Below are 1153433 nucleotides of genomic sequence, written 5' to 3' on the forward strand. Positions count from 1 at the left end.
AGTAGGCCTAAACATTTCCTCCCTACCTATTTTAGCATTGAAATCGCCTAATACTATTCTTGTGTCGTAAGACGCGAACTGGTCGATTACCTGCTCTAAAGTTTCGTAATAGAGATCCTTAGCTTCTTCTTCTTTGTCCTCCGTAGGACAGTGTACATTAATAAATACATATCTATACCATTCACCTTCGATAATGATGTACGAGAGCCTATCATTGACGGATTTGAAACTTTTAACCGAATGTATGATGCTTTTGCTTACGAGAAATCCGGTGCCTAGAGAGATCTCCCACTCCCGGCCCCATACAGGTACGTGAAGTTACCCGATGCTAGTACTCCGCCATCTGGCCACCGCGATTCCTGTATTGCTACCAAATCTAGATTGTACCTATCAGCTTACTTTACGAGTTCTTTAAACGCACCTGCTCTTTATAGACTGCGAACATTCCAAGTTCCGACCCTTAAGTCCCTTTTGGTTCGCATTTGATTTTTTTGAGCCATGATATTATGTTAAACCCGCGCGCTTCGGATCCTTTTCCGATCGCAGGTGAGTCCACCGTTCTAGAGGTGATAACCCCCATACCTCTCTAGAACTAAGTATGAGAGCTTTCCGACTTTGACGAGGACAGTGTCAACTCGTCGTCAGACACACTACGGTTTCATTCTCGCATCCTAACGCCCCCCTGCAAGGCAGCGCGCCTTCGCTGCCATCGTTACCACGTAAGACCAGGTGACGAATCATTCTACACATCCCCTTTCAGGGCAGTTGTCATCGCTCCCGCATCCTCCTCGGCAGCAGGATTTTTGCCCATTTTTGTAATGTGTGATGAAAGAGATAGATTGAGAGATAAGAGATAATGTGAAGTGTTTTTTTGTTGTGGTGCTTGCGTAGTGTTTCTAGATGAATGCGTTCGACAGTGTGGGCTCATCACACCCACGCCTGTTCCTATCGACTGTCCGCGGCTGCTTATTCAATTTATTCGCAGCTAACCTCTTTCTCAGGGGCTGTTCCTCTATCCGTAACCTAAGGACGCGCTGTGTAGTGGTGATAGGCACCCACCCTTCCGATCTGGACGAAAACGCCCAAGACCCGCTTAGGGTAGCGGCATTGTAACAGACTCAATTACTATTAGTGTGTTTTAATAAAATAAACTCATTATAATTAATTAATAATAAATAAATCACACAAGAAAGTGTTAGATAATATAATGACTATTTGATTCTACTGAAGTGATCGACATCAAAGATCACGATGGCTCGGTGGTAAAACAATTGCTTCATAATCTTGAGGTTCTGGGCTCAAATCTCCACAAATCCAGATTTTTTTCAATGTAATATTTATGTAAAAATAAATTCTCGAGGCAACTTACAAATCAGCAGTACAAAGAAAGATAATTAATAAATATCAAGTAAGGGTAATATGATTAATTATTTTTATGAGAATTTACGATATATCATATGACAATCATATGATTCTCATATGAGGATTCCGTCGAAAGTACCATATGATTATCATATGATTATTTTCAGCCGGGGTACTGATGCAGTTGATGCGATTACAAGTGTACTTGAGCGAACTACAAGTGTCCTTTATTCGAATACACCCATCCTGTATAAGCCTGACTACAGCACAGCAGCAGCGATTCAGCCCAAGCAGTTAAACGCAAGTAAGTAAGGATAAATAAATAAAAGATCGAATTTGCGACTTAACACATCAAAGGAAGGCGAGCTAAACGAGGAATAAATCTGAAACCTAAATATGTAAATCCAATTACCCCACAGTCCCCGAATAGAATAATTTATTTTATAAAGGAAGACGAGCGAAGCGAGGAATAAATCAAAACCCAAAACGCTTCAACCCAATTACCCCACGCTCTCGGAGTGTAATAATTTATTTTATAGCACAGTGTGGCTTAAATCTGTGTTTAAGTCACGCCTATCGTGACCTAAGTAGTCCATTATTGCACCGTTTATATCGCACTAGCTACGCTCGTGCGCTAATCTCACGGTACAATAATGGACTGCTTAGATTACGGATAGACGTGACTTGGCGGATTTAAGCAGCTGTGCTATAAAATTGTATACGATACTTGTGAACTAAGCAGCCCATTAGTGCACCGTGTTTTATCACCCTTGCTGCGCTCAGGCGTTAATACACGATGTGCAATAATCGGCTACTTAGGTCACATGTATCGTAATATCGGGGAGATCAGTACTTCGCACTGATTGTCGCGGCGGAGCTGTTTGCGTGATAATAAAACACCAAGGAAAATTAAATTATTAACGAGAACGACTTACTTGTGTCTGTTGACGGGGATGACCCAAAGGTTGACGATCAAAACTCTCAAATCAAGTAATCTCTTAGACTCAATTATTTCAGAAAATTCCTTTATTTGTTTCTGGAGAATTCAAATAATTTTCAAATGGAATAAGACACAATTTCGGTAAATGATGATCAAGACGGAATCACAATTAAGACTAAACTCCAAATTAAAGACTCAGAAATATAATTATAAAATTGAACTTTTGAATAGCGTCCTTACCCTTGGATCGCACACACAGGAATGAAAAATCGGGGGAGGCGAAGCTTGAAGAAAGCGTCATAGCTTTCTCCCACGCAGGGTCTTTACTTCTCCTTCGCACTTCAGTTTAGCCGCGCTCTCTTTCTTACTCATTAGGCCTTATGGGCCTAAGTACGGTCAACGGCTAAACTGCAGCGTCGACTGTGCACGCGCGCTTTCAGCCGAGGGAGGAGAAGTTTGTTTTGGTTTAGGGTTACTTCTTGCGCTCGTTAAGCGTCGAAGTTTCTGGATTTTTCCTGCTGTCTTTGTTTCATTTAATTTAATATTTCTGAATGTTCATCTAGAAACTTCGTCACTTAACAGTAGGTTTACTCATTCAGGTTTTAGATTTATTCCTCGCTTTGCTCGTCTTTTTTCGATGTGCCGAGGTGTAGCTTAAATAAATTATTAAACTCTGAGAGTATGGGGTAAGTGGGTTTACACATTCAGGTGTTAGATTTATTCCTCGCTTCGCTCGCCTTCCTTGGATGTGCCGACGTGTTTTTAAAACAAAAAAAATTATTGTACTCGGCGAGCGTGGGGTACTTTGGTTTCCCTGTTAAAAATAAATACATATTTTTTGTATGTATCTTTAGTGCGTACTAAAAACATGTAATTTGCCTGTTAATACGTATTAAAAATATGTACTGATTTAGGACTGACTATTTAGAATATATTAAATATAAATATAAGTATTTTGGGTTTAGATTTATTCCTCATTTTGCTTGCCTTCCACCGATGTGCCAACGTAGTCTTTTGGTGAATGTTTTTTTAAAAAAAGGACTTCTGGAGAACGTTAGTTGAACAATTTTGACCTTACATTTTATCCTCGCTCTTTCCGATGTGCCAATACAGTTTTAAAATAAAAAATTTATCAATATGAATCAATTAATATTTTTTTGCTACAAAAACGGAATTCCAATAACAGATTCGTGCTTAGCAACCCCAAAAACGGGTATATATTTGATCCTATTCGTGCATTTTGCAAATCTGATATCCGATTCGTGTTCAGCGACCCTAAAAACCATAGGACTGATGTGCTTTGTCGTTTATTTCTGCGTACTTTCCCATTAATAAAAATACGACAAGAAACTAATTTTTAGAGCCATATAGTACAAAAACGCATGCAGTGGTCGGCCATTCTATAACGGACATTTTGAATTTTTATTGTCAAATTTTGGTTTAGCGATGGCAAAAATACGACAAGAAACAAATTTTCAGACCCATATAGTACTGTGACATGTCTGCCTCCTGCTCGCGCGGAAATTACACGAATGAGCCCTGCCAAGCTTCGGGCTGGCTTTTCCGCTTTAGCTGAATGCGGAGAGTGGCGAGATCCTTTCTGCTTGGCTAGCTGAAATGTAAATTGGAAGCGGGGTTTACACGCAGAATAAAGATTTTCACTCGGTTTATTCGTGTTTATCCTCTCGGGCTAGTCACGCCCGGGGTACCTTTATTTTCCTAAATTAACAAATAGAATATCTTCCGGCCGTCGCCCAGTCCGGGTATTACATGCTCGCGTATGTCTTGCATATTCGAGGCGCTTGCCGAGATTATGCGCTTTCAGCCGCACCGGCTTGATGGATGTTGCTACCTAACATAGCTACAGCATCTATCGCGCTGTTTGCGCTACGCGCCTTGAGAGAGAGAGAGAGAGAGAGAGAGAGAGAGAGAGAGAGAGAAAGAGAGAGAGAGAGAGAAAGAGAGAGAGAGAGAGAGAAAGAGAGAGAGAGAGAGAGAGAGAGAGAGAGAGTAACAGGATATTCGATGCGCCGTCGGTTACTGTTGCGTCGCTCAAAGTCGGCCGCGCGCTGATCCGGGAATCCGTCGGGTTGGTCGTGCCCTGTTTCTTCTTGCCCTCACGCGCCCAGGAGATCTTGTCTGCGGCTACGCCTCTCTCTCCGATCGGGCTGATGCTTGCCCTCTGATCGGGATCGCCGTGCTGGGATCCCGCTCTGTCCGCTGCTCGCCTCGTCGAGAGCGCCGGGTACCTCTTGCTGCTATCGCAGCTATCGGTAGAGTGACCAGACTCGGTTTCGTTGTCTGGTGTGTCGACTTTCCTCTCTTCGCCCTTCGGGGTGAGCTGGTGTTTGTGTCTCGGAGACTAGGTGCCGTTTTGGGTATAGCGCTGGCTCTCGTGTCGCGCTATAGTTTCTCTCTCTGGTCTCTCTCTCGCACATACCTTGCTTGTCCTATGCCTATGCTTCGCGGGCGACTCCTGTCGCCTCGGCACGCGTCTCGTAGGCGCGTGTCGTGTAGTGTCTGTGTGTGTGTAAGCGCTGCTTACGCGCTTGTATGTGCCATGTGCACGCTGTTTTAGGTGTGTGCGTGTGCACTGTCACAACGCCCCCCTTGCTTAAATTCTCAACGCTGTTGAGAACGTGAAGCATTCTCGCGTGTGTCGTCTAGAGTTCCTGCGTGATTTGCTCTTGGTTTAGTGTGTAACGGTTTAACTTTCAATTATGCGTCTTGTTATAAATACTTCGCCTTTACAAATAGAATTGTTTAAACTAACGCGGTTGTCAATTTACAAGAATATATACGCGGTATTCGGTGTTCGCGGCTACGGTGTTTCGGTCCGGTGGCGGTATGACGGATCGGTGGTGGATTTTGAGTTTAGGAATTCATTCGGTACGGTGGAGTCGTGTGCACAGGGCTACGCCGATCCGAATGTGTCGCGTTACAACGATCTCGACCGCTCTGTGTGCGCACAGTAACGGCCGGGATAGTGCTACGGTGTTTTGAGGTTATCCCTCGGATTCGTGGAGTCGTGAGCGCACGGCTTCACAAATCTTCGTCGCTCGTCTCGTTCCTCTCTTTTATCCTGTGTGCGCACAGAGATAAAGCGAGTCGTGAGATGTCGCCGTAAGGCTGGCTTTGTTGGTTAGGAATTTACCTTTGTTTCACCATGCCGTGAGCGCACGACCGGGTGAATCGCCGGCGGAACTATTGTTACTCCCTTAACCCTGTGGGCTCACAGTGGCAGAGGGAGGCAGCAATGTGTCGGAATGTAGGTTAGGATTTTACGGTGGCACCGGGTGTCGCCCACGTGTGCTCACGATGGCAATTCGGAGTTTCGGGTTTCGGTTCACGTAGGCTCACAAGACGATTTCGTCGGCGTAGGTCTATCTCTCGCTGTTCCTTGTAGTAACGTATGCGCACGATACTACCCGGAGTGGAGCTCGAGTAGAACTGTTTGTTACTCGATCGGGATGGGGAGTTTGCGTGTTTACTGACGAATGTGTGGGTAGCTTTTATTTATTATTCTCGATTTGATTTTTGTGAACTTACAATTTTTGTTCGCACTTTGTTTTAGTGCTCGTTGGCGTTTTTATGCATTTTGTGCGATTTCGTACAAATGTGGAAAGAGAAAAGAAAATAATTGTGAGTCAATGCGTACTGTAATGAAAAAGGAAATAAAATCGATCGTTTTTTTTTTTTTTAACCGCGTGCAGTATTTTGGACTTAACATTTGTGTGTCGCACTCATCCGTCCATGCTCATACTGCGCGCGTTTTGGCACGTTTCCTCGTATCGGGAGGTCTGAACATTTAACTAACACTACAATATTCTTGTCTTCTTTCTTCTTTTACTGGTCATCTTCTTCTTCGGATTTCTGTGGATGTTTCTCCTTGAAGGTGACCCAGGCTTTCAGCTTTTCTTCTTCTGACATTTTTGACATGTCGTGGCCTCTTAACTCTTTGTGGCGGAGGAACTGTGCGTGGTTTTTATGCGTTCTTTCTTGTTGCTGACGTAATGTGCCATCGGGTCGGGGGAATGATTCGGCCAACGGGCTGTTGTTTTTGGGCGCGCTCCTGTCGGCTTTATGCCGCTGCTGCTGGTTACGCTGTCCGTCTCAGCTGATTCGATGTTCTGGGTAGTCGGAGTATTCGGGTTGGTAAGTTGATCGGTGCGTTCCCACTTGAAATCCTCGTCTTGGATTGGCGTGGCCTGACTGGCTTGTGTGCCTTTTCGGTGTAGATGGTTTTCTTGGCTTTCGGAGTGGTTTGATCTCCTTACGCCCCATTTTTTCGTCGAACTCGCGTTCAGCTTGCATTTTTTTCGATCAGCTGTCTTTCCTCCGCTTTTTCGCGCTCTCTTTCTATCTTTCGTTCTTCTTGGACCTGTCATTCGATTTCGGGTTTCATGGACTCGAGAGCGTCGAGTATTGCGGCTAGTCTTACGGCTTCTTCTTGTGCCTTTTCCTGTCGGATTAGCTGCTCTCTGTATTCTTGTTCGTATGCTTTCGCTCTGGCTCGTAATCGAGCTTCGTCTTCGTCGAGTTTACGCTTGTGCTCTTCGAGTCGCTGACAGGCTGCGGCGTCTGCGTATGCACGCCTGTGCCGTTCTCTTCTTTGTTCTAGTTGGATTCCGGCTTCTTCTCGGCTTTCTCGCCTTTCGGCTTCGCTTAGCTGGTTTTTATTTTCACTGCTTCGTTTGGCGCGTAGTTAAGTAAGATTTTTCGTCGCGCACTTTTTCGTTCGCACTCGATGAGGGCTTTGTTGGCACTTTGTCACTCGCGTTTACGCTACTTGCACTGCTGTCATTGCAGCCGGACTTTTTTTTCTGTCGGACTTTTTCTTGCTGGACTTGTCGATCAGCTTGTGCAGCAGCTTCTTCAGAACTTTAGGGTCGTTTTTGCCGTCGCTTGATGACTCACTCGAGCTAGAGTTGCTCATTTTTCTTGCGTGAGCACTCTCTTGTTTCGGCTGTCGAACTGTGCGGGCGCTTGACTGGTGTTCACACGTGCGGCTGTTATGACTGCTAAGTGGAGGGAGGAGGGGAAATTTCTGTGCCCTCTCGCTTTCTTTCTTTGTGCGCTGCGGGACTGTCGCCTCGTGTGACTGGCGTTCGCACGTGTTCCCGGGATGCGCCGGGTGATGAGGGCAGGCGACGAGCTGCGTGGCTCTCGTCACTCGGCGTGTTGTTTACTTGGTCTGCCGGGTCTGCGCTTGGGTTTTTCGGCGGGTGTGGCGTTGCCGGTTTTCTTGGCGTTCTCTTTGGGCCTTTCTATCGGTTTTTCTACGGGCTTTTCTTCGCTCGCGTACTCTTTGAGCTCCTTTGCGTGGCATGTGCTACTTAGTGTTTTTCCGTCGGTGTCTTGAAGTACGTAAACGTTTTCGCCTATTCTTTTATTAATTACGTATGGGCCGATGTACGGCTTTGCTAATTTCGCGCTGATATATTTTTGTGCGGACGACAAGATTCTATTCTTTTTCCAGACTAGCTGACCGATTTCGAAAATATGTTCGCGCTTATTTTTGTTGTAGTGGCTGTCTTACCTGCTTTTCTCTTTTTTGATTTGGACTTGCGCGTTATCGTGTACGTGTTTCAAGTTTTTCATTTTCTCAGACCATTTGCTTAATTTTTCTTTTATATTTTCAAATCTTATAGTGGTTTTTTCGGGTTCGCTGCTGGGTGACTTACTGCTTTTATGTGTCGTATCCTTGTTCGGATTGTTTTCTGTCGCGTTTAGCCGTTTTATCTCCGCTTTTACTAATTTTTTCTTTGCGCGATTTCTCGTGTTGTGCTTGCGCGCGGATCCGTCGAAATGTGAGCTCGAGTTATCGGAATCATCTGTATAATTGTCGTTGATTTCGATGTCGTCGCGAATTATTGGGCTCGCTTTTCTGGGATTTGATTCGGATTGCGCTTCTGCTAGCAGTCGCCATAGTTTTGATGGTTGAATTTCTCGGTCGAAGACGGTGTCATTCCCGTCGTACTGTGTACGTTAGTATTATGAGCAAATTGAAATTGCGGGATGAATTTGTCCCATTCTTTATGATTACTTGTTATATATGCTGAGATGCGTGTTTTTAAATCGCGGTTTACTCGTTCTACGGGGTTGCTTTGTGGATGATATGCCGGTGTTTTCTCGTGAAATATCGAGTTTTCTTCTAAAAAGTCTTTCATTGTTTCGTTAATGAATTCGCGGCCGTTATCTGATAAAAATATTTCTGGTGTTCCGAATTGTGCGCATACGATATTTTCTAGAGCGTTTTTGACGCTTGCTGCGGTTTTCTTTCGGATTGGCACGCAGATTATAAATCTAGAGAATAAGTGTTCAAATACTATAAAGTATTCGAAACCTGCTTTGCTTTTAGGGAAATCTCCCAGTAAGTCGGCTGCAATAATTTTCCATGGTCAGTCGACATTGCGTGAGCTCATCAGTCCTACTTGTGGCTGCTGTATGGTTTTTGTTTGTTGACAAACTGCAATTTTTGATGAAACGGACTGTATCTTTGTATGCTCCGGGCCAGTAATAAAATTGTGCTAATCGCGAATATGTTTTATCTTTGCCGGAGTGGCCTGCTGACGATTCGGGGTGTGACTCCTTGAGAATTTGCTCGCGTTTTTCTTTAGGGACAACGACTTTCCACGCGTCTAGATTTGTCAATATGTCGTTGATATCTGTGTTCGGTTTGTATTTATAAATTTTTCTGTCGACTACTTTCCAGTCTCTATATCTGCGCGGGAATTTTACTATTTGATAAAACCGTTTTTTATACCATTTGTCGGTCGTAGTCTCGTTGATCGCGATTGCATTTATTTCTACCGTTTCCTCGTTTTCGAACATTCGCGATAGCGCGTCTGGCACTACGTTATATTTACCTTTCCGGTGTACGATTTTGAAGTCGCAACTCATGAGTTCTTGTGCCCATTGGCCTAATCTTCCTACAGGATCTTTTTTCTTAAAAAGCCACTGTAGTGCGCTATGATCGGCTATCACGGTAAAATTACTTCCTTCTATATACGGTTGGAATTTTTTTATCGCGAATTTTATCGCTAGGCACTCGCGTTCGGTCGTGCTGTAATTTAATTCATTTTTGTGTAATGCTCTGCTTGCGTATGCGATTACTTTTTCTCCGTCGTTAATTATTTGTGTAATAACGCTTCCTAAACCTGTGTTCGATGCGTCGCAATGCAAAATAAATTCTGCGTCAGAATCCAGTCTGTGTAAAAGAGGTGCCTCGCTGAGAGCTTTCTTTATTATTTGAAACGCGTTTTCGTGCTCCTCTTTCCACACGAATTTGACGTCTTTTCATGTCAGTTTTGTTAGCGGATCTGCTATTGATGCGAAATCTTTAATGAATTTTCTGTACTACGAGGCCATTCCGAGGAATCTGCGCAGCTGTCGCAGAGTTCTTGGACTCGGATAATTTCTAACTGCTTCGGTTTTGTCGGGGTCTATCATAAGCCCTTTCTCATTGACTAGGAAACCTAGGAATTTCACTTCTTTACAACCGAATCAAGTGGCGCGGGAACGCCACGAAGGCGAGTTTGAGAAGCAGACGACGCCGCGGCGCCCGTGACACTATTTACTTCTATATTGGTCACTCGAATTTTCAATTTAGGAAATAAATTATTTATCATTCATGTACCCAGCTAATTTTGATAAATGTTTATACTGGTATGCAAAACTATGATTTTAAACCAAAATATCAGCAATAAATCAGCTTTAACATAATAAACAAGTATGCAGGTGAACAAAAATGCTGAAATCACTTGCTCAATTTTTCTTCAGCCCAAAAAGTGGTAAGACCGTTAAGTTAGCTGCGTGCAGTTTGACCGAGTGGTTAGACTGTGAAGTTGGCCGCACAAGCTATTGAGCCTACATTGTCTGCTACTCTGCTTGAATTATAAATGTGTGCTCCGTAGTATTCGGTGTTTTGGTGTAAAAATCTTTCAAGGAAGGTGTCTAGATAAATAGGGTGGCTGATGACGACGTCTAGGTGGTGTGCTCCGTGGTTTTTGGTGTTTAGGTAAATAAATCATACGAGGACGGCATCTAGGTGTACAGGGTAGCCGATGACGAGGTCTAGGTAGTTCGCTCCGTGGTTTTTGGTGTTGAAATAATTCGAGGGCGGTGTCTAGGTGTACAGGGTGGCCGATGACGAGGTCTAGGTAGTTCGCTCCGTGGTTTTTGGTGTCTAGGTATAAAAATCATTTGAACGCGGTGTCCAGGTGTACAGGGTGGCCGATGACGAGGTCTAGGTAGTTCGCTCCGTGGTTTTTGGTTTCAATCTGTAATTTTGTTGCGAAATATATCAAACTTGCCTTACTTTTTACTTTTTTAAAAGTTAATTTTTTTTAGAGATTTGCTTTTATCGCGATTTGTTGTTAATCCGGCACCATTTATGCAGTTTATTGATTTCCGTAGCATTCTCAGATGCTCTTCGAACGTTTCTGTCGCGAGTACAATGTCGTCAAGATAATTGTACGCGTATGGTTCGAGGTCACCGATCAACTGTTCTAGCAGCCTCTGGAATGTCGCTCCGCTCCCGCTCAGTCCCATGGGTAAACGTATATTGCCATAATCAACGGCCTGGTATCGTAAACGCCGTAATTTCTTTCGACGCTTCCGTCAGTCGTATTTGGTGATACGCATAGTCGATCGTAATTATGTACTTTTACGCGATTTGCGCGTTTTAATTTATTTAAAATGACATCCATATAGGGTAATGGATACGCGTCTTTCTTTGACAAACTATTCGCGACCTGCATATATTTACGCACATTCTAAATGAACCGTTGCTCTTTTTCACCATGACTATCGGGTTGTTCCATGCGCTGTGCGACTTTTCGACTATTCCTGTTTCTATTAGTTTATCTAACTGATCTGACATTATTTTTTGCATTTTATCCGAAACTGGGTGGTATCTTTGTTTAACTGGTTTCGCGTTAGGTAATAATTGTATTTCGTGTTCAACCAGGTCAGTTGCTTTTAGGATTTTGTCGTGTTGTCCGTCGTGCGGCAGTAACTCGTCTATCAGATTGTTGATCTGCTGTTGCTCGCTAGCCGATATTAGATATTTGGGATAATCCGCAACTAGCGACACATGTATCGATTGACCACACTTCGAAAGCAATTTCTTTCTTGTCTTTTCGGTCTGGGCGTTTGAATGGTACTGACAGTGGCTCCTACGAGTTAATGCTGGGCTGCCTGGTATTGCCGTTTTTTAATTTTTCCTTTCTTATTTTTGAGACCTTAGACTTGTTGGCTAACGTAGTGGTCTCACTTACGCTGCCCACTCCTCGTTTCCCATCTCTTCGGTTTCTATAGTGTTCGTATGTGTACCGCGGTTCTGATTTAGATTGGGGTTCGCGTTATTTCCGCTGTAGCCACCCTTTTCTCAGTTATTATTAAAACCGCCTCTGTTGCCGACGTTTTGATATCCACCATGATTGTTGGGACCCCCTCTATTATTTTGTGAGTTATTATCTGTCTGGTGATCTCGCCAGTTGCTGTCATTTTCGGGGTTATTTCTATCTCCATTGTTATTGTTGTTGTTATAGTATCCACGCTTGTTATTATTTTGTCCTCTATACCGGTTATTGTACCGTTTATTGTTTGGATTATTATCTTGGCTGCCGCCTTGTTGGTTCGGATTGTTGTTGTGTCCGTTCGAATTTTGAGACGATTTCGGATTTATGTGGTTCGTGACTGTCGCCTTGATTGATTCTCGAAATTTCGTTAATTCTCTGCTTAAAAATTTCGTTACTTCGTCCATCGTCGGTACCTCTACTGTGTTTATATTAGTTTCGGGCTTTTTCTGTGTGTTGGCCGTGATGCCATTGTGACACGTTTTATCTACATTCGATTTTGGCGATGTGGCGTTAGCTGATTTTTCATTTACGCGTTTTCCGGTTTCATAGGCTTGACCTATTGTTCTCGATTAACTCAAAAAAATGTCGAGGGTTTCGTTTTTGAAAGGACGTAACAACGTGAAAAATTCTCCGCGCATATTACTGTAAATACGATTTATTTTCTTTTATCGGTCCATTGTTCTGGTAATTTTTTGAACACCGCTAGCATTGCGTTTTAATAATTATTCATCGTTTCGTTCGGTTTTTGTTTTCTCTCGCGGATTTCGTTTTCGAATTCCTCGGGATAACCTTCCAATCTAAACTGGTTGCGCATTTCTACTTCGAAATCTGTCCATGTTAATCATTTTTCTTGATTTACGCGAAGTACGACAAGCGCTGGTTCTTTTAATAATAACGGTAAACTTCTCAGCAATTCTTCGTCGTTAAGAGCTGCTGTTATTCGGCATTCTTGCACTCGGCTTAGAAATTGATCGATCGATAATTCTTCGCCGTCTCCGCTAAATCTAAAATCCCAGGACGCGACCGATTTGGCTACATCTCTCGGTTTGTTTTTTCTTTTAATATTGAATGGTGTTCGGCGTGGTTGTGAACTGTTGGTTCCGTGGATCGATTCTTCTAACTGTACATTACGTGCGCTTAGTTGGTTATTTAAAGTTCGCAATTCTTCGTATTTTCGGATTAGATCCTGTTCTTGCGCTGCCAACTCGTGTATTCGATTTATTTATTCGTCTAGTTTACCGGGTTCTACTAGGCGCTGTTTATGCGGCGTGCTGTTACCTATCGGTATGCGCGTCGTTTGATTTTGGGTTAATTCTTGTATTAGTGGGTTTTCTTGTTCTTCCGGGTTCGAGGCTTTCCAGAATTTCGCGACTTCGCTCGGTATTTTGATTTGTTCTCCCGTATCTAAAGTTACTCGGATGAATTTACTCATGCCTCTTTTGGATATAGTACCCGTTTTTGTGTTCACGATTAATAACGAGTCGTCTTGATTTAATAGATTTTGGGTCGCTCGCTTTGTGACGTTTTGTTCGTTAAAATTCCACGCTGCTTCTGCGTCGTTCGGATTTTGATCCCTAATTTTGTCTATAAAATTTTCTAACGCTTTGTCGCGTATCGCTTTAGCTTCTTCCTCTTTTCCGAGTAATACCTGGAAATCTTTGAGGTGGTATTCGCCCTGTAATCGCCTACGGAGTCTCGCGAGTCTGTCTGATGTCGGTCCGTATGGATCGAGTTTTAATTCTTTTAGCGCGCGTTCTAATTTTTCGTTGTTAACTGACGAGAGGAAGTCGTCAGTTTTGTGCGGGAGTATCTCGTCGGTATTCGACATTTTGTTTCGAGTATTATTAATTCTTTTTTGTCCAAATTTGCCGCGTACGCCTTCACTTCATGCGTATTTCGCGATAGAGTTGGACTAGACGCTCAGCTTTTGTCTGTCCAGCAGCAAATCGAATTGATTTACCTAGCTTATGCTTAGGTGTGATAGAACAAAAATGTCAATCGTACTAAAAAAAAAAAATAAATTTTTATACGCGTGTCTGGAAATAAAACAAATAATTGTCCTCTGCACTAGACAAGTTTTACACACTCATACAACAGTCGTGCGTGCATACATGTTGAGTTATTTCACTTCGCAGTGTGAAATAGTAAAAATTCTCGCCGTGAATTTTCAAATAATATTTCTGCTTGTATGTACCGAGTGTTTCGAATTCGACGTCGCTATGTCGGAATTCCAGCGCACGCGTGTTTACGTTCGGCTTAAACCTCTCGGCGACGCTACGCAGTGTGTTTATGTTTCTTAGAGTTCACGAGTTCGACTCGGCTTATGCCTTTTGGAGGGAATTCTAGTCTCGCGTATTCCAAGAGGGAATATTTTTCCTGTCTATTTCTGTAGGAGTAGTGTGGCTTTCTTAGCGCACACACTCCTTTATATACATATGGACGTCTTTATTAAATATAAAACCTTTACAACACTCTGAAAGACTCGATGCGGTATATCACGCAAAAGCGGTCCGCTCTCGTCAACTGTCGGGGACAGACTTACTCGCCGCGCTCGGCGTCGCTCGCGCTAGAGAGGGGAACAGTCCCGTCGCTCGCAGCGCCACTTCGTCGTTGTGTGCGATCGACAAAGCTACTCTTACACTCCCTCCCTTTGTCAATTGCAATTCTACTTGAACAAACGTTATATGCATATAAAATATAAACTAATTTTAACACTAAGGAACAAAATTACATTAGCAAAGAAAAGCATTTAACTATTAAGTACAAAAGTAAATCTAGAATTTAGTTAAATAAGATGTCTATTTTGATTTTTCTTGGTTGATTGATTCGATCTTCTTTTCCTTGCATAGAGTCCGCTCATTAGTATTCTGTAAACATAAAATCATATAACTATTAGTTTCATGTAGAAATGTGTGTGAACCTCTGAATGATTTCAACTCATGACTTTCAGTCTCATATTACTGATTATATCTCTTAGACAAGTAAACTCTTTCTCGGCTAAGGGTTTTGTCATAATATCGGCTAGATTCTCTTTGGTGGGTATCCACAGGACTTTAACCTTTTTCTCATCAACGCACTGTTTTATGCGGGAGTCACCATGAGATTCTGCCATGGGTTTTCTAGTTCCCATTTCTTCTCTGAATGTTAGCTCCCTTTGAATATTTTCTAAACTTTGGTCAAACGTTTTAAGTTTGTGACTCCCGTACATTTCAGTGCAGTCTCTCGCAGACCTATTATCGCACCATATGGTTACAGGAAACATGGTTCGCCCTAGTATATACCTGATTGATTTGTCCAGCGATATCAACTCTTGACACGCATCGCTCATGGCAAAATACTCTGCCTGACAAGTAGATAGTGTTGTACAGGATTGCTTGTGGCTTCTCCAGGCGATGGTGTCACCAAATAGTCTTATGACGTATCCACCAGTGGATGTTGAGTTTTCGCAATCTCTGAAACTCGAGTCAGTCAATGCTTCTGGCTGCTCTGAATTAGATGTGAATTTTATACCCAGATCAGTTGATCTTCTTAGATATCTAAATATCCTTTTCACATCATTCCAATCGTCCTCAGTGGGTTCTAACTGTTTTCTTGCTAGATAATTGACTGCATACGCTATATCTGGACGTGTAGCATTTGCTAGGTACATCAGGCTTCCAATAGCTTCTCTATACGGTACTCTTTTAATTTCATCAATTGACTCTGAATGTTCTGTATGAAGTTTGACCTTATTGTTTCTATTTTTCACTTGTCGAGTTACCATAGGGGTACTCTGAGGCTTGCACTCTTTCATGTTAAATTTTTCTAGAATTTTCTCTGTATAAGCAGCCTGGTGTATTACAATGTTTCTCTCTTTTCTGTTCCTCTGAATTGTCATTCCAAGAAAGTTTCTTGGTTCTCCTAGATCTTTCATTTGAAAGACACTACTCAAATGACTTTTAATTTACTTGAGCTTCTCTGTATAATTACTAGCAATTAACATGTCATCTACATATAGTATGACCATTGCCAGTTTATCTTTTTGTCTACAAGTGAATAAGCACGGATCGTGTAGATCATTCTCAAGACCTAGTTTACGTGCTTCCTCTGAAAATTTCTTATTCCATTTCTTTGGACTAACTTTTAACCCATACAACGATTTCTTTAATTTGCAAACTTTAGTTAGTCTCATATCCTCTGAATTATTCACTCCATCTGGTATTTCCATAAACACTTCTTCTTCCAGTTCACCATTCAAGAATGCCGTCTTTACATCCATTTGACATATTTCTAAATCCTCTTTATTACTTATGAAAATGGTTGCTCTTATAAGCGACAGTCTTGAAACTGGTGCATATGTCTCTTTAAGATCATAAATATTTTTGTCTTTAAAAAGTCTTGTTACTAGTCGGGCTTTATATTTAATTGTGCCATCACTCTCTACTTTCTTTTTGAATACCCATTTTGAATCAACTATATTAGGCCTTTTACCGTTTAGTTGTACCTTGGGTCTGTCTACTAATTCCCATACTTCATTCTCTTTCATGGATTCTAACTCTTCCTTCATAGCTTGTATCCACAGATCTTCATCCTCTGAATTCACTGCCTCTTTATACGAAATAGGATCTTCTTGAATTTATGCTAGGAGTATATGTCCAAGCTCATCTTCATTTACCTCTTCAATCTCTGAAGTTTTTGTATAGCGAGCAAAACTGATATCATTACTTTTCTTAGATATGCTCCTTGTAATTGGACCAGTATTTTGATCAATTAAATCATCTGATTTCTTTTTATTTAACTCTGAATCTTGTTTATGCTCATTCGCACTTGTTTTCTTTGGTCTCCCTCTTTTTCTTTGTACAGTTTCTTTCAACTCTGAATTTTCTGACACAAGTTTTTGATTGTTTTCAGTCGCATCTTGCGAGTCTTTTGTTGCCTGATTCTCTTAAAATTCAATCTGCATATCGGATGTATTTTCATGCTCTTGTATCATTGCCTCTGTACTTTCAGTTTGACTCTTTTTATAAGTATCTTAATATTCTCTCTTTTCATGATCTCAGCAAATCTACCGCCGGTGTACTCAGTACCTCTATCTGACCTAACATAACATACTTTTGCATTTGTACCTAAAAGGTTTTGAGCAGTTGTCAGATAATTCTCAAACGCTTGGCCTGCTTCATCTTTTGACTTTAGACAATATATTCTGGCATACCGAGAATAATCGTCTACAAACGTCATAATGTACTTCTTTCCTCCTGGCCATGATGTAGGTTTGATCGGACCCATTAAATCTGAATGTATGATCTGTAATGGCCTTTCTGCTCTGCTTCTGTTTTGTTTGAATGGAAGTTTTTCCATTTTTGACAATATACATACTTCACAATCTCTTATGGACTCATCGAATTTTACATGCTTTAAACTCTTTTCTTTCTTTTGTAACATTTTTAAATAGTTCATAGATGCATGACCTAGTCTGATGTGCCATAGCATTGCTTCATTTTGTTTAACTTCAGAATTTAATATATCGGGTGGATTTTCCACGAGTAACCCTTCCAATTTCTCAATAGTACTTAAGTCATCCACTTTAATTGTTCTATGGGACATCAAGGTAGCATCACACTCTGTAGTTGTTGTTTCCTCTGAATTTACATTTTCTGCATTCGATTCAATGAATTCTTCAGACTTCTCCCTCCCAATCACAGACTCTTTTTCTTTTGATGCCTCTGTATTATACTTTGAATTGTCTCCCTCCGAGACTGACGGTAGTTTAACCTTAGAATCTGTCTGTGATTGCTTTGAAGACTCATTGTCTAACGCTAGACACGCTATGCAGCTATAGTTATCAGACTCATTTATCATAGTATCATTCTTGTTCGTCACTTTTTTAACTTCAAACCTAACTACCCAGTTGGGTTTTTCATAAATACCTTCAAATATAGTTTTATCGTTCTCTTTATTGTATACTCTGAATATCTTATCGTCTAGATTTATACTAAACCCTGCGTCTACTAATCTTCGCAATGATAATAGATTCTCTGAAATTTCTTTTGCCGCTATTACGTTCGTTAATTTAATAGGATTCTCATTGGAACTGTTATTTTTAAGCAAAAGATTACCTCTACCATCAATCACGATATCAGCAAAATCATTTTTATTGGCACTCTTAATAACTCCCTTTTCAGATATTTTTAAATCACTCAAAATAAAGCTTTCATTTACAATATGTTCGGTCGCTCCCGAATCTGCTATGAACTCTATGTGCGCTTCATTATTGGAATTATTATTAATATATTCAGTCTTACCTTGATTTTGCTCATTTTCGTCATACTCACCCCAGTAATCACCAATCATCTTCATACTCAGCTCGTCTGGCGGTTGCTCGGCCTCTGAAACCTCGACGATTGCCTTTGCCTCTGGACTGTCCTCTGCCTTGACCTCTGTTTCCTCTGAAGTTGGCTCGGCCTCTGCTAGTCTGTTGACTATTACGTTTGTTCATTTTGGCAGGAGGTCCGTACCCTTCACCGTCTCTGTTGGCGTATCTTTTATTTTGTCCTTGAAACCCTTGACTGAATTTGCTTGGACAATCATCTTCTTTGTGATCAGTTTCACAATTGCATAAGTAACAGAACCAGCGATTTGAATTTGTTAGTGGACAATCTTGACAAGTTGCCAATGTCCAGTTTTGTTACATCTGAAACATTTATTTTTATCTCCTCTGAATTTTTGAGAGCTTGCTCTGGATGCTGTTGGTTCTTTTGACACTGGCTTCTTTGACTCAGCATCGTTATCTTCTTGGATGCGAATCATAACCTTCCTTAGAGCATCCATATTCATTTCTTTGCCTGTAGTTGTAATGACAGCAGAGTCTGTGCATCGTATTTCAGGCATAACTGCAATGACTGCTTGGTAGAATGTAGAGCGCTTTTCTTTCCTCTGTTAACTTCTCTTGATCATCGCTCAGTTCATGCTCTCTTATTATTTGATCGAATCTATCACAAAAGGTGTGAACTCTTTCACCTTTGTTCATCCTGAGATTATACAGTTTTGTTCTTATTGAAGTTGGCGTGGAGCTAACTTCACCTTTTCTACTCTCTCTTAACTTCTGAAGAATTTCCATGGGCTCTGTCAAACCTTCAAATATCAAATCTTCTTGTGATAGTCCTCGTCGATATGACTGATGATTATATCTTTGACAGAGTTTTTCCTCAGAGTCGTCTCGCTTTCTGAAACTTCAGTCGGTTGTGGTATTTTCGGATCGATCAAATAGAGTAACATCCAGCTTGTCAACTCTGTTTTGAGACAGTCTAACCAAACTTCAAAACTCACTTTTGAGGTTAGTTTGTAATTCCTCTGAATTTTTGGTCTCATGTTGACGTTACTTAAGTATTAAAAGTTTTTATTAAATTCTCTCGATGAATTTAAACTTTTAAAACTCCCTCTGAATCACAGCACTCTGAATTCTCAGTCAAACTCAGATGACTAACAAGTTAAATTATACATTTATCGATCTGACCCGGATTGGTCTCCTTCAATTCGGCCCTCAACCTCATGTACTCTGCATACTCTTGACTCAGGTTGTCAGTCATCTGTTCCAGGATTGTGAAACATTATCAATTAGTATGAGTTTAACTCAATTTTTATTTTATTTTCTACTCTGAATTTTGTATTCAACTTTTGATTTCAATTTGATTTTCAAATTTTATTTTACTCGTAATTTTCTCTCTTTTAGTAACTCTCCCTCTTAAGTCAATACCAGGTACCTCTGAATTTTACTAAAAGATTAATGCTTCGTGCCTCTGAACCAACACAGCGCACTGCAACTATATTAATCCGAGGCGAGAAATCAGGTTCTCTAATCGTGCATGTTCACCACTCGCCGAAGTTTGACCCCGAGTGTTACCACGGAAGCCAGTCTGTTTTGGGTTGCGCTCGCACACGCATGAGTCACGACTTCGATACTGCCAATCTCCCTAGTCAATGAGTAAACTACTTACCGAACACAAGTTTTCATTTAAACATTGACCCCAGAATTTTATGAATCAGCTCAAAAAATGTATTTATTTATTTATTTATTATTACCAGAAGAAATTTACAAGGTATGTATTTCATACCTGGAAACCTGAAGAGGTAAATAAAATTACCTGTTCGCAGTCTGGATACAAAGGAAAAAGAAAAATATAAACAAAACTTAAAATTAAAACTTAAAACTAAGATATATACATTTGGCATTAGCTTTTAATAACAAATTTGTGTATTGCATACGGAAACAATTTTTTTCTTTTATTATTTTTTCTAACAGTTGTATCATATCCAGTCTTTTATGATTTTCTTTTGAGGGTATTTATTTATATTTAATACTTTTAGTCGATTAGGAAGCTCATTATATACATTAATTGCTTTCATATAGCTGTTCTTATTGTTGATTCTCTTATTTGTTTTTGGTATAATAATACTTCTATTCCTAGTAACACTATCTGATGGTAAGAATTTTTCTTTGAGATCATAGTAGTGTAGTTTAAGAGCTTCGAAAGCAAACAGTTGTCCTATATTTAATGGATTGTCTTGTAACAAAAAGTTATTTTTATTGATGATTTTTAAAATTTTGTTTTGTAATTTTTGAACTTGGTCCCGGCTATTCCTATATGCACCGCCCCAAGCAATGATGCCATAAGTTATAATACTATGAAAAAAAGCGTAGTAAATCATTCTGAGAGTCTCTATGGGCATTGATTTAGAGATTTTATAAAAAATATAGACTAGGTATTTAGTTTTTCCAACTATATATTGCATGTGGTTATCCCACTTTAGATTACTATCAAAGACAACTCCTAAATATTTAAAGTTCTCCACCCTAGTTATACTTTTATCAAGAATTTTAACATTTATCTGAGCTGGTACGCTTCCAATATTACTTCCAAAAGTCATGCACACTGTTTTACCTACATTTAAGGACAACTTGTTTACTGCCAGCCACTCGGCAATTACACTTAAGAAATTGTTCATGTTTACTTGAGCTTCTATCCAGTCTTCACCTGTAGCTATAATAGCAGTATCATCTGCATAAGAAATTATGGACTCGGGGGGAATCTCCTTTAAGACATCATTAATATACAGGATAAAAAGTAGCGGTCCTAATATCGTTCCTTGCGGGACTCCTCTGTTAACTAAAGTTCTATCACTTTCATTACCGTCTATTTTGACTACTTGATATCTGTCATTTAGATAGCTGGAAAGGAGATCCAATGCTTGACCCCTGATTCCAATACGATATAATTTGGCCAGTAGTATAAAATTTAATCAATTTTAATCTCTGCAGTAAATGAAAACATCCCAAGAGCCAGCAATCTATGTCTAACCGCAAGGCAACTCAGAGAGAGACACCAAACTTTGAGAAAAATTTCCAATTCACTTTTAGCAGCAGATATACTAAGTTTACTCAGAGCATTTTTCATATTAAATTTTGACCGAGTACTCCTCTCATTTCAATACCTCTGAATTTAAATTAACTCACGCTTCAATTTTTTTTTAAACAATTTAATATACTCTGAATTTTATTTTAAATAAACTCAAACCACTGAAAAAAATTTCCAGTATATACTCTAATGCTTAACCTCATAAGCTTGATCGTCACGAAATGAGAGAGTTTTATCAACCATAAATAAACACACTCTTAACTCTTTTACTCTGAATTTGAATTAAATTTATTAGCGCGGCAGTAAATGTCAACTCCTTTTTACATCTATGTGAGAGAGAACAACACAGCATGCAAGGGGCCAAGGACGTTCTACAGACTACGTACCGGCCCGGGAGATATCCGGAGAAATCGTCAAAACTCCCTCCGTTTTGTGCGACTTCAAGCCATCCGCTTGATCAACGAACGACAATCGTTGTGCTGCGCTACGTATCAACTCAAGGAGCCGATACGTGCGCAAGAGAGACTGCGAAGAATCCCTAACGCAAAGCGCATGAGCTCGTCACAAAGCCGCCCGTCACGCACACGCACACGCGAAAAGATATAGAGCCAAACAGCGTCGCACTTATGCTAACTCTTAATTTCGCGAATTTATGCCCTCGGGGTCGACCCAACCCGCGTTTCGCGAAAATTCCGTTGCTAGAAAAAATCTACACGCGAGCAGGTCCCGAACCTGCATGTAAACAGAAGCGCTCGTCTGTCGACTCAACGTCAAACACGCGCGCGACGCATGCGCCGGCGTGCTTCGCTCGGCCGCTCCCTGCACACGATCGTCGCCCGATTCTCGGAACTCCCGTTCTCTCTGGCTCGCGACAAAAACAAACACGTTTTGTTTCGTGTATCAAAGTTGATGCGATTTTATGTTTCTAGCACTCTTTTTCTCCCTCCGTTCGGTTTTTCACTTTCTCGAATTACGTCAGAATTTAATCTCTGAATTTTTGACATAATCAAGAGATGAACGAATTTTTACACTTAATTTTTCGCGCACTCGTTTTTCGTTCACTCTGAATTTTTATACCGTCGGAGGAGAATCACTCTTAAGACAACAATCACACCAACTTACGTTTTAAACCTCTGAAGAAAGATTTGCCGCTTTGCCGGTCGCTCTGGAGATGCAGGAAGAAAGCACGCCGCTCAGGCACGCTGCTCGGCAGGTTTGAACACGTTGTTCACGGCTTTCACGGCTCCCTCCGGATCACCTTCCTGGTCTCTGCACTCCTTGTAGTTGTTGCCTCTGAATCGAGCTCTCCGCTACCATGTAGGAGTAGTGTGGCTTTCTTAGCGCACACACTCCTTTATATACATATATATATAATTATATATGTCAGAGGGGTGGTTCAATAAACTTTGCACACACATACACACACACACACACACGATTCACTCTGAATACTCTGGACGTCTTTATTAAATATAAAATCTTTACAACACTCTGAAAGACTCGATGCGGTATATCACGCAAAAGCGGTCCGCTCTCGTCAATAATCCGCTCTGTCGGGGACAGACTTACTCGCCGCGCTCGGCGTCGCTCGCGCTAGAGAGGGGAACAGTCCCGTCGCTCGCAGCGCCACTTCGTCGTTGCGTGCGATCGACAAAGCTACTCTTTACAATTTCCTATACTATCGATTTTTCATATGCGCGGTAAATTATCGATTTTTGCAATCTGATTTTTTTTTTTTGATCCCTGCTTCCAATTGCTTTAGGATTATTTTACTAGAGTTATCGGAATGATGTGAATTTCTAGACTTATAGAAAAAAATTAATCAAACGTCTTTTCGACGGATTAGTTATTACTTCGTGCATTTAGCTGGTTTCTCAATAGTTCAACCACTAAGTTGGGCGCCATTGTGACATGTCTGCCTCCTGCTCGCGCGCAAATTACACGAATGAGCCCTGCCAAGCTTCGGGCTGGCGCGCAGGAAGCTAACGTGTCGCAAAAGTCGTCGATTTGACGACAAGGATCGGCCTCGGCTAACTCAGCGTCTCCGCTTTAGCGGACCGCGGAGAGTGGCGGGATCCTTTCTGCTTGGCCAGCTGAAATGTAAATTGGATGCGGGGTTTGCATGCAGAATAAAGATTTTCACTTGGTTTATTCGTGTTTATCCTCTCGGGCTAGTCACGCCCGGTATACCTTTATTTTTCTAAATTAACAAATAGAATATCTTCCGGCCGTCGCCCGGTCCGGGTATTACATGCTCGCGTATGTCTTGCGTACTCGAGGCGCTTGCCGAGATTATGCGCTTTTAGCCGCACCGGCTTGATGGATGTTGCTACCTAACTTAGCTACAGCGTCTATCGCGCTGTTTGTGCTACGCGCCTTTCGAGAGAGAGAGAGAGAGAGAGAGAGAGAGAGAGAGAGAGAGAGAGAGAGAGAGAGAGTAACAGGATATTCGATGCACCGTCGGTTACTGTTGCGTCGCTTGAAGTCGGCCGCGCGCTGCTCCGGGAATCCGTCGGGTTGGTCGTGCCCTGTTTCTTTTCGCCCTCACGCGTCCAGGAGATCTTGTCTGTGGCTACGCCTTTCTCTCTCTCCGATTGGGCTGATGCTCACCCACTGATCTGGATCGCCGTGCTGGGGTCCCGCTCTATCCGCTGCTCGCCTCGGCGATAGCGCCAGGTACCTCTTGCTGATATCGCAGCTATCGGAAGAGTGACCAGGCTCGGTTTCGTTGCCTGGTGTGTCGGCTTCCCTCTCTTCGCCCTTCGGGGTGAGCTGGTGTTTGTTTCTCGGCGACTAGGCGCCGTTTTGGGTATAGCGCTGGCTCTCGTGTCGCGCTATACTTTCTCTCTCTCTCTCGCACCTACCTTGCTTGTCCTATGCTTATGCTTCGCGGGCGACTCCTGTCGCCTCGGCATGCATCTCGTAGGCGCGTGTCGTGTAGTGCCTGTGTGTGCGTAAGCGCTGCTTACGCGCTTGTATGTGCTGTGTGCACGCTGTTTTAGGTGTCTACATTGTAAAAAGCTTCTTCGATATCCAGCATGAGGACAGCAAAGACTTGTTTTTTTTTATAGAGAGAGGTAAGCCTAGGAGTGTACATTGAGTTGATTTCTGTTTGCGGAAGCCAAATTGTGAAGGATCTTGCGTTTGCTCCCCTTCCTTCAACGGGCCGACATATTTAAAAATGTAATATTTTTAGGTAAATTGATTTAGATCAGGCTTAGAATTTTGTATTTATACGTTTTAAATTTGCAATTTGTTACGCATCATGTAGATGGGCTTATGTGCTTAGGATTCAGTATTTTTGTCTTATGTTAACAACTTGCTGTGCCTGGTGTAGATAGTTTTAAGAGATTTGGGTTTAGAATTTTTATTTTTTCATTTGCATGATATATTAGTATTCATGTATTATATTTAAGTCTTGGGTAACTAGATTTGGTGCATAGGGTTCTTGTTTTTCGAACATTTTTGAATGTATGCAGGGTCGCCCGATGGCTGAATTCAGGGGATAAAGTAGATTGCTTTTACCGTCGTGCCCCCTGAAGTTAACATTTGGGTGCCCCTCCGAATAATCGCGACCCTAGCACTGTTTTCTAATTCTAGAAACGTATGGTTCGATCACACGCCGCAAGTGGCGTCATGATCGAATTTGACACGCTTTTTTAATACGTCATCGGGATTGGTAACTCTCTACTAACCTCTGCCACTGGGCACTGGCACTGCACTGGCGCAAATTAAGAGTAGTTAGCAGACGAAAAATCCTATCCTGTTTTCTCTCCTGTACTCTTATCTCCATAGGATTTAGCAAATTTTATTCCACTTTTTATTTTTATTTTAAGTAAGTATTGTAAAATAAATTGAAATTATATCATCTATTATGAGTATATCTATTATTCTAGTGGCAATAACCTTAAGGAAGTTTGTTAACTGCACTAGTCAATATGTATGCCTTTTTTATTTGTTATTATCGTTGATTGGAATAATATACTTACACTAAAGAAGCTGTTCAAAATAATAATGTTATACATTTAATGATGCAATCTTTTATATCCTAATTATTTATATAAAATATTACATTCCAATGCTAATTTGATGAATTTTTTAATTTTGAGATGTAGAATTATTCTATATGATGAGCTTTGTATATTACCTGGTGAGAAAAACTTGTGACAAATCGTGCTGAATCGTGCCAAATTGTGTAAAACTATGCCAAACTGTGCTAAATTGTGTTAAATCATAGTACACTATGCTAGAGTTGTGCCATTTTGAACATTTCGTACCGTTTGGCTTAGTTTGGTACAGATTGACACAGATTTATGAATTAAAAAAAATTTTTTTACAGAAAAGTCAGCATTGTTTGGTACAAAATGTCACAGTTTGTCACAATGTGGCATAACATGGCATGTCTTGGCATAATCTGGCGTATCCTTCAATTGCACTTTACAATCTGGCGTAATGCATGTAGCCTGGCATAGCTTGGCATAGCTTAACACAATAAAGCATAGCTTAGCATTTTATGTCATAATATGATGTAATTTAGCACATTTGTGTATATTTTCTATTCAATTTCTCCCAATAAACAACAAGTTTTCTAAAAGTGCACTTAAAGATGACTTTCTCTGGATAAACAGACGTATTTAAGAAATTCTGATAGGAATCATTTAATATGGCTTATAGGTTGCAGAGTGTTCAGCCGAAAGGTATCTTCATGCATTTGCAAAGATTTCTTTTAGAAATTATAAATGTAATCTTGAAGCCATCGTAAAGATCACTTTAGAGCTTTGCGACTCCATAAAGTTATAAGCCATCTTAAACGATTCTTTTCAGAATTTCTTAAAAGCATCCGTTTACCTAGAGAAAGTTATCTTTAAGTGCACTTTTAGAATACTTGTTTGTTTATTGGGTTATTTATTTAATTTACATACATTTTATAATTATTTACGCATTTGCTCTGCTGAATCCTAAAACATGCATATGCCTACATTCATGCACACGTATTATTTTATAATATATAATTATAACTTGTACCATCTTATATACTAACTACCATAGATTCTTACTGCTTGCGAGTGAGAAAAACCAGACACCACCTGGTGGCAGCTCCACAATAGTCACTTTTTTCACCCGGAGATATTTATTTATTTAAAAGGCATATACATATGCCTTTGAAAGGCATCCTATAGAGGCAAACACAGTTGCCTGTGCATAGGGATGGCATACATAAACATTAATACTAATAAACTTAAAACTACAATATAGAGTCAAGATAACGCAATCAACGCCCTATCATGCCCTTATACTTTTCCATAAAAAAAGTTAACAATATTAAAATATATAACATCCAAAATAATTATTTCCTATAAACATCTTTAGTTTTCTTTTAATAGAGACTTTACTTATTGATAGGTCTTTGAGATCATTTGGTAGAGTGTTAAATACACTCACAGCCACATAATAGCTACTTTTTTTGCTTACTGTTTTATCAATTTTAGGCAATGGTAGATTCTTGTTTCTTGTCTTATTTGTACTTCTTACATATCTGTCTCTTAACTCGTTATAATGATATACTATACACTCTAGTTCGAACATTTGCCTTATAGGTAGAGGTTGGTTCTGGCCCCACCCCATGCAATTATACCATAGTTTGTAATACTTTGAAAGAAGGCATAATATAGTAACATTAGCGTTTTACTATCCATAACTTTCTTTAGCTTCGCAAAAATAAAGATTAAATATCTTGTTGATTTTATAATATAATTTATGTGCTTATTCCACTTCATGTTATAGTCTATTATTAATCCTAAATATCTATAATTAATCTTTCTGCACACTTTTTGTACACTTTTAGAAGCGATTTTGTATACAAATTTTAGCTATATTAGCAGACAGCTTTTTATGAGACTCTTACAGTCATCTTGCTTAGGCGCTCTTTAAGACATCATTTTTTAGAACAACTTTGATGACTCTAAGACAGGAAACATGGCGAAAAAAAAGACGTCAACTAGACAACTTTTAGAAAACTATGAATGTATTTCAAATTTTGTCATACGCAACTTATCTAAAAGATATCTAATATGATCACTTTAAAGCAATCTTTAAGCGCTCTCATATAAGATATTTCTAAAACTTTTTTCTAAAAAAAAGTCTTAAAGGAAATGTCAAAAAGATATCTGAAAGTGATCTTTAATGAATACTATTTTAGTTCATCAATACTTATCTCTGAAAAAGTCGTCGAGTCGACTACTTTAAGAAATTCTAAAAGAAGTCAAAAAAAGTAAAAAAGGTAATTCATAAGATATCTAAAAAGTTTGTTGACCCTTTTCCTGTATGACCTAAAAGCTATCAATTCGAAGACTTTTAGAAAATCTTAAAGTGGTCTTCCGAAACATAGGTAATAAGCTATTCCAAATTTCAGTGAGTTGTCTAAATTGTTGGCATCTTTTTGATGTCTTTTAGAAATTCTTAAAGAGCTCTCAAGAAAGATAAGTATTCAGATGTCTAAAAGTCCACCAGTATTTGTTGGGCTGGTATATAATCATTAAAAAAACGATGCTACTACAAATAGTTAGATATAAATTTTATTATACAAAAATTATATAATAGTTATAATATCATATACATGTAATACATGAATTTATTTAATTAGTGTGTCGCCCTAAAATACTTTTTATTAAAGTAACGATAGTAAATTGCTTGCATAATTTTAATAAAATTTATAGCCTGTGTAATTAAACGTTTTCTACAACTTAACTTTTCTGTGGCATTGACAATTTTCAAATGTTTAAAGAGGTTCTATCGTTCGGGCAAAGCATTAAGAAAGTTATGAAAAATATATATTATTGTTCTCCAAGTTACAAAGAATATCATAGTATTTTTTAAAACATTGATTGCCGATCAAATTTTAGAGAAAAAAGTTGTTGAATACCGTGTATTTAACACGGGCTCATATGGCACTAGCATGATTTCAAACAGTAATATTAAGATTACTTTTACAAAAAGTTCAGATCAGATTGAAAAATGAGGACATAAATGTTCTCATTCTGTACTTTAAGATACCTAAAAAAAAGTCCATGAAACCAAATGTTTTTAAAAGATATCCACTTGTCAAAAGTGTACACTATTCTAACCTCAAATCGTGACTTCCTAGTCATATGAGCAACTTGTTAGTAGAAAAAAGTTCTTTGAATGATAACCAAAAACATGACAACTATTTTCCTTTATCTAAAAATTCATAAATAAGCTCAATAGACACTGTTTACTCACAACTGATAACTTTTTTTATATAATCTATATTTTGCATTTGCTCCTTTATCTAAAAATTCATAAATAAGCTCAATAGACACTGTTTACTCACAACTGATAACTTTTTTTATATAATCTATATTTTGCATTTGCTCGCTTGATTAGGCAATATGGATAGAACCTCCTTAATATCAACATTATCAACAGAAAAGATACTACCAATTTTTAGATCAAGAAAAAATTACTAATTTGCAGTTATTATCATACTTAATTTTACAGATTTTTGAAATAATTCCAAATGTTCTAACAGTGGTTTGAATAACAAAGTTTTTTTGCTGACAATGGAGATATTTATTAGTAGCCCTATTAAAAATTTTATTCAATATAAGAACTTACGTAAGATCTTATATCAGATTTTGGCGAAGATCTTGCGGAAGATCGTACATAAGATCTTATCAGTGATTTTCAACCAAGAACTAACATTAAATCTTCCGTAAGATCTTATACAAGATCTTATGTTTATAATAAAAAAAAATATTTTCATCAAATATTCATTCAAGATCTTACGCAAGATCGTATACAAGATCTCGCATAAGTGATTACGTAATATCCTATGCAAGATCTTACCACCATGATCAATATAAATCTTTTAATTTATTCAAGATCTTATGTAAGTTCTTATAAAAGACCTTATGTAATACTTAAAGAGATATCTTTTTATTCATCATTTACTTGAGATCGTATGCAAGATTTTTTATAAGATCCTATATACAGGGTGACCCAATTTAAACGGGCACCGCTCATAACTCGTCAGGGACAGCCACAATCGAAAAAATGGTAGAGACCAAAGTTGTAGGATATCGAAGGGGCAACCCGATGGTGACCTTGGATTTGACTTTGAACGCGTTTTTCAAGGTCATTTGAAGGTCAACTTTGGTTTTTTAAATAGGAACCCCATTCTTTTATTGCGGGAATGGAAAGAGCGGTAAATTTTACGTTCAGAATGGTATGTTCGGTTGCGGCACTGAAGGTCATCGCAAGGTCATGCAGCCAGAATGAAACCCCGCCTACGTAATTCCTCTAGCGACGCCAAATTAAAAAAATTGGTAGAGATTAAAGTTGTAGGATATCGAGGGGACAACCCGATGGTGACCTTGGATTTGACCTTGAACGCGTTTTTCAAGGTCATTTGAAGGTCAACTTTGGATTTTTAAATAGGAACCCCATTCTTTTATTGCGGGAATGGAAAGAGCGGTAAATTTTACGTTCAGAATGGTATGTTCGGTTGCGGCACTGAAGGTCATCTCAATGTCCTGCAGCCAGAATGAAACCCCGCCTACGTAATTCCTCTAGCAACGCCAAATTAAAAAAAAGTGGTAGAGACCAAAGTTGTTGTATAGGGGGGGGGGGGGGGGGGAGAATTGTGACCTCGAATTTGAGCCAGTCCTACAAGGTCATTTCAAGGTCAAATTATTTTTTTTCAAACTTTACTTTTACTTTGTATCCGAGATGAAATCCCTTCTTAGATGTTCTCTGTCCAGCGGCCAAGACGCAAATGAGACCTCGCTAGCGTCCAAACATAAGTCTCGCTATTCCCCGAATGATCCCTTCCGACGGTTAACTTGCGAATGACTCCTCTAGGTGGTCGCCACCTACCTACCCGAACTCCTGATGTGCGAAAAATAAAAATGGCTCCCGAAATAAGCCTTTTAAAATAAGTCCCGCGCTCAGTCTTGCCACCGCGACTCCGTCGAACCTTCCCCTACGACGCTTAACTCACGAATGATTTTCAAGCAGGCGCCCCGGCCCCGCGCCGTACCTGCCGCCCGAACTTTCGATTTGCAAAAATAAAAATAGCCTCCGAAAATTGTCGAAAGAGTCTCACACTCGGCCTTCCGCCAAAAATATTAACGAAAATTTTTATTAAAAAGCCAATCATCGATACAGAAAAAGATTAAGTAAAACATCGAAGTATTGTAGAAAAACGTCAAAGTTTGATAAAAACGTAAAAAAAATATTAAATGTTTTATTTTTAAAAAATCATAAATTGATAAACCGTAATGCCAAAATATGAATAGAATTTTACAATAAAAAGCCATCGATACAGAAAAAGAAAAAGTAAAACATCGAAGTATAAAGTAAAAAAGTTTTTATATTTATTTTACACACATTTATTATTTGAATCAGAAATAAATTGCATTATGTTTTTTTAAATAACGTTGTTGTTTTTCCATTTAATTGATTCATAAATTATTATTGTTTTAAGTATACATAGATATACATACATACGTATGTTTGTATACATATGCTATATACACACATACATGTAAACACGCATGTTGAAAATACATATGTATAAGCAGAATTATAAAGTTTGTAATACATACCATGTCGTCACACAGATTATACATACAATTACTGGCAACAGTTAATATAATTATTTAGTGATAATTCCACTGTATAAATATTTTAATTCTATTAGAAATATTTTTGCAGCAGAAATTGGTAGGTACTTAAATTTTTTGCACTTTTCTATTAGATAAGTAATAATAAACAACCAACAACACTAAAAAATGTATGTTCATTATTTAAACTTGTACAATATGTAAGCTGTAAAATATTGTATTTAACACGATAATAATTAATTAATAACATACATATTAATATAAAATATTGCATCTAAAGTTATGTTAATGTAAAAAAATTTTTATCTAACGTAACAGAATATTTATTATTGTTAACAAATGAAGATTGTACTTTTTACATCATTTCATTTAATATTAAAAATAATACGAATATACATTTTCTATTAAAATTTTTGTATTAATGTCTTGTATAAAAAAAGTTCTGCAATACGTAATGAAGGTATTTCTTGAAGAATCAATTTACTTAAAATTAAAAAATGTTTGATATAATTTCAAGTCATAGCGATTATTCTAGAAAATATTGTTTAAGAGCTAAATATTCCGATTAATTACCCATATTTTAAATGTATGTATAAGTTTGATTTCACTTCATAAAATTTAATAAGTTAAAATAAATCTTTTACTAAAATACAATTTTAACTATTTTATAAGTTATCTATTAAAATTTACTTTTAACACTTTTGGAATTACAAAATATTTATTTATTATCTATTTCATAAAAGCTTCCTAATCAATAAATTATTTTATAATAAAAAATTAATAATTACTATTTGCAATTAAATAATTGTTTAAGTAGTTTTTTATTTATTATTTTTTGCAGAAAACAGTCTAAGTTCTAGTAATGCAGTAGAATTTTTAAATTTATTTAGATATTTATCGACTTCAAATACTAATTTAATAATTGAAAATATGTGATTTGTTTATAATCTAAGTAAATATGCCGGACTATAGTCGAAGCGAAATTCTTGATATTTTATTGATTTTGGGAGAGTGTCGAAGAAATTATAATGCAGCAGCACAATTATATCGGAGGCGTTTCCCAAACAGAAATCATCATCCATCTCGAAGTACGATCCAGAGAATTGAACAGCGAGAGAGGCGAGGACCTCAAAGATCATGGTACGCTAAATGATTAAAATCTTTTCTTCTATTTTAAATTTACTACTTCGTTTAAAGTGCAACATTTTACACGCTTTCAGGATCCGGAGTCGAAAAAGTGGGTGCTGTTTGAAAAAAAATAATTTGACCTTGAAATGACCTTGTAGGACTGGCTCAAATTTGAGGTCACAATTCTCTCCCCCCCCCCCCCCCTATACAACAACTTTGGTCTCTACCACTTTTTTTTAATTTGGCGTTGCTAGAGGAATTACGTAGGCGGGGTTTCATTCTGGCTGCAGGACATTGAGATGACCTTCAGTGCCGCAACCGAACATACCATTCTGAACGTAAAATTTACCGCTCTTTCCATTCCCGCAATAAAAGAATGGGGTTCCTATTTAAAAATCCAAAGTTGACCTTCAAATGACCTTGAAAAATGCGTTCAAGGTCAAATCCAAGGTCACCATCGGGTTGTTCCCTCGATATCCTACAACTTTAATCTCTACCAATTTTTTTAATTTGGCGTTGCTAGAGGAATTACGTAGGCGGGGTTTCATTCTGGCTGCATGACCTTGCGATGACCTTCAGTGCCGCAACCGAACATACCATTCTGAACGTAAAATTTACCGCTCTTTCCATTCCCGCAATAAAAGAATGGGGTTCCTATTTAAAAAACCAAAGTTGACCTTCAAATGACCTTGAAAAACGCGTTCAAAGTCAAATCCAAGGTCACCATCGGGTTGCCCCTTCGATATCCTACAACTTTGGTCTCTACCATTTTTTCGATTGTGGCTGTCCCTGACGAGTTATGAGCGGTGCCCGTTTAAATTGGGTCACCCTGTATATCTGGAGTATAAGTGATCAATAAAACGGTATCTCTTTAAGTGTTATATCAGATATTAGATAGGAACTTACATAAGATCTTGAATTAATTATTAATAAAAAGATTTCTTTTGATCATGGCGGTAAAAGATCTTGCATAAGATTTTATGTAAGAAATTGGGAAAGCTATTACGCAATGTCTTATGCAAGATCTTGTATACTATCTTGGGTAAGATCTCGAATGAATATTTGATGAACATAATTTTCTTTTGTATGAACATAAGATCTTATCTTCGTTCTTGGTCGAAAATCGCTGTTAAGATCTTATGTACAATCTTACACAAGATCTTTGACAAGATCTGATATATGATTTCATGTAAGTTCTTACATACGATCTTAAGTAAAATTTTTAATAGGGAGTATTACAATTTTCATTAAAAATCATTTTTGTAAATATTTTACATTTTATCACAGCAGTTGCGTCAACTAATTTCTGAAAAATGTTGTAATTCTGTTCTTGTTAATGTGTGCACCTTGCTGCATCCTATTAGAATACATTCTTCAATTTTACAAATATTTTTTAATTTTCGCAGTAATAATTTATTTTCATTTTCAAACCAAAAGGTACTTTCATTGTGCAGCGGCCCCCAATTTTTAACAATCTCAGTAAGATGATTTAAGGAGGTTCGATACCAAAATGAAAATGGTTGGAATGTTTTGAAAACAATTAAAATCTCTTACTAAACATGCGATATACTTGTTGGTAAAATATTAGATCGATTGTCAGTATAGTTTTTGCAATAATTGACTTCAAAGTTAGGCTCTTATACACAGGCTCTTATGGGATAACCTTAAAAGTGATCAAAACACTTAGAGTGCGATTGCTCAAAAATGGTAAGAGGAAAATAAAAAACTTTGTAAATCATTGGAAAATGATTTATAAACATGTGCACAAAATTGTAAAACGATTGACAAAACCCATTTTGTGTACAGAACGAAAACTTAAACAAAACCGCCAGCTTGTTGGCTGTGAACAGGGCTGCGCGGGGAGAGAGAGGGGAGTCTCTCTCTTCCCCGCAAGCCGTGAGCTATCGAACCTGCTTAATGAATACACATTGTAATGCATCTACTTCTTTCCGTACAAAAGTTGAAAATTCACAACAATGTGTATCAACAATTTTCTAGCATTTTCTAGCATTTCAAGTGTTATAGAGTCTTTTAACAAAATATTCATAGCACAAACAAGTGTAGTCAAGTTGTATTTTTTTGGAAACATTCCATACAGACATACCCTAGTGGAAATGGATTGTGTGCCAAAGTGTGCCAAAGTGTGCCATAGTGTGCCATAGTGTGCCATAATGTTCCAAAGTGTTTACCCGCCGCCCCGATAACATGATGTCGGCGGAATGACGGCACCGAGACTGCTCGGAATGGGCCACGCGTGACGTCCAGGTACCCCTGCTCCGGGACACGGAAATGACGGCATTGTGCTGAGCACAATGACGGCACGCGGTGCAAGCATCGTGCCGGCACTTAAATTAAGAAAAAAGAAAAAAATTATACCCGAGCGGGGATCGAACCTTGAACCTTTCGGTTAGCAGACTAGCACTTTACCACTCGACCACGAACACTTGTTACAAGTCATAGCTAATTGTGTCCTTATGTACTGAGAGCAGCTGTTGATGTTAATAAAGTTGCAAGTTATTGTAATAAACAATAACCAGAATTATTATCAACGCGATAACAACATCGATATTCGCCGCTTATTTCGTGTATAGGCGTGAAACCGGCAGGCTGCTATAAATTCGGTAGTTATAAAAGAGTAGTCATAATAATATGATTAGTAAAAATTGACAACGAACAAAGTCCGGTGGATAAATAATAGCCCAAATTAACAATATCAACAGCCTTAAAATATAATACATTAAAAAGCCTTATTTCGTGAATTGCGCGGCTGAAAATGTTCTAAGTTTTGCAGCTAACAAAGCCAGCATTCTGCGGGAATTTCGTTCCGACAGAATGCTGTCATGGCGAGCAGTACTCCCAGCAGGCATTCTGCTAGCACTCTGACAGCGCCAAATGTTAATAAATTTTGAACACGGGTCGAAGGCACAATGCCGTCATGTAGCTCCTCAAAATGTCATCATAATGCTGCCATGAGTGCCAACACGGCGTGGCTGCAAAATGCCGACATTCTGCCTTCGTTCGTGCCGGTGGCATACAGTCGGCACTCATGGCCGTCATTCTGACAAAGTTTCGTGCCGTCGCAATGTGAGCACGCGTGCTGGCACGCTGTGCCGCCAAAATGTCAACATTATGACTTCCCGAATGGCGGGAAAAAAAAATTTTGAAAATTCCAACGAAAGATGTCTTGGGGACGTCACAATGACGGCACGAGCGGACAGCACGCGTGACCTCAAATTGCCCGGCACGCAATGTTATCGGGGCGATAACATGATGTCGGCCGAATGACGGCACTGAGACTGCACGGAATGGGCAACGCGTGACGTCCAGGTGCCCCTGCTCCGGGACATGGAAATGACGGCATTGTGCTGAGCACAATGGCGGCACGCGGTGCAAGCATCGTGCCGGCACTTAAATTAAGCGAATAAACAAAAAAATTAAAACCCTAACGAGGATCGAACCCTGAACCTTTCAGTTAGCAGGCTGGCACTTTACCACTCGACCACGAACACTTGTTACCCCCGATAACATGATGTCGGCCGAATGACGGCACTGAGACTGCACGGAATGGGCCACGCGTGACGTCCAGGTACCCCTGCTCCAGGACACGGAAATGACGGCATTTTCCTGAGCACAATGACGGCATGCGGTGCAAGCATCGTGCCGGCACTTAAATTAAGAAAAAAGAAAAAAATTATACCCGAGCGGGGATCGAACCTTGAACCTTTCGGTTAGCAGACTAGCACTTTACCACTCGACCACGAACACTTGTTACAAGTCATAGCTAATTGTGTCCTTATGTACTGCGAGCAGCTGTTGATGTTAATAAAGTTGCAAGTAATCGTAATAAACAATAACCAGAATTATTATCAACGCGATAACAACATCGATATTCGCCGCTTATTTCGTTTAAGACACGAAACTGGCAGGCTGCTATAAATTCGGTAGTCATGAAAGAGTAGTCATAATAATATAATTAATAAAAATTGTCAAGGAACAAAGTCCGGTGGATAAATAATAGCCCAAATTAATAAAATCAACAGCCTTAAAATATAATACATTGAAAAGCTTTATTTCGTGAATTGTGCGGCTGAAAATGTTCTAAGTTTCGCAGCTAACAAAGCCAGCATTCTGCGGGAATTTCGTTCCGACAGAATGCTGTCATGGCGAGCAACACTCCCAGCAGGCATTCTGCTAGCACTCTGACAGCGCCAAATGTTAATAAATTTTTAATACGGGTCGAAGGCACAATGTCGTCATATAGCTTCTCAAAATGTCGTCATAATGCTGCCATGAGTGCCAACACAGCGTGACCGCAAAATGCCGACATTTTGCCTTCGTTCGTGCCGGTGTCATACAGCCGGCACTCATGGCCGTCATTCTGACAAAGTTTCGTGCCGTCGCAATGTGAGAACGCGTGCTGGCACGCTGTGCCGCCAAATGTCAACATTATGATTTCCCGAATGGCAGGAAAATAAAAATTGTTGAAAATTCCAACGAAAGATGTCTTGGGGACGTCACAATGACGGCATGAGCGGCCAGCATGCGTGACCCCAAAATGCCCGGCACGCGATGTTATCGGGGTACAACGTCATCATATCATGTTATCGGGGTTACACTTTGGCATACCTTGGTATACTTTGGCAGACTCTGGCACACTTTGGCATATTTTGACACACATGGGTTTTTCGGAAATTGAGGACTTAGAAAATTTTTGCACGAAATCTGGAAAACTTGTATTCCCGACGGATTCCTCTGTTGAGGCATGTTTTTCCAACATTTACGGCGGACAAGCAGCTTTAAGGCAATTACGGGCAATTGTTAATTAATATTGTAAAAATACTAAGTATCTAAAGCTGCTTGAAGTACATGAGTTTAAATTTTTGTATTAACTGTAACGAGTACTTGGGCTCAGTGGTAGACCTTCAGCTTACTAACCCAAAGGATCCGGGTTCAAGTCTTACCGACGCTAGAATTTTTTTTTTATTAAATTATTTATTGTTACGTTCTATAACTGGGACTTCAAGCTCCACGCGTGCCGTCGATATGACGGCATCGTGCGTGGCAATGTTTTGGCGCGCGGGCGGTGGGATATATCTCACTGTACCGAAGTGTGCCAAAGTGTGCCAAAGTGTGCCAAAATGTGCCAAAGTGTGCCAAAATGTGCCATAGTGTGCCAAAGTGTAATAAAGTGTGCCATGCTGTGCCATACCGCGCACAAATTGTGCTATACTGTGCCATACTTTGTCAAAAAAGAGATGTTTGTTTCCGAAAACCCATGTGTGTCAAAGTGTGCCAAAGTGTACTTTGGCACACTTTGGTACACTTTGGCACACTTTGACACACTTTAGCATACTTTGACACACTTTGGCACACCCAATTATTTCCACTAGGGTATTAAGGAATAAAATATTAACCATTTCAACTACACGCCTTTTTATTACAAAAAAAAATTATTACCGTGAACCACTTTTGAGATGTACAATTCTCATTTACAGAAATTAAAAAAAAAATTGAGTTCCTGTATAAATGATGCATTGTATAAACCTAAAACTTGGTGTGCAAGCCCTTGTTATGTATTTCAACATATTTGTACAGTTTAGTGACTTAAATGTAACCAGAAGATCCAGTTCGTTCTAAATATACGCTCTTGGCGCAAAATTTTTAAAACAAAGTACTCTAGCAAACAATGCTCGCTCCGCTCGCAGATCATACGTGTTGTTTATTATTTTTCATTGTGGAGCAGGTTTTACAAGATTAAAATATGTGAAAATTACTTTTTTTGTATAAAATATGTCAATATAATATATTATCATTTTAATATAGTTTGTGATGCGATAAGATAAGATACAAAAATACTTTTTTCAATATGTTCTTCAATATGTATTATCAAATATTTAAATTAATTTGTATAATGGTTCAGTAAATCTGTATATAATTCTGTTTGATTATTATTATAAATAACGATTGAAAACAATATAACAGATGATTAAAGTATACAAAAAGCAACAAAAATACATATTATTACAACAAAATAATAATCAAGTGGCGCGGTAGCGCCACGAATGCGAGTTTGAGAGGCCTACGGCGACCGCGACACTTTACTCCTATATTGGGTTTTCAAATTTTCAATTCAATAAATACAAATATTTACATTATTGTATCTAATTTTTTTTTGGCTTAAAATCATATTTGTATGCTTAACTATGATTTCCAATTGATATATTGCCAAGAAAGTAGCTTTTTTTTACAATAAACAAGCATTTCTCAACAAAAATGCTAAAATCTGTTTAGGATTCTTCAGTCCAAATGTTCATACCATGAAGTTGGCCTCACACGCCTAGTGTTAAGACCGTGAATTTAGCCGTACATATTGCTTTCCCACATACTTATACAGGCTAGTGGGATTACTGATGTGATCACACAGATACCGACCAGCGGGATTACGGATGTGATTTCATTATTATTTTTTTTTTACTCAATATCAAGTGGCGCGGTAGCGGTAGCCAGGGTGGCCGGTGACGACGTCTAGGTGGAGTGCACCGTGGTTTTTTTGTGTCTAGGTGTAAAAATCATTCGAGGAAGGTGTCTAGAGGTACAAGGTGGCCGATTACAACGCCTAGGTGGTGCGCTCCATGGTATTTGGTGTCTGGGTATAAAAATCATTCAAGAGCGGTGTCTAGGTGTATAGGGTGGCCGATGACGAGGTCTAGGTAGTTCGCCCCGTAGTTTTTGGTGTCTAGGTTAGTGGTGTGCGAGTACCCGAAAAAATCGAGTCGGGTCGAGTCGAGTTTTTTTTCGAGTTCGAGTAGAGTACTCGAAAAAATTGAGTACCCGAACTTATCGAACTACTCGAGTTTCACGAGCTAATCGCTATTTCGATCTACTCGAGTTTTCCGGGTTATTCGATAAACTCAAGTAGATCGAAATTTTCGAGTTACTCGAAATCATCGGGCCTTGAATAATTAAATATTTGGATATTGTATCTTATATTATCAAATATAGTAAAACTATAACTTTTTAATGTATTATGAGGTATATGATTCAATAAATGTGAATTTTGAGTAGCTTACAAAAATGTTCTATCACTCGGCAATTTGCTCAAAATTTGAACTTTGTTGTTAAAAGACATAAGTGAATAAAAAAAAAATGCTGGGACACGCTCTTGTCTGTTAGCCTGAAACACACATAAAATTGTTACGTTACATTGTATTGTAACATTGTGGCCTTGCTAGCGCGAAATCGGATAAGTGTGTCCTACCGAGCTTAGGGACCGATGCGCAAAGCTACCACGTTAACAAGAGGATCGTCGGGTGACGACCAAGAACTCGCCTCGGCTGCTCAGCATCTTCGTCTTGACGAACCGCGGAGAGTGGCGGAGTCCTTTTATGCTTGGCTTATTTATGAATGGAAGCAAGGGTTTTAGCATGCATAATAATGACACTCTAATAATTTATGCTAAGAGAACCTTCGGGCTTCATCTGCCCTCAGAACGTTTATTCACTTGAAATAACAATGTGCACTACGTGCAATCGGGTGTGCGTGTGTTGTGCGTCGATACGACCATTGAGTTCGGCTGGCGCACTATGCGCGACAATCGGGCTTTGCCCTTGGCCCTACGCTAAGCTATATACTCACTCATGCTTTTCTGCACGTGGTGTGCCATGCGCCAAATTAACCGAGAGAGAGAGAGAGAGAGAGAGAGAGAGAGATGGGCTATTCGCCGACACAGGACAGACTTACGGGTGTGCCGATGAACGTCGCGTTGACGCTGCTGGACGGGCTAGTTGCTCTGGGTTCCACCTCGTCAGCGCCGTTTGCCCCCCTCTCTCTCCTATTCTACTTCTATGCTTCGCGCGCGGCTCCTACCGCCTTGATAGTCATCGCAATGCGTGTGTGCGCGCTTCGCGTGCGTGTATGTGCTGGGCTTATGTCGAGCTGTTGTGAGGGCATATGCACTGTCACAGTATATAATACATTGAACACGGCTTGCCGGTTATATTGCCGGCCATAAAAACAGCGTATTTTAAAGCGTGAACGAAAATGTCAAACAAGTCTCCCTATAGTAACCTACACTGTAAAATAGTACATTACGATACTAGTGGCATAAGTCGTACTTCACGGCACGGCGTGTATAAGCGCCTGAGCGTAGCAAGTGCGCTTAACGCCATGCCATAAAGATCGACTTATGACGCGTGTATCGTACGATATTTTATAGCACTGACTAGCATAAATCCGCTGTCACGCCTATCCGTGACATTAGCAGTCCTTTTTCTGCACCGTGAGGTTAGCGATATGTACGGTGCAATAAAGGACTACTTATGCCATAGATAGGCGTGACATAAATGCGGATTATGTATAATATTATGTATAATAAAATTAATAACATACTTTGGTTAAAAGAAATGGATGCGAAAGAAGATTGATAAAAAAGACTATTAAAAGTTAACAGAGAAAGCAAACTAAGATTTACATCAGCTTGGGGTGTGTAGTTGCACGGGTTGTGAGATCTTATTAAAACATGTAAATTTAAATATACTAGTGGGGCTTCGCCCCTCATTTTTAGTATTTGTTAGAGTTAGAAATCAAACATATACATTAGAACTAACTAATAAGAAATTGATGAAAGGATAACTCTGTAAAAATGAAGTTATATATCGTATTTAAAGAAAAAGATTGTTAAATATCAGTTTATAAAACTGTTGTAAGAACTTTACTGAGTACATTGAATTTTCTTCGTATACAAAATAAATTAAATTTTTATTCAGTTTTGTCACTTTCAGGTTCTTTCTACTGTCGAAACATGCTACGCAGAGAATTGGCTTTGTTAGTCTCTATTATATAACTAAAATTACTGTTCATTAATCATTTTAAATGTTGTAATTAATTTTGATAGATACCAAAGGAAACCATTCCCCGCACAATGAACCGTGTTAACTCTATACCTTTATTTTGAAAGCTGAAATTCACCCATAATTATTCATTGTGGCGGTTATGGATAAATACTAAACGGTTTTTTTCTTAGATTATTGCATACAGATTCTAATTGATGAAAACGGATTAGTAATGATCATATTGTTTTTAAATGAATCAACTTAAGAAAAAAATTCATTTTTGTCAATAACCATAATTTTACCAATAGTTTCATATAATTTCATGACATCAAATTATATACAATATTTTTATGCAATAAAATAAAAAAAAAATCAACGCACCTGAAGTACATTGTATTATAACTCTAATATAATGTCCTTCTGACAGTACCTTTTGGGTGGTGTGGAAAACTGTCGACCAAAATTTTGAACTTAAAACATTTTCGAAATTTAAACAAAAAGTAGTTGTTATTATACTTTACTGTTCCGTATCTGTGGAAACTGTCATAATTTATCAGTACTGTTGTATAAATCGATAAAAGGTGTGAAGCTGTGGGGGGGGGGGGGGGCTTTTATAGTTTAAAAAATAACGTAATAATGAATGATTTTTACGTTATTTGGTGAGGGAGCACTGTGTGAGGGGGCTGCGGGGAGTGTGGGGGGAGTATCATCAAAATTAATATATAATATAGGTAGATATGTATTCATAAACAAGGAGATCACGACTTATGCTGACAAAATTGTAAACGAAAGAGGAATCATGCTGACTTTTGCGGAATTACACAGACATCAGCCTGCATCCAAATAATTTATCGTTGAAAAATGATAGTTTTTTAAGAAATTTGGATATCGATGGCGGCCTTTGTAATGGAACAATAATGATTATTAAGGATATAAAAAAACATATTTGTTAGACAAATCATTACTGGTAAATATTCTGGCAAGCACGATGAGGATTTATTAAAAGATAAAAAGAAACAAAGAAAACCGAACACTAATACAAAAATATATACAAAAAACATGGTATATTCGGAAATCTTTTTAAATTAATTTAATTTTTTACATGATAACTTATATTTGATTTATTAATACTCCGTAACCCTACTGAAAAAAAGCAGATGACAATCAGCTGATATCACCTGATAATCAGCTGATTGTCATCTGCTTTTTCAGTAGGGTAATACAATATGATGTTTCAGGGAATGAATTAATCGACACAGGCACATATAGTTGAACTTAATGCCTTTTATTCAAAGTAAGAGAGAGAGAGAGAGAGAGAGAGAGAGAGAGAGAGAGAGAGAGAGAGAGAGAGAGAGAGAGAGAGAGAGAGAGAGAGAGAGAGAGAGAGAGAGAGAGAGAGAGAGAGAGAGAGAGAGAGAGAGAGAGAGAGAGAGAGAGAGAGAGAGAGAGAGAGAGAGAGAGAGGGAGAGAGAGCGAGTATCTAACATAGTTGTAGTCCGGAGCAGAGCGGAAACGTTAGTGAACGAGATAAAGAGTTCCGCGTACCTGTACTAGCTTTTCGACGTGTATATCGATTATTACCTATCGATAGCTGATCAGTATGATCGATGTACATGCTATAGAAGTAGAGCGCGAATATTTGAAATACATAAATATTTAATTAAACATTCTTACAAAACAATTTTACAAACAACACAATAAATATAAAAATATATACTATAAATAATTTTTAAAATATTATAAAAATAAACACGATTAACTAGTCCAGTTATCGCCAATGTCTACAAATATTTCGATCAAAAATAATAAAAAAAAATAAATAAATAAATTCTTATACATACTAGTCATTTTTTAACTTAGTCATTGCCATAATCCGTTCTTAAGTATACACATAGATGGCCTAATTATAAATAATAATTGTTTGGCTGATTTATCGCATTATAAAATTTAAATATACAATATTGATTGTTGAGCTGAGTTATGTCCATTTTTTATTTCTACATATAACAATAACTGCTTGATTAAGATATATTTAAAAATGTATTACCTACGATAGTTATCATATTAGCTGTGTTATTATTTTTATTCACATTGATCCGCTATAACTATATAAAGCTTTAATCTAATCTGTCTGAGGTAAATACTGTATATTATACTGTAAATTTACTTAAGAAAATTTGTATCTTCCTGTAGACGATGGCTAGGTGCTAAGATGACCCCTGGTCGACGGGACATCGTCTACAAGAAAAAGCACAATATACATCGAATGTACTAAATAAACGTGTATCTTCTTGTAGTTGATGTCTAGGTGCCAGGATGACCCTCATGTCGACGCGACGTCTACAAGGGAGCCCACCATTTAAACATAAAATATGCTGAAAAATACTTTTGACTTCCTGTAGATGATGTCCTGGTGTCAGGATAACCCCCAATTTGACGCAACATCGTCTGCAAGGAAGAGCACCACTTAAACATAAAATATACGGAAAACAACTTCTAACTTTATGGAGGGCGTTCAGGTTGACGTGACATCATCAACAAATAAGAGCACTGCTGAAATATGAAATATACCGAAAAATACTCCTGACTTCCAGATGACCCCCGGGTCAACGCGACATCATCTAAAGAGAAGAGCGTCACTTAAACATGAAGTATACCAAAACATACTTTCGAATTCATGTAGACAACGTCCAGGTGTCAGGATGCCCCCCGGGTCGACACCATCATCTAAAAAGAAGAGCGTCACTTAAACATCAAGGGGCGCAGTAGCGTGTGGCGAGTGGCAAGTATAAGTTTTTATACACTGAATTTGCTAAATAACCTAAATGCGTTTTATTGTCTCTAATGATTTCTTGTCTGATATGTCTTAGATGCTTATGTTTGGGTAATGTATCTTAAAGATTCGAATGAGAACTTTCTAATGATCATAATATTTTGCTACAAAAATTTTTCTTTTAGCCAAATAATTACGATGAAAAATTAATTTGCGATGATTTCTTAAAATTTTGGTCATGCGCGATTCTTATCTTTTTAAGCACAACAATACAAGATATGTCATGATAATAGGTTATATTAAGGTTACCTTTCAGGAATCAGTGCAGTATAATATACTACGCCGCGAATGTCTCTAGAACATATTAATTATGTGCAACTCTAATAGTAAAAGAGTGAGAAAGGTGAGGTTTTACGAAACGAATCGCAGTTGCAGAGAGCCGGATGCACGGAGTAAACATCTATCTACACAAAGATTGTGAGGAAAGAGGACTAGATTTTTCAAACTAGAAGTTGTCTAGTTGTCTCTATCTAGTTTTTCTTGCATCGTTTACAAACGTGCATCAGTGTTTGAGAGAACAGTGGCACACGTCGCAGCAGAGTATGTTCGGCCATGTGTAAACATAAACATAGCCTAAAACAGTGGTGTTTCGGAGCTGCGTGGTGCGCACAAACTCTCGCGAATCTGTCTATTGTGTGCGATTGTGCGTGATTGTGCATGATCGTGCGTTTATCAAAAAAACCTTCGCGCTACCGCTAGTGTACCTCTCGACCAAATTAATGCGTCTAATATTTAGGCGCCGAACACCTGCCAAGACCCGACGCAAGCAATCGCATGAATCTCCACAAACACGACGTGTGAATCCAGAAAGTAAACAGCGTGTTCTACATCAGTGAACATCTTGTGATCCTTGGTTCATATCGGTGGACTGGAAACTGGGCACCAGCCAATCGCTTCAGGACATGCAGGACTGCCACAACAGAGAAGAGCGAGATCGACACCGCGATCCACGGAAAATCTATCAGCTTGTCTTCAACTTCACGAGCTTTTACCGCTCGAGCTCGACGACGACCCCTGCAATGCCGACTACCACATCTATAGCCTCCTCAACGGCAACTATATGCTCTCTCCAAGACCTTATACCCTTGTTTTTTTTAAATGAGTCGACAATGAACGACAAGGACAATGAAAGACTTCTTCTTCCGTTACAGCGGTTTCGGTTAGCCCTCACATATTAGTGCAGCAGGGTTTGCCACAATTGGCGAGCGCCGCAACAACGACTGCCGGAGCTGCTCCATGGACCGGCAAATGACACCTGGCGCTCAAGACCATCAAGCCGAACACGGCGCGTTAGACAACGAGAGCACGAGAACGAGTTTGCGACCGAACGTCTGATCAAGTTCGAGGACGAGGTGGAGGCGATAGACGTCAACGAGGAGTCGACGCGGCCCCCATAGATCGGAAGTTCGACTAACCTCAAGCTTAGCATATCCGTAACACCCGGCCACAAATCCAAGCCTACTGCTGCTGTCCGCTAGCATCATCAAGACCCTCACGCCCCAGATGATCTAGGTTTTGCTCAGTAGCAACAGCAGCAGGTCTTCAAAGACAAGATACGCAAGATAATAAGGCCCTCGAGAAGTCGTAGTAATTCTGAATTTTAATGAAACGCATTAAACGGGTATGAAATTGGTTTGAAAAAAACCTTTTACAAGGTAAATTTTGGCAACTATAAGTTTAATCTCCACCCTGGCAGAAAATAACCCAACAGTTGATTATAGTTGTCCAACGAACCTGCTAATATCTTTACTTTAGCCAACAGTTTACCGTTAGTAAGCATTTCTATCGGGGCATAAATATACGCTAATGAATGTAGTGAAATCAATTTTATATATGTCAAGCATCAAACATTAAAGTTCAGCAGGTGAGATATAATAACATAAGCAACGACTAGAAGAATAACCTTCTAATCGTTGCTATCCCGAATGAAAAAATTCATTAGCATCATAAAGCAACTAAACATAGAACTTTGTTGCATTTTAGTATATTTGCGTAGGTTCCCGTACGTTTATGTACTACGTAAAAAAAAAACAAACGTACGCGAATGTACTACCCTATTGACAGGATGACAGGACCCTATGATCCTTAGGTGAGATCTTACGCCAAAATATCATCAACTAATTTTTTGTTTTTTACGCGTTTTAAACCATTCTGTCAATTGGTGACTTTAAAAAAAAATTCAAACTTAGAAAATTTTTTAAAAATTGGACTTTATTTTTTTTAAGTAAAAATTTGTGATAAATTTTCTAAGATCGGATTACTTGCTCATGCATAATCTTTGAGTTACTGCTCTGCTTTACTCTGCATCTCCGGACCTCTGCGTCGACTTGTTCGTGAGCGGGAAGTTCAAATAAACCGAGTGACCCGTAATTGACGTAATTGACGTAATTGACGTAATTGACGTAATTGACGTAATTGACGTAATTGACGTAATTGACGTAATTGATAGTTTAAGCTAGATGATAGATTTATTCTCAATTGAGTTTACAGATATTCGTGTTCAATAGAATTATACAAATCTTAGTGTCAGAGGCGACTAAGAAACTTAGATACTCGCTACAGACTACGTTAGATTTGAATAAAATTCGAATGGCGATGGGACAGAGCTTCGCCCTGTCAGTTAGAACTCTGAATGCAGAAGGATCCTTATGATCATACATGGGCTTTTATAGGATGCTGGAAGTTTGAAAAAGGATAGGGTAAACGATGTGTCATTTCGGCATTTTTCTATTACGCAAAACCCTTTCATTCGTGTCCTGCGTATGGTGAGCTGGTCCCTTTTTCCAGGAGTTAATGTATGGTTTATTAAGTGGCTCCAGGTGTCAGTTTTTTGCTGGTCATTACGCCGAAAATGTTTATAACTTGCTCGCCCCTTCCTCTAGGTGAACTTCGAATCTAACAGCTGACATATTCCTATTTCGCGGAAGGTAAGCCCATTGTCCTTTGATTTTATGGATGACTTTTTGATTAGTCATGGTGTCATAACACGTATCTGATTTTTGAGGTGATGTTTGTAGGATATAGTTGTATGGTGTGATATACCGACTGATGTAACCTTATGTATCTCCTGCCCGGGTCCGTTCGCTACAATATCGACGGACGTGACATTATTGCACTTTAATCATTACCACGAGCAGCCGATCCACGAACTAGATAACGGCAAGTGAAGGCTGCTCGAAAACACACATAGGCGTTGTAGCAGCATTTTTTATTGTAAAACAAATACTATTACATCACTTCATTGTTGCCATTCTGTGATAATATCTCTGAAAAGTTGAACTGAGCAAGACATTGCGATGAGCGAAGGCAAGGAGGCCACCTCGAAACGTCAATACACACAGCAGGTAGCATCTTGAACGTGACGTCAGCTGGCCGCCATATTGATGCACGCAATGTATGTACAGTCGTCGAACTCGCTTCGACAAAGCTATGGACGGACTGAAAGCCGACGAGCAGCTGTTCGACGTTGCTTGGATGATAATAAAACTACTTTTTTGTGTAAATCATAAAAAAACCACGATATATTTGCCCTTCCTTAATTGGTTATCTTCCTCTGTGCAAAGTTTCATGTAATTATATTTATGCTTGTGAAAATGGCGTTTGAATAAAATTTTCAACATGCATCCGCTGCTGCTACTAATTTTCGTTCAAATTCTATTTAATTATGCGTTAATATTTTTATTTAAACCTTTGCATAGTGCTAGATGGTTTCAAGATGGAGGGCAACTATGTCGTGATTTTGCATAATTCATTTTATTTATTTCGTTTTTTAACCGTGTAACTGCACTATCGACTCAGTCGGTAAAATCTGAGTTTAAAAATAAAACTGTATTCGCCTTATCCTATTTAAGGGGGTCTCAAACTAATGCCACTGAATTAATACACGTGATAGTCACATGAAAATCGCGATATATAAAAACAGTATTGAAAAAAATGTATCGCGCGATGTACAAAAAAGAACATTAAAAAAAAGTCTCGCTCGACTATTACGCAATGATCGATAAATCGCATAATCATTAGATAATTCTGAGTAGTGGATAAATGGATGTGCTCTTCCAAATAATATTTTGGCGTGATATTGCTTGTTGGTACGTCACAGCTTCTAAAATTTCTGGTGACAAAGCGGTAGGATTCGGTTCCGTGAGAGGAAAACAATTTTTTTTTTCATTTAAAATTTTAGAACAAAAATATAAGTGTTTGAGATCATTTTTCTTATTAAAATTCAGTAAGTAAGAAGAAATGTGATTTCAAGCCGCAGGCCGATAAAAATAGTCGAGCCTATCTGTCTAGCCATAGTAGAATCGAGAATACTTATAATACGCGCGCGCTATTTAAACTTTTTCATTAACTATATTAAGACATAGAGAATCAACGTACATATTATTTTCAATAACTATACAATAAAAATAGAATTGTTGTAAAACAGCTAAATATAAAAATATACATAACTGTATGTTAGGCTGAGCACATCATAACCTTTCCCAATCCGTGCATGAATATTAAATATATATTTTGTGTTATATGTAGAAATTGAAAAACCTTATTTTATTACTACTAATAGAAATTCATACTATAACAGTAGACATACTTTTGTAGTACTACAAGTAGCATTGCCCCTTAGTACAAGCGCGATAAGAACGCAGCTATAATTTTTTCCTACTCAAGAGAAAACTTTTCGTTTCCTAAAAAAAATTAAAAACTACGACCCAAATTGGTTGTTTAGTTGAACAAGCATTTTGGTAGTAAATAAGCCTCAACAATAATAATAATTATAATTCAATTTTTACACACAAATACAAAAAAAAGTAGATTTAACTAACATATTTTACCAGCGCGCAGCAGTTGCACCAGAACCCAAACTCGAATTAAAGTAAAAGCTGTTGGGCATATTTTAACTAAATTACAGTTATACACCGAGACAACGTGCGTAAAAGCTGTTGATCTTTTTAGAATCATTTGTTAGAATTTTATAAACACTACTAAAAAATTACATTGAGGATTGTTGAAGTAACTAATAATATTTTTTTTAAGAATGCTTAAGAAGTCCTTCTAAATTTCCAATTACTAAATTCCTATCGATCTATTTATGTCACGACGTGCGTAAAAGCTGTCCGTACATCTCAGGCGTGCGTAAAAGCTGCCTAGCAAGTCGACTTGCGTAAAAGCTGCCCGACTGACGCTTATGAATTTTTGTTTGCTACGATCGAATGAAATAAGATATTAAGTAAATGCCAAACTCAAAGGACTTCAAAGGAAACAGATTTTTAAGACAGTTAGCACGTGATTTCAATATTCCTTACGGTAAAGGGAAACAGTTTCACATCGCCGTAAGTAAAATCGCCGAAGAGCTAGTCGGCGAAGAAGAGTTCCTGCATTTACCGGCGATCCTGCGGTGGATTGGTAGAGTCGAAATCGGGACGATAATCCGACTCGTGCGGAGGGTTGTAACGAGGAACAACGTCCCTCGCCACACCGGTAATCGAGGCAGGATAGAGAGTGACGAAATAGGGCGGCGTTGGCTCAAGTGGTAGCACGCGCGCCTAGAGATCTCGGGAGCGCCGGATCGATTCTCGGTCCTTCCGTCTCTTTTTGTGATTTTCTCCTTTCACGTCAAAGTCTCACCCCGTTACAAACTAAAATTTAATCATATATATTTTACACTGCACTTCATGTTTTTCTCTCGCAATCATATTAAAATTTCGCAATCATTTAATAACATCACGATTTCCAATTTTTAAAGCGATCTACGCAACACTATTAGTTTGAATACCTATTACAAGCGAAACGACTATAATATTACAAAATTGCAGACGCCAACGCGGACGCTAACGCTGTAAATATAGCAAACTTAACACATCATCAGAACATCATCGATGCCTAACTCTCAACCAAGGGAGAGTGTATGGCTGTAAAACAGTCATTGTTACATATTCTCATTTGCGATGGAAAGAATATGCCCTTAAAAACATGTTTGCAAGATGTTGAAAATGGATTCAACATTATCCAATAGGAAACAGACCCACGTTTTTCAGAGGAGTAATCGCCAAATTACGTGATACTGCCCGAGATAAAGTAGGCGACACAGAAATAACACAAACTTACCAATTAAAGGATATACTAAATAAATACTTTACACCTAAGAAAAAAATCCCACTCTAAAATGCACCGAACAAGTCACCGTCGCCTTGACGACGATCTAAACAATTTTACAAAAATACACATGTTTCACCGTGAAACAGTAGAACAATTTCATATTAGATTTATTAAGGAAAAACAAATATTAGAAGAACAGTTAACAACCTATTTCACTGAAAAATTTGTATTGAATAAATTTCTTGTATCCCTTAACGAAAATCTATTGCAAATTTTTATTAAGTTCTCTCTTTAGAGATGCGCTATTTATTACCTTTGATAAAATTCTGCGACTCAAAGGATTTAAGAGACCAGACTCTAGTCGTTGAAAACCTTCAACATTGATGACACACAAATTAGCCGGGGTATTATGTAATAGTTGGCGCCCACCAAACAAAAAAAAAATTTATATGAAAATTATTTGCTACAGCAAAGTCGTACTTATTTACAAAGAAAATATAAAGTTAGTGATCTATTAGTTTTCCGTTCTTGATAATTAAAAAATTTACAGCTACAATATGTCGATAAGGGCCGGACCCTATTTTATAAATAAATAGTCGTACTAATATATTGACGTTGATTAGGAGCTGAAAAGAATTTTAAAAGGCATAACGAAATAACTGTATTAATATTCAAATAGTTTAAGGAGTCCAGCCTGGGTTAAATCTTGCAAAAGAAAACAAAAAAAAAAAATGTTCTTTTTTCGTAAATTAAAAAACAAAAAATATCTACTGAAAATATTTACAATAAACACTATTTCTACTAAAAAATATCATATATATACCATACAAAATCACTGACCAAAATTCATGACATTTTACTATATAAATAAGTGTTTTTAGTCACTTGCCACGGCTTTGTGAAAGATCCGGACCGTCTTCTTTACTCTACCAAGGCTTAAAATGTACCTTTAACATGCCTCCTCAGACCTAATAAAAGACATTTCCAAAAAAAAAATTAATTAAATTTTGTTAGCAATAGGTACAGTGTGAAAAATTTTAATTAAATTTATTAGCTACGTATACAACGTATGGATAATAATACTTAATGAATATTTTTCGGAAATGTCTTTCGTTAGGTCTGAGAGGGCATGTTTGAGGTACATTTTAAGCCCGGGTAGAGTAAAGAAGACCGTCCGGATCTTTCACAAAGCCGTGGCAAGTGACTAAAAACACTTATGTATATAGTAAAATGTTTGAATTTTGGTCAGTGATTTTGTATGGTACATATATGATATTTTTTAGTAGAAATAGTGTATAGTGTAAATATTTACAGTAGATATTTTTTGTTTTTTTTTTTAATTTACGTAAAAAGAAAAATTTTTATCGGACGAATATTTTGTTGTTTTTTGCAGGATTTAACCCAGGCTGGACCCCTTAATATTGATACGCTATCGTTTAAAGTCACCTTTGATTCAAAATGCACTATGATCGATGGTAAAGTTTGCAACTTCCTTACTGATCAGAGGGCTTCAAATAGTTGTAACATTTGCAGGGTATGTCCAAAACATACAAATGATTTGGATAATGTTAGGAATAGACAGTGTAAAGAAGAACATTATAAATTTGGTTTGTCAACACTACACTGTTGGATTCGCATGATGGAGTACTTGCTACATATTGCATACAATATGGAGTTTAAAAATAGTGCAGTATATACAAAAGAACAAAAAGATAAAAAAAAACAAAGAATACAACGTATGCTTAAATTAGAACTATCGTTAACAATCGATAAAGTAAAACGCGGAGTTAGGACAACAAACACTGGAAATCTCGCTCGTAGTTTTTTCGCTTATCCTGCTGAAGTAGCTTCAGTTACTGGCTTGGATAAAGAACTTATTATAAGATTCCACAACATACTGCAAGCATTAACGTGTCGAAAAGACATAGATTGCAACACATGTAAAAATTATTGCTATGAAACAGCAGAAATATGCGTAACTCTGTACCATTGGTACAAAATGCCTCCTTCTGCACACAAATTATTAATCCACGGAAGCGATATAATTAAAACATTTAATGTTCCATTTGTTTGGTTATCTGAGGAACTTCAAGAAGCTCATAATAAAAGTTTTAGATAAGCACGATCAGAACATTGCAGAAAGTCCAACCAAAAATTTACAAATGAAGATCTTATGCATCATCTTCTAATTTCATCAGATCCTCTAATAAGTTCGAAGAGATCGACAGAAAAAAAAATAAACGAATTAACTAATGAAGCTAAAAGTTTATTGTTGAAAAATTAATAATTTATAACATTATTACTATGTAAGTCAAAATTTAAATTTAAAGAACGATTATTAAAAAAGAAATACAAATACTAACCCATGAAATTTGTTTCAGAAACTGACAATAAACCATTAATGTATAATTTCACAACAAAAAGGAATATAGTTCTGTATGATAAGATAATAGAATATGAATATTTTAATTAATTTATATGAAAAGATGATAGCATAATAAAAATGTAAATAAAAATATTTAATAACATAATCGAATATGAATATCAATGTATATAAAAAGAATAAAGGAGAATATAACGTATGTAAGTTATGACTTTATAGATTAAAAAAGAAAAATAGAGACTATTTCTGTTCAGTTCATTTTTACTCAGTTTAGTAGTGTAGATGCGGGTTTGGGTATTTGAATTTCGCGCCGCTGTGCGCTTTCCGTTGCGACGTTGAGTAGCGCGCGCATGCGTCGAGGCGCGCCGCCGGCCCCGCTCGCTCCTGTTAGAACCGCCAAACGACTCGTACGTTTATGGCGGTCCCCTCCTAACACCACATGCGGCCCGACGCGCGGCCTAGCGGAGCACGACGACGTGGAGAGCGCGAGGGGAGCTTAGAAGCTTTGTCACTTTCGTGAATCAGTTACGGCCTGGCCGCCGGGTAAAACAGACCTAGACATCTTGTACATTAATAATTACAATCTAGTCACAATCAGCTCTCAGCATTGTCTTTATTCTTTGTACCTGGTCCGTTCGCCTTTCCCTACCTTATCTCCTATTAGAGAGCGTAGAATATAGAGATTTAACCTAACCATCCTAACTCTCCAAACGTTTGGCTTCCTTGCGCTTTTTCTACGTTTGCTTTTGTAAAGTGAATTTGAGATCTGTCCTCCGAAGAGCAATCACTGTTCACTTCGTCGTGCTTTCTTGCGTTTTGCGGAAAATTCGCGATCGCATCGTTCGCGTGTGTGGGTGCCTCTAGGCGTTAGGCTAAGTGTACTTTGGGAAGGTGCCTACGTTGTGGACGAGGTTCCTTCTAGGGCGAGCAAGCTGCGGCAACACCTTGTTGCCCTCGTGCCAAGCGTCTGGCTCCCCGAGACGTCGGGGCGTGCTTGGTACACGGTTGCGGACCATCTTCTCGCTCCCCAGGCCCGGCTTCCAGACCTCAGGGCCAGGACGGAAGCAGCGGCGGACTACGGCGAGGCCAGCTCAGCGTCTTCTTCAGCTGCAGCTTATTTCTTTGCGATATTGCGGTAAGAGAGCTCTCTGCGCGTGTCAAAGGTACCTCGCGTCTTTGCATTTCTGCGTGCGTCTTTTTGGGTAAGTTTTTCTTCTCTAGACTCATTTTTCATTTCTTTCATTTGTATAATTTCCTTTTCTTATTTTCAATAAAGCTTACACTTGCTGAGGCTTTTCCCTCTGATCTGTGAGGGATTTTACGCCACAGCAAGTGCACTTTTCTTTTACCGCGAAATAGTGTGTTTTTAATTAAAGTACCCTTCACTCACTCAATCCCTTTTCTTGTCGGAACTTACTCTGAGTTCTTCCACTCACTTTTTAGATTATGATTCAATTTCTAATACTTTTATTTAAATTTTTTAAGTAGTCAGTTAAAAAAATTTAAAACTAGAAATATTTACAAAATTTATTTTCTTTTCACAAAGATTGGTTGGTTAAAGAATGTAGGAGTCCCTCTTTTTCCCAGTTTGACCTGGCAATCCCCTTGACCTTGACCTGCTAGCGTCAAACAGACCCCGGATTCGAATTTAGCAACTCCAAAAACATGTTGATATAACTTTTTCGGTCAATCAGACTTTTTTCCCAGTTTGACCTTAAAATGCCCTTGACTCTGACCTGCTAGGGTCAAACATACCATGGATTCGGATTCAGCTATCCCAAAAACATATAAATATTCTATTTTGGTCGCGAAATTAAAAATTTTTTTTTGTTTTTCCGCGATTTCTAGTCCCTGTATTGTGCTAATTGCTGCGAGGTTAGGTTAGCCCAATGGCTTCCATCTGCAGTTGTACGCCAAAGTACAGTTCTTAACAAGTATTTAAAAAAAAGTCATCTCATTTGGTTAAAAAATGCGGTTTAGGCAGAATTTTTTAAACTCACCTTCGTAGCAATATCGCGCCACTTGATTATAGATATATGCATGATAATACAGAATAAATCAAACTCGCCTAACCATGTAGATATGATATTTTCAGTTGAAAATTTTTTTTGCAGTTTGACCTGGAATGCCCTTGAACCTGACCTGTTAGAGTCAAACAGACCTCGGATTCAGATTCAGCGACCCCAAAAACATATAAATATGTGACGAGACACGAGTCTCGCACATATAAATACACATGAAGACGGCCGTAATAAACATAACGTGCGCAACGAGCGAATACACACGACGCGAAATGAGCGTGCGCGCGCAACATTCACAAGGCGAGTCCGCACGAAGCGAAGCGAGCGCGCGCGCGCAACAACCGCAAGGCGAGTCCGCACGAGCGCGGAGCGCGACAGTCGACGAACAGCTTAGCAACGACGCGCCAGGTGGCGCGAGCGGCGTACGCGCTCATACGTATCCGCACCGCGCGCCTTTATAAGGCGGACAGCGCAACACGGTAGAGAGTCATACTCGAGCTCCACTCCAGGTAGCATCGTGCGCACACGTTTCTACAGGGAACAGCGAGAGATAGATCTGCGCCGACGAAGTCGTCTCGTGAGCACGCGTGACGATTTGGTAGACGAACCGAAACCCGTATCTCCGAACCTCGAAACTCCAAATTGCCGTCGTAAGCACACGAGGCAACCCGGAACGCCCGAGCGACATCGAACCTCGTCTACGTGAGCAAACGTGACGATACCCGGTGCCACCGTAAAAATCCTAACCAACAAAGCCAGCCTTACGCCGACATCTCACGACTCGCTTTATCTCTGTGCGCACACAGGATAAAGAGAGGAACGAGACGAGCGACGAAGTTTCGTGAAGCCGTGCGCACACGACTTCATAAATCCGAGGGATAACCTCAAAATTCCGTTACACTATCCTGGCCGCTACTGTGCGCACACAGGGCGGTCGAGATTGTTGTTACGCAAGTCACCCGGATCGGTGTAGCCATGCGCACACGACTCCAGCGTACCGAATGAAATCCTAACCTTCAAACCCATCACCGATCCGCCATACCGTCACCGTACCGAAACACCGTAGCCGTAACCTCCGACTCATTGTTATAGCGAAGTCGCGTAGATATTTTCGTAAATTGTTAACAGCGCTAGTTTAAACAATTCCATTTGTAAAGGCGAAATATTCTTAACCAAGCACATAATTGATTTCTGTTTCAGACGGGATTTAACAACTGATTCCCAATTACTATTATCTACTTAAGGAAATATATTTTGTTAACATTAAAAACATAAGAACATACTCTTTTATTGCCCCTTTCCCCAATCCAGATCCTGGAACCGACTGACTGTCCAACATCCTGGGGAAAGTTGAACCGTTACAAATATTCTATTTTGGTCGCGATTTCTAGTCCCTGTATTGCTAATTGCTGCGAGGTTAGGTTAGCCCAATGGCTTCCATCTGCAGTTGTACGCCAAAGTACAGTTCTTAACAAGTATTTTAAAAAAAGTCATCTTATTTGCTTAAAAAATGCGGATTAGGCAGAATTTTTTAAACCCACCTACGTAGCTCTACCACGCCACTTGATTATAGATATATGCATGATTGTACAGAATACATCAAACTCGCCTAACCTTTTTACTTTAATTAAAAGTTTTTTTCAGAGCTTTCTCAATAAGAAGTATCTTAAAGATCGCGCTTATTTTTTAAATTATTTCTGTACATATTTTTAAAATATTGTATATCAACATTTTTAAACGATTTTAAAAATATTTCTTTCAGAGGTCAATTTTTCAACCAAATATTTTTGTAATCGATGAAAAATACTACAAAATATTTTAAAATATGTCAAAAACGTTTCACAAATGTTTCAAAATGATTTTAAAATATTTTTTTGCATATTGGTCGCGTGATTAATCGTGTGACTAAAATAAATTTTTTAATAAAATAAATTTGTTTAAAATGCAAAATCATTAAGCGGGGTGGCCATTTATCCGGATATCCATACCATCCGGATGGTAACGCCTATACTGATCAACCCGCTAACTAATTTAACATCATTCCCGCGATTAATCATGCGAATAAGCGCACGGCTAGTTGTGCGATTTTTTTCAATAGGGCCAGGCTCTACTACAGATGCACGTTCAGATCCTAGTGCTAGTACTCGTGCTGAGGCTGTTGTTGCTGCTACTTGTGTCACTGGAGCTGCTGATCCTGGGTACTTCTGCGCAGCTGGTCATTTTGGGTCTACTGCAGGTGCTTATCCGAAGTCTGCTGCCCCGCATGCAGCTGTTATCACTGCTACTCCTTAAGGCTACAGCTGTACATGTGGGGTTCTTTGCAGTCATACGCCCAAGTCGCTGACTCTCGTTTGTTTAGAACAAACTATGTCTTCCGGTTCTAGTAAAGATGCTAAACTACATAAATATCTAAAAAAAAACTTTTTTCACAAGTGAAAATCTTGGCAAGAAAAAGGCTAATAAACGTAGTGAAATCTATAAATATAAAAATGTCAAGTAAATGTTTTTTTGCTATACGCATTAAAATATTATTTTTTGGGAAAACATAATTTTAACTTTAATTTTATATCTTAATGCGTATAGCAAAAAAACATTTACTTGACATTTTTATATTTAGAGATTTCACTACGTTTATTAGCATTTTTCTTGCCAAGATTTTCACTTTTGAAAAAAGTTTTTTTTTGAGAGATTTCACATCTTTTATAAAGCATATTCTTCTTGCTATTGCACTTCATTAAATCTTGATCTATTCGATAGACAACAAACTACTATTGGTTCAGACATTGATCGCATCGCGCATATAATCGTATAGCAATATATGCATATATACGTATAGCATTACATGCATATTATAATCGCGTGTCGCCGAGTAGCAGATGAATGTCGGTAAAGTAGATTAACTACTGTAACCACTGGTGTATAATACCAAATATACTCACCGGAAGTCACGTGACCGGGGGAGACGAGAAATATCGGGTGAGGATGGAAACTCTGAACGAAATTAAATATACCGAGCAAATTTTCAATTTGCAATATTAAGTTAATAACTTAATATTCTTGAATGAACCTTTTATACATGAAAAATTAGGATTATATTTAAGTAGATACCAACAGATACCGCATACGCGCAATAATAATTATTTAAATGCAATCGAGATTTCTTTTAAGGTTAGAAACACCTAATTTCAAAGTATATAGGGTCGCGCCATCGACAAATCGTACTTTTTCTTACCAAAGCGGCGCTATCGCGCCCCTTGATGTTAAAATACATGGCATGGGCTTACCTATAATTTCTGAGTTTTACAATGCATTATGTATACATAGGCTCAATTTTTTTAAATTTCTGTGACTAAAAATTGATATCTTAAAAGTGGTGCATTGTAATTTTTACTTGTAATAAAAATAGAGTATAAGCGAAATACACATAATTATTTATGGTAGAATATGCCTGTAGTCGAAACATTTTTTGTAATTTTTACGTGTACAGTTAAACGCGCATTGTTTGCTTATAATTTATAATCAAGTTAAAGTTAACAGCAATTTTATACGACTAGCGCATCCTGGTTCTATGCGCATCTCTGGCGATTGACGCCAGAGGTTATAAGCACCACCTGCATTACTGGCGCATGGTCGATAAAATCGCAGAAATTGATTTGAAACCCCCTTCAAAATAATAAATGTTATTATTATAAATAAGTTATGCTATACTGTGCTACTCTATGCCAAACTATACCGTTTTGTACCGTAGAATATGACGATTCGTGCCAGGATATGCCAGTTTATTGCAAAAAAGTTAGTGAAATATTTTCCGACTAATTCTATTACGCCTAACCATGCTTAAATGTGTAAAAAAACAAATGCCCTATGGCAATTTGTACAGCACTGTGCTAATATGTGCCGGACTATGTTGATTTGTGCTAAGCCATGCCAATCCAGAAAAAGAACGACTGAGGAAGTATTTTCTCTTAAAATGTTTTACTATGCCACATAGTGCCACAATATGCCAGGCTTTGGTAATCGGAACTTCCTAACTTGTACTTGGCGCGCATAGAATGAGGAAGAACCAGGGATTGAAATGACTTTTTACGAGAATTATAAGAATCGAGAAAGACGACTTTATTGCAATAAATTAAGCTTAAGTTTTAAAAAGCGACTAGATTGTTTCGCGGTCGAGCCCAGAATGTCTAACGGGTGCGCGCTCCCTGTTTGCAATGGCGTGGCGTCGGCCTGGTGGCGCTCTCAGCTCGATGACGGCCAGACTTTTCACGAGAAGTCGGGCCTGGGCTGGAGTGTCTGCTTGCGCCGGCGCCGATGCTGCGCAGCGCTAACCGCCACAAGGCTATGCCAAAGTGTGACGCATTATGCCAAAGTGTACCGAATCATATTAAACTATGGCAAACTGTGCGAAAAATTCGAAATGAAATAGGTCTACCATAACTGGGCATAGTTTGGCACAGTTTCATACACTCGGGTGGCAACCTCTATTCAAAATTTAATGATCATATCTCAATATTAATTCATTTACTAATAGAACCTCTTTAAAAAAGAAAAAAATATGTATGTTATCAATTTTTTATGCTTCAATTTTGTTACTTTAATTTTTAATCATTTTTTTAGGTGATCTTGTGGATTTATTCAAAATATTTATGGAGTCCATGAATAGAAAGATGTTTTATTTGTCTCCAATACTACGTTTTTTGCTTATAAGAAATCAAAGTTTTTATAAGCCCTTGAATCATTTTAATTCTACCGGCGTCATTCCTATTTCGAGCAAAAAATTTTACAGTAATTTTACAAATATATCAAAGTGGTTTGAAAAACCTTCAAAGAAATATGTAAGCATTCATTTAAGTTCATCATTCTAAATTTGCTTGTAATATAACATTGTAACGGGGTGAGATTTGACGTGAGAGGAGAAAATCACAAAAGGAGACGCCGGGGCCGAGAATCGATCCGGCGCTCCCGAGATCTCTAGGCACGTGTGCTACCGCTTGAGCCAACGCCGCCCTATTTTGTCACTCTCTATCCTGTCTCGATTACAGGCGTGGCGAGGGACGTTGTTCCTCGTTACAACATATCAACAATGGTTGAATGGTCTTTTTCAATTTCATATATCGTATTATTATCTGATTCTTATTCTACCGTACATGCTACCTATATTCTATGAATTACCTTTTTTTAACTTAAGCTTAAGATGGCGGCCCCACCTGATAGGTAAGAGAGCAGCAACGGATAACTTGCCGATATCGGCAAGTTACCGACCATGTGTTGTTAGCGTCAACTATGTTACGGATACTAATGACGGAGTCATTCGCTCTCTGATACATGAATCTGGCCGATAGCATGAACTCTGGATCTCATCTACCGACTAATCGTCCGGATGCTTAGTATGCAATGAGCATAGCGCTCTTAAAAGGTTATCTGGGGGATACTCCCTCTCTCCTAATAGAATATCAGTTTGCGATCTTCTGAATATTAGGCACAAATAAATAAATATATATATATATATATATATATATATCATTCTATTTTCGAATTCAAGTCTCTTCAACCTTATTTCATCCACCTCCCACCCCTTCGTCTTACTTTTTCATGGACAGGACTGTTCATCCCTGCCTTGACTGAGTCGGTAACTTACAGATGTGGACATGAGATTGTGGTTCCTCTCGAGCATCTCTTAATTGCGCAGACCATTGATCATCACCCATAGAGTCGGATGATCCTTGGTCATTCATTACATTCGTCGGGTGTGCTTACATCTCCCTTAACTACTACTCGGGTCTAGAACGTATACGCGGTCTGCGACTAACATTAATCGGACCGTTTCAAGCTAAAACTTCCCAAATACGCCTCAAGGTATTTCGTATTTCAAATGTAAAAAATAAGTCCAATCAATTTTTTTTTCTTGTAAAATGATTCATTAAACTTCATAAAATAAAGCTGGGCCGTTAATATCAATAGACATCCAAATAATAAAAAATTTATTGGCAAAATTAAGGTACTACTCGCTAACATTTGTATTTCAAAACTTGATGAAAAACTAATAATTTCTTTTGGTAGAATGATTCTATGAATAAATCACTATTGCGCTCTGATCTTGGTTTTTCGTTACATGCTTTATTTGAAAAGTTTCATGGACTAGAAAAACAATGGTTTGAACTCCCATATCCCCTTAAACATACCATTTTTATTCAATAGTGTAAATGCGATGTAACAGTTAAAGGGTTTACACAATGTAGAAAAAGTACTAACAATTTTTGACAATTATTGTATAATAACTCTTCACAATTATTGTACAGTGGCTATTTATGGAAAAAGAGAAATTAAGGATTGAAATTTTTGTTTTCATCGCTTTTCTCTGCAAAAAAGAAGTATTTGGCAACCCTGATGAAAATGATCTGTTTATTGCATAGAAAAATTCTTTAAACATTAGCAGTGGACAAAATTAAACTGTGCTTAATAAATTTAATAAAAAAAAGATGATTTTTTTGCAGGCAAGGCGTTTTTGAAAAAAAAAGGTTATCGAACAAATGAATACATAGAAAAATATTACCAATTAATTGTAAACACTCACCACTAAAATAACACCGGCACACAAAATAAAAAAAGTTGTCTGCGCGAGAAATCAGACCTATCTATCGTTATGTTTTTCGGGTCGCTGAATTCGAATATAAGGTCAGTTAGGCCCCATCACGTCAGGGTCAAGGTCAGTTGGAGGTGAAATTAAGAAGAAAAGGTTTAAAAAAATTAAAATGCCATATATTTATGTTTTTTTGGTCGCTGAATCCAAATCCGGAATCAGTTTGGCCCCATCTCGTCAGGTTCAAGGTCAGTTCAAGGTCAAACTGAGAAGAAACAGTTTAAACCGATTAAAATGTCATATAAAAACTTTCCAAAAATGGAAAAAGATACCGAAAAATTGTAAAAAATCTTATTTAATCACATAATATCTTCCTTGTGTACAGAGAAAAGTTGCTTTCGTTTATATATTTTTCTTATTTTGCTTTTTTTCCACTAGCTTAGTAACTCTCGATGTCTTTCTTTACTACTTTTTTCTCTTGTAACGAACTCTTTTTACTTCAAATGACCTATGCAATGGGTTTCTTTTTCTCTTTTTGATATTTGTTTTAATGTCTCTCTTCAGTGTCCAGCAAAAATCTGCCATCATGTTGACTTTCCATCTTCCTTGGTATCGATTCTCCATTACACTTATATCTTGATGAAATCGTTCTCCCTGTTCTTCACTGACATCTCCTAGATTAAGTGGGAAGTAATCAAGATGGGAATGTAAGAAATGCATTTTATAACTCATCAAGCAACCCAAATTTTTGAAATTCTCCAACATTTGTTCAATTAGTTCCTGATAGTTCTCACTCTTTTTATTTCCTAAAATGTTCTCACGAACAGTTTTAAAACTTTGCCATGCAGCTTTTTCTGTGTCGTTCATTTTTGTGATAAATGTTTCGTCTTCAAATAGAGTACGAATTTGAGGACCATCAAAAATACCTTCTTTTAATTTAGCTTCACTTATTGCGGGAAACTTTTCTCCCAAATACTGGAAACAATCGCCATCTTTATCCAGAGCTTTGACGAACTGCTTCATGAGGCCAAGTTTGATATGAAGTGGTGGTAGCAGATAGTTTGATGGGTCAATCAATGGCGTACGTATAATGTTCCTCGATCCTGGTTCAAAATGTGTTCTAGTTGGCCATACTTTCTTAACGTAGTGATTTACCCTGTCTCTACTATCCCATAAACACAAGAAGCAGGGATTTTTAGTAAAACCTGATTGTTGTCCTAAGATCATGGTTGCAATTTTAAGATCACCACAAATTTTCCATTGATGTTCCAAGTACTTTATTTTTTCCAATACAATTTCTAAATTTTCATAAGTCTCTTTCAGCTTAGTCGAGTGAGCTATGGGAATGGATGCAAACCTGTTTCCGTTATGAAGCAGAACAGCTTTCAGACTTCGTTTTGACGAATCAATAAAAAGTCTCCATTCCTCGTCTTTATACGTATTCGGTTTTATTGCATCGACTAAACCTTTAACATCTATACAATATAACAACGAATTCTCTTCAGCGTTCGTAAAAAAATTCCTAAATTCTTTTTCTCTATCTCGATAAAAAGAGGCCGTTGTTCCTTTTGCTAACAGATTTTTCGTTTTAAGAAATGACGCTAGATATTCTCCTCCATCTTTAGGTAATCCTAAATTTCGAATAAGATCACTTAACTCTTATTGGTTAAAGGTTTCTGGAGCTTTTCTTGTACTAGCCGCCAGGTATTCTTCGTTTGAGGATTCTTCGTCAGATTCTTCTTCAACCTCAGAACCTTCTTCGTCACAGGACTCATCAACTTGCATTTCTTCTACTTCGCATGAGCGGTCCACATCCATGGGTTCGATACTAACAGTTTTATTCCTGACTTCTATTCTCACAGGTTTCACTACTGAAGAAACGTCTGCGTATACAATTTTAGATTTAGTAGCCGTGTTAAAACCTTTGGTATTAGTCATACAAAAATAGCAGTCATTTTGACACGTTGGAGAAGACCATATCATTGGTTTTGTAAATTTCAAGTTTCTTTCTGTTTTATCTCTTTCCCAGCGTGTTACCATCGTATAAGATCTACTGCAAACTTTTTGTGGCACCCAGTTTACATTTTGATTGGCTACTTCAATACCAAGTTTTGATATGATATTTTAATCGGTTTAAACTGTTTCTTCTCAGTTTGACCTTGAACTGTCCTTGACCCTGACGTGATGGGGCCAAACTGATTCCGGATTTGGATTCAGCGACCAAATAAACATAAATATATGGCATTTTAATTTTTTTAACCGTTACTTCCCAATTTGACCTCGAACTGACCTTGAACCTGACGTGATCGGTTAAAACTGACCCCGGATTCGGATTCAGCGACCAAAAAAACATAAATGTATGGCATTTTTATTTCTTTTAACCATTTTTTCTCAGTTTTACCTTGAACTGACCTTGAACCTGACGAGATGGGGCCAAACTGATCCCGGATTTGGATTCAGCGACCAAATAAACATAAATATATGGCATTTTAATCTTTTACCGTTACTTCCAATTTGACCTCGAACTGACCTTGAACCTGACGTGATCGGGTAAAACTGACCCCAGATTCAGATTCAGCGCCCAAAAAAACATAAATGAATGGCATTTTTATTTCTTTTAACCATTTCTTCTCAGTTTGACCTTGAACTGACCTTGAACCTGACGAGATGGGGCCAAACTGATTCCGGATTTGGATTCAGCGACTAAATAAACATAAATATATGGCATTTTAATTTTTTTAACCGTTACTTCCCAATTTGACCTCGAACTGACCTTGTACCTAACGTGATCGGTTAAAACTGACCCCGGATTCGGATTCAGCGATCAAAAACACATAAATGAATGGCATTTTTATTTGTTTTAACCATTTCTTCTCAGTTTTACCTTGAACTGACCTTGAACCTGACGAGATGGGGCCAAACTGATCCCGGATTTGGATTCAGCGACCAAATAAACATAAATATATGGCATTTTAATTTTTTAACCGTTACTTCCAATTTGACCTCGAACTGACCTTGAACCTGACGTGATCGGGTAAAACTGACCCCAGATTCAGATTCAGCGACCAAAAAAACATAAATGAATGGCATTTTTATTTCTTTTAACCATTTCTTCTCAGTTTGACCTTGAACTGTCCTTGAAACTGACGAGATGGGGCCAAACTGATTCCGGATTTGGATTCAGCGACCAAAAAAACATAATATATGGCATTTTAATTTTTTTCAACCTTTTCTTCTTAATGTGACCTCCAACTGCCCTTGACCCTGACGTGATGGGGCCTAACTGACCTTATATTCGAATTTAGCGACCCGAAAAACATAAAGATAGATAGGTCTGATTTCTCGCGCAGACAACTTTTTTTATTTTGTGTGCCGGTGTAATTATTTTGTAAAACATTGTTTAAATAATAAAAATTTGCCTTGTTGGTTATCTAAATTTATTAACTCTACTTCTATGTCAATTCCCAATATGGTACCATAGGGTGATTATCAACCCTAGTAGAAATGAATATATACGTTGATGGCAAAACAAACAAATTACCTAATCTTTCGTTATTTACAAAATTTTTATTATTGTTCAGCGCACTTTTTGTTACGTGATCAACAAGACCTCGATAACATTATACACGTAATTTTTTCTGATTATATCTTAAAAATTCAGTCTACAATATTCTAAAATGGCTTGAATATAATAATATATTATTAAGTTAATCTTCCACAATATAAAATAGGACTACATTTTGACATAAGCCTATAAGCTAATCGACACGAATAATATTGCAAAGGAGATACATTTTTATCATTGTTATGATTTTGTTTAAACATTGGATTTCATCCTATATCTCTGTAAGGAAAAATGATAGGGAAAATTATAGGATCTATGTGAAAAGTTCTATGTCAAAATAGAAGTTGGACCTATTTCTTTTAGGGGTTTTTTTCGGATACACACAATGATCATAATAATAAGGTTTATATGGGCGCAGGGGAGGGTAAAAGAGTTAAACACACTTGGACGCGCGTACTTAACTTTCAAAGCCGCTGGGGAAATTTAGGGGGAGAATTAAGGGGGAAAATTAGAGGGAAAAATTTCTGAACCGACGGCGGTGGCGAAACTTTTTTTATAATAAAGAGAGATTTGGAAGTAAATAAGGGTCTACTATAATGACCTTATTTAGTGCCCTGTAGTTAATCACTAACCTGTATCTCTTTTCTCCTGTTACGAGTTCTTTCTTTGGCACGACTAATGCAGGTGCGTTGAATAGTCTTTTTGTATTTTTAATTGCTTCATTTATGACTAATTTCTTTGTTTCACTGATGACAATCCCTTTCTTTTTGTGTACTAATGGAAACTGCTTTACATAAATAGGTTTATGTGCCGTTAAATTTATTTCATGTTGTTCTATGTTACACGTTCCCAATTCATCTTCTTCAATCTAGAATACATTTGGATATTTATTTTTGATTCGTTCGATTCTTTCTTGATTCTTTTTACTATCATTTTTCATCTGTAATTACTTTCGTAATACTTCCAGCCTGCTAGGTTTCTTAAGTTTTCCTTGTTGAGTTGTCTCTAATGCATCGATTGCTTCTATATGGAAAATGAAACTCTTATCTATGCCTAGTTCGTCCACTAACTGAGCCCCTTTAGAAACATAGTCAATATCGAATGCTATATCCTTAAAAACACATTCTTTTACTTCAGCATTGATTTTTTGTGAGTTTTGCTCCTCTTGCAATCCTACGTTAATGTTATATATGAAATTTTCTATATTCTTATTATAGGTTTCCAAAAATTCTCTACAAATTTTTAGCTTGTTTTTATTTTCACTATTTTTATTTATTATTCCCGCCTGAGTATCATTACTCACTTCATATTCTTTAGTTATTGTATTCAGGACTGTTTTCACATCATCATAAAAAGTATTTTCTATCACTATTTCATTTTCTTCCAGATCTTTTGTATCCCTAGTGGAAATAAAAAATGTAATAAAATATAAGAAAATGTAACAAATCGTACCATTTTGTACGTTTTTGTTGGATTTCGGACCTTTTTTACGTTTTATTATAGTTTGCTACATTTTATTACATTTTGTGACGTTTTATTACAATTTATTACAAATCCATTGATCCAGGATTTCATGGGGGTCTCTTCTTTGAAACAACAAATAAAACAATACATAAAAAAGTATTAAAAAATGTAAACAATTGTCTGTAAGCGTAATATTATATAAGAAAATGGCGACTTTTTTATTTTCTTACTTCTGCTTACATCCTTTTAGTTTTTCTTACATTTTCTTATGCATTGTTACATTTTATTATAAAATTAATAATTAAAAAAATATATTGACTATCTAAGGCGGTAAAATAACATATGTAATAAAATGTAAAAAAAAATTAACAAATCTGAAAATGTAAGAAAGTGTACAAAAACTTATGAGAAAAAAGGTCCGAAATCCAACAAAAGGTATAGTTTCTTACATTTTCTTACATTTTTTACGTTTTATTACAATTTATTAGAATTTATTACATTTTTTTTCCACTAGGGATTGTCGGAACTTTCTGCCTATCATTTATACTGCTTTGTTATTACCTTGATGAGTTATATTTTTTTTACATCTATTTTCATACTATTGCTACACTTATTTTCTTTTAAACCTTCATATATATGATTTTCATCAATGATTGCTTTTAAAATTTTATTGAGAAATTTCTTTTGATCGTTATTTACTGCCACTCTTATATACTGATTCTTGTTTTATATTTTCTTTGTATATCTTCTTAATTGGTTCACTTTGTAGTTTCAATTTTATGTCGTTTATCTCCAAATATCCTTCATCTAAACGTTACTTACCTTCTCTGAGTAATTTAATTCCTAAAATTCCATCGTACGATAGTAGTATATAGGGAGTTATGGCGAGACACAACAAATGACGTCATCACTGGCGCATCCTTATCTTATCATGTAAATAAACCATTAAGATAAGATAAGGTATCTTAATTGTTTATTTACGATATAAGGTATCTTGATTGTTTATTTATAAGATAAGATATCTTAATTGTTTACAATATAAGCTACCTTAATTGTTTATTTACAAGATAAGCTATACTATTTGTTCACAAGGTAAGGGTTGCATACCAATAATTATTAATACATATTTTGTTTATAGTAAACAAACCGTTAAGATACATGTTAACGTTTTGTATACTATAAACAAATACATGTATTATAATTATTGGTATGCGACCTTGACCTTTACTGTGTAAAAAATTAACGTAGCTTATCATGTAAATAAACAATTGAGATAGCTTATCTTGTAAATAAATAATTAAGCTATCTTGTAAACAATGTAAAAAATAAGGATGCGACAGCGACGACGTCATTTGTTGTGACTATTTATAACTGTCCAATAATTATAATAATACTTGCAAAAGAGAGATCGTAGCACAGCTGTGTGCTTGCTAGTGTTATGAATCTGTTTAAGAAGCTGAAACGGTGTCAGCTGATGTAGCGTACGTCACAGCAATACATAGTATACTCTCTCTCTCTCTCTCTCTCTCTCTCTCTCTCTCTCTCTCTCTCTCTCGTTCACTCTCTCCCTCTCTCTCTCTCTCTCTTTCTCTCTCTCTCTCTCCCCTCTCTCTCTCTCGCCCTCTCTTTGCGTGTATTTTTCTATGTATTTTATTTATTTGTGTATTCTGTGTAATCTATATATTATGAATCTGTCATGTATTTACTATTTTGTCGTGAAGGCGAATAAAGCCCTGTCTATCTATCTATCTTTCTTTCTCTCTGTCTTTCTAACTCTTAATCAGTCGTTTAATTTTAAATCTGACAATATAAATACAAAAATTATGGAATATAAATTGTAAATTTTAACCTTTTTTTATACTCCGAGTAAATTGGCTTATTACTAATATTTACCTTAATTTTTAATTGTCACTTAAAACTACACTTATATGCTTTTAAAAAACTAATACTTAAAAACTACACTGATTTTAGTAATTTTTTTAATTTGAAACGTCGACGTTTTTGTCCTTCGAGCAGTGTTCTATTTTTATAACGCTCTCAAATTCTATTTGGCAGTGAGCCTCATCATTCTCTTCCTCTGATGAGTATCTTAAATAAAAGTTTTCCAACTCTTCCTCCTGAGTTTCCAAAAACATTTCACGTTTTATTTTTGTCATTTCTACATCAGCTGAGCAGAAGAAGTCAGCCTCGCATGCAGCAGATGAATGAGGCAACGGCGACTGCTCCTTAGCTTACAAAGATGGTTCTTTTTTCACTATCAGCATTCTGATGCCAATCTCACGTGCATCAGATCAAGGTCGAAGGTTACTCCTAGCCAGTGTAACTACATCAATTATGTTATACGGTGCCCCAATATGGGCAAACGCTATGTTGGTAAAGTCTTATGCACGTAAGCTGTCAACAGTTTATAGGAGAAGTGCATTGCGGGTTGTTTCTGCCAACCGAACAGTATCAGAAGATGCAGTGTGCGTTATCTCAAGTATGACGCCTATTGACCTTCTAGCAACAGAACGAAAGAATATATACGAAGCCGGCGTGGTGACAATACTCAAAAGAAAGTTTGGAAATCCGCGAAGGAAGAAACTCCAGCTGATTGGCAAAGACGATGGGACTCCAGTGAAAAGGGAGGATGGACGTATATAATGCCTCATACCAAGAATTGTTTACTGGACCAAAAGACGAAACGGGGAAGTGAATTACTACTTTACGCAGTTTTTGAGCGAACATGGGTGCTTTCGAGCCTAGTTACACCGCTTCAAGATAGACAATGTTTGTCTTCTATTTTTATGAGATCTTAGGTTACCGATAGGGACCATCTTATCCACATAAAACGCAAAATGAAAAATAGATGATTTATTTTTTCAACAAATTTTGTTTGGCATTAATGAAATTATTTCGTATAAAAGTCGTTTAAAAAAAAAAATGTTGAGTATAACTAATCAGCTACGAAGCTGTGCACTCTCGTAGACTTCGTGACGGACTGAGACGATGTTGCAGCGCTCATCCCTAGGACTACGCTTATCGGCATACCGCAGGATCGGTTACCATACAAGCGTGACTGAGTCAGACACACACACACAAACAACACGTCCAAGTTATTAAGTAGCCGACACGTGTCTACGTTTTTTATCACTTTACTCCTAACGATATATAAAACGCTTATCACGTTGTCGCTCTATTTGACGTTTGTAATTTAAGGATAGAATGTACCCCTTTTTCTCTGTATAGTATACAATAACATGGGTTGGTTTATTCGATTTTCGGTCAACCACAGCTGTTCCCTGTGTTGACCGTAAAAATCAGTTTTCAGCCACATTTTGCAGGCAGAAGTAGTTTTTAGCTTCTTCAAAACTTGACCGCGTAAAGCTGTAGTAGTGGTAATGATCCTACCATAATAGCAATTCAATCACTACATTGGATAAATTTTTCGGAAGAATTATTGGATATCACAGTCTTTTCTAAAACGGGTACTTCTTGAGGTGTTGGCTCGCCAACGTTTTCGTCTGGTTGCTCATCTTTGAGACTGATGTCTCAAAGATGCCTCCCTGGTTATGGAAAGTACGTCCGCTATCACGTATCACATAACATCCAGATCACTTTTCTGCTTAAACGACATACCCTCGCATGAGTGTTGCGCTTTTTCTTTTTTATGAATTGAAATCTGTGTATAGTGTCAGATAACACAGATAAGCCAAGATTCGTCACTGGAAACATGTGATATTTTACGCTATCTGACAGAAAGACGATATTATGCGAGTGCTATTAAATATCATTTTCGAAAACCAAACTTTTTTGCAGAATTAGAAGGAATCCAAGATGTAGCTGCTACTGTATTACGTGAAAGAATTTTTTCCGTCACCCTCTAGGTTGCATGGGACAAGACTACTGTGAAATCATTGTTGATCAGATATTATCACTTTATTGAAATCTCCTAGCGATCAGGTCCTTGTGTGAGCTGCTCTCACAAGTTGTCGCCGAGAACTGACGCTCTACTCATTAAACGCCGCCGAACACTCGGGCCCACTAAAACAAAGACGCTTTCCTGAGGACTACCGAAGGGACTCGAAGCATTGTGCGCGTTCCTCTATATCTATAGCTATACACACGCAGTCCTGTGCCCGCGCGACCGCCGCTCGCCACTCGACTCTCTGGCCTGGCAGTCACAGATCGGCCCTTTAGCCTCTCCGCGAAAGTGACCTTCAAAATCCGTGGAGTAAACTCCCTACTGAGGTCGTGGCAGTCTAGGAATGATTATAAAACCACTCCTAACCGTATTGGCCTGAAGCCACGAATCGCCATGTCGATTCGCGCATATGAGAGACAAATGATGGAGAAACGTTCGCTAAAACTACTAATAGGTAGAATATATTATTGATAAAGAATAAATACGTCGCACTTGTTTTTATCCCTAGCACCCTCGGTTACGTCCGGAACAAGGTGAAACGTGAACTTTCACGCAATAAGCAAAGTATCTATAACCTTAGCGAGAATTAGTTTGAATTTTTTGCATAATTTAATAGAATTTAAAGATTTAGCTTCTATTACATGACACGAAAGAATTTTTTCGTATCACATAACGATGCTAGGGTGAAATTAAATATGTTGCCAAAACATTTTAAAGAAATTCTCCGTAGCTTTGATTTTGCTGAGGATTTACCCCCAACACTACAGCGAATAACAACACAGTCAGTATTTAAGGAGAGCTTTTACCAGCGATTCGCCAGTGTGTTTTAGACTTGACGGTCTAAATCAGTCTGTGCCATAATGTTTCGAGCTACACCGAGTCACTTAGTGAAAGTCTTGCGATCCGTTTTGCGTATTGAAAACGCTCGCGAAGCACACATTCGTACAATGTGTAGCTCTGTCTGTAGTAGTAAAAAATTGCATTTTTTACTACTACATTGTCGTATAGCAACAGTTCGGTAGATGTTTAATATAGGTCTCTTTCACAACAAGGATGTGCTCACCATTGTTGTACAGACTGTCAGACAACGAAACGATCATCAAGACCCTCTAGCTGCCGAGTTGATCAGACGCCATTGTAAGTACTCAAACATTATCAATTATAAAATTTATTTTCACATATAATTGATAAAATTTATTACTTATAGTAATAAATTATATGCTGGACGATCACGAAGGTGATGATTTTATTAATCGTTGTGAATACGCAAATGAAACGTTGCCTAACCCGTCGATACAGCAACAGAATACTCTAAGTATTGTATGTGTTATGAATATTTGTTTATTTTAAATTATTCTGACACATCCTAATAGTTTAATTGTAGAACCAGAGTCATCTTTAATTATCCCCGATATTGAACAAATGGATCAGTCACACCTCGACCAGAATACTCGTAAGTATTGCATGTGTTATGAGTATTTTTTTTTATGGCACATCCAAATCCTTTCGTTGTAGAACCAGAGTCATCTTGAATTATCCCCGATATTGAACAAATTAATCACCCTCAATCCGACTTATCTATACAGCATCAAAGTGATTGTAAGTATTTATCGATATTTTTTTCATATACGTTTTTTTAATACTATTTATTTTAGATGCAGAACCTGGGCCATCTTCAACTATCTTCGATGCTAATCATCAAAAAGATCAACAATCGCAAAGTAGGTATCGAATGAATTGTGTATACGTGATGGTTTCTTTATTTTGTATACAATCTCATCTCAATACTTAAGTTTATACGTAATTGTAAGTATTGAATGTGTTATAAAAAATAGCATAATGTGAATTTAAATGGTCCTAAATCAATACTTTAAGATTTAGGACCGCTCATGCCAAACAATGATGTAGCCCTAGAGGAAGAAATAAATGGGACCTAGTTTAGCGATACGGATGCATCTCTCGAAGATGGTTCCAACGGTAGGATCACAGTCATAAATTATATATTTACAAATATAATACTCGAGAAATCAAAAGCATGGTGAAGGATCGGAGCCCCGATTTATTATAGAAAGAGAATCAGTACGTCATTATCGTCGATTCGGATACGAAGTAAGGGAGATTCAAGGTACCATTTCACAACCACCAACAGACGCAAATGTTTATGATTGGCTGGAGAGATGTATGCGTAATTTTCATCGTCAGCTTTGCGACAGAGGTAGACCTTCTGATTTTATAGGTATAACGTTAAATTCTGAAAATTTCAAACATGGACCACTATGGCTTTCATTTAGACTGATCCAAAATTTTCACGCTGATGATCTTTGGGAAATGTTGTTCAATACTGTGCAAAGTGCAAACGATTTAAATATAATCCTCTGTATAAGAATTGATGACAATCTATGCCTACCACGTAGTTTTGTTGCAGCTTATGCTTATGCAGTAAGAGGTCAAATACGTACAGGTAACTTGCATGATTATTGGAACTTAATACGTCAAAATCGTGGAAGAGTTCAAAAAAGAGCTGCAGAAAAACTTTTAGAATCATCGAATGTACAGATATCACCTGAAGGAAGTGGGTTGTCTATAATTTTTCGACCTTTGGGCGAGGACATTCACCTCTTTACAACGGCAACCGATAACACGGTCGTATTGTACATACATTAAGAATAATGTATTATGAGCGATCCAAGCATTATCAACCAATCCTTAATTTGATTGGAGCTTGTGGGAGTAACGGATAGTGTATACCCTGTAGTAGAAGTTATTGGCTCGCTGAAGATCATAGATGTTCTAATAAATGTTACAAATGTACGACGATACCATCATGCGATATGACCAAAAATTTGAGGACATGCGCTGTTTGCATCTGACCATTTTTCGGCAATTCTTGTTTTGAAAATCATCTAAGAAAAGGATCATTTCACAAAAATAGCAGTGTCTGTGAGAAAATAAAATTTTGTCAATCTTGTTTTAAAACTGTACGTCTAAACAAAGGTAAAGAGCATGAATGTGGGGTATATTTTTGCTCAACATGTAAATTAAATCTGCTTGTGAATCATATGTGCTACGTACGTCCTTTAAAATCGAAGGAAACTCCAGAAAGAGTGTTATTTCTCTTCTATGATTTTGAGACTCAACAAACATCAGAGGTGCTTGGAGACAAGAATAAAATAATCCATGTACCAAATTTATGTGTTGTGCAACAATCGTGTACGTATTGTTTGGAGATTGACGATATATCTATCAGGTGTGATCAATGTAGTATTCGTGAACACGTGTTCAAAAATAATTCTGTTTAACAATTTATCGATCTTGCGATAGCACCAAGAGAGCAATTTTAAAAAGTCATTTGTATCGCTCACCAGAAGACGAATTCCACTACGTCTACGGACCGCAAAAGAAATACAAAGGTAGTCACTCATCTGATGTAGTACCAATAGTTTCTCTGTAATGGCTCCTCGTCATCAACAACCTTTTCGTCATAGAGAAGACATTGTTCTTCAGGCTCTTCATCACCTCAACAGTAAACAAAAGAAGGCTCTTTTACAAAAAGCAGATAATAAACTAGTCAGACATATCCGCGAGTGCGCTTTAAATATACTAGTTGGAAACGTACCTCTCGATAAGAGTCACAAATCGAAACTGCGCAAATACGTTAATAAAATACGCACATTGGCCGAACCTCGTGTAAGTTTATGCAAAAAGAAAAAACTTATCGTCCAACGTGGTGGTTTCTTACCTGCACTTCTCGCACCTATCATTGGTACAGTGTTGGCAAGTCTTATTAGCAAGTGAAAAATGGTGCACACCCAACAAATGGTTCTTCTATCACAAGAAAATTTGAAACGCCATCAATTTACGCTTGCCAGTGGCCAGCAACAAGAGTGTCAAATGTTAAATTCTGTGCAAACACCTGGTTCAGCACTAAGTAGGCTTGATGCCGAAATGAATGAAATACTGAATTCTTCTACGTGTAAAGATGAGAGCGAAAATGGTCGTTGTATCGTCAGGTCTTACAGCGGTATTTACATTTTAAAAACGTGACTGGTACAAGTGTAAGAGAACTTAATGATGATATGAATGGAGAATCAACACCTGCTGAAATAAGGGAAAAGCAACATCTATCTGATACCGCCATTACCGAATCTGTGGTTGATGTCTGTTGATGGTGTGCGAATTCGCAATGCCAACATTATCGACCTGGTGAATGATGCAATGCGCGAGAGGAAAACTGCGGCGACACTGCCTGGGCATTTACAGTTCGCCCGTGTGATTCGTGAGTCATGCGTTCCTCGGGAATAGATTAATAACCGACGTGTATTAAAAAATACTGCTCGAGTGTCATCCGAGACATCCAGCTCAGAGGGCGCTGAGGAGTATGCATCGCCTCAACAAAACGCAGGAAATATCGCTGGCATTAACAGTATCGAAGATCTCAGCGACGGGGAAGGATCGAGTACACCGCAACCGAGACAAACAAGGAGAAAAATTTTAGCAACTCCTGATCAGATTGTAAAATGGCAACGGTTGAGCGGGAGTGTCAAGAGAAAGATAACCGACAGAGAAAAGAAATAGTCGCGAATGCCCAAGACAAGAATAGCGCACTAGACGCCTTGATCGATTTACTACCGTTCGAGATACATGTACCTGGTTACAGATTTTGAGTCAAGATGCATACAATTTACACAAACCTGTCAGACACTATTTTATTAGACGCAATTACAATGTTCGAAACATAGATGATTTATGGGAAGCTGATTTAATGGATATTGTTCCGGACGTAACCGAGGGCTGCTAGGGATAAAAGCAAGTGCGACGTATTTATTCTTTATCAATAATATATTCTACCTATTAGTAGTTTTAGCGAACGTTTCTCCGTCAAAATTCTATCATGCATACAATCGCACACTGTAGGTGTATTTCCTGCGTACCAGATACCTCGTGTGTAGTCTAAACCGGCTGCGTTTGTTGTAAACACTGACGATCATACTAAACCGGTGATGCATTGGGTTGCTGTACACGTGAACAAGTCGGGTAATACAATGTATTTTGATAGTTTTAGTATGCCACCGTTTGTACTAGCTCACATCAATCGTTTGCGAAAAAATTGTATACATTTTCGTTGGAATGCGGTTCGCCTGCAGGATGCGTCATCTGATGTTCGCGGACAATATTGTATTATGTTTTTACATTATATGTGTAGTGGATTAGGTTTCAAAAAGTTTTTAGATAATTTCTCCGATATTTGAATAACAATGATAAAATAGTTAGAAAGTTTATGAAATACAATAAAAACGCTGACAGAGATTTCGTTGGAAACGGCGGTTGCATAGTCAGATGTTTACAAAGCTGTAGCTCTAAAATGTTATTGTTATAACACAAACCTACTAGTATTCTTTTTCTTACATTCCGAATAATTTGATACTTGTCATGTATTGGTAATGTTCACTTTGTTTATGAAACGTTTGTGCTTTCCACCTCCGCCTTACATTGACCAAGAGTATATTAAAGCTCGACTCCAGAGCGCTGCACAGCATTCATTCAAGAACAGTCAAGTAAATTAGTGAGATCGGAAGGTAAAAAGACAAAAAAATGAAGCATCCATTAACCAACAATCATGCCAGATGTTTTGCGCCTTCTACCCGCTCAACAAGTCTTATTCCAAAAAGACTATCGTCGGTATGGAATACGATTTCTTGGACGATCCATACTTCAAACCAGTGGTGCGATTATTAAATTCGGACTTCACTGGTATCGCTTTCTCATACGACGGGTGGCAAGAACTGAAGTCCAATTTCGCCGAAATCTCCAATTATTTTTCTGACGTCTCAGAGGATTCGGATAAGCAGAAAATTCGTGGTACCGGATGGTCGATAAAGCCATTATTATCAGAGAAGAGAGTACACCCAATCAGGCGAAAAGAGCAAGAAGAAGATTTCGGCGAAATATCGTGCTGAACAAGGTGGCATTTGAGTGCTTAAATGAATAAATTGATATACGTCTTGACTGTTTATTAGCTATATCGGGTAATGTAAGCTTTGCGATACAAAAAATTGTAGAATACATGGTAAATAAAAGTAGACTTGACATGGCCGAGGTGCAAGCCACACATTACACACCTTCTATTGTTAAACAATATGTAAATTTCTGTAACCCGTATCGTCTACAGTGTTGATTCGCGCTCTGAACAGTTTGAAAATCAAACCACGCTTATTAAAAATGAGATTCAATATATACTGTACGAAATTACTTCATTACATATTTACAATTTCATAGATTCTTCAAATAAAAAAAATTGAATTTATTATTATTTATCTACCATCAATACAAAAACCCATTCTCCTTTTTTTCAATTTCCATTTACTCGTTCATATAATATTTATTGTCATTAAAATTTTAATAATAATCTAAAGTTTTTTATATAAAAAAATGTGATACTACATTCAAAATCTTTAATTCTTATGTTGTCTCCCATCCTCTCCAGCGAAAACGGGTATGAATTACATATAAACATTCCTCGGGTATGACATCACCAAGACTCCGACGAGTCCGAGCACTATGGCGATGTTTAGGTTCGCCATAGTGCTAGGATAACTACTGACATGCACTGTAATATAAAATAAATCAAACTCTGCTAACAGTTGACTTTTGTTGAACGTTAATATTATTAAAACATTACATTTTTTTGTTGAGGTTTATCCTCGTATTTTTGCTATGTTGCGTGTATACGTGTGTATGTGCGTCGAGAGAGTCACCGCGGTAACAATACCTTCTATGTGTGTAAACACAGTTCTGAGAATTCGTTTCAATTCGCGAGCGCGTCGAGTCGAACGTTATTAGAAGCGAAAATCATCGCGCCCAGTTGGCACCGAGCCTGCTTAGCGACAACAGTTATTCGTAGCTCCTCGTAGTAGTGGTTCTGGTGATTGCTGTGAGACACGGGCTGCTAATAGGTTTCCGGAATGAGTGTGTGCTGACATCAATAAATTATTTTCTTTTACTTAAAGCGTTGTACCACTTTATTAAAACACCAAAATTTTTCAATCAAACTTAATAGAAGTATCTAAAATATGGTCTAGAAATAAAATGTATGTTTTATAAACAGTTTTAATTACAAACCAAACACAGTTAATGGACTCGACATTGACAATTTTTGAATCATAATTGATTTTATGTGCTCGAACTATGTAAAAAATGTAGTTTAATTAATGAAAAAAGAATAGTACATTGTGCAACAAGGGGAGAAAATAAGCTACGTTAAGCGTGGGTGAGGTGTTCAGCACGAGTCAGAGTCGAGGGCGCCGAAGGCCTCAATCAGTTACGTCAGTGACGTAAGCTCGCGACGCGTGATTAGATAATTACGCACTATTATATTATTTGCACGAAAAAGATACAAGAGGCTTTACATGTTGCTAATATATATATATATATATATATATATATATATATATCTAAAAAAACTAAACCATACATTGTGATTACAATTAATAAACGAAAGCATTTACCGATAATCTATTGTACTCATTTCATCGCCCCGATATTTTCGCGGCAATCGTGAACTTAACACCTCACGAAGAACGAAACCATCGACTCTCACATATAACATTTGTATGATAATATTCCTAGAAGTTTATGTGTAATATTTTTCTAATATAGTATTTGACGCAGAAAATCATAGTGTCAAAGCCGACTGAACTTTGTAAGGCAGTGTGTGTGTGTGTTATATATATATATATATATATATATAACTTACACTTTATTAACACTTAACACACACGCATGTGTGTGTGTGTGAGATATTCACAAATGCAATCTGCGCATTCCTACTAATATGTATACATAGCCGGGAAAGTGGTTTTGATTCCTCAGTCTGCCCTGAACTTTAGAAGTGTCCAGTTCAGAAAAATTATTATAATTTTGTACGATAATATTCATATACATATCTAATATTTATCAATGCAGTCTGCGCACGCGTACCAATATGTATAGATAGCCGAGGAAATTGTTTTGATTGCTCAGTCTGCTCTGGCCTTTGAAATTTGAAGATCTTTAATTTTTTGCTTCCTCCTAGAGGAAGCTTTGTAATAGTGAAATTTTGAGTTTTGTTCAAAACTTCTGAAAAATATTTTTTGGTATGTTAGAAGTTTAAATAAAGTGTTTTTAGAAAATGTCCGTATGGATGTGTGTGTGTTTTTTTTATGTGGCGTAGGCAGAGCAAGCTCTGCACAAGTGGCCCTCCGACACCGGATCCCTACAGGTACTACTGTTGAACAATACTTCCATAGGGCCCGTTAACTAGCCTTTTTTTGGCTTCTCCTTTGAAGTTTGACATTTCCGTACATCCCCCATTCAGAAAGGTGATTAGGGGTTCAGGATCAAACTCGTCTTCTTCATTCTGCTGTAATGCCCTATACACGATCCGGCGTGTAACTTCCTAGAACATATAAAAAAATCCTAAAAAACATCCGACTCTGCCTATACAGCGAGCGCACGGAATATTTCGGCCGTCCCCACTCTTCTCACCTCCTACGAAACCAGCAGCTACGCAGTAGTCAACGCAGCGACGGCATGCGTCCCCCTTCTCTCTCCAGCTACCAAGCCAGCACTAGCAGCAGCGCGTTGCGTAACAGTATTTATATGTATATGTGAGCGTAAGCGAGCGACGGCGAGTCGTGCGCATCCGAGTATGTTTGTATGAATGAATGATAGTATGATTGTGTGAATGTGCGAATATTTTCGGCGGCTCGATCAGCGCTCGCTTAGCGCCCTATAAAAGGCCATGCGAGGCCTGTGTTCAATGACGAGTAGCAGCACAATTAAGCGCTCTAGTCTACTCTGGCTGCACTTTTAAGCGCCTTAGTACATATACAGAAATCTACTGCAGAATTAAGCGTAGAATTTAATAATATTTAATAATCGCATAACAGAAGTCTTCATCAAAAAATAAACAAAATTGTAACTAAATCTGATTTAAAGAGAATAATAGCAATAATAGGCATTATTCTTATGTTAAATTATTTTTGTTAATATACACACTATTTTAAATATAAACAAGAGTTTATAATTATTGCGTTGCATACCCATTACCCACAATCCCGGACCTACTATTATTATTATTATTTAATTCATTTAAAGTCAATTTTTTTTTATATTATTCGTTAAATAATAATTTAAAGTAAATCGATTTATTCCAAATCTGAATTCGGATCCACGGTTCAGATTTGCAAATGTTTATTACTTTTTCTAATAAATATTAGACTTATTATTCCTTTTATTAAAATCTAATATTAAAAAAGTACCAAGGACCAGTAAGAAAAAGTGATGAGCGTTTCACTGCATCGTCCATGCCGTCTACTTCGAGCAGCATCGACCGGCCATCCTCTGGACAGACTTAACCCTAGCTCCTACGTTCCTCTGCATCGGGCAGGGGAGTGAAAGCTCAACTCTGTGACCTACGTTCCTTTGCATCAGTCCGAGGAGCGTTTTGTATCTATTACCTAGTGGCCTTCGACTAGCAACAGTTTTACTCAGCTGTTTCGCCACGTTCTTCCCTTCTATTCTCTTCGTCATTTCTAACCTTCTTGATAATAGTCCTTATTAGTTGGTTACTGCGCACAAGCCATCTTTCAACGCTAGCATAGCTGTCATCATTGACTCAGGGGTCACCCTAGCCGAAGGTGCCGCTCGAGTCCTTCTCGTTCCATTTCGTATCGCGAACAGTTGCAGAAGACATGTTCTGCATCTTCGTTTGTTTCCAAATATACTGGACAATTTGGATTATCCTCTATCTTGAAGCGGTGTAGGTAGGCTCGAAAGCACCCATGTCCGCTGAAAAACTGCGTAAGGTAGTAATTCACTTCCCCGTGTCGTCTATTGGTCCAGCCAACAATACATGGTATGAGGCGGTGCGTCCACCGCCCATTTCCACTGGAGTCCCATCGTCTTTGCCACTCAGCTACGGTTTGTTCCATTGCAGATTTCCAAACGTCCTCCTGAGTATTGTCACCACGCCGGTTTTCTTCGTATATATTTTTTCGTTCTGTTGCTAGAAGGTCAATAGGCGGCATAATTGAGATAACGCACACTGCATCTTCTGATACTGTTCGGTAGGCAGAAGCGACTTGCAATGCACTTCTCCTATAAACTGTTGACAGCTTACGTGCATAGGACTTTACCAACATAGCGTTGGAAGCCTTCCTTGGCATCATTACATCGCAGGCTCGGGTGATATTTCCCATTACCTGCTCGACCTTATCATTCGCAGATCCAGACAGCTGTATTTCTTCTAGAGCCAGCAGGAATGTCTCCTTATCATAATCCTTCGTTTTTCAGCCGACTCTTTTTGTCGTTGCCCTCCCGTTGGATCTACGTTTTGATATTTCCGTTTCCATTATTATCGCTTGGTGGTCACTGTTTGTGTAATGATCGCTCACCATCTACGATCTAACTGAGCCAATCAGGCAGATGCTGACAAACGTGAGATCTATGATAGACTCTGCGTCTCCTCTTTGAAATGTGTAAGAACATCCCTGGTTAACTAAGACCAAGTTAAGGAGGGGAATGTTTCCAATAGACCTTGTTCTCTTTCTTTCGTCCTTTGGCTGCCCCACTCTACTGCCTAGTCCAACAGTTGTCTGAATTGTTCTATTGACGTGTTGGGTAAAGCATAGCATCTGTAAGTGTGTAGTAGGTCCTGTGCAGTCGCACAGTGATTCATATTCAACTGCACTATTTTCATTTTCTTCGTCTGTCAGTGGCTTCTACTGCAGCTCGGTAAACTGGGCATGCATAGCTACCAGCTGCGTGGTCACTCTTCCCCCCTGTGCCTCCTTTGCAGAGTACACAGTTAGGTTGGTTCACATACTTCTTTGCTTTGTGCTCATCTTTTCCACATTTAAAGCAAAGCTTACTTCTGTCTTCAGTTACTGTGCACTTTCTACCGATATGGCCAAAATCTAGACATTTATAACATCTAAGCGGCTCGTTTTCGTGGTTAGCCACCCGGATTCTACAGATGACCCATCTTATTCTGATCTTCTGTAGCTTAGTGATCTTAGCCGCTATCTAAGCTGGTACCGGTATCACTGCAATTTGCGTGTCACCATACGTCTTTCGAAGAGATCTTATCGTAGAGACTTCTATGATGTTCTCTTCGCCAATTTCCTTCTGTAGTACTTCTAGTACCTCCTCTTTTGAGGTATGCATGTCCAGATCTCTGACTTCAATGATTTCTTCTTCCTGGAGTGCTTTTATTGTGGCGCCTTCTACTAGTACCGCTTTAACTGCTTCTTGGAAGTCCAAGGTTTTGACTTCTTCTGTGCGTTAAAGCTCTATCAGAAGATCGCCTGCAACTGTTTTGCGTATTTTATTTACGCTATTTCCCAGTGTGTTAAGTGACGGAGTCGCTTTCATTTTGGACAAAATGTCTGCATAGCTCTTTCCTTCTGCAGCCTTGATGATTAAAGCATCCGGTCTGAGAGGTCTTGCCCGCTTCTGTCCATTCTTGCTGGCCCTGTTCTGGTTTGCAACGCCCGGGACACTTTTATCCTCTTTGCTCGTCTTTTTCTCCTTTTTCTCTGACTTTCTTGTGACGACATTCTGTCACACTGTCTTTTCAGCTTGATTATCTGCTCCTTTGTTTCCTCTACTTCTAACCTGTGGAGTAGTTGGGACTTCCTCCGATGTACCCGCCTTCCGGGATCTGAGGCTTGGGGTTGTCTGGGTTTCCCTCCCCTGTGTACCCGAGCGCTGGGTGTATGTGTGTGTGTGTTTTTTTTTTCATTGGGCAGAGGGGTAAAAATGCCTTTACGCACGAAGTATGGGACAGGAATACCCACTAAAAACCCCCTGCCAGATCGCACCGGCAGGGTTCCTCCATACGACTGTTACTCCCCCCCGGAAGCTACCGTAAAGCTTTACTTCGGGGGGGGGGGGGGGGGGGCAGTCATGCCTCGTCTGGGTCGTCACACTTTATGTCTGGCTGGTGTTATTGCCGACGTTTCCTCTTCTTTCTTCTTCTCTTCTGATGAGATTCAGCCGCTCGATGATGTTAGTGGCGAGGGTAACCACGGCATCCCACCCACTCTGCGACTCGAGCAAGCACGCACCTAGGCCCTCGGGTGTTAAAGGGCCGTTTCAATACTCCTGGAATTGCTGTCGTTCTTCCAGGAATATTGGGCAATGGAATACGACGTGCTCCACGTCTTCGTCTACTCCAGGGCATATAGGACACTCCGCGCTCCTGTACACTTTAATACGATACAGGTAGCTGCGGAAGCATCCGTATCCGGTTAGCACTTGGGTGAGATGAAACGTGACGAAGCCGTGTTTCCTGCTCGACCACCTGCTGATGTCCGGGATGATGCGGTGGGTCCAGCGACCCTCGCTGGCTGAATCCCACCGTTGCTGCCACTGCCGATATGTGTTGACGGCTCATCTTGAGCCCAAGTTGTCCTGTTCTTCTCGTTCTGTACGCGACGCTTCACCATATTTTTCAGCTCTCTCGAATGCTAGGAGGTCGATGGGAGGTAGACCAGCGACTGCCGAGAGAGCGGCATCCGACACGGTGCGGTAGGCTCGGGCCACGCGTAGCGCGGCGAACCTGCAGGCCCGCCGACAGGGAGCTCCAAAGCTCGCATTCCTCATCAATGCATCAGCCCAGATTGGGGCTCCGTATAAAATGACGGAGCTTACCACCGATGCGAGGAGGGACCTTCGAGGCTGTTTTGGTCCCCCGATATTGGGCATGATGCAAGCGAGCGCACGAGCTACCTTTGTTGCCTTTAAGCCTGCGTTCTGAAGATGTTCTTTGAACTATAGTCGCGCGTCTGGCGTGACCCCAAGATATCGGATGGAGTCTACCGATCGGACTTCCTTGTTACTCCTCTTCTTCGTGTGAGAGATGAGCACCGCTTCCGTCTTTTCTGCCGCCAAACTTAATCCATGGTCGCTCAGCCAATCCGCTACTACCTCAATGGAGACGTCTCCGAGGTATTGCACCTTCTCAACGCTCTTCGCAATGACGACAAGAGCTAAGTCGTCGGCAAAAGCCACCATTGAAAACCCCCTGGGGGAGCCGCTGTCTTAACAGACCGTCGTACACGACGTTCCAGAACAGCGGCCCCAGGACCGAACCCTGTGGTGCGCCTCCAGTAATATTGTATGAGCGCACACTTGCATCGGTGTCGTAGAGCAGGATCCGGTCCCTCAGGTAGCTCGAAACGACTCTTCGTAAGTAGAGCGGCACCTTGAGATGTTCTAGGGACAGCATGATGCTGTCCCATCTAACCGAGCTGAAGGCGTTCCTGATGTCCAGGGCAATGACTGCGCACATGCGTCTGGCACTTCTACTGCCACCAATGGCGTTGGTGGCGAGCTTGACAACTCGGCTTATGGCGTCGATGGTTGAGCGACCCTTCCGAAAGCCGAACTGGTTTTCGGAAAGATCTCTTTCCGATAGGATGGCTGCCTCCAGCCTGGCTCTTATTATCCGCTCAAATAGCTTCCCGGATATATCCAGCATACAAAGTGGTCGGAAAGAGGATGGCTCCTCCGGGGGTTTACTTTCCTTCGGTAGGAGTACCAACCTTTGTACCTTCCACTGATCCGGGAAGCATCCTTCCTTTAAGCATGCGTTGAAGGTGTTTCTAAAAGGCTAGCAACCTCCAACGCTGCGGTCTTGACTGCCAGGCCAGGTATATCGTCCGGCCCTGGGGCTTTTCTGGGGATTATCTTCTGAGCAGCCATCCTCAACTCGGTTTCTGATACGTCTGGCGGCTCGGCTGCACCGTCCGCTACTATCAGGCCCGTATCTGGTGCCCTTTCCCGTTGTTGTGGGAAAAGGTGGCGAACGACCCTGTTGAGGAAGTCGGGGCAGGTTGGCGTTGCCGCACTCCTGGAGTTGATCTTGATCATGACCGTTTTGTACGGCCTGCCCCAGTGGTTGTTTTCTACTTCCTCACGGAAGTCGCGCAAGCACTTTCTCTTCGCAGCCTTGATGGCAGCTTTGAGCCTCTTCCGTTTAGCCTCATATTCCGCGGTCAGCTCCTCAAACCGCGGCCTATTCCTGGCTCTCTGGTGCAGCCTTCTGGCCCGCAGACACTCGCGGCGCAACTCTACGATTTCCTCTGACCACCAATAGACTGGTGGTCGGCCACGGGAGTTTGATTTTGTGGCCATGGACGCATTGCAGGCCGCTGTTATGGCCGTCGCGAGGTCTCGGGCTTTCTCGGAGGGTGTCCCTTCCACCACTGCTCCCTCCAGGGAGCAGATGAACACTTCTCGGTCAAAGGAAGCTGGTGACCACCTCTTCTTCACAGCTCGCAGCTTTGCCCCGGATCTTCTGTTGGTCAGCTGGAGTCGATACACGATAGCTTGGTGGTCGCTACCCGTGTATCGATGGGCGCTGTTCGCTTTGGCGATCGTTGAGACGGGTCTGAAATTGTTACTCTTGAGTCTATGTTGTTACACAGTTTATAGGACTTCAAAAAAATTCAAATGAGATAAGAATTATACTAATAGATACAAATATGTCAGTTATTGAGAAAAGATATGAAAGGCTTCACGGCACATGGGATCATTAAGCACTTTAATGTAATAGTAGATGTCGCTAGCGGTTCTACTATTTACAATTTCATCACTTATCCTATTACTAATATCTCTATTATTATTTATATCTGTAAGGCCGTTCATCCGCTCTTTCATTTGTAGAACCCGCTCAGCGATATCCGTGAACTTGTCATTTGTCGATGCTACTCTTAGGTCCGCCAGCTTAGCTTCTTAACTGGCAAATTTGACTGATGATATCGTAAGTGTTTTTCGAGCAGGAAGTATTCTTGAGCCCCTGCATTACAGATAGTACCTCCAGTAAGATGGCAGTCATTCCAGCGCATGCATTCGCAGTGTGCATGTTTGCAACAGTGGAGGTTTTTTTGCAGCTCAACTGAAAGAGATACAGCATTCTGCTGTGCTTCTTTCTTTCATGTTTCTGTGTTTCATCGCGCGTCTCCTCTTCGTTGTCTGCTCGCTACTTCGGAGCTAATTTTCTATCAACGTCAAGCCGCTGTTATTTCTTTTCCGAAGGTTAAAGCAGGAGGAACATTCCAAGAAGTTTTTATTGCTCGTTTTTTGAACGATAGTCATGCACTTAGGATGGCAATTGCGTGTACAAAAGCTGCATTTTGTCAAGTAATTGGCTGTTCTAAACCTTCGCGCGCTTTCAACGGTACATTACTACTAAGACTGAGGCTGTTTGGGAAGTGATTGTGCCACCCTGTGGTTGCAAAAAGAAAAAACGGGTGGCATGACAGAAAATAATGCGTATTACTTTTTTTCAGTAACATGTCACATAAACATCTTCTACATATTTTTCTGCAATTTACATAGATACTTTATGGTACCTATGTAAATTGCAGTATACGGTCCTACAATCAATTTTGAAGTTAAAGTGGGATTCCAGTTATTTTTGACGAACAAAAATTATCGCTGTAGAAGTTAGTTTGAACCTTACTTTACAATGTACAACTTGGTTTCTCCCAAAAAATTTTTTTTAAGTACGAACTGATTTGCACTTGTAGTTATATTGTGATAACATAGTATTTCTATTAAATGGCAGTTTTCGAATATATTTGTTTTCTAACCTTCAAATAGGTTTCTTGTGCAACAGACTTTAATTAATCATTTCAAAAATTCGTATGCATATCTTTATGAAAATTTTGAAGAATTAGTAATATTTATAGTGAAGGTTTTAAAAATAATTTTTAAAACTTATGTTGTAAAAATCAGGATTATTATTAAATCATATGGTTTTTAATGTTTTAAGTTCTTTTGATAGAAAATACCAACAACACTGGTACGGGTAAATAAGAATGCGAACATTTTTTGGATTTATTTAGTCGAAACTCTACGCGCAAGCATCTTTGAATTATAATGTTAATAAAACCTTTGAATTATAATGTTAATAATTGATTTGTATGCTATGTCTTGAATGTTCATTAATTCAAATAGCTAAAAATCGATATTTAACAACATAATCAAGTAATCAGAAAAGTTCGTCCGACTTAACATTGTGCAACTAGTGCTGTACGTGGCCACTGCGCATACCACTCCCCTAGTTGCATTGTGGGAAAGTCGCACGAGTTACACCTACAATTTTTTACAAGTGTTAGATGTAATGCTGTTTCGCGTACGCATTTAGATGTGCGCGCCAAATAGCATTTATCGGGCACATGTGATTAAAAAAATCTTAAATAGTATGAGTTATAGTATAGTATTATTTTTGTTCGCAGAAACTTGGATTCAGTGGTGCTGTTCTTTACGAAAACGTTGCAGATAAACTTGATTATAATTTTTTTTTTAATGGTACGTATAGCCTAACTATTTTATAGACGCTTTTATAATATCTTTTTGTCTCTGCCTTGTCATTCGTTGTAAGCACTTTTCCTAAAAACGGAATTCGCCTAGTGCACTTTCTTATAAATGACCTCTTCTTAGTTATCTTAGTCACCTACACACGCATCTTTGTAGGCAATAGCTTTGTAGACCCAAGAATCGTTTTGCTTACCTGGATGTTGTCCACATGAAGTCGCTAAAATTGTTAGACTCTCTCTTGCTTAGTTAAGTCTTCATTGAAAAATATTTAAACGTGAACGGAGTTAAGGGATGTGCTAGTTTTTCTCTATTTTAGTGTAGGTTTTTTATTTTAGACACTTAACAAAGAGATACCAATGTTTCAGGCTGACTAATCTTACACAAGAGTTTTGTACACGACTAGTTTGTCGAAATGAGTGAAAAAGCTGACTTGGAAAATAGGGTTAAAAATAACAGTTGAAACTCTATTGTTTAAGTAAAGACCGCAGCAACGTTTCTGCAACAACGATGTATTCTTCTTAAGGTGTGTTTGCTTATGCGTGTTAGAAACAAATCTATAAAAAGATGTCAGAACCTGACTCGAATTACAGAAAATTATTAGGTAAGTGGGTAATGTGTGTGTGTGTGAGAGAGAGAGAGAGAGAGAGAGAGAGAGAGAGAGAGAGAGAGAGAGAGAGAGAGAGAGAGAGAGAGAGAGAGAGATTAGATATGCTTTTATTTCTGTACATTATATCGTACAAATTCAAAAATATAGAATTCTTTAGATATATAGTAATTACAGACTCTAATGCTCGTTGTCATTTTAAACTGCAGGAATAGAGTAATCTCTACGAGCAGTTTTGAAAACTGCTCGTGGAAATCACTCTATTCCTACGGTTTAGTTCAGATATAATTTGTGCGAGTGTGTGAAAGATGAATTATATGGAGTGAAAAAATGTAGGTGTTTGTGTGATGATAATGTGTTATGGAGTTTGAAGAAGTATTGTTTAGCTGATTGTTTGTAGTGTGAGATGGATTTTGTGTTACGAAGACGTGATAGTAGCGAATTGCAGAGATATGAGGTGCTTATAAAAAATAAGTTCTTCAGCGCCTCCGTCTAGAAAGTCGGGATGTCAGGGAGGTCACCTTAGCGGCCGAAAAGTCAGCGGCTGATTAATCAGATTCTGTAATATCCCTAAAACTGAAATGTTCAGGGAAATCCAGACTCTCTAGGGTTCGCAGATAATCCGCAACTGCAGGAGCATGAGGATCGTTAGAAATGGAACCTTAATGATTGTTGAGATCAGCTGCGTGCGAGCATAAGCCCTGCATGGCTACATCGTGCGCGGAAGGGATTTGGATGAAGATATTTGGTCAGAATTGGAATCACCCATGATGATCTTCGTGAAGTAACTGTGCACATGTGTGTTTGTTGTTCAATAAAGTTAAAGCCTTGAATGAAGGGTGGATGCGGTGCGCGATACACAACCACCACGAAGATGGGTGATACTCCCTTGGCTGTTATCTCACAGAACTAATACTTTGGCTCACCTGGTTTGCCCGACCAATCGCTGTCAATTGATGAGATAACGCTGGCTGTCAATGAGTGATCGATGTAGAGGGCCACACCTCCTCCGTTTCTATTTCTGTCATGTCTGTATAGTATGTAATCATCTAGTGAAGGGATGGATGTTATCTTATCATTGAGCCAGGTCTCAGTTACAGCTATTACGTCAAATTGGAAACGAGTGGACAAGAAGAGCCTGATCATCTCAACATGACTCGTGAGAGAGTTTGCATTAAAATGTCACACTCTCAGACCTACAGAAAGAGTAATTTTTGAAGTAGATGCAAACGTGGTAGATGATTCAGATGGTGGTATAGGTAGGATGATAGGTGTGTGACTCAGATGATCTTGTTGTTGTTGCTTGTTGGCAGCGTCCGGGCCAAAAAAAAAAAAGCGTTCTGCTCAGCATCAGTTGAAATGATCGTAGCTCGTTCACTGTCCTTACCAGAGCCGTATATAGTCTCCCGTCACTTACAAAAGTGCGGCATCCTTGCATCTTTCTGGCCTCCAGCCTGGCCTCAACGCGCAGCTTGTGAGTGTCTATAGAAAGCAGCTCATTAACGTTAATAAGTCCTTGGTGGTCTGGTATGAGAGCTGTTGCTTCCTCCAGTAGTACCATGTCTAATTCATTGAAGTGAAGCTTACACCTTCTGGTCTTGGTCACGATGATTGTGCAACAACGCGGAGAAGCTAAAATTTTATAAACAGATAAAATTCAGTTATCAATAATAGAATGATACTTTATTCATTGTGAAATCACTATGAGTTTCTCACCTAAAATTTTTATGTCTAATATTTCAAAATAAAAATATTGTTCAGAATGCTTCAATGCATCTATTTTTCAATTATAACAAACTTTATAAAAGTATTTTAGAAGTAAACCTAATAGAGCAGTATACCAAATAGTAAAGATCTCATTTGAGATTTATCAATAGGGATGACGATAAATAATTAATTAAAATGTTTAAAATTCACATCAGCTTGGAGTGTGCAGTCGCACGGCTCGCGGGAATATATATAACTATAAATTTGTATAACATATATTTAAATATTATAGTAAACATATATAATACATTAATCAAAGTATATAATTTATTAAAATGTTTGTTTAAAACATCTATTTGATTATAAGTTACGGTTTATTTAAAAAAATTTGTATTTATATATTTTTATGTGATTTTTAGTATTAGATACTATTAAAATTGTACATAATTTCAAATATTTTGATATTTTAACACTAAAATATGCATATCTGTATATATTTATGTATGAGAAAGGCCGCAACATTATTTACAGTTTATGAATAATTATTTTCAAACTTTTTTAAATTTTAATTATTATTAATTGATTAATTTCTGATTTACCCCTTAGGAGTACTTCACCAAATATACATTATTCTGGTTAATCCCTATTCATTTTCGGTATATTTCCGGTTCATTGCCGGTTATTTTTGGTCACTTTGGGTTTGAGTTTTGATTTTTGTTGGAGTATGGCTACGGCACTTGCTACACTCTGACAGTTGCGTAGAGCGCTGTGCGCATGCGTGGCTCTCCCGCACACGGGCCTGTAAGCGCGTGTCCGCGCTCGGCTCCACTTCGTACCGGCAGCTCATAGAGATCACACCTAAGTATCTGTCTAGATCTTCTCTTAAATAAAGCTTTACTATTTAACTAGAATCATACAGTGTTTATAATTATTTATCCACCTCACCACATAACTCCCTCAGGTTATGGGCCCAGCACGCTTCCACTGCGCAAGAACATTAAAAACCGATACGGCGACGCGATTTTGCTTTCGTGTGCCGACATACAGTGCCTAGTGCGTTTTAAATGCGAGACAAAGGGCAGTAGAGAGACTCAAGGATTTGTGTTTATCACAAGTCCGCGCCCTTTGTCAAGCGGCCAGGAGCCATCAACAGGTGTCAACGAGATACCTAGGAAGCTGCTCAGGCAGGGTCCAGGAGACAAAGCGATCATGGAAAACGGCGATTTTTCCGGCTCGTCAGCGAGTAAGTAATTTGCACATAATACTACTTGATATAAAAGCAAAATTAGTGCTAGAGCGTTCTTATAGAAAAACAAAGTAAAATCAGTGCGAAATTTCATTCTAAAAAGCAAGAAAGGGATTGAATGCGATTAAACGTTAGCCTTTTTACTATATTAAAAGAAATCAAAAGTAAAATCAGTGATAGATTACTGCTAACTAAAAGTGCTTAGATAAAAGATCATGAATAAGTAAAATCAGTGCTAGAACGATATCCGAAAAACAAAAAGCTTTTGTCGAGCTTCGTGAAAGACGCGGGCCTTGTTCGGATTTTAAGAATCGTTATCAGAAAGCCGGTAAAAGGGGAGAGGTAGCCAAAGATGGCGGCCGCCTGAGCGTGCGGGAACAAAGCAGCAACCGGTCGCTGCTTGCACATCAGGCGCGCGCGGCGCTCGTGAGTGCGAGAGAGAAAGACTCGAGCCGTGGGGAGAGGGGCGCCTTCTAGCTCCTTCCTTCGCTCGGTGCATGGAGACGTGAGTCACGTCGTTCTTTCTCTCTTTCTCCCGATCTCTCTCCTTCGCCCGGCGAATGCACTGCGGCAAGCTCACGTGCGTTATCGGCGGACTGCTAATAGACAGCAGCGTGCGACTTTACCCACATAGAGTTAAATAAAATAGTTTCAGAGGCACATATGAACGCCATTTACTGCCTACAACGGCAATTGCATATATAAAAATGATTACAATCGTTAGTCACCTTGACTTGAGCAATAATTTGAATTAATAGATTGAAGACTTGAAATAAACATAGAACGTTTACTGAATTATAACAAACAACATATGAGTCTGTGTATAAATAAAACTAAACATTTTCGTTATAAATCAACTAAAAATTGTTATCATTACTAAAAATCTGTGTTGCATTAAAACTGCAGTCAATCATTTAAATTCGCATTTTGTGAGGGCCCCACATAATGCGTACCCAGCTTGGCTCATCATAGCAAGCTAAATGACACTTAAAAGGGGTACGTTAAATTTTCTAAAAATTAAACTCCTTGTCATTAATAAAATCATAAAGTCAACACAGTTACTGGATAGATACTAGATCTAGATATAGAATAGAATAGAGTAAGACCTACTGATCAGGGTATCTTACAAACTAGACTGGAATCTGCGACAAGAATCGCTCCTACTTGATCGGAAAACGAGAAAATGAGCCAGCCTCATGTTCCTAGACAGAACTCTAAAATGTAATGAAATTCAAACAATATACTTATTGCTAATCAAATCAACAGGTGCAGACACGGATGAATTCAGACAGATCATCCTGCGAGAGTGGAACATCTGAGAGTCCCAAGAGGAGCCAGGAGACTTATATGATCTAGCTTCTGTCAAACTTCTCAGGAGGTCTGACGGATCATTGTACTTCTGGAGGACAGAGCACCAGCTGAGACGCTTTGACGAGTCTCTGATCAGAGAAGAGAGAGCACTGGTAGACAGAGTCTGGCCAGCCAGTGAAAAGTATTATGACTTTGAACTGACATACCAGCAAGAATACGTCACAAGAAGGGTGGTGCAAGACATGATGGATGGGCACACCCGAACGATTCTTGACGGTGTAAAGGAACTGGTGAAGCAACTGGTGACACCCAATCAGCAAGCAAAAGCAGCCGTTGCTCCAAGGTCAGAGAATGGTCCCAAGATTGTTCGCCAGGAAACTCTCCGAAAATCAGCGCAAGTCAGGTTGACTTCGACTCCGCTGAATGCTCTTACTGCTGGGAAGACGAACAGAGAGGACCTTATGTCTATGAACATCAATCTCGGTTCGTCCGTCGATAAGCCCAGGCAGTGGGAGTATAGTAAGTGAGACTCGGAGGAAGATTCGGATACAGAGAGTAATCCGCTACACGATGCCAAAACATTGCCCAAGAAAAGACAATACGACGGCAATGTTCGATCTGACCTTGAGTATGCTGGAGGTACTGGCTTTGAATCCGATTCAGAGCGCTACAGAAACCAAGTGAGTAACAAAACTAAATCACATAATAAGACTAATAATGATAGCCTATCTGCGGCTTTGATTAATGAATTGATAGAAAATAAACTTAAGGTACTCCTTAATGAAAAAGAGAAAGAAAAAGAAAAGAGTTCAAAAGAGAACAGCTTGTTAAATTTATCTGAACAATTAAAAATAGAGTTTTCAGGGAGAGATAATCAAACTAATAGAAACTATAAATTGACCACGAATTACAAATTTGAGATGTTCGAGGATTTCTTAAAATCTGAACTCAGAATAAAGAAATTGTACATTTTGGAAATTACGTCAAATGAATTGCATAGTGAAGAAAAGGTCATAGATGACAAATTCAAAGTAAGAGATATAAATAGAATTGACACGATTTATTACAATAAAATTATAGATCTAACTGAACCTAAAGAAATCTTAACTAAATCTAAAAAAAATTAACTCTTAAAAAAGTAAAAGGTTAGGCTAGTTTGATATATTCCGGAACAAAATTACAGATAGAAAAGAACTGAGATCAATCAAACAAAGTCAAGTTTATTATATTTAATCTTAATGAAGCAAAGCACAACTCTCAAGATAATTACTACGTCACATGCCATGCCCGTTTCATTGTACTTATAGTGTGTGTATGACGTTCTATATATATAAAAAGAAAATTTAGTTGTTCACCAATAAACAAAATGAAACGGGCATGGCAAGTGACGTAGTAATTATCTTGAGAGTTGTGCTTTGCTTCATTAAGATTAAATATAATAAACTTGACTTTGTTTGATTGATCTCAGTTCTTTTATATCTGTAATTACGATATGAGTCACGTACGACCACTATCACAGCTAGAAACTATTTATCTGAGATGAGATATGTCCCTGGCAAAGAGTCAGCATCTGAATTCTTTGATAAGTTTCAAGAAAAAGTTAGAGCCTTTGAGGCTATTCCCGACGCTGAAGTACTCTCAGAGAAAGATAAACGAGATTACTTTATTCAGGCAGTGTCAGATGCAGTTCCCGAGATAGTAACTGCGAACTGTCTGTTTAAAGCATAAACATCTAAACCAATGTCATGCGGTCAACTTAAAGACTATATATTACAGGTTGAGGCTTCCAAACCGGGACGAGCCAAAGTACCTGCTGCTAAGGCATTCCATGCTAGTGGCAAGCAGGCTGGCCAAGCACGGCAGATCTGCAAATTATGCGGCATGGACGGACACTGCAAAGAAGCGTGTCCACATCTCGGAAAACGTATGTGCTACTACTGCAAAAAGTTAGGCAGTCACGTGGCACTCGACTGCAATAAAAGGAAGGCCGATCTTGAAAGTTCCGAGTACGGCTCTACTCAGTTACAGCAGTCCAAAAGAGGACGCTGGAATTTCCAAAGAGGAAACGGCTCCAATGCCTTCAGAGGGAGAGGATGTCAGTCTGGAAACAGCAACTCTGGACAGCCAAACACGACCAAGCCCTACCATCAGAACTCTTCGAGAGGAGCCAGAGGTGGCATGAGCAATCGAGGCCGTGGACGAGGACGTGGCAGAGGAGGATTTCAGCAACGCCCCGTAAGCAACAACAGCTCCAACCCCGTCTCGTCACTCCTTGGATGCCGGGTATTTCATGATAGGTTCGATTTTACTGGGGTCGGGGCGAAAACCATCACGATTGACAACGACTCGGTATTTAAATTTACTGCATCAGAATTTACTATTCTTTCTGTTGATCGTTAGACCAGCTTCTCTAATTCTCTTGAGTACTACATCAAGCCAATGCAGGTGCTCTTCGAAGCGTCGGTCGTGATAATAATATCATTCAGGTAGGAGAAGGCATGTGGCTCCAACTTCGGCCCTATGACTTTTTCCGCTAGCTGTTGGAAGTTTGCTGGTCCACCGACTACCCCATAAGGCATCCGAGTAAACTCAAACAGGCCTAATCCAGGCACTGTGAAAGCGGTTAAATGCATGTCTTCTTCCTTCATTGGAATCTGATGGTATACTGAGCTGAGGTCGATGGTCGAAATATAGCGAGCATACTGTAACTTATTCAAAATGGCATCCATGTATGGAAGCGGGTACGCACTTGCTTTAGAGACCGCATTGAGTTTCCGATAGACGATGCAGAATCTGTAGGTACCGTCAGATTTCCGCACCATGACTACTGGGCTCGATCAGTTAATATCGCTGTTTAATGGGCCTTGCGGACCCTACATCTATATCATATTAAATCAAAGTCGTGCAATCCAATACAGTTTCTCCTTCTGGAAGCCATCTATTCAGGGCGGCCTCTGAATCTCAAAGGGCGCGCAGTCGAAATCCACCAATTTCAACTTGAGCACCAGCGACTGCAGTCGGAAGGGGAATCTCCTTTCACTGACATAACTTCGTTACCTCCTGTCTGCTCTAAAGATGAGTTTGAGGTGCCTAGGTGTCCTCGGGAAACGGGAAACCCATTCTACTGTTTCCCTTGGACTTTTCCCGCCTTCAGCGAACATTCTGAACAGGACTTTTTATAATAGCCGGGCGTACCACAGCCATAACACTTGACTGGAGACTTGGCTGGACCATGGCTTGCTTGTCTCGCGTTGTGATTACTAGCAGGCTCTCGTCGTGGTTTTCTTTCATCCGGCACCTCCATAATGGTAACCGAGGATGTACTTTTAGGCTGATTTCTCTAGCCGTTCGGCCTGTTTTCTCCAGCTTTTATCGTCAGCTAGGACTGGAAGCCTTGCGAATTCGCATTTCCAGGACCGCTAAGTTGCGCTAACTCTTCCTTAAAAGCCGTAGCGAAGTTCGCGGCCACTGTGGGTATCTCTGTCACTTCTGCGACTGCTGAGGCGCCCTGAGGCGCTATCTTCTGACTCAGTGGGTCGATTTCTCCTTTGTGGGCCACTTGTGGCATCAGACGCACTTCTGGCGCCGGTGGAGCTTTATAGTGATCTCAATCGTGGATCAAATGTCGTCTCTGCTGCTTTAGCCGTAGCATTGCGTATGTGTGCCCAGAAAGTCAGTTTCGTATCTAAAGTCACCCCCAGATACTTTACTTCGTTTCTAGTAATCGTATGCTCCGTCCCCACATTCATAGGTATAATTATGTCTACGTTTCCTTGTTAGTAGCAATAGCTCAGTCTTTTTTAGCGCCAGTTGGAGTCCGTGATCCGTCATCCATGTGCTTACGCGTCTCATCACCTGATTCAGTTTTAGCTGCGCCAAGTGAGTGTTCCGTGCAGTAATTACATTCGATAAGGACTAATCTTGCCCTTTTCCATCTCGAGCTGAATACACCCTGTATCAAGTACAGATTGTACATTTCCAGTAGCAGCTCCGGCCGTTGGATTGCGACGACTTTCAGCATTATCGCCGGAATACCATCCAGTCCTGGTGCTCTGCCGCTTTTCAGGGATGAGGTTGCCGCGATAAGCTCGCCCTCGGTGAAAGGGGGTATCTCGTCTATCGGCACATTCGTTCTTTCTGCCTGAGGTCTGATGGGGTGTGTGGGAAACAGCACATCGATTACCTTTTCTATCACTTCTGCCTCCATGGGCTCCGTTTGTTTCATTTCGCCTATCTTTCGGGTAACGACCGCATATCCGTCGCCAAACGGATCTTTCTCCACTTTGTCGACGATCTTTACCCAACAGCGTCGCTTACTTTCCTTTATCGCGTCCCTCAGCCTTTTTCGCGCCCGGTCGTGTCTCTCGTACAAGTCCTGGGCTTCAGGCCTTTGTCTTTTCAGAGATTTTTGAGCCTCCCTCCTAGCGTGAAAGCAATCTTTTCTGAGTTTTGCAATTTTCTCCGTCCACCAGTATACCGGGTGTCTTATATGGCCGCAAGACACCCTTGGCATAGCTGCGTCGCACAACTCCGTGATGAGACATGTTGTACGTTCTACTAGTGCTTCGGCTTTTTCGCGTCCGCTCAGTTGCTGAGGGAGCCCAATTGATGGGAGCTCCGCCCTTTGCATCTCTTCAGCAAGTCTGTCCCGGTTCATGCTCCGGGTATTCCACCGTGGCGTCTGCTTTTTTCTTTCTCTGGTTCTGTTTCTGTGGTCGTCCTGGATGTCAAAAAGTATATACTGGTGGTCACTTGCAGTATATTCCTCCATGACATGCCAATCCCTGATTTTGCGGATTGTCGTTTCGCTTCCGAAAGTTACGTCCGGTATAGATTCCCCAAAACCTGGTCTGCGATAGGTAGTAGTGTTTCCCTTGTTTGCTACCACTAAGCTTAGTCGAGCTGCCATCTCGAGGATGGCCCTGCCTCTGCAATTCGTTGTCATCATACCCCACTCCGTGGCCCTCGCGTTGAAGTCGCCCCCAATGACGAGTTCCCCGGATACGTCTCTTATTGCGTCCTCTAGCACCCCTAGTCGTATCGCGAAATCCGCCGCAGTAAGGTTCGGTGAGAGATTACTCCAACTACTACGACCGACCCTTACCCGTACGTAGTCATCCCCCATCCCTAATTCTGCGATTCCGCGCCTGGGCACCCAGACTGTGGCGGTCCTTGCATCGTTGGACACCCAGCCGGGTGTGTCTCGATCCGTGTACTGTTCGCTTATCAGGAGGATGTCCGCTTTCTCCTCTGCGACAAATTGCGGTAGGAGATCGTGTGCGAGCCTACTACTGTGCAGGTTGCCTTGAAGTATCCGCGCCATTATCCTTGCGTTTTTCCCGCTTTTAAGGCCGCCCGGAAGACCGCGCACGTACCGGTGCCTGGTGCATGCACTGTCTTGTCCTCGGCCATCTTAGCGTCTTTGCATAAGAAACACCTCCTTTGTTGGGCGGGCAGTGCATAGTGCTGCCTTGTGCCCACTCGCGCCACACTTCCAGCAGTTGGCGCTTCTGTCGGGCCCTTTACATCTTGCCTCTACGTGTCCGTAACCGAGGCAGCGATAACATCGCCTGGGGTTCGCGCGAACCCTCACTCGGCAGTTTATCCAGCCGATACGGATCTTCCCTTTTTTGAGCAGAGCGGAGGCCTTAATCTGATCTATTTCGACCACTGCCACCCTCTGCTCCCTCGTGTTCGGCTCGAACAGATGGACTTTGGCATCTTCTTCTCCCGTCTCGGCTGTGATAGCACTGCGGACATCGTCCTGCGTCGTAAGACTGTCGATATCCCTAATTTCCAGTGTGATTCTGGAGATCTTTCCCCTGACTGTGCCTGCCTTTCCAATGGCGGTTTGGATGGCCGTTTTAAGTGATTCCATTTTATCATCACTCTTACCTACGCCAATCAGAACGCCGCCCTCTTTTGTCATGCTGAGATACTTAACCTCCGTATTCAGCTCCTCCGGCTTTACCCTTGCCTTGATCTGTCCCAACATCTCGGCGTAGGTTTTTCCCGGTTCCGGTCTTACGACGATTGCATCTCCTCTCCGCCGCGGGGTCCTGTCTGCCTTTTTCCTCAGTTGTTGAGGCTGGTCTTGCTCCTGATTTTTCTTCTCCTTCTTCTTTGTCTTTCTCCCTGCCGCTAGTTGCCAAGGCTCTTATGTCTCTGCAGTTTTGTTGCTCGTGGAGGGTGCTCTTCTGTCCTCTTTCTTGTCTTTTTTGGCGGGGGTACCATCTCCTCCGTCGGATGATGCCCGTTCCCTCTTCTTAGACTTTGTCGTCCTCTGAGGCTTTTGATTGTCCGCTCTAGCTTGTTGGGGGGACTGCCTCTTTGCAGCATCTTCCATCTTGTCGAGGGTCGTGAGAGCTTCGATTATGGTGGATCCTATAATAAGTAATCCATCCTTCATCGTAATATTCACGTTCTTCTGCTTCTCCAGAGTTTTCATCATTTCACTGGTCGTGCGCCTTATTTCCAGTAGCTTGTCTCGCAGGCTGGTATGATCTTTTAGCCATTCCTTTATGGTCTGGCTCTCTTCATCTACCGGTGCCTTCTTCTCGAACCGGTACTCTGCTGCGCTCATGGCGCTGGCTATGCTGGTACTGCTGCTTGCTTTGTGGATTGGATATCCACCATCTTGTGCTGTTGGTACCCTTAGGGTTTCCAATTCCAGGATTTCCTGTGTATTTTCTTGATGTTCGTTATTGGTCTCCATGATTAGTAATTTTCTTCATCCCGGCATGTGTCCGACCACCCGGATCCCCCTGTCTATAGGGGCAGCTGGCATGGCCTCAACACATGACTGAAGGCGGTACCAGACTGGGCACATCATACCGGGGTATAGCACGCGCTATCGAACTAGTCCACCTCGGCTCTCTCGAGCCTCCCACCACGAATGAAGGTGCTCGGCTCTCTGGAGAGTTTCCGGCAGATGTCATTCGATATCACGCACTCACCTAAGCCGATTGACCAGAATTGGCTAGATTCCGGCCTCCCGTCTCGCACGTCAGCGGAAGCCAAAGATGGGCCAGGTCACTTCCGCATGCAACTTCAGATCGCCTCGCCACCCAGGTTCTTCTTTTGGCGGCTCACGGGTCGCACCGCACGGCCAACACGGCGGTTCGCTTGATTAGTTAGAGAGCAGCGTTCCGCTCGTTTATGGGGAGTGCTGCTCTCATAAGCCCATCACCCGGTCAGCTGCTAAGGTGTTAAGGCAGCTGCCTTCGACAAGGAGCGAACATTTCGATGGGATTATTATTATTATTATTATTGAAGTCGGGCTTATTCAGACCACCAGACGCATGGGTAATACCTTGAAGTCCCTCAAGTTTGTTCAGTCGGTATTTCAAGCACTAATAGCCTCCTAGAATTATTAAGGCTTCATTAGGCTGCTCTTTGCACTTAACTTTGTCAGGTCATCTGCTATCATGTTTTCCTTGACATCGTAGTGCCCTGAAACCCATAATAGTGTGACCCTGGCCTTGAGTGCTAGTCTGTTTAAGATCTAAAAAGTCTCACACCAGTCTAGATTTGGTAGTGGAGTTGTCTAGTGCTTGGAGAGCACTCTTTCTGTCGGAGTAGATATAAATCCGAGGGCGCGTGCTCTCAGCTAGTGTCGCTTGCGCCGCCCACATGATCACTGTCAGCTCCGTTTATAGTACAGTGGCGTGTCGACCTAGCGGCAGGATTGTTCCTTTGCCGCTCTGTTGTTGATACGCCCCCGCTCCTGCAGCATCATTCCTTCTGGATCCATCTGTATACCACAGATCTCTATCATTCGAGATGTTTATTCTTTCATTATCTCATTTCCCTCTAGATGGGATGCTTACTTCATATTTCTTGTCAAACAGGAAGGCTTTGTTCATGGCGTTCGGGTTCATCCGCAGAGTCCTCTTTTTGTCCAATCCTTTTAGGAGCTGTGATAGCTCCTGCATAGCCTTTTCCAAGCGAGTTGGTGATCCTGTGCAGGGCTTGCGCAGCCGCTGCAGGCAGTGTCACTCTGAGTGGTTCTACATCAAGCAGAAGTCCCAGTGTCGCTGTTGGTGTTGACCTCATAGCATCTGAGATGCTCCTCATAATTTGGCTCCTCAGTCGTTCGAGGAGGATGTTTAATGTTGAGAGGGCCGCTCTCGTCTACCACTGTGCGGATCCAAACGTCAGTCTGGGTTTGAGTACAGCTTCATACATCCATCTCCAGGCTTCTGGTGACAGGCCCCAGTTCCTCCCAATGACTCTTCTTATTTCCCATAGGTTGTCCGTGACCTTCCCTATCACGTATTCCAGGTATTTCTTTCAAGGCAGCTTACTGTCTAGGATGAAGCCTAGTTATTTGACTTGACTCTTAAGAGGCAGTTTCTGCCCCCAAGGGTCAAGTTGCATTCCCTTTTCTATTTGTATCTTTTGGTGCAAACCAGGATCTCCGTCTTAGCCAGATTGACAGATAACCCGGATTTATTGCACCACTTGTTTACTAACGTTAGGGCTACTTGCATGACTCCCATCAGGGGGTCAAGAAAAGGGACGCGTACAATAATTAGGATGTCGTCCGCGGATCCTATCGCCGTGCAGCTTGTGTCGTTTAATTCGGTTAGCAGTTCATCCGCCACCAGGGACCATATTAGTAGTAAAAGGAAGCCGCCATTCACATTACGATCTTGCCTCACGACCGAATAACCCTTGATCCGTATGAGACTGTCGTCTACAATCGAGCCCAGCCATGTTTCCGCAAAACCAAATTTGTCATATGAGGGATGATCTGCCATGAAAAGACGAATACTGCCCTAAGGCAATTCGCAACCTGCCCCCCCAATTTTTCATATTTTTCAGTTCTAAATATTAATTGGTGCGTAATTATCAATAAAAAATAAAAATATTCATTTTTATTTTTTATAGATAATTGTTTTTAGGCACGACCGCAACATGGAAGTGCCTTATAGTTTTGTCAGCGAAAAATGTTTGAGCCCTACTAGAAAAGCTTCAGTGAAAATCAGATGATTTCCAGGTGATTTTTAAGGGAAAAGCGTGCCAATTTTGTATTTGATTAGTAGATGATTTTTAGGTGAAAAGCATGTGACCTCTTATTTTAAAAACCCAATTTTTTTCGCATTTGATTAGCAGATGATTTTTAGATGAAAATCATGTAACCTTTTATTACCTTAAAATATTATGTTTTGGATTTATATTTGCTATAATTTAATAAACTTTTTAAACATTATTATTATTATTATTATTTTTATTATAATGGTTATAATGCTAGATTGTTCGCGTTTGCTATTTCGAAATAATTATTCAAAAAGACTGTTGATATTTAATGATAAGTGAATATTATTTATATTATTATTTATACATTTTTTTAAAATGTAAATTGCTGATTTTAATAACTTTTAAATAAATATACAATAATAATACAAATTTTAATTGATAGAGAGAAAAACAGTATCAGGAAGTTTATTTGTGGTTAGGAGTACTAAATAAGTATTTGGTAAATTTGTATGTTTTTTATTACAAAATATATTTCATCTATATACAATGCTCTTTTGATATTAGTAATGTAACGTATTTGGTAATAGCAAGATGTACATATTTCGAAGAACTTTCATGAAAATACATATACTTTTAATATCCGTAGTATCTATAACGGTTGGACTCTCTTCTACAAGAACGCTCATATCCACATGTAATTGTTTTAGTCTGTTTTCTTTCTCTCTATCAATTAAAGTTTTTATTATTATTGTACACTTATTTAAAAGTTATTAAAATCAGCAATTTACAATTTTAAAAAAATATAAATAATAATACAAATAATATTCAAAAAGATTCTACTAATCTTTGCGAACGATAAAATTTATCACTAAATATCAACAGTCTTTTTGAATAATTATTTCGAAATATATAAATATTTTGAAATATTTCATTAAAGTATTGTATATCAATATGTTTAGAATGATTTATGCATAGTTCTTCGTTACTTAAAAAACTAAAAATAATTATACGATATTTGATAACTATTTCAAAATATTTTAATAGATTTTGTAAATATTTCGAAATGTTTCTCTGAGGTTTGGCAGCAATATATCAACGAAATACTTAGTAATATTCCAAAAATATTAAAAAATATTTCGAAATATGTTAAAAATGTTTTGAAAATGTTTTCAAACGATATTAAAATATTTGTTTGCAATATTTTTTAGAAATATATTTACCCTAGGACAAATAAGATTGTAACAATATTTTAGAATTATTCTTGGAATGATTGCAGAAACATTTCATTTGTGATGTAGAATATTTTAAAAGTATTTTTAAAATATTTTTGTGCTGTTAGGGTATTACTTTCACTTAAAATTACAAAAATAAGTCTGGAACATAAGTTTTCTCTTCCATAAGTAAATTAGACCGCACCAACATTAGATAATATTCATCGTCATGCAACCTTACAGTATCCATCGATAATTCGTATAAACGATAAAAAATGACTTCTTTCCTGTTGTTAATGCGTCTGTATTAAAACTAAGGGTACGAGTTATGGTTCTCAAATGTCTTTTTACGTTATACTAAGACTATACTAAGACTAAGTAAAATCGTCCTCGAAAATTTGTTGAGCTTTCGTATTAGACTTCTGGTGATAAGTAAAACTGTTCTCCCGATCATTCAAATTCTATTAATTTATAATAACAAAAGTATAACAAATAACTATCACAGTTTATGGGTGTGGAATGATACTGTTGGTTAGTGTTATATTTTTAAATTGTCAATCTGAGAAAGTACTTCGGATAAGAAAAATCTAGCATTATAACCATTATAATAAAAATAATAATAATAATAACAATAATAATAATGTTTGCAAAGTTTATTGAATTATAGCAAATATGAATCTAAAACATAATATTTTAAAGTAATAAAAGGTTACATGATTTTCATCTAAAAATCATCTGCTAATCAAATCTAATCAAATACGAAATTGACACGCTTATCCCTTGAAAATCACCTGGAAATCATCTGATTTTCACTGAAGCTTTTTCAGTAGGGAGATGCGATATCTCACGCAATTTTTGACCGATCGAGCCGTAATTCTGAGAGGAGCTTCCTCTCGCACAAACTAAACAACTATTTTTTTTATCCTAATCGTATACATTATTTTGAAATGCGGGCACAATTTGTTCGATTTTCGCATACATTTTTTAATAAAAATTTTGGTGTTACACGATTATCTCTGAGAGACTCGATCGGGCTAAAAATTTGTGTGCAAACTTCCCTTACCACCAGAACCAATGCGGCCCAGCAGAAACCCTGGGTCGATGCTATATGGGCAGATATAACCGTCGCGCCTGTAGCTGGTGACGGCACCAGGAGGCTTCGCGACGTCCTCGGGAATACGAGAGGATCTGCGCGCGATAGCCACGAGGCTGCGACTGTTAGAGGGACTGTGTCGGTTAGAGGGACGCCACCGCCATCTTGGACCACTAAAGTGTGAATATCGCGGAGAAGTGCTGAATCAAGTATTGAATCGGTTGTTCTTGGAATATCGAGAAGTCGCGTGTTATTAAAGGTCGTTCTCTGAATTTGGAAGTCGCGTTTTGAAGCACAGACGGATTGGCGTATTATTGAATGTAAATCGTGTCTTCGCGACTAATTGTGCCGTAAATTATGAAATAACATCGACCGCCATTTTCCGAGAACGCGAAAGCCTATAGTCATTCTCAATCGTGACAAATCTTTAACCCATGGGAAACATTGTAATCATATCGAATGCAACCGGGGGTTGAAGAATATATTATAACATTTTGTACAGCATAAACAATATTGAGTGACGATTTATTCAACCCTTAGCCACGCCAGGCATTCCTGTCCTAAATAACCTATACGCTTGTCCCCCTCTGAAGATGTAAGTGTCTGAAGGAGGTAGATCTAAGTAAAACTAGTGTAAACTGACGGTTTGTGTAGCAACAAGTTTCGTTATTAAAAGTGCAACGTTACAAGATAAGTTGTAGATCTTTAAAAAATACAACTTTTTCCCATTAACATCAAATCATGAAAATGCTTATACCTCGAGTTTACAGCCAAAAATCGATTTTTTACAGCTTAAAACCCAATTACTTGACATAAAACTTTGTGGATTTACGTTTTACATAAAAATGTTAAATGTAAAAGTTGTAGACATTTTCAAAATACAACTTTCTACCGTGGTAAATATTTTTTTCAAACACTTTTTGACAAACAATTCTAAAATCGATTTTTTAGAACCAAAAGCAGTACGGGGGGCATGGCGAGGGCACAGCGCGAGCGTCAGTGGTCGTGCCTTATACGCAAAACGCTTCGCACGCGCTATGCATCGCGAAGCGATGCAAGGCCGCAAGCCGCCGTGGCGGTAAGGCCGCGCGTGGCGCGCTAATTTAAAATTATTTTTTAAACGTAAAAAACTTTTTTATGTGTGCAACCATTTTTAATATACGAGAATGAAAATTTAGCTTTTTAATTTCTCTTTAACCCTTGTAATATGCGTTTTCCGACTTTTCCTCTAAATATTGTGTAAATTACGTTGAAAATGAACAGCTGTTGTTCATATTTCCAACGTTAATTTACCGTAAGAGAATTTAAACTGCTAGGCAAAAACATTAGTATTTCACTATCGTCAGAACGCAAGGTTTACCGTGGTTTGAATGGTCTGAGGAACCTAAAAAGTTTGTCTGATAGGTGTACCGCCGAATTAAAATTTGTTTACTTTAGACCTTAGATTTGCACATATAAAGGTATAAAATTCCAAATAATGTTCGTGTACGAATAGCGAACATAATGATTTGTGATTAGACCAATATTTCCGAGACAATATAATATTTTCAATTGCTAGTTTGTAGAAAATAACGTCATCGCGAAAGTACTACAAATTAGGTTTGACTATTACTACTCGAAAATACAATAAATCAGTATAAAATATGCAACTTAAAAAATGTCATTGGTGGATTATTCAGAAATAAATATAAGACACCATTTATAATGTCTTTTATAGAGTTCAAGATGGATGATACTCTTTTTTCATGGTTTCTTGTTACGGAATTACACGTATGGATATTAATGTTGCGGACAATGCAAGAAGGCGAAGATGGTCAAAGACTTAGAAATTATATAGTTGAAGCCATGTGGAATGATGTCAATGTCCGAGCAAAAAAACTAGCGGTAAGGCCGATTAAAAATTGTTCACAACATTGAATTGTCCTATTATAATACGGATTCTAGTTCGGATCATGCATGTAAACTGTTAATCTATCAAATAATTCTACAAAGAGAACACTAATTTTCGGGGAAAAAGCGTGCAAATTTCGTTTACCGTACTAGAACAGTGAAAGACCTGGAACAGAATAGCGGACTAATGTTTGCTACATTTAAATAATATGTTCTCAAGAGGGCAGATTATGATCGTGTTGTCAGAGAGTGCCGGTTACTATGGGGGCGGTCTGAGTCCCAGAACGGGTGTGTTGTCGCAAACTTAAGGAACCATTAGTCTGGGCCCTGGTTTTCAAAATCGGCTCTGTATGTATTTCGTCTGTCAATTCTTGCATTTTTTTCACGAATTTCTCGGATTTAGCTCACGTTCTCTCTCTCTCTCTCTCTCTCTCTCTCTCTCTCTCTCTCTCTCTCTCTCTCTCTCTCTTCTGAACTATTCACAAACTCCACAATACAGCTTGTTTCATATTGATATATCAAAATATAAGCAAAATATACTACGAGCCGAGTGCTCAGCTTTGGCGAAGGCGGTTCTGGGTTTCATATGGTAAAAGTGTTGCTTATGACAAGAGCTTTGAGTATGCCAAATTAGGTAATGGGATGGACTTTTTGGAGTAGAAGTTACATGGTTTTAAACAAAATAAGTTGAATTTCTGTATGTCATTTATGGGCTATAAGGTTATGTGCACAAGTTCTTTGCAGTACATACATGTTTATTACATAGCATGCTATAAGCGTACTGAATATCGTCGGTCCCTAGTAGATTTCGCGCCCTTGCCGCGAAGAGTAGCGCGTTTAAAAGGTTTCCGCGAAGACTAGCATTTTTTGGAACTGAAAAATGCAAATCTGTGAAAACAAGTGCATAAACCTTATTAAATCTACTTCTAAAGTACCTTTTTATACGCGTATGTTATCATATCCACGTGTATAAAAGTAAGACAAAACAAACAACTAAAAAGTATTAAGTAGAAAGTCATGTTTTGAAGTAAAATAATAAGGAAATAAGACACCGTACAAACTCTACACCAAAATAACCCTACTCCATACACAAAATAACTCTACACAGATATTTACTACACACAAAAACTCAATGGATAACAATAGCTTATACGATTGTGTAGAGTTTCACGGTGTAGTCATATAATCAAAAATGCGTGTAGAGTTTTTTCGTGTAGGAAATATGTGAGTTATTTTGTGTAGGGTGCAGGGTTATTTTTGTGTAGAGTTTGTACGGTGTCTAAAATTTATAAAAAAAAATAATTTATAATAATACTAGCATTTATTTTTACACTGCAATGATATCGTTATAAAATTAGTGGAATTCAGAAGGTATGAGCCTTCTAGTTACCATTGATGTAAGATCTTTTTTTTTGTCACATGAAGGTATATAGTAGTTATCATGGGAGAAACGTCGAAAATGCTAATCTTCGAGGCAAATAGTGAAATGATTTAATCTTTGCGGCAAACAACGAAACGTACTAGTTTTCGACGCAAGTTCTGAAATCTACTACTCTTCGTAGGGATCCACGATATATATACGCGCGCGCGCGTGTGTGTGTGTGTGTGTGTGTACTTAGGTCGACTGAGATTTGAGCACTTGACTCCAACTCGTGCTCAAATCCCACCCTCGTTCGAAATAGCCCGTTTCCTCCCCTAGTTGCACAATATACTATTTCATAAAACAATAAGATCAAGTAGTTTTCATAATAACGCAGAAGATTTTGTACTTAATGAAATAGCCAGAGAAACTAGTCACCAGTACATGAAAATCAACTTATCCGTTGCATAGTGTTGTTTTGACCTGCTTTTTACGTTCTTAAGCATTATTTAATACGTATTAATTGTTTTTCGATTTCGATTACTATACTAGTATTTCGACGGAATTCAGAAAAAGTAACTTATAGATTTCTGCAATATTCACGCGCACATTTTGTAAGAGCCATTGTGATCTTCCTTTTTTCATCTATAATATTAGTCTTAAAACACAAATAAATCTATATGTTTATAATAATTTAAATAAGCTTATTCTAAAAGTAGTAGTAATAGTTTTATTGTTTTATACATCTCGTATTTACAATAATATACAAAAATATTATCTCTGTACTTCTTTTTTTTCTTTTGTTTCTTTTTTTCTTCTTGTACACAGTACACTGCTGTTTCATCCTCCCTAGTCTTCCTTATTCCTTCTTGCCCTTCTCTCCTGATCCTCATCCCTCATCTCCGCTTCTTTCACCTTCTTTATTCTGCCCTCTTCTATCCATTCGTACATCTCTCATTCTACTCTCACCCTGATGTTCCCTCTTCTCATTAGTTACCCCTTCTCTTCGCCTCCTCCATTCTTCTTTCCCTTTTTAAAATTGCCTCTCTTTTTGCCCTTCTCTCTTCCCGGTTCGTCCACTGCTCCATTCCTTGCCGACGTTCTTAGTATCTTTCTCTCTACTCTCCTAGGGACTTTTCCTCGGAGTTCCCTAGGTGGTTCACGCGCGCTTTTTGGAACTACTCCCGGCACACTTTGTCTTCCTTCCCTTTACTTATTCTTCTTTCTCCTTTATTTTGTTACTTTTTCTCTGTTTTTCCATTTCCATATAATACTATTAAGGTTCCCTATTTGACTTCTTTTGCCTCCGCATATTTCTTTCCATTTTTTCCCTGATGTCTTCGTCCTTTCACAGTCTTCCATTACGTGACTCAGCGTCTCTTCTTCTCTCCCGCACATTCTGCATTTACTGTCTTCTTCCTTGCTCCAGTAGTGGTTGCCTCTCGTGTCGCTTCCTAGTCTAAATCTAATCTAAAAAATCTCTTTTTCTCCTGTCTCTCCGAGATATTCCGGTATTTCTCCTTGTTCCATCAGTAGTTCTCTTACCTCTTCTGCATATTTCGACCCTCTTATTTCCTCTCTCTACTTTTGCCATTGTGTGTCCTTGTTTATCCTTTCTATCTCCTCTTCTACCCCTTCTCCCTCTTCTACTCTCCTGTTGTATTCTTCCACCGAAATACCGCATTTTCCTAATTCGCTCTTTCTTACATCCTTGTCTCTCCCTCTCCATATCTCTTTTTCTCCCTCTTTTTTCAGTATGCTCCAGCATTCTCTCAGAAAGGAGTTTTTTTTAGCCTTACTTAATTTTCCCTCGTATCTAACTACCGTTTTTCTTGCTCTTGTTTTCAGTTTGAAACGTTTCGTCTCCCGATGTATAATGTGTGCTGGAGTTGTTCTCTCCAGCTTCAGTACCCATTTCATGTATCTTCTCTGTATTTTCTCCAATTCTTCCTGCCCTTTCCATCCCCAAATCTTTGCTCCGTACTCTATTACGCTCTGAACTAGTGCGTCGAAAAGTTTTATTTTCATCTTCCAGCTTTCTTTGAAGATTGCCTCCCCTATCCCCCATACTGTGCCTAACACGGCGATTGCCTTTCCTTTCACTTTCTTGATTTGTTCCTCTTCCTTTCCGTTCTCTTTCATAGTGTAGCCTAGGTATTCAAATTTCTTCACCACCGCTATCTCTTCTCCATTCCATTCGAACTTCTCCTCTCGCTTCCTTCTTCCTCCGTTTCTGAATATCATAATCTTTGTTTTCTCTGTTCAGTTCTAGACCCTTTCTTCTTATGAATCCCTTAAATCTTTTCAGCATTTGCTTTAGTCCACTCGCGTTCGTTGCTAAGAGCACCACATCATCCGCGTATGAAATCGAACATAATTTTTTTCTTCCTAGAATGATTTCGCCTTCCTGTATCTTCCCCATCTTAACTTCCAGGTCTGCCATTGACACATTAAAAAGTAGTGGACTAAGCGGGCATCCCTGTCTTACCCCTTTTTGCGTGACGAAGCTGCCTACTTTTATTTCTCCTATGTTCACTTCGCATTCCGTCTTTTCATAAATCTCTTTAACCCTTTCTCTAATCTTCCTGCTCACTCCCAGTCTCTTCATCATTCTCTATATTTTCTCCCTATTCATTTTGTCGAAAGCTGCTTTCATGTCTGCAAAGCATGCGTATACCTTCCCACCTTTCTTCCTCAGCTCTTGCTCTACTGCCTTACTCACCACGTATATTGCATCTATCGCCCCTCTCTCTTTTCTAAACGCCATCTGCGTGTCGCTCAGACTGTCCTCTTCTTCTAGCTTCTTCTCCATTCTCTCTCTTATCAGTTCTGCGTATATTTTATATCCTATATCCATTAGGGTGATCCCTCTGTAATTTTTACATTCTCCCTTATCTCCTTTTTTAAAGACTGGTTTCACCGTCCCATTTCTCCATTCTTCTGGTAGTCCCTCTCCTTTCCATATTTTTCCCAGTATCTCCGTCAGTTCCTCTACTACATTCTCTTCTCCATATTTCCATGCTTCGTTCTGTATTCCATCATCTCCTGGTGCCTTTTTCTCCTCCAACTTTCTGATTATTCCCCTCACTTTCTTTACTTCTATCCCACTTTCCTCCTCATCCACTCCCCTTCCTGCTGGTTCTTCTATTTCACTGATCCCCTCTCTCCCAGTTGCCCTTTAAAGTGTCCTAACCACTTCACGTCTTCTATCTCCCTAGATAGGGAGAACAGGTAGATACCTGTTCTCTTTTCCCTCTTCTCCTCCTTTTAACCATATTCCAGAATTTCTTGCCCGATCTGTCCTCTTTCGCTTCTTTTATCTCCTTCATTAGTCCCTCTTCCTTTTTCTTCCTGTACATGTTGTTTAATTCTCTCTTTACCTGTGAATACCTGTTGATCCCATCTCTTCTAATCCCACCATCTATTCTTTCCATTTTTCTTTCTCACCCCTCTTTTGGTTTGTATCGCGTTCCTTATTTTCACCTTCATTTCTCTCCATGATTTCGCTTCTTCTCCCTTTTCTAGCCAACTCCTGTATTCTCTAATGGCCTTCTTTGTCCATAACGCTCTACTAGTTTCCTCTTTTATCACCTCCACTTTTCTCTCTGCGGGGGTCTCAACCATGGGGGTCCGATTCTATTCTATCTTTTACCTTCATCCTTTTTATCTTTCTCCTCCCTTCCTCATTTACTATCCTATAATCTATTACTAAAACATCCCATTTCTCCCACGTATGTTATTTCCCCTTCTTCATCCCCTTCTATTTTAGTCTGTCTAGCAACTCTTCCCCTTCTTTATTTACTGTTCTACCCTTAGATTCTCTCGTTTCCTCATTCTCCTCCTCTTCCAGACTTCCATCCTCTGTTCCTGTCCTTGCATTTAGGTCTCCGCGCCAAAGTATCCTTCCTCCTCCACCTGCCCTTTCTGACATTTCCTCTATCTCTTTATAGTTCTTCTTTTTCTCATCCATCATATATGTCGAGCCTATCCACCATTCCTCTCCTTTTATCCTAATCTTCCTTCCTATAAATTCTCCTGATCTCTCTTCCATCCACTCTACTTTATCCTCTTTACTTCTTTTCCTGACTGCCATTATTATTCCTCCCTTTAGCCTACCTCTGCTGTCCCCCTTCTTTGCCTCACTTACCTCTACCTCGTATCCCTGTAGCATTTTCCTTATGCTTTCCTCTTCTCCGACTCCTGTCCACGTCTCCTGCAGGCAAATGACGTCGAATTCCCATAGAAATCCCCAACTTTCCTCGTCCACTCCTTTAAGTCCTGCCACGTTCCAGCTCAATACCTTCAGACTTTTTCTTTCTCTTTTCCTCGGCCTTTCTTCTTTCCCTTATTCTTGCCTTCTTCCTCTTTTTCGAAAAAGCTGGTCCTTTCTCTCGTTCTATATATACTCCTCGTCTCCCACCGTCAGTTTGTTCCTTCCTACTTTCATTGGTTTCCCTTCGCTTCTCGACTCTTTAGCCAGCTCGTTTAGCTTCTCTCTATTTCTCCTCTCTACCCAGGTTGTATCGTGATCTATGAACAAGTCCGTGCCCTTTAGTTGATTCTTAACCTCCATTATTTTTTCCTTCTCTTCTCTGTCTACGCATTCCACCCCAATACTGTTTGTGGCCTTGCCTCTAATCAGCCATGTTCTCTTCACCTTCGCCGTGATTTCTAGCTTTTCTTTAAACCAGCCTTCAATCTTCACCTTGTCCTACCTCTCCTCTTTTAGCCCTGTTAATACCACGTTGTTCTGTTTCCTTTCTCTTTCTCCTTCCTCGATCCTCCATTCTAGCTCCTTCAGTTGTTTATGATCCTTTTCCTTCTCCTCTTTCCCTTTACTTCCTGATTCCGCTTTTTCTATCTTATCTCCTTCTGCCTTATCCTCCAACACTTTTACGCTTTCTTCCATTTTTCTTTCGAGTTCTTTTCTTTTCCTTCTCTCCTCCTCCGCATCCCTCTTCATTCTCTCCTCCAGTTCCATTCTTTCCCTTTTCTCTTCTTCCATTAGCCGCCTTACCTCTTCCACCTTTTCATTCATCTTCTCCTCTGCCTCCTTCCACCTCTTCTCCCCCTTTTCTCTTTCCCTCCTTATCTCTTCCATCTCTTTAGAATCTCATCCAGTGACTTTTGCAGGTTTTCCATCTTTTTCTTTCCCTTTTCTACCGCTTTCTTCTCTGCCTTTGTTGGAGTCCTCGCAGTCTTGTTACTTCTCTCAAACGGGCTTTTCTCCCTTATCTCTTCTGTATTCTCATTTTTCTCCTTTTTCTCTTCCTCCGGTGTGCTTACTTTTCTTTTCTTTCTTTTTTCTTTTGAATTCCTGTTCCCATTTCTCTTTGTTCCACTTTGTTCCTACGATATCTTCTATCTGGTCACTACTGTAGTCCCGTCTGTCAGTACTACTGCAGTTCATGGTCTGCGGCTTTGCCGCTCTTCCCTCTATCTCTATCCTTTTCTACTTGCCCTAACCTCACTTAGTTTTTCTCCTTTTCTCTCTCGTCCCTCTTTTCTTCCTTTCTTTCCATTATTCCTTCTTATTATCTGATTCCTTCATCTCTCTCTCTCTCCTCTTTCTCCCTTTCTATTTTACTCTTCTTACTCTTCCAAAAACTACCAAAACACAGTGTACTGTGTATACCCAAGCACAACGCGTCCGATTCAGCCAAAAATCTCCAAAAAACCTTATTCTAAAAATAAATAGATACATTAATATTTTAGGAGTACATGAGTAATAATTTATCAACCGAAAAGTGATTTGACCTACTTTCTACGGCGTTCCGCATCATCTAATACGTTTTAGTTGATACTGAATTTCGGCAAGCAATATTTTTTTTGTGTAAGTTGGCATGCTAGTTCTTTTGGTTTTTTTAAGAATTCAAAGACAACTTTTCCCAAACCATTTTGACCTCATTTTTGCGACTTCAAAGACGATTATTTTTAGACAAAAAACTTTAGTTTTATCATATGATCTAACAGAAAATTTAAATTAACAGTACACGAATATTTTTGTAGCGACCTTTTTTGGTGACTTTATTATTACACAAGCTCTATCTCAATTATATTAATTACTGATTTTTTAATTAAATTAAGCAGATATAAAGGTATGTTTATAATGTATCAGATAAAAGACACAGCTTCCGCCTGCTGAATAACCGCAAATCAATGGCATGGTCGTGAAAGTTTCGTTGCAATTAATATGAATCACAGAATGCTTAAAGTTGTCCAAAATAAGTTCTAATACTTAGCTGCGATAAATTTTGTGTTGTCGAACTTACGGTTTTAAACAGTAATACTCCCATACAAACTTTAAGAAACAGCAAGATTCTATACTAATTTGATTAGAGAACTGAAGGTTGTGAAAAATGAGTCTTGATGACTTTTTTAAAATTGTTCTCAATGTTATAGATAAAAGTCACAACTTTGGTCTGTATGATTTATGTTATAATTTTTTGCAAGAGACATAATATATTTATAATTTCTCGACTTCGGTAGGAATATTTGTAACAATAAAATCAAGTTTTATGATTTTTTTTGGCGATGCTCCAAGCCTTCCAAGCCAAATAGCTTCGAATTTTTAGTCAATGATGGACATTAAGGAACAATTTTCTCCTACAGTGACATTCATTATTTTGATGTTTGCTACCTCTGTGATTTTTTTAGGAATGCTCGAAGCAATTCATAAGTTTTGCGCCGTGTTGCGAATGTTTTTTGCAAAATAACCCTCCGTGTTTAGCTGCCTAGCAACCTGATGAAAGTTAAATGGCGACGCATCTGGTTGGGGATAGTGGCGCAAACTGTGTTTATGGCATCTATGACGCGAGCAACAGATGACAGGTTTTCGGAGCCGCCGCATGTGGTGCGTTAGTAACTTGAAAATTTCGATTCAATCAAGCACTTACAGGACGAACAGCGCGTGTGTGTTCGAGACGTTCCGGGGAACATAAGCACACACAACGGCTCCGCGCAACCTAACATTGCAGGTTGCACTCTCAGCTCCGAAAGCGACATCATAGAACAGATGATAAAAACTCCGAGATCAATCGGCTTTATCATGAAAATAATACTACTCGCTGTTCGTGCTCCTTGTCTACTGCGACCGCATACAAAATCACGAAACGTCTCGCTTCAAAAATCTTGGAGAACTACACTGTACAAAAATTAGAGAAGTGTTGGCATAAGGATAAGACGATCACGAGTACGCGTTTTGACATCCATATAAATATACAAAATTATAAATAACGCCGAATAATTTCATTTCTCTGTGCTACACCCTGTACATATTCATTATTGGGCTCCTGATGTCTCCGACTCGCCGAGAGCGAGTCAGCGGCAATGATGTCGATCGTCACTTTTCTACTTTACAGAAAATAAGTGAAGTAGGAAAATAACATCGTCAAACATCATTCCTGTGCAAATCGTCATTCTGTGCGGTAGCTACAGGAGATACCTCTACGATTCAAAGAAGTCACCGGAGACTTAACCTACAAACTTTTGCTTGACACCTGAGTGTTCAAGATGAGCATCAATCCCAACAATCCTAATGATAAAGAGTAAGTACTCCAAGTTCAATTAGGTTAAATGACTAGATAGGGCGACTAATGTAGCGGTGAATGAGAGCTGCTAACCGTTTTACGCCTGTCTCCGAAAGCCGCTTTATAGGCGAGTGACTTGAGTTCTATAGCCCGGTGATCGCATTAAAAGTCAAGGAGTGTACCAGTGCCAATCGTAGCTCCCTCAAGGGCCGCTAATCCTGCAAATGAAAACGAAAATCGTGCTTCTGTATCTGCTACGTCTGCTACCAATATGATACATGACAGAAAGGTCGATGTCCTGATGGCAAAAATGAGCGAAAGAAGTTCGAAGTTCGCAAGCCCGCCTGATGCTAAAAAACCTCGTACCACCGATTACGATAGTGCCGATTCACTGTGATACACAAGAAAAATATCTAAATTTAAAGGAGATTTACAAAAAATGGAGAACGCCGGAAAAGAGAACCATAAAAGTAAACGACACGATTTTAATTTATCGATAGTACACACACACACACACACACACACATATATATATATATATATATATGTAGTGCTAAATTAGCAGTTAGCGCTGCTGAAGTCAATACGGAGGTTCTTCGATGCCTAATTAATGTGCTGCTATTTAATGTAGAAATAAAGGCCTAAGAACGGAAGAAAACGCGATTAGAGCTTCAGAAAATAAATACAAATTTAGAAGGAATTAAGAAGAAACTTACATCAGCGTGCTACGTTTTATGCAAGCATCAGGAATACGAGTACACGTCAGAAAGCGATAATGAAAACGCATATGCGTCAATTAACAAAGAAAACTAGCATCGATTCCGAGAGTTAACTAATTAATTACTTCGATACCATATGCGCAGAACGGAAGACTGCGCCTGTACGCGCAGTCAGTCAATATACAATTATTGGAAAAGATGGACTATTCAATATCAAGCGAAGGCTTGAGCAAATTCCGATTTTATAGGGCACAATAGAATGTAGAATCACCAGCAATAATATATACCTGCTTTTCATTGTTGTATGTACCGCATCACCTCTATGAGCTTGTATCCAAATATAGAGTGCACGCTCGTAAACGATTGCACGATTATCGCGCGCGAGCTAACCCGAGGCAAGGTCTTCTGATGCACATAATCGCGTTTTACGTATTTCTCTTTTGTCTCTCGGGAATTAACAAAGGAAGACATTTGTCATTCTTTCTCTCTCTTTTTTGATACCTCAACAACAAGATTTAGGCTCCAGCGTGAGTGAGTCAGTTCGTTGCGTTAGTCGTGACGGATTCAACGGCTGCAGTCGCAATTCACATACATAGCGAGTATAGCAAGCAACCGCACACAGAGCTCCGCCGAATCATTCACGGCGCAGAGATTTTTTGCGCAACTCGAATTTGTCGGTGATATGTTTGACCTTTATGCGAATGAATTCTGCAAGTAAATGCGCGTACGTATGTACGCGTGCTCGCGTTTTCCGCCAGCGTTATGAATTTCTTCTATATAAATAACGTGTGCGCGGATAGGCGTAACCTTCGCATTTTGCACGCCCGAGAGCGATATTATTGAATAGCGTTATTATTTGATGTTCAACGTTACACATTGTAATAGGCTTCAATTAATAAATATGTTTTTTGTTATTTCTGATTTTGTATGTTTATATGGATGTCAAAACGCGCACTCGTGATCGTCTTATCCTTATGCCAACACAAGATTTCTCTAATTTTGTACAGTGTAGTTTTCCAAGATTTTTAAAGCGAGACATTTCGCATTTTTGTGTAGTTAATGTTAAGTGGCGCGGAGCCGTTATGTGTGCTTATGTTCCCCGGAATGTCTCGAACACACACGCGCTGTTCGTCCTGTAAGTGCTTGATTGAATCGAAATTTTCAAGTTACAAACGCACCATATGCGGCGGCTCCGAAAACCTGTCATCTGTTGCTCGCGTCATAGATGCCATAAAAACAGTTTGCGCCACTATCCCCAACCAAATGCGTCGCCATTTAACTTTCATCAGGTTGCTAGACAGCTAAACTCGGAGGGTTATTTTGCAAAAAACATTCGCAACACGGCGTTTTATCGGGGGAAAAATGCCGGGCAAAATTTTGCCGATACCTTAATAGACCCCCAAGCTTTAAATATGCATTTTAATCATTTAAGCAAAAATTTATAGATATCTTCATTTTTAGCCAAAAATACAGGGTCTCTGCCATTCTCGGACCCATACAGAAACTTTTGCACTTCGATTATCCCACCAAGTCACATTTCCTTTGTTTTTACTAGAATATTGTGAAGAAAGTCCGTTTTTACAGTTTGTGTACGCGTTTTTTTATAGTGATTTTTTATTTTTGATATTTCCGTTTTTTATAATAAAGTTATTGAAAAAAAAAATAATAGTATATTGTGCAACTAGGGAGAAGAATTAGCTTTTTCTAGCAAGGGTGGTGTTTGGAGCAAGAGTGCTCGAAACATCACCCGAGTCTGAAAAAGACACTCCCCCCTTGTTGCACACCGTAGTTTTTATGATACGTGCACGAATAGGCTATTTATCATGCATATTGAGTAATAATCTAAAAAATGAGTGGAAGAAATTAGAGTGAGTTCTAACAAGGAAAGGGATTAGGTGAAGGGTTCTTTAATTAATAACACACTATTTTGCGGTAAAAGAAAGGTGCACTTGCTGTGGCGTAAAAACTCTCACGGATCAGAGGGAAAAGCCTCAGCAAGTGTAAGCTTTATTGAAAATAAGAAAAGGATATTATACAAATGAAAGAAAAGAAAAGTGACTCTAGAAAAGAAAAACTTATTCAAAAAGACGCACGCAGAAACGCAAAGACGCGAGGTACCTTTGACGCACGGAGAGAGCTCTCTTACCTCAATATCGCGGAGAAATAAACTGCAGCTGAAGAAGACGCTGAGCTGGCCTCGCCGTAGTCCGCCGCTGCTTCCGTCCTGATCCCTGAGGTCTGGAAGCCGGGCCTGGGGAGCGAGAAGATGGTCCACAACCGTGTACCATGGTCGTGTACCACGCTTGCAAGCGCGCCCTGACGTCTCGGGGAGCCAGACGCTTGGCACGAGGGCAACGAGGTGTTCCCGCAGCTCGTTCGCCCTGGAAGGAACCACGTCTACAACGTGGGCACCTTCTCAAAGCACACTTACCCTAACGCCTTGATGCACACACACGCGCGCACCAGACACACACGCGAACGACGTGATCGCGAAATTTCTGCAAAACGCAAGAACACTAAAACACGACGAAGTGAACAGTGATTTGACTCGTTTGGCGGTCCTAACAGGAGTGTGCGCGCGCGGGCCCTTTGCGCGCTCGCAAGCATGGCCAGCGGGGCGCGCCTTGACGCATGCGCGCGCGCTGCTTAACGCCGCAACGGAGAGCGCGCAGTGGCGCGAAATTCAAATACCCAAACCCGCATCTACACTACGTAACTGATAAAAAATGAACTGAACATCCCGTCCGCCTTCGTCTAACAGACAAACTAGCTACCTGGAACCTATTCAAGTCTTTTTACCCTTCCTCGATATGCAATGGACAAAGACGAGCAACGTGACGACAAAGAGAAGTAGTAGCAGTCTTCACTGTAACCACGCGGACGAGATCATCGGGACCTGGATGCACCTCCACGATTCGTCCTAACGGCCATTTGGATGGAGGATAACGATCATCCTTGATAAGAACAAGCCTACCTACGCAAAAATTCTCGGTGGGATTCCTCCATTTTTCTCGCTTCTGCAAATAGAGGAGGTATTCAGACGGTCAACGATTCCAAAATTGATTGCGTATCCATTGGAGCAGCTAAACATGATTTAAACTATTCTGCGGCACGTCCGGCGAATCAACATCTGGAATCAGCGCTGAGATACTCCCTCTCAAAAAGTGAAAAGGTGTCAACGCATGAAGGTCATCGATGCCGGAAGTTAATACCCCTAATGGACGAGAATCAAGACACGCTTCTATCTCAACGAGAACTGTCGAAAGCTCCTCGAACGTGAGAGTGTGTTCGCCTACGACCCGCTTCATGTGGTGCTTTAAGGACTTCACACCGGCTTCCCACAAACCTATGTCATGTGGAGCTCCAGGGGAAATGAACACCCACTCCGTTCCGTCATTCGCAAGAACCAAAGCAACCTTCTAATAAAAATTCGACGCCCGCTGGAACATCGCCTTCAGCTCGGTATCAGCCTTCAGCTCCATGGAAGTTGATGGCGTTATCGTTGTAGAGCTTCTGGTACACCCCTCGCCTACCAACGAATCGACGGTACGCACTGATAAAAGTGGCCGTCGTCAGATCGCACACCAGCTCCAAATAAATCGTTCGGGTGGAAAAGCAAACAAAGACAACGATGTACCCTTTGTACGACTTGTGTCCTCGACCCTTCGTTGTGCGAACCTGAATGGGACCAGCGTAATCCAAACCTGAAATAGAAAACGGCCTACTAGCATGCACTCGATCGGCGGGGAGATCTCTCATTAACTGCTGCGCTGATTGAGTTTTGAGCCACTGACACGTCACACGTGAGACAGTCAACCTCCTACTTTTAAAATATTATCCTTGTCAATAAAAGGATTTAATTTACTGAGCTCTCCCTCCAGCCTTCAACGCTTCGATCTCGACTACAAAACTGCTCGCCTGCGACTAACGAATGACAATGCTGCGAGCTTTCGCCAACTCCGATAGCGTGAGAAATTTAGGAAGCGGTTCTTAAGCCCCTTTTCGCCTACGAAAATTAAGAATAGGACGTCTAGCAAACGCAACGACCCGAATTAAGCGAGACAACAAAGAAAATCTGGTTAAAAGCTCTGGTTCTGACCTTCTTTGAATCAAGAGCTAGTCAAGCCTCTGCTATTTTTAAACCTGATATACACTTATATCATTTTTTTGAGTGAAAGCAATGTGTCCTGTGGTGATGTGGGGTCAAATAAATTTTTTTTACTAAGGTTCAGCTCCTAAATTATTGAAAAATTCAGAAAAACGTTGTTATTTTTTCTTTTTTTTTGAGAAAACGATGTGTTACAACTAATGGATGTTAAGTAACTTATACTGCCCAGAAGCAGAGATGAAAACCCTTAATTTTGTCGTATTTGTACGTCTCTAGGTGTTATCGACTCCGAGATATGCTCATTCGGTAAGAAATCGAAATTCTGCGAGTCCAAACGCTAACTTCAGAGCGCAAAAAGGTTTAGTGGATTCCCTTTCTCCTATTCCGGATTTCTTAATGATTTCTCTGCTCGTTGGAACGAATGACTTTAAATAACTTCTGAACGAGGAAACATATGCGAATATAAACAGTGTACCAAGGTTTTAAATTGAATGCGAAAAACTAAACTAATTCATTAATTATTGATTTTATTAGCAAGCTGTTATAATTTTGATATCGATTACCTTCTTTCAATATTCTTTAAAAAAAAAAATCAGCAGATCCCTGTATAGAGATGAAAAATGGCTTCTGATCAACAGAATTTGGATCTGTCTAATACAACTGACATATTGATTTCAGAATTTGATAAAAATTATCTGTCATCTAATTCAGATGCTATTAGAAGACTACTGTTCAAAACTCAGATTGATAAATCTAAACTTGATAAATCTAGTTGATGCTCTTGAGGTTGTGATCAAAGAAGTAAGAAATATATGGGAAAAATCGTTAATAAAATTGAGAAGAATAGATCATTGGGAGGCAAAGTTACGTAAATTGTATTACTCCTATACGGAAGTAAAAGAATTTGAAAATAAGAATAAGAAAGTCATTGAGTTTCTGAGGCAAATGTCTAATGTATTTGACGTATCCCAAGATGATTCAATGAAAACACTTAGGTCATTGAATGATAAAGTAAAAAATGAGTTTCTCTCTAAACCAGTTGTATACACAAAAAATAAATTAGCTATGCTAGACTGTATAGAAATGTCTGGTAAATGATGCTCTTATATTTGGCGATACTCAAACATTTTTTTCACTATTATATTAATTGCAAATAATGATATTTCAGATTAAGAAGACTTGGAATTATTGAATGAATCTCCAGAAGTAATTAAGTCTGAATGGGAACTAAGCCAAACATTTAGCCAAAATGCAATGATTAGTGAAGGTGCTAATATAACTTCACATCATAATCACATCCGTTAATGTTTCTGGTGGTAGTTAAGATGCAAATATTCACTCGGAGACTAAGACAGTGCCAAGTAAGAGTTTACTTCACATCAATGCAAAAGCTGTATGAATGCGTTAAAAAACTATTTCTCGCTTTGAGCCTAATCAAATCTAAAAACGTTTCTATTTGTTCTGGTTTTATCTATTATTATTTGAATGTGTCAAAAAATCTACTAAGGTGGTAAGACCTCTATAAAATTATTGTCCAATTTTTATCTGTACAAATATAAATTGGTTAGAAATTTATTTTAAGGTAGTACTATACAAACATCGCAAGTCAAAGCAAGTCCATATTTTATTTCTTATTTATTCGTGGGATATTCTTAATAACAGAAGTTACATATGTCAAGGTATAATAAATAATGATTATGTAGTCTCATTAAGCAATTCTGATTACCATAATTATTGTTCGAAAGATTAGATGGTTACGCCGAGAGAGAGAGAGCGAGAAGGTTCGAGAGGCGAGCTGTTATCGCTCGAATGCGAACTTATTAGCCTGCTCGCACGCGACCGAAAAGGGCGTTGTCATGGCAACGCGCGCTCGCTCGCTCCTACTCTCTCTCTCTCTCCGCCTGTTGCGCGAGCGGCCTTCTGCCGCTCTCGCTGATTGTATAGTCAGTACGTATTGCCGAAACACTGTGAGCGCACGTACTCGCCTCACAGTGTCGTCCGTAACAATATCGTTGTTCACGCATCGGTACTTTAATACTGTCGCCTTCATATCTTTTCCTTAGTTTAAACACTTGTAAATACACTATATTTTTCAATAAATATCAAAGCCTTTTCTTACGGCATATTAATTCAAATTAACGGTTGAAAGTGTTTTTGTTTATTGCCAACTAGTCCATCGAGATCCACAAGTCTCTAACATTAGTTCGAGAGACTATAAATAATTATCAATAAAAACTTTCACACCGAAGCTGACTTGATTCATTTCTTGATGTTAAGTATGCCAAGTGGTCAAGTATAATAAAGTTTCATTTTATTATTACTATGCTCACAGGCTCCAAATACTTCTTTACACGCTGTCAAATTATTCATTGGTATTTTAACAAAAATCCTGACAAATTTTAACAAATTCTGAACGGTCAGTCTTATACAATCAAGAGTGCAAGAAAAATATGCAGATTTAGGGAAATTAATATGTTTATAACTTTTGTATACGCTTTAAAATTTTTTTTAATGATAAAAATCTTTCTTTTTTATGAAATCTTAAAGCTTACGAAATTTCAAGTTAGGCCAAGGCTAATTTTTAAAAGTTATGTACACTTTAATATTTAATTATTTATTATTTTAAATCAATTCTACTAAAATATTCTTAATATTATGGTGTTACATGCAGTTTATTAAAGTTATATATATATAGATATATATATATATAATTTTTGGCACAGTAATTTGTAAAATTGTATAGAAACAGACTACGATGACAGCATTTAATTAACTGTTGTCGTTAAATCTCTCACATCACACCCTATGGCTCGAGCGTGCAATTTTGCATACGGGTGTCCGATATGAAAATCAAAATTATATGAGTTAAGATAAAAACAAGTTAATATATTGTTTGAACATATCAAAACAAATTTACATATAAAATTTTAGCTCTCTTGTTATGATACTTTTTAAATGAGAGCCAAAATAAGAGTTTTAGTGATTACTTGTTTTACGATTGCTTGTTTTACAATTTTCTTTTGATTTGATTTTCATATCGACATACAGACACCTGTATGCAAAATTGCACGCTCGAGCCATAGAGATATAACGACATTAGTTAAGTAACTAGAGCTAGAGAGATATAACGACATTAGTTAAGTAACAGCTGTCATCGTAGTCTGTTTCTATATAATTTTACAAGTTTCTGTACAAAAAATTAGATATATAACTTTAAACACTGCATGTAACACGATAATATTAAGAATATACAAGAAATTGTTTCAGGGACTAAAAGTACTTTTAATAAATTATATCATGCATGTTTTTAGGTTCAGATACCTCGCAGCAACTAACATCCAGTGAAGAGACATGCATAAGCTCGCAAAGTTCTGGTAATATTTATACTAGCATAGGAAGGAACTATAAGAAAAAAAAATGAAAGAGGGACTATTAACGTCATGACTCCAGAATTTGTTGCAGCTTTTGATAAGGCCAAAGTTTCTGACAGAGATGCTGTTTTTATAACCAGCCTTGTTGCCCATGCATTGAACATTATTGTCAACAGTTTGATCCTCAATCGAAAATCTATTAACATAGCAAGGGCTGAAATAAGAAAGACTGAATTCGAAAAAATGAAGCAGATTATTCTAGACACTTCTGTAAATTTTTTAGTTGTTCACTGGGGTGGCTAATTTATTTCGGATGAAATGGCTTGCAAGAAAATAGATCGATTGCCAATTTTGGTATCCAGTGATTAATTTATAAAAATTATAAATGTACCTGCATTGCAAGACCAGAAAGCGACTACAACAGCTTCAGTAATTTATGCATCTTTGAAAGATTGGGGATTATTAGGTTTAACAAATGCACTGTATGTGACACAGCGAATGTAAATTTAGGATTCAAAGGTGGTACAGCGGTAATCTTAGAGCAGTTAATGAAAAACGATCTGATTTATATAGCATGTCGCCGTCGTATTCTTGACCTTCTATTAAGAGCATTATTCGAAACAAAATTTCCTGGCACTAGTGGTCCTGGTAATGTTCAAATCCTGGTAATGTTCAATATTCAAAAGGTTACGAGATGAATGGCTTAATTTAGATCACGATTCTTACGAAAATGGATTAGCTGGACTAGAGACATCTTTGAAGAGTGAAATTCCTCGTTTAATTCAATATATAAATAATTTTTTCCAAGAACAACAGCCCCGATGTGATTATAAAGAACTATTAGAGTTCTGTTTAGTATTTTTAGGTGTTGGAGAAGGAATGACAATTAAGTAGTCAGGAGCGTTCCACCATGCCCGCTGGCTAAAGCCATCTATTCATTAAAAATTTATTTATTCAGAAAATTTTTCCAGGTGAATAAGAGAGATGAAGTAAAATTATATGCCATTTGTAAATTCATTGTGTGTGTGTGTATGTGTGTGTGTGTCTCTCTCTCTCTCTCTCTCTCTCTCTCTCTCTCTCTCTCTATATATATATATATATATATATATATATATATAACTTCATGGTACACTGCTTCTTCTGGTATTACCGTTCCAAACAATGATTCGAATTTGATAAAATTAATTAATTTCGATGATGTAGATAAAGACATATCTGATGCTACTTTACGTAAATTTCGAAACCACTTGTGGTATTTGTCACCAGAACTCGGTATTATTTCTCTCTTTGATAATAATGTTGAAATCACCGTTAAAAAGAAAATTGTAGAATCACTGCAAAGCCATCCGTCGGATGATGAAGATCAAAATGTAAAAAAATTTGACACGTCTGATCAGAGCATGAGGGCACTAAAAGACAAAACCCTCAATTATTTTACAAATAGTCAAAGTTTGAACTCTTTTATGAGGTTCAATTCGAATACAGAGTTTTTGAAATATGAATGTAGGTTATGAGAGAACAATCCTTCGTACATAGAGTGTCGCGAAAAAATAAAATACCTCATGGTAGTAAACGATTGTACCGAAAGGGCAGTTCATTTGGCTAAAGAGTATGTGAATTCCCGTTCTCAATATGAAGAACAAAAAAAGTATCTTCTTCAGTTTATTGACGAAAGCCGAAAAAACTTACTGGCTAGTTCTGATAAAAAGAAATTAATAAAAAAATTAAGAACTGAATAATAAAATGATAAAAATAAATAAAGTTTGTTGTACATTTGTAAATATATTTTTTGTTTTACTTAAAAATAAATAATAGTATTTTAAATACTCTTTTAATTTTATTTAGAACTAATAACCTCTAGAAAAATTAAATAATAGTATTTTATATGACAATAGACAAATCGTTGATTTGTGCGTGAATATTTTTCGGGGATGAGTTTCCGGGAATGAGACAAAAGAATAAAAGTTTTCTTTACAAATAAACTCTGCAGAATTTCCTGCAGTAAATCCTACAGGTAATCCTGCAGGATATCCTGTAGGATATCCAGCAGGAAATCATGCATGCATATTTCGCGGTTTTTCTAGCAGTATCCCCTGCAGGATTGTTTGAAAAAATTATTTTGCCAAGTAACCTGCAGAAATTCCTGTAGTGATTACCTGCAGGAACTTGTTGGATTGATTTTTCAAATATTGTGTTATAACCTACCCGCAGACTCTCTCGCACAAGCCCCTGGATACCCGCAACCCGCCTTACAGCGTTGCAACGCCGCAGCGCGCCCGCCGCACCACTAGTACCGCGCGCGGCCGCCAGGCGGTTGCCGTACTCCCCAAAGCGGGGTGGCGCCTCGGAGGGCATATAAGCGGACCGGTTTCTAGGCCGAGGCATCCCCCACCCCGCATCAGACTGCGTCGAAGTGGGAGCACGGAGCCAAGGCTTCTTGCACAACCCATTCGAGACACAATAAATCTGATTTTTGTTTGAGATATAATTACTTCGTGTAAATTATTTCTCGCCCCCCCCCCCCCGTCTTCCTCTATAAACACCTTTCAGCGCCTTTAGATAAGACTTCTGAGCGCTCTCGTCACTCACCGAGCAATCGACCAGGAGGAGCTGCGGAAGAACGTTGGCCAGCCGACGTCCCTACCGAGACGACTCCTCTCCAGGAAGCAACCGCTAGGACGACCCAACAATCAGCCCAACATCACTCTCCGGAGCAGCAGACACAGCATGGCCTCTTCTAAGCGGACTCTTCGGGTCCACCAACATCGTCTACGAGAAGAGCGACGAATCGCTCTCTCCTCGCTCTACACCGAGCGCTCTTCGCTCCACACGGAGCGCTCTCCGCTCTACACCGGGCACTCTCCGTTCCACGCCGAGTGTTCTCCGTTTCACACGGGACACCTTGGCTCTGCTCACGAAGCACTCTTTCCGAAGGTCCTTCGGGGTCTTCTTCCCCCCCCCCCTTCATCATAACTGGGTGGTGTAGCCTTCACCGAGTTGGGCGGCCCTCCCTCGTCCAGACTCGCTCCAAAAGTCGACTTAGACAGGTCCGAGCAGTGTCCGCTCTAAGCAACGAGGAAGCCACAGCGAGGAGCATCAGCAGGCCTCTCTTGTCTGCCTGCCTGCTTCACCCATCCGCTCTGACTACCTGGAGGTAGGCCTATCTCATCTGCTCTGCTCTGCAGAGAGCAAGCACACGCCATCGAGCTGGTGTATGCCACGACGGAGACGCGCACCACCTCTCTGCCCGACAACACCGCCCCCCGGACAGCGGCGTACACCAACCCCGAGCACAATCTCACGTGTACGACTCCCTTTCCCTGCCTTAAGCACGAAGGCTTACGCGGGTCTCACCCCGGCTCCCAGCACCAACTCCACCCCCAACAAGCTCCCTTATATCAATTGTTTTAGTAAAATACTTAAAAATAAAATATTCCTATAAACGACTTTAAAAATAAGTTTTTAAAACAATCCTCCAGTGGATCCTGCAGGAAAACCCCGTAATACATGCAGGATTTTCTGCAGGATATACAGCAAAGTATTTTTCGTAAGGATTCTGTACAGTCGGGACTTAAACTGCAGTTAAAAATAGAAATAAGCGTAAAAATTTGACTACCCTGTTCACAGATTTCATGTTTCCATTTTTTTACCGAATTCAAATGAGCATATCTCGGTGTCGATAACACCTAGAGACGTAAAAATACAACAAAATTGAAGGTTTTCATCTCTACTTTTCGGCAGTATAAGGGCATCTATTAGTTGTAACACATCAATATTCTCAAAAAAAAGGGAAAAATAAGAACGTTTTTCTGAATTTTTCAAGAATTTAGGAGCTGAATCTTAGTAAAAAAAATTTTTTTCAACCCAAATCACTACAGGGCAAATTGCTTTCACTCAAAGAGATGGTATAAGTGTATATCAGGTTTAAAAAAAAAATGTCTAGAGAAATGAAAACCTAAAGGTATGAAAATTGTGAAGAAATGCGCCAAACACCGTGTTTTTAAAAACTGGGTCGTGTTAAAAACTTTTTTAACCACATTTTATTGTTGCATTCATAGTTTTTGGGTATAAGGAAGTTATATATATATATATATATATATATATATATATATATATATATATATATATATATATATATATATATATATATATATATATATATATAGATTATAATAAATGTGACTTTTGTAAAGCAAAACATTTTAAAAGAGCAATATCCTATAATAAAAAATACAATCATTGTTGTCATAAAAATAAGGTTATTCTTGATGATAATACATCATATCCTCAGGAATTGAAGGACCTATTATTTTAAAATAATTCAAAAAGTATTAATTTTAAGAATAATTTAAGAGGTTACAATAATGCATTTGTATTTGCCAGTTTTGGGTTTAAATCGTATACTTTAACAATCCGGAGCCACAAGTATTAAAGATATGTGGACAGGTATATCATAATTCATATTCATTACATCTGAATGAAAACGAAGACCCGAAATATGGCCAATTGTATATTATTGGCAATGAAATTGCAAATAAATATAGAGCAAATAACTATAAAATTGATAAACCCGATTCAAACATATTAGAATTTTTATGTACTTTTTTGTCTTTAAACTATCCTTATGCAAAAGCATATAAAATGATGTATGAAATAGAAAATATTAATGCTCATAATAATAATATAACACCTCCTGAAATAGTAATGTCATTAACGCGTGATAATCATACAAAGAATTAATCATGTTTCGCAACATCTAATGAAGTTGCTGTTGTATATATAGGAAATTATGGCGAACCTCCATTTGACCGTGATACGTATTTATCCAGAAACTGAAAAATCACAACAAATAAATATTCTCAGTAAACATCTTGACCCAATGATGATTTGATATTCCCTTTTGGTTATCCAGGATGTCAACCTTATATAAAATGTACAAAAAAAGAATATAAAAATAATAATATATCTACACTACAGTTTTTTTCATATAGATTAAGATACGTGGTGATTTCAATACGTATTTGAAAATGTAAAATTTATCACAACAATTCATTGTTGTTGTTCGGACAAGGATCGAAGGATGTCGATTATATTACTTTCGTACTCACCAAGCACAATTAAGAACTAAAATGTATAAAGGATTAATGGATTACGTTTCCAATCGGGCAAATATTAATAATTCTCGAACTGGAAAAATGGTAATATGACCATCATCTTATATGGGTAGTCCAAAATCAATACAACAAAATTATTTAGATTTAATGACTTAACTACAAGTCGACGGAAAACCAGATATTTTTATAACAATGACATGTAATCCAAATTGGAATGCAATTCAAGAGAATTTATTACTGTATGAAAGCACAATAGATTGTCCTGATTTAATCTCAAGAGTCTTCCATGAAGAAGTTAAAATTTTAAAAACCGAACTACTAAAAAATAATATTTTTGGTAAAGTTAAAGGTTATGTTTACGTAATAGAATTTCAAAAAAGGGGATTACCACATATTCATATGATATTATGGTTGCATACCAATGATAAATTTCGAGATACTGATAAAATTGATTCTATCATAAGTGCTGAAATACAAAATGAAAATGAATATCCAATATAGTAAAAAATAATTTGATACACGGTCCCTGTGGATCACAAAATAAAAATTGTGGTTGTATAAATGAACATAAAACACGTTGTACTAAAAATTTTCCTAAACCTTATGTCAATCAAACCCACTATAATCCCTGATGATTACCCTTATTACCGACGATGAAAGAATAATAGAAAAATTACGTTTTCAAAACATAAGATTGCAGATAGTTTTGTCGTACCGTATAATCCATATTTATTATTACTTTTAGAATGTCATATTAATGTAGAAATATGTAGTACGATTAAAGCTATAAAATATTTGTTTAAATATTTATAAAGGTCCTGATACAGCTCTTGTAAAATTTGCAAATGAGCATAATACAGGTAATGAAGAAAATGTACGAAAATAACGATACATATAAATATGATGAAATATCACAACATCTCTCCACAAGTTATGTATGTGCACCTGAAGCTATATATCGCATATGGGAATTTTTACTACATGAGCAATCTTATGTAATTAAAAGATTAGCTGTTCATGAAGAAGATGAACAATATGTTTATTATCAAGAAGGATGTGAACACGAAATGATTGATAAAAATGTCCATTGACATCTTGGTTTAAATTAAATAAAGAAGATAAAAATGCAACGCAATATTTATATTACGAAATTCCGTATTATTATATTTTTGATAAAAAAATAAAAAAAAATTGAATAAAAGAAAAAAATGTATAAAACCTCTCATTAGTAGAATGTATTTTGTAAATCCAAATAAGCGTGAAGCATTTTTCCTACGACTTTTCTAATTCCTAATAATTCCCTAATTCTTTGTCTGCCGATTAAAAAAAAAAATGTATGATCATCATTAATGCTACAATTAACAGTATAGGAAATAAATATTATTTTATCGATGGTCTCGGTGGAAGTGGTAAAAGTTATTTACATTACGTGATGATTAAATATTTAATTTCAATGAATGTTCCGTTCACTACAATGGCCTGGACTAGTATTGCTGCTAATTTATTAATAAATAGAAAAACTGTCTATAGTATTCTCAAATTACCATTAAATATTAATGAACAAACAACGTGTAATTTTTGTTCCAATTCAAAATATGGTGAACATATTAAAAACGTGTAATTTTTGTTCCAATTCAAAATATGGTGAACATATTAAAAATGTAAAAATTATAATTTGGGATGAAATATCAATGGTTTCAAAACATGCTTTTGAAGCAATTGATAAATGTTTTCGTCAAACATGTAAAAATGACCTTCCTTTTGCAAGGAAAGTTATTGTAACATCTGGTGACTGTAGACAAACCCTGTCTATAGTACAGCATTGAAGCAGAACAATAATCCTTGAAACATGTGCAAAAAGGAGTTTTTTATGGTTAAAATTTTCAAGACTATCTTCAAGTGAGAATCTACGATTACAAAATCCAGATAATAAATTTGAAAATTGATTACTTGCCATAGGTGAAAACAAAAATATGACTGAATATGAACTACAAAATAATATAAGAGAAATACTAAAACAATTTATTTGTGAAAGTGATTAATGACAGAAATTTAATATTGATACATAAAATTAATCCTAATGATTCGACATTAAAAATAGCGATATTGTCACTGTTAAATTCTAATGTACTAAAAATAAATGAAAGTATAGTTGAAAGAATAGATGGAGACCACTATATATACTATAGTGATTATCGAATCCAAAGTGACGCAGATGACAAACACGATACCTATAATATTTTTTATTTATTTTTTTTAGTAGGATTATGTATTTATGTTTGTACCACATATCTATCATAAAATAATTATCATCTTGGAATGATTCACTAGTTCCGGTGAATTTTTACATAGTTGCTCATTTTAGTGTTTTAATAAAGTGTAGATAAAATAAAAGGTGCAACCTTATTTGAAGATTTAAAAACAAACGAAAACATAAATTACAGTACATATAAAGACATCGCTATTGCAATAGGATTATTAAAACATGATTCTTAAATTATGGATATTTTCGAAGAAGCAAGCACTGTTATATTATCAATTCAGTTAAGACAGTTTTATGCATGGTTTTTACTTTCAGAAAATACTTAAGGTAATGATACACGGAATAAATACAAAAATAGTTTTACAGAAGATTTTACTGAAAACAAAGAAAATCTTGCACTTTTACATATTAATAAAATATTTAAAACAGAGGATAAATCATGTGAATCATTTGGTTTGCCTATGTCAAACAAAATCGATTTTCATAACATTGATAATAGTGAAGAAATTGTATATAGCAAATTTATGTTTGAAAAAATGTATGTTCAATTAAATGATGATTAAAGAAATATTTTCAAAATTTTATGCGAACAAGCTTTTTATTCCCTCGTGTATTTTTTGTCCCTCATTTGCGGGAATAAAGTAACTTTATTTCCTCATTTGCGGGAGTAAAATTTAAAATTTTTTGAATAATTGAAAAATATTACATTGTGCAACAAGGGGAGAAAAAAAGATATGTCAAGCGTGGGTGAGGTGTTCAGCACAAGTCGAAGTAGAGGGCGCCGAAGGCGCCCAAGACGTAGATGAGTGCTGAAAACACCTCACCCTAGTCTGACATAGCTTTTATTCCCGTGTGCACACCGTGTTTTTCCAACAAGGGCATGAAAGAGACTTTTTTATGCGTGAAAGTTGGGTAGGAGATCGTGAATTTCAAGTCGTGCACAACAAATTTGAAAAATTTGAAAGAATTAAAAAAATTCAAGAGATTTGAAAAACAGGTATTAACAGAGATAACTTGGGTTAATTTAACCCGACCTTCGTTAACTTGGGTTATTGGGTTAATTTTTTTCTCCCCGCTTGCTCAAACTTTTTGTAACACGCTTGGAATTGATGATTTTCTACTCTACTTTTAGGCATGAAAAAAGGCCCATTTTATGCGCGTGTTGGAAAAAATGTTATTTTAGAAACTTTTAAAAATTTTTGAAAGTTTCATTTGCATTGACTTAAGTCCCACTTTTTAAGGGAATAAAATGGCTACACAGTTAAGTCATGAATAAAGTTCTATATGGAACACGGGACTAAAGTCGATTATTCCCTCGGGTGATTACTATTTGTTGAGTACTTATTTATTCTGAATATACGAACGAATTCTTCCATAACTCCGTTAATGAATTGTGCTCTCTGATCGGAGATGAGGGTTACGGGTGAGCCGAAATAGCAAATTAGTTTTTCTGTAAGTGCTCGCGTTACTTTCCTTGTCGTTGCGTGTTCGACTGGCTCTAATTTTGTAAAGTTATCTTGGATGGTTAATATCTATCGCTTTCCTCGTTCGGTTTGGGGCATTGGTTCGCAGAAATCAATTGATATTTTGTCAAATGGGTGAGATGGGGTATTCCTGATGAGCATTGGCAGTTTTGTTTTAACCTTCACTTGTTTCTTTTCTTGGCACCCTGCGCATCCTCGAACGAACTGCTTGACGTCTGCTTGCATGTTTCGCCAATAGTATTCGCTGGCTATTCTGTTGTATGTTTTGTTCGTTCCCTTATGACCCCCAATTGATGACTCGTGATATTCTTTGATAAGTCTATATCTGTCTTCGACCTTTGATACCGGTAAATTGTTTTTAATCAAAACGATTGATATTGCGTTCCCTTTAAAGGTCTTGTTACACTGCTCAATTACGTGTTCCCAGTCTGTGAGTGTAATTATTCCCAAATCTCTCGATAAAGCCAAATGTTGTTATTCTGTACTTCTCAGTTAGTAACTGTAGTGTTTTTGTACACCCAGCAATATCCGGTCTCAGGGGTTTGTCGTGTAGATGTTTCTTTAAAATTATGCTGAACATGTACGCCTCTCTGTATTTTGTTACGATTATTTCACCTATGAAACGTTGTGTTTCTAAGAGCTACTCTGCGTGTATGTAGCGTCTTTCTATTAAAGCGTTTAGTACTTCTGTGTCAAGGATCATGTCTTATGCCAAGATATAAACAAAGTTGCATTTGTGCACAAACGGGTGATCATTCAGGCTTTGTACCCCAGTGAATAGCTCTTTGTCATTAGGATCTCTTTCCCACTTTGGTGAATCTTGTTCTGATCGCACCTCAGCTATTAAATAGCGTGCCATGGCTTCCCTTACGTAAGGGTTTCTTTGGAAGTTTGCTGGTTGTTATTCCTGCTCTGATTCAGATTCCGATTCTTCGTCAGATTCGTCCTCTATTAAAATATACGGCGTGAAGTGATTGCCCGCTAGGTGTAAAAGTATAAACTTCTTACCCTCGTTTAGATTGAAGTGACAGTAATTATTTCAGTTATCGGTTTGGAAATGTACGCATACGTTGTATCCAAACTCCCTCGAGAATACGTATATGTGCAAATCCAGAAAAAACCGAACACTTCTGGGGGTCTGAGTGAACGAAATTGAAATTTAAGAGTACACCTTCCAGACCAACTTTTTTGGGTTCTTTAGGCTACCTAGAACCCGAAAAACCTTGGGTTCCCGCGATTACAAAATACTTATTTTTTGCCGGGCACTTTAAATTCTCTTATGGGAATTTAACATGGGAAAAATAAACGAAAATTAGCCAGAGTTCAACTTTACCCACACAGTGTCTGAAGGAGCAATCCAAAAACATATATTACTAGGATCGAAGTATTAGACGAGAGCTTCAATTTGAGGGCTGGTAAGTTAAAAATAATTTCCTAGGGAAAAAGTTGTCTAGGCTTGAAAATAGCGAAAAATCATGAAAACTTGGATTTTTTAACGAAAATCAGTAATTTTTCCCAGCTCTGAAATCCTTATAACTTTTGATCCCAGCCGTTAATTTCAACCATCCGGGGCTCAAATTAAAGCTTATACTTCTACTTTTGTTTTAGAAATTTAGATCAACCTTTTAGTTGTTTGATCAATTATATATATGCCCATCAATTATAGCTGTTTTTTTATTTTTTTTATAGCTGATCGTAAAATGAAAACGTTAATCTTCAAACCGAAAACGGAAGACAAGCGCTGCAATTTGAGTCCCTGATGGTCAAAATTGATTGTTTGGATCACAAGTTATAAGAATTAAAAAAATAATAAAAATCGCTGATTTTTGTAAAAAAATCGAAAATTGGTGATTTTTTGCCATTTCGTTTATTTATTAATTTTCGTTTATTTTTCCTATGTTAAATTCCCATAAGAGAATTTAAAGTGCCTGGCAAAAAATAAGTATTTCGTAATCGCGGGAACCCAAGGTTTTTCGGGTTCTGGGTGGCCTACGAAACCCAAAAAAGTTGGCCTGGGAGGTGTGCCCTTAAATTTTAATTTCGTTCACTCAGACCCCTAAAAGTTTCCGTTTTTTTCTGGATTTGCACATATGCAATCCGCGTCTCCGTACTTAACTTCTGCGGGCTGTACCAGAGTTGATATCTCAGTTGACTCGGTGTCGTTTGTAGATTTATAGTACATTATGCAACAAGGGATTAAAGTCGATGATTATTCCCTCGGGTGATTACTATGGAGAGTCTATACTTTGGTATGGTGTTTCTGCGCTTGGGTTTCTTTTATTGAGCTTCTTTTCGTCGGGTATCTCGTTGCTACTTTGCTTTCCCATATTTTAATGAGAACTCCTGATTTATCTCGTTTACTTATCTCTTCTACGTCTACGGTAAGACGAGTTCTAAATTTATTCTCCTTACCAATCAATGTTTGTCGGAGGTTTGTTATCGGTGATTTCGCGCTCATCGGTTTATTACCGGGGTCTACATTACTCGGCTTACTGTTAGTTTTCTGAGGGATTGGCCTGGATGTTTCATAACTGTTTTTTCTGCTTGGTGTCAGCCTCGGTGTTAGTGGTTGTGATAAGTCGTGGCGATTCAGTGAAGGTTCTTTCTCGATGAGTTTGCGTTATAATTCTACCTCTTGTTCCCGTTCTACTTAACCGGCTTTTAGGGGTTCATCTTCGGCGTCACTACCTAAGCTACTGTTGCTGTCTTCCCTGATTTCCATGTCGTTTCTGTGAAATTTCGGCGGACTTCTATTAAGGGTCTACATCCGTATGGGCCTCTTAGGGTCATCGTTGTAATTGGTTCCCCGAGTTTGCGGTGTACTTGCGGCTTGTACTCCAAGTCTCATATTTTCTTCCTTGCATAGTTTCCCCAAGACCCTGTTCGGGTCCGGCTGACTGAGAATCGGCTCGAATGTTTTCTGTGAGTCGGATAGTTTGTGGCATGTAGGGTATATTTTCCCGGTTTTCTCGCCGTGAACCTTCTTGTAAACTCTTTCTTTATCATTTCTCGTTCCCGCCTTGGGTTGCCATTCGTCATCTGAGGAGTTATCTGGACTATTGCTCTCGGTGTAAACTACAACCCGTCGTTTTCTCTCTCTTGGGTTTCGGAGTTTGTCGATATTCTTTCTTTGTCTGCGGTATCAGTTCATTCCGGAAGCTTTTTGGATTTGCCTCTTTTCCTTGTTGTTTTAAATCATAGTATCGTAGCGTCGTGCTCTTGCTTATCTGCCAACTCGTACAATTCTGCTTTTGGCCTCTATGGATTTTCTTCTCCTTTGTCGAGGATAGGATTTCTAGAGAGTGCATCTGTGTTTCCGTTGCAAGCTCCGGGTTTGTATACAATGTCGAATTCGTAACCTCTGAGCTCTGCCTTCAGTCTGTTGAACCTTAGATCGGGTTTTTTCGTGGTGAAGAAATGTTTTAATGGCTCGTGATCTGTTACTACTGTAAATTTGCGACCTGCGAGGTGGTGTCTAAATTGGTCTTTTGCGAATACTACAGCCAGCAGTTCTCTGTCGTAGGTGGAATATCTTAGCTCTGGTCCTTTAAGGACTCGCGATGCATAAGCGCAGGGTTGGTCGCTGCCTAACTGTCCTTAGCTCAAGATGGCTCCTATGGTGCCTTCATTACTGGTTCCTCACACAATGCCGTTTGTAATTTGTCGAAGGCTTGCTGATGCTCTTCTTTCCACAAAAAGGGCTTGTTCTTTCTCAACAGTCTAGATAGGATTGCCGCTGATTTCGCGAAGTCTTTGATAAAACGCCTGTAATATCCTAGGAATCGTTTGATTTTCTTAGCGTTTGTTGGTATTGGAAATGTATTTACTGCTTTTATTTTCTTAAGATCTGCTCGAATTTTTCCTCCTCTAGCGATATGTCCTAGAACGTCGGCCTCTCGCTGCAGGAATTGGCACTTCATAGGTTCGATTGTCAAGTTGGCGTCGTCTAGTCTCTTAATCAACTTCTTACTGTGCTCTTCAAGATAGCCTAGCGAAAACGATTATATCATCTAAATAGACATATAGTTCTGTCCCTTGTAAGCCTGTAAGTGCTAAGTCCATTAGGGACTGAAATGTCGAAGGAGCGCCTTTGAGTCCCATTTCTAAAAATTAATAACAGTAATGGCCGAACGATACAGTAAAGGCTGTTTAGTGGGCGTCTGCGGGGTCCATTAGTATCTGGTAGAACCCGGTCCTCAAATCTATGGCGGTTATGTACCTATCTGAGGCAACGCTGTCAATAACGTTCGCTGTATTGGGTATCGGGCAGCTATTTCCCACCGTTACTTCGTTCAGTTTCCTAAAGTCTGTTACTTATCGCCGTCTTTTCGTTCCGTCTGCTGCGGGCTTTTTAGGTATAACGTATGAAGGAGAGCTGTAGGGTGACTCTGTTCGTCTGATTATGTCGTCCTCTAGCATCTGCTTTATCTGGCGCCCTAACTCCTCTTTCTCTTCTTGACTTATCTTTTCGATCGTACTGAGACATTTGTAGTAGTAGGTATCTTGTGCGACACTAGTGTTGTTGCTTTAAGTTTCTCCCCGAGTAGCCCGAAGATAGGTGGTTTCTCTCGGATGATTTCTTTAACGTGTGTTATTTCTTCCTCCGTTAAATCCTTAAGTGTCTATGGATCAAGAAGTTGAAAAATTCTTTCGACCCTGTCCTTGCTTTCATTGGAAAATATCGTTAGTATATTTACAGTCTCTTTGGGTATGTCTTCTTTTAGATTAAATTCTGCTCCTTCCTCTTTTATGGCTTTGTAGGCTTCCAGTGTTACCTCTGGTGGATTTAACTCTACCTTATGTTCTGTAGTATTAACGCATAAGGCGTGTATTTTGCCTTCTTGGTTAATACCAATAAAATTTCCAAAATATAACCCTTCTTCTAAATTTTGTAAAGAGGCAAATCCTACTTGCTCTGATCTATCGCTTGCTCTTGCATAAATTACTTGTCTCGTACATGCAGGTATAATAAATCTTTTGTTTTGAATAAATGGTATAATAGTCTGTCCGAATTCTATACATCTATCCACTACGTTGACCTTTTCACAGTATTTTGAAAGCACATCATATCCTAAGATTCCATCTGTATCAATAGGAAATTCATCAGGAACCACGTGCACGTCGCACTGTAGTCCCTCTAAACTTATATTTGTCCTACCTAAACTTAAACATTCGCCCAGCGTAACTCAATTAATGGCAATTACGTATTGATTATCAATTATCGTCCTACTAGTGACATTACTCGCGTAAATCAACGTAACATCAGCTCCACTATCCGCATAGAAACGTGCTTTCCTCCCCTCACCTAACAGCGATCGGTTAAGACGTCTATCGCGGGTAGCGTTTCGGTAAATGTTAATCCCTAGTGTTCTGTATAAGGTGCGTCGTTGGAGTCGTGAATCGTGTCGATCAAGCTAACTCTGTCATTTCGAGCTAAGGCGAAGATTAGTTTTTTATTATAGATGTCAGTTACTGTGACTAGGGCATCGGAGTTTAGCCCGATACACACGTATTCGCGAATAGCTAGCTTTCGGTCTGTAACGTAGTCGTCTAATTTTTCTTCTTTGATATCGAGCGCAAATAGGTCATATTTGTTAAATATTTTTAAACACTTGGGGATCATTCCGTTATTATGTGTTACATGGATGTTAGATTGCTGCGACGTTTTGTCATTTGTTTTCGAAAATTCCATTTTTTTTTGGACTTGCAGTAGGTCTTCTTTCGCAACCTTTAACAACTGTATTTTATCTGTTGGGATCAACCCTTCTTGCTGTACTATTCCCTGTATATGACTTATGGCGGTGTCGATCATTCCCCTTGACGGACATGCCATGGCCACGTCCGCGATTTGCAATGCGATCGTTAATCGAGTGTGCAGAAGTAGCGCCCGTTCCGCTGACATCACGAATTCTTGCAAACCTCTTTAAAAAGTGTCGGGATCGTTAGCTTCGCGTGTGAATATGTTTTGTGTTTCGAGACCAATATTTTTATTAATGTTCGACATTGTATGAATATATGGATTTGATTCAGCCATATTTCGTATTTTATCACGGTATCTAAAATCACGGAATTTGATATTTTGGAGCGGTTCGAGTAAGTCGTTAGTTATCTGAACCGAGAAGTTCTTACTGGTATTAATCCCAGGGTATAATTGTTAGTATTTATTAAAATTTACTTAAGTTACCTTAAGGTGGCTGCAAAGACGAGTACACAGGCAAGGTTCATCCTTCCTTCCAGTCTATTGGATTAAAATGATAACCGAGTAATCTATCTCTGTCGCGGTATTGAAATACGCCCGTATATTTTGCGAATAAAACCCCACACTTAGCACCAGAAAATGTTGTGTGTGAGCGTCGATGGTTTTGTTCTCCGTGAGGTGTTAAAGCTGTTAAAGTTAGTTAAGTTAAAGCTAAAGGTGCTAAGCTGACGATTGCTGCGAAAATACCGGGGTAATGAATAAACGCGAGATATTATCGGTGAATGTGTCTGTTTATTAATCGTAATTCACAATGGACTGATTGTATGACAGAGAGAAACGCGTGTTAAAGTGACCTCGGGGAATGTGCGTTCTGAGTATACGATCCTATCTGTCGTCTCCGAGTCAAAGCTACCTGTCTAGTGCTGGATCGTGAGTTGCGGAATCGAGAGCGAGCGCCCGCATGCACTCCCTTTTATAGACTTCCTGGGTGATGTGATTCCTACCCGCGCGGTCGTCCGAAATCGTGGAAGGGAGGTTATGCTGAGTCGAAAGAAAAGGGCCTCGGGGTGAGTCCGAGCTGTTGCTATGCGCGTATTTGGCAACTCATGCATTGATTGCATTATAACTAGCAACGCTATATACGTTTGAGTATTGACACGTCACAGTATTCATGCATATCATAAGATGTAATCTGCAGATTTTGTTCAGATGAAAGGCATGCTGCAAATAATTATTTGTGCAGATATGTTTTTTTTTTTTTTTAATCTATTTGTTAGTGAATTTGAAATGTCGAATGCCGTATGTATTTTTGCATATCACAAGATGTAATCTGCGATTTGGTCTGGATGAATAGGATGCGGCAAATAGTTATTTGTTCAGGTATGCTTTTTTTTCAAATCTCTGTCTTTGTAAATAAGAAATGACGCACATGGGTCTCAGAAGATGAAATCTGCAGTTTTTGTCAAGATAAAAGCTTCAAACAATTATTTGTGCAGATATAATTTTTTTGAAATCTATGTGTATGTAAATATAAAATGACGAATGCAGTAGGGTTTCGCGTATATCACAAGATGTAATCTGCAGATTTTGTTCAAATGAAAGGGATGCTGCGAATAATTATAATTATATAAAGAGCACTGACATGAATTTATCAGTAGGGAAAGATAAATTAATATTAAACAATATAAATTTCATTAAATAAACCGTAACTTATAATCAAATAGATGTTTTAAACAAACATTACAATAAATTATATACTTTGATTAATGTATTATACATGTTTACTATAATTTTCAAATATATGTTATACAAATTTATAGTTATATATATTTTGGCGAGCCGTGCGACTGCAAACCCCAAGCTGATGTGAATTTTTAATATTTTATCGTTTTCATCAATTATCTATGGTCATCGCTATTGATAAATCTTTAATAAGGTCATTACTATTAAGTATACTGCTCTATTATAACTGAATTTTACCTATTTATAAAATTGTTGAAATCAACTTTTCGCATATGTATTGAGCGTTATTTTTCGCTACAGGGGGCGGAAAATGTGCTTGAACGTACGCAGAGCGTGCGTAATAGTGTCTTTATGTAAGCATATAAAATATAATTTTGTATATAATTACATAATTTTCTATACTTATATTGATCCTCTGTGGAACGAAAATTCTGCACATAACGGTTTCCATCTGAAGATTTCAGACTAAAACAGAAGATAACTGAACAAATTCATAATTTTTTTTCAGTTGTGTTCATTTTTTTCGCTAGGGATTTAATATATCTTTTATCATTTAATATAAAAGTAAATATCGTTTTATGTATTACATTTTATAATCCTACAATTTACATTATATTACAAATGTGAATAAAAAAAATGTTTAATTAATATTATTTTATTGTTAGATTTTGTTAATATAATTAATACTGTCATTAAATAATTACAAAGGGTTTGAAAACATTTTTTAATATTCAAAATTTATTTCTATTCTATTCTATAATTTTAAAACCGGTCCTGTGTACTAGTAGCTATAACTACTTTCTTAGAATATTAGCTGTATTAAATATATACTCATACTCGACCGTAATTAATTCTCGTGAAACGTTTTCAAAATCGTACTTTTGATTGCTTAAAATTTATCAATCTGGCTATCTGATGGGAGCATTTCAAAAACGTTCCACAAGAATTAACTACCATCGAGTGTACATCTAATATTTAACAGTATATTTAATAATAACACGTCAAATAATTAAATATCATTACAATTGATTTGTAAATCGCGAGCGAAGCGAGTGTTTTTTGCTAGTAGATAATTAACGTAAAAACACCTCCGTCACAATAAAGAATAAAATTTTTGGTGTGGCCATTATTGTCCAGCTGTTTTATACATGGATCAACATCTAATAAATGTTCTTGCAGTGCCCTCTTTAACCTTGAGTACGAGGGCAGATGACGAAGGGCGGGGGGAGGGGAGTTCCAAAGTCGTGCATCCTGAACTTGAAAAGTTCCAGCACCCGCTCTTGAAATGTTAAGTTCCTGTGGTATCCCCCTAGCATAGGACTTGTGTTCTACACTTAGTAAACGATTCAGCCAGGTAACTGGACTCTCGCATATTAACAATTTCATACATAAAAGGAGCTGTGGAGTACAGCCTGCGAGAGTACGTTTGTTGCATCTACGCACACTATTGAGCAATAGTCAGTATGCAGTTGAACTAAGGTCTTAGCTAGCCTTTTGCGAAGCGTCTCATTGGTGCAGGCCCGAATAAACCGCAGACTGTAAAGGGCACTATTTACCGTTTAGGTTATTTGATCAATCTGCAGCGTCCACGTTAGTTTACTGCCCAAAGTGATACCGAGACTCATAACTTCGCTACTGAATGGAACAAGGACACCTTTCATCAACTCAACTCCTGGAAGGCTCAATGAGATAAGATCGTTGACATTTTTCTTTGAGCCGAAAAAGATGGTTTTAGTCGTGGCTGCATTGCATATTATGTCCGTGCCCTCAGCCCACTCACAAGGAACCCTACCCCTCCCCCCTCCCCGCCAACCCGATCTCACCGATTTTAATAAGTTTTTGATATGTAGTTGTACTCAAAAAAAAGGGATACGTATTTTCTTATTTTTCTCAGTGCTACAGCATATCAAAAACTTATGAAAATCGGTGAGGTTGGGGGGAGGGGGTCGTGTTAGCCACTAGTCATGCCGCATTAGACAGCCGAGATACGCCTCCTGTAGTTTGTCTTTGGTGGTGTTTAGATAGATTTGCAGGTCATCCGATTTAAAAATGTGTTGAATGTCGTGTTCGTCAAGTTACTTCTGCTGGTCGTTCATGTTTTGAAGCCGTTTGAATGAAGTAAAGTGTGTTTTCTTTAAATTTCTTCTTAAATATTGAAAATGGCATGTTTTTCCCAAAAATGGTTACCACGATACATCTCGAACGCAATTGTATTTTTCGCTGAAACTTTACAGGTTCATCAAGTATAACTTAACAAAGAACTAATTAAATTTTAGAACGAATTTACTAAAATAAAGCTCGTTTAAAAGAAAAATCTTTCAACATTAAATAATTGAATGTTGGGAGGGATGTTAGGTCAAATCAACCTTGTCGCTTTACTTATGTGCAATTTAGTTTCCAAAAACCCCGTTGCAATATATACTTTGATGTTATTTGTTAACAAAATAGAACTTTTCATTAGCTGTCTAGAGCTGGTCAAAATTGTAAAAATATGAGGTTTTAAAAAAGGTTTTAAGAAATATTTTAAAAATTTTTAGACTCGGATAATGTTTTGTGCATTCTTAGTTTCGGTCACTTCACTATAAAGTGCCATTTTCTTGCCCCCTCCTCTAGTTGCGCAATGTATTATTTTTCGATACAGTATGCGTATCAGTCGATTTTACGCACGCTCCGCGAGCAATATATCGCATTTCATGCTTCTAGTATCGACAAATATAAATGTTTGATACACGTTCGAAAATGGATTCCACATTCGTGTGATTGTCACCCTGGCTTCACTTAAGTTAGAAAGCTCACACTCAAGTAGAATCAACTTTTTCGCATTTGTATCGAAATATAATATTATGCGTAAAGTTGTTTTTTACGCATTTTACAAATTTTATTTAACGATTCTATTAATCATCACATCTTTTGGAGAAAGCATTCTGTTAATAAAGTTGGCCGCGGTTTTTTATTCCCGTTAAGGGCGTCAGAAAGATGTTACAGGAGGTCCATTCGAAAGATGTTACACTGAGCCGAAGCAACTCTTTGAACAGCTGAACATTTTCCGTGCGCTCATAGCGTCTTTCCGTAGCTTTTTTCTTATCCAGTAGTTGCCTTAGCTCGGGACCAATCCAAAGAGCATATTTTCTATTAGGGCTAACCTTCTTTAGAGGTGCCAATTTATCAATTGCAAGCTTAAGATTACTATTTAAAATGGTCAAGTGGTCTTCAAGTCAGCCTTAATAGAACTCATGGCCGCCCAGTCGTAGCCAGAAAGCAGGTTATTTACTTCAGTCGGACAGATGCTGCTAAAATCTTTACATGTGAATGACTTACGAGGAGGTGTAACTGAAAAAATCATGCATGTGTAAGAAAATGTAGTGCGATGCGTTGGAACGTGCTGGATGATTTAGCAGATCCCTTTTTTCAAGTCTGCTTAATAGCGACTTTTCCCTAGATCTGTTAAAATAGCGGTCAATCTTCTTTATCCTAAAGATGCTGAAAAACGACTTATCCTGTGACCTGCTTGAATAGCGATTAATCTTTCCTCCCTTTGATTTTGAATTTTCGGGGGCCTGTAAATCACCTCAACGAGAATGAAAGGAGAGTTTTCCTGCAGTATACCACAAAACAAATACTCAAGAATGCTAGATTTATCAGGGCCTTGAGTATTAGAAGACGCAAGAATCGTTACATTATAATCATTACGCACAAAAAAACGCCTGGATTTCCGCAACCTGCTCATCAGCCAAGCCACTAAGTTGCTGCTAGCTTTCTGGCAGTGTTGGCTCTCGCTGCGAGCTGTTTTTTGCTCCAGCGCTGGGACGGTTCTTCGCGAGTGGGGTCGACACATCGCGCTTAGGCCGTAGGTGGAGGGTCGTGAGACGCACTGGCTTATGGTTGTGCTGCGACTTTACTGTCGGGCGGATGTCACTGGCGACTTGATGCAGCGTCGACGCTTATCGCAGGAAATGTGCTTGTTCAAGGTGTTAATGAATCTCCTCACAATGAGCAGACTGATTAGTCCAGTCAGATTAGACTTTTAAAGGCCTGTTTTGGGAACTAAATTAATGAAGGTAAAAGATTGTTGGAAGTTCTTCGGAGGGATGCCAGAATATTGGGACAATAGTTTAAGCGCGATTTTAGGCTGCGGAACATTAACAAGTATTAGAAATACCTACAAAATCAGACAAACTAAATTAAAATCCGTTCATTTGTTTGCACAAAAAACGAAAAAAACGCCGATTTTAGCGTTTTTTTAAATTTTATACAATTAACTTAGTTTTGCTTAAAAAAATTGTAGTATTACTTTTTTTGAAGGTCTTTGTACACTTTATAAGTGGTATAAATTTTGGCTTAAAATATTCATAACTTTTTGTTCAATCCTATTTGTTATGTAAAAAAGGCTCTTGCCAGATTCAAAGAAACTTTGTTTTGAGACGTCGGAGAGACTTCTCCGAGAGTCTATTTTACTCGTAAATAGTTATAATATAACGTAAAATAAAGGAAAAGTTGATTACTAAAGGGTAAATTGTTTAAACATTAAGTTGAAAATCATGAATTTTTACTGTTAAAAGTTAAAGGGTAAATTATTTTAAGATAAAATTTCGACATCGATTACTTCATTGCTATGATTTTAATGCAAATATTAAGCGGTTAATTATTTAGTTAGTTATTACTCTACGATGATCTGGAGCTGAGATAATGTTTATTTTCAAAAAATCATTGCGGCTTTGTTTATTAATATCAAGAGCTAAAATTTACGAGTGGTCTACAGTAAAAGTTAAACTATCATATCTGATATTTGAGCAACAATAAATGTGAATATTGAAGGTGAGTTAATGACAAAAGCGACAGCGCGTTTTTGTAGAGTGTGGGGCGCGCGTGCACCGCACGTGGAGCTGTCCCGCGGCTGAAATTTGACCAAGCGTCTTATATTTGAAATAGCAAGAAAATTTTGCTTTTTCTCGGAAACTAATGATCCGATTTTGATGATTCTTTTTTTAATTTGCGGTAGAATCAATAAAAAATAATCAGGGTGTTAGATTTTAGATTAAGAAATTATGTAATCGCTAATTTGTTTACAACTCTCTACGTTGATCCTTAAATCGTCGTAAATAATATTTGTGTTGTACTAAAAATTATTAACCCTCAGCTTGTTACACATATTTATAACGTTGGGAATTAACGTATAAAATATTATTTACACATTATATACGAATACTTGTACGAAAATGAAGTTCACTCGAAATTTGTAATATTTTCGTTAATAGTTATTTCTAAGAATACTTTGAACAGTTACTGCAGCTTATAAATTTATGGTACTTTTATTGTACGTGAACGATTGTCTGGTTTTTCTTTATATGCGGGCAATTATAATAATTGTAAAAATAAAAACAAAAATTGTAATTGTATGCGATTTATATATGTAATAAATATATATTATTATAATCTAAAATCTAACTAATCTAGATCGGTGCGCGTAGTAGGGAGTGCGCGCGTACACCACAAGCGTGCACCATTACCTCTTCTATACTAAGGCGCAAAGAAAGCGCGTTCACACGCGGCGCGCTAACAATGTCCCGTGCATCATAACTCTAAGATAACTTAAATAAGATTCGTATCTGGCGCCTTGGTCGCGAGGTTGACATCGTGAGTAATAGCGTTGCGGAAGTCAGCACTGCTCCTACGTATATTATAGTGTACACCTAGCGGTGTTGGTAAGTGTTGTTTTCCGATCACGTGAGACCGCGAGCGTTGAAAGTCGCTTCGCTTTGTCATTATTGCTACGAGTATTCCAGAAAATTGCATGGTCGTAGTAATACATAGAGTTTGCGAGGAGTATTTGGAGGTATTGCACATTTCGCGAGATATTTTTCCATTACATCGTTCAAGCGAAAAGTTCACGTCCCTCTAGCGATTTGCATGTAGATAATGCTCTTTCAGAAACACTATTGCTCCATTCATTTGATAAATCATATCATTTAAAAAAAAGCAAATATATTTTTTCAAAAACCGAAAAATGGTCATAAAATGGCCATATGATGGTCTATATCATAAAAAAAAGTCCAAATCCGTGATTAGAAAACATGTATGCATGTCAAATTTTATTACAATCGGTCGCGTAGTTTCAGAATTATGAGGTTATACATACACACACAAACACTTACAGCCATTCGCAGGGATATTTTCTAAAAACGTATGATTTAAACTTCAAGCACCTCCAATTACGTTTCTACAAAAATTTAGCGGAATTGAAAATTTTACTATTTTAAAGATTCCTCTAGGTGAATATAAAAAATTAATATGGAATTATTGTTCACATTTGTATAAATTATTATAAATAAACTGTAGTTTCCAAGACGATGAAAGTCCATACAAATTAAACGTTCAAATGCTGCATGATTTAAATCATTAGTATTGTTATAATCACAATTACTTTCATTAAACTTTTTTTCTTTATAAGTCGGATCACTTAAAGAAACACTAGATGTACTTGATTTGTGTCCAAACTCAGATATCATTTTTAACAAATAAAATAAAATAACAGTATTAGCAACAAGCAGCAAATAAAATGTTTAACAAAAATATAATAAAATAACTTTAAAACTATCAAATACGAAGCGTGCTCAGATTTTTCATAGTTAATTGCTCTAAAACACGAAGTAATGTGAGCTGGAAACGCAAGACGCAAGAACAAGAAATAATTCTTTCCCTGCTTTTTCAGACTTTCTTCTGCAAAAAATGTACATAGAAAAGCGGGTTTTCCATAAAAAAAACGTTTGGTTAATTTATGATGCCATCATAAATATAAATGGACGGTTTCCGGGCGCAACAGTAACGTACTCTGGTAGAAATGTTCCCGACTTTCCGGCCAGTTTTGAGCGAAAAATTACTATACTGGTAGGAAAATGCCGATCAAACTGCCCTGTAAAGAGTGTATTTTACAAGCAATAATCCCGCAACAAACTTCTTATTGACTTTTTTTTATGTATCGCGCAAAAATCGCGCGAAAATCACGCGTTTGTTTACGCGATTATCGTGCGATTATTCTCAGTAGGGTAAGTAAATGGAAATCATATCGTAGGTCCCTACGAAGAGTAGTAGATTTCAGAACATACGCAAAGACTAGTACATTTCGTTGTTTGCCGCGAAGACTAGCACATTATATGGCTCAAACTAATGCTCTTTGTAGTATGAGAAAAACTTATGATAATTTAATAATTTTTGTACTAGCTGACACTTTGCACGTAGATGTTACTATGTACCACTTTGGCGTTCATAAATATCATCAATTTTTTTAAGCATAAAGCCCCGAAGCCGCTAATGTTTTTGTAAAAAGTGCTAGTCTTCGCGGCAAAGAAGTGAAACAAGATAGTCTTCCGGCAACGTTGTGAAAAGTGCTAGTCTTCGAGGCAAAAGCTTGACCTGTGCTACTTTTCGCGGCGAAAAATGAAAAGTACCATTCTTCCAGAGTTGAAATATGCTAGTCTTCGTAGGGAGAGACGATATAATCTTATCAGCCGATGTTCAAATCTATTAATCTTATGCCATCTGCATTGTATTAAAGCCATATATCTAAATTTTTGTACAGATAATAACAAAATTGTAAATTTATTTAGAAATAAGTGACCGTAACAGTTTTTATTTAAGGGGATGTCGTCGCTAAAAATACTGTTTTTCTATTACATATAACTTTTTAAATAAAGTTTGTAATGAAAAACCAAGTCTGTAGCGCCGTAGTGTTAAGTTTAATGATTCGTTCTACCGAAAGAAAATTTCGTTCGGATAATGTTCCACGTTCATATATACTTTAGCATTTATGTATTTGTATAACGTCTGTACGACTGCATTCGTGTACTCGAACGACCTATACTAAACCGATTGCGACAGTACGAAACCGATCGCCGAACATCGGAGCGAGTGCTTTGACCTACGATTCAGCAATTCTTATACGCGCGTAAAGCCAGGAAACGATCTACGGAGAGCCTTTTGTACAAATAACCTGTTGTTATGTGGCTGTACCTGGTCAGCGAGTATGAGTGCTATTTATCAGTACGCATCGCTTATTGAGTGTGTGCGAACCACTCAAACTTTGCATGCGAGATATAGTAGACTCCTTGTTTTCTAGTTAAGAGTCTGCATAGTGCAATAAGCGAAGGGCCCGTCAATAAATCTGGCGTTAGTGGTAACACAGCTTAGATAAGATCGTAAAACTTGCCACGAGTAATCGTGTAGAGTAAGGCCAATCAGTATCTGACGTGCCATGAAGGACTATCCAGTTCCAGGGCATAAAAGAGAACGAATATATAAATATATTGTAAGTTAAGTTTAATCGTACAAACGTCAAAAGTAACTATAAATAAACCACCGCACTACGTAATAACATCAATACTATTATAACTGAATTATACAAAACATCTGCTGAGATCCGGGTTGTCTCCAATAAAACAAAAACCATAACAATTAATCATCAGTGTATAATTATTATTAATAATCTATAAAACCCGTAAAACAACCTAAAACCATCGAGACGAGAAAAGAAGGTGTAAACACGCTTGCTGACAACACCATAAGCCACACCAGGTAAGGGCAAGCGACATAATCATGCACAGATTCTAGTCCGCGATACTATAGCGTGACTATACTTCTGGGACACTAACAACGTCCGCTTGAAACCGACCTGTCCGCTTAGCAGGTACGGGACAGAATATCGGCCGGGCATAAACACGCGTCCGCGCAGACGAGAAGACGCGGGACATACTTAGATCTTTGTGTCCGCATGTGACTCTAGTAACATAAGGCTTTCGAGCCGAAGGCTAGTTCCTAATAATTTAAATAATTATTTGTAGACTCGCGCAGCCCGTCCTGATATCTAGTACGGTCTTTACATACGAACAGATGTTTACGCGTACTTCGTCGTACTCATGCGATTGCAGCGCCAACCTTAAAATTTAATTTTACATACAACTTTTTAAATAAAGCTTGCAAATGAAAAACCGAGCCTGTAGCGCCGTAGTGTTAAGTTTAATGAATCGTTCAACCAAAAGAAAAATTCGATCGGACTTTCTGTTTTTCTAGAAGTTTGGAAATACAAAACACCCCGTGGCGGATTTACGAAGCTTTTGTGCAGATATCCCCTTAACTGTCTTCGTTGGAACATGTTAGCGATAAACCCAAGTATTCAGATGGGTGTTCGAATGAAAATTAAAAGTATATTAGTTGAGATGAATTTAACTTTAAGTATTGTTTCATTATTGTATAGGAAATGCGCATGCAAGAGAGCAGATCTTTATGTATACTAGTTTCCGGATAAAAGCAGCCAGAAAATTTGAAAAACAGACATCAGAATGAAAATTTTTTATGACTTGAAGGGAAAATTCTTATTATTGCATTGGGAAAAGAGGCAAAGTTATTATAACTAGCTAAAAACTAATTGATAACGCTTGCTCGTTATATTTAAACATTGATTCAACATTAAAATATACATAATCCACTAATTTATAATAATAGAAATATGAAACAAAAACAATAATAAAATGATACACTATTATTAAAATATAATTTTATTTTAAAATCAGAAGTGATAACATTACAACATTAAAGCATAATACTTATTATTTAAATTTAAATTAAATTCAAAGAATGTATTGTTATTGAGTTATATTAAATAGTTATTGAAAAAATATATTTATTTTTTATTAAACATAATACCAAAGAAATTAGATTTTATTTACGACGAACAAAACATCCAAGAAAAAAGACTAAATTTGGCGTCAAGACACAACTACATCACTATAGACGATAAATAATAATTAACCTAAAAAAGGCGCGATATAATATGGATGGTGATGTCATGTTAATTGAACTACTTCGATTGGTTGTTAAAGTCATACAACAGATATATGACATTATGATTGTTTTTACTCAGTTTTCTAATATACTTAACACGTACTGGATCTGATGCCATATTATGGCGCGTTTATCAAAGTTACTATGTCAGTTCTGTCTATTTATTATTTAATACTATAAATTCAATTGTAAACTAATATAAAAATTTAAGTTGATAACATTGAAATCTTTAATTTAAGTTGAATATAATAATAAGATATAATAATAATTTAAAATTTATAAGTTTAAAAATATTTAATAAAAAAGTATATTAATGTAGTAATATAAGCCATATTTCGAAGGGCGCGTGGTAGCATGGCAGCCGGCACGGTGAATTGCGTACGTTATTATACTAATAATAATATTAATTATTTTAATTTAATGGTTAAGTATTAGTTGTTGAATAAATATAAGTGTATATGGGTGGTTTTCTGTGAAATCGAAGATGAAAATTTTAATTTTTGCTCAAACTGTGTTTATATGTTCTACATGTTGTACCTTATTTCCAAAAAAAAATTCCAGCGCGATTCCTTCACTTGGCTTCGAGTTATATTTGGTCAAAGTTGGGATTTCAAGCAATTTTTGCATTTTTTGCCTATTCTCAATAATTTGTAGCTCATAAGGGATGCACTTTTAACTAAAACTACCCAGATACTTTTTTTGCGAAATTTTCTGAATTTTTTATTAAAAATACTTTTAAAGCCATATATATATATATATATGTGGCTTTATATATATATATCTTATTTGCATTTTAAACCTTAAAATTTGAAAATCTGAATGTTTGATCCGGACTCCGACCACCTCAATACAGTAAAAAAGTAGCTGTAAAGTTTCAGGATGGGTCTGACCTACTACTAAAAGTTATGTAGTAAACAAACATGATATAATGGCTGATAAGTGGTTTTGTACGCAAATTTGACACATATAAGTCGGTAAATTGTAAGTCTATCGATACAAATAAATTTACACGACTAAGTTTGAGTAGTAAAAAAGCAGTAAGCAACAAGTAGTCTACAACTTCAAGAGCTAGGCTTAGCCCGTAGCAACATATCATAATACATAACATAATTAGTACAAACTTGAATATTTTTGTCTCCAATTGTTTTTTGAAGTATAAAATAATAATTTTTTGGGAATAAGGTACAACATGTAGAACATATAAACACAGTTTGGGCAAAAATTAAAATTTTCATCTTCGATTTCACAGAGAACCACCCATATATATTTAATTTTTAATATATTTCCTTTTTTTAAAATACCATTAATTGTTTTTCATTATTAAATATATGTAGTATCACTGGTAAAAATTTTACTTGTCCCGTTTTTTAGGTTGTTAAACAACTCTCTTCGTGAATTTTACACGATGAAAACTGGGTAAAATTGACCCTTAATTTAGATTACACATTTTTTACTGATTTACTAGTTTAAGAAACTGCTCTAAATATACATAAAATTTGTTACTGTAGTTTAATTTATTTTCTTATTTTTAACTAATAAACAATTATAATTAATTTTCAGAATATGAAATCATCATTATTTAAAAAACAAATAGAATTATTGTCGGAGCAGTTTAATGCATCTATTATTGGATATGATGAAGCGGTTCTATCTAGTGATTTACATCTTGCTGGGCATCTTTGGCGCCGATTTTTCAAATGTGAAAATATTGATCCTGAAAATTTAGAAAAGCTTGTTTACTACATTAGGCATCAGGTATTTTAAAAATATCGTTATTATATTCTAAATTACTGATGTAATACATAATCATTATTTTTTAATGCAGGTGAATAGTTTAGGTAGCACCAGCTCAACAGTAATATTTTCTGCTTCTCCGAACATTCAATGGAAATATGTGTAGTAGTATTAAAATTAAAAATTAAATTAAAATATTTTAATAAATCTGTAAAAAATTAAAATGTTTTATTATTTGAAAATCAAAATCTATACAATATTAAATATAACGTGGTTCAGCAAAGAGAAAAACAAACTTTGCTGCTCTTGCCTCCTTGAACTTCTGATTTCGATTCCGACACTAATGTGAATGCCGACTCATGTTGTAGTCGAACACAAAAGTATTTTAGTTAACGTTGATTCAACTTTAAATATCTTTCCACAATCACAAAAGAAATCTATATGCAAAATATGAGCTCTCTAGACCTGTTAGTTTTCGAATGGGAATAAATGCAATAGTGGAAAAACAGGTATTGGTCTCAAAATCTCTAATTAATGCTTTGATTAAAAAGCAGAAATACTTATCACTTTCTTCTGGTAAAAATACACTGGAAACCAGAAATACAATGTGATAGAGATGGTAGTTTCTGTGTAACTGTCTATAAGCAAAATTTGATACGCTGAATAAAAAAATGCATATGGGCCTGGATGTAAAAATATGAATGACAACAGTTAAATCATAATCATAAATCATAATTATGTGTGTGTGTGTATATATATATATAGCAAGACAGTGTGTGTGTGTCTATATATATATATATATATATATATATATATATATATATATATAAGACAGCTGTTCCGAAATTCGAGAGCTCTTGACAACGCGTAGAATTCTTCTCTTTGCGTGACTTTCAGCGACGATACTTTTGAAGCCGTATAATGGAGCGCGGATAAAACTTAAGATTTAAAGTTAGATTAAAGTTTTAAGACGCAGTTACGGCACTCGATACTACACAAAGTCGAATGTAGCGTGGCATGATGATCAGTGGAATTTTCCGCGTCGATTGATACCTCATGATAGCTCGTTTACACCTTGTACAGTAGAGCGTATCGCTATGATGCAGTCGATTAAGTGCACCAAAGGTCTCGTTGTGATTCTAGGTAGTTGTGATGTCGCAATTGCCCCTGACGTCTCCTGAAGGTCGCCGCGTCTGGCTCGAAGGACCAGTGTTGAAGAAGTAATGGGATGCGGTGAGGATTCAGGTTCAATAAACGATGAACACCACAGTTTTTAGCGCGAAATATGTTCTCCTTCAATTATCATCAAAACTTTATCAACTATACGATTACATAGTAGAAAAGTTATGAAATTGAGTATCGTTAGTGTACGTGTTATCGGACTTGTTGCTCGCGAGAGACTGCCTGAAATCAATAAGGCACTCGTAGGTATGAGTCGTGTATGTGTACAGTGTTGTATGTGATCGAGCTCGTTAGTGCGGTAGTAATTCTTCTATCCGGAACAACAATAATTCATCAACTTAAGGGTCATTCTACCTATTGGGTATTGTATACGAAGAGTTTTGCCTTGTTTCGATATATAATTGTAATAAAGCTTATTACTTTGGTATTTGATTTTCATTAATGTATATATTATATATATACATTAATGAATTATTATTGCAAAATATTATTTACTCTTTGCGTTTAACAGGGTTGAGACTGTCATCTTTACATTTTATATTGAGTAGTATTTTGTCAAACCTAATAAATATTTTTTTTTGTTTAAAGCACGAGGATAAAAGCTATATGTAAAAATTATAACTTTGATATTTTCAAAATTTATTGATTTAAAACATACAAAATTGCTATCTTTGATTAGACAAAGATTCTCCCATTTTCTTCCCAAAAAATTTATAAAGCGGGCTCTTTATATGGCTTCGAGTTATAGCTGGTCAAAGTTGGGGTTTCAAGAAATTTCTATATTTTTGCCTATTTTTACCTAATAATGGATGCATTTTTAACTAAAACTACCCTGATACTTTTTTTATAAAATTTCCTGAATATTTGAATAAAAATACTCTTTAAGTCCTATACATATGCTTAGGCTATGTTATTTGCAAAATTATAGAACTTGATTTTATTATTACAAATATTCCTACTGAAGTATAGAAATCGTAAATATAAAAATTAACTTAATTATCCACTGACTGAAAAAATATGATTATGTGTGTGATTTATGTTCTAATTTTTTGCGAAAAATGGGGGCTAATGTCCAACAAATTAATAATTTTCGATAATTTTAATAAACAACAAATAATTAAATAACAATATTTTCCAGACATAAGCCTCCATTTTCCGTGGTACCATCCAAATGGTAGCACCTGTAAAACCACTTATTTATTAATTTTGAAATATTTAGGACTTTTAGATACTACACAAATATGTAATTTTCATACAACCAAAATATTCAGAAAATGACGTCATAAAATAACGTTATTTTTTGTTCCAATTTATGACACGTCTAATCACGTAATTTAATGACGTCAGTTTATAACGTCATTTAATAACCTAATTTGATGACGTCATTTTTTTCAACAGGCAAATGTACAGGGTGGCCGATGACAAGGTCTAGATAATTCGTACCGTGGTTTTTAGTGTTTTGGTGTAAAAATAATTTAGAGTGATGTTTATATGTACGCAGTGACCAATGACAAGATCTGGGTGGTGCGCTCCGTAGTTTTTGATGTTTAGGTGTAGAAATCATTTGAGGGTGGTGACTTAATGAACAGATCTAGATAGTTAGCACCGTGGTTATAGGAACAAAATTATACGAGGACAGCGTCTAGGTGTACAGGGTGGCCGATGATAAAATCTAGATGGTGCGCAATATGAAACACAAAAAAAAAATTCACTAAAAAGATCTGAAATTTCTAAAAGAAATTAACTCAAAAAAGTAAAAGGTTAGGCGAGTTTGATGACAATTGATTGATTACAAAAATTTTTGTATTTGTCAAAATTAATTGTGACTTGTAGCAACTAAAATTACAGATAAAAAAGAACTGAGATTAATTAAACCAAGTCAAGTTTATTATATGTAATCATAATAGAGATGAAGCAAAAAATTCTTTTGTTCATCGTAGGGCTATTTTACTTAAAGTTTAAGTTATATAATGATTAATTACGGGAACAACTCTTAAGATACTTACTATGTAACTTGCCATGCTCGTTTATTTTATTTATTGGTGAACAACTAAAATTTTCTTTTTTTTATCTATTAAAATGTAATGTTTAATTTATCAATATTTTAACTTTGCACATACATTATATCGCCGCAAAGACTAGTACATTTCAGATCTTTCCCATTCAATAAATAAAATTGCAATATTTTCAAAGTTACCAAACAATTTTTTGAAAATTTTCGAAATTTAAAAATTTTTATTAAAAACTTTAATTAGAAGAAAAAACTTAATATTAAATCTCATAACAACTTTTTAAATTTAGAAATTTTTAAAAAATTGAAGAAAAGCTACTGAGTTCTATATATATGTTTAAACTAAAAATGGTGGAATGAGTGAGGGAAGGTTAGGTGAATAAATCAAACGCAAAAAAAAAACACAATGAATTGCGCGGGAAAAAGACGACTTGCCTCGGCGTAAAAACTCTCACGGAGAAGAGAGAAAAGCCGGGACAAGCGAATAGCTTTATTGAAGAAATAATGAAATTATACAATGCAAAGTGACTCTAGGATAGACCAAATAAAGAGAGAGAGAGAAAAACGCAATTATGACTAAACGCTAAATTTGCCGCGAGGTACCTTTCGCACGCTGGAGAGCTCCCCTACCCTGTTCGCAGAATGAAACGTGAACGGCGCGACGTAAAGCCCTGGCCGCACGTGGGTGGGATGCACCTTCCTCGGTCGCAGGACGCATCGACGTCTCGAGGGAACCTATCCTGGACCACGGGCAGACCTTTTCAGCCCTGCCGCGTAGGTAGCGATCGTAGGGTGGAGATCGGCACGCCGAGGAAACTCGAACGTGTCCGACGTCCCAACACACGAAGAAAGCACACACACAGCACACCGCTCGTAATTCGCACACAATGCGCGACGCACGGAATTAAAAGTAGAGTCGATCGTCCTGAAAAGGACGTGAGTGACGACTTTAATCGCACGCAAATAAAAGAGGTGTAGACGCAAGATGCAAAAGTCGACCGGTTCCTCGGGAGAAGCTGTCAGAACTGACTGTCACGTGCTCGCGAGCCCCAATCCCGCGCGAAAAAGATACGCCCCTGGCGGCGCGCGCATGCGCTCGCCCGCTCTCGCCGCAACGATCGACGCTCTACGGCGCGAAATTCAAATCTCGCTAAACGGCCATACATAACCCGAACAAAAATGTTTTGGCAACTTTAAAAATATTGCACTTCTATTAGTTTTAACCAAAATAACTATTTGTTTTTCTCCAAAACAATTAGTTTTTTTTATGAGGGAAAGATCTGAAATGTACTAGTCTTCGTGGCAAATCTGAACCGTACTACTCTTCGTAGAGACCGACGATATGGTACCTTTAAAGAGTTTTTAAGTATGCAAAAGTTGATATGAATTTTTTAAAAATTAATTGTTTCTACATATTTTTTATTTATAAATAAATAAAATTTTCATAACTTTTATGTAATTTCTATAATTTGTTTAGATACAAGGAAAAACTGTTACATCATATTACATGCTTTTTTAAAACTATATTTGCAATTCAATGTCGTGTTATCTACATTTATTATATATCATGATATCGGAATAAGTATTTTATAAAGTTTATGTACACAAATAAGTTACTAATCGACAACACCTTAAGTAAAATGAACGGACATGTCAACTTACGTAGTAAGTATCTTGAGAGTTGTTCCTAATTGATTATTAAATAATTAAACTTTAAGTTAAATAAGCCCCTTGATGATCGAAACAATTTTTTGGTTTATCTTCATTATGATTACATATGGTTACATATAATAAATGTGACTTTGTTTTATCGAACTTAGTTCTATTTTATCTGTAATATAGTTGCTAAAAGTCACAATTAATTTTGACAAATAGAAGAATTGTTGTTATCAATAAATTATCATCTCGCCTAACCTTTTACTTTTTCAGAAGTTCATTTTTTAGAGATATATAATGACATCGAATTACTCATTTTTCAATTAAAAAAGCAAACTTTTAATAAAGAAAATAAATGTTGTCCCGTGGTAAAATGGAATAAACACATTAAAAAAAGACAAAAAAAGACGTGAAAAACGATCAAAAACAGGTAGGACCAAAAATAATAAAAGAGTAAATCCCATTCCGTCCGCGACGAACCGAAGCGTTGTGTACGCATCCGCGACTAGGAATCTGGGGATGCTGGGGTTATAAAAAAACACATTATTACGGTAACTGTCGTTACTGGGCTTAATTTGGCCTTATGTAGCCGAACATCTGGGCACTTGTTGCTGCGCAACACGTTGGGGTGCCCACAGCTATAGGACGATTTCTGGGACGTCTTCTCCGACGCCCCAGAGGTTGGCGTGCGCGCCGTGCTCTTCGCGCACGGACGCCTCTCCGTCTCTGGCGTGCTGGTTCGCCCAGCGCCTGGAACCGGCGCGTGCGGGCCTTTGCTTCGGCGCGGGCCGCCTCCGCCCGAGCAACCTCTCGCTCAGCTTCAGCGTGCTAACGCCGCTCCTCAGCTAGCTGGCGCTCACGGTCCTCGCGCTTCCTACGCTCCGCAACTTTGCTCGCGCATCCTCTGCGGCGTAGAACGCCGCTCGCCCCTCCTCGAGTAGGCGCGCCGATTTGCCGGCGCACCAGCGGAAGGCGTCACCGTGCTTGCGCACCGACTGCGTATACAGCCTGTACGTCTCGCCTTCTAGCCGGCGCGTGTACAGCGACGCTTCCAGCGCCTTCATCAGCCTCGTGTGATCGAGCCAGCCGGCGGCGCTTGCGTCTCCTCGGTCTCCACTTCGCGGTGGATGGGCTCGCGCTCCAAGCGAGCCGAAATTGGTCGCCCAACTCTGGGTGACGCTGGTTGCGGCGCATGCGGGCGACGTAGGCCCGTCGCGGTCATTACGCCCTCTCTTCGTTGTCCTCTTCTTTGGGGGCGAGATACGCCTCCACCTCGTTGCCAAGAGGGAAGGCGCTCCAGGTGTCTTCCCCTTCGCCCACATCACGTATCACCACGTGAGGGCGCTCGTTCTCTCGGGCCAACGCGGCCATGACCCTCTCGAAGGCCGCCTGCAGCTCCTCGGGGTTCATACCTAAGCAGACAAAAACCTCTAGCTTAGGTCGGCAGCCCTTTGTGCGCGCGTTTTTTGCGGTGACGCCGACGGGTTAGTAGGTGTCATTGCATGCCCGCGGTTGCGCGAACCCTTCGGAGGACCAGGCCTCCTCTTCTCGGTGTTGATCTTCACTCTAGGAGTCTTTGGCGTAGGTTTCACACGCCTAGCCGTGTACACCTTTTTCCTTGGTCGACCTCTCTTCTTGGTCGCAGGGTTTATTAAGACTACGCGCGTCTTTTTCGCTCGCTTTGGACGGTCTGCGACTTCGTTCGCTTCGGACGCAATATCGCTCTGTTCACAGACAGAGTCTCGCCCGCTTCGTGACGGTGCTTCGTTAGCACCCGCGTCTATGCTTCCGTCCCTCGAAAGTTGAGCGTCGCCCTCTTCTTCGCTCTTCTACGACTCTTCGTCTGTCGCTGACGAATAGAAGGGCTTCAGCTGCGCAGCTGGTGCAAGATCTACTTGCTCGCCCATCTCATCGACAAGTTGATAAGTATTGGTGCCACGTATTTCTACTATTTTATACGGCCCAATATATGGTAGCGCTAACTTCGCGGAGCGTTGCTCCGCTCCAGAAGACATGGTATTGATAGAAGGTATTGATCAATGGCCTTATTTTTAAACTCGGTGCCATTGTCCGATAGAAATACCTCTGGCGCACCGTACCGCAAGAAGATCCGCTCTCTGAGATTCTGAGGATTGTCTTCGCGTTCGCCCGCTTAATCGGAATGCACTGTATCCAGCGGGTGAACAAGTCTTAGAATATGAGCCGTGTTCACTCGTTGGAGCATTTTCTCTGAGTACTCGAGATGCTCTTCGAACGTCTCTGTCACGATGATGATATCATCGAGATACGAGTACGCGTATGGCTGGAGTTCTGGGCTGATCACTTCGTCGATCATTCGCTGGAAGGTTGCTCCAGCGTAGACTAAACCAAACGGCATACGCGTGAATTGGAATAAACCTAGCCCAGGAACCGTAAAGGCAATTACATATTAAAAAACTCGTTCCTAACGTTGCTCGTTTATAATATATTCTGCAATAGTGATAAAATTCAAGTTTTGTTAAAATATTATTTCCTAATTTTTGATAATATTAACCAAAAATGTCTTGATGGTGATCATAACATTTTTATTAATAGGCTGTTTCCAAGTAAAGATAATTTACGCATATCTTTTAAACAAGAACAGTATCAAACTAATTCTTATGATTGCAGTGATTTTGCTGTAGCATTGACAGTCTGGAAATCTTAATTAATATTTAAGAAATTTAAGAAATCTAAGTGTAGCGGACAATGAAAGCTTAACCAATATATCTTGATAGGTATTTAAAAACTTTCTCAAGCATTCAGCAAGCTTTAATTCATATTACTGAATATTTAATAAAATATTTTAAAAAGATGGTAGTAGTAGTACTAGTAACTAGTACCCTCCTGATATACTAGTAATATTGACTGAAATATTTCTGAGGTTAAAGTGCCGCGGACATTTCTGCCTTCCAGGAAAGTTACACGAAAGCTTTTTGAAAGGATTTCAAGTTTCCGTGGAAGCTTCCCCTAACTTTCTATGCACTGTGGGATTTGCAGTCGCTATTGTATTTAATATTTGCTCACCATTTGATATTAGTAAAATTTGAGAACATTTTATTCAAATGTATGATACATTTACTTCATATCATTTTTTCCAATATCAAATTAATTTGGACATAATTGCTAAAATTCCAATCATAAGAAACGTTACTCACGCAATAAAATTTGCAGAATTTAAAACAAATTTTGATAAAATTAATATTGAAGAACTTGACGCGTGTAGCAACAAAGTATAGTCCACGCACGAGAGTGCGAGCGCTTGCGGCGCTACATAGAGGCAATTCTACGAGAACGCGACGGGCGCGAGGTATATAGTCACTTCCACGGGAAGACGCGGAACAGTATAAGCTCAGTTTTCAGCCAAGAAGACCTCAAGATTTGTCAAGAAGAGAACACAGTCGACTCGCAGATCGAGATATATGCGTGATTCCGCGAAAAATATTTTCGTCTTTTTTCGGATTTTTTTTCGCGTGTATGAGTGCGTATATGCCTGTAGCACAAACTGTGCGTTGCAAGTGAGAACACAATGGTACTACAGGTGCGCGCGCAGAAGCAATTCGTGCTTATCTGGCGTATTTAAAATTTTTTTTACGGATTCCGCTCTTATTATACGAATTCGATTTTTTGTTTGAAAAATTTTAATACATTTTCTTTATATTTACTATATTAAAAAAGTTTAGGATTGAAATACAACGAGCATTAGAGTCCTTGATTGTATATTAAAAAATATATTAATTGATCTACTTTTTGATATATCTCCTATAAATGTTAATATTTAGTTAGTTCTCTGTAATTAAGTTATAACTTACTAATATCAGTTTTGATATTTTGTTTTCCATTACCGGCGCAGCCTTTCCGCCCTAGCTACCGGGGGCTTTCCACCACCTCTGTGTGTGAAGTAGTGCCCCATCATATCTCTTTCCTACGTCACTATCTCCCATGCCTATATTTTTCCACCCTGAGAGATTTCTCCGATGAGAACCATATTTTCAGACACACACCATGCTGGTTAAGCCAGCACTCTCTGCCCCGTAGAGGGCATCGAGTCCGTCTCTCAGTGTAGCTTTCCTCGGAGAAGGTCGCGTATTAGACCAGCTCCACACCGGTAAGGCCGGCGAATCCGAACCCACCGGGAATCGAACCTACGACCCCTTGAGCGAACGTGTTTCGGACGGCTGAGGCGTGCGCCTTAACCAACTGAGCAACTGACGCTCCCTAAATTTTGATATTACCAGCGAGCGTGAGCGGGCGAGTTTTTTGGCTAGTCTTTGGAAATTCTGAATTTTGGCCTTTGAAGAAATGTCATACCATAATAATATGGCACATATAAATATTGTTTTATTTCTTTTACATTATACCTGAATATATTTAATTGTTTAATTCATTTCTTAAACAATTTAGAAAAAATATAAACAAAAAGTTGGATTTTTCATTTTTTGACAATTTAAGGTGTATCCGTCTCCCTTTTTTTATTTATTTATAAAGGCGTACCCAGACCTATAGAGGTCTACACGGCCGTATATGCGTCCCCTTAATGTTGAAGCGTGTCCAACTTTATACTGCGTTAAATATTAATTTAAATGTACATTTTTTAAAATGAGTTATATTGATCTTGAGTATTAGATACAATTAGAACATAATTTAGATATATAATTTTAAATATTTTGATATTTCAACACTCACATATATATATATATATATATATATATATATATATATATATATATATATGTGTAAGAAAAACTTCATCATTATTTACAGTTTATAAATAATACTTTTCAAAATTTTTATTAATTATTCATTGATTAATTTCCTATTTGCCCCTTAGGAGTACTTAAGCAAATATACATCATTCTGGTCACTTCCTTTTCATTTTCAGTATATTTTCGGTTCATCGCCGGTTATTTTCGGTCACTTCCGGGTCATTTTGTATTTTCTCAATTTCTTCTGGTTCACTTCCGGTCGACTTCCGGTCTACTTCCGGCCAACTTTCGGTTCACCCCAACTCTAAGATGGGGTAGTTTTGGGGATGAAGTGAACTTATAGCTGGCAACTACCAGACACATTTTAATATAATAGAGGATTATTCCTTTATTTTTTAGTTCAGCTCTAATACTCTGAATTAATGGATCAGATTGTGTATAAACTTGTTAGAATTAAACAAAATTAAATCTGAATACAATCAGCGAAAATCAAACTAGTCAAAATCTCAAAAAATCTTACTTAAGGAAATCTATAAGTCCACTGGCAAAAGTGCCCGATCACGAAGTGAGAGGAAAGCGTGGTTTGGGAATGCTCGCAAGCGTTCCAGACCTCCCGCGCTGCCCCAAACTTTACTTCCTCTTCGCTACGTCACAGCGTCGGTGCTTGTTGCACTCATTAGGCCTTACGGGACCCGGCAACAGTATAGCTACCGGAACTGCAACGTAGATTTGCACGCGCGCTCTTGGCCTATGGCGGGGAAATTGTTTTGCTTAGCGACATTTTTGTCCACCTGATAATTTTGTGGCCTTAGTCTCCCCAATGCCTTTTACGTGTGGAACTTTCTCGAAGTTATATGTAAAATAATTGTTTCAAATCTAACGGAGGGCAAATATTCACATAACATCCCCCCTCCCCCCTTGAGAACGTTTCTTGTTCTCGAGAAACTGCGCGGTTCCTATCGGTCCGGATGCGTAAGGGTTCAGTGAGGAAAACACTATATTACTGTGAAAAATGAAAATAAGCAATGCAAAACAAAAATTTTGTTAAGACGATAAGAAAGCTTACCCCCGTAGTTGAGTACTTCTGGAATTTAGTAACATTTGGAAAGTAACGTGTACTACAAGGTAATAATGTCTCATTTTTTTTAAGGTTAATCATTCTTCTTCTCTCTGAGTATATACAGGGTGAGTCATTTTAATCTTTAATCTCAATTATCTCGTTGGCAAAGCATGCCAGCGAAAAAAGTTTCGGGTAAAAGTTTTAGGATTTTTCCCTGGCTATCTGATGATGACCTTGACAATGTCATTGAGCATGACCTACAAGGTCATTTGAAGGTCAAGTCGATTTTTTCAAATAGAAACCCCTACTTTTGGCACCAGAAATGGAAAGAGCGGGAAATTTTACGTTCGAACATGTGATTTTGGAAACAAATCATCTTTTGTGCGGAAATTACCTTTGACATCAGCCGAACCCAGGATGCACCATCGAGGAGGTTGTCAAAAGGATTTAGCATCCCATTTTTTGTTTTATTTTTTTTTTGTATTTTTTTTATTTGTTTTTTTTTTGTTTTTTCCCTTTTTGTTATTTTTTTGGTATTTTTATGGAATGTTAACTGGAGTTAACCATTGATTAATTGTTCGAAATTACCGCCGTTTTGTTGGATGCAAAGATCAAGTCGAGCTCTGAATTGTCTTATGGTTCTAAGTAGAACATCTCGAGGGATTGCTGCACAAGCTGTACGAATGCGTTCGATCATATTATCTCGCGTTGTTGGCCGTTGAGCATAAACAACATTCTTAAGATATCCCCATAAGTAAAAATCGGGAGGGGTTAAATCAGGTGAACGAGGGGGCCAGGCAACTGGGCCACCTCGCCCAATCCACCTGCCATTGTAGCGGGTGTTTAAATAATCACGAACAATGCGTGCATAATGTGGTGGTGCTCTATCTAATTGGATCCACATTCTTAACCTTGTGGCTAGGTCTACATTTTCTAGTAATTCAGGTAAAATGTCTCGAAGTAATCTCAAAAAGTTTACCCCATTCACGTTCTCTTCAAAGAAATAAGGACCAATCAAATAGCCATTGATGATTCCACACCAGACCATAACACTCCAGCGGTGTTGATTGTCTATGGGCCTGAACCAATGAGGATTTTCATCTGACCAATAATGGCAATTATGTCTATTCAATTCTCCAGTGTTTCTGAATGTTGATTCATCTGAAAAAAGAACGTGCCTGAAAAAGTCTTGATCTTGTTGAATCATTCGTATTGCCCATCGACAAAAACGTACTCGCAAAATCATATCATTTGGAGTTAACTGTTGTGTTAATGTTATGTGATAAGGATGATATCTTCTCGCTCTCAATATTCGGGATGCTGTTGATTGATGTATACCTATTTCTCTTTCTATTTGTCGAGTACTAATGTGAGGATCAAGAAGAATAATCGCTAGAATGGTAATAACACGAAGATCGTTTTCGTCGTATTCATGATGACGGCGTTGACGAACAAAAGCTCCATTTCGAGCTCTCTGAGTTAAGGTTTGAATAGTAACATTACTTGGGTGTCTCCTATTGGGATAGCGTTCAGCATAAAGTCTGGCAGCTGCTGCATAATTATTTCGACTTTCTCCCAAAATCATGATCATATCAACGATTTCGTTGGGACCATAATCAGCCATGATCAAAATCAAAATAATTTGTTACAGACCAGTAAAGAGGGAAACAGATTTTTTTCTCGCCCGGGGAGCGAGAAGATGGTCCGCAACCGTGTACCAAGCACGCCCCGATGTCTCGGGGAGCCAGACGCTTGGCACGAGGGCAACAAGGTGTTGCCGCAGCTCGCTCGCCCTGGAAGAAAACACGTCCACAACGTGGGCACCTTCCCAAAGCACACTTAGCCTAACGCCTCGAGGCACACACACACACGCGCACCAGACACACACGCGAACGACGCGATCGCGAAATTTCCGCAAAACGCAAGAACACTAAAGCACGACGAAGTGAACAGTGATTGCTCTTAGAAGGGCAGATCTCAAATTAACTTTACGATGCAAACGTAGAAAAGTGCAAGGAAGACAAACGTACGAGTCGCTTGGTGGTCCTAACAGGAGTAAGCGCACGCGGGCCCTTCGTGCGCTCGCGAGCGGGGCCGGCGGCGCGCGCCTCGACGCATGCGCGCGCTGCTTAACATCGCAACGGAGAGCGCACAGCAGCGTGAAATTCAAATACCTAAACCCACATCTACACTACTTAACTGATTAAAAATGAACTGAACATCCCGCCCGTCATCGTCTAACAGACGAACTAACTACCTGGAACCTATTCAAGTCTTCTTACTCCATTCCTCGATATGCAATGGACAAAGACGAGAAACGTGACGACGAAAAGAAGTGATGTCAGTCTTCACTGTAACCATACGGACGAGATCATCGGGACCTGGATGCACCTACACGATTCGTCCTAACGGCCATTTGGATGGAGGATAACGATCATCCTTGATAAGAACAAGCCTATCTACGCAAAAATTCTCGGTGGGATTCCTCCACTTTTCTCGCTGCTGCAAATGGAGGAGGTATTCCGACGACCAACGATTCCAAAATTGATTGCGTATCTGCTGGAGCAGCTGAAAACAATTTAAACGATTCTGCGGCACGTCCGGCGAATCAGCATCTGGAATCAGCGCAGAAAAGGTGTCAACGCATGAATCATCGATGTCGGAAGTCAAAGCTCCTAATGGACGAGAGTTAAGACACGCTTTTATCTCAACGAGAACTGTCGAAAGCTCCTCGAACGTGAGACTGTGTTCGCCTACGGCTTGCTTCAAGTGGTGCTTCACGAACACACCGGCTTCCAACAAACCTTCGTAATGTGGAGCGCTAGGGGGAATGGAAGTTGGTGGCGTTATCGCTGTAGAGCTTCTGTGGGGGAAGCAGCTCTGGATGGTTAGCAGCCCATTTGTCGAGAGAAATGCCTGCTGAACCTAAGAGCTTTGTAAGCTCGAACCTCTTCTGAACCGCGGTGGAAACCTCGTCCGATCCAGCGAAAGTATCGTCTACATCTCGGTTTTAAGGTATTTAGCACCGAAAGGAAATCGAGCGCCCTCGTCCTCTACTAATTGCTGCAACGTGCGAATAGCTAAAAACGGAGCACAAGCCGTCCCATATGTGACTGTCGTCAAACGATAATCGACAGTAGGAGAATCAGCAGTAGGAGCCCAAACGATCCTCTAAAAGTCCTGATCCTCGCTCTGTACTTTGATCTGCCTAAACATCTTAACAATGTCTGCTGTAAACGCATATAAATATCTACGCTAGTTAAGCAAAATGAACGCAAGGTCACTTTGGAGAGAAGCACATGTAAACAAAAAATGGTTAAGAAACCAACCACTCCGAGTGCGCCTGGAGGCGTCAAAAACAACCCTAAACTTCATTTTTGACAATAAATACAGTACTACTGGGTGATCCGAGAACTCGAACCATGTGCCTTAAATCTTCGTACTCCTTCAGAAATTCTCGATATGCATGAGCGACCTTGGGATCTCGAGCAAAGCAACGACTGGAGCGATTCAAGAGCCATTTGCCTTGTCTCACCTGCAACCGAAGGTAACTGATATTTGAACGGAAGGCAAATCCATATCGACCCTGCGAATCACGAGTGTGAGTCTCCTTGAATAATTTCTCGCAGGCTTCGTTCTCTGGTTTCAACTTAGAAAACGCCGAAGGAAGCTCGTCGAAAGCCCAGAATCTCTGCAGCATTTGGTCCAGCTCCTGCATCAAAGCGCAATGTAATACCTGCAACGGTGTAGGAGAAGTATGCGACTTCGCCCGCCGTGAATCCTTCGCCTGTAAAACTCCGGAAACTATCGAACCAAAAGCTGTATCCTGAGCGACAAGCTGTAAAGAAGAAAAGCGTCTCAAGCCCGATCGGAGCAACTGCCCGTACACATCAGCACCGATAATCACATCGACCTTATTGAATAAGAAAAACTCCGGATCTGCAAGAGAAACCCCTGCAAACTGCTTGAGGTCCAGATCTTTAATGCTGTCAACTGGAAGCTGCGACGTTAAAAGAAGAAGTATGAGCGCCTCTGTCGTGATCTGGAAGCTTGTCTCGACCCTGGATTTTAGAACAAGCTGAGTCCTCGAACGCGCAGTGCCCGCTGAACTTGCGCCAAGCCCTGTCAATGGTACGCAAGTCTGCTCCTTTGGGAGTCCTAACAGCTGGACAATCGACTCCGAAACGAATGAAGCCGCTGACCCTTGATCCAAAAGTGCTCGTACAAAGGTGCTGTCCCCTCTCGGACCTACTATCTGCACCTTCGCTGTAGCCAGAACAATTCTCTGTTTCGGAAACGTAACGCTCGCTGCATGCAAACTTACGACAGATTTCGAGCCAGAGCCGCCCGCCTGGGAATTATCGGTGTTCTGCGGCTCAGCCTGCGAGTTCCCCTGGAATTTAAGATGCAAGAGGGTGTGATGTTTACCCTAGCAAGTAGAACAACGTCCCGAAGAATTACATGCATTAGCTCTGTAAGAGCCAAGGCAATTAAAGCAACGCTGCAACTGATTGACTGTTGACAACCGCTTCTGCGGATTTTTGTCTCTCAGCTTAAAGCATTTCGAGAGAGGATGCGTGCCGTTACAAAAAGCGCAATTAGAATTTCCAGACGAACGAGAAGAACTAGCGTGAAAAACCTTCCGAGACTGAGGTCCTGATGTCGGTGTAGGGGCCGGTCTCTTCTCCGCCTTGCGCTCCGAATACAACATCTTAAGAGCTTGAGCTCTTCTCTCAAGGAACTTAAGCAAATCTGAAAACTTAGGAAGAGCGCTGTCGATATCACGTTTCGGCTCGTCCACCTCCGGCACGAACTCCTGGTCCTTCTCACTCAGCTTAGCCTCCCACAGTTTCCGTGACTCCGGATCCATACGATCGGACAGCAAGAAAACAAACCAGATATCCCAATGATCAACTGGAAGTTTCAAATTTGCCAACGCTCGAACGCACGCATTTTAGCAACCGATTTCTTCCTCATCTGCAGAATTTCTAAAAACGAAGTCAAGAGTTTGTTGATCATCAGCCTAGGATTACTATAACGATCCTTAAGCCTCTGCCAAGTGCTCGCATAGTTCGCATTGGTAGTCATCACATCATTGATCAGTTCTACAGCCGCACCAGTCAAGCATAACTGTAGATACTGCAGCTTCGTGACGTCAGAAATGTCAGAACGACTATGCACGAGAGAGTGAAAAGATCGTTAAAACTAGCCCAATACTCGTCTTTACGTGAGAAAGTAGGTAAGTTAATTTTCGGAAGCTTAACGACCTGAGGATCTGATTCCGACTCCCCTATACTGTCTAAATCCAATATGCTGTATAAAAAATCTGTCCCATATACTGTACGCGCGCCTTTATAAGGTGGATCGCGCGGCACGATAGGCAGTTCTACTCGAGCTCCACTCTGGGTAGTATCGTGCGCACACGTTACTACAAGGAGCAGCGAGAGATAGACCTACGCCGACGAAATCGTCTCATGAGCCCACGTGACGATTTGGTAGACGAACCGAAACCTGAAACTCCGAATTGCCATCGAGAGCACACGAGGCAACCCGGAACACCCGAGCGACATCGAGCCTCGTCTACGTGAGCACACGTAGGCGACACCCGGTGCCACCGTAAAATCCTAACCTACATTCCGACACATTGCTATCATCCTCTGATACTGTGAGCCCACAGGGTTAAGGAAGTAACAATAGTTCCGCCTACGATTCGCCAGGTCGTGCGCTAACGTCCTGGTGAAACAAAGGTAAATCCCTGACCAACAAAGCCAGCCTTACGCCGACATCTCACGACTCGCTTTATCTCTGTGCGCACACAGGATAAAGGGATGAACGAGACGAGCGACGAAGATTTGCGTAGCCGTGCGCACACGACTCCACAAATCCGAGGGATAACCTCAAAACACCGTGACACTATCCCGGCCGTTACTGTGCGCACACAGAGCGGTCGAGATTGTTGTTACACGACACATTCGGATCAGCGTAGCCGTGCCCACAAGACTCCACCGTCCCGAATGAATTCCTAACCTCGAAATCAGCCACCAATACGTCATACCGCCACCGGACCGAAACACCGTAGCCGCTAACACCGAATCATTCTTGTAACGAAATCGCGGATATATTCTTGTAAATTGTCAACCGCGTTAGTTTAAACAATTCTAATTGTAAAGGCGAGGTATTTTCAACAAGGCGCATACTTGATTTCTGTTTTGCCAGGATTTAACAACTGATTCCAAATTGCTATTCTTTACTTAACAAATTTATTTTGTTATTGTTGAGAATATAAAAACGGACTCTTTATTGCCCCTTTCCCCTATCCTGATCCAGGAACCGACTGACTATTCAGTCTCTTGGGGAAAGTTATTCCCTTACAATATAAATACTTTCCTGTTGTCAACCAGTGACGTCCGCTCACGCGCAAAAATATGTATAAATAGCTGGAAAAATCGGTTCTAGTGCTTATTTCGCTCTGACCACTACAAGCGGTAACATCGGTGAATCCTATTATTTTGATTATTTAAATTATCTGGAATATACGTTTATATCTATTCGCTCGAGTTAATGCAGTATCAGAGGCAGACTTAACTTTTGGAAGACAGCGCTGGTAGAGTTTATACAGTAATTTCTTGTTGTCTACCAATGACGTCCGTGAACGCGCAAAAATATGTATAAATAGCTGGAAAAATCGGTTCTAGTGCTTATTTCGCTCTGTCCTATAAAAGCGGTAACATCTGTGAATCCTATTATTTTGATTATTTAAATTATCTGGAATATACGTATATTCACTCGAGTTAATGCAGTATCAGAGGCAGAGTAAACTTTTGAAAGACAGCGCTCGTTGAGTTTATACAGTACTTTCTTGTTGTCTACCAATGACATCCGTGCACGCGCAAAAATATGTATAAATAGCGGGATAATCGGTTACAGAGCTCTTTCCGCTCTGACGTCCAGAAACGGTAACATCGGTGAATACTATTATTATGATTAATTAAATTATCTGGAATATACGTTTATAGCTATTCGCTCGTGTTATTGCAGTATCAAAGGCAGACTAACTTTTGAAAGACAGAGCAGTTTAAGTTTATATAAATACTTTTGTGTTGTCTTTCAGTGACGTCTGCGCATGCGTGAAAATATGTATAATTACCGTGAAAAATCGGTTACAGAGCTATTTCCGCTCTGACGTCCAGAAAGGGTAACATCGCGAATCCTATTATTATGATTATTTAAATTATCTGAAATATACGTTTATTCGCTCGAGTTAATGCAGTATCAGAGGAAGACATAACTTTTGGAAGACAGCGCTGGTTGAGTTTATACAGTACTTTCTTGTTGTCTACCAATGGCATCCGTGCACGCGCAAAAATATGTATAAATAGCGGGATAATCAGATACAGAGCTCTTTCAGCTCTGACCTCCAGAAACGGTAACAGCAATGAATCCTATTATTTTGATTATTTAAATTATCTGGAATATACGTTTATTCGCTCGAGTTAATGCAGTATCAGAGGCAGACTAAGCTTTTGAAAGGCAGCGTTGGTTAAGTTTATATAAATACTTTCCTGTTGTATTTCAGTGACGTCGGGGATGCGCAAAAATATGTATAAATAGCTGGAAAAATCGGTTCTACGGCTTATTTCGCTCTGGCCTCTAAAACCGGTAACATCGGAAGATCCGATTATATTATTTATTTAAATTATCTGAAATATACATTTATACGCTCGAGTTAATGCAGTAGCAGAGGCAGACTTAACTTTTGGAAGACAGCCCTTGTTGAGTTGATATAGTACTTTCTTGTTGTCTACCAATGATGTCCGTGAACGCGCAAAAATATGTATAAATAGCTGGAAAAATCGGTTCTAGTGCTTATTTCGCTCTGACCACTGCAAGCGGTAAAATCGGTGAATCCTATTATTTTGATTATTTAAATTATCTGGAATATACGTTTATATCTATTCGCTCGAGTTAATGCAGTATCAGAGGCAGACTAAACTTTTGAAAGGCAGCGCAGGTTAAGTTTATATAAATACTTTCCTGTTGTCTTTCAGTGACGTCTGGGGATGCGTTTATTCGCTCTAGTTAAAGCAGTATCAGAGGCAGACTTAACTTTTGGAAGACAGCGCTGGTAGAGTTTATACAGTAATTTCTTGTTGTCTACCAATGACGTCCGTGAACGCGCAAAAATATGTATAAATAGCTGGAAAAATCGGTTCTAGTGCTTATTTCGCTCTGTCCTATAAAAGCGGTAACATCTGTGAATCCTATTATTTTGATTATTTAAATTATCTGGAATATACGTATATTCACTCGAGTTAATGCAGTATCAGAGGCAGAGTAAACTTTTGAAAGACAGCGCTCGTTGAGTTTATACAGTACTTTCTTGTTGTCTACCAATGACATCCGTGCACGCGCAAAAATATGTATAAATAGCGGGATAATCGGTTACAGAGCTCTTTCCGCTCTGACGTCCAGAAACGGTAACATCGGTGAATCCTATTATTATGATTAATTAAATTATCTGGAATATACGTTTATAGCTATTCGCTCGTGTTATTGCAGTATCAAAGGCAGACTAACTTTTGAAAGACAGAGCAGTTTAAGTTTATATAAATACTTTTGTGTTGTCTTTCAGTGACGTCTGCGCATGCGTGAAAATATGTATAATTACCGTGAAAAATCGGTTACAGAGCTATTTCCGCTCTGACGTCCAGAAAGGGTAACATCGCGAATCCTATTATTATGATTATTTAAATTATCTGAAATATACGTTTATTCGCTCGAGTTAATGCAGTATCAGAGGAAGACATAACTTTTAGAAGACAGCGTTGGTTAAGTTATATAAATACTTTCCTGTTGTATTTCAGTGACGTCGGGGATGCGCAAAAATATGTATAAATAGCTGGAAAAATCGGTTCTACGGCTTATTTCGCTCTGGCCTCTGAAACCGGTAACATCGGAAGATCCGATTATATTATTTATTTAAATTATCTGGAATATACATTTATACGCTCGAGTTAATGCAGTATCAGAGGCAGACTTAACTTTTGGAAGACAGCCCTGGTTGAGTTGATATAGTACTTTCTTGTTGTCTACCAATGACGTCCGTGAACGCGCAAAAATATGTATAAATAGCTGGAAAAATCGGTTCTAGTGCTTATTTCGCTCTGACCACTGCAAGCGGTAACATCGGTGAATCCTATTATTTTGATTATTTAAATTATCTGGAATATACGTTTATATCTATTCGCTCGAGTTAATGCAGTATCAGAGGCAGACTAAACTTTTGAAAGGCAGCGCAGGTTAAGTTTATATAAATACTTTCCTGTTGTCTTTCAGTGACGTCTGGGGATGCGTTTATTCGCTCTAGTTAAAGCAGTATCAGAGGCAGACTTAACTTTTGGAAGACAGCGCTGGTAGAGTTTATACAGTAATTTCTTGTTGTCTACCAATGACGTCCGTGAACGCGCAAAAATATGTATAAATAGCTGGAAAAATCGGTTCTAGTGCTTATTTCGCTCTGTCCTATAAAAGCGGTAACATCTGTGAATCCTATTATTTTGATTATTTAAATTATCTGGAATATACGTATATTCACTCGAGTTAATGCAGTATCAGAGGCAGAGTAAACTTTTGAAAGACAGCGCTCGTTGAGTTTATACAGTACTTTCTTGTTGTCTACCAATGACATCCGTGCACGCGCAAAAATATGTATAAATAGCGGGATAATCGGTTACAGAGCTCTTTCAGCTCTGACCTCCAGAAACGGTAACATCAATGAATCATATTATTTTGATTATTTAAATTATCTGGAATATACGTTTATTCGCTCGAGTTAATGCAGTATCAGAGGCAGACTTAACTTTTGGAAAACAGCGCAGGTTAAGTTTATATAAATACTTTCCTGTTGTCTACCAATGACGTCTGGGGATGCGCAAAAATATGTATAAATAGCGGGAAAATCGGTTACAGAGCTCTTTCAGCTCTGACCTCCAGAAGCGGTAACATCGCTGAATCCTATTATTATGATTATTTAAATTATCTGGAATATACGTTTATTCGCTCGAGTTAAGATAGTATCAGAGGCAGACTTAACTTTTGGAAGACAGCGTTGGTAGAGTTTATACAGTAATTTCTTGTTGTCTACCAATGACGTCCGTGAACGCGCAAAAATATGTATAAATAGCTGGAAAAAACGGTTCTAGTGCTTATTACGCTCTGACCTATAGTAGCGGTAACATCGCTGAATCCTATTATTTTGATTATTTAAATTATCTGGAATATACGTATATTCGCTCGAGTTAATGCAGTATAAGAGGCTGAGTAAACTTTTGAAAGGCAGCGCAGGTTAAGTTTATATAAATACATTCTTGTAGTCTAGCAATGACGTCCGTGAACGCGCAAAAAATATGTATAAATAGCGGGAAAATCGGTTACAGAGCTCTTTCAGCTCTGACCTCCAGAAGCGGTAACATCGCTGAATCCTATTATTTTGATTATTTAAATTATCTGGAATATACGTTTATTCGCTCGAGTTAATGCAGTATCAGAGGCAGACTAAGCTTTTGAAAGGCAGCGTTGGTTAAGTTTATATAAATACTTTCCTGTTGTATTTCGGTGACGTCGGGGATGCGCAAAAATATGTATAAATAACTGGAAAAATCGGTTCTACTGCTTATTTCGCTCTGGCCTCTAAAACCGGTAACATCGGAAGATCCGATTATAATATTTATTTAAATTATCTGGAATATACATTTATACGCTCGAGTTAATGCAGTATCAGAGGCAGACTTAACTTTTGGAAGACTGCGCTCGTTGAGTTTATACAGTACTTTCTTGTTGTCTGCCAATGACATCCGTGCACGCGCAAAAATATGTATAAATAGCGGGAAAATCGGTTACAGAGCTCTTTCCACGCTGACGTCCAGAAACGGTAACATCGCTGAATCCTATTATTATGATTATTTAAATTATCTGGAATATACGTTTATATCTATACGCTCGAGTTAATGCAGTATCAGAGGCAGACTAAACTTTTGAAAGGCAGCGCAGGTTAAGTTTATATAAATACTTTCCTGTTGTCTTTCAGTGACGTCTGGGGATGCGCAAAAATATGTATAATTAGCTGGAAAAATCGGTTCCAGAGCTCTTTCAGCTCTGACCTCCAGAAACGGTAATATCAATGAATCCTATTATTATGATTATTTAAATTATCTGGAATATACGTTTATTCGCTCGAGTTAAAGCAGTATCAGAGGCAGACTTAACTTTTGGAAGACAGCGCTGGTAGAGTTTATACAGTAATTTCTTGTTGTCTACCAATGACGTCCGTGAACGCGCAAAAATATGTATAAATAGCGGGAAAATCGGTTACCGAGCTCTTTCAGCTCTGACCTCCAGAAACGGTAATATCAATGAATCCTATTATTATGATTATTTAAATTATCTGGAATATACGTTTATTCGCTCGAGTTAAAGCAGTATCAGAGGCAGAGTAAACTTTTGAAAGACAGCGCTCGTTGAGTTTATACAGTACTTTCTTGTTGTCTACCAATGACATCCGTGCACGCGCAAAAATATGTATAAATAGCGGGATAATCAGTTACAGAGCTCTTTCAGCTCTGACCTCCAGAAACGGTAACATCAATGAATCCTATTATTTTGATTATTTAAATTATCTGGAATATACGTTTATTCGCTCGAGTTAATGCAGTATCAGAGGCAGACTAAGCTTTTGAAAGGCAGCGTTGGTTAAGTTTATATAAATACTTTCCTGTTGTCTACCAATGACGCCTGGGGATGCGCAAAAATATGTATAAATAGCTGGAAAAAACGGTTCTAGTGCTTATTACGCTCTGACCTATAGTAGCGGTAACATCGCTGAATCCTATTATTTTGATTATTTAAATTATCTGGAATATACGTATATTCGCTCGAGTTAATGCAGTATAAGAGGCTGAGTAAACTTTTGAAAGGCAGCGCAGGTTAAGTTTATATAAATACATTCTTGTAGTCTACCAATGGCATCCGTGCACGCGCAAAAATATGTATAAATAGCGGGATAATCAGTTACAGAGCTCTTTCAGCTCTGACCTCCAGAAACGGTAACATCAATGAATCCTATTATTTTGATTATTTAAATTATCTGGAATATACGTTTATTCGCTCGAGTTAATGCAGTATCAGAGGCAGACTAAGCTTTTGAAAGGCAGCGTTGGTTAAGTTTATATAAATACTTTCCTGTTGTATTTCGGTGACGTCGGGGATGCGCAAAAATATGTATAAATAACTGGAAAAATCGGTTCTACTGCTTATTTCGCTCTGGCCTCTAAAACCGGTAACATCGGAAGATCCGATTATAATATTTATTTAAATTATCTGGAATATACATTTATACGCTCGAGTTAATGCAGTATCAGAGGCAGACTTAACTTTTGGAAGACAGCCCTGGTTGAGTTGATATAGTACTTTCTTGTTGTCTACCAATGACGTCCGTGAACGCGCAAAAATATGTATAAATAGCGGGAAAATCGGTTACAGAGTTCTTTCAGCTCTGACCTCCAGAAGCGGTAACATCGCTGAATCCTATTATTTTGATTATTTCAATTATCTGGAATATACGTTTATTCGCTCGAGTTAATGCAGTATCAGAGGCAGACTTAACTTTTGAAAGACAGCGCTGGTTGAGTTTATACAGTACTTTCTTGTTGTCTACCAATGGCATCCGTGCACGCGCAAAAATATGTATAAATAGCGGGATAATCAGTTACAGAGCTCTTTCAGCTCTGACCTCCAGAAATGGTAACATCAATGAATCCTATTATTTTGATTATTTAAATTATCTGGAATATACGTTTATTCGCTCGAGTTAATGCAGTATCAGAGGCAGACTAAGCTTTTGAAAGGCAGCGTTGGTTAAGTTTATATAAATACTTTCCTGTTGTATTTCAGTGACGTCGGGGATGCGCAAAAATATGTATAAATAGCTGGAAAAATCGGTTCTACTGCTTATTTCGCTCTGACCACTAGAAGCGGTAACATCGGTGAATCCTATTATTTTGATTATTTAAATTATCTGGAATATACGTTTATATCTATTCGCTCGAGTTAATGCAGTATCAGAGGCAGACTAAGCTTTTGAAAGGCAGCGTTGGTTAAGTTTATATAAATACTTTCCTGTTGTATTTCGGTGACGTCGGGGATGCGCAAAAATATGTATAAATAACTGGAAAAATCGGTTCTACTGCTTATTTCGCTCTGGCCTCTAAAACCGGTAACATCGGAAGATCCGATTATAATATTTATTTAAATTATCTGGAATATACATTTATACGCTCGAGTTAATGCAGTATCAGAGGCAGACTTAACTTTTGGAAGACAGCCCTGGTTGAGTTGATATAGTACTTTCTTGTTGTCTACCAATGACGTCCGTGAACGCGCAAAAATATGTATAAATAGCGGGAAAATCGGTTACAGAGTTCTTTCAGCTCTGACCTCCAGAAGCGGTAACATCGCTGAATCCTATTATTTTGATTATTTCAATTATCTGGAATATACGTTTATTCGCTCGAGTTAATGCAGTATCAGAGGCAGACTTAACTTTTGAAAGACAGCGCTGGTTGAGTTTATACAGTACTTTCTTGTTGTCTACCAATGGCATCCGTGCACGCGCAAAAATATGTATAAATAGCGGGATAATCAGTTACAGAGCTCTTTCAGCTCTGACCTCCAGAAATGGTAACATCAATGAATCCTATTATTTTGATTATTTAAATTATCTGGAATATACGTTTATTCGCTCGAGTTAATGCAGTATCAGAGGCAGACTAAGCTTTTGAAAGACAGAGCAGTTTAAGTTTATATAAATACTTTTGTGTTGTCTTTCAGTGACGTCTGCGCATGCGTGAAAATATGTATAATTACCGTGAAAAATCGGTTACAGAGCTATTTCCGCTCTGACGTCCAGAAAGGGTAACATCGCGAATCCTATTATTATGATTATTTAAATTATCTGAAATATACGTTTATTCGCTCGAGTTAATGCAGTATCAGAGGAAGACATAACTTTTAGAAGACAGCGTTGGTTAAGTTATATAAATACTTTCCTGTTGTATTTCAGTGACGTCGGGGATGCGCAAAAATATGTATAAATAGCTGGAAAAATCGGTTCTACGGCTTATTTCGCTCTGGCCTCTGAAACCGGTAACATCGGAAGATCCGATTATATTATTTATTTAAATTATCTGGAATATACATTTATACGCTCGAGTTAATGCAGTATCAGAGGCAGACTTAACTTTTGGAAGACAGCCCTGGTTGAGTTGATATAGTACTTTCTTGTTGTCTACCAATGACGTCCGTGAACGCGCAAAAATATGTATAAATAGCTGGAAAAATCGGTTCTAGTGCTTATTTCGCTCTGACCACTGCAAGCGGTAACATCGGTGAATCCTATTATTTTGATTATTTAAATTATCTGGAATATACGTTTATATCTATTCGCTCGAGTTAATGCAGTATCAGAGGCAGACTAAACTTTTGAAAGGCAGCGCAGGTTAAGTTTATATAAATACTTTCCTGTTGTCTTTCAGTGACGTCTGGGGATGCGTTTATTCGCTCTAGTTAAAGCAGTATCAGAGGCAGACTTAACTTTTGGAAGACAGCGCTGGTAGAGTTTATACAGTAATTTCTTGTTGTCTACCAATGACGTCCGTGAACGCGCAAAAATATGTATAAATAGCTGGAAAAATCGGTCCTAGTGCTTATTTCGCTCTGTCCTATAAAAGCGGTAACATCTGTGAATCCTATTATTTTGATTATTTAAATTATCTGGAATATACGTATATTCACTCGAGTTAATGCAGTATCAGAGGCAGAGTAAACTTTTGAAAGACAGCGCTCGTTGAGTTTATACAGTACTTTCTTGTTGTCTACCAATGACATCCGTGCACGCGCAAAAATATGTATAAATAGCGGGATAATCGGTTACAGAGCTCTTTCAGCTCTGACCTCCAGAAACGGTAACATCAATGAATCATATTATTTTGATTATTTAAATTATCTGGAATATACGTTTATTCGCTCGAGTTAATGCAGTATCAGAGGCAGACTTAACTTTTGGAAAACAGCGCAGGTTAAGTTTATATAAATACTTTCCTGTTGTCTACCAATGACGTCTGGGGATGCGCAAAAATATGTATAAATAGCGGGAAAATCGGTTACAGAGCTCTTTCAGCTCTGACCTCCAGAAGCGGTAACATCGCTGAATCCTATTATTATGATTATTTAAATTATCTGGAATATACGTTTATTCGCTCGAGTTAAGATAGTATCAGAGGCAGACTTAACTTTTGGAAGACAGCGTTGGTAGAGTTTATACAGTAATTTCTTGTTGTCTACCAATGACGTCCGTGAACGCGCAAAAATATGTATAAATAGCTGGAAAAAACGGTTCTAGTGCTTATTACGCTCTGACCTATAGTAGCGGTAACATCGCTGAATCCTATTATTTTGATTATTTAAATTATCTGGAATATACGTATATTCGCTCGAGTTAATGCAGTATAAGAGGCTGAGTAAACTTTTGAAAGGCAGCGCAGGTTAAGTTTATATAAATACATTCTTGTAGTCTAGCAATGACGTCCGTGAACGCGCAAAAAATATGTATAAATAGCGGGAAAATCGGTTACAGAGCTCTTTCAGCTCTGACCTCCAGAAGCGGTAACATCGCTGAATCCTATTATTTTGATTATTTAAATTATCTGGAATATACGTTTATTCGCTCGAGTTAATGCAGTATCAGAGGCAGACTAAGCTTTTGAAAGGCAGCGTTGGTTAAGTTTATATAAATACTTTCCTGTTGTATTTCGGTGACGTCGGGGATGCGCAAAAATATGTATAAATAACTGGAAAAATCGGTTCTACTGCTTATTTCGCTCTGGCCTCTAAAACCGGTAACATCGGAAGATCCGATTATAATATTTATTTAAATTATCTGGAATATACATTTATACGCTCGAGTTAATGCAGTATCAGAGGCAGACTTAACTTTTGGAAGACAGCCCTGGTTGAGTTGATATAGTACTTTCTTGTTGTCTACCAATGACGTCCGTGAACGCGCAAAAATATGTATAAATAGCGGGAAAATCGGTTACAGAGTTCTTTCAGCTCTGACCTCCAGAAGCGGTAACATCGCTGAATCCTATTATTTTGATTATTTCAATTATCTGGAATATACGTTTATTCGCTCGAGTTAATGCAGTATCAGAGGCAGACTTAACTTTTGAAAGACAGCGCTGGTTGAGTTTATACAGTACTTTCTTGTTGTCTACCAATGGCATCCGTGCACGCGCAAAAATATGTATAAATAGCGGGATAATCAGTTACAGAGCTCTTTCAGCTCTGACCTCCAGAAATGGTAACATCAATGAATCCTATTATTTTGATTATTTAAATTATCTGGAATATACGTTTATTCGCTCGAGTTAATGCAGTATCAGAGGCAGACTAAGCTTTTGAAAGACAGAGCAGTTTAAGTTTATATAAATACTTTTGTGTTGTCTTTCAGTGACGTCTGCGCATGCGTGAAAATATGTATAATTACCGTGAAAAATCGGTTACAGAGCTATTTCCGCTCTGACGTCCAGAAAGGGTAACATCGCGAATCCTATTATTATGATTATTTAAATTATCTGAAATATACGTTTATTCGCTCGAGTTAATGCAGTATCAGAGGAAGACATAACTTTTAGAAGACAGCGTTGGTTAAGTTATATAAATACTTTCCTGTTGTATTTCAGTGACGTCGGGGATGCGCAAAAATATGTATAAATAGCTGGAAAAATCGGTTCTACGGCTTATTTCGCTCTGGCCTCTGAAACCGGTAACATCGGAAGATGCGATTATATTATTTATTTAAATTATCTGGAATATACATTTATACGCTCGAGTTAATGCAGTATCAGAGGCAGACTTAACTTTTGGAAGACAGCCCTGGTTGAGTTGATATAGTACTTTCTTGTTGTCTACCAATGACGTCCGTGAACGCGCAAAAATATGTATAAATAGCTGGAAAAATCGGTTCTAGTGCTTATTTCGCTCTGACCACTGCAAGCGGTAACATCGGTGAATCCTATTATTTTGATTATTTAAATTATCTGGAATATACGTTTATATCTATTCGCTCGAGTTAATGCAGTATCAGAGGCAGACTAAACTTTTGAAAGGCAGCGCAGGTTAAGTTTATATAAATACTTTCCTGTTGTCTTTCAGTGACGTCTGGGGATGCGTTTATTCGCTCTAGTTAAAGCAGTATCAGAGGCAGACTTAACTTTTGGAAGACAGCGCTGGTAGAGTTTATACAGTAATTTCTTGTTGTCTACCAATGACGTCCGTGAACGCGCAAAAATATGTATAAATAGCTGGAAAAATCGGTCCTAGTGCTTATTTCGCTCTGTCCTATAAAAGCGGTAACATCTGTGAATCCTATTATTTTGATTATTTAAATTATCTGGAATATACGTATATTCACTCGAGTTAATGCAGTATCAGAGGCAGAGTAAACTTTTGAAAGACAGCGCTCGTTGAGTTTATACAGTACTTTCTTGTTGTCTACCAATGACATCCGTGCACGCGCAAAAATATGTATAAATAGCGGGATAATCGGTTACAGAGCTCTTTCAGCTCTGACCTCCAGAAACGGTAACATCAATGAATCATATTATTTTGATTATTTAAATTATCTGGAATATACGTTTATTCGCTCGAGTTAATGCAGTATCAGAGGCAGACTTAACTTTTGGAAAACAGCGCAGGTTAAGTTTATATAAATACTTTCCTGTTGTCTACCAATGACGTCTGGGGATGCGCAAAAATATGTATAAATAGCGGGAAAATCGGTTACAGAGCTCTTTCAGCTCTGACCTCCAGAAGCGGTAACATCGCTGAATCCTATTATTATGATTATTTAAATTATCTGGAATATACGTTTATTCGCTCGAGTTAAGATAGTATCAGAGGCAGACTTAACTTTTGGAAGACAGCGTTGGTAGAGTTTATACAGTAATTTCTTGTTGTCTACCAATGACGTCCGTGAACGCGCAAAAATATGTATAAATAGCTGGAAAAAACGGTTCTAGTGCTTATTACGCTCTGACCTATAGTAGCGGTAACATCGCTGAATCCTATTATTTTGATTATTTAAATTATCTGGAATATACGTATATTCGCTCGAGTTAATGCAGTATAAGAGGCTGAGTAAACTTTTGAAAGGCAGCGCAGGTTAAGTTTATATAAATACATTCTTGTAGTCTAGCAATGACGTCCGTGAACGCGCAAAAAATATGTATAAATAGCGGGAAAATCGGTTACAGAGCTCTTTCAGCTCTGACCTCCAGAAGCGGTAACATCGCTGAATCCTATTATTTTGATTATTTAAATTATCTGGAATATACGTTTATTCGCTCGAGTTAATGCAGTATCAGAGCAGACTAAGCTTTTGAAAGGCAGCGTTGGTTAAGTTTATATAAATACTTTCCTGTTGTATTTCGGTGACGTCGGGGATGCGCAAAAATATGTATAAATAACTGGAAAAATCGGTTCTACTGCTTATTTCGCTCTGGCCTCTAAAACCGGTAACATCGGAAGATCCGATTATAATATTTATTTAAATTATCTGGAATATACATTTATACGCTCGAGTTAATGCAGTATCAGAGGCAGACTTAACTTTTGGAAGACTGCGCTCGTTGAGTTTATACAGTACTTTCTTGTTGTCTGCCAATGACATCCGTGCAACGCGCAAAAATATGTATAAATAGCGGGAAAATCGGTTACAGAGCTCTTTCCACGCTGACGTCCAGAAACGGTAACATCGCTGAATCCTATTATTATGATTATTTAAATTATCTGGAATATACGTTTATATCTATACGCTCGAGTTAATGCAGTATCAGAGGCAGACTAAACTTTTGAAAGGCAGCGCAGGTTAAGTTTATATAAATACTTTCCTGTTGTCTTTCAGTGACGTCTGGGGATGCGCAAAAATATGTATAATTAGCTGGAAAAATCGGTTCCAGAGCTCTTTCAGCTCTGACCTCCAGAAACGGTAATATCAATGAATCCTATTATTATGATTATTTAAATTATCTGGAATATACGTTTATTCGCTCGAGTTAAAGCAGTATCAGAGGCAGACTTAACTTTTGGAAGACAGCGCTGGTAGAGTTTATACAGTAATTTCTTGTTGTCTACCAATGACGTCCGTGAACGCGCAAAAATATGTATAAATAGCGGGAAAATCGGTTACCGAGCTCTTTCAGCTCTGACCTCCAGAAACGGTAATATCAATGAATCCTATTATTATGATTATTTAAATTATCTGGAATATACGTTTATTCGCTCGAGTTAAAGCAGTATCAGAGGCAGAGTAAACTTTTGAAAGACAGCGCTCGTTGAGTTTATACAGTACTTTCTTGTTGTCTACCAATGACATCCGTGCACGCGCAAAAATATGTATAAATAGCGGGATAATCAGTTACAGAGCTCTTTCAGCTCTGACCTCCAGAAACGGTAACATCAATGAATCCTATTATTTTGATTATTTAAATTATCTGGAATATACGTTTATTCGCTCGAGTTAATGCAGTATCAGAGGCAGACTAAGCTTTTGAAAGGCAGCGTTGGTTAAGTTTATATAAATACTTTCCTGTTGTCTACCAATGACGCCTGGGGATGCGCAAAAATATGTATAAATAGCGGGAAAATCGGTTACAGAGCTCTTTCAGCTCTGACCTCCAGAAGCGGTAACATCGCTGATTCCTATTATTATGATTATTTAATTTATCTGGAATATACGTTTATTCGCTCGAGTTAAGATAGTATCAGAGGCAGACTTAACTTTTGGAAGACAGCGTTGGTAGAGTTTATACAGTAATTTCTTGTTGTCTACCAATGACGTCCGTGAACGCGCAAAAATATGTATAAATAGCTGGAAAAAACGGTTCTAGTGCTTATTACGCTCTGACCTATAGTAGCGGTAACATCGCTGAATCCTATTATTTTGATTATTTAAATTATCTGGAATATACGTATATTCGCTTGAGTTAATGCAGTATAAGAGGCTGAGTAAACTTTTGAAAGGCAGCGCAGGTTAAGTTTATATAAATACATTCTTGTAGTCTACCAATGGCATCCGTGCACGCGCAAAAATATGTATAAATAGCGGGATAATCAGTTACAGAGCTCTTTCAGCTCTGACCTCCAGAAACGGTAACATCAATGAATCCTATTATTTGATTATTTAAATTATCTGGAATATACGTTTATTCGCTCGAGTTAATGCAGTATCAGAGGCAGACTAAGCTTTTGAAAGGCAGCGTTGGTTAAGTTTATATAAATACTTTCCTGTTGTATTTCGGTGACGTCGGGGATGCGCAAAAATATGTATAAATAACTGGAAAATCGGTTCTACTGCTTATTTCGCTCTGGCCTCTAAAACCGGTAACATCGGAAGATCCGATTATAATATTTATTTAAATTATCTGGAATATACATTTATACGCTCGAGTTAATGCAGTATCAGAGGCAGACTTAACTTTTGGAAGACAGCCCTGGTTGAGTTGATATAGTACTTTCTTGTTGTCTACCAATGACGTCCGTGAACGCGCAAAATATGTATAAATAGCGGGAAAATCGGTTACAGAGTTCTTTCAGCTCTGACCTCCAGAAGCGGTAACATCGCTGAATCCTATTATTTGATTATTTCAATTATCTGGAATATACGTTTATTCGCTCGAGTTAATGCAGTATCAGAGGCAGACTTAACTTTTGAAAGACAGCGCTGGTTGAGTTTTATACAGTACTTTCTTGTTGTCTACCAATGGCATCCGTGCACGCGCAAAAATATGTATAAATAGCGGGATAATCAGTTACAGAGCTCTTTCAGCTCTGACTCCAGAAATGGTACATCAATGAATCCTATTATTTTGATTATTTAAATTATCTGGAATATACGTTTATTCGCTCGAGTTAATGCAGTATCAGAGCAGACTAAGCTTTTGAAGGCAGCGTTGGTTAAGTTTATATAAATACTTTCCTGTTGTATTTCAGTGACGTCGGGAATGCGCAAAATATGTATAAATAGCTGGAAAAATCGGTTCTACTGCTTATTTCGCTCTGACCACTAGAAGCGGTAACATCGTGAATCCTATTATTTTGATTATTTAAATTATCTGGAATATACGTTTATATCTATCCTCGAGTTAATGCAGTATCAGAGGCAGACTAAACTTTTGAAAGGCAGCGCAGGTTAAGTTTATAATAAATACTTTCCTGTTGTCTTTCAGTGACGTGGAAAGAGCTCTGTAAGCGAATTTACCAGCTATTTATACATATTTTTGAGCATCCTTAGACGTCACTGAAAGACAACAGGAAAGTATTTATATAAACTTAACCTGCTGCCTTTCAAAGTTTGATCTGCCTCTGATGCTGCATTAACTCGAGCGAATAGATATAAACGTATATTCAGATAATTTTAAATAATCATAATAATAGGATTCACCGATGTTACCGTTTCACAAGACGTCAGAGTGGAAAGTGCTCTGGAACCGATTTTTCCAAGCTATTTATAAATATTTTTGCGCATCCCCAGACGTCACCGAAGACAACAGGAAAGTATTTTAATATAAACAACCTTCGCTGCCTTTCAAAGTTAAGTCCGCCTCTGATGCCATTAACTCGAGCGAATAAACGTATATTCCAGATAATTTAATAATCATAATAATAGAGATTCATTTATACCTTTTCTGGAGGTCAGAGCTGAAGAGCTCTGTAACCGATTTCCCGCTATTTATACATATTTTGCGCTTTCACGGACGTCATTGGTAGACTACAAGAATGTATTTATATAAGCAACCTGCGCTGCCTTTCAAACGTTTACTCTGCCTGCTGGAAAAATCGGTTCTAGAGCTTATTTCGCTCTGACCTCCAGAAACGGTAACATCGCTGAATCCTATTATTTTGATTATTTAAATTATCTGGAATATACGTTTATTCGCTCGAGTTAATGCAGTATCAGAGGCAGACTTAACTTTTGGAAGGCAGCGCAGGTAAGTTTATACAGTACTTTCTTGTTGTCTACCAATGACGTCCGTGAACGCGCAAAAATATGTATAAATAGCGGGAAAATCGGTTACAGATCTTTCAGCTCTGACCTCCAGAAACGGTAACATCAATGAATCCTATTATTATTGATTATTTAAATTATCTGGAATATACGTTTATTCGCTCGAGTTAATGCAGTATCAGAGGCAGACTTAACTTTTGGAAGCAGCGCAGGTTAGTTTATACAGTAATTTCTTGTTGTCTACCAATGACATCCGTGCATGCGCAAAAATATGTATAAATAGCGGGAAAATCGGTTACAGAGCTCTTTCCACTCTGACGTCCAGAAACGGTAACATCGCTGAATCCTATTATTATGATTATTTAAATTATCTGGAATATACGTTTATATCTATTCGCTCGAGTTAATGCAGTATCAGAGGCAGACTTAACTTTTGAAAGGCAGCGCAGGTTAAGTTTATATAAATACTTTCCTGTTGTCTTTCAGTGACGTCTGGGATGCGCAAAAATATGTATAAATAGCTGGAAAAATCGGTTCCAGAGCTCTTTCCACTCTGACGTCCAGAAACGGTAACATCGGTGAATCCTATTATTATGATTATTTAAATTATCTGGAATATACGTTATATTATTCGCTCGAGTTAATGCAGTATCAGAGGCAGACTAAACTTTTGAAAGGCAGCGCAGGTTAGTTTATATAGTAATTTCTTCTTGTTGTCTACCAATGACGTCGTGATGCGCAAAAATATGTATAAATAGCGGGGAAAATCGGTTACAGAGCTCTTTCAGCTCTGACGTCCAGAAACGGTAACATCAATGAATCCTATTATTTTGATTATTTAAATTATCTGGAATATACGTTTATTCGCTCGAGTTAATGCAGTATCAGAGGCAGACTTAACTTTTGGAAGACAGCGCAGGTTAAGTTTATATACAGTACTTTCTTGTTGTCCTAAATGACGTCCGTGCACGCGCAAAAATATGTATAAATAGCGGAAAATCGGTTACAGAGCTCTTTCAGCTCTGACGTCCAGAAACGGTAACATCGGTGAATCCTATTATTATGATTATTTAAATTATCTGGAATATACGTTTATATCTATTCGCTCGAGTTAATGCAGTATCAGAGGCAGACTAAACTTTTGAAAGGCAGCGCAGGTTAAGTTTATATAAATACTTTCCTGTTGACTTTCAGTGACGTCTGGGGATGCGCAAAAATATGTATAAATAGCTGGAAAAATCGGTTCCAGAGCTCTTTCCACTCTGACGTCCAAAAGGTAACATCGTGAATCCTATTATTATGATTATTTAAATTATCTGGAATATACGTTTATATCTCGCTCGAGTTAATGCAGTATCAGAGGCAGACTTAACTTTGGAAAGGCAGCGCAGGTTAGTTTATACAGTACTTTCTTGTTGTCTACCAATGACGTCCGTGAACGCGCAAAAATATGTATAAATAGCGGGAAAAATCGGTTACAGAGCTCTTTCAGCTCTGACGTCCAGAAACGGTAACATCGCTGAATCCTATTATTTTGATTATTTAAATTATCTGGAATATACGTTTATTCGCTCGAGTTAATGCAGTATCAGAGGCAGAGTAAACTTTTGAAAGGCAGCGCAGGTTAAGTTTATATAAATACATTCTTGTTGTCTACAATGACGTCCGTGAACGCGCAAAAATATGTATAAATAGCGGAAAATCGGTTACAGAGCTCTTTCAGCTCTGACCTCCAGAAACGGTAACATCGTGAATCCTATTATTATGATTATTTAAATTATCTGGAATATACGTTTATTCGCTCGAGTTAATGCAGTATCAGAGGCAGACTTAACTTTTGGAAGACAGCGCAGGTTAAGTTTATATAAATACTTTCCTGTTGTCTTTCAGTGACGTCTGGGGATGCGCAAAAATATGTATAAATAGCTGGAAAAATCGTTTCCAAAGCATTTTCCACTCTGACGTCCAGAAACGGTAACATCGGTGATTCCTATTATTATGATTATTTAAATTATCTGGAATATACGTTTATATCTATTCGCTCGAGTTAATGCTCTGACCTCCAGAAACGGTAATATCAATGAATCCTATTATTATGATTATTTAAATTATCTGGAATTTACGTTTAAATCTATTCGCTCGAGTTAATGCAGTATCAGAGGCAGACTAAACTTTTGAAAGGCAGCGCAGGTTAAGTTTATATAAATATTTTCCTGTTGTCTTTCAGTGACGTCTGTGGATGCGCAAAAATATGTATAAATAGCTGGAAAAATCGGTTCCAGAGCTTTTCCACTCTGACGTCCAGAAACGGTAACATCGTGAATCCTATTATTTGATTATTTAAATTATCTGGAATATACGTAATTATCGCTCGAGTTAATGCAGTATCAGTGGCAGACTAAACTTTTGGAAGACAGGCTCGTTAGTTTATCAGTAAAACTTCTGTTGTCTACCATGACATCTGGTGCACGCGCAAAATATGTATAAATAGCGGGAAAATCGGTTACAGAGCTCTTTCCACCTGACGTCCAGAAACGGTAACATGCTGAATCCTATTATTATGATTATTTAAATTATCTGGAATATTACGTTTATATCTATTCGCTCGAGTTAATGCAGTATCAGAGGCAGACTTAACTTTTGGAAAGGCTCGTAGGTTAAGTTTATATACAATACTTTCTGTTGTCTTACCATGACGTCTGGGGATGCGCAAAAATATGTATAATTAGCTGGAAAATCGGTTCCAGAGCTCTTTCGCTAGACGTACAGTAACGTAACATCGGTGAATCCTATTATTATGATTATTTAAATTATCTGGAATATACGTTATATCTATTCGCTCGAGTTAATGCAGTATCAGAGGCAGACTAACTTTTGAAGCATCGTAGGTTAAGTTTATATAAATACTTTCCTGTTGTCTTTCAGTGACGTCTGGGATGCGCAAAAATATGTATAAATAGCTGGAAAAATCGGTTCCAGAGCTCTTTCCGCTAAGACGTACAGTAACGGTAACATCGGTGAATCCTATTATTATGATTATTTAAATTATCTGGAATATACGTTTATATCTATTCGCTCGAGTTAATGCAGTATCAGAGGCAGACTAAACTTTTGAAAGGCAGCGCAGGTTAAGTTTATATAAATACTTTCCTGTTGTCTACCAATGACGTCTGGGGATGCGCAAAAATATGTATAAATAGCTGGAAAAATCGTTTCCAAAGCATTTTCCACTCTGACCTCCAGAAACGGTAACATCGGTGATTCCTATTATTATGATTATTTAAATATCTGGAATATACGTTTATATCTATTCGCTCGAGTTAAAGCAGTATCAGAGGCAGGACTTAAACTTTTGGAAACAGCGCAGGTTAGTTTATATAAATAATTTCTTGTTGTCTTTCCAATGACGTCCGTGAACGCGCAAAAATATGTATAAATAGCGGGAAAATCGGTTACAGAGCTCTTTCACTCTGACGTCCAGAAACGGTAACATCGGTGAATCCTATTATTTGATTATTTAAATTATCTGGAATATACGTTTATTCGCTCGAGTTAATGCAGTATCAGAGGCAGACTTAACTTTTGAAGGCAGCGCAGGTTAAGTTTATATAATACTTTCTTGTTGTCTACCAATGACGTCCGTGAACGCGCAAAAATATGTATAAATAGCGGAAAAATCGGTTACAGAGCTCTTTCACTCTGACGTCCAGAAACGGTAACATCGGTGAATCCTATTATTATGATTATTTAAATTATCTGGAATATACGTTTATTCGCTCGAGTTAATGCAGTATCAGAGGCAGACTTAACTTTTGAAAACAGCGCAGGTTAAGTTTATATAAATACTTTTCTGTTGTCTACCAATGACGTCTGGGGATGCGCAAAAATATGTATAAATAGCTGGAAAAATCGGTTACAGAGCTCTTTCCACTCTGACGTCCAGAAACGGTAACATCGCTGAATCCTATTATCATGATTATTTAAATTATCTGGAATATACGTTTATATCTATTCGCTCGAGTTAATGCAGTATCAGAGGCAGACTAAACTTTTGAAAGGCAGCGCAGGTTAAGTTTATATAATACTTTCCTGTTGTCTTTCAGTGACGTCTGGGGATGCGCAAAAATATGTATAAATAGCTGGAAAATCGGTTACAGAGCTCTTTCCACTCTGACGTCCAGAAACGGTAACATCGCTGAATCCTATTATTATGATTATTTAAATTATCTGGAATATACGTTTATATCTATTCGCTCGAGTTAATGCAGTATCAGAGGCAGACTAAACTTTTGAAAGGCAGCGCAGGTTAAGTTTATATAAATACTTTCCTGTTTTCTTTCAGTGACGTCTGGGGATGCCGTTTATTTCGCTCGAGTTTTAAAGCAGTATCAAAGAAGGCAGAATTTAATTTTGGAATACAGCGCTCGTTTGAGTTTCATACAGTACCCTTCTTGTTGTCTACCAAATGACATCCGTGCACGCGCAAAAAAATATGTATAAATAGCGGGAAAATCGGTTACAGAGCTCTTCCACTCTGACCTCCAGAAACGGTAACATCGCTGAATCCTATTATTATGATTATTTAAATTATCTGGAATATACGTTTAAATCTATTCGCTCGAGTTAATGCAGTATCAGAGGCAGACTAAACTTTTGAAAGGCAGCGCAGGTTAAGTTTATATAAATACTTTCCTGTTGTCTTTCAGTGACGTCTGGGGATGCGCAAAAATATGTATAAATAGCTGGAAAAATCGGTTCCAGAGCACTTTCCACTCTGACGTCCAGAAACGGTAACATCGCTGAATCCTATTATTTTGATTATTTAAATTATCTGGAATATACGTATATTCGCTCGAGTTAATGCAGTATCAGAGGCAGACTTAACTTTTGAAAGAGCGCAGGTTAAGTTTATACAGTACTTTCTTGTTGTCTACCAATGACGTCCGTGCACGCGCAAAAATATGTATAAATAGCGGGAAAAATCGGTTACAGAGCTCTTCCACTCTGACGTCCAGAAACGTAACATCGCTGAATCCTATTATTATGATTATTTAAATTATCTGGAATATACGTTTTATATCTATTCGCTCGAGTTAATGCAGTATCAGAGGCAGACTTAACTTTTGAAAGGCATGCGTAGGTTAAGTTTATATAAATACTTTCCTGTTGTCTTTCAGTGACGTCTGGGGGATGCGCAAAAATATGTATAATATAGCTGGAAAAATCGGTTCCAGAGCTCTTTCCGCTAAGACGTATCAGTAACGGTAACATCGGGTGGAATCCTATTATTATGATTATTTAAATTATCTGGAATATACGTTTATATCTATTTCGCTCGAGTTAATGCAGTATCAGAGGCAGACTAAACTTTTGAAAGGCATCGTAGGTTAAGTTTATATAAATACTTTTCCTGTTGTCTTTCAGTGACGTCTGGGATGCGCAAAAATATGTATAAATAGCTGGAAAAATCGGTTCCCAGAGCTCTTTCCGCTAAGACGTACAGTAACAGGGTAACATCGGTGAATCCTATTATTATGATTATTTAAATTATCTGGAATATACGTTTATATCTATTCGCTCGAGTTAATGCAGTATCAGAGGCAGACTAAACTTTTGAAAGGCAGCGCAGGTTAGTTTATTAAATACTTTCCTGTTGTCTACCAATGACGTCTGGGGATGCGCAAAAATATGTATAAATAGCTGGAAAAATCGTTTCCAAGCATTTTTCCACTCTGACCTCCAGAAACGGTAACATCGGCTGATTCCTATTATTGATGATTATTTAAATTATCTGGAATATACGTTTATTCGCTCGAGTTAAAGCAGTATCAGAGGCAGACTTAACTTTTGGAAGACAGCGTGTTAGTTTTATACAGTACTTTCTTGTTGTCTACCATGACATCGTGCACGCCAAAAAATATGTATAAATAGCGGGAAAATCGGTTACAGAGCTCTTTCCACTCTGACGTCCAGAAACGGTAACATGCTGAATCCTATTATTATGATTATTTAAATTATCTGGAATATACGTTTATATCTATTCGCTCGAGTTAATGCAGTATCAGAGGCAGACTATAACTTTTGAAAGGCATCGTAGGTTAAGTTTATATATAATACTTTCCTGTTGTCTTTCAGTGACGTCTGGGGATGCGCAAAAATATGTATAAATAGCTGGAAAAATCGGTTCCAGAGCTCTTTCCGCTAAGACGTACAGTAACGGTAACATCGGTGAATCCTATATTATGATTATTTAAATTATCTGGAATATACGTTTATATCTATTCGCTCGAGTTAATGCAGTATCAGAGGCAGACTAACTTTTGAAAGGCAGCGCAGGTTAAGTTTATATATAATACTTTCCTGTTGTCTTTCAGTGACGTCTGGGATGCGCAAAAATATGTATAAATAGCTGGAAAAATCGGTTCCAGAGCATTTTCCCTCTGACGTCCAGAAACGGTAACATCGGTGAATCCTATTATTATGATTATTTAAATTATCTGGAATATACGTTTATATCTATTCGCTCGAGTTAATGCAGTATCAGAGGCAGACTTAACTTTTGAAGACAGCGCAGGTTAAGTTTATATAAATACTTTCCTGTTGTCTACCATGACGTCTGGGGATGCGCAAAAATATGTATAAATAGCTGGAAAATCGTTTCCAAAGCATTTTCCACTCTGACCTCCAGAAACGGTAACATCGGTGATTCCTATTATTATGATTATTTAAATTATCTGGAATATACGTTTATATTCGCTCGAGTTAAAGCAGTATCAGAGGCAGACTTAACTTTTGGAAGACAGCGTTGGTAGAGTTTATACAGTAATTTCTTGTTGTCTACCAATGACATCCGTGCACGCCCAAAAATATGTATAAATAGCGGGAAAAATCGGTTACAAAGCTCTTTCCACTCTGACGTCCAGAAACGGTAACATGCTGAATCCTATTATTATGATTATTTAAATTATCTGGAATATACGTTTATATCTATTCGCTCGAGTTAATGCAGTATCAGAGGCAGACTAAACTTTTGAAAGGCAGCGCAGGTTAAGTTTATATAATACTTTCCTGTTGTCTTTCAGTGACGTCTGGGGATGCGCAAAAATATGTATAAATAGTTGGAAAAATCGGTTCCAGAGCTCTTTCCGCTAAGACGTACAGTAACGGTAACATGGGTGAATCCTATTATTATGATTATTTAAATTATCTGGAATATACGTTTATATCTATTCGCTCGAGTTAATGCAGTATCAGAGGCAGACTAAACTTTTGAAAGGCAGCGCAGGTTAAGTTTATATAAATACTTTCCTGTTGTCTTTCCAGTGACGTCTGGGGATGCGCAAAAATATGTATAAATAGCTGGAAAATCGGTTTCCAGAGCACTTTCCACTCTGACGTCCAGAAAGGGTAACATCGGTGAATCCTATTATTATGATTATTTAAATTATCTGGAATATACGTTTATTCGCTCGAGTTAAGCAGTATCAGAGGCAGACTTAACTTTTGGAAGACAGCGTTGGTAGAGTTTATACAGTAATTTCTGTTGTCTACCAATGACTCGTGCACGCCAAAAATATGTATAAATAGCGGAAAATCGGTTACAAAGCCTTTCCACTCTGACTCCAGAAACGGTAACATTGTGAATCCTATTATTATGATTATTTAAATTATCTGGAATATACGTTTATATCTATTCGCTCGAGTTAATGCAGTATCAGAGGCAGACTTAACTTTTGAAAGGCATCGTAGGTTAAGTTTATATAAATACTTTCCTGTTGTCTTTCAGTGACGTCTGGGGATGCGCAAAAATATGTATAATTAGCTGGAAAAATCGGTTCCAGAGCTCTTTCCGCTAAGACGTACAGTAACGGTAACATCGGTGAATCCTATTATTATGATTATTTAAATTATCTGGAATATACGTTTATATCTATTCGCTCGAGTTAATGCAGTATCAGAGGCAGACTAAACTTTTGAAAGGCATCGTAGGTTAAGTTTATATAAATACTTTCCTGTTGTCTTTCAGTGACGTCTGGGATGCGCAAAAATATGTATAAATAGCTGGAAAAATCGGTTCCAGAGCTCTTTCCGCTAAGACGTACAGTAACGGTAACATCGGTGAATCCTATTATTATGATTATTTAAATTATCTGGAATATACGTTTATATCTATTCGCTCGAGTTAATGCAGTATCAGAGGCAGACTAAACTTTTGAAAGGCAGCGCAGGTTAAGTTTATATAAATACTTTCCTGTTGTCTACCAATGACGTCTGGGGATGCGCAAAAATATGTATAAATAGCTGGAAAAATCGTTTCCAAAGCATTTTCCACTCTGACTCCAGAAACGGTAACATCGGTGATTCCTATTATTATGATTATTTAAATTATCTGGAATATACGTTTATTCCGCTCGAGTTAAAGCAGTATCAGAGCAGACTTAACTTTTGGAAGACAGCGTGGTAGAGTTTATACAGTAATTTCTTGTTGTCTACCAATGACATCCGTGCACGCCCAAAAATATGTATAAATAGCGGGAAAATCGGTTACAAAGCTCTTTCCACTCTGACGTCCAGAAACGGTAACATCGCTGAATCCTATTATTATGATTATTTAAATTATCTGGAATATACGTTTATATCTATTCGCTCGAGTTAATGCAGTATCAGAGGCAGACTAAACTTTTGAAAGGCAGCGCAGGTTAAGTTTATATATAATACTTTCCTGTTGTCTTTCAGTGACGTCTGGGGATGCGCAAAAATATGTATAAATAGTTGGAAAAATCGGTTCCAGAGCTCTTTCCGCTAAGACGTACAGTAACGGTTACATGGGTGAATCCTATTATTATGATTATTTAAATTATCTGGAATATACGTTTATATCTATTCGCTCGAGTTAATGCAGTATCAGAGGCAGACTAAACTTTTGAAAGGCAGCGCAGGTTAAGTTTATATATAATACTTTCCTGTTGTCTTTCGGTGACGTCTGGGGATGCGCAAAAATATGTATAAATAGCTTGAAAAATCGGTTCCAGAGCACTTTCCACTCTGACGTCCAGAAACGGTAACATCGGTGAATCCTATTATTATGATTATTTAAATTATCTGGAATATACGTTTATATCTATTCGCTCGAGTTAATGCAGTATCAGAGGCAGACTTAACTTTTGGAAAACAGCGCAGGTTAAGTTTATATAAATACTTTCCTGTTGTCTACCAATGACGTCTGGGGATGCGCAAAAATATGTATAAATAGCTGGAAAAATCGTTTCCAAAGCATTTTCCACTCTGACCTCCAGAAACGGTAACATCGGTGATTCCTATTATTATGATTATTTAAATTATCTGGAATATACGTTTATTCGCTCGAGTTAAAGCAGTATCAGAGGCAGACTTAACTTTTGGAAGACAGCGTTGGTAGAGTTTATACAGTAATTTCTTGTTGTCTACCAATGACATCCGTGCACGCCCAAAAATATGTATAAATAGCGGGAAAATCGGTTACAAAGCTCTTTCCACTCTGACGTCCAGAAACGGTAACATCGCTGAATCCTATTATTATGATTATTTAAATTATCTGGAATATACGTTTATATCTATTCGCTCGAGTTAATGCAGTATCAGAGGCAGACTAAACTTTTGAAAGGCAGCGCAGGTTATGTTTATATATAATACTTTCCTGTTGTCTTTCAGTGACGTCTGGGGATGCGCAAAAATATGTATAAATAGCTGGAAAAATCGGTTCCAGAGCTCTTTCCGCTAAGACGTACAGTAACGGTAACATGGGTGAATCCTATTATTATGATTATTTAAATTATCTGGAATATACGTTTATATCTATTCGCTCGAGTTAATGCAGTATCAGAGGCAGACTAAACTTTTGAAAGGCAGCGCAGGTTAAGTTTATATAAATACTTTCCTGTTGACTTTCAGTGACGTCTGGGGATGCGCAAAAATATGTATAAATAGCGGGAAAATCGGTTACAGAGCTCTTTCAGCTCTGACCTCCAGAAACGGTAATATCAATGAATCCTATTATTTTGATTATTCAAATTATCTGGAATATACGTTTATTCACTCGAGTTAATGCAGTATCAGAGGCAGACTTAACTTTTGGAAGACAGCGCTCGTTGAGTTTATACAGTACCTTCTTGTAGTCTACCAATGACGTCCGTGAAAGCGCAAAATATGTATAAATAGCGGGAAAATCGGTTACAGAGCTCTTTCAGCTCTGACCTCCAGAAAAGGTAATATAAATGAATCCTATTATTATGATTATTTAATTTATCTGGAATATACGTTTATATCTATTCGCTCGAGTTAATGCAGTATCAGAGGCAGACTAAACTTTTGAAAGGCAGCGCAGGTTAAGTTTATATATAATACTTTCCTGTTGTCTTTCAGTGACGTCTGGAGATGCGCAAAAATATGTATAAATAGCTGGAAAAATCGGTTCTAGTGCTTATTACGCTCTGACCTATAGAAGCGGTAACATCGCTGAATCCTATTATTTTGATTATTTAAATTATCTGGAATATACCTATATTCGCTCGAGTTAATGCAGTATCAGAGGCTGAGTAAACTTTTGAAAGGCAGCGCAGGTTAAGTTTATATAAATACATTCTTGTAGTCTACCAATGACGTCCGTGAACGCGCAAAAATATGTATAAATAGCGGGAAAATCGGTTACAGAGCTCTTTCAGCTCTGACCTCCAGAAACGGTAATATCAATGAATCCTATTATTTTGATTATTCAAATTATCTGGAATATACGTTTATTCGCTCGAGTTAATGCAGTATCAGAGGCAGACTTAACTTTTGGAAGACAGCGCTCGTTGAGTTTATACAGTACCTTCTTGTTGTCTACCAATGACATCCGTGCACGCGCAAAAATATGTATAAATAGCGCGAAAATCGGTTACAGAGCTCTTTCCACTCTGACGTCTAGAAACGGTAACATCGCTGAATCCTATTATTATGATTATTTAAATTATCTGGAATATACGTTTATATCTATTCGCTCGAGTTAATGCAGTATCAGAGGCTGAGTAAACTTTTGAAAGGCAGCGCAGGTTAAGTTTATATATAATACTTTCCTGTTGTCTTTCGGTGACGTCTGGGGATGCGCAAAAATATGTATAAATAGCTTGAAAAATCGGTTCCAGAGCACTTTCCACTCTGACGTCCAGAAACGGTAACATCGGTGAATCCTATTATTATGATTATTTAAATTATCTGGAATATACGTTTATATCTATTCGCTCGAGTTAATGCAGTATCAGAGGCAGACTAAACTTTTGAAAGGCAGCGCAGGTTAAGTTTTTATAAATACTTTCCTGTTGTCTTTCAGTGACGTCTGGGGATGCTCAAAAATATGTATAAATAGCTGGAAAAATCGGTTCCAGAGCACTTTCCACTCTGACGTCCAGAAACGGTAACATCTGTGAATCCTATTAGTATGATTATTTAAATTATCTGTAATATACGTTTATTCGCTCGAGTTAATGCAGTATCAGAGGCAGACTTAACTTTTTGAAGACAGCGCTCGTTGAGTTTATACAGTACTTTCTTGTTCTCTACCATTGACATCCGTGCACGCGCAAAAATATGTATAAATAGCTGGAAAAATCGGTTCTAGTGCTTATTTCGCTCTGAGCTATAGAAGCGGTAACATCGGTGAATCCTATTATTTTGATTATTTAAATTATCTGGAATATACGTTTATATCTATTCGTTCGAGTTAATGCAGTATCAGAGGCAGACGAAACTTTTGAAAGGCAGCGCAGGTTAAGTTTATATAAATACTTTCCTGTTGTCTTTCAGTGACGTCTGGGGATGCGCAAAAATATGTATAAATAGCTGGAAAAATCGGTTCCAGTGCACATTCCACTCTGACGTCCCGAAAAGGTAACATCTGTGAATCCTATTAGTATGATTATTTAAATTATCTGTAATATACGTTAATTCGCTCGAGTTAATCCAGTATCAGAGGCAGAGTAAACCTTTGAAAGGCAGTGCTCGTTGAGTTTATACAGTAATTTCTTGTTCTCTACCAATGACATCCGTGCACGCGCAAAAATATGTATAAATAGCGGGAAAATCGGTTACAGAGCTCTTTCCACTCTGACGTCCAGAAACGGTAACATCGCTGAATCCTATTATTATGATTATTTAAATTATCTGGAATATACGTCTATTCGCTCGAGTTAATCCAGTATCAGAGGCAGAGTAAACGTTTGAAAGGCAGCGCAGGTTAAGTTTATATAAATACATTCTTGTAGTCTACCAATGACGTCCGTGAAAGCGCAAAATATGTATAAATAGCGGGAAAATCGGTTACAGAGCTCTTTCAGCTCTGACCTCCAGAAAAGGTAATATAAATGAATCCTATTATTATGATTATTTAAATTATCTGGAATATACGTTTATTCGCTCGAGTTAATGCAGTATCAGAGGCGGACTTAACTTTTGAAAGGCAGCGAAGGTTAAGTTTATATTAAAATACTTTCCTGTTGTCTTTCGGTGACGTCTGGGGATGCGCAAAAATATTTATAAATAGCTTGAAAAATCGGTTCCAGAGCACTTTCCACTCTGACGTCCAGAAACGGTAACATCGGTGAATCCTATTATTATGATTATTTAAATTATCTGGAATATACGTTTATATCTATTCGCTCGAGTTAATGCAGTATCAGAGGCAGACTAAACTTTTGAAAGGCAGCGCAGGTTAAGTTTATATAAATACTTTCCTGTTGTCTTTCAGTGACGTCTAAGGATGCTCAAAAATATGTATAAATAGCTGGAAAATCGGTTACAGAGCTCTTTCCACTCTGACGTCCAGAAACGGTAACATCTGTGAATCCTATTAGTATGATTATTTAAATTATCTGTAATATACGTATATTCGCTCGAGTTAATGCAGTATCAGAGGCAGACTAAACTTTTGAAAGGCAGCGCAGGTTAAGTTTATATATAATACTTTCCTGTTGTCTTTCAGTGACGTTTGGGGATGCGCAAAAATATGTATAAATAGCTGGAAAAATCGGTTCTAGTGCTTATTACGCTCTGACCTATAGAAGCGGTAACATTGCTGAATCCTATTATTTTGATTATTTAAATTATCTGGAATATACGTATATTCGCTCGAGTTAATGCAGTATCAGAGGCTGAGTAAACTTTTGAAAGGCAGCGCAGGTTAAGTTTATATAAATACATTCTTGTAGTCTACCAATGACGTCCGTGAACGCGCAAAAATATGTATAAATAGCGGGAAAATCGGTTACAGAGCTCTTTCAGCTCTGACCTCCAGAAACGGTAATATCGGTGAATCCTATTATTTTGATTATTTAAATTATCTGGAATATACGTTTATATCTATTCGTTCGAGTTAATGCAGTATCAGAGGCAGACGAAACTTTTGAAAGGCAGCGCAGGTTAAGTTTATATAAATACTTTCCTGTTGTCTTTCAGTGACGTCTGGGGATGCGCAAAAATATGTATAAATAGCTGGAAAAATCGGTTCCAGTGCACATTCCACTCTGACGTCCCGAAAAGGTAATATCTGTGAATCCTATTAGTATGATTATTTAAATTATCTGTAATATACGTTAATTCGCTCGAGTTAATCCAGTATCAGAGGCAGAGTAAACCTTTGAAAGGCAGTGCTCGTTGAGTTTATACAGTAATTTCTTGTTCTCTACCAATGACATCCGTGCACGCGCAAAAATATGTATAAATAGCGGGAAAATCGGTTACAGAGCTCTTTCCACTCTGACGTCCAGAAACGGTAACATCGCTGAATCCTATTATTATGATTATTTAAATTATCTGGAATATACGTCTATTCGCTCGAGTTAATCCAGTATCAGAGGCAGAGTAAACGTTTGAAAGGCAGCGCAGGTTAAGTTTATATAAATACATTCTTGTAGTCTACCAATGACGTCCGTGAAAGCGCAAAATATGTATAAATAGCGGGAAAATCGGTTACAGAGCTCTTTCAGCTCTGACCTCCAGAAAAGGTAATATAAATGAATCCTATTATTATGATTATTTAAATTATCTGGAATATACGTTTATTCGCTCGAGTTAATGCAGTATCAGAGGCGGACTTAACTTTTGAAAGGCAGCGAAGGTTAAGTTTATATTCAATACTTTCCTGTTGTCTTTCGGTGACGTCTGGGGATGCGCAAAAATATTTATAAATAGCTTGAAAAATCGGTTCCAGAGCACTTTCCACTCTGACGTCCAGAAACGGTAACATCGGTGAATCCTATTATTATGATTATTTAAATTATCTGGAATATACGTTTATATCTATTCGCTCGAGTTAATGCAGTATCAGAGGCAGACTAAACTTTTGAAAGGCAGCGCAGGTTAAGTTTATATAAATACTTTCCTGTTGTCTTTCAGTGACGTTTGGGGATGCTCAAAAATATGTATAAATAGCTGGAAAATCGGTTACAGAGCTCTTTCCACTCTGACGTCCAGAAACGGTAACATCTGTGAATCCTATTAGTATGATTATTTAAATTATCTGTAATATACGTATATTCGCTCGAGTTAATGCAGTATCAGAGGCAGACTAAACTTTTGAAAGGCAGCGCAGGTTAAGTTTATATATAATACTTTCCTGTTGTCTTTCAGTGACGTTTGGGGATGCTCAAAAATATGTATAAATAGCTGGAAAATCGGTTACAGAGCTCTTTCAGCTCTGACCTCCAGAAACGGTAATATCGGTGAATCCTATTATTTTGATTATTTAAATTATCTGGAATATACGTTTATATCTATTCGTTCGAGTTAATGCAGTATCAGAGGCAGAGGAAACTTTTGAAAGGCAGCGCAGGTTAAGTTTATATAAATACTTTCCTGTTGTCTTTCAGTGACGTCTGGGGATGCGCAAAAATATGTATAAATAGCTGGACAAATCGGTTCCAGTGCACATTCCACTCTGACGTCCCGAAAAGGTAACATCTGTGAATCCTATTAGTATGATTATTTAAATTATCTGTAATATACGTTAATTCGCTCGAGTTAATCCAGTATCAGAGGCAGAGTAAACCTTTGAAAGGCAGTGCTCGTTGAGTTTATACAGTAATTTCTTGTTCTCTACCAATGACATCCGTGCACGCGCAAAAATATGTATAAATAGCGGGAAAATCGGTTACAGAGCTCTTTCCACTCTGACGTCCAGAAACGGTAACATCGCTGAATCCTATTATTATGATTATTTAAATTATCTGGAATATACGTCTATTCGCTCGAGTTAATCCAGTATCAGAGGCAGAGTAAACGTTTGAAAGGCAGCGCAGGTTAAGTTTATATAAATACATTCTTGTAGTCTACCAATGACGTCCGTGAAAGCGCAAAATATGTATAAATAGCGGGAAAATCGGTTACAGAGCTCTTTCAGCTCTGACCTCCAGAAAAGGTAATATAAATGAATCCTATTATTATGATTATTTAAATTATCTGGAATATACGTTTATTCGCTCGAGTTAATGCAGTATCAGAGGCGGACTTAACTTTTGAAAGGCAGCGAAGGTTAAGTTTATATTCAATACTTTCCTGTTGTCTTTCGGTGACGTCTGGGGATGCGCAAAAATATTTATAAATAGCTTGAAAAATCGGTTCCAGAGCACTTTCCACTCTGACGTCCAGAAACGGTAACATCGGTGAATCCTATTATTATGATTATTTAAATTATCTGGAATATACGTTTATATCTATTCGCTCGAGTTAATGCAGTATCAGAGGCAGACTAAACTTTTGAAAGGCAGCGCAGGTTAAGTTTATATAAATACTTTCCTGTTGTCTTTCAGTGACGTCTGGGGATGCTCAAAAATATGTATAAATAGCTGGAAAATCGGTTACAGAGCTCTTTCCACTCTGACGTCCAGAAACGGTAACATCTGTGAATCCTATTAGTATGATTATTTAAATTATCTGTAATATACGTATATTCGCTCGAGTTAATGCAGTATCAGAGGCAGACTAAACTTTTGAAAGGCAGCGCATGTTAAGTTTATATATAATACTTTCCTGTTGTCTTTCAGTGACGTTTGGGGATGCGCAAAAATATGTATAAATAGCTGGAAAAATCGGTTCTAGTGCTTATTACGCTCTGACCTATAGAAGCGGTAACATCGCTGAATCCTATTATTTTGATTATTTAAATTATCTGGAATATACGTATATTCGCTCGAGTTAATGCAGTATCAGAGGCTGAGTAAACTTTTGAAAGGCAGCGCAGGTTAAGTTTATATAAATACATTCTTGTAGTCTACCAATGACGTCCGTGAACGCGCAAAAATATGTATAAATAGCGGGAAAATCGGTTACAGAGCTCTTTCAGCTCTGACCTCCAGAAACGGTAATATCAATGAATCCTATTATTTTGATTATTCAAATTATCTGGAATATGCGTTTATTCGCTCGAGTTAATGCAGTATCAGAGGCAGACTTAACTTTTGGAAGACAGCACTCGTTGAGTTTATACAGTACCTTCTTGTTGTCTACCAATGACATCCGTGCACGCCCAAAAATATGTATAAATAGCGCGAAAATCGTTTACAGAGCTCTTTCCACTCTGACGTCTAGAAACGGTAACATCGCTGAATCCTATTATTATGATTATTTAAATTATCTGGAATATACGTTTATATCTATTCGCTCGAGTTAATGCAGTATCAGAGGCTGAGTAAACTTTTGAAAGGCAGCGCAGGTTAAGTTTATATATAATACTTTCCTGTTGTCTTTCGGTGACGTCTGGGGATGCGCAAAAATATGTATAAATAGCTGGAAAAATCGGTTCTAGTGCTTATTACGCTCTGACCTATAGAAGCGGTAACATCGCTGAATCCTATTATTTTGATTATTTAAATTATCTGGAATATACCTATATTCGCTCGAGTTAATGCAGTATCAGAGGCTGAGTAAACTTTTGAAAGGCAGCGCAGGTTAAGTTTATATAAATACATTCTTGTAGTCTACCAATGACGTCCGTGAACGCGCAAAAATATGTATAAATAGCGGGAAAATCGGTTACAGAGCTCTTTCAGCTCTGACCTCCAGAAACGGTAACATCGGTGATTCCTATTATTATGATTATTTAAATTATCTGGAATATACGTTTATATCTATTCGCTCGAGTTAATGCAGTATCAGAGGCTGAGTAAACTTTTGAAAGGCAGCGCAGGTTAAGTTTATATATAATACTTTCCTGTTGTCTTTCGGTGACGTCTGGGGATGCGCAAAAATATGTATAAATAGCTTGAAAAATCGGTTCCAGAGCACTTTCCACTCTGACGTCCAGAAACGGTAACATCGGTGAATCCTATTATTATGATTATTTAAATTATCTGGAATATACGTTTATATCTATTCGCTCGAGTTAATGCAGTATCAGAGGCAGACTTAACTTTTGGAAAACAGCGCAGGTTAAGTTTATATAAATACTTTCCTGTTGTCTACCAATGACGTCTGGGGATGCGCAAAAATATGTATAAATAGCTGGAAAAATCGTTTCCAAAGCATTTTCCACTCTGACCTCCAGAAACGGTAACATCGGTGATTCCTATTATTATGATTATTTAAATTATCTGGAATATACGTTTATTCGCTCGAGTTAAAGCAGTATCAGAGGCAGACTTAACTTTTGGAAGACAGCGTTGGTAGAGTTTATACAGTAATTTCTTGTTGTCTACCAATGATATCCGTGCACGCCCAAAAATATGTATAAATAGCGGGAAAATCGGTTACAAAGCTCTTTCCACTCTGACGTCCAGAAACGGTAACATCGCTGAATCCTATTATTATGATTATTTAAATTATCTGGAATATACGTTTATATCTATTCGCTCGAGTTAATGCAGTATCAGAGGCAGACTAAACTTTTGAAAGGCAGCGCAGGTTAAGTTTATATATAATACTTTCCTGTTGTCTTTCAGTGACGTCTGGGGATGCGCAAAAATATGTATAAATAGCTGGAAAAATCGGTTCCAGAGCTCTTTCCGCTAAGACGTACAGTAACGGTAACATGGGTGAATCCTATTATTATGATTATTTAAATTATCTGGAATATACGTTTATATCTATTCGCTCGAGTTAATGCAGTATCAGAGGCAGACTAAACTTTTGAAAGGCAGCGCAGGTTAAGTTTATATATAATACTTTCCTGTTGTCTTTCAGTGACGTCTGGGGATGCGCAAAAATATGTATAAATAGCTGGAAAAATCGGTTCCAGAGCTCTTTCCGCTAAGACGTACAGTAACGGTAACATGGGTGAATCCTATTATTATGATTATTTAAATTATCTGGAATATACGTTTATATCTATTCGCTCGAGTTAATGCAGTATCAGAGGCAGACTAAACTTTTGAAAGGCAGCGCAGGTTAAGTTTATATAAATACTTTCCTGTTGACTTTCAGTGACGTCTGGGGATGCGCAAAAATATGTATAAATAGCGGGAAAATCGGTTACAGAGCTCTTTCAGCTCTGACCTCCAGAAACGGTAATATCAATGAATCCTATTATTTTGATTATTCAAATTATCTGGAATATACGTTTATTCACTCGAGTTAATGCAGTATCAGAGGCAGACTTAACTTTTGGAAGACAGCGCTCGTTGAGTTTATACAGTACCTTCTTGTTGTCTACCAATGACATCCGTGCACGCGCAAAAATATGTATAAATAGCGGGAAAATCGGTTACAGAGCTCTTTCCACTCTGACCTCCAGAAACGGTAATATCAATGAATCCTATTATTATGATTATTTAAATTATCTGGAATATACGTTTATATCTATTCGCTCGAGTTAATGCAGTATCAGAGGCAGACTAAACTTTGGAAAGGCAGCGCAAGTTAAGTTTATATAAATACTTTCCTGTTGTCTTTCAGTGACGTCTGGGGATGCTCAAAAATATGTATAAATAGCTGGAAAAATCGGTTCCAGAGCACTTTCCACTCTGACGTCCAGAAACGGTAACATCGCTGAATCCTATTATTTTGATTATTTAAATTATCTGGAATATACGTATATTCGTTCGAGTTGATGCAGTATCAGTGGCAGACTTAACTTTTGGAAGACAGCGCTCGTTGAGTTTATACAGTACCTTCTTGTTGTCTACCAATGACATCCGTGCACGCGCAAAAATATGTATAAATAGCGGGAAAATCGGTTACAGAGCTCTTTCCACTCTGACGTCCAGAAACGGTAACATCGCTGAATCCTATTATTATGATTATTTAAATTATCTGGAATATACGTTTATTCGCTCGAGTTAAAGCAGTATCAGAGGCAGACTTAACTTTTGGAAGACAGCGTTGGTAGAGTTTATACAGTAATTTCTTGTTGTCTACCAATGAATCCGTGGACGCCCAAAAATATGTATAAATAGCGGGAAAAATCGGTTCAGAGCTCTTTCCACTCTGACGTCCAGAAACGGTAACATCGCTGAATCCTATTATTATGATTATTTAAATTATCTGGAATATACGTTATATCTATTCGCTCGAGTTAATGCAGTATCAGAGGCAGACTAAACTTTTGAAAGGCAGCGCAGGTTAAGTTTATATATAATACTTTCCTGTTGTCTTTCAGTGACGTCTGGGGATGCGCAAAAATATGTATAAATAGCTGGAAAAATCGGTTCCAGAGCTCTTTCCGCTCTGACGTCCAGAAACGGTAACATGGTGAATCCTATTATTATGATTATTTAAATTATCTGGAATATACGTTTATATCTATTCGCTCGAGTTAATGCAGTATCAGAGGCAGACTAAACTTTTGAAAGGCAGCGCAGGTTAAGTTTATATATAATACTTTCCTGTTGTCTTTCAGTGACGTCTGGGGATGCGCAAAAATATGTATAAATAGCTGGAAAAATCGGTTCCAGAGCTCTTTCCGCTAAGACGTACAGCAACGGTAACATCGGTGAATCCTATTATTATGATTATTTAAATTATCTGGAATATACGTTTATATCTATTCGCTCGAGTTAATGCAGTATCAGAGGCAGACTAAACTTTTGAAAGGCAGCGCAGGTTAAGTTTATATAAATACTTTCCTGTTGTCTTTCAGTGACGTCTGGGGATGCGCAAAAATATGTATAAATAGCGGGAAAATCGGTTACAGAGCTCTTTCAGCTCTGACCTCCAGAAACGGTAATATCAATGAATCCTATTATTTTGATTATTCAAATTATCTGGAATATACGTTTATTCGCTCGAGTTAATGCAGTATCAGAGGCAGACTTAACTTTTGGAAGACAGCGCTCGTTGAGTTTATACAGTACCTTCTTGTTGTCTACCAATGACATCCGTGCACGCGCAAAAATATGTATAAATAGCGGGAAAATCGGTTACAGAGCTCTTTCCACTCTGACCTCCAGAAACGGTAATATCAATGAATCCTATTATTATGATTATTTAAATTATCTGGAATATACGTTTATATCTATTCGCTCGAGTTAATGCAGTATCAGAGGCAGACTAAACTTTGGAAAGGCAGCGCAAGTTAAGTTTATATAAATACTTTCCTGTTGTCTTTCAGTGACGTCTGGGGATGCTCAAAAATATGTATAAATAGCTGGAAAAATCGGTTCCAGAGCACTTTCCACTCTGACGTCCAGAAACGGTAACATCGCTGAATCCTATTATTTTGATTATTTAAATTATCTGGAATATACGTATATTCGTTCGAGTTAATGCAGTATCAGTGGCAGACTTAACTTTTGGAAGACAGCGCTCGTTGAGTTTATACAGTACCTTCTTGTTGTCTACCAATGACATCCGTGCACGCGCAAAAATATGTATAAATAGCGGGAAAATCGGTTACAGAGCTCTTTCCACTCTGACGTCCAGAAACGGTAACATCGCTGAATCCTATTATTATGATTATTTAAATTATCTGGAATATACGTTTATATCTATTCGCTCGAGTTAATGCAGTATCAGAGGCAGACTTAACTTTTGAAAGGCATCGTAGGTTAAGTTTATATAAATACTTTCCTGTTGTCTTTCAGTGACGTCTGGGGATGCGCAAAAACATGTATAATTAGCTGGAAAAATCGGTTCCAGAGCTCTTTCCGCTAAGACGTACAGTAACGGTAACATCGGTGAATCCTATTATTATGATTATTTAAATTATCTGGAATATACGTTTATATCTATTCGCTCGAGTTAATGCAGTATCAGAGGCAGACTAAACTTTTGAAAGGCAGCGCAGGTTAAATTTATATATAATACTTTCCTGTTGTCTGTCAGTGACGTCTGGGGATGCGCAAAAATATGTATAAATAGCTGGAAAAATCGGTTCCAGAGCTCTTTCCGCTAAGACGTACAGCAACGGTAACATCGGTGAATCCTATTATTATGATTATTTAAATTATCTGGAATATACGTTTATATCTATTCACTCGAGTTAATGCAGTATCAGAGGCAGACTAAACTTTTGAAAGGCAGCGCAGGTTAAGTTTATATATAATACTTTCCTGTTGTCTTTCAGTGACGTTTGGGGATGCGCAAAAATATGTATAAATAGCTGGAAAATCGGTTCTAGTGCTTATTACCTCTGACCTATAGAAACGGTAACATCGCTGAATCCTATTATTTTGATTATTTAAATTATCTGGAATATACTATATTCGCTCGAGTTAATGCAGTATCAGAGGCGAGTAAACTTTTGAAAGGCAGCGCAGGTTAAGTTTATATAAATACATTCTTGTAGTCTACCAATGACGTCCGTGAACGCGCAAAAATATGTATAAATAGCGGGAAAATCGGTTACAGAGCTCTTTCAGCTCTGACCTCCAGAAACGGTAATATCAATGAATCCTATTATTTGATTATTTAAATTATCTGGAATATACGTTTATTCGCTCGAGTTAATGCAGTATCAGAGGCAGACTTAACTTTGGAAGCAGCGCGTTGAGTTTATACAGTACTTCTTGTTGTCTACCATGACATCCGTGCACGCGCAAAAATATGTATAAATAGCTGGAAAAATCGGTTCTAGTGCTTATTTCGCTCTGACGTCCAGAAACGGTAACATCGGTGAATCCTATTATTTTGATTATTTAAATTATCTGGAATATACGTTATATTCGTTCGAGTTAATGCAGTATCAGAGGCAGACTTAACTTTTGGAAGACAGCGCTCGTTGAGTTTATACAGTACTTCTTGTTCTCTACCATGACATCCGTGCACGCGCAAAAATATGTATAATAGCTGGAAAATCGGTTCCAGAGCACTTTCCACTCTGACGTCCCGAAAGGTAACATCGTGAATCCTATTATATGATTATTTAAATTATCTGAATATACGTTAATTCGCTCGAGTTAATCCAGTATCAGAGGCAGAGTAAACCTTTGAAAGGCAGTGCTCGTTGAGTTTATACAGTAATTTCTTGTCTCTACCAATGACATCCGTGACGCGCAAAAATATGTATAAATAGCGGGAAAATCGGTTACAGAGCTCTTTCCACTCTGACGTCCAGAAACGGTAACATCGCTGAATCCTATTATTATGATTATTTAAATTATCTGGAATATACGTCTATTCGCTCGAGTTAATCCAGTATCAGAGGCAGAGTAAACGTTTGAAAGGCAGCGCAGGTTAAGTTTATATAAATACATTCTTGTAGTCTACCAATGACGTCCGTGAAGCGCAAAATATGTATAAATAGCGGGAAAATCGGTTACAGAGCTCTTTCAGCTCTGACTCCAGAAAAGGTAATATAATGATCCTATTATTATGATTATTTAAATTATCTGGAATATACGTTTATTCGCTCGAGTTAATGCAGTATCAGAGGCAGACTTAACTTTTGAAAGGCAGCGCAGGTTAAGTTTATTTTCAATACTTTCCTGTTGTCTTTCGGTGACGTCTGGGGATGCGCAAAAATATTTATAAATAGCTTGAAAAATCGGTTCCAGAGCACTTTCCACTCTGACGTCCAGAAACGGTAACATCGGTGAATCCTATTATTATGATTATTTAAATTATCTGGAATATACGTTTATATCTATTCGCTCGAGTTAATGCAGTATCAGAGGCAAACTATACTATTGAAAGGCAGCGCAGGTTAAGTTTATATAAATACTTTCCTGTTGTCTTTCAGTGACGTCTGGGGATGCGCAAAAATATGTATAAATAGCTGGAAAAATCGGTTCCAGAGCACTTTCCACTCTGACGTCCAGAAACGGTAATATAAATGAATCCTATTATTATGATTATTTAAATTATCTGGAATATACGTTTATTCGCTCGAGTTAATGCAGTATCAAAGGCAGACTAAACTTTTGAAAGGCAGCGCAGGTTAAGTTTATATTCAATACTTTCCTGTTGTCTTTCGGTGACGTCTGGAGATGCGCAAAAATATGTATAAATAGCTGGAAAAATCGGTTCTAGTGCTTATTACGCTCTGACCTATAGAAGCGGTAACATCGCTGAATCCTATTATTTTGATTATTTAAATTATCTGGAATATACCTATATTCGCTCGAGTTAATGCAGTATCAGAGGCTGAGTAAACTTTTGAAAGGCAGCGCAGGTTAAGTTTATATAAATACATTCTTGTAGTCTACCAATGACGTCCGTGAACGCGCAAAAATATGTATAAATAGCGGGAAAATCGGTTACAGAGCTCTTTCAGCTCTGACCTCCAGAAACGGTAATATCAATGAATCCTATTATTTTGATTATTCAAATTATCTGGAATATACGTTTATTCGCTCGAGTTAATGCAGTATCAGAGGCAGACTTAACTTTTGGAAGACAGCGCTCGTTGAGTTTATACAGTACCTTCTTGTTGTCTACCAATGACATCCGTGCACGCGCAAAAATATGTATAAATAGCGCGAAAATCGGTTACAGAGCTCTTTCCACTCTGACGTCTAGAAACGGTAACATCGCTGAATCCTATTATTATGATTATTTAAATTATCTGGAATATACGTTTATATCTATTCGCTCGAGTTAATGCAGTATCAGAGGCTGAGTAAACTTTTGAAAGGCAGCGCAGGTTCAGTTTATATAAATACTTTCCTGTTGTCTTTCAGTGACGTCTGGAGATGCGCAAAAATATGTATAAATAGCTGGAAAAATCGGTTCTAGTGCTTATTACGCTCTGACCTATAGAAGCGGTAACATCGCTGAATCCTATTATTTTGATTATTTAAATTATCTGGAATATACCTATATTCGCTCGAGTTAATGCAGTATCAGAGGCTGAGTAAACTTTTGAAAGGCAGCGCAGGTTAAGTTTATATAAATACATTCTTGTAGTCTACCAATGACGTCCGTGAACGCGCAAAAATATGTATAAATAGCGGGAAAATCGGTTACAGAGCTCTTTCAGCTCTGACCTCCAGAAACGGTAATATCAATGAATCCTATTATTTTGATTATTCAAATTATCTGGAATATACGTTTATTCGCTCGAGTTAATGCAGTATCAGAGGCAGACTTAACTTTTGGAAGACAGCGCTCGTTGAGTTTATACAGTACCTTCTTGTTGTCTACCAATGACATCCGTGCACGCGCAAAAATATGTATAAATAGCTGGAAAAATCGGTTCTAGTGCTTATTTCGCTCTGAGCTATAGAAGCGGTAACATCGGTGAATCCTATTATTTTGATTATTTAAATTATCTGGAATATACGTTTATATCTATTCGTTCGAGTTAATGCAGTATCAGAGGCAGACTTAACTTTTGGAAGACAGCGCTCGTTGAGTTTATACAGTACCTTCTTGTTCTCTACCATTTACATCCGTGCACGCGCAAAAATATGTGTAATAGCTGGAAAAATCGGTTCCAGTGCACATTCCACTCTGACGTCCCGAAAAGGTAACATCTGTGAATCCTATTAGAATGATTATTTAAATTATCTGTAATATACGTTAATTCGCTCGAGTTAATCCAGTATCAGAGGCAGAGTAAACCTTTGAAAGGCAGTGCTCGTTGAGTTTATACAGTAATTTCTTGTTCTCTACCAATGACATCCGTGCACGCGCAAAAATATGTATAAATAGCGGGAAAATCGGTTACAGAGCTCTTTCCACTCTGACGTCCAGAAACGGTAACATCGCTGAATCCTATTATTATGATTATTTAAATTATCTGGAATATACGTCTATTCGCTCGAGTTAATCCAGTATCAGAGGCAGAGTAAACGTTTGAAAGGCAGCGCAGGTTAAGTTTATATAAATACATTCTTGTAGTCTACCAATGACGTCCGTGAAAGCGCAAAATATGTATAAATAGCGGGAAAATCGGTTACAGAGCTCTTTCAGCTCTGACCTCCAGAAAAGGTAATATAAATGAATCCTATTATTATGATTATTTAAATTATCTGGAATATACGTTTATTCGCTCGAGTTAATGCAGTATCAGAGGCAGACTTAACTTTTGGAAGACAGCGCTCGTTGAGTTTATACAGTACCTTCTTGTTGTCTACCAATGACATCCGTGCACGCGCAAAAATATGTATAAATAGCTGGAAAAATCGGTTCTAGTGCTTATTTCGCTCTGAGCTATAGAAGCGGTAACATCGGTGAATCCTATTATTTTGATTATTTAAATTATCTGGAATATACGTTTATATCTATTCGTTCGAGTTAATGCAGTATCAGAGGCAGACTTAACTTTTGGAAGACAGCGCTCGTTGAGTTTATACAGTACCTTCTTGTTCTCTACCATTTACATCCGTGCACGCGCAAAAATATGTGTAATAGCTGGAAAAATCGGTTCCAGTGCACATTCCACTCTGACGTCCCGAAAAGGTAACATCTGTGAATCCTATTAGAATGATTATTTAAATTATCTGTAATATACGTTAATTCGCTCGAGTTAATCCAGTATCAGAGGCAGAGTAAACCTTTGAAAGGCAGTGCTCGTTGAGTTTATACAGTAATTTCTTGTTCTCTACCAATGACATCCGTGCACGCGCAAAAATATGTATAAATAGCGGGAAAATCGGTTACAGAGCTCTTTCCACTCTGACGTCCAGAAACGGTAACATCGCTGAATCCTATTATTATGATTATTTAAATTATCTGGAATATACGTCTATTCGCTCGAGTTAATCCAGTATCAGAGGCAGAGTAAACGTTTGAAAGGCAGCGCAGGTTAAGTTTATATAAATACATTCTTGTAGTCTACCAATGACGTCCGTGAAAGCGCAAAATATGTATAAATAGCGGGAAAATCGGTTACAGAGCTCTTTCAGCTCTGACCTCCAGAAAAGGTAATATAAATGAATCCTATTATTATGATTATTTAAATTATCTGGAATATACGTTTATTCGCTCGAGTTAATGCAGTATCAGAGGCAGACTTAACTTTTGAAAGGCAGCGCAGGTTAAGTTTATTTTCAATACTTTCCTGTTGTCTTTCGGTGACGTCTGGGGATGCGCAAAAATATTTATAAATAGCTTGAAAAATCGGTTCCAGAGCACTTTCCACTCTGACGTCCAGAAACGGTAACATCGGTGAATCCTATTATTATGATTATTTAAATTATCTGGAATATACGTTTATATCTATTCGCTCGAGTTAATGCAGTATCAGAGGCAAACTATACTATTGAAAGGCAGCGCAGGTTAAGTTTATATAAATACTTTCCTGTTGTCTTTCAGTGACGTCTGGGGAAGCGCAAAAATATGTATAAATAGCTGGAAAAATCGGTTCCAGAGCACTTTCCACTCTGACGTCCAGAAACGGTAATATAAATGAATCCTATTATTATGATTATTTAAATTATCTGGAATATACGTTTATTCGCTCGAGTTAATGCAGTATCAAAGGCAGACTAAACTTTTGAAAGGCAGCGCAGGTTAAGTTTATATTCAATACTTTCCTGTTGTCTTTCGGTGACGTCTGGAGATGCGCAAAAATATGTATAAATAGCTGGAAAAATCGGTTCTAGTGCTTATTACGCTCTGACCTATAGAAGCGGTAACATCGCTGAATCCTATTATTTTGATTATTTAAATTATCTGGAATATACCTATATTCGCTCGAGTTAATGCAGTATCAGAGGCTGAGTAAACTTTTGAAAGGCAGCGCAGGTTAAGTTTATATAAATACATTCTTGTAGTCTACCAATGACGTCCGTGAACGCGCAAAAATATGTATAAATAGCGGGAAAATCGGTTACAGAGCTCTTTCAGCTCTGACCTCCAGAAACGGTAATATCAATGAATCCTATTATTTTGATTATTCAAATTATCTGGAATATACGTTTATTCGCTCGAGTTAATGCAGTATCAGAGGCAGACTTAACTTTTGGAAGACAGCGCTCGTTGAGTTTATACAGTACCTTCTTGTTGTCTACCAATGACATCCGTGCACGCGCAAAAATATGTATAAATAGCGCGAAAATCGGTTACAGAGCTCTTTCCACTCTGACGTCTAGAAACGGTAACATCGCTGAATCCTATTATTATGATTATTTAAATTATCTGGAATATACGTTTATATCTATTCGCTCGAGTTAATGCAGTATCAGAGGCTGAGTAAACTTTTGAAAGGCAGCGCAGGTTAAGTTTATATATAATACTTTCCTGTTGTCTTTCGGTGACGTCTGGGGATGCGCAAAAATATGTATAAATAGCTTCAAAAATCGGTTCCAGAGCACTTTCCACTCTGACGTCCAGAAACGGTAACATCGGTGAATCCTATTATTATGATTATTTAAATTATCTGGAATATACGTTTATATCTATTCGCTCGAGTTAATGCAGTATCAGAGGCAGACTAAACTTTTGAAAGGCAGCGCAGGTTAAGTTTTTATAAATACTTTCCTGTTGTCTTTCAGTGACGTCTGGGGATGCTCAAAAATATGTATAAATAGCTGGAAAAATCGGTTCCAGAGCACTTTCCACTCTGACGTCCAGAAACGGTAACATCTGTGAATCCTATTAGTATGATTATTTAAATTATCTGTAATATACGTTTATTCGCTCGAGTTAATGCAGTATCAGAGGCAGACTTAACTTTTTGAAGACAGCGCTCGTTGAGTTTATACAGTACTTTCTTGTTCTCTACCATTGACATCCGTGCACGCGCAAAAATATGTATAAATAGCTGGAAAAATCGGTTCTAGTGCTTATTTCGCTCTGAGCTATAGAAGCGGTAACATCGGTGAATCCTATTATTTTGATTATTTAAATTATCTGGAATATACGTTTATATCTATTCGTTCGAGTTAATGCAGTATCAGAGACAGACTAAACTTTTGAAAGGCAGCGCAGGTTAAGTTTATATAAATACTTTCCTGTTGTATTTCAGTGACGTCTGGGGATGCGCAAAAATATGTATAAATAGCTGGAAAAATCGGTTCCAGTGCACATTCCACTCTGACGTCCCGAAAAAGTAACATCTGTGAATCCTATTAGTATGATTATTTAAATTATCTGTAATATACGTTAATTCGCTCGAGTTAATCCAGTATCAGAGGCAGAGTAAACCTTTGAAAGGCAGTGCTCGTTGAGTTTATACAGTAATTTCTTGTTCTCTACCAATGACATCCGTGCACGCGCAAAAATATGTTTTAAATAGCGGGAAAATCGGTTACAGAGCTCTTTCCACTCTGACGTCCAGAAACGGTAACATCGCTGAATCCTATTATTATGATTATTTAAATTATCTGGAATATACGTCTATTCGCTCGAGTTAATCCAGTATCAGAGGCAGAGTAAACGTTTGAAAGGCAGCGCAGGTTAAGTTTATATAAATACATTCTTGTAGTCTACCAATGACGTCCGTGAAAGCGCAAAATATGTATAAATAGCGGGAAAATCGGTTACAGAGCTCTTTCAGCTCTGACCTCCAGAAAAGGTAATATAAATGAATCCTATTATTATGATTATTTAAATTATCTGGAATATACGTTTATTCGCTCGAGTTAATGCAGTATCAGAGGCAGACTTAACTTTTGAAAGGCAGCGCAGGTTAAGTTTATATTCAATACTTTCCTGTTGTCTTTCGGTGACGTCTGGGGATGCTCAAAAATATGTATAAATAGCTGGAAAATCGGTTACAGAGCTCTTTCCACTCTGACGTCCAGAAACGGTAACATCGCTGAATCCTATTATTATGATTATTTAAATTATCTGGAATATACGTCTATTCGCTCGAGTTAATCCAGTATCAGAGGCAGACTTAACTTTTGAAAGGCAGCGCAGGTTAAGTTTATATTCAATACTTTCCTGTTGTCTTTCGGTGACGTCTGGGGATGCGCAAAAATATGTATAAATAGCTGGAAAAATCGGTTCCAGAGCACATTCCACTCTGACGTCCTGAAACGGTAACATCTGTGAATCCTATTAGTATGATTATTTAAATTATCTGTAATATACGTTTATTCGCTCGAGTTAATCCAGTATCAGAGGCAGAGTAAACCTTTGAAAGGCAGCGCAGGTTAAGATTATACAGTAATTTCTTGTTCTCTACCAATGACATCCGTGCACGCGCAAAAATATGTATAAATAGCGGGAAAATCATTTACAGAGCTCTTTCCAATATGACGTCCAGAAACGGTAACATCGCTGAATCCTATTATTATGATTATTTAAATTATCTGGAATATACGTTTATTCGCTCGAGTTAAAGGAGTATCAGAGGCAGACTTAACTTTTGGAAGACAGCGCTGGTTAAGTTTATATAAATAATTTCTTGTTGTCTACCAATGACGTCCGTGAACGCGCAAAAATATGTATAAATAGCGGGAAAATCGGTTACAGAGCTCTTTCAGCTCTCTCCTCCAGAAACGGTAATATCAATGAATCCTATTATTATGATTATTTAAATTATCTGGAATATACGTTTATTCACTCGAGTTAATCCAGTATCAGAGGCAGAGTAAACCTTTGAAAGGCAGCGCAGGTTAAGTTTATATATAATACTTTCCTGTTGTATTTCAGTGACGTTTGGGGATGCGCAAAAATATGTATAAATAGCTGGAAAAATCGGTTCCAGTGCACATTCCACTCTGACGTCCCGAAAAGGTAACATCTGTGAATCCTATTAGTATGATTATTTAAATTATCTGTAATATACGTTAATTCGCTCGAGTTAATCCAGTATCAGAGGCAGAGTAAACCTTTGAAAGGCAGTGCTCGTTGAGTTTATACAGTAATTTCTTGTTCTCTACCAATGACATCCGTGCACGCGCAAAAATATGTATAAATAGCGGGAAAATCGGTTACAGAGCTCTTTCCACTCTGACGTCCAGAAACGGTAACATCGCTGAATCCTATTATTATGATTATTTAAATTATCTGGAATATACGTCTATTCGCTCGAGTTAATCCAGTATCAGAGGCAGAGTAAACGTTTGAAAGGCAGCGCAGGTTAAGTTTATATAAATACATTCTTGTAGTCTACCAATGACGTCCGTGAAAGCGCAAAATATGTATAAATAGCGGGAAAATCGGTTACAGAGCTCTTTCAGCTCTGACCTCCAGAAAAGGTAATATAAATGAATCCTATTATTATGATTATTTAAATTATCTGGAATATACGTTTATTCGCTCGAGTTAATGCAGTATCAGAGGCAGACTTAACTTTTGAAAGGCAGCGCAGGTTAAGTTTATATTCAATACTTTCCTGTTGTCTTTCGGTGACGTCTGGGGATGCGCAAAAATATTTATAAATAGCTTGAAAAATCGGTTCCAGAGCACTTTCCACTCTGACGTCCAGAAACGGTAACATCGGTCAATCCTATTATTATGATTATTTAAATTATCTGGAATATACGTCTATTCGCTCGAGTTAATCCAGTATCAGAGGCAGAGTAAACGTTTGAAAGGCAGCGCAGGTTAAGTTTATATAAATACATTCTTGTAGTCTACCAATGACGTCCGTGAAAGCGCAAAATATGTATAAATAGCGGGAAAATCGGTTACAGAGCTCTTTCCACTCTGACGTCCAGAAACGGTAACATCGCTGAATCCTATTATTATGATTATTTAAATTATCTGGAATATACGTCTATTCGCTCGAGTTAATCCAGTATCAGAGGCAGACTTAACTTTTGAAAGGCAGCGCAGGTTAAGTTTATATTCAATACTTTCCTGTTGTCTTTCGGTGACGTCTGGGGATGCGCAAAAATATGTATAAATAGCTGGAAAAATCGGTTCCAGAGCACATTCCACTCTGACGTCCAGAAACGGTAACATCTGTGAATCCTATTAGTATGATTATTTAAATTATCTGTAATATACGTTTATTCGCTCGAGTTAATCCAGTATCAGAGGCAGAGTAAACCTTTGAAAGGCAGCGCAGGTTAAGTTTATACAGTAATTTCTTGTTCTCTACCAATGACATCCGTGCACGCGCAAAAATATGTATAAATAGCGGGAAAATCGGTTACAGAGCTCTTTCCACTCTGACGTCCAGAAACGGTAACATCGGTGAATCCTATTATTATGATTATTTAAATTATCTAGAATATACGTTTCTATCTATTCGCTCGAGTTAATGCAGTATCAGAGGCAAACTATACTTTTGAAAGGCAGCGCAGGTTAAGTTTATATAAATACTTTCCTGTTGTCTTTCAGTGACGTCTGGGGATGCGCAAAAATATGTATAAATAGCTGGAAAAATCGGTTCCAGAGCACTTTCCACTCTGACGTCCAGAAACGGTAATATAAATGAATCCTATTATTATGATTATTTAAATTATCTGGAATATACGTTTATTCGCTCGAGTTAATGCAGTATCAGAGGCAGACTAAACTTTTGAAAGGCAGCGCAGGTTAAGTTTATATTCAATACTTTCCTGTTGTCTTTCGGTGACGTCTGGAGATGCGCAAAAATATGTATAAATAGCTGGAAAAATCGGTTCTAGTGCTTATTACGCTCTGACCTATAGAAGCGGTAACATCGCTGAATCCTATTATTTTGATTATTTAAATTATCTGGAATATACCTATATTCGCTCGAGTTAATGCAGTATCAGAGGCTGAGTAAACTTTTGAAAGGCAGCGCAGGTTAAGTTTATATAAATACATTCTTGTAGTCTACCAATGACATCCGTGAACGCGCAAAAATATGTATAAATAGCGGGAAAATCGGTTACAGAGCTCTTTCAGCTCTGACCTCCAGAAACGGTAATATCAATGAATCCTATTATTTTGATTATTCAAATTATCTGGAATATCCGTTTATTCGCTCGAGTTAATGCAGTATCAGAGGCAGACTTAACTTTTGGAAGACAGCGCTCGTTGAGTTTATACAGTACCTTCTTGTTGTCTACCAATGACATCCGTGCACGCGCAAAAATATGTATAAATAGCGCGAAAATCGGTTACAGAGCTCTTTCCACTCTGACGTCTAGAAACGGTAACATCGCTGAATCCTATTATTATGATTATTTAAATTATCTGGAATATACGTTTATATCTATTCGCTCGAGTTAATGCAGTATCAGAGGCTGAGTAAACTTTTGAAAGGCAGCGCATGTTCAGTTTATATAAATACTTTCCTGTTGTCTTTCAGTGACGTCTGGAGATGCGCAAAAATATGTATAAATAGCGGGAAAATCGGTTACAGAGCTCTTTCCACTCTGACGTCCAGAAACGGTAACATCGCTGAATCCTATTATTTTGATTATTTAAATTATCTGGAATATACCTATATTCGCTCGAGTTAATGCAGTATCAGAGGCTGAGTAAACTTTTGAAAGGCAGCGCAGGTTAAGTTTATATAAATACATTCTTGTAGTCTACCAATGACGTCCGTGAACGCGCAAAAATATGTATAAATAGCGGGAAAATCGGTTACAGAGCTCTTTCAGCTCTGACCTCCAGAAACGGTAATATCAATGAATCCTATTATTTTGATTATTCAAATTATCTGGAATATACGTTTATTCGCTCGAGTTAATGCAGTATCAGAGGCAGACTTAACTTTTGGAAGACAGCGCTCGTTGAGTTTATACAGTACCTTCTTGTTGTCTACCAATGACATCCGTGCACGCGCAAAAATATGTATAAATAGCTTGAAAAATCGGTTCCAGAGCACTTTCCACTCTGACGTCCAGAAACGGTAACATCGGTGAATCCTATTATTATGATTATTTAAATTATCTGGAATATACGTTTATATCTATTCGCTCGAGTTAATGCAGTATCAGAGGCAGACTATACTTTTGAAAAGCAGCGCAGGTTAAGTTTATATAAATACTTTCCTGTTGTCTTTCAGTGACGTCTGGGGATGCGCAAAAATATGTATAAATAGCTTGAAAAATCGGTTCCAGAGCACTTTCCACTCTGACGTCCAGAAACGGTAACATCGGTGAATCCTATTATTATGATTATTTAAATTATCTGGAATATACGTTTATATCTATTCGCTCGAGTTAATGCAGTATCAGAGGCAGACTAAACTTTTGAAAGGCAGCGCAGGTTAAGTTTATATCTAATACTTTCCTGTTGTCTTTCGGTGACGTCTGGGGATGCGCAAAAATATGTATAAATAGCTTGAAAAATCGGTTCCAGAGCACTTTCCACTCTGACGTCCAGAAACGGTAACATCGGTGAATCCTATTATTATGATTATTTAAATTATCTGGAATATACGTTTATTCGCTCGAGTTAATGCAGTATCAGAGGCAGACTTAACTTTTGGAAGACAGCGCTCGTTGAGTTTATACAGTACCTTCTTGTTGTCTACCAATGACATCCGTGCACGCGCAAAAATATGTATAAATAGCTTGAAAAATCGGTTCCAGAGCACTTTCCACTCTGACGTCCAGAAACGGTAACATCGGTGAATCCTATTATTATGATTATTTAAATTATCTGGAATATACGTTTATATCTATTCGCTCGAGTTAATGCAGTATCAGAGGCAGACTATACTTTTGAAAAGCAGCGCAGGTTAAGTTTATATAAATACATTCTTGTAGTCTACCAATGACGTCCGTGAACGCGCAAAAATATGTATAAATAGCGGGAAAATCGGTTACAGAGCTCTTTCAGCTCTGACCTCCAGAAACGGTAATATCAATGAATCCTATTATTTTGATTATTCAAATTATCTGGAATATACGTTTATTCGCTCGAGTTAATGCAGTATCAGAGGCAGACTTAACTTTTGGAAGACAGCGCTCGTTGAGTTTATACAGTACCTTCTTGTTGTCTACCAATGACATCCGTGCACGCGCAAAAATATGTATAAATAGCTTGAAAAATCGGTTCCAGAGCACTTTCCACTCTGACGTCCAGAAACGGTAACATCGGTGAATCCTATTATTATGATTATTTAAATTATCTGGAATATACGTTTATATCTATTCGCTCGAGTTAATGCAGTATCAGAGGCAGACTATACTTTTGAAAAGCAGCGCAGGTTAAGTTTATATAAATACTTTCCTGTTGTCTTTCAGTGACGTCTGGGGATGCGCAAAAATATGTATAAATAGCTTGAAAAATCGGTTCCAGAGCACTTTCCACTCTGACGTCCAGAAACGGTAACATCGGTGAATCCTATTATTATGATTATTTAAATTATCTGGAATATACGTTTATATCTATTCGCTCGAGTTAATGCAGTATCAGAGGCAGACTAAACTTTTGAAAGGCAGCGCAGGTTAAGTTTATATCTAATACTTTCCTGTTGTCTTTCGGTGACGTCTGGGGATGCGCAAAAATATGTATAAATAGCTTGAAAAATCGGTTCCAGAGCACTTTCCACTCTGACGTCCAGAAACGGTAACATCGGTGAATCCTATTATTATGATTATTTAAATTATCTGGAATATACGTTTATATCTATTCGCTCGAGTTAATGCAGTATCAGAGGCAGACTAAACTTTTGAAAGGCAGCGCAGGTTAAGTTTTTATAAATACTTTCCTGTTGTCTTTCAGTGACGTCTGGGGATGCTCAAAAATATGTATAAATAGCTGGAAAAATCGGTTCCAGAGCACTTTCCACTCTGACGTCCAGAAACGGTAACATCTGTGAATCCTATTAGTATGATTATTTAAATTATCTGTAATATACGTTTATTCGCTCGAGTTAATGCAGTATCAGAGGCAGACTTAACTTTTGAAGACAGCGCTCGTTGAGTTTATACAGTACTTTCTTGTTCTCTACCATTGACATCCGTGCACGCGCAAAAATATGTATAAATAGCTGGAAAAATCGGTTCTAGTGCTTATTTCGCTCTGAGCTATAGAAGCGGTAACATCGGTGAATCCTATTATTTTGATTATTTAAATTATCTGGAATATACGTTTATATCTATTCGTTCGAGTTAATGCAGTATCAGAGGCAGACGAAACTTTTGAAAGGCAGCGCATGTTAAGTTTATATAAATACTTTCCTGTTGTCTTTCAGTGACGTCTGGGGATGCGCAAAAATATGTATAAATAGCTGGAAAAATCGGTTCCAGTGCACATTCCACTCTGACGTCCCGAAAAGGTAACATCTGTGAATCCTATTAGTATGATTATTTAAATTATCTGTAATATACGTTAATTCGCTCGAGTTAATCCAGTATCAGAGGCAGAGTAAACCTTTGAAAGGCAGTGCTCGTTGAGTTTATACAGTAATTTCTTGTTCTCTACCAATGACATCCGTGCACGCGCAAAAATATGTATAAATAGCGGGAAAATCGGTTACAGAGCTCTTTCCACTCTGACGTCCAGAAACGGTAACATCGCTGAATCCTATTATTATGATTATTTAAATTATCTGGAATATACGTCTATTCGCTCGAGTTAATCCAGTATCAGAGGCAGAGTAAACGTTTGAAAGGCAGCGCAGGTTAAGTTTATATAAATACATTCTTGTAGTCTACCAATGACGTCCGTGAAAGCGCAAAATATGTATAAATAGCGGGAAAATCGGTTACAGAGCTCTTTCAGCTCTGACCTCCAGAAAAGGTAATATAAATGAATCCTATTATTATGATTATTTAAATTATCTGGAATATACGTTTATTCGCTCGAGTTAATGCAGTATCAGAGGCAGACTTAACTTTTGAAAGGCAGCGCTCGTTGAGTTTATACACTACCTTCTTGTTGTCTACCAATGACATCCGTGCACGCGCAAAAATATGTATAAATAGCGCGAAAATCGGTTACAGAGCTCTTTCCACTCTGACGTCTAGAAACGGTAACATCGCTGAATCCTATTATTATGATTATTTAAATTATCTGGAATATACGTTTATATCTATTCGCTCGAGTTAATGCAGTATCAGAGGCTGAGTAAACTTTTGAAAGGCAGCGCATGTTCAGTTTATATAAATACTTTCCTGTTGTCTTTCAGTGACGTCTGGAGATGCGCAAAAATATGTATAAATAGCGGGAAAATCGGTTACAGAGCTCTTTCCACTCTGACGTCCAGAAACGGTAACATCGCTGAATCCTATTATTTTGATTATTTAAATTATCTGGAATATACCTATATTCGCTCGAGTTAATGCAGTATCAGAGGCTGAGTAAACTTTTGAAAGGCAGCGCAGGTTAAGTTTATATAAATACATTCTTGTAGTCTACCAATGACGTCCGTGAACGCGCAAAAATATGTATAAATAGCGGGAAAATCGGTTACAGAGCTCTTTCAGCTCTGACCTCCAGAAACGGTAATATCAATGAATCCTATTATTTTGATTATTCAAATTATCTGGAATATACGTTTATTCGCTCGAGTTAATGCAGTATCAGAGGCAGACTTAACTTTTGGAAGACAGCGCTCGTTGAGTTTATACAGTACCTTCTTGTTGTCTACCAATGACATCCGTGCACGCGCAAAAATATGTATAAATAGCTTGAAAAATCGGTTCCAGAGCACTTTCCACTCTGACGTCCAGAAACGGTAACATCGGTGAATCCTATTATTATGATTATTTAAATTATCTGGAATATACGTTTATATCTATTCGCTCGAGTTAATGCAGTATCAGAGGCAGACTATACTTTTGAAAAGCAGCGCAGGTTAAGTTTATATAAATACTTTCCTGTTGTCTTTCAGTGACGTCTGGGGATGCGCAAAAATATGTATAAATAGCTTGAAAAATCGGTTCCAGAGCACTTTCCACTCTGACGTCCAGAAACGGTAACATCGGTGAATCCTATTATTATGATTATTTAAATTATCTGGAATATACGTTTATATCTATTCGCTCGAGTTAATGCAGTATCAGAGGCAGACTAAACTTTTGAAAGGCAGCGCAGGTTAAGTTTATATAAATACTTTCCTGTTGTCTTTCAGTGACGTCTGGGGATGCTCAAAAATATGTATAAATAGCTGGAAAATCGGTTACAGAGCTCTTTCCACTCTGACGCCCAGAAACGGTAACATCGCTGAATCCTATTATTATGATTATTTAAATTATCTGGAATATACGTCTATTCGCTCGAGTTAATCCAGTATCAGAGGCAGAGTAAACGTTTGAAAGGCAGCGCAGGTTAAGTTTATATAAATACATTCTTGTAGTCTACCAATGACGTCCGTGAAAGCGCAAAATATGTATAAATAGCTGGAAAATCGGTTACAGAGCTCTTTCAGCTCTGACCTCCAGAAAAGGTAATATAAATGAATCCTATTATTATGATTATTTAAATTATCTGGAATATACGTTTATTCGCTCGAGTTAATGCAGTATCAGAGGCAGACTTAACTTTTGAAAGGCAGCGCAGGTTAAGTTTATATTCAATACTTTCCTGTTGTCTTTCGGTGACGTCTGGGGATGCGCAAAAATATGTATAAATAGCTGGAAAAATCGGTTCCAGAGCACATTCCACTCTGACGTCCAGAAACGGTAACATCTGTGAATCCTATTAGTATGATTATTTAAATTATCTGTAATATACGTTTATTCGCTCGAGTTAATCCAGTATCAGAGGCAGAGTAAACCTTTGAAAGGCAGCGCAGGTTAAGTTTATACAGTAATTTCTTGTTCTCTACCAATGACATCCGTGCACGCGCAAAAATATGTATAAATAGCGGGAAAATCGGTTACAGAGCTCTTTCCACTCTGACGTCCAGAAACGGTAACATCGCTGAATCCTATTATTATGATTATTTAAATTATCTGGAATATACGTTTATTCGCTCGAGTTAAAGGAGTATCAGAGGCGGACTTAACTTTTGGAAGACAGCGCTGGTTAAGTTTATATAAATAATTTCTTGTTGTCTACCAATGACGTCCGTGAACGCGCAAAAATATGTATAAATAGCGGGAAAATCGGTTACAGAGCTCTTTCAGCTCTCTCCTCCAGAAACGGTAATATCAATGAATCCTATTATTATGATTATTTAAATTATCTGGAATATACGTTTATTCGCTCGAGTTAATGCAGTATCAGAGGCAGACTTAACTTTTGAAAGGCAGCGCAGGTTAAGTTTATATAAATACATTCTTGTAGTCTACCAATGACGTCCGTGAAAGCGCAAAATATGTATAAATAGCGGGAAAATTGGTTACAGAGCACTTTCCACTCTGACGTCCAGAAACGGTAACATCGGTGAATCCTATTATTATGATTATTTAAATTATCTGGAATATACGTTTATATCTATTCACTCGAGTTAATGCAGTATCAGAGGCAGACTAAACTTTTGAAAGGCAGCGCAGGTTAAGTTTATATAAATACTTTCCTGTTGTCTTTCAGTGACGTCTGGGGATGCGCAAAAATATGTATAAATAGCTGGAAAAATCGGTTCCAGAGCACATTCCACTCTGACGTCCAGAAACGGTAACATCTGTGAATCCTATTAGTATGATTATTTAAATTATCTGTAATATACGTTTATTCACTCGAGTTAATCCAGTATCAGAGGCAGAGTAAACCTTTGAAAGGCAGCGCAGGTTAAGTTTATATATAATACTTTCCTGTTGTATTTCAGTGACGTTTGGGGATGCGCAAAAATATGTATAAATAGCTTGAAAAATCGGTTCCAGAGCACTTTCCACTCTGACGTCCAGAAACGGTAACATCGGTGAATCCTATTATTATGATTATTTAAATTATCTGGAATATACGTTTATATCTATTCGCTCGAGTTAATGCAGTATCAGAGGCAGACTATACTTTTGAAAGGCAGCGCAGGTTAAGTTTATATAAATACTTTCCTGTTGTCTTTCAGTGACGTCTGGGGATGCGCAAAAATATGTATAAATAGCTTGAAAAATCGGTTCCAGAGCACTTTCCACTCTGACGTCCAGAAACGGTAACATCGGTGAATCCTATTATTATGATTATTTAAATTATCTGGAATATACATTTATTCTCTCGACTTAATGCAGTATCAGAGGCAGAGTAACTTTGAAAGGCAGCGCAGGTTAAGTTTATATAAATACTTCCTGTTGTCTTCAGTGACGTCTGGGATTCGCAAAAATATGTATAAATAGCTGAAAAATCGGTTCCAGGCACTTCCACTCTGACGTCCGAAATGGTAACATCGTGAATCCTATTATTATGATTATTTAAATTATCTGGAATATACTTTATTCTCTCGATTAATCCAGTATCAGAGGCAGAGTAAACCTTTGAAAGGCAGCGCGGTTAAGTTATATAATACTTTCTGTTTCTTCATGACGTCTGGGGATCGCCAAAAATATGTATAAATAGCTGGAAAATCGGTTCCAGTGCACATTCCACTCTGACGTCCCGAAATGGTAACATCTGTGAATCCTTTTAGTATGATTATTAAATTATCTGTAATATACGTTTATTCGCTCGAGTTAATCCAGTATCAGAGGCAGAGTAAACCTTTGAAAGGCAGTGCTCGTTGAGTTTATACAGTACTTTTGTTCTCTACCAATGACATCCGTGCACGCGCAAAATATGTATAAATACGGGGAATCGGTTACAAGCTCTTTCACTTGACTCCAGAAACGGTAAATCATGAATCCTTTATTTGATTATTAAATTATCTGAATATACGTTTATTCCTCGGTTAATGCAGTATCAGAGGCAGACTAACTTGAAGCAGCGCTGTTAGTTTATAATACTTCTTTTCTTACCATTGACATCCGTGCACGCGCAAAAATATGTATAAATATCTGGAAAAATCGGTTCCAGAGAACTTTCCACTCTGACGTCCAGAAACGGTAACATCGGTGAATCCTATTATTATGATTATTTAAATTATCTGGAATATACGTTTATATCTATTCGCTCGAGTTAATGCAGTATCAGAGGCAGACTATACTTTTGAAAGGCAGCGCAGGTTAAGTTTATATAAATACTTTCCTGTTGTCTTTCAGTGACGTCTGGGGATGCGCAAAAATATGTATAAATAGCTTGAAAAATCGGTTCCAGAGCACTTTCCACTCTGACGTCCAGAAACGGTAACATCGGTGAATCCTATTATTATGATTATTTAAATTATCTGGAATATACATTTATTCTCTCGACTTAATGCAGTATCAGAGGCAGAGTAAACCTTTGAAAGGCAGCGCAGGTTAAGTTTATATAAATACTTTCCTGTTGTCTTTCAGTGACGTCTGGGGATGCGCAAAAATATGTATAAATAGCTGGAAAAATCGGTTCCAGTGCACATTCCACTCTGACGTCCCGAAAAGGTAACATCTGTGAATCCTATTAGTATGATTATTTAAATTATCTGTAATATACGTTTATTCGCTCGAGTTAATCCAGTATCAGAGGCAGAGTAAACCTTTGAAAGGCAGTGCTCGTTGAGTTTATACAGTACTTTCTTGTTCTCTACCAATGACATCCGTGCACGCGCAAAAATATGTATAAATAGCGGGAAAATCGGTTACAGAGCTCTTTCCACTCTGACGTCCAGAAACGGTAACATCGCTGAATCCTATTATTATGATTATTTAAATTATCTGGAATATACGTCTATTCGCTCGAGTTAATCCAGTATCAGAGGCAGAGTAAACGTTTGAAAGGCAGCGCAGGTTAAGTTTATATAAATACATTCTTGTAGTCTACCAATGACGTCCGTGAAAGCGCAAAATATGTATAAATAGCGGGAAAATCGGTTACATAGCTCTTTCAGCTCTGACCTCCAGAAAAGGTAATATAAATGAATCCTATTATTATGATTATTTAAATTATCTGGAATATACTTTTATTCGCTCGAGTTAATCCAGTATCAGAGGCAGAGTAAACGTTTGAAAGGCAGCGCCGGTTAAGTTTATATTCAATACTTTCCTGTTGTCTTTCGGTGACGTCTGGGGATGCGCAAAAATATGTATAAATAGCTTGAAAAATCGGTTCCAGAGCACTTTCCACTCTGACGTCCAGAAACGGTAACATCGGTGAATCCTATTATTATGATTATTTAAATTATCTGGAATATACGTTTATATCTATTCGCTCGAGTTAATGCAGTATCAGAGGCAGACTATACTTTTGAAAGGCAGCGCAGGTTAAGTTTATATAAATACTTTCCTGTTGTCTTTCAGTGACGTCTGGGGATGCGCAAAAATATGTATAAATAGCTGGAAAAATCGGTTCCAGAGCACTTTCCACTCTGACGTCCAGAAACGGTAATATAAATGAATCCTATTATTATGATTATTTAAATTATCTGGAATATACGTTTATTCGCTCGAGTTAATGCAGTATTAGAGGCAGACTTAACTTTTGAAAGGCAGCGCAGGTTATGTTTATATATAATACTTTCCTGTTGTCTTTCAGTGACGTCTGGGGATGCGCAAAAATATGTATAAATAGCTGGAAAAATCGGTTCCAGAGCTCTTTCCGCTAAGACGTACAGTAACGGTAACATGGGTGAATCCTATTATTATGATTATTTAAATTATCTGGAATATACGTTTATATCTATTCGCTCGAGTTAATACAGTATCAGAGGCAGACTAAACTTTTGAAAGGCAGCGCAGGTTAAGTTTATATAAATACTTTCCTGTTGACTTTCAGTGACGTCTGGGGATGCGCAAAAATATGTATAAATAGCTGGAAAAATCGGTTCTAGTGCTTATTACGCTCTGACCTATAGAAGCGGTAACATCGCTGAATCCTATTATTATGATTATTTAAATTATCTGGAATATACTTTTATTCGCTCGAGTTAATCCAGTATCAGAGGCAGAGTAAACGTTTGAAAGGCAGCGCCGGTTAAGTTTATATTTAATACTTTCCTGTTGTCTTTCGGTGACGTCTGGGGATGCGCAAAAATATGTATAAATAGCGGGAAAATCGGTTACAGAGCTCTTTCAGCTCTGACCTCCAGAAACGGTAATATCAATGAATCCTATTATTTTGATTATTCAAATTATCTGGAATATACGTTTATTCGCTCGAGTTAATGCAGTATCAGAGGCAGACTTAACTTTTGGAAGACAGCGCTCGTTAAGTTTATACAGTACCTTCTTGTTGTCTACCAATGACATCCGTGCACGCGCAAAAATATGTATAAATAGCGCGAAAATCGGTTACAGAGCTCTTTCCACTCTGACGTCTAGAAACGGTAACATCGCTGAATCCTATTATTATGATTATTTAAATTATCTGGAATATACGTTTATATCTATTCGCTCGAGTTAATGCAGTATCAGAGGCTGAGTAAACTTTTGAAAGGCAGCGCAGGTTAAGTTTATATATAATACTTTCCTGTTGTCTTTCGGTGACGTCTGGGGATGCGCAAAAATATGTATAAATAGCTTGAAATATCGGTTCCAGAGCACTTTCCACTCTGACGTCCAGAAACGGTAACATCGGTGAATCCTATTATTATGATTATTTAAATTATCTGGAATATACGTTTATATCTATTCGCTCGAGTTAATGCAGTATCAGAGGCAGACTAAACTTTTGAAAGGCAGCGCAGGTTAAGTTTATATAAATACTTTCCTGTTCTCTTTCAGTGACGTCTGGGGATGCTCAAAAATATGTATAAATAGCTGGAAAAATCGGTTCCAGAGCACTTTCCACTCTGACGTCCAGAAACGGTAACATCTGTGAATCCTATTATTTTGATTATTCAAATTATCTGTAATATACGTTTATTCGCTCGAGTTAATGCAGTATCAGAGGCAGACTTAACTTTTTGAAGACAGCGCTCGTTGAGTTTATACAGTACTTTCTTGTTCTCTACCATTGACATCCGTGCACGCGCAAAAATATGTATAAATAGCTGGAAAAATCGGTTCTAGTGCTTATTTCGCTCTGAGCTATAGAAGCGGTAACATCTGTGAATCCTATTAGTATGATTATTTAAATTATCTGTAATATACGTTTATTCGCTCGAGTTAATCCAGTATCAGAGGCAGAGTAAACCTTTGAAAGGCAGTGCTCGTTGAGTTTATACAGTACTTTCTTGTTCTCTACCAATGACATCCGTGCACGCGCAAAAATATGTATAAATAGCGGGAAAATCGGTTACAGAGCTCTTTCCACTCTGACGTCCAGAAACGGTAACATCGCTGAATCCTATTATTATGATTATTTAAATTATCTGGAATATACGTCTATTCGCTCGAGTTAATCCAGTATCAGAGGCAGAGTAAACGTTTGAAATGCAGCGCAGGTTAAGTTTATATAAATACATTCTTGTAGTCTACCAATGACGTCCGTGAACGCGCAAAAATATGTGTAATAGATGGAAAAATCGGTTCCAGAGCACTTTCCACTCTGACGTCCAGAAACGGTAACATCGGTGAATCCTATTATTATGATTATTTAAATTATCTGGAATATACGTTTATTCGCTCGAGTTAATGCAGTATCAGAGGCAGACTTAACTTTTGGAAGACAGCGCTCGTTAAGTTTATACAGTACCTTCTTGTTGTCTACCATGACATCCGTGCACGCGCAAAAATATGTATAAATAGCTGGAAAAATCGGTTCAGAGCACTTTCCACTCTGACGTCTAGAAACGGTAACATCGGTGAATCCTATTATTATGATTATTTAAATTATCTGGAATATACGTTTATATCTATTCGCTCGAGTTAATGCAGTATCAGAGGCTGAGTAAACTTTTGAAAGGCAGCGCAGGTTAAGTTTATATAAATACTTTCCTGTTGTCTTTCAGTGACGTCTGGAGATGCGCAAAAATATGTATAAATAGCTGAAAAATCGGTTCTAGAGCCTTTTCACTCTGACGTATAGAAACGGTAACATCGGTGAATCCTATTATTTTGATTATTTAAATTATCTGGAATATACTTTATTCGCTCGAGTTAATGCAGTATCAGAGGCAGACTAACTTTTGAAAGCAGCGCGGTTAGTTTATACATACTTCTTGTTTCTACCATGACTCCGTGAACGCGCAAAAATATGTATAAATAGCGGGAAAATCGGTTCAGAGCTCTTTCACTCTGACTCCAGAAACGGTAACATCATGAATCCTATTATTATGATTATTAAATTATCTGGAATATACGTTTATTCGCTCGAGTTAATGCAGTATCAGAGGCAGACTTAACTTTTGAAAGGCAGCGCAGGTTAAGTTTATATTCAATACTTTCCTGTTGTCTTTCGGTGACGTCTGGGGATGCGCAAAAATATGTATAAATAGCTTGAAAAATCGGTTCCAGAGCACTTTCCACTCTGACGTCCAGAAACGGTAACATCGGTGAATCCTATTATTATGATTATTTAAATTATCTGGAATATACGTTTATATCTATTCGCTCGAGTTAATGCAGTATCAGAGGCAGACTAAACATTTGAAAGGCAGCGCAGGTTAAGTTTATATAAATACTTTCCTGTTGTGTTTCAGTGACGTCTGGAGATGCGCAAAAATATGTATAAATAGCTGGAAAAATCGGTTCTAGTGCTTATTACGCTCTGACCTATAGAAGCGGTAACATCGCTGAATCCTATTATTTTGATTATTTAAATTATCTGGAATATACCTATATTCGCTCGAGTTAATGCAGTATCAGAGGCTGAGTAAACTTTTGAAAGGCAGCGCAGGTTAAGTTTATATAAATACATTCTTATAGTCTACCAATGACGTCCGTGAACGCGCAAAAATATGTATAAATAGCGGGAAAATCGGTTACAGAGCTCTTTCAGCTCTGACCTCCAGAAACAGTAATATCAATGAATCCTATTATTTTGATTATTCAAATTATCTGGAATATACGTTTATTCGCTCGAGTTAATGCAGTATCAGAGGCAGACTTAACTTTTGAAAGGCAGCGCAGGTTAAGTTTATATTCAATACTTTCCTGTTGTCTTTCGGTGACGTCTGGGGATGCGCAAAAATATGTATAAATAGCTTGAAAAATCGGTTCCAGAGCACTTTCCACTCTGACGTCCAGAAACGGTAACATCGGTGAATCCTATTATTATGATTATTTAAATTATCTGGAATATACGTTTATATCTATTCGCTCGAGTTAATGCAGTATCAGAGGCAGACTAAACATTTGAAAGGCAGCGCAGGTTAAGTTTATATAAATACTTTCCTGTTGTGTTTCAGTGACGTCTGGAGATGCGCAAAAATATGTATAAATAGCTGGAAAAATCGGTTCTAGTGCTTATTACGCTCTGACCTATAGAAGCGGTAACATCGCTGAATCCTATTATTTTGATTATTTAAATTATCTGGAATATACCTATATTCGCTCGAGTTAATGCAGTATCAGAGGCTGAGTAAACTTTTGAAAGGCAGCGCAGGTTAAGTTTATATAAATACATTCTTATAGTCTACCAATGACGTCCGTGAACGCGCAAAAATATGTATAAATAGCGGGAAAATCGGTTACAGAGCTCTTTCAGCTCTGACCTCCAGAAACAGTAATATCAATGAATCCTATTATTTTGATTATTCAAATTATCTGGAATATACGTTTATTCGCTCGAGTTAATGCAGTATCAGAGGCAGACTTAACTTTTGAAAGGCAGCGCAGGTTAAGTTTATATTCAATACTTTCCTGTTGTCTTTCGGTGACGTCTGGGGATGCGCAAAAATATGTATAAATAGCTTGAAAAATCGGTTCCAGAGCACTTTCCACTCTGACGTCCAGAAACGGTAACATCGGTGAATCCTATTATTATGATTATTTAAATTATCTGGAATATACGTTTATATCTATTCGCTCGAGTTAATGCAGTATCAGAGGCAGACTAAACATTTGAAAGGCAGCGCAGGTTAAGTTTATATAAATACTTTCCTGTTGTGTTTCAGTGACGTCTGGAGATGCGCAAAAATATGTATAAATAGCTGGAAAAATCGGTTCTAGTGCTTATTACGCTCTGACCTATAGAAGCGGTAACATCGCTGAATCCTATTATTTTGATTATTTAAATTATCTGGAATATACCTATATTCGCTCGAGTTAATGCAGTATCAGAGGCTGAGTAAACTTTTGAAAGGCAGCGCAGGTTAAGTTTATATAAATACATTCTTATAGTCTACCAATGACGTCCGTGAACGCGCAAAAATATGTATAAATAGCGGGAAAATCGGTTACAGAGCTCTTTCAGCTCTGACCTCCAGAAACAGTAATATCAATGAATCCTATTATTTTGATTATTCAAATTATCTGGAATATACGTTTATTCGCTCGAGTTAATGCAGTATCAGAGGCAGACTTAACTTTTGAAAGGCAGCGCAGGTTAAGTTTATATTCAATACTTTCCTGTTGTCTTTCGGTGACGTCTGGGGATGCGCAAAAATATGTATAAATAGCTTGAAAAATCGGTTCCAGAGCACTTTCCACTCTGACGTCCAGAAACGGTAACATCGGTGAATCCTATTATTATGATTATTTAAATTATCTGGAATATACGTTTATATCTATTCGCTCGAGTTAATGCAGTATCAGAGGCAGACTAAACATTTGAAAGGCAGCGCAGGTTAAGTTTATATAAATACTTTCCTGTTGTCTTTCAGTGACGTCTGGAGATGCGCAAAAATATGTATAAATAGCTGGAAAAATCGGTTCAGTGCTTATTCGCTCTGACCTATAGAAGCGGTAACATCGCTGAATCCTATTATTTTGATTATTTAAATTATCTGGAATATACCTATATTCGCTCGAGTTAATGCAGTATCAGAGGCTGATAAACTTTTGAAAGGCAGCGCAGGTTAAGTTTATAAATACTTCTTTGTCTACCAATGACGTCCGTGAACGCGCAAAAATATGTATAAATAGCGGAAAATCGGTTACAGAGCTCTTTCACTCTGACGTCCAGAAACGGTAACATCGTGAATCCTATTATTATGATTATTAAATTATCTGGAATATACGTTTATATTCGCTCGAGTTAATGCAGTATCAGAGGCAGACTTAACTTTTGAAAGGCAGCGCAGGTTAAGTTTATATATAATACTTTCCTGTTGTCTTTCGGTGACGTCTGGGGATGCGCAAAAATATGTATAAATAGCTTGAAAAATCGGTTCCAGAGCACTTTCCACTCTGACGTCCAGAAACGGTAACATCGGTGAATCCTATTATTATGATTATTTAAATTATCTGGAATATACGTTTATATCTATTCGCTCGAGTTAATGCAGTATCAGAGGCAGACTAAACTTTTGAAAGGCAGCGCAGGTTAAGTTTATATAAATACTTTCCTGTTGTCTTTCAGTGACGTCTGGGATGCTCAAAAATATGTATAAATAGCTGGAAAAATCGGTTCCAGAGCACTTTCCACTCTGACGTCCAGAAACGGTAACATCTGTGAATCCTATTAGTATGATTATTTAAATTATCTGTAATATACGTTTATTCGCTCGAGTTAATGCAGTATCAGAGGCAGACTTAACTTTTTGAAGACAGCGCTCGTTGAGTTTATACAGTACTTCTTGTTCTCTACCATTGACATCCGTGCACGCGCAAAAATATGTATAAATAGCTGGAAAAATCGGTTCTAGTGCTATTTCGCTCTGAGCTATAGAAGCGGTAACATCGGTGAATCCTATTATTTTGATTATTTAAATTATCTGGAATATACGTTTATATCTATTCGTTCGAGTTAATGCAGTATCAGAGGCAGACTTAACTTTTGGAAGACAGCGCTCGTTGAGTTTATACAGTACCTTCTTGTTCTCTACCATTTACATCCGTGCACGCGGAAAAATATGTATAAATAGCGCGAAAATCGGTTACAGAGCTCTTTCCACTCTGACGTCTAGAAACGGTAACATCGCTGAATCCTATTATTATGATTATTTAAATTATCTGGAATATACGTTTATATCTATTCGCTCGAGTTAATGCAGTATCAGAGGCTGAGTAAACTTTTGAAAGGCAGCGCAGGTTAAGTTTATATATAATACTTTCCTGTTGTCTTTCGGTGACGTCTGGGGATGCGCAAAAATATGTATAAATAGCTTGAAAAATCGGTTCCAGAGCACTTTCCACTCTGACGTCCAGAAACGGTAACATCGGTGAATCCTATTATTATGATTATTTAAATTATCTGGAATATACGTTTATATCTATTCGCTCGAATTAATGCAGTATCAGAGGCAGACTAAACTTTTGAAAGGCAGCGCAGGTTAAGTTTATATAAATACTTTCCTGTTGTCTTTCAGTGACGTCTGGGGATGCTCAAAAATATGTATAAATAGCTGGAAAAATCGGTTCCAGAGCACTTTCCACTCTGACGTCCAGAAACGGTAACATCTGTGAATCCTATTAGTATGATTATTTAAATTATCTGTAATATACGTTTATTCGCTCGAGTTAATGCAGTATCAGAGGCAGACTTAACTTTTTGAAGACAGCGCTCGTTGAGTTTATACAGTACTTTCTTGTTCTCTACCATTGACATCCGTGCACGCGCAAAAATATGTATAAATAGCTGGAAAAATCGGTTCTAGTGCTTATTTCGCTCTGAGCTATAGAAGCGGTAACATCGGTGAATCCTATTATTTTGATTATTTAAATTATCTGGAATATACGTTTATATCTATTCGTTCGAGTTAATGCAGTATCAGAGGCAGACTTAACTTTTGGAAGACAGCGCTCGTTGAGTTTATACAGTACCTTCTTGTTCTCTACCATTTACATCCGTGCACGCGCAAAAATATGTGTAATAGCTGGAAAAATCGGTTACGGAGCTCTTTCAGCTCTGACCTCCAGAAACAGTAATATCAATGAATCCTATTATTTTGATTATTCAAATTATCTGGAATATACGTTTATTCGCTCGAGTTAATGCAGTATCAGAGGCTGAGTAAACTTTTGAAAGGCAGCGCAGGTTAAGTTTATATAAATACATTCTTATAGTCTACCAATGACGTCCGTGAACGCGCAAAAATATGTATAAATAGCGGGAAAATCGGTTACAGAGCTCTTTCAGCTCTGACCTCCAGAAACAGTAATATCAATGAATCCTATTATTTTGATTATTCAAATTATCTGGAATATACGTTTATTCGCTCGAGTTAATGCAGTATCAGAGGCAGACTTAACTTTTGAAAGGCAGCGCAGGTTAAGTTTATATTCAATACTTTCCTGTTGTCTTTCGGTGACGTCTGGGGATGCGCAAAAATATGTATAAATAGCTTGAAAAATCGGTTCCAGAGCACTTTCCACTCTGACGTCCAGAAACGGTAACATCGGTGAATCCTATTATTATGATTATTTAAATTATCTGGAATATACGTTTATATCTATTCGCTCGAGTTAATGCAGTATCAGAGGCAGACTAAACTTTTGAAAGGCAGCGCAGGTTAAGTTTATATAAATACTTTCCTGTTGTCTTTCAGTGACGTCTGGGGATGCTCAAAAATATGTATAAATAGCTGGAAAAATCGGTTCCAGAGCACTTTCCACTCTGACGTCCAGAAACGGTAACATCTGTGAATCCTATTAGTATGATTATTTAAATTATCTGTAATATACGTTTATTCGCTCGAGTTAATGCAGTATCAGAGGCAGACTTAACTTTTTGAAGACAGCGCTCGTTGAGTTTATACAGTACTTTCTTGTTCTCTACCATTGACATCCGTGCACGCGCAAAAATATGTATAAATAGCTGGAAAAATCGGTTCTAGTGCTTATTTCGCTCTGAGCTATAGAAGCGGTAACATCGGTGAATCCTATTATTTTGATTATTTAAATTATCTGGAATATACGTTTATATCTATTCGTTCGAGTTAATGCAGTATCAGAGGCAGACTTAACTTTTGGAAGACAGCGCTCGTTGAGTTTATACAGTACCTTCTTGTTCTCTACCATTTACATCCGTGCACGCGCAAAAATATGTATAAATAGCGCGAAAATCGGTTACAGAGCTCTTTCCACTCTGACGTCTAGAAACGGTAACATCGCTGAATCCTATTATTATGATTATTTAAATTATCTGGAATATACGTTTATATCTATTCGCTCGAGTTAATGCAGTATCAGAGGCTGAGTAAACTTTTGAAAGGCAGCGCAGGTTAAGTTTATATATAATACTTTCCTGTTGTCTTTCGGTGACGTCTGGGGATGCGCAAAAATATGTATAAATAGCTTGAAAAATCGGTTCCAGAGCACTTTCCACTCTGACGTCCAGAAACGGTAACATCGGTGAATCCTATTATTATGATTATTTAAATTATCTGGAATATACGTTTATATCTATTCGCTCGAGTTAATGCAGTATCAGAGGCAGACTAAACTTTTGAAAGGCAGCGCAGGTTAAGTTTATATATAATACTTTCCTGTTGTCTTTCGGTGACGTCTGGGGATGCGCAAAAATATGTATAAATAGCTTGAAAAATCGGTTCCAGAGCACTTTCCACTCTGACGTCCAGAAACGGTAACATCGGTGAATCCTATTATTATGATTATTTAAATTATCTGGAATATACGTTTATATCTATTCGTTCGAGTTAATGCAGTATCAGAGGCAGACTTAACTTTTGGAAGACAGCGCTCGTTGAGTTTATACAGTACCTTCTTGTTCTCTACCATTTACATCCGTGCACGCGCAAAAATATGTATAAATAGCGCGAAAATCGGTTACAGAGCTCTTTCCACTCTGACGTCTAGAAACGGTAACATCGCTGAATCCTATTATTATGATTATTTAAATTATCTGGAATATACGTTTATATCTATTCGCTCGAGTTAATGCAGTATCAGAGGCTGAGTAAACTTTTGAAAGGCAGCGCAGGTTAAGTTTATATATAATACTTTCCTGTTGTCTTTCGGTGACGTCTGGGGATGCGCAAAAATATGTATAAATAGCTTGAAAAATCGGTTCCAGAGCACTTTCCACTCTGACGTCCAGAAACGGTAACATCTGTGAATCCTATTAGTATGATTATTTAAATTATCTGTAATATACGTTTATTCGCTCGAGTTAATGCAGTATCAGAGGCAGACTTAACTTTTTGAAGACAGCGCTCGTTGAGTTTATACAGTACTTTCTTGTTCTCTACCATTGACATCCGTGCACGCGCAAAAATATGTATAAATAGCTGGAAAAATCGGTTCTAGTGCTTATTTCGCTCTGAGCTATAGAAGCGGTAACATCGGTGAATCCTATTATTTTGATTATTTAAATTATCTGGAATATACGTTTATATCTATTCGTTCGAGTTAATGCAGTATCAGAGGCAGACTTAACTTTTGGAAGACAGCGCTCGTTGAGTTTATACAGTACCTTCTTGTTCTCTACCATTTACATCCGTGCACGCGCAAAAATATGTGTAATAGCTGGAAAAATCGGTTACGGAGCTCTTTCAGCTCTGACCTCCAGAAACAGTAATATCAATGAATCCTATTATTTTGATTATTCAAATTATCTGGAATATACGTTTATTCGCTCGAGTTAATGCAGTATCAGAGGCTGAGTAAACTTTTGAAAGGCAGCGCAGGTTAAGTTTATATAAATACATTCTTATAGTCTACCAATGACGTCCGTGAACGCGCAAAAATATGTATAAATAGCGGGAAAATCGGTTACAGAGCTCTTTCAGCTCTGACCTCCAGAAACAGTAATATCAATGAATCCTATTATTTTGATTATTCAAATTATCTGGAATATACGTTTATTCGCTCGAGTTAATGCAGTATCAGAGGCAGACTTAACTTTTGAAAGGCAGCGCAGGTTAAGTTTATATTCAATACTTTCCTGTTGTCTTTCGGTGACGTCTGGGGATGCGCAAAAATATGTATAAATAGCTTGAAAAATCGGTTCCAGAGCACTTTCCACTCTGACGTCCAGAAACGGTAACATCGGTGAATCCTATTATTATGATTATTTAAATTATCTGGAATATACGTTTATATCTATTCGCTCGAGTTAATGCAGTATCAGAGGCAGACTAAACTTTTGAAAGGCAGCGCAGGTTAAGTTTATATAAATACTTTCCTGTTGTCTTTCAGTGACGTCTGGGGGTGCTCAAAAATATGTATAAATAGCTGGAAAAATCGGTTCCAGAGCACTTTCCACTCTGACGTCCAGAAACGGTAACATCTGTGAATCCTATTAGTATGATTATTTAAATTATCTGTAATATACGTTTATTCGCTCGAGTTAATGCAGTATCAGAGGCAGACTTAACTTTTTGAAGACAGCGCTCGTTGAGTTTATACAGTACTTTCTTGTTCTCTACCATTGACATCCGTGCACGCGCAAAAATATGTATAAATAGCTGGAAAAATCGGTTCTAGTGCTTATTTCGCTCTGAGCTATAGAAGCGGTAACATCGGTGAATCCTATTATTTTGATTATTTAAATTATCTGGAATATACGTTTATATCTATTCGTTCGAGTTAATGCAGTATCAGAGGCAGACTTAACTTTTGGAAGACAGCGCTCGTTGAGTTTATACAGTACCTTCTTGTTCTCTACCATTTACATCCGTGCACGCGCAAAAATATGTATAAATAGCGCGAAAATCGGTTACAGAGCTCTTTCCACTCTGACGTCTAGAAACGGTAACATCGCTGAATCCTATTATTATGATTATTTAAATTATCTGGAATATACGTTTATATCTATTCGCTCGAGTTAATGCAGTATCAGAGGCTGAGTAAACTTTTGAAAGGCAGCGCAGGTTAAGTTTATATATAATACTTTCCTGTTGTCTTTCGGTGACGTCTGGGGATGCGCAAAAATATGTATAAATAGCTTGAAAAATCGGTTCCAGAGCACTTTCCACTCTGACGTCCAGAAACGGTAACATCGGTGAATCCTATTATTATGATTATTTAAATTATCTGGAATATACGTTTATATCTATTCGCTCGAGTTAATGCAGTATCAGAGGCAGACTAAACTTTTGAAAGGCAGCGCAGGTTAAGTTTATATAAATACTTTCCTGTTGTCTTTCAGTGACGTCTGGGGATGCTCAAAAATATGTATAAATAGCTGGAAAAATCGGTTCCAGAGCACTTTCCACTCTGACGTCCAGAAACGGTAACATCTGTGAATCCTATTAGTATGATTATTTAAATTATCTGTAATATACGTTTATTCGCTCGAGTTAATGCAGTATCAGAGGCAGACTTAACTTTTTGAAGACAGCGCTCGTTGAGTTTATACAGTACTTTCTTGTTCTCTACCATTGACATCCGTGCACGCGCAAAAATATGTATAAATAGCTGGAAAAATCGGTTCTAGTGCTTATTTCGCTCTGAGCTATAGAAGCGGTAACATCGGTGAATCCTATTATTTTGATTATTTAAATTATCTGGAATATACGTTTATATCTATTCGTTCGAGTTAATGCAGTATCAGAGGCAGACTTAACTTTTGGAAGACAGCGCTCGTTGAGTTTATACAGTACCTTCTTGTTCTCTACCATTTACATCCGTGCACGCGCAAAAATATGTGTAATAGCTGGAAAAATCGGTTACGGAGCTCTTTCAGCTCTGACCTCCAGAAACAGTAATATCAATGAATCCTATTATTTTGATTATTCAAATTATCTGGAATATACGTTTATTCGCTCGAGTTAATGCAGTATCAGAGGCAGACTTAACTTTTGAAAGGCAGCGCAGGTTAAGTTTATATTCAATACTTTCCTGTTGTCTTTCGGTGACGTCTGGGGATGCGCAAAAATATGTATAAATAGCTTGAAAAATCGGTTCCAGAGCACTTTCCACTCTGACGTCCAGAAACGGTAACATCGGTGAATCCTATTATTATGATTATTTAAATTATCTGGAATATACGTTTATATCTATTCGCTCGAGTTAATGCAGTATCAGAGGCAGACTAAACATTTGAAAGGCAGCGCAGGTTAAGTTTATATAAATACTTTCCTGTTGTCTTTCAGTGACGTCTGGAGATGCGCAAAAATATGTATAAATAGCTGGAAAAATCGGTTCTAGTGCTTATTACGCTCTGACCTATAGAAGCGGTAACATCGCTGAATCCTATTATTTTGATTATTTAAATTATCTGGAATATACGTTTATATCTATTCGTTCGAGTTAATGCAGTATCAGAGGCAGACTTAACTTTTGGAAGACAGCGCTCGTTGAGTTTATACAGTACCTTCTTGTTCCCTACCATTTACATCCGTGCACGCGCAAAAATATGTGTAATAGCTGGAAAAATCGGTTACAGAGCTCTTTCAGCTCTGACCTCCAGAAACAGTAATATCAATGAATCCTATTATTTTGATTATTCAAATTATCTGGAATATACGTTTATTCGCTCGAGTTAATGCAGTATCAGAGGCAGACTTAACTTTTGAAAGGCAGCGCAGGTTAAGTTTATATTCAATACTTTCCTGTTGTCTTTCGGTGACGTCTGGGGATGCGCAAAAATATGTATAAATAGCTTGAAAAATCGGTTCCAGAGCACTTTCCACTCTGACGTCCAGAAACGGTAACATCGGTGAATCCTATTATTATGATTATTTAAATTATCTGGAATATACGTTTATATCTATTCGCTCGAGTTAATGCAGTATCAGAGGCAGACTAAACATTTGAAAGGCAGCGCAGGTTAAGTTTATATAAATACTTTCCTGTTGTCTTTCAGTGACGTCTGGAGATGCGCAAAAATATGTATAAATAGCTGGAAAAATCGGTTCTAGTGCTTATTACGCTCTGACCTATAGAAGCGGTAACATCGCTGAATCCTATTATTTTGATTATTTAAATTATCTGGAATATACCTATATTCGCTCGAGTTAATGCAGTATCAGAGGCTGAGTAAACTTTTGAAAGGCAGCGCAGGTTAAGTTTATATAAATACATTCTTATAGTCTACCAATGACGTCCGTGAACGCGCAAAAATATGTATAAATAGCGGGAAAATCGGTTACAGAGCTCTTTCAGCTCTGACCTCCAGAAACGGTAATATCAATGAATCCTATTATTTTGATTATTCAAATTATCTGGAATATACGTTTATTCGCTCGAGTTAATGCAGTATCATAGGCAGACTTAACTTTTGGAAGACAGCGCTCGTTGAGTTTATACAGTACCTTCTTGTTGTCTACCAATGACATCCGTGCACGCGCAAAAATATGTATAAATAGCGCGAAAATCGGTTACAGAGCTCTTTCCACTCTGACGTCCAGAAACGGTAACATCGCTGAATCCTATTATTATGATTATTTAAATTATCTGGAATATACGTTTATTCACTCGAGTTAATGCAGTATCAGAGGCAGACTAAACATTTGAAAGGCAGCGCAGGTTAAGTTTATATAAATACTTTCCTGTTGTCTTTCAGTGACGTCTGGGGATGCGCAAAAATATGTATAAATAGCTGGAAAAATCGGTTCCAGAGCACATTCCACTCTGACGTCCAGAAACGGTAACATCTGTGAATCCTATTAGTATGATTATTTAAATTATCTGTAATATACGTTTATTCGCTCGAGTTAATCCAGTATCAGAGGCAGAGTAAACCTTTGAAAGGCAGCGCAGGTTAAGTTTATACAGTAATTTCTTGTTCTCTACCAATGACATCCGTGCACGCGCAAAAATATGTATAAATAGCGGGAAAATCGGTTACAGAGCTCTTTCCAATATGACGTCCAGAAACGGTAACATCGCTGAATCCTATTATTATGATTATTTAAATTATCTGGAATATACGTTTATTCGCTCGAGTTAATGCAGTATCAGAGGCAGACTTAACTTTTGAAAGGCAGCGCAGGTTAAGTTTATATAAATACATTCTTGTAGTCTACCAATGACGTCCGTGAAAGCGCAAAATATGTATAAATAGCGGGAAAATTGGTTACAGAGCACTTTCCACTCTGACGTCCAGAAACGGTAACATCGGTAAATCCTATTATTATGATTATTTAAATTATCTGGAATATACGTTTATATCTATTCACTCGAGTTAATGCAGTATCAGAGGCAGACTAAACTTTTGAAAGGCAGCGCAGGTTAAGTTTATATAAATACTTTCCTGTTGTCTTTCAGTGACGTCTGGGGATGCGCAAAAATATGTATAAATAGCTGGAAAAATCGGTTCCAGAGCACATTCCACTCTGACGTCCAGAAACGGTAACATCTGTGAATCCTATTAGTATGATTATTTAAATTATCTGGAATATACGTCTATTCGCTCGAGTTAATCCAGTATCAGAGGCAGAGTAAACCTATGAAAGGCAGCTCAGGTTAAGTTTATATATAATACTTTCCTTTTGTCTTTCAGTGACGTCTGGGGATGCGCAAAAATATGTATAAATAGCTTGAAAAATCGGTTACAGAGCTCTTTCAGCTCTGACCTCCAGAAAAGGTAATATAAATGAATCCTATTATTATGATTATTTATATTATCTGGAATATACGTTTATTCGCTCGAGTTAATGCAGTATCAGAGGCAGACTTAACTTTTGAAAGGCAGCGCAGGTTAAGTTTATATATAATACTTTCCTTTTGTCTTTCAGTGACGTCTGGGGATGCGCAAAAATATGTATAAATAGCTTGAAAAATCGGTTACAGAGCTCTTTCCACTCTGACGTCCAGAAACGGTAACGTCGCTGAATCCTATTATTATGATTATTTAAATTATCTGGAATATACGTTTATTCGCTTGAGTTAATGCAGTATCAGAGGCAGAATTAACTTTTGGAAGACAGCGCAGGTTAAGTTTATATAAATACTTTCCTGTTGTCTTTCAGTGACGTCTGGGGATGCGCAAAAATATGTATAAATAGCTGGAAAAATCGGTTCCAGAGCACTTTCCACTCTGACGTCCAGAAACGGTAACATCGGTGAATCCTATTAGTATGATTATTTAAATTATCTGGAATATACGTCTATTCGCTCGAGTTAAAGGAGTATCAGAGGCAGACTTAACTTTTGGAAGACAGCGCTGGTTTAGTTTATATAAATAATTTCTTGTTGTCTACCAATGACGTCCGTGAACGCGCAAAAATATGTATAAATAGCGGGAAAATCGGTTACAGAGCTCTTTCGGCTCTCTCCTCCAGAAACGGTAATATCAATGAATCCTATTATTATGAATATTTAAATTATCTGGAATATACTTTTATTCGCTCGAGTTAATGCAGTATCAGAGGCAGACTTAACTTTTGAAAGGCAGCGCAGGTTAAGTTTATATAAATACATTCTTGTAGTCTACCAATGACGTCCGCGAAAGCGCAAAATATGTATAAATAGCGGGAAAATTGGTTACAGAGCACTTTCCACTCTGACGTCCAGAAACGGTAACATCGGTGAATCCTATTATTATGATTATTTAAATTATCTGGAATATACGTTTATATCTATTCGCTCGAGTTAATGCAGTATCAGAGGCAGACTAAACTTTTGAAAGGCAGCGCAGGTTAAGTTTATATAAATACTTTCCTGTTGTCTTTCAGTGACGTCAAAAATATGTATAAATAGCTGGAAAAATCGGTTCCAGAGCACTTTCCACTCTGACGTCCAGAAACGGTAACATCTGTGAATCCTATTAGTATGATTATTTAAATTATCTGTAATATACGTTTATTCGCTCGAGTTAATGCAGTATCAGAGGCAGACTTAACTTTTTCAAGACAGCGCTCGTTGAGTTTATACAGTACTTTCTTGTTCTCTACCATTGACATCCGTGCACGCGCAAAAATATGTATAAATAGCTGGAAAAATCGGTTCTAGTGCTTATTTCGCTCTGAGCTATAGAAGCGGTAACATCGGTGAATCCTATTATTTTGATTATTTAAATTATCTGGAATATACGTTTATATCTATTCGTTCGAGTTAATGCAGTATCAGAGGCAGACTTAACTTTTGGAAGACAGCGCTCGTTGAGTTTATACAGTACCTTCTTGTTCTCTACCATTTACATCCGTGCACGCGCAAAAATATGTGTAATAGCTTGAAAAATCGGTTCCAGAGCACTTTCCACTCTGACGTCCAGAAACGGTAACATCGGTGAATCCTATTATTATGATTATTTAAATTATCTGGAATATACGTTTATTCGCTCGAGTTAATGCAGTATCAGAGGCAGACTTAACTTTTGGAAGGCAGCGCAGGTTGAGTTTATTAAATACTTTCCTGTTGTCTTTCAGTGACGTCTGGGGATTCGCAAAAATATGTATAAATAGCTGGAAAAATCGGTTCCAGAGCACTTTCCACTCTGACTTCCAGAAACGGTAACATCGGTGAATCCTATTAGTATGATTATTTAAATTATCTGGAATATACGTCTATTCGCTCGAGTTAATCCAGTATCAGAGGCAGAGTAAACCTATGAAAGGCAGCTCAGGTTAAGTTTATATATAATACTTTCCTTTTGTCTTTCAGTGACGTCTGGGGATGCGCAAAAATATGTATAAATAGCTTGAAAAATCGGTTACAGAGCTCTTTCCACTCTGACGTCCAGAAACGGTAACGTCGTTGAATCCTATTATTATGATTATTTAAATTATCTGGAATATACGTTTATTCGCTTGAGTTAATGCAGTATCAGAGGCAGAATTAACTTTTGGAAGACAGCGCAGGTTAAGTTTATATAAATACTTTCCTGTTGTCTTTCAGTGACGTCTGGGGATGCGCAAAAATATGTATAAATAGCTGGAAAAATCGGTTCCAGAGCACTTTCCACTCTGACGTCCAGAAACGGTAACATCGGTGAATCCTATTAGTATGATTATTTAAATTATCTGGAATATACGTCTATTCGCTCGAGTTAAAGGAGTATCAGAGGCAGACTTAACTTTTGGAAGACAGCGCTGGTTTAGTTTATATAAATAATTTCTTGTTGTCTACCAATGACGTCGGTGAACGCGCAAAAATATGTATAAATAGCGGGAAAATCGGTTACAGAGCTCTTTCAGCTCTCTCCTCCAGAAACGGTAATATCAATGAATCCTATTATTATGAATATTTAAATTATCTGGAATATACGTTTATTCGCTCGAGTTAATGCAGTATCAGAGGCAGACTTAACTTTTGAAAGGCAGCGCAGTTTAAGTTTATATAAATACATTCTTGTAGTCTACCAATGACGTCCGTGAAAGCGCAAAATATGTATAAATAGCGGGAAAATTGGTTACAGAGCACTTTCCACTCTGACGTCCAGAAACGGTAACATCGGTGAATCCTATTATTATGATTATTTAAATTATCTGGAATATACGTTTATATCTATTCGCTCGAGTTAATGCAGTATCAGAGGCAGACTAAACTTTTGAAAGGCAGCGCAGGTTAAGTTTATATAAATACTTTCCTGTTGTCTTTCAGTGACGTCTGGGGATGCTCAAAAATATGTATAAATAGCTGGAAAAATCGGTTCCAGAGCACTTTCCACTCTGACGTCCAGAAACGGTAACATCTGTGAATCCTATTAGTATGATTATTTAAATTATCTGTAATATACGTTTATTCGCTCGAGTTTATGCAGTATCAGAGGCAGACTTAACTTTTTGAAGACAGCGCTCGTTGAGTTTATACAGTACTTTCTTGTTCTCTACCATTGACATCCGTGCACGCGCAAAAATATGTATAAATAGCTGGAAAAATCGGTTCTAGTGCTTATTTCGCTCTGAGCTATAGAAGCGGTAACATCGGTGAATCCTATTATTTTGATTATTTAAATTATCTGGAATATACGTTTATATCTATTCGTTCGAGTTAATGCAGTATCAGAGGCAGACTTAACTTTTGGAAGACAGCGCTCGTTGAGTTTATACAGTACCTTCTTGTTCTCTACCATTTACATCCGTGCACGCGCAAAAATATGTGTAATAGCTGGAAAAATCGGTTCCAGAGCACTTTCCACTCTGACGTCCAGAAACGGTAACATCGGTGAATCCTATTAGTATGATTATTTAAATTATCTGGAATATACGTCTATTCGCTCGAGTTAAAGGAGTATCAGAGGCAGACTTAACTTTTGGAAGACAGCGCTGGTTTAGTTTATATAAATAATTTCTTGTTGTCTACCAATGACGTCGGTGAACGCGCAAAAATATGTATAAATAGCGGGAAAATCGGTTACAGAGCTCTTTCAGCTCTCTCCTCCAGAAACGGTAATATCAATGAATCCTATTATTATGAATATTTAAATTATCTGGAATATACGTTTATTCGCTCGAGTTAATGCAGTATCAGAGGCAGACTTAACTTTTGAAAGGCAGCGCAGTTTAAGTTTATATAAATACATTCTTGTAGTCTACCAATGACGTCCGTGAAAGCGCAAAATATGTATAAATAGCGGGAAAATTGGTTACAGAGCACTTTCCACTCTGACGTCCAGAAACGGTAACATCGGTGAATCCTATTATTATGATTATTTAAATTATCTGGAATATACGTTTATATCTATTCGCTCGAGTTAATGCAGTATCAGAGGCAGACTAAACTTTTGAAAGGCAGCGCAGGTTAAGTTTATATAAATACTTTCCTGTTGTCTTTCAGTGACGTCTGGGGATGCTCAAAAATATGTATAAATAGCTGGAAAAATCGGTTCCAGAGCACTTTCCACTCTGACGTCCAGAAACGGTAACATCTGTGAATCCTATTAGTATGATTATTTAAATTATCTGTAATATACGTTTATTCGCTCGAGTTTATGCAGTATCAGAGGCAGACTTAACTTTTTGAAGACAGCGCTCGTTGAGTTTATACAGTACTTTCTTGTTCTCTACCATTGACATCCGTGCAAGCGCAAAAATATGTATAAATAGCTGGAAAAATCGGTTCTAGTGCTTATTTCGCTCTGAGCTATAGAAGCGGTAACATCGGTGAATCCTATTATTTTGATTATTTAAATTATCTGGAATATACGTTTATATCTATTCGTTCGAGTTAATGCAGTATCAGAGGCAGACTTAACTTTTGGAAGACAGCGCTCGTTGAGTTTATACAGTACCTTCTTGTTCTCTACCATTTACATCCGTGCACGCGCAAAAATATGTGTAATAGCTGGAAAAATCGGTTCCAGAGCACTTTCCACTCTGACGTCCAGAAACGGTAACATCGGTGAATCCTATTAGTATGATTATTTAAATTATCTGGAATATACGTCTATTCGCTCGAGTTAAAGGAGTATCAGAGGCAGACTTAACTTTTGGAAGACAGCGCTGGTTTAGTTTATATAAATAATTTCTTGTTGTCTACCAATGACGTCGGTGAATGCGCAAAAATATGTATAAATAGCGGGAAAATCGGTTACAGAGCTCTTTCAGCTCTCTCCTCCAGAAACGGTAATATCAATGAATCCTATTATTATGAATATTTAAATTATCTGGAATATACGTTTATTCGCTCGAGTTAATGCAGTATCAGAGGCAGACTTAACTTTTGAAAGGCAGCGCAGTTTAAGTTTATATAAATACATTCTTGTAGTCTACCAATGACGTCCGTGAAAGCGCAAAATATGTATAAATAGCGGGAAAATTGGTTACAGAGCACTTTCCACTCTGACGTCCAGAAACGGTAACATCGGTGAATCCTATTATTATGATTATTTAAATTATCTGGAATATACGTTTATATCTATTCGCTCGAGTTAATGCAGTATCAGAGGCAGACTAAACTTTTGAAAGGCAGCGCAGGTTAAGTTTATATAAATACTTTCCTGTTGTCTTTCAGTGACGTCTGGGGATGCTCAAAAATATGTATAAATAGCTGGAAAAATCGGTTCCAGAGCACTTTCCACTCTGACGTCCAGAAACGGTAACATCTGTGAATCCTATTAGTATGATTATTTAAATTATCTGTAATATACGTTTATTCGCTCGAGTTAATGCAGTATCAGAGGCAGACTTAACTTTTTGAAGACAGCGCTCGTTGAGTTTATACAGTACTTTCTTGTTCTCTACCATTGACATCCGTGCACGCGCAAAAATATGTATAAATAGCTGGAAAAATCGGTTCTAGTGCTTATTTCGCTCTGAGCTATAGAAGCGGTAACATCGGTGAATCCTATTATTTTGATTATTTAAATTATCTGGAATATACGTTTATATCTATTCGTTCGAGTTAATGCAGTATCAGAGGCAGACTTAACTTTTGGAAGACAGCGCTCGTTGAGTTTATACAGTACCTTCTTGTTCTCTACCATTTACATCCGTGCACGCGCAAAAATATGTGTAATAGCTTGAAAAATCGGTTCCAGAGCACTTTCCACTCTGACGTCCAGAAACGGTAACATCGGTGAATCCTATTATTATGATTATTTAAATTATCTGGAATATACGTTTATTCGCTCGAGTTAATGCAGTATCAGAGGCAGACTAAACTTTTGGAAGGCAGCGCAGGTTGAGTTTATTAAATACTTTCCTGTTGTCTTTCAGTGACGTCTGGGGATTCGCAAAAATATGTATAAATAGCTGGAAAAATCGGTTCCAGAGCACTTTCCACTCTGACTTCCAGAAACGGTAACATCGGTGAATCCTATTAGTATGATTATTTAAATTATCTGGAATATACGTCTATTCGCTCGAGTTAATCCAGTATCAGAGGCAGAGTAAACCTATGAAAGGCAGCTCAGGTTAAGTTTATATATAATACTTTCCTGTTGTCTTTCAGTGACGTCTGGGGATGCGCAAAAATATGTATAAATAGCTGGAAAAATCGGTTCCAGAGCACTTTCCACTCTGACGTCCAGAAACGGTAACATCGGTGAATCCTATTAGTATGATTATTTAAATTATCTGGAATATACGTCTATTCGCTCGAGTTAAAGGAGTATCAGAGGCAGACTTAACTTTTGGAAGACAGCGCTGGTTTAGTTTATATAAATAATTTCTTGTTGTCTACCAATGACGTCGGTGAACGCGCAAAAATATGTATAAATAGCGGGAAAATCGGTTACAGAGCTCTTTCAGCTCTCTCCTCCAGAAACGGTAATATCAATGAATCCTATTATTATGAATATTTAAATTATCTGGAATATACGTTTATTCGCTCGAGTTAATGCAGTATCAGAGGCAGACTTAACTTTTGAAAGGCAGCGCAGTTTAAGTTTATATAAATACATTCTTGTAGTCTACCAATGACGTCCGTGAAAGCGCAAAATATGTATAAATAGCGGGAAAATTGGTTACAGAGCACTTTCCACTCTGACGTCCAGAAACGGTAACATCGGTGAATCCTATTATTATGATTATTTAAATTATCTGGAATATACGTTTATATCTATTCGCTCGAGTTAATGCAGTATCAGAGGCAGACTAAACTTTTGAAAGGCAGCGCAGGTTAAGTTTATATAAATACTTTCCTGTTGTCTTTCAGTGACGTCTGGGGATGCTCAAAAATATGTATAAATAGCTGGAAAAATCGGTTCCAGAGCACTTTCCACTCTGACGTCCAGAAACGGTAACATCTGTGAATCCTATTAGTATGATTATTTAAATTATCTGTAATATACGTTTATTCGCTCGAGTTAATGCAGTATCAGAGGCAGACTTAACTTTGTGAAGACAGCGCTCGTTGAGTTTATACAGTACTTTCTTGTTCTCTACCATTGACATCCGTGCACGCGCAAAAATATGTATAAATAGCTGGAAAAATCGGTTCTAGTGCTTATTTCGCTCTGAGCTATAGAAGCGGTAACATCGGTGAATCCTATTATTTTGATTATTTAAATTATCTGGAATATACGTTTATATCTATTCGTTCGAGTTAATGCAGTATCAGAGGCAGACTTAACTTTTGGAAGACAGCGCTCGTTGAGTTTATACAGTACCTTCTTGTTCTCTACCATTTACATCCGTGCACGCGCAAAAATATGTGTAATAGCTGGAAAAATCGGTTCCAGAGCACTTTCCACTCTGACGTCCAGAAACGGTAACGTCGCTGAATCCTATTATTATGATTATTTAAATTATCTGGAATATACGTCTATTCGCTCGAGTTAATCCAGTATCAGAGGCAGAGTAAACCTATGAAAGGCAGCTCAGGTTAAGTTTATATATAATACTTTCCTTTTGTCTTTCAGTGACGTCTGGGGATGCGCAAAAATATGTATAAATAGCTTGAAAAATCGGTTACAGAGCTCTTTCCACTCTGACGTCCAGAAACGGTAACGTCGCTGAATCCTATTATTATGATTATTTAAATTATCTGGAATATACGTTTATTCGCTTGAGTTAATGCAGTATCAGAGGCAGAATTAACTTTTGGAAGACAGCGCAGGTTAAGTTTATATAAATACTTTCCTGTTGTCTTTCAGTGACGTCTGGGGATGCGCAAAAATATGTACAAATAGCTGGAAAAATCGGTTCCAGAGCACTTTCCACTCTGACGTCCAGAAACGGTAACATCGGTGAATCCTATTAGTATGATTATTTAAATTATCTGGAATATACGTCTATTCGCTCGAGTTAAAGGAGTATCAGAGGCAGACTTAACTTTTGGAAGACAGCGCTGGTTTAGTTTATATAAATAATTTCTTGTTGTCTACCAATGACGTCGGTGAACGCGCAAAAATATGTATAAATAGCGGGAAAATCGGTTACAGAGCTCTTTCAGCTCTCTCCTCCAGAAACGGTAATATCAATGAATCCTATTATTATGAATATTTAAATTATCTGGAATATACGTTTATTCGCTCGAGTTAATGCAGTATCAGAGGCAGACTTAACTTTTGAAAGGCAGCGCAGGTTAAGTTTATATAAATACATTCTTGTAGTCTACCAATGACGTCCGTGAAAGCGCAAAATATGTATAAATAGCTTGAAAAGTCGGTTCCAGAGCACTTTCCACTCTGACGTCCAGAAACGGTAACATCGGTGAATCCTATTATTATGATTATTTAAATTATCTGGAATATACGTTTATATCTATTCGCTCGAGTTAATGCAGTATCAGAGGCAGACTAAACTTTTGAAAGGCAGCGCAGGTTAAGTTTATATAAATACTTTCCTGTTGTCTTTCAGTGACGTCTGGGGATGCTCAAAAATATGTATAAATAGCTGGAAAAATCGGTTCCAGAGCACTTTCCACTCTGACGTCCAGAAACGGTAACATCTGTGAATCCTATTAGTATGATTATTTAAATTATCTGTAATATACGTTTATTCGCTCGAGTTAATGCAGTATCAGAGGCAGACTTAACTTTTTGAAGACAGCGCTCGTTGAGTTTATACAGTACTTTCTTGTTCTCTACCATTGACATACGTGCACGCGCAAAAATATGTATAAATAGCTGGAAAAATCGGTTCTAGTGCTTATTTCGCTCTGAGCTATAGAAGCGGTAACATCGGTGAATCCTATTATTTTGATTATTTAAATTATCTGGAATATACGTTTATATCTATTCGTTCGAGTTAATGCAGTATCAGAGGCAGACTTAACTTTTGGAAGACAGCGCTCGTTGAGTTTATACAGTACCTTCTTGTTCTCTACCATTTACATCCGTGCACGCGCAAAAATATGTGTAATAGCTGGAAAAATCGGTTCCAGAGCACTTTCCACTCTGACGTCCAGAAACGGTAACGTCGCTGAATCCTATTATTATGATTATTTAAATTATCTGGAATATACGTCTATTCGCTCGAGTTAATCCAGTATCAGAGGCAGAGTAAACCTATGAAAGGCAGCTCAGGTTAAGTTTATATATAATACTTTCCTTTTGTCTTTCAGTGACGTCTGGGGATGCGCAAAAATATGTATAAATAGCTTGAAAAATCGGTTACAGAGCTCTTTCCACTCTGACGTCCAGAAACGGTAACGTCGCTGAATCCTATTATTATGATTATTTAAATTATCTGGAATATACGTTTATTCGCTCGACTTAATGCAGTATCAGAGGCAGACTTAACTTTTGGAAGGCAGCGCAGGTTGAGTTTATTAAATAGTTTCCTGTTGTCTTTCAGTGACGTCTGGGGATTCGCAAAAATATGTATAAATAGCTGGAAAAATCGGTTCCAGAGCACTTTCCACTCTGACGTCCAGAAACGGTAACATCGGTGAATCCTATTAGTATGATTATTTAAATTATCTGGAATATACGTCTATTCGCTCGAGTTAATCCAGTATCAGAGGCAGAGTAAACCTATGAAAGGCAGCTCAGGTTAAGTTTATATATAATACTTTCCTTTTGTCTTTCAGTGACGTCTGGGGATGCGCAAAAATATGTATAAATAGCTTGAAAAATCGGATACAGAGCTCTTTCCACTCTGACGTCCAGAAACGGTAACGTCGCTGAATCCTATTATTATGATTATTTAAATTATCTGGAATATACGTTTATTCGCTTGAGTTAATGCAGTATCAGAGGCAGAATTAACTTTTGGAAGACAGCGCAGGTTAAGTTTATATAAATACTTTCCTGTTGTCTTTCAGTGACGTCTGGAGATGCGCAAAAATATGTATAAATAGCTGGAAAAATCGGTTCCAGAGCACTTTCCACTCTGACGTCCAGAAACGGTAACATCGGTGAATCCTATTAGTATGATTATTTAAATTATCTGGAATATACGTCTATTCGCTCGAGTTAAAGGAGTATCAGAGGCAGACTTAACTTTTGGAAGACAGCGCTGGTTTAGTTTATATAAATAATTTCTTGTTGTCTACCAATGACGTCCGTGAACGCGCAAAAATATGTATAAATAGCGGGAAAATCGGTTACAGAGCTCTTTCAGCTCTCTCCTCCAGAAACGGTAATATCAACGAATCCTATTATTATGAATATTTAAATTATCTGGAATATACGTTTATTCGCTCGAGTTAATGCAGTATCAGAGGCAGACTTAACTTTTGAAAGGCAGCGCAGGTTAAGTTTATATAAATACATTCTTGTAGTCTACCAATGACGTCCGTGAAAGCGCAAAATATGTATAAATAGCTGGAAAAATCGGTTACAGAGCACTTTCCACTCTGACGTCCAGAAACGGTAACATCGGTGAATCCTATTATTATGATTATTTAAATTATCTGGAATATACGTTTATATCTATTCGCTCGAGTTAATGCAGTATCAGAGGCAGACTAAACTTTTGAAAGGCAGCGCAGGTTAAGTTTATATAAATACTTTCTTGTTGTCTTTCAGTGACGTCTGGGGATGCTCAGAAATATGTATAAATAGCTGGAAAAATCGGTTCCAGAGCACTTTCCACTCTGACGTCCAGAAACGGTAACATCTGTGAATCCTATTAGTATGATTATTTAAATTATCTGTAATATACGTTTATTCGCTCGAGTTAATGCAGTATCAGAGGCAGACTTAACTTTTTGAAGACAGCGCTCGTTGAGTTTATACAGTACTTTCTTGTTCTCTACCATTGACATCCGTGCACGCGCAAAAATATGTATAAATAGCTGGAAAAATCGGTTCTAGTGCTTATTTCGCTCTGAGCTGTAGAAGCGGTAACATCGGTGAATCCTATTATTTTGATTATTTAAATTATCTGGAATATACGTTTATATCTATTCGTTCGAGTTAATGCAGTATCAGAGGCAGACTTAACTTTTGGAAGACAGCGCTCGTTGAGTTTATACAGTACCTTCTTGTTCTCTACCATTTACATCCGTGCACGCGCAAAAATATGTGTAATAGCTGGAAAAATCGGTTCCAGAGCACTTTCCACTCTGACGTCCAGAAACGGTAACGTCGCTGAATCCTATTATTATGATTATTTAAATTATCTGGAATATACGTTTATATCTATTCGTTCGAGTTAATGCAGTATCAGAGGCAGACTAAACTTTTGAAAGGCAGCGTAGGTTAAGTTTATATAAATACTTTCCTGTTGTCTTTCAGTGACGTCTGGGGATGCGCAAAAATATGTATAATTAGCTGGAAAAATCGGTTCCAAAGCAGTTTCCACTCTGACGTCCAGAAACGGTAACATCGGTGAATCTATTATTATGATTATTTAAATTATCTGGAATATACGTTTATTCGCTCGTGTTAATGCAGTATCAGAGGCAGACTTAACTTTTGGAAGAGAGCGCAGGTTAAGTTTATATAAATACTTTCTTGTTGTCTACCAATGACGTCCGTGAACGCGCAAATATATGTATAAATAGCGGGAAAATCGGTTACAGAGCTCTTTCCACTCTGACGTCCAGAAACGGTAACATCGGTGAATCCTATTATTATGATTATTTAAATTATCTGGAATATACATTTATTCTCTCGACTTAATGCAGTATCAGAGGCAGAGTAAATCTTTGAAAGGCGTCGCAGGTTAAGTTTATATAAATACTTTCCTGTTGTCTTTCAGTGACGTCTGGGGATGCGCAAAAATATGTATAAATAGCTGGAAAAATCGGTTCCAGAGCACATTCCACTCTGACGTCCCGAAAAGGTAACATCTGTGAATCCTATTAGTATGATTATTTAAATTATCTGTAATATACGTTTATTCGCTCGAGTTAATCCAGTATCAGAGGCAGAGTAAACCTTTGAAAGGCAGTGCTCGTTGAGTTTATACAGTACTTTCTTGTTCTCTACCAATGACATCCGTGCACGCGCAAAAATATGTATAAATAGCGGGAAAATCGGTTACAGAGCTCTTTCCACTCTGACCTCCAGAAAAGGTAATATAAATGAATCCTATTATTATGATTATTTAAATTATCTGGAATATACGTTTATTCGCTCGAGTTAATGCAGTATCAGAGGCAGACTTAACTTTTGAAAGGCAGCGCAGGTTAAGTTTATATTCAATACTTTCCTGTTGTCTTTCGGTGACGTCTGGGGATGCGCAAAAATATGTATAAATAGCTTGAAAAATCGGTTACAGAGCTCTTTCCACTCTGACGTCCAGAAACGGTAACGTCGCTGAATCCTATTATTATGATTATTTAAATTATCTGGAATATACGTTTATTCGCTTGAGTTAATGCAGTATCAGAGGCAGAATTAACTTTTGGAAGACTGCGCAGGTTAAGTTTATATAAATATTTTCCTGTTGTCTTTCAGTGACGTCTGGGGATGCGCAAAAATATGTATAAATAGCTGGAAAAATCGGTTCCAGAGCACTTTCCACTCTGACGTCCAGAAACGGTAACATCGGTTAATCCTATTAGTATGATTATTTAAATTATCTGGAATATACGTCTATTCGCTCGAGTTAATCCAGTATCAGAGGCAGAGTAAACCTATGAAAGGCAGCTCAGGTTAAGTTTATATATAATACTTTCCTTTTGTTTTTCAGTGACGTCTGGGGATGCGCAAAAATATGTATAAATAGCTTGAAAAATCGGTTACAGAGCTCTTTCCACTCTGACGTCCAGAAACGGTAACGTCGCTGAATCCTATTATTATGATTATTTAAATTATCTGGAATATACGTTTATATCTATTCGTTCGAGTTAATGCAGTATCAGAGGCAGACTAAACTTTTGAAAGGCAGCGCAGGTTAAGTTTATATAAATACTTTCCTGTTGTCTTTCAGTGACGTCTGCGGATGCGCAAAAATATGTATAATTAGCTGGAAAAATCGGTTCCAAAGCAGTTTCCACTCTGACGTCCAGAAACGGTAACATCGGTGAATCTATTATTATGATTATTTAAATTATCTGGAATATACGTTTATTCGCTCGTGTTAATGCAGTATCAGAGGCAGACTTAACTTTTGGAAGAGAGCGCAGGTTAAGTTTATATAAATACTTTCTTGTTGTCTACCAATGACGTCCGTGAACGCGCAAATATATGTATAAATAGCGGGATAATCGGTTACAGAGCTCTTTCCACTCTGACGTCCAGAAACGGTAACATCGGTGAATCCTATTATTATGATTATTTAAATTATCTGGAATATACATTTATTCTCTCGACTTAATGCAGTATCAGAGGCAGAGTAAACCTTTGAAAGGCAGCGCAGGTTAAGTTTATATAAATACTTTCCTGTTGTCTTTCAGTGACGTCTGGGGATGCGCAAAAATATGTATAAATAGCTGGAAAAATCGGTTCCAGAGCACATTCCACTCTGACGTCCCGAAAAGGTAACATCTGTGAATCCTATTAGTATGATTATTTAAATTATCTGTAATATACGTTTATTCGCTCGAGTTAATCCAGTATCAGAGGCAGAGTAAACCTTTGAAAGGCAGTGCTCGTTGAGTTTATACAGTACTTTCTTGTTCTCTACCAATGACATCCGTGCATGCGCAAAAATATGTATAAATAGCGGGAAAATCGGTTACAGAGCTCTTTCCACTCTGACGTCCAGAAACGGTAACATCGCTGAATCCTATTATTATGATTATTTAAATTATCTGGAATATACGTCTATTCGCTCGAGTTAATCCAGTATCAGAGGCAGAGTAAACGTTTGAAAGGCAGCGCAGGTTAAGTTTATATAAATACATTCTTGTAGTCTACCAATGACGTCCGTGAAAGCGCAAAATATGTATAAATAGCGGGAAAATCGGTTACAGAGATCTTTCAGCTCTGACCTCCAGAAAAGGTAATATAAATGAATCCTATTATTATGATTATTTAAATTATCTGGAATATATGTTTATTCGCTCGAGTTAATGCAGTATCAGAGGCAGACTTAACTTTTGAAAGGCAGCGCAGGTTAAGTTTATATTCAATACTTTCCTGTTGTCTTTCGGTGACGTCTGGGGATGCGCAAAAATATGTATAAATAGCTTGAAAAATCGGTTCCAGAGCACTTTCCACTCTGCCGTCCAGAAACGGTAACATCGGTGAATCCTATTATTATGATTATTTAAATTATCTGGAATATTCGTTTATATCTATTCGCTCGAGTTAATGCAGTATCAGAGGCAGACTATACTTTTGAAAGGCAGCGCAGGTTAAGTTTATATAAATACTTTCCTGTTGTCTTTCAGTGACGTCTGGGGATGCGCAAAAATATGTATAAATAGCTGGAAAAATCGGTTCCAGAGCACTTTCCACTCTGACGTCCAGAAACGGTAATATAAATGAATCCTATTATTATGATTATTTAAATTATCTGGAATATACGTTTATTCGCTCGAGTTAATGCAGTATCAGAGGCAGACTTAACTTTTGAAAGGCAGCGCAGGTTAAGTTTATATTAAATACTTTCCTGTTGTCTTTCGGTGACGTCTGGGGATGCGCAAAAATATGTATAAATAGCTTGAAAAATCGGTTCCAGAGCACTTTCCACTCTGACGTCCAGAAACGGTAACATCGGTGAATCCTATTATTATGATTATTTAAATTATCTGGAATATACGTTTATATCTATTCGCTCGAGTTAATGCAGTATCAGAGGCAGACTAAACATTTGAAAGGCAGCGCAGGTTAAGTTTATATAAATACTTTCCTGTTGTCTTTCAGTGACGTCTGGGGATGCGCAAAAATATGTATAAATAGCTGGAAAAATCGGTTCCAGAGCACATTCCACTCTGACGTCCAGAAACGGTAACATCTGTGAATCCTATTAGTATGATTATTTAAATTATCTGTAATATACGTTTATTTGCTCGAGTTAATCCAGTATCAGAGGGAGAGTAAACCTTTGAAAGGCAGCGCAGGTTAAGTTTATACAGTAATTTCTTGTTCTCTCCCAATGACATCCGTGCACGCGCAAAAATATGTATAAATAGCGGGAAAATCGGTTACAGAGCTCTTTCCAATATGTCGTCCAGAAACGGTAACATCGCTGAATCCTATTATTATGATTATTTAAATTATCTGGAATATCCGTTTATTCGCTCGAGTTAAAGCAGTATCAGAGGCAGACTTAACTTTTGGAAGACAGCGCTGGTTAAGTTTATATAAATACTTTCTTGTTGTCTACCAATGACGTCCGTGAACGCGCAAAAATATGTATAAATAGCGGGAAATTCGGTTACAGAGCTCTTTCAGCTCTCTCCTCCAGAAACGGTAATATCAATGAATCCTATTATTATGATTATTTAAATTATCTGGAATATACGTTTATTCACTCGAGTTAATGCAGTATCAGAGGCAGACTTAACTTTTGAAAGGCAGCGCAGGTTAAGTTTATATAAATACATTCTTGTAGTCTACCAATGACGTCCGTGAAAGCGCAAAATATGTATAAATAGCGGGAAAATTGGTTACAGAGCACTTTCCACTCTGACGTCCAGAAACGGTAACATCGGTGAATCCTATTATTATGATTATTTAAATTATCTGGAATATACGTTTATATCTATTCGCTCGAGTTAATGCAGTATCAGAGGCAGACTATACTTTTGAAAGGCAGCGCAGGTTAAGTTTATATAAATACATTCCTGTTGTCTTTCAGTGACGTCTGGGGATGCGCAAAAATATGTATAAATAGCTGGAAAAATCGGTTCCAGAGCACATTCCACTCTGACGTCCAGAAACGGTAACATCTGTGAATCCTATTAGTATGATTATTTAAATTATCTGTAATATACGTTTATTCACTCGAGTTAATCCAGTATCAGAGGCAGAGTAAACCTTTGAAAGGCAGCGCAGGTTAAGTTTATATATAATACTTTCCTGTTGTATTTCAGTGACGTCTGGGGATGCGCAAAAATATGTATAAATAGCGGGAAATTCGGTTACAGAGCTCTTTCAGCTCTGACCTCCAGAAACGGTAACATCAATGAATCCTATTATTTTGATTATTTAAATTATCTGGAATATACTTTTATTCGCTCGAGTTAATCCAGTATCAGAGGCAGAGTAAACGTTTGAAAGGCAGCGCAGATTAAGTTTATATAAATACTTTCCTGTTGTCTTTCAGTGACGTTTGGGGATGCGCAAAAATATGTATAAATAGCTTGAAAAATCGGTTCCAGAGCACTTTCCACTCGGACGTCCAGAAACGGTAACATCGGTGAATCCTATTATTATGATTATTTAAATTATCTGGAATATACGTTTATATCTATTCGCTCGAGTTAATGCAGTATCAGAGGCAGACTATACTTTTGAAAGGCAGCGCAGGTTAAGTTTATATAAATACATTCTTGTAGTCTACCAATGACGTCCGTGAAAGCGCAAAATATGTATAAATAGCGGGAAAATCGGTTACAGAGCTCTTTCAGCTCTGACCTCCAGAAAAGGTAATATAAATGAATCCTATTATTATGATTATTTAAATTATCTGGAATATACGTTTATTCGCTCGAGTTAATGCAGTATCAGAGGCAGACTTAACTTTTGAAATGCAGCGCAGGTTAAGTTTATATTCAATACTTTCCTGTTGTCTTTCGGTGACGTCTGGGGATGCGCAAAAATATGTATAAATAGCTTGAAAAATCGGTTCCAGAGCACTTTCCACTCTGACGTCCAGAAACGGTAACATCGGTGAATCCTATTATTATGATTATTTAAATTATCTGGAATATACGTTTATATCTATTCGCTCGAGTTAATGCAGTATCAGAGGCAGACTATACTTTTGAAAGGCAGCGCAGGTTAAGTTTATATAAATACATTCCTGTTGTCTTTCAGTGACGTCTGGGGATGCGCAAAAATATGTATAAATAGCTGGAAAAATCGGTTACAGAGCACTTTCCACTCTGACGTCCAGAAACGGTAATATAAATGAATCCTATTATTATGATTATTTAAATTATCTGGAATATACGTTTATTCGCTCGAGTTAATGCAGTATCAGAGGCAGACTTAACTTTTGAAAGGCAGCGCAGGTTAAGTTTATATTCAATACTTTCCTGTTGTCTTTCAGTGACGTCTGGGGATGCGCAAAAATATGTATAAATAGCTGGAAAAATCGGTTCCAGAGCACTTTCCACTCTGACGTCCAGAAACGGTAACATCGGTGAATCCTATTAGTATGATTATTTAAATTATCTGGAATATACGTCTATTCGCTCGAGTTAATCCAGTATCAGAGGCAGAGTAAACCTATGAAAGGCAGCTCAGGTTTAGTTTATATATAATACTTTCCTTTTGTCTTTCAGTGACGTCTGGGGATGCGCAAAAATATGTATAAATAGCTTGAAAAATCGGTTACAGAGCATTTTCCACTCTGACGTCCAGAAACGGTAACATCGGTGAATCTATTATTATGATTATTTAAATTATCTGGACTATACGTTTATTCGCTCGTGTTAATGCAGTATCAGAGGCAGACTTAACTTTTGGAAGAGAGCGCAGGTTAAGTTTATATAAATACTTTCTTGTTGTCTACCAATGACGTCCGTGAACGCGCAAATATATGTATAAATAGCGGGAAAATCGGTTACAGAGCTCTTTCCACTCTGACGTCCAGAAACGGTAACATCGGTGAATCCTATTATTATGATTATTTAAATTATCTGGAATATACATTTATTCGCTCGAGTTAATGCAGTATCAGAGGCAGACTAAACATTTGAAAGGCAGCGCAGGTTAAGTTTATATAAATACTTTCTTGTTGTCTACCAATGACGTCCGTGAACGCGCAAATATATGTATAAATAGCGGGATAATCGGTTACAGAGCTCTTTCCACTCTGACGTCCAGAAACGGTAACATCGGTGAATCCTATTATTATGATTATTTAAATTATCTGGAATATACGTTTATTCGCTCGAGTTAATCCAGTATCAGAGGCAGAGTAAACCTTTGAAAGGCAGCGCAGGTTAAGTTTATACAGTAATTTCTTGTTTTCTACCAATGACATCCGTGCACGCGCAAAAATATGTATAAATAGCGGGAAAATCGGTTACAGAGCTCTTTCCAATATGACGTCCAGAAACGGTAACATCGCTGAATCCTATTATTATGATTATTTAAATTATCTGGAATATACGTTTATTCGCTCGAGTTAATCCAGTATCAGAGGCAGAGTAAACCTTTGAAAGACAGCGCAGGTTAAGTTTATATATAATACTTTCCTGTTGTATTTCAGTGACGTCTGGGGATGCGCAAAAATATGTATAAATAGCGGGAAAATCGGTTACAGAGCTCTTTCAGCTCTGACGTCCAGAAACGGTAACGTCGCTGAATCCTATTATTATGATTATTTAAATTATCTGGAATATACGTTTATATCTATTCGTTCGAGTTAATGCAGTATCAGAGGCAGACTAAACTTTTGAAAGGCAGCGCAGGTTAAGTTTATATAAATACTTTCCTGTTGTCTTTCAGTGACGTCTGGGGATGCGCAAAAATATGTATAATTAGCTGGAAAAATCGGTTCCAAAGCAGTTTCCACTCTGACGTCCAGAAACGGTAACATCGGTGAATCTATTATTATGATTATTTAAATTATCTGGAATATACGTTTATTCGCTCGTGTTAATGCAGTATCAGAGGCAGACTTAACTTTTGGAAGAGAGCGCAGGTTAAGTTTATATAAATACTTTCTTGTTGTCTACCAATGACGTCCGTGAACGCGCAAATATATGTATAAATAGCGGGATAATCGGTTACAGAGCTCTTTCCACTCTGACGTCCAGAAACGGTAACATCGGTGAATCCTATTATTATGATTATTTAAATTATCTGGAATATACATTTATTCTCTCGACTTAATGCAGTATCAGAGGCAGAGTAAACCTTTGAAAGGCAGCGCAGGTTAAGTTTATATAAATACTTTCCTGTTGTCTTTCAGTGACGTCTGGGGATGCGCAAAAATATGTATAAATAGCTGGAAAAATCGGTTCCAGAGCACATTCCACTCTGACGTCCCGAAAAGGTAACATCTGTGAATCCTATTAGTATGATTATTTAAATTATCTGTAATATACGTTTATTCGCTCGAGTTAATCCAGTATCAGAGGCAGAGTAAACCTTTGAAAGGCAGTGCTCGTTGAGTTTATACAGTACTTTCTTGTTCTCTACCAATGACATCCGTGCATGCGCAAAAATATGTATAAATAGCGGGAAAATCGGTTACAGAGCTCTTTCCACTCTGACGTCCAGAAACGGTAACATCGCTGAATCCTATTATTATGATTATTTAAATTATCTGGAATATACGTCTATTCGCTCGAGTTAATCCAGTATCAGAGGCAGAGTAAACGTTTGAAAGGCAGCGCAGGTTAAGTTTATATAAATACATTCTTGTAGTCTACCAATGACGTCCGTGAAAGCGCAAAATATGTATAAATAGCGGGAAAATCGGTTACAGAGATCTTTCAGCTCTGACCTCCAGAAAAGGTAATATAAATGAATCCTATTATTATGATTATTTAAATTATCTGGAATATATGTTTATTCGCTCGAGTTAATGCAGTATCAGAGGCAGACTTAACTTTTGAAAGGCAGCGCAGGTTAAGTTTATATTCAATACTTTCCTGTTGTCTTTCGGTGACGTCTGGGGATGCGCAAAAATATGTATAAATAGCTTGAAAAATCGGTTCCAGAGCACTTTCCACTCTGCCGTCCAGAAACGGTAACATCGGTGAATCCTATTATTATGATTATTTAAATTATCTGGAATATTCGTTTATATCTATTCGCTCGAGTTAATGCAGTATCAGAGGCAGACTATACTTTTGAAAGGCAGCGCAGGTTAAGTTTATATAAATACTTTCCTGTTGTCTTTCAGTGACGTCTGGGGATGCGCAAAAATATGTATAAATAGCTGGAAAAATCGGTTCCAGAGCACTTTCCACTCTGACGTCCAGAAACGGTAATATAAATGAATCCTATTATTATGATTATTTAAATTATCTGGACTATACGTTTATTCGCTCGTGTTAATGCAGTATCAGAGGCAGACTTAACTTTTGGAAGAGAGCGCAGGTTAAGTTTATATAAATACTTTCTTGTTGTCTACCAATGACGTCCGTGAACGCGCAAATATATGTATAAATAGCGGGAAAATCGGTTACAGAGCTCTTTCCACTCTGACGTCCAGAAACGGTAACATCGGTGAATCCTATTATTATGATTATTTAAATTATCTGGAATATACATTTATTCGCTCGAGTTAATGCAGTATCAGAGGCAGACTAAACATTTGAAAGGCAGCGCAGGTTAAGTTTATATAAATACTTTCCTGTTGTCTTTCAGTGACGTCTGGGGATGCGCAAAAATATGTATAAATAGCTGGAAAAATCGGTTCCAGATCACATTCCACTCTGACGTCCAGAAACGGTAACATCTGTGAATCCTATTATTATGATTATTTAAATTATCTGGAATATACGTTTATTCGCTCGAGTTAATCCAGTATCAGAGGCAGAGTAAACCTTTGAAAGGCAGCGCAGGTTAAGTTTATACAGTAATTTCTTGTTTTCTACCAATGACATCCGTGCACGCGCAAAAATATGTATAAATAGCGGGAAAATCGGTTACAGAGCTCTTTCCAATATGACGTCCAGAAACGGTAACATCGCTGAATCCTATTATTATGATTATTTAAATTATCTGGAATATACGTTTATTCGCTCGAGTTAATCCAGTATCAGAGGCAGAGTAAACCTTTGAAAGACAGCGCAGGTTAAGTTTATATATAATACTTTCCTGTTGTATTTCAGTGACGTCTGGGGATGCGCAAAAATATGTATAAATAGCGGGAAAATCGGTTACAGAGCTCTTTCAGCTCTGACGTCCAGAAACGGTAACGTCGCTGAATCCTATTATTATGATTATTTAAATTATCTGGAATATACGTTTATATCTATTCGTTCGAGTTAATGCAGTATCAGAGGCAGACTAAACTTTTGAAAGGCAGCGCAGGTTAAGTTTATATAAATACTTTCCTGTTGTCTTTCAGTGACGTCTGGGGATGCGCAAAAATATGTATAATTAGCTGGAAAAATCGGTTCCAAAGCAGTTTCCACTCTGACGTCCAGAAACGGTAACATCGGTGAATCTATTATTATGATTATTTAAATTATCTGGAATATACGTTTATTCGCTCGTGTTAATGCAGTATCAGAGGCAGACTTAACTTTTGGAAGAGAGCGCAGGTTAAGTTTATATAAATACTTTCTTGTTGTCTACCAATGACGTCCGTGAACGCGCAAAAATATGTATAAATAGCGGGAAAATCGGTTACAGAGCTCTTTCCACTCTGACGTCCAGAAACGGTAACATCGCTGAATCCTATTATTTTGATTATTTAAATTATCTGGAATATACGTTTATTCGCTCGAGTTAATGCAGTATCAGAGGCAGACTTAACTTTTGGAAGAAGCGCTGGTAGAGTTTATACAGTACTTTCTTGTTGTCTACCAATGACGTCCGTGAATGCGCAAAAATATGTATAAATAGCGGAAAAAATCGGTTCGAGTGCTTATTTCGCTCTGGCCACTAGAAGCGGTAACATCGGTGAATCCTATTATCATGATTATTTAAATTATCTAGAATATACTTTTATATTTACACGCTCGTCTTATTGCAGTATCAGAGGCAGACTAAACTTTTGAAAGGCAGCGCAGGTTGAGTTTATATAAATACTTTCCTGTTGTCTTTCAGTGACGTCTGCGGATGCGCAAAAATATGTTTAAATAGCTGGGAAAATCGGTTCTAGTGCTTACTTCGCTCTGACCTCTACAAGCGGTAACATCGGTGAATCCTATTATTTTAATTATTTAAATTATCTAGAATATACTTTTATATTTACTCGCTCGTCTTATTGCAGTATCAGAGGCAGACTAAACTTTTGAGGGCAGCGAAGGTTAAGTTTATATAAATAATTTCCTGTTGTCTTTCAATGACATCTGCGGATGCGCAAAAATATGTATAAATAGCTGGCAAAATCGGTTCCAGAGCACTTTCCATTCTGACGTCCAGAAACGGTAACATCGGTGAATCCTATTATTTTGATTATTTAAATTATCTGGAATATACGTTTATTCGCTCGAGTTAATGCAGTATCAGAGGCAGACTTAACTTTTGGAAGAAGCGCTGGTAGAGTTTATACAGTACTTTCTTGTTGTCTACCAATGACGTCCGTGAATGCGCAAAAATATGTATAAATAGCGGAAAAAATCGGTTCTAGTGCTTATTTCGCTCTGGCCACTAGAAGCGGTAACATCGGTGAATCCTATTATCATGATTATTTAAATTATCTAGAATATACTTTTATATTTACACGCTCGTCTTATTGCAGTATCAGAGGCAGACTAAACTTTTGAAGGCAGCGCAGGTTAAGTTTATATAAATAATTTCCTGTTGACTTTCAGTGACGTCTGCGGATGCGCAAAAATATGTATAAATAGCTGGAAAAATCGGTTCTAGTGCTTATTTCGCTCTGACCTCTCGAAGCGGTAACATCGGTGAATCCTGCTATTTTAATTATATAAATTATCTGGAATATACATTTATATTTACTCGCTCGACTTATTGTAGTATCAGAGGCAGACTAAACTTTTGAAAGGCAGCACAGGTTATGTTTATATAAATACTTTCCTGTTGTCTTTCAGTGACGTCTACGGATACGCAAAAATATGTTTAAATAGCTGGAAAAATCGGATCTAGTGGTTACTTCGCTCTGACCTCTACAAGCGGTAACATCGGTAAATCCTATTATTTTAATTATTTAAATTATCTAGAATATACTTTTATATTTACTCGCTCGTCTTATTGCAGTATCAGAGGCAGACTTCACTTTTGAAAGGCAGCGCAGGTTAAGTTTATATAAATACTTTCCTGTTGTCTTTCAGTGACGTCTGCGGATGCGCAAAAATATGTATAAATAGCTGGAAAAATCGGTTCTAGTGCTTATTTCGCTCTGAACTCTAGAAGCGGTAACATCGGTGAATCCTATTATTTTAATTATTTAAATTATCTAGAATATACTTTTATAGCTATTTGCTCGGGTTAATGCAGTATCAGAGGCAGACTAACTTTTGAAAGAGAAGCGCAGGTTAAGATTATATAAATACTTTCCTGTTGTCTTTCAGTGACGTCTGGAGATGCGCAAAAATATGTATAAATAGCTGAAAAAATCGGTTCTAGTGCTTATTTCGCTCTGGCCACTAGAAGCGGTAACATCGGTGAATCCTATTATCATGATTATTTAAATTATCTAGAATATACTTTTATATTTACACGCTCGTCTTATTGCAGTATCAGAGGCAGACTAAACTTTTGAAAGGCAGCGCAGGTTAAGTTTATATAAATACTTTCCTGTTGTCTTGCAGTGACGTCTACGGATACACAAAAATATATATAAATAGCTGGCAAAATCGGTTCTAGTGCTTATTTCGCTCTGACCTCTAGAAGCAATATCATCGGTGAATCCTATTATTTTAATTATTTAAATTATCTAAAATATACTTTTATATTTACTCGCTCGACTTATTGCAGTATCAGAGGCAGACAAAACTTTTGAAGGCAGCGCAGGTTAAGTTTATATAAATAATTTCCTGTTGACTTTCAGTGACGTCTGCGGATGCGCAAAAATATGTATAAATAGCTGGAAAAATCGGTTCTAGTGCTTATTTCTCTCTGACCTCTACAAGCGGTAACATCGGTGAATCCTATTATTTTAATTATTTAAATTATCTAGAATATACTTTTATATTTACTCGCTCGTCTTATTGCAGTATCAGAGGCAGACTTCACTTTTGAAAGGCAGCGCAGGTTAAGTTTATATAAATACTTTCCTGTTGTCTTTCAGTGACGTCTGCGGATGCGCAAAAATATGTATAAATAGCTGGAAAAATCGGTTCTAGTGCTTATTTCGCTCTGACCTCTAGAAGCGGTAACATCAGTGCATCCTGTTATATTAATTATATAAATTATCTGGAATATACTTTTATATTTACTCGCTCGATTTATTGCAGTATCAGAGGCAGACTAAACTTTTGAAGGCAGCGCAGGTTAAGATTATATAAATACTTTCCTGTTGTCTTTCAGTGACGTCTGGAGATGCGCAAAAATATGTATAAATAGCTGAAAAAATCGGTTCTAGTGCTTATTTCGCTCTGGCCACTAGAAGCGGTAACATCGGTGAATCCTATTATCATGATTATTTAAATTATCTAGAATATACTTTTATATTTACACGCTCGTCTTATTGCAGTATCAGAGGCAGACTAAACTTTTGAAAGGCAGCGCAGGTTAAGTTTATATAAATACTTTCCTGTTGTCTTTCAGTGACGTCTACGGATACACAAAAATATATATAAATAGCTGGAAAAATCGGTTATAGTGCTTATTTCGCTCTGACCTCTAGAAGCAATATCATCGGTGAATCCTATATTTTAATTATTTAAATTATCTAAAATATACTTTTATATTTACTCGCTCGACTTATTGCAGTATCAGAGGCAGACTAACTTTTGAAAGGCAGCGCAGGTTGAGTTTATATAAATACTTTCCTGTTGTCTTTCAGTGACGTCTGCGGATGCGCAAAAATATGTTTAAATAGCTGGGAAAAATCGGTTCTAGTGCTTACTTCGCTCTGACCTCTACAAGCGGTAACATCGGTGAATCCTATATTTTAATTATTTAAATTATCTAGAATATACTTTTATATTTACTCGCTCGTCTTATTGCAGTATCAGAGGCAGACTAAACTTTTGAAAGGCAGCGCAGGTTAAGTTTATATAAATACTTTCCTGTTGTCTTTCAGTGACGTCTACGGATGCGCAAAAATATGTTTAAATAGCTGGAAAATCGGTTCTAGTGCTTATTCGCTCTGACCTCTAGAAGCGGTAACATCAGTGCATCCTGTTATTTTAATTATATAAATTATCTGGAATATACTTTTATATTTACTCGCTCGAGTTATAGCAGTATCAGATGCAGACTAAACTTTTGAAAGGCAGCCAGTTATGTTTATATAAATACTTTCCTGTTGTCTTTCAGTGACGTCTGCGGATGCGCAAAAATATGTTAAATAGCTGGAAAAATCGGTTCTAGTGCTTATTTCGCTCTGACCTCTAGAAGCGGTAACATCGGTGAATCCTATTATTTTAATTATTTAAATTATCTAGAATATACTTTTATATTTACTCGCTCGACTTATTGTAGTATCAGAGGCAGACTAAACTTTTGAAGGCAGCGCAGGTTAAGTTTATATAAATAATTTCCTGTTGTCTTTCAGTGACGTCTGCGGATGCGCAAAAATATGTATAAATAGCTGGAAAAATCGGTTCTAGTGCTTATTTCGCTCTGACCTCTAGAAGCAATATCATCGGTGAATCCTATTATTTTAATTATTTAAATTATCTAGAATATACTTTTATATTTACTCGCTCGACTTATTGCAGTATCAGAGGCAGACTAAACTTTTGAGTGCAGCGAAGGTTAAGTTTATATAAATAATTTCCTGTTGTCTTTCAATGACGTCTGCGGATGCGCTAAAATATGTATAAATAGCTGGCAAAATCGGTTCCAGAGCACTTTCCATTCTGACGTCCAGAAACGGTAACATCGGTGAATCCTATTATTTTGATTATTTAAATTATCTGGAATATACGTTTATTCGCTCGAGTTAATGCAGTATCAGAGGCAGACTTAACTTTTGGAAGAAGCGCTGGTAGAGTTTATACAGTACTTTCTTGTTGTCTACCAATGACGTCCGTGAATGCGCAAAAATATGTATAAATAGCGGAAAAAATCGGTTCGAGTGCTTATTTCGCTCTGGCCACTAGAAGCGGTAACATCGGTGAATCCTATTATCATGATTATTTAAATTATCTAGAATATACTTTTATATTTACACGCTCGTCTTATTGCAGTATCAGAGGCAGACTAAACTTTTGAAAGGCAGCGCAGGTTGAGTTTATATAAATACTTTCCTGTTGTCTTTCAGTGACGTCTGCGGATGCGCAAAAATATGTTTAAATAGCTGGGAAAATCGGTTCTAGTGCTTACTTCGCTCTGACCTCTACAAGCGGTAACATCGGTGAATCCTATTATTTTAATTATTTAAATTATCTAGAATATACTTTTATATTTACTCGCTCGTCTTATTGCAGTATCAGAGGCAGACTAAACTTTTGAAAGGCAGCGCAGGTTAAGTTTATATAAATACTTTCCTGTTGTCTTTCAGTGACGTCTACGGATGCGCAAAAATATGTTGAAATAGTTGGAAAAATCGGTTCTAGTGCTTATTTCGCTCTGACCTCTAGAAGCGGTAACATCAGTGCATCCTGTTATATTAATTATATAAATTATCTGGAATATACTTTTATATTTACTCGCTCGAGTTATAGCAGTATCAGATGCAGACTAAACTTTTGAAAGGCAGCACAGGTTATGTTTATATAAATGCTTTCCTGTTGTCTTTCAGTGACGTCTGCGGATGCGCAAAAATATGTTTAAATAGCTGGAAAAATCGGTTCTAGTGCTTATTTCGCTCTGACCTCTAGAAGCGGTAACATCGGTGAATCCTATAATTTTAATTATTTAAATTATCTAGAATATACTTTTATAGCTATTTGCTCGGGTTAATGCAGTATCAGAGGCAGACTAAACTTTTGAAGGCAGCGCAGGTTAAGTTTATATAAATAATTTCCTGTTGTCTTTCAGTGACGTCTGCGGATGCGCAAAAATATGTATAAATAGCTGGCAAAATCGGTTCTAGTGCTTATTTCGCTCTGACCTCTAGAAGCAATATCATCGGTGAATCCTATTATTTTAATTATTTAAATTATCTAGAATATACTTTTATATTTACTCGCTCGACTTATTGCAGTATCAGAGGCAGACTAAACTTTTGAGGGCAGCGAAGGTTAAGTTTATATAAATAATTTCCTGTTGTCTTTCAATGACATCTGCGGATGCGCAAAAATATGTATAAATAGCTGGCAAAATCGGTTCCAGAGCACTTTCCATTCTGACGTCCAGAAACGGTAACATCGGTGAATCCTATTATTTTGATTATTTAAATTATCTGGAATATACGTTTATTCGCTCGAGTTAATGCAGTATCAGAGGCAGACTTAACTTTTGGAAGAAGCGCTGGTAGAGTTTATACAGTACTTTCTTGTTGTCTACCAATGACGTCCGTGAATGCGCAAAAATATGTATAAATAGCGGAAAAAATCGGTTCTAGTGCTTATTTCGCTCTGGCCACTAGAAGCGGTAACATCGGTGAATCCTATTATCATGATTATTTAAATTATCTAGAATATACTTTTATATTTACACGCTCGTCTTATTGCAGTATCAGAGGCAGACTAAACTTTTGAAGGCAGCGCAGGTTAAGTTTATATAAATAATTTCCTGTTGACTTTCAGTGACGTCTGCGGATGCGCAAAAATATGTATAAATAGCTGGAAAAATCGGTTCTAGTGCTTATTTCGCTCTGACCTCTCGAAGCGGTAACATCGGTGAATCCTGCTATTTTAATTATATAAATTATCTGGAATATACATTTATATTTACTCGCTCGACTTATTGTAGTATCAGAGGCAGACTAAACTTTTGAAAGGCAGCACAGGTTATGTTTATATAAATACTTTCCTGTTGTCTTTCAGTGACGTCTACGGATACGCAAAAATATGTTTAAATAGCTGGAAAAATCGGATCTAGTGGTTACTTCGCTCTGACCTCTACAAGCGGTAACATCGGTAAATCCTATTATTTTAATTATTTAAATTATCTAGAATATACTTTTATATTTACTCGCTCGTCTTATTGCAGTATCAGAGGCAGACTTCACTTTTGAAAGGCAGCGCAGGTTAAGTTTATATAAATACTTTCCTGTTGTCTTTCAGTGACGTCTGCGGATGCGCAAAAATATGTATAAATAGCTGGAAAAATCGGTTCTAGTGCTTATTTCGCTCTGAACTCTAGAAGCGGTAACATCGGTGAATCCTATTATTTTAATTATTTAAATTATCTAGAATATACTTTTATAGCTATTTGCTCGGGTTAATGCAGTATCAGAGGCAGACTAAACTTTTGAAAGAGAAGCGCAGGTTAAGATTATATAAATACTTTCCTGTTGTCTTTCAGTGACGTCTGGAGATGCGCAAAAATATGTATAAATAGCTGAAAAAATCGGTTCTAGTGCTTATTTCGCTCTGGCCACTAGAAGCGGTAACATCGGTGAATCCTATTATCATGATTATTTAAATTATCTAGAATATACTTTTATATTTACACGCTCGTCTTATTGCAGTATCAGAGGCAGACTAAACTTTTGAAGGCAGCGCAGGTTAAGTTTATATAAATAATTTCCTGTTGACTTTCAGTGACGTCTGCGGATGCGCAAAAATATGTATAAATAGCTGGAAAAATCGGTTCTAGTGCTTATTTCGCTCTGACCTCTCGAAGCGGTAACATCGGTGAATCCTGCTATTTTAATTATATAAATTATCTGGAATATACATTTATATTTACTCGCTCGACTTATTGTAGTATCAGAGGCAGACTAAACTTTTGAAAGGCAGCACAGGTTATGTTTATATAAATACTTTCCTGTTGTCTTTCAGTGACGTCTACGGATACGCAAAAATATGTTTAAATAGCTGGAAAAATCGGATCTAGTGGTTACTTCGCTCTGACCTCTACAAGCGGTAACATCGGTAAATCCTATTATTTTAATTATTTAAATTATCTAGAATATACTTTTATATTTACTCGCTCGACTTATTGCAGTATCAGAGGCAGACAAAACTTTTGAAGGCAGCGCAGGTTAAGTTTATATAAATAATTTCCTGTTGACTTTCAGTGACGTCTGCGGATGCGCAAAAATATGTATAAATAGCTGGAAAAATCGGTTCTAGTGCTTATTTCGCTCTGACCTCTCGAAGCGGTAACATCGGTGAATCCTGCTATTTTAATTATATAAATTATCTGGAATATACATTTATATTTACTCGCTCGACTTATTGTAGTATCAGAGGCAGACTTCACTTTTGAAAGGCAGCGCAGGTTGAGTTTATATAAATACTTTCCTGTTGTCTTTCAGTGACGTCTGCGGATGCGCAAAAATATGTTTAAATAGCTGGGAAAATCGGTTCTAGTGCTTACTTCGCTCTGGCCACTAGAAGCGGTAACATCGGTGAATCCTATTATCATGATTATTTAAATTATCTAGAATATACTTTTATATTTACACGCTCGTCTTATTGCAGTATCAGAGGCAGACTAAACTTTTGAAGGCAGCGCAGGTTAAGTTTATATAAATAATTTCCTGTTGACTTTCAGTGACGTCTGCGGATGCGCAAAAATATGTATAAATAGCTGGAAAAATCGGTTCTAGTGCTTATTTCGCTCTGACCTCTCGAAGAGGTAACATCGGTGAATCCTGCTATTTTAATTATATAAATTATCTGGAATATACATTTATATTTACTCGCTCGACTTATTGTAGTATCAGAGGCAGACTTCACTTTTGAAAGGCAGCGCAGGTTGAGTTTATATAAATACTTTCCTGTTGTCTTTCAGTGACGTCTGCGGATGCGCAAAAATATGTTTAAATAGCTGGGAAAATCGGTTCTAGTGCTTACTTCGCTCTGACCTCTACAAGCGGTAACATCGGTGAATCCTATTATTTTAATTATTTAAATTATCTAGAATATACTTTTATATTTACTCGCTCGTCTTATTGCAGTATCAGAGGCAGACTAAACTTTTGAAAGGCAGCACAGGTTATGTTTATATAAATGCTTTCCTGTTGTCTTTCAGTGACGTCTGCGGATGCGCAAAAATATGTTTAAATAGCTGGAAAAATCGGTTCTAGTGCTTATTTCGCTCTGACCTCTAGAAGCGGTAACATCGGTGAATCCTATAATTTTAATTATTTAAATTATCTAGAATATACTTTTATAGCTATTTGCTCGGGTTAATGCAGTATCAGAGGCAGACTAAACTTTTGAAGGCAGCGCAGGTTAAGTTTATATAAATAATTTCCTGTTGTCTTTCAGTGACGTCTGCGGATGCGCAAAAATATGTATAAATAGCTGGCAAAATCGGTTCTAGTGCTTATTTCGCTCTGACCTCTAGAAGCAATATCATCGGTGAATCCTATTATTTTAATTATTTAAATTATCTAGAATATACTTTTATATTTACTCGCTCGACTTATTGCAGTATCAGAGGCAGACTAAACTTTTGAGGGCAGCGAAGGTTAAGTTTATATAAATAATTTCCTGTTGTCTTTCAATGACATCTGCGGATGCGCAAAAATATGTATAAATAGCTGGCAAAATCGGTTCCAGAGCACTTTCCATTCTGACGTCCAGAAACGGTAACATCGGTGAATCCTATTATTTTGATTATTTAAATTATCTGGAATATACGTTTATTCGCTCGAGTTAATGCAGTATCAGAGGCAGACTTAACTTTTGGAAGAAGCGCTGGTAGAGTTTATACAGTACTTTCTTGTTGTCTACCAATGACGTCCGTGAATGCGCAAAAATATGTATAAATAGCGGAAAAAATCGGTTCTAGTGCTTATTTCGCTCTGGCCACTAGAAGCGGTAACATCGGTGAATCCTATTATCATGATTATTTAAATTATCTAGAATATACTTTTATATTTACACGCTCGTCTTATTGCAGTATCAGAGGCAGACTAAACTTTTGAAGGCAGCGCAGGTTAAGTTTATATAAATAATTTCCTGTTGACTTTCAGTGACGTCTGCGGATGCGCAAAAATATGTATAAATAGCTGGAAAAATCGGTTCTAGTGCTTATTTCGCTCTGAACTCTAGAAGCGGTAACATCGGTGAATCCTATTATTTTAATTATTTAAATTATCTAGAATATACTTTTATAGCTATTTGCTCGGGTTAATGCAGTATCAGAGGCAGACTAAACTTTTGAAAGAGAAGCGCAGGTTAAGATTATATAAATACTTTCCTGTTGTCTTTCAGTGACGTCTGGAGATGCGCAAAAATATGTATAAATAGCTGAAAAAATCGGTTCTAGTGCTTATTTCGCTCTGGCCACTAGAAGCGGTAACATCGGTGAATCCTATTATCATGATTATTTAAATTATCTAGAATATACTTTTATATTTACACGCTCGTCTTATTGCAGTATCAGAGGCAGACTAAACTTTTGAAAGGCAGCGCAGGTTAAGTTTATATAAATACTTTCCTGTTGTCTTGCAGTGACGTCTACGGATACACAAAAATATATATAAATAGCTGGCAAAATCGGTTCTAGTGCTTATTTCGCTCTGACCTCTAGAAGCAATATCATCGGTGAATCCTATTATTTTAATTATTTAAATTATCTAAAATATACTTTTATATTTACTCGCTCGACTTATTGCAGTATCAGAGGCAGACAAAACTTTTGAAGGCAGCGCAGGTTAAGTTTATATAAATAATTTCCTGTTGACTTTCAGTGACGTCTGCGGATGCGCAAAAATATGTATAAATAGCTGGAAAAATCGGTTCTAGTGCTTATTTCGCTCTGACCTCTCGAAGCGGTAACATCGGTGAATCCTGCTATTTTAATTATATAAATTATCTGGAATATACATTTATATTTACTCGCTCGACTTATTGTAGTATCAGAGGCAGACTTCACTTTTGAAAGGCAGCGCAGGTTGAGTTTATATAAATACTTTCCTGTTGTCTTTCAGTGACGTCTGCGGATGCGCAAAAATATGTTTAAATAGCTGGGAAAATCGGTTCTAGTGCTTACTTCGCTCTGGCCACTAGAAGCGGTAACATCGGTGAATCCTATTATCATGATTATTTAAATTATCTAGAATATACTTTTATATTTACACGCTCGTCTTATTGCAGTATCAGAGGCAGACTAAACTTTTGAAGGCAGCGCAGGTTAAGTTTATATAAATAATTTCCTGTTGACTTTCAGTGACGTCTGCGGATGCGCAAAAATATGTATAAATAGCTGGAAAAATCGGTTCTAGTGCTTATTTCGCTCTGACCTCTCGAAGAGGTAACATCGGTGAATCCTGCTATTTTAATTATATAAATTATCTGGAATATACATTTATATTTACTCGCTCGACTTATTGTAGTATCAGAGGCAGACTTCACTTTTGAAAGGCAGCGCAGGTTGAGTTTATATAAATACTTTCCTGTTGTCTTTCAGTGACGTCTGCGGATGCGCAAAAATATGTTTAAATAGCTGGGAAAATCGGTTCTAGTGCTTACTTCGCTCTGACCTCTACAAGCGGTAACATCGGTGAATCCTATTATTTTAATTATTTAAATTATCTAGAATATACTTTTATATTTACTCGCTCGTCTTATTGCAGTATCAGAGGCAGACTAAACTTTTGAAAGTCAGCGCAGGTTAAGTTAATATAAATACTTTCCTGTTGTCTTTCAGTGACGTCTACGGATACGCAAAAATATGTTTAAATAGCTGGAAAAATCGGTTCTAGTGGTTACTTCGCTCTGACCTCTACAAGCGGTAACATCGGTAAATCCTATTATTTTAATTATATAAATTATCTAGAATATACTTTTATATTTACTCGCTCGTCTTATTGCAGTATCAGAGGCAGACTTCACTTTTGAAAGGCAGCGCAGGTTAAGTTTATATAAATACTTTCCTGTTGTCTTTCAGTGACGTCTGCGGATGCGCAAAAATATGTATAAATAGCTGGAAAAATCGGTTCTAGTGCTTATTTCGCTCTGAACTCTAGAAGCGGTAACATCGGTGAATCCTATTATTTTAATTATTTAAATTATCTAGAATATACTTTTATAGCTATTTGCTCGGGTTAATGCAGTATCAGAGGCAGACTAAACTTTTGAAAGGAAGCGCAGGTTAAGATTATATAAATACTTTCCTGTTGTCTTTCAGTGACGTCTGGAGATGCGCAAAAATATGTATAAATAGCTGAAAAAATCGGTTCTAGTGCTTATTTCGCTCTGGCCACTAGAAGCGGTAACATCGGTGAATCCTATTATCATGATTATTTAAATTATCTAGAATATACTTTTATATTTACACGCTCGTCTTATTGCTGTATCAGAGGCAGACTAAACTTTTGAAAGGCAGCGCAGGTTAAGTTTATATAAATACTTTCCTGTTGTCTTGCAGTGACGTCTACGGATACACAAAAATATATATAAATAGCTGGCAAAATCGGTTCTAGTGCTTATTTCGCTCTGACCTCTAGAAGCAATATCATCGGTGAATCCTATTATTTTAATTATTTAAATTATCTAGAATATACTTTTATATTTACTCGCTCGACTTATTGCAGTATCAGAGGCAGACTAACCTTTTGAAGGCAGCGCAGGTTAAGTTTATATAAATAATTTCCTGTTGACTTTCAGTGACGTCTGCGGATGCGCAAAAATATGTATAAATAGCTGGAAAAATCGGTTCTAGTGCTTATTTCGCTCTGACCTCTCGAAGCGGTAACATCGGTGAATCCTGCTATTTTAATTATATAAATTATCTGGAATATACATTTATATTTACTCGCTCGACTTATTGTAGTATCAGAGGCAGACTTCACTTTTGAAAGGCAGCGCAGGTTGAGTTTATATAAATACTTTCCTGTTGTCTTTCAGTGACGTCTGCGGATGCGCAAAAATATGTTTAAATAGCTGGGAAAATCGGTTCTAGTGCTTACTTCGCTCTGACCTCTACAAGCGGTAACATCGGTGAATCCTATTATTTTAATTATTTAAATTATCTGGAATATACTTTTATATTTACTCGCTCGAGTTATAGCAGTATCAGATGCAGACTAAACTTTTGAAAGGCAGCACAGGTTATGTTTATATAAATGCTTTCCTGTTGTCTTTCAGTGACGTCTGCGGATGCGCAAAAATATGTTTAAATAGCTGGAAAAATCGGTTCTAGTGCTTATTTCGCTCTGACCACTAGAAGCGGTAACATCGGTGAATCCTGCTATTTTAATTATATAAATTATCTGGAATATACATTTATATTTACTCGCTCGAGTTATAGCAGTATCAGATGCAGACTAAACTTTTGAAAGGCAGCACAGGTTATGTTTATATAAATACTTTCCTGTTGTCTTTCAGTGACGTCTACGGATACGCAAAAATATGTTTAAATAGCTGGAAAAATCGGTTCTAGTGGTTACTTCGCTCTGACCTCTACAAGCGGTAACATCGGTAAATCCTATTATTTTAATTATTTAAATTATCTAGAATATACTTTTATATTTACTCGCTCGTCTTATTGCAGTATCAGCGGCAGACTTCACTTTTGAAAGGCAGCGCAGGTTAAGTTTATATAAATACTTTCCTGTTGTCTTTCAGTGACGTCTGCGGATGCGCAAAAATATGTATAAATAGCTGGAAAAATCGGTTCCAGAGCACTTTCCATTCTGACGTCCAGAAACGGTAACATCGGTGAATCCTATTATTTTGATTATTTAAATTATCTGGAATATACGTTTATTCGCTCGAGTTAATGCAGTATCAGAGGCAGACTTAACTTTTGGAAGACAGCGCTGGTAGAGTTTATACAGTACTTTCTTTTTGTCTACCAATGCCGTCCGTGAATGCGCAAAAATATGTATAAATAGCGGAAAAATCGGTTCCAGAGCACTTTCCACTCTGACGTCCAGAAACGGTAACATCGGTGAATCCTATTATTATGATTATTTAAATTATCTGGGATATACGTTTATTCGCTCGAGTTAATGCAGTATCAGAGGCAGACTAAACTTTTGAAGGCAGCGCAGGTTAAGTTTATATAAATAATTTCCTGTTGTCTTTCAGTGACGTCTGCGGATGCGCAAAAATATGTATAAATAGCTGGAAAAATCGGTTCTAGTGCTTATTTCGCTCTGAACTCTAGAAGCGGTAACATCGGTGAATCCTATTATTTTAATTATTTAAATTATCTAGAATATACTTTTATAGCTATTTGCTCGGGTTAATGCAGTATCAGAGGCAGACTAAACTTTTGAAAGGAAGCGCAGGTTAAGATTATATAAATACTTTCCTGTTGTCTTTCAGTGACGTCTGAGGATGCGCAAAAATATGTATAAATAGCGGAAAAATCGGTTCCAGAGCACTTTCCACTCTGACGTCCAGAAACGGTAACATCGGTGAATCCTATTATTATGATTATTTAAATTATCTGGGATTTACGTTTATTCGCTCGAGTTAATCCAGTATCAGAGGCAGACTTAACTTTTGGAAGACAGCGCAGGTTAAGTTTATATAAATACTTTCCTGTTGTCTTTCAGTGACGTCTGAGGATGCGCAAAACTATGTATAAATAGCTGGAAAAATCGGTTTTCAGAGCATTTTCCACTCTGACCTCCAGAAACGGTAACATCGGTGAATCCTATTATCATGATTATTTAAATTATCTGGAATATACGTTTATTCGCTCGAGTTAATGCAGTATCAGAGGCAGACTAAACCTTTGAAAGGCAGCGCAGGTTAAGTTTATATATAATACTTTCCTGTTGTCTTTCAGTGACGTCTGGAGATGCGCAAAAATATGTATAAATAGCTGAAAAAATCGGTTCTAGTGCTTATTTCGCTCTGGCCACTAGAAGCGGTAACATCGGTGAATCCTATTATCATGATTATTTAAATTATCTAGAATATACTTTTATGTTTACACGCTCGTCTTATTGCAGTATCAGAGGCAGACTAAACTTTTGAAAGGCAGCGCAGGTTAAGTTTATATAAATACTTTCCTGTTGTCTTGCAGTGACGTCTACGGATACGCAAAAATATGTATAAATAGCTGGAAAAATCGGTTATAGTGCTTATTTCTCTCTGACCTCTAGAAGCGGTAACATCGGTGAATCCTATTATTTTAATTATTTAAATTATCTAGAATATACTTTTATATTTACTCGCTCGACTTATTGTAGTATCAGAGGCAGACTTCACTTTTGAAAGGCAGCGCAGGTTGAGTTTATATAAATACTTTCCTGTTGTCTTTCAGTGACGTCTGCGGATGCACAAAAATATGTTTAAATAGCTGGGAAAATCGGTTCTAGTGCTTACTTCGCTCTGACCTCTACAAGCGGTAACATCGGTGAATCCTATTATTTTAATTATTTAAATTATCTAGAATATACTTTTATATTTACTCGCTCGTCTTATTGCAGTATCAGAGGCAGACTAAACTTTTGAAAGGCAGCGCAGGTTAAGTTTATATAAATACTTTCCTGTTGTCTTTCAGTGACGTCTACGGATGCGCAAAAATATGTTGAAATAGTTGGAAAAATCGGTTCTAGTGCTTATTTCGCTCTGACCTCTAGAAGCGGTAACATCAGTGCATCCTGTTATATTAATTATATAAATTATCTGGAATATACTTTTATATTTGCTCGCTCGAGTTATAGCAGTATCAGATGCAGACTAAACTTTTGAAAGGCAGCACAGGTTATGTTTATATAAATGCTTTCCTGTTGTCTTTCAGTGACGTCTGCGGATGCGCAAAAATATGTTTAAATAGCTGGAAAAATCGGTTCTAGTGCTTATTTCGCTCTGACCTCTAGAAGCGGTAACATCGGTGAATCCTATTATATTAATTATTTAAATTATCTAGAATATACTTTTATATTTACTCGTTCGACTTTTTGTAGTATCAGAGGCAGACTAAACTTTTGAAGGCAGCACAGGTTAAGTTTATATAAATAATTTCCTGTTGTCTTTCAGTGACGTCTGCGTATGCGCAAAAATATGTATAAATAGCTGGCAAAATCGGTTCTAGTGCTTATTTCGCTCTGACCTCTCGAAGCGGTAACATCGGTGAATCCTGCTATTTTAATTATATAAATTATCTGGAATATACATTTATATTTACTCGCTCGACTTATTGTAGTATCAGAGGCAGACTTCACTTTTGAAAGGCAGCGCAGGTTGAGTTTATATAAATACTTTCCTGTTGTCTTTCAGTGACGTCTGCGGATGCGCAAAAATATGTTTAAATAGCTGGGAAAATCGGTTCTAGTGCTTACTTCGCTCTGACCTCTACAAGCGGTAACATCGGTGAATCCTATTATTTTAATTATTTAAATTATCTAGAATATACTTTTATATTTACTCGCTCGTCTTATTGCAGTATCAGAGGCAGACTAAACTTTTGAAAGTCAGCGCAGGTTAAGTTAATATAAATACTTTCCTGTTGTCTTTCAGTGACGTCTACGGATGCGCAAAAATATGTTGAAATAGTTGGAAAAATCGGTTCTAGTGCTTATTTCGCTCTGACCTCTAGAAGCGGTAACATCAGTGCATCCTGTTATATTAATTATATAAATTATCTGGAATATACTTTTATATTTACTCGCTCGAGTTATAGCAGTATCAGATGCAGACTAAACTTTTGAAAGGCAGCACAGGTTATGTTTATATAAATGCTTTCCTGTTGTCTTTCAGTGACGTCTGCGGATGCGCAAAAATATGTTTAAATAGCTGGAAAAATCGGTTCTAGTGCTTATTTCGCTCTGACCACTAGAAGCGGTAACATCGGTGAATCCTGCTATTTTAATTATATAAATTATCTGGAATATACATTTATATTTACTCGCTCGAGTTATAGCAGTATCAGATGCAGACTAAACTTTTGAAAGGCAGCACAGGTTATGTTTATATAAATACTTTCCTGTTGTCTTTCAGTGACGTCTACGGATACGCAAAAATATGTTTAAATAGCTGGAAAAATCGGTTCTAGTGGTTACTTCGCTCTGACCTCTACAAGCGGTAACATCGGTAAATCCTATTATTTTAATTATTTAAATTATCTAGAATATACTTTTATATTTACTCGCTCGTCTTATTGCAGTATCAGCGGCAGACTTCACTTTTGAAAGGCAGCGCAGGTTAAGTTTATATAAATACTTTCCTGTTGTCTTTCAGTGACGTCTGCGGATGCGCAAAAATATGTATAAATAGCTGGAAAAATCGGTTCCAGAGCACTTTCCATTCTGACGTCCAGAAACGGTAACATCGGTGAATCCTATTATTTTGATTATTTAAATTATCTGGAATATACGTTTATTCGCTCGAGTTAATGCAGTATCAGAGGCAGACTTAACTTTTGGAAGACAGCGCTGGTAGAGTTTATACAGTACTTTCTTTTTGTCTACCAATGCCGTCCGTGAATGCGCAAAAATATGTATAAATAGCGGAAAAATCGGTTCCAGAGCACTTTCCACTCTGACGTCCAGAAACGGTAACATCGGTGAATCCTATTATTATGATTATTTAAATTATCTGGGATATACGTTTATTCGCTCGAGTTAATGCAGTATCAGAGGCAGACTAAACTTTTGAAGGCAGCGCAGGTTAAGTTTATATAAATAATTTCCTGTTGTCTTTCAGTGACGTCTGCGGATGCGCAAAAATATGTATAAATAGCTGGAAAAATCGGTTCTAGTGCTTATTTCGCTCTGAACTCTAGAAGCGGTAACATCGGTGAATCCTATTATTTTAATTATTTAAATTATCTAGAATATACTTTTATAGCTATTTGCTCGGGTTAATGCAGTATCAGAGGCAGACTAAACTTTTGAAAGGAAGCGCAGGTTAAGATTATATAAATACTTTCCTGTTGTCTTTCAGTGACGTCTGAGGATGCGCAAAAATATGTATAAATAGCGGAAAAATCGGTTCCAGAGCACTTTCCACTCTGACGTCCAGAAACGGTAACATCGGTGAATCCTATTATTATGATTATTTAAATTATCTGGGATTTACGTTTATTCGCTCGAGTTAATCCAGTATCAGAGGCAGACTTAACTTTTGGAAGACAGCGCAGGTTAAGTTTATATAAATACTTTCCTGTTGTCTTTCAGTGACGTCTGAGGATGCGCAAAACTATGTATAAATAGCTGGAAAAATCGGTTTCAGAGCATTTTCCACTCTGACCTCCAGAAACGGTAACATCGGTGAATCCTATTATCATGATTATTTAAATTATCTGGAATATACGTTTATTCGCTCGAGTTAATGCAGTATCAGAGGCAGACTAAACCTTTGAAAGGCAGCGCAGGTTAAGTTTATATATAATACTTTCCTGTTGTCTTTCAGTGACGTCTGGAGATGCGCAAAAATATGTATAAATAGCTGAAAAAATCGGTTCTAGTGCTTATTTCGCTCTGGCCACTAGAAGCGGTAACATCGGTGAATCCTATTATCATGATTATTTAAATTATCTAGAATATACTTTTATGTTTACACGCTCGTCTTATTGCAGTATCAGAGGCAGACTAAACTTTTGAAAGGCAGCGCAGGTTAAGTTTATATAAATACTTTCCTGTTGTCTTGCAGTGACGTCTACGGATACGCAAAAATATGTATAAATAGCTGGAAAAATCGGTTATAGTGCTTATTTCTCTCTGACCTCTAGAAGCGGTAACATCGGTGAATCCTATTATTTTAATTATTTAAATTATCTAGAATATACTTTTATATTTACTCGCTCGACTTATTGTAGTATCAGAGGCAGACTTCACTTTTGAAAGGCAGCGCAGGTTGAGTTTATATAAATACTTTCCTGTTGTCTTTCAGTGACGTCTGCGGATGCACAAAAATATGTTTAAATAGCTGGGAAAATCGGTTCTAGTGCTTACTTCGCTCTGACCTCTACAAGCGGTAACATCGGTGAATCCTATTATTTTAATTATTTAAATTATCTAGAATATACTTTTATATTTACTCGCTCGTCTTATTGCAGTATCAGAGGCAGACTAAACTTTTGAAAGGCAGCGCAGGTTAAGTTTATATAAATGCTTTCCTGTTGTCTTTCAGTGACGTCTGCGGATGCGCAAAAATATGTTTAAATAGCTGGAAAAATCGGTTCTAGTGCTTATTTCGCTCTGACCTCTAGAAGCGGTAACATCGGTGAATCCTATTATATTAATTATTTAAATTATCTAGAATATACTTTTATATTTACTCGTTCGACTTTTTGTAGTATCAGAGGCAGACTAAACTTTTGAAGGCAGCACAGGTTAAGTTTATATAAATAATTTCCTGTTGTCTTTCAGTGACGTCTGCGTATGCGCAAAAATATGTATAAATAGCTGGCAAAATCGGTTCTAGTGCTTATTTCGCTCTGACCTCTCGAAGCGGTAACATCGGTGAATCCTGCTATTTTAATTATATAAATTATCTGGAATATACATTTATATTTACTCGCTCGACTTATTGTAGTATCAGAGGCAGACTTCACTTTTGAAAGGCAGCGCAGGTTGAGTTTATATAAATACTTTCCTGTTGTCTTTCAGTGACGTCTGCGGATGCGCAAAAATATGTTTAAATAGCTGGGAAAATCGGTTCTAGTGCTTACTTCGCTCTGACCTCTACAAGCGGTAACATCGGTGAATCCTATTATTTTAATTATTTAAATTATCTAGAATATACTTTTATATTTACTCGCTCGTCTTATTGCAGTATCAGAGGCAGACTAAACTTTTGAAAGTCAGCGCAGGTTAAGTTAATATAAATACTTTCCTGTTGTCTTTCAGTGACGTCTACGGATGCGCAAAAATATGTTGAAATAGTTGGAAAAATCGGTTCTAGTGCTTATTTCGCTCTGACCTCTAGAAGCGGTAACATCAGTGCATCCTGTTATATTAATTATATAAATTATCTGGAATATACTTTTATATTTACTCGCTCGAGTTATAGCAGTATCAGATGCAGACTAAACTTTTGAAAGGCAGCACAGGTTATGTTTATATAAATGCTTTCCTGTTGTCTTTCAGTGACGTCTGCGGATGCGCAAAAATATGTTTAAATAGCTGGAAAAATCGGTTCTAGTGCTTATTTCGCTCTGACCACTAGAAGCGGTAACATCGGTGAATCCTGCTATTTTAATTATATAAATTATCTGGAATATACATTTATATTTACTCGCTCGAGTTATAGCAGTATCAGATGCAGACTAAACTTTTGAAAGGCAGCACAGGTTATGTTTATATAAATACTTTCCTGTTGTCTTTCAGTGACGTCTACGGATACGCAAAAATATGTTTAAATAGCTGGAAAAATCGGTTCTAGTGGTTACTTCGCTCTGACCTCTACAAGCGGTAACATCGGTAAATCCTATTATTTTAATTATTTAAATTATCTAGAATATACTTTTATATTTACTCGCTCGTCTTATTGCAGTATCAGCGGCAGACTTCACTTTTGAAAGGCAGCGCAGGTTAAGTTTATATAAATACTTTCCTGTTGTCTTTCAGTGACGTCTGCGGATGCGCAAAAATATGTATAAATAGCTGGAAAAATCGGTTCCAGAGCACTTTCCATTCTGACGTCCAGAAACGGTAACATCGGTGAATCCTATTATTTTGATTATTTAAATTATCTGGAATATACGTTTATTCGCTCGAGTTAATGCAGTATCAGAGGCAGACTTAACTTTTGGAAGACAGCGCTGGTAGAGTTTATACAGTACTTTCTTTTGTCTACCAATGCCGTCCGTGAATGCGCAAAAATATGTATAAATAGCGGAAAAATCGGTTCCAGAGCACTTTCCACTCTGACGTCCAGAAACGGTAACATCGGTGAATCCTATTATTATGATTATTTAAATTATCTGGGATATACGTTTATTCGCTCGAGTTAATGCAGTATCAGAGGCAGACTAAACTTTTGAAGGCAGCGCAGGTTAAGTTTATATAAATAATTTCCTGTTGTCTTTCAGTGACGTCTGCGGATGCGCAAAAATATGTATAAATAGCTGGAAAAATCGGTTCTAGTGCTTATTTCGCTCTGAACTCTAGAAGCGGTAACATCGGTGAATCCTATTATTTTAATTATTTAAATTATCTAGAATATACTTTTATAGCTATTTGCTCGGGTTAATGCAGTATCAGAGGCAGACTAAACTTTTGAAAGGAAGCGCAGGTTAAGATTATATAAATACTTTCCTGTTGTCTTTCAGTGACGTCTGAGGATGCGCAAAAATATGTATAAATAGCGGAAAAATCGGTTCCAGAGCACTTTCCACTCTGACGTCCAGAAACGGTAACATCGGTGAATCCTATTATTATGATTATTTAAATTATCTGGGATTTACGTTTATTCGCTCGAGTTAATCCAGTATCAGAGGCAGACTTAACTTTTGGAAGACAGCGCAGGTTAAGTTTATATAAATACTTTCCTGTTGTCTTTCAGTGACGTCTGAGGATGCGCAAAACTATGTATAAATAGCTGGAAAAATCGGTTTTCAGAGCATTTTCCACTCTGACCTCCAGAAACGGTAACATCGGTGAATCCTATTATCATGATTATTTAAATTATCTGGAATATACGTTTATTCGCTCGAGTTAATGCAGTATCAGAGGCAGACTAAACCTTTGAAAGGCAGCGCAGGTTAAGTTTATATATAATACTTTCCTGTTGTCTTTCAGTGACGTCTGGAGATGCGCAAAAATATGTATAAATAGCTGAAAAAATCGGTTCTAGTGCTTATTTCGCTCTGGCCACTAGAAGCGGTAACATCGGTGAATCCTATTATCATGATTATTTAAATTATCTAGAATATACTTTTATGTTTACACGCTCGTCTTATTGCAGTATCAGAGGCAGACTAAACTTTTGAAAGGCAGCGCAGGTTAAGTTTATATAAATACTTTCCTGTTGTCTTGCAGTGACGTCTACGGATACGCAAAAATATGTATAAATAGCTGGAAAAATCGGTTATAGTGCTTATTTCTCTCTGACCTCTAGAAGCGGTAACATCGGTGAATCCTATTATTTTAATTATTTAAATTATCTAGAATATACTTTTATATTTACTCGCTCGACTTATTGTAGTATCAGAGGCAGACTTCACTTTTGAAAGGCAGCGCAGGTTGAGTTTATATAAATACTTTCCTGTTGTCTTTCAGTGACGTCTGCGGATGCACAAAAATATGTTTAAATAGCTGGGAAAATCGGTTCTAGTGCTTACTTCGCTCTGACCTCTACAAGCGGTAACATCGGTGAATCCTATTATTTTAATTATTTAAATTATCTAGAATATACTTTTATATTTACTCGCTCGTCTTATTGCAGTATCAGAGGCAGACTAAACTTTTGAAAGGCAGCGCAGGTTAAGTTTATATAAATACTTTCCTGTTGTCTTTCAGTGACGTCTACGGATGCGCAAAATATGTTAAATAGTTGGAAAATCGGTTCTAGTGCTTATTTCGCTCTGACTCTAGAAGCGGTAACATCAGTGCATCCTGTTATATTATTATAAATTATCTGGAATATACTTTTATTTCTCGCTCGATTATAGCAGTATCAGATGCAGACTAAACTTTTGAAAGGCAGCACAGGTTATGTTTATATAAATGCTTTCCTGTTGTCTTTCAGTGACGTCTGCGGATGCGCAAAAATATGTTTAAATAGCTGGAAAAATCGGTTCTAGTGCTTATTTCGCTCTGACCTCTAGAAGCGGTAACATCGGTGAATCCTATTATTTAATTATTTAAATTATCTAGAATATACTTTTATATTTACTCGTTCGACTTATTGTAGTATCAGAGGCAGACTAAACTTTTGAAGGCAGCACAGGTTAAGTTTATATAAATAATTTCCTGTTGTCTTTCAGTGACGTCTGCGTATGCGCAAAAATATGTATAAATAGCTGGCAAAATCGGTTCTAGTGCTTATTTCGCTCTGACCTCTAGAAGCAATATCATCGGTGAATCCTATTATTTTAATTATTTAAATTATCTAGAATATACTTTTATATTTACTCGCTCGACTTATTGCAGTATCAGAGGCAGACTAAACTTTTGAGGGCAGCGAAGGTTAAGTTTATATAAATAATTTCCTGTTGTCTTTCAATGACGTCTGCGGATGCGCAAAAATATGTATAAATAGCTGGCAAAATCGGTTCCAGAGCACTTTCCATTCTGACGTCCAGAAACGGTAACATCGGTGAATCCTATTATTTTGATTATTTAAATTATCTGGAATATACGTTTATTCGCTCGAGTTAATGCAGTATCAGAGGCAGACTTAACTTTTGGAAGAAGCGCTGGTAGAGTTTATACAGTACTTTCTTGTTGTCTACCAATGACGTCCGTGAATGCGCAAAAATATGTATAAATAGCGGAAAAAATCGGTTCTAGTGCTTATTTCGCTCTGGCCACTAGAAGCGGTAACATCGGTGAATCCTATTATCATGATTATTTAAATTATCTAGAATATACTTTTATATTTACACGCTCGTCTTATTGCAGTATCAGAGGCAGACTAAACTTTTGAAGGCAGCGCAGGTTAAGTTTATATAAATAATTTCCTGTTGACTTTCAGTGACGTCTGCGGATGCGCAAAAATATGTATAAATAGCTGGAAAAATCGGTTCTAGTGCTTATTTCGCTCTGACCTCTCGAAGCGGTAACATCGGTGAATCCTGCTATTTTAATTATATAAATTATCTGGAATATACATTTATATTTACTCGCTCGACTTATTGTAGTATCAGAGGCAGACTTCACTTTTGAAAGGCAGCGCAGGTTGAGTTTATATAAATACTTTCCTGTTGTCTTTCAGTGACGTCTGCGGATGCGCAAAAATATGTTTAAATAGCTGGGAAAATCGGTTCTAGTGCTTACTTCGCTCTGACCTCTACAAGCGGTAACATCGGTGAATCCTATTATCATGATTATTTAAATTATCTAGAATATACTTTTATATTTACTCGCTCGTCTTATTGCAGTATCAGAGGCAGACTAAACTTTTGAAGGCAGCGCAGGTTAAGTTTATATAAATAATTTCCTGTTGACTTTCAGTGACGTCTGCGGATGCGCAAAAATATGTATAAATAGCTGGAAAAATCGGTTCTAGTGCTTATTTCGCTCTGACCTCTCGAAGCGGTAACATCGGTGAATCCTGCTATTTTAATTATATAAATTATCTGGAATATACATTTATATTTACTCGCTCGACTTATTGTAGTATCAGAGGCAGACTTCACTTTTGAAAGGCAGCGCAGGTTGAGTTTATATAAATACTTTCCTGTTGTCTTTCAGTGACGTCTGCGGATGCGCAAAAATATGTTTAAATAGCTGGGAAAATCGGTTCTAGTGCTTACTTCGCTCTGACCTCTAGAAGCAATATCATCGGTGAATCCTATTATTTTAATTATTTAAATTATCTAGAATATACTTTTATATTTACTCGCTCGACTTATTGCAGTATCAGAGGCAGACTAAACTTTTGAGGGCAGCGAAGGTTAAGTTTATATAAATAATTTCCTGTTGTCTTTCAATGACGTCTGCGGATGCGCAAAAATATGTATAAATAGCTGGCAAAATCGGTTCCAGAGCACTTTCCATTCTGACGTCCAGAAACGGTAACATCGGTGAATCCTATTATTTTGATTATTTAAATTATCTGGAATATACGTTTATTCGCTCGAGTTAATGCAGTATCAGAGGCAGACTTAACTTTTGGAAGAAGCGCTGGTAGAGTTTATACAGTACTTTCTTGTTGTCTACCAATGACGTCCGTGAATGCGCAAAAATATGTATAAATAGCGGAAAAAATCGGTTCTAGTGCTTATTTCGCTCTGGCCACTAGAAGCGGTAACATCGGTGAATCCTATTATCATGATTATTTAAATTATCTAGAATATACTTTTATATTTACACGCTCGTCTTATTGCAGTATCAGAGGCAGACTAAACTTTTGAAGGCAGCGCAGGTTAAGTTTATATAAATAATTTCCTGTTGACTTTCAGTGACGTCTGCGGATGCGCAAAAATATGTATAAATAGCTGGAAAAATCGGTTCTAGTGCTTATTTCGCTCTGACCTCTCGAAGCGGTAACATCGGTGAATCCTGCTATTTTAATTATATAAATTATCTGGAATATACATTTATATTTACTCGCTCGACTTATTGTAGTATCAGAGGCAGACTTCACTTTTGAAAGGCAGCGCAGGTTGAGTTTATATAAATACTTTCCTGTTGTCTTTCAGTGACGTCTGCGGATGCGCAAAAATATGTTTAAATAGCTGGGAAAATCGGTTCTATTGCTTACTTCGCTCTGACCTCTACAAGCGGTAACATCGGTGAATCCTATTATTTTAATTATTTAAATTATCTAGAATATACTTTTATATTTACTCGCTCGTCTTATTGCAGTATCAGAGGCAGACTAAACTTTTGAAAGTCAGCGCAGGTTAAGTTAATATAAATACTTTCCTGTTGTCTTTCAGTGACGTCTACGGATGCGCAAAAATATGTTGAAATAGTTGGAAAAATCGGTTCTAGTGCTTATTTCGCTCTGACCTCTAGAAGCGGTAACATCAGTGCATCCTGTTATATTAATTATATAAATTATCTGGAATATACTTTTATATTTACTCGCTCGAGTTATAGCAGTATCAGATGCAGACTAAACTTTTGAAAGGCAGCACAGGTTATGTTTATATAAATGCTTTCCTGTTGTCTTTCAGTGACGTCTGCGGATGCGCAAAAATATGTTTAAATAGCTGGAAAAATCGGTTCTAGTGCTTATTTCGCTCTGACCACTAGAAGCGGTAACATCGGTGAATCCTGCTATTTTAATTATATAAATTATCTGGAATATACATTTATATTTACTCGCTCGAGTTATAGCAGTATCAGATGCAGACTAAACTTTTGAAAGGCAGCACAGGTTATGTTTATATAAATACTTTCCTGTTGTCTTTCAGTGACGTCTACGGATACGCAAAAATATGTTTAAATAGCTGGAAAAATCGGTTCTAGTGGTTACTTCGCTCTGACCTCTACAAGCGGTAACATCGGTAAATCCTATTATTTTAATTATTTAAATTATCTAGAATATACTTTTATATTTACTCGCTCGTCTTATTGCAGTATCAGCGGCAGACTTCACTTTTGAAAGGCAGCGCAGGTTAAGTTTATATAAATACTTTCCTGTTGTCTTTCAGTGACGTCTGCGGATGCGCAAAAATATGTATAAATAGCTGGAAAAATCGGTTCCAGAGCACTTTCCATTCTGACGTCCAGAAACGGTAACATCGGTGAATCCTATTATTTTGATTATTTAAATTATCTGGAATATACGTTTATTCGCTCGAGTTAATGCAGTATCAGAGGCAGACTTAACTTTTGGAAGACAGCGCTGGTAGAGTTTATAAGTACTTTCTGTTGTCTCCATGCGTCTGATGCGCAAAATATGTTAAATAGCGGAAAATCGGTTCAGGCTTTCCTCTGACTCAGAAGTACATCGGTGAATCCTATTATTTATTATTTAATTATCTGATATACTTTATTCGCTCGATTATGCAGTATCAGAGGCAGACTACTTTTGAGGCAGCGAGGTTAAGTTTATATAATATTTCCTGTTGTCTTTCATGACGTCTGCGGATGCGCAAAAATATGTATAAATAGCTGGAAAATCGGTTCAGGCATTTCCTCTGACTCAGAACGGTAACATCGGTGAATCCTATTATTTATTATTTAATTATCTGAATATACTTTATTCGCTCGTTATGCAGTATCAGAGGCAGACTAACTTTTGAAAGCGCGGTAAGTTTATAATACTTTCTGTTGTCTCATGACGTCTGAATGCGCAAAATATGTATAAATAGCGGAAAATCGGTTCAGGCATTTCCTCTGACTAGAACGGTAACATCGGTGAATCCTATTATATGATTATTTAAATTATCTGATATACTTTTATTCGCTCGAGTTAATGCAGTATCAGAGGCAGACTAAACTTTTGAAGGCAGCGCAGGTTAAGTTTATATAAATAATTTCCTGTTGTCTTTCAGTGACGTCTGCGGATGCGCAAAAATATGTATAAATAGCTGGAAAAATCGGTTCTAGTGCTTATTTCGCTCTGACCTCTCGAAGCGGTAACATCGGTGAATCCTGCTATTTTAATTATATAAATTATCTGGAATATACATTTATATTTACTCGCTCGACTTATTGTAGTATCAGAGGCAGACTTCACTTTTGAAAGGCAGCGCAGGTTGAGTTTATATAAATACTTTCCTGTTGTCTTTCAGTGACGTCTGCGGATGCGCAAAAATATGTTTAAATAGCTGGGAAAATCGGTTCTAGTGCTTACTTCGCTCTGACCTCTACAAGCGGTAACATCGGTGAATCCTATTATTTTAATTATTTAAATTATCTAGAATATACTTTTATATTTACTCGCTCGTCTTATTGCAGTATCAGAGGCAGACTAAACTTTTGAAAGTCAGCGCAGGTTAAGTTAATATAAATACTTTCCTGTTGTCTTTCAGTGACGTCTACGGATGCGCAAAAATATGTTGAAATAGTTGGAAAAATCGGTTCTAGTGCTTATTTCGCTCTGACCTCTAGAAGCGGTAACATCAGTGCATCCTGTTATATTAATTATATAAATTATCTGGAATATACTTTTATATTTACTCGCTCGAGTTATAGCAGTATCAGATGCAGACTAAACTTTTGAAAGGCAGCACAGGTTATGTTTATATAAATGCTTTCCTGTTGTCTTTCAGTGACGTCTGCGGATGCGCAAAAATATGTTTAAATAGCTGGAAAAATCGGTTCTAGTGCTTATTTCGCTCTGACCACTAGAAGCGGTAACATCGGTGAATCCTGCTATTTTAATTATATAAATTATCTGGAATATACATTTATATTTACTCGCTCGAGTTATAGCAGTATCAGATGCAGACTAAACTTTTGAAAGGCAGCACAGGTTATGTTTATATAAATACTTTCCTGTTGTCTTTCAGTGACGTCTACGGATACGCAAAAATATGTTTAAATAGCTGGAAAAATCGGTTCTAGTGGTTACTTCGCTCTGACCTCTACAAGCGGTAACATCGGTAAATCCTATTATTTTAATTATTTAAATTATCTAGAATATACTTTTATATTTACTCGCTCGTCTTATTGCAGTATCAGCGGCAGACTTCACTTTTGAAAGGCAGCGCAGGTTAAGTTTATATAAATACTTTCCTGTTGTCTTTCAGTGACGTCTGCGGATGCGCAAAAATATGTATAAATAGCTGGAAAAATCGGTTCCAGAGCACTTTCCATTCTGACGTCCAGAAACGGTAACATCGGTGAATCCTATTATTTTGATTATTTAAATTATCTGGAATATACGTTTATTCGCTCGAGTTAATGCAGTATCAGAGGCAGACTTAACTTTTGGAAGACAGCGCTGGTAGAGTTTATACAGTACTTTCTTGTTGTCTACCAATGACGTCCGTGAATGCGCAAAAATATGTATAAATAGCGGAAAAATCGGTTCCAGAGCACTTTCCACTCTGACGTCCAGAAACGGTAACATCGGTGAATCCTATTATTATGATTATTTAAATTATCTGGGATATACGTTTATTCGCTCGAGTTAATGCAGTATCAGAGGCAGACTAAACTTTTGAAGGCAGCGCAGGTTAAGTTTATATAAATAATTTCCTGTTGTCTTTCAGTGACGTCTGCGGATGCGCAAAAATATGTATAAATAGCTGGAAAAATCGGTTCTAGTGCTTATTTCGCTCTGAACTCTAGAAGCGGTAACATCGGTGAATCCTATTATTTTAATTATTTAAATTATCTAGAATATACTTTTATAGCTATTTGCTCGGGTTAATGCAGTATCAGAGGCAGACTAAACTTTTGAAAGGAAGCGCAGGTTAAGATTATATAAATACTTTCCTGTTGTCTTTCAGTGACGTCTGAGGATGCGCAAAAATATGTATAAATAGCGGAAAAATCGGTTCCAGAGCACTTTCCACTCTGACGTCCAGAAACGGTAACATCGGTGAATCCTATTATTATGATTATTTAAATTATCTGGGATTTACGTTTATTCGCTCGAGTTAATCCAGTATCAGAGGCAGACTTAACTTTTGGAAGACAGCGCAGGTTAAGTTTATATAAATACTTTCCTGTTGTCTTTCAGTGACGTCTGAGGATGCGCAAAACTATGTATAAATAGCTGGAAAAATCGGTTTTCAGAGCATTTTCCACTCTGACCTCCAGAAACGGTAACATCGGTGAATCCTATTATCATGATTATTTAAATTATCTGGAATATACGTTTATTCGCTCGAGTTAATGCAGTATCAGAGGCAGACTAAACCTTTGAAAGGCAGCGCAGGTTAAGTTTATATATAATACTTTCCTGTTGTCTTTCAGTGACGTCTGGAGATGCGCAAAAATATGTATAAATAGCTGAAAAAATCGGTTCTAGTGCTTATTTCGCTCTGGCCACTAGAAGCGGTAACATCGGTGAATCCTATTATCATGATTATTTAAATTATCTAGAATATACTTTTATGTTTACACGCTCGTCTTATTGCAGTATCAGAGGCAGACTAAACTTTTGAAAGGCAGCGCAGGTTAAGTTTATATAAATACTTTCCTGTTGTCTTGCAGTGACGTCTACGGATACGCAAAAATATGTATAAATAGCTGGAAAAATCGGTTATAGTGCTTATTTCTCTCTGACCTCTAGAAGCGGTAACATCGGTGAATCCTATTATTTTAATTATTTAAATTATCTAGAATATACTTTTATATTTACTCGCTCGACTTATTGTAGTATCAGAGGCAGACTTCACTTTTGAAAGGCAGCGCAGGTTGAGTTTATATAAATACTTTCCTGTTGTCTTTCAGTGACGTCTGCGGATGCACAAAAATATGTTTAAATAGCTGGGAAAATCGGTTCTAGTGCTTACTTCGCTCTGACCTCTACAAGCGGTAACATCGGTGAATCCTATTATTTTAATTATTTAAATTATCTAGAATATACTTTTATATTTACTCGCTCGTCTTATTGCAGTATCAGAGGCAGACTAAACTTTTGAAAGGCAGCGCAGGTTAAGTTTATATAAATACTTTCCTGTTGTCTTTCAGTGACGTCTACGGATGCGCAAAAATATGTTGAAATAGTTGGAAAAATCGGTTCTAGTGCTTATTTCGCTCTGACCTCTAGAAGCGGTAACATCAGTGCATCCTGTTATATTAATTATATAAATTATCTGGAATATACTTTTATATTTGCTCGCTCGAGTTATAGCAGTATCAGATGCAGACTAAACTTTTGAAAGGCAGCACAGGTTATGTTTATATAAATGCTTTCCTGTTGTCTTTCAGTGACGTCTGCGGATGCGCAAAAATATGTTTAAATAGCTGGAAAAATCGGTTCTAGTGCTTATTTCGCTCTGACCTCTAGAAGCGGTAACATCGGTGAATCCTATTATTTTAATTATTTAAATTATCTAGAATATACTTTTATATTTACTCGTTCGACTTATTGTAGTATCAGAGGCAGACTAAACTTTTGAAGGCAGCACAGGTTAAGTTTATATAAATAATTTCCTGTTGTCTTTCAGTGACGTCTGCGTATGCGCAAAAATATGTATAAATAGCTGGCAAAATCGGTTCTAGTGCTTATTTCGCTCTGACCTCTAGAAGCAATATCATCGGTGAATCCTATTATTTTAATTATTTAAATTATCTAGAATATACTTTTATATTTACTCGCTCGACTTATTGCAGTATCAGAGGCAGACTAAACTTTTGAGGGCAGCGAAGGTTAAGTTTATATAAATAATTTCCTGTTGTCTTTCAATGACGTCTGCGGATGCGCAAAAATATGTATAAATAGCTGGCAAAATCGGTTCCAGAGCACTTTCCATTCTGACGTCCAGAAACGGTAACATCGGTGAATCCTATTATTTTGATTATTTAAATTATCTGGAATATACGTTTATTCGCTCGAGTTAATGCAGTATCAGAGGCAGACTTAACTTTTGGAAGAAGCGCTGGTAGAGTTTATACAGTACTTTCTTGTTGTCTACCAATGACGTCCGTGAATGCGCAAAAATATGTATAAATAGCGGAAAAAATCGGTTCTAGTGCTTATTTCGCTCTGGCCACTAGAAGCGGTAACATCGGTGAATCCTATTATCATGATTATTTAAATTATCTAGAATATACTTTTATATTTACACGCTCGTCTTATTGCAGTATCAGAGGCAGACTAAACTTTTGAAGGCAGCGCAGGTTAAGTTTATATAAATAATTTCCTGTTGACTTTCAGTGACGTCTGCGGATGCGCAAAAATATGTATAAATAGCTGGAAAAATCGGTTCTAGTGCTTATTTCGCTCTGACCTCTCGAAGCGGTAACATCGGTGAATCCTGCTATTTTAATTATATAAATTATCTGGAATATACATTTATATTTACTCGCTCGACTTATTGTAGTATCAGAGGCAGACTTCACTTTTGAAAGGCAGCGCAGGTTGAGTTTATATAAATACTTTCCTGTTGTCTTTCAGTGACGTCTGCGGATGCGCAAAAATATGTTTAAATAGCTGGGAAAATCGGTTCTAGTGCTTACTTCGCTCTGACCTCTACAAGCGGTAACATCGGTGAATCCTATTATCATGATTATTTAAATTATCTAGAATATACTTTTATATTTACTCGCTCGTCTTATTGCAGTATCAGAGGCAGACTAAACTTTTGAAGGCAGCGCAGGTTAAGTTTATATAAATAATTTCCTGTTGACTTTCAGTGACGTCTGCGGATGCGCAAAAATATGTATAAATAGCTGGAAAAATCGGTTCTAGTGCTTATTTCGCTCTGACCTCTCGAAGCGGTAACATCGGTGAATCCTGCTATTTTAATTATATAAATTATCTGGAATATACATTTATATTTACTCGCTCGACTTATTGTAGTATCAGAGGCAGACTTCACTTTTGAAAGGCAGCGCAGGTTGAGTTTATATAAATACTTTCCTGTTGTCTTTCAGTGACGTCTGCGGATGCGCAAAAATATGTTTAAATAGCTGGGAAAATCGGTTCTAGTGCTTACTTCGCTCTGACCTCTAGAAGCAATATCATCGGTGAATCCTATTATTTTAATTATTTAAATTATCTAGAATATACTTTTATATTTACTCGCTCGACTTATTGCAGTATCAGAGGCAGACTAAACTTTTGAGGGCAGCGAAGGTTAAGTTTATATAAATAATTTCCTGTTGTCTTTCAATGACGTCTGCGGATGCGCAAAAATATGTATAAATAGCTGGCAAAATCGGTTCCAGAGCACTTTCCATTCTGACGTCCAGAAACGGTAACATCGGTGAATCCTATTATTTTGATTATTTAAATTATCTGGAATATACGTTTATTCGCTCGAGTTAATGCAGTATCAGAGGCAGACTTAACTTTTGGAAGAAGCGCTGGTAGAGTTTATACAGTACTTTCTTGTTGTCTACCAATGACGTCCGTGAATGCGCAAAAATATGTATAAATAGCGGAAAAAATCGGTTCTAGTGCTTATTTCGCTCTGGCCACTAGAAGCGGTAACATCGGTGAATCCTATTATCATGATTATTTAAATTATCTAGAATATACTTTTATATTTACACGCTCGTCTTATTGCAGTATCAGAGGCAGACTAAACTTTTGAAGGCAGCGCAGGTTAAGTTTATATAAATAATTTCCTGTTGACTTTCAGTGACGTCTGCGGATGCGCAAAAATATGTATAAATAGCTGGAAAAATCGGTTCTAGTGCTTATTTCGCTCTGACCTCTCGAAGCGGTAACATCGGTGAATCCTGCTATTTTAATTATATAAATTATCTGGAATATACATTTATATTTACTCGCTCGACTTATTGTAGTATCAGAGGCAGACTTCACTTTTGAAAGGCAGCGCAGGTTGAGTTTATATAAATACTTTCCTGTTGTCTTTCAGTGACGTCTGCGGATGCGCAAAAATATGTTTAAATAGCTGGGAAAATCGGTTCTATTGCTTACTTCGCTCTGACCTCTACAAGCGGTAACATCGGTGAATCCTATTATTTTAATTATTTAAATTATCTAGAATATACTTTTATATTTACTCGCTCGTCTTATTGCAGTATCAGAGGCAGACTAAACTTTTGAAAGTCAGCGCAGGTTAAGTTAATATAAATACTTTCCTGTTGTCTTTCAGTGACGTCTACGGATGCGCAAAAATATGTTGAAATAGTTGGAAAAATCGGTTCTAGTGCTTATTTCGCTCTGACCTCTAGAAGCGGTAACATCAGTGCATCCTGTTATATTAATTATATAAATTATCTGGAATATACTTTTATATTTACTCGCTCGAGTTATAGCAGTATCAGATGCAGACTAAACTTTTGAAAGGCAGCACAGGTTATGTTTATATAAATGCTTTCCTGTTGTCTTTCAGTGACGTCTGCGGATGCGCAAAAATATGTTTAAATAGCTGGAAAAATCGGTTCTAGTGCTTATTTCGCTCTGACCACTAGAAGCGGTAACATCGGTGAATCCTGCTATTTTAATTATATAAATTATCTGGAATATACATTTATATTTACTCGCTCGAGTTATAGCAGTATCAGATGCAGACTAAACTTTTGAAAGGCAGCACAGGTTATGTTTATATAAATACTTTCCTGTTGTCTTTCAGTGACGTCTACGGATACGCAAAAATATGTTTAAATAGCTGGAAAAATCGGTTCTAGTGGTTACTTCGCTCTGACCTCTACAAGCGGTAACATCGGTAAATCCTATTATTTTAATTATTTAAATTATCTAGAATATACTTTTATATTTACTCGCTCGTCTTATTGCAGTATCAGCGGCAGACTTCACTTTTGAAAGGCAGCGCAGGTTAAGTTTATATAAATACTTTCCTGTTGTCTTTCAGTGACGTCTGCGGATGCGCAAAAATATGTATAAATAGCTGGAAAAATCGGTTCCAGAGCACTTTCCATTCTGACGTCCAGAAACGGTAACATCGGTGAATCCTATTATTTTGATTATTTAAATTATCTGGAATATACGTTTATTCGCTCGAGTTAATGCAGTATCAGAGGCAGACTTAACTTTTGGAAGACAGCGCTGGTAGAGTTTATACAGTACTTTCTTGTTGTCTACCAATGCCGTCCGTGAATGCGCAAAAATATGTATAAATAGCGGAAAAATCGGTTCCAGAGCACTTTCCACTCTGACGTCCAGAAACGGTAACATCGGTGAATCCTATTATTATGATTATTTAAATTATCTGGGATATACGTTTATTCGCTCGAGTTAATGCAGTATCAGAGGCAGACTAAACTTTTGAAGGCAGCGCAGGTTAAGTTTATATAAATAATTTCCTGTTGTCTTTCAGTGACGTCTGCGGATGCGCAAAAATATGTATAAATAGCTGGAAAAATCGGTTCTAGTGCTTATTTCGCTCTGAACTCTAGAAGCGGTAACATCGGTGAATCCTATTATTTTAATTATTTAAATTATCTAGAATATACTTTTATAGCTATTTGCTCGGGTTAATGCAGTATCAGAGGCAGACTAAACTTTTGAAAGGAAGCGCAGGTTAAGATTATATAAATACTTTCCTGTTGTCTTTCAGTGACGTCTGAGGATGCGCAAAAATATGTATAAATAGCGGAAAAATCGGTTCCAGAGCACTTTCCACTCTGACGTCCAGAAACGGTAACATCGGTGAATCCTATTATTATGATTATTTAAATTATCTGGGATTTACGTTTATTCGCTCGAGTTAATCCAGTATCAGAGGCAGACTTAACTTTTGGAAGACAGCGCAGGTTAAGTTTATATAAATACTTTCCTGTTGTCTTTCAGTGACGTCTGAGGATGCGCAAAACTATGTATAAATAGCTGGAAAAATCGGTTCTAGTGCTTATTTCGCTCTGGCCACTAGAAGCGGTAACATCGGTGAATCCTATTATCATGATTATTTAAATTATCTGAATATACTTTTATTTACCGCTCGTTTATGCAGTATCAGAGGCAGACTAAACTTTTGAAAGGCAGCGCAGGTTAAGTTTATATAAATACTTTCCTGTTGTCTTCAGTGACGTCTACGGATACGCAAAAATATGTATAAATAGCTGGAAAAATCGGTTATAGTGCTTATTTCTCTCTGACCTCTAGAAGCGGTAACATCGGTGAATCCTATTATTTTAATTATTTAAATTATCTAGAATATACTTTTATATTTACTCGCTCGACTTATTGCAGTATCAGAGGCAGACTCACTTTTGAAAGGCAGCGCAGGTTGAGTTTATATAAATACTTTCCTGTTGTCTTTCAGTGACGTCTGCGGATGCACAAAAATATGTTTAAATAGCTGGAAAATCGGTTCTAGTGCTTACTTCGCTCTGACCTCTACAAGCGGTAACATCGGTGAATCCTATTATTTTAATTATTTAAATTATCTAGAATATACTTTTATATTTACTCGCTCGTCTTATTGCAGTATCAGAGGCAGACTAAATTTTGAAAGGCAGCGCAGGTTAAGTTTATATAAATACTTTCCTGTTGTCTTTCAGTGACGTCTGCGGATGCGCAAAAATATGTTGAAATAGTTGGAAAATCGGTTCTAGTGCTTATTTCGCTCTGACCTCTAAAGCGGTAACATCGGTGATCCTATTATTTAATTATTTAAATTATCTGGAATATACTTTTATATTTCTCGCTCGAGTTATGCAGTATCAGAGCAGACTAAACTTTTGAAAGGCAGCGCAGGTTATGTTTATATAAATGCTTTCCTGTTGTCTTTCAGTGACGTCTGCGGATGCGCAAAAATATGTTAAATAGCTGGAAAAATCGGTTCTAGTGCTTATTTCGCTCTGACCTCTAGAAGCGGTAACATCGGTGAATCCTATTATTTAATTATTTAAATTATCTAGAATATACTTTTATATTTACTCGTCGACTTATTGCAGTATCAGAGGCAGACTAAACTTTTGAAGGCAGCACAGGTTAAGTTTATATAAATAATTTCCTGTTGTCTTTCAGTGACGTCTGCGATGCGCAAAAATATGTTTAAATAGCTGGGAAAATCGGTTCTAGTGCTTATTCGCTCTGACCTCTAGAAGCGGTAACATCGGTGAATCCTATTATTAATTATTTAAATTATCTAGAATATACTTTTATATTTACTCGCTCGTCTTATTGCAGTATCAGAGGCAGACTAAACTTTTGAAGGCAGCGCAGGTTAAGTTTATATAAATAATTTCCTGTTGACTTTCAGTGACGTCTGCGGATGCGCAAAAATATGTATAAATAGCTGGAAAAATCGGTTCTAGTGCTTATTTCGCTCTGACCTCTCGAAGCGGTAACATCGGTGAATCCTGCTATTTTAATTATATAAATTATCTGGAATATACATTTATATTTACTCGCTCGACTTATTGTAGTATCAGAGGCAGACTTCACTTTTGAAAGGCAGCGCAGGTTGAGTTTATATAAATACTTTCCTGTTGTCTTTCAGTGACGTCTGCGGATGCGCAAAAATATGTTTAAATAGCTGGGAAAATCGGTTCTAGTGCTTACTTCGCTCTGACCTCTAGAAGCAATATCATCGGTGAATCCTATTATTTTAATTATTTAAATTATCTAGAATATACTTTTATATTTACTCGCTCGACTTATTGCAGTATCAGAGGCAGACTAAACTTTTGAGGGCAGCGAAGGTTAAGTTTATATAAATAATTTCCTGTTGTCTTTCAATGACGTCTGCGGATGCGCAAAAATATGTATAAATAGCTGGCAAAATCGGTTCCAGAGCACTTTCCATCTGACGTCCAGAAACGGTAACATCGGTGAATCCTATTATTTTGATTATTTAAATTATCTGGAATATACGTTTATTCGCTCGAGTTAATGCAGTATCAGAGGCAGACTTAACTTTTGGAAGAAGCGCTGGTAGAGTTTATACAGTACTTTCTTGTTGTCTACCAATGACGTCCGTGAATGCGCAAAAATATGTATAAATAGCGGAAAAAATCGGTTCTAGTGCTTATTTCGCTCTGGCCACTAGAAGCGGTAACATCGGTGAATCCTATTATCATGATTATTTAAATTATCTAGAATATACTTTTATATTTACACGCTCGTCTTATTGCAGTATCAGAGGCAGACTAAACTTTTGAAGGCAGCGCAGGTTAAGTTTATATAAATAATTTCCTGTTGACTTTCAGTGACGTCTGCGGATGCGCAAAAATATGTATAAATAGCTGGAAAAATCGGTTCTAGTGCTTATTTCGCTCTGACCTCTCGAAGCGGTAACATCGGTGAATCCTGCTATTTTAATTATATAAATTATCTGGAATATACATTTATATTTACTCGCTCGACTTATTGTAGTATCAGAGGCAGACTTCACTTTTGAAAGGCAGCGCAGGTTGAGTTTATATAAATACTTTCCTGTTGTCTTTCAGTGACGTCTGCGGATGCGCAAAAATATGTTTAAATAGCTGGGAAAATCGGTTCTATGCTTACTTCGCTCTGACCTCTACAAGCGGTAACATCGGTGAATCCTATTATTTTAATTATTTAAATTATCTAGAATATACTTTTATATTTACTCGCTCGTCTTATTGCAGTATCAGAGGCAGACTAAACTTTTGAAAGTCAGCGCAGGTTAAGTTAATATAAATACTTTCCTGTTGTCTTTCAGTGACGTCTACGGATGCGCAAAAATATGTTGAAATAGTTGGAAAAATCGGTTCTAGTGCTTATTTCGCTCTGACCTCTAGAAGCGGTAACATCAGTGCATCCTGTTATATTAATTATATAAATTATCTGGAATATACTTTTATATTTACTCGCTCGAGTTATAGCAGTATCAGATGCAGACTAAACTTTTGAAAGGCAGCACAGGTTATGTTTATATAAATGCTTTCCTGTTGTCTTTCAGTGACGTCTGCGGATGCGCAAAAATATGTTTAAATAGCTGGAAAAATCGGTTCTAGTGCTTATTTCGCTCTGACCACTAGAAGCGGTAACATCGGTGAATCCTGCTATTTTAATTATATAAATTATCTGGAATATACTTTATATTTACTCGCTCGAGTTATAGCAGTATCAGATGCAGACTAAACTTTTGAAAGGCAGCACAGGTTATGTTTATATAAATACTTTCCTGTTGTCTTTCAGTGACGTCTACGGATACGCAAAAATATGTTTAAATAGCTGGAAAAATCGGTTCTAGTGGTTACTTCGCTCTGACCTCTACAAGCGGTAACATCGGTAAATCCTATTATTTTAATTATTTAAATTATCTAGAATATACTTTTATATTTACTCGCTCGTCTTATTGCAGTATCAGCGGCAGACTTCACTTTTGAAAGGCAGCGCAGGTTAAGTTTATATAAATACTTTCCTGTTGTCTTTCAGTGACGTCTGCGGATGCGCAAAAATATGTATAAATAGCTGGAAAAATCGGTTCCAGAGCACTTTCCATTCTGACGTCCAGAAACGGTAACATCGGTGAATCCTATTATTTTGATTATTTAAATTATCTGGAATATACGTTTATTCGCTCGAGTTAATGCAGTATCAGAGGCAGACTTAACTTTTGGAAGACAGCGCTGGTAGAGTTTATACAGTACTTTCTTGTTGTCTACCAATGCCGTCCGTGAATGCGCAAAAATATGTATAAATAGCGGAAAAATCGGTTCCAGAGCACTTTCCACTCTGACGTCCAGAAACGGTAACATCGGTGAATCCTATTATTATGATTATTTAAATTATCTGGGATATACGTTTATTCGCTCGAGTTAATGCAGTATCAGAGGCAGACTAAACTTTTGAAGGCAGCGCAGGTTAAGTTTATATAAATAATTTCCTGTTGTCTTTCAGTGACGTCTGCGGATGCGCAAAAATATGTATAAATAGCTGGAAAAATCGGTTCTAGTGCTTATTTCGCTCTGAACTCTAGAAGCGGTAACATCGGTGAATCCTATTATTTTAATTATTTAAATTATCTAGAATATACTTTTATAGCTATTTGCTCGGGTTAATGCAGTATCAGAGGCAGACTAAACTTTTGAAAGGAAGCGCAGGTTAAGATTATATAAATACTTTCCTGTTGTCTTTCAGTGACGTCTGAGGATGCGCAAAAATATGTATAAATAGCGGAAAAATCGGTTCCAGAGCACTTTCCACTCTGACGTCCAGAAACGGTAACATCGGTGAATCCTATTATTATGATTATTTAAATTATCTGGATTTACGTTTATTCGCTCGAGTTAATCCAGTATCAGAGGCAGACTTAACTTTTGGAAGACAGCGCAGGTTAAGTTTATATAAATACTTTCCTGTTGTCTTTCAGTGACGTCTGAGGATGCGCAAAAACTATGTATAAATAGCTGGAAAAATCGGTTTCAGAGCATTTTCCACTCTGACCTCCAGAAACGGTAACATCGGTGAATCCTATTATCATGATTATTTAAATTATCTGGAATATACGTTTATTCGCTCGAGTTAATGCAGTATCAGAGGCAGACTAAACCTTTGAAAGGCAGCGCAGGTTAAGTTTATATATAATACTTTCCTGTTGTCTTTCAGTGACGTCTGGAGATGCGCAAAAATATGTATAAATAGCTGAAAAAATCGGTTCTAGTGCTTATTTCGCTCTGGCCACTAGAAGCGGTAACATCGGTGAATCCTATTATCATGATTATTTAAATTATCTAGAATATACTTTTATGTTTACACGCTCGTCTTATTGCAGTATCAGAGGCAGACTAAACTTTTGAAAGGCAGCGCAGGTTAAGTTTATATAAATACTTTCCTGTTGTCTTGCAGTGACGTCTACGGATACGCAAAAATATGTATAAATAGCTGGAAAAATCGGTTATAGTGCTTATTTCTCTCTGACCTCTAGAAGCGGTAACATCGGTGAATCCTATTATTTTAATTATTTAAATTATCTAGAATATACTTTTATATTTACTCGCTCGACTTATTGTAGTATCAGAGGCAGACTTCACTTTTGAAAGGCAGCGCAGGTTGAGTTTATATAAATACTTTCCTGTTGTCTTTCAGTGACGTCTGCGGATGCACAAAAATATGTTTAAATAGCTGGGAAAATCGGTTCTAGTGCTTACTTCGCTCTGACCTCTACAAGCGGTAACATCGGTGAATCCTATTATTTTAATTATTTAAATTATCTAGAATATACTTTTATATTTACTCGCTCGTCTTATTGCAGTATCAGAGGCAGACTAAAATTTTGAAAGGCAGCGCAGGTTAAGTTTATATAAATACTTTCCTGTTGTCTTTCAGTGACGTCTGCGGATGCGCAAAAATATGTATAAATAGCTGGAAAAATCGGTTCCAGAGCACTTTCCATTCTGACGTCCAGAAACGGTAACATCGGTGAATCCTATTATTTTGATTATTTAAATTATCTGGAATATACGTTTATTCGCTCGAGTTAATGCAGTATCAGAGGCAGACTTAACTTTTGGAAGAAGCGCTGGTAGAGTTTATACAGTACTTTCTTGTTGTCTACCAATGACGTCCGTGAATGCGCAAAAATATGTATAAATAGCGGAAAAAATCGGTTCTAGTGCTTATTTCGCTCTGGCCACTAGAAGCGGTAACATCGGTGAATCCTATTATCATGATTATTTAAATTATCTAGAATATACTTTTATATTTACACGCTCGTCTTATTGCAGTATCAGAGGCAGACTAAACTTTTGAAGGCAGCGCAGGTTAAGTTTATATAAATAATTTCCTGTTGACTTTCAGTGACGTCTGCGGATGCGCAAAAATATGTATAAATAGCTGGAAAAATCGGTTCTAGTGCTTATTTCGCTCTGACCTCTCGAAGCGGTAACATCGGTGAATCCTGCTATTTTAATTATATAAATTATCTGGAATATACATTTATATTTACTCGCTCGACTTATTGTAGTATCAGAGGCAGACTTCACTTTTGAAAGGCAGCGCAGGTTGAGTTTATATAAATACTTTCCTGTTGTCTTTCAGTGACGTCTGCGGATGCGCAAAAATATGTTTAAATAGCTGGGAAAATCGGTTCTATTGCTTACTTCGCTCTGACCTCTACAAGCGGTAACATCGGTGAATCCTATTATTTTAATTATTTAAATTATCTAGAATATACTTTTATATTTACTCGCTCGTCTTATTGCAGTATCAGAGGCAGACTAAACTTTTGAAAGTCAGCGCAGGTTAAGTTAATATAAATACTTTCCTGTTGTCTTTCAGTGACGTCTACGGATGCGCAAAAATATGTTGAAATAGTTGGAAAAATCGGTTCTAGTGCTTATTTCGCTCTGACCTCTAGAAGCGGTAACATCAGTGCATCCTGTTATATTAATTATATAAATTATCTGGAATATACTTTTATATTTACTCGCTCGAGTTATAGCAGTATCAGATGCAGACTAAACTTTTGAAAGGCAGCACAGGTTATGTTTATATAAATGCTTTCCTGTTGTCTTTCAGTGACGTCTGCGGATGCGCAAAAATATGTTTAAATAGCTGGAAAAATCGGTTCTAGTGCTTATTTCGCTCTGACCACTAGAAGCGGTAACATCGGTGAATCCTGCTATTTTAATTATATAAATTATCTGGAATATACATTTATATTTACTCGCTCGAGTTATAGCAGTATCAGATGCAGACTAAACTTTTGAAAGGCAGCACAGGTTATGTTTATATAAATACTTTCCTGTTGTCTTTCAGTGACGTCTACGGATACGCAAAAATATGTTTAAATAGCTGGAAAAATCGGTTCTAGTGGTTACTTCGCTCTGACCTCTACAAGCGGTAACATCGGTAAATCCTATTATTTTAATTATTTAAATTATCTAGAATATACTTTTATATTTACTCGCTCGTCTTATTGCAGTATCAGCGGCAGACTTCACTTTTGAAAGGCAGCGCAGGTTAAGTTTATATAAATACTTTCCTGTTGTCTTTCAGTGACGTCTGCGGATGCGCAAAAATATGTATAAATAGCTGGAAAAATCGGTTCCAGAGCACTTTCCATTCTGACGTCCAGAAACGGTAACATCGGTGAATCCTATTATTTTGATTATTTAAATTATCTGGAATATACGTTTATTCGCTCGAGTTAATGCAGTATCAGAGGCAGACTTAACTTTTGGAAGACAGCGCTGGTAGAGTTTATACAGTACTTTCTTGTTGTCTACCAATGCCGTCCGTGAATGCGCAAAAATATGTATAAATAGCGGAAAAATCGGTTCCAGAGCACTTTCCACTCTGACGTCCAGAAACGGTAACATCGGTGAATCCTATTATTATGATTATTTAAATTATCTGGGATATACGTTTATTCGCTCGAGTTAATGCAGTATCAGAGGCAGACTAAACTTTTGAAGGCAGCGCAGGTTAAGTTTATATAAATAATTTCCTGTTGTCTTTCAGTGACGTCTGCGGATGCGCAAAAATATGTATAAATAGCTGGAAAAATCGGTTCTAGTGCTTATTTCGCTCTGAACTCTAGAAGCGGTAACATCGGTGAATCCTATTATTTTAATTATTTAAATTATCTAGAATATACTTTTATAGCTATTTGCTCGGGTTAATGCAGTATCAGAGGCAGACTAAACTTTTGAAAGGAAGCGCAGGTTAAGATTATATAAATACTTTCCTGTTGTCTTTCAGTGACGTCTGAGGATGCGCAAAAATATGTATAAATAGCGGAAAAATCGGTTCCAGAGCACTTTCCACTCTGACGTCCAGAAACGGTAACATCGGTGAATCCTATTATTATGATTATTTAAATTATCTGGGATTTACGTTTATTCGCTCGAGTTAATCCAGTATCAGAGGCAGACTTAACTTTTGGAAGACAGCGCAGGTTAAGTTTATATAAATACTTTCCTGTTGTCTTTCAGTGACGTCTGAGGATGCGCAAAACTATGTATAAATAGCTGGAAAAATCGGTTCTAGTGCTTATTTCGCTCTGGCCACTAGAAGCGGTAACATCGGTGAATCCTATTATCATGATTATTTAAATTATCTAGAATATACTTTTATGTTTACACGCTCGTCTTATTGCAGTATCAGAGTCAGACTAAACTTTTGAAAGGCAGCGCAGGTTAAGTTTATATAAATACTTTCCTGTTGTCTTGCAGTGACGTCTACGGATACGCAAAAATATGTATAAATAGCTGGAAAAATCGGTTATAGTGCTTATTTCTCTCTGACCTCTAGAAGCGGTAACATCGGTGAATCCTATTATTTTAATTATTTAAATTATCTAGAATATACTTTTATATTTACTCGCTCGACTTATTGTAGTATCAGAGGCAGACTTCACTTTTGAAAGGCAGCGCAGGTTGAGTTTATATAAATACTTTCCTGTTGTCTTTCAGTGACGTCTGCGGATGCACAAAAATATGTTTAAATAGCTGGGAAAATCGGTTCTAGTGCTTACTTCGCTCTGACCTCTACAAGCGGTAACATCGGTGAATCCTATTATTTTAATTATTTAAATTATCTAGAATATACTTTTATATTTACTCGCTCGTCTTATTGCAGTATCAGAGGCAGACTAAAATTTTGAAAGGCAGCGCAGGTTAAGTTTATATAAATACTTTCCTGTTGTCTTTCAGTGACGTCTACGGATGCGCAAAAATATGTTGAAATAGTTGGAAAAATCGGTTCTAGTGCTTATTTCGCTCTGACCTCTAGAAGCGGTAACATCAGTGCATCCTGTTATATTAATTATATAAATTATCTGGAATATACTTTTATATTTGCTCGCTCGAGTTATAGCAGTATCAGATGCAGACTAAACTTTTGAAAGGCAGCACAGGTTATGTTTATATAAATGCTTTCCTGTTGTCTTTCAGTGACGTCTGCGGATGCGCAAAAATATGTTTAAATAGCTGGAAAAATCGGTTCTAGTGCTTATTTCGCTCTGACCTCTAGAAGCGGTAACATCGGTGAATCCTATTATTTTAATTATTTAAATTATCTAGAATATACTTTTATATTTACTCGTTCGACTTATTGTAGTATCAGAGGCAGACTAAACTTTTGAAGGCAGCACAGGTTAAGTTTATATAAATAATTTCCTGTTGTCTTTCAGTGACGTCTGCGTATGCGCAAAAATATGTATAAATAGCTGGCAAAATCGGTTCTAGTGCTTATTTCGCTCTGACCTCTAGAAGCAATATCATCGGTGAATCCTATTATTTTAATTATTTAAATTATCTAGAATATACTTTTATATTTACTCGCTCGACTTATTGCAGTATCAGAGGCAGACTAAACTTTTGAGGGCAGCGAAGGTTAAGTTTATATAAATAATTTCCTGTTGTCTTTCAATGACGTCTGCGGATGCGCAAAAATATGTATAAATAGCTGGCAAAATCGGTTCCAGAGCACTTTCCATTCTGACGTCCAGAAACGGTAACATCGGTGAATCCTATTATTTTGATTATTTAAATTATCTGGAATATACGTTTATTCGCTCGAGTTAATGCAGTATCAGAGGCAGACTTAACTTTTGGAAGAAGCGCTGGTAGAGTTTATACAGTATTTTCTTGTTGTCTACCAATGACGTCCGTGAATGCGCAAAAATATGTATAAATAGCGGAAAAAATCGGTTCTAGTGCTTATTTCGCTCTGGCCACTAGAAGCGGTAACATCGGTGAATCCTATTATCATGATTATTTAAATTATCTAGAATATACTTTTATATTTACTCGCTCGACTTATTGTAGTATCAGAGGCAGACTTCACTTTTGAAAGGCAGCGCAGGTTGAGTTTATATAAATACTTTCCTGTTGTCTTTCAGTGACGTCTGCGGATGCGCAAAAATATGTTTAAATAGCTGGGAAAATCGGTTCTAGTGCTTACTTCGCTCTGACCTCTACAAGCGGTAACATCGGTGAATCCTATTATCATGATTATTTAAATTATCTAGAATATACTTTTATATTTACTCGCTCGTCTTATTGCAGTATCAGAGGCAGACTAAACTTTTGAAGGCAGCGCAGGTTAAGTTTATATAAATAATTTCCTGTTGACTTTCAGTGACGTCTGCGGATGCGCAAAAATATGTATAAATAGCTGGAAAAATCGGTTCTAGTGCTTATTTCGCTCTGACCTCTCGAAGCGGTAACATCGGTGAATCCTGCTATTTTAATTATATAAATTATCTGGAATATACATTTATATTTACTCGCTCGACTTATTGTAGTATCAGAGGCAGACTTCACTTTTGAAAGGCAGCGCAGGTTGAGTTTATATAAATACTTTCCTGTTGTCTTTCAGTGACGTCTGCGGATGCGCAAAAATATGTTTAAATAGCTGGGAAAATCGGTTCTAGTGCTTACTTCGCTCTGACCTCTAGAAGCAATATCATCGGTGAATCCTATTATTTTAATTATTTAAATTATCTAGAATATACTTTTATATTTACTCGCTCGACTTATTGCAGTATCAGAGGCAGACTAAACTTTTGAGGGCAGCGAAGGTTAAGTTTATATAAATAATTTCCTGTTGTCTTTCAATGACGTCTGCGGATGCGCAAAAATATGTATAAATAGCTGGCAAAATCGGTTCCAGAGCACTTTCCATTCTGACGTCCAGAAACGGTAACATCGGTGAATCCTATTATTTTGATTATTTAAATTATCTGGAATATACGTTTATTCGCTCGAGTTAATGCAGTATCAGAGGCAGACTTAACTTTTGGAAGAAGCGCTGGTAGAGTTTATACAGTACTTTCTTGTTGTCTACCAATGACGTCCGTGAATGCGCAAAAATATGTATAAATAGCGGAAAAAATCGGTTCTAGTGCTTATTTCGCTCTGGCCACTAGAAGCGGTAACATCGGTGAATCCTATTATCATGATTATTTAAATTATCTAGAATATACTTTTATATTTACACGCTCGTCTTATTGCAGTATCAGAGGCAGACTAAACTTTTGAAGGCAGCGCAGGTTAAGTTTATATAAATAATTTCCTGTTGACTTTCAGTGACGTCTGCGGATGCGCAAAAATATGTATAAATAGCTGGAAAAATCGGTTCTAGTGCTTATTTCGCTCTGACCTCTCGAAGCGGTAACATCGGTGAATCCTGCTATTTTAATTATATAAATTATCTGGAATATACATTTATATTTACTCGCTCGACTTATTGTAGTATCAGAGGCAGACTTCACTTTTGAAAGGCAGCGCAGGTTGAGTTTATATAAATACTTTCCTGTTGTCTTTCAGTGACGTCTGCGGATGCGCAAAAATATGTTTAAATAGCTGGGAAAATCGGTTCTAGTGCTTACTTCGCTCTGACCTCTACAAGCGGTAACATCGGTGAATCCTATTATTTTAATTATTTAAATTATCTAGAATATACTTTTATATTTACTCGCTCGTCTTATTGCAGTATCAGAGGCAGACTAAACTTTTGAAAGTCAGCGCAGGTTAAGTTAATATAAATACTTTCCTGTTGTCTTTCAGTGACGTCTACGGATGCGCAAAAATATGTCGAAATAGTTGGAAAAATCGGTTCTAGTGCTTATTTCGCTCTGACCTCTAGAAGCGGTAACATCAGTGCATCCTGTTATATTAATTATATAAATTATCTGGAATATACTTTTATATTTACTCGCTCGAGTTATAGCAGTATCAGATGCAGACTAAACTTTTGAAAGGCAGCACAGGTTATGTTTATATAAATGCTTTCCTGTTGTCTTTCAGTGACGTCTGCGGATGCGCAAAAATATGTTTAAATAGCTGGAAAAATCGGTTCTAGTGCTTATTTCGCTCTGACCACTAGAAGCGGTAACATCGGTGAATCCTGCTATTTTAATTATATAAATTATCTGGAATATACATTTATATTTACTCGCTCGAGTTATAGCAGTATCAGATGCAGACTAAACTTTTGAAAGGCAGCACAGGTTATGTTTATATAAATACTTTCCTGTTGTCTTTCAGTGACGTCTACGGATACGCAAAAATATGTTTAAATAGCTGGAAAAATCGGTTCTAGTGGTTACTTCGCTCTGACCTCTACAAGCGGTAACATCGGTAAATCCTATTATTTTAATTATTTAAATTATCTAGAATATACTTTTATATTTACTCGCTCGTCTTATTGCAGTATCAGCGGCAGACTTCACTTTTGAAAGGCAGCGCAGGTTAAGTTTATATAAATACTTTCCTGTTGTCTTTCAGTGACGTCTGCGGATGCGCAAAAATATGTATAAATAGCTGGAAAAATCGGTTCCAGCGCACTTTCCATTCTGACGTCCAGAAACGGTAACATCGGTGAATCCTATTATTTTGATTATTTAAATTATCTGGAATATACGTTTATTCGCTCGAGTTAATGCAGTATCAGAGGCAGACTTAACTTTTGGAAGACAGCGCTGGTAGAGTTTATACAGTACTTTCTTGTTGTCTACCAATGACGTCCGTGAATGCGCAAAAATATGTATAAATAGCGGAAAAATCGGTTCCAGAGCACTTTCCACTCTGACGTCCAGAAACGGTAACATCGGTGAATCCTATTATTATGATTATTTAAATTATCTGGGATATACGTTTATTCGCTCGAGTTAATGCAGTATCAGAGGCAGACTAAACTTTTGAAGGCAGCGCAGGTTAAGTTTATATAAATAATTTCCTGTTGTCTTTCAGTGACGTCTGCGGATGCGCAAAAATATGTATAAATAGCTGGAAAAATCGGTTCTAGTGCTTATTTCGCTCTGAACTCTAGAAGCGGTAACATCGGTGAATCCTATTATTTTAATTATTTAAATTATCTAGAATATACTTTTATAGCTATTTGCTCGGGTTAATGCAGTATCAGAGGCAGACTAAACTTTTGAAAGGAAGCGCAGGTTAAGATTATATAAATACTTTCCTGTTGTCTTTCAGTGACGTCTGAGGATGCGCAAAAATATGTATAATTAGCTGGAAAAATCGGTTCCAGAGCACTTTCCATTCTGACGTCCAGAAACGGTAACATCGGTGAATCCTATTATTTTGATTATTTAAATTATCTGGAATATACGTTTATTCGCTCGAGTTAATGCCGTATCAGAGGCAGACTTAACTTTTGGAAGACAGCGCTGGTAGAGTTTATACAGTACTTTCTTGTTGTCTACCAATGACGTCCGTGAATGCGCAAAAATATGTATAAATAGCGGAAAAATCGGTTCCAGAGCACTTTCCACTCTGACGTCCAGAAACGGTAACATCGGTGAATCCTATTATTATGATTATTTAAATTATCTAGAATATACTTTTATATTTACACGCTCGTCTTATTGCAGTATCAGAGGCAGACTAAACTTTTGAAGGCAGCGCAGGTTAAGTTTATATAAATAATTTCCTGTTGACTTTCAGTGACGTCTGCGGATGCGCAAAAATATGTATAAATAGCTGGAAAAATCGGTTCTAGTGCTTATTTCGCTCTGACCTCTCGAAGCGGTAACATCGGTGAATCCTGCTATTTTAATTATATAAATTATCTGGAATATACATTTATATTTACTCGCTCGACTTATTGTAGTATCAGAGGCAGACTTTACTTTTGAAAGGCAGCGCAGGTTGAGTTTATATAAATACTTTCCTGTTGTCTTTCAGTGACGTCTGCGGATGCGCAAAAATATGTTTAAATAGCTGGGAAAATCGGTTCTAGTGCTTATTTCGCTCTGACCTCTCGAAGCGGTAACATCGGTGAATCCTGCTATTTTAATTATATAAATTATCTGGAATATACATTTATATTTACTCGCTCGACTTATTGTAGTATCAGAGGCAGACTTTACTTTTGAAAGGCAGCGCAGGTTGAGTTTATATAAATACTTTCCTGTTGTCTTTCAGTGACGTCTGCGGATGCGCAAAAATATGTTTAAATAGCTGGGAAAATCGGTTCTAGTGCTTACTTCGCTCTGACCTCTACAAGCGGTAACATCGGTGAATCCTATTATTTTAATTATTTAAATTATCTAGAATATACTTTTATATTTACTCGCTCGAGTTATAGCAGTATCAGATGCAGACTAAACTTTTGAAAGGCAGCACAGGTTATGTTTATATAAATGCTTTCCTGTTGTCTTTCAGTGACGTCTGCGGATGCGCAAAAATATGTTTAAATAGCTGGAAAAATCGGTTCTAGTGCTTATTTCGCTCTGACCTCTAGAAGCGGTAACATCGGTGAATCCTGCTATTTTAATTATATAAATTATCTGGAATATACATTTATATTTACTCGCTCGAGTTATAGCAGTATCAGATGCAGACTAAACTTTTGAAAGGCAGCACAGGTTATGTTTATATAAATAATTTCCTGTTGTCTTTCAGTGACGTCTGCGGATGCGCAAAAATATGTATAAATAGCTGGAAAAATCGGTTCTAGTGCTTATTTCGCTCTGAACTCTAGAAGCGGTAACATCGGTGAATCCTATTATTTTAATTATTTAAATTATCTAGAATATACTTTTATAGCTATTTGCTCGGGTTAATGCAGTATCAGAGGCAGACTAAACTTTTGAAAGGAAGCGCAGGTTAAGATTATATAAATACTTTCCTGTTGTCTTTCAGTGACGTCTGAGGATGCGCAAAAATATGTATAATTAGCTGGATAAATCGGTTCCAGAGCACTTTCCATTCTGACGTCCAGAAACGGTAACATCGGTGAATCCTATTATTTTGATTATTTAAATTATCTGGAATATACGTTTATTCGCTCGAGTTAATGCAGTATCAGAGGCAGACTTAACTTTTGGAAGACAGCGCTGGTAGAGTTTATACAGTACTTGCTTGTTGTCTACCAATGACGTCCGTGAATGCGCAAGAATATGTATAAATAGCGGAAAAATCGGTTCCAGAGCACTTTCCACTCTGACGTCCAGAAACGGTAACATCGGTGAATCCTATTATTATGATTATTTAAATTATCTGGGATTTACGTTTATTCGCTCGAGTTAATCCAGTATCAGAGGCAGACTTAACTTTTGGAAGACAGCGCAGGTTAAGTTTATATATAATACTTTCCTGTTGTCTTTCAGTGACGTCTGGAGATGCGCAAAAATATGTATAAATAGCTGAAAAAATCGGTTCTAGTGCTTATTTCGCTCTGGCCACTAGAAGCGGTAACATCGGTGAATCCTATTATCATGATTATTTAAATTATCTAGAATATACTTTTATGTTTACACGCTCGTCTTATTGCAGTATCAGAGGCAGACTAAACTTTTGAAAGGCAGCGCAGGTTAAGTTTATATAAATACTTTCCTGTTGTCTTGCAGTGACGTCTACGGATACGCAAAAATATGTATAAATAGCTGGAAAAATCGGTTATAGTGCTTATTTCTCTCTGACCTCTAGAAGCGGTAACATCGGTGAATCCTATTATTTTAATTATTTAAATTATCTAGAATATAGTTTTATATTTACTCGCTCGACTTATTGTAGTATCAGAGGCAGACTTCACTTTTGAAAGGCAGCGCAGGTTGAGTTTATATAAATACTTTCCTGTTGTCTTTCAGTGACGTCTGCGGATGCGCAAAAATATGTTTAAATAGCTGGGAAAATCGGTTCTAGTGCTTACTTCGCTCTGACCTCTACAAGCGGTAACATCGGTGAATCCTATTATTTTAATTATTTAAATTATCTAGAATATACTTTTATATTTACTCGATCGTCTTATTGCAGTATCAGAGGCAGACTAAACTTTTGAAAGGCAGCGCAGGTTAAGTTTATATAAATACTTTCCTGTTGTCTTTCAGTGACGTCTGCGGATGCGCAAAAATATGTTTAAATAGCTGGGAAAATCGGTTCTAGTGCTTACTTCGCTCTGACCTCTACAAGCGGTAACATCGGTGAATCCTATTATTTTAATTATTTAAATTATCTAGAATATACTTTTATATTTACTCGATCGTCTTATTGCAGTATCAGAGGCAGACTAAACTTTTGAAAGGCAGCGCAGGTTAAGTTTATACAGTACTTTCTTGTTGTCTACCAATGACGTCCGTGAATGCGCAAAAATATGTATAAATAGCGGAAAAATCGGTTCCAGAGCACTTTCCACTCTGACGTCCAGAAACGGTAACATCGGTGAATCCTATTATTATGATTATTTAAATTATCTGGGATATACGTTTATTCGCTCGAGTTAATGCAGTATCAGAGGCAGACTAAACTTTTGAAGGCAGCGCAGGTTAAGTTTATATAAATAATTTCCTGTTGTCTTTCAGTGACGTCTGCGGATGCGCAAAAATATGTATAAATAGCTGGAAAAATCGGTTCTAGTGCTTATTTCGCTCTGAACTCTAGAAGCGGTAACATCGGTGAATCCTATTATTTTAATTATTTAAATTATCTAGAATATACTTTTATAGCTATTTGCTCGGGTTAATGCAGTATCAGAGGCAGACTAAACTTTTGAAAGGAAGCGCAGGTTAAGATTATATAAATACTTTCCTGTTGTCTTTCAGTGACGTCTGAGGATGCGCAAAAATATGTATAATTAGCTGGAAAAATCGGTTCCAGAGCACTTTCCATTCTGACGTCCAGAAACGGTAACATCGGTGAATCCTATTATTTTGATTATTTAAATTATCTGGAATATACGTTTATTCGCTCGAGTTAATGCAGTATCAGAGGCAGACTTAACTTTTGGAAGACAGCGCTGGTAGAGTTTATACAGTACTTTCTTGTTGTCTACCAATGACGTCCGTGAATGCGCAAGAATATGTATAAATAGCGGAAAAATCGGTTCCAGAGCATTTTCCACTCTGACCTCCAGAAACGGTAACATCGGTGAATCCTATTATTATGATTATTTAAATTATCTGGAATATACGTTTATTCGCTCGAGTTAATGCAGTATCAGAGGCAGACTAAACCTTTGAAAGGCAGCGCAGGTTAAGTTTATATATAATACTTTCCTGTTGTCTTTCAGTGACGTCTGGAGATGCGCAAAAATATGTATAAATAGCTGAAAAAATCGGTTCTAGTGCTTATTTCGCTCTGGCCACTAGAAGCGGTAACATCGGTGAATCCTATTATCATGATTATTTAAATTATCTAGAATATACTTTTATGTTTACACGCTCGTCTTATTGCAGTATCAGAGGCAGACTAAACTTTTGAAAGGCAGCGCAGGTTAAGTTTATATAAATACTTTCCTGTTGTCTTGCAGTGACGTCTACGGATACGCAAAAATATGTATAAATAGCTGGAAAAATCGGTTATAGTGCTTATTTCTCTCTGACCTCTAGAAGCGGTAACATCGGTGAATCCTATTATTTTAATTATTTAAATTATCTAGAATATACTTTTATATTTACTCGCTCGACTTATTGTAGTATCAGAGGCAGACTTCACTTTTGAAAGGCAGCGCAGGTTGAGTTTATATAAATACTTTCCTGTTGTCTTTCAGTGACGTCTGCGGATGCGCAAAAATATGTTTAAATAGCTGGGAAAATCGGTTCTAGTGCTTACTTCGCTCTGACCTCTACAAGCGGTAACATCGGTGAATCCTATTATTTTAATTATTTAAATTATCTAGAATATACTTTTATATTTACTCGATCGTCTTATTGCAGTATCAGAGGCAGACTAAACTTTTGAAAGGCAGCGCAGGTTAAGTTTATATAAATACTTTCCTGTTGTCTTTCAGTGACGTCTGCGGATGCGCAAAAATATGTATAAATAGCTGGCAAAATCGGTTCTAGTGCTTATTTCGCTCTGACCTCTAGAAGCAATATCATCGGTGAATCCTATTATTTTAATTATTTAAATTATCTAGAATATACTTTTATATTTACTCGCTCGACTTATTGCAGTATCAGAGGCAGACTAAACTTTTGAAGGCAGCGCAGGTTAAGTTTATATAAATAATTTCCTGTTGTCTTTCAGTGACGTCTTCGGATGCGCAAAAATATGTATAAATAGCTGGCAAAATCGGTTCTAGTGCTTATTTCGCTCTGACCTCTAGAAGCGGTAACATCGGTGAATCCTATTATTTTAATTAATGCAATATCAGAGGCAGACTTAACTTTTGGAAGACAGCGCTGGTTGAGTTTATATAAATACTTTGTATAAATTGCATAAATTGCTAATATTCTTTATAACAGAAATATTTGTATGTTCGCTTTAATTATACAATATATTTCTAAGACAATACGCTTAACTTTTGCGTTATTGGCTTTGGATCACGATTTTTCTAAGTATATAAACGATTCTAAATAATTCTAAGTTCTCGACTGATACGCGTTAGTTGCGTTATCAATTTTGACACGACAAATTTATAAGTATTTGAGATTCAAAAATTGTATAAGTCTTTTACCTGCTCAAGGCGTAATTTGCTCAAGAGCAGGGACTAGGCGCTTTAGTTGCGCTGGCGCTTAACTTGCGCTTCGGCTAGTTAGCTAGTACGGGTTGTGCGGGTCCTTTTATAGGCCACGGATAGAGTGGGGAACGAGCCGCGGAAAAAAACTCTCACATTCATACTTGCACATACTCATTCATGCCTATATACAAAAATTATTTACACACTTATAATATAATGCGCGCGCCGCGCCGCCGCTCGCTTTCTACTCCTACTCTCATTATAATTGCGCCGCTGGGTCTATATAGATATGGTTTATTAAGCATGGACTCAAACTGCCGCATATCAACAGATTAAGAGATTATTGCAAGGACCAATAAGCGAGATACACCTAAGACCATTTTCTTTCGGGGTTTAAGCCTGAAAAAAGAGACACCAACAATCAATAATAAACGTATCGGATTTTAAAATATATGTGATGATTACATTGTCCGTCTTCGCATTCATTGCAATAGCTTACAATATACATGTTATTATCTACAATCATCATAAATCAAGAACAACAATTACTTTTACCGAGAATTATAAAACAAAACGAAATGATACAAACATTTCAACCGACACAGCCTTGTAACACCCCAAACAAGCTCCGCAAAAAGTTATAAAATATCTAACAATAAAATTTATTGAATGACATTTTAGATTGTACGCGAGTATCTCGCGTTCCCCTACTTTCAATATGAAAGCCCTGCGCTACAACTGACAGCAGAACACCGGCAGCGCCACTTGTCAGCCAGCGGCAGCAGCAGGAAGCAGCAAGAATGTGGGGAGAGCGCGCAACAGGCGTGTATACCTATACATAGCAAGCGGCGAGCGCAGCGGCACGATTGTGATTAGAGAAGGAGTAGCGAGCGAGCGGCAGCGCGGCGTGCGCATTAGAATATGCTTTTATGAATGATTTTTGTATATAGGTGTGAATGTACGTGTGCAAGTATGAATGTGAGTTTTTTCGGCGGCGCGATACCCGCTCTCTCCGTGGCCTATATAAATACCCGTATGAGCTATTCGAGCTCACAAGCCGAAGCGCAACTTATGCGCCTAGTCCCTGCTCTTGAGCAACTTACGTCTTGAGCAGGCAAAACATTTCAAAACTGATAACGCAACTAACGCGTATCAGTCGAAAACTTAGAATAATTTCAAATCATTTGTATACTTAGAAAAATCATGATCTAAAGCCAATAACACAAAAGTTAAGCGTATTGTATTACAAATATATTGTATAATCAAAAGCGAACATACAAAATTCTCTGTTGTAAAGAATATTGCAATTTACGCAATATTCTTTTTGAAAAGACTAATAATTGAACATATTTATTCTGGTTATTGAAATGAAATAACTTTTCACTACCTGATATCCCGGATAAGAATATAATATTATATAGAATAAAATTTCTATTTGTGATCTGCTGTCAGAATTCAGACGCAGATCAGTAAATGATCATTGCTCTTCTCTAAAAATCTAAAATCATATACGCGCACCGGACCGAGAAGAGTCGTGACCGTTTTAGCCTCTACATAGCTATGACGACGTCGATTTATATGAACGACCCGTAGTCCTACCACCCAAGAAAGAAAGCAAAACAAAAACAACAACAAATCCTGAACCGGACTACATAACTATGTATTCGATCGCTTTACCACCACGACCAATACGACGAGAAAACTAGAGACCTAACATTGATATCCGTCAAATCAATAAAACATTCGAACCTTTAGCTAAAGTTGAAGAGAAAGCCGAAACAACGACAGATGAAGACGAACAAACGTGACATATTTAATGACGTCATTATTTTCAAAAGGTTGTACTTCTAAATACTTATACCCTTAAATACTTCAAAATTGATGAAATGGTTGTCTATATAGGTGCATGGTATACTATCCGGATGGTAGTACGGAAAATGGGGGCTAATGTCCAAGAAATTAATAATTATTAATAATTTCACTAAACAAACAATAATTAAAAAACAATATTTCTTTGGCGTTAGCCCCTATTTTCCTTACTACCATCCGGATAGTAACACCTATATAGGCAACCATTTCATAAATTTTGAAGTATTTGAGGGTATAAGTATTTAGAAGTACAACCTGTTGAAAATAATGACGTCATAAAAGGTTCAAATTTGTAGCTTCAAATGACGTCATTGAACGTCAGTTAATGACGTCAGATAATGATTAACCATTAAGTAAGATAGTTTGCGTGAACGAAGACATATTACAACAACAAATATTGACATTAAAAACCATTATTATTTGGTAAAGGTAAACAATTTTTTATAAAATATTTATTTTTTTTATAGAACTTTAATTTCCATTATATTAAATGAGAATTCCAGCCCGTTCCTAAAGTCATGAATTTAGTAAAAAAATCGATTTATTACCAAACGGCAACTATGTCCTGGATTTGTGTAATTTGATATTTGAACAGCAAAAGTATTAGTTTTATCTACACCATATTAAAATTTAAAATTTATTGATTTTGTAGAAACTTTCCAAAACTTAAATCATTCAGGATACTGAAAAAAAAAATGATAAATGTATCAAATTTTAATTAGTTTTTAGCAGTAAAAGAACATAAAAAAATGTCCGTCCGTCCGTCCAGATTTTTTATGCATTTATTCCACGAAACTTGAGAAATTTTATTAGCAAAAAACTATTTAATGGTATAGATAGGTACATATGATAAAAATATACATTCCTACCAAAAAATATTTTCAAGATTTGGTCTAGGTAGATTAGAAGCTGTGAAATCAATTTAAAAAATAGACGTAATTAATGTATTTTTTAAATATTTTTGACGTATGTTATGACATATATATATACACACACATGGATGAATAAGGATTATTATGAGATTGGTCCAGATGAAAGGGATGCTGCGAATAATTATTTGTGTCGATATGCTATTTTTTTTAAAGCCATCTATTTAATAATATAAAATAACGAATGCTTTACGCATTCATGCATACCAGAAGATGTAATCAGTAGATTTGGTCCAGATGAAAGGGATGCTGCAAATAATTATTTGTACAGATATGCTCTTTTTTCAAAGCGATCTTTTTGTGAATATGAAATGACAAATGCTGTATGATTTCATGCATATCACATGATGTAATCTGCAGATTTAGTCTAGATAAAAGGGATGCTGCAAACAATTATTTATACATGAGTTTACCAGTAGGGAAAGATAAATTAATATAAATTAATATAAAAAACAATATAAATTTTCTTAAATAAACCGTAACGTATAATTAAATAGATGTTTTAAACAAACATTACAATAAATTATATACTTTGATTAATGTATTATAATAATTAAATATGTTATACAAATATATATATATATATATATATATTTATTTATTTCAACACCATATACATATGCCCTTTAAAAGGCATCCTATAGAGGCAAACACAGTTGCCTGTACATAGGGATGGCATAATCACTAATACTAATATACTTAAAACTACCATATAGAGCCAAGATAACGCATTTAACGCTATCATGTCATTTTTCCTTTTCTTAGCAAGTTAACAATATTAAAATATTAAAAAATATATATAACATCCAAAAGTTAATTCTTTTCTATAAACCTCTTTAATTTAATTTTCATAGAGATTTTACTTATTGCTAAGTCTTTGAGATCATTCGGTAGCGTGTTAAATACACTCACAGCCACGAAATAACTGCTTTTCTTGCTTACTGTTTTATCAATTTTAGGCAATGGTAGATTCTTGTTTCGTGTCTTGTTTGTACTTCTTATGTATCTGTCTCTTAATTCATTATAATGGTATACTATACACTCTAGTTCGAACATTTGCCTTATACTTAGAGGTTGGTTCTCTGCTATATAACAGTTGTTATTTATAATTCGAAGTATTTTCTTTTGTATTCCTTGAATTAAATTTAAGTAATTGTTATAAGCTCCACCCCATGCAATGATGCCATAGTTTGTAATACTTAGAAAGAAGGCATAATATAGTAACATTAGCGTTTTACTATCCATAAATTTTTTTAGCTTCGCAAAAATAAAGATTAAATATCTTGTTGTTTTTATAATATAATTTATGTGTTTATCCCACTTCATGTTATAGTCTATTATTAAACCTAAATATTTACAACTGTCTACTCTATTTATTACATTATCACCAATTCTGATGTTTAAGGTGCTAGGCACACTATCACAGTAATTGCCATATGCAATATATACGGTTTTATTTACATTGAGCGATAATTTATTTAGGTTTAGCCATATTGCCACCTTACGAAGATATTCATTTAATTTTTCTTGGGCAGCTGTCCACGAGTTATCACATGAGATGATAACTGTGTCATCAGCGTAAGCTAATATTGTTTCATTTTACATATCTATCAGTAGGTCATTCACGTATAATATGAAAAATAGAGGGCCAAGTATTGTTCCTTGTGGAACCCCTATCATGATTTTTTTGTACTCACTCTTGCCCTTACTTATCTTTATACATTGTTTCCTATCAGATAGATAGCTGCTGAGTAATTTTAATGCTTCTCCTCTTACACCGTATCTTTCTAATTTATCTACCGTATCGAAGGCTTTAGCCAGATCTAAGAACGCAGTTATAATCGGTTTGCTTTTATCTAGGTTTCTATATATAATATTTGATAGACAATTGAGAGCATCCTTCGTTCCTCTCTGTCTTAGAAAGCCGAATTGTCTATCAGATATTATTTTGTGCTGCATGATAAAATTATAAAGTCTATTGTATATGATTTTTTCAAGTATTTTGGCAATGTTAGAAATTCGTGATATTGGTCTATAGTTGCTAATACAACTATTGTCTCCCGATTTATATATAGGTACAATATCTGTTTTTTCAGTGCATTAGGCCAGATTGATTTCTTTATGCATAGATTAAATATATACTCTAACGGTTTTAATATATGTTTCGATAAAGATTTGATAGTTATTGCACTAATATTATCTACTCCACCAGCCTTTTTTTTCATTGCAATAATTATATTTTGAATTTCATACATATTAGTTGGATTAATAAAAATTGAGTAGTTATTTCGAACTGGCAGTTTCAATTGTTCTAAGTCCATTTTTTTTAATTTGATTGCTTAAATTTAATCCTACATTACAATAATATTCATTCATAGTGTTCGCAATAGTAGTCTTGTTATCAATTTTCTGATCATTAACTATTATACTATCAAGTGATCCTCCTTGCTTCTTTTTTTTCCCTAACTTATCATTTATTATGCTCCAAAGCTGCCTTGAATTACCACTGCATTTTCTAATGGCATTATTTTCGTATTTATACTTAGCATCTTTAATTACCTTACTCAAAATTTTTTCATAATTTTTATAATCCATTTTCAGTTTCATATTTGTTGGATTCTTTTTCCATATATTATATAACAACTCTTTAGTTTTACAGGATATTATAATACTGCTTTCGTAATCCATTTTTTCGTAGGAACTGAATCTTTTTTGTTTTTATTAGAATATTTTCTATCAGTTGCTTTTTCAACACAGCTTTGGATCATACTTATTAATTCATTTATAGCTTGGTTAGGATCATTTATTTGTGACAATGAGTCCCACTCAACTCTTTTTGCAATATTTATTAACTTGCCATAGTTAATGCAGGCTGATTGATTGTAATCATTTTGTATTTTGAATTTATTAATACTTATGAAGAGTGGATAATGATCATTAAACGGTATGTTTAACTTAAAAGACTCCAACTCAATATTTCTTACTTTGGCGAAACAATTGTCTATACACGTACCGTTCTTACTGTTCTGAGATGGTCTTGTGATTCCTCTAAAAATTGGAGTATATTCATTTTAAAAAAAATTATTCAGAAATTATATCAATATTAAAATCTCCAAATATATTGATTTTTTATATTAACCTGTTTAGCCAGGAATTTTCTTACTGAATTAGTAAACTCAGATTTCGATACATCGTGGCACCTGTACATAGCAGAGATCCTGATTGCATCACCTGACTCTAGAAAGGTATCAGAACTTACAACACTCAATCTATCAATTACTTCTATTTTAGTTTTTTCCTGTATATTCTTTTTTTAAATATAACATGACTCCATCAGCCTTATTTATTTTGCTGTTATTGTAATAGCTTTTATAGCCTTGTAATTGATAGTATTGAGGATGTTGTAAGATCCATGTTTCCGTACATATTATAATAATTGGTTTTACTACCAAGCTTTCAATAAATGATTCTAATTTTTCATAATTCGCATTTAAACTTCTTATATTTACACAGAGAATTAAGTTCTTTTTCTTCGAGATGCTCTTATTGAGTGATGATGTTTTCTGCATCACGTTCTATGTTGTGTATGTCTTCAAAATTGAATTCTTGAGCCATTAGTTAATCCTTTTTTCTTAGTCTATTTGTTATACGTGTATTAACTGAGTTGAGTGACGTAGAAGATATCCCAGATGCACGCATGGTTATAGCCTTGTTTGAAGTATTTTCTGCCATACCGACATATCTCGGTATTACAGGTTGTATCGTGTAGTCAGTAAGGTCAATGAACTTTCTTATTTTATTTTGTAGGATACTGCATGCGTGGCTATCTGTTGCCATATGCTCAGTATTATATTGAGTTTTATACTTATTATTGCTGAAGATACAGTTAGGACAATTTAATTTATTACGGAACAATCTGTAGTCTTATGATTGCCTGCACATTTTAAACATGTGTGATTATTTGTGCACTTAAAATCATTATGCCCATATCTACCACAATTAAATCATGGCTTAACGTTGCAGTTGTCATGCACCTTACAGTTTTGATAACCCACGAAGATCTTGTTTTTATTCTCTCTCACATGTTGATATAGTTCAGCAGGGATTTCTAATATGACTGACTGTAGATGAGTTTTGGAGTTATCATATGAGTGCAATACTGTACACTTCTTGTTGAATTTACTAAAATTTCTTTCATTTATGTCATCTTCAATTTTTTTATTGCCTAAAGTTTCAAAATTATCTATTCCAAATACTTTAACCTTTGGATTCTCTATTGTTTCTTTTGTAACATTACAACTTAAATCAAGCTTTTTCTTCAAAACATTATATGCTTTGCTTGCACTTTCTTCTGTTAAACAATCTACTATTATTTCACTCTTTTTCTTAATTAGTTTTTTTGCTTGTATGCTCTTATCTTTAATGAGATAGTGTGCAACAGCATCATTTATTTTGCCAATAGGACATTCTTTAGTATCTTTGTTTTTAACTATAATTTTTGGGATTCGTTTTGGCTTGTTGTTAGTCATGGCACTCGAAATTACTTGAGCATATGTTTTGTTTTTTGAGGTATTTTTTGCTTTTTCTGCTTATCAAGTAATTCTCTCAATAGCTTATTTTTTTCTTTCAGTTCTTTATTTAGTTCTTTTAATAGTGCATTTTCACACTTTAAATTACTGTCCACTGATACACTATTCTCATCATCATCCTCACTTTCAGCTTCTAACACACTTATTTTATCACTTTTTCTCAATTTAATCTGAGCAATGATTATTTTGGCTTCATTACTCCGCACATTTGTATTCACTTTCGAGGTTAGGTCTACTTGGTTATGTTCCGGACATAATCCTAGAACTCCACTGATTTTTACTGTCCCATCTATTTTAGCAAAATCACTAGTATGAAAAGCTTATATATATATATATATATATATATATATATATATATATATCCCGCGAGCCGTGCGACTGCACACCTCAAGCTGATGTGACTTTTTAATATTTTTTACGTTTTTATCAATTATCTATAGTCATTCCTTATATAAATCTCAAATGAGATCTCTACTATTAGGTCTACTGCTCTATAAGGTTTACTTTTAAAATACTCTTATAAAGTTTGTTATAATTGAAAATTATTTTCTAAATAGTGAAACCGTATTCAAAAATAGATGCATTGAAGCATTATGAGCAATTTTTTTATTTTTAAATATTAGACATGAAAATTTCAGGTGAGAAACTCATAGTGATTCTACAATCAATAAAGTGTCATTGTATTATTGACAAGTGAATTTTATTTATTTATAAAATTTAAAAAATTAACTTTTCGCATGTGTATTAAACGTTATTTTTGTTACAGGGGACGGAAAATGTACTTGAACGCACGTGGAGCGTGCGTAATAGTGCATTTTACGCACACTATATCAAAATATATTTTAAATGCTGTCTTATTTAAAAATTTAGATAAGTATTAAATAAAATGATAATAAAAAAATTAATTGTCAATGTTTTGTTTGATTCAACTTTTTGACGATATTATCAGTGAGTGCGTAGAGCAAAACGGCAACAACGACGCGATGCAGCAGTGTTATAAGTAGTGAAATTTAGAAGTGCTGCTATAGCGATAGCGTCTGTATGTGTTTTCGAACAGCCTCCGCTCACTGGTATTGCTGACTTCTGTAACCACATCAAGATGACCCTGGAGCTAGATTTACTTTCCCTGTGGTGCTGATTTGCGTCTCTGGGTACTTCAACATTATCTGGTCGTGCTGCTTAGTATTTCTGGCTGATCTAACCACCCAAAGACAACGCTCAAGCTATATTCGAACTTTCTGGCTGTCCTGGAGACGTTTCTAGTTGCCTGAACCACCTACAAACGACCATGGAGCTGTATTTTCGCTTTTTGACAGTCCTGGTTGGTGTTGCTGGCTGCTTGAACCACGTCGAGATGATCTTGGAGCTGGATTCATGCTTGCTGTGAGTATTGATTTATGTTCTTGAATACATTAACCACTTTAATATGGCTCTCGAGATGGGTCTGTACTATCGGACATGGTAATATTCAAAATATTACAATAACTTGTGCTGTATATTTAATTGATATCATATAAATAATAAGTTTTAATTTGAAATGCGATGTGCATTTTATTGTTTACGGGTACCTTAAGAGTGATTATTAATATATTGCTAATTTTCTGTTTGTAAATATACACTACGTGACTGAAAAATGTTTTTTGACAGTGTTCATACATAAAAGCTGTCTTATTTAAAATTCTTATTCTAAAAGATCAGTGGTCTCAATCTATCAATAACTGTTTGTGAGAAAAATTTATAATATATATTCCTGTATGTCTAGGTGTACAAGCAATTCTGCATTTATTGGCATCGTAGTCTACTGCATGCACCAGAGTATAACTAAAGATATTGGTGTCGTTGGTATCTGAGCTATCGCAATCTTGGAGTTGGAAGAAAGCTTTATCAAGACTCCGGCAGTATTTGCTTTATTGATATATAAGTTATTTTATCAGATGAGATCAGTGAGTTGAATAATTATTTGTAAGTATGAGTTTATAATATGATTTCTTCTCTTTTCTAGCGTGTAAGTCATACTACAACTGAGGATATCATGGTCTGCTGGATGGGGAGCAGTAGAATCAACGGTACCGGTCTTATGCCTGATCATTGGTAACACTGGATCTTCGTTAGTGTGAAACTTTCAGGTATAATATGTTCTATATAATTTAAATATATTTCATGTAATTAATGTACTTTTTATTTTTGCAGATGCAGTGCTTACAAGATGCAGGTTATACGTATGTAAAATCATGCATTTAGTGCATAAATGGTTTTACTTAAAATATTATTTACATAGAGTTTTTTTGGTTTTCATTGTATATTTTTTTTAGGTAAAAAATATGAAATATAGTGACGAGCAGTTGCAGCAAAGAATTGTATTTTCAAGAGGATATTATTACTTTTGAAATGGAACAGAAGCTTTTTATTAATTAGTGCAGTCAATATTTGATTTAGTAGTGCGGGTTAATTTAGAAAATTGATTGTTTAGAATATAGTGTTTGTTTAGAGGGACGTGTCAGGCTTCTCAGAGGCTTTCTTCAATCTGTTATTTCCATTATTATTTAATTTAGGTTTTCTAGTTCGGTACAATATACTCAAATTTTGAAAGTAAATTGTGTTGAAATAGTGGATAAATAATAATACTGAGGTTAATAATATTAATAATATATATTGAGGTAAATAATTGTGTGTCGGCAATAGCCTCGGTTAATACGTCCGCTCACATCGGAGTCGAACAGCGTGTACAGTATAATCAGCGATTAGAGTGTAGACGCGAGGCATGCGCGGTGCGGTCGCTCTCGCGTGAGCTCGTCTCGTTGCACAAAATCGTCGTCGACCAATAGATGGCACGACAAGTGCCATTTTGATCATGAATCGAGATTATAAGATTTACTCAATATTACAACAAATTGTATTGATTCACTTCAAAAAATATCTATTATCTTTTGTCAAATTTCATGCGCTTATTACGAAATTGTCTTATTACGTTTATGTTAACTACTTTAATTTCAAGTCATTTCATAAAGCTGATCCGGAGATAAATGGGTAGGAGGATTTTTACTCCAACGTTGTGACGGTATACGCTCACATATACCACACTAGTAGTTCCGAACTCGACCGATAGGCGGCGAGCGTGCGAGCGAGCTCATATCACGGCACTAGTTCCGCGCTCGCCCGCCAAGTAGATACGGCGCAAGCGGAGCATGGCGCACAGACAATCCACAGCGCATTGATCGAACTGAGGGCTCTTATGGAAGCGGCCTCGCCAAGAGCGGCATCGAGTGATCACAGCATTTTTGTATGCTCTTACGCTTATGTAAGAGGCAGCAGTGATCTTTCGTCATTGACTGGCAGGGTGCGACCTCCAGTCTTGGGTTAAGGGATGCGACCCTTAGCCCCAAGGAACTACCTGAGTTGGCCGTCGGTTAATTAGTCATCTACATTTCCGATAACCGATACCGTACCGTTTATACCGACCCATCAGGACATCGAACCGACAACGGCCAGCTCCAGTAGGGAACCGCGATTGCTTATATTAATCTTTTGTAAATATATTAGTAGTTCAAATAGTCGTTCCTTTTCCAGGGATCCGAACGACATAGTCGAAACCGTCGTTACCAGTTGAACGCATTGTTAAATCACTTGTATGCTTATAATTTAAACACAATATACTATTACTTATTTTAATTCTAAATCAAGCGCGTTGTCACTCAATCACCCGAACTCCTATATCATCCTCTTTCTTATAGTGCGGTATACTCACAGTGTTAGAAACTTTATAGAATTATATATGAATTAAAAACGATTCAGATTTTAAAGTAATACATAAAGGAAGCTACGTGCCAAAGAATTGACAGTGATTTTTGTTTATGTTGTATAACGGGGTTATTTATTCCCGTGTATAATCGTCAATGGGAAACCCATCCAGCGACGGTATAGCGAGAGGAAAGAATAGCAGCTAGTTGGAGGCCTCTTGTAGGCTGTACGAAGCCTGACCCGTAGCGCAGTTTGCTATACTTGCTTGTCCTCGAACACATGAGCCCGCGGAGGTGTTGTGAGTTTAATGCTACGCAGCTTAGTCGCGAGCAATAAATACGAAAGAAGAACGGGTAGAGTCAGGAGCGAAATAGAGAGAGAGAGAGAGAGAGAGAGAGAGAGAGAGAAAGAGAGAGAGAGAGAGAGAGAGAGAGAGAGAGAGAGAGAGAGAGAGAGAGAGAGTAACGATCCAGCAGGCACTTACATTCGCGACTCGAGCTGACTCGCAGGCGATGCCTCGGGACTGCGATAGAAACAGCGCAAGAGCGGTTGACGCTGTACAGCGAGAAGTACGCCTCGTGGCCTTGAGGAAGTGTGGCCGGGTGCAGCGGGAGGACGAGCGGCCATCAACAGTACGTCTCGTGACCAATATGCGAGACCAGCTTCTACGAGGAGATCTTCCACCCGGCGACACACCATGAACACACCTTCGGAGTAGCAACAATCCTCAAGGACTCGCACACGCGGCTTACAATGCGAGAAGGCTTTTCGAAAAACATAACTATTCGGCGTAAAACGTTAATTGTCGCGGCGCGGGACGCGGCAGCATGGGTAGCTCTCTGCTCTCTCACTTACCTTTCTGCTAGAATTATATATTTTATTAAGATACATATTATTATTATACATATATTTAAGTGTAATGTGGAAGAGAGGGACATAATGAGTGTACGGGAGTCAATACGTTATGGTTGAAAATAAGATCGAGAATAAAAATTAAATTAAAATTTTCATTTATAGTTGAACTTTATTACAAAATTTGTTTTTCATGATGGTAGATACAACTAGTTTTCTTTAATAGAATCACATTGTGATTTTATTAGTTTGTCCAATTGTGACCTGTAACAAAAAAATAAACGAATTAAAATAACAAATAATGATCAATAGTGATTAAACATTTTATATGATGTGAGCAATTATTTCTAATTTTTTAATCACAAATACGGAATACAATTTTTTTTAACACATGCACGATTTTTGCGTTTTTTAGACCTAAAAGCAAGTTTAAAGTAACCTTTTTTGGCCGGCTGGAAAAAACGGACAAAATAGTATATTGTAAAATGTAAAGTGGGCTTTTTTAGGCCGAGTGTGAAGTTTCCAGTACTCGTCTGCGGCTCGTAAACGCCCTCGTCTTCGGCTCGGGCTAACTTGCCTTGACTCGTACTGCAACCTCACGAGACCAAAAAGCCAACTTAGCCCTCGGTGCACACCAAATTTTATGTAACGCATGTACTTATTTCTGCGTTTACACACATGTGTACGTGATCATATACAAACACACACACATACTGGTACGTATATTTGATGTGAGCTATTGACCATTTTCTTTAAAAAATGAAAAACGTCCGCCGGGAAAAAAATGATAAACGCCCGCCAGGCAAAGAAAATGAAAAGCGGCCGCGAAATTTTTTTTCGCCCGATAGTCTAAAAAAGTTACTTAACGCCCGATTAATAGATACAAAAAAACGCGAAAATTGTGTTTGTGTTACAAAATAGTATATTGTGTACCAAGGGCGTAAAGTGGGTTTTTTTAGGCCGAGTGTGAAGTTTGCAGTACGAGTCAAGGCGAGTTAGCCCGAGCCAAAGGTGAGGGCGTTTACGAGCCGCAGACGAGTACTGTAACCTCTCGAGACTAAAAAGCTCACTTAGCCCTTGGTGCACACCAAATATTTTGTAACGCATGTACTGATTTTCGCGTTTACACACACGCACACACACATATGTACATAATCATATACACACACACATATATACGTATATTTGATGTGAGCTATTGACCATTTTCTTAAAAAAATTTTAACGGGCATTTTTTATTTTTGTTTACCCAGCGGGCATTTTTCATTTTTTTCGCCCGCATATGCGACATATATACACATACATACACAACAAGGGGTAAATTGGCTTTTTCAGACTCGGATGATGTTTGAGCACTTGTGTCTGTCTCGTGCTCAATCATCATCCTCGTTTGAAAAAGCCAAATTTTGTTCTTAGTTGTGTAATGTACTATTACTTTTTTCATTTTCATTGTTGTATGTTTTTTTTTATAAATTTTAATTTTTTGAGTTCTTACAGTTAATGTGATCATGAACTCTGCACCTACTAATTTGCCACTAATGTACGATCCACATCGACTTAGTATCTTATTTTTTGTCATTTTTTCAGTATTTTTCTATATTTTTTTTAATTTTGTTTATTTTTGTGTTTCTGCTATAGGTGTTTTTTCACATCATTATCTGAACGCCGTTCATCTAGCATCACGTGACAAAATCATATTTTGAATAATAAGGCTTTAAAGTATAAGAAAGCATCAAAAATTGCAACAACAGGCTCTACAAATGTAAACATTTCAAAAACTGGTGGGAATGATAAGTCGAAAAATGTATCAAGTGGTATGATTTCTCTTTTTTTTATTTATCTTAGATCATGCATATTGTGTAAAAGTGAATTATTCAAGAGCAGGTAGACGAAGAAGCGAAGTAAAATAATTTAGTCTACCATCTTCTTCTTCAATACCAGAAAGAAAAACCTGTTTTAGCTGCCTAAGAATTCGATAAGAAAGTACCAGGAAACGTTAAAAAAATTTGATAATCACGCGAATAAACTTGCGGATATTATTATAGATTACGAATTTATGAACCGAAATTTTGAGTAAGTTCCTGATGACGGATGAATTTAATTTTTTTATATAGAAATATCATATCAATTATTTATATAAAATAATTTTTCAACATTAAAAGACAAAGATTTATGTTTATACGAAATAAAATTGCGGCACTGTTCCCAGGACAAGTTCAAGGGAATACCACTGCTCTGAACAATGATTTTTTGTAGAGTGCTTATGGAAAATTACAAGAAAAAAGCATGGAGCTGGAAATATTTGACGACAACGTAAAATATAAGAGTCAGCCACGCAAGTATATTGTGGAACTAGGGGGGGGGGGCTATTTCTAACAAGGGTGAGATTTGAGCACGGGTTAGAGTCAAGGGCGCTTGAGACAGAGTCGAGTGCTGAAATGTCATCCGAGGTAGAAATTGCTCTCCTCCTTTGTTACATACCGTACTTTTTTTGACAAGTACCTGTAAAGACCCGTTTTCATGCATATAGAGTGAATGGTAAGTTGCGCATTTTGAGTCGCAAGCCACTCTCTTTCAAAATTTTTCAAAAATTAGATTCATTTTGAGTGTTTTTAAGTAGCGGGAGGGAATGGCCATTCCCTCCCACGTCTATCCGTGGCATTAGCAGTCCTTTTTTGCACCGTGAAGCGCCCGAACGTAGCGAGGGTGATATGCACGGTGCAATAAAGAACTACTTATGCCACTGATAGCCGTGACATAAATGCGGATTTATGCCACGCAGTGCTATAAAAAATTGTTTCCTTACATCACTTCATACATTTTTTAACGTAATTAATTTTTTAATTTTTAAATTTTTAAATTACTGGGTTAACATTTTAATCAATGAGTCTGCTCGCATTTACTTAAACTTCGAGATCTTTGATAAGAATTCATTAGAAAAAGGCATGGTAAAGTGAACTTTAGAACTATACAATGAAGCATTTATTACTAGTAATTTTGTTCAGCTTATCGAAAAATTTATACTTTATATTTCGGTTTAGTAGGAAAAATTGCTTGCAGAAATTAGTTATGGTACTATTTACAGTAAAATTATTTGCCATTAAACGAAAATAAAATATCCCTTAAACATTTTTTAAGCGAAAAACTTGGATTTAAAATGCTAAAAAGAATATTGTGGTTTTCTTTTTCAAGAAATAAAACGATACATAGCTAAACTTGCTACTAAAAAACTTTGATTTCTAATATAACACAAAGTGCAGTTTGGCGTGACAAATATAATAATGTAAAAATAAGAATTTCATTTATAATACAGTACTACGATGACTTTGAGATAGGAAACGCTCTTGGTAGCCACGAAGGAGAGCAAGCATTAGGTCGACTTACGTAGTTTTGCAACTACGTACTTTACGTAGTTACAAAATTGAACAATATTTTTATAAATAACACTAAGCATTTACGCTGTTTTTATTTTTATGTTAGTTCTCCAACTAATATTAAGGACGTAACAGCGACATTTGAACAGTACAGCTTGATGTGTGAAGAAAATCCACTTTTCTGAGGAATTCTGAAAATTATCAAAAAAATTTAAACGAGGAGAAACATTTCTCATTAGCTACTTTAAACAGTCGTGATCACACATTCGATTATGGTTACGAAGATACCTCTAATAAGCCGCGTTTAATAATAAGAGAATTTTCGAAAAAAAAGTAAACACACATTTAAAGATAAAGTAAGATTAAAGCAATCATCTTCGGAATGGGTGCGTTTAAGCTGATATCTCGGTGCAATCATTGGCGATATAGTCCCAAAGAATAGTGAGTTTCGGGAGATATATTTGAGTTTAGGAAAAATATTGGGCGTTTTATTATATAATGAAATGTCGTAAAATGGCAAATCCAACATGAGGTAAACTCGATTAGAATTATTCTGCGCTTATGTACTCTTAGCATTCGCTAGAATTTTAAAAATACCTTTAATTTTCTGGACCAACCGGAATTGTGTGCTCTAATAGGGATTCAGGTCTCATGCATTATTAGTACATTACGATACGATACGTGTGACTTAAATGGTTCTTTTTTACACGGCGCAGTTAGCACCCGAGCGCAGCAAGCACAGACTGCTAAATTCCGCAAGTCTCGCCTATTCGTGTATAAAGTAGTCCTTATTTGCACCGTGACGTTAGCGCACGAGTGTAGCGAGTATGATAAACACGCTGCAAAAAAGGACTACTTTAGTCACAGATAGGTATGACTTAACAGCGAATTTTAGCCACACTGTACTATAAAGTACATTACGATACAATGTGACCTAAGTAGCACTTTTTTGCACGGTGTGAGCTTAGTACCTGAGCGTAGCGAGTTAATTACGCCGTGCAGAAGTGTTACATACATCAGAAGTATCATACCGAATTTTATAGCACAGACTACCTAAGCTCGCTGTCATGCCTATCCGTGCCATTAGTAGTCATATTTTTCACCGTAAGGTTAGCTTACACGAGCGTAGAATGTGTGATAAACACGGTTCAAAAAAAGACTACTTAGATCACGGTTAGGCGTGACTTAAGCGCGAGCTTAGGTCACGCTGTTCTATAAAATAAATAATCTCATCAATTGAATAGAAAATTATGTAGACGGAGTATTTTATTGGTTTTAGACCTAGCTATCTTAATCTACTTGAGAAAACAAAATAAAAACAAATCAAATAATAATGATGCGGAAATCTTCTGCGCATTCATGAGAACCATCAGCGTTCTCTGGAAATAGAATATTCACCCTAAACTCTTCGCTGTCCTCACTATTTAATAATTACTTGCATCAATTCTCGCGACGAAGCACGATAAATTACACTGCAAGTGCTATTCGCATTAAATCTCGTATCAAAATGCAAAAAATAATCGTAAATTCCTCACAACAAAATCTTTACGTCAAATATATCAATCAACCAGCTCTCACGTCCCATCCCAGATTCCTTGCAGTCGGTCCAGAATTGTTAGGGCCTCTAACACGGTGTACTGGGGAGGACGAGCGCACCCATCCTACACCGGCTTGTGAAAGTCCGATTTGGAACGACGGCATGCCAGAAACTTTAGCTAGCCTTGCTCCAGTGTGCAGCCTGGCACGTCGCTCTTCCACCTCTCTCAAGAGTTCGGCCTTGAGAACAGTCTACTCATGCTGTTCCAGTCTTTTCCGAAGATTCTCAGTCCAGCGTCTATCGTCTACCCTTCTGGCCTCCTGAGCTCTGCATCTCTCTTGATCTCTATGCTCGCACAGCTAAGTCTCTCCCTCGATCTTTGTACGTGCTCACGTAGCTAAGTCTCTCTCTCTCTCTCTCTCTCTCTCTCTCTCTCTCTCTCTCTCTCTCTCTCTCTCTCTCTCTCTCTCTCTCTCTCTCTCTCTCTCTCTCTCTCTCTCTCTCTCTCTCTCTCTCTCTCTCTCTCTCTCTCTCTCTCTCTCTCTCTCTCTCTCTCTCTCTCTCTAGCGTCCAAATTTATGGTCTTAACACTAGCCGTGTGTGGCTAACTTCGTGGTCTTAACATGTGTTGGGTTGAAGAACCGCAAGATGATTTGAGTATTTTTTTCACTGACACTCGTTTATTATAAAAAAATGCTTTCTTGCAAATATATCGATAAGAAATCATAGTTAAGGATACGAAATATGATTATATACCACAAAAATTTAGATACAATAATGTGAATATTTATATTTTATAATTGAAAATTCGAGATGCCAATATCGAAGTAAATAGTGCGGCGCCGTAGGTTCGTCTGCTTCTCACACTCGCCTTTGTGATACAGTTGATACAGTTAAAAATAATATAATTCATGGTCCATGTGGATCACAGAACAAAAATTGCGTATGCACGAGTGAAGACAAAAACTTATGTACCAAAAGATTTCCCAAACCATTTATTAATGGAACACAATATAATCCGGATGTATATCTTTCTTATCGTCGAAGAAACGATGGAAAATAGATTATATATTCAAAGCGTAGAGTAGCACATATAATGGATTTGTTGTACCATATAATCGTTATTTGTTACTATTGTTAGACTGTCATATAAACGTAGACGTAGGTAGTGCAATAAAAGCTATAAAATATTTATTGAATGAATATTTTTACAACGGTCCTGACATTGTTCTAGTAAAATTTAGAACCGTACACAAAAATAACGATCAGAATGCTATAAATGAACATGAAAGTACATATAAATATGACAAAATAACACAACACGTTTCAACAAGATACATATGCGTACTTAACGCAATCTATCGTATTTTGTAATTTAAATTAAATACATTTTATGTAATTTATAGATTAGTTGATCATCACCAAAATGAACAATATGTATATTTTGTAGTACCTTTGATAAACGCGTCATAATATGGCAACAGATCCCGTGTTATGTATATTAGAAAACCGAGTTAAAACAATCACAATGTCATATATCTGTTGTATGACTCTAACAACCAATCGAAGCAGTTCAATTTACATGACATCAACATCTATATTATATCGCGCCTTTTATAAGTCAATTTATCTCATCGTCAGATCTCGAAGTAAAGAACATCTAAAAAACTATGACCGTAACCATGACGAACATTTCGCAATTTCCCATTTATCGTCTATAGTGATGTAGTTGTGTCTTGGCGTCAAATTTAGTCCTTTTTCTCTGAGGTTTTGTCCGTCATAAATAAAATCTAATCCCTTCGGTATTATGTTTAATACAGCACATCGCATCAAAATAAATATATTTTTTAAATAACTACATAATATTACTCAATAACGTTGTGTTTCACGCATGTTTGTGTTTCATATTTCTATTATTATAAATTTGTGGATTATATATACTTAAAAGATAGGAAAAAGAACAATATAATGATATCAAGTTGGAAGGAAGAACAGTGGGATAAGACGGTGAAAAAGTGGATTAAAAGAAAACTAGAGGTAGAGATAACGTTAAGGGGGACGTGGATACAGAATGGGAGAATCCGCAGAACAGGAGCCGAGTGCAGAAACTGGGAAGAAAAAGGATTAATTATGAGAGAAAAAGAAGGTTACAAGTGTCGGACATATTCATAGACCATGATGTAACATAAAAAGAGAGACAAAACAAGGAAAAACTAAGAGAATACGCGCAAAGGAAAGAAAAGGGGGAAAAAAGGTTAAGATAGGGTACAAAAAATTATGGATTGAAGAGGTAGAATATATTTGGAAGGAAAGGGAGCAGGAGCTTTTTCGGAGAGAAAAAAGGATAGGAGAGGGACATAAAAAGAGATCAGAAGAGCAGATGACAGGACCTAGGGTTACCTAAGAGGGTTTGATGTAATTCGTCTACAGGAAACATGGCTAGAAGATAAAAAAGGCAATTTCTGGGAAAAGAAATTAGGAGGTTATGAAGTGAGAACTAGGAACGCAAAAAAGGGGGAAAAAGAGGGAGAGTGAACGGGGGAATGGTGATGGCGCTAAGAAGAGGAGAGGAAACAGTGAGAATAGAGCGGATAGAAGAAAAAACAAATGAATTCATAGAAGCAAGAATAAAAAGAAGGATGATTCTTTTGAATCGTGCAGCAATAATTAGAAGTTGACAGTAAAAAATAAAAATGTGTTACAATAAGCCATGGACTACTCTATGATATTGGGTTATTCAACAAGGATATTGATACAAAAATTAATAAATAATAATAATTTAGGCACAGGAAAATTGTGATCATAATTTAATTAATATCTTATGTACTGTTGCGTTAGATAGCTACTTCAAAACCCGTAGAATTATTGTTTCTCACTTATTAGAACATTTTTTTATAAACAAACTTTTGACCCTCATCCTTAGGATGAAATTGACGGACACAATACCAAATTGAAAAATACTTATAGTTTTGGACTTGTTGAACGACGATAGAGCCACTCAGTGCTCTCTCTTAAATAGATGTGCTCTTATCTAAATAGTTCTTCAATTCTTTAATTCTGCTACTAAGGTTAAATGAGATTTATATTTATGGAGCAAATTATATCATTCTGTGCTTTAAAAGTATAAGCTAATGGAATTTAGCAAATTAATAATTTTTAGATTTTCCGTAAAAGCCATAGTCATGCTAGCAAATTGTGTAAGGAGTGAAGTTGCCTTTGATTACTAATAATGTTATTCTATAGTTATATTTATGTATATAAATTATAAATGGTTTTGTTGCATTTTATTGCAAAGTATAATGTCATCGATGTTTCATTATAATCAAAAATTACGTAAAAATTTGTTTACGGTTAAAATTTTGATTAAAATATTGTTATTTTAATATTTATTATAATTATTAATTTTTCAATGCAATAATGATTGTTATTTAAGGTTGTTATAATCTGCTATATATATATATATATATATATATATATATATATATATATATAAAATCTATTTACAATTTAATCAATGTATACAATGCATAAATTATAATTTCGTAAAAGTACCTTGTTCAATATTAGTTTTAGAAGTCGATTCTGTGATGCAGTAATCATATATCATTTAGTTAATGATTTACATTTGTATTTTTTATAATTATGAGGCATAGTGTTACGTTCAATGCCAGCAAGATTAAAGTTTTATCATTTTAGACTTTGTGTTTCTATGCGGTAGTTGTACATGTATGTTATACATATCTATACATATATAAGTGTTTAGTGAACGCAAGAGTATAATAAAAAGTTTACCAATTTAAGATTTTAAGTAGTATGTAAATATTAAATTTATATACGTATATATACATGGTGATGAAAGCAATATAAGTGCTTTGCTGCTGCCAGTCACAGGCAGCGTAACACAAATTTTGTGGATGACATGAGAAAGTAGAAAGAATTGAAAATTTATATACGTATATATACATGGTGATGAAAGCAATATAAGTGACTTGCTGCTGTCAGCCACAGGCAGCGTAGCACAAATTTTGTGGACGACATGAGAAAGTAGAAAGAATTGAAAATAAACACATTTTTGGTCAAATCCATTAGGCGTTTGCCCTGGGTATAAGATGCCTCTTCGAAACTCTTTATACCAAGTGAGTGCCTAAAAAGGAGGCAGAAATAGAAAAGAGGATGAAAGAAGCGGGAGAAGCCACAACCGGGAGAAAATTATGGGATTTAGTAAAATGCAGGAGAAGAAAGAGGAGAACAAGATGTAGCAGTGCGATAAAGAAAGAGGAATGGTTACTACATTTCAAAGAGCAACTGGGAGAAGAGGAAGAGAAAGAGGTAAGAAGAGGAGGAGGGAGGAGAGAGCTTGAGAGAAGAAGAACACATTACTGAAAACGAGGTGAGGAAGGCAATTAGAAAAATGAAGAAGTGAAAAACACCAGGAGCCGACGGACTACAAAATGAGGTATGAATACACGGGAAGGAACAGGTAATAGAAGAAATAACTAAAATACTGAATAACATATGAAAAGTACTAGAGAAATAGAAAACGGGACTAATAACACCGCTATTAAAGAAAGGGAAGAGGAAGGACTCAAAGAATTACAGAGGAATAATTCTTGTGGACACAGGTTACAAATTATACGCGGAAATGATAAGGGAAAAGATGGAAAGGGGTTAGAGGGAAAAGAGATGCTAGATGATACTCAAATGGGTTTCAGAAAAGGAAGAGGTTCGGCGGACGCAATTTATATTTTGAGTAAAGCAATAGAAATTGAACTAGATAAGAAGGGAAGTAAAGTCTACGCGGTTTTTGCGGATATGAGAGCGGCGTTTGACAAGGTGAAAAGAAGTGTGGGAAATGATGGGGAAACTAGGGCTAGGAGTCAGAGTAAGGAAGGGAGTTAAAGAGTTATATAGAAGGACAAGGAGTGAAATCAGGATTGGGGAATATAAGATAGGTGAGTTTGAGCTACACAAAGGGGTTAGGCAAGGGTGCCTGCTAAGCCCGACACTTTTCAATGTAGCAATGGCAGACACGGAAAAAGAACTGAGTAAGGTACGGGTAAGATGGTTAGTTCCAAAAAGGAAGAAATTTTGGTCAATTTCATACGCGGACGACATAGTGATGTTGGCGAATGATGCGACAGGTTTAAAGCAGATGCTAAGGAAATTTGAGAAAATAATAGAAAGGAAAGGGCTAGAATTAAACACGGATAAGATCAAAGATAATAGTATTCAAAAATGAGGGAAGAAGAAAAAAAGAGGATAGTCTTTTCTGGGAAGAGAAGGAGATAGACGTAGTACAAAATTTCGAATACTTAGGATACATGTTAAAGGAAAATGGGAAAGAAGAGGCTCAAATTAAGAAGTTAAAGGAAAAGGCAAGCACGGTAATTAGTTCAATGTGGGGGGTTAGGAGAAGAACTCTTCAGAGATAACTGGGAATTGAGGATAAGGTTATTTGATACGATGGTGAAAAGTGTAATGGAATATGGTGCAGAGGTGTGGGGATGGGAAGGTAAGGAAGAACTGGAGAAGATACAGAGAAAATATATGAAATGGGTAATGAAACTAGACAGAACTACGCCGAAGCACGTACTGCATTTGGAAACAAAGAGATACAAGCTCGAAACAAGGATGAGGAGAAGGGCAATAAAATATTAAAATATGAGGTAAAACTAAGCAAGGCAAAGAAAGGAAGGAACCCTGTGGAGGGAATGCTGGAGAACTCTAGAAATAGAAAGGGGAAGAGGAAGGAGGCGCAGTACTAGACAGGAGACAGAAGAGGAACTAAACAAAAGAGGCTGGGCACTATCAGAATATGACAGAAGACTGAGAGCAGGGGAGTAGGTATGGGTGGAGATGGAAAAAGTAGAGAAGGACATTCAGTGGCAGAAATGGGAAAGCGAGATGAGAAATTTAAGATTGGTGAAAGACTTAAGAGAACTAATAAAACCACAGGGTGAGACGCCAGAATACTTGAGAAAACCGGGAACACAGGGAAAAAAGAATGGGAACACAAGGGAATACAAGTATTGGATGAAAGAAGAAGAAAGAATATGCAGGTTATGCAGAGAGAAAGAAGAGACTTTCGAACATATATTTGTAAGATGTAACGGAAGAGGCAGTAGAAAGAACTGGAAAAACATTCCGAACGGGGAAAGGAAGAACCTGGCGAAATTATACAGAGTAGTATGGGTGAGGGAGGAGAAGAAGAGGAAAAAAAAAATAAAAGAAAGAAGAATAGGCGAATAGGGAAAGAGCAATCAAAAGAAAAAAAAGATTAATTGAAAAGGAACAAGAGCAAAAGGGAAGAAGAGGCAAATCCAGGAAAAGTAACAAAGAGAGAAATAAAGAAATCGGATGAAGGAACGAGAATAGTACAGGGACTTTTCGTGAGCAGCGGAGACGAGAGAAACAGTCGTAGAAGCAAAAGTCAGTAGGAAAGGACAAGAAAACGATACAAATGGAAAGAGGAACGTGGACAGGGAAAGGAAAACGAAACAGGGCAGATAAGAAAAACACGTGGTGCGACACAGAAGTAAAGAGGATAGTCGAGATAAAAATAAGTATAGAACGGAGAAAATAAATAGAACAGGAGAAGATGTACGGAGAGAAAAGAAAAAAGAAAGAGAAATGAGGAAATTGAAGGAGGAGGTGGAAGGATGGAAGATAAAGGCAAAATTTAAGAGAGAAAGAAGAGAAGCACTAGAAAAGAAAATGCAGGGAGTGAGAGAGGACGTGGAGTTGATGAAAGGGAAGATGAAAAACATGCAGAAAGAGATGGATGAAATGAGAGAAGGGCTTAAAGGAAAGAGACCGTAAAGAAGAGGCAGGAGATGAGAAGGGGGAGAAGAATAACTGAAAGAAGAGAAGGAGGAATTTTGAGAGAGAAAAGAGCGGATGCTGCAGGAAATAGGAAAGGGGACAGCAGGCGGAAGGTGTGGGAAAGAGGCCTGATAGTACACCTGAACAACTGGACGGAGAAGGACTCCATAAAGGACTGGCTGGAGGATATAATGGAAGAAGTGGAATGGGAGCTGGAAGACACAAGGACAGAGGATACGAAAAAGGTAATTTTAGGAGAAAGGAACATATGGAATTGATATGGGAGAATAGTGCAGAGATTGGAGAAGGAGGCAGGATCAGGCTTGAGCAATGGCTATCCTTTGACGAAAGAAGGTCCAAAGCTCTCATAATGAGAGAGAAGAGAAGGAGAGAAGAAGATGAGATATAGGAGGGAGAAGTCTCATTCAAAAAGATTGGATTGCAGATATAGAAGGCAAACTTTACAAGTGGGACGAGAGAAAGGAGAGGATTGTCAAAAAAGGAAAAGGGATTAAACAGGGAGAAGAGGACAAGTATAAGAAGCGGAGGTCGGGGGAGTCAGAGAAGGAGGAGGAAGATTGAAGAGAAAGAATTCTCTTCGTGTATTTTACACGATGAAAACTGGGTAAATGTGGCCCCTAATTAAGGTTACATTTTTTACTGATACATGACCATTCGACACTTATTATATTATAGCGAATAGCGAAATAGGGTCTATGATACAATGCACTATAAGTATACAACATATATACTAACAAAAAATTTTAACTATAGCAGACAATGTCCAGGTATCAAAATCACCTCCCGAATGGCGAGATATAGTCTATGATACAATTCACTAAGTATACAACAAATGTAACAAAAAAAATGTTCACTTCCTGTAGATGATGTCCAGGTGTCAGGATGATCCTGAGGTTAACCCATTATAGTTATGGTAAATGATACATTTGTGCTACGTTTAAAATTACACCAAGTTTAATCACCAAGTAACCTCGTTTATAATCATAAGTAAGTTATCAGCGTTAAAATTCCAGGAAGACTAAAATTCCAAGAAGTCCAGAAAAATTCCCTGGAAAATCCAGAAAGTACGATATTTCATCTGTACATTAAAATATTACATTATTGGCGTACTAAAGAAAAAAAATAAAACGGTAGGAATATTTTTAGATGCTAGGACTCGTGTGACAGTTGAACAAATTTTAATTAAAATTAGAGGGATTTTAATAAATTGAACTGGAAATGACGTTTTGGACAGAAAATTAATATTATGTAGAAAATAGGTATAATAATTACTTATTTAAGAAATTTGGACATCGATGGCGATCTTTTTAATGGAACAAGAATGATTAATAAAGATATAAAATAACATATATTAAGAATAGAATGATGTTGGCTCTATCGGTCTTCCCGAGGCAATTTGTACGTAAGGAAGGAGAGAAAAAACCAGAGTTTTGCTTTATTCTTCCTTCGACGTTTCGGTGGACAATGTCACCCTCATCAGGAAAAGAATTATTTGTCGTACATATATTAGTTGGAGAAATAATTACTGGTAAATATTCTGGTGAAATTATCTTATTGCCACAAATTGATTTAAGACCATCGTTAGATAAAATACCTTTATGAATGATAAGACGACAATTTCCAGAATCATTTACTTGAGAATGATAGACTTTAGAAAAAAATTTACTGAAGAAAAAGTTCTTAGATTAAATAAAAAAATACGTTGAAAGTCTATCAGAATTTTTTGAAGATTTCTCGAATTTCTTATATTATAGTATAATTTAATATAATTAAATCTATTGATCATACGAGTGTTTGATGGTTAAATGTTTATTTTTGAATTTATTAGATTATAGTTTAATACATACAAATATTGATCATACGATTTTTCGATGGATAAATGTTTACTTTTTGAATTTATTAGACTATAGTATAATACATACAAATACATAAAAAAATCTGTTTCAACGCAGATGACTAATAGCAGTTCATTCAACAATTACAGCTAACAAATAATGTGACTAATTTACTTGTAATAATGTCTTGAATTACGTGGTTATACGATTCTGCGTGTTTCCGGTCTGGCCTGTGGAGTGGGTTTTTATTATTTTTAGAAAAAATAAAGCGATTTAACTTTCTGTTCCCAGGGTTATGTTAGTTAGCCTGCTTGTGGTTTGGTAGGGGTGGTTTCTAGGGGTAGGGGGGTGAGTGGTTAGGTGGTTAGCTGGCTTATGGTGTGTGGCTTTAATATTTTAAGAAAAAATTAAGCGATTTAACTCGCTGTTCCCAGGGTTAGGCTAGTTAGCCTGCTTGTGGTTTGGTAGGGGTGGTTTCTAGGGGTTAAGAGGGTTAGGGGTAGGTATTTAGGTAATTAGCTGGCTTATGGTATGTGGCTTAATTATTTTAAGAAAAAATAAAGCGATTTAACTCGCTGTTCCCTGGGATAGATGAGTTAGACTGCTTGTGGTTTGGTAGGGGTGGCTTCTAGGGGTCGCATGGGTTTAGGGGAAGGTGATACAATAATTTCCGCACCTGTAACTTAAACTTGATGCTTTTTTAAAGAGTTTAAAAAAAATCATGGCTCTACGATTAAAAATGACGCGTGGCTCGAATTTTGTCCATTTTCTCCCACTGTGCACCGCACCGAATGAATTCCTAACCTCAAAATCCGCCACTGACCCGTCATACCGCCACCGAACCGATACACCGCAGCCGCGAACACCGAATCATTCTTGTAGCGAAATCGCGCATACATTCTTTTAAATGGTTAACCGCGTTAGATTAAACAATTCTACTTGTAAAGGCGAAGTATTTTTAACGAGACGCATAATTGATTTCTGTTTCAGCCGGGATTTAACAACTGATTCCAAATGCTATTGTTTAACTAAGAAATATATTTTGTTATTGTTGAGAATATAAAAACAGACTCTTTTTGCGTTCCTTTCCCCTATCCTGATCCTGGAACCGACTGACTATCCAGTCTCTTGGGGAAAGTTAAACCGTTACATGGCGCTCGGGCAGGGACCTGATTAAGAATATTTCGCCTAAAATTTTTGTTTACGATTAATTGTACGCAGAACATCGTCTCAAACTAAAATCGGGGATTTTTTTTACGATGAGGGTTAGTTGGATTTACCGCCTCAACAAGGAACAGCTTATCTCCTAACTGCGGGGGAAAAACGTCACCTGCGAGGGTACCGCAGTAGAGCTTCGCCAACGACTAGTTTGATATGTCCGAAAGAATTCACAGGATTTCGTCGGGAAAGTAGAAGATCCAACTGGGTATGATTAAGAAGCCGATTTCAAACAAGACCTAGAACTCGAACGCTACGAATTAATTCAACGAACACTTGAAGAGACCCGCAACGCCGGACGCTCACCCACCCCGATCGGAGATCCACCGGAAATACCACCAGGAGAAAACAAAGTTATCGACCAGATACGCAAACGGAACTGTCACTTTGAGGGAAGAGACGCCTACTCTTTCTTAGAACGGGTCCGGGAACTACAGGCATCGTACGAATTTACCGGTGAACAGCTGCTGCAAGGAACGCCTGAACTGCTGCGAGGAGAAGCCCTGCAATGGCAACGAAATTACGCCAGCGACTGTCGAACCTGGGAGGAGCTCGAAATCAGGTTAAGAAATTTTTATTTATCGAGCGGAGAACGATGGAATCTAACAAGACAAGTCGCCGAAAGTATTCAGAAACCCAACGAGAACATAAGGTCTTACTGCAATGCATTGACGACCCTCAAGAAGAAGGGGAGGATATACGTTGATAGAGCAACTCGACAATATATATTACAATATGATACCCGAGTTACAATTGCGGATGCGCGGGAAAGAGATAACAGACGTACCTCAACTCATACAGCGCATCGAAGAATAAGAAGATATTGCTGCCAAACTGCGCGAACAAGAACGAAAAACCGCCACCAATAGTGCCCCAACAAGTAAAAATACCACCGACTATTATAACAGCCGAATGCTGTTGACGTTGCAAACAACGCGGCCATTCCCGAGCCGACTGCAAAAATGTAGCATGGAAGTTCTGTTCCGTATGCGGAAAAGACGGCGTTCTCATAAGAGACTGCCACGGATTCCTGGATCGTTCTGGAAACGCGCCAAGGGACGGCTCTACAGTAGCGGGAGACCGTCCCAAGACTGCCGATACTTCGTAAACGTACAAATAAACCATGATACGGTGCTGGCATTGGTCGACCCAGGGGCCGTGAGTTCGTTCATAACACCAGAAACCGCCAGGATCGGACAAAACAACGGTTGGCGGCATGGAACGATGCAAGAAACGATCGCTACACTGGCAGACGGCTCAACCACCGAGGTGACAGACTATGTGGAAAGTAAGGCGATGACTCTCGGCGCCACCTTCAGGAACAAATTTACTATCATGAAAGGGCTACGCCATGAGATGCTATTGGGGATGGACGCGTTACGCAAACTGAACATCCGCTTGATCATAGCAGGAAAGGAATTACAACCCAACCGGTCCAATACCTCGATACTCTCAGTCAGCGACGTCGGCATTCGGGAAATCTCGAAAGATCAACAGACACGAGTGGACGAACTCATCCAATACGAAAAAGAACTCTTCGGAAGTATACAGGGCCCCACACCGCTCATCGAATACACAATAAAGGTAACCGAATAAAATCCAGTCAAACAACGTTACTGGCCACGCAACCCCGCCATACAACAAATAATCGACGAGGCTGTTGAAGAAATGTTACAGGAAGACGTGATTGAGCCATCCGACAGCGCTTGGAGCTCCAACATAGTTCTCGCAAAGAAGAAGGATGGAAAAAGGCGTTTCTGCATCAACATCCAGGGCATCAACAAAATCAGCACAAAGATGCACACCGGCTACCATAAGTTCACACGACACTAAACAAACTCCGGGGAGCAAAGTACCTAACCACGATCGATCTGAAAAATGGACACTGGCAAATACCGCTGTCAGAGGAAAGCAAGAAGTATACCGCTTTTCCGTTCCCGGAGAGACTTAATGCAATTTAAGGTTCTTCCATTCGGTTTACACCCGGCACGAGCAGCATTCATGCGGCCAATGAACGCAATCATCACACCAGATTTAGAATCGAATGTGTTTTGTTACCTCGACGACACAGTTATTGTTACAGAGGACTTTGAACAGCACTTACAGCTGATTAGCGGTCATGTCGTCAACGAGGAGGGGCTACATACGAACCCAGAGAAAGTAAGGGCAATCACTGATCTGCAACCGTCAACGAACCTCAAGGAGTTACGCCGGTTTTCAGGATTAATATCCTGGTACAGGAGGTTTATTCTGCAAGTGGCAAAGAAAACGGCCCCCCTTAACAGGCTATTAAAGAAGAAAGTGAAATGGGAGTGGGGTCCCGACCAACAAGAAGCATTCGAAGGGCTCAAAGAAGACCTAGTGCAAGCCCCAGTCCTAGCGTGCCCAGATTTCGCCAAGACATTTGTGTTACAAACCGATGCCAGCAACGAAGGATTAGGGCAGTCCTAACTCAAGAAGAGGAGGGAAAAGAACGGGTGATCGCCTATACCAGCCGATCATTAAACCAGGCCGAACGGAACTACTCAGCAACAGAAAAAGAATGTCTCGCCATAAAATGGGGAATTTGGAAGTTCCGAGAATATCTCGAGGGCTATCATTTTGTCGTCCTGACAACTGAAAACTGCATTATTTATCTCAGCTTCTACAAACTAAATATTAATCTACCAAGGTTCGTTTTTTCTATTTTCTTTTCATTAATTCATGAAAAACAAGATTTTCAGTCTTGCATATGCATTTCTTTCATGGCCATATTTCGTTTAAAAACCATTAATTAATTATAGCTCGGCAAATAATAGATAAAGAATAATACAAATTTTAAGTGATTTCATTGATTTGATCCTGAAGAATAGATCAAATACTGAAAAGACATGCTTTTCTGTTATACAATAACTCAAAATTCCATATATGCCAAATATCAGTGCAACCTAAAATCAAACAAATACATAACTCAATAAAGTTGTAAAGACACATTTTTATTTAATTTTTGAAGTATATGTATACACAGGAGGAAAATATTTTTGGAGTTATGTATACCTTTGTAGATAAGTAGATTTAAACTAGAGCATCTTTAAAAAAAGTTTTCAGGCGTTTTGCTGACAAAACTTTAGATTTTTTTGGTATATAGCCTTAAAATTTCACCTTCAAGAAGTTGATTAAATCTCTATAAACTTCAATCTTGATTTCGTGTTTGTTCTCAATTGCAGTCCTTAACATTGAGTACTTACTTAATAGTGTAGACGGCTTATACTTTATAGCCAGTTCGCCAAAATATGCTAGCATCGAATTGAGGACATCTTGATGTTTTTATGTAGCCTTTATTTATTAAAATTACTGTACGTTTGCCAATAGCTTTTCTGATATTTCAATGGCAATGTATCAATCTTTACGTTTACGCAACTTCCAGTATTTCTGAATGAATTAATTGTAACTCCTCTTCACTTTCGGCATCACTCGCAGACATTTTAATATAATTTTTTTAATAATAAAAACCTACAACATACACGACGCAACTTATTGGTATATTATATGGTATAATAAAATGGATAATCTATCTAGATGGACGCTCGTCTCTCGCGTAAGAGACGTGTATAGGCTAGGAGGATTGCCATAGTGGGGAATAGCGAGGCGATACCAAGCGTAGCATCGAAAAAAATGTGAACTTCAGTGTCCCCAGTTCCACTGGTTTTACACGCATGTTAATGGTTTTGGAGTACAAATAGAGTATACGATAGTTTATTTATAAAGTTTCGATAGTAGAAACATTCAAAATATTAAGAATATAATATTACGAATCAGTAGTTTTATTAAAAATACTTCTCAGTGTTTCATTCGCGAGTAGTAATTCATCAAAACTAGCGTAACCTTGTTCTTCTGCTATAGACGCGCACTCGATACTTAGCTTTCTGCAATGCCTGCAGTAAGAAAGTGCTGTGTTATTAATTGTCCTAATAACAAGAACAATTGTACAAATGTGCAATTCTACAATTTTCCGGTTGTCTCATAAACGAGAACAGAGGAAAAAATGGACCAATGCAGTAAAAATACTAAAGTAAGTTTGCATAACCTAAAATTTAATTTCAAAATAAAATGTTAAAAAATAAACTAAAAACTATTTTTGCAGCCCTGATGGTTCAAAGTGGGAACCAACAAATTTGCAGTGTGCATTTTGCTGGAAATGCCAAATCGGACAATCAGTTCAGCCCAAGCTACGTTCCAACATTATTTCCTGATATATACAAGAAAACAAACACCAATGTAAATTCAGCTATTGCAAGGTAAAAATATTCTATATTGAAATTAGTTATTCCTAAAATTATTTTATAAAAATCAAGCAAATATAATTTCACAAGCATGAAAGATTCATGAAACGCAGAAACAGTGAAGAAACCGATAGTCCAAAACTCCATCAATGTTTTGGTCAACAAGGAAAATGTAGTGGAAGAACAAGTTAATGAGTACGTGGATCCAAGCTCGATGGTTCATAACATGGAAGTGGATAAAACTTGTTCTCAAGAATGTCAAGTTGATTTTTTGACAACCGACAGTGAACCTTGTAAAACGTTTATCTGCAATAGGTATTGTTTTATGAATAATGTGTGTGATGCAGAAACACAAACTGAAATATGTGAGCCAAAGCGGATAATCATTCAAAACAGATTGAAAGTTAGTGATAATCAGTGTGATACGCCTACTATAACATATGAAGACAAATTCAACACTTTTAAATTATTTGCTGATAAAGTTGTTCCTGATATGGATAATTGTAAAATATCCAAAGAAAATAGATTGCTTATATTTTCACAAAAATGAAAACTGGACTGACTTACTCATCATTAAGTGTTATATTTCATGTTCATTGGACAACAATATCCAGAATTTTCATCGATACATTGCAGTATTTATCATCTGCTCTCCGAAATTTTATAAAATGGATTGACAAGGACTGTGTACACGGGATGCTACCAGAATCCTTTAAACTTAAGTATTCAAATGTTCGAATAATTATAGATTGCACAGAATTCCCAATAGAGATACCATCTGGCATAGACAGTCGTATTTATACTTATTCTCATTATAAAAAAGGATTCACTGCAAAAGTCCTTATCGTATGTACACCAAATGGATTGATTACCTTTAAATCTGCATGTGCTGGTGGCAGAAAAAGCGATTCCCAAATCACAATAGAGAGTGGTCTTTTGGATTTATTAGAAAATGATGATGTGATCTTAGCTGACAAGGGATTTCCAGAAATAAGAACTAAAACTAATGAAAATGGAAAAAAAAATTATAGTAGTTATGTCTCCTTTCTTAACAAATGCAGAATTCACTAAAGAAGAAAACGAAGAAACTTACAGTGTTGCAAATGTGAGGATTCACAAAAATAATATTAGATACACTTATTCTGCATATCTGTACCAGTAAAAGCACGTTTAACTTTTTTCTTCAAACTTTGATTATAGAGTTCTTTTAAATAGTACTTAAAATAAAACTGTTCACATTTGGGAATAACAACACTTAAAAAGCTTTTATTTTTATGTACTTGAACAAGGCAGCTACCTAAAGGTGAGTAAACGTACAAATCACATACAGTCAGACCGGTTAAGTACATTTGCATTTGACACTGCGTATAATAAACAGAGCTCTCAGTCAATTCAATATTGCCATTGTAAAATTTAAGATATTTTACATTAATAATCTCTTTTCCGTAGTCTACTATACAATACTTTTCACAACAACAACATTATACAAATTTTCATATTCACTTAAAGCTACTTTTTCATATTTTTGCCCATACTTCATTGTTGGTGTACTGACATTCTTTGGATTTGACATCTCAATCGCTAGAGTTTCTACACTTTTAGTTTCTAATGACTTGATACTATGCACATTTTTACTTGCGGAGAGCCTCATTTTTCTTGCACTGAACTACTTCGCGCATTTTGACTGGGACAAAGTTTCTGTACATAAATTTATGATTTGATTTTTACTCAGTACAATATTTTAATTATAAAATTCTTTTAAACTATCATCTAAAAAGTTAATATCTATCACTTTGCACTGGTACACTTCACTTTCCTCTTTCAAAATCCATAAACTTTCTAGGCACGCATGACAAATACTTTCATCGCAGCTAATGAACATATTATCGAGCAATGTTGATAACATATTTTTGATGTAGAAGCAAACTTTGTCTTTCTTCTCTTCGAGCAATGCTGAACGGAAAGCACAAGGTTCTTGTAGATGGTCTAAGATAAATTCAAAAGCTTCAACTTTCTTTTTATTTTTTGGTGACAACATCTGATGGAAAAAACTTCCTTTGGCATACTTCTCAATGCCTAACTGTCTTGGCGTTGGTTTTCCCCATACTTGTTCAAAACTTGTCTTAGTAAGACTTTCTGAAGAGTTGACGAAATGTATTAGCGCACAAACGTGTTTACATTTGCCAATTTTATTGGCAACGCACTCACATGAAACATCATTGATATGACGATTTTGATGCAGCTGCAAAAATAAAAAAACACGTATTTATGGAAAAATTAGAAACTTTGGACTATTTTCGTATAATTCTAACTTATATTAAATTCATCACTTAAATGCAATTGTACTTTATAAGGTGCTGACGACACAGATGTTTGTCTAATAGCATAACCTTGAATCAGATGACTGATTCCGTTGCTCTGGTACTCTTTAACGTAGCAGACGTGATTACTCGTACATAATTGTTTGGCTTTCTTAACGCCTTCTGGATTGAATAAAATGTTGTGAGTCACTTTCTCGAAGCCAGTTTCGATTATTATATCCATTACAGCCGTAGGAACGTACAATGCAACTAATCATTCTGCAAATCGTATGAACAAATCGAAAAGAAATACACTTTGTACGTATATCTATCGCGATTTTGGGAACAGCGTATTACGACATTTTTCCGTTCGAAGTGGTGCTACCGTCGTGCACCCAGCCTATACGACAGATGTGTATACATGAATGTATATACATCTGTCCAAATTAAGATAGTTAAATAAAAAAGTTTTGACCCCGCTTTACAGACTCAAATAGTGACCTTTTGATCGAATGTGGAATAAAGTACTACATGCAACACGAGGAGAAAGTATATTTCCCCGCGGGTGATTACTGCCCGTGGGAAAAATCTCCTACTTTCTCCCCTTGTTGCATAATGTACTATTATGAGTTTGTTCACATAAAATTTTGAAAATATTCCTTTGATCATTATTTAATTTTGTGTACTTTGATTCAAACATGGATTTGTGATATAAGATTTATTTGCTATGATCAACCTCATGTAATTAATTCTCAGGCATTGGTAAATTAAGTGATTCACATAATTTATCTTGTGACGCTGTGGCCTTGCTAGCGTGAAATCGGATAAGTGTGTCCCACCCAGCTTAGGGACCGACGCACAAGGCTATTACGTTAACAAGAGGATCGTCGAGTGACGACCAGGAACTCGCCTCGGCTGCTCAACATCTCCGTCTTGACGGAACGCGGAGAGTGGCGGAGTCCTTCTATGCTCGGCTTATTTATGAATGGAAGCAAGGATTTTAGCATGCATAATAATGACACTCTAATAATTTATGCTAAAAGAACCTTCGGGCTTCATCTTGCCCTCAGAACGTTTATTCACTCGAAATAACAATGTGCACTACGTGCAATCGTGTGTGCGTGTGAGTCGAGACGACCATCGAGATCAGCCGGCGCACTATGCGTGACAATCGGGCTTTGCCCTTGGCCCTACGCTAAGCTATATACTCACTCGTGCTTTTCTGCACGTGGTGTACCATGCGCCAAATTAACCGAGAGAGAGAGAGAGATGGGCTATTCGCCGACACAGGACAGATTCACGGGTTTGCCGATGAACGTCGCGTTGCCGCTGCTGGACGGGCTGGTTGCTTTGGGTTCAACCTCGTCAGCGCCGTTTGGTCGGAGGCCCACTGAAATCCTCCTCGTGGCATTGGCGAGAGCTGCAGGCACTGGATTGCCTTAGCCTGGGCACGATGTCATGGCCCTCGGCCTGATGGTCTGGTCTGGAGCCGCGCCCTTAGAGATGAGCGGCTCCGACGGCTGGCCGGCTTTCGTGGCTCCTGGCCACATGTGGTCGCTACCAGAGTCGGAAGTCGAGAAAGCGTGTCGCGCTTCTCTCTGCTGATCGATAGTCCTTCGATCGATTCGGGGCCCTTAGGATTGCTTTGTGCGAATCCGGCTCTGCTATCTCGTTCTCTATTGTTGCGTTTTTATTAATCAGCGTCGGCTATTGTCGCGCTGCCTTCCTTTTGCCCCCACCCCCCTCTCTCTCTCTCTCTCTCTCTCTCTCTCTCTCTCTCCCCTATTCTACTTCTATGCTTCGCGCGCGGCTCCTGCCGCCTTGATAGTCGTCGCAATGCGTGTTTGTATGTGTGTGTGCGCGCTTCGCGCGCGTGTATGTGCTGGGCTTATGCCGATCTGTTGTGAGGGCATATGCACCGTCACAATCTTCTGTTTCTAAAATTTGGTTAATATGAAGGAGAGGACAATTTTCTTTGCTATCCATAAAATCTTCTGTAACACTATTTTTATAACTATTTCATTTATGATTATATTGAATATTTTCTGAAAGTAAAAACCACGCAGAGTTGTCTTAATTGAATAGGTAACATAACTGGACTAGCTCCTTCAAAAATGCGATCAACAAACCCATTACAATTGCAGCGCCTCTAAATGTATGTTTTTAAATCTTCAAATGCGGACACACCTTTATTTAATATTAATTTTAAAACAACCCTTTCATGATCATTAGGTGAAACTACATTTAACCTATCAATTGTAATATAATAAATAATTTTATACAGCAACTAAAAACTACTCGTATTCAACAGAAAATTAATTAGAGGGTTTGCGAGCGGAGTGAGAAGAAGGTGAAGCTCTACTAGCGCGCACACACACACACACACATACACACACATATATATTCTGACAAATCGTGCGGGAGAAGAAAATTCCTGTCCAAACCTGGGGGATGTGTTCTAGAGGTTGCCACGATGTCACGTGTAAATTTTCAGATCAATTAGATCAATTCTTTTCGAGTAACAAGGGTTTAAAGTTATTTAAAGCTAGCCTATTTTCAATGATTTATAGCTCTTAAACAACGAATTTTTCACTAATTAGTAGTCAGTACGCTTTGATTTTAGAACATTTAATCAAAAGATATGCCTTTAACTGCGTTATCTTTCTCTGAACGGAATTTTTATTAGTGTATTTTGACCCACTGCGGTAAGTTGCTCTTGAATACAGACTAGGCGCTTAAGTTGCGCTGGAGCTAGTGCCTTCTGATACGCCGCGCTAGGCCTTATACAGGCAAAGGGAGAGGGCGGGAATCGCGTCTCTAAAAAAATTCATATTTATGCAAGCACACTGACATACACGAATTATGTTTGTTTGCAATAAGCACTCTGCCAGCAGGCTTCGATTCGAGTTTTTTATTGGAAAGAAGTGAAGATTTGAAGTCCTTAATGCTTCAGAATATGTTCAAATTCATAAAATTATTCAGCTCACGTCTGAATATGAATAATTTTATATCTTGCATCAGAAAAACTAATTAAATTATTGATACTTTCATGAAATATATTTCTCTCCCTTATAAACTGGATAGTTGTTGGTAAATTCTAAGCACTTGTAATGTAAACGGTTGTAACGGTAGGAATTTCCCCCGGGAGTTGGATATTTAGTCGAATCCAGAACTCAGTTAGGGGAATTGATAAATAATGAGTCTGTTTGTATATTTTAATAACAATAATTATGTATATTTGTATCAAAAACAATAGTAGGGGGTTTAGATGTTAAATCCCACCTGAAACAGAAATCAAATACGCGATTTGTTAGGAAGATTTCGCCTTTACAATCGGAATTGCTTAAACTAGCACGGTTAACAATATCTTATCGTGATTGCGCAATTACGGCGCAATTACGACTATACGGTTGTAGCATCGGTGCATCGGGTCGGTGTCGGAATCGCGGAGAGGTGACGGATTTTAAGGTTAGGATTTTATTCGGGTACGGCGGAGTCGGGTGCGCACGGCTACGTCGAATCGAATGCGTTGCGTAACAACGGTTTCGATCGCCCTGTGTGCGCACAGTTGCGGTCGGAACGGTTTTGCGGTATTTTGAGGTTATCCTCGGACTCGTACACTGAGAGAAAAGAATCCTTGTCGCAAAGGATTCGCGACTTAACCACAGCTTATTTTTCGTGTATTTGTTGCAAACAAAAATTTTTTCATAGTAAGAGAAGAATTCTTAACTATTAAGGATTTAGGAATTTTTGAGCGTTTGTGGCGCACTGTCGGTAAAAACTTATCGACCGAGTGCAGCAACAGCGCGACTCGTCGGCACGCGACTACGCGAGGCGTCGAAACGTGTCGGCTGCAATCGGAGACCCGTACCTACATGCGTTTATACTATTTCACGCGTGATATGCTTTTTTTACGTACCTGGAAGAAAGCATATTGATGCACAACATTTAAAATATCGTAGGGCTTGTTCGATATAGTCGAAGATTCTGTATGCAGAAATACTTTTGTGATAGTTTCATGCACACAGAAAAGCGGGGTTATGTGTAAGGTTATATTCGTATGATACCTATCGTGCTATCATTCGAATATATTTTGCAAAAACAAAGAATCTTTCAACATCCAGTAGTCGCAAAGCGATACTAAATGATAATAAGAAGTGAAAACAAGTAATTATAAAGTGCTAGTGATTTTACGTTGATGGAAAGAAAGTTACGAAAATTCAAAAATCTGAAAACCTAACTGTTAAGACGCTTGGATTTCTCCATATTTTAATCCAATTTTCTTAACAGTTAAGAATTCTCCTTTGTGTCAAGGATTCTTTTCTCTCAGTGTAGAGTCGTGAGCGCACGTCACTACGGATCCTCGTCGCTGGTTTCGTTCTTCCATTTGTCCTATTTGCGCACAGTGACAAAAGGAGTCGTGAGACGTCAGCGTAAAGGTGGTTCCGGAGGTTAGAGGTTAACCTTAAATTCACCAGGACGTGAGCGCACAACTTAGTTAACCGTCGGTGAGTGTATTGTTACTTCCTCAACCCTGTGTGCTCACAGTGGCAGAGGGAGCAGCAATGCATCAGGATGTTGGCTAAAGGGTTTTGGCGACTCTGGGTATTATCCACGTCGATGAGACTCGGTGTCATTCGGAGCTTCGGGTTTCAGCGTTGCTACCTAGTCCTCACGTGAGCTTACGAGACGGTTTCGTCGGCGAGGGTCTATTTCTGGCTCTCCCTGCAGTATTGTGCGCTTGCGGTACTGCCTGGATCGAAAGCTCGCGTAGAACTGCTCATTGTGCCACGCGGTCGGCCTTATAAAGCCGCGAGGCGCGTATGTGCGCGACTCGCCTTTCGGTTGGTGCGCGCGCGCGTGCTCATTTCGCGTATTGCGGCCGCCTTCACGAATATTTATGTACGAGACTCGAGTCTCGTTACACGGTTTTATATATTTTAAGTACCAAGTTCTTAGGTTGTTGCTTATTTTGAAATAGTGATTTTTTACCAGAGAACATAAAGCTCTAAAAATAAAAAAAAATTATTGAATGATTTAGTACTTTTATTATTTATTAACCAAAAAGATACAAAAGAGCAATGTTACTTTACTATTTTTTTAACGAATAGGTAATATAGTGCTCGGGTAAACGCAAACTACAGTTAAGCCAATCGATTCTAAAATGTAAGCACCTTCAAATCGTAAGCGAATGCGTAAGCCAGATACAGACATGCTTCGAACTGCGCACTCTGCATCGCGCTGATCCATAATAATAGTTTTATTGAATCAACTATCATTATCCTGTTTACTTTTTACGTTTTTAATAAGGTTATTTTTACAATTTTATTTTATATTCTTTATTATTTGATATGTAATAAATGTTTTTTATATTTATTACATATTCCAACAATAAAGCGCACTAAGCATGCGTCAGCGTTTGCAGTACTAACCTAAACAGAGTAGCTAATGAAATTTAGGTTACGTGTTTGGGTTACGTGTTGGTGTTTGGGTAACGCTTTGAATTAGAGTATATTAACGCTCTAAAATCACTACATTTTAACAATAATTGACTACTCGTTATCAATAAGCTGAATCCTCGATTATATTAAGGAGCATCGATTCAATCAGTTCCCCTCATTTCCCAGTAGTTAAATTCAGACTTTTTTTCCAGACATGTTCCTTTGTAGTAAAATTAAGAGTTTAGCATACTCATGTAAAATGTTGCAATCACGCAAGATTGACTTTAGAGTAATATTTTTGAATTCGTCTCACAGATCGCCGAAGCGAACAGTTCTTCGAAATGCAGTGATCGCCATTCAAGTAGATGACTATTCTTTGATAATCTACATCTACACAATATTAACAATTTATACTTGGTCGATTTTGTAAAAACCCTACAAAACCTATAAAAGTTAAAATATTAAATCTATTTTACAGTACGAATGTTCTTTGAACTTAAATCGTTTAGGTCGTCGAAAAAAAATTCAATTGTATCAACTTTCAATTAGTTTTTAGCAATAAAAGCACTTAAAAAATGTCCGTCCTTTCGGATTTTTTTTGCACTTATTTCCCAAAACTTGATATATTTTTTAAATAAAAAACTATTGAATTGTATTAAAGGAACATATGATAAATGTATACATTCCTTCTATAAAACAATTTCAGGATTTGGTGCAGATGCATTGGAAGCTGTGAACAAATTTTGAAACAAAAAAGAAGCAATTATTGTGTTGGTATTTATATTTTTGACATATATTATGACATATATACATATGCATACACATAATATATGTATGCACATGGAATAATAAAGATTATTTAAAGATGTGGTTCAGATAAAAGGGATGCTGCAGATAATCATTTTTCAAAAGGTATGTGTTGGTGAATATGAAATGACATATCCTGTATCTATCTTTGCATATTATAAGATGTTGTATGTAGATTCCATCCTGCATTGATTTGATACATCAGGACATTTAAATTTTTAATAAATAATATCGAGAATATTGATTTGTCTGTATCGCAGCCTGAGGCAGGTTGTGTGGTGAGAAAGGAAGAGAAAAAACTTTAAAACATTTCTTCTTTTCTTCTCAACGTTTCGACGGACAATGCCGCCCTCATCAGGAGACTGATGTGAAAAATTATAAATATTATAGAGTCGAGATTTTCGTCGTGTTTATATAGCACGGAGCAGTGAGCAGAAGAGTTATATTATATATTATAATTGATCTCTCTGTCTTTAATGTGGTAATTTTCGAAATTGAAAGTGTTTGATTCAAATTGTTGATGTGATCGGAAATTACAGTATTGTTCGATTTTTTGTGTTCATATATACGTATACACGCATTCCCTTTTGTTTGGCATACATACGTAGCAGAGCAATCGTTACGTTTATAGACAACGTTGTTTTCTAGATCTTCATCTTTCTTGTCTTTGCCTTTTATAATGATGTTTTTCATTTGGCTATTTATTTTCGGCACAGTTTCGATGTTAACCTTGAATGCATGACTGGTCTGATCGTAAAAACCGTGAATATAGAGTAGGCTTACAATATTGCGTTCTTCATTACTGCCAATCTGTTGCCTCGACAATGTGTTTGATGTTATCGTTGACATTCTTTTTCGTATAAATTTATTAACGACGGCGGGTAAGTAATGATTTTCGTGCAGTAATTTTTTGATGTTTTATAGTGTGTTTTATTTTTAATATTCTTATTGTGAAATTTCTTGTTAGATAATTTTATCGCTCTATCGACAAGATTATACTCCATGGCGATTTTTTGGGACCTAGGATATTGTGATGTGCAATTAAAAATCTGCCAGAGTAGGTCGGTTTGGTGCACCAATCAGTTAGTAATTTATCTTTGTCAATAGCGCATCTAGAAAACTTATCGAGTTATCGATCTCAGTCTCGTGAGTAAATTGTAATCTGTTGTTATAACAATTGAATGTTTCTAAAATTTCGTCGACTTTGTCATTCGGTACACATGTGATAATGTCGTCGACATATCGATAAAAAAATGTTGGTTTGAACTATAGGTTAGATAGGCCCTCCGTCTCGAGATCATCCATGACTATGTCAGCGAAGAAACCCGAAATTGGAGAGGCCATTGGTGTGACGAACAGTCAATCTTTTTTTAATGCTAGTAGAGTCAGGTTTTTTGATACTATTTTGTAATATTCTAAGAAGGCTTTTCGATAAAAAATACGTAGGCGAGCCTATTGTTGAGATAATAGGTCGTAAAGCGATATCTTTTTTGTGAATTTTAGGTAGTCCATAACATTTTGGCAAGGTGGTGTCTGTTCGTGTGAATTTAAATTTACTGTATTTCTTTCCGAAAAAGCCGTTAGTGTTCCAATTGTTCATAAATTTTTTCACTTTGTCTAGATTGATAATATTGTCTAAATTGATAATGGATTTTTCGCTATTTCAGTGTATATATTTTTGTCTGACAATTGTAGTTCCATTTTTTTATGTAATCGGATCTTAGCATCGCAACGGTCACATTGCCTTTATCGGCTAAATAAATAATATCAATCAACAATAAGTGTATATGTATAATTATTCTTTTTGTTAATAATAACAATAACGATCTATTATTTTTAATTATACGAATACATTTTATTCTTTGATAAAGATCAAATTGCTCGATTCAATCTTTTAGTAAAGAATCAAATTAACAATTACCCTGGTAGCAAATGGCCGATAAGTTCTGGCCCGTTCCCTAGCCACTCGTGTAACGCCCCGTACAAGCTCCGCAAAAAACTATACAGAAAAAGAAAACTAAAATTTATTGAATACATTTTTAGATTTTACGCGAGTATCGCGCACCCCCATTTTCAACTAGGATAAGCCCACGCTACAGCTGACAGCGCAATTTCAGCAGCGCCACGAGCCAGCGAGCGGCGGTAACTGCAACACCGAAAGAAGAGGGAGAGCGCGCAACACACCATGTATATATGTATATAGAAGCGGCGAGCGCAGCGGCGCAAGAGAAGGAGAATATTATAAATTATTTGTATGAATAGGTTTTGTACATAGGTGTGAAAGGTCTGTGTGAAAGTGTGAATGTGAAAGTATATTCGGCGGCACGATCCCCGCTCGCTCCGAGGCCTATAAAAGGACCCGCACGGCCAGTATGAGCTCACTAGCTCCAGCGCAACTTAGGCGCCTAGTCAAAACTCCCGAGCAACTTATGCCTCGAGTAAACGACTTAGAATATTTTCGAATATTTCCACACTTATAAAAATTTCGAGTTAGGCACGATATCGCATCATAAAGCGTATCAGTCCTAGACTTAGACAAATTCTAATTCTTGTCAAAATAATTTAGAAGAATTTCGTTACCTAATTTAAACTTGTAAAATTTCGTATACGATCAGATAACGCAAATTTAAGCGTATCTGCATAAAATCTCTTCTTGTAACAATACGATTCAAATCAGATTACGCAACTTAAACGCGTATCTCTTTATTTTTGTTTGTAAAAATCAAAGCGGATTTACCCATTTAATTTTTGTGATACTTAGAATATATGCAAGATATACGCAATATTCTATTATTTATTTATTTGAATATATTTATTTTTGTTATAAAGAACAAAAATCTCTTTATTGTGATAAACTTCCACTACCTGGTATCCCGGACCTGAACTATCATAATTGAGAATTATTAAAAAATTTTAAATCTTTCTATTTAATCTGTTGTCAGAATCACGACGCAGATTAGTAAATGTTGGCGACTTTTCAGATAGTAAAATCAATAGATTTTGTATTCTTACATAAATTTAATTACTACAGGACCTGCCAGGAAACCGGGGTTTCAAAGTGGAATTTATTACAATAAGAATCAAATCACCCTATAAAACACACACATACACATTGCAATTTACGCAACAAACCAAATGCAATTTATGCAGAACAAACAACTTTGATTTGCATAATTAAGCAACCACATCAGACGTGCAATTATTGTATGCAGTCATTAAACTAAAATTTAAGCCTTTTTAAAACATTCTTAAGACTTATGCCACACATTCCTACGGATAAATGGATAATAAAATCCATCAAAGAAAGCCGGGAGAATGAAATAAATCGGAAAGTACAATTAATAAAAATTTCTCGCGCTTTAGATGTTCTCTTTTTTCGTTCACGATCTCAAGATCAACGAACAAGAGATCTAGAATTCCAAGTTGCAATTTTGAATAACAAATTAAATGATATAACTAACGAGAACATTGAACTTAAAAAAAGGCATAATAAAATCTTTAATAAATTGAGATACGAAGGTGATATTATAGCTCAACTTTTGTATATAAATGTCGATGATTTGAAGACCGTAAAATAAAAAAAAAAAATTTGACAAAGAAGTGAATATTCATCACAAAGTTATCTCAAATCTTATTCAAGATTTTATCTGTATATATAAAAAAAACTGATCATTTAAATTATATACAGGGTGGGCCATTTTAATCAAACCAGTCTAATAACTGCTAATTGCCCAAAAAGATGTACCCCTTGATCCTGGACAACTTTCATCTGAACAATTTTTCTGTTCATGGCTTAATTTAGCAGTTATTGAGAATTATTAAAAAATTTTAAATCTTTCTATTTAATCTGTTATCAGAATCACGACGCAGATTAGTAAATGTTGGCGACTTTTCAGATAGTAAAATCAATAGATTTTGTATTCTTACATAAATTTAATTACTACAGGACCTGCCAGGAAACCGGGTTTTCAAAGTGGAATTTATTACAATAAGAATCAAATCACCCTATAAAACACACACATACACATTGCAATTTACGCTACTAATCTGCGTCGTGATTCTGACAACAGATTAAATAGAAAGATTTAAAATTTTTTAATAATTCTCAATTATGATAGTTCAGGTCCGGGATACCAGGTAGTGGAAGTTTATCACAATAAAGAGATTTTTGTTCTTTATAACAAAAATAAATATATTCAAATAAATAAATAATAGAATATTGCGTATATCTTGCATATATTCTAAGTATCACAAAAATTAAATGGGTAAATCCGCTTTGATTTTTACAAACAAAAATAAAGAGATACGCGTTTAAGTTGCGTAATCTGATTTGAATCGTATTGTTACAAGAAGAGATTTTATGCAGATACGCTTAAATTTGCGTTATCTGATCGTATACGAAATTTTACAAGTTTAAATTAGGTAACGAAATTCTTCTAAATTATTTTGACAAGAATTAGAATTTGTCTAAGTCTAGGACTGATACGCTTTATGATGCGATATCGTGCCTAACTCGAAATTTTTATAAGTGTGGAAATATTCGAAAATATTCTAAGTCGTTTACTCGAGGCATAAGTTGCTCGGGAGTTTTGACTAGGCGCCTAAGTTGCGCTGGAGCTAGTGAGCTCATACTGGCCGTGCGGGTCCTTTTATAGGCCTCGGAGCGAGCGGGGATCGTGCCGCCGAATATACTTTCACATTCACACTTTCACACAGACCTTTCACACCTATGTACAAAACCTATTCATACAAATAATTTATAATATTCTCCTTCTCTTGCGCCGCTGCGCTCGCCGCTTCTATATACATATATACATGGTGTGTTGCGCGCTCTCCCTCTTCTTTCGGTGTTGCAGTTACCGCCGCTCGCTGGCTCGTGGCGCTGCTGAAATTGCGCTGTCAGCTGTAGCGTGGGCTTATCCTAGTTGAAAATGGGGGTGCGCGATACTCGCGTAAAATCTAAAAATGTATTCAATAAATTTTAGTTTTCTTTTTCTGTATAGTTTTTTGCGGAGCTTGTACGGGGCGTTACACGAGTGGCTAGGGAACGGGCCAGAACTTATCGGCCATTTGCTACCAGGGTAATTGTTAATTTGATTCTTTACTAAAAGATTGAATCGAGCAATTTGATCTTTATCAAAGAATAAAATGTATTCGTATAATTAAAAATAATAGATCGTTATTGTTATTATTAACAAAAAGAATAATTATACATATACACTTATTGTTGATTGATATTATTTATTTAGCCGATAAAGGCAATGTGACCGTTCGTTTTACTGTAAAATCACAAAATATCACTACTCAAGACAAATTTTTCGAATTACTTGCATTTAAAGACAACGGTCACAGTCAAAGGCAATCTTTATTTAAGAAAAAACCCAATCCTGATGATTCGAACGCAGAATCCTCTGGCAATTATAAAACACATAAACCTGCAAATCAACAAACAAATTTTCAAGATAAAAATTTTCAAAAGAAACCTCCTCAGACCAAACGCTGAATGCAATTGAGACAAAAGCGACTAATACGACAAAGGCTCCTGCTAAAGAAACGGGTACAAAACCCAAAGCAATAACTTCTAAACCTACTATGATTAACTTTTCATTAGAAGATTCTTTAAATGATTGCTTAAAAGACATTTGGGGTTTGCCAAAAAACCAATAACGGTTGTTTCTTGTGCCTCGGAAAATAATATAAATAAAATTTCAAATATACAAGAAACAACTAATAAACAGATTCCAATTTGCACAATTTTCAATAATCCACGAGATGATTTATTATACGAATCTGACAATAACACTAAAAACGACGAAATTTGCCCCTGCCCGGAAATTACAATTAAAATCAACAATATTCCAGTAAAAGCCCTAATTGACACCGGTAGTCAAGTTACGTGTATTTCTGAAAACTTCTATAATTCCAACATAGAAAAATTTAAAAACGTTGTGACTTTGCCTATCGTAGGTACTATAATCAGAGGTGCTACGGGATTAAAATCGACTCGGTTAAATAAACAATTGATGTGCCCTACAGAAATCGGTACTTATACAAAAGACTTGATTTTCTCGATTATTCCAAAATTAATACGAGATTGTATTATCGGAATTGATGCAATCAAAGAATTCGGTTTTCTTATAGATACAAAATACGATGAAATAACAATTCGTATAGAGAATACAATTGAAAAAATATCTTATAAAAATCAGAATTTATTAGAATCGAAAATGGATCATCGTTATATAGAAATTATCGAGGAAGATACAACTAATGATGTTGATCTTCACTCACCATTCCGGCCAGTGCTAAACAAAGCGCGATGCCAAAAATTTCTAAATGAATTAACGAGTTCATATAATAACCGTAATTCATTAGTTGATCCTTACGATATATCCGATGAGGATATCGACGATAAACTAAATTTCTGTATTACGAAAAGTCCAGAAACGATTGATAAACTCAGAAATTTATTACAAAAATATCGAAAAGTATTCTATAAGAAACCAGGCAGATTAGCATCATACGAATACAAAATCAAAGTAAAAAATCCTGAATCATTTTTTATCCTTCCATATCCTGTAGAAACTAATATGAAAAGTAAACTCAGGGAAGAAATTGGGAGAATGCTGGATTGGAAAATCATACGTCGTTCAAGCAGCAATTTTATAAGTCCGATAGTACCGGTATTCAAAAAAGACGGGTTGATTCGTTTATGCCTAGACGCACGTAAAGTAAACGAGATGTTTGAGGATGATCTAGAATCACCTCAAAATATCAAGGAACTCTTACAACAATGTTTCGGGGTAGAAGTCATGTCAAGTCTTGATTTAACATCAAGCTTCTGGCAAATACCTCTTTGTGAAGAGAGTAAAAAATATACTGCATTTATGTTCGAAGGAAGACTGTATGAATTCGAAGTAGTTCCTTTCGGTACAAAGATAAGCAGCACTGCTTTATTACGCGGTTTATTTTACGTAACAAAAAATCTTGGTTATTCCATATTAAATTTGGTAGACGATTTCTTATGTATCTCAAAAAGTGAAAAAGATCACCTGGGGCATTTAGAAGAGTTATTTCAAAGTTTAATAAAATGAAATTTCACTTTAAGTATCAAAAAATCAGAATTTTTCAAAAATGAAACTCGGTTCTTAGGATTTATTCTATCTACAAAGGGGATAAAACCTCAAGAGAATAAAATTGAAGCGATAAAAAACTATCCAATTCCTAAGAATCTAAAACAGTTACAAGCCTTTCTAGGCACAATAAATTTTTACGCGAAATTCGCAAAAAATCATGCGCATGAGTTAGTACCGTTATTAGAGCTATTACGAAAAGAAATACAAAAATCCTGGGAGTGGGGGGACAGTCATCAAAAAGCTTTCGAGCGAGTCAAAGAACTCTTCGAAAAAAACGTTTGCCTAGTATATCCCGACCCTTCCAAACCTTATATCCTTCGTAGTGACGCGTCGGACTTTGCAATTGCCGGTGCATTATCGCAAATTGACGATAACGGTGATGAACGGATTATTATTTATATCAGTCGAACACTCAACGCAGCAGAAAAAACATACTTTACTACAGAGAAAGAACTTCTCGCGGTTGTATGGATTTTGCAGAAATTAAGTACCTATCTACGAGCCGCAAAAATTTACATAAAAACGGATCACAAAGCTCTAATATTCCTATTCAAATGCAAATTTGTTGGCAACCGAATCCGTCGGTGCATTTTGGACACATTAAGACTATAATTTAGTGATTGATCACGTTCTGGGTAAAGAAAACATTGTAGCCGATATGTTAAGTCGACATCCTAACTTTAATTCAGAAGAACTACAAAAACCGGGAGAGATTATTATTGCAATTTTTAAAAGATATAAATTCACGAAAGATTTAATGTCTAAATTTAAACATTTGTCAAAGTTACAACACGACGACGAATATTTAAATCAATTATTTACATAAATTCAGATCAAAAGAATCAAAGCAATAATGCTACTTATTTAATTGAAAATGATATAATTTATAAAAAGAACCAATCGAATCAATACAAAATAATGGTTCCAAAAGAAATGATTAAAATATTTATTCTTGAAACGCACGAGACTTATGGCCATGTAGGCGCGAAAAAAGTCATTCGTATGTTACAAGAAGATTTCTATATAAAAAATTTAAGACATAAAGCTCAAAAGCTCATTTCATTTTGTGACGCATGTCAGAGAAACAAAAATTCCACACGACCATATACAGCGCCAATAGAGTTGATAATACCAGCAGCGCCACATGATTTGTTATCCATTGATTTCTATGGTCCGTTACCGACCGGACGCGGCGGTATGAAACATACATGACAGTATGTACAAGCATGCTGCACTGACTGACTTTGTTTTGTTCAGAAATTTTATTCTTTGCATAAGATTTAACCACATGATTTATTATTTGCAAAAGACTCAACTGTACCTTTAATTCTTTACAAAAGAATGAACTGTACTTTTAATTCTTTTTGTACTCGTAATATGTATAAAAGTAATGATCTATACTTTCCCAAAGAAGTAATCGAAGCATTTATTCTTTCCAGCGCCTGTTTTTGTTTTTTAGACTTTGGAGTGTACTAGTAGCAATAACTACTTTTATAGAATGTTGACGGTATTGAATATATTTATTTATACTCGACGGTAATTAAATCTCATGAAACGTTTCTGAAATCTTGCTTTTGATTGGTTAGATTTTATCATCAAGTGTACATCTAATATTTAATAGTACATTTAATTATGACGAGTCAAATAATAAATATCATTACAAGTAATTTGTTAATCGCGAGCAAAGCGAGCATCTCTTGCTAGTATAATAATATGGGTTATAACAGCAAGATGCTTGTAGATACACTTCTTTTCCTATCCGCAAAAATATACAAAAGCTCACTATTAACTTCTATCAATTTTAAACTTGAATTACCTTAATTGTTGATTAAAATCATCCTCCACATCATCATCGTCCCAATTATCTTCCCATACACTGATATCTTCATTGTCCTCATCTTTAGCTGTCCAATCTTAAAAGAAATAACAAATGATAAAATATCAAGCAAAAATTTATTGCGATAAAAATGAATTAGATATATGAGCAAGTCCAGAAATAACATTCAGTTAGCTTCCACATAAATTTAAAAAAAATTGATGCTACAGATCTGAGACAATGTTTTTCTTGTTACATAGAACATTAAGGGACACAACACCTTTAAATTAAAAGCCTTTAAAGTAAAGTCGTTGATTATTCCCGCGGGTGAGAGTTTACTGCCCGAGCAAAGCGACACACACACACACACACACACACACACACCCATCCGCACGGACATTTTTTATTAACGCATGATTCAAACTCTAAACACATCCAAATGCGTTTCTACGAAGTTTTAGCAGAACTGAAAATTTTACTATTGCAAAGCTTCCTCTAGGAGGAAGCAAAAACCAGAAAATTGGGCGTTTTTTCGAAAATTCATAGTTTCATCATTTCTTGAGCTGGAGTGCTACAATTTTAGGAAAAAGTAGGGATTATAATGTTCATTATATGTGCAAACGTTCAGTACTGTCGGAATATTATTTTGCTCAAAATCGCAATTCAAAGTATGCGGTGCGTTTTTTTCTGACAGGCCTGTATGCCCCACTGTAAGTCTGATTAAAATTTCAAAAGAAGGTTCAAAAAGTTGACATCGTGCACTACAAAACGTACATTTCAGTTTTTTAATCAGATTCCTGGAAGCATGCGAAAAGTCCTTGTAAAGTTCGCGAAAATCGGCCGAGCGCGCGCTCGCAGTCGAGTGGTGGGGAATGGAGCAGCGGCGGAGGAGACTCGAATATATAGTAATAAGCGCACGCAGTGCCCACGTTACTTATCTTTATATCAAGATTTCTCAGCATCTACTGTAGCTATTTGAATGATTTTTTTTTTTATTTTGGGGTAACGGAAACAGAGGAAATGCATACAGATGAGCGTCGGTTTTAAATAGGAGTAGAGAGTCCACCAAAAACATCCCACTCTACTTTCGTAATGATTTTTTCTAAAAACGGACCAAAGAATCGGATTTATTGGGGCATACAGGCATGCCAGAAAAAACGCACCGCAAATTTTTAAGCCTTTGACGACATTGTTTTGAGATAAACAGAATCAAAAAAATTTCAAAAAATGTAAACCTTGATATCTTAAGAACCATAGGGGTTTGAAAGCTGTGCAATAAACTTAGCCAAAACACATAAAACATCAAAATGAAATAAGGCCTTTTAACGTCTATAATCAAGGCACAAAAGAACTCATTTTTTTCAGTTTTCGATTTATTATTGAAAAAATAAGTAGTCAAATGACTTGAAATTTTAATGAGATATAGTTTGACACGTGACCCATCAATATGTTTTTATTTCGTGAGGTTATGATGTTTAGTTTCAGAAATATACATTTATAAAAAAAAATCCCCCCTTTTTTTATCTGCCGAACAGAGCAGTCAATCGCAAGGATCAAACAGAAAAAGTAGGTAATTTTATTCTCTTTCAAATGCATCATAGCTGAATTGTTTGTAACAATAGGATGATTGAAATAAACGCAAAATGCTTTTTCCAAATTTAGAATCCAAATATAGAGATGCATGTCAAAATTTATTGAGATTGACGAAGTAGTTCCAGAAATCAGAAATATTACATTATACACACACACACACACCACGCGGAGAAGCCTGACACCCGTATGTGGCGCGTCCCCGGGTGACGGATGGGGGAGAGCTTGCTGGGTAGAGCAGAAATAAAATATGCTCCGTGGACCAAATCAGGCCGCCGCGTTTGCCGTGCGATGCGACCCGTAAGCTGACAAAACTAGATCCTGGGTGGGAAGGCAATCTGAAGTTGCGAGCCAAAGTGACCTGAACCACCTTTGGCTCCCGCTGACGGCAAGACGGGAGGCCGGTCACATAGCCAGCACCGGTCAATCGGCTAAGGCGAGTGCGTGATATTGCTTGAGGTCTGCCAGAAACTCTCCAGAGAGCCAAGCACTTTGTTCGGGGTGCGAGGTTCGAGAGAGTGGAGGTGGGCTAGGACAGTATCGGGTGCTATCATACCCTGGTATGATATCTGGAACCGCTTACAGTCATGTGTTGGGGCTATCAGCTGCCTCCATAGACGGGGGGATCGACGGTGGTCAGACACATACCGGAATGAAGACTATTATCGAGCATGGAAAATTTAACCAAGCAAGAAGAAAAAGCAGGAAAAGGAGCTCTCGAGATCTGGAATACAATCCGGGATGCTGAGCGAGAACGAGAAAGCATTTGAGAGAAGATCCGAGACAGGCTGGACTCTATGAATAATGTTGTGTCAAAGGCATCAAACATTCTTAAGTCTGTTAAAAGCAATCTATCGGCGATTATGATCCAGGTTAAGCGGCTTGAAAGAGGACAATTGGAGCTGAAAAAAGCAAGCAGAGCCTTAAATTGATGCTAAGTAAAGCGGAAATGTTACCGCACCAGTAGCATACCCAGAAGGAGAACAAGGTATCACAGACGATAGAAGCATTAAACGCGGTGACGACGAAAGTTGCACGAACGCGCTGAGTTGCATTCGCTACCGGGAAAAGGATGGAGAATCAAAGAGAAACCATGCAGCTGGTAGCTAAACATGCCCAGCCTACCACGCTGCATTAAAAGAACTAAAGAACCAACGAAAATGGAGATTGTGCAGTTAAATCTAAACCACTGTGAGACAGCACAGGTCCTATTCAACCAGTATGTCCGCAAAAATAGGTAGACGTAGCTATTGTGTGCGAACAATATAAGGATCTTGATGAACCATCGTGGGAATTGGACACTACAGATAAAGCAGCGATCTGGGCATGTGAAAACGTTGCTATCTGTGGAATAATGGAGACCTGTGAAGAAGGATTTATACGGGCTAAGGTAGCAGGTGTCACTATTTACAGCTGCTACACTTCACCTAACGCTCTAATCAAGCAGTTAGAACAACTGCTAGATCGGCTTATACAAGACGCAGTAGGAAGGAAACCGGTACTGATTGCAGCCCTACTGAAAAAGCTTCAGTGAAAATCAGATAATTTACAGGTGATTTTCAAGGGAAAAGCGTGCTATTTTCGTATTTGATTAGCAGATGATTTTCTGGTGAAAAGCATGTAACCTTTTATTACTTTAAAATATTATGTTTTGGATTTATATTTGCTATAATTTGATAAACTTTTGAAAAATATTATTATTATCATTATTTTTTTATTATAATGGTTATAATACTAGATTGTTCCCGTTTGCTATTTCAAAATAATTATTCAAAAATACTGTTGATATTTAGTGATAAATTTTATCGTTGGCAAAGATTAATAGAATCTTTTTAAATATTATTTATATTATTATTTATATATTTTTTAAATTGTTAATTGCTTATTTTAATAACTTTTCAAGTGCATAATAATAATGAAAATTTTAATTGATAGAGAGAGAAAACCAGTATCAAGAAGTTTATTTGTAGTTAGGAGTACTAAATAAGTATTTGGTAAATTTGTATGTTTTTTATTACAAAATATATTTCATCTATATACAATGCTCTTTTGATATTAGTAATGTAACATATTTTGTAATGGCAAAATGTACATATTTCGAAGAACTTATAGTTAATAAGAAAACATGAAATTGTCAAAACGCGAACCATACGTTATACTCAATTTATCATGTTGGCTTCTATTTTGTTTGCGCCTAACCAATGAACATATGTTCAAAAATAAGTAAATAATAAAAATCTTTAAACAAAAAAAGGTTCTAATCTTGGTCAGGAAATTTCTTTTATTATTTATTACTGTTTAATGGTTTTGAGATTTTGAATAAATAAACTCTTTTATAGTTAGTTTTGTAATAAAATACTTATTTCTGACAATTAAATTATATACAGAAAATCTACAAATGATTTATCAAGCGATTTATCAATTGATAAATCGCACCAAATTATCACTTGATTAATCATTTGATAAATCATTTGTCAAATCAGTTGTTTAATCGTGTGATTAATCAAATGATTAGTCAGGAAGACCATTCTGATATAGATTTTACTTCCTTTAAAATGGTTTGGCAAATTTTTGTTAAACGATTGTTATCAGATCTAAACAGTAAAAAAAAACAAATTGATCATAAAAGAAACTAATTAATGACCTACGAACAATAATAAATACTAGAATACCAGCATCTGTAATGAGTAATGACGAAATAATATTACGGCATAAGTATCCAGATGCTTTTGAGGATAGGAAAACAGATGAAACGAGGCAAGGAGAGGGAATTGCAAACAAGTTATCAGTAATGAGAGATAGAAACAACTATTTGAACCCACCGCATATGTGTAGTGAAAATTGTCTGATGCATTAAATATTACTGTAAAAAAATAATGATCATTGCAATGTGTTAAAACAAGTTGTACTGAAAACTGGCAACCTGAAAATTATGATAAAGGCGTGACTGCAGATATAATATAGCTGAGGAGAAACGTATCTTCTTATAGAAATGTAATCTATTCAAATTACAAAATACAGAAATACTCGTTAACGTCGTCACAGCAATGAATATGTCATACAATTAAAAAGATTGTTTATAAATAATGTATAAGCAAGCCTCCAACATAAGAAGCAGTTCCAGAAACATGGTCATGTCTTCTAAAACAATTTTATGTGGAGCATCATTTTCATAAACTAACAGGCAAAAAAAAGAAAACACTTTATGTAACATGAAAGCTGATGTGCCAAAACTACTTACTTATGGGCAGATAAAAAGTTTATGTGATATTGTGATCTTGTTAAGATTTATGTTTATCTGTAAGCTTTATTTGAATTAATAAACATCCTCTCATAATTATATTAAGTAAACATCACTGTTTATTTGAATCTATATATTTATATAAAATCTAAAGTTAATATTTGTGTCATTTTAGAGCAACAACAGAATGCAGAGGACGATGATTATGTAGGATCACAAAATCGTACAGATTATTGAGTTTGATTTGCGATACTGTCTATCATATTCAAGATGCAGTATTTCCAAAAAAACCTGGCCTAAAAATGGTAGTTGTTTTTCAGAATATATTCAAATGCGATGGCTAGCTTTATATCCACTTGAAGCAACAAGAAGCAGATCTAAGATTATTACAGATAAAGTGTACGCATTCTTCAGAAAAATACAAGTTATCGAGAGTGTTGAAGTACGTAACTAAATTAAATATCTTAAAATGTATTTGGTAGATGGTTGTACCCGGGTACAAGTTCACTTCATCCTCAAAACTACCACTTCTTGGCAAACCTGAAGAGAACCGGAAGTCGACCAGAAGTCAACCGGAAGTCAACAGGAAGTTAACTGGAAGTAAACCGGAAATGACAGAAAATAAGCAGAAATAATAACAAATAAACCAAAAGTAACCGTAAATAACCAGTAATTAACCAGGAATGAATCAGTAGTAAAGCAGAAATCAAGTTCATTCCATTTTAATACATTTTTGCGTTTCGTGTTAGGTCTGTTCATTAGACTCATCAGTGAGACATAAAAAACGTAAACTTTTCTTGCGAAATGCGGCCCCCCTCTTTCTGCGCACCTCCTCGCGCAGCCTATAAGCTTGAGGTTATATTTATGTTACTATTAATTTCTCAAAAACAAATTCGGTGACACAATTTTAAATTTTGCGTACAGATACTTGAGATTTTTATCAATATGTCCCACAGTTTGTTATTTTGTTCTCTTATTATAAAAGAAAATGCACTCTATGTTAAGTGACTATTTTCACCGACTTCCATAAGAACCCGTGTATAACCTCCTAACTTTGAACCCAAATATTATCAAATTAAGGGGGATCCACTGATTTTTAATTTTTTTACCTTTTGCACCATCCATTATCAGATTTTTGGGGCTTGATTGTTGTGATAAAAGGTTTTTGAAAAAGTTGCTTGCGCACAGGGTTCCGACTCAATTAATCCCAAAAATTTAAACATACATTTTAAGCCGTACTTAAAAAAAGTTAGTATTTTTTATTACGAGAACCCTCATTGTTCATCTGTAATAAATCAAGAATTTATTAAACAGTAAAATTCTTTTTAAAAACCCATAATTTAATAATATTCATAATTAAACAAATTTTTCCAGAACAGATACCTTAAATGAAAACTTCTTTTCAAAATGTTTTAAAGTATAAGTGTAGAGAATTTCAAAAAGATTAATATAAATGCCTTGCGCAAGCAACTTTTTGAAGTCAAACGAATAAGGTACGAGAAAAACGCGTTTAAAGCTTTATTTTTGTATGCAATCTAATGTCAAATATTTTACTCAACTGCCTATAACATTGGTATAACTTTGAGTTTTTACATCAGATCGGTCTCAAAATATTCATAAAACTATAAGCAATTAAAATATATAATAAAAAAATTTTTGAGGTTTTGGCAAAAAATCAGTGGAGATCCACCTTAAGGTCTGTAACAAATATCCGAAAAACTCGGAATAGTTCCAACACTTTATGACGAACATAATCTTAGTGTTTTATTTTATTGTTATTTCTCGCAAAACCACCGAACCTCCTTAAGGACACTACACCAAATGCTATAAAGATACACAGCGCATTGATTCTTACAGCCGTTTCTAAATCCAAATGTACAGCGCATTTGTTTTGCAGCCGATATCAAATCCAAAGCGCATTTTCCTTGCGGCCGTTTTTGAATCAACAGTGCATCTAATCTTGCAACCCTTTCTCTTTATATGGAATTATAATCTCTTAACTCTTACATTATATTAAAGTAAAACAAATTTTCTCCGGTTCTCCAGTTCTCCAGGCCACCATCCATACGTCACAGTTTTTTAGATATTACGTTTTCTTTTTATCATAAAATGTTCAGGCCTTACAAATTTTGGGCCTTGAAAATTTTGGATCTTAAAAATTTTGGATCTAAAAATTTTGGCCTTACAGATTTTTATTATCACAAATTTTTACCTTTGAACATTTGTGTCTCAAATATGTTGAACCTTCAGAAAATATATAGATGGGGATGTGTTAGTAAATTTAGTTTGATCTTAACAAACTAATTTTAGGCATTACAAAAGGTGGTCCTTACTACCCTAAGCGGGCGAGAGAGTAATACTCTGAGCGAGCGAGAGCGACAGTCTGACAGTCTGGGTCGAGGAGTGGAGCGCGCGCATTAATGTGCTCGTCGGTGAGAGCATTGGCAAAACCGCGCCGAGACGAACGCGCGCGGATACGAGATAGAGAGAGAGAGAGAGAGAGAGAGAGAGAGAGAGAGATCTTCATTTGCTTAAAGCAAAAAAATAACACAATTCGTTGAGATCACATAAGACTATGTTGCATACAAACTAACAAAAGAGAATATAAAAATATAATTACAGCATTTTAGAAGGTCGAATTGTTTGTCCTACGCAGATTAGAAAATACTTCGGTAAAAATACCGTCACATAAAATCACGTTTTTTAGTCATATTAATTAGTCATATTAATTATCACAATAAACCTTACTAACTTTACGCTGTACACGCGAGGTTTGGTCATAGACCTATCTGTATTGCACATTTGATATCAGAGTACGTAATACTGAAGAATTATTACAGCCTATAGGCCGAGTCAGACTAGATTAAAAAAGCAGCGTCAGAGGGTTCTGAGTCATCACGATTCGGAGGCCAGCAGGTGCCGTCGCAGTGTCCCCTTGAAGGAGGCGAGGGATGGTAGATTTCGCAGGGTAGAAGGGAAAGAGTTCCAGAAGGCTCTAGCCGCAGTCTCGGTGTTCACAGTAGGTATGCTTAGTTCCGGAAGAACTCCCCTGCCGGAGGGTCTCAGCTTGTAGTTATTGAAAAATGAGGCCAAGTAGCCAGGTTCACTGATACGAATCACCTTGTATAATAAAATGGCCTCAAAATAGAGCCTTCTGGAATCGGTGCGTAGCCATTCTAGACGCCTCCGGTAGGGACTAATATGTTCATCCCTTCTAACCCCGAAGATGAATCTCACACAAGAATTGCTTAGTCTCTGTAATCGTATTCGTTGTTCTTTAGACGCGTCCAGGATGGTCACCGTACAGTAGTCCAAGTGTGGTTGTATGAGTGTCTCCAGCAGCCTTCTGTAGAGAGTCTCAGTGGTGCAACCTCTGATAAACCGCAAGCTATACAAGGCTTTGTTGACTTTTTTCGTGATGGTATCCACTTGCGGTTTCCAAGTAAGTTTACAGTCTAATACAACACCAAGACTTACGACTGTCTCACTGAAAGGGACGATCACTCCGTCCGGCAACGGAACTCCAGGCAGTTTCCACGACTTAATATCATTAACAATTTTTGTGGAACCAAAAAAAAAATAGACTTAGTTTTGCTGGAGTTGAGTCGCAGGTCGGAGCTTCCCGCCCAGTCAGAAACCAGCCACGCTGCTTCAGCTAGTCGAGCTACAACTTCATGAAAATTATCTTTGCTGGTGTGTAGATAAATCTGAAGGTCGTCCGCGTAAAAAAGATGTTCAATTGTACTACCATCGAGTATATTCTGTAGGTCGTTAACATAAAGACTGAATAGTAGGGGTCCCAGGACATATCACTGTGGAACTCCCAGATTGGTTTCAAGCCATTTCGAGGTACCATTCTTATTTGAAATTACGATCTGAGATCGCCCCTGTAAATATGATTTGAGTCACAGGAGAGCCGACCGTGAGAACCCCAGCCTATTCAGCTTAGATAGTATTTTAGAAGGTGAGATGGTGTCAAAAGCTTTGCTGAAACCAAATAGCAGCATAATCGTCACCTTCTTCTTATCAACGGCCATTCGTATGTCGTCGGTCAATTTTAGTAACGCTGTTTGTGTACTGTGGTGTTTACGGAAACCGGCCTGGAAGAGATCCAATATTTGATTTTTATTAAGATACTCCGTGATCTGGGTGTGAGCGATCTTTTAAAGTACCTTTGAAAGGAAGCAGAGCAGTGAAATTGGACAAAAGTCAGTGACATTGGAAGGAGCGCTGGTCTTCCTTAGAGCAATTAATTGTGCCTGCTTCCAGATACTCGGGAAGATTTCCTGAAGCGAAAGGCAGTTAAATAAATTAAGAATAAACTCGCCAATGATTGGAAGGGCCTTGACGACTCCGCATGGAACACCGTCAACACCCCTCGCTTGCGAGGAAAAGTGTGAAATAGCAAGAACAATGTCGCTCATGGACTGGACTGAAGGTGAAGCCTTCCTCACTTGCAAGTAAAATAGTGCCCATTACATTGTCTATGTTTTCGAGGGGTGATGCCGATATTACCGCGAAGTGCTCATTCAGCTTACCCAGCGTGAAACCGAAAAACTCCTCCTCCTTACGCCCAGGTAGGAGACCAAGATGACGCATTACCTTCCAAATATTTCTGTTGTCATCAAGAGCGTCTGAGAGTTGTTGTCGAAGGAAGGATTCACGCTCTTGAGCAGAACGCATGTCGACCTCATCGGTAAGTCGAAGAACCTCATCGAAAAGCTCCGCTCACCTCGAGAGATAGTGTGATGATCGCACGACGACAGACGAGCGAGAGCCGAGTCCCGCGCGCGTGCGTAAGAGAGAGAGAGAGAGAGAGAGAGAGATCACGCCGACCGCGCAACGACAGACAACAACCGAGTCTAGCGCGCACGTGTGTGCGACATAGACAGCGAAAGAGGTTAGTTATAAGTTAGAAGCGAGAGCTTCGGGACGAGCACTACCTTGAGATTATTCCAGTATTACGAGCGTTTGAGCCCTGCGTGGCTACATTGTGCGCAGGCGGCATCACTGCCACTGCGTTGTAGGGAAGGACTAGGCGAAATACATGTGCAATAAACCTTAACTATTTTGTGTGATTATTTTTCCCTCTTCCACACGTTCTTCCAAACATTGGCGATTGTGCTAAATTCTACGATTTAAGAAAAATCCTGGCGCATACGAGGTGTTGCGCACCAGTGCTGGGAGTCGCAGCATCGCACTAAGCCAGTATTTTATTACTAATATCAATTAAATCATTGTTTTTCGGAGCACGAATTATCACTTTATACATACTTAATACTCTAATGTTTCGCCAATCATGTTAACAGGCATTACAAATAATTCATTTTCATGTTTATATAATTGAACGTTTTTTATCACCAACATTTAATAGCGATTGTTTAAAATTATCATCGTTGTTGGATACACGAAGATTTTGATTCAATTTCATGCGTCTTAAATTCGTCCATAAGTAGCTTATACTTTACTGAATTTTCGATAACTTTAATTCGACTACCGTGTAGAACTACTGGTAATGATTGTCTAAAATCTCTTGAAACGAGCATACATTGAAAACCAAACATTGCTTTTACTTCACCTAAATCTTGAAAAAGACGATCAACTACTTCAATGGCAAATTTCGATATCATTAATATTTCATCCCATATTATAATTTGTACATCTTTAAGTTTTCTTCAATTTATAGAATTAGGTTTTACATTACATGTTGAACCCAAGAATACGTACGCGAGAGCCTGTGGCCAGTGATACTCGGCAAAAAATTAAAAAAAAAGAAAAGTTTGAATGGGCTGCAGTTCCTCGCCCGGAGGTTACTGCGCATCGTCCAGGTGTCGTTAGTGTAAGGGGCTGAGGGGTGAGAAGGTCACCTTCAGGTATGCCCTTGGCAAAGTTTTTGTTGTTGAAGCTGAGACCGACGACCCGGAACCCTGGATTGTCGGCGTTGAAAGGCGTCCTTCGCTCAGCATCCTCGGGTGCCGGGAAGTGCCAGGACATTGGACTGCTGCTGCCAGGTCGACGATCCCGCTATGGTGGGTCATCGTCGGGAAGTTGACTTCGCTACTGGCAGGGGCAGCATGCTGCACGACAGCGATCGGCTGGTTGCGACGGCTGCAGAATCGGGAGCGATGAGCTCGTCGGCGTCGTCGTCAGCGAGTTGTTGGCCGAGCGATAGGCTGGTCTGCACGGCGTCTGTCGCTGCGAACGAGGCGTGCAGCTGCTCGCTGTACCGTGCGAGACGCAAAGAGGCGCGAGAGTAGGACGCGCGAGACACGCCCACGCGCGAAATAGCGCGATGATGGAACGGCTGAAAATGACCGTTTTCCGCGTGAAGCGTGCAGAGTATATTGGCGATGCTAGCGTCCGCGGCTGCGAGGCTGCTGTTGATGCTGCGTTGGGCGGTGTTGAGCCTCTCCGTGATGACGGTAGACGCAGCATCGGCGCGTAGATAATGCTGTTGCCAATGACGTCGCAGGCGCGCAGCGCGCGAGATGACGTGCGGCTACCGATGTTGACGCCTGTCGTTGTTGTTGACGCACGACTGAAAGAGGCTGTTTGCGCGCGAGCGACACGTAATAGCGGCTTTATGCGAGACAACGGCGTTCACGACGCCGAGCGACAGGCTTCGCGAGGGCGCGATGCGAAAAGCGACTCGGCCCTCGCAAAAGGATCTGCCTGTCGTGATGATGATGATGCTGCGAGGCGACGAAGACGACGATGATGGCCGTGGCGTCGGAAGCTTGCTGTTGCTGACTGACGTGTCGTCCGCCCTCCGTGTGATGATGCTGGCTGGCACGGCGTCCATGCGCCAATGATGGTTAGCGCGCTGTCCGTGCGATGATGCTGGCTGACGCGGCTTCCGTGCGTCAATAATGGTGTTGTTGCTGCTGATGTTGGCTCCGCAGCTCGCTGGTCTCGCGGTCGATGTTGCGCTATTTGTGGGTTTCACCGGCTATAAATGAGCTAATAAAAATCGTCCTCCGCGGCTGTACGTGGGCCGTATAGTGGTTAAAAGCGTCGGTGGGAGGCTGTATAGGGCCAGCGCAAGACGTGGAGATGTCTGAAATGATAAAAGCGTCATCGTGCGGCTGTAAAGGGTCGCGCGAAATGACGTAGGTTTGTCAGTGTAAAGACCGAGATAAAAGGTCGAATTGAGCGAAAGGCTGCTAGCCGCTGGGAGAGAGAAAGCCGAGCTGTGCTGCGAAATGAGCGAGCTTACTGCAGAGGCTTGATAAGATGGCGCAGCATCGAAAATGGCGCCGCGCAGTGACTCGTGGATTGCTAGTGTTCTAAGACGGGATCACCACTTTAGAGATTAAAGATCACTTCTCCTGCTCTCCAGATAGGAGTCAAGGCAGAAAAGGAGGAACAGACCAGGTATAAGAATAATAAAGAAGACTATATGCTGATTAGACTAGATTATATTATAGACTGTATAAGTGACTAGATAAAGGGTCTGTTCGTACCAACGGCCAGGCCAGGACTAAATGCAGAAAGCGTCTGAGCTAATAAACTCTTCTCGCGCTCGTCACGTAGTGGCGCTCCGCCAAGTAGCGCGTCGGGCCGCATGTGGTGGTAAAAGGGGAACCCCACAAATATACACAAAACGATGAATAATTTAATAATAACAGGAGAGTATTTAAATAAATATAACTGGCACAGCCTTCCGAACTTTTAGTCTGCTTCTGATATATTTCAAATGAAAAAGTATATTAGAAAATTCTAAATACCTTTTATTAATTAAAGTATCTATGATTTACCGATCTTACCGCTTCCAATGGTCAGAGCAAACTGAGTACTAAAACCAATTTTTCACGATATTTGTACATATTGTCGCCCATGCACAGACGTCATTGATACAAAACCGGAAAGTATTTATATAAATACAACCGGCACAGCCGTCCAAACGTTTAGGCTGCTTCTGATACTAAAATATTTTGAGTAAAATACTATATCGGATCATTCTAGACAATCTTGACGTTCAAAATATCTAGGATTTATCGATCTTACCGCTACCAAAGGTTATGAAGATTATAAATTTATTTCATATACTTCGCCTTACCTATTTTTATATATGAAAAAATTTGTAACGTGCTCAACGTGCATTAGTTGCACTGGTAACCGTTACACTTTCTCCTTGAAGAATGTTATAACATAAAATTAACAATACTTTAAAAACGTCAACTGCTACATAGTTGAAAATTTATATAAAATAAAAATTGATTTTAAGTGTACTTATCTACAATGTTCATGTTGAACTATAAGTCTCCATCGAAATGCAACTAAGCGCGCGTTAGCGAGCAAACTGGCCATTGCAAGTGAGTTTATTATTGTTAAAAAAATAGAAACTCTTTTATTAACTACGATTCAATCTTTACTTTCCCTCTGCTGCGTCACAGCGTCGGCGCTTGTTGCACTCATATATCTAATAGAATCTCATATATCTAATTTTTAAATTAATCTTTTTAAAGATGAATGATTCAGTTAATATATTTAAAATAGATACCAACAGATTGCGAATACGAGCAATGCTAATGATTTCAATGTAATCGAGATTTTTGTTGGAGGTTAGAAAACTCAATTTCAAAGTATATAGGGTCGCCCTGTCCTAAACAGAATTTCGTCCTTTCTTGCCAGTGCGGCGCTATTGCGCCCCCTGATAAGTCAAATGAAAAAATTCATTAGCACGATAAGGCAATTATACGTAGAACTTTGTTGCATTTTAGTACATCCGCGTATGTTCACGACGTTTGTGTACGTTTAGTTAAGATTTTGCTGGAATTCGAACATTTTTGACAGCGGCGTAAGGAAATATACGTAAACGTACGCGAACGTACGCGAAGGTACGCAAACGTACGTGAACGCATACAAATGTACGCATATGTACGATAAGTACACTAACGTATGAATAAAATAAATATTTAAAGCCCTAAATATTACGGATTATTTGCAGAAATCTTCAACATATACTTGTACGACTTAACCTTTATTTCTCGATGCTATAATTAACTTAATTCGTAGTAACCTTATCGTTCTCATATACGAACCAATATAAAAACTTAGCGCTTGCCAGAAGAAAAAACCGTACGCCAGCTAGCCAAAAAAGATTCCTAAAATAATTATAAGAAAGAAAAATCCAAAAGACAAGAACGACCTAAAAAAGTTTGTAAAACATTATCTAACAAAAGTGAAAACTGTACTAAAAAAAAAAAATAATATTCAAAAATTACACTGAAATTCAAATAGACTGCATGAATGAAATTAGTGTAATTAAAGCTGAGAAGATACTTAAGGAAAAATTAAACTCGTTTGGTAAAATAGAAAAAGAAGAAATCAGAAAACCAAATATGAAAATCATAGGACTAGATAATTTTGAATATGGATGAGAAAGTATTAGAAGCCGACATCAATTCGCTATGTTAAGCGACTGGAACACCCCTTTAAGCGAAAAAAACTAGAAACTTTGAAACGTGCCCAAGCGTAGGTTGGAATCGTTTCCTAATTGCATTTCGTATTCTCAATTATGCCTGAAAAAGTTGTAAAAAAGAGAAAAAGATAACATTCATTCTTTGTTTCATTGTCAACGCCAAAGTTTGAAGGGTCCTTCTCTTTAATATGTACATAACAAAATTTCTTAATTGGAACTACTTTGTAACGGTTTATCTTTCCCCGAGAGACTGGATAGTCAGTCCGTTCCAGGATCTGGATAGGGGGAAGGAGCAAAAACGTCTGTTTTTATATTCTTAACAATAATAAAGTATATTTCTAAATTAAACAATTGCATTTAGAATCAGTTGTTAAATCTCGACTGAAACAGAAATCGATTATGCGTCTCGCTAAAAATGCTTCGCCTTTACAAGTGAAATTGTTTAAACTAACGCGGTTAACAAATTACAAGAATATATACGCGATTTCATTACAATAATGATTCGGCGGACGCGGCTTCGGTGTATCGGTTCGGTGGCGGTATGAGGGGTCGGTGGCGGATTTCGAGGTTAGGAATTCATTCGGTACGGTGGAGTCGTGTGCGCACGGCTACGCCGATCCGAATGTGCCGTGTAACAACGATCTCGACCGCCCTGTGTGCGCACAGTAACGGCCGGCATAATGTCACGGTGTTTTGAGGTTATCCCTCGGATTTGTGGAGTCGTGAGCGCACGGCTTCACAAATCTTCGTCGCTCGTCTCGTTCCTCCCTTTATCCTGTGTGCGCACAGAGATAAAGCGAGTCGTGAGATGTCGGCGTAAGGATGGCTTTGTTGGTCAGGGATTTACCTTTTTTTCACTAGGACGTAATCGCACGACCGGGCGAATCGCCGGCGGAACTATTGTTACTCCCTTAACCCTGTGGGCTCACAGTGGCAGAGGGTGACAGCAATGTGTCGGGATATAGGTTAGGATTTTACGGTGGCACCGGGTGTCGCTTACGTGTGCTCACGTAGACGAGGCTCGGTGTCGTACGGATGTTCCGGGTTGCCTGGTCTGCTCACGATGGCAATTCGGAGTTTCGGTTCGTCTACTAGATCGTCACATGAAAAGGCGCGCAGCGCGAATGTGTATAGGTGTGTTCACGGTACGTCGCCGCTGAGTTGCTCGCCGGCTGCCGCGCTCCGCGCTTGGGTGGACGTGTCGTGCGGATTCGCCTTTTGTTCGTTGCGCGCGCGCGCTCGCTGCACATGCCTCGTCTATTGCGGCCGCTTTCACACGTATTTACATGTGCGAGACTCGTGTCTCGTCACATCTCCCCCTTCCTTCGGAGCGTGAAATTAAGGAATGATGCGCTGAACAGCCTCGGCAATCTTCAGCGACCCGAAGAAGACGGTCTCGCTCTAGTTCGAGCTCCAGTTCAAGCGGAACATCATCCAATTACGTATCGTGCAAATCCGTTAAAAGTATACGCGATCTCAAGCGGATTCCTAAGATTACATCCTCGAATATGAGAGGATTACATCCTCGAAAGCAAATGGTAAAAATATTGAATGTATTCTAAAAATGATATAACTTTATTTAAAAAAAATAATAATGCCAATTTGTTTTCTTATTTTTACAGAACAAGAAGGCAACGAGCAGAAGAAGTAGGAGGCAGGAGAGAGAGAGAGAGAGAGAGAGAGAGAGAGAGAGAGAGAGAGAGAGAGAGAGAGAGAGAGAGAGACGTCACCAAAACCAGGAACATCTACAATGACTTCAGGTAAAAATGCTTTAACAGTAAATTAGTTTTATTTTGTATTATTTTTTATACAATAAATTAATTTTTTTGTTCGTTTAATTTTTTCAGAGGTTACGAGACCTGTACCGAGACGTGGTATTTTACAATTAAAAAGGACAGACAGTCAACAGCAGCAGCAGCAGCAGCAACAACAGCAACAGCAGCAGCAACAGCAGCAAGAGCAGTAGCAACCACAGCAACAACAACGCAATTTACCGAGGATTATAGATGATGAGATAATAATAGATCACGTTAACGTAAATAAAATTTACAAAAATAAAAAAAAAAATAAATTTAAAGAACTGTGAACACCTCACCGTTAATTAAAACTTTGAATTTGGGAAAACTCCCGCCAGTGTCCGTCGTAGGTTAACTGAAGCTAATGCGCATGCGCGTCAGCTCCGGTTAACCTACGACGGACACTGTCGGGAGTTTTCCCAAATTCAAAGTTTTATTTAACGATAGGTGTACGAAATTTTTAGAAAAGTTGAAAAAACTGTAAAATATTTCAGAAAATTTAGGTATGATTTTTAAATTGAATTACTCTGCTCTTTGTCTTCGTTTTAGTGTAAGTAAATAAATAAACTAATCAATAAATTTACTACGTGTGAATAAGAGGTGATGACAAATTTCAATCCCCTTTCAAATTAATAATAACAGTTTTCATATTTTTTTTATAAATAAAATAACAACTGTGTACATTTTTTGAAAAGTTAAAAAATAATCGTAAGAATTTTAATTTTTCTAAAAAAATCATTTTATTCAATAATTTTTTTCATAGTACATTTCAATAATTATCAACTTCGTCTTGACTAAATTTTTCAGACAAATAATTTAATAACCATGCTCTTATTGAAAGAGCATTATGGACGGCACATGCTGGTTTTCTTCTAATAGAAAGATGATGGTGCAAGCAAAAGTAATTTTTATTACTTTTTATGTTTTCGAGCCGAGGGCATCCAAGATCCTCGACATTACATATTAGACTGAAAAAAAATAATGTGGATAAATTGAAGTATCAAAAGCATGAAAAAAAAAGAACTGAAGGAATGTATAAATACTTACGTATTCGCAAATAATTTTTCAACCACAATGCTTTCTGTTCTCCCTTAACGAATATCTTTTTAACATCTCGCGTAAAGATTTGTAAGACATGTTGAAGTCGATGGTATGGAATGTCACCAGAATTCCATTCAATTCCATGGTGACTTTTTTCTAGCCAATGTATCATACATTTTTCTTCCTCTGTAAGTTCTTCCCACGGCATTGGAGACTTGAAGAGGTAAGCAGTTGGTAAAGCTGTTTTTCTTATGTTGAGAAAACTAATTTCCTTGAAAATGAAAGTATCCGCAGCATTATTTGAAATTCTTGTATGTTAACAATATAAACATTTTCTTCCGGATATTTCAGTATGGTATTTTGAAACATCTTTTTGTATTCACACATTGCAGTCATCTTACAGCTTCGTAGAGTTAGTTCTATAAGACGAATTTATTGTAAATGAAAAGATGAAATTTGTCATCCTGCTTATATAAGAAGAAACTCCACCTTGGTTGTCACACAATTGGTTGTCAAAAAGAAGCATAGACCTCATTGGTCTAAAAATAGAAAATTCATCCCCTCCCAAGAAAATATCCCTTCTCCTTGTCAAACGTCCTATTCATTAGTAGTTTCTAAAATTGTCCTCCTTTTCTTTCGTGGTCTCGTCTATATAAAGCAAGAAATGTTACTGTGAGAAGCAGACTTCGTCTACTACAGTACACGAAACTAGTTCTTTATACAATTCTGTTTTGTGAGTGTAAAATGAAAAAAGTAAATATCGCTTCATTTCAACTTTTTGAAGGCCTTGTTGAAGTAGTGCGTGATACTTTGCGAAATATACATGAAATGAGCAATAATGATATTCATTATTGGCTGGACATTTGCAACTCCACAATAAAGGAATTGAACGAAAAAATCGACAAAGCTAATCTTGCAAGAGGAGAAAAGCACATCTTTCATGTGTGCAAGTTCAACTCGAACAACATCTTCAGCAAGGAGGCGGTCTACAATTGGAAGAAACTGAAACTAGAGTTGAGTGGCGAGATGTAGAATCAGTGTTTCAAAATCGAATTAGAACAGCTGTAGTTGTAAACATAAAGCATGTAGACATTCTAAGTTTTTTTAACGATGCGCAAAAGCTCTTCAAGGTTAAAGTAGAAGATTGCTTGAAGGAATATAACGCTGTAAAAATTAATTCTGACTTTATCGCAGAATTTTCTATGCAAAAAAATGACGAGGAAACGACAGACATTAAATATTTTACAAGTGAAAGTGTTACAGCATTTATATCAACGAATTTGGAAGAATTGTTTAAGGATCATATCAAAGAACCTATTCTCACCCAGCTTGAAGAATTCCAGGAGAAAGATTCTGGCTGGACCCTGACGAGTATTATCAGTTTGTGTATCAATATGAAAAAATATTCTCCAATCAAGGAGAGTTCCTTCATTCCACTTCCAAAGTTTATAGAAAAGAAAAAGGCATGTGTTAATGTTCGTAATAATGATAATCAATGTTTCAAGTATGCTATACTTTCAGCATTGTATCCTAGTGAAACTGATCCCAATAGAGTTAATCAATATCGTTTGTATAAGAACGAGCTAAACTTTGGTGATATAGAATTTCCAGTGAAAGTCAAGGATGTTCTGAAATTCGAAAAATTAAATGATATTTCAATAAATGTATACATATTAAAAAAGTACAATGCAAAGTTCGAAGTATCGCAAATACAAAAGAAAAGAAAGAAAAACATGTTAATCTAATCCTCATTCACGATTTTTACATAGATAAAAAGGAAGAAAATAATCATGATGATGACGGAAGCTTGCTTAAATACCACTACGTTTGGATTAAATATCTGTCTCGACTTTTAAGCACTCAATTAAGTAAATCTCATGTAAAATCATACCACTGCGAAAGGTGTTTACAAATAGTTTACTGTGAAGAAAGGCTGGAAATGCACGAAAATGATTGCAAAAATTTAAATAAATGTCGAATTAATTTGCCCGACTTTAAGAATAACATTCTTAAATTTGAAGATTACAATAAAAGTGAAAAAGTTCCTTTTGTTATTTATGCAGATTTTGAATGTTTGTTAAAGCCTACTGTAAATGAAAATGCTTTTCAGCTTCATGAAGCATATAGCATAGGCTATTATATAAAGTGCAGCTTTGATGACAGTTTATCTGTTTATAAATCATACAGACAAGAAAATGAAGATGAAGAGACACCGGCAAAATGGTTTGTTCGAGAACTGAAAGGAATTAGTGAAAAGATTGATCTACTCTACAAAAATCCAAAACCAATGAGACTTACAGATCTAGAAGAATTATCTTTTCGGAGGTCAACTGTTTACCATATATGCCGAAAGCCTATCAAAAGTGAATAACTCGCAGTACGAGACCATTGTCATCTAACAGGACGGTACGTTAGTTTTTAATGTATACAAATATTTGACTTAAATGCTGTACAACATGTAAGACTTTTTTTTCTATTTAGTTTCAGAGGTACAGCTCACAATTCATGCAACTTAAATTACAAGGATTCGAGGTTTGTGCCGGTTATGTTTCATAACCGCAATTATGACTGGACTTCTACAATAATGAATAGACGAGTATCTCTGATACCTCACAACAAAGAAAAATATATTTCATTTACGTAGTAGTAAGTATATAGATGACTGTGTTTTAGATTTATAGATTCATGGCGTTTTTTACCATCATCGTTGGAAAAGCTTGCATCATATTTGGAAACCGTGCCGATAACAGTAAATGAGTTTAATAATGATGGATAGTTGTGCTATCTTTGATGAAAATTTGGTTTCTATACAGCTAAAGAGAACGAGTATTACAATTAAAAAACCAATATACGTTGTTCTCAGCGTTCTCAATTTGTCTAAAACATTGTTATACGATTTTCATTATTCATATATGAAGCGTTGACTTGGGGACAAATGTAAACTCCTTTACACCGACACAGATAGTCTAATATATGAAGTCGTTGACGTGGATATGTATAAAATAATGAAAGAAGACTTGCACAAATTTGATACTTCTGATTACAAAGAGAACAATCAATTTGGAATCCCGCGTGTCAATAAAAAAGTGCCTGGATTAATGATAGATGAATGCTGTGGCAAGATTATGACGAAATTTATTGGTTTACGTAGCAAAATGTATAGTATTTTGATGGATCTGAGACTGTGAAGAAAGCCAAAGGCATAAAATCGAGTGTTGTGAAGAAAACAATCACGTTCGAAGATTATCGAAAATGTCTTGAAGAACAAATTATTGTTAAACGTGAGCAGTGCAACATTCGCTCTAAATTGCATGTAGTGCATAATGAAAAACAGAATAAAATAGCACTAAGTCCGCATGATGATAAAAGTTACTTATTACCTCATAGCACAGACACTTTGCCTTGGGATAAGTACCGAATTATTGAGGAACAGATGGAGCTGGCTGTAATTCAAATGGAGGGGGATGAAAAATGGCTGATACAAGAGAAGAATGAGTGGGGGAGATGGAAGTAGAGAAGGGGTATGAAGCGACCAATAATGAAGAAGAAAGCGAGAGAGCAATTGAGAGGGGGAACGAAGTGACCAATGAAAACAGTGCAACACGAGTGGGGATGACACTTTATGGCGATACAGGCGAACAAATCATTATCGAATACGATGTTTGTGAGGAGCTAATGCACGAATGGAATCCAGCGATGGAGGGGGCATCTTTCGATAGAAGGGATATTCTACAAGAGGCGATGGAAGGGGCAGACATCATGGTGGGGAATGGGCTATATCAACCGACGCAGCTCGGTGAAGAGCACATTCGAGCAGTCGAGCTTGAAAATTACCTGCCTTTGGCGAAGAAACCAAGACTCACTTAACATTTCTAAGTAAGTTCATAGCTGATTCTCACTATTTTTGTTCTCAAAGAAAGTATTTTCTCTAACACAAATTCTTATATTTTTACATTTCAGAATGGATCTATCTGCACTTAACAAAATTGCGGAGCGCGAGTTCTTGCCCAAGAAGAAAGCCACGGACTTAGAAAAAGATCATGCATACATGGTGACTGCGCTCAAGGAAGTAAAGACAAGATTCGGCACGAAGATCGTGACCGAGATCGATGACAGCTTTCAAATATTTCTGCCAGAAAAGATGTCATCAGCAATCTTGAAAGATCAAGAACTTTTCAATAATCTCTCTAACACAGCAAATAAACTTAGTTTATTTATAACATATTAGGGTGGAACTTCTTTTAAGTTCACCACATGCTAAAATAATGAAATACAAAGACTGATAATTGTTAAATACTATTTATTTATTCGTTCAAACTTGTGTGCAATTTACATGAATAAATACATTATTAATTATAATAACAATTGCTTTCTTATTTTTTTGAACCTTGAATAATTCATACAATCTCATTTTTATCTATCCAACTATTATGCTTGTCACTAAATCCTAACCATTTAACATATACGCGTTTACCACTTTTCTTTAAAACTTTTTTACTAAATAAATTTCCGGATACATAGTTTTATGAATTTCCGTTTCATAAAAGCCGCCAGAGACGGGTTTATCATAATAATCTTTGAGATGGTAAGTTACTGGATCTGTTTTTACAACTAGCGTTATTGTGAAAATTTCCGTTGACCAGTTTGGCGTGTAACCTTTTTCAAAAACATTTTTTATCCTACTTATTCGTTCTTTATCTCCTACTTTGAATTTCTGTTTTTTTACTGGCGACTTTTCATTTGGAAAACGTCTCTTGACTTCTCGCTCATTTGTAACATTTTCAGGCTCGATTCCTGTTGTGCGATGTTTTCTCGAATTGTATGCTTTGAGCAAGTTAGGTAGAATATCCAACCATTTATGCTTCCAAACAAGCTTCCTTATTTGCTGAATTCTGTCCACATTGCATTTTTTAACGTTCTATTGAATCGTTCGCATATACTTGCAAGAAGATTACTATGTGAAGAGTATAAGTGTATATTGTGCTTCTTCATGAGTTTTTGAGAAATTGAATTGTAAAATTCTTTCCCTTGGTCAGTTTGTAGATTCTTCGGTACTAGTCCTTCTTTCAGTATTGACTTCACAGCTGTAGTAACATCATTACCACTCTTTGACTTGACTGGCACGGCCCATGCATACTTTGAAAATATATCTATGACAGTGAGTAAGTAATGAAAACCTTTGTTTTCTTTAGAATATTATATATCATTTCTACAAGATCCGCTTGCCAAGTCTCGTCTATTCCACGTATGTCATATTTTCTTTTCTTGTATCGCCGACGTGCTGGCTTGTGCAGCTCTTCAGCTACTCTATGACGTTCCATCTTCGTTTACAGTAGATGAAAATCCATCTAGAAATGCGTCTATACGAACTTTTAATTGTTTATTCACTTCTTCAATAATCAATACCAGAGTAATTGCGAAGAGTTTTACTATAAAGATAACGCAATTTTGCATTCACTTCCAATTGATGTTTTTCAACTTGCTGCTCATATTCTTCAATAACTTCACCAATTCCAGCAATATAATTTATTTTAGTTTGTAGAAAAACTTTCAGTGAATGCAAGGTGATTGCATTGTTTGGATGATTGGGCGGTCCTAGGTTGCAAAGTCCCTTGTTTTCTAAATCAAAATCACCGTCCGGTGTAAAATTGAAACCAATGCCTGGTGGACCACGACTCACTTGCGAACCCTCTAGGTTTCTGCCAAACACATCGAGACTCATGGTAATACTGATGCAAAGAAGAAAGTTGCGTATCAATATATATGCCCAGCTTCACGTAATTCCTCAATAGTCGACTGGATTTCATTGTCGTGATTATTATTTCCAACTGATCGTTCGGCAATCAATAGTCGAAGTCTCTCAGTAAGCTCGTTTGGATCATCCTAGTAGACGAGATCAATGGAAGAATTTTTCTTAGTTATTTTATATTTAGGTATGAGTCCTCCTCCGATGCTGTTGTTCTTTTTACGTGGAGTGCTGCGGAACATTGGTGCTAAGATATTTTTATATTTATTACTTCTCGACATTCGGATAGATTCATCTTTGCTGAATTTTTTTCGATGAGCATTTGTTGCTCCCAAAATCTTGCGATAATTTTCACGATCTGCTGAACTCAAAAGAACAGTGATGAAATTCGTATTTCTATCCAACATCAAGATCTATGTCTCTTATCATCGCGCAGCTCTATCCATATATGTGGAAAGTTGCAGGTAAAAGGTGGATCAGCAGCACTTGCTAAAACTAAATTTGTCAACAATGGCATTTGTCATTTGTTTGATGAAATTCGTTATGAGATTAATGCTGTGGAGATAGATAAAAGTAAAAATATTGGTCTAAGCAGTGTTATGAAAGGATTGATTTCATTTAATTTGAATCAGAATGACATGCTGAAGAATGCAGGCTGGCTTCGTATTCAAGACAATATCAAATCGGTCGTAGATGACAAGGGAAATTTTGACGTTGCGATTCCACTGAGTATAATCTTGGATTTTGCAGAAGATTATAAAAAGATTATAGTTAATATGAAGCATGAGCTCATTCTCACAAGATCGAGAAGCGACTTGAACGTAATAATCCAGGAAGGTACTGTAGCATCTGGTGTAACTACTTATGAAGATTACGAAGTAAAAGTATCAAAGATAGAGTGGTTAATGCCATATGTTGTTGCATCTGATAAACAAAAAATCCAGCTATTGAATTTCATTGGTAAAGATAATCCTATCTCCATGTGTTTCCGTTCTTGGGAGTTATTTGAATATCCTCTTCTTCCAATCACTACTAAACACGTCTGGAAAGTGAAAACATCAAATCAATTGGAAAAACCTCGTTTTGTGATTTTTGGACTGCAAACAAAGAAAAAATCATTGAGAACTGCAAACGCCAGTCGATTTGATCATTGTGAGTTGAGTAATGTGAAACTTTTCTTGAATTCACAATATTATCCATACAACAATATGAATCTCGACATAGCTAAAAATCAGTTTGCCATTCTCTATGATATGTACGCTAATTTTCAAAAATCCTACTATGGAAGAGATCCGCAACCGCTGCTGACAAAGTCTTCGTTTTTCAACTTTGCTGCACTCGTAGTTATTGACTGTTCACGACAAAACGAATCTCTCAAGAGCGCTCCTGTCGATGTACGTCTGGAGTTTGAGGCTAAAAAAGATTTTCCTGCTAACACTTCAGCCTACTGTCTGATCGTACACGATCGCATCGTTCAGTACAATCCTATCAGTGGAGATGTCAAGAAGCTCGTCTAGGCTGCACCGGAAAATGGAGTATGCAGTAGACATGACTGATTTCAAGCAAACCGAAGAAGATTATATTCTAAAGGAATTAGCAATCATACCTCTCAAGGAAAATAGTGCAGATCCTGTTGTTCTAAAATTCAAAAATCCCTTCTCATGGAAAAAACTCTCAGACAAAATGCAAAGGGAAAACAAATGGCTCAAACTTAATTATCATGGCATCAGGTAGAAAACGGATGTACATGACTACTCTCAAATCGGACACTTGTTTCGTGACGCTTTACATGACGTATCAAAAATTGTTGTCATGGGTGCATTAAAACAGAAATGGCTTGAACGATTCAAATTTCCTGTTAACAATATTCAACAGTATGGCTAACCGTCAAAACCATCTTGTGCGTCACAGTATGCACAAATCATAATCCAAGCTATAAGACGACTTGTGCATTGCACAACGTCAAACTCATTAAATTGTTCTATCAGCATAAACTGTAAAGTAAAATAAAAAATAAATAAAAAAAAGTAGAAAACGTTATAGGCATTCCAAAACATAATAGAGAGAGAGGAAAAATTATTCCCATTCTCTCATCGGGTACTAAAACAATCTGAGAGGAGAGAGGGTGTTTAGTATCTTGGAGAGGGGAGAGGGGATCCCTCCTCTTCCATCGGGTACCAAAACACTCTGAGAGGAGAGGGGGTGTTTTAGTATGCCTATGTTTTGGTATGCCTATAACCTATCTACTATGGATAACTTGGTAAATCTGTCCTGCATTACTAGTAACCATATGTTGCCTTTTTTGGATAGTGGTCGTGGTCCGACAAGATCAATCGAGACCATCTCCCAAGGTTGTTCGACGTTGGTCGCATGCATCGTACCCGCTTTTGTCTGTTGTTGAGCTTTGTAAGTTTGGCAATTTACACAGCTACGCACGTACCTGGCTCCATCCTGTAACATACCTGGTCAGTAGTACCTTCGGGCCAGTCGCTGTAGTGTTTTGGCCACTCACAAATGCCCTGTGGTCAGATCGTCATGGCATTCTCTTAATACTTCGGTTCGTTTTTCGGTGGGTATGCAGATTTTCCAGTCTTCGGTCGTGTCTGTGTCGTTAAAATCCAACGTGTGTAGGATATGGCGGTGTAATACTCCATTCTTGATGCAGTACTCCGGATAGGTCTTCGGATCCTTCCGGACAGCAGTCAATTTTTTTTTGTTTACCATGTGCAGTTCATTTTGATATCGATGTTGCATACTGCTACTGGTTGTCTGGACAGAGCATCTGCGACGGTGTTATCCTTACCTCTTCGGTATTTGACCTCGTAATCCCACTGTGCTAATTCCATCGCCCATCGTGCTAATCTGCCGGACGGATTGTCAATCTTCTCAAGCTATTTAAGAGACTGGTGATCTGCCAGCACGACAAAATGATAGCCCTCGAGATTTTCTCGGAACTTCCAAATTCCCTATTTTATGGCGAGACACTCCTTTTCGGTTGCTAAGTAGTTCCGTTCGGCTTGGTTTAATGATCAGCTGGCATGCACAATCACTCGTTCTTTTCCCTCCTCTTCTTGAGTTAGGACTGCCCCTAATCCTTCGTTGCTGGCATCGGTTTGTAATATCAATGTCTTGGCGAAATCTGGGCACGCTAGGACTGGGGCTTGCACTAGGTCTTCATTTAGCCTTTCGAATGCCTTTTGCTGTTCGGAACCCCACTCCTATTTCACTTTCTTCTTTAAGAGCCTGTTAAGGGGGACCGTTTTCTTTCCGCTTGCGGAATAAACCTCCTGTACCAGGATATTTATCCTAAAAACCGACGTAACACCTTGAGGTTCGTTGGCGGTTGCAGATTGCCCTTACTTTCTCTGTCCATGTGTAGCCCCTCCTCGTTAACCACATGACCTAGGTATTTCAGATGTTTTCTCCAAAAGTGGCTTTTTTCCCAATTCGGCTTCTGCTTGGCATCCCGTAACCAGCTGAAGGTTTCGCTAATCAGGTGCAGGTGCTGTTCAAAGTCCTCTGTAACAATTACTATGTCGTCGAGGTAACAAAACACATTCGGTTCTAAATCCGGTGTGATGACTGCGTTCATCAACCGAATGAATGCTACTGGTGCCGAGTGTAAACCGAATGGAAAAACCTTAAATTGCATTAAGCCTCTTCCGGGAACGATAAAAGCGGTGTACTTCTTGCTTTCCTCCGACAGCGGTATTTGCCAGTATCCATTTTTCAGATCGATCGTGGTTAGGTACTTTGCTCCCCGGAGTTTGTTTAGTGTCGCGTGAACTTGTGGTAGCCGGTGTGCATCTTTGATGCTGATTTTGTTGATGCCCTGGAAGTTGATGCAGAAACGCCTTTTTCCATCCTTATTCTTTGCGAGAACTATGTTGGAGCTCCAGGCGCTGTCAGATGGCTCAATCACATCTTCCTGCAACATTTCATCGACAGCCTCGTCGATTATTTGTTGCATGGCGGGGTTGCGTGGCCTGTAGCGTTGTTTGATTGGATTTGATTCAGTTACCTTTATTGTGTATTCGATGAGCGGTGTGAGACCCTGTATATCACCGAAGAGCTCTCTTTCGTAATGGATGAGTTCGTCCACTCGTGTTTGTCGATCCTTCGAGATTTCTTGAATGCCGACGTCGCTGACTGAGAGAACTAAGGTAATGGATAGGTTGGGTTGTAATTCCCTTCCCGCTATGATCAGGCGGATGTTCAGTTTGCGTAATGCGTCCATCCCCAATAGTGTCTCATGGCGTAGCCCTTTCATGATAATAAATTTGTTCCTGACGGTGGCGCCGAGAGTCGTCGCCTTACTTTCCACATAGTCTGTCACCTCGGTGGTTGAGCCGTCTGCCAGTGTAGCGATCGTCTCTTGCTTCTCATGCCGCCAACCGTTGTTTTGTCCGATCGTGTCGGTTTCTGACGTTATGAACGAACTCACGGCCCCTGAATCAACCAATGCCAGCACCATATCTTGGTTTATTTGTACGCTTACGAGGTATCGGCCGTCTTGGGACGGTCTCCCGCTACTGTAGAGCCGTCCCTTGGCGCATTTAGAACTTCCGTTCTACATTTTTGCAGTCAGCGCGGAAATAGCGGCGTTGTTTGCAACGCCAACAGCATCCGGCTCTGTTATAATAGTCGGTGGTGTTTTTATTCGGGGAAGCGCTATTGATGGCGGTTTTTCGTTCTTGTTCGCGCAGTTTGGCAGCAATATTTTCGTATTCTTCGATGCGCTGTATGAGCTGAGGTACGTCCTTGATCTCCTCCCTGCGCACCCGCAATTGTAACTCGGGTTTAATATGGTAATATAGATTGTCGAGTTGCTCTATCAGCGTATATCCTCCCCTTCTTTTCATCAGGGTCGTCAATGCATTGCAGTAAGACATTATGTTCTCGTTGGGTTTCTAAATCCTTTCGGCGATTTGTCTTGTTAAATTACGTCGTTTTCCGCTTGATAAATAAAAATTTTTTAACCTGATTTCAAGCTCCTCTCATGTCCGACAGTCACTGGCGTAATTCCGTTGCCATTGCAGGGCTTCTCCTCGCAGCAGTTCAGGGGCTCCTTGCAGTAGCTGTTCACCGGTAAATCCGTACGACGCCTGTAGTTCCCGGACCCGTTCTAAGAAAAAGTAGACGTCTCTTCCCTCAAAGTGACATTTCCATTTGCGTATCTGGTCAAGAATTTTATTTTCTCCTGGTGGTATCTCCGGTGGATGTCCGGTCGAGGTGGATGAGCGTCCGGCGTTACGGGTCTCTTCAAGCGTTCGTTGACTTAATTCGTAGCGTTCAAGTTCTAAGTCTTGTTTCAAATCGGCTTTTTCATCATATCCAGTTGGATCTTCTGCTCTTCCGACGAAATCCTGTAGTCGTTAGCTCTACTACGGCACCCTCTCAGTAGAGGTTTTTCTCCCGTAGTTCGGTGATAAGCTGATCCTTGTTGAGGCAGTAAATCTAACTAACCCTCATCGTATAAAAAAAATCCCCGGTTTTACTTCGAGACGTTGTTCTGTGTACAATTTATCGCAAGAAAAAAATTTTAGGCGAAATATTCTTAATCAGGTCCCGGTCCGAGCGCCATGTAACGGTTCATCTTTCCTCGAGAGACTGGACAGTCAGTCGGTTCCATGATCTGGATAGGGGAAAGAAGCAAAATAGAGTCTGTTTTTATATTCTTAACAATAATAAAGTATATTTCTAAATTAAACAATAGTATTTGAAATCAGTTGTTAAATCCCGGCTGAAACAGAAATCAATTATGCGTCTCGTTAAAAATACTTTGCCTTTACAAGTAAAATTGTTCAAACTAACGCGGTTAACAAATTATAAGAATATCTACGCGATGTTACAATAATGATTCGGCGGGTGCGGTATCGGTGTATCGGTTCGGTGGCGGTATTACGAGTAGGTGCCGGATTTTGAGGTTAGGAATTCATTCGGGACGGTGAAGTCGCGAGCGCACGGCTACGGCGATCCGAATTTGTCGCGTAACAACGATTTTGACCGCTCTGTGTGCGCACAGAAACGGTCGGGATAGTGTCACCGTGTTTTGAGGCTATCCCTCAGATTTGTGGGATCGTGAGCGCACAGCTCCACATATCTTCATCGCTCGTCTCATTCTTCTCTTTATCCTGTATGCACACAGAGATAAAGCGAGTCGTAAGATGTCGGAGTAAGGCTGGCTTTAGAGGTTAGGAATTAACCTTAGAATCATCATATCATCAATAAAAATAACTTTTTGTTACAAGACAATCCATTAAATATAGGACAACTGTTTGCTTTCGAAGCTCTTAAACTACACTACTATGATCTCAAAGAAAAATTCTTAGCATCAGATAGTGTTACTAGGAATAGAAGTATTATTATACCAAAAACAAATAAGAGAATCAGCAATAAGAACAGCTATATGAAAGCAATTAATGTATATAATGAGCTTCCTAATCGACTAAAAGTATTAAATATAAATAAATACCCTCAAAAGAAAATCATAAAAGACTGGATACGATACAACTGTTAGAAAAATAATAAAAGAAAAAAATTGTTTCTGTATGCAATACACAAATTTGTTATTAGAAGCTAATGCCAAATGTATATATCTTAGTTTTAAGTTTTAATTTTAAGTTTTGTTTATATTTTTCTTTTTCCTTTGTAACCAGATTGCGAACAGGTAATTTTATTTACCTCTGCAGGTTTCCAGGTATGAAATACATACCTTGTAAATTTCTTCTGGTAATAATAAATAAATAATAAATACTTGGTAAAGCGTTGAACATAAACTAAACGAAGAAATAAAAAATATATTGAACTGGTTTGCCGTAAACAAACTTTCATTAAATCTGGATAAATCTACATATATGACCTTTGGCAATTATCAGGATAGTGTTCCAACTAACTTTAAGATAAAACTGGATAACTAAGTCTTAAAAAGAACGGACAACTGTAAATATCTAAGAACGGCGCTAGATCAGTTAGTTTATTAAAATTTGAGTGATTTTCTTAAACAAACTGATCTATTGCCGTTCTGGTACATAGTATCTTAAATTTTCCTATCGTTACTCCCCCTAAAATTCCTCAACGAACAAAATGAGCCTTGTTTCATTAAGGTCAGTCAAAAAAAAGAGTAATTATTAATGATTTTTTCTTTAATTAATATCCGAGCAATCAATGCTTGAAAATATTTTATGAAGCATGGTCTTTGTTCTCTTTTATATAATTTTTAAATATTCTCGCTTGTACATTACTATTCTATAATAAAATAGTATTTGAAATTTCCAAATTCTAAAACTACTCTTTTGACCGAGTGAACTACCTTAACTACTAAGGTTCTAACAAAGCATATCTATACTTTGATAGAGGTGTAAAACAGACTTTTATCAACTCAATGTACCCTCTAAAACAACAACCTCAGCATAAGGACCTAATTGTTCTTGATGACATAGTCTTCACCTCATCTAGCAAATGCGACTCAGCATATCAACATAGACAGATGTTTTCACATTACAGGGTAACATGTGCAGTTGGACTTACATGTCCAGCAAGATTAAGCAAAATTAAAAGCAAAATTTTTGCCAGAACGATAAATCCTTCCAACGAAACCTTCACTACAACGAGACACACGTTAATTAATATTGGTGAACGAAAGAATTGAGTGCAGTAAATGGTTACAAAACTTTGTCTAGTAGCACTTTGCTACTAAGACTCAAGATACATTGTAACCTAACAAATTCAGTATTTATATAGTTATGATGTAAGGAAATTATTATAGTAAATAACCGTTTTAATTTAGAAATCAAAATTTATTATTACTAGTTGATAAAAAAATATCTATTCAGGCCGTAACACAACTGATCTCTGTTACTTAGTTATTTTGTACTATTAAAAATTTATACAGGGTGATTCTAAAACAATACAACATTTTGGTACCACCGTGATCAGCGTGAAAAATTGATGTGTGCATTCTAGTGCATAAATTGCTACACATTTAATTTTAATATTGATTTTTAAACGACGAATAGATAGTTTGAATGCAAAATGAAAACGTAAGTATCATTTTTTCCAATCGGCCCAGTCTGTGAACCCTGCGATAGATGGCGGCACAAACGTTTATACGGTACAAATTGTTCTGCTGTGCGAGTCTATGTTTGTTACATACTTATATACCATACATGTAAACAAAATATATGTATATGCTAAAGTTGTAGTTGCATAATTTATAATTTTTTAATTTATAAATTACAACAATGGGGGCTATACATTCAAAGTGGCGTAAACCGAAGCCAAAAAAAATCGTAAAAGTGCTACGAGTGCAGCTAACCTAATAAAAGCTCGAGCAAATGTAAACAAGACTGATCAAAATAAAAATGCAACAAAAACTAGTGTTCCAAATCGTAATTCTCTCAGTGAAAAACCTTGCACTAGAAGTGTTTCTAACAATACAGTAAATGCTATGCAAGCTAAACTGCAAGAGTCAGCAACAACAAGAAAATTGGCATTTACTGATATGTTAAAAAGTTCAAGTGATGTTGTTGATGAAGAAGAAAACATGAATGTTTTTAAAGTTATAGCTGACAGATGACATGTGAATTTTGTAAAACAAATTCAGTGAATTTTGAATTAGGACAACGAAATGGTTTTGCTGTGAATTTATTGTTTAATTGCAAAGTTTGTGTTGAAGAATGTGTGGATACATTTTCAAGCTCACGTACAGATCCTAATAAGAACAACTCTTCTTTCGTGATCAATGAGATTGTCTTTTACAAAAGTAGGATTAGGAATCGCTGCTCTTCAGGATGTTTGTGCTTCTGTAAATATGCACTGCATATCCACTTCGCCCTTTTACCGTTACATGGAAACAGTGACAAGTCTATACAGCTAAAAAGAGAAGTTTTTTCAAAGAGCAGAAAAATTGTGCATCAAGTTCATAAAAGTTTGAATCCAGATTTATTATCTGAAAAAGTAATTGACATTCTTTCTTCGTACGATGGATCTTGGCATAAGCGTGGGTTCACCTCTCTTTATGAATTTGGTTGCGTTATTGATGTGATGACTGGTCTTGTTGTCGACTATGAAGTGCTTAGTAAATATTGCCACATGTGCATGATTACTGAAAAGGATCTAGGATCTGACTCTCCAGAGTTTGATATTTGGTACAAATCACACAAAACTTCAGGCAATTGTAATAAAAATTATGATGGCTCTTCCGCCTCCATGGAGTTAGCCATAGCTGAAATTCTATGGCGAAGATCTGTAAGTGATTGTGAAACGAGATATATGACAATGCTATCTGATGGTAACGCTAAAACATTCAATCATTTATCCTCACTTAATATTTATTCGGATCCATTAGCGAAAGAAGAGTGCATCAATCATGTGGCTAAACGATTGTCTACAGCTTTAAGAGAAATAGTAAAAAGTGCTAAAGCAAAGGGGATAACACTTGGTGGAAAGTCAGCTGGAGCGCTGACCAACAAAGTGATTGGCACGCTTGCTGGATATTATAGGAATGCTATTGTTCGCAATAAAAACAATGTACGGGACATGCAAAAACAAATTATGGCTACTTTATATCATTGTAGTTACACAGATAAAAAGAACAATCATTCACTGTGTCCTCAAGGAAAGCAGTCTTGGTGCTTTTACAAGCGTGCTGTAGCAGAAAAAAAGCCGCATAGTCATACAAGTATGCAAGTGTTTTTGAATCAGGTTGTTGTAGAAAATATTCTACCAATATATGAAAGATTGTCAAATGAAGAATTACACCGGCACACAAAATAAAAAAAGTTGTCTGCGCGACAAATCCGACCTATCTATCTTTATGTTTTTCGGGTCGCTGAATTCGAATATAAGGTAAGTTAGGCCCCATCACGTTAGGGTCAAGGTCAGTTGGAGGTCAAATTAAGAAGAAAAGGTTTAAAAAAATTAAAATGCCATACATTTATGTTTTTTCGGTCGCTGAATCCGAATCCGGGGTCAGTTTTACCCGATCACGTCAGGTTCAAGGTCAGTTCGAGGTCAAATTGGGAAGTAACGGTTAAAAAAATTAAAATGCTATATATTCATGTTTTTTTGGTCGCTGAATCCAAATCCGGAATCAGTTTGGCCCCATCACGTCAGGGTCAAGGTCAGTTCAAGGTCAAACTGAGAAGAAACAGTTTAAACCGATTAAAATGTCATATCAAAACTTTCCAAAAATGGAAAAAGATACCGAAAAATTGTAAAAAATCTTATTTAATCACATAATATCTTCCTTGTGTACAGAGAAAAGTTGCTTTCGTTTATATTTTTTTCTTATTTTGCTTTTTTTCCACTAGCTTAGTAACTCTCGATGTCTTTCTTTACTCCTTTTTTCTCTTGTAACGAACTCTTTTTACTTCAAATGACCCATGCAATGGGTTTCTTTTTCTCTTTTTGTTATTTGTTTTAATGTCTCTCTTCAGTGTCCTGCAAAAATCTGCCATCATGTTGACATTCCATCTTCCTTGGTATCGATTCTCCATTACACTTATATCTTGATGAAATCGTTCTCCCTGTTCTTCACTGACATCTCCTAGATTAAGAGGGAAGTAATCAAGATGGGAATGTAAGAAATGCATTTTATAACTCATCAAGCAACCCAAATTTTTGAAATTCTCCAACATTTGTTCAACTAGTTCCTGATAGTTCTCATTCTTTTTATTTCCTAAAAAGTTCTCACGAACAGTTTTAAAACTTTGCCATGCAGCTTTTTCTGTGTCGTTCATTTTTGTGATAAATGTTTCGTCTTCAAATAGAGTACGAATTTGAGGACCATCAAAAATACCTTCTTTTAATTTAGCTTCCCTTATTGCGGGAAACTTTTCTCCCAAATACTGGAAACAATCGCCATCTTTATCCAGAGCTTTGACGAACTGCTTCATGAGGCCAAGTTTGATATGAAGTAGTGGTAGCAGATAGTTTGATGGGTCAATCAATGGCGTACGTATAATGTTCCTCGATTCTGGTTCAAAATGTGTTCTAGCTGGCCATACTTTCTTAACGTAGTGATTTACTCTGTCTCTACTATCCCATAAACACAAGAAGCAGGGATTTTTAGTAAAACCTGATTGTTGTCCTAAAATCATGATTGCAATTTTAAGATCACCACAAATTTTCCATTGATGTTCCAAGTACTTTATTTTTTCCAATACAATTTCTAAATTTTCATAAGTCTCTTTCAGCTTAGTCGAGTGAGTTATGGGAATGGATGCAAACCTGTTTCCGTTATGAAGCAGAACAGCTTTCAGACTTCGTTTTGACGAATCAATAAAAAGTCTCCATTCCTCGTCTTTATACGTATTCGGTTTTATTGCATCGACTAAACCTTTAACATCTATACAATATACCAACGAATTCTCTTCATCGTTCGTAAAAAAATTCCTAAATTCTTCTTCTCTATCTCGATAAAAAGAGGCCGTTGTTCCTTTTGCTAACAGATTTTTCGTTTTAAGAACTGACGCTAGATATTCTCCTCCATCTTTAGTTAATCCTAAATTTCGAATAAGATCACTTAACTCTTCTTGGTTAAAGGTTTCTGGAGCTTTTCTTGTACTAGCTGGCAGGTATTCTTCGTTTGAGGATTCTTCGTCAGATTCTTCTTCAACCTCAGAACCTTCTTCGTCACAGGACTCATCAACTTGCATTTCTTCTACTTCGCCTGAGCGGTCCACATCCATGGGTTCGATACTAACAGTTTTATCCCTGGCAGATTTTTGCTGGACACTGAAGAGAGACATTAAAACAAATAACAAAAAGAGAAAAAGAAACTCATTGCATAGGTCATTTGAAGTAAAAAGAGTTCGTTATAAGAGAAAAAAGGAGTGACGAAAGACATCGAGAGTTACTAAGCTAGTGGAAAAAAAGCAAAATAAGAAAAAAATATAAACGAAAGCAACTTTTCTCTGTACACAAGGAAGATATTATGTGATTAAATAAGATTTTTTACAATTTTTCGGTATCTTTTTCCATTTTTGGAAAGTTTTGATATGACATTTTAATCGGTTTAAACTGTTTCTTCTCAGTTTGACCTTGAACTGACCTTGACCCTGACGTGATGGGGCCAAACTGATTCCGGATTTGGATTCAGCGACCAAAAAAACATGAATATATAGCATTTTAATTTTTTTAACCGTTACTTCCCAATTTGGCCTCAAACTGACCTTGAACCTGACGTGATCGGGTAAAATTGACCCCGGATTCGGATTCAGCGACCGAAAAAACATAAATGTATGGCATTTTTATTTCTTTTAATCATTTCTTCTCAGTTTGACCTTGAACTGACCTTGAACCTGACGAGATGGGGCCAAACTGATTCCGGATTTGGATTCAGCGACCAAAAAAACATAAATATATGGCATTTTAATTTTTTTAAACATTTTCTTCTTAATTTGACCTCCAACTGACCTTGACCCTGACGTGATGGGGCCTAACTGACCTTATATTCGAATTCAGCGACCCGAAAAACATAAAGATAGATAGGTCTGATTTCTCGCGCAGACAACTTTTTTTATTTTGTGTTCCGGTGTTATTATCTCGGTGCACCCAAGGACTTACTCAAAATGCCAACGAGGCTATACATTCAGTGCTGTGGAGAAAGTGCTCCAAAAATAATTTTTCATCAAAAACTACAGTAGAAATTGCTGCAGCTCATACAGTTTCTGAGTACAACCTGGGTCGTCAAAGAAGTGCTGAGATACTTGCATCAATTACAAACAGTAAGATGACAAGTCGCGCAGAAAAAAGTACGACTCAGAAGGATAAAAAAAGGAAACTCTCAAGTGACAAGAAACATGAACCAGAGTCTAAAGCTGCAAGAATTTCAAAAAAATATGGCAGTAAACGACAAGAGTCATTAAAAGTACAATCAGAATGTGTTACTTATGGTGCCGGATGTTTCTAAGTGAGTTCTAAAATTTTATATAAATTTTATGATAAGAGTATAAATATAAATCAAGAGAATTAATAATTTTATATAGTTTTACAGGATTACAGGATTACAGGATTTGAGATTATTATTATCTGATGACTGAGGTCAGACTGATGCTTAGTGAGGTTATGTAAATATAAAATAAGAAGATATTAATGTTAACATTAAAAACTAAAGTACGGATGATTATGAAATCATTTTGTAAAGATTTATGTACAGTGAAATAGATTATTTATAAAATATTATGAATAACAGTACTTTTTTACAAAAACCTCATTTTCTCAGCTTTAAGTTTTGAATTATACAAAATGCATCCTGCGCAATGCATTTTCATTTCATGATTCCAGCAAACTACGGTGAATTCTTTGTTATTTTACCTGCAAATCATAGTGATCACATTTTTATTATAGCCCATATGATATTAATGGCAAATCCAGGTACATCAAAATTTATTGTAATTTAAGTCACTTTATTATTAATTTTATGCAATCAAATGATACATTTATTTATAAAAATAAAAAAATTTATTTGAAAATCTAATCACTATAAATCTTTCACATCGGCTTAAAGATTACACTCAAATTTTCTGGAATCATGAGATGCAAATGGGTTGCGTAGGATACCTTAACTGTTCGGGTTATGTATGGCCGTTTAGCGAGATTTGAAATTCGCGCCCTAGAGCGTCGATCGCTGCGGCGAGAGCGGGCGAGCCCTTGCGCGCGCCGCCAGGGGCGTATCTTTTTCGCGCGGGATTGGGGCTCGCGCCACGTGCCAGTCAGTTCTGACAGCTTCTCCCGAGGAACCGGTCGACTTTTGCATCTTGCGTCTACACCTCTTGTATTTGCGTGCTATTAAAGTCGTCACTCATGTCCTTTTCAGGACGGTCGACTCTACTTTTAATTACGTGCGTAGCGTATTGTGTGCGAATTACGAGCGGTGTGCTGTGTGTGTGTTTTCTTCGTGTGTTGGGACGTCGGCCACGTTCGAGTTTCCTCGGCGTGCCGATCTCCACCCGGCGATCGCTACCTACGCGGCAGGGCTGAAAAGGTCTGCCCGTGGTCCAGGATAGGTTCCCTCGAGACGTCGAAGCGTCCTGCGACCGAGGAAGGTGCATCACACCCACGTGCGGCCAGGGCTTTACGTCGCGCCGTCCACGTTTCGTTCTGCGAACAAGGTAGGAGATCTCTCTAGCGTGCGAAAGGTACCTCGCGGCGAATTTAGCGTTTAGTCATAATTGCGTTTTTCTCTCTCTCTTTATTTGGTTTATCCTAGAGTCACTTTGCATTGTATAATTTCATTATTTCTTCAATAAAGCTATTCGCTTGTCCCGGCTTTTCTCTCTTCTCCGTGAGAGTTTTTACGCCGAGGCAAGTCGTCTCTTTCCCGCGCAATTCATTGTGTTTTTATTGCGTTTGATTTATTCACCTAACCTTCCCTCACTCATTCCACCATTTTAGTTTAAACGTATACTTTCACCTGAACAATTTTTCTGTTCATGGCTTAATTTAGGAGTTATTAGACTGGTTTGATTAAAATGGCCCACCCTGTATATATAGAACTCAGTAGCTTTTCTTCATTAACAATATAGCTAAATTATAATAAAAAATTCTGTATTTCTGTAAATATTAGATCAATTGGGCTGAAAATTTATATAAAATCATATTTTTTTATATACATAATGAGGTCAAAATCTTAGCTCACTAGATCTAAAGGGGGTAAAAAAAGTGAAAACACCAGAACCCCACCTTAAAGAAAGCCTTAAAAGTTGGCATCAGAATAGAGTATTTTGCTGCTTTCAATTCACTGTGATCGGAGAATGCCCATGCCATCGAGGAAATCTGGAAATGAAGGAAAAGGAATTAGGTCATGGAATATTCTGTGATATGGAAAAGTATGAAGTTAGGATATTCTGCTAAAACGCCTTTTTATTCCATTCTAAAACCTTACGCCCTTGCGGTGAAGGCCAGCGGAAGCATGCTATCTCGTGTGCTATGCTCCAAAATTATGCTACCTTTACGGGGCTTTAGACCCTCTCCCTTTTCAACTAAAAAAAGTAAAACCGGGCGTAGAGACTTGGACAGTCGTACACACAAAACATTTCTAATCACCGCTCACGCAATGGAAACAAGAGGAAGCACATTCTGTGCTATAAAAGCGGTCTCTCGTTTGAAATTTTTCCGAGCCAAGCTCTCGATAGCTCGTAATCAGCAGTACCGACCAAGTTCGGGCTGTACGTCGAAGCAGAGACTCATTTGAAATTAAAATGCAAGACCTAGATAACCTGTAAATTGGTTACGTTTCGATCTGCGTTGAACTACGCACTTCCTAGCTTTTCTCAGATTGCAATGATTTTGCTCATGGAACATTAGTTTTCGGCGCAAGCCGATCATCAGATTCTGCGGAAATAGTTCAAATCGCGTCCGCTTTCCCTTTTTCTCGCGCAGCCGTCGCCGACCTCCTTAGCAACGGTTTCCCTTACTCGTCACCGCGCGGCCGCCACCACGCTCACTTCCCCTCACGCGCTTATCCGCCTAGCGCAGTGGTGGGGACATTTTCTTTTATTGACTGGGAAATTGAAAAGTGGAGGAAAATTTTTCGGACCAATTCCCCTGGACTCAGTTTTTCACGTTGATCACGGTGGTATCAAAATGTTGTATTGTTTTAGAATCACCCCTATTGTGTATTAAGTTAGCATGTTAGTTTTGTACTGGACCTAGGAACAGATCACTCTGTTTACCTCTGGGTAATTGCGTAGATTGTTATTGTTATTATAACTTCTATGTAATTATATTTTCTGGTAATAAAAATAAATAAGTAATAAAATTAATTCATAAGTTGAAAATTCAAATATTATTTTATGCAAATAAATGAACAAAATAACATGTTTCGAAGTATTCGAAGTTCAACAGTATTCAAACTAATTTATAAGTAACAATGTTAACTTTTTTGTAACTAACTCAAAGTATTACAAAAGTTTTAAGTCCGTACAGTATATAGATATGACTAACTGTACAATACTGTAGTAGTAAAGTTTTGAATGCATTGTTTATAAAAAATAAATATTTTTCCAAGATTAATTTATTGTTATCACATTACTTCCTTAAGTCAAATTACCATTCCCGTAGTAATATTACTACTTTCTATGTAAACGACACCTTAAAGCTGACAATTTACTACGCGATTTCACCATCACACTGTCATTTCACACAAAGTATTGTAATCTTATCCAATTTTGGACGAATGTAAAATCTCTACGCAGTGGTATGAATTACGTACGCAAACGTAAGTATCTGAACATACGGCATCGTGTTGAGTACATGGCTTGGAGACAATAACTCATGAAGGAAGAAAAAAAATTCGGCATTGTTCGAAAATCTACAGTACAGCGTCCCGCAATATAACCGAAATTAAATTTTCATTCAAGTTGTTTTTTATAAACTTTCAATGAAATATATGTAACGAATAAAAATAAACAACATATTTACTTCACAATTGAATAGTCGACAAATGTAAACATAAACGAACAATGTATATAACCCTATTGAAAAAAAGGCAGATGACAATCAACTGATATTATCAACTCATGTGATCTATATCATTAGATGTACAATGATGATAATCAGCTGATAATCTACTGATAAACATGCCAAAATGTCAGCTGATTATCAGGTGATATCAGCTTAATCCTCTATTATATTAAGGAGTATCATTCCAGTCAGTACTCTTCATTTCCCAGTATTTAAATTCAGACTTTTTTACCAGTCATTTTCCCCAGTAGTTAAATTAAGAGTTTAGCATACTCATGTAAAATGTTGCAATCACGCAACATTGATTTTAGAGTAACAATTTTAGATCCGTCTCACAGATAGCCAAAGCGAACAGAGCACCTCTATTGAAACAGCCAATATTAAGCGTAACAACAAATTTCATAAGCATAAATAAGATACAGATAAATATCCGTAAATAATGCTCTAAAACAACTTTTATTGTTCTTATTAAAACAAAGGTCCGTGTGCATATGACGGAGGTTCGTGTGTCTCTCGTTAAGTCGGAAAGCACTTAAGAAATGTCCGTCTGTACGGATTTTTTTGCACTTATTCCCCAAAACTTGATGTATTTTATAAATAAAAAACTATTGAATTGTATAAAAGGTACATTGCAACGAGGTGCGAAATCGGGTAGATTCGCGCATCGTTGAAACGCGACGTTGCGCAAGTGCGAGGCAAGATTCGGGGCCTCGCGTATAAGTCGCGGTCCGTCGGACAAGGAGATAGCTTCCGGCCATAGGTGCGAACGCGTCCGCTCTCGTGTGCGAGACTGACAGCATCGAGCGACGACCGATAGCGTGCGAGAGAGTGAGAGTGTGTGTGAGATCGCGAGAAGAAGATGTCCAAGTCAACTCCAGCTACGAGAAGCAAGAACGACCCGGTCTGTCGATCAGCGGCCAAACGAGAGGTCGTCGGCTCCAGCGAGTGAGCCAGCAACACCACCGGCGCAGAGTGTGTGTGTGAGTATGTGGGGCGCGCCTACCGAGAACGGCGATATGATCTGTTTTTCAAGTTATTTATTTGTTATGTATTTTAATATAAAATTACGAATGATGTATGTATTCATGCATATCTCAAAATATAATCTGTAGATTTGATCCTGATAAAAGGGATATTGCAAATAGTTCTTTGTGCAGATATGCCCTTTATTAAAGCTGTGTTTGTGAATATGAAATAATGAATGCTGTATATATTTATGCATATCGCAAGATGTTATCTGCAGATTTAGTCCTGCATTGATTTGATTTGGTTTGATGCATCAGGACATTCAAATTATTAATAAATAATATCATTCAACAATAAGTGTATATGTATAATTACTCTTTTTGTTAACAATAACAACAACGATCTATTCTTTCTAATTATAGGAATAAATTTTATTCTTTGATAAAGATGAAATTGCTCGATCCAATCTTTTGGTAAAGAATAAAACTCGACATTTATTCTTTTGAAATGACAGAGTAAAATATTATGTTTTACAAAAAATTAAACTGTGAGATAGAATCTTTACAAAAGAATAAATTGTGACATTTATTCTTTTCAAATGGTGGGGCGAAATTTTATTCTTTGCAAAAAATTTAACGGCATGATTTATTATTGGCAAAAGATTAACCTGCACGTTTAATTCTTTACAAAAGAATAAACTGTGCGATTTATTCTTTTGAAATTGCGGAACAGAATGTTATTTTTCACAAAATATTTAAGTGTATGTTTTATTCTTTACAAAAGAATAAACTGTACCTTTTATTCTTTTTGTACTCGTCAAAAGTATGTATGTAATGATTTATACTTTCCCAAAGAAGTAGTCGAAGCATTTATTCTTTCCTGCGCCTGTGTTTGTTTTTTAGACTTTAGAGTGTACTAGTAGCCATAACTATATTTATATAATGTTAACTGTATTGAATATATTTATTTATTCTCGACGGTAATTAAATCTCGTAAAATGTTTCTGAAATCTTGCTTTTGATTGGTTAGAATTTATCATCGAGTTTACACCTAATATTTAATAGTGTATTTAATAATGACACGTCAAAAAATTAAATATCATTACAATCAATTTGTAAATCGCGATATATCGGATTTTCAACCTGTCCTTGAACGAGTCACGCTTCCCCTCTGTCTGGAAGATGTTGCTGGTGCGAGCACTGAACAAGGTCAGTTCACCAACAGCCCTGACTGACTACCGTCCAATTTCTCTCCGCTGTTTTTTATCAAAGACGCTGGAGTGGCTGGTGCACAGGCAAGTCTCGGAATATCTTGAATCAAGACTACTCATTGACAACCTTCAAACAGGCTTCCGCACCAGTCACAGCACACAGTCTGGCTTAATTAAGCTGATTATCAGTTGATTGTCATCTGATTTTGTGCAGTAGGGTTAACACTACGGCGCTACAGACTCGGTTTTTCATTTGCAAACTTTATTCAAAAAGTTTTATGTAATAGAAAAACAGTGTTTCTTGGGACGACATCCCCTTAAGTATTATTATTATCATATATATAGGAGGAGGGGCGTAAACACCACAGGCACTTAGGTAGAACCTTTAAAGAAGTGAATTATCAAGTGACATTTTTCAGTAGGGAACCTCACGGTACAAAAAAGGACTGCTAATGCTACGGATATGCGTGACAGCGGATTTATGCTAGTCAGTGATATAATAGTATATTAAACAACTCTTTACCTACACTGAGAAAAATTACTATCTCGGATAGTAATTTGGGTACAGACTCGGATGTTAATAATTTTTACTATATTTTATAGTAAAATTCACTGTAAAAAGAGTAAAGAGAGTCTGAAATAGTAAAAATTATTACGGCTTTCATAAAACTAAATTTTTACTACCTAAGATAGTAGAATGTACTATAAAATGTAGGAAAAATGATAATATTCTAAGTCGGTAAGATTTGAATTTAATTTTTTTCTGCGGTAATCAGTATTTTAGTTGCTCTGGTAGAAACGGAATCCTAATAACCAGCAAGTTCTTAGGGTTTTCTAAGAAATTGGTGGTTTAACTTGCCAGTTTTTGTTGGAAATATAACGCTTTTTCTTAGATTGAGTACGCTTATAGTGACTGCCCATAATAGTTAGGTAAAAACTGGAATCCAGTTACACGTGGGATATTGCGATTTGAGGTTAGATATAAAAAGCTTGGTATTAACGTCGGAGTGTTCGTTAAAGAAAGGTATTGTATAATGATTTCTAAGCGAAAAATCATTTTTGAAAAATTGAGTCTGACTGGAAACTCGCACTCGCGCCTTCCAGGAAGCGAAATTCATATGACACGCGCCTTAGCCATTTTAGTCAATAATATAACGCAGTCCGTGAGTTATTTACTGAAATTAATAGCATTTTTTACTTAACGCCTAAATACTGACAATTATCTATCGTATCCCACTCAAACTTGTTGAATCATCAATAACTATATAAAGCTTATTTCTATCTCATGAAAAATGGGTAAGTAGTTACCAGCAATTTTTAGCCATATAAAATGTCAATAGTTTTTAACATTTTAACTACCTAGTTCTTAGGTTTTTACCCAGTTTAAATCGGACTTTTTCTACCAGGGTGATATTTTACGTTTATTTTATTATAATGAACTTCTGTGTCCATTAATTTTACTCTATTATTTATTAATTGTCGTTAATTTTTAATAACTTTATTTCGTACGTCAATTAATATATCAGCTAGATCTGAAATTTTGTACGTAACAGTTCTGTTTAGGTAAATGGTTAGCGCACTCGACTGTCAAGCCTGAGCTCCAGGTTCGATTCCCGTCGCTTCCAAAAAAATTTTTAATCACTTTCTTTTTTTTAAATAGCATAAAGACAATTAATAACAATAATAAATAATAGAATAGTATTAACATCGAAGCAAACATAGGTCTAAATATAGAAATAAGCGAAATTTAAATCAAATTTTCAAAAATTCAATCTTATCGAAAATTACTATCTTTGGATAGTAAAATCTATTATCTTAAAAGTCTGTTTTTTCTAATGTATTTTTGCCTGCTAAATCCGAATTTCGAGGGTGGAGTGTAAAAAAAATGACAGGTTATTTGCTATAAACAATTTTCCGGAAAATTGTTGCAAAATTTTCACTTTTTCGTACTAAAAAATATTTTTTTAGATTCCTTGTAAAAATTTAAGAAGAAAGTGTTACTATACATTTTTCCGTAAAATGCTTTGTTTCACGTAGAAAAATCATTGAATCCAAAAATTCATATGGGAAAAGTAGAAAAACCATTGCATTTTCAAAGGTTTAATCTTATTTTAAAGAAAAACGATGCATTTTACGGAAAAATGTATAGTAACACTTTCTTCTTGAATTTTTACAAGGAATCTAAAAAAATATTTTTTAGTACGAAAAAGTGAAAATGTTGCAACAATTTTCCGGAAAATTGTTTATAGCAAATAACCTGCAATTTTTTGTTACACTCCACCCTCGAAATTCGAATTCAGCAGGCAAAAGAAAAACGTATGTGGAGTCATTCCGTTTGAAAAGGCTACGGGAACCTAGCTGGCTGCCGCACTATATTTATTTATTTATTTATTTATTTATTGATATAAACGGACTATCAAGTCCTCAACAAAAATACATATTATTGAGTGAGGTAGCTCGCACGCAGTCATTCTATACACTGATTTAGACACTATTATAATACCAAAACTAGATAATATCAGTTATTAGGAAGAAATAATGATTTAAAGTTAGTTTTAAAAGTACTTGCTTCTACATTTCTTCTTTCGATAGGTATACTATTCCACAAACGAGGTAGTCTTGAGAGGTAGATTTGATTTTTAGTGCATGTGGTTTCTTTGACCATACGATAGTTTCTTAAATTATAGTTTACTAGTCTATTAGAAAATAATTCGCATGCATCAGAAATATTCACAAAACTATTTATAATTCTATAAGATAACAATGCATCATGGTAATCAAATAACAAGTCAACTGGGTTTATCTTTAAGTCAACCATAAGTCTAGAGAAATCATGATCAAACCTATGAAAAGTAATACTGCTATTCTGGCTGCTAATCTTAAGAATCTGTGCTGAACGGATGCAATGAATATTACAAGATAATCCTTGTAAGGTCGCCATATCTGACAGCAATATGTAAAGAGAGGTATAACCAGAGTTTTATATAGTGTTAAAACAGTTTGACAACTACTAAAATCTTTTGAGAATCTAGAGGTGAATCCAACAATTTTTGAGGCTTTACTGACAATAAAACTAATGTTTCTCATATGATAGGTTTGAGTCAAGGAACACACCAAGATCCCTTATCTCAGTTACTCTAACCACTGGCATATTATTCAATTTATAATCACATAAACACAGCTGTCTAAAATTGAAAAACGTGATAACATTACATTTCTTTACATTAAGTTTCAGCCCATTTTCACATACCCAATTAGAAATACTATTTAAGTCTTCTTGTAGTTTACTACATTCTAAGGGTGATTTCATAACATTATAAATTTTTACATCATCAGCATATATTGCAAGCTTCGCAAACTTTATGACAGAGACAATATCGTTAACAAATATGGAGAAGTGTAATGGACCGAGATGTGATCTCTGAGGGACACCCGACGATACCTTGATTTCCCTAGATAGAGCATTCCTAACTTTAACAATTTGTACTCTATTAGTCAAGTATGAGTTGATTCATCTCAGAACAGAATCACCCAGTCCCATGCATTTGGCCTTACGCACTCATAGATTATGATTAACACTATCGAAGGCTTTAGAGAAGTCTAAGTAAGCCGATTCAACCTGCAACTGATCTGAAAAGGCCTGTGTTAGAAAATTAGTATAAACCAATAAATTGGTTAATGTGGATTTGTTTTTGATAAAACTATGTTGTTCACTGATTATTAAGTTAATCAAGAAGTCACTAAGTCTCATAGCAACGATGGCATCCAAAACTTTTGGAATGCAACTAACTATTGAGATTGGTCTGTAATTAGAAATATCATTTTTACTTCCGTCCTTAAAAATTAGGTTTATGAATGACTTTTTCCACGGACTAGGAAACAAACCAGTTGCAAGTGACACATTAAACATTTTTAGTAATGGTTCAGCCAATATATGTATACATCTTTTAATAAAAAATGCTGGAATTCTATCCGGGCCAAGAGTGGTGCTGTCCTTTAGATTATATACGGAAAGTAACAGTACTTTCTTAGATATAACAATACTATTAAGAGAATTACATGAAATGTCCGATGGAACATACGACGTACGGTAGTACAATATGTAGACCCAAAGTGATTAGCAAATTGATCCGCGATTTCAGTATCAGAATTCGCATAAACATTGTTATAGACAGAACTAGAAGGTAGGTCATTGTCATTTCTAGTACGTTTTACATAAGACCAGAAAGATTTTGGATTAACTTTAATATTAGCCTCGACTTAGTCTTATACTCTTTATACTTAATTCTAGATAGTCTAATGCACTTAGCCCTAATTTTCTTGAATTCTATTTGATCAGATATTAATTTAGATTGCTTGAAAACAAATGAGGATATGATGAAATAACAGAATGTTTGACAGGTACTAGATCTGATATGATTTTATTTAATATATTTTGAAACACATTTGCTTTATCATCCAAAATGTTGTACGATAATTCATGATCCCAATCAATCTCTGAGAATCTTTGTTTAATTACAGCAAAATCGGCTTTATACAAATTTCTATATTTAAAGTCTATATTTGAAGGAATTTTAAAATTAGTAGTAAATAGAATAGCTTCATGATGTTCATCCGTAGGCAATAGATTGTCACAGTCATCAATAACTAGAATTAACTCCTTCTCAGCAAATAATAAATCCAGTGAGTAACCTTTGGATGAATGCTTTGGATAGAGTTGATCCATATTGAGATATGCAAACGTTTGAACCATGCTTCTTGGTTGTTACAGTACAGCAAAATCGGCTTTATACAAATTTCTATATTTAAAGTCTATATTTGAAGGAATTTTAAAATTAGTAGTAAATAGAATAGCTTCATGATGTTCATCCGTAGGCAATAGATTGTCACAGTCATCAATAACTAGAATTAACTCCTTCTCAGCAAATAATAAATCCAGTGAGTAACCTTTGGATGAATGCTTTGGATAGAGTTGATCCATATTGAGATATGCAAACGTTTGAACCATGCTTCTTGCTGCAGTTGCAAGGTTAGGCAGTAATTAAGCCATTGATCTGTACTGAAGGGGATCAGATGTCCATTGCACTTGGAGCAGATTATAATCTCCAATAACAATGAGCTTATATTCTGGAAAGTCTTCACTAATCTTACTTACAGTACTTAGATGGCAATTAAATGATTCAAAGTTTGAGTTTGGTTGAATATAAACAGAGCCTATTATTAACTTGAGATCATCTTATTTTATACCAACAAAGACTTGCTCAACTGAGGAGTGAATGAACGAATTAACTTTTTTTGTTACTGCTATTAGCATACCTCCACCTCTTCTTTGTTGGACTGTACTGCAGTCTCTATCCATCCTAAAAATATTATAATTAGATGGACCAATTTCTGATGATGATATATCTGAGTGTAGCCAAGTCTCAGAAAAGACTAATATACTGGGTAAAGTGGTGAGTTGACCAATGGAGCTTCTGAGAAGAGATAATTTACCTATAACAGATCTTGTATTTTGGTAGTAGATGGATAAATTATTGATTCTTATCTTAGATTTGGTGGACGAAGTACAACTTGCGAGTTTTTTGGATCTTGTGGCATATTCTTGGAATCAATCAGATTAGGAACATTTCCTATAAATTTTATACGTAGTTGATCATCCTGATATTTAATGTTATGTTCGTTCATTACAGCTTTAATACATCTAAAAGTGCTTTGCTGCAGCCTAGATTTGTCAGTGGATACCTTTATACCAGGAGGTAATGTATTTGCATTGTTATGCATTGTTAATAACTTAGAAAACATCTTGCCGTGAATTTAACGTGATGCATAGAGGCCTATTTCTATCAGGTGAAAACGTCCTAATCCTCCTTACCAAGTAATTGTTAATGTTATATTAATAGCTATATCCCAAAAAATAATTTCTACTATCAAATTTTTCTCCGTGTATTATCCTCAAACCTTCAGGGTTGAACTGAATTGAACACGGTATTTTTTCAAGAGTCTGTCTCCGTGGCCGATAGCGCGACCTCGCCGAGGTTCAACTCGCGTACGCGATAAACAATAATAGCGTACGCGAAGAACAATTATATTGCGCGCGCGAAAGTAATAAATAGCATACGCGAAAAACAACAAATAGCGTACGCGAAAAATAACAAATAGCGTACGCGAAAATTGAGGTTATATGTACACTGCATAGCTGCGGAAACTTTTGACTGCAGCAGACGCTGTTCTGCGTGCAATAGGTGTAATAGAGATATATATTATACATGGGGGGTAACACAGAAATCATTCATTAAGATTTTGAATTGAAACAGTTAATACATGGTAATGTCTTAATAAAAACAATTACACAACATACAAAATTTGCAATGTTTTATTGTCATAAGTTAGGGGGATACATATAAAATTAAATTTATAAGATATGCAGATATGCATAGAGAAAGGTAGTTTTAAGTATGATGGAAGATCATCGGACATTGGAACTATACTTATCACTTTGCAGGTATTTTTACTTGCTACTGTATTATAAAACAAGTATATTAACTCTACAACAATTAAAATACTCTTAAAATCTCGATGCAACTCATTTTCTGAACTTTTGAGGCATTGAAATTATAAGTAACTGTAGGTTAAGGAATTCCTTAGAACACCTTTTGTTGTACAAATAATATCGTAAAATATACAGGCAAAAAGCAAACCTTTGCCCTTGCAAAAACAGCAAGGCCTTTGTTTTCTATGTACGAAACACGCTTCATCGTATTTCCTATAGGTGGTATATAGGTGCTTCTGTAGTTTTTAACTTTGGCACTCCCTTAAGCAACTACTAAATGTTTACATAGATTCATCAATGCTAATCATTAAGCAATAATCACTTTATGTCCATGCAAGTCACGTTGTAAGATTCGACATTTCGACATTCAACTTATTGCTTTAGCACAATGGTAGTTGTGCAAACACTTTTATACATACATCGTGACATGCTTATATATTTTCACTTAAGCAATTGTGATATTAGTTCAATTAGGTGTAATACAACTTCGAAGACCAAAATTTTAAATCAGCGTACACTTTAGACTTTCTTTGGTACGGGGCAACAAAGAGCACTTTTGAATCTACTTAAAACATGCAGCTTCCCTACAAGGTGTATGACATATATACATTTTTTTATGTTTCACTGTATATCTGTATATATTATACAATTTAGTGATTTTTAAAACAAATAAATAAAACAGTCAAATCTAACTTATTTATCAATTTAAGATGTATCTGTTCCTATTATTGATATTTATTATTTTATAAAAATAAAATCATTTATTTTTATAAAATAATAAATCTTAATGGATCTCAGCTATAGATACAAAGATCTACCTACTTTCAATCTTTCAATTTAAAAAATAATAATTCATGCAATAGTTATCAACTTTGATTTTGGCATATTTTACTTAAAAATACTTGTAATTATGTTTTTTACTTGGTATAACGTTTTACTTGTACTTACGTTTTTACTCGTAATTACGTTTTTTTACTTGTAATTACATTCTTACTTAATATTACGTTTTCAGTTAAAGCAAATAGCTTTAACATAAAATTACTGTTTTACGTGGTTGAAGAATTTACGAATATACATTATTTTACTAATATACAAATATCATAGCTTTCACGTGCTCCGGAAAATTAACATGTGTAAGCTTTTTGATTGGAAAAGAGATTCCATAAGCCGTACGTACTTACGTAAAAATGCATGAAAATACTTGAATTTTCGTGTGAATAGATGCAACGTAAATAAAATATTATTACACTTGCTTATAGCGTCAGAATAAAATATTATTACACTTGCTTATAGCGTCAGAATAAAATATTATTACACTTGCTTATAGCGTCAGAATAAAATATTATTACACTTGCTTATAGCGTCAGAATAAAATATTATTACACTTGCTTATAGCGTCAGAATAAAATATTATTACACTTGCTTATAGCGTCAGAATAAAATATTATTACACTTGCTTATAGTGTAGGGTCTACAAAAATACTATTAGGCTCCTGATAAACCTCCAAAACAGGATACTAGAAATTGTAAACAAGAATAATTTTGTCCATGAAAATCCAATGAACTTAGATAAAATGTTAGCTCATGAATCAATATTATTCCACTACAGCAATCTTGGTGCCACATATCTAAACTACAGTAGCATAAACAGAAATAAAAGCATTATTGTACTAAAGTACAGCAAAAGAATAAGCAACACTAATTGTTATTTAAAGGCAATTTCTATTTACAATATGCTGCCAAATACCTTAAAAATATTAAATATTGATAGTGCATTTCAATCAAAAAAGATAAAAAATTGTATTAAATACAACTATTAAATGCTTGCAAATTATTGCTTCTTAGAATCTATTGAAACCATAAGTTACTTCAACTTTCTAGTTTGATTTTTAGTTTTAGTCTTAGTTTTTAAAGTTATTTAGTTATAATTATTTTTAGTATCTTTACTTTTTTCCTTCATGCTAGTCCTGCAAACTAGTACCTGCATGTACTTCTGCAGATTTTGTAAACGTAATGTATATATGTATATATTCTAACATTTGTAAACTTTTACTGGATTAAATAAATAAAATAATAAATAGTTTTTGCAAATATTGAAAATTACGAAGCAAAGTAAAGGCGGAAATATCAGTAAGATGACCGTCACTTTTATGTACATTATTGATTAAAATAAAATGTTGCACTAATTGAATCAACAATAACTCTGTATTCCGCAATAACCTACATAATAACAGTTAACATTTTGAGTTTTGATTGTACAAAGAATATTGAAAGCTAATAATCTAAACAAGAACTCAAGATAGAGGTAATAATTGGTCGCATTGGCTCCGACATCCCCTTAAATAGAAATTGAATTAAACTGTGTATTGTATGTACTTTAATAGTCAATAATACTTGATACTTCAAAACAACTTTAAACGCATAACAATTTTTATTATTTTATATAAGACATCATATTTAACTATTAAAAAAGGTACATTTGAATTTACTTTCATTTCAACTGTAATTCATATATTCAGATAATATAAAATCATTAAAAAATTAGACGTGCTCAACCTCAATTTACCTTCGGCAGGAAATTCTTCAAATTCATCATCCTCTTCTAAAAGACCTAGATCTACTTTAATTTTATCATTTCTTGCATCTGACATTTTCGAAATTGTTTTAGTTTTTCTTTTGATTAAATATGTAATTTCGTTTTTAATTAAATTTAGTTAATTAATTTACAACAAATAACATGTATATAATGTATACTATAATTATACTATTACACTATATTGTATATTTGAGCATTAAATATTTCAATATTGAAAACAAAATTAAGAATCGAACTCAAAACAGAAAAACGAGTCATTGTAGAGATTAAGGCTTGAACACTTATATGTACTGACGCTTAAAATAACTAGACTCATTAGGCTGCCTGTTTCACGTTAAAAAGAACAGAGAACAGGAACAGATACAATTAAGGCCTAGACACTCAAAAAGGAATATGAAAAAACATAGGAACAGTGAGGAACAGCGAGGAACAGCTAGCCCTACTGAACAAGCTTCAGTGAAAATCAGATTATTTTCAGGTGATTTTCAAAGGGAAAGCGTGCCAATTTCGTATTTAATTAGCAGATGATTTTCAGGTGAAAAGCATGTGACCTCTTATTTTAAAAACCCAATTTTTTCGCATTTGATTAGCAGATGATTTTTGGATGAAAATCATGTAACTTTTTATTACTTTAAATTATTATGTTTTGGATTTATATTTAATATAATTGAATAAACTTTTAAAACATTATTATTATTATTTTTATTATAATAGTTATAATGCTAGATTGTTCGCGTTTGCTATTTCGAAACAATTATTTAAAAAAAATGTTGATATTTACCCTAGTGGAAATGGATTTTGTGCCAAAGTGTGTCAGAGTGTGCCATAATGTTCCAAAGTGTTCAAATTCGGAAATTTACTACTCTTTGGCATACCTTGGTATACTTTGGCACACTCTGGAGCACTTTGGCACATTTTGACACACATGGGTTGTTCGGAAATTCCCCTGTTGAGGCATGTTTTTCCAACCTTTCCGGTGGACAGCAGCTTTAAGGCAATTACGGGCAATTGTTAATTAATATTGTAAAAGCACTAAGTATCTAAAGCTGTTTGAAGTACATGAGTCTAAATTTTTGTATTAATTGTAACGAGTACTTGTGGCTTAGTGGTAGACCTTCAGCTTACTATCCCAAAGGATCTGGGTTAAAGTTTTACCAGCGCTAGAATTTTTTTTTTATTTAATTATTAATTGTTACGTACTATAACTGGGATTTCAAGCTCCACGCATGCCGTCGATATGACGGCATCGTGCAGTGGCAATGTTTTGGCGCGCGTGTGGCGGAATATATCTCACTATACCGCCCTATTACAAAATCTCACGTGCGGCTGTCGTCAAGACGGCAAATACCGCTGCCTTCTCGGAAACTGAAAATAGCAAGGTAAAGAAAAGAAACAGACACGCTAATAGGAAGCTAGCCTCGGGGGCGGAACTGAGGACGAAGCGTTATGGAGGACGCTCCTGGGGGGTCTCAGGTTGTGACCCTTGCAGGCGCGACCAAAAGACAACACTCCGAGAGCTCCATCCCGAGGGAGCTCAAAAAGAGGTCCGTTGAGGACGCTCCAAAGAGCTACAGCCGAGCGGTGGCTACTGACCTAAAGGTGGCCACCGTTCCGGTCAAGTACCCGAAAGACCGCCTTGAGGAGGACCAGGGAAAGAAAGTCCTGGAGGCCTTAGAGGGGGAGATTGATGACGCCCCAGACGGAGGCTATTTTCCAAGTTTCTTGGATAATTGGTTCCAGATGGGTGCCTAGATCTTCCACTAAAAGGACCAAAAGAACAAGGAGTAGTTACTCAGTAATGCCGCTAAATAGTTGTGTGATGGAAGGAGGAACCCAACCTAAGGCTATGGGGATGGGAGACCTCCAGAAGCTGGTCAGAGCGATGATCTACGCCCCTGGAGTGCATACTCCGGAGTTCGTGGTGAAGCGCTTGAAAAGGCAGAACTCCACACTTACACCGGACTCCTGGGTGGTCGCCGAAACCTAAACAGTGACTGTGAGCACCAAGGGGAAAAAGAAAGAGGAGACAACCATTCGGGTGCTGCTGGAAAGGACTGAGATCGAGGCACTGAAGGCCCTGACTTCAGACCTTTCTGTGGAGACGGCAGGGCACAGGTCGTCCCGTTCAAAGAAAAGACAGAGGAAGAGCCGGAACAGACGAGAGACAGACGGACGGGTTGTGCAGTGTCCTGCAAAACCCGAAGAAGTCACTGACAGACTCAATCAGATTAGTTACAGGGAATTGGGCAAAAAATGGACAGAAGGCCCTAGAGAGCCTGATGGAAATCCACTTTTTAGACTTCAGGGGAGGGGCGAGGTCAGAGGCTGTTCAGCTGATAGCCCGCGGAGAGGACTGGAGACTGGCGAGATGGGTAACACACAAGGCAAGGATAAGGTGGGCTATTGGGACGTTCGAGCCCTACAAGGCGGTAGGTCAGGACGGTATTTTCCTGGCTCTGCTGCAGCAGAGCATGGACGTATTAGTCCCAGCCTTGGAGAAATTGTACCGAGCCTGTCTGGCACTGGGTTATGTGCCGGAAGAATGGGGACAGGCGAGGGTTGCTTTCCTGCCCAAACCAGGTAAAACACATCACGCTGTCGCAAGGGACTTCAGGCCAATCAGCATGACCTCGTTTTTACTCAAAACCCTGGAAAGGCTGACCACAATGACCACAAGGAGGGGTGCTGTCACCGACACTATGGTGCCTGGTGGTGGACAGCTTGCTCTGCATCCTGAACTAGGCTGGTATAAACGCACAAATATATGCAGACGACATCGTCATCCTGATTAGGGGGGACGACGAAGACGTGCTATCAGGTTTAATGCAGTCTTGTATCAGTACGCGACCCCGGAACCGAAATATCCAAGATTGTCTCTCGTACATTGAGTGTAGGTTTGCAGGTCGTCCGCGTATAGCAAATGCGCAATACTATTTGTCAACCGATTGCTACGGTTTATATCGGTTATAAAAATTAATCGGTTTTGATTGTATCATATAAAATCTGTTAATGTTTTTTCTGCTCGAAATCTAATGGATTCAATCCAATTGAAACCGATTAACTTTTATAATTGGTTTGAATTGTATCAATCGATTTTGACGAAGTTGACTCATCCTAAAAATCTTGTTAGTTCAACGACCGTTTTCGGTTTCGAGTATTGCAAGACCGTTTGTACTCTCTTGTTCATGGGTTTAGAGCCTTCAGAGTTAACTAGATGAACTAGGAAGATCAACTCAGACTTGCCAAATTCGCATTTGTTGAGATTCAGACGAAAAGAGACTTTCTTAAGTTGCTCGAAAATAATGTGGAGATGAGACTCGTGTTTTTCTTGTGAAGATATAAGTATGTGAGAATATCATCTACGTGAGCAAATACTAGTTAAGGTCTGCGAGAGCACGATTTACATAGCGTTGAAGAGATTGACTAGCATTACAAAAACCAAACGGAACTTAGGTGTACTAAATAATCCGAAGGGGATAATCACCGCAGTTTTCCCGAGCAACTAAAATCTGGTGATACACCTTGTAAGAGTTAATTTTCGAGAAGATCGTCTTTTTATGGAGATTTATTAAATAATCGTGCAGATAACATACCGGGTACTTATTGAGAACGGTTTTCGCATTTAAACACTAAAAATCGCCGCAGATTCGCCATGTTTCATCAGGTTTACGAACCATTTGAATAGGCGAAGCACAAGAGCTATTGGGAAGACGCAGCATCCCTAGTTCTAATTGTACCTTAAAGTCAGCTTTTAGGGCCTTCAACTTCTCGACATTGAGACGTCTAGCGCGCTCAGATACCGAAGGAACAGTCGTGATAATATAATAAAAAACAAGAGATGCACTAATGGATCCTTTCGAGAATAAGTTTATTATTATTATTTATTATTATTTGTATTCGAGTCGAGCTTATTTAGACCACCAAACGCATAGGTAATCCCTTAGCGTCCCTCAAGTTAGTATAGTCGATATTTCAAGCGCCAATCGCCTCCCAGAATGAGAAAATTCCAGGGGCGTGTTTGGCCTGAACCTTTGCCGCTTCTGAGGGTGTGTTCCAGAGGGAACGCCAGCAGCGGTACAACAGTCCGGTCCGCGTTCGAAATTCCGCTGCTGTACTGTTACTGTGCAATCGTTCCGCGTCAGCTGTTTGCATGGTATCTTTTTTTCATGGTGCTGTAAAAGTTATTACCAAATTAGTATGGCAAATTATACAGAGAAAATTACTTTTTATGACCCTGAAACGCACGAAAACATTATTCTTCGTGTAATGAAAATTTTCTTTAAAATCATTATTATTGTATCTTACAATTACAGTTTCTATGTAATTATTGATTCGAGGAATTCTTCGACGTTCACGACGCGGAATGAAAAACATGATCGCGTCATTTTCATCATCACTGTTTTCACTACTAGAAGACGATAAAAAGTTATCTAGCAAGATTAGATCTTCCATTTCGTGATTAAAATTGTACAACTCTTTCAATGTATTACATACTATAATAACTGAACTTATAATAAGAACTTTGTAATGTTCAAGAGGTTACAACTGCAAACAGTACAAACAGAATCAGCTGACGCGGAACGATTTCACAGTAACAGCACAGCACCGGAATTTCGAACGCGGACCGGACTGCTGTACCGCTGCTGTCGTTCCCTCTGGAACACACCCTGAAAGAGGGGCACTTAGGTGGCGCCACCTATTTTCCGCTATAGCGGGGCAGTCTCACAGGAGGCGCTCGGGGTCTCCTCCTCCATGCCGCAGAATATACAGAATGGGTCCGTACTTATTGTCCTATTACATATCTATGAGTATACAGGCTGGCAGGTCCTGTAAGGATCTCCAGAACCAGCTTGGTTTTTGTCTTTATAAGTCCAAGGATTACTCTGGGCCAGTTTTTCGCATTATTAGTCGTTACAAATGCTTTGGTTTTGCCGCACTGTCGATTTGACTCCAGATTTGGTTTGTCTCATTTACTAAGTCATCTGATATCACGTTTCCCTTGACACCGTTGTGTCTCAAGGGAAGCCTCAATCTATTCCTGCTTAGGCCTCTAATGGTCCGCAGCCACTCCTCAGGTGGGCTGCTGCCCATCAAAGCCCTAGCCTGTCTTTGCCCATTGGCATTGGTCCATTTGTCGCTCAGTTGCGAGTTGAACCAGTCTTCAATTACTATACTAACCTCGCAGGTTGGAACAGCGACTGCGCACCTTCTTGCTCGAATGCCGTCCACGCCCCTACCCGCTAACCTGTCCGCCTTTTGGCTACCCACCACGCCGGAGTGTCCCGATACCTACACCATTCTCACCGCATTATGTTCCGCCAGTGATTCCAGCGCCTGCTTGCACCTTATTACCTAGACATCGTGCATGGTGGTGGTAGGACCATCGAAAAAGCCAAGATCTGTGCGGCAGATCCCCTTATTTACTGTAAAAGTGGCGACATCTAGGCCAAAGAATGTAGTACTACATAGATAGTCTCTTAAGAACAAGGAACGAAGTATAACTGTACTTCTATAGGAAGTTTATGTTCGTTGGTGCCTACTTTATATATATATATATATATATATATATATGCTCAGCAATATGGCTGCCCTCTAATCTAATATAGCGCTACACTACAACTCATATCCCTTTTATAATATATATAATATATAAAGGAGGAGGATAGGAGGATTGAAATCTATTATAATTTCTACGTATAACAACGTACAACTACAGTACTGAATCGTCTGAATTGTTACGATGTTATTCATCTTTTGTACTTTATTTTCTATGGTTGTAGAAGTGTAATTCGACAAGTTTTTAATGATTAAATGTTTGTCTAAAAAAACAACATCAAGTTTTTGATCGACAATTTAATAAAAAAAAAAAATAATAAAAAAATTGTGAACATCATTTGAGTGTAATGCTAACATATTCTGCAATGAAACATTTGAATTTAGTTACTCACATATTATAAAAGATTCTGTTTCATTTGATATATTTAACAGGCATCACACATCACAACAATCAGTATATGCAACTTCGCTGTGATGATGATAATTTGTTAATAAATTTTATTAGTCATATAATGCAACACCAACATAGGTATTGATTTAAACTGTTATTATAATTAGCTAAAATCATACATTAAGTTAAATTCAGCAACATTCAACATTTCAAAGCAAACCAAGATTTATTTTATATTAATAATTTTAATGAATAATAATAAGTAGTTTTTCATCAAAATTATACGTAACATGCCAAGCTTTTCCAAATCCACATTACAAATGAATTTAAAATTTTAAATAATACTTGGTATCATGAACCTTCAAGCATCAAGTTAATTTAAATAAAATTGCTCCATTTTAAACAAAAAACTAATTCTAATTATTATTAAAAACTTCATTCACATTATTTTATTGTCTCAACTATAATTTAGACATCTATTAATCATCTTATGTTAGTATTTAAATATCTATTTATGAATCATTCAATATTGAGATTTGTTGAACTCAAAATGTATGTACTTAAAAGACTTTCTTTTTACAACATTTAAAAACAATTTTGTTTTAACCAATTGGAGTGCCAGTGATTGAACATTGGCCTGAAGGGGTGGAAATTGAAAGTTGCTTAAAGTAAGAGGACATTTTACACGAATTTCACTTTTAAGTGGTAGCATCTCTCTTAGGTGCGTGCAACTATTGCCGACAAAATGTTAGCCATTTATTCTTTTGTATATACTGTAAATCAAGTGTTAAAATTGATTATTTGGATAAATATACATTGTTTCTAACTGAAGTTTTTCTAAATGGGTCTTATAAAATTATTAAAGGTATTTTTATCATAATTTCAAATCATTTTGCCTGACACCAGTTTTCATAGTTTAAACTTTAGTGCTTATGCCATGCGCTACTTTAGACTATAAGATATAAAAGCATCTATGAATCACTTATATTTGTTCTATCATTACTTTTGATAATAAATTATCATGACAAATTATCATTCTTCAAAATAATTTGAAAGAAGAAGACTAAATATTAATGATGTGTGCATAAAGTTAATTTAATGATTTATAAAATATGATTTTTTTAAGACATGAGAGGTTGCAGTATAGAATTCAAACAATCTCTTTTAAAAAAAGTGATGAGCAGATGTTTTGAACCATTAATAAAGCGATTTGATTGGTTGAGAAACAAATATCTAGTCTGAATATAGTTACGATTTTGAACTTCTATCCTCAAGGAAGTTGAATTTAGCTAGTTTATTTAATATAAAAGCAATAATAATCTCACCTAATGGCAGGCTTTAAAACTATATGTAAAATCTAATCTAAAAAAAAATTAACTTTTGACAAAGTAAAAGGTTAGGCGAGTTTGATTTATTCCGCAACGAAATTACAGATAGAAAAAACTGAGATCAATCAAACAAAGTCAAGTTTATCATATTTAATCGTAATGAAGCAAGGAGCAACTCTCAAGATAATTACTACATAACTTGCCATGCCCATTTCATTGTACTTATGGTGTTTGTATGACGTTCTAATACATAAAAAGAAAATTTCAGTTGACAACCAATAAACAAAGTGAAACGGGCATGGCAAGTTGAATAGTAATTATCTTGAGAGTTGCTCCTTGCTTCATTAAGATTAAATATGATAAACTTGACTTTGTTTGATTGATCTCAGTTTTTTCTATCTGTAATTTCGTTGCGGAATAAATCAAACTCGCCTAACCTTTTACTTTTTCAAAAGTTAATTTTTTTTCAGAGATTTTAATTCTTATTTGTAAATTTTTTTGAGTATTTCATATTCGACGTCGTAAAAATAAAATATAAGCATCTTTAACTCCTTGACCACAGCTTTTTTGTAACATTTTTATCACTAACATGAAATCACTAATTGTTCTTATATACACCCCTTTTGAATTATTTCTACACCTAGACTCCAAAAACCATGGTGCAAACCACCTAGACCTCATCATCGGCCACCCTGTACTCCTAGACACCGCGTTCAAATGATTTTTACACCTAGACACCAAAAACCACGGGGCAAACTACCCAGACGTCGTCATCGGCCACCCTGTACACCTAGACACTGTTCTTGAATGATTTTTATACCTATAATATAAACTCTTAATTTAATAGGACACCACAGTAATATTTTTTGTATGTAACCCCGCAATGATATGAGGAATGTGAGGATATGTAAAAAAGGTGGAAAAGCAATTCCCTATCATTTTTGATTCGCAGTTAACTTCACTGTCCTTTCACACTGAAGGCGGCTAACTTCACCGTCCTTTCACACTGGAGAAAAAGATAATGATTTGAGCAAATCATATATAACATTGTTTATATTATATTATATAAATGACAGCGTTTTCTTTTTGACAACTTCTATTAAAAATCACTGATTAGCACACGAATGTAATAATATATAAAAATTACTAAAACTCTGAATGGTTCTAAAATCCAAAATTGTGGAATTGTACGCTGATAATTTATCATAAGTTTCAAAAAAAGCAGAATTTGTTTCTCTACTGCTATGAAATTCTTAATTAGCAATAATTCTAGTCTTAAAAGGACATATAGTAATTATATTTAAATGTGTGTATGTGATTGCTTACATAATTTTATTTGATATATTATTAAATGTCAGTTCTATAGCTGTTGTAATATGGTCAGTTTTGTAACACTATATGTAAAGTTGTACATTGGCTAGATCGCTAACTTTTTACACAATGATTTTATTCTGTTTTTGTTTTACGTATTCCTAGCTAAATTCTAAATATGGTTTGTGCACTCAATTCTTTTGAGGTTCAAAATAGTAACTACTGTATTATTTGTTCCTCAACCAATCTATATTAAGAGCTTCAAAAATTTTCCTGGAAGTTGACATAAGTTGATTTTATTACTAAGCACTTTTAAGCCTATTTTGTGCAAGTCAAAGTGGAATCGCTTATATTTATTTATTTATACAAACATGTAGCCATAAATGCACTTTATAACTATAATCATAATCATAATGTTATATAGTAAACTGCATAGCAGAGCCTCTACTTACTATTGTCTACATTTTGACATTCACAAAAGAATGTTTAATTCCTTAAGGGGGGGTTGGAGACATGTTAAATGTTCTTTAGCTTACCTAACCTCTAAAATTTTTGATATCATAAATAACAAGTAAATAAACATACTTATAACATCAAAATGCAGTGTTCCGCGCTTGCCATTATAATAATTTATATTAACTAAGTCTTATACTTGCATGATTACGCATCATTTTTGCAGTGTAAACTAAACAGTGTAAACTACGGCCGTCACTTTTGCATACAATCTGGAATCAAATAAAATTTTTGAGTTATTAAATCAACAAAAACTTTTTGTTCAACGGTGACCAACACAATAACAAATAATTATTATTTTGATTTTTGATAGAATGAAGTATATAATAGGCAAACAATTTAAACTATAACTCGAGGTGGGGGTCACAATATCGACACACTAGCTCCAACCCCTTAATATGGATTGGAATAGAGTTCCATAATTAAGGTAATCTAAGTTTGGTTATGATGATTTCAAAGGTATCTCAAATTATCATTTATGACCCCCAAATCTGAGGAAATTAATGTTAGCTTTGCTGGTGTAATGTGTATGTGTGTGCTCTCCTTCATTTCGTATTTTCGCGTGTGCGTGCCTGCTGGTGTACATGCAGTGGTGGGTACGTCGAAAATTACATTTTATACACTGCCATTTTTATACCCGAGCGTAATATTATACGCCGCTGCTGAACTTGCAGTATCTTTACGTATTTACTCGTTCCCGCCTTTACTGCCGCGGTACATTTCGATATAGCCAGAACTGCCATAAGAATTATAGTGCTTTGCTTTGAACCCTTTTTATATAAGACTTGGACACTTAAATTAATTAATATAAGTACACACTGCAATGGATGTTGGCAGGCCGAAACATTCGGAGTGGTCTAGGTTAGGCTTCGAAGCAAAAACAGAGTATAATGAAAGCGGGAAAAAGGTTAATGTTGCATATTGTTTACAGTGCGAAAAGTGCCTTAAAAATACAGCTGCTAGACGATTGAAATCACACAGGTAGGTACTAGACAAATATATATTACTATTCTGCAAATAAAGAACTTTATAAAGACACACAATCTTTACTAAATATGTTCATTACAGGAATGTGTGCAAACTTGACATTAATAAATTGAAGAACTGTGTTAGCGAATGCGTCGATAACGATGACATTCAAAGTGATCACGTAAATCTTAATGAAGAGTCGGAGAAACACCATGGTGTAAAAAGGAAAACGAGCACTAGATTAATTGACATTGATATGAACGTCATCAATAATTCTACTGAGAACGTTAGTGTTAAAAAGTCATTTTTTTAATATTCTCGTCTTGCAATTGAATACTTAAAAATATTTCAGGCAAAAGAAGACAAGATTGAAAAGAACTCTAGTAAACCTATTCGGAGGATTGATAAGAACAAGATGACCAATTTTTTCGATCAGATAAATGATCAAGAACGTAAAAAAATTGATGAAGCTTTGATAGAATTGTTCATCGCACTTGGCATTCAGTTCGACCAGGTTAACTCTCGCTACTTTAAAAATTTCATTCAGCTATTGCGGCCAGCATACGGATTATTATTACCTGCGAGAGAAAAATTGTCTGGAGAGCTATTATCTCAAGTATACGAAAAGCACATCGATAACAAAACAATGGTTTCGAGTGGGATCTTTTTGATAAACAAAGGCGACCAACGATTTAGTGTAACGTTTGATAAAAGCGAACAATTAATGTATGTGAAAACGCAAGATTCCACAAGTGAAACCATAGATGTTTTCGTTAAAAATTCGATTAAAATGGCCGAGAAAAATATGGCACTAACGTTTATATCGTTATTCTTGATTCAAAAGAGACCCGAGAACGTTGTACTGAAAATGAAATTATCTTTTATTAACTTGTCTATCTACAGAATTATAATCACTTGTGGAATCACTAATCAATTTAGAATTATTAAATGAAGTAGATACTGTGTTAAAAGAGTTTTCCGTACCAGCTCTGCAAGATTAATTTCATACTGAGAATGGGATGTCAATAATCCAATTGGAAATTGACGACTTCAAAACATATTACGATGGTTTTTTATCCTGTTCGAAAAATTTAAAAACTATGCGTAAGTTGGTAGGAAATGAAACTTATTCTTTTAATTCGAGTATTCTCTTTTTGATCTTTAACAATGATTTTGAAAAGAAACTTGATGATGCGTTGGGAATCTTAAAATTGGTTCATAAAATTGCTCAGGATCAAGGACTACACTACACATTGGCTGATGCCGTTGAAGATTGGCACATGCTATTAAATGCTACGGCGATAAATGAATGTCAAAAAGTTAGAATTCTCGAGTTTAGCAAATCCATTTTTGAACAAATTTCATTAACAGCAAATTATTTGCACCCACGATATCAGGACAAATGTTTTAGTAAAAATGATGGATTAACAAATAAGATGCTGCAGTTTATTTTAGAGCATTTAAATGAAGATGGCATGGAAAGTTTTTTTCAATATCAAGAAAAAACTGGTATATTCCAAACGTTGTTTTTAAAACAATACGAGTCTGCCGATATATTTTGGCGTATTATGGCAACAGAAAATCAAAGTTTATCAAAATTTGCGTTGCAAATGTTAAAAATTCCTGCATTTACAATAAACAAAAACATTTCTTTAATAACACAATGTTCTGAGAACTCTTCACAACAAAGCAAAATAACTGAACTGTATCATTTGTTAAAAATGAATGAATAATTTATTATATTAATACAAATAAATAAATGCGTTTTCATATGTAAAATAATTCAAACATATTTTTGAACAGTAAAACATAAAATTTAACATTATAATATTTTACCATAAACATTAGTCGCCTTTTATAATTTTTATTGTAAAACTATCTTTTCAAGAAACACATCAGTAATTTTGATTTCATTATTTCTTGATTTTATTCATCTAAAATATCATTTTCAAAATGAGCATTTCGAATATTATCTCTCATTTGCAACGAATAATACAAACAAACTAATTTGGCTGATCGATGAGGCCTCAATCGATTGCGTTTCGTATCATGGACATAGGACCATTGCGAGAACAATCGCTCCAATTCACGCGTTGATGCGCACATGTTGAATAATTTTAACGCAAGATGACTGAGTTCGGGGAAGAAATTTCTCGCAGCCTTCCAAAAAGTTTCCCAGGATTGATAATTTCTATCAAAAAGAATTCTAAAGACTCCAGCTCTATTGCGGTAACTTTCAAGTTCTGTTAAGCCATCAGCTGTTAAATTTTGTGCAAAAAATTCATTCATTTTATTTAGATTTTGCTCTGAATTAGAAAATCTTCTTCCCTGGTATACTGGATGTAAATAATTTGCAGCCAATCCATATTTGTTTATAACTTTAACTAATCGATTCTCTATTAAAACTTCAAAATCATCATTGATTGCTGGCAAATTTATTTGCAACCAGTATTCCGTATAGTCAGCTATAGTTGCAGTATTTTTCTCGCAATTGCGTATTAGTTCGCAAACAGGATCAAGCATAACTACACTTTCTTGTAACCTTAGCTCAAAATTATCGTCAAATAATAAGTTTCTATTATCATCTTTTATAATAGCGCCATTATTTACTACTAACCGCATAAAAGGAGCATTTCGTAAAGCTCGACGAAACACATCTCTGTAACTACACCAACGGATATCTCCTGCCAAAATTATTCGATTTCCGCCTGCTTCAACTAATAAATGTTCTAAATTGAGATTCTTAAACTCTTTTAAGAGTGTATTAATTTGTTGCGCAAATGGCACGTCGACCATTGCTTTACAAAGCAAGTTTCCGCTGTGACTATTGCATGTCGTATGCCATAACTTACACATTCGTCCCATTGACATCATATTAGATGCATTGTCCGTTACAACCCCATGTAAATTTACATTGAAACGATCTCTCGCTAAAACTATTGACTGCTGAACAAACTCAATCAAGTTTTGTGCAGTTTCTTGTTTGCTACTAAAATTGAAGGATTCTAAAAATACGTAATTGTCGTGATTTAAACGTATTATTGACACAACATTTTTAGTATTGGCCGAGGATTTTTTCCAACCATCCATCAGTAGCACTCCATCAGTTGGTTCTTCTTTCCTTACAGAATTTAGAAAAATCTCGTACCTTCTTTCTAAAATAAACGTAGCCAATGTTTTTCTTGTAGGAGTCTTGTAATTAGGGTTAAGAGCTTGCACAAAATTTTTAAAATAAGTTGACTACAATCACAAATGGTATATTACAACCGAAAAAAAATCGGCTAAAAGCATATCTGTTGCTCTTGCGTCAAATGGAGGATGCTGATTTCTATGAATATTAACAAACAATTTATTTTAGTTTTATATAATTGCAAACATTATAAGGAAATGCGCTGTCGACTGTGACTATAAGCTGTTTTTTATTTCTTACCCTTCAGCCATTTGTAAAGTGCCTACTTTAAACAACCCAATTTAATAATAAAGACTGTGTATGTTCCACAAATTACTAAAATTTGAACTGACTTGAGAGCTTGCGATAATGCGTACAGACGGAGACAAGTGGAGTAGAGAACATTCTCACTATTATACAAGTATAAAATGAGGTTAAGAATTTCAAATTATTTTACGACATTTTTGACGGTATAATATACATATTTTACATTTTCGACATTTTCTACGCATGACGCGTCGAAAATATCCATTTCGTGTCGTAAGCCCACCACTGCAGCTCTCCTTCTATCTCTGCAACCCATTCTTTCTTGTGTGCCAGTTCTCCCTCCTCATTCTCTTCTTCGTCTCTCCTTCTCCTTTCCCTCATTATGAGAGCTTTGGCTCTTCTTTCCTCGAAGGATAGCCATTGCTCTAACCAGATTTTTCCTCCTTCTCTGCTTCCACCCTTCTAAGAAATGTATGTTGCGCTGATTCAAAGTACTTAATTATCAAAGCGTACAAACTGTCGTAACAATTTGTACTTTAATGCCTTATTTATTTTGACCACATACATAAGCCTTTTTAAGGCTTGTTATATAGTCCAGTTGCTGGTGCCATCTGAGTGTAAATTTTGAGTTCCCCTCAGTAACTTTAAGTTTTTCTATGTTTTTTGGGATGCTAAATTGAAATTTGTTGCTTACAAAGCCCGAAATCCATCAGTTTTTAACTCAAAAAGTATACGTTATACGAAAATAGTTGTAAGAGCACTTTCGATTCAAAAATACCTAAATAATGTAACCCAATTTTTTTCAATTGCAAATAACGATTATTTGTTTATTGCAAACCAGTAATTTGTTTATAACAAAAAAACTGACAGATTTCGGGCTTTGTAAGCAACAAATTTCGATTCAGCATCCCAAAAAACATAGAAAAACTCCAAGTTACTGAGATGAACTCAAAATTTACACTCAGATGGCACTAGCGCCCGGACTAATTAGGAATGTTAACATGCAAGCTCAGCCCAGGGGGCGTCTTGGTTCCCAGCCCCAAATCCGTGTTAAATGTATATCTATATATATGCTCACGGACACGCTCTTGCATATGTGAGTTGGGTCGCGTGATACACACACACACACACACACAACAGCGTGTCCGTGAGCACATATATATATATATATATATATATATGCATTTAACACGGGTTTGGGGCTGGGAACCAAGACGCCCTCTGGGCTGAGCTTGCATGTTACCATTTCTAATAGAGGCAAACAAGTTGCCTTTACATGGGTATGGTACAATAATTACAAAAATAACTTAAAAACTAAAAACTAAAATTAATATTTTCATACTATTTCTTCTTGTACTGATAACAGAAGTTAAACTTTTGTCTCTAATTCATTTCATACAATTATATTTCTTATGAAAACCTTTAATTTATTTTTAATAGTTACTTTTCTAACTGTTAACTCTTTGAGATCATTAGATAATAGATTAAAGATTTTCACAGCCATGTAGTAGCTGCTTTTCTTACTTATAGTTTTATTAATTTTTGACAATGATATGCTCTTATTCCTAGTAGTTTTCGTATTGTTACTATAATAATCTCTTAGTTTTCTATAGTGATATGTTATTGCTTCAATTTGGAACAATTGCCTAACTGTTATTGGGAAATTTTGTGATTCAAAATGATTTCTGTTGATAATTTTTAATAACTTCTTTTGTACTTCTTTTATCGAGTACATACAATTGTTATATGCTCCACCCAGGCAATTATTTCATAATTGACTAGGCCCTGGATGAATGCATGGTAGATCATCATCAAGGTTTTTCTATCCATTATACTTTTCATTTTTGTTCTTTTTACAATGAAATCAATGTGTATATTCCATTTCATGTTGCAATCAAAATGTAACCCTAAATATTTATGGCTTTCAACCCTATTTATAATGTTGCCACCAATATTAATATTTATATCCCCTGGAACGCTATCACAGTAGTTGCCATAGGTTATATATACAGTTTTATTTACATTTAGCGATAGTTTATGTAACATCAGCCATTTGGAAACTTTGCTAAGATAAACATTTATCTTGTCCTGTGCTGCCAATCACGAATCATCACTTGTGATGATGACCGTGTTGTCTGCATAAGACATTAGAGAGTCTTTTAGCACATCTATCAATAGGTCATTTACATATAGGATAAAAAGTAAAGGACCTAAAATGGTTCCCTGCGGAACACCTACGGAAATATATTTGTATTCATTCTTGAAGTCATTAATCTTAATGCATTGTTTCCTACCTGATAGATAGCTAGTTAAGAGTTTTAAGGCATATCCTCTTACTCTATAGCTTTCCAACTTATCCAATAATATTCTGTGATCAACAGTATTAAAAGCTTTGGCTAGATCTAAAAATGTCGTTATTATTGGTTTACTTTTGTCTAGGCTCTTGTATATAATATTTGCAAGACAATCAAGTGCATCTGTTGCTCTTCTGCCTCTGACAAAACCAAATTGTTTTTCTGATATTATATTATGCTTCATTATAAAATTAAAAGGTCTGTTGTATATAATTTTCTCAAAGATTTTAGCTATATTCGAAATCAGTGATATTGGGCGATAGTTCGCAATACATGTACTATCTCCAGACTTGTGAATTTTTACTATATCAGCTCGTATTAGCGCATTCGGCCAAATCGATTGCTGTATACTTAGGTTAAAAATATGTTCCAAGGGCTTTGCCAGGAGCTTACCAACGCACTTGATTGTACTTGCATTGATGTTATCAACCCCGCCAGATTTTTCTTCATTTCGTTTAATATTATATGAATTTCACTAATATTAATTGGTTGTATAAATATGGACTCGCTATTTCTTGCTGGCAGTCTTATTTGATCATCGCACTCATTATTTATTTGATTACTTAAATCTATTCAAATTTGACTGAAATAGTCATTCATTTCATTCGCTATATTTATCTTGTTTAATATTTTTTTGTTTATCAACCAGTATACAATCAGGCGATTTCAATTGTTTATTTCTTTTGTCCATTTTACTGTTTATGATTCTCCATAGCTGTCTTGGATTATCACAACTTCTTCTTTTCTCGTTATTTTCGAATTTGCATTTTCCATCTTTTATTGTTTTATTCAAGATTTAGAGCTTTAAAGCAAGATTTAGGTCCTGCAATTTCAAACATTAATTCCATTCTAATTTCTTTGCATATTCCTTTAAATTCCTATAATTAACATAATTTTCTATCTTTTCTTGCGCATTCTGCACTCAAAGCTGATCGATACTTATTACAAAAGGATAGTGATCATTTAATAGAGTACATCTCTCGTTAAAAAAAGGATTGGAACGGATTGAAGTGGATTGTAACGAATTAGAACGTTTTCCTGGTTCCAATACATTTCAAATCATAACAGTAAATCAAAATATAGTATTCAATCCGTTTCATCGCGTAATCCATATGAATCATATAAACTTAGGTGTTCCCTACTGAAAAAAGGCAGATGACAATCAGCTGATAAATAACTGATAATCTGCTGATAATCATGCCAAAACGTCAGCTGATTATCAGGTGATATCAGCTGAATATTTTTATTAAAGCTGATAGTTACAAATATGCGTTTATATGAGATAGTCATAGTCATATTCATATTGGGCGGAGGTGAACTGCGGCAGCCCCTGCACGGGGACATGCCGGTCGACCACTCAGGCGAAGCCCATTGTGCTGTGCCTTCTATACCATAAGAAATTACTTTATAAACCCTTGTTTATAGTTTCGGCAATTCAGCAAATTGATGCCAAGCTTTTTAATCTTACCTCCTCTAACCCTTAACCAACACGGAAACCCCCCACACCCTCTGTCTCGTCCGCGCAAAAGCTGGGCATGCACACAGCAGGAGGGAGGTGATCTCAGTTTCATGCTCACACCACTTGCAGCTCCCGGAGTCCCTTAGTCTCAGGTTCCACAGGTGGTATCCTACCCTCCAATGTCCCGTCAGCCAGCCAACGACCAGCCTCAACCTATTCCTGCTCAGGCCCTTAATGGTCAGCAGCCACTCCTCAGGTGGGCTGCTGCCCACCGGAGTCCTAGCCTGTCTTTGCCCATTGGCATTGGTCCATTTGTCGCTCAGTTGCGAGTTGAGCCATTCTTTCATTGCTCTATTAACCTCGCAGGTTGGGACAGCGACTGCGCACCTTCTTGCACGAATGTCGTTTGCGCCCCTACCCGCTAACCTGTCCGCCTTTTCGTTACCCACCACGCCGGAGTGTTCCGGTACCTACACCAGTCTCACCGCGTTGTGTTCCGACAGTGATTCCAGCGCCTGTCTGCACCTTAGTACCTCTTTAGCGGAGATACTGATACTGTCTAGCGCCATGATAACTGCCCTGCTATCCGAGCAAAAGCTTACAGTTCTTTGTCCTGTGCCTCCTCCAACAGCCATTTAGCAGCTTCTGTAATGGCCCTGATTCCTGCCTGGAAAACCGTAGCATAGTGGTCGATGAGCACACGATTTCTTGTGTGTCCCCCTTTTCCCAGGCACCTGCTCCTACACCGATCTCATTTTTTGAGCCATCAGTGAACCACACCACACTGTTTTCGAGAAGTTCATGGGCACTTGTCTTCCATTCTTCCCTTTCTGGAATTATGATCGAGAACGGCTTAGAAAAATGAATTCTTTCCGCCATTCTGTCACAACCTCTTCTTCCATTAGCGGCATTACTTGTTCCAGAAGTGCCGCATCCTTGAAATCCGAACAGTTCGTTGATTTCGCTAGTCTGCAGAACGTCCTGCACGCATTTGCCCTTATTACCTTGCCTAGTGGAGAGAGTTCCAACAGTCTTACCACAGCGACCGTAGGTGTCGTTCGCATGGATCTCGTGATTCCACTCATAACCAATCTTTGCACCCTTTTCAACTCACATTTGTGGCCCCATAGCAGTGCCCCATGAGTGAGTCTTGGTTTTATGATTGCATCATATAGCCATCTCACTTTATCCGGTTCTAGACCCCAGGTATTGCCAAAAGCCCTCCTGCAGGCCCAGAAGATGCTTATCGCTTTCTTGCATTCATCTTTGATATGTTTCCCCCAGTTAAGTCTGGCGTCGAGTGTGACTCCCAGGTATTTGACCTCCTTTACCAATTTCAGGGAAACTCCATGGAGTTGGAGCCCTTCCATCGGCTTGGTTTCATACTTGTTCGTACACAGCATGACACTGACTTTGATGGGGTTAACCCTCAGTTTTACTTTATTACACCATTTCTCCACTAGGCCAAGCGCGAAATGCATTAAACCTGCTAGCACGTCTTGGTTGTCCCCTCTGATTAGGATGACGATGTCATCTGCATATGCCTGTGCGTTTATACCAGCTTCGTTCAGGATGCAGAGCAAGCTGTCCACCACCAGACACCATAGTGTCAGTTACAGCACCCCTCCTTGTGGTCATCCCTTCCTCACTACTCCTTTGCAAGAGTACGTTTCCCAGGCCGCTACTATCGTCCTGGTCCTCAGCATAACGCTGATCCACCTGGCGACAATTGCTGGTACTGCGTGTTCCTCTATACCTACTGAAATCGCTTGGCTGGTCGTGTAATTAAAAGCCCCTTCAATGTCTAGGAAAGCTACCAATACCAAACCCCTGTTTTCCATGCCCTTTTGAATGTAGCTAACCGCATCCAGCAACGCTGTGTCCACTGACTTTCCCGTCTGGTAGGAATGCTGCTTGCTGTGCAGCGGCGCTTCTACTAGTGATGACTCCTTAATATATCTGTTAACCAGCTTTTCCAGAGTTTTGAATAAAAACGAGGTCATGATGATTGGCCTGAAGTCCTTTGCGACCGCGTGATGAGTCTTACCTGGTTTCGGCAGGAAAGCCACCCTCGCCTGTCCCCATTCTTCCAGCACATAACCCAGTGCCAGAAAGGCTCGGTACAATTTCTCCAAGGCTGGAACTAATACGTCTATGCCCTGCTGCAGCAGAGCCGGAAGAATGCCGTCCGGACTTGCCGCCTTGTAGGACTCGAACGTCCCAATAGCCCACTTTATCCTTGCCTTGTGTGTTACCCGTCTCGCCAGTTTCCAGTCCTCTCCGCGGGCTATCAGCTGAACAGCCTCTGACCTCGCCTCTCCCCTGAAGTCTGAAAAGTGGGTTTCTGTTAGGCCCTCTAGGGCCTCCTGTCCATTCTTTGCCCAGTTTCCTGTTGCTAGTCTGATCGAGTCTGTCAGAGGCTTCTTCAGGTTTTGCAGGACACTGCCAGCCTGGCTGTGCCTGATAGCGTGCTTCGGCTTTTGCAGTATCGCTTTCAACCCTCTACTCCGGCCTTTTTGATCTCCTTCTTATATTTCTTTTGCTCCGCACTATACGCCCGTTTGTCCTTGTCACTCTTCGTGTGCTTAGACCGGTTGTATAGCCGCCTTACTTTGTTTCTGCGTTTCTCCAGTGACTTATTTTACCAGGGAGCGCCCTTTCGATGGCCTCTTCAGCCTAAGTTCACAATTGTTCTCGTAAGAAAGAACTTCTTATTATGTCCCTTAGGATCCTAGATACCCAGTCTGTTTTCCTAGAGTTCCTTATGAGCTGGTCGAGCGTACTTTGTCCGCTGAGTGTGAACACAATGTGTTATTGATCCGCCATGGAGACTTCTTCCGACACTTTCCAGTCCATAACCTCAGGCCACACGTTCCTGGGGGCCAAGGTAATGTCTATGACCTCCTCCCTTACAGCGTTTTGGAACGTGGGTCTGCTGCCTGTATTAAGAAAGTCCATGTTCGTTGCTGCTAAGAACTCCAATAGACTTTCTTCTCTAGAATTGTAGTATGTGCTGCCCCAACATGTGTGATGTGCGTTTGCATCACAACCCATTATAAGCTTGGTGCCTTCGGCTTCGCATTCTCTAATTAATGCGTCCATTTCCTCTGGTGGGCACGCTTCCTCGTAAGGAAAGTATGCTGCGGCAATCATAATGACTTTCCGCTTACCTTTGGTACCCTTGTAGCCTACCCTAGCCGTACATAGATCCCTTGAGCAGTACTTTGGCACCGTCTCCACCTGAAGCCCCTTAACAATAAGGCACGTTTTAGTCGAGACGGGATTGCCGCTGATCAGTGTACCTATTCCGTTTAAGCCTGCGAGTTTGCCGTTGTGAATCCAAGGTTCGTGGATTAGGCAAATACCTGTACGCACCCCCGCCATACGTCTAGCCAGAACGGTTATGGCGCTCTTGCAATAGTGCAGAAATATCTGCGTAAACTCTATGGTTGTGTCTGGTACAGATTCGGCCCCATTCATATTGTTTACGCTGTTGCGTTGCCCCCGATCAGCCATCTTGTTCGAGAGCACTGCTACCCGCATCAACCTCTATGTTTACCTTATTGAGGCCGGGATCGACCTCCATAACCTCGACTTCCGTCTGCCCCGGCTCTTTCTCTGTATGTTCCTTGAACGGGACGACGTGTGCCCTGCCACCTCTACAGAAAGGTCTGAAGTCAAGGGCCTTCAGTGCTTCGACTTCAGTCCTTTCCAGCAGCATCCGAATGGCCGTCTCCTCCTTCTTTTTTCCCTTGGTGCTAACCGTTAAAGTTTTGGTTTCGGCGGCCACCCAGGAGCCCGGTGTGAGTGTGGTGTTCTGCCTTTTCAAGCGCTTCACCACGACCTCCGAAGTATGCACTCCGGAGGCGTAGATCATCGCTCTGACCAGCTTTTGGAGGTCTCCCAATAGCCTTAAGTTGCCTCCCCCCCCCCTACACGATCATTTAGTGGCATTACTAAGTAACCACTCCTTGTCCTTTTGGTCCATGCAGTGGAAGATTTGTGCAGCCCTCTGGTACCAATTATCCAAGAAACTCGGAAATTAGCCTCCGTCTGGGGCGTCATCAATCTCCCCCTCTAAGGCTTCCAGGACTTTCTTTCCCTGGTCCTCCTCAAGGCGCTCTTTCGGGTACTTGACCGGAACGGTGGCCACCTTAAGTCAGTAGCCACTGCTCGGCTGTAGCTCTTTGGAGCGTCCCCAACGGACCTCTTTTTGAGCTCCCTTGGGGTGGAACTGTCAGAGTGTTGTCTTTTGGTCGCGCTCGCAAGTGTCCCAACCTGAGACTGCTCAGGAGCGTCCTCCAGACGCTTTGTCTTTAGTTTAGCCCCCGAGGCTAGCTTCTTATTAACGTGCCTGTTTCTTTTCTTTACCTTACTGTTTTCAGTTTCCGAGGAGGCACCGGTATTTGCCGCTGGGGCGTACGTCGCAGTCGCCTGGTGACTCTCCTGGGAACATGCTTCGGTATTTGCCGTGTTGACGACAGCCGCCCGGTATTTCAGAATACCTTCCGTGAGGACTTGGTTTGAGCTGGAGAACTCCTTTGTTGCTGGCACTTTTGCAACCGTTTCCTGTGTTTCATTCTTTTCCATTTCATTTTGTATGTTAAACAGTTGTGTTAGTGTGTATGGACCAAGCTCCACCCCCGCATCCCGGACCAGTACACCTCCTAGAAGCCACCCACCGCGGAGAAGCTAACCCCGACGCCTGTGTCCTCACCAGGACCCCCCGCCCAACCCAACATGCCCTTATCCGGTCACCAACCAGCACTGTTAGGTCAGGCGGGATTTTTCGTTAACTGATAGGGCAGTCAGGTCTTGCTGGTTAGGCTGACTCGGGCCCCTGTACTATCCGACGGCCTAGGAGCGCCAGACAATCTGGTTTTTCTACGGTACCCTCAGATCGACGCCGTCAGTCTCCCTCGAGTGACCCTGGTGGACATACGTGCCCAGGGGCAGCTTTGTGGTCGGCAGTGTGTGAGTGTTGGTGCTTAATATGTGTGTTAATGGGTTGTGTTTTCCTACCGCCTTCCCCTGGTTGGGGGATTGCTCCTAGCCTCTAGTCGGTCCGCCAGGCAGTTTTCGCTCTCCTCCCTCTGATACGAGGAGAGTTGGGTGAGTCCCGCCCCCAGGCCCGTTGAGAGTCCGAAGCTAGGAAGAGCCCTTTTTAGGGGGATCTCGCACTCGAGTGAGAGCCCTTTTTACGGGGATGCACATACATTTGAGAGCCCGTTTTACAGGGAATCAGACACAGCCAGAAACATTCACTCTCTCGCCGGGTCCGGGTCCGAGATCCGCCGCACAATCGACTAGAGGAGCCCCCTCACCAGCCCAACAGGCACACGACAAGGTGGCAATCCTTTGAGGGAGTATAGCGCCTTGTGATGCAAATAATTTAGCATCTGTGATAATTTCCGTGTCGAGTTTGTATTGTGTAATCGTTTGGCCTAAAATCTGCGTTGCTGTTTGAAGCGTGTCTTTTTCGTAGTAATAATCGAACGATTTAGTTATGTTTGTAACTACGCTGGTTAATTTGTTTATTTTATAAAATTCTGTTTCTACTTATTCAGTTTGCTGCGCTAACAGTTTCGCCGTCTTGCGAGTATCGCTAGATGATAGTTCTCTTAAATTTTCCATATCTTTTTGCACTTTTTCGTCCATTGTGCTGAACAGGTATTCGCTTATTTGACCAATGAATAGCAAAATAGATCTGCGTTGTCTTGGTGTTTTCGACAAATCAAGGCCAACAAGTAATTCTATAATTTTTTCTGATTACATTTTGGTTTCTTGAATTTGTCCAATATAGCTTTTAATTAATTGATTGTGCGGACAGAGTGATAAGGTTTTGTCGCATAAGGCCTGTATCTCTTTGCATTGCTCTAGTAAATAATCTCCTGTTTTGAAGTAAAATTCTAAGTTTATCTTCTGAATAAGTTGATAATCTATATTTGACAATGACATGTAAGCAGTGTTTTCGAATAGCAAACCAGGATTATTTTGTAGCATATGCACAGTCGGCTGCGTATATTGTATATTCTCTGCTCTTGACTGTATCCTAAATCTGCAAATTGAAAACAGAATTGAGTGTTTGTTTACTTATTTATTTTATTCTAGAACATTGTTAATTTTACTTTCGTAATAAATTGCGTTAGGTTGTTTAAATGATTTCTATTATCGGTGAATGGGTTGTACGCTTGGTAATGTTTATTTAATTGTAATTCTTAAGCTGTATTTCGCCTGTGCCGTAAAAAAATAAGGACAGATTATAATATACCAGTTAAAATTTTTGAATGAGGGTCTACGTCTCGCGTCTATAGCGCTGAATGCAGCGCGTAAATTTTTATATTCTAACTTTGATAAAGTGCGTTTGGCGTTAGAAATTATGAAATAATTTTCTTGTTTTAGATAGCTTGATGTATACTCGAATTTTTATATCAGAAATGAACGTGTAATTTTATTAAGTTTTAGTTCAAATGTCGTAGTAGTGAGCATACGGGTGTGTTTACTGGTGTGATATGTAGTGCTAGTATGTGTGCGCAGAGTGATCCTATGTGTTTGATTTCAGCCGCTACACGTATTTTGTCACATTCTAATTAAGATAAATTGAGTTTTATGTGTAAAATTATGTGATATTTTCATTGAACTAGATAGTTTGATACTTGCTTGAAGGTTTGTACTATAAACGAGGAAACGATAACAACAATTGAAATAATAACAATAATAATTATTTGGATTGAAATAGTGATGCGTCGGATGATGACGCACTCCGTGAGATTGTTTTACATTTCTGCAACATTACTACGAATTGATAAAGTTGTCTTGAATATTTAAATCATTATGTGTTTGTTAGTTAGTTTTTAATTGTGAAGTGTGTGTTACGCGTATGTAGCTTGTTCAAGTTTAAGACTATCGTGTGTGCATTAATTGTTTTCGGCTTCGCGCGCCCTGTGGCCGCAAAAATATGAAATTACGTCTTCGTTTTATAAAAAATGTATTGGCATGGCTGTCAAGGGCTTGATTTTAACTGAATGAGTTCGCTGTTTTTATCTGTAACTTGTTGGAATGTATGTTTACACGTGTCCGGATTCGAGGCGGCGTGCATAAAACGTGTCCGAGTTAGCATGAGGATTTGTCATCGATTAGTTGGGGAGTGAGTAGAGTATTTCGCTCGGCGCCGTCCTTCTCCTCTCGCGTGGTTCATGACTGAGATTAACTATGCGGGTGGGGAAGAGTTAGAGATCCGCTGCTTAGCCCCGTCCCTTGTCCGCAGCACGCATATTCGTTTTGTGTTTCACGCCGACTAGTTAAAGTGCAATTATTCTGAGTGCAAGACGGACGAGTGACAATGGAATCTCCAAACGCTCCTTTTGATTATAAATGTTTAATCGATACTACGGTGTGTGCGTTCCAGTCGCATATTGACTACGATTTCTACGCGAAGGAGATGTTTTTTCACAGTTTGGATGAGACGCGGTACGGTGTCATCGTACAGTAGCGGCTACTGACCGTTTAAAATGCCGTTTTTGCGACATGGTAAGTGAAAGCAAGATGATTTTCTTCTTTTGTTTTTATTTTTACGTGTGTACAAGTGTTGCGATGAAATCGGAGAGCAAGTGTTCTAATTATATATTTTGTAATTACATATGCGTGAAGGTTACGTAAGTCTGTGCGTGTAAGTGAGTGCGTTGAGTGTTTTATTATATATATATATATATATATATATATATATATATATATATATTTCTAGGTGTGTGTCCGTATAAGTATAGTGTGAGTTTGTGAGAGCAATGAAGTGCGTTTTCTGGGTGTGTGTATGTATGATTATTGCATGTGTCTCTATGTGTAAGTGAGTGTGTTGAGTGTGCTTCATTATATTCGTATTTTTGGTGTATGCGCGTATGAGTTTTGTGCATGTAGGCGGGTATGTTGTGTGTATAAGGGTAATGTTTGCTAGTTCCATGAATGTGTTAGCGCTCTTCTTTTTCAAAGATTTCGGCGCATGGGCTGAGGGTGGCTGGCGCTACCTTATCCAGGAGTAGGGGGAGGTGCGTTTTTCGGTCCTGTGTCCTCGCGATGGATATGTAAGTTTTCTTTGCTTTATATAATATATTATGTTTGTTCTGTATTTTTTTTAATCTATGTGCGTTAGTGTATTTGTAACTCATGCATTTCTTTTTCTTTTATTTCAGCTTGGCTCACGTGTGGTCGTGAGGCCTGTAATGTATCGAGAAGCCAAGGAGATCGATTCAGATCATTATAATGATGTATGTATGGCCGAGCGCTATACTGTGGAATATGAAGGGGATGGATTGTACATCTCCAAGCGGAAGGGTCCAGGTAGAGCGGTACGTTTCTATGATGTTTACTTATTATTATAATTTTTCCAGATTTGAAATATTTTCTGATGTTGTGTCTAATTTGTTTTAGCCCTTCACCGTCGTCATTCATGAAGGGAACGACAGGCCAAATAGGACCGGTGCCTCTACAACCATCCGATCGTCCTACCATCGTATACATGAAGTGTGACGTGTTGGAGAGTTCCCTAACTTACCAGACGCTCTTAAACTCTCGCTGTCATAGCATTTTTGAGCTGTTTAAAGTTATAGCTCTGGCGCGTGATTGAATTTTATTTTATCAAGTTTTAATAATGATCAATAATATGATATTTTGTATCTTTTGACAAAAAAAGGAAAATTGTGTATTTATTTGCGTATACCTTGTCATTCCCTCCATTCCTGCACTTAAAGAAATATCTCATTGTGAGAAAATAAAATATTATATAGCTTTTCTTTCATATTTTATGAAATAAGTGGAAAAACGATCCAAACAACCTTAAAAAAGAGAAAAAATACGGTAAAATGCTGAATAGTTTAATTAATAAGGCTAAGCTTTTGTATGAAAGGAGAGAAATAAAGAAAAATAGTTATAATTCTAAAAATCTATGTAAGTTAATTAACAAAAAACTGAAGAGGTGAAAAGAAAGAACAATGCATAAATTGTATCTATAATAATAATAAGAGTAACATTTTCAATCCTTAAGAAATAGGTAATCAAATGAATATGTACTTTAGCAATGTGGGAAATGAAATGTACAAAGTTATACATACACCATCTAGCATGCAAATTAAACTACCTCCTGTTAACTCTAAAACAATACTTCTTAAGCCTACAAATGCCAGTGTAATGTATATCATTGATAATCTGAAAGTTTAAGCTGTCGGTGTAGACAATATCAAGGTCAAATCCATTAGAGTATTAAAAAAACATGAAACACTTTCTCTTGTACAGATCATTAATTTGTGTATAGAAAAATCGTATAGGCCAGAGGAACTTAAAACTGATAAAATCATTCCCATACACAAGTCAAAAAGTAAACATAATTCGAGTAACTGTAGGCCACTAACTTCCAATTTTACTAGAATATTTGAAAGAGTATACATATATGTATAAATGTAATAAACAATTATATTCTTATCAACTAACAAATTTTAGGCCTTAAAAATTTTGACCTTATTAATTTTGAGTTATTGGGCATCATACAATTTAGGCCTTTTATATTTTGTCATTTAAATACCGTTGCCTCAAAATGTTGTGTCTTATCAATACTAGGACTTGTTTTTTTAGGCTTTTTAAATTTTGGCACTTGTGATAGTGAGTTATAAAAATTTGAGGAATTGGCGTTTGGGCCTAATGAAGTTTTCAAATTACAAACTCAAACTTTTTTTTTAAACAATTAAATGCACTGTAAAATAAGAAGTAAGGTCTACATTGGTAAAAGACACAAATTTTTGTAAGGCCCTCAAATGAATGGGGCACGAGTAAAATTATGTCTAAGATTAGTAAGATTCAAAATTTACAATAACCAAAATTTAAAAGGCCGAAAATTTATTGGTAAACGTAGTTTAAATTTTAATCGACTAAAATTTACACTCTAAACACTAAAAAGTAACAATCGACGCTACACTTTCAAAGAGTGTAAATTTACAACATCGCACTTTTAAAAAGTAAAAATCTAAAAATTACACTTCAATAAACTAAACCATTGAAATTAAAAAAAAAACCTATCAACACTTTATGAAGCAATGGCAAAGTAAATTATTTTATTTCTCTATTCAAATTATATTTTTCTATTGAAATTTCCAAATTTATTGTCGTTATCTTAAACTATATTTCATAATATAACTTAAAAATTATGTAATCGAAGTAATCTTCTACTACCTCTTACTTTTTATTCGAGATTTTCTAAAATTTTGAACCTTTTTGCCAATATTTTACAAATAACTTCTATTATCGTTGTCACGGAGTATGAGTGGGTTCTGCTTTGTGAGCAGGGCAGAAAGAAAGAGACAAGTTCGTGGCAAGAGTCTTTATTCGTTGGTGAGTTGAACTCTGCTCGGCTTGACGGTTGCCGGTGATCTGCAGGCTAGAGCCTGAACTGCTCGCACCTGCGAGCGCGTAGTGCGCGATAAGGTGCTGCATCAGCACCCTCGCGCCGCAGAGCTTTTTCTGGCTGTGCTTACGCCCGTGACATCGCAAATTTTTCTTTTTAATAATCAGATCAGTATAACAACATAAGTAACAAAATAAAATTTAATTCACCTTATAATCGTACAATATACCTAAATAAACCTCGGAAAAGTAAGCTTAACCGAGAGAGTGCTAGCGAGCGAGATAAATCTGGCTAGTAATAAAAATAAGTTATCAAATTTCGGCAAATTTCTATTACATTCAATTATTATATTATTTCAGAAATGAATTTCTTGAGAATCTTATTGTTTCATTTAGATAATTAATTCAGGAAATATTACGATATTACGAATAGTTCAATGATTACGAAGACCCCGTTAACAAGCGTGAAGTGAGATAAGTTTAGACCGCTTTTCTCGTGTTCGGTCTTATGCTCACGATGTTACGATACTCGTGTTGTGACGTGCACCGACTACAGATTTCTCGTATAAATAAAAACACATCGTTTTTTATTGTCATACATTTTTTCAAAACGTTTAACCATTTAGTTTTAGGGATATGATTTTTTTATCTTGTTATTATACATCTTGTTATAAAAATTGCTATAATATGGCCATGAAATGGTCAGAATCATAAAGAAAAAAAATGTGTCCCGAATTTAGAATCAGAAATCATATAGTCATGTCAAATTTTATTACGATCGGTATACGCACACACACGCACATTTTCTAAAAACGCATGATTCGAATTCTAAACACCTCCAAATGCGTTTCTACGATGTTTTAGCGTATATCGGTTTATCTTTCCCCAAGAGACTGAATAGTCAATCGGTTCCAGGATCTGGATAAGGAAAAAGGGCAAAAAAGAGTCTGTTTTTATATTCTTAACAAATAATAAAATATATTTCCTAGTTAAACAATAGCATTTGGAATCAGTTGTTAAATCCCGGCTGAAACAGAAATTAATTATGCGTCTCGTTAAAAATACTTCGCTTTTACAAATAAAATTGTTTAAACTAACGCGGTTAACAAATTACAAGAATATATACGCGATTTCGTTACAATAATGATTCGGCGGACGCGGCTTCGGTGTATCGGTTCGGTGGCGGTATGACGGGTCGGTGTCGGATTTCGAGGTTAGGAATTCATTCGGGACGGTGGAGTCGTGTGCGCACGGCTACGCCGATCCGAATGTGTTGTGTAACGATTCCGACCGCTCTGTGTGCGCACAGAAATGGTCGGGATGGTGTCACGGTGCTTTGAGGTTATCCCTCGGAGCGCACGGCTTCACAAATCTTCGTCGTTCGTCTCGTTCTTCTTTTTATCCTGTGTGCACACAGAGATGAAGCGAGTCGTGAAATGTCGGCGTAAGGCTGGCTTTGGAGGTTAGGAATTAACCTTAGTTTCACCAGGACGCGCACGACCTGGTGAATCGCCGGCGGAACTATTGTTACTCCCTCAATCCTGTGGGCTCACAGTGGCAGAGGGAGGCAGCAATATGTCGGAATGTAGGTTAGGATTTTACGGTGGCACCGGGTGTCGCCTACGTGTGCTCACGTAGACGAGGCTCGTTCGGATGTTCCCCGGGTTGCCTCGTGTGCTCACGATGGCAATTCGGAGTTTCGGGTTTTTATTTGTCTACAAATCGTCACGTGGGCTTACGAGACGATTTTGTCGGCGTAGGTCTATCTCTCGCTTTTCCTTATAGTAACGTGTGCGCACGATACTACCTGGAGTGGAGCTCGAGTAGAACTGCCCGTTGTGCCGTGCGATTCGCTTTATAAAGACGCGCGGCGCGGATATGTATAGGTGCGTTCGCGGCGCGTCGCCGCTGAGTTGTTCGCCAGCTGCCGCTCCCGTGCGGACTCGCCCTTGCAGATGTTGCGCGCGCGCGCTCAATCCGCGTCGTGCGGATTCGTCTTTTGTTCGTTGCGCGCGCTCGCTGCGCATGCTGCGTCTATTGCGGCCGCCTTCACACGTATTTACATGTGCGAGACTCGTGTCTCGTCACAAGCGAAACTGAAAATTCTGCTATTACAAAGCTTGCTCTAGGAGGAAACGATATTATAAGGATCTCAAAGGGCTAGCATCTAGCAAAAACTTTATGCGTGGATTACTGTATAAAATACAAAATGAATATATTATATCATCTTATTTATTATATGATTCCGTTTTAACGCATATGTACAGGGTGAGTCATTTTAATCTTTAATCTCAATTATCTCGTTGGCAAAGCATGCCAGCGAAAAAAGTTTCGGGTAAAAGTTTTAGGATTTTCCCTGGCTACCTGATGATGACCTTGACAATGTCATTGAGCATGACCTTCAAGGTCATTTGAAGGTCAAGTCGATTTTTTCAAATAGTAACCCCTACTTTTGGCACCAGAAATGGAAAGAGCGGGAAATTTTACGTTCGAACATGTGATTTTGGAAACAAATCATCTTTTGTGCGGAAATTACCTTTGACATCAGCCAAACCCAGGATACACCATCGAGGAGGTTGTCAAAAGGATTTAGCATCCCATTTTTTGTTTTTTGTTTTATTTTTTTTTATTTGTTTTTTACCTTTTTGTTATTTTTTTGGTATTTTTATGGAATGTTAACTGGAGTTAACCATTGATTAATTGTTCGAAATTACCGCCGTTTTGTTGGATGCAAAGAACATCTCGAGGGATTGCTGCACAAGCTGTACGAATGCGTTCGATCATATTATCTCGCGTTGTTGGCCGTTGAGCATAAACAACATTCTTAAGATATCCCCATAAGTAAAAATCGGGAGGGGTTAAATCAGGTGAACGAGGTGGCCAGGCAACTGGGCCACCTCGCACAATCCACCTGCCATTGTAGCGGGTGTTTAAATAATCACGAACAATGCGTGCATAATGTGGTGGTGCTCCATCTAATTGGATCCACATTCTTAGCCTTATGGCTAGGTCTACATTTTCTAGTAATTCAGGTAAAATGTCTCGAAGTAAACTCAAAAAGTTTACCCCATTCACGTTCTCTTCAAAGAAATAAGGACCAATCAAATAGCCATTGATGATTCCACACCAGACCATAACACTCCAGCGGTGTTGATTGTCTATGGGCCTGAACCAATGAGGATTTTCATCTGACCAATAATGGCAATTATGTCTATTCAATTCTCCAGTGTTTCTGAATGTTGATTCATCTGAAAAAAGAACGTGCCTGTAAAAGTCTTGATCTTGTTGAATCATTCGTATTGCCCATCGACAAAAACGTACTCGCAAAATCATATCATTTGGAGTTAACTGTTGTGTTAATGTTATGTGATAAGGATGATATCTTCTCGCTCTCAATATTCGGGATGCTGTTGATTGAGGTATACCTATTTCTCTTTCTATTTGTCGAGTACTAATGTGAGGATCAAGATGAATAATCGCTAGAATGGTAATAACACGAGGATCGTTTTCGTCGTATTCATGATGACGGCGTTGACGAACAAAAGCTCCATTTCGAGCTCTCTGAGTTAAGGTTTGAATAGTAACATTACTTGGGTGTCTCCTATTGGGATAGCGTTCAGCATAAAGTCTGGCAGCTGCTGCATAATTATTTCGACTTTCTCCCAAAATCATGATCATATCAACGATTTCGTTGGGACCATAATCAGCCATGATCAAAATCAAAATAATTTGTTACAGACCAGTAAACAGGGAAACAGATTTTCAATAATTTTTATCGATTTACAAGAAGTAAAAAACACGATTAAGCTTTTCTGCACTAATTTGCTATCTACATAACTGTTAAGAGTAGTTCACTCTCAAAAATTGACACTAATACAAAATAATGGAATGACTTAACTACATCAAGAATTTTGAAAATTGACACTAATACAAAATAATGGAATGACTTTGAAAATTTTTGAAAACTGAAAAAATTACGAAAATTTTAGAAAATATTGAAAATTTCTGGAAATATTGTAAATTTTTTCATTTTTGAACGCATGTCACTCTCTTTTCATTTATGGGGCTAAAAGTAGGGGTTTCCATTTCAAAAAATCAACTTGACTTTGAAATGCCCTTGAAGATCCTGTTTAACAACAGGGTCAAGATGACCATTCGTCAGCCGGGGAGAAAACTGAAAACTTTTGTGGGTAACATTTTCTCCTTGAATGCATTCGTGTTCAGCTAACCAGTTGTACTGTTATCGGCATGACCAACGACCTTGACCATTGAATTCAAGGTCAAGGCAAGGTCATATTCAAACGTAAAATTTCCCGCTCTTTCCATTTCTGGTGCCAAAAGTAGGGGTTTCTATTTGAAAAAATCGACTTGACCTTCAAATGACCTTGAAGGTCACGCTCAATGACATTGTCAAGGTCATCATCAGATAGCCAGGGAAAAATCCTAAAACTTTTATCCGAAACATTTTTCGCTGGCATGCTTTGCCAACGAGATAATTGAGATTAAAGATTAAAATGACACCCTATGGCAAAATAATTACAAATATTTATACATATATACACATACTCTTGTAAACATTTGCAATTGAATTTGTTTCAGCAGGAGTGTTGATAAGTCGATTAAGCCAATTTAGGTTGTCAAAGCTAATACAGGATAATACACAGTTTTAATGAACATCTAAAGATTGTAAACAAGTTGTTGATTGAGTTAAATAAGCTCGTTCAAAAAGATTTTAGAAGTTTTGAAAACTGAAATTTATTCACTAGTGATGTTAATCCTTTTATCGATCATGCGGTATTTTGTAGCTTAACTTAAACTGTGTTTAGTGCTAAAGTTATTGCACTTTTGAATCTTATGCGTTCCGAAAATTCATGTCAATCACAAAAAGAAAACAGATCGTTGATTGAAGCTTGTTCCGATGGTGATGCTAGAACAGTTCAAAGACTTTTAACGGAAGGTCAAAGTGTCCATGAGACTACTGCGGAAGGCAAAAGTCTGCTTTCTTTGGCGAGTTCTGCTGGATATTCTGATCTTGCACAGGTTTGCGTTAAGAAATTTTATATTTATATAAAAATTAAATGTATCTTGTAATTATTGACTAAGGAAGGAAAATCTAACATGAAAGAATATTTTTAATAGTATTTTTAATATCCTCATGATCTTAGATTGATTATATCTCAATTTTTGTTTTGTCGTATGCAACGTTTAAAGTGTCACATTGGTGTGCTGATCATTTATGCAATGTGCGTATAAATGGCAGATTCCATAACACTTTAAAATCCTGAAAAAAGGATTAATGAGTAAAAATTACAAAATTAAAGTATACCATTGAAATTTTTTTTACTGATATTTAGTAATAAAACCTTCAACTTTAGTGTGCTAAAGCATTAATTATCCCTGCTTGCCCATTGTGGCACTCGGTGCAAGGTTTTGTAAATTTTGTCTCTCCTCATAGGATTCCAAGTGAACGAGTGGTTCTTTTGGGCTCAAATTCAATGAGGATACTTCGTACACCCGTAGTTTTGGTATTAATGCAGGAATTTTTATTTGAATGCTTGGAAATTGTTTGACGATGAAAATACTGAATTTTTTCTTTTTTTCGCTTATTATGCTATCTTTTCATGTATAAAATATTTTCTAAACATTTAAATTAAAATCCCTGCCTTCATACCAAAACTGCAGGTGTACAAAGCGTGCTCCTAAAATTTCAGCCCTAAAGAATCACCCGTTCACTTGGAATCCTACGGACAGTGAGCTGAAATCAGTAAAAACCACATTTTGAGAAAATTAACATCAAAGTTTATGATTTTAGTTGAAAGCATACCAAGTTTCTAATGTTCTGTACATATAGAACATCATTTTTACCATTTACATGGTATATTCACTTATCCCTATTGTGTTCAGTACGGCTTTTCTCACCTGTAAACAAAAAAAGGTATTTTATATTTGTGTTTTTCATAAAAATGTAAAAAAAGTTGTTTTACGCTGGCTAATTATAAAACTGTATACTCATCTTGTTTTTTGTAACTGCGCTAAGTCTTGAAACTTAAATTTGTAGAAAATGACCAGTATAACCTCAAAATGTCATACAGCTGGTGAGCGCTGCAAAGATCCACTGTAAAAGATTAAATAAATCAATATTTCAATTTTGGAGAAATAAATTGAAACAGTACAGAGAAGATCACTTATCTATTGGTCGTAGTCATGGCTAGGTTTTTGTGTTTCAATGCACAATACCCAGCGTGCACCTACAGAATAATAGTTGTCTTCTTGTAGTTAGCCTGGCTCCTTCTGAGGGTTTGTGGTTTTCTCGTCCTAACTTGAACTTGCTGCTTAGCATAAAAAATCTTCTGGATATAAGTGGTCTTCGCCCACTTTGTAGCAGCGTACCCGAGAATTCTAATCCTTGAGCTCCGACTTGCCAAGTTAGCCTTTTCAATGGCACTGGATACGAAATAAAATGTCTCTTCTTGAGTTTCTACTTGCTTTGTCGATCTTGTCCTAAAAATCTTCTTGCCTTTTGCTCGAGAGTCCTTCTTCTCTGGATGGATACTCGAAACCTGCCCTTAGCATCTCGCTGACCACACACGCTAAAACAACACTTAATTTTACACTATGTACTCAGTGTAAAACACTTTCCAGGATTAAACCACCTGTGTTTTGAAATATTTGCTGTCTGCTAGCGGGACAGCAGAACAGTCTCTCTGTCTTTCTCCGACGCATTGATTCTAATCTTTCTACAGGTGGCGCGCGGGCGCGCAATATTTGAATTCAAATAAATGTCCCTAACTTTCAATCGGAGCCTTATATAAGATGCGAAATTAAAATTAGAAATTCATCTCAAAAAAACGCATAAAAGTCTAATCAATACGCTCAAATTTATTTACTAAAATACACACGCCGAGTATCATATACGTATGTACTACTTGTTTTAATAATTTGGTTATAACTTTGCAGGAATTTTTTTTTTTTTTTTTTCGCTAAACGGGTTTTGGGAGCGTGCTCTACGGAAAATTTCCTATCAAAATAAGCAATAAAAAATTGATTTTCTCAAAGTTTAAAAGTATTGTGTCCCCTCAATTACTAGACATTCCAAAAATGATGCGACAAAAGTTTAATACGATACAAATGCTCAAAGTAGGTAAAGTCCGCAGGAGCTACTATAGGTTCTTTTATGCAGCGCCTAAGTATCGTACACTATTTTTTCTATTTACGTGCTGTAACTTTGATTTTCGTACATTAATTTCATCAGGAAATTAGTTACAAGTAGCTTAGTACTATACCCGGGGCGCCAGATACTCGCCGATGAACGTCAGTCTTGCGACTCTTTATCCTGAGATTCAGCAGTGCGAGGTTTTATTCGAGTAACTTAGTCCCGCTGAACGGAATGGGAAATAGAGTACTTCGGGGAGGAATTGATTATGCTCAAGTTGGAAAAAATATAAGTTTATTATGCCCACTTCACTCAAAACTTTATTATACAAAATCACAAACCGTAGATACTGAAGGATCCGTATTGAGCTTAAACTACGCAGTAATTTTATCTTTACTTATTAACTAAAGACAACTAGATTCGCTCGATACAACTGACCAATACTCAAGGTAACCAAAATATAGCCAAAAGACAGCCTTCGGTAATTGTACAATTACCAAATCCGTGACTTCCTGACCGTCCCAAGGCACGAAATGTAACCTACACCCGGCCCTTTACTCGAGTGTGCTTTTTACCTCTCAAACGCGATACGCAGCCGTTTGATCTCCGACGCTCTGCGGATGAACTGCAACACTAATTCAGCTGCTTCAAATTCTTATGTTGACAGACTATGCCAGGGCTCCGCCATGTGCGCGCGACGCCTTACAATGCACGTGCTGTTACTTGAGCGCCCTGTCGAGTCACTGACCATTATTTATCGCTCCAACCTTGCTCACCGTCTCTTCTCGAACCTTTTTGTCCTCTGCGAGAGGGTGTCTGTTATGTTGCTTGACTTTCTCGGGTTACTCTCGCGTAGTTTGCTCAAAATTAAACAAACGTGATTAATTAGCTCATTAACGCAATTTTGGGGACGCTGTGCCCTGACCTCGCTCAAGTTTATTTGTCACTTGGTGAAATTTCATCATGATACAGTGCAAAAAGTTTGATTATCCAAACGCACGCGGGTTTGCAATGTACCAAGATCTTCTCAGCATAAATAGGCCAATTAATAAGGGTTTTGTGTTTTGATTTTGTGTGAACATGACCATTTTTAAAGCAAGCAGGCTTCCGGCAAAAAAAAAATGAAATGGCATCTGCGCAAAAACTAATAGTCCGACAGCACCCATTTTTTGCACACTCAAAGTACATATAATTATCTACTTCTGTGCCAAATTTAAGCTCTTAATCGTTATAAATTTTCTTAAAAATCCAAATTTTTGTTTTTTGCAATTTTGTCCGATTTTACTGGGCCGATTGGATCGCTCAACCGCTTATTTTCTTCGAAGTTTAATTCTTTACAACTTTTCCTGTTATCGCTTCAGTAGTTATCGTCTTATAAGCAAAAAAAAAACTAGAAAGCGCATTTTTGCACTAAATTATTTATAATTAATCAATGAGAGTTGCGAGTAGAACACAAAAATGATCCCACAGGTGATTTGCAGATAGTATTTTTGTCAAGATCTGGCTTTTTTTTGTTCTATTGATTGGCCTAAAAAAATTATTCTTACAAAGAAATCCCCCAACCCGACCTCACCGATTTCAATAAGTATTTGATATGTTGTGGTTCTCAAAAAAATAGAGGACACGTATTTCTTTTTGTGCCGACATCCACTTTAGAGGGGTGAAAACCACCTCCAAATTTTACTCTCGAAAATCGTTTTTTTAATCATATCTCGACTTCTAATGAATATTTTGTAATAAAACCGAATGGAAAATATTTGTTATAAGAACCCAAGGGGTTCCGAACTCTATTTTATATTTTTGAAAAACTATTTTTTTTTTGGGTATGAGATCAAAAAATAAAAAGCGTTTCCGTATATTTGATTGAATATTTTAGTTGACGTGTCTTACAATTTTTTATGCAACCATCCCCAAATACCGTAAACTATCCCTGAAAAATAAACCGCATGAAAATGATGAAAAATTAGTAAAATTCGGAGGTGGTTTTCACCCCTTCAAAGTGGATGTCGGTACAAAAAAAAAATACGTGTACCTTATCATTTTGAGTACCACAACACATCCAAAACTTATTAAAATCGGTGAGGTCGGGTTGGGAGGGGGGAGGGGGCGTCCTTGTTAGTAAATCAGATGTGATTGCTAATTCTAACATGTACATGTACTTTGCTGGGAGAGACAAGCATGAAAATGGACCCACCACGCACCGCGATAGAGCGCCAAATTATTTTTTGACATCGAGCTCTAAGAACTAAGTACCGCTTAAAGTCAAGTGTCTCACGACTAGAAGTACATCAATGTAATATTGATATATGCAAATAAATCGACCTCGGTTGAGGAGGTTCACCAATAAGCTCATTTTCTTAGGAAATTAATAAAACTTAGCGCACGGCTTTATAATGGTCCATACACACTTAAAATTGCAGATCGATCTGACGTCTAGAAACTAAGATATGAGGCTTAAATAGTCGAACGCTTCTTACAATCTTGTTAAAAAACTAAAGTAAGGTTAAGGACAATACTACGAATTTTTCGAAACCTAGTGAACAATGATTCAACGTTTAGTTTCTGAGTCATTGTAATCTAAAGTAGGATGTCGTCAGGCTGCCGACGTATATGTGTGAGTCTCTCGCTCACCAACCTGACGCGCCTAACGCGTACGGCGAGTAGTGGTGCACTTAACTTAGTGAAGGTAAGAATTGCTATTATATTAAATATTGACCCGTTTTAACTTTCTGCATATAGGTTATTGAATTCTATTCTAATTTTCTTCATAAGCACAGTTCCTACCACGTATTTGCAGGTACGAGGAGGAAGGTCCTCGTACTGCTTTTATAGAATAGATGGATTAGGATCAGACGGGGTCCGTAGAATAAAAAAGATTAGTTACTGTTAAGACGTAATTATATTAAAGACTGTACAAGTTGACTAGATCGAAAAGCCTGTCCACACCGGCGGCCAGGCCGGGACTAACTGCTGATAGCGTCTAAGCTCTCCTCGCGCTTGCCATGTCGTGGTGGTCCTAGCTAAAAACTAACTCGCTAACGCTGGCTCGTTATATTTAAACATTGATTTAAGTTTTAAATATATATAATCCACAAATTTATAATAATAGAAATATAAAACAAAAACAATAATAATAAAATACACCATTATTTGAATCTATCTTCTACACTAAATTAAAATTTTATATCTGGTCGATTTTGTAAAAACCCTCCAAAACTCATAAAAAAAAATTAAATCTATTTTACGCTAAAAATGTTGTTTACAACATAACTTTTAGTAGTAGGTCAGACCCATTCTTAAATTTAACAACTACTTTTTTACTATAAAAAGGTACTTTTTTACTGTATTGAGGGTCGGAGTCCGGATCGAACATTCAGATTTTCAAATTTTAATGTTTAAAATGCAAATAAGATAGCCTTAACATATATATATATATATATATATATATATATATATATATATATATATATATATATATATATATATATATATATATATATATATATATATATATATATATATATATATATATTATATATATATATATATATATATATATATATATATATATATATATATATATATATATATATATATATATATATATACAGGGCTTTAAAAGTATTTTTAATAAAAAATTCACAAAATTTCGCAAAAAAGTATCTAGGTAGTTTTAGTTAAAAATGCATCCCTTATGAGCTATACAAATCATTGAAAATAGGCAAAAAATGCAAAAACTGCTTGAAATCCTAACTTTGACCAACTATGAAGCCAAGTGAAGAAATCACGCTGAAATTTTTGGAAGTCAGGTACAACAATATAAACATATTAAGATTGGCATCGATTAACAGAAAATTGGGAGCACAAACATTTAATTGTTGATTCTCTTATTTTTAGGTTAGTTGACCACGTGTAAATACTGTACAATTATTGATCTAATGTATTATGTTTTAATAAATTAAACTCTTATATTTTTAGACGAATTTAATTGTTTTTCTTGTGTCTAACAATTTAAGAATAACAACTATATTATATATTCTCTGAAAAAAAATTGACGACAGCGTTCGTATTCTATAATAAAAAAATAGAGGGGTCAGCAAAATTTTGGACAATGAACCATCCAAAACTTATATATTAAATTATGTATCATAAACCGCCTCATACATTTGCAGGCAAATTATACTGTATATTAAAACAATATTTTATTTATTAGACCTACAAATTTAGTTTGAGGAAACTATGTGCCAATGAATTGGCAGCGGTTTTTCAGGTTGTTAAACAATAACCAATTTTCTTCGTGTATTTTACACGATGAAAACAGGGTAAAATTGGTCCGTAATTTAGGTTACACATTTTTTACTGACACATAACTATTCAACACTTATTATTGTAAAGAATAGTGAAAATGGGTGTATGATACGGTGCACTATAAGTATACAACAAATGTACCAAACAACATTTTAACTACAGCAGACAATGTCATAAGCATATGAACTGCGTCAAAATTCCAGGAAAGTGCAAAATTTTTTCTTTACCTAAAAATATTGCAAAATCACGTGCTGAATGGCAAAACATGGTGTACCATAAAATGCTCTAAGGTTACAACTAATGTGCCAAAAAAAAATGTTTACTTTCAGTAGACGATGTGCAGGTGTCGAAATCACCTCCCGGAAGGCCAGACATGGTTTGTGATACAACGCACTGAGTATACAACAAATATAGTAAAGACAAATTTTTACTTTTTGTAGACGATGTCTAGGTGTCAGAATCACCTTCTGAATGGCGAGACATGGTCTATGATACAACACACTGAGTTTACAACAAATATACCAAACAAAAATTCTCTTCTTGTAGACGATGAGCAGGTGTCAAAATCACCTCCCGGATGGCCAGACATGGTTTGTGATACAACGCACTGAGTATACAACAAATATAGTAACGACAAATTTCTACTTTTTGTAGACGATGTCTAGGTGTCAGAATCACCTTCTGAATGGCGAGACATGGTCTATGATACAACACACTGAGTACACAACAAATGTACCAAAAAAAATTTTCATTTTCCGTAGATGATGTCTAGGTGTCAAGATGATCCTGAGGTTAACCTATTATAGTTATGGTAAATGATATATAGTGCTACCTTTAAATTACAGCAAGTTTAACCACCAAAAAATCTCGTTCATAATCATAAGTATATTATCAACGTTAAAATTCCTAGTCCAGAAAAATTCCCTGAAAAATCCGGAAAGTTCTATAATTTATTTTGATATTGAAATCTTACAATATTGGTGCACTGAAGAAAGAAAATAAAACGGCAGGAATATGCTTAGATGTTAGGACTCATGTGACAGTTACAAAAATTTCAATTAGAATTGGAGGAATTTTAATAAATTGAACTGGAAATTACGTTTTGGATAGAAATTTAAGCAAATTAATATTATGTAGATAGATAGATTATACGGATAATAATTATTAATTAATATATATTATTGTAATTTATAATTATAGGCCATATAATTAATAATTAAAGATTTTATGTCTAGAAATATAAGAAAAATTAATTAAATCTTAAATATGTAGTAAAATTACGTTATAATACGTGAAAAATGTTTAAATTTGGTACTAATGACATACGTAATTAACGTAATTAAATAGGTAAATTTCATCCGTAGTAAAATTGTATGTGTCTAGAATTATTGCGTCTGAGTAATTTTTGTGTAAAATTACTTCATGTCTTTGGTTTCTACGGTTCAGATTTTCCGGCAAAGAGTAGTACAGTGCAGATTCTCGCGGCGAAGACACCATACAAACCCTACAGAAATATAACCCTATACCCTACACAATAGTATATTTTGATACAAGGGCGAAAGTGTTGGATCTGGGACGATAGAGCGCGGTTTGTCGTTGTGCCGTCCAAGCGTGAATAATAATTAATTGAACAACAATTTACATAAATTAATAAAGTTTTTATTTCTATATTTCTATAAGTCCTCTATAAAAATCATGAAACTCATTTGGTATGAGCCGTTTATCGATTATGGTCCGTAGGTCGTTTTTTTCGTAAATTTCGTTTGTTTTATATTTAATTTGTGTAAACTGTCTTCAAAAACGTACTTGATAGGAAAACTTGACTCTCATACAGTAATCACTTTTACTGAGATAGAACTCTTGGATGTACCGAATAGTCAGTGACGCCCTCAAAAGGGAACTTTTGAATAATTTGCAAGTTTGATCTTTCTCATCTTGAGAAGAGTCGATTTGGGTGGGTGCCTGTTTTGGCGTAATCCAATGCCTAGTGTCAGGCTTTTCAAAGTGCTCTTATTTTCTTCAACTTTTTTCCACAAAGTAGTGATTTTTCTAGTAGCTTTCTTTACCATTTTACGTGTTCCCTGATTTGAGGCATTTGAGATAATATTTTGTTATAACCCACCCGCAGGCTCTCTCGCACAAGCCCCTGGATGCCGGCAACCCGCCCGACAGCGCCGCTAGTACCACGCGCGGCCGCCAGGCGGCTGCCGTAATCCCCAAAGAGGAGCACAGCGCCTTGGAGGGCATATAAGCGGGCCGGTTTCCAGGCCGAGGCACCTCTCCCACCCCGCATCAGACCGCGTCTGAGTGGCAGCAACGGAGCCTAGGCTACTTGCACAGTACACTCTAGCGCAATAAATCTGATTTTTGTTTTAAAAAGAAAATACTTCGTGTACTTCTTTTCCCCCTTTCCTAATCAGCACTTCTCAGCGCTAATTCGGCGCACATCGATGCCGACCTTTGAAACTCTTCAGGAGCTAAGGGCCGAGCGCAACTTGCTGCACCTGTTGCTTGCCGAGTCCAACCGAGCGCTCATCTCAGAGCGACGCCAGCATCGGAAACCTCCCACTGCCGACGCCGCCGCCCAGACCGATCCCACACCAGATCGCCGACACAACAGTGCTCAAACGGATCTGCCGCCGCCCGCCACTCCACCGCCTGGGTCAAGGCCACACACCCCAGGATCATCATCCGACGTGTTGAACGCCGAATGGCCCGAACATCTACAGCTGATAGATATCCCTGTGCAGCCCACGACTGATGCAGAGCTCCAGGACATTCGTCTCTACCATCGGACAACCCCGACTCCGGCAGCCACAAATCCGACAACACAGTTACAAATCGTCAGTCGGAAAATAGCGGCCAGGCAGTCTGCGCAAACAGCACGACGCAGGAGCATCACCATCTCTCCTCGGAAGAGGAGGCCGCCACCAGGGAAACTGTCGCCGACGAAGCGAAGGCCAACTGCTCCCAGACTCCCAGGACACCGTCGCAAACCGAAGATCACCTCTAATGAGATCCTCAAGGTTCCAATGCTACTCCCCCTAGGGAGAGCACCCTTGGTCAAGGAGAAGACTCCTCCGGGACCCATGGCCTCGGTGGCGTTTGATCTCACGATCTCCGACTAAAGCGCTACGCGCCCTCTAGTCATTTTTGAGTGGACCGATCCCTGTTTGGGATAGGCCCCGTAATAACAAAAGGATAAGACTCCCCACTTTCCCCTTTGTAAATTGGGTGGTGCAACCTACACCGGGTTGGGCGGCCCCCCCTCGTCCAGACTCGATCCAAGAGTCGACCTAGAGAGGTCCGAGCAGTGTCCGCTCTCTAGGCAACGAAGAAGCCAAGGACTGTAAGCCTCAGCAGGCCCTTTCGGCCTGCCTACCTCCTCACCGCCTGCTCTACAGCAGGCCTCTTCATCATTCCGCTCTCCAAGGAGCGAACTCCACTGACACCAGCGGGCTGCATGTCGCAACAAACACACGTGCCTCCTTCTCTTCACCGACCTTTTTAGACCACCCCGACTAGCCCGCTTACATCAATTTGAATTGCTATTTGATAAAAAAACCCACTGCGACTGCAAGGAATACCGCTCTCCTTGGTAGAAGCTATTTGATTTATAGAAGAAGACTTGATTACTTAACTATAGTTGCACGGAAAAAAGTGATGTTTTGGCACCGAGGTCTTGTGCTACCTAGTTCGCAGCGCGCTCTCTCAAAAGCACGCGCGCGCATAGTGTCACAGAGGCATTTTTTCCGTTCAATGTGTGACATCAGAGTTCTAGTTGTGGCTTATTATATTTGTTATAATTTTATTTAAAGGTGTGTCACTAATACGATATCCAATTCCAAATAGTTACCAAAAAATGGCCTTTATTGCGCCCCAGGACGGTTTTCACCCTATTTTAAATTGCTTGTAGTCGTCGTACCCTATTTTAAATCGTATATATCAATCGGCGAAAATCTTCTTGGCCGTAGCAGTACCAGATGGCGTCTGGAACAGGGCCATGCTGTGGTTAGGATAGGGGGGGGGGGCTGCTGCGGCCACCGTGACTGGCGAAGGATGACCCACGATGGGATGTGAGGTAGAAGATAACGCGAGTGGCTGGGGAGCGGCGGAACGGCTTAAACGGTGCACGTGCGTATAAGAGACAAAAATGAGAACGAAGAATTAGGAGAATACACTAAAAGTGCCAGAATCATCGACATCGGGAATCCCAACCTCCGAACCAGGAAAGCAAGATGTCCACTTGACGGCCCTAAAGGATACAATCAGGAAAACAATCGAGTATGCCGAGGGTAGAACCAACGTGCCAATTAAGATGCACCTCGCGAAGGCGTTGGAAGAGCTAGGGATGATAGAGAAAAAAAATGCGTCCCTTTTAAAGGTGCCAGAGCTTTGACTAGGAGGAGAATTTCTTGGACTAAGAACGAGCAGAATGGAAAGTTTGGCGAACGTTGTCAGCGCTAAGAGCACGGACAGCACCTCGCTAACCCGACGAATTGCGAAATACAGGCGAAGTCCCGACAAGAAGCCATAAAAGTTCGCAAGGAAGAAGAGGAGTATATAACAAAGCTAGAAAGCAAGTGGATAAGCTTATCGAGGATTGCCAGCCTGCACCAAAGAACGTAAAACAACTAACAGCAGTAAACGTCAAAATTAATAGGTCGCCAATTTATCAGTTTTTAAACGACTTAGGCCCACTGCCTCTCAAAATGTTTGTTTTGAACAAATTTTCTATTTTACGCCTCAATTGATAAAATCCATAAATTAGAACTAGAGTTATAGGACTTGGAAGATGGCCTATTCTTCAAAAAGCGTTAAGATCACACCTCTATAGCACATTTCTACATGTATTAATCTGAACCTAACCACGGCTAAAAGTCTTAAATAACATAGTAGAAAAACATTCTAAAGTTTTGTTCTGCCCCTTTGCTTTGTTTCGGAGCAGTCACTTCTTTTCTAACGTCAACGATTATTCGCCACTTAATAAAAGTTTTAATGAATGAATTTATCGCCTTCTTAATGTAGTAAATCTGATACAGTATTTTGGCTTTAGAAATTGCTTGCTTCCTAAAAAAGCTGCTTAATGGTAATTTTTTAATATTTGTGTAAGAACATGTAGGGAGTGTTTTATGATCAATTTTTAGTCGACAACTAGTGTTTTTTGAAAAATATCCTTACAGGTGTGTTTTGTTTTTTTATCTGACATAGGCAGAGCAAGCTTTGCACAAGTGGCCCTCCGACACCGAATCCCCACAGGTACTATCTTTAAAGAATACTTCCGTGGAGCCTGTTAACTAGCCTAGTTGGCTTCTCCTTTGAAGTTTGACATTTCCATAAATCCCCCATCTACCAAGATAATTTGGCGTTCATGATCACACTCGTCTTCTTCATTTTGCATCGTCCAGCCGTCTGCTTCCACAGACACGATTTTATTTCCTCTAATTTTGTAGTGGTAGCACAGCGTGATTTTTAAATACGACTTTACAAGGCATAAAAGGCTATTTTTTGGTAATTAGTAATGGGCCTGTAAATTTTTGTTAGCAGTTGGTCAGCTAAAGTCGCGGACTTTAGCTGACCAACTCAGACCAGAGACTGATCTTTATATTCTTGGGGTTCGTGTATATACATCAAAATAATATGATTTAATCGTCCATTAAGTTGAATTCGATTAGCTTAATTTCATAAGTTTTCATAACATATGCAAAGGCAATGAAAAACACGTCATTTTAATTTTTTTCAGATTTTTTCACGCACATTTTATGCCTTGTAAAGTCGTATTTAAAAATCACACAGTGTTACCACTACAAAATTAGAGAAAATAAAGTCGCGTCTATGATACGACGTTTCCGAAGACGCCGCCATGATACAACCTCATTCCACTCAGCCATCGAAATAGAAAATAATTTTGGTTTCACTATTATAACTGTTTTGGATACGTGGGCTGAATCTTTTGAAAAGAGACGGGAGATATAGGTACTAAAGAAAAACAAATAAATAATTATACTATACTAGAGTTATTTAAATACGTTTGTGTGTTGGAATTCTTCGTTTGGGCTGGAGTTGGTATGTATTATTATTTCTGTTGTTGATTAGCCGCTGTGAAATCACTGACGATTTTGAAAAAATATACTGTAACAAACGTTTATATTATATGTTATAGCTTTAAAATGAAAGTTATTCGATAATAGAGCATTTGTCTAAGACGGTGCAATAATGGACTACTTAGGTCACGGATAGGTGTGACTTAAACGCGTGTTAAATGTGATGTAATATTTTAAAAATAATACCGAAAGGATTAGATTTTATTTACGACGGACAAAACATCAGAGAAATAGGACTAAATTTGACGCCAAGACACAACTACATCACTATAGACGATAAATGGGAAATTGCGAAATGTTCGTCATGGTAACGGTCATAGTTTTTTAGATGTTCTTTGGATCGAGATCTGACGATGAGACGAATTAACTTAAAAAAGGCGTGATATAATATAGATGTTGATGTCATGTTAATTGAACTGCTTCGATTGGTTGTTAGAGTCATACAACAGATATATGACATTGTGACTGTTTAAACCCGGTTTTCAAATATACCTAACACGGGATCTGTTGCCATATTATGGCGCGTTTATCAAAGTTACTATTGTTGATAAAGGTTGGATCAATAAACAACAACTTGAGGTTTAATTATTGTTTAAGTATATTGTAAAAGGCTTGAGAGCCTAGTCGGCGGCACGTCTGCTCACATCGGAGTCTTACAGGCAAGAGAGAGAGTGTATAGTACAGTACAGCATAGTCTGCTCTACACACGGAATATGATATAGTACGTAATAGGCGATTAGAGTATAGCGCGAGACATGCGCGGTTCGTCAGCTCTCGCGTGAGCTCGTCTCAATGCACAAAATCGCAGTTGACCAATAGATGGCGCGACGTGTACCATTTTGGTACTAATAATCAAGATTATAATACTTACTATATTACAACAACTATGTCAGTTCTGTCTATTTATTACTTAATACTATACTTGCCATCGGGGCGCTATCGCACCTCTTGATAAATTTAATTGTAAACTAATATAAATATTTAAGTTACTAACATTGAAGTCTTTAATTCAAGTTAAATATAATATTAAGATAATTTTAAGTTAACAAGTTGAAAAAAATATTAAATGAAAAAATATATTAATGTATATATTTTATTTTTTTAAATGCCATTTATTGTTTTTTATTATTAAATATAATTTGTCTTGATAAAAATGGTATATTTTATACCTAAGACGAAAATTACTGGTAAAATTTTCACTTGTCCAGTTTTTTAGGTTGTTTGACAATAACCAATTCTCTTCGTGTATTTTACACGACGAAAACTAGGTTAAATTGGCCTGTAATTTAGGTTACACATTTCTTACTGCTATATAACACATTCTACACTTATTATTATAGCGAATAGCGAAACAGGGTTTATGATACGATGCACTATAAGTATATAACAAATATACCGAAAAAAAATTTCACTTCCTTTAGATGATGTTTAGGTGTCAGGATGATCCTGAGGTTAATCCATTATAGTTATGGTAAATTATATATGGTGCTACCTTTAAATTACACCAAGTATGACCGCCAAAAAACCTCGTCTTGAATCATAAGCATATTATTAGCGTTAAAATTTCAGGAAGATAAAAATTCCAAGAAGTCCCTGAAAAATCCGGAAAGTGCTTTATTTCATCTTTACATTAAAATCTAGCAATATTGGTGCACTGAAGAAAGAAAATAAAACGGTAGGAATATGCTTAGATGTTAGGACTCATGTGACAGTTACAAAATTTTTAATTAGAATTGGAGGAATTTGAATAAATTGAACTTGAAATGACATTTTGGATAGAAATTTAAGCAAATTAATATTATGTAGATGTAGAAGATGCAGATTGAATATTACAAGAAGTGTTATACAGAATTATTTATACTGTAAAATGATCTGATAAAAACTTAATTTGGATGACAAAAAATTAGACAGTATTTGCATTTAAAATTTTTTTAAGGGAACACAACACTTTTAATCCGTGAAAAAAAGATTCACAAGGAAAAATTACAAAATTAAAGAAAATAATTTGATATATTTTAGTGATACTTGGTAATAAAACCCTAAAATTTACCAAGCTAAAACATGAATTTCCCCTACTCACCCATTGTAGCACTCGGCGCAATGTTTTGTGAATTTTTTCACTGTCCGTAGGATTCCAGGTGAACAAGTGGTTCTTCTGGGATAAAATTTTAGGAGGACACATTGTACACTTGTAATTTTGGTACGAATGCAGGGATTATTATTTTAACGAATAGAAAATGTTTGTCGATAAAAATAATGGGATGTGTACCTTTTTTCCGCTTATTATGCCACCTTTTGTGTATAAAACAGTTTCTAAATATCTTTCCGATCTTTGTACAATCTTTTTTGTAACTTTTCTCAAGTTTGTTTGTTAAGTTTTCTTACTCCGTCGTCTAGCACTTAATCCGGATCATCAGAGAATTGTTACGGTAATTCTATTTCAGGTCCTATATCGAGTTTTTCTCGTATGAGACCCTTTTTTCATACCTCTTCATTCTCTCTTCAAATTTCCTACTAGCTTTTTTAATTTCCTTATAGCTTAGTATGATTTTATTTCATACATACTCAATCGATTCATTCTCTGGGTTGGTTTCAGTGCGTGATGGTACTACTGGACTCCCATTAATTTTGATATTTCTTATTGTTCTATTTTGACCATTTGTGAACGAAATCGTTGTCTTTGCTTTTCTCCTCTATTTCTGTGTAGCTTGAATCGGCATGTTCTATTTGTATTCCACTGTACCTCGCGTCAGGTAATTCAGTGTCAGTAGGTAAATTTTTGCTTTCTGACTAACTGTGACTGGGGTTTGACTCAAGTTTTTTTGCAGGAGGCTGTACGGTCCTTTATCAGTCGAGCGATTACGTTGATTTTTTCTTCTTAGTTGTTTTCAAGTGTGCTTTTTGCTTTTTGTATTAAACTATTTGGCTTCCTACTTTTGCAGTTTTTCTTCTTGTCCTCTGAGCTAATACGCTGTGCTCTAACTTTGATGCAGTTTTGTTAGTTTTTGAACCTATTGGTCTACTACCTCGACTTTCAACACTTTATTGGTTTCATTGACATATTAGGGTTTATAACATTTGGCTTAGGATTATGTTTATTTTCATAACCTAGCAATAATCTAGTACGCTCAAGGCAGCAGCAACGTGCACGCGCTGATTGAAACTTAGTGAATGCGTTAAAAGATCTATGAAAGATAGACGAATAAAGAATGTTGCTTTTAAAGGTGCAAGAGTATTGTCTAGCAGGAAAACCTGTGGGTTTAAGAACAAGCAGTATAGTTGGTTTAGCAAGCTTTGTCAGTGCCGAGAGCTTAGACAGTAGCTCATCAATCAAACAAATCGCACTTGTGCAGAGCTCGCTCAGACTACGCCACATAAAAAAAGCATGCATACATACATACGAAAGGACTAAAAGAAAACATGGGGAAGTTAATTACTACCTCACGCAGTTCTTGAGCGGACGTGGATACTTTCAAACTAAAATACCGACCAGACTGCTTAAGATATCAACGATAGCGGAAGAAACTAGAAGTCTTATTTCAGACCAGAATGTCCCCAGAGTCACTTATGACAGCTATGCTGACATCGGAGGACGGACGTGATGCAGAAAAAGCAACTATACAGCAGTAATCCTCAAGAAGGTTAGAACAGACAGAAAATCTTTGAAACTAACTGGTATTATAAACAATCGAAAGAAAGAGATAAAGGTGCTATATAATGATAACTAAATCCAAAATTTTAAATTGATCATTACCTTTTTGCTGCAGTTACCGCGTCACGTAGAAAAACGACTTTTTCCAGTTGATAATGTTTTTTCAGGATTTTGCCCATGAAATGACTCAAAATTAAAGTGAAGTATAGTCCTCATAATTTTCAATAATCATGTTTTCTTTTTAGAAAGATTTAGCGGTTAGTTTTTGAGTTAAAACAATTTTAAAAAATTGCGCTTCATGGTGCACGAGTTTTCTTATTTCTGCTCTCAGCGTAGGTTTTCTCTTTGTGAGACAATACGCTGAGTTTTTTCTGCATCACAAGCTTCGGCCAGAACATATGTGAAAACAATTAGCGCGTCGTATTTTTTCCAGCTATTGTTAATCTTGCATTTTAGACCGCGTGAAGCGGTCTGTAATGCATGAGTCGTAGAGAAGAGAACTTTTACATTATGAAATATGTAAGTTAGAATCACCAATTTTTTAATCGAATTTATGTCTTTTCCTCAAAGGAAAAGTGCATTAACTCTAATTCGAATCTCGAGTAGGCACATCTGGGAAGTATAAGGTCAACTTGAGCGTGTGGACAAGTCCTGCGTATTCAAGTCGAGCTGAGCGGCATGAATGTTTTGGGCTCAAGTTTTATGACGGTTCGAATTAACACGAGGACAGCTTCAACGCTAGGGGTTAAAGTACTCTGCTTTTTCTTAAAGATTTTTTTGTATGGAAAAGTGTGAAAAGGAAAAACTGATTTTCTAGCAATCGAAGACAATCGGCGACTAGCAGCGGCGTCTTTTGTGGGTGAGGGTAAAGATGTTGAAAAATAAAGATTTGAAATGATAAAATTACGAATTGATTAATAACGAAAGGTAAAATTTTACGTCCCAAAATATTAAAAAGGTGTAATTTTGGAAAACTATATTTTGAGATTACTAAAAATGGACCTTTCGCAATATTTCAATTCAATATTTATGTTTTATAAAGTTTGCTTCCTCCTAGAGGAAACTTTGTAATAGTAAAATTTTAGGTTTTGTTAAAACTTTGTAGAAACGCATTTGAACGTATTAGAGTTCGAATCATCCGTTTTAAGAAAATGTTCGTGCGGATGGATGTGTGTGTGTATGTACGTATACCGTCATAATTCTGGAACCACGCGACCGATCGTAATAAAACTGGACATGCATATATGTTTACTACTTTTCATTCGTATTCAAGTTGTTTGTGTTTTGTTTATTTGTTGTGTTCAAATTATTTTTTATTTTGTGTATTTTCGTTTTAACTTTTCTAGTGAATCACTCACGAATACTTTACGATTATTTACATTTATGTTTACAGCTTGCTTCATTTTGCAATCCTCTTTGCAGTGAAAACAGCTTGGTTCCATCTAGTATTGAGCCATGCTCTGACCTGTTTTTCCGCACTTGAAGTACATTTAATTTTAGCTGTTTATTATTTCTATACAGAAGTAGTACCCTATCTTGTTTTGTTTTATGGGAAATATTTCGATAACGATATTTGTGAGGGAGAAATAGAGAATTTTCTTTTGAATTTCTGTTAGATTTCTGTGACACCGTGTAAACTCTACACAAAAACAATTTCACACACTAAAATAATATTGTACACAATAATACTTTAGTAGATATACACATAAATATTGTACACGAATATTCGCTGTACAAAATTTCCCTACATGCATTTTAGAGTATTTTACTACACCAGTAAACACTACGAATCGTGTAACCAATTGTTATAAATTGTTGCAACAATAGATAATACAATGTGTATAGTGTTGACTGATGTAGTAGCATGATCTAAAATGCTTGTAGAGAAATTTTTACAGTAAATATTTATGCACAATTTTTATGTGTACAGAATATGCGTGGACAGTTATTTTTTTGTAGTGCGTAGGGCTTTTTTGTGCAAAGTTAACGCGGTGTCTTTTTTGTAAGTTTTGAATCTTGAAATAAACCATAAAACGTTTTTAAAATACAGGGTGAGTCATTTTAATCTTTAATATCAATTATCTCGTTGGCAAAGCATGCCAGCGAAAAAAGTTTCGGGTAAAAGTTTTAGGATTTTTCCCTGGCTATCTGATGATGACCTTGACAATGTCATTGAGCGTGACCTTCAAGGTCATTTGAAGGTCAAGTCGATTTTTTTAAATAGAAACCCCTACTTTTGGCACCAGAAATGGAAAGAGCGGCACCAGAAATGGAAATTTTACGTTCGAACATGTGATTTTGGAAACAAATCATCTTTTGTGCGGAAATTACTTTTGACATCAGCCGAACCCAGGATGCACCATCGAGGAGGTTATGTGGTGTATAATATAATGTGGTGGTGCTCCATCTAATTGGATCCACATTCTTAGCCTTGTGGCTAGGTCTACATTTTCTAGTAATTCAGGTAAAATGTCTCGAAGTAATCTCAAAAAGTTTACCCCATTCACGTTCTCTTCAAAGAAATAAGGACCAATCAAATAGCCATTGATGATTCCACACCAACCATAACACTCCAGCGGTGTTGATTGTCTATGGGCCTGAACCAATGAGGATTTTCATCTGACCAATAATGGCAATTATGTCTATTCAATTCTCCAGTGTTTCTGAATGTTGATTCATCTGCAAAAAGAACGTGCCTGAAAAAGTCTTGATCTTGTTGAATCATTCGTATTGCCCATCGACAAAAACGTACTCGCAAAATCATATCATTTGGAGTTAACTGTTGTGTTAATGTTATGTGATAGAATGGTAATAACACGAGGATCGTTTTCGTCGTATTCATGATGACGGCGTTGACGAACAAAAGCTCCATTTCGAGCTCTCTGAGTTAAGGTTTGAATACTAACATTACTTGGGTGTCTCCTATTGGGATAGCGTTCAGCATAAAGTCTGGCAGCTGCTGCATAATTATTTCGACTTTCTCCCAAAATCATGATCATATCAACGATTTCGTTGGGACCATAATCAGCCATGATCAAAATCAAAATAATTTGTTACAGACCAGTAAACAGGGAAACAGATTTTCAATAATTTTTATCGATTTACAAGAAGTAAAAAACACGATTAAGCTTTTCTGCACTAATTTGCTATCTACATAACTGTTAAGAGTAGTTCACTCTCAAAAATTGACACTAATACAAAATAATGGAATGACTTAACTACATCAAGAATTTTGAAAATTGACACTAATACAAAATAATGGAATGACTTTGAAAATTTTTGAAAACTGAAAAAATTACGAAAATTTTAGAAAATATTGAAAATTTCTGGAAATATTGAAAATTTTTTCATTTTTGAACGCATGTCACTCTCTTTTCATTTATGGGGCTAAAAGTAGGGGTTTCCATTTCAAAAAATCAACTTGACCTTGAAATGCCCTTGCAGATCCTGTTTAACGACAGGGTCAAGATGACCATTCGTCAGCCGGGGAGAAAACTGAAAACTTTTGTGGGTAACATTTTCTCCTTGAATGCATTCGAGTTCAGCTAACCAGTTGTACTGTTATCGGCATGACCAATGACCTTGACCATTGAATTCAAGGTCAAGGCAAGGTCATATTCAAACGTAAAATTTCCCGCTCTTTCCATTTCTGGAGCCAAAAGTAGGCGTTTCTATTTGAAAAAATCGACTTGACCTTCAAATGACCTTGAAGGTCACGCTCAATGACATTGTCAAGGTCATCATCAGATAGCCAGGGAAAAATCCTAAAACTTTTATCCGAAACATTTTTCGCTGGCATGCTTTGCCAACGAGATAATTGAGATTAAAGATTAAAATGACTCACCCTGTATATTAAAATTATAAAATTTGTGATCAATTTTAAATTTATATTTATCGATTAGTGTAATTCATTGATTAGTAAAAACAATTGTGCAATAATACTTTTGTATATTTTAGGTCTTACTAGCTATGAACGCGAACGTAGAAGATAGAGGAATCAAAGGAGATTGTACTCCTTTGATGGAAGCTGCTAGTGCTGGACATGTAGATATAGTAAGCCTGCTTATTGCGCATGGAGCTGATGTAAATGCTCAATCCACATCAGGTAAATTAATAGAATATGATAGTAGAATTTAGCTACCATTAACAAATTGCATCTTTAAATACTAGGAAGAAAATTCGGCTTTGATTAGCGAGGTTAATGCTCGTAAATCACCATTTTTGTTTCTTTACAGCCACTTTCCTCTTTTAACGCCGTGCTTTTTTTATAATTGCTTAGGCCAACCCTTCATTCGCAAGGGATTCGAAGGAGTAAGAAAGAACAAACAAACATTATTTAACCCCTGGTAGAAAATTGATCCTTTTTCTGTTCCGAATTTCTTAGAATAAGGTATTATTAAAAATTTATTTTAGAGGATTCCAATGGCGCAGTGTGTTATTTTTTTTATTACTTATCCCTTGGTGCACATTATAGTTTTCTTTACTGTAAAATAATATTTAATCATACTTGCCTAAAGTTCCGTTCTAATCCATGGCTAATCCATGGCTTAATTTTTTGTGACCTATTCGAGTTGGCTGTTGACTAAGTATCAGTTATTACCAGTACCGTACCATCTCTACCGACCCTAAAAGGGTAATCACCGACAACATTTGTTTCCGGTAGAATACTGCAAGTATAGCTTGCGAGTTTGATATTTAATTAGCGCAAGATACAAACCTGGAATAGAAAAACATCTGAGGATCTATACGCTCACTCTAAACCCTAACATTTCTATTATACAACAAACCAAACTTATTACTAGCAGCTTTTTCTATCGTTCAAACACGTTAGTCATAAATAACATCCGCGACGTCGCCAATGCCGTTGATAGAGGGATTCTCGATGTTCGGTTCACAACGTTCCAGCTCAACAAAATCTAAAAGATTTAAAACTGCTGCCTAGTTCTTGGCACTTAGCTTCCTTTTAATTGGCTTTTTTTCCCATACCTCGGCCAAAATACGTTATTATTCTCCGATCGCAGACGGTAAAAACAAGGCATTATTCGCGAGTATTATTGCGCGCAGAGGATGTGCAGTCGTTTGGCGCATGCGCACTTTAACTTACTGCTCTATTCGCAAGAGGTTCATTCGTGAAAGTGAACGGTTCTGTGTACACGCCACACAAAGTGCCCGTCATACTGAGAAACACGAGATCTGAGCGTATTTACTTTGGAAGGCTTCGTCGAATAGCAGCGTAAGTAAATTTACATTTCTCTTTTATATCGTACACGTAGAAAGACGATGACATTTCTCTGAATTTTCAGTGAAACGCATCGAACTATCGGCAGTATTTGCCCGTGGGCTGTCGATCGGCGCGCACTGTAGTAGACTATTAATTGATTAACTTATTAAATGAAATATAAATGCTTGATTGATATTTTAATATTTGTTTTCTATCACGGAAATATATCAAACTTTACAATATATGATTCATTTCGCGCTCATATAAATTTCAAAATTGCCGCGGTTTCGTCGCCAACTTCCTTTTGAAATTTTAAGGTTATGTCTCAACTCAGTTCGTGTCAACCTTCACATCATGTTTCTTTTTGTAACAATAATAATATTTACAATATAGAATATTATAAATACACAAATTTTAATTTGATATGTATTATAGTATTATATTACATTTTTAATATTAGAAACAATTTTAGAAATCAAAAACAAATCAAAAAATTCTAACGATACTATTGACGCATGTGCACTACATGAGCTAATCATATTGACGCATTCTTGGCTTCACTTCATCCGGTCATGACTTTTTTATATAGGGATTTAGAATATGGCAAGTACGATGAATAATTCATCTAATTATGAATCAGAATCAGAGTATAATAAAGATGTGGAAGCCTTGATTAGGAACTTGGAAGCAGAAAGTAATGTTATCTTCGATAATCGTTTACCTAAGAAGTCGTGCGAAGTGTACGAAAATGTTTACAAAACATTTATGCAGTGGCATCAACAGCACAAAGCCACTTCATTTCCTGAGGATATTTTGGTAGTATATTCTAACGATCGAACTATCAAAAAAATACAAACCTACTAGTCTATGGGCAAAGTGGTCAATGCCACGTGCAATCCTAAACCTTAGAAATAAAATTGTCATTAGTAAATATATAAATTTAAAAACTTTCCCCAAGAATTATGCCAAGGGATATAAGCCAAAGAAAACCAATCCTTTCACTTTAAATCAAATAAAATCTATTTTGTAAAAAGCTGATGATCATCTATATCTAGTTCTAAAGGTATTTATACATATTTTATCAACACTTAATAATAATTATTTACTATACAGGGTGTTTCATTTTAATCCGACCACGACAAAAAACCATGGAAAAACTAATTTTAACGAAAAATGACCTTAACAAAAGTTGAAGGGAGCAAAAGGGGCCATCTAATGACACCAACACCTTTGACCTTGAACTTGATTTTCAAGGTCATTTGAAGGTTATTGTATTTTTTTTAACGGGAACCCCTATTTTTGACCTCGGAATACGGAGCAGCGGAAAAAATTACGTCGGAAATGACATTTCAAGTTTGCCTTAGTGACCTCGAGAAGGTCAATTCAAGGTCAAATAAGAAGTATCAGCCTAAGATTGTTTTCCTTTCAATTTTTTCGTAGAATTATCATTTTGTTATTGTAATAAACATTAAGAGAATAATTGACTTAAAATGTGATTATGCTTTGCTGACTTCAAAGCCATTTTGTAAGGTCAAAAGTGCAAAAATGCAATATCAAATATTATGTGGAGTCCATATTTATATCCTAACTTTAGTGTTGCCCAGGAACAACGACGTGGACGTAATAGGATTGTGTTCCCTTTGGGGTGCTTGATTATAGTGAGTCTCCTTGCCTCTCACTTTTATTATGTACAGATTTGAATGTAGGTGCCCAAAGACACCACCATTTTTTTGGATTCTATTCAGTTCTTGGGATGTTTTCGTAAGCGAATTTTTATCCTATCTTTAGCGTTACTCAGGAACGACGTGGACAAAATTGGCTACTAATTTTCGTCTACTACTAATCATCGGCTACTAATCATCGAATTCTGCCTGAATTTATTGTTGAAATAAATAATTTATTTTGTAAAGATGATTTTTCATGTTGAATTTTCCCGCGACTCATTGTTGAAATAGACAATTTTTCTAATAAGAGATCTCTTTTCATATGAATTTATCCTCTACTCATTGTTACTTACACTTAGTATTCAATAGTTTACTAGTTATTGAATAGTATTTGATTAGCCAAACTAATCAAATATCATTTGTTTAACATGTTCTCTTTTTCATTCATTGACCTTTATTTTTTCTATTAAAATTTATTACTCATCGAAAGCTATCTAATTTGTTCAGTTTGGTAAAAACAAAATTTTTTATTGAACTTGTTATAAATTTTTAACAATGGCTGATTATCCAGTCGCTGAAAGGGTTGATATTTTATTGATTCTTGGTGAATCTAGACGTAATTATCAACAAGCTGTAGCCTTGTATCGAATTCGATATCCCGATAGAAGACATCCAAGTCATACAACCATTCGTGAGATTTACCGTAGAGCTCAACAAGGGCAACTAGCACGGGTTAGAGAACGTCGTAATTACAACGAAGATGTTCTTCGTGTAATGGTCGTTTTAGCAATGGTTCATTTGAATCCCCACGTTAGTACCCGTGAAATTCAAAGGCAAAGTGGTATACCTATGGCTACTGCTTGGAGAATACTGAAAAGTCAACGTTATCATCCATATCATATTACTTTGACTCAGGATCTCACACCTGCTGATATGAGGTTAAGGCTACAGTTTTGCCAATGGGCACGACAAATGATTGCTAATGATCGTCACTTTTTTCAATACGTAATGTTTTCTGATGAAGCAAAATTCAAAAGCAATGGAGAGCTTAACCGACACAACTGTCATTATTGGTCGAATATTAATCCGCATTGGTACAGGCAGATAGATAACCAAAATCGTTGGAGTCTTGATGTTTGGTGTGGAATTGTTAACGGATACCTTGTAGGCCCATACTTTTTCGATGAAAATGTAAATGGCCATAATTTTTTACAGTTCCTGAGAGAACGTCTTCCAGTACTTCTTGAAGAAGTAGATTTATACACAAGGGAACACAATCCTATTACGTCCACGTCGTTGTTCCTGGGTAACGCTAAAGTTAGGATATAAATATGGACTTCACATAACATTTGATATTGCATTTTTGCACTTTTGACCTTACAAAATGGCTTTAAAGTCAGCAAAGCATAATCACATTTTAAGACAATTATTCTCTTAATGTTTATTACAATAACAAAATGATAATTCTACGAAAAAATTGAAAGGAAAACAATCTTAGGCTGATACTTCTTATTTGACCTTGAATTGACCTTCTCAAGGTCACTAAGGCAAACTTGAAATGTCATTTCCGACGTAATTTTTTCCGCTGCTCCGTATTCCGAGGTCAAAAATAGGGGTTCCCGTTAAAAAAATACAATAACCTTCAAATGACCTTGAAAATCAAGTTCAAGGTCAAAGGTGTTGGTGTCATTAGATGGCCCCTTTTGCTCCCTTCAACTTTTGTTAAGGTCATTTTTCGTTAAAATTAGTTTTTCCATGGTTTTTTGTCGTGGTCGGATTAAAATGAAACACCCTGTATATTTATCATCCATACGTACATTGTAGGGTATTGCTATATTCAGTATTCGTAGAAGATTGGGGTGGGGTGAACACACCGATGCACAGTGATTATTAAGGGGACACAACACTTAAATCCTGAAGAAAGATTAACTAGTAAAAATTACAAAATTAAAGTAAATTATTTGAAATTTTTTCAACTGATATTTGGTAATAAAAGCTTTAAATTTACCGTGCTAGAACATTAATTATTCCTGCTGGCCCATTGTGGCATTTGGTACAATGTTTTGTGAATTTTTTCACTGTCTCTAGAATTCCAAGTGAACGAGTGGTTTTTTTGGGCTCAAATTCAAGAAGAATACTGCATACACCTGTAGTTTTGGTATTAATGCAGAGATTTTGATTTGAATGCTTAGAAATTGTTAGACGATGAAAATACTGAATTTTTTTGCTTATTATGCTCCTTTTTGTGTATAAAACATTTTCTTAACATTCAAATTAAAATCCCTGCATTCGTACCAAAACTACAGGTGTACAAAGTATCCTCCTTGAAATTGAGCCGAACAGAACTACCCGTTCACTTGGAATCCTACGGACAGTGCACTAAAATCAGAAAAAAACACATTTTGAGAAAATCAACATTAAAGTTTATGATTATTGTTGAAAGCATAAATTGAATTAATACTTTGGCCACTGCGAGTCCAAAGCTAAAAGCACGAAATGCTAATACTGTTCTTCTACTATTTTCTCATACATGATTTTCAGCGCCAATTGTTTGGCATGAGATTACAGCATTTAACTGACCATATTCAATATCAGTACGTCAATTGTAAAACACTATCCCTAAACTCTTTACTTGACAAGTTGCACTTTTTGTTGGGTATAACTCAAAAGTTGCTCGAGCTCATGAAACAGAATATTGATATAATTCTTTTCCTGATCTTAGTGGCGCCTTGCGCTGCTGGAGTTTAAATTTTTTTTAAGTAGGTTGAAGGTCTGACTTTTTACTGGATTCATCCTAATAAGTTTCTCCAAAGAATCTTCTTATCCTCTTCTTGTTTCTCCCCAGAGAGTACTTTTTGCCAATGTGCGTACTCGCACACTTGTCTTGCACTCCAACGTGAACTCCACGTGCACACATTTCTTAACAATACTTCTAGCACTTGTCTGTTTGTAAAACTTTTAGAACATAACTAAATCACTCTACTGCTCTGCTTTTACAAATAGCACTACACTTTTTCAGGGTTATTGCTATAATCCAAAGACATTACACTTATTTTCACACATTCTGATAAACTTTATTAATATATCAGCTGTTTTTATGTATTTAGACATCAGCTGTGTTTACACAGTGTAAAACACATCCCAAGACTTAATCAACTGTGTTTTGAAATATTTGCCGTCTGCTAGCAGAACAGCAGAACGGTCGCTCTGTCCTTTTCCAACACGTATAAGAAGCGAAATTAAAAATGTATCTCAAAAAAACGCAAAAAAATTGAATCAATACGCTCAAATTTATTTACTAAAATACATACGCCGAGTATTATATACGTATATACTAAGCCAAAGAAAATACTGTTTTTCACATTTACAATGAAAATTCTTTTCAGATTCAATTTATAAAACTCATCATTAAAATTTTAAGTCGTATTAGACAAAAAATTAAAAATACGCAATTTTACGAAAAAATGGTAGAAATTTGGTTTTAGTATTTTGCTTATAACTTTGCGAGAATTTTTTTTCATGGGAGCGTGTTCTATGGAAAATTTCCTACAAAAAAAAGCAATAAAAAATCTATTTTTTTTTTTAAAGTGTTGTGTCTCCTTAAAGATAGGAAACTACATACCTTCGTAACTTTGTCATTGGTTCACCATAGTCCGATAAAGTAAAACACTATGCTGCCTTGAAATCTACAGACATAGCTACGAATAGATTTTGTGTAGTTTATCAGAAAGGAAAGTGCCATCGTCGGGTGATTTGAAAGAACAAAATGAGCGAGACACCGAATATTATTATGATCTGTTTTTGAATCTACCGGATCTCCAGAAGTATACTAGATACTCGTTTAGACGGTCAGGTGCAACTATACTGTCCAATTCAGGAGCAAATTTAGTTGCAGTAAAAGCTCTCGGTGGATGGAAATCTGATTCTGTTTCTCAGGGTTACATCGATAACTTGTTAGAGATGAAAGTAAAGATTTTTGATGATATAATTGGCAATGTGGTATGAAATATTAGAATTTTTTTAGGTCTAAAACATCAAAAATCAACATTTGATAAGCCAAATTCTTTAACCGTACAGCAAGTTCCTAGTACACAAAAGAAAAGACATCACCACATGAGAAAAGATCCATCCATTCGAGTGACTCACCTAAATGTAAACCAAAATTTTGATAAACCTTCTAAGGAATACGAAATGCAACATAAGTCTAATCAAAGTAATGCATATATCGATAATATTCATGAGAATAAATCTAATCATATATTGGCAAAACAACAAAAATTAACTAAAAATTGGAATAATTTGTATGAAAGTAATGTATTAGATGAAATTGATAACTATTCAACGTACGTTGGATTTGAAAAATGTCAGATACATAATTTGAATATCTCTCTATATTATAAAAAAAAGTGTCGCCGTCGCCGTTTCAAAAATTTTCCCCTTCATTTGATCCCCCTCATTTAATCCCCCCCAATTAATCCCCCTTAATCATTCCCTCTCACTTCTTTCCTTACTTTGTTCCCGTCAACAAAAGACGTTTTTGTTTTTGTTTTGTTTATGATTTTTCTAACCAACAACAAACATCTTTCGTATTGTCCGTTAACTTGTTCGACTTTTTTGAGTGATGCTGTCGTGAAGTGGATATAAATAGAATTCACAATAAGAGAAAAAGAAACGGCGAGTGTAGCGCGGTTCGACAGAAGCTTCGCCATTTGCTGCATCTATATTGCAAAAAAAAAGCAAAAGAAAATGTGTTGCAGGTACGTGATGTATCTGTGTTTTCTTCTCATACACGGCAAATGCGTATGTTCTCTCTCATGTGTGCTCGCAGTTCGTAGCGCGACGGCACTTATTTCACCCACCTTCATTCTCCCTTTGCGCATCACAGATAAATCCAAATAAATATCAACTGCCAGATACGCTGCAGTTTCGTCTCGCGCTTCTACCTCACTCCTGACTATGTGTGAGTGTGTGTGTGTGTGGGTGCGCGCGCGCGTGTGTGTATATCTGCCTATGAAATAATTAGCTACCGAAGTACTTATTTTTATAATCAAGTATTTATACGATAGGCTTACAAACTCTCAATTCTCTTATCTCATCCGGTTATGCGAACATTTGGTTATATCGTGACGTGTATTATTAATGTCAAAAGTGCGTTCGAGACATATTATGTATAGTATGCTCAAGTCATTTATGTTGAAACCTCTTTATACTTTTTGTATGGCAGTTATAACCACTATCTCAGCGTCTTAGTCTCATTGGTATTCATTTATGATGATCTGGCTACGACTATCGTTGTCTGCAGTATCACCATTGTTTTGTTATTGGCGTTTGTTCCTTGTGGTCGTTGATTGAAGCGTTTTTTGGCTCCTATCGTGTTCAGTACTCGCGGTCAACGTCGACATTTCAAATGTCCGTTATTCAACAGTTTAATCATACTAGATAGTTATCTGCGTATAAAAGTCGTCCGTTCGCGTAGTGACGAAATTCGAGTACAAACTTTTTTTTTCATGAGTGTGTAACGGTTCAACTTTCCCCAGGATGTTGGACAGTCAGTCGGTTCCAGGATCTGTATTGGAGAAAGGGGCAATAAAAGAGTCTGGTCTTATGTTTTTAATGTTAACAAAATATATTTCCTTAAGTAGATAATAGTAATTGGGAATCAGTTGTTAAATCCCGTCTGAAACAGAAATCAATTATGCGCTTGGTTAAGAATATTTCGCCTTTACAAATGGAATTGTTTAAACTAGCGCTGTTAACAATTTACGAAAATATCTACGCGACTTCGCTATAACAATGAGTCGGTGGTTACGGCTACGTTGTTTCGGTGCGGTGACGGTATGGCGGATCGGTGATGGGTTTGAAGGTTAGGATTTCATTCGGTACGGTGGAGTCGTGTGCGCACGGGTGACTTGCGTAACAACAATCTCGACCGCCCTGTGTGCGCACAGTAGCGGCCAGGATAGTGTAACGGGATTTTGAGGTTATCCCTCGGATTTATGAAGTCGTATGCGCACGGCTTCACAAATCTTCGTCGCTCGTCTCGTTCCTCTCTTTATCCTGTGTGCGCACAGAGATAAAGCGAGTCGTGAGATGTCGGCGTAAGGCTGGCTTTGTTGGTTAGGATTTTTACGGTGGCACCGGGTATCGTCACGTGTGCTTACGTAGACGAGGCTCGATGTCGCTCGGGTGTTCCGGGTTGCCTCGTGTGCTCACGACGGCAATTCGGAGTTTCGGGTTTCGGTTCGTCTACCAAATCGTCACGCGTGCTCACGAGACGACTTCGTTGGCGCAGATCTATCTCTCGCTGTTCCCTGTAGTAACGTGTGCGCACGATGCTACCTGGAGTGGAGCTCGAGTAGAACTCTCCCTACCGTGTTGCGCTGTCCGCCTTATAAAGGCGCGCGGTGCGGATACGTATGAGCGCGTACGCCGCTCGCGCTACCTGGCGCGTCGTTGCTAAGCTGTTGGTCGGCTGTCGCGCTCCGCGCTCGTGCGGACTCGCCTTGCGGTTGTTGCGCGCGCGCGCTCGCTTCGCTTCGTTCGGACTCGCCTTGTGAATGTTGCGCGCGCGCGCCCATTTCGCATCGTGTGTATTCGCTCGCTGCGCATGTTATGTTTATTACGGCCGTATTCATGTGTATTTATATGTGTGAGACTCGTGTCTCGTCACAAGTGTATATATTAGAACGTGTCCACGACGTTAGTGGTTGTACACACATCGACATATAGGTACACAGCAACATGCAAAAGCTGTCAAGTATAGTAAAATACTATGGAAGAACTACGGATAAGATTAGAGGCTGCGCTGTGCTCGCTGTGGCCCGGTGCAGTCGCAGTTAAATAATTCACAGGCCAATCGGGCACATCTCGTCCGATAAACACGCGCGATTTTCCGAGAATTCAAAGCTTATAAACTTTACAAACGAAATGAATAAACATCGTGGCAATCGCTTTCGAAGTATTTGGTTTTTCGAGACTTTGAACTACAGGCTGAGTCTACGACTGGCGGTCACTGGCTGCACGGCATCCGTAAGAATTCAATATGACCGAGAGAGATGGACATCGAAGGTCCCTTGCACAACTACGGCAGAGTATATCGCGAATGATAGTAAATTACATCAATTTCTAAAATAGTTCTAAGTCTATTTTGAATAAAGTGATTGCGTCAAAAAGTCAATGGAGTACATAAAAAAAAATCTACAACACCGAAGTGATAATACTTAACAGCTCGTGAAAAACCTATAGTAGGTGCTCTATGGCTACACTAAGTTTAGTATAAAGTTGCATATCAAGCGCTAAGATGTACGGATGTGACATATTATACGAGTATACACAATATAACATAATCATATAAGCAGTTTAACAATTTCATAATATGTAGTGCTACGATATTAAGATAAGCATAGAGCAAAAGTAAGTTGCATCCAAAGAGAGTCGCGCCCCCTCTGTGCTTCGGAAAACCGTAACATAGGTGGAAGGGCTTTTATGGCACCAAAGCTCAAAGGTGCGGAGACTCGTGCCCTTTTCAGTGGGTCCAATCTATATCATTCCAACGATTCGGCAATGCACGTTTTCTTAATTGAATCCAATGAATTGTATACGCGCAAAATGATTCAGGCAGATCTCTGAGTTTAGAGACTGATAACAGAAGTGGATGCGAAGCTGATGCACGCTTGGATTATTGGATCAGCGCGAGCTTAGTAGTAGCGACAAAAACAGCATGCTCGTGTTTACTTTCTTTCTCTCCCTGTCTCTTCCGCCATCTCGAGTGAATGCAATACATACGTTGCGAAAAAAAGTTTTAAAAAGCAGGTATATTTGTCACAGGAAAATACAAAACGTGATATATATATATATATATATATATATATATATATATATATATATATACATTGGATTTTTGAAAAGGCCAGAACTTTTTCAGAAGCCCTTGACCAGACGATCATTTTGAGACCTCAAACGTCTTGTTAGGTTAACCCAAATTGGGTGCACTGATGGTCCGGTTGACGTGAAACGTCCTATATATATATGGGACGTTTCACGTCAACCGGACCATCAGTGCACCCAATTTGGGTTAACCTAACAAGACGTTTGAGGTCTCAAAATGATCGTCTGGTCAAGGGCTTCTGAAAAAGTTCTGGCCTTTTCAAAAATCCAATGTGGCGCATAAAATATGGAGCCTGAAACCCACGTTTTCATAGCACATTCAACAAAAACAATAGTAAAAATGTTCTAATTTGTGAAATATCCCACCAAAAAGCATGTACAACTCATGATAGGACATATTATTGACAATGCTGACGGAATTACAAAATCAAAAATGGCGGAATCAAAATGGTGGACATTATACCTCCACCAAACCCATTTTACCACAACAAATGATTTTTGATCAGTTTAAAGTATCGATATGGGGGTTTTCAGGGTCACTGAATCTTATTTTAACCTCGACATTTCAAAATTCGAAATGGTGGATCCAAAATGGCGGACATTATACCACCACCAAACCAATTTTACCGCAACAAATGATTTTAGATCACTTTAAAGTATCGATATGAGGGTTTTTGGGGCCACTGCACCTTATTTTAACCTCGAAATTTAAAAATCCAAAATGGCCGATCCAAAATGGCGGACATTATACAACCACCAAAACTATTTTACCGCAATGAACGATTTTAAATCAGTTTAAAGTATCGGTATGGGAGTTTAAGGGGCCGCTGAATCTTATTTTAACCTCGAAATTTCAAAATTCAATATGGCCAATATAAACTGGCGGATATTTGTCATAACCCACCCGCAGGCTCTCTCGCGAAAAGCCCCTGCTAACGCGCAACCCGCCGAACACGCCACGCACGCTGTAGCACTTATCACCGCGGCGCGCCGCTAGGCGGCTGCGCATTACCCACAAGTGAAGTAGCGTCGCGGAGGGCACATAAGGATGCCGGGTCCAGCGCTGTACCTCGCCCCTCTTCCAACAGCCTAATGCTGTAAGTACACGGCTCGTGTCCAATGACAACTTGTGCAAAGACTTCAGCAAATAAAACTGTTTTGTGGCAAAGGAATTTATTGCTTTCAAGTGATTTATTTCATCCCTCTTTTTTACCTACACCCCCAACCCCTTCCCACACGTTTAGCAACCCATAGAAAGGAATATTTTCTTCAAGGAATGCTTTTTTCATCGGCGACTTTTTCTCCAACAGTCTTTTTCAGGATAGTTGGTGAGCAAGTCCATCAGCGGCTTTATTCATAGGCGACTTTTTCTCCAACAGTCCTTTTTAGGATAGTTAATAGGTACATTAATAGATACATTGGCGACTTCTTCTTCAACATCCTTTTTAAGGCAGTTGTTGAGTAAGTCTTACTTTATCGGCAACTCCTTGTTCAACTGTACTAGTCGTAATTTTGTTATTTCTAACATTTTTTTTGTTTTGGTTGTGCTTTCTCATATCCTACAACAATGTCTTCTCCTGCGAAAAAATATCGTATCGATAGATGCGTTAATCCATTTGATATTAATACAGGACACAGCAAATCTCTTAGGAAGATCTCCAAAGAATTTCAAGATGTCTATCCCGATTATCCAACATCTTCACTGATTTGTGATACAGGTAGAAAATCCTTTTACAAACTACATGATTTGTCATCTCCAAACGTCCGTATGAGTGTTGATTTTGAATCAGACACTGACTCACCTTCGGTTTCAAACACGGATGCACCTATGCAAGATGATCTTACAGATATTTTAACTGGACTTAAAAACAAATTCCAATCCCTGCCGGAGAACGATCCATTACGTGTCAGTATTCTTACTATTTTGCCCGAACACTGGGCAATACGTAAAATTATGAACCAATTTGGTGTGTCTCACAGAATGGCTCGTAAAGCAAAACAGTTGAGAAAATCAGATGGAGTTTTGGCTTTTCCTGTTGCAAAACGTGGAAAAACATTACCTGCAGAAACTACTCAGAAAGTTGAAGATTTTTACGAAAATGAGCTTAACAGCAGAATTATGCCAAATAAAAAAGATACCGTCAGTATTTATTTATATGGTGAAAAAATAAAAGTGCTCAACCATCATCAGAGTCTGTGTATCGTGCTTTTTATAATCAGTGCATCAATAACGCTCTTTCCAGCCTGCCAGATAAAGCAGTCGTCCAGTATCTCATAGTAGAATTTCGTTGTAAATCTGAATTTTGTTCGATGACACACGGACCGATGCTATATAAATACATATGTACGAAATGTGCCACACACATACACACACGAAAATGCAAGTAAAGTATTGCTCAGAAAATGCAAAAAAGTACTCACTTTCGCCCCTAGGAAAAAAATACTTTTGTCTCAAATATATGTATATGTGTATGTGTGGGTGTGTTTATACGTATTTATGCACACAAAAACACTAAAAAGGTCTTTCGCCTCAGGCTTAAAAAACTTTACTTTCGCTCTACTTTTTCGTAAGTGAAAAGCGCGTTTTTAATGCACGTGTTATGAAAAATACTATTTATTGATGATTTTTTTGATCATTTTTTTCATTATTCTATTATGACATGCTTTTTTGGTTCTCCTGGTAAAAATGCATTTTGACAAACTTTCACGCTTGTGTCAAAATTTAATGATTTTCTAGCTTGTATAGCATAACCATGTGAGAGAGAAATATGATGAGTATGTGCGAGGAGGGAGCGAGATACGTAACGAGTGCGCACTGCGCATGCCCCGACAGAAGCAGCAGACGATACTACGCGCTATTGGTTATTAAATAATTTTGTTGATTTAAACCATTTAGTTGGAACGTGTTTTTAGACCAGTAAAGGAAATAATCGTGATTAACTATTTATTTTTGTTTTAATACTCAAGTATTTATAAATTATTTTACGTTTGAATTTGAAATCAATAAAGTTTTGCAGCAATATTAACTGCATAAATTCCATAGTTTAAATTGCATAGTTTCCATTTCAAAAGATCAACTTGACCTTGAAATGCCCTTGAAGATCCTGTTTAACGACAGGGTCAAGATGACCATTCGTCAGCCGGGGAGAAAACTGAAAACTTTTGTGGGTAACATTTTCTCCTTGAATGCATTCGTGTTCAGCTAACCAGTTGTACTGTTATCGGCATGACCAATGACCTGGACCATTGAATTCAAGGTCAAGGCAAGGTCATATTCAAACGTAAAATTTCCCGCTCTTTCCATTTCTGGTGCCAAAAGTAGGGGTTTCTATTTGAAAAAATCGACTTGACCTTCAAATGACCTTGAAGGTCACGCTCAATGACATTGTCAAGGTCATCATCAGATAGCCAGGGAAAAATCCTAAAACTTTTACCCAAAACTTTTTTCGCTGGCATGCTTTGCCAACGAGATAATTGAGATTAAAGATTAAAATGACTCACCCTGTATATAGGAAATACTGTTTAAATTTCCGAAAAGAATGCTGCCAAAAAAATTTTTACGTTACATGGATAGAAATAATTGAACATTTCTTAAATCTAGAAAAATTATAAATGAGGAATAAGCATCAACTTTACTTGCCGTAAAACATGTGCTAAATACTGAAATATTATGACCGAATTGTAAAAAAACTAGACAAGAAAGTACCAAAACATTGTGATTACTTGCTCAATACTCGGAAATAAAATATTTTTCGATTTACAAAAAGTTATCTCTCTGGGGGGGAGGGGGGACTTTTTCTCTCCCTGGGGAGGAAAAAACTTTTTCCTCACAAAGAAGTAGATTTTGCAGGAGGAAAAAATTTGTTCTTTTCAAGGAAGTAATTTTTTCTCGAATTTTCTATTCCTTTCAGATGCCCGAAAAGAGTGGCCTATTTATGCACTTATCAAAGAAAGTACGGTGTACAACAAGGGGGGTGTAACTTTTTCAGACTCGAGTGATGTTTTGAGCACTCGTGTCCATCTCGGGCGCCCTCGACTCCCACTCGTGCTCAAAACATTACCCTCGCTAGAAACATCCAACCCCCCCCCCCCCAGTTGCACAATATACTATTATAGCAAACTAACTCGCTTTGCTCGTGCAAAAAACCTCTAGCAAGGTAGAAAACCAACTCCCACAACAGTGTCATAATGTACTATTAAGCAGTCTTGACATTGAAAAAACCAGTACCACATTCCCTCCCGGGCGCCTGGAGAGGAATGTGTATTTTCGGTGCTGGTGTGAAAAAAAATAGTATACGCACCACGGGAGGAAAATTGAACAGCCCATATCTTGTGTTTGCCATCCTCGCCTTTGGCTCGGGTGACAGTTTACACGAGATATGGACTATCCAAGTTTTTTCCTCCTTAGGCACGTAATATACTATTTGGGCAAAAGGTTAAATTGTTTTTTGCCTAAAAATCAGTTTTCTCGACGTCAAAAATGCTCAAAAGCCCCATCCCTAATGTCAGCCGTGTATCGGATTCACACCTACTAAACCCAACCACCCCTTACCATCACTATAGTCATCCTTTATTTTCTGCGTCGCACACACACACGTACATACTCTGTGTAAAATGTGTAAAAATTAGATGCATAATTCACTATAGTGCATATTAAACAATAATATCAAATATTCAGTATATTACCTCTGAACAGATGTTACACTGACATGTGAATATTTTCATAGAATCACGTCTCTGGTTATAAATGACACATAGAGATCGACTGTTCTTTGCAATAGAAGATAAGTATAATTTATTTTGTGCTTAGCATACATTTTTAACGTCAATTCCCAATGTAAGCTTTATTGAATTTAAAATATTTCTGATTTTCAAAATAAATTTAGAGAGTAACGAACGTGGTGCACTGAGTAATCAAAGTAAAATTAAAGAAATTATTGTACTAATATCACATGAGAATCAACGCAAAATTATTCACTAATCTTAACGTGTAATGAAACAGTGTTAAAATTTTTTAACTTCACTCAATAATAGTAAAATAAGGGCAATTATCACATAAGATTTTCCGTTTGTGGTGCAAATTAAAATATAACAAATGAAACATTTTGCGAATGAATATTAGAAACTAGTGTAGTTTTCTGAGGTGTTAAATTTTGATGCTACACTTGGGAACTAAACACGGTTCTACAAGTAGATTTTTTCCCACGGAACTTAGAATTTTTTCAGCTGTGGGACTTAGTTAATTCACGCACTTGGCCAGATGAGATTTTGTCATGAGATCTCATGTAAGATTTTACCTGAGATTTATCAATAGGGAAGTGAATCCTACCGTTATAGATACTTCGGATATTAAAAGTTTTTGTATTTTCATGAAAGTACTTCCAAATATGAACGTCTTGCCATTACCAAATGTGTTACATTACTAATATCAAAAGAGCATTGTATATAGATGAAATATATTTTATAATAAATTGATCAAATACTTATTTAGTACTCCTAACCACAAATAGACTTCCTGATACTGGTTTTCTCTCTCTCTCTCTATTAATTAAAATTTTGATTATTATTGTACACTTATTGAAAAGTTAATAAAATTAGCAATTTACAATTTTAAAAATATATAAATAATATTCAAAAAGATTCTATTAATTTTTGCCAACGATAAAATTTATCTCTAAATATCAACAGTATTTTTAAATAATTATTTCGAAATAGCAAACGGGAACAATCTAGCATTATAACCATAATAATAAAAATAATAATAATAATTTTGAAAAGGTTTATTAAATTATAGCAAATATAAATCCAAAACATAATATAAAAAGTTACATGCTTTTCACCTGAAAATCATCTGCTAATCAAATACGAAACTGGAACGCTTTTCCCTTGAAAATCTCCTGGAAATTATCTGATTATCACTAAAGCTTTTTCAGTAGGGCTGTGATTGGATTTTTGATGTGACTACCGCAGAGGCTACTTTCTTATCTTTCCTTGATCTCTTAGTGTAGTTTGCTTTTCGTTTTTCTACCTGGCTTGGTGACATTGCCTTACGTTTATTTAGCCTTGTCCTCATTCCGGATATGCTGCTGGTTCGGTAACATTGCCGCTTTACTTAGCATCAATCCAAGGCTCTCCTTGCTCTTTTCCATCGCCACTTGTCCTTTTTCAAGCCGCTTTACCTGGATCATAATCGCCGATAGATCGTCTTTAACAGACTTATGAATGTTTAATGCGTTTGACACAACATTATCCATAGAGTCCAGCCTGTCTTGGATCTTCTCCCATATGCTTTCTCGTTCTCGCTCAGCATCCCGGATCGTATTCCAGATCTCGAGAGCTCCGTTTCCTGCTTTGTCTCCATGCTCGGTTACATTACACCGGCACACAAAATAAAAAAAGTTGTCTGCGCGAGAAATCAGACCTATCTATCTTTATGTTTTTCGGGTCGCTGAATTCGAATATAAGGTCAGTTAGGCCCCATCACTTCAGGGTCAAGGTCAGTTCAAGGTCAAATTGGGAAGTAACGGTTAAAAAAATTAAAATGCTATATATTCATGTTTTTTTGGTCGCTGAATCCAAATCCGGAATCAGTTTGGCCCCATCACGTCAGGGTCAAGGTCAGTTCAAGGTCAAACTGAGAAGAAACAGGTTAAACCGATTAAAATGTCATATCAAAACTTTCCAAAAATGGAAAAAGATACCGAAAATTTGGGTTGCTTGATGAGTTATAAAATGCATTTCTTACATTCCCATCTTGATTACTTCCCTCTTAATCTAGGAGATGTCAGTGAAGAACAGGGAGAACGATTTCATAAAGATATAAGTGTAATGGAGAATCGATACCAAGGAAGATGGAATGTCAACATGATGGCAGATTTTTGCTGGACACTGAAGAGAGACATTAATACAAATAACAAAAAGAGAAAAAGAAACCCATTGCATAGGTTATTTGAAGTAAAAAGAGTTCGTTACAAGAGAAAAAAGGAGTAAAGAAAGACATCGAGAGTTACTAAGCTAGTGAAAAAAAAGCCAAATAAGAAAAAAATATAAACGAAAGCAACTTTTCTCTGTACACAAGGAAGATATTATGTGATTAAATAAGATTTTTTACAATTTTTCGGTATCTTTTTCCATTTTTGGAAAGTTTTGATATGACATTTTAATCGGTTTAACCTGTTTCTTCTCAGTTTGACCTTGAACTGACCTTGACCCTGACGTGATGGGGCCAAACTGATTCCGGATTTGGATTCAGCGACCAAAAAAACATGAATATATAGCATTTTAATTTTTTTAAACCTTTTCTTCTTAATTTGACCTCCAACTGACCTTGACCCTGACGTGATGGGGCCTAACTGACCTTATATTCATAGCAGCAGAACCGTCGCAGTCCCGACGATCCCCGTCAGTACTTGGATCTCAGCCCCGAGGAAACCGGTCTCGATCGAGCAGTTCGAGCAGTTCGAGCAGTTCCAGTTCGAGCGGAACGTCAACGGTTATAAGCATACATGATCTTGGGCCGATTCCCAAGCGGAAATTAAATGGTAAATAATATTAATTTTTTCTTAAAATATTGATTTATCTATTAAAAAAAAATAACAATATTAATTCTTTTTTACAGAAGACAAAGGCGGGAATGAGCAGAAGAAAAGGGCATCTGGTGGGATGTCTCCAAAAGCACGAACATCGAGGATGGACCTGGGTAAGAAAATATTATTTAAATATTAAATTAAGTTAATCTTTAAAAAATTCACGTTAAAAATTAAAAATGTATTTATTTGTTTCAGAAGATACGAGACCAGTTTGCGAAAGACGGGGCCGTTTACAACTGAAGCGGACAGATAGCACTGCTGATAAAAACGTAAAAAATAGCAGCACTCAACATTTGCAGCAGCAACAACAATAGCAACACCAAAAGCAGCAGCAGCAACAACAGCAGCAACATCAACGCAATCTACCAAGAATTGTAGATCCAATTGATGTATCCAAAATTTTTAACGATTGTAAAAAAGAAAATAAATTTATAGATAGATTTGTTTTTTAGTACACTGACCAGAACATATAGTTTTGAATATCGCGCAGAAATATGGCGGCGAACAATGTACATGCGATCACATCATAACCTTTCAGCGTCAGCCTAGATGACCGTTATCTGACGTCATTTTTTCCGCGCGATATTTAAAACTATTTGTTTCCGACACTGTACAAGTAAGTACATTTTTAAATAATCATAACATAAGAATTTTTTCATTTTTTTAAAGATTATTTTATTTAGTGCAAGCAAGTACATTTTAAATAATTATAATCTATCTCGTCATGACTAAAGTTTCCGGCAATATAATTCAATAGCCAAGCTCGTATCGAAAGGACGTTGTGGACAGCACACGCAGGTGATCGTCGTATGCAAAGATCGTGGCTGTAGCAAAAGTAATGTTCATTACTTTTTATATTCTCAAGTGATGGACATCCGAGATCTTCAACATTTGAGATTAAACTGAAAATAGTGGAAAATTATTTAGTAAATACGTAAGTATTTATACTTTCAAAGTATAAATTAATAAAACATTAAGATATATTATAAATACTTACGAATTTGGTAAATAATTTTTTAACCACTGTGCTTTCTACTCCCCCTTGATAAATAGCTTTTGAACACCTTGCGTACAGATTTCTAAAATATGCTTAAGTCGATGGTATGGAATATCATCAGAATTCCATTGGATTCCATGGTAACTTTTTTCTAGCCAGTGTATCATGCATTTTTCTTCCTCTGTTAGATCTTCTTAAGGCATTGGTGACTTAAAGAGATATACAGTTGGAAAAGCAGTTTTTTTCAAGATAAGAAAACTGATTTCCTTAAAAATAAAAGTATCCACGGCAATTCTTTGAAACCCTTGAATGTCCACAATATAAACGTTTTCTTGTGGACATTGCAGCATGTTATTTTTAAACATTGTTTCGTATTCACACGCTGTAGTCATCTTGTAGAGTTAGTTCAGTAAGAAGTAAGTATTTAAAATGAACAGATTGATTCTCACACGCTCAATATATAAGGAGAAACTCCGCCTTATGTTTTTTACAATTGGTCGCTCAAAAAAAGTACAGGTCTGATTGGTCTAAAAATAGAAAATTCATCCCTTCCCAAGAAAATATCCCTTCTCTTCGACATAACTCGCTTCTCAGTTTCTCTACTTGGTAGATGACGCTTCTCATTGGACAAAAGATAGAAAATCCATCCCTTCTCTTTGTTAAAACTAGCAATTCATTGGTAGTCACTAAAATTTTCCACTAAAATTTTCTTCTTCTTTCGCGATCATGCCTATATAAGGGAAAACATTTTACTTTGAGGAGCAAACTTCGTCTACTACAGTACACGAAACTAGTTTTTTAAAAGTCTGTACATCCTATTTTGTGAGTGTTACTTTAAGTGAGAAAAAGTAAATATGGCTTCAATTAATTTTTCGAACGTCTTGTCAATTTAGTGCGTGATACTTTACGGAATATACACGAAATGAGCAATAATGATATTCATTATTGGCTAGACATGTACAATTCCACAATAAAGGAATTAAACGAAAAAATCGATAAATCGAATCTTGCAAGAGGAGAAAAGCAGAAATATCAAACTTGTATGACACATCTTTCATGCATACAAGTTCAATTCGAACAACATCTTCAGCAAGGAGGCAGTCTACAATCAGAGGAAACTGAAGCTCGAGTTGAGTGGCGAGATGTACAATCGGCTTTCCAAAATCGAATCAGAACAGGTGTGGTTGTAAACATAAAGCATTTGGACATTTTAAGTTTTTTGAACGATGCGCAAAAGCTCTTCAACGTTAAAGTAGAAGATTGCTTGAAGGAATATAACGCTGTAAAAATAAATTCTGACTATCGCTGAATTTTCCATGCAGAAAAATGGTGAGGAAACGACGGATATTAAATATTTTACAAGTGAAAGTGCTACAGCATACATGTCAACAAATTTGGAAGAATGGTTTAAAGATCATATTAAAGAACCTATTCTCGCCCAGCTTGAAGAATTCCAGGAGAAGGATTCTGGCTGGACTCTGACGAGTATTATCAGTTTGTGCATAAATATGAAAAAATATTCTCCGATCAAGGGGAATTCCTTCATTCCACTTCCAAAGTTTATAGAAAAGAAAAAAGCATGTGTTAATGTTCGTAATAATGACAATCAGTGTTTCAAGTATGCTATACTTTCAGCATTGCATCCCAGTGAAACTAATCCCAATAAAGTTAATCAATATCGTTTGTATGAGAACGAGCTGAACTTTGGTGATATAGAATTTTCAGTCAAACTCAAAGATGTTCCGAAATTCGAAAAATTAAATAATATTTCAATAAATGTATACATATTGAAAAAGTATAATGCTAAGTTTGAAGTATCACCTTGTCATATTACGAAAGATAAGAAAGAAAAACATGTCAATCTACCCCTCATTCAAGATTTTTACATAGATGAGAATGAAGAAAATAATCACAACGTTGACGGAAGCTTGCCTAAATACCATTATGTTTGGATAAAATATCTGTCTCGACTTTTAAGTACTCAATTGAGTAAATCTCATGTAAAATCTTACCACTGCGAAAGGTGTTTACAAATATTTTACTGTGAAGAAAGACTGGAAATGCATGAAAATGATTGCAAAAATGTAAATAAATGTCGAATTAATCTGCCCGACTCTAAGAATAACATTCTTAAATTTGAAGATTATAATAAAAGTGAAAAAGTTTCTTTTGTTATTTACGCAGATTTTGAATGTTTGTTAAAGCCTACTGAAAATGAAAATGCTTTTCAGCTTCATGAAGCATATAGCATAGGTTATTATATAAAGTGTAGCTTTGATGATAGTTTATCTATGTATAAATCATATAGACAGGAAAATGAAGATGAAGAGACACCAGCGAAATGGTTTGTTCGAGAACTGAAAGTAATTAGTGAAAAAATTGATGAACTACTCAAGAATCCGAATCCAATGAGACTCACAGATTTGGAGGAAATATCTTTTAGGATATCAACAACTTGTCATATATGTCGAAAACCATTACGTGCTGAAGAACTTGCAGTACGAGACCATTGTCATCTCACGGGGCGGTAAGTTGTCTTTTCAATTATATTCGAAATATAGTAAATGAATTTCCTGATTCTAAGATAGATTTTCTTTTTCAGTTACAGAGGTGCAGCTCATAATTCATGCAACTTGAATTATAATGATTCAAGATTCATTCCTGTGGTTTTTCATAACCTGAATTACGATACTCACTTTATTTTAAAAGAGATTGCTACTTCTACGTTGATGAAAGGACGAGTCACTCTAATACCTCATAATAAGGAAAAATATATTTCATTTAAGAAGTATATAGATGACTGTGACATCAGTTTTAGATTCATAGATTCATGGCGATTTTTACTGTCATCATTGGAGAAACTTGCATCGTATCTGGAAAATGTGCCGATAGCAGCAAAGAAATTTCGATCGGATGGACTGACAGATAAAAAAATAGATCTCCTTCGACGAAAAGGTGTATTTCCATATGATTTTGTAGATGGATTAGATAAGTTGACAACTACAAAATTGCCAGAAAAGAATGATTTTTATAATAAACCGATTCTCATATTGTTAAAGAAGACTATAAGCATGCTGTTCAAGTTTGGAATAAGTTTAATATTTGAACGTTGGGAGAGTATTCAGATCTTTATCTGAAAACTGATGTTTTACTATTGGCTGACGTTTTCGAAAGTTTTCGAGAGACATCTCTGAAAGCGTATAATTTATGTCCAGCACATTTTTACACAACCACAGGTCTTACATTTTCAGCAGCTCTAAAAATGACAAAGGTGGAATTGGAGCTCCTCACAGATATCGATATGCTAATGTTTATTGAAGCAGACATTCGAGGAGGAATAAGTCAATGCTGCAATCGGTATGCTAAGGCGAACAATCCATACATGGGACCATCATACGATAAGAATCAGAAAACGTAGACACTCTTATATTTTGACGTTAATAATCTCTATGGATGGGCCATGGTGCAGCATTTACCGGTTGGAAAATTCAAATGGATTGGATATGAAACGAACTCAAACTTTTTCAATGCGCCACCAGACTCTGATATAGGATACTTCGCTGAAGTAGATTTAGAGTATCCTGAAGAAATGCATGATGATCGTCGAGATTTGCCTTTTTGTGCAGAGCACCGTACACCTCCTGGCTCAAAGCAGAAGAAACTGCTGACTACTTTGAATGATAAAAAAAGGTACGTTATTCATTATCGAGCGTTGAAACAGGTATTGGATAATAGACTTCAACTAAAAAGAGTGCATAGGATTTTGAGTTTTGAGCAGAAGCCTTGGCTCAAACCATATGTCGAATTTAATGTCGAAAAGAGAAGAGAAAGCAGGCCAAGAATGAGTTTGAAAAGCTTTTTTACAAGTTATTAATCAACGCAGTCTATGGTAAGTGCATTGAGCGAGAACGATCTCGCGTTGATGTGCGATTAGTGAGTAAATTTGCAGGTCGATATGGAGCAGAAGCACGTATAGCTCAACCAAATTTTTATAGTTGCGCTATCTTTGATGAAAATTTGGTTGCTATACTGCTAAAGAGAACTAGTATTACAATAAAAAAACCAATATACGATGGTCTCAGTAGTCTTGATTTATCTAAAACATTGTTGTACGATTTTCATTATTCATACATGAAGAAGCGACTTGGGGAAAAATGTAAACTCCTTTACACTGACACATATAGTCTAATATATGAAGTTGTTGATGTGGATATGTATCAGATAATGAAAGAAGACTTGCACAAATTTGATACTTCTGATTATGACGAGAACAATCAATTTGGAATTCCACGTGTTAATAAAAAAGTACCTGGATTCATGAAAGATGAATGCTGTGGCAAGATTATGATGGAATTTATTGGTTTATGGAGCAAAATGTATAGTATTTTGATTGATGGATCCGAGACAGTGAAAAAAGCCAAAGGTATAAAATCAAGTGTTGTGAAGAAAACAATAACGTTCGAAGATTATCGAAAATGTCTTAAAGAACAAATTATTGTCAAACGTGAGCATTGCAATATTCGCTCCAAATTACACATTGTGCACACTGAAAAACAGAATAAAATTGCACTAAGTCCACATGATGATAAGGGATTCTTATTGCCCCATAGTACGGATACTTTGCCCTGGGGACATTACAGAATTGTGGAAGAACAGATAGCGCAAGCTGCAATGCAAGTGGAGGGGATGGCAGATGAGAGGGGATACAGTCAGAACAAAAAAGAGAGGGGGAATGAAACAACCAATGACAATGCATCGCGGGTGGGGATGACACTGTACAGCAATGAAGGTGGACAAATCGTGATTGAATATGATATTTTGGAGGAGTTTATACACGACTGGGCTCCATCATTGGACCAGATTGGATCTGAACAAGAGAAGAGAAGGGATATATTACAAGAGGCAATGGAAGGGGCAGAAATTGTGGTGGGAAATGGGCAATATGAACAGACGAACGTTGACGAGGAGCACATTCGAGCAATCGAAGAGTTCGAGGACAGCCAACCTTGTGCAAAGAAACCAAGACTCATCTAACTTATAAGTAAGTTCTGTTTCTCAGTTCTCTCTCAATTCTTACTATTGGGCCATTTTCACTAACATAAATTCTTATTTTTACTTTTTTCCAGAAATGGATCTATCTGCACTTAACAATGTTGCTGAGCGTGAGTTCTTGCCCAGGAAGAAATTGATGGACTTAGAAAAAGATCATCAGTACATGGTGACTGCACTTGAAGAGGTGAAGACAAGATTCGGTACGAAGGTTGTAGCTGAACTCGATGAGAGCTTCCAAATCTTCCTACCAGAGAAGATTTCATCAGCCATCCTAAAAGATCAAGAGTTTTTCAACCAACTCTCCAACACTGCAAATAAACTCTGTTTATTTGTAGTATATCAAGGTGGAACTTCTTTTAAGTTTGAATCTATTTCTGCTTAAAGCAAAAGATAATAATGAAAATACACAAATTGATTCTTTTTTACAATCTATTTATCATTTTTATATCAAAATCTTGTACATAATATTATACATGAATAAACATACATTATTAAACATAATACGATTGCTTTTTTATTTACTACCACCACCTATGATTCTTACAATTATATTGGAAAATATTAATATTTTGCTTATATCAAAGTTAATTTAAAAAATCTCATTTTTATCTATCCAACTATTGTGCTCGTCTGTGAAACCTAACCATTTAACAAAACCGCGTTTACCACTTTTCTTTAAAATTTTTTCTACTAGACAAATTTCGGGAAACGTAGTTTTATGAATTTCCGTTTCATAAAAGCCGCCAGAGACGGGTTTATCATAATAATCTTTGAGATGGTAAGTTACTGGATCTGTTTTTACTACTCGCGTTATTGTGAAAATTTCTGTAGACCAGTTCGGTGTGTAACCTTTTTAAAAAACATTTTTTATCCTACTAATTCGTACTTCATCTCCTACTTTAAATTTCGGCTTTTTCACTGGCGACTTTTCATTTGGAAAACGTCTCTTGACTTCTCGCTCATTTGCCTGTGTAACATTTTCAGGCTCGATTCCTGTTGTCCGATGTTTTCTCGAATTATATGCTTTGAGCAAGTTAGGTAGAATATCCAACTATTTATAGCTTCCTTGTTTGCTGAAATTGTTCTATCAGCATAAACTGTAAAGTAAAAATAAAAAAAATTAAAAAAAAGTAGAGAACGTTATAGGCATTTCAAAACATAATAGAGAGAGAGGAAAAATTATTCCCATTCTCATCGGGTACTAAAACACTCTGAGAGGAGAGAGGGTGTTTTAGTATCTTGGAAAGAAAGAGAGATGGGATCCCTCCTCTTCCATCGGGTACCAAAACACTCTGAGAGGAGAGGGGGTGTTTTAGTATGCCTATAGCCTATCTACTCATACGGGTGTCAGGCTTGCCCGCGCGTGTGTGTGTGTGGACGCGTTTTTTTTTTATAGCGATTTTTTAGTTTTGGGATTTCAACTTTTTCTAATAAAGTTATTGGAAAAGTTGATAAAAGTAAATTGCTTTGTATGTACCTGGAAGAAAATAAAATGACCCATCTTTTTACCGCGATAAATTTTTTTTATCATACACCATAAACTGCGATTTTTTGAAATTGTTTTAACTCGAAAACTACATGTTGAATCTTTCTAATAAAAACATAATTATTGAAAGTTATTAGGACTGTACTTCACTTTAATTTTGAGTCTTTAATTTTGATTTCATGGGGCAGATCCTGAGATAAACATCAAAAACTGAAAAAAGTCGTTTTTCTACGTGACGCGATAACTGGAGTAATCAAGTTCAAATTTTGGATTTAGTTAGCTTTATATAGCACCCTTATCCCTGCCTTTTGGTTGTTTATGATACTAGTTACTTTCAAAGATATAAAGCTACAAAATTTTGTTTACCCTTTGCATAATTGAAAACGGCATCGCTTATATTTTAGCGTCTATCTAATGAATTTTAATGTATATTTAGGCTCTTTATTTTGTTTTTGTTTTATCAATCCGTTAAAAACAAGATTTTTAGTTACGCATGTGCGTTTTTTCATGGCGATTTTTCGATCACCAGTGATTTTAGATGCATTTCGGGAACTATTCTAACCATTATTACTCGGATACTAAATGTTGAACTTTTCCTTAGAACATTATTATAAATATAGACTACTTAAATTTTAAGTCATTTCATGGAGCATATCCGCAGAAAAACTTAAAGGAGAAATTTTAAATCCGACGTGCATTTTCAGATTGTTTCTCTTTGGCAATCGGCGTCGGCAATTATAGCTATGCGATAAAAAAAGAGAGAGAAATATAATCGATTATGTATACATAATTGATTCAAAAAATTTCTATCTATCAAACGAAAAAGTACATAAACATTATAAAATTATGTATGAAGTAAAAATAATTTAGATATTAAAGCGATACATGATGTTGAAGGAAGCTAAATGCCAAAGAATTGGCAGCGGTTTTATTTTTGCAATATTTCATCAAATAATTTATGGAAATTGCTCTTAATTCATGCATCTTTGTATTTTTTATTTTAAAGTATCAATTCAAAATTTGAGAAAATGGTACAATCAAATGAAAAAGTTGAGAAAGTCAAAATATTTGGTAGACCTTTAATAATTACTCTTAAAGTTTTCAATATATTACTGGTTAATGCATTATTTAATTAATATTTGAACAATACATATGCTTAAAGAAAGCTACGTACTAATGGGTTGGCAGCATTGGCAGCATAGGCTTGTTTTTGACTTAAAATCATGTAGAATCAGATGGTATGCAGAGATGGTAGCTGAAATATTTGTTCTAGCCTCAAACTAAAGTCACATGTCAACTGATGCTTGCTTTAGTGATTCATTTTGTATTCAACAATCAATGAAAATACGAGAAGCATATAATGGATAATCAGATTTCGCCAGCATTGGCATTATATTTATACAATTATTTATTTATTTATTCACTTACTCTTTTTTGTTTTTGGTTATAATTAAACTTATTTTCCTAGTAATACTAGTAGAAATCTGAAATTGTGTTTTAAGATTAGTACAGTGTAGTCTAAAGTCTGCTTCAAAAGTAAATGATTGCTCTAAATTTAGAGGGTTATCGAGAGCAATAAAATTATTTTTATGAATTATCTTTAGTATTTTTCTTTGAATGCACTAGATTTCAATTGCTCTTATACGCTACACCCCATGCTATGATTTCATAGCTGATTATGCTATGGAAAAAAGCATAGTATATCATTCTGAGAGATTTGGTTGGCATTGTGTTAGCTAGTTTACAAAAGATATACACAAGATTAGTAAACAGTACAATAAACTAAATCAGTAAACAATACAATAAACTAAATAAATATTTAAATAAACCAAATTCTATTACTGTATAACTTTTCTCTTTTTCGAATTTCCCTGGGTTGAGCATGGGCCGTCTATGTATGCGTGAATAAGTGAGCTCGGGTAACTTCGGGCATCTCCGCCGCACGGACTCTGTACATACTTGTGTTTCTTATGCGGCTTCCACAGACTGATAACACTTACGACAAGAGAGACACGTTTGTCTCTTGTGATATTATTTATTCAATTATTATGGTATGACCATTAAGTTTTTCGACTGCTATGCAACAATTATATTAATGATTTCTATATTTTGTAAAAATATTTTTATACATTTATAATTTTTTCTGTTTTAATAAAGGCTTGAAGAGGTCCCCACTAAACGTTGCCGTTTATTTATGAATTTAAGTTAAAGAAAATTTTTTTTGAGAAATCAGGGTTATCCCACCACTTTTGTCCGTCCAAAAACTTTATTCCAAAAATATGGATGGGAGTAATAACATTCATATACACAAGATACTTAGTCTTTTTTATTATATATAGTAAGCGTTCGTCCTACTTTAAATGGTAGTTAATAACTATTACCAGGTATTTGTAATCCTATACTCTAGTTATCATCCTATCTTGTATTTTGATTCCAATTTGCGTAGGTACACTATTACAATAACTTTCGAATGTCATGCATATTGTCTTCCCCACATTTATATATAGTATATTCACAGCAAGCAAATTATTTATCACTAGTAAATAACTGTTCATGTTCTTTTGCGCCTCTACCCAAGTTTTTCCGGTGGCTATTACAGCGGTATTGTCCGCGCACGGCAGGATAGAGCCCAAAGGGATCTCTTTCAAAACGTCGTTTATGTAAAGTATAAAAACCACTGGACCTAAGGTAGTACCCTGGGGTACACCAGTATTTATTAACAGATTATCACTTTCGCTATCCTCTACTTGAACAGTTTGATATCTATTGTCAAGGTAACTTGAAAGTAGATCCAAAGCCTGTCCCCTTATTTCTATACAATAGAGTTTTTCAAGTATTGATATGTGGTCGACAGTATCGAACGATTCAACGAAATCAAGAAACGTAACAATCGGTTGTATGTTCTTATCGTCATTGTTGAATAAATTTTCGGTAACGTTGTTTAACGCATCCTTGGAACTAACATTCTTTTTTAATCTAAACTTATGTTTCGATATAATATCATATTTTTGTAAAAATTTATATAATCTGTGGTATATGATTCTTTAAAGGATCTTGGAATATTTGGTATTAGTGATAGTGGCCTGTAGTTGTTGGTGTTATGTTTCTCACCTGCTTAGCGTATGCAAAATTTTGAGTCATTTGGATACCATTGAGACGAGATATTAATAAAAGTATTTTTTCCATTTTTACATGTAGTCTTATGGAGAAGTCAATATGAATTCCTTGTAAACAGAAATTGATAATATTTATAAAATAATAAATTGTTTTAATTTTAAATCAAATAGCCGAATAATAAAATACAAAGGATCTCACTCAATTGATAGTAATTGTTTTTTGATACTTCTTAACTAATTCTAGACTCCAAATAAGGTACATTATTCAACAGTTTCTGATACTGCTTATCCCAAACTTAAATAAATTAATTAATTTATTTATTTATTTATTATCAGAAAAATATAATTACATAGAACTTATAATAACAATCCACGCATTTACCCACAGAGGTAAACAGAGTTATCTGTTCGTAGATCCGGTACAAAAACTTAATATTAACTTAATACTAAATATAAATGTTAAATAGTATAAAGTAACAAAAAAACAAAATAACAGTTGTATGACAGCTTGATAGATATTCTTAAATCAACTAGTAATAATAAATTCATGATTTCTAAAATAAAACGCTTATTTGCTATAATAATTTCTCTACATCATAACTATATTAATACTGAATTTGTCAGGTTACAATGTACTTTGAGTCTTAGTAGCAGGGTGCTACTAGACCAAGTTTTGTAACCATTTATTGCACTCATTTCTCTCAATCACCAATATCTAATTAACATTTGTCTCGCTGTAGTGAAGGTTTCGATGGATGCATTCATCGTTCTGGCCAAAATTATTCTGTCAATTTTGCTTAATCTAGCTGGACATGTATGTCTAACTGCGCATGTCACTCTGTAATGTGGATAAAGCTGTCTATGTTGATATGCTGAGTAGCATTTGCAAGATGAGGTGAAGACTGTGTCATCAAGAACTATTAGGTCCTTATGCTGCATTTGATGTTTTAGAGGGTACATTGAGTTTATGTAAATTGATTTTAGATTGTGGTAATGGTAGCATAATCCTTCTTTTGCAAATAATTAAGTTATATTGAGTGGGTTTTTGTTAGTTATAAAGTGGTTTTTGTTTATAATTTTCAATATTCTTTTCTGTAGGTTCGCAATTAGATTTAAGGCACCTGTGAAGGCTTCCCCCCCCCCCCCCCCATGCAATGATATGCACAAATACAAGATATTTGGTTTTGCTATAGAGGTAATTTATATATTTATCCCATTTCATGTTATAATAAAAAAAACCCTAGATATTTACAGTTGTTTGTTCATTTTAAGACTTTGTTATTGAGTTTTATCTCAAAGTTAGTTAGAACACTATACTGATAATTGCCAAAGGTCATATATGTAGATTTATCCAGATTTAACAAGAGTTTGTTTATGGCAAACCACTTCGATATATTTTTTTCTTCGTTTAGTTCAACACCTTTCCAAGTATTATCTTCAATTGTTATGGCTGTATCATTAGCATATGAAATTATGTTTTCCTTTAGCATATCATTGATGTAAATTATGAACAGAAGTGGCCCGAGCATAATGCTCTGTGGTACTCCCGTATTGACTATCATTGATTCACTTGTGTATCATTAATTTTGACTCTTTGTTGTCTGTTGAATAAGTAGTTAGATATTAGATTATAGGTGCAACCTCTTATTCCATATTGATATAGTTTTTGTAGTAGTATATTATGATTGACAGTGTCAAACGCTTTAGCAAGATCTATAAAAGTTATAGCAATTAGCTTGCTTCTATATAAATTTTACTATAAAAATTTTTATTTTTATATAAGGTATTTGTAATATTTTGATAGCAAGTGTTTTGATAGTTCTTGCATTTATGTTATTAACCCCGCGATTTTTAAGTTTCATGTTATTTATGATGTTTGTGATTTTAGCACACTTAGTTGATTTGAGGAAAATTGATTTAGTATTTGAATTAGGTAGTTTTAGCTAAGCGTTAATTGGCATTTGTTTTTTTTTGCCCAGTTCTAGACCAACTTTACCAAAATATTCATATTATTTGTAATATCCCTTGAACCAGTTATTAGTTGATTGTTTTTATTGTATATTTTAGTATTTGGAGTATTTGCTTTTTTTGTTTTTACCTAGTTTTTTATTTATCAAGGTCCAAAGGTATTTTGGAGTGTCGCTGTTTGTTTTCACTTGTAGTCGATTATACTAATGTAGCATCCTTGATATCTTTACGTATGATTTTATTATATGTTTTTTATTCGTTTTTTGTAGTGATGTTGTTAGGTTCCCATTTTCAAACATTATATAGTGTTTCTTTGGTTTTACATGATGTAATGATTGCTTTTGTAATCTAATCTTTCCTCGGTAAGAATGGCAACCCGAGTCTCCGTAAAAACTATTACGAAAGGTTTAATGTCAAGGCAATCGTTTGAAATTCGTAGACTATCGAAATTTGCGTTTAAACTTCTAATGTTAATATACATAATATTTTCTACTTTAGTTTTGAAAAATTGATTGATGGCGTTGACATTTTTTGCAATGATTTCTGTTTTCACAAACTTGTTTTGCAGTTTGTTGAGAAGTTTTGAATTGCCCTCCATGTTATTTGATTTAGGTTGCTTCTTGACGCTCGTAGCGATGTTACCGATCTGCTACGAGTCGTAGTTGGTTTCCCGGATTTGTCAACAACGATGTCTATTCTACCGATGAATCTCGGTATCCTTGGACTCAATGGGTAATCAGTGTTGATTATATCCGTTTTTATTTTATTTCTTAGGACCTGACAATTCTTACTGTCATTAGCCATATGATTGGTATTATAATTACTATTGTATTTTTTATTGTTATATAGGCAATTTACACAGCATAATTTTTGAGTTTGTTTGCAGTTTATAGAATATTGTGGTCCAGAGCACTTTAGGCATACATTGTCATTTCTGCATTTATTACCACTATGACCAAACCTTCCACATAACAGTTGTAACAAGGTCTCACATTGATATCATCGTATACTTAACAGTTTTGGTATCCGATGAAAAATTTGCTTTTGTTCTCTTTGATATACCTGTAAATTTCTGCTGACATTTCAATTAGGATACTAGTTTGCTTGCTTTTGAGGTCAACGAACTTATGTAGCACTTGACATTCTGTCTTGAGATTCTTGAAATTCCTTTTTATTGATGTCAGCTACTATGCTTTCTTCGAGTAGTTTCATCATTGCAGTCTATTTGAACTTTAGTGTCATTTTTGAATATTATTTTTTTTTTGCAGTTTTCTTTTTTGTTATATAATGTGTTACAAACTTTTTTAGGCTGTTCTTGTCTTCTGGATTTTTTTATAATTATTTTAGGAATCTATTTTGGTTTTGAGTTAGTTGTATTTAATATTTGGGAGTAAGTTGGCTATATTACGTTTTCTTCAGATTTACTTTTATTTACTATATCACTTCAAAGCTTATTTTTATCTTTTAGTTCAGTTACTAGCTGTTTTAACAGTGTGTTTTCAATTATTAATTTCTCTTGTTTATTTTCACTTGATACATCTAGATTTGTATTATCGGTATTATTTATTATTTTAGTTAAGTAACCTTCTTAAATTTTGTCCATTTGTTCAAATTTTATTTGAGCATTATGCATTTTGCTGTAGTGTTCAGTGCCACCTTATCTTTATTCGAGGTTAACTTCATGTCTTGGTGTTTAGGACAGATTACTAGCACATTACTTATCCATTTTGCGTTTTTTAATTTTGTAAAATTACTTTGATGGTAAACACTTTTACAAGTTAGACACACAACTGTTGTTACTTCTATTTTTGGATAACATTTGTAGTAAATATCTGAACCGGGTTCCGGAGGCAGTTTCTCATAAGACGCCATTTTGGAATAAATCAATAATAACAATAATAAGATAATAAATAAATATTTGTCACCAACTTTTGTTAGAGCAAACAAGATTGTAATGCCCTATACGCGATCCGGCGTGTAACTTCCTAGAACATATACATTTAAAAAAATCCTAAAAAACATCCGACTCTGCCTATACAGCGAGCGCACGGAATATTTCGGCCGTCCCCACTCTTCTCACCTCCTACGAAACCAGCAGCTACGCAGTAGTCAACGCAGCGACGTCAGGCCATCGACGCGCATGTGTGCGTGCGCGTCTCCCTTCTCTCTCCAGCTACCAAGCCAGCATTAGCAGCAGCGCGTTGCGTAACAGTATTTATATGTATATGTGAGCGTAAGCGAGCGACGGCGAGTCGTGCGCATCCGAGTATGTTTGTATGAATGATAAATGTAAATATGAATGAATGATAGTATGATTGTGTGAATGTGCGAATATTTTCGGCGGCTCGATCAGCGCTCGCTTAGCGCCCTATAAAAGGCCTGTGTTCAATCACTAGTAGCAGCACAATTAAGCGCTCTAGTCTACTCTGGCTGCACTTTTAAGCGCCTTAGTATATATACAAAAATCTACTGCAAAATTAAGCGTAGAATTTAATAATTATAAAATTCGAGCAATACTTTTAAGCGCTCTAACACATACTCAACTGCAAAATTAAGCGTAGAATTTAATAATATTTAATAATCGCATAACAGACGTCTTTATCAAAAAATAAACAAAATTGTAACTAAATCTGATTTAAAAAGAATAATAGCAATATTAGGCATTATTTTTGTTAATATACACACTATTTTAAATATAAACAAGAGTTTATAATTATTGCGTTGCTTATCCATTACCCACAATCCCGGACCTACTATTATTATTATTTAATTCATTTAAAATCAATTTTCTTTTTATATTATTCGTTAAATAATAATTTAAAGTAAAATAGATTTATTCCAAATCTGAATTCGGATCCACGGTTCAGATTTGCAAATGTTTATTACTTTTTCTAATAAATATTAGACTTATTATTTCTTTTATTAAAATCTAATATCAAAAAAGTACCAAGGACTAGTAAGAAGAAGTGATGAGCGTTTCAAGATTCTCTATTTGTGTGTTTGTATGTTTGCTTGTTTTTTTATAGATCTAGGCAGAGCTAGCTCTGCTCAAGTGACCCTCTGAAACCGGATATCCACCGGACTATCGTTAAATATTCCTCCGACAAGGCCTGTTAGTTAGCCAGACTGACTTTTCCTTTGAAGTTTGACCTAGCCTCACATCCTTTATAAAAGAGTGCACGAAGGATGCTACGGCCATCCAATGTCCACTCGATTGCAGCATTAGCTCGACAATATTATCGGGCTTAATGACCTCTTCTTATGTTGCCTTGAGCCTTTACCTATCAGTAATGAACCAAAGACATATCTTCATAGCGTTTCAATATCCTTTTCTAAGTAAGGGCATGCCGGAAAAATGAAAACGGTGCAGATAGAAGCTGAAGCAGCCGTGTCATATAAATAATTGCATTAGGTAGAAGTCATGCTCGCCATGTTATCTACCCAGCCAAACCTCAATGTTGGGCACTAGGTGGGATACCCATCGTCCTTTTGTAGACAAATCCCACCTTTGCCGCCATGCTTTAATAGTGTAGAGGCGTCCGGCCTTTCTTATTTGCGCTAATGTCGCATTATCGTCTTTGCGCCTGTAATATATTCTAGCGCGTTTTTTTGCCTCTCTAGTATATGCTTTCACTTTCGCTGCCTTTTATCAGACTGGGACAGCATACATTGTAATTGATTTAATTACATAGGAAAAAAGTTCTTTGCCGTTGTTTTGGAACCCTAAAGTTAAGCATAAGTTTTGATAGGGCATATGCCACCCCTGAAGCTTTTTTCCTGCTGTCTTTAAGTGTTCGTCAAAACGTAGTCTAGCATTGATTTTCACTCCTAGATATCGTATGGAGGGCACCGATGTAATGTCGCAGTCTCCGACTTTAAGAGTAATAGTCTCTCTTGTCTTCTGACTGGTGACTAAAATGGCCTATTTTTTATGGTCAGGTTGCTGAAGAGCAGCTTATCTAAGCCAGTTCCTGATGCTACTTATTTTCAACAGGAAAAGTACGGTACCAGACGTTGTCCGTTTTAAAATTTCCCTTTGGTAAAATTTTAGGTTTTCCGTTGCCTCACAAGCATAAATTTGGGCAAATGCAAAACAAAAGTTTGGGGCTCTGTAGATAAGATAGAAAAAAGATTGTCAACCTGTGACGATATACGTAAGCGTATACTGCACTAGCGGTTACAAATCCGACCGATAGGCGGCGAGCGCGCGAACGTGCACATACTGCAGCATTAGTTCCACGCTTGCCCGTCAGATGGACATGGACATGGAGGACTCTTATACCGACTGTCAGGGTGCAACCTCCAGTCTTGGGCTTAGGGGTGCGATCCTTAGCTCTTAGGACTACCGGAGTTGGCAGTCGGATAAGTAGCTCCCTTCTTGACCAATTACCAGTACCGTACTGTTATCACCGATCCATCAGGGTGTAGTTCAAATAGTCTATCTTTTACAGGGACCCGGTTGATATTGTAGAGACCGTAGTTACCGACTGAGTGACCGTGTAACTGCCTATCTTGTAATTATTAGTCTTAAGTGCAATATACATATTCTAGTTTTCTAATTAATCGAGTTATTATTTATTCACCTGAACTCCTATATCATTCTTCAGGAAACGGTATTGCAGTCCGTGTGCTTTACAGCTGTTGGGCGCAACCCGGGTGTGAGGTAAGCTGCACTATTGGTCACCTTATAGTGCGGCCTACTCACAGCGTTATAAACCCAATACTTTAGCAAGATGCACTGGCCATAACGGTAAGAAGCTAGCCTTTGAAATATGGAACTTTCTCTGTATAGGCTATGCTTCGGAAGTGAAGCTAATATTCTTGCGAAGTATTAACTACCGAAGTAACCGGGAAGATTTGTGTCTGAAAATTTTCTTACTGAAGATGTCTTCCAATTAAGGAATATATGATCAGGCACTACTTTTACTTTAAGTTGGTACAAAGCCCCCGCTTACTAAACCAAAAAGGCTTTTTGCTGTAATAAAATAACAAATTTTAATACTATGCACAACTTTCGTAAGTAGTAAAAATAATTATCTTTGTTGCAGGTAATACACCTTTAATGTATGGTTGTGCTGGTGGTCATGAAGAAGTTGTGAAAGTTCTTTTAGAAGCGGGTGCCAATGTAGAAGATCATAATGAGAATGGTCATACGCCTTTAATGGAAGCTGCTAGTGCTGGTCACGTATCAGTTGCAAAAATTTTATTAGAGCATGGTGCTGGCATTAATACTCATTCCAATGAATTTAAAGAATCCGCATTAACTTTGGCCTGTTATAAAGGACATTTGGATATGGTCAGATTTTTACTAGAAGCTGGAGCAGATCAGGTAATAATAAATCTTTATATGATCAAAATTGTTTATGCTATTTTTGAAGTAAAGTTTAATAATAAGTGTTAGAAAATGACTAATCGTTCGTAATATTAGTAAAGAAGATAAGTAGAACATAAGATTAATTTAAGCTTTACGGCTAAAAGTGTTAGTACCGCGTAAGTGTTTTTTGGTTTGATAACGGCGTCGTATAATGGCCATGATTCATGCGACTCCAGGCTTTAGGTAATATCGTTCGGTACGTGAAAATTTGCAAGACAGTATAGTTAGTTGATAAAATTCTAAATTTCATCCTTCAAAATTGAAATTACTATCTGCTATCGCTCTCTTGGGCTCGACGATGTATATAAAAAACGTGCAATCCATATCTATTATTATTAATAAAAGTCCTTGACTCTAACTATGATTCTCAGCAGTTTTTATTGCAACGATCAGAACATAGCAGACTTCAGACAATAGTTAGAATTTTATAGCTCTTACCATCATATTTATGACTAATACAAATTCTCATGTGCAAAAAAATGAGTAGAATCATGAATATAAAAAAAAATCAAGCAAATTCCTCTGAATTATAGAAAAAACATTTCAACACAAAGCTGATTTTCATCTTGAATCCATAGTAAGATTAATTCTTCTTAGAAGAAGGAATGATTTTTGTCAGTGCAGATAAATAGAATCTGGTGACTAGTAGTTATAAAAATTAGGATAGTTGTACTTTTTAAAATTGTAATTTTAATGCTTACTTGTGCGTCGTCTTGTCTATCTATGATGTTCATAGAGCAAATCATATGCATACTTACTAAAAACAACTGATTGATTACAGCTGTTTAGGACGCGCACAAAAACACGCTTCTGCTTGGCCGCGCACGACTCTGCTTGCAACGAGCGACTGCTGTCGCTCTTGTTTGCACTAGGTCGTCGCTGGCACGCGCCGTCCGCCTAGTCCAACTAACCGAATATGTACTTTCTACTTAACACTTTCCCGAACCGAACAACGCTGAACAGCTATACACTTTAACCTTCAAAACCTCTAATTTTCCACGGCACTTATTCTCTACACGGAGAAAAAAAACGTTGAGTTTACTTAAGATTTAAGTAAATTCAACCTGAGCGCTTCAGTAACAGGCTATCAAGTTAATTTAACTGAAGTCGCTCGCGTAGTTTGTATTAAATGAACAGTTCGGTAGAATCTACTTAAATCTTTCGTTGAATCAACTAAACTGTTACAGTCGCGACTTCCAGTACGAAATAAAATTTGTAAATTAAAATTTCAATGTTCATTAATGAATATAAATTTACCTACATAATTGATTATGTTTAGAATAAGGTTAGGAAATGAAATAAGCACATAATATCATGATATCTGGTTAAACTAATTAATAGATATTGAGGTTAGAATAATATCTGTACAAAGTTTATATGATATGCTTGCAACGTCACTATCCGCGAACCCGCGTGCTTTCTACGAGGCCCCGTCCGCGCGCGCTTTTCGAATTACTCAAACGCGTTTACACACACTCACACTAATTAATGCGAAATTACAACGATAAACCTCTTTTCCTGATAAATCAAATCCAATAGTTTTCGTCAATCACTCTTCGGCCCTTCGCTGGTCTCGCATTTTTCTCGATGACAATAGTTCTTCGGATTTCTGCTCTGCAATCCTCTCGTTCTCAGGTTGGTCTGGCAACGCTGCGACTCCTACTCCTCTCTCTCTCTCACTCTCTCTCTCTCTCTCTCTCTCTTTCTCTCTCTCTCTCTCTCTTTCGCACCTACTGTAGTTTTCGGTGCCGCTCTTGCTCGGGGATCATGGAAACAAAAAAAGAACACACCCGTAAGTTCTCGCTCTACACACTTTTCGGCCTCGGGATGCTTTGCTGCCACCCCGGCTCAGGACTCGCGCTGCCTGGAACGCTGCAATCTCTTGCAACGTTACGAAGGCAATGGCCTCCTCACCCCTTGTCGCTACTACTCCATCTATTTCGCAACTAAGTTATAGTCTTTTTTCTAGCTGCATCCCATTTTTCTTTGTTGTTGCAGCCAATTGCACGTCGCTTTTCTTTGTAGATACCTTTTCTGTCTGTTGCAAGCAGGTCTATGGGCAGTAATCCTGCAACAGCGCAGACTGCCTCGTCTGATACCGTCTGATAAGGAGAATCGACCTTTAGCGCATTTTGCCTGCACACCGTAAAGCATAATTGACGTTCTAATGCTTGCCAGCAGTAATCTACGGCTGAGTTGCTTATCTGATGTTTGACATCAGCCGTGCCTAGGCAGCGATGGTTCTCGCCGCTTTGTCGTTTACTAATTCAAGATGCTACTTGAATGTTAGCCTTACGTTTATGATAAAGCCCAAGTATTCAAAGAAGGCTTAGAAATAATTTCATGGCCATCTACTGTTAAAGTAATCTTCTTCGTTTTTATTTTTTTTTTTTGCCATATATTAGTATCGCCTCTGTTTTGTGTCTCGCGAGTTCAAGACTCGTGACATGAAGCGACTCTTAAATTATAAGTATCGCTTAATTTGCAATTTCAGCGATCTCCTCTTTATGTTTAACCACCAGTACTGAGGCTATGTCGTCTGCGTATCCCACTGCGATCATACATGATATTACACAATGATGGGTCAAGTACGAACCCTTAGAGGATACCTCCTGTAAATTGATAGGTCGAGATACCAGCGTGGGTATCATACATCAGGATTCTGTGTTTTAAGCAGTCAGACATTATCCGTTAAATTTATACGGGCACTTGCTGGGCTGCAAGTGCCCAAAATATTTTATTTCAATTTGCAGAATTTAAAGTATTGTTTACATTCAACGTGACCGCTGCGCAATAATTCTTTGCTCCTCCCTTCCTGTGCTGTGTAAACAATCAGGCATATCGCATCTTGTGTAGAGCGACATTTACGAAAGCCGTATTGATGCTCAGTCTGCTACTTTTTTCGATTGCACATTCCATCCTGTCAGTAATAATGCGCTCGAGAATTTTACCCTGTGAGTCTAACATGCAGAGCGGTCGGTATGATGAGGCCTCTTCTGCAGGTTTGTTACCTTTTGGTAATAGCACTAGTCTTTGTACTTTCCATTTTATCGAAAATCTTCTCTCTTCCAGAGAAGTGCTGTACATATCCACGAACATTTCTGGAAATGCCTGAATAGCATGCTTTAATGCTATATTTGGGATGCGATCTGGGCCTAGCGCCTTGTTATTTCCTCCCCTCTTGCAGGCGGCAAGTAACTTATCTTCGATTTTCTGTATCACCTCGCTACTTAGTTATGGCGAGATGATCACTGTTACTGTCACCTACGACTCATGAGTTTACTCTTCTTACTAAACAGATGCTAACAAATGTTAGATCCATCATAGTTTGGTATCTCCTCTTTTGAAAGTGGCTTCATTGCCTTGGATTACTAGCACCATATCCCGTAGTGCAGATGCTCCCAGTAGCATACGTGCCCTTCGGTTGGTTCTCTGATTTCCCCAGTCGGTCGGCCCATGCATTTAAGTCTCCAGCAATAACTGGAACTTCAGGATTGCTACCTTACCCGTACCATCTGTTTGCCGTCTTACCTGTACCACCAGGTATTTGTACTGCTCGCTGATGGCAATATTAATCTTCTGCTCTCGGACATATTGTCGAAGGAGGTCCTGAGCTGTCTCGCAATGATTCAATTTAAGCTGTACTATCCGCATATCCTTATTTTTCTTGCTTTCAGTGCTACTTGGTAACTACCTGCAGCATGATCGATTTTTTTGACTCTGTCTTTTCGTCAACAGAGGAAACCACTGGGCTCATTAGGTCAGTTTGTTGCTGCTCGCCCCGCCGTGACGCAATTGAAACTGTTTCTTTTGGCAGGATATTGCTATATATCCAAATTTCTGACAATTGTAGCATCTGAGTGGCTGCATTCCTTGCTATATTTTCTTAATTCTGTAATTGACCCAGCCAACTCTAAGCTTTTCTCGTGCTAGTTTATTTTGGACTACCCAAACAGACAGTCACACGGTGACGATCTGCGTATCTTTATAGGTCTTACGTATGCTCGTTACGGCTGCTTCGTTTACTTCTTCTTTCTCTATTGCAAACGCTCTCTGCAGAGCTTCTAAAACTTCCTTTTCAGAGCTAAGCATATCCAGGTCTTTTACTTTAAGGGCCACATTGTGCTAAAGCACTTTGATTGTAGCTCCCTTTTACTTCAAGGGCCACATCGTGATAAAGCAATTTAATTGTAGCTCCCTACTCCATCACAATCTTAACAGCTTTTTGGAGCTTCTAGGTCTTTACTTTTTATGAGCGTCACACTATGGGGTATTTCGACTTTTCATGTACTCAGCCTCTTCGTCTTCTTCTGTCTTCTTCGTCATTTCTAACTTTCTTGAGAATGTCTGCTGCATAGTTGCTGACTGCGCACCATCCATCCTCTGAAGTCAGCATGGCCGTCATAATCGACTCAAGAGTTACTCTGGTCTAAAGATAACTCTCAACTTCTTCTCGCTCCTAATGATATTGTGAGCACTCCCAAAATACGTGCTCAACATCCTCTGTTGCATCCGAACATATTGGGCGGACGGTCGTCTAGTTTGAACCGATCGAGGTATGCCCGGAAACGTCCCTGCCCGGTCAAAAACTGCGTGAGGTAGTAGTTAACTTCCCCATGTCTTCTTTCCTTGATATAAGGTGATAAGTCCATAGCCCCTTGTCTCTAGCGTCCCATCTTGTTTGTCATTCAAACCATCGTCTTCTATCTTGCAACATCCCAGATCTTCTTCTGGCTTTTGTCATTTGATCGTCTCCTAGCTTCGAATACGTCCTTTCTTTCCAACGCTACAAGGTCAATAAGTGGCATGCCTGCTATAATGCAGACAGCATCGTCCAATACCGTACGATAAGCGGACGCCACTCTTAGTGCACTTCGCCTAAACACGGTAGTCAACTTTCGTGCATACAACTTTACCTGCATCGCATCTGCCCATACTGGGGCCCCGTATAGCATAATCGATGTGGTTACACTGGCTAAGAGTAACTTTCGCTTCTGAGTTGGCCCTCCTACATTTAGCATAAATCGTGATAAAGCAGCACCAACTTTTGCTGCTTTATTACTGACTACTTTCAGATGTTGTTTGAAACTTAGTCTTGCATCGATGGTGATGCCCAAGTATTTGATGGTTGTTTAAGAAACGATCTCATGTCCATTCGCCGTCAGTGTGATATCCTCCATCTTTTTTTACTGGAAATGAGATTGACTTCCTTTTTGTGACTGGCTAGTTCCAGACTTGTCTCTGTTAGCCATTCGTGTATTATACGGGTTAACTCTTCAGCTATGTCTGTCACCTCTTCTTTATGTTTCGCTACTACCGCTACTGCTATGTCGTCAGTGAATCCCATGACTGTTGCTCCTTCTCAGGTAATTGTAGCTTCAGTACCCCGTCGTACATGATGTTCCAAGTCGGTGGGCCAAGTACTAACCCTTGGGGGACGCCTCCTATAACTTTATAGGTCTTGGTACCGTCCTCAGTGTTATATAATAAGATTCTGTCCTTCAAGTAGTCGGACATCATCCTTCTTATATATAAGGGCACATTCTACTTCCGGAGTGTCTCGTGTATTTTTGACATCCAATGTAACTATGGCGTAATGCTCCTTTTTTCCTCCCTTCCATCTTTTTTCCTCTATCGCTGTTTGTGCAGTGTCACTCACTAGACTAACTGCGTCCAGAGTTGAACGCTTCTTTCTGAGGCCATATTGGTGTTCCGCTAATCTACCTTTTCCTTCTATAAAATGATCCATTCTGACGCAGATAATGCGTTCCAGGATCTTGCCTGGGGAATCCAGCATGCAGAGCGGTCTGTATGATGAGGATTTCTGGGGTGGTTTCATTCCTTTTTGCAGAAGCACTAGTCGCTGTTTCTTCCAATTTGTGGGGAATGTTCTAGACATGTATTGTATAGATCTACGAAAACTACTGGATGAGCGTGAACGGCATGCTTCATTGCAATATTTGGAATGTTATCCTTCCCTGGGAATAATAAACGAAATTTATTTTTAGGAACATAAAACAGATGAAATGCATACTGCTTTGATGGAAGCTTCAATGGATGGTCACGTTGAAGTTGCTCGGTTATTATTAGATTCTGGTGCACAAGTTAATATGCCTACAGATAGTTTCGAATCTCCCTTAACCTTAGCTGCCTGTGGTGGTCATGTTGATCTTGCTATGTTGCTAATCGAAAGGGGTGCAAATATTGAAGAAGTTAACGATGAAGGCTATACCCCATTGATGGAGGCAGCTCGAGAAGGTCATGAAGAGATGGTTGCCTTATTATTAAGTCAAGGTATGAAAAATTATCTAGTTTTTATAATATATTGGCTTTTTAGTAGTATTCATATTTTCTCTTTATCAAAACACTCATTGATGTATCTTGTATGCACAAATTAAAAAACAATCCTAGCACAAGTACTTCTATAAATGTACAAATACTTATTGAAGTTAAGGTGCTGTTGGAAGCTCCCCCCCCCCCCATACGTCTGATTTATATTTTGTTTTAGTAAAATGATTCAATAAACTGAATACTGAGTCGACACAGAGCCGGTTTTGTATCAAAAGTTTATTTATAAAGTTTTGTAATAACATTGTTATATTGCGATTTTGGTTTTACCTACAAATCTTTCTAACACTCATCCGTAATTAAAAGTTAAAAAACACTAAAACCCTGATTGATATTTGCTTCGATTATTCTTAACATTAGGCTAGTACTGAGTCATTTTTTATAATAAAATTTATTTATAAAGTTTTATGATTATTAAAAAACAGTGTTATTACCTCTGAGCGCCATCAAGTTGAATACTATACTGTTTTATATAATAGTTAATTTTTTTATTATACTGAATCTGAAATAAGTAGATAGTGATATCGAAATTGTCGATAGTGAGAGGCCTTGACCGATCTTATTGTTCGGCTTATAAAGCCTAAATTTCAAAATTAAAGGGCATTATGTTTATTTTTTACATATTATTTGAGACGGCACTACCCGCCGTAGAGCGGAGAGGAAAGTTCAGGCAAGTACCACTAGGTGGCGAACCGATACGCTAAAGCGAGGTGGAGAAGCACATAAATGATAAGTTAGCGAGCGGACTAGCAGAGCACTTGGCTTTTGCTATAATGTAATGCATACTAGAGTATTATACAGCGAGCTCATGCTCTTGTACTCTAGTATAACCTATCATTTGTGTATAGTCTACTGTCATTTCTAAATCAATGTAATGTTTATCTATCCATAAATATCTATCTTTTCATTATTACACTACAATTGTATACTCATGTCCGACTCAGGTGGCTAACACTCCTGTTTCGATACACTCTCTCTTAAATGAGGCCGCTTGCCCAGTCATCATGACTGCCCCGTCACTAACCTTCTAGTCTCAACCCTCGTACCCCCTGCCTCTTTGAGTGCACCGCGTCTTTAATTCCTCGCACGCCCGGATATGTCATACGGTAACTTTGGGACCGTTTCATATTAATATACTTCAATTTAGAAAACAAGGTCTTCTGTAAACATCCCTATATTTCGTGAAAATATTTTGTAAAAAATTATTTTTTAACATTAATTATAAAATTGTAACTAGCAATGGTCACCTCGCTCGCTAACGCTCACTTAGTTTAATTTCGACGGCGTTCATACATCATGTATACATTTTAAATGAGTGGGTTTTATAAATACGATCTAAAAATTTTGAATTTTTAATTAAAAATAAATTGACACTTTTTAAATAGTGGAATTTTTTTATTATGAAATTCATAAATGGACAGATAGATTTTCAATTGTCAAAAAAGTAACAATTTTTTAAATGTATAATTCGTTTTATTCCTTGGTAGAAGAGGTGGGTATATAATATACAGTATATTTTTAATAATATGCGTTGTGCCTACTGTAACGGGGCGATCGACGCGTCCCGTGCGGCCGTGAAGATGCCTCACGTCACCTCCACGGCGATCCCTCGGTGACGGCCAGGAGATAGCGAGCGGACGTTAGACGCTGGGTGCAATGTTATCACCCGTGCGTTGGCCTGCCAAATGCTCGCTACAAATGCGTGGTGCGCCCGGAGCGCCACGCTTTCCTCCGCGTATCCGTGGGTAGACAGTCGGGCGAGACAATCGAGAAGTGAACGAAGAAAAAAACTCGCGTGTAGATTTAATAGAATAAAAGTATATTGTCAAAGTCTAGGTTGATATACAAAAGTATATAATGTTCCGAACACGACGCTTGCACGCGCGATTGCGAGAAGGACGCGCGCGGTTTCTCAGGCGAAGCCGGGCCGACGATTTGGTGGCGACAAATCTCGGCCTTCAACGGCTTCATCCCGGATATCGATAAAGGTCCTATTCACTCGGTCGCTGGCCGAACGCTTTACTCCTCGTCCTCACGACCGCTGTCGGCGCCGGGAGTAGGTGTAGGCTGGGGTGGATCTGGAGGTATCCCTCCAGGCACTCGAAGCTCTTGAAAACACACTTGTACACCGGTGCGGAATAACGGCTCGCAGAATCTTGATGGTATACGCTGCGTAGTTGTTGACACGGCCGAAGCGAAAATGAATCTGAGCGCGCTCGCTCCTCGCGGAAAATCTTGTCAGCGCCGCCACTGACATCGTCTGCTATCGTCCTAACTCTAATCGCGCGAGATCTGAAACCTCAGCGCTCGTTACCAGGAACTAATTTGCACAAAAGTAAAGCGACGAGGAGTATTGGATCCCACGTCCCCGAGATCTCAATGCACGTACTCCACTGAGCCAACGACGCACTACCCTGCACTCGCACCGACTAGCTCTTACGGGCACTATACCCGACCGTTACAAATGTTATTTTTGAAAATATGAAAGCCCCCCATAACTTCCCCGCAGCCCCCCACAGCTTTACAGCTTTTACAGGTTCATACAACAGCACTGTTATTTTACCACATATTCAAAAATAACTGAATAGTAAAGTATGATAAGAACTACTTTCTGTATAAATAACCAAAACAGGCTTCGTGTTTAAAATTAGTTGACAGCAACTGGCAAATTTTATCTCATCATATAATTATAGGTACATCTTAGAGTAAAAGTAAATTTACAATTTAATAAGTGATGATAATGATTAAAGTTGTATTAAATGTGTAATCGGTACATCTGTTTTAAGTTTGGAGTCATAATAGGCCAAGCTGTAGGGATTTAAAACTGCCTTATTGTGACATACATTGTTGCAGCAAACCGATTGTGCGATCATATAAAAGATGATGAGCAGATGAAAAGATATATGTTTTTCATTTGCATTTCCGTTCCTTATTGTTAGTTATTCACAATTTATTGCAAAAAAGAACGCAATTTTTGTGTACTTTTGCTCATAACTTTCAAACTAAGAGAGCTATTGGAATGCCCGGCAAGATAATTTGTAGAGAATAAAGAAATCTACAAAATGAAAGGTCAAACGCTTCAATCGGATAATGAGGTCTCGAGATAATTAGGAAAAACCAGAAAATTAACAGTTTATTTGATAATTCATTGCTGGAACGCTAAAATTTTAAAAAAGGTAAGGATTATAATGTTCTTTATTTGTGCAAAAGTAGGGTGCTGTCGGATTATTAGTTTGCTTAAAATCGTGATTCGGCCTGTATGCCCCACTGTAAGTCCGATTAAAATTTCAAAAGAAGGTTAGAAAAATTGAAATAGTGCACTACAAAACATACATTTCAGTTTTTCGATCAGATGCCTGGAAGCATGCGAAAAACCCTTATAAAATTTGCGAAAATCGGCCGAACGCGCACTCGCAGTCGAGTGGTGGGGGATGGAACAGCGGTGAAGGAGATGCGTATATACAGTAATAAGCGCGCGCGGCGCGCACGTTACTTATCTTCATATCAACATTTGTCAATAACTACTGTAGCTATTTAAATGATTTTTTTTAATTTTAGGGTAACGGGAAGAGGAATCCGATTCTTTGGCCCGTTTTCAGAAAAAATCATTATGAAAGGTAGAGTAGGATATTTTTGGTTAACTCTTTGCTCCTATTTAAAATCAACGCTCACCTGTATGTATTTCCTTCGTTAGTACATCACATTTACATGATGAAGACTAACGAAGTTAATTCCCTGCGCAGCATGTTTCGACAGTAAAATTTTCGACTTCTATACATTTCATTATTTGATATTTAATCATCCAAAATCTTACCCTGGGAAAAAATAAAAAACTATTTATTTTAAATGCTCTTACTCTGGTAGAATTTTCACCGGTCCAGCTGGCCTGGTCGCTATGCGATGGCCAGTTTCCTTCGCTTATTTTTCGCGATAGAAACCAGGCAAAATCGGTCAGTTTTGCTTATATACATACAAAGCGCTTTGCATGTACATAACCTTTTGAGGTTATCATACAGGATAATAACACTTATTCAATATAAGATGAAAATGATTCATGAATGAAGCACGTATTTTTATTAATAATTTTTTAAATTTGATTAACATTATTTTACATCATTCAAGGATTATAATGGTAAGAATTTTGGAATGTTGACATGTTCAGATGAGTGTTTAAATGGAAATTAAAAGTATATCACTTGAGATAAATTTAACATTAAATATTGTTTCATTATTGTAAAAGAAATGTGCACGCAGGAGATCAGATCTTCACGTACGTTACTTTCTGAATAATAGCAGCCAGAAAATTTGAAAACCAGACATCGAAATGAGAATTTCTTCTGACCTTTGAAAATGAAAATTTTTATTATTGCATTGGGAAAAGAGGCAAAGTTATTATTACTTTCTACCTGTAAGAATACATTAGAAACCAGAAATACAACTGACTAGAATGAGTATATCCTCTAAAACAACGTTAACATGAAATTTGACACGGCAAATCCAAAATTGATCATAGTCCTCGAACTGAAAATTGCAACGGAGACATTAAGTAAAAACTGTTACGTTAACTCATTTCTAAATAATTTGACAAATATCTGGACAAAAATCAGATATTTAGCTTTAAGGGAGTTCTGAAGTAAAATAAATAATGCTGAGAAAATTCTGAAAATTTATATACCGGTTCATATACGGCTAAAAGTAACTCATGCAAATTTTCAAGAGGCCAGGGTACTTACAAGCCGAGATATTAATCTTTTTATTTACTGCGGGTTAACACGGGCTCTTATGGGAAATCGCGATTTTGTTGTAATCATTTATGCATTGTTAAGCATTTAACGGTGAGATTTTGTTGAAAGAAACTTGTAGTACAACATAAATATTTAATAAAGATTTAGAGTACTTGAAATACATGATTGGATACCTCTAAATCATAAATACTAATCATTGAAAGCAGAAAACGCCCAGGGCAGTAAAAGCGCTTTAAATACACGCTTTTACAGGGCAGTTTTTTGGCATTTTCCGACTAGTATTGTGATTATTCGCTCAAAACTGGCCGGAAAGTCAGGAACATTTCCACCAGGGTAGTCGCAGAAGTTTAACGTTAATTCAATACTTTTACTTTTAGTAACGCATTTTTATTTTCTTGACTTTGGCAAACATTTAATCCATAAATTTCATGTGATACAGTAAGATCGTTCTTTCTTAACTAAATAGAAAGTAATTATCAGATTGTAAAAATTAAATTTTGAAAATAAAAATCACACAAAAACTTGGTTGGCGAGCGAAGGAAGCAGGGGGGCGAAGCCCTACTAGTATTTACATGTATATAGAACGAATAGACTGTAAGTTATTGGTACAGCCTAAGTGAGGAAAAAATAAAGAGTGGAGATAAGTAAGAGAAAAATGGGGAGAAGATAAGCAAGTTTTGACGGCGATTGGAAAGGAAAACGTGTGTTCACAGACAAACTGTTCACCTACGTTTCCCCCGCCACCTCCTATGATTATGTTCAACTTGAAAACTTCTCCAAAAAAGAGTGTTTTAGATACTTAAGTACTGGGGAGTCAGGAACATAGAGCGTGGTTGGATGAGAGCTGAGAGCTTTCACAGTTATATTACTAACTAGCAATAGTCATTTCGCTCGCTGTACATTGTAAATAAGTACATTTAAAATAATTTTGTATGATTTAAATTTTCAATTATATAAAAGTTGACATTTTTAAAATATTGTAAATTTTATGTTATAACATTCTTCAAGGAAAAAGTGTAACGGCTGCTAGTGCAATTAATGTACGTTGTGCACATTACGACGTTTCTCCGGGACAGAATCAACATGCTGTATAATACTTCCTTTGTTACAGCTACTAAAGGCGCAGCATATAAAGATAAAAGAATCGGCTGCAGCATTTTGTAAGGGCAGCGCTGGAAATATGAGAATCGGCTGCAGCATTTTTTAAATGTAGCAATGTAAATGTGGAAATCAGCTGTAGCATTTTTGAAATACAACGCTGGAAGTATGAAAATCTACTGTAGGATTAAACTAACTTCAAGTAAAGTTAATCTTACTAGCACGTTCGCGTTGTGAGAGTCGGGCAGCACATTATGCTGGCTAACGCAGGAAGTATTCTTACATGTTTACTTTACTTACTTTCAAGTGATACATTACAGCGACACAATGTACGATAAATTAAGCTGGACAACAATCAAGTAAACATTTAATGGACTAGAGAACACGTAAATTTTTAAATTCGAATTATACGGTATTATACGGAGAAGTGCGCAATTGTACCAGTATTCACATAAATATACAGATTTGTACGTAGTCGATCGGAGGATGGTCGATCGGAAAAAACCAAGCTCGATCAGACCGAATGACCGAAGCGGACTGAAAGACGCTCGAGCGGACTTTAGATCGTAAACAAACCTCGATTGTGCCTCGAACAATAATAGAGAGCCTGCATGACGCAAAAGACAATCCGAGGCTTACAAGAGTCGACATGTGCGACGAATCTCTCTTCTCCCCCATTGGAAAAATTTAACGTTTATACATCGCAAATCACTGTACGGATTTTGTTTCCTGTTGCTCTAGCACACCGTATGATGTTGTGCATGAATCGTGTACATACATTTTCGTACCCTCCCCTAAGTTTTCGTACGTAGCCTACATTTCTGCATGTTCATGTACGTTTACGTACATTAACATGCATTCTGTTATATACATATTTTTTTCGTAATTGTGGATTTGTAATCGTACGGGATCATACTGAATCGTAACTAAAACATACGATTTTTATTTTCAGTGGGGTTCGATTGTTCCTTACGGCATAACCTACAAATGTCGAACCGAGCTCGAATGAAGTATGCGATAATTTTAATAGAGCTCCCTGGTGTCTCTGGGGGCATTAACATCAGCACCTGTCTGACTGCAATTCACTTCACTGCATATCTAGGGACCTTGCACAAACTATTAACAAAAATGAACATCCTCGGACATTCGAAGACAGGCGGACCTTCTCCAGACCTTTTATTATCATTATTAATATTATTACAATATTATTGTCTTTTTTCATGACAGTGTTGGAGTATTAAATACCTTACAGACTGTTTCTATCTGCATAAGTTTTTTTCCCCACTATACAAGCACCAAATGGAGAATAGATAACAACATAATTGATTTCAAAAAACAAATGTTTGCACCGGTCTTAAAAATGGTTTTGAAAGCACGTGATTTTACTGAAGCTGCTATTAATGGTTTCAAAACTTGCGGATTATACCCTTTCTGTACTGATGCAGTTAGCTATAACATTTTAAGTAATAAAAGTAAAATAAAAAGATTTTATTCATTTATTATTACCAGAAGAAATTTGGAAGGTATGTATTTCATACCTAAAAACCTGCAGAGGTAAATGGAATTACCTGTTCACAGTCTGGTTACAAAGAAGAAAAAAAAACATAAACAAAATTTAAAATTAGAACTTAAAACTACGACATATACATTTTACATTACTAAAATAATTTTGCATGTATTGCATACAGAAAATTTTTTTTAACAGTTGGATCTTATCCAATCTTTTATGAATCTCTTTTGAGAGTATTTATTAATATTGAATACTTTTTGTTAATTTTGAAGCGCATTATATACATTAATTGCTTTCATATAGCTGTTCTTATTGTTAATTGCTAATGAAAAATTGTTCATGGTAACTTGGGCTTATATCCAGTTATTACCTGTAGCTATAATAGCAGTATCATCTGCAAAAGAAATTATGTACTGGAGGGGGGGGACCTCCTTTAATATATTATTAATATACAGGATAAAAAGTAGCGGTCCTAATATCGTTCCTTGTGGGACTCCTGTGTTAAGTAAAGTTCTATCACTTTCATTACCGTCTATTTTGACTACTTGATATCTGTCATTTGGATAGCTGGAAAGGAGATCCAACGCTTAACCCCTGATTCCAATATAGTTTGGCCAGTAATATCTGTCAACAGTATCAAAAGTCTTCGCCAGGTCAAGGGAAGTTATTATCGTAGGCTTACTCTTATCAATATTATTATATAGTACATTGGTTAAGTAGTTCAGAGCATCCTTCGTACCGATCTTTCTCATGAAACTAAATTATTGCTTCGAGATTATATTGCTAATTTCTACAAAATCATGAATTCTATTATATATAATTCGCTCAAGAATTTTTGCAACATTGGATATGAGAGAGATAGGTCGATAATTCGTGATTTTGTATTTCTCGCCTGATTTATAAATCGGCACTACTTCGGCATTCTTTAGAGCATTAAGCCATATCGCTTTTTTAATACGCTTCTTGAAAATATGGGTCATAGAGCCTGCTATATGATTACATAGCAGTCTTAAAGTCTTTGCATTTATCTGATCAACTCCTCCATTTTTCAGTTTTAGTGTATTGAATATACTCATTATTTCTACCATACTGGTTGGCTTTAAGAAAATCGATATGGGGCTCAGGTCAGGCAGCTTAAATTCTGCATTTACAGATTTCACGATATTTGCACTTAGTTTTCTCCCAATTTCGCAAAAGAAAGTATTCATGATTTTTGCTATTTCGATTTTGTCTGTAATTTTCCCACCTGCAACTTTTATGTATATTATGGCACCATTAGATTTTTTAACTTTTTCGATTTTTGTATTTATTATTTCCTATAGTTTGTTTTGGTTGTTGGAATTTTTTAGCACAAGGTTTAATTCATATTTCATTTTAGCATCGGTAATTACCTTATCCAAGATTTTAACATAGGTTTTATAGTATATTTTAAGCTGATGATTCTGCGTCTCTAGTTGCTATAAATTATATAAAAACTCTGGTTGCACGCGTTTTTGACAATTCTACGCATAACTGGATCTCATTTAACAATTTATCTACACCCAAATTTGGATATGGTATCGACCTAATTTCATCCCAGTTTCTAGAATTAGCATTGTTTATTAGTTTTTTGTAGTTCAAGAAAACATGCGGTTCTTTAGTTAGTGTCTTCAGCTTATTTACTGCAATGATAATCAGGTAATGGTCCGTTAAATCATGCTTAAGCCTGTATGTGGCTGTATTAATGGTATGAGATTAAATGAAAATATTGTCGATACATGATCCTTTAGCTCTACCCCCATAGGTGCCTTTGTAATGCCAACAAAACCCGGAAAATATCCCTTATCAAGAAAATTCCATAGAAAATCTTGACTATATTGATCACAGTCTAGCAGATAAATATTAAAATCGCCTATCACTAAGTGATTCATTACATTTTTCTTATAAATTAAGTACTTATTAATATCTAGTATATACTCGGTTTTCGGTATCCCGTGTGACTTATACAAGACTGATATTTCAAGACCGCTTTTATCATTTAAAGTTATCCTATTTTTTTCCAATAATCAAGCTAAAAGCCTTTAATAAACAAAGTGATTATACAATAATTACAGAATAAAACAACATAAATTAGTTAATTCTACGGATATTGAACGTGGCCTCATAAGAGGAGCAATGTATAAGGCAGACTGAGGAGACGCTGGATACTCTCATAAAACAAATGTTTGTCCGCCTTGCGGCTTAACTGAAATTAAGCGTGAGAGTATCGTGTCAAGACTCAGGGATGGGTACTATAGGGGCTAAACAAAGCAATAGACAATCGAGGCCAGTCGGTGTTTGAAACCTGCTAGATTCGGAGCACAACGAATCTCACCGGGGAGGGCATTCCAGCATCTCCTGACCCTGCTTAACGAAGAGTAAAAGCAGTAGTTGCGATGAGAGTCGGTCTCCTCAATGGCTCTGGGGTTCCGTAGCGCATAAGACACGTGGCAGGGTATAAAGGCATTGTTCAGAGACTCACAGTTGAACAGCTTATGGGCAACCTTAAACGTTAGAGTACTGTCGTAAAAATGCAAAATCGAACGGATAGGATGGACATTCAAGTCCAGTTCTAAATCGCCATAATTGTGATCGGAGAAGAGCATGGGACGAAACAGTTTGAACGCTGCGTAGCGAAGAAATTTGTGCTGTATCGACTCCAGCCTCTTAATTTGACACCTCTTGTAAAGGGCCCAAATTTGTAAAAAGTATAAAATGTGAGGTAAAACAAGGAAATTGTACAAATAAAGTATAGACTCTATTTCGGAAAACTGATGTGTTGTGCGCTTTAAGAACCCAATTAAACTGGACGTTTTTAAACAAAGATAATCAATATGCGTGTCAAATGAGAGACCGGAGTCGAAGCAGACCCCAAGATGTCGAATCACCGAAGTTCTCTGCAACGAGGCTGAGCCCATGGTATAGTCGTGCCACAACCGACTCTGACGTCCACTGAAAGAGATGATAAAGCACTTCGTAAGATTTAGGTGGAGTCCGTTGCGTGTCGACCAGCCCACGAGCGCATCCAGGTCTTGTTGGATGCACTGAGCGTCAGCCTCTGAGCGAACTTCCGAGAACAGCTTAACATCGTCCGCATAGAAAAGCACCTTTACATACTTGTTCAGCAACAAGGTCGTTGATAAAGATGCAAAACAATAAGGGACCCAGATGAGAACCCTGGGGTACGCCAGAATTTACATGTACGGGGCTCGACAAGGTGCCTCCGACGCGAACAGAGAAGGATCGGTCCAAGAGATACGATGCTAGCCAGCACAGCATACTACCATTAATGTCCAAACGGGACAATTTGGACAAGAGGAGATTGTCGCTCACGGTGTCAAAGGCCTTGGAAAAGTCAGTATAGAAGGCGTCTACTTGATTAGACGATTCCAAGGCGTCCGACAAAAAATCATTAAAAATGAGCAGATTAGTCAGCGTTGACCTACCCGGAACAAAACCATGCTGCTCTCCAACTATGCTGGCGAGCAGAGAATCACCAAGGATAGTAGTAACTATCGCATTAAACAATTTCGAGAGTGCACCGACGATCGAGATCGGACGATAATTTCGAACGTCATGTATGTTGCCCTTCTTAAAAATGGGTAAAACGTGTGAAAAGCGCCATTGTTTAGGAAAAAGACCACGAGCCATTGAGGCGTTAAACATGTGCAAAATAGGCTTCTCCAGCTGGTTCCAACAACGTTTTAAAAAGTATGGAGAGAGGACATCGGGTCCTGCGTTCGTATTGTCCTTGAGCTCGCTTACAATACGTCGGACAAGCTCCGGATCTGTAACGACCTGCGGGCGATCGTCCTCCTCTGATAACAACCTGAAATTGGAGTAATTACAGCGATGTGCTGTTGGATCATGAATAGAGCCAAAGAATTTGGCGAACAAATCGGCCCTGTCGCGATCGGAGGAGGACGAAATGCCGTCGAGAACCACGCTGCTGGGGATACCCTCGTACTGTCTGAGTGATTTAACATAAGACCTAACATAACATAAGAAAGAAATCACGCAGATTTTTACTTAAATTACATTAAACCGACTCGTCATTTGATAATTAAATATCAATGACCTGTAGAATCGTATGAATTTTGTTATCGTGGGCTATAGAGCACTTTGATTTATTCTTTCTTGCAGACAAGTCATCATTTATTCTTTTGCATGCATTTACTGGCGCAGATAAATGATTTAATGGTGGAAAAGGATCCCGATATTCTCTAGAGGGAATGTAGTTTAGAGGAAACAAAATCGATGAATAAGGATAATACGGTTCATATGGGTAAGGAGGTGGATACGGATAAGTACGATTCCAATGAATATTTATCGGCGTTACTATGCTATGATCACCTACAAATAAATATTAGTCCATAATATCGCGTAAAGAATCAATAAATAATACATTCGCAAACAATCATGATAATAAAAAATTTATCTTTATAACACTGTCTGTTTATTAGTCTATAAATATTATATCTGTCTGTTAGAAAGACGCGAATTCTATTAAAATGGCAAGCATAGATTAATTTTGCTAGCTTAGTTATAGGTAAATAAAAGAAATTTAGATAGCTAGATAGCTAGATTTCTTTTTTTATTTACTACTCTATCACGTCACTTGAGAATAAAACCTTTGGTCATAAACATTAAAAAAAAAACAAAATATAAATAAAATAAATAGTTGGACGGTACAATATTTAACGGGTCACGGAAGTGTCGCAGAATCAATGTTCTGACCGACACTACATTCAATCTCGCACACGTATATGCGCCTACACATCACAGCCTTAAAAGATTTAAGCGAAAGGAGATCTCTCACGTCGCGCGGGAGAGAATTCCAAAAGCGTGCCCCAGGCTTTGAAAGAATATAGCCCCGTGTCGGTATGCGCGCTAGGTACCACTAGTTCTCGCGGATCCCTAGCTGAGGTTCTAGACTAGTTCCTGTCAAAAAGGGCAGCAAGATACAGTGGCTGTCCCATTACAACTGCTTTATAAAGCATCACCGCCGCAAAGAACTCCCTTCTTGCCTTCACTGGAGCCCAGCCTATCTTCCTTTTATAGGGGAGATGTGCTCGTCCCTTCTAACACCGCATATATACCTCACACATGAATTCTACAATCGCTGAAGTCGTGTGCTTTGTTGACCTAATACGTCAAGGTAGACAAGAGAGTAGTAATCCAGGTGCGGGGTGGTAAGAGCGCCCGCCAGCTGCCTACGCAGTTCCTCGGTGGTGCAGGATCTAAAGAATGGAAGTCCATAAAGAACTCTATTAACCTTTCGGCTAATCGCATCCACCTGCGGTTTCCATGTGATCTACGAATCCATTACAACACCGAGGTTGGTTACAGTGTCGGCAAAGGGTATGAAGACGCCATCCTCGATCTCAATGCCAGGCTACTTTAGACTTTGTACCTTGTTAATATTACTGTCCGACCCAAAAATAATAGCTTTAGTCTTCCCGATATTGAGGCGAAGCGCGTTCTCAGACGCCCAGACCGCCACTGCACGCGCCACAGCTGACAGACGGTCCACACCCCCGCTTAAGTCGTCCCTCGCCACCTGCATATAGGTTTGAAGGTCATGAGCATATAGCAAATGCTCGACACTATTCGATAATTCGCCCTTAGGGCTCTTAAAAGTAGCCAAAATGTCTCTGAGATCGTTGATGTAAAGACTAAAGAGAAGAGGACCCAGGACCGAGCCCTGTGGAACGCCAAGATTGGTAGTGAGCCAATCAGAATCGCCAACTGTTTTCGTAACCACTTGATAGTTACGCCCTGTAATGTATGACTTGATCCACAGAACTACAGATCTAGAGAAATCCATTCCTATTAGCTTTCGAAGAAGTTTAGAGAGCGAGATCATGTCGAACGCCTTACTGAAATCAAACATTAGGAGAATAATAAGCAGTTGTTTTTTGCTATTATACCCGCCCTAATGTCCTCTGACAGACTCAGTATTACGTGCACAAATAAAGCAAACATTTAAAAGTGAACCGTTTTATATATACCAAAATATAAGATTATGTTCTTCGTACATAAATCAATGACGCTTTATCGACGGCTGAGAGGAAGAACAACGTATCTCGGCGGCGGCTTCGCTGTCGCTTCAAGAACGTCGTATCATTTATTTTACAGTAAAGTATACATTGGCACATGTTATGCCTTTTAAAATCAAAATTAAAAAAAAAATCGGGTCTGAAATATGACGTGTTTAAAGCGACAGCCAAGATACGACCTTCTCGAAGCCGCCGCCGAGATACGACGTGCTCAAAGCCAACGCCGAGATACTTTGTTATTTTACTCAGCCGTCGCTATACACACTTAAACGAATATCACGCACAAATACAGCAAACATGAAAAATTGCCACGTGACGTTGGCACATTTTTATGTACGTAAAAGAAACGGAGATTGTCACATAACAGTAAGACATGTATTTCTAAATATCACTTTCAACAATATCTCGTTATGCAGCTTTACTTTATATCACAACACTTCCGAATAACCCTGATGATTGTCGTTAATGTTCATGCGACAAAATACAGCTCGGGTAAAATCGCCAAACTGGCTGATGCAACTACTCACCACCGCATCGATATTGTAGGACTCTCGGCGCACTCGGTCGTGTCGCGCCTCAAACGTTGGAAGACTGAGACTCCCAGTTCGGTAGTCGCAGTAGACCGAGACTCGTTGAGTCGGTCTAACGTTACAACTTCGGTACTCTAACCAATCAATATTGGAAGGACCACAACTCACTCACTCCGGGGGTCTCAGAAGCCAACAAATTGGTAGTTTCAAACTTCCAGATTTCTTTCGGTACAGTAACAGCAATATAAGCTGTAATGAGAATTCTAATTCGAGTAAGTATTTACAAGATATATGATATATGATTTTTAGTGTAAAATCGGATTTCATTAAATTTTTTTTTAACTTCTGTTTTAGCTAGTAATGAACTCCAGGCAACATCAAAGTTGCAAGCATATTCGCCTGCATTCACTAACAGAAAGAGAAAAAATCTCTAAATAATTCTACAGCTGTGGATGTGGTCGATGACCTGCTGAATGTGTTACAACAAAAAGAATTTGAAAAGAAGGAAAGGGAACCACAAACTTTGCTAAATAAAAGAGAAAGAAAAGAGCAAAGATATGAGAGAAAAATAAACAGCTATTATAAAGCAGTATAATGAAAATAAAAAGAAAAAAACTGCAAAGAAAAAAAGAGTTAAAGTCACAAATACAGAATTTGAAAAAATCTGTAAAATCAGATAATAGTAAGGGGAATGTCGCAGCTTTAACTGATCAGTTACAAACATCGAATGTTGAATTATCCTAGTTCCTAAAATCAAAGAAGAAAAAATTGATACCACTTATACACATAGTCACTCATGCGTTTTGATCTCATTTGGATCTCATTACTTTCAGAAACAAAATAATGAAATTGAATAGAGCTTATTTAATTTTATACCTACAATTCCTTTATTTATAACTGTTCTTATAAATTCACTAATCGCGTGATACTTAAAGTATTGTCTAAGTACTAGGGTCATCTTTGTCCAATTGCATGCATTAAATCCAAATTTTTTAATTAAATAAAGGCTAATATAAACAACTTTTTGCGTGTATTGATAGGAAATTGTCAAAGCTACACGCTGGTGTTAAAGATTTTTTTCATAATTTATTTATATTTACACGATTGATGATTTTCTAAAAAGTCTGTAAAATCTGTCCAGGTACTAGGCATTTTACCTTATTTGAACCTAAAAAGCGGAGTTAAAACTTTCAAAAATTTACAATGTTTTTAAAAATTTAATAAAAAAATTTTAAAATTTCTCTGCAAATTTTCTCATTTTTCCCGCAAATTTTTTATTTTTTCCTCAAAATGACAGCAACATTTGCTTTTGAAGATGTATATCGACTACTTCAAGATATATGTAATGTAAAGGAAATTTTTGCAAATAAAACATTACTTGTTACTGGTGACTTTAGACAAACGTTGCCAGTAGTTTGTCATGGTAGTCGTACAGAAATTATTGAAAATTGTATGAAGTACAGTTATTTATGGTCAAGTTTTAAACGTATGACACTAAATGAAAATCTTCGTGTGTATGACAATAATTTAATACAATGGCTGTTAAATGTAAGTGATAGTAATACTAAACTTATACGAAGGAGAAAATTAATTATTAGAAATTCCTAATGACATATCAACGAAAGAGGAAGACATTATCACCGAAACTTTTGGATATAAATTAGAAAATGGTGATAAGATATTACAGACTAAAGTTATTTTAGCTCCAGAAAACTCCACCACGCACTCTTCGCCGCGCATATTAGCGAGCTCGCACAGTTCAGCTCTCCCCTTACATATCAGCCGCACTTACATACACACTTACATATCACACACACACGCTGCAAGCGGCTATTAGGTTTTCTCGGTTCTTCCAGCGGGATTTCAGGCCCCTCGTCGCGCTAATATAGCGGTGCCTTTTCATGGCGCTTCAATTTTTTTGCGTCAATTAGACGACATGACTTTTTTAATGCGCGCAAAACGTTTGCAGGTAAACATTATTACTTTATGACACGCCGTGGCGTAAACCTCGATTTACCGCACGCTTGTGCAACAATGGACTCTCTAAATCACGGTTTACGCACGTTGTGTCATAAAATATGACGATACTATTATTCTTATTATATTTTCTTTATTCGTATTATATTTTGTCTATCCTAAATTTACTAGTTGATCAATGATTACTTCACCTAAGTTTTTTTACATCTCTGTCAATGTTGCGATTAAGTTGGAAAAATAACAAAATGGCGGCGATTTACGCATCGAAATAACTGAATCAAAAAACTATAAAAATTTATCAAAAAAGGCACAGTTAAATTTATCCTTGTAGATTACTGCTTTGCCCTCAACGAAGACGCATTTGAATTTGCGTCGAATACTATAAAGTACATTTGCAGTTCCGCTGCGAAGACTAGTAAATTTCTTTCTCTGGCAACGAAACTAATCAAAATTTTCCAAAATTCTACACCATCTTTTTAAGTATTCACTTCTATCAGCTGTTCCTGAGACAGCAACATTTTTTTTTAATTCTTTGCGGCTGAGTAGAAACCATGGCCATAATAACCTCAGTACATTCTAAAATTAAAGTCAGGGATTGGCAAGTAGAGCGTGCAAGGGGGAACACCCCCTAGTATCTATATATGTATTTATAATTAATATTCTTTCAGTATGTCTTATCTTAAATTTTGAATAATTAAACTTTTTAATTTACTTTTACTGATGGCTGATGAACATTTGAACTATGACTATATGTGTTGAATACACAGTTTTTTATTCAATCACTAAGTATATACTCATTTCTATTATTACTTACTACACATAACTTCAAATTGTATAAACGACTTTAAATCACTGTTCATCGACCATTTTACTCACTGTAATAAGATTTCGCCTAGTTAAGAATTTGTATCATCCTTAAGTATGTTTGTGTGTATATGTGGTTATGTCAGTGACTGAGTATGTGTTATCTAAGCTTTGAAGATAGGCAAGAGCCTTATGTAAAAAGGAAAGCGTTTCACTAATATTTTTCAGTTAGTTTCGCAACGCTTGTGTAATGTGATCCAAGTATTGTCGAAAAATTTATTTACAAGACTCTCTCAAGCTCTGCGTTACAAAAAAAATTTCTAACAAACTTTTCCTCGAAATATTTGTTGAAAATCAGGTTTAACATTTTTTGGCAAGGTATATTTAATTTTGTTGAAATAAATAGTTTAAAATTTTATTTTCGAAAATTTTTCAAAAATTTGTTGGCAACTTTAAAAATAATTTTATTAATTTTAACTAAAATAACTATTTGTTTATCTCCAAAACAATTAGATTTTTTCATGTGGCAAAGATCTGAAATGTACTAGTCTTTGCGGCAAATCTGAACCGTACTAGTCTTCGTAGCAAATCTGAACCGTATCACTCTTCGCAGGGACCGACGATCTATAATCTTTCATTCAGCTTTTCCAGGTATATTTATTTCAATTTGTAATTATTGTGCTACGGATTGTATTTCTTCAAACAAACTAGCAAACATTTTTTCTTGCAAATATTTTTATCAAGCTACTAAGTGGCAATGTACAGGACATCAGCTCAGATAAGCAAATGATAGTGACTAAAAAATGTAGTATCGGTTCAGGGGGCACACCACCTTTGAAATTAAAATCAAAATTTTTCATTAAAAATTTCTAAATACTTGTATAAATAAACCAATTTTTAAAAAATTTTTTTAGACATAATTACCTTTATTTTGATGGTTTCAGACCTTCTATATACCTCTATAATACCTACGTATAGTAGGGAGTTCATAATTCACTGACTGTAAGATTCCAAAGGAACGAATGGTCCAAATGAGCTCAAACTCCAAGATACTGTTTAAAAGTACATTAGTTATGGTATAAATGAGGGGATTTGGTTTAAATTTGTTCGAGAGAGAAAAAGAGAGAAAGAGATAGATATAGATAGAAAAATTACAAGTAAGAGAGAGAGAGAGAGAGAGAGAGAGAGAGAGAGAGAGAGAGAGAGAGAGAGAGAGAGAGAGATTTACTCGCCCGCTTGTGTGCAGCACGTGTTAAATAATTTAATTCATTAACCAGAAAAATACAAAAACTGTGTGTAATTATGTATGGAGTAAAAACAATTTTGATATTAACACTGCTATGTAAGATATTTTTGCTATGTAAGATAAGCTACGCCGGTTCTTGCACACTTGTGCTACTCTGACTTCCAACTTCCATCTTCCAATTGTTACACCTTCCAACAGTTCTAACTTCCAACTTTTCTGCCTTCCTACTGTTCTACTTTCCAACTGTTTTACTTTTAACTGTGCAGATCCTAACCACAGCAGCGTCGGACTGGACTATCCTGGCAACCACAGTTTTGTATATCATTAGATATGATTGCGAACATAGTACATTCCGATACTAGTGCGAGAATTCGAATTCAGTCATGTGACCGTTTGCGCATGAGCGAAGCGAATGCGAAAAGATCACAAAAGGTTGAAATCAGATTCTCGCATATGTATCGAATCGTATTTTTTTATACGGCGTGTGCGAAACTCGATTCAGTATACGCTTTTGCGACGTAGAGTGCACGTAACCAAGTTTTGCACATGTGTCAAATAATAATATCTTAAATAGTATATTTATAGCTTTGTTCTAACTTATTTAATTTAAAAAATTGGCTTTTAAAAAAAAACGTTAAATTTTGTTACTTACTAGTTCAATAGGTGTACAGAATTTTTTTTGTTTTATAACAGGGGCCAGTCCAATTAATGCAAGTTGAGCACGTTTCACAACATCTCTCTGCAATTAATTAAATATCATGTATTCAATAGCTGCACTCGCGCAAGTAAGCGATTTTAAGACTAGTTTTGTTTCACAGCCCATTGTCTTCTATAGCGAGACGAAGAAGCGAAATTTGCTAGTATTCTCTTAGGGCCGCGCTTACAGATTATAAGTCCAACTTTCACTCGCAAATGCCAGTTTTTTCGGAACCATCTGTCTGAGTAGATGAAATATTCTGGATGTCAAGTAAGGACAGGTAGACTTTTGTAGGTATTCCAAAACGACTTATCGGTTGACATTGTCCTTGAGTTTCAGATTCAAGGGCCTTGCTCTCTCTAGATGATTTCAACGCAGACAAAAGCGCTAGATACAACACGGTCCGTGACTCGGATTTGGGCCTTCAAGTTACTTTAGCGCATGAATTGCACTATAATCTAAGGGTATGATCGGTTTTTCTGAGATAATAATGGCTAAGGCATCACCAAGGTTATTTCTATGTATTTTTTCCTCCTGAAAACGAATTTCAAAAGTGAAATGCCCAAAAGTGGTCAGGTGATTTATTATTAACAATTTAACTGTAGATATTTTATAAAAATTATTATTTTGACCTAGAAATAATTTTCTTAGATTCTTCATATAATTCTAAATTGAACATTTTCTTACAAGATTTTTTTTTAAAAAGGTTTTGTTTTCACGTGAGAAAAGTATTAAGGGTCGGTCAAATCGCTATTATTTTAAATTCTATCCATTTATTACTCAAAAACTAAACATTTTTCGAGAAAACTTGTAAGAACATTTTCAACTTAGGATTATGTAAATAATCTAAAAAATTAATTTCCGGTTTAAAATATTAATTTGAAGAACATGTTGAGAAAAAACTACATAGAAATAACCTTGGTGATGCCCTAACGATTCAAGTCGGATAAAAACCGATCCTGCGCCTGGACTTACTCTTTTGAGTTCTTTTAAAAAAGAGTCCGTACAAAGCGACAGTTGCGAAACTTACACAAAAAGAAAATAACCCGTTAAGGAGACGGATACGCGTTAAAATGTAAATAATGTTACATCGGAATTAGTCTTTGGTGAAACTAAAACCTATGTCTTTAATTTACAGCTTCTCTACTGAGAGAAACGTAAGAGTTAGTTACTCCTTTTTACCCTCGCGTTGCCGCAAATAGATAGGGATGAACTTGTCGTTCGAAAGAGGTGTGAACCGGGAAATTTTTAATAAAGAAAAGAGAGTATGTAATTTTTTTATAAAAATGCAACGAAAGGTATAGTTTTTATTCGAAAGGGAAACAAATAATTCCCGGTTTTAGAATTTTATTCAGCCCTGTGATAAACAGGATACGAATATCGTGATCGGCAGAGTGAATATAAACTCTATAAAATTTGTTAAGTACGCAACACTAGAAATTAGAGCTTTTACTGTTAACTGGTATTTGACTCTACTTTTAGCGGCGAGTAATGATTCTCGTGGTAGATGCAAAGAAGTGACAGTACTGATAGAAGTAATAATAAAAATATCAACTTATTTTTTTGATGGTGCTGTAGACTGGCTGCTGAAGAACTCACTCAGAGTTTTGGACGATGGTGTTGATTATCGGGAAAAGTAGATACTTCGGAAACGTGTCAGTTTTTAGGGAAATACGTAAGAAATAACTAACACGGAAATGTAAGTAACTGAATTTCGTTTATTTCAATGAAATCAGTAGTAAATTAAAAATACAAAACTTTTAAATAGCAGACTGAGTGCTCAAAAAAAATTCAGACTAAGCGCGTACAAAGAGGTAAATGTTAAAATTGAAGAGAGCGGACCAAGCGCAAAGACTTAGAATTCGTGTGTGCGGACAAAGCGCAGAAAAATTTGTAAGTGTTGGTGCGGACTGAGCGCAGAAAAATTTGTAAGTGTTGGTGCGGACTGAGCGCAGAAAAATTTGTAAGTGTTGGTGCGGACTGAGCGCGAAAGAACAGCTTCCAAACTGACTGAGCACTGGGACCGGAGTGATTTCGAGTTGCGACTCAAGGATACTCGTAACCTTTGGCCCATTCCTCGATTTCCCTCTTCGAAAGATTTTCGGAGGATTTTCCAATAGGACAATAGAACGAGAGTTTTCCTGAGTTCTCCTCCTACGCTTGGGTCCGGAGTCCCCCTACTCTAGCCAGATTTTGAAAGGAGAGGGCGAGATAAGTTCCCTATCCCCGAGACAGATGGCGACGCTTGTACAATTTACAAAGATAAAAATGAAAATTTACAAGAGATTGTTAAAATTGTTTTACAATTCCATTTGGTACTATTGGCTAATATGATTAAAATGTGATTATGCAAAAAATAAAGTTAAATTTATAATAGATTTTTATAATAAAATTATAAATATTGTAAAAGGTGATATTTATTTTAGATTTAATTAGTTAATAAAAATATTGTTTTAAACAGTATCTTATAAATATTGCTCTACTTATTATAACATTCTTAAGTTTAAGTTTTGTTCCATATAATTTATTTCCAATAATTCAAATTTATTTTTCCGGAAAGAAGCCATGTTAGCCTATGCGCCGTCTAATCCGCATTTCCCTTCTTTTGTTCTTAATAATATTCTTATTGTTCTTAATAACTACGGTTGAAATTTACAAAGGCTTGTACGCAACTTATTTATAACTTAGAGGTGGTTTACAGTAATAGTTATAGACAGATAGTTGCAATTAACTTAAAGATTAATAAGGTAAAATGCCCAATACTTGGACCTAATGAAAATCTGGACCTATAGTTGGACACTCGAATATTTGCTATTGTAATAAAATAAAAAAACGTAACTTCAAAAACTAAACTGGATCAGCATTGTAAACAGCATTACTGATAATATACTAATAAATACTGCGTCCAAGTACTGGTTTAACCGTGTCAAATGGTGTCCAACTATGCCGTGTTTTTATGCCACTCTTCAAAATTTATTTTTATTATAAAAACTGATTGCTTGGGGTACAATTTTTTTTTAATTGAAAGTTAATTGTGTCGGCTAAACGTTGGTGTTGAAGGATTTTGATACTTTGCAATTTATTCGTGTGAAATAGATGAGCTTCTAAAATTTTTTCAAAATCTGTCCATGTACTGGGCATTCTACCTTAGTAACATTTTAAATTATACAATTTCTGGGATATATTAGATGATTTTGGCATACCTTTCGATTTTGCTTTTATTATTTCAGTAATATTTTGTTTATAAAGTTGTCATGATTAAATGTGTATGATAGTTTATAATCTATTATGTAGTGTTTTGCCTATTGTAGAATATAATCCTTATATATTGCAATATAAGAAATCATAATTAACGTTAGATTTTATTTAAATAATAATTATGGATTATATACCGTACTTGGCACACTTTAGTATTTTGTAAAAATCCAAAATTTTGTAATGATACGCCTTTGGTGCAGAATTTCCGAATTAATTACTAACTATAAGGGTCACCTCACTCCTTACGTCGCTCCGTTAATTAGGTACATATATTTATAGCTCTGAAGAAAATTAAAAAGTAATAATATTATACTATATATATAAAAAATTAAAAGGTTACGCTATTAAAAATTTCAATGAATTTTCAATAACAAAATTGGATGCCATGTTCGATTTCGATTTCGATAAATCAGCAATTATGGAGAATGATTTAGGTAGCATGAGTAAAATATGTGAATTCTGTAATGCTAAACATTTCCAATATGAAATATTATGTGGTAAGAAGTTTTCTAATTGTTGCAATAGAGGAAGCGTATTATCTGACAATATCACTTATCCTTAACGTTTAAAAGAATTAGTTTCTGAAAGTACTGACGAAAGTAAACACTTTTAAAATAATATTAGATAATATAATAGTACACTTGCCTTCGCAAGTTTTGGAGCTAGATTTGACGCTTTTTTCGGGAAAGGCCTTCAAGTTATTTGAATAAGTAGTCAAATTTTCGACAATATTTATACCTTACATCCAGACGAAAACGAAGCCAGAAGACATGGGCAACTATACATCATTGATAATGAAGTCGCCTCGCAATCACGATTACAAACTAAATTGTCATGTTCTTTAATACCATTAAAGGAATCAGATAATTTTTTTCGACAAATAAACATGTACACTAAATCATACAAAATGACGAACGAAGTTTAAATGGAAGAACAAAATTGTTTAATGTCATATCCACTTATGTATCCTAATGGAGGTTTTTGATGGATGCCCAATATGAAAAATAATAGTAACAAAAACAATATTTCAATGCTACAATTTTTCTGTCATAAATTCAGCATTAGGAACGATTTTAATCCTTACTTTAATTTCGGAAACTTAAGTCAACATTACATTGCTGATGCTTGGGTAAAAGTTGAAGGTTCACGATTATTTTTTTCAAATAAAAATCAACATCAATCAAGAACAGATTTATACAAAGGTGTCATGCATACATATATACATCACATACAAGCATGCGCGCACGCACACACACACACGTGCGCACACATAATTGCGCGCATACACATACATATTACCACATAATAAAATACGGACAAGGATTTGATTTATTTATAGTCATATAGCGATGAGCATCGATGAATTTCTGGTGATAGCGAGCGGACGTTAGCCACTGTGTGCAGCGCTATCATCATTGCTATGTCAGAACATGTCAGCGATAAACTCAAACATTCAAATGAGTGTTCAAATGGAAATAAAAAGTATATCACTTGAGATGAATTTAACATTGAATATTGTTTCATTATAGTAAAAAAAGTGCATGCACGAGATCAGATCTGTACGTACATTAGTTTCTGAATAATAGTAACCAGAACATTTGAAAACCAGACATCGTAATAAGAATTTCTTCTGGCTTTTGAAAGTGAAAATTCTTATTATTGCATTGGGAAAAGAGGCAAAAATATTATAACTTTCTACCTGTAAAAATACACTAGAAAACAAAGATACAACTGGCTAGAGTTAGTAGATCCTCTGAAACAACTCTAACATGAAATTTGGTTCCAGGTGGTAAAAGTGGTAAAAGTTATTCACATAATGTGGTGATTGAATATTTAATTTCAATGAATGGTCCGTTCATTACAATGGCCTGGACTGGCATTGCTGCTAATTTATTAATTAATGGAAAAACTGTCCATAGAAATTTCAGATGATATATGTAAAGATGACCTTTCTTTTGGAGGGAAAGTTATTGTAACATCTTTAGACAAACACTGTCTACAGTGCGGCATGGATACAGAACAAGAATCCTTGAAACATGTGTAAAAAGGACTTTTTTGTGGTGAAAATTTTCAAGACTATCATTAAGTGAGAATTAACGATTACAAAGTCCAGATAATGAATTTAAGAATTGGTTACTAGCAATAGGTGAAAATAAAAATATGACTAAATATAAATTACAAAGTAATCTATGAGAAATAACCAAACAATTTATTTGTGAAAACGATTTGATGACAGAAATTTTTGAACATAAAATTGATACCAACGATTTGACATTAAAAATAAAGTGATATTGACATTTTTAAATTCTAATGTACTAAAAGTAATGACAGTATAGTTAAAATGATAGATGGAGACTACTATATATACTATAGTGATGATTGAATCCAAAGTGATTCAAATGACAAATTGACAGACACAATACCTACAGAATTTTTTAATTCATTGATACCTACTGGATTGCCACCACATAAATTGATATTAAAAGAAGATACAATAATTAATTGTTTTAGAAATTTAGACATTGACGGTAGTCTTCGCACGGGTAAAAGATTGTTAATTAAAGATATGAAACAATACGTTCTTACAACAGAAATTATTCCTGGAAAATATTCTAGTAAACAAGTATTATTGCCTCGTATGAATTATAGCTTCATTACTAAAAAAAATACCAATTGGTATGGTTAGAATGCAATTTCCAATAAGATGTAGCTTCGCAATGACAATAAATAAATCTTAAGGCCAATCGTTTGACAAAGTTGGTTTATATTTATCCACTCCAGTATTTAGTCACGGTCAGTTATATGTTGCATTAGCAAGAAAAACATTAAAAGAGAATTTAAAAAGTTTTTAAATGATGAATCTAAACACAAAAATAATAGAAATATTACAAATAACTAATGGGAAAAATAGTACATAACGATACTAGCGGCATAAGGCGTACTTTAGGCGTACTCGCTACGCTCGGGCGCTTATAAACGCTGAGCCATGAAGAACGACTTATGACATGTGTATCTTACATTATTTTATAGCACTGTCTAGCATAAATTCGCTGTGACGCCTATCTGTGTCATTAGTAGTCCTTTCTTTGCACCGTTTGCACTTTTTTACTATAAAGAGGTAAGATTTAATTGTATTGAGGTGGTCGGAGTCCAGATCAAACATTAAAATTTTCAAATTTTAAGGTTTAAAATACAAATAAGGTAGCCTTAATATATATATATATATATATATATATATATATATATATATATATATATATATATATATATATATGGCATAAAAGTATTTGTAATCAAAAATCAGAAAATGAAGGAATCGCGCTGAATTTTTTGTGGGGATAAGGTACAACATGTAGAATACACACACACACACATACACACACAGATACACACACACACACACATATATATTTTTTTTTCATTGGCGGAGGGGTAAAAATGCCTTTACGCACGAAGTGTGGGACTCGCCGGTGCTGCACCATACAACATAGGAATACCCACTAAAAACCCCCTGCCAGATCGCACCGGCAGGGTTCCTCCATACGACTGTTACTCCCCCACCCCCCCGGGAGCTACGGTAAAGCTTTACTTCGGGGGGGTGGGGTAGTCATGCTTCGTCTGGGCCGTCACACTTTATGTCTGGCTGGTGTTATTGCCGACGTTTCCTCTTCTTTCTTCTTCTCTTCTGATGAGATTCAGCCGCTCGATGATGTCAGTGGCGAGGGTGACCACGGCATCCCACCCACTCTGCGACTCGAGCAAGCACGCCCCTAGGCCCTCGGGTGTTAAAGGGCCGCTCCAATACTCCAGGAATCTTGGGCAATGGAATACGACGTGCTCCACGTCTTCGTCTACTCCAGGGCATATTGGGCACTCCGCGCTCCTGTACACTTTAATACGATACAGGTAGCTGCGGAAGCATCCGTGTCCGGTTAGCACCTGGGTGAGATGGAACGTGACGAAGCCGTGTTTCCTGCTCGACCACCTGCTGATATCCGGGATGATGCGGTGGGTCCAGCGACCCTCGCTGGCTGACTCCCACCGTTGCTGCCACTGCCGATATGTGTTGACGGCCCATCTTGAGCCCAAGTTGTCCTGTTCTTCTCGTTCTGTACGCGACGCTTCACGATATTTTTCAGCTCTCTCGGATGCTAGGAGGTCGATGGGAGGTAGACCAGCGACTGCCGAGAGAGCGGCATCCGACACGGTGCGGTAGGCTCGGGCCACCCTGCAGGCCCGCCGACAGGGAGCTCCAAAGCTCGCATTCCTCATCAATCGATCAGCCCAGATTGGGGCTCCGTATAAAATGACGGAGCTCACCACCGATGCGAGGAGGTACCTTCGAGGCTGTTTTGGTCTCCCGATATTGCGCATGATGCAAGCGAGCGCACGAGCTACCTTTGTTGATTGGATCGATGAAGGTCAGGTCAACTATGGACGACTTGCTACCCTTAGCGTAGGTAGGAGTTGTCCCTCTGTTAGCGATCTCCAGCTCCAGTGTGGAAAAGGCTTCGAGGAGTGTGCGTCCGCGAACAGTGGTCTTCGCGCTGCCCCATTCCGTCGCCCAGGCGTTGAAGTCCCCACGATTACACCAGGCAACCGGGAGGATTGGGCGCTGGTGACGATGGAGTCCAGGGACCTCGTGAAATCCTCGATGGTGTCCCCGGGCGGAAGATAGCAGCTGTAAATGCGTACCCCGGCTACCTCCACCCAGGTAAAGTTGGGGAGGGGGGCGGCCATCTTGCGGGATATGTGGAGGCTTCCACATACCCAGATGACCGCTTTGCTGGTACTGTCCCTCACCCAGCTTGGGTCCTCGAGATCCCTATACTCCTCGCTGATAATGACGATGTCTGCCTTCTCCTCCCTGACCAACTGAGGCAGGAGGTCCTGGGCTATCCTGCAGTGGTTCAGGTTGATCTGGAGTACCTTAGTCATTTCTAATAGGTACTCCCGCCTCCTGCGGGGTCTTCACTATCCGCAGTCCACTACTTTATGGCCCTCTCGGCCGCACCGATAGCATTGTGCCGACCGGTCGACTGCGCTTTTGCAGTCACTCGCGATGTGTCCAGCTTCGTGACACCTGTAACACTGCGAGAAGGATCCTCGAACTCTGCAGTTGACCCATCCGATCCTTATTTTCCCGTTTTGTAGCAGCTTTTTAGCAGCTGCTGCCGGGAGTTGGATGATCGCCGCTAGAGTGCCGCTATAGGACCCTCTGATTTTAATGCTGTCAGGGGGCACCACATTTGGCCCGATCTTTGCCGCAATCGCCGCGACTACCTCCAGTGCTGTCGTCGACTCGTCTATGTCCTTGATAGTAATGGACTCTTGGTGAGTCAGCAGCCAGACCTCTGCTGACCCGCTCAGGGTGGACAAGACCACTGTCTTCAGGTCTGCTGTTTGCGTACCCGGTCGCTTCAGTTCGTGGAGAAGCTCCCCAGCCCTGGTGCGCCTGATACGGGTGACCCGATCTCCTAGGGTTTTAAGCTCCGGTGCGGACTTGACCTTCCGGAGGATGTCAGCGTAGGAGGAGCCCTCGCTTGATGCCTTGATTTTGATGGCTTCTGGGCGCAGGGGTCTCACTCCGGCCTTAGACTCTGACGTGCCTTTGGCCGGTTTGCTGGTACCTCTCTGCTGTTATTGTTGCTGCTGCGGCTGTCTGCCCTCTGTCGTCTTCTTGCCCTTCTTTACTAAGGTGGCCCAGTCAGGGTCTTTTGACTGGCCTTGTGTGTCACCTTCCGCCTTCCTCTTTTTCGCCGCCGGTGGTAGTGGCGGCGATGGCAGCTCATGCTCCCCGGTGTTCTGGCTGAAGGTGGGGGAGGTTTGCCATCCCCCATCCTTCCTCTTGACCGTCGGTGTTGCCAAGGCTGGGCTAAGATGGCGCAGTTTGGCATACTCGCCAAGCGCCTTGCTAGTAGCCCTAGCCAGCATCTTAATCTCCTTGTGCACATTGCTCCTTGGCCGAACAAAGTCCACAAGGGACTTAATCCGTTCGCTGAGGAGGGTAAAGGCTTTGTCAGCCTCCTCCTCGCGGTCCTCCTTCTTTGCTCTACTGTCACTTGTAGCATTGGATGACGCAGGGGCCGAGTGACCAACCTCTGCAGCATTGCGGTCGCCGGATGACGACGCCTGGGAGCCCGCTTGCTCACTCCCTGTAGGCGCCGGTACTGGGGTATCCCTCCCCTGCACCGTAATGGTATTCTCCTTCACTACCCTTTCCATATTTGGTTTATTTTCGGGGTTCCTTCCCCTAGCCGCTTTTTTTGTCCACCTCGTGTATTTTATTTCCACGATACCCTCCACTAGTGGCGAGCGTTCCCCTATCCGCAACCTGGAGAGGCGCCAGATGGGAGAACACAGCAAAACTTCGCACTAGATGTGTGTGTTCTACATGTTGTACCTTATTCGCAACACATATATATATATATATATATATATATATATATACACACACACACACACACACACACACACACACACACACAGTTTGGGAAAAAATTAAAATATTTATCTTCGATTTCATAGAGAACCACCCATACATATATCATGTGTATACATATATATGTCATAGTATAGGTTAAAAATATAAAAACCAATACATTCGTTCCTATAATTTTGTTTTGAATTGTTTTCCAATAGCTTCCAATAGTTTTCAATATTAACGAGACTCATTATTTTCTTAATACGACTGATTTAAATCATTCTTTTTAATTATTTAATTATGGTTTCAGGAGCAAATATTAACGCACAGACTGAAGAAACTCAAGAAACAGCTCTTACTTTAGCCTGCTGTGGAGGATTTCTTGAAGTCGCAGATTTTCTAATTAAAGCAGGAGCTGATATTGAGTTAGGTGCTTCAACCCCTTTAATGGAAGCAGCTCAAGAAGGTCACCTTGATTTAGTTCGCTATTTATTAGAAACAAATGCTAATGTGCATGCTCAAACGCAGACAGGTGATACAGCTCTAACATACGCTTGTGAAAATGGACATACAGATGTCGCAGATCTTTTATTACAATTCGGTGCAGATTTAGTAAGTAGTATTGTAAAATCATTAATATTAAATTTTATTAAAATTGACGAATTCTTGACTAATTTTTTTTATTTCAAGTCTATTAAGTTTCATGTTTTATTTACATTTTGTCTAATTATTATGTATCATATAATTATATCTTATAGTTCTTTTAGTAAAATTACATTAATACATTTTTTTATAACACGTGCATAAAAAAGACCATTTTCGGCGCCTATAAAGTAGACCGAAAATAGGATTTTCCGAGCGTCAAACAAAATGTAGAGCAAGAGTCCCTGATCATAATACATGTATAAATTAATCCATTTTCGCTCCCTATTAGGTAGAACGAGCCTACAATAATTTGAGAATCGGAAATCAAGAAGAGCCCCTAGAGCCGAAAACGACTCGGATGATGTTTGAGCACTTGTGTCCGTCTCGTGCGCCTACGGCGCCTTCGACTACCACTCGTGCTCAAACATCTTCCTCGCTTGGAAAAGCCCATTTTCGCCCCTTGTTGTACAATGTAATATTTTTGAGAGCGATCTAGGCGTCTACTATGAAAAACAAGCGGTAGCAAAAACGCTCTTTTTATGGCCCAGCAATCGATCCTCTTCATAGGCGAACGTATTCTTCTGAACTGTAGAAAAATTAATCCGGAGATCTGGCGAAAAATGGCGCAGCGGAACGTTCGTAGCACGCGTACTTACTACTGACTTCGCACTAATTTTGTACACAAACGACTGCACCTAGCAGGTTACCACTACAGACATTTTTGTAGAGCATTTTATGAGAAATAACTTTTGTCTAAGCCTTTTTTCACTTAGACTTGATCCGACCAAGTTACACACAAAAAAATAAAAAACTGAAAACTTCCTTCATCCTCAAATGCTCGTATCTTTTTATTTATAACTTTTAAAGATTGGTAATGTAGAAATTCGTCAGCGATAAATTTTACATTAGAATCAACTTAGGTTAAATTATTTTTCTTAAAATTCCAAAGTATAACACCTTTTTGAGTTTTTGGCTAGCAGCGCCCTCCTTTTTTACTTTTTGGTAGAGGTTTTCTACCGCTGGTTTTTCAGTGTACACTTCTTATTTAAGGCGTTTTATTAGTAAAAACTAAACTAAATGTTCAGTTAATCAATATTTAGCTAACATCTTTTACACATGTTTATCACAAACATTAGGTAACACTTCAACTAACGGAAAAGGCTTTGATTTTAACCCCCTTTTCTTGAGAAACATCGTACTATTTCGGGACTTGCCCTGTATCGTAGGGGAAAATCATTATGCAAGAAAATCTATGACGTAGTATCTTGAGAGTTGTTCCTAATTGATCATTATATAATTCAACTTTGAGTTAAGTAAGCCCTTTATTGACCAAAAAAAAATTTGTTGCTTCATTATGATTAAATATTATAAATTTGACTTTGCTTGATTGATCTCAGTTCTTTTTTATCTGTTATTTCGTTGCGGAATATATCAAACTCGCTTAACCTTTTACTTTCTAAAAAGTTAATTTTTTTAGAGATTCCAGTCCTTTTTAGTAAGTTTTTTTTTTGAGTATTTCATATTTCTTCTAAAAATAAAATATAAGCATCTTTTGTACCTTTTGACCATGGCTTTTTTGTGACATTTTTATCACTATTTAATGAAATCACTGATCGTTCTGATACACTACCCTCGAATGATTTCTACACCTAGACACCAAAAACCACGGAGCGCACCACCTAGACCTCGTCATCGACCCCCCTGTAACGTAGACACTGCCCTCGAATTATGTTTACACCTAGACACAAAAAACCACGAAGCGCACCACCTAGACCTCGTCATCGGTCACCCCGTACACCTAGACACCCCCTTCGAATTATTTCTACACCTAGACACTAAAAACTACATGTGAGCGAGCATGCAGAAAACCGATGAGAAAGTAATATCCATCTGTATATAGCTGTGCGGCCAACTTCACGGTCCTAACACTTTTTGCGGCTAACTTAACGGTCCTAACATTTTTTGATTTGGTTCGAGCATTTTGTGAATGACACACTCGTGTATTATATCAAAGGTAGCTGTTTTTATCAATATTTTTGTTGAAAATCATAATTTGGCATAATAAAACATGATATAAATCAAAATATACAGACAACAAAGAAACGCATTTCTTTCTTTGTAATAAAAAATACTAACCCCAACATAGAAGTAAATAGTAGCGCGGGCACCGCGGCTTCGTTTGCTTTTCAAACTCGCCTTCGTGGTACTGCCGCGCCACTCGATTCGTGTCTTCAAGAAGGAACGTTTCCTACGGACTGGAAAAAACAACGTCTTGTGGTGCTACCAAAAGTAGATAAGCCACCCGCTAGTACAGACCACTATGCATGCTGGACACTTTGGGCAAGATTCTTAAACGCATAATCTGTGTGTGCATGGACCAGGCCATAGAAGGATCAAGTAGACTAGCTGATCACCAATACGGCTTTAGGAATTATCACTCTATTCTATATGATGTGAGCTTAGTGATCGACACTGCCCGATCAGCGATAAAAGGGAAAAGATAGAAAGGAAAATCAAAGAAGTAATGTGCTATCGCCACACTGGACATTAAAAATGCATTAAACTCGGCTAACTGGAGTAAGGTACGAGAGGTGCTTTAAAATAGAGGAAGTACCTATGTATGTAAGCAGGATTATGTTGCACTACCTGAAGGAGAATCCTACTCTACGATACATATAATCTTACAAAAGCTTAAAAAGTGACAGGAGGCATCCTCCAACGGACAGTGCTAGGTCCACAAATGTCGAATAGTATCTACGGTGGAGTATTAAGGCTAAAACTACCCAAAGGAGCGATGGCGTACGATTCATAAATGACATCACAGTGGTAGTAGTAGTAAAGGAAATGGATGAAGTGGCAGAAATTGCTAACAAGGCTATTCGAATGATTCATTAATGGCTTATTTAGACAGGTCTAGAGCTTGCTAGCCATAAAGCGGAGGCTATCCTTATATCTAGCCAGAAAAAATGGAGAAAAATGAAGAAAATATGTTAAATGTTTAATCTTAATATAGTAAAAATATTGTTAAATCTTAATAAATATTATGTTTTCATAAAAAATGGATTGGTGTAGGTGATAAGTATTGAACACTTTTGCAAACGATTGCATGCAAACACGCACGCAAGCAAGCACATACAAACACAGACATACTTACCACACATGCACACACACAAATTAAACATTATTATTTTATTATTGTTATTATTTATTAATTCATGTGTGTGATAAGCAGTATCAGGGACTGTCGGATAGTGTACGCAAACATGATAATGCAACATTAGCGCAAATAAGAAAGTGCGAACACCTCTACACTATTAAAACATGACAGCGAAGGTGGGATATTTCTACCAAAGAACGATGGACATACCACCTAGTGCGCAACATTGTAGTTAAGGTGGGTAGACAACATGGCGAGCTTGACTTCTACCTTACGCAATTATTCATGGAACGTGGTTGCTTCAGATTCTATTGGCACCGTTTTCATTTAGACAACGAATCAACCCTTTTCAGAATGTCCTTACTTAGAAACGGATGCCCAACACGTTATGAAGGTATGCCCTCGGTTCGCTATTGATAGGAAAAAGTTTGAGGCAACATTAGGAGAAGTCATTAAGCCTCATAACATCATCAAGCTGATGCTGCAATGGAGCGAACATTGGATGACCGTAGTATCCTTCGAGCACTGTGTTATGAAGCGCCTAAGAAGTGACGAGCAAACAAGGCATCAAAGCACCGAAAAGGCCCAAAGAGTTTCATCTTCATGCTCCTTAGACCGATGAAGGTTACTGAGTTGAGCTCAGTCTCTTCCACTTATGTAGAGGAACGTAGGTATTAAAGTTAAGATTTATAATGAAAATAGATAGGAAGAACTCTCGATTAAGTGCTTCTTAGACCGATGCTGAGCAACGTTGGTAATTGAGTCGAGCCCAGACTCTCCCACCCGATGCAGAGGAATGGAGGTGTCAGGGTAGAGGCTGTCCAAAGGTTGGCTGGACGATGCCGTACGAAATAGACGACCGGATGATGCAGGAAGAAGCAGACGACCAGACGTTGCAGAAAGAAGAAGACGAGTTTGATCCTGTAGCCCTGATCATTGGTGGACATGGGATGTAAGGAAATGTCAAACTTTAAAGGCGAAGCCAACTAGGCTAAAAAACAGGCCCCACGGAAGTATTGTTTAACAATGGTGCTTGTAGTTCCAGGATCGGAAGGCCACTTGCACAAAGCTTGCTATGCCTATAGGCCACAAAAAAATAACCGCTGACGATTTTTTGGCACATAGCTTTCTTCAACATTATGTATCGGTTTAATATCAAAATTATGCATAATTCTTCTAAGTTTTTGTACTTTTTCGTTTGACAGATAAAATTATTTCTGATCAATTACATCTACAAACAAGACTAGGTAGCTTAAAATCGATTAAATAGAAGCTGAGATCTGAGCGATGCAGTTTTTAGCCGTAATTAGTTCTGGACATTTGCAAAATCGGGATCTTTTAAATCATAGTGATGACAATGACACAAATCTCTTCTTACACTAACAAAAATCACAATTAACCTCTTGCTTTCTTTGCTTCCCTGGCAAAAGACGTAGGTGTATACATACACTTTAGACGTGGCATTTGCGGTCTGCTAGTGCTCCCAACACAGGTCTACGAAAAAACTTGAACTCGGAGCTATAGGTAATATTATGGAGAGGTATGGGCAAAGTTCCGCGTTCCGCTTGTAAATACCCCAACTCATTCTTCTGGATTTTTTCAAGCTGCTCTAGTTTTTTGAGCCGTTCAACTTTTGATGATGCTTGAATAAACAAAATGATCTGTACTGTCTGTTTTTTCTTTTTCTTTGCAGCATTAGTCTGCAAAAACACTGTGATACCATCTTGTTTTTCTCCCAACACATTACACCTTTTACGGCCGTCGAAAGTTTTTTTGCCAAAAATATTTTTGACAGATAATTTGGCAGGAAAATTGGACACAATATTTTATTCACACTTTCAACTCCTCTGTCAACACAAACACGTGGGCGCGCGATATTCGAATTAAAATAAATGTCCCTATGTTCCGATCAGTGCCTTATATAAGAAGCAAAACTAGAAATTTATCTCGAAAATAACGCAAAAAAATCTTATCAATACGCTCAAATTTATTTACTAAAATAATTATGCGGAGCATAATGTACGCATATACTACGGTAAAAAAATAGTATTTTCAATATTAACAATAAAAATTTCTTTCAAGCTAGATTTATAAAACCTAAAATTATGAGTCGTATTAGACAAAAAATGAAAAATACGCTATTTTACAAAAAAATGATAAAATTTTGTTTTAGTATTTTGCTTATAACTTTGCGGGATTTTTTTTTTTTTTTTTCATAAACGGGTTTCAGGAACGTGTTCTACGGAACATTTCCCGTCAAAATAAGGAATAAATAAAATCGATTTTTCTGGGGTTTTAAAGGTGTTGTGTCCCCTTAAATGGTGTTCGATACTGATGTGTAAATTGGTATTAAAGATATGTTATCCACTGTGTAGAATTGCGAGGTCTATTTGCCTGTTCTGGTGAAAGTGGTTCAGCTGGTGGCAGAGCTTGTACTTAAAGTTATACCAAAACGTCTAAAACAGATAGTTCATAACCTAAAATCTTATGTCGCATTGAATTTTACTGTTAATTGTAAAGTTATTAAATATTAAAAAACATTCCAGATCTTTAGGAATGCCCAGAAAATTTGGCTTAGAAGAAATTGTTTAATTAAGGGATACTCAACAGTTGCTAGAGCTGGCTTATCACGTGACTAAGGTATAACTTTGAGACGCGGCAGTAGCGCTATCTCGCGGGACCCAGTATAGGCAAATACCAATACCGAGACAAGAAAATACTTTGATTTCCGAATGTTGGCAATTACAAGACGATACTGCTTTTTTACGATATTCATTCATACCAAGACAATATTTTAATAAAATCTCGTACTGTCTTGGTATCCAGAATAATTTATAAAATTATTAGTAACATTATTCGTTACCGTATATTTTGATCAAATCTTTTATATACAATATTGGTTATTTATTAATAACAATGTAATGAATTTATTAAACAAATTATCATGTTGAACAGGAACATGAATCAGAAGGAGGAAGAACGCCACTTATGAAAGCTTGCAGAGCTGGACATCTCTGTACAGTCCAATTTCTAATATCAAAACGTGCAGATGTAAATCGCCAAACTACTAACAATGACCACACTCCTCTTTCTTTGGCTTGCGCCGGAGGACATCTTGCTGTTGTCGAATTGCTACTCTCTCAGTCAGCCGATCCATTCCATAAACTTAAGGCAAGTTATTATTTATTCATTGATTGTTTAAATAATCGCACAAAATTTTACATTTTGCCCTTATATTATATATAAGAAGCAGCTGGCTATTATATACACAAAGCACTTGACTTCAGATACAAATATATTATTTGGTATAACGTCTTTTTTTACGTTTACTTAAAAGACGTCGATGCACCGAATGAAGGCGGAAAAATTAAAAACCAAAATGTGCAAACTCCCGTACCTTACACGTAGCGAGTTTTAATAAGCAAAAATTTGATTGAAAAATGCAGAAGCATATCGGAAGAACGCGGAATACAATCAATACCAAAATGCATAAACCCAGCTACCCGATACGCAACTACTGTTGTTCGGAGTTTTTTTATTAGAAATTCACCTTAGCAAACCGAAGGAAGGCAACATAAAATCAAAGCCAAAATGCATAAACTTACATACCTACTTCTAATGCGTGTAACTTTATTGACATAAATTGTCAAAAATTATTTTCTTTGTTTAAATTAAAAATTATTCTTTTAGAAGTAGCTACGTATAGGGTAGGTAGTCTTATGCATTTTATAAAAACTTTTTTGGGAATCAGGTACAACATATAGAACATATATATACAGTTTGGGCAAAATAAAATTGTCATCTTCGATTTCACAGAGAACCACCCATACGTATAATATACCATATTTTATATAAATAAAGCATGAACACTTTTTGTCTGGTTCTCCGGTCCTTCAGGGTCACGCTATCTATATTTCTTAATTTTATTAGTATTAGAGTGTAATTCGCATCTCAATTGAACCCCTTTTACAGTGCGTTTACTTATGTGATTTGTAACACGGCAAAATTTCGCCGTGTAACAACGACGTTCGACGCAGTCGGGGTAGAGTGTATCAAGGCTACCTGTGTGAATGAGAAAGTGAACGTGTCAAAGTGCGTCGTTTATTTTTTGAGTGAACAACGAGAGAGGAGCAGTGGCTCCGACGGACGAAAAGGACAACGCACGTCGCCGACTCGTGAGTGAGAGATGCGAGGAGACGACGAGCGACGTTCGCGCAGTAGCAGCGACCTTTCACCTCGACAGGTCGTTCAAGTCGGCCCCGCGTAAGACAGTCGATGCAGGTGGCGGAGCCCTTCGTGAGGTCTACCTACGTGAGCGTCTGATGCAGCAGGACCAGCGTGATGGCAGCTCGCCCGCACGAACGCTAGGAACAAAAACTACAGCGTCTCGCGTTCGTAGTGACAGATGCCGCCCGAGTCAAGGGCCCTGACGAAGGGGCATTGGGAGTCACTACGGGTTCCGCAGTCAAGAGTTATCTTGGTTGTCTGCGGGTGAAAGGCTGTCTGTGTGCTACGAGAATTTGATATTTTTTTCGCGGCTATCTGCTTCGACATCGTGTCCGCAGGGCTATCTGCGCGCACGCGCGACCGCGCGACTCAGCAACGGCGCGTGAACCAATAGTGTTGCGAGCGAGCGGGTCGTCGGGCCGCGACGCGTTGACCAATCAGCACGCACGCGGTACGGCAGCTAGGGAGAGCAGAATGGCGGCCGCGAGCCGCGAGTGCTCGAGCCGGCACTCGCCTGCGCCGACTGCTCCCGAACGGACGTGCCTCAACTTCAACCCGGTGTTCCAGCTAGAAGGATTTAAGGTCAATGAATTGTTTTCCGTTTTCTCCGGTCGTATCCTTCTCGCGGGTGAACGGCAGTTCCACGTTCGGTTCCGCGAACGAAAAGGTTATCTCGCGTACGCGTTAGTTACCTCCGGATCGCTGTCTTCATCTCTTTATATTGTGTTCCGTCGAAATATTGTGTTGTCTACAGTAATAAGCGAAGTGTAGAATTAAGGATTTTTATGATAGAAGTGCAGAGTAATTTTGTAAAAACGTAGGTTAATACTTGGCGCCGACACTTGGACGCACGAGGCGTAAGGTGATCGGGCAATTCTAGGATAAGTCGTTCGGCGTTTGCGGAATTCGCGCGCGACGTTATTGTGTGAGTGAGTAAGTGACGAAAAGTGCGAGCAAGCGTGTGTGATCTGGTTGCTTCTTGAGCCTTGAGACGCGTGCGAGTCCCGCGTGATATTTTTCGTGTACGGGTATTTGCTTGTCGGAGTTGCCTTTGTTCACAGGTTATCTTAGCAAGTTGTACGAGTCGATTATAAGTTGTAAGAATTTACTGAGAATATACAGTTCCGTCTGATAAACCACGTGTCTCTATTATCCCGAACCGCCCTCTCTTCTTACCGTTTTTCGGGGCTGCAGCTAGCCGAGCAAACTACGTGCAAAAACCCTCGCGCCGGGACACAAAGAGTCGCGAGACTCTGGCGTTCACGAGGAGCGCCTGGCGCCACCGGGTCATTTTCCAAGCCCCGGGCGAGAGATTGCACCATAACTGGGGTAGCACAAAAACCTCAGTTACAGATTATATTATATATTATATTATATTATATTATACATTATATTATATTATATTATACATTATATTATATTATACATTATATTATATTATATTATACATTATATTAAGCATGAACACTTTTTCCCCGGTTTTCCGGTTCTTCGATCCTTCTGGGTCACACTATCTATTTTTCTTAATTTTATTAAGACGTTCAAATGAGATGCAAATTACAAAGAGGTCACTCTAATACTAATAAAATTAAGAAAAATAGATAGTGTGACCCCAAAGGACCGAAGAACCGGAAAACCGGGGAAAAAGTGTTCATGCTTAATATAATGTATATAATATATAATGTGTAAGGAGATCCAGGTATCCCTTTGGACGAGACCAAACTGCATTACATCCAAAGGGGCAATCACACGACAGGGCCGAATTCCGACACCACCAAAAGGACTGAGACTCACGTGACCGAACGTCAACAACGGCTGAACACATGGACAAAGCGGGCCGCTCGGTCGGCAATTGACCGTAAGGACTGTGCGCGACTATATACAGGGTGACCCAATTTAAACGGGCACCGCTCATAACTCGTCAGGGACAGCCACAATCGAAAAAATGGTAGAGACCAAAGTTGTAGGATATCGAAGGGGCAACCCGATGGTGACCTTGGATTTGACCTTGAACGCGTTTTTCAAGGTCATTTGAAGGTCAACTTTGGATTTTTAAATAGGAACCCCATTCTTTTATTGCGGGAATGGAAAGAGCGGTAAATTTTACGTTCAGAATGGTATGTTCGGTTGCGGCACTGAAGGTCATCTCAATGTCCTGCAGCCAGAATGAAACCCCGCCTATGTAATTCCTCTAGCAACGCCAAATTAAAAAAAATGGTAGAGATTAAAGTTGTAGGATATCGAGGGGACAACCCGATGGTGACCTTGGATTTGACCTTGAACGCGTTTTTCAAGGTCATTTGAAGGTCAACTTTGGATTTTTAAATAGGAACCCCATTCTTTTATTGCGGGAATGGAAAGAGCGGTAAATTTTACGTTCAGAATGGTATGTTCGGTTACGGCACTGAAGGTCATCTCAATGTCCTGCAGCCAGAATGAAACCCCGCCTATGTAATTCCTCTAGCAACGCCAAATTAAAAAAAAGTGGTAGAGACCAAAGTTGTTGTATAGGGGGGGGGGGGGGAGAATTGTGACCTCGAATTTGAGCCAGTCCTACAAGGTCATTTCAAGGTCAAATTATTTTTTTTCAAACTTTACTTTTACTTTGTATCCGAGATGAAATCCCTTCTTAGATGTTCTCTGTCCAGCGGCCAAGACGCAAATGAGCCCTCGCTAGCGTCCAAACATAAGTCTCGCTATTCCCCGAATGATCCCTTCCGACGGTTAACTTGCGAATGACTCCTCTAGGTGGTCGCCACCTACCTACCCGAACTCCTGATGTGCGAAAAATAAAAATGGCTCCCGAAATAAGCCTTTTAAAATAAGTCCCGCGCTCAGTCTTGCCACCGCGACTCCGTCGAACCTTCCCCTACGACGCTTAACTCACGAATGATTTTCAAGCAGGCGCCCCGGCCCCGCGCCGTACCTGCCGCCCGAACTTTCGATTTGCAAAAATAAAAATAGCCTCCGAAAATTGTCGAAAGAGTCTCACACTCGGCCTTCCGCCAAAAATATTATTTTTTTAATTTGGCGTTGCTAGAGGAATTACATAGGCGGGGTTTCATTCTGGCTGCAGGACATTGAGATGACCTTCAGTGCCGCAACCGAACATACCATTCTGAACGTAAAATTTACCGCTCTTTCCATTCCCGCAATAAAAGAATGGGGTTCCTATTTAAAAATCCAAAGTTGACCTTCAAATGACATTGAAAAACGCGTTCAAGGTCAAATCCAAGGTCACCATCGGGTTGCCCCTTCGATATCCTACAACTTTGGTCTCTACCATTTTTTCGATTGTGGCTGTCCCTGACGAGTTATGAGCGGTGCCCGTTTAAATTGGGTCACCCTGTATATATATATTCCCGCGAGCCATGCGACTGTACATCCCAACCTGATGTGAATTTTTAATATTTCAACGTTTTTATCAATTATCTATAGTCATCCCTATTGATAAATCTCAAACGAGATCTCTACTATTAGGTATACTGCTCTATTAGGTTTACTTCTAAAATACTCTTAAAAAGTTTGTCATAATGTACTGTATTCGAAAATAGATGCATTGAAGCATTCTGAGAAATATTTTGATTTTAAAATATTTTTTTTTTTTTTTACATGGTATTTGGAACTCGATAGTTCATCGCCTCATCTACGCAAGCCTTCCACGCTGCCCTATCTTGTGTCAACCCCACCCAAGATAAACCTCTCCGATCGACACCCACCCGTCCTATTTCTACTAGATCCGCTTTTACGTTGTCCTCCCATCTACGTCTAGGTCTACCTACAGGTCGCGTTACCATCGGCCTGCCCTTCATGACACGCGCTGTCGTACGGTCGTCTCCCATTCTCGCTACGTGCCCTGCCCATCCCAATCTGCGCGATTTTATTATTCTGTTAATATTTGGTGACGCGTACAGATTGTGTAACTCATCATTGTGTAGTCTCCTCCATTCCCCGGTTTCCTCATCTTTCTGCGGCCCGTATATTTTTCGCAAGACTTTATTTTCAAATACCCTAAAACGGTTGTCCGCCTGCTTAGTGAGAGCCCACGTTTCGCACCCGTACAGAACCACCGGCAGTATTATTGTCCTGTATATTCTTATTTTAACGTTTTTAGACAACAGCCTCGACTTAAGTAAATTACTCACGGCGTAGAAGCAAGCATTACCCGAATGGAGTCTCTTATTTATTTCAACATTAATCTTGTTTCTATCATTTATGGTCGTACCCAGATACCTGAATTCGCTAACCTTTTCAAAAGTAAAATTCCCAACTCTGAGATCTTCCTCCCCTCTGCAGATGCCTAGCTTATCCACAATCATGTACTTTGTTTTTGATTCACTCACTTCTAACCCTGTATACTCCACCGCTTTTATGAGGATTTCCGCGTTTCTTGCTACCGTTTCCCTACAATCCCTCAGTATATCCAAATCATCTGCGTAGCCTAGTATCTGCGTTGTTCCATTAAGCGTTGCGCCCAGCTGGCTAACCTGCATTTTGCTAACGGCATACTCTAACGTTAAGTTGAACAGCACCGTAGAGAGCCCATCCCCTTGTTTTAAACCATCGCGTATCATGAAGGGTTCTGATACATTACCGCCTACTCGGACCTTTCCCGTGCTTCCGTTCAGACATATTTTAATTAATCTCACGAGTTTTTTCGGTACACCGAGAAGTACTAGAATTTGATACATTTTGCTTCGCTTAATAGAGTCGTACGCTTTTTTAAAATCTATAAATAGTTGGTGTATGGTTTCGCAAAATTCCCAATTTTTCTCTAACAACTGTCTTATGGTAAACATTTGATCGCTCGTCGATCTGTTGCGCCGAAATCCGCACTGATAATCTCCTACTATATCTTCCGCGAATGGAGTGAGTCTAGCTTGTATTACGTTTGACAGAACTTTGTAGCACGTTGCTAAAAGTGAAATACCCCTATAGTTATTGCAGTCTGTCTTATCCCCCTTTTTAAAAATCGGTATAATGATAGATTCCTTCCAATTTTCGGGTATTGTTTCATTTTTCCAGATGGCACATACTAGTTTATAGATTTTGAAAGTGAGCTCGACGCCCCCATATTTGAGTAACTCAGCTGGTATAGAGTCATTTCCCGCTGCTTTATTGTTTTTTAGTTTTTTAATCGCGGCCTCTACTTCTTGGTAGCTCGGTTCCTCCACGTGGGGTTCAGCAGTGTGAATTTCGTCCCCTAATTCTTCGCTATTTTCGTGCACGTTTAATAATTTATCGAAATAATTTTTCCTCAGCGACAGTAATTCGTTGTCGTTTGTTACGAGGTCCCCGTTTTCGTCCTTCATCAATTGCGCTCTACTCCTAAAACCCTTTCTGATGGCGTTAATCCCTCTGTACATTTCGCGGGGGTTATTTTCCTTACTGTTAGTTTCTAGTCTCCTAGTAAGATTCTTTTGATACTCACGCTTCTTATTTCTGTAGATCGCGCTCGTCTGCTTCCTTACGTTAGAATACTCTTCTACGGTCCTATCGCTTCTATTTTGTAAGCTATCTAATTTAGCCTTTTTGCGCCTTTCAAACCAGAGTTTGCACTCTTCGTCAAACCATGGTTTGCTCTTTGGCTTTTTCTTTTTACCCAGTACTTTGTTCGCGGCCTCTTTTACCGTTTTTTCGATGTCCCCCCATAAGCTATTCGGTTCGTCATTCCCTTCCGGCGATGTGTTTGCTTCTTCAAGTGCCTGAAACCTGTTATTAATTTCTATCTGGTACCTAATTCGCTCTGTTCTATCTCGTAGTTTCTCAATATCGAAGCTTTCTACCTTGTTTGCTCGCTTACTATTTTGATTCGCTACTAGTCTAGCTCTTAATTTGGCTACTACTAGGAAGTGGTCCGAGTCGCTATCTGCCCCTCTGTAAGCCCTTACGTCAAGAACATTAGTATGACGCCTTTTTTCAATGAGGAAATGATCAATTTGGTTCTGTGTGGCCCCGTCCGGCGATGTCCACGTTGCCTTGTGTATGTTCTTGTGCTTAAAACACGTAGTTTTGATTATAAGATCTTTTGCTGCCGCGAAATTTATGACCCTAATACCGTTATCATTGCTGGCTTCGTGCAGGCTTTCCTTAGCTATAGTAGGCCTAAACATTTCCTCCCTACCTATTTTAGCATTGAAATCGCCTAATACTATTCTTGTGTCGTAAGACGCGAACTGGTCGATTACCTGCTCTAAAGTTTCGTAATAGAGATCCTTAGCTTCTTCTTCTTTGTCCTCCGTAGGACAGTGTACATTAATAAATACATATTTATACCATTCCTCTTCGATAATGATGTACGAGAGCCTATCATTGACGGATTTGAAACTTTTAACCGAATGTATGATGCTTTTGCTTACAAGAAATGCGGTGCCTAGAGATCCCCCACTCCCGGCCCCATACAGGTACGTGAAGTTACCCGATGCTAGTACTCCGCCATCTGGCCACGGCGTTTTCTGTATTGCTACCAAATCTAGATTGTACCTATCAGCTTCCTTTACGAGTTCTTTAAACGCACCTGCTCTGTATAGACTGCGAACATTCCAAGTTCCGACCCTTAAGTCCCTTTTGGTTCGGATTTGATTTTTTTGAGCCATGATGTTATGTTAAACCCGCGCGCTTCGGATCCTGTTCCGATCGCAGGTGAGTCCACCGTTCTAGAGGTGATAACCCCCATACCTCTCTAGAACTAAGTATGAGAGCTTTCCGACTTTGACGAGGACAGTGTCAATTCGTCGTCAGACACACTACGGTTTCATTCTCGCATCCTAACGCCCCCTGCAAGGCAGCGCGCCTTCGCTGGCATCGTTACCGCGTAAGACCAGGTGACGAATCATTCTACACATCCCCTTTCGGGGCAGTTGTCATCGCTCCCGCATCCTCCTCGGCAGCAGGATTTTTGCCCATTTTTGTAATGTGTGGGGAAAGAGATAGATTGAGAGATAAGAAATAATGTGAAGTGTTTTTGTTGTTGTGGTGCTTGCGTAGCGTTTCTAGATGAATGCGTTCGACAGTGTGGGCTCATCACACCCACGCCTGTTCCTATCGGCTGTCCGCGGTTGCTTATTCAATTTATTCGCAGCTAACCTCTTTCTCAGGGGCTGTTCCTCTATCCGCAACCTGAGGACGTGCTGTGTAGTGGTGATAGGCACCCACCCGTCCGATCTGGACGACAACGCCCAAGACCCGCTTAGGGTAGCGGCATTGTAACAGGATTTTAAAATATTAGACATGAAAATTTTAGGCGAGAAACTCATAGTGATTCCACAATCAATAAAGTGTTTTTTGATTATTGAGAACTGAATTTTATCTACTTATAGAATTTCAAAAATCAACTTTTCGCATGTGTATGGAACGTTAATTTTCGATGCGAGGGGCAGAAAATGTGCTTGAACGTACGCGAAGCTTGCGTAATAGTGCATTTTACGCACATTATATCGAAATGTATTATAAATTCCGACTTATTTAATTATTTAGATAAGTATTAAATAAAATGATAATTAAATTAATTGATCTTTGTATAAAATTACATCATTTTCCATACTTATATTGATGAACAATTTATCAATCTGGCAATCTGATTGGAACATTTCAAAAACGTTCCACAAGAATTATTTACCATCGAGTGTACATCTAATATTTAACAGTATATTTAATAATGATACATCAAATTATTTAATATCATTACATAAATAATACATACCTAAATATGAAAATGTCGAGTAAATTTTTAGTTTTTGTAATACGCATTCAGATATTTTTTGGGAGAGCCGATTTTAACTGTCATTTTATCTTAGCACATATAGCAAAAAAAAACATGTTTTCGAGATTCCTGAGTCAGGAAAAGTGATTTTTGAAAAATGTATGTATGTATGTATGTATGTACGTATGTACGTGTGTGCGCGAAAATGGTTACCATGATAACTCGTTAACGCTTTTATATTTTTCGGTCAAACTTTACTTGCTCATCAAGTATGATCTAATAAAGAACTGATTAAATTTTAAAGCCAAATCACAAAGATAAAGTGTATTTTTAAAAATACGTTTTTTTATTAAAACATTGATACATTTTTTTATTATAATTCTCGAATGCAGTTGTACTTTTTGCTAAAACTTTACTGGCTCATCAAGTATATCCTAACAAAGAACTGATCAGATTTTTGAGCTGATTGACAAAAATGACGTGTTTCTTAAAATTTATTTTCAATATTAAAAATTGAAAAACAATTGTTTTTGCTAATTATTACAAACCATCCGTAGTTTTTTTAATTGCTCTAATTAGAGCTCTCAATTTAGAATTAATTAATCAGGTTGCGTCACTTCAAAAACGTTCCGCAAAAATACCTAACCGCCAAGTGTACATGAGTGCGTAGTTGGCTCAGTGGTAGAGCATGCACCTTGAGATCTCGGGGATATTGGGTCAAATCACCCTTGTCGCTCTACTTTCGTGCAATTTAGTTCCCAAAAATCCGGTTACAATACATACTTAAATTTTATTTGTTAACAAAATAGAACTTTTCATTAGTTGTTCGGAGCTGTTCATAATTGTAAAAATATAAGCTTTTAAAAAGTGTTTTAAATACTGTTTATAAAAATGATGTAAGAATAATTATAAAAGTAAATGAAACGACATTTAAGAGTCCATGATATATATATATATATATATATATATATATATATGTGTGTGTGTGTGTGTGTGTTTTGAAATTGTTTAGTAGTTATCTTCACATCGTGTGTCGATTCACGCATTCTAAAATTTATAAGCATGGTGGTCATGTACAATGTTATCATAAGTATGTGTTAAGTTTTTAATATATTTATTTAAAAGCTTCAAATCATTTCATTTAAGAAAAACGATTCTTTAAATCACATCTCTTGAAGAAAGCATAATGTTAATAAAGTTATCCGCGATTTTTTGCAAGAGAAAGGTATTCAAAGCTTGAAATAATAAAAGGTTTAACTATCTTTATCCTACAGAAAAATCACATAATGCATCTGACATTTATTTAGAGAACTATTTCAGAGATACACAACATTTCACCAAACGACTATTCACCTGAGGACATTTCAGCTAAAGACATTTCACCAAGCCGACATTTTGCCAATGCGGTATTTCGCCAAAGCGACATTTTACTAAGTGACATTTCGTAAAAAATGATAGATATGACGAGATTCATTATTATTTATATAATACTACAAAGATTAGTTCTATCATATACAAACGCACACTATGTATAATTCACTGGATATATCAAAATACAGTAAAATTTAATAAAACATTGAATGAATGACTTTAAATTTCAAAATCTTTAGAATTTTCAGCTTTAAAGTCTTTTTCCAAATTAAAAACACTTGCACCAATTAACTGAGAATTTTTGAAGCAAAAAAAAATTAATTTGATTTTTTAATAAAAAATGATCCGAGAGCTATCTTAACGTTACGTTGTTTATTTTTATTGGTGCTTAAAGAAGTGCCCTTAATAACTAACTACGTTTTTTGAGCCATGTACGTCTTCTAATCATCCTTCTCCACACAATATGTATCGGGGAGATTGATAGATTAAAAATAAGTTTTTGCTGAGGAGACTTATCATTTCTGTCGACACCGTTAAGAAAATTTTATATCTGTTTAATTTTTTTTTATAGGATAACTCTACAATGTTAATTGAAGCAGCAAAAGGTGGCCATACAAGCGTTGTTCAACTTTTACTCGATTATCCTCATAGCATTATGATGAATTCTACTCAAAATACGTCAACATCCATGTTATTATCTAATTCACAAACTACTCAAGTTTTATCTCAACAACCACAGCAACAGATGCAAAACCAACAAAATGTAGAATCAAACCAAACTCAAACAATCTTACCTAAACATAATAGTCAAAAATCTCTGTTACGGAAAAATAGATCTGTATCAAATGTAATTGATGTTACGCTTACTTCAGCAGAAGCTCAGCAAGTTCGAAGTCAACCGTCACGAACACCTACTGGAATTTTAAATGAAGAAACTAATATTCTTGATCAAAGTCATGCAAATTATTCTGGGATTTCGGAACCAAATATGAGTTTTATTTCTCCAGTGTCAAATCCTGCAGTAAGCAATGAGTGTCGAAAAAATTCTAGACACGAGCAGATTTTGCACAAACAACAGATATTGGAAGAATTACAGGTAATATTGAATCATATAGCAATAAGTAATTTAACATCGTAGAAATAATTTAATGTTGCAAACATATGCTTATTAAATCTGATATATTTTTTTTTAATCTGAGTAAAGCACAAGCACGAAGTTTGCTTTGTCACATTAAAAAGGAAAATGATAACTTAAGGGGACACAACATCTTTAGATCCTGAAAAAAAGAATTATAAGTAAAAATGACAAAACTACAGTAAATCACTTACAATTTTTTTACGTGATATTTAATATAAATATCTTTAACTTTACCGTGCCCAAACCTTATTTATGGCCTCTGATGGCCCATTGTGGCACTCGGTGCAATGTTTTGTGAAGTTTTTCACTGTCCTAGGATTCCAACTGTACACGTGGTTTTTTTGGACTCAAATTTCAGGAGGATACTTTGTACACCTGCAGTTTTAGTATGAATGCAAGGATTTTGATTTGAATGCTTAGAAATGGTTTGGCGATGAAAATACTGAATTTTTCTTTTTTTTTTCTCTTATTATGTCACCTTTTTGGGTATAAAATATTTTCTAAACATTCAAATTAAAATCCCTGCATTCATACCAAAACTGCAGGTGTAAAAAGTATTCTCCTTGAATCTGATCCCAAAAGAACCATATGTGCACTTGGAATCCTACGGACAGTGAACAAATTCACAAAACATTGCACCGAGTGCCACAATGGGCCAGCAGGGATAATTAAGGTTTCAGCACAGTAAAATTGAAGGTACTCATACTAGATATCACAGAAAAAAGTTAGCACTCAAGCATAAGAAGGGTAATTAATATGCATGGTGCCATAATAAACTACTTAAGTCACATATAGGCTTGACTAAAGTGCAGATTTAGTGTAAATAGTGCTGCAATATACGGATTTATGCCACGTAGTGTTATAAGCATATTTATAATTGTAATTTTTATATATATGGTTCCAAATGTATATCCAAGCATTGCTTGCATTTTTAGTTCTTTTTAAATTTTGCCCACAGGTTTCCAATATTATTTTTTTTAATGCATCCATCATTTTAACATTATTTTATCTGAGCGAAATAATCATAAATATTATTAGGTTCATGGTCAATTCAAATACAGATCTCTGGTAAAAAAATTGTCGATAAGTTCTAGTCAATAGAGTAGAAACCAGCAAGAATTATTTGCGAAAATCAAGGAAAGAATATCAGCTAATTCTAGACGTAAACCGGGCAAGAGTGAAAATGTATACTGCAGGCACGTTTCAATTAGAGGTTATAGATAAATAAATACGTCAAGTATTCAGATATTGATCGAGTTTTTAAAGTTACCTATAACAATATCTAAGGAATGCATTATAAAAAAAAAATTATTTTTTATCTAGGAGTAAATTACGATTATCTATAATTACAATGATAAGTTGTTCGGGGATTACAAAACACAAGAAGTGTGCTAAATTCTTTGGATATGTCGATAATGCCGATGACGGCATCTAGATAGTCAGCTACATAGTTTTTGGTGTCTAGGCGTGAGAATTGCTTGTAGATGGTGTCTATGTATTCTACGTTGCCGATGGCGAACTCTAGGAAGTGCGCTTCATATATTTTTGTGAGAGGCTCAGAAAACGAAAAACGGATTCCCAATCTCAAAATTAAAAAATCTGGCTATACTACCTAAATGGAAAGTCGATGTTCGAGCTCTATGTATGGGGCAAACATATTTTCCGTTTTTCACGAAAAGCCCATCTTCACAAGATATCGACAAAAAATGGATTCCCATACGCGGATTCTGAATCCCGTCATCGGTGACCCTCAAGATCTAAGCATCATATATTTGCGTTTTGTCATCTTATTTTATCCTAGCGAAATATCTTTTAGATATTGAAAAAATTATCATAATATATTTGTCCTCACATGAGTCCTCATATGAATAACGTCTATCGCGGTTAAGGGGGTGTCGTCCCGAAAAACACTGTTTTTCTGTTACATAAAACTTTTTGAATAAAGTTTGAATAAAATGTCAAACCGAGTCTGTAGCGCCGTAGTGTTAAGTTTAATGAATTGTTCTACCGGAAGAAAAATTCGATCAGACTCTGTTTTTCTAGAAGTTTGGAAATACAAAATACCCCGTAGCGGATTTGCGAAGCTTTTGCGTCGCCATCCCCTTAATATGATAGATAGCTGCTTGTATGTAGCCGGAGATGTGTAGGGGACATTTACTACATGGGCTCCCTACGCTTAGGTAAACTATGCAGCATCGGAATGGTATGTGAAAATCGACAGTCTTACTACTATTCCGTAACCAGATAGTCCCACCTAAGAACAGGGTACTATCATCTTTATCCGGTAGGGTATCTGATAAGGAAGGGGAGAGAGAGGAGGAGGAGGACTCTCTCTCTCTCTTTCTTTCTGGTGTATAGAACTGACAGCTCTGCTAGTCTTCTCTTTTTTTTACACTTTTTTGCCGCATCTTGCCTTTGGGCCCTTTTCTGATCTTAGTTAGTCGCACCCACCTAATTGCAACCTTTATGGTGACATATAAATTGCTGGAGGCTGCAATTCTTTTCTATCGCCTTCCTTGCTTTAAACATTTCGCACAGCATCTAACCTCAAAATCTACACGGTTTGGCTTTTCACTTCACCAACACTCCATCTCGCAGTGAAAATCATAATCTCATCTGCTCTCTCTCTCTCTCTCTCTCTCTCTCTCTCTCTCTCTCTCTCTCTCTCTCTCTCTCTCTCTCTCTGTCGATAACTTACCATCCATGGATACCATCTCTAACTCCCTGCTTTATCGACTATCGGTAAATTATCGCCGAAAATAAGCGTAAACGGCAACAAGAACGCGAAACTACTTTTTCAGCCCTGCGACAGCTGATATAGCACAGGAGCCCAAGAGATGTGAGATTTGTTCACTCAATCAAAAGACTAGTTTTAGAATTCGGAATTTTCAAATACTATTTTATTAGAAAAGTAATGTAAGGGTAAGAATATTTTAAAGTTATATAGAAAATAACAGGAACCATGTTTTCTCAAACAAATACAAGCATTAATTGCTCGGATATTAATTAAAGAAAAAAGCATCAATAATTACTATTATTTTGCTCCTTCCTAGAGGAAGCTTTGTAATAGTAAAATTTTGAGTTTCGTCAAAACTTATAGAAAATACTTTTTGGTTTGTTAGAAGTTCAAATCAAGTGTTTTGTGTGTGTGCGTGTGTGTGAGTGTAGGTGTGAGTGTGGGTGTAGATGGGGTGTGGGTGTGGGTGTGGGTGTGTGTACCGTAATATTTCTGAAACTACTCCGTCAATATCAATAAAATTTGACATGAATATCTATTTTTGGATTATGAATTCGGGAAAACAGTTATTTTTTATTTTCACAACTATTTTTTTATGGCTATTTTTTGATTTTTAAAAACATTATTTAGCGTTTTTTTAATCATCCAATTGTTACAAACAATTCAGCTAAAATGCATTTGAAATAGAATAAAATTACCTAGTTTTCCTCGTTTGGCCCTCGGGATCGACCGCTTTGTTTTGAAGATAATATTAAAACGGTAATTTTTTTTTAATTCATATCTCTGAAACTAATCATTATAAACTCGCGAAAAAAAATTATGTCGATGGGTCACGTGTCAAACTATATTCCATTAAAATTGCAAGTGATTTGCAGTGACTACTTATTTTTTTAGTAATAAATCAAAACCTGAAAAAAATGAGTTTTTTTTGCCTCGATTACGAAAGTAAAAAGGCCTTATTGCACTTAAGATTTTAGGAAAAAGTACCTATTTTATGTGTTTGCACAGCTTTCTAACCCATATGGTTCGTAAGATATTAAGGTTTCAATTTTTTTTTTTTGAAAATTTTTTGATTGATTATATGTAAACAATGTAGTCAAATGCTTTAAAATTTTATTTGGCGATTCACTATAAAAAAAGCTATCTGCTGCTAAAATTTAAAACGATTTTGTCGAGCGGTTTTCAAGTAAAGAGCTAAAATGTAAAAATCGCAATCGAAAATTGCGCGAGCCACCTATCTAACCATCTATCTAACCATCATATATTTGATGTTTAGGTTGGTTAGGTATACATGTAAACATGCGTGAATTTCTGTGAAAAAAAAAATTGACGGCAGCGTTCGTATTCTATAATAAGAAAACAGAGGAGTCTGCAAACTTTTGGACAATGAACCATCCAAAACTTATAGAATAAATTATGTATCAAAAACCGCCTCATACATTAGCAGGCAGATATACTGTATATTAAAACAATATATTATTTATTGGACTTATAAATTTAGTTGGAGGAAGCTACATACCAATGAATTGGCAGCGGTTTTTTTCTATTTTTTGTCCGATCTTAACGAAGTCAGGCTCATTTTGTTCATTAAGAAATTTCAGGAAGAGTAACGGTAAGAAAATTTATGATACGATTTACTAGAGCGGCGCGAGATCAGTTTGTTTATTGAAATTTGAGTGATTTTCTTACACAAACTGATCTAGCGCCGTTCTGGTAAATTGTATCATAAATTTCTCTGCCGTTACCCCCCGTCCCTATTATCTATATAACTTCTAAATATTCTTGCTCTTACATTACTATTCTAAAAAAATAGTATTTGAAAATTTCATATTCTAAAACTACTTTTTTGATCGAGTGAACTACCTTAATGTCGCACATTTTAAGACAATCGCAAGTTTAGCACAATTAAAAAATCGGGCGTGTTAGCTGTTGTATCACATTTCAACACTCAGGCCAGAGGGAACGACGGCATCCTACAGGTCGTTATTTTTAATGCACTGCCAGTACGTGCTCCATTACTAAGTTGAATTTTGAACCCATCTTTAAGCAAGTCATGCTTCCTCTCTGCCTGAAAGTTGTCGCTGGTGCGTGCGCTAAACAAAGTCAGTTCACCCTGATTGACTACCGTTCGATTTCTCTTCTCTGTTTTCTTTCTAAAGCCCTGGAGTGGCTAGCGCATAGGCAAGTCTTGGAGTGCCTTGAATCAAGACTTTTGCTCGAGAATCGAGAATCTGCAAACAGGTTTCTGCACTAGCCACAGCACACAGTCTGGCTTAATAAAGCTAACTAACAAGAAACGTTCGCTTCGCTCGTGATTTATAAATTAATTGTAATGATATTTAATTATTTGACTCGATGATAAATTCTAACCTATCAAAAGTAAGATTTTAAAAACGTTTCACGAGAATTAATTACCATCGAGTATAAATAAAAATATTCAATACAATCAACATTCTATAAAAGTAGTAATGGCTACTAGTACACTCTAAAGTCTGAAGAACAAAAACAGGGGCTGGAAAGAATAAATGCTTCGATTACTTTTTTGGGAAAGTATAAATCATTACTTTTTTACTTTTGACAAGTACAAAAAGAATTAAAGGTACAGCTTATTCTTTTGTAAAGAAAAAAACGTACGGTTTAATCTTTTGAAAAAAATAAAATTTTCCTTTGTCATTTCAAAAGAATAAATATCGAGTTTTATTCTTTAGCAAAAGATTGAATCGAGCAATTTCATCTTTATCAAAGAATAAAATGTATTTCTCTATATTATAAAAAAAGTTTCGCCACCGCCGGTTCAGAAAGTACCCCTCCATTAGTGTCCCTCAATTAGTGCCCCTCAATTAGTGCCCCTCAATTAGTGCCTCTCAATTGGTGCCAATCAATTAGTGCCCCTTAAATAGTGCCCTTCAATTAGTGCCTTTCAATTAGTGTCCCTCAATTGGTGCCACTCAATTATTAGTACATAAAATATATGTCTAATTTGTAAATATTACACACACGAGCTTCTGCCTTTTCCTGGGGTAGTCGGTTTGTTTTCTTCTTGATATTGTGTCGTTGGTTTTACATACTCTTGAGCATTTTTTTCTCTGTCTTTGGTTTGGTCTATTTCGCTTTGAAGCCGTGCTAAGGAATGCCTGTGCCTTACGATATTATTAACGCCGATAGCTGTGTTTTTGTTAATGTTGTTTAGTTTAATTGTAAACGTTGAATCTATTTGATCGTTCCAGGATAGAGCCACAGCGCTGTGTATGCTATTATATTTATTTGTTTTACTCCACTCTGCGTGATAGAGAGAAAGATCGTTGGTAAAATCGTTGCCGCGTTTCTCACGATAAATCGAGTAGAATTTCTCAATATCGCTAGATTCAGACGAATGGATCTCGCGAGAATCCCACGACTGGCCACATATATTTTGTGTGCCGTTCCAGCTAAAAACCCGGCAAGGATTTATGATGTTATTTGACAATAATTGTATTATGTATATTCGGAGACACTGACGACAGGATCTCGGAATTGCTTAGAGATCCGCTTTTCAACACTTTGTAATGTTAAAGTAATAATTATAGAATACTTTTCACGATAAATTATATTTGCGTACAACAAGTTTTTCAATTACATTTCTCTTAATCTAGGTGATGAAGATCAGGAATTGGTGACAAGAACAGAGAGGTTGGGACTATTGGGATTTTAATCTTAGGTGCAAAGATCCAACCCATTCTTACGAAACCTTTAACAACTTGAATATTAAAATATTAATTAAATTATTAAAATATTAATTAAATTATTAAAAAACAAAAAAGAAAAAGACTACTTACCTCCTGCTCTACCAACCGAATCAGAGCGAAAGGAGACTCCCTAGAGTTGCAACACTCGGGGTACATCTCTTTAGCAAGTAAATTCCACTCCTCCTCATGGCAGCTCTCCCAAGACCCTATCTCGAGCTTTTGTGGGACAGCAGAGAGGTACGAAAACAATTTAATAAAGGATTTAAAAATAATTAAAAGAAAATTAAAAACAAATAAACAAGAAATTACAAAAAGAGACTACTTATATATATATATATATATATATATATATATATATATATATATACAAATAGTTTTATTGTTCGCTACGTTTATAATTGAAATTTTAACTTAATTTTATCCGCAAGTATATGGGACTGGACTTATTGCCAGCGCCTTAACTTGCGCCCAAAAAGTTTGCTCTGACTAAATTCTACTTGGAAAAGGAGCTTAGTGCTCCGTTCCGTTCGGGCTCGGTCGAGTGAATGAGGATGTGGAGCTGGATGAGGCGCCTGTGAGGCGCTACTGCGCCGAGCCACTGCTGCGCGTTTCCCCCTCCAGTCCGTCGGCGCTGCTACTGCTGCAGTTTCCCCTGCCAGTCTGCAGCAGCTGCTGCTGCTCGCTGATTGGTTCGGCGCTGATCTTCTTTTTGATGTACTTTCTATTCGCAATATTTTTTGTACGCGCGTCGCTCTCAGCGTACACAAGTCAGGACCGTTACAAAACATCTTATAAGAAACTGTAACATCTGCCGAATTCTGGGTTGTCTCCAATAAAGCAAACAATAACATCTTAATCAGTTTCCATAATTATTATTAATAATTGAAAACATCCTTAAAACAACCTAAAACAAGGTAAGAGCAAGCAACATAGTCGCAGACATTTCATTGTCCGCGATTCTACAGCGCGACAATACACCGTCCGAGATTTTTTAGTCACGAACGAGAGTCCGCGAGTCCCAATTCGTAAATGCACCGACGATCCGAAATTGCATAGATCTCAGTTGATCAAATACATTATCATAAAGTATTGTCATATAAGAATAAATCATTATGAGCGTCAAAACAGACGCGCTGCCAAAAAAACTAGACGAACGTTTACAAAACTAATATTATTTAAGAATCAATAAATATATATACATATATATTACCAGTTTAGTTATGGTAATAAAGATTATAGTTTTTTGTCGAAATCAGTTATATGTATTTTATTTCAATTGTCCAACCCTGAAATAAAAAAATAATAAAATAAAAAAAATTTGAGTCATCGGATTTGAACCCTAGGCAAAATGTTAGAAGGACAGCGCCTTAGCCACCATAGCCATGGATTAGGACATTACGACTAGTTTAAAAGTCACATATAATCATCACCCCCCTGTGGGGGCTTGAATTTTGGTTTGGTTTGATTTGTTGGATTGTGTTTAGTTTTTTGAGTTTCAATTTATAAATTTAAGATTTTACACGTTCAAAAATATCCCGAGTAGGATGGTTTGCCCAATTCGCCACGTCCCCGCTTCTTTGTGATTTGAAAACCCACGTGATAAGAAATAGCCAATCAGATTCAGCGAGAGAGAGAGATAGCATGTACTGCAGTAGCAGCTATCTCTCTCTTCACCTAGTCACGCGTCTGGGCTGAAAGTGGCTACCTCCAGTAGTATATGCTCGAACGCTTTAGCAGACAGCGAGGACAGACGATCGTCCGTATAAATCTCGGACACTCTAACGTCCACTCGTCCAAGTTACAACTCTAGTAACAATAAAAGCTCTTGAGCTTATGCTACTTTCTGAAAAAATAAATAATTTTTCGTGCTCGCGCAGCCCGACCTAATACTAACAAGGAAAGGTACCCAACCCGAACTCACCGATTTTGATGATTTTCATATATGTTGTAGAACATAAAAAAATAAGAGACACGTATTTTTTTTTATCGGCTAATTTTCACTTTTAAGGGGTAAAAACCTCCCCTAAAGTTAACCCCCAAAAGGCGTTTTTTTTAAATATCTCGGCTTAAAATTAATATTTTTCAATGAAACAAATTGGAGGTTATTTCTTACAAAAAGAGCAAGTATTTCATGGTGATTTGAAGAGTAAGAGTAGCATCCCCTATTTTTTAGGGGTTGAAAACATATATTTTTTGGCATAATTTTATAATAAAAATGTTTAAACCGACTAAAAAAAATTGGAAAAAATGTTTAAACATCCTTAATAACAAACTTTAATTGACGGCTTTCGGTGTTTTCATAAATATTACCCCTAAGGGGGTAAACCACCCCTAACACAAAATAACTGTAAATATGTAATTCAATACATAATATTTCGTAGAAAGTTTGTATATAGAGGTTTTCGAGGTCGCTGATTACAAATCTGTTATCAGATTTTGAAAATTCAAAATGGCGGAACCAATAGGACGGAAATATCGAAAAAAAATTTTATATAATAAAAAAGTTTGAAACGACTAAAAAAATTGGAAAAAATTTGTAAACATCTATAATAAACAAATTAAGTTTTTCGATTTTTTCATAGATACTACCCTTTAGGGGGTAAACCACCCCTAACACAAAGTAACTATAAGTATACTTCAATCCATAATATTTTGTAGAAGGTTTGTATATAAGGGTTTTCGAGATCGCTCTTTGCAAATCTGATATCAGATTTTGAAAATTCAAAATGGCGGAACCAATGTGGTGGACGAAAATGTCGAAAAAAAATTTTAACTTTCATAAAAACTTGTTATAAATGTGTTATCTTTGTAGCCTGTACATGTGAACTAAAGAGCCTTAAACCCTAAACCCCTAAAGAACAAATAGGCTAAATGGTTGTGCTTTTTAACCAAACCACCTCAAATTCCTAAATTTGTAAACAAGAAAATTCTGTGTGTGAAGCAGTTTTATAATTTCCGTAGAAATTGTTATCAGAATGTTATTGAAATTCCTTTATTGTAAATTCAACTTATAATGTATTTTTGTTTATAATATTAGAGTATAATAATAATCTACAATCTTTTATCTTTTGCCATAGTGCATTTTTTGTATTGAGCATAAAATATATTATTTTACGATGTTTTTACAATAATGGTAGTCCTCATAAAAGTGTTTAGAGCACAATGCTTTTTTGCACCAACCACATCGTACAATTGCAATGTTTGTGCACCCTTCTATTTCACAATGTGTTGCACAAGACTTTCCAAAACTGAAATCTATAGGATTATCAAATTTATCTGGTTTTTCATTGACGTAACCGCTTTTATACCAGGAATATTTAAACAAATCTATATATCTCGGTGAAGACAGTTGGTTGTGAACCAATGATTGAAGTTTAATTATATTATTTCTCACATGTAAATTCATATCATGATCCATTAACATTACATTATCAGAAAATGTTCGGACAAAGTTTTTCCAAATACGGAATCCATAGACATCAAGTGGTTGTATTTTTCCTGTGGTTCCAGTTGGAATTTTTTTATGTTAATAATTTTATTTTGTGGCATTGTTTCTTCTATAACTTTGTCACAATGACCACTCCAAGAATCAAGTAATAGTATTGAGTGATGGCCTACATAGGGATAAAATATTTTTTCCAACCAGATTTTGAAGTGATCTGCAATTAAACGACTGACTAATTAACTGATCAACGATATTACAATGTAAAAATTGTTATTAGTTCCCTTACTTGTTGTTAATTTTCCAGATTTGGATGCTTCCACGTACACGTTTTCTGGTCTAAATATGTTTTGTTCTACAATAGGGCCAAACTTGCCACTTGGTTCCTTTAAAACAAGAAATAGCGGTGACAACAGTTGTCCAGTAGCTGATATTAGTGGCTGTATAGTATAACTATGCGTTGTTGCTGAAATTGACTGTACCAGACATTGCACTTGCTTTTCTCCTTCTACTGCTAATGTTCTTCCAGAATGCATTTCTAGCTGAAATCCGCTCTGATCTGTATTATACAAATTTTCGAGTCCAATCCTTGGTATACACGATTTAACGTCATCTATAAATGCTTCAGCTTTAGCCGTAAGTTCTGCACTACTTTCTTGTTTTTTTTCATTTTTTTCACTTTCTAGTGTTTTTCTTGTTATGAACTTATTTATTTTCCTAGAAACTATTCGGCGTGCTTGCTTAAATTTGAGTAACCAATGTTTAGAAGCTTTGAATCTAATATCATCAAAACCTATTTCTTTTTTAGCTTGTAAGGCCCATCGAATTATATCTTCATCATGGATAATTGAACCACTGTCGAGAGCTGCTTGAAAATTATCCAGGGTATACTGAATTTGTGCTACTTTTTCTCTATACGTGCCACCTTTATTAATTGAATGAGCCCAACGACGTAGCTGACTAATAGATGATACTTTTTTGAATCTGTTTTGCACTGTTTTGAGACTTAAATTTTGCTTCGTTTTGCTACTTCTCCAAAATTCTACAGCTCTTTTTTTGTATTCAAAATCTAGTTCTTCATTATCTGCTGTACATTGATTTGTTGGTGCTATATCCGGATCAGGAAAATGATGTTGCACTTCATCTTCAATTATTTCCGCATTATGGTCGTTATACTCTTCTTGAAAATCCAAAGAGTCATCAGTAATCATTTCTACATCGTTGAAATCATGTGTTGCATCTATGAAAATTTCTTTTATTTTTTCGGCCAACTCTGTTTCGTGATAAGTCGTGACACTATCTGGTATGTTTAACGCTTGAAAGTATGCTAATAATAAGTTTAGAACGTTTAACGGATTAATTTTCATTTTTCAATCTAAAATGAAAACAAGCGGTAAAATTTATACAAACTGTGTTTTTGCATGTAAGGCACGACTGCTACATTTCTACCAGAATAAAACGAGTGAATGTAAATTGAATCAAATCATTAATTTATGCATTGGAGAAGAATTCTCGTTCCACTTTGTGATGTTCGGAAAACTCTATTTTTGGTTTTATTCAACTTTTATTCACTTTGAAATTGAATAATGTAAATCTATATAAAATCACTAAAGAAAATTTTCTACAACTGTATGATACCACTGACAAACAAAAAGACGTACTATTCGTACTTTCCGGCATCGAACTAGAATACCCACAAAACTCACTCACTGCCTAAAAAATAACACAGGCAGCTGAGGTAAACACTCGATGAAAACAATCTAAAAAAAGAACATACTGATTCGCACATATTGTCAACAACTTTTATGAGTGAAAGACATTTATCTGTGGAATTATCATTGAATGTACGATAACATTCATTAAACTAATGAATGCATATAAAATTCCCTTTCAATAACAACGTGTTCTTTAATTGCAAATGAAGTTCGAGTATTAATATTCTTTTATGTATTTTTACCAATAACAAAAATTATCATAGTAATATAATAATAATAATAATAAGAAGAAGAATAAGCATAATTGCAATAGCAATAATAACAGTAATACTGATAATAGCAATGATAATGAAAAATAATAATAATAATTAGAATAATATTTATTATTAAATTTAGATTTTTTGATAAATTCATTAAATCGTAGCAAATAGTATTATTATGGAATTCCAGACTGTAAATATTTTACTATAGATACAATAATCATTACTTCGAGAATTCATCTAAAAAACGTTTGGCTTACGAAATAATTGTAACAATGAAAAACTCCCAAGTTTGACAACATTAAATTTTATTACAAAACGCAAAAGAGTTTGATAAACTAATTTTATTAACCTATGTTTTTTCATTTGCAAAAAAGTGTGGACTTTTTGAATTTATAAAATTATATAATTATGCAATTTATGAAATACTTTATAATTTATGAAATTACTTTTGAAATTATGCTAATTTATAAAAGCAGAAAAATAAATAATCTTTGATTGAAACATAAAACGAGACGTTATTTGTTACATACAAAATGATAGAATAAAATATCGGTAATATGTCTATACTCGTGTCTACGGTAAAGCATAGGCCTTCGGCTTGTCTGGAGGTTAGGGGTTTGGAGTCGTTTGGTTAAAATGCACAACCATTTAGCCTATTTGTTCTTTAGGGGTTTAGGGTTTAAGGCTCTTTAGTTCACATGTACAGGCTACAAAGATCACACATTTGTAAACAAGTTTTTTTGAAAGTTAAAATTTTTTTTCGATATTTCCGTCCACCATATTGGATCCGCCATTTTGAATTTTCAAAATCTGATAACAGATTTGTAATCAGCGACCTCGAAAACCTCTATATACAAACTTTCTACGAAATATTATGTATTGAATTACATATTTACAGTTATTTTGTGTTAGGGGTGGTTTACCCCCCTAAGGGGAAGTATCTATGAAAAAACCGAAAAACTTAATTTGTTTATTATAGATGTTTACAAATTTTTTCCAAATTTTTTAGTCGTTTAAAACTTTTTTATTATATAAAATTTTTTTTCGATATTTCCGTCCGCCATATTGGATCCGCCATTTTGAATTTTCAAAATCTGATAACAGATTTGTAATCAGCGACCTCGAAAACCTCTATATACAAACTTTCTACGAAATATTATGTATTGAATTACATATTTACAGTTATTTTGTGTTAGGGGTGGTTTACCCCCTTAGGGGTAATATTTATGAAAACACCGAAAGACGTCAACTAAATTTTGTTATTAAGGATGTTTAAACATTTTTTCCAATTTTTTTTAGTCGGTTTAAACATTTTTATTATAAAATTATGCCAAAAAATATATGTTTTCAACCCCTAAAAAATAGGGGATGCTACTCTTATTCTTCAAATCACCATGAAATACTTGCTCTTTTTGTAAGAAATAACCTCCAATTTGTTTCATTGAAAAATATTAATTTTAAGCCGAGATATTTAAAAAAACGCTTTTTGGGGGTTAACTTTAGGGGAGGTTTTTACCCCTTAAAAGTGAAAATTAGCCGATAAAAAAAAATACGTGTCTCTTATTTTTTTTATGTTCTACAACATATATGAAAATCATCAAAATCGGTGAGTTCAGGTTGGGTACCTTTCCTTGTAAGTATCTTTACACGTGAAATGAAACGTACAAATGTCGTTGATTAGACACGTAAACAATTTTTTGATCGGTCAAACAATTCAAAACAGAGAAAAGAATCAAACTTCGGAAAATTATTATAATAGTAAATAATAAATTATTTAAACTTTAGACAATAAATTATCTCTACGAGCAATCTTTATTAATTAATAATAGTGTCGATGTTTTGAAAGATTACACCTTTCCTCTTGAGGTCATCTAGAAATTACAAAATTTTACACTAATCATTAAAGTCTCAGATCAAACGAATTTGAACTACTAAAAAATAACCAACATATCATACCGATAAAATATATGAAACAAAACTTTGTTGTCACATGTCAACTACAAGCACAGTTGTCCAGGGTATTGCTAAAATTTAAATCGTCAAACACGTTGAATACACACATTGAAGGTTAGTAATAACTGTTACACTGGGGTGTTACGGTCTATTATCTACGAGTAGAACTTGCACTTACACGCTGTCAATCACGTAACGTACGAATCAGACTGAGATTTTTGCTATAAAAAAGAGTTGGGCAGAATTTTACAGAGTTCACGTTGACCTGGACATCTACTCAGAATGAAGATTCACGTAGACAAGAAGAGCTTAGTATTCATAAGAATTAGGATAACTATGACACAAATATGGATTGTAAATATATGTACACATATTAAAATTTTATGACCTTAACTAACTATAGTATAGTAATACTATAATTTTTCCGAACTGTTCGATAATGGATGGCTTATGTGGAGGTCAATCGTTGAAAATATAAATATGCATAAACCAATATAATAACACCAGTAGAAGAACGAGACTTCTTCTAATATGTAATTTGATTGAACTAATTTTACTGTCAGACCGTCAGAAGATGTAATAATTTATGTCATTCGCTATAGTATGAGAATATACTTATAGATGTTAATTAATTTATAGATCTGATACGAAAAAAAATGAAACTTAGTTAAATACACTACAAATTTTCAAATTCTAGAATCAGTGTCGCTATAGTTTTTTGAGCATTTGTACGCGTCATAACAACATTAGAAAAAAATATGCATCGTAGCACATGTGCTAGAAATAGACATAATTAAAAAGCTCAAGAAATTTAAACGAATTTAATTTAAGTAAAGCTACAGATAACAATAAGTGTGTAAAGAAAAAAGTATTATTACACTACCGTAAAATTAACTATTTGAAACGGTTCGCGAAGGGTTAGAACGCGAACGCGAGGAATTCGTGACCCAAGGTTAGTAAATCAGGAGACAAGCACATCCAAAGAACGATAATGAACTCTGATCCATCCGGTAATATCTGTTGAGTGGACAAAAGCCTTCCCTATCCTCTGAAGTGGGAGACCCACCAGAGGAGAGCTGCTCGTGTGTTGAAGGAGGTGAATAGGGTCTATCCACTATGCACGCCCCGCACACGTGTGAGGTACTACCATCTCACCATGAATCTACGACCAGATGAGCCACCTAAGAACAGGATACTACCATCCTGCACCGATGACACAACTGATGGGGGGTTGGGAGAGGATGTACTAATAAAGGGTCAAAATTATTTATATTTTGTAAAGAGTTATTCATTTATTCTTTTGATAATTATTTGTAAGCGATACTGGATCTCAGCCTACAGGAGATGGAGTGGACTGCATACATACTCTTCGAGAGCCTGGGGCTCATGGACTACTAGGTATGGTGGAGACCGAAGCAAGCAGCGAGTACTACCATTCGCACGTTACTCAGTTGAGAGCCAGATCATTAATGCCTGCTGCTGGCTCCGGGGCTCCTTATATATCCGAGTTGCCCCCTCTCTTCTGTGTTACATGCGCGTGCGCCATCTACCCGCGCATAGGTAGACTATTTACATTTGGCTACTAGCGCCACTCGGTCGGTAACTTGCCTACGCCAGACAAGTTATCTGTTGCTGTTCTCTTATCCCCGGGCTGGGCCTGCCGTCACATATTGTAAGTAAATATTCAAGATACACAATCTTATTTGTATTATTTCCGAGCAATAATTGGTCATCATTTTTAAGTAAAAATAGTATAATCTTAAGCGACATCTTTTTGAAAACAAGTGTAAATAATATATAAAAAAATAAATATTCATATCATTTGTAGGAGGATATTCAAGATCAAGTGAGAAAATTATTAAGTGACGAAATTATTCAATCAAGTAATTCACCTTACTCATCGCCTGTCTGGATAGTACCCAAGAAGCAAGATGCAAGTGGGAAAAAGAAATGGAGGGTGGTTATCGTTTATCGCAAGCTGAATCGTAAAACTATTGAGGACAAATATGCTTTGCCAAGGATGGATGATATTTTAGAGAATTTAGAAAAATGCACATATTTTACTACATTAGATTTAGCACAGGGGTTTCATCAAATGCCAGTTGACAATGACTCTGTGGAGAAAATAGCCTTCACAGTAGAAAATGGACATTATAAGTACTGTCGTATGCCCTTCGGTTTAAAGAACGCACTAGCTACATTTCAACGGTTCATGGACAAAACCAAATCCAGATGAAATTAAAGCATTTTTAGGATTAACAGGATTTCATAGGAAATTTATAAAAAATTATGCCAAAATATCGAAACCACTAACGAAGGTGCTTAAGAAAGAAGAAAAAATAAACATAAAGGACAGAAAATACATAGAAGCATTCCATAAATTAAAAGAGTAAATCCTCAATGCACCAATACTTGCGAGATAAAACCCAGATTTTACAAAAGCATTCACTATTACAACTGTAACGGTTTAACTTTCCCCAAGGGACTGGATAGTCAGTCGGTTCCAGGATCTGGATAGGAGAAAGGGGCGAGAAAAGAGTCTGTTTATATATTTTTAATAATAACAAAATATATTTCTTAAGTAAAGTATAGCAAGTGGGAATCAGTTGTTAAATCCCGGCTGAAACAGAAATCAATTATGCGTCTTGTTAAAAATATTTCGCCTTTACAAATAGATTTGTTTAAACTAACACGGTTGACAATTTACAAGAATATCTACGCGATTTCGTTAAGAGAATGATTCGGTGTTCGCGGCTACGGTGTTTCGGTACGGTGGCGGTATGCCGGATCGGTGGCGGATTTTGAGGTTAGGAATTCATTCGGTACGGTAGAGTCGTGTGCGCACGGCTACACCGACCCGAATGTGTCGCGTAAGAACGATCTCGACCGCTCTGTGTGCGCACAGTAACGATCGGGATTGCGCAACCGGGTTTTGAGGTTATCCCTCGGATTTATAGAGTCGTGTGCGCACGGCTTCACAAATCTTCGTCGCTCGTCTCGTTTCTCTCTTTATCCTGTGTGCGCACAGAGATAAAGCGAGTCGTGAGATGTCGGCGTAAGGCTGGCTTGGTTGGTTAGGATTTTTACGGTGGCACCGTCGGTTTCGGTTCGTCTACCAAATCGTCACGTGTGCTCACGAGACGACTTCGTCGGCGCAGATCTATCTCTCGCTGTTCCCTGTAGTAACGTGTGCGCATGATGCTACCTGGAGTGGAGCTCGAGTAGAACTACCCGTTGCGCCGCGCGATCCGCCTTATAAAGGCACGCGGCGCGGATATGTATGGGTGCGTCCACGGCGCACCGCGTACGCCGCTCGCGCCACCTGGCGCGTCGTCGCTGAGTCGCTCGCCGGTTGCCGCGCTCCGCGTTCGTGCGACCTCGCCTTTCGTTGCGCGCGCGCGCTCGCTGCGCATGCCGTGTTTATTGCTGTCGCCTTACATGTGCGAGACGCGTGTCTTGTCACACAACAGATGCGTCAAATGTCGCAATTGGTGCCGTTTTATCACAAGATAAACATCTCATATCGTATTTTTTAAGAACCCTGAATTCAGCCGAACAAAACTATTCAACCATCGAAAAAAAACTACTAGCAATAGTCGAGGCATGTCGACATTTTAGGCCATGCAAATACGGGTAAAAATTTACAATCGAAACTGATCATAAGCCCCTTGGGGCGTATGATTGAGGCCTACTTGGCTCTGGTTTTTGAAAACACCAAATTCACGTTTGATTCGATGGAGGATAAAATTGGAAGAATATGACTACGATATTAAATACGAAAAGGATATGAAAATTATGTTGCTCACCCCTAAGCAGAATAGAAATTAATAATCAAGAAGAGGATGACGAATCACTTTCAATAGTTCCCCAAGCCGCAGATATAACAGCACACTGAATTGAGGAAGTGGACGAAGACCCCAGCGACGATCTGGAAACGGCCCACACTGCTAAGGAAGATCCAGTATTTTCATTGCCTATAACAGTCAAAAATATTCATGCATTTAATTACAGTATTATAATAAAATCAGGAAGGGATAACGGTGTTAGAATAAATAAAGGTAAGCTCAAGATTCAATATATAGGAAAGATTAATAAGAATGAAGCCGAAACATAATTGTTAAAATTTCTAAATAAAAATATAAAACCAAATAAACAATACGGTATTTACTTCATAAATGAGGATTTGTAAATTATCGTTTACCGAGTGCTGCTAAAACATTTTAATGAAAAACTAAAGTTAATTAAAACAAATACTTATTCACCCGTGATGGACAAAATTAATTTTCTTAAAAAACTTTAGGAGTATCGTAATAGAACCCATAACGGAATTCAGAAAACAGCTCATTTTAAAAAGGGGTTGTATACACTAAACATGGATAGACTTATACAAAACTATATTAACCAATGTGAATTATGTTTAGAACACAAATATGAAATAAAGCCTTACGAAACAGAAAAATATGGACCTATTATCGCCTATAGACCATTACAGCATGTACATATAGATATTTTTCATGTTGGAGAAGAAAGATTTTTAACAATTATTGACATATTTTTAAAATACGCTCAAGCTTATCATCTATTAGATGGAAATGCTATAATAGTATTAAACAAATTAAGGCATTTTGCATCGCATCATAATTTTCTAGATAAAATTACTACGGATAATGGAAGCGAATTTATACACAAGATTGAATATCATCGAACTACAATCAATAGACATACATCAAATGGGGCAATAGAAAGATTACATTCAACTTTAAGGGAAAAACTAAGTATTTTAGTCGACAAAAATCTCCGGGAAACAATGAAGAATCGTATGACAACAGCAATCTTAATATATAATCAAAGCATTCATTCATCAACAAATTTTGCACCATTCACCATACTGTATGGACCGTATGAAGAACTACACAAACATGTCATCGAACCTGGAGCAGATATAACTAAGGAATATAATGAAATACGGCAAAAGCAAATTTTACCCTTCTACGATGAGTTATATAAAAGACAGAAACAAAAAACAAAAATTACCTAATGATTTAAACAATGAATTAGAAAGTAAAGAAATATACGTTAAAACCCATCAACGACAACGGATTAAAATCGCACGCCGTTACCAAAATTTATTAGTTCAAAAACAAAAAGGTCATTCATTAGAGTGTTACATACACGGACAGCCACGTCGTTACAATCTAAGAAGCGCAAAAAGATTAAGAAAAACTTTTTCTTTGCAGTAAGAAGATTACGGTCCTGAGGATAACAGTAATCGCGATAGTTTCAACTATACTCTTAAGAAGCGAGGAAAGTAATCCCGATGCAACATGTTATAATTACCAGCAAGGCGTTGGTAGAATTATAGAAAATTATCACTATGTACATTTTTATATAAACACGTCATCATTTAAATACACCTATGGCAGAATTCTAACTGACTACACTGTACTATCTTCAAGAAAAGAACTTAAAAACTCAAGCCTATTAATGGAAGCCAAATTGTTATATGAAGAAATTTATAAGGATTTGCGAGAAATAGCACTATTTGGCCGAAGAAGGAAAGGTGGATAATGGATTAATAAATGGAGTAGGGAAAATGATTAAATATATATTCGGAAATTTAGACTCTGACGATTTGGAAAAGGTTAACAATTATTTGGAAAAATTTGGAAAACAACAAAATGAAGATATTGCGATTTCGAACAAATCAATAAGTTGTATGAACCAAATTAGCAAAATGATAAATGTATGTACCGAAATAATTAACAAAATATTATGACAACTCGCAATGACCAAAATACGCGATTTAAATTTTTCGAAACAGTTATAACTTTTATTGTACAAGAACAACACTTTCTAAATTTATTAGGAAAGATAAAAAGATCATTCGAGGAGGGCATAAAACTCGACAAAAGTCGGATAAAATTCAATCCTGGTCTACGCTCCGTGACAAAGCTACGTCTTAACTCGTTGTGGGGCAAGTTTGGGCAACGCGCAAACATGACAAAAACTGAGATAGTAAGATATCCATAAAGATTGTTCGAGCTGCTTACTGCTCTCGCTCGGCTCAATCTTTTCTCGAAGCTCGAGCCACTGGAGAACGCGCGCTGTACTATGACTCAGATTCCATAGTGTATGTGAGCCGAGAGAATGGATGCGAGTATGAGCCGTCAACGGGACCAATTTTAGGGCAACTCACTGACGAGTTGGCGGGCTATGGGTTAGGAACATACATCCTTTGTCTCCGGAAGACAAAAATGTTATGCCTATAAGTATCCAACACCTGACGGCCGTGAATCGTGTGTACGTAAGATTAAAGTTATCCGATTGGATGCAGCAGCATCCGAAAATATTAATTTTGAATGTGTGCGTAAACTTGTGAGTGGCGAAATACCACCGACATTTGTCTCTTTTTAAGCGCTTAGACGTACAGCATTGCATGATGTAATCACACGCTTGGAATGTAAAATCTGTGAACCTGTCTACTCTGAACGTCGCTTTGTTGCTAACGATAAGAGTTACCTTGACGGATATGTAACTATAAAATGACTAATAAAAAGTATAAACTTAATACAATTTTTCTATATTTAATAATAACTTATCCAGCTCTCTCTCTCTCTCTCTCTCTCTCTCTCTCTCTCTCTCTCTCTCTCTCTCTCTATTTTGCATGCATCCAGTTGCCATGACTATCCATACAAAACTGACTTGCTCGTACAGATGCTAATCCTTGTCATCCTTTTTCTCCCGCCACTCCTCCACCTTCTCCCTTCTACTACAAATAACCCATATGTGTTCTGACTGAACTAGCCTTCAAAACCGCTCGCGCGGAGCACGTGCGTCATAAGCCTCCCAGAAAGGGCGGGCTATATAGCTAACCTTCGGAGTCTCGCACCGTGCGCGCAAATAAGCTCCCTGGAGGGGAAGCCTGATGACTTGCCCTCAGCAAGCTCGACGACTGCTTGCGCATGCGCGCGAGGAGGAGCCCCCCGCGCCGAGTGCTAATGCTCAAAGTGTTATAAATCTTACGTGTCGCTCGGTCTGACGTGCATTTCGTGCATCACCTGCCCACCGCATCATACATGTGCGCTGGAGACATCCCTGGATATGCATGATTTGCGGTCCAACCTCGTGTGGCTAGACCGTGTTTGTCGGCAATTTTCTCAAATACATCGCACAGATAAGCGATACACAATTTGAGCGTATATTACTCTACTATACAAAATAGCAGCCTGCTTGTAAGAAATTTGTTGGTGGAAGTATTGAATTTCACGAGGGGTCGCCAAAGCCGAAGGACTGCAGTATAGATCCCGAACGATCGAAACTTTTGATTCTCGACGATCTGATGCGCGAGTCGTCTAGTGCGAGTGTAGTTAATATATTTGTCATGGACAGCCATCATTATAATTTGAGCATTTTCTTTCTCTCGTAAAATCTCGTTCATCGGAGTCAGCGAGAAATATCGCTGAACTTGAATTACATAGTTGTTTTTAAGAACACTCACGATTGCTCGCAGATACAGCATCTGGCCCGACAGCTTCATCCCGAGGATACGAAATTTTTGCAAGAAGCCTATAACGATGCTGTCTCTCGGCCATTTTATTATCTACTTCTGGATTTGAAGCAGGATATGCCGGAAAATTGCCGGTATCGCACGTGCATATTTCCGTTCGATCGGCATCAGTATGTGTATGTGCCGTGCAAACAGATTAAAAGCAACTTCATCACCGACAATGTGCCAGTCGTTTGTGTGTGATAGATTGAGCAACGGCCACCACCACCACAGCCAACATCAGGTCAGCAGCAGCGTCATCACTATCCCATTAGACGAAAGTATCTGAATATATTGAAAGTGCTGTGCTGTGTACAGAATATTCTGCGTGGAAACGTACCACTGAGCATACGTTATAAGAGCAAGTTACGTAAACACGCATCATTACTGCGCGAAATCATAGCTCCGGGACAGACGATAGAAACTCGCAAGAGACTTTTGATTAAAGCTCAAAATCTTGTGCCGGTAATAGTGAAACCTGTTTTATCAGCATGGAGCATGCTAGGAAAATGATTTTAGTGTAATCAAGAATGTATCGAGAGGGTGAGACAGCAGAAGCAGCAGCACTACCGTCAAAAACGACTATCACAGACGAGTGTGAAGCTAGCAGTAGTAATGGGTACTACCTTAGGTGTTGCAACAGTTCCTACACTACAAAAAACAAAGTAGCAAGGACGATAAAGCCGATAATTAGTTGTTGTTGCCGACAGTTGATAAAACATTACCACCACTGCATTCTATTACTACAAATGGTGATAGCAAAGTAATATACGATCTACATATTATAAATAGTGTGGCGCCTTCGTGAAAATGCACGAAATCTAATTAATAGCCTATGTCAATCTGGTAGGGTTTACTAGAATAAACTCGGTATGATTACGGTAGATGGCATGCGTGCACGAGATGTTAATATTGTAGACTTAGTGAACGAAGCTGTGAGACGTAGAAAAAGGCCACCTTATTGTGGCTTCGATCAGTTTGTTCGCGTACTTTGTAAGGCACACGTACCTCTGGAATTTATAGGAAATAACAAACTTCATCTTTCTGTAGCAGCTGTTGTAGCAGAAGAATTTAACAGTAGCGGTAATAACAATTCTCTGCTGACTGCTTCTGACACGTCATTATTATCTGTACCGGTAAGACAACAACAACAACAACTAGTATCCAGTGGAAGCGGTAGTGATGAGGATGACGATGACGAGGAGGAGGAGGAAGAGGACTATGACGGAGAGAAAACACTAGATCCGAATAATTTGACATTTTTTAAGTATCGCAAAGGCAATAAAAAGAGAAAACGAGGTAGCAGTAGTCGTGCATCAGTCGAAACCACGGTAGATACTTTAATAAGATTTGTAGCGCCACCTGCTTAAAAACAAGTATTACTAACAGAGCCCAAGCTCGGCCACACAGTGCTAGGGTCACGATTATTCGGAAGGTCGCTCAAATGCCAACTTCAGGGGACATCGCGGTAATACCGATCTGCTTTGTCCCCTGAAGTCAGCCATCGGGCGACCCTGCATCAATTCGAAAATGTTCAAATTACCGGTGGCTGCGCCGATGAATAAGAAAGTGTCAATCTAAAACTAAAAAACAAGAACCCTATGCACCAAATCTATTTACCCAAGACTTAAATATAAAACGTGAATACTAATATATCCCATAAACTTAAATCTACCTACCTCATGCACAGCGAGATGCAAATGAAAAAATAAAAATACTAAACTAAAATCTCCTAAAACTATCTACATCAAGAACGGTAAGTTGCTGGCATAAAACGAAAATATTAAATCCTAAGCACATAAGCCCACACAAAAATCTAAATCAAAATAGAGAATCCTAAGCCTGATCTAAATCAATTTATCTGTTTATGTTTAATTTTAAAATATGGAAGTGTAACCAAAGGTATAATACTTTTATAGTTTAATTTTAATAGTTCTACTACTATTCTTTACAACAGGTAGAATTTGTCAAAAGTCGTCGCCTAACACTATTGATTTATTCCCAAAAGGAATGTTAGTATCACATAGATCACGTAAAGTTAAATCAACTATTTCTAGAGCTCTTTTAAGAATCATAGAACCTTTATCCCAAATAATTGAATCTACTTTCCCTAACTTTTCTTTGTAAGATTCAAATTGTAAAAATGCAATTTTCAAATTCGTAAAATCTAAAGGTAAACAAAAAGTTTTATGTTTCGTGATTACTTTTGGGAGTAATATTAAAGCTATACTGTTTTTCCAAAACCTGCCTATAAAATACATTTTGTTAGTTTTTAAACATAGCGTTTCAAAAATCTTCTTTTGGTTATTGTTCAACTAATTATACATTGACTCAATCAATCATTTGCACTGTTCAATTTCTTTACCATGTTAAATGTTCTTTAAAGCAGTTTTGTTAAGCATAGGTAATTTGAATGAGTCACATGATTCATCCTCCAATTCAAATATTTAGTTGGTCTATAAAAGAGCACAATTTTCTTTGTTATAAATAAAATCTATTTTTGTATGTGTTCCAAATGCGATCCCCTTGAATATTTTCAGAAAGTAAGAACCACGCAAAAATTTGTCGCAACTGATTTGGTAACACAACAGTACTAGCTTCTTTAAAAATGTTATCAATTTGATTATCATGTTTAATTAAACCCATGGTAATAGCAGTGTCTTTATGTGTACTATAATTTATATCATTAAAATGAAACTGTTCATGATCTTTAGGAGAAACTACATTCAATCTACCGATAGTATTATTTTTCATTTCACTGTCTGCTTCTTTCCACATCGTCCGGTCGTCTGCTTCGTGCAGCATCGTCCGGTCGTCTGCTTCGTGCAGCATCGTCGGGTCGTCTGCTTCGTGCAGCATCGTCCGGTCGTCTGCTTCGTGCAGCATCGTCCGGTCGTCTGCTTCGTGCAGCATCGTCCGGTCGTCTGCTTCGTGCAGCATCGTCTGGCCATCCTTTGGACAGCCTCAACCCCGACACGGCTCAGTGACCTTCGTCTAGCTTCATTTTTATTTCGCTGTCTCGCCTTTTCTTTGCCTTCTTTTCTCTTCGTCATTTCTAACCTTCTTGAGGATGGTCCTTACGTAGTTGTTTACTGCGTTCCAACCATCCTCCGACGTCAACATAGTTGTCATCATTGACGCAGGTGTCACTCTGATCTGAAGATAACACTCGAGTTCTTCTCGCTCCATTTGGTATCGCGAACAGTCACAGAGAACATGCTCCGCATCTTCGTTAGCGTCCAAACAAGCTGGGCAGTTCGGACTGTCGTCTAATTTAAATCGGTGCAGATATGGAAGCATCCGTGCCTGGTTAAAAACTGTGTGAGGTATTAGTTGACAACTCCATGTTTTTTTCCAGTCCAATCCTCTATTTTTGGTATAAGGCGATGTGTCCATCGCCCTTTGTCACTAACATCCCATCTTGTTTGCCATTTGGCCATTGTCTTCTTTCTTGCTACGTCCCAGATCTCCTTCTGAGTTTTGTCACTTGTTCTTCTTTTAGTTTGGAATACTACCTTTCCTTCCATCGCCAATAGGTCAATCAACGGCTTACCAGCAATAATGCACACCGCGTCGTCCGATACTGTATGGTAAGCGGACGCCACTCTTAGTACACTTCTTCTGTACACAGTGGTTAGCATTCGGGCATACGATGTGTGTGTGTGTGTGTGTGTGTGTGTGTGTATGCATACTGTAATATTTCTGGAATTATTTCGTTCATATCAATAAAATTTGACATGCATATTTATTTTTGGATTCTGAATTTGGGAAAAACAGTTATTTTTTATTTTCTCAACTATTTTTTTATTTTTGAAACACAGTATTTTGCGTTTTTTTCAATCATTCCATTATTACAAACTTCAGCTAAAATGCATTTCAAAGAGAATAAAATTAACTACTTTTTCTCGTTTGTTCCTCGGGATCGACCGCTTTGTTCGGCAGATAAAATGAAAAAGGTGATTTTTGTTTAAATTCATATTTCTGAAACTAAACATCACGAAAAAAAAATCATGACGACGGGTCACGTGCCAAACGATATCCCATTAAAATTTCTAGTTGACCACTTATTTTTTAGATAATAAATCAAAAAGTGAAAAAAATGAGTTATTTTTGTGCTTTTTCTAAAGTCCTACCGTTTATCACAGAGGTCTCCTGTTTTGCATATAACATTTAGTATTTGCATTCTAATTAGTGCTTTTTCCGTCTTTTTTATTGTTTCTGACAAACTAGAAGGTCCATAAGAGATGTCCGCGTTTGCTTAATTTTTCGATTTTTCGATTAGTACGGGTTTTGCTCTTTTCCACCACAAACTACTTCTACCATTAGTCCCGGAAGCCTAATGCTTCTAAGGGGCGAATCGGCCGCGGACATAGTTCACCTTCTGTGAAAAAGGGTATTTTATCTGCAGGGACCTCCGTCGTTTCTATCTTAGGCTGGATGGGGTGTGAGAGAAACAACCCATCAATTATTTCTTTCATTGCTTTTGCCTCCATAGGTTTTATTCGTTTTATTCCACCCATCTTTCGGTTACGTGTAATACCCCACAATAGCTCCGCAATGTACGTTAATTTAATTTTCAAAAACTTATGTTTTTCGGTTCTATTTTAGCTAAAACGCACGCTTTTTCCGCTTCCTGCTCCGCAGCAGCACAAGATCAGCAGCTCTGCTAGCCAGCGACGGAAACAGCAGGAGCTACGGCGGAGCGGCAAGCGTGTAACTGAATATATTGCAAAGCGGGTGACGTGGCGAGCGCACATATATGACTGTACAAGAGTAGGAGTGTGCACGCAGTGGCGGCGTAGCGCGCACATAACTGTACGCGTGTATGAATGGATTCTGTAAATATATTCGATCTCCGCTCTCTTCGGAACCTTTATAAGGCCATGCGCGGACCATGGCCAGCTACTAACTCCAACGTCATACTTGTAAAATTTTCGAGTCCGACAAGATAACGCAAACGTAAAGCGTAACTGTCTTTGCTACGTTACGTACATTTGTATGCTACTTTGATAACTAAAAAACTAAAATTGAACATATGCAAAAACCTGATCAGTGACATAAAGCGATGTTCTGATGTGGCTACCATAGTTGCTGTGAAAAAATTAATTTTTACAAAATATTATACACAATCGAGAGGAATTTTCACAGAAAACTCATTCTAGTTCAAATACTTTAATACAATCTAGATAGAAGATTCACATTAACAAACTATTCTGTCAATTTATTTATTCACATTACATTAACAACAATAGAGAATTATTTTTAACTTTTGTTTACATTACAAAAATCGCTGCCAAGTCCTTGTCACTTAGCTTCCTCTTAAATGGCTTTTTATTATTCTTTTAGTATGTAAAGTATTCAAATTATCTTAAGAACAGAAAGGTTTTGAAAGCTGCTTAAAGAACTTCGCTAAAATATATACAGATTTAGAAAAAATGTATGACAGTTATAGGGGTGAAATAAAAATAATAACGGTGGAATTATCAAATAGATAAGCATAAGACAGCTACCGATGTAGCTAGCAAAATCAAGAATAATCATATTGTTATATTTATATTGAAGATATTGTTTTTAAGAATTTAAATTAAATTTTTTTTTAACGGATTTTAAAGATAACAAATTACCTTATTACTTTCGGGCATTCCGACATAGAAATTTATGATCAGAAGGCAAGAATACATCAAAATAACCTTCGGCAATCAAGTCTGACTAAAACCGACCCTGCCCCTAGAGTAGATATTCGATTGGTTGAAAAACGAATATCCAGTCTAAAGGTAGTTGCGATTTTGAAGTTCTAAACTCAAGAAAATTAAGCGCGCATTGAATTAACTAGTATTTTCAAAATTGTCAGTTTTCAAGTGAATATGTAACTCGCCTCTCACCCCGTTGGTTTCGGGTGCAAATCTCCCACGGAGCAGCATTTTTTCATTATTTTAATTTACTTAATTTAGTTGATATTGCGTTAATTAGTAAAAAGTTTAAGCAATATATAAGGTAGAGATTAAACATTTTATTATTTCTAAGGCTTTAATAAAAATTACCATTCTGTCTATAAAAAATTAATAGATTTTTAAGCTGAGAGTGGATTACTAAACTTTGTAGTAAATTTTTCTATCCAGTGTAGTAAAATTTACTGTACCTTTTTCTCAGCGTATTTGAATTTAATGCAGAAAATTAATTCATTCTTGATCATTTTTTATGCATACCTATTCTAGTGTTGATAAATTTAATTATAATTTATAATATAATGTTGTAAGTTATCAAGAGTATATAATAATGAAAAATAACTATTTTTAAGAGAGTGGAACGAGAATTACAGATTAAAGGTGCTGGTCATTTGTTTTTGGGGTCCAGTGGAGAAAATACTCAAACCGGAGATCCACTTTATGAAGATCCAACTGAACAATCCATTTCTTTACCAGACACTACAAACTTTGTAAATGTGGATCAAAATTTACATGTTTCTCCAGCTCCTCTTGGTATTTGTTCTTGAAAATAAATCTCGAATTTCTTTAATATTAAATTAATGAACTCAATTTTGTTTTAGGTATATCTTCTAGTAATTCTAATGATATTTCCAATGATTTGATTAATCAAGGATCAAACATTGTTAGTTCAGCTTTATCCTTTTACAAAGGTTTTCAAGCAAATAAAGCTTATATAGAAGGGATGAAAACAGGCATAAAAATACAAAAACAACGCATTTTGAGAGAAGTGCGATGTTTACAAGACACTCAGCTTCCACTGCCATTACCATCTACTGTAATTGAAAATTTTTCTATTTCAACTAATTTCTCTAGCAATCCTTCAGTTTCTGTTATAACAGTACCCGCTCCGACAGCAACTTTGTCTACCAGCACTTGTAATTCTTCTAATCTATCAACTAATTTGACTTGTTCAAATTCGTTTACATCGATTGGCGAGATTTGCAGTACCATTTCATCGCAGCCAACTATGGCGAGTAGTGATGTTAGTCAGAATACAGCTATTAGTGATCGTCCAAAAGTTAAAGCAGTTTCGAAAAAAGATAACAAAAATGTCCGTAAAACAGTGCATGGAATGGTATTAAACAAATTGCAACAACAGCATATGGCACTAATGGCTGGACTTTCATCATCGGACTTTCAAAAATTTTTAGAAAAAACACGTCCTCATTGTGTTCAACAAGTTCACCAGTTACAGCAACTTAACCAACAACTACAGTTACAACTGGATCAAGTTCAGGTATTTTTAAGATATTTATATGCAGATATCGACATAAATATATTGTCAACAATTTTTAGGCACGCCCGCGGTCAGGATTGAAAAAATGGCTCATTATTTATTTTTTAATTAATAATTAAAGATTTTAATTATTAATTATAGACCTTATTCTAAATAATACAAAGTTTTAATTATTAATCTGTAGGTCTATAATTAATAATTCAAACGTTTTATATTAATTATAAAACGTATATTTGATGATTAAAAACTTTAATTTTAATTAATAATCATGGGCCATATAATATAATTAATAATTAAAGGTTTTATGTCTGGAAATATAAGAAAAATTATTAAAACTTACATATGTAGTATAATTACGATATAATAATACGTAACAAAATGTTTTAATTCTTTACTTATGACACACGTCATTTATGTATTTAATACGTTCTATAATTAATAATTAAAAGTTTTAATTATCAATATTATACGGCCTATAATTAAAATTTTTTAATTTCAATTTTTTAACCATCAATTATTGCATTAATTAAATTAAAAAATCAATTCATTACTTGCAACCCTGACCGCATTACGCGAGTGCCTTATAGTTTTTTCAGCGAAAAATATGTGAGATGCGATATCGTGCATTTTTTAATAAATTTGGTGTTACACGATTATCTCTGAGAGACTTTAGTCGATCGAATTAAATATTTGTGTGCAAACTTCCTTTACCACCAGAAGCTTGTGGTTCTATTTCAAGCTCAATCTCGCATATATACGTAGATTGCGGTCACCTTAAAAATCACCAATATCGGTTTTTTGGCTCTAACTCGAAATCTAAGCATTCTACAAAAAAAAGTTACATTAAGAAGATCTTTAAAAAATGCAACTTTTTTCGGTTGATATAAAATCATGAAAATGCTTATAATTCGAGTTAACAGCCCAAAATCGTTGTTCTACAGCGAAAAAATCAATTATTTACCATAAAACTGTATGGCTGTATGTTTAACATGAAAATATTTTTTCAAAACGCTTTAAGGAAGAAAAAATTTTCAAAAACAGTTTTTCAAAAAGATAACCAACACAAACGTTAGATAGCGAGGGCGCCGTAAACGCAAAACGCGAAGCGTACATCATACAAGCGTACAACATCGTTAAACAATACTTCCGTGGGGTCCGCTAATTAGCCTAGTTGGTTTTTTTTGTATGGTTTGACGTTTCCATACATCCCTCATCCTTCGAAGAGATCTCTCATGCACCGAAGTGATTAGTGGTCCAGGATCAAACTCGTCTTCTTTCTGCATCAGCTCGTCTTCTTGTTTCTTGGCTCTCAATGCTGTTACATGCAGCACTCCGCCTGCTATTGTCATCTTTTAAGCTTTTCATTTTTTTCTCCGCCGTGTAAAGCGCACCTAAATACAATGCAGCTGCCGGAAGCTAGCTATATGTTTACAGCCTTCTTCTTTTTGTCCATACTCTTTGCAGAAGGATCAGCTCGCTTTTATCTGGCATACAGTTTTGCGGTGATCAGCTCTTCTACACTTCAGTCAGAAGGTCTTCCTATCTGCCTTTTTGCACTCATCCCTCCAGTGTCCGAAGCGTACACATACACACACGCGTGCGCACATGCACACGCACACGCACACATACCGTTAGAATGGACCAAGTCATTGAAAAACCAGGCGGACGAGCGGAATATCAATACGGCTTCAGGAAAAAACGCTCCACTCTTGATGTTATAAGCTTAGTAGTTGACACCGCTAGAACTGCAAAAGAAGAAAAAAAATGGAAAGGAGGATCCAAGAAGTACTGTAATATTATTACACTGGATATAAAAAATGCGTTTAACTCAGCTAGCTGGGGCAAGATACAGGAGGCACTACGGAAAAAAGAAGCCTCATACCATGTATTGTTGGCTGGACCAATAGACGACACGGGGAAGTGAATTACTGCCTTACGCAGTTTTTAAGCGGACATGGTCGGTTGATGCTGCTCGAAGTAGACGACCGGACGATGCGGCAGGAAGCAGACGGTTGGACGATGCAGAAGGAAGAAGACGGCAGGACGATGTTGAATGAAGAAGACGAGTTTGATCCTGAACCCTTAATCACCTTGGCGGATGGGGGGTGTACGGAAATGTCAAACTTCAAAGGAGAAGCCAAAAAAGGCTAGTTAACGGGTCCCACAGAAGTATTGTTCAACGATAGTACCTGTGGGGATCCGGTGTCGGAGGGCCACTTCTGCAGAGCTTGCTCTGCCTACGCCACATTAAAAAAAAAACTACACACACATACACACCATGGAATTTAAACTAAATCCCCTTATTCATACCATAACTAATGTACTTTTGAACAATATCCTGGAGTTTGAGCTCCTTTGGGCCATTCGTTCCTTAGGAATGTTACGGTCAGTGAATTGTGGACTCCCTACAATACGTAGGTATTAGAGAGGTATATTGAAGATCTCAAACTATAAAAATAAAGGTAATTATCTCTAAGAATAGTAAAACAAATTTAGTTTATTTATATAAGTATGTATAAATTATTAATGAAAAATTTTGATTTTAATTTCAAAGGTGGTGTGCCCCCCCCCCCCTCCTAAGTCGTATGTTTTACAGTTTTGATAGCCTACAAAAATTGTATTTTTATTTTATTTTATATATTTATATATCTCAGAAGGAACTTCCATTAATACAGTGCTTAGTTTGCTGTATTTACTTATGTAAATGTGCAGAGCTTTAACTTTCCTTGGAAAATCACTGAAATTTCTAGTATTGATATCCATCTCTATTTCTTCAAAATTTATATTCATGTAATTGTATATTCCGACAATTTTTAGCTTCGAATTAATAAGTTCGTCCTTTTTTACCCTGCAAATACCTTTTAGTTTTTCTTTTAGAACACTTTCTGTTAATGCTACACTATCTTCACTTGTACAGCTTATGATCACTTTATCTTTCCTATTTATGAAAATATTCTTGGTTTGTATGCATTTTTGTTCTGTTAGACAATATTTTACTGAATGTTAATATCAACTTAGCTATTTCTACTTTTTTGAACCGTGATCTTCGGTACTTTTTTTGCAGAAGTTTTGGTTGTTTAACAGCATCTCTGTAGTCAATTCGCATCAATCTGCTCTCAAAGTCTTAAGAACAGATTAATGCGAATTTCTCTGTAGCTTTTCTTTTAGAAGATCATTTTACTTTAGAAGATAATTTCTCTGTTAATTCGATAAGCAGTCTTTTCAGTTGACTGACCTCTGATTTCAGAAACTCAACCTCACTGTCACTAACAGTTGATTCTGAATTAAGTAAATGTAAGGTTTTACCCTCTGTTTTAGTTAGTAGTTCTCTTTTTATTTCCTTAGTTGTCTTAGATTTAATTAATCAAAAATTTCAAAATTTTATTTGGTACATCACCAAATAAAATTTTGAAGCATTTAACTACATTGTTTTAGAGATATAAGAAATAAAAAAAATTGAAACCTTGGTATCTTAAGAACCATAGAGATTTGAAAGCTGTGAAATAAACTTAGCTAAAACACATAAAATATCTACTTTTTTCAAAAATCTCAAGTGCAATCAGGCCTTTTTACATCCGTAATCAAGGCACAAAAAAAAATCATTTTTTTCAGTTTTTGATTTATTACTAAAAAAATAAGTAGTCAAATCACTTGGAATTTAAATGGGATGTAGTTTGATACGTCATCCATCGACATGATTTTTTTCGTGAGGTTATGATGTTTGGTTTCAGAGATATGAATTTTAAAAAATTACCTTTTTCATTTTATCTGCCGAACAAAGCGGCCGATCTCAAGGAACAAACGAGGAAAAGTAGGTATTTTTATTCTCTTTCAAATGCATTATAGCTAAATTGTTTGTAAAAATGGAATGATTGAAAAAATCGCAAAATAGTGTTTTTCAAAAATCAAAAAATGACCATAAAAAGAAAAATAGTTGAGAAAATAAAAAATAACTGTTTTTCCCGAAGTCAGAATCCAAAAATAGATAGGCATGTCCCATTTTATTGATATTGACGTAGTAGTTCCAGAAATATTACGGTATGCATATACACACACACACACACACACACATACGGACATTTTCTAAAAGCACTTGATTTGAGCTTCTAACACACCAAAAAGTATTTTCTAAAAGTTTTGACGGAACTCAAAATTTTACTATTATAAAGTTTTCTCTAGGAGGAAGCAAAAATGTTGCATTCAAACTCCCAGAGATAAGTACAAGTTCCATATTTTTTAAAACAACAAATACTAGTGACTTATTATTCTACGTGTCATTATTAAATATACTATTAAATATTAAATTTACACTCGATGACAAATTCTAACCAATCAAAAGCAAGATTTCCAAACGGTTCCACGAGATTCAAATACCTTCGAGTATAAAACAATATATTCAATACAGTCAACAGTCTGTAAAAGTAATTATGACTACTAGTACACTCTAAAGTCTGAAGAACAAACAGGCGCTGGAAAAAATAAATGCTTCGATTACTTCTTTGGGAAAGTATAAATCATTACTTTTATAATTTAAACGAGTACAAAAGGAATTAAAAGTATAGTTTATTCTTTTGTGAAGAATAAAACGTACTGTTTAATCTTTTGCAAAGAATATATCGCGTAGTTTAATCTTTTGCGAAAAATAAAATTTCGGCCCACCATTTTAAAAGAATTAATAAGACAATTTATTCTTTTGTAAATATTCAATCTCACAGTTTAATCTTTTCAAGAGAAAAAAATGTTCCTTTGTCATTTCCAAGGAATCAATGTCGTGTTTTATTCTTTACCAAAATATTGAATCAGGCAATTTTATCTTTATCAAAGAATAAAATGTATACCTATATTAAAAAAAAAATAGATTGTTATTGTTATTAGTGAAAAAAAGAATAATCAAACATAAACATTTATTGTTAAATGAAATTATTTGTTAATAATTGTAATGTTCTGATGCATCAAATCAAATCAAATCAAATCAATGCAGGACTGAATCTGCAGATAACATCTTGTAATATGCATAAATACATACAGCATTCGTCATTTCATATTAACAAACACATAGCTTTAAAAAAAGAGCATAGTTGCACAAAGAACTATTTGCAGCGTCCCTTTTATCTGGACCGCATTTGCAGATAACATCTTGTGATATGCATAGATACATGCAGGATACGTCTTTTTATATTCACAAATACATAGAGCTAATAAAAGAGCATAGCTGCACAAAGAACTATTCGCAGCATCCCTTCCATCTGGACCAATATTAAAATAATCCTTACTAATCTATGTGTATACATATACCATGTGTATACATATGTATATATGGCATGATATGTGTTAAAAATATAAATACCAATACATTAATATCTTCTATTTTTTCTAAATTGTTCTCTCAGCTTCTAATGCATCTAGACCAAATCTTAAAAATGTTTTATAGTAGGAGGGTATATTTTTATTATATGTAACTGTTTATACAATTCAATATTTTTATATTTATAAAATTCATCAAGTTTTCGGAAATTAATGTGTTGACGCCGTTTGAATCTCGCGCGCGTTAGGCGTCAATTGACTAGCCGGAGATTCCCCGAGAGCATTGCTGGCTACTTACCCCCTCCATAGAGGTCAAGACCGTAATAAAACCACTGCGCTCGTGAATCCTCGCTCTCTTGTTCCGGCGCCACTGAAGTGATAAAGCCTTTTCCTAATCACGCGTCCGCGAATTTAAACACATTATCGTTCTTACACTTCTTACACACCTACTTTTTTTTATGGCATTTTGAATTCGAAAGTTCATCGCCTCATCTACGCAAGCCTCCCACGCTGCCCTGTCTTGTGTCAATCCCACCCAAGATGCACCCCTTCGATCGACACCCACCCGTCCTATTTCTACTAGATCCGCTTTCACGTTGTCCTCCCATCTGCATCTAGGTCTACCTAGAGGTCACGTTACCATCGGCCTGCCCTTCATGACACGCGCTGCCGTACGGTCGTCTTCCATTCTCGCTACGTGCCCTACCCATCCCAATCTGCGTGATTTAATTATTCTGTTAATATTTTGTGACGCGTACAGATTGTGTTACTCATCATTGTGTAGTCTCCTCCATTCCCCGGTTTCCTCATCTTTCTTCGGCCCGTACATTTTTCGCAAGAGTCTATTTTCAAATACCCTAAAACGGTTGTCCGCCTGCTTAGTGAGAGCCCACATTTCGCACCTGTATAGAATCACTGGCAGTATTATTGTCCTGTATATTCTTATTTTAACGTTTTTAGACAGCAGCCTCGAATTAAGTAAATTACTCACGGCGTAGAAGCAAGCATTACCCGAATGGAGTCTCTTGTTTATTTCGACATTAATCTCGTTTTTATCATTTATGGTCGTACCCAGATACCTGGATTCACTAACCTTTTCAAAATTCCCAACTCAGAGATCTCCCTCCCCTCTGCAGATGCCTAGTTTATCCACAATCATGTACTTTGTTTTTGATTCACTCACTTCTAACCCTGTATACTCCGCCGCTTTTATGAGGATTTCCGCGTTTCTTGCTACCGTTTCCCTACGATCCCCCAGTATATCCAAATCATCTGCGTAGCCTAGTATCTGCGTTGTTCCATTAAGCGTTGCGCCCAGCTGGCTAACTTGCATTTTTCTAACGACATACTCTAACGTTAAGTTGAACAGCACCGTAGAGAGCCCATCCCCTTGTTTTAAACCATGGCGTATCGTAAAGGGTTTTGATACATTACCGCCTACTAGGACCTTTCCCGTGTTTCCGTTCAGACATATTTTAATTAATCTCACGAGTTTTTTCGGTACACCGAGAAGTACTAGAATTTGATATATTTTGCTTCGCTTAATAGAATCGTACGCTTTTTTAAAACCTATAAATAGTTGGTATATGGTTTCGCAAATTCCCACTTTTTCTCTAATAACTGTCTTATGGTAAACATTTGATCGCTTGTTGATCTGTTGCACCGAAATCCGCACTGATAATCTCCTACTATTTCTTCCGCGAATGGAGTGAGTCTTGCTTGTATTTGACAGAACTTTGTTGCACGTTACTAAAAGTGAGATACCCCTATAGTTATTGCAGTCTGTCTTATCCCCCTTTTTAAAAATCGGTATAATGATAGATTCCTTCCAATTTTCGGGTATTGTTTCATTTTTCCAGATGGCACATACTAGTTTATAGATTTTAAAAGTAAGCTCGACGCCCCCATATTTGAGTAACTCAGCTGGTATAGAGTAATTTCCCGCTGCTTTGTTGTTTTTCAGATTTTTAATCGCGGCCTCTACTTCTTGGTAGCTTGGTTCCTCCACGTAGAGTTCAGCAATGTGAATTTCGGCCCCTAATTCTTCTCTATTTTCGTGCACGTTTAATAATTTATCGAATTTTTCCACAGCGACAGTAATTCGTTGTCATTTGTTACGAGGTCCCTGTTTTCGTCCTTCATCAATTGCGCTCTACTCTTAAAACCCTTTCTGATGGCGTTAATTCCTCTGTACATTTCGCGGGGGTTATTTTCCTTACTTTTGGTTTCTATTCTCCTAATAAGATTCTTTTGATACTCCCGCTTCTTATTTCTATAGATCGCGCCCGCCTGTTTCCTTACGTTAGAATACTCTTCTACGGTACTATCGCTTCTATTGTGTAAGCTATCTAATTTACGCCTTTCAAACCAGAGTTCGCACTCTTCGTCAAGTGGTCCGAGTCGCTATTTGCCCCTTTATAACGTATATTAAGCTAGCAGATCAAGGTCACGACTCGTACTTCTAAACTATTGGATATTTTGTTGCTAATTTGTTGCTAATTTGTTACGCTATTCCAGATTTTGTTGCTAATTACGTATCAAAGATACGCGCGTTCTGCTAGATTAAGTCTTAAGCTAGCAGACCATCATGCTGTATCTTGGGTTCTAAATAAGATATCGACCTCTTTCACACGGCATATTTTGTTGCTAATTTATTGCTGAAGGATGGCATTATGTAAAATATCCCCTTATCAACCCTTAACCACCATATCCATCCCCCTTATACCGCTGAAATAGGATAAAGTCGAAATGGGATCTTCGGCGTATATAAATAACGCGATCTTTCTTGTTGCTACTTTGTTGCTAGCCAGCAGCATTGTTTAAAATATCCTATTGTCACCCCCGAGCCACAAACCACCCTCCTGCGAGTCCTAAAATAGAATTGTGACGTTCTCGCTTTAATTTGGTTAAAGTTAAACCGAAATTATTAACGTTCGCGTCATTAACTATCGTTCATCGCATGCCGAGCGGTTGCACGGATGAACATGGAAGCGTGGCTGATACGTAGGACAAGGACTAGGGAGGGAACCGATACTACCCCTAAAAAAGAATATTAACAAAATACGCTGGAAGACGCATCGTTTATTTGCGTCTTTAGCGTATTTTGTTAATATTCTATTTGCGTCGTCGAACGTATTTTGTTAATATTCTTTTTTAGGGGTAATATAAGGGTGGGTTGTGGCCCGGGGGTGACAGTAGCATATTTTAAACAATGCTACCGGCGAGCAACCAATTAGTAACAAAATACTTCATCGTTTATTTGCGTCTTCGAACGTATTTTGTTAATATTCTATTTTAGGAGTCGCAGGAGGGTGGTTTCGGGCTCGGGGGTGATAGTAGGATATTTTTAACAACGCTATCGGCGAGCAACAAAGTAGCAACAAAATATCCCGTTATTTATATACGCCGAAGATCCCATTTCGACTTCATCCTATTTCAGCGGTATAAGGGGGATGGATATTGGGGTTAAGGGTTGATAAGGGGATATTTTGCTTATTCAATTTATTTGCAGCTAACCTCTTTCTTAGGGGCTGTTCCTCTATCCGCAACCTGAGGACGTGCTGTGTAGTGGTGATAGGCACATACCTACACATTACGAAATTAAAAATAACTACTGTATTGCTCACATTAAGTAAAACACACACAACTGTATAATTAGATTTGAGGAGAATAAATCCAAACATATCTCAAACCACGTGTCATTGTGTCACTCCTGTGCCTTCTCTCTCCATCGAGCTGATTATAAGAAAAATGTGACGCGTAATTCCGTCTTTAGCAAAAGCTGAATCGCGCCGTAATATCTGGTCATTCGAACCGGATGGCAATTATAAGAAAAACGTGACGCGTAATTTCGTCTTTAGCAAAAGCTGAATTGCACCGTAATAAAATGCAAAAAAAAAATCCGGACGGACGGACGAAAATTTTTTAAGTGCTTTTATTGCTTAAAACTAATCAAAATTTGATGCAATTAAAAATTTTTTTCGGTTACCTGAACAATTCAAGATCAAAGAACATTCATACTATAAAATAAATTCATTTTTTTTATTTTATTTTTATAATCAGGAAAACCCGAACGAAAACGAGTCTCGTCCTCGTAAGCACACGTGGTCGATACCCAGAGTCGCCGAAACCCGTAGCCTACATCCGGACGCATTGCTGCTCCCTCTGCTACTGTGCGCACACAGGGTTGAGGAAGTGACCGCTCCGCTAACCGACTGTTCACCGAGTCGTGCGCTCACGTCATGGTGACTTTGAGGTTAACCTCAGATTTCCGACATCGCTTTTACGCCGACTTCTCCTGACTCCATTTGTCACTGTGCATACACAGGTCAAAAGGAAGAGCGAGACCAGCAACGAGGATCTACAGAGCCGTGCGCACACGACTCTGTGAGTCCGAGGATAACCTCAAAAAATCGTAAAGCCGTTCCGACTGTCTCTGTGCGCACACAGAGCAATCTAAACCGTTACTATGCGGCGTATTTGGATCGACGTAGCCGTGCGCACACGACTCCGTCGTAACCGAATGCAATCCTAACCTCAAAATCTGTCACCGCTCCGTAATTCCGACACCAACCCGATTCACCAATGCCGCACGCGTATAGCCCTAACCACCCGTAACTCTATACTCGAACTACAAGTATTGTGATCGCGCTAGTTCAAATCACTCCGATTGTGAAGGCGAAATCTTTCTATCGAATCGCGTTATTTGGTTTCTCTTACAGGTGGGCTTTAACATCTAACACCCACGTTGTTGATTTTGATACTAAATATACGACTTTATTCTTATTAAAACAAGTAAACAGTCATTATTAAACCTTTCTCCCAATCAAATCCTGGATTCGACTGATCACTCAATAACCGGGAGAAAACCGAACCGTTACAATACTAAACTCTTAAAATAGAGAATAGCGAAAGCAATAATCTGTTAATAAATACTGGTGTCCGCCAGGGTACAATCTTAGGTCCACTGCTTTTTATACTTCATATAAATGACGTTTCTAGAGAGATCCCTTTGGACTTCATCCAGTCGCACACACATGATACCGCTATAATAGCCACTGGCGAACCTTGGTTAGAGGCGCAAAAATATGAATAAATACTTAATAGTGATAAATAATTGGCTGGCTGTGAATAAATTATCGTTGAACGTGGGAGAGACAGTATACATGAGATCCCGAAGTTATTGCAATAATGTACCTATGCAAGTTAAAATGAAAATACAAGATAGGATGATAACTAACGCGACCCTATTATACTTTGAATTTGCTTTTGACCTAAATGCGTTTTATTGTCTCCAATGATTTCTTGTCTGCTATGTCTTAGATGCTTATGTTTGAGTAATGTATCTTGAAGATTTAAATGAGAACTTTCTAATGATCATAATATTTTCCTTTAAAATTTTTCTTTCAAAATAATTTTGATTGAAAATTAATTTAATCAATAAGTTGATTTAAGTCAGTACACATCGTAGACTATAAGACGACGGGACGGCAAGTGTGCATTAAATAATATTTTTGAAAATTGTAACCTTTTTTTAATAACCACTAGTGAGCTGATCTTATCTCACCTGCTGAACTTTAATGCTTGATGCTTGACGTATATAAAACTGATTTCACTACATTCATTAACGTATATTTATAATCATATACAGAAACTTTGCAAGCTGCAAACACTTGGCAATTCTTTCAATGATTTCATAAATTATTAAGAAGAAATTAGAATATAATTCTTATACAAATCTACAGATTTATGAAAATGCCCTGGTAGAAATTCTTATCAATGCTTATTGGTTGACTGTTGGCCAAAGTGACATTTTAGTAGGTTTGTTTGCTAACCATAATCAACTGTTTAGTTATTTTCTACCAGGGTGGAAACCAAACTGATAGTTGCCAACATTTTACCTTGTAAAAGTATGATTTACTATGCTTTTTTCTATGCTATAATCAGCTATGAAATCATAGCATGGGGAGAAGCGTATACGAGTAATTAAAATCTAGTGCAAAAATTACAAAGAAAAATACTAAAGATAATTAATAAAAATATGCGACGCTGTACCTCCCAGCACAGGTGCGCAACTCCTGGCGCTTCAATGCGCCCCAATTGTTTTTGTTTAAGCGGCGGATTCGCCGCAGTCGCCGTACGTTTGGGAGCCCGTGGGGAGAAAGGACAGAAAATAAGTAATCTCTTTCTTCTCGTTAATAAATCCGCTATATTTCACCCAACCCCTCCCTACAACGCGGTGGCTACTGCCTCCCACGCGATTCAGCCACGCAGGGCGTAAGCGATACTCTCCTTCACGCCGTACCGGTGCTCTCGCACCTAAACGGCGCGTCACTACTCGCGTCTCGCGGGCAGTCGACCCAGCGCTCGGCCTAGTCGGACCGCACCGGCGGAGACCCGCTCTCTTCCCCCACTCCTCTCTCTCCTTTGTTGACGAGCTCGAGCGCACGTGCCGCTTCTCCCGCTCCGTTCTCGCTACGCCGCGGCGTTTCTTTGTCTGAGGCGTCCGGCGTGGCCAACCTCGCACAACGTGCTGGTGGCCCCGCTGCCGGTCTCTCTCTCTCTCTCTCTCTCTCTCTCTCGAGAGAGAGAGAGAGAGAGAGAGAGAGAGAGAGAGAGAGACGCTGCCCAATTCCTCAGCGCTGTACGGCTCTTGGTTTCGTCGTCACGGACCCCCAGGCCGATTGACCGGCGTAGGCATTCTCGGTCTCACTTTCTATCTCTTTCCGCGGCGTACGCCCCGCACTGCGTATGGCGAACTCCTCGTGCACCCGCACTGCACGCGCACACACTTGTCTCTTTCTCTCTATCTCTCTCACGCAAGCGTTCTCGATGCCGCGTTCCTCTTTCCCACAACCACTTACCGGGTCGTCGCCGCTGGTGGAATCTCTCCTCCGCGACGCTCGGAAACCTCGCGTGTCTCACGGCAAGCTGGCTTCCCGCGAAAGGTAGGCCGTTGGCTCATCCGTTGGCGTCCTTCCCGTCCCGTCTTCATCAGCGCCTTCTTTATCCCTTTCGATCGCCAGTGACTGGGCCGTGGCGGTCCTCCCGCCAGCGCTTCCTCACTGCTCACCCTGGTCGCCGGGATGCATCTTGGAAAGGCCGTAAGACTTCCCCAAGCTCTCGACACTATTCTCACGCTTGTCTCTCGCGCTCGCGAACCTCTGCGTTGCTCAATCCTTAACGAGGGCTCACGAGATACTGCCGGTCCGGCGCGCGCCAGTCGCGCTCGCTACCTCCCCTACTCCTCAGGCCGCAGCGAAGCCGGGCTCTGATTGGCTGCCCGGGCCGCGCTATCTCTCTCTGATTGGCTAAGCCTCTCTCTCGCGACGTCGCTTGTCTCGCCGCTTCGTGGAACGGTGCCGCGAGCTCACGAGGCCCGGGAATTCTCGGGACGCGCGATGGCTCTGACAACAAAGCCGCATGGCTAGTCACCGACCGTTCGCGCGCCATTTTCCATGCAGGGTATCTGCCGTGCCGAAAAGAGATTTTTCGGCGCGGCTACGGCGCACCACGTCGCAAATAATTTTTTTGTCCACGATACCCCTCTAAATTTTGAGCAACTATTTACTTTTGAAGCACTTAGACTATACTATACCGATCTTAAATCACAATTCCAGGTTTTTACTAATGTTACAAGGAATAAAATCCTTGTCTAACATGGCGGATGTGCGGTTGCCTCCCGACAAGTATCCCATGTATTTCAATTGCCACAAACAAACGAAAGCGTCAACAATCGTTTATATTATCTGCGATGCAGCGTATCACCTGAGCTGCTAGCGCAAAAAGAACAAAATTACAGGCTATTGAGCAACAACTTAATTGTCTGCCCAAAACATAGCTACAAGGACATGTCCTCAAAAATTGAGAACAACAGCATATCGTCGCTCCCTACGAAGAGTAGCACTGTTCAAATTTTCCGTCACAAGTAGCACAACTCATTTCGCGCACGCTAGACTAGCACAACTCAAAATTTACCGCGAAGACTAGCACAACTCAAACTTTCTCACAACTTAAACGTAAAGTAGATTTGCTCCAGACAAAAGGGATGCTGCGATTTAATATTTGTGCAGACATTATCTTTTTTCAGTAATTGTTATTCGAAAATTGACTGAAAATACTGAATTCCCATATACCACCAATGTAAACCGAGACTTTGTTGGCGCCATGTTCCTTGATTCCCGAAGCTGCCGCTAGTATATCATTTCAACTTTAATTCATCTGACAATAGGTTATACTCTTGTGTACAATTTCGCAGTGCAGTAAAATAATAAAAAATAGGTGTAAAGAATACCCGTGTAGGAAATATCTGTGTAGAATTTTTTTTTGTAGGAAAATACGTTTTTGTAGAGTATTTATGTGTATAGTTTGTTTAGTATCATTTTATTGTGCAGATATGATCTTTCTCTTAAAGCTATGTGTTTGTGAATATGACATGACGAGTACTGTATGTATTCAGGCACATCACAAGATGTAATCTGCAGGTTTGGTCCAGATGAAAGGGTCGCTGCAAATAATTTTAAGGTGCTGATATAATCTTTCTATTAAAACTATGAAAATAATTATTTGTGCAGATATGGTTTTTCTAAAGCTATCTGTTTGCAAGTATAAAATGACGAATGCTGTATGTATTCATGCATATCACAAGATGTAATCTCCAGTTTTGATCGAGATAAATGGGACGCTGCAAATAATTTTAAGGTGCTGATATAATCTTTCTATTAAAACTATGTGTTTGTGAATATGAAATGACGAATGCTGTATGTATCTATGCATATCACAAGATGTAATCTGCAGATTTGATCCTGATGAAAGGGATGCTGCAAATAATTATTTCTGCAGATATGATCCTCTTTTCAAAGCTACATATTTGTGAATATGAATATAAACAGCACGTACATGATTTTATTAGTAGGGAAAAATAAATTAATATTAAACAATATGAATTTTTGACAATAAACTGTAGCTTATAATCAAATAGATGTTTTAAACAAACATTACCATAAATTATATATTTTGATTAATGTATTATATATGTTTACTATAATATTTAAATATGTTATACAAATGTATAGTTGTTATACATATTTCCGCAAGTCGTGCGACTGCACACACCAAGCTGATGTGAACTTTTAATATTTTAACGTTTTCATCAATTATCTATAGTCATCTCTATTGATAAATCTCAAATGAGATCTCTACTATTAGGTATACTGCTCTATTGTGTTTACTTCTAAAATACTCTTATAATGTTTGTTACAATTAAAAATTATTTTTTTAAATAGTAAAATCGTATTTAAAAATAGATGCATTGAAGCATTCTGAGCAATGTTTTGATTTTAAAATATTTGACATGAAACAATTATTTGTCGAGAGAGTAGTAATTCTTCTACGTTGACTCGATCCCTTGGTGGTTATTCAAAATAGAATGATCTTGGCTCTATCGGTCTTCCCGAGGCAAATTGTACGTAAGGAAGGAGAGAAAATAAATCAGGGTTTTTCTTTATTCTTCTTTGACGTTTCGGTGAACAATGCCACCCACATCAGGAAACTGTTTATTTCATATTAATATTATCCTCTCTTAAAAAAATGATGTCCTTTGTTGTGAAGCATTTAATACGCGATTCTGATTGATTGCTGGTTGGTTGCCTAGGCAACGAGATCAGAACCGCGCTTTAAATTCATAACCCTCAAAACAGTCATAACGCATAACCTTGGTAGAAATGTTTGAGGTGTTTAAAATGAAATGTGGAAACCTTGATAACAGATAAAATATATGTAATATAACTAGCAAGAAATTTTAGTAAAAATTAATCATTACCAAGAGTGTGTAGTATTACAACATGTGTATTGAAAAGTGGCACCCTAACCCTAATTGAAGTAGTAATAAAGTGTGTGAATATTATTTAGTTTTTTTTTTTTTTTTTTAAATGTCGAGAGAAAGAATAAAGAGTTTGAAGATATACTGTGTCTCTGTGCCCAAAGTCGCTCTCAGTGAGGTTTGAGAGGTGAATTTAAAGAAAAGTTCAGTATCCGAGTCAGTAAGTTTAAGTCTATCATTATACAATGCTCTTTGAATTGTAAAAAGGCTACTAGACAACTAAAATATGACACTGCTTCATGACGATTTCCTATGTTACCTAGAAATATGTAACCTAAATGATTCTGATCTAACTGTTTTCGTTCATCTTTTTACATCCAGGCTCATGCGAATTTTGAGTTTGTTTAATTGAGCAGGTCAAATTTTACTTTTAGCCAGTTACGCAGAAACTACTATCTCTAGCACATTGTATTTCTGGTTTTTAGCATATTTTTACATGGAGAAAGTGATAAATGTTTTGGCTTTTTTGTCAAGGTTTTAGGTAATTAGAATTTTGACTTTTAATAGTTGTGAGAGATTTTGAGACCGATACCTGTTTTTCCATTTTTGCATTTATTCTCATTCAAAAACTAACAGGTCTAGAGAGCTCATATTTTGCATATAGATTTCTTTTGTGATTGTGGAAAGATATTTAAAGTTGAATCAACGTTAACTGAAATACTTTTGTGTTCGACTACAACACCCATGATAATTATTTAGTCGTATAGCATGAGTTTGCATTCACATCAGTGTCGGAGTCGAAATCAGAAGTTTTTCAGTTAAGATCGATTCAACTTTAAATATCTTTTCACAATCACAAATTTATAATATTTTAAGAGAGGATTATATACATGAAATCACGGAATTGGTTTAAAACAATAGCAAGTAATTAAGAATACACTTACAGAATTAGAGGTCGATCGCCGGTATTTACATTCGGACGGCGGGAGGGGGGGTGTGGGGAGGAGGAGATAGAACTGTCGACAAGCGAACGAATTCAGGACTGAACAGCTGAGAGAGCAACAGCTCTATCTCCCTTTGCCCCGGCGTCTGGCGGGGACGAAACATATTCCGCAATATCCGAATATAAATACCGGCGATCGACCACTACATTCAACTGTTACGTTAATTAGATTCTATTATGTTTTTAAAGGCGTATTTTTAAAAAGTTAAGAAAAATGTATAGAAATCCGAACATAGCTGTTTTGATTAGGAAAAAACTAGTGAATGTAGAAGACAATAATTATAAAATGATAAAAACTGTTTTAAACTATGAACAAAATGTTGTCTTCACTTAATTATAGTTATTGTCTGTCGTATTTATTTTGCTTCCTCCTAGAGGAAGCTTTGTAATAGTAAAATTTTTAGTTTTATCAACACTTCTAGAAAATACTTTTTGGTGTGTTAGAATTTCAAGTAAAGTGTTTTTAGAAAATGTCTGTATGAATGTGTGTGTATGTGTGTGTGTAGATGTGTGTGTGTGTTTTTTTCTCGGAGAAGATTTGTTAGGGATCTTAGAAACACCATAGTGTGACCTTGTTTATGGGGTCGTCGAAACTGCCCCCGAACAGATGAAAAACATCCAACCGTACCAAGAAACGCCCTCTTTGCCTTTAACGACCCTCGGTAAAAGCGCATCTAGCTCCATCGTCTGTGCCCTTGTTCCCCGCGGTACGACCGTCGAGTAGTGCTTCGCGGGGTGGGGGAGGGGGGGGGGCGAAAGGCTTTTACGCCTTCTTCTGATTGATGTAGTCGTCATCACGTCTTCTTCTTTCTGCATCGTCCGGTTTTCTGCTTCGTGCGGCATCGTCTGGCCATCCTCTGTACAGCCTCAACCCCGACACGGCTCAGTGACCTTCGTCTAACTACATTTTTATTCCGTTGTTTCGCCTTGTTTTTGTTTTCTTTTCTCTTCGTCATTTCTAACCTTCTTGAGGATGGTCCTTACGTAGTTGTTTACTGTGTTCCAACCATCCTCCGACGTCAACATAGTTGTCATCATTGACTCAGGTGTCACTCTGGTCTAAAGATAGCACTTGAGTTCTTCTAGCTCCATTTGGTATCGTGAACAGTGACAGAGAACATGCTACGCATCTTCGTTAGCGTCCAAACAAGCTAGGCAGTTAGGCATCCGTGCCCGGTTAGAAACTGTGTGAGGTAGTAGTTGACCTCTCCATGTTCTCTTCCAGTCCAATCTTCTATTTTTGGTATAAAGCGATGTGTCCATCGCCCTTTGTCACTAACATTCCATCTTGTTTGCCATTCGGCCATTGTTTTCTTTCTTGCTGCAGCCAACGCCGCACAGTGGGAGAAAATGGACAAAATTCGAGCGACGCGTCATTTTTAATCGTAGAGCCATGATTTTTTTTTTAAACTTTAAAAAAGCAAAAGTTTAAGCTACAGGTGCGGAAATTATTGTATCACCTACCTAGAAGCCACCCCTACCAAATCACAAGCAGGCTAACTAGCCTAACCCTGGGAACAGCCAGTTAAATCGCTTTATTTTTTCTCAAAATAATTAAGCCTCACACCAGAAGCCAACAAATCACTTAAATACTTACCCCTAATCCCTAGAAACCACCCCTACCAAACCACAAGCAGTCTAACTCATCTATCCCAGGCAACAGCGAGTTAAATCGCTTAATTTTTTCTTAATCTCTATGATCAATAGATTTAATTACATTTGTACGTATTATACTATAATCTAATAAATTCAAAAATAAACATTTAACCATCAACCACTCGTATGATCAATAGATTTAATTATATTAAATTATACTATAATATAATAAATTCGAGAAATCTTCAAAAAATTCTTATAGAATTTCAACATATTTTTTTAATTAATCTAAGAACTTTTTCTTCAGTAAATTTTTTTTAGTCTATCATTCTGAAGTAAAAAATTCTGGAAATTTTTCACGATTTTCCCGTATTAGCCGCCATTTTATGTGCTTTTACCCTTTTTTTTCAAAATTTTTATTGTGACACTGAAGTTTAAGTCTCTAGGACACGATTTCTTCGCTCTAAACATTAAATCTTAAATGATTTCAATGTGAAAAATCGACTAAAATAAATATTTTTTTTTATACCATGTTTTATTGCTTGTGGTTTGGTAGGGGTGGTTTCTAGGGGTTAAGCAGGTTAGGAGTAGGTATTTAGGTGATTAGCTGGCTTCTGGTGTGTGGCTTAATTATTTTGAGAAAAAATAAAGTGATTTAACTCGCTATTCCCAGGGTTAGGCTAGGTAGCCTGCTTGTGGTTTGGTAGGGGTGGTTTCTAGGGGTTAAGCGGGTTAGGGGGAGGTATTTAGGTTATTAGCTGGCTCATGGTGTATGGTTTAATTATTTTAAGAAAAAATAAAGCGATTTAACTTGCTGTTCCCTCGGATAGATGAGTTAGACTGCTTGTGGTTTGGTAGGTGTGGTTTCTAGGGGCAGGGGGTGAGTGGTTAACTGGCTTATGGTGTGTGGCTTTATTATTTTAACAAAAAAATAAGCGATTTAACTCGCTGTTCCCAGGGTTAGGCTAGTTAGCCTGCTTGTGGTATGGTAGGGGTGGTTTGTAGGGGTTAAGCGGGTTAGGATTAGGTATTTAGGTTATTAGCTGCCTTATGGTGTGTGGCTTAATTATTTTAAGAAAAAATAAAGCGATTTAACTCGCTGTTCCCTGGGATAGATGAGTTAGACTGCTTGTGGTTTGGTAGGGGTGGCTTCTAGGGGTCGCATGGGTTTAGGGGAAGGTGATACAATAATTTCCGCACCTGTAGCTTGAGGGGTCAAGCCGAGTTAAAATCTTGAAAAAATCGATTTTTTTTTATTCGCTATATGGATAGGAAGTCCCTAGAATGTGCTGCCGCAACCCGTTTTACTAGAAAAAAATTTGTCGTAAAGTTATAGAGAAAATACTGGAAAAAAGCGAATAGCTAATTTTTGAAAAATCGTTGTATTTTACACATTTTGATTTGACAGTACTTTTACAAAATATAAATATTCTGGCACTTTTTATACACGGTTGTTTTAGTAAATTTCACGTACAATACGATAAAAAAAAATCCGTTTTGTAAAAGACCACTTTGTTAATAAGCTATTAACAAATTACTGAAACTAGTAATCATTGTAGTAGAAATAGCGAATTTTGAATTACGCGCTTACCGACTGCGCTATGCTAGAGCACAAGCGAGCGGTGATTCGTCTAGGTCCTTGTTTTACCGTATTACCAGAATCTATTTTTTTGAAAAAAATTGTTTATATTTTTCGAATTTGCTGACTGCAACGTTTGTTTTCGAATTTCGAAAAATAATTACTCTAAAACCACTCGATTTTACAGTTGAAAAGTTTTAGTGTGTTATAAGAATAAGTGATTATTATAGTCTGTGATAAGATAATATAAGTAAAAAATTTAGTGTATTGTCAACATGCCAGGCTCAAGAAATAGATTGCCAGGTTCATGTGAACATAAAAAGAGAAGATTTGGGAGAAAAAAGAAGAGACCAAGAGTTTTTTAAAAAACTTGGATGAAGCTACGGAGTCAACGTCCAACCCACCAGCAAAATCATCAACAAGGAGACGTAATGAACCATCGATGCCAACAAGAGCAGCAAAGAGTTCAGCAACTGTGCCCAATATGCTTCCTTCAACATCTGGTACTCAGACGACACGAACCATTGCACAAGCTTCAACAGTTGGCACACCAGTTCAGTTTTCGCAACCAGAAATACCTGTATCAAGATCTAGGCAAAAATTAAAATCAAAAATATAGAGGCTGGTCCTGCACAAAACAGAATATTTGCCATCTCTTTACTTTATCCAGGATTGCAGGAATTTCTGGTTTGCAAAGCTTTCCGTGGAGGTGTCAAATTTGGTGAAGTAGATGTAAGAGGTCTTGGTTTCAAGCTAACGATCACTTGTACCATGTGCAACAAAGTTGCTTTCATTGACTCCAGTAAAAATGTTGGTGTGAAAGGTAACGCGTATGAAGTTAATAGACGATCAGTATTATCTATGAGATCTCTTGGCCATGGACACGCTGGCTTGACTACTTTTTGTGGAACAATGGACTTTTTGCCTCCAGTTGCTCACAGTAATTTTGATAATATTAATCAAGAATTGAAAGTAGCAAGTGGAAATGCAGCTAAGGAATCAATGAAAGCACCTATGCAGGAAGATTGTAGCAGTGAGACTCAAGAGGATGACCGTAAGACTGTATCAGGCGATGGTTCTTGGAGAAAGCGTGGACACTGTTCTCTTCAAGGGGTCTCTACTTTGAATCGCAATGCGAATGGAAAAGTGATTGACGTTGCTCCAAAACAATCATTTTGCAGAGCTTGCGAAATGCACCCAGAAGAGGATACTCAGGGAGTGGTTCGAGGCCCATCAAGACAAGTGCTCCGCCAATCATCAAGGAAGTTCTGGAAAGATGGAAGTGGATGGCATCGTGGAAATTATATAGGTGATGGAGATGCTAAAGTTTACAAAGCTCTGTGCGACGCTAAGCCTTATAGAGAAGATTTTGTAATTCAGAAGAAAGAGTGTGTAGGACACGTGCAGAAGAGAATGGGCACAAGGCTCAGAAATCTGAAGAAAAATTTGGCTGGCCAAAAACTTTCAGATTGCAAAGGTATTGGTGTACAAGATCGTCTAACTGCTCAAAGGATTGCTCAGTTAACAAGATATTATGGCAATGCCATCCGAGGCCATAATCATTCTGTTGATGCAATGAGTAACGCCATATGGGCTACATTTTATCATAAGAAATCAACAGATAAAAATCCTACACATCACCTTTGCCAGCCAGGAAAGACAAGTTGGTGCAAAGCTAACAGAAAACTTAAAAAGTTTCACCACACTGATGTTTTTCCTGCTGCTATCATGGATCTGATGTGGTGAGCCAATTTATAAGGACTTGACACAGCCAGACTTGCTTGAGAGATGCGTTGGAGGCTTCACACAGAACAGCAATGAAAGCTTCAACCAATCAATTTGGAAACTGGTCCCTAAACAAAGTTTTAGTGGACTTGTAGTCCTGCAAATTGGTGTCAACATCGCAGCCACTTGCTTCAACAACGGCAAAACAGGAGTACTGGAGGTGATGAAGAAGTTTAGCATCCAACCGGGGTCTTCTGCAGTGAACTGGGCCAAGAACGCGGATGAAGAAAGGATATTCTGGTCTGATAGAAAAGCAACAGAATCAACACTGGAAGCACGTCGAGCACGAAGGAAGAGGAATCATCCAGATGATGATTTTTACTCAGCTGGGGCACATTAACCTATTTTTATACACTTTTACACACAGCTAACCAACACCTAAACCACAGCTCAAAAAACATAAACACTATACAGCACCACAACACTGAAACACATAAATTCATACATATTTTTATTTTTTTTTTTATTTTAATCATCCTAAACACAGATATTCTGCCCACAAAACAGCTGGAGAGGAGATGCCAAGCAGGTTACAGAAGCAGCAGGCAAGCGGTCTGGTGCGGCTGATCAGCTGATCATGTGGCCTACTTTTCGTCAATCTCATCTGGACAAGTTTTCTAACCTTCAACCTGACTCCTGTAGTGTTGCTGTACTGCTAATAATTTAAATTTCAATAAGAGGCATCATCTAATGTGAGTATAATAAAAATTATTCAAATTTGATATTAATAAATTTAAATTTAATTATTTTGTAAAAATTTTGTTCTATTAAGTATTTTACTTGTCAGAAACAAAGTATATACTTATCAGAATAAAATAACTGCAAATAAAGTAGATATTTTGTGCTTTAATTATGAAAATAGTTTCAAGCTCAAAAATTGCAATTTTTAACTATTTATTATTTTCTGTTTCAGATGACTTAAAACAGAAAAACAAAGCTGTGGAGCGACGGATCTACACCAAACTTGGTGTACATGACCAGGGTGCAAGTATCTTTCAATCATTTAAGGTCCAGATCTATACACAAGTTGTAAGTACCTTTTTTTTAATCAAATATTAAGTCAAACTTTAAATGCATTTTTCTCTGATTTCTGTTTTTCATGTTTTTAGGTCACTTGCCGCAGGTTTTCTCAGGATCCGGTCAGTAAATTGGGCTAAAAATTTAATAGCAGCTCCAGAAAACCATCCTCCCTGGACCAATCGGAGCAGAATTCATTAAGATAAGTCCAAAGTGAAGGTTATGCATCTTTACACACGTAACCTTCACTATAATTTCTAATATTCTCAACATATAAGTGGCTAATGATTGAAAATTATTGTTTTTCAGAAATGTCTTCCGATTAATCCAAGGAGATACATATTTTGAAGATTTTCCCAAAATATGGTGTCAGTTGATCATCCGGATGCTGAGAAATCCTGCGGCAAGTGGATAAAAAGACATAAAATCAGTGTTTTATCAGTGAATTTGTATAGATGGTAAAATGTGATATACATGTTATATTCATTGGTAAAAATGACATATAATATCTATAATTTTTGTAATAAAAAATTTGTATAGATACATTGAAAAAAAAAATTCTCAGCATAATAATTTATTGATTTTAACCCAGGCTTGACCCCTTAAACTTGATGCTTTTTTAGAGTTTAAACAAAATCATGGCTCTAGGATTAAAAATGACGTGTGGCTCGAATTTTGTCCATTTTCTCTCACTGTGCGCCGCCCTATTTCGTTACTCTCTATCCTGCCTCGATTACCAGCATGGTGAAGGACGTTGTTCCTCGTCACATTAGAAATGTATACATATATTATTTACAGTCATTTTAATTTAACAAATTAATTGAAAGACATCAGAATGTTTTTGACTAAATATAAATTGTAGTTTAATATTTATTATTAAAAATTATTAATATTATTACTTTACAGCACACTTCTCATCCGGGCATTGATCAAGTTGATTCAGATGTTTCTAAATTTCACCGAGACAGTGCTTGTCCATTTTTCTCTGCAACTCAACGAAACAAGATTATTTCTAATGATGATGAAATTCTCAAATTAGAAGATGGCACTCAAATTCCTATAGATGAGGCAGTAAACATTTTTGAATCGATTAGTTTTGATGATATTAACAATGGTAAGCAAAAATATTAAAAATTAAGCTCGTAAATATCACAAAAACCTTCAAATTTTGTTTCACCTACAAAAATTGCTTTCAATACATTGGCACGTAGCGTCCTTCAAACAAATGTATTGTTTCTTAATTTATTGTATTGTTCAAATATTAGTTGAATAATGCATTAAATAGAAATAATTTTATAAGTGAACAATTATTGCTGTAGTTTATTAACTAGGGCGCTTGAATATCGCACGATTAGAACGTAATACCAGTCATTTAGTTTTTATTAAAGATAATTCTAATAAAAAAAAAAACGCTGCCAATTCATTGGCACGTAGCTTCCTCTAACTAAATTTATAGGTCCAATAAATAAAATATTGTTTTAATATATCTATATATCTGCTTGCTAATGTATGAGGCGGTTTTCGATACATAATTTAATATAAGTTTTGGATGGTCCATTGTCCAAAAGTTTGCAGACCCCTATGTTCTTTCATTCTAGAATATGAACACTTTACATGTGTTCCTAATCAACCTAACTATCAAAATAACAGGCTATTTATTAGATAGGTCGCTTGGGAAATTTTTGAGAAAATGATTTTTACATTTTAGTCCTTTACTTGAGAACTGTTTGACGAATTCGTTTAAAATTTTAGCACCAGATAGCTTTTTTATGGTAAATCACCAAATAAAATTTTGAAGCATTTGACTACATTGTTTTAGAGATATAAGAAATTGAAAAATTAAAAAAAAAATTTGAAACCATGGTATCTTACGAACCATAGGGGTTAGAAAGCTGTGCAAACACATAAAATATCTACTTTTTCCCGAAATCTCAAGTGCAATAAGGCCTTTTTGCGTCTGTAATCAAGGCAAAAAAAACTCATTTTTTTCTCATTTTTCGAGTTATTACTGAAAAAAATAAATAGTTAAATCACTTGAAATCTTAATGGCATATAGTTTAGCACGTGACCCATCGACATGATTTTTTTCGTGAGGTTATGATGTTTAGTTTCAGAGATATGAATTTTTTAAAAAGAATCACCTTTTTCATTTTATCTGCCTAACAAAGCGGTCGATCCCGAGGACCAAACGAGAAAAAGTAGATCATTTTATTCCCTTTCAAATGCATTATAGCTGAATTGTTTGTAACAATGGAGTGATTGAAAAAATCATTTCAATCATTCAATGAATCATTTCAAAAATCATAAAATGGCCATACAAAAAATATAGTTGAGAAAATAAAAATAACTGTTTTTCCCGAATTCAGAATCTAGAAATAGATATGTCAAATTTTATTGTTATTGACGGAGTAGTTCCAGAAATATTACGGTATACATACACACACATCTATACGGACATTTTCTAAAAACACTTAATTTGAACTTCTAACACACCAAAAAGTATTTGCTAAAAGTTTTGACGAAACTCAAAATTTTACTATCACAAAGCTTCTTCTAGGAGGAAGAAATTTTATAAAAAAATGCTAACCATAATTGATAATGATGTTACAAGATAGTAAGGTGAAAATCAGGTTTTTAGATAAGACAAATTTATTTTAACAAACAGATAAACTTATATAAATCCTGCTCTTGTGACGGCTCAGGGCGATCTATTCCTTTTTTGCCAAGTCTACTATTTCGTTGCTGCGGAAACTTCTTTTTTCAAAAAAAAAAAAAAAAAACGTAAGTCACGTTCACTTTTTAGATATTCTTTTTCTTTGAGATATATCAATATTTGCAAAGAGTAAATATAGCACTCATCGTATTCACATCGATCACTGTTATTGTAGCGCTAGTTAAGAACGCGACTCCAACACTAAAATACTTATCGGGAACATCCTCCTTCTCTGCAAAACTATTGTTTTGTAACTACGCAAATTCTATAAGCTTATTGCTAGGAGTCAAAAAACCATTACCATTCGATTTTCGGATTTCCATAATTCTTATCTCACCATCTTTACCAGGCAGTACGCGAGTAATTACTCCTTTTTCTCAAGTATTTATGATAGCGTCCGCACCCACGATTAAAACTGTCATTAATTTGAAGACATGGTTGAGAAGAATGCCATTTTTTTATATGAATAAGAGTGGGTAACTACTCGTGCAACCACCTGTTCGAAAAGTTATCCACATACATTTGTAATGATTCATACTCTTTTCGTGAGTATTAATGACTAAAATGATTATATCTAGGCAGCTGAATTTGTCCTGAGGATGCTCCTAATAATAAATGATTTGGGCCAATGCTATGCCGTCACGAGGATCGGGCGCATCATAAGCGAATGGACAAGAATTTATAGGATGTTTGATTTCAATTAACCCTGTTGACAAAACTTTTTCGCTTGGACAATTGTCTTTTAATGTTGCGCTAACGTAATTTTGACAGACTTGATCATGTGCTCCCATGCTTCACCCATATTTGATGCTGTTAGTGGATTAAATCTCCATTGTATCCTATTCTTTACAGCGTTGTCATTTATTTTATCATATTTAACATCATCTTATTTAGGGACTAATTATATAAATTCCTTATTTATTTTAGTAAAGTTTAGCAGAAAAACGACGTAGTGTTATTATTGCAGCATCTACATAAAGCTATTGACTAATTTAATAAAATAGCTTTTACCGTCATGCACGTTAAAAAGGCCCCCCAACACTTTTCGATTCGTATTCCGATCTGCACGCGCATGGGAATAAAGCAACCGAGGCCGCAGTCAGTAAAGGCTCTCATTTGATGCGCAAGACGGGCAACCGGTAAGGCAGACTGATTTCGTTTACGACAATTTTGAGGCTAGTATGGGAAAATATAGCAACAGAAAAATATATAGCTAGCATTTTATGAAAGTGCTCAATTGATCAACGACTATACCACTTTTCAGCATCTAAAATAATCGTATTGGTCAGAAAATTAGCGGACGTAAAATTGTGTACTCGGCTCGAGTATCTGAAAATACCCGTTTTATCCAGCTGTGGATTAAGCGTTAAAATATGTCCATTTGTTACAATGGTATTTCTACTTTTTAAACTGTGTATATCTTTGACAAATGAAATGTTTTGATTAAATTTTATATAAAAACTTTCTGCTAATAAATATTGCTCAGAAGCCGACGTGAATATGTGTTTCTAACGCTCTTTTGCTTCTCAAACGCGAACTACAGTCAAAACAAGACGAATCAAAGACGAAAATAGATTCAAATCTATAATCTAATTCTCGTGACTATTTTGTACTTGGCCAAAATCGTTCGGAGTTTTATAAAAACGGACGTCCTCAAAACCGTCTACTGCTATTTTCTAATGCAGAAGGTACAAATCTTGTTGCATCATTTGCGACATTGTTTTGAGAATTAATCTACTTCTATTCGAACTAAATGTTGAACTTTTCTTTAAAACATCATGATTATCGAATGTTATTATAACTATAGACTGCTTTAATTTTAAGTTATTTCATGGAGCATATCTGGAGAAAACCGAGAAGGAGAAATTTTAACTTCAACGTGCAGAGTTCCTTTTTCTGTTTGATTCTCTTTTGCAGTCGGCGCGTTATCGTGACGAATGTCAATTCTCGAGTAAGGCACCCACGTATACCTCCCGTCAGATGACAGAATGTAAGCCTTTTTATAATAGTGTGATTGCACGGTAGAAAAATACTTGAAGCTAAATAAATACAATAAATGAATAAAAAGTTTACAAATTTTCTTCTCATGCCGATGACGTGCCATCAACTATATATAATAATATAATATAAACAATTATAGCTATGCGAGAAAAAGAGAGAGAATTATAATTGATTATGTATATAATTGATTCAAAATAATTTTATCTATCAAACGAAAAAGTACAAATCTTTATCGAATTATATATGAAGTCAAAGCGATTCAGATATTAAAGCGATACATAATGTTCAAGGAAGTTGCTTGCCAAAGAATTGGCAGCGGTTTTTTTTATAATAAATGATACATGATACCGATTGTCTTCTATAGAGAAACACCAATACGTGACAGCACTGTATGCCTTGGAGCTGGCATAAAATACATATAACTCGGCTTGTTTTACTTGAAAATGCAATAGTTAATTGCAACGATTTACGAAAATTAATTTTATTTTCTCTAGCACTTGTAGCCATTCTTTCCATGACTGAAATTCATCATCTTTAATATGGTCATCCCAATAAACATTACTTGCCCATATATCTTACATTAATAAGCGAGCTTGAATTGTGACTGATATTAAAAGACCTAATGGATAAAAAAATCGACATTACAATCGCCAAAAATTGACCTTTCGTAGGCTTAGCAGCACCGTTAACTAAATTATCAGTAGAAGCTTTGTCATTCAACAAGTCTGAATCAAGTAACTTTTCTTGTTGATCGTTGACGATAAATTAAACATTTTGCACTACTGACGCGTGATTACTCACCCAGTCATGCATTACGAATCCGAATGCACAATTATATATAATATTTACTTGTTTTACACGCTCAATAGCCTCATCTTATAAATAACAACTGTCTGAATAATCATCCATGTAACAATTATTCACAATCTTTTGTGAGGCAATAGAAAAAACAGATGAAGATGGTAACGTATTTTAGCTTTTTATGAATAACGCAGTACTCGGTGAAGATTTAGCTCAAAACAAGACCACTTTCATACGATACTCTGCTGGTTTGCTATATCTATCACGACCTCTCGATAAGAATCTTTGCGCATCACTAAAATTAATGCGTAAGCCTACTGCCGAATCCACATACGAATATTACTCAAGCTTTTCACTAAATCAAGACCAGACAGCAATTGTTTAGTTAAATTCGTTGATCTTCGGCTGAGGCAAAAACTAAACGTACTCTATATGGTTTGTTCTCATTTCTTACGCCAAAATGAGGAATGTACCAGCATTTTCTAGGGGTCGAATTAACTTCTTCTACTTTCTCAACATAACCCCACTCAAATAACCTATTTCCGTTTAATACATTTATGTTTTATTGCGATCTAAGCGCTTCTCTAAGAGATACAACCTACGTAATGCGTTGGATCTACTATTTGGAAAAGAGGAAGAATCTTTCTTCCAGAGTAAGCCAACCTACCAGGCGACGTTTAGTGTTTTTTTTTAATGTTTATAGCTCGAACTTCATCTGGATTTACTTTTTGCTAGATTTACGACTGCAAATTAAAATATCTTTAGAATCTAGCTCAATATACGACTTTACTAAATCATAAAGTCTCGAATCTATACGACCATTTCGATTGTTAATGACGCATTTTTTACTATTGATAACGGAGGTACAATGTTTACTGTGTTATTTCGTATATTATTGTTTATTTTTCAATGAATGGACTAACCCAAATCGCACCTGGATGCAACTAAATCATAATTAACGACTTTACGCGTTTTACGAATTATCAACAATTTGCAATTATCCTGACCAACAAGCATGAGATGGACTACGTCGTACGAAAAATTCAATAAGGCTCTTGCTTAAAATTTGCCTAACTAAGGGTAGATTGGTAACAACGGTGATATCTTTTATTAGATAATCAGACAATCCACACTTTAGTTAAATGTCTACTTTTCGATTTAAGATTATTAAAGCGTTATTACTCGCGTTGGACTTCGGATGGATGAAATTAGACTTCAAACCAAGTTAAGTAACTACTCTTAAATCTATGTGACAATATTCTCCTCTTCCGCGAGGGGTAAGCCGCCATGTTGACTGGGGAAACTCGCCGCCTGCGCATGGTCAGAACTTCCTTGACTTTTGAGCCGTTCACTTGTACTTGGTGTTAAGGGGCCCAGCCTGGGTTAAAAACAGTTTCTTGCAAAAAACAGAAAGATATTCGTCTGATAAAAATTTTTTTTTTTCATGTAAATAATAAATAAAAATATCAACCGATAATATTTACAATATGCACTATTTCTACTGAAAAATGTCATAAATATAACATACAAAATCACTGACCAAAATTCATGACATTTTACTATATAAATAAGTGTTTTTAGTCACTTGCCACGGTTTTGTGAAAGATCCGGACCGTCTTCTTTACTCTACCCGGGCTTAAAATGTACCTTAAATATGCCCCTTCAGACCTAATGAAAGACATTTCTGAAAAATATTAAAGGTAAAGGCAAAGGACTAACCAAAGAGGAAGATTGCTCTCGGAAGTATTTGGTCTACTAGACTTGGTGTTAGTTAACCAGGGTAGCACTTACACCTACAAAAGAGGAGACACAGGAACTATCGTAGACCTGAATTTTGTTCGTAGCTGTCTAATTGGCTCGATTGGCGCGTGGATCGTGAGTGCACAATACACAAATAGCGACCACTAAGCCATAATAATGAAGGTAAGAAAATCAGAACTGAGAATTAACGCGAGTACAAGGACCAAAGAAGTCTGTTGGAAAACGAAGGATTATGATAAGGAGATGCTCCTGCTAGCATTGGGAGAAATGTCGCTGCTAGGATCGACAAATAGCAAGGCTGAACAGGTAATGGAGAATATTATTGGAGCCTGTGACGCAGCCATATAAAGAAGAGTGCACAACTGTAGGCGACCACGATTATACTAGTAGGACAAGGAGGTCGAGAGTGCACTTAGCAACTACCATCGGGCCAGAAGACAAGAACAACAGGCAAAGAAGAAGTACTATAAAACTGGAATAGGCCAGAAAATAGTAGATGCCCGCAAAAAAGAAATGAAGGACGCTAAAAATAGCCTAAAGAGAAAAATCCGTGAAAATAAGTGACGATGCCTTATGGAATTACAGGACGAGGTTAAACAGGACCTTTGGGGTCGACCGTATAAAATAGTATTGAAAAAGATTAAAAAGGCTCCTATTACACCGGGTAGTGACCACACTGTTTCCCAGGCAACTGGAAGAACCGAGTGTTATTAGAATTGGTTTGAACAAAGAGGCTATTTCGCCAATCACGATTGAGGAACTTTTAGCTGCTTGTAGAAGGGTAGAAAACAACAAGGTCCCAGCATGCCATTCAAGCTCACCCAGAGGACTTCGTAGACTTGTACAATTTATTTCTAGAAAAGAAAATATTAACTACATACTGGAAGAAACAGCGACTCGTGCTCCTGCGAAAAGGAAAAAAGCTACCCCAGGAATCCACATCCTATCTCTGACAAAATTGTGGTACGTATAATATGCATCAGAATGGACCATTTTATAGCGGAAAAAGGTGAATTGTTTAACCCTGGACGTAGTTAGCCTAGTGATTAAAACTGCGTGAACGGCTATAAAGAGGAAAAGGTGAAAAAGAAGAAGTTAGTAGTTACATTAGATGTCAAAAATGTATTCAATTCTGTTAAATGGAGACAAATACACGAGGCACTTCGGAAACGGGATTTGCCCTTTTGTATAAGAAGGAGTTCAACTACTTCAAGGACAGAATCCTGTTATATTATATTATATCCTATCATATTTTATATGACATTGAGGAGGGTACCAAGACGATGAATGACGACATGGAGTTAGACAAGGCGGCCCCCAAAGGTCAGTACTTGTCCCAATAACTTGAAACATCATATACGATGCGTTACTAAGACTGGAATTACCCAAAAAATCAACAGTAGTAGGCTTTAGGAATATTGATTTGTCTCTATCGGTCTTCACGAGGCAGGTTGTGTGGTGAGAAGGAGAGAAAAAACTTTAAAACATTTTCTATTTTCTTCTCAACGTTTCAACGGACAATGCCGCCCTGATCAGGAGACTGATGTGAAAAATTTGTATTTATTAAGAACTTGTTTTTCATTTAGCTATTTATTTTTGGCACAGTTTTGATGTTAACCCATTAAAGCCCATGCTAAGACAGGTTGAGATAGCGACAAACAAACTATGCTATCCTTTGCATAAGTGAAAAATAAAATATACGTATTTTTTCTTATGTCATTTGCAATTGTTTATAACACATTATTTAAACAAATTACAAAAAAATTCATAATTTTCAAAATCTGAATGCGGAAATCGATTCTGGGGGTAAAATTGAGACGAAAACCCATATAACACTTTTCTGTCAGAGGCCAATTAGTTATTGTAATGTAGGAAAAAACATTCAGCCTCCTGAGAGTGTTTCAAAAAATCGTATAGAATGAAGCTAATTATTGTATTTATCCATCAATATTCACATGAATTATTGTAAATATGTTCGGTGGGATTGAATTATTGTTCATTGCCGTGTCCTACTTTATGACTTTTGCAAACAGGTATAGAACATTTCTCACAATACCATTCCGTTCTTGTCCGACATGTTGAAATTCCACATTTCCTAAGACTTCCATGTTTCATCACGTGTTCTTGGGATGAAGGTTCACTCTGTTTCTGTCGTTTGGGGGGACGTTTGGAAGATAACTTGTCAATATAATATTCACAAACATCTTGAACAATATCTTTGGAACCTTCAACTAAATCTGGTAGATCTCTAATTCTCCGTCTCGGCATTATCAGTGACGTTACCAATATAGAACAAAATAAAATCTAAAAGTTTTCCGAAATTATGATTTCAAAGAATAGATCCAATGTATGAATGTTTCCAACCGTTAGCCCGCCACTCAAACGTGATCTCTAACACGGAAGGATTTGCGAAATGAAATAAACTTATCCAATTACAGTATAAGATCTCAAAATTTATCAGTAAAAAATACTGATATGATTCCACATACCATGCAAGAGAATGAAAACACTTATTTGTCAATAGTTTATTTCTACATAAAGATAACAAATTGAACTCTGACAAAAAAGTGTTATATAGGTTTTCGTCTCGATTTTACCTCAAGAATCGATTCCCGCATTCAGATTTTGAAAATTATGATTTTTTTTGTAATTTGTTTAAATAATTTGTTATAAACAATTGCAAATGACATAAGAAAAAATACGTATATTTTATTTTTCACTTATGCAAAGGATAGCACAGTTTGTTTGTCGCTATCTCAACCAGTCTTAGCATGGGCTTTAATGGGTTAAGGGTCTTAAATGCGTGATTGGTCTGTTCATAAAAACCTTGAATATAGGGTAGGCTTACAATATTGCGTCTTTCATTACTGCTAATTTGTTGCCACGACAATGTGTTTCATGTTAACGTTGACATCCTTTTTCGTATATATTTGTTAACGAAGGCGGGTGGATAATGATTTTCGTGCTTTATTGTAATTTTTTGATGTTATGAATATTCTTATTATGAAATTTCTTGTTAGATAATTTTATCGCTCTATCGACAAGATTGTATACCGTGGCGATTTTTTGAGACATAGGATGTTGTGATGTGTAATTTAAAAATCTGCTAGAGAAAGTCGGTTTGGTGTACCAATCAGTTATTAATTCATCTTTGTCTTTAATCAATACAACATCTAGAAAACTTATGGAGTTATCGATCTCAGTCTCGTGAGTAAATTGTAATCTATTCTTGTAAGAATTGAATGTTTTTAAAATTTCGTCGAATTTGTCATTCGGCATACATGTAATAATGTCGTCGACATATCGATAAAAGAATGTTGGTTTGAACGATAGTTTATATAGGCAATCCGTTTCGAGGTCATCCATGACTATGTTAGCGAAGAAACCCGAAATCGGAGAGCCCATTAGTGTGCCGAATAGCTATTCGTAAAATTTGCCATTGAATTAAAAAAACGTATTCTCCATAAGTAATTCACAAGCTAACAAGATATCTGAGAGGTATTTTGGATTTCTGTACGATTTGTATATTTTTTGTTTTCGATGCTGTTCTTGACTAATGATTTGTCAATGTTGGTATGGAGTGATTTTACATCGAGGCTGATTAAGCGGTGGTTCGGTGGGACTACAATATTTTTAATTTTTACTACGAAATCATAGCTGTTTGTACGTATAAGTCAGGTTTTTTAATGCTATTTTTTGATATTTTAAGGAGGCTTTTCGATAAAAAATATGCAGGTGATCCTATTGTTAAGATAATAGGTCATAAAGCGATATTGTGAATTTTAGGTAGTCCGTAACATTTTGGCAAGGTGGTGTCTGTTTGTGTGAATTCGATTTTACTGTATTTTTTCCGAAAAAGCCGTTAGTGTTCCAATTGTTCATGAATTTTTTTACTTTGTTCTGGATTTTTGATATGATGATTGCTCTGCTACATATGTAGGCTAAACTAAAAGGAATGTGTGTGTACGTATAAATGAACACAAAGAATCGAAAAATATACATTTTTCACATCAGTCTCCTGATGAGGGCGGCATTGTCCGTTGAAACGTTGAGAAGAAAAGAGAAAATGTTTTAAAGTTTTTTCTCTCCTTTCTCACCACACAACTTGCCTCGTGAAGACCGATAGAGACAAATCAATATTCTTGATCACCACCGAGGAACAACATCAGATAGAGAATAACCATTTTCTTTAAAAATATAGTAGTATGCTTTGCTGACGATATTGCAGTAGTGGTGGGAGCGAAGCACAAAGAAAAAGTAAAGGACGTAGCTAAGGATTTTATCAGAGCAGAGGCAGAGCTAGAACTAGCCTGCCACAAAAGTAAAGCTATTCTTATTTCTAGTAAAAAGAAGATAAAAACAATAACACTGACGATGAATGAAAATGAAATGAGCGACAATACGCAGAATGAAATCTGGAACTTTGCAAAGTTTGCAACTTTGCTGAGCGGCAAAAAAGATTGGATTTCAGTGATAAGGGGCTAGGGACACATCACCTTATACCAAGAATAGAGGACGAGATACAAAAAAGGCATGGAAAAGTCAATTACTACCTTGCACAGTTTTTGACGGGACGCTAATGCTTTCGGGCGTACCTACACAGATTTAAAATAGAGGACCGTTCACACTGCCCAGTCTGTTTGGACGCTAACGAAGATGCGGAGCACGTATTTTGTGACTATTCGTGATACCAAATGAAACGAGAAGAACTCGAGTGTTATCTTCAGACCAGAGTGACACCTAAGTCAATGATAACAGCTATGTTGACGTCGGAGAATTGTTAGTACGCAGTAAATAACTACGTTAGGACCATTCTCAAGAAGGTTAAAAATGACGAAGAAAAACAAGGGAAGGACAAGGCGAAATAGCCGAGTAAAACTGTTGCTAGATGAAAGCCACTAAGTCGTAGATACAAAACGCTTCTGGGACCGATGCAGAGGAACGTAGGGTACGAGTTGAGCTTCACTCCCCTGTCCGATGCAGAGGAACGTAGATACTGGGGTTGAGGACCTTTAAGCGCTCCTCAGAACCATGCTGAGAAACGTAGGTAACTGGAGTTGAGCCCAGATTCTCTTACTCGCTGCAGAGGAACGTAGGTGTCGGGATAGAGGCTGTATAGAGGATGTCCGGTCGATGTTGCACGAAGTAGACAACCGGACGATGCTAAGGGAAGCAGATGGCTGGACGATGCAGAAAGAAGATGACGGGTTTGATTCTGAACCTTTGATCGCCTCGGTGGATAAAGGATGTGTGAAGTGCCTGTGCGGTTCCGGTATCGAAGGGTCACCGGTGCAGAGATTGCTCTTTCTACGTCACATAAAGCACACACACCACACGCGCAAACATCTCTCTCTCTCTCTCTCTCTCTCTCTCTCTCTCTCTCTCTCTCTCTCTCTCTCGGTCGCCAACAGCAACCCGCCGCCAACAACAACAAATCCCTGCAGAACAGCAACATTAACCTCAACAACAATGACAACGCGAGGACACCTTTGACGCCTCTCTCTCTCTCTCTCTCTCTCTCTCTCTCTCACGCATTCCTGATCACCTGCCCGGTCTCTACTAGCAATGTACTTTTTTAAAAATTAAGAAGAATCAAAATACATTGGTCATATAGCTCCAAAATTTAATCAGTTCTATGGCCAACGGAGTTGAGATCATTATTCTGCTGAAATAAGCTGATTGAAACCGATAGAAACCGAAAAAATTCGCTATTCAAGTCGATAAGATTTTTTATCGGCTTGAATTTTGAATCTTAATGTCATTTGTCTTTTTCCTAGAGGAAGTATTGTAATAGTATAATTTTCAATTTTGCTCAAACTTCATAGAAACGTATTTTGAGGTGTTATGATAAAATAGGTGATTTTTCATAAAAATTCAATATCGCGAAAACTGAATTGTCAAACGTTATGAATAAATTTATGACAATGAAAAACGATATTATCTATTTGCTGTAATAATTTTAAGCCATTCTGGCTACTAGTATTTGAGCTAAAAATCGAAAATCAAAAAAGTGGGATTTCTATGTCGTACGATTGCGGGAGTAAAAAGTCGAGTCACAACACTGAAAAAACACAGCTGTTTCTGCTTTAGAACACGGCAGTTTTAGCAAGTCTCGCCACAGTAGCGACTTTTTAGTAAAAACAGAGAGTGGCCACTGGTAGTTTTGGCAGGTCTTTGTCTTGTTATGTATCACCTTTTAAAACATCAAAAATTTTAAGAAATTAATTTTTTAATGAGTAATATGAATTATTAAATTAAAATTATAAGTAATAATCTTATAAAAGAGTGAAATACCTTGAATAACAACCATCAACTTATTACCATCCCATTATCGCATGCAGAGTGACTATTAGCAAATAAGTTACATAAAGATTTTCAATTTTGTTACTTATCAGCCCCATAATGGTCATTACTTCTCAATATTTTTGGTATTTTAAAAGGTGATCCATAACCTACATATCCTCGAGATACAGGCAGCTCGCCAAAACCTGCCAAAACTACCAGTAGCCACTCGCTGTTTTCACTGAAAAGTCGCTACGGTGGTGACACTCTCCAAAACTACCGTGTTCTTCATCAGAAGAAGCGTGTTTTTTTCAGTAAATACTTTTAAACCGTGAAAAAAAGATTCACAAGAGAAAATTGCAGTAAATAATTTGATATATTTTTTAGTGATGCTTGGTAATAAAACCCTCGAATTTACCATGCTAAAATATAAATTATCCCATTGTGGCACTCGGTGCAATGTTTTGTGAATTTTTAATGTACGTAGGATTCCAGGTGAACAGTGGTTCTTTGGGCTAAAATTTTAGGACACTGTGTACACTTGTAGATTTGGTATAAATGCAGGAATTTTGATCTGAATGTTTAGAAAATCTTTTATGCATGAAAAGGCGGAAAAAAGGAAAAAATCCAGTATTTTTATCGCCCAACATTTTCTACTTATTTAAATTAAAATCTCTCCCCCTCCACGGCTTCTAGGACCTTCTTTCTCTGGTACTCGTCAAGGCGCTCTTCCGGGTACTTGACCGGAACGATGGCCACCTTTAAGCCAGTGGCCACCGCTTGGCTCTTTTTAAGCTCCTTCGGGGTAGAGCTGTCAGAGTGCTGTCTTTTAGGTGGGCCCGTAAGGGTCCCAGCCTGAAACCTTCCAGGAGCGCCCCCCAGACGCTCCGTTCTTAGCTTTGCCCACGAGGCTAGCTTCCTTTTTGCGTGCCTGTTTCTTTACTTTTCCTTACTATTTTCTGTTCCCGATGAGGCACTGGTATTTGCTGCTGAGGTGGACTCCGCAGCCGCCCAATGACTGTCCTGGAAACTTTTACTGGTATTTACCGTCTAGATGACAGCCGCCTAGTCTTTCGAAATACCGTCCGTGAGGACTTGGCTTGAGCTGTGGAGCTTCTCTGTAGCTGGCACTTTTGCAACCATTTCCTATGTTTTATTCAATTCCATTTTTATTTGAATATTTTACGGGTGTGTTAGTGTGTGTGGACCGAGCCCCGCCCCCGCATCCCGGACCAGTCAGCCCTCCAGAAAGACTCTTACCGCGGAATAGCCAACCCCGACACCTGTGGCCTCAGCAGACCTCCCCCCCCCCCCCCCGACCCAACATGGCCCTATCCGGTCACCAACCGGCACTGTTAGGTCAGGCGGGATTTTTCGTTGGCTGATAGGGCAGCCAGGCCATGCTGGTTAGGCTGACCTTGGCCCCTGTACTATCCGACGGCCTAGGAGCGCCAGACAACCTATTTATCGTACGGTACCCTCAGATCGATGCAGTCAGCCCTCCTCGAGTGACTGTGGTGGGCAGACGTGCTTCGGGGTCAGCTTGGGGGTCGGCAGTGTTGGAGTGTTAATGTGTAACATGTGTGTTCATGAGTTGTGTTTCCCAACCGGCACTACCGCCTTCGCCTGGTTGGGGGATTGCTCCTAGCCTCTAGTCTACCCGCCAGGCAGTTTTCAACGGGCCACTCCCGCCCCAGGCCCGTTGAGAGTCTGAAGCAGGGAAGAGCCTTTTCAGGGGGATCCCGTACTCGAGTGAGAGCCCTTTTTACGGGGATCCACATACCTTTGAGAGCCCGTTTTACGAGGAATCAGACACAACCAAAAACATTCACTCTCTTTCACCGGGTCCAGATCCGAGATCCGACGCACAATCGACCAGAGGAGCCCCCTTACCGGCCCAACGGTCACACGACAAGGTGGCAATTCTTTGAGGGGGAAACTTTTCCTTAGACGCCGTTAAAATTAAAAGGGTATATTATTATTGCAGTCGTTTTCAGAATTACAGAACATTTTATTTTTGCAATTCACAGAGTATATTATTTTGCAGCCTCAGGGGTACTTATGCAGACGTCCGCATAAAATGAGTGATGATTGCTTTAGCGAAAAGGTACTTGTGCGGACATGACATACTTATTATACAGGGTGGGCCATTTTAATCAAACCAGTCTAATAACTCCTAAATTAACCCATGAACAGAAAAATTGTTCAGATGAAAGTTGTCCAGGATCATGGGGGACATCTTTTTGTGCAATTAGTTTTGACCTTGAACTCACATTTCAAGGTCATTTGAAGGTCAAATTTTTTTTTTAATAGGAACCCCTTTTTTTAATAGCAGATTCGGAAAGAACAGGAAATTTTACGTCCGAAACGGTATTTTAAAATTTTTTTCATGACCTTCACAAGGTCATTTCAAGGTCAAATGTTAAGAAATACTGTAATTGCTATTTAATCGCATTTTCTGATAGAATAATCGTAGTTAATGTACTTTTATGATGAATATACAAACCCAATGTGACAATGACCATGAAAATATTTACCTTGAAAACAAAATAATTCCCTAATTTTAGCGCTACCCAGGAACAACGACGTGGACGTATTAGGATTATGTTCCCTTTGGGGTGCTTTTTTAACGTGAGTCCCCTTGCCTCTCACTGGGGTGCTTGTTTACTGTGAGCCCCCTTGCCTCTCACTAGGATGCTTGTTTAACATTCGTTAACAAATTTTTAGTGGTCAAAAGTAAATTTTGAAGTAAACATGACAATTTTAAATATCTGAGTTCTTAATGGGAGTGGGAAATGGAACGTTAAAAATCAATGTTGTCAATTCATTCACGGTCGAAGCAGAGTCAAGTAAAAGTTTAACGTTTCAAAAGCGTAAAAAATGGTTAAACAATAAAGGTAGGATGTTAAAAAATACATTATTTAAGATAAAATATTAAACAGCATTTGGCTTTTGTAATATTAAAAAAAAATTTAATAATTGTATTTGCCAAAGTGCATCACTTCCAGTTTAGATGTTTTTTTTTTAAGTTGAATTTCTCTAATCTAATATGAATTGTAACGATTGTTCTCACGCTGTCTTCAATTTAAATCACAATGTCTAACGTAAGAAAATAAGAAGTTACAAATTTGATTTAAAAATTATACAGTTTGAAAATTCCTCCTTTTTTTGTTGTCACTTTCTTATTTTGGTTTAGTTTCAATTTCAATAAAGAGTGAATGTAAATAAAATAGTTTTTCTTATTATAAACAAAATTTTCAACATGGGCGATTATCAATCCAATGAAATTGTTGATATGATAATTATCTTAGGCGAAACCCAAAACAATGCCAGAGCCGCGGTGCGACTCTACGCTGAACGCTTTCCTCTAAGAGGGCGTCCTACTCACGACACATTACTCAGATTACTTCGAAGAGCTCGTGATGGACATCTTCGTCGTCAACGCAGACACCACGAATACAACGAAAATGATCCTAATATTATATGCCTCCTTAGCATCTGTGCATCTCAATCCACAAATTAGTAGTCGACAAATTGAAAGAGAAATCCGTATACCACGAAGAACAGCATTGAGAATTCTCAATAATCTCCACTATCACGATTACCACATAAGATTAGTTCATGAGCTGAGGCCACGCCATTTTCTAATGCGTATTAACTTTTGCCAGTGGGCTTTAGGAGTTTTACAGAATGATCCAGATTTTTTCAGATTTGTTGTTTTCTGACGAGGCTATATTTCGCAGTGATGGTCAATTAAATAGGCACAATAGTCACTACTGGTCACCTGTAAATCCCCACTAGTACAGGGCTATTGACCATCAAAACCGATGGAGTTTAATGGTGTGGTGTGGGATCATTAATGGTTACCTGATTGGGTCATATTTTTTCGGTCAAAATGTTAACCAGAATAGCTATTTGGCATTGCTCAGAGATCGACTGCCAGAGCTTTTAGAGGATGTTGACTTTTGGACGTTTCGGACGTAAAATTTCCTGTTCTTTCCGAATCTGCTATCAAAAATAGGGGTTCCTATTTTTTAAAAAATTTGTCCTTCAAATGACCTTGAAATTTGAGTTCAAGGTCAAAACTAATTGCACAAAAAGATGTCCCCCTTGATCCTGGACAACTTTCATCTGAACAATTTTTCTGTTCATGGCTTAATTTAGGAGTTATTGGACTGGTTTGATTAAAATGGCCCACCCTGTATATGAATTAGGACTTATGCTGACAAAAAGTACATACACAGCGGGACCTATGCAGATTGTCAGCATAAGTATACCTTCACAAAATAAATAAATAAATATATATATATATATATATATATATATATATATATTTATTTATTTTGTGAAGGTATACTATATATATAATCTAAACTAAATTGTAAAGTATATATGCGGAAATTATTTTAAAATGATCTTATCAAACTGTATTGACCTGCGAAATCACCCAATGAGATTGCTCCATTATAAAGCGTTTTGCACAAATGCATTACTACTGAGTACCTATATAAGAAGATACTATAAAGGTACTATACATAGTGCACTCTGTATACTTTTAAATCATAAACTATCGTAGATATAAAAAGCATTAAGTATTGTAATTTATAAATATGAGTATTGTTTGAATATAATAATAATAATAATAATAATAATATATTTTGCTTATACATTTGTATTAACAATTTTCGTATAAAAATTAAACTATGTAAGCTTTAACACTCTTTACACTTTCACTTAAACTAGATTACAATTTATGGTGTTTTTATTTTTTATTTATTTATTATTTTCTTATAAACTATTATTCTCTTCTTTTTCTAATCTTCCTTCTGGTTTCTCTCTTCTCCTCCTCGTCTCTACTCTCCTTTGCTTCTACCTTTTTGATTTTGCCTTCGTCCTCTCTCCACTCGAAGTCCTTTTTATTCTGTTTACTCTCACCCTGATGTCGCCTTTTCTGTACACGTCCCCTTTTCTCGCTGCATCTTCTTTCTCTCTCTTACTGCCATGTCCTCCCTTTTAGCTTTTCTCTCCTCCCAGCTTATCCATAGCTCCATCCTTATCTTTTCTTCTTCGTTTACCCTTTCTCTCTCTCTCTCTCTCTCTCTCGATAATGGGCTGGGCAGCACTAAACAGACTTAAGCTGAATGTTAGTAAGACTAAGGCGATCGTCCTGGGCTCACCCTACTATATCAATGCTCTACCTTCTACTGCTAACACCTATATAAATATAGGGGGGGCCCAGGTCAACTTTGAATCATCTGTGCGCAACCTGGGGCTGGTGCTTGACTCAAAACTTACGTGGAAAGAGCACGTTACACAAACTTGTAAACGTGCTCACTCTTTAATGTATCGGCTATATTTCTTTCGGAAGAGCACTAGCCTCAGGTTGCGCCAACATTTGGTGTAAGCACTCCTATTTCCCCTCATCGACTACTGCTCACTTGTTTACTGCGACCTGACTCAAGAGCTTGACTTAAAACTGCAGAGGCTTGTCAATACGGGAATCCGATGCATCTATGGTGTAAAGAGGGACGAGCACATCTCCCCTTACAGGCGTGAGTTGCAATGACTCACCACCGCCGGACGTAGGAAGCACTTCATGGCCTGTTTTCTTAGAAAAATTTTCAACACCTCAATACCAGCTTATCTACTAGCCTATTTTGACTTCCACGTCGCACTCAGGCCTGTCAGGGGCGAGGTGACTCCACTGGACATCCCGTCCTTCAAGACGGAGACGCTGAGGAATTCATTTTTCATCAGCGCCTCCTACCTCTGGAACAGCCTTCCATCTCAACTTCGCGACACACTATCCATATCACACTTCAAACAAGCAGCTAAAAATTATTTCTTTAATTTGGAAAACACATAAACATCGCACAAACATACATACATTCTCTTTCATCTCATGTCATCTCTCAACATCACACACACCTTATACTATATACCCTTACACAAATTTTATTTATTCCTTTATCATAATACACTATATTTGTTATATGTACAACAAAATGTACAAAAATAAAGAGCAATTAATCTAATCTAATCTAATCTCTTTCTCTCTCTCCAAATCTCCTCTATCTCTTCTTTTTTAGCAAAGATTAGTTTCTTCGTCTCCTTGTTGTAGGTATCCTCAATCTCCCATTCCGTCCCACTCAAAAAGTTTTCCAACCATTCGTTCAGATCCTTCTTTGCTTTGTATCCACCTTTTTAGTATTTTCCCTCATCTCGCCTATTATTCTGCTTATCTTCTCCCTTTCTCTACTAGCGCTAAAATCGCAAAATGGGCCTTTTTTCCTTGAATTTTGAGGCCCCCGAAAACTATTTTGGGCCTTCCCAATATTTTTCTCTTATTCCACATAACTCAAACTATACTCTAACCAAATTGCATTTAATTGCGTTCGCTCAATCGTGAGATATTAGGTTTTAATACGAAAAAAAACATTCAGCCTAATTTTTCGAATTGATTTTTTCGGTCCGCACTGTCACTGTTTAAGTTCATACTTCTTGTTAACATACAAGATTTTTGTTTATATAATTTATCTGTTGTTAAACATTCAATCACCTTAGCTTTAACGTCTATGTTGCTGTCACTCGTGTTCTTAATTGTAATTTTAGGCGCTTTTTTGTTGTGATTTAGGAATCTTTATAACATCTGAGTATGTTAAGGCTTTGTATTCACTGGCTCTTCACTGGATTTCTTTCCAGTTTTTCTTTTAACGGCTCGTTCTTATCAATTAATTTGTTTACTAACTGTCTTAGTAAAAAATTCTCAGTTTTTAGTACGTTTTAATCATTCTTCTTTAATACTAGCTGCATCAACTGTATTTTGAATCTTTGTGCAAGTTTTTTCCAAAAGTTCTCTTCTAAGATCCTCAGTTTTTTTTTGACTCAAGTAATCAACAATCTAACTGAATAACTTTTTTGAATGACTTTTTTCCTTGACTTCTGAGGGTAAGTTAAGTCCAGCATTTTCTTGAAAAATTATCAGGTTTTTGCTGATAAACTCAGAGTTATTGTATTCTTAAACCAAAAAGCTGTAATGATGTGCCTTATTACATACCACAGATAGCTGTTGCTGCAGATTTTCGTTTATGGCACTAAATTATTACTCACAAATAAGGTCTCCACATCTCAGCAATGATGGAGTTTTTTTTGCCATTATTGCATTTTGTCAAACCGGTTCATTTCTATTGTAGGTCTCACTGGATAATTAGTAGTCTTTATGTATTGATTAACTTTTTTCTTAAGAATGTTGCATTAGTTAGAATCAATAGCTACATGGTAAATGTCAGGTTTTAGTTATAAATAATAATAAATGTAAGTTATTCACACACTTAATAATATTATTTATGCAGGTACGGGTCTCGTGATTTTCTGCGCATCTAAGGAAAACAGAAATATTATTGCATTTGTTACCGTTGTGCCTACAATCATAACAAGGTCTTATACTTATTAAGTCATAAACTTTGCAGTTGTGGTAACCTAGAAAAATCTTGTTTTTTTTTCTTGATAAATTTGTATATATCTGCAGGAACCTCCATTAATACTGTAGTTAAATTACTGAATATGCTTTTTTTACATATGCAGTACTTAACCCATGTTTGTGAAACTTACAACATTCCCAATCCTCTGTGGCCTCTTTCTCAATGTTTTTGTAGTTATCAATTCTGACAATTTTGATTTTTGAATTTTTCAACATATCTTTCCTAACCTCACATACACCTTCTAGGTTAAGTTCCAGTACAGCTTTTATTAGCATAACACTATTACGGTTGAGGCAGTTAATACATCAATTTCTTCTCTCTGTTAAGGTATAGATTTTTAGTTTAAATCTTCTTTTTAGTAGTAAATAGTTTTTTTTTTCTGCAATTCACCAACTAACTGTTTCAGAAGTAAGTTTTCATTCTCATCTGATTGTATTTTTTTTTTTTTTAATTTTAAGTGTCAAGTAATAGCTCTTTTCTTACTTTTTCTGTTTTACTTAGTTTTATTTGAGCAATCATTAATTATTTTAAAGTCAGTAGATTTTTGTACTTAGCAATAAAAATTATATGCTGTATTGCATATAATATATTTGAATGTTGTTGCAGTTTTCTGGTTGTGGCAGGCGAAATGAGTCACACTCGTCGGGAGGTAACTGCACTCCTGCCATGTTCATGACATATATAAACATTTTCTCATGATTTCTGGGCTATTATGCTTCAATAATTTATTATCAAATGTTTCTATGCCTTGATCAACAGTGCTATAAACAAACTGTTGGCTATAAATAATTTTGATCTGGTTTACCATGAACAATCTATTCTTTGTCGCTATTTATTTTTTTAATATTTCTTCTTTTAGTACAATCTCATATTTTTTATAGATGATTCAGACAAGCTTGAATCTAAAAAACTTGAAGTATTTGGAAATAAAGAATTGAGCTCTCAGCAAATAGAGCAAGCTATGCCAGCAAATAGTCGTTCTCAGGCAGTGAGAGACATTTTTGCTATACCAGTGTCGACAACGTCATCTTCATCGTCTGTTACGCAATTGCAATTAGAAAATACTTCTTCTCAAAATCAAACTGGTATTCCAATAGCTCTGCAATCACCCATTTCCCAACCATTACCCAAGCAAATGCTCAGCGCGTTCGAAGCTGGATTAAGTATAGGTATACAAAGGCGCATAAGTGACGAAAATTTCCAAACTCAATTACTTCTTCAATCAAATCAATTAGGTAAGTACTTATTAGTATTAAAATATAAGTCGAAATCAGAAACCATTATTACTTTTTTGATGTTCGTTTTCGTAACCAGTCTCAAAGAAATTATGCATACAATAAGGTTATGCTATACACACACACACATATACTAGGGGGGTTCCCTCTGCTCGCTCCGCTCGCCCACCCCCAATACAATTAATTTGACATTTATCTAAATAACAAAATAGGTAATGATTATTAATACATCTAATTTCTCTACACCATCCATGACGTAAATAAAAAGGCGCGTTTATTTCTCTGTTTACAATAATGTTATGTTTTATTTAACTTGATTTAAAATTTAAAATTTAGATTATTTATCACATAGAAATTTGAATATGCTCGAATTAAGTATTCTATTCGTAAATATTGAATACTTTTATGACTTTTATTTAAAGTCATACGAGTAAACATACAAATTTTAAAAGAACTCTGTATCGCCACACAGTGTACCAAAATCATATTTTTGCGGCCAAAATTCGCTCGACAAGCCAAATTTCAATCATTCTTAATAAAAAAATTGCAAAATAGTTGTACGATGATTTCCGTTCGTGTAGAAAGAAAAGTAAGTGAAAATTATATAAGTTGAATAATAATTATTTAAAGGTTTGGGAATTTGTAAAGTGACGCTGCCGCTTATTTTACAAATATATTTTGGGAGAACTTGTCGAGTTGTCTAGAGGGTTGACTGGGCTTCGCTTGTCGGAGGCCTAAAAGCAGATTAGGGATAGAGACAACATTAAGGAGGACGTGGATATAGAAAGAGAGAATTCGCAGGATAAGCGCGGAATGCAGAAACTAGGAGGAAAAAGGGTTAATTATGAGAGAAAAAGCAAGGTTACGAGGATCAGACATATTCATAGACTATGACCTAACATGGAAGGAAAGAAGAAACAAGCAAAAGCTAAGGGAATACGCGTCAAAAGACAGAAAAGAGGACAAAGAAGTTAAGATAGGTTACAACAAGTTATGGATACAAGGGGTAGAATACATATGGAGAGAAAGGGAACAGGAGCTTTTTTGGAGAAAAAAGAGGACGAGAGAGGGAGAGAAAAAAGATCAGAAGGGCATAAGGATAATTAGTTGGAATGTTGCAGGAATAAAGGGATTAAATGAGAGGCCATGAGTTTACTTAAAAGGGTTTGGCGTAATCTGTTTACAGAATACGTGGCTAGAAGACAAAGAGGGAAAATTCTGGGAAAATAAACTAGGAGGATTTGAAGTCAGAGCTAAAAACGCAAAAAAGGGATAGAAAGAGAGAAAGTGAAAGGGGGAATTATGATTGCTGCAAAATAGGAGAGAAAACAGAGAAAATAGAATGGATAGAAGAAAAGACGAATGAGTTTACAGGAACAAGGATAAGGAGATGGGGGGATACATGGTGGATAGGAACGGTATACATGAGAGAGGGAAAACAGGATAACTTTAAGGAAATAGAAGACATGGTGGAAAAGGCCAGAGGAGAGAAGGTGATGTGGTGCGGAAATATGAATGCGAGAACGAAATATAAGGAGGTGGAATAGATGAAGAAAACAGTGAGACGAGGGAATCGAAAGACGAAAAGAAAAATAGTGAAGATAAAGAATTACTACAAAAGATAAAAAAGATAGCTTCAGCATAGTGAACAAAAACACAGAAGGATACGGAGTAGGAGAATACACATACATAGGAGGGGCAGGCTGCTTAGTAATAGTTTACGTAATAGCCAACGAGAAAGGAAAAAAAGGGGCAAGTAAAATGAATATTAATTACTGGTTGAAATTGGATCATGACACAGTGTAGATAGAGACGGGCATAACGAACTGGGGAAACGAGGAAGAGGAGGGAAAAAGAACAGAAAAGGCAGTATGGATGGAAAGATCAATAGAACAATATAATAATAAATTTATTTTTGGTCAAAAATTCCAAAAAATTACATTGCATATCACATATTAATATATAAGACAAGAATATCATACATTAAGTCGCTTAGTCGAAGTAAATATCACAGTGTCTTTATTCTATTTCACAGTTAGTCGAATAAATATAAGAATATATACATATGATTTCTCTCCTTAAGGGGACGGATACACCTTAAATTGTCAAAAAATGAAAAATTCAATTTTTTGTTTATATTTTTTCCAAATTGTTTAAAAAATGAATAAACTATTAAATATATTCAGGTATAATGTTAGAAACATAAAACCATGTTTATATGTGCCATATTACCAGGTATGACATTTTTTCGAAGGCCAAAATTCAGAATTTCCATTTTTAAGCTACCGCAGACGGTCGGAGAGCGTCCAGAATCTTCCTAGAACTCGCTCTCGCAGTTGGCCGCAAGGGGCCTAGCTTCCTGTTTTTGTTGTTGTAACAATTTAGACGTTTAGACGGTTAGAAGTATTTATTTGTTTAGAGGTTAGACGTATTAGAAGTTTAGAGGATTAGAGGTTAGAGGTTTAGAGGCTAGAGGTCAACGGTCAAGATTTGAACTTCGAGGGACGCCAAGAGTTCGCCATTTGGGGAACAACGAGGGGAAATAAGAAGAAGACGGCCATATTGGTACCGCATTCCCGCCAACTTCGGACGACGCGACCAGTACGCAAAGTCATCACGGGAGTCGACGGCACCGGCGTAAACGAGGTTTGAATTTCATTCTCGCTCTTTCTCGCTCTCGCTCACTTGGCGTCGTTAGGCCACGTTGAGGCAGCGGCTGAGCGGTGCTCGCTTTTAGTCTCTCTCTCTCTCTCTCTCTCTCTCTCTCTCTCTCTCTCTCTCTCTCTCTCTCTCTCTCTCTCTCTCGTTCGTGCATTCGCACTAGCAGCTGTGCGCAGTTCATCGGCCGGCGCAAGCTCGCTCGCTCGCCACGTCGCTCGTTGTTCGGCTCGCCGTCCGGACGGGACGGACATTTTCGCTGTCGTGCGTCGTTAGGCCGCGGGGGCCGCACCACACAGCGCATTTCTTCGCGCATTGGCGTCTCGACGGCCATATTAATTAGTGTCCGTGTGTATGCGGACCCTTGGCGGCACTTAAGTATCGTTTTTATTTTTTTTTTTTGACTCACTCTCTACTCGTAGTTCGATCGCTGCTAGAATTTCTGAATCAAGCATTATTCGTATTTGATCGAGTTGGCACTCTGTAACAATGGCTGATGCGGCTGCAGAATTAGTTAAGCAGAAGCGCATAAGCGGGTTCTTGCTGAATTTCAAACGTAACACGGCAAGATTAGCGGCATCTGCTCGCACGCTGCCGCACATGCGCACGCGTTTGAGCTTGTTAGAGTCGTATTGGTCTGAGTACACTCAAAGGGATCTGGTCCTGCAAGCGAATAGGTCGGCTTTCAAAGGCGAGGCGTACTTCGAGAACGACGAGTATCTCGAGGTTGAATCGAGTTATGTGGAGAGTAACGCGGATGTGCTTCAGTCAATTGAAGATTTAGAAATTGCCGCGAGGCCACCGGTAACCGCTGCAAGCGCGCAAAATAATCAGGTCGTACACGCACCACCTGTTCCGGGTCCGTCGGAGTTCGCGAACATGCCGAAATGTCAAATCCCGAAATTTTCCGGAAAAGCCGAGGAATGGGAGACCTTCAAGGAGCAGTTTTCTTCGATGGTGAAAAACAAGGCCAACTTGCCGGATGCTATCAAGATGCAATATTTAGTAGACTCGGTGGAAGGGCCTGCAGCGCTCAGAGTAAAGGGTCTTCCGTTGACGGGAGCTAGTTTTGAGTTGGCTTAGCAAAAATTGATGCGCAGGTACGATAACCCTACGAGACGCATGCATACGTATATGGAATTGCTGATAGATATGAAAGTGGTTAAGCGGAAATCTTCGGAAGAGTTGATCGAGTTACTGGATAAGGCGGAAGCCGCGCTTAAAACCTTCAAGGATGTGGGTTGCCCTTGCGAACATTGGGACAGTTGGCTTATCCATATGGTCGAGCGTAAGTTGGATAATGAGACGCGAGAAGGGTGGCCTATTTTGCAAGAGTCGGTGGTAGGTTTTTCGACATTTTCAGCTCTCACAAATTTTCTCGAAACTCGTGCGTCCTCGCTTGATCAGGATGCAGATGGTGATGCGGAGACGCCTACCAAACAATCTAGTCAGAAGGGTAATGGTTCGAATCGTTCGTCTCGGCGTGAGTCAGTCTCAGCCAACGCAACTAGCACGTCGTTTGCTAAAGGCAATCGCAATGCCTCTGTAAAATGCAGCTTATGTAGGGGTCCTCATCAGCTTCAAGCGTGTCCAAGGTTCAATGGTATGTCGACTTCCGCTCGTTTTGAACATTGTAAAAAGGAGAGATTGTGTCGCAATTGTTTGAGATCTGGACATTTTTTGGCTGATTGCACCTCTCAGAATAGTTGCGCCAATTGTAGGGGCAGACACCACACAAAGATTCACTCGGATCGACGACAAGGAGGAGAGGCTGCGAATTCTTTAAATTCAACAGGTCAGAAGGGCTCTTCTAGCGCGCCTGGCAAGTCAAGTATGCTGGAGGTATCAGCAAGTACAACAGTGGTGGGTAGGACCCGGTTGATGGCCACAGCCAAGGTCTTACTTCAATCCGTAGATGGTAATTCGATGTACGCTAGATGCTTGATTGATCCGTGTGCAGAGGTCTCTTTTGTCACGCAAAGAGTTGTGCAATGTTTGTCCGCAAAGATTAAGCCTGTTTCTGTGTCTGTGGTTGGTGTCGGTGCAGGTCCTTCTGCGGTGTCAAAGGGTGAAGTTTTTCTTCAATTAAAGTTTAGGTTGAACACAGAATTTTATTTGGAGTTTTCGGCGTTGGTGTTGAGAGAGGTAACGGGATTTTTGCCGCGAGAGGAGGTCGTAGTGTCCAATTGGGATCACATCAGGGGCTTGCAGCTTGCTGATCCAGATTTTGCTTGCCCAAAGCGGATAGACTGCGTGCTCAGCGCAGAGGTGTACGCTGCTATAATTCGGCCGGGGCTCAGAGTTGGTGTAACTGATGCTCCTGTTGCTCAGAAGATCGTTTTTGGGTGGATTTTGACGGGTAGAGCGTCTTCTGCTTCTGAGTCTGATAGAGCTCAGAGCGCTCAGGCCTGTCATGTGGAAGTAGAGCCATCAATTTCGACGTTATTAGAGAGGTTTTGGGAAATGGAGGAGATTTTCACCTCTAAAGTTTTGTCCGAGGAGGATCAGTATTGCGAAGATTATTTCGCAGATACTGTTTATCGGGATTCCAAGGGCAGATTTGTCGTTCGCTTGCCATTCTCTGAGAGGTTGTCAGAGGTTTATTTTGCACACACGAGGCAGATTGCTGTGGCATGTTTGCTCCGCTCAGAGAAGCGTCAAGCGCAGGATTATAGGGTAGATAGTGCCTATAGGAAATTCATGGAGGAGTATTTGACTTTAGGTCATATGGAGCCTGTAAATAGTTCGCATCGAAAGGACAATACGTTCTATTTTACTCATCACCCAGTTTACTCGGCTGAGGTGGGGCCGGAAGGCAAATTTCGTGTAGTTTTTAATGGTTCCTGTGGAAAAATATCGCTGAACGACGTTCTTTTAACGGGTCGCAAATTGCAGTCCGATGTCACGATTATTATTTCGATGTGGAGATTTTCGAAGATTGTATTTACGGCTGATATCGTCAAGGAGTTTAGGCAGATCTTCATTCACCCAGATGACGTTGATTGGCAAAGAATAGTCTGGCGATCTGACGTTTCGAAGCCTATCGAAGATTATAGGTTGTTGACGGTTACGTATGGTAGGCGCTCCGCTCCATACCTCTCAATTCGAACTCTTCTTCAACTAGCGAGTGAGGGAAGTGTAGAGTTTCCCTTAGCTGCGCAGGTGCTCAGACACAATATGTATGTAGATGATGCGTTTGTAGGCGCTGACAATGAGTCTGAGGCCATTGAGATTCGGAATCAGATGATCAAGCTTCTGTCATCAGCAGGTATGGAGTTGGGTAAATGGGCGTCAAACAGTTCGGCTATCGTGGAGGATATCCAGGCGGAAAAGCAAAAAGAGTTCGATGTCGAATGGGATGAGGCAGTTTCTGCTTTGGGCCTAAAATGGACACCATTGAGCGATTCGTTTCGTTTCGAGGTTAAGATTCCAGTTTCGCCAACGGTTGTGTCAAAGAGATCGATTCTGTCAGAGATTTCGAGGTTGTTTGATCCACTTGGTTGGCTGTCACCTGTATGGTTTTCTGACGCATCTCAGAGAACATTCGTCGCTGCAGCTTATATGGTAATACCAGGGCAGAGATCGGCGTTGATTATGTCCAAGACTAAAGTAGCCCCTATTAAGACGGAGAGTTTGCCTCGATTGGAGTTGTGTGGCTCGGTGTTGTTAGTTAGATTGTTGAAGCACCTTTTATTGAAGCCTGTATCAGTGCACTGCTGGACAGACTCCAAGGTAGTTTTAGATTGGTTGGTTTTTAGAATGGCCACCCATCGAGATGGCAGACTTTCGTGGCAAACAGAGTGAGTGAGGTGATCACTACTCTGACTGGGGTGCAATGGCGTCATGTTAAATCCGAAGACAATCCAGCCGATTGCGCAACTCGAGGGTTTTCGTCGGAGCAGCTTCAGCAGTCTTCCCTGTGGTGGGAGGGACCAGAGTGGATCAGGAATGATTGGAGGAAGGTAATTGATAGATTGCCCATGGATGTTTCGCTAGATGTAGTAAATGCACAGGTTTCTGTTGAGAAGAAGGTTGACGAGAATCAGGAATCACAATCGCTGTCTTATTTGGAGAAGTTTTCGAGTTTTCCAAAGATGTTGCGGATTTTGGCTTGTGCTTACAGATGGCGTTTGAATACGGTCAAGCCCAGAGGGAGTCGCTGCACTGGTCATTTTACTGCTGAGGAGATGGAGGCTGCTCGTGTCGGTCTGATTCGTTATGTGCAAAGTCAGCTCTACGAGGAGAAATTGCGGTGTCTCAGAAGTAAACAACGGTTGTCATCTCGCAGTCACTTGCTGCGACTTGTACCATTTATTTGTCCACAGGGCTTGCTCCGAGTTGGAGGCCGATTGCAGCATTCGTTCTTGCAGTTCGATGAGAAGCACTCGATTATACTGCCAGCATCTAATATTATAGTCAAGAGGTTGATTGAGGAGGTACATCGTCAGACTTTTCATGGAGGCGTTCAGCTGATGCTCAGTTCCCTCAACAGGACGTACTGGATTTCACGTGGGTTAAGAGTTGTACAGGGAGTTTATCGGCGCTGCCATAGATGTATTCGCTACGCTGCTCAGAGTGTACAGCTTCCGTATCCATCATATCGACTTACTCCCCAGCGAGTTTTCGCTTACACTGGTCTGGACTATGCGGGACCGTTTCCAATATTGTTCTCCAAGGGCAGAGGTGCCAAGTCTACAAAGGGATATATAGCGATTTTTGTGTGTATGGTTGTTCGAGCTGTTCATATTGAAGTTGTGTCAGATTTGTCCACTGCTGCGTTTCTAGCAGCGTTTCGCAGATTCACCGCTCGGCGTGAACTTTGTATGATGGTATTCAGCGACAACGGCACCAACTTCAAGGGCGTAGCCACAGGAATTGACAAGTTATTCCAACGGGCTTCATCAGTATCGCAGGAGGTGGCAGCTGCATTGGCGAAGGACGGTATAGTATGGTCTTTTATACATTTAAGCATCACTTCAAACGTGTCATTGGAGACACGTCATTAACGTTCGAGGAAATGTCGACAGTTGCTGCTCAGATCGAGGCATGCTTAAATTCTCGGCCGCTCTGCCCACTGAGCTCTGAGTCCACTGATTCGGTGGCGCTTACGCCTGGTCACTTTCTTGTGAACGCTCCTCTCAATGTATTACCCGAGCCCTTTGAAGACGTGAATCTAAAATCTCGCACTTGCAGGTGGAAGCTACTCTCGGTTATGAGAAACCATTTCTGGGAGCGATGGCGACTGGAGGTTTTGCATCATTTACAGCAGAGAAACAAGTGGCTGACTCCTGGACGACAGTTGGTTGTGGGTGACTTGGTGCTTCTGAAGGACGAGCTCTGACCTCCATCCAAGTAGCCACTGGGTTGAATTACAGCGGTACATCCAGGGAAAGATGCTCTAGTTCGAGTTGTTATCATCCGTACTGCCAATTCTGTGTTCCAGCGACCAGTTGTGAAGGTCATCTTTCTGCCCTCAGACGAGAGTGCGCAGAGAGCAGTCTCCAGCCTTCAACCTGAGTCCAGTCAAGACTGAAGAGTTTCCCAGTGTCATCAATCGAAGAGATTTGCACACAACACCTACACTGTAAACTCACTTAGCTCGTGAATAGATAGCATCCTAGTCGAATGTTTAAATGCAGATTCATTAGAGTCAAGTTTTTATTTTGTTCTTTAGTATTAGCTTGCTAGAAAATTTGCATTAGATTATTCAAGAATATAGGCGAATTTATCCTTGTATAAAATTTTATTGTAATATTGTTAAACTTAAAGCATTGTAAACTTGTTGTTGATCGACTGTTCGTTAAGGAATTGATTCCAAAGAAATTTAGTGAGAACAGTTCGATCGGTAGAGTCATGGTAGGGATTAGCTTCTTTCGAAGTAGGCTTTCCTATCTTTAAATTTAATTTATTGTTATTGCCGGTCTCTTTATTGCTGCGAGGCAGCAAGAGGGGCGGTATGTTCGAATATTAGTTTAATATACGAGGAGAGAGCGAGAAGGTTCGAGAAGCTTGTCACCTTAAGTTCAAATTCGACGGTTTTCGCTAGCCCGCACGGCACCAATGAGGTTGCCATGGCAACGCGCGCTCGCTCGCTCCTACCCTGTCTCTCTGCGCCTGTTTCGCGAGCGGTCTTCTGCCGCTTTCGCTGATTTGTGTTATTCAGTTTACGTATTGCCGAAGCGCTGTGAGGACTCGCCTCACAGTGTCGACCGTTAAACAATATCGTTTGTTAACGTGTCGGTGCTCTAACACTCTTCTAATACTCTTCAATTTTCCATAGTCAATACATTTGTAATCACACTCTTTTCTTTTCAATAAACATCAATAATTTGACGGTATACATAGTATACCTTTTCATCTCAAATTTAAAGAGCGTGTTATTATTTTCACATTAATTGGTTTGATCCACAAGTCTCTATCAAAGTCGAGAGACTATAAATAGGGAGGAACAGGTAATAGGAGACCTAACTAAGATTCTGGATAGCATTTGGAAAGGGGAAAACGTACCAGCAAAACGGAAAACAAGACTAATAACTCCGTTATTCAAGAAGGGAAGAGGGAGGACTCAAAGAATTACAGAGGAATAACTCTTGTGGACACAGGTTACAAATTATAAGCGGAAATAATATGGGAAAAATAGGAAAGGGAGCTTAGAAAGAAAAGAGATACTAGATGATACCCAAATGGGCTTAAGCAAAGAAGAGATTTAGATTTTACAGACGTGATTTACATTTTAAGCAAAGCAATAGAAATAGATTTAAAAAAGAAGGGAGTTAAAGTGTACGCGTTTTTTGCGGACATGAGAGCGGCTTTCGATAAGGCGAGGTGCAGAAGATGATGGTGAAACTGCGGTTGGGAGTCAGTATTAGTCTAGATAGTACTAGGAACAAAGAAATTCTGGTCAATTTGATACGCGGATGATGTAGTGATGCTAGCGAACAATGCAACTGGATTAAAACAGATGCTAAGAAAATTTAAGAAAATAATAGATAAGAGAGGTTTAGAATTGAACACGGAAAAATCGAAGAATGGTGTTTAAAAATGGGGGAAGGAGAAAGAAAGAGAATAGATTTTTCTGGGACAATAAGGTAGTAAAAAATTTCGAATACCTATGGTACACGATGAAAGAAAACGGGAAAGAAGAGGCACAAATTGAAAAGGTAAAAGAAAAGGCAGGCACAGTAACGAGCTCGATGTGGGGGCTAGAAAAAGAATTCTTCAGGGACAACTGGGAACTACGGATGAGGTTATTTGATACGATAATGAAAAGTGTAATTAAATATGGTGCGGAGGTGTGGGGATGGTAAGGTAAGGAAGAACTGCAGAAGATACAGAGAAAGTATATGAAATATGTAATAAAGCTGGACAGAACCACGCTGGAACACGTACTACACTTGGAGACGAAGAGGTACAAACTCGAAACAAGAACAAGGAGAAGAGCCATGAAATACGAGGTCAAACTGAGCAAGGCAAAAGAAGGTACCTTGTGGAGAGAATGCTGGAGAACTCTGGGAAAAGAAGAAGAAAGGGGAAAAGGAAGGAGAAACAAAACTAGAGAAGAGGAACTGAATAAAAAAGCTAAGCACTGTTAGAATATCACAAAAAGCTGAAAGAAAAAGAGCAGGTGTGGGTTGAGATGGGAAGAGTAGAGAAGGACATCCAGTGGCAGAATTAGGCAAGTAAAATAAGGGAATCAAAATAGGATAAAGATGTGAGAGAACTAATAAAACCCCAAGGAGAGATTCCGGAATATTTGAGAAGAAAAGGGAACACAGGGAAAAACGGCTGGCTATGACAACGAGATTCAGAATGGGCAACGAAGCAAGAAGATACAGGTACTGGATAAAAGAGAAAGAGAGAAGTAAAATAATCAAAAATGTGTATAAAGTGAGTATTTCTGCATAGTAAATATCATTCTAGTATTTTTTTGTTTTTGGTGTAGGGTTATTTGTGTGTAAAGTTTGTATGGTGTCATTATAAAACTTTAATATTATATTAGCTACCCATGTTACCTCATAAAATTTTAATTTACCTGCCTGCCAGGTGAATGCATTCTCAGTGAGCTAAATAGAGCGTGTGATTGAACAGGGGAATCCGCTGAATTCAACTACTCAAAATTAGTGGTTGGCCTTATCAATTTTAAAAATATGTTCGTGTTTGTTCTAATAAGGAATTGAGTATGTATTTAGGTCTCATGCAAGAAATAAATGTACTCACATGTGTGAGAAATTTTTGTGGCATTTACAAATACTCTACCAGCATTTGATTATTTCACCCCACTGTAAAGCTTCACGAAATCATACAAATGTTATACCACGATGCATACGAAATATATCACCAAACGTTACAGATGATAAGTTAGTGCTGTCGTACGACATGACAAAACTACAAACAACTATACGCTTACAGGATACAACCCCTGTTACAACACTGACCATATAACTACTGTCCTCAAAAAACTGAGGAAAAATTTATATTACGTATATGAATAATAAATTAAGTTTATTAAATATATGTTTTTGAATTAATAAACTAGTAATTATTTGAAGTAATTTAAATGAAATAATAACATGTATATTAATTATTCTTGATTTGGTAAATAAATGAATCTTGATATATATATATATATATATATATATATATATATATATATATATATCTTCCTATATTATATAATTATTTTGGCAACACAAATTAAATTACCATTGAATTTAATCATCAAACTTAATAAATTTAACAGAATTATTGTTAGATTAGAATCTGATTTAAATTTTTTTATTAAAGGTTTTGGTGAACTCGATTTATCATTTGTAATTTTTCATATAGAGTTTTATCGTCGTATATCAATCTTATCCCGTCTAATGAATTTTGAAGGGAAAAAATGTTATTAAAAGTTACTTAATGTCGATAAGAAATGTTATTGATTCCTATAAACTTGTATAGAACTTTTTCAGCAGATTTGCACTTTTTAAAATGCAAAATAAAATATATCTTCAACATTATCAAATATAGAATAATTACATTAAAAAAAAATAATAACATATCTTTTTTGTGAGCATATAAGAAATAAATCATTAAATTGATTATACATAATTATTTTTGAAACAATAGATACAAACCGAGCGAACGTTGTATGGCGTGCTAGTATTTTGATTAATGTTTCTGTAAATTTTGTCACAAACATTGGTAGTTTCCCAAAGTTGAGGTATTTAGAAATAATTAATTTTACTTTCTCCTAAATCTAATTATAATGATGAGAATTTTTTATCGTTAGAACAAATATTTTTTTTTTAATTTTTAATCCTTGAAAAAAAAAACATAATTTGGAATATTTAATTACGTCCTTAACGATAGAACTTAAATGACCATGTTTCATTACTGGAAGAATTTGTCTGAAATCACCTCCGACTACTATTAATTTTCCTCCAAAAAGTAATTTATCACAGTATACATCTTGTAAGATTCGATTTATCATTTCTAAAGCTTTTTTTAGGAATCATGGATGCTTTATTACAAATAAAGCATCCATGATTAAGGCTGGCTGATTATCCAGCCTTAATTTTTTTTATTTGATTCTAATTTCAAAAAGGAGCATCTACATTATCTAAGTCCAAAGGTAATCTTTTTGACTTCTATGACTTGTTCTATGACTTGTCATTCCTTTGAGTAATAGTATAGAAGCGATACCAGTCCTAGCCATTGATGAGACAAGTTTGTTTAATAAAATATAATAGTGTATCAAAGTTTTGTATAAGACAGTTTTTCCTGAATCTCCAGGACCATCAATAAAATAAATGTTAGTTTTACTGTTAACAAGCTTTAAGGAAACATAGTTTTGATATTCATTTAATTAATTTACCATCTGTTTAAAAATCGTTGCACTGTGCATTATATTTTCTATAGACATATCATCATTAACAATAAGATTATCAGGTTCTGGTAACTATAATCTTTACATCTTTCTTCTGCTTCTAATACACTTTGGATGTGACATAAACCATTTTCTTTATTTTCTTGAAAATCATCTTGAAAATACTCTTGATCCTTAACCGGTTTCTTGTTTGGAAAGAATATGCTATACAGAAGTGTTATCTTACATTTTCGATATTTAGTTTTGAATATAGTTTATACAATATTGCGATAATTTAAATATATGATAGAAAAAAAATAAACATTTTTCTAATCCTTATGTATTTTCAAGGTTTTACAGCTCAGGGCGGATCTGCCACTTGTTCAAGTGATGCAATCGAGATGTCAGAAAATCCAGAAAATGTTTTTACACAGTCACTTGTATCTAATACGAATCAAGTGCAAGTAGCTACACAAACTCAGTCACCTCTAACTGTCAGTGCAGCTGTTACACCATCAGAAAAAAAATCGATTTGTTCATTGTCAACAAATAATGTTAAGGGGAAAAAAACCAGATATTTGTTTACACAACAACAAACTAATTTATCCTCTACACCATCAACACAACAGTTGGCAACAAATTTGGCGTCGCAAAATTTTCAAATGGACCCTACAACAAGTAATTATATTATTATAATCAAATTCATATATTTGTTATTTATAACATTATTATCTTCGAAAACTTTGGTTTTTATACTAACATCTTTACTTTGGTAAAAAGATGTTCATACCCTCTGGTGGTAAATTTGAAAATTGAATAATATAATGATCAATCAAAAATATACAGAAAAAGATACAATAACGTAAAATTTCCTGTTATTTCCGATTGGATTTTTCAGTGAATTTATCGACAATTCTGTATCCCATAAGTGCATTATGTGCAGCCCGACCTTACAGTGCTCGTGCTTTGCGCTCGCTTTACTCATCATATCAGTGTTTTATTACATTTTATAGAAATCAGTAAAACAACATTCTTGCATTTTTTGATTCTTTTTGAATTTAATCCATGAGCTTTCAGAATTGTTTATTTTGGAATATGCGCTAATATTTTAAGGTGCATTCTTTTGCTTTCTTCTTAAGGAAGCTTTGTAATAGTGATTTTTTAAGTTTGTTAAAAATATGTTGTAAGTGCGTTTTGAAGTATTTTAAGTCAAAATAGTTTTTTTGCCAAATGTCCGTATATATGTATGAGGCAACTTTTCCAGTTGGCTCATCTCTTTTTTCAGTAGTACCAGTCGTTGCTTCTTATATTTCCTAGAAAACGTTCCTTCTTCGAGACATAAATTGTAGAGGTCCACAAAGACATCGGGGCTTGCCTGGATAGCTTGATTCAATGCAATATTGTATTGTTCTTAACTCTTTTGCATGCAGCTAGTAGTTCCTCTGTGGTGATTGTTAAAACGATTTCGTCATTTGCGTTCGCTTCAGGGATAGCTGTCATTTCTAGTTGAAGGGAAAACAGCGAAGTCACAATACGGTTTAGTAATTCGGGGCTTTTAGGAAAGGGAATATAACCTCCCTTTATCGTCTTCATAACTACTTAGTATAGTCGCTCCTAGGAATCCAGTTTAACCTCGTCCTGTAATTTTCTGGTTCGATGACACTTGATGCGAGCAGCGTCAATTTCTTTATTCAACTAGTATACTAGCGGTCTTCTATCAATTGGAGCCTTCCTCGGCATCGTTGCGTCGCAGATTTAGGAGATATTTCTTATCACCTGCTCAACCTTATCATTCGCAGATCCGTGCAGCTCTATTTTTTCTATAGCCAGCAAAAATATCTTCTTGTCATAATCCTTCGTTTTCCAACCGATTCTTTTCGTCCTTGTACTCCCGTTGGATTTCCATTTTGGTTTTCCTATCTTCATTATTATCTCTTGGTGGTCACTATTTGTGTAATACCTCACACCTGTGCCTCCTTTGCAGAGTACAGATTTAGGTTGATTTTTCCATTTCTTCGCTTTGTGCCCATCTTTTTCACATTTGAAGCAAAGCTTATCTCTACCTTCAGTTACTATGCAGTTTCTGTCGATATGGCCAAAGCCGAGGCATTTATAACACCTAAGCATTTCTATTTTGTGATTAGCCACCCAGATCCTACAGTTGACCCATTCTATTTTGATCTTCTGTAGCTTAGTGATCTTAGCCACTATTTAAGCTGGTACCCGTGTCACTGCAATCTGCGTGTCACCGTACGCTTTCGCAGAGATTTTATCGTAGAGTCTTCTTTGATGTTCTCTTTGCCAATTTCCTTCTGTAGTGCTTCTAGTCCCTTCTCTTTTGAGGTAAGTATGTTTAGATCTCTTAATTCAATGGTCTCTTCTTGATGTAGCGCTTTTATTGCGGCGCCTTTCACTATTGCTGCTTTAACCGCTTTTTGAAAGTGAAAGGTTTTTCCTTATCTTATGCGTTTAAGCTCTGTAAATAGATCTTCTGCCGCTGTTCTACGTATTGTGTTCCCCAGATTGTGCACAGATGATTCATAGTCGACCCGGGCTCCTCCTATGTTGATGTAGGGAGAGCTCAGGACGATTGCCTTAGTCTTAAGGACATTAAGTTTGAGACAATTTTATGCAGCCCAGCCCATTATCTTTTTGGTGTTGTTACTCATCCTGACAGAACAAGAATTAAGTTTATCAAGGTGGAGGTTAGGAATCGCATAGATACATCTGAATCTAGACAGAAACCAAAAAAAGTGGGATACCGGTGTTTATTGGCAGAACGGTGGAGAGTTCGTTGTCGTCACCAAAGACGACTGTACTTTTCCCGTGAGGTAAGACGCAAGCTAGCGGATAACCTGCTTAGAAAAGGCGAAAAAGGATAGCTTTCTGAGTAGTCTGACGTGACACACAGTATCAACCGCCTTGCTAAAATCAAATAGAAGTAAAAGATAGACCTTCTTTTTATCCATACCAACCCTGACATCATCAGTCTTAGTTAAGCCGGACTGTGTGCTGTGGCCAGTGCGGAAGCCTGTTTAGAAGTTGTCAAGAAAAGTCTTGTTTCAAGATACTCAGAGATTTGCTTGTGCACTAGCCACTCCAGCACCTTGGATAGTAAATAGGTTAAAGAGATCAGCCGGTAGTCAGTCAAAGCTGTCGGAGTGCTGACTTTGTTAAGTGCTTGAAGAAGCGACAATTTCCAGGCAGAGGAAAAGTGTGCATTGCTCAGAGACAGGTTGAAAATTTGACATTGTAGAGGAGCGAGTATTGGCAGTGCTTTGGAGATTACAACCTGTGGGATGCCATCGATCCCCCTGGCATGGGTGTTAAAGTTTGATACATAAAGTCTGCCTGTGAGTGTCGTCCCTTGCAATTCTATAAAAGTATGGTTCCCAAGGTAATCGACTTCTGCGAAAACGCCTGTTAAGTCTGCTCCGTTCAGTCAAAAGGTCACGAAGAGCCGTGGTGAACCACGGGTGACGTTTACGTCCTCTATCACAGTCTTTAATGGGTCGAGATGATTTATGGCGTTTGTTAAGTTAGCGTTAAGAATGGTAATGCATTCGTCAAGTGATGACGTGGTGAGAGATGACCAGTCACATGCGCTAAGGAAGTTCCTTAGCTTCTCAGCACAGATTCCCTTGTAGTTTCCGAAATTGCCTACGCCAAAGCTGAGCACTCGGTCCGTACAACTTATATTCTAATATAGGAATATGAAACAAGTTATATAGGTCAAAATAAACTATTTTTACATATTTTACAAGAATTATGCAAAAAAGTATTTACGACATTTTACCAAAAATAATTATATTGAGTTATAAGCCATTTTAGTTGTCAGAAAAAGCAAAAATTGGGAAAAATCCAATTTTTCATAAGACCATAACGTGAAACTAAGGGTACTCAGAGATTTGAAAAATTTATCGTGTTCTTTTGAGGGTACACTGGACTAGTATACAAATTTTGGCCGGGATTTAAAAAAAAACACACACACACACGTGTGTGTGTGTATATATATATATATATATATATATATATATATATATATATATATATATATATATATATATATATATATATATATATATATCTACCTATATTATATAGTTATTTTGTTTATACCCCCCCCCCCCCGCACCCCCCCACCCCCCGCAAAATAAGGAAAAGTTCCTTCATTTTCCATATGATTTGAATAATGTGAAAGTCCCCCCCCCCTCCCGCACTCCTGCAGCTCATTTTATGATTGATTAATTATTAATACCACAATAATTTTTATTATTAATTTAACTTTAAATTTTACTTTTCTATTTTTTCCACACCACCCATGAGGTAAATAGATAGGCGCGTTTTTTTTAATATTTTTTGTTAAAGTTTTATTTGGTTTGAAGTAAATAATAATTCTTATAATTTTTTTTTGCTTTTGTATTGTTAACACTTTAATGTGCTGACACTTAGCATTGACTTTTGCTTTTTTATTATTGACACTTTAATGTGCTTATACTTAGCATTGTCTTTTGCTTTTTTGTTGTTATCACTTTCAAGTGTTTATACTTAACATTGTCAAACTTTATAACAGTATATGTGTTCATTATTTATTAAAATTTCAACAAAAAATAAAGTGGTATACCCAATAGGCCTAATTCACTTTTTTTAAAAATTAATATAGTTATAGATTCGAATTTAATAATATAGCCAATGCAGCGATTGTTAATATTCTGCAGTATTGTTAATTTTCATTATTTTGATTGGATAAAACGTAACTGTTAAATTTTATTGTGTTGTTAAATTGATATGATATACAATATTAGCAATATTCAAAATATATGCTACATAAGCATCAGGATCATTAATCAAAGATTTAGATAAAAGATTTTTTTTACGTAGTTTCAAAATACGTTGAACATTTAAAGTTATATCAGGAGGAATTTCATCTAAACTAGAAAAATATTGAACAATCCCATTATTAATAATTTCATAAATTTCAATCTTTCCATTGAATATATTCAATTCATTTTCGTCGTGTTCTTGTAGCAAATTAATCAAATAATTTTCATAATTTACCTCATCGCGTTCAGGTTCTGTAATTTGATTATTTACTAAACGTAAATAATCCATATTGTCCATTTGGATCACAAAATTTTGAACCGGATTCTATTCCATGCTGAAATTATTTTTTATAAAAAAGTGTAGTAACATTAAACATAATAAGGGGTCAAGCCTGGGTTAAAATCTTGAAAAAATCGATTTTTTTTTATTCGCTATATGGATAGGAAATAGTCCCTAGAATGTGCTGCCGCAACCCGTTTTACTAGAAAAAAATTTGTCGTAAAGTTATAGAGACAATACTGAAAAAAGCGAATAGCTAATTTTTGAAAAATCGTTGTATTTTACACATTTTGATTTGACAGTACTTTTACAAAAAATAAATATTCTGGCACTTTTTATACACGGTTTTTTTAGTAAATTTCACGTACAATACGATAAAAAAACCCGTTTTGCAAAAGACCACTTTGATAATAAGTTATTAACAAATTACTGAAACTAGTAATCATCGTAGTAGAAATAGCGAATTTTGAATTACGCGCTTACCGACTGCGCTATGCGAGAGCACGAGCGAGCGGTGATTCGTCTAGATCCCTGTTTTACCGTATTACCAGAATCTATTTTTTTTTTAAAAAATCGTTTATATTTTTCGAATTTGCTGACTGCAACGTTTGTTTGCGATTTCGAAAAATAATTACTCTAAAACTACTCGATTTTACAGTTGAAAAGTTTTAGTGTGTTATAAGAATAAGTGATTATTATAGTCTGTGATAATGTAAATGAAAAATTTAGTGTATTGTCAACATGCCAGGCTCAAGAAATAGATTGCCAGGTTCATGTGAACATAAAAAGAGAAGATTTGGGAGAAAAAAGAAGAGACCAAGAGTTTTTTATAGAAAAAACTTGGATGAAGCTACGGAGTCAACGTCCAACCCACCAGCACAATCATCAACGAGGAGACGTAATGAACCATCGATGCCAACAAGAGCAGCAACGAGTTCAGCAACTGTGCCCAATATGCTTCCTTCAACATCTGGTACTCAGAGGACACGATCATTGCACAAGCTTCAACAGTTGGCACACCAGTTCAGTTTTCGCAACCAGAAATACCTGTATCAAGACCTAGGTAAAAATGAAAATCAAAAGATATAGAGGCTGGCCCTGCACAAAACAGAATATTTGACATCTCTTTACGTTATCCAGGATTGCAGGAATTTCTGGCTTGCAAAGCTTGCCGTGGAGGTGTCAAATTTGGTGAAGTAGATGTAAGAGGTCTTGGTTTCAAGCTAACGATCACTTGTGCCATGTGCAACAAAGTTGCTTTCATTAACTCCAGTAAAATAGTTGGCGTGAAAGGTAACGCGTATGAAGTTAATAGACGATCAGTATTATCTATGAGATCTCTTGGCCATGGAAACGCTGGCTTGACTACTTTTTGTGGAACAATGGACTTTTTGCCTCCAGTTGCTCACAGTAATTTTGATAATATTAATCAAGAATTGAAAGTAGCAAGTGAAAATGCAGCTAAGGAATCAACGAAAGCAGCTATGCAGGAAGATTGTAGCAGTGAGACTCAAGAAGATGACCGTGAGACTGTATCAGGCGATGGTTCTTGGAGAAAGCGTGGACACTGTTCTCTTCAAGGGGTCTCTACAAGGGGTCTAAAAACAATCATTTTGCAGAGCTTGCGAAATGCACCCAGAAGAGGATACTCAAGGAGTGGTTCGAGGCCCATCAAGACAAGTGCTCCGCCAATCATCAAGGAAGTTCTGGAAAGATAGAAGTGGATGGCATCGTGGAAATGTTTCAAAGGTCGGAATCAACCCATGGAGTCAAGTACAAGAATTATATAGGTGATGGAGATTCTAAAGTTTACAAAGCTCTGTGCGACGCTAAGCCTTATGGAGAAGATGTTGTAATTCAGAAAAAAGAGTGTGTAGGACACGTGCAGAAGAGAATGGGCACAAGGCTCAGAAATCTGAAGAAAAATTTGGCTGGCCAAAAGCTTTCAGATGGCAAAGGTATTGTCCTACTTTTCGTCAATCTCATCTGGACAAGTTTTCTAACCTTCAACCTGACTCCTGTAGTGTTGCTGTACTGCTTGCACCAGGGTGCAAGTATCTTTCAATCATTTAAGGTCCAGATCTATACACAAGTTGTAAGTACCTTTTTTTTTATCAAATATTTAGTCAAACTTTAAATGCATTTTTCTCTGATTTCTGTTTTTCATGTTTTTAGGTCACTTGCCGCAGGTTTTCTCAGGATCCGGTCAGTCAATTGGGCTAAAAATTTAATAGCAGCTCCAGAAAATCATCCTCCCTGGACCAGTCGGAGCAGAATTCATTAAGATAAGTCCAAAGTGAAGGTTACGCATCTTTACACACGTAACGTTCACTATAATTATGAATATTCTCAACATATAATAATGGCTAATGATTGAAAATTATTGTTTTTCAGAAATGTCTTCCGATTAATCCAAGGAGATACATATTTTGAAGATTTTCCCAAAATATGGTGTCAGTTGATCATCCGGATGCTGAGAAATCCTGCGGCAAGTGGATAAAAAGACATAAAATCAGTGTTTTATCAGTGAATTTGTATAGATAGTAAAATGTGATATATATGTTATATTCATTGGTAAAAATGACTTATAATATCTATAATTTTTGTAATAAAAAATTTGTATAGATACATTGAAAAAAAAATCTCAGCATAATAATTTATTGATTTTAACCCAGGCTTGACCACTTAAAGCATCATTATTTTATCAATTTCTGTTAAATCATATATTTAAAAAGTCTCGTTGCTAATTTTCTATGAATTAAACATTTTTTTTTAATACAAAATTTCATTCCAAACTATGTTTTCGTTTTCTGAATCATTTTCATTTTAAATTTGAATAAATAATTGATTAGGATGTTTGCATCTAGATAAAGCTACATACAATTGGCCATGAGAAAATAATGTTTTTTTTTTAAGTATAATCCTACGTTATCGAAACTTTGACTTTGAGATTTATTAATAATCATAGCAAATGTTAAGACTAGAGAAAATTGTTTTCTATATAAAACAAATGGCAATGAAGACGAATTTGCGGTATTTAAAGTAATTTTAGGTATAACTTTATTCCCAATTTTGTCTCCAGTTATAATTTCTGCTTCAATATTATACTTTAATAATTTGCTAACTTTTAATTGTGTTCTATTACATAAATCATCTGCTATACTCAAGTTTCTTATTAACATAACAATTGAACCAATTTTTGAATTAAGTTCATGAGGTGGTAATCCTTTGCGAAGGCTTTTTAATATTTCGATTGGAAAATTTATATAAATATTGTCATCAGACTTATCGACACCTTTATACGTTGCAGTATCTATACTATAATATGTTTTTGTCTCCCTTTCCATTTGGTTTAAAATTTTATTATTTAAAAGTGTATTCATTATGAGAGGTGAGTATTACGCTATATAATGAAAAATTAATCTTGTTTCTAAACATTTTTGAACATATATTATTCGTTTTCCATTCTTTGGGAATTTTAAATGTTTTGATTTTTCCTTCTTCAATCTTTAACAATAATTTTGAGAAATTTTCATTAAATGAAGGCATATTTATATTTAATTTTAAAATATGACCAAAGGTATGATGATTTTATAGTTTCTGCTATAATAATGCTTCTACTACGATTTTTTAAAACAGGAAAAATTTGCTGAGTCTCCTCCTATGATTAATAATTTATTCCCAAAAGAAATTTCATCATCACATATAACACGTAAAGTTTTATCGACTATTTCTAAAGTTTTTTTAGGAATCATAGTAGCTTCATCCCAAATAATAAAGTCTACTTCTCGTAATTTTTGTTTATCAGATTTAAATTGTAAAAATGTGGTTTCAATATTGGTTAAATCTAAATGTAGTAAACGAAAAGTTTTATGACTAGTAATACCCTTAGGGAGTAATATTGAAGCTATTCCAGTCCATGCCATTAATACAATTATTTTTATTTTGTGAAACATGAATTTGCAATGAAAAATTCTTCATTATTGTCAATGTTTTGTAAAAAATTTTTGTTTGGTATAGGTAATTTGAATGATTCACATGATTTATCCTCTAACTCAAATATTTGGTTCATATGTAAAAGAGCACCATTTTCTTTGTTATCGATAAAATCCTCTGTGATACTATTTTTATAATTATTCCAAATGTAATCACCTTGAATATTTTCTGAAAGTAAAAACCATGCGAAGAATTGTCGTAATTGAATCGGTAACATAACGGTACCAGCTTCTTCGAAAATATTATCAATTTGAGAATCATGTTCAACTAAACCCATGGTAATAGCAGTGTCTTTAAATGTACTATAATTTATATTTTGGTATGTTTTTAATTCTTCAAATGACGTTGCGCCTTTTACTTTATTTAATATTAATTTTAGATGAAAACTGTTAGGTGCAAACTTGAAGAGTTTCCCCTTTTCAAATAATGATTTCCTCTACAGGAGAGTGCTCCTGAAGATTGGTCAGATCATCAGTAAACCAAAGCAATCTTGACTACTCGTTTCTTGTTTAAATGTAATTTGAACACTTAAGTGAGAATCTGAATCTTACTTTTTATTGGTGTTTGTTACGGTCGCACGTTGTAGTTGGATTGAATTTGTGACGAGACACGAGTCTCGCACATGTAAATACGTGTGAAGGCGACCGCAATAGATGCGGCATGCGCAGCGAGCGCGCGCGCCCAACGAACGAAAGGCGAATCCGCACGACGCGGATTGAGCGCGCGCGCGCAACATCCGTAGGGCGAGTCCGTACGAGCACGGAGCGCCGCAGCCGGCGAGCGACTCAGCGACGACGCGCCAGGCGGCGCACGCGGTGCACCGTGAACGCACCTATACACATCCGTGCCGCGCGCCTTTATAAGGCGGATCGCGCGGCGCAACGGGCAGTTCTACTCGAGCTCCACTCCGGGTAGAATCGTACGCACACGTTACGTAAATCCCTGACCAACTAAGCCAACCTTACGCCGACATCTCACGACTCGCTTTATCTCTGTGTGCACACAGGATCACGACTCCACAAATCCGAGGGATAACCTCAAAACACCGTGACACTATCCCGACAGTTACTGTGCGCACACAGGGCGGTCGAGATCGTTGTTACACGGCACATTCGGATCGGCGTAGCCGTGCGCACACGACTCCACCGTACCGAATGAATTCCTAACCTCAAAATCCGCCACCGACGAAATCGCGTATATATTCTTGTAATTTGTTAACCGCGTTAGTTTAAACAATTTTACTTGTAAAAGCGAAGTATTTTTAACAAGGCGCATAATTGATTTCTGTTTCAGTCGGGATTTAACAACTGATTCCAAATTGCTATTCTTTAATTAAGAAATATATTTTGTTATTGTTGAGAATATAAAAACAGACTCTTTTTTGCTTCTTTCCCCTATCCTGATCCTGGAACCGACTGACTATCCAGTTTCTTGGGGAAAGTTAAACCGTTACAAATTCTTTTCAAAAGGAATACCGAATAAATCTCTGGTTTAAGTTTTCTTCTTCTCACTTCATTTTTCAATCTCTTTACAAGGGGCTGTGGTCCAGAAATAATACTCGGCCAAATAACAATTTAATTTCGATAAATCCGTTTGATTTTCTAAAAGAAGACTCTGATGTGATGAACCAAAGATATTCAACAATATTTTACTCAAAAATTTAGCAAGAGATCTAGGTGTGAAAATCTGAACAAAGCGCTATTGAGCCTGACTAAAATGAATCTAAGTTTCTGAATAAAATCTGATGAAAAATCTAAGAGTCCGTCGGCCTCTGCGCCTGATCACGGAGTGAGAACGTAGTGTGGCTTGAGGGCGCTCGGAAGTGGTTCCGGACCTCCCATGCCGCGGCCAGCTCACTTCCCCTAAGCCGCGTTATAATGTCGGCGCTTGTGGCACTCATTAGGCCTTGCGAGGCCTGGCAACTAGTTGCGCGCCGAAACTGCAACGTAGCTCCGCACGTGCGCCTCTAGCCGTCGGCGGGGAAGTTGTTTAGATCAGCGATATAAACATAAGCTGATACTTTACCAAAAAATTTTTCTTTCAGTATGTCATTCATAAGTGATTGTCACTTTGTATGGAATAGTCTAACGGTGATATTACGTATATCATTAGGATTTATATTTTTCGGAAATTTGTTTAAAACTAATTACAATTCCTTCCATTTTGGATTACATGTTACAGTTATGAATAAATCTGGTCTACCACATTTTCTCATAATTGCCATCGTGTCTTGATAGTGCTGCAACATATATCGAGGACCTCCAATAAATGTTGATGGTAATATATAAAGATTTCCGATTTTTTATTTATTAATTTTTTTCAAAATTGTTAAAAATATTTGAATCACTATTGACTACTGCATCTAATAAACCTTGATAACATTCTATTCTTAATGTTTTTTGATTATTCGCAAGTAGTTTAAGCGATTGTTTTCTATCATTACGTACGAATGTATGAAAAATTGTTGTGTTAATCTCCCTGCATATAATAATGGACTAAAATTTTTTTCATTCGGTCTATGAGCAAGTCTGTACGACTAATATTGTAAAAGAATAAGATTTTCTTATTCATTTGAATGATGGTTTTTAAAATAATTCGTACTTTATCCTAAATCACCTAATGGAAACATTACGGAAAAACCATTAGATCCGCAAAAGGACATAAACGAATTTTCCCATTATGGCAACAATTTATTTTTGATCTTTCCTCTTTCCAAAATTTAGCAGAACAATGTTTACATTCATAAGTCATTTGGCCATAATTTACGGGTTCAATAAAAAAATTATTATCGGATATATATTTATATACTTCAAATTTTTTATCCTTTTTTTCCTTAGTTAAAGTGGAATAAATATTTTTTAGTTTTTTTCTTATATCAGGATTTTCGTAACGGAAGCACGGGAAAGGTCCGAGTAGGCGGTAATGTATCAGAACCCTTCACGATACGCGATGGTTTAAAACAAGGGGATGGGCTCTCTACGGTGCTGTTCAACTTAACGTTAGAGTATGTCGTTAGAAAAATGCAGGTTAGCCAGCTGGGCGTAATGCTTAATGGAAGAATGCAGATACTAGGCTACGCAGATGATTTGGATATACTTGGGGATTGTAGGGAAACGGTAGCAAGTAACGCGGAAATCCTCATAAAAGCGGCAGAGTATACAGGGTTAGAAGTGAGTGAATCAAAAACTAAGTACATGATTGTGGATAAACTAGGCATCTGCAGAGGGGATGGAGATCTCAGAGTTAGGAATTTTACTTTTGAAAAGTTTAGCGAATTCAGGTATCTGAATACGACCATAAATGATAGAAACGAGATTAATGTCGAAATAAACAAGAGACTCCATTCGGGTAATGCTTGCTTCTACGCCGTGAGTAATTTACTTAAGTCGAGGCTGTTGTCTAAAAACGTTAAAATAAAAATATACAGGACAATAATACTGCCGGTGGTTCTGTACGAGTGCGAAATGTGGGCTCTCACTAAGCAGGCGGACAACCGTTTTGGGGTATTTGAAAATAAACTCTTGCGAAAAATATACGGGCCGAAGAAAGATGAGGAAACCGAGGAATGGAGGAGACTACACAATGATGAGTTACACAATCTCTACGCATCACCAAATATTAACAGAATAATTAAATCACGCAGATTGGGATTGGCAAGGCACGTAGCGAGAATGGGAGACGGTCGTACAGCAGCGCGTGTCATGAAGGGCAGGCGGATGGTAACGCGACCTCTAGATAGATCTAGACGCAGATGGGAGGACAACGTGAGAGCGGATCTAGTAGAAATAGGACGGGTGGGTGTCGATCGGAGTGGTGCATCATTGGTGGGATTGACACAAGACAGGGCAGCGTGGCAGGCTTGCGTAGATGAGGTGATGAACTTTCAAGTTCCAAATGCCATTTAAAAAAAAATCAGGATTTTCGTAGTTTAATATATGGTATTCACCTGAGTCAATGTTTCCTATAAAACGTAACGTTAATTTTAAATTACTCAAATTATTTCCAAAACTTAATATCTTATTTGAATTACTATCAATGATAATAATTATATATGCTTTAAATATTTCTACAAAACTATGAATTTCAATTACAGTACCAAAAACACCAATTTGAGACATAAAATCGAAATAATGGTCTTTACTTTTGACATTTTCATAATAATCATTTCTGACTATAAAGTTACGATAATTATTCCAATTATTGATTACTTGTTTAACAATCAATAATCTTATATTATTATGTAAGTTTTCATTATTGTATGCAAAAATTAAAAATATTCTAAATAATCCATTACCATCTCGTATAATAATAGTTTCATTTTGATTTACTTTTTTTAATATTTTTTACTTTGAATAACGTCATTTTCCGAATCATCATTTTTTCTTTTTCTGTTCATGGATAATTTATTTGAAACGTCTTTTAATATTTTTTCTATATATTGATTTTCAAAATTCATTATATAATAATGACCCGAATCCATATTTCCCGTAAAAAGTAATGTCAATTTTAAAATACTTAATTTCCAAAAGTATTACTCTGATCAGAGTTTGTAACGTTGTGGCCTTGCTAGCGCGAAATCGGATAAGTATGTTCCACCGAGCTTAGGGACTGACGCGCAAGGCTACTACGTTAACAAGAGGATCGTCGGGTGACGACCAGGAACTCGCCTCGGCTGCTCAGCATCTCCGTCTTGACGGACCGCAGGGAGTGGTGGAATCCTTCTATGCTCGGCTTATTTATGAATGGAAGCAAGGCTTTAGCATGCATAATAATGACATTAATAATTTATGCTAAGAGAACCTTCGGCCTTCATATGCCCTCAGAACGTTTATTCACTGCGTGTGTTGTGCGTCGAGACGACCATCGAGATCGGCCGGCGCACTATGCGCGACAATCGGGCTCTGCCCTTGGCCCTACGCTAAGCTTTATACTCGCTCGTGCTTTTCTGCTCGTGGTGTGCCATGCGCCAAATTAACCGAGAGAGAGAGAGAGAGAGAGAGAGAGAGAGAGAGAGAGAGAGAGAGAGAGAGAGAGAGAGAGAGAGGTAGAAGTGAAAAAATCACTATTAAAGGATCACATCATTAGTATTCATGACCATGATAAGCGCGCGTGTGTGTGTTCTTTTCATATGGCGTAGGTAGAGCAAGCTCTGCACAAGTGGGCCTCCGACACCGGATCCCAATAGGTACTATCGTTGAACAATACTTCTGTAGGGCCCGTTAACTAGCCTACTTGGCTTTTCTTTAAAAGTTTGACATTTTCATACATCTCCCATTCACTAAGGTGATTAGGGGTTCGGGATCAAACTCGTCTTCTTCATTCTGCATCGTCCAGCCGTCTGCTTCCTGTAGCATCGTCCGGTCGTCTACTTCGAGGAGCATCGACTGGTCATCCTCTGGATAGACTCAACTGATTTACGTTCCTCTGCATCAGGTGAGGAAGTCTGGGCTTAACTCGGTTACCTACGTTTCTCAGCATCGGTCTGAGAAGCACTTAGAGATACTCAACTCTAGCTCCTACGTTTCTCTGCATCAGTCTGAAGAGCGTTTCGTATCTACTACCTAGTGGCCTTCGTCTAGCAACAGTTTTACTCAGCTGTTTTGCCTTGTCATTCCCTTCTATTCTCTTCGTCATTTCTAACCTTCTTGAGAATGGTCCTTACGTAGTTGTTTTCTGCGCACCGGCTATCCTTCGACGCTAGCATAGCTGTCATCATTGATTCAGGGGTCACCCTAGTCTAAAGGTAACACTTGAGTTCTTCTCGTTCCATTTCGTATCGCGAACAGTCACAGAAGACATGCTCCGCATTTTCGTTTGCTTGCAAATATACTGGGCAATTTGGATTGTCATCTATCTTAAAGCGGTGTAGATAGGCTTGAAAGCACCCATATCCGCTCAAAAACTGCGTAAGGTAGAAATTCACTTCCCCGTGTCGTCTATTAGTCACGCCAACAATATAAGGCGGTGCATCCATCGCCCCTTTCCACTGGAGTCCCATCGTCTTTGCCACTCAGCCAGGGTTTGTTCCTTTGCGGATTTCCAAACTTCCTTTTGAGTATTGTCACCACGTTGGCTTTCTTCGCATATATTCTTTCGTTCTTTTGCTAGAAGGTCAATAGGCGGCATACTCAAAATAACGCACACTGCATCTTCTGATACTGTTCGGTAGGCAAAAGCGACCCGCAATGCACTTCTTCTACAAACTCTACAAATCTTCTACAGACTTTACAAACATAGCGTCCGCCCATATTGGGGCACCGTATAACATAATTGATGTAGTTACACCGGCTGGGAGTAACCTTCGACCCTTTGTTGGCCGAGCAACATTTGGCATTAGTCGCGATAGTGCAGCACCGACTTTTGCTGCCTTATTACTCACCCTCTCGAGATGTTGATTTAACGTTAGTCTGGCGTCCATGGTAATTATCAGGTATTTAATGGTCGGCTGAGGGTCTATTTCGTGTCTGTCAACTGACAGCGTTATTTTCTTATAACTCTCTCTCTCTCTCTCTCTCTCTCTCTCTCTCTCTCTCTCTCTCTCTCTCTCTCTCTCACTTAATCGGCATTTTGGAAACTTGTAGGGGTCTTAGACACCTTATAGATTATCAAAACAATGTTGTAACTTTTTATATTTTTCTTATAAGGTATGTAACGCGTTATCAAATATAAGTAGATTCACATGAACAGAAATTATCGTTGAAGTATTTTGCAATTTTTTTTTTATTAAGAATGATTGCGAGAAGAAGAAGGCCTATCGAGCGAATTCTGGCCATAAAAAGTTTACTCGGAAAAATAAACGACGCCATTATTCATATGCTGAGATGGCGGGCCCACCTGGCAGGTAAGAGAACAGCAACGGATAACTTGCCGATATCGGCAAGTTACCGACCATGTGGCGCTTGCGTAGACTATGTATTAATCTACATGAGCGCAGGTAGATGGCGTGCGAGTATAAAGCATTGGAGAGAGGGATAGCCCCGGGTATTTAAGGAGCTACGCTGCGCTGGCGGAGTTATTCGCTCTCTGATGAAGCAACCAGGCTGATAGCTGATCTCATCTACCGACCAATCGTCCGGATACTTAGTATGCAACGAGCATAGCGCTCTCGAAAGGTTATCCGGGGGATTATCCCTCTCTCCATATAGAATATCAGTTTGTGATCTTCTGTACATTATGCACAAATATATAAATGATTCTCTTCTCTAATTAAAGTCTTTTCAACCTGATTTTATCCACCCCCCACCCCTTTGTCTTTCTCTTTCATGGACAGGATTGCGGACCTCTGCCTTGACTGAGCCGGTACTAACTAGATGTGGACGTGAGATAGTTGTTCCTCCCGAAGCATCTCTTAATTGCGCAGACCATTGATCATCACCCGTAGTTAACCATTAACTACATTCGTCGGGTGTGCTTATATCTTCTCTAACTACTACTCGGGCACAGAACTTATACGTGGTTCGCGGCTATCATAAACCGGACCGTTTCAATGCACTTTCTCTCATTCATACAGCCTTGAGACGCTCTACCCCAACCGCGCTGAACGCTGCTGTTGCACGTCAAATTTTGCCGTGTTACATTCTTATGTAACACAACAAATTTTTCATATCTCTGAGTACCCTCAGTTCCAAGTCATGGCCTTATAAAAAATTCAAATTTTCTCAAGTTTTGCTTTTTTTGACAAGTAAAATTGCTTAAAACTAAAAATAGCATTTTAGGTAAAAAGTCATAAATACCTTTTTTTGCATATTTTTTGTAGAATATGAAAAAAACTTTATTCTGACCTATATAGCTTGTTTCATATTGTTATATTAAAATATATGCTATACAGGCCGAGTGCTCAGCTTTGGCGGAGACAATTTTGGCTTTTCGATGGTGAATGTGTTTCTTATGACAAAAGCTTCGAGCATGCCAAGTTTGGTAATGGGATGGATCTTGCAGTAGAAGTTACATGATTTTAAACAAAATAAGTTGTATTGCTGTATGTTATTCATGGGCTATAGAGTTATATGCACAAGTTCTTTGAAGTACATGCATATTCAGTACATAGCAGTGCTACAAGCGTACTGCAATGAACGCCTACGGCGCCCTCGATTCCCACTTGTGCTCAACATCACTCTCGCTAGAAAAAGCTAATTTTCCCCCCTTATTGCACAATATACTATTTCTTAGAGAATAAATTCACATCATTATAATTTTTAATACTGTTATTTAATGTTTTAACTTTTAACTATTCTAGTTTCCAATCAATATACTACTGGAAATTCAACTGGAAGTTTCTCTTCGAATCAAATACCTCCAGCGCCTTTTTCATGCATGGATGTTGATTCGGAAACTGACAGTAATCACGACACTGCATTAACCCTTGCTTGTGCTGGAGGTCATGAAGAACTAGTTGAGTTACTGTTAAGTAGAGGAGCTGATATTGGTAAGTCACTTTTATATACAGATATGCGAGAGCAAGTGTCTGGCGCATTTACACATATGTAACTGTATGTGTGTTTGTGCGTATATGGAGAATTATACGGGAAAAATACACTTTCTTGACTCCAAATACGGTAAAAAAAATGTTAGAAAATGCTCCCCAGACACCTATTTTCTAATTGTACATGTTTAAAACAATGCAAAGCTACGTTTCGACACTGAAAAAGTACCTCGTGACAATGTTTTATCGCCCACTCAAATTCTAGCCATTGTTCAACGGTATGTACTTAATCTCTGAAGGTGTAAACAGAAAATGTAAACCGGCAGGATGAAAGTACAGGGAAAAAGCTTTAATTAAAAAGAAAAATGCGTTTAAAATGCCTAATTTGGTGAAAAGTTATGCACAACTAGGGGGGTTTCCTAATTGTGCATAACCTGCTCACTTCGCTTGCAAACACCTATATTTTAATTTTGAATTTTCGTATTTAAAAAGCAGATGATAATATTTGAGTTTATTTAAAATATTTTAAAATATAAAATTCGATTATTATTTAATTATTACATAGACAATTCATAACTTTTCTTTAGTAATATTGTGCTAATTTTTCCACACCACCTGCAAGATAAAATCTCGAATAAAAAGATGCGTTTTTTCTGTTGATAACTATGTTAACGCCCTTTATTAAAATCAAACACCCGTTAACATTCTATAAATACACTGAAAAAAGTCCCGGGCATTCGCACTGCGACTCACCAGCAACCAGTGCCCCCCCCCCCCTGATTTTCATACAGCGGAGCCACGAATTTCGGACTCCAGCGGCCCGAAATCGCTGTGCTGCTGTTCAGTAAGCAACCGGAGGGGAGAAGAACTCTTCGAAGAGCAAAACAGAGCGCGCGTAGACACGCACAACGTTGCGCGTAAGAAGTCGGTATAAAGAAGGGACGAGGCGTGGCTAGACAACCTCACTTTTAACCTTCTGCGCATTCAATGCGCGTCCGCCGCGCATCTGCTTTGTTGTAGTACGATTTTCAGGCCGCTGGAGTCCGAAAATCAATGGCACGGAACTATACGTCGTTTCGTGGAGTAAGAGCACGGGCTCGTGCCGCAGGTGGCCGAGACTTTTTTCAGTGTAGGAATTGTCAACAAAGATCTGGTATCCCCAGTAGGCTTAATCCACAGATAATTAAAGGAAAAGATGTATATTTATAATTATGAAATTTTTATATTATAGACAGTTAACTCTTATAAGTCTAAACTAATGCATGTTAGTTAGATCTATATGAGTATTCAGTAATATAGAAATTATTAATACACAATACTAGCAACAAAAAAAAGCTCGCTTCGCTCTTTTTTTTTTGTCAAATTTTTTTTGTCAATAAAGGGCTTACTTAACTTAAAGTTAAGTTATATAATGATCAATTAGGAATAACTCTCAAGATATTTACAACGTAACTTGCCATGACTGTTTTATTGTTCTTATAGTGTTTTTATGACGTTCTAATACATGAAAAAAAATTTTAGTTTTTCACCAATAAACAAAATGAAACGGTCATGGCAAGTTACGTAGCAAGTATCTTGAGAGTTGTTTCTAATTGATCATTATATAACTTAACTTTAAGTTAAGTAAGCCCTTTATTGAACAAAAAAATTTTAGTTGCTTCATTATGATTAAATATAATAAACTTGACTTTAGCTGATTGATCTCAGTTCTTTTTTATCTGTCATTTCGTTGCGAAATATATCAAACTCGCCTAACCTTTTACTTTTATGAAAGTTAATTTTGTTTAGAGATTAAATATACTGTTAAATATTAGATATACACTCGATGGTAGTTAATTTTTGTGGAACGTTTTTAACATGCTTCAATCAGATTGCCAGATTGATAAATTCTAACGAATCGAAAGCGTAATTTCAAAAACGTTCCACGAGAATTAATTCCTGCGAGTATAAATGAATATGTTCAATACAGCCAACATACTATAAAAGTAGTTATAGCTACTAGTACACAGGACCGGTTTTAAAATTATAGAATAAAATCGAAATAAATTTTGAATATTAAAAAATGTTTTCAAACTCTTTGTAATTATTTGATGACAATATTAATTATATTAACAAAATCTAACAACAAAATAATGTTAATTAAACTTTTTTTTTATTTACATTTATAATATAATGTAAATTGTAGGATTATAACAATCATAACATTTATATTCTGTACTAAAATGTAATACTTAATACGTTATTTACTTTTATATAAGATAATACAGATATCTTAAATCCCTAGTGAAAAAGAAAATGAAAACAACTGAAGAAAAAAGTTATGAACTGCAGATAATAGCAGAAAAACGTTGGAACTGAGACACAAACAATAGTACTCTTTTGTTGTCTTCAGTTTTATTTAGTTTGCTAGATTCTTCAGTTGGATTTATTTTTTCAGGTATAAAATATTACGATTATGAAAATAAATATAAAAATAAATATAACAGACAATAACTATTAATAAGTGAAGACAACAGTTTTTTCTCAATCAAAACAGCTATTTTCGGATTTATCACACATTTTTCTTAACTTTTTAAAAACACGCCTTTAATAACATAATAGAATCTAATTAACGTAACTGTTGAAAACTGTCTAAAATCTTTAGATAGAAACTGTTATGTGAAAATGATTGCATAACGATTTTTGTTATTTTATATTCACGTAGCTTTACAAAAAAGTGCATACTTGTACAAAAAATTATTCGCAGCATTCTTTTATCTTGACCAAAATTGCAGATTTCATCTTGTGATATGAATGTGTGTCATTTCATATTCACAAACACATAGAATTAAAAAAAGATTATACCTACACAAATAACTATTTGCAGCATCCCTTTGATCTCGACCAAAACTGCAGATTTCATCTTGTGATATGCATGAATACATACAACATTTGTCATTATATGTTCACAAACACATAACTTTAAAAAAACGATTATATCTGCACAAATAATTATTTGCAGCATCCATTTTATGTAAATCGAATCTGCAGATAACATTTTGTGATATGCGTGAATACATAAATCGTAATCTCATATTCGCATTCAAATCACTTAAAAAATGGATTATATTTGCACAAATATTTAATTGCAGCATTAAACCATTAAACCAAACCTACTGATTACATCTTAGGATATGCATAGCATTCGTAATTTCATATTCTCAAATAGATGGTTTAAAAAAAAACAGCATATCTACCCTGGTAAAAAAAGTACCATCTCTCCTGACTGGTCCGCGTACTTTCGGCTATTATGATTTGCCAGCGGATACAGTATGACAGTAGCTCGGCCGTCATTATTATTTTAAATTGTTTGTTGTTTATGTTACTATTCACCGATTCCGTCGGCTGTGCAGAAGACACTAAATTCTACCGACTATAATCTATCCGCGCACGGACGTAAAGACGTATGAACACGCGGCGGTGACAGTAGTACTCAGGACGTGGATTCAAAAGGAGGAAAAGTCAATGACACTCGCGGATTATTGTAAAACTTAGATTAACTGTTTATTGGTGCTTGGCTTACACAAGCGCGCCAGACGGGCGCATGCCAGCTACCAGCATGTAGTCGAGGTGAGAGAGAGAGGAGGCTTAAAGTCGCTCGAGTAAGCGAGAGTTGATAAGAACTAGTACTTACAGATGTACGTGGCCGGCACGGCCGTTCTAACCCACGCGAAGATGGTCTCGGACGGATTGTCCTCGGTTCGGTTGACCTCAATACCCTCGCACACAATAATCGCAATCGCAGAGTGTCTATTCGCGAAACGGAGCGGAGCGAAGACAGACTCGGAATGGCTCGCATGCGCGAGCACAGATTTACCTATGCCCTCTGACACACTGTTGTCAACTCTTGACAGCAGTGTGCGAGCAGGTGGCAACATTGTACGTTGCTGAATTTAAATCTCTCTCGATGCTTATTCTCTCTCTGTCTCTCTTACTCTCTCACATGCTGCGCCTTTAGTAGCTATAACAACAGAAGTATTATACAGAATGTTGATTCTGTCCCGGAGAGATGTCGTAACGTGCTCAACGTGCGTTAATTGCACTGGCAACCGTTACAACAGTAAAAAATGTGCGACGGCTGGCTAACGCTGGTGAATTTTTGTGTGATTTTGACGCACCGTCGGTAAAAAGTTATCGACGGAGCACAGCGCTCAAGCCATGTGCTCACCTAAACCCGAACCGTCGTGTAAACTGTGTTATTTATCAATCTGATTTTTGATTATTGACGATATAACATTATGAATGCATAATTTATATATATATATATATATATATATATATATATATATATATATATTGTTATGATCAGGTTCGGGTAATAAAAATAACAACACGTTATTTATAGAAAATCACTCTTGAACTCGGACTCTTTATTCGAACGTAAACACAACTGTTCTCAACAGCTGACAGAACCAGACTGAACATAAACAATAACATCCGCGACGTCGTTGATCTCGTTGCTAAGGTCGCTATGCGCGATTCTTGGTGTTCGAATCGCGCAACGTTCAGGCTCGGTCACAACAATATATATATATATATATATATATATATATATATATATATATATATATATATATATATATATATATATATATATATATATATATATATATATATATATATATATATATATATATATATGTGTGTGTGTGTGTGTGTGTGTGTGTGTGTGTGTCAAAACTATAAAAAAACATTAATTACGTGTATTTTTTTTAAATTGTTTTTACATCTACTGATCTACCTGGACTAAATCTTGAAAATGTTTTAGTAGGAATGAATATCTTTATCATATGTATCTGTCTATACCATCAAATAGTTTTTTGTTTATAAAATACATCAAGTTTTGTGGAATAAATGCAAAAAAAATCCGTACAAACGGACGGACATTTTTTAAGTTCTTTTACTGCAAAATACTAATTAAAATTTGATGCATTTGAAATTTTTTTTGGTAACTTGAATGATTTATGTTCTAAGAACGTTTAGGATTTGCTTTTGCTTTAGTATTTTAGCATACTTTACTAGGTCACGTCAGTGAGAGGTCTTTGTGGCAATCTTACTTCAATAGAGTTTTTTTTTCAAACCTTTTCCCTTAGAGGATTTCAGATAAAGACATATTCTTGTTTTATAGGGTTCTAAATAGAGACTCTTACTAAGAGCTACATCCTCCACAGTTTTATTATGTCTTCGAGATTCTTCCAGCTGTTGCTGATCAGCATTTGGCATTGTTAACTGCTTCCGGGATTCCCGCAGCTTCTCTAGCAACAGCGCCGGCTGCACTTAAACCAGTAAAAATAGGTACAATAAATGCTAGGAAGCCGCCTACTTTTGATGAAACTTTCAGAACGCGCGGGATCGCTGTTTTATGCTTGCCGCCTGTTGGTCAACTTTGCAGTTGATTTTTTTTCGACTTGGACTTCCTCTTGGTTGTCCTTTTTTTCTTCTGCATACCCATTGTTTTGATTTTTATTTTAATTTCATGGCTTTTGATACTATAAAAGCAGCTATTTTCTAACTAACACCTGCGTCTTTCGATCTAACGCGTTCATAAGTCTTATCTGCTAAAATTTTATCGACTACTGTTCAAGCTTCGTCGTTTTCAAGATTTTCTCGGTATGCGATATTGTGCTCTTTACAAGTTGCGTCAAGTGGATTGATTCCAGCATCACCACGCGCTAAACGTTCTAATAATTTAGTACCCTGATCACAGCATTGATATCCTAGTAAGTAAAGTTCTACTAGTAGCTTGTTGATGATTTTGTTCAGTAATCCACGTCCTTGACGAACTTTTTGTTGGTGCTGTTCTCTGTATACATGATCATTATCCTTCGAAGGTTCATCACAGACTGATCTCAAGAGTATATTAGCTATTTATTTATAGCTAAGCAACTAGTCTTAAATCTAGCATCCATACTGCATGTTAAAATGGCTTTGAAGGGACAATCCATCAAACTTCCTGTGCCGAACTTCGGTGTGGTCGTAGAGCGCACAAGGAAAAAAAAAAGACATGGCGAGCTATTTCCTGAGTGCATACAAGCTGGATTTTGCGGCCCGTCAAATTGTGATAAAACAAACAGTTTGCTTGCTCTCATAACGTATCTGAATGGTTTAAAATTTGAATATGTATACGTGTATTCTAAGTCTCTCAATCAACCTAAGCACAAATTTTCAAAACAACTTTTGGAACCTTTTGAAGGTATTAAGTATGTCCCCTTCAGCGAGCATGAAGAAGTTTTCTCACCAGACAAAGCGCTTCCTAATTCGATAATGATATTCGACGACATAGCATGTGAAAAGCAAAACAACGTTAGAGCCTTTTTTTGTATGGGTAGATACAAGAATGTAGACTCTGTCTATCTATGTCAATCTTACGCTCAAGTGCTAAAACATCTTGTGAGAGATAATGTAAATTTGCTAGTAGTATTTCGACAGGATGATGTGAATCTAAAACACTTGTACGACGATCATGACAATTCCGATATGACTTTGGCAAAGTTCAAAGATTTATGTGCAAAATGTTGGTCAGAGAAAAGAATCATGGATTTTTAATGATTAATAAAGATAGTCCAATCACCGGTGGTAGATATCAAAAAGGGTTTGATCAGTTTGCTATAAATATAACGCGCACCTAGCCTTTTATAATTTTAGTATATCATAGAATGTGAAAGCGATAACATGTTGGACATTCAACGAAAGAAGAATATTCTCCACCAGCTGATAAAAGCGCGAAATGAAGTTAAGCGTTAATACAATTTATTTAAAATTGGAGAGTAGAGTTTTGAGAAATCTTAGGAGAAACGTTTAAGCCAATCGTTGATCCTCTACAAAAACTCATTGAATCTGAAAAGAAAAAATCGCAGTCACTTTGAATTTGGACAATTTAAAACGTGATAATATAAAACAAGAGAATCTAACTGCAAAGTCATTAAATTAAAAAAATAATGACATTTTGACAACGATGATCAACGATGATCTTACTTGACAACGATGATCTTACTTGGGCTAATTCTACGGTACGAGCTAAAACAACTGAAGTAGTGTTTTAAATAGCTAGGAGTGACGATGACATAGTTGCACACGAATTACACAATGGATATTCACCCGTACTCGATCAGATAAATCCTGATTATATAGACAAAGTATATGGTGTACGTCAAGAAAATAAAACTCGTATGATTGGAGATTCAAGCATAAATTTTGATGCTAAGAACATTGTAGTAAAAGGTGCTGAATACCCGAAAACTCAAGATTTAATAGAGTTGCTTTTTTATAAGGATCCTAACTAAACACTAACGAGCAATAATGGTTTGGAAAATTATCGAAAAATTTTTGAAGCAATGAGTGCTCATAAAAAGAAGCATCAGCCTTGCGAAAGCATTAGACTGCATAAGTAAGAAATACTTCCACGTTATCGCTCCTCTTTTCATGGGAAAAAGCAATAAGACAGATAAGTTATTATTAAATAAGAATAAAACAGGTGGGTCATTGCCTCGGTACAAAATCGCTAGAAAAAAAAACACGAATGGACTATTTGTACTTGGACGATCCAAACGAGCTAGTTGATCGCTTACGTTTACTTATAGCCGAACAATCAGCTGGCATATAGATAAAATCCACTCAATTATAGAAGAGCTTCGCGAAGGGGGTTATATATATTGAAATGTTCGCAAACTCACAACATCATAATCAACATGCGTGTCGGCGTGTTTGGACGAAATTAAAAAAAAAGAGCTTGGGAAGTCGTGGTCCTCCGGGCTTTGAATTCAAAATTATACAAAAAGGGCAGTATGATTAGGATAATAAGAGACTGTGTAATGTAGTAGCATCCCATCAGTTGAACTAAGCTGTCAACTTGGATCCTTGTCATCGTATACTGCGAAGAGAAGTTCAAAGACTGACAGCCGCTTGATTACGATTTACAAATGATCTAATTAATTTAGATTTTGTTGTAGAAGCGCACAAAGATGAAATCGATACTAAAATTATGGATATTCAAGCAGATCTAAATGATATAAAAGTAGCCCTCAAAGAAATTTCTGAAGGCAATGCTTTATTAGCCGTCAAAGTGCCAACATCGAAAAAAATGCAGAATTAAACAGTAGTCGAAGAACTTCATAAACCTGATAGACGTAACTACCCACGGCGTAAGTTCAACATACGTGGATTCGATGAAACTTAACAGGCTGATTTGATGGAAATGATACCTTACTCCAAGGGAACGAAAGGCTACAAATACTTACTCACAATCATCGATATATTTTTAAAGTATGCATGGGCTGTCCCAGTCAAAAGCAAAACCGTCAAAGAAGTTGCTGCGGCGATGAAGTCAGTACTAAGTCAAGGTCGATTACCTGCAAATTTATACACTGGCATGGTCAAAGCATTCTACAACAGTAATTTTCAAAATCTCATGAAAAAGTACAAGATGAATCTATACTCGACGTATAGCAGCGTGAAAGCATCAATATGTAAACACTTTAACCGCACCTTGAAAACAGCTATGTGGAAAAAAATTCAGCTTATGAGGGATCTACAAATATTTATATATTGCCTGATTTGTTGACAACTTACAATAATAGCAAACATCGAACTATCGGTATGAAGCCTGAAGATGTGACGGCTGCTAGACAAACTGAAGTGTTGAAAAGATTTGTGAGCAAACGTACTCCAATGAAGAAACCAAAGTTCAAGGATAGAGATTCTAGAGCAAGAATTACTGAAAGCTAAACATCCAGACGTATATCTTGTGAAAAAAGTTCTTAAAAGACGTGGAAATTAGGCATATGTTAAATGGCTCGGATTTGACAAAACTCATAATAGTTAGATGAATAAAACTGATGTAACATCATTTTTTCATTCATAATAATAAGTAAATTTACTCAGTATTCTAATTTTTATTGTAATTTAATAACGGTAAAGGTTAAATAAAAAGAATAGAATTTAAAGTGAACTGTGATTATTTATTTTACTGAAATTATATAAACATACATATTGACTAAACATACACTCTTTATTCCCGAGCAGTGTCAAGGAATACGCATACTTATATCTAAATTGTACTTACAACTAAAACGCACTTACAACTAAATAATATTTACGCTCGCTCATTATTTTCGGGAGAATTCGAGAAGGTTGCCACCTTATATTGATGTAAAAATTCAGAATAAAAAGATAGCTAGAGTTGAGAATTACAAATACTTGGGAATTGTCATAGACTTCAATCTAAAATGGGATAAACACATCCAATGGATACTAAAAAAAACAAAGTATCTAGTCTATATTTTTCACAAATTATCACACACTACGTCAACAGAAACTTTAAGAATGATATACTATGCATTTTTCCATAGCATAATCAGCTATGGAATAGTAGCCTGGGGTGGTGCCTATAGAAATAACCGTAATTTATTGCAAAGTTTACAGAGAAAAATTCTTAAAATTATAAATAAAAATACTTTTAGTATACAAGATAGTCCATTAAACCTAGAGAAACTTTTTAATTTTGAATTCCTTAAAATCCATTATAATGACCTCAAAACTCAGTTCCAAATGTCTACAAGTGTTACTAGGAAAAAAAACTTAATTGTGCCAAAGAGCAAAAAACAAGTAAGTGATAAAAACAGTTATAATAATGCCATTATAACTTATAATTCACTACCAAATGAGCTAAAGGAATTAGATGTAAGCAAAACTGCGGCAAAAAGTAAACTTAAGTTTTGGATTAAAACCAAAACTTAGTTTTTCAAATAGTTTTAAATTTGTTAAAGTTTAAGAAAAGAAAATGTGAATAGTGTTGTTGTAAGGATTTGATAAGGAAATTATCTTTTAGTTTTAAATACTAGTTTTAAGTTTTTTTTGTTACATACCAAGCTTATGCACAGGTAACTTAGTTTACCTCTACAAGGCTTGATAGTATGCGTACTGTTAATGTATACTATGCAAGCTATCATCTTGGTTTAATAAAATAAAAAAAAATAAAATAAAAATCATATGGATTTGTTACTAAAACAGCCCTCTGTAATCGTGATGCAGCCATTGTGCCCTCGCAACTAATACTTTCTTCATAAAATCTAATGCTCTCGTCAGATACTATTTAATCTATCTTGATAACGCATATGCATATGCCTCATAAATCTTTCAATCTCTTGAAAAGGGATGCTAAGACGTCTGAAATGTAGAGAAATAAATATAATCGACGTTTAGTTCGTTGGATCATTCAAATCCTTTCCCAACTAAATTATTGACGAACATTTGAGAATCTCTTTTTATAAAAGTAAATATTTTCCGAATTTTTAAGGATCTCGCGTTAGCCATACTGGAGAATGCTCGTATTATCCATACGGGGGGAAATGTGAATAAAAATGATTTAGCTCGCATTTCGCGTAAGAGATAGTTGAGAGTTTATATATATGATCCTAAAAATTAAAAAAAAAATCATCAAACTCTTCGAATTTCCCGAGTTTTTCGAGATATTTGAGTTTTTCGAGCTACTTGGATTTTTCGACCTGCTCAAGTTTTTCGATCTGCTCGAGTTTTTTAAGCTGAACCCAGGATGCACCATCGAGGAGGTTGTCAAAAGGATTTAGCATCCCATTTTTTGTTTTTTGTTTTATTTTTTTTGTATTTTTTTTTTTATTTGTTTTTTTTTTGTTTTTTCCCTTTTTGTTATTTTTTTGGTATTTTTATGGAATGTTAACTGGAGTTAACCATTGATTAATTGTTCGAAATTACCGCCGTTTTGTTGGATGCAAAGATCAAGTCGAGCTCTGAATTGTCTTATGGTTCTAAGTAGAACATCTCGAGGGATTGCTGCACAAGCTGTACGAATGCGTTCGATCATATTATCTCGCGTTGTTGGCCGTTGAGCATAAACAACATTCTTAAGATATCCCCAGTTTACAAGTAAAAATCGGGAGGGGTTAAATCAGGTGAACGAGGGGGCCAGGCAACTGGGCCAACTCGCCCAATCCACCTGCCATTGTAGCGGGTGTTTAAATAATCACGAACAATGCGTGCATAATGTGGTGGTGCTCCATCTAATTGGATCCACATTCTTAGCCTTGTGGCTAGGTCTACATTTTCTAGTAATTCAGGTAAAATGTCTCGAAGTAATCTCAAAAAGTTTACCCCATTCACGTTCTCTTCAAAGAAATAAGGACCAATCAAATAGCCATTGATGATTCCATACCAGACCATAACACTCCATCGGTGTTGATTGTCTATGGGCCTGAACCAATGAGGATTTTCATCTGACCAATAATGGCAATTATGTCTATTCAATTCTCCAATGTTTCTGAATGTTGATTCATCTGAAAAAAGAACGTGCCTGAAAAAGTCTTGATCTTGTTGAATCATTCGTATTGCCCATCGACAAAAACGTACTCGCAAAATCATATCATTTGGAGTTAACTGTTGTGTTAATGTTATGTGATAAGGATGATATCTTCTCGCTCTCAATATTCGGGATGCTGTTGATTGAGGTATACCTATTTCTTTTTCTATTTGTCGAGTACTAATGTGAGGATCAAGATGAATAATCGCTAGAATGGTAATAACACGAGGATCGTTTTCGTCGTATTCATGATGACGGCGTTGACGAACAAAAGCTCCATTTCGAGCTCTCTGAGTTAAGGTTTGAATAGTAACATTACTTGGGTGTCTCCTATTGGGATAGCGTTCAGCATAAAGTCTGGCAGCTGCTGCATAATTATTTCGACTTTCTCCCAAAATCATGATCATATCAACGATTTCTTTGGGAACATAATCAGCCATGATCAAAATCAAAATAATTAATTACAGACCAGTAAACAGGGAAACAGATTTTTTTCAATAATAATTATCGATTTACAAGAAGTAAAAAACACGATTAAGCTTTTCTGCACTAATTTGCTATCTACATAACTGTTAAGAGTAGTTCCCTCTCAAAAATTGACACTAATACAAAATAATGGAATGACTTAACTACATCAAGAATTTTGAAAATTGACACTAATACAAAATAATGGAATGACTTTGAAAATTTTTGAAAACTGAAAAAATTACGAAAATTTTAGAAAATATTGAAAATTTCTGGAAATATTGAAAATTTTTTCATTTTTGAACGCATGTCACTCTCTTTTCATTTATGGGGCTAAAAGTAGGGGTTTCCATTTCAAAAAATCAACTTGACCTTGAAATGCCCTTGAAGATCCTGTTTAACGACAGGGTCAAGATGACCATTCGTCAGCCGGGGAGAAAAATGAAAACTTTTGTGGGTAACATTTTCTCCTTGAATGCATTCGAGTTCAGCTAACCAGTTGTACTGTTATCGGCATGACCAATGACCTTGACCATTGAATTCAAGGTCAAGGCAAGGTCATATTCAAACGTAAAATTTCCCGCTCTTTCCATTTATGGTGCCGCAAGTAGGGGTTTCTATTTGTAAAAATCTACTTGACCTTCAAATGACCTTGAAGGTCACGCTCAATGACATTGTCAAGGTCATCATCAGATAGCCAGGGAAAAATCCTAAGATTAAAATGACTCACCCTGTATATATATATGTATATATATATATATATATGTGTGTGTGTGTGTAATATATATATATATATATATATATATATATATATATATATATATATATATATATATATATATAGGCAGAATTACGCTAATGAGAAAGAAAACCAATTTTTTGCCTCTATAACCGTAATATAGCGCCTGCGATGGGGTTCACGAGAAGGCTGCTTGTCTTATTTCTTTTGCAATAAGTGATAATACTCAATTGTAAAACTCTATTTGTGACGTTGTTCTTTTCTGTCTATTTTCATGTAAATAACAACACCGTTTTAACAATTTGAATCTAAATATTTTTTTCTTTTATTATAACTGTGTTCAATACTCGTGTAAATTTTTATTGCACCTTTTCTCATGAGCCTACCCTGATAGAATCAGTAACCCATTTAATGGCTAGTTCTTGGAATGGAATCTAAGAACTAGGCAGTTTTCTTTTTCATTTCTTAGGCAGAATGTAACGCTTTTTCTCCAACTTAATGGGCAGTTCTTGGATTCAATCTGCTTACCTTGTTCTTAAGTACAAACTGCCCATTATAGTTGCTCGAGTAACACAGCTGGGTTACGCGTGTTTTTCACAGTTTGAGGTTATGATTGGAAGATGGTATCTAGCAGGCTTGAAGTCGAGTTTTTAGTTTAAAAGAAAGTATAGAATAATTTTTTGCATCAGAAAAAATTCTGTCTGACCGAAGACTTGAACCCACACTCTGCACGAGGCCAAATAAGTACGGCCGTGCGCCTTAGCCGACTGAGCTACGTTGTTCCACACAAGTCCTACGAGATTCGCCATATGTTTAAATTATTCTAATTATTCAGCTTACGCCTAAATATTAATAATTTTGTATTTTATATCCGAAAAATTAATTGATTTATTGATATTTTCATGAAATATAATTCTCAGCCATAAAAAATGCGCAAGATATCGCTACTTTTATTTCCGATTTCGATTTCTTTAATTCCGATTTCCTAATTTTAAATGTCCAGTTTTTTCACATTTTACTTAGTCAGTTTTTGCCGTTACGGCCATTTTAAATGGGTGATTTTCTACTAGGGCAATTATATATTTTTTAGTAATCTTCAATTTCTATGTTTTACATCTGCTAGGCGTTCCGTGACGGTTTATATATATTTTTTAAACTAAAGCTCTTTTCCCTTTCTTTCATCCTACTTATACGCATTTATTGTGTGTGCCCTCATGCATCGGGTACGTATCATTGAACAATGGCTAGTTTTTTACGACTTTAAGTATTTTTTCCGTAGAATTCCCCATATGTGTTGTAACGGGGTTTTTTCATTAGTATTTATCACTGGTGCAAGCTCGCCAGCGTTATCCCCTGATGCAGCCAGGTACGCCTCGAATGTTACATGACCCGTAAACAAAGTACACTAGTGCACAAATACAGAGAATGCAAATTAAACCGAAGCCAACACAAAACATTTGGGTTTACTGATTATTTATTTAAACTTCCTTAAATCAATATACAAAGCTTACACGAACCTGAATTCGCGCCGCGGTGCTCACTAATGTACCAGGGGATGATTCGGTGGCCCAAAACGTCGCTATTACCTGCAGAAACACTTGCGCACTTACGATCGTTCACCTTAACCTTGTTGCTTGAAAAACTTGCCGGTCGCTCGGTATACCAGGGCTAGGAGAGGCGTCTTTACCTTGGGTAACTGTGATTGACAGCCGAGGTTAATATTTCGCTACATTAGTCCCTGGGTCGCTTTGTCGCTCTCACTTCGTGTCAGTACTGATCTTCGGTTGATACGTGTGTTAATGCACGTTGCAGGCCAAGTCAGCTTTTTTCGCGGCGCGCGATAAGCTACTTTCTCTCACAGTGCGTGTGCCGTGTCTGAGCGATTCTCCTGTTCTCCCTCTCCCTGCCTCGTCTTGTTCGCTCCATGTACGTGTCTATCGCTGCGTGATGTTTACTAAGAGCCCACTCGACCCGATCTCCGTGGTGTTCGTTACAGTGTATGTGAAAGCGTATGGCGTGTGCTTGTGTATATATGGTCGTCTCGTGTATTTATACATATATTATATTTGTAATTAATTACTTTACAGAACACCGTGACAAAAAAGGATTTACTCCTTTAATACTAGCAGCAACGGCTGGTCATCAAAAAGTTGTGGAAATTCTTTTTAACCATGGTGCTGATATCGAAGCACAATCTGAACGAACAAAGGACACACCTCTTTCACTAGCATGTAGTGGTGGAAGATACGAAGTTGTGGAGCTTTTGTTAAACCGAGGGGCAAATAAAGAACATAGAAATGTTTCTGATTATACTCCACTTAGTCTGGCCGCCAGCGGAGGATACGTTAATATAATAAAACTTTTATTGAGTCATGGCGCTGAAATTAATTCGAGAACAGGATCTAAATTAGGAATTTCTCCACTAATGTTGGCGGCAATGAATGGCCATACAGGTTAGTTTTTTTAGAAATCTATAAGAATTACTGTGATTTGCTTCTTAATCATAACTATTTTATTAAACCTGCTTGAAAGGTACCCCCTGATCGCTCTACTCATTAACACCAATATGCAGAATCAGTGCAAGAATGCGTGTTAATTTATGCATAGGTCCAATCATAAACATACCAACACAGTAATACAATGCAAACAACTTTCATTCCAAATATTTTATTTGACAGAATTAAAGCCTATCTCTCTTTTGAGTTTTTTGTATGTATAAGAAGATTCAGCATTTTGTTTTAACAGGTGGCTGCTTCTATTACTTAAAGAGAGACTTTCATGTACCACGGGATGTGGGCAACATATGGTCCATCACTTAGGGTAATCCCATATCATGCCAAATTTTATAGAAAGGTTTATTCATTAAAATATCGCGGCTGTATTGTAGAGCATTAAGTTTTCAACATATTCTCTGTATCAAAAATCCTGAATATCTTATTAAAAATTTATATTATATGATTTTTCCTATGGGTTTTTTCTACAATATTTTACAATTTATAAACAATAAGAAGATCAATTATGAATCTACTTTTTACCGTCAAATCACTCGAGCGCGACACTCATGTCTCAATGCGCCTTGCGCCAGCTGCTAATGTCAGCTCTTCGAAGACTTGCATTTGTATGCATACTAGCAATCTATTCTGACCAGCACTTGCATCAACAAGCGTCAGCCAACACTAGGCCAATTTTAACCGTATCCACTACTAAGCAAATGTGAGCATTACATTGCAGATCGGTCATTTTAATGGGTACTTACCAGAGTACCAAAACATAAAAAGAGAGACATCTCATAATAATTTTAGCGTGACCCGCACAATTAGGTTTAACGTTCATTAATAATGTCTCTTAATCCTTGAAAATTTAAAATTATAATTTAGACATTGGCCTATATAAGTATACAAAATATCGTCACAATAGAATATCCAATAAATAGTCCATAAGTACACGAGAATCGGCAAAGCTAGCTCGAGTTTCTTGGCATAACAGAAAAAGTGTTAAATATAGGCACATATTGCATGATATTTCTAAAATTTAAGTATATTATATCAACTAAAGAAACGTAAACAACAATAATAGAAATATGTCAGATTGAAGAAAGGCTTTAACAACTTAAAACTTTGCTGTAATTTAAATAATTAATTTTTTCAATTAAACCATATCAGCAATGAAATTCTGTCTGTACCTGTTGATATAACTCTTTTTGGTCAATAAACAATAATGTTATGTTTTATTTAACTTGATTTGAAATTTAAAATTTAGATTAATTATCACATAGAAATTTGAATATGCTCGAATTATGTATTCTATTCGTAAATATTTAATACTTTTATGACTTTTATTAAAAATTATATGAGTACATAAATATTTTAAAAGAACTCTGTATCGCCACACAGTGTACCAAAATCAGATTTTTGTGTCCAAAACTCGCTTGACAAGCCAAATTGCAATCATTCTTAATAAAAAAATTGCAAAATACTTGTACGATGATTTCCGTCCATGTAGAACTGCTTATATTTAATAAAAGAGTACATAACCTAAAAGAAAAATAGGAAATCACATAAGACTGAATAATGTAATAATCGAATTGTTCTATAATCGAAATGTACTAAAATCTCTAAAACTGTAAGAACAAAAAAAAAAGAAGAAAAAAATATATATACTGCTGATTTTGGATCTCTGAACACTAAACTGATAAAATATAAATTGTAGATCCTTATTTTATAAATCACCATCACTTAATAGGTATTTTAGAAACTTGAAGGGGTCTTAAACACCTTATAGATTATCAAATCAATGCTGTAACTTTTTCTATTTTTCTTATAGGGTATGTAACGCGTTATTAAATATAAGTAGTTCTACATGAACGGAAATTATCGTAGAAGTATTTTGCAATTTTTTTCATTAAGGATGATTGCGCTTTAGCTGGTCGAGCGAATTTTGGCCATAAAAATCAGATTTTGGTACACTGTGCGCTGTCGCGCGATCATGCGAAAGAATGAAATGCTTGGACGCAGTAAAATGGGATATCAGGTAGTCAATTAAGAACTCACAGGATATAGGGGAAACGAGGTACTCTTTATTCCCTTCAGCAATCATTTCTCCTACATCTTCTTTTTTCCCCTAGTTCTTCTTGCGGTCCCGTAGGATCTCTGCCAAGATCTTCTTGCGTGTGGCTTGCTCCGAGCATCGATGCGAGGGCCGGGTGGCCGCAGATGTAGGATCTCGGCTCTTTCTCCCTCTTCTTCCGGAGATACTCGGCGCGCTACTGCTCCTTTATCCGCGCGCATTCTTCTTTGTGGCGAGCCCGTGTCAATGTGATATATTATAAAGATGTCAATAATTGCCCGTTGCGGCACCTTGCTCACGTCTTTCGGGATGATAACGCCGTCGGCTTTAGCTGTTTCGGCCGATTTGCTTTAGTCGAGCCCTTAGATGGGCCGGGTTTACGCTTTCCAACCTGCTAATTCATCGATGGCGCATTTGCCGTTACAAGTTTTTGAGGTCGCCCGCGCGGGCCGTTTACCGGGCCGTTGCTTGCGCTCGCGCTTCCCTCCCGCCACTACGTCCGTTGGCTTGAGCTCAGACTCGAGTTCGCACGCTTCTGGTGGGTTACTCATCGTCTTCACCTCTCAAGCACTTTCCGGTGATCATGACTCATCGTCGTCCCCCTCTTCGTCGTCCCAAACTAACGGCTGATATTTTTTTTGTCTGCTGACTTAAAGGCTTGGCCAACGTTGCGTAATTTTCCGGTAATTGTCTATACCACTTTGCAGCTGCGGCGCCAGGCTGTTTGCGTTCTGTCGGTAAGACGTACGCAAGCGATGCTAGTAGTAGAGTTTGCTCCACTGGTGGTAGCGCGCAGTACTCTTGCCCGCATGTCAGTACGGTTTCGGCTTTTTTGGGAACTGTCCCAGTCGTGGCAGTTCATACAAGGGGTCAACCTTTGCAGTTCTGGCATCGAATTTTTATGTAAGAGGTCTAGTTGTTTTTTCAGGCTCGGTCTTGGCTTTATTTCCTTCATCATGCCTCCCAAGCATGTCACAAAATCGTGCACGGGCTCGTGCGCGCCTTGGTATCTTCTCTCTGCGTCCGTTGTTGGAATCACCTGTTCGTGCCGTACCATCTTGTCGCCGCTGTATAGAATTCTTACCAGGTTTTTTACTCATCTTTGTTGTTCTTGCATTATTCTGCGGCTATGCCTGTAAATACGAATGGCAGAGCCGCCATCCTTTCTGCTTCAGTCATTTGCGCTAGGGTTAAATTTCGTTCTTTCGCAAGACGAGATAATTCTTCCTTCTCGCTACACGAATTTATTTTGATGCCCAACTACTCGGACGCTCTTGCTTGTTACCTGCAACGTTAAGGCGCCAGTTTGTAACGAGGCAACTGGCCTTGTACACGGCGGCCACGAAGATGCCGCAGAGTCACCGAGCAGTTTCTCTATCTGTTAAAATACTACGCCACAGCTATCCCTCGATGACGCTGGAGTCGCCCACGGACGTTAGCCGTCGGTGCAATGACGACTCCGTGCAATGCAGCTAAGTCACTTGCGTATACAAAATACACGGCGAGTGAAGCTCGCCGCGCTTTCTCCGGGCACAAAAATGGAATTAGAAGATTTAATATTGGGATCTGAAATATTTTTGATTGAAGTATGATATTTTTTAATTAAAAATAACAATCAAAATTACTTAAATTAACAACTGTTTCCTTTGCAGGATATGAAACGGACAATGAATGAACAAAAACAACGAACAAATATATTTTGTTATTATTTTAAAAGACAATTATTTTTATATTAAAAACAAAACTTTAATTAATAATGTTTATAATTTCTGATAAATTTAAAAATATTTGTCCTCAAAAATAATAACGAAATTTATGTAAGTAAACTCCAAAAAGTTATAGTATAAGAACTGATATAACAGTAGTTTTCAAATTCATTTAAAATTAGTTTAATACACTCATAATTATATCAATAATGTATGATAAAATTATTAGAAATTCAAGAATTATATACATACATACCTATTGAAATTTATTAAAAGCATCAGTTTATAATGAAATTGTTTTCCAATATTAAATTATTAAGTTTTTTCATTTTCAAAAAATTTTAGTGATCTTTTTTAACACTTTAAAAAATTTCATATTTATTTCATAAAGTATAAATAAAGTATTAAAAATTCACGAATAAATTACATTGCTTATTAAAATTAATATGAGACTATATTTATTCCTATTTTTAAAACATTAAAATTTTAGTTGTCAGAGAAAAAACGCGCTATTATATTTACCTCATGGGTGGCGTGGAAAAAATAGAACTTTTAACATAGTAAATAATATTTTTTACTGGAAATGTTAAATAAAGTAACTGGGAGGTGCTGAGGGGGGGGGGCAGATGGTGGGACAATGAGGGGGGAGAGGGGGGCTTTATAAGTAAAAAATAGCATTTTTTGAAACGTTTTATTGATATTTTGAGGGGGGCTGAGGGGGGCTGAGTGCGGCTGAGGAGGAGCTGGGGGGCGAGAGGGGGGCAAGGGGGCTAAATCGCACCTTAGCTCAAAACAACTATATAATATAGGTGTGTATATATCTATGTGTGTGTGTGTGTGAAAAATGCTTCCCTAAAAAGCTATGAATCAATTAATTTGTGCTGAATTGACATCTTTGGCTTTCTACCATTTTGGTAAAAAGTAATTTAAAAATCAAAAAAAATTCAGGTGCATTGAACTGTGTCTGGAACATATTTACCGTGGGTTGAAAGAGAAAAAATTTTTGATTTTCGATTTGACAGATATGTGTGTGTGTATGTGTGTGTATATATACACACACACGCATATACAGGGTGGGCCATTTTAATCAAACCAGTCTAATAACTCCTAAATGAAGCCATGAACAGAAAAATTGTTCAGATGAAAGTTGTTCAGGATCAAGGGGGACAACTTTTTGTGCAATTAGTTTTGACCTTGAACTCAAATTTCAAGGTCATTGTATGTCAAATTTTTTTTTTAAATAGGAACCCCTGTTTTTGATAACAGATTCGGAAAGAACAGGAAATTTTACGTCCGAAACTTCCGAAAGTCATCATCCTCTAAAAGCTCTGGCGGTTGATCTCTGAGCAATGCCAAATAGCTATTCTGGTTAACATTTTGACCGAAAAAATATGGCCCAATCAGGTAACCATTAATGATCCCACACCACACCATTAAACTCCATCGGTTTTGATGGTCAATAGCCCTGTACCAGTGGGGATTTACAGGTGACCAGTAGTGACTATTGTGCCTATTTAATTGACCATCACTGTGAAATATAGCCTCGTCAGAAAACATAACAAATCTGAAAAAATCTGGATCATTTTGCAAAACTCCTAAAGCCCACTGGCAAAAGTTAATACGCATTAGAAAATGGCGTGGCCTCAGCTCATCAACTAATCTTATGTGGTAATCGTGATAGTGGAGATTATTGAGAATTCTCAATGCTGTTCTTCGTGGTATACCGATTTCTCTTTCAATTTGTCGACTACTAATTTGTGGATTGAGATGAACAGCTGCTAAGGCGGCTATAACATTAGGATCATTTTCGTTGTATTCGTGGTGTCTGCGTTGACGACGAAGATGTCCATCACGAGCTCTTCGAAGTAATCTGAGTAATGTGTCGTGAGTAGGACGCCTTCTTAGAGGAAAGCGTTCAGCGTAGAGTCGCACCGCGGCTCTGGCATTGTTTTGGGTTTCGCCTAAGATAATTATCATATCAACAATTTCATTGGATTGATAATCGCCCATGTTGAAAATTTTGTTTATAATAAGAAAAACTATTTTATTTACATTCACTCTTTATTGAAATTGAAACTAAACCAAAATAAGAAAGTGACAACAAAAAAAGGAGGAATTTTCAAACTGTATAATTTTTAAATCAAATTTGTAACTTCTTATTTTCTTACGTTAAGACATTGTGATTTAAATTGAAGACAGCGTGAGAACAATCGTTACAATTCATATTAGATTAAAGAAATTCAACTTAAAAAAAAAACATCTAAACTAGAAGTGATGCACTTTGGCAAATACAATTATTAAAATTTTTTTTAATATTACAAAAGCAAAATGCTGTTTAATATTTTATCTTAAATAATGTATTTTTTAACATCCTACCTTTATCGTTTAACCATTTTTTACGCTTTTGAAACGTTAAACTTTTACTTGACTCTGCTTCGACCGTGAATGAATTGACAACATTGATTTTTAACGTTCCATTTCCCACTCCCATTAAGAACTCAGATATTTAAAATTGTCATGTTTACTTCAAAATTTACTTTTGACCACTAAAAATTTGTTAACGAATGTTAAACAAGCATCCTAGTGAGAGGCAAGGGGACTCACGTTAAAAAAGCACCCCAAAGGGAACATAATCCTAATACGTCCACGTCGTTGTTCCTGGGTAGCGCTGAAATTAGGGAATTATTTTGTTTTCAAGGTAAATATTTTCATGGTCATTGTCACATTGGGTTTGAATATTCATCATAAAAGTACATTAACTACGATTATTCTATCAGAAAATGCGATTAAATAGCAATTACAGTATTTCTTAACATTTGACCTTGAAATGACCTTGTGAAGGTCATGAAAAAAATTTTGAAATACCGTTTCGGACGTAAAATTTCCTGTTCTTTCCGAATCTGCTATTAAAAATAGGGGTTCCTATTTAAAAAAAAAAATTTGACCTTCAAATGACCTTGAAATGTGAGTTCAAGGTCAAAACTAATTGCACAAAAAGATGCCCCCCATGATCCTGGACAACTTTCATCTGAACAATTTTTCTGTACATAGCTTAATTTAGGAGTTATTAGACTGGTTTGATTAAAATGACCCACCCTGTATATTAGGGTGTCCCTTATTTCCTAAATTGCTGCTAGCTCGGCTCCCAATCCTTTGATCTATTGGTTGTCACTAAAAACTACGAAATCAAATGAGAAATCTCCCCAAATAAGAGTTTATACCTTGCTCATCTTCAAAAAACTTTTTTTCTGCATTTATACGTATTTTTTCATTGTAAACATTTTTTTTCATCCCTCTAAAAGTATTATATGTGTACAATAATCATTCCATATGTCTCCATAATGTATTAAGTAGGATCAGTAATTTTTTAGAGCATGGAAAATAAAATTTGAGCCATATATAGCTTTCAAAACCTACAAAAATACCAATAATACCTAGTTTTTTTTTAACGTTTTTGCATTTCTAACCATACTTGGATCTAAATTAAGTTAGTAGAATAATATATTGTTAAAGTAGACTTCAAAACCTTCAATTTAATTTTTTGGATGACTCTCTAGCCCCTCTAGAACCGAAGATATTGCCGTTTGAAATTGGCTAAAAAATCCAAGTATCAAATCTGTGAATGGGTGCACGAAGACTTCTATGATATACAACTTTGTTTAGCTCTTATATTGTTCCTGGGGTCTTATGTTTGTTATCTTATGGTTCCTGGGGTCCTGTCGACTTTTCCAAAAAACTAAAGGTTTTGATGTTAACTATCGTTATTGGTATCGTTATTACTCAAGTACTCATTGTTAAAATTAATTTTATAATTTTTTTGAATATACAACCAATGTCAAAAAAATTATTAGTACGAATATTCTTAAAATTTACTTTGATCTCTAAAAAAATTAATTATACAAAATAATTAATATTTTTTAATTCTACACGAATACGAAAGCCGTTACTGACAAGAATCATTTGCACGGCATCTTAAAGAAAATGTTGTAATTTCGCGTAAAAATATGCTATAAAGAAATCAAATAGTAAATATACGTAAAAAGTGCGCTAATGTATGCATTGGCTTTGGACATATATGTACTATATGATTTCTTTATCGCATATTTTATTCCGTGTATAATGTATACAGGGTGTCTGAAAAGTTCCGGAACGGCATGATAACATCCGAACTAACAAAGGTAAAAAAAAATAAAAACACATGGTTGTTAGGATTTTTTCCCAGCTATCCGATGGGAACCTTAAATTTGACCTTGACCAAGTCCTTCAAGGTCATTTGAAGGTCAAATCGATTTTTTTAAATAGGACATCCTATTTTCGACCCCGGAAATGAAAAGAGCGGAAAATTTTACGTTCAAATATGGTCTAAAATATATTAAAATTTGACCATGGAAGGTTTGGACAAGGACAAATGCAGGTTTGATACGATAACTCGAAAATCAGAACTCGTAGAGAACAACATTTAAAACGTAATATTCATAATAATTATCCAGCTATTTGATGGAGACCTTGGTTTTGACCTTGACCATGACCCTCCTGATGATTTGAAGGTTAATTTTTTTAAATAGGACCACCCATTTTTTTGTCAATTAAGGCAGTTCTTGGTTTTCTCCAAACAATTAAGGCAAAAATCTATCCAACCAATTAAGGCAAAACTTGTTGTTGTCCAACCAGTTATGTAAGACCTGGTGTTATCCAAGCAGTTAAGATAAGACTCGGCCCAACCATTTAAGGTTAGATGCGGTTTAATCAATCAAGGCAGGTCTTGGTTTTTCCAACCAATTGAGGCAAGAATCTGTCGAACCAATTCAGGCAAGACTTGGTGTTGTCCAACCAGTTATGGCAAGACTTGGTGTTATCCAACCAGTTAAGGCAAGACTTGGGTTATTGGGTTTGTCCAACCAGTTAAGGCAAGACTTGGGTTATTGGGTTTGTCCAACCAGTTAAGGCAAGACTTGGGTTATTGGGTTTGTCCAACCAGTTAAGGCAAGACTTGGTGTTGTCCAACCAGTTAAGGCAAGACTCAGTCCGACCAATTAAGGAAAGAATTATTTTAGCAAATGTTCAAACTGATGACCTTCGGTTTCTTGACAGTAACCTAATCGATAATAAAAACTATGAATAGAATTTTGAATGTGTTCTGCCGAAATCAAAGTGCTTTCATCAATTATCCTTTGCCGTAATTCAACTAAATTTTGTGGCTTAGTTTTATAAACACGATCTTTTAAGTATCCCCAGAGGAAGAAATCTAGAGGAGTCAGATCAGGTGATCTGGCGGGCCATTCGATAATACCTCTGCGGCCAATCCAGCGATCAATGAACACAGTATTCAAATACTGTCGAACATTGCGTCCATAGTGAGCTGCTGCACCATCCTGCTGGAACCACGTGTGTTCAAAATTGGCTCCCGTAACCTCTATAATTCTAGGAACGATTTGCATCCGTAACATGTCCTCATATCTTGCTGCATTTAAATTACCCTCTATGAAAAAGGGACCAATCAATTGATTATTCAATATTCCAGCCCAAACATTTAATTTCTCGGGATATTGGGTTTTGTCTTCGCTCATCCAGTGAGGATTTTGCTGAGCCCAATATCTGCAGTTATGCCTATTCATAGTACCAGTTAATTGGAACGTAGCTTCATCTGAAAATACTATATTGAAGGCAAAATTGGGATCTTCAACAATCCTAGACATCATTTCTTCGCAAAACTCAACTCTCCTATCAAAATCATCTTCATTCAGCTCTTGCACAAGATTAACCTTGAATGGATGGAATTTGTTAGTTTTTAATATTTTCTGAATAGAAAACTTGCTTATTTCATGTTGTTGAGACATTTTGCGTATTGAAGAATGGGGATCCTCTATGAGTGACAATAAGACATCTAGTGATTTTTCTTCATTTGTTGCAGTAGACGGTCTTCCAGAACGAGGACGATCTTTTACACTTCCTGTATCATGAAACCGTCTGACAGCCCTCGATACTGTAGATTTAGAAATTGGAGTAAGGCCAAGTCTGAAAGTTTCATTGAAGAGAGTTTTGGCATCTTCGTAAGATCGTCTAAGTTCACCCCAGCCTATCATCATCAAAAGTGAAATTCTTTCTCTTTCATTAAGGCGTTGCATGTTTATATGCAGATAATAAATATGCACGACTGCGAAAAATGACAAATTAACTACTGAAAAATATTCGACAAAAAAATGACCAATGAACAAGAAAACACTATTTTCAAGACAAAATTAGAGAAATACTTCTTTTCCAGAAAAAATGTTGTCAACCTCTACATATCACGAGATACTAAGAAATAAAAAATGAGCTTTGGTAAATTGAAATTGGATAAAAGATGACTGAGATTGAAAAGATTAAACGAAGAAATTTTTTAGAAATTCTTGATTAACAATATCTCTGATGGTCAAATTAAAATTTAATTTTAAAAATAGTTGTATGGTTTATTATGAACCCTTCTTTAAATTGTTAATGTTCATTATTCATTTAAACAAGTCTTGTCCATTTAATAGAAGGTTTAAAAATTGACACGTTACTATTATTATTATTATTATTATTTGTGTCAAGAAAATTTAAGCAATTAAAAAGTGAAAGTAGAAGTGGAGTAATTTGAGTCTACGGGGTGAAAACTATGCTGAAGCAGTTTAGAAGTAAGATAATGATAACTAAAAAATTTATAATGTCAGGGATGTTCAACAATGGGGTTGCTTGACTATCGGAATAATTTTAGTTGATGATGTAGAATTTTGCGATGAAGCAATCAAGTTAAGTTAAGATTAAAATTGGATACGTTTTTAAGACGCAAAATTATCCGCGATTTAATCTACAAATGACCTTGAAGGTCATAATCATGAATATTGTGTCTTAAATAATTTTCTCTACGAATTCTGGTTTTCGAGTTATCGAACTGAACCTGGGATGAACCTTGTTCATGACCTGCAAAAGTCAAAATTTAAAAATGGTCAAGACCCTATACGAACGCTAAATTTTCCATTCCCTTCATTTACGGAGTCAAAAATGGAGGGTTCTATTTAAAAAAATCGATTTGACCTTCAAATGACCTTGAAGGTCATGGTCAAGGTCAAAACCAAGGTCTCCATCAAATAGCTGGATAATTATTATGAATATTACGTTTTAAATGTTGTTCTCTACGAGTTCTGATTTTCGAGTTATCGTATCAAACCTGCATTTGTCCTTGTCCAAACCTTCCATGGTCAAATTTTAATATATTTTAGACCATATTTGAACGTAAAATTTTCCGCTCTTTTCATTTCCGGGGTCGAAAATAGGATGTCCTATTTAAAAAAATCGATTTGACCTTCAAATGACCTTGAAGTACTTGGTCAAGGTCAAATTTAAGGTTCCCATCGGATAGCTGGGAAAAAATCCTAACAACCATGTGTTTTTATTTTTTTTACCTTTGTTAGTTCGGATGTTATCATGCCGTTCCGGAACTTTTCAGACACCCTGTATACTATCGCAAATATTGGAATCACATAAATATATTTAAACATTGATTAGGTGCTAAATCAAATTGTTATTTATATCTCAAAAAATATTCTTATAGAAAGAAAATAATAATTAGATTGTTTCTTTTAATGTATAATTTAAGTACATTTTTCCTTTGAAAGCTTTTTAAAATTTTGTGAAGCTGGAAAATATAGTGGACTATGTAGGTAAGTAATTCATAGACATTATTTGTATTTTCAATGATTATGTTACTCTCATTTAAAGAAAAATATTCATTTATATTAAATAATGTAGCAAATAACCTATATTGTATGTGATTTATTGTGAGAGTTTGGACATGTTTTTCACGATTTTTCTCAAAAAAATTACAAATATTTACAAAAACTCACAAAAACTTCCATAAGGTCATAAATGATCACAACAAAAGATCATGAAGGTCCTCACGTGGATTTTATACAGATACATTAATAATTATTTGCCGTGCTTTTTTTTTCATTTTTTGTCACTATTTGTCATTTAATGTTAAAAACTCGTGAAAAAATATCCGAATTATGATAATAAATCACATCGAATCACAATAAATTACAGAACATCACATTTTTTACGAAAATATGCAAAAAATCACGAGTATTTACAAAAATTTGTGATGGTTCTCGTTTTTTTTATAAATAAATTTTCCGCCATGGAAAAATCCAGTATAATGTTGATTTATAGTTTAATGTTGATATACTTTTTATAAAGAGAAAATCTTGAAATGACTCTCATTGTATTAACAATAGAAACAGAATTGACTTTATTTAATTTTCTGTGCCCCACATAAATACATTTTTTTGCATTGCATGGTTTTCTTGTTATACTTTTACATGTGATTTTATTTTTCTTCGTTAGTCATTAAATGTTAAATTCTCTAATGACACAAAGTTAGTGTTGTACATACAATGTTTTATAATATAATAAACTTTTTATTATTAATTAATGGAAATTGAAATTCATTTAGGACTGTACGTTAAACCTACACGTTTTAGCTAGGATCACACAATGAATTCTGTACCAACACATAAAGATCTTGTTAGTATATGTAGTAATACTATCAGAGAATTAAATGTTCACAAACTACCAAGTATTTCAGACGTACTTCGACTTACGTTTCATAAGACCAAAGCAAAAAAAAATAATGTTCGAGATGCTATAAAATTAGTTATTAATAAAGTAATTTCATTATGGAATAAGGCTTTAATTGAAAGAATTAGGAATGACCATTGCTGTAAAGAATTATATAAATTATATTTGGAGTTTGGCAATTTTCAAAAGAATCAGTCAATGAATGAAAATAAATGTTAATTTGTAAACGAACTAGTTCATGTTTTTGACATCTCTAATGGAAGTAATCTTTTATCAATGAGTGATAATGGAAGAAGAGTTTTACTTTCTAAGCCAATTAATGAAATAAAACAAAAAATAACAATTTTAAGAAAAGAAGGTATAATAAAAATAACTTAGTAATGACATGATTTTCATAATGAATATAACTGTAGCTTTTTTTCATGATATGTGCCTTTCTAGATAAAGCTGAAGACCTATTTACTAATAAGGATGTTGAACAGCAAAATAAAGAATTAAAGAACACATTGTGTAATCCAAATGTACCTGCCGTTACAAGTGATTCAGAAAAAATTGTTATTTCTCAACTCGAATTATCAAGCAGAGAAGATGCAAAGCAAAAAACTGCAAGTAAATATCTAATTCAATTAATCTTAAAATTAATAACCGTTTTTAAATGCATTAGAAATACGTTTTTAAGTTGTAAATAAATTGATTAAAAATTTTATTTATTTAACTATTCGAGTTGACAAAGCCTAAAAACTTAAAAACTTGGTCTTCACAGCATAATATGAATAAAAACTCTTGTTATCCTTATAAAAAATAATCTATAGATTTCAAATGACCATCTTATTAAGAAATATAAATTAATAATGATTTGTATGATTACTCAGAATTATCACACTTTTTATATACAACATTTATGATACCTCCAACAATAAGTATTTATTTTTGTTTTCAAAAAAAGCAATTAAATTAAAACATTACTTTCTATAACTTCCATTTTTATTATAATTTCAAAATATATATTTTTTGTCATTTTCAATTTTGCAGTATGATAAATACTGTAAAAATTGTAGATAAATTTACATATAACCTTACAAATCTATGTTATCTACAAGATTATATTTTTTGCAATAACAAAATTTAATTGATTGCATTATATTTTAAACTCATCTTTGATATTTGAATGTATGTTTAATAATAAAAATCTGTTATAAGTTAAAATTTTAGTCAACTTCTTTAGTACGCGATAGTAAAAACTTTCTGTGTAAACGTTGAGAGTTTAAAGTTTAGCGATCTGTTCTTTTTTAAACTATTACAAACATTTCATCAACATTTTACCAATTGATCATAAGTTTCATTTTAAAAAAATAATTTCAAGTATATCATTTTTGATGTAGTGAAATTTTCAAAGAAAATAAAAAATTATTAAATTAAAACATTAAATATATTTTTTAGGGGGAAAGTTGATATCTACACTCTCAAAACCAAAATTTCAGCCTGTTTTAAGTGATGACGCTTGTTTATCTTCACAGGATAGCTCTAAAACTGTTTATTCTGCAGTTGGACGAAATTATTCGAAAAAAGATGTCAGAGGTAATGTAGATGTGACATTACTTCTGACACAATATGACACCAGAAGTTGTCGGTGCATTCGATAAATGCAGGATATCTTACAGGAATACAGTGATTCTAATTGGCACAGTTGCTCATGGCTTAGGTATTGACATTGAAACACTAATATTAAATCATTTCATAGAGCGAAGACCATGTTGAGGTAGGAAAAAGCTGAAAAAATAAAATCACTGTTTCAAAATAAAGATTTACCATACGTAATAGTGCACTGGGACGGAAAAATAATTTCTGATAGGTTTTTTTGCAAAAAAATCGATTGTCTACCTATTCTAGTAAGCATAGAAAGTACTGTAAAAATGATTGATGTACTAGGCCTTGAAAATCAAACAGGATTATCTGTGGCAAAGTCAATTTACGGCGCTTTAAGTGATTGGGGATTAATAGATTTAGTTAAAGCTATTTGCGTAGACACGACGAATGCAAATTTAGGACGAAGAGGGAGCGGCTGCAATATTAGAGCAAATAATAAATAAAGATTTATTGCTTATAGCATGCAGGCACCATGTTTTAGAGATCATTTTAGGAGCTTTTTTGGAAAAATTTCCTGGTACTAGTGGTCGAAATAATCCTATTTTCATGAGGTTCCGTTCAGAATGGGATAATATGGTATGTAGTGAACTTGGAAACGGTTTGGAAGAGCTGAAACCATAAATGCAATTAAAATTTTCCTATATTAAAGAAATTATTAATAGAACATTTAGAAAAGCAACATTTTAGAGTAGATTACAAAGAATTATAAGAGTTATGTCTACAATTTTTAGGAGTTGAGAATCACATTCAAATTCGTAGGCCTGGTGTATGTCATCATGCACGATGGAAGGCTAGAGCCATTTATTCTTTCAAAATTTTTTTAATAAGAAAACAATTTAAAGTTAACACTCTAGAAATAAACAAATTTTACAGCATATGAAATTTTATTGTATTTGTTTACATCGAATCATGGTATGAAGCACCGTTAGCTATTGCTGCTCCAAACAATGACTTAAACCTTTTTAAAAGAATATACGAGTACTCTAATATTGATACTAAAATCTCAGCAGCAACAATGAACAAATTGAAAAATCACTTGTGGTGCTTGTCACCAGAGCTATGTGCTTTAGCATTTTTTGATAATAATGTATCGTGGTCGACTAAAAAGAAAATGGTTGCAGCACTTGCAAAAGAAATTCCAGAGGCAAATGGTGACACTCCCAAAAAATTTCATTTCAACTCCGTCACTGTAGAAGTATTCCTGCAACTAGATCTTGATTACTTTATCAATCGACAAACTTGTCATTTCTTCGAGAGATTTAAACTAGATATTGAATTTTTAGGACAAGATTGCAGTCAATGGAGTAAAAAGAAGTCGTACATTGAAAACAAAGAAAAAATGAAAACATTAAGGGTTATAAATGATTGCGCTGAAAGAGCCGTGCATCTCTGTCAGGAATACATAAATATATTGATGAAAGATGAACACAAAAGCAATACCTAATTCAATGCGTCGATGAACATAACAAAGAAATTTCTGATGTAATAAAAATAAATTGAGTCAAAAAACTAAAAATCATAGACTTTTATTGGACTGTAATTACTAGTATCTTTATATATTTTATGTAAAAAAAACATTAAATAAAGAATCAAACATGTTTTAAATAGAATGTTTTGTTAAAATTTATCGAATATCCATATATCTATTTTTTATTTTCACAAAGCTCATTATTGTAAATGATTAATAACAGCTAAAAGTCTAGTTTTGGTTAACTCCGTCGCTAGGCATTGTTTAAAGTCATAAAATTTATAGATTTCAATCTTTTATTTATTTATTTTTTTTTTTTGATTGATTGAAATCAGAAGTTATCCGGTTATTGGACGTTTGGAAAGACGTTTATTTTTTGAGTGAAAAAAATCTAACAAGGTTTATTGAGCACACAAATTAGAGATTGTCATATTAATATACAATTACTACAAGAATAATAATACAATTAATTACAATTTAATTGTATAAAGTACAATAGATTTCATTGACAGAACGCTAAAACGTTTAATTATTTTGTATAATTAATTTTTTTTAAAAATCAAAGTAAATTTTAAGAATATTTGTACTAATAATTTTTTTGACATTGGTTGTATATTCAAAAAAATTATGAAATTAATTTTAACAACAAGTACTTGAGTAATAACGATAGCTGACATCAAAACCTTTAATCTAGTTTTTTGGAAAAGTCGACAGGACCCCAGGAACCAATATAAGAGCTATACAAAGTTGTATATCATAGAATTCTTCATGCACCTATTCACAGATTTGATACTTTGATTTTTTAGCCAATTTCAAACGGCAATATCTTCGGTTCTAGAGGGGCTAGAGAGTCCTCCAAAAAATCAAATTGAAGGTTATGAAGTCTACTTTTATAATATATTTTATTCTGCTAACTTATGCTAATTGTGGAGACATATGGAATATATATATATATATATATATATATATATATATATTATATATATATATATATATATATATATATATATATATATATATATATATATATATAAATGCCGCATATGTGGCTCCATTCGTGCACTCACACAGACAACGCATACGTGACTGACTGAATCAGAGCAACGATTCGCACGTTGCAAAACACTTCGCGCCGAAAACCACAGAGTGCTTCGACCTGCGTGTCAGTACTCCTCGCGCGCATACGACCCCAATATGTATGAAATCGACTCCTGGGTGGCAAATGCTGATTAGATTACGATTATCTTTATCATCTAACCCGATCCACGAGCATTTATTATCCCGAGCTGATCCACGCTAGGCCTTTTTACGAGAGTCAAGTCACTGCCACTGGCTGTACTTGGTGCAGAATACGAGGGCTGTCAACTTAATGCGCATCGCCTATTGGGTGCGTAGAAAATACTTAAACTCTGCACACAGATCAACAGTACACCTCTTCAATTACTAGTTGAGAGTTCCTTAATAAGTAGGGGAAGGTCCGTCAATAAATCTGGCGTTAGTGGTAATCCGCAGCTTGCATGAGTTCAAAATACTAGCCACGAGAAATCGTGTAGATTAAGTCCAGTTAGCATCAGTCACACCAAGAAAGAGACTACGTCATCCAGCGTGTGAGAGGAAAATTGTAATTGTAACTCACCTCTATACCACAATAGAAAATCCTAGTTAACATCATATAAAATAATAATATAGCAAGTCAATCAAACCACTTAACAAATAAAATACACATGCTGCAACATCAAAATTGTACCCGAAGTAAAGTCCTCCGGTCCTTGCTGAATAAAAACAAAACATCTTTCTTACATTAAATTAAAGTGAAACAAATTTTCTCCGGTTCTGTGATTCTCAAAAATGATGTAACCGTAAAAAGTTGGGGCCTTAAAAATTTTTTTGTTTACAAATTTTTAACCTTTAAACTTTTGGACCTTAAAAATGTTGAACTTTCAGAAAATTTATAGTTGAGGATATGCTGGTAAATTTAGGTTGATCCTAACAAACCAATTTTAAAATGAAATAAATAAATGTTTACTTAATTGTTACTATTGCAATATAATACAATATTGTGTGCGCTGTAGTGTATCATCTGAAAGTAAGTAAGTTAAACATGTAATGATCCTTCCAGCGATAGCCAGCATAATGTGCTGCCCGACTCTTACGACGGGGACTTGCTGGCAAGGTAAATTTTACGAGAGTTATATTCTGGTGCAACATTAGTTAAATGCTACAGTAGATTTTCATATTTCCAACGCTGTATTTAAAAATGTTTGAGTATGGCTACGGAACTTGCTACACTCTGACAGTTGCGTAGAACGCTGAGTGCATGCACGGCTCTTCCGCACATGGGCCTGCGAGCGCGTTTCGGCGCTCGGCGACACTTTGTATCGGCAGCTCATAGAGAGCGCACTGACGTATTTACCTAGACCTTTCTTATTAATAAAAGATTTGGTATAAGCATAGAGTCATACAGTTTTACATATTATTTATCCACCTCACCATCTGATTTTCTCAGGTTATGGGCCGGTGAGTGTGGACGCTTCCACTGCACAAGAGCATTAAAAACCGATACGGCGACGCGATTTTGTTTATTTGTTCTGACATATAGTGCTTTGTATGTTTTTGAGTGCAAGATAAAGGGCAGCAGAGAAATTTAAGGACTTGTGTTTTTCACAAGCCTGCACCCTTTGTCGAGCAGCAAGGAGCCATTAACAGGTGTCAACGAGAGACCTGGCGAGCTGTTTTTAAGCAGTATCCAGGAGAAAAAGGCGATCATGGAAAACGGCGATTTTGCCGGCTCGTCAATGAGTAAGTAATTCTTTTACACAACACTACTTGACATAAAAGCAAAATCAGTGCTAGTGTTTTTATAGAAAAATAAAGTAAAGTCAGTGCGACATTTTATTCTAAAAATAAAAAGCCTAATTAAATGTTAGATTTTTATTATACAAAAAGAAGGCTTTGACTAAAAGATCAAAAGTAAAATCAGTGATAGATTACTACTAACTAAAAGTGCAGTAAAAGATCATAAATTTTATTTTAGTTAAATCAGTGCTAGAACGCTATCTAAAAACAAAATAAGTTTTGTCGAGCTTTCCGAAAAACGCGGGCCTTTTCCGGATTCCGAGAATCGTAGTCAGAAAGCCGCCAAAAGGGGGGAGGTAGCACGTTCAAGATGGCGGCCGCCTGAGCGTGTGGGAACAACAGAGCAACCGGTCGCTACTTGCACATCAGGCGCGAGCGGCGCTCGTGAGTGCGAGATAGACGGACTCGAGCCACGGGGAGAAGGGCGTCTTCTAGCTTTCTCTTTCGCTCAGTGCATGGAGACGTGAGTCGCGTCTTTCTTTCTTTCTTTTCTCTCTCCATCGCTCGTTAGATGCACTGCGGCAAGCTCACGTGCATTATCGGCGGACCGCTAATAGACGGCGGACCGCTAATAGACAACAGAGCGCGACTTTATTGACATACAGCTAAATAAAAATAGTTTTAGTGGTGCATGTGAATGCTATTTAATGCTTACAACCGTAATAGAATTGAATGTGTATAAAACAATTACAATGGTTAGTCACCATGATTCGAGCAATAATTTGAATTAATAGATTGAATTGAGACTTGAAATAAACATAGAACGTTTAAAGAAGTATAATAAACAACCTATGAGTTTGCGTATAAATAAACTTAAACATTTTCGTTATAGATCAACTAAAAATTGTTATCTTTAATAAAAACCTGTGTTGCATTAAAACTGCAGTCAATCATTTTAAATTCGCATTTTGTGAGGGCCCCACATAATGCGTACCCAGCTTGGCTCATTTATGAAATTCCATGTCATTAATAAAATCATAAAGTCAACACAGTTACTATATAGATACTAGACCTAGACATAGAATAGAATAGAGCAAAATTGACCTATAGATCGGGGTATCTTACTAACTAGACTGGAATCTGCGACAAGAATCGCTTCTACTTGATCGGGAAACTAGAAAATGAGTCAGCCTCATATTCCTAGAAAGAATTCCAAAATGTAAAATATTCAAACAATATACTTATTGCTAATCAAATCAACAGGTGCAGACACGGAGGAATTCAGACAGATCATTCTACGAGAGTGGAACATCTCAGAGACCCAAGAGGAGCCAGGAGACTCCTATGATCTAGATTCCGTCACACTTCTCAGGTGGCCTGATGGATCATTGTTCTTCTGGAGGTCAGCTCATCAGCTGAGACGTTCGACGAATCCCTGACCAGAGAGGAAAGAGCTCCAGTAGATAGAGTCTGGCCAGTCAGTGAAAACTACTATAAGTTTAAACTGTTATACCAGCAAGAATACGTCACAAGAAGGGTAGTGCACGGCATGATGAGCGAGCACACTCAAACAATTCTAGATGGCGTAAAGGAGTTGGTCAGGCAACTGATGACGCCCGATCAGCATGAATCAGCAGCTATTGCTCCTGATCGTGTTTAGGCTTCGGTCTTAGAGAACACGAAGAGATTCACACTCTCACGCACCAAGAGTTGCGCAGATTCTTAGAGCCCAGGAAGGTCAGGGTTTGGCCCTAGGATTATCTGCTAAGAAATCCTCCGGAAATCGGGGCAATTCAGGATAACCTCGACTCCGCTGGCTGCTCCTGCAGCAAGTAAGACAAGCAGAGATGATCTCATGTCCATAAACATCGATTTCAGCTCGCCCGTCAAACAGCCTGGTCACAGGGGATACAGCAGATGGGACTCTGATCCAGAAAACCTGTCAGACACGGAGATCCATCGGCTACCAAATTCTCAAACATTGCCCACGAACGCATCATCAAATAGCAATGTTCAACGTGACCTTGAGTCTGCTGGAGGTACTGACTCTGAGTTTGATTCACAGCACTGCAGAAATCATGTGAGTAACAAAAACAAAACACATAATACGATCAATCATGACACCCTATCTACAGCTTTGATTAATGAATTAATAGAAAATAAACTTAAGGTACTTTTTAATAAAAAGGAAAAAGAATAAGAAAAAAGTTCAAAAGAGAACAGTTTGTTAAATTTATTTAAACAATTAAAAATAGAGAACTCAGGGAGAGATAATCAAACAACTAGAAACTATAAATTGACCACGAACTACAAATTTAAAATGTTCGAGGATTTCTTAAAATTTGAACTTAGGATAAATAAATTGCTGTACATTCTGGAAATCACGTCAAATGAATTGCATGATGAACAAAAGGTCATAGATGACAACTTCAAGTAAGAGATATAATTATCAATAGAATTGATACAATTTATTACAATAAAATGATAGATTTAACTGAACCTACAAAAATTTCAACTAAATTGAAAGAGGTCAAACGATACGAGTGATCTATCTGAGATGAGATATCTTCCTGGCAAAAAGTCAGCATCCGAATTCTACGATAAGTTTCAAGAAAAAATTAGAGCTTTTGAAGCTATTCCAGACGCTGATGTACTCTCAGAGAAAGATAAACGAGACTACTTTATTCAAGCAGTGTCGGATGCGGTTCCAGAGATTGTAACTGCTGATTGTTTGTTTAAAGCATCAACATCCAAACCAATGCCATGCGATCAACTTAAACAGGTGGAGGCTTCTAAACCAGGACGAAACAAAGTATCTGCTGTCAAGACATTCTATGTCGGCGGCAAACAGACTGGCCAAAGACGGCAGATCTGCAAACTCTGCGGCATGGAGGGACATTGCAAAGAAGCGTGTCCATATTTCGACAAACGTCAGTGCTACTACTGCCAAAAGATAGGCAGTCATGTGGCACGCGACTGCAACAAAAGAAAGGCCGAATTACAGAGCTCTTAGTACAGTTCTACTAAGTCACAGCAATCCAAAAGAGGACGCTAGAATTTGCAAAGAGGAAACGGCTCTAATGCGTTCAGAGGTAGAGGAGGACAGTCCGGAAACAACAGTTCTGGGCAGTCGAATACGACTAGACAGCCCTACCATCGAAACTCTTTGAGAGGAGCCAGAGGTGGCACGAGCAATCGTGACCGTGGACGAGGACGAAGCAGAGGGGGATTCCAGCAACGCCGCGGAGGCAACGACGGTTCCAAATCTATCTCGTCACTCCAGGCCATCGTAGAAAACTTTGAAGGTACAAATAATGATTGTCTATTGTTAAATCGGAATTTTAATAATAACAGCGACGTACTGGTTAATTTTATAGCAGACTTAGGTGCGACTGAGCATCTTAGTAACTCTAAAATGTATTTTTGCGAATTTAACGATAAAGTTAAATCAAAGATAGAATGCGCAAACAAAGAGGGTGGTTTAACTACCTTAGGGACAGGAAGTGTTAAAATTGTAACCAATGATAGTAGAACGTATGTGTTAAACAATATGCTGTATTCGGATGAATTGTCAAATAATCTTCTGTCGTTTAGGCGTTTTGTAGACCAGGGATTTGAGGTTCATTTGAACAATAAGATTATTGATATCTATGACCCAGAATTAAAGAAAAGCATGTTAACAGGCAGATATGAAAACCCGTTTTGCTCAATGAGACTAGAAGTAGGAAATGATAACGGCGATAAAAATAAATTACAGTCAAAAATTAAAAGCTATTATAACACTAGAAGTAAAAACAAGTAAGAACCTATTAAAAGGCAGGAAGAGGTTAGAAAAGTAATAGAAACTTTTGAGACAAACGCAGAAAAAAATCAAAGAAAGACGGATAATGAATTCTTGCAAATGTCGGAAAATAGGAAAACTCATGAAATAGAATCACATAAATGGAAAGGTGTAGAACCTAAAATATCGACTAAAAGTTTAAATCATAACAACATGTCTGAGGCAATGTTGTGGCATACTTATTTACTAGCACTGACAAAAGCATATAGCGATTTGATTAACTTTGATATTATAAGCAAAGACACGGCGATACAGGAATGCAACATATGCGTGGAGGCGAATAGTGTTAAGCTGGCGTTTAATAAGATTAAATCAAGAGCGATCAACCCCTGCAGGTCATTCATGTCGACACTATGGGACTAATTAGCCCAGTGTCTCATCCAGGGAGGTATAAATTTGTGTTAGTATTGATAGATCATGTTACAAGAGCGGCTCTAGCTTTTCCTATCCAAAACAAATCAGATGCCCCAGAGTACATCGACTCATTTGTTAAAAGCCTTCGTAACCTTGTCGGATCTGATCAGAAATTCTGTTTTCTCAGGTGCCGCAGGGGTACAGAATTTACGAGCCAAGCTACACAAGACGTGTTAGTTAAATACGACGCTGAATTGCAATTATCGTGTCCAGACACACCGCAACACAATGGAGTTACCGAAAAGTTCAATCGAACCCTAAAGAATAAAGTAAGAGCAATGGCTGCGATTATCCAGTTTCGTCGTTATAATCTTGCTGGCCGCCTTCATCGGTATGATGGTAGGTATTCTTTTTCCTGTCAAGAGAATAGTTTCGGTCCTGTTAAGCGCTTAAGTCAGCTCGTGTTCTGCACTCTACTCATAGTCGCGTTAAATTTTGCTTGCACGACGTCATTCACGTATCCAACAAGCATCACACCGGCTGGCGTTTTGAGTTTTAAAAGTCTGTCGTACAAGATACTCCAGATGTCCGGCTCTAAGATCGAACCCTGCGCTATCCCTGCAGTTATAGGTTTTTTTGTGCCCTTTTTTCGTTGTATATTGGATAGCCCGGTTCCTCAGATAATCTTCCGTAACACACATAATGTATCGCGGCATACTACATGATTCAAACGCATTAAGTATGTCGGTCCATCTTGCTGAGTTTAACGCGTTTTTTACGTGTAACGTTACCAGAACTACGATGTCTCTTGTCGCGTGTCTAGCGTTTTTTACTTTCGCAACCTTATTTGTTACTTCTCTAATTGCCTCTATGGTTGATAGCCCCTTTCTAAAGCCATGCTGCTTATCTGAGAGGTCTTCCGCGTTGCGTACGGCACTTAGTATTCGCGGTTCGATCAGCGCTTCTCCCGTCTTTCCCATTGTGTCTAAAAGACTTAAAGGTCTATAATAGGTGCCTGCGTTCACTTCTTTTCTCGGTTTTTCAATCAGCATGAGCATCGCTCTTTTTCACCGCAAGCTGGAAACGCACTGCACCAGGCACTGATTGTATATCTCCAACAGCAGCTTAGGCTTTTGCGACGCAACGATCCTGAGCATCTCCGCGTGGATACCATCCAGTCCCGGAGTCCTACCACTTTTATGGGACGAAGTTGCCGCGATAAATTTGCCTTCTGTGAAAAAAGGTTTCTCATCTGCACGGATCATCGTCGCTTCTCTCTAGGGATAGATAGGGCTCAAGGGAAGCAGCCCATCGATTACATTTTTTCGTGGATTCCTTTTTTTTCAATTTCGCTCATCTGTGGAATTACAGTAGCGTATCTATCGGCGAATAGGTCTTTCTTCAATGATATTAGCCCAGCAACGTCGTTTACTTTCTTTTTTTGTCTGAGAAATTTTTGCAGTCCGTCGTGTCTCTTGGACAAGGCCTGCGCTTTGGACCTGTGTCGTTTCAAGTCTCTTTGGTTCCTTCTCCTGGTGTGGAAGCTTTTTTTTAGGCTCGGCGATTTCGTCTGCCCACCATTACACTGGTTTTCTCTGGTGGCTAGTGTATGCCTCAGGCATAGACGTGCACAGAACTCGGTTATTGGTTTGGTAGTTTTATCTACCAATGTTTGTATTTTTGTGCGACCGTTTAAGGGGATGTCGTAGCTAAAAACATGTTTTTCGATTACATATAACTTTTTAAATAAAGCTTGTAATGGAAAACCAAGCTTGTGGCGCTCTAGTGTTAGGTTTCATTAATCATTCTACCAAGGGAAATTTCGATCGGACATTTAGTTTTTCTAAAATCTTGGAAATACGAAAAGATGTTTACGCGTACTTACGCGATTACAGCGCCAACCTTAAAATCTAATTTTACATAAAACTTTTTAAATAAAGCTTGCAATGGAAAACCGAGTCTGTAGCGTGGTAGTGTTAAGTTTAATGAATCGTTCTACTGAAGGAGATTTCGATTGAACTTTTTCAAGCGCCGGGTGTTTCATCTTGGCGCTCGACTGAAGTATCTTTTTGTACTTTTTTTCACGATCTTCGTTGATTTTACTCGCAAAGGTTACATCCGGTATAGATTCTCTGCAGCATGGTCTGCGGTAGGTAGTGGTATTACCCTCGTTTGCCACCACTAAATTCAGCTTAAATGCCCTCTCGAGAATGCCCTTGCCTCGTGGGTTCGTTGTAGGTATGCCTCATTCCGTGGGGTCGAAGTCTTCCTTTGCGTTGAAGTCGCCCCCTATCATGACTTATCTCGCTAATAGTGCCCTCCAAGTCCTCGAGTCACCTTTTGAATTCAGCTGGAGTTAGGTTCGATGACAGGTATACACTGAAATGTCTTATACGACCCATCCTTCTCCGCGCATAATCCTCTCCTGTGCTCGTATTGGGCATACTCCGCCCGGATACCCAAATAGCGTTTTTTTTTTTTTTTTTTGACACCCAACTGGGTGGATCTAGGTTCTTGTATTGTTCGCTAGTCAATAAGATATCCACTTTCAGCTCCATTGCATATCCGATTAGCAGATCATGCTAATCCGATATACACTATCCTCACCATTATCTTAAGATCTTGCTTGCTTTTAAAGCCGTCCAGCAGACTACGCACGTTCCAGTGCTTGGATGCATCGTCCTGTCCACAGTCATTTTTGCCCCTTTGCATAGGCAACGCTTTATCCGTTAAACCGGCACATTGCAAGCCGCCGCTCTGTGCCCATTTGTGCCATTTGTGCCACACATCCAGCAGCTGCTGTTTCTGTCATAGCCTTTGCTTTACCGTGCCCTTATTCAAGACAGCGGTAGCATAGCGCGACACTTGTTTGTAGCCGCGCTTGGTAGTTTATCCATCCGAAACCTGCTTAATCTCATATTCAATGCAGCCAGAATGTGTTACAGTGTGTCAGTGTCGGTCATGAGTCGAGTTGCTAAGTGCAAACTAAACATTTTTGTTAAACTCGTTCGATTTACTTAACATATTTACAGCCTTTGCCACTGCTCATATCATTACGTTCTTGCCTATTTAATAAGGAGTAGTCAGGACGTAATACACTTAATTTGCTTCTGATTTTTTCTTTTTCAGATAAAGTAAATGTCATGGATTTTATATGTTTTTATCTATATTTATGTAACTCAATAGATAGTACTAGCCCGATCAATATTTCCAATAAATACTAATAGTAAATTTAGATTATTAATTAAACTATTTCTACCAAACTGTTAATTCCTATTACAGTGCCAAAAATACCAACTTGTGACATAATCAAAATAAATGTTAATACTCTTGATATTTTTAAAATACCAGGGAATTTAGACGCGCTCGCGCATTTCAAACTTCACATTAGCCAACACATTAAGATGCTTTAAAAATCTCTGTACAAATACTGTTTTACTTGCGGAGGTAGGACCAACGCAAATCATAGTTCACGGGTGCATAAAACAATTATCCATTTTAGCATATAATGACACACTAACAAAAAAAGTACTATACGCGGTACAAGACCCTTCTTGACCGCCACGATCCCCACCTCAGGGAGCCCTGCCGGGACTCACTCGCTCTTACGTCATCGCCCCCCACCGCGAGACCCAACTAGACGCCCTGACGAGCCACGGCGCCACCCCTCCCCTCTTTTTACCTCTCCTACCTGTCTGCCTGGGCTTGCCCCTCTCTACTGCCGTCTTGCTACGCTCTCGCCTATTGGTCGCGCACCGGCAGCTAAAACGAGGTCCCGCTGCCTTACAGTGTACAAAAATCCACTATTGTAGCCAAAACTCGCTCGACAAGCCAAATCGCAATTATTCTTTATGAAAAAAATCGCAAAATACTTCCCGACGGGAAGACCTATAGAGCCAACATCATTCTATTTTTAAATATTTACCGAGGGATTGAGTCAACGTAGGAGAATTACTACCCTCTCTACAAACAATTGTACTTGTAAGATGATTTCTGTTTATGTAAAACTGCTTATATTTAATAAAAGTTCACATAACCTAAAGGAAAAAAGGGAAACAGACGAGTCTATAAAATGTTAGAATCCTGATTTTTACTAACATCGCTTAAACTGTAATAAAACCGCTGCCAATTCTTTGGCACGTAGCTTCCTTCAACATTATGTATCGCTTTAATATCTGAATTGCTTTGACTTCATATATAATTCTATAAAGTTTTTGTACTTTTTTGTTTGATGGGTAAAATTATTTCAAATCAATTATACATACATAATCAATAATAATTCTCTCTCTCTTTTTCTCGCCTAGCTATAATTATTTATATTATATTATTATATATAGTTGATGGCACGTCATCGGCATGAGAAGAAAATTTGTAAACTTTTTATTTATTATTAAATTTCTTATTCATTTATTGTATTTATTTAGCTTCAAGTATTTTTCTATTGTGCAATCACACAATTATAAATAGGCTTACATACTGCCATCTGACGGGAGGTATACGTGGGTGCCTTACCCGAGAATTGACATTCGTCACGATAACTCGCGCCAATTGCCAAAGAGAAACAAACAAAAAGAGAAACTCTGCACGTTGAAGTTAAAATTTCTCCTTCTCGGTTTTCTCCGGATATGCTCCATGAAATAACTTAAAATTAAAGCAGTCTATAGTTATAATAACATTCGATAATCATGATGTTTTAAAGAAAAGTTCAACATTTAGTTTCCGTAGTAAGGTAATAGCGGAACGCATCTAAAATCACTAGTGATCGAAAAATCGCCATGAAAAAACACTCATGCGTAACTGAAAATCTTGTTATCAACGAATTGGTAAAACATAAACAGAAAAAAACGAGCCTGGGTATAGATTAAAATCCAATAAATTGAAGCTGAGATTCAAGCGATGCAGTTTTCAGTTATATAGAGTATACAGAGTAAGAAAACAAAATTTTGAAGCTTAATATCTTTGAAACTAATTGGTTTCATAAACAGCCCAAAGAAAGGGATCAAGGTACTACATAATGCTAACTAAATTCAAAATTTGAACTTGATTATTGCTTTTTCACTCTAGTTATCGCGTCACATATAAAAACGCCTTTTCTTTTTCTGATTTTTTTTCTTAGGATCTGTCTCATGAAATAACTTAAAATTTAAGTGGAATATAGTCGTAATAACTTTCAATAATCGTGTTTTTTTTTACAATTTACATACAATTTACATACGCACACACAGACATACATCCGTACGGACATTTTCCAAAAACACCATTTTTCGACCGAAAATGCATCGAAATAAATACACTTCCCACATGTTTTTACACAAACTTCAAAAATTACTATTGCAAGGCTTCCTTAGGAAGGAAGCAAAATATGGAAAGAGTATACGCTCGCAGATTTTGGATCTCTGGACTCTGAAAATATGAAATATAGATTCTAGATTCATATTTTATAAATCATCAACAATAAATCGACATTTTAGAAGCATCATAGGGTCTAAGACACCTCAAACTATCAAAAAATGAAAAAAAAATAACATTCCTTATATAAACTATTCCACGTCAACCCGTGGAAAATTTTTTCAAATCTCAGCAAAATTTTTTTTCCAGTTTAGTATAACGCAAAAAGAAGACAAAAAATTTCAGAGTGCCCCTATTGCAAAGTTATGGCCATATAAAAAATGAAGATTCTAGAAATTTGTACTTTAATAGCAAACTTAAATGATATTTTAAAGACATGATAGAAGGATTTTAGGTAAAAAAACTCATAAATACCTTTTAGTTTCAAAATTTTCTGTAGAATACCATAAGATTTTTTTTTTACAACCAAATTAGCTTATTTCTGATTGGTTGACATACGATAGTTCTACAGATCTATAGAACTTGCGTTAATATACTCATCCCAACATCGAACTGGGCCCATTTTTGAAGTACTGTTGCGAAAGAATTTTGTGTGAAACAATGTCCGTGCGGATGGAGGTGTGTGTTTGTCTGTATGTACGAATACCGTTATGATTCTGAACCGCGAGACCGATCGTAATAAAATTTGACATGCATGTATGTTTTCTGATTCTGTAGATATTTCATATGAACAATTTTTTTATGATTCTGACCATTATATATCCGTATTACAGCCATTTTTCGATTTTGGAAAAAATATTTTCGCTTTTTTGTAGAGATATAATTTATACAATATATTCAACAATAGTGCATCTAAAAAAGCATAAAATTGACTACTTTTTCCCGCAAGATTTTCTGGATGACCCGTTCCGTTCAATTTTTATGATAAAAAAGGTGATTAATAAAAAAAAATAATTTCATATCTCAAAACTAAATTGTCAAATGTTTTGAAAAAAATTATGACAATAAACAACGATAATATCTATTATTTTTATATTATATAATATAAAAATTGTAAACCATTTTAAAAAATGGAAGCGCTAAAAATAGAAAACTGAAAAATTTGGGTTTTCTAAGTCGTACGATATATATATATATATATATATATATATATATATATATATATATATATATATATATATATATATACATACATACATATATACATATATCCTTAAAAAGCCCCATCGTACAGAATTTTTTGAGGGGTTTCATTTCAATATGGAAAAAGGCCACTCATTAAGTTTAAGCAAAATCCGTAACCCTGAGTTGTATTCTCCTGTCAGTTTATTGATAGTTATTAGAAATTGGTTTCTAGTTTTCTTGTAAAACAGTTGATCTAGTTATTGCAATGATACATCCGATGCTTGATTTTTATTGCAAAATGTACTTTTTAATATGAATGTAGTTTGCTCTTAATGTACGTCTTCTTCCTTTGTTTTATATCATTAAATGTTTTTTTTTTATCTTAGCTGCAGTCAAATTATTATTAGATATGGGAAGTGATATTAATGCTCAAATTGAAACTAACAGGAATACTGCTTTAACACTAGCTTGTTTCCAAGGACGACATGAAGTTGTTAGTCTGTTACTTGATCGTAAAGCAAATGTGGAACATCGAGCAAAGGTAATGCCTAAGAAAAAGTAATTAATTAAATTATGAATGTCTTATTTTTACAGATTATTTATTGTAATTTATTATGACACATTTTTAAAATCTAAGATAACAAATGCACGCTTGCGGATCGAAGCTACACGTAGCGATAATAAGAGAACTCTGCAATGCTGCGCGCCTTGCACGGACGGTGGCGTCGATCTGACTGGGCTCTGTCACGGGTGTCTTATTGCTACAACAGAACAATTAGAAAAGTACAATGTGGCTTGCGGCCGTAACGCAATGACAACTTCTGCTTTGCAAGCCAAAGGATCTCAGTTTGAGCCCGAGATCCGTCACTTTTTCCTTGCACTCTTACTCGTAGAAGATAATCTATTATATTAAGAAGCATCATTTAAGTCAGTTCCTTTCGTTTTCCAGTAGTTAAATTAAGACTTTTGTTTTCATGTCATTTTTTCCAGGAGTTGAATTAAGAGTTTAGTTAACTTATATAAAATGTTGCAATAACGCTAACATTGATTTTAGAGTAACAATTTTTGATCCGTTTCACTGATCGCTAAAGCGAACAGCGCACTTCCATTAAAACAGCCAATATTGAGCGTAACAACATATTTCATAAGCACGAATCAGATAAAGATAAATATCCGTAAATAATGTCCTAAAACAAATTTTGTTGTTCTTATTAAGACGAAGGTCCGTGTGCATAAGACGGAGATCCGTGTGAATAAGACGGAGGTCCGTGTATATGAGACGGAGGTCCGTGGGTGCAAGACAGAAGTCTGTATGCTTATGACGGAGATCCGTGTGCATATGACGGAGGTCTGTGTGCATTTAACAGATGTCTGTGTACTTAAGACGGAGATCCATGTGCATATGACGAAGGTCTGTGTGCATTTGAGGATTTTAAATAAGTAGATATTTCATTTGTTTATTATTATTTATAAATCAAAGCGCACTATTTACCTGTTGCGCAAAATAATTACAGGACCTACTTTTAATCGTAACTTATGAGGCAGTAGACAATTTGGCGTAAGTAAATTTAAAAATTCTATTGGTAACATCTCTTTATTATCATCTTCGCGTGAATTGACACTTAGATACTCTCTCACATCGCCTTCCGTCCTATTTAAAATGTTATTATTAATTTTCAGTACATCATTGTTTTTTGGCGCTAAAATTACTCTTTCGCAAAGTTTATTGGCATTATTATTTTCAAAGAAATCTCCATAAATTTCCATAATTATATGATTGGTTGATAATAATTTTGTTTAAAGTAAAGTTATATTATTGTCCATTTCAAATTTGTTGTAATATTTTCCATCTCCACTTTTCAATGGCCATTGTTTCAACTCTTTGTCACAATCACTAACTTTCATATTATCTTTTGAAGTCATTATTTGGAATTTACTCCAGGTCCATTAATAAAGAAACACTTCAATTGATTAGCTTTAATAATTGCACTATTTAATACTGCATCAAACATTTCACGTTGTTTATTAGTTAAAGAGCTTATATCGTATAATGAATTATTTTCAATTTCAGTTGTTGCATAAAATTCCTCATAATTACTTTTCTTAACATCCTCACTAAATTTAGGATAATTGAAATCAGTCAGTGTATACTTGTGACTTGTTTAAATAGAATTGATATGTGTCGGAATAAAGGACATTTCCTACGCGTGATATAATAAGGTAACAGAGTAACACACGAAATGAGTACACTCGGATAGAAGAAATGAACTAAACGTGGCTTTATTAAGTAAAAGTGACAGAGCGTCGTAAGAGAAACGTGGCGTGGTACGCGAGATGTTGCTTGCTTGGAGAGCTGGCGAACAGTAAAGCGGCAGCCTTCGCGCGCCGCCGAGCTGAGCGCCAGATCACGTGACTGTGTCGACTCGACGTCCTAGGCGCTAGGAGCAGTCGGTATGGGACGTATGTCGGGTGTTAGCGTCTATATTCAAACACTTCCTCCCGATTACACTCGACATCGTCAAGTCTTCTTCGTGATCCGCTACTTAGCCGTCTTCTGTTGCGCCTCTGCTCGTGGTCATGTTGGTGAAGTTACTCTATAACATAAAAACTATATTAATTACTTAGTAACAATTTGGCCAATCTATTATGGCTATCAGAGGGCAAAGGCTTAGTGAAAATATCTGCTCTTTGCTCCTTTGATTTGATCCATTCTATTTTTATATATTCTAACTGAGCGCATTGTTTGACATAGTCCTCACACACTCCTGGCATATGCCTTCGTTTATTACTTCCATCCATCTTTGTGCAAGCTACTGCTGCTTTGTTGTCGCACCACAAGATGAGTGGAAAGTACATCATATTTGGAATTACTTTCAGTGACAAACACATGCTGATTGATTCCCTACAGGCATCACTCATGGCTACGTATTTGGCTTGGCACGTAGAAAGAGTTACGTAGACTTGTTTGTGCGTTCTCCAGGCTATGGTGTCTCCGTACAGAGTGACTACTTTGCCACTAGTAGTGAGTGGGTTCTTGCAATCCGCAAAGCTTGCGTCTGAGAAAACTTCTATTCCCTTATTCAGGCCGCTGTAAGTTAGCTGCCAATTTGCAGAGTAGCCAATAAACTTGAATATCCTGCTAATCATTTTCCATTCGTTCTCAGTTGGATTCTGCTGATGTCTGCTTAGGACATTGACTGCATAGGCCAAATCCGGCCTTGTACCTGATACCAGATACATCAGAGAGCCTACCACTTCTCTGTATCCACGCTGGTTAACAACTTTCTCGTTCGTCAGTTCGTTCTCTCGTTGCTTCCTTTGCTTTTTAAGTATTTGGTCCGTCACCATGGGAGTTGATTGGCTTATTGCTTGTGCGTATCCAAATTTTGTTTGCATCTTGTTTATAAACTTAATTTAGTCCAGTTTTGTAGTTCTTTCTTTCCTATTCCTGGTTATGGTGATTCCTTGAAACTCTTTAGGCTTACCAAAGAACTTCATGTCAAAATTTTTACTCCGTTCTTTCTGCACTTTTTTTATTTTGGATTCGTTACTGCCTGTCAGCAATATGTCATCAACATACAACAGCATTATTATTCGGCTGTTGTTTTCAGCATACACAAACAAACATAGATTTCTGTTGTTTGCCACAAAGTCTAGTTGCTTAGCAAACTCTGAAAAATGTGCATTTCAATTCATTGGACTTGTTTTCAATCCATACCAGGGAAGCTAACTCGGACCGGGATCCGGAGCGTGCGCAGTGGCCTGCTCCGCTACCACGCTCTCATTGGCGCGCCGCACTCGCGCGCAGTTTGAAAAAGATGGAGGGCGGTGCTTTGCGTCAGCCGTTTTTCGGAAGGAACGGGTTCAAGCCCCGTGAACAGAAATTTTTTTTTTTACACTTTTCCGTTAGTTGATACCCTGATCCATACAAGGATTTGTGAAGCTTCCAGACTTTTGTCTGTCTCTGGTTTTTATATTCTTCGAAACCATCTGGTATCTCTAAGAATATTTCTCTTTTTATTGGACTGTAAAGAAATGCTGCTTTGACATCTAGTTGCCACATTACATAGTCGTGTTTGTTCGCTATGGCTAGAACTGCTCTCACGAGCGAAAGGTGAGATACCGGTGCATATGTTTCTCAAAGATCGTAAAGGTTTGAATCTTTGAATCTTCTTATGACAATTCTTGCCTTGTATTCTGGTTATTTGGTTCCGTTATCTTTACGTTTAAAGATCCATTTCGAGTCCAAGGTGTTAAGCTTCTTTCCATCTTTACATGTTCTACTGACTACTTCATATACCTGGTTTTTCTGCAGTGCTTCCTTTTCCTTGTTTATGGCTTCTTGCCATCTTTCTGCCTCTGGTGATGATACCGCTTCTCTATAAGATTTTGGATCCCTATTAATTAAAATTTACAGTGCATAAAGACTATATGCACTCAGACCTTCTATTTTATCTTGTGCGTTTTCAGAAGGTGCAGTTTCTCTGCTTCGAGTCTGCTTTCGAGTTACTGGTCTGTGTATCACCTTTGGAGGTGGCTTTGCTGCTGACTTTTGATTTTCTTCGCGTGGTCTGCTTGGTTATTGGCTCCATTTTTTCCGGTGGGCTTGGATTTTTCTCCTCGAAATCGAATAATCAAGTCTCTCTGTTTAGAGTGTTATTGTTCAATTTTTTATGCCTTCGGGCTTGTAGACATCTCCGAAGACTTTGCTATCGATAAATTGTACATTTCGACTTTCGTACACTTTACTGTCTTCTGGGTTTAGCAGCAAGTAGCCGGTATCGGTATATCCTCCCAACACTGTTTTATTCGACAGTTTGTTAAACTTAGTTTCCTGTTGTCCTTGGACCTTGGCGAATGCTACACACTCAAATCTCCTGATCTGGTTTATGTATATTTTTGATTTTTAGTTGATGACTAATAGTGAATTCATAAATCCAATCGATTTATGAGGTGTCTGATTGTACAGGTACACTGCGACCTTCACTGCTAGATCCCAGGCATTCGTTGGCAGTCTTGAATCGTACATCAGAGCTCTCATAATTTTCTGAATTGTCTGATTGTAGCGTTCAGCGATGCCGTTCAGTTGCGGAGTATATGAGCAGACTGTTCTTAATTCTGCACCATATTTGTCCAATACTTCTTTGGTCTTCCCGCTGGTGAATTCAGTGCCTTGGTCGCAATCCAAGTAACAGAATTTTTCGTCCTTACCACATATATATCGACATTTTGCTACAAAATCATCAATAAATTCATCAGCATCTGACTTATGATTAACTGGGTAAGCCATTGCAAAACGTGAATAATTATCCACTAACACCACTATAAACATACAGCCATTTGGATGGGTAGCTGGTGTTATGGGTCCCATCGTATCAACACTGACTAGGCACACGCCGTGATCTTTTCCCCGAAATTCTTTAATATCAGGATACAATTCTTTTAACATCTTAACTTTGTTTAGAGACGTATATCCTAATCTAATATGCCATACATTTACGGTGTTAATCACGTGTTTTGACTTGTCGGTTCTGTACTTGTTCTCTCATCGTTAAAAGTTACTCTTTTCTGAATGCTCTTATCATCGTTTTCATGTGAGATCAGTGCGTTTGTGTGTATCATTTGGCTTTTATTCATCTTTAATTTCCGATCAATTATCCAAAACGGATTTCCAAACTTTTCTTCCGAAATTCTCTCTTTCATTTTATTGTCCAGATACACACATAAGCCCTAATCTGTAAATCGTTTGAGTGAAAGCAGATTCTTACTTAAAATTTTCGCGTATATTACTTTATCTAGATCAATTACTTTGCCATTGATCAATTCAAACTTGACTCGACCTTGATTAGTTGAATTTATGCTTGACTTTTCGTTTTTATTGGCGCAGCCTATTACACAATCAACCTTATCATGCAATTACGTTAGAATGAGTTTAGAATTTGTCATATTATCAGTTGCTCCCGAATCTACAATAAACTTCTGTGTCGTATTATTGTATTCGTTCAGACTCACATACATGCATACTGAATCAGTGATCGTGTTACCTTTTCTTGGTGTAGGTGATCGGAAAGCAAACTTTCTAAACAGCGACCCGGACGGTGACTTGCTGAGATGTTCTCTGCCTTGCCTCGGAGACTTGCTTTCTTGTCTCCTCTGCTTTTGCTTCGGTGACAAGATCGTATTCCTCTGAGTCCTTTTTCGTAAAAGTCCTTTCTTGATGTGGCCGAACACGTTGCAGTTGAAACACTTAAGCTCGTTGTGCGAGCAGTCAGCGATTATGTGAGCTTGACTGCCACATCCCTCACATCGTTTACTTGGTCTTTCTCGGCTTACGGGTCGTATTTAGAGAGTTGAGTTGGTTTGGATCTCTATCTTCTACACTCCCTAATAGGAGATAAGGTAGGGAAAGGCGAACGGACCAGGTACAGAGAATAAAGACTATGCTGAGAGCTGATTGGGACTAGATTGTAATTATTAATGTACAAGATGTCTAAGTCTGTTCGACCCGGCGGCCAGGCCGTAACTGATTCACGAAAGTGACAAAACTTCTAAGCTCCCCTCGCGCTCGCCACGTCGTGGTGCTCCGCTAGGTGGCGCGCCGGGCCGCATGTAGTGGTAGGAGGGGACCGCCACACGTATCTCTGTAGAGTGACTCCTTCTGTCCTCCTTAACAAAACCAAGCAAAGCTGAGGCTCCGGTGCTTTTCTAGCATGAGTTATCGATCTGGAAAATAAAGTCTTTTCATTCATTGTATGTGTACCTCCTACCCATACTACGGCTAGCTAGATTTTTAGCCGTAATAATTTCTGGGTTGACTTGCTCTACTGCATTGTAAAATAGACTTTTCTTATCTGTTTTAGTCATTTTGTCTGTTCCTTCTTTGCTTTCGCATTTTCTAAAGATATCTTCGAACCTTAAACAGAAATTAAACGCTGATTCTTTGTCTTTATTAAACTTTAGGTTAAACAGTCGTCTTTGAGCTGTGTGGGCGTTGTTTCTGAATTTGTTTCTTTTCATTTCTTTAATCTTTCCCAGTAATTCTACTGGGTCTTTAATACTCATGGTATACAGGTGATACTTATCATCTATTTTATTCAAAATAATTTCTCGTACAATGTTCTTGTCGTGTTCAAGTTCGTCTTGCTTTACCAAGCTGTGATCGTGCCTTTCAAATATATAAAACAACTTTCGTGATCTTAATTCCGGGAACAAGAAGTCCTCGAAGGGAGCTGTAACATCCAACAATGCTACTGCACTATATTTTTTTTAACTACACTTTTAGCCTGCACTTTCGTGCAATAGCTGGGTGCTTTGAATGTTTGTGAAAAAAGAATGAAAGGAGAATAAAACTTTTAGAAAATGACCCGGGGTTAATCGGATCTAAATTCTAAAAGATAGAGAAAAGGGATAAATGACCTGGTGTTATTCGGTTTACTTATCCAAGCGATAGGTTGTAGGAAGGAATAGAGAAAGTTAGGACAGCTAAAACAAATTTTTACTTACTTTTCTTTCTTCTTGCCGCTGGCTGCTGGTTGATGCTACTGCTAGGCGACGTATAAACTCACACAGAGTTTATATTTCAGGAATTTGGAGATTCAACTAATATAAAACTTTAGTCACAATTTCAAAAAGGTTTACAAAGCTAATTTATTTTATAAAGTACAAAACGTAATGCGTACGAGCGCGAAAATCTTAGTGCGTACAAGCGCGAGAATCTGATTATCGTGTACAAGCGCGTGAATCTACTATCGCGTACAAGCGCGAGAAATCTACCGAGCTGACTTAGAGCCGGGACCGGAGTGTCGAACACTTTCTCGTACCGACTAATGCGCAGAAAAACTTTACTATCGCTATCGTAGTGCATCCGCTGATGCCTCTCGTCGATGCGCGCAGCTCAAGAGGTTTACGATAGGGCTATCTGTCCCTCGCTTTCTCTCTTCAGACCCGCATCTCCGAATTTGCTCTGGACGAGCGTCACGTACGCATTTATATTTTGAAAATTAAAGTTTAAAAATTTTTTTAAATATTGAAAAAATCGCACGACGTGACAGAGCGTATTCTAAGGCTAGCTTAGGTCTGTACGTTTGCGTGATATTAGTTTGTTTTAGTTTCGTATCGTTCATGCTTGTGTTAGACAGATTCATTGGCCTGGATTGATTAAATTTATTTAACTGTATCAGACTATAATAGAATCGTTTACTTACATCCGTATCTTCTGGTAGTCTTATGTTATTGAATTTCGTTCCGAGACGTTCAGCAATTCCACGCGCCAGTCCTTGTACGGTGGCAGATCTTTAGACATGTTCGTGTTTTCGTTGTCATTCCATTCGTATGGACTTAAAACGCGTGGTCCGGGCATGAGAGTGGACGAACCTCTGAAGTCTGCACTTGCTAAGTCTCGGACTCCCGGTGCCAGAAGTATGGACTGATTGGCTCGAGCTGCTCGAAAACTGCGCCCTCGGAAAGAGCTTGAGCGTCTCCTCGAGACCTACATTGCTTTAGGCTTTCTGCCTGCATTCTGATCTTTGAGCTTCTCTCAAAGTTCCTCTACTGATTTTGTCAGGATTCTTATTCCTCCTTTGAACGTCTTGTTTAAATCCTCCAGATTCGTGTTCATTCTGACGTTCTCTCTTGCGATTGAAGTCATCCTATCAACCAGCTTGTCGTTGAGCTCGACTTGGGCCTTAGTGCTTTCTTGCAGCAAACGAATGAAATCGTTGATGTTGCCATTCGTAACAACTTGATGCGTTTGCGTGGGCGTGGACGTAATGGCTCCAGGTCTCTCTGCGCCGCTGCAGTGGTTTATGGGTTCTCTCAACCCTACCATTTGGTCCTTGGCTGCCTTTAGAATCTCCAACATCTTTGCTGACTCTTCCAGCGTGAGAATGTTTTTATCTGTAAAACACATATAATATTAGACTGCGGTTGAGAGGATACCCGTATAAGGCTCCTGGTGCTTTGTGCACAAGCACCGGGCTACCTTGCAGTCGGTCAAGGATCTTTCTAGAAAAACAATTCCCAGCCAACCTAGTCTCTTCTTGCAGAATGTGTGCCGAAGCACTGAGACCCACTGAGCTCGAAACCAGGTTTGGCAGATCTGTGTGAGGGTCTAGGTTTTATTGAGCATGGGACACTGACTAAGTGTCTGTACGTGCGCACGTACCAAGTCAATTACATTTTTTTTCGTGGTAAACCTCTCACAGATCCGCACAGACTCCGTGTCCTTCATTACATTGGATACAAGCCCGTTAAACTTTTCATACATTAATATAGACAATAGACAGATTCACGAGAGTTTGTGCGCACCACGCAGCTCCGAAACACCACTGTTTTAGGCTATGTTTATGTTTACACATGGCCAGACGTACTCTGCTGGGCGTGTGCCTCTGTCCTCTTAAACAAACACTGATGCACGTTTGTAAACGATACGAGAAAAACTAGATAAAGACAACTAGACAACTTTTAGTTTGAAAGATCTAGTCCTCTTTCCCCAGAATCTTTGTGTAGATAGATGCTTACTCCGCGCGTTCGACTCTCTGCAGCTGTTATTCGTTTCGTAAAAGGTAGCGATGCTTAGCAGACACCTCTCTCACTCTTTTACTGTTAGAGTTGCACATAATTAATATGTTCTGGAGACATTCGCGGCGTAGTATAGTATATTGTACTGAATGCTAAAGATAACCTTATTGTAACCTAATATCATGACATATCTTGTCGCAAGCTAAACAGTACTTGTATGTTGATATACCATATTTTTACGTTTTCAATGAAAAAGAAAAAAATGGGCACCAAGAAAAAAGTTTGGAAGCCAATTATAAGTAGAATGTACTTTGTAAATCCGAATGATCGTAAAAGACCTTTTTAAGATTATTATTATAGCATGTAAAAGGGGCTCAATCTTATGAAGAATTAAAAACATTTAAAAATGTTACATACGCCACATTTCATGAAATAGTTGTAGCTAGAAAATTAATAACCACTGATGTAGAATGGAACAAATGCTTGGAAGAAGCAATCAAGGTTGAAATTCTAAAGCTCTGTGTGACCTGTTTGGTTATATATGCGTATTTCATCACCCAGTAAATGTTAAAAATTATTTGAAAAATATAAGGCATATTTTTACAGTCCATTGTTAACTATAGAAATAGGTGAAAATATCTCACTAAGACATATTGTTGGATTATAGGCGCTAGCACCCGACATACGTCCCATACCGACTGCTCTTAGCGCCTATGACGTCAAGTCACGTCGACACAGTCACGTGATCTGCCGCTCAGCTCGGGGGCGCGCGCGGGCTGCCGCTTCACTGTTCGCCAGCTCTCCAAGCAAGCAACATCTCGCGTACCACACCACGTTTCTCTTACCATGCTCTGTCACTTTTACTTAATAAAGCCACGTTTAGTTCGTTTCTTCTATCCGAGTGTACTCATTTCGTATGTTACCCTGTTCCTTTATTATATCACGCGTAGGAAATATTCTTTATTCCGACAGGTTATGAGCCCCGCTCGCAATCACTGCGCGAATCGGTTTCGTGAACAGTGATATAAGAGAATAAAAAAAAGAAGAACTACGATCTACACTCGAGGAAAAAGGTACGTTGCTTCTCAGTGAACGTCTCGTGAAAAAAAAAACGCGAAATATAATCTAAAATCAAGTCAAAACACGGGTTAAAAAAAAAGAAAAGTGAAATGAAAGAAAACGCGAAATAAAGTCTAAAATAAAATCCCGCAAAAAAATGTGTTAAAATCAAATTCACGAAAATCACGAAGAGAAAATGACGTGAATAAGCATCTTGAAAAAATCAAGTTTTCATATAAGCCAAAACGCACCGAAACAAGAAACATCGACTTGACAAAACGCGTTTCCAGGGGTTTCAAACGGGCAATGTCGCGCGCGAAGCTTCTCGGAACGAAGCGCCAGTAAAAAGGAGGTTGCTAAGCAACCGAGCCAACATGACCGCCTCACGTCTCTCTCGCACGTAAGCTACGGAACGAAGGAAGAGAGAGAGAGAAGAGCGAAAAGACGCCGCTGCGAACAACGCGCGATGCAAGGCGCACGTGAAACGCGGCAACGCCATTTTTGAGTCGGACGCGTGCTATACTTTAGTACGTGTGCACAGGAACGGAGGGAGAGTTGTTGTCGATGCGTTCGCACCTAGGAACAAACGGTTTACGAATACGACACAAATTAAATTATATCTGCACACATGTGTGTGTATACGTGCGGTTCGGGAAAACAACATCGACACACGATAAAGCGAGAGCTGAAAAGGGGCCGTTTGCAGATGCGCACGTCATGTGATCACTCTACACGTACGCAGCAACTTCAAATCGCCAACTACCAGTGCAAGTCTACCTATCCCAGGTAGATATCAATTTGATTATTTTGAACAGTGTAAAGTAGGCCTTTTCAGAAGTGTGGAGTGTGAGTGTGTGTGTTTTCTATTTTTTTTTTTATGTTGCGTAGGCAGAGCAAGCTCTGCACAAGTGGCCCTCCGACATCGGATCCCCACAGATACTATCGTTGAACAATACTTCCATGGGGCCAGTTAACTAGCCTTTTTTGGTTTCTTCTTTGAAGTTTGACATGTCCATACATCCTCCATCTATCAAGGTGATTAAGGATTCAGGATCAACTTCGTCTTCTTCATTCTGCATCGCCCTGCCATATTCTTCATTCCGCATCGTCCATCCGTCTGCTTCCTACAGCATCGACCGGCCATCCTCTGGACAGACTCAACCCCGACACCTACGTTCCTCTGCACCGGGTGAGGGAATCTGGGCTTAACTTAGTTACCTACGTTCCTCAGCATTAGTCTGAGGAGCACTTAGAGGTACTGAAGCCTAGCTCCTACGTTCCTCAGCATTAGTCTGAGTAGCACTTAGAGGTACTGGAGCCTAGCTCCTACGTTCCTCAGCATTAGTCTGAGGAGCACTTAGAGGTACTGAAGCCTAGCTCCTACGTTCCTCAGCATTAGTCTGAGGAGCACTTAGAGGTACTGAAGCCTAGCTCCTACGTTCCTCAGCATTAGTCTGAGGAGCACTTAGAGGTACTGAAGCCTAGCTCCTACGTTCCTCAGCATTAGTCTGAGGAGCACTTAGAGGTACTGAAGCCTAGCTCCTACTTTCCTCTGCATTGGGCAGGGAAGTAAGAGCTCGACTCTGTGACCTACGTTCCTCTGCATCAATCCGAGGAGCCTACCTAGTGGCCTTCGTCTATCAACAGTTTTACTCAACTGTTTCGCCTTGTCCTTCCCTTCTTCTTGTCTCTTTGTCATTTTTAACCTTCTTAAGAATAGTCCTTACGTAGTTGTTTACTGCGCACCAGCTATCCTTCAACGCTAGCATAGCTGTCATCAATGACTTAGAAGTCACTCTAGTCTGAAGGTAACGCTCGAGTTCTTCTTATTTCATTTCGTATCGCGAACACTTACAGAAGACATGCTCCGTATATTTGTTTGCTTCCAAACATACTGGGCAATTTAGATTATTCTCTATCTTGAAGTGGTATAGGTAGGCTCGAAAGCACCCATGTCCGCTCAAAAACTGCGTAAGGTAATTCACTTCCCCGTGTCGTCTATTGGACCAGCCAACAATACGTGGTATGAGGCTGTGCTTTCATCGCCCCTTTCCACTGAAGTCCCATTGTCTTTGCCACTCAGCTAGGGTTTGTACCTTTGCAGATTTCTAAAATTCCTTTTGAGTATTTTTACTACGCCGGCTTTCTTCGTATATATTCTTGCATGCTGTTGCTTGAAGGTCAATACGCGACATATTTAAAATAACGAACACTGTATCTTCTGATACTGTTTGGTAGGCAGAAGCGACCCGCAATGCACTTCTGCTATAAACAGTTGACAGCTTTCGTGCATAGGACTTCACTAACATAGCGTCAGCCCATATTGGGGCACCGTTTAACATAATTAATGTAGTTACACTGGCTAGGAGTAACCGTCGACCCTGCGTTGGCCCACCTACATTTGGCATTAGTCGCAATAGTGCAGGTCCGACTTTTGCTGCCTTATTTCTCACCCTCTCGAGATGCTGCTTAAATGTTAGTCTGGCGTCCATTGTGATTCCCAGGTACTTAATGGTCGGCTGAGAGTCTATTTCGTGTCCGTCCACTGTCAGGGTTATTGTCTCTATTTTCTTCCTACTAAATATGAGGATAGCCTTCGTTTTATGGCTAGCAGTCTGAAGTCCAGTCTGCTTTAGCCAATCGTGGATTATACTGCCATGTTAACGATTTCCATCCCCTCTTCCTTTTGCTTTGCTACTACCACTACTGCAATGTCATCTGCAAACCCTACAACTGCTGCCCCTTTGGGTAGCTCTAGCCTAAGTACTTTATCGTACATGATGTTCGACAATAATGGGCCAAGCACTGACCCTTGTGGGACCCCTCCGGTTACTTCATAGGTTTTCGTGAAGCTCTGTGTTGTATAAAAGGGTTATGTATTTCATGTGGTCAGACATAATCCTTTTTATATATGCGGGTACTTCTTCTTTTTGTCGTGCCTCGTGTATCTTGCCCTAGCTGGCTGAGTTATACGCATTTTTAACATCTAGTGTAATAATAGCACAGTACTTCTTGGATCCTCCTTCCCATCTTTTTCCTTCTGTTGCAGTTTTAGCGGTGTTGACTACTAAGCTTACATCGTTTAGAGTGAAGCGTTTTTTTCTAAAGCCGTATTGATATTCCGCTAGATTGCCTGGTTTTTCAATGACTTGGTCCATTCTTATGCCAATTATGCTCTCTAAAATCTGTATAAGGCAGCTTCTCCAGGTGGCGTAACTCCTTTTGGTAATAGCACTAGGCGTTGCTTGTTCCAGTTTTCATGAAAGGTCCCTTCTTCAAAACATGAATTGTACAAGTCCACAAAGACATCGTGGCGTGCCTGTATAGCTTGTTTCCATGCAATTTTGGGTATGCTATCCAGGCTTGGAGCCTTGTTGTTCCCAATTCTTTTGCATGCAGCCAGTAATTCCTCTGTGGTGATTGCTTAAATAATTTCGTCATTTGCCTCCGCTTTAGGGATAGCTGTTACTTCCAGTTAAAGGGGAAAGAGTGTGGTCACACTGCGGTCCAGCAATTTCGGGCTCTTAGGAGGGGGGCTATAACCTCCCTTTATCATCTTTATTACGACTTGGTACGGTCGCCCCCGGGAATCCAGCTCAACCTTGCTCTGTAACTCTTTACGGCACTGTCGTTTATTTTCTCGGATTTTTTTCTTAAGTATCCGTTTAGCATCCTTCATTTCTTCATTTAGGGCGTCTACTATTTCTCTATCACGACCAGTCTTGTAGTATTTCTTTCGAGCCCGCTGTTCCCATCTTCTGGTTTGATGACGCTTTTTGCGGGCTGCATCAATTTCTTTATCCCACCAGTATACTGGCGGTCATCTATTGTTGGGAGCCTTCCTTGGCATCGTTGCGTCGCAGGTTCGGGTAATATTTCCTATCACCTGCTCGACCTTATCATTCGCAAATCCAAACAGCTGTATTTCTTCTAGAGCCAGCAGGAATCTCTTCTTATCATAATCCTTTGTTTTTCAACAGACTCTTTTTGTCGTTGCCCTCCCGTTGAATCTCTGCTTTGATATTCTTATCTCCATTATTATCGCTTAGTGGTCACTATTTGTGTAATGATTGCTCACCGTCCGCGATTTACTAGGCTAACCAGGCAGCTGCTGACAAATGTGAGGTCTATGATGCCAGGTCCACTCTACTGCCCAGGCGTTAAAATTTTTAGCTATCAGTGTCGGTTTTCTTTCTACAGCATCCTGTACTAGCCTTTTAACAATCGCAGAATTGTTCTATCGACGTGTTAGGAGAAGCATAGCAGCTGTAAATGTGTACGCCTGCGACCTCAGCGCGTACAAATCCTTTATTACGTCTCGTCATTTTTTCCTGGAAAGCGGCGTCTTCGCATCCCCTTGTCGCCGCTTTACTAGTACTGTCTATATCCCACGATGGTTTGTCTAGGTCTCTGTATTGTTCACAGACGATGGCTATGTCGATTTATGTCTCACTATATTCAACTGCACTATTTTCATTTTCTTCGTCTGTCAGCGGCTTCTACTGCAGCTCGGTAAACAGAGCATGCATAATTACCAGCTACGTGGTCACTCTTTGCAAAGTACACAGTTGGATTAGTTCTTACACTCCTTTGCTTTGTGCCCATCTTTTCCACATTTAGAGCAAAGCTTACTTCCGGATCCTACAGTTTACTTATCCTATTCTTATATTCTGTAGCTTAGTAATCTTAGCAACTGCTTTTTGGAAGTCCGAGGTTTTGACTTCTCTTGTGCGTTTATGCTCTATCAGAAGATGTCCTGCAACTGTTCCGCATATTTATTTACGCTATTCCTCAGTGTGTTAAGTGACGAAACCGCTTTCATTTTTGACAAAATGTCTGCATAGCTCTTTCCTTCTGCAGCCTTAATGATTAAAGTATCCGGTCTGGGAGGTCTTGCCCGCGTCGGTCCATACTTGCTGGTCTTATTCTGGCTTGTAACGCCAGGGACACTTTCATCCTCTTTGCTTGCCTTTTTCTCCTTTACTTTGACTTTCTTGTCACGACTTCCTACCACGCTGCCTTTTTAGGTTGACTATCCGCTTCTTTACTCCCTCCATTTCTATCCTGTGGAGTAATTGGGGCTTCCTTTGTTGTACCCGCCTTCCGTGCGCATTCCTTTGCGTTATGCAAACAGCTCTCTTATCCCTGTCTGCATCAACCTCCATTTCCATATTACTTGCGTCTCTACATGCAGCAGGGGTCAGGTGTCAAACCTCTGCGGCTTCTAAGTGAGTTTAGACCCCACGGGGCCAGCGTCGGTTACCGGTGCTTTCACCCGATCGGAATCGACGGCGGGACTGGACACTGTGGCTTGATCCGCTTAGGGTAGTAATGTTATTAACTCACTATCTATGTTTGATTTATCTTCGAGGTTTCTTCCTCTAGCCTGTTTGGTCCGCGGAGCATATTTTATTTCTGCTCTACACTTTGGCCGGTTGAGGAGACCTCGACACGCTTATAAGCATTCCCCTATCCGCCACCCAGGGGACAGGCCACATACGGGGTATCAGCATCCCCGCGTATGTGTGGGTATGTGTGTGTGCATGCGTGTGTGTATATATATACCGTAATATTTCTGAAACTACTTCGTCAATATTAATAAAATTTGACATGTATATCTATATTTGGATTCTGTATTCGGAAAAAAACAGTTTTTTTTTTATTTTCTTAACTATTTTTTTATGGTTGTTTTTTTCAATTATCCCATTGTTACAAACAATTCAGCTATAATGAATTTGAAAGAGAATAAAATTGCCTACTTTGTTAGATCCTCGGGATTGACCGCTTTGTTTGACAGATAAAATAAAAAATGTAATTTTTTTTTTAAATCCATATTTCCAGAACTAAACTTCATAACCTCACGGAAAAAGCATGTCGATTGGTCACGTGTTAAACTATATCCTAATAAAATTTCAAGTGACCACTTAATTTTTCAGTGATAAATCGAAAACTGAAAAAAAAAGAGTTTTATTTTGTGCCTTGATTACAGGCGTAAAAAGGCCTTATTGCACTTGAGATTTCGGGAAAAGGTAGGTATTTTATATTTCTTTTTGCACAGTTCATTACGCAGCTTTCAAACCCCTATAGTTCTTGAGATATCAAGGTTTCAATTTCTTTTAAAAATTTTTTGATTCCTTTTATCTCTAAAACAATGTAAGTCAAATGCTCCAAATTTTATTTGGTGATTTACCATAAAAAAGCTATTCTGTTAAAATTTTAAAGGATTTTGTCGAGCGGTTCTCAAGTAAAGAGCTAACATGTAAAAACCGATTTTACTGAAAATTTTTGCTTCTTCTCAACAATCTTTTACTTATTGGACCTATTCATTTAGTTGAAGGAAGCTTCGTGCCAATGAATTGGCAACGGTTTTTAAAGCTATGTGTTTGTAAATATGAAATGATGAATTTTGTATCGATTTATGCATATCACAAGATGTAATCTGTAGATTTGGTGCAGATAAATAGGATGCTGCAAATAGATCTTTTTGTAGCCATGCTTTTTTTTGAAGCTATGGGGTTGTGAATATGAAATGACGAATGCTGTATGGTTTCATAGATGTCACGAGATGTAATCTGCAAATTTAGTCCTGCATTGATTTTATTTGATTTGATGAATCAGGACATTCAAATTATTAATAAATAATATTATTCAACAATAAGTGTTTATGTATTATTATTCTTTTTGTTAATTATAACAACAACCATCCATGTTTTTTAATTATAGGAATACTTTTTATTCTTTGATAAAGATGAAATCGCTTGATTTAATATTTTAAGAATGCCTTATAGCAAAACGGGATAGTTTTTGTTACATTTGTGGCAAGTATGAGACCCCAAAAAATAGAAGAAAAATCAGTCAAAATATTAAAGAGCAGTACAAGAACATGTTTGACTTAGACATGAAAATTGACGAATTTGATTGGGTTCCTAAAATCATATGCGGAATATGTAGGAAAATGCTACAGAAAGGCATAAATGGTAAAACTGAAGTAAAAATGAAAGTACCTACGATATGGAAGGAATCTTTAAGGAAAGAAGACTGTTATTTTTGTAATACGAATTTGCATGGAGTTAATAGTAAAATCAAGTCGCACATTAATTACGCTAACGTTGAAAGTGTCACGAAACCTATATATGAATCGTCAATTGATAAAAGAGAAGATCCACTGGGTACGTACATAAGTGGAAGTATGGATCTTGAGGAAAATTTAGAAAGACATGATAAAGATGAAATGATAGAAGAAGAAATGGAGGAAGGAGATGTTATTGCGGAAGAAGAAAAATCGCCTGATGAAGACAATGACGTTGCTAGTACAAGTGATACAAGTGACGAGGAATACATCCCCTATAATGCTAAGAAGGAGAAAGGTCCACTTACACAAGAAAAGTGAATGATCTCATACGCGATTTGGGCCTACCAAAGGATGGGGCGGAGTACTTGGCTTCATGGCTAAAAGAAAATACTAATGAAGCTGGAAAAATTCAAGTTTCTTACTACCGAGACGGAGATAAGAAATATCGTCATTATTTCGCTAAAGATGAAGAATTTTCCTTAGTTTATTGCAAATATATAGTTGGGTTGATGAATTGCTTTAAACATGGATGTTACAACCCCAACGAATGGAGATTGTTCATCGATTCGTCGACGAGAAGTTTAAAAGCCGTTCTGTTACACAATACAAATGTTTATGCAGCCATTCCCATAGGATATTCGGTAATACTGAATGAAGAGTACTGTAACTTGAAAGTAATATTAGACCGAATAAAATACAATGATCATAAATGGTAAATATGTGGGGATCTTAAAATCATAACAATACTTCTGGGGCAACAATCGGGATTCACAAAATATACTTGCTATTTATGTGAATGGGATAGTAGGGATAGAAAGAATCATTACATAAAGAGTGTCTGGCCCCTTAGAAAAAAGTTTGAACCGGGTTCTAAGAATATAAAAGAAAAGCCACTTGTTGATCCATCAAAAATTCTTATACCACCTCTGCACATTAAATTAGGACTTATGAAAAAATGGGTAAAATCTTTAGACAAAGATGGTAGCTGCTTTAAGTATCTGCGAAATCAGTTTCCCAAATTAAGTGATGTTAAAGTAAATGGAGGAATTTTCGATGGCCCTCAGATTCGTAAGATAATAAATGATGAAATTTTTGTTACGAAAATGAATCATACAGAGAGAGAGAAGCATGGTTATGTTTAGAGGACATAATTAAAAATTTTCTTGGAAATCATAAGAGCCCAAATTACGAACAAATAGTTTTAAATTTAGTAAATAGTTACAAAAATCAAGAATGCCTAATGAATCTAAAATTACACTTTTTATATTCGCATGTTGATGAGTTTCCAGAAAACCTAGGTGATTACAGCGAAGAGCAGGGAGAGAGATTTCACCAAGATATCAAGGAAATGGAGCGCAGGTACCAAGGAAGATGGGACGTAAATATGTTAGCAGATTACTGTTGGCCCTTAAAAAGAGATCTACCATCAACATCGGAGAAGCGGAAGCGTAATCCACTTCGTAGATCATTTGACAATAAAATAGTTCGTTACCATAAAAAAGAGTAATGGGCTTAATATTTTTACGGGTATTTTATTGAATTGCATATACTTCTAACAAATTTAAAGCAAATGAAGGAGCAGCAAACTATGATATAGTTTTAAAGGATAGGATTGTACTTGCATATATATTGTTCTTTGCTTTATGGTTTACATTACCTTTTGCATTGTTTCAGTTTATAACTATTTTTTTCACTCTCTTTACGTCCATGACCTTGAACTAACCTTGAACTGACCATAAATATAACCTTATGGGACTATACTGACCCTGGATTCGGATTCAGCGACCCCAAAACCCCCTAAATGTCATGGTTTGATTTTACTTTTTATGAATCTTTATGATTTGACCTTTAACTGACCTTGACCATGACCTGATAGGGTTGTAATAAGCCCCGATTCGGATTCAGCGCCCGAAAAAAATCTCAAGATACCATGGTTTTAGTGTATTTTTCATGTATTTCGATAATTTGATCTTCAACTGACCTTGAGAACGTTCTGATGGGGTAAAACTGACCCCGGATTCGCATTCAGCGACCCCAAAACCCCAAGATACCATGGTTTAGTCTTTTCTTAATGTATTTTGATAATTTGACCCCTATTTGACCTTGACTTAAGATCTGATGTGGTTAAAATGACCCTGGATTCGGTTTCAGCGATCCCAAAAACATATAAGTACCATGGTCAAGTTTTTGGGACTTACAATTTTTTTTTATTGTGGGGCTGTGTAATTGAAGCATTTATTCTTTTCAGCACTTGTTTTTGCTTTTTAGACATTATAGTGTACTAGTAGCCATAACTACTTTTATAGAATGTAGACTGTATTGAATGTATTTATTTTTATACTTGACGGTAAATAAATCTCGTGGAACGTTTTCGAAATCTTGCTTTTTTTACTTAGAATTTATCATCGAGTGTACATCTAATATTTAATGATACATTTAATAATGACAAGTCAAATAATTAAATATCATTACAATTAATTTCTAAATCGCAAGCGAAGCGAGCGTTTTTTGCTAGTAATAATTATTTCTAATGTTAACTCGAGTAATACTTTTTAAATATCTACAACTTTTTCATTTAACTTTTTTTGTAAAATGTTTAGAATCCGTGTTAAAGCCAAAACACCGTTTTTAGCGATTTTTGGAGGTATCCTTATTCTGCGTATATGTGTGGGATAAGCTTAAATTAGAACCACAAGGTTCTAGTGATAAGGAGAGTTTGCACACACATTTTTAGCCTGATCGATTAAAGACTTTCAGAGATAATCGTGTAACACCAAAATTTGTATTCAAAAAGACACGTGAAAATCGAACAAATTATGCCCGCATTTTCACAGAACGTAAAGAATCGGGATGAAAGAATAGTATATTGTGTACCAAGAGCGTAAAATAGGCTTTTTTATAGTGAGAGAAATAGTATATTGTGTACCAAGGGCGTAAAGTGGACTTTTTTGGGCCGAGAGTCGAGTTTGCAGCAAGAGTCAAGGCGAGTTAGCCTGAGCCAAAGGCGAAGGTGTTTACGAGCCGCAGGTTGAGTACTGCAACCACACGAGGCCAAAAAGCCCACTTAGCCCTTGGTGCACACCATATTTTTTGTAACGCATGTATTGATTTTCGCGTTTCACACTACACTTGCTGAATTTTACGCGAGTTTAGAAGATTTGCGAATGAATTGGGTAGCAGGCGCAAAAGTACTTTTGCGCCCGCTGGTCATTACAAAAAATATGGTGTGCACCAAGGGCTAAGTGGGCTTTTTGGCCTCGTGTGGTTGCAGTACTCGTCTGCGGTTCGTAAACGCCCTCACCTTCGGCTCGGGTTAATTCGCCTTGACTCGTACTGCAAACTCCACACTCGGCCTAAAAAAAGCCCACTTTACGCCCTTGGTACACAATATACTATTACACCTAATTTGCAAAAGCGGGCAAAAAAAGCTTTTCAGGCTGGTATAAAAAATCCAATTTAGGGCCGCTTTTTAGGTCTTAAAACGCAGAAATCGTGCATGTGTTACAAAAATACTTTTTCTGTTTATGTGAGAGGACTCTTCCTAAAATTCCAGCCCGATCGGTCGAAAATTGCGTTAGATATCGTGCATCTCACACATTTTTTTCTTACAAAACTGTAAGGCATTTACGTACCGCGGTCGTGCTTAAAAATAAATTAGGAGAAAGTTTAGATACGAACGTAATCAACTGACACGGTAGCGCCACGATGGTGAGTTTGAAAAGGAGACAAAGCCAGAAATAAATGCTTTTCTTCGTTGACTTAGTTATTTTGACTTATATCATATTTTATTAAGCTTAACTACCTTTTATGAAAAATACAAGTGTGCCAATAAAAAATGCTTAAATCAGATTTTTATTCTTCTATCAAGAAGTGTTAGGGCCGTCAAGTTGGCCACACAGGTATATACAGATGGGTATTGCTTTCTCATCGTTTTCCTGTACGCTGCGAATGATAGGTTTCGCCCTGATACAATATATGTACACCGTGTAAAAATTATATCCGCCCTACTTGCTGTTTAGCTATTATTTTCCACACGCGATCACTACGTGTGTATGAATTTGTATCTTAAAAAGAGAACTCTTAATATTAAGTGGCGTGGGTCTGCTATGAAAGCGAGTTTATAAAAGAGATACAGCAATACGACAGAAAGTGGTGGGAAAACATTGCCGTACGCTGTAAACATAACGTAATTATTTAAAAATAGCCCTTATTAACACAGACAACAAGTTATTTTGCTAGATGGTTCTTCGTAAAAATATTACTTAAATCAACAATGGTCAAGCGGTGCTAAAAATTTAAATATTTTATTTTTAGACCAAATTTTAAGTACTTCTAGAACTTCGCTCAGAAAGAAATGAAATCTCTGAAAAATCAATCTCATCAATTAATCTAGCAATGAATCTATCTCTACTTCACGTTTAATACAATGAAGAAAATATTAATTTGTTATGTAACATAAATCAATTATAGAAACAACTTTTTTATTCGGCAAGATTAAATATTCTTTCTAGCAATTAATTTTCTTTATATTATCATGATTGTTAATTATTCTAATTTTATTTTGGTTTTAAAAGTTTTACTACAACAAATCTAAAGGTAATTTGGTTCAAACAGCTATAGATGTACTCAATGCAAAATGTTTATCTGGAAGCAGTTCTGCTTCAGTTCAAGGTGTTACTATTACTGAATGTGATTTAAATATAATTTAGCTCAGGTTATAATATATCAGATTTCACTGTAAAATTTATTATCACAACTAATTATTTTATGTATGGCAATTGAGGTCTGAAATTTATGATATCCGTATTGAAATTTCATTTGTGCAAATGTATGTTTTAAGTAAAATCCATATGAAATAACGTAAATAAATAAGCTTTAAGAAATATTATCTAATTTTTTCTGCTCTTTATTAGTGCAATTTGAGTTTCTGATAAAGTACGAAAGAGGCAAGAAAATTAAACAATAGATTTGAAAGTTCTAAAAGATTAATAAATACAAGAAACCGCTGCCAAGTCCTTGGCACTTAGCTTCCTCCTTATTTGCTTTTTATTATTATCCTAATACCCAGAGTACTTAAATCAAGTGGCACGATAGCGCCCTTAAGGCAATTACAATTTTCACACCTTCCGTCGGAAGCACCGCGACCCTATTATACTTTAAATTTGCTAAATAATATTATCTAAGATTTAAACAATATTTGAGGCTATAGGTAACACTGAAACCAATTAGCATGGCTCCGACTTGCTCTTAATATCATGCTGTGAATACATTAGTTAATAATTAATAAGAGGATCTGGGAAGAGAAAATGGGTAAAAAATTTTATTATTTTTATTTTTATTAAGATAAATTTTTTATTTTAAAAATTTTCAAATGTCATATACGGATATATATTATAGTTTAATATACGCGTAATAAATATCACACATCTTCTTTTTTCGGGGGATTAACGTAATTTTATTTTTGTCCCATCGGATGTAATGAGATTGTCGAATGCGTGGTCGCTCAACGGTACCGTACAAAACCTGGAATTGACGGTTGTGTCCCAATTATCGCACTCATAGCGAACTGTTTTGACGCCAGGCAAGCTGGTTTACGTTTCCTAGTATATCTTTTTTAAACCATGCACCAGCGTATTTCTATCGCTGTAAAAATAAAAACATGTTTATATTTAATTTTTATCAAATAATATATAAAACGAAAAATTTAGAGATAATACTATCTATGCTGTACTAGGAGCATGCACAAATCGTGTAGAATTCTGTACCCTTTCAGCCTTGTCACACGGGGTATATTTTTTTTTGTCGACGCATCCGTCGGTCATGATGCGAATGCTCTGTATCAAAGCCTTTGTATGTATGTCTGCGTTTTTGGTTAAAAATTTCGTCTTAATGCAAATATAAACATATGATCCTTTCTAAGAAACGAATCTATCAATGCCGTATTTATACATGACACGCTCCTATTTATTGTGCTCGAGCATCCTATGCGCAGTTAAACCACGTGGTTGATGAGTAGCGATTTTTGATTGATGGTCCGAATTTCCTCAAGCGTAGGCATTTTCTAGGGATGCTGCTGTAATGTCCCATGTTCATATATACTTCAGCATTTATATATGTATATGTATAACACCTGTGCAACTGCATTTGTGCACTCGTGCAGACGACTTATACTAAATCGATTGCGACAGTACAAAATGATGATTGATTGACATGATGGCTGACTTATATATGATCCATAATTGTAAACGATACCCATCATACAGATTTGATGTAAAGTCTAATAATGATTTCCTCTCCTCGAAAATTCACCAAATTTCCATCCTGATCGACGATTTGAATTTGTAGATGATCTATGCATTTGACACTGAGCGGTAGATATATTACGTGTGACGGAACTTCTATGATTTTATATCCCAGAGGTACTCTGGGAAAGAACTCATGGATTGTATGAACTTTTTTATTATTAATATAAGCACCTCCAGTAATATTGCACTCAACTCTGAGTGCATTGATTCTCAATATTTTTACTGGTAAATCAAAGCTGTGTTAAATGTTCTTTTTGAGAATGCGAGGAGCAAAGCCAAGGAGACGGTCTATGGAATCGTGAGGTGTGAGATCTATCGGATAACTGCCGAAAATTTCACTTCTAAGAGAAAAGAATTTAATTCCTTTGGATTTCAATGTTACTTGTAAAAATTGATTAATAGCATCAATCTCATAACTTCCAGTAGGAATACTAATAACAGTATTATTTGAATAGTCAACATTGGAAATAGATTTAAATGATAAAAGTTTAACTAAACCCAAGACAAAATTTGTATCCTGTGGTAGTTCAATCGAAGGAAAATATTGCGCTTCTAGGAAAGATGAATTTCCTGAGAGACTCAGAGTGAAGCTATCTTCCATGACTGATCGGAAGATAATGAGTCTATTCGTCAGTGAGCACCTCTTTTATAGTCTCCCAGCTAAGAAAAAGAGACAAAGATGGCCACATATAAATGAGTCAAAATTTTGATATCTTTTATAGTTGTATTTCACTTCTTTCACGTTAAAATACAACATGAGATCTTTAGGAGGTTTAAGATCGCCAAAACTATGAAAATAAATCACTTCAGGACCACGTTTGCGATAGCAAACCCAGTGAGTGCCTCTATTTTGAAAGTCTTCCAAGCTTACCACTGCTGATTCATTATGCCATGGACCATCGGGTGGTAGATTATTTCTCATGAAAACACCTCTGAAATCTGAGATTTTCATCATATGAGCATATTTTTTTAGATCGTAGTCAGTCAGTGCACGATTCGGCAAAGTTAAATCGAAGTTTTTTTTTCTACTGACTTGATGACCACGACCGATATGAGGTTTCATAAATAATCCCATTCCACTTTCATAGGGCTTGAGGTAGAGACCTTTGCCTAAAGCAATAGCTTCCATGACCTTATTATTCCTCTTATTTTCTTCATGATTTTTCTGCGCAGCTTTAGCATCATTAAATACTTTAGCTATTCCAGCAGCACCTTCTGCTAGAGCACCAGTGATACGTAGTCCTGCGAATAATGGAATGAGAAAAGGAAGAACTCCAGCAATTTTTGATGGAAGCGGCAGAACACGTGGAATGATAACTTTTTTCTTTCCACCTACACTTTTAACAGCTTGACGTGCACCCTTCAAGGCTGATTGAATAACCTTGCGAAAATGTTTACTTGCTGTCATTGATTTTTTAGCTACAGTCACTAACTTATTTTCCTTTTAATTTCATAGCATTGCTAACAGCAAAAGCAAATGCTTTTTCACCAAGACTAGCATCCTTGGATCTGACACGTTGCATAGTTTTCTCAGCAAGCTTCTTGTCAGCTGCTTTATGATCTCGGTTTTTGTCGGAGTAAGCTATGTTATGTTTTTTACATGCCTGATCAAGCGGATTAATGCCAGGATCTCCTCTTTTCATTCGCTTTTTCAATTTGATTCCGGGACCGCAGTATTGATATCCAGGAAGATGCATTTCAACAGGCAAGTTATTGATAACTTTATCAAGCAATCCATAGCCTTTTGGCTGTTTCTGAGATTTGTGTATGATCATCTCTTCGAGCATTGATTCACAACTGACGTTCATGGTATAAAACGAGCATTTATATTTCAAGAGCTTGATGTTATATCTGACTGTTGAGTGAACATGGATTTTACCGAGCAGAACGTTAAACTCCCCGTGACAAATTTCGAATTTGGAAAAGAGAAGAGAAAAAAGCGTTATGGAGAATTACTGCCAGATAGTATACGAGCAGTTTTCTGCGGGCCATCGAACTGTGGAAAAACAAATAGTTTATTGGCTTTAATAACACATCCCAATGGTCTTAGGTTTGAAAATTTGTATGTATACTCTAAATCCTTGAATCAGCTAAAGTATCAATTTCTCAAAAATGTCCTGGATCTGATTGAAGGAGTATCATATCTTCCGCTCAGTGAGCATAAATCTGCAGTATCTCCGGATGAAGCTCTTCCAAATTCAATTATGATTTTTGATGATGTGGCATGTGAGAAGCAGGATAACGTCAGAGTATTTTTCTGTATGGGGAGACATAAAAGTGGAGATAGTTTCTATCTATGTCAATCTTATGCTCATATAGGAAAACATCACATTAGGGATAATGTCAATTTGTTAGTAATTTATCGACAAGATGATGTAAATCTGAATCATATCTATGAAGATGTGAACACCGATTGAACTTTTAATGAATTTCGGAATCTTTTTTCAGAATGTTGGAAGAATGATAGATATGGATTCATTGTTATTAACAACGATAGATCGATGAATGAGGGTAGATACAGAAAAGGATTTGACTGTTTTGCAATAAAAAAGAAATTATGAGTCTCAAACTTGCAGTTTAGTTGTAAACATCACCACGTCAGCATGTTAGACTTCATGAAAGAGAAGAATGTTCTTAGTGAGCTCTTGCGAGCTCATGAGGCTATTAAAATAATACACTTTATTAAAACAGGAGAAAGATGATTTTGAAAAAGTCATCGGTGATACTCTAAAACCAGTTATCACACCACTTGAGAATCTTGATGAGATGAAAAGTGAAAGCCCACTGCAGCAACCATCTAATCACATTTTGGATAAAAGCAGCAGTAAGAAAATGAAAAAAAAACGAATGAGAATCGACCGATCAAGTTTGCTCAACGATCAAAATAATAATAATGATAAATCAAGTTGATTCGAATATGCTGATGATGATGATGATGATGATGACGATGACGATGAGGATAACGATGACGATGACGATGACGATGACGATGATGATGATGATCATACTTTTGACACAATAACCAATTCTATATTTAGATCTGTGAGTGGAAAAAATTAATCAGCTGAAGATTTTTTATTATTGCTAGATAAAAGCCGCAGCACAATTGATAATATATACGGAGTGCGGAAAGTTAATGGAGTGTATATGATTGGTGATTCAGAAATTGATTTTGATGATAAATATGTCAAAGTCAGAAATTAAAGTTATCCTAAAACGAGTGGACTCATGGAATTGCTATTCAAAAAATATCCAGATGTTCTATGCTCATCAGATCGTGAAAATTATCGCGAGATAATGGAAGCAACAAATGCTCATCGGAATAAACAGCAAAAATGAATCCATACGAAGTTCGAGGAGTAATAAATATAAGAATATCTTAGCCAGCAATAATAATCACGTCAATGAAATCCAGTCAATTATTAAGGAATTACGTGAAGCTGGGCATATATATTGACACGCGACTTTCTTCTTTGCATCAGTTCTACCATGAGTCTCGATGTGTTTGGAAGAAAACTTGAGGGCTTGCAAGTGAGTCGCGGTCCTCCAGGCGTTGTTTTCAATTTTACACCAGACGGTGATTTTAATTTAGAAAATAATCGACTTTGCAACAGGACAGCCCAATCATCCAAACGATGCAATCACCTTGCAATCACTGAAAATTATTCTACAAACTGAAATAAATTATATAGCTGCTAAAGTTGCTGGAATTAGTGAAGTTATAGAAGAATATAAGGAGCAAGTTGAAAAACATCAATTGGAAGTGAATGCAAAATTGCGTTATCTTTATAGTACAACTCTACGCAATTACTCTGGTGTTGATTATATCATTGAAGAAGTGAATAAACAATTAAAAGTTTGTATAGACGAATTTCCAGATGGATTTTCATCTACCGTAAATGAAGATGGAACGTCAAAGCGTAGCTGAAAAGGTGCACAAACCAGCACGTCGGCGATAAAAGAGAAGAAAATATGACATACGCGGAATAGACGAGACTTGGCAAGCTGAGCTTGTAGAAATGATACTATATTCTAAAGAGAACAAAGGTTTTCATTACTTACTCACTGTCATAGATATATTTTCAAAGTATGCATGGGCCATCCTATTCAAGTCAAAGAGTGTTAATGATGTTACTACAGCTATGAAGTCAATACTGAAAGAAGGACGAGTACCGAAGAATCTACAAACTGACCAAGGAAAAGAATTTTACAATTCGATTTTTCAAAAACTTATGAAGAAGCACAATATACCCTTATACTCTTTACATAGTAATCTTCATGCAAGTGTATGCGAACGATTCAATAGAACGTTAAAAAATGCAATGTGGATAGAATTCAGCAAACAAGGAAGCTATAAATGGTTGGATATTCTACCTATCTTGCTCAAAGCATACAATTTAAGAAAACATCGGACAACAGGAATAAATCCTGAAAATGTTACAGAGATAAATGAGCGAGAAGTCAAGAGACGTTTTCCAAATAAAAAGTTGCTAGTAAAAAAACCGAAATTCAAAGTAGGAGATAAAGTACGAATAAGTAGGATAAAACATGTTTTTGAAAAAGGTTACATGCCAAATTGGTCTACGGAAATTTGACAATAAAGCGAGTTATAAAAACAGATCCAGTAACTTACCACCTCAAAGATTATTATGATAAACCCGTATCTGGCGGCTTTTATGAAACGGAAATTCACAAAAATATGTATCCGGGAATTTATTTAGTAGAAAAAAATTTAAAGAAAAGTGGTAAACGCATGTATGTTAAATGGTTAGGGTTCGGCTGCGAGCACAATAGTTAGATAAATAAAAATCAGATTCGTTAAATTATCTAGCATGTAAGTTAAATATAATTGTATTTTTTTTATTATAAATGCATAAATTATAGGTTGTAGTAAATAAAAGAATAAAGCAAAAGCGTTTAAGTTGTATTTATCATTGTATTTATTCATGTATTATTATTATTATTAGCACTACAATAATAATCATTATAAGAAAAAAAAATAATAAACAGCTTAAAAGAAGCAATGTGTATATTTTCATTATTATCTTTTGCTTCATCAATAAGATATATGTCGTTTAATGCAATGGACAATTACTTAACAATTTCGAAAATTTGTAATAGACTTTTGTTGATTGAACGGAAAAATCTAACATATTAAAAGTTCACTTCTGATTTTGTATTTTTTATTTCTTCAATTAACGGCTTGAGCTAATTGCGATCACATAATATGAAACTACGTATATTCACGGTTATTATATAATTTTTTTAAGTCATTTAGGCTAGCTCGAGTAATGATGAGTCGAGCACAAAGTATGTTTTTTTCCGTGCGCTCGCACGCGTGGATAAATATTTTTAGCCAAGGTTAGTACATGGACCATTTACGTTCACAGCACACGCACAATAGTCAAAACCGAAGATTTCGCTGCGACTCCCACCCCACTTTTACTTCTCCGAACCCATCTTAAACAGGCGCTGTTCCCGTCACAATATCAAATCAAATAATTTTTCATAAAATAATTTAAACCTCGTTATTTTTAAATTACCAGAAGGTCCTCATAAACCACGTAACCATACTGTCTTTTAATGTGATGAATTTTTAATCTTGTAGGAGTTATTTTAATATGTCGTTAACAGAATTAAGTAAAAAAAATTTTGTATCCAATACAATATAGGAATCTTTTTTTTATTACTTTGAAAATAAAAAACTTATTCTTCTAGAAGAAGTACATTTTTTATAGATGTAAAATCAATTTTTAAAAAATTTTTTTTTAGTAAAATCATTTAAATCTTTTTACATCAATAATATATATGCACGCACAGATCTATTTTAATTTTGTTTACCCTTACACACGCGTTATTTTACTAGTCAATTTTTTTTCCTTAACAAATACACTTTTTTTAACCTTGGTATTCTGCTTGACCGTGAAAGTGATGGAATCTGATCCTAGATGTAACCTGGGCGGTTGGTGACGGTGATCTTGGCGAGTCCATCTCCCAAGGCAGGGACAAGGCTCGCGACTGCATGTTCCGCAGCGGTAGCAACGGCAGCGCCAATAATTATCCCAGAGATGGGGACCGTGTTTGACTGCTTGGCATGATAAGCATACCGCTCCTTGTGGCATCTCCGTGCCAATAAGACCCTCCAGCTGGACTATCTCGTTTTCAAGCCAGTGGAATCGCTGTAGCTTCTTCTCTATGAGCACCTGCTCACGTGCCAGATCCTCAGCGGCTTTGAGCGCATCTCCTTTTCGTTACGTATCCAAAAGTACGACTGCGGTAGAATTAGACACAAACCGCAGCTCCCAAGATGCTCGACGCATCAAAGATGATGGTTCAATTTGTCAGTATGAAGTTTGAGAAACAATAGTACGATCCGAGACACGAGGCTGGTTATGCCGATGCCTAAAATCTCATCCGCGTTAATACTCAAGGCAAATTTTTAATGGGCGAAGGATAAAAAAAGAAACGCGTTTACGAGTGGCTGAGTAACTAAGAAATGTACACCCTTCATCATCCGATACGCAAAAACATTTCAAGATTAATAAAGTCACCAACTCTGACGACGCTTGAGAAACGGATTTATGCCACTTGACATCGATAAAAGAAGCGAATAACGGCTTCTGTTACTTACTCGTCGTCATAGATGTTTTCAGTAAATTTGTATGAGACGAGTCCTTACGCGATAAAACAGTTCATGCTGTCGCTACAGACATCAAAAAAATTCTCAAACGACAAGGAAAAGGAATTTACAGGTAGCGCTGTTCAAAATAGCCTCAAAAAAATACAAAATTTCATTTTGCGCCACTAGAAATCCGAATATCAAAGCGGCCGTAGTTGAACGCATGAGTTGCACGCTAAAAGAGCGTATGTGTAGGTATTTAACCGATCGCAACACCAAACGTTGCATTGACGTGATGCAGAAAGTTGTCGATGCGTATAACAACACGATTCGAACATCTACGTGTATGAGACCTGTTGACGTCAACCTCTGCAACGCGTATAAAGCCCGTGACATCAGCGCCACGATCAAGAAAAGAAGAAGCACCCGATACAGCTTAAATACAAGGTCAATGACTACGTGCGTATCATTTGGTCTAAGGGCACGTTTTCGAAAGGATTCGAAATAAAATTTAGCAAAGAAATTCTCAAAATCAAACGCGTAACTCAGAGGCAAGGTATGTACACATATGAAGTATACATGAAAATACACATATAGTATCTACACATATGAAGATCTTAAAGGGGAAATCATTGGCAAGTTTCCTTACAATGAGAAATTGGTGTGCGTAGGTGCCACTTATATGCTATCCAACCAAATCAAGATTGAGGAGGTAAATAAAGATCGAAATAAAAAACAACTGTTTGTCAAGTGGCTGGGATATCCTGATAAATTTAACTCTTGGGTAAAGCAGAGCAAAGTCAAAATATGGTCGTTTAGAATATGAATAACGTGAAGGAATTTTATCTAGTGCTACCGAGTAAAAGCAGCTTGGATTATTGTCCCGAAAACACGACCACTTTTCACTTTAACCACCATCATCTGTGCCGCAAAATAAGACTGACTGGAGATTGGCACGTAGACCTAGCTGAAATTCACGCACTGCGCACCGTTATGCACGTTCAAGAATCCAAGCAGTACTACACTTTTACACTAAGCAGTGAGACCAGCAAAGATGGTGATCAGTAGTACAACTTTCCTCGTGGAATATACGAGACCATGGACCAACTGGCCCACGAATCGAACAAAGCGCGAGATTTTCAGCAGAATGGCGTTATTCAGCCATCGACAGATGAACAAGATGGGCGTATGCGCTGGCAAATTAGAGTTAGCACGGACGATAGCGGGGTAAAAAACTGCTATAGAGAGTGTTATGAAAAACGACACACAAACTTCTGCAGATCTAACAGAACCGGTATTTTAAACGAGAGAATCGTCTTTGACGATAAATGTTAACCTATTAGAAGGTTTTAATATTTCCCCCTCTTTATCATTTGGATTTTTCCGCTTTAAGGGGGCACACCACCTTTGAAATTAAAATCAAAATTTTTCATTACAAATTTCTAAATACGTATATAAATAAACCAAATTTCTTTTACTATTCTTAGACATAATTATTTTTATTTTGATGGTTTTAGAAAAAAAGTTACATGATAATTATGTTAAAATTAATCAAAACTGATAAAAACTCAGTAATATGCTTATAAAACTTTTTCTATGAAATTTAAACCGAATCCCCTCATTCATACCATAACTAATGTACTTTTAAACAATATCCTGGAGTTTGAGCTCATTTGGACCATTCGTTCCTTTGGAATCTTACGGTCAGTGAATTATGGACTCCCTACTATACGTAGGTATTATAGAGGTATATAGAAGGTATAAAACTATGAAAATTTAGGTAATTATGTCTAAGAATAGTACAAATTTTGGTTTATTTATATGAGTATTTATACATTTTTAATGAAAAATTTTGATTTTAATTTTAAAGGTGGTGTGTCCCCTTCAATAGCTACCGATAATCGCAGCGTCTCACTTAGATATGACTAGGCGATCAAGATGGATAGGGAACGCAGCACTCAAAAAAGCGGATGTAAGCCGCTCCAAAACGATAAAAAAACCGCTGCCAATTCTTTGGCACGTAGCTTCCTTCAACATTATGTATCGCTTTAATATCTGAATTGCTTTGACTTCATATATAATTCTATAAAGTTTTTGTACTTTTTCGTTTGATAGATAAAATTATTTTGAATCAATTATATATACATAATCAATTATAATTCTCTCTCTTTTTCTCGCATAGCTATAATTGTTTATATTATATTATTATATATAGTTGATGGCACGTCATCGGCATGAGAAGAAAATTTGTAAACTTTTTATTCATTATTAAATTTTTTATTCATTTATTGTATTTATTTAGCTTCAAGTATTTTTCTACTGTGCAATCACACTACTCGAGAATTGACACTCGTCACGATAATGCGCGCTGATTGCCAAAGAGAAACAAACAGAAAAAGGAACTCTGCACGTTGGAGTTAAAATTCCTCCTTCTCGTTTTTTTCCGGATATGCTTCATGGAATAACTTAAAATTAAAGTAGTCTATAGTTATAATTACATTCGGTAATCATGATGTTTTAAAGAGAAGTTCAACATTTAGTTTCTGACTAATGGTAAGGATAGTTCGCGGAACGCATTTAAAATCACTAGTGATTGAAAAATCGCCATGAAAAAATACGCATGTGTAACTGAAAATGTTGCTGTCAACGAATTGGTAAAACAAAAACAGAAAAAAACGAGCCTAGGTATAGATTAAAATCCATTAAATCGAAGCTGAGATCCAATCGATGCAGTTTTCAGTTACATTGCAACGCTGTGCCCCCCAGTACAGGTGCACAACACTTGACGCCTCGTACGCGCCAAGATTTTTCATTAATCGCGGGATTTAACGTAATCGCCGACGTTTGGGAGAACGTGGGGAAAGAAGGAAGAAGTAATCACACAATTTATTAAATTGTATTGCACGTATATTTAGCTCTCGCCTCTGACGTCGCGCAGTTTAACCCGTCTACTCTCTCTCTCACACACCCGAATTTCGGCTCGGCGCAACCCGCTCGAGTAGCTACGCGGCCGGTGCGCTCTCTCTCTCTCTCTCTCCCGCACGTATAATCGCGAGCACAGCGCGCGCTCACTGCGGCGTTGTCGGCCGCACCAATGCGGTCCCCTCTCTCTACTCTCGGGCACGCACACACGTAGCTGCGCGCTCACCAACAGCTCGTTCCAGCGGTCCCGGCCCGGCGATGCCTGAACCGACGCCGGCGTAGCTATCTGCTTTCCCCTCCTTCTCTACTCTCTCTCTCGCTCTTCTCGGAGCTCGCGCGCACCGGCTTTGCCTCGCGTTGGCAACTCGCCCCGGAGTTGCGTTTGGAGCACAACCGCAACCCCGACTTCTCTTCCCTCTTGTCTCTCTCGTGGCTCTCTTCTCTCTCCTCTCTCTCTCTATTCTGCTCGATCCTTGCAACGTCCTCCGTAAATGCGCCGAAGGACGAGCTCTCTCGTCTCAGGTGATACTCCTTCTAAGTCTCGCAAGATTTGAAGGAGGATGTTTCACTCCTCTTGCTGGCTATAGTTAGGGACCTCCCTGACGATGTGGATCGTGCGATTCTGGGTGTCTACTTCTGGGCGGAGACAGCGGAGACGCTCCCTCTCCTGCTGTTGGTATAGCTGTTGATACAGCTCTCGTGTCACCAGCTCTTCGACCTCGTTCCGATACGTCGCTTCCTGCTGCTGCCTTTCCTCTCGTATGCGGCGATCATTCGCTTCTTGTTCCTCTCTCTCTCTTCTCTCTCTTTGCGATGACGGGCCTCTCGCTCTTCTCGCTGGCGATGGTCCCGTCTCTCCGGCTCCTCTCGCTGACGGTCATCGGGTTCGTCCCAGTTCTCTTCGGCGACGTTGACGCCACTGGCCATTTCGATGGGAACGTAACCTCCTCCTCGCTGCTGGCGGCTCCGAAAGGCCTCGGCGCATCGCGGGCAGCTGGTCATCTGGACTCCGTGTCTCCCGCAATTGCCGCAGAAGTCACGGGTGATCCCCTTGTTACACGTGGTAACACCATGGCCCGGCTGCCAACAGTTAAAACAACTGTACGGGGCCGGATCGATCGTCGGGTTTGTCGGAATCGGTCGGAGTCCTCCGAATCCCGCTCCCCTTTCTTTTACGGGCAGGGTCCTGCGGTTGGAGGAGCGACTCCTTGTTCGATCCGCCGAACGATCTTCGATGACGTTCCTCGCTTCTCTTCTCCGGGCGGCTCTGGCTGCGTTGCGTCGTGCGTTCCTCGCTGCTACAGCCTCCTCCCGGCTCATGTCGTTCTCCGGGGATGCAGCGGATGCTGGTGGATCTGCTTCCATCTGCTCCTGGTCGACGAGCGTGGAGGCAGCTTCGTCTCGTGTCCGCTGCTCCTCTTGGTGACGACGCTCAGCTTCCTCTCTCTCCTTCTTCTCCTTCTCGCTCTTTCTCTTTCTTTCCTCTGCTGCGGCAGCAGCTCGCTCAGCTCTGAGCCGCTTTTCCTCCTCTCGGGCTCGCCGCTCTTCTTCTTCTCGTTCTCTGGCCTCTTTTCCTCTCTGCTCCATTTCTTCTCGCCGCCTTCTCTCTTCCTCTCCTTGTTGCTCTCTCTTCTCCTCCTCTCGTCTTCGTTGGGTTCCGGTGTCTGGTCCTCTTCCTCCTGATGACGGATCGGGGACCAATTGTCCCAATCTATCTCAGCCGTTCCAGAATAGACACCGCCGAAGAAACCCCTGATCGGCGAACCCGGCTCATCGTCGTCCGAGCTGGATAGATATGCCGAGACATAATCTTCTTTCGTGAGCTGAGAAGGATTTTTGCTCTTCTTCTTCTTATTCTTCTTCCTCTTCTTCGTCGGTGGACCCCCGCCCGAGTTTACTCTGGTCTGGCCCCTCGGAGTAGGGGCGGCAGCGGGAACAACAGGAGAGTTGGCGACGTACAACTCCAACTCCCTCTGCGCCCGTCTGCTTTCCTCTGCCTCCGAGCTCTCTTTCTCTTGTGACTCGGCGGATGGCTTCTGCCTCTCCATCCGAATCCTACTCTCCTTCTCTCTCTCGACCTCCTCTCGGATTAAGCCCAAACGCCGGGGAATTGCCCCTGTCGAGATCGCCTGGCTTAGTCTTGTGATCGTCTCCGTCCTTGGCCTCTCCTCGTTGCTCCCATCTCGCTGCTGGCTGCTCGCTGGCGTCGTCATCAGACCAGCTGTGGATTGGCGCAGGCACAGCCTTGGTGTGGTCGCGCCGATCCTCAAGCTGGTTATCCCCGCCCCTGAAACCTGCAGAGGCGTCGACGACGTTGCTGGCGTTGGCAGTCTTGCTGGTGATCTTGCTACCTGGGCGAACGTCGGACGAGGCGGTGCGATGTTGGTCGGTGGCGGGCCGGTCGGCGCCGTCTCTCTCTCTCGTCCTCTGCTCGCTTCATCCTAAAAACACAAATGAATTAGTATTTTTGCTTAGCCTTTCGCGGCGGGACCCAGCGCTTAAGTTCATCCACGTAAGCCTTTGTCAACCGTCGCGATTTTCCATCACCGTAGCCTAGTACATAGACTATCGGGGATTTAACCTCGACAATCTCATACGGGCCTTCCCAGTGCGGAGCTAGTTTTTTAGAAACACTCTTGGCTGCGTCGGATAGGACATGGGTCTTTCGCATGACCTCATCCCCTACTTGAAATTGCGCGTTTTTCCGTCCCTTGTTATAAACGCGTTCTTGTTTTTCGGCTGCAGCACTCGTGTATTTCCCCACTAAATCTCGCAGCATATCTAATCTCTTCATCCTGTCCACCCACTCATCTAGCTCCCTTCTTTCCATGGGTTTTCCTCCCTCGATCTACCGTCGTAAACTCAACACCGGACGAGGATGTCGCCCGTAGTTGAGAAACGCAGGAGAGACTCGAGTAGAAGCTTGCGTCGCCGTGTTAATGGCATGGCGAAACTCGTGGAGATGCAAATCCCAGTCGCGATGATCGTTTTTTACATACATCGCGATCATCGTTTTAAGCGTGCGATTCGTACGCTCGACGGGATTTGCCTGAGGATGATAAGGCGGAGTGGTGATATGTTTCACACCGTAGACTTTCAACACCTTCTTCAAGTGTTGGTTGTTGAACTCCTTTCCGTTATCGGTTAAAAAATATTCAGGGGTTTCCCACCTGAATAAAATCAACTCCTCAAACGCTCTGGCTACTGACTTCGCATCCGCCTTCCTCAACGGCTTCAATTCGATCCAGCGTGTAAACAAGTCTTGGAACACGACTAGATATTTGAATTGATTTTTGCTCGGGGGAAACTCCATGAGATCAGCTGCGACGATGGCCCAAGGCCGCTCGACGACTCGCCGTCCCATGAGCCCTTTCGCTCTGCTTTGCGCCGTTTTATATTTTTGGCACTCCTCGCACGACTGGACGAACTGGTACACGTCATGATAGGCTCCTTGCCAATAGTACTCTCGAGCCACTCGGTCATATGTCTTCTCTATTCCCAAGTGACCCGAGGATGGCGGACAGTGTGCATCTCTTATTACTCTCTCCTTCTGTTCCTCCGGCACTACCAATCTCCACGCTTCCTCACGGTGTGTTATCGGGTCCAGCAAGGCATTCTTGTGCCAACGATAAAGCACTCCATTTTCGATACGCCATCCTTGGTACTTCTCCGGGAATTTTTCAACTTGTTCTCGCAATTTTAAATATTCCGGATCTTGTACCTCCTCGAAAGCGGCAACAGCGTCCTCGCCATTGTCGTCGCTTCGGGATAGCGCATCCGGAAAATGATTTAGTTCACCTTTTCGATAAATCACGTCAAATTGCCACTGTTGCAACTCAATTGCTTATCTTGCTAGGCAACCGCTGGGATCTTTCAAATTCCTCAGCCACTGCAGACTTTTGTGATCTGTTATCACGCTGAAGTCGTACCCCTCTATGTACGGCCTCAGCTTCCTGATATACACTATCTAATAATATACACTATCGGGTGCTCGCCATCGTCATGGTCTTGAGTCAGAACGGCTCCGATAACCGCGCCACTGGCATCGCATTGCACTTTGAACGGCCTTGTAAAATCAGGCCGAGCAAGTACAGGGGCCACGGTGAGCGCGTGTCGGAGAGCTTCAAAAGCCTCTTGTTGCTCATCTCCCCACTCCCATTTCTGATCTTTTCGCAGCAGTCGGACGAGCGGGACTTTGAGCTCGGATTCGCGCTCGATAAAGCGCGAATACCAGCCCAACATGCCCAGAAATCGTTTTAATTGTTTGACGTTTTTCGGTGCCGGAAAGTTTTTCACTGGCTCTACTCTTTCCGGATCAGGACGCAGTCCCTCCTTGTCCAATAAGAAACCCAGGCACCTGATCTGTGAACAACAAAATTCGCACTTCTCCTCATTCACGACTAGCCCCGCGCCCGTAAGTCGCTTCAGGACAAACTCGAGCCACTCTAGGTGCTCTTCGAAAGTCTCCGTGGCGATCACCAGGTCGTCGAGGTAGGCGAACACTGCTGGCTCGCACGCAGGCCCAAACAAAGCATCTATTAATCTCTGTTGGGTCCTGGACGCGTTACACAGACCGAACGGCATGCGCTTAAACTGCCACAGGCCCGAGCCCGGCACAGAAAAAGCCGTATACTTCCTGCTCTCTGGCGACAACGGGATCTGGTAATAGGATTGCTTCAGGTCGATCTTTGATAGATACCGAGCACTGCGTAGCCTATCTGTAATTGAGTCCATATTAGGGATTGGATGCTCATCCTTAATAGTGACTCGATTCAGATCTCGATAATCGACGCAAAACCTCCATGTTCCGTCGGCTTTGCGGATCATGACAGGTGCGCTCGTATAATCGCTCGCCGATCTCTCTATGATTCCTTCAAGGAACAATCTCTCAACTTCCTCGACCGCGGCTTGCTGTTTTGCTGGAGATTCACGCCGAGGCTTATGCCGAATCGGCGTGAAGTCCATCAGCTCGATATGGTGCGATGCGTGAGCCCTATCGATGAGCCTTGGTCTTTAAGGATCTCTTCCACTAGCTCTCTCACCTCCGCACGCTCCTCCTCCGTGATAGTCGACAGGCCGGCACACTCCGCGTACACGGTAGCTTCCTCTTTGTTGTTTGTATCAGCAAATGGTCGCCACTCGCCCTCTTCCGTACGCCACAAACCGCTTCCCAGTCGCACGTCGCAATCGAACTTCTTACAAAAATCCATTCCGAGGATCATTGGTTGTTCGAGCGTCGGTGCGGCTTTGAAAGATATAGCTTGTTCTTTACCTCCTATATCGAGTATCATCTCCAATTCTCCAAGCACTGAGTGAATGTGCCCCGTGGCTGTGCGGAGCTTAGTCGTGCTCTTCGTTAACCGCTCCCGAAATCTCTCGGCGATTTCTGGGCCAATCATCGATAGAGTTGCCCCAGGATCGAGCAGTGCCTGATACACATGCCCACCTAGGCTCACTGATAGGAAATTTCTATTTTCCCAGTTTGCTCCGGCTACCACCTCTCTCTCATCCGCACTTTCCCTCGTGCTAATGCCTGGTACAAAGAGCGGTTTCGGCGAGCTTTGAAGTCTTTCGCTCCTCGCAGCGTTCCGTCTCTCGCTCTCTTTCTCTACTCCTAACGGTTTGAACCATTGGCAACCTCTAATGTCTAATTGGACTGCGGTCAGGTCCCACCTTCTCCTCTCTTCCTTCTCGTTTTCGCTCAGTAACCTCGTGGCATTCTCCTCAACCTTTCTCAACTCGGCAAACCGACGCGCTTCTTCCTCGTCTTTCCTCTCGGTTTCGTCGAGCTTTACGAGTGGCTGAGCGAACGTAACTCCTCTAATCTCATTTCCTCCCGTTCTTTCTTGTTCTGGGGGCGTCGGTTTCTTTATTTCTGGGCCCCCAACTTCAAGTTTCCCAGAGCTGTAGTTATCACACGACAGTCGGGGCACGAGAGTAAAGTGACGCCTTCTCGTCCGCACCACTGACAATGGGTCTTAGGAGCGTCCGTAATCCAGGGTGCAGTAGTTGAATTCGCATGCGCCGTCGGAGGAGTTGTGCAGTTCCTCGAGGTGTGCCCCTTCTCTCTGCATCTTTAGCCGACTACTTCGGGACACTGTGAGGCGCGATGACCTACACGGTGACACGTGAAGCACGCGCCGAGAAACTCTCCCGCGCTCACGTTAGTCGGTCCTAAGGGCGATTTACCCGCCCCCGCCACTGGATTCCTTCCGGTGCGTGGCTGATTTCTTCCGTCCTTCGGTTTATTGATCGAATCCTGGCTCGATGCAGCATCTTTTCCCGTCGACTTTGATTTATTACCAGAGCCGACGTTAGTGCTTGCGCTCGCGACTTTTCCCGACTCAGAAGCGGACGCTGAAGTCGTAGCTTTCTTAGCTTTCGACTTCTTGCCCTTCTTCTGAGTCTCCTCACTTTCTTTCTCCTTGTCTACCGTCTTGACTGCAGCGACCTTGGACTTAGTTACCCCTCCTGTATATGCCGCGCCGGGAACGTGCATCTTCTCAGCTGGCAATGGCGGAGCATATCGACTGTCCAAGTCTCGCTGCTTCTCCCACCGGCGACCATACTTCTCGAGATCTTCCAAGCTATCAATGAGCTTATCACCGATAGCCTTCCGATACTCGGGTAGAATATTGCGATACGCTATCTGCAACAATGCTCTTTTGGATGGGGGTCGATGGAAGCGTGACACAATGTACTCAAATTTGGCGAGAAACGTAGTGATTTTCTCACCTTTGTGTTGCGTCCTCCTCCTCAAATCCTCCATTAAATCTTCCCTGTTATATTCAGTAACGTAGCGGTGCCTGAATTCTCGACAAAACTCCGTCTACGTCTGAATTTTCTCTCTCTTGGCTCGGAACCAACGGCCCGCCTCGCCCTGGAAAATACAAGGTAAGACGTTTATCCAATCGATATCCGAAGCTCGAGTACCTCTTCGGCAATCACTTAACCTCTCCAAAAACTCTTCTGGGTCCTCGTTTCGGCCTTTGCCGGAAAACTGGAAACCCCAGTCCTTGAGTTTTTTTGTGATATCTCGGGCGCTGTCCATCCTCTCATTCCGAGAACCTCGCACCGAGAGTCTTCCCGTCGACGCATGATTCGAGCTATGCTCGAATTCGCTGTCGCTGCCGCTCAATAGACTCAAGCTTCCTCTTGGACTTCGTACTCTCGCGGCACTCTCTTTCCTTCCTGCCTGCCCTAGCTCGCTTCTCCGGGTCCTCTTCGCGCGACTCTCGCTCGTGTGAGGGACATCCGACTGACTCTCCGAACTCCTGTCGGTTGGCCTCGTTCTGTCTCTCCTCTGTTACGAGGAGAATTGGGAGAGTCTCCCGAGGTTGTGCGAGTGTGCGAGAGAGTGAGAGAGCAGCCGCGCCACGACCTGGACCACCGCCCCGAGGAAGAGATCCCTCCCCGGAGACGACCGTCCAGCCGTTCAGCCAGAGGAAGGAAGCCGGAACGGGAGCCAGGCCTTCATTCCCCAGGCTGCAGAGAGAGAGAGAGAGACAGAGAGAGAGAGAGAGAGAGAGAGAGAGAGAGAGAGAGAGAGAGAGAGAGAGAAAGAGAGAGAGAGAGAGAGAGAGAGAGGAAGAGAGAGAGAGAGAGAGAGAGGAAGAGAGAGAGAGAGAGAGGAAGAGAGAGAGAGAGAGAGAGGAAGAGAGAGAGAGAGAGAGGAAGAGAGAGAGAGAGAAGGAGTACGGGAAGCCAGCATCTCCTGGGCTAGCGAGGCTTGCACTGGGGGACGAGAGACTAGTGTTCGTCTCTCCTACACCAGGTAAGAACCTTTGGGTTGCTCGGGATACTCTCGGTGCGAGCCATTAGGCCGCCGAGAGAAGAGAGAGAGAGAGAGAGAGAGAGAGAGAGAGAGAGAGAGAGAGAGAGAGAGAGAGAGAGAGAGAGAGAGAAAGCGGCGGGTGTGTACGAGAAAGAGTGAGCGAGACGAGAGAGCGGTGTGCGGTGCGGGCGCACACCTCGACGTCATCCACGCGAGACATCGGGCCAGCGTGCGCGAGAGCGAGAAAGAGAGAGAACAGCGCAGCGCAGAAGAAACGCGGGAGAGTGTGTGAGTGCGAGAGAGAGAGAGAGGCATCGGGGCGTCCGAGAAATCCTCGCTGCTTGGTAGCAGCAGGTCGGGCTTGCTGCCAACGCGAGGCAAAGCCGGTGCGCGCGAGCTCCGAGAAGAGCGAGAGAGAGTAGAGAAGGGGGGAAAGCAGATAGCTACGCCGGCGTCGGTTCAGGCATCGCCGGCGTCGGTTCAGGCATCGCCGGGTCGGGACCGCTGGCGCGAGCTGTTGGTGAGCGCGCAGCTACGTGTGTGCGTGCCCGAGAGTAGAGAGAGGGGAACGCGTTGGTTCGGCCGACAACGCCGCAGTGAGCGCGCGCTGTGCTCGCGATTATACGTGCGGGAGAGAGAGAGAGAGAGAGCGCGCCGGCCGCGTAGCTACTCGAGCGGGTTGCGCCGAGCCGAAATTCGGGTGTGTGTGAGAGAGAGAGAGAGTAGACGGGTTAAACTGCGCGGCGTCAGAGGCGAGAGCTTCGAGGCGCGCGCTTGTATATGAGAGTAGAGAGGTGTGACGGCGAGCCCTGCGTGGCTATTGTGCGTGGGCGGCTACGGCCACCACGTTGTAGGGAAGGGCTGGGCTAAATATATGTGCAATACAATTTAATAACTTGTGTGATTACTTCTTCCTTCTTTCCCCACGTTCTCCCAAACGTCGGCGATTACGTTAAATCCCGCGATTAATGAAAAATCTTGGCGCGTACGAGGCGTCAAGTGTTGCGCACCTGTACTGGGAGGCACAGCGTCGCAACATAGAGTATACAGGGTAAGAAAACAAAATTTTGAAGCTTAATATCTTTGAAACTAACTGTTTTCATAAACAGCTTAAAGAAAGGAATCAAGGTACTATATAATGCTAACTAAATCCAAAATTTGAACTTGATTATTGCTTTTTTACTCCAGTTATTGCATCACGTAGGAAAACGACTTTTTTTCAGTTTTTGATGTTTTTCTCAGGATCTATCCCATAAAATAACTTAAAATTTAAGTGGAATATAGTCGTAATAACTTTCAATAATCATGTTTTTTTTTTAAAGATTCAACATTTAGTTTTCAAGTTAAAACAATTTTAAAAAATTGCGCTTTATGGTTTTATAATAAAAGAACAACGAACGATAATATCGATTTTTCGCAGTAAAAATATAGGTAATTTTATTCTTTTTCAGGTACGTATTAAGCAATTAACTTTTATTAACTTTTCCAATAACTTTATTAGAAAAAATTGAAATATCAAAACTAAAAAATCACTATAAAAAAAACGCGTACACAAAATGTAAAAGCTTTTTTCCATGATGTTCTAGTAAAAACAAAGAAAATGAGACTTGGTGGGTTAAAATCCACTGAGTAGAAGCTGAGATATAGGCGTCTACATACGTACACACACACGCGTAGTTATTAGAGAAGATAAAAGCACATTCGATGAATGTAGTTAATGACCAAGGATCATCCGATATTACGGGTGATGATCAATGTCCACGTCCACGTCTAGTTAGTACCGGCTCAGTCAAGGCAGGGATTCGCAGTCTTGTACATGAAAAAGAAAGATAAAGGTGTGAGAGATGGATAAAATCAGGTTGAAAAGACTTGAATTAGAGAAGAGAATCATTCATATATTTATGCATAATATACAGAAGATCGCAATCTGATATACTACTTGGAGAGAGGGATTATCCCCCCGGATAACTTTTCAAGAGCGCTATGCTCGTTTCATACTAAGCATCCGGACGATTGGTCGGTAGATGAGATCCGCAGTTCATACTATCGGCCTGGTTGCTGCATCAGAGAGCGAATGACTCCGCCAGCGCAGCGTAGCTCCTGAAATACCCGGGGCTATTTCTCTCTCCAATGCTTTATACTCGCACGCCATCTACCTGCGCTTACGTAGATTAATACATAGTCGACGCTAGCGCCACATGGTCGGTAACTTTCCGATATCGGCAAGTTATCCGTTGCTGCTCTCTTACCTGCCTACTATTACAAGGCTTCCTTAGGAAGGAAGCAACAAAAAGAAAAAAGAAAAAAGGTCATTTAAATCATTTACAGAAAAATACTCTACAAGTACTAGACATATACAAGAAAAAAGGGTTATAAAAAATTATAATTTATATTTATATATCATATAATCCATCGGCCCTTTTCAGGTCCACAAAATCTTATCTACGTAGAACAAACGTGATAGAGCGGGAACTCATTAGCATGTACCCTGCCCCCCCCCCCTCTCTCTCTCTCTTATTATTATCTTAGTATATAAAGATGAAGTACAGTATCGATTAATATAACGTTTGAATTTGCATAATTCCAGGGATAAAAGGGGACAAAATAATGCATAGCACCCACAAGCACAACTCTAGAAACATTTTCTTAAAAATTAATTTTTTAACTAAAAATACATCAAAACACACTATTTACATGTTTCTATACCCACTTCAAAAAATTATTATTATAAAGTTTCCTTAAAAATGAAGCAAAAATTAGCTTCTGCAGTTTGGCTTCCCATTCAGTTATTCCAAACAATTAATGACACTACCTACAGAACATCAACAAAGTTATAACGAAATTAGCTAAGTTGTTCCGTACTTGGCACATCTCTCCTATAATAAAATTTTGTATAAATTTCTCTAAGCGTAGTTATACTTGATTTACTGCCGACCTGTAATTTTTTATAATTTAGGCCATAATTGTATACAGGTTGAATTTGTGCCACTAATCTAGCAACAATTATTTAACATCCGAAAATCTACATATTTTTTCTTATTTCAGACTGGACTAACTCCGCTAATGGAAGCTGCTAGTGGTGGATATGTTGAAGTTGGTAGAGTGCTTTTAAATAAAGGTGCAGATGTTAACGCTACACCCGTTCCTTCCTCCAGGGATACGGCTTTAACAATTGCTGCTGATAAAGGTCATTGCCGATTTGTTGAACTGCTGCTGTCCAAGTAATATATTATTCTTTTCTAATAAATTATTTCGATATTAAGTGCATGTTTTTCATCATAAATGAGAGAAGCGCAACATCTCTATGGTAAGGGTATGGTCACACATAGAGATTTTTCAACTTTTTGGGGCTGACACATCTTAATTGAATGTCTAAATTTTATCAAGTTATTTTATGTACTTTTTGAAATGCTTCTACTGTTCAGAAGCTTATTTCATTAAATTATGGATTCACAAAATAATAAACGACTCCATCGTCTTATCGTGCAAATGATTTATTTTTTATTTACAGGCCAGGCACTGCACATTCTCTTAAATTTCTGAGATCTTTTACGCAGGCTCATTATTACAAAAAATTAATACGGCACTTTATGCTAATTGCCAGAATGGAGTAAGGCTCTCAAAATCTCTTTCGACGCTTCTATTTCGCAATAAAACGACTTTTAATTCGTATTTTTTGGAAAAAAACAGTGCTATCTTAGTTATCAACTACTTTTTCACAGAGTGCCTAGAATTAATTAGTAAATATAATCTAAAATAATTTTTAAAAGTTATTAACTGCTGATCAATTAAATAAAGCAAATTTAACCACGGGAAATTCTGTTTATTTCATTGTATAAGCAGCAATGAATTGACCTTTATTTCCCGAGTTATTGTAATCTCAAGTAGGCTGTCACCGAAGCGGCAAGTCTAATGATATGTGCGTGCGGCCGGTAGAGGTGCATTCAAAAGTCTCTGCACTGCGGAGAGAAGAAAGCCATACTGAGAGACCACAGCAGCATCCTACAGTTTTGGCAGAGATTGTCGGTGGTGAACATCGTTAAAATTTAGTGCATTCGTTGGCCTACGACAAAGCGTGACTTAATTAGTAGTTTCATTAGCAAACGGTCGCTTAAACTGTCTGCCAATCACGATATGGCCTGCTGTTGGCAAATAGTTTGCAAACGTTTCTTCTAGAGCAATAATGTATAAGAAAAGAAAAGATTGAAATAAATTCACTATTGTAGATAACAGTTGAGTAATTAGTACTACAAAGGTGCAGATAGTGTTATATATATATATATATATATATATATATATATATATATATATATATATATATATATATATACACGCACACACACGCGCGCGATCGTCATCTAAATATAACCGAGTGAGCATCAGCGAGCGAGGCATCTGCTGCTAGTTACAATGATCTAGAAAATAAACTCACTTTAAGCCAAACGAAGTATATAGAGTCATTAGCTGATAAATATAAAAGACAAAAAAAGTAGATTGTGTAGTACTCTTATGGAGACAAATTTGAAACTTATAGCGTAAATTACCTTAGTAGATATCAAAATAGTTATAGTGAAACACATTGGAAATATGTACTGCGAATTTTGAAATATCTACATCTAATGAAAGATTTAAAATAACATTACAAAAGGAATGTAAATTGCGATACTATAAATTGCTATGTTGATGCCGATCGGGCAGGCGACAGCATTGATCGAAAATCTACGTCAGGTTATGTAAAAAATATGTTCGGAAATGTAATCGATTGGAAATCACGAAAACAAAAATGTATAACCAAAGCTTTGACACATGCAGAAAGCGTAGCATTTTCTGAGGCAGTAAGCGAGATAAAATATCTGAGAGAATTAGTAAAAATATTTGATATAGATATAAGTGAACCTATACAAATTTACGACGATAATACTGGAGCAATAAATATTGCTAATAATGGTAATTTCACAAAAAATTCTAAACACGTCGAAATACATTATCATTTTTTACATGAGAGTGTAAAAGATAAATTAATCGAAATCGACTCAAACGAAAATGTTGCGGATATTTTTACTAAAGCGCTATGTAAAGAAAAGTTTCTAAAATTTAGAGAATTGTTTAATCATAATATAGCACTGATCCTTGGGGGGCGCCTTCCTTAACTTTATAGGTCTTGGTACCCTTCACAGTGTCATATAATATGATTCTGTCCTTCAATTAGTCGGACGTAATCTTTTTATATAAAATGGCATATCCTGCTTTCGGAGTGCCTCGTGTATTTTTCTTCATTTGGCCGAATTAAATGCATTTTTGACGTCTAATGTAACTATAGTGCAGTACTCCTTTTTTCCTGCTATTCACTTTTTCCCCTATATAGCTGTTCGCGCAGTGTCAATCACTAGGCTAACTACGTCCAGGGTTGAACGATTCTTCCTCAAGAAATATTGGTCTTTCGCCAATCCACCTGTTCCTTCTATAAAATGGTCCGTTTCAGAATCTTTTCCGAAGTATCCAACATGCAAAGCGGTCTGTGTGATGTTGATTCCTGGGGCGTTTTTTTCCTTTTGGCAGGAGAACGACTTGCTGTTTCTTCTAGTTTGTGGGAAATATTCTTCTTATATAAATTATTATTATATAAAACATACTAATTTCCAATAATAGTTTTATTTGTTAAATGTTTTATCATTTTATTTAAATTTGAAATAAGTATTGCAGAAATTGGCAAATACAGTTGGATGAAAAGTATGTCAAATCTTTTAGTAACCATATGGACCATGAGTAGTTGTACCAAGTACATAACCGAGAAATAAATTTCATGGTAATAAATTAAATTTTGTTATAGATTTATAGAATTTGATTTTAACAGGGAAAGAGGGAGAAAGAGAGGGAAAGCCGGAGCTATTATAATTAATAATCAAGTGATAATTTTATATTACAGATTTTTCACTGCAGTATTGTTTAATAAATAGAAGATATATATTTATTTTTTAATTTGTAAAATATCACTTTATGCATATATTAGCCATTATAAATCATAAAATATAGTCCAGTTGAGTCAAATGCTGGGAATATTTATGAACAATGAATAATAATTTTTTTAAAGTTTCATTGATTAAAGAATATGTGTATACATATACACATACCGTCCTAGCGCGAGGAAAGTGAACATAGCTTTCCTCCTTCAAATCCTTTTCGAACCCCACTCTTCGACGTGCTTCCCGGGTTATGATCGAAGCTTCAAAGGCGAAGTAATCCTAGAAAAAAAGGGTCCAACCCCTGGTTGTAAATCACGTGTGTATCGTCTCAACCCGGGCCTACCAAACATAAAAAAATCACATATACAAAATTTTTCAAATTTAGCTATTTACAATAAATACAAATAATAGTGCTCGTTTTGTTTGATTAAAAAATTAAAAGTAAACAAAATTTGAACAGAAAAAATCTGATTAAAATAGTATTACATCATATTAAAAGTATAAGGTATGATTAAAATTCAATATTAAAGCAGAAAAATCGTTCACTAAAGTTTGTAAATTTCTATATTTATAAAAATAATAATTTTACACGACAGTTTAATTTCGTCTAAATGTAAAAATAAAACTAATAAACTTTAAAGCATTAGTTGATAATAAACACTCTAGTAACATTTTGCAGAATGGTTAATGAATTTTATACAAAAATAGAGATATAACATGACCACTACATTGCCATTAACTCCAAAAAATGATACGAATATACTTGTAAATAACTTTAAAAACGTATCTCATGTGATGATAACCCCCCCCCCCCTCCTCCACAGACCTATCCAAGTGGTACAGTAAACCTGACGACGATTTGCAAAAGCATATGCAGAGATTGCTCGAGAAAATGTTCAAAGTCTTAATCACACTAAAGTTGTTTACCATCGCTACAATACACTTTGAGTCAGTTCATATGAGTCAAAAAACCGCTGACAACTTCATTAAAGTATGCTTTCTCCACGAGATGTGATGATTTAAAGAATCGTTTTTCTTTAATAAAATGATTTAAAGCTTCTTAATGAAAATATTAAAAACTTAAAATATACTTATAATAGCATTGTTCATGACCGCCATGCTCATAAATTTTAGAATGCGTGAATCGACACACGATGTGAAGATAACTACTAAACAATTTCGAAACCTATAAATATAAATGGACTCTTAAACGTCATTTCATTCACTTTCATAGTTATTCATATATTATTTTGACTAAACTTTTTTATAAACAATATTACATATATTTGTATGGGATTTATTCTTAATATATGTAGAAATTATTTTTGTACTAGGGGCATAAAATGCGATTTATTGCACGCGGAGCGTGCGCAAAATCGACATTTATGCACACTGTATCTAAAAATAATACATTGTGCAACTGGAGGAGGGGGGGGGGGATTGGCACTTTATAGTGAAGTGACCGAAACTAAGAATGCACAAGACATTATCCGAGCCTAAACATTTTAAAAATCTTTTATAAAACCTTTTTTAAACCTTATATTTTTACAATTTTGACGAGCTCCAAACAGCTAATAAAAACTTCTATTTTGTTAACAAATAACATAAAAGTATTTATTGTAACGGGATTTTCGGGAACTAAATTGCAGAAAAATAAAGCGACGAGGGTGATTTGACCCAACATTCCCGACATCTCAAGGCGCATACTCTACCACTGAGCCAACTACGCACTCATGTATACTTGGCGGTATGGTATTTTTGCGAGACGTGTTTGAAATGACGCAACCTGATTAATTAATTTTTCTAAATTGAGAGCTCTAATTGGAGCAATTCAAAAAACTACAGATGGTTTGCAATAATTAGCAAAAACAAAGTTCTTTATGAGATCATACTTGATGAGCATGTAAAGTTTCAGAGAAAAATATAAATGCGTTAGGGAGTTATCGCGGTAACCATTTTCGCGCACACACGCACATACATGCATACATGCAGATATACATTTTTCAATGACCACTTTTCGGACTCAGGAATCTCGTAAACATTGAAATCTATCAAAATTTTTGATATCGAAATTTTCACCATCACAAAGCTTTCTCTTAGAGAAAGCAAAACACCGACGCAACTTCAGTGTGATCGGGACTTGGAAAATTTTCGTGTGGCTTTCTCTCGCACTTACATCTTTCTACTTAAAAAAGGACTCTATGTTCGCTCTTCTGGCGCTGTTACGTATATAATACGTAAGACATCAAGAGTCTTCAAGATGTGGTCCAGATAAGTTGAATGCTAGGAATATTTATGCATAGTAAATATTCCCAGCATATTCCGAACCTTTTGGCAAGAGCTTTGCTTCAAAAATTATTAAAATATTGTAAAAAATTATCATCAACATTCACAGAAATTAAAATGGGGAGTTGGTATATAAGTCATTCTACGAAAAGTCTGACACTTTCTGGTTAAAAAATCGAGCTCTTGTAATTTTGAGGGCACACTTACCAGATCAAGTTTTTTACATGCGTTCGGACATACAATATGTTAAAAACATGGGTAGCACCTCGAAACCATATGCCAACAAAAGTTACGGGCCAATTACCAATTGCCAAAAAATAGCCTTTATTGCGCCCCGGGTAATTTATTACCTGGCCCAATGAGTAATACTTTTTTAGACATTAATGGATAGCTGAGCCCAAGATCTTAAATTTAAAAAAAATTGTTGAAAATGACCGTCCCTATCAAAAGTAGCGAGCAATTTAAAATAATGTTAAAATCATCGAAAATGGGAAAAAATGCCTGAAAAGCCAGAATTTCCACTTTTTAGAATTGTCTTAAAAAATTGTCGAAAATGACCGTCGCTATCAGAGTGGCGAGCAATTTAAAATAGGGTTAAAATCGTAAGAATGCGAAAATCTGAGAAAAAGTGGAAATTCTGGCTTTTCAGGCATTTTTTCCCATTTTCGATAATTTTACAATTTTTTTTAAATTTAAGATCTTGGGCTCAGCTATCTATTAATGTCTAAAAAAGTATTACTCATTCGGCCAGGTAATAAATTACCCGGGGCGCAATAAAGGCTATTTTTTGGCAATTAGTAATTGGCCCGTAACTTTTTGTTGGCTTATGATTTGGAGGTGCTACCCATGTTTATAACATATTGTATGTCCGAACGCATGTAAAAAACTCGGTCTAGTGCATGTGGCCTCGAAATTACGTATATGTAGCGACCAGAAAGTGTCACTTTCGTAGAACTTTTCGTAGAATGACTCCTATATGTATGTAAGCGTATTTAAAAATAATTTTTAATTTGATCATAAAATATGAATGTCTTTATTTTTTAGGGGAACTCAAGTAGAAGTTAAAAATAAAAAAGGGAATAGTCCACTTTGGCTTGCCGCCAATGGTGGTCATCTAAATGTTGTAGATTTGCTATATCATGCAGGTGCAGATATTGATTCGCAAGATAATAGAAAGGTGAGTATTTTTCATTATTTTGCAAAACATTCTTCTAAATTCGCCTCGCGCTCCCTTAGCACATCGCACAACTATGAGCTAAAATGGGTTTTGACAAATAAGAGCAGTGTCAAGCTCATATAGTTAACTGCGTTTAGAAAAACTCAATAGTGCTGTGTCTTCATAAATTTTATGGCATTCCATGATTTAAATTCGCGTTTAAAACACACTCATTTGTGTTATATTTTTTACAATACTGAGAAACATGTCTTGGCAGATTTAAGACAACTCGCCTACATAGGTCTGTTACTAAGTGTCTGTTTTCTTTTCTTTGCAGCGAAAAGAGGTTCGTATTTATTTTATTCGAGAAATAGCCGAAGTGCGCATACGTCGTTAAAGCTTTGCAAAATGAGATAAAATAAAAAGTGGTTTCAAAATTAATGAGCTTAAGCCAGAATAAGCTAGCAAGATAAAATGTTATAGAATAAAGTTAAACTAGCATAGATTAAAGAAAAAATCCAAAAAAGTTATTTAACCATATTTAAAGTTGTCTGGATGTTGTATCGGTCTAGGGGGGTGTGGGTTGGTTCGCGCTAAGCCAAGATATAAATCAGAGATAAATGCAATTGATAGATCCGTAAGGTGCGCGTGCAATTAAAATATAGTTGACACACTTTCGTTAATCTTGCACTTTAGTTATGTTATCAATGAATGCAATGCTTCTACTCTACTGAAAAGGGACGCTGTCTGTACGTAACATAGATAGCTGCAAGTGACCTGTAAATTTTGAACTTAACAATTTGTTCTATCTTTGCGTGTTTTTTAAATAAAAATTTTGGTGTTACACGATTATCTTTGAGAGACTTCATTCAATCAGTCTGAAAGTTTGTGTGCAAATACCCCTTATAAGGTGCCAAATTTATTTTAGGCTTGATCCTGCATGCGTACGCAGAATGCGGTCATCTCCAAAAATCGCTAAAAACGTTTTTTTTTTGGCTCTAACTCGAATTCTAAGCATTCTACAAAAAAAAGTTAGGAAGAAAAGTTGTAGATCTTTGAAAAATACAACTTTTTTCTATTAACTTCAAATCATGAAAATGCTTATAACTCGAGTTTACAGCCCAAAATCGATTTTTACAGCTTAAAAACCAATTATTTGCCATAAAACTTTGCGGATTTACGTTTTACGAGAAAATGTTAAATATAAAAGTTGTAAACATTTCCAAAATTGATCGTGGCAACATCTCCAACTTTTGACCGTGGCAAACATTTTTTAAAACACTTCTTAACAAACTACAACCTTAGAAGCAATTTTTAGACACGACCGCGATACGCAGAATACAACTCAAGCGCAGTAATATATTTTGTTATAATCTGACAATATAATAATGGAAATCACTTAGATTGAAGAAAGGCTCTGAGAAGCCTGTTACGTTCTTCTAAACTATACACTTAATTTTCTAAATTAAACCCTATTAAAAATCAAATCTTTACAGCATTTATTGATATAAATCTTCTGTTTTATTTAAAAAATGATAGCATCCTTTTGAAAATATTAGACCTGGCTTCAATAGTATTCACCTAAAAAAATAAGAGAAAAATTTAAAAACAAAAATAAAAAATTTGATGTCAATAATTTTTTAAATAAAGCAAGTTTTCATACATCGATGATCATGTAAAACCTGCATCTTATAAGCACTGCATCTGTAAAAATATGAATTATACGACGAATTTCGTCATCAACATGGCGGGAGTGCGGATGCCTCCTGATAAGTGTATCTCGAATTTCGCTTGTCACAGCCAGAAAACTGCAACAACATTGATTTGTATGATATGTGACGCAGCATATCATTTCAATTGTTTGGCACGAAATGAACTGACATTAAAATTATAATTGGAATCTTATTAGTGTGCCCAGAACACAGTGACAGAAACTTAACCTCAAAGATAGATGAGGAATGTTTAAACAAAGCAACAAGATTCCTGATTGCTCAAATAAAACTGAGTAAAACAGAAGAAGTTAGGAGAAAATTATTACATGAAGCTTCAACAACAAAAAAGGAGGAACTCGACATCAATATTGACGAAAAGTATAAGCTAATAAAAAATGAAAACTTACTTTTGAAACAGCTAGTCAGTAAATTGCAGGAAAAAACACTACATATGTACAAAAGCAGTTTTAGTAGCCTAACTGCAGTACTAACGGAGGTTCCTGCTGACATATACAAATTTATCAAGGAGAACAAAAGTAGGATTTTTGTTGTCTACCAGAACTTCAAAGTATATGACTCAATAAATATAAAGCCATGTTACAATTGTGGAAGATTTGGGCACAACGGTAACAAATGCATTAACAATTGAAGATGGCTCGAACACCACAACAAGCTGCTTTAGCGAAAAGTACAAGGTTAAGAAGCAGTAAAACTTAAATTCATAAAATGAATACCTTTGATTATTTAGATATAATTCAAAAGCTTTCAATACAGAAAGAAAAAACATACAGTGGTATTGGCGATCTAAACAAGGCGATTAGCAACAAAAACGATACTATTATGCACTTAAATGTAAGAAGCATGAATGCAAATATTGACAAGGTAAAAATATTTTTTGAAAGGTTGATCGTTAAGCCGTTTGTTGTTGTTCTTTCTATAACATTTGAGTAGGCAAATCATAAATTTTTTTGAACTGATCGGAAGCAACTATGAATAAGAGTGTTACTACAACAATAGTAGGACTAATAGGAATGACGGAGTTATAGTATCCGTAAATAGAAACTTAGTTCAGAGCACAGAAATTGTTCAGCAGGGTAGGATTAGAATTATTAATACAAAAATTAACTTAAATAATAATAGCAATATTGAAGTCTCATCCATGTACAGATCTCATGGCATACCTAAGACTGAGTTTATATTAGATTTAAATAAATATTTGATAAAGAAGAGGAACATTAAAAATCACTTATAGTCCAGTCAAAATGTGCTTGAAATACACTTTTTCACTAGAAGAGCTGCATTTTGAGTATATGTAAGTTTAGCCTGCCAGAAACATTTATGTAAAATCGCAGTTCCCATAGTGCTTGGGGGGAGGGGGGGGGGGGTAAAAACAGCCAAAAAATATATTTTTCGTCAATTTCTCGAAAACAGTGGTAGCTACATAAAAATGGATGCAACCATCTTGAAAAGCGTGAAATTTTACATCTGATATGCTTTAGTACTCAACTGATCATTGTTTATTTATTATCTGATTAAACAGGTTCCTTTATTTACGCGAGTAAAGCAATATATATAGGTATACAGAAGCCTGAAGACACCGGCTAACTAGAGCTAACGCTATGGTTGCATATCGTGCAGCGCGCATGCGCCGCGATAGACTGGAGTGTAGACACAAACGTTAGATGATGAGCGCGTAGCGCGAGAGTCAGTGGGCATGGCACGCGCGAAGCGCGGAGCGCGAGAGTTTGTGTTCGCAAGACAAGCGCGAAGCGCGAGCGTCAGTGGTCGTGGCTTTTTACGTTTTGCGCGCCTTGCATCGCGAAACGATGGTGGTCAGCGTCAGGCCGCGCGTGGCGCGCTAGTTTTGTTATCAATGAGATGGTAACACCTATTTGGCACTCATTATATCATTTTTGTGCTTTAAGAATAATCTGGAAATTAAAATAATGCGTTTTGAGAAAATGTCCGTGTGGATGGATGTGTGTGTGTGTTTTTTTTTTATGTGGCGTAGGCAAAGCAAGCTCTGCACAAGTGATCCTCCGACACCGAATCCCCACAGGTACTATCGTTAAACAATACTTCTGTAGGGCCCGTTAACTAGCCTTTTTTGGCTTCTTCTTAGAAGTTTGACATTACCATATATTCCCCATCCACCAAGGTGATTAGGAATTCAGGATCAAACTCGTCTTTTTCATTCTGCATCGTCCAGCCGTCTGCTTCCTGCAGTATCGTCCGGTCATCTACTTCGAGCAGCATCGACCGGCCATCCTCTGGACAGACTCAACCCCAACACCTACTTTCCTCTGCATCGGGTGAGGAAGTCTATGCTCAACTTATTTACCTACGTTTCTCAGTACCGGTCTTAGGAGCACTTAGAGGTACTTAACCTTAGCTCCTACGTTTCTTTGCATTGGGCAAGAGAGTGAAAGCTCAACTCTGTGATCTACGTTTCTCTGCATCAGCCCGAGGAGCGTTTCGTATCTACTACCTAGTGGCCTTCGTCTAGCAACAGTTTTACTCAGCTGTGTGTGTGTGTGTGTGTGTGTGTGTGTGTATGTATGTATACCGTTATGATTCTGAAACCACGCGACCAATCGTAATAAAATTTGACATGCACATATGTTTTCTGATTTTAAATTCGGGAAATTTTTTTTTATGATTCTGACCATTCTATGGCCATATTATAGCCATTCAAACTGCGAAATTTAAATACCCAAACCCGCATCTACACTACTTAACTGATTAAAATTGAACTAAACAGTTTTGAAGATCGTATTTATTGTTTTATCAAGTTTTTTTGATTCGACGATTTTATTATCATTGTAAAAATACAAAATTTTTTGGAACTATACACTTACATTTTTTTTTCTTTTAAACATATAATTTTAATTTTTAGGCACTCGCACCGTATAAAGAGTTTCGAAGAAACGTCTTATACCCAGGGCGAACGCCTATTGGATTTGACCAAAAATGTGTTTTTTTTTTCAATTCGTTCTGAGCCATTTTGTAAAAACAAAAAGGTTTTTTCATAAAAGTATTATGGCTATTTTGTAGAAAATTAAATTCTGAACAAATTCACTGTATTTAAAAAGCCTAAATACCCATTTGAAAAAAGTCTTTCTAGTAGCAAAGCCCCATTCTCCAAAGAGTGACTTTCCGTCCGTGCGCAGGACCTGATCTTCATAAGAAGTGACCTTATATTACACAACATACTAGTTCAAAACAACTTTTTTTAGTCAAATTCACTATGTATATTAAATATACTATATTCTACATGATCGCCATGTATATGCATCTTTTTAGACATACTTTTGTAGAACAATAAAGGTAGAAACTGAAATTTCTTCCCTATATCCATACTAAATTCTTGTAAAACTAATCTTTTCACACTTGCTTCTATGAAATACTTGTACAATGACTATATATGTTCAATATACTATATTCTAAGCCATCATTGAGCATTTGTATATCTATATATACGTATATTTGATACTTTATCCCTCTGTATAACCTTAAATCTTAAGGAAATATGAATTGTTTTCACTCTAACTATAATAAATACTTGCACTGTATCTGTATCCCTATATAAAAAAGTCATGACCGGATGAAGTGAAGCCAAGAATGCGTCAATATGATTGGCTCATGTAGTGTGCATGCGTCAAAAGTATCGTTAGAATTTTTCGTTAGATTTGTTTTTGATTTCTAAAATTGATTCTAATATTAAAAATGTAATATAATACTATAATACATATCAAATTATAATTTGTGTATTTATAATATTCTAGAGGCATTCTACTCTCGAGACATAACCTTAAAATTTTAAAAGGAAGTTGGCGACAAAACCGCGGCAATTTTTAAATTTATATGAGCGCGAAATGAATCATATATTGTAAAGTTTGATATATTTCCGTGATAGAAAACAAATATTAAAAATATCAATCAAGTGTTTATATTCCATTTAATAAGTTAATGAAATTATAGTCTACTACAGTCTACATCACCATGTATATATATACATACTTTTACTAATTTTTATACGAAGTGACCTTATATTACACTTCATACTTTATTAGACGAACTTTTTGCACTTACACTCACTACATATATATATATATATATATATATATATATATATATATATATATATTGAATATACTATATTCTACACTACCCCTAGCCTAAATTTCTTTAAATCCTTATATTACACTTCATACTTTTCTAAACGAACTTTTTGCACTCAAACTCACTATATATATTGAATATACTATATTCTACACTACGCCTGGCCTAAATTTCTTAAAAAATCTTATATTACATTTCATACTTTTTTGAACGAACTTTTTGCACTTACACTCAATATATATACTGAATATACAATATTTTGCTCAACGCCTAGACTAAATTTTCAGAATAACCTTATATTACACATACGTACTCATACTTGCTTGAACCCAGCTACCCCATGCTCTCCGAGATCAGAAATTTATTTATAAAAACTCCTCGGCACATCGGATGAAGGCGAGTATAAATCAAAAACCAAAGTGCAGAAATCCAGCTACCCCACGCTCCCCGAGCTGAATCATTTATTTAATCAACAACTCGGCACATCGGAGAATGGAGAGCGAAGCGAGGATAAAATCAAAAACCAAAGCGCTTAAACCCAGCTACCCCATGCTCTCCGAGATCAGTAATTTATTTATAAAAACTGCTCGGCACATCGGATGAAGGCGAGTATAAATCAAAAACCAAAGTGCAGAAATCCAGCTACCCCACGCTCCCCGAGCTGAATCATTTATTTAATCAACAACTCGGCACATCGGAGAATGGAGAGCGAAGCGAGGATAAAATCAAAAACCAAAGCGCTTAAACCCAGCTACCCCATGCTCTCCGAGATCAGTAATTTATTTATAAAAACTGCTCGGCACATCGGATGAAGGCGAGTATAAATCAAAAACCAAAGTGCTTAAACCCGGCTACCCCACGCTCCCCGAGCTCAATCATTTATTTAATCAACACCTCGGCACATCGGAGGAAGGCGAGCGAAGCGAGGATAAAATCTAAAACCAAAGTGCTTAAACCCAACTACCCCACGCTCCCTGAGCTCAATCATTTATTTAATCAACACCTCGGCACATCGGAGGTAGGCGTGCGAAGCGAGGATAAAATCTAAAACCAAAGTGCTTAAACCCAACTACCCCACGCTCCCCGAGCTCAATGATTTATTTAATCAACACCTCGTTGATTAAGTAAATGACTGAGCTCGGGGAGCGTGGGGTAACTTTTTTCACTTTAACTCTACACCATGCCTAGACTAAATTTTCAAAATGTTTTAACTCTACTTCCTTTTACCTTTTTTCTGACTAAACCTTCTCTTTCTTCTATCTTCCTGAATCTTGTAATCCTGTTACTTTCTTATCACTCCTTTTTTTTAAAGTATACGCATAATCACCATATATTATTGCACAGTCCGGAACCTGTAAGGCTGTGAACGGTATTGGCTTATCTTTTTCAACCACTACTTTATCATGTCGTACACATAATGTGTGCTGCCTTGCTATGACTGACAGCAGCAAGTCACTTATATTGCTTTTATCACTATATATATATATATATATATATATATATATATATATATTTGCATGTTACTTAAAATCTGGAATTGATGAATTTTTTATTATATTCTTTCGTCCAGTAAACACTTACATATCTGTAGATGTGTACATACATATACAACTACCGCATATAAACACAAAATCTAAAACGAAAAATCTTTAATCTTGCTTGCTCTGAACATAATACTATGCCTCAGAATTATAAAAATACATATAAATTATAAAAATTTAAATCATTAACTCAATGATATATTGTTACTGCATCACAGTATCGACTTCTTAAACAAATATTGAACAAGATACTTTTACTAAATTGTAACTTATGCATTGTATACATTAATTAAATTGTAACTAGATTATACATAGCAAATTATAACAATCATAAATAACAATCATTATTGCATTGTAAAATTAATAATAATAATAAAAATTAAAATAAGAACAATATTTAATAATAAGTAAACAAATTTTTATGCAATTTTTGACTATAATGAAATATCAATGACATATTATACTTTGCAATAAAATGCAACAAAATCATTTATATACAATATAAACAATAATTTTAATAAATGAAAAATAATATTCTTTACCAGTCAAGAGGCTGGTAGAAAAATTCACCTGCTACAAACATTATAAACATTGAAGAACCTGCAACAATAAAATAAATTCCACAAAGTAAATGCTTAATAGAAAAAGTTTTAAGGAATAATCTTTTAATTTATAATAAATTACTTATCTAATAATTCCATTGAAGTACTTTATTGAAAGCAGGATACACATACATGGAACACTTGTGCAATTTAACAAATCGTAATCATACTTGCACATATATCAGTAATAATAAGAAAAAAATAATAACTATTCAACAATATTAGTATGCACCAACAATATATGAAATACAATTCACAATTTAAAATTGAAAATCAAAGCAAATTAAAATCTAAAATACTAATTAAATATAGAGTGTAAACTTCAATATTAAAATTGAACAAACGATCCGAATCGAATCATAAACTACATAAATATTCGGGCGTCCAAGCAAAAGTGGCACACCTAGCGGTAGAATTTAGAAGTACTGCGCGTTTTACCAAAACAATCAATAATGTAGGTACCTTAACCGATAAACTAATTGTTTAATCTGTCCCCACTGTTGTCATAAATCAGTGCAACTGAACTGTTCAATTGAATCTTTGTTTCTCCTAATAATATAGATAAATTGCTTTAAAAATTTCAATAAAATGCATCAATTTCCCATTTACTTACCGATTTAGAAGTAAAAAAACACCTACAATTGCACTGCCCAGAATTTCCTGCCTGACAATTATAATGAGTGTTCAGAGTCTTACTGTTACCATTATTAGTGGTGATTTTAATATTTATTTCATGTGGATAATCAGTTAACGAACTAGAGTTTAATTACAAATCAAAGTATTTATCCACTTACACATTTTGAACATTGAAGTGCTACAAAGCCCACATAATAGAATATAATTAGAATTTAAGATACTGCAATCTTCTTAAAATGCTCTACTTCCCCCATTGATATATTTCATTAACTCAAAAATTTCAACAATTGCACTGGCCATTGCGAACTAACAAATTGCAACTAAATAAAGAAAATGATAAATAGAAAGTAAGTAAGTTTGTCACCGTAAAAAGCCGTGTTTTAAGAATAACTACAACTTTTATCTTCAACATTTTCATGTAAAACGTAGAGCCGCAAAGTATTATGATAAATAATTGATTTTTTTTTTGCTACAGGAAACCGATTAGCTACGAACTTGAGTTATAAGCATTTTCATGATATCATGTCAATAGAAAATAGTTGTATTTTTCAAAGATCTACAACTTCTTAATTTAACATTTTTTGTAGAATGCTTAGTATTCAACATATGGATCTAAAAAAACATTTTTTTACCATTTTTGAAGATAACCGCATTCTGCGTATATATTAAAAAAAACTCGGGGAGCGCATCTAAACTTGCTAGTGTACTAAAAAATGCATATTTTCATGTAAAACTCAATCATACATATTTTTTTTATTTTTATTTTTTATTTAAATACATATAGTTATAAGTTACAAGTTACATAATTATTGTTGTTTATTGTAATAGTGATATATAAAAATTCCTCCTCTTTCCTTGCCTCTTCCTCTGCCTCTTCCTCTGCCTCTGCCTTTTCCTCTGCCATTTCCTCCTCCTCGATTATTGTTTCCTCTATTATTACCTGTAATCATTTTTAATAAATTTTTATTATTTTCAATTCTTTATTTGAAATACTAAAGTTTAATTAATATAAAATAATAATTCAATAATTCACCTCGATTATTTTGCTGCAATTCACGCAACGACAAAATTATTGATAGATTAAAATTCAAATTTCCAACAAAAACTTATCTATTTAATTTAGATTTCTATTTTAATTGTATAATTTCATAAAAAAAAACTTAATCAGTGCATAATTTTTATGAAATTTTACATTTAACTATCTCTCTGGTATATTACAACATTTTTTAATAATAATACTTTGTTAAAAATATTTACACCGAATTTTACATCAAGTTTTATGTAATAATTTAGAACTTTTACGTGTACAATTTTACATAAATCAATTAAATTGTAAAAATTTTAAATAAAATTGTACGTAAAGATCAATATGTAACATTTTATGTGAAATATTACATAAAGTCTTACAATTTTATTCCTGCATGTGAAATTTTATATCTAATGGTTTAAAATATTTACATAAAATTTGATGTAAAATTTTATGTAAATATTTTTGACAAGATAACTTTTTATTGTCTTGATATGTTCCTAGTAAAATTTTAACCAATCTGGCTGGCATATTTTCTATGATGAAAACTACTTATACAAACTAACCCGTTTCGCTTGTATACATATAAAGCGCTTTGCATGTACACTTAACCTTATGAGGTTAATATCATATAGTATAATAATACGTATTCAATATAAGAAGAAAATGATTTATTAATGAAGGCTTGTATTGTTGATTATTTTTTAATTAAATCATAATTAACATTATTTTACATCTTACAAAGTTATGATGGTAGCTTAAGTAAATATAAACTAGTAAATAAAAACCATATAATTTTAATAGCCTATATCCAAATCCATTAACCTTTGCCATCTGCATTATATTGAAGCAACATATCTAGATTTTTGCACAAATATTTTTTTAAATGTTTAGAATTAAATTACAGTACCTGTTAAAATTTTCAGCTCAAGACCTATAAAATATTTGCTAACAACCGAGTCAAATTTCTCATAAAAATTATTACAAAAGATCTACTAACTCTTACCAATTATATGTTTGGTTTCCAGTATTTTTACATTCAGAAGGATACAATAACATTGTCTCTTTTCTCAATGCAATAATGAAAATCTTCACATTTCAAAATTGCAATTGAATTTATCTCAAATAATACACTTTTAATACCTGTACAAAAATATACACTTACGTAGAATTCTATACACTTTTGTATATTTATATACATTTTTTTCTATACTAGAAATACTGCACGATTTTCACATTTCGCAATAAACCATAGTATTCACTTGAGTGTCCAAATAAAAATTTTAAATATGTCATCTGAGATCAATTTAACTTTAAATTTCATTTCACTATCTATTTTATGTATATTTATGTATATGAGTTTTCGAATAAAAACAACAACAAAATTTGAAAAGCAAGTATCATGTTCAAAACTTCTTGTAACTATTAAAAGTGAAAATACTTATTAATGCATTAAGAAAAGAGACAAAGTTATTATAACTTTCTGCATATAAAAATACACTAGAATTTAGAAATACAACTAGCTAGAAATAGTAAATCCTCTAAAAAAATGCTAACAAGAAATTTGACACGACAAATCCAAAATTTAAGACAATTAAGTAAAAACTGGTAGGGTAACTTATATTTGACTAATTTTACAAATATCTATGTAAAAATTTAACCATCTAACTTTAATATAACGCAGATAAAATAATAACAATTGTTCATCACCGTTCCATAGCTTCCATTTACTTATTTATTCTAACTTAAGTTATCAACATTACTTTTTAAGAGATAAAATAATTATTTACACTTTATTGTGCTGCACACTGACAGTTTAATACACCTATTAAAGTAATTCAAATTCATGCATATTCTCAGATTATAAATTTGTCTACTCCACTAATCCTATGAATATTAATTGACTTTTGATAATAATATTTTAATTCTTTTAAAAAAACAGTAACATTCTTATCAATAAAAATTAATAATTCAATAATTATTTATACTTCAAAAATACACCAATTGCCATAGTTATAAGGCAAAAAATCGCTATTCTCTTTTATAATTAAATCAAGTTAATGTCGAATATTACCAAAATTGAACTCTTATAATCCAATTATTGTTAATATTAACAATAGCCAAATACCAAAATGGAAAAAAATAATTCCTGATGGTAAATGCTTATTTAGAAGTTTTTCATTTGCATTATTTAATACTCAGGACCACCATGAACAAATTAGAAATACAATTGTCGATTATGTATTTAACAATTGGGAAGAAGTACAATATACTCTGACAGCAACCGATATTTATTATAGATACAAAAATAAATATGATTATCGTTAGAGAATGAGTAGATTTGGTACAATGGGAACAGATTTTGAAATAGGAATGTTTGTGAGAATTTACAACAGAACTGTGTTTTTATATGAACTTGAAAATGACCAAATAAATTTAATATTTAGAAGCAATAACAATGAAAACAGTGACATAGATACTGTACAATTACTATTTTCGGAAGATAGAACTGCCGGACACTTCGGTTGTATAATAAATAATGTACCTATTAACACAACATCTTCAACTACAAATATTCGGCATACAAAACTTGAACAAATGATAGAAAAATCACAATTAATATCTGCAAATGAATTGAATATAAAATGCAAAAAAATTAAATCAAAAAATATCTTTGTTAAATCATTAAATGATGAAAAAGAACAAGCAAAAATTAAAGAAATCAATCTTACAAAAAATGATACAAATAACAGCTTTTATAAAAAAGGACTTATTGAAAACAATCATAAACTTGAAAAAAATAACAATTCTCCTATAACAACCAACCATATCATAACTATTGATTTAATAAGTATAAAAGATGACATGAGTTGTATAGATACAAAATCATGCTGACCTGCCCACCCTGTGACGGCTCCTGGTTCCCCGAAGGTTCCCCAGAGCTTCCACCCGCTACGACCTCTGTTGGGTTCTGCGAAGAGTTCCCAGCAGTTGAGGCCCCAGCGGGGTACTACACTATTCAGGTTTTTACTGGTGCTAGCTGCCCCAGTAATATATCGGGTCAGAGTATTATAGGCAGTGTTGCCCTTGACACTCTTCCCCTCCGGTTTCGCGGTGGGGTGCTCCACCTCCAGTTGACTAGGCGGAGCCGCCCTGTAGCCTTCAGCTTCACTCCCCCTTCCTCCCTCATCTAAATTTTTTGTGTAAGGTTCCATAAAAAGTCTCACGAGTAGCTAGGGAAGTAAAGGTCCGCTACCACAGAGCCCCACATGTGGCAGTAAAGCTAGATACTCGGAGATTTCGCCAGGTTTCCCCGAGGCATCGATTGCGACCGACTAGTACCCCAGCGGCCAACTAGTCCCCTCAGTACGATGGCTTACACCTTGGGATTAGGGGTTGGATGAAATACCCATTGCGCCTCCTCCCGAACGCAATGGGGGGCTGCCCTTAGCCTCCGGCCAGTCCATAGGTCGCCCTCGGGAACCCCGAGGCCCGACCTCAGTTAGGGGAGAGGCCTGACAGCAGTGCCCGTTTTACAGGGATCCTGCCAGGGAGGCTACTCTTGAGCCCGAGAGGCGGTATCCCGCATCAGTCCAATTTCGCCGCCACGCCAGGACGACCCGAGTTTAGGACGTCACGCTCCCGTCACCGGAGCCGAAGCGACCACGAAGACTGGCAAGACGAGCCCCCCCACCAGGCCCTAAAAAGCGGGCACTCGACAAGGTGGCAACCCCCGGTAGAGGAATTTAATAGATAATGCCGATAAAATGTCGTCAAATCCAAATACAATTGAAAACATGCCAGAATCTCTTAATTCAAAACAATATTTAGTACAACCTAAAAGTATAACAAACATACAAACAAATTTCAATATAAAAAAATTATTAAAGATGGAAAAATTGTATATAACATTAAAACTAATAAAAATTGCAACACGACAGAAAATTTAATAAAAATTAAAAATTGCTCAATTTCCTTAACACCTATAGAACTTCGTAAAAATTCCTTAGATATTAAATTGAAACTAAAAAGGTTAAAAAATAAAAATAGAATGAGATTATTACGTCTTGTCAACAAATTTAGAAATATCGAACGTTCAAAGGATGTAATAAGAAAAAAAGAATTAAGAAAAGATATTGATTTTAGAACCAAAGAAAAAGATCATGATAAAATAAAAAATATATAAATCAGACAAAGAATATAAATTCCTTGGAAACCCAAGAAGAAATAATCAATACTGAATTTATATCAATCAATAATAATAAAATAATTGATGATTTTTATAAATCCATAGCTGAAGGACCAACGCACATATGTGAATTTATATCAATCAATAATAATAAAATAATTGATGATTTTTATAAATCCATAGCTGAAGGACCAACGCACATATGTTCAAATTGTGGTGGACTTTTTTTTAAAAGATCTGTAACTAAATTAAAGCTAGACGATGAAAACATATGTACTGATAAAATTAATATCTCTGAGATTTGTAAAATAAGAACAGAAAAAAACAAAATACTTGTATGTTTAATTTGTAAAAGATACATAAAAAAATATGATACCAAAACTAGCGTTAGTAAATGGTTTTGAATTTGACAAAATTGACGATACTTTATTAGATGTAACTACAATGGAAGAACGATTTATCTCACCTCGACTTCCATTTCTACAAATTCGAACCTTACGAGTAGATAAACAATACGAACTTAAAGGAAATTGCGTCAATGTTCCTGTTGATGTAAATTCGTTTATATCTAAATTACCACGAAATCCAGATAATATTCAATTAATACACATAAAACTATGTAGAAGAATAACAGATAAACATCACTATGATTATCAAGTCATAAGGCCATCTAAAATTTTAGAAGCTATGAATTACCTTTTGAAAAGCGATGTTTACACCAAACATAAAATCACTCTAGACGAAAATTGGCAAAGAAATATAAACGTATATATAAACCAAGAACAAAATGTAACGAATGAAATAACTAACTTAAATGATAATATTGAAGAAGTTGATAATTGGGAAGAAATTGAAGAAGAACCACTAAATCCGGGCAATGTAGAAACAGCACTTGAAGATGAACATATAAATAATGTTGGAATTAAATTAGCCCCTGGTGAGAATAAAATGCCAATTTCAATCATCCATGATGAAGATTTTATGTCTTTAGCCTTCCCAAGAATTTATGGAGGAAAAATCAGATCATATAAAAAAACAACTCCTTCAAGAATAACATTGGCAGATATTGCTAAATCTGAAATTCGTATGTACAATCGACGATGCGCAAAAAATATACCACTCATATTTATACACCATAGTAGAGTTCGATTAGAAAGATTATTTTCACACATTCAAATTAATTTAAGAATGAAAAGAAAAACTAATAATGTTACAGCACGTAATATTATTAATAATAATTTACTAGACCAATTAATACAAGATTATGATTGCTTTAGAATCCTAAAATGCGATAGATCCAGTCCTTCCTTTGGGATCATAAAAAAATAGTTTTGATGGCAATGATTAGGCAGCGTGGAAGGCCAGATTTATTTTTAACACTATCAGCTGCAGAAACGCAATGGTTAGATCTCATTCGCATACTTGTAAACATTTTAGAGAATAAAAATATAACAAATGAAGATGCCGAAAAATTGACTTGGCAAGAAAGAACTAAACTAATTCAATCAGATCCAGTTACATGTGCTAGATATTTTGATCATAAAATAAGATGTCTATTAAAAGTTTTAAAAGCAGAATCTGGACCGTTTAAAAATCATCCAATTACAGACATGTATCACAGAATCGAATTTCAACATCGAGGAAGTCCTCATGTTCATGCCATGATTTGGTTAAAAAACGCACCAAAATACGAACCAAATAATACATTATCAAAATCTTTAGTTGAAAAATTTATTGATCAATATATTACATGTGATTCTAAAAATGAACTAGTTAAAGATTTTATAAAATATCAAGGTCATAAACATAATATAATAAGGTGCGTTTGATTTAGAGTACGTACGTTCGTTTTTAACATGTGTAGTATATCTATATACATCAGTATACATAGATATATTACACATGTTAAAAACGAACGTACGTTCCTAAATCAAATGCACCCGTCTTCTTTCATCGTCAAGTCTTACCCCATTACAGTTTATCAATAATATTTGAATATCTGCATATTTTATATGTGCTCGCAGATGCGCGGCCGTGATGCGCACTCGTCAGTCCGCCTCGTGCCGCGCACCGTACGCATCCAGAAACCGCTTATTTGTGTCGCGACGCGACTCCTGGTGTGCGCAGGAGCATGTGTGTGCTGGCTGTGTCGGTACAGAGGTACTCGATCACGCCTGGCGGACCACGGCGGCGCTATCGTATCGCATAGTCGCCTGCCAACCCTGCAGGGGAGCCACCGTTGCTCCGCATGGTTGGCAGGTGAGGTTATTTCTCTCGGCGCTACGATAAACAATGTTATTGTTCCTCTGCTGCATGATACATTGCAGCAGGGTACAACATTACTTGTGCGGATAATTTTAGTGATAGTGTACACGTGTAGCCGAGCAGGCTACACGTCGCATAGTAAAAGAGTGAGAGAGGTGTCTGCTAAGCGTCGCTGCCTTTTACGAAACGAATCACAGTTGCAGAGAGCCGAACGCACGGAGTGAGCATCTATCTACACAAAGATTCTGAGGAAAGAGGACTAGATTTTTCAAGCTAGAAGTTGTCTGGTTGTCTTTATCTAGTTTTTGTTGCATTGTTTACTAACGTACATCAGTATTTGTTGGAGAAGACAGAGGCACACGCAGCAGCAGAGTACGTCCGGCGTTGTCTAAACATAAACATAGCCTTAAACAGTGGTGTGCACAAACTTTCGCGAATCTGTCTATTGTGCATGATTGCGCATGATTATCCGTTTCAAAGAACCTTCGTGCTACCGCTAATGTACCGCTCGAGAAAATTATGTGTCTAATACTTAGGTGCCGAACACCTGCCAAGACTCGACGCAAGCACTCGTGTAGATCATAACAAACATGACGTGTGAATCCGGAGAGTAAACAGCAGCGTGCTCTACATCAGCGTGTACATCTCTACATCTTGTGACCCTTGGTTCAAATCGGTGGACTGAAAACTGGGCACCGGCCAATCGCTTTAGAACATGCAGGACTGCTACAACAGAATCGAGCGAGATCGACACCGTCATCCATGGAAAATCTATAAGATCGTCTTCAACTTCACGAGCTCTCACCGCTCGAGCTCGACGACGACCCCGCCCCCTGCAATGCCGACCTCCACGTCTATGCTTGTTCAACTCTTACTTCAACCTCCTCAATGGCAAATACATGCTCTCGCTAAGACCTCATACGCTTGTTTCTTCGGAATGAGTCGAAAATAAACAACAAGGTCCTTCTTCTTCCGTTACAGCGGTTTCAATCTCAACATAAGCGGGCTGCGACGCCACCTTGATTACGGCCACCCCCCCCCCCTCGGCCAGCCCTCACATATAAGTGCAGTAGAGTTCGCCACAATTAGCGAGTGCCGCAACTTCGACTGCCGGAGCTGCTCCTACGACCAGCAAATGACAATTGACGCTCAAGACCATTAAGCTGAGAACGGCGCGCGACAACGAAAGCCCGAGAATGAGTTTGCAACGGAACGTCTCATCAAGTTAGAGGACGAGGAGGAGCCGATTGACGATAATGAGGAGCACGCGGCCCCTATATATCGGCAGTGCTAGAAGTTGGACCAACATCACCGCTCGAGCTTAGAATACCCGTATCACCCGGCTACAAATCCAAGCCTACCGCCGCCCGCCAGCATCATTAAGACCCTCACGCCGCAGATGATCAAGGCTGCTCAATAGCAAGAGCAGCAGGCCCTCAAAGACAAGATACGCAAGATAATAAGGCTCTCGAGAGGTCGTTTATCTATTAAGGTCATTTCTTCTGAACTTTAATTAAACGCATTAAACGGGTATGAAATTGGACTAAAAAACACCTTTTACAAGATAAAATGTTGGCAACTATAAGTTTGGTTTATTGATAAGCATTTCTACCAGGGCATCTTCATAAATCTGTACATTTGTATAAGAATTCTATTCTAATTCCTCCTTCAAAATTTATAAAATCATTAAAAGAATTGCCAAGTGTTTGCAGCTTGCAAAGTTTCTGTATATGCTTATTAATATACTGAAAAATGTAGCTGAAAAATGGAAATTCTGAATTTTGGCCTTCGAAGAATTGTCATACCGAATAATATGGCACATATAAACATTGTTTTATCCTTTTTACATTGTACCTGAATATATTTAATAAATTGATTCATTTTTTAAACAATTTAGGAAAATTTTGAACAAAAAATTGGATTTTTCATTTTTCGACAATTTAAGGTGTATCCGTCCCCTTAACAAAAATAATAATGTTTAGGCATACAGGGTATACAGGGTGAGAGACAAAGAATTTTAATCTCAATATCTTTTAAACTAAACGGTTTCATAAGCTGCAAAAAGAACCTAGCCGAGGTGATTAAAAGATCAATATTTTCCAAAATTTCAACTCAATTAAAGCCTCTTTACTCCCGTAATCGTACGACATAGAAAACCCATTTTTTTAGTTTTCGATTTTTAACTCGAAAACTAGTCGCCAAAATAGCTTGAAATTATTAGAGCAAGTAGATATTGTCGATGTTTATTGTCATGAATTCTGTTCAAAACGTTTAACGATTCATTTTTAGAGATATGTTGCTTCCTCCTAGAGAAAGCTTTGTAATAGTAAAATTTTGAGTTTTGAAACTTCTAGAAAATACTTTTTGGTTTGTTAGTAGTTCAAATCAAGTGTTTTTAGAAAATGTCCGTATGGATGTGTGTGTGCGTGCGTGTGTGTGTGTGTGTATACCGTAATATTTCTGGAACTACTACGTCAATATCAAAATTTGACATGCATATATATTTTTGGTTTCTGAATTCAGGAAAAAACAGTTATTTTTTATTTTCTCAACTATTTTTTTTATGACCATTTTTTGATTTTGAAAAACACTATTTTGCGTTTTTTTCAATCATCCCATTTTTACAAACAATTTAGCTATAATGGATTTGAAAGAGAATAAAATTACCTACTTTTCCTCGTTTGGTCCTCAGGATTGACTGCTTTGTTCGGCAAATAAAATAAAAAAAGTTATTTTTTTTAAAGGTTCATATCTCTGAAACTGAACATCATAACCTCGCAAAAAAATCATGTCGATGGGTCATGTGTCAAACTATATCCCATTAAAATTTCAAGTGATTTGACCACTTATTTTTTCAGTGATAAATCGAAAACTGAAAAAAAATGAGTTTTTTTTTGTGCCTTGATTACGGACGTAAAAAGGCCTTATTGCACTTGAGATTTTGGGAAAAAGTAGATATTTTTTGTATATATTTCAATTTATAGCTATCTTAATTTCTGCTTTAGATTTTTTCCCTTTCTTAAGGCTTTAATTTACCACGTTTCAGTGCCCCACTGTTCGTTACTTGATTTTTCATCTAGTTATATACGCATCTGCTTCTAGATTTATTTCTAATGTAATCTTTGTTTTGAAACATATTGTAATCAACTCAATGTAACATTCGTTATCTAAACTTTGTCATTATTTGTAACTCGATTACTATCACTAGAAAAATTGTTTTAATTCCTTTTAAAAACTTCGACAAATTAAGCTTTTTTTAACAACAAGAGAGTAGGATCCAATTTTTAAATCGACAAAACGATTACATATTTAAGTCACGAATGATGTTCTGTAGGCAACCTAAGACTGATGTCGATCATTCCCGTTGGCGGTGATTACTGCTCTCACGTCGTTTAAGTACTGATCGTACCCGCGGAACTAATCTACAAGTTTCATTCCTTGTTTTCTAACGTACTTTAAATATATAAATAACTTAATGGTCATAAAAGAATTTCATTATATCTTTAACTTTTCTCTTTCAGGTTTCATGTCTTATGGCAGCATTTCGCAAAGGCCATATTAAAGTTGTTAAATGGATGGTTAATCATGTAACGCAGTTTCCAAGTGATCAAGAGATGACAAGGTACATTGCTACTGTCAGTGACAAAGAATTATTAGAAAGATGTCATGAATGTGTAAAAATTATTAGAGCTGCTAAGGAAACTCAAGCTGCTAAAGCCAACAAAAATGCTACAATACTTCTAGAAGAATTAGACATGGAAAAAAATCGAGAGGAATCCAAAAAGGCTGCAGCAGCACGGAGACGGGAACGTAAAAAGAAAAAAAAATTGGAAAAAAAAGAAGAAAAACGCAAATTACAAGAAGAAAATAAAAAAAATGAAGCAATCTATGAAGATAAAGATATTATCGAAACTAAAGTAGGCGATGAAGGTAGTTATAAAGAAGAAGATAGCGATCATGACGATAATTTTGGTGAACTTCTTAGTAGCCAACCACTTAGAATAAATCGCAATGTAGAGGATTCAGATAAAGAAGAAGGAGATAGTGGGATAGATGCGAACAGCCAAGGAAGTTGTACTGGTAGCCATAATTTAAAAGCTAGGGAAAAGAAAAAAGATAAAAAAAAGAAGAAAATTATTTGTTGCAGTCTCAATGCATCTTTAGTTAAAGAATCATCTGTAAATTTGATTACGAAAAATGCTGATTTGAATACCGATACTCCAGAAAGATGCCTTATAGCGAAATCTCTGGATGAAGAAAAGTAAGTAATACAATTTTTTAGCAATTTTCTTCATAATTCATGCAAATTGATAATATAGTGAATAAATTGATAATATAGTTAGAAAAATGAGTACAATACACAGTTCTAATTTATGATCAGATCAGGCACAGGCAAAGCCTACAAGATAAAGATTAATAACATTATACATCAAATTGACTGTAATGTTTTAGACGTTATATACATTGATATAATTTTGCGCTCTCTGTAATTATTTTGTTATTTTGACAAAAATTAATTATTTATAAAAATATTGATTCAAAAAATATAGGAGAGAACCCCCTACTGTTGGGTGTGCCACTACTAAAAGAATTTCACTACACCTTTGGATTGAAACAATGAAAATTGCTCAACCTGGAAGATTTGCTTGCTGTAATAGAGGCATTTGATGTTCTGTACAGTAGTGTTATTGATTTTCAAAATAACTAAATGAAAAGCCAAACAGTAAAAGTTCATTTTTTTTTGATATCGAAAAAGTGTCACCTAGTTTAAAACGTCATTAATATTTGTAACTAGGAATGAAGGTGCGCGCACTTGATTCTATCTCTGTCTAATAACACTGGTAGAAAATCTATTATAAGTGTTGGGAGGCACACTAATGTCTGCTAATATTTTATAAGCATGTAACATGTTACTAAATCCCTCAAAACTATTTTTTAATAAATTTATTAATAATGCTCAATGTCGTCATCATTGGTTCGAATAGTGAATTTAAAGAAAAGTTCAGTATAAGAGTCAGTGGGTTTGTCTATCATTACAGTGCCTTTTATTTGCATTATAAAAAATGCTATACAACTGAAATTTTACACAGATACTTACTATGCTACCTAGAAAACATATAACCTACATGATTATGATTTAACTGTTTTCATTCATATTTTCACATCGAGGCCCATATGAATTTTTTAATTTAGCCTATCAAATTTTGCTTGTATACAGTTACACAGAAACTACCATCTCTAGCACATTGTATTCCTGGTATTTTTACATGAAGAAAATGATAAGTATTTTAGCTTTTTTGTCAAGACATTAATTAGAATTTTAACTTTTAACAGTTGTGAGAGATTTTGAGACCGATACCTGTTTCTCCATTTTTGCATTTTTTCTCATTCGAAAACTAACAGGTCTAAAAAGCTCATATTTTGCATATAGATTTCTTTTGTGATTGTGGAAAGATATTTAAAGTTGAATCAACGTTAACTGAAAAACTTCTAATTTCGACTCCCACACTGATGTGAATGCAAACTCATGCTATATGACTAAATAATTATCATGGGTGTTGTAGTCGAACACAAAAGTATTTCAGTTAACGTTGATTCAACTTTAAATATCTTTCCACAAACACAAAAGAAATCTATATGCAAAATATGAGCTTTTTAGACCTGTTAGTTTTCCAATGAGAAAACTATTAAAAGTCAAAATTCTAATTACCTAAAACCTTGACAAAAAAGCCAAAACATTTATCACTTTCTCCATGTAAAAATATGCTAGAAACCAGAAATACAATATGCTAGAGATAGTAGTTTCTGCGTAACTGGCTAGTAAAATTTGACCTGTTCAATTAAAAAATTCGCATGAGCCTGGATGTGAAAATATAAATGAAAACAGTTAAATCAGAATCATCTAGGTTACATATTTCTAGGTAACATGTCTAGTAGCCTTTTTACAATTCAAAGAGCATTGTATAATGATAGACTTAAACTTACTGACCCGGATACTGAACTTTCTTTAAATTCACCTCTCAAACCTCACCGAGGGCGACTTTGGGCACAGAGACACAGTATGTCTTCAAACTCTTTATTCTTTTAATTGAACTTCTCACTGGCATTTCAAAAAAAAAAAAACTAAATAATATTCACACACTTTATTACTACTTCAAATAGGGTTAGGGTGCCACTTTTCAATACACAATACAATGGTCTCCTACGACGGTACCGGGTCAGACGGTTTCGATCGACAGAGATAAAATTGTCTGCTTTATCATTCTTATAGAAAGAGATTATTGTTTCAAAGTTAATTAACTCTTTTTTCATGATTTTCTATTTGATTATTTGCTTGCAAGTTGATTTAATAGATTTGATTTCCATCCATTTCACCCAAAAAAATCCAAGCTTACATTATTGAGAGTGTTCTCACTGACATTTACTGATCATTCCCGGGTCACAAATATTTCTAGAATTCTCTAGCCAGAATTTCAAAAGTAAAAAGGTCAAAGTTCTAATTATCACACATTAATATTACTTTTTAAGGCAAGACGAGGTGAAGCACGAATCACGGGAAGAAGCCGCGACCACCTTGTCCAGTAACTGTAGAGTTCCTTAAACACGACAAACTCATCAAAATAATAATTATACATCGATTAACGCAAACTAATACAACATTATATTGAGAATATGCAGGATTTACCACGTATGTTGCATTATGGAATCATTCAGTAAGTGGTAAATTAGCCGAATGGTTAAGTCGCAAGTATATCAACCCAATAATCCCGAGTTCGAACCCAGATCTCGACGATTTCGTTTACGATCATTTAGAGAATCATTTAGAATCCATGTCGGATCTCCGTGGAATCCATGTCAATCCATGTGGATATCCAAGTGGATTATCCAGGTAGATATCAATTTGATTATTTTGAACAGTGTAAAGTAGGCCTTTTCAGACCAAGTGTGGAGTGTGTGTGTGTGTGTGTTTTCTATTTTTTTATGTTGCGTAGGCAGAGCAAGCTCTGCACAAGTGGCCCTCTGACACCGGATCCCCACGGGTACTATCGTTGAATAATACTTTCGTGAAGCCCGTTAACTAGCCTTTTTTTGGCTTCTCCTATAAAGTTTAACATTTTTGTACATTCCCCATCCACTAAGGTGATTAGGGGTTCAGGATCGAACTCGTCTTCTTCATTCTGCATCGTCCAGCCGTCTGCTTCCTGCCGCATCGTCCGGTTGTCTATTTCGAGCAGCATCGACCGGCCATCCTCTGGACAGACTCAACCCCGACACCTACGTTCCTCTGCATCGGGTGAGGGAATCTGGGCTCAACTCAGTCACCTACGTTCCTCAGCATCGGTCTGAGGAGCACTTAGAGATACTCGACCCTAGCTTCTACGTTCCTCTGCATCGGGCAGGGGAGTGAGAGCTCAACTCTGTGACCTACGTTTCTCTGCATCAGTCCGAGGATTTGTATCTATTACCTAGTGGCCTTCGTCTAGCAACAGTTTTACTCAGCTGTTTCACCATGTTCTTCCCTTCTATTCTCCGTCATTTCTAACCTTTTTGATAACAGTCCTTACGTAGTTGTTTACTGCGCACTAGCCATCTTTCGACGCCAGTCCCTCTCGTTCCATTTCGTATCGCAAACAGTTGCAGAAGACATGTTCCGCATCTTCGTTTGTTTCCAAACATACTGGGCAATTTGGATTATCCTCTATCTTGAAGCAGTGTAGGTAGGCTCGAAAGCACCCATGTCCGCTCAAAAACTGCGTAAGATAGTAATTCACTTTCGTCTATTGGCCCAGCCAACGATACATGGTATGAGGCGGTGCATCCATCGCCCATTTCCACTAGAGTCCCATCGTCTTTGCTACTTAGCTAGGGTTTGTTTCTTTGTGGATTTCCAAACTTCCTTTTGAGTATTGTCACTACGCCGGTTTTCTTCGTATATATTCTTTCGTTCTGTTGCTAGGAGGTCAATAGGCGGGGCATACTTGAAGTAACGCACACTGCATCTTCTTGGAGGACTTCACCAACATAGCGTCCGCCCATATTGGGGCACCATATAACATAATTGATGTAGTTACACTGGCTAGGAGTAACCTTCGGCCCTGCGTTGGCCCACCTACATTTGGCATTAGTCGCGATAGTGCAGCACCGACTTTTGCTGCCTTATTGCTCGCCCTCTCAAGATGCTGCTTAAACGTTAGTTTGGCGTCTATGGTGATTCTCAGGTACTTAATGACCGGCTGAGAGTTTATTTCGTGTCCGTCCACTGACAGCGTTATTGTCTCTATTTTCTTTCTACTGGATATAAGAATAGCCTTCATTTTATGGCTAGCAAGCTTAATTCTAGTCTGCTTTAGCCAATCGTGGATTATACCTCCTGTCTCGTTAGCGATTTTCGTTACCTCTTCCTTTTGCTTTGCCACTACCACTACTGCAATGTCATCTGCAAACCCTTCAATTGTTGCACCTTCGGGTAGCTCTAGCCTAAGTACGCCATCGTACATGATGTTCCACAATAGTGGGCCGAGCACTGACCCTTGTGGGACCCCTCCGGTTACTTGATAGGTTTTCGTGCCGCTCTCTGTGTCATACAAAAGGGTCTTTCAGGTAGTCATACATAATCCTTCTTATAATATGCGGGTACCTCTTTTTTCCGTAGTGCCTCCTGTATCTTGCCCCAGCTGGCTGGCTGAGTTAAACGCATTTTTAACAGTGTAATAATAAAAGGTACTTCTTGGATCCTCCTTTCCATCTTTTTTCTTCTGGTGCAGTTCTAGCGGTGTCAACTACTAAGCTCATGGCATCAAGACCAATGTGTGTGTGTGTGTAGGGCGTATCAAAGTTTTTGTACGCTATTTGGCGACTTGTAATAGTGCGGACATTTTAGTGCTTATATCAAATAGAACGTCCGTAAAATTTGGGCGCATCAGGCCAATTGCTTCCGCTCTGTCTAAGGTCGACAAGAATGATGAATTTTTTAAAATTACCACATTTACGTTTAAAGAAATTTTGTTTCGATTCTTCATACAATTTTAATAGAAAAATGTTTTTACACATTTTTTTGTGAAATGCATTCCTTCTAGTTAGTAAAAATCATTAAAGTGTTGAATGCAATTTTTTCAACTTAGATTTCCGAAACTTCAATGTTTTATCAAGAAGAAAGAATGCATTTTACAAACAAATGTATTTGAACATTTTTCTCTTAAATTTGTTAGAAGAATTGAAGAAAACATTTTTTAAGCGCAAATATGGTAATTTTCTACTTTATTGACCTTAGAGCGGAAGCTACTGATCTTATGCGTCCAAATTTTCCAGACGTTATATTAAATATAACTACTAAAATTTTCGCACTATTAAGAGTTGCCAAAGCGCGTACAAAAATTCAATACACCCTAATATATATGTTTATCGGCGTTTACTTATAAGAGCCGGGTCTTGACATCCGAATTCCAGTATTTTCCTTACTGGTTAAAACGATTTGAGTCACGTGCAATCCTTGTCGCTAAAACGCGTAGTGCAAGGCAATAACGATAAGCAGACTATCTAGCGAAAGCTGGGTCGCCGGTGATTAATCAAACGTTGCAAGCGAAGGCTTGCATACAATAGTATTCGAAGGGTAAAGGGAGCCCCATCGGTGCAGACTAGCTGATGCCTTCTAAGATTGGCGTCGATCTCTCGGGGGCGTGGCGCCGAGACTAATAGAGAGATTGAGGGACTCATTGTGTTCGCATGCGTGAGCATTGTCCTTAAAGGAAGGGGGGGGGGGTGCTCTAGCTTCCTATTCCTGCCCGATGCTAGTGACGCAGGCATTGGGGCTGTGCTAACTCAGACCATCGATGGAGACGAAAGAGTCGTGAGTTTTGCAAGCCACACCCTCTTGAAAGTGGAGCGCAATTACTGAGCGAGAGTGTCTAGCTGTCCTATGGGCAAACTGGAAATTTGGTTCTTATGTGGAAGGTTATCACTTCCAAGTAATCACCGACCACAGTAGTCTGAAATGGCTGTGTAATATGCGCAACCCGAATGGACGTCTTGCCAGATGGACCCTCGAGTTACAGGCATACGACTACGACATAGTACATAGGAAAGGTTCGCTTGACTATGTCCCTGATGCCTTGTTGAAGATGTACGAAGATATGGTAAGTGATGAAATGCTGATCTCCTCTGTCCAGCCCAAAGATTCATGCTGCAAAGATGGCTGGTACGACACGTTGATTGCTCAATTTCTAGAAAAACCCACTGAGCATCCGTATTACAAGGTTGTAGCAGGCCATTTATACCACTATCGTCTTGATTAATCGGATAAAATCCCTCAAGTTTTGCGAGAATCGCACTGTGAGCCCACAGCGGGACATTTAGGACGACGCAAAACTAATAAGCGAATCGCGAGGTATTTCTACTAAAAAACATGTATAAACACATCAGCAAATTTGTGCGCTCCTGTACCGTTTGCCAACAGTGTAAGGTAAAGCAGTTGCTCCCTGCTAGACAGATGGGCAAACGCAACATTTACGGGCCATGAGAAGTAGTAGTCAGCGACATTATGGTCTATTTCCTCGCTCTACTAAGGGATACTGTTATATCCTTATATTTGTGGATAGTTTCATTAGATGGATTGAAGTAGTCCCCATACGCAATGCTGATGGCAATACGGTCAAGAAAGAACTCAACGAGCAAGTTTCCTTACGCTTCGGTGTACCTGACATATTTTTAGTCGATAACGATTGCGACGCTGTGCCTCCCAACACAGGTGCGCAACACCTAGAGCCTCGCATGCACTAGGATTTATCTTACACGTAGGATTTTGCGCGATCGTCACGTTTGGGAGAACGCTAGGGAGAGGGGAAAATAATCACGCATAATGGTTATAGTTTATTGTACTTGTATTTCGCCCAGCACTTCCCTACAACGAAGTGGCTGTAGTGCCACCCGCGCACAATTTAGCCACGCAGGGCTTATGCTGGCACGCTCACACACGAGCCGCGCTCGCGCAGCAGAGGGCAGGCCTCAGGCTCAGGCCCAGGTCCAGTCCGCTGACGGCTGGCTCTCTCTCTCTCTCTCTCTCTCTCTCTCTCTCTCTCTCTCTCTCTCTCTCTCTCCGCATCGGCGCCCGCTGATTGGCTCGCGACATGCGGAGGACCAGTCAGCGCGCGCGCTGACGAGGCTCGCTCTTGCGCCAACGAATGCTTACTCTCGCGCCGATGTTGACGGTTAGCTAGCCCGTTCCTCGAACTCGAGGACAGGCCGGCACCGACAACAACAAGCCGACTCGCTTTTTTCTTCCGCGCACTCAGCGCTTGGCCGCATCGATCGAGATTCCTCGTATCGACGCGGCTGCGACGTTTGCAACGTCGCACGGTACAGAGTTCTGTAATAAACTGCTTGACGAATTCCTACAAAAACATGGTACGACAGGCGTCACATCATACCTCCTTAACACGCCTAGGCAAATCTTGTAGAGCGGATTAATTGCACATTCAAGACGATGGTAACGTATTTTTTTGAGAACGAGCATAAAAATTGGGATACATTTTTACCCGAACTCACCTTTGCATACAACACCGCTACTCAAGAGTCTAAGGGAGTCAGTCCTGCTTTTCGTAATATCGGACGACATCCAACTCCACCACATAATACCAAACGTGCAGAAGAGCAAGCCACTCGACAAGAAGCTGAACAGCTGGCGCTAAGTAAGTGGGAAGAGCGGATGTGCAAACTTTTCGACCTACGGTTAATCACCGCAAAAAGAGCGCAACGTGCAACAGAATGATAATCAAGATACTATAATGCGATAAGCAGACAAGTTAAATCGAAAATCAACGACTCGGTCTGGAAGCGCAATCGAATTTTGTCATCAGCTGTTCAAGCATTAATGCTAAGTCAGCACCTAAGTATGCTGGACCAATTAAAATCACTGCTCGATTTGGTCAGGATGTTTATGGGCTCGAAAGTGACACTGGATAGGTGATCGGAAAGATCCACGTCGTCGATGAAGATATTCAAGGGGAAATTAAAACGCGCGTGGTTGTTGCTCGCCGTTCGGTTAAAATCACACGGGCGAAGAAAGTTAGTAGGGCTCCGACGGTGGACGCTCCTCCAATAAAAGTTAGCAAAGCGAAACGCGGGCGACCAAAGGGTCAATGAAAAAACTAACACCGCAAGTAGACGCAAATATATTTATACGACGGATTACCCTACAAGACCTTTCCTACCGACTGTGAATATGGTTATCCAACATGAGAAAGTAAGAACTAGAGCTTACTCTTGTCCTACTATAACCACACCAACTGCACCACTAATGATGAATGGTGGACTTATCACACCTGGACAACCTACTCTACGAGATTAGCGGACTACAAGAAACAGGGACCAGCTAAATCTACAGGCTTTGGCTACTAATGATAAAAAGACTAAAACAACCAAAAATGTTAGTCTTAGAAATGAATACTTTTTATTTCTTAGATGTAATCCAAAAAGATTTGGTTGTCAAAGAGAAAACATGTAAGAACATCGAAAATTTCAATAGAGTTATTAATCAAAGCTGCGACGGTGTCTTTTGCACGTCGCGTGAAGGTAAGTTAGCCGAACGCGGAGAACCACTGGCGACAGCTAAGTTGCCAGGGCTCTTATAATTTTTGTGCTATTTTTCCCGAGGTACATCGCAAGTGCACATAGTGCGCAATATGGAACATCACCGGAGCGGAGAAAGGATGGCGCCGAGGAAGAGAGAAGAGAAACAGAGGGATAGTATGAGTGCGAGTGAGAGAGAGAGAGAGAGAGAGAGAGAGAGAGAGAGAGAGAGAGAGAGCGTGAGTGGAGAGCACGTGCGCCAATCGTCGAGCCTAGCCGAGCTTCGCGCCATCGGGGCAATGAGGAGCTAGGAATATGAGCCGTGCAAGGGTGATACGCGTCGGTTTTCGGCCGATAGAACCGCGCGCGAGGAGAATCGAGGGGTGGGAGAAGCGGGAGCGAGCGGTGAAGAGAGCGGTTTTCTCCCATTCGCGCACTTTTTGTGTGCCGCCCGAGCGGAACACACGTGCCGGAGTAATTTAAGTTAGAGTTTGTGAGATTTATTGTGGGGTGTAAAGTTCGAGGGTTATCGTGGGGACGTCTAGAAGAAGACGAAGCGAGCAGCCAGATCGAGAGGACGACCTGGGCTTCCGAGGGAACGAGAGAGGAAACTGCGTCAAGGTCATCTCCAGGAAGTTGGCATCCCGAGTCGAGCTGCCAGCGTCTGTCTAGGCGTCGAGGCGAAAACTAAGTAGGTACTCAGAGTCGAGTTAGGAGATTCGCGGACGCGATCGTGAGAGGAGCGCGAATGCGAACGTGGTTGAGAGAGTGTGCTTGTGAGAGTGTATGAGAGAGAGAGAGAGAGAGAGAGAGAGAGAGAGAGAGAGAGAGAGTGAATGCGTAGAGATTTTGTAATGGATCAGAGGACGAGTGAGATAATAAAGTGCTGTAGATAGAGAACTCGAGAGTTATAATTTCCTATTACCCCCTTGCAAACCCGAGCGAGGGAGAGAGGATTCGGCGGAACCTCCTCCGAGAAAACGCGGAGAAAACGTATGAAAAATTAGTTTGCCTTTGGGCGTCCTGGGAGACTTTAAAATTTCCCCGAGCTTAGTCATGTCTCAAATTAATTTTGAGAGATTTTGAGATGTGAAAGTATGTGTGAGTGTAAGTTGCGTCGTAAAAATTCGTAAAATTGCATACGGATGTGAGGTGGAAGAGCAGAGTAAGTAGCTGCTAAAATATCGATATATATATATATATATATATATATATATATATATATATATATATATATATATATATAAACATTTTGTGCATGCACTGTATTTCTAAGTTCCCCTGAAAAATTCGTACGCGCGTGAGAAAACAAGAAAAGTCGTGCGTTCCGAGAAGAGTCGCCGAAGGCTCGAGAGTTGAGGGGAGTTGTTCTCGGAGAGCACGTGCCAGCGTGTTGCGGCGCGCGCGGCGGCGTGTTCTTCGAGTTAGCAGGCGCGCCGAGTTGTTTTGATTTTGAGAACAGTGTTCGACTGTACGGCTTAATTTCGAGGTAAGAAATCTAGCCGCTGCGGAGCTCGTCGCCGAGTTAGACAACGAATCCAGAAATTCTGTGGTATCAATGGGACGTAGCTGCGATAAATCCGAGCCCTAGAAGAAACGAAGAGGAGGATCTAGATCGCATTAGCGTGTTGCCATCAAGTCCGGACGGTGCGCGTAACGCTCGTCAACAGCGGCAACGAGAGCCGATCCGTCCGGATAATCATGAGTCAGACTCTAGCATTGGGTGCGTGATTAGACGTCTCATCGAAACCGGAGAATTCGATGTGCATAACCAGCCACCGAGAGCATTTGCGAGAGCACCAGGCGCCGAGATAGTGACGACCGCGACTACAACGTCGGTACTCACGACAACGGCCGGTCATCTTCGCGCGCCAGCATTTTCGACGGACGTGCGCCGATAGTAGGAACATTTAATAGGCCAACGGCGAACATAGGGTTAGGAGGGCCGCTTCACTTTGCGTCGGCAGAAGTGCCTAGCCTCTATGATCCACTGCTCTTATCGGGCGATGAATGTCAACAGTCGGCGCCGAATTCCGTCGCGGACTCAAACATTCAAGCATGCGAGAGCTCGCCCGTCAGGCGTGCCGCGAGAGATGGAGAGTGTCGTGTCGTATTTCGATAAATCGAGTGACGAAGAGAATGACCGCGGATCAGAGGGAAGGCGAGTATATGAGAGATACGAATCGGGGAAGGCTAAACGCACGGAAACGCGTCACGAGGAACCGAGGAGAAAGAGTATTTTACGAGCAGCTAATCGCGAGCCAAAGTGATCGCGAGGCGAACGTTCGGAGCAAGAGTTCGAGATTTTCAGCGACGAGGGTATGCGATTAGATCTAGAGAGCGACCAGTCTCTTGAGCGGGAACCGAGGGTTAATCGACGTCGCCGTGATTCTTCACGTGAGCGCCGTAAACAAACGAACGAGAAGATTCGGGCGATTAAAACATTGAAAAGCTGGGACATTAAATTCTCGGGCGAAGATAAAAACGAGGATCCCGAAGAATTTCTCGAGCAGATTGACGAGTGTCGTGAAGGATCAGGAATACGTGAGCGAGATTTGTTAGCTGCGTTGCCGTGTTGTTTAGGAAAACGAGCGCGTATCTGATACCGAACAAAAAAAAAGGAATTCTATTCATGGTCGGCATTTTGTCAAGCGTTTCGGCATCAGTTCATGCAGGATTACGATCGCGAGGAGTTAATTAAATATAATAAGGAAGACTTGTACAAGCGGACACAGGACGAGGGCGAAAAGATTGCAAACTATATAGCTATCTTCCGCTACATAGTTTCTCGCTTTAAACGTCCGCCTTCTAATCGGGAGTAAGTAGGAATCGCGTATCGTAAATTGCATCCGAGTTATAGAGACGCGATAGGCGATAAAGTCATAGAGAGTCTTGAAGATATCGTGAGGTACGGTCGATTGTATGAGCGCAAGAAGAAAATGGATTCGCGCTACGCTCCGCCGCCACATGCGGATATGATGCATGTGTCGGGGGCAGCTTATACGGGATCGACGCGTAAGCAGAAGGTAGCTGCGACAAAGGACGAGGAAGTCGCGGCCGTAGACGGTAATTCGCCGAAAAATAACGCGGGAGGTAAAAAAGGTAAGGGGCAGCAGAAGAAGGATAAGGAGTCGGTTAGTCAAACAGAGTCGAAAGGCGAGGCAGGGCAGTCGAAGGCGCCAGCCGGAGAAACGCATGCTGACGCTGCAGCCGCCGTGAATCGCGGAGACCCGCAGAGGCAAGGATCGTCGGCATGGCGTACGAATAATCAGGCACAGGGTGATAGCGGGGGTCGAAGCGGACCTCAGGCGCAAGCGAGCGCGAAGCCACCTCAGCAGGCGAAATTCTCGTTAGGAGCGGAGGCTTCAGCAGGTGATAAACTGCGCGAATTCGTAGGCGCGTGCTATACGTGTCAAGGCGTGGGACATCGTGCGTCTCAGTGCCCCGAGGTCAGGAGCTTCGCGTGTAATCAAAAAGGACACGTGAGCCGCAGCTGTCCTAATCGAGCGCCGGGCAAGGTGGACACGGAGTTCGTAGGCTTTAGGCAGGTGTACTGCCAAAACTGCGGTAAGTAGGATGTTATGTTTCAGACCTGCCCAAAGTGTTCAGAATTATGTGCGCGGTTGGGAAACGGGCAGACCGGGGGATTGAAGAAGTAACTTTAATCCCCCGGAGAAATTCTAATTCGAGTAGCGATAGTATTGACGACGGGATGTTCGTTTTCACGAAACCGCCGATTCGCGCCGAGAAAGTATCGTTGAAAGAGTTAGGATCGAAGGTGAGAGTAGAAACCGGGAACGAGAAGTTGAGAGAAAGGGTTGAGTCGTATGAGCGAGTAGCTTCTCCAGAAAACGGGACGGCGGCAGAGATAGAAACCGTCGTTACGTTAAAGGGAGCTGAGGAAAGGACCGCCGCGGAAAAGAAATTAAAACCGCGAGGGTTCGGTCAGCTGATTAATGCGAGCAAGTCTTTATCTACATGGCGTTATACATGCTATCGGGAGAAGAGTTCTCGAAACGTAGCATCGAGGCCTTACGGTTAAGAAGCGAGTCGCATAAATCAGAAGCGCAGAGAGTAGATTCGAGTGACGAGGAAGAGTTAGCGTACAGAAATTTAGGCAAAATAGCCAAGGCAATAGAAACGCTTACCGCTGAGTCGGAGTTGAGAGAGAGTCGAGTAGAGAAACAACCTGTCGATGCTGAGAGTAGTAGAATCGCAGGCAGAAAAGACGTGTCGGGTAAGAATAATATCTCGGAACACGGGCTTGGATCTGAGGCAGAGTGAGGGAGACGAATGCGAAGAAGTAGTTGCGAGCGTAAGCGCGGATAATCGAAACTTCATTTTCGTGAGTATTGGCGGTAAAAATTATAAGGCGCCGACCCGGGCGCGACGCTTTCGATGGTAGGACCGCACGTGGCAGAGAGGTTTAAGTCAAGGCTGCGGCCAACGAATATGCGCGTTAGAACGGCAACCGGGAAAGTTAGCTAAGTGCAGGGAATCATGCGAACGATTCTCGAGATCGACAGTCACGCACATCCGATTGATTTTAAGGTGGTGACGGATCTCGATCATGACGTTATACTAGGCATGGATTTCTGCGAGACTTTCGATTTAGATACACGATTAGGTCGGAAATTATGGCGTGTTTTTGAGGGCCCGTGGCATGCGTATATGCGTTACGAGAACGCAAAGAGAGAGAGAGAGAGAAGGCAGTGATTTTTGCAGAGTGTGCAGGAATTCGCGAGTTAGAGCAGACTGAGCGTGAAAGAGTCGAAGAACTTGTAGATCGAGTGTTAGCCGACCAACCGAGTGGCATCGGTCTAACACATTTAGCAGAACATCACATTGTCGTGACGAATTTTTGGCCGATTAGGCATAAGTTCCGCCGCAGATCGCCGATGATGATGCAAGTAGCTACGGATGGAGTGGAGAGGATGTTTAATGAGGGGATTATCGAGCGTTGTGCGAGTGATTATACGAGTGCGCCGGTTATGATAGCCAAAGAAGATGGAACGTATAGGTTCTGCGTGGATTATCGCGATCTTAATAAGGTAACGAGAAAAGACGCGTATCCCATGAAAAATATGGATTCAATCTTAAATCGGCTACGAAACGCGCATTATCTGTTCAAAATCGATTTGAAGCAGGCGTATTTTCAAATTCCGCTCGCGAAAGAAAGTCGAAAATATCCGGCGTTTGCTGTACCGGGCTCGGGCCTATGGCAGTTTAAACGCATGCCATTTGGCCTGAGTAACGCGCCGATGACACTGCAATGGTTGCTGGACGTGTTATTCGGACCGGAATATGAGCCGCACGTATTTAAATAATTTTAACGATCTGATAATCGCGACGGAAACGTTAGAAGAGCACTTATATTGGACTGAGAAGGTGTTGCAGAGGTTGAATAGCGCATGGTTAGTAGTGAATAAGAAGTGTGATTTTTGTTGTCCGAGAGTGCGTTACTGAGGGTTTCTTTTGGATCGAAAAGGGTTGCGACCGGATCCGGAGAAAATTGCGCCGGTAGTCAATTATCCGGCTCCGAAGAACGTAAAAGCGCTACGAAGATTTTTTGGAATGGTCGGCTGGTACGCGCGGTTTATCGAGAAGGATTCGGAATTAAAAGTACCGTTAGCGAAACTCCTACGCAAGGGACAGAAATGGACCTAGGGAGAGGAGCAATAGACTTCGTTCGAGGCGTATAAAAAGTCCTTGACGGAGGCGCCGGTGCTCCCGAGACCGGACTTTTCGAAGCCGTTCACGTTACAGTGCGACACGAGTAATCATACAATCGCAGGCGTGTTGACGCAGGAGAAAGATGACGGAGAGCATCCGATCGTGTACGTGAGTCGAGTGTTGACAGCGGCCGAGAAGAATCATACAGTAACCGAGAAGGAGGCACTCGCGGTTCTGTGGGAATTAAAAAGCTGCGACCGTATTTAGAGGGTTATCCGTTTCGCGTGATCACAGATCACAGCGCGCTTAAGTGGCTACGTAATTTGAAGGATCCGACGGGCAGCCTCGCGCGCTGGGCGATAGAAATGCAACAGTGGGACTTCGAAATTATACACCGTAAGGGCGCGCTGAATCATTTTTCCGATGCGTTATCGCGTGCTACGGAACAGGAGGAGGAGGAAGTTGCGGGATTTTCAGAGGTGCTTGATCTGAAGTATTTGCAGATGATGAAAGACGTGTTGCAATTTCCGAAAAAATATCAGAATTGGAAGGTAGAGGACGGATGTTTGTATCGGTATAGAAACGAGCCGTTCTTAGATCCGGTCGTAGACCGTGAAGAAGGGTGGCGTCTCGTCGTCCCCGATGAATGCAAGGAACGGGTGTTGCGCGAGGCGTACTGTACACCGTCAACCGGCCATCTTGAAGTCGAGAAAACATATGATAGGGTTGCGCGCGATTTTTACTGGAAGGGAGTATATCACGACGTGCACGCGTTCGTGCAGTCGTGCGAAACTTGTCAAATGTATAAGGTGCCACAAACCGGAAAGCAGGGGTTAATGGGTAAGAGAATAGTAGAGCGTTCGTGGGCCGTAGTAGCAGCTGATCTAATCGAATTTCCGCCAAGCAAATCTCAGCATAAATACCTAACCGTTTTTCAGGATTTATTCACGAGATGGATCGAGGTTAAGCCGTTGCGTAAGGCTGACGACAAATCGGTCGCGCGGGCGTTAGAGAAGTTAATTTTATTCAGGTGGGAGACGCCAGATTATTTCTTAACTGATAACGGAAAGCAATTCGACAATAAACACTTAAAGGATACGCTGCAGGAGTACGGAGTTAAGCATATAACACCGCCGCCGTACCATTCGCAGACGAATTCCATAGAGCGGAGTAATAGGACGTTAAAAACGATGACTGCGAGTTTCGTTAAGCAAGATCACCGAAATTGGGACGTACACGTGCATGAATTTAGGCATGTGGTGAATACAGCGGTGCAGGCGTCGACGAAAGTATCGCCCGCGTTCTTAAATTTCGGCCATCATCCGAGACAGGTAGCTAGTTTGCCTCGCGAAGTCGAGGGCAAACTGCCTGTCGCGAAAATCGACCCATCGGTCTGGATTGAGAGGATGAAGAGGTTAGATGCACTGCGAGATTTAGTTGCGTCGTGCGAAGGGGCATGTTCTGTCAGACGCGGCAAAGAAGTTCTCCGCGAAGTTTGCACCGAAGTATGAAGAGCCGTACGAGATAATCGAAGTTCTTTCGCCGACGGTTTACGTCTTGGGAAACGGGAGCGGACCAAGTAGACGGATCGCGAAGGTGGACGTAACGGAGTTAAAACGTCACATTCCCCCTAGGAAGTGGTAGTTACTAGCTCGTCTCTGAATCTTTTTACCAGTTGCAGGTGGATTGGAGAAGATGCCGAGAGCTTGGCAGCGAAATGGAGAACGATTCGTGGGCCGTCACGTTCCTTTCCCGGAGTACCAGGAGCCGAGAGACGTCCGAATGCCGCCAACTCCAACCATGGCTAAGGAGCCGCCCTTCCGGATGCCACCTGACCAGGCCACCCAGGGCGAGAGCAACGCAGAGAGAGCCTTGCCGGAGGCCCTGGGATTGCATCCGAGGGATCAGCACCAGTCAACGGCGGAGAGTTGAGCGCTGCTCCAATCGGAACAGAGGAAAGTCACAACAAGTAGTAGAGGAGAAGAAGGCCATAATCAGCATCTTGTCGGACGAGTATTTCCCGTCTAATCCTGACAAGAATGCCTGGTTTACTCCGGGGCTACCTAACCCGATAACAAAGCTGATGCAGTCGATCCAGCAGGGCGGAATTCTGCGATACCTGGTTCCGCTGCGTAGGCCAGCGATTGCGACAGTCGCTGGAGTTGTCGGAATCGACGGGGCGCTCGACGACACAACCGAAGAATCAACGGAAGAGAGAAGAGATGAAGAGAGAAGAGAACAAAGAAGAATCAACGAGATTGTAAACGTTGTAGATGTGGAGATGTCAGCAGAGGTCGAAATAAACGCGGAAGATGAAGCCCCCTTGCTCGCAGAGGAGCCGATGGATGCAGAGGAGACGCGCAGTCAAGACGAGGCGTGCGCAAGCTTGCAAGCTCTGAAGGAACTCGACGAGTATATCCTTCAGAAGGAATCGCCGGAGCAAGTGTAGAAGAAAAAGACTGTAGAGCTGCCCGCTATCGTCAACGACTTGGCGACGGGAGAGAAAACTCGCATCTTGAGAGTGTCACTGATGCAGCGTAACAGCAAGGGTTAACCCGCTAAGGCATGGTTGCCAGTCGATGTTGGCGCCAGCAGTGACGACGAACTAGCCTGGGATCGAGAAGGAGAAGAAAATTCAAGAGAGCCTCTTCGTCGATCGATCAGATCGGTGGTGATCATGCCGAAGGAGAGAGAACTCGGCAGTCATCGGTTGCCGGCGATGAAATCGTAGAAGAAGAAAAAGGAGAACCCTTGACGACTACTAACGAAAGAGGATTATTTTTGAAGGCAGCCATCTCCTCCAAGGTCGATTACGTCGCCACCTGGTCCGACGCGAAGACGTACCAACCAGGAGCAAATTCCTTGGGACGATTTCCGATCGGAACGAGAGAGAAGAGTTGAGGAGGATAGAGCTACGACAAGATCGCAGTTTCCGATCTAGAGGCGCAGTACATTGGCCGGTGATCTTCAGCCCGTACCGATCAATGCCCTGGTAGATCCACCTCTTTTCGCATGCTTTAATTGCTGGCAAGAAGGACACCGTGTGAGACAGTGCCCTCGACCAGTAACTTGAAGCAATTGCCGCAACTGTGGAAGGAATGGAGTGGAGGAAAGGACGTGCCCTCGCTGCAGTCAATTGTACGAGGCACACAAGACGGAGTTGAGGGAACGACGTTCTAGACACAGCAGCCGAGCCGATCATTCATCCGCGACAACCAGGATCAGAGGGGAGAGAGAGATTTCAGAGAACAAGATTTTCGAGAACAAGAGCGAAGAGAACAAGAGAGAAGAGAGCAAAAGAGAGCAGGATGAGAGACAAAGAGAGGCTGAAAGAGAGAGAAGAGACTTCTTGTTTCAAGAAGAAGCAAGGCTTAGAGAGATGCAGCGAGCACGAGAAGAAGCGAGACGAATGTAGGAGTTTCAGCAAGCTGCAGATCTCCGTAGAGTCTCAGAGGAGCAGAGTATGAGTGCGAGTGTGAGAGAGAGAGAGAGAGAGAGAGAGAGAGAGAGAGAGAGAGAGAGAGAGAGAGCGTGAGTGGAGAGCACGTGCGCCAATCGTCGAGCCGAGCCGAGCTTCGATAGGACCGCGCGCGAGGAGAATCGAGGGGTGGGAGAAGCGGGAGCGAGCGGTGAAGAGAGCGGTTTTCTCCCGTTCGCGCACTTTTTGTGTGACGCCCGAGCGGAACACACGCGCCGGAGAAATTTAAGTTAGAGTCTTTGTGAGATTTATTGTGGGGTGTAAAGTTTGAGGGTTATCGTGGGGACGTCTAGAAGAAGACGAAGGCGTCGAGGTGAAAACTAAGTAGGTACTCAGAGACGAGTTAGGAGATTCGCGGACGCGATCGTGAGAGGAGCGCGAATGCGAACGTGGTAGAGAGAGTGTGCTTGTGAGAGTGAGAAAACAAAGAGAGAGAACGAAGGAGAGAGAGAAGCGTGATCGCGGACGCGAGGATATCTTCGAGCAGCAACCGCGTCGTCGAGGAAATTCGGCTTCGACCGCGACACCGTGGCTCGCGCGAGAGCGCGCCTTTGATCGGAGATTGCGACGCGACACACAGGATCGGAGGTGAACGCGAGAGAGTGTATGAGAGAGAGAGAGAGAGAGAGAGAGAGAGAGAGAGAGAGAGAGAGAGAGAGAGAGAGAGAGAGTGAATGCGTAGAGATTTTGTAACGGATCGGAGGACGAGTGAGAGAATAAAGTGCTGTAGATAGAGAACTCGAGAGTTATAATTTCAGATTACCCCCTTGCAAACGCGAGCGAGGAAGAGAGGATTCGGCGGAAATCTCCTCCGAGAAAACGCAGAGAAAACGTATAAAAAATTAGTTGTACGGGCCTTCGGGCCTCGTGGGAGACTTTCAAATTTCCCTCAGTTTGGCCATGTCACAAAGCATTGATTTAATCATGCATATTAATATTAGAAGCATGAATGCTAATTTCGACAAATTAAAAATACTTATAGAAAGTTCAATAAACAAACCGTTAGTAATCATTTGGATTGAAACATTTGAGCAATTTAACCATAATATTTATGAATTACGAGATTCAAACTATGAATATTAGACCTACTATAATTATAGTTTTTTTTTATCTGGAGATTCGGAGAAATGCTTGATGCACCATGTCAAAAGTCGTGCGAGACTCCCCGTGTGTTGGACTCTCCTGACGCGGGACTATCGCCAGGCATACCCACTAAAACACCACCTCTTATAGCCAGGCAAGCCTGAATATCTCTTCTGTGAGGTATTGGCAAAGGGAGTCTCTCCTATCTTCGTGGGGATTGTGTGTCGTCCATCTCATGCTCCATTCTTCCAAGGCTCTAACTTCATAGATCAATTATCAACCCACATGCACAACTATTCCACGAAGGTCATAATGGGAGACTTCAACTTTGACCAACTTTCTTCATCCAACTTTCTGAAGATGCCAAGTTCATCAAGGTCAAGTTCATTGATGAAAACTCCCTTTCCCTATGATGCCACGCACCACAAACAGGGTTCTGATACCTGTCTTGAATTGTGTTTAATCGACGAGCAGGATCGCCTGCTGTCATACTGGAAGACAAACTCACCTTTCATCAACGGACATGACCTTATCACGGCCACTCTCGACGTACAGATACGTACCTAACACATACTCTTACAGAAACTTTAAGGGAATCAGCGCCGAGAAGCTAAGGGACTTTCTTAGCGTATGTCACTGGTCATCCCTCACCTCTTCATCACTCGACGAATGCATATCTACACTTAACGCTAGCCTGACTAACGCCATCAATCATCTCGACCCATTACGGACTGTGACACCAAGAAGACAGCGTCACCCGTGGTTCACCACGGTTCTTCGTGACCTTGTATCTGAGAGATTAGATTTTTTTTTAGATTAGATTAGATTTATTTGCTGTACAATGTGTTGTAGAATACTTGTATATACAGATACATAATTTAAAGTTTAATTTGATTGAGGATATGTGTGTAGGTGTGCTTGAAGGTGTGTGTGTGTGTATGTGTTTGTAGTTTTGTTTAATGATGGTGATGTATGAGACTGTATGAGAGGTAAGTGCTTTGTTTGCTATGAGGATGATTACGAATTACGAATTTTAAGAGAGATAGACTTTACAGGCGTTTCAGGGACTCCAGGCTCGATTCGGATCTCCGCCAATGCTCATAAACAAGTCGAGGAAGCCAGGCTGAATTATTACTATTCACGCCTGTCGACCTTGACTGATGTTGCCGAGATCTGGAGAGAGCTGGTGAAACTTGGAATTTCTGCCACCAAGGCCCCTTCACCATCTTGTTTTAGCACATATGAACTCAACAAGCATTTCAGCTCGATCTCCAATGATCCGTTAGCTCCTGCTGTTGAGGATTATCTTCTCACCCTCGAAAGTCTTGACCTCCCGGAGCATTTCGAGTTCAGCACCATAACGGAATCGGATGTGTTGGCTGCAGTATCGCACTTCGACACTCAGGCCAGGGGAAGCGACGGAATCCCTCAGATTGTCATCTCAAAAGCATTGCCAGTTCTCGCTCCCCTACTAAGTCATATTTTCAACCTGTCTCTGAGCGAACCCTGTTTCCCATCTGCCTTGAAATTGTCGCTTGTGCGTGCAATCAACAAAGTCAGTTCACCAACAGCCCTGACTGACTACCATCCGATTTCACTTCTCTGCTTTCTCTCCAAGGCCCTGGAGTGGCTGGTGCACAGGCAAGTCTCACAATACCTTGAATCAAGACTCTTACTAGACAACTTTCAAACAGGCTTCCGCACTGGCCACAACACTCAGTCTAGCGTAATTAAGCTAACTGATGATGTCAGCGTCGGGATAAACAAAAAGAAAGTGACACTTCTCCTCTTCTTTAACTTTAGCAAGGCGTTTGACACTAAAACTAAAGCAATTGTCCTGGGCTCCCCTTACTACATAAATTTACTTCCCTTAACAGCTAACACTTTCATTAATATCGGGGGTCCGTCATTCATTCATTAATATCGGTAACCGTGTCCAGGTCAGCTTTGAATCCTCTGTGCGTAATCTGGGATTGGTGCTTAACTCTAAACCCACGTGGAAGGAGCACGTTACATAAGTGTGTAAGCGCGCTCACTCGCTAATGTACAGGCTCTACTTTTTCAGAAAGAGTACCAATCTCAGGTTGCGCAAACATCTTGTGCAAGCGCTCCTATTTCCGATCATCGACTACTGTTTTCTTGGATACTGTGACCTGACGCAGGAACTCGACTTAAAACTACAGAGACTCGTGAATAAGGCTCGTGAAGGCTCTCTCTCTCTCCCTCTCTCTCTCTCTCTCCCTCTCTCTCTCTCTCTACCGGCCGTCGCAGCGCAGCGGTACTTATACCGTTACTAGTTAGCCGCGGTGCTCAACTTGTTACAATATATATTTAAGGGGACACAACACCTTTATATCCTGAAAACAAAAGAATTATAAGTTAAAATGACAAAATTAAAGTAAATCATTTAACATTTTTTCTAGTGATATATAGTATAAATTCCTTTAACTTAACCGTGCTAAATCCTTAATTATCCCTGCTGGTCCATTGTGGCACTCGGTGCAATGTTTTGTGAATTTTTTCACTGTCCGTAGGATTCCAAGTGTACAAATGCTGCTTTTCGGCTTAAATTCCAGAAGGATACTTTGTACACCTGTAGTTTTTGTATGAATGCAGGGATTTTAACTTGAATGTTTAGAAAATGTTTTATGCACAAAAATGTAGCATAATAAGCGAAATAAAAAAAAATTAGTATTTTTATTGCCAAACCATTTTTAAGCATTCAAATCAAAACCATTGTATTTATACCAAAATTGCAGGAATAAAAAGTATTTTCCTTTAATCTGAGCCCAAGAGAACACCAAGTGCCACAATGGGCCAGCAGGGATAATTAAGGTTTTAGCACAATAAAGTTAAAGGTATTTATACTAAATATTACCAAAAAAATGTCTAATTAATTACTTTAATTTTGTCATTTTTACTCATAATTTCTTTTTTTAGTCTCGCACGAGCGTCTTACTAGATCACTTGCCATCATCAGAGGGATTTTTTCTCCTTACTCATTTAATTAATAAGAGTAATTTTGTGTGCTTTACAATGCTGTTTTGTTTATCGAAAATTTACCCATTTTGTAGAATCGTTCCAAAATTTTGAAAGTAGAAGCTGATTCGTTATCAGAAATTAAAAAAACACACAAGCTGATAGTTTCGTAACATTAGGAAGGTACTACTCAGCAAAAATATAATACAAATCTATAACATATTTCGAAAGTAAATAGTGAATATATTTGAATTTATGCGTTAACATTTGTTTTTATCTTAATTACATTATTCTATATAAATACATAAACACCCCCTAGTAGAAAAAAAATGTTATAAATTGTAATAAATTGTAATAAAACGTAAAATAGTATGAGAAAATGCACCCTTTTGTTGGATTTCGAACCTTTTTTCTCATACGTTTTTGTACACTTTCTTGCATTTTCAGATTTTTTACCTTTTTTTTCATTTTTTACATTTTATTACATTCTTTCACATTATTTCACCGCCTAATATAGTCAATATATTTTTTTAATTATTAATTTTATAATAAAATGTAAAAATGCATAAGAAATTGTAAGAAAAAGTAAAAGTGTGTAAGCAGAAGTAAAAAAATAAAAAAGTCGCCATTTTCTTATATAATATTACGCTTACAGACAATTTTTTACATTTTGTTATACTTTTTTACGTATTGTTACATTTGTCGTTTTAAAGAAGAGACCCCCATGAAATCCTGGATCAATGGATTTGTAATAAATTGTAATAAAACGTAACAAAATCTAATAAAATGTAGCAAACTGTAATAAAACGTAAAAAAGGTCCAAAATCCAACAAAAACGTACAAAATGGTATGATTTGTTACATTTTCTTATATTTTATTACACTTTATTACATTTTTTATTTCCACTAGGGCCTAAATTATTTTATTGTGGTTCAGCTTGAGGTACTTGTTTAAAATATTCTTATAGTTTGGGCAGCAGTCCTAAAGTCAAAAAAGTCAATTTTACTACAGGACATGTTGAAGCCGATTTTGTTCGAGATATGGCATAATCGTTTATTTGCAAATTGAAAAATACCTCCAAATTATATGCATCATACGATCTTTGCGCGGAATCATTTGACGTGGCCACGTATCCATTCATTAAAATCGTGACAATACTTACTGCATAAACCTAAAATAATGATATTTTTTCAAACACTTTGATTAAGTAACTCAAATATTTCGAGTAACTCGAAAAGTTTTAGTAGCACTATCACTTCGAAGTACTTGGTACTCGTCGGATCAAATCCTTCAGTTAAAAAAATTATTAAAATTGGTTGGATCGTTCTAAACTTATGCCAAAACAATTTGATTAAATAATAATCTAATTTGCAGATAAACGCGATAAATTTTTTTTAGAGGTTTTGTTCATAAATTTAAAAGTGGCATTTATCTCAACTTTTTATGGAATATCTTATTTAAGGAAAAACTTATAATTTCATTATATTTATATATTCAAAAGTTATTGAGCTTTAAAGGGGGGGGGGGTTTCAATATACTAGATATGTGGCTCCGTAACTTCCGTAAAAATGCACTTTGAGGGAAATCCTGTAATGGGACCATCAAAGGATTATTATTGCATAATGAACATCAATTCAGGAAAAATAATTTGCAATAATGTGTTTAGACATCCAGCTGACAGAGAAGATTTTGAAGCCACCGGAAATGAAACGTATATATCAAAAGGGAAAAAGAATTGCAGTAATCTGTTAGAACTAGATGCATCAAATTCAAATGCATTTAAAATAAGCAGTCATACTAGTCCTAAACAATCTGGAAAACGTGAAGAAGGATGGAAAGAAGTTGTTCGAAAGTAAGGGATCTTATCTGTCTTTTTGCTATATCTAAAATAATAGTACATTATACAACAATGGACTAAAGTTATAGATTATTCCAGCGGGTGGGTTTACTGACCCGAGGGAATGATCGACTTGAGTCCCTTGTTGCGTATAGAACTTTATTCACGACTTAACTATGTAACCACGTTGTTGTCTTCAAAAGTGATGCCTATACATCCATTGTTTATACAAACTAATTTTTAATAATTTATAAATTTTCTAAGATTTTCAGTTTTTAATATTTTTTTCCAAAAGTTGAGAAACTTTTTAAATTATTAAAATTTGTATCCTCGATTTTGCGGGAATAAAGTCTTTATTTCCGCTAATGCGGAGTTTTCACAATATATGAGGGAATAAAAAGATACTTTAGTCCTTATTTTCAGAGAATGAAGTGGCTATTACATTCAGTCGTGAATGAAATATTTTAATTTTTATGTTAGTATCATAGAGTTGCATCCAATTTTTAAGCTAAAAGTATTTACCCTTGTCAATTTTATACATTTATTCATCATTAATTTAAAGTTATTATCTAGGTTTGTAATGAGAGTTCAAGATTTTTTGTTGAATTGTTAATAACTTTTATAGTTAGATTTATTTCTTAAATTGTTCAACAGCAGTATACTGTACATTTATACACTTCTAATTTTTTACGATTTCAATACAAAATATTTACTCTTTGCAATTGGTATCAAAGTAGTTGTTTATCCCTTTCACAATCAGAAACAATTTATAATAAATTCAGGAAAGAAGAAACTTTGATTCTGGTTAGAATTGTAACGAGGTTCGTTTTGGGTAAGCGCTATTAGTTGGGACGAACAATTGCGTGACACACTCGTTATGCTCGGACGTTAACCGCACGGTGCAGTACAAGACCTCGCTACGCTCGGGCGCTAACTACACGCCGTGTCATAATGGGCCGTTTAAGTCACATGTATCGTAATATACTATTTTGTAACACAAGCACGATTTTCGCGTTTTTTTTTACCTAAAATTAATGACAAAAGTAGTCGTTTTCCGACCGGCGGGCGTAAAAAAGCAGCAAAAGTACTTTTGCGCCCGCTACTCAGTTCATTGGCAAATCTTGTAAACTAGACAGACAGACAGACAGACAGACAGATTTGGTAAACAACTAAAATCGGTGGTAGTAGTAAAAGTTACTTAATACATAACGTCATGATTAATTATTTAATTTTAATGAATGTTCCGTTCATTACAATGGCCTGGACTGGTATTGCTGCTAATTTATTAATTAATGGAAAAACTATCCATAGTATTTTCAAATTACCATTAAATATTAATGAACAAACTACGTGTAATATTTGTCCTAATTCAAAATATTGTGAACATATTAAAAATGTAATAATTATAATTTAGGATAAAATATCAATGGTTTTAAAACATGCTTTTCAAGCAATTGATAAATGTAAAAATGACCTTCCTTTTGCAGGGAAAGTTATTGTAACATCTGGTGACTTTAGACAAACCCTGCCTATAGTACGGCATAAAAACAGAACAAAAATTCTTGAAACATGTGTAAAAAGAAGTTTTTTATCGTCAAAATTGTATCATTAAGTGCGCTATCAAAATCCAGATAATAAATTTAAAAATTTGTTACTTGCCATAGGTGAAAACAAAAATATGACTAAATATAAATTACAAAATAATAGAAGAGAAATACCAAAATAATTTATTTGTGAAAATGATTTAATGACAGAAATTTTTGGTCATAAAATTGATCGTAATGATTCGACATTAAAAAATAAAGTGATATTGTCACCTTTAGATTCTAATGTACTAAAAATAAATGAAAGTATAGTTGAAAGAATATATGGAGACCACTATATATACTATATTGATCATCGAATTTATACAGCAGTTGTTAATTCAAGCACAATCCTGTTTATGTAGGGCTAATTTATCCTGATCGGAAAAATAGTGCAGACATCGATGGCAAATGTATTTACGATGATATTTTTTTTTTCATATTTTATGTATTCTGATGCACGATTTGGATGATCAGAAGGGCGCAGCGCTGATAGTATAGCCCATTTAAATCATGCGTCATCAAAATTCTGTAAATCAACACAAGCTTTTTTCATTTAATAAATAATATATTTAGGTAAATCTATAAATGAACTTCCACGCACTGGATTATATTTATTTATATGTACACTTAAATTAAAAATTTTACATTCGTTGTCCACCACTGCTTTAAGTCAATTGTCGGTAAAATTGCATCAGCTTTTGTATTAAAATACCTAATATAAGTTACTTTTTTGTCGGTGTTTTTTATAATAAAGTCAACAGCTAATATAACGCTGCTATACTGTCGCTGTACAAACTTCTTGAATGTTCGGGCCTCGAAAGTGCATTTATTAACTTTTTCGTGCATATATGCGAATATCGTTTTAGTAACTTTTTGTGCATATATGCGAATATCGTTTTAGTAACTTTTTGTGCATATATGCGAATGCGTTTCGCGGTTACCGTTCATGTTGCCTACGTGCCCAAAGTCTCTGATGACGAGGTCAAAATATAGTGCGCGTCATAGATTTTTCTATCCACGTGACAAAATCGGCCTTGAATGCGGTGTCAAGAATGACCGACAATAGAGTCCAGGCAATGCCACGTACTTCTTGGTGCAAAAATGTTCAATTCACTTATATATGCTGTCCAGGTCTATAGGGTCACCGATGACGGGATCGAGATAGTGCGCTACATAGTTTTCATTGTCTAAGTATAAAAACTGATTCTAGACACCAAAAGCTATGAAGCGCACTACATTGACCCCGTTGTAACCTCCTGACTACGCTTAATTAAATAGACCGGAATGTAAAGATATTTGTAATGGCAAAAGCTGTAAAGAAGTTAGTACCCGCCTAACACTCTCGCTGTAAGTAAGTAAATACGAAACTTACTTACTTAAGGGTTTTTGTAAATAACTTTGAGTACGCTGAACTCTATTTAAAATACTAAACAGCTGATTTATTTAACTTTAATTTTACAGGAATAGATACTTTGTAAAAGTTTGAATTACAGAAATTTCGCGTGATAGGATTCAAATGTAAACATGAGGATTGAAATAATCACTCTGAGCAAGTGTAAATTTTTTATTTAATTTAAATCAAAAAATATCGCGTTCGCAAAAAATAATCATCTACTTATTCAATTCATTAAATAGCGGAGTCGCAGAAAGCTAGAAGGTATCAGGAAAGCACGAGGCCAAAAAGGTGGCGCCTAGCTGCGCTGGAGACTATAGACGCTGTTGCTGTGCAGGGGCGGGACTTCACCTCTCGTTGCTATGATTAGGCAGTGTTATGTCTCCGGAGCGGCACATACGGTCGGAGCATAGACTTATGTATACTGCCTGTGTGTATGTGGGTCTATACTCCGACTACCTTTAAACGGTTACCACCTTCCTTAGCCCTATGCTTCCTTAATGCCTGTAGGACGACAAACGATTCCGTTTATGAAGCTAAAACAAGTCGGTATATATCCCTTGCATTTGATCAGTTTGGCAGTGTACGTTGAATCGTTGCTCGCAGCACAACATATATGCGGTCAACAATAAATATCTCTGTTTGACAGTCCTATTATCTATTTCCTTAAACAAATATACTTATAATTTAAATGATGACAACGAAGTTCTCTCATGTATTTTTATTGGTATGACATGTTGTTTATCACAAGTTTAAATTCTGTCAATGTATGACCTTCGAAAATTGTGACTAGTGTACATTTATATTTTTTTTAGATGCCCTGATGAAACGTTGGCAAATAAATAGTGTTCAAATTTACACTTGCCGATTTTCGTTTCACATGTATAAGTAAGGTAGATCGAACGCATATAAAAAATGATTTGGTTGCATTTTACAAATCGACTCATAACCGACGCAGGCACACTGAAGCACATTCAGGCTGCGATGAATGTTCAAGAAAGATGAGATTCAGCATTTCTTTAGTCATTCAAATTGTAGAAGTTTTTTGCTTATTTTTTTTCTTTACATTACCGGCGCAGCCTTTCGGCTTAGCTGCCGAGGGCCTTCCACCACCTCTGTGTGGAAGTAGTGTCCAATCCTATCTCTCTTTTTTACCTCACTATATCCCCTATCTATATTTTTCCTATATCCCATATCTATATTTTTTCCTATATTTTCCACCTTGAAAGACTTCTCCGGTGAGGACCATATTTTCAGACACACACCTTGCTGGTTAAGCCAACACTCTCTGCCCCCGAGAGGGCATCGGGTCCATCTCTCAGTGTAGCTGCCCCCAGAGAAGGTCCTGTATTAGACCAGCTCCACACCGGTGCTCACAAGGCCGGCGCTCCCTGTCTAATGGATCGGGTTGGCTACCTTAATTCCTGCCATGCCTTCAGTCCCTACCACTGTTTCGCATTCGCCCAGGCTTACGCCTGTGAAACAGGGAAAACTCGGAATTACACTGAAGGAGAATTCAGGGGAAAAACCTGCCTCGAAACAGCCGGGGTCTTGGGTACTTTTACCGTTGAAAGTAACTCAGAAAAAATCCGAGTGACTTCACCGGGAATCGAACCCACGACCCCTTGAGCGAACGTGTTTCGGGCGGCTAAGCGTGCGCCTTAACCAACTAAGCCACAGAGGCTCTACTAGTTTTTTTGCTTATTGTTAATAATATAAGTACATGACGTAAGACGTAACACCGCCTTCAGCGACCCCATGCACCTGGACACCATTCACGGCATATTTCTACATTCCCGTGTGCACTACCCGAACCCCACCTGAACAGGTTCTACAATTGATTCTTACACCTTGAAGTTAAGGAGTGCAAAGAGCTCTTTCTAGGCATTATTATTAACGTTGTAAAAGTAGAATAAACGACTTATTATACCTTGTGGATAATCTGCCGAGAATGCTATAACAAAATGCTCATCTCTTGCATGCAAATCTCTTATGGAGTTCCTGCCAAAATTTGAAACCCAGAATCTACTGATGTTTGAAAAATATCGCCGGTTTCTACTAATAAACCCGGAAAATTTCCTAACAGGGATAGCTGTATTGCATATGCTGAATTAACAATAATCGAACAGTATATTGTATACCAAGGGCGCAAAGTGGGCTTTTTAAAAAACTTCAGTAGGATCTACACAACTACTCGAGTAGAGAGAAATATGAGCGTCGGAAGGTTGAAACTCGCCCGTCCCCATCAGATCGCCGCGGCTTCTCTCCCTCCACTCTATCGGGTTTGGACATGCAGAGTATAGCAGACGTGGTGCATACCACGCTTTTTGTAACGTGTGTATGGGTTTTCGCGTTTTTCATGACTATAAAGCGGAAAATTTCGAAATTTAAAAAAATCACGACTGATGACTTTATTGCAAAAAAAAATAATAGTTAAAACTATTACATATACTTAGGGACAATGTAAAAAATAAAACAATTTGTGTATATAATGAATAAATAAATTAAGAAATATGTATCTTAAGCATAATAAGTCGAGAATGATATTTTTTCGGAACAGTCTAGCAAGGAAAGGTACCCAACCCGAACTCACCGATTTTGATGATTTTCATATATGTTGTAGAACATAAAAAAATAAGAGACACGTATTTTTTTTTATCGGCTAATTTTCACTTTTAAGGGGTAAAAACCTCCCCTAAAGTTAACCCCCAAAAAGCGTTTTTTTTTTAAATATCTCGGCTTAAAATTAATATTTTTCAATGAAACAAATTGGAGGTTATTTCTTACAAAAAGAGCAAGTATTTCATGGTGATTTGAAGAGTAAGGGTAGCATCCCCTATTTTTTAGGGGTTGAAAACATATATTTTTTGGCATAATTTTATAATAAAAATGTTTAAACCGACTAAAAAAAATTGGAAAAAATGTTTAAACATCCTTAATAACAAAATTTAGTTGACGTCTTTCGGTGTTTTCATAAATATTATCTCTAAGGGGGTAAACCACCCCTAACACAAAATAACTGTAAATATGTAATTCAATACATAATATTTCGTAGAAAGTTTGTATATAAGGGTTTTCGAGATCGCTCTTTGCAAATCTGATATCAGATTTTGAAAATTCAAAATGGCGGAACCAATGTGGTGGACGAAAATGTCGAAAAAAAATTTTAACTTTCATAAAAACTTGTTATAAATGTGTGATCTTTGTAGCCTGTACATGTGAACTAAAGAGCCTTAAACCCTAAACCCCTAAAGAACAAATAGGCTAAATGGTTGTGCTTTTTAACCAAACCACCTCAAATTCCTAAATTTGTAAACAAGAAAATTCTGTGTGTGAAGCAGTTTTATAATTTCCGTAGAAATTGTTATCAGAATGTTATTGAAATTCATTTATTGTAAATTCAACTTATAATGTATTTTTGTTTATAATATTAGAGTATAATAATAATCTACAATCTTTTATCTTTTGCCATAGTGCATTTTTTGTATTGAGCATAAAATATATTATTTTACGATGTTTTTACAATAATGGTAGTCCTCATAAAAGTGTTTAAAGCACAATGCTTTTTTGCACCAACCACATCGTACAATTGCAATGTTTGTGCACCCTTCTATTTCACAATGTGTTGCACAAGACTTTCCAAAACTGAAATCTATAGGATTATCAAATTTATCTGGTTTTTCATTGACGTAACCGCTTTTATACCAGGAATATTTAAACAAATCTATATATCTCGGTGAAGACAGTTGGTTGTGAACCAATGATTGAAGTTTAATTATATTATTTCTCACATGTAAATTCATATCATGATCCATTAACATTACATTATCAGAAAATGTTCGGACAAAGTTTTTCCAAATACGGAATCCATAGACATCAAGTGGTTGTATTTTTCCTGTGGTTCCAGTTGGAATTTTTTTTATGTTAATAATTTTATTTTGTGGCATTGTTTCTTCTATAACTTTGTCACAATGACCACTCCAAGAATCAAGTAATAGTATTGAGTGATGGCCTACATAGGGATAAAATATTTTTTCCAACCAGATTTTGAAGTGATCTGCAATTAAACGACTTACTAATTAACTGATCAACGATATTACAATGTAAAAATTGTTATTAGTTCCCTTACTTGTTGTTAATTTTCCAGATTTGGATGCTTCCACGTACACGTTTTCTGGTCTAAATATGTTTTGTTCTACAATAGGGCCATACTTGCCACTTGGTTCCTTTAAAACAAGAAATAGCGGTGACAACAATTGTCCAGTAGCTGATATTAGTGGCTGTATAGTATAACTATGCGTTGTTGCTGAAATTGACTGTACCAGACATTGCACTTGCTTTTCTCCTTCTACTGCTAATGTTCTTCCAGAATGCATTTCTAGCTGAAATCCGCTCTGATCTGTATTATACAAATTTTCAAGTCCAATCCTTGGTATACACGATTTAACGTCATCGATAAATGCTTCAGCTTTAGCCGTAAGTTCTGCACTACTTTCTAGTGTTTTTCTTGTTATGAACTTATTTATTTTCCTAGAAACTATTCGGTGTGCTTGCTTAAATTTGAGTAACCAATGTTTAGAAGCTTTGAATCTAATATCATCAAAACCAATTTCTTTTTTAGCTTGTAAGGCCCATCGAATTATATCTTCATCATGGATAATTGAACCACTGTCGAGAGCTGCTTGAAAATTATCCAGGGTATACTGACAAATTTGTGCTACTTTTTCTCTATACGTGCCACCTTTATTAATTGAATGAGCCCAACGACGTAGCTGACTAATAGATGATACTTTTTTGAATCTGTTTTGCACTGTTTTGAGACTTAAATTTTGCTTCGTTTTGCTACTTCTCCAAAATTCTACAGCTCTTTTTTTGTATTCAAAATCTAGTTCTTCATTATCTGCTGTACATTGATTTGTTGGTGCTATATCCGGATCAGGAAAATGATGTTGCACTTCATCTTCAATTATTTCCGCATTATGGTCTTTATACTCTTCTTGAAAATCCAAAGAGTCATCAGTAATCATTTCTACATCGTTGAAATCATGTGTTGCATCTATGAAAATTTCTTTTATTTTTTCGGCCAACTCTGTTTCGTGATAATTCGTGACACTATCTGGTATGTTTAACGCTTGAAAGTATGCTAATAATAAGTTTAGAACGTTTAACGGATTAATTTTCATTTTTCAATCTAAAATGAAAACAAGCGGTAAAATTTATACAAGCTGTGTTTTTGCATGTAAGGCACGACTGCTACATTTCTACCAGAGTAAAACGAGTGAATGTAAATTGAATCAAATCATTAATTTATGCATTGGAGAAGAATTCTCGTTCCACTTTGTGATGTTCGGAAAACTCTATTTTTGGTTTTATTCAACTTTTATTCACTTTGAAATTGAATAATGTAAATCTATATAAAATCACTAAAGAAAATTTTCTACAACTGTATGATACCACTGACAAACAAAAAGACGTACTATTCGTACTTTCCGGCATCGAACTAGAATACCCACAAAACTCACTCACTGCCTAAAAAATAACACAGGCAGCTGAGGTAAACACTCGATGAAAACAATCTAAAAAAAGAACATACTGATTCGCACATATTGTCAACAACTTTTATGAGTGAAAGACATTTATCTGTGGAATTATCATTGAATGTACGATAACATTCATTAAACTAATGAATGCATATAAAATTCCCTTTCAATAACAACGCGTTCTTTAATTGCAAATGAAGTTCGAGTATTAATATTCTTTTATGTATTTTTACCAATAACAAAAATTATCATAGTAATATAATAATAATAATAATAAGAAGAAGAATAAGCATAATTGCAATAGCAATAATAACAGTAATACTGATAATAGCAATGATAATGAAAAATAATAATAATAATTAGAATAATATTTATTATTAAATTTAGATTTTTTGATAAATTCATTAAATCGTAGCAAATAGTATTATTATGGAATTCCAGACTGTAAATATTTTACTATAGATACAATAATCATTACTTCGAGAATTCATCTAAAAAACGTTTGGCTTACGAAATAATTGTAACAATGAAAAACTCCCAAGTTTGACAACATTAAATTTTATTACAAAACGCAAAAGAGTTTGATAAACTAATTTTATTAACCTATGTTTTTTCATTTGCAAAAAAGTGTGGACTTTTTGAATTTATAAAATTATATAATTATGCAATTTATGAAATACTTTATAATTTATGAAATTACTTTTGAAATTATGCTAATTTATAAAAGCAGAAAAATAAATAATCTTTGATTGAAACATAAAACGAGACGTTATTTGTTACATACAAAATGATAGAATAAAATATCGGTAATATGTCTATACTCGTGTCTACGGTAAAGCATAGGCCTTCGGCTGGTCTGGAGGTTAGGGGTTTGGAGTCGTTTGGTTAAAAAGCACAACCATTTAGCCTATTTGTTCTTTAGGGGTTTAGGGTTTAAGGCTCTTTAGTTCACATGTACAGGCTACAAAGATCACACATTTATAACAAGTTTTTTTGAAAGTTAAAATTTTTTTTCGACATTTTCGTCCACCACATTGGTTCCGCCATTTTGAATTTTCAAAATCTGATATCAGATTTGCAAAGAGCGATCTCGAAAACCCTTATATACAAACTTTCTACGAAATATTATGTATTGAATTACATATTTACAGTTATTTTGTGTTAGGGGTGGTTTACCCCCTTAGAGATAATATTTATGAAAACACCGAAAGACGTCAACTAAATTTTGTTATTAAGGATGTTTAAACATTTTTTCCAATTTTTTTTAGTCGGTTTAAACATTTTTATTATAAAATTATGCCAAAAAATATATGTTTTCAACCCCTAAAAAATAGGGGATGCTACCCTTACTCTTCAAATCACCATGAAATACTTGCTCTTTTTGTAAGAAATAACCTCCAATTTGTTTCATTGAAAAATATTAATTTTAAGCCGAGATATTTAAAAAAAAACGCTTTTTGGGGGTTAACTTTAGGGGAGGTTTTTACCCCTTAAAAGTGAAAATTAGCCGATAAAAAAAAATACGTGTCTCTTATTTTTTTATGTTCTACAACATATATGAAAATCATCAAAATCGGTGAGTTCGGGTTGGGTACCTTTCCTTGTAAGTGTTCTATGACCTGCATGTGCACCACGTACCTACAAGGTGGAACCGTTTTTGTAAGTCATTTAATTGTTTTCTTTTTCACTTTATTATCTTAAACATTTTCAGGGGTCAAACTGATGATTCTGGAAAATTCATGAATTCTCCATTTCGCTCAAAAAAAGTCGCTGTTCCACCCAATGCTATTAGCAGAGTAATAGGTAGAGGAGGCAGCAATATTAACACGATTCGCGCAGCAACTGGAGCACATATTGAAGTAGAAAAACAAAGTAAATCACAAGGAGAACGAATAATTACTATCAAGTGAGTAGAATACAATTTTTGTAATTCTTAAGCGTATATACGTAACAGTATATTGTGTACCAAAGGCGTAAGTAGGCTTATTTAGACCAAGTGTGGAGATTGCAGTATAAGTCGAAACGAGTAGCCGAAGCCTAAGGTGAGGGTTTTTATGAGCTGCAGACGAGCGAGCAAAATAGATTCTTTTGCCCACTTCCTTTAGGTTGCCCAAAAAATGTCACGTTAGGACCGCTTTTTAGATCTAAACAACGTGTGAATCGCGCATGTGTTACAAAAATGTTATTATAGTTAATTCTATCTTAACCTTGCTAAAAGTAAATAATTGGATTAAATAAACGATTCCGCCAAAAATCCGTTAAAATAGTATTAAAATAGAAAACAAATTGACTAAAACATAATTTTCACGATTAAGCAGTAGTTTAGAATAACTGGATGATTTTGCATAATAATTTTGGCGAAAGAGTATTTTGTAGAATGTACTTTGCCTACGGTGCGCAACATAATATAACAAGAGGGAGATCCTGCCACCTATAATATATCGAAAGGCATTTTTATAGATATAGAATAAAGGTAAAATGTTGGCAACTATAAGTTATGGCCTCATCCTTACAAATTTGTTTTTATTTATTTATTCCAGAAAATGTATAAGGTATGAGGTGCATACCTGTAATCCTGCTGAGGTACACGTAGGTACCTGTTAGCAGGCCTGGTTACAAAAAAGAAAATACAAGACAAAAACTTAAAATTAAAACTTAAAACTATTTATATACATTTACTTTAGTTCTTGTAACAAAATTAGTTGCGCACGCGCCGCAATAACAAGTTTATAATTCTATACTTTAACAGTTATATTTTATCCAAGCTTTAATAACTCTCTTTTGCGAGTATTTTTCCATATTCAACGCTTTCAGAACACTTGGGAGCTCATTGATAATACTTTTGTTTCTAGTAACACTATCTGATGCTAAATATTTGTCTTTAAGATCATTGTAATGTGATTTCATAGATTCTAGGGCGAAAAGTTGTCCTATATTTAATGGATTTTTATTCACTAGGAATAGTATATTACGATACGTGTGACTTAAATGATTCTTCTTTACACGGCGCAGTTAGCACCCGAGCGTAGCGAGGGCGCTAAACGCCGTGTAAAACTGAACCATTTAAGTCAAAAGCATCGTATAAAATTTTATAGCACAGACTGCTAAAATCGCAAGTCTTGCCTATTCGTAACTAAAGTAGTCCTTACTTGCTACGTGAGGTTAGCGCATGAGCACGGTGCAAAAAAGGACTACTTTAGTCACAGATAGGCGTGACTTAACAGCGGATTTTAGCCACACTGTGCTATAAATTATTTTTATTGACAAGTTTTAAAATTTTGTTCTGAAGCTTTTGTAATTTGTCTCGACTATTGCTATAGGCTCCACCCCAAGCTATGATATCATAGCTCATAACACTATGGAAGAAAGCGTAATAGATCATTCTGAGCGTCTCTATGGGCATGTATTTAGAAATTTTTATAAAAATATATACTAGGTATTTAGTTTTCTCAATCATATATTGAATATGGCTGTCCCACTTTAGATTGCTGTCAAAGACAATCCCTAGATATGTAATATTTTCTACTCTAGTTACATTTTTATCAAAAATTTTGACATTTATTTGAGCTGGAACGCTTCCAATACTACTTCCAAATGTCATGCACACAGTTTTTCCTACATTTAATGACAACTTGTTTACAGCCAGCCACTCGGCTATCACAGATAAAAACTTGTTCATGCTAACTTGGGTTTCGAACCAATCAATTCCAGAGGCTACGTTAATGTACATAATGAAAAGCAGCGGCCCCAAGATCGTTCCTTGAGGGAGACCAGTGTTAACTACTAAGCTATCACTCTCAGTACCATCTAATTTGACTACTTGGTGTCTCTTACTTAGATAGCTGGATAGGAGATCCAACGCTTGACCCCTGATTTCAATACGATATAATTTTGCAAGTAGTATACTGTGATCTATAGTATCAAACGCTTTTGCCAAGTCTAGGAAAGTTATTATCGTAGGTTTACTCTTATCAAGATTGTTATACAGTACGTTAGTGATATAATTCAGCGCATCTTTTGTATGAATCCCTCTCTTCAAACCAAATTGTTGCTTTGATATTATATTGCAGTGTTCAATAAAATCATGTATTCTATTGTATATAATTCGCTTAAACATTTTTGCAACATTGGATATAAGAGATATAGGTCGATAGTTCGTGATTTTATTTGTTTCGCCTGATTTATAGACCAGCACTACTTCAGCCCTTTTTAGGGCATCCGTCCATATCGCTTTTTCAATACACTTGTTGAAAGTATGGGTCAGAGGACCTGCTATATGGTTACATAGCAGTTTTAAAGATTTTGCATTTACCTTATCAACTCCCTCATTTTTCAGTTTCAGTGTATTGATTATGCTTATTATTTCCGCTTACTTGTTGGCTTAATAAAAATCGAAAGAGGATTCATGGCCGGGAGCTTAAGTTCACTATTTACTGGTTTAACGATACTTTCACTCAGATTCCTACCTATTTCACAAAAAAAGAATTCATGTTTTGTGCAATTTGGAATTTGTCCGTAATTTTTTGATCATTTATCTTTATATGATTTATGGCATCATTTGATTTTTCAACTTTTCCGATTTTCGTATTTATTAATTCCCAAAGTTTTTTTGGGTTATTGGAATTTTTTTGTACAAGATTTAATTCATATTTTATTTTGGCATCAGTAATAACCTTATCCAAAACTTTAACATAGGTCTTACACCCTGCTTTTAGTTGTTCATTTCGCACATCTAGTTTTCTTACCAGTGTGCCTTTTTGCACTTCTTTTTGTTTTCGCTAGTTCAACGCATAGTTTTATCTCATCTAACAGTTTCTCTACGGCCAAATTTGAATCAGTTGTCGACAAATTTCATTTCAGTTTAGGAACTAGGAGTTAGCAGTATTTATTAATTGTTTGTAGTTTAAGAATACATATGGCTCTTTAGTTACTGATTTCAGCTTATTAACTGCAATAAATATCGGATAATGATCTGTTATATCAAGTGTAAGCTTGTACGTGCATGATGAGTTTATGTTATGTGATTTAATGAAAATATTGTCGATACATGACTCCTTAGTTCTACCGATAGGTGGTTTTGTAATACCAACAAAACTAGGAATGTATCCTTTATCGAGAAAATTGCATAGAAAATCTTGACTATAGTGATCACAGTCAAGTAGGTCAATATTAAAATCACCTATCACTAAGTGATTTTTTACATTTTTCTTATAAACTAAATGCTCATTAAAGTCTAGTATAAACTGTGTTTTCGGTATCCCGTGTGATCTATACAACGCTGATATTTCAAGACCTCTTTTATCATTTAAAGTTATCCTAGTATTTATTATCTTAATTCTTCCAGCTTTAACAACTTCGGTATTGTGGACTGGATTGTTATTGACAAAAACGATGACTCCATCATTTTTGTTTATCCTACTTTTGTTATAATACGTTTTATATTCATAATCAGGACCATTCAGTTGATACATTTTATAATTAATTTGTTCAAAAGCTTTAGAACATATCACGATCGCTGGTTTGATAGTTAGACGTTCTATTAAGATTTTGAGTTTATCAAAATTTGCTTTCATACTTCGAATGTTAATATGCATGATAAAGTCTTTTTTATTGTTTATAACTTCATTAAAATTTTCAATATTTCCGCATGTCCTTTCTTTTTGCATCGATTTTTAAACCTATCCAAATAATCAAAATTATTCATTTTTACCTATTTTTAATCCTGTTTTTTTTCACTCTTGTTGCTCGGTGTCGATGCAGAGGAATGCAGCTTCAGATGGCTTGGTGGAATTTTTTGATCCCGTTTTGTGAGAGGTCTTCGTTTGACATTGGTTTCTCGCTTTGTTTTGTTACGTGTAGTGTTATTTCCCTTTTGTTCATTAGCTGCGGTGTTGTGTTGTGCGTTGTTACGTTGAGTGTCATTTTCCTGTTGTTCATTAGCTACGGCGTTATTATCATTTGTAGGTACTTTATGCCTATTTGTTAATTTCAAGTTGTAGTAAATCAGTTCAGTTGCCGGTAAAGTAGGTTTTATCGGATAATCGTTAGAGTCAATATATCTATCAATTTTCTTTTTCAAAATATTGGAAAGCTTAGGGTCATGGGTATGATGTTTTGCGTCTAACTTTGAGTTGAATTTTGCATTGCTATAGTAACAGTTTATGCACCTTTCATAATCTTTATCACAATCAAAATTATTATGCTTTCCAGAGAATTTCAAACACAGAATCTCATTTTGACATTTCTTGGCATTGTGTCCAAATCTACCGCACTTGAAACATGGACAGATGTTGACTAAGTAATAGCGGCTTTACATTGCTGATATCCAACAAAGATTTCGTTATTATTTTCTCATACACGTTTGTAGATTTCAGCTGGGACTTCCATTATGACCGTACTCAAGCTGGTATGATTAGTCTTTTACATGTGTATAGCTTGGCCTCGTTTTTCAAAATGACTGAACTCCTTTTATTGTTGTCTGTCTCGATATCCGTGATTTCCATGTTTGTGTGATTATCAATACCTACTATCTTGTTCTTCGGATTTTTTAGTTCACTCTTCATGATATTACATTGGTTCACTAACTTTTCTTTTAGTACTGTCTCTGTCAATTCCGCACTATTATCATTACAACAGCTTATAATGACTTTTTCGTTTTTATTTACGTAGATGTTTTTTGTTTGGATATTTTTTTCAGTTGTGAGGCATTCAATAACAGTCTTCATGACGTCAATACTGCTATCACTGTTTTCCCTTACGAATATTTTCGAAACTTTTTTTGGGTTGATCTTGGGTACTTAATAACATCTGAGTACACAAGAAAATTGCTATCCGTTCTACTACTGCTGTTTTGCAACTTTTCTTTCAGAAGGTAATTTTTCTCTGTCATTTCACTCACTAACCTTTTCAACAACATGTTCTCGGTGTCAGGAATTATTGGATGAACATTGGAGATGACTACTCTTCTATTATTAGAGCCGTTATGGCTTATGCAGCAGTAGAAAATTATTAAAATACGAACTTATCACAACGCGAATGATTATATTCGCGCGGCAGATTTAGACTACGAGGCAATGACTCGTGTTAACACTACGGAGCCGTAGGTAAACACGTCTACTCGCGTCGAAGGTTCGATCGGGACTTATTAAACGGGTGTGAAATCGATTTGAAAAAAAATCTTTTACTAGGTAAAATGTTGGCAACTATAAGTTATGGCTCCATGCTCACAAATCTGATGTATCTTTGTATTATGATTCTTATTTCTTTTTAAAAATTTACGTAATTCTTAAAAGAATTGTCAAATGTTTGTAGCTTACAAAAGTTTCTCCATATATTCTCATCAATATATACGTTGGTGAATGTAGTGAAATCAGTTTTAAAAAGGTCAAGTATTAAAGATCAGCAGGTAAGCTAGAATCAATCATAACTAATAGTTATGAAAAATAAGATAGTTGCACTTTTCGAAACTATTATTTTAACTCACACTTGGCGTCCCGTCGTCTTGTAGTCTACGAGGTGCATAATATTTACTAATCATCATCATCACAAATTCTATTCTTTACAATAACCCTATATTGTATCCCGTCGTCTTATGGTTAATCGATGAAACACTCAAATTATTGGTTTTGAGATGTGCCTAAATCTGTTAAATGATACGAATTAAAATTAGGACATTTTTTATTATAATCTAAGTTACAATATAGGTTTATTGTAAAGAATAGAATTTGTGATGATGATGATTAGTAAATATTATGCACCTCGTAGACTACAAGACGACGGGACGGCAAGTGTGAGTTAAAATAATAATTTCGAAAAGTGCAACTATCTTATTTTTCATAATTATTAGTTATGATTGATGGTCGTCTTTGCAATCGATGGGGTCATCGTCAAGCTTGAGCGATCAGAACTAATAAAGTTGAAGACGAGCTTATACAAAGGGGCCGCTGATCACACTATTGGTCTCGTTCTTGATATCGCAGTCCAGTACGTCGGTATGATTTTTCAATGTGTCTAGTCCATCATCCTCGCGTCGTAGTGGTTCTTGTCGTCCATGAGATCGATGAGATCGTTGACACAGTCGCATCCCGCCTCTAACTTGTTTCTAAGCTGCGGAAGATCAAGAGGAAAACATTGTATTCCTTGACTCATTTAGGGAAAACAATAGCGTATGAGCTTGCAAAAGAACAGAACAATCGTGTTCTTACTTATTAAAGAACTGTTTCCTCTGCCTTTGTGTATCGCGTTCTCATGTCGCAGTTAGCATATCTTACAATTAGAGCTACTGACCAGCGTCTAATTTTCAGTCCATTGGTGTGAGTCAAAGATTTCGAGACGTTCCCAGTTGATATAGAGCACGCTGCTGTATTTACTCTGTATCAAACATTCACACGTCGTGTAATACGTACTTACGCGAGAGCTTGCATCGCGTCCTGGCTGGCACTCTCAGCGCTTATTAGACACATTATAATTCTTGTCGAGCGGTACACTATAGGAAGCACGAGGGCTCTTCAGCAAACGTATAACCACGCACACAGACTGACCTGAGAGTTCTATTATAGAGCGAGCCTTCATACCCGTACACCGACAAGCTTTGATACACCGTACTGTTTTAGGCTATATTTGATGTTTACACCGTTACACGAGTACCCATGCACGCTGCTGCTGCGTGAGCCTCTTTCAGCTACATATAGTCACACACTAATCCATGATTACAAATGGCAACTTCTAGCCTAGAAAATCTGATCTTCGTCTCTCACATATTCTTTATGATAATGTTTACTCAACAACTTCTTGCTTTTTTATATGTGTAAATAGAAACAGCTTACTAACCTTATAACCTATTATCTCATAACATATCTTGTGTTGTACTTAAAAAGATGAGAATCGCACATGACCAAAATTTTAAAATATTATCGCAAATTAATTTTTGATCATAATTATTTTGCTAATAGAGACATTTTTTAAGAAAAATATTATGATTATTAGAAAGTTTTCATTAAAATATTCAAGATACATTACTCAAACATAAGCATCGAATACATATCAGACAAAAATCATTTAAGACAATAAAACGCATTTAGGTTAGATAGCAAATTCAAAGTATAATAGTGTCGCCCTGCTCCCCGACGGCACAGTGTGTAAAAACTTATACTTGCCATAGGTTGCTACCTTGCCCCTTGATATGAAAAATATTTAGGATGAAATAATGAATTTATCGGTCTCCACAAACTAAAAGAAAAAAAAAAGGAATAAATGGTTACAATTTAAATGTTGGAAAAAGCAATCAAATTGAAATAAAAGTGCGTTTCGCCCTGGGCCGATAAAAGGTTCAGGATCAAACACGTCTTCTTCATTCTGCATCGTCCGACCGCCTGCTTCCTGCGCCATCATCCAGTCGTCTACTTTATGCAGCATCGTCCGGCCATTCTCTGGACAGATGTAATCCTGACACCTACGTTCCTCTGCATCGGGCAGGAGAGTAAAAGCTTAACTTTGTGATCTACATTCCTCTGCATCTGCGCAAGGAGCGTTTCGTATTTATGACTTAGTGACCTTCGTCTAGCAACACTTTACTTAGCTATTTTGCCTTGTCTTTCCCCTCTTTTCTCTCCGTCATTTCTAATCTTCTTGAGAATGGTCTTTACGTAGTTGTTTACTGCGCACAAACCATCTTTCGACACCAGCATAGCTATCATCATTGACTTAGGTGTCACCCTAGTCTGAAAATAACACTCGAGTTCTTCTCTTTCCATTTCGTATCGCGAACAGTTACAGAAGACATGCTCCGCATCTTCGTTTGCTTCCAAACATGCTGAGCAATTTAAATTGTCCTCTATCTTGAAGCGGTGTAGGTAGGCTCGAAAGCACCCATGTCCACTCAAAAACTGCGTGAGGTAGTAGTTCACTTCACCGTGTTGTCTGTTGGTCCAGCCAGCAGTACGTAGTATGGTGCGGTGCGTCTATCGCCCCTTTTCACTGGAGTCCCATCGCCACTCAGCTAGGGTTTATTCCTTCGCGAATTTCCAAACTTCCTTCTGAGCATTGTTACCACGCCGGCTTTCTTTGTATATATTTTTTCGTTCTGTTGCTAGAAGGTCAATAAGCGGCATACCTGAGATAACGCACGCTGCACCTTTTGATACTGTTCGGTAGGTAGAAGCGACCCGCAATGCACTTTTCCTATAAACTGTTGACAGCTTTCGTGCGTAGGACTTTGCCAACATAGCGTCCGCCCATATCGGGGCAACGTATAACATAATTGATGAAGTTACATTGGCTAGGAGTAACCTTCGACCCTGCGTTGCTCCACCCACATTTAGCATTATTGCTCGCCCTCTCAAGATGCTGCTTAAACGTTAGTCTTGCGTCCGTGGTAATTCCTAGGCACTTAATAGTCGGCTGAGAGTCTATTCCGTGTCTGTACACTGTCAGTGTTATTGTCTCTATTTTCTTTCTACTAGATATAAGGATAGCCTCCATTGTATGGCTAGCAAGCTCAAGTCCAGTCTGCTTTAGCCAATCGTGGATTATCCCTACTGTTTCATTAGCGATTTCCGTCACCTTTTCTTTTTGTTTTGCTACTACCACTACTGCAATGTCATCTGCTAATTCTACAACCGTTGCTTCTTCGGGTAGCTCTAGTACTTTATCGTACATGATGTTCCACAATAATGGGCCAAGCACTGACTCTTGTGGGAATCATATAGGCAGCTTTTCTAGGTGGCCTATCTCCTTTTGGTAGTAGTACGAGGCTTTGCTTCTTCTAGTTCTTAGGAAACGTCCCTTCTTTAAGACATAAATTGTACAGATCCACAAAGACATCGGGACGTGCCTGTATAGCTTCTTTCAAAGCAATATTGGGTATGCCATCCAGGTATACTATGAAGCCTTGTTGTTATCAATTCGTTTGTATGCAGCCCTTTATTCCTCTGTGGTGATTGTGGGAAGGATTTTGTCATTTGCCTCCGCTTCGTGGATAGCTGTTACTTTCAGTTGAAAGGAAAACATCGTAGTCACAATACGGTCAAGCAATTTCGGGCTTTTAGGAGGGGAAATATAAGCTCCCTTTATCTTTTTCACCACTACTTGGTACGGTCACCCGCAGGGATCCAGCTCAAGCCGTCCTGTAACTATTTGAGGCACCGTCGTTTATTTTCGCGGAATTTTTTCTTGAGTATCCGTTTAGCATCCTTCATTTCTTTGTTACGGGCATCTACTACTTCTTTACGTCGATACGTCTTGTAGTATTTCTCCCGGGCCCGCTGTTCCAGTCTTTTGGTTCGATAACACTAGCTGTGTGCTGCGTCAATTTTTTTATCTCACCAGTATACTGGTGGTCTTCTATTATTAGGAGCTCTTCTCGGCATCGTTGCGTCGCAGGATTGGGTAATATTGCCTATTACCTGCTTGACTTTATTATTTGCAGATCCAAACAGCTGTATTTTTTCTAGAGTCAGCTGAGTAGTTTCCTTATCATAATCCATCGTTTTCCAACCGACTCTTTTCGTCGTCGCTTTTCCGTTGGACCGCTGTTTTGATATTCCTATCTTCATTATTATCGCTTGGTGGTGTGTGTTTTTTTCTCGGAGAAGCTTGTTTATGGGGTTGTGGGGCGAAAGGCTTTTGCTCGCTCCTGGTTGATGTAGTCGTCATCACTATAGTCATCCTTCATTTTTTGCGTCGCACACACACACGTACATACTCAGCCTTTTCGTCTTCTTCTGTCTTCTTTGTCTTTTCTGACTTTTTTGAGAATGTCTACTGCATAGTTCCTGACTGCGCACCATCCATCCTCTGAAGTTAGCATGGCTGTCATAATCGACTCAGGAGTTACTCTGATCTGAAGATATCTCTCAAGTTCTTTTCGCTCCTGATAATATTGTGAGTATTCGCAAAAGACGTGCCCAACATCCTCTGTTGCATCCGAACACATTGGACAGTTTGGACAGCCGTCTAGTTTGAACTGGTATGTGCAGGTACGCCTGGAAACATCTGTGTCTGATCAAAAACTGCGTGAGATAGTAGTTAAATTCTCCATGTCTTCTTCCAATGTAGTCTTTTATCCTTGGTATAAGGCGATGATTCCATCGCCTCTTGCCACTAGCGTCCTATCTTGTTTGCCATTCAGCTATCGTCTTCTTTCTTGCGGCATCCAAGATCTCCTTCTTGCATTTGCCACTGTATTCCAATGCAAAGAAACATTGACAAAAAAAAAATAAAATAAAATAAAATAAAACAAGAAAAAGGTGCTAAAAAGAAAAAAAAGAAGGCAGGCTGTCTTAGTGGTTGCAAAGAAAAAAAACCGCTACCAATTCTTTGGCACGGAGTTTCCTCCAAGATTATGTATTGCTTTAATATCAGAATTTTTGTTACTTCATATATAATTCTTTAAAGTTTTTGTATTTTTTGACATTCTTCACGATAACGCGCGCCAATTGCCAAAGAGGAACAAATAGAAAGACTCCGGATCTGCTTCATGAAAGGACTTGGAATTAAAGTAGTCTATATAGTTATAATAACCTTCAATATTCATGATTTTTAAAGAAAATTTTAACATTTAGTTTCCGAGTTATGATGGTTAGGATAGTTTGCGAAACGCATCTATAATTACTAGTAATCGAAAAATCCGCCATCAAAAAAGCACATGCGTAACTGAAAATCTTGTTTTATACAATTGGTAAAAAAAAAACAGAAAAAACGAGTCTAGGTATAGATTAAAATTCATTAAATAGAAGCTATGATTTAAGCGGTGCAGTTTTCAGTTATTTAGACAGGGTGAAAAATATATATACAGGGTGAAAAATATATATGCAGGGTGAAAAAACAAACTTTTAAAGCTTAATATCTTTGAAACTAACTTGGGCCATTTGTTCCTTCAGAATCTTACGGTCAGTGAATTACACCGGCACACAAAATAAAAAAAGTTGTCTGCGCGAGAAATCAGACCTATCTATCTTTATGTTTTTCGGGTCGCTGAATTCGAATATAAGGTCAGTTAGGCCCCATCACGTCAGGGTCAAGGTCAGTTGGAGGTCAAATTAAGAAGAAAAGGTTTAAAAAAATTAAAATGCCATATATTTAAAATTCAAAATGTAAACTGGGTGCCACAAAAAGTTTGCAGTAGATGTTATACCATCGTATAACATCTACTGCAAACTTTTTGTGGCACCCAGTTTACATTTTGATTGGCTACTTCAATACCAAAGCAAACAGGTTTAGTCGATGCAATAATACCGAATACGTATAAAGATGAGGAATGGAGACTTTTTATTGATTCGTCAAAACGAAGTCTGAAAGCTGTTCTGCTTCATAACAGAAACAGGTTTGCATCCATTCCCATAGCTCACTCGACTAAGCTGAAAGAGACTTATGTAAATTTAGAATCGAGGAACATTATACGTACACCATTGATTGACCCATCAAACTATCTGCTACCACCACTTCATATCAAACTTGGCCTCATGAAGCAGTTCGTTAAAGCTCTGGATAAAGATGGCGATTGTTTCCAGTATTTGGGAGAAAAGTTTCCCGCAATAAGTGAAGCTAAATTAAAAGAAGGTATTTTTGATGCTCCTCAAATTCGTACTCTATTTGATGACGAAACATTTATCACAAAAATAAACGACACAGAAAAAGCTGCATGGCAAAGTTTTAAAACTGTTCGTGAGAACTTTTTATGAAATAAAAAGAGTGAGAACTATCAGGAACTAGTTGAACAAATGTTGGAGAATTTCAAAAATTTGGGTTGCTTGATGAGTTATAAAATGCATTTCTTACATTCCCATCTTGATTACTTCCCTCTTAATCTAGGAGATGTCAGTGAAGAACAGGGAGAACGATTTCATCAAGATATAAGTGTAATGGAACCGATACCAAGGAAGATGGAATGTCAACATGATGGCAGATTTTTGTTGGACACTGAAGAGAGACATTAAAACAAATAACAAAAAGAGAAAAAGAAACCCATTGCATAGGTCATTTGAAGTAAAAAGTGTTCGGTACAAGAGAAAAAAGGAGTAAAGAAAGACATCGAGAGTTACTCAGCTAGTGGAAAAAAAGCAAAATAAGAAAAAAATATAAACGAAAGCAACTTTTCTCTGTACACAAGGAAGATATTATGTGATTAAATAAGATTTTTTACAATTTTTCGGTATCTTTTTCCATTTTTGGAAAGTTTTGATATGACATTTTAATCGGTTTAAACTGTTTCTTTTCAGTTTGACCTTGAACTGACCTTGACCCTGACGTGATGGGGCCAAACTGATTCCGGATTTGAATTCAGCGACCAAAAAAACATAAATGTATGGCATTTTTATTTCTTTTAACCATTTCTTCTCAGTTTGACCTTGAACTGACCTTGAACCTGACGAGATTGGGCCAAACTGATTCCGGGTTTGGATTCAGCGACCAAATAAACATAAATATATGGCGTTTTAATTTTTTTAACCGTTACTTCCCAATTTGACCTCCAACTGACCTTGACCCTGACGTGATGGGACCTAACTGACCTTATATTCGAATTCAGCGACCCGAAAAACATAAAGATAGATAGGTCTGATTTCTCGCGCAGACAACTTTTTTTATTTTGTGTGCCGGTGTTATGGACTTCCTACTATACGTAGGTATTATAGAGGTATATAGAAGGTCTAAAACCATCAAAATGAAGGTAATTATGTCTAAGAATAGTAAACAAGATTTGGTTTATTTATAATAACAAATCAATTATTTATTTGTGTATTTTATAATATCTTATCTATTGATCTATTATCAATAAGGTATTATAAAATATTATTTTATAACACGTGCATAAAAAAGACCATTTTCGGCGCCTATAAACTGGGCCGAAAATGGGGTTTTCCGAGCGTCACACAAAAAGTAGAGCGAGAGTCCTTGATCACAATACATGTATCAATTAATCCATTTTCGCCCCCCTATATAGGTAGAACGAGCCTACAATAATCGGAGAATCGGAAATCGATCCATTTTTTTTTTTTTTTTTTGTTTATCTCCTTACTACAGCTTTAAATCGTTAAAAACTGTTGAAACAATTTCCAAAATTTTCAAAATTTCTCAAAATGTTCAAATTTGCCAAAATTTTCAAATTTTCAAAATTCTCAAAATTTTTCAAATTTTGCAGTTTATTAAAATTTTGATTTACTAAATTTTAAAAGCTTTACTAAAAGTATATTTAAATAAATAAAATAATTAAATAATCTCAGATGGAAAAATCTCAATTGAAGAACAGATACAACAGAACCGCATACTTAAAAAAAAATCGTTCTTTACCACCCTTCCTTTTATCCTTACGAATTACGATAAATATACCTATCAAGGCACGGTGACTAAATATAAATTCAAGACGGCCGCTTGTTCAGCTGCTCTGTTGCTGTAACGTAATTCTAATACTACGTCGAAAAGATGTACTTGATACGATGTTTTGCATGAGTTACTATTACTTTAAATAAGGAAGGGCGGTAAAAAGCGATTTTTTTCTAAAGTATGCAGTTCTGTTGTATTTATTATTCAATCGGGGTTTTGCCACCGTACCGCAACGCCACTTTGACGTTGGGGCGACACCGTTCGGCTGCTCCTTCGACAGCCCCTTAATAGGTTAAATATTTGACAATCTTTGAAAATTAACTGCAGATTGCATATTAAAAATCGAGTAAATTTTCAAAATGGTGTTAAATTCAAATATATGGTTATCATTTAATTTACTTTTAGAATTATAATTATTCCCGATTCCTTTTAAAATAAGTACATCCATAGTATCATAAATGTAGCATAAATTGTCGTATACAGCAAATAATCTATTTTTTATTTTCATTTTCATCAGGTATTCCTGCACTAATTAATTGGTTTAAGTGATTTGCAGCATAAATTATTTTAACTCTTGTTTAAACAAATGTCACATCGATAGTGACGAATTGACGTAGAAAACTATAAAATTTTAATATATAACAAAATCACGACAATATTCTCGCCAGTGATAAATAACTATATGCATAGATAACTTTTTTGATAATATTAAAATTTCACGTTGCTTACTAGATAATGATGAGACATCATATTTTTCTATTTGTTTACTAAAATGTTTGCTTCTTCATTTTCATGATGATCAGTAATTGAATAATCAATTTAACTTGGCGGCAAAAATTTAGAAAAATTAAAGCATGAAAGGCAAACATTTAAATTACGAAATTAAACAATTCCTGAAACGAAAATGTTGAATTGAAATATTAGGAAATATGAAATAACAAGAGTTTAGAGTATTTTAGTTTTAAATTTAGAATTTAAAATTTATTTTTTTGACTGTCATAGTTTTTTAATATTTTCAGTTTCATAATTTTACCTTTCATTATAGAGTAATTTTCGTGCTTCTTATCTTTAATTGAAATTTTACTTTCACCCCTATTAGGAATTAACATTAGTAAGAAAGATCCAAAACTTGAATTCTAATACTATTGTAATATAGATTTTAACCGAGCGACGTTAGGAGTGAGGTTAATCGCACTAGTTGCTATTACAAGGCTTCCTTAGGAAGGAAGCAAAAGGAGTAAAAAAACTATACTGCGGAATATCTATAAGCTGCTCTAAATGCAATGGGAGAAGGACAGACACTACGCCAAGCTGGTTACAGTTTTGGAGTACCAAAAAGTACCCTCTTTTTAAAATTCAAAGGTGTTTTACCCCTAGTGTGTAGGAAGTAGATTAACACACTACTGAGTGAGGAAGTCGAGATAGACATGGTTTGGTAGATAGTTTTAAGTACAGACAGTGGCATAATTGAGTGGCATAATTCTAGTGACAAAATTGAGATTAGTAGATTCTGTAGAGAAATTCATAAAACATAACAAGATTAAAATTCTTTTTAAAAATAATCGCCTTGAACCGCACTGGTACCACCTATTCACAGACATCCTTATCTCAGCACAAGAATTGCTCAAAACCTCAAATTAACGGAAGCAGCTGTAACAGAAGAAGACCTTCCTACTAATGTAAATCTCTTTCGTTTGTTTATCGTAAGAGCACCTCGGCTTTTGCATCTCGCGTCGCGTTTCGTATTTTCATAGCGCGTCAGTATTAATTCCTAGCTCAGCGTGCACCGGGCACTAAGGCACCGCCCGGATTATTCGATACACCGAAATCCGTGTTCGGCCTCGGAGCTCGGAAAAAGCACCGCGAGATCAAGAGCGACCCGGAGCAGCATTTTAATAAGCAGTTCGAAATCGTGGCCAAAACGATGAGTACGCATATGCTCAACACGCCGTGCTCGTGCAGGGCAACGGTGAAAATGCTGATCCTAAAAAGAGAGGCGAAATTTTTGGGACACTTCGTAGGAAGGCTCATTGAGACCGATCCTGCCAAAATTCATGCTAAGGTCAATTACCCGACGCCGACAAATGCGAGAAAGCTGAAACAGGCACTGGGCTTATTTAGGTACTATCGCTGATTTATAAATGGGTTTTCCAAAATAGCGTACCGGCTGTTTTTTCTGCTTCAAAAGGACGCAGAGTTTACTTGGGGCGAGGAAGAAAACTCAGCCTTTGACACGCTGCGCAAGCGGATATCTGAGGAGCCAGTCCTAAAAGCACCCGATTTAACGCAGCCATTTATAGTTACAACGAATGCCTAGATGAAAGAGGCCCGATTCACGGTTTCACCAGTTAAAAGCAGCGCTGACGGGCTACGACTTATGAGTTCCAGTTTGGAGAGCTCAGCAGACCGAGTCATCGTCAAAAATAAATGCGGCGTGAGCGCAATAATGTTTCCGAAGGGCAAAACTCTCGCAAATTCAGAACGAATTCGACGACTTTTACCTTTGTCGCGCTCTGCGGGACGTGCACAAAGTCGACGAAAAATTGCGAGTTCAATGGTTGTCAGCAACCAAAGATAACGACTATTTCGATTATGTTTGGTACACGAGCATCCTAACAAACGTCACGTTAAAGAGGTTAGTCAAAAATGGCCTCCTCCTCGAGGAACACGAAAGCTCTCGCATTAGAGAAGCTCTGCGCAAATCCATTCGAGCTTGCGCCGACGCACCCACGGCACGACCTTCGAGCCCATCGCAGGAATTCAACGTCGCTGAAGATTCTGACGAATCCATGCGTATCATAATTTCGGCAATTTCGGACTCAGCACCGAGCTCCTGTATTCTACCGGAGATCCGACAGTACGTTATCTACGTCGCTGGCACCGATCGCCAAACCCGCAACACAAAGAATTCGCAGAAAAGCAAAGAGCAGACGCCACCAGAGCTGAGTAGCTCTAGCAGCGACGAAAGGACTCTCCGCGAGGCCCTGTCAGGGAAAACCGCCGACTTAATCGAGCCGCTGCATGTATTCTGTTTCCCTTATCTTAATAAAAATCATATACTCGACCCCTTCCAGGCCGGTTTCCGAAAACACGACAATACACAAACAGCGTTATTAAAATTGACCGACGCTTATGCTGCTGTTTGACTTCAGCAAGGCCTTTGACACCATCTCACCTTCCAAATTACTATCTAAATTAAGACAGCTAGGATTCCCTATGGCGGCTCTCCTGTAAATTCAATCATATTTACAGGGGCGATTTCAGATGGTAATTTCGAATAAAAACGGAACCTTAGAATGGCTTAAAACCAATCTAGGAGTTCCACAGGGTTTTGTCCTGGGATCCCTGCTGTTCAGTCTCTATTTCAACGACCTGCAAACAATACTCGACGGTACCACAATTAAACATCGTTTTTTTTTTTACGCAGACGACAAAGATAATTTCTTGGACGGCGTGGCTCGACTAGCAGAAGCAACACGGCTGGTTTCTGGCTGGGCGGAGAGCTCTGGTCTGCGACTCAACTCCGGCAACCAAGTCCATATTTTTCGGGTCCATGAAGAACGTTAATGATATTAAATCATGGAACTTGCCTGGGGTTCTGTTGCCGGACGGAGTAATCGTCCCATTCAGTGAGACGGTCGTAAGTCTCGGTGTTGTATTGGATAGCAAACTGACTTGGAAACCGCAGGTGGATGCTATCACGAAAAAAGTCAACAAAGCCCTGTATAGCCGTGCGGTTTATCAGGGGCTGCACCTCTGAGACTCTCCGCAGAAGGCTAGTTGAGACACTGATACAACCACACATTGACTACTGTACTGTGACCATCCTGGACGCGTCGAACGAACAGCGAATACGGTTACAGAGACTGAGCAATTCATGTGTGAGATTCATCTTCGGGGTTAGAAGAGATGAACACATCAGTCCCTACCGGAGGCGTCTTGAATGGCTTTGCACCGATTCCAGAAGACTCTACTTTAAGGCCATTCTACTATACAGAGTAATTCGGATCGATGAACCCTCATATCTGCACTGAAAAAAAAACACAGGCATTTTAACTGAACTGGCACCAGTAATCCGTCATTGTACGAAGACTCGCCAAGATTACCGTACAGTTCAGCAGTTTTAAAGAATCAGTTCGGTCGTTTTTGCTGGTGTCCCGCATAAGCGACCAATTTTACGAGTCGCGACTCGCCAAAACGACCAGTGGCACACCGTTGTTCTTACTGAACAGTCGTTACGGTGGCAGAACGGTTAAAACTACCAGACTTTACAACAGAAACGACTGTGTTTTTTTTCAGTGTGGCCTCATTTTTCAGCAAACACAAGCCGAGACCCTCCGTAGAGGAGTTCCTCCGGAACTAAGCATCCCTACCGTGAGCACTGAAACCGGGGCTAGGATCTTCCAGGTCCAGGGTGCTCGGTTCTGGAACTCTTTTCCTTTTACTCTGCGTAGCCTACCATCACTCGGCTCCTTCAAAAAGGCATTGCGACGGCACCTGCTGAGTAATCGTTTTAATCGTAGCGACTTTGAGCCCTCTGGCGCTGTATTTTTATTCTAGTCAGACTTGGTCCTTAGGCCGTAATTTAACTTCTAAGCATAGTGCAATGTAGATAAGTCTCTCGATCTCCTCGATAACGACCCTTAATATTATATATTATACATATTTTACTGTAATGACGAAGCCAAAAATCTTGTGCAATATTTTTATGCTATTTTATAACGGAGGTATTATCACTCTTGTAGGGCTTAAAATGATAAAATTATACTGTGATATATCATTGATATACTTGTGATAACTACCTGACTGCTATGATAAGACATTGTGATAATTGCGTGTATTTTTCTATGTATTCTATTTATTTGTGTATTCTATATGTTATTTATTTACTATTTTGCCATGAAAGCGAATAAATCCCTATCTATCTGTCTATCCCTCACGCCGCACGGTGTGAAAAAATTTTTTTTGTATTAAAACCTAATATCTCACGATTGAGTGAACGGAATTGGATGAACTGTCGTTAGAGTATAGTTTGAGTTATGTGGAATAAGAGAAAAATATTGGGAAGGCCCACAATAGTTCTCGGGGGCCCCAAAATTCAAGGAAAAAAGGTCCATATGATGAACCATTTATTTTTGGTAAAAAAAGAAAAAAATATACATGATTCATCATATTTAAGTGGATTCTCTTGAAAACTGAAAAAGCTAAGACAACTTTTCTCGATAGATTTAAGTTTAGTAGACAAAAATTTGTAAGTCGCATAGTTATTTTTTCAGAAAATATTATAAATATTGAAAAAGACTCGAAAGCCTCGCCTGCAGCGAGTTCCGCCCGATCTCTTGCTGCAAAAGCTGCTCCGACAGCAACAGGGGGGACTTGCGCTACGAGCCGCATCGCGCGCATCGTCCCAAACATCAGTACTTTCCTCCCGATCTCCTGGTGCAAGAGCACCTTCGTCAGCAGCGGGTTGGTCCTGCGACACAGGCTGCGAATCACACTACAAGCTCAGAGAGGCAGGCTCCGGAATAGCAGCGCGCTCCACCGAGCACTCATGAGGCCGCCTCTCGGGTCCTTGACCACGCCACGGGATACTTAATCCCTAACCGGCCAGCGTGCTGACACGCACTTCTAGCAGGCGTTATCGACGCTTTTCAATTGCTTTCTTTTATGACTCTCGTCGTTCCCGAGGCACACATGGAGCAGCGCACAGCCGATGTGCTCGGGAAAACTCCGAACCCGTCTCAAGCCTATGCTAATCTCAAGAGATGATGGATAGAAATAAGGCCTAGTCCAATACGGGCGAGCAGCAGCTAGGCGAGCGGATATCTGGGGTCGTCATAAAAATTTTATAATGCAAAAACCGCATGACCGCCGGCACACACAATGTCACTACGATACATTTAATAAAAAAAGGCATAGATCAGTTGAGATAAGGCCAAGGGCATGTCAGCATGCACCGATGCCCGGGCCATTGACGGTGCGCTGCATAAGCCTCCTCAGCTTCGGACCCGCGCCGCAGTACAACACGTAATACGCGAGAACTATTGCAGCAACGGCAGTACAGCGTGCGCTGCACCTCTTCTTGAAGCTACAGCTCTACTAAGCTTAGCATCGGCGGAGACTCGCGGCCGTGACGCAGTCATACAACACTTCAGAGCAGCGGTGGCGATAAAGGCCCTTCGTCGTACCCAGGCGCGAACGCTGCGATTAATTATTGCGAGCCAAGTTTGGGCGAGAGAAACGCGCCCGGAGCACACTGCTCGCGAAAGATGCGACGGCACTACGCCGGATAATTGTATTATATTCGTTTAGGATACAAATGCATGCCTAATTTTAATTAAGAATATTGATTTGTCTGTATCGATCTTCCCGAGGCAGGTTGTGTAGTGAGAAAGGAGAGAAAAAACTTGAAAACATTTTCTCTTTTCTTCTCAACGTTTCGACGGACAATGCCGTCCTCATCAGGAGATTGATGTAAAAAATGTGTATTTATTAAAAACTTTTTGGTGTATAATAATGTATGTACAGTGTGAAATAAAACTTATAATTATGAAGAAAATCGGTACAAAATTTCGCCAAGAAGCGCTAATGTGGTAATTTCCGAAATTGAAAGTGTGATTCAAATTGTTGATGTGATCGGAAATTACAGTATTGTTCGATTTTTTGTGTTCATTTATACGTACACACATTCCATTTTGTTTGGCCTATATACGTAGCAGAGCAATTATTACATTCATGTTTATAGACAACGTTGTTTTCTAGATCTTTATCATTCTTGTGTCTTTTATAATGATGTTTTTCATTTGGCTATTTATTTTCGACACAGTTTTTATGTTAAGGGCCTTAAATGCATGACTAGTCTGCTCATAAAAACCTTGAATATAGGGTAGACTTACAATATTGCGTTTTTTATAACTGCTAATTTGTTGTCTCGACAATGTGTTTGATGTTACCGTTGACATTCTTTTTCGATAATTATTTTCGTGCAGTAAATCTTTGATGTTTTGAATATTCTTACTGTGAAATTTGTTGTTAGATAATTTTATCGCTCTATCGACAAGATTGTACACCATGGCGATTTTGTGATACATAAGAGGTTGTGATATGCAATTTAAAAATCTGCCAGAAAAGGTCGGTTTGGTATACCAATCAGTTACTAATTTGCCTTTGTCTTTAATCAATAGAACATCTAGAAAACTTATGGAGTTATCGATCTCAGTCTCGTGAGTAAATTGTAATCTATTGTTATAAGAAAGTTCGAACAACTGCTAGATCAGCTCATAAAAGACGCAGTAGGGAGGAAACTGGTCCTGGTTGCAGGCGACTTTCATGCATGGGCTGTGGAGTGGGACAGCATAAAGACTAACTACAAAGGTCGTGTACTCCTAGAAGCAATCGCTCTCCTGGATTTGGACCTAGTTAACCAAGGATGTATCCACACATTCAGAAGGGGAGACGCAGAGTCTATTGTCGACCTGACGTTTGTTAGCAGCAGTCTTATTGGCTTAGTTGCTTCATGGACAGTAAGTGAGCACTACACACATAGTGATCACCAAGCGATAATAATAGAGGTAGGAATATCAAAACAGGGACCCAGCGCGAGTACAACAACCAATAGAGTTAGTTGGAAAACAAAGGATTACGATAAGGAGACGTTCCTATCAGCACTAGAAGAAATGCAACTGTCTGGAACGGCAAACAGCAAGGCGGAGCAAGTGAAGGTAAACATCAGCCAAGCATATGACGCTGCTATGCCTCGAAGAGTGACATACAATAGACGACCACCAGTATACTGGTGGGACAAGGAGATTGCGAGTTTACGTAGTGTGTGCCACTGGACCAAAAGACGAAAACAAAGAGCGAGAAAGAAATACTATAGAACTGATATAGGCAAGGAAATCGTAGATGCCCGCGGACGAGAAATGATGGACGCTAAGAGGAGTCTTAAGAAGAAAATCCGCGAAAACAAACGACGTTGCCTTAAGGAACTACAAGACGAGGTCAAACAAGACCCTTAGGGTCGACCGTATAAAATAGTAATGAAGAAGATTAAAGGAAGCTACGTGCCTTCACCAAAATGCCCGGAACTATTGCACTGTGTAGTGACCACACTGTTTCCCAGGCAACTCGAAGAGTCAAGCGTCATCGAAAGAGGTGTAAATAAAGAAGCTATCCCACCGATCACAATTGAGGAATTGGTAGCCCCCTGCAGAAGGGTAGGAAACAACAAAGCCTTTGGATGAGCGTGAATGGCATTGAAGCCTGATACGCGTAAATTGCGTTATCAGGTTTGACAAGCTAAATTTATAAGTATCTTATCTTCTCAAGTCAAGTGTGTGTGTGCGACGCAGAAAATAAAGGATGACTATATTAATGACGACCACATCAACCAGAAGCGGGCGAAAGCCTTTGCCCCTTCCTCTCCCCGCGAAGCATTGTCTGACGATGGTACCGCGTGGTTCACGGGCATAGAAGATGGAGCTAGGCACCTTTACCGTGAGTCTATAAAGGCAAAGAGGGCGTTCCTTTTTACGGCTGGATATTTTATCACCTGGCCGTAAGAGGGATGGGTTTAGTCTGTGTGAATCCGACATACGGCTGATATTGGGGATGGGGCTGTCTCGACGACCCCATAAACAAGGTCATGCTATGGTCTTTCCAAGATTTTCCCTAATACCTCTTTCTCTGAGAGAAAAACAAAAAAAAAAACACATACACACTCTCTCACACATCAGAAATCAGCCGTCACAGAGCTGAAAGGGAGAGACCTTACTGAGATATCTAATGCGCTCAGCGCAAATCGGTGCACATAGTGCACCTGGCATCCCAGGACACTACATACAGGGCATATGCATGGGCATACTCGCCTACAAACACACAAATAAGCACTTTAGGCACGGCTTCGCCGAGCGACCCTTTTTTTGGGCGCAGGTGCATCGTCAGCAGGGAATGTCGCTGCCTACTGTTCTCACGCGCAAAGATGCAGCATGTGCGTCGATCGACGCATCGACGGCGGAGCGGGCAGAACACCGGCGACTACGACACGGAGCAGAGCTCCTCTCTTGTCTACAATAAACGACTAGTGCAATAAACGAATAGTTACACTATTCCTGCGTCGATCACTACACTCTTGGACCATTGCTACCCATCACCTCCTGCTCATCTGTGACACGACCTCTGATGATCTTATTCATCCCAAAGAAAACGCTAAAGAAAAATGTATTTGATCAAATCATGAAAAATGGGAAGTAGGAAATAGTGACCGACGTTGTTACAAGAGAACAATTATGTTTTTCCTATAATCTTATACGTAGGTGGGCATAGCTGACACATGACACTATATTACTCAAGTTCTATAAGAAGCACTTAAAGAAACTCATTGTGTTATACCCTAAGGCTACGCATGTAATTCAACCATTAGATGATAATGGACAATTACGTAGTTAATGTAAAGAAGTATATGTTTTCTCTAATTTTAAAAATTGCTCTGGATTCACTTGATTTGACAGATGCTATCAAAAATGGATTTAGGTTTGTGGATTGTACCCATTAAACGCTGATGCTGTGTTAATTATAATATTTTAAAGAAGGAGAGTAAGAAGAAACAGTCAAATGATCCGAGCTCAATCAGAAGTGGCGTTTAAGATATTGTAAATGAAAATGTTGTATTGAAGGCTATTTTTGAGAAGAATCTGATTTCTGTAGATTTCTTACATATTTTTAAAGAAGCTGTCAGATCATACATGACATGTTAATGAGAAATATTCAGTGTTGTTTGAGAGTTAGCGTAAGCTACAAAAACTTTGTGGTAAGATATTTTATAGCTGAGTATCTTAATATCATGTGATCTAACTTGATTTATTATTTTCTAGGAACTACAGTGGACACTTTTAATTGCTCTTCAACGACTGATTATCCACTCTCAGATTATGAGCAAATTCAAAATTCAGACAAGGATGAAGTTACCGTACCTGATGATGTGATACCAGAGTCAATCGATATTGTACCTGAGTCTAACAATTCCATATCTGATGTACTGGGCTGCTCCGAAATACAAATGGACTTGTCTACCATTATGGACATAGTGGATGACAATGCAGTTGATTGTTATGGTGAAAAGTCAATCGTTGAACAAAGTATTGAAATATATTTCCCAGACCCAGGCTCTGAAATTGAGATGTATGATAAGATGGGCAATCAAATAACAGCTACAGTAATAACAGTGATCAACGATGATACAGACATACAAAATGATTTCATCCATACGAGTGCTTCAGAGTGTATAAAGTCGTGGAATAAAGGTTAGAGATATTTTTTTTCTTGAAAAAATTCTACTGAAGCAAAACTTATTTTTTAATTAGTTGTTGATAGATACAATTCAAGAAGAAGCACATAATCTTATAACAGTTCCTGCGAACATGACTATCTCAGATGAAACTTCAAAAAGTAATCCTAATTTTAGAATCTCTGGACTACAAGAAAAAATTCTTTCATAGCTGCTGAGAATACGACTACTTTCAATGAAGAGTAGTCCTGATTTCGGAAACTCCGTAATATAATGAAAAAAAAACTTTGCCACAGCTGCTAAGAATGCGACTACCTCGGATGAGACTTCAATAAGTAGTCCTGATTTTGAAACCTCTAGACTACACGATACCAATTCTGCCGTAGCTGCTGCAAATACGATCACCTCAGATAAGACTTTAGCAAAAAATAATTCTGATTTTACAATTTGCTCAGTAATACGAGAAAATAATTCCGCGAATCACATGGAAATTGACAATAGTCACTTATGCATCAATTAAGAATTAAACTCTAGTGCTTGTAAGTATTATAGAAAGCTTTTTTTTGCAAATGTTGCTTTTAATTGCGTGTGTATCCTTATTTTAGTTGCATTTGAGAGCAAAGCTGATGGACACACACCTGCGTCAAAATTAAGAGCTTATCTCAGTGCCTACGTTTACTCCTAAAATAAGAAAAACAAAATTACCCTGTAAATACTCCATCTGTGTATGTTGTTGATGACCTTTTGGCAGTACTGCAGCAAAAGGAAACTAAAAAAGTAAAAGAAACGACAAATCATATTGAATAAACGAGAGAGAGAGAAAGAACAAACGCGATAAATAAAAAGGAATCGTCTATTGTAAAGCAGTATAATGAAACTAAGATAAAATTACACAAGAAAAAAGAACTGAAAAAAGAAATTCAGTGACAAATTCTTAATAATATAATTGCTGAATTAATTGAATTAGAAAATTCCATGATTAAGAACGAAATAGAGTATTAACAGACTAAAATTAAAATTAAGCAAGAAATTGTGTAGGCTTACTTATTATGAACCGTAAAAATTAAATTTCTATAAGAGCAATTACTTTTGTAAAAGAAATAATAAAATTTGTATAAAAAATTAGTTGTATGATTTTTGATTACCCAATTCTCAAAATTGAAATTGCAAACTTATAGTACGATCAACTATTAAAACATTGTCTAACTAATACCCCCTCAAACTGTCCAAGTACTACGTTTGCGCTAAATGTTTGTCCAACTGCTACGGTATTCTATACCTGTCTTTAAAACCAGATTATTAATATTATTTTTTTATTTATTCTCAGGAATCTTACAAAGGAGATTTATTTGCATACATTGTGATTACATGTTGCAAACATATTTTACATATATCGTTACACTATTTAACACAGAAAGAGTTTGGGCACCATTTTTCCTTAAATTCATATTGATTTTTTAGAATCTGAAAAGAATTTAAAAGCGTATTAACATAAATCAATATTTGGTTTCGCAATCAGACTTTCTATATTTATAGGTAATTGCATTTTGGAAACATTTTTTCAGCCACAGCATTTACAGCAAAATCAATAGCTCTATGCGATGTTATATATACTGTACAAGACTATCCCAAAAAAACTTTTCAGATTCTTTTAGTGTGATTAAAATATTCTGCAAAAATTAATTTTTCAACATCGATTGTAATCTTTGCTTATAAACACATGGATTCATCTCGGAAATTGTAATTTTTGAATAATTTGATTTTGCAAACATTAACAATAAACATTAGCAAAGTAGCGTACCTATGTACGTTCGAAAATTTTCGGATGTGGTCCAGATCAGATGATGCTGAGCATAATCATGATAAGGACTATTCAAAGGATATACATGTGGGGGTCCCCTCTGAGCACCACCAAGGGACCGACGCGCCACCTGGCGCACCACCACGCCGTGGCGAGCGTGAGGCGAGCTTAGGCGCTTGAGCAGTCTCGGCCTGGCCGCCGATCTGGACAGACCTGTCGGTCTTACACCTTATTGTTTTCTACAGTCGTTAATAATATAAGTTGTTTGTCATTATACGCCAAGTCATCATTTATTAACCTGGTCTGTCCTATTCCTGCCTTATCTCCAATCGGAGCGCAGAAGGGACTCTTTCATCTCCAAATACATACATACGGTTTTTTGGTACATTTAATGTATATCTGATGCTCTTCCTTGTGGACGATGTCCCATTAATCAGAGAGTCATCCTGGTACCTAGACATCGTCTACAAGAAGTTACGATTTTTATTCGGTACATTTAATTTATATACGTTGCTCTGCCTTGTAGACAATGAACCGTTGATCAGGGAGTCATCCTCGCAGCTAGACATTGACTACAAGAACTTACAATACTTTTTCGGACAATTTTATTTATATACGATGCTCTTCCTCGCAGACGATGATCCGTTAATCAGTACCTAGACATCATCTATAAAAAGTTACGATTTTTATTCGGTGCATTTAATTTATATATGATGCTCTTCCTTGTAGACGATGCCGCAACGACCTGGGGGTCATCCTGATACCTGGACATTGCCTACAGAAAGTCAGGAGTATTTTTCGGTATATTTTATATTTGAGTAGTGCTCTTCCTTAAGGACAATGTATAATTCTATGTTCATATACTAACAATCAGTATAATATATTTAAATTTTATCATGGCGATAACTCTGTTAGACAATTACTTGTATACATAAGTATCTATATATTTTTATATTTTGATTTTATTTTATTATATCTACCTGTAAGTCTTCAGACAGATTCGATTAAAGCTTTTTATAGTTATAGAGGATCAATGTGTATAATAATAATAACACAGCTAATATTATAACTATCGTAGGTATAACATTTTTTAATATATCTTCATCAACCGGTTATTGATGACATCTCAAGAAATACTTTAATACATACAGCATTCGTCATTTTCTATTCACAAACACATACCTTCAAAAACAAGATCATATCTGCACAAAAAAGTATACGCAGCATCCTTTTTGTCTGAACCGAATTTGCGATATCATCTTTAGATATACTTGAATACATACAGTATTTATCATTTCATATTCACAAAGACAGAAATTTAAAATAAAAAGCATATCTGCACAAGCAATTATTCGCAGCATCCCTTTTATCTCAACCAAATCTGCAATATCATCTCAAAATATTCATTATTACGTACATGATTCGGCATTTTCTATTAACAAACACATAGCTTTAAAAAAAGAGCATATTTGCACTAATAATTATTCGTAGCATCCCTTTTATTTCGACCGAATCTGCTGATAACATCCTGTGATTTGCATATATACATTCAGCATTTGTCATTTCATATCCACGAACATACAGCTTTAAAAATAAGATCATAACTGCACAAAAAATTATTCGCTGCATCCCTTTTATTTAGACCAAAACTGCAGATTACATCATCTTGTGATATGCATGTGCGTTATTTCATATTCAGAAACATATAGCTTTAGAAAAAAGATTATATCTGCACAAACAACTATTTGCAGCATCCCTTTTATCAGGACTGAATCTGCTATAACATCTCAAGATACTTGAATACTTACAGCATTCATCATTTTCTATTCACAAATACATAAATTTAAAAAAGAGCATATCTGCACAGATATCTAGTTGCAGCATTCTTGCAGCAACTTTGCATCTGGACCAAATCTGCAGATAACATCTTGTGATATGCATGGATGCAAAAAGCACTCGCAAAAAACGTGCTCAACATCTTTTGTTGCATCCGAACATATTGGGCAGTTCAGACGGTCGTCTATTTTGAACCGATGCAGGTACACCCGGAAATATCGGTGCCCGGTCAAAAACTGCGCGAGGTAGTAGTTAACTTCCCCATGTCTTCTCCCAATCCAGTCTTTTATCCTTGGTATAAGGAGATGAGTCCATCTGGCCAAATTGAATGCATTTTTGACATCTAATTTAACTATGGCGCAATACTTCTTTTTTCCTCCCTTCCATCTTCTCCCCTCTATCGCTGTTTGTGCAGTGTCAATCACGAGGCTAACTGCGTCGAGGGTTGAACGCCTCTTTCTGAAGTCATATTAGTGTTTCGCTAATCTACATTTTCCTTCTATAAAACGATCCATTCTGACGCAGATAATGCGTTCCAGGATCTTGCCTGGGGTATCCAGCATGCAGAGCGGTCGGTATGATGAGGATCTTTTTTATTACTATTTTATACGGTCGACCCCAAGTGTCTTGTTTGACCTCGTCCTGTAATTCCTGAAGGCACCGTTGTTTGTTTTTGCAGATTTTCTTCTTGAGACTTCTTTTAGCGTCCTTCATTTCTTATCCGCGGGCATCTACTATTTTCTGGCCTATACCAGTTTTATAGTATTTCTTTCTTGCCAGTTGTTCTCGTCTTCTGGTCCAGTGGCACTCGCTATGTGCACTCGCAATCTCCTTGTCCTACCAGTATACTGGTGGTCGACTACTGTATGCCAGTCTTCGAGGCATAGCACCGTCACATGCTTGGGTTATGTTTACCGTCACATGCTCCGCCTTGCTGTTCGCCGTTCCAGACAGTTGCATTTCTTCTAGTGCTGACAGGAACGTCTCCTTATCATAATCCTTCGTTTTCCAACTAACGCTATTGGTCGTTGTACTCGCGCTGGGTCCTTGTTTTGATATTCCTACCTCCATTATTATGGCCTGGTGATCACTATGTGTGTAGTGCTCACTTACTGTCCAGGAATCAGCTAAGCCAATAAGGCTGCTGCTAACAAAAGTCAGGTCAACAATAGACCCTGCGTCTCCTTTTCTAAATGTGTGGGTGCAGCCTTGGTTAAATAGGATTAAATCCAGGAGAGCGAATGCCCCCAGGAGTACACGACCTTTGTAGTTAGTCTTTATGCTGCCCCACTCCACAGCCCATGCATTGAAGTCGCCTGCAACCAGGACCAGTTTCCTTCCTACTGCGTCTTGTATGAGCTGATCTATTATTTGTTCGAATTGCTCGATTGGAGCGTTAGGTGAAGCGTAGCAGCTGTAAACAGTGACACTTGCTACCTTTGCCCGTATAAATCCTTCACGGGTCTTCGTTTTTTCACAGAAAGCAACGTTTATACATGCTCAGATTGCTGCTATACCTGTCTAGATCCTTATATTGTTCGCACACAATAGCTACGTCTACCTCTTTCTCGCGGACATACTGGTTGAGTAGGTCCTTATTTTTTATTTTTTGGCCATTTTTGAATTTTAAAATCATTTTTCGCATTTTTGTATAACATCTTATTGTTGCAAATGATTTAGCTATAACGCAAACTTTGTACCTACTCACATGCCCGTGCCTGATGCACTCCTTTTATACCTATCCTTTTAGTCACCCTACCCTGCTTACTGAAAGCTCATCTCCGTAATATATTTTAGACTGAGTTTAAATAATTATATGTATGGTAATAATTATAACATACTTTTACATAAATGAACACTGATCACAGACTTTGTTTGACGTTCGTTCTAAGAAAGCACGTCTATTTACAATAGCTGTCTGAATCGACTTACAATAGTACTGTTTGTAATATCGCTCTTTTGTTATCAATAGTCGCGGTTGCTATGCTCAATTTGATACGTTCAAAACGTGCAACATTTAAGCACCCTAAGTAAATGGAACCACGGCTTGGTGTTTTTATTTATCTTAAACAATTACTGTTTAAATTATGAATATATCTCCAAAAATTTGTATTTTAACAATACATTTGTTTATTTTAACAATACATCCCTTATGAGCTACAAATCATTGAAAAGATGCAAAAAATTGCTTGAAATCCCAACTTTGACCAACTATAACTCGAAGCCAAGTGAAGGAATCACGTTGAAATTTTTTTTGGGAGTTAGGTACAACATACACACACATTCATATATATGCATACACAAACATGACAATCGCGATGTATACAATCCCAAAACCCTGCAAATAAAGAATTGTTTCCTTTTTTGCGCTAAAACACGCGCATTTGTGCGTAAATGTGGGTCATATGATGTTATTTACTATATAGTTCATATAATCATACAAGTATTTTTATAGTTTTCTAGCTTTATAGAATGAGACCAAATCCTACGGAGTCATAAAAGACCAAATTTTGACGATTTTACAAGTTTTTTCTATTTTCTAAATGAAACAAAAAATCCTACAAAATTTTAAGGAACATATTTGAATTCAGCGTGAAAAAGTGCATAAAAATAGTGTTTACAGGCATTAAATAAAAAAAATCCATTGTTCTACAGTGACTTTTGTAAGTTTTTTGCGAAAACCGTCAACTTTAACAAATTTTCCTGGGCCATACAATCGACATCAAACTTTCTGCTTATTTTTCTGTGATTTTTGATAGTTTAGACATCATTCTCTAAAAATTTCAGATTGATCGACTGACTGGATACGGAGCTATTTGATTTTTAAAAACGAAAACTCAAAATATCCCATAGTTCAACGCCACTGTGCCAGATGAAGAGAACAATAGACCAAAGCATTAAAAGAAAAGGGAAATGTCAGGAAGAGAAAAGTATAGCAGGTACATCAAGAGCTCTTTCACCAGGACAGAAGTTGGTAAAAAGATGAATGTACTTTGGCAGGGGGTGGTTGCAAATAAATTATAGAGAAAGAACACAGAAACACAAGAAGGTACCTGTGACACTCGTGCTAAAGTTGCTAATAAAAGCTGCCGGAGAAAATTTGGGAACTCTGTTAACAACACACGCAAGATGCAAATACCGTTGAGTTTCTAAAAATGGTAAAAGAGATTCCTGAAGAAGTTGCCTTGATCAAAGCACTTTATTATGAGTTGGTCTTTGAATAAAATATGCTTACCGATCGGCAGAATATTTTAGTAGCCCTACAGAGTAAGTTAAAAAAAAAAAAATGGTGGACAAGACTGTGATAGAGATGATTCATAAGACGTACAGAGATATGCAGACTGCTGTCATATAGCTACTAGCCCAGATGGCCCAACAAGCGATCTCATTGGAAAAGATCAAGGTAAGGTGATCAACCGCAAAATGTGTACAAGCATGCAAGATTAAAGTAATTGCTGTTTTAAATGTAGTTCATCGATGTTTACCTCTAAACTGCACAGAAAAATCAAGAATCCGCATCATACAGACCACTATACATGTTGAACACTTCGGACATGCTGTCGCTGATTCCGTTGTGCAATTTATGCGAGATTAGTTGTAGTAATTACATACTTTTCTGCGTTAACGTAACTCAGACATGACTTAAAGAATAAACCGGCCAAAATATGTATCATCAGGAGGAAACGTTTACCTGAAATTTACGAATCTGTGATAATCAGTAAGAATAAGACTATATATGAAATATGTTATTTTTTAGTAATTCGAAAATAAACTATTATTCTATTTTTCCGTTGATCGATACCCTTTGTAAATTAAGATTGCTTCGTCGTTTATGGTAAGTCTTAGTTGCGCGAAAATGTGTTGCTCATTGCAATTCATGCGAGTGTATTGTAAATTGATTAAATTTTGTAATATTTTATTTAGTTTTAATAAGCATTATAATAAATATAATACTACCAACTTCAATTCACATATTGATTCAACTATTGTTTCTATCATTTATCTTGCTCTCATCGCTTTCTCAATTTATAAAGCACATTTTGGGTGTTCGCTGCACACCATATAACTTAATAGTTCAATAAAGTCGGTCAATAAGATAAACTCTCTTTTCCTAGCTTCTGAAAAGGTTAACAATGGATATATAATTTAATACATTTTTTTCCAGAGGATCATTGGAAGCTACAAAGCAAGCTCACATTTTAATCATAGCTCTCATAAAAGATCCAGATGTAGATATTCTTCAAATGCTACCGAAATCAAAGCCTGCGTCAGCTTCCATGACATCTTGGGATAAGTCGATTTCCTCAACAATTGTAAGTGCTTCTACAGTTAATTTGTTATAATTTGTTTGTCATATGTTTATTATTTGGCTTTTTAACAGAAAAATCTGAACTGATGTTCACTAGACTTAAGGTGGGGTTCTACTAAATATTTTGATTTTTTCACGTTTACTTTCTCTAAGAGAAGCTTTGTAACGGTGAAAAATTTGATATTAAAGATTTCGATGGATTTTAATGTTTTCGAGGTTCCTGGGGCAGGAAAAATGATTCCTGGTTTTTGAAAAATGTATGTATATATAAATGTTCGTATGTGACCAAGAATGGTTACCACGATAACCCCTAAACGCATTTATATTTTTTGCTGGAACGTTGCAGGTTTATCAAATATAACCAACCAAATAACAGATTCAATTTTAGAACCAATCGACTAAATTAAAGTACGTTTTAAAAAAATGACTTCTCAACGTCAAAAAATTGGAGAACATTTATCACTTTCTTTATTACTTTTGAACGCATATGTATTTTTTACTGGAATTTTACACTTTCATCAAATATAATTTAACAAAAAACAAGTTCTTCGTAAACATTAAAAATGTAATATTTGTCCAGAAAAGGTAACCATGATAACTCTTGGTCGCATTTGTATTTTTTGCTGAAACTTTCAAGGTTTATCGAGTATAACCTAAAAAAGAACTGATAAGATTTTGGAGCTTATTGATTAAAATAACGATTTCTTTTATTTCTTTTAAAACTGAAAATTGAAAAAATTGGTTTTGCTAATTATTGTTAGTTATGTGGGAACTATAACCATGCGTAGTTAGTTATATTCTATGCCTAATAAAAAGTGCCTGATTAATGTTAGTAGAAAGTATAACATTAAGAAAATTTATTAGTTTTTATTTGATACGTGGAAACTATGCATATATTTATACTTTATAACTGATATGTGCTTGTTGTATATCTGTATGAAGTATGGAATATATATGATTTGATGTTATTTGTTAAATTGAAAAAATTTGTACTCAAAATTTGCTATTACCAATGTTGGGCAAGTTGCGTCGTTATATAATGAACATGTCAGTCATGAACAATGCTGTTGAGCAGGTGCTAAGTTTTCTACTATTTTTATTAATAATTCGAATACTTTTAAGAATTTTATTTTCTTAAATTTTGCACTCTTATTTGATAGAAAAAAGATAAAGATGCTTAAATTTTGGGCAATTAACATACATTTTTTAATAAAAAATTATTTAAAAAAAAAACATTAAATAATAGGTTACTTGCAAAAGTCTTGCGCAATAGGTATCGAGTAAAGTGAACAATTAATGGAGAATATCTTTATTAATCTAAGTTGAAACACGTTCAATACTCTTGTAACGGTTCAACTTTCCCCAGGATGCTGGACAGTCAGTCGGTTCCAGGTTCTGGATTGGGGAAAGGGGCAATAAAAGAGTCTGTTCTTATGTTTTTAATGTTAACAAAATATATTTCCTTAAGTAGATAATAGTAATTGGGAATCAGTTGTTAAATCCCGTCTGAAACAGAAATCAATTATGCGCTTGATTAAGAATATTTCGCCTTTACAAATGGAATGGTTTAAACTAGCGCTGTTAACAATTTACGAAAATATCTACGCGACTTCTCTATAACAATGAGTCGGTGGTTACGGCTACGGTGTTTCAGTACGGTGACAGTATGGCGGATCGGTGATGGGTTTGAAGGTTAGGATTTCATTCGGTACGGTGGAGTCGTGTGCGCACGGCTACACCGATCCGGATGACTTGCGTAACAACAATCTCGACCGCCCTGTGTGCGCACAGTAGCGGCCAGGATAGTGTAACGGGATTTTGAGGTTATCCCTCGGATTTATGAAATCGTGTGCGCACGGCTTCACAAATCTTCGTCGCTCGTCTCGTTCCTCTCTTTATCCTGTGTGCGCACAGAGATAAAGCGAGTCGTGAGATGTCGGCGTAAGGCTGGCTTTGTTGGTTAGGATTTTTACGGTGGCACCGGGTATCGTCACGTGTGCTCACGTAGACGAGGCTCGATGTCGCTCGGGTGTTCCTGGTTGCCTCGTGTGCTCACGACGGCAATTCAGAGTTTCGGGGTTCGGAGATACGGGTTTCGGTTCGTCTACCAAATCGTCACGCGTGCTCACGAGACGACTTCGTCGGCGCAGATCTATCTCTCGCTGTTCCCTGTAGTAACGTGTGCGCACGATGCTACCTGGAGTGGAGCTCGAGTAGAACTCCCTCACCGTGTTGCGCTGTCCGCCTTATAAAGGCGCGCGGTGCGGATACGTATGAGCGCGTACGCCGCTCGCGCCACCTGGCGCGTCGTTGCTAAGCTGTTGGTCGGCTGTCGCGCTCCGCGCTCGTGCGGACTCGCCTTGCGGTTGTGTGTATTCGCTCGCTGCGCATGTTATGTTTATTACGGCCGTCTTCATGTGTATTTATATGTGCGAGACTCGTGTCTCGTCACACTCTGATTTAAAAAAAAAGCTTTTGAACATCTTCAATATAAAAAAAAAACTGATTTTTGGACAAAAAATCTATTGAACTTGTTTGTAAACGACAACTACACTCTTGTTGGAACATTCAATAAATCAAAAGCAACGTTTGTACAGAAAGCCGACAAAAAAAATGTATATGTGATCTATGAAGCAGGCTAACAAAGTACTTTTCAGCCTGCTTTTTTTTTACTTAAAGTGGCCTTTTCTTGGCCAACTGGAAAAAAGCGGTCAAAATAATTTTTTTCCCCGCATTTTAAAAAGTTAAAAAAAATTAACATATACCTATTGTCGGAATTCGTGGATAAATGAATAACAATGCGAGGTTGATTATTAAATGAAATATATTGTAATAGGTAAGTGGCAAAAGTCGGCACGTCCAAGCATATCGTAATCTTGTAGTCGACTTTACATAGTCAACGGTTCTTTGATTTTCTGGAATAATATCTATAAAATTTCCAATATAACTGTCGCTTGGTGGTAACGCTTTTAGCAAATATCTCAACTTTACAGTTTCTTCTAATTTTCCACCAGCTGATTTAGAGCAGTTGATTTATCATTTTTAGAGCAGTTTTGTATTCACCAACATACTCTAATTATTTATCTGAAATAATACTTATAATTATTCTTCTTGCTTTTAAGTCTCATTTCTTTTTCTCATCTACTTTTTTCATCTTCTTCAGTTATTGATCTTATTGCTGAATCGCTACATTCTTTATATTCTAACAAAATCATTAATCTAATTTTTCAACTTGTGTTGTTTGCACCACCGAACGCAGGTATCAAAATATCTTCTACTTTAGCTTGCTTAGCCATTTTCATTTCTTTTGCACTCATATTCTCATATACTTGAGTTTATAATATAATAATCTTCTTGGTTTCTTTGAAAAATATTTTTCTCATCGGATTTCTTATATTTTCCTTCCAAACAGCTTCTTTACTTTCTAAAGCATGTTTTAGAGAAAAGATTTTCTCTATATGGCTCTTTCCTACGGTGGTAATTAAAGAATATTATTTTTGTAAATTATCGATCTTCCCGAGGCAGGTAATGTTTGAAAAAATGAAAAAACTAATACATTTTTTCTTTTTTCGACGTTTTGGCGATCAATGCCGCCCTCATTATAAAACTGCTGTAAGTAATTATGTACACGATGAAAAAATAATTAACACTAATCGTAAGCTTACAGTTATTTAAATGTCAGCAGTGCATCGTTTGAAAATATTAATATAATCTCTGACTTTCTATCGCTGCCTAGCGTATGTATATAAGCCCGGAGAAATTTGGATTCATGTGAATTCCGAATCAAACAGCCTAGAGAGACACACCTTACCTACGTCCCCCCGCTACACAGTGGGCTGAAATAAAAAATTGATGTTCAAAAATTACTGGCGGATAGACTATAAGCCCAATCGTAATGAATTTTTTTTTAATATACTCATAAGCACTATCGAGGCCAATTTTCAAAATAGGCCTTTATTATTTTGCAGTTTAACGTATAACAATAACCTGCAAAAAAAGAATCGATTTTATCCATATTGTACGCCATTTTGCCCCAAATGTCTTGGAAATCACCAAGTAACTATTTTAAATTGTTTTTTTTTTGAGTCGGACAACACGTATTTTTGGTCAGAATTGAAAAATCAATTTGTTTAAATCATTTATTTAAATAATTTATGACAAAAAATATGTCGAGTTTTGAATATTTAAGTTTTACTGCTTATTGCCGATTGTTTTTGAAAACACTGCGTAACTTTGCCAATCTGTTTTTTCGGACAACACTCATTTTTATTAAGAATTGCAAAATTAATTTGTTTAAACAATTTAGTTCGACAATTTATTTTACATTTTCTATAAATGTTTTCGTTATATATAATGTGTGTGTGTGTGTGTATATATATATATATATATACACACATATATATATATATATATATACATACATTCCACTGTTATGTCGTAAATCCGGAATGTTTATAGGAGGATACAGTACTAATAATTACTCACTTCTTCAGTCTATAGGGAACTTTATTTATAATAACGTGAAGCTTTTACGACCATGCCGGAGTAGATGTATACTCGACTTTATTTTATACATAACTGGGGTGTGAGTGTGTAATGTATATTTGGGTATGCGTGTTCGCTACTACCCGACCTACATACTATGATGCACAAATATTTACTACTATCTTTGATGAATACATTATATCCACATATACACATATATATTTTTTTTATGTGGTGAAGGCAGAGCAAGCTCTGCACAAGTGGCCCTCCGACACCAGATCCTCAAAGGTACTATAGTTAAACAAGACTTTCGTGAGGCCCGTTAACTAGCCTAGTTAGCTTCTCCTTTAAAGTTTCACATTTCCATACATCCCCCATCCACCGAGGTGATTAGGAGTTCAGCATCAAACTCGTTTTCTTTATTTTGCATCTTCCAGCCGTCTGCTTCATGCAGCATCATCCGGTCGTCTACTTCGTGCAGCATCGACCGGTCATCCTCTGGATAGCTTAACCCCGACACTTAAGTTCCTCTGCATCGGGTAAAATAGTCTAGGCTCAACTCAGTTACCTACGTTCCTCGTCATCGGTCTGAGGAGCACCTGCGTAAGGTAGTAATTCACTTCCCCGTGTCGTCTTTTGGTCCAGTCAACAATCCTTAATATGAGGCGGCACGTTTATCGCCCCTTTTTACTGGAGTCCCATCGTCTTTGCCACTCGGCTAGGGTTTATTCCTTCGCAGATTTCCAAACTTTCTTTTGAGTATTGTCAGCACGCAGGCTTTCTAGCAGTGACGACTACTAAGCTTACGGCGTCAAGAGTAGAGCGTTTTTTCTAAAGCCGTATTGATATTCTGCTAGTTCACCTGGTTCTTCAATGACTTGGTCTAAAATCTTACCCGGGGTGTCCAGCATGCAGAGTGGTCTTTATGAGGCAGCTTCACCAGGTGGCTTATCTCCTTTTGGTAGTAGTACCAGGTGTTGCTTTTTATAGTTTTTAGGAAACATTCCTTCTTCGAGACATAAATTGTACAGGTCCACAAAAACATCGGGGCGTACATGCATAGCTTCTTTCAATTCAATATTGGGTATGACATCCAGGCCTGAAGCCTTGTTGTTTCCAATTCTTTTGCATACAGCCAGTAATTCCTCTGTGGTGATTGTTGGAATGATTTCGTCATCTGCCGCCGCTTCGGGAACAGCAGTTACTTCCAGTTGAAGGGGAAACAGCGTAGTCACAATACGGTCCAGCAATTTGAGGCATTTAGGGGAGGAAATATAACCTTCCTTTATCTTCTCTATTACTACTTGGTATCGCCCCCAGGGATCTAGATCGACCTTGTCCTGTAACTCTTTAAGGCACCGTGGTTTATTTTCTCGGATTTTTATTTTGAGTATCCGCTTAGCATCCTTCATTTCTTTGTTTCGGACTTTTACTACCTTTTGATCGTAACCAGTCTTGAAGTATTTCTTCCTTGCCCGCTTTTTCCGTCTTCTAGTTCGATGACACTCGCTGCGGGCAGCGTCAATTCCTTTATCCCACCAGTATACCGGCGGTCGTCTATTATTGGGAGCCCTCCTCGGCATCGTTGCGTCGCAGGCTCGGGTAATATTTCCTACTACCTGCTCGACCTTACCATTCGCAGATCCAAACAGCTGTATTTCTTCTAGAGTCAGCAGAAATGTCTCCTTATCATAATCCTTCGTTTTCCAACCGACTCTTTTTGTCGTTGCCCTCCCGTTAGATATCTGTTTTGATATTCCTATCTCCATTGTTATCGCTTGGTGGTCACTATTTGTGTAATGATCGCTCACCGTCCACGATCTAACTAAACCAATCAAGCAGCTGCTAACAAACGTGAGATGTATAATGGACCCTGCATCTCCTTTTTAAAATGTGTAAGAACATCCCTGGTTAGCTAAGATCAAGTCAAGGAGGGCGAATGCTTCTAATAGCGCTCGTCCTCTTTCGTTTATCCCTTGGCTGACCCACTCTACTGCCCAGGCGTTGAAATCGCCTGCTATCAGTACTGGTTTTCTTACTACAGCAGCCTGTACTAGCCGGTCCAACAGTTGTCTAAATTGTTCTATCTACGCGTTAGGAGAAGCATAGTAGCTGTAAATGTGACTGGGAGATCTTGCCCGCTTCGGTCCATTCTTACTGGTCCTATTCTGGTTTGTAACGCCAGGACACTTTTATTCTCTTTGCTTGCCTTTTTCTCCTTTTTGTTTGACTTTCTTATGACGACTTCCTGCCACGTTGTCTTTTTGAATTGGTTATCTTCTTCTTTATTTTCTTTATTTCTATCCTGCGGAGTAGTTAGGGCTTCCTTTGTTGTATTCGCCTTCCGAGATCTAAGAATTGGGGTTGTCTGGGTTTTCCTCCCCTGAGTTCCCGGGCGTTGGCATTGCTGTAAGTTATCAACTGCCATGCAAAGATTTTTATAGCTTACTCTTATGATTCGGGCAAGATCTTTAATTTGTTTGTGCACATTGTGCCTGTCTCTGACATAGTCTATCAATTCTTTGATTCTGCTGCCAAGGCGGTCCAAGTGCGCATTCCTTTGCGTTATGCAAACAGCTCTCTTATCCCTGTCTGCATCAACCTCCATTTCCATATTACATGCGTCTCTACATGTATCAGGGGTTAGGAGACAAACCTCTGCGGTTTTTGAGTGAGTTTGCCCTCCCCCCCAAATCTCCATGGGGCCAGCACCAACCACCGGAGCTTTCACCCGTCGGAATCGACGGCGGGACTGGGCTCTGTGGCTTGACCCGCTTGGGGTAGTAATGTCATTAACTTACTATCCATGTTTGATTTATCTTCGGTATTTTTTTCCCTAGCCTGTTTGTTCCGCGGAGCATATTTTATTTCTACTCTACCCTTCGGCCGGTTTAGAAGACCTCAACGCGCTGATGAGCATTCTCCTATCCGACACTCAGGGGACGTGCTACGGGGTATCAGCATCTCCGCGTGCGTGCGCGCGCGCGCGCGTGTGTGTGTGTGTGTAGATAAAAAATGTATTTGATAACTTTTAGTATCACACACTTTAACAGTTCGGTTGGAACGATCACCACTCTTCTCAGTCCTATGCGCGTAAATGAATTTAAATCTTTGTGAAGAGTAGTTTAGATTTACTGGTCTGCGTCGTAATTATGACGATAGATCATAAATAGAAAGTTGATTTTATGTTGTTATATAATTTTAATAATAGAGGTCCGGGATACCGGGAAGTCTAAGAATGTTACAATAATACAATTTTGTTATTACGTTTCGATAACAAATATAAATATATTCAATGAATAGTTTCTAGAGAGAATATTTCTTGCAACAAAAAGTTTTATGTAGTTGCTTTGATTTTATAATGTATTCGTAGATCAATACGCTTTACGTTTGCTTTATTGAGTTTAGATCACAATTTTATAAGTATAGAAAATATTTGAAATTATTTTAAGTTTTCGACTAATACGCTTTAGTTGCGTTATCAGGTAAGGTTCGACATTGTGAAATACCGGAATATTTCTAAGTATTAGACCGATACGTGTTAAGTGCGTTATCGTATCTAATTTTGAAAATGTTACAAGTATAGAAATTATATAACTATTAGAGTGGGATCTAGAGTGGGTATTATCTTTGTTCGTTCGGGGAAAAGGTTGAGCGGATTCGTGTAGTAAAATGCCTAATGGCAATACAACTCGTGAATTAAAAAGAATGATTCATTGTTTCGCACGTATTTTCATACAGGAGCACTCGATCGTGCGATTCATAGGCAACCGCGGTAGGCGGAGAGAACAGGAGAGATAGCTAGTGATAGAAATGGACGAGCCAGTACTTACGAGGCGCTCCTCGTAAATGCTGTAGTATCCGGTCTCGGACCCAAAGGACGCCTGGTTCGGCGAAGTCGCAGTCGTTATCTCGGGCTCTCGCACGTGCAACTCAGTGTCTCACATATTTGCATAATTCACTCGTAGCCAGATTTAGCTGCGCGCGCTATTAAGTCTCTCACGGTCACGTTGAGTCCTCTGAAGCTAGAGCGTATCTGCCTCGTGCTCGAACTAAAGTCGCGCGCGAAACTCTCCCTCTCTTTCTTCCGCTTATTATAGGCGTTCTCTCTCGCGCGCTCTTGCTCCGCTGCTAGTATGTAACAACTAACAAGTCTATATATTACATAGTGCTGTACATTATATGCTATGCTGGATAGATTATGACGAGTTCTTAATATTACTCGTCATACTGTAACAATTGGATTTTATCCTGCGTTTAAAGTGAAAATGTTTGTCAATATTTAACCCTTTCACTTTATTTGGAAACGCATTAGGAGTTGTAATAGCTTTCCTATAGCTGGTTTTATTGCTAATTTTTTTAATTATTTTTGATTGCGAGGATTTTCTATAAAATAAATTTTGTATAAGGATTTAAGGTATGTTGCAGGTTGAGTGACTTCGAACACAGACAATGATGTTTGTAATTAATATGACGTAAAGGTATAACTCATTGCGTACTTGTATACAATTTATTTGTTGTTATTCGTTCAAGTTATTCGCTGATGTTCGATTGACTAGGCTCACAAGTAGCCAGTATGACAAGTAACCTTAATTATCGAAATGTAAAGAGAAATATAAGAATTGTAATTAAGTGACTGCAATTTTGATGGAACGGAAAGATTCTTATTCAAAGCTAATTTCACAAAATAAGATATGTTCAAAAATAAAAGAACGCGTGATTTTATATAATTTCATTCAATATTTGCAATATACTAATTCTAGGCCACAAACTGACTCAGATTAATAATGCTCCAGTGGGAGTGACCTATTGTAACAGACAGATTACATAGAATCAGACCCAAGTTGTGAAATTCAGCAAAATCGAACATATATCGCGTTTTATTCTGAACACCATGTATTTAAGCACTCAATCATTAAATTGCAAAATCATCTATTATATTAAGAGACGTTGTGTCGTAGGCGCGACACTTTTCGATATTTCACTTCATCCCCTAAACTACCCCTTCTAAAGGTTCGGGTGGAGCGGAAGTTGACTGGAAGTAAACCGGAAGTTGACCGGGAGTGAACCGAAAGTTAATAAATAAATAATAAATGTTACTAATTAAAACTGAAAACTACAATGTGATTATTTTAAAAATTTTTTAAGGTAAATGTTAAAGCGTTATTATATTGTCTTTTGTTTTTTTTTAAGTTTACTTTCATTTGTATGAATGTCAGTGCTATCATCGGTATCGTATCACTAAAAGAATGACTATTTTTCGATAGTATTTTGTTATCTACAACTTAAGTTTGCTTCGACAAGTGCTAAAAGTCGTCATAAGTATTACAAGTAAACCTGCAAATCGAGCTGAAAAATCTTTGCCCAAAAGAATATTTTCGATTTAGGCATTTCATGATACGTTTCGCAGAATAAACAGACCTTGCCTCAGATTCCGTTGAAATTCATAGCGCATATTATTATTGTTGTCGTTTCCAGAATTATAGAACATTTTATTTCTGCTATCCACAGCGCATATTATTTTGCAGTCGCATTGAAATCTACAGCGTACATTATTTTGCAGCTGCTATTAAAATATACAACGCATATTACTTTTGCAGCCGCTTTTTAAAATTACAGCGCATTTTATTATTGCAGCCGCTTTTTAAACTTACAGCGCATTTTATTATGGCAACCGCTTTTTAAATTACAGAGCATTTGCAGCCGCTTGCTATTCCACCGCGCATATTATTTTGCAGCCGCTATGATATCTACAGCGCATATTGCATTTGAAGTTGCTTTTATGGATGCCTCTCGACAAGTGCGTTATTAATTTTGCTTGTCACGCGTTAAATATAACTACTACACTAGTTTGCGTTATTTGCGATGCAGCATATCATCGTAATTGTCTATCCGAAAAATTAAATGAGTTTAAAATTATTAAAGGATGTCTAATAATCTGTCCAGAGCATGGCAGTAAAGACCTAACCTTTAAAATTGATAAGGAAAGTCTAAATGACGCAGCGAGATTGTTGATTGCTCAAATAAAACTGAGTAAATCAAAAGTAATAAGAATTGAAATTTTACTGAGTGCATCAAGTACAACGCAAGACTCACATGAAATCGATATTGAAGATAAGTACAAACTGGTTAAGAATGAAAATTTTCTACTGAAATAATTAGTAAGCCAACTAAATGAAAAGAATCACTTTTAAAAGAAAAATTGCAAATAAAGCCAAATGCAAGGATCTCAGCAAGTTTGACGTATTCAGAGATAACCAGCCTTCCAAAGCCACCCCGAAAAAACGTACCCAAAATAACAGTGAAAAAAGTAGGTAACAAACCAGATGACATTAAAGATAAAAGTTATTCAGTGTTATCTACTAAAAAAAAGATTCAAACTACACGTATGTACGTCAATGAAAGGAATCAACTCATCATCTCATGTTTGAATAGTGAGAGTGTTTCACTAACAGAAGAGGTAATAACAGACAGACATAATCTAGACAGTATTTGTGAGATTAGGAAAGACGAACTGAGAAATGCTAAGATCGAAATTGTAGGAATTGATAATTGCAAGAACTTTGAGTGACAAGACTTTGAGGACGATATAAACACAAGAAATTTTGGCAATTTTGAAAATAAGGGTAAAGTGCTACACATTTATAAAAACATATATGTAGATACAACAATCTTACTACAGTCTTAATGGAGATTTCGGCTGATGCATATAAATATATATAAAAAAAAAAATAAAAGCAAAATTTTCGTGGGATACCAGAATTGCAAAGTCTATGAGTTAATCAACATAAGACCTTGTTATAATTGTGGGAGGTTTGGCATAACGGTAAAAAATGCAACAATAACAGAGTATGCCTTAACCCATTAACGTCCAAAACAGAGAAATCGTAACTCTGTTTTCAACCGTAAATCTATCACATATTCCACGGATATATTCAAAGCAAACATACTTTTTCTGAAGTATTTTTTTCTCTACTTTCCATTTCTGGTATCAGAATTGCGTATTTTTCACTCAAAAATCCAATATGGCGACGTTTAAAAGAAAAAATGCAAAATTTGAATACTTTTTTTTTTAAATCCAATTTCTTGTTGTGTTAACGTTGAGGACGGAACTTTATTTTTCAACTATGAGTGCATAAATGAGTTGTACTTTAAATTCAGTTTGGTCCCGAATCCAGAAATTCAATATGGCGGCTAGAAAATGGTGCCTGAAGCGCAAAATTTTGCCCAAACTTTCACGAATTTTTTTCACGAATATAATGCATTCGACGAAAAAATCAATAAGAATAAAAAGTGCTTAGAATCAATCAAGGAATATGTCTACATTTTTTCACTGAGTTTTGAGCAACTTTTTTATTTTTGCCAATTGGCAATTTATGACAAATTGGAAAATTTCATCGAATCGTCTCGAAAAAATTCAGATATACTTCTTGTTCAATTCTAAGTACTTTTTATTCTCTAACTTTTTCTTATATAACGCTTTGTTTTTGAGTAAAAAATCAAAAACCTTAAAAAATTTGAGTTATGCAACTTTTGGAATTGTTTCATAAACTATATTGAATTCTCAATCGAAAAAGTCTGAATTTAATTACTATATTCAATTTGCCGAATTTTGCCAAAAAGTGTCGAGAAACGTTGTACATCAACGGCTAAGAAATGAGAATTTTTCAATGCGAAAATCATATCATCTGGAATGTGACAGATACTCGGGCACAAATTTGAAGTAAATTTGCTCATAATTGACCAAAAAGTGCATATGGAACAAAACATTTTAAAGTTTTTGATTTTTTTTTGAATTTCAAAAAATCTTAAGATTTTTAAGGTTTTTGATTTTTTACTCAAAAACAAAGCGTTATATAAGAAAAAGTTAGAGAATAAAAAGTACTTAGAATTGACCAAGAAGTATATCTGAATTTTTTCGAGACGATTCGATGAAATTTTCCAATTTGTCATAAATTGCCAATTGGCAAAAATAAAAAAGTTGCTCAAAACTCAGTGAAAAAATTTAGACATATTCCTTGATTGATTCTAAGCACTTTTTATTCTTATTGATTTTTTCGTCGAATGCATTATATTCGTGAAAAAAATTCGTGAAAGTTTGGGCAAAATTTTGCGCTTCAGGCACCATTTTCTAGCCGCCATATTGAATTTCTGGATTCGGGACCAAACTGAATTTAAAGTACAACTCATTTATGCACTCATAGTTGAAAAATAAAGTTCCGTCCTCAACGTTAACACAACAAGAAATTGGATTTAAAAAAAAAAGTATCCAAATTTTGCATTTTTTCTTTTAAACGTCGCCATATTGGATTTTTGAGTGAAAAATACGCAATTCTGATACCAGAAATGGAAAGTAGAGAAAAAAATACTTCAGAAAAAGTATGTTTGCTTTGAATATATCCGTGGAATATGTGATAGATTTACGGTTGAAAACAGAGTTACGATTTCTCTGTTTTGGATGTTAATGGGTTAAATGCGTAGAAAATCACAATACCAGTACCTGTACAAATAATACTAATGAAATGTTAAAACTGTGAATAATAAAATTGTAAATTCAAGACAACTCTAGACATCAAACATATTTCTAGTAATTCAAAGCAATGCAGCATTAAAAAAAAAAATAAATAAATAAATAATCAGGTACATTGAGTCTACAGACTATCCGGTGAAACCTACTTTACCGGCTGTACTCCTAGTTTACCATGAACAGGGATCTATAGAAGAAACTCAAAGTTAATCCAAGAATAATACAACTCAAACGCAAAAACCACAAAGAAAACACAAAAAAAAAACGTTCAGAGCCAGGAAAGAAACGACAACCACAGCCACTCAAACTTCAACAACAGCAACTACTACCAGCTCAACAGATTGAAACAAGATTAAGAAGCCGCAAATCTATAAACTATTAAGATTATGGATACTTTTGATTATCTTAACTTAATACAAAAGGATTCAGTGCAAAAAGTAAAAACATACAGTGGTAGTGACGACATAAACAAGGCAATAGGCAATTAGTAAAAAAAAATGATTTAGTTATGCAGATAAATGTAAGAAGTCTAAATGTAAATTTTGATAAAATTAAGATATTATTTGAAAGCCTTGTAGTCAAATCAACCTTTGTTATTTATACTGAAACGTTTGAGCAAGTAAATCATAATATACGAATTGGTCGACAATAACTATGAATATAAGTCCTACTACAACAGGGTAGGATTAAGATTATAAATACGCGAATTAAATTAAATGACAGTAATAATATTGAAATCTTTGCTATGTATAGATGACATTGTATACCAAAGAGTGAGTTTATTTTAGATTTAAATAAATATTTGATAAAAAAGAAGAATATTAAAAATCATTTAGGAGTTTTCAATATTGATCTTCTTGCATGCGATCATGTAAGTCAAGAATTTCTGTGCAATTTCTTTGAAGAGGGATATATACCGGACTTTGTTGGTATCACAAGGCCGCCTGTAGTATTGTCTAAAGGATCCTCATTGACAATATTTTTATAAAAACTAATAACCTTAATACAGTAACTTACAAACTCAAATTATCAATATCTGACCATTACCCTATATTTATTGTACTTAATAAAATGAAAGTTGAAAATAACAGTATATTTAAATTATAAAAAATTAGTAAACATTGCAGATCACAGAAAATGGAATAAAATTATGTCGATGCAGAATCCCAATCTAGCTACAGATAACTTGGTAGCTGAAATTAAACAATGTATTGAGTTATCCAAAACGAAACCTAGTAAATGTAAACAAATATAGGTAGAAAAAGTTGAATCACTAATGCTATCATAAAATCATGCGAAACCGAAGAATTTTTATATAAATTATGGCATATGGATATTAACAAAGAAGAACTTAAGATGAATACAAAACATATACTAAAACTTTGGACAAGGTTATTAAAGATGCCAAATTCAGATACGATAAAAGCTTAGTTGAGAAAAATCCCAAAATCCAAAGAAATTATGGGAAATCATAGACAAAAAAATCCATTAATGATGCCATAAATTATAAAAAGATTAATGATAATAAAATTACAGACTGCATTTTTTTCGTGCTAATATATAACTTTTTCATTATTATTTTTTTTTATTGAAATTATTTCCATATATTTCATTAGTAATATTGGTGATACATACAATTTTTTCTGGTATTTCTACTACTTTATGATTATTTTCAAATTTACTTGAATATATTCCATCACCAACATTTAATAGCCATTGTTTGAAGGCAATGTCATTTTTATTTACTCTTAAATTATCTTTTAGAGTCATATGTTGAAATTTAACCCATAATCAACTATTTTTAACACAATTTTTAACGCTTTTTGTTCTATTACTATATTTGATAACAGGTAAAGTTTTTCTAAAACCATCTGTCACTATTACTATTTTTCTCCAAAAAGTTCATCATTTTTGCAAATATCACGAAAAAACCTATCAACTGCATTATAAGCGCATTTTGGAGTCATAGATATATCGTTATCATTAAGTGGATTATGAAATTGATATAAGCGGGCCTGTTGAAAGGTGGGGTTGGTGCTGGGAGCCGAAGTGGGATCAGCAGAGCACCGAACCGAGACCCGCTTAATTCTTCCTGCTCAAGGCAGGGAAAGGGGGTCATGCACGCTAGATTGTGCTCGGGGTTAGTGTACGCCGCTGTCAAGGGAGCTGTGTTATCGGGCAAAGAGATGGTGCGCGTGTCCGTCGCGGCACATACCAGCTCGATGGCGTGTGCTTGCTCCCTGTGGAGTGAAGCAGATGAGATAGGCCTACTTTTAGATAAGCAGAGCGGATAGGTGAAGCAGGCAGGCAGGCAAGAGAGGCCTGCTGATGCTCCTCGCTGTGGCTTCCTCGTTGCCTAGAGAGCGGACACTACTCGGACCTCTCTAAGTCGACTCTTGGAGCAAATCTGGACGAGGGAGGGCCGCCAAATCCGGTGAAGGCTACACCACCCAGTTATGACGAAGGGGGGGGGGGGGGGGAAGAAGACTCTGAAGGATCTTCGAAGAGAGTGCTTCGTAAGCAGAACAGAAGGTTTCCCGTGTGAAACGGAGAACATTCGGTGTTGAGTGAAGAGCGCCCGGTGTAGAGCGGGAAGCGCTCGGTGCAGAGCAAGGAGAGAGCGATTCGTCGCTCTCCTGATAGACGATGATGGTGGATCTGGAGAGTCAGCTGGAGGTGGTGATGGCGTGTCCGTTGCTCCGGAGAATGATGTTGGGTTGTCCTGGCGGTTGCCTCCTGGAGAGAAGTCGTCTCGGTAATGACGTCGGCTGGCCGACGTTCTTTAGCAGCTCTTCCCTGTTGATTGCTCGGTGAGTGACGAGAGCGCTCAGAAGCCCTGCTTAAAGGCGCCAAGAAGTGCTCGTCGTGAAGAGGGAGGGGGGGGGGGGTGAAAAAAGATCACGCAAGGTAATTATGTCTCAAATAAAAATCAGATTTATTGCGTCATAGTCAAGTTATTGCGTCAAGTGGGTTGTGCACCGTGCTCCCACTCAGACGCAGTCTGATGCCGGGTGGGGGATGCCATGGCTTGGATCCGTCCCGCCTATATGCTCTCGAAAGCGCTACTCCGTTTTGGGAAGTTCGCGCTAGTAGCGTAGCCGCCTAGCGGCCGCGCGCGGTACTAGTGACGAGGCAGGCGCGCTGCGGCGTTGTCAGGCGGGTTGTGGGTAGCCAGGAGCTTGTGCGAGAGAGCCTGCGAGTGGGTTACAACAAAATTTACAAATGTAAGCAAAAAGATTACATAAAGCATTTGGAAATTGGAATTCTGTACTTTCATGTAAACATTTAATCATTTCTCATCAGTTTTTATTAATCCTCTAGCAACTGCTGCTTCCATGAAAGACGAAAATGTAATATGATCAATTGTTCTTATATCTTTAAAAAACTTATCTCCTTTAACATGTTATAATAGTAATATCTTAAATAAAATCTTTTTCGATCTTTTGGATTAACGGAATACATCTTTGCAAAAACTGGTTTGTAAAATCTTTTTCTTGCAGTCCATTCTTTCGTCTTCTATACAATTATGTATTAATATAATCTGTGTATAGATATTGTCTTGCATTTGGATCAATCTGAATAAGAATAAAGCATGCAGTTAATGTTGTATTAAAATTTTTGTTAATCGACTGATCTTTATATCCTTTTTTAAAAAATACATACTGTTTATTACTGAGATGAACTGCTAATCTGTATATAACGTGGTATAATTCATGCATTGGATATTCCAATAATCTATAAAATGACTGGTGGGTTGACGTATCGTGTTAATATATTGTTTAATTTCAACATAATCTTAGATATCATTTTCTTTTTGAACGTTATTATCAGAACTAGAATTAACATCAACATTACTCATTTTTATAAATGCACAATCATGGCCTTTATAACAATATTTAAATAAATATTTCACACATTGAACGGTTGAGAATACTTCTACATTAATGTGACAGTTGAATTTTAGTAGCAAAAATCGATTATAATGAATAATTGATCTATTATCTGCATCTAATTTATTTTTCGTTTTTCCTTTGAAAGCTATTTGTTTTCCATCATTTTTCCTTCGATGTGTTGGATATCCAGTTGTGCTAAAATTCATTTAGTCATTAAATAGTTTTGGAAAATTTTTCGAACATTTTTTCTTATCATCATTTATAGATGGTAAATTCATATTGTAATCACCACATAAATTGTCGTACTATAGAACATAACCTTGGTTGTTTATTTTCATCGGGTATTTCTGCACTAATAAATTTATCTACTTGTTCTTCATTATTGATTTTATTTTCAGAACTTAAAAATAGCAACATGTGCATATGTGGTAAACCTCTTTTTTGGATCTCATTAAAGTACGTATATGCATTTCATTTTCCAAAAATACATTTTTTAACTGTTAATAATACTAAACATTCTTGTATTTTATGACGAAAAACTCTAGCTACAATATTCGATCTATCAATAGCATCTTCATGTAAATATAAATTTTCGACGGTTTCTTTCCATTTACGATTACATGTCATCGTAATAAACAAATCTGATTTACCAAGCTTCATACAATTGTTATTGAATCAATGAAATTTTGCTTTAATGATCGTAGACTTCCTAAAAATGTTAATGGCAAAACAACCATTTAACCAGTTTATCAATTTTTATTGTCATTTTGTTTACTTAAATAATACATTACTCCTTTATATAAATCCTTTCTTAAAATATGTTGCTTCTTCTTGAAATAATAAAGTATAGATTTGTGTTAACTTTCCTAAATCTATGAATGACTAGAATCATTTCTCTCTCTCTCTCTCCCTCCCTCCCTCCCTCTCTCTCTCTCTCTCTCTCTCTCTCTCTCTCTCTCTCTCTCTCTCTCTCTAAATTATGCAAAATCTTATAAGGAGAGAGAAGAACCCTCTACTTCTTTTAACTATCTAAAAACAATTTATATGTAAAAAAACGACAGACTTTTTTTTTGATTGACATTTTGCTTAAAAAATGTCGATCAAAAAGAATAAAAGGAAAATTTTTTACAGTAGAATAAAGGATTATAAACTTTTGCACATATATACTGCAAAGAAACATAATTAAAATCTGTATATTTATGAAAGAATCGATGAGCTACGTTAACTCAGATTTTTTTTAATTATATTTTGCTTTAAAAATGTTTTAAATAAGAATAAATTAAAAAATTTTTTTAGTAAAATGAAGGATTAAAAGATTTTGCACATATATACCAGAAAGAAACTTAATAAAAATATGTATATTTATCAAATAATTGAGGTTTACGAGTCCTCGGACATATTTACGATAAACATAGTGCCACAGGGAACTGCAGCTTCAAAAATGTTGAATATAATACATCATTAACAATACGTAAATATTCAAACAAAGCTAAATAAATACAATGAATAATGCAAAACCACGACATAGTCGCCCTTTGTTTCTGAACCATCTAGTACTTGCAACATTTCAAATAAAAATATTAACGCATTGACAAATGGCATTTGAACAAAAATTAGTAGCTGCAGGGAGCGCATGTTGGGAATTTCGTTCAAATGCCATTTTTATATCGGTGTATATAATTGCTTGAAGCTTTGAAAAGAGGTAGATGGTAATGAAAGAAAAAGCATCCAAATCCTGGATTTGTACAATTTATACGAAAAAAAAAGTTTTATTATGATCAAACCTCAAAATGCCTTGCACAGTTAAATTTAACAGCGATGTTAGAAGAAAGTGTAGAACAGCAACAAGGACGTTATGCTGTAGTGTTAGTTTAAAAAATCAAAAGCGCTGCTACTTTCTAAATGTACAAGAGTGAAAAATCACTCTAGTAATGTCAAATATCACTCTTTAGGGAACAAAAGACAGAGCCAGTCGGAATAGAGTGAAAAGTAACGTTCTTCAAGAGTGATTCATGTCACTCATAAATCTATGTGAGTAACATGATATTTCTACTAATACTACAAACCTAACCTAAAAACAATTAAAAATGTATATTTATCATCAAGCTGCAAGTAACTTTTAGAAAGAATAAATTTTCAAAAATTTAATTTTTTTTACTATTATATTTTATATTAATTATTTATTAACTCATTATTTAATTTACTAGACTTGGCGCGAATATACTCAACGCCTCTAAAATTTCCAACAACAGAATACGTCTCTTCCTCTCCAGCAAAATACTTCAAATCACAGCTAAGTACAAACACATTCCCATTGGTGAAGCATGTGTTACAGTACGTCCTCTAGTATCCAAACAACAAAGAGTGATCATTTCAAATGTGTGTCCTACTATACTGCACTATATACTTGAAGAACTAAAGAAAAATCAGTGGACATGGTCAGCGTACAGTCAGACGTCGGTACTTGCAGTACCCTTTTACATCCGTATACACAGTAGTGTAGATGTACGTGCTGTCAGGCGTCGAAAATTTTGCGAAAGTAACTATTATAGGTGATTGTGCAGGAGTACAAAATTATTTTAGAGATTTGCGGAGCTAAGGAGCGCTGTACGTAACACGGTGACTAAAAAACGGTCGAATGTAAAAATCGATCAACACGTGGTCGGGCTACGTAACCTCCAAAAGCACTTTAAAACGTCGGATACTACTCACACACTAATCACTGAACACAAGCCACTCACGTAGTCGAATCGCAAATTGATTAACACGCGATGTATGGCAATAACCAATGCCTGATGGATAATTAGCTAGCAACAAATGCAAAATTTACACGCGCGTGGGCTGATGCGGAGACAGTGTGGGTTTTGCGTAGAGTCAGTTTGGAGGCACTTCTCAGCAAAGAATCTTGAATCTGGGCATAGGCTGGATTCTCGGGTGACGCTGCGATGAAATAACACCAGGTGATCACGACAGGATTGACGTTAGAAGCTCCAGAAAATGTCAAGAAGAAGCCAGGTGAAGCCAAGATGGCAGCGGTCTCGCTCTCTGCTGCCTTGTCGTCGGAAAAGTTTAAGTAGAGTTTTCTCTGCAAGCACCGAACCCAGGCCAATAGTAATTAGCACGAGCGGAGGCTTGCAAAAAAGAGCGTGCAAGGATCTGTAAGAAAAACGCCCGAAGGCATATAAAGGCAGAAATAATCCAAGTAGAAGCCGGAGCGATCGAAAGCACGTCAGCTCATACTTACGAAGAGAGAGAGAGAGAGAGAGAGAGAGAGAGAGAGAGAGAGAGAGAGAGAGAGCGAGAGAGAGAGAAAGAGATTTATTAGATTTATTTGGCGTACAATATGTTGTACGATAAATTGTATACAGCAGGAGTAGTAGTACAGCAAAAATGTGTATTGTGATAGTATGATAATGTGAAGATAGGTTAAGCGAGAGTGTGTGCGTTTGCGTGAATGTGTACAAGAGATTCAAGTGTTTGTATTTTCAAGCTCGAGAAAGTGCTCTTTAGCTAGTCTCTTGAAACCTGAGACAGATGTAGTGTTACGAATGTGAGATGGTAGGTTGTTCCATAGGTATGAGGCGCTGATATGAAACGAGTTCCTCAGCGCCTCCGTCGCGAATGTCGGAATATCCAGAGGTATCACCTCCCCCCTAACAGGCCGAAGTGTCACGCGGAAGTCATGGTATGCAAGTCTTCCGCGTAGATGAGATGGGAAACATCGGTATCAAGGCAGAAACCGATGTCATTGATGTACAGTGCAAACAGCAGGGGACCCAGAACGGACCCCTGCGGGACGCCGATGTTGAGACGCCGAGGAGAAGAACGTTCGTTATTGTCACCAACGACGGCCTGTTCTCTACCAGAGAGGTAGGAGGCAAACCAGTGGATGACTTGCTTTCAGAAGCCAAAGGTGGATAGCTTTCTCAGGAGCCTGACGTGACACACAGTGTCATACGCCTTGCTAAAGTCAAAGAGAAGGAGTAGTGTTACTTTCTTTTTGTTTATCCCAGCTCTGGCATCATCAGTTAGATTAATTAGGCCAAACTGAGTACTGTGACCAGTGCGGAAGCCTGTTTGAAGGTTATCTAGTAAGAGCCTTGATTCAAGGTATTCTGAGACTTGCCTGTGCACTAGCCACTCCAGAGCCTTGGAAAGAAAGCAGAGAAGTGAAATCGGACGGTAATCAGTCAGGGCTGTTGGTGAACTGATTTTGTTGAGTGCGCGCACAAGTGACAATTTCCAGGCAGATGGGAAGCAGGGTTCGCTAAGGGACAGGTTGAAAATATAACTTAGTGAGGGAGCAAGAACCGGCAATGCTTTTGAGATGACAACCCGTGGGATGCCGTCGCTCCCCCTGGTCTGAGTGTCAAAGTGCGACACCGCAGCCAACACGTCCGATTCCGTTATAGGTTTGAATTCGAAATGTTCCGGGAGGTCAAGACTTTCCAGGGTAACAAGATAATCCTCAACAGCAGGAGCCAGTGAATCATTTGAGATCGCGCTGAAATGCGTGTTGAGTTCATCTGTGGTAAATCTAGATGGTAAGGGGGCCTTGGTGGCAGAAATTCCAAGTTTCTCCAGCTCTTTCCAGATCTCAGCAATATCGGTCAAGGTGGACAGGCGTGAATAGTAATAATTCAGCCTGGCCTCCTCGACTTGTTTGTGAGCATAGTCTCTAGCTAATCTGTAAACGCGTCAATCTGATTCGAGCCTGGAGTCCCTGAAACGCCTGTAAAGTCTATTGCTCTCGGATACAAGGCCACGAAGAGCCGCAGTGTACCACGGGTGACGTTGTCGTCCTGGTGTCACAGTCCGCAATGGAGCGAGGTAGTTGATGGCGTTAGTGAGGTTAGCATTAAGTAAAGATATGCATTCGTCAAGTGATGAAGTGGTGAGAGATGACCAGTCACATTCGCTAAGAAAGTCTCTTAGCTTCTCAGCGCTGATTCCTTGAAAGTTTCTGTATGAGTATGTATTTGGTACGTAGCGTGGAATCTGTACGTCGAGAGTGGCCGTGATAAGGTCGTGTCCGTTGCTGAAAGGTGCGTCTGTCTTCCAGTATGACTGCAAGCGATCCTGCTCGTCGATTAGGCACAGATCAAGCCAGGTGTCAGAACCCTGTTTATGGTGCGTGGCACCATAGGGAACGGACGAAAGAGAGTTCTCATCAATGAAGGCCCTGATGAAATTGGCATCTTCAGATGAGGATAGTTGGTCAGAGTTAAAGTCCCCCATTATAACCTTCGTGGAGTAGTTGTGCATGTGAGTTGTTAGTTCGTTAATAAAGTTAGAGCCTTGGAAAAAAGGAGCATGAGGTGGACGATACACAACCCCCACGAAGATGGGAGAAACTCCCTTGGCTGATATCTCACAAAAGAGGTATTCAGGCTTGCCTGGCTTGCCGGACCATTCACCGTCGGATGATGAAATAACACTAACCATCAGAGATTTATATAGAGGGCCACACCTCCACCGTTTCTGTTTCTGTCTCGTTTGTAGAGCAGGTAATCATCCAACGAAGGGCTGGATGTCACCTTCTCGCTTAGCCAGGTCTCAGTAACAGCTATTACGTGGAATAAAGAGCGAGTGGATAAAAAGAGCCTGATCATCTCAATGTGACCCGTGAGAGAGTTCGCATTAAAATGACAGACCCTTAGACCTTCAGACAGAGATACCTTAGAACCCGATGAAGACACGGCGGATGAGCTTGATGGCGGACGTGATGGGATGAAATGTATGTGTGGCAGCTTCATTGTGGAGTGATGTTTACGGCGAGCGGGATCCGAGCTAAAAAATCATCCAGCTCGGCGTCGGTGGTGATGACGGTGGCACGCTCGTTGTCATCGTTGCAGCGCATGAACAATCTCCCGTCCCTGACGAACGTTCGGCAGCCCTGCCTCCTCTTGGCTTCCAGCCTAGCCCGTGAACGCAGCTTGTGGACGTCGGTGAGGAGTAGCTCATTGATGTTTATGAGCCCTTGGTGGTCAGGGCTCAGAGCTTTGGCCTCCTCCATCACGGTTGCGTCCAGCTCGGTGGTGTGGAGCTTGCGTTTACGAGCTTTGGCAACGACGATTGCTCGTGCTAGTGCACTCGACGAGAGGGTGACGGCCAGTGGTGGCAGTCTGCCATCACTCCTGGCGGTGTTCCGGGGTGCATCGAGCCTACCCATGACCCTGACGGATGCAACATCTCTCCGCAGGACCGTTGGGTCAAGTGCGTTTATGACTGCAAACGCGAGAAGATGCAGCGAGGTCTCACGGGTGTAGTGCAAGCCCGTGATGACAACAACACTATTTGAGGTCTGCTTCTGCCGTCGTTTGACCTTAGCCAGCTCACTGCAGAGGCTGCTAATTTCCGCAGCGCTGCTGCTGTTATTGCTGTTGTTGTTGTTGTCTTGCTGCAGTGCTGGGCTCCTCGATGAGAGATCTTGGACTTGTGCCTGCAACTCGGTGATGGTGGACTCAGCATTAAGTATGCGAGTCTTGAGTGCAGGCAGCTCATCGAGGGCCTTTAGACGCTTCTCCAGCGGGCTAAGACGTTGCTCAATTCTCGAGATCCTCTCCGACACGATGTTTTGTGTCTGGATGGCTTCCGCATGAGCATTGCGGATGTCATCGAGAGCTTCACGAATGTCCTTCAATGCAGCTTCGATGGTTGGTGATGAGCGAGCTGGTGATGTACTTCGTGAAGTATTGGCTGATGGTGGTGCCGATCTCGTCTTCTTCGTCCCCGGTTGTTTTGGGGTGGTCTTGTTAGCCGCTGTTGTCGCAGTCACCCCCGCCGCTGATGTTGACCTGAGTCCCGCTTTGGCACCCTTGGCGTCCGCACAGGGAGGACAGGCTATAAACTGCCTATCATTTACCACGACTGTCTTGATGTTGATGGTGTTCAGATATTTGACATGGTAATGGAGCTTGCAAAAAGCACACCTTTTCGGCTCCTTGTGCTGAATAGGCTGTTTACAGCTGCCACATAGCCGAAAAGGCACTTCCCCGCTCTTTTCGCCGTTCTCACTCATTTTCGTCGATAACTTACTGGCAGTCGGTAGAGCAGAAATTCGTGGTGTGATGTTAAGTTATCGACGGAGTGGTAGAGTCGGTGTTATAACTCTTACGGCTAGATGGAGCGTTAGTGTAAAGCGTAAAGTTGGTGTAAAGAGCGAGAAAGTACCGACCTCAAAGAATGTGCAGACGCCTTAGAAGTTCTCCCTCGATGTTGATTAGGAGCGGAGAGAGACGCCGTGCGAGCGGGAAACCAAGCCAAGCCGAGCCGAGTAGATTTGGAGGTTAGAAGCCGTGCAGAAAGTTTGTGCAGAAAAGATGTAGAAAATAAATTGCAACCTTCAGCGATTTATATGTCGTCGTAAAGGTTGCAAAAAGAGCAACAATCTACAAAAAAAGAGGGCCCGAAGGCAAGAAGCGGCAGAAAAGCAGTGCGAAAGTAGGAGCAGAATGAAAAGCTGTCAAAGCGACTCACCAGAGAGAGAGAGAGAGAGAGAGAGAGAGAGAGAGAGAGAGAGAGAAAGAGAGAGAGAGAGAGAGAGAGAGAGAGAGAGAGAGATTTTCTACTGAAGAGTAGACGAAACCACTGTACTTTTCGTTGGCTGTCATAAAGGTCCCAAAAATATTTATAAAAGGGTGGGTCCGCTGCTGATGACTTTACGACGCGCTTTGTCTTGTTCAAACCTTTGTTGCTTTTTTCTTCTGTCTTAAGGAAGTTAGTCAAACAGTTTGACTAAACTTTAGTTGCTCTCCGAATGGCTCTAAATTATTTTAAAAATATATAAATAATATTATTGAAGTCTTTGCAACTCCAGCTATTAATAGAGAGGGTAAGCCAACAAATTTGTTCAACCTTATATCAAACGTATCACCCTAACATAGATACACGATTGTCATCGAAATATAACCGAGCGAGGGTCAGCGAGCGAGGCATCTACTACTAGTTACTAATTATTATCAAATTAGGCATAATTTGATAATATACATAAGCTTAAGATGCTTAGTTGCGCGGATTGTGACAACAGTGTATCTAAAAGAGCATAAAATTGCCTACTTTTTCCGCAAGATTTTCCAGATTGACCGTTCCGTTCAATTTTTGACGATAAAAATGGCGATTTAAAAAAAAAATTTAATATTTACAAAACTAAATTGTCAAACCATTTAAAAAAATGTATGACAATGAGAAACGATAATATTTATTTGCTGTCAATTTTAAACCATTTTGATGACTAGTTTACAAGCTAAAAATCAAAAACTAAAAAAATAGGTTTTCTACATCGTATGATTACGGGAGTAAAAAGCTTTAATTAAGTTGAAATTTTGGGAAAATGTCGATCTTTTGATTACCTTGGCTAGGTTCTTTTTGCAGCTTATAAAAATATTTAGTTTAAAAGATATTAGGATTCAAATTCTTTGTCTCTTACCTGTTCACCCAGTACAACTGCAAATTACTATTTTTGTTAAACCTTGTAACTCGCTAAGCAAAGTTTTGAAAAATTCATGATTTTATAAGGTTATGAGAACCCTATGGTAATTGAAATAGTAAGGTTTCAATTTTTCCATGAAAATTCTATGATTTAAATCAGTAAAATAATTAAGATTGTAAATATTTTAAAAATATACGGTATATTTGAACAATATTGTATCTATTGGAACTATACATTTTGTTGGAGGAAGCTACGTGCCAAAGAATTCTTTCTAAAAAAAAAACATGATTATTGAACTTTATTAGGACTATACTCCACTTTACTTTAGAGTCATTTCATGGGGCAGATCCTGAGAAAAACATAAAAAACTGAAAAAAGTCGTTTATCTACGTGACGCGATAACTGGAGTGAAAAGGCAATAATCAAGTTCAAATTTTGGATTTAATTAGCATTATATAGCACCTTGATCCCTTTCTTTGGGCTGTTTATGAAACCAATTAGTTTCAAAGATATTGAACTTCTAAATTTTGTTTTCTCACCCTGTATACTATGGGTCGTTTTTTACAAGTGACGCGATAATTGAAGTAAAAAGGCAATAATCAATTTAAAATTTTGGATTTAGTTAGCATTATGTAGTACCTTCATCCCTTTCTTTCGGTTGTTTATGACACCAGTTAGTTTCAAAGATATTAAGCTTAAAAATTTGTTTTCTCACCCTGTATACTTTGCATAATTGAAAACTGCTTTGCTTATATCTCAGCTTCTATTTAATGAATTGGCTCGTTTAGCTAATGTATACATTGGCTCGTTTTTTTCTGTTTTTTTTTTTTTACCAATTCGTGAAAAACAAGATTTTATTATTATGATCTTTACCCTGGTAGGAAAGCGCCAATTTGAAATTATCGTAAAGGCAAAAAAATCGCCAAGAAAAAAACGCACATGCCTAACTAAAAAAGACTTATTCAAAATCATAAAGGAAATATAGTTACTATCGAAATACAACCCTGGTAAAAATATTGATGTGATTTTGTGATGTATTAAAATTACGTATTTCTTCATGTAATTTTGATATGTGATTTGTGACGACAGTTTGTTATGTACTGATTTCGAACGTTTTATGACGATTACATAAATATTTAGTTCTGGATTCTTACTACTAAATACTCTTAAATACTTCAAATTTGTTAAAATGAGTGATCATATAGGCCTTGCCATGCAAATGGTAGTGCGGAAAATAGGGGCTAATGAGTGATGAATATTATTTTTTTTTAAATTTTTTAATTTACTGAAAGTATCAAAAATAATTAATTTCTGAGGCATACGCCCCCATTTTCCGCACTACCATTCGCATGGTAGCACTCATACGATCACTCATTTTAACAAATTTGAAGTATTTAAGAGTATAATAATTTTGAACTAAATATATTTGAACTAAAACTTCATGAAGCTAAAGTATTTCAATTTTTCTAAAAAGTCATAAAATTACGTGATGAAATGTTCGAAATCAGTACATAACAAACTGACGTCACAAATCACATATCGAAATTATATAAAGAAATACATAATTTTAATACATCATAAAATCACGTCAGTATTTTCACCAGGGAACTGAACGAACGTCAGCGAGCAACGTAACCGTTGCTAGTTGAAGAATGTAATTTAATAAGATGCGGCAAAGTACACTTATTAACAAGAACAGAATTATATCTTCAGAAATTCGTTGATGCAACTGATGTGATCAATTGTAAAATATTTTAAAAAATTATTTCTAATGGAAATACTACTGATAAATAAATACGACGTTGTCCACGAACAGATAACTCTGTTCTCAAAACCACTGATAAAACATTTAGAATTGTTTTAAAAATCTGTAAAATTAAGTATGATAGTGACTGCGAAGTAGTAATTTTTTTCTTGATTTAAAAATTGCAAGTAAATTTTTTCTTGACAATTTTACTATTAAAATTTTGAAAGTTGTCAATGCCAAAGAAAAGTTAAGATTACGTTGTAGAATACTCTTAGTTACACGGACTATGTATTTTATTAAATTTAAATTAATGTCAATTCAAACGCAATATAAAATTTAAGTACTCTGCATATAAGACAATAATACAAAGCAAACGAGGAGGAAGCTGGCAGGGATTTGGCAGCGGTTTTTAAATTCTAATGTATTTTACACTATTAGTTTTTTGAAGTTAAATCTGATTTAGCAAGTGTGAAAAGTTTATGCAAGCGCTGCAAGAGTAGCTGCAGAAATTTTGCTGGGATTCTATAGCAACATTCTACAGAGAGTATGCAGAAAGTATGCAGGAAATATGCACGCCAGACTGCAGCTCCAGCTATGAGTTTAGTTGCAGACTTTTTTATGAGAATCCTCCTACTTACGTTTCCAAAATTAAATTTAGTTACTTCATTCGAATTTGCAAACTCGAATTTTATGCATATAAAAAAAAACAGTAAGCGATACTGTGCGCTGCGTGGTTGTACCCACACTTGCTTTTGTTTTTTACACACTTTTCTCTCATAGTTGTCATCAATTTCCTTATTTCTATCCGTATATACTAATCAAATTTAGTTTTATTTGCTTGAAAAATAAAAAAAAAGTCTTACCATGATATTGTTCTGTTACAGGCCTGCAAACTTAGAGTTGTACCATCGAAGCTTCCGCTTGGACTTATAACAACGGCACCTTCCTCGCAAATAAGCAAGCCAACTAATGTTTCGAGCATTTCCACCATGAGCCAAATATTACCTGTTCGTTCTAATTCAAGTATCAAACCTTTAGGAACACCTGTACCACGAGTTGGTAGTTCACGACTAAATTCTAATACAGAGAAAAAAACGGCATCACATGTTACTTTACCGTCAAATACAAAAACTACAATGTCTTATACAAGTGCAATTATGACAGCTGGTCGTACATCTAAAATTGTAACAACAAATACATCTCAAACTTTTGCTGCAAAACTTACTGAAATATATACTCCACCTCAATCGTGTAATACTTCGCAAAGTGTAAATCAATGTAATCAAAATTCAAGTAACGTTATAAATATTGTAAAGCAAACAATAACTCCAAATACATCCGTAGCGCTAGCATCAACGTCATCAGTCAATCAAGTATCACATCAACAATTAATTACGCAAAGTTTAACCAATCCTGGTCCTTCAGTACTGGTGGTTTCTCCTTCAACAGCACCATCTCAATGTTCTGGAAAACTAAAATTTTCCAGCAATTCTGTTTCATTATCACCAATTAATTCAAATCCAACCAATAATCAACCATGTTTGGTCATGACTTCGTCTAGTTCTATTAGTTCGGCAAATTCTTTACCAACAGTTTCTCAAGCAGTAACATTACAACAATTTCGTAGTTCGACGCCTATAGTTGGCGTAAGGTCAGAAAAATGTCATACTTTGTCAAGCAACGTACCTTTAGAGTATTCGTTATTCAATGACACATTTAGTAAGGTTACTCAGCAATCAATGTGGGGTAGTAAAGAAATAGAGACTCAAAAAAGTATCAATTTTGCAACAATTGCTGGAACAGGGATTTCTGTTAGTTCTTCCACAGCACCGTCCAATACATTCATTGATACTAGCTCCATGGAAGTAGATGCATCAAAAGCTCCAGGATATAGAGGAACGTCAATGTGCTCTCCAACTTCCAATAAATCTAGTGCAAACAATGCTGGTAATAGTACAGTTACTACAAGTTCACTTAACTCAACAGCATCCAGCCCAGTTCAACAAGTAAATATACAATCTTCAGTAAATTATACAGGTACTCATACATCTATTAAGTCTCCTGTCAATTTATCATCAACAAAACCCCACGTAACACCAAAATCTATGGAAATGGATGTGGCTAGTATACCACCATTCATTAGACCAGTCTTTCATGGAAACATAGATACTTCTCAAGGCATAACTGGTGGTCTTAAAACTTGTACTATTTCAGCGATATCTCACAATAATTTAGAGGCAAATATTTACAACGAAAGTAATATTGGTTATGAAAATCAAAATCTCAACTCTAATTTGCTAAATATAATACCCAATGAAAATCAGACCAATAACCAATCTATTTTACCAATTCATCAACATATACAAAGCTATCCGCAAACGGTGGCACCTTCATCAGTCGTTACAACAACTATAAGTATTTCTAGATTAAATCCACGTGCGCCAGATTTTTCTAGTTCAATGCATTTAAACAGTAAACCACAAGCCACAATGTTCAGTCCAGTAACACCAATGCATCCAAATATATTTTCAACAACGCCAGCTCAGCCATCAACTACTGTTATTCAATCTAACAATCTTGCTATTTTAGGTAATTTTAATTTTAATAAGTATCAATCGTCAGCTCAAAGACAATCAAACGTTAATATTCCAACTTGTATTCAAAACCGTTGGCCATTTGTACCACCAATAAATTATTCAACTCATCAAGATTCGTTAGCAAATTTTCCTGATCACATTGCTAATCTATCAGTTCAATCAGGTAATTTGGAATTAATTAATCTTGAAAATGGCTCAATATCACCAGCTATTTCGCCTTCTTCAACGGGACAAGTTCTTTCTCAAGATGTCTCGCAAATGCAGATTGAAGATAGAAAAATACCTCGACCAATAGGTACTGAGAGAACGTGGAAAAATTATTCGACTGGGAATGGACCGGCGGGAGATTCTGATAATATTACTTGGGTGACGAATAACGAAAAGCATATTAATTCATGGTCAGGAATGTCAAGTAATACAGATAGAAATCAATTGTATTGTTCAAATACAACATTCAATCGAATTTCAGCTAGTGATACTGAGTTACATCAAATAATGGAAACTTCATACCAGGTAATTCGCATATATGCGTGATAAATGCATCTAGTTCAATATTACTTGATATATAACCGATGCGATTTTAAATCATGTGACCCTATTGTACCTGTTTCTTGCAATTACTGCTAAGTTAGAACATGTCATTGGGGTATAACTCGATAGATGTTTCTTGATGCACCAGAATTGCAATTTTAATAAGTAAACAACCTAACTGACTTTTTTTGTCTTGATCCTGCATGATTTTTGCATTTCGAAATCTAAATATTAGAATGTTTTTAATTTTAGTTTACAGACAAAATAGTTTTTTACGGAATAAGTAAATTTTTCTCTTTAAAATTTAACAGCCATACATTTTATGTGAAAATTTTATAGTAAAAGTTCTAGACAAATAAAAATATAAATTTTTAAAAAATCCAAAGCAGGTACCCCCCTGCTCGCTTCGCTCGCCAATCACCACATTTGTCATAGAATTAACTTTAGTTTTAGATGTGTAAAAATGTACAATTATAGTTTGCGTGTCTATCGATAGGTGATGAGGAGACATATGGTTGTCCATGTTTAAAACTGAACCTTGAAGCTATTTAAAGAACATCTCAAGAGAACATATTTCGAGCACAAAGCAAATCGTCTTTTAAAAGCTTTAAATATTTAGTTACGATTTTGCATTACATACAGTGATATGTAATCCGAATCTCTGTATCGTTTATTGTAAGGATACAATTCCAAATGCCGTTTTTATTCACCGTTATTGTCATTTGACAATATCGTTTATACCATGAGAAACGTGATACATATCTACAAGAGTTTGATCTTTTTCAAAGATTTTATTGCTATAGCTTAAAAGATGTCAATATATAATATATTTTATTAACTGTAGTACCGAAATATTTTATGAAATTTTAATTGTTATTAATAATTACATCTACACAATATTAATTTGCTTAAATTTCTGCCCAAAACATCATTTCTATTCAATTTATTCAAATTCCTCCAGTTTTAATTGAAATTTTTTTAACTGTCACATGAGTCCTAACAACTAAGAATATTGCTACCGTTTTATTTTACTTCCTCCTAGAGGAAGCTTTGTAATAGTAAAATTTTGAATTTCGTCAAAGCTTCTAGAAAATACTTTTTGGTGTGTTAGAAGTTCAAATCAAGTGTATTTAGAAAATGTCCGTATGAATGCCCGTATGAATGTGTGTGTGTGTGTGTATACCATAATATTTCTGGAACTACTCCGTCAATATCAATAAAACATGCATATATATTTTTAGATTCTGAATTCGGAAAAAACAGTCATTTTTCATTTTCTCAACTATTTTTTTTATGGCCATTTTTTGATTTTTGAAAAACATTATTTTGCGTTTTTTTCAATCATCCCATTGTTACAAACAATTCAGCTATAATGCATTTGAAAGAGAATAAAATTACCTACTTTTCATCGTTTGGTCCTCGGGATCGACCGCTTTGTTCGGCAGATAAAATGAAAAAGGTGATTTTTTTTTAAATTCATATTTCTGAAACTAAACATCATAACTTTGCGAAAAAAATTATGTCGATGAGTAACGTGTCAGACTATATTCCATTATAATTTCGAGTGATTTGACTACTTATTTTTTTAGTAATAAATCAAAAACACAAAAAAATTAGTTTTTTTTGTGCCTCGATTACGGACATAAAAAGGCCTTATTGCACTTGAGATTTTGGGAAATGTACATATTTTATGTGTTTTAGCTAAGTTCATTGCACAGCTTTCAAACTCCTATGGTTCATAAGATATCAAGGTCTTAATTTTTTTTTTTAATTGTTTGTTTCTTTATATTTCTAAAACAATGTAGTCAAATGCTTCAAAATTTTATTTCTTAATTCACCATAAAAAAAGCTATCTGGTGCTTAAATTTTAAACGACTTCGTCAAGCAGTTTTCAAGTAAAGAGCTAAAATGTAAAAATCGTTTTCTCGAAAATTGCGCGAGCGAACTATCTAATGAATAGCCTGTTGGTTTATGATGGTTAGTTTGGTTAGGAACAAATGTAAACATGCGTAAATTTCTGTGAAAAAAATTGACAGCAGTGATCGTATTCTATAATAGAAAAACAGAGGGGTTTGCAAACTTTTGGACAATGGCCCATCCAAAACTTATATTTACATTAAATTATGTATCAAAAACCGCCTCCTACATTAGGTACATTAGGAGGCAGATATACTGTATATTAAAACAATATTTTATTTATTGGACCTATGAATTTAGTTGGAGGAAGCTACGTGCCAATAAATTGGCAGCGGTTTTTTTTCTTTAGTGCACCAATATTGCAATATTTTAATGTAAAGATAAATATCGCACTTTCCGGATTTTGCAGGGAATTTTTCTGGACTTCTTGGAATTTTGGTCTTCCTGGAATTTTAACGCTGATAGTATACTTATGATTATAAACGAGGTTTCTTGGTGGTTAAACTTGGTGTAATTTTACAGGTATCACCATATATCATTTACCATAACTATAATGGGTTAACCTCAGGATCATCCTGACACTTGGACATCATCTACAGGAAGTGAAAATTTTTTTTCGGTGCATTTGTTGTATACTTAGTGCGTTGTATCATAGACCATGTCTCGCCGGAAGGTGATTTTGATACCTGGACATTGTCTGCTGTAGTTGAAAATTTTCCGTTCAATCAACAAAAGTCTGTTACAAATTTTCGAAATTGTTAAATAATTGTCCATTACATTAAACGACATATAGTGATAAAGGTATCTGGAAAGTTTCAAGACTCTACATGCAATAGATCAAAAGTTATAAAACATTTGAAGTTGAGAATCGAGTGCACTCGAGCGCGAGGTTAGGTCGCTTCACTCGCATGCAGTAGGCGCTTAGTATAGCCATCGTGGCACTCTATTTTTTCCGGCACTATTTACGTTTTGGTCTTTTTATCATTGAAATAGCTGATAAACTAAATTTTTAAAGGTACTAATCGATTCAGCATGCCATTCTCTTGCTCAAAGTATGTTTTTTTTCACTGACCCATTATTTTAAGCATATAAAAAAACGATCTGAATTTCAAATTTTGCTGTCATCCCATAAGAGTAGAGCGTTTCCAATGTTAATGTTTTTGTTAATATCTCGGTAACGGATCGATGAATCGATCTGAAATTTTCACAGGTTGTGTGTAATGCATAAAGGAAAAGAAATATACTCATTTGGAGAGATTCTCATTACTTTGCTATATCTCCGGACCCTCCTTAATAAAAAAACTATGACAGTCAATAGAATAAATTTTCAATTCTAAATTGAAAACAAAAATACTCTAAACTCTTGTATATATTTATATTCTTTATATTTCCTAATATTTAAATTCAACATTTTTATTTTAGAAATCGTTTCAATGCACATTTTAATTTTTTTAAGTTTTTGCCGCCAAGTTAAATTGATTATTCTCAATCACTGATTATCATTAAAATAAAGGCGCTAAAATATTAGTAAACGAATAGAAAAATATAATGTCTCATTATTATCTACACTGAAAAAAAAAACAACCATTTTAACTGTTCGGTCGTTTTTGCTGGTGTCCCGCGTAAGCGACCAATTTTACAAGTCGCGACTCCCCAAAACTACCAGTGGCACACCGTTGTTCTTACTGAACAGTCGTTACGGTGGCAGAACGGTTAAAACTACCAGACTTTACAGCAGAAACGACTGTGTTTTTTTTTCAGTGTAGTAAGCAACGTGAAATTTGTATATTATCAAAAAAGTTATCTATGCATATGGGGAATTCTACGGGAAGAATGCCATTTTCTGGTTGGAGAAACCGAAAAAAACAAATGTTGGGGCACACTCCCGCAACTTTTTTTTTCTTATTGTACGTGTTTAGAACCATGCAAAACCACATTCCAACACCGAAAAAGTGCCTTGTGACACTGTTTTCTAGGCCCTTCAAATTCGTCGAAAAATAGCCATCGTTCAAGGGCATGCACCTAATGCATAAGGACACAAATAGAAAATGTATTACGGTAGGAAGAGAGTACGGAAAAAGAGCTTGAATTTAAAAATGCGTTAAAAATGTTTGATTTGGTCAAAAGTTACGCACAATTGAAAATGCTGAAAAATCATGGAAATTGCTGGATTTTTTAAAGTCAAGAAATTTGTATCTTTCATGATTTTTTCGCACAAGGCACTTTTTCGATGTTGAAATGTGGTTTTGCATGGTTCTAAACATGTACAATAAGAAAAAAAAAGTTGCGGGAGTGTGCCCCAACATTTGTTTTTTTCGGTTTCTCCAACCAGAAACTGGCATTCTTCCCGTAGAATTCCCCATATAGTTATTTATCATTGGCGAGAACATTGACGTGATTTTGTTATGTATCAAAATTTTATAGTCTCCGACTTCAATTCGTCACTGTCGACATTTGTTTGAAAAAAAGATTTAAAAAATTGTATGCTGCAAATCATTTAAACCAATTAATTAGTGCGGAAATCCCAAATGAAAATGAAGAATAGATTGTTTGCTGTTGAACGACAATTTATGATATATTTATTATACTATCGATGTTCTTATTTTAAAAGGAATTGAAAATTATTCTAATTCTAAAAGTTGAATTTAACAACATTTTAAAATGTTACTTAATTTTTAATATGCAATCTGCAGTTCATTTTCAGAGATTCTATAAAATTCAACCTATTTTTTCTGGTTCAAGTATAAACAGACACTGGATTGGTTTGTGGTACAAACACAATGTAATACGAATTTTTGATAGTATTAACAAAAAATGTATTAATGATGATCATACAATTTTTATTGATATGCTGTTTCCAAATAAAGATAATTTTCGCATATTTTTTTAACAAGTACTGTATCAGACTAATTATTATGATTGCGATGTTTTTGCTATATCATTTGCAGTCGCTATTGTATTTAATATTTGCCCATGCAATGTTCACTTTAATATTAGTAAAATTTAATTAGAATGTATGATTCACTTTATCATTTTTTCCAATTTATTTTAAAGCGATTGCTGAAATTTCAATTATAAGAGACCTTCGTCACGCAATAAAATTTGGTAAATTTGAATTAAATTTTGATAAAATTAATATTAAGAAAATTGAAGTATTATATACAACAATTATTAATTAATTCTTTTGGAAGCCAACACAAAGAAAAAGTAAGTGCTAAAAATCAATCAAAAAATAATATGGATAATAAAATAATAAGTATAGCTAATAAAACAACTACAACAATAATTGTATTCATCATTTTGAAAGAATCATATCGATGGATGTGAATAATAATGACATTGTATATTCATCAAATCAAAATGGCAAAAAAAAACTTCATTAAATCAGAAATTTGATTAAAACAGTATTGTTTTTTATAATACCTTATTAATAATAGATCAATAGATAAGATAATATAAAATACACAGATAATAGATCAACAGATAATTGATTTTTTTTTCATATAGTCCATACTTATTATGAAAATTTAATTGTCTAAAATATGCATATATGTATATATTTATATATGAAAAAGGCCTCAACATTATTTACAGTTTATAAATAATACTTTTCAAACTTTCCAAAATTGTAATTATTATTAATTGATTAATTTCCTATTTACCCCTTAGGAGTACTTCGGCAAATATACATAATTCTGGTCACTTTCTGTTCATTTTTGGTATATTTCTGGTTCATTTCCGGTTATTTTTGGTCACTTCCAGATCATTTTGTATTTTTTACCATTATTTCTGTTTCACTTTCGGTTCACCTCTGGTCGACTTCCGGTGTACTTCCGGTCGACTTCCGGCCGACTTCCGGTCTACTTCCGGTTTACCCTAACCTCTTAGGAGGGGTAGTTTTGGGGATCAAGTGAACTTATAGCCGGGGATTACCAGACACATTTTAAAATAATAGAGGATTATTATTAGTATAATAACGTACGCAATTTACCCTGCCGGCTGCCATGCTACCACGCGCCCCACTGAATATGGCTTATATTATTATACTTAATATACATTAATATGCTTTTTTATTTAATATTTTTAAACTTATAAATTTAAAATTATTTTATTATTATATTCAACTTAAGGGGTCCAGCTTAGGTTAAATCCTACAAAAAAACAACAAAATATTCGTCCAAAAAAAATTTTTCTTTTCACCTAAATTAAAAAACAAAATATATGTTCTGAAAATATTTACAATATACACTATTACTACAGGAAAATATCATATATATACCCTACAAAATCACTGACCAAAATTCATGACATTTCACTATATAAATAAGTGTTTTTAGTCACTTGATACGGCTTTGTGAATGATCCGGACCGTCTTCTTTAAGATATCTAGGCTTAAAATGTACCTTAAACATGCCCCCTCAGACCTAATGAAAGACATTTCTCAAACATATTAATTAAATGTTGTTAGCAAAAAGTACAGTGTGAAAAATATTAATTAAATTTATTAGCTACGTATACAACGTATGGATAATAATATTTAATTAATATTTTTTAGAAATGTCTTTCATTAGGTCTGAGGGGGCATGTTTAAGGTACATTTTAAGCCTAGATATCTTAAAGAAGACGGTCCGGATCATTCACAAAGCCGTATCAAGTGACTAAAAACACTTATTTATATAGTGAAATGTCATGAATTTTGGTCAGTGATTTTGTAGGGTATATATATGATATTTTCCTGTAGTAATAGTGTATATTGTAAATATTTTCAGAACATATATTTTGTTTTTTAATTTAGGTGAAAAGAAAAATTTTTTTTGGACGAATATTTTGTTGTTTTTTTGTAGGATTTAACCTAAGCTGGACCCCTAAAATTAAAGACTTCAATGTTATTACCTTAAATTTTTATATTAGTTTAGAATTAAATTTATAGTATTAATTAATAAATAGACAAAACTGACATAGTAACTTTGATAAACGCGCCACAATATGGCAACAGATTCCGTGTTAAATATATTAGAAAACCGAGTTAAAACGATCACAATGTCATATATCTGTTGTATGACTCTAACGATCAATCGAAGCAGTTCAATTAAAATGACATCAACATCTATATTATATCGCGCCTTTTTTAAGTAAATTCATCTCATCGTCAGATCTCGATGTAAAGAACCTCTAAAAAACCATGACGAACATTTCGCAATTTTCCATTTATCGTCTATAGTGATATAATTGTGTCTTGACATCAAATTTAGTCCTTTTTCTCTAATATTTTGTCTATCGTGAATAAAATTTAATCCCTTCGGTATTATGGTTAATACACCACATTGCATCAAAATAAATATATTTTTTCAATAACTACATAATATTACTCAATAACAGTACACTCTTCGAATTTAATTTAAATTTAAATAATAAGTATTATGATTTAATGTTATGATGTAATTACTTCTGATTTTAAAATAAGACGTCGACCGCCAGGTTACGCAGGGTCAACACGTCTCGTTCGGAGCTCCGTATTTTCTCATTCGTTTTTTGGTGATTTTTCGGTTTGTCGTTAAAAATAAATCGAGAATCACCATCTTGAGTGTTTTCTGTGTCCGAGCATATACAGGGTGAGTCATTTTAATCTTTAATCTCAATTATCTCGCTGGCAAAGCATGCCAGCGAAAAAAGTTTCGGGTAAAAGTTTTAGGATTTTTCCCTGGCTATCTGATGATGACCTTGACAATGTCATTGAGCATGACCTTCAAGGTCATTTGAAGGTCAAGTCGATTTTTTCAAATAGAAACCCCTACTTATGGCACCAGAAATGGAAAGAGCGGGACATTTTACGTTCGAACATGTGATTTTGGAAACAAATCATCTTTTGTGCGGAAATTACCTTTGACATCAGCCGAACCCAGGATGCATCATCAAGGAGGTTGTCAAACCGATTTAGCATCCCATTTTTTGTTTTTTGTTTTATTTTTTTTTTGTTTTTTTTTTTGTTTTTTCCCTTTTTGTTATTTGTTTGGTATTTTTATGGAATGTTAACTGGAGTTAACCATTGATTAATTGTTCGAAATTACCGCCGTTTTGTTGGATGCAAAGATCAAGTCGAGCTCTGAATTGTCTTATGGTTCTAAGTAGAACATCTCGAGGGATTGCTGCACAAGCTGTACGAATGCATTCGATCATATTATCTCGCGTTGTTGGCCGTTGAGCATAAACAACATTCTTAAGATATCCCCAGTTTACAAGTAAAAATCGGGAGGGGTTAAATCAGGTGAACGAGGGGGCCAGGCAACTGGGCCACCTCGCCCAATCCACCTGCCATTGTAGCGGGTGTTTAAATAATCACGAACAATGCGTGCATAATGTGGTGGTGCTCCATCTAATTGGATCCACATTCTTAGCCTTGTGGCTAGGTCTACATTTTCTAGTAATTCAGGTAAAATGTCTCGAAGTAATCTCAAAAAGTTTACCCCATTCACGTTCTCTTCAAAGAAATAAGGACCAATCAAATAGCCATTGATGATTCCACACCAGACCATAACACTCCAGCGGTGTTGATTGTCTATGGGCCTGAACCAATGAGGATTTTCATCTGACCAATAATGGCAATTATGTCTATTCAATTCTCCAGTGTTTCTGAATGTTGATTCATCTGAAAAAAGAACGTGCCTGAAAAAGTCTTGATCTTGTTGAATCATTCGTATTGCCCATCGACAAAAACGTACTCGCAAAATCATGTCATTTGGAGTTAACTGTTGTGTTAATGTTATGTGATAAGGATGATATCTTCTCGCTCTCAATATTCGGGATGCTGTTGATTGAGATATACCTATTTCTCTTTCTATTTGTCGAGTACTAATGTGAGGATCAAGATGAATAATCGCTAGAATGGTAATAACACGAGGATCGTTTTCGTCGTATTCGTGATGACGGCGTTGACGAACAAAAGCTCCATTTCGAGCTCTCTGAGTTAAGGTTTGAATAGTAACATTACTTGGGTGTCTCCTATTGGGATAGCGTTCAGCATAAAGTCTAGCAGCTGCTGCATAATTATTTCGACTTCTCCCAAAATCATGATCATATCAACGATTTCTTTGGGAACATAATCAGCCATGATCAAAATCAAAATAATTTGTTACAGACCAGTAAACAGGGAAACAGATTTTTTTCAATAATAATTATCGATTTACAAGAAGTAAAAAACACGATTAAGCTTTTCTGCACTAATTTGCTATCTACATAACTGTTAAGAGTAGTTCACTCTCAAAAATTGACACTAATACAAAATAATGGAATGACTTAACTACGTCAAGAATTTTGAAAATTGACACTAATACAAAATAATGGAATGACTTTGAAAATTTTTGAAAACTGAAAAAATTACGAAAATTTTAGAAAATATTGAAAATTTCTGGAAATATTGAAAATTTTTTCATTTTTGAACGCATGTCACTCTCTTTTCATTTATGGGGCTAAAAGTAGGGGTTTCCATTTCAAAAAATCAACTTGACCTTGAAATGCCCTTGAAGATCCTGTTTAACGACAGGGTCAAGATGACCATTCGTCAGCCGGGGAGAAAACTGAAAACTTTTGTGGGTAACATTTTCTCCTTGAATGCATTCGAGTTCATCTAACCAGTTGTACTGTTATCGGCATGACCAATGACCTTGACCATTGAATTCAAGGTCAAGGCAAGGTCATATTCAAACGTAAAATTTCCCGCTCTTTCCATTTCTGGTGCCAAAAGTAGGGGTTTCTATTTGAAAAAATCGACTTGACCTTCAAATGACCTTGAAGGTCACGCTCAATGACATTGTCAAGGTCATCATCAGATAGCCAGGGAAAAATCCTAAAACTTTTATCCGATACTTTTTTCGCTGGCATGCTTTGCCAACGAGATAATTCAGATTAAAGATTAAAATGACTCACCCTGTATAATTCGGTACTCATTTAGTGGTGATCGCGCGGATATCAGTGGATTTCTCTCTCACCATTACGCCTCGTGTACACGTGGTGTGCGACTTCGGCGGTAGCAGCGGCGCTGAGCGTTTGAGAGGGATTCATTTGGCATTCCTAGTACTCCCCAGTGCCGAACATTCTGCACTGGAAGCCTAGTATCCCCGCACCATCGTCAGGATACACCGTCATCGGCGAGTGGGCTGCTTGGAGCATTGCAGGCTAGGAGTTGAGCGCCAGCCATCTGGTTTCTCTTCCCGCCTCAGCAGTGTCCAAGCTTTGCCGCGCTGCGCTCTGGTCGTTGCGGTTTGCTGCTGTAGTGGTCTGGCGTGCCGTTGCTCGCGAGCATCACGGCTCGGTGAAGTGTCTCTCTCTCTCTCTCTCTGTCTCTCTCTCTCTCTCTCTCTCTCTCTCTCTCTCTCTCTCTCTCTCTCTCTCTCTCGTACGCCTTCTTTGTCTTCCCAGAATGTTTTTAGCGCACTGGAGAGCTCTCGCTGTCTGCTTGTTGTTTTGTGAAGCGTCGTGGCGTGTAGTGTTCCGTCTGAGACTTGTGCTTATGTGTCTGGTGTATATTTCAGTGTTATAGACAGCTATGTCCCTGAACGGTAGCTTTTCATCCGCGGGCTCTTTAGACGGCTGAGTCATGCCGATAGACAATTCTTTGGTTACAAAGCGTATACCTAGATTGAGCGTATGCGTCGGTTGTGAATATGAAAATTGTGATTGTTTCGGACAAGGTGACATTAACTACGTAAAATGCAACCGTCGTTTCCATGAGAAAGGGTTGTAGGGCTGTGTTAAGTGTAGTGATGACTTTGACAAAGTGGTCTGTAACCTCTGTCTCGGACGTTCGACCTCCGTTTCCTCTGCTCATCTGAGCATGGGCGGATCACTTGTGCCTGCTTTGGTCCCAGTGTGGATACCGTCGGAACATCTGAGTCAGCAGCGGCGTTCCCTACCCCCGCCCATACCATGGTTTCGGACGATAAATTTGAGGAGCTGAAGAGATTGCTGCAGAGTAATAGGTTCACGCGCCTGGACTCTCAGCTGGATGAGGACAAGACGGAGAGGCGTCCTATTCACGCGGAAGTCGCTAAGCTGGATGCCCGTTTGTAGGCCGTTGAGGAGCGTCCTGCTGCTGTTCCGGTTGTCGTGTCTGGGGATTGTTTTGCACCACTGCCCGATGGTCGAGCTGTCCAGGCTCTTACTTCTCTTGACTTTGCGTCGGAGGCCCAGGACCAGCTGTACCGCTTGCGCAACCTCCTTCTGTACGACGTCCCAGCTGGCGGGTCTGACTCTGATTTCAACTCCTCTGAATTATTTGTCGAATCCTCACTCGAACAAATATTCATCAGAATTTCCCTTCCAGACACCACCGTGATCCTGGGTACGGTTTATCTTCAGCCAAATTCTGATACGACACGATACCAGGAATATGTAGACGGGTCGGAGACGGTGGCTGAGGCCAATGCTGATTGTCAGCTTGTTATGGTGGGAGATTACATTCTTCCTTCCGTTACTTGGCGCTCTAATCCACTACAGTTTGCTCAGACTGACTATATGGATCCGGAGCATCGTATGAACGCTGAACTCATCTGCGGCTGCTTTTCATCTTTGGGACTGTTCCAACTTATTCCACCACATCCATCGAAGGGCTACTCGTTGGATCTGTTGTTTGCATCTCCTGGATTTATCGATCTCTTTGAACTGAATGAACAGCTTGTGCCTACCGATGGTCATCAAGTTCCGAGTGTTTTTAATGCAAATATTTGTTGTAATAGTGTTCTGTACCTGTGTCAAAGCGTAATATTTTTGCTGCCGATTATGAATCGATTGTAAACCATCTTGGTCAAAGGGACTGGGATTCGATCCTTTCTTGCGACTGTTTCCAATGTAAGAGTTTTGGCGGAGGATCTGCGTCCTTTTGTCCGGACAATGTACCTAATGTCTTTGTTAAGCGCTGCTGGCCAGCTTTGGAGAGGCCTATAGTTGATATTTTTAACAAGATGTTGGCTAACGGTTATTTTCCTAAGCCGTGGAAGCGTTCTTATATTTTTCCGGTGTTTAAACACGGCGATAGACATGATGTCAAAAATTATAGGCCTTTTTCTCTTATTAGCTGCATTTCGAAGCTTTTCGACGCGTTTTTGACCGACGTATTGTCCCAGCGACTGCTTTGTAAGATCACTGATCTGCAGCACGGCTTCTGCCTGGTCGATCGACTTTAACTAACCTTTTGATTTTTAATGACTTTGTCTCTGATGCCCTTGAGAACTCGGCTCATATATTGACTTCTCTAACAACTACATTTATATTGATTTCTCTAAGGCTTTTGATAGAGTTGATCATGACAGATTGCTGGCTAAGCTGTGAAACATTGGTGTTCGTGGCTCCATATTTGATCTATTGTCGTCATACCTTTCGAATCGCTATCAGGCCGTCAGAATAAATAATAGTGTGTCTCCAGCTGTCTTGGTGTCGTCTGGCGTACCTCAGGGCTCTCACCTGGGTCCTTTATTATTTTGCATCTGTATTGATGATCTCGTGAAGCAATTTAGCTTTGCGAATGATGTCAAGATTTTTATGCGTATTCACTCTGAGAAGGATGAGGAGGGCTGATCTTAATGCTTTAAGCGGTTGGGTGTGCGTAAATAGCCTGGTCATAAACGCGGCCAAGAGCCAGGTAGTATCATTTTATAAGGGCAGGACGCAACTACAGTTCCAGTATGAGCTTGACGGATCGGCTATTACTCGCACGGAGGTGGTTAGGGACTTGGGGGTTTTATTTGACTCGCGCTTGACCTTCGCACCTCATGTGGATTACGTGGTCTCTAGGTGTCGTGGGCTGATTATTTATCTTTACAATACTTTGGTCATGCCTACTTTCATTTATTGTTGTCAAATTTGGTCACCCTATACTCAAATTGCCATCAACCATTTAGATTCCATTCAGTATAAATTGGCGCCTATTGACCACGATTATTTACTCATAGCGTCTTCGTTGGGTATTCCTTCGATACACTCAGTGCATCGGTATCATGATGGTTTGCTTACGTTTAAACTTTTGCGTAAATTTATGATTTATCCGTCGATATCCGACCTTTTCTCAGTTAGACAATTATCCTATAATCTGCGTAGCCATAGACCTATACACGAGCATCTGGCGTATTCGAACTTTGGGTTCTTTTTGACCTTACCTAGATTAAAGCGTGCTTGGAATTCTCTCCCTCAACGTATCACTGTCATCGAGCAGTTGTCTGAATTCAAAGTGAACCTCAAATCATTTGTGTCGGCATTTGGTTAGGAAACTTGGTTCATAATATTTTTGTTGTTTTGTATATTGTTTGTTATTTTTACAATTGTTCATGTACCTGAATTTTATATTTTTGTAAGGGCACTTATGCCCGTTAATTTATATAAATAAATAAATAAAATTATATTTTAATAATGGTATATTATTTTATTATTGCTTGCGTTTCATTTTTTTATTATTATAAATTTGTGGATTATATATATTTAAAAGTTAAATCAATGTTTAAATATTACGAGCGCTAGCGAGTGACTTTTTAGCTAGTTCAATAATAATTTATTAATTTTTACGCAAAATTTTAAAATATGCAAAGTATTTTGAATACATGTGAAAAGTCTACCCGTTAGAAAGCGTCCATAAACTACGTAGCCGATTTCGAGGGAAGAGGTATGGCTAAACGTTACATGGGGAGGTGGATTTAAGTCGAAAGGTTCTGTATTTTTCTTTAGATGAGACTTTTTAAAAAGCCCGCCGTAAGTGTTTAGCTAGGCATCGTGCGGTGTTCCCCTACTCCTACCTACCGTTTTTTTTTTGTGACAGATCTCATTTGTCGAGTGGAGCCGCAGCCAGTACTGCGCGCAACTAAAAAACGTTTAAAGCTTTGTGCAATAATAGTTGTATCAAGATTATAGTACAGACTTACCGCATATGAAAAGTAATTCATTAATTTTGATATCTGATATAATATGAAATCCAGATTAGCTCTACAATTTTAGAAAAACCTACGAGCTTTGTTGCGCCTACTTTGCTGCTAAAAAAAATACATACTACAGCGATATATGATAGGAACGATTCCGGAAAGCAACCTGCAAAAAAAAAATACTTGCTAAACGAAAAGCAGAACTTCTTTGTGTACTCAATTCAATCAAACCAATCGTCTAGTAGATTGAACAAGAAGACGTCGAGAGTTAGATTCTTTAACGAAATCGTTGAATCTCCACTGATATTCGTTTATACTCTGATGATATACACATACCTGTTATTAATTAATATTTATTTATTTATTTATTTATTTATTAGCCAGAAGAAATTTACAAGGTATGTACATTCATACCTAAAATCCTGCAAAGGTAAACGATGTTACCTGTTAGCAGGCCTGGTTACAACAAGTATAATATGAAACTTAAAATTAGAACTTAAATTATTTATGTACGTGTTATATCAGTCGCTGAACAATTTTTTGCGTACGTTTTAATAACAAATTATAATTTTTTTATTTTTTTATTTATTATTATTATTATTATTGTTATGTTTTTGAACAATTGCATCTTATCCATTCTTTAATGTCTATTATGAGAGCATTTATCAATATTCAACACTTTCAGTTGATTTGGAAGAGCATCAGAAATAGTAATAGCTTTCATATAGCTATTTTTATTGCCAATTCTCTTGTTTGTTTTAGATACAATAATATTTTTATTTCTAGTAATACTATTCGATGCTAAGTATTTCTCTTTGTGATCATAATAATGCAATTTCCAAGATTCGAGAGCAAAGTTGTCCTATATTTAAAAGATTGTTATGTAATAAAAAATTATTTTTATTGATGTTTTTAAAATTTTGTTTTGTAGTTTTTGAACTTCTTTGGTCTCGACCATTTTCATATGCTCCACCCTAAGCGATGATATTGTATCTAATGATTCTATGGAAAAAAGCAATGTATATCATTCTGAGTGTTTTTGTAAGCATGAATTTAGAAATTTTATAAAAAATATATACTAGGTATTGTTTTTTTGATTATATGTTTCATGTGGTTGTTTCACTTTAGGTTGCTATCAAAAACTATTCCATGATATTTAAAATTGTATACCCTAGTTATATTTTTATCTAGAATTTTGACGTTTATTTGAGATGGTACACTTCCAGTGCTACTTCCAAAAGTCATGCAAACAGTTTTTTCTACGTTTAATTACAGCTTGTTTAATGCCAGCCACTCCCCTACCACAATCAGAACATTGTTCATGGTAATTCGGACTTCTATCTAATCATTACTAGTGACTATAATAGCAGTATCATCTGCATACGATATCATGACCTTCAGGGGGATCTCTTTTAAGATATCATTGATATACAGGATAAAAAGTAGGGGTCCTAAGGTCGTTTCTTGTGGGAGACCAATGTTAACTAAAAAGCTTATAATATATAAGCTTATAAATATCTCTTACATTACAATACAATAAAGTTTTGCCAGTAGTATACTATAGTCAACAGTATCGAAAGCTTTCGTTAGGCCTAGGAAAGTTATAATCGTAGGCTTACTCATATCAACATTATTATATAGTACATTAGTTATACAGTTCAGAGCATCTTTAGTACCAATCTTCCTCATGAAGCCAAATTGTTACTCGGAGATTATATTGCTCTTTTCTACAGAATTATGAATTCTATTGTATATAATTCGCTCGAAAATCTTCGCAATATTGGATATGAAAGAGATAGGTCGATAATTCGTGATTTTATTTTTCTCGCCTGATTTATAGATAGGCAAAACTTCGGCCGTTTTTAAAGAATCCAACCATATCGCTTGTTCAATACACTTATTAAAAATATGGGTCAGAGGACCTGTTTTGTGGTTATATACTAGTTTCAAAGTCTTTGCATTTGTCTTATTACCTCCTCTATTTTTCGATGTATTGATTAAACTTATTATTTCAGCAGCACTTGTTGGCTTTAGAAAAATAAAAATAGGATTCATGTCAAGCAGCTTAAGTTCAGTGTTTACTGATTTTACGATATTTGCACTTAAATTTTTACCTATTCACAAAAAAAAAGTATTCGTGTTTTGTGCTATTTGGAATTTGTCGATCATTTTTTGATTATTTATCTTGATGTAATTTATGAGTTATTGAAATGATTTTGCACACGATTTAATTCATATTTCACTTTAGCGTCGGTAATTAAATTATTCAAAATTTTAGCATATGTTTTATACTGTTTTTGCCAACTTTACGCATAGCTTGATCTCATTTAACAATTCATCCATAGCCGAATTTGGATCATTCATCGACATAATTTCATCTCAGTTTCTAGAGTTAACAGAATTTGTAGTTTCATTTTTTGTAGTTTAAGAAAACGTATGGTTCTTTAGTTACTGCCTTCAGCTTATTTACTACAATGATAATCGGGTAATGGTTCGTTATATCATGCCTAAGCTAGGATGTGGCTGTGTTTATGTTATGAGACTTGATGAAAATATTGTCGATACATGATCTTTTATCGAATATATCCCTTATCGAGAAAATCTCATAAAAAATCTTGACTATAGTGATCATAGTTTAGCAGGTCAATATTAAAATCGCCTATTAGTAAGTAATTCTTTACATTTTTCGTTTTAGTTAAGTACTTATTAAGATCTAGTATAAACTCAGTTTTTGGTATACCATGCGATCTATACGAAGCCGATATTTCAAGACTAATTTCATCATTTAAAGTTATTCTATTATAATTCTTTCTGCTTCAATCACTTCGGTATGTTGGACTAGATTGCTATTAACAAATACAATGACTTTGTTAGACGCCTACTGAACGGTAAGCAACCAGACAATTAATTTTGCTTCGGGGTTGACTCTAAACATGCATACGGACGTTTGTTCCTCTAAGTGAATGTGAGGCAACACTACGTCCCGACATTTGTACTTTAATTATTGTGAAAAAATAAATGTATTATTGTAATAATTTAATTTTTACCTCAAACCATTAGTGATGGATGTTGCAGACTCCAAACGATGCTATTTTGCGGTAAATCTAAATATTTATCGGTGGACTTTTGTGTCCAATAAAATTACTTAATTCAAAAATTGAATAATTTTCTTTCTATTCGTACCTCAATAAACTTTAAAAATCGATAAAATATGTGAAAACTATACCAATATGCGTTGAACTGAATTCCTGAAATTCGCCTTCACTCCTCAGGCGAGCACAGAACGCTCTGACGAGCTTCACTTTGTCAAGCGACGCTGAAGTTAGAAAATGGGGAGAGAGAAGGAGAAAAAGGGAGGCTATAAGCCTTGGTCGTGTTGGCAACTCCACAAACTTTAAAACTGCAGCGTCGGCCGTACACGTGCGCATAACCGAGAGAGAAAAGGGATGTTTACCTCTCACATTCTTGGTATGTAAGTTAAGCGTCGAAGCTTCTAGATTTTTATATTATTAATTCTAGATTTTATGTTCTATTCATCTCAACTTAGTAGTCGACACAGCTAGAACTGCAATAGAAGGGAAGAGATGGTAAGTAGGAGCCAAGAAGTAGCTGAAATAAGATACACGAGGCACTACAGAAAAAGAGGTACCCGCATATATGAGAAGGATTATGTCTGACTACCTGAAAGACAAAATCCTATCGCATGACACAGAGAACGCCATGAAAACATATAAAGTAACCTGAGGGGTCCCACAAGGGTCAGTGCTTGGCCCATCATTATGGAACATCATGTACGATGAAGTAATCAGGCTACCCGAAGAGGCAATGGTTGTAGGATTTGCAGATGACATTGCAGTAGTGGTAGTAGCAAAGCAAAAGGAAGAGGTAACGGAAATCGCTAACACGGCAGTAAGTATAATCTACGATTGGCTAAAGCAGACAGGATTTGAGCTTGCAAGTGATAAAACGGAGGCTATCCTTATATCTAGTAGAAAGAAAACGGAGACAATAACACTGACAATGGAAGGACAAGAAAGAGACTCCCAGCCGACCATTGAGTACCTGGAAATCACCATGGACGCCAGACTAACGTTTAAGCAGCATCTCGAGAGGGTGAGCAATAAGGCAGCAACATTCGGTGCTGCACTATTGCGGCTAATGCCAAATGTACCAACGCCGAGTCGAAGGTTAATCCTAACCAGTGTAACTACATCAATTATGTTCTGCGGTGCCCGAATATGAGCGGACGCCATGTTGGTAAAGTCCTATGCATGAAAGTTGTCAACAGTTTATAGGAGAAGTGCATTGTGAGTTCCTTCTGCCTACCGAACAGTATCAGAAGATGCAGTATCCGTTATTTCAGGCATGTTGCCTATTGACCTGCTAGCGACAGAAAAAAAGAATATATACGAAGAAAATTGTCGTGTTGAAATTACTCAAAAGGAAGTTTGGAAATCCGCAAAGGAACCAACCCTACCTGAGTGGCAAAAACTATGAGACTCCAGTGAAAAGAGGCGATAGACGCACCGCCTCATACCAAGGATTGTTGACTAGAACCAAAAGACGACACGGGGAAGTGAATTACTACCTTACGAAGTTTTTGAGCGGATATGGGTGCAAACTGAGATTCACAACTGCAGTTATGAGAACAATAAGAGCAGTGCGTTTTTTGCGACTTCTATATAGGGCTTGACCACGACCAGCTTAACCTATAAGTTTATTGCTTAGATTATATATACGAACGGAAAGCAATTCGCCTGTATAAGCTTTATGAGCTCTCACTTTCATTCCTTCTTGCTTTACTGAGGCTGTCTTAAAGCCATGCGTAAATATAATTATAAAATTTCAAGTGGTTTGATAAATATATGATTAAAAAATAATCTCGAGTAGTGCAAGAAATTCAAGTAACTCAAAAGATTCGTGTAACCCGAAAATTTTGAGTAGCTCGGAAAATTCGAGTAGTTCGAAATATTCGAGTAACTTGACTCGACCCGGTACTCGACTCGAGCTCGTTGAGTCGAGTTTTTCGATCGAGTAACCCGACTTTTCGAGTACTCGCACACCTCTAATGATTACATACGCGCACTGGTATCGTATACTATTTTTTAATACGAGTGTGCGAATCTACTTTCTTAGCAAATGAGCTTGCGTGAAATCTAAAGTTTCGCACACGCTGTGTGTGGAATTTAGACTTTCGCGCACGGGGTGCGCGAAATCTGTATTTCCCGCACGCAGCGTAGCTAGGAGAAATCGAATTTTGCACACAGTGTCAAAAAAATTTCCACAACGCATTATGAACTCTAGTTAGCGAGTTATAAGGTTTAACAAAAATAGTAATTTTCAGTTATACAGGGTATACAGGGTAAGTGACGAAGGATTTGAATTTTAATATTTTTGTAACTAATCGCTTTACATGAGCTACAAAAAAAATTAGCCTAGGTACGCAAAAGATCTATATTTTTTCAAAATTTTAACTTAATTGAATTTTACTCCCGTAATCGTAGGACAGAAAATTATTTTTTTTGCGTTTTCATTTTCTATCTCAAAAACTAATCGCCAGAACTAGTTTTTGAGATAAAAAATGAAAACACATAAAAAGAATTCAGAAAGTTTTTTCGAAATTTTTGACAGTATGGTTTTGGAGATACTAGATTTTTTTAAAAATAACTTTTTTTATCAACAATTGTATGGAACGGTCAATCTTGAGAATCTTGCTGGAAAAAGTAGGCAATTGAATACTCTTTTAGAAACACTATTGCTGAATTTATTCCATGAATCATATCAATAAAAAAAGCAAATATATTTTTTCACAAATCGAAAAATGGCCATGAAATGGTTAGAATCATACAAAAATCTTAGTTCCGCTTATAGGCACAAAAATATATATGCCTATGAAATAATTAGCTACCAAAGTACTTATTTTTATAATCAAGTATTTATACGATGAGCTTACAAACTCTCAATTCCCTTGTCTTGTCCGGTTTTGCGAACATTCGGTTTCAATGGAATTCTGCTAATAGGTCGTATTAATTATATCGTGACGTGTATTACCAATGTCAAAAGTGCGTTCGAGACATATTATGTATAGTATGCTCAAGTCATTTCTGTTGAAACCTCTTGCTACTTTTTGTATAGCAGTTATAACCACTATCTCATCGTCTTAGACTAATTGGTATAAATTTATGATGATCCGGCTATGTCTATCGTTGTCTGCAGTATCACTGTTGTTTTGTTATTGGCGTTTGTTCGTTGTGGTCGTTGATTAAAGCGTTTTTTGGCTCCTATCGTGTTCAAGTACTCGCGGTTAACGTCGACATTTCAAATGTCCGTTATTCAACCGTTTAATACTAGATAGTTATCTGCGTATAAGAGTCGTCCGTTCGTGTAGTGAGGAAATTCAAGTCAACTCACAAAAGATAACTGATTAAAAAAATGTTTTTTTCATGAGTGTATATACTACAACTTGTCGACGACGTTAGCGGTTGTATACATATCGACAGATAGGTACACAGCAATATGCAGAAGCAGTCAAGTATAGTAAAATACTGTGGAAGAACTACGGATAAGATCAGAGGCTGCGCTGTGGCCGGGAGCAGTCGCAGTTAAATAATTCATAGGCCAATCTTCAGGCAGGCGCATCTCGTCCGATAAACACGCGCGATTTTCCGAGAATTCAAAGCTTAAAAACTTTACAAACGAAATGAATAAACATCGTGGCAATCGCTTGCGAAGTAATTTTGCTTTTTCAAGACTGAATTACAGGGTGGATCTACGACTGGCGGCCACTGGCTGCACGGCATCCGTAAGAATTCAATATGACCGAGAGAGATGGACATCGAAAGTCCCTTGCACAACTACGGCAGACTATACGATACTACAGTATACGATTTTGAATAGAGTGATTGCGTCAAAAAGTCAATGGAGTATATACAAAAAAAATCTACAACACCGAAGTGATAATATTTAACAGCTCGTGAAAAACCTATAGCAGGTGCTCTATGGCTACACTAAGTTTAGTATAAAGTTGCATATCAAGCGCTAAGATGTACGGATGGACATATTATACGAGTATACACAATATAAAATAATCATATAAGCAGTTTAACAATTTCATAATATGTAGTGCTACGATATTAAGATATGCATAGAGCAAAAGTAAGTTGCATCCAAAGAGAGTCGCGCCCCCTCCGCGCTTCGGAAAATTGCAACATAAGTGGAAGGGCCTTTTTGGCACCAAAGCTCAAAGGTGCGGAGACTCGTGCCCTTTTCAGTGGCGCCAATCTATATCATTCCTACAATTCGGCAATGCACGTTTTCTTAATTCAATCCAATGAATTGTACACATGCAAAATGATTTAGGCAGATCTCTGAGTTTACAGACTGATTACAGAAGCGGATGCGAAGCTGATGCACGCTCGGATTATTGGATCCGCGCGAGCTTAGTAGTAGCGATAAAAACAGCATACTCATGTTTACTCTCTTTATCTCCGTCTCTTCCGCCATCTCGAGTGAATGCAATACATACGTTGCGAAAAAAAGTTTTTAAAAGCAGGTATATTTGTCACAGGAAAATAAAATGTGTGAAATATATATATGGACAGCTGAGCGTCAGCAAAACCGAGTAAAGCTTTATTATATCAATTATCGGAAGAAATATAAACTATATTTAATATCAACTTTTTGGCTTTAATTCTTACGCAGAAATGGGGGTTGGCGAGCGAGCGAGCAGGGGGTTACCCCTCTAGTTATTATATTATTACAATAAGATGAGATGTTTATTAAGGTGGGTATGCAATAAAGTAATAATGGAAAAGACTGTAATTTTCTTGGATAAATGAATTGATTGATTGAATTAAATTATATAGTATACAATAACGCTTGAACGGGTGTAACGAAAATATAGTGTTGCAAACGGAAATTGTAAAAACAACTTGTTGAGCCTTGCCTGCGACAGAGACGTACGCCTGGTTTTCAACAGGCCTTACAGAGTAAACAACTTTTAGTGTGATAGTAAAAAATATCCGAACGTAACATAAGTAATATTACATAGATGTTGATGAAAAATCTTGAAAAAGATCGTAATAAATAGAAACTGATGATGGTGGCTGCGCTGACCTTGTGCGTGGTAGTTGTTATGCGTAAAAGCGTATTAGAGCGAGTTGGTTAATAACATGAATCGTTGTGCGTCCTAGGACAACCGACTGGTGTCTGACGCAGCCAGCCTAGTCGGACGCGTATAGCAGTACTCTTATGTCCCGTAGGTGGCGAGTTATTATTATCCCCACTGATTTTTGGGTGATTAATAATAAAATTCTGAAATGTTATTGAAAATACTAAAAATGGTATCTAATAATTAACAAAATGGACTATTTACAATAAATAAAGGGTTACATTAAAAAAAATTTCTCCTACCAAGATTTGAACCCAGAACCTTGGTGTGATAATCCCAATGCGCTACTAACTGAGCCATTTGCTCTCTTCGAAGGTTTATGTATAAAAGCAATCCGTATATGTAGATTTTCATTTTCTTTTTGAAATAGAAATAAATAATCAAAAATAAATTTATTGTTATTAAAAAAGTAATTGGTTGTAATTCGATTAATTAATTTCATGATTGGGTTTTTATATTTTATAATTTTTAAACTGATCTAAACTGATTTCAACTGTGATTATCACGTAATAATTTTGTCGATTATCTCAAGTGATTATCACGTGATTATCACATAATAATCACGTGATAACAACGTGATTTTTTCAGTAGTGATATTATGCGCTGAGTTTTTCCAAAGTTGGAAAAACTCCCCGGATCAGTTCTCAAGGAAGATCCCCGGGTGCACTGTGTTCGTATTATGTAAATAAAAGATATTAAAATAATACACTGTTCCTGGATTGTGTTGCATCGGCCTCGTGGCACGACAGGAACAATGGCCTTGTACTGGGCAGCGTGTAGCACGTATCGTCTATCCGTTCCTTGATTAGTAGAAGTGTAAGGTTTGAGGAGAAAATGCGTACTGACTGCCGCGGCGCGAGCATGCTAAGAGGGACGCGCTCGACAAGATAAACTCAGTAACGCACGCTCTCTCTCTCTAGCAGTATGTGCTAGAGAGAGAGAGAGAGAGAGAGAGCGCCCGAAGCGAAGGAGGCGTGTCCACACTGCCGAAAGCTCGCTGCCGCAGCTCGCTGCTTACACCCGTACCTACAAAAGTTCAAATTTAAGATACTGGGCCCTGATGTGTAGCGCAGGCTCGTGCGACACTGCCTAGGCTTCCCTGGTATACATCAAGCCTCTGAATATGGACGTTGCAAAGTAAAATCCTGAATTTAAAAATAGAAGATTTTTGCATACATATTAATTATTTAGAACTTGAATCCGAAAAATTAAAAGAACAATTACAAGAATTAATACCGAATAATGTTATTCAAAATATTATTGAAAAACAAGACTCGAATAATACCGACCACCGCTATAAACTCAACAAAATCCACGAGAAAAAATTATGTAAATATATAACGACTAATACTAGCACCGAATCGAATTGCGAGAAATGGTTTAAAAATCTTACAGATATAGAGATACCAACTAACGTACAATGTGTAACGTTACTAGGACGAAAATTCAATCGAAAAAATGAAATTGATGACACTAAAACTATCGAATGTATAAAAAATATAGAAAACTTGATGACTTGCAATAACTTATCAGATAAAACTGCAAATAACATGTGCAATATACTAATCAAAAAGATCACACAACACAGATACAAAACTAAGGACACGAAGATAGAAGATACGATTTTTGTGAAAAAAACTACAAGATACTAAAGATTTTATAATAAATAATAAAAACATCATGTTCACTTTAGCTGATAAAGGTAATATGACCGTTGCGATGCAAAGATCTGATTGAATCGAAAAAATGGAACTACAATTGTTAGACAAAGATACATATACTGAAATAACGAAAAATCCAAAATAAAGTTAAAAAATGTATGAATAGTTAAGACAATAACGGCTTTTTTGGGGAAAAATACAGCAGAACTAAATTCACACAAACAAACACCACCTTGCCAAGATGGTATGGCCTACCGAAAATTCACAAGAAAGATATCTCTTTACGACCTATTATCTCAATAATAGGCTCACCTACTTATTTTTTATTAAAAATCCTTCTTAAAATATTACGAAATAGTATTAAAAAACCTGATTTATATATAGAAAATAGCTACGATTTCATAGAAAAACTAAAAAACATAGTCCTACAGAACCATCGCTCAATCAGCTTCGATATAAAATCACTTTATACAAACATTGACAAAACATTAAGTTAAGAAGAGCATTGAGAAAAGATATGCACAAATCGTACAGAAATCCGAAATACCTCTCAGTGAAATTTTGTTAGCATGTCAATTACTTATGGAGAATACATTTTTTCAGTTTAATGGTAAATTCTACAAACAACTGTTTGGCACGCCAATGGGCTCTCTGATTTCAGGTTTCTTTGCTGACATAGTCATGGACGATCTCGAAACGGATTGCCTATGAAAACTATTTTTTAAATCAATGTTCTTTGACCGATATGTCGATGATATTATTATATGTGTACCGAATGACGAAGTTGACAAAATTTTAAAAACATTTAATTTTTATAACAATAGATTTCAATTCACTCACGAGACTGAAATCGATAACTCCATAAGTTTCTTAGATGTTCTATTGATTAAAGACACATAAATATTAATAACTGTTTGGTACACAAAACCGACTTTATCTGGCAGATTTTTAAATTGCACATAACAACATCCTCTATCTCAAAAAAACGTTATGGTGTATAATCTTGTTGATAGAGCGATGACACTATCTAACAAGAAATTTCATAATAAGAATATTCATAACATCAAAAAATTACTGCACGAAAATAATTATCCACCTGCCTAGGTCAATAAATATATATGCAAAATAATATATTCGTTTGTATCAAATACACTCTCGAGGCAACAGATCAGCAGTAACGAAAAACGTAACATTGTAAGCCTACCATATACTCACGGTTTCTACAAACAGACCAGCCATGCATTCAAGACTGAAACTGCGTTGAAAATAAACAGCCACATGAAAAATATCATTATAAAAGGCAAAGACAAAAAAGAAAAATATCTCTAAAAGAATGTTGTCTATAAACTCGAATGCAATGACTGTTCTGCTACGTACGTAGGCCAAACAAAAAGAAATGTGTGTATACGTATAAATGAACATAGAAAATCAGATAAAACTGTAATTTCTGATCACATTAACAATCTGAATCATACTTTCGATTTCAAAAATTATCAGAATACAGACAGAAAGATTAATTTAAACAAAAGACTAGTTTCCGAAATGTTACACATACACTTACAAGAAAACGGAATAAATAATAAGGACGATACATTAAATTTAAATACAGCTCACACACACCTTATATACCAGCTAAAAAGAAAACATGAGTCATACTCTGACGTCAATAGCGCAAGAAATTGTCAACACGGCCGCTCGACTCTCTTCTCACTGATCCGCGCTATACTTATAAACCCGGCGAAAATCTCGACTCGCGCGAATTAGAATCGAACATCTGAGAGAGACACACTTATCACTTACGTTTCCCCCGCCGCGCGATGGGAAAGCAAATCCTCGAAAATTTATACTGAGTGATTCCCCCATAACTGTAAATTTATTCTCGTTATACTGTACATACTATATACACACGCACACACACACATATTTATATACACATATATATATATATATATATATATATATATATATATATATATATATATATATATATATATATATATATATATAAATATAAATAAATGAACGTAGGTCACAGAGTTAAGCTTTTTGTTGAAATTTATTTATTGAATCTTGAAGTTTATTTATTCAATAATATTATAATTCAATATGTTTGAATATGAAATAATAATATCGAGGAACTGTAGACTATCTTGTGCTGATGGATTTCTCTTACTGACTGGCTCCTTGTCGGTCCCACCGCTTATGAACCCTTATGGCTCTATCATAAAACTCCAGGTCAATTTGTCCTTCTTGAGGGTAGATGACGGTAGTGGGAGCGTATAGCCAATACTGCACAAAGCAGATACTGCGTGGATATCGTTGAATTCCAACACCCTTCCTCAACGATAGTCGCGCGGATGATCTTACTAATTTAATCCGCATTTGTCCGTCATGCTTTTTAGCTTTATTTTTGCCAAAGGTTTTGTAAGCATGTCCGCTACTATTTCTTCTGTAGGATAGTACTTATGTTTGGTCAGTCCTTGATCCTGTAGATCTTTGACGAAGTGATATTTGATATCGATGTGCTTCGTCCTGTTGCTAAATTTGTTGTTGCTTATTATTTTTATGCAACTTTGGTTATTTTCGTAGATAGTGGTTCGTGGTGGCGTTTTGCCTTCGAAATCTTCGAGTAGGCGTCGAATCCATATAGCTTCTTGCGAAGCCTCGGCTAGAGCGATATACTCGGCCTCAGTGGATGACAATGCCACACATGTCTGCTTCCTGCATGCCCAACTGATCGATCCTCCATGATACTGGAACACGTAGCCGCTGTTGGATTTTCGATCGAGCCTGTTTTCGGCCCAATCTGCGTCCGCATATCCAACTAAGCTGGTCGGTCCGCTCGGCTGTACCAGGCGTAATTCGTAGTCCCTGGCCCCTTTCAGGTAGCGCGCGACCCTCTAGACCTCGTTCCAGTCAATCTCTGTTGGCTGTTTGTTGTGCTGGCTTAAGATCGTCACACTAGCAACTATATCGGGGCGCGTGTTTACCGCTATATACAGCAGTGCGCCGATCAGCTGTTGATATTTTTCGCCGTCCGGCATAGGTGGCTGATTGCACCTTAGTTTTGCGTAACCCGGATCCAATGGTTCAGCTAAAGTTTTGGCATCCTGTAGTCCGGTTCTGCACACGACATTATCGATATATTTTGATTGCTTTATGCAATAAATACCGTTATGATCTCTGCGTATCTCTATGCCGAGATAGTATTTTAATTTGCCGAGATCGGTGAGTTCAAAATTCTTCTTCAAAAAATCTGCGACTATGTTTATACTGGTCTCGTTCATTGCAGCAATTAGAAAATCGTCCACGTGCACGATTAAATAGATGCACTTGGTCTTGGTCGCGCTTTATCTACAGACAGGGATCGGCCTTACTCTGTACAAAGCTGCATTTCTTCACGATACTGCTGAGCTTATCGTACCAGATTTTCGCTGCTTTTTTTAGTCCATAAAGACCTTTCTTCAGTCGACAAACGTGGGTCTCTTTATTGGTGCCTGTATAGCCTTCAGGTAGGTGCATGTAGATCGTGTCCTGTAGGTCTCCGTTGAGGAAAGCGGTCTTCGCGTCGAAATGCTTTATTGCCATACCTCTGTGACCTGTGACGACTAGGAGGGTCCTGAAGGTTGCTTGTCGCACTACAGGGGCAAAGACTTCATCATAAACGATACCGTAGATTTGCGAATAGCCTTTGGAGACTAATATCGCTTTATATCGCGCAGTCTCTCCGTCGGCGTTTTTTTTTATTTTAAGAACCCACTTACAATCGATTATGTTTTTTCCTCTTGGTTTAGATACGATTTCCCATGTGCCGCTTTGCTTCCTCCTAGAGGAAGCTTTGTAATAGTAAAATTTTCGAGTCTCTCTAAAATAGGTTAGAAATACATTCTGAGGTTTGTACAGTTCAAATAACGTGTTTTTAAAAAATGTCCGTCATGTTTATCCATTTTTGAATTCTGAAGTGGGGAAAAGAAGTTATTTTTCATTTCACCAACTATATTTTTTTAAGGCCATTTTTTGATTTTTGAAAAGCAATATTTCGCGTTTTTTTCAATCATCCCATTAATACAAACAATTCAGCTTTAATGCATTTGAAAGAGAATTAAATTACCTTCCTTTCCTCGTTTGACCCTCCAGATCGACCGCACCGTTCGGCAGCAGAAGCAAAAAAGGTGATTTTTTCAAAATAATTTCGTTGTTCTCAAGATATCGAAAACCCGGTCCCGCCCGCCCTTGAACTGAGTTACAGGGAAAGCAAAAGCTATATGACAAGTAACGCCTCCAATCAAAAAAGCGGCTTTTCCAGAAGGTGCACATAGTATAATTTTATTTTTCTCTGTGTTTTCACCAGGGATTTCATTAAAATAAATTGATAGTAATTGGTAAATTGCATTGATCACTTTACTTTTACCAACTCCAGCAGAACCACTTAAAAATAGTCTAATTGGCAATCGATTGGTTTTAAAACAATGTAAAACATGCATTACAATATCTTTTTGATCACTGTTTAATACATTTACCATTTGATAAATTTGCTCTTTAGTTATTATATTAGGTAAAACTATATGGTGAATGGATTTAACTTTTTTTGATTTGTCGTTTCCTGTTTGTTCCAGAATGTCTACATTTTCTAAATTGATTTGTTTTTAAAAAGAGTCATCTTTTTCTTCATTGTACATTTCATTTTCTGCATCTTTTAATGCATTTTCCAAACAATTATCTTTAATTGTACAATACTGAGATTTATATTTTCTATTGTAGAAAAATTATCATAATATAATTTTTCACAATTAGCTTTCTCAATGTCTATTTCTTCATTTGTAAATGGTAAAAATAGTAGCACATGTTCACGATAATAATTGATTGGGTCGTTTTCAATTTTATATCCATAGTAACGTATAATTTTCCGTTTTTTTCTTTCTTTAACCCATTAAAAACCAGGCAAGACCTGGCAGAGATATCGAGAAACGAAGACGAACTATGCTATCCTTTGCATAACCAAGAAAAAAATACCCGTGTTTTTTCTTTTGTCGATCACAATTGTTTATAACAAATTATTTAAACAAATAACCCAAAATGTTGTAATTTTGCAAAACTGAATGCGGATATCGATTCTACGGGCAACAACACGACGAAAACCTATGTAACGTTTTTTGTCAGAGTTCAGTTTGGTAGTGTAAAATACCTATAAACAATCGTACTCTGGGAAGGGGGCATTGACCATGCTAAATACCATGCAAAATATGGCAGAGATATCAAGAAACGAACTGTGCCATCCTTTGCATAACCAAAAATAAAAGTACCCGCGTTTTTTCTTTTGTCGATTACAATTGTTTGTAACAAATTATTTAAACAAATAACCCAAAATGTCGTAATTTTGCAAAACTGAAGGCGGATATCGATTCTACGGGCAAAAACACGATAAACCTATGTAACGTTTTTTTGTCAGAGTTCAATTTATTAGTCTAAAATAGGAACAAACTTTTCACATGTAAATCATCCTTCTCATCCGTCTTAGATGTAGACCTGCGGAATACCGTAGTGTTGCATGCTACAATTGGATGAGCTTATTTTTTGGGTTCATAACTCGGAAACTTATTGAAACTTTTGCTACTTTACGCACGATTGTTTATCCTTATTTTACACTAACAAATTGAACTCTGACAAAAAAACGTTACATAGGTTTTTGTCGTGTCGTTGCCCATAGAATCGATATCCGCATTCAGTTTTGCAAAATTACGACATTTTGGGTAATTTGTTTAAATAATTTGTTACAAACAATTATAATCGACAAAAGAAAAAACACGGGTACTTTTATTTTTGCTTAGGCAAAGGATGGCATAGTTCGTTTCTCGATATCTCTGCCAGGTTTTGTCTGGTTTTTAATGGGTTAATATCTTTATATATATTTTCATTGTCATCGTTTCTGTCTTCAATATTTTCATTGTATTCTAATAATTTTTTTGAATAATTATAATTACATACAAAATCAGCTAAACAAACATTTTTAAGTTGTTTTGCTCGTTTTTCATATTTTTCAAAAATGTTACTTGCATATATATCTTTTGAATTCTTTTCTAATAATTTCAAATCTTTAGGTTTCTTTAACATTCTACTTCTTTGATTTTTTGGAACTGTATTAATATATACTACATTTCTACTTGATATACTTAATAGTAATGATAAGGCATGATAAACTGCTTCTTGTGCAGTCAATACATTTGCAATTTTTCTTAATTTTTGTCGTAAATCTAAATTACCATTTTCAATATCATCAGATGCTTGTTTTAATAATTTTCAAAGTCCTGCTTCTATTTTAGTCGCATAATTTACCATATAAAATGCTGCAACATAAGCATCTAATACTTTTTGTAAATCCATGTTTGATTCTAACAACATTAAAATTTGTAGATTGTATGCATTTATAGAAACTTCAAGAGATGATCTTTTTAAACAAATTTTATTTCTTTTTAAAGTACTCCTAATAGCGTTAATATATTCACATTCTGTCATTGATAAATTTTGTAACATATCTTGATAAGTCACATCAGTATTTGTCTTAAAATATGTATTCATTAACTCTTTGATTTTATGAACATGAACATTTTCATTACCAGTGATTTCATCTTCGTTTAATGGCTTCAATATCATTGTCTTATTCATAACGTACAATGGATAATTAAAACGCAAACTTTTTTATCTTTTCTACCTTTATAACAAGTCGGTTTATGTTTATGTCTTTGAAATGCCATGTAAGGATTTTTTGGATCGTATTTACAAGTTATCAATTTATCAATAAAATCTAATAATTTTTGTTCTGAATTAGCGAATATTTAAATCAATAAAGCATGAGGTGATTGTCCCATATAATTATCATCCATTAGCAGAATAGGAGGAAGCTAAGTGCCAATGACTTGGCAGCGGTTTTTTAATTGGGATTCGATTTCTTCTTGCATAGCCTCTTGCCATTTTTCTTTATCAGGCCCGGATAAGGAATGCTTTACACTGGTCGGCTCGTCGTCCTTTGACCCCTAGCGAGCCTTGTGGTGGCCATGAATCTGTCGGGCGACACGCCCCTGTTGCTTCTTTCTGAGCGCCTGACTTGCACTTCTTCCACGGGTGCTTCTTCGCCACTTTCGGAACTTATAGATTCATACTCATCTGGACTTGATTCGTTGACATGAGGCTCTTCTTGCTCCTCTTCTTCATTGCAGTTGCCGCTGATAAACTCTACTTCTTCGGGAGGGATGTTGATTCGAATGCCTTTCTCTCGCACTTTATCGAGGAAAGTAACGTCGCAGCTGATCTTGATGCGCTCTGATTTCGAATCTAAGAATTTGAAGGCTGAATATCCCAAGAAAATCAATGGCTCTGCTGTATCATCGAGTTTTTTTCTTTGCTCCTTGTGGATGTGTATGTAAGCCTTGCTGCCAAATATGTGTAGATTTGATAAGTCCGGCTTTTTCGATGTCCATAGTTTGTAAGACGTTTTGTCTGTCGCTCTTGTAGGTAGTCTATTCTGCAAATAGTTAGCTGTGTTCCGCTTCTGCCCAGTATCTCTTCTCCATACCTGCGTCGATCAGCATGCAGCGTGCTATTTCGACTAGGGATCTATTTTTTCTTTCAGCCACTCCGTTTTGCTGGGGTGAGTAAGCTGCTGAATATTGAATGCAGATGCCCGCAGCTTTTAAGTATGCCCTTCCTCGATCTGAGTGTATGGTTTTAGGAGTTTTATGATACTGGGTTTTCGCCATCTGGACGAAATTCTGAACACATGTAGCAGCCTCGATCTTGAGCTTAAGGAAATATACTGTGCAGTACCTGGAGTAATCGTCGATGATCGTTAAGAGGTACCGTTTATTGCCCAGAGTTACGGTCTGCATAGGTCCGCAAACATCTGTATGCACGAGGTCTAAGATGGCCTGTGCTTTATTGCTGGACTCTTTTGGGAAAGGCGCGCGTGCCATTCTTTTAGACAGCACTCACAAATCTCACGCTTTCCGCAGTCCTGTATTTTAATCCCGGTGGCTAGGCCCTTTTCTGTTAATTCTTTTATTGCGCTTGGGTCCCGATGTCCGTAACGCCTGTGCCATGTGTGCTGGCAGTCCTCGGTGTGTCCCGAGTTTATTGCACTTATGGCCGCGCGGGCTTTTATAGCGGTCCTCACCTCATATAGTTCTGGGGATAATCTGGCTATGGCGACGGTTTTTCCCATCTTTGACACGATGCAGGCGTCGTCCCGGAAAGCTACGTAGTATCCGCTACACGCTAGTTTTTTCACCGACAATAAATTGCAGGCCAGCTGCGGAACATAGAGTACGTCGTCGATCTGTAGGGTGGACAGCTTCGACTCGTCGACTACGCAGTTTATTACTTCGGTCCCGATCCCTTGTACCCTTGCGCTTTTATTGTCGTCGGCTAGTCGCACGAATCCTCTCTTGCTTGGATCGAAAATGTTGAAAAAATTTCGAGTGTTCACCATATAGCTAGTCGCGCCATAGTCGACAAACCAACACTCTGATCCGTTCGATGCTTTTCCGAGGATAGCTTTCTTTTCGACTAAATCCGAACATTTTGCAAGAAAAAGAGAATCTTCTGCGTTGACACTTCCAGTAGCTAAATTTGCCTTTTCCGTCTTTTCTTTATTTTGTTGCCATGCCTTGAATTTTGTGCACACATTATTAAGGTGTCCGGTTTTCTTGAAGAAAAAGCAGAATTTTTTCTGCGAACGTTTATTCGCGTCATTACCTTTATGCGTTACCTTCATGGCTATGTCACTTCTCGATGTACTGCTGCGTGATTCCTTGATCCCTTTTCGTCGTTTGTATTCATCTATCAGTTTACTCTTGACGAATTCGAGCGTAAGTTCACTCTCAAGAGCCGTGAGGAGAGTATCGTATGACTCTGGCAGACTTGTTAAAAGTAGCACCGCAATGACATCCTTCGGAGTCTTGTCTCCCATATCGGCGAGTTGATCCCAAAGACTTGAGTAGACAGATACGTGCTCTTCCATATCGCCACCTTCTTTGAGCACCATTCGACATGCTCTCTTGAGTAAATGTACTCTACTGGTTGCAGTCGATTTTTAGTGGTAGTTTTTTAATGCGTCGCAAGCTTCTTTTGCTGTCTTGGCACTCCTAATATGTGTTAACTGATTATTTTCTACATTGAGGCCGATTGACGCACGAGCCTGGTCGTCCTTCTTAGTCCACTCTTCAGTAGTTGTAGATGGTGCTTTATTTTTGATGACTGTCCACGTTCCTTCTTTAATCATCAGGAGTTCCATTTTGTAACTCCATACTGGGTAATTTTCGCCGTTGAGCTTCTCTACGGCGAACCGGAAACCCGCAGTGTCTGACATTTTTCTATTGTTTATATATTTAACACACTTGACGTAATAACTGTCCTGAGAGTTTTTTTCTGTCGATTCACTTGCACTTTTCACTAGCACTAGGCTCTGGGCCCTTAACCTGTTAAAATTTATTTATTGAATCTTGAAGTTTATTTATTCAATAATAATACAGAGCAAAATTACTAGGCTATATGAAAGATACAATGTATAAGTGTTTGAATATGAAACAATAATATCGAGGAACTATAGACTATTTTGTGCTGATGGATTTCTCGTACTGACTGGCTCCGCCGGTCCGGCCGCATTCGAACCCTCAGGCCCTATCATAAAATCCTAGGTCAGTTTGTCCTTCTTGAGGGTAGATGACGGTGGTGGGGGCGTATAGCCGATACTGCACATAGCAGATACTGCGCGGATATCGTTGAATTCCAAAACTTTTATTCCCCTTTCCGTTGTAGAGGAATGTAGCTTGGGTTAAGAAGCTCTAGCGCTCCTCGGACCGATGCAGAGGAACGTAGGTCACGGAGTTGAGCTCTCACTCCCCTGCCCGATGCAAAGAAACGTAGGAGTTAGGGTTGAGTACCTTTAAGTTCTCCCTAGACTGATGCTGAGAAACATAGGTGAACTGAATTGAGCCCAGACTCCCTTACCCGATGCAGAGGAACGTAGGTGTCCGGGTTGAGTCTGTCCAGAGGATGACCGGACGATGCTGCAGGAAGCAGACGGTTGAATGATGCAGAATAAAGAAGACGTGTTTGATCTTGAACCTTTAATCACTTTGGTGGATTAGGGATGTATGGAAATGTCAAACTTCAAAGGAGAAGCAAACTAAGCTAATCAACGGGCCCTACAGAAGTATATTTTAACGATGGCGCCCGTGGGGATCCGGTGTCCGAGGGCCACTTACACAGAGCTTACTCTGCTCACGCCATATAATAAAACACACACACACACACATATACATACACAAACAGCCGTACGGATATTTTCCAAAAACACTATTTTTCGACTAAAAATGAATAAAAACATTTCTAATATGTTTTTACACAAATATATCCTGATTCGCCTATAGGGACTCGCGATAAAATATCAAAGCCGCAAAACCTCGTAATACGCCGAGAAGAAGCATATTAAGCACACTACGCATTTGTATACGGTATAGACCGGCGGCATTGCACAGAGAGGCACACCGCACCTGACAACGAACGTTCGTCCTGTCTCTTTCCGCTACACAGTAGTCTTAAACGGCGAAAATTTGGACAAAATTCATGAGCGACTCGTAGAATAGTGTAATGTAGAGGTACTTAGGATAGACATTTATTACAAATTATTTAAGAAGAGAAATAAATCTTTAATTTAGTTTTTTGGTGAGGTTTGTAGTTGCTATAGAATCCAAGTTAAAAATGGCTGTAACTTGAATCTTATAGCACCTAGAAACCACATTTTTTTTTTACATGGCATTTGGAACTCGAAAGTTCATCGCCTCTACGCAAGCCTTCCATGCTGCTCTATCTTGTGTCAACCCCACCCAAGATGCACCTCTCCGATCGACACCCACCCGTCCTATTTCTACTAGATCCGCTTTTACGTTGTCCTCCCATCTACGTCTAGGTCTACCTAGAGGTCGCGTTACCATCGGCCTGCCCTTCATGACACGCGCTGCCGTACGGTCGTCTCCCATTCTCGCTACGTGCCCTGTCCATCCCAATCTGCGCGATTTTATTATGCTGTTAATATTTGGTGACGCGTACAGATTGTGTAACTCATCATTGTGTAGTCTCCTCCATTCCCCGGTTTCCTCATCTTTCTTCGGCCCGTATATTTTTCGCAAGATTTTATTTTCATATACCCTAAAACGGTTGTCCGCCTGCTTAGTGAGAGCCCACTTTTCGCACCCGTACAGAACCACCGGCAGTATTATTGTCCTGTATATTCTTATTTTAACGTTTTTAGACAACAGCCTCGACTTAAGTAAAATACTCACGGCGTAGAAGCAAGCATTACCCGAATGGAGTCTCTTATTTATTTCGACATTAATCTCGTTTCTATCATTTATGGTCGTACCCAGATACCTGAATTCGCTAACCTTTTCAAAAGTAAAATTCCCAACTCTGAGATCTTCCTCCCCTCTGCAGATGCCTAGCTTATCCACAATCATGTACTTTGTTTTTGATTCACTCACATCTAACCCTGTATACTCCACCGCTTTTATGAGGATTTCCGCGTTTCTTGCTACCGTTTCCCTACAATCCCCCAGTATATCCAAATCATCTGCGTTGTTCCATTAAGCGTTGCGCCCATCTGGCTAACCTGCATTTTTCTAACGGCATACTCTAACGTTAAGTTGAACAGCACCGTAGAGAGCCCATCCCCTTGTTTTAAACCATCGCGTATCATGAAGGGTTCTGATACATTACCGCCTACTCGGACCTTTCCCGTGCTTCCGTTCAGACATATTTGAATTAATCTCACGAGTTTTTTTGGTACACCGAGACGTACTAGAATTTAATACATTTTGCTTCGCTTAATAGAGTCATACGCTTTTTTAAAATCTATAAATAGTTGGTGTATGGTTTCGCAAAATTCCCACTTTTTCTCTAACAACTGTCTTATGGTAAACATTTGATCGCTCGTCGATCTGTTGCGCCGAAATCCGCACTGATAATCTCCTACTATATCTTCCGCGAATGGAGTGAGTCTAGCTTGTATTACGTTTGACAGAACTTTGTAGCACGTTGCTAAAAGTGAAATACCCCTATAGTTATTGCAGTCTGTCTTATCCCCCTTTTTAAAAATCGGTATAATGATAGATTGCTTCGAATTTTCGGGTATTGTTTCATTTTTCCAGATGGCACATACTAGTTTATAGATTTTGAAAGTGAGCTCGACGCCCCCATATTTGAGTAACTCAGCTGGTATAGAGTCATTTCCCGCGGCTTTGTTGTTTTTTAGTTTTTTAATCGCGGCCTCTACTTCTTGGTAGCTCGGTTCCTCCACGTGGGGTTCAGCAGTGTGAATTTCGTCCCCTAATTCTTCGCTATTTTCGTGCACGTTTAATAATTTATCGAAATAATTTTTCCACAGCGACAGTAATTCGTTGTCATTTGTTACGATGTCCCCGTTTTCGTCCTTCATCAATTGCGCTCTACTCCTAAAATCCTTTCTGATGGCGTTAATCCCTCTGTACATTTCGCGGGGGTTATTTTCCTTACTGTTAGTTTCTATTCTCCTAATAAGATTCTTTTGATACTCCCGCTTCTTATTTCTCTAGATCGCGCTCGTCTGTTTCCTTACGTTAGAATACTCTTCTACGGTCCTATCGCTTTTATTTTGTAAGCTATCTAATTTAGCCTTTTTGCGCCTTTCAAACCAGAGTTCGCACTCTTCGTCAAACCATGGTTTGCTCTTTGGCTTTTTATTTTTACCCAGTACTTTGTTCGCGGCCTCTTTTACCGTTTTTTCGATGTCCCCCCATAAGCTATTCGGTTCGTCATTCCCCTCCGGCGATGTGTTTGCTTCTTCAAGTACCTGAAACCTGTTATTAATTTCTATCTGGTACCTAATTCGCTCTGTTCTATCTCGTAGTTTCTCAATATCGAAGCTTTCTACCTTGTTTGCTCGCTTACTATTTTGATTCGCTACTAGTCTAGCTCTTAATTTGGCTACTACTAGGAAGTGGTCCGAGTCGCTATCTGCCCCTTTGTAAGCCCTTACGTCAAGAACATTAGTATGACGTCTTTTTTCAATGAGGAAATGATCAATTTGGTTCTGTGTGGCCCCGTCCGGCGATGTCCACGTTGCCTTGTGTATGTTCTTGTACTTAAAACAAGTAGTTTTGATTATAAGATCTTTTGCCGCCGCGAAATTTATGACCCTAATACCGTTATCATTGCTGACTTCGTGCAGGCTTTCCTTACCTATAGTTGTCCTAAACATTTCCTCCCTACCTATTTTAGCATTGAAATCGCCTAATACTATTCTTGTGTCGTAAGACGCGAACTGGTCGATTACCTGCTCTAAAGTTTCGTAATAGAGATCCTTAGCTTCTTCTTCTTTGTCCTCCGTAGGACAGTGTACATTAATAAATACATATCTATACCATTCACCTTCGATAATGATGTACGAGAGCCTATCATTGACGGATTTGAAACTTTTAACCGAATGTATGATGCTTTTGCTTACGAGAAATCCGGTGCCTAGAGATCCCCCACTCCCAGCCCCATACAGGTACGTGAAGTTACGCGATGCTAGTACTCCGCCATCAGGCCACCGCGATTCCTGTATTGCTACCAAATCTAGATTGTACCTATCAGCTTCCTTTACGAGTTCTTTAAACGCACCTGCTCTGTATAGACTGCGAACATTCCAAGTTCCGACCCTTAAGTCCCTTTTGGTTCGGATTTGATCTTTTTGAGCCATGATGTTATGTTAAACCCGCGCGCTTCGGATCCTGTTCCGATCGCAGGTGAGTCCACCGTTCTAGAGGTGATAACCCCCATACCTCTCTAGAACTAAGTATGAGAGCTTTCCGACTTTGACGAGGACAGTGTCAATTCGTCGTCAGACACACTACGGTTTCATTCTCGCATCCTAACGCCCCCCTGCAAGGCAGCGCGCCTTCGCTGGCATCGTTACCGCGTAAGACCAGGTGACGAATCATTCTACACATCCCTTTCGGGGCAGTTATCATCGCACCCGCATCCTCCTCGGCAGCAGGATTTTTGCCCATTTTTGTAATGTGTGATGAAAGAGATAGATTGAGAGATAAGAGATAATGTGAAGTGTTTTTGTTGTTGTGGTGCTTGCGTAGTGTTTCTAGATGAATGCGTTCGACAGTGTGGGCTCATCACACCCACGCCTGTTCCTATCGGCTGTCCGCGGCTGCTTATTCAATTTATTCGCAGCTAACCTCTTTCTCAGGGGCTGTTCCTCTATTCGCAACCTAAGGACGCGCTGTATAGTGGTGATAGGCACCCACCCGTCCGATCTGGACGACAACGCCCAAGACCCGCTTAGGGTAGCGGCATTGTAACAGCCTAGAAACCACATAAAAAAACAAAATTAAAGGTTGATTTCTTTGCTTTGATAATTTGCAATAAATTTCTGTACTTAATTCCTTTACAGTAACGTTTAATAAGAAATAAGATAAAAAATAAAAAAAAAAACATGATTTTTGGCACATTTTTAAGGTATTTTTTAAGGTATACTAGGTAGCTAGTCAAAACAAAATTTACTTTTTATTTCTTAAATAATGATGTAACATTTATATTAAGCGATTCTATTTATCATAATTACAAATAAAAGGTTTCAGACAGAAGCTGTCTTGTCTCAATTTTTTGAGGTTAAGTATACATTTTTGAACTCTTATTTGTTCATTACTATGCTCACAGGCTTTGAATCATTTTTTACAAGCACTTTAATTATTTATTAATTGTTTAACTAACGTTCTGCAAAATTTGAGCGAATCCTGAACCGACAGTTTTATACAATCAAGAGTTAAAGCAAAATGTGCGAAACCTTAAATGTTTATAACTTTTGTCTCAGGCTCCAAAGCTTTACCAAATTTTAACTTAGTCTTTATTATAGCAAAATTTACTTATACGCCAAATTTTATCATTTTCGGAATCGACAATCTTTTACTGGTAGTACCTTTTTAAAGGACTTTGTATACCGGCGGAAGACTTTTGTCGTTATTTTTTCATGAAAGTAAATCATAATCATGAATGAACCTGTCGCCAATGTCGTCTGCTGGATTCGGTCGCGCGACATACTAGCACGCAAGATTCGAACATCTTGATGCGCTACTGAATTTTGTCCCAATTTTTGTCGTTTCAGAATACTGTGTGCCATCACCAAGAGCTAGTTGACGTGGATAAATCCCCTACTGGGTGATGCGTGGCATCCTCGTGGCCGCGCGTTTAAAGACAGTCTACCCCGTTACAGAATAAAAAATGAATTGAAAGAAAGAAACAAATTTACACTTTCCGATTTTTGCCTTTTAAAATAGGTTCAATTTTAAAGTTGTATAATTTAGCACTTTAATTATTTGTAAACAAAAGAATATGAAAGAAAAACCATGTTTTTTTACAGATTTCTTTAAAATAAATATTGCAAGTATAAACACAAGCTTTAATCATATCAGTCAATCGCGAAGCTCGAACATTAACGCATCATATATGTATAATATGTGCAAAGCGTTTTAAATAACTTGTGGCAACACGTGGCAAGCCACAGCCGAGTCATCAGGTCGAGCGTGTCACGCTAGTTTTTAACTTTATTATATTTATACCTTCTCTATTCTATTTATTAAGTTGCTTAATAAATTCATTTCACATTTTTGTATGTTTTGTGATTTCAGGGAAGCCGCTTTGGAAGCTAGATAAGTTATGTTAACTGTTAAAAAACCGAAAAAACTTCGACGGATTAAATAAAGTTTGTCATTTCTAGAGCCAATTGTGCAATTTTTGGACAGTTATTTCGTATAACTATGGATTCCTTATTATAAACATTTTTCACAAATGTCTGTCACAGCTCCAAATTTGAGTACGAAACCTCATATTTTTTCCTAGCACTGGAAATTGTTTTTAACAGAAATATCTGCAGAAATGTTTGACAGTTTTAATGGATAAGAGAATCTGTAGGAAAGATTAATTCATACACCAAAATATAAAAATATCACCTGTATCAGATAAACGAAAATGTTATTTTTTGTTAACTAAGTTATTTTATTGTAATAAAATATAATCAACAAAGAAAAAAAGACAATGTTTTTTTGGAATTAATATTCATATATATTTTGGTCAAGACTTTTTGGATTCAAGTATCCCCACTCGATTAGAGCCTCCCGTATTTAGGTAGGAGTGAATTTATCTGCCGAGATTGAGTAAAGTAAATCGTTTTTAAAACAAAAACTGTGTTTGTTTCTACATTCGCATGTAAATAAAATGCAGAGGCTCCTGATTAATGGGGATTGCCCATGGGGGCTTTTCACGCAGAGGCCTCACTCTAGCTACTACTCAACGCTTCATTTTATCATAACTTATTGCAGATGCGGAAGCCACCTTGCAATGAGCGCTGCATTGCACTCAATGCCGGTGTCATGAGCAACTGATGGTGCATTCGCATCGGTTTGCGGCAGTCTAAAAGTAGGCTGCATTGTGACCTTGGCAAGACTTCGCTTGCTTGAGTTTTGTTAAAATCTTATCGGTTGCTAAATTTTGAAGAGCAAGCTGTGCTCAACGAGGCTCTGTTAACTAGTAGTTCATGGTCAGCAACTTCTCTTGTCTAACTGATTTTCAGGCGACAATAATTGATCAGTCTCTTCGGGCAAAAGCTCGCCTCTAGCCTTCGAGACCGATTGATCATTACTATCGCCGTTTTTTTGTTAAAAATAATACCTGATTATGCAGTCGTGCGCGATACGGTGACGGGACATCATAGTGAACGCAGATATTCGCTTTAAATTCTTTCGCGAAAATAATTGTGCGTTCGATATTTCCGTACTTGGTATTTGATTCTAAAATTGTTTTTGTTCGGCTGATTTCCTATACGATTCAAACGTAGGTAAGGTGAGCCATCGGCGCCTTAAGCCCGTCGCCAAAACCACGAGTTTAAAAACCTTAATAAATTAATAAAATAGACAATTTTCCAATAGGCGTTGGGTATGTTGTTAGAACGGCGGATCTCCTCGTATGACTTTGCGCATTGTTTCTTACATATCATGTATAGAATAGAATATGATGGAATAGAATAATGGTTTACGAGCCAAAAGAATCGCTCGTTCGCGCTCGCTCGTAATATCTAAATTGATATTTTTAACTTGTAACTTAAATTACAAAGAACGAACTTAATATTAACATTTATAGGAGATATATTAAAACATACAATAAATATAATTAAATGTAATGATCAAAAGTTATTATAAAATTAAAAAGTAGATAAATTTATATCTTTTTTAATATATGTACAAAGAAAATGTATTAAAATTTTAAACTATTTGTAAAATGAATTTCATGAATTTTATTTTATTTTCAATTTTATAAAAATAATGGATACAAAATTCTTTTTTTTTTTAAATAATAAAAATTACAGATGTGTCTTTAGGGTGCGTTTATAGCATGGATTGGAAATATTTTAATAAAGTTTTATGATATTAATTTTATCATATTATATTAGTTATAATATTTGTGTTGTAATAGAGTAAGTATTATAATCTTGTTTAATGTACCAAAACGGTATTTGTCGCGCCATCTATTGGCTGTCCACGATTTCGTGCAGTCAGACGAGCTCACGCGAGAGCAAGCGTACCGCGCATGCCTCGCGACTATACTCTAAATACTGACTATGCTGTATACTCTATTCTCTCTCTATTGCCTGTAAGATTCCGAGTAGAGCGGACATACTGCTGACTATGGCTGTTGCTATGTGTCAATAAACTTATTATTATTCATTGATACCAACCTCAGTGTTCTCAATTTACCCACGGATTCCAACAATTTTGTATACTCAAACGATTAAATATACGTTATAATAGAAATGAATTTTAAATATTTATTTATCTATTACTAAATGAACATTTTATTTTAATTGTATTTAATAAGAAAATTATATAGTGAATTTAATTTTTAGTAAATTATAATTGAAATTATAAATGGCTTTTAAATGTTGGTGATTGAATATTTCCAACTAGTTTTGAAAGTATCAATGAAGTAGTTGAAATACCAGAAGAAATTGTATGCACTTATAATATTATTGATAAAACTTATGGTAGTAGCTTTAATAAACAAAATATTAATAAAAGAGTAATTTCATCTCGAAAAAATACAGATGTACTAATAATGAAATTCTATTGTCAACACCGTACTTGGTATAAGGACAGGCTGCGCGAGTACAAATAATTATTTAAATTAAGAGAAACTAGCCTTTGGCTCGAGAGCCTTATGTTACTAGAGCTACACGCGGACTGTAAGATTTGAGTATGTCCCATGCTACTCGTCTGCGCGGACGCGAAATTGTGCGCGGACGGTATTCTGTCCGCGACTACGTTTGGCGGACGTAAGAGTGTCCGCTGCTACTTACGGTCGTTGCAGGCAAGTTGCTTGTGACACTTCTGTGTCCTGTGGACACAATGTTATGTCCACTAAACTCACCTCGTGTGTAGACGTTGATGGTTTGTCCACACGTATCGAACTCTTATCTTCGTGACTGCATAGCTGATTTGAATTTATTTGTGCCAATTGAGGTTTAATTATTATTAACAATTTAATACACAAGGTTTTCAATAGTATTGATTGTTATGTTTTTATTGGCCCAGAGCACTTTACATACGTTCAGAATACAGAGTTGACTGAGTTTAGATGTTGTATTATTTGATTCGCAAGTTGTTCGGTTTACGGTTGTTTATTAGAAAGTTTAGTCTAATTTCTTAGCTATATTTATATTTTATCTTAACAACTTACAGTTATTATAAACCTGCGCACTTAAAATGGTTCTAAACACCCGTTCGTGACAGATGCTGATTGTTACAATCTACACGCGTTCACGTGGCAATATATAGTTAAGATGATCTCTAACAAAAACTTAACCAAAGTAAAAAGGTTTGATGTTTTGCGTATCATCATGAATTTCAATAATTATTTTTACTGTAAAATTACAGATTAAAAAACAACTGAGATCAATTAAAAAAAGTCAAGTTTATAATCATATTATTTTATTTATAATACAACCAACAATAAATCATTATGTTAATTAAGTGCTCAGTCAAATAATTAGTAATTTAAACTTAAGTAATATATTGATCAATTATACAAACAACTCTCAAGATACTTACTATAAAATTGTTATTTTACTAAAATGAAATATTTTAAATGTAAGAGTATGTACCACGAATAAAATGTAAGGGGCATAGCAAGTAACGCGCCTAACCTTTTTACTTTGGTTAAGTTTTTTTTAGAGATTTCATGCCTTTTTGAGCAAACTTGTTGAAGTATGTAGCTTAAATTTGTTCTAAAAATAAAATACATGATGATGGGGTACGGGTATAGTGCACACTTAAATTTTTATTACGGGAATATCGATATCTCTCGTGTATGGTATCCAGGTGCATGAGGACGCCGATGACAGGGTCTTGTTGATGCGCTCCATAGCTTTTGATACCTGGACAGTAAACATAATGATTTGAACATTTTTGCGCCAAGAAGTACAGTGTGCACTGACTCCGTTATCGGTCGCACCCTAGACCGCATTCATGGCCGATATTGACACGTAGATACAAAAATCTACAGCGCGCAATATATTTTGATAGCCTCGTCATCGAAGACCCTTGGCATCTAGACATCGAGCGTGACCGGCTACCGCAAAACGATATTTGCATGTATGCACAAAAAGTCACGAAATCCACTTCCTGGGCCCCGTCATCAATGACCCCGAATACTCAGAAAGTTTGTGCAGCGACAGTGCGGCAGCTGTTCAAAAACATTACCTTAAATTCAAGCAGACAAACTAAACACATTTACTCTGCGCAACTTATAGAAATTTGTGGGAAAGCGATACCCAACTGTATTACACGTAATAGCTTGTGCGGCCAACTTCACGGTCCTACCATACTGGAGAAGAAAGTAGAGATACTGTTTTGAGCATTCGTGATATATAAACTCGTTTATTATTAAACGAAAAGGCTATTTAACAAATATTTTCATTGGAAACCGTAGTTTAGCTCAAAAAACATACTAATAAGCCAGAAAAACTCACGAACAGTAACAATAAGCATTTTTTGCTGTATCATAAAAAATTCGAATACCAATATAGAAGTAAATAGTGTCACGGGTGCCGCGGCTTCGTCTGCTTTTCTAACACGCCTTCGTGGCGCTACCGCACCACTTGATTTCTGCGGGCCGTGCGACTGCACGCTGCAAGCTGATGTGAATTTTTGATATTTTATTTTTTCATCAATAATCTATAGTTATCCCTATTGATAAATCTCAAATGAGAACTCTACTATTAGGTATACTACCCTATTAGGTTAACTTCTTAAGTACTCTTATGAAGTTTGTTATAATTGAAAATTTTTTTCTTAATAGTAAAACCGTATTCAAAAATAGATGCACTGAAGCATTCTGAGCAATATTTTTATTTTAAAATATTAGACATTAAATTTCAGGTGAGCTACTCATAGTGATTCCACAATCAATAAAGTGTTATTCGATTATTGACAACTGAATTTTATATAACGAATTTTAGATTTTAATCTAAAGAATTTTATCTATTTATAACATTTTAAAAATCAATTTTTCGCATGTGTATCGACCGTTATTTTCCGATACAGGGGGCGGAAAATGTGCTTGAACGCACGTGGAGCGTGCGTTAAAGTGCATTTTACGCACATTATATCGAAATATATTTTAAATACTGACTCATTTAATAATTTAGATAAGTATTAAATAAAATCATAATCAAATTAATTGATCTTTATGTAAGGATATAAAATATGATTTTGTATAAAATTACATAATTTTCCATACTTAATTGATTATTAAAATGATCCTCAGTTAGAGATTTCAGACCTTTTTAGTAAATTTGTTTGCGCATTTCATCTTTTCCCTAAAAATAAAATATAAGCATCTTTAGCACCTTTCAACAATGGTATTTTTGTAACATTTTTATCATAAACATGGAAACACTAATTCTTCTGTCGCAAAATATTAGTATGGTAGCTATGATTGATGATGTATGTTAAAAAAATTCAGATAAGTGTGAATTTTTGCTGTCCACGAATATTATTATTACACTATGACACCAAAAACTACGAAGCGCACCACCTAGACCTCGTCATCGGCCAACTTGTACACCTAGACGCCATCTTCATATGATTTATTTCCCTAGACACCACAAATTACAGAGCGCACCAACTAGACCTCGTCATCGGACAACCTGTACACCTAGACGCCGTCATCGGTCACCCTGGCTACCGCTACTGCGCCACTTAATATTAAATAAATAAAAAATGAAATCACACTCGCAGTCCCGCTGGTCTGTATATGTATGATCACATCAGTAATCCCGCTGGTCTGTGTAAGTATGTGGGAAAGCAATATGTGCGACTAAATTCACGGTCTTAACACTAGCCGTGTGCGGTTAACTTCGTGGTCTGAACACGTTGGGCTGAAGAATCCTAAATGGATTTGAGCATTTTTGTTGAGACATGCTTGTTTATTGTAGAAAAGCTGCTTCTTTGCCAATATTCCGATTAGAAATCATAGTTAAGCATACAAATATGATTATACGCCGAATAAATTTACATACAATAATGTAAATATTTGTATTCATTGTATTGAAAATTTGCAAACCCAATATAGAAGTAAATAGTATCGCGGTAGCGCCACGAAGGCGAGTTTCCGAAGCCTGCGGCGACCAACTGCTCTTGCTAAAGCAGGAGATTCCACTCGACGGTTCTTAGCTTGTACTTATCACTGTGACACGGATCTGAATTCGAAAGGCTCTCCGGTGTATGCTATGCCAAGGGACGGATTTAGCACGCTCCAAAGGTGTTGGACGGATTTAGCACGCTCCAATAACACTAACATTAGCAAATACCGCTGCTTCACCTTAGAATAAGTCGTAACCGCCAGGGAATAAGTCACTACGCAAAAAGGCACTGCGTAGATCGGCTCCAGTATTTTTAAAACCTCGGTGCCGATGCAAGCAGTTATGAAATTTATATAAAGATGATCGCGGTAGTCCAATCAGCATTTGCCACACTAAGGATTGACGCGTACGCATTGCAGTCGTGGTTTGCGCGAGGAGTGCTAACACAGAGGTCGGAGAACTTGCTCCGATTTTCGGCGCTCAGTTGTGTAATGTCGCAATCAGATGCAGTTTACGTCGTCTGTATGAGTGCACGAATGCAGTCGCACAGGCGTTATACACACTCACACGCACACACACACACACACACACATATATATATATATATATATATATATATATATATCCAATACGATTAATTTGACATTTATCTAAATAACAAAATAGATAATGTTTATTAATACATCTATTTTTTCCACACCATCCATAAGGTAAATAAAAAGCCGCGTTTTTTTCTTTGTTTACAATAATTTATTTATTTATTTATTTATTTATCAAACCACTTACAATGCCTTTAGAAGGCATCCTATAGAGGTAAATAAAATTACCTGTACATAGGAAATGGAAAACTAACCTAAAACTAAACAAGAAAGAAAAGTAGAAAAACAAAACAAGTATGTACTTTGCATACTCGTGCTCCCCACCATTCCAGCCCTTTCATATTGTTGTTGTAAAAATTGTTAATCATGATTGTTGTTTGTTTATTTATTTGTCTTTTCTAGCTACTAATATTCATTGCAAAAAATATACGCAATTGAATAAAGTTTTGAATTTGAATACCCAAATAACAATGATAAAACTTTTTAATGTTTAACAAAATACTTATTAATAATACATTTCTATATAGTTTATACTATAACTTTCAAAAGTACTTATTTACATAAAATGTCTATTTAAGATCTCTTACATTGCGTTGGTTAATTGTAAAATACTAGTACTTAAAATTTAAGAGTTTTTCCATAATATATTGCATTCATTTTCTTTGATGTATTCTTTGAGTTTTGTGTTAACTTGTACCACTTAATTCTTTCAGATCACTTGTTAAATTGTTAAAAATTTTAATTGCTACATAGTAACTATTCTTTGTAGCTATTGTCTTAGATATTTTAGGTAGTTGAATATCTTTGTTTCTTGTTTTGCTCATCGAGTTAATATATTTTTGTCTTAGATTTTTATGATGGTACAAAATTGATTGATAAAGGAATAATTGTTTTACGTTTAGCGGGTATTTTTCTTTTATAAATTTGCTTTTACAAATAATTTTCATGATTTTATTTTGTACTCCTTGAATTAGTTTAATGCAAGTACCATAAGCTCCGCCCCATGCAATTATTCCATAATTAATTATGCTATGAAAGAATGCGTAGTAAACAGTAAGTAGTGTTTTAGTGTCCATGATGTTCTTAATTTTAGCAAAAATAAAGGTCAAATATTTGTTTTTTTTATAATATAATCAACGTGTTTATCCCATTTCATATTAAAATCGATGATTAATCCTAAATATTGATGGAATTCAACTCTTTTTAATGATTTGCTATCTAGCCTTATATCAACTGTTAATGGCACACTATCACAGTAATTTCCAAATGACATGACAACCGTTTTCTCTACATTTAAAGACAATTTATTTACTGCTAGCCATTTCGCTACGGTTTTTAAATATTCATTCATCCTTTCCTCTGCCTTAGCCCACGTATCGTCACTCGAGATGACGATGGTGTCATCAGCGTAGGACAGGATAGAATCATTTGGCATATCTCTCAGTAGATCATTCACGTATATTATAAATAGTAACGGTCCTAGTATAGTTCCTTGAGGAACTCTAGTTGTTACGGCTTTATCTTCACTCATACAATTTGGAATTTTTACTTTTTGTTTCCTACTGTCGAGATAGCTGATAAACAAAACTAAAGCAGTCCCTCTTACACCATATCGTTCTAATTTTATAACCAGAATTTTGTGGTTTACCGTATCTAAAGCCTTGGATAGGTCTAAAAAAGCAGTTATCAGAGGTTTGATTTTATCCAAATTGTTGTAAATTAAGTTTGTTATGTAATTTAGACAATCTGTGGTGCCTTTATTACTAACAAAACCAAGTTGTTTGTCTGATATTATATTATGTATTTCCATAAAATTGTAGAGCCTAATAAAAATTATTCTTTCAAGGATTTTTGCAATGTTTGAAATGAGGGATATCGGCCGGTAGTTAGACATCAGAGTCTTAACCCCAGCTTTATAAATAGGTATAACTTCAGCCCTCTTGAGGGCTGAAGGCCATACTGATTTCTCAATGCATAAGTTATAGATGTATTCCACTGGTGAAGGAATGTAATCTGCTATAGTTTGAAAGGTAGCTACACTTATATCATCCACTCCACCTGCTTTTTTTTCATGGAGCATATTATTTCATGTATCTCTATCGCATTCGTAGGTTTGATGAACATTGATTGATTATTTATTACTGATTGGAAGTTTTACCTCATTTTCGTCCGGTACGACAATATGATTACTTAATGTTACTCCTATTGTACAGAAATACTCATTCAAAGTGTTTGCTATTTCCGCCTTATTTTCAAGCTTTATGTTATTGTCATATATATATATATATATATATCAACACAGTGTTTTATTATTTCTATTAAAGATTCTATAGCACAATCCAGGTAATCTATGCTCAAGATAGAGTTCCAATCAATTATACTTGCCTCTCTCCTTAGTTTTTTGTTACAAATAAGTTTCGAAACTATATGGTCATTTATCTGTGCAGTTTCTTGTTTAAAATTTATCATCATAGGGTAGTGATCATTGAAAGGATTTGTTAACTTGTATGAATCTATTGAAATATTATTTGACTTAACAAAGAAGTTATCTATGCATGTACCTCCATCATTGTTGGTGAAGGGTCTAGTTATCGTTGTGAAACAAGGACTATATTTGAATTCCAAAAAATTATTTATATATTCCTGGCTAAATGTTTTTTCGAATAAGTCTTTTGTACTAAAATTACCGTCCAGTATATCCACATTGAAATCTCCCACTATACAATGGTTTTTTATCTTTCTCTGGGATAACATGAATTTTTTAATGATATGGATAAATTCTGTTTTTGGTAAGTCATGTGATCTGTAGATCGCGGAGTCTTTAAAGGCTTCACCAGTTATTAGTTTTATATTTGTGCTTATTATCTTTAGTCTATCTATCTCATCTATATTAGTACTTTCAAATATGTTATTCTTTATATAAAGCATTACCCCGTCAGATTGATTGATTACACTATTATTGTAATAACTCTTATAACCACCTAGGTGAAAGTACTCTGGATGTTTTAGCTTCCATGTCTCCGTGCACACTACAATCACTGGTTTCCTAGCTAGTCGCTCAATAAAAGTCTCAAATTTCTCAAAATTTGCATTTAGACTTCTTACATTTATACATAATATTAAGTTTTTAGTGTTATCATCATTAAGACTTTTATTGAGGGTCCGTATGCTATTATATTCTATTTCACTATTTCTTATTTCAATAAAGTCAATGTCTTCCATTATGCGCTTTGTTGTTCCTTTTGCTCACTATTCCTGAGTTTATGCTATGCAGACTTGTAGTCGATAATCCAGCTGATAGTGTTGTCATCGTCTGGTAATGTTGTTGTTCTATTTTACCGAGGTATCTTGGAATGATAGGGAATACACTGTAGTCAGTTGTTTCAATCATTTTCCTTATTTTAGATTTTAACACTTCGCATTCGTGACTGTCAAAAGCCAAGTGTTCTGTATTGTATTTTGTATTATAGTTGTTATTACTATGTAGACAGTTTGGGCATTTATAGTTATTTGTTTGACACTCATTTGATTGGTGGTTTCCAGAACATTTTAGGCATGTTACTTCATTCCGGCACTTTGTTCCTTTATGACCGTATCTACCATACTTAAAACAAGGTTTTACACTAATGTGATCAAAGACTCTGCAGCTTTGATGCCCTATGAAAACTCTGTTATTGTTTTCTCTGATGTTCTTGTAGATTTCATCGGTTACCTCCAGGATGAGTGTTTAGAGGTTAGTTCTAGGATTTTTGTATGTGTATAGGACTGAACTCTTTTTCTTCATTTCGTTGAAATTTCTAGTATTGATATCAGATTCTAAGGCGTCGTTTCCTAGATTTTCAAAATTATTTATGCCAACAACTCTTACTTCCGAATTCAGCATTTCTTCTTTCTGTACGTTGCATATGCTATTTAGCTTATTTAGTGATTTTATCGCCTTGTCAGCACTTTCTTCGTCTTTGCAGCTAATTATTAATTCCTCTTCATTTTTTTGTATTACTCTTTTTGTTTGAATTGTTTTGTCTTTAATTAAATAATGATTTACTCTATCCGTAATTTTTTCTAATTTGTCCTCTTTATTCGTTTTTTTGACAATAATTTTTGGTACACGTTTTTGAACTCTTTTTTCATTAGCTGCTGTTATTTCATCAAAACTTTTTGTTCTTAGCGTTGGAATGATAGATTTCTCCGTATTAATCTTTTCTCTTAAGAGTTGATTCTTCTCTTTCAGTTCGCTGATTAGTTTTTTTAGTAATGCATTTTTCATTCTTAGTTTTTCATCCTCACTTTCAGATTCATTCCCATCTTTACTATCATTGAGTTCATTTAGTATTTGATTCTTAATTTCACTTATTGTAGTTTTCTTAAGTTGAGCTAATACGGTTTTCACTTCTTTGCTTAGCAGATCTTGAGTTACATTTGAGGTTAGGTTGACATCCTCGTGGTTTGGGCCAGATAATAAACGCATCACTTAGAGTTTTTACTTTATCTATTCTCTCAAAACAACTCGCGTGGTATATGTATATTATCACAAAAAATACACACAACAATTCCACTTGTCTTTTTAGTATGACACGCGAACGATTTATTTCCTGGCCTTAACATGTGGCCCGCACTCGTGGTCTCCATGTTTATTCAATAATTATAATATTATGTTTTATTTAACTTGATTTGAAATTTAAAATTTAGATTAATTATCTCATAGAAATTTGAATATGCTCGAATTATGTATTCTATTCGTAAATATATAATACTTTTATGACTTTTATTTAAAATTATATAAGTACATAAAAATTTTAAAGAACTATGTATCGCCACACAGTATACCAAAATCAGATTTTTGTGGCCAAAATTCGCTCGAAAAGCCAAATTGCAATCATTCTTAATAACAAAATTGCAAAATACTTGTACGATGATTTCCGTTCGTGTAGAACTGCTTATATTTAATAAAAGAGTACATAACCTAAAAGAAAAATAGGAAAACACAGAAGACTGAATAATGTAATAATCAAATTGTTCTATAATCAAAATGTACTAAAATCTCTAAAACTGTAAGAAGAAAAAAAAAGAATATATACTTGCTGATTTTAGATCTCTGAACTCTAAACTGATAAAATATAAATTTTAGATCCTTATTTTATAAACCACCATCACTTAATCGGCATTTTAGAAACTTGAAGGGGTCTTAAACACCTTATAGATTATCAAACCAATGCTGTGACTTTTTCTATTTTTCTTATAGGGTATGTAACGCGTTATTGAATATAAGTAGTTATACATGAACGGAAATTATCGTAGAAGTATTTTGCAATTTTTTTCATTAAGAATGATTGCGATTTGGCTTGTCAAGCGAATTTTGGCCGTAAAAATCCATGGCCAGAATGAGATGCTTGTATGCAATGAAATGGGATATCAGGTAGTCAATTAAGAATACACAGGATATAGGGGAAACGAAGTACTCTTTATTCCCTTCAGCAAGCATTTCTTCTACATCTTCTTTTTTCCCCTAGTTCTTCTTGCGGTCCCGTAGGATCTCTACCAAGATCTTCTTGCGTGCGGCTCGCTCCGAGCATTGATGCGACCCCTTCACACCCAGGTGGCCGCAGATGTAGCATATCGGCTCTTTCTCCCTCTTCTTCCGGAGATACTCGGCGCGCTACTATTTCTTTATCCGCGCGCATTCTTTCTCGTGGCGAGCCCGTGTCAATGTGATATATTATGAAGATGTCAATAATCGCCCGTTGCGGCACCTTGTTCACGTCATTCGGGATGATAACGCTGTCGGCTTTAGCTGTTTCGGCCGATTTACTGTAGTCGAGCCCTTAGATGGGCCGGGCTTATGCTTTCCATCCTGCTAATTCGTCGTAGCTTCGGGTAGCTCCGTTTACGGGTCCCCCACTTCTCTCCGCCACCGCGGATGTCGACCCATATTTACCGTGCCATTGCTTGCGCTCGCGCTTCCCTCTCGCCACTACGTCCGTTGGCTTGAGCTCAGACTTAAATTCGCACGCTTCTGGTGGGTTGCTCATCGCCTTCACCTCTCAAAGCCCTGTATAGCTTGCGGTTTATCAGAGGCTGCACCACTGAGACTCTCCGCAGAAGGCTAGTCGAGACACTCATACAACCACACTTGGACTACTGTACTGTGACCATCCTGGACGCGTTTAACGAACAACGAATACGGTTACAGAGACTGAGCAATTCTTGTGTGAGATTCATCTTCGGGGTTAGAAGGGATAAACATATTAGTTCTTACCGAAGGCGTCTAGAATGGCTACGCACCGATTCCAGAAGGCTCTACTTTGAGGCCATTTTATTATACAAGGTTATTCGAATCGGTGAACCTAGGTACTTTGCCTCATCTTTCGTTAAATACAAGCCGAGACCCTCCGGCAGAGGAGTTCCTCAGGAACTAAGCATACCTACTTTGAACACCGAGACCGGGTCTAGAGCCTTCCAGGTCCAGGGTGCTCGGTTCTGGAACTCTCTCCCTTCTGCTCTGCGAAATCTACTATCTACCTGGCCAAACGCTACTTCTTGGCTCAGGACAACATCGAGTCCTAGTCGACACTCTCTCACTCCCCACATACAGCTCGCATCTTCCCATCTCGCCCTCATCACATCACATTCCATTGCACATTCCATCTCACACACATCTAATGTACAGAAAAATAAAATAAATAAATCTAAATCTAAATCCCTTGCCTCCTTCAAGGAGGCACTGCGGCGACATCTGCTGGCCATCGAATCGTGATGACTCTGAACCCTCTGGCGCTGCGTTTTCAATCTAGTCTGTCTCGGCCTATAGGCCGTAATAATTTTTCAGTATTATGTACTCTAATACTAAAGGTGCAATACAGATAGGTCTATGACCAAACTTCACGTGTACAGCGTAAAGTTAGTAAGGTTTATTGTGATAATTTATACTGTGATATTTAACATGACTAAATGTGATTTTTTGTGATGGTATTTTTACCAAAGTATTATTTTAATCTGTGTAGGACAAACAATTTTATCTTCTAAAATGCTGTAATTATATGTTTATATTCTCTCTTTGTGAGTTTGTGTGACACAGTCTTATGTCATCTCAAAGAATTGTATTGTTTTTTGCTTTGAGCAAATAAAGATCTATCTATCTATCTATCTCAAACATCCCCCGGTGATCAAGACTCATCGTCATCCCCCTCTTCGTCGTCTTGCTCATAAAAGATCTTTATTTCTTTGGCCGACACTAACTTCTGCTTTTTTCCATTTTTATCGGTTAGCTCGAATGTATTCCAATCGACCAATTTTGCCGTGATGCCTTCCGTCGCAGACAACATTACGTGTCTCCTATTGGTAACGTCGCCAACCTTGAAAGTTGGCACTAGTCAGCGAGCATCGAAAAATGCCGCTTGGCGATCTTGCGACTCGGTGGACAGGGCATTTGCACGCTCGTGCAGAGCTGGCAGCTTGGCGAGGCGGTTTCCCCATGCTCCTACAGCCTCCTACTGTGCAGCCTCTTGATCTTGATTCCCTCTAAGAGATGCTGGCATTTTCGGCTGCTTGCCGAAATTCATCTTCGTGAGCGAAGCCCTCGTAGATTCATGCACTGCGGTGTTGAGGGAAAACGCTATCTCGTTGAGTTATTCGTCCTATATTTGATGATTGTTTTGAGTAAATGTGGAAATTTCTTTCTTGACAGTGCGGTTTATTCGCTCCACTGCGCGCTGTTTAACTCTAGTTAGCTTACAGAGATTGCATAGCCACGTTAGGCTGCTGTGATCTGTTATGACTCTAAATTTATAACCTTCGATGTACTGGTGAAACTTGCGTATGGCCAAGCATTCTCGTTCGCTGACCGTGTGATTCCTCTCTGTGAGGGTAAGTACTCTGCTGGCGAATTCGAGTACTCAGTCTTGTCCGTCTATACACTGCGTCAACACAACACTGTATCATTTGCATCGGTTTGTATGACGAACTGCTGATCGAAGCATGGGCAGTGCAGTACAGGAGCCTGTCCCAGTCATGGCAGTTCATACGAGGGGTCAACCTTTGCAGTTCTGGCTTAAGATTCTTATGCAAGAGGTCTAGTTGCTTTTTCAGGCTTGGTTGTGGCTTCATTTCCTTTATTATGCCTCCCAAGCATGTCACAAAATCGCGCACGGGCTCGTGCGCGCCTTGGTATCTTCTCTCTGCGTTCGTTGTTGGAATCACCTGTTTGTCCTGTTCCCAGCTTTGCCACTCATCTTTGTTGTTCTCGCATTATTCTGCGGCTATACCTGTAAATACGAATGGCAGAGCCGCCAACCTTTCTGCTTCACTCATTTGCGCTAGACGAGCTAATTTTTCCTTCTCGCTACACGAATTTATTTTGATGCCCACCTACTCGGACGCTCTTGCTCGTTACCTGCAACGTTAAGGCGCCAGTTTCTAACGGGGCAACTAGCCTTGTGCACGGCGGCCACGAAGATGCCGCAGAGTCACCGAGCAGTTTCTCTATCTGTTACAACACTACGCCACAGCTATCCCTCGATGACGCTGGAGTCGCCCACGGAGGTTAGCCGTCGATGCAATGACGACTCCGTGCAATGCAGCTAAGTCACTCGCGTATACAAAATGCACGGCGATTGAAGCTCGTCGCGCTTTCTCTGCGCACAAAAATGGAATTAGAAGATCTAATTTTGGGATCTGAAATATTTTTTATTGAAGTATGATACTTTTTAATTAAAAATAACAATCAAAATTACTTAAATTAACAACTGTTTCGTTTTCAGGATAAGAATTAACAAAAACAACGAACAAATATATTTTGTTATTATTTTAAAAGACAATTATTTTTGAGATTAAAAACAAAACTTTAATTAATAATATTTATAATTTCTGATAAATTTAATAATATTTGTCCTTAAAAATAATAACGAAATTTATGTAAGTAAACTCTAAAAATGTATGGTATAAGAACTGATAAATCAGTAGTTTTAAAATTCATTTAAAATTAGTTTAATACACTTATAATTATTTCAATAATGTATGATAAATAGCTATGCGAAAATACATTTTATTTATTAAAAGGATTAGTTTATAATGAAATTGTTTTTCAATATTAAATTATTAAGCCATATTTTCTGTTTTTTTTTTGTTTTTTTTGTTTTTTCATTTTAAAACAAATTTTGGAGCGAGGGGGGGCTTTATGAGTGAAAAATAACGCATTTTTTAAAACGTTTTAACGTTATTTTGTGGTGGGCTGAGGGGGGGGGGCGAGGGGGGCTGAATCTCACCTTAGCTTAAAACAACTATATTATATATATATATATATAAGATAAGAGTATAAACGTGGGACATTACACTATCAAAAATGGAAGAAGAAGTGAACTACGTATTTTAGTTCTAGCGTGATTCATCTCGTTCCTTACGTCGCCCGATTAAAATATATATTGCAATAATGATGAAATTCAAGTTTTGTAAAAATCTTTTTTCCTTATTTTCGATAATATTAATAAAAAATGTATTGATAATGATAAAATTTGTATTAATAGGCTGTTTCCAAATAAAGAAAATTCACACATATCTTTTGAACAACTTCAGTATCAGACTTATTCTTATGATTGCGGTGTTTTTGCTATAGCATTTGCAGTCGCTATTGTATTTAATATTTGTCCATGTCCAATTTGATATTAGTAAAACGCGAGAACATTTGATTAGAATATATGATACATTTACTTTATCATTTTTCCGATCAAAAGATTCTAAAAATAAAATTAATCTTGACAAATTAATTAATTAATTGAAAAATTTGCAGGTATCGCTGCCTGTAATTGAAACTCTTATGAATATACTTCTATCTGCTACAATTTTTTCTGCGTAATCTGTAGATTATACTTTAGAGATTTTTTAATATAAATTTAGACCTTTGCAGAATGATTAAACTTTTTTCAGATATCTTTCAATATTCTTCGTAAGGGTAACTATATCATGTACTACAGTTACAATACTACATGCTGTTATTCATGTTCATATTTTTATACAATATAATATACGCATATTAAAACTGCCATTTTATGTATTTTTCAATATGATAGTATGCAATAAATAATGTGCAATGCAAACATAAAACTCCACATTTCAGCTTGCATAAATATGTGCATACAAAATTTAATATTTAACATGTTTTTTACGAAAAAAATGTGCAGGGATTTGTGCATAGATTTCTGCATAGTTTTCTGCACTGATATCTACTTGAATCTTTGCACAAAATTTGGACGATCTTGTTTTAATTTCCAGATAATTCTTCCAGAAAGCATAAAATGAATAGAATGAGTGCCTGTATAGATGTTATGATCTGGATGATAACACAAGAACTCTGATTGCAAACACCTAAGGCAATGTAAATTTTATGCAGAGACCTGTGCAGAAATCTGTGCAGAGATCTATGCAGAGATATATAGAATAGTTTACAATCAATCATTACAAATGATATACAGTATAGTTTACTATCTACAGCAATGAGTGGATTTTTTTTATAAATACTTAAGTAAAAAACAATTGCTATTTGTCTTATTGAAAATATACAATTAGCTATTAAAAAAAATGTTTCGCAACACGCTATATTTGGCGTATCTTTGACTATGTAAGAATACACATTTGAATTAAAATTTTTATATTTACACGATGTTTTGTTTAATATTATCATTTTCCGACCTATAATTATATATTTACTTTCAATACCCTCTTGTGTAATCATTTCTACGTGTAGAAGCCCAGTAACAATTAAAATTGTACCATCAATCAACAAAACGCAAGGATTGTTTCTTTACAGTCTTTAATAATAATAATTATTCAATAAGGCTTTTCTCTACTAATGATAATTCTTTACTTTTAGATTTACCAAAAATTTTTAATTCTCTTGAATACTCAATACAATTTTTGACATGGCATTGATTCATAAGTTTGATAAACAAATCTACGGTGCTTATGTTACAATTTTCGTTATCAAATATATCCGAATTATTTTGTACGTACTTTAAGCGCTGGAGATTTAACAACTTGTTGAGGTACATACTGCGTCTCATAAAATACTTTATTTATAACTCCATTAAAGCTTTCGAACGGAAAGGCCGACCAAGCTCACAACGCTCCATAATTTTTTACAAATTTTGGTATATGAATTAAAAGATGAGCATTAAATTTTAAAAACGTTTCGCCTATTTTGAAACGTTTAAGACGAATTTTTCAAATGCGGCTGTTGCTAATTTTGAAAAAAAAAGTTAAAAGCACATAAAATGGCGGCTAACACGGGAAAATCGTGAAAAATTTCCAGAATTTTTTACTTGAGAATGATAGACTTTAGAAAAAAATTTACTGAAGAGAAAGTTCTTAAATTAAATAAAAAAATACGTTGAAATTCTATCAGAATTTTTTGAAGATTTCTCGAATTTATTATATTATAGTATAAGTTAATATAATTAAATCTATTGATCATACGAGTGTTTGGTGGTTAAAAGTTTATTTTTGAATTTATTAGATTATAGTATAATACATACAAATATTGATCATACGATTTTTCGATGGCTAAATGGCAATCTTGACGTGGCAAACGTAATAATGTGACTAATTTACTTGTAATAATGTCTTGAATTACATGGTTATACGATTCTGCGTGTTTCCGAGCTGGCCTGTGGAGTGGGTTTTTATTATTTTTAGAAAAAATAAAGCGATTTAACTTTCTGTTCCCAGGGTTATGTTAGTTAGCCTGCTTGTGGTTTGGTAGGGGTGGTTTTTAGGGGTTAGGGGTAAGTATTTAGGTGATTTGTTGGCTTCTGGTGCGTGGCTTAATTATTTTGAGAAAAAATAAAGCGATTTAACTCGCTGTTCCCAGGGTTAGGCTAGTTAGCCTGCTTGTGGTTTGGTAGGGGTGGTTTCTAGGGGTTAGGGGTAAGTATTTAGGTGATTTGGTGGCTTCTGGTGTGTGGCTTAATTATTTTGAGAAAAAATAAAGCGATTTAACTCGCTGTTCCCAGGGTTAGGCTAGTTAGACAGCTTGTGGTTTGGTAGGGGTGGCTTCTAGGGGTCGCATGGGTTTAGGGGAAGGTGATACAATAATTTCCGCACCTGTAACTTAAACTTGATGCTTTTTTAAAGAGTTTAAAAAAAATCATGGCTCTACGATTAAAAATGACGCGTGGCTCGAATTTTGTCCATTTTCTCCCACTGTGTGGCGTGGGAGGTCCGGAACCTCTTCCGAGCGCTCTCGAACCACGCTACTCTGGCACACCGTGATCGGGCGCAGAATCTGGCGGACCTATAGAGTCTCATTCAACTCTAGAAGGAAGAGTTTTCCATTCAGTAAGTCGTTCAAGTAAAAATCGCAAGGTAAGATTTATAAGTATTAATTTGGACCACTACCAAAAGCAAAGGAAGGAGATTTGCAGGCAGGGATACGGATTCAGACCAGATTCCTCCCTGGACATCTGTAGAGCGTGTTAAATAAGCAAACTCGCATAAAAAGGCGAAACTCTTCAAGTTTCCACCTAACAATTAGCTTTGTATTTATCGCTGACTAATCGGGGGATTCTCGTTATTTCTGTAAGTGGTTGTATGCTCAATAATTTCGTATTAAATTCTTTTCCTTTTAATCCGATGTAGTAATCCTCGCTATTGTTTTTAGAATCGAACAATGATGTAACGAATAGCTTAGAAACTCCGAGTAAGCATGCATGCATATTATCAGGAGCAAATGTTTCAATAATGTCAAAGTTTGGTAAAAGAGAAACAATAGACGGTCCCTTAACTCCTTTAACGGCTTTTCCGCTATTAACAGCTTGAATAACATGCTGTTCGCTTTGATGAGATGATCGTAATTTAACGTTACTAAATGTATAAATACGAGCTGTACCTCGGCCTACACAAACTTGTTTACCTTTATGAAGACAGTATGAACACCCATACATTCCGTTGAACTGTTTCATGTTTTTGAACCATGGGTCTTGCAACGGAGTTAACAACGCATAAAAGAGTGTGGACTTTCACAGTAATTTTGTTCTTATTAGTGAATGTTGTGCATGTTATACCTTCATTTTGTAAATCTAACAATTCTTCAATAAATGGCTTTAGGAATATATTCATACATGGTTTTTTTTCACTATACCATATACCACAAAGCAGTACAATATTTTTTCGAGTACGATACTTTTTTCTTTTTTGTAATTTTTTTGACAAGGCGTCTTTGAAATTTGCTAAGGAAAAATGAAGGAATAGAGTTTTCCACAAACAGAAGCAAATTTTTGCCCGAAAACCAACAGTTTATAAGGCGTCTTCGAGGTCCTTACACGCATCTCGAGTTCCTGCGAAGTTTCTGAGGAGACTTAAAGGTGTTATCATACGAATCGAATACTGGAAGGGTGGCTATAATCCTCGAAATGCTTGCATGTACTTCGAGATAATAAGAGTTGAAACAGCATGAAGGACTGCCGGAGCCCCTATTACCAAAAACGTAGACAGCAAGTCTTCAGTACAGCAAAATAGGAGTGAGCAAGCGAAGAGCATTTGAGTACTAGCATGGCACCCATTCGGAAATAATGTGCAGAAATCTGTGCTGTGACAATGCTCGGAGCCATTTTTTTTTATAGAATCATTTTATGCCGAAGCAAAAACAAGACAGACTGCTAGACTAAGGGAAGTAGCGAAACGGGAAATCCAGCAAGGTCAGTACCTTTTTAGCGTTGCTCGTGAGAGACTGGAAAAGAAAGAGAGAGAGAAAGAAAGAGAGATTTAGATTTTAGATTTATTAGATTTATTTGGCGTACAATATGTTGTACGATAAATTGTATACAGCAGGAATAGTAGTACAGCAAAAATGTGTATTGTGATAGTATCATAATGTGAAGATGGGTTAAGCGAGAGTGTGTGAGTGTGTGCGTTTGCGTGAATGTGTACAAGCGTGTGTGTGTGCGTTTGCGTGAATGTGTAAAAGCGATTCAAGTGTTTGTATTTTCAAGCTCAAGAAAGTGCTCTTTAGCTAGTCTCTTGAAACCTGAGACAGATGTAGTGTTACGAATGTGAGATGGTAGGTTGTTCCATAGGTATGAGGCGCTGATATGAAACGAGTTCCTCAGCGTCTCCGTCGCGAATGTCGGAATATCCAGAGGTATCACCTCCCCCCTAACAGGCCGAAGTGTCACGCGGAAGTCAAAGTATGCCAGTAGGTATGATGGTACGGCTATGTTAAACATTTTTCTTAGGAAACAAGCAGTGAAATACTTCCTGCGTCCGACAGTGGTTAGCCACTGCAACTCCCGCCTGTATGGGGAAATGTGCTCATCTCTTCTTACACCATAGATGTACCGAATTCCTGTATTCACGAGCCTCTGAAGTTTTAGGTCGAGTTCCTGCGTCAGGTCACAGTATACGAGAGAACAATAGTCTATAAGAGGAAACAGGAGGGCCTGCACCAAGTGCTTGCGCAACCTGAGATTGGTGCTTTTCCTGAAAAAGTAAAGCCTGTACATTAGTGTGTGAGCACGCTTACACACTTGTGTAATATGCTCCCTCCACGTAAGCTTAGAGTCGAGCACCAATCTCAGATTACGCACGGAAGATTCAAAGCTGACCTGGGCACCCCCTATGTTAATGAAAGTGTTAGCTGTTGAGGGTAATGCGTTTATGTAGTAAGGAGAGCCCAGGACAATTGCTTTAGTTTTAGCAACATTAAGTTTTAGCTTATTCTGTGCAGCCCAACCAGTAATCCTCTCAGCATTGGCACTCATCTTGTTTGATAAAGAATCGAGCTCTTCGAGGTGGCATTGACTGTAAATTTGCAAGTCATCCGCGTAGATGAGATGGAAAACATCGGTATCAAGGCAGAAACCGATGTCATTGATGTACAATGCAAACAGCAGGGGACCCAGAACGGACCCCTGCGGGACGCCGATGTTGAGACGCCGAGGAGAAGAACGTTCGTTATTGTCACCAACGACGGCCTGCTCTCTACCAGAGAGGTAGGAGGCAAACCAGCGGATGACTTGCTTTGAGAAGCAAAAGGTGGATAGCTTTCTCAGGAGCCTGACGTGACACACAGTGTCAAACGCCTTGCTAAAGTCAAAGAGAAGGAGTAGTGTTACTTTCTTTTTGTTTATCCCAGCTCTGGCATCATCAGTTAGCTTAATTAGGCCAGACTGAGTGCTGTGACCAGTGCAGAAGCCTGTTTGAAGGTTATCTAGTAATAGCCTTGATTCAAGGTATTCTGAGACTTGCCTGTGCACTAGCCACTCCAGAGCCTTGGAAAGAAAGCAGAGAAGTGAAATCGGACGGTAATCAGTCAGGGCTGTTGGTGAACTGACTTTGTTGAGTGCGCGCACAAGTGACATTTTCCAGGCAGATGGGAAGCAGGGTTCGCTAAGGGACAGGTTGAAAATATGACTTAGTGAGGGAGCAAGAACCGGCAAAACTTTTGAGATGACAACCTGTGGGATGCCGTCGCTCCCCCTGGCCTGAGTGTCAAAGTGCGACACCGCAGCCAACACGTCCGATTCCGTTATAGGTTTGAATTCGAAATGTTCCGGGAGGTCAAGACTTTCCAGGGTAACAAGATAATCCTCAACAGCAGGAGCCAGCGGATCATTTGAGATCGCGCTGAAATGCGTGTTGAGTTCATCTGTGGTAAATCTAGATGGTAAGGGGTCCTTGGTCGCAGAAATTCCAAGTTTCTCCAGCTCTTTCCAGATCTCAGCAATATCGGTCAAGGTGGACAGGCGTGAATAGTAATAATTCAGCCTGGCCTCCTCGACTTGTTTGTGAGCATAGTCTCTAGCTAATCTGTAAACGCGTCGATCTGATTCGAGCCTGGAGTCCCTGAAACGCCTGTCCCAAGTCTATTGCTCTCGGATACAAGGCCACGAAGAGCCGCAGTGTACCACGGGTGACGTTGTCGTCCTGGTGTCACAGTCCGCAATGGAGCGAGGTGGTTGATGGCGTTAGTGAGGTTAGCGTTAAGTAAAGATATGCAGTCGTCAAGTGATGAAGTGGTGAGAGATGACCAGTCACATTCGCTAAGAAAGTCTCTCAGCTTCTCAGCGCTGATTCCTTTAAAGTTTCTGTATGAGTATGTATTTGGTACGTAGCGTGGAATCTGTACGTCGAGAGTGGCCGTGATAAGGTCGTGTCCGTTGATGAAAGGTGCGTCTGTCTTCCAGTATGACAGCAGGCGATCCTGCTCGTCGATTAGGCACAGATCAAGCCAGGTATCAGAACCCTGTTTATGGTGCGTGGCACCATAGGGAACGCACGAAAGAGAGTTCTCATCAATGAAGGCCCTGATGAAATTGGCATCTTCAGATGAGGATAGTTGGTCAGAGTTAAAGTCCTCCATTATAACCTTCGTGGAGTAGTTGTGCATGTGAGTTGTTAGTTCGTTAATAAAGTTAGAGCCTTGGAAAAAAGGAGCATGAGGTGGACGATACACAACCCCCACGAAGATGGGAGAAACTCCCTTGGCCGATATCTCACAAAAGAGGTATTCAGGCTTGCCTGGCTTGCCGGACCATTCACCGTCGGATGATGAAATAACACTAACCGTCAGAGATTTGTGTATATAGAGGGCCACACCTCCACCGTTTCTGTTTCTGTCTCGTCTGTAGAGCAGGTAATCATCCAGCGAAGGGCTGGATGTCACCTTCTCGCTTAGCCAGGTCTCAGTAACAGCTATTACGTGGAATAAAGAGCGAGTGGATAAAAAGAGCCTGATCATCTCAATGTGACCTGTGAGAGAGTTCGCATTAAAATGACAGACCCTTAGACCTTCAGACAGAGATACCTTAGAACCCGATGAAGACACGGCGGATGAGCTTGATGGCGGACGTGATGGGATGAAATGTATGTGTGGCAGCTTCATTGTGGAGTGATGTTTACGGCGAGCGGGATCCGAGCTAAAAAATTATCCAGCTCGGCGTCGGTGGTGATGACGGTGGCATGCTCGTTGTCATCATTGCAGCGTACGAACAATTTCCCGTCCCTGACGAACGTTCGGCAGCCCTGCCTCTTCTTGGCTTCCAGCCTAGCCCGTGAACGCAGCTTGTGAACGTCGGTGGGGAGTAGCTCATTGATGTTTATGAGCCCTTGGTGGTCAGGGCTCAGAGCTTTGGCCTCCTCCATCACGGTTGCGTCCAGCTCGTTGGTGTGGAGCTTGCGTTTACGAGCTTTGGTAACGACGATTGCTCGTGCTAGTGCACTCGACGAGAGGGTGACGGCCAGTGGTGGCAATCTGCCATCACTCCTGGCGGTGTTCCGGGGTGTATTGAGCCTACCCATGACCCTGACGGATGCAACATCTCTCCGCAGGACCGTTGGGTCAAGTGCGTTTATGACTGCAAACGCGAGAAGATGCAGCGAGGTCTCACGGGTGTAGTGCAAGCCCGTGATGACAACAACACTATTTGAGGTCTGCTCCTGCCGTCGTTTGACCTCAGCCAGCTCACTGCAGAGGCTGATAATTTCCGCAGCGCTGCTGCTGTTGTTGCTGTTGTTGTTGTTGTCTTGCTGCAGTGCTGGGCTCCTCGATGAGAGATCTTGGACTTGTGCCTGCAACTCGGTGATGGTGGACTCAGCATTAAGTATGCGAGTCTTGAGTGCAGGCAGCTCATCGAGGGCCTTTAGACGCTTCTCCAGCGGGCTAAGACGTTGCTCAATTCTCGAGATCCTCTCCGACACGATGTTTTGTGTCTGGATGGCTTTCGCATGAGCATTGCGGATGTCATCCAGAGCTTCACGAATGTCCTTCAATCCAGCTTCGATGGTTGGTGATGAGCGAGCTGGTGATGTACTTCGTGAAGTGTTGGCTGATGATGGTGCCGATCTCGTCTTCTTCGTCCCCGGTTGTTTTGGGGTGGTTTTGTTAGCCACTGTTGTCGCAGTCACCCCCGCCGCTGATGTTGACCTGAGTCCCGCTTTGGCACCCTTGGCGTCCGCACAGGGAGGACAGGCTATAAACTGCCTATCGTTTACCACGACTGTCTTGATGTTGATGGTGTTCAGACATTTGACGTGGTAATGGCTGTTTACAGCTGCCGCATTGCCGAAAAGGTACTTCCCCGCTCTTTTCGCCGTTCTCACTCATTTTCGTCGATAACTTACTGGCAGTCGGTAGAGCAGAAATTCGTGGTATTATGTTAAGTTATCGACGGAGTGGTAGAGTCGGTGTTATAACTCTTACGGCTAGATGGAGCGTTAGTGTAAAGAGCGAGAAAGTACCGACCTCAAACAATGTGCAGACGCCTTAGAAGTTCTCCCTCGATGCGGTAGATGTCTCCTCGATGTTGATTAGGAGCGGAGAGAGACGCCGTGCGAGCGGGAAACCAAGCCAAGCCGAGCCGAGTAGATTTTGAGGTTAGAAGCCGTGCAGAAAGTTTATGCAGAAAAGATGTTAAAAATAAATTGCAACCTTCAGCGATTTATATGTCGTCGTAAAGGTTGCAAAAAAGAGCAACAATCTACAACAAAAGAGGGCCCGAAGGCAAGAAGCGGCAGAAAAGCAGTGCGAAAGTAGGAGCAGAATGAAAAGCTGTCAAAGCGACTCACCAGAGAGAGAGAGAGAAAAAGAGAGAGAGAGAGGAGGGGGGAGAGAAAGCAGAGTTAGACATTATTGATTGGTTATACCAAAATGATTCGAGCCCAGAACCGAATGACGTAAGCTTGCTACGTTAGTGAAGGTCACGTGGAGGGGTGTGGGGGGAGGAAACTGAGGTTTAGTCAGAGCACGGGCGTATGAACGCAGATTAAAGGATGCATGAACTCAGGAACGGTTAGTCCAGGCATGGTGTAAACAGACACAGACTATAAAACGGGTAGAAATAGATGCACTGGGGATGGACTCGACCAGGCGAGTTAAGGTACTTCTTAAACATTTTTCTCGACCAGAGATGCAGCCCGAAAAAAGATCCGCCAGGCTGTTTAGATAGCTCTTGGAAAAAAGATCTCACTAAAGATTTGCTCAGAACTGGAGCCCCGAGTCAACTGTATCGAGAGCGTGCGCTCGCTCTCTCATGAAAAGAGAGCGTAGAAGTCGAAGAGAGGTCCAGTGCTGATTAAGTTGCGTGCAACCATCTCATGGCGTAAGAGTAACAACGAATAGCAAGATGTTCGTCATCAACAACTAATTACGTATTCACCTTCTTGATAATATACGCGACCCCTTTGACAAATAGGTGTGATGACCTAATGAAATGCCAGACGTTAAGAAAGCGAGTTCCAATTTTTATGTGTTTTTAGAAGAAGGAGCCGTGTAAGAGGTTACAGTTTAAAGCTGTAAACCACCAGCATTCGGACAAGTCAGTATTGAAGAAAATTCGAATACTAGAGAAAAAATAATCGCTAAAGGGATCATCGCAGAATATAAGCTTAAGAAAGTTCACCGTGAAAATGATTTTCTTAGGAAACTAATGAAACTTTGCACGCTGGTTCATAATAGTTTTGTCCATGTTTTTGATCCTTATGCTAGGCCTACGCTGAACGTACATTTAAGCGTATATTCGTAAGATTATAAACAAGATCACAAATATTTTGAGCCCTCGTGAACCATCATTTAACGTTAAGTTTACTAGTTATTGTAATCCAAAGTTGGGTGTCCTAATTCGCTCGCGCACGTACACTAGCACCGCAGGCGTATACATGTGAGTCTCTTATTCACCGACGCAGCATGTCTAACGATGTGTGTAATGTGCATGCTTAAGATAGAAGTGTGTTCAGAACTCTCTACGCTGTGGAGCGAAGAGGGAATCATGCTCAGAGAGCGCAGCAGCGAGCTAAACTTTTGGCAAGGATTGTCAGCGGTGAACCTCCTTAGTTGTGTACGTTGTGCCCAAAGTGTATTAAGTCTTGTTCGGGATATATGTCAAGATTACCCATAAGATGTTTGATATCATTAAATTAAGTACCTGATCGCTTAATGTACATTCATTGTAAAAAGCCTCGATTTCATTGATACTTTCGTCATCAGATTCTGAAGAAGTATTTTCATTGTAATTTTCACTAGAATTATCATTTATTTTTTCATTAATTTCATCATTCTCATCATTACTATTGGAACAATCGCTGGTTGAAATTAGATCGCAATTACTGAATAAACTATATGTCGATTCTGAATCACTTTATTTAACTGCATGATGCGTTAAATGAGTCAAAATGAGATTCCTTTTGTTTTTCTTCTTGAATATCGTGATTTGTTGCAAAGGAATTAATTTCCGTTGAAATATCAGTATTACTACTATTGTCATCTAATACATTTTGATATGACTTGTCACTATTAGCACTGTTAATAGTGCTAGGACCACTTATACTTTCATAAGATTTCTCGTAACTTTCAGAACGCCGACTCGAGCTACAGACGATCGGCTTGCGCGGAGCCAGCATTTTCAAAAACGTCATAGTCCTGGGAATTCGCTAAACTCGCCAACAGTCGTGAGCACGAGGAAAAAGTCAGCCAGCCTGGGATCAAACTTTGTTATTGGCCGTGCTCTTGCGAGCGAGAGAGAGAAAGAGAGGCGCCGAGCGTGCGATAACTACGCAATACGCCAGGTCTCGTGCTTATCTCGCTAACGTTAGACGTCAGCATTTTGCTTTTAAGAAAACTATGAGAGGTGATTAGTGTGACGAAGCTCAGCCAGCTCAGCAATCGGTTGAGAAGGACGCATCGCACCCGGTAAGCCAGCCTTCGTCTATGTAAGAGAGGAGAGGAGAGATAGAGAGAGAGAGAGAGAGAGAGAGAGAGAGAGAGAGAGAGAGAGAGAGAGAGAGGCTTGTGTTAGTAAAAGATTGGGGCGTGCAAGCTGATGTGCTTGTCCGTGAGCACATCGGCGAAACTGAGCCGGTGCTGTAGCCTCGGGGTGAGCGCACGTACCAGAGAGATAGATGGAGCGTGTATACGAGTGTGCGAGAAAAAGAGAGACCATGCCAGCCGCGCAGTGGCACGTAAGAGCCAAGTCAAGAGCGAGTGAAAGAGAGAGAGAGAGAGAGGGTGAGGGGAAACGCGAACTGCGTAACGTCAGAGGCAACGGCTTTGTGACTAGCGTGCATACGTAACGACAGTAGAGAGGGAGAGAGAAAGGGGGAGGGAGAGAGAGAGTGACTCGTGCTATTTTTAGAATCGGGATCATCAAGACAAGCACAGAGCCTAGAGTGTATCAGCATGACGTATATGTGTAAGAGCCCTGCGTAGGTATTGTGTGAGGAAGGCAGTAGAGCCACCGCATTGTAGACCCTTACGCAAATAATGTGCAGAGATCTGTGCAGAGATTTCTGCACAGATCTCTGCACAGGTCTTTGCACAAAATTTGGACCGTATCCTTTTAATTTCCTAAATATTCTTAAAAGCAAACAAATTAATATAATGAGTGCCTATATATATGTTACCATCTGGATGGTAACAAAATAACTCTGGTTGTGAACTTGAACATTTTCATTTTTCAATAATTTGATTCAAACAAAATGTTGTTAATATCTTGCAAAATAATAATTTTGGATTTCACAACTACAGTTTTTTTGTTATCATCCAGATGGTAACACCCATGAAGGTACTTATTATATTATGGTTTTGCTTTTAAGAATATTCAGGAAATCAAAAGGATACGGTTCAAATTTTGTGCAGAGACCTATGCAGAGATCTGTGCCGAAATCTCTGCACAGATCTCTGAACATTATTTTTGTAAGGAAGAGTCGCGAGGAGTTGCGTACAAGGTGCAGGGAGGTACTGCGTCGCATGATAACACTAAAACGTTGATTGTGAACTTTAACATATCTAAAATAGAATGATCTTAGCTCTCTCAGTCTTCCCGAGGCATCGAGTCAACGTAGAGGAATTACTACTCTCTCTACAAATAATTTAACGTATCTATTTTTCAAGATTTGGAATATAATTTAATTAAAACGAAAATTTTAAAATACCGAAAAATAAAAATGTTTGAGTTCAGAACCAGATTTTTAGAGTTACTAACTAAATACAATGCGCGTTTCGCGCGCTCAATTTTCTTGGCTTTGGAAAATCTCAACTATCTTATCAGATTGGATATTTGTTTCTTAACCCATTAAAGCCCATGCCCAGACTGGTTGAGATAGCGACAAACAAACTGTGCTATCCTTTGCATAAGTGAAAAATAAAATATGCGTATTTTTTCTTATGTCATTTGCAATTGTTTATAACCAATTATTTAAACAAATTACAAAAAATTTCATAATTTTCAAAATCTGAATGCGGAAATCGATTCTGGGGGTAAAATTGAGACGAAAACCCATACAACACTTTTCTGTCAGAGGCCAATTAGTTATTGTAATGTAGGAAGAAACATTCGGCCCCCTGAGAGTGTTTCAAAAAATCGTATAGAATGAAGCTAATTATTGTATTTATCCATCAATATTCACATGAATAATTGTAAATATGTTCGGTGGGATTGAATTATTGTTCATTGCCGTGTCCTACTTTATGACTTTTGCAAACAGGTATAGAACATTTCTAACAATACCATTCCGTTCTTGTCCGACATGTTGAAATTCCACATTTCCTAAGACTTCCATGTTTCATCACGTGTTCTTGGGATGAAGGTTCACTCTGTTTCTGTCGTTTGGGGGGACGATAACTTGTCAATATAATATTCACAAACATCTTGAACAATATCTTTGGAACATTCAACTAAATCAGAATCTTCAACTAAATCTGGTAGATCTCTAATTCTCCGTTTCGGCATTATCAGTGACGTTACCAATGTAGAACAAAATAAAATCTAAAAGTTTTTCGAAATTATTATTTCAAAGAATAGATCCAATGTATGAATGTTTTCAACCGTTAGCCCGCCACTCAAACGTGATCTCTAACACGGAAGGATTTGCGAAATGAAATAAATAAACTTATCCAATTACAGTATAAGATCTCAAAATTTATCAGTAAAAAATACTGATATGATTCCACATACCATGCAAGAGAATGAAAACACTTATTTGTCAATAGTTTATTTCTACATAAAGATAACAAATTGAACTCTGACAAAAAAGTGTTATATAGGTTTTCGTCTCAATTTTACCTCCAGAATCGATTCCCGCATTCAGATTTTGAAAATTATGAATTTTTTTGTAATTTGTTTAAATAATTTGTTATAAACAATTGCAAATGACATAAGAAAAAATACGTATATTTTATTTTTCACTTATGCAAAGGAAAGCACAGTTTGTTTGTCGCTATCTCAACCAGTCTTAGCATGGGCTTTAATGGGTTAACTAATTAAATTGCTATATTAACGGCGAAATTATCCAAATGGTAACATCTAGAAAAATATTATGTAATTTTTTTGCTTTTAAGAATTTTCTATAAATTAACAGGAGACGATCTGAATTATGTACAGAAATATGAGCAGATGGATGTGCAGAGATCGGTGCAGAAAATTCTGTAGAAATCTTTGCATAGATCTCTTCAGAGTTGTCTGGGCAGATCTCTGCACAAAATTTAGACTATCTCCTTTTAATTTACGAATTACCTCAAAATTCTTGGAAGCAAAATAAATATATAATGATTGTCTCTATAGGTGTTACCATTCATATAATAATTCTAAAACTCTTGTTATCATCTAAAAAGTAACACCTATGAAGGCACTTATTACATTAATTTTTTCTTTTAAGAATTTTTCTATGATTCAAAGGAAACGGTTCCAATTTTCTGCAGAGATCTATGCAAAAATCAGTGTAGAATTTCCTACAGGGATCTATTCACAGATCACTGAACATTATTTTTGTAAGGATTCTGTAGAGATTTCTGCAAGATATACGCTTACCTCAACATTATCATTATAAACGTCGTCGTTGTTTCGTTTTCTTTTTGCTCTGGATCGTAATGTCAATTTAGGAATATCACGATTATGGTTTCTCACATACTGCTTGTATGGACCTCTCTTTTTATTTCTTGATACTTCCTCAGCACCCGGGTTATCGATATTATTTATATCCATCAGACAATATCTTGCAGATCTTAATTCACATTACATGTTTCAGTTTTAATGCGACTTATACTTGTTTAATATGCTTCAGATTGCGATACACTTAAGGTAGAAAACTTGTTTTAAAAATGAAAATAATATCCTGCACTTTAATGAAATACTGCTTCTGAGTACGGACGATATAAGTTTTGACTAAGAAAAATGCGTTTTGTAAATATATAAATTTGTTGTATAATCACCGTGGTTACGGCAAAGACGTTCGAATTATTACACAGATGAGATTTATTCAAGGTGGTACATAATTATAATGGTTTTCGGCGTATACGATTTAAAATTTAAAATCACATTTTGACAATAATTTACAATAATTTTATTTATTTATTTCAACCAGATAAGTTTACAGAGTATTTCACAAAAAACTCCGTAAACCTGCTATATGTATCGAAGCGAGCTATGTGTCTTAGAGTAAATGTAATTTGTAAATAGGTGTGTAAGTGTGCTTGTATGAATGCAAGAGTTTTTTCAGCGACGTGATTTCCGCTCTCTTCTGTTGCCTATAATAGCCAGGCGCAACATGTACGTGGCACTTACTCTCCGCAGGATGTTATATACACTAATGCACCCAAAACCAAGAAAAGTGGTAACTGTTTCAAGTTAATAAGAAATTTTATTGATTTCTATCGATTTTTTTAACTAGAAAAATTCTAATTCATTGAGCAACTCTTTATAATGCTAACTCGCGTGGAAATGAGCTAACTCGTAGTCGTAATATTTATATTGTAATGAGAACGATCGAGAATGATGGCCTATCGTACGCGAATTAATGAAAAAATCTTACATTCAATGATCTTACTGCTGAATTTTTTTGTTTGCAAAGAAATCCCCCACGAAAAAATTTCAGGGATCTGTATAAAGATATTGACACAAAGTTTAAACAGTCTCCTTTTGTTTTTTGGAAAATTCTAAGAAGCAAAAAAATTATGATTTTATATTAGTATTATCATCCAGATGATGACTTTTAACTTTTCAGGATTCCCTTACGAAAATAATATGCTGAGATATGTGCATAGATATCTGCAGAGATTTCTGCACAGATCTCTGCACGAAATTTAAACCGTATCTTTTTAATTTTCAGAATATTCTTAAAACCAAAAAGTGATATAATGAGTGCCTAAATGCTACGTAATTAAAGTACATTATTCAATTACAATGATCTTTATTTCATATATATATATATATGGGACGTTTCACGTCAACCGGACCATCAGTGCACCCAAAATTTGGGTTAACCTAACAAGACGTTTGAGATCTCAAAATGATCGTCTGGTAATATGGATAAAATATGGAGCCTGAAACCCACGTTTTCATAGCACATTTAACAAAAACAATAGTAAAAATGTTCTAATTTGTGAAATATCCCACCAAAAAGCATGTACAACTCATGATAGGACATATTATTGACAATGCTGACGGAATTCCAAAATCAAAAATGGCGGAATCAAAATGGTGGACATTATACCTCCACCAAACCCATTTTACCGCAACAAATGATTTTTGATCAGTTTAAAGTATCGATATGGGGGTTTTCAGGGTCACTGAATCTTATTTTAACCTCGACATTTCAAAATTCGAAATGGTGGATCCAAAATGGCGGACATTATACCACCACCAAACCAATTTTACCGCAACAAATGATTTGAGATCAGTTTAAAGTATCGATATGGGGGTTTTCGGGATCATTGAATCTTAGCTTGACCTCGAAATTTCAAAATTTAAAATGGTGGATCAAAAATGGCGGACATTATACCGCCACTAAACCAATTTTACCGCAACAAATGATTTTAGATCAATTTAAAGTATCGATATGGGGGTTTGTGAGGTAAATGGTTATAAATGTATTATCGGAATCAGTATTTGTGCACATGAATCTTATATTTTTCCGGTCTATTAGATTTAGAATTATCTGTCTGCGGTTTTTGCACTTACATTTTTCTATTGTTCTGTGTATATGTATATGCCTGCGTGGATGAAAAAAATATATAATTTAGCCAAATGAATCAATATTTAATGACATTTTGTGCACTCCTATCAATTCTGGCCCCTCGTTCGTGGAGTGTTTACTGGTGATAAATTGCTTTCGCCGATATCATAAATTACTCTGTTCCTAGGTTCATTGGCATTTGAGTAATGCATGACTTTCAACGTTTCATTATTTTCTGGGATAAATCCATGCCCCATTTGTATGTTTGTGACACGTGGACAGTTTTTAAATCTCTTTGTTAGGAATTGACGAGTTTGTTCGTGATCTTTTTTGGTGTATAAGAAAAATTTTATATTGAATGATCGCCCATTAGCCCATGAATAAAGAGCTTTAACATCTAGAATTGCTTTATTTTTTGCAGCTTGTAAGCTCGCTCTTGTAGCTTCTCTCTTTACTATCGCTCCAACTCCATCGCAACTACCTTTTCCGTGTGCTGTTGCAATACAGTGCCATTCAGCATCAACGCCAAAATCTCTCTTATGACTCATTAAACTACTCATTTGATAACGATTTTTAAAATGCTGTTTAGCACCATCAGTAGCATATATTACCTTTTTTACTGTGGGACAAACCTTGCGAATTTCAGGTATAAGCTTTTGCTGCATTATGTATACTGCAGTGGCATCATGAGTAGTACAGTCGGACATAGATACTGTACTGAAATGCTTTAGCTTGCCTTCAGATTTATAATAAACAACAGCAGGAAAAATCGTACTTTGATCATTATTAAAATGAAATGCCTGTGCAGCATCTTGGGCTGTAAAAGCATAGTTCTCAGCAAAATCCAATTGAGCAAGAACCTCTTCATCTGAAAGATTATTTTTCTTCACAGAAATAAACTTTGATTGTTCCTTAGCGATGAAGTGATGAAGTATCAACTTTTCTAGAACATAAAGTTTCAATAAATTCTTGCGATGTTAGGCATTGTTTTATCAAAGTGTATCTATCGGTTGATTGCCACGTGCTGAAGATGACTTGATCAATATTGTGCTCATCCATAATGTTCTCAATGTAATTAGAAAACTTTTGAATGTCCGGACAAAATTTGCATTCATTCAAATAACAACTTGGTTTGGGATCCTCACATAGAACGAAATTCAAACAATCTTTATAATTCTTCAGAATATTCTTTGAGATTTTTTCTATATTTACTGCGTCAATCATCGCCTTGAAATTTTGGTGTATCATACATACACATACATTGTGTGTACCAGAGGATCCTGCAAAGACACAACATTTTGGTCTCAGTTCCGCGAAGGTGACAAAATAATCGTAACTTATGTGCACATATTCCAAACATAATATATTATTGTCCGGAGAAACATGGAGGGATTCAATCTGGAAAAAGTATATAAGAAACAGGAATTGACAATATAATATCTAATTATTCTACAGCTTCGAAACTTTACGATGAAATAATTGTAGAACTTGTAAAAATATTAATGCAAAATTTCGATATTCCAAAGACTTGTAATGAAGCATACTACTTGTAATGAAGCATGTTTATTAAATTAAATGAAACTGTTAAAATTAACACAGAAAATAAATAAATTATTTTAATGTAACGTATAATTTTTTTATATCTTTATGCAAGAATTCAAAAACTGTAAATAATAATATACAATAATAAAGAGTATTGTAAAAATATATATATATATCTATTCACCTGTCCACGGGTTTATATTAAGGGGTCAAGCCTGGGTTAAATCCTGCAAAAAAACAAACTGAAGAGGACTGAAAACACTTATTTATATAGTGAAACGTCATGAATTTTTGTCAATGATTTTACAAGGTATATACATGTTTTTTTTTCGATAAAAATGGTGTATTTTTTATATATTTTCAATAGAATTTTTTTTTTCAAATTACATCAAATCAAAAATTTTTTGGTTAGAAGAATATCTTTGTTTTTTGCAGGATTTAACCCAGGCTTGACCCCTTAACAAAGCCTAACTGATTTTCATCGAAATTGCCAATAGAAGAGCCTTCATTTTTTGGAGAACTTTGTAAATTTTTTTCCAGGACTTCATTAGAAATAATAGATTGACTTTCAACGTTTTTCAAACATTCGTTCAAGAGTTTACGTAAATCTTTTAATTCTTTTATTATAATGTAAAGGTGAATCCTATCTGCTACGTCTCCAGCCGCCCTACATTCCCATAAATTACAGACATTGACATCACTATCGTAAAAATTGTCAACCACATTACAACCATGGAGAGCGACTTCTACAGACAAATTTTAAAGTATATACTTCGTCGACTTATTTTTATACGCATTGATAGCTTTATCTTTGATGTTTTCAAAAGTATAACAAGTGCTTGTTTTTAAAGATAGGTGCTTTTTCCCACCAAATGGCTCACTTACTAACATAGGTGTGTTATGACTAAACTTATGATTTTTCCAAGTAAGTTGGATCGTTTTCACGTCAGTCTTCATTTTCTTGGCAGTACCAATCTTCAGTGCAGCACGCTGCCACACAAGTTAAAAAAATTTAATTAGAAATAAATAAGGAATAATTAAAATTATATTATATACTGTAACGTGGCAGTTCGACTGCACGTTACAAGTGGAAAATTTGCGCCGCGCAATAGATAGGCGACGACAACCTCGCAACGTGGCAGGTCGAGCCACGAGTAGGCGCGTAGAAAGGGGAGTAGTTCGCGTGGGGAGCGCGCGCAGCGCTGGCCCCGTGACCACGTGTTGCCGCGTCGCGAGAGCTCAGCCTCTTTCGCTCCGCAACGCTGCTACCGATAGGACGTCTGTGCTGCTCACCGAGGTTTTCCATTGTCTCGTGACACCTGTACCCGTGCGCCATTGCAGCTCGCCTTCGCTCTCGCTATCATAGTAAGTAAGTAAAAGTGTACTCAAAAGTATTGTTGGTTTGTTATGTACTATTTTCATTTTATTGAGAGCTATAAATATAGGGTAATGTTTGTTCACACACAAAATGATTTAATCCCCGAACCAAAAAGCTAATCCACTAGACTCAGACCTTATCTCATAATACGATATTTACTTTAATATTAAATGACAACGATATCTTAAATTCCACCCTACTGAAAAAGCTTCAATGAAAATCAGATTATTTCCAGATGATTTTCAAGGGAAAATCGTGTTAATTTCGTATTTGATTAGCAGATGATTTTCAGGTGAAAAGCATGTGACTTCTTTTTTTTTTTTTTATTTATCCCAGAATAGTACAGAGTATAACTAGTTAATAGATACACTCAGAACCTTGCAGAGATAAACAAGTTACCTGTTCGCAAGCACTGGCATTATATAATAATAAATACAAATATTAAAAAATACTTAAAACTAGAAAAAAAACTTTCCTTCTTACTCTATATGTTACAAACTAAAGGCATCAATCGCATGCTTATTTTTTGCGTTTTATCAAAAAACTTCTCTTGCTTAAATTTTATTTCGCACGCAATAATAACAAATATAATTTAAATAATTCCTATGTTAAATAACGGCATATACATAGTCAACAATTCATTTTAATCCACCTCTTGATTAAATTCTTATCCGATCGTTTATTTATATTTACTACTTTTAGACTATTTGGTAGCGCATTATATGTAATGATTGCTTTGTTAATACTTTTTTTATCACTGACTCTTTTATAACTTTTAGATACCTAGTAACACTAGGAAAAAGAGTTTAATTAAAAAACACAAGTACTGGGTTTTGAGGTCGTTATAATGTAGCCTTATTACCTCGAAGGTAAATAGTTGTTCTAGGTTTAAAGGGCTGTCATGTACGTTAAAGCTGTTTTTATTAATTATTTTCAATATTTTACTTTTTAATTTTTGCACCAGATCTCGATTATTTTTATACACTCCACCCCAGGCTATGATTTCATAGCTTATCATGCTATGGAAAAAAGCATAGTATATCATTCCTAGTGTTACCGTCGACATGATGTTTGCTAGCTTATAAAAAATATATACTAAGTACTTCGTTTTTTAATTATATATTGAATATGTTTATCCCACATCAAATTATAGTCAAAAATAATTCCAAGGTATTTACAGCTCTCCACTCCAGTCAACATCCTATCCCGGATTTTTACTTCTATGTGAGCTGGTACACTATTGAAATAGCTTCCGAACGTCATGAAGACTGTTTTATCTACATTTAGCGATAATTTATTCACAGCCAGCCAGTTATCTATGACCAATAGAAATTCATTCATGTTACTTTGCGCCTCTAACTTGGTGCACACCATATTTTTTGTAACGCATTGTAACGCGGGCGCAATAGTATATTTCAACTTTTCGCACGTGTATCGAACGTTATTTTTTATACAGGGGCGGAAAATGTGCTCGAACGCACGCGGAGCGTGCGTAAAAGTGCATTTTACGCACACTGTATCGAAATAGTATATTGTGTACCAAGGGCGTAAAGTAAAGGCGAGGGCGTTTACGAGCCGCAGACGAGTACTGCAAAATCCACGAGGCCAAAAAGCCCACTTAGCCCTTGGTGCACACCATATTTTATGTAATGCGCGGACGTATTTACGCGTTTTTTCGTACGTGTTAAGAGGGACTGATGTGACTATTTTTTGACACGGCAACCGTGCTCTTGTCTTGTTCAAACATTATATAAAAGTCAAATTCATTTTTTTTTTTTTTTTTTTGTAAATAAATAATTGATTTTAACAGTACCGAATTTATAATGAGAAAATTGGAAAAAAATGAAATAAAGTATTATGTAAAGGGTTTTAATGAAAAAAATAAGAAATTTCGACAATGTTAATTTATATTTAGTTATAAATTATATATTGTTCACGAACATAACAGTTTGTACATTTTTTATTTAATAATAAATAATGCAAATTTATCAAAATCAACTTTTTTTTTTAAATTACAAAAAAAAATTTTTGCGGGCAATAAAGGTTTTTATTGCCCGCTAAAATAACTTGTTTGCCCGCCGGTCAAAAAAGAGTCACTTTAGTCCCTATTAATAGGTACGAAAAACGCGAAAATCGTTCGCGTGTTACATAAAAGTACTTATACGCCCGCTACTCGAAATTAGCGGGCGTAAATAGTACATTACGATACGTGTGACTTAAATGGTTCTTTTTGCGTAGCGAGGGCGCTAAACGCCGTGTAAAACTGAACCATTTAAGTCAAGAGTATCGTATACAATTTTATAGCACGGACTGCTAAATTCCGCAAGTCTAGCCTATTCGTAACTAAAGTAGTCCTTACTTGCACCGTGAGGTTAGCGCACGAGCGTAGCGAGTGTGATAATCACGGTGCAAAAAACGACTACTTTAGTCATAGATAGGCGTGACTTAACAGCGGATTTTAGTCACACTGTGCTATAAAGTACTTTTGCTACGCTGCTGCATTTTTTCGCCCGCCGGTCGGAAAACGACTACTTTAGTCCCTAATTTTAGGTCAAAAAAAGCGAAAATCGTGCATGTGTTACAAAAAATGATTTTTTAAAATCACTAAAATGTAGTAAAATTGCATGAGGTTCCAACTCCACGTATAGCAATTTTACTATTCTCAGCTACGTACAATTACAAAAATCTAGCAATTTTACTATTCTTGTAGTAAAATTGCTCCGCCCAGCGTAGGTCGGATTAGTTTACTACTCTTAGCGTAGTAATTTTACAGGGGTTAGATTCTCGCGTTCAGTGTGAAAATACTACCGCCGTTGTAAAATTACAGCGCGCAAAATATTAAAATTATTATATACCGTTGTAAAATTACTATATACCGTTGTAAATTTACTTGTATTGTTGTAAATTTACTGTGCTGGGCGTAGGACGGATTGGTTCACTACTGGGTTAGTAATATTACGACAAAATTTTTTACAGTGTAACTCTGAAAATAGGCCGTCCCGCGGACGAGCATAAATGTAGCGCGCTTTTCTAACTGGGATTCGCAACTTCAGTTACGAGAATAGTAAGAGCAGTGCGTTTTTTGCGACTTCTATAGGGACTGACCACGACCAGCTTAACCTATAAGCTTATTGCTTAGTTTATATACGAATGAAAAGCTATTCGCTTGTATAAGCTTTATGAGCTCTCACTTTCATTGCTTCCTGCTTTACTGAGGCTGTATTAAAGCCATACGTAAATATAATCATAAAATTTCGAGTGGTATGGTAAATATATGGTTAAAAAATAATCTCGAGAACTCAAGTAACTCAAAATCTTCGAGTAACCCGAAAAAGTCGAGTAGCTCGGAAAATTCGAGTAACTTGACTCGAGCTCGTCGAGTCGAATTTTTCGATCGAGTGATCCGACTTTTCGAGTACTCCCACACCCCTATTCCTATCCATATTATTATACAATACTTCCGTAATATAATTTAACGCATCCTTTGAGCCAATATTTTTTCTAAATCCAAATTGATGCTTAGATAAAATATTATTTTTATGGACAAATTCATACAACCTATTGTATATTATTGTTTCAAATATTTGCAATGTCAGATATGAGTGAAATTGGTCTATAATTATTGATGCTATGGTGTCATTCAGTTTTCTCTTCGAGTGTTATTAGGTGCTCAAAGGGTGTTACCTCTCAGATAATTAGGTATATTAACATTAATCATGCTGCAACAGTTCTACAAAAACGATCATATACATGTAAGTGTTTTAGTCAAGATATACTGCGAAAATATTCTCAGTTCAAATATACATAATTATTTTAAATTTTCCGATATAAGTTATGTTGGTAGAGGCGACAGTGTAAATGATTCCTTATTGGCAAGTCTGAATGTATCAATAAATGCCAAATTATATTCAAAAATCGTAAAAGATGGATGTTTACATGAGACATTTCGTAAATCAAAAATAAGGTCAAATAATTCATTAATTTTACTAAAGGATAACAGATTTGCCCGAATATATAAATTTGTAGTAGATAGAGAAAATCAGAAAAAATGAACAATTTGTAATATTGTTCAAACACGAGAATGTCTTAGGAAACATTATAGTATTTTACAAATAGCCCTGATAGCACAAGACGTCGAAAAGGCGTTGAAATGACGTCTCCAAAAATCCAAATTGACGTCACCTGAAAAAGGTCAAAACCCCGTCTAATAGATGTTGCGAAAACGTCGAAAATGTCCACCATGTGAAATTTCGATTTTTAAATTGGTAATTTAAAAAACGTACTTTTGACGTAACGTAGACGTTAAAAAAACGTTTTGTAGGCGATTTTTTTACAATACTAAATTTATCCAAAATTTCGAGCTATTTTTCATAGACGCATTTTCGACGTCTAATATACATAAAAGAAACATTTGTAGACATTTTTTACGACGAATAATTTATACTGATTTTTGACGACCAAGGATCCAGCCTTAACTATTAAACGTATTATTGACGTATAATAGACTTTAAAAATACGGCTATTTTTTGACGTTTTATAAACCTTTTAAAAACGTCATTTTTATGTTCCAATAAATAAATTACAAATGTGAGTGTTGTTACAAATGTTTATTAATTTTAATTTACAAACGCTTTATTCGTACTACTAACACTGTTGCTAATTAAATTTTATAATTTAAATTATTAATTAAATTAATTTGTCTACCAACATTTAAAATAAAAATAAAATTTTAAAATAATCAATTTAATAAAAAGTTATCGTAATTCAGTCGCTTGAATCAGCTTCAGAATCTGATATCGTGCTAAAATCCTTTTTTCGTATCTCTAGAGACTTTTTCTTGCTTTTTTCTGCTTGTTTCTTCTTCTTTCTTTCTACAAATAACAATTAATAATAAGTTAGTATAATTGATTTCAGATATCATATCATGTATAGAAATTTATTTATTTATTTATTTAGAATTCCAGAAAATACATAATTTACATAGTGTTACATAAATTAGATATAAAATTCGCAGGCTGTCATAATGCAGCAATTATTAATACAATAACCCATCATAACGCCGCGATCCTGCAGAGGAAAACAATGTTCCCTGTTCGCAGGTCCGGATTAACAAAAATAACAAGATAGTAACAAAAATGCTGGATAGCTTAGCTGTATACACTACAGCCAAAAACCTCCAGTCATACTAACTACCATACTCTACTTCAAAACATTCATTCTGTATGACAGTGCTTTCCATGTCGAACTTCCAGACAATGGTTATACCATCATACTTACTCATTCAGACTCAAATTGGGTATAAGGGTCTATTTGACTCTTATGCCCAATTTTTTAACAAGAATATAATCATTTGAAAAGAAACATACAAATTTTATATAATCTATCTATTTTACTTAAGAAAAATAATTTATATTATTTATTATTTAAATTTACTAAAATTTACTAAAGTTTTACGTTATTGATTCTATATGTTGTACTCTTAACTTAATGTTACTTATACTTCTTTTTTCGATAGATTATATTGCAAGATTTGAGATTCTATATTTTGTATTGTCACTTAATTTTTTTTTTATATCTATAATTTAATAATTTAAAGTCATTGCACTTTAGTTTCACCATCTCCTTACCAACATTTGTCTTGCTGTCATAAATCTATCTGTTGTTGCGTTTATTTCTCTTATGTAAGACATCATTTCTGTTGTGCTGAGCCTTGCTGGGCACGTAAGCCCAACGGCACAGGTTTCTCGGTAGTGTGGAAACATCTCATTATGCTGATTTGATGAATCACATTTACAGTCTGACGTAAAAACTATATCATCTATTATTACTATATCTTTATAAGGCGATTGGTGCTTAAGTGAGGAGACTGAATTTATGAAAACCTGTTTACCTCTTATCCCTACTGAAAAAAATCAGATGACAATCAACTGATAATCAGCTGATAATCAGCTGATAATCAGTTGATTGTCATCTGATTTTTTTCAGTAGGGATACCTCTATCAAAGTAGAAAAATGCCTTGTTAGATCCTAGATAGTTGATATCGCCATAAGTCATTCTGTGTTTAGCTGATTCTGTGATCTTCTGTCCTGGTGCAGATGTCGCTTCCTTTTTCCTAGCTTTATGCTGTTTTTTTCGGCCATTTCGTCGATCCTGGTGAAGACTGTTTCTATTGGTTTATATTTTTCCATGCTTGAGTCTTTTTTGACTTCCAATTCATTGGAATAAATAAGGAAATAAATAAATGAAATTACATCAATAAAATAATCTTATAGGGATTAAAGGTACCTAAAATTGATTTTTCAAAATTTTTATTTTCAGCCAAATTTTTGTTAAATATCTGAAATTGATCCTGTCTTGTAATAAGAAATTTCTTGCTCATTAGCGCACTAATTTCAAGAACATTCATTGTCCTCCCGATTCTTCTCTGTTGGTTCAATTGCGTCCTTGCACTGGTTCTCAATTATGGTTTGAGCTAGCACTGCAATTTACAAGTTTATACTTTATCATTTATAATATATGTTATATTATATAATAAGTGTATAAAAATTGATGACTACTTACATATCAAATACGCCAATTTCTCTGAATCATTCATTTGGTTGATTTGATCCACGTTTAAGAATCCTAGATCAAATCATTTAAAACATGTATATTATGATTTGATGTAAGATAGGCGTGAAAATGATTACTAAGTACTTTTTTTACGTACTACTTTTTGAAGATCTCCCGATTACGTTACTCAACTTCGGCAAAGTACCTATGAAAGAATATTATGGTATATCTGCAATAACAAAATGAATAAAATATTTTGAACCCTCTGAGCCCGAGACCGATAAGACCAGTCGCGAATTTCCTCACCGACAGCGGGTGCATTTACCGGCCTAAACGAGCGTCAGCAACATCAACTTCACCTGATCCTGTCTCCGGCTCATTTTAACAAAAACGTTTAAAATATTATTTACCTTCATTCTTTTTGCTTGTAGAATCATCCGCACCATCTACCTTCTTTTTTGTTTTTGGAGCTTTTGGGTTTCCTTTTGCAGTATCTTAAAAAAAATATATTTATTAATTAAGATACAAAAAAAAATTACAACTATAATATTTCAATTACTTACTCAATACAACACCAGATGTAGAGGCATTACGTGCATCGCGAAGGTCTTCCTCCGTGAATTGAACATGTTCAAGCTTTTTTACTTTTACTGTTAACGATTTGTTCGTTCTATTAGTTTTCTTGATGATAGCGGAGCTGTAGGTGGTGATGCATTGAAGATTGAATCCATGGTTTCATAAATGTCATTTTCAGTAGGATTACCGATGAAAAGATAAACAATAAAAATATAAGAACATTATGAAATGGTTAACAAAATATTCTGTTTGAAGCACAACTTAATTTATTTATAAGTGTGAAATCTATTTATTTATAGTTTTACTACAAACGAATCATTTTTCTTTTTGGTCCATTACAACAATTGTATCTTGCATGTATTTAATTTTGCAAACGATTGCTAGTGCGAGTTGAGCGAGTGAGAGCAGAAATGTCTCACAGGAAGTGAATGAGAAAACGCAGCCAGCAGGTAAATTACGAAGGTGCACTTGATGCGCGTGTAGCTGCACGCACACGCGAGAGACGCTGACAATGTAGTGCCATTCAAGGATTGCCATTTCATAATGACACCCACGAGTTGTTCCTATAACTATAGTGCACTCATCTCACGAAAAAAGAATCGACTCGGTCGCGAATAACAGCGACAATTACATCCACAAAAATTCCTAGCTCTCGGTATACGACGCGTGTGTTACACACACACGTATACGGTCGCCGCTGCCGACGATTATTTGCGAGTCGAGTTGTAACGCGTAGAACCTACTGCCATGGGGCTTTTATCACGTCACTTCAAGCAGATGAATGTGTAAGTGGTTTACTTTTTCGAATTTTATTTTTACTGGGCTATGCAAATGATGATTTAGGAGATTTTCTTTATTTATGGCTGGCTTTGTGATTACCCCGCGATAACAGTCACACCATGAATTATGCAATTAGATACGGGGAAAATTTAGAGAGAGAGAGAGAGAGAGAGAGAGAGAGAGAGAGGGCCCGCAACACAAACTACAAAAGTGGATATTTAAGATTATCGTGGTTGCGCACAAAAGCCGGCCGTACACATGGACTCTGGAACGCAGTTGTAGACGCACACACGCGCGACAGGAGCGGCGATTAATCACTCCGCTCCTTAAACACACCGCGTCTCTCTCTCTCTCTCTCTCTCTCTCTCTCTCTCTCTCTCTCTCTCATCCGTTTTTTTTTTTCATCGGTGCATCAGCCGCTCCTACGCCGGGGCAGATTACACATTAGCGGGGCTTACAATCGTTGGCGAATTTAAAGCGCATCGCGTCTTTTCAGCACGCGTGAGTCTCCTGAAAAATGAAGGCGAGCGCGTGCAAGGAGGGCAAAAAAACAGGTCCCTAACGAAGCTACGGCGGTGCGATGGTATGCGCTTCTTTTTCTCACAAAAGTCGGACGACTGGCTTTCTACGCATCAGAATAAGACGCCGAAATAATTTGTTATGTGTAGAGCACAAAGGCGCAGTGCGATCAAATATGAAGCTCCGCATGATTTCTTATGCCGCTGTAACGTATCTACCGTCCAAGTATAGAATGCCTCGCAGTCTTAAATAAAACCAGCAGACAACCCTCTCGAAATTTTCCCAAAATTACACCCGTTATTTTCTGCGCTAACCGCGTAGCCCTTCAAGGAAACCCTTGGACCTAAAAGCTCTCCTGATATTTTTTCGGCTATTTTCATTAGCAGGTCAGAAAGAGACAGCGAGGTAATGGCGTAATATATTGGCCTATACTCCCTCTCGCCGCTCAGTGTGTTACATAGCTGTACGATATTCCCACAGATCACCACCGCGTCAAGTCGGGGTATATAAATTCCGTGCGAGACTGCAGCAGCCGATTGACTTCCATGCGCGCCTACTATAATGCCACGCACACGAACACACGTATAGCGTTGAAAAATGCCGTCGGTTACAACCGATCTAGCACTGCGTACGCACGAGTACCTATACATGCAGGTATACATGCACGAGTGCCTATACTCGAATGTATAAAAAGCGCAGTGCGTTCAATTACACGAAGAATGCAGGCCAAAGGGGGACGCGGATGTCGCAGGTGCAGTGTATGTATGTCGTCTTAAGAGAACCCATAGCGCAATCTACCTAGTTGTCAAAATCGCACAAGCATCGGTTGCGCGTCGAAGCATTATTTAACCGGAATACTGCACGAATAATAAAAGTCTGAGAGACCGAGTTTCTCACGCGACAATGGCGGCAGTGGCGTCGGCAGCAACAAGTGGAGAAACAAGGCAAAAAAGGCGTGAAAAATACAAACGTAAATGAAAATGCTCGCGCGAGCCAACACGCGTTATTCAATTACATGTTATGCATTCGCATGACGTATATGTCAGGAGCGCGAGGGCGAATGAGAACCAGCGCGCAGGCACAGACGGTCAGAACCGCGGTCAGTGCATTGTTGCCCGAAACTGCCTGCCTCTCTCTCCCTCGTCGCCATCAGCGTTTAGGCACTTATTCTCAACTTGGAATGATCTTCGCTTAGTGGACCTGCGCGAAGTACAACAGATCTTCTTGAAAAATGAAAATTTTCAGTCGGTTGTATAGCGCACTTCACGATCCGTCCACGTTGCGAAGTCGATCGCACAGCATATAATGATGCGAAATGATTCAAGAGCCAGGAATTTTCGTGGATCTAATTGTCCCAATTTGCATGAGCTAGTGCTAGATAAGCCCTTTGCTAGGTAATCTTTATAAAAAAAAAATTGCAATTCAGTGTACTATTATTTTCTTACGTGATGTGTTTACCTTTGCCATTTCTACCTTTACCCTTGGAAGTATCATCTCCATTTCCTACATTAAACAATTGGTGTTACTCAATAAACACAATTTCCAAACAAAATCTATCAAATACTTTTTTAATGCAATACCGTTTATAAGATTTTGATAATTGATCTCTTCGTTGATGTCACTCACGTCGTCCGCTGCATCATTCGGTGGCTAAATATCATCTTCTGAAAATATAATTTATGATTAACTCGCATATTTTAGTATATAATAATAATAATAATAATAATAATAATAATAATAATAATAACGATAACAACACTAGTATCATTGCGAAACTCAGAAAAGATTGCTTTCATGCTAGGAGGGAGGCTCAAAAAGCTCTGAAAAGACAAAGGCCTGAAGCCCAGGACTTGTACGAGAGACACGACCGGGCGCGAAAAAGGCTGAGGGACGCGATAAAGGAAAGTAAGCGACGCTGTTGGGCAAAGATTGTCGACGAAGTGGAGAAAGATCCGTTTGGCAACGGATATGCGATCGTTACTCGAAAGATAGGCGAAATGAAACAAACGGAGCCCATGGAGGCAGAAGTGATAGAATCCATGCAGAATACACATTACCAAGATGTAAAGTTTTATTATCAACAATTTCTAAAAGCTGCAAATATTTTACAACTCAGTGTAAATAAATTTGTGTACCTTTCATTGTTTTGTCAACTGTTGTGCTAGGTGTACTCATGTGTACATTGTTGAGTGCTTGCAATGATTTTGTAAAATTTTCCTCTTGCCCCGTACTACTTTCAATTTCGACATCTTCAAATATTTTGTCATATCCATTCATAAGTTTCTCATCTTTCTCATTATCTTCTTCATCATCTTCATCATCTTCATCCTCTAACTCGCTTATCTTTAGTATTTTTACGCCCGTGTTTCGTATGTATTTTTTATAGCATCGTTTGGCACAAGTTCGCTGTCACACGTATCCATCGCGACGCTCGGGCACTTATGCACGCCATACCTTAATCTACTATTGTCCATAGAATTGTTCGTATAAACAATCCTGTTATAGTTGTACTATATAACTACGAATTATTTTATTCATAAAAATTAACAAATTTGTGAACATACTTACCTTGTTGTGTAATATTACTTTGAATACATTTCAGGTCAGTATATTCACGGCTGTTTTGGCAGCGTTCAATATATTTCAAAATCATTGAAAGCTTTCATTTGCTTACAATCAGTTTCTACAAGTATTGCACGTGATCATTTTGCATTTTCTACAAAAAATTAATAATTCTGTATAAGTTATATGCTGCAAATGAAAATTTTATTCAATTTCTTGTTAATTTTTCAGAAATTTATTGAAATGTCAAGAAAGTTTTACGGTGAACCTTATTCCAAAAGGCATGTTCGCTGAACGATTGCTGCACGAACATCATTAATGAAGCATGTAAATGATAGATTTTTACAATATCTTGATTTAGCTATTTTCAACGAGGTCAACAATGATATTAAAAATGAAGAAAGTGGCCAAAATGCTAATTATACTTCCAATGAAGATGAAAACAATATAAATTTTGCAGCATATCTTAATATTTTAAGTGCAAACAATCTTAATACTGCAAGTTCTTCAAAGCTTGAAGATAATAGATCAAGTACAGATAAATTTTCTAAAAATACCGCTGACTTTTCTCCAATGGAAGTTCCTCAATGTAGTCGCAGTAATTTAAATAATGATCTATTACAACAAGTGTATAGTTTAGAATCTGAGAAACGAATGGAAACTAATGAGGAAAAGACAGATTATGTTTGGAGACTCCTACAGAACATTGAAGATTATACGGAGAGTAGTGATTCTGAAAGTAATAATTCATTTGAAAGTGATTGTTCTACTAAAAACAAAGGAAATGCAAAATTTGTAGATTCCATTCGGAAATGGAGTATTAATTACATCCATACGATACCACATAATGCTATCGATGATCTGTTGCAAATATTGATAGAGAATACCGACGCACCATTTCCAAAGGATGCAAGAACTTTACTAAAAACGCCAAGGTTTACAGATGTGCATAACATGAGCAACGGGCAATATTGTCACTATGGACTTGAACGGGCTTTAACCATTTTTGTACTGGACATGATGAAAAAAAATCTTCATGTTGATGTCATAGAATTGCTTATAAACATTGACGGCGCGCCTTTAGCGAAATCTTCCGAGAAAGGATTATGGATAATATCGTGCTCTGAAACAGTATTGAACAAGGTTGAATTGGTAGGAATCTATCACGGGGAAGATAAGCCTTCTGACAGTAATGAATTGCTTCAAAGGTTTGTGGATGAATTAAAAAAATTGGTCAATGATGGTTTTTGGTATAATGAGAAAATGTACAAAATCAATTTTCCGGCTCTTATCTGTGACGCACCAGCGAAAGCCTATGTTATAAGTAAAATATCATACAGGATATTAGAGTTGCACAAAATGCCAAATAGAAGGTTGTTGGCTTAACAAACTTTGCTTTCCCGGTGGAATTTCTACGTTAAGGACGGATTCATCCTTTAAAGAATATGTGTACGTCGATGAAGCATATCAACGTGAAAAAACAATTTTATGTGATATTCCAAATTTTGGATTGGTGACAAATGTTGTATAACTATATGCACCTGGTTAGCTTGGGCGTTACATTAAAATTGATTGAATTGTGGTTAAAAGGTAACATGAATGTTAGATTGTCTGAGCTCCAACGAAAAACTGTATCAGATCGATTGGTAAACTTGAAAAGTTGTATGCCATCTGATTTCAGTCGAAATATAAGTATTTGATGTGGCCATAAATGGAAGTACCATAAGGATAATAACACCATTTATGGCCACATCAAATACTTATATTTATATTTAATATATTTTAAATAGTCAGTCCCAAATCAGTACATATTTTTAATACGTATTACCAGGCAAATTACATGTTTTTAGTACGTACTAAAGATACGTACAAAAAATATGTATTTATTTTTAACAGGGAGAAAGATCATATCTGCATAATAAAATGACACTGAATAAACTGCACACATGAATACTTCAGAAACTTCGACGCTTAACGAGCGCAAGAAGTAACCCTAAACCAAAAACAAATTTCTCCTCCCTCGGGTGAAAGCGCGCGTGCACAGTCGACGCTGCAGTTTAGCCGTTGACCATAGCTTAGGCCCATAAGGCCTAATGAGTAAGAAAGAGAGCGCGGCTAGGCTGAAGTGCGAAGAGAGGAGAAGTAAGCACCCTGCTGGGAGAAAGCCTCGACTCTCTCTGTAGTACCACCTCCCTCGAATCTCCATTCCAGTGTGTGCGATCCAAGAGTAAGGACGCATTTTATTCATTATTGACTATTATATTGAGTGTTACATTGAGTTCTATAATAGAGTTTCAATTTGAGTTTTGGTTAATCGTCATAGTCAAAGTTTAATTTAGAAGCATACGTCAAAATTTATGTACAAAAAAATATTCAAATCACGAAAATAAAACCCAGAGAAAGAAGATCTACCGCATTGAGTGTTAATTAATTTGACGTTACGTCTGATTATTTTGCCAAACCCAATTCCAAGTGGTTTTTAGAGAACGGATCATTCCGATTTTGGAAATAGTGTGGTATTGTCTTAAGTCAACTCAACAGCCATCTACCTCTACGAAACAAAGTAAGTGAAATATACTAAATATATTCAATCACCGTCGTCAATATTCAAATTCAAACAAACAGTCGAGCCGCGGGAGCTAACAGGTTGTGTTGGCGTCTCCTGTATAGGGGGCTGGTTGGTTCGTGTTCCCGGGGATTATTAGTTAAAAGGGCAGTAAAAACTCCTACTTAACAAGCATAGATTAGTTGTTACCAATAAAGAAATCATAAAGCATTCATAAAGTAATCATAAATAATTCTTGCTTTTCAAGAATTTAATTTTCGTTAAAATGTCGCACACGCGTTGTATAGGTATTATTATTGTTATTATTGTTATTAATGTTTTTTATATATAAGAAGAAATATAATTAAGAAATCCAAAGTTTTTGACGGTGATGGGAATCGAACCTTGAACTTCGGCACGGCACTTGAGTGCGCTGACCACCTACCTAAATCGAATTCTTATACACCAAATTTTAGATCTGATATATTAATTACATTTACTTATGGGCTAAAAATTAATAAATAAATAAATAACAACGAATGAACAATTTCAGAGAAAAATATATAATTATTTTCAGTAATAAAAGTAAAGTGGGGTTTTTGAGACCGAGTGTTGAGTTTATAGAAAGTCCACTAGTTCTTAATATTCATGATATATATGTTTATTCATAAAGAATACTCTATGAATACTTTTACTACTACGAAATACGATTTTGTATTTGATATTTTGTTGATGAAGAATACTTTATGAATACTTTTCACACAACTATCAAATAATTTCAGTTGATAACATTTTACATTTCAGAAATTTGTATATAAATATTACTTTATGAATACTTTTTTAATACTATAAGCCTTTATCTAATGCGGACATTCAAACATTCTTTATAAATGCCTCAAAGTGTGCTTATCGGGATGATTATTTCAAACCGATTTGATATACTGTGATTCTAAAACAATACTACATTTATATACCATCGTGATCAGCGTAAAAACTGAGTCTAGGCGAATTAGTCCGAAAAAATTTTCCTCCACTTTTCACTTTCCCAGTCAAGAAAGAAAAGTCCCCCCACCACAGCGCCCAGCGGAAAAGCGCGTGAGGGGAAGTGAGCGCGGCGGCCGCGGCGCCGTTGCTAAGGAGATCGGCGGCGGCGAACAGAGTAACAAAGAGATTGGAAAGATCGAAAAGCGCAATTCTTTCGCAAAGTCTGACGATCTGCATGTGCGAATGATTTTCGTTCAACTGAGAGAACTAATTTTAATAAATTTCTCTGACACTTAATTTCCAGGTTAAGACAATAAGAGAACGGCGAAAGCCTCGATTTCGGAGCATCTGCTCCAGTTTTCTTTCGCTTATATTTGCAATAAAAATTCAAAAAACGTCAAAAGCTGTCTTTTTGGAGCAACTGCGGCTGTCTTTCCGCGATTTTGCGGCCTTATGACACTGGCAAACGGCACGAGGAGCTCGATCTGCATCGAGATCCAGAAAATACAGGTTTTTTTTTAGAGCGTAAATTCAGAAAACGGCGAGAGCTGCCCTTCATCGCACTGGCAAATCGCACGAGAAACACTTTCTGCGGGCCTATCAGCGGGACTTTATGCGGAGCTTTCTGCGGCTCTTTCCTAGGGCCTATTAATGGGACTTGCTGCGGCTCTTTCCGCGGGCCTATCAGCAGGACTTTATGCAGTACTTTTTGTAGTACTTTCCGTGGGCCTACATTGAGAAAAATTTGACAATAAAAATTATATCTTTTATATATATATATATATATATATATATATATATATATATATATATATATATATATATATATATATATATATATATATATATATATATATATATATATATATATATATATATATATATATATATATATATATATATATATATATATATATATATATATATATATATATATATATACTATCTCGGATAATAATTTGGTAACAGACTCGGAAGCTAGTAATTTTTACTATCTTATATAGTAAAATTCACTTTATGAGATTAATTTTTACTATCTTAGATATCAGCGAGAATCAGCGGAACTTTATGCGAAGCTTTCGGCGGGACGTTATGCGGGCCTATCAGCGAGACTTTATGCGGGCCTATTAGCGGGACTTTATGCGGGCCTATTAGCGGGACTTTATGCAATACTTCTTGCGAGACTTTATGCAGGTCTATCTGCAGGACTTAATGCGGTACTTCCTGCGGGACTTTTTACGGGCCTATTAACGGGACTGTATGCGAAGCTTTTGGTAGGACGTTATGTGAACCTATCAGCGGGACTTTATGCGGAGATTTTGGCTGTAAGTCCCTAAGGAAGTCTTGCATAAAGTTTCGCTAATAGTTCCGCATAAAGTCTCGCAGGAAGTACCGCATAAAGTCCCGCTGATAGGCCCGCATAACGTCCCGTCGAAAGCTCCGCATACGGTCCCGCTGTTACACTGAGAAAAATTTGATAGTAGAAATTACTATTCGGGATAGTAATTTTTACTGCTTTTCATAATAAATTGGTAACAGACTTTTAAGATATTAGATTTTACTATCCAAAGATAGTAAATTTTGGTGAAATAGAATTTTTTTAAATTTAATTTTAATTTCGCTTAGTTCTATATTTTACACCTCTTAGGTACTTCGCGCTGTTATTACTTTATTATTTATTATTTTTATTGATTATTAATATGATGTTTGGAAGAAAGATAGAGATTAAATTTTTTTTGCGGCGACGGGAATCGAACCTGCAGCTCCGGCATGAGAGTCGAGTGCGCTGACCATTTATCTAAACAGATCTGTTACGTACAAAATTTTTGATCTAGCTGATGTATTAATTGACGTACGAACTAAGGATAATACAAATTAACGATGATTAATAAATAATAAAGTTAAATCAATAGATACAGAAACTCATTATAATAAAATAAACGTAAAATGTCAACTAAAATACTGATTACTGCAGAAAAAAAATTAAATTCAAACCTTACCGACTGATAATATTATAATTTTTCCCACATTTTATAGTACATTTTACCATCTTAGGTAATAAAAATTAAAAAATTAAGTTTTTTGAAAGCCGTAAAAATTACTAGCTTCCGAGTCTGTTACCAAATTATTATCCGAGATAGTATATATATATATATATATATATATATATATATATATGTAAAAATTATATATATATATATATATATATATATATAATATAATTTTTACTGTCAAATTTTTCTCAGTGTAGGCCCGCAAAAAGTACTGCAAAAAGTACCGCATAAAGTCCCGCTGATAGGCCCGCGGAAAGAGCCGCAGTAAGTCCCACTAATAGGTCCGCGAAAAGAGCCGCAGAAAGCTCCGCATAAAGTCCCGCTGATAGGCCCGCGGAGAGTGTTTCTCGTGCGATTTGCCAGTGTGACGAAGTGCATTAAGTGTCTGAAAAATTTATTAAAATTAGTTCTGTCAGTTGAACGAAAATCATTCGCACATGCAGATCGTCGGACTTTGCGAAAGGTTTGCGCTTTTAGATCTCCGGCTCTCTTTGTTACTCCGTTCGCCGCCACCGACCTCCTTAGCAACGGCGCCGCGGCCACCGCGCTCACTTTCACTCACGCGCTTTTCTGCTGGGTGCTGTGGTGGGGGGAATTTTCTTTCTTGACTGGGAAAGTGAAAAGTGGAGAAAAAATTTTCAATATTTTGGTACCACCGGGATCAGCGTGAGAAGCTGAGTCCAGGGGAATAGGTCCGAAAAATTTTCGTCTACTGTTCAATTTTGCAGTCAGGTAAAGAAAATCCCCCCACAACAGAGCCAGGCAAAGAAGCGCGTAAGGGGAAGTGAGCGCGGCGACGCCGCGCAGTGACAAGTGAGAGAAACCGTTGCTAAGGTGGTCGGCGACGGCTGCGCGACATAAAGGGGAAGCGGACGCGATTTAATCTATTTCCGCAGAATCTGATAATCGGCTTGCGCCGAAAATAATGTTCCATGAGCAAAATCTTTGCAATTTGAGAAAAGTTAGGAGGTGCATAACCCAACGCAGATCGAAACTTAACCTATTTACAGGTTATCTAGCTCTTGCAATTTAATTTCAAACTAGCAAAATACGCTCTCTGTCAAATTGAAGATCAAAAATTTGTTTCTTCTTCAACCCACAATAAATATGTTTCAGAAACAGTTTCCAATGCACCTGAACTTTTTCAGGTTTTTACATTACTTTTTACCAAAATGGTAGGTAGCCTAAGATGTCAATTTATTATATACTAGTTCGCTTCGCTCGCAATTTACAAATAATTGTTATGATATTTAAGGGGATGTCGTCCCAAAAAATACTGTTTTTCTATTACATAAAACTTTTTGAATAAAGTTTGCTCATGAAAAACCGAGTCTGTAGCGCCGTAGTGTTAAGGTAGTTCACTTGGCCCAGTGATGCTCAATTCAAGGTTGAATTAGAAAATTAATTTTTTTTTAAATTATGCAGTGTTATCGAGTGTTAAAACTCTAGAATGTATAGTTTTGTATATTAAAATATTGATAGAAAGTGTTTAGAGCATCAAATATCCTCAAAAGAAAAGTGAGAAACACTGCGCGCATATATAGATATACTAATAGCATAAAATTGAAACTTTCGGTTGCTGTAACTTTTCAAAAAGCACCGCTTGCCCTATCAAATTTTTATTTACTTGATTCGTATTATGATTTTACATCATGACTTACTTTTACAAAAAGATGTAAGATTTATTTTCTTCGTAATTAAACAAAATGTACACTAAATTTAGACTTAGCCTATGCTTCCCATGTTAAAGTACACAACTTCAAGACCCGATATCTTAAAAAATCATATTGCTTGGGGGGTAAAAAATTTTACCACATTATAGAGGGCACTTAATAGGATATATTTACGAAATTGCAGCAATCTGTGAGAATATTAATTTTTTAAGTAAACTACTTTAAGTTTAATAAATCGTGCTACCGAAAGAAAATTTTGATCGGACTTTCTGTTTTTCTAGAAGTTTAAAAATACAAAATACTCCGTGGTGGATTTGCGAAGCTTTTGCGCCGACATCCTCTTAATTTTTTAAAGTGTCATTATTAAATATACTTATAAATATTAGATGTACACTCGATGGCAGTGAATTTTTGTGAAACGTTTTTGAAATGTTCCGATAAGATTGCCAGATTGATAAATTCTAACCAATCAAAAGCACGACTTCGGAAACGTTTTATAAGAATTGATTACCGTCGAGTATAAATGAATATATTCGATACAGACAACATTCTATAAAAGTAGTTATAGCCACTAGTACACAGGACTGGCTTTAAAATTATAGAATGAAATAGAAATAAATTTTGAATAATAAAAAATGTTTTCAAATTATTTGATGACAGTATTAATTATATTAACAAAATCTAACAAAAAATAATATTTATTAAATATTTTTTTAATTTACATTTAAGAAATAATGTTAATTGTGAGATTATAACATTTATATTCAGTACTAAAATGTAATGCATAATACGATATTTACTTTTATATTAAATGATAACGATATCCTTAATCCCTAACGAAATATAAAAGTAAAAACAATTGAAAAAAAACGTTATGAAATGCACACGATAGCAAAAAAAAATGTCGGAATTGAGGCACAGATAACAATAATCTTTTGTTGTCTTCAGTTTTATTTAGTTTGCTAGATACTTCAATTGGAATTTTTTTTTCAGGTGTAAAATTTTACAATTCAAGGAATAAATAAAAAACAGTTGTAATTATTAATAAGTGAAGACAACAGTTTTTTCATAGTTCAAAGCAGTTTTCTTCATTTTATAATTGCTGTCTTCTACGTTCACTAGTTCGATCCCAATCAAAACAGCTATCTTCGGATTTGTACATATTTTTCTTAACTTTTCTAAAAACACGCCTTTAATAACATAAAAAAGAAAATTAACTCTTAAATAAGTAAAAAGTTAGGCGAGTATAATATATTCCGCAACAATATAACAGATAATAAAGAACTGAGATCAATCAACCAAAGTCAAGTTTATTATATTTAATCATAATGAAGCAACAATATTTTTTTTAACAATAAAGGGCTTACTTAACTTAAAGTTAAATTATATACTGATCAATTAGGAAGAATTCTCAAGATACTTACTACGTAACATGCCATGACCGTTTCATTGTACTTATAGTGTTTTTATGACGTTATTATAAAATACGTAAAGAGAAAATTTTATTTGTTCACCAATAAACAAAATGATTATACCTGCGCTATAAAAAAAGATTATACCTGCACAAATAACTATTTGCAGCATTCCTTTGATCTCGACCAAAACTGCGGATTTTATCTTGTGATATGAATGAATACTTACAGCATTCGTCATTATATGTCACGATATCTGTACGAGTAATTATTTGTAGCATCCCTTTTATGTAAATCGAATCTGCAGATAACATTTTGTGATATGCATGAATACATAAACCGTCATTTCATATTCACAAATAAATAAGTTTTAAAAGAATTATATCTGAACAAATATTTAATTGCAGCATCCCTTTCATCTAGACCAATTTTAAAATAATCTTTATTCATCCATGTGTATATATGTCATAATATATGTCAAAAATATAAAAAAAAATGAATTAAAACCCCGTAGAGGTAGCGTAATTTTAAAGCATAGCACACGAGACAGCATGCTTCCGCTTGCCTTCAACGCAAGGGCGTAGGTTTTAAAATGGAATAAACAGGCGTTTTAGCAGAATATCCTAACTTTATACCAGACTTTTCCACATCACAGAATATTCCATGACCTAATTCCTTTTCCATCATTTCCAGATTTCTTTAATGGCCTGGGCATTCTCCGATTACAGTAAATTAAAAGCAGCAAAAAACTCTATTCTGATGCCAACATTGAAGACATTCTGTAAATTTAATAAAAATGAATGTCTAAGAAAGTATCAGTTGTTATTACTCAGTATTTGTTTATTACTAGGAATCTTATTGTGCTTTAAATAGCTCCAAGGCAAAGTGGCTCGTCGCGCTGACGCATACGCAGCTACTCTGCTTGACAGCATCGGAAAATCTGCGGCGGAGGGACCCTGCTCGTTTTTCAGTAAAGTTCTCCACCTTAACTGACGTTTTTGCGGCGGTGAACGGCACCACGGCAAAGTAGCGCGTTGCGCTCACGCTTACTCAGCTACTCTGCCTTACGGCATCGAAAAATCTGCGGCGGAGGAATCCTGCTTGTTTTCCGGTAAAGTTCTCCACCTTAACTGACGTTTTCGCGGCGGCGAAGGGCTCCCTGGCGATGTGGCGCGTTGCGCACACGCGTATGCAGCTACTTCGCCTCATCGGAAAATCTGCGGCGGAGGGACCATGCTCGTTTTCTGGAAAAGTTCTCCACTTTTGATATTAGATTGAAATGTCTTATTTCGAAAAACATGGCGTGTGCTTCTCTTGAATAAGTATCGTTACGCATCTTGGCGTCGTTAAGCACTGTAGAGGTATCTTGGCCTATAGGTCCTTGAGACAACTCGACTCCAATGGAGGGCTGACTAGCGTCGGTAGTTAGTACAAATGGTTTTGTAAAATTAGGATAAATTAATATGGGTTCTTTGCATAATTTTTCCTTTAAATAATCAAAAGCTTTTCGCGTTCTATTGTTCCATACAAAAGGTACAGTTTGTTTAAGTAAGTTACTTAATGGTTTTGCAATTTTCAAAAAGCCGTCGATAAATCTGGGACAATATCCTGCTAAACTTAAAAATTGTCGTAGATTTTTAACAGTCCTAGGCCAGGGAAAATTTCTTACTGCTTCTACTTTTTTCGGATTAGGCCGCACGCCTTCTTCGTTGATAACATGACCTAAGTAACTTACTTTTCGTGGTAAGAAGTCGCATTTATTAGGTTGCAATTTTACGTTTGCGGCTTTTAATCTTCTCAATAATTTGGCAAATTTATCATTGTGTTTTTTAAACGTCTTAGCATGTATTAAACAGCTCCACGGCAACGTGGCGCGTTGTGCACACGCGTACGCAGCAACTTCGCCAGCAACCTCTTGTTGTATGTCCATGCCTTCGGTTTCAATGGAGTCCGTTCTACGAGCACCGTCTTCTGCAACGCCTCTTGATTCTGGATTGCCATCTATAAATGTGTCTTCATTTCTCGAATTCACCGAATACCCTCCCGATTTCATATCAACTTGAAAAAGCATCTCCGACACGACTTTCTGTGACGTATTTCGTGGCGAGTTCTCTTGTTCGTAGTCGTACTCGTCTTCTAATAAAAATTGTAAATTTTTATCGAGAAAAGGAATTTCTACGTCGGCTAAAATAAGACAAATTTGTTCAAAACATATCTTTGCGCTTGTTTGCTTGACGAATTCGTTACCCAATATACCGGCTTCTCTAATTGGGAAGTTATCCGGGACAACGTGAAAATGAATTGCAAGCCCGTCATAATCGACTGTGACTGTCCCTAATGTTTTAATCGAAGAGGGTGTGATGCATCTTAAAATAATGATCTCTTGTGTGTTGATCGGCAAGTAAATTGGAACTTGTGATATTTTTAATAGATTAGGTGATGAACCGGTATCTAGCATAAAGATTGTAGGGCGTGTTAATTCCTTTCTATCGATTGCCCGCTTGAGGATAGCCACGGCCGAATATGTCGTCCACGTATTTGTTGCAATCTCTTTTTAAGTGTCTCGGTCGGTGACAATAGTAACAAGTAATTGGTGATCTATTGTTAGTGTTATTATAGTGGCCTCGGTTAATCCCGCCATTATTTTGATTGTTTACTCGATTATTAAATTCACGATTGGGTATAAAATTATTATTTCGATTATTATTGTTAAAATGGTTGTTGTTGTTATTGTAGCGATCATTATTATTGTTATAATTATTCATGAGATACCTCGGCCGCTCTGATCTATAAGGGTCAGTTTGGTTATTTGGATGCGGCTCATTATTTCGATTGCGCATCTGATAATGATTGTTCCCGTTGTTATGCAGCGCATGAGGACGCGTGTAATTTATGTAATTTGGTCCCGGATTTCTGTTTATGTCATTGTATCTCTGATTTTGTCCGTTATTATTATTCATTCTTGGTTATTGTCCATTATAATTATTATTATTATTATTATTCCATCTTGTTGTAGCGGCTTAATTTTGTAATTGTAAGCAGAATTACAAACATTTTAATGCAGCATGTCCAATCTCATTGCAAAAATTGCGTTTCAACTCGGGCTCAGTTTCTATGACGTTAACTCGACGGGACTCTTGCTCTTGAACGCGAGTCATCTTGCTTCGTCTCTTCCTCTGGCTCTCCGGTATACGCGAAGTCTCTCTCTATTTCAATGGCGGTTTCACGTGCTTTCTCTAGCGTGTTCGGGGTGCCCATTCTTACTTGTATCTCCCAGCGAAGCCCTCTTGTTGGAGTGTGTGGATAAATAATAACACTGTGAGGTTTATTAATAATCTAATACATTTATAATAGTAGTGGCAATATAGCCTAGTCGGCAGTGCGTCCGCTCACATCGGAGTCTTGTAGTAGAGAGAGAGAATATGTAGTACAGTGCGGTATAGTCTGACTCTACGAACGAGAGTGTAAAGTGTAGTATAGGCGCTTAGAGTATAGTCGCGAGGCATGCGCGATACGCTTCCTCTCGCGTGAGCTTGTCTGACTGCACGAAATCGTCGCAAACCAATAGATTGCGCGACCATTTTAAGTATTACGACTGTATAAATTCACATATTACAACACGCCTCCTGAAATTTACAGTCGTGATATTTTTACATTATAATTCGATACATTTGAGTTTTCAATTTTGCATACAATTTGTCATCGCATTTTACATTAATTGAATTAAGATCATTGCAAGTGAACTTGAGTTTTACAACTGACATTGGCGATTATTACTTTGAACATTTATATAAACGCTTTAGATTAAACTTAAACCTTTTCTATTGTTTAGGAACTTTGTTTTATCCAGACTCTTTGTGAAGATGTCTGCTAAATTACATTTCGAGTCAACTTTTACAATATCTATTTCGCCCTTTTCGTAGCTTTCATTTATATAATGATATTGCACTTCAATGTGCTTTGAATTTGGAGTAAAGTTTCCGAATTTCGTGATTGCAATTGCTCCTGAATAGTCTTCGTAAATAATTGTTGGTTCACTTGAATTTACATCAAATGATTCGCTCAATAAATTTCTTACAAACAATATTTCGGAGACTGCCTCTGACAAAGCTATATATTCTGCAAAAGTTGAACATTTTGTTACCGCACTTTGTTTGTGGGTTTTCCAAAAAATAACATTTCCGTATAATCTAATTACTTATCCGGTTGTGGATTTTCTATCTACATTATCACCTGCGAAATCGGAATCTATCATATAATCTAGTATTTCGCTATTTACATTGTCACAATATGTTAGTTTCTCATTACAACAAATTAGGAGATCATCTACAAATACTAATATATATTTTGGATCTTTGCTTGTATTTTTTATGCACAGACAATTATCATAGTTGCTTCTAACAAAGTTTAAACTTTCCATGTATTTATTAAAACAATTATACCAAGCTCTGGGGCTTTATCTGAGTCCATAGAGTGCCTTTTGCAATTTACAAACTTTATTGTCTCCAGTTTCATAACCTTTCGGTTCATTAACATATACTTCTGTTTTTACATAACCATTTAAAAATGCCGTCTCTACATCCATTTGTTCAATGAATAAATTATTCTTACAACAATAAGACAATAAAATTTTTAAGGTTTGCATTTTTCCTACTGGTGAATAAACATTATCAATGTATTCCTTTTGTTGAAAACCTCTAGCAACTAATCTAGCTTTATAGACATTATTGCTTTTCTTTTTGTACACCTATTTTACATCAATAACGTTTTTATCTTTTGGCCGTTTAACAATTTGGTAAGTATTATTTTTCTTTAAACTATTAATTTCGGAGTCCATCGCAATTTTCCATTGTTTATATTCATTTGAGTTTAACGCCTCCTCAAATGTATTCGGTACATTTGCATCAATGTAATTTACATAGATAAAATGAGTTACAGGATTTCTATATCCATTTACAGGACTTTTCTTTCTATTAGATTTTCTTTGTACTTTTAAACTTGAATTATCAATAAAAAATATTTTTCGCCACCGTAACCAGTTGTGTTATGTGGACCATTAAAATCAGTATGAATCAATTCTAGAATTTTAGTAGTTTTTGTTCTGTTATTTTCAAACAGTACATTCGCCATTTTACTTTCTATACAATTTGCGCATTTCATTTCGACATTTTCGATTTTTTCTGGCCGTCCTTCAACTAATCTATAAGTTACTAATTTATTTAAACATTGAAAATTCACATGGTCAAGTGCCCTATGCCATTTTACTTTGTCAGTTAATTTTACTGAATTTACATACATTTCATTACTTGCTCTTTTTGATACGAAACCTTTCAAATAATATAAATCATTAACTTTATTTGCTACAGCTATTAATTCTCTAGATTGGTTGTAGATTTTGTCATAATCATATCTTGATATGACTGTATAATTTTTTGTGATTTTAGAAGCACTTATAATATTTTATCTAATGCCCTCAACATAATAAACATTTTTTAAATCGACTTCCTTTTGATTGAAATAATTTTTGAATTTGATTTTTATATTGCCAAGTTTAGTTGCTTTTAACATTTTACCATCTTGTAATTTTACATTTACGGGATCTTCCAAATTTACATAATTATAAAAGAATTTATCAGTATTCATAATATGGTCTGTACAACCACTGTCAAACAACCAATCTATTTCGCTACAATTTTCACTAAAACCTGTTACATGATTTACTTCACTTGTTCTATTATTACTATACGTTTCCCGAGGGTTGGTATAGGAATGGTTACATTTTTCGCTATTTTCGTTATAGCCTGTTACCTGATTTATTTCATGATGACATACTTGCGTTGCCCACGACTGTGGTGTGTAGTTGCCCTGTTGATCGCCTGAAGAGACACCTCTGGGTTGACCTTGTCCTCTGCTTCGGCCACGACGTTTGTTGAATCCACCTCTATTGAAGCCTCTGTGTTGACCTCGTTGACCTTGATTGGATTGGCCTCGTTGACTTTGGTTGTAATGAGCTCCACGACCCCGGTTGCTCTGCTGCTGTAGCCTCGTGCATTCGCTTTTGTAGTGGCCTGTTTTTCCACAGTTGTAACATTTGCCTTTGATTTGTGCCGCAAACACAATGGCCTTACTTTTGTTGTCTGACTCGGGTTGAGTCATATTCATCTCCTTAATCTTGGATTTTACATAATCAACTGTTCTTTGGTCTTCTGGGATAACGTCTATAAAATCCCCAATATAACTGTAGCTTGGTGGCAAAGTTCTGAGTAGATATCTTAACTTTTCGGTTTCTTCTAATTTTCCACCAGCCGTTTTGAACTCATTAGTGACCTTTTCGAATTCTACAAAAAAATCTTCCATTTTTTTGTAGTTATTTCATTTAATTTCTTCGATTTTTCCTCTGCATATAATTTGCAGGGCTGTAGACTGACTTAACTATATAATGTCGAATTTTTTTTTCATCTCGAAAGCCGTTGTGCATTCACCAACATATTCTAATTGTTTATCCAATATTGTGCTTATAATTATTGTTCTGGCTTTTAAATCCATTTTTTTCCATTTTGGTTTGTTCTTTTTGTCATATTCAGTCATTGCTCTGACTGCTGGATCTTTACACTCTTTATATTCTAACAAAATCATTAGTCTGATTTTCCAACTTGAATAATTTGCACCATCAAACACTGGTATCATAATATCTTCAATTTTTGCTTGTTTAGCCATTTCTTCTTCTTTAACTCTTATATTTTCGTATACTTGATTTTTTAACACAATTATTTTCTTAAGTCTTCTCAAAAATATTCTTCGAATCTGATTTCTTGAATTTTCATTTAATTCAATATTTATAACTTCTAATTCGTTTTCTTGTTTTACTTTAGACATAAGCCACAAAGACATGTGCTTAACCTCAAAATTTGCCATGTGCTCTGATACAGCACTTCATCACGTGTTTCACTTGTCGACTTTAATCCATTAACATCGCACTTTAATATTCATTATTTTTCAAAAATCTTCTTATTGTTCGGTAGCTGATGAATTTTCCTTCATCTTTGTGCGTTTATTTTTCAATACTAATCAACTAAACACTTTGTTTAATCACTTTGAAACTTTTTTTCACCACGTGGCTTTAACCTAACTTTTATTTTAAACTAATTACCCTCATATTTCCCCGAAGGTTAATATGAGTGTAAGTTTGAAATACCAACCACGCTCTGCTACCATGATGGAGTGTGTGGATAAATAATAACACTGTGAGGTTAATTAATAACACAGCCACACAACCAAAATTAGTTGTTTTGATCTGGGGTTGAGACACTTATATCCTATAGTATTTTGGCCTGCTGAATCCAAATCCGCGGTCAGTTTGACTCTACCAGGTCAGGATCAAGGTCATTCCAAGGTCCAATTGAGAAAAAGCTACTTAAACATAATAAAGTACCATACATATAGATTTTAGGGGTCGCTGAATCCAAATCCGCGGTCAGTTTGACGTTATCAGGTCAGGATCAAGGTCATTCCAAGGTCCAATTGAGAAAGAACTATTTAGGCGAAAAAATTCTATACATTTATACGCTTTTGTACAATCTGTACACATCTGCTCAATTTCAAAAGAGACGTTAAAGCGGGGTAAACCACCATCCATGATTGTCATTTCACTGACCATACATGACAAGCAATTTCTGAATGGATATATATCTATTTATTTTATAAGATTCAACGTTTCTATTGAATAAAAAAATGTTACCATCGGCATTAGCGTAACCCGATGTACACCACGAGGAGGTTGCACGAGCGGATTTTGTACATCATGTAGCCCTGATAAGGGCGGTTTACTAACGTATATTAACGATGTTTTTAACTTATATATGTCCAAATTTTATAAATTTGAGAACTAACTTTAGAGTTTATGTAAGCGTCTTTTACTCATTTTCTTTTTTGGTGCTGTAACGAGTTCTCTTTTCTTCAAATGATCTGTGCAAAGGTTTCCTTATTTACCATGACAATCATGGATGGTGGTTTACCCCGCTTTAACGTCTCTTTTGAAATTGAGCAGATGTGTACAGATTGTACAAAAGCGTACAAATGTATAGAATTTTTTCGCCTAAATAGTTCTTTCTCAATTAGACCTTGGAATGACCTTGATTCTGACCTGATAGAGTCAAACTGACCGCGGATTTGGATTCAGCGACCCCTAAAACCTATACGTATGATACTTTATTATGTTTAAGTAGCTTTTTCTCAATTTGACCTTGAAATGACCTTGATCCTGACCTGATAGAGTCAAACTGACCGCAGATTTGGATTCAGCAGGCCAAAATACTATAGGATATAAGTGTTCAACCCCAGATCAAAACAATTAATTTTGGTTGTGTGGCTGTGTAATCTAATATATTTATAATAGTAGTAGCAATATAGCCTAGTCGGCAGTGTGTCCGCTCACATCGGAGTCTTGTAGTAGAGAGAGAGAGAATATGTAGTACAGTGCGGTATTGTCTGACTCTACGAACGAGAGTGTATAGTGTAGTATAGGCGCTTAGAGTATAGTCGCGAGGTATGCGCGATACGCTTGCTCTCGCGTGAGCTTGTCTGACTGCACGAAATCGTCGCAAACCAATAGATTGCGCGACGAGTACCATTTTAAGTATTACGACTGTATAAATTCACATATTACAACACCTCTAATAAAGAATTTAATACAATCTCTTTCAAGGTCTGTGTCTATTTTTCTCTTTTCACGTAACGCGGCTTTCTCTAATTCTCTCTTTATTTCAAAAATTCAGTTAGCATATATGACTACACTCTCCGACGAGCGCTGTTTAGCTTTAGCCAATTCTCCCGTAACATTGTTTTAGATGATCTGAAGTTCTTTTCGAAAAATTCGACGATCTCTTCCATGGATGTAAACGTGTGCCTTTCTGCGCACATTAGCGCATCGCCAAAGAGTCGCATGTGAATTAATCGGGCTAGTTCAGAGTGAGCGGATTCTGGCAGCATTGCTTTTGCTCGCATACAACCCTTGGTAAATAGTGTGAGGGGCGTGTTAGCACCATTAAATCTTGAGATGATGTCAATCGCGTCTTTTAGCGAAATTCCTCTAATTTGGGGCGCCATTTTATCTGAATCGTCGTCTGACTTGATATCGACGAAGTGGCCTGTTCTCTTACCTTCTAGGCTATTTAAAAGGTTCAAGGACGTGCCTCCTAAGGGTGTGGAGTAAAATTCGCTTGTATTCGAGCTATTAGCTGGTTTTATAGGAGTAGTCTCCGTGTAAAAATTTCCTTGTACACTAGATAATCTTTGTTTTATAAATTTCTATGTTTTGCGGATTTCCCAAATAGTCTTCTAAGACCTCCTTCTGTACTATCGGACTTAGGCCTTCTTTGAGTTTGTTTGTAAATTGATTTTCTAAGTTCCTGACCTCTTCTGCGGTCTCTCTCATCACTTTATCTAAGTCCTTGTTTCCGTTGAAATTTTTATTTTTGGGTGAATAATATTTCTTTACTGTTTTTGGCGTCTCAACATTCGCGCAGCTCGATTCTTTTAAAATATTCTCTGCGTTCTCTGGAGTGTTCGCACTATCTTTTGAAATTCCGAAAATTTGATTATCAGACTCGTAATTAAACGGATTTTCTATGATCGTTTCTGAATGTGATTCCGAATTTTGATGTAAAAGAGACGGTGTAGAAGTAGCGTTCGTATTAGAGGGAACAATTGCGTCGTCGGAGTTACTTGCGTCCTCGCCGACGGAAGGCAGTGAAGGTGTTGAATTTACTGTGAATACGGTCTTATCAGTATTCGATAAATTGGTTTTGGCTACTGTTGTTTAACCAATATTAAGACGAGTGGGCTTTATAACAACAGTTTTCTTTATTACTGGCTTATTTATGAGTTTAGTAGTTGAGTACGCTGTTAATATGGTTAAATTTTCTTACGCGTCGTCGTCGTTTCAAATTCTATAAGTATTGAACGAGTCTTTGCTTCTCCCTTTAACGCAATTGACGCTCGCAATCAGACTTTGGAGGAGGGTATATGGATTATTGATGTTATGTTTCGCGAGATCCTTGTCTAGGATTTTATAACTTTGACGTACTTGATTTTCGAATTTAGAACTGAGGATTATTTATTTTTCTTGTAATTTATTTATTTATTCATTTATTTAATAAACCAAGATAACAGCTTACATAGTATTTAGCCTTGTAGAGGTATACTAAGTTAGCTGTGTACAAGCTTGGTATATAACAAAAAAACTTAAAACTAGTACTTAAAACTAAAGGTAATTTCCTTATCAGATCCTTACAACAAAAACTATTTACATTTTCTTAAACTTTAACAAATTTAACAAATTTAAAACTATTTAAAAACTAAGTTTTGGTTTTAATCCAAATCCTAAGTTTACTTTTTGCCGCGGTTTTGCTTATATCTAATTCCTTGAGCTCATTTGGTAGTGAATTATAAGTTATAATGGCATTATTATAACTGTTTTTATCGCTTACTCGTTTTTTTCTGTTTGGTACAATTAAGCTTTTTTTCCTAGTAACATTTGTAGACATTTGGAATTGAGTTTTAAGATCATTATAATGGATTTTAAGGGATTCAAAATTAAAAAGTTGCTCTGGGTTTAATGGTCTATCTTGTATACTAAAAGTGTTTGTATTGATAATCTTAAGAATTTTCCTCTGTAAACTGTGCAATAAATCACGGTTATTTACATAGCTGATTATGCTATGGAAGAATGCATAGTATATCATTCTTAAAGTTTCTGTTGACATAGTATGTGATAATTTGTGAAAAATATAGACTAGATACTTTGTTTTTTTTTTTTATTATACATATATTGGATGTGTTTATCTCATTTTAGATTGAAATCTATGACAATTCCCAAGTATTTATAATTCACAACTCTCTAGCTATCTTTTTATTCTGAATTTTTACATCAATATGCCTCGGTACACTGTCGTAGTAGCTTCCAAATGTCATACAAACTGTTTTATCCACGTTTAGAGATAGCTTATATACCGCCAACCATTTGTATATGACAGTAAGAAAATCATTCATATTTTTTGCGCCTCTATCCACGTATTGCCTTTTGCTATTATTGCAGTATCATCTGCGTACGATAGAATTGATTCTAATGGAATCTCCTTTAGAACATTATTTATATATAAAATAAATAGGAGTGGACCCAGTATTGTACCCCGTGGAACACCCATACTTATTAGTAAGCTATCACTTTCTACACCGTCAATTTTAACAGTTTGATATCTGTTATTCAAATGGCTTCGAAGAAGATCCAATGCCTGTCCTCTAATACCAATACAATACAGTTTATTTAATAACAACTTATGGTTGACTGTATCAAAAGCTTTAGCCAAATCGAGAAAAGTGACTATTGTTGGTATCGATTTATCTATGTTATTGTACAATATTTGCGTGATATAGTTTAAGGCATTTTTTGAACCAATATTTTTCATAAAACCAAATTGGTGTTTGAAGATTATGTCATTATTTTGGATAAAATCATATAGCCTGTTATACATAATTCTTTCAAAAATTTTAGCAACATTAGATATGAGTGAGATGGGCCTATAATTGGTAATGTTATATTTTTCCCCTGCTTTATATATTGGAACGATCTCGGCCTTTTTTAGTGCATCTGGCCATAAAGCTTTTTCAATGCACAAATTAAAAATATGCGTTAAGGGGACCGCAATATAATTACGAATCACTTTCAAGGTCTTAGCATTTATTTTGTCCACTCCATTATTTTTTATTTTTAATGCATTGATTATGTTTTTTACTTTATTCGTGTTTGTAGGTTTTATAAAAATTGACTTTGCATTAATATCCGGTAGTTTAAATTCAGCATTATTGGGTTGCACGATATCATTACTCAATTTCTGGCCGATCTCACAAAAAAACTTGTTCATGTTTCTAGCTATCTCAACTTTCTCTGTAACTTTATTATCATTTATCTTTATATAACTTATGGTTTCATTAGATCTTTTTTTGCCAAGTTTATTGTTTATGATTTCCCAAAGTTTTTTGGGGTTATTTGCATTTCTCTCGACTAGTTTTATATCATATCTAAATTCGGCATCTTTAATAACTCTCTCTAAGATTTTGGAATAGGTTCTGTATTCAGTTTTAAGTTGTTCATTATTGATATCCAACTTCCATAAGTTATATAAGAATTTTTTGTTTTGCACGATTTAATTATGGCATCAGTGATCCAATTCTTCCTCCCCACCTGTTTAATCTTTCTTTGATTCATTTTGGATTACTCTATACATTGTTTAATCTCATACAACAAGTTATCTGTGGCCAAATTAGGATCCTGCATTGTGATACTTTTATTCCAGTTTCTTGTTTCGGCACTATTTATTAATTTTTTATAATGTAAAACTATTGTTGGTTTGTTATGTACTATTTTCATTTTATTGAGAGCTATAAATATAGGGTAATGGTCTGTTATAGATAGTTTAAGTTTATAAGTAATTGTATTTAAGTTATGAGTTTTTATGAAAATATTATCAATCCAAGATTCCTTTGCAACGTCCACGTGGCCTCGTAATTCCAACGAATCCAGGAATGTATCTTTTATCGAAGAAATTATACAGGAATTCTTGGCTCACATGATCGCAATCCAATATATCAATATTGAAATCTCCTATTACTAAGTGATTTTTTATGTTCCTCTTTTTTATCAAATATTTATTTAAATCTAATACAAACTCAGTCTTAGGTATGCTATGAGATCTGTACATGGATGAGACTTCAATATTGCTATTATTACTTAAGTAAATTTTTGTATTTACAATTCTAATCCTACCCTGTTGAACAATTTCTGTGCTCTGAACTAAGTTTCTATTTACGAATACTATAACACCGTCATTCCTATTAATCCTACTATCGTTGTAGTAAGACTCGTATTCATAGTTGCTTCGATCAGTTCAAAAATTTATGATTTGCCTGCTCAAATATTTCAGATAGAACAACAACAGACGGCTTAACGATCAAACTTTCAAAAAATATTTTTACCTTGTGTTGCGTCGCAACATTTTGTCCAATGCTACTTCAGCATTGAACGTTACATATTACGTTTGCGCCTGCGCGCGCACCGAATGAGTGTGTGTGTGTGTGTGTGTGTGTATGTGCCTACTGAGTCTAGCGCGGTGGCAGCACCGCGCGTTGCTGCCTCCGCCATCTTGAGCAGGACTCTCCCGCTCTTTCGCGCGGCTTGTCCGTCAGTCACCGACTATCATTCGAAGCGTGTGGAGCTCCCTCGCGACTCTGTCTTCTAGAGACTGCCGAGCATACTCGCTCATATCGAATCGTTCTGTCTCCTAGAGACTGCCGAGCATACTTGCTCATACCGAATCGTTCTGTCTCCTAGAGACTGCCAAGCATTCTTGCCTAAATTCAAATCGCATTTATTCGCCTCAAAATTGTGTATGTGTGTGCTTCGCATTGTACTTTCGTTGTATCTAACCGTTGAACCACGTGTTTGTCGTGTGCGTTGCGCCATTGCTCTTCGTGACGTCACGCCGGGCTTTGTTCGTTTTCATATTTCGTATTAAATATTAATTCTTTTCTGTTCATCTTAATTTAAGTGTATTTAGTGTAGTGTAATCATAAAATAAAAAGGGTTTTTATGCCGAAAGGCTTTTCCCTGTAATTTGGTGTAGTGCAATTAATAGAACCACTCATTCCTTTCCAAAATTTCCGAAATAAAATCAATTTATTTTAACTAGGCCTTTATGTGCTTCCCACAAAAAGGCCACAATTATTCATCTTGTCAAAATTTGCATTCATGCTTCTTACATTTAAGTGCATAATTATATCATTTTTGTTACTAATCGACTTGTTTAGATCGCCGATACCACCGTATGTTTTTTCTTTCTGCATTAAATTCTTTTGAATTATATCTAAATAATCAAAAGTATCCATTTTATCAATTTAAGTTTTACCGCTTCTTAACCTTGTATTTTTCGCTAAAGCAGCTTGTTTTTGTGGTGTTCGGGCTATCTTCAATTGTTGAAGTTGTTGCTGTTTGGCTGCCTCACTCCTATCTTGTTTATGTTTTGTAGATTAGGTGGTTCTTGTAAAGGCTATTTCCTTGTGTTGTCTGTGGACGGGTTATGTGTATCTGTTGTAGTATCTCGTTCTCGATACACCTGATGCACCGCTGATAAGGTAGGTCTGATAGGATAATCAGTAGTGTCTATGAATATGCTTATTTTTTTCTTAAGGATGTTGCATTGGTTTGTATCGCTAGCAACGTGATTAGTGTCAAGCTTTGTCTTGTATTTGCTGTTTGAAAATTCACAATTTAGACACTTAATGGTGTTGTTTGTGCAGGTACTGATCTTGTGCTTTTCTGCGCATTTGAGGCATGTAGAATTGTTAATGCATTTGTTGCTGTTGTGCCCAAATCTTCCACAATTGTAACATGGCTTTATATTTATTGAGTCATATACTTTGCAGTTCTAGTAGCCAACAAAAATCCGGCTTTTGTTATCCTTGATGAATTTGTATATGCCCTAGTGAAAAAAAATGTAATAAATTGTAATAAAACAAAAAATGTAAGAAAATGTAAGAAACTGTACCTTTTTGTTGGATTTCGGACCTTTTTTCTCAGACGTTTTTGTACACTTTCTTACATTTTCAGATTTGTTAACTTTTTTTTACATTTTATTATATTTTATTACATATGTTATTTTACCGCCTAATATAGTCAATACATTTTTTTAATTATTAATTTTATAATAAAATGTAACAATGCATAAGAAATTGTAAGATAAAATAAAAGAATGTAAGCAGAAGTAAGAAAATAAAAAAGTCGCCATTTTCTTATATAATATTACGCTTACAGACCATTTTTTTTATTTTGTATGTACATACTTTTTTATGTATTGTTACATTTGTCATTTCAAAGAAGAGACCCTCATGAAATCCTGGATCAATGGATTTGTAATAAATTACTTAGGCTACCTGACATTAATCCTATGTCGATTTTCTTAAAGCCAACCAGTATGGCTGAAATAATAAGTATAATCAATATGCTAAAACTGAAAAATGGGGGATTTGATAAGATAAATGCCAAGACTTTAAAATTTCTATGTAATCATATAGCAGGTCCTCTGACCCATATTTTCAATAAGTGTATTGAAAAAGCGGTATGGCCTGATGCTCTAAAGAGTGCTGAAGTAGTGCCGATTTATAAATCAGGCGAAAAACATAAGATCACGAATTATCGACCTATCTCTCTTATATCTAATGTTGCAAAAATTCTTGAGCGAATTATGTATAATAGAATAAATGATTTTGTAGAAAAGAGTAATATAATTTCTAAGCAACAATTTGGTTTTATGAGAGGGATTGGTACGAAGGATGCTCTGAACTACCTAACCAATGTATTATATAATAATATCGATAAGAGTAAGCCTACGATAATAACCTTTCTTGACCTGGCGAAGGCTTTTGATACTGTTGACCACAGTATACTACTGGCCAAATTATATCGTATTGGAATCAGGGGTCAAGCGTTGGATCTCCTTTTCAGCTATCTAAATGACAGATATCAAGTAGTCAAAATAGACGGTAATGAAAGTGATAGAACTTTAGTTAACACAGGAGTCCCGCAAGGAACGAGATTAGGACCGCTACTATTTATCCTGTATATTAATGATGTCTTAAAGGAGATTCCCCCCGAGTCCATAATATCTTATGCAGATGATACTGCTATTATAGCTACAGGTAAAGACTGGATAGAAGCTCAAGTAAACATGAACAATTTCTTAAGTGTAATTTCCGAGTGGCTAGCAGTAAACAAGTTGTCCTTAAATGTAGGAAAAACAGTGTGCACGACTTTTGGAAGTTATATTGGAAGCGTACCAGCTCAGATAAATGTTAAAATTCTTGATAAAAGTATAACTAGGGTGGAGAACTTTAAATATTTAGGAGTTGTCTTTGATAGTAATCTAAAGTTGGATAACCACATGCAATATATAGTTGGAAAAACTAAATACCTAGTCTATATTTTTTATAAAATCTCTAAATCAATGCCCATAGAGACTCTCAGAATGATTTACTACACTTTTTTTCATAGTATTATAACTTATGGCATCATTGCTTGGGGCGGTGCATATAGGAATAGCCGAGACCAAGTTCAAAAATTACAAAACAAAATTTTAAAAATCATCAATAAAAATAACTTTATATTACAAGACAATCCATTAAATATAGGACAACTGTTTGCTTTCGAAGCTCTTAAACTACACTACTATGATCTCAAAGAAAAATTCTTAGCATCAGATAGTGTTACTAGGAATAGAAGTATTATTATACTAAAAACAAATAAGAGAATCAGCAATAAGAACAGCTATATGAAAGCAATTAATGTATATAATGAGCTTCCTAATCGACTAAAAGTATTAAATATAAATAAATACCCTCAAAAGAAAATCATAAAAGACTGGATACGATACAACTGTTAGAAAAATAATAAAAGAAAAAAATTGTTTCTGTATGCAATACACAAATTTGTTATTAGAAGCTAATGCCAAATGTATATATCTTAGTTTTAAGTCTTAATTTTAAGTTTTGTTTATATTTTTCTTTCTCCTTTGTAACCAGACTGCGAACAGGTAATTTTATTTTCCTCTGCAGGTTTCCAGGTATGAAATACATACCTTGTAAATTTCTTCTGGTAATAATAAATAAATTGTAATAAAACGTAACAAAATGTAATAAAATGTAGCAAACTGTAATAAAACGTAAAAAAGGTCCGAAATCCAACAAAAACGTACAAAATGGTACGATTTGTTACATTTTCTTATATTTTATTACACTTCACTACATTTTTTATTTTTACTAGGGTGTCAGCAGAAACCTCTATTAGTACTGTAGTTAGGCTACTAAAACTGTTTTTGTACATATGTAGTACTTGCCCCTTGTTTATGAAACTTCTCATGTTTATATCGTCCTCTATGTCCTCCATTTCCATGTTACTGTAGTTATCGATTCCAACAATTTTAATTTTAGGATTTTTCAACGTATCTTTCCTAACCTCACATATACCTTCAAGGTTATGTTTTAATACAGATTCAGTTAGCATATGACTTTCACTGTTTAAGCAATTAATTATTAGTTCTTCTTTTCTGTTCACGTATAAATTTTCTTTTCTGTAACCAAGCACTCAATAAGTTTTTTTAACATCTACAGCTTTATTGCTCACATTTTTTACAGTTATCTTAGGCACTTTCTTTTGCAGTAGTTTAGGGAAGCTTGTAACTTCTGCATACGCAAAACTAGCCACGGCACTTTTATTTTCCTTATTTAGTACATTTTCTTTAAGTAACAAATTTTTTTCCTGCAATTCACTGACTACCCTAGTGGAAATAATTGGGTGTGTCAAAGTGTGCCAAAATGTGGCAAAGTATGCTAAAATATGCCAAAGTATGCCATACTGTGCCAAAGTGTGCCAAAGTGTACCAAAGTGTTCTCGATCGGTCCGAGGGGGCATGTTGAAGGTACATTTTAAGCCCGGATAGAGTAAAGAAGACGGTCCGGATCTTTCAAAAAGCCGTAGCAAGTGACTAAAAACACTTATTTATATAGTGAAATGTCATGAATTTTGGTATATACATGTTTTTTTTTTCGATAAAAATGGTGTATATTTTATATATTTTCAATTTTTTTTTTTCAAATTACATCAAATCAAAAATTTTTTGGTAAGAAGAATATCTTTTTGTTTTTTGTAGGATTTGACCCAAGCTTGACCCCTTAATACCTTCCGCATTGAATACATTACGTATTTTATTTATAATTAATTTCCATTCCAAGTTTTCAATAAAATCTGTTTTATGAATGCTAATTGATTGGATGTCCACATTTTTTAACATTTTCTTTAAATTCGAACATAATAATTCTATAGTTTCTTTGATTATCCCCACTAACATCTTGTCGCGTATTGGTAATGCAATGTGCAATTTTTTATTAACCTTTATTATTTTAGGTACTCCGACTTGCAAATCAATGAATTGTAGTAATTTATTTGGAGACTCTAATTGTCAGACTCCTTCGTCGCATGGCAGTCCCTTTGTAGTAATAAAATACAAAATTGTCCCATCGCATAAACATCTTTTCTTCACATGTTACTGGTTGTTTATTAAAGGCTAACTCGCTTGATAGTTCGTTAAAATATTCCTCATTTCCTGAACGTTCCTCTTTATCCGACCTGTCTAATTCAATTTCATTTATGCTTTCGTTACAACCCTTTTTAACGATCATTTCTCCGGTTTCTTCGCGAGCAGGTAATAACTCTCCCAGGGTCTCGGAATGACTACTTTTATCTATTATGATTTCTTGGACGGTCTTTTCGATCTCTACAGCTTGCTTCTGTGCTTCCCGATTTTTTTTAAGGAGCTAGAATTTTAATGACGTCTAAATATTTTTTACCCGTTGGCCTTCTACTTCTTACCGATGTCGAACCGGTGTCTATGCCCGTAATAATGAGAACTTTTTCTATTGGATTTCTGGATAACGCGTCTGCTACATTAGTTCGTCCCGGTCTGTATACTACTTCAAAATCATATTCCGCTAACATTAATCGCTATCTTGTTACGCGGAAGTTCGGATCTTTATGAGTTTGCAGCCACACAAGGGCTCTATGGTCGGTTATCAATGTAAATTTTTTACCGTATAGGTAGGGATGAAAATGCGTAATTCCATAAATCAGTGCTAACCTTTCTCTATTAAAAGTATCCCAGCGTCTTTCTACATCAGAGAGTGCTCTTGGTGCATACGCAATAAGTTAGTCTTGCCTGTGCTGAACACTGCCCCAATCGCATAACCACTTGCATCGACAGTAAAATTAAATTCTTTTGATAAGTCTGAATAAGCTAGAACTGGTTGGGTGTATAATTTTCTTTAATAATTTTAACGTGTTTTGTGTTTCATTTGTCCATTTAAACTCAGCATCGTTTTTTAATATATTACTTAATGGTGTAGCTATTTATGCAAAATTTTTAATGAACCGTCTATAATACCCGGCTAAACCTAAAAATTGTTTAATGTTCTTTTTGGTTTTCGGAACCAGAAACTTACGAACTGCTTCTAATTTATTAGGATCTGGTCGAACATCATTACGGGAACTTATATGCCCCAGATATGTAACTTGTTCTTTTATAAATTCACATTTCTCCGGTAATTCTAGTTTCAGATTTGCTTCCCTTAGTTTAATAATAGTATATTGTGTACCAAGGGCGTAAAGTGGCCTTTTTTAGGCAGAGTGTGGAGTTTACGTACTGCAACCACACGAGGCCAAAAAGCCCGCTTAGCCCTTGGTGCACACCATATTTTTTGTAAAGCATGTACTGATTTCCGCGTTTATACACATGCACATACACATATGTACCTAATCATATACACACACATACATATACGTATATGTGATGTGAACTATTGACCATTTTCTTTAAAATATTTAAGCGGGCGTTTTTAATTTTTTTTTTTGCCAGCATATGCCGCATTTGCGGGCAAAAAAAATGAAAAACGCCCGCTAAAATTTTTGTTGCCCGTTGGTCTGAAAAAAGTTACTTTAATCCCGCTTAATAGTTCAGAAAAACGCAAAAATCGTGCTTTTGTTACAAAAATAAATTTTTTAGTCTTTTCATATGTTCCTGAAATGTTTTGGAATATCCTTTTATATCGTCAATAAATACAAAAAGTTCTTTATTTATTAATCCTGCTAGGGCAATCAAAAGCGCACGCGAAAAGGTGGCAGGCATAGTACATAAACCGAAACTTCCTCTATTAACGTGAAAAAGGCCTTCCGTAGTTGCAAAAGCAGTTTTATGCCTATATTGTTCATCAATATCTATCTGATGATAACCCGATTTTAAATCAAATACAGAAAAATATTTGGCTCCTCCTAATTGATCTAAAATTTCATTTATGTTAGGTAATGGAAACTGATTCTTGAGAGTCTTTTTATTTAGTTTTTTGTAGTCTATAACTAATCTTTTCTTTTCTCTACCGTGTAAGTCTCTATTTTTAGGGACTAAAAAACATGCAATAGGATGAAGTTGATGGTTCGATTACGCGTAATTTTATTAGTTCATTAACTTGTCTATTTATTTTTTCTTTTGTTTCTAATTCCCTCCTAAATTGTTTTTAAAAAACTTGTATTTCATCAGTCGTTGGTATAATTAATTTTAATATTGGTGTAGCTGTTAATTCATCCCCCTCTAAATAAAAAATTTCATCATATACATTAACCAAATTTTCAATGCACTCCTGTTGCTCTTTATTTAGGTGAGTTAGTCTAAGCATGCTTTTAACTTTATTTTTTCGCGTATTATCGTTGAATTGTGCTATAGGCAAAATTTGTATTAGATTATAATTTGTAGTTGATTTTGTATTGTAACTGATCGATTAATTCTTGAATAATTATAGCGTGTGTTGTTAAGTTGACACGACTTAACTTAGTTTTTGATATATAGAGATTATTTAGTTTATTATTTGTTGTGTCAATTCTTATAGGTATTTTTGTGGTTTAAAATTATTTTTTGGTTTACTCTGAGTTATATCGATTAGAACAGTGCAGTTAAAATTGCGCCTTTCGTCTAGATCTAGTGTTTATACTTCTGTTGAAACGTTCACGACTCTTCTTGGTCCGGTGCGCGTATATGATTTTAGATTTTAGAGAAGAGCAGTAATCATTTACTGATCTGTGTCCGATTTCTGAGAACAGATCTCAAATTGAAATGTGATTCTATATACGAGTATTATTATTATAATATGAGAGACGTCCAGGATACCAGGTAGTGGAGAAATATTTCAATAATCATAAACTTTTGTTTTGCATTGAAATAATATGTCTATTATGAAAATTAATTAACAAAAGAATAATGCTTAAATCTGCAATTATTCTTATTGATAGAAATTATTTACAGTTTTGTCAAGTTTACGATGCATTTAAAAATATAATAATCATTGTAAATTTTATAAATTTTTGAACGGATATAAATAAATTTTTATATCTTATCAAATTTATACTCCGCGCCGAAAATTCATTAGAATTTTAAACTAAAGCGCTGACAATGCTACAAATATATTTTACAAGTATATTAAATTTTATAAATATTGCAAGTGTGTATTCTACGCCTAAATTGCAATAGAATGTTTACTAGTGAACATAAATTGCTACTACTAGTTTGTGTAAGTGTGATCATGATTCTACGCTTAAATTGCTGTACAGTATGTAGTGACTAGAGCGCTAAAAATGCGGCAACTAGTCCCCAGCCCTAGGCCGCGCATGGCCCTTTATAGGAGGCTAAGCGAGCGGGGACTGAGCCGCCAAAAATACTCGCACATTTGCACCGCACACCTACATACCGATATTACTGATAAACCTACGAGGATTCGCGCGCTTCGTTGCCGCGGCGTCATTACTATAGGTATATATCTATATCTATTCGCGTTGCACTCCCACTCTACCGCTGCTGGCTGCTATGGCTCTGTTACGTCATCGTATGGTGTGGAGCTGCTTCTGACTGTTCAGCGGTGGCGTGGAGCTTTGACGGGAAGATCAGTGTGGCAACGGAAAAACCCCGAAAATAAAGTTGAAATATTTTATAATATTGATTTGTCTCTATCGGTCTTCCCGAGGCAGGTTAGTAGATAGGCTATAGGCATACCAAAACATAGGCATACTAAAACACCCCCTCTCCTCTCAGAGTGTTTTGGTACCCGATGGAAGAGGAGGGATCCCCTCTCTCTCTCCAAGATACTAAAACACCCTCTCTCCTCTCAGAGTGTTTTAGTACCCGATGAGAGTGCGAATAATTTTTCCTCTCTCTCTCTATTATGTTTTGGAATGCCTATAACATTCTCTACTTTTTTTTAAAATTATTTTTATTTTACTTTACAGTTTATGCTGATAGAACAATTTCATGAGTTTGACGTTGTGCAATGCACAGGTCGTCTTATAACTTGGATTATGATTTGTGCATACTGTGACGCACTTAAAAGATGGTTTTGACGGATAGCCATACTGTTCAATATTGTGAACAGGAAATTTGAATCGTTGAAGCCATTTCTGTTTTAAGGCACCCATGACAACAATTTTTGATGCATCATGTAAAGCGTCACGAAGCAAGTTTCCGATTTGAGAGTAGTCATGTCCATCCGTTTTCCACCTGATGCCATGATAATTATGTTTGAGCCATTTGTTTTCCCTTTGCATTTTGTCTGAGAGTTTTTTCCATGAGAAGGGATTTTTGAATGTTAGAACAATAGGATCTGCACTATTTTCCTTGAGAGGACCAGATGCTACAGTACCTTCCTGGATTATTACGTTCAAACCGCTTCTCGATCTTATGAGAATGAGCTAATGCTTCATATTAACTATAATCTTTTTATAGTCTTCTGCAAAACCCAAGATCATATTCAATGGAATCACAACGTCAAAATTTCCCTTGTCATCTACGACCGATTTGATATTGTCTGGAATACCAAGCCAGCCTGCATTCTCCAGCATATCATTCTGATCCAAATTAAATGAAATCAATCCTTTCATAACACTGCTCAAACCAACATTTTTACTTTTATCTATCTCCACAGCATTAATCTCATAACGAATTTCATCAAACAGATGACAAATGCCATTGTTGACAAATTTAGTTTTAGCAAGTGCTGCTGATCCACCTTTTACTTGCAACTTTCCACATATATGGATAGAGCTGTGCGATGGTAAGAGATATAGATCGTTGATGTGCGTGTACTTCGTAATGAGCAATAGACTCATCGAATACGACACCTGATCGAATGCTTAGAATTTCGTCCATTTTTCTGGAAACTGCAGAGAATTATACACGTGAATTTTTTCCACGAACTTTTAGTCCTAGACTTTTCAGAAACTGAATGCACTTGCGTATTAACGGTTTCTTCGGTCGACTGATGACTGATTTATATATGATCCAGAATTGTAAACGATGCCCATTATACAAATTTGATGTGAAGTCTAATAGTTATTTCCTCTCCTCGAAAATTCACTAAATTTCCATCCTGATCAACAATTTGAATTTGTAGATGATCTATGCACTTGACACTGACCGGTAGATATATGACGTGTGACGGAAATTCTATGATATTATATCCCGGAGGCAGTCTGGGAAAGAACTCATGGATTGTATGAACTTTCTTATTATTGATATAAGCACCTCCAGTAATATTGCACTCAACTCTGAGTGCATTGATTCTCAATATTTTCACTGGTTAATCAGAGCTGTGTTGAATGTTTTCTTCGAGAGTGCGAGGAGCAAAGCCAAGGAGACGGCCTATGGAATCGTGAGGTGTGAGATCTATCGGATGACTGCAGAGAATTTCACTTCTAAGAGTATTGTTGTTAGCTTTCAACGAGAATTCGATTCCTTTGGATTTCAAATTTGCTTGTAAAAATTGATTAATAGCATCAATCTCATAACTGCCAGTAGGAATATTAATAATAATATCTCCGTTTAAATGCAGTTTATTATTTGAATAGTCAACATTGGGAATAGAGTTAAATGATAAAAGTTCAACTAAACCCAAGACAAAATTTGTATGCTTCGGTAGTTCAATCGAAGGAAAATATTGCGCTTCTAAGACAGATGAGTTTCCTGAGAGACTCAGAGTGAAGATATCTGACTGATCGGAAGATAATGATTCTATTCGTCAGTAAGTGCCTCTTTTATAGTCTCCCAGCTAAGAAAAAGAGACAAAGATGGCCACATATAAATGAGTCAAAATTTTGATATCTTTTATAGTTGTATTTCACTTCTTTCACGTTAAAATACAACATGAGATCTTTAGGAGGTTTAAGATCGCCAAAACTATCTGATAAGGTGGTGGAAAATAAATACACTATTAAGTATTTATTAAGTGTAATTTAATATAATAAAACGTAAGACTAGATAATAATTATATTAAGCGTGATGCTACTACCGAGGACTCTATATAGTCTCTGACAACTCTCTTTCAAGCGAGCGCCCTGGAACTAGAGTTCCCTTTCCACTCTCTCTCACTCATACATCACGCGCTCACACGAACAACGCTGACTCGTGCACTAGCACAAATGTACTTATACTTAACACGCCTCCTTACATTTGTGCTATTTTACAATATTATCATTTATTTCAAATTTAACTTTTTACAAAATTTTTCATGCTTCTCTACTTAATGATTTCGTAAATATATCAGCAATATTTTCATTTGTATCGACTTTTACAATATTTATTTTACCTTCATTTACGCTCTCATGTACAAAATGATAATGAACTTCTATGTGTTTAGAGTTTTTAGTAAAATTGCCGTACGTTGCTATATTAATTGCTCCAGTGTTATCTTCATATATATTCACTGGTTTTCTACATTTTAAAACATTTTAATAACTCTGTGACTAGTTTAATTTCAGTTACTGCTTCTGATAAAGCAACGTATTCGGCAAATGTTGACGCTTTTGTAACAGACTTTTGTTTTCTTGACCTCCAATACACAACGTTACCGAATAATCGTATCACAAAGCCGGTTGTTGACTTTCTATCATTATTATCGCCTGCCCAATCGGCATCTACGTAACAATCAAGTATATCACAAACTTTATTTCCATTATAAGATAAACTTAAATCTCGAGACACATGTAAATATTTTAAAATTCTCAAAGCATATTTAAAATGCGTATTATTATAGCAGTTTTGAAATCTACTCAAGTAATTTACTGCAAAACTTATATCTGTCCTTGTAGCCGAACTTATATATAACAAAGCACCAATCAAATTTCTATATTTGATATCTCTTTCACAATCATCGGATTTCTCGAGTTTTAAGTTTACTTCTATTGGTGTTTTATACGCTTTACAATTTTCTACACCATATTTTTCAGCTAATGAAATAATATAATCTTTTTGCGATAATTTCATTTCCTTACATAACACATCGTATTTTACGATAATCCCTAAATATTCTCGCATTTTTCCGAGATTTTTCATTTTAAATCGTTCAGACAGCATTTTCTTTACTTTTTCTATTATTTCTTTATTTTTACTGCAAATTAATAAGTCATCGACATATAAAATCAAATAAACAGTATCTTCTTTTAATTTTAATGTATACAAGCAATAATCAATATTACTTCTAATAAATCCTAATTTTATTAGAAATTTATCTAGACATTCATACCAAGCCCTGGGACTTTCTTTTAAGCCATATAATGCTTTTATTAATTTACACACTCTATCAGTTCCGTCTTCATATCCTTTAGGTTGATTAACATATACTTCAGACGTTACTTTTCCATTTAAAAATGCTGTCTCAACGTCCATTTGTTCTATATGCAAACCCACTTTACAACAATAAACTAATAAGATTTTTAGCGTTTGCATTTTTGCAACAGGAGCATATATATCATCTACTTCATCTCTTTGTTGGAAACCTCTAACTACTAATCTAGTTTTATATGTACCATTCGATTTTTTATTATACACCCATTTTAAATCAATGACCCTTTTTCTTTACTATCGACTAATTCCCAAGTTTTATTTAATTTAATACTATTCATTTCCTTATCCATTGCTTCTATCCACTTTTTACTCTCATTCGCTTGAATCGCCTCCTCAAATGTAGCAGGAACATCAGTTTTGCAAAAATTCGCAACAATTTTATTTTTCATTCTATATTTATCATAATATTCAGGACTACTTCTAACTCTTTCTGATCTTCTAGGAATTTTTAGCTGATTTTCATGTTCATTAATTTTAATTTTATCTTTGATTGGGCTTTCAAAAACTTCATCATTTGATTCCTCGCTATCAAACTTACTCTCATTTTCATCTTCATCAGATTCATCGCTATTTAAACCGATACATTTTTCCTTTTCTTCTATAACTTCCACGTGTCTTTCTACTATAATTTTATTATTTATTAATATACGGTACCCATTTTCACTATACCCGACTAGAATTCCTTCTTCAGCTTTTTTATCCCATTTTGAAATTCTTTTCTGTTCTGGCTTTCTAACAAAGACTTTACTACCATAAATTTTTAAATGTGAAACATCAGGTTTTTTTCTGAAAAATATCTCATATGGTGTTTTCTCTTCAATAGTATTCGTCAACGTTCGATTTTTCAAATAAGTTGCCGCTTGAACTATTTCTGGCCAATATACTTTACTTATCTGTGCTTCTTCTAATAAACAACGCGACATATCCATTATCGATCTATTAAACCTTTCTGCTACACCATTTAATTCATGAACATATACAGGACACGGAGAAATAACGATACCCTTACTTTTTGCATAATTAAAAACTTCATTATTTAAATATTCCTTTCCATTATCACATCTTAAATATTTTACTTTTTTTTCTGTTAAATTCTCACATTCATTTACATAATATTTAATGTACTCACACACTTCTACTTTAGATTTTATTGGGTATACTCTCGCAATCTTACTGTAATCGTCTATAAATGTAATAAAATATTTTTCTCCTCTAAAGCCCGTATTTTGAAAAGGCCCACAAACATCTGTATGTACAATCTCTAATAAATCTTTCGCTCGATATCTATTATTTTTAAACGGTACATTATGCATTTTATTTTCTATACACGTTTTACATTTCAAAAATTCGCCTTTTAATTAATTCGGTATTCCGTTTAATAATTGCTTATTACACATGGTATTCAAATATTTAAAGTTCACATGACCTAATAATCTATGCCATTTTTCTTTTAAGTTCATATTACTAATCTTTTTATTTGAATAATTTACTATCAAATTATTTTTTTTAATTTTACTCTTCATGTGATATAGTCCGTTTTTCTTTTCTGCGACTGCCATTAAATTTTCATTTTTATCAAATATTTTTGCTAAATTTTTCTCCGAAACAATTCTACAATTATCAGTAATTTTGCTAAAACTAATTAAATTCAAATTCATATCTTTAACGTACAAAACGTCTTTCATATTAATTTCAAATTGCTTTCCAAAGGCATCAAAATAACTTACAATATTTCCTATCTTTGTCGCTTTTACCGTTTTATTATCACCTAAATATACATTTACCGGACTTTTCAATATTTCAAAACTCTCGAAGTAACTATCATTATTTACAATGTGGTCTGTACTACCACTATCTAAAATCCAATCGATTTCGCTACACTGTTTATCTTTTACCTTACTATTATACGCAGTAGCTGTATTCCGCTCGACCTTGGCTATCCATGCGCCTGTGTTGTCGTCTCTGCTTGACTCGTTCTAGCGACTTGTGTTTTGATTGTTGCTTGCTTCTGCCTGGGAGTGATGTGCGCCTCTATAAGCACCTCTTCCCCTTGCTCCTCTATGACTACCTCTTCCTCTTGAACCTCTGTAGCCTCTTGTGGACCTCCAAGTCCAACTACTATTTGAAATTTGTCCTTCTGTTTGTTCTTGACTTTTACAGTCCTTCTTCATATGTCCAAAATTTCCACATTTATAACATTGTCTTTGATTTTTATTCACTGCGAATACACTCGAATTTCTAATGGTTGTTTCGCCTTTATTACTTTTCAGTTCAGCCATTTTAATTTTATTCTTCACATATTCTGCCGTTTGATCTTCATCTTTCAATGTATCTATTAAGTCGCCTATATAGCTATACGACTCCGGCAATGTATTTAAGATATAATTCAATTTTTCTTTTTCTGTTAAAGTAGCACCAGCACTTTTCAAATCATTAACACATTTTTCAAAATCCAAGAAAAACGTTGCTGTATCACTATAATTTTTCAATCTTAATTTTTCCAGTTTATTTCGGCACACTATTTGCATTGCCGTAGATTCTCTTAAATACATCTGATCAAATTTCTTCATAATTCCATAAGCCGTTGTCTCATTACAAATAAACTCCATTTGTCTATCCGAAATAGAGCTGTATATATAGTTAATTGCTTTCAAATCAGCTTCATCCCATGACATCACTTACTGTTTTTTTTCTTTTAATATTTTCTTCACATTTTTTCATTTTCAAATACATTGTAATTCTTATTTTCCACATCTGGTAATTCTCTCCATCAAATACTGGTATTTTAAAATCACCGTAATTCGTCATTTTTGTATTTTCTTGATGTTCACTAGTCTAGATATTTTTTTTTATTTTTTTAATATAATCACTTCTCTTGATACTTTTATTACTTATTACGATTTCATCAACCACGCTCTGCTACCATGATAAGGTGGTGGAAAATAAATACACTATTAAGTATTTATTAAGTGTAATTTAATATAATAAAACGTAAGTCTAGATAATAATTATATTAAGCGTGATGCTACTACCGAGGACTCTATATATATATGTCTCTCACAACTCTCTTTCAAGCGAGCGCCCTGGAACTAGAGTTCCCTTTCCACTCTCTCTCACTCATACATCACGCGCTCACACGAACAACGCTGACTCGTGCACTAGCACAAATGTACTTATACTTAACACTATCAAAATTAATCACTTCAGGACCACGTTTGCGATAGCAAACCCAGTTAGTGCCTCTATTTTGAAAGTCGTCCAAGTTTACCACTGCTGTTTCATTATGCCATGGATCATCGGGTGGTAGATTATTTCTCATGAAAACACCTCTGAAATCTGAGATTTTCATCATATGAGCATATTTTTTTAGATCGTAGTCAGTCAGTACACGATTCGGCAAAGTTAAATCGAAGTTTTTTTTTCTACTGACTTGATGACCACGACCGATATGAGGTTTCATAAATAATCCCATTCCAGTTTTATAGGGCTTAAGATGAAGACCTTTGCCTAAAACAATAGCTTCCATGGTCTTATTATGCCTCTTACTTTCTTCATGATTTTTCTGCGCAGCTTTAGCATCATTAACTGCTTTAGCTATTCCAGCGGCGCCTCCTGCTAGAGCACCGGTTGCACTTAGTCCTGCGAACAATGGAATGAGAAAAGGAAGAACTCCACCAATTTTTGATGGAAGCGGCAGAACACGTGGAATGATAACTTTTTTCTTTCCACCTACACTTTTAACAGCTTGACGTGCACCCTTCAAGGCTGATTGAATAACCTTGCGAGAACTTTTACTTGTTGACATTGATTTTTTAGCCGCAGTCACTAACTTATTAATTTTCAGTCCCATTCCAGTTTTTCCTTTTAATTTCATAGCATTGCTAACAGCAAAAGCAAAAACTTTTTCGCCAAGACTAGCATCCTTAGCTCTGACACGTTGCATAGCTTCCTCAGCAAGCATCTTGTCAGCAGCTTTACGATCTCCGTTTTTATCAGAGTAAGCTATGTCGTGTTTTTTACAAGCCTGATCCAGCGGATTAATTCCAGGATCTCCTCTTTTCAATCGCTTTTGCAATTTGGTTCCGGGACCGCAGTATTGATATCCAGGAAGATGCATTTCAACAGGTAAGTTATTGATAACTTTATCAAGCAATCCATAGCCTTTCGGCTGTTTCTGAGATTTGTGTATGATCATCTCTCTTCGAGTGCTGATTCACAACTGACGTTCATGGTATAAAACGAGCGTTTATATTTTGAGAGCTCAATGTTATATTTGACTCTGTTGAGTGAACATGGATTTTACCGAGCAGAACGTAAAACTCCCCGTGCCAAATTTCGATTTTGGAAAAGAGAAGAGAAAAAAGTGTCATGAGGAATTACTACCAGATAGTATACGAGCAGTTTTCTGTGGGCCATCGAACTGTGGAAAAACAAATAGTTTATTGGCTTTAATAACACATCCCAATAGTCTTAGGTTTGAAAATTTGTATGTATACTCTAAATCCTTGAATCAGCCAAAGTATCAATTTCTCAAAAATGTCCTGGATCCGATTGAAAGAGTATCATATCTTCCGTTCAGTGAGCATGAATCTGTAGTATCTCCGGATGAAGCCCTTCCAAATTCAGTTATGATTTTTGATGATGTGGCATGTGAGAAGCAGGATAACGTCAGAGCATTCTTCTGTATGGAGAGACATAAAAGTGTAGATAGTTTCTATCTATGTCAATCTTATGCTCATATAGGAAAACATCTGATCAGGGATAATGTCAATTTGATAGTAATTTATCGACAAGATGATGTAAATCTTAAACATATCTATGAAGATCATGTGAACACCGATTTAACTTTCAACGAATTTCGGAATCTTTGTTCAGAATGTTGGAAAAATGATAGAGATGGATTTATTATCATTGACAAAGATAGACCGATGAATGAGGGTAGATACAGAAAAGGATTTGACTGTTTTGCAATAAAAAAAGGAATTATGAGTCTCAAACTTGCAGTTCAGTTGTAGACATCACCACGTCAGCATGTCAGACTTCGAGAAAGAGAAGAATGTTCTTAGTGAGCTCTTGCGAGCTCGTGAGGCTATTAAAAAAAAATACACTTTATTAAAACAGGAGAAAGATGATTTTGAAAAAGTCATCGGTGATACTCTAAAACCAGTCATCACACCACTTGAGAAACTTGTTGAGATGAAAAGTGAAAGCCCACTGCAGCAACCATTTAATCATATTTTGGATAAAAACAGCAGCAGTAAGAAAACGAAAAAACGAATGAAAATCGATCGATCAAGTTTGTTCAACGATCAAAATAAGAACAATAAATCAAGTTTATTGTATTATACTGTTTATGATTATGATGATGATGATGATGATGATGATGATGACGATGATGATGATATTTATGACACAATAACCAATTCTACCTTTAGATCCGCGAGTGAAAAAATGAATCAGCTGAAGACTTTTTATCATTGCTAGATAAAAGCCGTAGAACGATTGATAATATATACGGAGTGCGAAAGGTTGATGAAGTGTATATGATTGGTGATTCAGAAATTGAATTTGATGATAAATAAGTCAGAAATGAAAGTTATCCTAAAAAGAGTGGACTGATGGAATTCTATTTAAAAAATATCCGGATGATCTTCTTCTGAGCTCATCAGATCGTGCAAATTATCGCAAGATTTTGGTAGCAACAAATACTCATCGGAAAAACTTCAGCAAAAATGAATCTATACGAACGTCGAGAAGTAATAAATATAAGAATATTTTAGCACCAATGTTCCGCAGCACTCCACGTAATAAGAACAGTAGCAGCGGAGGAGGACTCATACCTAAATATAAAATAGTTTTTATTCTTCCATTGATCTCGTCTACTGGGATGATCCAAACGAGCTTACTGAGAGACTTCGACTATTGATTGCCGAACGATCAGCTGGAAATAATAATCACGACAATGAAATCCAGTCGATTATTGAGGAATTACGTGAAGCTGGTCATATATATTGATACGCAACTTTCTTCTTTGCATCAGTACTATCATGAGTCTCGATGTATTTGGAAGAAAACTTAAGGGTTCGCAAGTGAGTCGTGGTCCTCCAGGCATTGGTTTCAATTTTACACCGGACGGTGATTTTGATTTAGAAAACAAGCGACTTTGCAACCTAGGACCGCCCAATCATCCAAACGATGCAATCACATTGCATTCACTGAAAGTTATTCTACAAACTGAAATAAATTATATAGCTGCTAAAATTGCTAGAATTGGTGAAGTTATAGAAGAATACAAGCAGCAAGTTGAAAAACATCAATTGGAAGTGAATGCAAAATTGCGTTATCTTTATAGTACAACTCTTTGCAATTACTCTGGTGTTAATTATATCATTGAAGAAATTAATAAACAATTAAAAGTTCGTATAGACAAATTTCCAGATGGATTTTCATCTACTGTAAAGGAAGATGGAACGTCATAGAGTAGCTGAAGAGCTGCACAAGCCAGCACGTCGGCGATACAAGAGAAGAAAATATGACATACGTGGAATAGACGAGACTTGGCAAGCGGATCTTGTAGAAATGATACCATATTCTAAAGAAAACAAAGGTTTTCATTGCTTACTCTCTGTCATAGATATATTTTCAAAGTATGCATGGGCCGTGCCAGTCAAGTCAAAGAGTGGTAATGATGTTACTACAGCTATGAAGTCAATACTAAAAGAAGGACGAGTACCGAAGAATCTACAAACTGACCAAGGAAAAGAATTTTACAATTCAATTTTTCAAAAACTTATGAAGAAGCACAATATACACTTATACTCTTTGCATAGTAATCTTCATGCAAGTATATGCGAACGATTCAATAGAACGTTAAAAAATGCAATGTGGACAGAATTCAACAAACAAGGAAGCTATAAATGGTTGGATATTCTACCTAACTTGCTCAAAGCATACAATTTGAGAAAACATCGGACAACAGGAATCGAGCCTGAAAATGTTACACTGGCAAATGAGCGAAAAGTCAAGAGACGTTTTCCAAATGAAAAGTCGCCAGTGAAAAAACCGAAATTTAAAGTAGGAGATAAAGTACGAATAAGTAGGATAAAAAATGTTTTTGAAAAAGGTTACACATCGAATTGGTCTACAGAAATTTTCACAATAACGCGAGTTGTAAAAACAGATCCAGTAACTTACTATATCAAAGATTATTATGATAAACCCGTCTCTGGCGGCTTTTATGAAACTGAAATTCACAAAACTATGTTTCCCGAAATTTATCTAGTAGAAAAAGTTTTAAAGAAAAGTGGTAAACGCGTTTTTGTTAAATGGTTAGGCTTCACAGACGAGCACAATAGTTGGATAGATAAAAATGAGATTTTTTAAATTAACTTTGATATAAGCAAAATATTAATGTATTTTCCAATATAATTGTAAGAATCATAGGTGGTGGTAGTAAATAGAAAAGCAATCGTATTATGTTTAATAATGTATGTTTATTCATGTATAATATTATGTACAAGATTTTGATATAAAAATAATAAATAGATTGTAAAAAAGAATAAATTTGTGTATTTTCATTATTATCTTTTGCTTTAAGCAGAAATAGATTCAAACTTAAAAGAAGTTCCACCTTGATATATTACAAATAAACAGAGTTTATTTGCAGTGTTGGAGAGTTGGTTGAAAAACTCTTGATCTTTTAGGATGGCTGATGAAATCTTCTCTGGTAGGAATATTTGGAAGCTCTCATCGAGTTCAGCTACAACCTTCGTAGAGAATCTTGTCTTCACCTCTTTAAGTGCAGTCACCATGTACTGATGATCTTTTTCTAAGTCCATGACTTTCTTCCTGGGCAAGAACTCACGCTCAGCAAGCTTGTTAAGTGCAGATAGATCCATTTCTGGAAAAAAGTAAAAATAAGAATTTATGTTAGTGAAAATGGCCCAATAGTAAGAATTGAGAGAGAACTGAGAAACAGAACTTACTTATAAGTTAGATGAGTCTTGATTTCTTTGTACAAGTTTGGCTGTCCTCGAACTATTCGATTGCTCGAATGTGCTCCTCGTCAACGTTCGTCTGTTCATATAGCCCATTTCCCACCACAATTTCTGCCCCTTCCATTGCCTCTTGTAATATATCCCTTATCTTCTCTTGTTCAGATCCAATCTGGTCCAATAATGGAGCCCAGTCGAGCATAAACTCCTCCAAAACATCATATTCAATCACGATTTGTTCACCTTCATTGCCGTACAGTGTCATCCCCACCCGCGATGCATTCTCATTGGTTGTTTAATTCCCCCTCTCACTTTCTCCCTCTCTTTTTTGTTCTGCAGGTTTATCATTGGCTGCAGCATATCCCCTCTCATCTGCCATCCCCTCCACTTGCATTGCAGCTTGCGCCATCTGTTCTTCCACAATTCTGTAATGTCCCCAGGGCAAAGTATCCGTACTATGGGGCAATAAGAATCTCTTATCATCATGTGGACTAAGTGCAATTTTATTCTGTTTTTCAGTGTGCACAATGTGTAATTTGGAGCGAATATTGCTCTGCTCACGTTTAACAATAATTTGTTCTTCAAGACATTTTCGATAATCTTCGAACGTGATTGTTTTCTTCACAACACTTGATTTTATACCTTTGGCTTTTTTCACTGTCTCGGATCCATCAATCAAAATACTATACATTTTGCTCCGTAAACCAATAAATTCCATCATAATCTTGCCACAGCATTCATCTTTCATTAATCCAGGTACTTTTTTATTAACACGTGGAATTCCAAATTGATTGTTCTCGTCATAATCAGAAGTATCAAATTTGTGCAAGTCTTCTTTCATTATCTGATACATATCCACATTAACAACTTCATATAGTAGACTATCTGTGTCAGTGTAAAGGAGTTTACATTTTTCTCCAACTCGCTTCTTCATGTATGAATAATGAAAATCGTACAACAATGTTTTAGATAAATCGAGAATACTGAGACCAACGTATATTGGTTTTTTTATTGTAATACTAGTTCTCTTTAGCTGTATAGCAACCAAATTTTCATCAAAGATATCGCAACTATGAACATTTGGTTGAGCTATACGTGCTTCTGCTCCATATCGACCTGCAAATTTATTCACTAATCGCACATCAACGCGAGATCGCTCTCGCTCGATGCACTTACCATAGACTGCGTTGATTAATAACTTGTAAAAAAGCTTTTCAAACTCATTCTTTCATTCTTGGCCTACTTTCTCTTCTCTGTATTAAATTCGACATATGGTTTGAGCCAAGGCTTCTGCTCAAAACTCAAAATCCTATGCACTTTTTTTAGTCGATTTTTAAGTCCATTATCCAATACCTGTTTCAGCGCTCGAAAATGAATAACATACCTTTTTTTATCATTCAAAGTAGTCAGCAGTTTCTTCTGCTTTGAGCCAGGAGGTGTACGGTGCTCTGCACAAAAAGGCAAATCTCGATGATCATCATGCATTTCTTCAGGATACTCTAAATCTACTTCAGCGAAGTATCCTATATCAGAGTCTGGTGGCGCATTGAAAAAGTTTGAGTTCGTTTCATATTCAATCCATTTGAATTTTCCAACCGGTAAATACTGCACCATGGCCCATCCATAGAGATTATTAACGTCAAAATATAAGTGTCTTCGTTTTCTGATTCTTATCGTATGATGGTCCCATGTATGGATTGTTCGCCTTAGCATACCGATTGCAGCATTGACTTATTCCTCCTCGAATGCCTGCTTCAATAAACATTAGCATATCTATATCTGCGAGGAGCTCCAATTCCACCTTTGTCATTTTTAGAGCTGCTGAAAATGTGAGACCTGGGGTTGTGTAAAAATGTGCTGGACATAAATTATACGCTTTCAGAGATGTCTCTCTTTCGAAAACGTCAGCTAATAGTAAAACATCAGTTTTCAGATAAAGATCTGAATACTCTCCCAACGTTCTAATATTAAACTTATTCCAAACTTGAACAGCATGCTTATAGTCTTCTTCAGCAATATGAGAATCGGTTAATTTATTATAAAAATCATTCTTTTCTGGCAATTTTGTAGTCGTCAACTTATCTAATCCATCTACAAAATCATATGGAAATACACCTTTTCGTCGAAGGAGATCTATCTTTTCATCTGTAAGTCCATCTGATCGAAATTCCTTTGCTGCTATCGGCACATTTTCCAGATACGATGCAAGTTTCTCCAATTATGACGGTAAAAATCGCCATGAATCTATGAATCTAAAACTGATGTCACAGTCATCTATATACTTCGTAAATGAAATATATTTTTCCTTATTATGAGGTATTAGAGTGACTCGTCCTTTCATCAACGTAGAAGTAGCAATCTCTTTTAAAATAAAGTGAGTATCGTAATTCAGGTTATGAAAAACCACAGGAATGAATCTTGAATCCTTATAATTCAAGTTGCATGAATTATGAGCTGCACCTCTGTAACTGAAAAAGAAAATCTATCTTAGAATCAGAAAATTCATTTACTATATTTCGAATATAATTGAAATACAACTTACCGCCCGTGAGATGACAATGGTCTCGTACTGCAAGTTCTTCAGCACGTAATGGTTTTCGACATATATGACAAGTTTTTGGTATCCTAAAAGATATTTCCTCCAAATCTGTGAGTCTCATTGGTTTCGGATTCTTGAAGAGTTCATCAATTTTTTCACTAATTACTTTCAGTTCTCGAACAAACCATTTCGCTGGTGTCTCTTCATCTTCATTTTCTTGTCTATATGATTTATACATAAATAAACTATCATCAAAGCTACACTTTATATAATAGCCTATGCTATAAGCTTCATGAAGCTGAAAAGCATTTTCATTTTCAGTAGGCTTTAACAAACATTCAAAATCTGCGTAAATAACAAAAGGAACTTTTTCACTTTTATTATAATCTTCAAATTTAAGAATGTTATTCTTAGAGTCGGGCAGATTAATTCGACATTTATTTACATTTTTGCAATCATTTTCATGCATTTCCAGTCTTTCTTCACAGTAAAATATTTATAAACACCTTTCGCAGTGGTAAGATTTTACATGAGATTTACTCAATTGAATACTTAAAAGTCGAGACAGATATTTTATCCAAACATAATGGTAGTTAGGCAAGCTTCCGTCAACGTTATGATTATTTTCTTCATTCTCATCTATGTAAAAATCTTGAATGAGGAGTAGATTGACATGTTTTTCTTTCTTTTCTTTCGTAATATGACAAGGTGATACTTCAAAATTAGCATTATACTTTTTCAATATGTATACATTTATTGAAATATTATTTAATTTTTCGAATTTCGGAACATCTTTGAGTTTGACTGGAAATTCTATATCACCAAAATTCAGCTCGTTCTCATACAAACGATATTGATTAACTCTATTGGGATTAGTTTCACTGGGATGCAATGCTGAAAGTATAGCATACTTGAAACACTGATTGTCATTATTACGAACATTAACACATGCTTTTTTCTTTTCTATAAACTTTGGAAGTGGAATGAAGGAATTCCCCTTGATCGGAGAATATTTTTTCATATTTATGCACAAACTGATAATACTCGTCAGAGTCCAGCCATAATCCTTCTCCTGGAATTCTTCAAGCTGGGCGAAAATAGGTTCTTTAATATGATCTTTAAACCATTCTTCCAAATTTGTTGACATGTATGCTGTAGCACTTTCACTTGTAAAATATTTAATATCCGTCGTTTCCTCACCATTTTTCTGCATGAAAAATTCAGCGATAAAGTCAGAATTTATTTTTACAGCGTTATATTCCTTCGAGCAATCTTCTACTTTAACCTTGAAGAGCTTTTGCGCATCGTTCAAAAAACTTAAAATGTCCACATGCTTTATGTTCACAACCACACCTGTTCTGATTCGATTTTGGAAAGCCGATTGCACATCTCGCCACTCAACTGGAGCTTCAGTTTCCTCTGATTATAGACTGCCTCCTTGCTGAAGATGTTGTTCGAATTGAACTTGTATGCATGAAAGATGTGTCATACAAGTTTGATATTTCTGCTTTTCTCCTCTTGCAAAATTCGATTTATCGATTTTTTCGTTTAATTCCTTTATTGTGGAATTGCACATGTCTAGCCAATAATGAATATCATTATTGCTCATTTCATGTATATTCCGTAAAGTATCACGCACTAAATTGACAAGACGTTCGAAAAATTGAATTAAAGCCATATTTACTTTTTCTCACTTAAAGTAATACTCACAAAATAGGATTGTACAGACTTTTAAAAAACTAGTTTCGTGTACTGTAGTAGACGAAGTTTGCTCCTCAAAGTAAAATGTTTTCCCTTATATAGGCATGACCGTGAAAACAGAGCTGGAAAATTTTAGTGACTATCATGAATGAATTGCTAGTTTTAACAAAGAGAAGGGATGGATTTTCTATCTTTTGTCCAATGAGAAGCGTCATCTTCCAAGTAGAGAAACTGAGAAGCGAGTTATGTCGAGGAAAAGGGATATTTTCTTGGGAAGGGATGAATTTTCTATTTTTAGACCAATCAGGCCTGTACTTTTTTTGAGCGACCAATTGTAAAAAACATAAGGCGGAGTTTCTCCTTATATATTGAGCGTGTGAGAATCAATCTGTTCATTTTAAATACTTACTTCTTACTGAACTAACTCTACAAGATGACTACAACGTGTGAATACGAAACAACGTTCAAAAATAACATGCTGCAATGTCCAGAAGAAAACGTTTATATTGTGGACATTCAAGGGTTTCAAAGAATTGGCGTGGATACTTTTATTTTTAAGGAAATCAGTTTTCTTAACTTGAAAAAAACTGTTTTTCCAACTGTATATTTCTTTAAGTCACCAATGCCTTGGGAAGATCTAACAGAGGAAGAAAAATTCATGATACACTGGCTAGAAAAAAGTTAGCATGGAATCGAATGGAATTCTGGTGATATTCCTTACCATCGACTTAAGCATGTTTTAGAAATCTGTACGCAAGGTGTTCAAAAGCTATTTATCAAGGGGGAGCAGAAAGCTCAGTGGTTAAAAAATTATTTACTAAATGCGTAAGTATTTATAATATATGTTAACGTTTTATTAATTTATACTTTGAAAGTATAAATACTTACGTATTTACTAAATAATTTTCCACTATTTTCAGTTTAATGTCAAATGTTGAAGATCTCGGATGTCCATCACTTGAGAATATAAAAAGTAATGAACATTACTTTTGCTACAACCACGATCTTTGCATACGACGATCACCTGCGTGTGCTGTCCACAACGTCCTTTCGATACGAGCTTGGCTATTGAATTATATTGCCGGAAACTTTAGTCATGACGAGATAGATTATAATTATTTAAAATGTACTTGCTTGCACTAAATAAAATAATCTTTAAAAAAAATGAAAAAATCCTTATGTTATGATTATTTAAAAATGTACTTGCTTGTACAGTGTCGGAAACAAATAGTTTTAAATATCGCGCGGAAAAAATGACGTCAGATAACGGTCATCTAGGCTGACGCTGAAAGGTTATGATTTGATCGCATGTACATTGTTCGACGCCATATTTCTGCGCGATATTCAAAACTATTTGTTCTGGTCAGTGTACTAAAAGAACAAATCTATTAAATAAAATAATCTTAAAAATTCTTAATTATTTAAAATGAACTAAAAAAACATTTGCATTGATAATTTGCATATTCTTAAAAAATTCCTTGGGATGAGAAAAGGCATTGAAATAAGTCAACAATTTTATTTATTTATTAATTAATAAATTTATTTATACACATTAACAATTAAAAAACACGATGACTACATTTTAAAAAAATTATTTTTCCGCTGCCGGGGATCGTCGGGACTGCGACGGTTCTGCCGCCGGGGATCGTCGGCGCTGCGAAGGTTCTGCCGCAGCTGAGGATCGTTGGGGCTGCGACGGTTCTGCCGCCTTCGGGGATCGTCGGCGCTGCGAAGGTTCTGCCGCAACCGAGGATCGTCGGGGCTGCGAAGGTTCTGATGCCGTCGGGGATCTTCGATGCTCCTCAGCCGCCTGGGATCGTCGAGGATTGACATCGTCAACTGTCGACGAACGGCCAGGATGCCGTGAGCTCGCCTTAGCGTTCTCCGCTGAAGAGCTTTGCGATTTGCTGTATAACTTCTGCAAATCAGCATTAGACCGTAGTGGCGTCACTGTAACGCAGAGAAAAAAATTAAATTAAAAGCATAAATGAACAATTTTTTGCGCATTAATATACAAAAAAAATTATACTTACACCTTTCCATTACCTCCATCGACCAGGAGACGTACTCCAGCATAGTCAATAGAGTCGGTGCGTTGGACACCAGCCAACGTATGCGCTCCTGGGCGACTCGAATACTACTTCTTCTGGAACTCGACTTCTTCGTTGCCATCTTGATCTTTCTTCAAACTTGTGAAATTGAAAAATCGATGACTGAACTGACTGCAGTTAGCACTGGGACTATTTATACCCAAATTTTAGCTTGCTCTTTCTATGACTCTCCTACAAAAATCCTCTGATTGGTGAAATTTTTCCTCCCTAATTCTACAACTCTCCTGGAAAAGTTCTCCGATTGGTTGAGTTCCACTTTCCACAACCTTCTTGAAAAATCCTCTGATTGGTGAAAAGTTTTCCTCCCTAATTCTCAAAACGCGACAGTTTGTGCACACCCCCCGCTAAAAAAAATGTACACTGCTTATCTTCATAAACGCGCAGAAACACTCTTCGACTAATCCACGACCTTTTCTTGACCGAGAAAATTTCTAAGACCCTTCCTATAGGCTTGTGATTGAATCTCTGCGCGCAGACTCCGTAATGGCTTGTGTACACATTTTTAGACTCAAGCGCGCAGGTGTACAATTTTTTTCGCTCCATCTACTTATCAGTTCAGCCAAACGCATTTTCTTTATCATCCCGTATACCTTTGAGAAAATTTCTAGACGCCGGACGTCGTAATGGCTTGTGTACATAAAAAACTAGGTCCAATCCATTAGGGTGTTCATAAGGCCCATTAGATCGTGTACATCTCCGAGCTCGCTGCAGGCGATTTTCGATTTCACATCCATCCGAGCGAGAAAAAAGGCCCTATCAGATCGTGTGTATCTCTGAAAAAAAGGCTGCCCCTTCCACTAAAAAAAAGAAGTAACCAATAGCTTTTCTACAAAGAAAAGGCGGTGAAAAATCTACAAATTCAGACTTGTATAGGGAAGGGAATTGAGAGTGGTGGGAAACCATCCCACTCTTTCTCTCATTGGTTACTAAATCACATGAGAAAGGGAAACATATCCCACTCTTTTCATCTCGGGTACTAGAACACGTAAGAGGACGCTATAGACATTCCAAAACATAAGGGAGAGTGGGGAGAACTATTCCCTCTCTTTCATCGGGTATTAAAACACTCTGAGAGGAGAGGGAATGTTTTATTATGCGTGAGAGAGGGAAACTATCCCATTCCTTCATCGGGTACCAAAACAGTTTGAGAGGAGAGGGGGTGTTCTGGTATGCCTATGTTTTGGTATGCCTATAGCCTATCTACTCAGGTTGTGTGGTGAGAAAGGAGAGAAAGAATTTTAAGAGATTTTCTCTTTTCTTCACAACGTTTCGACGGACAATGCCGCCCTCATCAGGAGAATGATGTGTAAAAATGTATTAAAACTTGTTGTTGTATAATAATGTATGTACATTGTGAAAATAGAATTTACAATTATGGAGAAGATCGGTACAAAGTTTTGTCGAGAAGGCGCTTCCCCGCCACGCGACGAAAACAAAATAAACATAAGCCAGGCTCTGACGTCAATAGCGGAAGAAATTGTCAACACGGCCGCTCGACTCTCTTCTCACTGCTCCGCGCTACATAAACACGACGAAAATCTCGACTCGCACGAATTAGAATCGAACAGCTGAGAGAGAAACACTGTTTTACCTACGTTCCCCCCGCCGCGCGGCGGGGAAGCGTCTTCTCGACAAAACTTTGTACCGATCTTCTCCATAATTGTAAGTTCTATTTTCACACTGTACATACATTATCATCCAATAACAAGTTTTAATAAATTTTTTTACATCAGTCTCCTGATGAGGGCGGCATTATCCGTCGAAACGTTGTGAAGAAATGAGAAAATGTCTTAAAGTTCTTTCTCTCCTTTCTCACCACACAACCTGCCTCGGGAAGACCGATAGAGACATATCAGACAGAGAAAAACCATTTTCTCTAAAAATATTTTTGAAATATTTTATTTTTCAAATACGCTACAGAGCGTATATGGGGCATTACACTGTAGACATGTTGAGTTTTATGTCTTTTCTCCTATTATGACTATTGTTGGCTCGACTTATCTCGAGGTCGTTTGATTCTACTGCGTTTAGTCCTTGATCTAGTATTGTTTCCTTATTGATTTGAATATTTTACGAGTTATTGACTTTAGAATTTTTATTATTACTTTTTTCTGATGCATCATGTGCTATGAAGTGTTGTTTTGTTTGATTCTTCGTATAACTATTAAAAAATGATATAAAGTTACCTATGATTAAACTTTTTTGTTCAAAATCGATTTTTGCTTCCGACTGTGTAAAGAAATCAGTTCCTAATATCCCATCCTCTTTAATGGGAAAATCATTGTTTAACAAGTAAAACTCTACTTTAAAGTATAATTAATACAATGTTATGTTTCCTAAAGTTTAAGTTATTTCGTTTGTTATTCACCTTAACTTTAAGATTTTAGATTTATTCATTAATTTATTATTTAAGCCCTGTTTGACTTTTGGTAGATTTTGTCCTGCTCCGAGTCTAGAATGAGTGTGATTTCCTTATTATTTAATGGATTTTGAATTTTAATTGACGGTGGTATACTGTTTGTGTTAATTATGTGTATTTTACGTTCTTTTACTGTTTTTGTGTTGTGTTTGGGTGCTGTACGGATGTAGTCCCCTTGCCTGCACCCTGGTTCTGGAGACGATCCCAGTTTTCCTGAAGTGAATTTTTATGTTTGTTGTTATAATAATTTTTATATTATATTACATATACTACACTTTTCTATTTCATGTTCCAGCTTTTTATAATATCTACATTCTACTGGCTTTGTTTTAATTTTATTTATATTACGAAATGTTTCTCGTTGTTGCAATACGTATTGATTTTCGTGTTACATATTCTCGTTATTAGCTTCTTGCCATTTCCGAGGTTTAAAATTTCTTTTTCTCAACTCCGCCCATCTTGATTGCTGAGATGACGGCCCTGCGTACTGCGTCGCGTATTTACCTAAATACCAGCATTTCAAGGCTACATGACCCTTTCTGTCACAAATTTAACAGATGTCTATCGACTCATTTTTAATATAACGGATTTGTTCATCGAATTTAACTTCTTTATTACTCGGGTTTTCGAAGGATTCCTCTGGTTCATAGCACGCAAATTCCCTTTCTATTTCTATAGCTTCCTTAGTTGCTTCTTCTAAATTGCGCGGAACCCCAATCCGTGCTTTAATTACATTATGTGACCCTCAAATAAAAAAATGTACTAATATAAGTTCTAAGTCTTCAAAAAACCTTCTCACTATTCTTTTCTCCCTGTGTGCTACTACGTCTATTTCTTGTTCAATGGCTTGAATTTTATTTGTATAAACAATAACACTTTCATTTCTATGTGACTTAACTCTGGCTAGTCCTCCCTGTAATTCGTGGAATGTTTTGGCTGATCCAAAAATTCTGTCTAGAAATTCTGCTATGTCATCTTTTGAATTGAATGATCTATTTGCTGCTACCTTTCGCGCTTCCCCGCTTAATCTCGATTTAATAAATTAAGCTAGCTCTGGTTTGCACCACTTGAGCGAAACATCACTAGCTTCCCTACACCCTTGTAAAAATACTGTTAGTGGAATATTAAAGCCGTCATATTCATAACATAGTAGAGTTAAATGAAGGTTGAGTATTAGTTTGACAATTTGGAAAGCTTGGAAACAGCCGGGTTCGGTGCTGAATTATAAAATTGCGAATTTGTTGTTGGAAAACACCTTTCCTCATTTGGATAATTAAATAATTTATTCTGTTCTCTATCATTATTTACGTTAGATGGCGTGTTATAATTATGAGTTGAATTAAAAATGTTTTGATGTTTTCTTATTGTAATAGTGACCAATGTCCGGTTGGTGTAACGGTAGAATTTGTTAATAGGGGTGTCCTAAAATAACTTAAGCCGTTTTTCATATCTTGTTTCAAAAAATTTTGTGTTTCTTGTGGTAACAGACTCTCTTGGCGTTATAAAATATTTTTGCAACTATTTTCGAGTTTGTTTGCTCCTGTCTTATTTAGAGTATGGTAAGGATGTTCATAAAATCTATTAAAAAACCCTTTATTTGATTGATTAAGTTTTTCCATATTGCCGATAATGTAGCTATCTTTTTTTACCATCACAAGTTAATAATTCACCATTTTTAAAGCCTAATATTTCACACAACTTTTCAGATAGAGAGAATAAGTGAGTACAATCAGCGTACTTATCCTCAGTGCAAGTGCATTTGACTTAAATATAGCCGCCACATTCAATCTCAAATATAAGATGATCTTTCACATTGTCGAGGTTATTTATCTCCCTTAAAAGAGTTTAAAGGCTGTCATAAACGCCGCATTTTATTTGACTAAAAGTCTCCTGATAACCATCATCATCATCATCGCCATCATCATTGTGTAACCTATTGTTAGTGTAAGTAGCGCGTGGGGATTTTCTCGTTACACAAACGACTCCCTCTCTTTTCACCTTCATTGACATGTGTTACAATGAAACGGGCATGGCAAGTTAAATAGTAATTATCTTGAGAGTTGCTCCTCGCTTCATTACGATTAAATATGATAAACTTGACTTTGTTTGATTGATCTCAGTTCTTTTCTATCTGTAATTTCGTTGCAGAATATATCAAACTCGCCTAACATTTTACTTTTTCAAAAGTTAGTTTTTTTTTTTGAGATTTTAATCCTTTTTTGTACATTTTTTTGAGTATTTCATATTCGACGTCGTAATAAAAAATATAAGCATCTTTAACCCTTTGACCACAGTTTTTTTGTAACATTTTTATCACTAACATGAAATCACTAATTGTTCTGATATATACCCCTTATGAATTATTTCTATACCAAAAACCACGATGCAAACCACCTAAACCTCGTCATCAGCCACCCTGTACACATATACACCGCGTTCAAATGATTTTTACACCAAGATACCAAAAACGAGGAATGTGAGGATATGTAAAAAAGGTTGAAAAGCAATTCCTTATCATTTTTAGGCACGACCGCCACACGGAAGTGCCTTATAGTTTCGTGTGCGAAAAATGTGTGAGATGCGATATCTCACGCAATTTTCGACTGATCGGGCTGAAATTTTAGTAGAAGTCTCCTTTTGCAAAAGCTAAAAAGCTATTTTTTTTATCCCGATCCTCTACGTCGTTTTGAAATGCGGGCACAATTTGTTCGATTTTTAAGCGTTTTTTAAATAAAAATTTTCCTGTGATGCGATTATCTCTGAGAGACTTTAGTCAATCGGGCTCAAAATTTTTTTGGGAACTCGTCTCATAATAGTATGCTGACGGTCCTATTTTGGGTCTGATTCCTATCATATATACAAAATGCGGCCACCTTAAAAAATCGCTAAAAACGGTTTTTGGGCTGTAAATTTAAATAGAAAAGTTGTAGATCTTTGAAAAATACAACTTTTTTCTGTTGACATCAAATCGTGAAAATGCTTATAACTCAAGTTTACAGCCCAAAATCGATTTTTTACAGCTAAAAACCAATTATTTGCAATAAAACATTACGGATTTGCTTTTTACATAAAGATATTAAATATAAAAATTATAAACGTTTTCAAAATACAACTTTTTACCGTGGCAAACATTTTTTTAAACGCTTTTTGACATACACAACCCTAAAAGCGATTTTTTGATACATAAATTCAATAATAACTTCGGTGCAACATGCCCCATCCAACCCAATTATTTTCAGCAATTTTCCTATATTATTAAAAGCTGAAAGTTATATTTTGGCCTTTATCTCATACATATATACAAAATTAAACCACTTTTTTAATAATCTGTATATCGTTTAATAATCTGTATAAGTACCGACAGGCATTACGAACGCGGAGCGCGAGCGTCAGCGGTCGTGCATTAAGGTGTAATTTCATGGGACGCTCTTTTCTAGCGTCAGCGTCAAATAAGAGGAAATTCGAAATTCTGAATTATTTTTGCGTCAAGCGGTAGCGTTAATGCAGCAGCGTCGAGCGGTATAGCGTCGAATGCAAAAGCGTCGAGCGGCAGCATACGCGGCGAAGTACAGCACCAATTGTCATTTTGGAGGTTAGAAGGGTCGTTTTGGAGTTGAGGTTAAAATAATAATATTGAAAATGTTTCTTTACGAGAAAAGGAAGTGACATTATGAATGCGAATTATTAATTCAAGAGGCAAAGAGAAGAAAAACACGTAAGCTTAAATCCGTATTAGCTTTTCTTGCTGCTTATGAGATACAGATGTTAAAAAGAAGAAATTATACAAAAAAACGTTACTGGAAGCATCCAATATATGCGTTACGATACCGCCATGGGTTCTATGAATCAATTTTTCCAACTCTTTCTATAAACGACGATGAAAAGTTCTTGGCATACATACGTATGATCAAGTCTCAATTTGACAAGATTTTGCAAAAAGTGTATCCCTTGATTACTAAGCAATTCGCGGTTCGAATGCCCATCAAAGCATCTACAAGGTTACTCATTACATTAAGGTCAGTATAAGTAAATAAATATTATAATTAATAAATCTATATGAAAAATAAGTTTAATTTTGTATTAAACATTTTGTAGAGTATTATCAACTGGCGATTCATATAATACATTAAGCTATGAATACTTAATTGGAAATATGATAGTAAGCAACATTGTGCATGAAACTTGTGAAGCTTTGTCAAACATGTCACAATCCAGGTAAATAATCTTTTGTTTAAGATATATTATAATGTACGTTAATTTAACAAAATAATTTTTATTTTAGTGTCCTGATTATGTAGGTTCGACCTTCTATAATTATAAAGGTGCGCATAGCATTGTCTTAATGGCTATATGCGATGCCAATTATTGTTTTACATTCGTCGACATAGGTGCTTATGGAAGACGAAGTGATAGTGGAATTTTTAAAGAATCTTGCATGGGAATAAAATTTAGCAAAGGCGACATGAATGTGCCAAAACCAAAAAAGCTGACTGTAGATGGTGAACCATTACCGTATGTGCTTATAGGTGACGAAGTATTTCAATTATCGAATTATCTACTTAGACCATACCCTGGAAGAGGAGCAGGAGGTCTTACTTTAGATAAAAATATTTTTAACTATCGATTAAATCGTGCTCGTAGAGTGATAGAGAATACGTTTGGTACATTAGTGACTCGTTGGAGAATACTTAAAAGACCAATTGATGCTTCTGTAGAACATATAGTAAGCATGATACAAGCTATTGTTTGTTTGCATAATTTTCTTCGTAAAGAAGAACTCGCTACACAAGTAACAACATCCTTCATTAATTACAATGATTTCAGTGGTTTAATTAAAGAGGAAACGATAACTGAATTAAATAATTCAAATTCACGTGATCAGACATGTAAAAGTAACAACAATTCTTCACGAGAAGCTATAGAAATAAGAGAAGAGTATTGTCAATATTGTGTTGGCGAAGGAGCAGTTCCTTGGCAATACAAGAAGGAATATCTTTAACAAGTAGAATTTTAAGAATGTTAATCAAATATACGTAATAAATAATTGTAAATACTTTATTTAATAATGGCGTCAATAAAAAATTCCGTAAAAAATACTTAATATTTCATCAAATAATAATTAATATGGAAAGATTAACTTGTAGAGTTACTTCACATGTGCTCAAGCACAGTACGATGGACACTTTGGGTGAAGGACATTGTTAAGTCCTCATCCTCTTCTCATAAGGTAATTTACGTAGTTGTAAAAGTGCTGAGTTCATCAATAACTCCAGTTCATCTGGCTGCACTGGAGGTGTCGGAAGCTGTAGTGGTGGCTCTGGTTGACAAATAAAATCAGCTATTTTGTTTAAAGCACTTCGATTTTCTTCCTGGTTAGAAGAAGTACTTTTACTAGACCTTCTACGTCTATGTTGTACATTTGAAGCTGAGGTTGTATCTAAAAAATGAAAGTATATAAATAGGTTCAGTTACCAAAATATTAAATATTCTTATCTGCATTATATGAAGCGAAGGTGTGTCTAAAGACCGAAATTAATGAATAACATTTTTGAGCTACCATAGAGTCTACTTGATTCTGGGCTTCGAAGAGAACTTTTATACCCATATATCTGTTTGAAGATGTAAGTTCTCTTCGAAGTCCAAAATCAAATAGACTCTGTGGTAGCTAAACAATGATATTCATAGATTTTGGCCTTCGAAGGTAACATAACCACCCTAAATTAAAAAAGGAGCAACTTTAGTTGTTGGATTACCATTATCTGAACCGTAGCCTGATGGATGCTCTTCAGATTCTACAACAGTCGATGCATCCATGGACTCATCCATTGATGTTTCAGGGACATTAGATCTAGTACTACAAAATAATCAAATTCAATATGTTTGAAAAGTACGCTTACAAATATATTTAGAAAAAACAATTGTTGCTTATACTCACTTGTTTTGAAGTAAACACGAGTCACGTAAGAAGCTTAGAAGTTGATAATACTTCCACTTCGATTCTTCATCCTGCCTCGCAGAACCACTGGCCTGTTGCTCATGCAGGATAATTTTTCTAAAAGTGTCCTTGAGAGACTTGAATTTTAATTGCATTTCATGTGCATTCAATTTACCTATAAAAAGTAGTTAAATTAAATATTTGCTATAAAAAAGTTGAATAATATGATAACTACATACCATTTAGCTTTTCTGATACTTCCTCCAATGTTGCGTCGCAACACGGCTCACGAGGTGGTGGCAGCACCTGCCGGGCGCTTCGTTCTTGCGCGCGCATTCGCGCCACGTTTTTTGACATCTTCCCGTGCGGGTGCATGCCAGTCAGTCAGTCGACAGCCATTCCAACGAGCGGAAGTCTTCCTCGTTTTTGACTTTGCTTTATGCGATTACGATTATAAAGTTCAAACTAATATCGCGAGTTTAATATTCAATTAAATCGCATTTTATTCATAACCGACCCACGAGCGGTTTGCCTTTGTTGTGGCCTAGCGACGTATATACGGGACCCCACGAGTCGCGTGTTGCGTTCATCAACCGACCCACGTTCGGTTTTCTTTTCTTTTGTCAAACTCTGACAGCAACAATAAAATTGAACAATCGTGTGTGCATGTGAATGTGTGATTTGCGTGTACCGCGTGTTGCGTGCGCGCTCAACGGCGTTTTTCTTTGTGTCGACTTCACTCGCAGTTTTGTATTCTTAATCAACGTTTTTTTCTTGTGTTCTTCTTAATAAATTGGGTTTTTTATGTCTGCGGACTTTTTCCCATAAAAAGTGTTATTTTATTTAACTTCCCTCAAAAATATTAAAATCAGTGAAAATCGTAAAATCAGTAATAATAAAATCATTCGAATCTCAATATAGCTAAAAACTTAATTCGGTCTTGTCTGCTCTCAAGGCAAACAAAGACTTCGCGAAATAACTTCTTTTTTTGATGTTGAAATTATTTTGCAATTTCTTCATGGTGCCTCCTGTGAGGTCTTTCCTCACTATCGTTCGCGAGTGACGTCACACAAACAAGTGCCGACCCGTTGTGCGCGTGGCAACCGGTGTATCGGTGGCGATTCTGCGAAAAACTCTCGCGTCATAAAGGGCCGAAAGTTTCGTCGAGCGTGACGTCATCCAACTCTATCAACATCATCATTGTCTTGCCGCCGTCACTCCACGACCAGGTCACCTCTCCACCCAGCTGGCCATCTCGTCGTGAAGGATGTCCAGGATTGTGATTAAGATAAGTTTTTGTTTCAATTCTCTCGCCTCTATTAATCATATACTTGCATTCGTTAGATGCTCTGTTAGATCTTCCTCGCTTGCAGAAGGCGTGCGATGAGGATTTGTCATCTCTGGTGGACAACGTTCGCCAACGTCTCAATATTCTTGAGCGCTTGGGAAGAGCGCCTAGCGAAGATTTAGTTGTTAGGATAATAGAGAGGTGTCTACCTCCTGCAGTTTCTAGTAGATGGCAAGATAGACTAGAACCCAATGCTTTCCCTAAGTTGGACGATCTTCTCAAGTTTATTGACAATACAGTGTTCAAACTGCAATCTCTGCATGGCACTTCTTCGACTGCTCCCAATAGCAGAAAACGTTCTGGGGAAGCCGTTCCTCAATCGCATTCTAAGAACCCGAAACAGAACGCTCGTTCTCTGGTCACTTCTGGAGTGTCTTCAACTTCTCAAGCTTCTCAAATCACTTGTCCAAAATGCAAGGGCGAACACAATTTATTCAGATGTGTTGATTTTGAGAAGCTGTCCGTTTCAGAACGATGGAAATTCGTAAACAGCAATAAGGTGTGCCGCAATTGTCTCGGAAAACATCCTTTTCCATGCAAGAGTGAACACCGTTGCAAGAAGTGTTCGAAGGCTCATCACACAAAACTCCACAATGATAAGGGTTCTGGATCGCAGTCGTCGAAGGCGCCAGAGGCGTCAAAGACTTCTGAATCTTCAACTAAAGAGGTTCCTAATTCTTCGAATCCTCAATCATGACTCCATGGATACACATATACTTCTGTTGCTTTTCCCATGGACTCTCAATTGATGACAACTGCTGTTGTCAAGATTCAAGATTTTCGAGGAAATTTTATCGTGGCACGTGCTCTGCTTGATACCTGTTCCAACGTAAATCTAGTTTCAGAAAAATTTGCTAAAAAATTAAATTTAATAGAACATTCTTGCCTCGTTAACATAGGAGCAGTTGACCAACTGTGCACTGTTTCAAAGAGTCAAATTTCAACTACTTTGCAATCGAGTTATAACAAATTTCAAGCTAATTTACACCTTTTGCTAGTTCCGAATATCGCAGAAGCCGTGCCTAACGAAGCTTTTCCTCGCGATCGTTTTGACATCCCGAAACATATTCAACTCGCCGATCCTCAGTTTCATTTGCCTAAACCCATCGATCTGCTCCTTGCTTCTAAAACTACTTTGTCCACCTTTGCGGTAGGAGAGATTAAATTGCGTAACGAGGAAACTCGATCGGAGATCATCCTACAAAAAACTAGGTTAGGATGGTTAGTAGCTGGAGGTGTAGACCCGCTTACTTCTTCAAAACAAGCTTCATGTAACATCTTTAAAGTGGACAAACTTCTCGAACGTTTTTGGCAAATCGAAGAATTTCCTAATGAACCCGTAAGATCTCGGGAAGAAATAGCTTGCGAAGAGCATTACGTTGCTCACACCACTCGTGACCCTGTCTCCGGTCGATACACGGTTCGCTTACCCTTTAAGGACAACAAGTTTGAGTTAGGTAGTTCTCGATCACAGGCCCTTCGTCGTTATTATTCTCTTGAACGAAGGTTCGAGAAAGATCCTAAGTTAAAGGCTGACTATTACAAAGTTATGGAAGAATACATCACTTTAGGTCATATGACTCCTAATGACGACACCGAAGACGGCTGTTATCTGCCTCATCACGTTGTGGTCAAGGAGTCCAGCGAAACCACGCAGTATAGGGTTGTTTTCGATGCTTCCTCTAAAACTTCGACAGGCATTTCGCTTAATGATATTCTCCTTGTGGGTCCCACTATTCAAAACACCATCTTCGAGCAAGTTTTACGTTTTCGTAGCCATCTATTCGTTGTAACAGCGGACATCGAAAAGATGTACCGTCAAATTCTTGTCCATCCAGAAGATCGAAAATTCCAAAAGGTACTTTGGCCTGATCCAAAAACAGGAAAATTGAGAACTTGGGCATTAAATACCGTCACTTTTGGCATGGCTGCTGCCCCTTTCTTAGCAATACGCACAATTCATCAACTCGCTCACGATGAAGCGAAGGATTTTCCTCGAGCTAGCAAATTGCTTATTCGCGACTTTTACGTCGACGACTTTGTATCCGGAGCGGATTCGTTCGAGGAGATTTTAGCCATTCGTGACGAAATGATTGCGTTGCTGCGTCGAGGCGGTTTTCTGATTCGAAAATGGGCATCGAACCATCGATCTATTTTGGACAAAATAGATTCAGGAGTTTTCGAGTTGGATCACATGGTCAAAGAGACTCCAATCCAGAAAACGCTGGGAATCATTTGGGATTCCGAGAATGAACAATTAAAATATACAGTTGTAAAAATGGATAACGAGACTACTGTGACCAAGCGAAGGCTCCTATCAGAGATATCCAAGATCTTTGATCCTCTTGGATTGTTAGGACCAATTATCTTGTATGCTAAGGTGTTGATGCAAGACTGTTGGAAATCTAAGGTAAATTGGGATGAATCTCTTTCTCAGGATGTCTATACCAAATGGCATTCGTTTTCTATTCAGTTGCCTCTTCTTACGGAATTCTCAATTCCTCGCACGATTTTGATTGCGAATCCCATTAGGAGCGAGCTTCATGGATTTTGCGATGCTTGTATTTCTGGATACGGAGCATGTCTATTTGTCAAATCATCTGACGCTCTTGGACATGTCTCTATTCGATTGCTTTGCAGTAAATCTAGAGTGGCTTCTCTGAAGGGACTTACCATTCCTAAGCTAGAACTCAGCGCGGCTGTAGTTCTTCGAAAGCTCCTTTCTGAGTCTAAATCTCAACTCCATTTTTCCATTGATCAGATCTACCTTTGGTCCGATTCAACCATCGTTCTCTTTTGGTTAAAGAAATCTCCTCACGTATTGCAAACTTTCGAGGCTAATCGGGTATCGTACATCCAATCGTTACCAGACATCGTGCATTGGCGACATGTTAAGTCTGAAGACAATCCAGCTGACTCACTTTCCAGAGGCCAATTACCATCTGAATTTCTAGCTAATTCTTTGTGGAATTCTGGTCCTGATTGGTTACGTCTTCCCGAAGGAGAATGGCCTGAATCATCCACTCCTTGCTCATCGGTAACTCTAGGTCTCAAAAGGGCTGGTTGTTTTCTTACCAAGCCTGCATACAGCGAAATCTATTTGCGTTTCTCGAGTTTTGAACGATTTGTGAGGGTTGTTGCTTTTATTCTGCGTTGGAAACGAATCAGATCTCAAAAGAAACCAGAACGGTTGTTCCCAGAGATCTCCGAATCGAAGGATAGGATTTCCAAGATTCTCCAGTTGATCCGACCATTGGAGGTCTCTGAATTATTAAATTCAGAAGATCAAATCATATTCATGGTTCAATCCGAAAATTTTTCAATTGAAATTCGTCAATTGAAAAAATTTCCCAATCTCAAAACTTGGTTAGGCAGTTTACATCCTTTTATCAAAGACGACAAGTTACTTCGGGTAGGGGGTCGTTTGAAATTGTCGGATCTTCCATACAATCAAAAACATCCAGTTTTACTTCCTAGTAAACATCCGGTTACAGATATGATTATCCGCCAGGTTCATCGTGTCAATCTCCACGCTGGAATTCAATCCACTCTTTCTTCCATCAGATCGAAGTATTGGATTCTCAATGGAAAAAACCAAGTGCGGAATGTTGTTAGACATTGTGTGGAGTGTATTCGTCAACGGCCAACAATCGTTCATGCTCAAATGGCCGATCTACCCAAGACTCGAATAAATGAATCGCCAGCTTTCTCTCATGTAGGAGTAGATTTCTTTGGTCCAATCTTAATCAAAGAAAAAAAGGATCGAAATAGGTCGTTCATCAAAACCTATGGCTGCGTTTTTGTGTGTCTAGCTTGTAAGGCCGTACATATCGAACTGGCGACCGATCTTTCCTCTGAAGGTTTCATGGCTGCCTTTGATCGGTTCATCAGCCGCAGAGGAGTCCCCGAACATGTTTATTCGGACAATGGCACTAATTTCGTTGGGGCTAGTAACGAACTTCGTGAAGTTTATGATCTTTTTGAAACTCCAGAATTTCGAAAGACAATAGGCACTTATGCCATTGCCAAACGGATAGAGTGGCATTTCAATCCACCTCTGTCTCCTCATTTCGGAGGTATTTGGGAAGCAGCTGTCAAAAGCTTCAAACACCATCTTAAGCGTGTTCTCAAGGATCAGAAACTCACTTACGAACAGATTAACACTCTTTTCATCCAAATTGAGGCAATCCTCAATTCTCGTCCTCTCTGTTCGCTTTCTACTGACCCCAACGATCCTGTGTCCATTACTCCTGCTCATCTATTAGTAGGACGTCCATTCAATGTCTTACCAGAAAAATCTGTCTTTTCAGTTCCAGGCAATCGACTCTCGACGTACAAATTCCTTACCAAAATGCGCCAGGACTTCTGGAATAAATGGCATAAGGAGTACCTGCATGAATTGCAAACCCGCCAAAAATGGCATGACTCTACTGCGGAACTCATCGTTGGATCGGTGGTGATTCTAATGGACGATATCACCTATTGTTCAAGATGGCCACTGGGTGTGATCGTCGAGGTACATCCTGGGAGTGACGGCATCGCTCGAGTAGCTTCTGTCAAGACTTCAACCGGCATCTACAAGCGTAACATCACCGGTTTGTGTATTCCTCCCACGACTTAGATTAGCAAATTGTTATGACCGTTAGCGACCGCATCGGAACCTCACCATTAGCGTCGTTTTGTAATGCCGATTTTTGCCACAGATGTGCGCGATTTGGCTTGCCATAAACGAGTTGAGCCACGTCGTATTCTGTGTAGCACCTTATATACCTGGCCCGCGAGAAGTAGATCCGGAATTTCTACTGCCAGAAGCTCAGGAGTCAAGCGCGAAGCTTGGCTTTTGCGACGCGATGCTTAATACGGAAAATTCGGGTATTAGGTTTCAAGATGGTTGAGGTTCCCTCTAGTTATTAAGTAGTATTTTATCTTCATAGGTTTAAGCTATCTCTTGTAAATATTGTTCATTAGGATAATCATCTGTGATCAACAGATCAGTCACTCCAAAGGAAACTGATCTTTTACTTGTCTAGTCTGTTCCTTGTCAAGTAAAATCAAGATTAGCGTTAAAATGTAAGTTTAACGTTTGTAAATATGTTACTGTTCGTCGATATAATTAGTTATAAACTTCATGTTGCGATTAATTAAGCATTGCTTGTATCTTTTTTGAACTCTATTTGCGTCATCTCGTAAAATTATAACTCCGATTCTGCAATCTTCCCCGGGAGTATGTTGCGTCGCAACACGGCTCACGAGGTGGTGGCAGCACCTGCCGGGCGCTTCGTTCTTGCGCGCGCATTCGCGCCACGTTTTTTGACATCTTCCCGTGCGGGTGCATGCCAGTCAGTCAGTCGACAGCCATTCCAACGAGCGGAAGTCTTCCTCGTTTTTGACTTTGCTTTATGCGATTACGATTATAAAGTTCAAACTAATATCGCGAGTTTAATATTCAATTAAATCGCATTTTATTCATAACCGACCCACGAGCGGTTTGCCTTTGTTGTGGCCTAGCGACGTATATACGGGACCCCACGAGTCGCGTGTTGCGTTCATCAACCGACCCACGTTCGGTTTTCTTTTCTTTTGTCAAACTGTGACAGCAACAATAAAATTGAACAATCGTGTGTGCATGTGAATGTGTGATTTGCGTGTACCGCGTGTTGCGTGCGCGCTCAACGGCGTTTTTCTTTGTGTCGACTTCACTCGCAGTTTTGTATTCTTAATCAACGTTTTTTTCTTGTGTTCTTCTTAATAAATTGGGTTTTTTATGTCTGCGGACTTTTTCCCATAAAAAGTGTTATTTTATTTAACTTCCCTCAAAAATATTAAAATCAGTGAAAATCGTAAAATCAGTAATAATAAAATCATTCGAATCTCAATATAGCTAAAAACTTAATTCGGTCTTGTCTGCTCTCAAGGCAAACAAAGACTTCGCGAAATAACTTCTTTTTTTGATGTTGAAATTATTTTGCAATTTCTTCATCCAATAAAGTAGCTTTGATTTGCTTTGTACGCTGCTGCAATGGAATTGCATAGTTCCACAGAGAAGGTCGTTTCTCAATTTCTGCGATAAGAATTTCAACCTCGTTGTCATCTAACTGATTAGATTTGCGTTTCTTTGCACTTTTACTTTTGTTGTCTGCGGGTCCTTTCCTTGCATTGTTATCACACGTCTGTCTTGCCTGTTTTCCTTCATCTACAATACAATATATAGAAATAATAAGTCTAAAAATAACATAAGTATTAAGTGCACAGCATTAAAAATATACCTATTAATAGTCGAATATCAAAATCCTGTCTATTTGTTTCAACGACCATCATGTTGCCATCAACTATTGTTGGGACCAGCATCAACTCCTTATTTTCTAGAATAAAATAATATTTTTTTATGTATTTATATACAGGTATATTGTCTTTTATTATTTAAGAATAAAGATGAGAGACAAGCTATAGCAACTCGCTATTGAAACTACAATTTTATGAAAATATTTTTGCAAACGATATACTTTTAATACAATAAATAAATCAGTGTTTATATATTGACATAAATCTGCTTTTAATTGCACTTACCCAATACAAGATAAAATTTTCCATTTTTGTCTACATGAACAGTAGTAAATAGCTTCTAAAACGGAGAGCAAAGATGCTCAAAAACATCATACTCCACAAGTGTTACTTCACAAAAGGCACAGGTGTAATACTAAAAGTAGATTAATTTACCTATAAGTTTACTTAATTTTATAACAAAATAGAAATGATATTTGTAGCAATCCATCAAAGGTACTTTGCCTCAGATGTAAACATAACCTCTAAATTTAATATTCAAAGTTAAATAGAAATATTTCAATAAATTCAATCATCTAAATTTAATATTTAAAGTTAAATAGAAATATTTCAATAAACTCATTTTAGCTAAACTCACTTTATGTTGTTCCTCGTTGACATCTTCCATGGCCACAACTTATTTGTATCAAAATAATTTTATTTAACAATTTAAAGAAAACTGCTTACTCTTGATGCTATTTGCGATTGAAAAAGCCCAAAATGTTGAGCTTCTTTTGAAAAGCAGCGTCAAAAAGTAGCGTCAGACCACGCGCATGCGCAATGATAAAACTAGAATTTTTGACGCTGACGTCAGAAAAGGAGCGTCCCATGAAATTACACCTTTATGCGCAAAATGCGAAGCGCGAGCGTTTTGCGTGCCTTGCATCGTGAAGCGATGTAAGGCGGCAAGCCAACGCGGCCGTGAGGCCGCGCGTGGCGCGCTAGTTGATGCGCAGCTAACTTCACCGTCCTTTCACACTGGGGAAAAAAATAATGGTTTGAGCAAATCATATACAAGATTGTTTATATTATATAAATGACAGCGTTTTTTTGACAACTTCTATTAAAAATCGCTGATTAGCACACGAATGTAATAATATATAAAAATTACTTAGAAACAATTATGGAAAGTATCGTTTTTTTAAAAAGTAAAATCTCGGATACCAATATAGAAGTAAATAGTGTCGCGGGCGCCAAAGCTCCGTCTGCTTCTCAAACTCGCCTTCGTGGCGAGTACACTCGATGGTAGTTAATTCTTGTAGAACATTTTTTAAATGCGCCAATAAGATTGCCAGATTGATAAATTCTAACCAATCAAAAGCACGACTTCGGAAACGTTTCATAAGAATTAATTACCGTCGAGTATAAATAAATTTATTTATTTATTTATTTTTATTTATTTACTTATTCATCCAGAGTAATAAATACATGTTATAGTTAACTCCAAGATATACTTGGTATATCTGGGTTAACTGACATCCTATAGAGGTAGACACAGCTACCTGTACATAGGTCTGATATATATATACTTAATAAAATGATCTTACAAAACTAACTTACAAACTAAAAAACTAACAAAATGAAAATTGTACTAAGATTGCACTATATTTTTTTTGGTTAATTTACAATATATGAGTACTGATCCATTTCTTTACCTTTTTCTTATTATAATTTTTCGAGATATCTAGATTTTTTAGATTTGGATTAGATTTAGGTAGACAATTAAATACTTATATCGCTCTAATGTGATTATTCTTATCACTAACAGGTTTAGAGCATTTTGGCGGTTTAATAAGTTTGTTTCTAGTTATACTATTTGATGTCGTATGCTGATTCTTAAGTTCATTATAGTGATAGATAACACATTCATAAGCGAAAATTTGTTTAAGTTTAATGGATTATTTTGATCAAATTTATTTTTGTTTATAATTTTTAATATTCTATTCTGAGATTTTTGTAGTAATTCTAGGCTGTTTTTGTACGCATCACCCCATGCAATGTTTCCACAGAATATCGGTTTGCATGTACTTTGACAATTTATATTTAGTTTTCTTTATTATATATTCAATATGCTTATCCCATTTTAAATTGAAATCAAAATTAATATCCAAATACTTATACTGTTCAACTCTGTTCAGTTCATTACCCTGTATAAATATTTTTATATCATTCTTTTTTGGAACACTATCACAGTAATTACCGAATGTCATATATATACAGTTTTACTCATATTAAGAGATAATTTATTAAGCAACAACCAAGTAGATATATCCTCTATGTACATATATTCATTTTATTTTCCACTTTGGTCCAAGTATCATCAGTTGTATAAATAGCTGTATCATCAGCATATGAGATTGTACTTTCAGTCCTATCTACAAGCAGGTCATTGACATATATTATAAATAAAAGTGGACCAAGAATTATGCCTTGTGGCACTCCCGGAATTACTGTCTCATAACGGCTGTCCACTGTTCCTATTTTAACTTTTTGTTTTCTATTACATAAGTAACTAGTTATTATTTTGTGCGCTTTACCCCTTATACCGTAGTTATACAATTTGTCTAGTAAAATAGCATGATTGACCGTATCAAAAGCTTTAGCCATATCTAGAAAGGTAATTGCTATTGGTTTGCTTTTGTCTAGTTTACTGTAAATTATGTTCGTGATATAACTTAGAGCATCCCCTATATTTTTTCTAAAACCATATTGATTTTTGGCTAGTAGATTAAATTTGTCAAAGAAGTATTGGAATCTGTTATATTATTTTTTATAATATTTTTGCTAAATTAGATATTAACGATATTGGTCTATAGTTAGTTATTTCCATTTTGTTACCAGAAATATGATTTGAAAATGGGAACTACCTCCGCTGATTTCAAGGCATCCGGCCATATTGATTTATCTATACAAAGATTAAATATGCGTGTTAAGGCATTAACAATTAAAGGTGATAGTACTTTCAGAGCTTTGGAGGGAATATTATCAATTCCACCATTTTTCATTTTCATATTCTGAATAATTTGCAGTATTTCTGAGTTATTAGTTGGTTTGATAAATATTGTATTATTGTTTATGGGAGATAATTCTAATTTTTTAACCCGTGGGTTAATAATTTTGTCGCTTAAGTCTTTTTCTATTTTACAAAAAAAAGAATTCATGTAGTTGGCAATTTGTATCGGTTCTTCAATTATACGGATTTATCTATCGCTATTTTATTAATTGTTGTATCCTTTTGCGAGTTTTTTCCTATATTATTCTTAATGTGTTTCCAAAGTTGTTTAGTATTGTTACTGTTATTTGTAAAGAAATCTCTATCATGTCTAAGCTTTGCTTCATAAATCAGCTTATCTAGCCTCTTATATGGTATAAATGAATATATTTAATTACAGCCAACATTCTATAAAAGTAGTTATAGCTGCTAGTACACAGGACCGGCTTGAAAATTATGGAATAAAATAGAAATAAATTTTGAATATTAAAAAATTGTTTTCAAACTCTTTGTAATTATTTGATGACGGTATTAATTATATTAACAAAATCGAACAAAAAAATAATATTAATTAAACATTTTTTTAATTTACATTTAAGAAATAATGTTAATTGTGAGATTATAACATTTATATTCAGTACTAAAATGTAATACATAATACGATATTTACTTTTATATTAAATGATAACGATATCCCTAATCCCTAACGAAATATAAAAATAAAAACAATTAAAAAAAACGTTATGAAATGCACATGATAGCAAAAAAAAATGTCGGAATTGAGGCACGGATAACAGTAATCTTTTGTTGTCTTCAGTTTTATTTAGTTTGCTAGATACTTCAGTTGGAATTTTTTTTCAGGTGTAAAATTTTACAATTTAGAAAATAAATAAAAAAAATCAATACAACAGACAATAACTATTAATAAGTGAAGACAACAGTTTTTTCATAGTTTAAAGCAGTTTTCTTCATTTCATAATTGCTGTCATCTACGTTCACTAGTTTGTTCCAAGACTCCGTAACCATGCTGGACCGCTATGCTCAAGCTGGGGTCACCGGGCTCCGCGTTACACTCACACACGCAAAAATCCTCTCGAAGTCGCTGGACACAACACTGCACTAACACTACCGCGAGACCTTGGAAAGCTTAGCGAAGTCGCGTGTATGTTCAGCGAAGGCCGAGATCTATCTGAGCGCGCTCCTGAAGGATTCGCCCGCGCGCTCGCCCTCTCTATCTCTTTCGCGCCTATTGCCGAATTCGCACGTGTTTATTATCGCGCACGCGACTCTACGCGATTTCGTCGCGGTGCAGCGGTACTCATACCGCTATGAGTTGGCTGTGGTGCTCAACTCGTTAAGATTCCACAACGAAATAACAGATAAAAAAGAACTGAGATCAATAAAACAAAGTCAAGTTTATCATATTTAATCATAATGAAGCAACAAAATTTTTTTTTTTTAATAAAGGGCTTACTCAACTCAGAGTTAAATTATATACTGATCAATTAGGGAGAATTCTCAAGATACTTACTACGTAACTTGTTATGACCGTTTCATTGTACTTATGGTGTTTTTATGACGTTATAATAAAATACGTAAAGAGAAAATTTTAGTTGTTTACCAATAAACAAATTGAAACGGTCAGGGCAAGTTACGTAGTAAGTATCTTGAGAGTTTTTAAGTGAATACTTCTATAGGCTCGCCGGCTACACATTTTACTGGGGAGTGAATCGGCGATCTGCGACCGTCACGGCGGCGCGACAGACCGATCGTCACGAAAGCAGCGGCAGCTCTTTCCCCCCACCACGCACTCTTCGCCGCGCATGTTAGCATGCTCTCTCTAAATGTACAAGAGTGAAAAATCACTCTAATAGAGTCAAATATCACTCTTTTGGGAACATAAAACAGAGCCAGTCGGAATAGAGTGAAAAGTAACTTTCTTCAAGAGTGATTCATGTCACTCAAGTCCTTGAGTGACATGATATTTCTACTAATACTACAAACCTAACCTAAAAATTAATTATAATTAAATTTTTGAAAATTTAAAAAATAATTATTTTTACTATTATTATTTTAGATTCATTATTTAATTTATTGTTCGTATTATTATTAATTTATTATTCATGCATTTATATTATTATTACTTAATGTATTGATTTAGTATAGAGAATTAAGGAAATTAAAATTTTTTGACGGCGACGGGATTTGAACCTGGACCCCCAGCTTGACAGTCGAGTACACTAACCACTCATCCAAACAGAACTCATGTGTACACAGACTTTCGGATCGAATATATCAACTACTTTAGATATTAACTAAAGTTAATAATATATGAACAATAATTAATAAATAAAATCAGCAATACTTGCATAATGTAACTAAACATCTGATTATTAGATAAGTCAATTTATACCTTTTAAATTTGCATTATTTTCCGTGCGACATCACTCCAGCATCGAGTGATTCAGAGCAGGAAAATTTTATCACTTGATTACTTTGAGTCATTTTTACGACTCTATAGCTAGAGTCATAGAAAATCACTCTATAAGAGTGATTTGGATCATTTTATGACTCAAACTCGAGTAATCTTACTGATCACTTCTTTTTAGAGTGAAAAAATCACTCTTGGAAATTTAGAGAGCTCGCACAGTTCAGCTCTTTCCTTACATATCAGCCGCACTTATTTACACACGCTGCAAGCAACTATCGGATTTTCTCGGATTTTGGACGCGCTAATATAGCAGTACCTTTTCATGGTACTTCAATTTTTTTGCGTCAACTTGACGACGTGACTTTAATATGCGCAAAACGTTTGCAGGTAAACATTATTGACTTATTGCGGTAAACATTATCACTGTATGACACGCCCTGGCGTAAACCTCGATTTACCGCACGTTGGTGCAAAAATGCACTGTCTAAATTTCGGATTACGCCCGTTATGTCATAAAATATGGTACAATACTATTATTCTTATTATATTTTCTTTATTCGTATTATATTTTGCCTATCCTAAATTTACTAGTTGATCAATGATTACTTCACCTAAGATTTTTTAACTCTCTGTCAAAGTTGCGATTAAGTTGAAAAAATAAGAAAATCGCGCCGATTTACGCATCAAAATTACTAAATCGAAAAATTATAAAAATTTATCAAAAAAGTCACAATTAATGTATCCTTGTAGATTAGTACTTTGCACTCAACAAAGACGAATTTGAATTTGCGTCGAAGACTAATTTATTTTAGATTTGCCGCTGTTATTTTAGTTTTGATCGTGTGATAAATGACGTGGTAGATTCCTTGAATTGTTACGTGATAAACCCCGTAAATATTTGGTTAAATATTCACGTCAAATAATCACGTAATGAATCTCGTGACATTTCAAGTGATCTATCACGTAATTTTTCTCGCCAGAGAGGCCTTAAGGGGACACACCACCTTTGAAATTAAAATCAAAATTTTTCATTAAAAATGTATACATACTTATTTATTTATTTATTTATTTATTCATTCAACGGACAAACTTGTCCTTTGTACACGACCCGAAGGTCAAATACAAAAATTATAAAAACCAATGTAAACGCAGAAAAAAGAAAGTACGTACAATAATAAAAGACTAAGCAGGATAATGACTAAACTACTATGTGGTGACCAGCGATCGAAGACTAGCTTTGAACGACATAAGAGAGACAATAGTGGTACTCCGTTTCGGCAGGAGGTTCCACGCGCAACGCAGACGGGGCAGTGTGGAGAAGAAACCGAAGTTCGAGTGGCAAAGGTTCTCCTGGAGAACTCTATGATTACGTAAATTATAATTAAGCTGTCTGAGTGAGAAGAGTCCAACGAAGGAATTACAAATAAGTTTATGCAACAGTTTAAAAGCCAGTAAACCGTCGTGGTACCGATGAACGGAGGCAATGGTCGGAATGTCGTAAGACGATGCAATCGGCGTGTATTCGTGATCAACAGGTGCCATGGGCTGACCGGATTTAAAAGCTAGATATCGAAGAAATTTATGTTGGACCTTTTCCAGAGAATATGAAGCCACCTGAGTGAAAGGTGACCATATTTGTGAACAGTACATGAAATGTGGCATTACCAAGGTTTTATACAAATAGATAATCGCTGACAGGTCAGAGAAGTCAGTCGTGGTACGCTTCACAAAGCCGATCAGTCCACTGCACCTGGAGATCACTGTTTCAATGTGATGTGAGAAGGTCATGTGAGAGTCGAAGAAGACTCCCAAGTCCCTGACAACATCAACGCGGTCGATGTCAGAGCCACCAAGCGAGTAAGAAGTCTGTACAGCCGATCTACCCTTGAAAAATGAAATTGAAAAATAAAAAAGAAAAAGTTTTATAAGAATATTACTGATTTTTTTTATCAATTTTTGATTAATTTTAACATAACTATTATATAACTTTTTTTCTATGAAATTTAAACCAAATCCCCTCATTCATACCATAACTAATGTACTTGTAAACAATATCCTAGAGTTTGAGCTCATTTGGGCCATACGTTCCTTTGGAATTTTACGGTAAGTGAATTATGGACTCCCTATTTTACGTAGGTATTATAGAGGTATATAGAAGGTCTAAAACCATCAAAATAAAGGTAATTATGTCTAAGAATAGTAATCAAAATTTGTTTCATTTATATAAGTATTTATAAATTTTTAATAAAAATTTTTTATTGTAATTTCAAGGGTGGTGTGCCCCTTTAAAGTTTGGGCGTATAACGAGCGATCCCTAAGTATGCTGGGCCCGCGCAAAACGTACGTTTTTGTCGATAGCAGCTGATTGCTTCTTACGATTCTTTTTACAATAAATTCTGTTCCTTTCACATAGAACAGATAAATAGTTTCCAATATGTGTTTTTGCATAGTTCATGTCCATATTCCATACCGAATACATCGTTTTAATTTCAAATTCGTCAAGAGAAAGTTGCAATGAAAAGAAAAAGGTATAGCTGTATTAAATGTACTAATCTTGTTATTAGATTTAATAAGTCTTTGTAAGAAAGTAAAGGGCAATAAGATTAGAAGGTAGTGGGTGAAGCCACCTCTATTCAAAATTCTCACGTGAGATCTCACGCCAAAATCTCATCTAACCAATTGTTTGTTAATACGCGTTTCATACCATTCTCAGTCGATTGGTGACTTTTTGAAAAATTCAACCCTCTTACCTGAGATCTCACGTGAGATTTTTCAATAGGGACATTTGCAGGCTACATTAAGAGATAAATACAGCGGACACAATCACTTATTTACTTACTTTGTTAAAAGTTTTTTTTTTTTGAGATTATTAACGGTGTATTTCATGAAGTTTAATTTTGAGCACGTTTTGGAGCAACGGATCAATGCACCAGAGACCATAGACTACAAAATAATATATATTGATACTACGTTTCTGTTCTATGCGGAACGAAAACATATGGAACAACACAATGGATCCACGCGGACCGGCGGAACTCGCAGAACAAGGGAACAGAAACGTATTGTAGAAAGGCTCTAGCCCGAGCTGTTCCTCGTCGTTCCTCGCTGTTCCTCACTGTTTTATGTTCTTATGGTTTTCTAGTATTCTTTTCTGAAGTGTCCAAGCCTTAAGTGTCCAGGCCTGATCAGCTCCTGTACCTCGTATATATATATATATATATATATATATATATATATATATACTAATCATGATTATTTTGTATCTATATCAGTTCCTGTCCTCTGTTCCTTTTAGCGTGGGACGGGCCTTATTTTTCATTAAATTCAAAAACGTGGCAAGACTCAAGAGTGGCTGTATAGTATCAAGACAACAATTTATAAATCATAACAATGAAGAGTTAAGTACATGACTTAATGCCGATAAGTTTTTCTTCTTTCCTGGATAAATCTTAAAAAAGAATATAAGAAAGAAAATTTGTGATAAATAAATAAATCACATTTAAAAGAATAAGCAAAAGTATATGAAGAGAACAGAAAAGAAAATACTACTACACACGTAGTACTATAAATAGGATTGCAGCATTTTTTTTTACTATACAATATAACAATATATAAATAAAAAATATATATTTTTATTTAAATATGGGTGCGTTAGCTGTTGTCAGCAAATTTAGGCAAGAGTATATGAAATCAGTGCCAACAAAAATTAAAATTATAGATTCATACTTATTATATATTTTTATTACTGGTGTGTATCAATTCATATACTGTGGTTTAGTTGGCACATTTCCATTCAATAGTTTTCTCAGTGGATTTGTTTCTAGTGTTTCATGTTTTGTTTTAGCAGGTAAGATTTATTAAATTAACATATTTAAATATTTTATGTAAGATATTCTATGAGATCTCACCTAAGATCTCTTGTAAGATTTTTCAAACTGTAAAATAAAATAGTCAGAATCAAAACATTCTCCACTTTTTATTGACACCAAAAAAACTGTGCAAAATGAAACCCTACACAAACATATTTTTTGACACGAAAAAATTCTACCCAGATATTCTTTACACAATTTTTTTATTATATTATTATACTGCAAAATTCTCTACACAATCACATAACCTATTGTTATAACAATTATCTAACAATGAGTTATACGCTTGTGTAGAGTATCGTAGTGTAGTAAAGTAATAAAAAATAGATGTAGAGAATATCAGTACTTAAAATATCTGTGTAGAATTTTTTTGTATAGGAAAATATGTTTGTATAGGGTATTTGTGTAAACAGTTTGTTTGGTGTCTTGTTATCAAGGATTATTTCAATTCTTTGGAACAATTGGAAATTAAAACACATTAAAATGTCTAAAACCAATTGAAAATTATTCAAATGGAGCAAAATTATCGATTCAAACGGATTAATTAATCAATTTTGATCAATCAATTGAATCAACATTTGTGCTTCATTTTAATATTTTGATCTGTTTTAATTTGATATTTAACCTTTTTTGTGAGTTTTAAAGTATGAAAAAATTGAATTTAATTTTCTATACACCCCTTAAAAAGTATAGCACTATATTTTCTTTTACGGTGTGTCTATTAGCACAAGAATCATGTAAGTTACATGGATATACGTGGACTCAAGAGTACTTCACGTGGATATACCCAACAATTGTCCAATACCCTTATATACACGTAAAATCATATAACAACGTGAAAATCAATTAATTTAAATATCCATAGAACCCGGTACTAGCGCACTGGCTTATAGAAACGTAAAAGCTTAAAGGCCCGTATATACAGGCATGTAAGATCAGTACTTAGAGGCCCGTAATATTTCATAAACACGTAACATGTTTTTTGAATAGAGGCCCTAAAGTCAAGTAAAAGTAAGAGACACGTAACAGGTGAAAGGGTTTATAGGAACACGTAAAAAGTAAAAACACGTAAAAAGCGACCTTTCCCAGCTTACGGGCTTGCAATTACGTAATAAGTTAAAGGCTCGTAAAAGCGGCTGGGGCTGCAAGCTTAAAGCCACGCAATGGGCTTAGAGACAGGTAAAAAGTAAAAACACGTAATAACTCGCTTATTACGTGTTTTTTAATCACGTAACAATTAGCCGATAAAAGGACGCAAAGGTCTTATAAAAGACACGTAAAAAATCAAAATTAAAAATACTAAAATTAAAAAACTGAGAATAGGAAAATAATTGTTTTTATAAATATTTGAACCCATGTTTATCCGCTGCGAATTTGCGAAGTAGCCGCGATGAAAACTGGACTCATATATGCGTATATATTTATATGTATGTACATACATAGAAAAGAGGCTGTTTTGTCAGCATAAGTCCTGATTTCCTTGTTTATATGCACATACATATAAGCTGTTTTCTTAAAAGCAGTATAACGTGCAAGTATGAAGCTAACCTTATTGAAAACATAAACCATAAGGTTCTAATGTGTCTGCTTCTTTCATGTTTACAGTTTTATTACCTTTACTTTTTTTTTCTCTTTTAATAATTAAGAATTAATAAAGTTGTTTAAACAAATTAATTTGCAAATCTGAGGTCAGATTCGTAATCAACAACCCCAACAATCCTTTATAATTCATAGGTTGATGCATAATTAAAATATTTTACAATTCCAGTACATAGTGTAAAAGGGGCTTTATTGTTTTATTACATTTATATTGTTGTTTAAACGTTTTGATTATTCTAATTATGTCTACATAATTTATACTTTTCATATGTTTATTATTCAACTGTTTTCAACCGCCTGTAATGCTAAAATTGAAATTTTTTACGATTTCAATAATGCAATTCGGGTAAAAGTATGTAAAATGTTCAATGAATGTTTATAACTGTTATTAAAGTTAAAAATCATTATTTCAGGAACTTTTATTCTTTTAGTACCTAATTAGTTGCCCGATATTCAATATTTAATTACAGCAATTTATTTTTTCGATGTTTAAACTATACTGTGCCTTGTTTATTATACCTGTTTTATACGTATACTATACGTATAGTATACTTACGCAAGGTGGATTAACAGCCCTGGTGTGTTGTTTAGTAAGTGGCGCCACGTATGGGTGAAGGTGAAGGCGAAAGTGAACGGCTGTAGCGTGGAGTGCCGATTTCTTTAATGATGAACAACGGTATGTATAAAAAATCTATAAAATATATTTGAATATGATATCTAAAAATAAAAATTTCGTAGGTACTAAACGTTTAAAAAAAGGAGCTAGTAGTGATATTGCAATAGAAGAGTTTATAAGAAAATACTGTGATGACCGTAAACAAATGTTTGTCAAAAGCCGAACACAAACATTGTCAACCGCTAATGTAAAATACAAAAATGTTGTAAATGAAGGATGTACTTATTACTTCATTGAATACAATTGTAAATATGGGCCAGAAAGACCTTCAACGTCATCAAAACAGGAGAGAGTCCAGGTCAAAACTTAAATTATAATTTTTACAAAATTGTATAAATTATTATTGTCATTGAATTCAAAATTGATGAAAATACATTTTATTTAACAGCACTTTTAAAAGAAACTGTAAAGCATTTATAAAATTTCAAATATCAAGAGATACAAAATCATATATAATTTTGGATTTTAATGAACAACAGAATAATCATGATGGACTTGAAGTAGGAATTTATTTACTACTATATATATAATGTTCAAAGTTATAAATCATATCCATTATTTGCAATTATAATACTGATATATCATATACTTATTTTAGAAATTGTATGGCACTTGCCAGAAAAAAGACGTTTGAACGAGGAAGAAAAAATAGATGTCTCCAGGCTATTGTCTTTGGGTTGTAATCCTGCAAGATTACAACTACGACTTAGAGAGACAATAAAAAAGGAAGTACGAAGAAAATATCTACTTAATTTAGTGGCATCTACTAAGTGCAAGGATGGAGATAATATTCATAATGTGATTGAATTATTGCGAACAGATTATGGTAACTTTTAATAATTTAAATTATTACAATATTGACAGTTTATTTGCTTATAATATTCGATAATCTTTATTTTATTAAATGTACACAGGAGCAACTCCGAGAGTACTTCAGGAAAGTGAAATATTTGTAGCCCTTTATTTTTCGATTGAACATATGAGGTTGAATGTACAAAAATATGGACAAATAGTTTTTATGGATTGTACGTACAAAATCTTTAAAGCACAATACTCTCTCATGCTTTTTGTCATTGAAGATGGTGAAGGCCGTAGTCAAGTAGTAGATATTGTTATAATTATTAATGAAACAAAACCTGTACTAAAATGGGCAATTGAAAGTTTTAAAAATGATAACGAGATGTCCTACAAAGATATTCAAAAAATTCTAAAAATAAAGATACAGTCACCGCATACAACACCTTTGGATAAATGTAAAAGAAAATATGAAGCAATTTTAACACATTATGCTTTTGAAAAATTATCACAACAATTAGATTTATGCAATTACGTAACTCTTCATAAATCTTTTGATAGCTTTCATTATACAGTTAATCAAAATGGTGAAATATTAAACGTAACATCGTCACAATGTACATATCTTGACCAATGGTGTATGCAATTACCATGTTGGCATGTATTTGCTGTCAGAAAACTGTTGGATATGGATCTTTTTTCTCAAGATTTATGTAATGAACGTTGGAAAAAATTGCAGGATATTCTACCACCAACTTCTGCACAAAATAAAAACAATGAAGCTTCTGTTACAATTTCTAAAGTTAGGTCCAGTAAAAACAAGACAATTGGTAATGCAAGAAGAAAACTCAAAATAGTGACAGACGAATTAGTTTCTCTAGCATCAGAACAGTCAGAAGACAAATTCCAAAGTCGACTGAATTTATTGTATAATTTGAGAGATTTCTGGAAAGCAAATAAAACAGTCAAATTAGCTGTCTCGGAAGTAAAAAAAAACATATCAACAGATTTAGAAGATGATGAACAAAGAGATCAGTTAAATAAGTCTTTAAGTTTATTAAATATTTCTGAATACAAACTCGAATTCTGATACTGATGCAGATCCAAAAACATGTACACAAGAAATTAAATCTCAAAAAAGTGCTAAAGTAATTGATAAAGTTAGTGGTGCTTTGTCAACTACAGTTAAAATGGGCTCACGAAAAAAAGAACTAAAAAGAAGTAACTGAGTTCACAAATTTGTCGGACAATAGTAAATTAAATAAAATTCTTGAATGGCTACGTTTTTTTAATTTTTACGTGTCCCTATAAGCCCTTTGCGTGCCTCTAAGCCTACAGGCCGAGCCGCTTTTGCGTGTCTTTAACTTTTTACGTGGCTGCAAGCCCGTAAGCTGGGAAAGGTGGCTTTTTACGTATTTTTACTTTTTACCTGTCTCTAAGCCCATTACGTGGCTTTAAGCTTGCTGGCCCAGCCGCTTTCACGTGTCTTTAACTTATTACGTGGCTGCAAGCCCGCAAGCTGCGAAAGGCGGCTTTTTACGTGTCCCTATAAGCCCATTCACCTCTTTCATGTCTCTTACTTTTACTTGACTTTGGGGCCTCTCCAAAAAACATGTTACGTGTTTATAAAATATTACGGGCCTCTAAGTACTGAACTTACGTGCCTGTATACATCGGCCTTTAAGCTTTTACGTTTCTATAAGCCAGTGTGCCAGTACCGGGTTATACAGATATTTAAATTAATTGATTTTCACGTTGTTATAAGATTTTACATGTATATTAGAGTACTGGAAAATTTACGTGTCTCTAGCATTGCAGGAAAATTGTGGGTTATATCCCCGTGAAGTACTCTTATATCCACGTATATCCACGTAATTTAAGTGATGCAAAGCAACATATGCTATATTGCATGCCCATGTGATTGGGAACTAAGACAATTGGGAACTAAGAATGAGGCTATTTGACACAATGGTGAAAAGTGTAATGGAATACGGGGCAGAGGTGTGGAGATGAAAGAGGAAAGAGGAACTGGAGAAGATTCAGAAAAGATATATGAAATGGATAATGAAACTGAACAGAACTACGCCGGAGCATGTACTACACCTAGAGACTAAGAGATACAAGCTAGCAACAAGGACAAGGAGAAGAGCAATAAAATACGAGGTGAAACTAAGTAAAGCAAGGTTCCTTGTGGAAAGAATGCTAGAAACAACTAGAAAAAGAGGAGGACAAAAAGATTGGAAAAGGAAAAAACTGAAGTCATAAAGAAGAGGAGCTAAATAAAAGAGGATGGGGACTATCTGAATACTACAGAAGAATGAGAGCAGGAGAGCAGGTTTGGTCGGAGCTGGAAGGGACAGAAAAGGACATACAATGGCAGAATTGGGAAAGCAAAATGAGAGAGTCAAGACAAGCGAGAGATATAAAAGAATTAATAAAACCACAGGAAGAGACTCCAGAATATCTGAGGAGAGTAGGTAATACAGGGAAAAAAGGGCTAGCGATGACGACAAGATTTAGAATGGGAAATGAAGCAAGAGGATATAAATACTGGCTGAAAGAGGAGGAAAGAATATTCAGGTTATGTAAAGAAGAGGCAGAGACTTATGAACACATATTTTTGAGATGCAGCAAATCAGGTGACAGCCAGAATAATTGGAAAATATTTTAAATGGGGAAAGAAAAAATTTGGCGAAGCTATTCAGAGTAATATGGCTAAGAAAAAAAAATAGAAGATAGAGGAAAGCTAAAAGAAAACCCCGGTGCAAAGAAAGAAAAGAGCAAACGATAGAACGCAAAGCGCAATAGAATAGAAATGGTAGCAATAGAGAAGAGGAGAAGATATAACAGATAGGGGAAGATAGAAAGAACCAGACGAAGTAACCAAATAGAGTGCAGGGACATTTAGTGAGCAGGGAAGATGAGTGGAACGGGAGGAACAGTGGAAAAAACAAAAGTTACCAGATTCAGACAAGAATATGGTACAGGCGGAGATGGGATAGTGGACGAGGAATGAGAAACGTAGCAGCACAGAAAAGAAAACACATGGTGAGACTCAGAAAGAAAGAGGTTAGTAAAGATAAAACAAGTAGAAAAAGGATAAGATGTACGGTGACAAGAAAAAGGAATGAGAGATGAGAGAGGAGGTGGAAGGTTAGAAAATAAAGGCGAGGTTCGAGAGAGAGAAAAGAGAAGCCCTGGAAATGAAAATGGAAGATGTGAGAGAGGATGTGGAAATTTTAAAGAGAAAGATGAAAAACATGCAGAAAGAGATAGATGAGATGAAGGATGGCCGCGCAGATAAGAATAACAGAGTGGAGGTGATAAAGAAGAGGCAGGAATTAAGAAGAGAGAGAAGAGGGTTTGAAAGAGGAGAAGAAAGAATTTTGAGAGAGAAAAGTACTGACGCGTCCAGCTATAGCCACAGGAGAGGGGACAACAGATGCAAGGTACGGGAGAGAGGATTAATCATCCACTTAAACAACTGGACAGGGAATATTCAATTTAAGACTGGCTAGAGGACATTATTGAGGGAGTAGAGTGGGAAATGGAAGACGAGGACGGAAGATACAAAGAAAATTATTTTTAAGAAGAAAGAAGATATGGAAGCTATTTGGGAGAGAAGGGCAGAATTTAAAGAAGGAGGCAAGATCAGGTTAGAGCAGTGGCTGTCATTCAACGAGAGAAGTGCCAAAGCACTGATTATGAGGGAGAAGAGGAGAAGGGAAGTGGATGAGGACGAGGAGGGCGAGGTATCACATAAGAAGGAATGAGTAGCCGAAATCGAGGCAGAGGCGTACATATGGGACGAGAAGAAGGAGAGAGTAATAAAGAAGAGAAAAGGGATAGAAAAAGGTGATGAGGGACGTTACAAGATCTGGAGGTCGGGAGAATCAGAGGAAGAGGACGAAGAGTAAAAAAACGAGGGTGTAGAGAAAATAGAAGAGAGAAGAGAGAATGTAAATAGCATACCCACATAAAGAGATAGCAGTAGATCACTCACATACACGCATACACACACACGCACTCCGACAGACACGCACACACGTAAAATCACATACACACATACACACGCACACAGAGACATGAAAACAGGAGTAGCAGGAGTGATCACACGCACGCACACACAGTCAAACAGTAACATGACCTACAGAGCAACATGACATGACACGACACAATAGGGTAGAGAGAGAGAGAGAGAGAGAGAGAGAGAGAGAGAGAGAGAGAGAGAGAGAGAGAGAGAGAGAGAACAAAAAAAATGTAAATAACGAATGCATTAAAATTGTAAATACTAACCAAGTGATACAATAAAGAATTATTATTATTATTATTATTATTATTGAATATACTATATTCTACACTACGCCTAGCCTAAATTTAAAAAGCCTTATATTATATGTCATACTTGCTTGAATCAACTATTTTCACTCAAACTCGCTATATATACTGAATATGCGATATTCTGCACAACGCCTATACTACATTTTCAAAATAACCTTATATTACACATACTTGCTCATACTTGCTTGAACTAACTTTTTTGACTTAAACTCTACACCATGTCTAGACTAAATTTTTAGAATGTTTTTACCCTACATCCTTTTACCTTTTTTTCTGACTAAACCTTCTCTTTCTTCTGTCTTCGTGAATCTTGTAATCCTGTTACTTTCTTATCACTCCTTTTTTTATAAAGCACATGCATCATTACAATATATTATTGCACAGCCCGTATCTTGTAAGCCTGTGAACGGTAGAGGCTTGTCTTTGTCAACCACTACTTTGTCTTGACTTATACAAAATATGTGTTGCCCTGCTATGGCTGACAGCAGCATGACACTTATATTGCTTTTCTCACTATATATATATATATATATATATATATATATATATATATATATATAATTAGGCGCTATAGTTAAAGGACGAGGCACAGGAATAGGCGACGCGAATGAACAACTCTCCGAATAGAATAACGTAAAACACTCTGAAGACTTTATTGCTTAATATCACAGTAGCTTGAGCAAGCGTGTGCTCTACTCGGCGGCCGAACCCATAATGGCGATCGGGGGCGCGCTCCCCACTCGCCACGGCGTGGCGTCGGTCGGAAACCGTTATGTCGCTAACTTCGACACTAACCTCGCCAGTCGAAGTCGGGTCTCGGGCACAGCGTCCGCTTACGCTGGCGGCGCTGCTGTCCAGCGCGTGTCGCCACATCTACTTCCCCGCCAGTGCCGGACGTGTCCTGCGTCCGGAACATACAGTCTTCCTGGGCCTGTTAAGGTATGGGGCGGCGAGGAAGGGCGGCGGCGACGATGTAGGAGGCGCCGGGACAGGTGACGACGCAGCTGGCTGTGGCTGGGCGGATGGCGTAGGCGCTGGGTGCGCCTGCGTGGATGGCCCTGCTTTGGAAGCTGCTGGTGAACCCTCTGTGGATAGCCCTGCTTCGGGCGCTGCTGTTGGGGATGCCTGCGCCGATGGCGCTGCTGATGGTGTTGCCTGCGCAGGGAGCGTGGCGTTACTGGGCGGCTGGTCGGCTACCTCCAAGTACGTCGGCTTGAGGGAGCTGGTTGACAGGGTTGTGGCCTTGCCGTTAACCTTGACCACATATCGCTGGTCGTCGATGCGTCGGAGCACCCTGTGCAGCCCCGTATAGGGCGGCTGCAACGTCAAGCGGACCTTGTCGACCCTTCTGAAGACGTGCGTGCAGGTGCGCGAGTCGGTGTGGAAGAAAGGCGTGCGAGGCGGCAGATGTCTCGACCCTGGGGCTGCCTGCAGCCTGTTGAGTGCGCAGCTTGGCGACGAAGGCCGGCGCGTTGACGTCTGGGTGACTAGCTGAAATAAAGAAATCTCCTGGAACTCGAAGGGTGGTGCCAAAGAGCATCTTGGCCGGAGATGCCTGTAGGTCTTCCTTATACGTTGTTCTGAGGCCCAGCAGGACGGCTGGGAGGGCTTGCGACCACGGTGTTGGGTCGCAGCACATGAGGGCGGCCTTGGTAGAGGGATGGCGTGCGGCCACCTGGAGAACCTGTCGACAATGGTGAGGCAGTACTGTAGACCCGAGTATGATGGTAACTTGATAAGGTCCAGGTGCAGGTGGTTGAATCGCGCATCCGGGGCCGTGAAGTCTCAGAGAGCAGCTCGATTGTACCGATGGACCTTGGCGTGCTGGCATGGCACGCAAGCACGCGCCCAGCGTGCGATCTCCTTCGCATCCGTGGCCAGAAATACTTCTGGGTGATAGTCCTGGTGGTGGAACGGACACCTGGATGAGAGAGGCCGTGAAGTGCCTCGAAGACGGTTTTCCTCAGCTCCTTGGGGATGTACGGTCGTATGACATTTTCATCCACTGCACATTACAGCGAGGAGCCCTCGATGTTGAAAGGTTGCAGCTTTCCGTCTCCGACGTCGAATAAGTGCGGCAGGACCGAATCGCTTGCTTGCTGCTGAGCAAAGGTGGTGAGGTCCAGGCATGCCGGCATTTTGATGGCTTCTACTAGCGAAAGGGCGTCTGCGGCAGTGTTATCAAGGCTCTTAGTGGAGTGATAGCGGCTTGTGATCAGTTAGTAACGTGAATGGGCGCCCCTCGAGGATGCTGTTGAAGTGCTTTACCGAGGCGAATGCAGCGAGAAGCTCCCTGTCGTAGGTGCTGTAGCGCCTCTCGGTGTCCGAGAGCTCTCTGGAGAAGAAGCCCAGCGGTCTCCAGATGTCGTCATGGTCATGCTGCTCCAGGGCTGCACCGATGGCGACGTCAGAGGCGTCAGTGTAGAGCCGTAAACAAGCGTCGTGCCGCAGAAACGTAGTAGTGACGGCGTCAGCGAGCGCCTGTTTGGTCTTCTTGAATGCGTCTAGAGCTTCGTTTGTCCAGGTGAGAGGCGACGGTTTCTTGCGCTGCGTCAAGAGCTCCAGCAGATCGTTCAGGGGTGCGAGTAGGCGTGCAGCTCCAGGGATGCAGCGCCTGTAAAGTAATTCACTAGTCCCAGGAAGCGGCGAAGTTGTGATGCATCAGCCGATGGTGGCCTACAGCCGTCTTTGGAGATGCGGTATCCAAGATATGTTACTTCGTTCTTGGCCAACGTGCATTTTTCCTGGTTGATCCTGATGTGGGCCTTGCGTAACGTGGCAAAGAGAGTTTTGAGGTGTTTCAAATGTTGCTCTCTGCCCCAGCAGGCAACGACTATGTCGTCCAGATACGCCCGTGCGAAAGGCAGATCGCGCAGAAGATGATCCATTGCGCGTTGTAGTGATTGAGCAGCGTTGCGAAGTCCCATCGAAGATCGGGTAAACTCGAAGAGTCCAAACGGCGTGATTCTCAGGTGCAACCGGAACTTGGTAAAAAGCTTTCTTTAAATCTATAACCGAGAAGGTGTAGCCATGGAGTTGAAGATCCTCTATAATCAGCAATGGGTATCTATCTGGAACCGTGCGACTATTGAGCTGGCGATAATCGCCAGTGATGCGATACGAACCATTGTCTTTCTTGACTAGCCGGACGATGCCCATTTCTAAAAGTATGCGGAATTCGGCGCGCGCTGCTTCAAGACGCTCGCTGTGGTGTTGGATTGGACGTGATGCAGCTGGAGGTCCGGTCGACACTATGTGATGGAGAGCGGAGAGGTCTGGCATCGAGAAGTGGTGCTGCCTGGAGTAGCTAGGTCTTGGTAGTCTCTCAACAGGTCAGCGAACACTCCCTCTGCGACGTCAGCAGATATATTGACTGCGACTGAAAACATTGAAGTGGGCTGCACCGTGCCGGCTGTGTGGTGCGTATGGTCAGCGCCGAGGAGCTGTCTGCGTTGGAGGTCGACAGTGAGGCCAAAATGGGCCAGAAAATCCGCGCCGATGATGGGGTTGTTGACGTTTGCGACTATGAACTTCCACTCTAGCGGTTTGGACAGAGCGAGGTCGAAAAATGTGCGTGGAAACAGGGAAACCGCCGAGCCTGTGTCTGATCTGGAAGCGGCGTTCTGTTGCTGCGCCAACCGTCTCGGCTTGCGGGGGCGGGGGCGCGTTCAGTTTCCCTGACCCGAAGGAGCAGGGCTGCTTGCACTGGGTGGCCTCCTGACCAAATCTGCGATGATACCAGCACCAGCTGGTGTTGGAAGATGCTGGTGTGGCTGAGGCAGCTGCACTGAAAAAAAAACAGCCATTTTAACTGAACTCGCACCAGTAATCCGTCATTGTACGAAAACTCGCCAAAATTATCGTAGAGTTCAGCAGTTTTAAAGAATCAGTTCGGTCGTTTCTGCTGGTGTCCCGCGTAAGTGAACAATTTTACGAGTCGCAACTCGCCAAAATTACCAGTGGCACACCGTTGTTCTTACTGAACAGTCATTACAGTGGCAGAACGGTTAAAACTACCGAACTTTACAGAAGAAACGACTGTGTTTTTTTTTCAGTATAGACGGGCTGGACGGGAGCGTGAACGCGAGCGCGCTCGACCTTAGCTGTTGCTGTTGCTGTTGGAACTGCCGTTGTTGTTTACTGCGTTAACAAAGGTCTCGAGCAGCTTGCTCTGCCTCTGCGCGTTGGTCAGGAGATGCGTCAATATAGCCTGCAGCGTAGACATGTCGAATTCTGGCTGAGGCGATGCCGTGCCTGAGGAAACGGCAGTCGAGGACGGTGTTGGTTGACAAGCTGCGACAGCGTGGACTTGCGGACCATGGCGAGGTTGGCCAGGTGTGCCAATTCGTCGAGTGAGGTGGCTGGCAGCACCCGGCACAGACGACTGGAGTGAGGTGGCAGGAAGTCCAGCATTTTACCTTCATGGCCTCGTCGGAGATGGCGTTGTTGGCCAGGCGCCTCTATGGCAAAGCAGCTGCGATGATCTGCGATCGTCAAGGCGCACCTCGTTCAGCACCTGGTGTAGCTGGGTGTCAGCGGAGATGGGCAGGCACTGCAGCACTGCGACTCGGAGGGCCCAGTAGCGGTTGGTGGCTGGTGGGTGCAGAATGATGTCTGACAGCTCCTGGGTGATGTCCTGCGGGAGGCGAGCCACATATATACATTTAATATTTGCATGTTACTTAAAATCTTGAAATAGTGAACTTTTTATTATACTCTTGCGTCCACTAAACACTTACATACATGTGTAGATGTGTATAACATACATATACAACTACCGCATATAAACACAAAGTCCAAAACAATAAATCTTTAATCTTGCTTGCTCTAACAAGGAAAGGTACCCAACCCGAACTCACCGATTTTGATGATTTTCATATATGTTGTAGAACATAAAAAAATAAGAGACACGTATTTTTTTTATCGGCTAATTTTCACTTTTAAGGGGTAAAAACCTCCCCTAAAGTTAACCCCCAAAAAGCGTTTTTTTTAAATATCTCGGCTTAAAATTAATATTTTTCAATGAAACAAATTGGAGGTTATTTCTTACAAAAAGAGCAAGTATTTCATGGTGATTTGAAGAGTAAGAGTAGCATCCCCTATTTTTTAGGGGTTGAAAACATATTTTTTGGCATAATTTTATAATAAAAATGTTTAAACCGACTAAAAAAAATTGGAAAAAATGTTTAAACATCCTTAATAACAAAATTTAGTTGACGTCTTTCGGTGTTTTCATAAATATTACCCCTAAGGGGGTAAACCACCCCTAACACAAAATAACTGTAAATATGTAATTCAATACATAATATTTCGTAGAAAGTTTGTATATAGAGGTTTTCGAGGTCGCTGATTACAAATCTGTTATCAGATTTTGAAAATTCAAAATGGCGGAACCAATAGGACGGAAATATCGAAAAAAAATTTTATATAATAAAAAAGTTTTAAACGACTAAAAAAATTGGAAAAAATTTGTAAACATCTATAATAAACAAATTAAGTTTTTCGATTTTTTCATAGATACTACCCTTTAGGGGGTAAACCACCCCTAACACAAAATAACTATAAGTATACTTCAATCCATAATATTTTGTAGAAGGTTTGTATATAAGGGTTTTCGAGATCGCTCTTTGCAAATCTGATATCAGATTTTGAAAATTCAAAATGGCGGAACCAATGTGGTGGACGAAAATGTCGAAAAAAAATTTTATATAATAAAAAAGTTTTAAACGACTAAAAAAATTGGAAAAAATTTGTAAACATCTATAATAAACAAATTAAGTTTTTCGATTTTTTCATAGATACTACCCTTTAGGGGGTAAACCACCCCTAACACAAAATAACTATAAGTATACTTCAATCCATAATATTTTGTAGAAGGTTTGTATATAAGGGTTTTCGAGATCGCTCTTTGCAAATCTGATATCAGATTTTGAAAATTCAAAATGGCGGAACCAATGTGGTGGACGAAAATGTCGAAAAAAAATTTTAACTTTCATAAAAATTTGTTATAAATGTGTTATCGTTGTAGCCTGTACATGTGAACTAAAGAGCCTTAAACCCTAAACCCCTAAAGAACAAATAGGCTAAATGGTTGTGCTTTTTAACCAAACCACCTCAAATTCCTAAATTTGTAAACAAGAAAATTCTGTGTGTGAAGCAGTTTTATAATTTCCGTAGAAATTGTTATCAGAATGTTATTGAAATTCCTTTATTGTAAATTCAACTTATAATGTATTTTTGTTTATAATATTAGAGTATAATAATAATCTACAATCTTTTATCTTTTGCCATAGTGCATTTTTTGTATTGAGCATAAAATATATTATTTTACGATGTTTTTACAATAATGGTAGTCCTCATAAAAGTGTTTAAAGCACAATGCTTTTTTGCACCAACCACATCGTACAATTGCAATGTTTGTGCACCCTTCTATTTCACAATGTGTTGCACAAGACTTTCCAAAACTGAAATCTATAGGATTATCAAATTTATCTGGTTTTTCATTGACGTAACCGCTTTTATACCAGGAATATTTAAACAAATCTATATATCTCGGTGAAGACAGTTGGTTGTGAACCAATGATTGAAGTTTAATTATATTATTTCTGACATGTAAATTCATATCATGATCCATTAACATTACATTATCAGAAAATGTTCGGACAAAGTTTTTCCAAATACGGAATCCATAGACATCAAGTGGTTGTATTTTTCCTGTGGTTCCAGTTGGAATTTTTTTATGTTAATAATTTTATTTTGTGGCATTGTTTCTTCTATAACTTTGTCACAATGACCACTCCAAGAATCAAGTAATAGTATTGAGTGATGGCCTACATAGGGATAAAATATTTTTTCCAACCAGATTTTGAAGTGATCTGCAATTAAACGACTTACTAATTAACTGATCAACGATATTACAATGTAAAAATTGTTATTAGTTCCCTTACTTGTTGTTAATTTTCCAGATTTGGATGCTTCCACGTACACGTTTTCTGGTCTAAATATGTTTTGTTCTACAATAGGGCCAAACTTGCCACTTGGTTCCTTTAAAACAAGAAATAGCGGTGACAACAGTTGTCCAGTAGCTGATATTAGTGGCTGTATAGTATAACTATGTGTTGTTGCTGAAATTGACTGTACCAGACATTGCACTTGCTTTTCTCCTTCTACTGCTAATGTTCTTCCAGAATTCATTTCTAGCTGAAATCCGCTCTGATCTGTATTATACAAATTTTCGAGTCCAATCCTTGGAATACACGATTTAACGTCATCGATAAATGCTTCAGCTTTAGCCGTAAGTTCTGCACTACTTTCTAGTGTTTTTCTTGTTATGAACTTATTTATTTTCCTAGAAACTATTCGGTGTGCTTGCTTAAATTTGAGTAACCAATGTTTAGAAGCTTTGAATCTAATATCATCAAAACCAATTTCTTTTTTAGCTTGTAAGGCCCATCGAATTATATCTTCATCATGGATAATTGAACCACTGTCGAGAGCTGCTTGAAAATTATCCAGGGTATACTGACAAATTTGTGCTACTTTTTCTCTATACGTGCCACCTTTATTAATTAAATGAGCCCAACGACGTAGCTGACTAATAGATGATACTTTTTTGAATCTGTTTTGCACTATTTTGAGACTTAAATTTTGCTTCGTTTTGCTACTTCTCCAAAATTCTACAGCTCTTTTTTTGTATTCAAAATCTAGTTCTTCATTATCTGCTGTACATTGATTTGTTGGTGCTATATCCGGATCAGGAAAATGATGTTGCACTTCATCTTCAATTATTTCCACATTATGGTCTTTATACTCTTCTTGAAAATCCAAAGAGTCATCAGTAATCATTTCTACATCGTTGAAATCATGTGTTGCATCTATTAAAATTTCTTTTATTTTTTCGGCCAACTCTGTTTCGTGATAATTCGTGACACTATCTGGTATGTTTAACGCTTGAAAGTATGCTAATAATAAGTTTAGAACGTTTAACGGATTAATTTTCATTTTTCAATCTAAAATGAAAACAAGCGGTAAAATTTATACAAGCTGTGTTTTTGCATGTAAGGCACGACTGCTACATTTCTACCAGAATAAAACGAGTGAATGTAAATTGAATCAAATCATTAATTTATGCATTGGAGAAGAATTCTCGTTCCACTTTGTGATGTTCGGAAAACTCTATTTTTGGTTTTATTCAACTTTTATTCACTTTGAAATTGAATAATGTAAATCTATATAAAATCACTAAAGAAAATTTTCTACAACTGTATGATACCACTGACAAACAAAAAGACGTACTATTCGTACTTTCCGGCATCGAACTAGAATACCCACAAAACTCACTCACTGCCTAAAAAATAACACAGGCAGCTGAGGTAAACACTCGATGAAAACAATCTAAAAAAAGAACATACTGATTCGCACATATTGTCAACAACTTTTATGAGTGAAAGACATTTATCTGTGGAATTATCATTGAATGTACGATAACATTCATTAAACTATTGAATGCATATAAAATTCCCTTTCAATAACAACGTGTTCTTTAATTGCAAATGAAGTTCGAGTATTAATATTCTTTTATGTATTTTTACCAATAACAAAAATTATCATAGTAATATAATAATAATAATAATAAGAAGAAGAATAAGCATAATTGCAATAGCAATAATAACAGTAATACTGATAATAGCAATGATAATGAAAAATAATAATAATAATTAGAATAATATTTATTATTAAATTTAGATTTTTTGATAAATTCATTAAATCGTAGCAAATAGTATTATTATGGAATTCCAGACTGTAAATATTTTACTATAGATACAATAATCATTACTTCGAGAATTCATCTAAAAAACGTTTGGCTTACGAAATAATTGTAACAATGAAAAACTCCCAAGTTTGACGACATTAAATTTTATTACAAAACGCAAAAGAGTTTGATAAACTAATTTTATTAACCTATGTTTTTTCATTTGCAAAAAAGTGTGGACTTTTTGAATTTATAAAATTATATAATTATGCAATTTATGAAATACTTTATAATTTATGAAATTACTTTTGAAATTATGCTAATTTATAAAAGCAGAAAAATAAATAATCTTTGATTGAAACATAAAACGAGACGTTATTTGTTACATACAAAATGATAGAATAAAATATCGGTAATATGTCTATACTCGTGTCTACGGTAAAGCATAGGCCTTCGGCTTGTCTGGAGGTTAGGGGTTTGGAGTCGTTTGGTTAAAATGCACAACCATTTAGCCTATTTGTTCTTTAGGGGTTTAGGGTTTAAGACTAAGTTCACATGTACAGGCTACAAAGATCACACATTTGTAAACAAGTTTTTTTGAAAGTTAAAATTTTTTTTCGATATTTCCGTCCACCATATTGGATCCGCCATTTTGAATTTTCAAAATCTGATAACAGATTTGTAATCAGCCACCTCGAAAACCTCTATATACAAACCTTCTACAAAATATTATGGATTGAAGTATACTTATAGTTATTTTGTGTTAGGGGTGGTTTACGCCCCTAAGGGGAAGTATCTATGAAAAAACCGAAAAACTTAATTTGTTTATTATAGATGTTTACAAATTTTTTCCAAATTTTTTAGTCGTTTAAAACTTTTTTATTATATAAAATTTTTTTTCGATATTTCCGTCCGCCATATTGTATCCGCCATTTTGAATTTTCATAATCTGATAACAGATTTGTAATCAGCGACCTCGAAAACCTCTATATACAAACTTTCTACGAAATATTATGTATTGAATTACATATTTACAGTTATTTTGTGTTAGGGGTGGTTTACCCCCTTAGGGGTAATATTTATGAAAACACCGAAAGATGTCAACTAAATTTTGTTATTAAGAATGTTTAAACATTTTTTCCAATTTTTTTTAGTCGGTTTAAACATTTTTATTATAAAATTATGCCAAAAAATATATGTTTTCAACCCCTAAAAAATAGGGGATGCTACCCTTACTCTTCAAATCACCATGAAATACTTGCTCTTTTTGTAAGAAATAACCTCCAATTTGTTTCATTGAAAAATATTAATTTTAAGCCGAGATATTTAAAAAAAAACGCTTTTTGGGGGTTAACTTTAGGGGAGGTTTTTACCCCTTAAAAGTGAAAATTAGCCGATAAAAAAAAATACGTGTCTCTTATATTTTTATGTTCTACAACATATATGAATCATCAAAATCGGTGAGTTCGGGTTGGGTACCTTTCCTTGTAAGTGTAACACTATGCCTCATAATTATAAAAATATAAATTATAAAAATGTAAATCATTAAATCAATGATATATGATTACTGCATCACAGAATCGACTTCTTAAACAAATATTGAACAAGATACTTTTACTAAATTGTAATTTATGCATTGTATACATTAATTAAATTGTAACTAGATTATACATAGCAAATATATTTTTAGAATGTTAAACTATAACAATCATAAATAACAATCATTATTGCATTGAAAAATTAATAATAATATTAATACAAATTAAAACAAGAACAATATTTCAATCACAATCATATGACAATTTTAACCGTAAACAAATTGTTATGCAATTTTTGACTGCAATGAAATATCAATACATCAATCATACTTTGCAATAAAATGCAACAAAATCATTTGTATACAAGATAAATAATAATTTACTAGTCAAGTGGCTGATGGAAAAATTCATCTGCTACAAACATCATAAACATTGAAGAACCTGCAACAATAAAATAAATTCCACAAAGTAAATGCTTAATAGAAAAAGTTTAAAACAATAATTTTTGTTTTCGATTTATAATAAATCACTTATCTAATAATTCCATTAAAGTACTTTATCGAAGGCAGGATATGCATACACATATAGGCTGATTCGCGCAGACGGGCTTAGTAATAAGGCCGAAGGCGGCGTCTCTCTTTACGTTCGCGAGTCCATTAAGTGCAGGGTAAATAGTCAATTTGTAAATCATGCCGTTTATAAGGTTAGGCCGGAGTTTTTGTTCGTCGTGCTGCAATTGCGCATTCGCGTGGAATTTTAAACACTATAACGTCAGCTCTATCGCTATAAAGTTCTCCTTGCTCTGATCTATAACCCTCCGAAAGCGGGCTACTGGGCGGATGTCGAGGAGGCATTTCTCGACCTGCGCAATGGATGACTTTGTTATCCTATTCGGAGACTTAAACATAAACTGGGCCAAACCATCTACGCCTAGAACCATTCTTGCCGAATAGTTAGAAATGCTCGGCTTAACTCGCATACTATTCACGCACACCTTCCATCGAGGAGATTCGCATACCTCCATCGATTACATCTGCACGAGCGACATCGGGTAGGTCATTTCCCACGAGCAATTTAGTGATTCCAACATATCCGAGCACGACGTCATTTTTGCAAACTTATCGCTCCCTATGACCATCGAGTCCGGGAGAATCATTAGGTTACGGAATTTTAAACACTATAACGTCAGTTCCGTTTTAGATAGCTTAAAGCTACTGACTGGTCATGTTTTAGCAGCGCTGACAGTATTAACGATAAAGTCAACTTTTTAAAATCCTTATTGCTCCGTATTCTGGACAATGTAGCGCCCTACCGCTCAAAAATTGATAAGTGGTTTACGCCCGATATCAAGACTATGATAAACGAGCGCAACCATCTTCGGGATAAATTTTACAGCACAGGCATAAACGGTGAATAATACAAACGACTACGTCATCGTGTCAAATTGGTGATGAGAAATGCTCATCACGCATACTACCGGGACAAACTTACCAAAACAAAGAACAGTAAAGAGCTATGGGAAATCGTTAACGAGTTAAGAATCACGAAGCATACTCGGGAGATTCAGCCTATGTCCGTCGAACCGGACATCTTAAACGCTCACTTCGCACGTGTTCCTGCTCTGCATTCAGCCGTAACGAAGCGCCCTACGGTTGATCGTGACAAGTATGACCAATTTTATATTAGGCACATTGAAAGCAATGATATCATTGAGAGCTTGAAAGTTGCTCATTCGAACGCAATAGGACTTGATTAATTACCCTTGCGGTTCATTCGTGACTGTATAAGTGAAATTCTTCCATTCCTTCTGCATATCTTCGACACTTCGTTGCAGTCGGTTGTTTTCCCGCAAAGCTGGAAAAATGCCATCGTAAAACCCTTGCTAAAGAAAAAACCTGCTCTTGATTCCAAGGACTATCGTCCTATAAGTATCCTGTCTGCCCTGGCTAAACTCTTTGGCTATGCGGACCTTGAGTCCTTTATCAATAAATGATTCTATTCTATGCTATTCTACATGGAACATTTGTGCAATTCAACAAATTATATACATACAGGCACATATATCACTAATAATTAGAAAAAAAATAACTATCAAACAACATTATTGTGCACCAACAATATATGCAATATAATTTACAATTTAAAATTGAAAAGTCAAAACAAAATAAAATCTTAAATACTAACTAAATATGGAGTGTAAACTTCAATATTAAAATTGGACAAACGAATCGAATCATAAACTACAAGAACTAGAACAACTACTAGAAGTAATCAAAGGCAACTTCACTTCTTACACAATTTGCTAGCATGACTCCATGACTTTTATGGAAAATCTGAAAATTATTAATTTGCTAAAATACATTAGCTTATACTTTTAACGCACAGAATGATATAATTTGCTCAATAAATATTAATCTCATTTAACCTTATAGTAACAGAATTAAGAACTATTTAGATAAGAACACATCTATTTAAGAAAGAACACACAGTGGCGCTGTCGTCGTTCAACAAGTCCAAAACTATAGGCCGCAACAATAAACAACGCGACATAAACCGTCATAAGTGTCGTACAACATGTCGTAGATGACGGGACTGTCGTACGTTGCAGTGTCGTACTGCCATTCCGGCTCCGGCATAGCTGTAGCTACTAGACAGATGGGAGTATTGCCACTGTCGTGACTGAAGATTAGGCCCGTTACACGCAAAAATGAACAGAAACAAATAAATATTGACCCACCATATTAAATAAGTATTATACCGTAGTGCAGCATTTATCAGGAATAGTTTAGTCTGCTTCCTTAGCTGGAATAATGCTATTGCAAAAAAGGTCCCGTTGATTATTATTTTCTAATCGTATTATTAACTTATAAATTTTATATGTTACTATCATTACAATCCCTAAAATCTTTTATACACAAATCAATGGTCATTAGAATTTAACATTATTTTTTGCTGCAGCAGATCAATAAAAGTATTGGAATGAAACTGAGTAGTTTTATTTAGATTACGCAATTGACGAATTTGAAAAATTGATCTGTTTCATAAGGATACGAATTTCTTCTATAAAGCATGGTCAGTATATTAAAAATACCATCCGATAACATAACCGATGATTAGAACAGCAAAAAAAGACGATGTTTCCTCTCATCACCAAGTCTTACCCCATTACAGTTTAATGAATTTATCAATAATATTTGAATATCTGCATACTTTGTGTGTGTATGTGTGTTTATGTGTGTGTGTTCATCAGCGAACCTTTGAATATCGGCGAGTGCCTCGTGTGAAAAGTAAAGCGTTTCGCTTTCAGCGATGTTTTCAGTAGGGGTCAGACCCCGAGCGTAGCAAGATGCTACTTAGGTTACATGTATCGTCACGTGCTTGCTAGTTTAGAGATTTCCATTTCTTCAACTATGATAAGAAACTTGTCCGGTTAATCAGTAGAAATTGTAATATCCACAATCTCTAATTGTTTGTTATAAGTATCACTTGTAATAGGTAAATTATAACCGATTTCTGCAAAAATATTAACGTGCATTCATTTAGCATACAGGTAGCTTATTTGATATCGAAGATGAACAAGTAATTATTTACTATTAAGATTAAAAAAGTTTTTTTGTAACACAAGAACGATTTTTGTGTTTTTCTGACCTATGAAGCGGGACTAAAGTAATGTTTTTCAGACCGGCGGGGAAAAAATGAAAAACGCCCATTAAAATATTTTCAAAAAAATGGTCAATAGTTTACATCAAATATACGTGTATATATATATATGTGTGTGTGTGTGTGTATAAATGATTATGCACGTATGTACATGGTTGTGTGTGTGAGCGCGCGAATTTTCAGACCGGCGGGAAAAAGAAAATATAAAACGGTCACTAAAATATTTTAAAAAATGGTCAATAGTTCACATCAAATATAGGTATATGTGTGTGTATATCATTATGTACATATGTACATGTGTGTGTGTATTTTTTTTTATGTGGCGTAGGCAAAGCAAGCACTGCTCAAGTGGCCCTCCGACACCAGATCCTCACAGGTACTATCGTTGAACAATACTTCCGTGGGGCCCGTTAACTAGTCTTTTTTGTCTTCTCCTTTAATGTTTGACATGTCCATACATCCCCCATCCACCAAGGTGATTAGGTGTTCAGGATCAAACTCGTCTTCTTCATTCTGCATCGTCCTGTCGTCTTCTTCATTCTGCATCGTCTAGCCGTCTGCTTCCTGCAGCATCATCCGGTCGGCTACTTCGAGCAGCATTGACCGGCCATCCTCTGGACAGACTCAACCTCGACACCTACGTTCTTCTGCATCGGGTAAGGGAGTCTGGGCTCAACTCATATACCTACGTTCCTCAGCATCGGTTTGAGGAGCACTTAAAGGTACTCAACCCTAGCTTCTACGTTTCTCTGCATTGGGCAGGGGAGTGAGAGCACAACTCTGTGACCTATGTTTCTCTGCATAGGTTTGAAGAGCGTTTCGTATGTATTACCTAGTATGTATGTATTACCGTCCTTCCTTCGAGACATGAATTGTACAAGTCCACAAAGACATCGGGGCGTGCCTGTATAGCTTGTTTCAATGCAATATCTGGTATGCCATCTAGGCCTGGAGCCTTGTTGTTCCCAATTCTTTTGCATGCAGCCAGTATTTCATCTGTGGTGATTGTTGGAATAATTTCGTCATTTGACTCCGCTTCAGAAATAGCTGTTACTTCCAGTTTAAGGGGAAACAGTGTAGTCGCAATACAGCCCAGCAATTTCAGGCTCTTAGAAGGGGAAATATAACCACCCTTTATCTTCTTCATTACTACTTGTTACGGTCGCCCCTAGGGATCCAGCTCAACCTCGTTCTGTAATTCTTTCAGGCACCGTCGTTTATTTTCTCGAATTTTTTTCTTGAGTATCCGTTTAGCATCCTTCATTTCTTTATTTAGGGCGTCTACTATTTCTCTACTACGACCAGTTTTGTAGTATTTCTTCTGAGCCCGCTGTTCCCGTCTTCTGGTTCGATGACACTCTTTGCGGGCCGCGTCAATTTCTTTATCCCACCAGTATACTGGCGTTCGTCTATTGTCGGGAGCCCTCCTTGGCATCGTTGCGTCGCAGGCTCAGGTAATATTTGGACCCAGCGTCTCCTTTCTGAAATGTGTAAGAACCTCCGTAGTTAACTAAGACCAAGTCAAGGAGGGCGAATGCTTTCAACAGCGCTCGTCATCTTTCGTTCGTCCTTTGGCTGTCCCACTCCACTGCCCAGGTGTTGAAATCGCCTGCTATCAGTACCAGTTTTCTTCCTACAGCATCCTGTACTATCCGGTCCAACAGTTGTCTGAATTGTTGTCGGAAGCATAGCAGCTGTAAATGTGTATGCCTGCGACCTTAGCGCGTACGAATCCTGCATAACGTATCGTCATTTTTTCCTGGAAAGCGGCGTCTCCGCATGCCCATATTGCTGCTTTACCAGTACTGTCCATATCCCACGATGGTTTGTCCAGGTCTCTGTATTGTTAAAAATTATTATATTACAAACCAAGTGATTTGACTACTTATTTTTTCAGTAATAAATAAAAAACTGAAAAAAATTGTTTTTTTTGTGCCTTGATTACGGATGTAAAAAGCCTTATTGCACTTGAGATATTGAAAAAAAGGAGATATTTTATGTGCTTCAGCTAAGATCATCGCACAGCTTTCAAACCCCTATGGTTCTTAAGATATCAAGGTTTCAATTTTTTCCTGAAAATTTTTTGTTTCCTTATATCTCTAAAACAATGTAGTCAAATGCTTCAAAATTTTATTTGGTCATTTACCATAAAAAAAGCTATTTGCTGCTAAAATTTTAAACGATCTTGTCGTGCGGTTCTTAAGTAAAGAGATAAAATGTGTGTGTGTGTGTGTTATACATACATACAAATGTGTGTGTTATACATGTGAGTTATACATAAAATGTGTGTGCGTGGGTTATACATACATACACACAGACACACATTTTATCTCTTTACTGAAGAACTGCACGACAAGATCGTTTAAAATTTTAGCAGCAAATAGCTCTGTGAAATCGAAGATGAAAATTTTAATTTTTGCCCAAACTGTGTGTGTGTGTATATATATATATATATATATATATATATATATATATATATATATATATGTGTGTGTGTGTGTGTGTGTGTGTGTGTGAGTTTGTGTTTGTTCTACATGTTGTACCTTATTCCCAAAAAAAATTACAGCGCGATTCCTTCACTTGGCATCAAGTTGGTCAAAGTTGGGATTTTAAGCAATTTTGCATTTTTCGCCTATTTTTAATGATTTGTAGCTCATAAGGAATGCATTTTTAACTTAAACTACCCAAATACTTGTTTTGTGTAATTTTCCAATAAAAATATTTTAGAAGCCATGTATATATATATATATATATATATATATATATATATATATATATATATATATATGTGTGTGTGTGTGTGTGTTATAGCTATTCCATTTGCATATTAAACCTTAAAATGTGAAAATCTGAATATTTGATCTGGACTCTGACAACCTTAATACCGTAAAAAGCTACCTTTTTATAGTAAAAAAGTAGCTGTAAAGTTTCAAAATGAGTCTGACCTTTTACTAGAATTTGTGTAGAAATTAAACATGATATAATAGCTAATAAGTGGTTTTATCTGCAAATTTGACGCTTATAACCTAGTACATTTCATGTCTATCGATACCAACAAAGTTACGCAGCTACCTAACTTAAAACAAGTAAAAAAGCAGTACACAACAAGTATTTTTCCACTACCGAAGCTGGGCTAGGCTCGTAACAACATATGATATAATTTTAATTAAAGAGTGATGAAAATGAATATTCAACTATTATACCTATGCCTATAAATTAGATTGTTTTATTCAATCACTATAAATATAGTCATAAAGATGGCTGCTGGAACTAGAAAAGTATCTACGTAATTCTCAATATGGCAGGGGACATACGTTTGTTACAAAAAATAAGAACATCAATTGGTAAATTATGGATACGCAATAATCTGGTATTGATATTTAAACTTTCAAGTCATCATAAATTTGTAAACTTTGAATGCTATCTTGCTGCACAAAAAGTTATTATTTTATACTTAAGATCTTTATTATTATTTTATACTGACAAGATCTTTAATTTGCTTGTACATATTGAGCCTGTCCTAGACATATTCCATAAGTTCATCAATTCTGTAGCCAAGGCAATCCAAGTGCTCATTCTTTTGCGTTATGCATACAGCTCTCTTATCCCTGTCTGCATCAACCTCCATTTCCATATCACCTGCGTCTCTACATGCAGCAGTGGTCAGGTGATAAATCTCTGCGGCTTCTAAGTGAGTTTGCCCCCCCCCCCCCAAACTTGATGGGGTCAGCGTCGACCACCGGGGCTTTCACCCGATCGGAATCGACGGCGAGACTAGGTACTATGGATTGACCCGCTTGGGGTAATAATGTTATTAACTCACTTTCCGTGTTTGATTCATCTTCGGGGTTTCTTCCCCTAGCCTGTTTGGTCCGCGAAGCATATTTTATTTCTGCTCTACCCTTCGGTCGGTTGAGGAAACCTTGACGCGCCGATGAGCATTCTCCTATCCGCCACCCAGGGGACGCGCCACGTACGGGGTATCGGCATCCCCGCGCGGGGTGTGTGTGTGTGTGTGTGTGTATTTTGAACCTTGATATCTTTGAAACTAACTGGTATTGTATACAGCTCAAAAAAGGGCCCATTGTACTGTATAATGCCAACTAAATTTGAACTTGATTGTTGCCCAACGCGGTTGACAATTTACAAGAATATCTACGCGATTTCGTTACAAGAATGATTCGGTGTTCGCGGCTACGATGTTTCGGTCCGGTGGCGGATTTTGAGGTTAGGAATTATTCGGTACGGTGGAGTCGTGTGCGCACGGCTACGCCGATCCGAATGTGTCGCGTAACAACGATCTCGACCGCTCTGTATGCACACAGTAACGGCTGAGATAGTGCAATGGTGTTTTGAGGTTATCCCTCGGATTCGTGAGCGCACGGCTTCACAAATCTTCGACGCTCGTCTTGTTCCTCTCTTTATCCTGTGTGCGCACAAAGATAAAGCGAGTCGTGAGATGCCGGCGTAAGGCTGGCTTTGTTGGTTAGGAATTTACCTTTGTTTCACCAGGACGTGAGCGCACGACCGGGTGATTCGCCGGCGGTGTAATTGTTACTCCCTCAACCCTGTGGGCTCACAGTGACAGAGGGTGTCAGCAATGTGTCGAATTGTAGGCTAGGATTTTACGGTGGCACCGGGTATCGCCCGCGTGTGCTCACGTAGACGAGGCTCGATGTCTCTCGTGTGTTCCGGGTTGCCTCGTGTGTTCACGATGGCAATTCGGAGTTTCGGGTGTCGGTTCGTCTAACAAATCGTCACGTGGGCTCACGAGACGATTTCGTCGGCGTAGGTCTATCTCTCGCTGTTCTTTGTAGTAACGTGTGCGCACGATACTACCCGGAGTGGAGCTCGAGTAGAACTGCCTATCGTGCTGCGTGATCCGCCTTATAAAGGCGCGCGGCGCGGATATGTATAGGTGCGTTCACGGCGCACCGCGTACGCCGCTCGCGCCGCCTGGCGCGTCGTCGTTGAGTCGCTCGCCGGCTGCCGCGCTCCGTGCTCGTGCTGACTCGCGTTGCGCGCGCGCGCTCGCTGCACATGCCGCGTCTATTGCGGCCGCCTTCACACGTATTTACATGTGCGAGACTCGTGTCTCGTCACATTGCCTTTCTACTCCAGTTATCAAATTTCAAATAAAAACAACTTTTTTCAGTTTTTGGCGTTTTTCTACGGATCTGCCCCATGAAATGACTCAGAATTATCATGGTGTATAGTTCTAATAATCTTCAATAATCATGTTAATTTTTAGAAAGGTTTGACATTTAGTTTTTGAGTGAAAACAATTTCAATAAACTGCGTTTTATGGTGGATAATAAAAGAACTACAAACGATAATTCAAATTTTCCGCGGTTAAAAGATAGGTACTTTCATCTCTAAAAGGTACATATCAAGCTATTTACTTAAAATAATTTTTCAATAACTTTATCAAATAAAACTGAACTCTCAAAACTAAAAAATCGCCATAAAAAAAAGTTAAAAACGAGTAAAAAAGGACTTTTCCCACCGTGTTACAGTAAAAATAAAGAAAATAAGACTTGGTGGATTAAGTTAACTTAGCAGAAGCTAAGATACGTGCGTATACATGTACGCACAAACACATGCATCCATACGGACATTTTCCATACCTATTTTTCCAACACTATTTTTCGACTTAAAATACTGCAAAACACACTTTCAACGTGTTTTTAGACAAACCCCAAAAATCACTATTACAAAGCATCCTTAGGAAGGAAGCAAAAGAACTTATAGGATGATACATTAGGAACAACTCCTAAGATACTTACTAGATTCATTGTTTATTGGTGAACATCTAAATTAGAACGTAATATTTAATTTGTTACGTCACTGATATTATCATCCATAATAATTTTGCGGAATATATAAAACTCACCTAACTCTTTACTTTTTAAAAAGTTAATTTTTCTTGGAGATTTCAGATCTCTTAGTGAATTTTTTGTGTTTCATATTGCACACTATCTAGACTTTATCATCGACCACCCTGTACACCTTGACGCTGTCCTCATATGATTTATTTACCTAGAACACAAAAAACCACGGTGCAAACTACCTTGAAAGATCTTATTTTGGGCTCGAATTGAAATTTCTTATTTAAATAGATTTTATTTTTACATATGATATTCATCATGAGTATCTCTTAATTGTACAACTGAAATTTGAGTAATTGAGCCAATAAGTTAAAATTTATAATTGATATTTGAATTACTAAATTATAATAAATAACGTGAGTACCTGTGGAACAGAGTGAGGATTGATGGTGTCGGGTAAATAAAAATTCGTATATTTATGATTATATAATAAATGGTTAAATACCGGACCTGTCCCTTGCTTCCGTTTAAACATGTTTGAATTAATCTCATAAGTATTTTCGGTACACCGAGAAGTACTAAATTTGATACATTTTGCTTCGCTTAATAGAGTCGTGCGCTTTTTAAAATCTATAAATAGTTGGTGTATGGTTTTGCAAAATTCCCACTTTTTCTCTAACAACTATCTTATGGTAAACATTTGATCGTTCGTCGATCTGTTGCGCCGGAATCCGCACTGATAATCTTTTACTATATCTTCCGCGAATGGAGTGACTCTAGCTTATATTACGTTTTACAGAACTTTGTAGCACGTTGCTAAAAGTGAGATACCCCTATAGTTATTGCAGTCTGTCTTATCCCCCTTTTTAAAAATCGATATAATGATTCCTTCTAATTTTTGGATATTGTTTCATTTTTCCAGATGGCACATACCAGTTTAGATTTTAAAAGTGAGCTCGACGCCCCCATATTTGAGTAACTCAGCTGGTATAGAATCATTTCCCGCGGCTTTGTTGTTTTTTAGTTTTTTAATCGCGGTCTCTACTTCTTGGTAGCTCGGTACCTCCATGTGGAGTTCAGCTGTGTGAATTTCGTCTTCGAATTTTTCGCTATTTTCGTGCACGTTTAATAATTCATCGAAATAATTTTTCCACAGCGACAGTAATTTGCTGTCATCAATTGCGCTCTACTCCTAAAACCCTTTCTGATGGCGTTTATTTCTCTGTACATTTTACGGGGGTTATTTTCCTTATTGTTAGTTTCTATTCTCCCAATAAGGTTCTTTTGATACTCCCGTTTCTTATTTCTGTAGATCGCATCCGCCTGTTTTCTTACGTTAGAATACTCTTCTACGGTTCCTTCGCTTCTAATGGCGCCTTTTTGCGCCTTTCAAACCAGAGTTCGCACTTTTCATCAAACCATGGTTTGCCTTTGGCTTTTTCTTTTTACCCAGTACTTTGTTTGCGGCCTTTTTTACCGTTTTTCGATGTCCCTCCATAAGCTATTCGGTTGGTATTTCACCTCCGGTGATGTGTTTGCTTCCTCAAGTGCCTGAAACCTGTTAGTAATTTCCATCTGGTACCTAATTCACTCTGTTCTATCTCGTAATTTTTCAATTTCGAAGCTTTCTACCTTGTTTGTTCGCTCACTATTTTGATTCGCGACTAATCTAGCTCTTAATTTAGCTACTACTAGGAAGTGATCCGAGTCGCTATCCGCCCCTCTATAAGCCCTTACGTCGAAGACGTTAGTATGAAAATGATCAATTTGGTTCTGTGTGGCCCCGTCCGGCGATGTCCACGTTGCTTTGTATATGTCCTTGTGCTTAAAACACGTAGTTTTGATTATAAGATTTTTTGCTGCCGCGAAATTTATGACCCTAATACCGTTATCGTTGCTGGCTTTTTTAGGCTTTCCTTCCCTATATTAGGCCTAAACATTTCCTTCCTCTCTATTTTAGCATTGAAATCGCCTAATATTATTCTTGTGTCGTAAGACGCAAACTGGTCGATTACCTGCTCTAAAGTTTCGTAATAGAGATCCTTAGTTTCTTCTTCTTTATCTTCTGTAGGACAATGTACATTAATAAATACATATCATGGTATACATTCACCTTCGATGATGATGTACGAGAGCGTATCATTCACGGATTTAAAACTTTCAACCAAATGTATGATGCTTTTGCTTACGAGAAATCCGGTGCCTAGAGAGACCCCACTTCTGGCCCCATACAGGTACGTGAAGTTCCCCGATGCTAGTACTCCGCCATCTGGTCATCGCGATTCCTGTACACTGAGAGAAAAATCATGGACTCGTTGCTGGTGAGTCCCCCATGGAGTATATCCTGCGCGAGCGGTCTGGAGTAGTCCCAGGTGCTGCCACATATAGTACAGTAGCGCCACGGAAAATTTCCTGTGATAAGTCCAAGCAATATTTCCATAGAGCCATCCGCAATTATCGGGGCAGGCTCATGGAATAGTTGCGGGCGCTCGTACTGATAGGATACAAATCTCATCAGTGAGTTTGTGACCTGATCAAAAACTTTAAGTTAATTGAATGAACTTTAATAACAAATATCTTATTCATGTCAGTTATAGATAGATGTTTTTACTCGAAGAAAATTGGAATATATGGTTTAGTTGAAATCTTGTGTCTTCCTTGTTATGAAAGTTCATACATTCTCAAGTATTAATTTATATGCATAGTATAACCTCCACAAAGTTGAGATTGTATCCAATATATTTGAAATATAACTTTTTAATGCATTTGCAAGTATATAGATTAAATAAACTAATGTTTAGAGGAGTTCCTAAAAATTTTGCTTCTATCGGTGATTTGGCCCAAATTTCAACATTTTTATTCAGAGACCTACAGAAATAAAAAAAAATACTGGCTAATTCTTCATCAAAGCAAGATAAAAAAAGGCATGTATAATATTTTCTGTAAACCTAATAGATTTTCAATTAAAAATCATGCAAACTTGGAAAAATCCAAATTTGTCAATTTTTGATTCGATTTGAGCATTTTATGAATGACACACTCGTGTATTATATCATAGGTAGCTGTTTTTTTATCAATATTTTGATTAAAAATCATAGTTAGGTATAATAAAATATGATATAGGTCAAAATAATTTGGAGACAACAAAGAAATGCATTTATTTCTTTGTAATGAAAAATGCGAACTTCAACATAGAAGTAAATAGTACATAGCTGGCGCCGCGGCTTGGTCTGCTTCTCAAACTCTTAATTTACAAATCTGGTGAAAAGCACAGCATAACTAATCACCTGGGGGAAAAATATCTTCACGAGGGTAGTAATCCGCCGAGAAAAAATATACTTTTGTCCTGTGTTGCATGTATAGTATTTTATTTCACTTTCGACCGAAAAGTCACTATTTGAGCCTAAAAAGCGCGGTCGAAACGTTTCAAAATTGAGAAAAATTTTTTTCCGCAAATTTCTTATTTTGCTCACAAATGGAATTATGCTACTTCCGCTCTGCATTTCAGACACAAGAAGAGGCCATATTTTGCTTAAATATGGAATAATAGTATATCGTGCAACGAGTGCGATAAGTTTCTAATTACTTACGCGGGCGAGTACCGACATGGTGCCCGCGTGTGTGCTTGGCAACTTATCCCACTAGTTGTTCACACTATTTTTTATTACGAGTGCAAAAATAATGTGCCACATAACGTACGGTCTTGCCGAGGCTAAAATAGGAGAGGTTATGTAAACTGAGGGCGCTGCGATAAACATTGCGTTTTTTTTTATCACAACGCTTTTCCGTTGCGTTATTTTTCATTACGCACCGCTTTTGCTTATAACCTAACGCTTTTACCTCTAACCCCACCTTATGATACAACTCACCATTCAGCTAAGTTAAAACCGTTGCGTTATGCGTAATCACATACACTGCTGTTGTTGCCGGTGTTTGCTTGCAAGATACAAAATTACTACGACACTTGTCGGTAGGCTTGTAGTATTCTCCTGACATGTTAGATGTATTAAAAAAAATGAAAAAAAAAAAATAAAATAAAATACCTAACGACGTAAGGAATAAGGTAAATCGCGCTAGTTTTATTTTAAAATGTAATAATACAAACTAACACGTATTTTTTCGTCAATTTTATCAATCCTAACAAAATTTAAAAACGCAAAACACTTGTAATTCAGATAACATAGAGTTGATAGTATTGTGTTAATTTAAACCAGCGCGACTCTGTTTTTACGTCGCAGTCTAGCTGTGTGAGTTCGGCAGCGTATTCTATACTCGAACCAAAAGTATATTATACGCACGCGTGTATATTCGTACCAAGAGTTTAGATACATGCAGGTATATTGGAATTTTTTTGAAAAGCCAGCCGTGCATATCTCCAGGCCGGAGGATAAGCCCTACCATATAGCTGACACTATCACACAAAATTAATGTTGACAAATTGGAGTGGCGGCAGTTAGAGCTGACACCAGTTTGTCAAGTGCACTCCGATTCGTTTTTTCTTTACGAATGAATTTGTTCGATACGCTTTAGTTGGGATAAGTTGCGTTGATTTTTCAGAAAAATTCAGATATACGAAGCGAACTGCGGATTAGTTCTAAATTGTTTTTGTTGAGGGATGTGGGAGCTGAAAACACTGTTTTTCTGTTCCATATAACTTTTTGAATAAAGCCTGCAATAAAAAATCAAGATCAGAGCGCCATGGTGTTGAGTTTAGTGAATCATTCTTCCGAAAAAAAAAATACCAATCGGACTTTTGGTTTTTGTAAAAGTTGTGAAATACGAGCGGGTGTTTACGCGTGTTTATGCGATTACAGTGCCAACCTTAAACATCAATTTTACTTATTAACTTTTTTTAATTTGAAATTTCATTAATATAATGAGCAGAGCGCCATAGGTTTAGTTTTTTCGAGTAGTCAATACGGCTTTTAGTTTTTTTTTTTTGTGCAGATTTGCAAAGCTATAGCTCCCACCTCCCCTTAATGGCAGCATCGTACCACAAAGTGACTGGTACGCATAAAAATTGTACAAAGAAACTAAGCACACGACAGTGAACGCGCGATCGATTCAGAGGTTCGAGAAGCGAACGCACAATCAATAATCGAACGCGCGACCAGGAATCGAACGCGAGTCCAGGATTCGAACTTGTGCCCCAGGACTCGAAAAACAAGATTTGGATATAAGAACGCACAGCTGCGCAAGCGAGCGTGTCTGTGAGAGTAAGACGCGAAAACCGCGATACAGCACGCGCAAGAATCGTACTTGTGTACAGGTTCGATCACGACTCACGGGGAATTTTGCGACTTTCGCGTCAAATAAATTTTATTTTTTTCGGGTATTCGCGAAAGTAAATTAAGTGAGTGCTCTGCACTAAATTCACGGCACGAATTGCGCGTGATAGCGGATTCGACAGTGTCAACGAAGAGTGCGCACAGAGCTTGAAGGAAAGCGGCCGAGAGCCATGACCAGCCAAGAACTGTGAGTCAGTTACGTCGAGGATAGACAGCGTTTAGAGGATGTAGGACTCTCATCATCCGATGGTTGATGAGAAGAAAATACCAAGTGAATACGCTGTCATAACCTTAACGACGAGCAAGACGTCATTAACACTAAACAACGAAATAACTCTCAACGAAGAGCTCAGTTCGGGGACAGAGTCACAGAGTACTTCTGAGCTTTGTTCGTCATGCAGCGAGTTGCGCGAGGGAGATTATAGGACCCTCACGTACACGCGACTTCTAGAGGAAGTGATGAGAATGCGTTACCAGTTGCAAGAGTTACAAAAGAAGGTAAAACGTCTCGAGAAGCCAGAGACGAGTCGGACGAGAAGTACACTCGCCGGCGCGGAGCAACGACGAACGCCAAGGGCGAGGCCACAGCAGAAGACAGCGTCAGTGTCCAGTATTTCGCAGAAGAGCAAAATCGAGCAAATAAACTAAGTACGACGCAATAGCCTGCGCAAGCGCCCTAAAGGCTAGAGCAAAGAGGAAGTAAGATAAAGCATTCCTCCGCCCAATGGACCACACTTCGCCGAGCGAGACGAGCGAAGGTGCAAGGGTGAACGAAAACCCACGGTCCAGAAAAGCCACTTGCCTCATAAAAAGCGGAAGCAAAAAGTGCAAGATGGCCATTTGCATAATAAAAAAAGCCAGCATAGCGCAAAGGTCGATCGGACGAGCAAGACGACTATTGGCGCATCAAAGCATGCATGCGAAACTGAAAGGAGATGCTGAATATGCAACTCACGGACACATGAAAGGAAAAATTGCTCCGAGCCAGATAATGCAGTTAAACACATGTCCAAAAGAGCGGGTAAAAAGCTCAAGTGCTGGACCTGTGGGCGATTGACTCATTGGTGGCGCGACTGTCCCAACGCAGGGGACAGCGGTTGTGAAACGAGAACTTTACAGGCGCAGAACACTAAACAGTGCAGGAGGTCTGATTACGAATGCGCTAAGTAGATAGACTCGACAGCCTCGAACTCAAAGTCCTTCCCGTGCATGTCTCGATGCATTCAGACGGCGCAAGCTCGTGTAGAGCTAACAGGAGGTGTACCTCAGGATGGAACATCCTTACCCTAAGGGAGATCAGACGCGAAGATGCGTTCGCGCTCTGAATGAAGAAAGTCCAGGGAAAAAGATGCATTATAGTCTGATAGTCCTACGAGACCTTACACCTACTAGATAACGGCGCAAACAATTTAGACGCAAGGCGGATTAAGACGGTAGAAAGGTCAGAGATGCAAAAGAGGACGCAAGTAGACGCGAATGGAAAAGCTTTCGTTCCTGCGTTAGCATGCTATCTGGGGGCTATTACGCCTCTCCATTACCCAACATGGACGGTCTTCTCCGCGAACTGCAGATAACAAGAGACGTACCAACGTTAGACCTCAGCGACACGTTTGGACTCATTACGACGAGGGGAATGTGATTCAAGCTCGCTTCACAAAGGACTAAGAACGGGACGGATGCAAGATTTGCCTGAAATTCAGGCGTAGGTCCGCGAAAAGCTGTACAGAAATGACTACGATGAAGAGAAGTCTAGTCAGCGGCAGAGATACAGGGTAGCGCCACCCTATCACCCGTAGAAAATTTGATAAAGAGGGTGAGCGATCTCTGCATGGTACAATGGCGTGAAAATCTCGAGATAGAGCTCCAAGATAGTGTCTCAGCGTGCGAGTAGCGCGTTACTAAAATGCTCGATATGGATCAGTACCGAGCAAGGCTAGCGATATCGTGACGAAGGAAAGTCACGAACGGCGAATAAGAAGCAAAGCATCACAAAACGGATGCCGTCTTGAAGATGAGAATTTGTCGGAGGATCGTGGAAGAGGAAGTTCGTCAATCCGACACCGGTCATGTGGCTTAAAAAGAAGCACGAGCTAGGTTAGGTTAGGTTAGGTTGAAGGGTTCTGTGCAGTCTTTGAAAGAAAACCGCACTTCGCTCGGTGGCCTGTGGGCCATTGCGATACCCTGTTTGTCGATAGATGGGAGCTAACCTAGTTCCTTTACTTTTGCCCCTTTTGCGACTAGTCCTTTTACGTACAGATCTATCGGTTGTAGGTTTAGCATTGCCTCTAATGCCACTTGTGTGCTTTGAATTGCTCCAGTGATACCGAGTGCTGCAATTCTTTGCACCTTGTTAAGCGTTTTCCTGTTTACTTCCTTATCCATGGCTTGCCACCATACTAAGGCTCCATAGGTAATTACAGGTCTTACAATCGCCGTGTACATCCAGTGTATGATGTATGGTTGTAAGCTCCATCTCTTACCGAGCATCTTTTTGCATGTGTAGTATGCGTTTATTCCTTTTTTCATCCTTTCTTCCACATTCCTTTTCCAAGTGAGTTTGGAGTCCAGGATGATTCCCAGATACTTTGCTTCCTTGGATAGCGTGATTTCGCGCCCTCCAATTCTTGGCGGTGTAAACTTGGATATCTTGTATTTTCTTGTGAACAGTACTAGCTCGTTTTTACTTGGGTTGACTCCCAGACCGTTCTGTCCTGCCCATTTAGAGATTTCCCCCAGTGCTGACTCCATGATATCTCTAATCGTGGTTAGATCCTTACCCGTGATTAGTACTATCACGTCATCTGCATACGCTATTATTTTTATCTTTTTATCCTCAAAGGTTTTTAGTATCTTATTGATTACTATTAGCCATAGTAATGGGGAGATTACTCCCCCTTGTGGCGTAACTCTTGTGGTTTTCCTTTTTATCGAGCTGTCACCCATCTCTGAGCTGATGGTTCTGCTTTTCAGCATTTCCATTACCCAATTGATGGTGATTTGATCCGCTTCAATTTCTTTTAAAGCTTTCTCTATTGATTCCGTGTTCACATTGTTGAAAGCTCCTTCTATGTCTAGAAATGCACCTAATGTGTATTCCTTTTCATGTAGAGCTTTTTCTATAGTTCCCACTACCTCGTGTAGTGCACTCTCTACAGATTTGCCCTTCAGATAGGCGTACTGCGATGTGCACTTCTTTTCTACATCTGTGGTCTCTTTTATGTGCCTGTCCACCAGCCTCTCTAATGTCTTTAACAGAAACGATGAGAGACTGATGGGTCTGAAGTCCTTTGGTGTCGTGTGGCTTGTTTTACCTGCTTTGGGTATAAATGCTACTCTCACCTCTCTCCATTTTCTTGGTATATATCCTAGAAGTACACATTCAGTGTAAATCTTTACCAATAGATTGATTATCGTGTCTAAGGATTTTTGTAGCATGATTGGCATTACTGCGTCTGTTCCCGCCGATTTATACGGGTCGAATGTATTGACCGCCCATGTTACTTTTTCCCTTGAAACTATTCTCCTCGCCACCTCCCATTTGTCCATCTTGGCTGTCTCTTGTTGCATTTTTACGCATTCAGATTCATACTCGTGGCATCCTGGGAAGAGGGTGTTCATTAGTAGTTCAAGGGTCTCTGCGCTGGTTTCAGTCCACGTGTCGTCCGGTCTTCTGATACTCTTTAGAACTGTTGGGTCCTTTTTGAGAATCTTCCTGAACCTAGACGCCTCATAATTTTTTCTTTATATTCTCTAAAACTGGTTTTATACTTTTCCCAGCTATCGTTACTATTTTCGTATCTGGCTGCGCCGAGGAGCGTTCCTCAAATTTCTCAGCTCCGCATTCCACCAGGGTTTGGTGTTTTTGCGGCTGTATCTTATGGGGCATGCTTTTCGGAAGGCTCCCTCTAGCGCCTCCTCTAACCATTTAACGGAGTTCTCAATGTTTTCGTGAGTTGGGTTTGCCGAGATCTGAGTTTGTGCCCATGTTCCTAGCTTTCCCTTCACTAGCTCTGAGAACTTCGTCCAATCTGTCTTTTCTGGGTTCCTAAAGGTCCTAGTTTCCGGGGTATCGCGATTGATTTTAAAATGGATTCTCCTATGGTCTGAATAAGAGTTTTTGAGGGATACCCTCCAATTTTTAATCGCGATAAGGTCCGAGTTTGTGGTCAGAGTTAGATCTATTACTTCCTCCCTTATCCTATTTGCAAAGGTTGGCACGTTGCCTTTATTGCATATTATAAGGTTGTTAGAAAGTGTGTACTCCAAAATTGACTCACCTCTTTCATTGATGTCCGTGCTTCCCCACTGGATGTGGTGTCCGTTGGCGTCGCTTCCTATCACCATCTGGCTGCCCTTGTCTGTGATATTCCTCACTAGATCTCGGAGTGCTTGTGGTGGAGGCTCCTTTTCGTCATACGGCATGTATACAGATGTGAGGATCAACGCTGGGCTGTTCCTCTGTTTGTGTACAACCGTCGTCATATCATTGGTGCTATGCTGTGACAGTAGTTTGAGTTTTAATTCCCTCTTTGCTACTTTACAGGCTCTTTTCTTACCTGTTGTTTGAGAATAGAACAGGTCATATCCTCCGAGGCTGCTTCGCAGTGGTGCAAATTAATTTGCACCTTCTGCAGTCCCGTGATCCTTGTCCATGTTCTTTTCATTTGGAAGCTTCGCCTTCAGAACTCCCAGTCCGAACTTGATGCTTCCGCTCGATATCTTGAGGCATTTAAGAGATTCTTCGTCCACAGCTATGACTAGGTCTTTGCCGTTTCCGCTCTTGCTCTTTGCTGAAGAGATAATTCTCCAGCTTTGAGTGTCGAGACTCTTGTTTTGCCTCATGATGATCTTTTTGATGTTTTCGTCATTTCCCCCTGCCAGAGTTCGCCGCAGTTGTGGATCACTCGCTTTAGGAAGTCGCAAGACTTACTGTTGCTGCAACCCACAACTTTAACTCCCTTCTGCCAGCCGGCTCCGTCAAAGCTTACCTCGTCTTCCCCGCCTCCTTCGGATCCCTCTGCAATAGCCAGTAGGATCCTCGCTTCGACCTCCAGCCACCTTTCTGAGCTCATCCTTCCATCTGGATCTGATCGATCTATGATGGCTATCTGATGTTCTTCAGGTAACTGGAAGCTCGTCGAGGGTTTAGGCTTTTTCGCTGCATTCCCCTCCCCTTCGCCTGAGCGCATCCTTTTGGTCGCCTGCCCCTTTTTCGGGGGCATTTGCCCTTTGGATGTTCCCGGCGTCGGAGAACAGTCTGCTGCGTCAGCCCTCCGTAGCTGTTTCCCGTCTCCAGTTCTTCTCCCGGAGGGTGCATCGATCTTGTTTCCGGTCGTTGCTTCCTCCGGTATTATTTCAATTGATTGTGAAGTACTTTGCTCTCGTTCGTACTTCTCCACCACTTTTTCGTTCTTCCGGATAAACTCTCTTTCTCTGTTAGTGAGATCATCCGGCTTTTTCTTTTTGATTTTTTCAAGAAATTTGACCGCGCTCTTGTAGCCTCGTTTGGCTTTGTGTTCGTGGTCAAATTTCTTTTTCTTTTTCTTTCCCTCTTTCCCCTTTCCGGCTTTGTCGGTCTCTTTAAGGAGCCTCCTTTCGGTTTCTGAGTCCGCTGTCCCGACTGTACTTCCGACAGACATATTATCGTCTTCAGTCGCTGTGTCGATCTGCATATCATCCATCCGATCAGAGATGCTCCTTGGGCTGACTTTGCCTGCCAGGGATTCGGGTTCTTTGTTTTTATTTTCACTTGAGGCTTTTCGCGAAGTTCCCGCAGCCAAGTGACCCACTACGGGCGCGGTGAAAAACGAAGAGGGCAATGATGAGCCCCTCCCAGAATCCGAATGGGGCTCGGCCGCTGTTTCAGCGCGTGGGTTACCACCTGGGTTAATTGTATTCTCATTGCTCTCTTCCATATTTTTTAACTCCTTTCTATCATCAAAGATTCCATTGTCCGCGGTCGCGTATTTAGTATTAGCGACTAACCGAAGAGACTGGGGATGGTTTCCCATCCCCACTGCTTTGTCCGGCCGTTCCACTATCCGCAACCTGTGGACGCGCTCGCTGGCATGGAAAAGTGTCCTACCCTCTAGTGGAGGTTCCTGAGAAGCACGAGCTAACGGTCAAGGAAAAGTCATTGAAGAGTGAAGAAGACGACATCACTTGACCACCGAGGGAAGCAAACGAACAAGCGGATGCGAGCAACGCACCGCTGATCAACGTGCGAACCTCTGTAGGCAAACGGAGTGACGGCGTCCGGGCTGAATGAAGTCACTTCGCGTAAAGTTCGTAAATGTGACAACAGGAACCTTGAGACCAAGTGGGGAGGTCGATCTAGGATACGGTCCTGGGGGTAGCGACGAGACCTGCGAGCCTCTGAGTATACTAGAGATGAAACAGGTGCGTCGTAAAAAAGGTTCAACCGTCCGAACGATATACGTCGCGTTTTTCCTAGAGTGTAGAATCGAACTCGGGACAATTATTCAATTCTAGGACGGGTTGTAATAAGGAGCGAAATCGGGTAGATTCGTGCATCGTTAAAACGCGTTCGCTACTATGGCCGGACATATAGCTTCCGGCCATAGTAGCGAACGCTTCAGCTCTCGTGTGAGACTGACTACGTCAAGCGACGACCAATAACGTATGAGAGAGTGAGAGTGTGTGTCAACGCGAGAAGAAAACGTCCTTGCAAACTGCTGCTACCGTAAGCAAGGACAACCCGGCCTGTCGATCATCAACCAAACAAGAGGACGTCGGCTCCTGCGAGTGAGCCAGCGACACCACCGGCGCAGAGTGTGTGATGCGTGCCTACCGAGAACGGTGACTGCGAGAAACTAGGGCTGAGCCCTCTTATCTGTATCGCAGCGGCTACAGCTTTGCGACTTGGTGCAGCGGCATTAAGTAGCGACTTTCTCGTTTGCGTGCGTACGCTTCGCGCTCTACTCTCCACGCCGATTCGACATTGATGTGACGGCGCATATTCGTGTAGAAAGAAGACTGGCCGCGCAATATATTATATTACTTTATTTTATTCAAGTCGGGATTCATTTATTTTTCCGATTTGTTTTTTCCTGTTCTCTACGTCCTCACTGCGAATACCGTCGAAATCTGAAAAGCCGGGTCCTCACAGAAAGGTGCGGAGGGATAGCTCACATGCGAACACAACGTATGCGAAGCAGCTCTTGCAGCGAGGTATATCATAGGCGTTGAGAGAGTTATTCGCCGCACCAAGAGATAGTGATCCGGTCGAATATTGCCAAATTTTCCCCCGAAAACGAGCCTCGTTACATTCTACATAAAAGAAGGATTTAAATCTTTGCAATCAACGAAAAATAAATATTCAAACAATGAATTTTGTTAAAAGTTTATACCATAACTAGTATTTTATATATAAGTTTATCCCTTTCTAGAAAGATAAACACAGTTCAAATTTTTGACTAACAACATTCATCCTATTGCTGCATAATTTTTCACGAAGACTAGTACAACTTAAAAACTATAAACTTACAATATATCAATTAGAGTATAAACTTTGTACAGAATTAATGGTTGTATTATTATTTATTTTTAGTTGATTTTATTTTGTGCATAAATAAACTACGGTAGGCTTGATAAGAGAAGCCAGAGCTTTTGAAACGTTAGTAGATACAACAATTTTTGGCTTGTTAAAATCGTCGAACTTCTACAATCTTTAGAATAAAAAGATTTTAGAACTAAAACCGACCAATCAATAAATTATTATAAGTGTAGTTGTATACCTTATCTTATTTTTATTACATATATTAACATCAGATTTTATTTTTTGTTACAGTTTGTCTTCGTCTTCAAGTTAATCCAGTTAATTCATCTCATTTTAATGGAATAAGCCCAGAAAGAGGATTCGCAGACTTTTTGTTTGCCCATATTATTCTTCATCTTGTCATAATGAACTTCATTGGATAAGCATTTTTTAAGAATCGCAATAAAAAGTTATTGAACCAAAACGCTTATTTTTATCTTATAAGCTTATAATAATTAATAAAAATTTCTGTTATTTGCATTCATTGATGTAATATTAATAGATAACAAGCAACGGTAACTGTGTTATGACACTTTTTTGTCCGATATTACAAAGCACCTTTTTTCAAATCCCGTTCAAGCCCGTTCTCGTTGATCTACGAAGATTTGCGATTTCTATCAATGAAGGTAATGAGGATTATCATGAAACAGTCAATGAAATTTCAGGAGCTGAATATGCTTCACCGAAACAATTCTTTGAGGACTCCAAAAAAATAACTGTTAACATTTCATTAGCTCGTCACATAAGTATAACACGATCGCTTCTTAAAAGACAGAGGCTTAGATGATATTCTCCATCACCTGTTTAGCCTTGCTGTTTACCGATCCTAGCAGTTGCATTACTTTCAATGCCAGCAGAAACATCTCCTTATCATAATCCTTCGTTTTTCAACCGACTCCTTTGGTCCTTGTACTCGCGCTGATTTTCTGCTTTCATTTTCTTATCCCCATTACTACAGCCTGGTGATCGTATTTGTGTAGCGTTCACTCACGGTCCACGTATCAATTGAACCAATTAGATAGCTACTAACAAAAGTCAGGTCTACAATAGATCCTGTGTCTCCTCTTCTTAAGGTGTAAGTGCTACCCTGGTTAACTAACGCCAAATCTAGGAGACCAAATGCTTCTAAAAGCACTTGTCCTTGTTGATTAGTCCTCTGACTGTCACATTCTACGGCCCATGCGTTAAATTCGCCTGCGATAATTACTGGATTTCTTCCGGCAGCATCCTGCACGAATAGATCTAGCTGTCGCTCGAACTGTTTGATCGGTGCATCGCGTTATGGCACAATACGAATGATCCACTACATTAACAAAGAAAAAACTATACTAATCATATAAAAGTTAAAGCTAGAATCAAACAGTATATTCGTAAACACTAATTAATGCAGGAAAGTAACAATTATTTGTATATTCCTATCCAAGTTATTATATAACTAGCAAGAAACGCTCGCTTCGCTCACGATTTACAAATTAATTGTAATAATATATAATTATTTGACGTGTCATTATTAAATATCTTATTAAATATTAGATGTACACGCGATGGTAGTTAATTCTCGTGGAACATTTTTGAAATGCTCCCATCGCATTGCCGGATCGATAAATTCTAACCAATCAAAAGCACGATTTCAGAAACGTTCCACGAGAATTAACTACCGTCAAGTACAAATGAATATATTCAATACAGCCAACATTCGATAAAAGTAGTTATAGCTACTTATACACAGGACTGGTTTAAAATTATAGAACAAAATGGCAATAAATTTAAAATATTAAAAAATATTTTTAAACTCTTTGTAATTATTTGATGAAAGTAATTTGATGGGGAAAAGATAATTTCGGTTATTCCTAATAGATGGCGTTAAAGTTGTATACCCATAGTAATGCTTATTCAATAAAGCCACACTATAGCATGTTTAGAAGTTTAAAGTCTATAGAATATTATAAAGATTCTACTGATTCAAAAATTATTGCGATTTGACAATGGATATTCCAGAAGGCCACTTTCGTCACATTTTGCTTTTCTACTTCCGAAAAGGGAAAACTGCAGCGCAGGCTCATCGAAAATTGTGCAGTATTTATGGTGATGAGTGCTTAGGAAGGTGTTGCTAAGTGTTTAATGGGATTGGAAGGGTTTTGTTCATCATAAGCTGCTCGAACCTGAACAAACCATTAATTAGACTGTCTACTGTCAACAACTAATGCGATTGCAGTAGGCGATTAAAAAAATCGATGCCAATTCTTTGGCACTTAGCTTCCTCTAACAAAATTTATAGTTTCAATAGATAAAATATTGTTCAAATATACAGTATATTAATGATTTTTAAAATACTTTTAATGTTAATTATTTTACTGAAAGAGCACCCAACACAATATCAAATCATATAATTTTCATGAAAATGTTTAAACCTCAGCATTTTAAATACTATAGGGTCCTCATAACCTCATAAAATCATGAATTTTCTCCAAACATTCTGAACTTAAGATATAAGGTTTAACAAAAATAGTAATTTTCAGTTATACAGGGTACACAGGGTGAGAAACAAAGAATTTCAATCTTAATACCTTTTAAACTAATTAGTTTCATAAGCTGCAAAAAGAACTTAGCCGAGGTAAGCAAAAGATCTTTTCGCAAAATTTAAACTTAATTAAAGTCTTTTTACTTCCGTAATCATGCGACATCGAAAACACATTTTTTTTCGATTTTTAGCTCAAGAACTAGTCGCCAAATTGGCTTAAAATTTTAACAGCAAGTAGATATTATCGGTTTTTATTGTCATAATTTTTTTTTCAAACGTTTGACAGTTTAGTTTTGGAGATAAATTTTTTCAAAAAATCATCTTTTTTATCATAACAATTGAACGGAACGGTCAATCTGGAAAATCTTGCTCAGCCAGAAAATCTTTCTCAGTCATCCGCACGGACATTTTCTAAAAACCATTGATTCGTGCTACAAACACCTCCAAATTCGTTTGTACGAAGTTTTAGCGAAACTAAAAATTGTTATTGAGTAATATTATGCAGTTATTGAAAAAATATATTTATTTTGATGCGTTGTGATGTATTGAAGATAATACCGAAGGAATGAGATCTTATTTACGATGGACAAAACATCAGAGAAAAAGGACTAAACTTGACGTCAAGACACAACTACATCACTATAGACGATGAATGGGAAATTGCGAAATATTCGTCATGGTGACGGTCATAGTTTTTTTGATGTTCTTTAAATTGAGATCTGACGATAAGATGAATTAACTTCAAAAAAGCGTGATATAATATATATGTTGATTTAATGTTCATTAAACTGCTTCGATTGGTTGTTAGAGTCATACAACAGATATATGACATTGTAATTGTTTTAACACGGTTTTCTAATATACTTAACACGGGATCTGTTGCCATATTATGGCGCGTTTATCAAAGTTACTATGTCAGTTCTGTCTATTTATTAGTTAATACTATAAATTTAATTGTAAACTAATATAAACATAGAAGTTAATAACATTGAAATCTTTAATTTAAGTTGAATATAATAATAAGATAATTTTTCGGGTATTCGATAATTTCGTGGAACGCGTGGTAGCATGGCATTAATTTAATGGTTGTGTTGCTATTGATTAAATATAAGTGTATATATATATGTTATTTTTAATATATTTCAGTTTTTTAAAATATCATTAATTGTTTTTCATTATTAAATATATTTAGTCTTAATTAAAGTGGTATATTCTATACCTCAGACGAAAATCACTGGTAAAATTTTTATTTGTCTAGTTTTTTAGGTTGTTAAATGATAACGAATTCTCTTCGTGTATTTTACACGATGAAAACTGGGTAAAAAAGGCCCTTAATTTAAGTTACCATTTTTTACTAAAACATAACTATTCGACACGTATTATTATAGCGAATAGCGAAACAGGTTCCATGATACAATGCACTATAAGTATACAACAAATTTACCAACAAAAATTTTAAACTACAGTAGACAATGTCCAGGTATTAAAATCACCTCCCGAATGACGAGACATGGTCTATGATACAAAGCACTACGTATATAATAAACGTATTTGAAAGAAATTTTCATCTTCAGTAAACGAAGTCCAGGTGTCAAAATGATTCTGAGATTAACCCATTATAGTTATGGTAAACGGTATACAGGGTGACCCAATTTAAACGGGCACCGCTCATAACTCGTCAGGGACAGCCACAATCGAAAAAATGGTAGAGACCAAAGTTGTAGGATATCGAAGGGGCAACCCGATGGTGACCTTGAATTTGACCTTGAACGCGTTTTTCAAGGTAATTTGAAGGTCAACTTTGGATTTTTAAATAGGAACCCCATTCTTTTATTGCGGGAATGGAAAGAGCGGTAAATTTTACGTTCAGAATGGTATGTTCGGTTGCGGCACTGAAGGTCGTCTCAATGTCCTGCAGCCAGAATGAAACCCCGCCTACGTAATTCCTCTAGCAACGCCAAATTAAAAAAAAGTGGTAGAGACCAAAGTTGTTGTATAGGGGGGGGGGGGGAGAGAATTGTGACCTCGAATTTGAGCCAGTCCTACAAGGTCATTTCAAGGTCAAATTATTTTTTTTCAAACAGCACCCACTTTTTCGACTCCGGATCCTGAAAGCGTGTAAAATGTTGCACTTTAAACGAAGTAGTAAATTTAAAATAGAAGAAAGGATTTTAATCATTTAGCGTACCATTTCCTGCGTTTTGTCATCATTATAAAACTTGATGTCCAGGACCCACGACGAGGACGTAGCAGGGTGGATTTTCAGGTCCCATTTTGATCCGGCCGATGAAGGCAAGACGTGAAGACACCGGCCGATTAAGGCAAGAATCATAGCCCGGCCGATGAAGGCAAGACGTGAAGACACCGGCAGATGAAGGCAAGACCATGAAAAAATCACTTTCTAAATAGAGTTTAAGCTTTACCTAATTAAGTGTTCAAAAATCCCTCCATGATGTCTAATACATAGTTGAATTCTTCGCTCAAAGCTTCCAACAGTCGACAGAAGCACATGCCTTGGTATGCCTCTGCAAGTATTAATGATTCTTTGCATCATATTTTCTCTAGTAGTAGGGGCGTCCGCATATACGCTGTTTTTCAAAAAGCCCCATAAATAAAAATCTGGGCTCGTGAGATCTGGGGATCGTGGAGGCCACTCAACATGATCTTCACCACGTCCAATACCTATCCATCTATTACGGTATGTTTGATTTAAAAAATCTTGAACATCTAAACTTCTATGCGCAGGTGCACCATCATGTTGAAGCCACATACGCATTCTGGTTTTTATATTAACATCTTCTAACAGATTTGGTAATTCATTTGTCAGAAAATGGAGGTATCTATCTCTGTTAACATTACCGTCAAAAAAGTAAGGCCCAATTAGATAGCCATTAACAATACCACACCATACTACAAGACTCCATTGATGTTGGTGATCGACTGCACGGGTCCAATGAGGATTTTCAATGGACCAATAGTGGGAATTGTGTCGGTTTAGTTGACCTGTATTATGGAAAGTGGCTTCATCGGAAAACATGACGTACCTGAAAAAATGTGGATCGTTTTGCAATCTTTCCTGTGCCCATTGGCAAAATCGTAACCTTCTTTCAAAATCACGTTCTGTTAGCTCTTGGGTCAAAGTAATATGATATGGATGGTAACGATGGAGTCTTGTTATTCTTCTCACTGTTTCTCTCGGGATGCCAGATCGTACTTCTATTTGTCGAATTGAAATATGAGGATCTAAATAAATCATAGCAAGCACCACCAATACTCGTGGATCATTTCGCTCGATAGTCATTACTCTATGACGTTGTCGTGATCTTTGAGGTCCTCGCCTCTCTCGCTGTTCAATTCTCTGGATCGTACTTCGAGATGGATGATGATTTCTGTTTGGGAAACGCCTCCGATATAATTGTGCTGCTGCATTATAATTTCTTCGACACTCTCCCAAAATCAATAAAATATCAACAATTTCGCTTCGACTATAGTCCGGCATATTTACTTAGATTATAAATATTACAAAAATAAAAAAAATGACAAATCACATATTTTCAATTATTAAATTAGTATTTGAAGTCGATAAATATCTAAATAAATTTAAAAATTCTACTGCATTACTAGAACTTAGACTGTTTTCTGCAAAAAATAATAAATAAAAAACTACTTAAACAATTATTTAATTGCAAATAGTAATTATTAATTTTTTATTATAAAATAATTTATTGATTAGGAAGCTTTTATGAAATAGATAATAAATAAATATTTTGTAATTCCAAAAGTGTTAAAAGTAAAGCTCTTTCCATTCCCGCAATAAAAGAATGGGGTTCCTATTTAAAAATCCAAAGTTGACCTTCAAATGACCTTGAAAAACGCGTTCAAAGTCAAATCCAAGGTCACCATCGGGTTGCCCCTTCGATATCCTACAACTTTGGTCTCTACCATTTTTTCGATTGTGGCTGTCCCTGACGAGTTATCAGCGGTGCCCGTTTAAATTGGGTCACCCTGTATATTGCTACCTTCAAAATTCCAATAAGTGTAACAACAACAAACTTCGTTTATAGTCATAAGTATATGATCTGAGTTCAAATTCTAGGAAGACCAAAATTCCAAGAAGTCCAGAAAAATTTCCTGAAAAATTCTGGAAAGTATTATTTATGAACTGCAAATAATGTTGAAGCCTTATATACTATATATTGTAACCAGTAACAACGTCCCTCGCCACGCCGGTAATCGAGGCAGGATAGAGAGTGACGAAATAGGGCGGCGTTGGCTCAAGTGGTAGCACGCGCGCCTAGAGATCTCGGGAGCGCCGGATCGATTCTCGGTCCGGCGTCTCCTTTTGTGATTTTCTCCTCTCACGTCAAGTCTCGCCCCGTTACATGGGGCCCCACGTTGGCTTGGTCTTTCGGCCCTGTTGGTTGGCCTAATCCTTGCGCCGGTTGACCGTAGTTCATCTCAATCGCCGGCGTCACAACGACTTCGTTAGCCTCGATCTCTTATTGTAGCAGCTTCAGAGGGTGCGGCTGTTCGGTGTCATAATCGCTCGTATAAATCGAACGTGTCGATACTTGTTCAGCCGTTGCGTCGATGAATGACTTACGCAGTTCTTCCCTCTTCATTCGCGCCATTGCTGTCGAGGCGTCCAGGCTCTCTCTAAAATCTGACTCGGTATACTCTCCGAGGAGCCATCTGTTTAGCCTAGCTACGCGATCTAATCGCTTGCCGTCTGGCTTCAGCTGCATACTCTCGAGGGCATCGTCCATCTCTTCTTCGTCGATGCTTAAGCACCAATTCTCGACGACCTTTTCTACCTTCTTCGCCATGTTGGAGTGTCTTCTGCGTCTAACGACTTTTCGCGGTTGCGCAACAACGACGTGGCAGCTCCCTATCCTACACACTCACTCCAGATAGCCCCTAGATTGTATTCTTGTTGCTACAACGTAAGCTACAAAAATACAACCTTTCTACTCACACACCTAAGCGCGTCGCTGTGACGTAGATTATTACGCGAAATCGAATAAAACGAAAAATCGAATTCGTATAATCGGAGCGAAATCCGTAAAAAAAATTTGTAATTACGCCAGATAAGCACGAATTGCTTCTGGCGCGCGCACTCGTAGCATCGCTGTGCTCTCACTTGCAACGCATAGTTTGTGCTACAGGCATATATGCACTCATACACCCGAAAAAAAATCCGAAAAAAGACGAAAATATTTTTCGCGGAATTACGCGTATATCTTGATCTGCGAGTCTAATGTGTTCTCTTCTTGATAAATCTTGAAGTCTTCTTGGCTGAATACTGGTCGTATACTGTTCCGCGTCTTCCCGTGGAAGTGACTATATACTTCGCTCCCGTCGCGATCTCGTTGAATTGCTTCTATGTAGCGTCGCAAGCTCTCGCACTCTCTCTCACACACTCGGATCGCCGCGCGCTTCGCTCCACTATAGCGTGCGTGGACTATACTTTGCGGCTACACACGTTTGTGTTGCCGCTTTGCTGTTGTTTAATTGTTAATAATTAAAAAACTTACAATTTCACATATACGCTCTGCTTTCACACGAGACGTTACAAAAAATAATTATGCTACTCTCTATCCTAACGAGAGTGCTTTAAAATTCTCCCGACAACAAATAGAAAATTATTCGACTCGGAGATCATACGGTACTAGTGTCAGATTCAAGTTTCACTGCTACGAGTCGTTTAATTCTACGTCGTCTTATAATATCGATAGCTATTTGTTCTCGGCCTGGCAAAAAAATCTCCGATTATTATTCACAGACTTCTCGTGTGAATTGCGTTCGAATTATTCGCATATGCCGCACGAATAAATTCGAAAGCCGCTCAAATCCGCCTGATTTGAGCGCGACGTAAACAACACGGGGATGCTCGCCTTTACATCGCTCGTGCGACCTTCTGAAATTTGCAGCAGTTTCTCGCTCGCGCCGAAAATCGCGAAAATTACAATATTTGCGCGTTCCTTCCTAAGTAACCCACGTTGGGCGCCAATGTAACGGGGTGTAAATGCGATCAATGAACAACTCGTTAAACGACTGGATCGCGTTCCCTCGATGCGGCGGAGGACTCCTCTACGCTCGCGAAACACCTCCGTTGCATGCAGCTGTCTCAGCTGCTTCTGTTTTGCTGGGTCTACGCGCCGCCTGGCGCGTGCTCCGCTGCTCAATTGCGTTAGATAAGTACTAATAAATAACGCCCGCGGAGGCGGCAGTATTCGTGGGAAGGATCAGAACTCGGAAGTAAACGAGCGATGTTTAGAAATAACGAACAAGTACGTAAAATAATACGGCTAAGTTATATTTTATTATCGCGTCAAAATCGTGAGTTTACAAATCTAAATGAATAATAATAATACGCGAGGCGCCTGCAACTTTGCGACTCGCTGCGACGCTGGAATAATTGCGCCCGCACGATTATATCGCCGTGAAGGTCGCGCGCGCTTGATCACCCTCGTACGGATGATACCCACTCTCATGCACACAATCACAGTCACTGCGCGTCACACAAACCTTCACGATCTCGTCGCCGACGCTCCTGATCCCAGACAGACTGTAGGACTAGACGTTGCTGGATTGTTTAAGCTGGGAGATTAGGAATACCCGAACTCCGCGTCGCACTCACACACAAGGTACAATTCGACCTGCTGGACACAGCACAGCACACGATATCACGAGCGAAGTCCTGTGTTTACCTTTCGAAGGCCGAGCGCTATCCGAGGGCGCACCTCAAGGATTAGCCCGCGCGCTTGCTCGCTCTTGTTCCCGAATTCGCACGTGTTGTTCCTCGCGCGCGCTACTCTACCCTGTTTCGTCGCGGTGCAGCGGTACGCATACCGCTACGAGTTAGCCGCGGTGCTCAACTCGTTTATATATATACAACAAGATCATATATGCACAAAAGATAAGATTATTTTTAGCATCCCTTTCATGTGGGCCAATTCTACAGATTGCGTCTTGGGATATGCGTGAATACATAGAGCAGTCGACATTTCACATTTACAAACAGATATCTGTAAAAATTCAGATCATATCTGCACAAATGATTATTCTCAGCAACTTTTACATCTGGACCTAATCTGCCGATTGCGTCTTGTGTTTTTCGTAAATACATAGAGCAGTCGACATTTTACATTCACAAACAGATATCTGTAAAAAACCAATTCGAATCTGCACAAATGATTATTCTCAGCATCTTTTACATCTGGACCTAATCTGCCGATTGCGTCTTGTGTTTTTCGTAAATATAGAACAGTCGGCATTTTACATTCACAAACAGATATTTTTAAAAAACCAGATCATATCTCCCAAGATAAGTATTTGCAGCCTCTTTTTCATCCAGACCAAATCTGCAGATTACAACAAGAGCATATCTGCACAGATAAGTATTCTTAGCATCTTTTACATCTGGACCTAATCTGCCGATTGCGTCTTGTGTTTTTCGTAAATATAGAGCAGTCGATATTTTACATGCACAAACAGATATCTGTAAAAAACCAATTCGAATCTGTACAGATGATTATTCTCAGCATCCTTTACATCTGAACCAAATCTGCAGAATGCGTCTAGTGATATACGTCAATACATAGAGCAGTCGGCATTTTACATTCACAAACAGATATTTTTAAAAAACCAGATCATATCTGCACATATAAGTATTTGCAGCGTCCCTTTCATCCAGACCAAATCTGCAGATTACAACAAGATCATCTATGCACAAAAGATAAGATTATTTTTAGCATCCCTTTCATGTGGGCCAATTCTGCAGATTGCGTCTTGGGATATGCGTGAATACATAGAGCAGTCGACATTTCACATTTACAAACAGATATCCGTAAAAATTCAGATCATATCTGCACAAATGATTATTCTCAGCATCTTTTACATCTGGACCTAATCTGCCGATTGCGTCTTGTGTTTTTCGTAAATACATAGAGCAGTCGACATTTTACATTCACAAACAGATATCTGTAAAAAACCAATTCGAATCTGCACAAATGATTATTCTCAGCATCTTTTACATCTGGACCCAATCTGCCGATTGCGTCTTGTGTTTTTCGTAAATATAGAGCAGTCGACATTTCACATTTACAAACAGATATCTGTAAAAATTCAGATCATATCTGCACAAATGATTATTCTCAGCAACTTTTACATCTGGACCTAATCTGCCGATTGCGTCTTGTGTTTTTCGTAAATACATAGAGCAGTCGACATTTTACATTCACAAACAGATATCTGTAAAAAACCAATTCGAATCTGCACAAATGATTATTCTCAGCATCTTTTACATATGGACCTAATCTGCCGATTGCGTCTTGTGTTTTTCGTAAATATAGAACAGTCGGCATTTTACATTCACAAACAGATATTTTTAAAAAACCAGATCATATCTCCCAAGATAAGTATTTGCAGCCTCTTTTTCATCCAGACCAAATCTGCAGATTACAACAAGAGCATATCTGCACAGATAAGTATTCTCAGCAACTTTTACATCTGGACCTAATCTGCCGATTGCGTCTTGTGTTTTTCGTAAATATAGAGCAGTCGATATTTTACATGCACAAACAGATATCTGTAAAAAACCAATTCGAATCTGTACAGATGATTATTCTCAGCATCCTTTACATCTGAACCAAATCTGCAGAATGCGTCTAGTGATATACGTCAATACATAGAGCAGTCGGCATTTTACATTCACAAACAGATATTTTTAAAAAATCAGATCATATCTGCACATATAAGTATTTGCAGCGTCCCTTTCATCCAGACCAAATCTGCAGATTACAACAAGATCATCTATGCACAAAAGATAAGATTATTTTTAGCATCCCTTTCATGTGGGCCAATTCTGCAGATTGCGTCTTGGGATATGCGTGAATACATAGAGCAGTCGACATTTCACGTTTACAAACAGATATCCGTAAAAATTCAGATCATATCTGCACAAATGATTATTCTCAGCATCTTTTACATCTGGACCTAATCTGCCGATTGCGTCTTGTGTTTTTCGTAAATACATAGAGCAGTCGACATTTTACATTCACAAACAGATATCTGTAAAAAACCAATTCGAATCTGCACAAATGATTATTCTCAGCATCTTTTACATCTGGACCTAATCTGCCGATTGCGTCTTGTGTTTTTCGTAAATATAGAACAGTCGGCATTTTACATTCACAAACAGATATTTTTAAAAAACCAGATCATATCTCCCAAGATAAGTATTTGCAGCCTCTTTTTCATCCAGACCAAATCTGCAGATTACAACAAGAGCATATCTGCACAGATAAGTATTCTTAGCATCTTTTACATCTGGACCTAATCTGCCAATTGCGTCTCGTGATATCTTTGTGCAGATCATATCTGCACAAAAGATAAGATTATTTTTATCATCCCTTTCATCTGGGCCAATTCTGCAGATTGCGTCTTGGGATATGCGTGAATACATAGAGCAGTCGACATTTCACATTTACAAACAGATATCCGTAAAAATTCAGATCATATCTGCACAAATGATTACTCTCAGCATCTTTTACATCTGGGCCAAATCTGCAGATTGCGTCTCGTGATATACGTAAATACATTGAGCAGTCGGTATTTTACATTCACAAACAGATATCTGTAAAAAACCAATTCGAATCTGCACAGATGATTATTCTCAGCATCTTTTACATCTGGGCAAAATCTGCAGATTGCGATTCGTGTTTTTCGTAAATACATAGAGCAGTCGACATTTTACATGCACAAACAGATATCTGTAAAAATTCAGATCATATCTGCACAGATAAGTATTTGCAGCGTCCCTTTCATCCAGACCAGAGCTGCAGATTACAACAAGATCATATCTGCACAAAAGATAAGTTTATGTTTAGCATCCCTTTCATGTGGGCCAATGCTGCAGATTGCTTCTCCTGATATGCGTGAATACGTAAAGCAGTCGACATTTCACATTTACAAACAGATATCTGTAAAAATTCAGATCATATCTGCACAAATGATTACTCTCAGCATCCTTTAGATCTGGACCTAATCTGCCGATTGCGTCTTGTGATATACGTAAATATATAGAGCAGTCGGCATTTTACATTCACCAACAGATATCTGTAAAAAACCAATTCGAATCTGCACAGATGATTATTCTCAGCATCTTTTACATCAGGGCAAAATCTGCAAATTGCGACTCGTGTTTTTCGTAAATACATAGAGCAATCGACATTTTACATGCACAAACAGATATCTGTAAAATTTCAGATCATATCTGCACAGATAAGTATTTACAGCGTCCCTTTCATCCAGACCAAAGCTGCAGATTACAACAAGATCATATCTGCACAAAAGATAAGATTATTTTTAGCATCACTTTCATGTGGGCCAATTCTGCAGATTGCTTCTCCTGATATGCGTAAATACGTAAAGCAGTCGACATTTCACATTTACAAACAGATATCCGTAAAAATTCAGATCATATCTGCACAGATGATTATTCTCATCATCTTTTACATCTGGGCCAAATCTGCAGATTGCTTCTCGTGATATGCGTGAATACATAAAGCAGTCGACATTTTACATTCACAAACAGATATCTGTAAAAAACTAATTCGAATCTGCACAGATAAGTATTTTTAGCATCCCTTTCATCTGGGCCAATTCTGCAGATTGCTTCTCGTGATATGCGTGAATACATGAAGCAGTCGATATTTCACATTTACACACATATTTTTAAAAAACCGGAGCATATCTGCACAGATAAGTATTCTTAGCATCTTTTACATGAAGCAGTCGATGTTTCACATTTACACACATATTTTTAAAACACCGGAGCATATCTGCACAGATAAGTATTCTTAGCATATTTTACATCTGGACCTAATCTGCCAATTGCGTCTTGTGATATACGTAAATACATTGAGCAGTCGGTATTTTACATTCACAAACAGATATCTGTAAAAAACCAATTCGAATCTGCACAGATGATTATTCTCAGCATCTTTTACATCTGGGCAAAATCTGCAGATTGCGATTCGTGTTTTTCGTAAATACATAGAGCAGTCGACATTTTACATGCACAAACAGATATCTGTAAAAATTCAGATCATATCTGCACAGATAAGTATTTGCAGCGTCCCTTTCATCCAGACCAGAGCTGCAGATTACAACAAGATCATATCTGCACAAAAGATAAGATTATTTTTAGCATCACTTTCATGTGGGCCAATTCTGCAGATTGCTTCTCCTGATATGCGTGAATAACTAAAGCAGTCGACATTTCACATTTACAAACAGATATCTGTAAAAAACCAGATCATATTTGCACAGATGATGATTCTCATCATCTTTTACATCAGGGCAAAATCTGCAGATTCTGTCTCGTGATATGCGTGAATACATAAAGCAGTCGACATTTTACATTTACAAAAAGGTATCTGTAAAAACTCCGATCATATCTGGAGAGATAATTATTCTTAGCATCTTTTACATCTGGACCTAATCTGCAGATTGTGTCTCGTGATATGCGTGAATACATAAAGCAGTTGACATTTTACATTCACAAAGAAATATCTGTAAAAAACCAATTCAAATCTGCACAGATAAGTATTTTTAGCATCCCTTTCATCTTGACCAATCTTGCAGATTGCGTCTTGGGATATGCGTGAATACATAAAGCTGTCGACATTTTACATACACAAACAGCAATCTGTAAAAAACCAGATCATATTTGCACAGATGATGATTCTCATCATCTTTTACATCTGGGCCAAATCTGCAGATTGCTTCTCGTGATATGCGTGAATACATAAAGCAGTCGACATTTTACATTCACAAACAGATATCTGTAAAAAACCAATTCGAATCTGCACAGATAAGTATTTTTAGCATCCCTTTCATCTGGGCCAATTCTGCAGATTGCTTCTCGTGATATGCGTGAATACATGAAGCAGTCGATATTTCACATTTACACACATATTTTTAAAAAACCGGAGTATATCTGCACAGATAAGTATTCTTAGCATCTTTTACATCTGGACCTAATCTGCCAATTGCGTCTCGTGATATCTTTGTGCAGATCATATCTGCACAAAAGATAAGATTATTTTTATCATCCCTTTCATCTGGGCCAATTCTGCAGATTGCGTCTTGGGTTATGCGTGAATACATAGAGCAGTCGACATTTCACATTTACAAACAGATATCCGTAAAAATTCAGATCATATCTGCACAAATGATTACTCTCAGCATCTTTTACATCTGGGCCAAATCTGCAGATTGCGTCTTGTGATATACGTAAATACATTGAGCAGTCGGTATTTTACATTCACAAATAGATATCTGTAAAAAACCAATTCGAATCTGCACAGATGATTATTCTCAGCATCTTTTACATCTGGGCAAAATCTGCAGATTGCGATTCGTGTTTTTCGTAAATACATAGAGCAGTCGACATTTTACATGCACAAACAGATATCTGTAAAAATTCAGATCATATCTGCACAGATAAGTATTTGCAGCGTCCCTTTCATCCAGACCAGAGCTGCAGATTACAACAAGATCATATCTGCACAAAAGATAAGATTATGTTTAGCATCCCTTTCATGTGGGCCAATTCTGCAGATTGCTTCTCCTGATATGCGTGAATACGTAAAGCAGTCGACATTTCACATTTACAAACAGATATCTGTAAAAATTCAGATCATATCTGCACAAATGATTACTCTCAGCATCCTTTAGATCTGGACCTAATCTGCCGATTGCGTCTTGTGATATACGTAAATATATAGAGCAGTCGGCATTTTACATTCACCAACAGATATCTGTAAAAAACCAATTCGAATCTGCACAGATGATTATTCTCAGCATCTTTTACATCAGGGCAAAATCTGCAAATTGCGACTCGTGTTTTTCGTAAATACATAGAGCAATCGACATTTTACATGCACAAACAGATATCTGTAAAATTTCAGATCATATCTGCACAGATAAGTATTTACAGCGTCCCTTTCATCCAGACCAAAGCTGCAGATTACAACAAGATCATATCTGCACAAAAGATAAGATTATTTTTAGCATCACTTTCATGTGGGCCAATTCTGCAGATTGCTTCTCCTGATATGCGTAAATACGTAAAGCAGTCGACATTTCACATTTACAAACAGATATCCGTAAAAATTCAGATCATATCTGCACAGATGATTATTCTCATCATCTTTTACATCTGGGCCAAATCTGCAGATTGCTTCTCGTGATATGCGTGAATACATAAAGCAGTCGACATTTTACATTCACAAACAGATATCTGTAAAAAAACTAATTCGAATCTGCACAGATAAGTATTTTTAGCATCCCTTTCATCTGGGCCAATTCTGCAGATTGCTTCTCGTGATATGCGTGAATACATGAAGCAGTCGATATTTCACATTTACACACATATTTTTAAAAAACCGGAGCATATCTGCACAGATAAGTATTCTTAGCATCTTTTACATGAAGCAGTCGATATTTCACATTTACACAGATATTTTTAAAACACCGGAGCATATCTGCACAGATAAGTATTCTTAGCATCTTTTACATCTGGACCTAATCTGCCAATTGCGTCTTGTGATATACGTAAATACATTGAGCAGTCGGTATTTTACATTCACAAACAGATATCTGTAAAAAACCAATTCGAATCTGCACAGATGATTATTCTCAGCATCTTTTACATCTGGGCAAAATCTGCAGATTGCGATTCGTGTTTTTCGTAAATACATAGAGCACTCGACATTTTACATGCACAAACAGATATCTGTAAAAATTCAGATCATATCTGTACAGATAAGTATTTGCAGCGTCCCTTTCATGCAGACCAGAGCTGCAGATTACAACAAGATCATATCTGCACAAAAGATAAGATTATGTTTAGCATTCCTTTCATGTGGGCCAATTCTGCAGATTGCTTCTCCTGATATGCGTGAATACTTAAAGCAGTCGACATTTCACATTTACAAACAGATATCTGTAAAAATTCAGATCATATCTGCACAAATGATTACTCTCAGCATCCTTTAGATCTGGACCTAATCTGCCGATTGCGTCTTGTGATATACGTAAATACATAGAGCAGTCGGTATTTTACATTCACAAACAGATATCTGTAAAAAACCTATTCGAATCTGCACAGATGATTATTCTCAGCATCTTTTACATCTGGGCAAAATCTGCAGATTGCGATTCGTGTTTTTCGTAAATACATAGAGCAGTCGACATTTTACATGCACAAACATATATCTGTAAAAATTCAGATCATATCTGCACAGATAAGTATTTGCAGCGTCCCTTTCATCCAGACCAGAGCTGCAGATTACAACAAGATCATATCTGCACAAAAGATAAGATTATGTTTAGCATCCCTTTCATGTGGGCCAATTCTGCGGATTGCTTCTCCTGATATGCGTGAATACGTAAAGCAGACGACATTTCACATTTACAAACAGATATCTGTAAAAATTCAGATCATATCTGCACAAATGATTATTCTCAGCATCTTTTACATCAGGGCAAAATCTGCAGATTGCGACTCGTGCTTTTCGTAAATACATAGAGCAATCGACATTTTACATGCACAAACAGATATCTGTAAAATTTCAGATCATATCTGCACAGATAAGTATTTACAGCGTCCCTTTCATCCAGACCAAAGCTGCAGATTACAACAAGATCATATCTGCACAAAAGATAAGATTATTTTTAGCATCACTTTCATGTGGGCCAATTCTGCAGATTGCTTCTCCTGATATACGTAAATACGTAAAGCAGTCGACATTTCACATTTACAAACCGATCTCCGTAAAAATTCAGAACATATCTGCACAAATGATTATTCTCAGCATCTTTTACATCTGGACCTAATCTGCCGATTGCGTCTTGTGTTTTTCGTAAATATAGAATAGTCGGCATTTTACATTCACAAACAGATATTTTTAAAAAACCAGATCATATCTCCCAAGATAAGTATTTGCAGCCTCTTTTTCATCCAGACCAAATCTGCAGATTACAACAAGATCATATCTGCACAAAAGATAAGATTATTTTTATCATCCCTTTCATCTGGGCCAATTCTGCAGATTGCGTCTTGGGATATGCGTGAATACATAGAGCAGTCGACATTTCACATTTACAAACAGATATCCGTAAAAATTCAGAACATATCTGCACAAATGATTATTCTCAGCATCTTTTACATCTGGACCTAATCTGCCGATTGCGTCTTGTGTTTTTCGTAAATATAGAGCAGTCGATATTTTACATGCACAAACAGATATCTGTAAAAAACTAATACGAATCTGTACAGATGATTATTCTCAGCATCTTTTATATCTGGACCTAATCTGCCGATTGTGTCTCGTGATATGCGTGAATACATAAAGCAGTTGACATTTTACATTCACAAAGAAATATCTGTAAAAAACCAATTCAAATCTGCACAGATAAGTATTTTTAGCATCCCTTTCATCTTGACCAATCTTGCAGATTGCGTCTTGGGATATGCGTGAATACATAAAGCAGTCGACATTTTACATTCACAAACAGATATCTGTAAAAAACCAGATCATATCTGCACAGGTAAGTATTCTTAGCATCCTTCATCATCTGGACCAAATCTGCAGATTGCGTCTTGGGATATGCGTGAATACATAGAGCAGTCGACATTTCACATTTACAAACAGATATCCGTAAAAAACCAATTCGAATCTGCACAGATAAGTATTCTTAGCATCTTTTACATCTGGGCCAATTCTGCAGATTGCTTCTCGTGATATGCGTGAATACATGAAGCAGTCGATATTTCACATTTACAAACAGATATCCGTAAAAAACCAATTCGAATCTGCACAGATAAGTATTCTTAGCATCTTTTACATCTGGGCCAATTCTGCAGATTGCTTCTCGTGATATGCGTGAATACATGAAGCAGTCGATATTTCACATTTACACACATTTTTTAAAAAACCGGAGCATATCATATCTGCACAAATGATTACTCTCAGCACCTTTTACATCTGGGCCAAATCTGCAGATTGCGTCTTGTGATATACGTAAATACATAGAGCAGTCGGTATTTTCATTCACAAACAGATATCTGTAAGAAACCAATTCGAATCTGCACAGATGATTATTCTCATCATCTTTTACATCTGGGCCAAATCTGCATATTGCTTCTCCTGATATGCGTGAATACATAAAGCAGTCTACATTTTAGATTCACAAACAGATATCTGTAAAAAACCAATTCGAATCTGCACAGATAAGTATTCTTAGCATCTTTTACATCTGGGCCAATTCTGCAGATTGCTTCTCGTGATATGCGTGAATACATGAAGCAGTCGATATTTCACATTTACACACATTTTTTAAAAAACCGGAGCATATCTGCACAGATAATTATTTTTATCATCCCTTTCATCTGGGCCAATTCTGCAGATTGCGTCTTGGGATATGCGTGAATACATAGAGCAGTCGACATTTCACATTTACAAACAGATATCCGTAAAAATTCAGATCATATCTGCACAAATGATTACTCTCAGCATCTTTTATATCTGGGCCAAATCTGCAGATTGCGTCTTGTGATATACGTAAATACATAGAGCAGTCGGTATTTTACATTCACAAACAGATATCTGTAAGAAACCAATTCGAATCTGCACAAATGATTATTCTCAGCATCTTTTGCATCTGAGCAAAATCTGCAGATTGCGACTCGTGTTTTTCGTAAATACATAGAGCAGTCGGCATTTTACATTCACCAACAGATATCTGTAAAAAACCAGATCATATTTGCACAGATGATGATTCTCATCATCTTTTACATCTGGGCCAAATCTGCAGATTGCTTCTCGTGATATGCGTGAATACATAAAGCAGTCGACATTTTACATTCACAAACAGATATCTGTAAAAAACCAATTCGAATCTGCACAGATAAGTATTTTTAGCATCCCTTTCATCTGGGCCAATTCTGCAGATTGCTTCTCGTGATATGCGTGAATACATGAAGCAGTCGATATTTCACATTTACGCACATATTTTTAAAAAACCGGAGCATATCTGCACAGATAAGTATTCTTAGCATCTTTTACATCTGGACCTAATCTGCCAATTGCGTCTCGTGATATTTTTGTGCAGATCATATCTGCACAAAAGATAAGATTATTTTTATCATCCCTTTCATCTGGGCCAATTCTGCAGATTGCGTCTTGGGATATGCGTGAATACGTAAAGCAGTCGACATTTCACATTTACAAACAGATATCTGTAAAAATTCAGATCATATCTGCACAAATGATTACTCTCAGCATCCTTTAGATCTGGACCTAATCTGCCGATTGCGTCTTGTGATATACGTAAATACATAGAGCAGTCGGCATTTTACATTCACCAACAGATATCTGTAAAAAACCTATTCGAATCTGCACATATGATTATTCTCAGCATCTTTTACATCAGGGCAAAATCTGCAGATTGCGACTCGTGTTTTTCGTAAATACATAGAGCAATCGACATTTTACATGCACAAACAGATATCTGTAAAATTTCAGATCATATCTGCACAGATAAGTATTTACAGCGTCCCTTTCATCCAGGCCAAAGCTGCAGATTACAACAAGATCATATCTGCACAAAAGATATGATTATTTTTAGCATCACTTTCATGTGGGCCAATTCTGCAGATTGCTTCTCCTGATATGCGTAAATACGTAAAGCAGTCGACATTTCACATTTACAAACAGATATCCGTAAAAATTCAGAACATATCTGCACAAATGATTATTCTCAGCATCTTTTACATCTGGACCTAATCTGCCGATTGCGTCTTGTGTTTTTCGTAAATATAGAATAGTCGGCATTTTACATTCACAAACAGATATTTTTAAAAAACCAGATCATATCTCCCAAGATAAGTACTTGCAGCCTCTTTTTCATCCAGACCAAATCTGCAGATTACAACAAGATCATATCTGCACAAAAGATAAGATTATTTTTATCATCCCTTTCATCTGGGCCAATTCTGCAGATTGCGTCTTGGGATATGCGTGAATACATAGAGCAGTCGACATTTCACATTTACAAACAGATATCCGTAAAAATTCAGAACATATCTGCACAAATGATTATTCTCAGCATCTTTTACATCTGGACCTAATCTGCCGATTGCGTCTTGTGTTTTTCGTAAATATAGAGCAGTCGATATTTTACATGCACAAACAGATATCTGTAAAAAACTAATTCGAATCTGTACAGATGATTATTCTCACCATCTTTTACATCTGAACCAAATCTGCAGAATGCGTCTAGTGATATACGTCAATACATAGAGCAGTCGGCATTTTAGATTCACAAACAGATATTTTTAAAAAACCAGATCATATCTGCACATATAAGTATTTGCAGCGTCCCTTTCATCCAGACCAAATCTGCAGATTACAACAAGATCATATCTGCACAAAAGATAAGATTATTTTTATCATCCCTTTCATCTGGGCCAATTCTGCAGATTGCTTCTCCTGATATGCGTGAATACGTAAAGCAGACGACATTTCACATTTACAAACAGATATCTGTAAAAATTCAGATCATATCTGCACAAATGATTATTCTCAGCATCTTTTGCATCTGAGCAAAATCTGCAGATTGCGTCTTGTGATATACGTAAATACATAGAGCAGTCGGTATTTTCATTCACAAACAGATATCTGTAAGAAACCAATTCGAATCTGCACAGATGATTATTCTCAGCATCTTTTACATCAGGGCAAAATCTGCAAATTGCGACTCGTGTTTTTCGTAAATACATAGAGCAATCGACATTTTACATGCACAAACAGATATCTGTAAAATTTCAGATCATATCTGCACAGATAAGTATTTACAGCGTCCCTTTCATCCAGACCAAAGCTGCAGATTACAACAAGATCATATCTGCACAAAAGATAAGATTATTTTTAGCATCACTTTCATGTGGGCCAATTCTGCAGATTGCTTCTCCTGATATGCGTAAATACGTAAAGCAGTCGACATTTCACATTTACAAACAGATATCCGTAAAAATTCAGATCATATCTGCACAGATGATTATTCTCATCATCTTTTACATCTGGGCCAAATCTGCAGATTGCTTCTCGTGATATGCGTGAATACATAAAGCAGTCGACATTTTACATTCACAAACAGATATCTGTAAAAAAACTAATTCGAATCTGCACAGATAAGTATTTTTAGCATCCCTTTCATCTGGGCCAATTCTGCAGATTGCTTCTCGTGATATGCGTGAATACATGAAGCAGTCGATATTTCACATTTACACACATATTTTTAAAAAACCGGAGCATATCTGCACAGATAAGTATTCTTAGCATCTTTTACATGAAGCAGTCGATATTTCACATTTACACAGATATTTTTAAAACACCGGAGCATATCTGCACAGATAAGTATTCTTAGCATCTTTTACATCTGGACCTAATCTGCCAATTGCGTCTTGTGATATACGTAAATACATTGAGCAGTCGGTATTTTACATTCACAAACAGATATCTGTAAAAAACCAATTCGAATCTGCACAGATGATTATTCTCAGCATCTTTTACATCTGGGCAAAATCTGCAGATTGCGATTCGTGTTTTTCGTAAATACATAGAGCACTCGACATTTTACATGCACAAACAGATATCTGTAAAAATTCAGATCATATCTGTACAGATAAGTATTTGCAGCGTCCCTTTCATGCAGACCAGAGCTGCAGATTACAACAAGATCATATCTGCACAAAAGATAAGATTATGTTTAGCATTCCTTTCATGTGGGCCAATTCTGCAGATTGCTTCTCCTGATATGCGTGAATACTTAAAGCAGTCGACATTTCACATTTACAAACAGATATCTGTAAAAATTCAGATCATATCTGCACAAATGATTACTCTCAGCATCCTTTAGATCTGGACCTAATCTGCCGATTGCGTCTTGTGATATACGTAAATACATAGAGCAGTCGGTATTTTACATTCACAAACAGATATCTGTAAAAAACCTATTCGAATCTGCACAGATGATTATTCTCAGCATCTTTTACATCTGGGCAAAATCTGCAGATTGCGATTCGTGTTTTTCGTAAATACATAGAGCAGTCGACATTTTACATGCACAAACATATATCTGTAAAAATTCAGATCATATCTGCACAGATAAGTATTTGCAGCGTCCCTTTCATCCAGACCAGAGCTGCAGATTACAACAAGATCATATCTGCACAAAAGATAAGATTATGTTTAGCATCCCTTTCATGTGGGCCAATTCTGCGGATTGCTTCTCCTGATATGCGTGAATACGTAAAGCAGACGACATTTCACATTTACAAACAGATATCTGTAAAAATTCAGATCATATCTGCACAAATGATTATTCTCAGCATCTTTTACATCAGGGCAAAATCTGCAGATTGCGACTCGTGCTTTTCGTAAATACATAGAGCAATCGACATTTTACATGCACAAACAGATATCTGTAAAATTTCAGATCATATCTGCACAGATAAGTATTTACAGCGTCCCTTTCATCCAGACCAAAGCTGCAGATTACAACAAGATCATATCTGCACAAAAGATAAGATTATTTTTAGCATCACTTTCATGTGGGCCAATTCTGCAGATTGCTTCTCCTGATATACGTAAATACGTAAAGCAGTCGACATTTCACATTTACAAACCGATCTCCGTAAAAATTCAGAACATATCTGCACAAATGATTATTCTCAGCATCTTTTACATCTGGACCTAATCTGCCGATTGCGTCTTGTGTTTTTCGTAAATATAGAATAGTCGGCATTTTACATTCACAAACAGATATTTTTAAAAAACCAGATCATATCTCCCAAGATAAGTATTTGCAGCCTCTTTTTCATCCAGACCAAATCTGCAGATTACAACAAGATCATATCTGCACAAAAGATAAGATTATTTTTATCATCCCTTTCATCTGGGCCAATTCTGCAGATTGCGTCTTGGGATATGCGTGAATACATAGAGCAGTCGACATTTCACATTTACAAACAGATATCCGTAAAAATTCAGAACATATCTGCACAAATGATTATTCTCAGCATCTTTTACATCTGGACCTAATCTGCCGATTGCGTCTTGTGTTTTTCGTAAATATAGAGCAGTCGATATTTTACATGCACAAACAGATATCTGTAAAAAACTAATACGAATCTGTACAGATGATTATTCTCAGCATCTTTTATATCTGGACCTAATCTGCCGATTGTGTCTCGTGATATGCGTGAATACATAAAGCAGTTGACATTTTACATTCACAAAGAAATATCTGTAAAAAACCAATTCAAATCTGCACAGATAAGTATTTTTAGCATCCCTTTCATCTTGACCAATCTTGCAGATTGCGTCTTGGGATATGCGTGAATACATAAAGCAGTCGACATTTTACATTCACAAACAGATATCTGTAAAAAACCAGATCATATCTGCACAGGTAAGTATTCTTAGCATCCTTCATCATCTGGACCAAATCTGCAGATTGCGTCTTGGGATATGCGTGAATACATAGAGCAGTCGACATTTCACATTTACAAACAGATATCCGTAAAAAACCAATTCGAATCTGCACAGATAAGTATTCTTAGCATCTTTTACATCTGGGCCAATTCTGCAGATTGCTTCTCGTGATATGCGTGAATACATGAAGCAGTCGATATTTCACATTTACAAACAGATATCCGTAAAAAACCAATTCGAATCTGCACAGATAAGTATTCTTAGCATCTTTTACATCTGGGCCAATTCTGCAGATTGCTTCTCGTGATATGCGTGAATACATGAAGCAGTCGATATTTCACATTTACACACATTTTTTAAAAAACCGGAGCATATCATATCTGCACAAATGATTACTCTCAGCACCTTTTACATCTGGGCCAAATCTGCAGATTGCGTCTTGTGATATACGTAAATACATAGAGCAGTCGGTATTTTCATTCACAAACAGATATCTGTAAGAAACCAATTCGAATCTGCACAGATGATTATTCTCATCATCTTTTACATCTGGGCCAAATCTGCATATTGCTTCTCCTGATATGCGTGAATACATAAAGCAGTCTACATTTTAGATTCACAAACAGATATCTGTAAAAAACCAATTCGAATCTGCACAGATAAGTATTCTTAGCATCTTTTACATCTGGGCCAATTCTGCAGATTGCTTCTCGTGATATGCGTGAATACATGAAGCAGTCGATATTTCACATTTACACACATTTTTTAAAAAACCGGAGCATATCTGCACAGATAATTATTTTTATCATCCCTTTCATCTGGGCCAATTCTGCAGATTGCGTCTTGGGATATGCGTGAATACATAGAGCAGTCGACATTTCACATTTACAAACAGATATCCGTAAAAATTCAGATCATATCTGCACAAATGATTACTCTCAGCATCTTTTATATCTGGGCCAAATCTGCAGATTGCGTCTTGTGATATACGTAAATACATAGAGCAGTCGGTATTTTACATTCACAAACAGATATCTGTAAGAAACCAATTCGAATCTGCACAAATGATTATTCTCAGCATCTTTTGCATCTGAGCAAAATCTGCAGATTGCGACTCGTGTTTTTCGTAAATACATAGAGCAGTCGGCATTTTACATTCACCAACAGATATCTGTAAAAAACCAGATCATATTTGCACAGATGATGATTCTCATCATCTTTTACATCTGGGCCAAATCTGCAGATTGCTTCTCGTGATATGCGTGAATACATAAAGCAGTCGACATTTTACATTCACAAACAGATATCTGTAAAAAACCAATTCGAATCTGCACAGATAAGTATTTTTAGCATCCCTTTCATCTGGGCCAATTCTGCAGATTGCTTCTCGTGATATGCGTGAATACATGAAGCAGTCGATATTTCACATTTACGCACATATTTTTAAAAAACCGGAGCATATCTGCACAGATAAGTATTCTTAGCATCTTTTACATCTGGACCTAATCTGCCAATTGCGTCTCGTGATATTTTTGTGCAGATCATATCTGCACAAAAGATAAGATTATTTTTATCATCCCTTTCATCTGGGCCAATTCTGCAGATTGCGTCTTGGGATATGCGTGAATACGTAAAGCAGTCGACATTTCACATTTACAAACAGATATCTGTAAAAATTCAGATCATATCTGCACAAATGATTACTCTCAGCATCCTTTAGATCTGGACCTAATCTGCCGATTGCGTCTTGTGATATACGTAAATACATAGAGCAGTCGGCATTTTACATTCACCAACAGATATCTGTAAAAAACCTATTCGAATCTGCACATATGATTATTCTCAGCATCTTTTACATCAGGGCAAAATCTGCAGATTGCGACTCGTGTTTTTCGTAAATACATAGAGCAATCGACATTTTACATGCACAAACAGATATCTGTAAAATTTCAGATCATATCTGCACAGATAAGTATTTACAGCATCCCTTTCATCCAGGCCAAAGCTGCAGATTACAACAAGATCATATCTGCACAAAAGATATGATTATTTTTAGCATCACTTTCATGTGGGCCAATTCTGCAGATTGCTTCTCCTGATATGCGTAAATACGTAAAGCAGTCGACATTTCACATTTACAAACAGATATCCGTAAAAATTCAGAACATATCTGCACAAATGATTATTCTCAGCATCTTTTACATCTGGACCTAATCTGCCGATTGCGTCTTGTGTTTTTCGTAAATATAGAATAGTCGGCATTTTACATTCACAAACAGATATTTTTAAAAAACCAGATCATATCTCCCAAGATAAGTACTTGCAGCCTCTTTTTCATCCAGACCAAATCTGCAGATTACAACAAGATCATATCTGCACAAAAGATAAGATTATTTTTATCATCCCTTTCATCTGGGCCAATTCTGCAGATTGCGTCTTGGGATATGCGTGAATACATAGAGCAGTCGACATTTCACATTTACAAACAGATATCCGTAAAAATTCAGAACATATCTGCACAAATGATTATTCTCAGCATCTTTTACATCTGGACCTAATCTGCCGATTGCGTCTTGTGTTTTTCGTAAATATAGAGCAGTCGATATTTTACATGCACAAACAGATATCTGTAAAAAACTAATTCGAATCTGTACAGATGATTATTCTCACCATCTTTTACATCTGAACCAAATCTGCAGAATGCGTCTAGTGATATACGTCAATACATAGAGCAGTCGGCATTTTAGATTCACAAACAGATATTTTTAAAAAACCAGATCATATCTGCACATATAAGTATTTGCAGCGTCCCTTTCATCCAGACCAAATCTGCAGATTACAACAAGATCATATCTGCACAAAAGATAAGATTATTTTTATCATCCCTTTCATCTGGGCCAATTCTGCAGATTGCTTCTCCTGATATGCGTGAATACGTAAAGCAGACGACATTTCACATTTACAAACAGATATCTGTAAAAATTCAGATCATATCTGCACAAATGATTATTCTCAGCATCTTTTGCATCTGAGCAAAATCTGCAGATTGCGTCTTGTGATATACGTAAATACATAGAGCAGTCGGTATTTTCATTCACAAACAGATATCTGTAAGAAACCAATTCGAATCTGCACAGATGATTATTCTCATCATCTTTTACATCTGGGCCAAATCTGCATATTGCTTCTCCTGATATGCGTGAATACATAAAGCAGTCGACATGTTACATTCACAAACAGATATCTGTAAAAAACCAATTCGAATCTGCACAGATAAGTATTTTTAGCATCCCTTTCATCTTGACCAATCTTGCAGATTGCGTCTTGGGATATGCGCGAATACATAAAGCTGTCGACATTTTACATACACAAACAGCAATCTGTAAAAAACCAGATCATATTTGCACAGATGATGATTCTCATCATCTTTTACATCTGGGCCAAATCTGCAGATTGTGTCTCGTGATATGCGTGAATACATAAAGCAGTCGACATTTTACATTTACAAAAAGGTATCTGTAAAAACTCCGATCATATCTGGAGAGATAATTATTCTTAGCATCTTTTACATCTGGACCTAATCTGCAGATTACGTCTTGTGTTTTTCGTAAATACATAGAGCAGTCGACATTTCACATTTACAAACAGATATCTGTAAAAATTCAGATCATAGCTGCACAGATGATTATTCTCAGCATCTTTTATATCTGGACCTAATCTGCCGATTGTGTCTCGTGATATGCGTGAATACATAAAGCAGTTGACATTTTACATTCACAAAGAAATATCTGTAAAAAACCAATTCAAATCTGCACAGATAAGTATTTTTAGCATCCCTTTCATCTTGACCAATCTTGCAGATTGCGTCTTGGGATATGCGTGAATACATAAAGCAGTCGACATTTTACATTCACAAACAGATATCTGTAAAAAACCAGATCATATCTGCACAGGTAAGTATTCTTAGCATCCTTCATCATCTGGACCAAATCTGCAGATTGCTTCTCGTTATATGCGTGAATAAATAAAGCAGTCGAAATTTCACATTTACAAACAGATATCCGTAAAAATTTAGATCATATCTGCACAAATGATTACTCTCAGCATCTTTTGCATCTGAGCAAAATCTGCAGATTGCGACTCGTGTTTTTCGTAAATACATAAAGCAGTCGACATTTTACATTCACAAACAGATATCTGTAAAAAACCAATTCGAATCTGCACAGATAAGTATTTTTAGCATCCCTTTCATCTTGACCAATCTTGCAGATTGCGTCTTGGGATATGCGCGAATACATAAAGCTGTCGACATTTTACATACACAAACAGCAATCTGTAAAAAACCAGATCATATTTGCACAGATGATGATTCTCAGCATCTTTTATATCTGGACCTAATCTGCCGATTGTGTCTCGTGATATGCGTGAATACATAAAGCAGTTGACATTTTACATTCACAAAGAAATATCTGTAAAAAACCAATTCAAATCTGCACAGATAAGTATTTTTAGCATCCCTTTCATCTTGACCAATCTTGCAGATTGCGTCTTGGGATATGCGTGAATACATAAAGCAGTCGACATTTTACATTCACAAACAGATATCTGTAAAAAACCAGATCATATCTGCACAGGTAAGTATTCTTAGCATCCTTCATCATCTGGACCAAATCTGCAGATTGCGTCTTGGGATATGCGTGAATACATAGAGCAGTCGACATTTCACATTTACAAACAGATATCCGTAAAAATTTAGATCATATCTGCACAAATGATTACTCTCAGCATCTTTTACATCTGGGCCAAATCTGCAGATTGCGTCTTGTGATATACGTAAATACATAGAGCAGTCGGTATTTTCATTCACAAACAGATATCTGTAAGAAACCAATTCGAATCTGCACAGATGATTATTCTCATCATCTTTTACATCTGGGCCAAATCTGCATATTGCTTCTCCTGATATGCGTGAATACATAAAGCAGTCGACATTTTACATTCACAAACAGATATCTGTAAAAAACCAATTCGAATCTGCACAGATAAGTATTTTTAGCATCCCTTTCATCTGGGCCAATTCTGCAGATTGCTTCTCGTGATATGCGTGAATACATGAAGCAGTCGATATTTCACATTTACACACATTTTTTAAAAAACCGGAGCATATCTGCACAGATAATTATTTTTAGCATCCCTTTCAGCTGGGCCAATTCTGCAGATTGCTTCTCGTGATATGCGTGAATACATAAAGATGTCGACATTTCACATTTATAAACAGATATCTGTAAAAATTCAGATCATATCTGCACAGATGATTATTCTCATCATCTTTTACATCTGGGCCAAATCTGCAGATTGCTTCTCGTGATATGCGTGAATACATAAAGCAGTCGACATTTTACATTCACAAACAGATATCTGTAAAAAACCAATTCGAATCTGCACAGATAAGTATTTTTAGCATCCCTTTCATCTGGGCCAATTCTGCAGATTGCTTCTCGTGATATGCGTGAATACATGAAGCAGTCGATATTTCACATTAACACACATATTTTTAAAAAACCGGAGCATATCTGCACAGATAAGTATTCTTAGCATCTTTTACATCTAGACCTAATCTGCCAATTGCGTCTCGTGATATGCGTGAATACATAAAGCAGTCGACATTTCACATTCACAAACAGATATCTGTTAAAATTCAGATCATATCTGCACAGATAAGTATTCTTAGCATCTTTTACATCTGGACCTAATTTGCAGATTTCGTCTTGTGATTTGCGTAAATACATAAAGCAGTCGACATTTCACATTAACACACATATTTTTAAAAAACCGGAGCATATCTGCACAGATAAGTATTCTTAGCATCTTTTACATCTGGACCTAATCTGCCAATTGCGTCTCGTGATATGCGTGAATACATAAAGCAGTCGACATTTCACATTCACAAACAGATATCTGTTAAAATTCAGATCATATCTGCACAGATAAGTATTCTTAGCATCTTTTACATCTGGACCTAATTTGCAGATTTCGTCTTGTGATTTGCGTAAATACATAAAGCAGTCGACATTTCACATTCACAAACAGATATCTGTAAAAAACCAATTCAAATCTGCACAGATAAGTATTTTTAGCATCCCTTTCATCTAGACCAATCCTGCAGATTGCATCTTGGGATATGCGCGAATACATAAAGCTGTCGACATTTTACATTCACAAACAGCAATCTGTAAAAAACCAGATCATATTTGCACAGATGATGATTCTCATCATCTTTTACATCAGGGCAAAATCTGCAGATTGCGACTCGTGATATGCGTGAATACATAAAGCAGTCGACATTTTACATTCACAAACAGATATCTGTAAAAAACCAATTCGAATCTGCACAGATAAGTATTTTTAGCATCCCTTTCATCTTGACCAATCTTGCAGATTGCGTCTTGGGATATGCGCGAATACATAAAGCTGTCGACATTTTACATACACAAACAGCAATCTGTAAAAAACCAGATCATATTTGCACAGATGATGATTCTCATCATCTTTTACATCTGGGCCAAATCTGCAGATTGTGTCTCGTGATATGCGTGAATACATAAAGCAGTCGACATTTTACATTTACAAAAAGGTATCTGTAAAAACTCCGATCATATCTGGAGAGATAATTATTCTTAGCATCTTTTACATCTGGACCTAATCTGAAGATTACGTCTTGTGTTTTTCGTAAATACATAGAGCAGTCGACATTTCACATTTACAAACAGATATCTGTAAAAATTCAGATCATATCTGCACAGATGATTATTCTCATCATCTTTTACATCTGGGCCAAATCTGCAGATTGCTTCTCGTGATATGCGTGAATACATAAAGCAGTCGACATTTTACATTCACAAACAGATATCTGTAAAAAACCAATTCAAATATGCACAGATAAGTATTTTTAGCATCCCTTTCATCTTGACCAAGCTTGCAGATTGCGTCTTGGGATATGCGTGAATACATAGAGCAGTCGACATTTCACATTTACAAACAGATATCCGTAAAAAACCAATTCGAATCTGCACAGATAAGTATTCTTAGCATCTTTTACATCTGGGCCAATTCTGCAGATTGCTTCTCGTGATATGCGTGAATACATGAAGCAGTCGATATTTCACATTTACACACATTTTTTAAAAAACCGGAGCATATCATATCTGCACAAATGATTACTCTCAGCACCTTTTACATCTGGGCCAAATCTGCAGATTGCGTCTTGTGATATACGTAAATACATAGAGCAGTCGGTATTTTCATTCACAAACAGATATCTGTAAGAAACCAATTCGAATCTGCACAGATGATTATTCTCATCATCTTTTACATCTGGGCCAAATCTGCATATTGCTTCTCCTGATATGCGTGAATACATAAAGCAGTCGACATTTTACATTTACAAAAAGGTATCTGTAAAAACTCCGATCATATCTGCACAGATAAGTATTCTTAGCATCTTTTACATCTGGACCTAATTTGCAGATTTCGTCTTGTGATTTGCGTAAATACATAAAGCAGTCGACATTTCACATTAACACACATATTTTTAAAAAACCGGAGCATATCTGCACAGATAAGTATTCTTAGCATCTTTTACATCTGGACCTAATCTGCCAATTGCGTCTCGTGATATGCGTGAATACATAAAGCAGTCGACATTTCACATTCACAAACAGATATCTGTTAAAATTCAGATCATATCTGCACAGATAAGTATTCTTAGCATCTTTTACATCTGGACCTAATTTGCAGATTTCGTCTTGTGATTTGCGTAAATACATAAAGCAGTCGACATTTCACATTCACAAACAGATATCTGTAAAAAACCAATTCAAATCTGCACAGATAAGTATTTTTAGCATCCCTTTCATCTAGACCAATCCTGCAGATTGCATCTTGGGATATGCGCGAATACATAAAGCTGTCGACATTTTACATTCACAAACAGCAATCTGTAAAAAACCAGATCATATTTGCACAGATGATGATTCTCATCATCTTTTACATCTGGGTCAAATCTGCAGATTGTGTCTCGTGATATGCGTGAATACATAAAGCAGTCGACATTTTACATTTACAAAAAGGTATCTGTAAAAACTCCGATCATATCTGCACAGATAAGTATTCTTAGCATCTTTTACATCTGGACCTAATCTGCCAATTGCGTCTCGTGATATCTTTGTGCAGATCATATCTGCACAAAAGATAAGATTATTTTTATCCTCCCTTTCATCTGGGCCAATTCTGCAGATTGCGTCTTGGGATATGCGTGAATACATAGAGCAGTCGACATTTCACATTTACAAACAGATATCCGTAAAAATTCAGATCATATCTGCACAAATGATTACTCTCAGCATCTTTTACATCTGGGCCAAATCTGCAGATTGCGTCTTGTGATATACGTAAATACATAGAGCAGTCGGCATTTTACATTCACCAACAGATATCTGTAAAAAACCAATTCGAATCTGCACAGATGATTATTCTCAGCATCTTTTACATCAGGGCAAAATCTGCAGATTGCTTCTCGTGATATACGTAAATACATGAAGCAGTCGATATTTCACATTTACACACATATTTTAAAAAAACCGGAGCATATCTGCACAGATAAGTATTCTTAGCATCTTTTACATGAAGCAGTCGATATTTCACATTTACACACATATTTTTAAAAAACCGGAGCATATCTGCACAGATAACTATTCTTAGCATCTTTTACATCTGGACCTAATCTGTCAATTGCGTCTTGTGATATACGTAAATACATTGAGCAGTCGGTATTTTACATTCACAAACAGATATCTGTAAAAAACCAATTCGAATCTGCACAGATGATTATTCTCAGCATCTTTTACATCTGGGCAAAATCTGCAGATTGCGATTCGTGTTTTTCGTAAATACATAGAGCAGTCGACATTTCACATTCACAAACAGATATCTGTAAAAAACCAATTCAAATCTGCACAGATAAGTATTTTTAGCATCCCTTTCATCTTGACCAATCCTGCGGATTGCGTCTTGGGATATGCGCGAATACATAAAGCTGGCGACATTTTACATTCACAAACAGCAATCTGTAAAAAACCAGATCATATTTGCATAGATGATGATTCTCATCATCTTTTACATCTGGGTCAAATCTGCAGATTGTGTCTCGTGATATGCGTGAATACATAAAGCAGTCGACATTTTACATTTACAAAAAGGTATCTGTAAAAACTCCGATCATATCTGCACAGATAAGTATTCTTAGCATCTTTTACATCTGGACCTAATCTGCCAATTGCGTCTCGTGATATCTTTGTGTAGATCATATCTGCACAAAAGATAAGATTATTTTTATCCTCCCTTTCATCTGGGCCAATTCTGCAGATTGCGTCTTGGGATATGCGTGAATACATAGAGCAGTCGACATTTCACATTTACAAACAGATATCCGTAAAAATTCAGATCATATCTGCACAAATGATTACTCTCAGCATCTTTTACATCTGGGCCAAATCTGCAGATTGCGTCTTGTGATATACGTAAATACATAGAGCAGTCGGCATTTTACATTCACCAACAGATATCTGTAAAAAACCAATTCGAATCTGCACAGATGATTATTCTCAGCATCTTTTACATCAGGGCAAAATCTGCAGATTGCTTCTCGTGATATACGTAAATACATGAAGCAGTCGATATTTCACATTTACACACATATTTTAAAAAAACCGGAGCATATCTGCACAGATAAGTATTCTTAGCATCTTTTACATGAAGCAGTCGATATTTCACATTTACACACATATTTTTAAAAAACCGGAGCATATCTGCACAGATAACTATTCTTAGCATCTTTTACATCTGGACCTAATCTGCCAATTGCGTCTTGTGATATACGTAAATACATTGAGCAGTCGGTATTTTACATTCACAAACAGATATCTGTAAAAAACCAATTCGAATCTGCACAGATGATTATTCTCAGCATCTTTTACATCTGGGCAAAATCTGCAGATTGCGATTCGTGTTTTTCGTAAATACATAGAGCAGTCGACATTTTACATGCACAAACAGATATCTGTAAAAATTCAGATCATATCTGCACAGATAAGTATTTGCAGCGTCCCTTTCATCCAGACCAGAGCTGCAGATTACAACAAGATCATATCTGCACAAAAGATAAGATTATGTTTAGCATTCCTTTCATGTGGGCCAATTCTGCAGATTGCTTCTCCTGATATGCGTGAATACGTAAAGCAGTCGACATTTCACATTTACAAACAGATATCTGTAAAAATTCAGATCATATCTGCACAAATGATTATTCTCAGCATCTTTTGCATCTGAGCAAAATCTGCAGATTGCGACTCGTGTTTTTCGTAAATACATAGAGCAGTCGGCATTTTACATTCACCAACAGATATCTGTAAAAAACCAATTCGAATCTGCACAGATGATTATTCTCAGCATCTTTTACATCAGGGCAAAATCTGCAGATTGCGACTCGTGATATGCGTGAATACATAAAGCAGTCGACATTTTACATTCACAAACAGATATCTGTAAAAAACCAATTCGAATCTGCACAGATAAGTATTTTTAGCATCCCTTTCATCTTGACCAATCTTGCAGATTGCGTCTTGGGATATGCGCGAATACATAAAGCTGTCGACATTTTACATACACAAACAGCAATCTGTAAAAAACCAGATCATATTTGCACAGATGATGATTCTCATCATCTTTTACATCTAGGCCAAATCTGCAGATTGTGTCTCGTGATATGCGTGAATACATAAAGCAGTCGACATTTTACATTTACAAAAAGGTATCTGTAAAAACTCCGATCATATCTGGAGAGATAATTATTCTTAGCATCTTTTACATCTGGACCTAATCTGCAGATTACGTCTTGTTTTTTTCGTAAATACATAGAGCAGTCGACATTTCACATTTACAAACAGATATCTGTAAAAATTCAGATCATATCTGCACAGATGATTATTCTCATCATCTTTTACATCTGGGCCAAATCTGCAGATTGCTTCTCGTGATATGCGTGAATACATAAAGCAGTCGACATTTTACATTCACAAACAGATATCTGTAAAAAACCAATTCAAATCTGCACAGATAAGTATTTTTAGCATCCCTTTCATCTTGACCAATCTTGCAGATTTCGTTTTGGGATATGCGCGAATACATAAAGCAGTCGACATTTTACATTCACAAACAGATATCTGTAAAAACCCAATTCGAATCTGCACAGATAATTATTTTTAGCATCTCTTTCATCTGGGCCAATTCTGCAGATTGATTCTCGTGATATGCGTGAATACATGAAGCAGTCGACATATCACATTTACACACATATTTTTAAAAAACCGGAGCATATCTGCACAGATAAGTATTCTTAGCATCTTTTACATCTGGACCTAATCTGCAGATTTCGTCTTGTGATTTGCGTAAATACGTAAAGCAGTCGACATTTCACATTTACAAACAGATATCTGTTAAAATTCAGATCATATCTGCACAGATAAGTATTCTTAGCATCTTTTACATCTGGACCTAATTTGCAGATTTCGTCTTGTGATTTGCGTAAATACATAAAGCAGTCGACATTTCACATTCACAAACAGATATCTGTAAAAAACCAATTCAAATCTGCACAGATAAGTATTTTTAGCATCCCTTTCATCTAGACCAATCCTGCAGATTGCATCTTGGGATATGCGCGAATACATAAAGCTGTCGACATTTTACATTCACAAACAGCAATCTGTAAAAAACCAGATCATATTTGCACAGATGATGATTCTCATCATCTTTTACATCTGGGTCAAATCTGCAGATTGTGTCTCGTGATATGCGTGAATACATAAAGCAGTCGACATTTTACATTTACAAAAAGGTATCTGTAAAAACTCCGATCATATCTGGAGAGATAATTATTCTTAGGATCTTTTACATCTGGACCTAATTTGCAGATTTCGTCTTGTGATTTGCGTAAATACATAAAGCAGTCGACATTTCACATTCACAAACAGATATCTGTAAAAAACCAATTCAAATCTGCACAGATAATTATTTTTAGCATCCCTTTCATCTTGACCAATCCTGCAGATTGCGTCTTGGGATATGCGCGAATAAAGCTGTCGACATTTTACATTCACAAACAGCAATCTGTAAAAAACCAGATCATATTTGCACAGATGATGATTCTCATCATCTTTTACATCTGGGCCAAATCTGCAGATTGTGTCTCGTGATATGCGTGAATACATAAAGCAGTCGACATTTTACATTTACAAAAAGGTATCTGTAAAAACTCCGATCATATCTGGAGAGATAATTATTCTTAGCATCTTTACATCTGGACCTAATCTGCGATTACGTCTTGTGTTTTTCGTAAATACATAGAGCAGTCGACATTTCACATTTACAAACAGATATCTGTAAAAATTCAGATCATAGCTGCACAGATGATTATTCTCAGCATCTTTTATATCTGGACCTAATCTGCCGATTGTGTCTCGTGATATGCGTGAATACATAAAGCAGTTGACATTTTACATTCAAAAGAAATATCTGTAAAAACCAATTCAAATCTGCACAGATAAGTATTTTTAGCATCCCTTTCATCTTGACCTAATCTGCAGATTGCGTCTTGGGATATGCGTGAATACATAAAGCAGTCGACATTTTATATTCACAAACAGATATCTGTAAAAACCAGATATATCTGCAGGTAAGTATTCTTAGCATCCTTCATCATCTGGACCAAATCTGCAGATTGCTTCTCGTTATATGCGTGAATACATAAAGCAGTCGACATTTCACATTTACAAACAGATATATTAAAAAAAACCAATTCAAATCTGCACAGATAAGTATTTTTAGCATCCTTACATCTTGACCAATCTGCAGATTGCGTCTTGGATATGCGCGAATACATAAAGCAGTAGACATTTTACATTCACAAACAGCAATGTGTAACAAACCAGATCATATTTGCACAGATGATTATTCTCATCATCTTTTACATCTGGACCAAATCTGCAGATTGCTTCTCGTGATATGCGTGAATACATGAAGCAGTCGACATTTCACATTTACACACATATTTTTAAAAAACCGGAGCATATCTGCACAGATAAGTATTCTTAGCATCTTTTACATCTGGTCCTAATCTGCAGATTTCGTCTTGTGATTTGCGTAAATACATAAAGCCGTCGACATTTCACATTTACAAACAGATATCTGTTAAAATTCAGATCATATCTGCACAGATAAGTATTCTTAGCATCTTTTACATCTGGACCTAATTTGCAGATTTCGTCTTGTGATTTGCGTAAATACATAAAGCAGTCGACATTTCACATTTACAAACAGATATCTGTTAAAATTCAGATCATATCTGCACAAATGATTATTCTCAGCATCTTTTGCATCTGAGCAAAATCTGCAGATTGCGACTCGTGTTTTTCGTAAATACATAGAGCAGTCGGCATTTTACATTCACCAACAGATATCTGTAAAAAACCAATTCGAATCTGCACAGATGATTAGTCTCAGCGTCTTTTACATCAGGGCAAAATCTGCAGATTTCGTCTTGTGATTTGCGTAAATACATAAAGCAGTCGACATTTCACATTCACAAACAGATATCTGTAAAAAACCAATTCAAATCTGCACAGATAAGTATTTTTAGCATCCCTTTCATCTTGACCAATCCTGCGGATTGCGTCTTGGGATATGCGCGAATACATAAAGCTGGCGACATTTTACATTCACAAACAGCAATCTGTAAAAAACCAGATCATATTTGCACAGATGATGATTCTCATCATCTTTTACATCTGGGCCAAATCTGCAGATTGTGTCTCGTGATATGCGTGAATACATAAAGCAGTCGACATTTTACATTTACAAAAAGGTATCTGTAAAAACTCCGATCATATCTGGAGAGATAATTATTCTTAGCATCTTTTACATCTGGACCTAATCTGCAGATTACGTCTTGTGTTTTTCGTAAATACATAGAGCAGTCGACATTTCACATTTACAAACAGATATCTGTAAAAATTCAGATCATAGCTGCACAGATGATTATTCTCAGCATCTTTTATATCTGGACCTAATCTGCCGATTGTGTCTCGTGATATGCGTGAATACATAAAGCAGTTGACATTTTACATTCACAAAGAAATATCTGTAAAAAACCAATTCAAATCTGCACAGATAAGTATTTTTAGCATCCCTTTCATCTTGACCAATCTTGCAGATTGCGTCTTGGGATATGCGTGAATACATAAAGCAGTCGACATTTTACATTCACAAACAGATATCTGTAAAAAACCAGATCATATCTGCACAGGTAAGTATTCTTAGCATCCTTCATCATCTGGACCAAATCTGCAGATTGCTTCTCGTTATATGCGTGAATAAATAAAGCAGTCGACATTTCACATTTACAAACAGATATATGTAAAAATTCAGATCATATCTGCACAGATGATTATTCTCAGTAACTTTTACATCTGGACCTAATCTGCAGATTTCGTCTTGTGTTTTTCGTAAATACATAGAGCAGTCGACATTTTACCTTCACAAACAGATATCTGTAAAAAACCAATTCGAATCTGCACAGATAATTATTTTTAGCATCCCTTTCAGCTGGGCCAATTCTGCAGATTGCTTCTCGTGATATGCGTGAATACATAAAGCAGTCGACATTTCACATTTACAAACAGATATCTGTAAAAATCAGATCATATCTGCACAGATGATTATTCTCATCATCTTTTACATCTGGGCCAAATCTGCAGATTGCTTCTCGTGATATGCGTGAATACATAAAGCAGTCGACATTTTACATTCACAAACAGATATCTGTAAGAAACCAATTCGAATCTGCACAGATAAGTATTTTTAGCATCCCTTTCATCTGGGCCAATTCTGCAGATTGCTTCTCGTGATATGCGTGAATACATAAAGCAGTCGACATTTCACATTCACAAACAGATATCTGTAAAAAACCAATTCAAATCTGCACAGATAAGTATTTTTAGCATCCCTTACATCTTGACCAATCCTGCAGATTGCGTCTTGGGATATGCGCGAATACATAAAGCAGTAGACATTTTACATTCACAAACAGCAATGTGTAACAAACCAGATCATATTTGCACAGATGATTATTCTCATCATCTTTTACATCTGGACCAAATCTGCAGATTGCTTCTCGTGATATGCGTGAATACATGAAGCAGTCGACATTTCACATTTACACACATATTTTTAAAAAACCGGAGCATATCTGCACAGATAAGTATTCTTAGCATCTTTTACATCTGGTCCTAATCTGCAGATTTCGTCTTGTGATTTGCGTAAATACATAAAGCCGTCGACATTTCACATTTACAAACAGATATCTGTTAAAATTCAGATCATATCTGCACAGATAAGTATTCTTAGCATCTTTTACATCTGGACCTAATTTGCAGATTTCGTCTTGTGATTTGCGTAAATACATAAAGCAGTCGACATTTCACATTTACAAACAGATATCTGTTAAAATTCAGATCATATCTGCACAAATGATTATTCTCAGCATCTTTTGCATCTGAGCAAAATCTGCAGATTGCGACTCGTGTTTTTCGTAAATACATAGAGCAGTCGGCATTTTACATTCACCAACAGATATCTGTAAAAAACCAATTCGAATCTGCACAGATGATTAGTCTCAGCGTCTTTTACATCAGGGCAAAATCTGCAGATTTCGTCTTGTGATTTGCGTAAATACATAAAGCAGTCGACATTTCACATTCACAAACAGATATCTGTAAAAAACCAATTCAAATCTGCACAGATAAGTATTTTTAGCATCCCTTTCATCTTGACCAATCCTGCGGATTGCGTCTTGGGATATGCGCGAATACATAAAGCTGGCGACATTTTACATTCACAAACAGCAATCTGTAAAAAACCAGATCATATTTGCACAGATGATGATTCTCATCATCTTTTACATCTGGGCCAAATCTGCAGATTGTGTCTCGTGATATGCGTGAATACATAAAGCAGTCGACATTTTACATTTACAAAAAGGTATCTGTAAAAACTCCGATCATATCTGGAGAGATAATTATTCTTAGCATCTTTTACATCTGGACCTAATCTGCAGATTACGTCTTGTGTTTTTCGTAAATACATAGAGCAGTCGACATTTCACATTTACAAACAGATATCTGTAAAAATTCAGATCATAGCTGCACAGATGATTATTCTCAGCATCTTTTATATCTGGACCTAATCTGCCGATTGTGTCTCGTGATATGCGTGAATACATAAAGCAGTTGACATTTTACATTCACAAAGAAATATCTGTAAAAAACCAATTCAAATCTGCACAGATAATTATTTTTAGCATCCCTTTCATCTGACCAATCTGCAGATTGCTCTTGGATATGCGTGAATACATAAAGCAGTCGACATTTCACATTCACAAACAGATATCTGTAAAAAACCAATTCAATCTGCACAGATAAGTATTTTTAGCATCCCTTACATCTGACCAATCCTGCAGATTGCGTCTTGGATATGCGCGAATACATAAAGCAGTAGACATTTTACATTCACAAACAGCAATGTGTAAAAACCAGATCATATTGCACAGATGATTATTCTCATCATCTTTTACATCTGGACCAAATCTGCAGATTGCTTCTCGTGATATGCGTGAATACATGAAGCAGTCGACATTTCACATTTACACACATATTTTAAAAAACCGGAGCATATCTGCACAGATAAGTATTCTTAGCATCTTTTACATCTGGTCCTAATCTGCAGATTTCGTCTTGTGATTTGCGTAAATACATAAAGCCGTCGACATTTCACATTTACAAACAGATATCTGTTAAAATTCAGATCATATCTGCACAGATAAGTATTCTTAGCATCTTTTACATCTGGACCTAATTTGCAGATTTCGTCTTGTGATTTGCGTAAATACATAAAGCAGTCGACATTTCACATTTACAAACAGATATCTGTTAAAATTCAGATCATATCTGCACAAATGATTATTCTCAGCATCTTTTGCATCTGAGCAAAATCTGCAGATTGCGACTCGTGTTTTTCGTAAATACATAGAGCAGTCGGCATTTTACATTCACCAACAGATATCTGTAAAAAACCAATTCGAATCTGCACAGATGATTATTCTCAGCATCTTTTACATCAGGGCAAAATCTGCAGATTTCGTCTTGTGATTTGCGTAAATACATAAAGCAGTCGACATTTCACATTCACAAACAGATATCTGTAAAAAACCAATTCAAATCTGCACAGATAAGTATTTTTAGCATCCCTTTCATCTTGACCAATCCTGCGGATTGCGTCTTGGGATATGCGCGAATACATAAAGCTGGCGACATTTTACATTCACAAACAGCAATCTGTAAAAAACCAGATCATATTTGCACAGATGATGATTCTCATCATCTTTTACATCTGGGCCAAATCTGCAGATTGTGTCTCGTGATATGCGTGAATACATAAAGCAGTCGACATTTTACATTTACAAAAAGGTATCTGTAAAAACTCCGATCATATCTGGAGAGATAATTATTCTTAGCATCTTTTACATCTGGACCTAATCTGCAGATTACGTCTTGTGTTTTTCGTAAATACATAGAGCAGTCGACATTTCACATTTACAAACAGATATCTGTAAAAATTCAGATCATAGCTGCACAGATGATTATTCTCAGCATCTTTTATATCTGGACCTAATCTGCCGATTGTGTCTCGTGATATGCGTGAATACATAAAGCAGTTGACATTTTACATTCACAAAGAAATATCTGTAAAAAACCAATTCAAATCTGCACAGATAAGTATTTTTAGCATCCCTTTCATCTTGACCAATCTTGCAGATTGCGTCTTGGGATATGCGTGAATACATAAAGCAGTCGACATTTTATATTCACAAACAGATATCTGTAAAAAACCAGATCATATCTGCACAGGTAAGTATTCTTAGCATCCTTCATCATCTGGACCAAATCTGCAGATTGCTTCTCGTTATATGCGTGAATAAATAAAGCAGTCGACATTTCACATTTACAAACAGATATATGTAAAAATTCAGATCATATCTGCACAGATGATTATTCTCAGTAACTTTTACATCTGGACCTAATCTGCAGATTGCGTCTTGTGTTTTTCGTAAATACATAGAGCAGTCGACATTTTACCTTCACAAACAGATATCTGTAAAAAACCAATTCGAATCTGCACAGATAATTATTTTTAGCATCCCTTTCAGCTGGGCCAATTCTGCAGATTGCTTCTCGTGATATGCGTGAATACATAAAGTAGTCGACATTTCACATTAACAAACAGATATATGTAAAAATTCAGATCATATCTGCACAGATGATTATTCTCATCATCTTTTACATCTGGCCAAATCTGCAGATTGCTTCTCGTGATATGCGTGAATACATAAAGCAGTCGACATTTTACATTCACAAACAGATATCTGTAAGAAACCAATTCGAATCTGCACAGATAAGTATTTTTAGCATCCCTTTCATCTGGGCCAATTCTGCAGATTGCTTCTCGTGATATGCGTGAATACATAAAGCAGTCGACATTTCACATTCACAAACAGATATCTGTAAAAAACCAATTCAAATCTGCACAGATAAGTATTTTTAGCATCCCTTACATCTTTACCAATCCTGCAGATTGCGTCTTGGGATATGCGCGAATACATAAAGCAGTAGACATTTTACATTCACAAACAGCAATGTGTAACAAACCAGATCATATTTGCACAGATGATTATTCTCATCATCTTTTACATCTGGACCAAATCTGCAGATTGCTTCTCGTGATATGCGTGAATACATGAAGCAGTCGACATTTCACATTTACACACATATTTTTAAAAAACCGGAGCATATCTGCACAGATAAGTATTCTTAGCATCTTTTACATCTGGTCCTAATCTGCAGATTTCGTCTTGTGATTTGCGTAAATACATAAAGCAGTCGACATTTCACATTTACAAACAGATATCTGTTAAATTCAGATCATATCTGCACAGATAAGGTATTCTTAGCATCTTTTACATCTGGACCTAATTTGCAGATTTCGTCTTGTGATTTGCGTAAATACATAAAGCAGTCGACATTTCACATTTACAAACAGATTATCTGTTAAAATTCAGATTCATATCTGCACAAATGATTATTCTCAGCATCTTTTGCATCTGAGCAAAATCTGCAGATTGCGACTCGTGTTTTTCGTAAATACATAGAGCAGTCGGCATTTTACATTCACCAACAGATATCTGTAAAAAACCAATTCGAATCTGCACAGATGATTATTCTCAGCATCTTTTACATCTGGACAAAATCTGCAGATTCGTCTTGTGATTGCGTAATACATAAAGCAGTCGACATTTCACATTCACAAACAGATATCTGTAAAAACAATTCAAATCTGCACAGATAAGTATTTTTAGCATCAGTAAAATTGTTGTCTTTGTTGATTTTGGGAGAGTGTCGAAGAAATTATAATGCAGCAGCACGAATTATATCGGAGGCGTTCCCCAAACAGAAATCATCATCATCTCGAAGTGATCAGAGGGGTGAACGGCGAGAGACCTCAAAGATCGACAACGTCATGTAGAGTAATGACTATCGAGCGAAATGATCCACGAGTATTGGTGGTGCTTGCTATGATTTATTTAGATCCTCATATTTCAATTCGACGAAATGAAGTACAGTCAGCATCCAGGAAACAGTGAGGAAGAATAACGAGGCTCATCGTTACCATCCAAATACATAGAGCAGTCGACATTTTACATTCACAAACAGCAATCTTTAAAAAACCAGATCATATTTGCACAGATGATTATTCTCATCATCTTTTACATCTAGGCCAAATCTGCAGATTGCTTCTCGTGATATGCGTGAATAAATAAAGCAGTCGACATTTTACATTCACAAACAGATATCTGTAAAAAACCAATTCGAATCTGCACAGATAATTATTTTTAGCATCCCTTTCATCTGGGCCAATTCTGCAGATTGATTCTCGTGATATGCGTTAATACATGAAGCAGTCGACATTTCACATTTACACACATATTTTTAAAAAACCGGAGCATATCTGCACAGATAAGTATTCTTAGCATCTTTTACATCTGGACCTAATCTGCAGATTTCGTCTTGTGATTTGCGTAAATACATAAAGCAGTCGACATTTCACATTTACAAACAGATATCTGTTAAAATTCAGATCATATCTGCACAAATGATTATTCTCAGCATCTTTTGCATCTGAGCAAAATCTGCAGATTGCGACTCGTGTTTTTCGTAAATACATAGAGCAGTCGGCATTTTACATTCACCAACAGATATCCGTAAAAAACCAATTCGAATCTGCACAGATGATTATTCTCAGCATCTTTTACATCAGGGCAAAATCTGCAGATTTCGTCTTGTGATTTGCGTAAATACATAAAGCAGTCGACATTTCACATTCACAAACAGATATCTGTAAAAAACCAATTCAAATCTGCACAGATAAGTATTTTTAGCATCCCTTTCATCTTGACCAATCCTGCAGATTGCGTCTTGGGATATGCGCGAATACATAAAGCTGTCGACATTTTACATTCACAAACAGCAATCTGTAAAAAACCAGATCATATTTGCACAGATGATGATTCTCATCATCTTTTACATCTGGGCCAAATCTGCAGATTGTGTCTCGTGATATGCGTGCATACATAAAGCAGTCGACATTTTACATTTACAAACAGCAATCTTTAAAAAACCAGATCATATCTGCACAGATGATTGTTCTCAGCAACTTTTACATCTGGACCTAATCTGCAGATTACGTCTTGTGTTTTTCGTAAATACATAGAGCAGTCGACATTTTACATTCACAAACAGCAATCTTTAAAAAACCAGATCATATCTGCACAGATGATTGTTCTCAGCAACTTTTACATCTGGACCTAATCTGCCGATTGAATACATGAAGCAGTCGACATTTCACATTTACACACATATTTTTAAAAAACCGGAGCATATCTGCACAGATAAGTATTCTTAGCATCTTTTACATCTGGACCTAATCTGCAGATTTCGTCTTGTGATTTGCGTAAATACATAAAGCAGTCGACATTTCACATTTACAAACAGATATGTGTTAAAATTCAGATCATATCTGCACAGATAAGTATTTTTAGCATCCCTTTCATCTAGACCAATCCTGCAGATTGCATCTTGGGATATGCGCGAATACATAAAGCAGTCGACATTTTACATTCACAAACAGATATCTGTAAAAAACCAGATCATATTTGCACAGATGATGATTCTCATCATCTTTTACATCTGGGTCAAATCTGCAGATTGTGTCTCGTGATATGCGTGAATACATAAAGCAGTCGACATTTCACATTTACAAACAGATATCTGTAAAAATTCAGATCATAGCTGCACAGATGATTATTCTCAGCATCTTTTATATCTGGACCTAATCTGCCGATTGTGTCTCGTAATATGCGTGAATACATAAAGCAGTTGACATTTTACATTCACAAAGAAATATCTGTAAAAAACCAATTCAAATCTGCACAGATAAGTATTTTTAGCATCCCTTTCATCTTGACCAATCTTGCAGATTTCGTCTTGGGATATGCGCGAATACATAAAGCAGTCGACATTTTACATTCACAAACAGATATCTGTAAAAAACCAATTCGAATCTGCACAGATAATTATTTTTAGCATCCCTTTCATCTGGGCCAATTCTGCAGATTGATTCTCGTGATATGCGTGAATACATGAAGCAGTCGACATATCACATTTACACACATATTTTTAAAAAACCGGAGCATATCTGCACAGATAAGTATTCTTAGCATCTTTTACATCTGGACCTAATTTGCAGATTTCGTCTTGTGATTTGCGTAAATACATAAAGCAGTCGACATTTCACATTTACAAACAGATATCTGTTAAAATTCAGATCATATCTGCACAGATAAGTATTCTTACCATCTTTTACATCTGGACCTAATCTGCCAATTGCGTCTCGTGATATGCGTGAATACATAAAGCAGTCGACATTTCACATTTACACACATATTTTTAAAAAACCGGAGCATATCTGCACAGATAAGTATTCTTAGCATCTTTTACATCTGGACCTAATCTGCAGATTTCGTCTTGTGATTTGCGTAAATACATAAAGCAGTCGACATTTCACATTTACAAACAGATATCTGTTAAAATTCAGATCATATCTGCACAGATAAGTATTCTTAGCATCTTTTACATCTGGACCTAATTTGCAGATTTCGTCTTGTGATTTGCGTAAATACATAAAGCAGTCGACATTTCACATTTACAAACAGATATCTGTTAAAATTCAGATCATATCTGCACAGATAATTATTCTTAGCATCTTTTACATCTGGACCGAATCTGCAGATTGCGTCTTGGGATATGCGCGAATACATAAAGCAGTCGACATTTTACATTCACAAACAGCAATCTGTAAAAAACCAGATCATATTTGCACAGATGATGATTCTCATCATCTTTTACATCTGGGCCAAATCTGCAGATTGTGTCTCGTGATATGCGTGCATACATAAAGCAGTCGACATTTTACATTTACAAACAGCAATCTTTAAAAAACCAGATCATATCTGCACAGATGATTGTTCTCAGCAACTTTTACATCTGGACCTAATCTGCAGATTACGTCTTGTGTTTTTCGTAAATACATAGAGCAGTCGACATTTTACATTCACAAACAGCAATCTTTAAAAACCAGATCATATCTGCACAGATGATTGTTCTCAGCAACTTTTACATCTGGACCTAATCTGCCGATTGAATACATGAAGCAGTCGACATTTCACATTTACACACATATTTTTAAAAAACCGGAGCATATCTGCACAGATAAGTATTCTTAGCATCTTTTACATCTGGACCTAATCTGCAGATTTCGTCTTGTGATTTGCGTAAATACATAAAGCAGTCGACATTTCACATTTACAAACAGATATGTGTTAAAATTCAGATCATATCTGCACAGATAAGTATTTTTAGCATCCCTTTCATCTAGACCAATCCTGCAGATTGCATCTTGGGATATGCGCGAATACATAAAGCAGTCGACATTTTACATTCACAAACAGATATCTGTAAAAAACCAGATCATATTTGCACAGATGATGATTCTCATCATCTTTTACATCTGGGTCAAATCTGCAGATTGTGTCTCGTGATATGCGTGAATACATAAAGAAGTCGACATTTCACATTTACAAACAGATATCTGTAAAAATTCAGATCATAGCTGCACAGATGATTATTCTCAGCATCTTTTATATCTGGACCTAATCTGCCGATTGTGTCTCGTAATATGCGTGAATACATAAAGCAGTTGACATTTTACATTCACAAAGAAATATCTGTAAAAAACCAATTCAAATCTGCACAGATAAGTATTTTTAGCATCCCTTTCATCTTGACCAATCTTGCAGATTTCGTCTTGGGATATGCGCGAATACATAAAGCAGTCGACATTTTACATTCACAAACAGATATCTGTAAAAAACCAATTCGAATCTGCACAGATAATTATTTTTAGCATCCCTTTCATCTGGGCCAATTCTGCAGATTGATTCTCGTGATATGCGTGAATACATGAAGCAGTCGACATATCACATTTACACACATATTTTTAAAAAACCGGAGCATATCTGCACAGATAAGTATTCTTAGCATCTTTTACATCTGGACCTAATTTGCAGATTTCGTCTTGTGATTTGCGTAAATACATAAAGCAGTCGACATTTCACATTTACAAACAGATATCTGTTAAAATTCAGATCATATCTGCACAGATAAGTATTCTTACCATCTTTTACATCTGGACCTAATCTGCCAATTGCGTCTCGTGATATGCGTGAATACATAAAGCAGTCGACATTTCACATTTACACACATATTTTTAAAAAACCGGAGCATATCTGCACAGATAAGTATTCTTAGCATCTTTTACATCTGGACCTAATCTGCAGATTTCGTCTTGTGATTTGCGTAAATACATAAAGCAGTCGACATTTCACATTTACAAACAGATATCTGTTAAAATTCAGATCATATCTGCACAGATAAGTATTCTTAGCATCTTTTACATCTGGACCTAATTTGCAGATTTCGTCTTGTGATTTGCGTAAATACATAAAGCAGTCGACATTTCACATTTACAAACAGATATCTGTTAAAATTCAGATCATATCTGCACAAATGATTATTCTCAGCATCTTTTGCATCTGAGCAAAATCTGCAGATTGCGTCTTGGGATATGCGCGAATACATAAAGCTGTCGACATTTTACATTCACAAACAGCAATCTGTAAAAAACCAGATCATATTTGCACAGATGATGATTCTCATCATCTTTTACATCTGGGCCAAATCTGCAGATTGTGTCTCGTGATATGCGTGCATACATAAAGCAGTCGACATTTTACATTTACAAACAGCAATCTTTAAAAAACCAGATCATATCTGCACAGATGATTGTTCTCAGCAACTTTTACATCTGGACCTAATCTGCAGATTACGTCTTGTGTTTTTCGTAAATACATAGAGCAGTCGACATTTTACATTCACAAACAGCAATCTTTAAAAAACCAGATCATATCTGCACAGATGATTGTTCTCAGCAACTTTTACATCTGGACCTAATCTGCCGATTGAATACATGAAGCAGTCGACATTTCACATTTACACACATATTTTTAAAAAACCGGAGCATATCTGCACAGATAAGTATTCTTAGCATCTTATACATCTGGACCTAATCTGCAGATTTCGTCTTGTGATTTGCGTAAATACATAAAGCAGTCGACATTTCACATTTACAAACAGATATGTGTTAAAATTCAGATCATATCTGCACAGATAAGTATTTTTAGCATCCCTTTCATCTAGACCAATCCTGCAGATTGCATCTTGGGATATGCGCGAATACATAAAGCAGTCGACATTTTACATTCACAAACAGATATCTGTAAAAAACCAGATCATATTTGCACAGATGATGATTCTCATCATCTTTTACATCTGGGTCAAATCTGCAGATTGTGTCTCGTGATATGCGTGAATACATAAAGAAGTCGACATTTCACATTTACAAACAGATATCTGTAAAAATTCAGATCATAGCTGCACAGATGATTATTCTCAGCATCTTTTATATCTGGACCTAATCTGCCGATTGTGTCTCGTAATATGCGTGAATACATAAAGCAGTTGACATTTTACATTCACAAAGAAATATCTGTAAAAAACCAATTCAAATCTGCACAGATAAGTATTTTTAGCATCCCTTTCATCTTGACCAATCTTGCAGATTTCGTCTTGGGATATGCGCGAATACATAAAGCAGTCGACATTTTACATTCACAAACAGATATCTGTAAAAAACCAATTCGAATCTGCACAGATAATTATTTTTAGCATCCCTTTCATCTGGGCCAATTCTGCAGATTGATTCTCGTGATATGCGTGAATACATGAAGCAGTCGACATATCACATTTACACACATATTTTTAAAAAACCGGAGCATATCTGCACAGATAAGTATTCTTAGCATCTTTTACATCTGGACCTAATTTGCAGATTTCGTCTTGTGATTTGCGTAAATACATAAAGCAGTCGACATTTCACATTTACAAACAGATCTCTGTTAAAATTCAGATCATATCTGCACAGATAAGTATTCTTAGCATCTTTTACATCTGGACCTAATCTGCCAATTGCGTCTCGTGATATGCGTGAATACATAAAGCAGTCGACATTTCACATTTACACACATATTTTTAAAAAACCGGAGCATATCTGCACAGATAAGTATTCTTAGCATCTTTTACATCTGGACCTAATCTGCAGATTTCGTCTTGTGATTTGCGTAAATACATAAAGCAGTCGACATTTCACATTTCCAAACAGATATCTGTTAAAATTCAGATCATATCTGCACAGATAAGTATTCTTAGCATCTTTTACATCTGGACCTAATTTGCAGATTTCGTCTTGTGATTTGCGTAAATACATAAAGCAGTCAACATTTCACATTCAGAAACAGATATCTGTAAAAAACCAATTCAAATCTGCACAGATAAGTATTTTTAGCATCCCTTTCATCTAGACCAATCCTGCAGATTGCATCTTGGGATATGCGCGAATACATAAAGCAGTCGACATTTTACATTCACAAACAGATATCTGTAAAAAGCCAATTCGAATCTGCACAGATAATTATTTTTAGCATCCCTTTCATCTGGGCCAATTCTGCAGATTGATTCTCGTGATATGCGTGAATACATGAAGCAGTCGACATATGACATTTACACACATATTTTTAAAAAACCGGAGCATATCTGCACAGATAAGTATTCTTAGCATCTTTTACATCTGGACCTAATTTGCAGATTTCGTCTTGTGATTTGCGTAAATACATAAAGCAGTCGACATTTCATATTCACAAACAGATATCTGTAAAAAACCAATTCAAATCTGCACAGATAAGTATTTTTAGCATCCCTTTCATCTTGACCAATCCTGCAGATTGCGTCTTGGGATATGCGCGAATAAAGCTGTCGACATTTTACATTCACAAACAGCAATCTGTAAAAAACCAATTCGAATCTGCACAGATAATTATTTTTAGCATCCCTTTCATCGGGCCAATTCTGCAGATTGATTCTCGTGATATGCGTGAATACATGAAGCAGTCGACATTTCACATTTACACACATATTTTTAAAAAACCGGAGCATATCTGCACAGATAAGTATTCTTAGCATCTTTTACATCTGGACCTAATCTGCAGATTTCGTCTTGTGTTTTTCGTAAATACATAGAGCAGCCGACATTTTACATTCACAAACAGCAATCTTTAAAAAACCAGATCATATATGCACAGATAAGTATTATCAGCATCTTCATCATCTAGACCAAATTTGCAGATTTCTTGTCGTTATATGCGTGAATAAATAAAGCAGTCGACATTTCACATTTACAAACAGATATCTGTAAAAATTCAGATCATATCTGCACAGATGCTTATTCTCAGCATCTTTTACATCTGGACGAAATCTGCAGATTGCGTCTCGTGATATGCGTGAATACATAAAGCAGTCGACATTTTACATTCACAAACAGATATCTGTAAAAATTCAGATCATATCTGCACAGATGATTATTCTCATCATCTTTTACATCTGGGCCAAATCTGCAGACTGCGTCTTGTGTTTTTCGTAAATACATAGAGCAGTCGACATTTTACATTCACAAACAGCAATCTTTAAAAAACCAGAACATATTTGCACAGATGATTATTCTCATCATCTTTTACATCTGGGCCAAATCTGCAGATTGCTTCTCGTGATATGCGTGAATACATGAAGCAGTCGACATTTCACATTTACACACATATTTTTAAAAAACCGGAGCATATCTGCACAGATAAGTATTCTTAGCATCTTTTACATCTGGACCTAATCTGCCAATTGCGTCTCGTGATATGCGTGAATACATAAAGCAGTCGACATTTCACATTTACACACATATTTTTAAAAAACCGGAGCATATCTGCACAGATAAGTATTCTTAGCATCTTTTACATCTGGACCTAATCTGCAGATTTCGTCTTGTGATTTGCGTAAATACATAAAGCAGTCGACATTTCACATTTACAAACAGATCTCTGTTAAAATTCAGATCATATCTGCACAGATAAGTATTCTTAGCATCTTTTACATCTGGACCTAATCTGCCAATTGCGTCTCGTGATATGCGTGAATACATAAAGCAGTCGACATTTCACATTTACACACATATTTTTAAAAAACCGGAGCATATCTGCACAGATAAGTATTCTTAGCATCTTTTACATCTGGACCTAATCTGCAGATTTCGTCTTGTGATTTGCGTAAATACATAAAGCAGTCGACATTTCACATTTCCAAACAGATATCTGTTAAAATTCAGATCATATCTGCACAGATAAGTATTCTTAGCATCTTTTACATCTGGACCTAATTTGCAGATTTCGTCTTGTGATTTGCGTAAATACATAAAGCAGTCAACATTTCACATTCATAAACAGATATCTGTAAAAAACCAATTCAAATCTGCACAGATAAGTATTTTTAGCATCCCTTTCATCTAGACCAATCCTGCAGATTGCATCTTGGGATATGCGCGAATACATAAAGCAGTCGACATTTTACATTCACAAACAGATATCTGTAAAAAGCCAATTCGAATCTGCACAGATAATTATTTTTAGCATCCCTTTCATCTGGGCCAATTCTGCAGATTGATTCTCGTGATATGCGTGAATACATGAAGCAGTCGACATATCACATTTACACACATATTTTTAAAAAACCGGAGCATATCTGCACAGATAAGTATTCTTAGCATCCATTACATCTGGACCTAATCTGCAGATTTCGTCTTGTGTTTTTCGTAAATACATAGAGCAGCCGACATTTTACATTCACAAACAGCAATCTTTAAAAAACCAGATCATATATGCACAGATAAGTATTATCAGCATCTTCAATATCTAGACCAAATTTGCAGATTTCTTGTCGTTATATGCGTGAATAAATAAAGCAGTCGACATTTGACATTTACAAACAGATATCTGTAAAAATTCAGATCATATCTGCACAGATGCTTATTCTCAGCATCTTTTACATCTGGACGAAATCTGCAGATTGCGTCTCGTGATATGCGTGAATACATAAAGCAGTCGACATTTTACATTCACAAACAGATATCTGTAAAAATTCAGATCATATCTGCACAGATGATTATTCTCATCATCTTTTACATCTGGGCCAAATCTGCAGACTGCGTCTTGTGTTTTTCGTAAATACATAGAGCAGTCGACATTTTACATTCACAAACAGCAATCTTTAAAAAACCAGAACATATTTGCACAGATGATTATTCTCATCATCTTTTACATCTGGGCCAAATCTGCAGATTGCTTCTCGTGATATGCGTGAATACATGAAGCAGTCGACATTTCACATTTACACACATATTTTTAAAAAACCGGAGCATATCTGCACAGATAAGTATTCTTAGCATCTTTTACATCTGGACCTAATCTGCCAATTGCGTCTCGTGATATGCGTGAATACATAAAGCAGTCGACATTTCACATTTACACACATATTTTTAAAAAACCGGAGCATATCTGCACAGATAAGTATTCTTAGCATCTTTTACATCTGGACCTAATCTGCAGATTTCGTCTTGTGATTTGCGTAAATACATAAAGCAGTCGACATTTCACATTTCCAAACAGATATCTGTTAAAATTCAGATCATATCTGCACAGATAAGTATTCTTAGCATCTTTTACATCTGGACCTAATTTGCAGATTTCGTCTTGTGATTTGCGTAAATACATAAAGCAGTCAACATTTCACATTCATAAACAGATATCTGTAAAAAACCAATTCAAATCTGCACAGATAAGTATTTTTAGCATCCCTTTCATCTAGACCAATCCTGCAGATTGCATCTTGGGATATGCGCGAATACATAAAGCAGTCGACATTTTACATTCACAAACAGATATCTGTAAAAAGCCAATTCGAATCTGCACAGATAATTATTTTTAGCATCCCTTTCATCTGGGCCAATTCTGCAGATTGATTCTCGTGATATGCGTGAATACATGAAGCAGTCGACATATCACATTTACACACATATTTTTAAAAAACCGGAGCATATCTGCACAGATAAGTATTCTTAGCATCTTTTACATCTGGACCTAATTTGCAGATTTCGTCTTGTGATTTGCGTAAATACATAAAGCAGTCGACATTTCACATTCACAAACAGATATCTGTAAAAAACCAATTCAAATCTGCACAGATAAGTATTTTTAGCATCCCTTTCATCTTGACCAATCCTGCAGATTGCGTCTTGGGATATGCGCGAATAAAGCTGTCGACATTTTACATTCACAAACAGCAATCTGTAAAAAACCAATTCGAATCTGCACAGATAATTATTTTTAGCATCCCTTTCATCGGGCCAATTCTGCAGATTGATTCTCGTGATATGCGTGAATACATGAAGCAGTCGACATTTCACATTTACACACATATTTTTAAAAAACCGGAGCATATCTGCACAGATAAGTATTCTTAGCATCTTTTACATCTGGACCTAATCTGCAGATTTCGTCTTGTGTTTTTCGTAAATACATAGAGCAGCCGACATTTTACATTCACAAACAGCAATCTTTAAAAAACCAGATCATATATGCACAGATAAGTATTATCAGCATCTTCAACATCTAGACCAAATTTGCAGATTTCTTGTCGTTATATGCGTGAATAAATAAAGCAGTCGACATTTCACATTTACAAACAGATATCTGTAAAAATTCAGATCATATCTGCACAGATGCTTATTCTCAGCATCTTTTACATCTGGACGAAATCTGCAGATTGCGTCTCGTGATATGCGTGAATACATAAAGCAGTCGACATTTTACATTCACAAACAGATATCTGTAAAAATTCAGATCATATCTGCACAGATGATTATTCTCATCATCTTTTACATCTGGGCCAAATCTGCAGACTGCGTCTTGTGTTTTTCGTAAATACATAGAGCAGTCGACATTTTACATTCACAAACAGCAATCTTTAAAAAACCAGAACATATTTGCACAGATGATTATTCTCATCATCTTTTACATCTGGGCCAAATCTGCAGATTGCTTCTCGTGATATGCGTGAATACATGAAGCAGTCGACATTTCACATTTACACACATATTTTTAAAAAACCGGAGCATATCTGCACAGATAAGTATTCTTAGCATCTTTTACATCTGGACCTAATCTGCAGATTTCGTCTTGTGATTTGCGTAAATACATAAAGCAGTCGACATTTCACATTTACAAACAGATATCTGTAAAAATTCAGATCATATCTGCACAGATAAGTATTCTTAGCATCTTTTACATCTGGACCTAATTTGCAGATTTCGTCTTGTGATTTGCGTAAATACATAAAGCAGTCGACATTTCACATTCACAAACAGATATCTGTAAAAAACCAATTCAAATCTGCACAGATAAGTATTTTTAGCATCCCTTTCATCTTGACCAATCCTGCAGATTGCGTCTTGGGATATGCGCGAATACATAAAGCTGTCGACATTTTACATTCACAAACAGATATCTGTAAAAATTCAGATCATATCTGCACAGATGATTATTCTCATCATCTTTTACATCTGGGCCAATCCTGCAGATTGCGTCTTGGGATATGCGCGAATACATAAAGCTGTCGACATTTGACATTCACAAACAGCAATCTGTAAAAAACCAGATCATATCTGCACAGATGATTGTTCTCAGCAACTTTTACATCTGGACCTAATCTGCAGACTGCGTCTTGTGTTTTTCGTAAATACATAGAGCAGTCGACATTTTACATTCACAAACAGCAATCTTTAAAAAACCAGATCATATTTGCACAGATGATTATTCTCATCATCTTTTACATCTGGGCCAAATCTGCAGATTGCTTCTCGTGATATGCGTGAATAAATAAAGCAGTCGACATTTTACATTCACAAACAGATATCTGTAAAAAACCAATTCGAATCTGCACAGAGAATTATTTTTAGCATCCCTTTCATCTGGGCCAATTCTGCAGATTGATTCTCGTGATATGCGTGAATACATGAAGCAGTCGACATTTCACATTTACACACATATTTTTAAAAAACCGGAGCATATCTGCACAGATAAGTATTCTTAGCATCTTTTACATCTGGACCTAATCTGCAGATTTCGTCTTGTGATTTGCGTAAATACATAAAGCAGTCGACATTTCACATTTACAAACAGATATCTGTAAAAAACCAATTCGAATCTGCACAGATAATTATTTTTAGCATCCCTTTCATCTGGGCCAATTCTGCAGATTGCTTCTCGTGATATGCGTGAATACATGAAGCAGTCGACATTTCACATTTATAAACAGATATCTGTAAAAATTCAGATCATATCTGCACAGATGATTATTCTCATCATCTTTTACATCTGGGCCAAATCTGCAGATTGCTTCTCGTGATATGCGTGAATACATAAAGCAGTCGACATTTTACATTCACAAACAGATATCTGTAAAAAACCAATTCGAATCTGCACAGATAAGTATTTTTAGCATCCCTTTCATCTGGGCCAATTCTGCAGATTGCTTCTCGTGATATGCGTGAATACATGAAGCAGTCGACATTTCACATTTACACACATATTTTTAAAAAACCGGAGCATATCTGCACAGATAAGTATTCTTAGCATCTTTTACATCTGGACCTAATCTGCCAATTGCGTCTCGTGATATGCGTGAATACATAAAGCAGTCGACATTTCACATTCACAAACAGATATCTGTAAAAAACCAATTCAAATCTGCACAGATAAGTATTTTTAGCATCCCTTTCATCTTGACCAATCCTGCAGATTGCGTCTTGGGATGTGCGCGAATACATAAAGCTGTCGATATTTTACATTCACAAACAGCAATCTGTAAAAAACCAGATCATATTTGCACAGATGATGATTCTCATCATCTTTTACATCTGGGCCAAATCTGCAAATTTCTTGTCGTTATATGCGTGAATAAATAAAGCAGTCGACATTTCACATTTAGAAACAAATATCATTAAAAAACCAATTCGAATCTGCACAGATAAGTATTCTCATTATCTTTTACATCTGAACCAAATCTGCAGATTTCTTGTCGTTATATGCGTGAATAAATAAAGCAGTCGACATTTCACATTTAGAAACAAATATCATTAAAAAACCAATTCGAATCTGCACAGATAAGTATTCTCATTATCTTTTACATCTGAACCAAATCTGCAGATTGCTTCTCGTTGTATGCGTGAATACATATAGCAGTCGACATTTTACATTCACAAACAGCAATCTGTAAAAAACCAGATCATATCGGCACACGTAAGTATTCTTACTGATTACTTTTATCTGGAACTTTTATCTGGACCTAATCTGCCAATTGCGTCTCGTGATATGAGTGTGTGTATGTTTGTTTATGTATGTGTGTGTTACTTCGACTCCCTGATGCTGGCAATAACAATGTTATGTATATGGTGCACAGATATATATATATATATATATATATATATATATATATATATATATATATATATATATTTATATATATTTATATATTTACAGAAATTGGAATTTATGACTATAACAATGTTTATACCAATATATTTTTGAAGTATCTTACCTGCAGGTTCAGGATTATTGTTTAATAAGTCAAAAGATAATCTCAATTTTCCTTGCAGCCATTTTTTATTATTTGTTTCGAAGAATGCGAAATTACGATTGCATCTCGAATATTTATACAATTTTCTGTTGTAGTTATTATAAAAGCTTATTCGAAGTCTCTCTTTTATTATATTAATCACATTTTCATTATATTCTACATCAATAGAACGTATAATAAAATTGATAACAGCTTTGTTCCGTTCTTCTTCACTCAAATATGTATTATTTTTCATTGTAAGAAATATATCATTGTAGTTAACATAATAATCACACAGAATGGACAATAAAAAATCTAACACCTTTTTCAGTTGTCTCGTCCAAAAAAGCTAATATACGACTGCTAACACACTAACGATCTCCACGTTTTCGACCTAATTTTATACTCATGGTGTTGTCTGTTTGTGTTTCGCGCGACATATATACACACGCGTGTTGCTTGTTTATGTTTTGCGCGACAGGTTTATATATATCAGTTATATATTAGTTATAAATAAGTTTTTTCTGTATTTATATTTTATACATGCTCTTGTATGCAATCATTTGTATTATTATGATTATAATCAACATTTTATCAAAACATGTCAAACTTAAATATAAGGAAGGGAATAAAAATTTTCCAAAATTAGTATTTATTCTAACATTAAAAGTATATACGAATGTACCTATGCATCTAACTAAGCATTTACCACACACACACACACACACACACACACACATACATACGGGTGGTTCTCTGCAAATAGAAGATCAAAAATTTGTTTTTTCTTCAACCCACGGTAAATATGATCCAGAAACAGTTTTGAATGCACCTGAATTTTTTCAGATTTTTAAATTACTTTTTACCAAAATGGTATGAAGCCAAAGATGTCAATTTTGGCAATTTTTGGGTTTTTAGCACAAATTAATTAATTCATAGCTCTTCAGGGAAGCATTTTTCACTATAGACATGGATATACTTTTTTTTGTAAAATTTTCTCACCTTTTTAATTAAAATACCCTTAAAGTTATTTATATATATATATATATATATATATATATATATATATATATATATATATACATATATATATATATACAGGGTGAGTCATTTTAATATTTAATCTCAATTATCTCGTTGGCAAAGCATGCCAGCGAAAAAAGTTTCGGGTAAAAGTTTTAGGATTTTTCCCTGGCTATCTGCTGATGACCTTGACAATGTCATTGTGCATGACCTTCAAGGTCATTTGAAGGTCAAGTCCATTTTTTCAAATATAAACCCCTACTTTTGGCACCAGAAATGGAAAGAGCGGGAAATTTTACGTTCGAACATGTGATTTTCGAAACAAATCATCTTTTGTGCGGAAATTACCTTTGACATCAGCCGAACCCAGGATGCACCATCGAGGAGGTTGTCAAAAGGATTTAGCATCCCATTTTTTGTTTTATTTTTTTTTTGTATTTTTTTGTTTTTTCCCTTTTTGTTATTTTTTTGGTATTTTTATGGAATGTTAACTGGAGTTAACCATTGATTAATTGTTCGAAATTAACGCCGTTTTGTTGGATGCAAAGATCAAGTCGAGCTCTGAATTGTCTTATGGTTCTAAGTAGAACATCTCGAGGGATTGCTGCACAAGCTGTACGAATGCGTTCGATCATATTATCTCGCGTTGTTGGCCGTTGAGCATAAACAACATTCTTAAGATATCCCCATAAGTAAAAATCGGGAGGGGTTAAATCAGGTCAACGAGGGGGCCAGGCAACTGGGCCACCTCGCCCAATCCACCTGCCATTGTAGCGGGTGTTTAAATAATCACGAACAATGCGTGCATAATGTGGTGGTGCTCCATCTAATTCGATCCACATTCTTAGCCTTGTGGCTAGGTCTACATTTTCTAGTCATTCAGGTAAAATGTCTCGAAGTAATCTCAAAAAGTTTACCCCATTCACGTTCTCTTCAAAGAAATAAGGACCAATCAAATAGCCATTGATGATTCCACACCAGACCATAACACTCCAGCGGTGTTGATTGTCTATGGGCCTGAACCAATGAGGATTTTCATCTGACCAATAATGGCAATTATGTCTATTCAATTCTCCAGTGTTTCTGAATGTTGATTCATCTGAAAAAAGAACGTGCCTGAAAAAGTCTTGATCTTGTTGAATCATTCATATTGCCCATCGACAAAAACGTACTCGCAAAATCATATCATTTGGAGTTAACTGTTGTGTTAATGTTATGTGATAAGGATGATATCTTCTCGCTCTCAATATTCGGGATGCTGTTGATTGAGGTATACCTATTTCTCTTTCTATTTGTCGACTACTAATGTGAGGATCAAGATGAATAATCGCTAGAATGATAATAACACGAGGATCGTTTTCGTCGTATTCATGATGACGGCGTTGACGAACAAAAGCTCCATTTCGAGCTCTCTGAGTTAAGGTTTGAATACTAACATTACTTGGGTGTCTCCTATTGGGATAGCGTTCAGCATAAAGTCTGGCAGCTGCTGCATAATTATTTCGACTTTCTCCCAAAATCATGATCATATCAACGATTTCGTTGGGACCATAATCAGCCATGATCAAAATCAAAATAATTTGTTACAGACCAGTAAACAGGGAAACAGATTTTTTTCAATAATAATTATCGATTTACAAGAAGTAAAAAACACGATTAAGCTTTTCTGCACTAATTTGCTATCTACATAACTGTTAAGAGTAGTTCACTCTCAAAAATTGACACTAATACAAAATAATGGAATGACTTTGAAAATTTTTGAAAACTGAAAAAATTACGAAAATTTTAGAAAATATTGAAAATTTCTGGAAATATTGAAAATTTTTTCATTTTTGAACGCATGTCACTCTCTTTTCATTTATGGGGCTAAAAGTAGGGGTTTCCATTTCAAAAAATCAACTTGACCTTGAAATGCCCTTGAAGATCCTGTTTAACGACAGGGTCAAGATGACCATTCGTCAGCCGGGGAGAAAACTGAAAACTTTTGTGGGTAACATTTTCTCCTTGAATGCATTCGAGTTCAGCTAACCAGTTGTACTGTTATCGGCATGACCAATGACCTTGACCATTGAATTCAAGGTCAAGGCAAGGGCATATTCAAACGTAAAATTTCCCGCTCTTTCCATTTCTGGTGCCAAAAGTAGGGGTTTCTATATGAAAAAATCGACTTGACCTTCAAATGACCTTGAAGGTCACGCTCAATGACATTGTCAAGGTCATCATCAGATAGCCAGGGAAAAATCCTAAAACTTTTATCCGAAACTTTTTTCGCTGGCATGCTTTGCCAACGAGATAATTGAGATTAAAGATTAAAATGACTCACCCTGTATATATATATATATATATATATATATATATATATATATATATATATATATATATACCCAGAAAACATCGCATGCTGAGCAATATCAGCGCAACCGTTGCTCGGCGCGTTTGCCGTCATATTGCCGTCATTTTGCGGTCAGCTTTTGTCAGGCGCACTGTAAGCAGGCAAATTGTCAGCACGCGTGCCGACAAATTGCGGGACATGTTGAAGTGACAATTTGCCTGCAATTTTTCAGTACACTGCGCTGTTTGTTTGCAATGCAACTTATAAAAAACAGCGATGATGTTGCAATGCATTTTGTTGTTCAGAAATTAAGTAATTTTTTTAATACAATATCCCGTTTCGGAGCAAGGATGCAAAGCAGACGCCATCATATTTGGAGATGTGTCTTCTGCAGCAGTCTACGTTTACTCTAGCACCGCGCAGTAGTACAAATTGGAGCAGCAGTAGAAGTTTAAATAAACATATTTACAAGAGTTATAAAACGAAAACTATGTGTGTAGTGCAGTTATTAACTCTAGTGCAGTATTTCTCATGAGTTTTGTGCAGTTCGGAGTCTTCAAAAACATAACCATGAGTATGTATACTTTGACCTAACCTCACAATCAATCTCAGTCATATTTAATCAAAATTAAAACAGAGATTGATTGTTAGGACATTGCATTTGAATTATTCTATAAAATTGTTTACTTCAAGTAATTTGTTTATTTAGCAGGGTCAGTACAAAGTTGTAGCAGTAATTGAACATCGGCCAACAAACTTGAACATGCGGTGGGAAGAGGCTGACCATAGGAAGCAGCTTTTTGGAAAAAATAAAATGTATGGTGCAGCAGACAAACATCTTGGTCTTCAAGAAAATGTTTGCTTACATTCCTGCAATCATGTGAAAACTTCCTCTTTGGGTATCGTGTTTTCTAGAGGGAAATCAATTAAACTACGTTGGATCACCTTCATGTAGTCACTGGAAAAGCAGAAGTTATCATCGAGGGTAGCAACAGCATAGAAGGCCTGTCCAGGCGGCTGTACAGGAAAGCCCAGCCTTATCAGCTGCGAGTGAAAAGCTGACAGTTCATCAGTCTCCAGCAACATCAACTGGACGACTCTCAACATTTCCTTTTTATTTGCCATAGATTCCCATCGTATAAATTTACAGTTTTTGTTTACAATATATTTGTAGTTGCAGGTTCACAAACGGAGAGCAGATTTAAGAAGCTGACCATCCATCGCACTTTCCAATAACATCATCTTGGAGGACTCTCAACTGGATTGCTATCTAGCAGGTATGTGTTGAACAAAATTTGTTAAGTCAAGTTTGCTGAGACAAATAGCTTTGTAATATATAGCCAGACGCGCATACCAGTTTGCGGGTGTGTCTTTACAGGTAAAGTATGACACAGAGTAGAGTTAAATGAAATCTGCTACGGTAGATAGTTTTGTAATAGGTTTTATAATAACTGTAAAAGTTTAGAGACCTCAATCTAAAAAAGAAAATTAATTTCACTAGTCAAGAACCTTTTAGAATTCATACACTGACAAGATTTTTCAATTCTTTTTTGGATAGAGGTCAGTAAAATTGTACAGTAGTTATAAAAAGTATTGCAAAACCAGCTACCGTAGCAGATTTTATTTAACTTCACCCTGTGACACTGTTTACCTGAACAGCCAGAGGCGCATACCAGTTTGCGCGTCTGGCTGTTCAGATAAACAGTGTCACAGGGTTAAGTTAAATAAAATCTGCTACGGTAGATAGTTTTGCAATACTTTTTATAATAACTGTACAATTTTAGAGACCTCTAACTAAAAAAGAATTAAAAAAGCCTTTCAATGTATGCATTCTGAAGGTTCATGACCAGTAAAATTAATTTTCTTTTTTAGATAGAGGTCAGTAAAATTGTGCAGTTATTATAAAAAGTATTGCCAAAGTATCTGCCACAGCAGATTTCATTTACCTCTACTCTGTGTCGCTGTTTACCTGTGAAGCCAGAGGCGCATTACCAGTTTGCGCGTCTGGCTGTTCAGATAAACAGTGTCACAGGGTTAAGTTAAATAAAATCTGCTACGGTAGATAGTTTTGCAATACTTTTTATAATAACTGTACAATTTTAGAGACCTCTAACTAAAAAAGAATTAAAAAAGCCTTTCAATGTATGCATTCTGAAAGGTTCATGACCAGTAAAATTAATTTTCTTTTTTAGATAGAGGTCAGTAAAATTGTGCAGTTATTATAAAAAGTATTGCCAAAGTATCTGCCACAGCAGATTTCATTTACCTCTACTCTGTGTGGCTGTTTACCTGTGAAGCCAGAGGCGCATACCAGTTTGCGCGTCTGGCTGTTCAGGTAAACTGTGTCACAGGGTTAAGTTAAATAAAATCTGCTACGGTAGATAGTTTTGCAATACTTTTTATAATAACTGTACAATTTTAGAGACCTCTAACTAAAAATGAATTAAAAAAGCCTTTCAATGTATGCATTCTGAAAGGTTCATGACCAGTAAAATTAATTTTCTTTTTTAGATAGAGGTCAGTAAAATTGTACAGTTATTATAAAAAGTATTGCCAAAGTATCTGCCACAGCAGATTTCATTTACCTCTACTCTGTGTGGCTGTTTACCTGTGAAGCCAGAGGCGCATTACCAGTTTGCGCGTCTGGCTGTTCAGGTAAACTGTGTCACAGGGTTAAGTTAAATAAAATCTGCTACGGTAGATAGTTTTGCAATACTTTTTATAATAACTGTACAATTTTAGAGACCTCTAACTAAAAAAGAATTAAAAAAGCCTTTCAATGTATGCATTCTGAAAAGTTCATGACCAGTAAAATTAATTTTCTTTTTTAGATAGAGGTCAGTAAAATTGTGCAGTTATTATAAAAAGTATTGCCAAAGTATCTGCCACAGCAGATTTCATTTACCTCTACTCTGTGTGGCTGTTTACCTGTGAAGCCAGAGGCGCATACCAGTTTGCGCGTCTGGCTGTTCAGGTAAACTGTGTCACAGGGTTAAGTTAAATAAAATCTGCTACGGTAGATAGTTTTGCAATACTTTTTATAATAACTGTACAATTTTAGAGACCTCTAACTAAAAATGAATTAAAAAAGCCTTTCAATGTATGCATTCTGAAAGGTTCATGACCAGTAAAATTAATTTTCTTTTTTAGATAGAGGTCAGTAAAATTGTACAGTTATTATAAAAAGTATTGCCAAAGTATCTGCCACAGCAGATTTCATTTACCTCTACTCTGTGTGGCTGTTTACCTGTGAAGCCAGAGGCGCATTACCAGTTTGCGCGTCTGGCTGTTCAGGTAAACTGTGTCACAGGGTTAAGTTAAATAAAATCTGCTACGGTAGATAGTTTTGCAATACTTTTTATAATAACTGTACAATTTTAGAGACCTCTAACTAAAAAAGAATTAAAAAAGCCTTTCAATGTATGCATTCTGAAAGGTTCATGACCAGTAAAATTAATTTTCTTTTTTAGATAGAGGTCAGTAAAATTGTGCAGTTATTATAAAAAGTATTGCCAAAGTATCTGCCACAGCAGATTTCATTTACCTCTACTCTGTGTCGCTGTTTACCTGTGAAGCCAGAGGCGCATTACCAGTTTGCGCGTCTGGCTGTTCAGATAAACAGTGTCACAGGGTTAAGTTAAATAAAATCTGCTACGGTAGATAGTTTTGCAATACTTTTTATAATAACTGTACAATTTTAGAGACCTCTAACTAAAAAAGAATTAAAAAAGCCTTTCAATGTATGCATTCTGAAAGGTTCATGACCAGTAAAATTAATTTTCTTTTTTAGATAGAGGTCAGTAAAATTGTGCAGTTATTATAAAAAGTATTGCCAAAGTATCTGCCACAGCAGATTTCATTTACCTCTACTCTGTGTGGCTGTTTACCTGTGAAGCCAGAGGCGCATACCAGTTTGCGCGTCTGGCTGTTCAGGTAAACTGTGTCACAGGGTTAAGTTAAATAAAATCTGCTACGGTAGATAGTTTTGCAATACTTTTTATAATAACTGTACAATTTTAGAGACCTCTAACTAAAAATGAATTAAAAAAGCCTTTCAATGTATGCATTCTGAAAGGTTCATGACCAGTAAAATTAATTTTCTTTTTTAGATAGAGGTCAGTAAAATTGTACAGTTATTATAAAAAGTATTGCCAAAGTATCTGCCACAGCAGATTTCATTTACCTCTACTCTGTGTGGCTGTTTACCTGTGAAGCCAGAGGCGCATTACCAGTTTGCGCGTCTGGCTGTTCAGGTAAACTGTGTCACAGGGTTAAGTTAAATAAAATCTGCTACGGTAGATAGTTTTGCAATACTTTTTATAATAACTGTACAATTTTAGAGACCTCTAACTAAAAAAGAATTAAAAAAGCCTTTCAATGTATGCATTCTGAAAAGTTCATGACCAGTAAAATTAATTTTCTTTTTTAGATAGAGGTCAGTAAAATTGTGCAGTTATTATAAAAAGTATTGCCAAAGTATCTGCCACAGCAGATTTCATTTACCTCTACTCTGTGTGGCTGTTTACCTGTGAAGCCAGAGGCGCATACCAGTTTGCGCGTCTGGCTGTTCAGGTAAACTGTGTCACAGGGTTAAGTTAAATAAAATCTGCTACGGTAGATAGTTTTGCAATACTTTTTATAATAACTGTACAATTTTAGAGACCTCTAACTAAAAATGAATTAAAAAAGCCTTTCAATGTATGCATTCTGAAAGGTTCATGACCAGTAAAATTAATTTTCTTTTTTAGATAGAGGTCAGTAAAATTGTACAGTTATTATAAAAAGTATTGCCAAAGTATCTGCCACAGCAGATTTCATTTACCTCTACTCTGTGTGGCTGTTTACCTGTGAAGCCAGAGGCGCATTACCAGTTTGCGCGTCTGGCTGTTCAGGTAAACTGTGTCACAGGGTTAAGTTAAATAAAATCTGCTACGGTAGATAGTTTTGCAATACTTTTTATAATAACTGTACAATTTTAGAGACCTCTAACTAAAAAAGAATTAAAAAAGCCTTTCAATGTATGCATTCTGAAAGGTTCATGACCAGTAAAATTAATTTTCTTTTTTAGATAGAGGTCAGTAAAATTGTGCAGTTATTATAAAAAGTATTGCCAAAGTATCTGCCACAGCAGATTTCATTTACCTCTACTCTGTGTGGCTGTTTACCTGTGAAGCCAGAGGCGCATTACCAGTTTGCGCGTCTGGCTGTTCAGGTAAACAGTGTCACAGGGTTAAGTTAAATAAAATCTGCTACGGTAGATAGTTTTGTAATAGGTTTTATAATAACTGTAAAATTTTAGAGACCTCAATCTAAAAAAGAAAATTAATTTCACTAGTCAAGAACCTTTCAGAATGCATACATTGACATGCTTTTTCAATTCTTTTTCGATTTAAATTAAAATTAATAATAAGAAATTAAATGATGCTATTATTTTTTACTGTTTTTTGAATTATTGAATCATGCAATAACTTTGTCTTTTACTTTATAAATTCTTTTCTTATATTGTTAGCCTTTCTTATAATCATAAACTGAATAAACTTTATATTTTTTAGGTGTATTAACAAAATCATCGCACGGACGGAGGTTCATCAGAAGGTTGGAGAGCTTCGGTGCCTTTTAAGGGTTCAAGGGATGAGCCTCACAGGGAAGGGCGAGGTCGGGGCCCTTTCCAACCACCCCCCAAAAAAAAAAATTAATATAATTTCTTTGATTTATTTCAGGATTTCCTTTTGCAATCCATCCGCAGCCCACTTTCGTACTAGTTAATCTATACATCAGGTAAATGTTTATTGAATATATTAATTATATATTATAATAACAATTTTAATATTATATTTATTCATTATTTGTTTTACAGATTTGCTGTTTACTACTTCAATAACCTGATGTCCATTGGCAAATAATTTTATACTTGTTGTATTTAAAAAAAATGTTTTAATGTTCTAATAAAATTAAAAAATAAATAAATTTGTAGATTTTTGAATTTGCGCGCCTTTATTTGTAGATTTGTAGGTTAGGAACGCTCGCCGAATGCGCATCCGCGCTGTCAAAATGACCGCAATATGCCTGCAATATGACGGCGTGCACGCCGGCATTTTGCGCGGCGTACAGCGCCGCGATCCGCGCGCTCGGCAATTTGACCGCAACTTGACGTCAAAAAGCCGGGGTAGTTTGCCCGCTCGTGCGCGGCGTGCGCGACGTCATGTTGCCTTCAAATTGCTTGCATTTTGCCTTGCGATGTTTTCTGGGTATATATATATATATATATATATATATATATATATATATATATATATAATATCTATCTTATAAGCCATTTAAATCTCAATATTGTTGAAAGTAAGATTTCGATCGGGACTACGACCACCAAAAAATTCATGGAGATACCTTTTTATAGTACATAAGTTCCTGTATGGGTCCTAGAATGGCAGAGACCCTGTATCATTGGCTAAAAATAAAGTAAGGGATGGTAACGGAAAACCATAAACAAAGTTGGGGCTGTTCATAAAGTCATTGCCATAATCGTCTTCAGCATCCACGAAAACCCTTGAAGCATTTTTTCGGCGATTCTCCATGTTTTCACCCTCAAATCCCCTAAAATCACCCCTAGAGTGAGGGATGGGATGGTCAAAGTGAGGGCTGTTAATAAAATCATTGCCACAATTGTCTTTAGTATCCACGAAAACCCTTGAAGAATTTTTTCGGCGATTTTCCATGTTTTCAACATGGAACCCCCTAATTTCACCCTCTCAATGGGGGATGCTTGCATTTCCAATAATTTTTCCTCAATTGGTATGACCTACGGTTGAATTAAGAAAAAAAATCAAATCGATATCTTCATTTTTTGTGAAGATATTACGTTTGGAAACAGCGTTATATCCGATATAAGGGAAAGTGTGCTATATTCGTCAATATTATATATATATATATATATATATAAATATATATATCTACCTATATTATATAGACGTTTTGGACATACTCCCCCCCGCAGCCCCCCCGCAGCCCCCCCGCAGCCCCCCGCACAGCCCCCCCGCAAAATAAGGGAAAATTCTTCCATTTTTCATGTGATTTGAATAATCTGAAAAGCCCCCCCGCAGCCCCCCGCAGCCCCCCCACGGCCCCCCGCAGCCCCCCCGCGGCCCCCCCACCAGGCCCCCCCGCAGCCCCCCGCAGCCCCCCCGCACATTTTAGCTGCTTTTTCTTAAATATAATTTACTACTATAAAGAAAAACAAACCACCGTTAAAATATATCAGGTATAGTACTGCATTAAGATGTTGTATCAGCCTCGGGAAAATTCCACATTCTTCGTAGTAACTCTTCCAAGCCCCCATTACAAGCTCATAGCATAGTAGTATCTAAATTATATATAAGAGTAGAGATAAACCAATAGAGAGATAACTTAATAGCATATTATCACACTGTTGTGGGATCTGCTTTTCTACCTTTCTCGAGGCTTTCGCACGAGCACTGCGAGTGAGAAAATCGAGTAAGGTAGAAAAACACCTCCCACAACAGTATCATACGATATTTTATACCACGAGAGCCGAAAATTGCAATTAAAGTTTGCATTTTGAGGTTAGAGTGGTATAAATTTTTTTTTCTATTTTTTCCACACCACCTATGAGGTAAATAGACAGGAGCGTTTTTTTGTAATATTTTTTGTTAAAGTTTGACTTTGTTTGAAGTAAATAATTCTTATAAGGTTTTTATTTTGCTTTTGTATTGTTAACACTTTGATGTGCGTATACTAAGCATTGACTTTTGCTTTTATATTGTTGACACTTTGATGTGTTTATACTAAGCATTGTCTTTTGCTTTTGTATTGTTATCACTTTCGCGTGTTTATATTCAGCATTGTAAAAACTTTATAAGATCATAAATGTTTTTAATTTATCAATTTCCTACTAACGTAAATAATGACGGTACGTATCAACATATATCTACGTTAGATTTTTTCGGTAAATTTGATCTATATGGTGCTTTTCTTCGTAGACAATATTCCGTTAACCAAAAAGTAATTTGTAAAAGTTGTTGCCCGCATCACAATTTTTATATTTTAATCATCACTATATCAAATTTTAATAATATGTACTATATTTAAAAACAAATTACTTACTACTTGAAAAATGATACATATATATCGATGCAAGTGGTATGAATTTAACCTCTTTTTTTGTCTTGATTAAGCTACTTCTAACAATTACGTTGAAAGTTAAATTTACACTAAAACAAGAATCGGGGGGTTGGCGAGCGCAGCGAGCAGGGGGGCGGAGCCCCACTAGTATATATAATATACTATCAGATATTTCGGCAATACACTTTTTTTTATTTCCCTATTACACAACGAACAAAATGAGCCCTTATAGAGTCATTTTGACCGTAATTTCTTGTGAATCAAGACTTTTGATCACTTTTTCGGCGTTTGGGAACACTGTGGGCCGTTTTCTTTGCTACTTGCGGAATGAACCTCCTGTACCAGGATATTAATCCTGAAAACCGGCGTAACTCTTTGAGGTTCGTTGGCGGTTGCAGATCGGTGATTGCCCTTACTTTTTCTGGGTCCGTGTGTAGCCCCTCCTCGTCGACGACATGACCTAGGTATTTCAGCTGTTTTCTGCAAAAGTGGCTTTTCTCCGAATTCGGCTTCAGCTTGGCATCCCGTAATCGGCGGAAGGTTTCGCTAATAAGCTGTAGGTGCTGCTCAAAGTCCTCTGTAATAATAACTATGTCGTCGAGGTAACAGAACACATTTGGTTCTAAATCTGGTGTGATAACTGCGTTCATTAGCCGCATGAATGCTGCTGGTGCCGAGTGTAAACCGTATGGAAGAGAACCTTAAATTGAATTAAGCCTCTTCAAGGAACGGTGAAAGCGGTATACTTCTTGCTTTCCTCTGACAGCGGTATTTGCCAGTATCCATTTTTCAGGTCGATCGTGGTTAGGTACTTTGCTTCCCGGAGTTTGTTTAGTGTCGCGTGAACTTGTGGTAGCGGGTGTGCATCTTTGATGCTGATTTTGTTGATGCTCTGGAAGTTTTTGCAAAAGCGCGTCTTTCCATCATTTTTCTTTGCGAGAATTATGTTGAAGCTCCAAGCGCTGTCGGATGGCTGAATCACATCTTCCTGTAACATTTCTTCGACAGCCTTGTCGATTATTTGTTGCATGGCGGGGTTGTGTGGCCAGTAGCGTTGTTTGACTGGATTTGATTCGGTTACCTTTATGGCGTATTCGATGAGTGGTGTGGGGCCCTGGATACTTCCGAAGAGTTCTTTTTCATATTGGATGAGTTCGTCCACTCGTGTCTGCTGATCTTTCGAGATTTCCTGAATGCCGACGTCGCTGACTGAGAGTACCGAGGTATTGGACCGGTTGGGTTGTTATTCCTTTCCGGCTATGATCATGCGGATGTTCAGTTTGTGTAACGCATCCATCTCCAATAGCATCTCATGGCGTAGCCCTTTCATGACAATAAATTTGTTCCTGAAGGAGGTGCCGAGGGTCGTCTCCTTACTTTCCACATAGTCTGTCGCCTCGGTGGTTGAGCCGTCGGTCAGTGTAGCGATTGCCTCTTGCTTCCCATGCGCCAACCGTTGTTTCGTCCGATCATGGCGGTTTTTGGTGTTATGAACGAACTCACGGCCCCTGGGTCGACCAATGCCAGCACCGTCTCATAGTTTATTTGTACATTTACGAGGTATCGGAAGTCTTGGGACAGGCTCCCCCTACTGTAGAGCCGTCCCTTGGCGTGTTTCCCGAACGATCCGGGTATCCGTGGCAATCTCTTGTGAGAACGCCGTCCTTTTCGCATACAGAACAGAAGTTCCGTGCTACATTTTTGCAGTCGGCGCGGGAATGGCCGCGTTGTTTGCAACGCCAACATCATTCGGCTCTGTTATAATAGTCGGTGGTGTTTTTACTTGTGGATGCGCTATTGATGGCGGTTTTCCGTTCTTGTTCGCGCAGTTTTGCAGCAATATCTTCGTATCCTTCTATGCGCTGTATGAGCTGAGGTACGTCGGTTATCTCCTCCCTGCGCACCCATAATTGTAACTCGGGTTTCATATTGTAATATATATTATCGAGTTGCTCTATCAACGTATATCCTCCCCTTCTTCTCATCAGGGTCGTCAATGCATTGCAGTAAGACCTTATGTTCTCGTTGGGTTTTTGAACCCTTTCGGTGACTTGTCTTGTTAGATTCCGTCGCTCTCCGCTCGATAAATAAAAATTTCTTAACCTGATTTCGGGCTCCTCCCAGGTCCGACATTCGCTGGCGTAATGGCGTCGCCATTGCAGGGCTTCTCCTCGCAGCAGTTCCGGGGCTCCTTGCAGCAACTGTTCACCGGTAAATCCGTTCGATGCCTGTAGTTCCCGGACACGTTCTAAGAAAGAGTAGACATCTCTTCCCTCAAAATGACAGTTCCATTTGCGTATTTGGTCGAGAACTTTGTTTTCTCCTGGTGGTATTTCCGGTGGATCTCCGGTCGGGGTGGATGAGCGTCCGGCGTTGCGGGTCTCTTCAAGTGTTCGTTGGATTAATTCGTAGCGTTCGTGCTTTAGGTCTTGTTTCAAATCGGCTTCTTCGTCATGCCCATTTGGATGTTCTGCTTTTCCGATGAAATCCTGTGGATTCTTTCGGGCATATCGTTGGCGAAGCTCTACTACGGTACCCTCACAGTTGAGGTTTCTCCCCTGCAGCTCGGCGATAAGCTGCTCCTTGTTAAGGCGGTAAATCCAGCTGACCCTCATTATATAAAAAAAAATTCACTGGCTTTACTTCGAGACGAAATTCTGTGTACAATTTATCGTAAAAAAAAAAAATTAGGCGAAATATTCTTAATCAGGTCCCTATCAACTGCTTATCGTGCCGCGCGATCCGGCTTATAAAGGCGCGCGGCGCGGATATGTATAGGTGCGTTCACGACGCACCGCGTACGCCGCTCGCGCCACCTGGCTCGTCGTCGCTGAGTCGCTCGCCGGCTGCCGCGCTCCGCACTCGTGTCTCGTCACACACCAGAACATTTTTTGATTGACGATCCTTTGGTGTCACGTCCGGAACCATTTCTGGAAACTAACGAGTCCAATTCTATTTGTTCTAGATGGCATCTGCTCTCTTGCATACGCAACTATTTTTGGAAAAGGTGGAGCAAAGAGTATTTAACGCAAGCTCATCAGAAAGTCAAATGGTTCCGACCTAACAACCGACTGCAGGTGGGAGATCTCGTACTGTTCAAGGATGACTTGCTACCTCCAACCAAATGGCCATTGGCTCAAATTAAGGAGTTGCATCCTGACGCGGATGGACTCGCTTGTGTGGCTACGACACGCACGGCTTGAACTACATATAAACGACCAGGTAACAGACTTATTCTACTTCCTATCAATGTGAAGGCTTCAACACTACATCAAGACTTACAGAAGCAAAACGCAGCCGCCACGGCGGGCGGTTTCAGCTCTAACACATCAACTGAAGACTGAAAACCATTATCTTTAAATTAGATCAAATTCAGAAATCTTTAATACTGCAAAATCATTGCTTAAATAAATTATTTAGCTGTTTTCGTTGTGTTTCAGGTCGTTCTACTAACAACCCAAGGCAGGCGGTATGTTCACGACACATGCTCGATCGCACTCAAAGCAGAAAGTATCATACGCGAATTCGCTCTCCCGCCCCTCTTAGTATGCGAAGACGCTCATGTGATCACCTCTGCTCGGACCTCACGAGAGTTTTCCGGTCAGAACTGATTAGGCTACGGCAGCCGACAACACGAATTGTCTCCGAGCTTGAGTAACCGTCTCTAAGCGAAATTTATTTCAAGTCAACTCGTTTTTCATAATCAGCAATTTACGCATATACAGAGTTCAAGAATTGTTATATAGATTTAGTGTCAACATTAGTGATAATATACTAAGCATTTGAAGAGATTATTCAGTGTTTTTCTTTTCCCGACAAATCTTGACGCACTCTCCTCACGCCACCTACTATCTACTGCAACTGTTCTAGGAAGCGAACTCAGTCGCACCTACACTTTAAAATATTATAATAATAAACACGATTAACTGGTCCAGTTATCGCCAATGTCTACAAATATTTTGATAAAAAATAATAAAAAAAAATTAATTCTTATAAATACTGGTCATTTTTTGACTTAGTCATTGCCATCATTAGTTCTAAGTATACACGTAGATGGCCTAATTATAAATAATAACTGTTTGACTGAGTTATCGCATTATAAAATTTAAATATACAATATCAATTGTTTAGCTGAGTCATGGCCATTTTTCATTCCTACATATAACAATAACCGTTTGATTAAGATACATTAAAAAATGTATTACCTACGATAGTTATAATAATAGCTGTGTTTATATTATTATCCACATTGATCCTCTATAACTATAAAAAGCTCTAATTTAATCTGTCTGAAGTAAATAATGTATATATTATACTGTAAATTTACTTTAAAAAACTTGTATCTTCTTGTAGACGATATCTAGGTGCCAGGATGACCCCCATGTCGACGCGACGTCGTCTACAAGGGAGAGCACCACTTAAACATAAAATATACTAAAAATACTCCTGACTTTCGTAGACAATGTCCAGGTGTCAGGATGACCCCCGGGTCGAGGCGACATCATCTGAAGAGAAGAGCGTCACTTAAACATAAAGTATATCAAAAAATACTTTTGAATTCTCGTAGACGATATCCAGGTGCCAGGATGACTTCCTTATCTACGGGATATCGTCTACAAGAAAGAGCATCGGATATAACCTTAAACTTGTACTATAAGTGTATAAAAAGAAAATTTATATTTTTTTGTTTTAAATAAGAGATAAGTATATTTGTACGTACATACGCTACTTTGCTAATGTTTATTGTTAATGTTTGCAAAAACAAATTATTCAATAATTACAATTTCCGAGATAAATCTAGGCGTTTATATGCAAAGATTACAATGTTTGATTACGATGTTGGAGAATTAATTTTTGTTAAATATTTTCATGAAATATTGGAATTTTGCTTGTGCTTACCTTGTAAAGTGAGTTGATGATAAAATAAATAAATTGAATATATGTGCAATAGGTCGCCAAAATTTCAAATATATTTTATAAATGTAATTATTATTTTTCTCTATAATTGTTTGGCTAATAATTATTCAACAATAATAGAATATTGTGCACCAAGGTCGTAAAGTGGGCTTTTTTAAACCGAGTGTGGAGACTGCAATACGAGCCGAAGGCGAGTGTGTCTCTGAGCCGAAGACGAGTACTGTAAACCACATGAGGTCAAAAAGCCCGCTTAGCCCTTGGTGCACACAGTTGCGCGATAGTGTACTATACTCTCTCTCTCTCTCTCTCTCTCTCTCTCTCTCTTGCCCGAATTCGAGGGTGGTGTATGTCAGAACAATTAGTGATTTCATGTTAGTAATAAAATTGTTACAAAAAAGGTGTGGTTGAAAGGTGCTAAAGATTCTTATATTTTATTTTTACGACGTCGAATATGAATACTAAAAAAATTACTAAAAAGGATTGAAATCTCTGCAAAAATTAACTTTTATTAAAGTAAAAGGTTAGGCAAGTTTGATATATTCCGCAACGAAATTACAGATAAAAAGAACTGAGATCAATCAAACAAAGTCAAGTTTATTATATTTAAATGAAGCGAGGAACAACTCTCAAGATAATTAATACGTAACTAGCCATGTCCGTTTCATTGTACTTATGGAGTTTGTATGGCGTTCTAATACATAAAAAGCCAATTTTAGTTGTTCACTAATAAACTTGACTTTGTTTGATTAATCGCAGTTCTTTTTATCTGTAATTTCGTTGCGGAATATATCAAATTCGCCTAACCTTTTACTTTTTTAAAAGTTAATTTTTTTAGAGATTTATTATACAAAAATCACTTAGAAACAATTATGGAAAGTATCGTTTTTCATAAAAGTAAAATCTCAGATACCAATATAGAAGTAAATAGTGTCGCGGGCGCCGCGGCTTCGCCTGCTTTTCAAACTCGCCTTCGTGGCGTTACCGCCCTACTTGATTTCCGAATTTGAACACATTGAAATATTATGTTCCACTATAGCACACTTTGGCACACTTTGACACACTTTGGCACAAAATCCATTTCCACTAGGGTACATAAAACTTTTTAAATAAAGCTTGCAAATGAAAAACTGAGTCTGTAGCGTCGTAGTGTTAAGTTTAATGAATCGTTCTACTGAAAGAAAAATTCGATCGAACTTTCTGTTTTTCTAGAAGTTTGGAAATACAAAATACCCCGTGGCGGATTTGCGAAGCTTTGGCGCCAACATCCTCCAAGTGGGGTTGCCGATTTAGGTGTTACCATCCGCATTGTAACACATTCTTCGGCAACCCCGCTTCATAATTTTGCATTTTAAAAAATTCTATCTTATTAAATTAAAATTAAAAAATTTATTTTAGATGAATCGCGCGATTAGTCACGCGATTAATCGTTTGGCTAATCACGTTGAAAAAAGTTCGATAAATTAGTGCGATTAATCTTGCGATCATTTCCACGATTAATCACGCGAATAATCGCACGACTAATCTCGCGATTTTTTTCAGTAGGGAATAAAATTGTAAAATTTAAAGTAAAATTTCACGTAAAATTTTACATACTAGCAAATTTAGACGCACTCTGCGCGTTCTTTTTATCGTATAATATATTTTCTTAATATACGTTTTTTGAGGTTAGAAATTCATACATCTGCACAGATCGTGCGCAAAAATGAACAGCTAATCAGAACGGCTCTTCACTGTCCTTTAAGATGGCGCGATCAATTCTTTTAGATAGAATTAATCTTGACGTACAATCTTTTGTCAAATTTTACGTAGTCTTACAATTTTTTTAATGCTCTTGAAACTTTACATGTGAAAATTCAAAATATTTACATTAAATTTTATGTAAAATATTATCTTAATATTTTCAACAGGGCGTACTTCTTCTAGTCTCTAGACTCTAGAGTAAGAGCTGTCTGTTGTAGCCGAGTCCTTATGGTTATTCAAGGTGTTACGCGAGCCCTATACGCTCCATGTTAAATGATACTTATTTTAGTTCTGATGCGTAACTCATCGCGTAATACCTCGAATAGTAATAATCAATGTTATTTTTTCTACAGCCCGTTACACACAAAAAACGGACAGGAAATAGTACAAATACTATCTATATTTGAGGAACAGGAACAGATACAGGGAACAGCTTTCTGTATATAGATATACAAACCCATGTATGAGCTGTTCCAGTTTTCTGTTCTCTTTCGCGTATAACGGGCCTAACGGACCTACTTGTTCTACTACTTCATATTTGCTCCTTCCTTTTCTGTGCGAAGACCTTTTATGTTGCACCATGAAAACCAGGAGCATAAACACAATGCTATAGCTTTTCTCCACATTTTAATACAGCGCTCCGGAATTTTACACGGCAAAGGGGGCTTTCAGTGACAGAAACCTTTTTATATATAGAGATACAACTTTCATAAAAACAAGTAGAACACAAGCATAAATTATTTGTAATGCTCATTCTATCATTTGCACGATATTATCATGCACAAAATAATATTATAAAATAGTGTATAAAAAAACAAAAATTATAGTTATTTTCTTAATTGTGTATAATATATAATGCATATATTTTGCGCATACATCGCTACTTGCATACACAACAATTAACAGTGCAATATATTATCCCAAGGCAGCTTTATTGCAGTGACTTAATAGATTTTTAATTATTTTAATTTAGGAATATTACTTTTTATCAAGAAATATTTTTCAGAGCACCTAATCTATTTCTATTGCAATTAAAAAATGTAAACAAGAGTCATAACTACATTTGACTCAAGCACTATTGACAGCAACGCCCTCTGCTGGTACAAAATTGTATCTTAGAAATCTAGTGACTTTCCTATCTTGTTCGTGCTCCTGCTTCCTGGTCTCTAGTCTTCATGTGTTAAATGTCCATTGTCCGTATTACGTTTTAGCGTGCAAAAGCCCTAAAGTACAAAAAGCCTTTTTTGTATAAAAAGTGCAAGAACGTGCGAGACATATACACATAGTATGCATCGAACCGAGGATCGAGGGTCAACTTTATGTGATTACGAGACAACCTTTTACGTTTTACGAGACAACCCAAGATTACAAATATCCATTATAGTTACGGATTGGGTAATATAATAGGCAGAGAAGGAAGAAAAAAAAGTACGATACGTACAAACGTGCACGATTATATAATCAAAGTGAAAGATTAAACAAATGGTTGCAAAAAATTCTTCATATTTTTCCGCACGTGGGATGATTCCGTGTTTTTGCAAATAATTATTCAGACGCGATAAAAATAATCTCGACAGTTTTCGCTGATATGTCGTCTGCTTCTGCAGCACGAGCCACCAAGAGAGATGAACGAAAAATGCGTGATTGTCTATTACCTGGGCGAAATTTCTGCAAAAACGCTATCATCCCACGTATGGAAGAACCTGAAGAATAACGCGTATGCTTTTTCGCATCTAGAAATGGAGAAATCGCGTCGTCGTACGTCGAGAAAAATTACTTGCGGTAGTGAGCGTACATGCATGCCGTTTCGCGTGTCATGTCGATAAAACAGAGGAACTGTTAGATGGCGGCTGGCGCGCAACTTGAACGAAGAAGGAAAGAATGAGTTTCGCAGGGCCGTGCGAATACGTTTGAGGGGCATGAACTTTAAGCTTAGATTATAATTATTGTTATGATCTAAACTATGAAACCAATTTTTTGCGACATTTTTTTTATTCAATTCATAAATGTGAATAACTTTAAATAACTATTATTTACGTCCTAAACATAGTTATTTACGCTGATTCGCACACAAATGTGTCACTGGGGTAAATAATTGATTTGGATTCGAAAGAAGTGCAATGCAATAATTATACTTTATTTGAACAAACAGTTACTGATTATAATTAAATGTGCAATTATTATAAACAATGTTTGGGGCACTGTTTCTGTCTTTTTCAACATTCTCTTTCTTCTCCTTCTTTTTCTCCTTCTTCTTCTTTTCCAAAACAACTCGTAAATCAATTTTTTTCTCTCTTCAAAGAATACAAAGTATATATATTGTATTTTTTGTAAAGTTTTATAAATTCGTATTCAAGTACGATACAATACAGAACCACCCATGTCTATACATGTACACGCCCAGATACGTAGCATTCGCCGTTCCACGCCAACTGAGCGTGTGCCTCTCTCCCGACAAAATGTCCGTTTGAATTTGTGAAAGATATAGATACTAGTGCGATAAAAAATATTGTTACACAGCCTACCTATAATTAATTAATGGTTGTTAAACGAAAAATCGCCATGAAATTATCGCACATGCAAGATTAACAATCTTATTTTTCATAAATTAATAAAAAGAGAAACCAAAAAAACAAGCCTAGGTATATTAACATTTATATTATAGAAGCTGATATAGATAAAAAAGATAGGTCATTTATTTATTACTTTAATTAATTTTATGGATAATTTTATCAGAAAAAAATGAACTTTCAAAACTCAAAAATCGCTACAATACGAGTAGATACATACGGACATTTTACAAAAACACTATTTTTCGACCTAGAATACTTCAAAACACACTCCCAACATGTTTTTGGACAAACTCTGAAAATCACTATTACAAAGATTCCTTAGTAAGGAAGTAAAATCTGATCGATGTATAATGTATGTCATTGGATGAATTGAACCCGTACGTAAATGTATATTTGTATATAATATAGATGTACTCTATAGGTTGGATTTCAATGCAAATTCACTATATCGGAACAGATCTGCGTATCACCGGGTACGTTTGATTTAGGAACGTACGTTCGTTTTTAACATGTGTAGTATATCTATACATACTGATGTATATATATACTACATATGTTAAAAACGAACGTACGTTCCTAAATCAAACGCACCCACCGAGTGTATACGTATGCACAGTACCAGTGAGACGAATGTTTACTTTCTATGTGAAAACTGAAGAGTAAACATTGTTCAAGCAGATAAGGTTATTTGCGAGTATGAGTTTACCTTCTCTCCAGTTGTTCTCTCCAGCGCCTTCTTTTCTGCAAACGCTGCTGCCAGCATCCTCTTATTGTTTCCTCCGCTCTTACTTCTTCTTCCCATGATGAAATTCTATAAAAATGTATAAATGTTTTACTATGTTATGGAAAAATGCATAACACATAATTACTTGAAATAATGACAATACTCACGGTTACACAGTCCTATGATTATACTGTTGAGTATTCGCTTCTCCTACTACGCCACCTCCAGAAAAAAAGATTGGCGCTCGCGAGCGATTCAGTCATAGATAATACAAAAGCAATGCATTTTCCATGGTCCGCTAATCTATATGGCTTTCTTACTTATACTACGTGGAGGGGGTCAGTATAGCTAATCACATGTGGAAGGCGTGAACCTACACACTGTTTCGCGCTCTTTTACACCTCCGTGTTTACTTTGTGCTTTTCCGATTGACTGTTGTATACGAAGTAAATCAAGGCAATCAAACAATCTGTTGCATTTGCATTGTACGTGTCATAATAAATAGTACTTTTCATTATAATTTATTATAATTTTCTTGACAATGGAAAACGGAAAAGAAGTGGTTCGAGTTGTAACAGATAGTTCTGGGAGAAGAGGAATGAGTATGCCCAACAAGAAACGATATCGTCTGAGTGGAAAAAGGAGAAGCTTCCGAATGGCTTACTTGAAGCGGTAAGGAAATAAACATTTATATATTACGCGCGTAAAAAGCGAAGGAATTGACGGGTCGCCTTCGACCTGGTCGGTGATTTCGAGCATTTACACGTGATACGCGGTCTCTATTTTCTACCGCGGGCGGTATACTGCTTTTCACTACAACGGCCTTACTCTCGGTCCGGCCAGCGATATGAAAAATTATTCTACAACACTGCGGGGCATACATCCTCATATATGTGATGCCGATATAGGGGACTTACATAGATTTGCTAATGGGATCGCGTACACTACGGCCAACAGTCTGCGAATTGAAAGCAGATTTTGTCGCTCCGCCTAAATTATATACTCGGCTATCCGATCGTTTTATTCACCATTACAGTTTGTCTGTGTATATACACATAAATATTAGTACATTATTAGATTATTTCAATAACTTGTATTGCCATATACTATATTGTATGTGAAAGTGTTTTACGTTCAACATTTTTAATTATTTTAATTCGCTTTTATGGAAATAATAATTTTAAATTATTAAATTTATGAAAATGATATGAAGACTTTTGATTATTATTATATTAAACTTTAATATTTTTATTATAAATAAATTAATTTTATTGTATTACAAAATATCATTGTTTCATATTTATATAATTTAAAATAAATTATCTTCAATATTATTTTTTAATTAAACTATATAAATATAATATTATTAATATAATAACAAATAAAGTTATAATATTAACTATTACTATTATTAAATTATTATTTCCTATCTCTTAATTAAAAAATTTGTTAATATAAATAATTCAAGCATTTTTAAGTATTATTTCTCTTCATCTTATATCGTAATGATTAAATAGTTTACGATACTCGTGCGCGTAGGTGATCATCACACTCGCTACGCTCGGGCGACAAGATGCGCTCATACGACAATCACCTACTTCGCACACACGTATCGAAATATACTATTTTGACACACTGTGTGCGAAATTTGATTTTTCAGTAGTGTTTAGTGTGTGTAAAATACAGGATTCGCAAAGTCGAAAGAAGGCATGTGCGACATTTTTATTTTGCACACAGCGTGTGCGAAACAGTTTATTACGCGCACGCCGTGTGCGAAACTCTTTATTTCGCGCACTCGTTGCACAATGTACTATTCCTTAATTTCATTGGGATAATAATAACTATAGGGATAAAATTATTTATCCAGAATATTTCTAAAATCTGACATTCTGAATGACATTAAAATTTATTTGTATACTATTAATAATATAAAGATTTAATGGAAACTAGCAGGATTCACTTGTTTCGCTCGCGATTAACATAAGGATTAACATAATGTTTTATTCAACGTATATTATTATAATATACAATTTTATTTTAATCATAAATGAATAAATTGTAATAAAAAGTTTTTTAAAAAGAAGAAATGTACATTTTGTTACAGTAGAATCAAAGATCCTTATCTTTCGCGCAGATACACGGTAAAGAAACATGATAAGAAATATGTTATTTATAGAATAATTGATGTGCTACGTGAACCCAGAAATTTGTCCGCTAAACATTTTGCTCAAAAATCTTTCAAAAAAAAAATATAAAAAAATTTATATGCTGTAACGAAACATGATAAAAATATGTAATATTTATAAAAGAAGTGATGTGCTAGGTGAATCCGGAAAGATTTCCAGTCAACATTGTGCTTGAAAAATGTTTACAAAAAGAAATGTAAAATTGTTCACTGTGAATTCTAAATTATTTAAGGGATTGAAAAAAGCGTCTATATTTCCTGCACATATATACTACAAAAAAGAATGATACAAATAAATAAATTCCCAAGGATTGAAAGATTTGAACGAAAATGATCAAATATAATATATTCCTAATTGTGGTTACATTTAATCCGATATATTTTAGTATTATTATCTTTATTAATACTTTTATTAATTTTTTCAATAATGATGTTATATAGTTATTAATATATGTCATGAATTATATAATGTACAATTATTTATTAGTATTTTTATTTATTATAGCAATATTATCAATACTTATTAGGCTAAATATATTTATAATTTTAATTGTATAAGATGGTTGAACTTTAGGGGGGATCATTATGAGGGACTCGTATCCAGAAAATTTATTACTTGACAAAAATTTCCCCGCGTGGAGGGCTTTATTGGATGTTTTTTCCTATAAGGCTTTATTTTTTACCCTTTTTTACGAGTTATACACGGGTTGTACACTTAAATGGGGGCGCCACAGTATAGATTCTCACCGAATAGGATATCCAATATCAAATTCTAGCTGTCAGGTTATCAGTAAGAATGTCCCATTTATCATTATTACAGGAAAGGAAGAATAAATGCTCCGACTGATGTACTTGAGGATTTCTTACAAGATCATATAGCACATGAGATAACGAACGAAGTCGTTAATGATGTCCATGAAGCGGCTTCTGAAGAAAGTAGAGAAGATGGAATAACAATCAGCTGTATTGAAAACCTTCCAACGTCATCAGCTCTATGCAAAGAAGGAACTGAAAGTACTACAACTGATTATTCAGCAGGAAGCCATGACACCATTGGCAGAGTAACCGGTGATTACATAATTCGTGGATCAATCCATCAAGGTGATACACGTTTTCCTTCTACATCAAGAGGAATACAGTGTACTGCTATTGCTGCAACAGCAACAGCCATGACAGCTGTAAAGCACCCAACAACCTGGACCGCGTCAGACATCGATGAAATAGTGTGTCGTGGCGATCAGCTCTTCACGATTAGTATCGAAGCTCCTGAAAATCATCCTGATCAAGAAGAAAATCCTCATTATTTAACAGCTGAAGAAGTTGCAAGAGAAGTCATGATTTTTGGGAAAAGATATCGATGGAATGTTGAAAATGTTACTTATGGACATTTGGAAAATAATTTCAGCGAAATGGGTCTTCCAAATTTGAGGAAACTTTTAGACAGTATGACTTTGGAAACAATGAATGGAATATTGTTTTGTTGTAAAAGAAAATCATGATGATTTACATAATCGTCTTCGAAAAAATATTCCATCTAGGAGAGGATATGATTTTGATGGGCAATATCAATTTACTGTGATATCTGTGGAAGTATTAGATGATGAAGGGAGCCTCACTGTCGATGGTGCACCCGTTGAGGGCCAACAATCGCAAAACAATGAATCTGGTGAAGTTCAATTTCAGCAAGCACCATCTACGATATTATCAGATAGCAATAATACGAGGACAGAATCTTGTAGCAATATGCCTTTTGAAAATGTGCTACAACACGATGATGGTATGAGTATTCCCGAAGAGAACGACATTTCCACAACTACGTCCATTGATAAGGAAACTGTGAATAAAACGTTCCAAGTACAGGAGAGAGAGAGAGAGAGAGAGAGAGAGAGAGAGAGAGAGGGCGAGAGAGAGAGGGGTTGAGAGAGAGAGAGAGAAAGTGAGTGAGAAAGGAGAGACAGAGAGAGAGAGAGATAGAGAGAAAGAGAGAGAGATAGAGAGAGAAAGTGAGTGAGAAAGGAGAGAGAGAGGGTGAAAGAGAGTGAGTGAGAGAAGGTAGGGGGGAGGATAGAAGAGAGTGAGTGAGAGAGAGAGGGAGAGAGAGAGTGAGAGTGAGAAAGAGAGGGCGAGAGAGAGAGGTTGAGAGATTAGATTAGATTAATTGGTTTTATTTTGTGTGTACGATGTGTTGTACGATCAATTATGTACAGCAGGAGTAGTAAGAGTACAGGCATAATAATAGTATAAGATGTCTGTTGTAGTAGATGTGTAGTGTGATGATAAGGTGAGAATGAGTTAAGCGAGAGTGTGTGAGTGTGTGCGTGTGCGTGTGCGTGAGTGTGAACATGATGTTCATGTGTTTTCGAGTTCTAAGAAGTGCTCTTTAGCTAGTTTCTTGAAACCTGAGATAGAAGCAGTATTACGAATGTGTGATGGTAGGTTGTTCCATAGGTATGAAGCGGTGATATGAAACGAGTTCCTCAGCGTCTCCGTCGCGAAGGTAGGAATATCCAGAGGTGTCACCTCCCTCCTAACAGGCCGGAGTGTTACGCGGAAGTCGAAGTATGCCAGTACATATGATGGTACGGCTGTGTTAAACATCTTTCGTAAGAAACAAGCAGTGAAATACTTCCTGCGTCCTGCAGTGGTTAGCCACTGCAGCTCCCGCCTGTACGGGGAGATGTGCTCATCTCTCCTTACACCGTAGATGTAACGAATTCCTGTATTCACGAGCCTCTGTAGTTTTAAGTCGAGTTCCTGCGTCAGGTCACAGTATACAAGAGAGCAATAGTCAATAAGGGGAAACAGGAGCCCTTGCACTAAGTGCTTGCGCAACCTGAGATTGGTACTCTTTCTGAAAAAGTAAAGCTTGTACATTAGTGAGTGAGCACGCTTACACACTTTTGTAACGTGCTCCTTCCACGTAAGATTAGAGTCGAGCACCAATCCCAGATTATGCACGGAAGATTCAAAGCTGACCTGGGCACCCCCAATGATAATATAGGTCTTAGCTGTTGAGGGTAAGGCGTTTATGTAGTAGGGAGAGCCCAGGACAATTGCTTTGGTTTTAGCAACATTAAGTTTTAGCCTGTTCTGTGCAGCCCAGCCCATTATCCTCTCGGCATTAGCACTCATCTTGTTTGATAAAGAATCGAGCTCTTCAAGGTGGCATTGACTGTAAATTTGCAAGTCGTCCGCATAGATGAGATGGGAAACATCGGTATCAAGGCAGAAACCGATGTCGTTGATGTACAATGCGAACAGCAAGGGACCCAGAACGGATCCCTGCGGGACGCCGATGTTAAGATGCCGAGGAGAAGAACGCTCACTATTGTCACCAACGACGGCCTGCTCTCTCCCAGACAGGTAGGAGGCAAACCAGCGAATGACTTGCTTTGAGAAGCCGAAAGTGGATAGCTTTCTCAGGAGCCTGGCGTGACACACAGTGTCAAACGCCTTGCTAAAGTCGAAGAGAAGGAGTAGTGTTACTTTCTTTTTGTTTATCCCGATCTTGGCATCATCAGTTAGCTTAATTAGGCCAGACTGAGTGCTGTGACCAGTGCGGAAGCCTGTTTGAAGGTTGCCTAGCAATAGCCTTGATTAAAGGTATTCTGAGACTTGCTTGTGCACCAGCCACTCCAGGGCCTTGGAGAGAAAGCAGAGAAGTGAAATCGGACGGTAGTCAGTCAGGGCTGTTGGTGAACTGATTTTGTTGAGTGCGCGCACAAGTGACAATTTCCAGGCAGATGGGAAGCAGGGTACGCTCAGAGACAGGTTGAAAATGTGACTTAGTAAAGGAGCGAGAACCGGCCATGCTTTGAGATGACAACCTGTGGGATGCCGTCACTTCCCCTGGCCTGGGTGTCAAAGTGCGATACCGCAGCCAACACGTCCGATTCCGTTATAGGGCTGAACTCAAAATGTTCCAGGAGGTCAAGACTTTCCAGGGTGAGAAGATAATCCTCAACAGCAGGAACAAACGGATCGTTGGAGATCGCGCTGAAATGCCTGTTGAGTTCATCTGTTGTAAATCGAGATGGTAAGGGGGCCTTGGTGGCAGAAATTCCAAGTTTCTCCAGCTCTTTCCAGATCTCGGCAATGTCGGTCAAGGTAGACAGGCGTGAATAGTAATAATTCAGCCTGGCTTCCTCGACTTGTTTATGGGCATAGTCTAGCTAATCTGTAAATGCGGAGATCTTGATCGAGCCTAGAGTCCCTGAAACGCCTGTAAAGTCTATCCCTCTCGGATACAAGGTCACGAAGAGCCGCGGTGTACCACGGGTGACGTTGTCGTCTTGGTGTTACAGTCCGCAATGGGGCGAGATGGTTAATGGCGTTAGTAAGGTTAGTGTTAAGTAAGGATATGCATTCGTCGAGTGATGAAGTGTTGAGAGATGACCAGTCACATTCGCTAAGAAAGTCCCTTAGCTTCTCGGCGCTGATTTCTTTAAAGTTTCTGTAGGTGTAAGTGTTAGGTACGTAGCGTGGAATCTGTACGTCGAGAGTGGCCGTGATAAGATCATGTCCGTTGATGAAAGGTGCGTCTGTCTTCCAGTATGACAGCAGGCGATCCTGCTCGTCGATTAGACATAGGTCAAGCCAGGTATCAGAACCCTGTTTATGGTGCGTGGCACCATAGGGAACAGACAAAAGGGAGTTCTCATCAATGAAGGCCCTGATGAAATTGGCATCTTCAGATGAGGAAAGTTGGTCAGAATTGAAATCTCCCATTATGACCTTCGTGGAGTAATTGTGCATGTGAGTTGTTAGCTGGTCTATAAAGTTAGAGCCTTGGAAAAAAGGAGCATGAGGTGGACGATAACATAAGTTATCGACGGAGTGAAAGAGTAGGTGTTGTAACTCTTATGGCCAGATGGAGTGTTAGTGGATAGAACGCGAAAGTACCGACCTCGAAAAGTGTGAAGACGCCTTGAGGGTTCTCCCGCGATGCAGCAGATGTCACCACGATGTTGATTGCGGAG

The 1153433-nt window shown here is 37.0% G+C and overlaps 15 protein-coding genes and 1 long non-coding RNA gene across 36 annotated transcripts; 10 read left to right on the forward strand and 6 right to left on the reverse strand.

The window, feature by feature from the left end:
- The first annotated feature begins 1309 nt into the window (after window positions 1-1309).
- Window positions 1310-149098, forward strand: LOC100679452 (ubiquinol-cytochrome-c reductase complex assembly factor 1). Of its 11 annotated transcripts, XM_032602125.1 has the most exons (9): window positions 24741-24894; window positions 42960-43181; window positions 43257-43444; window positions 58610-58827; window positions 85792-85864; window positions 86239-86474; window positions 103745-103911; window positions 148701-148895; window positions 148966-149098. In XM_032602125.1, exons 6-9 carry the CDS (start codon window positions 86438-86440, stop codon window positions 149038-149040), a joined length of 474 nt encoding a protein of 157 aa, XP_032458016.1. In that variant the 5' UTR covers window positions 24741-24894; window positions 42960-43181; window positions 43257-43444; window positions 58610-58827; window positions 85792-85864; window positions 86239-86437; the 3' UTR covers window positions 149041-149098. The 11 variants fall into 11 exon arrangements, with proteins under 11 accessions (XP_032458013.1, XP_032458012.1, XP_032458010.1 ...); XM_032602119.1 differs by lacking the exon at window positions 86239-86474 and having other exon boundaries at window positions 24739-24894; XM_032602122.1 differs by lacking the exons at window positions 24741-24894; window positions 42960-43181; window positions 43257-43444; window positions 86239-86474 and adding exons at window positions 1310-1408; window positions 1530-1666.
- LOC116738690 (GATA zinc finger domain-containing protein 16-like) lies at window positions 11694-13495 on the reverse strand. The gene is made up of 2 exons (XM_032602129.1): window positions 12907-13495; window positions 11694-12223 (listed from the first exon to the last, which is right to left on the reverse strand). The coding sequence occupies exons 1-2, from the start codon at window positions 13493-13495 to the stop codon at window positions 11694-11696; spliced, it is 1119 nt and encodes a 372-aa protein (XP_032458020.1).
- A 171806-nt stretch (window positions 149099-320904) lies between the features above and the next one.
- On the forward strand, window positions 320905-323714 carry LOC116417400. Its single transcript, XR_004227664.1, has 4 exons — window positions 320905-321421; window positions 321801-322164; window positions 322229-322257; window positions 322351-323714. It is a non-coding gene; the product is annotated as an uncharacterized LOC116417400 (long non-coding RNA).
- A 1055-nt stretch (window positions 323715-324769) lies between these two features.
- LOC100117234 (probable 26S proteasome complex subunit sem1) lies at window positions 324770-412184 on the reverse strand. Of its 3 annotated transcripts, none has more exons than XM_032602086.1 (4): window positions 411798-412184; window positions 398724-398816; window positions 361198-361294; window positions 324770-324892 (listed from the first exon to the last, which is right to left on the reverse strand). In XM_032602086.1, the coding sequence occupies exons 1-3, from the start codon at window positions 411825-411827 to the stop codon at window positions 361199-361201; spliced, it is 219 nt and encodes a 72-aa protein (XP_032457977.1). In that variant the 5' UTR covers window positions 411828-412184; the 3' UTR covers window positions 324770-324892; window position 361198.
- Window positions 412185-416665: 4481 nt separating this feature from the next.
- LOC100119221 (multiple ankyrin repeats single KH domain) lies at window positions 416666-907511 on the forward strand. Of its 7 annotated transcripts, none has more exons than XM_031930209.2 (24): window positions 416666-417912; window positions 444130-444570; window positions 464705-464852; window positions 500776-501056; window positions 507110-507395; window positions 536126-536427; window positions 542573-542788; window positions 553489-554013; window positions 581735-581915; window positions 581984-582660; window positions 605671-605878; window positions 626685-627038; window positions 639898-640224; window positions 656882-657070; window positions 671727-672092; window positions 701476-701630; window positions 745405-745580; window positions 751653-751785; window positions 771380-772119; window positions 795302-795487; window positions 805703-805897; window positions 837397-837544; window positions 865508-867733; window positions 907110-907511. In XM_031930209.2, the coding sequence occupies exons 2-24, from the start codon at window positions 444385-444387 to the stop codon at window positions 907128-907130; spliced, it is 8226 nt and encodes a 2741-aa protein (XP_031786069.1). In that variant the 5' UTR covers window positions 416666-417912; window positions 444130-444384; the 3' UTR covers window positions 907131-907511. The 7 variants fall into 7 exon arrangements, with proteins under 7 accessions (XP_031786069.1, XP_031786070.1, XP_031786073.1 ...); XM_031930210.2 differs by having other exon boundaries at window positions 444133-444570; XM_031930213.2 differs by lacking the exon at window positions 639898-640224.
- LOC116738691 lies at window positions 421750-423737 on the forward strand. The gene is made up of 3 exons (XM_032602130.1): window positions 421750-421907; window positions 421995-422181; window positions 422248-423737. Exons 1-3 carry the CDS (start codon window positions 421750-421752, stop codon window positions 422845-422847), a joined length of 945 nt encoding a protein of 314 aa, XP_032458021.1. The 3' UTR covers window positions 422848-423737.
- LOC100678881 lies at window positions 436905-438215 on the forward strand. 2 transcript variants are annotated; one of them, XM_031930218.2, is made up of 3 exons: window positions 436905-437222; window positions 437331-437486; window positions 437569-438215. In XM_031930218.2, the coding sequence occupies exons 2-3, from the start codon at window positions 437361-437363 to the stop codon at window positions 437665-437667; spliced, it is 225 nt and encodes a 74-aa protein (XP_031786078.1). In that variant the 5' UTR covers window positions 436905-437222; window positions 437331-437360; the 3' UTR covers window positions 437668-438215. The 2 variants fall into 2 exon arrangements, with proteins under 2 accessions (XP_031786078.1, XP_031786077.1); XM_031930217.2 differs by lacking the exon at window positions 436905-437222 and having other exon boundaries at window positions 437252-437486.
- LOC116417401 lies at window positions 485590-489658 on the forward strand. Of its 2 annotated transcripts, none has more exons than XM_031930216.2 (2): window positions 485590-489146; window positions 489232-489658. In XM_031930216.2, the coding sequence occupies exon 1, from the start codon at window positions 488237-488239 to the stop codon at window positions 489137-489139; it is 903 nt and encodes a 300-aa protein (XP_031786076.1). In that variant the 5' UTR covers window positions 485590-488236; the 3' UTR covers window positions 489140-489146; window positions 489232-489658. Both variants share the same exon structure in this region; 1 of them encodes a protein (XP_031786076.1).
- An 87600-nt stretch (window positions 907512-995111) lies between the features above and the next one.
- On the reverse strand, window positions 995112-998044 carry LOC116417397. Its single transcript, XM_031930205.1, has 2 exons — window positions 995519-998044; window positions 995112-995433 (listed from the first exon to the last, which is right to left on the reverse strand). Exon 1 carries the CDS (start codon window positions 996459-996461, stop codon window positions 995823-995825), a length of 639 nt encoding a protein of 212 aa, XP_031786065.1. The 5' UTR covers window positions 996462-998044; the 3' UTR covers window positions 995112-995433; window positions 995519-995822.
- An 11328-nt stretch (window positions 998045-1009372) lies between these two features.
- On the reverse strand, window positions 1009373-1010632 carry LOC116417399. Its single transcript, XM_031930208.2, has 4 exons — window positions 1010472-1010632; window positions 1010233-1010407; window positions 1010051-1010151; window positions 1009373-1009734 (listed from the first exon to the last, which is right to left on the reverse strand). The coding sequence occupies exons 1-4, from the start codon at window positions 1010605-1010607 to the stop codon at window positions 1009499-1009501; spliced, it is 648 nt and encodes a 215-aa protein (XP_031786068.1). The 5' UTR covers window positions 1010608-1010632; the 3' UTR covers window positions 1009373-1009498.
- Window positions 1010633-1011499: 867 nt separating this feature from the next.
- LOC116417388 lies at window positions 1011500-1012277 on the forward strand. Its single transcript, XM_031930188.1, has 2 exons — window positions 1011500-1011511; window positions 1011606-1012277. The coding sequence occupies exons 1-2, from the start codon at window positions 1011500-1011502 to the stop codon at window positions 1012275-1012277; spliced, it is 684 nt and encodes a 227-aa protein (XP_031786048.1).
- Window positions 1012278-1012313: 36 nt separating this feature from the next.
- Window positions 1012314-1016201, forward strand: LOC116417389. The gene has a single exon (XM_031930189.1). It carries the CDS (start codon window positions 1012314-1012316, stop codon window positions 1016199-1016201), a length of 3888 nt encoding a protein of 1295 aa, XP_031786049.1.
- A 10378-nt stretch (window positions 1016202-1026579) lies between these two features.
- On the forward strand, window positions 1026580-1067747 carry LOC100115214 (dolichyl-diphosphooligosaccharide--protein glycosyltransferase subunit DAD1). The gene is made up of 2 exons (XM_001599553.6): window positions 1026580-1027171; window positions 1067481-1067747. Exons 1-2 carry the CDS (start codon window positions 1026967-1026969, stop codon window positions 1067609-1067611), a joined length of 336 nt encoding a protein of 111 aa, XP_001599603.1. The 5' UTR covers window positions 1026580-1026966; the 3' UTR covers window positions 1067612-1067747.
- On the forward strand, window positions 1027796-1034506 carry LOC116417398. Its single transcript, XM_031930207.2, has 4 exons — window positions 1027796-1029766; window positions 1029857-1029968; window positions 1030067-1030294; window positions 1030383-1034506. The coding sequence occupies exon 4, from the start codon at window positions 1030448-1030450 to the stop codon at window positions 1031351-1031353; it is 906 nt and encodes a 301-aa protein (XP_031786067.1). The 5' UTR covers window positions 1027796-1029766; window positions 1029857-1029968; window positions 1030067-1030294; window positions 1030383-1030447; the 3' UTR covers window positions 1031354-1034506.
- A 4421-nt stretch (window positions 1067748-1072168) lies between the features above and the next one.
- On the reverse strand, window positions 1072169-1073050 carry LOC116417390. Its single transcript, XM_031930190.1, has one exon. The coding sequence runs from the start codon at window positions 1073048-1073050 to the stop codon at window positions 1072169-1072171; it is 882 nt and encodes a 293-aa protein (XP_031786050.1).
- A 63525-nt stretch (window positions 1073051-1136575) lies between these two features.
- Window positions 1136576-1138930, reverse strand: LOC107982016. The gene is made up of 4 exons (XM_016989108.1): window positions 1138099-1138930; window positions 1137770-1137979; window positions 1137069-1137524; window positions 1136576-1137015 (listed from the first exon to the last, which is right to left on the reverse strand). The coding sequence occupies exons 1-4, from the start codon at window positions 1138928-1138930 to the stop codon at window positions 1136576-1136578; spliced, it is 1938 nt and encodes a 645-aa protein (XP_016844597.1).
- Window positions 1138931-1153433: the final 14503 nt, after the last annotated feature.

The sequence above is a fragment of the Nasonia vitripennis genome (assembly GCF_009193385.2).
Source record: "Nasonia vitripennis strain AsymCx chromosome 4 unlocalized genomic scaffold, Nvit_psr_1.1 chr4_random0010, whole genome shotgun sequence".
NCBI classification, from domain to species: domain Eukaryota; kingdom Metazoa; phylum Arthropoda; class Insecta; order Hymenoptera; family Pteromalidae; genus Nasonia; species Nasonia vitripennis.

Bases quoted from the DNA above. Each gene is read 5' to 3' on its own strand.
- LOC116738690 (XM_032602129.1), bottom strand. From the start codon at position 13,495: ATGTCGAATACCGACGAGATACTCCCGCACAAAACTGACGACTTCCTC. The intron at 12,224-12,906 runs GTAAACTAGACG...CGAGAACAATAG, and splicing joins ACAGCGCCTAGTAGAACCCG to GTCAAGCCTATGAAACCGGA.
- LOC116738691 (XM_032602130.1), top strand. From the start codon at position 421,750: ATGGATGTTGGCAGGCCGAAACATTCGGAGTGGTCTAGGTTAGGCTTC. The intron at 421,908-421,994 runs GTAGGTACTAGA...TGTTCATTACAG, and splicing joins AGACGATTGAAATCACACAG to GAATGTGTGCAAACTTGACA. The intron at 422,182-422,247 runs GTTAGTGTTAAA...AAAATATTTCAG, and splicing joins TCAATAATTCTACTGAGAAC to GCAAAAGAAGACAAGATTGA.
- LOC116417401 (XM_031930216.2), top strand. From the start codon at position 488,237: ATGAAGAAGCGACTTGGGGAAAAATGTAAACTCCTTTACACTGACACA.
- LOC100115214 (XM_001599553.6), top strand. From the start codon at position 1,026,967: ATGGGTGCGTTAGCTGTTGTCAGCAAATTTAGGCAAGAGTATATGAAA. The intron at 1,027,172-1,067,480 runs GTAAGATTTATT...TTTTTGTTACAG, and splicing joins TTCATGTTTTGTTTTAGCAG to TTTGTCTTCGTCTTCAAGTT.
- LOC116417399 (XM_031930208.2), bottom strand. From the start codon at position 1,010,607: ATGCACCCGCACGGGAAGATGTCAAAAAACGTGGCGCGAATGCGCGCG. The intron at 1,010,408-1,010,471 runs GTATGTAGTTAT...TACTTTTTATAG, and splicing joins AGTATCAGAAAAGCTAAATG to GTAAATTGAATGCACATGAA. The intron at 1,010,152-1,010,232 runs GTGAGTATAAGC...ATTATTTTGTAG, and splicing joins TCGTGTTTACTTCAAAACAA to TACTAGATCTAATGTCCCTG.
- LOC116417389 (XM_031930189.1), top strand. From the start codon at position 1,012,314: ATGGACTCTCAATTGATGACAACTGCTGTTGTCAAGATTCAAGATTTT.
- LOC100678881 (XM_031930217.2), top strand. From the start codon at position 437,280: ATGTGCGTTAGTGTATTTGTAACTCATGCATTTCTTTTTCTTTTATTT. The intron at 437,487-437,568 runs GTACGTTTCTAT...AATTTGTTTTAG, and splicing joins GGAAGGGTCCAGGTAGAGCG to CCCTTCACCGTCGTCATTCA.
- LOC116417397 (XM_031930205.1), bottom strand. From the start codon at position 996,461: ATGAAGAAGCGAGTTGGAGAAAAATGTAAACTCCTTTACACTGACACA.
- LOC116417390 (XM_031930190.1), bottom strand. From the start codon at position 1,073,050: ATGACTATCGAGCGAAATGATCCACGAGTATTGGTGGTGCTTGCTATG.
- LOC116417398 (XM_031930207.2), top strand. From the start codon at position 1,030,448: ATGAGGTTGAATGTACAAAAATATGGACAAATAGTTTTTATGGATTGT.
- LOC100119221 (XM_031930209.2), top strand. From the start codon at position 444,385: ATGCGTTCCGAAAATTCATGTCAATCACAAAAAGAAAACAGATCGTTG. The intron at 501,057-507,109 runs GTAATAATAAAT...ATTTATTTTTAG, and splicing joins TAGAAGCTGGAGCAGATCAG to GAACATAAAACAGATGAAAT. The intron at 772,120-795,301 runs GTAAGTAATACA...TAATGTGTTTAG, and splicing joins AAATCTCTGGATGAAGAAAA to ACATCCAGCTGACAGAGAAG.
- LOC100117234 (XM_032602086.1), bottom strand. From the start codon at position 411,827: ATGATGAATTTGAAGAATTTCCTGCCGAAG. The intron at 398,817-411,797 runs GTAAATTGAGGT...CTTCATTTCCAG, and splicing joins TGAAGAATTTCCTGCCGAAG to ATTTCCTCGATGGCATGGGC. The intron at 361,295-398,723 runs GTGGGGTTCTGG...ATTTCTTTTAAG, and splicing joins CTTTTAAGGCTTTCTTTAAG to ATTGGACAGCTAAAGATGAG.
- LOC100679452 (XM_032602116.1), top strand. From the start codon at position 25,149: ATGAATTTTTTAATTTTGAGATGTAGAATTATTCTATATGATGAGCTT. The intron at 58,828-85,791 runs GTAAGCATTCAT...TTTTGTTCGCAG, and splicing joins AAAAACCTTCAAAGAAATAT to AAACTTGGATTCAGTGGTGC. The intron at 103,912-148,700 runs GTAAGGCCGATT...ATTAATTTTCAG, and splicing joins TCCGAGCAAAAAAACTAGCG to AATATGAAATCATCATTATT.
- LOC107982016 (XM_016989108.1), bottom strand. From the start codon at position 1,138,930: ATGAGGGTCAGCTGGATTTACCGCCTTAACAAGGAGCAGCTTATCGCC. The intron at 1,137,980-1,138,098 runs GTAAAAACACCA...GTATGCGAAAAG, and splicing joins CATCAATAGCGCATCCACAA to GACGGCGTTCTCACAAGAGA. The intron at 1,137,525-1,137,769 runs GTTGGCGCATGG...CGGTACTCTCAG, and splicing joins CATGATCGGACGAAACAACG to TCAGCGACGTCGGCATTCAG.